At 37.2% G+C, this 1,153,433-nt stretch overlaps 7 protein-coding genes, 1 non-coding gene and 1 pseudogene across 9 annotated transcripts; 5 read left to right on the forward strand and 4 right to left on the reverse strand.

Moving 5' to 3' along the window:
• Window positions 1-19,067: 19,067 nt before the first annotated feature.
• Window positions 19,068-70,608, forward strand: LOC148593382 (protein eyes shut homolog). The gene is given in 6 exon segments (XM_088531227.1): window positions 19,068-19,818; window positions 21,952-22,065; window positions 64,846-65,039; window positions 66,511-66,638; window positions 70,403-70,544; window positions 70,546-70,608. Coding segments are annotated over 6 exon segments (1,392 nt in total).
• Window positions 70,609-113,546: 42,938 nt separating this feature from the next.
• On the forward strand, window positions 113,547-749,898 carry EYS (EGF-like photoreceptor maintenance factor). Its single transcript, XM_088531218.1, has 38 exons — window positions 113,547-113,676; window positions 123,061-123,165; window positions 203,459-203,581; window positions 212,019-212,123; window positions 233,024-233,146; window positions 234,888-235,001; window positions 236,169-236,282; window positions 236,732-236,845; window positions 254,510-254,707; window positions 257,018-257,139; window positions 291,351-291,472; window positions 315,776-316,035; window positions 327,506-327,602; window positions 328,443-328,550; window positions 329,160-329,305; window positions 349,732-349,903; window positions 350,428-350,506; window positions 360,433-360,632; window positions 422,564-422,688; window positions 426,253-426,377; window positions 432,502-432,754; window positions 509,323-509,513; window positions 511,232-511,323; window positions 525,457-525,607; window positions 549,743-549,855; window positions 574,286-574,515; window positions 616,413-616,571; window positions 621,890-622,043; window positions 646,299-646,407; window positions 649,976-650,196; window positions 701,279-701,451; window positions 711,101-711,283; window positions 719,085-719,251; window positions 719,435-719,579; window positions 727,986-728,160; window positions 733,722-733,894; window positions 744,055-744,216; window positions 748,675-749,898. Exons 1-38 carry the CDS (start codon window positions 113,547-113,549, stop codon window positions 749,868-749,870), a joined length of 6,729 nt encoding a protein of 2,242 aa, XP_088387344.1. The 3' UTR covers window positions 749,871-749,898.
• On the forward strand, window positions 399,038-399,109 carry TRNAM-CAU (transfer RNA methionine (anticodon CAU)). The gene has a single exon. It is a non-coding gene; the product is annotated as a tRNA-Met (tRNA).
• On the reverse strand, window positions 479,795-497,584 carry LOC148593384 (uncharacterized). Its single transcript, XM_088531217.1, has 2 exons — window positions 496,871-497,584; window positions 479,795-480,010 (listed from the first exon to the last, which is right to left on the reverse strand). Exons 1-2 carry the CDS (start codon window positions 497,582-497,584, stop codon window positions 479,795-479,797), a joined length of 930 nt encoding a protein of 309 aa, XP_088387343.1.
• LOC148593385 (uncharacterized) lies at window positions 728,552-732,116 on the forward strand (annotated as a pseudogene).
• Window positions 749,899-753,881: 3,983 nt separating the features above from the next.
• PHF3 (PHD finger protein 3) lies at window positions 753,882-793,068 on the reverse strand. 2 transcript variants are annotated; one of them, XM_088531219.1, is made up of 15 exons: window positions 792,800-793,068; window positions 782,221-782,382; window positions 779,190-780,951; window positions 769,236-769,560; window positions 767,695-767,872; window positions 765,276-765,429; window positions 764,945-765,101; window positions 764,000-764,116; window positions 763,502-763,630; window positions 762,888-763,023; window positions 762,315-762,510; window positions 760,517-760,664; window positions 759,089-759,178; window positions 757,903-758,098; window positions 753,882-756,914 (listed from the first exon to the last, which is right to left on the reverse strand). In XM_088531219.1, exons 1-15 carry the CDS (start codon window positions 793,041-793,043, stop codon window positions 754,735-754,737), a joined length of 6,174 nt encoding a protein of 2,057 aa, XP_088387345.1. In that variant the 5' UTR covers window positions 793,044-793,068; the 3' UTR covers window positions 753,882-754,734. The 2 variants fall into 2 exon arrangements, with proteins under 2 accessions (XP_088387345.1, XP_010217540.2); XM_010219238.2 differs by lacking the exons at window positions 779,190-780,951; window positions 782,221-782,382; window positions 792,800-793,068 and adding an exon at window positions 769,671-769,806.
• Window positions 793,069-811,620: 18,552 nt separating this feature from the next.
• PTP4A1 (protein tyrosine phosphatase 4A1) lies at window positions 811,621-818,456 on the reverse strand. The gene is made up of 5 exons (XM_010214658.2): window positions 818,317-818,456; window positions 816,626-816,718; window positions 816,152-816,282; window positions 814,074-814,148; window positions 811,621-813,104 (listed from the first exon to the last, which is right to left on the reverse strand). The coding sequence occupies exons 1-5, from the start codon at window positions 818,419-818,421 to the stop codon at window positions 812,987-812,989; spliced, it is 522 nt and encodes a 173-aa protein (XP_010212960.1). The 5' UTR covers window positions 818,422-818,456; the 3' UTR covers window positions 811,621-812,986.
• A 44-nt stretch (window positions 818,457-818,500) lies between these two features.
• Window positions 818,501-826,784, reverse strand: LOC148593386 (uncharacterized). Its single transcript, XM_088531220.1, has 2 exons — window positions 826,629-826,784; window positions 818,501-818,859 (listed from the first exon to the last, which is right to left on the reverse strand). The coding sequence occupies exons 1-2, from the start codon at window positions 826,665-826,667 to the stop codon at window positions 818,764-818,766; spliced, it is 135 nt and encodes a 44-aa protein (XP_088387346.1). The 5' UTR covers window positions 826,668-826,784; the 3' UTR covers window positions 818,501-818,763.
• Window positions 826,785-888,434: 61,650 nt separating this feature from the next.
• Window positions 888,435-908,400, forward strand: LGSN (lengsin, lens protein with glutamine synthetase domain). Its single transcript, XM_010214657.2, has 4 exons — window positions 888,435-888,464; window positions 894,381-895,356; window positions 904,929-905,107; window positions 907,204-908,400. The coding sequence occupies exons 1-4, from the start codon at window positions 888,435-888,437 to the stop codon at window positions 908,398-908,400; spliced, it is 2,382 nt and encodes a 793-aa protein (XP_010212959.2).
• Window positions 908,401-1,153,433: the final 245,033 nt, after the last annotated feature.

Here is a 1,153,433-nt window from a genome sequence, read left to right on the forward strand (position 1 = left end):
TGCTTATCCCAAACTTTTAAAATTCAGGTTGGTGTGTTCTTAGCATGTATTCAAATATTTGTCATTATATCCAGTCTACTGCAGGCTCAAAAATCAGAATGTTTTGCTGTCAAGAAGTATTTAAGATACATTAACCCAAAGCTCACATTCCTGTGACATTAACTAGGAACAGTAGATAGTTGAATGTTAAGGCATAAACTGATAGCCTGTGCCTTAAAATAAAGATTTAAACCCATGTGACCATCTCTTTTATGTATACCGTGGAAACAGAGAATGACTTGCAAATTTCACATACTTTCTATCCTAACCTCCTTCCAGTATCCCCAGTGAACATGGATTACATGTATCTAGATGCTAGCACATCCTCTCCCAGATCCCACCAAAACCTAATGGAGAAGGATGATGGTGAACAAACACTGAATTCAGGTAACTTGCTGGCAGTTGCTTGCTAGATAATCTTTATGAATTGACTACAATGCTGTAAGTCAAAAATCAGTTTCAAATCCAGAAAATATCCTGAGTATTTTCGAGGAAAAATTCTAATGAATATCTGAAGGCAAACAGATAAAATTAAGCTTCAAATAAGTATAAGCAATTCCTCAATGCATACTTATGTACATACAGGCCACTTCTCTTGTGTGAATATGAGAAGTCATATATCAGGTCATATGATATATTTAAGATAACACTTGCTGATAGAAAACTACATCTTGAAACTCCTGATAATAGCGCAGCTTTAAATATGCACTAACTTCCTGTCACAAGTTTAATAGTCTTAACAAAAAACATTGAGCAGCATTTATGTTTCATCAGCACCAGTCAGAGATTGCAGGTTAGACCAAGAAAATGGTGAAGTTATTCTTGTTTTGTTTTGTTTCTCCTATCATTTAAATGAACATAAAACCTTACTGTGAACAGATGTATATTTCTCTTCCAGTGAAATGCTGGATCTGTACAAATAAAAGAAATGACATAGTTTTGTTTCCGATGCTATCATCAGAATAATAATGCAATTAGAAGAATAATGCAGCAGGTTGCATAAAGATCTTCAAAATTTTATGTTCACGTTTGCAGACTTTCTTGATTATATTTCAGTGAATATTTTGGTTAGATAGGATCATATGTCTTTCCTTCACCAAGTTTCTCCCAGGGAACTATTGTCCTTGAGCAGCTGGTCTACCTGCCAGACAGAGCAGAGAAAATATCTATTCTGAGGTGCAGAAGCAGCTGGGTTTCTTCGGTAGATGCTAAAGGGAATCTCAGTCAGTGCCTAATGAGCTTACATAAAATTCTGGTCCCTTGTGTCATTATTATTTAATCAGTTCCTTTTTCAGTCACAGTCTTTGTCAAAGTGAGCACTATTAACATGATAAATATCAAATATTTGATCTGTTTTGTCTACATCTGTGGAAAAGGTATTTTTCATTGCTGGGCTTGGGAATTGTTATAGGAGGATGTTTTTCATTTTAATCTAACTACAAAAAAAAAAAGAAAAGAAAAAAAAGCACACTTCCTCTGGACTGAAAAAAAAAAAAAAAACTCACAAAGCGAAAAGAAAATCCTTGCCTGGTTATGACTAGTGAGGATAAATATTCTAAGAGGAGAATATGTATATTTTTGTAGTTCAGGCTTTTTTGTTGAAAAATACAAGCATAAAATATTTCTATTTCATTATTCTCAATCTTTTATATTCTATACACAATATTTAATTCCATTTTACATTTTTATATGATAGATATAAATGATGAGTTAAATAGATATTTCTGACCAAATGAAATATAAATTCTGAATTTCCAAGTTTTCCTTTTACCGCAAAACACAGTCTAATCAACATCAATTAAGTGATATTGCTATATTCCACAACAAAAAAGGAAATGACAACAATAGAAATTGTATATGCTTTACAAAAAGGGAATTTGTAATTTAATGTCCCTCACAGACCCCTTCTCCCAAAGTCGCAGGGAAGTTGGGTTGCAAAACTTTGACCTAGCTCCTGACAGGAAGGTATTTATATCACAAAAATTGCCATGCAATCTATTTTCACTGTCAGACTGTACTCAAAAGAGGCTCAGAATTTGACCCTAAAGTTGTTTAGAGGTCAGAAAATTATGCAGGATGGGATAAGAACAATCTCTTGGGCTTTTTTTTTCTGCATTTTCTATACCCATACAAGTGCCTAGTTTCTGCAAGGACTACTAACACTTGGCTTCAGAGAATACTAAATTATATTCCATTTTCAAAAGAAAAAAACCTACTCTAAAACAAATATATTTAAAGCAAAAATTCCTTCAAACAGGAGAAAGTAGTGAAAATACTTGATTTTCTTTGACATTCCATTTAGCAATGGTATTGATGTCTTTCTGTAGTACTTTTGTGATAGACTACCACAATACTCCTGTAAAAATCACAAAGTTTATCATGTCGGGCTTGCTCTTCATCAAAATTTATGTCAGTCAGGTTAGAAAGAGTGACAGTATTGCTACTTTAGTTTATTTGGATAAAAAGAGGAGCTGACTGTGATTTTATTCAAAGTCATTCCTGTAAGGCACAAATTTTTCTACTGTTCTCCCAGTAAATAGGGTGTTCATTGACTGTGAGACAGCTAACAGGTAGCTAGCTATTCTGCTGCAAATCGGTTGTTTAATTTATTTCTGAAAACAGCAATCCAGAGCTCTGAAGACTAGAGCAGAAAGAGAAGATGGCTTTTGTTATAAATAGATTTATTAACATATGACTTTAACAGTGCAACCTCCAGCAAGGATATGTAAAAACATCAGAAGCAGATGCCACCTCAGGAGTCTACAGCAGGTGTTCTTAATATGTGATCCATGAACCATCTAAAAACTGTCATGTAGCATTATCTGGTAAAGAATTCTTAGTCTTACCTTTGGCTAGAATTCAGTAAGGACATATAAAGACAAGATTATAAGACACTTAGTACATAAGTAATTCTGCTGGTGCTGCAGTTATCACAGAATTACACAATCACAGAATGGTTGAGGTTGGAAGGGACCTCTAGAGATCATCTAGTCCAAACTCCTGCCCTCAAGCAGGGACACCTAGAGTTGCATCCAGGCGGGTTTGGAAGATCTCCAGAGAAGGAGACTCCACAACTTCTCTGGGCAGCCTTTCCAGGGCTCTGTCACTCTCACAGTAAAGTTCTTCCTTACATGGAGATTAAACTTCCCATGTTTCAATTTGTCCCCATTATCACTTGTTCTGTCTTTTTTCACCACCGAGAAGAGTTTGGCCCCATCCTCTTTACATTGTTCCCTCAGGTATTTGTACATATTGATAAGATCAATCAGAAGAACCTCTCCTCCAGGCTAAACAGGCCCAGTGAGCTCGCCCTGTCTTTCCTCATAGGATAGATGCTGCAGTCCCTTAATCATCTTTGTCGCTCTATGCTGGACCCTCTCAAGAAGTTCCATGTCCCTCTTCTACTGGGGAGACAAGAACTGCACACAATATTCCAGGTTATAGGTCATCACGGACAGGGAGTTCAGCCAGCAGGAGGAAGGCAGCTCCACAAGAAAATGTCATTCTAAATGAAAATTAACTGTAATCTTGAGACTCTCCAAATGAGGGTGTATTCTAAGTCTGCAGATACGGACATACCTGTCAAATTATTTATAAGATAATATAAGGATGTAAAAACTAATTTGCAAGCCTTGGTACACAGATCCAAGCACTGAATCAGATTTGTTTGAAGCCTGCAAAAATAACTAAGTAAATTTTCATCTCATTATTCAAGGCAGAGTGTCTGATTGTAGATCTGTTTTCAAATGCATAATTTATGTTTTAATTCTGCCAAATACTTACTGAAGAGTATGCTCTCTTAAATTTTGTGGTTTTCCTTATCAAGATTTCAAAGGAGTATAAAATTAATAGAGATAGGTTTAGCTAATCTGATACTCAGATAATCAGAAACAATACTACTATTCCTAAAATAACACAATTTTCTATTTCATTCTAATCCAAACAGTAGGTAACAGCTCTGCAATAATAATGCATGTATTGCATTCACTTTCTCAATATTTATTTAACTAGTATTTTTATAGCTGTACTAGGAAAAATACATATAAAAGCTTTTATTTACTTCTGTTTCATAGCATATTTCATTTTCATATTTCTTGCCCAGCCATATGTAAAGAGTTTCCTCTTTAGTTCCAATATTTCCATCCTTGGTGCTTGTTTGTCACCTTTCCTAGAATCAACTCTTGTCTTCACTCTCATGGCTTCTTATGCATGGTATTATTCTCATGTCTTCTGGTGATATTTTAGGCCTTCTGAGGTCCCTTTCTCTGATGATGTGTGAACTTTTATCAGTGTGGTAGGCTTATGTTTCTTTTTAATTCCATTTGTTTTCACGGAGTCACAGAATCACAGAATGGTTAAGGTTGGAAGGACCTCTAGAGATCATTTAGTCCAACCCCCTGCTCCAGCAGGGACACCTAGAGCACGTGGCACAGGGTGGTGTCCAGGTGGGTTTGGAAGATCTCCAGAGAAAGAGACTCCACAACCTCTCCAGGCAGCCTGTTCCAGGGCTCTGTCACCCTCACAGGAAAGAAGTTCTTCCTCATATGGAAGTGGAACTTCCTGTGTTTCAACTTACACCCATTACCCATAGTCTTGTAATCGGCCACCACAGAGAAGGACCTGGCCCCATCCTCCCTACAATCATTCCTTGTGGGAGTCATCGAAAGGAGCAGGGGCTTAAGGTTTAGGACCAGAAGCCATTTTATTGAGCATCAGACCAAACTTATATATTCTCCGAGTATGTGAGCATACAGTGTCCACGTGCTCCGTGAGCTCCCTCCCCCTGCCTTCAGCCAATTCCTTGACTCTATTGCTATCTGGGTCCAATACTGCTAACGGACAACAAGTAAACAACCAGAGCTCGGTGTGTCCAGCTTGCGTTTTAGGTTTCTCTATCTGCTAATCTGTTATTCCTAACTTTCACAGTTTCTCACTCCTAACTTTCACCGTTCCCACAGCTTCCCACAGTTTCTTACGGTGTCTCAGTTTCCCACACCTCCTCAGGTACTTGAACATGTTGATCAAATCTCCTCTCAGCCTTCTCTTCTCCAGGCTAAACAGGCCCAGTGAGCTCGCCCAGTCTTTCCTCACACGATAGGTGCTCTAGTGCCTTAATCATCTTTGTTGCTCTATGCTGGACCCTCTCTACAAGCTCCATGTCCTTCTTGTACTGGGGAGCCCAGAACTGCACCCAGTATTCCACGTGCAGTCACACCAGAGCTGAGTAGAGGAGGAGGATCACCTCCCTTGACCTGCTGGTAACACTCCTCCTGATGCAAGCCAGGATCCCATTGGCCTTCTTGGCCAGGAGGGCATCTCGCTGACTCATGGTTAGTTTGTTGTCAACCAGGACTCCCAAATCCCTCTCTGCAGAGCTGCTTTCCAGCAGGTCAACCCCTAATCTGTACTGACGTCCAAGGTTATTCCTCCCCAGGTGCAGGACCCTGAACTTACTCTTATTGAGCTTCATAAGGTTCCTCTCTGCCCAACTTTTTTGTAACTTTTTCTTTAATTTCTTCCTCTATGTCCTTTGAATGTAAATGCCCTTGCAGCAGATGATCTTACAAGTGTGACAAAGATGCTTTGCACACTGTGATAAGAAATACTAACAATAATCTACAGCATACACAATAGAACCACTATGAGAATAATGTGACTTCTCAATTTGGAGCAAACTATTCTGTTACCCAGCATCCTATAAGAGTGGAAATTCAGAGATAGGAAAAGAACATAAATATTTTCTGGATGTTACTTAACTGCCCAAGATGCTTGGCTAATTAGGACTACCAGCATTAACAGGAAAAGAAAGGGGGATGCGGCCAGACCAGCTAGAAATCCATACATCTGGATTCTTGGTGACATAAAAAGTATATACGTTATGCCAGACTTGGATGGGACTCATGGTTCCATGATGCTTGGCCTATATTCCTTTGTAATAATGAAACTTGCTGGTGTCTGCACACATCTGCCCTGCTGTTTATCAAAATATTGTTTTCGCAAGCAAACATTTGCGCCCAACTTGAGGTTTTAGCTTTGCTTTTGAAGTAGTTTGTCAATTATACTTTTTAAGGTAGCCATGCAGGAGTGATTGTAGGTAGTTATTTTGATGTCATTCTTTTAATTCAGATATTTTCTTTCCTAGATGAACCAAAACCTCAGAGAAGTTGTATTAGGAAAGCCAACAGCGTGAGCCTCTATCAGGCAGCAGACCCTTGCTCAGTGTAGACCTGCTCTTTGTTCTACAGGAATGAGGTTATATGCCTTTGAAACTTGAAATTTCTGCTATAAATGCAAAAGACTCTGTAGTGTTTCCATCTCTTAATTCTGTATGGCAACATACTAATTTCCCCATATTTTGGACTGATTATCTTTATGGATTTATTATTAATTTGTTAAATGAGTTGAGTCAGTGCAATTTCTGACACTCCTTAGAATACATTCCTACATCAGATTTGCACTGTCATTGCCAAAATCAAGATTTTTTCTTAATCTTAATGTAACACTTTTAATTATAGCGTTATGTTTTGTTTTCCTTGCAGGCCTGTTTCTTCTTTGCGTGTTAAACAGAAATTATTTTAAAACATTCAGACTCTCTGTAGCTTTTAGACGATGATAACACCATCTGCATCAGAATTGGGTACTAGATCTAATTTCCCAAGGTGAATGTGGCTTGCGGAATCTAAAACTTGTAACTATATGGATCAACTGCAGCAAATTATGTGCATGCTTTGTAATGGAGTTAGTCATGTGAACACTTTTTTTTTTTTTTTTTGACATGCAAAAAAGCTGCACAACAGCTTGCTTGATAGTTGTCTTTTACTCCTATTTTCAATCTTAGTCTCCAGACTTCCATCATCTGTACGGTTATAGAGGTCAGAAAGCTTGTGACTGAAGAATAACAAAATGTTTGTCAAAGAAGAGCCTCTTTATTCAATTTAACTCCATAAACACAGACAACAAATGAACAGAGCTGTTTTAGATATGATTTAACTGTAAGCAGTCAAAAGGATGTGCAAATGAGCTGAAGCACTCTCAAGTGATTTCAGAATGAAGGTCTTCCCTATTCATAAAGCATGGTTCTCTTTTAGCTACCATATACATACCTCTCTCTGGCATTATTTAGAAGAAGTAATGATTTCGGACAAAAATATTACTTTCCAAAATTGTTTTGAAAGTAATGTTGCTAAATAATATGTAAATCATGTTTGATTTCAATTTTGGGACACTGTGTCTGTTTTTGTTAGGTTACAATATTTAATTTTGGGACTATCATTTATAAAAAAAAAAAAGTAATGATTTTAAACTTGTTTGCAATAGCTTTATCCTTTTCAAGTATATCATACACAATTTGTAGATAAAGAATAGTTGAAATGAAAAGATCCAGATATCAAAATAAAACTAAAATATTGTGAATGTTGGCTTTTACCAAGCATTTTCTAAAGCTTTCTAATTTTCTTATTTTCTGAAAATCACAAGAATATCTTATCAAGGTGGATTTAAAATTTTCTCTCAGTGGCTTACTGCTGTCCTGTGCTATTTCCTGTATAAGACAAATGATGCTATAACCTAACTGAAATGCTGGAGTTGAATCCTATAGTTTATTTTGGCTGTCACTTTCAACAATGTATGTGGTTGTGTAAGCAACATTACATAGATTATGCTCCTGGAGTATATGCCTTCTATTTCTAAATATTAGGCACACAAAATTCTGATATATAGGCATTTTAACTCTTTTTAAAATTCTTCGTATTTTCAGACATTCATAAATTTCTTCCCATGTGTCGAATTACCTAAGAACTCAGTATTTATTCCGAAATCACAGTGCTTTGAAATCAATCATCTATTCACAAAAATAACTAGCATTCTTCAAAATTTGATTGCAATACTTGGATGGGGAATGATGATACATGTATTGTTTTTAGAGTAGAAAGTAACCTACTTGTTCTTTTAATTTAGGCAATAGATTTTTTTATTCCTAATAAAGCAATGCATAGTGACACTTTTGATAATTAGTTTCATTGACTCTTTTCCTGTCTTACCTAAATTGTTTCTAGAAATATGTATCATTACCTCCCAGAAGCTACTATAAGATTGTGTCAGGAGAGTTTGCACCTATTTTCAAGTTCATTAAGTGCTCTCATGATCACTACTTGAAATGCTTGAATGATCAAATCTCATTTTCCTAAACTCTGTAACTTAAATCTGCAAGAGTGATCTCTCGTGTGTGTGAGGTATTGTTAGCACTCCTGCACATAATCATGAGAATGGTATAAGTAAAGCTTCCACCTTAAAGAGTATGTTTTCTACCACAGGAGTAAAAGCTGGAACAGACAGCTTTGAAACATAAATCGTCAGCTCCCTCACAGTTATGTGCTCATGAATTATGTCATACTGTGGAGACCAGAGACATACACTGATTTTAGATTTGTGCATAGGCTATCTGGCCAGATAACAAATAGTCATATATACTGCACCAAAATATGCCAATGAACTGGATAGTACTTAGTATTTATGCATGTAGCACTAGTTGTTTTAAAAATATAGCATATTTCTATATAAGTATATAAGAACTTTCAAATAGGTCATATTTTTATATAATATTCTGAATTTACTGTTTGTTACACAATGTCATTATCTCATTTAAGGCTTTCAGATGTTAAAATATAGAAAAGACTAATGTGTATAAAGTGGAATAAAAATACATAAACCTTGCATAAATGTTTCCAGTATCTCCTTCATATGGTGCCTAACATAATGAATTCCAGAAAAATCAAGGAATTTGATAGGTTTTGTTTTATTTCAGATTAAACATAAATTTTAAAAATTATTATCTGAATGTGGACAATATTGCTTTCATTTCTGACTTAATTTCATTTTTCATGAGCAATTCATTTTATAGGTTTCTGTCTATAATATGTTTGTCGCCCTGGTATCTGTTACAAATTGTATCAATTTTGTTGTTGTTGTTTGCTTGCATTTTGCTATGTTTTATATAATGGGTTAAAACAGGTGCATCTGGGAGCACAAAAGTTATATATAATCCTTGTCCCAGTGGATGCACACTAATTTGGGTGGACCTCTGTGGGAGAGGTGAAAGGCTGTGCTTTGCTGATTTCAACTGACTAGGAACAGTTGAAGAAGCTCTTGGTGGGGACAGTCCAGTGTGAATGGAACCTGACAGATCTTACAAAGAAGAGGGAGGAAGCTTCAGACATTGTAAGAAATAGAATCATTTTTTAGGTACACAGAGAGAATAATGCATAGATTTTTCATCCGTCAAAAACCTGTGAATGTTGCTGTAGCACTGGAAAGGGCATGCCCTTCAGTATGGGCAAGAGTAATGTTTACAAAATCCTTCTCTTCTAGATTATCTCTAGTTTGTAACTACCTTCTTCTAATAATCCTAGAAATTCAAAGCCATTTCAGCATCTTCTGAAAAAGATAAATAATTAAAGATAGGTATATCTATTTCAAAGTTGTGGGTGATTGGAGTCAGCACCCATTGATCAGTTCCTGGATTTAAATGTGCTGGAGAGACTTCACAATTTTTCCCTTTGCTAGTGTTCTGTTTTCTTTTTCATGAGGTCTGCTGCATTTTATCAATGCCTACTGGGAAAAATGAGGTGCTTTCATCAGGAAGCACTGACCCAGTTTCTGCTTTGCTTTGCCAACTGCATTCTCTATGCTTTGTTCGGAGCTCAAGCTATTCTGGCACATGGCACCTCTTTCATGAATGATTAGGAGAGGAGTGAGAACTCTCTCCCAGGTATGTAAGAAAGATTGCTTTCCTCGTGATGGTGATTTAAGAAAAATACATGCATTTTACCCATCCAAAATGTACCATTTGAGCAAACCTTGTTTTATGAAAAGAAAATCAAAGTGCAGAAAACAATGCAATTAATTTTGGTGCCTCAGTAACCTTCTTCCTCTGAGCCGGGAAGTGCTGTTGTCATGACTATTAAAACAGGCAGGGTTGAATAAAATTACTAGTTGAATAAAAGCAGCCTGAGGTCTAAAATTGATTTTTTTAAAGCAATTAAATTCAAGCACAGTCTCATCAGGATCTCTCAAGACTCTTTTGTCCCTTTCTGTTAGACAGTGTGTTTCTGCAGTTGAAGCAAGTGACAAGGTAACTTATCACCCTGTACTTTGGTTGTACATTTCCTCGCAGCTAGGTAGTTTGAATAATGCTTCAGGAACCAAAACTATAACTTCTAGATCAACAAAAATCAAAATCATTAGCAAAAAAAAATGCAAAATTATTAGCATGATTTTTATTTGTGATGAGGATCTAGAAAATAATGCTGATGCACTTTTTTTTTTTGCTGCCTGCAGCTTTTTCCCCACCTTGAGCTAACATCTGCATTTTAGCATTATTGGTAGAGTCTTGATTATTCCCTGAGTTAACAAGCATCTGTGTGCATTTCAGCTAAGAATTTAACAGAACTGGAAGTTTTTTGTTTGTTTGTTTGTTTTCTGTTTCTCTAATGTTATTCTTGACAGCTCTTCATATCATTTTGACGTCAAGACTGAAATTCTCTAGTGGTATATTCTTTGAAATCTGTCTTAAAACACTATTTGTCTCATCTTGAGTAGTAGAAAGGATTTAACTTTGAAAAAAAAACCCTTACTTTCCTGTGCTGTGCATGAGAAATACTTTTCCCTGAGCACCTGCGGAAGTTTAACTCACATACAACTCAAGTTATCAACAGTAATTTGTAAAGGCTTCATAGGTACTCAGAGTGTTAATAATGCCTTCAAAAGACCTAGGAGGATTTCATCATCAAGCTGCTTACCCAGGTTTTTCAAATGCAATACAGTGAGAACTGTGAACTATCTATTTTTCCTTTTTTGTCCTTGAAACCTAGAAGCCCTACATTATTTATTTTGTGAATTCATACAAGAATTATGATGGAGGTAACTAAAAACATAGAAAATGTTACACCACAGGTGTAATGAGTAATGCCTTCATAGGTGGCATTAATTTCCTTTCTTTTTATTCTTTCAAGAATGATTCTGAAGAGTTGGATAAAAAGCCTGAATTAAACTCCTTATTGTTAGGAACAAGCTGTTCAAGTTAGTCTAGATGGGAATGGATTATGAGATGTAGTCGGGAGGTGATTTAATCACATTGTCCTTGCTGTAAAGCAGTAATTTGCAAAATCATAGCAAAGGTAAGCAAGTTAGTTATTTTTTCATCATACCTAGATATGTTGTTGTATATTTCTGTTGAAATATATAAGCTTCTGTCATCTCTAACATGAATTTTCAAAAAAAGAGCTATTACGAATATCCTTTATAATTGCTTGTAGTGAATATATATATTCTTCATATGCAAATACAGTTTTTGAAATGAAATTTCATCACTATGTTAACCTAAATATTTGTTTGTGATTAGATATTGCATAGGCTTATGCATATTTGGCAGTTAAGGAATATTTACAGGAAAAATATAATTGCTAACTCAGTTTTTCATGTTTGGTGTGAAGTAAAACACATCACTTGTTAACTGATAATTATCAACAAGACCTTTTAATATTGTGACTCATACAAATTAAATGTATCATCATTATTTACATGTTTAACTGCTTTGCTTTCATATATAAAATTGGTTTCAAAACACTGATACTTTGAAATATTCTATATTCTAGACACACATTCTGTGTCATATATTCTGGGCAGTTATTTTATTTTTCCGGATGGACACAGACATTGACCTTTGTCTTGTAACTGCTAGCCCCCTGAAACTGTATAATTGTATCCTGCGCTGCAGATGTGAGGCCATTACTCCAGCAAGTGAATGGTGCCAAGGAATATTCTCTGGTCTTGAGGTCTAACGCAAGTGCCTGACTTATTCAAGCTGTTACACATTCTTCACCTCCAAAGCAGTTTCTGCACTGTGACTGTCTTTTGGCAGTGGTCTTTGGCACCCACAAACAGTCTGAGCATGGTCTAGTACCTCTGTACTAGTACTAGCTGGTAACAGTCAGAAGTATTCCAGGAACTAGTCTGAAAGTTCAACAGTTTAGAAGGTCAATGTCTTGTTCCTGCTACTTGTCTTGCTAACCATTGCATCTTATATTAATTACCTTATTTTAATACTTATCTAGCTCCTAAGTAATATGGTTTGGTTCATGGGGAGTACTGATTCTAACCTTTTTTTTTTTTTTTTGTCTTTTTTTTTTCTTAAAAGGTAAACTTTTAGTAGAATAAGGATCTATTTTATCTTGGAAAAAAAAAAAAAAAAAAAAAAAGCATCCTATCATTCCTTCAAAAAGGAGAGGAAAAATAAAGAGACAAAAATAAAACCATAATCCTGCATCTCTATTTGAATGCTTTGAAACAAATTCAAAAGAGAACCCAGCCAAATTTTAATACCTGCTTCCTTTACGTATACGAGCTCCTATGCTGATTCATTCTTAAGATAAGTAGGATAGCCAAGAGTCCCCAGTGATTTCCTTCTTCCCTTTTATCCATTTGCTAAAATAAACCTTTGGCAAAAAGCAATCCTTGATTAGTATAGTTGCTTATAAATGAAGAAATCAGATTAATTGTTGTTCATGCAAGGTGCTGAGGCTAATTCTCTGGATATAAACTAGTTGGAGTTGGCAAAGATTCATTTTCAAAATTTATGCTGGTTTTCATTCAGATTAGTTTATCTGATTGGTTTAAATCATTTAATTTTGGGGAAGAATTCTCTTGAATACAGCAGAGTTTAACTTTTTGAATATTTTTTTCTATTTTAGTTCACATTTAGTTGTGTCTACATTAGGAAGTAGTGTGGAGCTGCAAGGGAATCTTTACAGTGAAATAGTTGATGCTGACTACCCAGTACTCATTATCTTTGTCTTTTGAGGGTGTTACTATGGTCTAGTTCTATATTCATGGATTGATCATTCATTAATGGTGGAAGTGCATTAGGTAATTTCTTAAAGTGTTTCTTTGAGGTTTATTTCATCTAAAAGTTCATTTGCTCTGAGACTACTGAGTGTTGAGAACCAAAGCGTATTAAGAGGGAATGATTCAGAGTCTGATTCAGGAGTACATTTCTGATCTGAATGGAAAAGGTACTATAAACACACCTGTGAATACCTACTATAGAAACTCAGAACAAGCAAGCAAGTGGAAATATGGTTACCTGGATAATCAGATTAAAATTGATTTGTGAACATGGGTGTCCAGTGCAATAAGAGCAATTTTCTCCACATCAGAGACTTACAGCCTTAATATAGTTCTAGGTTTTGAACACTGACTGTGTTAAAAGATACAGAAGAACAGAATTCCTAGGAGTGGCAGCCAGCACTCATGGCTTTTTGGGGGGGGGGATGAAGAAGCAAGAATGAAGTGCACCCTTGAAAGCCCTTTTCTTTGAGAACAGCAGTAGTAGCTCATTCATGATTCACTACTTTGAGTGCAGAGAACAATGTTTTACAGAAGTTGAATGTTCAACATGAAAAAGCACAAAGGAACATAGAAGGCAAATCTAGTGTGTCTTGTTAAGCATTATTTAATAAAACAATATGTTTCTGAACTGAACAATAAAATCAGCAACACACCCGATGCTATCAGCACAGCAGTGGAAGTACATTATCACAGAAATTTTGCAGAGAAATAGAAACCTCAAAGTAAATCCAGCAGTAGACACGGTTAGTGACAGAACACAAATGTTGGTGGCTTTGCATTCCACTTCTGTGGCCTAATGAAGTATATGGTAAATGGATAAAGCTAAACTTTTTGGTTATGTTTAGAATCCAGCTAGATTTTTTAATTGCTCATAATAATTTTCATGCATTTTCCTTGAAAACCCTCTTTCATAACATAGCAATTCTAAACAATTTCATAGCATAACAATTCTAAAAAGTTTGCATCTGCTTTCCTGGTATATTTTCAAACTTGACACACTGAAAACAAAGGTAGCAGGATGATGAGAAATAGAACTGCATATCCTGTTCTAGCTCAGCCTCATCTGATTTTACTTCTCAAATACCACTAATAAGGGTAGCTCTTTGAAGAAATGTAAGGGAATATGCCACTCTATGCATATTCCACAAGATGTCAGTACTCTTTATCATCTCTGATGGACACTTTCATGACCTCTTGCTGTACAAGGGGATTTAAGCTCCCTGTCAACTTCTGTGTACCTTGTGCTGTCAATTAGAGCTATGCAAAAGAATAACTTGTTAGAACTTGTTTAAAAACATTGCCTTTTGCCCCTTCTTAGTGCAGCTGCAATGCCATTGACTAAATAATATTATTTAGGTAGATTAAAGAATATTAGAAGTGACCAGAACACTCTGTATTCTTAGCAATTCCCATTCTTAACATTACTAACATTTCTAAGAACTCCAGACATCATCAGTGATAGCAGAAAACCTGTGAAATTCAACAGAGTGGATTTAGTGGGACCTTTTTCAATAAATTGTGAAATTCTCTTTAGGTTTGTCTAGGATACAACCTTCAGAATAAGCCCTTTTCTTCCCCAGTTTGTGTTGTGACTGCAATTTTCGCTGAAGGTGAATGCCATTCACTGTGCCTCTCTGCAGCAGTGGAACAATAGTGTAAAAACTCTGGGACATGGTAAGTCCTTCAGAGAACATAGAAAAAAGTGCTGCATCAGGCATATTAACAGAGAAAACATTGTCCTCCTCCACCAGTTGGAGAAGTAGATATATTTTCTACCCATATGCTTGCAAGCTCCCCTAAAGCTTTTCAGCTTTTTTTTTTTTAAAAAAAATCACATTTTATTTGAATCATATGTAGAATAATTAGCTCTGTAACTGAGAAAATTCAGAACAATTGAGACAGAAAATGCAAAAAGTGCTTATTAATGACTGTTCCCAGCTTCACTGTGTTTGCCTTTATTCCAGTCATCTCAATGACTTTCTGATTTGCCACAAATTCTGCATGCCCCAGTCCTTAGGAAGTGCTGTTATCACTCATTCTGTCTCTTCATGGTGACTGGCCTTCAAGAGTTGCAAGCACTTAGCTCCCTATTGTGCCTACCTCACCTTCTTCCCCATGTCTTTCCTTTACATCTCTACCAATTCCTTCTATCACCTCTAAGATAAGCTTGATTCACATGAGTCTGTTATTCAAACTCCTTTAAAAATGATGACATTGAATAGAAAATAACACAAGGTTCACTGATTAGCATAGTAGGACATTCAACTAGGAGGAAAGAGTAATGTCTTTTGTTTCTTTTTCTAAAGATTTTCCTTGAATTTTATGTTAAAATGAAATTATGTGAAATACAGCTCTTTCTTCTAATGCTGCAGTGAGTATATAATAACAAGATAAAGCTCAATTCCTGCAGTTTTTTAAATGATTTTATATGCTGTTTTTACAAGGGCCCTTTCAGATTCTTTGAGGCATGACTTTGCTTTACAGGAGCCATATTGAGTCTGCAGTGGTATATATGCAAGAATAAGTTCTTGTTTTTTTTCATTCTTGACTTCCTTTAGAACTGGGTATTTCATGCACTCTGGCTAGATGTTGCTGTTAACTTTGTCTGCTTTGTCTATTTATTGCAAATGTCTTCTATCAGCTCTTCAAATCCTGGCAAATCTGATGTAGCAACATCATCAAGCTCTTTCAGAGAATATAGAAACAAAATATTATTTATTTTTTTCTAACTTATCTTCCCAAATGTTCTCTTCACAGAGTGTGTCTATTGGCTATACAGACTATCTGCTAGGCTTTCTGCTTTCTAGAGATTTATTGCTAGTTTGGATGTCGCGTTACTTGCTGCCCAAATTTTTTATCTTTCCTCTAGATTTTTAGATGAGTCTGTGTTTTTATATTTAACGTGCTAGAATCTATGACCTTTTTATTTTATTTTTCTATAGGGGAATGCAGATTCTTAAGTCTGCTTATTACTTTCCTTCCCATACCCTCTTCCTAACCATGCCAGCACTCCTTTATCTATTTTCAAGCCTTGATTAATAAGATATATCTTTCCTTTCTCTCCAGCACAATGTCCTTAGATAGCCTCTACATTTCCTATGAGGATTTAACTCTATTGACCTTTTTAAGCCTCTTTTTAACAAAATAACTGCATCAGTAGTTTCTCTTTTGGAAATTGAGAGCAAATGCAGTGGATTTTAGGGAGTTTTATTCTTCCTGTGAGCATATTGAATCCAAGCACATTATGGTCTCTGCTAGAGAGCAGCTCTTCAGTCCTGAACCAGGTCGTATATAATAACCAAACCATGTCAAGAGCTTCTATGCATTTTCTGACTTACTATTCCATGAATTCCATGAAACAGACACTGATCCTATGTAAAGATTTAATCTTCAATCATAGTGTGTACAATATACAAGGTATGGGTAATCCCCCTTTACTGATGAATTCCGTGTACTCACAGCTTCTCTGTCACAGTCATTATCACTCCCATGGTCAGGGGGCAGTATTGCAGTCCTAAATAGAAAATCGTAATAAAGATGACAGAGAAAAAAAAAAGCCCTTTTGTTTCTAAGGGGAACTTTGGTATTTGAAATAAGACATATTTTATCTAATGCATTTTTTTGCCTATGTAATTGCTCTGACTGTCTTTTAGGCAGGGTCTTTGTCTTCCAGCTTGTATACAGCATTTTGAGCATACAAAACTGTAAGTGCTGTAAATGGGTGCTGTATACAGTGGAAAAGGCAAAAGCAACAAGGTTGAAGTAATGGGGACCATGGTGGGCACAGGTCAGGAGCCACCCTGTCCTGGTTACAGCAGGCCCAGCAAACTCCAAGGCCACCCTGAATAGGGAACAAACGCCCCAAGGGACTGCAGGCCACCTACGCCAGCGCAGGGACACCCTGAGGGCCTGCAGCCAGGGGGACCTGTGCCACACCAGCAAAAACCAACAGAAAGCCCTGCTATCTTTAATGCTGGCTGCATCACTGCTTCCATTTCTAGCTATAGCTTACCTGTAAAGTAGAAATAATGATTGCTTATTTTGAGATGGAGGTAAGTTCACTCTCTAGCATGTTCAATGTTCTAGAAAATCATATTAGCAAGTTAGTAATTCTGCAAACATCATAAGTTTTGAATAGTATATAGGAAATAAGAGAAAGGATCATCTGCAAGGAATGAAGATAAGCATGAATAATGAAACATTTCCCAAAGATTATTCATTTTGTTACTAAAAGGGTAAAGGAGTGAAGGACGACTTGGGATGTCAGCAAAGCAATTAGTGCCTGCTGTAAAACATGCAGAAGGTGGAAGTCAAATTATGCAGACAATATAATTTGAGGCATTCCTTGTGTTATGAGTACTTTACATATTAAGTAATGTTGATTTAATTTGATGCTTTTAAATATGCATAGAATAAAAAATGTGCATTAATCAATGCCACAAATGTGAAGTGGGATGTCGTGTATGGGAGACAGCAAGGAGCAGAGGGTGACGGTGGGGCAGGCTGGGCAAAAGCTGAATCCACAGGTAGCCCAGTGTCAGCATCCCGCGCAAGTAGCACAGAGCTGGGTTGGTGGTCCTGTCAGGATAGCCAACAGCAACATCGCTGCCAGGAAAGGCCACGATGGTGAGACAAATCCAGGGGTCAAAGTCATGGGAAATGCTTGGGTCAGGGTCAGGATTGAGATAAGCAAAGTACAAAGGCGGGTACAGGCCCAAGGGCAGCAATGTCTACCTGCAGCATAACACAGATAAGGATCATGGATGAGCACCTGAGCTTAAATTCGGCTCCCGAGCAAAGTGGGAACATACCAGAAAGTGCACTCCCCCACCTCAAACTGCCTTGTAGCTCTTCTCACACTCACAGGTCCAAAGTCACAGCCATATTATAGAAGATTCATCCCTCAGTACAGGCTGTGAAACCACAAACTTTGTATGGTAAGCATCCTTCCTTCAGTAAAAGTAGAACCTGCGTATGATATCAGACCTATGCATATCCATTACGTGGATAAAAGGCAAACTGTTTGCTAGATGAGCAAGAATTCTTCCATTTTCTCCCTTGCAAATATCAGCTGAAAGGCCACTGTTTTAAAATTGAAGACATATAATGAGAAAAAATGCATCATAGCACTAAAAAAGAGAAAAGGCATTATATTTAATGAAAATTGAGCTAGTGTTGCTAACCTTTACCGAGAGGTATTGGCATTTTTTAAGGTATTAAGCATCACTATGTTATGTTTTCATCTTTTTCAGTAGGACTTCAAGAATAAGCTTCATAATTTTAGTTTGCTTTTCCTACTATTCCAAAATCTCTCTCATGGAATAAAAATTGCTGGGTAGTCTGAAGGGCTAAAAAAAGCATCTCTATAAGTTAAAATAGTCCTGGAGGGCTCTGTAGGTCTGCTAGCTTTCATCAAAAACCTTAAGCATATGATTAAGTATCTTTGGTTTTCAAAGACATATATTTTGAAAACTAAGGATCTTACTGTTTTGCTGAGCTTGTGTGTTCATACAGAGAGTTTAGGATGAGTTTGTGTTTTTTCTTTACTGAAGGCATAATTCATATATCTTCATCTTCAGAGTATCTACTTTCACTGTAAATTAATGATATATCTTTACCAGGAAAAGCATCTATGATTAAAACTCATGACTAGGGCTTAAATGTTCAGCTTTACTTCACAGTTTTGTCTCAGAAGTCTTATCTGACCTTACTTATTCTTACTCTCTCTCAAGCTTATTTTGCCACTGCCCAGAGGCAAAAACGTGGGAGGAAAAAGGGTAAGGGTGATTTTAGGCTCTTTCTCTTTCCTCATGTAAATTATTTTGACCAACTAAGTGGAAGTTAAAACTTTAGCAGCAATAGAATTAGGAACAGATTCTAACCTTAATCACACTGGTATAATTCTGATCAATTAAGCAGACTTATTGCAGTTTTGCATTACTGTAGCTAAATACAGACCATGCTTTGGTGTGTATTTTCCATATTGTGTATTTTTCAATCAAGCTTTGATATTTCACTTTTTTTGGTGGGTAAACATAAATGTTTTTTCTCTCTGTGAATTCCTAGGATTCGACTAAAAAGAAAATACCAAGGCCACACATGTTCTAAAGCTGTCTTCAGTAACGATGCCAAAATCAACAGTTCTCACAGTAGTGTGCTTTCTTCAAATCTACCTCATAAATGGACAGATAACTTGTGATAGGCAAATGACTGTTGAATGGCGGGTGGAACCGAAGCCAAATATAATAAAATGGACACTAAGGGAAAAAATCTGCTCAGACTTTTACAAAGAGTGCTGGGATATGCATAAAAGTAATACTGGGAACATCTCAGAAGAACAAAATCTCCGTGTCCCTCAGATATGTCCCTTGCAGCTTCAGTTAGGTGACAGTCTCTTCATCTCCTCTGAGCCATCTTTTCAGTTGCATGGAATGAATTTGGCAAATGTCTCCAAGGAAGAATTTATTAATTGCCCTAAAACTGGTGTTCTTCAAGAGCAACTGGTTTTGGTTTGCCAGGTTGGAGGGCTGCACCAAGTTGACCCCAAATGGCTTGCTGTTGGAACTCACTATTTTTTAGAGCGGCACCACAACGGCCCACAACTGTGTGACAAGGGCCTTCGTCTGAACGTAACAGTGAAGCAGCAGCTTTGCCAACAAGCTCCACATGCACCACTGTGCTCTGGGCATGGAAGATGCTTGAGCCATATTTGGGAGGACGCATATAACTGCCATTGTTTCCCACAGTATTCTGGAAGATTCTGCCAGAAATTTGATATGTGCTCCACTAAACCTTGCCACAACAACGCCTCCTGTGTGGACGCATCACAGCTTCACAGAGATTCCTATCAGTGCATATGTCCTCCACAATTCGCAGGTAATTTTTTTTTCTAGAAATAAATATTACATAAGTATTACATGTTCTTTCATGTACAGTGAAAAACAAGTGCATTGTTAGCAAAGTTTTTCTGTAATTTGATTGTCTGTTGCCACTACTACACATGCACTGAGTATCTTTTACATGTAGTCTCCTATAGGAGGCTATGCCATCATTTAAAGACTGTTTCTGTCTGGTTGCATTGATGCATTCATTGTGGGGAATTGTGGGGATGCTTCTCTCACATAAGCAGCAAACATAGGCAAGTACTTGTGCACTTCCATAAGTAATAGATGTTTCTTGTCTGTTTGCTAAGCTCTTTAAGCTCTCTCACCAAATAATATAAATTGCTTGGAGTCAGACCAACTGAAAATAGTTACTTAAACAAAATGCTTTAAAACAGCAAATGGTTATGTTGAAATAGAAAGTCAACCTGCTATGAACACTTCTTTTTTAGTCACAAGCCTTTTGAGATCAAATTAGAGAAAATTAAAAAATCTGAATTTGTTTCCAAATAAAAAGTTAAAAATCTAATTAAAAATGCAAGCAAAGTAAAATACTTAACCTTTTCCATTTTTTGCTTTGTGAAGTTCTTTTCAATAGCAGTTTGTTAAACATACTGTTGTCACCAAATACATTTTTCACCAAAAAAAAAATAATAATTAAAAAAACCTAATTATTTCCTATTCCGAAAGTATTGCGGTATCTCTAACCAAGCCCTCTGAAGGAATTATACCAAAGGCTAACAGCATTTTCATGTGCTTGCTTACTCAGCCATTGCTCTTCATTTCAAAGGGAAAGAGAATGGAATAAGAGAAGTTATGAGTATACTTTTTAGTGCCTTCAATCAGATCAATGGAGTTCAGGAGTTATAAGAAGTAATCTTTCACATCACAAAAAGAAGTGATTCAGCTCTGTCTAAATTCATGGAGGCGAATTCTTGCAATATTCCCTGTATGGACTGTTCTGTGCTGTCCCAATAGCAATGCCACGCTATGAGATACAGCTGATGAGTCAGGAACAAATGAGGCTCACAGAATAGAGGAGAAAGTTTATATTGCATAAAATTTGCTATAATTTATTTTAGTTGCTTTTCAAATGGCATAATAATTTTGTTACTAATGCATTTGCAAAAAAAAAAGACTGTGCAGATATGAATATGTCAATGTTTTGAAAAGAGTAATTTTTATAATTGCTCTGAGTTTAGTAAAAATAGTGGAAAACATATGGTAGAAAACATTCATGCAGTATTCTTTTTAATCTTTTGTGAGCCTTGACAGCTAACTGGGTAAGATACTTTGAAAATAAAAACAAGGGCTTGGTCTTACTTTAATTCAAGCTGATGGAAGATCCGCAAGCACTTCTGGAAAACCGATGACCATACTTAATGCTGCTATGAAGTCATGCTTGAAATATTCTGCTATGTGGGACAGTGTTAGCTAATACCATCATTTTCTACTGATAGTATTGATGCAGTAAATAAACTGTGTGTACACAAGAACAACTACAAGATTAATTCATCAGGTATTATAGTTGTGATTACACAAGTGCCAGGGAGGAAAGAGTTTTTTTCCACAATATAAAGTGTATTAGAAAGTAGAAAAGTTGATGAAGTGTAAATAATGCCATAGTAACCACTCAAGTGGCAGGCATAATTATACGGTATTTAGGCCCATATGCTGTAATAGCCTAAGCAGTTTATAATTTGAATAGTCATTTCAAGAAAGTGGCATATTAAGGAAAATACATTCAAATTTGATGCCACACGAGCACTGCTTTTTGTACCTGATGCTGGAAGAAACTGAGCTACCCTCATGTTACAGAGAAACAAATGCCTACCTATAGCATTCCTGGATTTTAAATTATATGCAAATTTGAAAGTATATGGCAGATGAAGCAGAGTACAGTAGCTAGTATGACAGCAGTCCAATTTATTTTTGCCTTGTTTTAAAACTTCAATAGTTTTCACTAAAATTATGGTGAATATTAACACAAATATTTACCTGCTTACCTACTTACCTACCAACCTATCTATCTATCTAATAAAATGTTTTATTTTACATATAAATTTGACATTTCTGGAAAAATATAAATATTTGCAAAGTTCAATCTTCTTATTATCTTTTTAAATAGGGAAAAATTGCACAGATATCGTTGGACAGTGCCAGCCACATACATGTTTCAATGGGAACTGCAGCAATGTTACTCCAAATACTTTCATTTGTGAATGTGACAAGGGCTTCACAGGTAAGAAACACAAATGATCCCATGAGTCTAATACATTATTTACTCTTTACAACTAAATGTTGCTGAAATTATACCTTTTAACTTAGATAATCACAAACCACACAACTATAAAAAATATTAAGTCCAGTTTATTAAATCATGAATTAATTTTTGACCAAAACCTGATCTACTGCTATTCATGTAACTAGTATAACTGTTGTAATAAGGATTATCTTCAGGGAACTCATGAACGGCAACAGCATTGACAGATTGACAGATTATTTATTCAGTATAAAAGCTCTGGTCATCTATGTCTGTCCTCCTCTATGCTATTAAAGAACATTTCAGAATCTGAAATGCTGATGGATTTTTGATCCTGTTCTGCAGATACATTGCAAACTAATGTGATTCAACTGCAACCTATGGAAATAGAAGTATCTATCATCTCAGTTGTCTCTGTAATGGTAATGATTAGTGTGCTAACTACTGGGAGTTTTTGATAGATTGAGAGCAGCAATTTCCCCTTGAAGTTTTTGTCTAATGGGAAGGGCGCAGGTGGAAAAAAATTCCTCCATAGTGGGCAGGTGATAGGTAAGAAAAATGGCTATATAAAAACACCCCTCTGTTGAGCATGTGAGGCTGTTAGGCTTCTCATGTTTGTGTGAGGGAGCCCTACTTTTCCTGCCTTCCTCAATGGTCCAGTTAGCCTTTCTACTGGCCTTGAGCAGTTCCCATTAGATTTCCTCCCCTGTGGGACAAGGAAAAGTGTGATTAAGAATGAGGTGGTTTTACTCAGAGCTACTTTGCTAGAGCTTCTGTCATCTAGGTGCTTAAATTTAAAATGGTCTATTTGCTTAATGAACAACTTACTGCCTAATACTTTGGAAAAGGTCATAATTGTGAAAGGATCACACTATATACACATGTGTATTTATACACAGATGTATATACATGTGTGTGTAGAGCCAAGAATTATTTTCAAAACAGTTCATGTTTTGACAGTCTAATAGGACATTTTATCTAATACAAAGACACATACTCAAAAAAAAAAAAAAAAGAAAGCTCCATTAATAATACAGCAATAGTATACCTACAGTTATTATACAAGAAAACCTTCTTTCTCATATCTACCTTTCTACCCTTATTTAGGTAGTATGCTCACATTTCTGGTGGTCTTCTGAGTCATAAGGTCAACAGTTTCTTCCTGAAAAAGAGGGAGAAAGACTTATAACTACTTGTCAGCATCTCTAGGTCTTGGAGGGTGGGGACCAGGGTGAAGGGATTCTTTTCAGAGTGCATCTCATTTTTATATGGTTTTGTATAATTATCTGCTTGCTCTTGGAGGGCTGCCAGCTGCAGTGTGACAGCAGCCCTATGCACAAAAAGGGCTATTGCTTGGTGGACAGAGACTGTGGGAATGGGGACATGGGGGTGTCACTCCCTCCTTGGAGGGGTCCAGCCCAGAGTTGGACCTGGGGCTGGGGCTGGAGCTGAGACTGGATCAGAGCAGGTAGCAGTTCCAGGGGACCCAGTGCAGAGCCCGCCTCAGGCCACAGCGTTAGGGTCTGAGTCCATCCTTCAGCTACTAGGGAGCCTTTGAGTCCAAGAGCTAAGTCAAATGCTTGAAGCTATATGCTGAGAATGCATGACTGTGTTTTTCATATTTCACTGAGGCTAAAACAGTTTAGGCAGTAATTACTTGACTGCTTTTTTCTAACGCAAATAGCTGTAATTGACTATACAAACATGATGTAGAACAATCTGCCTTTCCTAGTAATAAAGATGTATACATAATAAAGAACTATTGGAACTACACCAAATACATGAGTTAGTTTATCTCATCTAGTAGGTTTTAGTTTTCTTAAATTTACTTTCCTAGTATCATTTTATTGCACACTTCAGTAATCTATTTTTAAAACTTTGAATGAGTTTTGATAATCTTCCTACATCATTCAGTGCTTTTTATTTCTAATAGTAGAAAAACATCACTGACTAATAAATCAATTTCAGTAGAATGAGTTTTTCTCTGATAGTACTGTCTGATAGAAAATATAATTACTCTGGGTTAACATGTGTATGCTTCTTGATTTTGAGTACTGAACAGAATACCTTCAATTGCTGAGTAGTTCAATGATCTTATGATCTCTATAAGGGAGTTAGCTAACTTGCCTCAAGTTTTCTTCTTACTAGAGATATGTCAGGACAATTCCAGTAACCTTTCCCAGACCTAAATGTAAATCAGAACCTTGGAGAGTAAATTGTACATTTCACTGACGTGCTCATCCAATACACCAACTTGTAAACCTTTAACAAAACAAATTGTAATAAATTATTTAAAAAGGCAGGGAGGGAGAGAAGATTACTGACCATGACATGAATAGATGAATAGCAATACTTTGTCCTACAGTAAAAATGGCAATTGCCCTATTATAAGACAAGACTGTCATCTCTAAAAATAACTTTGAAATAGAAGACAATGTGCAAACAATTGTGGGTCCTCTACAAATTTTAAGTATATTGCTTATAATACTCTTCAGGGATGTATTCTTGAGCTGTGGTAAGTGAATACATTGGTTGAAAAAATCCAAAGCGAAATACTAAAAGATGGTTTAATTCATAAAATACTTTTTTTTTTTTTTTTTTTCCTGGTCTTTTTGGTTCTGCAAAAGCGTTCTGGTTTTTTCAATACTGGCATCAACTTCATCTTAAAAATATGTATGAAAAAAGTTCATTTATATCAAATGATTTAATAAGTTTTATTTTAAAATTTAAAAACAGGAAAGCTTTTTAAATTGTTGTCTCAAAATTCATTAAAAGGTAAGAACTGGATGTACTTGGACAATATATTAGCTTCCATACAAGGAATATCATCACTTAGTAGTTATAGGATTACCTATGTTATTTAGAATAACCATGAGATAGCATAGTTAAGCATAAAGTAAATTCCTTTTCCTAAATTGAATAATTTTGTAAAATATTATTCTTCAGGGAACGTGTTTTTCTTTTCCTACATAATTATTAATAGCATAATCCACAATGAATTTTATGACCAAAGATTTTTTTTGATTACATATATTTTAAATTAAACCTGTCTATTTATTTTTAAGTTTGGGGCTGGAGCTGGAGTGGGAGCGGGACTGGGTCTGGGTCAGGGCAGGCAGCAACCCCAAGCCCTGGCGCAAGCTGCAACCAGTGCAGCCCAGCTCAGGCGATAACAACGTATGTTTCACATATATCCATATATCCATATAGAATGGTATCAAATGCTTGTGCGTTGCTTGTTTTGTGATACCAGCTGACTTTGTATTAAGTCAATGGAGATGATAAGAGATTATCTTTTGAGAACAACTTGTATTCTCAGCTCCTCACTGAGCAGAAGTGAGTCTCTTCATACTATTTGGTCATCTTTGACAAACACTTTTAGCAGAATGGCTAAGCCTATAAACCCCCTAATGTGGTCTCCCAGTAAGAAATGCAGCCTGGTGTGGTTGATGCCAACTTGTTTGCTGTCTCAGCTAGCCATCTACAGAGTTAACATTCTTAAATTTAAGTGCCTACCTGCAGATATAAGTTTTTAGATATCGAAACGTAGATGCTATCGTTAAACATGTTAATGAAAACAGGAATATTTTGCCACTCTTTCTTGCTTCATAAATACTGTATTTAAATATCTATAACATTAAATGAAAATGAACTTTCATTTCCACCTTTTTCCACATTTCTATTTGGACCAAAAAACCCCTCCTCCTACACAGCATTTCTGTGTTCTGCCTGTGTCCTCTCCAATAGTGATGTGCAGCATTTGCACATTACTGCAAGTGTCAATGAGATAATTCATAGCTTAATTTCTAATTGTATAGAAGTATGAGTTTTAATAGTTTGATTTTTAAAGATGGTAATCTTGGAAAAGGAAATAGCTTCTTAGAACAAAAGTATTTAAAGATTATATTATAATGATGAATTAACTGTGTCCCATAGTAAGAACTTGTATCCTCTGTGTAGAGTTGTGAAAATTCTCCATACTAGCCTAAAATGTATTTTTAGCTAACAGCATCTTTTGGATTATATGCTTAAAATTTCATTTTAACTTTCCCAGCTGTAAATTGCATTATACAGAAAAATCCCCCAAATCCTTATATACAGAATTTAAAAAGATAATTTTTTACTGAATTTCTGTAATCTCTGCCTTAAGAAAGGTAAAATGTCAGTAATGACAGATGAGATATAATTTGCCCTCAAATCCTAATTTTGTTATGTTAGGCTATTATTAGAGATCTCTGAATCACAGATGCTGTTTAAAACAGTGGCTCCTAGGCAGTTCCTCAGCAGTCCCTGTGCCTACTCTCCCAGGCCTGTGAGATCCTAATAAAACTTTCCTCTTAAAGTATCTGATTTCTCTATGTAATAACAACAAAGCTAAGGTCTTTTGAGGGCTCCAGACGACAACTGTCAACTGGAGGATCCTCAGACCACAGCATTTTTCATACCAAATTAACTCTACCTGCAGGTCTTGAGATGTGAGGCAGTTCTGACTCCTCCACAATCACAGAAGATGTATGATCCTTTCTAGTCTCAGAATGGTAACTAAAAATCTCTAAGGCCATATCACTACTAGTAAACTAAGCAGGGTCATGAAGCCAGCTGTCACTGACATAAAATCATGCATACTTATCCTAATGCTACTTATCCTAATGGGCCTTAGATTATTTTTTTAGTACAAATACAGCCTAACACTTCAAAATTTTCAGGAGCTAGGGGTCCAACTCTAACTCTCTGACATCTCAGTGTTTTCTACTACAGATACTAGTCCATGGGAAGGTCTCAAAAAAAGTGAAAATAGTCAACTTGGTGAACATCATAGACCTCATGTGGCTTCAGATGGACAGGTTATAAAAAAAAAGATGAAGAAAAGTTAGGCACAAGAAAAGCTAAGGCACAATTGGAATTAAATCTGGCAAGGGATGTTAACAATAACAAGAACAGCTCTTTCAAATATATGAATGGCAAAAGGAAGATCAGGGAAAATGTAGGTCCGCTGGTGAACCGGGTGAGTGGTTACAAAAGACACAGAAGAAGCAGAGCTACTGAATGCCTTCTTCGCTTCACTGTTTACCAAGGGCAGCACTAGCCCTCAGGAATCCAAGACCCTAGAGACAAGAGAAGAAGCCTGGAGAGAGGAAGACTTGCCCTGGGTAGAGGAAGATTGGGTAAGAGAGCACTTAGGGAAACTCGACATCCGCAAATCCATGAGCCCTGATGGAATGCAACTAAGAGTGCTGCATGAGCTGGCAGATGTCATTGCTAAGCCGCTCTCCATCATCTTCAAAAGGTCCTGGAGAATGAGGGAGGTGCCAGAGGACTGGAAGAAAGCCAATGTGAGGCCAGTATTCAAATACGGCAAGAAGGAGGACCCAGGCAACTACAGGCCAGTGAGCCTCACCTCCTTCCCCGGAAAAGGGATGGAGCAGCTCATACTGGCTGTTGTCTCCATGCACATGCTCAGGAGTAGTCAGCATGGATTCACCAAGGAGAAATCATGCTCGACTAGCCTGATAGTCTTATATGATGGAATGACCAGCTAGATAGATGAGGGAAGAGCGGTGGAGGTCATCTATCTCGACTTCTCCAAGGCTTTTGACACTGTTCCCCACAGCATGTTCCTGGGCAAGCTCCGGAAGTAAGGGTTAGATGAGTGGACTCTTGAGATGAGGATTAACTACTGGCTGGATGGCAGAGCCCAGAGAGTGGTGATCAGGGGCACAGAGTCTAGTTGGAGGCCTGTAGATAGCAGGGTCCCCCAGGTGTCAGTGCTTGGTCCAGTCCTGTTCAATTTATTCATCAATGACCTGGATGAAGGCACAGAGTGCTCCCTCAGCAAGTTTGCTGATGATACCAAACTGGGAGGAGTAGCTGATACCCCAGAGGGCTGTGCTGCCATCCAGAGGGACCTGGACAGACTGGACAACTGGGCAGTGAAAAACCTCATGCAATTCAACAAGGCCAAGTGCAAGGTCCCACACGTGGGGAGAAATAACCCCAGACACCAGTACAGGCTGGAGAATGACCCGCTAGAGAGCAGCTCTGCAGAGAAGGACCTGTGCGTCATGATGGACGACAAGTTGAAAAGTGTGCCCTCGTGGCCAAGAAGGCCAATGGGAAGGTGCATTAAGAAGAGTGTCTCCAGCAGGTCGAAGGAGGTGATCCTGCCCCTCTACTCAGCCCTGGTTAGGCCACATCCGGAGTATTGTGTCCAGTTCTGGGCTCCACAGCACAAGTGGGATGTGGAGCTGCTGGAGAAAATCCAGTGCAGGGCTACAAGGATGATCAGGTGCCTGGAACACCTGCCCTATGAGTAGAACCTGAGAGAGCTGGGTCTCTTCAGCCTGGAGAAGAGAAGTCTGAGTGGGGATCTGATCAGTGCATATAAGTACCTCAAGGGAGGCAGTGAGGAGAATGGGGCCAGCCTGTTTTCAGTGGTGGCCACTGATAGAACTAGAGGAAATGGTCATACACTGAAATACCAAAAGTTCGACAGGAACTTAAGGAAAAAATTCTTGACAGTGAGGTAACAGAGCACTGGAGCAGGTTGCCAAGAGAGATTGTGGAATCTCCTTCTCTGGAGATCTTCAAAACCCGCTTGGACGCAGTCCTGTGCCACATGCTCTGGGCGACCCTGGGTGTGCAGGGATGATCTCTAAAAGTCCCTTCCAAGCTTAAGGATTCTATGATTCTATGAAGAGAAAAGTACAGCCTCAGTAAGAGGATCTGGAGGAAGTGAAGGAGGGGTTTCAACCTCATGCACTTGGAGAACATTCACTCTTGTTTCCACCTTGCTGCAGAAGGGGCATACATCAATAAAATCCATGGACTGCACTGTGAACTCATCTTTGCCCACCTCTCCTTTTTGAACAAAAAGTCAGCTCAGAGTGCTGTCTGGGTACTAGGTGCAACCTCTTCACGCACTCATAGAGCATAGAACTTCACACACTCATAGAGTCATACCTGGACTGAGGTTCAGGTGTGTGGCTTTGAATCAGAGAGCTAGGTGAAAAGGGCTGTGTGAGAAAGAAATTGCGAGGAGAAGGTGCAAACCCTGGACCTTTGCTTGGGAGCTGCTTCTAAGATCAGCATATATTGGGATTATACCTCTACCCGGTTTTGTACCTCTCTGATTCTGGCCCAGATTTTAACCCACCAGCTTGACTTTCTGGCTTGTCATCTCACCTGCCTTACTGCTACAGACTTGCCTGGCAGCCTGGGATGTTGGCTCAGCCTGGTTACTGCTGTCACGCTTGCTTACCTGCTTTCTTCGTCTTGCTTGGGTACTGTGGAATTTGTTCTTGCTAATATGGTATGGCCTCTGACTACCTTTCCGCAATTCCCAGCTCTTGACTTGTGGAGCAGCTTGACCTTGCTGCTCCCTGCCATGTACCACCTACCAGTTATTTGTCTCTTCCTGATGGCAAAGGCCTTGCCAGTTTGTGTCTGCACAAGATGCAGAGGTAGGGGTGTGGCATAAGTGGAGCTCAGGCATGCTAAGTTGTCTCTGCAATGTGGCTTGAAGCTGGACCAATGAGTTGTTGGAGACCTATTGAAAGAGCGTGCAGGAGATAGCCAGCCTGTCAAACAGAAATTCGAGAAAAAGTTTTGCAAACCAGACCCCAGCCTCTCTTCAGGGAAAACCCTGCAGAAGCTCAGTGCGGTTCAACCCTTGAAGCTAGCTGGAATTACAAAGGGCAGAAATAGTGTGTTAAATCACACTGTCCTCGTCACCACATGTCTGCCACCATCAGCTAGAGCTTCTGCCCAGGTTTCAACTTGTGTGTGGGCATCTAACCTTTTTTATTCCCCAGGCATTATGAAATACATTCAGAAAAAAAAATGTCAAAATTATGGTCTATTTTTTTCTGTTTCTCTCCCAAAAGGAATGTAAATCCTGAGTACTAATTATCTATCTACTATTACGTAAGAATTGAGGCAACGTATTTTTTGCTACTTTCAGTTTTTCACTTTTTTTTCCCCTTGTCCAAGTGATGGAAATAAATATGATCAGCATTTAAGACACATCCAGTGGTAATTTTTAAGCTGATGGATTTTTGTAGTGTTTCCAACGTAAAAGAGCACATTATGGGTTTATAGTATTTCAATGCATTGTGCCATTTGTTCTCTGTGGCCAAAAAATCTGCTCTTACTCTTTAATCTAACTAGTATAAAACAAACTGTGATTCCATAGCTATGTGTATTGACTAAAGCTTGCCTTTACTTCAAGAAAAGAATGGAGCATTTTACATGCATATATAAAGTACATATGCACATGCATAGCTTTAAATGTATGAAGTAGACTCCATTACATTCTTTCATAGAATCGTTATGGTTGGAGAAGAGCTTCAAGATCATCGAGTCTAACTGTAAACCCTTTAACACCATGCCTGGTAAGCCGTGTCCCTAAGTGCGTCATCTGCACGTTTCTTCAACACTGCCAGGGACAATGACTCCACCTCTTCCCTGGTCAGCCTGTTCCAATGCTTCACCTCTTTCCATGTAGAAATTCTTCCTAATATCTAACTTGAACTTCCCCTGGCACAACTTGAGGCCATTTCCTCTTGTCCTATCTGAGGTTATTCTAGAGAAGAGACTGACCCCCACCTCACTACAACCTCCTTTCAGGTAATTGTAGAAGCGATAAGGTCACCCCTGAGTCTCCAGACTAAATAACCCCAGCTACGTCAGCTGCTCCTTGTAATGTCTGTGGTCCACCTCCTTCACCAGCTTCATTGCTCTTCTTTGAACATGTTCCAGCACCTCGATGTATTTCTTGTAGCAAGGACCTAAACTGACACAGTATTTAAGATGCAGCCTCACCAGTGTCGTGTATAGGGGGACAATCACTTCCCCGGTCCTGGATCATGACCATTTTTTTCACACTTCCTTTACATGTCAGTCTTCTTTTTTTTTTTTTTTTTTTTTTTTTTTTGCATGGTGTTACATTTGGGAGAATAAATTTTCTGTTAAAAAGAAAAGGAAAAGCCAGAGCAATATTGGTTTCAGTGGTTTATCAGATTTCATATTATATCATTATACCTTTAAAATGATACATTAATAGCAGGATTTGAGTAAAGTCTAAAAAAAAAAAAAAAATGTGTGAGACCAGCCTTGTCAGAAAACAAGACTTCAGAGCAATGATCCAAATGCTGTATTTTGCAAAGATGTTATTAATTATTGTAGTCATTATCTCTTTTTCCTATTCAATATTTTTTTTCCTGTGCAATTTTAACAGGGTTTTAGAAGACTTAAAAGAATCTAAATGTTCATTGGCTTCAAGAAAAATAAATGCTCTCAGGGAGGAGACTTTTTACTTACAGAAAACTAAGGTTCTAGAAAAAAGTTAAAAGTTAAAATGATATAGCTTATTTTTATTTATGGATAATAGCAGGAAAAGGAAGCAAAGAAAGATAATTTTCTCTTTGAGATTTCATTAAAATAAATTTTACACCAGACTTAATTTTACCAAGAGTATAATTTAGGCTGACTTATGTCAAGCTGATGTTCCTTTTCCTTTAGATATTTTTGTATAAAGAGAAGTGTTCTCTTTCATAACCAGTCTTTCCCTGCTTTGTGTATCGTTTATATTTCCACAAACTAAACTCTGTGGCTTCAAAGATCTTGTCCTGCCTTACAAATGCGCTTTTTTTTTAATAAAACAGGATTGACTGCATCATGACTGAATAAAGATAGGTCTTGGATTAACGTGGAAGCTATTTTTGGTTATGAAACTCATTTGATAGGGCTTAAGCTTGTGATTTTTTTTATCCAGTTTATCTTATTTTATTCATAGTCACTTAACAGAATATTTAGTGGATACAAACACATAGTAAGATTCTCTCTTACTATTGCCTCTGGAGGAAGGCAATATTATATTTTTCTCTCACTTTCAAGTTCTATTATTTTCTTCAAATATTTAACAAAACTATTCATAAAATTTTCTCCTTACAAATGTATCTGCTCACTTTAATCTGAATGCAGCTGCAGTTCAGTTTCTGTTTAAAACAATTACGTTAGAAAAAAAATGTTGTCCATTTGTAATTCCTAAATATCTGATACTTGGTCTTTTTTAAATATCACTCAAAGTAAGTTTGTATTCAGATTGGCTTGCAGGCAGTAGGGAAAAAAAGATGGAAATAGAATTTTTGCCTGTACTTTCTGGTAGGTCCTTTACATAATTGTACTGAACAGAGGGAAAAAAATAAACAAAACATTTCAGAGTCTGTAGTCTACACTAGTTTTTATTTAAGCAATAAAAATATAATATTGTGGCAATGGGGATAATCGTGGACACTACAAGGTACAGTCAGAGTGAATTCTACAAAATGCTGGAATTCGGTTATGTTGGTTTAAACACTATAAGTCTGTGAGGGAAAATTACTTGCCAATGTCCTTAAAACTACCAAAGAATGGAAGGAGAGGAAGTAAAGTAGGAAGGAGGAAGAAGGAGGAGTGAAGAAAAAGAGAGGAGGTTAAAGACAAAAAGAAGGAAAGTGAAGGAGGACAGGAGGGAAGAAAGGGAGTAGAGGAAATAAGGAAGAGAAGGAAGGAAAGGAGGGAGAAAAACAGCCAATTTCTCAGAGGCCTCGCTATGGTATCAAAGCTGACTATGAGCTAATGGTATGATCTGCTGATCATAACATTTCATTGTTCGTATTGTACTATATGAAGATTTGTATAATGAGGTACCCTTTTGCCATCCTCTATACTCTGTGAAGAAGCTGCATTTCTAAAAAGCCCACAGCCCCAGTCAGGCAATTGACTGAGGAATCCCAGCAGGCAGAAAAGGAAAAGCTTATGATTTCAGTACCTTAGTTCCATTAGTTGTGACTTTACAATGTTATGCATGTTTTCGGTTAATTTCATATCTCGATATTTCACTTGTGAATTACACTGTATCAAGGACATTCTGGTGTTAAAAAAAAAAAAAAAAAAAAAAGTCTTTTTTTACACAGTGGAAATAAACAGATTTAATATATCTAATGTGCCCAGGCACATTTACTTTGTGTTATAAATCATAAAAAAAAGCTTGTGCCATTTTTCTTTTTATGATGATAGTATAGGTATCTTTTCCTGTTTTGAAAATCAATCCACTGTGCTGAAAGAGCATTTGCCATGAAGGATGTGCTTTGGACTGAACTACAAATTTAATTATATTTTTTTTCAGCAAGTGATTTTAAATAGTTTTATGCATGTGGTTTAAAAGAGGCACAAGATGATAAAGCACATATCATATAACATATTCTCTTGAGTTCCTAAAAGTGAGAAGTGGGAGACTATGGTTAGTATCTAAATAATTTTGAAAGACTTTAAGGGACATGATATCATGATTAATATATCAAAACAATTGTATGGAAGATAGATCTTCTTGATGGAAGATAGATCTCCTTGAAGAAGCCTTGTATTCTGCATGCATACAACACAGACTTTGGAAAATAGCAGCATCCGTAAGGCACTAACGTATATAATAATCATTGTATAATAGGTACAAACAAAATTCCTTCCAGCATAAAAGAGCGTGCATTTCATTAACAACACTTTACAGTTATGTTATGCAAAATAATGCTCAATTTCATATTTTAAATGCTTTCAACAAAAAACTACAATGATTTAGAGGCAAGATTTAATAAAAGCTTTGAGTATGAACAAAGAAGAGACTATATCATCATTGGAGAGGACATAGAGAGCTTGGCCATAATGGAGGAAGGATGTAAAAAGAAAAAGCAGAAAAATACAAGGTTTCTATTCTACAGAGATGAATCTAATGATGGTGAGACTTCATGGAATATAGGCTCAGAAGGTGGTATCATCTAAGAGTCAATAAAAATAAAAGATCGGAGGAAGACATTTTAAATTTCGTAAATAGTTACAGGAAAAGTAGCTGAAGACAACAAAGCAGATAGATAGATAGATAGACAGACAGACAGACAGACAGATAGATAAAAATAATGAATGTTAAAAGGAATGAAAGCTGTTGAGGAAAAACAGGGTCACACTTTGCAAAAAGCTGATAAAGAATATCAGTTATGCATAGGAGTCTAGGGTGGCCAGCCAGGCTGATGAATGAGAGGTCGTTTTAATGTGGCATCCTTTGTTAACCACAGACCACGGCAAATACCAAGAACAAAATATCTCTACCTGCTGGGCCAGAAATGGGAGACGTGCCAAAGGCTGCATTAAATTCACAAAATATATCACTATTCATTTTTATGGAAGTGATTGGATACTAGGGTGATGGATGAATAGACATATAGGTAGATAATACAACAAATAGAGATTGCTTGTGGTTTGACTGTCATTATTCATATTTAGCAGTCACAGTTGGATTGGTGAAGACAAAGCGTACATTGCAATATATTCGGTTTATATTGATGAAAACATAGAAATGTAATATTTCTTTTCAGTTCTGTCTATGCTGCCACTGCACTTGCAGAGTTATAAATTACACTTACTCCGACAAAGACACAAGGTGATATGAAAACTTATGTAAAGAAAGCATGCCAAAATCTGAAAAACTTACAACAACAACAACAACAAAAACAGAAATAATAAAAATTCCGGAAACAAAACAGGAAGGGTATTGTAGAATTGACAGTCAGTAAAGCAGGACACAGTTTAACATTTTTTAACAATAAACAATAAATTTTTAAGAGTAGTGTGAAATCAAATGCAAGGTTTAAGGGCAAAAATAAAAGGCAGATATTACTATTTCAACGTGATATGATAGCAATGGCTTATGAGAGCTGAAGAGAGTAGAAAAAAAAAAGAAAAAGAATGCCATGAAATTGGAAAAAAATAGAATATATTATGTTTTCTTTTGTTTTGTATTTTCCCCCAAACCAGCAGCTCCTATTGATTCTAATTGCAATTCCAGGTATTGCTATAGTAAGCAGTGTTAAATAGTGTTAAAATATCTCTTCTCTAAAGACTCTATTGGTTGAAATAAATATCAACTGAATTCAGGGAAACTAAAACTGAAGCTCCAAAGTCACTCAGCAAGATAATGTAGGACCCAAGGCTACAGTTCCAGTGCCATATATAAATCACTGCTTTTTCCCATATTCACAGCTCTAACTACAGTGGAATTCTGTATGCGTAAATGATTTCTGTATGCATCTGATATTTTTGAATCATATTGTATAATGGAAGATATATCAAAGAAAGTAATTGATTAATTCCATAAAAAATCATGAAGATTTCATAAAAATGGGAAGTTTGTTGATAGCACCACCAATAGCTAAAAAAAACACATATTATTCACAGCATTAGAAATAGTACCCCACTGCTAACCTGTTCATAAAAATGAGCAACTGTTACCAAGCTGAACTGTTCTATAGCCAGAGGAATTTTAATGCAGCTTCTCATGCAGAAGATCTGTAATCTCTATCTTATCTTAACATTACAAACATCTGGAGAAAGAGCTATAGCAATCAAAGAACATATTATTGAATAGTTTCTCAATAGCACTGTGAGTTTTGAGTTTATACTGAACATCTATGTAGAAAAGTAATTACATTTTGAAATGTAAATCTACAAAGATTGATTCTTAGGAAACAGGATGTGCAAATACGCATAAGCAATGATCAGCAATAACTTAAAAGCAATCCATTAATGACAAGAATACAGAAGATAAAGCAGTGGTAATAAAACTTGCTAAAGACACTGGTTAGTGTGCACTGTCATATATTCCTATGAAACAACTGTAGCCTCTATTTATCAATAGAAAGTTGTCAGTTCTGTATTTTATTCACCTTGCTTAGACAACTGTACAGAAACTACTCGCTTTTGCCTGACTGTGCTCTTTGATTTAGTTTAGGATCTTCATGCAAATTTGTGCTACAAAGAACCATTATCTTCTGCATGTAGTGTGTTTCTGTTAATACAATGGAGTATTATCAATTCAATTCACTCAATATGACTCTTGTATGAGCTCAAAACACATCCTAACAGAAAAGACAATTCTGAAATGGCAAATGAAATGATCATGAGAGAAAGAAAAGTTGGAAAGTAGACTATATAACTAAACAAAACTGAAACACAATACCTGCTCTAGAAAAAACTGTAGATTATTTGAGAGATAATTAATCTCTATTAAAGAAGTACAAAATAAATGCAAATTCTTGATAAATATTTTATTGAAAGGAAAGAATACTAATAGAAGGTTAATATATGATAATCTATATTTGTAGTAACTGTAAGAATCATAGAATCATAGAATGCTTAAGGTTGGAAGGGACCTCTAGAGGTCATCTAGTCCAAACCCCCTGCACATGCAGGGTCACCTAGAGCATGTGGCACAAGACTATGTCCAGGCGAGTTTTTTGAAGATCTCCACAGAAGGAGATTCCACAACCAATCTGGGCAGCCTGTTTCAGTGCTCTGTTACCTCACTGTCAAGAATTTTTTCCTTAAGTTCCTGTCGAACTTTTGATGCTTCAGTTTCTGGCTGTTTCCTCTAGTTCTGTCGGTGGCCACCACTGAAAAGAGGCCAGCACCATCCTCCTCACTGCCTCCCTTGAGGTACTTAGAGACACTGATAAGGTCCCTTCTCAGCCTTCTCTTCTCCAGGCTCAGCTGGAGCCCAGCTCCCTCAGTCTCTCCTCATAGGGCAGATGTTCCAGGCCCCTGTTCATCCTTGTCGCCCTGTGCTGGACTCTTTCCAGCAGCTCCACATTCCTCTTGTGCTGTGGAGCCCAGAACTGGACACAATACTCCAGATGCGGCCTCACCAAGGCTGAGTAGAGGGGCAGGATACCCTCCCTCAACCTGCTGGAGACGCTCTTCTTAATGCACCCCAGGATTCCATTGGCCTTCTTGGCCACGAGGGCACACTGCTGCGTCATGGTCAACTTATCATCTACCATGACACCCAGGTCCCTCTCTGCAGAGCTGCTCTCTAGAGGGTCATTCCCCAGCCTGTACTGGTGTCTGAGGTTGTTTCTCCCCACATGCAGGACCTTGCACTTGCCGTTGTTGAGGCAACATGAGGTTTTTGACAGCCCATTTGTCCAGTCTGTCCAGGTCCCTCTGGATGGCAGCGCAGCCCTCTGGTGTATCAGCTGCTCCTCCCAGTTTGGTATCATCAGCAAACTTGCTGAGGGAGCACTCTGTGCCTTCATCCAGGTCATCCATTAATAAATTGAACAGGACTGGACCAAGGACTGACCCCTGGGAGACCCTGCTATCTACAGGCCTCCAACTGGACTCAGCACCGCTGATCATCACCCTCTGAGCTCTGCCATCCAGGCAGTTCCTGATCCACCTCACTGTGCACTCATCTATCCCTTACTTCTGGAGCTTGCCCAGGAGGATGTCGTGAGGGACGATGTCAAAAGCCTTGGTGAAGTCGAGATAGACGACATCCACCGCTCTCCCCTCATCTATCCAGCTGGTCATTCCATCACAGAAGGCTATCAGGTTAGTCAAGCAAGATTTCCCCTTGGTGAATCCATGCTGACTACTGAGCACCTTCTTATCCTCCATGTGCATGGAGACAACAGCCAATAGGAGCTGTTCCGAGCATTTTTCCAGGGATGGAGGTGAGGGTCATTGGCCTGTAGTTGCCTGGGTCCTCCTTCTTGCCATATTTGAAGACTGGCGTGACATTGGCTTTCTTCAGTCCTCCAGCACCTTCCCCGTTTTCCAGGATCTTTTGAAGACCATGGAGAGTGGTTTAGCTATGACCTCTGCCAGCTCCTTGCCACAAGCTCCTTGCTCATCCACACAGCTCTCCTGCCCCCTCTGCCTGACTTCTTACACACAGGGATGCACAGGTTGCTGGGTGTGGAGGAAGTGCTTCTTGAAAACTAACCAGCTCTCTTGGGCCCCCCTGCCTTCTAGAGCTCTAGCCCATGGGATTCTTCCAAGGAGGTCTCTGAAGAGGCTAAAGTTGGCCCTCCTGAAGTCCATGGTTGCAAGGCTACTTACAGCCCTGCCTCCTCCTCGTTGGATCCTGAACTCCACCAACTCATGGTCACTGCAGCCGAGGCTACCCCCCACCTTCACATCTCCTACAAGTCCCTCTCTATTTGTTAGCACAACATCCAGTAACCCACCTCTCCTCTTTGGCTCCTCCACAAGCTGTGTCAAAAGAGTAAAAAAAGAAGTAAAAGAAGAAATAAAAGGCAATGATGTCATGGCTGACTTGTACACAGTGGCAAAATACATGTTTCCTGAAAGGAAAGAATCTGTATCATATCCATGACCTGTAGTGTTGTCTTTTTAAAAGTCTTCGCTTTAAATTATCTTTGCCTGATATATACCAAAGAAAATAACATATTTGCAGCAGAAATGATAGCTTTTTTTTTTAATGAATGTGTATTATTTTATTTGGCTTCTTCCCCAGAAATTATCTTGTGCTGGCAGTTTTCAAATTGCAAGTCAGACTTAAAAAAAAACCAATTTAAGTGATTTCGTGAACAGCCAGGCAGGCATGCTAGTACAGTTGCATTTGTTTAGCTAATCTGATTGCAGGGTATACAGTGCTAGGCTTTTCCATAAGAATTAAAAAATAGTAACTTTAAAATAAAAACTGGACTAATCCAAAAAACTCTTTGTTGCACAGAACTCCTGTAAGTTCTATTCATCCTAAATAAAATAAGTCTGCCATTTTCAAAAACCCACAGTGCTAGACTTCTTCACAATATCCTAAACCTCAAACTGTGTCCCCTGTTTGTTTAGACAGATAGAATTTCCAGGAATCTACATTCCAGAAATCACTACTAATCCAGTATTTCTCAGTATTCTATTTTCTATCTTCTTCATGATAAATTAATTCTATCTTTGTAGCCAGTTAGTACCATATATGCTCTAGATTTTCTTTTTTGTACATTTCACTGCAGTCACTTTGGATGGTATCTTTTGTCACTATGTTTTGAATTTGATTTTTTGTTAAGGCCTCGGAAATATCAATACAGGTTTTTGGCTCAACAAATTACCTTTAGTTTCTCATGTTCTCAAGTTTCTCATGGCAGTGAGAAGCTCTACTACTACTGCCACTCGGCTAAAGAGTTCTTTTGAACATGTCCATGTGATGTTTCATGCATTTCAACGATGATACATGTTTTAGTCATTTATTGTATCAGTATAATACACAATTTAATAAAATAGAATATAATTTACAATGTGTTGCATATACTGTAGTAATACAATATAATAAAATACTGTATAATATCCGGCCAACAAAAAGAGTTTTGAGCAATCTATTATCTGACATATAGATGCCTGGACCAGCATATTTGTGCCTAAAGAAGCATACAGTTGTGCTACTGATCTCAATATTCAAAATTATATTCTGCCACTTTATATCAGCAAAGGCATTCATACAGGCTTTCATGGAAAGCATTGAGATGTTTATACTGATGACTGCGAGTTTCAAAAGGTGTAGACCTTTTGAAAAATTGGATTTGAAAAGTGAGCAGAATAACTTTTAATTCAAAGTCATTTGATTTTTTCTCTTTCATTCCAGAGATGAGAATTTAATGTCCCAAAGCTGAACTTGATTTCACTGTCAGCCACATATCTTTCATCAGTTATGTTGTCAGCCTGGGTGAATTTCCCCATAGATTTTTTTCAGTGCTTCAGTGACAGCCCACTGGTCTAACTGACATGCTTTCCAGCATTGTGAGGCTGGATTGGGACTTTAGTTCTCTTTCTGTTGATGTGGCAGGCCTAGCCACTTGGGATTGTGATCAAGTGCATCATACATCGCTTCTCGGCCTTTTGGCTAAGATCAAGTGTAGTGTAATACATGACATGAGTTCTAATATGAGCATAATCACTTGTAAAGAACAACTATGGACTAGCAGCTGAATAAATTTAGAATTACAAAGTCTCTGTCAGGTTGATGATGCCAAGTATAGAGCCTTTATGTTACATAGGTAAAAATTAAAGAATCACAATACAAAAGCCATTAAGAATAGTATTAGGTCACACTCTTGCTTTGTAACATTTTTGCCTGAAGGATCTTGTCAGTTTATCTTAGTCAAGGATTTGTGCTCCCATCCCACTATGAAATAAAAGAAATACATTTTAAAACTTTTCTATTTTTTTTTTTGCCTCAAGCCTTTAGAGAACCTGGCACCTAATTGCGCAGAAGATTTTGGATTTGTCACATCATATTTTACTAAATTTCATTTTTTCCCAAAGTCAAGTCAGCTTGATCAGAAACTGAACTGATTTTCTAGGAGTTAGAAGCATCAGGACAGCCAACTATTATTTTGCTAACTTTTTTTTTTTTTTTTTAATCCTGAAAGAAGCAATGTGGTTGTTATCATGCATGAGAGGCCATCTTTCTTTTTGCAGACATGGACATCACTTTAACCTATGAACTTGTGAAAAAAGCCTCCTTGTTTATAATAATGTTAATCAAAAGTGTAGACTTTCTGACTCAGTTGTGTCCAATATATTTCTCTATTTCAGCAGGAATACCATAAGTTTCTATTGCATTGCTCCACTCTATCTGTTCAATAGTCTTAAATATACCACAAAGGTGGCACTGCTGCTATCTGCTTAGTGATGGGTAGTTTCAGTTTCATTTAACATTTTGTCAGAAATGATTGATGAATGGTGTAATAGTGTTGAACTGTTCACTTTGCAACAATGATTCAGGATTTCTCTTCCATCAGTCAACAGAATTTTTTCATGTTCATTGAAATGTAATGCAATAGCACCATCATAGGGGCATATGTAATTTGTAGACTTTGTGGAGGTATTCATCATGATACTGGTTTGTGCTTGGTTGACACTTAATTTTCCTCATTACTTTTAAGCATCTCATTTATGGTAAGCATTTTTATTATTATTATTCAAGTAAGTTTTTACCTTTTACTCAAGCATTTTACTGAAGCATTTTACTCAAGCATGTACTCCAGTTATACTTTCAACAGTGTTCTAAGAAACTGACCTCTAAAAAATACATTCCTCATGTTTGCCTTTGACAAAGCAAAGCACCATCTCTGAGGCAATTCGTTAGGCCTCTGATTCTACTACCCTGACTGACAAAAATCAGGGTTAGCTATGCCTGTAGTAGTCCTTGTCAGATGAGCTATTGTCTGACATTAGGCTACAGTGAGACAACCACCATATAATTTATAGTAGGTGTCTGTGCTGCCTTTCTTAAGCACTTCTGATCATGCGGTTTCCATAGCCTGCACGGGCACAAGTATTTCACTTCAGCTCAGCAGCTGCCTTTTTTGTACTTGAAAATTATTTTCACATTACTTCTGATTTTTTATTTAAGTTAATTAGAAGATCATTCAAATTGTCCTTGTAAGTCAGTTCATTAAACTTTTGATTCTTTTTTGTTGATTAAACAGATTTTTTTCTAATGTTGCACTTTCTTCCCCTTCCCTTTTTTTTTCTTTTTTTTTTTTCTTTTTAAATTGGATCTATCATCCAGCTGAGATAGATAGAAATGATGTTGAGTTAAATCAGAGAGCTATGTCATAAATGTTCCTCCTGTTTATAGTTTGGACACTTTTTTTTTTCACAGGCATAGCATCTTTAAAGTATGTGCAGTTTTGTGATGCATGGTTCTGCAACAAAATTTCTTCAGAAATATTTAAGTAGTTGTATCCCACATATTTAAATTGACATTTTTTTTTCCCAAGTGCGCCATTTTGTAGCTGTCTCTTCTGAGAAAGCCTTGGTTATCTCGATTAAAAAAAGCTATAATAAAACCCCAAAAGATTCAAAAAGGACATTAAGAAACATCAAACATATGGAATAACAACTTCTATACTAGGAAGTGCTGAGTAGGTTAAGAAACTTTGGTCTGAAAACCTAGATGACCTAGGCAAGTAGTTATTCACACAGAGATAAAAAGATCTATAAGACTCCTACCAAATAATGTTGTAATTGTTAAAGTTTGCCAGGAGTACAGGGGAAATGATTGGATAGGATTTCTTAGAAAAAGTAAACTGTTAAGGTTAAGAAACAGGTAAACAGATCATGCTTGAAATATCCTCTGAATTTAATACAAAGGTAGGAGAGTGATGAGTAGAAATATCATATGTGTGTGGACTCTTCTTACTCTCCTCTGGACCTGAGCTTATGTCTTCTGTTGAGAAGGTGAAGCAGTATGTGTCTTCTTATCTATCGGCATCCAATTTTTCAAACTATTGTTCAAGTTGATAGGATGACTATGAATTCTATGCCCGTCCTTTACTGTTTTTGCGGTTCCCTCCAGATTCATATTTGTTGCAAATTTAATAGATACCTTGTTTCAACATTATTATCATTATTTTTGGTGAACCATTACTAAACTGCCTCTGAGTACAGTTTTCAGTTTGTTTTTCACCCCCATTATACTAGATTTATGGAAAACAATGACAAACGTACTATTAAATTTAATGTAAATAGCATCATAAGACCTGCTATCCCTCATAAATGGAAATAGACTGATAATTTGTTCATGATAACTGCATATTGTCAGTTATGTCTGCTATTATGTTATCTCTATTGTCCCCCAGGTGCTTAGAAATAGCTTGATTATTTGACATTTTACATCAGAGCTTTTAGAAAAGCTTAACAGCATTACAAATGGCTTCCATTCATTTCTCTATATGTATTCTTCTGAATGATTTAATCTGAATCTTTTAGTGTGCTGGATTTGCTACTTAAACTGTAATTGTCATACATCTTATAACATATGGCACCCTAAAGGCTGTTCATCTGATGAATAAACTGCATTATAGACAGATATTTCTGATATATGCAAGTATTAAGTTGCGTCATAGTGAAATAATCAGTACATTGTTAAGGCCTAAATTACATATGAATCTAGAATTTTTGCTTCTCAGCTTGTTTGAAGTACTATGTTGATGACAAGCACCTTAAACTCAGAAAATGGAGTAATATTTTTACTTTCTCCCCTAAAAGTATTGATCTAGGTCCCATCTTCGTGCTTCAAAAGTTCTGATCATACCTTGATGAATGAATGTTAGACCTGAATCTAAAATTGGTAGCTAAAAATTGCAACTGTGTAGCCTGCCTATCACTTTTTCTACTTTTTAAGCATCGTAGGAGTCGGTATAGTCAAAAATGAAAGTACAGTAGTACTTTAAATATAAATATATTCAGATATATGGTTATAGCACTAAAAGTTGTGGAATCCGATGCCCATTTTGCTCTCAGTGGGTCTTATTTATCTCTTGACCTTTTGATTCAAAAAGGAAGGCAGTAAGGTGTAAATTGTATGAATGTGGTCAATGAGTACTATTTTCTCAAGTTTGATTGTAGAAAATGCAGGAACCTCAACAATTCAGGCTGTTTTCTTCAAGCTACTTTAGGCATTGGTTATGTGTGTCTGTTGCCACATGGCTTTCAAGCCTTTAGGGCTTTAAAAAGTATCAATATATCCTATTGCCTTAATTTCTATCCAAAATTCAGCAGGCAGTTAGAGCCCAACATTAGAAACCGTGTTTAAGAAAAAAAAAAAAGAAAGATATTTCACATTTTACAGAAAATATTTTCTTTTATCTGTACAGAAACTACTTCCATTTATACAAGTAATTTTTGTAAGAACAAGAAATTACTGATTCGTGTTTTGAGTATAATACTCTAAGTCTGAAACTCTTTTCTACATAGTTATTTAGCCAGTCATTGCATAGATGAATACTGTTATCTAATTGTAGAACTTTGCACATGCTCCACTGAATTGCATCCTATTTTTCTGAAGTATTTTAAAATTCAACTTCCATAGCAAAAAGCTGCTCTCAACACATTATAATAATTTGTGATTATAAACTCTCATTTGTTTCACACTCGTTTCTCAGTGTGACCAACATGATTTAGTGAATTTATTTCAGTGATTATTTACAAAAGATTCAAACCTCCAGGTCACATAGCATTCAATAAATGAATACACACTTATACCGTCAAGAATTATATTTTCTAAGCACAGCTGCAAGACACTGTGGCTTTATTGGGTATGACGAACAAATCATTTAAGCTTGTATTTAGTAATATTCAAAAGAGGTAGCCAAACTTTCTCTGTTCCTATACTTTAGTCTTAGATATGTATTTGTGGATTGTGATTGCATTATTTACCAGAAATTTAAAATGATTTAATTATTTCATTTTAATATGCATTAAGTCTTACTACTTAAAACAATAAAGTTTCTCTAAGTTTCTATAAGAGTTCAGTCCAGACATCTCTTATGTCTACCAATAGCATAAAATCACTGGAAGACAAGATTCTTTATAAAGAAATTCCTTGAACATTTGTTTTAATCACAAGAGAAAAAAAGTCAAACAAATTTGCCTACAAGCATTCTGCAGGCTTTTTTTTTTTTTTTTGACAATATTATGTTCTCCTCCACAGGAAGTGGTTATAGCTCAGTTTTATTAAAATTAACTGTGATATAAATATAGCTTTGCATAGTGCAGATTCTTTCTGATTGATATGCAAGGCTTTCTCTGATCATGTGCAGCTTAGCAAGTTTTTTTAGGCAAATTAGAGAGGCTCCTAATTTTTGTAGATAAACAGGTGTTGCTTGAAGTAGAAGTGAAAAAAATGTTATTTAGTTCTAATTGTCTCAGTTTTAAAACTGCAAAAAAGGCAGTGAACAGATCAAACTGAAGTAATTCTACCCTAGTAGAACTACTCTAGTTCAAAACATTAGAGAAATGTAGAATACAGAAATTATGATTCTTGTAGAGTGCGGGTCTTGATGATTAGTATATTTAGTTCAGAGTGTTTTTTTACAGTAATTTTGGATCTAGAGAGAACATAGCTGCCAAAGTCCAGCCTCTAACACTGAAGTTTTTATGAAGTGTAGGCTACAGTTTCTGCTTCCCCTACCGCAAACAAAGTAAGTCTTTTATGCCTACAGATTTGTCACTTTTCTAATGGCTTATGAAAGTTCTGATCCATTACTGTTCCATTACTGTATGTTGATACAGAATATGTACCTACATAATTTAATTTCTTCAAAAGAAGCCTATTGCACTGCAGGAATAAAGAGCTTAATAAGTATTCAGTACAAAAACTACTGTTTCTCAATTTCTTACTCTTATTATTGGCCTTTAAAACCAGCAGGTACTCTCTACTCAATTAATTTTATAGAAGATCACTTAGCAGGCACCATTTTATCAGCACTTGACAACTAAAGACTGATTCACATATACCAGTAGGCTTCTTGTTGTTTTCTTTTCTAAAAAGGAGATATATGAGAACAGTTCCTGAAACCAGACTCATTCAAAATACGGGAAGTCTGAATATGCAGTTTTAACTGCTCTACAAGACAGACTCATGTGTGTAAACATATTGCCATAAGCAATTCATCCTTGTAGAGGAACCCTGTGTCATGTAAATAAGTTTAAATGATGCAAATGACTGCAAACACAGAGAAGTTGGAAATATAGAGAAATGCATTTTATGGAACGTTTACTGTTGAGACTGATTCATTCTAAATGATTTTTCTTGTATTTTGATTGCCATCCTTGCAGAATGTAGACTTGTGATATTTTATTCTGCTGTAGAATCTGAAAAGAATTAAAACATGAATTCTAAATATTTTACCAATTTAATTTTTTATACTTTACCCATACAATTCTATATGTCTCAATACACTTACATTCCTTTTTAAAAAGGAGAAAAGAATTCTTCCTTTATTCTTCCCGTATCTGAACCTTTGTTGCTCATTTTGATCGAGTTACTCTGGAGAATCATTTCTTTAGTTCACTGTAGGCATCAGTTATTTCTCTTTTGCTTAGTCATTTCTCTTTTTGCTGTAAGTGCTTACTGGTCAGTTTGCAGTAGTTTGTTCACATGTAAAGTCATAGTGTACATGAGCAGTATTTTGAAATGTTTTTGGACACTGAGCATTGCAGGAGAACTGCATAGCTTCTTCATCTCCTTTTGTTACCATGACTTATTTCTTCCCTCTGGCTTTTCAGCTTTCTTCCAAGTTAATGGGTTCTCAACTCTGAGATACCTGATGCCTTGTCTTGTCATTAATCAAACTCTGAAGTTAACAGATAGTACACCTTTCACCACTATCTTAACTTTAACTTTGTTCACACAGTAATGAATCAAAGTCATGGAAATACAGGATAGTGCAATTTGAAAGCAAAGCTTCATTTATTTTTGTACCAGGCAGAATTTCATTTTTATTTTTATTTTTTACATTGTTTAAAAGAATGGTCGCCTGATTGAAGTTAATAAAGATAATTGGGCATACAGTTGGAGATTCCAGCAGTTGTTGTAAACAAATTTTGAATGAAAGCAATTCAAATTTCTAGAAATACAAGATGTTGAAGAAGCATTCTATAATTTGAGAATGCAACTCATTCAGGAATTGACTGAAAACCATACCCTTTGACTGAAAATTTTCATGTTTTGTCCATTACTGTGTGGACAGCTTATTCATCCTTACATTAAGGATTATGTGTTTAAGTTATTTAAAACAGGTCATGTTCAGGATATCTGAACAAAGATTTTAAATAGTTTGGAAATTAATTACAATCTATGATTTTTCTGGAATTCATCCTGAACACTGGTTATCTTACCTGGGAAATAAGCAAAGAGTTCCATGTAGGGCAAAGAACTGTTGAGAGATTTTTTAGCATACTACTCACATCAATTCTTCCAATTGTGAATTTTACCAAAAAGCCACTAGCAGAAAACATCGCTGTTCATTCTTCAAGGACAGAGAGTTGGACTCAGGGAGTTTTTGCTGTATTTCAGTCTGTTCACCTGTTTTAACTTTGACTCACAATGATTTATACATGTAATAGGCCAGTATTCTGAAAATACTTGTACCTTGAAGACCTGGCAGGCTTATCACAATCATACAATGTACATATCTTATGTACATTGAGTCTAGAGCCCACTAAGGCCTTTCTTTCTGAAAAAAAAAAAATCCCAGCTCATATCCTAATAAAATCCAGCTTTGCTTTTCAGTTTAAAAACTCCTGGGTGTTTTCTGGAAGCACACTGTCAAGAAAAGTCAGTACGCTACACTACAAAAAGTCTAAAAAGATCCACTTAAAAATGGTGGCTACTAATGGTAGCTAATGGTGGCTAACTTGGTGATCTCTTACAGTATATTTATATCACCCTGAATAAAATAGAAATCTAACACATATGTGAGTGTTTTGCATAAACTGTAGTCCCTTATTAAATCAATTCCAAAGACAAATTGAACAAATTCAATCTGATTACTCTTTCCTTCAACTTGTCTTGCTATTTAATCCATCCAGGTGGCTTTCCACTTCTTTGAGGAGATCTAAAGCAGATCAAGACTTAAAACAAGTTTTTAGAAGTGTTAGGATAATTAGCCAAAAACGACTACACCAAAATCAGTACAAATTTGTTAGAAAAATAATAACTGTCAATGGAGACTGAATTAAAGTATTTTAAAAACTCAGTGTATTTGCTTCAAGAGGCAACCCATCTGTTTTGTTTTTAAGGTCAGAATACTCCAAAAGATATGGACATGTTCTAATGTCGGTTCAAAAAAAATATTTACAGATACATAGCATCAGTCATTTAGGAAAATCTGCACAATGCAATGATTTCTAGGAAATAATACTCTGAGTGGGAAAATGAAAAAAAAAAAAAAAAAGAGAGAGAGGGGAGAGGATATGTGAAGTATGTGAAATAAGGTTCAGCTACACCATAAAAATGAATATGGGAAGTAAGGTACAGCTGCATCAGAGCACAGTTCTCCAAATGTTTTAGCAGACACTGTTTATCTGTAGCTATGAACATTATCAAACACATTCAGAAAGAAAAAAGTGACAGAGAAAGCAACTCATGCAGTTTAGCCAAAGCAACATTTAGAGTCTGGGAGAGTATCTAAATATTCCTTAATAGAAATAAGAAGATCAAATAAGCTAGAATTCTACAATAAATTTTGAAACTGGTTCTCCTATTCATTATTCATTTATATTTATATATAGCATATGCTGAGTTTGTCTGCATATGACAAACCTGCATAGGATGTATGACACCTGAGGCATATAACATGAGACATAGGACATATAAACATATGACACCTGGTGGGGGGAGGAGAGAAAGAGCAGAGACCAAAGAGAGACACAGTAAAAATAAAAATAAAAATAAAAATCAACTGGACCTAAGACAGAACAGGAAGAAAATTCCATCATGAACATTGTACAGGAGTATGTTGGTAGTTCAAGGCACAATCCAGAAAGATGTGGAAAGGATAAATGTAGCATCAGAGAAAAAAAGGTGGATTTTAGTAAATTTTCTTGTGTAAGAATTTTAAAGATTTTATTGTTTAAAGATTATATTGTGTGCTATTAAAGTGTTAAACATTGGCTGGAATAGCAGTAAATTACTGAATTGGGGGGCTTTATTGAGAAATCACAGCTCTATGGATTAAAGACTGTGGAATATGATCCTTAGGGCAGGTGAAAGCACAGAGTCCTTCTACTGTTGGCCCTGTGACACCACTGCGGTACTCGGTGCAATCCAACTTTAGTCACCTTACTGAGTACAAAGACCGCTATTTGACATGTTAGTACCTTCAAGAGAGTAGCCACCGCCTGACTGATCCTCTCTGACCTGAGCTAAGGAGTGGCTCACCTTCAAATTTCTTTTTCTCCACTCTCCAGAATGCATTCAAGCTCATCTCTGCTCATAGCCAACATCCAAGCACTTTGGTCTGTAGATGGTTAATGCTTGAGTTCAGGTGTGAGACTGATTTCTTGTAATATGGCACACTCTTCACTCATTTCACCTCTGGTCTTTCCTGGCTTGAATTGAGTCAGTCGAAAGAAAACAAGTTGCATTAAAGAAGAAGAGCTTTCTAAAATTAATTAATGGGCATGTTTGAATGAATAAAATTTCCATGGTAAGCAATCAATTCATAATTGTGTAAGCACAATAATAATTATATTTTCCATAATTAAATAAAATATGAAGGACCTTAGGATATGCAGACTGTAATATTACCACCTCACTTATTTCTAATTCTGCTAATCAGTGGCTTGACACAATGTATCTTGAAAGTAGCTAGCTGTTTATTGACATCATACCAAATGTCAACAGATCACAATGCCACAGCTGCTTAATTAATCAATGAAATGTAAACACCAGAAAACATGAAAAATCTGTGAGGCAATTTGTTTACTGCAAATAGACGATGGCTGTTCACATTTCAAATTCAGCAAGAGTCATTTACCCATTTTAGGGAATTAAGCAATGGAGCAGAACTTTACAAATGACATCACTATCTCTAGATGATATAAAGCAACTGTACATAATTAAGACTGCTGTAGACATTGTAGTAAAATAATATTGCAAAATAATAAGTATTTTTAGGGGTAAATCCATTCATTATATTAATGATCTACAGACTATTAAATAAACAAAAGCTGGATTTATTTTACAAGAAGATAATGATAACCTGTTAATTACAGCAAAAGGTCATTGTGTTCATTGCTTTTAGAAAGCATAGAGAATTCTTTTGCTCATGTTTTTGATAAATTTAAATAATTTAAATTTAATTTATGTCCTAAAACGTCATATTTGTTGAACTGCTAAGAGTTAAATAAAAACCATTTACAAAATAAATAGAGATGACAAGTGAAAATAAGAATACTGTATAAGGAAAAACGTTATAAGCATAAGATTATAATGTTATGGATTATACTAACCACTGTCTATTTTAATTTAGTAGCCAGCATATATGTGAATGAAATTACTAAAAATAGAAGTAGGAATACATCATATTTGAAGTACGTTTTCTTCCAAAATACAGCAATCATTTCATTAGCTTTTCCCAAACAGTAATCGGTTATCTCAAAGACAAGGTTTATCACCTTGGCAGTAAAACCAGTAGACTGAAGAAAAGATTATTTTTATCAATTAGCCTTTGCGGCTTGTTTCCGAAGATAAATCTGTGGTAAGCCTGTATTCTCTGAATAGCTTCTATCGGTTCATTTGGCAAACTTTCAGGTATTCATTGACTGGTTTCATGTTACCCGACATCAGCTGTTTAAAGCTCTGTATCTGTACTCAGATATTAGTTTTGCCTGCCCTGTTGAGCTAAGAGAAAGAGAGGTAACTCAGGGCAATTCACCCTGTTGGGGTAAGTACCTCTCTTGATCCTCGAGGGGGTCCTCGAGGTTACTCTGCTGGATCTGAAGGGGGTTACAGTGAATATTAGATTTTTATATATCCCCCATTAAGATAGACAGACTTCATTTTTATTTCTTGGAGCACAGATCTCCCAAATACAGAGTGAACACCCTGCCTTCTGTCTTGGCAGTGTTCTCACTTACTGCTGAAGGGACCTTCTTAATAACGTAGCAAGCATCTTCAATATTAAATATGTGAGGTATTTCTCCTATCATGACTTTCATTTGTTTTTGTTATCTTGCTGCTGTTAGATGTCAGTATATAGTGACATTTTAATACAAGTCTGTTTAAAAAGCAAGTTGCAGTAGAGGAAGGAATAGCACTATGATCTTAGCACTTTTCTATTGTTACACAAATCTTAACAGACGAAAGACCAAACACTCCGTATCATATATAAAGCAAAAAATTGTAGTTAGTATAACTGAAAACTGAAAACAGAGTAATTGAAGAATCACTGTTAGTCCAGAGGTAATTATTGAAGAAAGACCACATCTTTGCAGAAAACATTTCAATAATACAATTATAGTTATTATGCACATGATTCTTTATCCTTTTTTTGTGATGTTACCCTCACCCTTTCCCTTGTTCTCAGTGGTTTCATCCTGATGTTGGTGGCGGAACGTCAGGGCTAGTTGTCAGCACCTGGAGTACCTCTTCAGGAGGAAAGTAACTTTTGTGTGGATAGTTTCTTCTTTATGGGATCTGCTTCACATCATTTTTGCATGTTTGCTAATGTACTAATGTACAATGGGATCCTGGGCTGCATTAAGAAGAGCGTCTCCAGCAGGTCGAGGGAGGTGATCCTGCCCCTCTATTCAGCCCTGGTGAGGCCGCATCTGGAGTACTGTGTCCAGTTCTGGGCTCCACAGTACAAGAGGGATGTGGAGCTGCTGGAGAGAGGCCAGCGCAGGGCTACAAGGATGATCAGGGGCCTGGAACATCTGCCCTATGAGGAGAGGCTGAGGGAGCTGGGCCTGTTCAGCCTGGAGAAGAGAAGGCTGAGAGGGGATCTGATCAGTGTATATAAATACCTCAAGGGAGGGAGTGAAGAGGACGGTCATGGTCTCTTTTCAGTGGTGGCCACTGATAGGACTAGAGGAAATGGCCGGAAACTGAAACATCAAAAATTCCATAGGAACTTAAGGAAAAATTTCTTAACAGTGAGGGTGACAGAGCACTGGAACAGGCTGCCCAGAGAGGTTGTGGAGTCTCCTTCTCTGGAGATCTTCAAAACCCGCTTGGATGCAGTCCTGCGCCACGTGCTTTAGGTGTCCCTGCGTATGCAGGGGGGTTGGACTAGATGATCTCTAGAGGTCCCTTCCAACCCTAAGCATTCTATGATTCTATGATTCTACTGTCACACCACAGCCTTTCTTCACTGGTCTGCAGCTCCATGTTATGTCTGAATTTACCATATGTAGTCCCTCTTAGCATATTTTAAATACAATTTATTTGGTCTGTTACCCTTTGCACTGGGCAAAGCAGGGAGCCCTCAGCCCTGCCTTCTATCAGAGCAAGGCTGCCCTGAGGGCTCCCACACCAAAAGGGCAGAAGAAGAAGGTGGTACAGGTGAGAGACGGTTGCAGGCTGAGCCCAATTTCCTGCACTGCCCTTTTCCCACCACGGAGTCCCCAGTGCCAGCCTGTGCCCCATCTCCTTCTCTCCCAAGCCTGTACTCCTCATCCTGCGTCTCCACTTCCCAAGGTGTCTGCTGTCTTGCTAGGCCAGTGTTTCCCTACACTGCCTTGTTGTTAGTCATACATAAAAGCATGGTGGTGCCATACAAAGATGAAGTAAAACCAATTAGCCGTAGACACTTCGTGAATTAGAAATGTATTATGTGTCTCAGCTAAACCAAGTGAACTCCTCTACTTCTTGTCGATTATTACCTTGATCATTTCTGCTATCTTGGAAAATCTCATCAACTAGGAAAAAAAAAAAAAAAAAAAAAAAAAGACAGCAACAAGACAGAAAAAAAAAAAATACTTCCCTGACAGGAGAACACAGAACAAACTATTGCATAGCCTATTCCTCTTGGCAAATGTGGTTCTAATCCAATATCTGTCTTTAGAGGCAGAGTTTGCTTGCTTTAAGGGATGCATCAATCTGTCAGCCTTAGAAATCCAACAGGAAGATTGCTGATTATCTCAGCAATGATCCTGGATCTCAGTCATGAGGTCTGGTTCACCTTTCAGGTTAGGAACTTACCACAATTTGTCTTGCCCTTTTCTGAGGCCTGTGGGCTCCACACTGACTGCCTTCACAATATGTTTTCCCATGTCCCAGCTTCATAATTTGTTTAATCCATTTCCTTTACCAGACCTCAGGCATAAGCACTGTTGTCGACAGTAAACTAGTTGATGCTATATTCTCCAATGCTAGCACCTGTAGTAAATTGCAGCTACCACCATGTTCCTAAATGTATTTCTGGTATAAAGCAATTTCAAGAAAACGTTGTTTCACACCTAGTATTCTGAAATGTGTGCTATATACATTGCTCCTGATAAGCTATATCATATATACTGCACTGTGTTTGCTTTTTCTTTTTTTTATTGTTTTTGATAATGATTGTCCTTTTACAAAAGATCCCAGGCCATATTCTTTGCTCCATATAGGTACTAGGTCACGTAGTTAGATGCTGTATGCATCCTATATCTGCAGTGTTTCCTAAGATGACAGATACACCACTAATCTGCCCACTGTCCAAAGACCCAAATGCTCCCAGTTTGTCCCATAAAAGAATCTCCTAATACCCAAAGCTCATTGAAGACTAAAAGTTACAGTGCTAAGAAATTTTGGACATTCAAAGATATATTTTCTTGCAAAAAAATATATTTCTCTCTTGTTTATCACAGTGTAATAATGTTATCAACTACTATATTGAATGGATATTTTCCTTCTCATCACACTGCTAATAGTTGGCAGACGTACAAAACTTAATTATCTAATTACCTAATTATTTCTTTTGTTTCCATGTGTTCTTTTTTTCTATAAGTACTTTCATGTATTTTTTTATTCACATTAATTTACTACAATAGATTGATGTGTAATCTGTAAAACTTGAAGATGAATTTGAATTAAGAGATGATATGCTAGGGTCATTTGACAACACATTTTGTCCTAATGTGCAACCATCATTTTAGGCATTCATAGGACTCCTCCCTCTTGAAATTTTACAGGACAGTGTATATTCTTAAAATTCACCAGTTAGGCTATTAGAAAATTACGAGTAAGACCACACTCAGATTAAAAACAGTGTCTGTTTCTCATGAACCTGCCACAGGTTATTCACTGACTTTTGCAGGTATTCTCAACATTTTTCTCTTTCCTCTGCCTCCTAGGATTCAGGCAGTATCAAAACAGAACTCTTGGGAGATTGGAAGATATGTAGCCCATCCAGCTGCATATCCATTACTGTCGTGGACTGCTCCATTCCTGAGAGTCAAGGAGGCTCTTGGCCTCTTTAGCCTTGGCTCTCTCCCCACTGCTCTCTGCTCCTCATCAGGATACACCATCCCACGTTTGCCTCAGGCTTCACACTGCTCAGGGAAGCTCCTTGTTCTCTGCAGTTGCCAGAAGGCATCCCCACCCTTATGTTTTACATCCTTATGTTTTACAACTCTTCCTGAATCCTGAGTTTACCTAACGAATTTCAAGTGGAAGTCTCAGCAAGGTGGGTTTTCCAGAGCTTTAGTAGTCACCTCAGAGCTGCAGTCGGCAATTGATCTCAACTGCAAAACCTTCTGTTTTTCTTTACCATTTTAACATTAAGGTTTTTGGTTTCTGAGAAGCATGGAAAAAAATATCTTGAATACATGCTCCTTTGTCTAATGCTGAACAAAAATATAGTCTTGATTGACAGGATTACTTCCTTTGCTGGTTTCTTTCTTCTTGCTTAACTGTCACCTTGACTTTACCCAACTACAGTTCCTGTACTTTTTTTTAAAGGTCATGTCCTATGTTTTTTATGTATAAGCAATCTTTAACAATTATTAACATTAAACAGCAAAATTACAGAGAATCTCTGGCTTTACTGGCTTAACATCTGCTAAAATTCCCATCTATAAAATAATTCAGTTCAGAGATATGTATGAATTCTAGAATTTCTGACTACCACATCTCAGATTTTGGACACTTTAGTTGCCATAGCTTGCTCAATAAGTAACATGGCTTACTATAAAATATAGCCATTCTTCTGAATGTGCACTTAGCTGAGAAGACTTCTGTTTCTTCCATGTTCTTGCATTCCCTTGCATTAGTAGTAATAGTGGTGTAAGAGTACTGGGGCCAGAGGAATGAATCAAGCAGTTTAAACATTTGTACCTCACTGAGGACTGCATCCAAAAACCTGGCAGTTGTGAAAATATGTCAACATGCTTGCCAAATGAGTTATTTTCTCCTGAGTATATACTCCTTTGCTCCTGAGTGTTGTGAGCTGCATGTAACAGCAGATGTTTTTTATTGATTTAGAGTTGACATACAAAGATGTAAGTGCCTGTTTATGAAAGTTTATCTATCTCAGTTGTGACTGTAGCCTAGAGAGGAGGCCAAGCGTACATGGTTTAATTTATAATAGAGGAAACTGCCAGAGTTATATTTTAATTAATCCAATTGATTTTTCAATCCATACTTATCCATAGTAATCAGTTAATGGGTTATGATAACTTTAGAGAGAGAAAACAAAGACCATCTTGTGCGTCTAGGAAGTTTGTATATTTGCAGAAAGATAACAAACTACCAACTTTCCAATGGCTGCTTTGTATAAAGCTCTTCCTCAAGGATTCATACAACTATCTGAATAGTCTTGTTATATTAGAAAAGATCTATGTGTGAGATGCCTTACACAGCACATTTATTTTGTGCGTCAAGTCATTGAGGTGTTTTGAAAATTGTACTCTGGCTCTTTAGTTGTTCTTTAAAGTCTCATGTAGTTTGACAGTGCTAAAAAAGGAAGTGCTAAAAATTATTAAAAAACAGATTTTACCTAATGTGCCTAACATTGTTATGGTTTGAGTTCTTCAGGCTGGGAGAATTACAGCAAGACCTTTTAGAGCAAAATGTGTCTAACCACTAGGTAGCAGCATAAGTGTGTGTGGGTTTTTTTTTTTTTTCCTATGACTATGAAGTAGTAGTGGTTGTTCTATGTGACAACTTTGCTTCCATACATAATGTCAGAACTTTAGCTTTTTTAGAGACCATAGTCGTTTAAGCAACAAAACGTTTTTGGATTTTTGGAATTTACCTACCTAAATGCTCCTTAAGTCACAGTTATGTCCTAAAATTGTTTCCTGGGTCTTATCCAATATGCTTTTCTGCCTTTGTAAAGTACTGGTATCACTGCTTCAGTGTTTGCCGAGACTCTAGTTTTGCTATTTTATTTCCTTTTGTAACTTCAAAACCTTCTAAATGAAGGATTTAGCATCTAAATATAGCTTTATTTTTTTCATGCGTACAAGATTTTTTTTAATGTCATCCTGTGACAGAGAGAAGAATCACTTTGTTTATTACAGTCTTGCTGTCCTAGTTGCATTTTGTTTAGGATAGCTTCAAGATATTTCTGTGGAGATTTTTATGACATTAAGCAAAAGGCATATGTGAATTCATTTTCTTATTACTCTGGGTCTACTCCTATACCTGCTAATTTAAGAATGAATGTTGGCAGTCCATTCTTTCTTTTTTTAATCTTTCGTTTTATCACATTTTCACCTCTGTGTACTCTTTGCAGATATAAGATCCATATAACATAACTGTAGTGTATGAGAGAAAGAAATCTAGATGGAAATGCTTTACTTCAACAAAAATTTAGGTGAAAATTTTACTCTTCCTGTCCGTGGGTGTTTTATAGTTCCTAAACTATGGAGGTTTCCTTCATACTGAGTCTTCAAGAACTCTTATTTGAATCAGCACCTAAAATATTGAGGAAGTATTTTTCAGAAAAAAAATGCTAACATAAATGGAGCCTCAAATTTTTGTCATCACAAAATATGTCTAAATTTGCTAGTTATTTTCAATATTAGTCTATTTTTTTATCTGTACTGAACCCTTCAGTCAGAATAATGAATGACATAATTAATCATAGAATCACAGAATGCTTAAGGTTGGAAGGGACCTCTAGAGGTCATCTAGTCCAACCCCCCTGCACACGCAGGGTCACCTAGAGCATGTGGCACAGGGTGGCATCCAAGCGGGTTTTGAAGATCTCCAGAGAAGGAGACTCCACAGCCTCTCTGGGCAGCCTGTTCCAGTGCTCTGTCCCCCTCACTGTTAAGAAATTTTTCCTTAAGTTGCTGTGGAACTTCTGATGCTTCCGTTTCTGGCCATTTCCTCTAGTTCTTTCAGTGGCCACCAGTGAAAAGAGGCCAGCAGCATCCTCCTCACTGCCTCCCTTGAGGTACTTACATAAACTGATCAGGTATCCTCTCAGCCTTCTCTTCTCCAGGCTGAACAGGCCCAGCTCTTTCAGTTTTTCCTGATAGGGCAGATGTTCCAGGCCCCTGATCATCCTGATAGCCCTGTGCTGGACTCTCTCCAGCAAACATGCCTTAATATATGTCTTGCAAGGATCACTTCCATCTCACCCCTCATGGGCTAGCAAGTGGGTGAGTATAGGTAGAAGAAATATCAGTAAGATCCTTTCTTTGCAAGAAATATCACCTCAAATACACATATGTGAAGACAAATCACATTTTTTTGGTAAATTTTGAAAATAGATTTAAAATATATTAGGATTTTTGCCTTACTAAGTTTTTAGTGTCTTTGTTCCAGAATAAAATGGTAAATAATTTATTTTGTTAGTAATTTTCATATATTTTACAATTTAAAAGCTCTTAAAATATCTAAATTCAAATTGAACTATTTAGGCAGTATGTAGAATTTTCTTTAGGCAAGTGCCTGCCATGATTGCTCCAAGGAATGACAGGATACTGGCGCCCCTGTAAAAGAAATCTTTTCCTTTCATCCCTCTTCCTTCCTTCTTTTCCTCCTTCCTCTCCTCCCTCTTTTTCCTTCCTACCTTCTTCCTCCTTCCTTTCTTCTTTCCTCCTCCCTCTTCCTTCCAATCTTCCTCCTTGCCCTGCAATCTCCCTCCCTTCCCCTTTAGCTTAGACTAACTTAAACAGGTAAATACAAGTTTTAGTTCTTTACAGAAAGAAAGAGTGAAAAATGTCTTACCCTTGGTATGCATAATAATCAAGTTATTTCAATTTCTGAGAAAAACAGCATTTATTCAGAGTTCCAAATGAATATTTCTGTTAAAACGTTCAAGAAAAATGGCATATGTCACATATACCTATGGGACATGGAACAGTCTTCTTTCACTGTTTTCTTTCGTGTGAATAAATACAAATGTATATAAAAAGTACATGTATGTAAACTTTGGTTAGCCTTTGGCAAACAGATAAATTGTGAAAAAGGCAGGCCCTAAAGACAAGCAGCATCTTCATCATCAAAAAAATAAAATATCATTTTGACAGGCAGATAGCCAGTGCTGCTGAGAAGTATTGAAGCTACCACTCTCTGTTCTGCTGAACAGAAGGGAAGGAAATATGGTTTTCTTGCCTCACAAAGAGCAGAAAGGTTGAGGACCTTTAGGAAACTGTTTCCTCTGTAATTTTTACAGACTTGGCACACCCCTAGAATTTTCAAGTAACACTTGGCCCATTGAGAATTTAATAGACTTACACTGTTCCTTCAGGCATGTTCCCTCTCCCATATTATTAAACTCTTTGGATGGGATGTTGGTCTTTAATTTTAGCTGGCTGTAAACATACAGTTAATATAGCAGAGAAGGCTAGATCACACTTGTTCTAACAATAGGTGTCTTCCTTAAGGATTTTTGCTCTATCATTTGTTGATCAAAAGGGCTTTTATTTTCTGCAGCAGCTTTTGAAGCTCAGGGAATATACATCTCTGCATTAGCAACATTAAAGATGGAGGTCATTTTGGTCATTTTACTTTTTTTGTCTCTCCCGGAAAGAGTTTTCTTTTCAATTTATATTTGCTGCTTTTTCCATGAAACTCTTTTGTGATTCGTTTTTTCTATCTGTTCCCTTAGGAAATTTCTTTTCAAATATCTCCAAATACAACTTTCTGCCCAGATCTATCCTGGTTCCCCTGCATCCTAAACTATTCATCCACTGTCTGTACATTGCAAACCTGGGAAAATTTATGGGTCTTGGGGTCTCAGTTCTCCCTCCTCCGTTCCAGCCACATCCCCAAGGCCACCCATCAGAGTGTCCTTGCACAGCAGTCAACCTGCAGGTTTGCCTTAGAGACATGCTCTTATATTAAGTTTCCTTCAACAGCTTTTGCCATTTACCCAGAAAGGTAAGAAGTATTTAATTTTATTCTCACTGGCAATGTACAGAACAATACTTTCAACTCTCTCAGTATTGATTATGATGTTTTATACCCTGCAAGCTACGGACAATGATTTTTCTTCCACTGAAGAAATGAAGTCTTGTTTCCCATCCTATGGACCTCCTTCTTTTTTGTTTCACAAAGCATTGGCCACATAGTTAATTGTAATTGTAACTGTTACCCATTTATGTATGTAGAGTTATATACTTAGAATTTCTGCGCAGGTGTATTTTCATAGCTTGTACTCTTCAGTTTGAAATCATGGAGACTTTTGTTCTCTAATGATCAAATTTTCAGTCCTAGTCACTGCAATTTAATTCATCTTTTATCTTTTAGGAGTTTAGTAAAAAATATATTTTCCATTCATATCTTTAGAAAACTTCCCTGATAACATCAGGCACAATTCTAGCCCCTGAATTCTAACAGAGACGTCCTCAACTTGAAAAGGCAAAATAATTCAAAAGAATGAGCCATTACGTACTCTCCTTTTATTCGAGCACAGGGAAGGTCTTATCACCTGCTGCGTAGCTGGGCAACTGAGTTAGTATTATATGGAGAAATTGTTACCTTTAAAAAGACAGTGATTAATCAAAGTGTATCTAAGAAAACACCTTCCCAAGAGACGCATAACTAATCATGTCATTTTACGTGATCAAAAATGTAGATTATTAATAGATTCCCAATTAATGGATACACTATGTCAGATTTTTTTTCCTATTTCTATTGTTTTCTGATGAGTGAGTGATAAACCACAGCAGCTGGCTCCATCGAGCAAGGCCATTTTAAATAAAGGCTTTGTCTAAGTGGGGAGCAGTGCTATTTTTGCTAAAAACCATAGTTGCCTATTTCCCCTAGAAGGAATGTGAACATCTCCTTCTGCAATAAACTCTGGCTGAGGCATTTGGAAATGGTTTTGGTTGAGGAATAGTATTACTGATGTGTGATAACTAGGGTGATGCCCTACTCTTGCCCAGGGAGCAGCAGTCTTTCAGGAACAGTGACAGCATAGTCACTGCCTTAACAGTAAACAGCGTGAACATCTGCTCATTTTCAGCACAACTCTTTGTTTTGCCTATTTCACTACCTCTGAATACAGTGCTTAGTGAAGATGAGTGGTAAAATAAAAAGTTTACCAGTACATTTGAGGAATCTTTCCAACAATACCATAATTTTGCCTCTAATATGCTTTCCTCTGATGGAGGTTAGTGTTCTTTTCATTCATTTGCTTTATAAATGTCTATTTTCAGGTCTGCTGATTGGAGCTTTATATAAAGCACATCAGTGAGCTCTGAAACTGTCTGTTTGGTCTAAACTTAAGATTCTTCCCCTTACAATTTTTCATGGAGATTTGCACTCTCTCTCTTCTGATACCTAGATTTATATTGCTTTAAATAGATTTCGTTCTGATTCAAACTTTATTGAAACTTTTCATGCAGTAAAAAAGCATCATTCATTGTATTTGGTAAGAAATCTATATGAAGTGGCTAATGCTGTATTCATATTTCAAATATTAATTCTTTTAATATGTCAACTGAAGCATTGGTCTATTTCAGGATCAGGAACTATGAAGCAAGAGCTTGTGATTCAGTGCAGTTCTTAAATGGAAAAATTAAATTCTCTCTACAAAGGAAATTGCTAAAAATTAATCATCTCAGTTTTGTGCTTAAAGAAGTTATTTTGTAAATGAATACATTTTTTAAATAAATTGATGAGAGTGTTGATAAAAATATCCTGATATATTCTACATGGGGAAAAAAGGAAAATGTTATCTCCTGGAGACTCTCCAAAAAAAGAATTTTATATTAAAAAAAAAAAAGTTCTCAACAAAAAGTTTCCATGCTAAAAAAGTAATCTTTCTAATTTAGTCACAAAAGCAGTATATTTTTCAAAAGAGCTTATCAAAAAGCAGAAGTTTGAATATGCACAACTTTTCTAGAAATTTAATAGTTTGAAATATTATATTTTGCTTTAAAGGCCAAATATTACTTACTGACAACTGCTTTGTTTTTAAAAGCAGTTTTAAATTTAACCACACAAAATATGTAACCCAGTCTCCATGGATAGAATTCAGTTTCTAGTTAAGACACCAGATTAAGAATTTGGATGCCTTTGCTTACATCTAAGCAGTGTGTCTTGACAGCTGTTATATTTAATTGAGCTATGGTTGAAACTGTCAGTTGCAGAGACCTCCTGACCTGACTTAATATGGGGTGAGGGGAGGACACACCATGGTGAGTGATTAGGGCTTAAAATTCCACTGACTCTGTCTCTGCGATGGCAGCCCAGAGCTCAACCCATTCATCTAGGCTCTCAGCATGGGGTTGTCATATCCCTTGCTAAGGCCACGTGACTTGTTATGTCTTTTAAGAAAACTGAAATTTCACAATTGGCCAGAGCCATGCAGCTGCTTATTTAAATGGTTACATATTAACTCTCAAACTCAGCAGCTCCATGCTCTGTCAGCATAGCTCCTGAACTGAGCTCTAATCTGAATAGAGAACAAAACTGTCTGAAAAGCAACTCAGCAGAAATAAAATTGGCATATTCCAGACAGATTATTTCCCCAATGCAGTTTGTTGTAGGAAAGGGAAGCAGGAAGTAAGCAATTTTACTGAAAATTGGGTGCCAGCCTATAATTTCAGTGTGTATCTGGGGGAGGTGGTACATTACTCTCTAATTCAATAGGAAGTATTTACATGGAGAGTAGAAGGACATCAGGTGAAATTCAGGAAAATAATAACAGGAAGTGAATGGGATAAGACTGATCACAGTGAATTGTTAACTATGCCATGCAAACAGGGTTCCGTTTAAACACAGAAATACTTTTACTTGATCAACCGAAGTCTTGCTCATGTGAAGTTTGACAATCCTCAGACTGAGAGTGCCTTATTTTTTAATTAGCTTTTAAGTAGACAAGAGTGTTATTAAGCATTAGTAATTACATAAGAGGCAGGTTTCTACAATTTCAGTGTGAAATTATTAAAATATTAACTTCTTTAACATTCAAAATATCAATTTTCTCTTCATTCCATTCATAAATGTATTGAAATCATATTAAAGATAGTAGGTTAAGGCAATCCCTCACACATTTTCCTTTTAGGGAAATACTCAAGTCAGCAGAGAAGAAAAAGGAAAAATAATAGAAAACTCCAAGGAGATTTCCATTAAAAATAAAAATATTTTTATTTTATTTCGTAACCCTGGATATTTATGTAAATGGCACTATGTGGTTTCTTAACCAATGTAGTAATATCTATTAAATTTGTCATTAATTTCTTTTAATTTATTGTTCTTAAGATATGGTAGTCAAACTAATCACATCTAGCAAGGATACAGTAAAATGTAAAACAAGGAAGAGGGTTTTTTTTTTTTTTTTTTTTGGTTTGGCCTGTTTTTACAGGAGGTTAATGGAGGGGTTCACTCTCTTCAAATATAAAATCAGTGGAAAATTCTGAGAATAAGATTCAGTTATTTAAATTAAAATTCATGAACTTCTACATAGGTCAATAGGATACTCTTCTTTGCTCACTTTGTCCTGCTTTCTTGACCTTTTTTGATTTTTATTTTATTGAAATAAATTATAGAAGTATTCCTTGTATTGAAAGACCATGATGAACCCAGTCTACTGATAATGTCTTTAATTTCTTGTATTTTACTCTTTAATCAGGAATTCAATCAAGCAGATAACTACTTTTTTCATCTTAAAACTTCTTCAATCAGTTGTCTCGCATTAGATTATGATCACTCACTATGAGCATTCATTTTACAAAAAAAATATTGAGAATATTGAGAATATAAAAGCTCTATTCATAGCTTTTATATATCATCTAGATCTAAAGGGAATTAATTATTTTCAGGATCTGACAGGGGGAATAAATACTTTCATGTTCTGTTAAAATTGTTGTCAGAAGAAATATACAACGCCTATGTTAAATGCTATGCCAAATGGAGGGTTATGCATCGGATCTATGCATCTGATGCAATTTCAGTCTAAACAATTTGCTTTGCACTCTTTTAAGGCCCTGGACCTCCAGAATCTTTACAAATATTTTCAATATGCATTAGCAAGCAAATGATATTTTTTTCCAACTGTGTTGTTCATTGCTTAGAAGATAACATGCTCCTAAATACTAAAACAAAGTAATGAAAAATAATTGATCAGTCACCTTCATCTGGTGTTGCAAGTATTGCCTTATATATGTGCTAATACTAATCAATGTCTTCAATCTGAGGAATATCTTGCTTTCTCTTATTAACATGGCCTAAAATCTGCAAGTTGCAATATACTTTTTGTTACTATGGTGATAGGGGCAGTAACAAATTCAGAAAGCATTCTTTGAACATCCTCTACTGCTGAAGAAAAGTGAACATTATGTCCTAAAAGCCCCGTTCATTTTACCTTACTGAAACAACTGTTTCCAGTGAAGATGAAAATGAGTGATAAATAGATAAAAGTGGGGTTTTCTTTTGTTTTTTTTTTTTATACGATTTTCTTGGAAAGTGTTGACTGCATCAGCTATTTTTATATATAGCAGAGACTGAGATATTTTGATCTCCTGGGAAATGTTACTCCACATACTTAAAGTTGCTTTACTGTAGTTAGTATGTGTTTGCAATAAAATGATTAGAGATCTTGCCTGCAAGTTTGTTTAGAACAATTTAGCTACATTCACCTCATAGTCTAAGAATTTGAGCTAGAAACTTTGCCATCTGAAGACTATACATCTTTTTTCATATTTTATCTATTTATTATATTATGTATATTTTGTATATGTGAATAGCTATGTATTGTTTTATGAACTATTTCTAATAGTTGGTTCAAGTGATCACTTGACAAAATATGGAATTCATATGCACTATTTCAGAACAGATTATGAACTTATTTTTATTCCTACACCAAATAATTGAAAATACTCCTAATGTAATATGCAAATGTATGGTAGGTAGGTAGATAGCTTAAATCTGAGTTCGTTCATAGCAGAATGCCAAAGTATAGCATATGAAAAAACATACATGGCATATAATTTTCCCGAAGTAAATGGAACTGGATTCTTCTTCTATATTTTTGTTGTGTCTTTGATGTTGTGAATTTTAAAAATAGTTAATACTCTCAAGTAGTTAGCCGATCTTAACTTGCAGGGTCAACATTTCAGTAATACCATATTAAACCAAGAATATCTAGGCTACCATATCAGAAATATGAATTTGGATATGAATGTGGCAAAATTGGGGTAAAGAAAATCAGATAAAGGCTATTTTTTAGGAGGAGGCAGAGGCAGAGGTCATGCCCAAGGTGTGTGGGGGAAGAACAGACATGTGAAGAATGACATGGGAAGAAGAGATAAAAGGTGTTGATGGAGTGTAAGCAGAGTGCTGGTCAGTATACTTGTCCAAGTCCTGTGTGTGATCCCTGCAGTGTCTGCAGAATGGTTTTCTTAACTATGTTATGTATGACTGTGTGTGTGGTGGGAGGAAGCTGCTTCAATAGCAGACTTCAGCAAGTAAGAGGAGACCTAAATCTGAGAAGATCCAAGATCTGAGTTAGCAACTGGGCAAGATGCTCAGGTTATGGTCATGGATATTAGAACCTGTGCAAATACTTGAGGGATCCATGAATATTGTGTTTGGCTGTGCATATGGAGAGCAAGGGGGTGTGCAAGCTCTCCTGATGTCTCAGGTGGTCTGTACCACTCATGTTCACAGGAGTGATGCTTGTGTTTAAGCAGTACTATGAAAGACACTGTTCCCTGCTGATCCATGTGTCCACTGTGTCTGTACTGTGCATGTGTCTGTGTATCTGTATATATACGTTCACAGGCCTGAGAAAGTATATATACGTCACTCTGCCCTACTACCAGCTCGAGCTATAAATGGGAATGGGAAGAATCTGTGGGTTATGGAAGTCCACTGGACTTGGCTTCCCATAACAGAAAACACAGTGAAAAAGATATTTAGTGACTCTTATTTTTTAGGACATTGCTTTAATTTCTCTCTTTCTCTTCTTGCTACAGATGAGTCTATTCATTCACACATACAGATGACATATGTATTCAAAAAAAAAAAAAGAAAATGTTGTGTTCTTCACTTTTTAGATGATTAGTAACTGGAGTACTACAGTCTAGGCAGTTTTTGAAAAAAAATCTCTCTCTATATATATATATTAATTAAAAACAGAATTAATTAAAATTAAAGGCAAAACAAACCAAAATGACAAGGTAATTTTCTTTGCAATGTTCCAGGAAGTATCCTTTACTCAAATGCCCCTTATTTTCTGTTTATTCCTTTAGGCCCTTTTTGTGAAGAACTCACTGATCCTTGTGCTTCTGAGACGTGCCTGAACGGGGGCATATGCCAATATAATGAATCTGGATATGTTTGTGATTGTCCAGCTGGTTTTCTTGGTCATAACTGTGAAGTTGATATCAATGAATGTTCTTCAAAACCATGTCAGAACAGAGGTACATGTATTGATTTGCCAAACGTAAGTACAAGCTTCAAAGCTCCATATTTGAACATAATGCCAAATCATTTAATTCTAATGTTAGCTTTTAAAATTAGCTTTTCATGATTCGTACATAAATACACTATTGCCTGAATATCTGGTGTTTCTAGTATTTCTATGGTTAAAAAGCCAAATGCCAAATTTTAAGCCTTAAAACACATTTCGAGCATTTGGACTTTGTTAAGAAATCAGGTTTTTTTTTTCTATAATGAAAAGCTTCTTATATAATCTGTGGTACATCACAGAGTACATCACAGACTTTTTTATTAGTTATTGGTATTTCCTATCTTTGTTTTTCCTTATGGGATTTATTTTTAATTCCCTTTTATTTTTTTTCTCTTTAATCTTTGTTTTTGTTATAAAATAGAATAGATTTATGCAGAGTAGCAAGGACCTTGATAATAAAGCCATATCTGGTAATATTTCAAAATGCATTGTTGATTTTGTTTCATTAGCTTGACTACTGTAGATAGCAGTGATTAAAAAGAGCCAGAATACTGAAATAAGTGTTCAAAAGCTCCATTATGTTATACCAGTGGATCAGTGATATATTCTCACAGAGACAGAGAAAGAAAAAGAGACATCTACCTTACTGGACACACTGATACATTTCTAAATTGTAAAATCTGTCTAAATATCTGTCTGTTTCCATTTAATTCTTAGTCAGTAGATATGCTAACATTTTGCACAGATTTTTCTGCAGACACAGGAATGCAGGAGATCATTTCATACATAGAGAAATCCTTCAATAGATGTTAAACCTCCTTCGTGATGCTTGTTGGGCTGAATCTGAAGAAACACTTTTATGAACACTGCTGAATTCTCTGGGAGGACAAACCACAATATATTTTTATCTTCTTTCTGACATCAAAAAAGCATATATAGAGTATTATGTTATTAGAAAATAAGAACGAGAGTATCAGCACTAATACATATTTTGTTGCAAAATATCTTAGTGTTCTTGCTGTGTAAATTGCAGATTACAGTAACTGACAGATGTCATTCACACTGTTCTCTATGCATCAAGCTAAGGGGAATAAAAGCATACAAAGCACTTTCTTTCCTAATCCAGCTGCTGAATACTGTTTGGAATATGACATACCTCAGGCACTATTACTGTTTGATAGAGAGGAAAATACATAAAAAGATTATAAATCTCCTTCTTGATTCAGTTATGAAATCACAAATCCAGACAATTTAGAGCTGGTGTATTTCCAATTAGCAAACTCAACTCTGGTATAATATGTGCTGAAGGCCTGTTCCACTTGTCTTAAATTACATTTGTAACCTATCTGGGGCTACAGCTGTTTTTTATTATGTTTTTGCACACAGCTTAATATGATGAGACCCTGTCTTACTTAGGGTCTCTAAAGAACTGGAAGTAAATACTGATTTATGAATTACCTTGGAAATAACAAATAATTATTTCTAATTTCCTTCTCTTCTATAGGATGTGTCATGTATCTGCCTGCCAAAATTCACTGGCAAGTTCTGTGAGAGAGCATTGAATCCATGTGAACTATTGCCTTGTTTAAATAACGCAACATGTATAGAACAGCAGCAGAACTATGAATGCCGGTAAGATAGGACATTATATTATTTCAGTACTTCATTGGATCACTTGATGATATGTCATTGATTGCAAGAAGAAAAGAAATCTTTAGAAAGAGACAGTACGGGAAATAATACACTTCTGTTTTAACAATTTTTTGATACTTTTGGTGCTCTACTCTATAAGACTTCTTGAAGATTCTTGAAGAAAGTCCTGCAAAAAAGATTTAAAGCATTTAGGAAGTTAGAAATTGTTTCTTCATGAAGTCTGTAAGACCAAATATATAAATCCTGACACTCTGGAGACAAGTGAGACATTAAATTACAGTTACCACTCCCATTTAGGGTATACATTTATTGAATTATCTTTCTGAAAGGGTAACTGTTCATTCCTAATTCATGAATGTGCATTAGTAGATCTCAAACTGATCCTTTAGGCAGCATATCAAAAAGTGCTTTATTCCAAGATGGGGTATTAGAAATCATCCCTTCACAAATAACGGAAGTGACCCATTAGGTATATGACTTCAGTTCTTTTTAAATAGCTTTATAGATATTTTCTTACACTGTATTTTCTACACATTTGCTTGACTTACATCTGCCTGCCTTTAAGCAAGTTCTGCTTGAGCATTACTCAAGTGCTGTAAACAATCTCCAATTTTAGAATATTTTAAAAAGCAGAAAATTGAAAGTTATGGTATAAAAGGTATGTAGTATAAAAAAGCCTGAAAGCACTATTTGAGTGAAATTAGAAGAGCAAACACATAACAAATGCCACAGTGTTACAGACAGAGTGTTACAGTCCATCAGAAGATAGTTCTTTGGTCTGTAAAATACATATTTGTCAAGATAGGCAAGTAACTCTATGAAGAGCTAGTCTGAGAAACGAGAAGGGCAATAAGCCTGTTTTTTTACCATCAAGAATGTTCTAAAAGAAGGAATAGGGACAACCAAGAAGAACACTTTGAATGCAGTCAAGAGTGCACCTGTAAAAATATTGGATAGTGTTCACCCCATGTAGTTTTACCCTAACATTTAGTGTAAACTAGACAGCAGGCTTCTTTATGACAGAAGAGGAGATTAACTCTGGAAGGCAATTCAACCCTTCCAAAGGAGAGATGAATCACCCCCAGGACTTTTCTCTGTTCAGAGAGTGCACTCTTAAACTAGATACTAAAACCGTACACTTTTAAAGTTTTATAATGGTGGATCTCATTGGCAGCATTCAAACTTGATTTTCAGTACTCAGTTTTAGAAATTGTAGAAATTTAGAAATTCACTCCTAAAAGGTTATATTTAATGATTGCATTCTTTTTTAAAAAAAATGTTGTTAATAAATTTGTAAATCTTTATGAAGTCTTGAAAATGAAGTCATTTTTTACTGTTTATTCACAAATATTATAAAACTGTAAATTTTGAGTATGTTCATGTCTGTGTAATTAGAATTAATTTAGATGAGATAAAGCTTTTTGAGAGACATGAATCAGATCCTTTGCTCAAGAAGACCAGATTCAGGAATTCAGTGTGAAAATTGCAATCTTGCAAGTAAGAGTGTTGAAATGAAGAGAAGATACAGAGTTCTTGAGAGGGCACTTCCAAGCTACCCTAATGTAACAAGCAGAGTGAACATGAGTGAGAGCACAGCAGCGATCACGAGAGCTCAGAAGATTTCTGGATCCAGTTTGAATAGTTTCTAGGGCATCTGTGAGTTACCAGCTAGGATAAGTGTCTTTATGTTTGGCTCAGACAATTATCTCTTGCAGTTCATTTTCAGTTTCCAAGAAGTAAATACAATTCACTTGTTATTCCTTAAAAATTTATAGCTTCTAGAATCAGAATAGGACCAACTGTCAGCAGATTTTACTATTTTTCAAATCCAAAATTCTCTTTGTAAATGTATATTTTGCAGTAGTCACCGGGATAACAGAGAATGTCAGAAAAGATGACAGTCATTTAACAGTCTCAAATTTATTAAATCTTGGAAACTTTCTCACAGTGTGAGTAATTCTTCCTCTAGAATTCATGTTGCACAAAGGTAGGCTACCGTTAACAGTATTTCTTTATTCAGGAGGCTTGGAGTTGGTTATTAAACATTTTAGGTGAAGGCAGTGTTTCTTTCTCACAGATAATGTAGATTATGACTGTGACTAGTTACTCAACAAAAAGCAGGTATCTCATGTAGTAAAATTCTACTACCTGATCCATTTTTATTTTGCATAGCATTTTAAATGAGTGTAATGGAACTTATTTCACATGGGCAAAGAAGTTCCAGTAAGACTCAATTAGAACATTTTACTCCATTGTTTTGTTTTGTTTTGTTTTAGTTGCCAATATTTTGTTTGCTTTTCCTCATGTCCCATTCTTCGCCTCCTGAGCTTCTGTCTATTTACCCTTTCTCTTTTGGAAAGCAGTTGTTTTCCATTTGAAACACACAGTCAATTTAATTTTCTTCACTTCAGTTATGATGTATGACTACCTTGTATCCTAAGTTCATCCTTTCAGTCTTTATATCATACACAACTTTGTGCTAAGAATCTGATAGTAGCATTTTTCTTAAACGTCAAAATTTAAGGTGAATTCAAATAGGCAGGGAACAAGGGTATCCATCACAATAAATTGTGATGGTTTACTTTGTATCTGCTTCTATTATCCATGTTCTTTGTGACACTAAAAAGCCACAAAAAATGAGCAAGTATTCTGAGAATTTTTTTACTGTTGTTTTTACAGCATTCCTGCCAACTTTCCTGCTGTTAATTTACACATTTTACGCTTTCACTTTGGCTTCTCTATTGCAAAACAGCAAAACTGAAACTAAGAAAAAATGAGCAAATAGAAAAACTAGAAGAAACTCCAAAAATTGGTTTACTAAATTATCTATTTTATGAAACAGTTAGGCATTACCCATAAAAATGGGTAGGCTTCATGCCTTATGAAACTGGGACATATTTTTTTAAAGTGGGGAAATATATAAGTAACACAACTGAATATTGCACCCACTGGGAGGAAGATCATAAGAAAACCAGAGGTATTATCTCCATTATACTCAACTTTTGGGATGAGTCATTAGGCAGAGTAACACTCAGAATATGCTAAAGAAACTTCCCATCTGTTATCACTAGTTTTCTCTTTATGAGGACTTTCACAGCCGGCCGGTCATTTCCCATCTCTGCTATTTAACCTTTTTCTGTTACCAGAAAGATCCTTTGTATAGTGTAATATGCTAATCACGTATATAAATACAGTCAGGAGAAAATTTGCCAGAAATTACATATCCATCAAAAGGCATAGAGTTTTTGCAGTCTGGCTTTTACTTATTGTGGATTTTGAGTAAGATTTTTGAGAAAGACTCAAATATTTATTTTTCTGCAGTATTCCAATACTACTTTTGAATAAAACTTATTTACTATTTATTTGAATTTCAAATTTTCTTTGGTGTAAGGGATTTCTTTAAACACTGGAGAAATCTGTAAGAAAAGGATTTTCTCTTACTACTGACAAGTGATGACATGAAGCATCCTCTCCTTTTACCACAGAAGAATTAGCCAGAGCTCCATTGTCATCACATAGAACTAGTAAATTGTCATAAAAAATAATACTGTTTTTCTTTAAAATAGAATACCAGAATCATTCAACCAATTGTTAATTTGCTTGAAAAATACTGTGTATATTTTAAATAACATATAAGGTGTTTTGTTACTGCAAGAACATTGTTTAATAGAATTATGGAATCTAATTAAATGAGATTAACTTTCAAAATGCAAGTCCTTTAAAATACACTGGTGTATTTGCAGCTGCATGCCAGGATTCACTGGAAAGAACTGCGAGGGAGTAATTGACTACTGCAGGCTGCTCAGCATCAACTGTCTGAATGAAGGATTGTGTCGTAATATAATTGGAGGATTCACTGTAAGTAATTTAATATATGTTAAACTAATTCAGTGCTCCAAAGTATAAAAGCTTCAGACAACTAGAACTTGCAATGCATTCATTATTCTAAGAGACAAGAGGGACTCACATTTATGGGTTTGTTATTTATTTAAATCAATAACACAAGAACTATCCACTTGGGTAATATAGATTTTTTTTATTACTTTTCTATTGAGAATCTGTTTTGTACTTTTATCAAAGAAGAAAACTGAAGAATAGTTTTATAGTAGCAAGAATATATAGCTATTTGTGGTGCAGCTCTATTATCTATATAAATGATGATCACAGATATGTTGTTGCCTTTAAAAATGCACTGCTTGTATCGAGTACATCTGTTGCTGCTGTTTTAACCAGAATCAAATTAGCAGTTTAAACATAAGCATATTTAAGGAATATCTAACATCAGCTTAAAAGTTTGGTGTTGGAACTGCAGTGTGGTGAGGTTAGTTCTAACTGACAACTTGCAAAAATTAATTCTGCTTGCTTTATCATCCAAGGTATCTACTGAAAACTTTTAAGTATCCACATTCTTCTGGCCATAGCTTAGCAAAGGAGAGGGAGCGATATTTCTCCTCTAGCAGTAATTGCAGGCAATTTAAAGGAGAATCTAAAAGCCACTCATTTTGCAACTACAGGAGGAGATATGAACTCCTTCAACTTCTCCAATACTGGGAAGGGTAAATGGTACTTTTCCTGAAGGGGATGGATGTGTTCCAAGTCAAGTGTTGTCATAGAAGCAGCATAAGAGAAGTTCTAATCCCTTGCACTCTGCAGGCTTGAGATGACGTGGGATCTGTTCTGCGTTGCAGCACTTACTTAAAGGGGGAAAAAGCTGGAAAAAGTCACTAGTTACAGGGTCCTATTTTTATGTTTGGGTGAGCCCTCTAAGTCTGTGAATGGGGAATATAAGTCAAACCATAGGCCCAACACAAAATTCTCAGAATATATCATTGTTTTAATAAGTGTTTGACTGAAAAGTCTTCATTAAAAATATCACCTCAATTCTGTTCTGACCTCCACTTATCTGTTGAGGTGTTCAGACAAAATATATCAGGATTACTATCACTCCTTGTATCAGACAACATGAAGAGCAGGCTGCTGTGTAAGAGAAGAAGATCTGGGAGCTGAGAGTGGCAGATAGGCAGAACTGGATATAACACATGTGTTTTGCTCACATAACAATAAAATAGTTGACTAGGAATTACCTTACCCTGAGAGTCTGTCTCTCCAAATTTTTGACAATCGATGAACGAGACAGAATCACTGAGCCCAGTTCTGCTTGCACTGAACTTAGTGGAGTCATGAAAACACTAGAGGGTTTAAAGATGTTTGTGTCTCCCAGTTATCTAAATGCTAGAAATATTTAAGCTAAAAATATTAGAAGCTGACAAAAACAGTGTTTTTAGCTCTTTACAACTATTTGTTTCCTATGTCCGTTTGCATCAAGTGATAACAAAAATTACAGCGTATGAATTAAGATACAAAAGAGGTTAAATAGTCTGAGTAAAATGTGTGTGATGTGATGAAGACAGCCTTAGGAAAGCAAACAAAGAAACAAAGATGCAAAATAGGTGTCTAGCAGTAAATACTTTCATATGATTCTAAAAAATAAGCTTTCATGACTAGTGTAAGATGTGATACTTCCTTACCAGATACAGAATTAGGCCATAAGATATAGCAAAATGAGTTGGCGTAGCAAAGGCTGGATTTTTCTATTTAAGCTTTGATGCCTTCAGAAGTGGCTGGTAGGATATAGTATCTGCTGGAGAACTCATATGACAGGTCTTGGGGTTGATCAGAAGGAAGTGAGAAAAGTAAGAATAAGATTAAAGGGCTTTTTATTGAGAAAAAAAAATGTTATGTTGAAACACCATGAACATGAACAAGTAACTCAGAGTTTAAAATCTTTTTAAAACTTTTCCCTTTTCCTAGATTGTAATTCTGTAGTGTGGAATCTTTATTCGGACGATAAGCAGTTCTACATCAGTAAAAAGTGCTAAATTCTATTTAAAGACACAAAAATATATATACTGTCTGGTCTTCTTTTTTACTTCTCTTACTTCTAACTTTCTTATCTTTACTCATTTTTCCCCACAGAAAATATATGTTTTTGATATTATCAGAAATTTAATACACTGATAAATAATTTGGTATTTGAAGTTGGGAACAATTTAGTTGCTGGATTTTTTTTTTCTGCAAAGACAGATCTGGAAGTACTGAAATATTCAATGCATTTGTAAATTGTACAAGAATGTATTTTTAAAAAAACTGAACTATGAAATATAAAGTAGTGTCCATTGTAAGTGCATTTCCATTTGTATGCAGTATACTTGAGACAAGGACTAAGCAAGTCATGCATGCTGCTTAAATAAATAGCTCTTTTATTGTATTGGCAAAAAAATACATACTAAAGGAGCATTGTAAAGGAGCATTATCTTCATACTAAAGAAAGTGACAATAATCTGTGCTAACATTATGGGTTTTACAATTGCACCTGCTATTTGGTCATCCAAAGCAAATATTTTGCTTTTCTCTGAGAAACAGCACTCATACTAGAACACGGGATTATGTGTTGGTATTATTGTCCAGTGATGTCCTTGTGCCTTTCATAGGAGCAGTAAAGCTGCTATGATTTCTGGCTGGCATTCATATAGCACAGTGGACTGTGCTATATGTAGACTGTGCTCTCAAGTAGACTGTGCTCTTACGGGAAGCAAAGTTAAGCAATATTTTTAACCTCTATGAGATCCATGCATAATGTGTGCTCTGTGAACATTGGTGTTTGCAAAGCTCTGGGAACTACTCATGAATAAAAACTTGTATAACAAAGCGGGAACTCAGAAGATACAATGTAGGTAAAGTAAAACTGAGAGCATAAATAATTAAAGAAATAATAACACCAAGGGTCACACCATTATAGTTCAGGTTGAAAACCAGCAAATATGTGTTACCCAAAGGCTCTCTGCAGAAGTGGAAGAGGCTTTAAAAAAACATCACTAAGCATTCACTGGAGGCAAAGGCAGAAGCTCCCTCTGGGCAGGGGGAAAGAAGGAGAAGGGAAGGAACTCCTCTGTCCTGTGATTTTCTCTCTTCCAGTTCTGGTTGTTGGTAAGTGGTTGACGTTCAACAGAAAGTGAACAGAAATTGCAGTCAGGCAGGCCAGGCTCTAGATTTCATTCCAGACCAGATGCAGCTTACCCTGATAAGTGCAGAAGCAAACGCATCAGCCAACTGTTGGCCTGGAAATCAATCTGCTCCTTTTCAGAAGTGCCAAGCAGTGCCAGGCCACATAGTCCTTCAGTAAGTCCCAAACCACCCAGAATGGCTCTTGCCCAAACTTTGCTGCCCTTGCTCTATCTTCCCACTTTGTAGGTTGTTCCCTGAGGTGGGACTGTCAATCCTAATGCTTTTTGAAAATAGTTTATCCCCAGAAATGTGGCTGAATTCCTACCCCAGAAATATAACATTTCTATGCAGAATTAGCAATAATCTTGAGAGCTGGTTTGTACCAATCGCACTGCTTAGATCTCATACCCTGAGAAGGCCACAGACATGCTCTTGGAGAACCTGTTTGTATCGATCTATTGCATGAGAGCAGAAATAGGTAACATCCAGAATTAAAAGGCAGTATTGCTGAGAGAAAATATTGCCTTGTTTAACAAATGTAGTTCTTAAAATAAAAAATAAGCCACTAGGGCTCTTATAAAACCCTCTGCACTATATCAATCAACGTTAGTTTTCCAGGTATAAAAAACCTAAAGGAAACAAACATTTAATATGTTTGGCATACTATATATTAAGGCATTTGGTTAGAGTGGTAAAATTGTTATGAATATTTATAACATCTCTACCAGCAAATCTAGAAGCAATGAAAATTGTCACTACAAAATCTACAAAATCTACTGTTCACAGATGCAATTTTTATATTTATGAGCAATATATGAAATAGATTACTGACATTTTCCTTTAAAGAACTTCAAGTCTCTCCTACCATTTTCTCCCCATGGACTGTCTGAGCAATACAGTTCCATCTCTGTGAGGCCACTTTGTCACTGCTGTTAATTCTATTGATGTCTCTCCTTTACTCATACTTCCAGTTGGCTATCCAAACCACAGTAGTTCAAAACCAGATACATGCATTAGCTTCTAGTTATGCACTAGTTAACAAGTCCATTTCCTTCCGCATGGTACTTCCTATTCTTCACAAGAGTTCATGCAGTTTTAAAAGTATCTTGTACAGTTCTGTGCTTTTCAATATTTAATTTGATCTTCAACACAACAACTTTTTCCTGATTTTGTTATTCCATTAAAATAAACAGTATCAAAGTACACTATATACCTTTAATACTTGCTGTTCTCAGAGAAGTACAAAAAAAGAAGACTTTTCCTATAAAGAGCTAATATTCTGCTTACCAAGTGTTTATTTAAAAAGAATGTTTAGAACTCTGATCACATCTTTGCATATCTTTATGCAATGTATTTTAAATGACCTATTAGAACTCCATCTAGTTAAACACAGTAGTAAAATACTCGAGAAGTAATGAACAGTAATGCTTTGTTTTGTTTTTAAACACAGCATCTATGAGAAAATGACAAGGTAATTTTAACCCAAAGTCTGCAAAGAAGCAAATATCTCATAAAAGCATAAGCCAACAAAAATAAGAAAAATAAAATACAACAGTGGATAAACATTAAATATTAATGGTGGATAAGCAAGTGGCACTACATAATGAAGTTATGAAGTATTATTTATTATTGATAAATGTAATGCCATTTTCATGAATTACATGCAGAATAAGAAGATTTTGAGAAATTTAAACACTGAAAGTGAAAAAGAATGTAAGCTTAGATTTAGACAAGGAATGAAAGTACAAACAGATCTCACAAATTACCAAAAGAAAGGGAAATATTTCAAGAAAGCAATGTTCTAAAAAGCACTGTAGTAGTATTACCTACTAATTTTATAGTACAACATAGTTTTTATACTGAAGACTTTACAACCTGAAGATAACATGCTTCTGCTTTATACAGAGGGAAATTATATATATATATATATATATATATATATATATAAACCTGTACTTAGGCTTCCTAATTTTTTTCTATTTTTCTCTCCAGTCTATGTGCTGACTTCTTACATCCTTCATGCTTGAGTCAAAAACCTCACCAAACTTTTCACTCTTAAAGGCTCGTTAGGCAACAGAGGAGTTCACTGGCATTTAAGTAAAAGCTATTCTAGGACTGGAACTGAAGAGAATACAGAAAAATGATTAGTCAACTGTTCCCTGCAGTTGCATATTTAAAGTAATACATGATAATGTATTTCAGTGAACATTGAAAATGTATAGCATGTGATTTAAGCTCTCTATTTCAGCCTCTTAACATTTTAGGATTCTTCTATAGCTACACTACATTCATTGCTGCTAGACAATCATAAACACACATGATACCTTGCGGTGTCTGTGATGTGTGCAGAGCTATACTACATTACCACATGTTAGTGCACTTTAGACTCATCCAGATGCAAAAGTATATATTCAAAATATTAAGCCACTTATGACAATCACATGTTTTAATCAGAATTCCCAAGTTCAGCTAGATGCTTGAGCAAGGCTAACTAAACTCATTACACAGCTGTGCAAAAAGTAAAGTTTTTATCTGAGAATTACTGATTAATGAATTTCCTATTCCAGTGCAGAAACTGCTGACTCAAATTCCCCAAACACTTTTAATATTCTTAACAGAATCACAAAAAGCCTGCACAAAACCTTTCTAGAAAGCAGTAATTTTTAATGAAACAATGAATCACATGACAGTAACTATCCCCAAAGCAGAAATCACGGCTAGCGTGAAAGCAGCACAAATATTTCTTTCAAGTGGGTTGCATAAAAGAAACAAAACAGCAGTTTGAATATTTTTTATATTTTAATTTGAATAGCGTGAAAAATAATAGCACTGAATTTCCAAACACGATGCCCTGATGATTCAGTGACCTCCAATCAACAAGAATTATATCACATAAGAGCAAAAGATTATCATAATACTCATGCTGACTAAAAACTAGAAGACAGAGTTGCGTCTTTTATTGTTCACACTTAGCAGCAAATAAATATGTGTATATATATATATGACATGAGTTCACGAGCAATATGAAAGAAAAGTAAGTAAGTCTGTCATGATCTGTACTTTTACACTTTTGTGATTCAACTGCTCTAAAATGTTCTGTTGCTTTGGGGTAAAAGAAGTTATGTCCTTGGACTTATGAGTCCTAAGAGTAAGTAATGCCCTAAGAAAGAAATTGAGACTAAACTTTACTACTGTATTTACATCATAATAAATTCAAGCCCCATGTAAAAGTTGATCTTTACTGTTTCTAAGAAAATGTTTCTCAGTTTCTAAGAAAACTTTTTACTGTTTCTAAGAAAATAGGTTAAATTTTCACTTTAGGTAATCCGACAAGTACCTTTCATTTCAGCTGAATTTTTATGATTAACGGCAAAAAAGGTAAACACTTCCACACCAGTTTATAATTTTGTAACAAAACACTGATCTATAAGATCATTGCACTTTTACACATTTGCACTGTGTATGTGAATGCAGTTCAGCAGAGCCATCGAGATATTCCAACTCAGAAAGAATGAGAACTAGCAAGAGTAAAAAGAAAGCATTCAGACATTTTAAGCTTTTTTTTTTTTTTTCATGTTACTATTTCAAATATTAAATGCTGAAGTAGAAACCTACCCTCTGAATGATGGCCCAGACATAGCAAGTTTTCCCCTGTTTTTCTTCATGCATTTCCTCTGCCCAGGCATACTAGTTTTATCACTTAATAATATGGCACAGACAAATTTGAATTAAAATAGAAACTAAGTTCTTTTTTTTTCCAAGTCTCATGAAAAAACTAGCTGAGTTTGAATTATTTTTAACAACAACAACAAAAAATCAGTTAAAAGCAACCTAGTGATCAGGTCTGAACTGCTTTTCAAGAAGCCAGAAAACCCCAAACCTCTCTTTTTGTGACTTCCCTGTCTAACAAGAAGCTGGCCCCTTGAGATAAGGAGGAGGTTGTAGAAAGATTCCATAAAAGTACAGCCAGCCAGCTCAGCACTGTGTATTTCTGAAGCACATAACTTTTATAATATATATTTTTAACCTGTTTATTAATGCCAGTAGGATCAGATGCACATTCTCCATGTGCTATATAAATTTTTGTGGTGCCCACAGCATCTGCCTCCAAAACTGCACCATGAGCAGCATCTGCCTCCAAAACTGCACCATGAGTTTTTAGTATACACTACAGCTTCTTGCTGATTATTTTTTATCCCTCAGTAGCTCCCCTTTCCTTCTATGCCACCAGCTGCTCAGAAAACAAACATTATTAATTTCCCTTTCCAGACTGTAATAAATATTAACAAAATTTCATTCTTTTCTGAGGTCTGATGGAAAGAGAGTTGGTACCTGCTTGAGTCATGCAAAAGCTAAGTTAATTTCCCCCTCCACAGATCAGATATGCATGGACAGAAGTCTAGTTGCAACAGAAGTTGGCAATATTTGTCATAATAAAAAAGTAGTTTCTTTTCTCCCCCATCCTGCATATGGCCTTCTGAAAAAAAAAAAAAATAATCTCTGTTAATATCTAGTAATAGTTGAAGCAAAGCCTTCTTTCTGTCCAGTTGCCTGATAATTTTACCTGATATCTGAGGTGCATGTGAATGAGCATAGCATATTAGAGATGATGTAGCTCATCTCCTAATATCTCTTGGATGATGATAAATCAGGTGCAGTCAACATGGGCCAAGTTCAGGGAGAATTGGCCTCTCTAATGACCCTCTGTTGGTGTCAGAGATTAAAGTCTAATGGACTAGTAGCCTTGACTGACTTCTTACAGTTGCTCTATGTCTATTTGTGTGTATTTGTAAGACATAAGTGAAACCCTGTTATGATGAAAATTCTGGATATGTCCAAATCTGGAGAGTGTGAGAGAGGAAAGGGAAAATAGATGGCTCTTCTTACTAAACTATTCCACTGAGGATTTCTAAAAGGATTTGTAGGATTTCTAAAAAAAGTTTGAAAAAAGGAAACTGCAAAGATAGGCTACCATAAGGCAGAACCTGATTAAAAAACTGACCTCTGTATAAACTGAACTGCCAGAACACAAAAGAAGCCCCATTCTGGACCAACTGCTAGAGCAGCCGTAGGACCTAGCAGGACCTAGGCTGATCGCAGTAGACCAAATGGTATCAGGGGTTTCGCAGCCACCCAGAACTTGGGCCAAGTGTTTATCAGAGGTCAGCCACTTCACCAGGCATCCAGGGCCAACAGTGACTGCCTGTCTGACTTGACTACAGTTATAAAGATTAATATGCCATAAGGAGGAAGTGGGGAACTGTATAACTTCTCCTATTTACTCTTCTAGCTCTAGTACACTCTTCTGTTATTAAAGGAGAAGCCTAACCAGAACATCATCATGAATCCCTACTTTTAGGAATTAGGAGAAGAAATCAGATGTTCCCATGCCAGCATCACTTAAGTAGTATGAAAATGGGATAATTGTGTCTTTTCTTTTTCAGAATATTTAGCAACCCAATGATGCAATTATTTAAAAAGACAAAATTCATCTTATGAAATGAAGTTAGAATTGAACAATTTTCTCATTTTGAGTTAAAAGTCATTCACATGTCCTGGTTTATTCTAAACTGATGAATCAGTTTATACAGTTTTAAGTTCTGCACATGACAGAATTTATTGACAGCTGTAGAATTATCCTCATTTTAATTTTTGTATACACTTCGAAGGAAAAAGACTGTAACCCTCTTTCATAAAAAGATTCAGACTTGAATTTAGTGATTAAAAAGATTTGCTTGAATAAGTCAGGCAGTCCATTTCACCAACTAGCAACATGGTTATTAATTAATTTTCCTTATATTCCTTGTAACATATGGAAAGCTATTAGCATATCATTTCTTACTGTGTTTGTGCCATCAGTGTCATAAAACAAAACAAAACAAAGAAACAGCGCGGAGGAAATGCAGCGTAAAATCTAGGATGAAACAAAAACAATCGAAGCATTCTATTCTTACTGAGTTTGCTCTCTAAATTTTAGGTTGTATTTGGTTTTCTTTTAAGACAGACAACTGATGGGAGAGATGGGATCTACCTCACCAAGAGGGATATGGGTGTCTTTGCCAGGTTGGCCAACCTGGTGCAGAAGGTTTTAAACTAGGAAAGATGGGGAGAAGGAGGAATTACAGAGACAGGGCAGTCAGAAAAATGCAGCTCAGGTCAGGATGCCTCCATGCAGCCAGGGAAGTACACACAGGGCAGGACTATGGAGGGTGTTACTGGCCCTCTCCCAAATGGTTGAATTACCTCCCTGAAATGCATATACACCATTGCATGCAGCTCAGGGAATATACAAGAAGACTCAGAGATCTGTGTGTAGCTGCATGGGACAATCCTAATGTGTGCAGTTTGGGGCATCAGTCAGGGAACCAGAGATCAGTATAGTGAAAATGTTTAGAAGCCTGGCAAATCAGGGTAGTTTTAACTTTAAAACAAAATTACTGAATTAATTCATATAATTCATGTCATGCTAAAGGCTAGGTCTTTGGACCTTGGAGCTGGTGTTGTACCCTTAGTGCAGGTGGCTGTGGTCTGCGGTGATTCTTATTAATCAGAGTCAAGGTTATTGGTCTTGATATCTCTTTGATAAGAGAAGTCAGACAGTGGGATTTCCTTTAGTCTCCATCCTTCTCCTTCATGCTTGATATTTTAAGGCTGCTTTGTCCCTCTCTCAAAGAAAGAGGGTCCCCTTTGCTCCAAGGATTGCTTATCTGAAGCAGCGGGGTGGTCTTGCCAGTTTTCCTTCTTAGGTATTCATCAGTATATCCTGTCTATTTGCAGTCTCTTGCCTCTTCTGGCGACTTTTTTTGCTGCATACTACTGCAACTGCATTCATCTCTGTTTGCCCCTTTCGTGGCTATATGTCTCACCTGCTAATGTAAAATGCTTATGTATTGTGTCTTGCTACATCTCTACATTGTAGAAATGTCTACAGACTTTTCACATTACATTTTCATGATATGTATTTGTGTGCATGTGTGTGTGCTTTGTTTTTATATATTTATATATATCTAGTGTCTCTGTGCGCCTGGATGGACAGGAGAATTTTGCCAATTCGCTGAAAATGCATGTTTAATTTACCCAAATAAATGTTCTCACGGAGCAACTTGCATCAATTTGAGCCAACTGAGAGAGCAACCTTTGTTGCGGTGTTTGTGTCCTCATGGTTCCACAGGTAAGATGTATCTAAGATGTATAGAGGTCTGTATTTCACTGACTTTTAAACTTTCAAAACAGGAATATTGAATTAAAAAGAATATAAGGATTGGACTATAGAAATAATCACATCTCTGCATTTTCTATCCTCTGCTCGGATGCTGGCAATATCTAAAGTGATGTTACGGATTAGTGTTGAAGCTTCCACTGAAAAGAAACTCTAGAAAGAGAGTTCTAGAGTAAGGTTCAGCTCCAATGGCACTACATTTAAATGTTTACATGTATATATTGTACATGTGACAGGATGTCTTCCCTATTCCTAGACATCTAATCAATGAAAACAAAGGAGCATAGGGAGTTGGTCTATATTTGTTCATTTAACTTTAGGCGTCTCTGTCTGAAAGCTGAATTCTACCTCCCATTTCAGGTCCTTAACCTGCCCTCAGTGATCTGCCCTCAGTGGCTTGTGCAAGTTAGACTGACTGGAATTAACTGATTCACTTTAGTGGATTTTAGAAGCTTAACAGTTAGACATCCAGTCTAAACAAGTCTCCTAGGCACCATGTGTAGTCAATAGATAAATATTTTCAGAGGGCAAATTTTAGGTAGCTTTTTTTAGATGTGCTTGAAGCACTTTGTTTGGGAGCCTTTTTCTTTGTATTGGCCACAGAAGAAGCCTAGAAAGCCTAAATTAATGACCTTTTTTTTTAGTTGGCGAGGAAAAAAAAGTTTGATTTTTTCTCTTTCCTAGTGTCTTAAGTTCACAGGCTATCTGGTAGATGGTGACAGAATTTGCTACTGATTTCACTGTATATGCCAGGCATTCTGGAGGAAAGTAAAATGTTTTAAAAGAGATTTGTCTTAGGAATTAAAAAAAAAGGAAGTATCAAGAAAAAAAAAGAAAGAAAAGAAAAGGTAAAACTGAGCTCTTTGAAGAGATAATTCCAGAAAAAAATATTGTTAGAGCTTCAAGTACAAGCCAAAGTGTGGAAGTTGTTTTTGAATTTAAGTTTACAATGTAATGCAATTTAGACAAAAAGCTGATATGGCTTGCAGCTGCTTACAAAGAGTGCTCATGTCACTGGAAAAATGTACATCAATTGCAAACTTCAATAACACAGATGAAATGATGCCTTCAGCCTGTCACATTGTCATAGTACTGTATATAATACTTCAATACAATTGAGATTTTTTAAAGGACACAACAATTGAACAGAAAACTTGAGAAATAACATGAGAAAGCCTTGAAGAACTATTTCTTACATAATTATCATTCGGCCTTCAGTGGAGATACAGTGAAAATACATATCCACTAATGCTGTGGTACATGGCATCTGAGAAAAATTAAGGGACACATAGTTAATCATGGTTAATCATGGTAAAAGAGAAAAAGAACTGTTTTGGCTGGTGTAAGAATACTGTGGTAGAGTAGATTAGCTGAGCATAACAGAAACTGTTCTGCTTAATCACTTTCTTCATATAGCTTTTCATGATGAATTCTTCAAAAACACCCAACCCTATCCCATATACTTGCACTATATAGAAAGACTTCAGGAGATGAAAGGACTAGGCTAGATAAAAGGTATAAGAACTGTTCAGTTCTCTAATGCATTTCCTATATCCCAGCGTGCTATGCTTTCATCTACACTATGCATGGTATCCTGGCTTAAGTCCATCAGTGCAACAGGTGATTTTATTACACAAGCAGCAATTTTGTTCCTAGGTAAGATCTGAAATGTTATGCTTTTTGCTGATTGACACTGGTTATGCTTAGAAGCAGAAAAAAAATGTCTCTGACCATTACATGCAACTGATTTTGAAACCACTGCAATAAAATTTTCTCTGAAAACATTTTTATTGAATTTACATAAAATGCATATCTCCCTCCTGTTTTTGGATACATGCATTTGAGAATTTTTATGGTGATGTACAACTATTTGAAACAAATACACATCATGGCAAGAAGATGTTCCCACTAGCACAATGAGACCTAGCTGCTTTTCGTCTACTCAGAGTGCCAGAACTCTTGCTTGAGACTCCGAGAAGACAAAAGGTCAAAAGTCTTTTACTCAGCTTGCCAAAAAAAAAAAAAAAAGTGACAGAAGTGAGTGAAATTAATTGTTAGAGTTCACAAGCAGTTGTAAGCAACTTATTATATAGAGCATTTTATATGTCAAATTTGAGGTCACATTTTTTAGTATCTCTTTAAATTGACATTCTTTTCAATCAACTGCCAGTTCAATACTTTAGATGCTTTTGAACAAACTACAATTTCTTTAAATTAACTGTATAATTATTACATATAACTATTAGCAAAGGACAGTTCTTTCAAAATTTATTCATAAGGGCGAAATATATTCAGCATACACTGACTTAAGTAGGAAACTGAAATACTACGAAATATGAACATAAGAATCCACATACTTTCTACTCCATTTTTAATACAGCCAGAACTTAAGTACTGATACCGTGTTTCATTTTGAAATATCAGATAGAAATTTTTGCAGTCTTTGGCTTTTCATGTTATTGTTGACTGTCAAAGAAAAAGTCCTTTCAGTATAAAAAAATCAGTAGATTTAATTGTCTTGCGGAAATAAAGACCAGAGAAAAAACACTGACTTAATGTGCTGTAATTCTGCCTGGATTTCGCACAAGGATGGTACAACATGTACATTTGCTATCGTTTCTTCATGTTCTAGAGTTTAGGTGCTTGAAATTCAGGACCATGCCAGCATGGTTTAATATGCTGTTTTTTTCATTTTTGGAGTGTTTACTTCCTTTTATCTCAACACATTCTGAGGAAGACTCCAGAGGGGAAGTAACCATTGTACTTTCATGCCTGGTATGAACTTAGGCAAATGACTTTGACTCTAGCTAAGACTGCTTGTCTTTTCCCCTAACTAGTGCTATTCAGCAACACACCATTTTGAAAGACATTTTAACCACCAGGAAACATTGCTAGATGTGAACAATATTAGAGACTGGCTTACTTTAGTGGTTTGTTTTTTCTTTCTGGCAATTTTCACTGAAAATTCTTCCAAAACAGAAAATTGAATCCTCTGCAAATCAGTGAACTGTTTCACTTTTCCTCACTTGAAGACAGGTGTTCTTAATGAGTTTCTCTATTAATACTTATCAAATGATTTCTTTTACTCCATTATTTCATTCCATGGTCACTGATCTCTGGAATCTGTGTGCACTAGCAAGTCCTCCTTTGATGGTGACAACACTAATAACTAATAAATTGCAGTGAGCAAAGCTTGGAAAGACTGCATCTGTTGCTAAAGCATACACTTCAGTATAACTCCAGTGACAATCCTGTCATGTAGGAATCTCCCATGATGCATATTCTTTTACCAGTTCATTTTTTAGAACAAGGAATAGATCTGTAGTAGTTGTGCTGCTGCTCTTTTATCTACTTGAAGAGCTTTGAAACTTGGCATGTGGAAAAGCAAAACACAATGCTTTCTTATTTCAGAGCAGGGAATTGATCCTGGCCTTGAAAACCTGTTGTGGCTGTGGGAACAGTCAGATGATGCTGGGGTGAGTCATTCTCAGCCTCTGATTTGAAACAGTTCTATTCTGTATAAATAATTAAACACTCATTGTGCTGAAGAAAGGCAGTCCCTATAGGCAGGTCATGAGGATCCTCAGGCTACATCTACACCAGTAAATTGGAATATGTCAGGGAAAAGCCTGTGAAATTGTTAGAAGGCTCCCAGGTGCATTTTGGTGTTCTCTTAAAGAACATTTGGGAGTTACTCTGAGGGACTATTCCCAATAGACTTGTTTGGGTGAAGCCACTCTATTCTGGAGAACAAAAGAATTTAACTATGTCAATTTGACCAGGCAGAAGGGGTCATGCCATTGTTTAGTTCACAAGTATAGACATTATCTGAACTCAATTGTGAAGGATGAGGAACTTTCATATCCCACATCTTCATCTCTAGGCTAATGTGGCATCAAATATTCATTCTACAGTAAAACATTTCAAACCACCTACATAGTCCAATAGTGCAAGTTTCATCCAAGTCTGTTTATATTCATTTCCAGTACATCTATGGAATTTAACAGCCCTATCTGACTGCAATAAAACAGAGAAGGAGCAAGGCTAAATTGTGGATAAATCTTTGAATAAACTCAATGATTCTTATGCAAGGAAAATGTGAACATGAAGAAAAATATATAATTGAATTCATATTTTAAATTCTGGTCAGTGAGTTTGCTTGGGTGCAGTTCATTTTAGCAGCAGTAAGATTATTTTAATTAAAGGATTTCTGTATCAGCTAAATGAAGTGTCTGACATGCCCAATCAATTTCTGCCAATAAGATTCCTCTATACACAAAGAAAGATAGTAATTAATTAGAAGAAGCTTCTTCAAGGACAATTGGTCTACCATGCACAACTTGAGAAATAGCTGGCATGGATTGCTTCATTTTGAGGTCAATCCATGTTACTTACATGTACTGTTGTAGATATGAGGGTTTCTATCTGCTCTCACAGAAGAAAATAAATTGTAAAGCAAAATAATGTATTAACTGTAAAAAGAAATCAAGACTACAAAAGTCATTATATCCATTAATCAAAAATATCTATACTTTTATAACCTTTTGTTCTATCCTTTGAGCTGTCAAACCACAGCTATTTTTCTGTGTCAATTATTCAAAATGTAGCTTGCATATAAACATAAATCAATGCAATTAAAAATTACAAATTACCTACAAGTGGTGGTACTAGTGAGCTGTTGATATTAATTTATTATAAAATTAAAACACCAATAGTGAAAGTAATTGCCCATAGTACCTGAATGCCACAAGCAGGTAGAGGTACTATAGGTAGCAGGTGCTTAACCAGGTGCCTAGGTGATTACTTTTAGTACTGGCCACACTTTTTTTAGTTTTATAGCAAATTAGCATCAACAGCTCACTAATACTTCTACTTGAAGCTATTTTGTAAATTTAGGCAATTGTGGGATGTGTACATTTATTATGTACAAGCACGTTCATTCAAAAAGATATATATTATTCATCATTTATTTGGAAAGGTGGGGGAGGATGGGATTAGAGTATTTTTCATTCATTTTTTTAAAAATCAGCCAGAACATAAGTTAAAATTGCTTTTTTTTGTGCATATGCAAATCTTCAACAAAGGTTTCCTTAAAGAATATGAAAACAAAATGAAGTATTTCTGTTACACTTTTAAATAAAACCTCTGCTTTTTATAGAGTGTTACTTCATGTCGCACTTCATTTTCCCAAGAAAAGTCTACTCCAAATGTAATTTAAATGTTAATGCAGAGGCTGCAGCTGTACTTTTTATAATTTATAAACACAATTAAGAACAATTAGATGCTGTACTGCAGTAGCCTTTTCAGTTGCAGATGCTATGTAATTCAGAGTGGAGAAAACCTGCCAAAATTGCCACTGTATTGTGCTTCCATCTCTCCCTTCCCAGGCCCATAAATGAAATAGTAAACAGGTATAAATGCAAAATTCTAGTAAACAATAATAAAGCTGTTTGCTTATTATTTAAAAATAGAAAGAAATAGGAACCAAATATTTTATATTTCTTACAGTGTAAAGAACCTCTAACACTGAAACTCTGCCAAAGAAAGAAATCTGTCCTGATGTTAAGATGTGCCTGAAGGTTGAAATAACTTCCGCTTGAACTCAGTCATAGCTCACTGTGTCCTAAGGTTGAAGTGTATTTATTTGCTTACATTTATTGCAGTCTAGTGCAGTCTGTCAGATTTTTGCTTTAGGTTTATGCTATGCAGCAGAGATTTTATTATTATCTGAAAAGCTTTGGGGTATTCTAGTGAGACACGACTTATTCACAAATTCATAACTTCAGTTGCTAAGCCAATAAAAAATAATGCAAGACTGTCTTGACAAATGTCAGGAAATTGATTCTAAGTGACTTGGTTGTATTATAGAAATAATCTTTCAGAAAATCACAGATGTGATAAGGTAGGAGTGAAAAGAGAGGTTGAGAGTCTGGGAGCTTCTTTTTTGATGGCAGTAGGTCTGAATACTTTGTTTCCTCTGAGTATTACTAACATCCATTAGTAATGGATCTAATTTAGTTTTATTTCTGGCACTTTTCTTTATAAAAACATATATGTAGTTAATATATACATAGTTAATAGCTGTAACCTTAATGTTGCCCCCCAGGTGCAGCCTGGAAGCATCCTATGAGGCCACCAGACTTGCTTGTTCCTTAATTTTAGAAAATGATCTATCAAAAAAGTCTCTGACAAAGAAGCGTTTGTTTTCTCTACATTCACTTCAAGCCAGCAAGTTCCAGTTTAAAGAATTTTTTGGTGGAAAACACTGAAGGGCTGTCTGTGAACACTGCAAGTTTTGATCACAGCTTATTCGTTCTATCTTGATTTTTCACATGTGTGGGAGAAGGTACACTGAGATATGTGTATGTATATATGAACACAAAAAATCCATAAATATCTTTATGCTAAAAATGAAAAAAAAAATCTAACAATTAAAGCTGTCAATGTGAGACTTTGAAATAGGATAAAAAATCTTAAGTAATCCTAAAAAGAAACTTAATCAATGCATACAATGAAATTCTATGGGATCATTACATATGTTATCAAGAGATGGATTCAGTGACCTAAGAGTATTTTACACACTTTTTTTTTCTGACTCTTTCATAGCCAAACATTGCTTATGGATCTTAGTCTATTTAGCTGTTAAAAAATGCTATGAACTCTGAATGTTTAATGTGTGTTAAGTTAAAGCAGGCCTGAACAAGGTTATAAAGCTTATAGTAACAGGTCTAGCTGGCATCTTTCACTGTGAACAGTTGGACAATCTGCCTTTGAACATCTGCAGCTTCTTCTCACGTACTTATTCTGATACATAAGCCGTCTTGTCCTAAGCCTCCCACTTCTTTCCCTTTCTCTGCAAACTATTATTTCTCATTTTCACTGTACTGAGAAGCATATATTATAGCATTTTTGTATGGAAAGCTGTGAAGGAGGAAGATTGATTAACTCAGAATTTAATGAACAATTCTTGGCTTCTAATTTTTCTCAGACATGCACACTCCCAGTAGTGATATCTTGACTTGGGCACTTAGAATAACAGCCCTTTAGTGTGTCCCGAGACTAAACTTATACGGGTAAGCAATTTTTCTTTTTTTTTTTTTTCTAGGAATGACTCTGATTATTTGAATATGTAATACTTGTTGTGTTAAAAGCCTTTGTTTTCTTTAACATTTCATCTTACCTGTGCTGAAAATGAGTATTATTCATTCCCTCAGAATGGATCAGAGTTTTTTCAAGGAAACTTAAAAAAACAAAAGGAGAGAGAGATGTATTTGCTTTGAAACCACAGCCCTCAGAGTTTTTAATATAAACAAAACCAAGAGCCAAGATAGATGTTTGCATTGACAATACAGTCATCTGGGCTTTTAAGGTAAACAAAATTAAGAGCCAAGGTTTTTTTTTTCCTGATCTCATTTGGACTGTTTATTTGTTAACGACCCTTGCACGGAGGCTACCAGACAGCCAACCATATGAGCCTGCAGTCCATTTCAATGAAAAGCAAAATAGATTCATTCGAAGCTGAGAAAACAATAATCTCTTGTAGCTCTTTAGCTACTACTGCAAAGGCATACTTTTCTACACTCTGTTCCTGCTTTAACATTAACATAATTTTTATAATTAGCAAGCAATGTGCTCACTTCAAGCAATTTAAAAGAAATTGTGGAGTTGTGTCTTCTTAAATAGATTTAGACTTGCCCTATAGATGGTTTGAGGTAACTGAAAATATTCTGTCAAATTTGTATCATAAGAAAAAACTCTAAGCAAAAAACTATTATTTTAACTTCTGATTTTTAAGAACTTAAAAGACAGAGATAAAAAGATAAAATTTTGGAAAATAGGAAAACATTATGGAAAACTTTAAATAATGAGGATTGCTTCTTTTTTATTAGAACTATTAATCATTTTCCAGCACCTCTTACATAATTCTTCTTGGAAAGATCAAACACTCACTCATAATTTTAAAATGTGAAGCTGTGGTGAAATTCTTGACTCAGTTACCACAAAGGTGGCTCATACCTACCTTTGTATGAGGTAAGGGGCTCAGGGTAGATCAGAAATGAAGACATCCAGATATGTATCTGGCTGAAGAAGAAACCAGTTAGGGTAGATCCCAAGCTTGGCATACCTGTTATGAGTACACTGTTTCTCTGCAGTACCCACTGCCTTGCTCTCTTTGCCAGCAGTGGCATTAATCTGATATCCAGACAGAAATGCTGTGCTAGCTGCATCCTCTCATTCTCCCTCAGGTAAATGTGGCACCTTCACTTCTCCGTAGGGTGTTTAGGGGAGCTGAGGGGCCCAGGAGGCAGAGTAGCTGACAAGGGCAGGCCAGGTAGGTTGCTTAGTCAGGAAAACTCACTCTTTGTGACTAGCTAATAGGCTGGTTGTCTTGAATTCCCTCATATTTCAAACATGATGGATTGAGTCTCATCCAAGTAGGAGAAGTTTAAAAGAGAAGTGAGAGGGTTTGAAAATGGATGAAGCTCTTCTGTGCCAGGAATGAAAAAATGCTTTGTGTATAGTTTACTGATATCCTGAGGTTTCTTTGTTTCATTTCTTTTTTTTTTTTTCTTTTTTATGAATAGGATTTTTTTTAGTGAAATGTAGTAAACACTGACGGGCAACAAATAAGCAAAACACTGGTAGAAGAATAAGAGACCCTATTAGAAGAGGTCTAAACAGACTTATGCCAAGTGATGAATCTTTAAAGCCAGACTACCAGCTCCGTTCTGGAAGCGGCTAAAAGAAAAGATAGATAATCTATTAGATAGTTAAAAGACAAATTTGTATTCCAGAATACTGAGTTTAAGAGCCAAAATTACTAAAGTATGTCACAAACTTCAGAATACTCTGTGTATAGTAGCTCAGATAGAAGTCTGTGTGCTAAAACAAGTACTACAGAGAAGCTTTTGCCATAAACTATTTCCAAGAGTCCTTGAATTAATTATTTCCTTCTAAACCAGAAGAAGGTGAAAATTTGACTATATTTAACTTTAGAGTATATGTGCCTGTCTTTGTAATTCATACTGCAGTAGACAATGGGGTTGAGTCATAAGCTCACTGCAAACAGTGAAAGTCCTTTTGATCTTTTCAAACAGCTTTGAATCCAACTCTATGTAAATAAAATATGCTAGCTGGCATAAATTGGGAATAGGCATGCTAATGATCACTTGTATAGGAAAATGTTTGTATTAAAGTTTAGATCCCTCTAGCCTGTAAAATCTAGAACTGCATTTAGTGAATAAATGTATATCGCTTTGGGTACTCCCACTTACATGTGGGTCTATATGTTAAAAAGATTATGTTGCTTTTTGGAGTGGAGTAACACTTTACTAGAACACCACACCACTGGTGTATGGTATAAATGTGTCTTAGATCTTCCACCTAGTGAGATCTGGCAAATGATGAGTTCCAATCCCAGAATTATTAACTCCATTATTTTTTCAGAAATTAATTGTAACTTATCCTCCTTATTTATTAATTAGTAAAATACTATCCTTAGCAAACTATTACTGTGGGGGGGTTTTTGAGTTTACCTTCTATAATCACTTTCAGAAGAATGACAAAATTTTGAAGTGTGTGTATTTTAATTTAAATGTTGAAAGAAAGAAGACTCCAAACCTGTGCTAAATATGAAGTAATTCATACCCTCAGGAGAAGTTTGTTTTGTCTTTTTTTTTCCCCAGGTGTGGCCCAGAATCTTTCCTAAAACTGTATGTTTCTTCTTGCTTGCTATTTCTCTTCACTTTTCATTACTGCCTTCATGGACTCTATTTTCCTTCTTTTTCTCTTTTTAAATTATCCCCACACAAAGTATTTAAACTGATTGGTCTAGTCTCCATAACAGATGGAGAACAGATTGGTGAAAATTTTCCAACTACCGGAACACCCAGTTAACAAACTCTTGGAAAAACACTCTTCAAAGAGAACTAAGGAAGAAGTATTGCTGATATAGTACATGGTACTCTCTAAATTCTTCTGAAACATCATCCTAAAATGGAAATATGAGAAATTTTGAAGGTAATGTCAAAGAGAAATTATGATATTTACAATTTTATTAAAATTGTAATAAAATATAGTTTTATTTTTCAAAAAAATCAGTATAGAAAATCTACATACTGAAGCCAACTGTCATTTTAGGTGGCTCTATTATTCATTACTTTTTAATACAGTGTTTTTTTGAAAGTGCTGTGTTCTGAACTCATTACATGGTGGATGGATAGTTTCAACTCTAGCTCACATCTACAGGTCAGCACTTAGTAGGCTGAATCCCATGACCTATTAACTACCTATGACAACTATATAACTACTTTTTTATTAAATATGGAGTTAGAGGCAGTGATAATCAATGACTGAACTGATTCAATGTGATCTGAGGCTGGATTTATCTCACTAAAGTTAGTTATTTACTCTAAACAGGTTTTCTACATTTCATCTACAGTCAGTGGTGATTATCTCGTTGTAAGCGCTCAACCCACAAAATAATTAATCTCAGCTATATTAGACATATTTTGGCGTGTGAAGTAAATTATTTGTTCTTGTTTCTCACTGTCAGGTACAGAGTGAGTCTATAGAACTAGTTTTTTTCACTATACAATTATATTTTATTCTGAAAAAAATTGGTCTTAAGTGAATATTCAGTTTGTATGTATGACTAGCTGGTTTATTAAAGACAGGTTTTTCACTGGGTCTGCAATGGAAATTTCAAGTTGTATTGATAAAATCCAAGTCTACAAGTCTATTAATAATAGTTATTCAACTTTCTTAGTTAAAGCTAGCAGATGCTTTTACCACCTATACATGTGAATTAGATTAGTACTTTATTATTGCTTTTTGATTGTTTTCTCATTTACAATCTTCATTTGGGGAAGAAAAAAAGAAAAAAGCACAAAGATTGCTTACTATATCCAGATCTCTGTAAGAATATATTTACTGCACAGTTCTACACAATTCCCACTGGAAAAGCAGGAATATTCAGAAACACCCATTTTCCAACTTCTAATGTGTTCAATAAATTTAAGATCTCTCAAAAGAGCTAAATGTAAAGTTGCTGGGAGTGGAATAAACTAGGTGTCTACACTGTAAATGTCAGCAACCGGCTTGTCAGTCTGAACTTTCTGCAGATTCACTGGAAATAAATTAGCATTTTAAAAAGTAGAGTCATCTAAGGCAAGTCATGTTCTGAAAGTGGCAGTTCTTCACAGCCTGTAAATGCAATTGCATGAGTATAAACACCCACAATTCAGCAGGTGAATTTAAGTGCCCATTTCCTGCTGAAGAACATCTTTTTTTGTTGTTCAAAATTGGGGAAAAATATAGTAAATTTAAAGGAATAACTATCAAGTTTCAATATTCAAATGTAATCAAAACTTCTACTTTCTTTTGCTCTCATTATCCCAAAATGCATAGAGTGAATTCTTGCTTCTTCCTTCACGTGGCAACTTTTGAAGACTTTCAGGTGCTGTATTGATGTTTCTTTTTGGTACTTGATGCACACACACAGAGTCAAAAATACGGCCCAAGAAAAAAAAAGGGTATAATTTAAATAATTCTAGTTAAACAGTGGCACTCAACACTCTCTTCCCACCCCCCAAAATATATATTTTTATTCTACTATGGAAAATAGAAACTGGTAAGAAAAGCGGTTATATATATAATTACAAAATATTGATTGTTAAACAAATTCTTTACCTCTATTTTCTTTTATTTTCCTAATGTAGTCTTTCCCCTTGACACCCTCCTGCAATTGATAGTTTACATTGCTTGGAAATACTGAGATCTCAGCCTACTGCCGGATGCTCTTTCTGGGCATGGGTTCCTTGTTACCATAATGCAAATGTAGATGGAAAATAAGGTTATCAGGGACTCCTTAAATCATCTTCCTTTATCTGTTTTTCAGTGGAAAAAGGTTCAAATGCTTGACTAAGATGGAAATGGTAATTGCAGGGGCTGTACAAATCTTGTCATTGATCCAGGAAATTGCTCATAAAGACAAGGCTTGTTGGTTGTTGCATAAGATCCTTCTCCATTTTATCTGAGTATGGTGGGAACAGGGTTGGAAAGCTCTACTAACATTTTTCAGTAAAATCAGATTTACTAGTATTTACACCTCCAATTTGCATTGTGCTGAAGGTCTTGTTTATGGGCAAAGAGAAAGCATACCTTGTGTATAAGATTAAGAATTTATTGTTAGTCTTTAAGAGTCTAATCATTATAATTCCAGATGTAATTGCTACAGAAATTGAAGTAATATTAGTGAACTAAAAATTCTTATGCACATACTTTGTTTCTATCTCTTTCCTAATGCTATGCTGATATTATACTGTGAGTCCTATCATGGGTGGTTTCATTCTGGTGGTGAGAGTGATTGTAGCAATGGGGTGTATAGTGAGTTATTAGTGTCTGGAGTCCTTTTTTCAGAAGGAATATGTTCATCTTGATAGTTTATTCTTTGTCTCTGTAGGATCTGCTTCAGGTGATTTTTTAATATATATTTGCTAGTATACTTTTACTTCTTTATCTTTTTTCCTTTGGTCAGTAGCTCCCTATTAAATACGATTTCTGTGTTCTGTTCATTATTCCTAAGACATCTTTGTCCAGCCTTAGGTCTACATTTCTTCAACTGACTGTTGGTGAGTTGTTTACATGTGGCGTCTTCAGTGCTATCCTGTGCTGCATCTCTTACCATCCCATACCCATACTCCTCTTTGCCGAGTTCTATCTCTACTTGGAAGGGCATCCATTTTCATATTCACCTATAAGGAAGCAGTTAGGGGTGAACGCAATCTTACACTCCTCTTGTGGAATAGATATTCCACATTGATGATCCTCTGTTGTTTTGTGCCTTATTAACGACCTGGATGATGGAATGAAATCTGTTCCCAGAAAGTGTATGGATGATACCAAGTTGGAGAGAGCAGCTAATGCACTGAAGGACAGAACTGCTCTCCAGAGGAACCTGAACAGGCTGATGATGATGAATTGACAGGGAACTTGTGAAAGAAAGGTAGTAGTAAAGTGTTGCACTGGGACAGAATAGTCCCAAGGAACACTTTAGGCTGGCAGCTCACTTCCTAGAAAGAAATTTGATGGAAAATAAATAACCTCAGGGTCTTGGTGGACAAGTTGAGTACGACCCACCCACCTGTCCTTGTGGCAAAGACAGCAATCATATCCTAGGCTGTCTTAGCAGGAATATAGACAGCAGTTCTAGAAAAGTGATTCTTTCTCCCTATTTGGCACTAAAGTATTTGTAGCATTTGAGTTTCCCCAGTACAAGACAGACATTGGCAGACTGGCGTAAGTCCAGAGGAAGGCTACCAAAATGGTCAGGAAACATGGAGAACATGACATACAAGGAGAGACTGAAAGACCCAGGATTAATCATCACGAGGAGCAGAAGACTAAAGGAGGTCTTGTAGCTGTTCACAGGTAACTAAAGGGAATACAGAAAATGGAGACAGGATCTTCTCAGAGGTGCACAGTGAAAGGATAAGAAAAAATAGACTCAATTCTGATTGCATGTGAGGAGAATTTTTTATCATAAAGAGAGTCAAATGTTGGAAGAGGTTACCCAGAGAAGCTGTTGATATTCAAAACTTGACAGAACAAGACAGAGCAACCTTCAGCAGGAGGTTGAAAAATAAACAGTGGTTCAGTAAACTCTTCTACCAAAATATTTTCTTTCACTCTTATGTTATGCAATTTCTTTATTTCTTCTCTGTTCCTTTTACCTGCTGAACTTACTCCTGATAGAAGTATAATATGCTTAATTTCACTTGAAAATCTTGTTTGAGTTTAAGTATTGCAGTTTTCAATTATTCTGCCCTCACTCTCTATGAAGTGATAATTAGGCATTAAAAGCTAAGTGGATTACTGTGGAGATCTCTCCTGATATCCATTTAACACTTAATCAGATCTTAATACTATAAATTATGCATTTCTCAGCAGTATTCAGATTCTAATAAATTTTGTAACAGTTTGGAGGTACTAGTTTTTCTTGACCTCATTGTGGCAGTGAAAAGTTGTAAAGTTTTCTGTAAAAAGTCACCTGCTATAACAAGACCAGATTTATCCCAAAACAATTCCTTTAGCCCATCTGACTGTACTAATATTTATTCATAAGGGTGTCTTGGACAAGACAATGTTCTCAATTCCAACTTTGTGAATAACTATGAAAAATATCTTCAAACTCTATATTAAGGTGGAGTTGAAGCTCTTTCCCCAGCTTTTTTTTTTCTCCAATTTTACCTTCCAGTCCTTAAGGAAAAAAAAAAAAAAAAGAGGGAAAAAAAAAAACACTTCTTAGAAGATAGCATAACTTGCTAGACACATTGAATTGATTTCCCAGTGAAATATCTATATATTGTTTAGCATTTCTTTTTGCCAACTCATATCAAGCAGAGCGATATTTTATAACTTTGGTGCTGGTTCAATGCATACTTTTATAAAGATATTAACCATAATGGTATATCCCCAAATATATGGATGCATTTAATTAATGTCAAGACAAAGTGAGCAAATCAAAATACTCTAAATGTAAGATCCAGTTGTCCATACATGGCCACATAATGTTTCATATTGCACTATTACAACAAACATCAAGAAGTATCTAATTTCCTGATGCTTATACCTTGTTAAATTTCACAGCAATCTCATGCTTCATATTTTCATTTTAAGCTTTTTAAGTCAGTAAGCTTTGTAATTTATGGTAAAATGCACTTCTACTTGTTAGAAAAATCATCTATGTTAATACTGGGCTATTTTGGGTTAAGGAACAAAGTAACAAATCAATGTTAAATGTTTGTAGAGCATACTGATCAGCCTCTCTTTGAGATTGTATATGTACAATATGTACTTTGAGATTGTATATGTACACCTGCTGGCACAAATCAGAGATTTTTGGCCCCCTAAATCACAACACTGAGGCTATAATAAGTATATTCCTGCTTACTCTTATAGAAATCCATAAAAAGTAAGCTTTAATCCCTAGTTTGACACTCCATTCCAGCTTATCAAAAGATACAAATATCTTCTTTATATTCTTAACAATTTTTGTAACATTAGTTCATGTCTTTGGCTTTTGGTCATAAGGAGAGCTGATTAAATTTTTTAAAATCACAATTTAAAATGTAAAATGAAATTAAAATTAAAAATTCTACTATATGAAGAATTTCAAATAGAATGCTTTTAACTCTTCACAAAGAAAAAAATATATTGTCTGATTAAACAAAGAAGCAAGTAATTGCCTAGTGAAATCACAACAAGGATTATCAGAGACAGATGTAGACTATATTTTTCCTAGCTGAGGAAAGAGTCTGGAAAAGAGATAAAGAAAGAATATATATATATATATAAAATAGAATCAAAGCAATCATGAGTAGAGATAAGGAAAGGGAAAAAAAAAGAACAAAAGTTTTACACCTATTTCAGATAATTATTTCCAATGAAAACCCTTCCCCTTTGATCCCCAGCCTAAAATTGTTTTTTAATATTTATAAGGATCTGTCTGAGATCTGCATGGCAGAGTTTATACTGATCTTTTCCCATATAAATAGAGCTTAAGTTGTTGGAAACCTTGCACACAAGGATTTTACGTTCTAACTAGCATTCCAGCAAGATAGTTTATTTTCACTAATAAATTTCACTATTTCACTAATATTAATATGATTCAGTTATTTTTTTTAAGAACATCATTTTCATTGTTAACCTTCTTAGGATTTTTTTTATTCCCCAGGAGAGTTTTGCGAGTTGCAAGCTGATAACTGTGGTTCCAACTCATGTGAAAATGGAGGAACATGTGTTAACTATGAAGACGATTATAAGTGCACCTGCCCCATAGGTAAGTCATTGGAAATTTATTGTATATATAAAACATCACTAAAAATGTAACCTAAATAGTTAATTTGAATCTCATTATGCAAAAATAGCAATATATCTCAGTATCTGTAGTTAATATTTTTTAGGAAAAATCTCTTTTGATGCTTTGTTTAGGAAATAAAATTGCCAAATTACTCTATTAAGCTGATGTTAACTGCCAACATCATGAGCAGACACAACGTCAATATACATGAATGAACTGTGATTAAATATTCTCTTTGTGGTGCAGGTTTTGCAGGTGAAAGATGTGAACTGGATATTGACGTCTGTCTACTCTACAATATAAGCTGTGCCCCTGGAGCACTATGCATGGATAAATCTCATGGATTTAATTACACATGTTTATCACCATGTATTGGAAACACAGAGGTAGGATAAAGTGATATATTCACCCCAGTGCTTTCTGGAAATCAAACAAGTTATTCTACAAGCTGTGAGCTGATAAAACCTAATTTCCTATGGGTTACCTAAATACTCTATTTATACTAATTCTATTTTTATGATATCTTTCTTCTCTCCTGACTAACACATACATCCAAGAGTGCCCGATGTGAGTAATCTAGTCATTGTCAGACAAATCATATGATGTCTGAGCTCTGCCTGTCTTACTCTTTGAAGGTTTACTCACTGATGCTGTCTTCTGTCTCCTGCTTGCTGGTGTTATGTTGGGAACCTTGTAGGAACTTAAGGCAAGATTTGCTTGAAATGTTTTGATGTGTTTAAAAGTGTTAGAGAAGCAGCTGATGATGCATCAGGGCACAGAAAGCCTTATGACAAAAGCGTCACTTCCGTTGAAAAACAGTGAATTAAACAACAACAACAAAACTTAAGCGACACTATACTGCAATGCCAGCTAAAATGCTGAGAAGTTACAAAATCCCAAATTCTGCTTGCTGATTACTAAAGTTTTCACAAATATGGTATTGAATTTGATTTTCACATATTCAAAATATTTTAGAAATCCATGTTTTAGGTACCGATAATGCTTAGGCCAAAATAGCATCCATTGTACACTCAGATTTCTTTAAGAACTTGATTTGTTGCATCCTTCTTGTTTCCATTCAGCATCCTATTCAATTATATTGCTGGTTTGGGTAAGATTAATTCACACCGGGGAGACTACAGATACAGGCCCTGGAATTATTGAGATTTCAGTACTGGACAGAGTAAAATACTGTGGCATTTTTTCATAATAATTGTTATTTTAAAAGCTATGTACACAATGCTATATACCCCTTTCAAACAGCTGCTCAAACATGATAACCAGTGTTTCAAAGGCTTAATCAATTCTTTTATTGAAATATATTCACCATAAGAATATACTATGCAGAACAAGCAATGCATTTACAAAGAAGCAATCTACATTTATGTCACCTTGAAGTCTAGGGGTACCTACCAATGAAATATGAATTGTGACACAGGATTACCTACTACCTCAAAGGTTTATATTTAAATTGTTTTGCATATGGTAAATTTTAACATTTTTAAGATTTAAAGTGTCATACTAAGTGGAAGTTTACTGTACATGGTATAATATTATAATACAATAATCATTATGTCTAGTTAGGATAGGAATTGGTGCTGTACTGAGAATGATGATGGGAGCTACTAAAACATTTTACTAAAACATTTGCTTAAAAGCTTTTGGCCATATCTAATATATTCATATAAGCAATATATAGAGCATCATACATTTCATGTGAAATATATATATAGACCCACACATATGTATTTACCTGTATATACCTATATACCTACTACATGAAATAGTTTTGCCAGAATGCGAATAATTATTAGATTTTCTGAAGGAAAAGGGAATAAAACCTAAAAGGAAGGCTATGATATAATTGGGTTTTATTTGTTTACTTAGCCCACAGATCGTTAAAGTAACTTCTTTTTTCAGTTATTGAAAAAATAATGCTCTTATTCAACAAAAAAGGATATTTATTTTTGTAGTGTAAATAATAATGTGACATTAAATTTTTCTATTAGCTAGTAAATTACATAATTCATTAGGCATTTAATATATTATTTGATTCTTTTTGGCTGGAAAATTAGTATATATTTTTACGTTCTTCCTTCATTTCTTTTCTGAACTGTTTTATCTCCACAGAAATATGTTGGTGTATCCAGGACAAAAGACTGAAAAGAATGCTAGTATTTTTAATATTTTCTTCATAAAAATGCAAAAAAAAGTTGTCAGTAATTGTTGTATCTTTAATAAACATAATAGTAATGTTTTTCTCCCAGCACAATGCTTTTAAAGAAGTAAAGTTACTGTTCTTTAAAATAAATACAAAGTAATTAAAGAAATACTAGTTCATTAAAAAAGGACTCCTTAATGATTCGAAATCTATTATTAACTTTTTAACTATGAAATGCCTACCTACCTTGCACCTAGGATTATGAAGAACCTCAAAATAAATTACATTTCTGGTTTCCTTTTTGGAATGACTTCCAGTAATGTCAGATTAATTCCAGAATGTAACCACTTGGTGTTATAATATAATTTTTCTTCTCTTACATACTCAGGGTTATGTCACATGAAATAAAGAAAATATCATTGCCCCAGTAGAGTATAGGAGATAAGTTACAAAATTCAACATTTTCATTAGCAAGAAATTCACAGAGAACTGATTACAGTAATGGTAATGAGTAACTTAAATCCAGCATACTAGGCATTGATTCAGTAGGCAAGGGAGGAAATGTTGCTCTAAAACCTCCTGCGTGCCAGTCTTATAACTAAAGAAATAGACTAGTGGGTTAATTAGAAATGTAAATATTTCTAAAGAAAAAAACAGAGAGTGATTTAGTTCTATATTATTGTGTTGTACAACTTTAATGAATACTTTTGTTATAGAAAGTCAGATCAAATCAGCGGAAATATGAGTTCAGTGAGTTAGCTGAGTTTAATTCTTTTGCTAACAGAAGAATTAAAGACGTCTTTGGAGAGTATAGGTTAGGGGACAGCTAAGAAAAGGTGTAGTATCTGAAATATTTTTAAATCGTATCAAAATTGTGATCAAAGCTGGTAACTTTTTTTTTTGTCATTTTATTAGTGAACTATCTATGTATTTTTGATTTCCCAAATTAATTTAGTTTTTTGATGACTACAAGCTGTCAGCTCCCACAACTCAAAATTGTTTTTTTCTTGAGGAGAGATTTACATGATGTCCATAGAACAAAGCTGTTTTTCATAGCCTGTGGCTCTACCTCCAGAAAATTATCTCCTTCAACAGAAGGTAGTGAATCCAGCAAAGAGCTGCTAAGATGAAGAAGGGGCTAATGCATTGCTTATATGAGGAATGGCTAGCAGAGTTGGGCCTGTTCAGCCTGGAGAATAGTGAGGACAACATTTTATCAGTATGTTTAAATGTTTTAAAGGAAAGTGTCAAGAGAATGGGGTCAGATTATTTTTCAGTGGTGCCCAGCCAGGTCAAGAGGCAACAGGTACAAACCGAAACACAGGAGGTTCTGTTTGAACATGAGGAAAAGCTTTTATTCTGTGAGAGTGACAGAGCACTGGAAGAATGCTCAGAGAGGTTGAGGTTGAGAGGTTGTGTAGCTTCCATCGTTAGAGAAAAGTCAGCTGGACGCATTCTTATGCAACGAGCTCTAGGTGACTCTGCTTGTGTAGGGGCGTTGGACTGGGTGATCTGCTTCCAATTTCAGTCACTCTGTGATGTGTAAACTGAGTCACATCAGGAAAAAGAATTTTTAGCATTGTAAAAGGGGTCTAAATCACAGAATGAGTCTTTTCAGTTGGTATTTCAAAACTCCTAATTTCCTTTTACAGTTACAGCCAGCTGGACTATTGAGATCTACTTGCACAATTTATTTAAAAGTTATTATATCTTTTTATGAGCTGAATGATCCCAAGTTACCCTGTTTTATTTGCAGTTAGGATTACAGTTCCCATTTTTTGTATGACAATATCTGCTTGCTCAGTGCATAGCTTATTCAGTGATAAAGGCCCTGCTGTTTAGAGAAGTTGTCCTCGTCCTGATATTGGTGTGCTGTTTTGCTTTATGCAAACTCTGGGTCACATTTTTTGATCTTTAAAAGTGAGGTATTCACATCAGTCATGCAACAGTGGTATAAATAAAGCATGCATGCTCATGTTGTTTTCTTTGCACTTGATCTTTGGAGATGATTTCATTAATATTTTCTGTTCTTTGTACTGCAGTAATTTACAAAGATATACTTCTGATTTATCATAACTGTTTTTATTGAATAATGCTACAAACCATTATATTTGTGAGGTCACTAATTGAGGTGATAATTTAGAGAAATAAAAAGTAAAAATGTCAGACTTGTTATTTAATGTAAGGCCTCTTACACTGCAATTTAAGTGTCTTTAATAAAAAGAAAGTTTCACATAAATGAGACTCAGTGCTCTGCCCTTTGAGGCTAAAAACTTTTTCTAGTCAAAAGTGTTTGGAAAACCTCTGTTTATTTTATTCTTAATATTGATCAAAACATAACAAGTATGAAACTTTCTACTATGCCTTATTTTTGAATTATGAAGTGAAGGAGGAAAGAAGTGCTTAAAAATCAAACTAGAAATTTGTCAATAAAGCTTTTCCAATTAACCTCAAGGCTGTCCCTGCAAATAATTCTCTTCTCAGCAAATCTTTGTTGCTGGTAATACACAGCTTGACTTGTAGATTAGAGGTTGACTTTGCAGTTCTGACATATTGCATATACTACACTGATAGTGTGAATTAAACAGATCTGATATGATTTGATAAAACGGCTTGTGTGTGCATGTATTTCTGTCAATCTGTTTAGTGAACTTATACTCAAAGACAACTGTGGACCTCAGATCTTGACTGTGTTTACGAGACATACTTGTACCTTAAGGTAAACTTTTTAACTTTCAAATAAGAGTGAGGATACTTTTATGATTTACATGAAGATTGTTCTAAGAACCTTTATGCTAAAAATTGATGGAGGTAGTCTTTGTAACGTTCATGATTTATCTTTGAGAACTTACGCAGGATAACTGAGAAAATTAGGAAAAGACAAACACTACTTACATATCCAAAATGCATGCATACATACATATATTCAGAAATAAATACCTTCTTTGCTTATTTAAAGGAAAGTGGAACTATAATCAATCTATTTAAAATTTCTGAAGAAAAATGTGGAACAAAAATGTTATTTGTAAGAAAGTAAGAGAAAGAAAAGGGAGGAATGATACCCAAGAACTGCCAGGAGTGAAACACTGCAAGCTAATTTGATTTCCCACTAAAACAGGAATAGAAGCAAGAAAAGTGAAAAGCTTTTTCTCACATAGGATTCTCATAAGCAAGCTTGTGAAGTAATGCATCCGTTCTGGCTTGATGCAAAGCAGCTAAGATAGATAGTCAAACTCAGTAGCTTCCTTGGCCCAAAGGAAGAATATATTAAATAGTGTTCTACAAGGGCCTGACCTGCTTCCATTTCCACTCAGTATATTCTTTTTTAATGATGAAATAGATTACGCTTAATGAAATTGAATATGAAGCCAGCTTCTGACATTAAAATGCTAGAATTCGAAGCAGTATTAAGAAGCTGGACAAATTATCTGGAAAAGTATAGTGTAATTCAGTGTGTACATTTTCCAAAGAACATATAATGTTCTTGAAATTTGGGATTGTAGTGAAGAATCAATCTCTGTATTAAGAAAATTAATGTCTCATCAATTATTAGTGCCAGTAGGCATTGCAGGTGTGATTTTGGATACTGAACAATAAAGCCCCCTGTAAAAATATTTTTCCTTTATGGTCCTTTTTCTATGTACTTTTTAGAAACTGAGTTTATAATACCTGATACATTTACAGATTGAATCAAATAATACTTTATTTTCAGGAGTAGCAAAATAGAATAAAAGGAAACATACTGAAATTAAGTCTGCCTAAATAAGGAGGAGTAACCTGTTTTCTAGAAACCATTAAAAGCATCAGATTCTGCTCAGAGACAACGTAAGCAGCTCAAGTATTTGATCCACAACAAATTATTCAACAGCATAAGACATGTAGGCATAAGTTAAATCTGCAGGCAGGTAAATTTGGCAAAGTGTGTAGTACCTGTTGTACTTTTATATTTCTTATTTTCATAATTTGCTCTGATCTTTCCAGCAAATATTTCTTGAAATTCTGATTTTTTTGTGTCATTGCTTTGGTATGTGAGGTGGAATTTTGTAAAAGAAAAATATTTTATATGCTTGCTTAGGAAACCACCAGTTCAGGAGGGAATACCAGGCAGATAACTGAAATTACAGTGCTGGAAGATTTTGAATATCCAAATGCAGCTGGACTTGCATCAACGATGCCTGAAGTCTGTAGTAATGTGATATGAATGAAATGTAACTTTCTCGGGAGTAACTACCTTCCTTGCTATAACAATATACCCTGTTTGATGTTAGAAACGAAGTGATTCATCATATTTTTTGTCATGACCATATAATAAGATATGCTTGTTTTAGAGTATTTGCAGTTGAAAAGTGTGATGCTCAGACTGACCAATACAGTCTTTTTTATGGTCTATTAAATCATAGTTTTTAATTTAATTGTAACTATGGGGAAGATTTACTTTGTGAAGAAGAAAGAGCTGATTGATGGGAGGATGCCACTTTTTTTTTTCCAAAAGGCAGTCTGTCTATTTTAAGAGAAATTTAAAAGTATTTCTTGCATAAAAACCTCAAAACTAATCTACGGGTAGAAACGTTAGAAAACTACTAGGTCTTTAATTTGATTTTAAGAATATATTAACAAATCTATTTACCATAATTTCTTATAAAGTTCTTTATTGTTCTAACTCAGACTTTTCAACATTCAAACAAACAGGGAATTGATTTTACAGTAAAGCTAAAATCTACCTGATGATAGAGAAAACTAACAATTTCATCTGAGGCTAAGAATTTCCTCCATAGCTTGAATTTAAGATTTGAAGTTGCTTAGGATTGCACTGAAATCTGTTAGCTTTGTGATTTGTTGCCTAGCTTTGTGATGCATCTTTAGGATTTAAAAACACTCTTCACAAGTTTGCGATTGGGTTCCACTGTTCATCTTCTCATAATTTCTAGTCCTACAATGGACCCACTGAACTCAAGCAGATCTTATAAATTTATGATGCATAAATTTATAGGATCATGCTTTTGATTTGGAGAGAATCTTGAAAGACCACAAGCAATCCATGCATAAGTAAAAACAGCTCACAGCTAAACCTGTGGGAGTTGAATGTACTCACATCTGAGATTAATTTTTGCTTGCATTCCACAACCCCAGGTTATGAAAGTAAATGCTAATGTTATCTCAGTCGAGGTACATAGAAATATCAATATGCAAAACAGTTTGATAAAAGAATAATTAAATCAGTGTTACCTAGATTGGACTATAAACTTCCTTGGTTTATTCAAATTCTGAGAAAAATAGTAAGCCTCAGGTAAAAATCACTGAAAAAAAAGAATGTTTAAATAGGAAGGATACATAAAAGTCAGAAAAGGGAATATTTCCAAAACTACTCACAGGAGTTTTCTTCTGCATTTACACTGAGCAGTTCTTTTCTTAAAGAATTGTCTTTCCCTATTGGGAAAGAACCCTAAGATAATTCTAAAATTTTCTACTGAGAGCATAGCAAAAACTTTCAATTTTAAGGTCAATTTAAAACTTAATCAAAGACAAATGAATATCAGAGGAATTCTGGCAAGAACTGTTATTATTACAAATTTTAATGACATTATAAAGAGATTCAGACTCAATCAAACTGAAGTACTAGTACATTAGCTCATCTTCTATACACCATTTTCTTTAGAAACCAATTGATTAGAAGGAGAAGTCTTAATTGCTTTGAGATGAAAATGTAGTTATCCATTTTAAACTGGAAAAAGTATTATGAAAATGGAGCTTAAAAGTAAAATACAGAAAGGAAAAAGAGAGCATTCCCACTTTGAACTTTCTGAAACGTTTGAAACATAGCATAGATATAATGTATATATTGGAATACAAAGAATTTTGAAATTCTAAATAAAGGTCGGAATATGTGGTAAAGCAGAGTCATGATTGGAATTTCAAAATCAATGAATATTTTTTTCTTAACAAGAAATTAAGTTAAATTATAACCAGATTTCAAAAACAGTGCTATAGTTGTTCCACTCTTTCTTTTAATGGAAAAATAACACGCTAGATCACTATCACCCCTCCAAAAAATAAGCATATTTTAAAGTCAATTCTGAGAAATGTCATTGTTAAATTGCATCATAAAGTACTCTTTTTCAGTTAAAAAACAAGTTAAAATGTTGATTTAATGGTGTTTGGTATTTTACATTTGGCATATGTCTATTAGAAGACAAAACCAGCAAGTATCTCTATTTATCACTATCTCTTTGTTCATCTGGGAAAAAAAATGTACATATATAAATTTCTCTATGCATATGTGTAATTCTGATCTTCAGGCTTGTGCAAATGGAGGTAGCTGCTTCTATGATGAAGAAAACCAGAAATCTCACTGTGTCTGTGCTCTTGGATGGACTGGACAAACATGCCAGGAGAATATTAATGACTGTGAGATAAATCAGTGCCAACACGAGTCTACGTGTGAAGATGGAATAAATAAGTACAGGTAAAAACACAATGTTTTCCATACATAGAGGTTTATGCCTTGTGAAAATAGCTGAAAATATTTTTTTCTCTCAACAAGAATCACAATGTTTGCTATTTGCTATTTCATTACTATCTTCCTCAGATTTTAAATGTCACAGATGCTAACTTTCAATAAGTATGCACATTCACTAACATAGACTGTTTCGTCTGAAGAAAGATCTCATAAATATTCTTTCCTGGACAATGAGGCTAAAACCAACTTTGTGAAATCTCAGATAAATAAATCATCTGTTCTAGTAAATGGTAAACACTTTAGGGGCATAGAATGTGACAGAGAGTAATTTTTCTTATTAAATCCTGATACAAAATTCAAGTGTATAACTGAAAAGCTGAGTTATTTATGGGGTTTATTTGAGGTATTGACAAACTGTCAAATGTGTGCTTTCCTTAGTGAGCTGTAACATGCCATAGATATTTGAAAATAAGACTTAGTAAGAAAGAATAAATGGAAATGGAAATGGAATGATTCTTTGAACATGCACAGTTCAACTGTTCTTACGAGACCTGAATATTTATTTCTTTCCCCTACAAAAAAAAAGACCAACTAAAATATCTATATAATGTCTGTGAATGTATTTTGAATGCCTGAATTTTTAGGTTGTCTCCTATGCTTAGAGGCCCTGTAATTAATATGCTGCAGTGTATATATTTATAAAGCATGGCAACAGTGGTCAGTTCCATTAAAACATAAATAAATAAATAAACAAACTCCCCCATCTCTGGTGTTCAAGGAGCTTCTGTAAATAATAGCTGGACTCCTCAAATAAGCATACAAATACAGATAAGTATATGATTCCCAATATCGCAGAGTTCAAAGAAATTGTTGCCACATAGTCTTTGCAAAATATGTATCCTTTGTTTTGCTAGATTGCAACCAACTCTTTTTTCAAAGCACTGGGCCATATTTTAACATTTTCTTTCACAGATAAAATTGTGTTTTTCCCATCTGTATCAGAGAAAGAATTCTTTTAGAAGAACAAAGATGTGCTGACCTTACAAAATCCACTAGCTTTTGTCAGGAAATGAGTAGATTTGAAGACTTCCAGGCAGACAACACCTGTTGAATTTAGCTTCCTAATCCAAATTCAGGCCACTAACAGAAAACGCTTAATTCCTACCTTTTTACTCTTTGAAAGGTAGATTATTTGGACAGGTCAGTCTATTCATTTGAGGAACATTAAAACATGCCATTGAGGTCCCCCGTGTCACCCTAGACATGCGAGGTGACAGGTTTAAGGGAGAACCTGACCCCACAGAAACAAGCATGAGGTACTTTGAAAAGATATTCAGCAAAGCAGTTATGGTATAGTACGGGCTCTGCAGATGGAGAATTTTCTCCAGTTTCTCCTCATTACACTGTTGCCATCAGCAGCATTCCTGCTGATGACTGACTTGCGTTCATAGGCCAGCTAACCACATCCAATTTGGCCAAGTCTGCAGCACACCTAAGTGGCTTATTCTCTTTATACTCAATGCCAGCCCACACATATACAAAAGCTGCATGGCTGTCATCAGTAACAGCCTGCACATCAGCAAGTGTCTTTGTGCTTAGCCCACTGCCCTGCTTAGTGTGTAGCAATGCTCAAATTAGCAGGTGGCTTCCACAGCACCCAGATATCCATGGCATGGACCTGTGGCCTGTCATATAACAGTCAACTTGCAGTTTCATTCAAGCTCCGCTACACTGTTGGTGTGAAGAAGAAGAGGGAATAGAGATAAAGCTATGGTCCAGACTAAGCCTCATGTTCAGGTGCATCACTTTTTCCACTTTACAGTTTTGTCAACTATGGTGGAAAGCTCAGTGAGAATAGATATTAAAAGCAACATAGTCACAATAAAAAGTCTTGGGAATTTTACTCCTTGGTTTAGTGACCTTTCTGTTACAACTAAAGTGGTCTCAATCAGACTCACGCAAAGCCACTTTTTAATTCAGATGAATCAGTGTACTTCCAGCTGAGCCTGTGCTGTTTGAGATAGCTTAATGGAATTAATCAGCATACATTAAAAGTGATATGTCATTCAAAGAGATACTACTTCTGGGCTAAGGATGTCTCTATAGATAATACAAACCTGCTGGTTTGTAGCAACTGCATCTACACACTTCAAGGAATGGTCACATATATCTAGGGGAAAAAACAGAAAACAAAAACAAAAACAAAAAAGAAAAAGAAAAAGAAAGACAAGCATCATTATCTTGCTAAATATGGTTGCCACATATAAAAGTGTTTTAAATCTCCCTTTGAATATCAACCTGCATCTTTCCATTATGTTCCCTGTAGAAGAAGAGAGAGAGAAATTGTTTAGGACTTATTTAGCATGGCCTAAGGAGGAGTATTTAATGAATAATTAAATAAAATGTAAGATCCCTCCAATGAGTTGATTGCTCTGTTTTAAAATTAAAGGAGGATTTTATTAGTCTGTTTTCTTCACCTTTATAGATTGATTTTGTGTCAATGTTAAGATTTTGGTAATTGAGATCCTAAATGAAATAGTTCCTAAAGGAGACCTGATTTTATTTTGTCTAGTAAAGAGGAGCAATAGAGAGGAAAACTAGAATCTATAATTCAATTTAGTTTCAATTAGCTATCCTGTTTCTTCAATCCAGTTCATTCAGATAAGGCTTACACTTATCATAACCCCAGGGAAGCCCAAAAAGAAAGACTGGAAACTATTAGATTAATTCATCTGAAGGAACTGTGTTGAAAGTTTTACTGTTGTTGCAATTATTGTAAAAGGTTATGATAAGCTATATATATTAAAAATATATCTTCCTCTGTAAGTGTACCTGTGAGGTCAGCATTTCATAAAGTTTCATGCAGGAAAACCTCCCATAAAAAGGCTAGTTTGATGCAGAATAAAGCTTGAATCACTTGAATCACCCACTCATTTTTTTAGCATACTTGACTTTTTCAGTATAACTATACAGTGTGTATAGTTTAAATATACTTCACTAGGATACTAGAGTAAAGCCCTACCTAGTGATAAACTGTTAAATAGAGCAGTTTAAAATATGAAATATGAAACATGATGCCATCAAGATTATGAAAAGTAAACATATTCTAGATAGGTTTAGAATGGCATGAAATCAAAAGCTACTATTGCTTTATTCCTCCTTGACTTTTTATCTTTTCTACTAGCTGAGTAAATTAAGCTGTTTGATTAGATTCTTTTTTTCATTATAATTTTCATCTTCAAGTTTATTCACTCTGTAGTACATATGCAATTTGACTGCAGGACATAATTGGCACTGCCATATAAAGTTAGTACAATGATATACACAGTTTTCTGTGGCAATAATAGGCTTCTTTCACTGGAGAAAGAGGAAAAATACTTTTCTCTGCTTTGCTAGAGCTCCAGAAGGTAAGTGAATATATGTTGTAATTTCCTAGGGAATATCGCTATAATAAGTTATCCAACAGCTTTTCTACAGAGACTATAGGTGCTTAGAGAAAACCAAACTGGAACTAAATAACATTTTTAGTCCATTTATGAATGTGTACACAGTTCCTATTTCAACTATAAAACAAAATCATTAATTTTGAGTAAATGCAGTTAATCTGTTTGGGTTGCTATAATAGAAAAAGCATTTATTAAAAAAAAAAAAGCGTAGCAATACTGAGAAGTCTTGGCTTGTGCCAAGCTTAAGTGTTCCTGCCTGACATCCTTCTCAAGACAGAAAAGCACTGGGTAATCACTTAGTATGATTCAGTTTAGCCACCACACATCTTCAGCCTGTTCTTCAACATTTTTTAGTTATTCTAGGCATTCATCATTGTACACAGCAATTTACTCAATGGCACAAGTCCTAGATCTCCTTAGTATATCAAGGTAGACTTTTTCTGTGGCCCTGCAGGACCAATTACTATGAACTTGCTTACATGCCTACCTGTTGCTGTACATCTTTGGGGAAATCTGCATCTCTGCTTTATTTCACAGCCATAACCCCTTACTGGGCTGCTGCCAATAGCAATATGAACAAAATCTGGGCAGGGAAGTGTCACTGTACAGCCACCTACATTATCAGTACAGGAGTGATCCACAGTGAGGTAATTGTGCCTTAAGCTTGGGATCCACTGTCAAAATCCAGATTTGCAGCAAAAGTCTTGCGGTATTGGTTTTCACACACAAAGAATCACACATAATGGTTGAGGTTGAAAGGGGCCTCTAGAGATCATCCTAGTCCAACCCCCTTGTTCAAGCAGGGACATCTAGAGCGCATGGCACAGGGTGGCATCCAGGCAGGTTTGGAAGATCTCCAGAGAAGGAGACTCCACAACCTCTCTGGGCAGTTCCAGGGCTCTGTCACCCTCACAGGAAAGAAGTTCTTCCTCATATGGAGATGGAACTTCCTGTGTTTCAAATTGTACCCACTACCCCTTGTCCTGTCTCTGGCCACCACTGAGAAGAGTTTGGCCCCCTTGACATAGCTAGAGATGGTCTCTAGAAAGAGCTGTTCCATCACCTCTCCAGGGATGGAGGTGAGGCTGACCGGCTTGTTATGGGTCTGAGGCTGGGGCTGGTTCAGGGCAGGTAGTAGCCCCGGGCCTTGGCACAGGCTTCAACCATCACGGCCCAGCTGAGCCCACAGGCAGCTCTGAGTCCCGACACGGCAGTGGCAGCGCCAGCCTATGGCCTCCTGATGGGAAGGGCAAAATCAAATTTCTAGGGCTAGAGATTCACTCGCTAGTAGAAATTCTAGTATCATGCACTTCTGTAGTTAACTCTGACTTACTACGGTAACTATAACTAACCCACACAAGTAGTGAAAATGAGAGGGCAAAAAAAACTTTTATCACTGAGATAAATAATATGTAGTATTTATGATATTCATATTTGAGAGATTTTTTTTTCTTGGCTTTTATTTATTTTTGAATTTATTGTAGAGCCACATTGTAGCTTTGCAGAAAATGAAAATGACTAATCAATCTATGTTTCAGAGTTTTTTGATAGCGTGTTCACTATCTTGGTGTTGTTAAATATTAATGCAAGATCATAGTCATTAAAATCTAATGTGGTGGTTGTGTTCTTCTCTTGTATATGTGTAGAAGTGTTTTAATCACTTAGAAATCAATGGTCTGGGTAAGACAGACAGGAAAAGATATTTGCGGTTCAGCTGTGTTAGTGATACATCAGCACAGTTTATAGAAAAACTGTGTTGAAGCCCCCTTTTACAGACTGGCTAGGAGATGAAATGGTTGCACATTTTAAACATCTTGTATCGTAGAGACTCTTATAAAACATCAGAGCTAAGAATAAGTGCAGTCAGTTGCAGAACTCCAAAGTCCACACAACTGCACTTAGCATTTTTCAGATCTAATATACACGATGCAATCTGTATCTTCCTTGTAGATATTAGCACTGCATGTATATGGCAGTGATGAGAGAGGAAACTATTACAGGCTCATGCTGTTAAATTAACAGAAAATATGCCAAATTGTTTAAAGACTTGTTTGGTTTAGATTTTGCAATGTAAAAATGACCCATTTTTGTTGATAAGTAGACTTTTCTATACAGTGCAAATCTAAATAATTTCAATAATTGCTATTACTTATATGCTTATTTAAATAAATTTTGTCCTTTCTTGCAGACTTTCCATATATGATGTTATGTATTAATGTTGTTTGTAAGCATGCAGTTATAACTTGAAGTAGAAATTATGTCTATAAGCAATTTATTGAACTAGATCCTGACCCATACATGTGGATTATGGGCAATAAATCATTGATTCTTGGGTGGTTTAGTCCCTAAATAAATCAAATCTTAATGCACAATAAGAATATAGATTTATGTTAAGAGAACTCATATTCATATTTGTATTCAGGTATGTGAATAGCAAACATTTAGGTAGCAAAACCTGTTTTGGCACTATAAGTCTGTAGTGGAGTACTGTAGATAATATCTATGAGTAGCTGTATATGTTACCTTTGCTTTATGTCATCCATAATGTTATTTTCTAATTTTATTTTAAACTGAGGAAAAATTAACAGCTACTCTATATTTGAGAATGTGATATATATTTAATAGCTCAACTTAGGAAGCTGCTCACACTGAACTGACAAGATTAAGCTTTATGATGTTTTCTGAGCAAGCATATAAATTTAAGAGTATATCTATCTAGCCAATGAGAGCTTAATGTATCTGTTGTTGTAGATGAAACATATTAAATTGAAAGGCAAAGGGCATTTCAGTCTCAGGGCTTTTTTAATTTCTTCAAACACCTACATTTTGAAAAATATGATACTGCTAATGAGCTTGACAGGCCTCAGGTGTTATGAAAAATAGTTCTTAGGGGACAGGAAGACATAAAGTTGACTCAAAATAAGTTTGGAAGCATGGACATTCCTGCATGAAGCCAGTGGAAAAGAAAGAATTCTTTGTTTGAATACCTATAAAAATAATAAATCTGACTCAATCAGTTGGTGGTTTCTTTGTCTAATGATTTAACTATTTTTATTTTATTTTTAATAGTACTTAGATTTTTTACAGAGTAAAAGCCTTTTAATCTTATTCAAGATTTCTTTATAAGAAAAGATCTAGGAAAGCCTCTCTAAACACAGTCCACAGTACATTTTCACACAACACCAGTTTCTCCTTATAAAGAAACTTCCTTTAGCATAGGTTTCTCATAGAAGAAGAAAAAGAAAAATCTCCTCATTCTATAAGCACTGAAGATACTCCAGGTCTCTCAGAGGTGTAAGAAAATCCACAGATTACCTTGAGAGAAACCAAAGCAGGGCTTTTCATTGAGTTAAAATCTAGGAGCTGTTAATTTTATAAACATCCTTCCCATGGCAAGGGAAGGATAGGAACTTCCCTTTCCAGGTTCCCATGACATTTTGCACTTTTCCATCTCTATTGTGTACATAAAGTTCTTTTGTATTTCAAGTGTTCTTTCACCAGGGAGAGTTGCAGGCAAAATTATAACCTAACTGAACAGAGAACAAAGTGTACCAGTCGTGGTTATGGTTATAACTTCCTTAATGCGTAAATTTTACTGCAAAAAGCTGTAGAGAAATGACTTTCAATAGATCTCCCATCATGTTTGTCTTTTATAGAATCATTTTGTATTCACTATTGTATATAGGCTCTTTTTCCTACTGATTTGAAATTATACATTTGAAAATCTGGTGAAGATATAAAAATACTTGTGGAAAATAAATTATTTCCACAAGTCTGACATAAAATTGCAGGAATAACAAGCAAGAACTAAAGCACACAGCCACATGAACATTCACTTCTGTTAAAAATAAGAAAAAAACCCTTTCTGCCAGATTGACAAATTCAGTAGGAAATATTGCTATAATCAAGGCTTCTTTACGGTGTTCTTTTCACCCTCTAGATAACATCTCTATCTATGGATCAAGACGGCGTAGGTTTATCAGTTGTTTCTTCTGTTAAATCTTCCATATGATAGAAGATTTCTGAACATGATAAGGAGAGAATCAAGCAAAGTACAAGAGAATTTTGAAAGTTTATAAGGTGTTTGTGGACTAGGTGATGATCTAGATGTTTTTAACTTTCACATGTATTTCTTTTTTTAAATGTTTAAAAAATAATTGCAAGAAGAGGAAGCTTGAGAAAGTCTTCTCTGTTCTTACACAATTTATTTACTATCCTATGTAGAAAAAAATGTTGAATGCAATTTCTTTAAAAAAGTAAAGATTTTTTTTTTCAGTTGCAGGTGTAAATTACAGCCTATATTTCTAATGGTAAAGCTCTATCACTTGGCTTGTTTGTCCCATCTAAGCAGCTATGATTTTCACATCTAAACAGCTATGATTTTTATTATCATGCAATTTCATTTGATTATTGCAAGCAATATATATGAAACGAAGTTCTTTAGTGTACAATTAAAAGGAAAGAAAAAGAAAAAAGATTGAAAAAAAATGCAATCCATTTGTGGCTATTTCAAAATAAAAATATTGCTAACACAATTTAGACATTATTGACCTTGGTCATTGCTATGCTATATATTGAAAATGGATTTTTTAATTTGCTCTTTTCAACAACAGATGCATATGTCCCCTTGGTTACACTGGCACATTTTGTGAACTTGATATAGACAATTGCATTGGAAACCAGTGTTCTGAGTATGGTGCCTGCCAGGACCACTTGAGTAATTACAGCTGTCACTGTATGCTCGGATATGAAGGACCATTCTGTGAAGTCGAAATTAATGAATGCTCCAGTTTTCCATGCAAAAATGGAGCCACCTGTGTGAATTTAATTGGCCATTTCTCATGTCATTGTGCTGCAGGGTTCAAAGGTAAGTTTTACCTTTTGAATTGTATTATATTACATATGTGATTGTCCAATTTTAAGTCAGCAATTTTATATGATCCTTTCAGAGGAATTATGTGTGCATATATGTGTGTGTGTGTGTGTATGTATAATATGTATATGTGCATGTTTGTTTGATTTACAATAAGACTTTTAACTGAATGAGCATGGAAGTTCTTAAATATGTTTTATAGTTATTCCTCACTTGACCTTCTACTTTCTCAGCAATTCTGAGCAGGGCTTTTGATATTCTTCATTTAAAAAAAAAAAAAAAAAGGCCAAAACCACAACAGAAGTATTTCAGTTTCACTCTTATGCAATACTGAATATCATGGACTTAAGTTAGTTTAGTCAGGCTATCTTGAAGCTTAAAGACATTGTTCATATATCAAACTTGGCAACAAATATTTTTAATTGAATAACGTGTTTTAAGCAACATAAAATGCATATAAAACATATGAAACATTATATATATACACAGAAGGTGAATAATTTTATTCTGTTTCAAATTTCTGAATTTGAAACACAGCTAAAAGCAAAGTTGATGGTAGATGTTGAATATTCTTAATTCTTAATTAGACCATAATTATATGCTTCTTTTAGAAGCTTCCCATGTTCCTGTTCTTAATAGCATTAATTTTCCACTCAGAGCTCGTCATTTGCTCCCTTTCATCCATTGCTTTGCAGTTGGAAACAGCTTTCAGTGATGTGCTACTTACATCAGTTATAACACATTCTGGTTTGGCTTTTTTGTTCTTATTACTGTAGACTACATCGTACATTTATCAGTTACAGCAAGTTGAACTAGGACATAATTAGCAATAAAGTATCTGCATATTCCTTTGAAGCAGGTCTTAAAAATTTTATCAAACTTTTTAACTGACAGAACACAGGGTTGTCCTTGGGATGACCTAGCTGCAATGAAGATAGAACACATAAGTGTATGATCACTAGCAAAGAGAAAACAAAGAACGTTTGGCTCAAGGGTTCAGAATTCAAGTTAATATATTTTCCTTACAGTGCTGAAACTTAAACACTGATTTGGTACTTTGCCACAACATGAGGACTTGCTTACACAAACGATGTGTAACTGGGGAAGTTTTATTTCACTGGACAATAAACTAGTGAGGTATCATATTATAACATTCCCTCGAAACAAATTAAAAGTAAAAAGTAATTTCACAACACATTATTGCAAGTATCAAATGTACTTAGTCCTGTATTTTCAGAGAGTAAGAAAAAAAAATAGAAATATGTTGGGACTAACAAAAAAATAAGTTACCACTATGCTAGTTATTCTGTTTCGGTGTGATCTCTAGTGGTTTATGATTCTGGGATATATTCCAAGACAGAACAGATTCAGTTCAATCATAACTGCACAATTAATCAATGAAGAGTAACTCAGTGTAATTTTAGGTAGGCACTCTTGGTTTTGTTGTATCACTTATTTCAACCTTTACATATTCACATGTATTTCATCTTTTTAGTAAGTACTAAACTCACTTTAGGACGAAATATCAAAGGTGACAGTAAAATTAACTTAGGAATAAAACCAAAGTTGCCGTTTCTCAGGACTCTGTAAGTCTTTGAGGAACTTTCATTTTGTGACTCATAGTCTGCAAGTAAGCCATGAGTTCCCAGCCACCAACTTGTTTTGTCTCTTGCTAATAAATGAATCCCTGGGTACTCTTTGAAATTGCATTACAGTCAGAATTTATTTTGGGAGCAAATTTCTACGTAGACAGCTTATAGCTATCATCTCCTCTGTCTAGAAGATTGATTTGATCTGATGTCTATCAGCATTTCTCACATGCTTTTACATTCTGTTAGCTAGGGAACCCTTAGGCACTGCAAAGGGATTTGTCAAATGAGCAGTGTGATCATCTTTGCAGAAAACAAGTTAATAAAAATCCAAACCTTGGACATCTTCATATTAGAAGTAAATATTTTGTAGCTTTATATATCACAGTCTTTTCAAAAGCTTTTGTCTGAAAAAAAGATACCTTTGAATTTTTAACTATAGTTGTGATGGAGAGCCTCGTTTGGAGATATTTTGTAATGTCAAGAGTACTTTCCACTGCCTGCAATAGAGTTTGGCCTATGCTGGCCCTAAAAGTTTGCAGTGTGACCAGCAAAGACTAAGAAATGTGTTTTTTTTTTTTTTTAATCTATTCCATTATTTTGATCCTATAACATTCCTCTATAATACCTTCTCTGGCCCAATCGTTCTTCTCACTTTCAAACACATATCCAGGCCATCCATCTCTTGGCTCCATCTCAGAAAATCAGTGTTTAGCATCAAACAATTCCGAGTTTTGTGATTCATGAATTATATTTCTAAACAGATATGATATCTTTCATGGTTAAGAAGTTATTCTTGGGAGTATTTGAAAAAAGGTTGTGTGTGTCCAAACACATCCTTCGTTCAAACTCCTGTTTGTTTAAATGCTTGAAAAAATATGAAGGAAGTTGCTGAGCACTCTCAGTAGATAAGCAATATTGCCGCATTGTGTTCTCTTATGGGTTTGTGTCCATATTATATTGATTGTCTGTAAAATTAAGCCTTGAAAAATCTTTTACTTCTGAAACTGTACCGTATCTCACATAACAGAATATTGATTCATCATAGCTTTATAAATGAATAAGAGTATTAAGATTTATCACCAGTGCATGAGTACCTTCCAGTAGTTTTTTAAGTTATCTAATTAATATATTTTATAAACACTGTTCTTCACTTTTCTGTTTTTATCCAAAATGAGAAAATAGTATATGGACATTTGAAATATCACTATATTATTTTAAATGTTTGTGCTTTTTTTTTTTTATTCCACAAACACATCTGTAGAATTCACCTACCACTTGAAATATATCTGATGAAGCAACTAAGTGTCTGTGCATTCAATAAGTAATTAATTCTGTTAATATTTTTGAGAGCTATTTTAATAGTTTCACACTGCTGTAATGGAGACCCACTCTATAACAACGCCAACATTGTTTCTCACAGATATTTCATATAGTACCATGGTAAGAAGAGGGTACATGGACATTTTAAGGACCTGAAAGAGTAGTGGATCCTATTTGAAATAAAAGCACTCACTTGTATTGAGAAATAACACTGGTGACAGTTGCCAACTGGCAGGTTTAAATACTGCAGCAGAACAAAGATATCTAGACACAATGTTTATCAGGAAGTGATGCTTCAACAGTCCTCTGGCCATCCTTTGGCAAAGTATATTAAAAATGTTTCTACTGCATAAAGGAAGGCAGTTCAGTGGTTTTGTGCACGTATCTCCTCTGTGTTTGAAATATCTGCTTCTGCTTCCCTTTATACAGATCTTGCAGTGGGGCAGTAAGCCTGTAAGAGCAGCTCTTGTTCTCTCCCACATCTCTGCAATGACATGAGATGGGGCTGGGCTGTGTGAGCAAGCAATTTCAATTCATTGTAAGGCCTCACCCAAACTGTCTTGCCTTTTTCTAACTTAATTTTCTTTAGAATAGAAATGTTACTCAAGCTAACAAACACCTTTCTTATCTAATATCATAATTTATATTCATTAGAAGATAACAACATTTCAACATTTGTTCTCTGGCGTATTACTTCAGTGCTTTATGTTTACATATACATTACAGAATGATCGACTGTACGGCAGAATTATAGCACCATCTTCAAATCTATTGTCTCTATTTGGTATCTGGTTGTACAGGGATTCTAGTAAAAAAAATCCCATATTTTTACATATACATATTTTTAAAATTATGTCCATTCTCTCTGGAATTTTATTGTCCAATTTTATGTCCTCAATGCATATAAAATTACTGATATAAATGGTATGGAAATTAGAAGTTTTTTATTTTTTCCATGTGATTACTTAACAGAGATGGTAAAAGTAAGGGTGACAATTTAAAAATTTATGTAATTAAAATATGAATATTTACACCTAAACTGTATTACATTGAGAAAATAGACTTTCTAAATACTCCCTCTTTTATTCTAACTTCTGATTTCTAATATGAAAATGATATGACACCTCATTCTGATATCAAAAAAAAGATGAGTCTTTGGGACATTTTATAAAACCTAATACTAGTTACATTAGTTCAGATAATGTGTGATGTTAAGCTCTTTTGTCTACAGAAACAAAATATTGAATTCTTGAGCGACTGAAAGTTGCAAGCTTCTAACCTCAGGATATTACAGAGCTGATGATATTTCTGAAATGAAGGTATATTCAGTGAGGTTTCACCCATTATACTTATTAAAAGTAATGTTTCTGTGCAATGATCTCCAGTTACAGTTATCTGAGAAGTTGCGAATGTCTTATTTTCGTGCACAGAATCACAAAATGGTTGAGGTTGGAAGGGGCCTCTAGAGATCATCTAGCCCAACCCCCTTGTTCAAGCAGGGACACCTACAGCATGTGGCATGGGGTGGCATCCAGGCGGGTTTTGAAGATCTCCAGAGAAGGAGACTCCACAACCTCTCTGGGCAGCCTCTTCCAGCACTCTTGTCACCCTCACAGGAAAGAAGTTCTTCCTCACATGGAGATGGAACTTCCTGTGTTTCACTTTGTATGTATTACCCTTTGTCCTGTCTCTAGCCACCACCGAGAAGAGTTTGGCCCCATCCTCCCTACATTTTCTCCTCATGTACTTACACATATTGATCAGATCTCCTCTCAGTCTTCTCTTCTTCAGGCTAAACTTTCCTCATAAGATAGATGCTCCAGTCCCTTAATCATCTTGGTCACTCTGCACTGGACCCTCTCTAGAAGTTCCACATCCCTATTATAGTGGGGAGCCCAGAAATTGTTTCTTAAAATTCTATTTCTTAAAATAGAATGAATTATTTAAACATATACAGTTACGTCACCTAATGCTGATGGAGCATTGGAGGGGATTTTTTAGCACGTATTCCTACTGAAGGCCCTTACTGTATTTCTCTTTGCAAGCTTTTAGGACTTTCTGCAGAATAATGTGTCTCTTCTATGTCATCACTGTGCCTCTAGGAAATGTTGCTATTAAGCATCAGGACATTTGATTTGCAAGATGGACAGACTCTCTTAAGCATCAAGAATTATTTGCTATATATTTTAAGAACACTGTATTTTTATACATGCTAAAATACAACACAGAGTAAATGGAAGTGTGATCAGTTTTAGAATACTGTTTATGGTTCAAAATCTGATGACATCAAACCTGTAAATTCTTTAGGAAATTAGACCCTAAACTACGATTTCTTAAATATCTCCATTGTGTTCTGCTCTTAATTATGTTTGAATGTGTTACGTTACTGTTAACATTAAAAGTGTGAACCAGAATTAACACACTTTGATGCTGAAAGTAATTTGTAGCCAATTAGTTATTTGTATCTGATGTTCAAAGGAGGCTTTCATCATCCATTTCAAATGCATGGTTGAGATTAGCTGCATACTAGAAAAGTAATGGCTGCACTGTATGTGCCCAGCTCTTTCAGTCTTGCGTATTCAGTAAGTAAGTCTCACAGTAACTTCACAGACACTCTGATTTTCTCTGAAATATTTTAAAATTACTGACCATGTATGTGTTTTTTATGACTTTTATAATGAGGACATAAATTTTTAAGCTTCCTTTGCAGCTGCATGCAATAAGCTTTGGAATGTGCTTCTTGTAAAGCACAACCACTGCCACCACTCTATGTTACAGCATTTAGCTAGAAAAAAAATCACTTTTTTTTCCTGCGGTACACAGAAGACAGTTACCTTTATTATCCCTCCCCATGTCCACTTGATTGACAGAAATTGCACTAAATACTAAGGATTTTTCAAGGTGTAACATGATTCACATGAAGAAAATATTATTCCTTTGCCTAGCATCTTCTGAAATGTACAGAATTACCAAAACTTGTTAATTTTCAGATAAAATCTATCTTTTTTAATGTTTGCAAAAGCATGTTTTCAGTGGCTAGATTTTTCAGTGGCTGGAAGAATTTTGCTGCTTTCTCTGGAAAAACATCTATGAAAATAAAGCATATATATAATGTGTTAAGAAATATTTTCAAAAGAAATACTTTGGAATTTTTTAAATAATTCTACAAGTAGTGTTAACTGGTATAACTTGCAAGTCTGTTTTTTGCAAATATTTTCGTCAGTTATGAGAAAGGTATTTTCAGTGCTTGATAACTTAGATGAAGCTGAGTGGCATGTAATTGCTTCTTAGTCAAATGAAGTAATTTAGCTCTAATAACAGCCTCCAGGCATAAAATCAGCACCATTGTTATCAGCAGCATGTTTTTTTTTAACTTGTTCTTCTAAATGAATAATGGTATTCACACACATCATGGCCACAGATTCATGAAAATAGAATACCTGAAAACAGATACCCTTGTAGGAAGTAGTTTCTAAAATGTACATGTGTTTAAATATTCAGTGGCTCTGCTGCATAGAGTTCAGACATATACAATTGGTATTAAATGTTTGAATTTGGATTAAATTTTTAAATCTGGATTACAATCTACATTGACACAGATAGAAAACAGTATTCCTGGAAGTCTTAAAGTAATGGCATTTAGTGGTATAATATTAGAAGTGAAATTAATTTTCTGATACCATTGGTAAGCATTTTTTAACTAGATGTTCTAAAAAAACCCTGAATTTTCCCAATGAAGATGTAAAGCAAATTCTTTTTCTGCATCCTTTGTCATAGTGACAGACTCGTTATGTTTCCCATCACTCAGACTTGCAACCTGAGAATGGCTTTGACTCTTTCTCACCTTTTCTACACACAATCAGATTTTGTCACTATTGCTCAACACAGCTCCAGCTCCAGTGTTCACCTCATGCTCTAAGTTTTTCTGGTCTTCATTATTTTATCATCCTCCAAAGGTTCCTCCCTCTTCCTTTAAAACCTTTTTTTTTTTTTTTTTTTTTTGAAGTATTCCAAAGTTCAGCTGTCTTAGTTCTTTTCTGTTATACCCTAGTATCCCTCAGGATTGCTGGCCTGAATGGTCAATTTACGTTACTGATATAAAGCTATCGTGACTGTCTCCTCCCTGAGGAGTACTTGCTTGAGGTCAGCTGGATATCCTATGTAACATTAGGTATCAACATTTAGGGAACTCACTTTCACCCTACAAGCTTAGCTTAAAAGTAGAGACTTATATTTATAAGCCTACCTTTAGTTGGGACATTTTTCTGCTCAATTCTAATTTGAAAGGAATTGTAATTACCCCTGTTACAGTAGTAGCTGCACATTATCTGCAGAGCAGCTCTGCAGAGAAGGACCTGGGCGTCATGGTGGATGACGAGTTGACCATGAGGCAGCAGTGTGACCTTGTGGCTGAGAAGGCCAACAGGATCCTGGGGTGCATTAAGAGCGTCTCCAGCAGGTGGAGAGAGGGGATCCTGCCCCTCTACTCAGCCCTGGTTAGGCCACATCTGGAGTATTGTGTCCAGTTCTGGGCCCCCCAGATGTGGAGTTGCTGGAGAGAGTCCAGTGCAGGGCTGCAAGGATGATCAGGGGCCTGGAACATCTGCCCTATGAGGAGAGGCTGAGGGAGCTGGGCCTGCCTGGAGAAGAGAAGGCTGAGAGGGACCTTATCAGTGTATATAAGTGCCTCAAGGGAGGGAGGGAGGAGAATGGGCCAACCTCTTTTCAGTGGTGGCCACTGATAGAACTAGAGGAAATGGCCACAAACTGAAGTACCAAAAGTTCCACAGGAGCTTAAGGAAAAAGTTATAGACAGTGAGTGACAGAGCCTTGAGAGGTTGTGGAATCTCCTTCTCTAGAGATTTTCCAAACCCGCTTGGACGCAGTCCTGTGCCACGTGCTCTAGGTGACCCTGCGTGTGCAGGGGAGTTGGACTAGATGATCTCTAAAGGTTCCTTCTAACCTTAAGCATTCTATGATTCTATGATTATGTTACTATTCAGTTCAGGAAGGTACTTGTACTGTCTCAAGCTCTTGAGAAAAATAACTGCCTTCCTTCAGTTAAATCACAGAATCACAGAATGGTTGAGCTTGGAAGGGACCTCTAGAGAGATCCAACATCCATCTACTCCAAAACCCATGCTCCAGCAGGGACACCTAGAGCACATGGCACAGGGTGGCATCCAGGCGGGTTCTGACAGTCTCCAGAGAAGGAGACTCCACAGCCTCTGCGGGCAGCCTGTTCCAGGGCTCTTGTCGCCATCATAGTAAAGAAGCTCTTCCTCATCTTTCTTCACAGGAGATTAAACTTCCTGTATGTCAATTTGTACTCATTACCCCCCGTTCTGTCTCTGACCACCACCAAGAAGAGTTTGACCCCATCTTCTTTACATTTTCCCCTCAGGTATTTGTACATATTGATCAGACCCCCCATGAGTCTTCTCCAGGCTAAACAGGCCCAGCTCGCTTAGTCTTTCTTCATAAGATAGATGTTCGAGTCCTTTAATCATTGTCGCTCTACGCTGGACCCTCTCTAGAAGTTTCATGTTCCTCTTGCACAGAACTGCACACAATACTCCAGGTGTGGCCTCACCAGAGCTGAGTAGAGGGGGAGGATCCCCTCCCTCAACCTGCTGGCAACACTCCTCCTGATGCAGGCCACAATCCCTTTGGCCTTCTTGGCCATGAGGGCACATTGCTGACTCATGATTAACTTTTCAACCAGGACTCCCAAATCCCTCTGGTTGAGCTGCTTTCCAGCAGGTCAACTCCTAATCTGTACTGGAGCCTGGGGTTAGGTTATTCCTCCCCAGGTGCAGCGCCCTACAGGTGCCTCTGTTGAGACAATAAGAAGTACACATACTTCAGATATCATCAGTAAATGAGAATACACTCATACTCTTATCTTGACTCATTAAATTTTCCTCAGTAATTTGATTATCTTCCTTTATAATACATGGAGAAGGAGGAACATACAATATCATTGCACCAATCATATGTCTGCAGCACGTGGACTGAAATCTACTGTTAAACATAACATTCTGTGAATTAATGCTGGCTGGATTTTCAGATACAGTGATATTCTGCCATTCATTTTCAAGGGAGAAAGTGAATGAAATGAAAGAAGATAGTTGACACAACTAAGCACAGATAGTCTGAATACAGTAATTTGTATAATGGGAGAGAACTCCTGGATTATGCTTACACTCACAGGGATAGCTTTTCATTTCCTGGTTGCATTGCTTCCAACATTGCCTATCAAAATGGAATCCCTTGTAAGCAACGAAGCACAAAAATTCAGGACACACTGTAGGTCTATCAGTATTCCTGTGTACTCTAGTAATTGCAGCTTGCCAATGAGGTCAGTGGCTCACTGACTGTAACAGTTCTTTTCTGTCACAAATACATCTCTGTGATTTAAACAGGTCAACACATTTATCTTTCTTTTTTTAATCTAAAATTTTAGGTGAAACATGTTCTGTTCACATGACTGAGTGCCTAGACCGACCCTGTTGGAATGGAGGAACCTGTGAAGACGACGTAAGTGGTTTCAAATGCAATTGCCCCCCTGGTAAGCATTTATACATTTTTATACACCTGTTGGTTTGGCATAATGTATGAATTCTAATCTTGTTATTGGGATGGTATAAAATCTCATATGGTGAAAGCAGCTTGCTTACATTTGGAAGGAACAGAGCTCATTATTTAGTCTAATATGTATTAAAGTTTTCTCAGTGAGAGTCCATGAAAATTTGTATATGACTAATTTTAATAAATAAATGCTTTGGCTTAAAACATTTATTTGTTCAGTCAATAACATCTTATTCAGTCCAGAACTCGAGGCAATACTAAAGTCTATCTCCAAATGCAAAACTATACTTACCTGCTTGTTACTTTGTCGCGACAAATGCAGGTCTGCATTTAAGTGTTTTATTGAAATAGGACTGTAGGTGTAAAACATAAAATCACTCTTCTCCTGAGAAAGAAGGAAGTTCCTGGCTTTTGCTTCTGAGATAGAGATTCACACATTCAATACACTGCTTTGCTGTCCCACGTTTTTCCCATTAGTGCCTGGAAACACTGACACATATGGCAGAACTTTAGAAAGTAGTATGCTATACTTTGTCAACAGACCTGAAAGGAGAATTCTTTCTCATACAATCCGGTATTTGCTCTGATAGGCAACCATTAACACTGTTAATGTGATGCCCCTGAGATTAATACAAGGATTCATTTGGAAAAATGAGATTTATGAATGGACATATACACATTATAAAGTATGAATTTCATTCTGCTAACTCTACTTAATGTTGTAGTTCTTTGTAATGCTTTATCATCGTCAATCAAAGGAGCAATTACTCACAGTGAAGCAGAGTTTATTTGTGGAAATGATTGGTTCTTTTTGAAAATATTTGGTATTTTCAGTATTGCTATTAGCATCTACATTTTTAAAGCTACAGGAGGCTGCATTAGAGAAAAGAAATATTGTGTAGTGATGTGCATACCTAACAATGAACTGAAGAGAGAGGAATTTTAATCTAGATATAATAAGGAATTTTTCTGTGCCCAGCTCATATGCTCTAGCTAAAGGTGTAGGTAAACAATTATAGCCATCTCACAAAGACATTGCAATGATTAAATAGAAAATATTTGTAAAATGCCTGAAAAGTCACTGTATTTTTTGGTATTTTTACAGTTTGCTTGTTTTTTAATAGACGTCACTTCAAAAGATGAGGCCAATAATTCTAGGTGATACCTAAGTGAAAGCTGACAATTATGTCTGTATATTTTCACTGAGAACCTGTGTTATATTGGATGTCTAAAAATTTTACTGATTAGAGAATCTGTAGTTGCAGATTTTTAGCAATTAACTGCTGTATGCATGTATAAAATAAACAAGTAACATATTCAAGAAAAAATAAAAGAGAATATAGAGAATTTAGATATGTCTCGGTGATCCAGTTCATGTAAATAAAAATATTTGGATCTGCAATTGTCTGTCTGACTAGACCACCAATGACTTATATTTCACTGCCTATTTTTCCTTAGAAAACATGTTTATTCATTAGACAGATGGTTATTATCTTTTCGCTTTTCTACTTTGCCTTTTGTTGTATGAAACATTTGCTACATCTTTTTTTTTTTTTTTTTTTTTTGTTAGGTGCTATTAGGTATTGTCTTCTCAAATGAGACATTTTTGCATTATCAAATTCACAACAAATAATGTGCACTACGTGACTTCTTTTCCTAAAGTTATAATCTATTCAAGACTTACAACTCCATAGTTGTAGACATATAGGATGTGTAGGATACCTTTGCTGAGCAAGTGGTGTCTCTGTCATGGCAAAAGTGAGAAGCATTATTTTTAACTTCACCTAAAAACTGTAGAGGTGTTTATAGTCAAGAACGGTATATTTTAAACTTTAATAACTTCTTTTTCCTTTATTACCTCACAACAGCAATTCCATGTGTTTTGAGATACAACAGCTTAAGTTCTTTTGCCCCACAATCTAGAAGTGAAAAAAAGGAATTTCCTTTTAGCTTTTCTCAAAGAAACTCTCACTGCTAAGCTAAGATCAAACCTGGAAGTATTTTTGAAGAGTTTTGTATTAGCAATGAGTGAAGACCACTTTGTGGATGAACTTGGCGTAGCTTAATAGTGAAGAGATATGGTAAATAGTAAGCCTATATTTTTGAAAGGAAAGAGTTTATCTGTATCTTATGCAGCCTTTCATATAAGAAGAATCTTCCAGAGTTTGCAGTATTCGAAAACAATTAAAAAAAGAAAAAAAAAAAGACATTTCATAAAACCGCATGCCTTGAACTTTTTTGAATATACAAGATTTTATCTCTATCATTCAGAAAATACTTAGGGTTCTAATAAATCAAATCTAAAAAAAAAAGGTCTTGATGAGAGTCATTGTTAGCCTAAGAAAGACCCTGAATAATTTTTGATGAATATCTACATGATCTTTAGATAGGGTGTAAATGATATAAACACACAGTATTGACAAACTGCTGAAATATTTAAGGAGAATGTGTAAGAATTATATCTGGAACAATAAAAAAAAATCTAAAAAAATCAAAAGAATTCTTATTCTTGAAAAAACAAGAAATTTGAGAAGAATATTCTGGATTCCATTTTCTTTCTCTATCCAATATCAAAAATTCAACTGACTTGGTAGGTTTAAATATGGCAGCAATGTCTTATTATTATTATTATTACTATTACTATTACTATTATTATTATTATTATTATTATTAAAATAAAGAAAAAACCCACAATTTAGAAACTAGGAGAATGAAACTACTGATAAAAGACCCGAGAAGGACAGTCTGAGAACTGAAGCAATTAACTTTGATTAGAAGCAGTGAACTTTTGTTTGTGCTACAACTTCTACATTGCTCTGCCAATAAAAGCTGCAGAATAATGTTGATGTTAGAAAGTTCTGAGCTCAGGTCTCTGATCACTGTCCTCTGCTGATCCAAATCTGAATTCTAACCACAAACCTAACCTGGGTAGTTGTTGCCAGTGTAAGTATGCCTACAAAGCAGGCTTCCAAATTTGGATCTACTTTGAAGAATTCTGTTTCCTGAAAATGAGGGGCTTAAGTTTTCAGAGATACACAGTCCCATCATCCTTAAGGAGCAGAATTGTTCTTTCTTGATAAGAAATCTGAAGAATTCTATTTAGAACATCCAGAATATACACATTTAGTTTGCCTATGCTAATTTTATGGAAATGCATTGCCCATCATTAGTTAATATCACTTCATTGTCTTAGAATGTTGTCATTTTGAACCCTACTATTTCCATATGACAACTCTCATTTAAGCAGCTTTAAAAATAATTTGTTAAAATTTTCTAGCTGAGATGTTTCTTAGAAAATGCAGTGCTTTAAATTGCATCATATTTTAGCCTGCTTGTGTCAGGCATATTATTAATAATATATAATATTAATATATTATCATGAAATAAAATGAAATAAGTCCATTTAATCATACAGATCATGGATTCATCTAGGTATTCTTTAAGCATTGTTGGAGACATAACTAGAGCCACATTTAAAACAAAATAGTTAACTAGTGAAATTTCCTGCCACTTAGTATTTGTTTTTGTTTTTTTTATCATTTTTTCCTATGATATAGTCTAATTTTGTATTGAAATATAGCAACACTGTCTATCAAAAGTGAGAGTTACCTTAAGTAGCAGACTCCTGTGGAATTGTGGTTTTGTGATAGTACAGATTTGTACAGATGGCACAAATCAGTTTGCATCACAAGATAAGAAAGAAAAGAAAGAGAAATATCACCGGAAGCAGTGGAATTGCACAAGGTCTTTAGATGTTTTGTGGCTTTCCAAAGTAGTTCCATCCTCTTCTGTGTGGTACATGTGCATGGCTTTCAGGTTAACACTCCTGATACCATTTGAAAGTGTTTAACAGGGACATAATTTCATAATAATGTAGCCTGACTGACTGGTTACTCTTTGTATGGCTTCCGGTGTGTTCTGATAAATCTCAGCAGAGATAAATATAACAGATTTTATAAGCCTGATATTTGAATTTTGCAATTCTAGATAATAGTAATCTGTTAAGCTGATGTTGGTTGGATGTATGAACAGTAAGTTTGGGGGTGTGTTTTATATTTTCAAGATTTCATTCTGTTAAAGGGTGGTCTTTTCAGGAGATTAGATTATAGCATTTGAATGTTACAGGTTTTTGTCTATATCGATACCTTTCTAAATAAATAGCTTCCAGAAAGGCTGGATGATTTCTGCTTTGCACTCAATGTATAGATGCTCATGGAGAGACTGGAGTAGACAGGCACTGTGCAAGAGGCATCTTCAGGCAAACAAATTTATTGTGTGCTGGCAAATTTGAAGGCTTCATGAAAGAAAAATTATGAATTTGGTAATTATCCTGAAAGATATATGGAAAGAAAGAAAGAAAGAAAGAAAGAAAGAAAGAAAGAAAGAAAGAAAGAAAGAAGAGAAAGAAAGAAAGAAAGAAAGAAAGAAAGAAAGAAAGAAAGAAAGAAAGAAAGAAAGAAAGAAAGAAAGAAAGAAAGAAAGAAAGAAAGAAAGAAAGAAAGAAAGAAAGAAAGAAAGAAAGAAAGAGAAAGAAAGAAAGAAAGAAAGAAAGAAAGAAAGAAAGAAAGAAAGAAAGAAAGAAAGAAAGAAAGAAAGAAAGAAAGAAAGAAAGAAAGAAAGAAAGAAAGAAAGAAAGAAAGAAAGAAAGAAAGAAAGAAAGAAAGAAAGAAGGAAGGAAGGAAGGAAGGAAGGAAGGAAAGAAAGAAAGAAAGAAAGAGGAAAAAAAAGAAGTTTGGTAGTCAAAAATTGAGATATACCACATTTACAATCACTTTTAATTATATAAACCAGAGTGACTTGAATGTTTTGGCTATGCAAAGGAAAGATGGTAACTCTAGGAAGCCTACAGCTGTGTTCCAACTTGGCAAGGGGTCTTACGCTGTTGGGTAATACCTTCTGGAAAGACATTTTCTGCAGATTTATAGAAATAAATCCCAGCTTTATGGGAGAGGGGAGGAGCTTCAGCCAGAACTAAAGGTACTAAGGAAAAGACTGTAGGGTCTCTTTCTCTCACTCACTATGATTGTATAATCTTTTTCAGCAGAAAATGGCTGATCAGCATTGATTAACCTGTATGCCATATGTTTTGATAGGATCTGCTATAAATCTGTTGTAATAAAAGCTCTGCAAATGCCAATGTTTCTAAGTAATTTGTCCCTCTCCTGTTTTTTTTTTAGACAGTTTATGCTAATTTAGACACTCTTACTCTTTTTGCCTTTAAGTCTGCGTATAGTCTGTGTCACTATTGCCCTTTTCATTCTTCTACGGATAGTATTTAATACTTATTTTTTGTTTGATGATAAGTAAGATGTAAAAACTGTTTCTTGTATCAGGTATACAGATTAATTTAACTTGTGTTTCTTGCAGTCTACCTAGTTATCTAGCATTTCTCATACTTCATCTTCTGCGTATATCTGTTCCTTTCTTATTTTGCATGGTACTTGCTTAGTTTGCTTGTTTTACTTGTAAAGACTTCTCTTTTTAATTTTATAGACAGGTTTTGCAAGTTGACTGTTTTAGTTCACGTGCTACATCATGTAGAATAATCTGAGCATTTTAAATTCATTGTAGAAATGTTTATGCCTGTTTTCTCTTTCCTTTGGTTAATTCCAGGCAAAATATTGTGTAAAATGCCATGAAAGCCCTCTGTCAGGAGAGAGACTAACTCTTTTACTCATCTTTCTCTTTTAATCTTTCAGCTGTCTGTGCGTGGAAGTAAAATGGAAGTTTTTGTTTTTGTGTGTTTCAGTGAATATGCCATTAGTCTTTGCCTTGAATCTGCAAAGTTCTTAACATAGCATCTTGTTTTGAGAAAAATAAAATCATGAATGACTTGAGGAAGATTAATTTACTGAAAGAACATGAGACTAAGCAGAAGATAAATAAAATTGCAACAACAAAAAGATTCCTAACCCAGCTGTTTCCATGGCAACTTCCCTTTGCAGAGTTTCAAAAACCATTTCTGCACTACTCCCATGCTACTCACCACTTCCGTGATATGTTATTTCAATGGACAGATACTTCTATTTTATCCATATTAAAAAAAAAGGATGAAGTACTCAATAGAAGGTATTTCCACATTTGTATTAAAATAGCGTCCAGTGAGACCTGATTTATATTTGGGTCAATTATACAATGATATACTCTGTATATGTGTTTTCATTTTTATAGTAGCATGCAAGTTAATATGATGGGATATAGAAAGTTCTTTTTTTTTTTTTCCCTAAATGCATAGAACAGTCGTTGTCATTAACAAAACAACTGAAAATGATTGGACATTCAATGGACGTCCTATCTCTATTCTGTAGCTGCAGACCTGAAGTAACATGTAGGCATGTGGGATAAATGCTTTTATTTTTTTGAGATATCAGTCTCTTGTATCAGAGCTTAAGCTGAGAGAGCTTAGGTTTAGAAGAGTAAATTTTAAGATGAAGTTATGTGAGATGAATCCCAACTGAACTGATTTTCTCTGTGATTAGAGACACTGCAGTGAAAGTGGTAGAAGCCTTAGAAACCTCCTTAGCCTTAGTCCTTTCAGATTTCCAGCTGATTTTTGTGCATTTTTTTTTGATTCATACAATTTTCTGCTCTGTTATTCTCATTATACTTCTAAGGTTCCAAAAAGGGTTAATTTATTTTAATAAAGTATATTTTTTAGCTTTAATCCAGCCACTATATTTGAAAAGGATAAGTCAAAAATGTGTATGTATTATGACTAAATATGAATCATCAAAGAAATAACATGAAGGAAGTTATGTGCAGTAGGATGATAAGGGCAGAACTGCAGTCCCCTATATAGCAGTGAAAATCAGTCATAATAGGGCACCATTAGAAAGTTCAATGACATGAAACTTCACAAAAGCTACCATACAATTCTGTAAAGTTCAACATAATTGACAGTCCACTTTAAAGAATTACTTAGGACTGAAATAGTAGAGCTCTTGTCTGAATTGTCAATGTACACTTACAACCTGTTTGAGGTAAAGCACGTACTACCTCTGTGTGTTATGCCTCCTACGACTCAAATGAAAAACTAAATAACAGTACAGTTTTGTTGCATAAAATATAATCTAAGTTGCCAGCCAAACTATTTTGTAAAATCTTGATGAAAAAAAGTTTATGTATTTGCTTGACACAGGATGACAAATTGGGCTGAGCTTCATGGAAATGTCTGTCATCACTCTGCAACATTTCTGTGCATTGTTTTATTTCAGTGATTATATTGCTGTAAGTGGGGCCGTACTTTTCAGCACTGAAGTCCTCTAACACTTGAAATTGGTAACATGTAGAGAAAAGAGGCTTCTTATTCTCTCTGACCAACTTTAAATGGCAATTTTACCATTGTTGCACAGAGCAAAAAATGAATCGACATGAAATGGATTTTCCTTCTATCATCTGAAACCACCTAAGACAGAGTTATGTTCTCCAGCCTGTTTCATGTGGAGGCTTGTTCAAAGACAATAGTACCTTGTTAGCAGATAGTTAACCACAAGGGTGTCAGTCTTTGCAGCAGATGGGGGACAGAGCCGAGAAAGACGAGGACTGAGGAACACCTCCCCCTGCCTTGTGTGCGACGTGTCTTGCCAGAAGAAAAGAAACAAAGCCAGACAACCGCGCAGGTGGCCAGATGCTGATTGGTTGTGCGCTTTGCAACACTTGTGTTAAGAAAGTATAAAAAGAAGTCGGTTTGGAAATAAAGTTGTCTCACTCTGCACCCCAGACTGAGTCCGTTTCTTCACAAGGTGCAACAAATGGCGCCCAACGTGGGGCACGAAGACTAGCTGTCTCTCCGGTTGCACCGCCCAGCTGAACTCCCGGGAATCACGCTGAAAGGAAGCGTAAGGATCAAGCTGAAAGGAAGCTTACTTTGTGTGCACACTAAAAGCCTCTTGAAAGGAAAGAGGTAAGCGGCTGGGAACTATGGGTTCATACCTAATGAAGGAACAAAAGGACGATTTAGAAGCTTCTCCTAAAAACTTGAAACCGCAAAGAAAAAAATTAGGTGAAGAAGAGCTGCAAAAGGTTCTTGCATGGGCTTCTAAAGACGATCCTTCGGTGAATAGTAAGAATGTTTTTAATCTGGAAAGATGGGACCAAATTGGGGTCCGACTGTGGGATAGTGCCACGCGCGGTGATAAGGCTGCTGCTAACCTGTTGCCACAATGGCGAGTTGTACTCGAAATATTGAAATCTCATAGTGGGTTGCAGTCGAACATAAATGACGGGATCGGGGCCCCTGCCATCCCCTCCGCGCCTCCTTTACCTCAATCGTGTCCTGATGAGAATCAGAAAAGAAAACGTGCTGCAAAAGCCTTTGCGGTACTGCCACCTGATGAACAGGACGATGATCCTTTTGGTCCGGGTCCTATTGACCCTGGAAAGGAGCCAGACCTATACCCCCCGGATCCTCACGATAAATGGGCCTCAGTAAAACGAGGAGCAAAACAGGCGGGGGATGTGGGCATGCTGAAAGCCTTTCCCGTTATCTGTGCACCAGACCAGAATCCGCGTTGGGAAGGTTTGTCGTATAATCTTATTAAGGACGTGCGACGTACGGTGACAGATCATGGCCTTGGCGCACCATATACCACCCACCTTATACAATCTCTTTGTGATTCTTCGGTTTTTACTCCCCATGATTTTAAAACTTTGTTTCGCCTCATTATGACTGATATGCAATACACGATGTGGGAATCGAAAATGAGAGAGCTTGCTCGAGCTCAGGGGGAGGAAAACCAGCGGCTGTCGAAAAAAGGTCCTTTACGGGCTGTTACTGTGGACGTGCTAATGGGGGAGGGCGATCACAGTGCTACAACAGCACAAGCAGAAATCCCCCCTGAGGGCTTGCAACAAGTTAAGGCACTTGCTCTCCGCGCCCTTAAGGCCGTTCCGGAGAGTGGTAAACAAAGACAACCTTTTGTTAGCATAAGACAAGATGCGAATGAGCCATATATGAAGTTTTTGGATCGGCTTAATGAGGCTCTGGAGAAACAAATTGATAATGAACAAGCACGAAGCTACATTTTTAAGCAACTAGCAGTTGAGAATGCTAACCCTGATTGCCAGAGAGTTTTGCGGCCACTAAAGGATCCTACTATTGATGACATGCTAAAAGCATGTATTAATGTCGGTACCAAACAGTATGAATATTCACTGATGGCCGAAACATTTGCAACAATGTCTATGAAAAGGCCATGTTTTGCTTGTGGCCAATTTGGGCATATTCGTAAATACTGTCCGAAAACACAAGCAAACAAAGGAGCGCCTGGACTATGTCCGCGCTGCCACAAAGGACAACACTATGCTAATCAGTGTCGATCAAAATTTGATAAGGAAGGTCGACCGCTAGCCCCTTCGGGAAACTTCAAGCGGAGCGCGGCGGGGGGTCGCGCCATGACGGCAAATCACCCCTCGGAGTGGCTCCCACCGGGAAGCAGCCGCCGCTTGTGCGCCAGCACAAGCGGCAGCGCCGGGGTGGACCTGGCCACCACAATAGAAGTGCTAATTACTGATACATCTAGTTGTGCTAACTGGTGTCCACGGCCCCCTGGGGCGAGGAATGGCAGCACTATTGATTGGGCGATTTTCAACAACGAGACAAGGGCTGTTTGTGTTACCTGCAGTTATCAACGCAGATTTCATAGGAGAAATTAAGATAATGGTATGGACTCCGATACCACCCTGTACTGTGCCAATGGGAAGATATGGACGATATATTGATTGCTGCAGAGCAAAAGGAAACAGCAGAAGAGGCTCTGCATCAGATTACGCGAGCAGCATCAGCTGCAGGATTAAGAATTGCGGAAGATAAAGTACAGGAAAGTCCGCCTTGGCGATATTTAGGATGGAGAATTTCTGATCATCAAATTCGACCACAATCATTGACCTTAAAGACAGACATAACGACTTTGAATGATCTTCAAAAACTTTTGGGAACTATTAATTGGATCCGTCCCTCCTTAGGGATTTCCACAGAAGATTATCTAGTTCAGTAAATCCGTTCGTAACCTGTCTAGTAGGACAGACTGTTGATGTTTGGCATATTTTGTTTATTGTTAGTGTGCCTGCTTTGTTTCTTGTTATGTGTTTAAGGATAGATCATTTAATTAAGTCATGGCTGTTCAAACAAAAACAAATAAAGAAGGGTGAGATGTGGAGGCTTGTTCAAAGACAATAGTACCTTGTTAGCAGATAGTTAACCACAAGGGTGTCAGTCTTTGCAGCAGATGGGGGACAGAGCCGAGAAAGACGAGGACTGAGGAACACCTCCCCCTGCCTTGTGTGCGACGTGTCTTGCCAGAAGAAAAGAAACAAAGCCAGACAACCGCGCAGGTGGCCAGATGCTGATTGGTTGTGCGCTTTGCAACACTTGTGTTAAGAAAGTATAAAAAGAAGTCGGTTTGGAAATAAAGTTGTCTCACTCTGCACCCCAGACTGAGTCCGTTTCTTCACAAGGTGCAACAGTTTCAGATAAATGTGATTGGTCAGATGGGAAGTTGGTGTTCCTTGGTTCTTCCTGCTCACAAGGCAGAGCCTGGTTCACAGCCCATCTAATGCCTGGGCCTCAAGAAGGCTGGCACTTAAGCTCAGCCATGCACCTCAGCCTTCAGCAGTGCCACTGGCCTTGCAGGAAATAACAAGGGTGCTGTCACTGGCTGCATGGGAAGGCTCTGCATTGGCCAGCAGAGAAATAGGGCACAGGAGAGACTGTACGTCATCCCAAGAGAATTATTCTATTTTGCTTGGGTTTCATTCAAGAAGTGTTGTACTTCATTAGCTTGTAGTCCAGTTCTGTTTTGTTTTTCCAGCTAAACCTATTTACCTCCCATCTCATGGAATTTATTGCCCAATTACCAAAGCAAAATGTTACATTACTTTCTACAATATTTTCCTTCCGTCCATTCCTTAAAATGAGATGTAATATTATGTTAAAGGATGCTCAGAGTATTAATATGTATGATCATTGAACATTTTAGTTTAACAGGTTGGTGACCTACTCTTCTATATGTTTTGAGATAAAATTAGCCCTGGTTTTGCCTTTCTATCATAGCAGTCTAAACAATTAATCTCACCAGCTACTATTTACATTCTTCAGGTTGAAATTCAGTTAGGAAGCAACTGGGTAATTACTTTTCCCTCACCCACCTCATCTTGCCTGGTTACCTTTCCTGACTACAAGTATATGGCCTTTCTACACAACTGGCCTCTTATTTCTGTTTATATTTTTTGAATCTATCTTAGGAACTGCTTTTTGGTCCAAAGCTGCATGCAGTGGGATGGCATGTTTAGGTTTCGTACTGCATGAGCTGTATAGAAAGTCAATCATCTTCTTCCTCCATGACTTGATACTTTTACTGAATTGCACTGACTTTTTTTTGCTATCATATTACATTATAAACTCATATCTAATTTGCCACCCACAACTCCTTTAAGAGAGTCTATTTCTTGAAGTTTCTCCCCTTTGCAAGATTTTATGTATGTTTCTTTCCTCTTCACTGTGGCTGTAATATATGGACTGTAAGCATACTTCAGAGTGAAAGGCAGATTATTTCTATCTAGTGCTCTCATAAAGGCATATAGGAATCACTTGCCAGGAAAATGGGAAAAAAATGAATAAAATATGTTTTTAAGAGATTTGTTTCTTTTTCCTGAATAAGAGGCTGATAGTCAGTCTTTAGAAAGAAAAATACTTTTGTATGAAAATAAGATATAAATAATGTTTCAAAGTGTTATGTCCATATTCTGTTATGGGACATCTCATAATGTAAAGATTCTGCTTCAAAGCAAAGCTATAAAGAAAACAAAACAAACAATTGTGATCGGTGTGATTTGTATAGAATGCCAGTTTTTCTTCTAATGTCAAATCGAAGACTCTTTCTGATTGGTTTTGAGCAGATGTACCTGATAATTTCTGTACATTGTGCCTGTTTTGCCAAAATGTTGCTAGTTAGAACTATGACAGCCCTTAAGGCTGGATTCACATTGACTGGCAATTTAGTATAGTAAGTGCTGTCTTTTCTTCCTTCCTCCGCAGTGGTGGCAAGAATGAGAGGCTTTTCCAGCGGCAGTTGAGATAGATAGGCAATCTCATTTAATTGCTCTGAACAATCCTCGGGAGATTTTTTTTCTCTTCATACTAACTATAAAGTAAATGCTGGGAGATCACTAGCTAAAGTTAACTTCTTTGAAAACTTTGGTTCCCCTTAGTCTCATTTTACTAAGAAAAAAATGAATCCAACAATTTAAACTTATTTATTTTCTTTAATATGGTTTTGGAATCTGAAGGCTTTTTTCTGTCTAAAGTCTGTGGAAAAGCTCTGAGACCCTGTAAATAAGAGTGTCTTCCTTCAGGACATGTAGACTTTAAGGGAAGAACTGATAGACAATCTGATAGAACTAAGATGAGATTTGAATACATTTTCCTTTTGTACATTTTCCTAATAATTTTAGTTGTTATTTGTGAATATTCAAGAAAGCATTGTGTTCATTGAGAAAGAATTTACCTAATGGCCTAACTATTTACTTCAGCTAAACCAAGCCTTTCTTTTTAAACCTTGCAAAGATGCTTCACATTAACCAAGCTTTGTCCAGGGATGACTGAGCACCCTCTAGACCCCAACTTGCTGATATCTACATAGGGAAAAAATCCTGTCCCTTTATTTTGCTGGTTGTTGTATGTATAAAGAAGCTGCAGGTCTGAACCAAGAAAGTACCATTTAATCAACTAATGTAAGCAGGACTGGGAAAGGGAAAACTCATACTACTTCAGTGGCTGAGTGTGGAAGACCAAATGGAGTGTCTGTTGTTACAATGCTTGAAAGTCTATGACATCTCTCTAATGGCCAAATAATCAAAACATTTTTCCAAAATTTGACCTGTTCGCAAATGAATATGCCTTTTTCTGTATTTCAGTGGTATTGAGTTCAAAACCTATAAAACCTATTGCAGCTTTTTTTTTTTTTTTTTTTTTTTCTCCTCCTGGTAAATGAGTCATAGTTTATATATTGGTATGTCTTTGAATTAAAAAAAAAAAAAAAGTTGATTTAAGTTTTTCTGACTTATGCAAACTAGGCATTAAAAGATGTTTTGTAACTCTTCATAGGACTCAGGACTTTATATGGATGAATTTTCTCCTCTATAATTTGTATAAGATTTTTCCTGAATAACTCCTGATTTTAGATAAGATTTAACATGGTAGCTCTTTCTCATTCCCTCATTCTTTCATACAAATTTCAATAATATATCAAATCCAGCAAAAATCTAACTTTATTTTTTTTTGTACCCCTCAGCATACACTAAAAGCCATCTATACTGTCAGAGCCAATTCCTTTAGGTCTTTAACATGACTAGATCAGCCTCTGTGTGGTAAATATGTCTGTAAATACCTGAGGTTAGTAACATAAATCCCGTTCTTGGTTGCTCTTCTCTTTCAAATTTCAGGGTTTTTTGGTTGTTTTGTATATATGTACAAATTGTTTTATATATATGTACATCATTACCTAATATTTATTTTTAAAGAAATCAAGCTAGAAATGAATGTATCCTGTAAGTTTTTCAAAAATAATCTCCTAATCTCCCTTTCTTAATTTTAATTATGGAAAAAAATGTAAAAAAAAAAAAAAAAAAAGAAAAGAAAATGAAGAATTAGTTAAGTTACAAAGAAGGGATTTCTTTGTATGTCTAGCATACAAAGTAATGTCTTGCTTTGGAAGGTGAAATTTAATGGTTACAATTTTCAAAGAATAATGAAAACTGACATTTTATAAAAAACTTTATTAGGATTTAGAGGGAAAAAAAATTAGAGTAATCATACAGGGAGATTTTAGCCTGATATAGAAGATGCTTGTGAGGACATGTATTATATTGAATATATTTGCTATCTTGCTGCCTTCTATAAAGGCAGCTGGTCTTGATGACATGTGAAAGTATATCAGCAAAAAAAGCTGATGTCTATAATGTTGCTGTCATTTATGATATTGCATTGATCAGATAGTTACCATTGCTAGCTGCACATGTTATTAAACAAATAATTATTTATTCTACATAAAGGAATCCATGGAAATCATTATTCATACTAAATGTCTTCTAATTAATCATTTTCTATGGAAGAATTAATGCATTTCAAAACATCAAAAGACCCAGCCATTATAAAACAAACTTGATTATACAGTAAAATGCATGTGAGATGCCTCCAGCAATAAAATCCTATAAGTAGTGGGAGAAATATTATGAGTGATTTAATTATGTTTTGTTTGGTTTGTTTTTTTCGAGAAACTGCTATCATGTTGGAGCTGGTGTTTAGACTTTTTATTCTTTAGAGCTAAAATGCTATGTGGTTTAGCTGTATTTCAAATATGACAATAGTTAGAAAGGTATTAAGAGCTTTTCAGCTCAGTACTGAGACACTTGGAACTTATTTAAAACTCTGCCTTTTTTAAATAATTGCTTTGAGAGCTAGCAGAGTACAATGAATATACTCACTGCTCTGAAATATATGCTCCCCTCTTACTCCACTCCTTTTCCTCCCCACAAAACACCACCCTAGTAATAACAGAGGGAATTTGTTTGGTCTTTTTAAAGAAAATAACTAAGTAATTATAGAATCATAGCATCATTATGGTTGGCAAAGTCCTTCAAGATGGAGTCCAACCATAAACCCATACCCACCATGCCTGCTAAACCATATCCCTAAGTGCCTCATCTACACGTTTCTTGAACACTTCCAGGGATGGTGACTCCACCCCTTCCCTGGGCAGCCTGTTGCAATGCTTCACTATTCTTTCCATGTAGAAATTTTTAAATCTAACCAGAACCTCCCCTGGTGCAACTTGAGGCTGTTTCCTCTTGTTCTATTTTCAGCAGGTGTTCTGGAGAAGAGGCTGATCCTTGCCGCACTACAACCTCCTTTCGGGTAGTTGCAGAGAGCGATAAGGTCTCCCCTGAGCCTCCTCCAACTTTGTCTTTTCTATGATTTGATATTATACCACCAGGTGCATTTCGAAACTGTGGTTGTGAATTTCCTGTATCTAGGATACGGTCTACTTGTGCATATCAAGTCCTCATGCAAGTGGGCTGATCTGTGAGCATACACTACTTCTAACTGTAGCTTGTTTTTTAGAAGTAGAGTAGACATAGCAAATTTCAGTATCATTAACCATATATTTAAGGTCTTTCTTACAATAAGAATTTCTTACAAGAATTGTATGAGGCAATTCTCAAAAGGTGTTTCAAATAACATTTCTCATCAATAGCTTATGTATATCAGATCAGATATAGCTTGTATCTGATCTGAAAGGGAAATAGTAAAGCACATCATTATTCCGACATCATGACACCTACATCTTTTCAAATTTCTTAGATGATATGGAGTTACTTTGTATCTTACATCTAAGTTGATGTGTCTGATATGGTATTACTGACCATAATGCTTCTAAAATTACCAGCATGCATTTGTCATGGCAGAGTAGAAGCAGGATAGACAAAAGGGAATGCTGGATTTTTTTTTTTTTTTGACAATTGTTTAGCTTTGATCAAAAAGACAGGAGTGTTTCAAAAATATTTCACAAGTATTGTTTCACAGGGCAGATTGTTGTTTGGCAATATTTCACTAACAGATGTGGAAGTTTTTTTTTTTTTTTTCTAAATATTGTTATTTACAATGGATTGAATACCTGTTATCCTTTTAAATATAACTCAATTTTTTTTCCAGCTGCAGTACCATCCATTATACATTTTCAGTTCTGCAGTCTGAGTATTTCCTTAATCTCCTCTGAGAAGCCATATCTCATGTACTGGTGGACTGAGAATAGTATACACAGCTTCTTCTGTGCAGCTTCTTAAAATACATTTTGTTTGAACATATCAACATGAGGAGAAACCACTTTGTCCAGTTATGTTCTAAAATGCCTCCCTGGTACCATTCAATGTGCAAGACATTATACAAGACAATTTATTTTATAAAAATAATCCTCTCATTATTTTTAAAAAGTCTTTGCAACACATCAGGGTATCTGGAGTGGCAAATTCGTAGTACTTCTTATAATATGCTGAACATTTTTGTTTGCTTAGAAAATTAGTTTCTATGGCTCCATTTTCATGAGAATATTACTAAAATAATGAAGTTACTTTGGAGAATTGTGTATAAACTTAATGGCTATACAATATACAGGATTCTTTTTTTCCAGTAAGTTTGCTGTTATAACTGTAAGAAAGAGGTAGTGAAGTTATCTAGATTTACAGAATAGTATCCGTAAATATAAGAAATGATCTGTTGTTAGGTTCAGTAGAGCTGATTGCCAAATCCAGTGAAAACATATTCAATGCGCTGTTTTCATCATCCAATTATTATTTTGTATGTTTTGGATGTTATTTGTATGTTAGAGATACACATTATATGTTTACATATTTACATATAGGTATATTGATATGTACATATGTATATATATATATTTAGAAAACATGGGATGAGTCATTGTCTCAGTGATTTCTTAAATATAAATTATTTTGTTAACTTACCTTATTTCACCATACAGAATCAATTACCCTAGTCACCAACTAATCTCACTATAAAAATACTCTCTTGTGATAGAGATGTTTACACAGAAACAGTAGGAGTGTGTTATCTTGAGCTTTAAAGTATGATATTGAATAGATTTTGAAGAAAGGACAGGAAGTACACATTTGGATAGACTGACAGCACTGTAATCTTGAATATATGCCTCTGTTTTTTTTTCAGCCAGTATTTTTGCTTGACCTAAAAATAATAATTTATGGTTTTATCATACTATACAGTATTTTAAATGACAGAATAAACCTAACTTGAAAATATAGTAAAATATTTCATCTCACAATAAGGATAATGAAACTCTCATTCCAGCTGTTCAGTTTCCTTTATTCAAAAGAGATCTCTCTTTGTTCGCAGAATACAAAAGATAGAAAAAGTATTTTTAGTAATCAGTTATTGAAATACAGTCTTTTAACTAAGCCATTCATACATCTAAAGCAAAACTCAGAACATTTTGGTCCACCAAGCAATGTAAAAAAGAAAAATATAAAGATAAGTTAATATTTCTACCTAATACAATATAGTTTATATTTGAAAATTAGCTTTATTTAGTGTCATTGATTTTTTAATAGTGAGTATTTTAAGGACAATGAAAATGTTATGCAAAAATTAGGTGCTACAAATAAAAAGTGGAAGGGGAAAAACAAGCAGAAAGGATAAACATCATTAACGTGAATAAATCATTTGGTGCATTCTACATCAAGCTGTGTCCTAGTAAGGGCCCAGTGAGCTGATTGTAGCATCTCATGCAAATTTGAATGAAGAAATATATCCAATAAATAAATTGAGTAGTTAAATTTGCCACTGGAGAATATACTCCATATGAAAAGAAATTGATGTGTTGGGGAAGTATTTTTTCTTTTTTAATCTTCCAAAAAGAAAGATGTCCTTCGCTGTCCCATCCTTCCTTTTGCTAAAGGATAATAAAGGAAGATCCAGAAATAAGCTTTCAGCTGAAGAAGCAAAGTAAAGCAGCTGCAGTAGTTAGGCTGAAGTTGGAAAGAAAGAGAGAAAGAGAGAAAGAGAGAAAGAGAGAGAGAGAGAGAGAAAGAAAGAGAGAAAGAGAGAAAGAGAGAAAGAGAGAAAGAGAGAAAAGGAAGGAAGGAAGGAAGGAAGGAAGGAAGGAAGGAAGGAAGGAAGGAAGGAAGGAAGGAAGGAAGGAAGGAAGGAAGGAAGGAAGGAAGGAAGGAAGGAAGGAAGGAAGGAAGGAAGGAAGGAAGGAAGGAAGGAAGGAGGGAGGGAGGGAGGGAGGGAAGGAAGGAAGGAAGGAAGGAAGGAAGGAAGGAAGGAAGGAAGGAAGGAAGGAAGGAAGGAAGGAAGGAAGGAAGGAAGGAAGGAAGGAAGGAAGGAAGGAAGGAAGGAAGGAAGGAAGGAAGGAAGGAAGGAAGGAAGGAAGGAAGGAAGGAAGGAAGGAAGGAAGGAAAGGAAGAAAAGTAAAAAATGGAAAAATGGAAGTTTTAAGTAATAGGAGTAAGCAGGTGAGGTGAGCATATGTGCAATATGTACTATGCATATCACGACCTCTGCGCCCAGGCATTGTGCCTCAGCAGAGGGCCATCATGCTCTTGCCAGGAATTCCCTGTGCTGGGGTAGTCAGGCCAGTACCTACTCCCACATCTCTTTGCACTGCCCCTCTCATTCCCAACGTCCAGTCTCCTCTTGCCTCTATAAGTAGAAGATGAGCCTTTTCTGGCTTCAAAGAGGAAAATAAAATTACCCAAAAAACACAAGCCCCAGCCAACATCCTTTTCTATTCACAGATGTGCAATAAATGCACAGTACAGAAGGGAGTTGCTGGAATTTTATGGAGACTTTTGTGTTTTTTTTTTTTTTTTTTTTCGTTGAAACTTTCACTCCTAACCTTTTCTTTCCATAGCCTGTGGTCTTGGATGTTTGGGCAAAGAAAAACAGAAAATAATACACCAAAACTTCTGCATTTTCTATCAACCAGATACATGTATAGGCTGTTATGTGCACATCAGTACATGTGGCTTTCTTAACTTGCACAAAGTTTGTTTCCTCATTCTGCAGAATTTTATGAAGGTAGTAATCTTTAAAAATTGTGTGCAGAAATCTCTCAATGTTTTGGTATTTGGTTATGATTTTATTGATGATTTTCTCAGGGCTACTGAGAAGTAGGGCATAGTACTGAAAAGTGTTTGCTGCAAACCTCGTTCTTGAGGGATCTTCCTATAAAGCGAGATTCTCTGATCTTTCAAATAATGTATTGAGAAAAATGAGGGATATCTAAAATTTGACTATGTCAGTGTTAACTTCAATGTATTAACTTGAATGTATGTATTAGTGCTGTACTTGTTCATTCAATCTTTTTATATGATATAAAATGGAATTTTTTTTTTCACATTAGGACTTAAAATGCTCATTTTAATAAGATTCTGGGAAATAATATGCTTAAGTCACAGTGAGAACTGAAAGTATTAGGCTTGCTTGAACAGCTAGCTGTACTGCTGCTTCTTACCTTACAGTGTATTGGAAAAGAAGGTGTTTGTAGTCCAGGTTTGTTTGTGAAACAACAGGTATTTTAAATGCTGCTGACATTCCATTATATGGTAATGATGTACACCACATACTAAATCAAATTCTGCTACTTGCACATGGCTCACAGTGGGTTTTCTCTCCTGCAGTTTCTTCCCAAGTTGCTCCCAGAGATGAGTATGTACTGTATGCAATCTTACTAGTTCTGTAAACAATGAGGATGGAATTTGCCTACTTGTGGTATTTTCAAGATAGATATGTCCACTTCGGTGACATGGCTAAGAGTTTTTAAGAATGTTTCATCCTATTAGGAGATAACCACCTTTAGGAAAGGGAATCTCTCTGTGTAAACTTTCCCCAGATTAAGATAGAAACTGGTCACCTACTCTGCAACAATCTTATAGACACCTTCAGTAAGGTGAGGTGAGTTCCACCACACCCCCAATTATGTCCTAAAGAACACTTGATGTTGTAGAAGTAGTACATAAGTTTGCTTTAGATTTCACAAACTAGAAGTACCTGGAGAGTCACTGACAGCAGTCTTGTAAATTGCAAAAGTTCTTAAGCAGAGATAGTATTAATTTCAATCAGCTTGAAGTATTTTTATCTGAAATAGTGGGTGGTTAGCTTGTCAACAGAGAAAAGGTGATATTTTTAGGGAGCGATTCATCATGATATTTTCAGATGTCTATTTTGAGCTGAAACTAATCATGTCCTAGAAATACCTGTTTTCTTTATTAAATATACACGGAGTTAAAATTATTTGCTTGTAGACATCTACATTTGCTAAGAGGAAGCTGTCATTGCTGTTCAAAGCTAGATTTCAAAGTTAAATTCAAAATTAGATCAAGATTTTGACAGCCTTGGTCAGTCAGGATATGAAAATCTCCAAGGGCAGAGATTTCACAGACACACTGAGCAACTTGTTCCAGCAACTCAGGGATCAATAATGGGGATGATACTGTTTAACACCTTCATAAGTGACTTGAATAGCAGAACAGGATGCTCTCCCAGCAAATTCGTGGATGACACCATGTTGAGAAAGCTGCTGGCACCCTGGATGGAAGGGCTACCAGTCAGAGGGACCTAAGAAAGCTGGAGGAATGAGCCAGTGGAGCCTCATGAAATTAACAAAGATAAATGTAGCATCTAGCAGGTGGGACAGAACAGCCTCATGCATAACAGCCTCAGCATCTGTGCTGGGGACTGATGTGCTGCGGAGTGCTGCAGTAAAAGACTGATTGTCCTAATGGACAACATAAACATGGGCCAGTATAAGAAAGATGTTGGTAAGACAAGTCCAGCAGATTATCTTAGAGAGCTGGAGCATATAACAAGTGAAGACTCAGAGGCCTTGTTTATTTAGCTTAGAGAAGAGTAGGTGGGTAATATGGAGGGCATTTAGTTGAACTCTCTAAAAGCAGGTAATGGAGAAGGTGGAGCCGACTTCACTCTTCTACTGGACAACGAAAAGAAGAGATGATGTTAAAAAAGCGTAGCAGGGAAAATTCCAGTTGGAAAAAAGGAAAAAAAAAAAAAACAGTAAAAGTGAACAAACACTGAAACAGGTTTCGCAGATGCATTGAGGAGCCTCCATCCTTAGAGACTTTCAGAACTCAACTGGGCAAGTACCTGAGTAACCTGGTATAACTTTGACAGTAGACCTGTTTTGAGGAGGAGGTTGAAGAAGATGTCTTCTCAAGGTTGTTCGAACCTAAATCATTCCATGTTTCAAGAAACAGGCTATTTCATCTCCATACTGCATTGCATAGCAGATTGAAAAGGGAAAGGGGAGAGTTTTTTTTTTTTTTTTTTTTTTTTGTGATCCTTTTTTTTTTTTATGATCCTGCATAACACATTTTGGGGAGTTTGTTTGTTTGTTGGTTTGCTTTAGACAGCCTCCTGCTAATTACTTAGAATATGAAAGTAGGTAAATCATAACAATTACTACAAAACTCAGTGACTTCATTAAATTCTTCAGATAGACTTAATAAACAGTTGTTTTCTACCCAATACTGTATTCATTTACTCAACTGGTATCTGCTGAAGAAATATGTTTTTGTTAGTAGTTAAACTAAAGTAGTTAAACATTTAAAGCTACCATTTCTTTAAAGGGGAAAAAGGAAAAAAAAAAAAAAAAAAAAAAGGTCCTTGAAAGAGAGTTAAGAGAATAAAAGAAAACTCTTTTTCCTTTTGTCTTTGAAGTGAAACCTTTTGTATATTAAATATGAGTCATTCAGATTTGCTGCCTACTGAAGTAAAGTACATACATGCTGTAATACTACAGATACATATTGTTTAAATTACAATTTCTGTAGAATTGTGCCCCTTGAAGGGTTGAACCAGTGAGAGAAACTGAAGACATTTTAATGTGTCCTTTTCTGAGGTGCTTTCTAAATGATGACAAATAGTGATAGAATGAAACCTCTATTAGACTGCACTTCATAGAGCATAAAGCCTCGTCAGCCTAGTCAGGGGATATAGAAAAAGAGTAATGAAAATCATGAGAAAAATCATTAGAAACTTTGAAAGAAAGTATGAGCTTTCTTTTGTATATCAAGAAGCTATTATGCACTATTGCTCTGTTCTAGTGTCTTTCTAAATTTTTTGTTAACCTTCATTTTCATGAACTTTATAACTCAGTCATTTTAAATCACATTACAAACGAACCTGATATGTAGGAAATGCATACATGATCATTTTTGTTTTAAAAATTGAATTTAGTTCAAATTAGTCTAAATGTATTGATATGGTTGAGGCTCGCACAGTGGCCTCAGTATGACAAAAAAACTCAAGTGCTGAACTGGTGATGTTAATTCAGTTAAGGTCAAATCTGAACAAAGCTTAGTTAAAAATAATGGGTCAGATTATCCTGTCAGCTACTGCAGTTTGTGAAGTAGCTAAGAGTTAAAAAAACAGTCTAGACAGAGGTGTTAATGAGAAGAAATGCTCTGACAAAAATGAAATGTCAAGACCTGAAAATGCAAAAAGAAAAAAAAAAAAAAAAGGCAATTGTGAGTTCTGCAAGTATCCCAGCAGAGACTGCAGGCAATTATTGCTTCACTTAAAGCTCTGCTGAGTAATTCAGGCCAGTGATCAAGTATAACTGTATTGCCCGTGAGTTTGATGATTGAATATATTGGTGTTTTTCAGGGTTGATGGTTTTCTTTTTATTTTCTCCTTGAATATCTTACTTGAAATCTTTTTTATTTTTTTTTTATTTTTGCCCACACACAATGTGAGATGGGATAAATGAATCCTCCATTTTCTAGTCTCATGAAGTAATCATTAGTATATGATTATAAACCTTATAAACCAGCAATATAAGGAAAATGTGTGCTATAAAAGTACATAAATTGTCTGAATTTTGAAAATCTATTTTAAAATATATTTTTACATTTGTGATATAAGAAAACAATCATCATTCACATTAGAATAAACTACATAGTTGTTCTTCACCTATTTGCTAGCAACATTCACATCTAGACTTTTTGTTTAGATTGTATCAATACGTTGTCTTTGAGCTCCGTCTTATTAGGTTTGACCTCAAGATAGCATTAAAGTTCATTGAATGAATCACTAAATGATAACGTATTGTGTTGGAAATCTTTTTAGCAGTGTTTTCTACTAGAAATCCAGCAAAGAAATCTTAGCATGTATTCTTGTCCACAGGAATGCCAGGCTACCAATAAGTAACTGGAGATTAAGAATGTTCATTGACTGACAAAATTAGAGGTATCTTCTCAATTCACATGCAGTTTAACTGAATGGATACTCAGTAGCTAGTTATCTTAAGCATTACATAAAAGAAAGATCCTTGAACTAATAGAGTATTAGAAGGTGCATCCTGGGTCTAAATTTGGTTTCCTGCTTTTGCAGACGATCACATTTTATAGGTCTTTTCATAAACTGATGAAGTTCCACTTGAATGTAGAATGTTAGAAATAATGTTTTTATTCTGCCCATGTTGTACCAATATTCAAAATCTTTATATATATATATGTATGCATGATTTGTGTGGGTTGTGTGAGACCATATAAGAAAGGAATTGCTTGGAATGAATAGAGCCTTAATAACTTCTGGATGATGAGGGAATAAGACGGGCGCTGAGTTTGGCCTCCTAAGAAAATAACTGTCTCACATTGCTCAGAAAGTGCAAATACTGTGGCAACAGATACAGATCTATACCAAATCCAGTCAAGTCATTCTCCTGCTGAGACAGAGATTCAACCGTAGATTTCTCAGGCTCGAAATGACCGGTTTATTTATCATTGCATTCTTGATTTTGCTAGACAGCTTTTATTCATTCTGTAATCTAATCACTGTAAGTGAATTTGAACTCCAAGGAATTCCTGTCTAAGATTGATTTTTTTGAAGCGTATATATTTGCATATGATTAATATGCTAATTGCCTACTTATTCATTACATAATTCTGTAGTTTACCAAATTCTTGGAAACAAATTATTGTTATACTTCATGAAACTACTGTTTTGTTTATTTTCCATCAAATATTCAACTTCAGACTTTATTTCTGAGATAGAATTTTAAAAAACACTTGTTAAATGTACCTTACAGCTATTTTTTTTCATACAATGCTCGCACTTCAATACTTTATAAATGTGTTATTTTACATCTGATAAACTTACTGAGTTGTACTTCACAGCACTCCAAACATTTATTTTGCTGTCTGTCAGAACCGCTGCATACTGGATGTTCAAAATTTTCTTCCACAGTTTCCGTTGACTTTGCATTTCAGCCTGGCATTTACTGTTGCCACATTTATCAGTATATTCTAAAATGAAGTTAGGCCTTCTAGTCATAATAGGAAGTGGTATCTTGTAATATAGGTTGCCCTGAAATTTATTCCCATATTCATAGGAATATACTTTATCATTTTTTTCCACCTGTCTGCTTTGATAAATTTCACACAAATGACTATTTTTCTCATAATCAATTTCAAGGAGAATGTAAATATTCATGAATTCATGTCACCAATATTAATTTCCTGGGTTTTTATTCACATAACAGGGAGTTTTTAATGCATCTATTATAATCTCACATGTCTTTTCAACTTGACAGTGGTAAATGAAATCCAGGAAATACATGTTTCTTCCATTCATTGAACTTGAAGAATTATAAGAAATTATTACAACCAGTCATAATAAGTTTATAACTATGTAGATGAAAACAGTCCATACAGGAGATCATTACAAATGTCGGTCTTTAAATTCTTCTTCTCTTTTTTGTCTGTTCAGAATATGTGAACTAAAAAAAAAAAAAGTGCTTTCAGTTAATTTTGGTTGAGTTCTGATAGTTTCTATATTTTTTTGTTTAATCTTCAAGACCAAAACACCAAAAAAAAAAAAAAAGAAGAAAAAAACAAAAAACAAGCAGTCTTGTACACCCGGTATATTCAACAGATCAACAGTAAAATCAGGGTTTTCATGCAGTGCTGTCAAAAAACGGTTCTGAGCCTGAGAAGTCAGTAAATGTACAACAGTACTATACAAGGGAATTTTTGCAACTTGGAAAAAATAAATTTTCACAGAAGAACTAGGCTTGGTGGAAAAATTTATTTCATCATCAAATTTGTTTTAATAAACATGTACAAATAGAAAGTGTGAGAAAAATAGGGGTAAAATCTCCAAATGCAAGTGAATGGCCGTCCCAACTGAAAGTTCCCCAAAATCTTTTTTCCAGAAATTCGTGAGTATTTTATTTTAGTTCTGTCCTGAGAAGTGTGGAATAAGCTTGAGCAGAGCGCAGCATGGATTCAAAAAAGTTATAATTTGTGTGTCTAGCTCCCCAAGTGGATGTGGGTTGGTACATGCTGTCTTTCCACTGTCATTATGGTGTTTTTTGTATGTGTGTGCTAGTATCCGGAAGTTTACTGGAGAAAGAGCACAGGCTTGTCATTATAAATAATTAATTGCTCAGCTGGCATTAGTAAAATTAAATTTGTTTGTTTGCTTTTTGTTGTTGTGTTTACTATCAGCCAGAGTGCTACATGACTTTGTTTCCATCCATATAGAGCCCCCAATGCTCATAGCACATTTTTATTGTGTCCATGCATGACTGAACCCACAGAGGTTGCCTGTAAACAATAAGGGCAAAACAGAGAAAACGAGGGTATGACAATGACCTGCAGGATACTAGCTAAAGGAGAGAAGTGCTGTGTGGTTTTGCTTCATTTAGCACTACAGGGTAGTACTGTTTCACAGGCAGTACTACCCAGAAAGACTTCAGCTCTTCTCATGTGCAGTGTTTGTAATGCAGAAGGGCACAGGTAACCGCGGCTGATGAAGGCAGCTGGATGCCAACTGGCTTGGGACAGGCACAGCCTACCTGCTTCTCTGGAGCCTTCAAACATTTGAGTGTCGTAGCAGTTCTAATTGCATTGGTTCAGTGACTTGTTTCAGCCTAACATCTCTTGCGTTGTATAGCTCGTGGATTTCTCCACATTGCTCAACTTATATGATAGATATGCCCTTGCATATTTATAACATACAAATATGTTTTGTTTGGGGGAATTGCTTGTTTTGGTTTGTATTTGGGTGATCTGTGTTATTATGTACACTTTAATCTTGCTATATACACTAAAAGTATCCAGGAACTGACTGTTGGTGCTTGGGTTTAGATTTCAGCAACAGAGGACTGTTTGCACTACCATATATGCATGTATCATCCACTCATGTATCCATGTAAATGCAAATAGGTTACAACTACAGTTTTTTTCTCTTCTAATGGCATTTACTGCCAGCCATTCCCAGTCTGTCGTTTGCCTCCTCACAGACCCTCCAGCCTATGCTTTATTCAGTCATATGATATACAACTGATTTACTGATTGACTGCTGGTCTGGACCAGCACATCTGAAGCTAGGCAGTGATTATGTAACTTGCTTTGAAAACTCAGTGCAACAAACTAGGTCAGGACACATTTAGAAATACTGAATCCCATAATAAGTGCAATCATCTTATGAGCAGCCTCCATGAATCTATTAGTAATTTTCTTTACATTCAAATTGCAAACAGCTACATTAGCATCTCTCTAGACTCCCTGTAGGGAACTGCTTCAAATCAGAACTATGAGAGGTGGTAAAAGAGAACAATGAAAGTACAAGGGTATTCTGCCTCTGTGTCTGGTGATAAGGAGTCATACTTAAGAGCTGGCCATTTGTTGGTTTTAATTAAGACATAGTTAGGTAATTGAAGCCAAAAACGCAGTAATAGATGAATGACTGCAATTTAACACATTCTCCAGTAGAAAAGCAGCATGGCGTATCAGATGAAGCAGTAGTACTACTAGTTTCCGTCTGGTGCAACGTCTTTCTGGCAGAAATGTGACACATGTAGAAGCAATGCCTATAAACAAAGGCAAAGAGAATAAAGCAACAATTACTGCCGGTTTTGCAACAGGATATGTCTAGTGATTTATTCTGAGTGATTCACTGCGCCATATTTCTCAGTATTTACTGTATAAAACCACAGCCCTTATTTAAGTTTTTTATGTGTTTGTGTATGTGATATTGGTTGTATGTTGATACAGAAATTAATAGAGAGGAAAACAATGGTGAAATAAAACAGTCTCAGCTGTGCAATCATTCCATTGGTAAAAATATTCTTGTACAAATACACAAATACGCTTGTTACTGTCCTCTTTAAGAGATGTATATTCCGTCTGTTTTATTATGAAAAATATTAAAGTTCATAGATTCCAAAATCCCTGCTTAGCATTTTGGTTGTGTTAATATTCATGGCCACTTAGGAAATAGACAGTGGAGTTGGGCACATGCAAAAAAGAGAACAACATTTTGATAGATTAGGACTGGAAATCTGTACCAAACAGGCAAAACTCAGATCTCCAGCTGTTGCTTAAAAAAAAAAGAAAAAAGAAAAGAAACAGTGCTGCTGTTGAATATCATTCATTTGAGAAGATGCTGTATCTCCAATTTTCAATGAGTGCTCTCCTACAAAATTATATGCACATAGTGTATACCCCACTCTTTAAAAAAAAGGGGGATGACTTCAGTACTTAGCTTCAGAAGCACATTCTGGTGTGCAGATCCTAGTTTGCTTCCATAGCTGCTGCCTAATGCTCTGTTTGGTAGATGTCGGATTCCCACTTAGGAGGAAGGGTAAACAAAGATTTGAGCAGTGGATTTCACTCTGTGGGTCAGGCAGGCCTATGAAGACCTATCAATTAATTAATTCTATGATTTTCCTGTAAAAAGAAAAAAAAAAAAAAGACTCCAGAAAATAATCACTGAGCAACATCTTTTTCCACATATACCTGGAAGGTAACCTGTTGTTACTGACAGCTGTAATTAATATTGTAATTAGTGACCTATATTTTGTTTAATGTCTTGTATAATTCCTAGGATAATGTATAAGCAAAAGGAGCATAACTTGGGTATGACTTGTAGGACTGAGCATGTGTCCATGTGAGAGAGGGAGGGAGGAAGAAGTGATACTGATTTCTTTCAAAACAATGCAAATTTAATGGAATTATGCCATTGTTACATTTTTTACTTTATTTGGAAATTGAACCCAGGTTTTAAAGTACTGATAGAAATATATTGACACTTTCAAAAGTCTATCAAGAAAGAAATTATGGAATGAAATGGGAGCTGGAAATCTGATGGAGAGATCCAGGTTTGAGGGTTTATGACTTTTTTGTGTGTTTTGTGTGTGTGTGTGTGTTTGTGTGTTTTTTTCTTGTTTGGTTGATTTTTATATATATATTTCATAAGAAAGCATGATACTGTACTTTTTTTGATCTTTTAAATTCTGCCATTGCTAATAAGGTATTATGTCTCAATCATATGTAAGCTGTAAAATTTCTGCCTGTGTTATACATCAGAATATATGTAAGGAAAATGATAGTGTTACAGAGTCTGCCCAATACAGTCTCTTCTTCAAACTTTATGTTATCCTTATTGTAAATGGAGTTCATAGCTGTCATTCTGATATATTGATTTGTGCAAAATATACCTCAAGGCACTCTGGCTTTCTTCCTCACCAAAAATAACAACACGATGGGTGGAAAAAAATGGAGCAAATTGACATTAAGGATAGCAAAAATTTGTCAGAAGAATGACAAATTTAGTTTGATTGGTCTCCTCATGCAGTATGTATAGGAAATTATGCATCTAATTATCTTTCAAAATGACTTGTATTATACTATGCAGTATTCAATGTAGCTTGAAATGATGTCCTTACCACTGCATCCTAGGTGGATGATTTGCTAGCTGATGTTGCTTAGAGCTAGCAACTAGCACTAGCTAGTGTTTGGTAATTTTTTTTCCACACTTCTTTGTCAGCAGATATTCATATTGCATAATTTATAATCATGAAAGGCAGATATTCCTACTGCATGATTTATAAACATGCAGGGAATCACTTTTTTTTTTGGGGGGGTGGGTAAGGGAAGACCTTTCTCTATAAATCTGTAATTTTTCCTCTGTATTAAAAAAGATATTGCATCTGTATGGCTGTGTATGCATGAATAGCAGATACAGATGTGTTTTGCTCAGTTCCTTGACTTGTGAGTACTTTGTGCTTGTCAACTTATCAGCAAACACTAAAACATCCGCTGTTCTGAACCAAATGCATTACACAACCAGTGGCATTAACATTTATGCTCAATTTTACCCTTTCACTCTTTCAGGCTTATAATATATGTCTTCTCAACTTTCTTTGAGTTTATTGATACAGAATTCTCAAGCCAATATAATTCACATACAAGTGCACAGAAATCAAGTCAAAATAACAATATAGTGTTAAGAAGCTCAGTTCTTAATGCAGAATAACCTGATTATATAACCTATAACCATACTATTACCTTTTTAAAATGTTTTACACCTTGCATTTAATGGCTTATGTGTTAACAAAGGCAGTATCTTATACTGCAAGTTAAAAAAAAAAAAAGTGTTTTTTTTTTTTTATTAACTTCTAACTAAGAATACCGTGGCAGTATTTTAAGTGCTTATTGTAGATGCAAACTGTCACTTTAAATGTCTTCAGGCACAAGAAAACTTTTAGGCTTGATCCTAGAATTTCCCTCCTTTGAGTGTTCAGTTACTAGGGAAAATAGTTTTTTTTTTTTTAATTTATTTTAATCCCATTCCCTTGTTAATTAAATCTGAGGTGTCACTGGTAGATATGTGATGTGTAGTCCATATAAGGAACTGGTAGAAGAGTTAAATTCTATAATTCTTCTAAGGCAAGACTCAGCCAAAATAGATGTGCATCAAATGTGATTCCAACACGCTCTTCTTAGAGCTTGCAGAACCCCAGAAGCAAAGTGAAGACTGCTTTTTAGGTTTATGGTTAGAGCGCTCATATCAGAGAGTTTCTCTTTTAGAGTTTTCCTGTGAAGATGCAGTTCCTGTCAAAACCCGGAATTCCCTAAAGAGTGTTTTAACCTCTGTCACCACAAAGTCATTCATTTTGTCTCTTTTCCCATTCTATGGATTGATCTTCACTCTGAAAGAGAGAAAGATGTAGAGTGCATCTTTCACAAGTTATCTCTGACCTTGCAGTTAGGACACTGACCTAGTGATAGAAGATGTTTGTACAAATGATTTCAGGATTGGAATCAAGATCTTTCAGTTCGTTCATTAAGACTCGAGTTATAAAACTATAAAGTAGTAGAAATATTCTTTAGTGGAACTCACCAACGGAGCACTGTCCCACATGGTCTGAGCACAACCGCCATAGCTGTGGGCGGGTAACAGGATCCATCAACTGCCTCAGATAAGACAAGTGATGATCTAGGTCCATACTCCATCTACGGCAGTCCAGTCAGGACCAAAAGGAGATGGGGCCACAGACGGGGCTGAAAACGAGCTTCATACATCTGAGGGGTCCACTCAGGAGACAAGCTCCCTACAGCCCAAAGTCCATCCAGTGGTCAAGGCCAGGACCAGGATCCATAATCCGTGGGGAAGGGTGTGAGAGAGTCCAGGAAGGCTGGTCTGGGCTAGTAAGGCCTTCAGGGCCCTGACACATTCTTGTCACTGTCTGCTGTCTTATCAGCTGAAATCCTGTAAAAAAAAAATAATAGAAGCATTATTCTTAGCCTAGGATGACAGATATGCTCTTGAATAGTACAGCAGCATAGAGCTGAACATGAAATGCATTCAAGGCACAGCCATTTAGCTGATATTTCTTATCATCCAGCTCCCGGTCCAGCTCCATTTGGTTCATGATTTTTGCTATTTCACAGTACCAGGATCACCCCAAGGTCTGCTACTGGAATCTCAGTGTTTTACTCCACAAGTTATGTCCTGTATTATACTGTGTGCTCCCTGACTTCTCACGGAGCTGCTGTTCTAGGAGCAAAGCGTGAAATTTGGAAGATAACAAAACAAACTGTCCCAGTGGAGGAAGGACAGAGCCAAAGTAATCAGTGACATTCTGCAGTACCTCTGTTCCACAGTTATTTTTAATTAGAGTACAGATCATTAATTTCAAAATATAAAAATTCAAGAGCATTCCAATTTGAGGGTATTCCAGCTCGATTTGGGAAGAAATGTGCTAGTTTCTGATTTGGTTTGTTCTAACTCCAGACATTTACAGAGTTCTTTTGCATTCAGGTATTGAAATTCCTCAGTTCATCGGGAATTCAGCATCTTGCAGATTTGATATCATGAGCATATTTCCTCCCATGCCATTTACTTATATGTAAAGTATTTAATGCATTTTTCAAATGTGGAATAAATGTGAAAGAAAAAAGAAAAACAAAAAACCAGAAAAAAACAAACTAGTATTTCCATTCACTAAACAAGCTGTGATATGCAACTGTGATATGATAGTTGCAAAAGAAGTATATTAGTACATGTAGAATATTGGTACAATATTACACACCAAAAAATATCTCACTGACTTCTACATAGTTTACAGTTCAGTTGAATTTCAAATATTGGAACAGTGTTGTAAAGTATAGAAATATATTTTTAAAATACATTGATAGCAACTCAGTGCAGTGTTGCATTTGTGCCAGTATTCAGAAGTTACTGCTTTTTAACTAGTAATCTCATTCTGATCACACATGGACTCTGTAAGAATTTAGTTATGAGATAAAACAACAGACCTTAAAATGTTTGCAACTACCACCATCTCAAAATCAGGAATTTAGATGAATGCTTACATATTGTATGCCAAAACTGAGTTTATTATGTGAATATTGCATCTAGCTCTGAATGTTTGATGCCTGTGAAGTCAAGCAGACAACTCTAGTACTGAAAAGGCTATGATCATACAAACTGTCATAGTACTATGTGCAAAAGGACCAAACTCTGCCTGAGATAAGAAAACTATTTACTTTTTATGAATGCTGAATATTCTTTTCAGTATGATTTTTTTGCAGTACTGTTTTTCCTTTTTTTTTTCCTTTTTTTTTTTTTTTTTGCTATCTCTGCTGAGTGGGCTTTTTTTTTTCTTTTTGATATGAATCCATTATACTTTTCTCATTATGCATCCTGGTTATAAGTTATTTCCATCTTTTTGGCTTTATCAGAATAGTTTATATAGTAAAGAACTCCTGAATTTGAGTGAATTTCACAGGTGGTGACTACAGCTGCAGGGCTGGTGTTGTCTGTAATAACACATAACTAGCCAGAATATCTCTATGAAAGAATGATTATAAACACTTTAAAGTGTTTCTGACAATTAGTCAGGATAATCCAAAGGATAGAAAGCTATACATTAACATTTCAAGTACTAAAGTATTATTTTGTAAGTCGTAATTTACTTGAAAAGTATTGCTTGACTGGACTATCAGTATTTAGATAGCAGAGATGGAGATGAGACTCTTTCAGGATATAAGATATTGAAAAGTTAAACAATTTGCTCAGTATGAAAATGCAGCAATATAGCAATATGTCTCAGCAATAGGATGTGAAACACTCCCAAGTATATTAGACACTTCAAAATAGTAAGAGAGACTACTCTTAAATGAATGGTATCTCCTGGTACATTGTTTAATTTGACCTATGCTTAAAATGGCTTCTGTTGTTCCTTGTAAATTTTGGGCTGTAACATAAATTTTTAGATGAACTATTCACAGGAGTAGATTAAATATTCATTTAATCATTTGCATTTACAAGGCTGAACCAATATTTGTTTATTTTCTTGATAAATATAAAAACTGCATTTTCCTTATTAAATAATGTATGAGTGTAGGAAGCCAACATCCTTATATTACAGAAACCATTTACGTAAATCAGTGATTCTATAGTCAGTCTTCATTTTAGGAGATAAATGGGGTATAACATTCCTAAGTCATTATCTATTACTTGAAAAAAAACCCTGCTGTTACAGAAAATCAGACATTGAAGCTTCTTGTTTGTACTAACAACATGAGCAGTACGTAGGCTTTTTAATACAAGAAGTGTTAAAATTTTACATATATATTCAGTAAATCCCAAGCTCTACTTTTAGTGACATAACCTAAAAAGTCTGGGTTTTATGCCTCAGCTACCACTTTGTCCTCATCAACACCATTATAAAAAACATCCAGGGAAAAAATTACAGCCACTGAAACCACTCTTCTATTTTTTTTCCTCTGCTATTGGTAATGTTTGGACCACAATAACATTCATTGTATTTGCTTCTTTCAGCTGCTGTGGGGATTCAGGATTCATATCTTTTAAGGTCTTTTCAATAGCATAGACTTTTTTTTCCTGTTTTTTCTTCAATCCATGTTGCCAATCCCTCACAAATTAAATAGCTGCATACAAATAAATATTTCATGTTCTTTGTTTAATTGTAATTGTTTTTTTTTCAGCTCCCACTACTTTCATTGCCTGTTAATTCCTTACCCTAACTGACTTTGCTGCTGTGGCCTGATGGCCAATATCCTGTCCACAGTCGCCGATGCCCTGCTGCACTCTCACTGCAGATCCTGCAGCATTTCACTCCTTTTCAGTGAGGGACCCATAGGACACTGAATCTTCACAAACTTAATTTTGGAAGTCTTATATATGCCTAGTCTGTCTTCAGTTTGGGCCCCTGGCTGTTTAAGGTTTTTGGAAGAGGAAACCTCTTCTCTCTATCATTACACATGTCTTCATGGAGCTCCCCAGTCTTTAAATGCTTTGGACTAGGTGTTAATGGACAGAATCAAAAATAGTCACTTCATCAAATCAAAAATCCTATTCAAGGTGGGGTCACAAGATAGTGCTTCTGGAATTTGGTATGGGGATATGTGATAATACATATGTGGCATGTGGTTCATACATACACCACCAGTGGTACTTTTTCAGAATAAAACTGTTAAAACCTACTCTTATGCTATACCCGCCCCCCCAAAAAATTTTAAGCAACAGAAATTCTCATTGAAATCTGAAATTGAGTAGATATCTTAAAGAGAAAGAACAAGGAAATTGTTTCATTGATTTTTTTTTTTTAATTAGGCACTTCAAAAATATTTTGTTCTGTGGTTTCAGGAGAGCATTTAGCTAATATACCAAGTGTTTGGGTTCTAGTTTTGTATTCATATCACTACACTGCCTTTTTTCTTGTTGCTTGTATTCATTAATTCTTAGTACTTCAGGAAGAAGCATTAATATTAAACCTTGGTATTTGTTAAAAGCAATACTGAAAAGAAAGGTAGTCTTAAACCCAGGATATTGATTTTCTCTTACTTGTAGAGGCTTGAAAGTTCATCAAAATTAATAAGATTTCTTTTTTTTCTTCCTACATCTGCCAGTAAGCTGCAAGTGTTTTTCCATTTGTGAATTCTCTATATTGAATGGGAACAGGCTAAAACTATAATGTCATATCAAAATTCATGTATTGTCAATAGCTGATGCTAAAGATAGCTTTAGAATAGTGAAAGGAAGTGGTTGGCAGTGTGTCCACGTTACAGAAACAGACTGTAATTAAGTTTCCAGGTTTAATAGAAAGATGTCTATTAGCATTGACAAAATAGATAAATTAATGCCTGTTTTTGTTTGGACAAAACACCCTTCCTTCACCTTAAGGGTTAAGGGTTCCTTCACCCTTAACACACTGATATGGTAGTATAATGTCTGCTCATTTTAAAAAGTCTGATGAAAGAATGGGGTGGGTAATGCTGAATCTCTAAAATTGATTAAACTGCTTATATATGTAAGAGTTCCATTTTTCAAGAAGAGGTAATGCAGGATCACTTGATTGCTTGTAAGAATACTTTGATGGTGAAGGAAAGAGGCAACAGTGGTCTCTACCTAGTAGAAATATGAGAAAATCCCCAATAAAACTGTGTATTTTTGGCTCCATGTTATAAATCAGATTGCCTGCATTTCTAGAAGAACTAAGTGAACCATAATGCTCTTTCATCTACAGAAAGTCAGTCCAGATTGAAATCCCATCTGTCTTAACTCTATACATAATATACTTTACTCTCTACTATGCTTGCAAATGTTCCAAGCAACGAATAATCAAAATGTGCATCTCTGCTCTACGCATTTGTATTTTTGTATCAGTAGTAAACGGAATGAAGTTCTCAATGATTACTAAATGGATACTGAACGTTTGACAAATGGAAAATGACACAGTTAGCAGGGGAAAAAAAAATTCTTCAGATCTGTGTTCTGAACATTGGAGAAGAAAGGAAAAAAGGAAAAATAAAATCATGAAAAGTACTTAACGATTTCCCTTTTTTCAGATGGCATACCATCTGAGAGCTGTCATCACATTTTGTGAAAATCTGAGAAGCTAATTGACATTTTTATTGTAGAGAAATGTCTCTAAAATTCTAAGCAATATATTAAATGTTTAGAAAGAAGGCAAATGGAAGGTGAAATGTAAAATATACATGCTTTTACACTAATGACATTAAATAATGGACAAGAAGTTTACCCTAAAAAGTTATTGCCCTAAATTTAGCATTCGGACTTATAGGATCAGTTTTCTAACTGATTTAGTTGGCAAATTCATGAAATTTACCTGGGTAGAGTGGCTACCAGTGATCAGAACTTAGTTACAATAGAATGCACACCATTCCGCAGATAACTACATACTGATGAGAGTTAAAATTTCATGCATCTACAGTTCTTGTTTGTTTGTTTTTATTCTTATTTATTATTAGTGCATCTGTTAACTTTGAAAATGAAGAGGAATAACTTAGTTTTAGTATATCTGAGAACAATTCTGTGATTTATTGTTGTTTTGGAGTGAAAATTGTGTTAGGTTGTTTCTTTAGTCTTGAGTATCTTCTGGATGTATTCGATGGAGGGAGTTTTTTTAAAGATTGTTGGGTAGTTAATAGACCAGTATTTGAAATGTAATAGTGATTTTCACCACTGTGATGGTGGAAAGACTGATCTTAGCTTTAGAAATCTACTATTCACATTTTTACAGAGCAATTGTAATTAGTTCCTCTAATAGGAAAACAGAATTTTTGCTTTAGCCTTGTTATTTTTTTTATATGATAATGCTGCTCTCTTCCAGGCCAAGTAAACTGCATTTTGACCATCTCTCAGTCTAATCTTGCTACACAGAATCACAAAAGTACAGAAAGATTTAGTCTGAAAGGACCTTCTGGAGATAATCTTGTCTAGCTTTTGCTCAAAACAGAGCTGTGCTCCAGTTGTTCAGGATCTTGTCCCTGCTTCAAAAGGATTTTAAGGAAAGAGTACCCTTAGCTTCTTTGGGCAGCTTGTGGACTGTATTTGCCCATTTTGAAAGTCCTTCCAAGCTGCTATTTTAAGCTCTTAAATTCAAAATGTAATGTCAAAGCATTAAATGAAGCTTTGAACCTGTCCTCCTCCTAAGAAAAAATGGCTTTATTCAAATTTTTATTTCTTTCTGATCCTCATTAATGAACATAGTCATTGCATTAGCTTTTTAACTGTCATGGTACAATGAACTAATATTTTTATTGAGTTTCCATGTTTTTTTTTTGTTTTTTTCCTGGTTGAATACATCACTTTATTCATTTGCATAATGTATATAATAAAGCACTTCCCTCCCTCACAAGGGTGTTGTAAGGTTCACTGATGTAATAATGTGCAGCACTCAAGATCTTCAGATAATAGATCACATATAAGCAAAGCATTAATTATGATCATTCCTGCCCCTCAGAAAATACTATAAATTCGAAATCTATTAGTTAATGAATTAAACTAATAGATTGTTAATCTATGATTAATAATCTATGATTAACAATCTACGATTAACAATCTATTAGTTTAGAACTCTTTTACCAAGATGGATTTGCTATGACTTTTGTTTAGGATTTAATATTTAAAAATATTTAAATAAATATTAAATAAAATTTAATATAAAAAAGAGGCTATCTAGTAGATAGTTGCTCTGAGGATATCATCAGTTCCACAGACTGGTTTGCTTCCGCATTTTTGGGGCATAAATCCATGTAAAACAGACTGTCTATGTCCACGGCACTTGGCAGTGTTTTTTGTTCTCCATGTCTGCATTTATCCGTTCAAAGTGTCTAAGAAATAGGCTGTGTTGCAGCCTACCAAAATTGTTTAGCTGCTATGCAGCAGCATGACATGAAACCTAAATATATATTACATACTTTATAGAGTACAATATGAAGGAATATGGTATTGTTTGAGAGCACACAATCTTCTGGTATCACACAGAGGATTGTGTGATGCTGGTTCAGTCTCATCCATACTGCCTCTTGGGAGCAGTTCCCAGAATAAAGTGTGGCAAGAATCAGTTCTGGGCCTTGGTTTGGAGAGACCTTACCGGAGTGGTCCAAACAAAACAAGGGCCTGCATTCCGGGTGTCCCATAAACCTCTCGCACTTCCCAAGGGAATGGTCTTGCTACCAGAGTAGATAGACCAGGAATTTTATCAGTCCTGGCTTTCACTGTGTGTAAGAGTTCACAGAACGGGAGAAAAATGATATTGGTACGAGCATGACTTCTAGTATAATGATTAGGACATTTAGTAAATATTTGGGGTCTTGTGCCCATGTATCTCATTAAGTGCTTGTTGGTTGAAAGAAAAGGAAGCGAAAGACATGATCATTAGAAATTCTGTTTCATAACAAGACTTTTCATTTTGGCTTTAATGTTTTCCTTTTGCTCACCTTTATATTTTTTCTTTTTTACTTAGTATAGCCATGCTAACCAACGTTTAAATCTGTAAGTAAATTTTATTGTGAAATAATAACAAATGTACTGCTATCTTTTAGTAAATGAAGTAGGTATTGGAAGTAAATACCAAACAGGGATATTTCATGTGCTTATTGTTGTTTTACATTGTCACCATGCAGAACCATGTTCTCTTGCTTGATTGCTTTTTTTTTCCCTCTCTGTCTCTTCTTGTCAACAAAAATTTTAGTTATACTATAATATTGTATGACATACAGGGTGCTGTTGCCAAAGGCAACTGAAGAACTAGTGCTTAAAAGAATTCTATTAAAATTATTAATTGTTCTGTTAAGAGGTTAAATACCTATTTTCTGTCCCCAGCATTTGATTACTGCTGAAATTACTTAAAACATATTTTCGTATTAAATCATATTTAATGCATTTAATGGATGAAAAACTAATACTAACTACTAAGGAGTATATACTGCTGTGCAGCAATGCATAATATTTACGAGAAGAGCATGTAGAGAAAGGCACATTTTTCCGGGATTTATGTCCATTTTTCCTTTTTGTTTTGTAGTTGTCAAGGGTTTTCTTGTAATTGAACTATTGAGAAGTATTTCCATCATTTTCGGCATCTTTCACATCTTCTAAACAAAACAAAACACATTATTCAGAAAATGGATCTACTGAAGCAAAGAAAGTAACAAAAGTATATGGACCAAAGAGATTACACAAAATAATACCACATTTGGAGGCTCATTCACAAACTAGCATGAGCAAGTCCCTTTTTCTCATAATCCACATCTTAAGTACATTTTGAAACAGAATTATAAGCAATTCTACTGGACTGCCTGTCAGCATTATAAATAGCATATTAGAAATTCACCAGCCATTGGCAACTATAAAAATGTCATGAAATACACATGTTTTTGTTCATACCCTTGCATGCTTTGTGCTGAAATGCTCAGCTCTAAAAGATTTCTAGTTCTTACCATCTTTCAATAAAACTCTACCTGAGAGTTTCTGCCCACCTTCTGTCTCAGTTCTCCTAAAGCCACCACCAACTTTTGTTCCTGACAGCCAAACCCCTTTGGAAATGTGCACATGGCAGTGCAGCCAGGACTCGCACGCTCCTTCTGGAGGAGGCTGTCTTTGCTGCCTTTACTATCACAGGGATGAGCATCTCACCAATATTTTATAAAGCAATCAAACTGGATTCTGATGAACTGATAAAAACATCACTCCCAGGGAGACAGGCCTTCATTCTTCTGCCCTACTTAGGGATTAAACTGAAAAACTATTAGGTTAGCACCACGACAAACATACAGGTTTTGCACGTGAGGAATGACAGCAGCTATTGCTGCTTTAAACTTCTGGGTCTGTTTACAGGACAGTGTGAGGAGCAGACCTGAAAGCAAAACAGAGTTTCTGAGTGGCTTTTTTTTCTTAATCCACTCTGCTGGAAGTTTATCAGGAAAAACTCTCAAAGTTATAAGAGCTCACCAGAGTCCTTTCTGAAGACAGGAAGCTGTCTGAGGATGATTTCTAGGCTTTCAGGAACATTTGCAATCATCTTGACCCTTTGTATTTTGGGATAAAGTACAAGCATTTCAAATGCATACTTAAATTTCCACATAGAACTACTACTAGGAGTATGTAATTAATGACATTTCAGTATAGTATACTATACTAATATACTATAACATATTGAAAAAAAAAGAAAAAAAGGAGAAATTGTGTCTGACCAGATGACTTAGAGGCAACTTCTCTATTAGCCTAAGCATACTGGGCTATGTTGGGATTCTCCAAGCAGATGTTTATTCTCTGAAGCATCCCTTTGCTATTATGTCCTTCTGTTTTTTACAGTAAATGTAATAAAATCTGTGAGTAAGCTATAAGAATAAACTTAAAACACTGTTTTTCCTTTAAAAAATACTTAGAGGGCTATTTGGGAAACTGTTTTTGCCATGATTTTACATGAATGTTACATGCTAAAGTTTCTATTATTTCATCAGTGGCCAAATACTAAAGCCATCCAAGATTAAAGCACAAATTTGTAAAAATGTAAAATGATATTAGCTACTTACTTAACTTACTTTTCTGGGGTAATTGATAACAACTTTTGTCCCTAGACAATTACAGTGTTTCCTCATGCTTTGTCAAAGCTTCATCGATTCAATATATGCACGTGCTATTCTCTCATGCAGGAATTGCTTTCAGAGTAATATTTTAAAAAATAGGAAAACTCATTAAGACAAATATGCATATCTTGATCTGCTGTTATCCCAAGCTAAGCTGGGCTAGCTGACCTAGCTGAGGTCAGCTATACCATTTATAGAATGTTCCTATTGGTTTTGCTTAATTTTGTTGCTTGTAGTCCAGTTCTTACTTTGCTGCAATTTAAGCATTTGAGGATGATCTTACTAATTTATGTCTGTGCTGCTTTTTACTTTGTGCTGTCTCCCACAGGGTAAATTCTGAATCCTAATGGGTTCCACTGAAGAAAATTTACAAGTAACTAATAACCTGATAAAGATTGTCAAGGACTTTTCATAGAAAACACCTACAGAATTAAACTGCTATATTTACATCTCAATTATTAAATGGTCAAGATATTTGTTTATCTTCCTTCAGAATCTTATGCTAAACTCAGAAGTGAAAAATAGCATTTGTCAGAGATATAGGCCCTCTCTAGGAAGTTAAATAATATCACTTAAAATCAAAAGATTAATTTCAAACACAATTTGCAGCATATAATGGTAAGAAGTACTTTTCACTGTGTGAGCTTTCAGAATGATGCACCTTGCAGATTGGATTTTTTTTTCTGTAACTCTTTTACAGCAAGCTCCAGAGCAGGTCATAAGATGAAACATTTAACTCAAAAAAAGAGTTGTGATTTTAAGTAGCATTATGTTTATTTCTCCTACATAGAATGTACATGTAGAACAATGTCCAGAGAATGCTGAGCTTTTCTTCTAACAATTTCTTTTATAATTTAATTAAATTAAGATACCATTTTTATAATAGACTGCTCTGAAGTTATTGTCACTGTAAGTAAAGTCACCATGAGAGCTGTCTGCAAATTCTTTGTCAGAATGCTCTTCCTGTCTTCTCTTCTGGTTTGTAGAACACAAACATCACATAGAAACATCTTGCATTCAACAAATTTCTGTATTTCACTCTACTGATTTGCTAAGTAAATGATGGGGTCCAAGGCTTTAAGAGACCATGACTTGATGTGGGCTTCCAGGAGCCCTAACAAATCCCTAGGTCTGGTAGCATTGGATGCCTTTGGGAAATTCCATTTCTCACTTGGTATCTCAGCTCCTCTGGCTTTGCAGTGGAGTGGAATGCTGTTTCTGCTGGTAGTCTTTCCAGCCTGGAACTAGAAAGAATACATATTTCAAGTGTATATTACCTTTTCAACATCATGGGTAACTATTTCCTAAAATTCTTCTTTTTCAGGCTTTGTAGTTCATAGGAGGCTTTATAATTTGTTCATATTCCAAGAGCTTGTTAGCGCAAATCAGTTCTCCTCACCTTCTCCTCTCAGCTGTGAGGTCCATATCGGTGGGTCAAACCAGAAGCTGTTGAACTGGCTTCATCAAGTCATTGGCTGATTGATCCCAGACCTTGTCTTCTGAAGTCCTTCCCACATCCTGTCCATAACTTCAGCTCCAGAGCACAGCAGGTTTACACCAGCAACTGGCCCAATTACAATGATTAAGATCGTTGCTGTTAATGTCTTCTAATAGTGCGTAACTTTACTGGTACTGGCTATTAAATGTCTTTCTTTATCTACTACTGTGTCACTAAATATATATTTTGGTTATGCCAAAGGCTCTCAGTTTTATTTGGGAACCTACTGACTTATGTGTGAGGGAAAATGAAAAAAAGCGAGGGATAAAAAAGAACAAGATTTTTGTCAGATTGTTACAGCTCAGAAGTAGAATCTAAATAGCACTTGGCCCACTCCAAGTGGACCTGTCACCATGATGCTTTCTGTGGATTTCTCTCTTTTGAAGCTCCAGGCTGGTAATTCCCCTGAATGAGAAACTGGAGTTTATACTAGCTACCCTATGGACTTCATGGAATTCACCAAAACAGATGTCATCCAGTTTGGGCTTTTCAGTGCTGCTTGATTTTCACAGCTATTAGTAACTTGGCAAGCCTTGTGACAATATAATTCTTCAAGTTGTCTCCAGTGACAGCTGACATTTGTTGTCAGCCTGAATGAGAAACAGACTATCTGTGGTATGTTTTTGACAACTTGTTCCCTTTTTGGAAGGTTCTTATGAGGTGGAATTACTTCGTATCTACTAGATGAATTAAAATGAGATTACCTATATTGAGTAAAAAGAATAACTAGCTTAACTGCTCCAGCAAGGGTACAATTAATTTGGGGTTTAATTAGATTCTGTGGTTCTGTGGAAAAAAAAAAAGTTTTCTCTTCATAGCATGTACCAAGTACTCTGTTTAGATTTTGCCATACTTACTTTTGTTGATTTTTTTTACATAGTTTTTTTTTTTAATCTACACAAGCAAGCACAAATGATTCTAGACATGCTTTAACACATACAAAATATATTGTGTTTCTTGTTAAAGAACACAAGATCTGTTTTCCGAAAAGGACTGCAATATTGTTCCATCATTGCCATTATTACAGATGGTTACTTTGAATAATGTAAATATTAGAACAGCCAACATTATAAAAGGATGAGTATCAGAATTAATGCCTAATTCTCATAGAGTTCATTTTTTTATCTTTCATATTCCTGCCATATCTTTTTTTATTTTTCCTTAGGGACATTTGTGCCTATATTCTGGTCTCAGATGTAAACTAAATAAGTGGAATAACTTTATTAAGATCACTGGAATTTCTGTTGAAGGAAATGCTCTGTATGAAATACATAATTTTAAAAGCAAAATTTGATTCAAAGATCAAGTGTAAAATCCTATAGAACTTTTACTTAGGTGAAATAATGTGACATTGATTGGTCATTTAACTTATTGTGTGAAGATGAATGGAAAAAATGCACATTATAAAAAGAAGGAACAATTAAGATATCAATAGTGTTCTGCCTAAATAAAGACTGAAGCTTTATGATAACATGAACTTCTTTGGATATAGCAACAGACAGCAGTATACCCAGAGGTGAGCCTGTTTGTTTGGTGAAGAATGGAAACAATCAACATTACACAGCAATTTAGTCTTCTTAGACACCACTCCATAGGTCCTTATGCAGTTTGTGTGTATGCATAAATGCATATATACATGCTTTATACTTGTCACAGTTGAAAAGTCAGATGGGTATGTCACAGTACAACACCACGTCAGTAAATCTTTCATTTTTGTAGAGAGTTGGTTTCCATTAGTCCTTTATGAGGAATTAAATTGCCTCAGTTACACAAAACAAGTCTTAATTAATCATTTTAATTAATTTATTTGTCTTTATATTAAAGCATGCTGGTTATTTTTCACAGTGTTATAATTTTTATAGTTAATAATATCTGGTACATAATATAATTATGCCACCTTCATTAGAAAAGATGGAAGCTTAATTAAATGTTAGTTGTAAAGATATTTTGAATTTGATTGATATTTGAATTGATTTTCAATCTTTGTATTCTTCATACTGCGTGTATTATTGATTTGAGTGTACATCTTGAGCTAATTTGAAATATATATGTTTATTATTTCAGTTTTCCAATACTTGCCATATATCTAGATGAAAAATTATTATTGATTGTCAATGTAAATGAAATTGACCTAGGACCAAACCTTTATCCTAATTAAATATTCAGTATCTCAAGAATGAGAAAGAGATTTTCAAACAGTGCTTAAAACATTAATTCTTAATTGAAAGATTCAGGGTTCTGTTTTTACCACTTATGGGGTCATTGCAGGATAAAAGGAAATGCTAAGCTACTTTTCTTTAAATAATGTGCATATATAGTGTCTACAAATCATTTGAGATGATAGATTTTGCATGGTTTCTACTTTTATTATAAACTTTCATTCTGGTCTTACCTAGAAGAAAAAAAATAAATCATCGGTTCTGATTTTTACACTGCAAGGGCAAGGTTAAAACATTTTTGATTCCAAAAAAGATTATTTTCACTGGAAGTAGTAGAGCAGAGCATCTAACAACTAGTGAATATTGAAATACAGCTCCTTTAATGTCAACTACCCATGAAAATATTTTTGAAATATGTAGATTTTTAGAGATGTTACATACATTAAGAGCTTATTATTTTCTTCCATTATTTTTCCTTCTTTTTGTCTCCAGATTCATTCTTCAATTTCTTCTTGTAGTCATTTGCTCCTTTTAAGGCACTAGAAATGTTGGATAATTTTGCTCGGACTATGATAATTGTAAGCTATTTTTATTCCAGTGTTGTTCAAGCATTAAAACAGCATTCAATTTTTAAGACCTGGAAATAGGAAGTATTTAAAACTATAACTATATGAATCTTGTTTACACCAAGTGACCATAATCGTCTAGGCTAAAGAACTAAGGAAGCAGAAATTGCTACCTGGTTTAAAAAGATGTAAGATTTTTTTCTTCTAAAGCCATAAGTTTCTTACAGACATGAAAAACTTTACAGATATGTTGTTAATTTACTTTGCTTTCATAAATTGATAAATAAGACAAATGGAGAATGTTTATGAATAAGAATCCAAAATTTATTCCAAAGTAAAGGTCCTCTTAACTTCTGGGCTAAATTGACTGCTTGGCCCAGCAAGCACTTTCCTTGTGCTGCTCCAATACCTTACAGATCCAGCACAGCACCAAACATCATTACAACCATATGTAACAATTTGGAAACTGTTCATATATACTACATTTTTAGCAATAGTTATAAGTAGAGACTGTCATGTTGATTGTCAGCTCTCACCACTAAATTAGAATTTGACTGTATTCCTTTCAATAACAGAAGGGATTCAATGTCACTGTTATATGAACTCCTCAGTCTGTCAGTCTCCCTGCCACCTCTTTGTTTCCTTCTATTCCCTCTTTAGCTTTTACTAATTCTTGGAAACACTCATGGTTATGCATTTTTGGGCATTGGCAAAGTCCTTCTCACTATACACACTTCACTCCCCATTTATTTGTACTGTATCTGAAATATACGGTATTGAACAGTACATTTCTCATTTTGAAATATGCTCCACGTATCTTCTCTGAAATACCTGACTTAAATAATTAATGATCAGCATTAGAGTTCTGGATCAAATGTATCAAATGAAAATCATGAGAATCGATTAATGCTGAAGAAGCCAAATCCAAGAATTTGACCTAGGTTTAAATTTTAAAGATGAGACAAGACTGCCACTGCATATGAATTGGCTATACCAAAGACTGGTTACATGTAACAGAAACTTTTGGTTTCTAACGGCCAAAAATAAGCAAACTTGTAACTGTAGACAGAATATGCACAACTGTTATCATCTTACAAACATGTTCACATGAGCATGAATATAAAGATTATTGAATATTAAACTTGAATATAATGATCCCCAACTTTTTCTGCATAGATAATTAACCCTGAATGTTTTACAACAGATTTTTTTGTCCTGTTTTGGCTAAGAAGTGTGTAGTAAAACAGGAAAAAACACATGGAAATGTATGTGCTTATTCATTGAATTATTTACCATTTGAAAATTTTAAATTTAGGGGTAGGATCCAGTTTGATAATTGTATACCTAAACTGAAGCAAAAAAAAAAAATCTTGCTAGGTCCTTTATGAAGATAACTATTGTATATATCTTCTTTCCCTCCCCCCCCAAAAAAAAAAAAAAAAAAAAAAAAAGTTGGCATAAAGTATTATAAGGACTGCTTTGCTAAGTAGGATGAAAATTAAGTGCAGGGTGGATTCCATTTTGTTTTATAAGAGTTTCTTATCAGCCTATCTTTACAGGCTTCTTAATCAAGAGATTATCCAAAACCACAATGAGCATAACTGATGTAGTAAGCATTGTGTTCAACACTAACAGTTGTAATCCCAGCCATGATTTTCCTTTATTTTTTATATAAAATGATTTTATCTTATGATAAGATCTGGTGAATTTTTGTGATACAGATAAGCATATGTTAAGTGGGAGTGATGATATGATATGATATGAGAAGAGATTTATTTCTCACAAATGTTCCTGATGCTGCTTTGCTCTCTGTTAATAATCCCTAGAAATTCTTCATCATATTGTAAACTTTACTTTTTAGTTTATTCTATTTTTAATCTGGGCAGAAAGTAGAGAATAAATTCTACCAAGCTTAAAGCCAGAAGGTGTAATCAAAACATCTGTTCCTACTTGGGTATTACAGGCTGTTATTTTTCTCTAAGCTCTCTGTGTTAGTTAATAAGACTTAACATATCAAACCACTTCTGCAGTCATAGGACACACTTTGTGAAATGGAAATGTAAAGATAACAAAAGGGCCTCTAGTCACTGCAATGATAAAGATAAGTCAAAAGGAATATACTGATTTGATCTCATAAAAAAGGTAAAAAATGATGATGATGAAGTGAATTGACAACATTTGAAATCCTTGACAATCTGACAGAGCAAAAATCCTTCCAGTGATTCACTAAGGTGTAAATCCACCACAAAGGTGTAAATAGGACCCAATTACTGGCTATACAGAGAGGGGATTTTTGGTGCCCTCAGTTCTATATTCTGCCTTGGACAGTATCAAGTTTCAGTTGACATAAATTTCTTCTGAAGATAGTTTCGTCATATCCAGAGTACAGAAGAGTGTGTATGAACCCTTTGCATGTCTTTGACTGCTGGATCGTGATGCCTTCCTCTTCACCTGTTTGTAGAGCAACTAGAAGGAGATGGGATGGTCAGTGCCAGTTCCCAAAAAAAAAGTAAGTTTAAAACAAAATTATCAAGTTAGGTAGCCTGTCTCACTGGGCAAAAAAATAAACATATGAGAAATGGGTCTACATAGCAATCAGATATAAAGGTTCTTCAGAAGACATAGTGAAACAGTGGTCCAAGGTATCCGCAAGTTGCTTCACGGAGAAAATCCCACTTGAATAATCACATCAAATTAAGTCTAAGTTACAGTAAGCTTTAGCCTTAGTTCTTATACCACATCTTTCTGAAGGCCCAAGTCACAGAATCAGAGAAGCACAGAACAGTTGACGTTGGAAGGGACGTCTAGAGATCATCTAGTCCAACTCCCCACTTACTCCTAGTCTTGATTTTCTTACCTGCAAAATAGAATTGGTATGTTTTCAAGTAGTTTCTGCTAAACCTTATTTCTGCCAAAATCACATAGGAGAGACTTGGTTCAGAATCTCCCAGAAGCCAGTATGTAGTATTCTCACTTAAATCAAATTTCTGAGTATGCAAATAAAATGGATGTTTGTCAATTCCTTTGAAAGTTTATTTAGTTTCTTCAACTGTTTATTATCTTTATAATTTACTTCACCTATAATTAAGTAAAGAAAAGAATCTGACTGAGGAGTTTTGATTTTTAAAGGTACAATTTCTTTTCATCAGAATAATGAGTGGCTGTAGTCTAGGCAGTAAAATAGCTGGAAAGATGTCACAACTGTCTTTGGTGAGATTTCTTAAATTAAGGGTGTTGATAGTTTGTGATTGTTTGTGTGAAAAAAAAATATGTATATAGCATTTGAGATTACTCTGGAGTTCATGTTTTCAGTGAGAAAAGGCTTTTGCTGGCCCCTGGCAACTTGAACCTCACTTTCAAAAAAGCTTCTTCTCTAAAGTTTTACAAATATTATGACATGGATTTCTTTTGGAAGTGTCTGTAATGTAAAATAACACAAGATACCATGCCTTTAACTCATTATCCATGGATTTATATATCCATAGATTTGCTGAATACCCATTCAGTAAACTTATGGAGTAACAGAAGTTAAATAAGTATTTTCTGTCCATTCCCTAGTTCTGCTGCTAGCTGCTAGGAAATGTTTTTATAAATAGGGTTCATGTATTAGAATATGCCTGAAGAGTAAATCAGTTCACAAATGCAGTTCTCACTAGGACAGTGTAACTTCTTTGGCTTCCAACTTTGATATAATTTTTCCTTACTGTGTTGTAAATGAATAAGAATTGGTGCATATATAGAAAGAACTGTTTCCATACAAAGAAAAGAATCCCATGTTCCTTTCTATCCTTGATTATGTTTAGTCACTACCTGCTCTGAAGCCTGTACCCAGATGCCTCAGTTACTGTTCTTGGTTTTATATTCAAGACTCATGACACTCAATTTGTTCCATGATAGTGTAGGTCCTTTTCCTGATGACATGAAGGATCTGGCCATGTTCGCAGATTGTATCCCTATTGACACTTCTGGGGCACAGACAAATCCAAGAAAATAATTGTTAAAAAAAAAAAAACAGTTAGATAAATGTGCTCTGCTGACTTCATGGTACGCACAAGACTATCCTCGAGGCTGGATTGGGTAAGTGTATACTGTGCCATAAAAGGTTTGATGTATCCCCTTACTATTCCTGATAATATCACATTTATATCTTTCTTCTTTACCATAATAATTTGGGCAAGCAATCTGTATATAGACAATATATATCATTTTCCTTTTAATATTCCAACTCCTTAAGCCTGTGGTGGGCTGGCATTGTGTCCAGCCCAAACCTTTCCCCTTCTGCCCAGGTTTCCAGCAGCAGAGATTTCCTGCATCCCCTCAGTGCCTACAAAGGCACTTTGCCTGCCGTTTTCAAGCCTTCCCAGGACCTTCAATTTGTAGGAGTCACCCTCCCTAGCTGCCAGACTTTATCCATACTAGCTGTGATTCTGCCCAGGAAATCTCTTCTTCCCAGGCCCTTAGGGAAGGATATTTACTTAATGCAATCAATATTGCATTAAGACTGCCCAGAGCCTACCCATTTTGTTGCCTTTGCAGCAAGTTTTTCTGCACCCTGTTCAGCTCATTTCCCAGTATGAAGGGGAAAAGTAGGGGAGAAAGAATGAACAGCCCCATTGGCCTGTTGAGTACACAAATAGTCCTGGACCAAGCTATTGCTTTTGGTGTGGCTTGACTTCAGTGACTGGAATGAACCAAGAGAGACAGAAGAGTGGGGAGAAAAAGTAAATGATTTTTTGTACAGTTTTTCATGTTTCCATGTTTCTTTATTTTCTACCACTACAGCAAAGGGAGAAGGGAGGAAAGACAAGGGTTTATTTTGTAACCTGTTCCTAGGTTGGCAGCTCCTGATTGCGATGTGATATGCTTTCTGCTGGGTCTTTGTTTAGTTAATCTGCCTGAGAGGATAGAATTGATTTGTGGCTTATGTATGCTTTCTTTATGTGGTAACAAACAGATTCAGATTATCTGCAGGGAGATAAAATAATAGACTAATATTTCCCTTTCACAATATACATTAGAATGCCATTGATATCAGCAAAATTCTATATAATTCATCCCAGAGTAAGTGAACAAACTTTGTTCAACACATCATCTCATCAACACATCATCTGGAATCATCTCTTCCTATTAGATGCTCACAAGTTAATAGACATTGCAATCAGGTTGCCATTTGCCTGGAGAGCAGGAAAGTGCATCCAGCAGCAGCACAGACTCATTCCCATCATGTGACCTATGTATGAATTTATGTAGAAAGAGACAGAGAGTCACTGTGCCATTACAAATCCCTTAGCCTGCCTAGGAAATCTAACTTGCATAATTTGTAATTTGTCTAATGAATTTATGCCACAGTACTACCTACTTTTGTCCTAATTTTGGCAAAAATGCAGTCATCTCTCTTTTTTTGCAGCAAATTAGTTCTTGTTTATACTGAGATGACCTTTGACTGAGCTTTGCCCCCACACCATCCTTCTGAAATCAGTGATGTTCTGCAGAAACCCTCCTGGGATGTGTTCGTGACTGATCTTTGTTGTTAAACTCTGTTCTGCTACACAGCCTACCCAGATGTACAAAGACGTTTGACATAATGCTAGGGCCCCCAGCCAGTTTTGAATTCAGATCAGGTCTGTTAATCAAATGCAATTTTTTTTCCTCTTTTAAACTGGTGCAGCTCTCATGCTCTTACTTTTATAGTTTCCAGTTATAATTGATATTGATAGAATGATAAGCATTTTGCTAATACAAGATGAAAATTTTAATGCATGACAGTTGAAATAAATCAAAACATATATATCTGAAACAGGCAGAAGAATATTATTTATCTGAAAAAATAGTTATCCATTAATATAAAGCAATAGTTTTGTTTTTAGAATATTTATATCTTGGATTGAAAATAATATTCTCGATTAAGTTAAAGATCCCCAAACCAAAATGTCGAAGGCTTGAAAGTTTGGTATCTGGTGTGTTACATAATTGCATGACAAGTCATTAGTCATGTGGTTATTGTAATTATCCATGCAAATTTTAAAATGCAGGATGTTATGAACATTTAGTGTATTCTGACTTCTCATTTAATGTTAGATCAACAACATTCATAAGTACTGCTTCAGTGTATTTATGATTATATGCATTTTGCTTAAGGCAAATCTAAAAGCCTACATGTCTATATTGCAGTCATCTATTCTCGCTCCTCATATAAACAATTAAATGAAGATACATGCTCTTAATATCAGTGCAGGGAGTCACAGCTTTCTATTTGTTGTGTTGTTTTTCCTTTTTATCTTTGCATGCACATACTTTAGCTGTCAGGTTTATGCCTTCACTTGAACCTAATGCAGTTCACTTTTTAGTTAATTTTCTGTATAACTTTTATATAAATGCTCCTCTTCAAGAAATGTATTTCACATTCAGTGAAATAAAATGAAATGAGGAAAAAAGAATTCCCGGCAGAGTATTTAATTACCCGTTTTTACAGCCATTATACAATTGAGACTTGAACTGACTTAATATGAGTGGCGGATTTAGAACAATGCCCTAAAACAAAAACAAAAGCAACAAAAAATGATTATTCAAGATATTCATTTGCTACTGAGCTGTCAGTAGGAATTAAGATAAATTCCTAAAGTCTTAACATCTTGATACCAGTACAGAAGAGACTAAAATAATTGAACTGCTGTAACTGAAGAAATTACTGACTTAAAGGTAAATTATCTGATAAGATACATCATGATACAAAGCCTTATATTGTTGCTGCTTTAATTTTTGAAGACAATTATAACAATACTGTCATAAATACTGAGTATTGAGATATGATTTTCTTCACAAGATTAGTTCTCTAAAAAAAAGAAACGTCAGCTAACAGTTACAGAAAGATCAGGTTGTAATCACACATTTATGCATGTTTCTATTTGTGATTTTATGCACAGTTATAGCAGCTCTGTTTATAATACTTAACAATTCAAATAGACAGTATGAGTCATAGTTTAGCAAATACCTCCCAATATATCATTATGCCATCTTCTTGACCTTTGGCTATGTATTGAACTACACTAGCTAGTGTAATCCTCACTGGGGGTTTTGGCTTGAGCAGATTATGGTCTGAATGAAAGACAGTTTGAATTATAGAGAGAATCCCATTGATTTCAATGGAATCAGGCCTTTGGAGAGCAGCCTAGAGGCCCTCAGATCTAGCTGGCTTACCCATAGCTATCCAGTTCTTTCCAAGTCTGTGTTTTCTTGTAAAATTGTCTGAGCACCAGTGATCCAGCTGGCACTGTCAGGGCCTAACAGTAATATTTTAAGTCAGCTCTCATAGGGAATGAAAGTATTATTTCAAATACCTGTTGGGTTTCTTCTCTGTTGCTTTATTCCACAAATTATAAAGATTCCAGTCATCTGAGATATGCAGACCATTGGAACTCATTGTTTTATGCTTTTAAGATACTTGTCCTGAGAATCTCAAATTGCTTGAGTTTAATAGTTGGACATAGAATCTAGTTTGAAATGACTTGGCAATATACACAGAAGAGGGTGTGCGAGAGTTAAAATATCGGGTAGTAGTAATAGAAGGTTTGGAAATTTGCCTGGAATTCAATAAATTATTCCCTATAAATTATTACTTCAAGATGTACATTGTTACACCAAAATAAAATTATATTTTTTCTAAAAAGATATTTAAGTTTTTAAGCATTTAACACAAAGCTCTCTGTGATATAACCTGCCTCTGCTTCTCTCTATACTTAGTTTTTAACTATTTTTATATAAATATGTTAAATATGATATATTTAGTAATAATATAAATAAATAAAATACAGATTCAAGGATCATTAAAAGAAAAATCACAAATGCAAAGGGAGTAAACATAGTGACAGATCTGGCAAAAGAAATAAGTGTATTCAGAATTTGCAGTATAAAATATCTTAAAAGTAAATATTTCTGTAGAAGCATCGTAAAGCATTGTATAGAAATAAATGAACTATACAAGCCCTTATAAATACTCAGAAAACCCAAAGGCATCACTCACTTGTTGATATGTAGAGTAAAGCGCAGTGAGCTAATTGTACTGTAGTTAACCAGCTTTAAGCCCAGATGTTGATAGCAGAAAAAAATAATGCCAAATGAAACTGGCATTATCTTGCATGGTACAGGTCAATAGCCTGAATACAGCTATCCTCAGTATTCATTGCTGTAAAGTTTGCATTTTTAAGTTTTTTCTTCTGCATAATGATTTTGATTACAGCGATAGTATATATCTTTAAATGTTATTTTGAGTGTATTTTCATTTATGCATTTGGCTGTGCTGCAGCTGCAGGACCACTGCTGTACATGCTTTGGAAAAAATCTGCTTCTGTCTTCAATGTATGCATTGTTTAAAAGTCATCACTTAACCACAGTCCACAGAATAATAACATATATTCCATTTTTTTATCTTCAAATAAAAAGTAATTGTGGCATGTTGCATATGTGGACGTGTTATTGACTGATAAACATTAATTTATTTTGGACACTGCTTGTGCTGGTACTTGCATAGTGCTGTGAACCAGGATCCAGACAGTTCAGAGCCCAGCAGCAGATGGCTAGGTATTCAACACTGCCTAACCCTGTGCATAACCCTGATGTGGAAAACAATATTTGAATTAGCTCTCAGCCATCTTCAGGATACAGCAATTGCAAACCATTTCTGCTTCATCTTTGTTTATGCATCTTACTAAAATATTCAGCTGCATCACTTTCATCAGCAGCTAATGAGCTGCAGTATAGCCCATTGGCTTTTAAATTCCTCTTTTCTCTCTGAAAGCATTGTATGCATTTCCTATTTTCTTTTCTCATTTGTGTCAATAAAGAAACAAATGCAAACCATCAGAAAGAGCTGTGGTAATGAGCTATAGATGAAGCTCAGATTCCCTTTACAAATCTGCTTAAGATATCACAATTAATTTATTTTATTTATTTATTTATTTTTTGGTGCTTCTCATTCCTCTTCCCTACTTTGTCTGTCTTTTCTCTGTGGATCCTAAACTACCAAAACAGCAGTATTAATATGGGTCATATACATACCTATCCAGCATTTCCAGCCATGTATCTGGAAGATGGAATTTGAAGTAGTTAATTAATAATGAAGAAACTATAAGGATAAGGGATAAGGTTATACATGAACATAGCTAAGAAATCTCTTGTGAACATTATTGCTTCTCTTCAACTAAAGGGCCTACTTTCTCTTCACAGAATTTATTTATTGCAGTTTTTCAATAGATAAGAAAACTGCCTAGAATAATTTATCAAATACTTCTTCAGGGTTGACAGTTACAGAGTAACAGCAAGAGAAATAAAAGAAGAATCATGGTGCAAACCTGAAAAATAAAAGAAAGGGGAAAAGTGAACTGACTAGTCAATCCTTAAATGGTAGCTATATTTTGAATACAACTTCAGAAGAAGTGCTTTAGTAAACTGTTCTAACATCAAACTATTCAGTATGAAGCTTTAGAAGTTCAGCCATTAAATGGCCAGACTCCAGAGGTAAACACAAATAATTAAGTCCTGTAGTGACTGCCTAGTTACAGACACACAAAATTAAATATATGCTGACAAGATTAGAGTAATTACAGCCTAGTGCCGATGTAGGTGATGTGCCTGCATTCCAAAGCTATACATGTATTAAATACAGGTTTAAAGGAATAATGCTGAGTAATTTCCTCATATAATGAACCAACTAGTTATGTAAATTAGTTGTAATGTCAGGAATCAGAAATATCAGAACAATTTAATTACAACATTGTGAAGCATATCTGAACTTCAAATGAGTTTGCTTCATCAGACTGCTTCAGCAATTGTTTGGCATGGTAAAATATTATTTTAGTATTTAGCATTTTAGATTTTCTGGTAATCTCAGAGCGAAGCTTGTAGGATAAATTCTACACACATATGCTGAAATCATGTATTTATATGTCCTATGAACATGCTTGTGCTAAAATGCTATGATATCCTAAAATAATAAAATCAGAAAAAGTTTTACACCCTTTGATCCATTTTTAATATCCACTTGTAATGCAAAGTTTTGGAAACCTAATTCATGTTTTTTTTTTTTTTTTTTTTTTTTCACCAGAGGTAAATGACAGTAAAATGGTGTCATGTCTAGGTGGTAGCATTGTCTCCCACTTGGAATTGATGCAAATAAATATATTAGGTGAAAAAAAGTGGTGGAGCGATTACAGTGACTGAACAGCAGGTCTCGCACCATGCGTTAAGTTCCTATAATCGGCTTTTGCATCCAACTACCCTCATGTTAGTCTTGCTCTTCTTTATAATACCATGCTGTGACCTCCCTTCCAGACCTGTGATGGTGTGCTCAACCTGAGTTCAACCTGACTTCTCACAGATAGCCCTATTCAGATATTAACCACAACATTATCTGATCCTGGTGGTTGCCTCCCTGATTTCTTCTCACACTCAGACATTAACCATCAATAACAGTCCTGATGGCTGCATCCTGATGGGAGAGATAAGGCTAATTGTGCATACAGGAGCCAAAAGTCATCTGAAATGAAAGACTGACTATAAGTCAATCATCTTATCCCATAAGTATGGAGACAGCGCAAAATCCCATTGAGCTCTCCTTGCATCCTAGTGGGCTGCATGCCAGGATCTCCCCTTGAGTAGGGACACCTCTCAAGGATATACCTTGGTCTTAAGAGATCCTTGACAGATCTTAACAGATCAATGGAAAGTGACTATAGCGCTCTCTGTCTTTTTGAACTTGTAAACTTTACTGATGTAACTGTGCACAACATCCCTTAGTCATAAACCATTGACCAGGTCTGGGACTAGGATTGGATCCAGCTGTACGTAGACTATTCTCAGAAGGAGTTTGGAAAGCAAGAGGGTATCTGTAATAATTTTGTGTATTATCTTGAAAGACATGCAGCAAGTAATAAGTGACCTCGCAATAGAATCTCATGAAACCATTGTCATTATCAATAAAACCTATTCCTATTTCTTTCCCATGAGTGAAGTACATTATGTCACTCACCCCTACCACCACTCGTTCAGTGACAACTCCGTCATGCCACATCACAGAGGCTTCCTCACAGGGATTTCCTCCATATGGTCTCCATTTGGTAGGTGATAGGCAAAGTTTGCCACATTGCACTTTAAATTCAGAGAAGCTTTCAAAGCACACTGCTAGAGCACCATGGGGACCTTCCCTATGGATGCATTTCTGCTGTGTGACATGACAACCGAGCACCTCTTCTCAGTGCTTGGCCCGTGAAGCCTCCCACTTAGAAATAAAATCAGTGTGCTTGCTCCACTTTTGTGTGATCTGAAAATTAAGTGGCAGAAATTATCCTCTGGTTTACATTTTGTATACCTGGAGTGGCCTGCTCCAGCCTGAAAAATGACTATAGAGAAAACAAGTGCATAACCTTTTCAAAAGCAAAATAAGAGCTGTTTTTTGTCTGAATAAGTATTTTATAGAAAGATTTTTTGTTGTTGTTGTTTTTTGGTTTGTTTTGTTTTCCATATGAACTGAAAAGTTTGCGTGTCAGCCTAGGCTCCCTATTTTGAAAGTTTTATAAGTACTTTAGATCTGCTGACTCTTTATTTCTGCACAAAGGAGAAATTCATGCCATGCCAATTGGGTAAAAGTCCAGCAGGGTTATTTAATCACCTGAGTAACTGCAATTGCACAAGCACTGCTACTGAAATCAATAGTTTTCCTCACATGTTCAGGCTCTACCCTAAGTGCTTTGTTGGATTCCAGCCTAACATACTGCCATTAGAATACATGTTGCTTTGAATTTCAGAGAAATTTAGTAATAAATGAATATTTATGATAAACTTTCATATTCTGATATATTCTCATTTCATAAGGTCAGTTTGATTCAACTGATTACAGTCATAAAAATTAGAGACCAACAACCTATATTTTCACGGGTATATTGTTTCCCTTTAAATAATTTGGAAACCATGTCTTGAGTACAATTGTGGGCATGTTTTATTAGCATTTTTTCTACATTGTCATATGAATAAAGATCAATTAAAGTGGAGTTTTATATGGATTACATACAGAGCTGAACAGAATGATACATTTTATAGTTATTGCCGTTTTTGTGAGTCCAGGCATGAACTTCTATTTGGCTGAAAGATTGCATTACGAATTTCCATCTGTGAAGTAGTGATTTAAAAGTAATCATAATCAGTAGTATTCACAAGTTCTTCTGAGTTTGGAATAGACAAAAGTGTACACAATATGAACTCGGCTCAAACAGCTTCTTCTAAAATTTCCTCATTTTTGTATTGTATAGAATATTTTGTATTTATTTAGATAAACTTGATTGAGTGATGTTCTTAAGGTAGTCTGCACAAGGCAAGGTTTCAAAGATCTGAAGATTTCCAAAATCTTTGTAGAAATAAAAGTCCAAAGGGCTATGTTCAGGATTCGCATAGAGGCCTCACTGGTACTGTTCTTTCTATGCATATGTAATCTCTCTCACTTCATGCATCAGCATTTTATATGCATCATTGTATTGTTCGCCACAGGTAGAGTGCTAACTGCGTAACTATGATGTGGTGAGTCCACATACAGAGTGCTTTTTCCAATTCTGGATTCCCCAATACAAGAGTGTCAAGAACATGCTGGAGCGAGCCCAGCAAAGGGCCACAAAGATGATGAATGGACTGGAGTGGCTCTCATATGAGGTGAGGCTGACAGAAATGGACCTGTACAGACTGGAGAAAAGAAGAGTTGGAGGGGTCTTATCAACATGTATAGAGATACCTAATAGAGTAAAGATGAGATGAATGTGAAGGTTGTGAAGCAGAAACACATTTTTATTTTCAGAATTTTGCTAATTGTGCAAAGCATTTTATTTATTGCTAATTTTAATCTCGATTCTGTGCTTCTTTTTAACTAGATTTAACCTAGATGATATAAAGCAGACGTATCAGTTAGTTCCAAGCTAAGGGATTTTTAAAGTAATGTCCTTATACTTTGCAGAATTACAAATAATATTGTTTTACTTATGCTCTCAGGGTGTGACTCTATGTGAAAGAATGACCTTCGGCAGTTATATTATGCTATACTATAACCATCTGATGAGGATGGATTATGTTGAGATTTTAACAGATTGACAACATCTTATCTTATTGCTGCACACATGCTTCTTGAAGGCAGGAAAGGCAATTTACCCTCCACTGTGACTATTTGTTTGCTTTTTAATTGTCTTGGACTAGTTCTGTACAAGAAAGCACTAAATCATTGTTGAAAAGAAAGGATGTGGGCAACAGCATCTGTGTTGGCAATTTCTAAGTATATAAATTGCACCTATTCAGACAATATTTCTAACACCTGTTCAGGAGCAATTTAAGCCACTGCTATATTCTAGGCCAATGACTTTTTAAACAATTATAACTGACTTAGATTACTGAGATGAGTGAAGCAATAATCTTAAATTCACAAGTATCTTCAGGTTCATGGTATGGATACTCATTGATGGACATTTAGATTTGATTCACTAGAAATGAATTTTGCCCTTGAAGGAAAAACTATGTCAATGGATATTGTTCAGCTCTGTGTATCAGACTGAATTTGAGAACAGCAACAGGAAGTTAAGTTTAATATGGACACCTTTCTGTGAAAAAGGCAAGATAGATAGAAACTATTTGAACATCTGTTTCCACTTGTATGGGTTCTATCTGCTGACATGATCGAGACCTTATTTACCTTTTTAATGCTTCATTCACTTTCAAATACATCTTAGTAAACAATGTAGTGAGCTACATTGTCTGGAATACTTGTGTATTTCTTTTGAAAGAGCTACCTTTGTAATTCTTTTAAGGGCCTCAGATTTCAACAATGCCTATCCAATAATTTTCACCAGGCCAATGTTCATATTTTAAAGAAAACAATTCTAACTATGTAGTGAAGAGAATATAAAAATCTTGAATTGTAAAACTCTTAATACTTTTGTTGTGATACACCGTATTTTGGATATTCTTTCACTATTCCTGAGGAAACAAGCATCCTAGCAGACAATGCCAGGAAGTTTGTTGGTTACTTGGCACAAAAGAGGTGAAACACTGCTGAATACATTTCCATGCTACATACATTTATTTTGAACACTTGAACAAAAATAAATAAATAAACAAACAAACAAATAAATTTGGCTATCTACATATTCTGCAAAGAGATTAAAATTAATGAAATCTCCAGGAAAATGTAAAAGAATAGTGGAGTGAACAAGATAAGAAAATGCAAAATTTATAAATAACTTGAAAGACACTTTCAAATTGAAGGGTATAGAATATGTGGGTCTATTAATAATTGGAATAAAAATAATGTTGACTTAAGTAAAAATAATTAAGATAATTGACACTTTAATGAAAAAAAGAACATAGTGTTTTACCAGGGAGTGAGGAAATACAGATACCGTAAAGAAAATAACTGATCATGAAAGAAAAAATAATGAATTATTTGGAAATATATACATACATATGTATTTCAGCATGCCTAGCAGAACAAGCTCAAAATGATTTTGCTAACAAAAAAAAAAACCTTCTGTGTTGGCAGATATGTAAGAACAATTGACTTACTTAGAGAAATGGAAATGTGTGCCTGTGAAGAGCAGGCATTGCATTTTTTCAATTATAGGCAGGAAGATTTATTTCTAGGAATGCGTTTATGTTTGTGTAGTTTGTCTATAAAAGGTGAATTTCTGTTGTGAGTGAATTTGCAAGCAGACATCTTGATTTAACCTATAGGCAGAATTTATAATATTCACTATAGAAAAAGCTATGACTAAATGAAGGCAGATTTAATAATTTATCCTATATCAATTTATTTAATATTACATGTGAATCAAAACTTTGTTGTTAGACAGTATTTTAATCAAGCTAAGGGAAGAAAAAAGGCTTGCATTTCAGTTGTTATATATCATTAACTTATACTGGAACAATATTGTCATGCAATACATATTTGAATGATTTTTTTCCCTATCATAATTTCACACTGTAGTGCCAACATGATAGACTCATAATGGGCTCCCTATAGACACATACAGAAATCATTTTGTCATGGTTATCTCACCTGGTAACAGCACAGAAAGCAGTTGGTCTCCGTGGTCTTGCATTAAACTGTCACATCATTGTTAAAATTCTCAGTTCCAGGAAATGGAGATAGTACATCTTGAATGTTGTGAAAAATAACCACTTCATTGCCCATACTCAGTAGTTCTTTAAAATTAGATTACTCTTTTACTCAGGAATGGGAAGGAAAACCATTTTTCAGTAGTAAATAATGCTACAGATTAACCATATTCTTTGCTTGCTTAGCTGTCTAATGTGATCACACTAGCATTTTACCATTTCAGTACTAACTCCCATGGCAATATTTTTGTTTCTCGTGTCTGTACTTTAGCTTGTCCTAGTTTTCAAGATATTTTGAATATTTCACCCCAAACTTTTATTTTTTCATCATAGTGATTTCTCATGCTAAATATAGCTCAGCTACTCCACTCAGAGGACACTAGCTTGATTTTTGATATTTCTGCATATTACTATGATTTTCATAGAGTTTTTTTCCTGGCCATTTACTGACTGAAGATTCTCACCAGGTCACTGGGATCCTAAACTGAAGAGAAATCTATTATTCTCTTTTCACAAAGGAAGAAATATGATTTACTCATATTGTTAGGCTCTAGGATCAAATCCTTCTTTTTGTTAAAAACAATATAAAGCATAAAAAACTCCCATCTTAATCATATTACTAAAAATAAAATTATCAGCAGTACTAGTAAGATATGTTAATGAGAAGAGAGAATTCTTGTTGAATATTTAGCAGCCAAAACATTGGCAGCAAAACATTTAGCAGCCAAAAATCTGTTGTGCTGAAAGCAGAGCTAATGATCACAGCCGTTGTCACAGAAAGGGTGCAAAGGAGCCCAGGGGAGGCCTCTGCCTACAGAGCAGTGGTGGTGATGCACCACATGACATTGTTTCTGAACCATGATGCAGCACAGTCACCATACTAACGGCCTCAACCCAGACAAGAGCTCTAGGGTAGGAGGATGGCGCCGTCGTATTCACAGGTGGCAGGTGGTGTCTGCCCATGGGTTGCTGCAGGGTTTGGTAATGGTGTACTTGCTACAGGAGGTGTGTGCTGGGTGAGGAGCAGGGACCAAGTGTAGGGGCTGTGGGAGAAGGTTAGCATCTGTTCGTCAGAGAAGATGAACAACAAATCAATAGGCTCTTCACAGAAACCCTGCAGGACCAAGAAGCCAAGCGCTGTACTGCGAGGCAGTCAAGAAAGATGGAGGCAACCTTGGAAAAAGCATTGGATGGAAACTCTCAAAATGGGAGAAGATGGAAACCTGTCATTTCCAATAATATATTTGTAGCTCTCTTTCTAACTCTGATTGGGCAGTGATCTGGTTAGGTCATGGATCTGAGGTTTGGCAAGCAGAGTCTGAATCAAGTACATGTACAAAGAAGAAAATGAGTATTATAGCTATTGGAAATGCCATCCTGAAAGGACTGGAGGCACTTACGTGCCCTAAATTTTTGTCTGTGGAGGTTTGTTGGTGTCTAGGCACTTGGATCCAGAATGTTACGGAGAATCTGCTGAAGCTTACTCAGTGCTCAGACCCTACTACATAAGTGCCAGCAATATGGACAAGGGAGACCCTGAGGCCAGGATTTAAGGATTAAGGGCATGGGAGTCCCAGTGGTGGTCTCCTTGATCTTGCTGGTGAAGCAGAAATGCTTGAGGGGGAGAGGGTGGAGAAGTTGAAGGAAGTTAAAACAAAAGAAGTTCTGACTTTTTAAAGGAAAAACTTCTCACCACTCACTCAAATGAGAACATTTGAGCAATGAAACATGCTGTCAAGAGAGGTTGTGCCATTTTTATCCTTACGAGGTTTTTCAGAAACAGGCTGGATAAAGCCCTGGGCAACCCAGTCTGATCTCATAGCTGACACTAATTTGAACAGGTTGTTCATCTAGATGACTGCTTAAAATCCCTTCTTACCTGTTTTATTCTGTGATTCTGTGATTTTAAAATAATTTAGTTATAGAAATATGGTAATTACATTTTACTATTTTATTTCAATGTAATCACTTTGTCTTACAAATACAGAAAAATAAGTTATTATCCTGATATTTTTATATAATCTAAATTTTCAGTAATTGGAATATATCTGCCATTTATGAAAGGGATTTTGTATTGTCATAGTATGTGCTGCCTCTTCTGAACTTGTTAACCACTTCCCTCACCTTAGGCTTAGTTTGCAAATTATTTGGGTTGCTTATGGTATCTTGTATTACTTTCTTGCAATTAGTTGCAGGACTGTGTATAAACTAGTATAAAACAGCAGAAGAAATTAAAATATAATATAATAAGCTATGTATCCCTCTCTAATAAGGGCATTTCTAACACTTCAAAACTACTCTACAAGCATATCTTTAAACTACATTCTTAATTCTTCTGGAAAACTACAGTGAATCATTGAGTTTACTCAAACTGTCAGCCACTCCTTGATTTTTAAGGACCTAAAAGAGGAAATTTAAGTTATACATTCAGTATATTAGAGTACTTTCTAGACTAAAGAACCAATATATATTATGTTTCTCAGAGTAGTTAATTTATCCCCACTCAATTTCAATTAGAACTAGTTATACATCTGGAAATTTAACAGCGGTTCATTGGCAACCTGTAAAGCTCTCACTTGATTGTCACTGTTGGCAAATTCTCTTCTGAGTAAAAGCAGTAAGGATTCATTTGTAAGATATATAAACGATGTCTGTATAATTATTAATTTTTAAATCTTATCATTTTAAACTCTCCTGATCCACTAGATGAAAGTTTTTAATTCTTAAAGCATGAATATAAAGCTGGACTTGATGATTTCACATTTTTCAATTGCGGAAACACAAAACACAAGAGATATTGGTTCAAAAACTAGAGCTGCCACTACACTGAAGTACGAAAGCTCTCTCTGATTAGGTACAAAGTAGTCAACAGTTCCTATCTCAACAGCTGCATTTTGTGGGTTTGTCATCACAGGCAGGTGGGACCCTTAACTTTTATTCTGCAGCAATAAAGAGATAAGGGTGAGAGAACAAATTCCAGAACACCCTATCCCCGTAGTATGGGTAGGAGGACATGCAAAGCGCAACCAAACATGGGCTAAACAGTAAAAACAGCCGTTCTTCTATTTCAGATGACAAAACCCCAGTTTCCTCAGTTGGAATAGTCTAGCTGCAGAATCAAAATGGCTGGTCAGTTTCCTAATTGGTGGTGCTGTCTCATATCTCTTTATTATCTGGAAGACTGAGGATGTGCATATTCTGTATGGTCCAGGTGTTACCAAACTTTACAACCAACACATATCAGCTGCAACTAGCAGGCTTCTACTTGAGAATTCAAAAGTTCAATTTTGGACATCCCCACACACCTATATATATGGCCAACTATCTGCTGCCTGATAATGTTCACAAGTTAAGCTATTTTTTGCGTATGATGGTCATGTTAAGTGATGAATGGCTAACTAATTTCACGGCTGAAAATTCAACCAGTGTCACTGAGAATCACATTCAGTATCCTTGTCACTAGAAATTCCATAAAATTAGGGAGCCTTCATTAATTCTTTATGTAATAGAATTTACACAGGCATCACCCACAAGTTCAAGTTCCAATGCTACATCATCTGAAGTATTTTCCATTGAAATTTAAGGCTCACCTCCAGACTGTTTCTGAACTTATGTTTGTGTTTTTTGTTAGGGAAAAGATGTGTCCTGAATACTTTATTTATAAGGACAGATAATATAAGCAGACTTATGAGTCTAAGGAATTGTGGAATTATTAATATTCTGTTGAATTATTTAAATAAATTAGCAATGTTTCATGTCCCCTGAGATATTTATCTGAAAAAATTGGCATCCTTGGTGTGTGTCCGCCAGTGGGCAACAAACATATCATAGTTATACGCATGAGAATTTTAGTTTCTTGGACAGAAAAGTTCCCATCTGGTTATTGGAGTCCAGATGTACAATTAGTAATACCCTTTGTCTGTATTTCTTTTACAGCAAATTAATCAAGAATATTTGTGCTTGATTTCAGTTTAAAGCCTGTATTAGAAAAATAAATGTAAAATAAGACAGTGCTACAAAAAAGGACAGATGCAATAAGAAATAACAGCATCAAAACAAAACATAAAAAAAAGAAAAAAACAGTTATTTTAACCTTTCAAATATATTGCCTTTAGTATATTTACACCAGGGCAAAATGGCTGTATAGATATGTTGCATTGTCTTACAATAATACACGTGTACATCGTATGTTATAGCTTTTATTCAAGCTCTAAGTCCTGGACGTGAGAAATTTAGGAAGAGTTCCCTAGGCCTACAGATAAATTCTTTAGGCTTACTGTATGAATTAAACAACTAAACAATGTTATCACTGTGCCAGCTGTAGAAACAAGTATGTTCAGCTTCACACTTGGAACCAAACTCTTTGTGCTGGCATCTGTATTTTAACAGTAGGAGGTACCAAGGTTCTGTTCATGCATCCTTTGTTTTGATGTGACTTTATAAAATTGTCTAACATAATGACAAGCTCTCGAAAAGGCAGATACTGTTGTAAAAATAAATAAATAAAAAATCCTGTTCTTAACAGAAATGGATGAAATGGCTGTGATGCCTTTCATCTTTAAACAAAATTTCATAGGGCATTTGAGAATTAAGGTAGATCGAAAAGAAAACCTGGAAGATCTCCCACTGTACAACAAGGATATTCAGCAAGCCTTAGCTTGCACATTTTTATGCAATCCTGCTGTCAGGTGGCATTTTGGGTTTTTTTTTTTCAGGCCCACATTATGGTTTTTGTGACTAGCATCTGCCACATGTAAGTCTTTCTTTATTTTACTCTGCAAGGACAAATCATTAGGGATTTTTAAAATAATTGAAGTATTCTGTGGTATATGTTTATTCTTAATGCCTATTGAAATTTGTTCTGCGGGCTTGAACTGGCTGTCAAGAAAGCTTTATCTCCTGTACAAATAAGTCTAACCCCTTGTAGCAGACAATTTTAATGTTACAGTTCTCTCTCTGTTCTGAAGTTTTCTGATATTTTCATATCCTATGCTCAGTCTACAGAATACTTAAAAAATGAAAACATGACATGATATCCCATAGGGATGCAGGGTAGATCACTGCAGATATAGTAGCCAAGTTATAGATGTTCTCTTCCTATCCTATCCTCATGGAATTAGCAATGGTTTAACTCAGAATAGCTAGAGATGTGAAAAGCATCTAGATGGAGATATAGAAAGATGCTGAACCATCTGTATAATAATTCAGTACCTCAGAGTTCAATAGAAAATGCAATTCTGTTCTTCAGTGCTTCTAGATTTATTTCCAGTATGCCATTTCTTCTATTAATTTGTTTTAGATTAGTACTTCACACAGAAATTAAGTACATATGTTGAGGATGCTCTTATCTGGAATAATTCACCCCATGGAGGTCAATAGGGGCAGAACAGCTTGCCCATGTGCAATCCTCTGCATGACTGTGGACTTGTTTTCTTGTTACTAGCCGAATGAGCCTATGGTGCATAAATTATACCCACAATCTGTATTAAAAGAATAATTAAGACTTCAAAATTAGGGAAAGCAATAGCTAATGTTACCATTGCAATTTTATACACTATCTCTTTCCCTCTCTGTTTAATCCTGTGTAACCTGAAAATGAATAATTTCTTTTTGCTTATAATATGCACAGTACATCCAATCCAAGAGTAAATGTTTCTGCACTCTAATATTACTAGGTATGAGATCAACCCCCTGATACTATGGGTGACATCTGTTTACAGCATTGTGTAAAAAGTTTTCTGTAAAACTTTAGTTAATAAATAATAGCTACTTTCTATGTTCTTAGTTCATTACAACACTTGAAGAGATTGCTTCTGAATTTTCTTTTGAATAATGCTTGGTGCAATGCTAAGGTGATTCTATGTTAATCCTCATCTTTGAAAAAGTATTTTGTATACACACTCATGTTGCTGATATAGATTGATAATAAGAAGCTGTCATAGTATCAAATGAAAACTGTGGTATGTAAGCAATTTTATATTCTCTCATTAATACCCCATACCAGCACAATTCAATTATATAGATTTAAGAGAATCAGGAGGGATGATGAGTATTTTTTTGTGAAGATGTAATAAATACTTTAGAATACAGCATGTAGTAGCAGCAAACCTATTTTTTTTTCTTCACAATATTTTGGATGCATTTTAGCATAGTATACATCACAATATGCTTCTAGGTAATTTAGTAAATTTGGTAAGTAGCAAGTTTTACTTTACTACTGTATTGTTATATTGGCTACTCAGTGCAAGAAAGGCTTTGATTTAGTGGGACATAGTGGAGTGAATCCAGTGGAGAGCCAGCAAGATGGTTAATACTTGGGCACATAACCTTGTAAGGAGAGTCTGAGAGAACGTGGACTGCTCGTCTTTTGGAAAAAAAAAGGTGAAGGGGGGATCTTATTGCTGTCTGCAACTCCCTAGTGGGAGAATGTAGAGAAGAGAGAACAAGTCTTCTCAGAAGTGTTCAAGTGATTGGACAAGAGGCAAAAGATACAAGCTGCAACACAGGAAATTCTGATTTATATAAATTCTGATATATATAAATATATAAATGTATGTATGTGCATGTAATATATTAATGTATATATGAGATGTGTTGATGTATGTATTTTGTTTCTGTATACACATACATATGCATATATGTACACACACATATATCTAAAATATCCAATATCTAATATATTGTTATTATTATTACCATACTCTTGTCCAGCCTACCCAGAGTGATTGCAGAACCCCCATCCTTGGATTTGCTCAAACCTCAACTTAGGCAGCCTTGAGCAATCTGATCTCATTGGATCTGCTTTGAGCAGAGGGCTGGATGAGAGACCTCCAAAGGTTCCTTCCAACACAAAATATTCTATGATCGTGTGATGAATGATTTTAAGATCGATAAAGTATCAATTTCAGATGTTTACAGACCTTCTAAATGGGGGGTTCTGTAGCCGAAACATAGGCACCCACTGACATGTCTTGGACTCCAAGACTTCTTGAAGCCCTATTTCACATCTGTCCTATGAGGATGAGTTCAGTGCCCTAGAACATCTCAAAGGTTTAGATTACTGAATCCTGCCTCTATTGTCAAATAACTACTTCCATTGGAGTTAATGTGAAGATCTCTGAAAAAAGAATTCATAGGTATCACAGACATTTACACACATATAAATATTTGTATTTTTTAAAAAATCCTGATATTCATTCCTAAACCCCAGAAGAAAAACAGCAATCCAGACCACAATGACTAGATGAATTTTCTAAATTGCTTATGACAAAATTGTTCTACTGCTCTGTTTGGCTCTCTTTGTTTTATTTTGTTTTGTTTGTCACAACTTACCTTCTGCTTATACTCCAGCTTTCAGTATACTCCTGGCTTCAATAAGATGTCTTTTTTAAAAAAACTGTCAAAAATGAAGAAATCTACTGAATGCATGACAGAAAAAGACTTTCAGATGTAGTATTTCTAGTCTCCAGTCGTTACAATCAACTTTCTCGCAATCTGTTTTCCTACACTTGGCCTGTTTTGACTTCCTCCAACGGTTACTGGTAAAAGTACTTGGAATCAGTGAGTTTTTATCCTCACTGTTCCAAGCCGAAGATAAGATCCAGCAAGAATCTCGCTATTCTCTGCTGATTAAGATTTTCTAATATTGAATGTATTTCTTTTAATGGAAAACTTAATTATTTTTATTCATGACATTTATCTGTTCAATTATCGTTCACCTTTTGGGGTACTTTTTCTCATTGTTTTAGCATCTCCTTTCAGCCTCCATTCTGCTAGACTAAGTAACATTCTGAGTCCTGGATCATGCGATAGCATCAGTATTTCCCTACCCTTTTTTGCATACTTTTTTTTTCTTTCTTTTAATGTGCTGTTTTTCTTGCCTTTCTGTACTTTGTCAATATGTGTTTGAAGCAAAAAAAAAAAAAAAAAAAGTGCCATTTCTCTGGCTTTCTATCAACCATTTTTGCAGACAGAATTGATATTCCTCTCTTCTCAAGGAGGCTTTTTAATAATGTAATGATTTTGCCTTGGGAATCCAAGAAGGAAAATTCACATATTGCTGGAAGTGTAGATCAGTTTCAAAATACCCCTTATTTTTCAATGTGTAACCTGTCTGTGGCCGATTCACATATAACCTACTTCAGCATCTGGCTTAGTCTGACATTTTAAAATGAGCCGAGATTTTAAGGAGCATAACACAAAATATTTTTCAGTTCCTTGCATCATCCTTGGAATATATTTGAGAGTCTCATCACTTTGTAAACTGCTACTTTCACGTAAAGTGTCCAGGTTCAAATTCCCATGAAGCTGATCCTGGAATACATTTGTATTTATGTAATTTTGTAGAAATTAATGGTGTTATACAAAATATATTGTTCTTTTTTTTTACAAACAGAGGCATTTTAAAAATAAATTAGAATAGCAAAGAGGTCTTTGTCTTTAGTGGGTCGGGATATTATCTAATGAATTTAAGCATCTAGGGAGTTCTTGTTAAACAGGATGCCTACAAGACTCACAAAATCTGTCATTTCTCTGGCATATTCCAATTGCAGATTACTTTTGCTATGGTTGTGGTCTTTCCTGTGAGAATGAGAAGGAATTATTTAGATATATTTTTAGGTAGAATCAAATTGTCAAGCATCATATATTCCAAACATGATTTAATTCCATCATTCCTATTGAAATAATCACTTTTTTGTTTAACTCATGGTTTCTTTGATTATGAGACACTGAAAATATTTTTCCTTTTTTAAAATTTATTTCTTAACATTAGCCTCCTATAAAACAAAAGAATGCTTATGTTATGACATATAAAGAATTATTATGTCAGCTGATTACACACACACACACACACACACACATATATATATATACAGAATATCTACTGTCCTATAAAAATTAGAGAATTTTGCAAACAACGCTTCCTTACTCTTGGCTATTTATGGTGTATTCTTTTCCATTAGCTGAAAAAAATATGGCTAGTATTAATGAAAACAGAAATCTCATCTCCATCCTGAGGGTGAATTCCAAAATAAAAAGCTATGAGCTATAAAACTTGAAACCCAAAAATAACAACTTTGATGTAAGAATATGTTGGCAAAAATTACCAAACTATATACTTTGTAAATTATGCTATATTTTTCTAGACCTAGATCCTCATCCTCCAAAATTGTCAGTCACTATTCCTTCCTTGCTATAATTGAAATCAGATATTTTTGCTTGAATTTCCAATTTAGAGAAAATGTTGTTTAACAGCTGCATTGTCTCTAATAAATCTTGATGATAGCTATTCTCCATTCAGTGAAGGCAATGTCAAAATATTGATACAGATCATAATTTATTTGCCTACTTTTATAGGAAAACAATACCACTATATTTTCATCTAGCACTGAACTACAATGTTTATTTTCATCGTATTTTCTTTACGGTGTTATGAAGATTACATTATGTCATTACATGGGGGATTCTCATAATTATGCTCCAGACTGCATGGAAATGTTTGCTTTTGGATAGATGTCTTTTCACTGGAACTACATGGAAATATTTACTTATGGGGCAGGTTTCTCCTTGCTAGTGCTTAATACTGGCTGTTGGAAAGAGGGGTCAGATGGATGAAGGAATAAGATTTTTTCCTTGTCCAGAAAGCATAGGGTTGGGGCTGCCAAAGTGGCTACATGCAGTAAGAGGGCGGAGGACAAGGGTTGAGGTCCTTCATGGGGGAAAGGCAAGTGCTTGTGTGAGTAGGATGTGTGCAGAGAGCAATGGGGCACATCTCCTTGTGCCCATGAACCAACAAGCAGCTGGTACCTACTGCCGATGCCACTGGTATCTGCAATACTTGAAAACATGAAGGTTAGGATTTATTTTCTGTCTTTCTGAGTACAGGGTGGTCATTGCTATTGGAGTATTCATGTTCACATGCATGCTGTTTTTCACGATAACATCAAAAAGTCTCCTTTACATCGTAGCAATAAACACAAGATTACTGCAACAATAAAAATTGCATTTGAATATCAAAAGTCTGATGATATGACTACAAACCTGTTTTGGTTTTGTGCTTGTAAGGTCTTTGTATTTGTGAACTTATGTTCTTTTAATAAAGAAGCATCACATTGACGAGCGAATCTTAGGCTCAGGCTACCCTTGAAAGACATGTCTGACCGTTATAAGGCAAAGCACTAACATGGACCACTCATAATCACAAAGCTGTGCCCCTGATCCCTGAGGGAACAACTTGGTTATGTGGGTATAGACGAAATGGCATGAGAGCCTTTCCGAGACGGAACTGTATCAGCCATTAAGCACACACAGGGCAAGAGCTATGTGGCCTTTACAAGGCAGAGGAAAGACGAATTTGACCTTAACTGTTGCAGTTTTGATCCTTAATATTGTTCCTTTTCATATATCATATTTCTTCCTGTGTACTAGCCTTTCGTATACTATCAAGTGAATTTCTTTTTTCCAAATATGACTGCTCAGTGATATTTAGGAAATGTAAAGTAAATGTAAACGTAAAGAGAGGTAAATCATAAATACATGATACACATGATCACCATCCCCTGGATCCCCTGGTCTTCCAGCTACACAGACACATGTGGGCAAACGGGTCTCTGGTAGCTGTCCTGGACCTGTCCTGTGGCCTTGTTAATAGCCACCTCACAGATCTCATGGTCTGTCTAGTCTCTGATGTGGACCTACTGGTCCTTCCAGTAGCCAATTTGCAGACCCTGTAGTCTCTCCTGTATCCAGCCTTCAGAAGATGATGTTTTGAGATGCTCAGGAGGAGGATATTTGAGTCTTTGCCACTTGATGTTAAGGCAAAATTACAATACTGATGCAAGAATAGACAGCAACAGATTCATCTTCTATGAAGTTAACTAGTATAATTTGGAGAAAATGGGATTTAAGCCTGTGAGACTGTGGCCAGGGAGTATAGACATGTAGGGAAAGGATAAGTAATATAAGTAATAAAAGTTTGGGTGGATTCTTTTCCCTGAAAAAGTAATGTGCTATGGTTCTACTGAGAAATCTTCTGAGTTAAAATAAGTTTCCATGTATTTAAAACTTTTCTTTTAGATATTAGATATATGCTGAGATGAGCAAATTATCTATTTAACACACTTTAAAATCCCAATGCTCTTATTTTTTATAAGTTCCAAGGACAGCAGGAAAATTTTAAAACCTTAGAAGAAAGAAAATATAGCTAAACCCTTGATTTTTTTTTTTTAAGTGTGTTTGGCTTAGAAATACTGTGCTGTCTGAAGAAACATAGGACTTGGTTTAATACCACATTCACCAGTTTTACAGCAGTATTAGGAAATTGCATTGAATTTCAGCAGAGTTGCCCTGATTTACAGAGGCATAAGTAAGGACAGAATCAATCTTATTTTTTTATGTGGGTCATTTTTAGCAAAAAGTGAGTTATCTGATGATTCTGTATATCACTGAAGTACAATGATCTATACACAGTAAACATGTCACACCCTCTAATACCCATAACGTAGTGAATTCATATGCTTTTAACCAATGCCGTATATTTTTGTTTGCTTTAAGAGGGTAACAATGCAAAGATTAGCAGAGAGAAATACAAATAATCTGGGAGGATAATCTGGGAGGATGCAGGACCACGTGTAGCACCATCTGGTGTTTCTAGTGGTGACAGTGACTAACATCCATCCCTCTTCATCTTTGCTCTCTCAACATCTGGTATAGTCTGTAGGTAAATTGGTACCCAAATTAAGATTGCCAAGGAAGATTTTTTTCTTTGATTTGGCATGCTTTTGTTTCATGCAAGCCAAGGTCTGAGAATGTAATTAATAGTATGTGGAAAGGGACTTTTAACTCTTCAGAGTTGATGTGATCAGTACAACTGTGTTATCTAGTTGGAGTTAAAAATTAAAGAAACACATTTTTACTGTTTGGTCATTTAGGACTAATGCCTGTTAATGTTAATATGTAAGGTTTCATCCCCAAGAGATATCTAAGAACTGAACAAACAAACAAACAAACAAAAGTGTTAAATAGTGAATTAAAACATAAGTTATGTAAACAAGGATGACCTATGGTTTGAGCAGAATTCTTCTCGTGTCACAAATAATTTTCTCCGTCCTAATATTCTTCACAGGTTGAAAAAGCGCTCTTCTGTAAATGTGAGACTGTGCATGCAATCAGCAGGTGAACTGTGGCATCTAACTCAGATAGGCTGAAGGTCATCCACTCCAGTGCATGATTAAACACAGACATGCCTAACATAGTATAATTCTGTCTCCTGAGAAATCGGATATACGAGCAGATTATTTTCTCTGCATCTTAAAAATTAAAGACAGAATAGGTCTTTTAGTGTATTGATTCCAATCCATAGGTGATGCAGGGTTTGTTTTTGTTTTTCTTTTCTATTTCTTCCCTCTTTGAATATTCATTTAATGCAAGTTGATATTGCTTTTTTATAGAGTTTTGAGATTTCCATGTCATTTGTTGGTAAATATTCTTTTTCTAATTAACTAAACTTTCAAGATCCTTTCCCTTCTTTTCCTGTATCTTCCTCCCCTTTGAGGAAAGTTTGAATATATTTTCTATTTCACTCCTAATTGTAGATTTCCTATTTTTATTATTTTTTACTTGTATGTTATTACTTCAACCTAGTTATAATATGGAATAATATGTAGAAAGGATGCTAGATACATAAATGTTTATATATTATCTTTCCTTAGGAAATTCTTTTAACTTCTGTGTTCCATATTTCAGTTATGCATCTCCTGTGCTTCTCTAAATTCTTGGAAATTTGATAGTGTAATTCTGTAAATAATACCAACATGGCTTCTCTTACTGCATTTTTTTTCAGTGACTATCAAATATCCATATTCATTCCAAGCCATTGTCTGCTTATATCAGGATGTTATTCCAGACACACCAATCTTTATATTGCATTTCTAAGAAAAACTAATTTTGCTTCTCTGACTGGTATTTTTAATTCTCTCTTTATCTTCAATATTTTCTCCATTCTGAGGGAAGGTGATTGTCTTTGAGTCCTATCTTCCTTTACAGAAGCCTAACAAGAGCTCTTAGCTGCCTCATCCTTGTAAACTCAGCACAGCTGACTTTTTTGATGTATGTAAATGATGGTACAGAATACCTTAGTGGAAGTCAAAACTGTCAATTACTGTTTACCAAATTCCTTTCTAAAATGAGGCTTCTTCGAAAGTGAGATCTTCCCCCTGTGATTTGTGGGAATTTCTTATTAATTTGAGAAAATTCATCTGTTTGCTTGTTGGCTTATTTTTTTCTGAGAAATAATGCCACAGGGTAAATAGTCTGATGGCTTTCAGTTCTTTTTCTTTTTTATCCTTTTATTAGCACTTCCAATAAGTAGATATATATTTCTTTTTCTTTAAGTTGGAGGTCCTCTCTTTGTTGGACACAGGATAAAATATAGTTACTGCTACTGCAGAAGACAAGTAATTACTAGAATTCCTTTATTACAGTTCTGTCTCCCATCTCTACAACATCAGGAAATTCTTAACTACTTCTTAGCAGGACAGCAAAGTAGCAAGAAGTTGTTGCAAAAATAGTTCATAGTTAGTAGTTCATAATATTCCAGTATAGGAGACTAAATGGCAAAATCTTTATTTTTCCTCTTTTCAAGCCTACCACATGGAAAATGACCAAATTTCATGGGCCAAACTTTATAGAAAATGCACAAGGAAATGTAAAAGACACTAAACAAAAACTTGGAAGAGAAATACTGCTTTGTTCTACCTATCAATAAATATAATATAACACATCTTAGGGAAAGAAGAACTTAAGAAATCTGGTTTTGAATGTCTGTTTTCTACCTGCCTCATGAGAAAATATTTTTGAAACACCTTTTCAGAAAGCAGTATATCTACAGAAGGAGTGAATAGAGGACTCCTACATGTCTTTAACAATCTAACTTTTTGAACATTTATCCTGACATTTGAAGCTGGTGGCATTTGTCTTCATTGAACTCTTCCTGAATCATTTTGCAACTGCAAAGCAATCAGATAGCATATAACAAAACATTGAAGTTACCTATTTGTTGCTTACTACGGACACATTTTTCTCATTGTTACTCAAAGAAAGATTTTGCTCTGAGAGTTTTGCAGTTTCTTCAGTGCCAACATGATGTTGTAGGCAAAATTTTTAATACTACATTTTGGCATATCAACATTTTACACGATGTGCCTCCAATTTTACTGGTCTGGACTTTTAAATTAGGAAATTTTAATGAATTTCTTTTGATGAAACCAAAAATTCTCCTGGTTTTTAAAGCTTACAAGTTTACATTAATTAAATAAATAATTATGTATTATTTAAAGAACACCTATACATGTGGTAATTCCTTTATGTAGTGCATTAGAATTTATTGATTATGGATTTATAGTAATTAGTTTTGTTCCTCATTGTGTCCTGTAAGTTGATTCTAATCCCAGATCTTTTTAAAGATTTTTTTTCCGGTCAAAGTTTTTATTATGCAGAATATAAAATATCCAGGATAAGTAGTTTAGCGTGTTCCAGGTATTGCAGAGATAAAATTGCTATCAGCTAACAGCATGCATGAGGGATTTATTTATACGCTGGCTGTAAAAACAGTCCCGGAGTATCGTTCTGATGATAAAATGGTAAGAAATAAACAAATAATGCAATTCTGCATTTGGATTTCCTGTGGAAGAGTTATATTTAAGTACCTTGCTACTAGCTACACTAAACTAGTGTACTAGATTACAAAGTCTCTTTTTTCAACATCGGTTAATCTCATTCTTTTGTCTTTCTTACTAGTTTTCACTTTCTTTTGACATGATCTTACCAGCTGACATAAGTCAGAGCAGGCAAGTTGCCTCTTCTGTATTTCCAAGTGGAAGATAATCAGATCGCACGGGGCCAGCCTTGGAAGTAAAAATGACTGTCTGTGAGATCAGGATATCTTTAAACTGCATGAATTATTGTCAACTCTTATCGGAGCACAGCGCAGCCTGGGTCGCACCACTTGTTTAGGTGCTCTGTATAAACAGTCCTGGAGAGGAGACAGCTGCTGTTTGCCACCTATATCAAACCTAGTATGTTTCAGGTTAGCTCAAATATATATTTGGACCTTTTGAATAGGATGTAGCTCAGCGGGGAATTATCCCAGTTGGGAACATTTGCAAGCTACATAATAAAAACAAATAAATAAATAAAATATATGTATATAAAAAAAACCCCAGGATCTTATTGAAAAAAAAAATGCTGATGCTAACAGACCTGTTCATGGCCTGTTGTCCTAAGATGCTGTGGACTCAAGCTAGTGAAAATTGAATGTATTGGTCATGTGTTGACCACTGTTGTGTTTGTTTACAGGCAGTGATCATTATTAGTGGTTTAAAAGCACTCACTTGTTCATGGCTAAAAAAAATCACTTGTGACCCTATATTGTAAATTGGTATATTTGGTTGTTTTGATTTTCTTTTATTGTTCTTTCCCCCACAGAGATGAAGTAATTATATGACACATATTTCTCAGCAATTAGATCATCAAACATTTTAACAATTTCAGATATGATTCCCAATTTTAGCTTGAGTTTAAATGGGTTTGACTTTGTGTGTTTCAAAGCTCTATTCCTAGCAAAATACAAAGTTGTTACAAAAAATGAAAGAAATTGCCTAAAATAAAAAGTAGGTCAGCACAGAATATGGAAAACACAACACTTAGAAACAATCAGCCATACAATCATGAATTAGACAATGACTGGCAAGGCTTCAGTTCAGCACAATATGATCTGTGTGTTGTAAGATCTTGAAAAGGCATCAGTCAGCGGTACCATACAATTACAGAAAAATACTTCACAAGAGAATGTCGGCTTTCGTTGGGCTCTTTCAGGCAGCTACAGAGAATGTATAACTTCTTTTTTTCTTATGAGTTGAATAATTTTGTGAAGAACATAAATCTTCTAAAAATAGAAATAAATGTGAAGACTATACATATGCAGTAATAAGTCATATGATTAAACATCTGAAGCAACTGTTTAAATTGTATTTCTGCAAAGGGGCATTTGGGAGCCATACAATGATTTGAGCTGGACACATTGATTCACAAATATCATGTAATTGCAAAAGAAATAAGAATTGTTCTGAAAAGTGTAATATATAAGCACAGACTGCACATAATGGCCTGAGTTGGAATGCTGTGTTATACATGAATAGGGAAAAGACAGGAGCCTGATCCATCAGCCATCTAATAAGCAAGACCTATAAAGAAATACAGAAATGTTTGTTTCCTTTTTTTTTTTTTTTTTTTTTTAAAGATACAGACAGAAGCCTGCTGGGAAACAGCAATCATGAAAGTTAAAATACTTAAAATATTTAAAAAGCTAAAAAGAGAAATCAGTTGTTTTCCACATTCCCTGTGAGTAAGACAGAAGGGTTTAATGAGTTAAGGAAGCATAATTTAAAGAAAATCTGTGGGAATAGTGAAGACAGAGGCCAATGTTGTATAGGGACAATGGACCCTGTCCCCAACAAAGCATTATCCAGGATCACTTTGGTAAAATCTTTCTGAGTTATTTTCTTCTTGAAGCACAATCAGAGATGACAAGTCCAATGTCACAGCACTTAGGGACAGCAAGGACACTGTACCTGCACAGTGATTTTCAGTAGGTGTAGAGGCACAGAGATCTCCTGACATTAAGAGGCAACAGAGCTGCCAGTGAGTGTCAAACTACCACAACTGCTTCAAATCACTATCCTCTTTGTAACTAGACATTTTAAAGAACGAATTAGAGCAGGTGCTGCCAGGAGTGTTGCACCTTCCTGAAACTGGAGGCTGGGCTACAGCAACCTTGCCTAAGGAGAGGTGCTGCGATGAAGGCACAAGATGACTGAGGAAGGAGTTGAGCATATCAAGGCAGTTATGGCGTATCGAGGAGGAAATGCAGGAGATCAAAAGCTTCTTTGAAGAGGTCAGAGCCCAAAATTCATGTTGAAATGAATAAAGGACTGATAGAGGCTACATTAAAATCAGTACAGGTTGGAGACTCCACTATGGAGGTGGCCTGAGACATATGAGTTCTGGCAAAAAGAAGGCGGCTGTCTTGTGACTTAGGGCCCAGGTAATAGAAGATGAGGCCAAAATACTTTAATGGAAAGTATTTGGGTTGGCTGTGCCTAGTCCTTGTGTTGACACTAAGGAAAAGTGGTGAGTGTTAGTTGCCAGACTGACACATCAGGCTTGCTGCCTCAGAACACTTCTGTTGCTTACCAAAGACTTGAATACGACACAATGCAGAGACTTTCAAGGCTTGCCTGGCCTCCATATTCATAACTACCCTTGATTCTCATCCCTTTTCCAACCCTGTTGTGGCAACAGTACAGCGAAGAGTACTGCCTTGAGTATATCAAAGACAAGTACAGGGAGCTGGGAGGTAACAGTAAAGGTCATGGGGACCCAGTGGTGTTCTGGATCCTAATGGCCACAGAGAGGCTAGAATAGAAGCAGATGTATTTTATATGTCAGTTCATGATTATGTAGATGGTGTCACAGATGGTTTTGTCTTTACAGGACTCTAAGTGAACAAGCAGTTCTGTTCACAGTGGAGCTTTGCATTTTTCTTATGGTCCATGTTGCAAGTATCTACATGGTGGCCCCTGTAGCTTGGCAGTTCATATGGCAGACAATTCTGCTATAGATTTTTTCACTCTTCAGAAAAACTAACCAGTATGCCAGTGTTGAAACAAGGCATTTAGAGTGAGCTGTGTTTGAGAAAGCTTGTTTACATTTAATCAAAATGTAATGGGTGTGGATATGTATTTGAGCCTCTATGAAGGGTTAACAGTCTTAAACTTGCTCTCAGGCAGTATCTTCTCCTGGGAGCAAAGTTTCATTCAGGTATTTCAGATCTTATTTATTTTTGATCCTAAATACTTAAGAGCTACATTTAAAATGTAGTATTATAGAAATGTCAGAAGACAAACTTCCAATAAGGTCCTCACAAGTTCTAAGCAGAGTCCAGACTGCTGCATCTGTTAGGTGTGCTTTAAATCTGTATCTCGCACTATGGCTTTGGGGATTTCTAATGCAATGAAAATGATAATAATTTAACAGTAGTAATTGCATAGTATCTTCTAAAAAATTTTGGGTTTATTCAGTGTAAGACAAGATTGAAAACTTGTTTCTTTAAAAGCACGTCTGATATTTACCTTCACTTGTATTCTGTGAAGGTTGTGCTGCATACCTTGTGTCAGACCCCAGTCTTATATTAGAATTCATAAATAATTCTGCCAGAAAGAGAGAAAAGAACTTACACATTGATCACATTGGGACAATCCATTATTTATCTCCAGTTGTTGTTATTTTGCTGACAAAACCGTCAACAACAACTCAATACAAATTATATTTTGTGGAATTCACAAATACATCATAGACTGACATTTCATCATGATTCTGAAGGATTTTGAATTTATTTTCTAAATAAAATAAGATTCTAGAGACATTAAAAATGAACATAATTAATAGGAAAAAGAGACATAAAATAATTCGTCTTTCCTAACATATAGAATTGTTTTAATTTATTGACTTGTTTCTTTTTCTTTTTTACAGAAAACACATAAAGTGGTCTTTTTTTTTGCTTTACATAAGTAGACATCTGTTTAGAAGTGTGGGGCATGCCTTCATTAAATATTTTTCATAGTTCCTGTCCTGAGAACCTAATATAAAAAGAATGCTTTTTCTCCACTTGAAAAATTACTGTAAGGTGTATGGAAGTATACTGAATATAGGAAAAGAAGAAAAACATTTGGATAGGAACACTTTCATTTTATACTTTTTTTTTTCAATTTTAGTAACGATGAAGATATGATTTACTTTCTTCTTGTCAACAAACTGTGAAACAGCTTGCTTGTAGTCACTGAGTTTATATCAGCCATATGTTAAAAATTAACTGCAGAATTCAATGTACAAATTTTATATATATATATAAGGTTTTGAAGTATGCATGGTTTACTAATCTAGTTCTACCCATTATTGACACAATGCTTTAAAAGTTATGCCTTGAGCAGGACCAGCAACTGTATTGAGTGGCATTCCTCGATGGCATGTTCTAACGCCACTCTAGTGCAAAGAGCAGTAACAATATTTGAAACAAAGCTACATGTCAAAGTATATCTAAAAAATGAGAAATTCAGGTTGGCTCTTGTAGGTTTTCTTTGATTTTTTTTAATTGTGTCTATTTTATTTCTTTTAATAACATAGAGCATCCTCATGTGTATTATTTGAGCTATATAACTTACACAAGATGAAGATCTGAGGTGCTGTATTGCATATACTCCTCCACTCCACACTTGAAAGCACCAGACAATGGAACAGATACAACTGATGCACTGTCTCTTATATTAACATAGCAAAATCCTAAAAGGTGCCAGAAGATACTAAAGTGCCTCTAATACAAGCAGCATGCTTGAAAAGATGCATATTATTGGTATACAGCTGTGAATGTCTTCCTAGTTTCTGGATTTCAAAAAACAGTATATTCTTAAGGCCAAGTGAACTGAATGTATTTCTATCATCAGTTAATTTTTTTGCAGTATTATTGAAAATGGTGCTAATGCTATTCCAGGGATAAAGATATGAATTTTTAATATGAAATAAGAAATGTGTAAAATATATTTTTTATTAATCAAATACAGGAATTTTGACTTCCAGTTGCCATGCGCAGTGGACTCTATTCTACTATCTCTTGGTGTTAATTACAAAAGATATTTTTGAATAAAAGTTTCATGTTTGTAGCACACAGAAAGATAAATAAAAAGATAAATAAAACCAAAGATTATCTTGTTTTTGTTTGTTTATTTGTTTGTTTTTGTAGGTTTTTCAGGCCAGTACTGTGAAATAGAAAAGAATGAATGTGATGCATCTCCCTGCTTGAATGGTGCTGTCTGTCAGAATGATGTCAACAGCTATGTTTGTTTTTGCCCTGAAGGTAAGTTGTTCAAAATAATTTATTTTTTATTATTTGTGACAATTTGCAAAATTGCCTGCAGTCTGCAAAACATCTTCATGACAGTCTTCAAAACCATTGTTAAAACTTCTCTTTTAAGAAAATAAATTATTCTTTCTGAAGTCTCATTTACATCTTTGTCCATCAAGGCACCCAATAAACCAAACATTCTCATAAAGAATGGAGACAGATATGTTTGTAAGTGCTTCTTTTAACTGACAAAGTACTCATGATTTTAACAATGCCTGAATGAGCGAGGAAAGCGCTTGTTTTTCCTTGGTCTCAAGGAAAAAGTAGTTCAGGGAAAAGCTGAAGTGCTTTAAATGATTTAAACTTAGTATTTTTGTGAGATAGATACTTTCACGAATGGGTTCTTTCTGAATTTTTTTTTATGATTCTTTTAACTCTTTTTAGTAAAAAAAGAGACGTCAAGATTGTGGTTTATAATCCAGTAGTTTGTTTCTACATTTTAAACTTTCTTATACTCCGTTGTTTTTAATCTTAAACCATATTATTTTGTATGTATAGATGAATGGTTCATTTCATGGCTTATAATATTTTATATATCAGTACAAGTATTCTAATGATTATGATATCTTATGAAACTCATCATTAAAGAGCAAATGGCTACAAGTAACTCACACAAGTGTAGCCTCCATCATTAGCTAGTTTAAATTAAAAGCCAAGCCAGGTAGTGGAAGACAGATGAAAATTAAGCTTGGAAAAGATTCTGCTGTTTACTCTGCCTGATTATCTTATATCATTTGAGTTAGGAAAATAAATCTTGGCATCCGCATTGATAATTTTGTGGTTTACTTGTTACCTGTGAGACATGGGTCTGATTGAACTCTGATTCCAAATGAGAACTGTTACCATATACATTATTAATGAACTCAGGGTAATTCCAAAGTTTTATGACTTGGGGATCAATGGGAATTCGTTCCATGGTCAGTTTGAGAAATCATGAGAATATGCCTTGCACTGAGGGTGCTGATAGCTTAACATTAGTCATGGTCTTCCTGCAGCCATGGCCTGTGACAGCGCTAATGATAGTCATTTTGTAGTGTGACCATGAATTAGAATATATTTACAAGAGCATAAAATGTCAGATACTGGAATGGTCATTCTTCAGCAATCTCAAGCATGATAAACCTTTTGTACTCCTTAGTTTGCTGAAAATCACTATTATGAGAGAAACACATAGAGAAAAAATGGAGAAGAAACTGCTTCAGAGTTGATTTTTAAAACTGTAATCAGACGAATAAATCCAAACACAAATTATGTTCTTCTGTAAAGTTCTCAAAATGCATACAGTACCAAAACATACATAGGTTCTTAGATATATTGATGCATAGTCTCTGCTGAACAAAAGCTTCAACTTTTTTGCTGATTACTGATTACTGAGTTTCTTCTTTCAATTATTAGCTCCTTTAAAATTATATTTGATGGTGAGATGTACTCTTTTATTTATAGAACAAAAAAAAGCTTTTAGAATGATAAAACTTAAAGATAGTTTTCTTACATAAGTAAATTAATAACATTTTTTTTTATTTAGAAAAAAGGAAAAAAATACCCAAACCCATGCTATAGAAAGGAAGGTATGGGTGTACTTGAATAATGCAGAGTTCTCTCTTTTTTTTTTTTTTTTTTTTTTTCTGTTTCCAACCGAGGATTTGAAGGGGTGAACTGTGAAATCAACTTTGATGAATGCACTTATGGCTTTTGTAAAAGCAATTCAACTTGTTTAGACCTGGTTGCAGACTACAGTTGTATTTGTCCTCCAGGATTTACTGGTAAGATTTTTTTTTTTTAAATCTGAATAGGACACTAGAAAGTTAAAATTTTATTTACTTTTCTGAAATTAAAGCAAACAAACTTTTCTTGACTGTATTTTGTTTGATGTTTTAGTGTTGATAAAAATAAATGCACTTCATTTCGGTGTTCTGTGATAATCTGCTTTAATTTCCTTACTCATATGATAGAAACTGACAGTAGTGTGTATTCTGTTTGATTAATTTACAGAAAAAAAACCCTACATTTTGCATATAAAAATGTTCAGGAAATATCCAGTTTCTGAAAATATCTCATAATTTTCCTAGGTGAACAATGATAGTTGTAGTTGGGTTTTTTTCTTTATACCACATTTTTTTTTCTTGTGATTCTGATAGAAATGAGAATACAATGTTAGCAACAGCACACTTTGTTCTCTTCCAAAAAGATGCCAGTACATCCTTATGATAAATAGCTTGTAAATTGCACAATTATTTGTGTGACTAACAGGTCAAGAGAATTGCTCTTGCATCAGGAGCAAGTCTTCATGACAGTACTCTATGCCAGAAGCAGCTAATGGGTTCATGGGGAAATCAATAAAACTGTCTCAAAAAATATGTCATCTTAACAGCTAACATGCTGTGATGCCAGGGACTGGAACGTACTGACTTTCAGATGCTGTTCCAAAGAGGCAAATGGAACAGCATTAGTCGTGAGAGGTAACACAAAGACAAAAATTCTTAATTATTCACCATTTGCTGGGCAGTTTCAGAAATCGTCCAAGGTAAGTGGGCATTGTGTAGGCACCCAAACCTATGTATGTATGTACAGATAGCTCAAAATCAGTGGTGACCAGTGGAGCAAGAAGAAAAAAAAAATAAAGGAGGAATGGAAGGTATGAAAGAAGTAGGTGGAGTGGTGAAAGAGTAGGAGGCAAAAATAAGTTAGAAGAAAATAAAGCATTTCAGATAGATACTATGGCCAGTCATAGCTGCTTTTGGAGCACTTCATATGTGTTTTGTCAATGATTAAAATAGGCAAATGGGACATAGATAATGTAAGATGATACACAAAACTTTAGAATCTGTAAAAGTGATCATAGTTACACAGATATATGGGATCTGGCTTGATTCTTGCCAACATATTCTAATATTATTAAATACTGCAAAATTGAGATGTTCTGTATTTTCTATAAGACCATATTCTTTTATTTTTTCTTTGATAACCGGTTTTGCTGTCATGAGTTTATATAGTGTATGTCTAGTTTGTGTTAATCATGAAAATAATGGAGGTGATCACAAAGTATTTGTTCATATTAACAGAAGCATCTTTAATAAACTTTTAAAAGAATTGACTTAAACTCTTACGAAAGGTGTCAGGCTCAGGGAACAATAAAGTAAGAGTACCAGTGACTTATGGGCAGATTTTAATGGACACCTCGAGGCCCACATGGAAGCCGTAGAAGCAATCATATGACTGGAAAATAACACATTATTAAGAAAGAGCTCCATTTCTTGCATTTTCTGCTTTTTTTTTCTTCCTCTGCATGAGGGAGTTTTCACAATTCAGATGCTATTGATCTCACTTCATATCGCTTATTTTTTTTCTCTGAGACAAGAGAGCTCCCACAAGAAAACGAGTAAGTCAGTACAGTGATTAAGTTGATCAGACAAAAAATGTTCAAACTGGAAGTAGGAATAGGAGTCTTCCTAATTATATTGAACACTTTAATCTGTGCTCATTTTCTTTGAAAATATATGCACAACCACTGTGGATATCAAGTCCACTCTGTCAAGTCCTTGCAACAACTGCTTCATCCTTTCACGAAAAAAAGGTATCTGATGGCAAATACTGACTATTTGAGCTTATATCTTCCAAGAAAAGGAATCAATGACAAAAGAGCAGAACCTACAATATGCTGATTTGATATAGGATTGACTGAAGACTTCAATACCTTGCAGCTGGTCGAATTTTATTTGACTGCTCACCTATGATATTATTCACGTTCCACCTGCTTCTGGTGTAGACATCCAGGGAGGATGTTTGCCACAATGACAGTGTGCAGAATCTTTGTAAGGACAAAAAGAAATATGCTATATATAGAAGAACATATTGTTAGTCCAGTTAATGTTAAAGCAGTCAAGTAACCCATATTATGTTGTTAATACAGAAAAGCCTCATTAAAAATACCAGCAGAATTGCTCTAGCTGGAGCTGGGGCTGGGTCAGGGCAGGCAGCAGCCCCGGGCCCCAGCTCAGGCTCCAACCAGCGCAGCCCAACTCAGGCCATGGTCAGCCCAGAGCCTGGCAGGGACACGGCAGCGCCAGCCTGCAGCCCCCTGAGGATCATGAGTAACATCAACGTTTGTGCCTGTACAAAGTGTGTACAAATGCTTGCTGTATCAAACAGGCTGCGCTGCTCATCTGAGTGGCCCTGGAGCTGAAGAGGCCTCTTCCCCCCTGGGCACTGCTCGTGTGGGCTGCACGGCAGGCGAGCAGCTCTTGCTCCATGGAGTAGCCAGTAGGAGCACAAGGACAACACGAGTGCCCACGGACAAGTGAGGCCTCTGCCGCCGCATGAAGTCTTTGCGGTGAAAATCACAAGTGCCTCAGCCTCCAGAGCCCGAGCCTGGAGCTTGCTGTGTGTCAGCAAGCCGGTCGAGGAGAGGGGAGCAGCTCCTGAGCAAGGCAAGAGAAACTCCCCTTCCTTTCTGCACTGTGTCAAAGCTTGCTCTCAAATGCCCTCTTGTGGGAGCCAGCACACATGGGCCCGCTCTGCTAATCCCAAAGAGTGGAGAGATACGGGGCAGATTGGCAACACCTTGTTGCCTCACCATGGTGGTTCAGTTTGGTCACTGACAGCATCTGGCCCCTGGGGTAGGTAAACAGTCTCCATATTCACAGCTCCAGCAAGGTTTAGGTACTTGGCATATCTGGATTCTGGTAATTCAGAAGATAGGACAACTAGGGAATTTTAATATCGAATGCTTTATGACCTTAGGTATTTGAAGATACCTTGAATCAAACATGAAGTCAGGGAGGCTAGTGTGGAATTTGCCCATAATGCAGATGGATACTACTTTTATTAGGTGTAAGATACTAACCATTTTCATTATTAACTGCCTCCTGAATAGCACTGATATTTATAATTCAGGAAGTTTATTATTTATTTTACTTGTTGTATGTATCCTTCAGCCATAGTTAAGAGCAATTTTTATGTTTCCATCAGGTTACAATAGGACTTTTGTTTGTTGTAATTTATATGCATGAGATGCTTAATCTGACTTCTTCATTTCAGTCATGGGCCATATCAATTATTTGTCTTGTTTTATATAATATATGCAACATGGTCCTCATTTTGGACTTCGGCTGTCTCTCATTCGTGATTATCATGAGACAGTATGTACCAACTGTCAAAACACACCATCAGTCATATGTTGATTTAAATAAGTCTGCAGACTTTACTCAGCAGCGTAAATACACTTTCTAGCCTTCCTAATATGCTTCCTGAAGATAAAATCTGTATTTTTTTTTTAGGAGCTATGGGAATAGTGTAGAAGCTATTGTAGGTAAACAAGTGGTCCCTGCAGCACTGAGCATTTGTAACCCACAATTACAAAAGGTTGTGCACTGTCCACTCGCTCCACTCATCCCATCATGAGCCAAACTGAAAAGGGTGATGCCTTTCTCTCTTCAGTGTTTTCAAAAATCTCTTTCTGTGTTTGCTTTCTAAGGTTTTCTTTTCAGTTAACCTGCTACAGCTGCTCTATTTTCTGCATTTTTTGACATTTTTAGTTAATGTCACGACCATTGCACAATTTAAAACCATTGCATCACTTCATCTTCAAGTCCACGTGAATCATCTCCAACTCTGCCCTCAGTGAATCAAAAGAAAGAATCAGTGTCACAAACACATGGGTGCTTGCCCATATTCCGAGTCAGTCATGTATATACCAAGCCTTGCATGTATCATCTCACTTATCGGTTATTGTTGAATATTCCTGGTTCCCACAGAAGCAGGCCAAAAGCCTGCCAGAAGCCTGATATTCTTTGCTATATGCCCGCTATGGACTGAGTTCATGTAAAATACTTTCCTGCTTCCAGCCCTAGGTTAGAGAGTTGTCGTTTTTCAAACCACCATAAAATCTGGAAACAGGAGAATTAACAGGGATAGGAGCTTTCTGCTGGCTCCTGGATGACAACTCTGACTCCCCATGGTGCCAGGCTGACATTCCCCCTGCCACTGCTGCACTCCCCTCTTTGGCTGTTGGCTTTCAGAGGCTCTCTGGAAGACTGGGAGCCTGGAGCAACTTCCCACAACTAGCCGTACAAACTATACATTCCCATAAACACACAGGATTTAATCAGATGTGGAAATGTGTTCAGTGTATATTCCCGTGGTTAGTAGAGAAAGTTTGTCATCGTTAAAGTACATGCTTCATGTTCAAGTACACCCACTTCCTTTGGGATGAATTCAGGTCAGAACACAGAGTGGGAGAAAAGATTAGTGGAATGCAGGAAAGTCTGATTTCATCATGCTCTAAACTACATAAAGTAAAAACTTTGTTAAAATAACACACAAAAAGTACTGAATTGCATGAAAGAAAAACAAATCAATTATGGTTCAACAACAATGTTTTTCCAGTCAGCTAGAAATTAACCAAAGTGTTTCTTTTATATAAGAAAACAAAAGGCACATCTCTTTGATATCTCATCTGCAAATGCTAAGCATGACTTGTTAAACTTACAGTTATAGCAAATAGCAGCAGTTGGAATCATGTGAGAAAAAGATATGTTAATTCTTCAATCAAAATTTAATTAGTTTATATGGGATTTACTTTATCATTGCTCTACCAGAGGTGTTAGGAGATTATTTTTGTATTTCAGATTATCCCCTTTATTTTAGATATATTTTTGCCTCAATAGTGATGCCAATTGTCATGCGTAGTATAATGTATTTAGAACATGTAGTAATATCTTTCTGTGCATGACAAGGTATTTAATTTATTTTAGATAAATAGGAATCCAATCATTTAAAGTGAATAGGCTTATTTTTCAATAGAAAAAAAAATATTGTAGGTTGCTAGGAAGTCCTAGAAAAGCTCATGTTTTGATTAAAGCACAAATGCAGGACTCTGGAAAATGTGGCTGAAAATTCTTAGTAGCCTTGAAGTCCTCAGTAACATTGTATACACACACCTCAGAGCCACTGTCCTCTCTGCTTTGCACTGCGTCCTTAATCTAGGGTCACATGTAGTTCATTTTCTACAGCTTATCTCCTTGCTATTCCGACCTACATCAATATTATTAACAGCAAGCATTGTGTCACAGAGCTGTACAAAGCTAAGTTTTTTATTCCTCAAATTTGCCTGAGAACAAATGAGGCAATATCCACCCGGCTGTTAGGCAACTGTCATTACAGATCAGCAAACTAAAATGAAACTTGAGGTAAGCTGAGACAGCTCCCAAGGCCACTATAGTTAGCTCAGTGCAGAACCTGTGGTCAGATTTGAGAAGTGGCAACGCTCTACATATGGGCTACGGGACCACGATGGTGGTAATGAGGAACTCAGCCCATAGCCAGATTTACTTCACTTACCTGGAGGTCTGCTGCAAGGAGTGCTGCCTGATTGACGGGTAGTTTTCCAGGGACATTCCAGCATATGTGTCCTGGCTGAGAACATGCATCTTACCTGGGGATGCAGATGCTTCAGGACCCATCTCTCTTGGGGTGGTCAGTTGCTTCCAGGAAAGGAAACTACTCACAGAACACTACCGGCTATGTATGCTTTTATATATATATATAAATATATATATATAAATATATATATATATATAAATCTTCTAACAACCTGTAGATTATTGTTTGCACAGACTAGATTATTTCTCTATACCATGAGGAAGTTAATGTTGCCCGTTAACTGGCTTGTACTGAACCTAATTACTTAGCTGTGATTAAACCACACATTGAATCCAAATGTATTCAGTGCTGATCTGAAGAGAAGCCAGAATGTCAGTAGCATTTTTTATAGTAATAATCGCCATGAATTTTAAAAGTTTATGTTAAATATCTTCTTTAAAATTTTGTCTTTGGCTTTGAGCTATTGGGTCTCATTACCTTTTCTCCACAAAATGAAAAAGCCTGTTACTAAGTATTTTCTCCTTGTATAAACACTTACACACTGTAATCAAGTCACTTTTTTGGGTTTGTTTGTTCTAAATCAAACAGATGGAGCTCTTTAAGCCTTTGCCGACAGCATACTTTCTTCAGCTATTGAATAAATTGTGTAGCTTCTTCACATCCTTCAACCTAGTTTTAAATATACAAGACTTAGCACTGTGTTAAACATGCTAACCTGTTTCTTACAGAGAAAAAATGACCCTTACACATAAATATTCTTTTCTCCTACTTTTTTAACACATCTGAGGATTTTTTCTTTCTTTTTGTTGCAGCATCACACTGTAGCTCATTTACTGAGTTAATCCTCAGCAGTCCTTTCTGAATCACTTTATTGTTTCCTCATATACAGTTCAGCTACAGTTCAGGATCTGTAGCACATGCATCTTTTTCCTCACTTGTATCTGCCTGCTGCAGGTGATCAGAAGAGACTTTCAGTATGGGACATACAGGAAATATATTTAGGAAATATATACAGGAAAAGAATTGAGAGTGGAAATGCAGAATCTGTTTAAAGTCCAGTGTTGAAATAACAGGGTAAGGGTTTTTCACATTCGCCTATAGCCTATGAGACTCTGGGAAGTAGGAAATAACTGTTTAATCTCACAGTTTTCTCAGCTGAATGACAAAAATTTGAGCTGGGTGAATCATTTTAGTTCAGCCTCTCAGAAGGTTTCATCTCACTAATTTTTAACTTTTTTTGTGATACATTTTCTGATTTTTTTTTAAGTTACTCACCTGCTTTGTCCCTTCCTTTCTTCTAGATCTTGATTACTAATATTTCATAATGACTCTCACCTAGGTTTCTGTCATTCTTTCATCATATCAGATGTTACTCCACCATTTTGATTAGGATTAAATCTCAGAAAATTTGTAGTGAACCATTAAATACAGCATGTTGCTCATGTTATTATCTCTGTGAGTGTGCAAAATATCCTGCATACGTTTTAAGTCATTATATAGATTCTATCATTTTCCTTATCTATGTATATCTATGAGCTTCCCCTTAATGCTTTTCCTAAATTTTTAATTTAGACAAAAAAAGAGAATTTTTTTAAGTTCTCTTCTGTTTTCCCACTGCTTTCTTTCCTGCACTTTATTTTTTTTTATTGTATATTCCATTTCTACCGGTTATCTCAGAGAACATCACTTGGTGGTTAGAGAAGGCAAAACCATCTGGTGGTACCATCTGCAAGCCATGCATTTGTCTTTGGAAAGAATCTTGCATTGTCTGAACTCTGGTGCTCCAAGGAGAACCTCAGAAACACCACCTGGTCCTGTAATTCCTACCCCCACAGTGTTGTTCCCAAGTTGTTCCCAAGAGCACAAGTAGTTCCTACAGAGCTTGTTGCATATGCTACTAGTCCATGGATTAAATTTTTCAATACTTCTTCAGATTGAGAAACCTGAGTGGCATTACCTATTTAATCATTCCAATTTGAGTGATACAAAGATCTTTCCATCACTTTTTGGATAGAATTCCCACCTACGTTTTACTTGTTCACATCGGTGATAGCTCTAGCTTTCTCATATCTGACAGCGGAGTAGCTTCTCTTGTTCAATATAGCTCTTTAGTTGTATATTTATCCCTTGAGTTTGGAACAATCTGGGAACAGAAAGATGCTACTATAATTTATAACAAGCTTGCTTTAGATTAATGCAGTGCACAACAGATGGATGAGGGATTGTGGGTTTTCCTTGACATATCTGATAAGTTCAATGTTTTCATAAGCCATCTATTATATTGTCTTCAAAATGTTCTCTTTATATATTCTACTTTATTGTTGTTGTTTTGGAATTGTTATTAATTTGAATTTTAGCTCATTTAAACCTCTTTAAAAGTGGAAAATAAACAGATAGTTGATTGAGTTTTTGAGTATTCTCATCTGACATTTTAAAAGTGTCTTTATTCATCTAAGCATGGAAGCCATTTTGACAACTATTTTCTTGTGACTGTTACTAGGTTATTAAATATCTAAAACAGAATTTTTAATGTGGTATATAATTCAGTAATTGTGGTGTTGAGATGAAATGCTAGAATACACAAAGAGTATATCTGTAAATACTGCTGATATTTATCCCTTTGAAATATTTAATTTGTTAACTATCAGATATGATCTATGAAAATCTCTAGTTTTAGAGCTGTCAAGAATAAATAAAATAGTGTTTCCAACATGGAAAAGTTAAATTATGTAGCTGTCACTTGTACTATGAAGTAGCTTTTCTACTTTCCCAAATCCAATATGATTTATAGTTTTAATGTTTCATTTTCTTTTGTGACAGACAAAAACTGTTCCACAGACATTGATGAATGTGCCTTCAAGCCCTGCAAAAATGGAGGCCGTTGCCATGATTTGATTGGTGAATTTTACTGTAGCTGTTTGCCAGGTAAGAAGTTAGGTGAAAAATGTTATGTGGTATGAAAGAAATATAAATAGTTCTTCATATGTTTGCACCTAGGTAGACAAATTTGTTTTGCATAAAAAAAAAAAAAGAAAAAAAGGACTGAGTGGGTAGTCTTTAAATGAACTATATAATTATGTGAACAGTGTCATCAGAATCGTTTTGCAAAACATAGCTCGGGTGCCAGAAGACCTGCTTTGCAAACCGATGAAGAGCTGTAGAAATGAAACAAAACTTTCAGAAGTATTGAAGTATTCACACCAGAATCTTTGAGGAATTTTGCATTTTCAAATCTTTTCGAAAGTTAATTTTCTCTTTCTTTATGTGAATGTGGAACAATTATATTTCCTTCTTTTGTACATGCAAAGGTGATTTTTGAATTTTTTTATGATACATTAAAGAAAACATAAGAGAGAATTCACACCATAGATGTAGGGTTACTTTCAGTGAAGAACTTTAGATAAATTATTAATAGTTGAATCAAAGTTATCAGTAATAGCTCAATTTATTTTTTTTTGTCTTCAAATGACATAAATACAACATCTTATAAATACACAAATTTATATACTTCCATGGGTTGTTTTCTTTCCGTACAGAGCTGGAATGTACTGTAGGCCACCTTCTAAATATTGGAAAGTAATATCTTTTAATATAGCTAGCTAACTTAAATACATAATGCCAGTATAGCATGACTATTGTTGACATTTTTCTTGTTATATCTTTACTGTGGGTTGACCAGTCATCATCTGATTGGAAAATATGAACTAAAGCATGATGAGATGATAGCACTTTTTCCTTTGCAGTTTTTTCCATTCCTATTTTACTTACATTGCATTAAATATTGTTCTGCCATGTCAAGTTTGCAATATATACTGTAATGGTAAATGGATCAAGCACATATTTGAACAAAAATATTTGTTTGTAATGTGTAGAAAAAGCAAGTAGTTAAAATTACTATGTTCCTGTTAAAAATATATGTTTTTATGTAAGTGATTTAATACTATGTAAAAGCTATTTCTTCTTATATGTATAAATAGCTTGAAAGGTATTGAAATAGGAAGTGTAGAAGTGATTTTCACAGCCAGCACTATTACTAAATCATAGTATACATGCTCAAAAATAGCATACGTGAACATATGTGGATATTAGTATATATAGAAGCGTGTGCGTGTGTATTACACATGCGCACATCCACATACAAATTCAAACCTCCTATAAAAACTTCAGAGTCCCCCATTAGCCTTTAAGGATGCTGAATATCTCAGTTTTATCAACAGATTTCTTATTACTATGATTAAACTGTTAATACCACATTCTTATATATTAATATTTCAGGTTATTTTTATTTTTGAAATACAGAGCGTGTGACTATTTTTCATTACTCTCTCCATGGTGGATGAACAAAATATCACACCTCATTTTGTTAGAGAGCATTTTGACATGTGCAATCACAAACATAGCAATGAGAATGAAAACATCTGCCTGCTTTACAGTATTGGAACAACTGTAATCATATGCGTGCAATGATTATCGATGTAAGAAATACACATATAAATTCTCAGATTATACCTATTTTCTATTAATAACCTTGGACCTTAGATGTAGCCTTTGTGAAGATGTACAAAATACAGAATGAAAATAAATGATTCAAACAGTAGTTAGTCTAAGGTCAGGCATGCACATACAGGATTTGAAAGAATAAAGAAGAGGGTTATCTAAGGAAAGGAAAACAAATAATATATCATAATCACGCATCACAAGGACTGCAAGCGTAGAGAACGGAACAACTAACAGAGACCTATCACTTATGACAGAGGTTTCCAGGCTTCTCCAGGAAACTGCAGGACATATATTCTGAGATAGTCCTTTCTGAGGAATGTCTGATGGGCTGCTGTATGGGTATGGAGCTCAATAAACAGAAATGGGTCTGTTGATGGATAACCCCAAGCACCCGTACGGCTTGAGGCCAGCTGTCTGAAAAGCAGCGTTGTGGGAGGGATCTGAGGGTCCTGCTGTTCAGCAAGTGAACTTGAGCCAGCAATGATGTGCCTTGTAGCAAAGAAACATCCTGGACCACTTTAAGAGAGTGGTCAGCAAGTTGAGATGAATATTTTCCTACTCAGTACTTGTGAAGATGCATCTTATGGACTATGTCTTGTTCTGCATTCACAAGTAACAGAAAGACACTGCTATAACGCAGCAAAGGTCTAGAGAGATGGTTGGGGGCTGGGGCACCTGATGTTAAAGGAGAGGCTGAGGAAACTGGGTCCCTTCAGCCTGAAGCAAAGGCTAAGGGAAGATTTTACAGCTGCCTCATGAAAGGGCGAAGATGGAATCAGACTCTTCTCAGAGACAGAAATGCTGGTGAGGCAAGGGGCAATGGATACAAGCTGGAAAACAAGAAAACTGTGATTGGATATTAGGAACAATATTGACTTTGGAGATTTTTAATCATTGAAATGGATTGTCTGGAAAGCTCGTGGAATCTCTGTTCTTGGAGACAGGTATTCGAACCTTGATTAGTCACTTCCTTGAGCAACCTGATCTGGTTGGTCTTGCTTTCAGTGAGTGACTAGATGGCCCTGAGAGGACCCTTCCAATACAAATTATAATTCTGTGACTAAATAAGGAATCTTTGTCCCATTTTATGTCCACTTTGCAAATGCAACACTTACCCTGAATTTGAACTACTTGTGCCTACATACACAGCACAGTCTTTAAGACTGCGAGCATTTGGACCATATCCAAAAAAAGTATGTAATCTTTATTGGAGTGTGCTTTTTTATCAATGAACTTTGTAGCTGAATGCAGTGTAAGAATTTGTTTATATACAATGCTTTTCAAAAGACAGAATTTGTATGAATATTCAAAATAACTTCTCAAGTGTTTATTTTCCTCCCATGTGTCAACTTAGTCTTCTAGTAGGAAATGACTTCACATTTTATACCGAATTTTAACAAGGGGAAAAAAAAAGAAACTGAAAACAAAAAGCTGTAGAGGTGTATTAAAAAAATTAATTACAACAGTAATCTGTCATCTGGAAAAACTAAAAAGAAAAGCTGGAGAAGCACAGCTTGAGGAGTGAGGAGTCATAGTTTATCTAGCTGATTCGCATTTAAGGAAACATTAATCTAGAATTTATAGAAGCTACTAAGAAAAACAACAAAAATAATCAAGGAAAGGGAGCAGCTGCATTATGAAAAAGCAGAAACTCTTTATATTTGTAGAAGAAAAGGATGGAGGAAAGAGATGGGTCTTTAAAATCACAAACATAGTGGCTAAACTGCAGAACTGTTCACCAAATCTAGTATGTAAGAAGAGGGCACTGAATGAGTATATTGGAGACTGACACTGAATGAGTATATTGGAGACTGAATGAGAACATAAGAGAACACATAAGAGAATACTTCTTTTAACAGGTGATAAGGCTGTTCTAAGTTTGCTACCCCAAAGTTATGTGGTTAGATAATCTCAATTAGAAGTTTTCATAAAGGATTAGACAAATTCACAAACAGCAAGGCTGTAAGTAGATACCAGAGGATCCTCTGATAATTTTCCTACTAGACCTCCTGCTACTGGGAGTTTGCACAAAGGACAGCAGGTGGCTGGGCTCTTATTCTCACTCAAAATAATCTTTTCTTTTTGCTGCTCTCGGAATTCTGGCTGGATGTGCTGTCAGACTGGCCAATAGCTTATTCTCATGCTTTTGTGTTTTGGAAAACCTTAAATCTATTGCACAGCCTTTTTTCCCCCATCCCCATTTATGCCTCAGTGGCTATTATCCCTGATACACATATCTAAATACATAAATATTTATTTTCTCAGTGGAATTACTCCATGATTAACATGATTGGTAAAGAAGACCGATTTCCAAGCAGAAAATCTTGTCAATTGAGATGCTTGGCTTGATGGATTCAACCTAGTATCAATTTTTGTTCAGCCTGATACATTGAATCAAAGGAATAGTAGTTCCAATTAAGAGCAAACTCTCACAATACAAAATTGTAAATCAAATTCTTCCTTATTGGTAGGCTCTCTTATAAAGTTTACTGTACCATGAAATAAGACTACTTTCTTTCAAACCTTTCTGGCATTCCTTATTATGAAGTAGAAGCTTATATATGAAAGTTTTTACTCTAGGAAGAGGCTTTAGGAAAACACTGTTGCATGCTGAGACTGCAAAAATAAAAAGTGAATCATTATGATTACAGATGGTAAATACTTAAGTATTCATTCAATCCTTTACGCTGCTGCTGTGCCATCACTACTGATGTAGGATTGGAAATAATGTTCTTTTTTTGTTTTTTTTTTGTTTGTTTTGGGTTTTTTTTGCTTTAGCTGCAAAGGTGTGTGATAACGGAGCTCTAACTTTTCACATGAAACTGTTGCACAGCTTACCAGAAGATTCTTCCTAATATGTAACTTAAAATTCTCATTTTTAATTTCTTGCTCCAACTTAGCCATTCGTTTTTACATTTGGAAAGTTGCTTTTTTTTTCTCTCTCTCACATTCTCTAGAATCCTAACTTTTACTAGAATCCTAACTTTCCCAGGTGCAGCATTCTGTTTAAACAAGTAAATTCCATCAGCTATAGAAGTGACATACAGCAACCCACCACTTACCACTTACAGAAGATACGGTGAGCATTCATACAGAGAAAAAGTACAAGACAGCTCGAAAACAGTTGGTAGAGGAACTCAGCATTTTAGGCAGTAGAGGTTAATATGCTCAGCCTCTACTCTGTCTTGCAAAGTCTTTTTGCTGAAGCTCCCTCGGGCAGCCACATGAGACATCAGTGACTCTTGCCCTGAGGAGTGGGCTGAGGCTGCTGATGGTCAGGGCTGTTTCAGAGGCACAGGTCATGGCCGTGGCCCCTCAGGACAAATCTGACAGCCTGCTTTGAAAGAGCCGGGAACATCGCTAGGGGTCATTCCTAAGAGCTCTTCTGGTTACTTGCAGATGATCCACGCATAAGCATTAATTTTGCTCTGATATTTGTGAAGTGCTAAATATATTTCTCCATAGCAGTTATGGTGCTAGACCTCACTAGCAATTAATTCTTCTGCAGTTTTGAGAACGTTGGTACATATTTTTCTAATAATGGGGTTCCTCGCTGAGAAGGTCAATGTCAGGCCATTTGCGGAAGGTTTGGCTATTTTTTTTTTTTTTCATAGTAGCCCTTATTTTTTTTTTTTTTCTCATAGTAGCCCTTATAAAGTTAGTTAAAGACCTTATTCATCATTTTATGAATATTGTAGTCATAAAAGGCATGGAGTTAGAAGGAAAGGGTAACAATTTTAACACTGGCAGGAACTATGAGAACCTTCCTTTTTAGGAAAGAAAATACATTTTGAAGTATTTGCAAAGTAAGGACATACAAACAAGAATTACAAGGTCATTCCTTGTTTTTTCATCCTGCAATTCTGGAGTGTTAAGATTAATGTGTCCTTCTCTTTGCGGCTCTTATATTTATTTCAACCATGAGCTGTTCAAGTACAATAAGACAGGTCCGTTCAGTTTAGCCTTTTAAGATATTTTATATAACATGTTGAAAAATCATCTATTGTGACATTCAGATTTTAGTATACAGGGGTAGTTGATGGAGTTTTGTGAATGTTTCAGCAAGTACCTGAGACTGTGGTGAGTGGCACATGGAGTCTAAAACAGAAGGATACTGATCAGTCCCAACCTCAGTTTAGGAGACTGACAAATGGAAGTGGAGGCCTAGGCTAAGGAAAAAAATGTCCTATTTGGGGGGGACCTAGGACAGAATCTAAACCAACGAATGCTTTGCCAGGCCTTTTGGCAAAACACAACCCTCCGTGCTGGCCAGCAGGCTTGAATCCTGAAAATATGAAGCAAGTGGCTTAACTTCAATGTCTTATTCCTCTTTCTGTGCCACTGTTTTGTCATGGAAAAAAAAGATAGTGACTGCTATTCATTATTTGGAATTAAGCAAACAATAATTTAAAAGGAGTCTCTAACTTGTGCCCATCAGAAGAAACACTCCAAAAATAAAGGGCCACAAATAGGAATTCTCCCTGGCCAACAAACTGATAGGCTCTATTTATCTTCTACTGTACTTCTTTACATCTTCATCTTTTGTCACAGGTTTCTACCTCTACATGGTAAGTTCCTTTATCATTGTTCTACGACTTCCAGTTTCTTAGTGATTTTAATTTACATGAAATTATCCAGTCTTATATCTTTTCTGCATGTTTTCGACTCCTTTATCTAGATGCTTTAATTGTAGGTTTGAAGTTTTTTTAAGCATCTACTGACATTTCTTGAAGAATTCCTATTTGTCATTTGTGTTTCTCAGTTTAAGTTGTCTCAGTGCATTTTTTTTTCACTAGTTGCATTTAACTTCATAAAAAACTGTCATTTGAAACAGCTATGTTATGCTGAAGTGGTTCATAAAACCTAGATATTCTTGATGGGCATAATGACTACACCTAGATTTCTGTCAGGAGTAATAAAAAGAGTAACTTACAATATATATTCCAAATGATACTGGAAAGGGATGAAGATGAGTTGTTCATGGCTTTGTTGCTCAATTTAAATGCTACACTTCCCCAGTAGGAATAAACACATGTACTAAAAAGTTGATTTACATTTTCATGAGGCCATCAGTTCTATCTGTGTGTAATCTGTAAACTGGATAGTGGTGCCTTCATTGTCTCTCCTTCTGTCTCTCACAGGTGTATATAAAAATACATTATATATGTCTTTATATATGCAAATACATCTATTGAATGTCAACATATGTCCTTTAAGGGTATTTTATTATCACAGTAGATTATCTTGATTTTATTGTACTTGCTAAATAACTATATTGTTCATAAACCTAATGTGTGATTTCACTTTAAAAAAACATTTAGTTCGTTCTTTAAAGGCAGTTCTAGGGATGAAGTGAGGGGTTGTATGTTTGTTAAAAGAAACCTAGATAGCTATGTTCCAAATACGTGTTGCATTCCATAATACACTAGTAAATTTCTGATTCTTCATATTGTTCCTAGAAGCACAGGAAGATGTTAATTTTTAAACTTAATCTTTATGAACAGTTAGGAAGTAGATATAAATGTATGAATGGGAACAGAGGTGTGCTATTTCTCCTTCAGTGAGTTTTCATTGTTTGTGTTATTCGTACACAAATAATAATCATTTCTGCCTGAAAAACTGAACATTATATAGTTTTTGTAAATTAAAAAGACACAAAACAAGACTCACAATTATCAGAAATATTTTTGAAACAAATACCTTTTAATTACAGAGAGTTTCTATAAAAGATAAGAATTCCCATAATGCCACTTGCAAATCATTCATTGTATATCAGCACATACTAGGCAGCATAAGGAAGCATGAAGACAAGTGTAGGAGAAAGAAAAATATAGTTGTTGAAAGCATTGTGCTGAAAATAGGAAAGAAAAAGTCAAGAAAGGACAAATGAGAAGAGCAACATACTTTGGAAAGTTAATAGAAAGGTCTCTTACAAGGATTTAATGGTAAAGGAGACTCTGATAAAGAAAAAGTAAACTTATGATTAAGGGAGAAGATGGCAAATTTCTCACTGTCATGAAGAGAACCAAACATATTTGGTCTAGTAGCCAAACATTATTAAGTCACTTTCTCTTTTATAATTCCAGTTTTCCTCTGTGTTCCTATCCTTATCAGTATAAGGCTTCATGACAGTGATACCTGAACTTTTCTTGCCATAGAAAAAGAAAATATTTCCAGCTTTTTCCTTTTCCTCCGAAAATATGTTACGTCATTTGTAAGGAAGAAAAAAAAAAGTTTCTTTTGACTAACTGTTCATCCACAATGGTAATTAAATTCTACCCCTCACTGCAATGACTTCTAAAAATTTGACATTTTTCTAACAGAAATAAAAAAGATATTTATTTTCAAAGTGGATAAGAAAACATTGAGCTACTGTCAACAAAAGCAGACACAAAACAGCAATCCCTTGAGAGATATTGTAATATCCCATTGCACATCCCCCAGGCCAAGAAATATCTTTGTGACAGCCCTTGGCTTGAGTCTGTTCATCTCTAAAAGTGCAGTAACGAAATGGAATGGAAATGGCTTCTTTCTAATATTAAACAGTTATTTTAAAGTCTTCTTAAATCCTTCATGGCTGTATTTCACTTTTCACCAAATGTGTACTCTCCTATAAAGGATTTAACTCCCCATCAATGGCTTATTTTTCATTCTCTGCTCTATATATCTGTTTTCTCTGTATTTTTTCCTATTGTCTGTTCCATTAATGTAATATGTTACCATATTTTCAAATTTCTCGCTGATATAATCACCCCATCACAATTAATAGTTAATAAGATCTGACATTCTCATGCCCCCTAAAAAAGTAAGGATTAATACTCAAGTTGGTAAAAAAGAATCAATTCTAGAATATCATTTCATTTCTTTTCACAACATCAGAGAAATATCAGCCTCCATATGTATTCATATAGTCTCTTTGAACAGAAGAAGCTGAGTGGTAGTAGCCACAGATTTCTACCCCATATTTCTAGAGGAATTAATAGATTTATATATTGCTTCTGTGAAATGATGAATTAGATAGTCCAATATTAAACAAGCTCCATTCAGTCTTTGTTTCCCTTCTACATTGTCAGATATAACTAGCCAGACAAAGAAAAAGTTATGATCAGAAGTAATATTATGAATATTTTTATTCTAAAATACTCTGATTTTAATATAACTTCCATAACTTATGATGGACAATGCTCCACAAAACCACTAGGCAAGACAATTCCTGAAGGAATAATGAAGCCAGTAATGGATACAGCACGTGTTGCATCTGTGATGTTGAGGAGAACTGGAGCATTTGTCTGTAAGCAGGAGCAGTAGTATTTTTCCTGTATCCTGTATCAAGAAAGAAAAATATGTAGATGTACATACATGAATGAGATGGAGGCAGAGAGGGCATATAGGCACACTCCAACAGTCGTATCCATAGTCCTCAGCCGTTTTCCTCTTAGACTACTTTATCTTACAGACTCCTGGCACTTGAGTTTTAGGCTTCATATTGCTCTGACAAGTCCTTCACATTGCTGCACCGTCTATATCTTCTTCTGTTTCTGATATTATAAATGCAAAGAACATTTCTTTTTAGATACCCTTTTCCAGAAAACAGTAGTAGACAGCTCGAATTTTAAAACCATATGATTGCTAAAACAGTTAAATTGATCATGATGATTGGTATTTAATAATTTTTCCTACTATTAACCAGAGTTAACATGCCGTGTCTACTAAATATGAATTGTTACGTATGTGTTATATATGTCTAACAGTTTTCTGTTCCAGACAAGCTCTTATTGGGAAGTAAGTGTATTATTAATATATAATTTGTCCAATTCACATGATTAAATATATTCAAAATTTTAATCAGGGACCTAAGCATTCTGGAATTGTGATCTTCTGTGTTGCTTGGCAATTTCTGTTTTTATTTTTTTCTGAAGTGTATTTACATGGGCAAAACCAGAATGGTTCTATTGTTTTTTTTTTATTATTTATTTTTAAGTGATTTTTTTTTCTTTTTAGTAACATTAACCTATCTAACTTTGGATGTCATTTGTACTTTTGCTTTTGACATTTCTATACACTCATTTAGTTTCTCATGTATGTTTTTGTTCTGTCGTTACGCTTTCCTACCCTTCTCTAAAATAACTTCCTTCTTCAACACTTCATTGTTAACTGATCTCATACTTCTGGTCCTGTAATACACTGAGAAATTATGAATTTTGCTCAGTTTTCTTTTTGTATGGGTCTTATTTCATTAATAAGGAGCAGAAATATTGTATTAAGTTCCTGAAATTGTCTGCTAACAGGCTTGGCTAGACAAACTGTCAGTGAAGTCTATAGCTGGTGCTTTATGTTCTTTAATCACTCAACTTTTTTCCTGCTCAGCTGTTATTAGAAGCTTTTTATTTTTTTCCTCCAACCTTTCTGATATCCTATGTTATTCCTCTCTGATGAGAAATGAAAGGTCATATTTGGAGCTTAGAATTACACTGAGTCTTTGATATTACAAAAGATAAACTAGGAGATATATGATGAATTAAAGGTCAAGCATATGTGCCTCTCTGTCTGTTGGGCAGGCTGCTTATCAGCAAATTCCAGAAATTTGGTTCTGTAGTGTCTGCGCGCCTCAACACCGGGAATTCCATGTGCGTGCATAAAGAGCAGGCTAGTCCTTTTTGTTTTGTTTTGTTTTTTCCTTTATTTATCTTGCATTTTCCTCTAAAAATGTTTATGGCCTTTAGGAAATGTTCAGAATCTCACAGTGTCGTTGAATTTTGTAATATTCTTTCAGGTCAGTCCTTTTCAGTTTGGTCAATGGGAAGAGTGGATTTCCAGAACCTCGTCAACTTCATGTTGCAGTTCAGATGCCATTCCCTTTTAAATTAAGTCACTGAACTGATTTTCCTGTAACAGATCCAATTTGTCTCTAAAATAAGAATATTACCCTGGAGAGTTCTTTATTTAATCGTGTGTCAGATCACACTGTGGGGGGCAGATCATTCTATTCTCTCGTTCTTGCCATCTGAATTTTAACAGGCAGGCAGTATCTGAGATGTAACTAATGTAGGATGGCAATGCTGCCCATGGCTTCTGCTGATTTTACCAGGACCTTCATGTTTCACTGAGCTTTTCTGTAGAGACGTCAAGATGAGCTAAATGAGCTAAATGAGCTAAATTTTGTGCAATTATCTAAAGTTAGAAAATACATGTTAATTACTATTAATATTTTTATTAACTTCTTTTGAATGCAGACATGTAGTTCATTGCATATACCAGGTTTCTACTGAAATTTCTTCTACTGAGAAATATGAGGTTGTTCAGAAAATGTATAGACCTGTCAAATAATTATATGCTTCGAAGACAAAAAAAAAAAAAGGTATATTTCTCCATCAGTCTCTGTTATTGTTTTTAAAGGAGTACTGTTAATTAATTGCTTTTGATACTGAGGAATGAAAGAGCTCTCTCCCCTCATTAGATTTCAATAATTTTTACGTGATTTTCTTCCTATTCTTTTCAGCAAAATAGACGAGCACAACAGACACAAAGAGAGTATTTTTGATGATTACACAAATTCAGATAAAAGGCTATCAAATGGCTGTTGGCTATGCAAGATACACCAGTAAAATTAAGTAATTCCAGCAAGCAATTATAAATCAGTTCAATTAAAATACAGCAACAAAGAACGCTATTAAAAAAAAAAAAAGAAAGAAAGAAATACAAACCATCTTCTATACATTCTGTTAAGCCACCATTATTGTTCCTTATTTAAGCACTGAAAAGGGAAGCAAGGAGAAAGAGGGTTTTTTTCTTCTGTCTGCTAGAAGCAGATTTTATGAAGGCATGTCTTTAAAATAACTCTCTAGATAATTAGCTCCTGTTCTGCTGTCTTGCTTTGTATGTAAGAAAATACAGGTAGGAATATTCCTGCATAATCTGCCTGCAACCCATCAACAAGAAAAAAATAAATATATATCCTCTAAGAAATATGCTCTTATTAAATGAGTATTTTGAGAAAAGTATTGGGAAAAGTATCCTCATTTTTCTCTCTTTTCATAAAAGATAGGGCTCAACTTCTACTTTCTTGCTGGTGAAGCAGCATCATTTTGTTTTGCATTAATCTGGTTATGTCAAAGAATCAAGCACTGTTATTTATTTTATAACAAAACTAGCATCATTTGAACTGTAAAATATTTTTCAGTTCCAGATTACTAATCTAGTTCTGTGAACAATTAGTACATTTTTTACGTTTAAAAAATGCCATTGGCCTAAACTGATTTCTGGCATGATTCAACATAAAATGATATGGAAAAATAAAAACGACTGCTATTAGACCATTTCTTAGTCTAATCATGCCTCAGGGAATATAGATTTTGCATATAAATTAATAGAAGAGATTAGCTAGGAAAGGTTAATAAATTACCTGTTTATGCTGAGAAAGTATTGTGATACCTATCATTTTTTGCTATGTCTTGATGCCCTTTCCCAAAAAGCCACCTACACTGGGGTCTTTTCAGTGCTTCTCACAGAATGAAAATGAAAGGTTGTTATCGTTTCATAAGATTTTCCTTTTTCTTTTATTTTTCTGTGGCTATATTATTTTGCACTTGTAAAATGCTATGTCCTGTTCTAATGTATTATATCATGAAATGATAAGATCTAGTTTGACATATTCCAAGCCAGAAAGCACAGCCAGAACAAAAAGTTATTCTGTGGCTTCTTAGTGTAAATAATCAAGATTCTAGAGTCACCTGCTGTGCTACAGTAATCAAACTTCTGCTGCTATAGCTAGAAGTCTTCTGGCATATTTCTGTTAGATGGGTAGAATGCACCTGTGTTCATACTTAATCTTTTCCTGAAAATGACAAAAGTGTTCCTTGAGTTTTGGATGCTGTATTGGGCTTATTAAATTGTATGGCTTAATGTCCAAATTGCCCAAAGCAGTAGCAATGGTCATTCAAGGCAGGCTGGTAAGAAAGGAAAGTGATCTGCTCTTTGGCCCCTACCGATGGGAAAAAAGTGCATCTTTCTGGGAGGGAAGTACAAAGAGTGACAGGAAGATCAGAGTTCTACAAAAGCATCCTGGAGATGGCTAGAAGCAGACTATAAAGGCATGCCCTTAAAATAACTTTCTAGATAATTAGCTCCTGTTCTACTGTTTTGCTTTGTCTCTAAGAAGAACTAAAATATCCTGAATAAAATAAAAAGGGGAGATGGGAGGAGAAGAGAGATTCTAAATCTGATATGGGGGCAATTCTTTATAAAAATCAAGAAAAGTACCTGTCTACCGTCTAAGAGAGAGAAAAAGATATTGATGGATGATGCCAAGAAGTTTTCAATATCATTTCTCAGTCTTTCTTCAATAAAAAATTCCACTACAGTTAAGTGATTGAAAGAAAGATCTTAAATGGTAAGAAAGAAAGCACAATCCAGAAAGCACTTATCTAAGCATGCTTACTTTCAGGTCTGCATTACAGACATTAATACAGACTTGTATTCATGTCTGTATTAACTTCAGCTGTTATTACATAGAAATTATTTGCAATAATTTCCAAGTTGTTTTCTGACGTGTGAGTTCACATAAATGTGGAAAAGAGCAGAGAGGAAAAGGTGGATACAGAACTGTCAGGCTTAACTTGAATTCTTGGGAAAAAAAAATAGAACAAATATAAAGATGAACTACTACTAAGCACTTAGAAGATAACAAAAAGACAAAAATCACTCCCTAAGTAACATGCATTTCTCAAGAGCAAAATGTGTGAAACCAATGCACTTTGCAATGCATCTTTTCTCAACAGGTAATAAACCTTTGGGATAAGTAGGAAGTAGGTGATTTATCGTATCTTGAGTGCATCAGCATTCTTATAAGCAAACCAAGGGAACACGACCTCAGTGAAGCTACCTCTAAATGGTACATAAGTCACTGATAAAAAAAAAAGAAAGGTATTAGTGATTCACTACAGTGTGTAAAAGGGTTTTACTGGAGTGTTCTGGGTCCACTAATAGTCAGTGTTTTTCAAGAGTGACGTGGATGATGGAATAGTGAATATTGTGATTATACTTGCAGATGACATCAGTTTAGGAGAGATTTAGACAAAAACTAGCCTGGAAAAGAAGACCCAGTTGAATAAAGACAAGTGTCCTCTCTGGCAGTCATAAGCAGATGAATATATACAGGTTGAGAGCGAGTAACTGGGCAGCAGCCTGGAAGAAGAGATCTGGAGAATGCAAGCTGAATGTGATGCAGAAATGTATTGGTGTGGTAGGAAAAGAAAGCTCCCCACTGGGGTATTTGGATGGGGTTCTTGTGCACAAAGTGGTGCAAGTCTCTGCTGTTTGTCAGGGCTCTGAGCGCCCTGACAGCCTCCCGCTTTGCTGACCTGACTGCCCAGGTTGGTCTCAGACCTGCCTCACCACTGCGGGCTGCCTGGTGATCGTCAGGCTCCGCCTGCTCCTGCTGCCCTGCACCAGGCCTGCTCGGGCCTGGTCTCTGCACAGCGCATCCTGCCGTCACCCTCAGCTCCCTGCCGTCATCCTGCCGTCACCCTCAGCTCCCTGCTGTCCATCCTGCTGTCACCCTCGGCTCCTTGGCATCCTCACTCGCCAAGCAGCCCGCTCCTGCTGCTGCTGCTGACCCTCTGCACTCCTGCCACCTCCTCTGGACGGACAGCCCCGTGGGCTTCCACACACCAGGAAGGCTGGGGATGAATTCCGGATGAGCAAGCAGTAAATAGAAACAACCAGAGGTTTAGAGATATCACCTAAAAAAAAAAAAAAAAAAGAACAAACAAACAAAAAACACCTCACTGTGATAGTCAGAATGGTCTAGTCTAGAAAAGACTGACTTGAGGACACATTAAGCTGCCAAGGATATCAAAGGCATTCAAAAAGGAAGATGTGCTATTATATAAAGAGCAAAGAGGCTTTTCCTTTAGAAAGAGTAAGGGGCTTAAATTGTACAAAGGGAAGTTGGAAATCATTAGGAGCTTTCCAATAGTAAGGAAAGTGAAGCATTGGGATGACTTTCTTGATAGGAAGAATTTAGAAAACCCAACCCTGGAGATCTTAAGAGTTCTTTAGATGTCCAAGACTGCTGAGAAGATTCACACTAATTCTGCCTTGGGAATGGAGACTGGCTGGAAGACTCCTTAGGGTCTTTCCAGTTCTGGTTTCAGAGTAGTTTTTCTGCTTTGTGTACTAGAGTGCTGTTATTTTGTCTTTGTTAGTCTAAATTTTTGATTTTGTCAATCTGCTGTCTTGTGTTGTAGCCATTCTGAAAGATTCTTGGCTTTAAAATCTCTTAATTCAATTTTTACCTGCATTTTTAAGAAAATTTGATTAAAAACTATAAAACTTACAAAACTTATCCGAACAGTTACTTGAACTGTGATGCTAAGATGTGTACCTGTTATATAGAGTCTCCATGTGGCTATACCAGCATCTGTGTGTCACCAACCATAATATATCTCTCAAATCCTCCTAATATTTGTTGTTCTGAATGATTTGTGACTCTGAAGAAGAGTATATAGAATTAGGGAGGTGTAGTTATTTGGATTTAGATCATGAAGAAAAAAAAATCAATATTGGCTCTAATGTAGTAGAGTTGCCAAGTCAGAGCCTAGAGGAGGCTAAGACAGGCAGGTGGAATGAGGTTTATATAGAGCATGCATCTAACTTTGTTTGGAGCACTACGAGCAATCTGAATCAGGACTGATCTATGTTGACCAAGCTGTGTCTGGCCCTGGTCGTGGAACAAATCTATCTCAGAGTTTTCTGAGTTTTCTCCGATATTTATTGCAGTCGAGATGAAATCTATGTTTTGTTGTCTCTGATAGCTTGTCACCTCTGCTATGTTTATGTTTGCAGTAAACAACCTAATATGACCAAGGGGGGAGCTGTTGTGGCATCAAGATTTTTTCTTAAAGGTACATATATATTTCTGAAACCAAAGGGAGTGGTGGGAAGTAGTAGAAGGTAAACTGCTATTTAGAAGTTTCCAAATTAAACCGAACTCAAATGAGGTATAGAAATTTTTCCTATTAAAATATTTTTTAAGTTTTCAGAAATCATATTTTCTGTCAGAAAATCATTATGATGTAAAATTCAAGGCAAGTTGCAATAATGACTTTTCAGTCACCAGTAGGGCTTTTTGAGCAATATTCAATAAAATCTTTATCAGAAAATACTGGTATGATAGGATGAAAAATAGCTTTTGTCTTGGGAAGATTTTTTTTTTCTGTTTTTTTTTTTTTTTCAGTTGAGAAAACTTTGCAAGAGATTTAAACTGTTGAAACAATTCAGCTGAGACCTAAATGATAGAAAATCATAAATCTGTTGAAATAATTTCACCCTAGGATTTTTACCAATTTATTATGAGTACGGAATAGTCTGTTCAGAAATTAATGTATAAGCACTGTAAATAAAACACATTCTTGCACATGTGCTTAACTTTCTTTTAACTTGTGATCATTAGCACAAGTTTTGACTTGTTTTTGAGCTACAGTGAGAATGAAATGACACCGTAAGTTCTCACATGACCAGAATCTCAATTCCTGGATCTAAGTTTTTGTAAAATGAAAAGGTCTGCTTGTGAAAATAAACAGCCTTTAGAGAATGCACAAGCCTTCTTAAAGTCACATATGAGTCATTTCTCGCTCTTTAATTTTGGAATATCATGGTTTTTAGAACTTCTGAAGAGTAACTTAGTTATGTTACAGTTAGTTATGTTATTGCTAAAGTCTTTATTGGCAAAGACCCAGAAGCCAACCATTTCTGAGGTCCAGGAAGCAACCAGATATGCAAAGGGAGACAACAGAGAAAACTGCATCTTCAACAGGGTTTGTAATTGTGACTTGTAACATGTATTTGTTAGAGCAAATGGTCATGGTAAAAGGCTTTCCTGTCATATTTTCTGAGGCAACAGCAGCATTCTGTTTTCCTGTCGGTCATCCAAGGATGATGATTTTTCCCTGAAGTATTCCTTCCATCTACGGTTTACCTCTTCTATTATTAGTTATATATACGTTTATATAGATATGAGTGTCATAGAAATTCCAGAGAATAAAAGCAAAAGTCCATTTTTGTTATGACCAGTAGTGTGTTATAAAAGTGATAACACACTATCACTTATGTCAAATCAATAAATTGATGGCATATTATTAATATTAGATCCAGTGCTTACTAATTATCTTTATTTCAATTATAGTGGGGAGCGGGCTGTCCAGTTCAGTGCAAAATCTGTGCTTGGAATTGTATGAACATACACAGAACAGTGTCAGTTACACAAACAGTTTCAAATATGACTGCAGAAATATAACTGCATAATTTTATGCACAAAATGAACAGTGGAGAAGGAAAGGAAACAGTGATAAAAAATTAGGTGTGAAAGGCATTGATAAGATTATACCCCAATTCTTGCTACCAAAATATTCCAAAGTTACTAAGGTATTCAAAAGCAATATGTTTTGAAAAGGGAATTCAGAAGAAATCTAAAGAAAACCAACAAGGTAATTTTACATGTAACTGTAATGCTTGTACATGGGGAGGTTTATATTATGGGACTAAACATGGCTCTACTAGGAATAGAGGGGGTTTCCCTAGGGCCTGGCTGGTTGCTGGTGAATATTATCACAGGATTCACCCCCACTAGTTTAAAAGAGTGACAGCTGCTCCGTTCTTTCAAAGTTTAATTTTAACTCATGATACTGTCGACATTTAGATAAACCTTGGGCCTCTGATTCAAGCTGCCAGCTCCACTGGTAGATAGCGGAGAGAAGAGCACATACGAAGAGCAGGTCATCTCATTCCCGAGCAGGTGCCTGAGATAGGTTTGATTTCCTGTCATGAAATGCATAGCTCCTCGGTGAGAAAAGAAGCCTTGATAAGCAGGTTATGCTACATGCTGAGTTGTAGTCGGTTCAGGTTAGACGAGGTGAATACTGATCAGACAAGAAAAAAAGAGTAAGGACACGGGCAGCCTTGGGCAGATTTAGATGGAGACAGATTGAGCAATTATGTTAAAAAAGAAAGGATATATGGATAGATACAGATACAAATAAATGAGCATTTAGAGAACCACAGATAAAAATTTCAAGGAAACTATTTTAACTATGGGGTCATTATACAAACCGTAAGTACCTCCTGTGGCCATATTTTAAGAGCACCCCAAACTCAGTCCTTTCAAGGAAAATTGCAGGTGTTTATCACTGACGTGACTGTGGTCCGAGGCCGGAGCAGAGAGGTGGGTTAGTCCAAGCACAAGATAGGATAATATTGTGTCCTTGTATCCTGGATAGGATAATCCAAGAGCAGGATAATCTGTCCACCAGGCAGATGCCACCCACACCTGAGGCAGAGGGTTCATCCCATCTAGGAATCACCCAGGATTCTCGATGTCCCATAGGCAGCTGGCACCTGGTACATAACACCTACATTATTTGCCAGATATCAGCATTTCCTTTCAGGTTTCTCTGTGGTTTTGTTTTCTGGACGGAGGGGCGGATGGCGGGCAGGAGGGCTTCCCTTGCTAATACAAGTACTACTGGAAGAAAATTTAGTTGCCCATTAGAGCATAAGAAAGGGTCTTAGTGACGGTGAAAATATTGTCTGGGTTTTTAATTAGCTTATGAAACAAATTGTGATATCTGTTCCTTTCAATCTCTTCAAGTTTTTCCTAGGTGTAGTTTTAACAGTAGCCATTAAACTTTTTTTCCCCCCAAAGTATTATCTCTAACACTGAATGAATGCACATCAAATCCTGCAGGCCCTGACAATCACCCTTAATGTGAGCTTCCAGCTGATAGCTTCAGATGTACCTGCCATGAAGAATGTAAGGAGCCGTGTAGTAAAGTTCCCATAAATCATTGTATGGACGGACTATGTCAGGATGGATCACAATGTGATGATCTCTCTGGAGAGTTTAAGTGTCACAGTCTGACTAGTAAAGATCACTTTTGCCATAAGGCATTTTGGGTTTATCAAAAGGAAATGTCTGAAGAATGCAAATGCGGCATTTCTGGAAAATAATTTTAAATACATGGCTGTTAAAATTCTATTATCTAAAATCATAAAGTATCATTTTTGCTTATAAAAGAAAAATAAACAGTCAGATTCCTTATTTTTATAGGAAATCACATATTCTTAAGTATTGACTTTGTTATGCTGATAAACTTACACAAGAAAGCAGCCTATGTGGTATTGGTTCCTGAAACCATGACCGCTATTTTTCGCAAATATAGCAGTTTTTCTAATACCTGACAAGGCTGCAATATTTTGATAATTAATTTGAAATAGAGTCAAAAACATACATAGGCAGTGATCCTTACCTACAGTCTTTAAAGTTATGATGAGTGTTTTTTTTATTTGTCAAATAAAAATTTATGATGGCTTTTCTGTATACAGTACTTCCACTTGGATAAGAATGCTCTATAACCACATGTAACAGTTGTAGGTATATCTCTGTATTACTGTTACCATAATTGCTTTTACTCCTTTATATTAATTTTAGGGAATACTTCCATAAGCAAATGTTAACAATAAGGCAAAAATGAGATATGCTTGATTTTTTAATAGCAATCAACAGGGATGAAAATTTCAGCTATATCAGAATGATGGAATAGAAACAGAGCTTTAAGACACCTTTCTGCTTCTTCTGATTTAGAAACCAAAGTGACTGCACATGTAGGGCAGTTTCGCTATGCATTGTCTTGTATTTATGCCTCCAATGCTGACTGTACTAGTAAAACTTTTTAAAGCACGATATGTTTCAACAGTTTACCTTGATGGTCAGAAGTTACTGTCCTGCCTAATGTAATCAGCTGTACAAAAATGAAAAGTTCTTCCAGATCAGGAGCACTTCAGTGGTGCCCTAAGGACATGGTTTACATTTCCTTTAATTTGAAATGTATGCCACTCCAGGGCCAAAAACTTTAATTTTTATAATAATATATTACATTGGACCTGCACTTGATGAGTGATAGAAGATTAGAGTTGTGGTTAGATGTCAAAGCTGTCACAGTGAACTGCAGGAATACAGATTTGTTTGGTGGTCTTTGAATTAATCAACATTTTGCACAACAGTGAGGAAAAGGAAGAGAAATTTGGTCAAGGTAAGACGTGGAGTAACTCACTAGCGCACTGGACTCCTGCCTGGTAATACCTGTGCTACTGAAGCAATGGATTCCCACATAAATCTCTTTTAAAATGAGATGTGAAGTCCAGATATTCAGCCAGACTTAGTGTCCAATTTTATGAGACATTGGAATTAATTATTTTTAATTATTTTTAGCTCAATGAACCAAATGCCTGTTTTAAGTCTTCATGCTGCAATTCTTAACTTATAATAAATTGGTCCAGTCTCTTTTGATCTTCACTAGATCTTTTTTTTCCAGATGATTATTTTACAAGAACCCAAAAATCTTTCAGAAACCTTTTCAGTTGTCTCTGAAAGGGAAAATAAAAAGCTTTATAGTTACAGCAGAAATATCCGATGTTTGAAACTCAGTTTTTATATCCAGTACTTGGATTCTAGCTGCGCACACAATAGCTTGTATAAATTACTACAAAATTATTTTTAAATGACTGCATTTCAGTAAAGTATATTTACTTATAATTCTTAGTACTTATAATTAATCAGAATATTTACTTATAATTCTTTATGAAGCGTATTCTAAAATAAAGCCCCTGTGTCTTCCACTAGCTGCATAATTTTCTTGTTGGATAATGGTTTTAGAAACTGTTACGCCTTTGATAATATGCCCTAATTGTAAAATCTAGAATCAGATTTTATCTTTGAAGTTATTTTTTAACTTTTTTGTGTGTTGCAATAGGAAACAAAATGCTCAGTGTTTTACAAGTTTGGGTTTCCCATTAACTATGAATTTATTGTCAATGCTTGTATTATATGCTTTGTAACAGAATTTAAAGGTTTTTTTTTTTTTAACTTGGTAAATATAGGATATTTTCCAAAAGAAAGGACCTAAAAGAAGAACCTCTAAAATAAGGATTTCATTTAGTCTTCATACCAATATTCTGACAAAATTATAAATATGAGCATAAAACCACTTGAAGAAATTGTCATTTGATTAACTTCTCAATGAAGAGCCACGGTATCTTGAATGCTTTTTATCATTGCAAGTATGGTCTTATCATACAGTAGTTTTTTGGAATCCCTTTTCCTGTGAATTGGAAACTTTCAGTGGAACTGAAACGCTTTAGCCTAAACAAAGTTTCAAGTTATAAGAACACAAAAGTACTCACCAAGATCAGCATTGATCCCTTCTTTGTTTGTTTTCTGAGATTAAATATGACAATAAAACATATTTTCTTCTATTGCTGTTTTTCGATAGGGTTTACTGGTCAGCGTTGTGAAGCAGATGTTGCCAGCTGCCTGTCACAACCCTGTGGAGCCCTCAGCATCTGCAATGATACATTGGGTGGCTATCTTTGCTTCTGCGCACCTGGTTTTATAGGTGGGCTCAAGGATTCTTGGGGGAAAGACCTGGTTAACACAGTTAATTGTTTAAATTAGTCCTAAACCACAGAAAATGAAGTAATTCTGAAGAAGCAATTTAGCAGCATTCCCCACTCGGGCAAAATCAACTGTTGATTTCTGGCACACGGGAGTATTCAGCTGTGTAGATGTATTCAGTTGTAAAAAATACCAACCTCAGGGGACTATTTCCACTCCAATAACTCTTACTTCATATTATTTTAGACAGTGGTCTGCCTAACACTGATGCAATTGCACCTCTTGTAGCTATATACAAGTTAGCCTTAATTTACATACTTTGTGCTTCCCATAACAGTGCAGCTACAGTAAGAAGGGCCTCAACATCCAAATATGTGTTCAAGATGCTGGGCAGGCTTAATTCTTCATGCTTGAACCTATCCTGCACATCACTGTCATTATACCTGACTAGATTTCAAGTTAGCTTAGACATGTCATCACTGTCACTATAATTCCAGACAGTAGAGAGAAAAGGAGCCTTTCAGATTCAGATTTTCCTACTCACCTCTAAGACGAGAGGAATTCCCTGGGCGATGGGTGGCCTCCGTGGCCCAGACCCCTCCTGTCCAACTGCAGTGATACTCAATCACGGACTTTCATCAGGCTCCTAAAGGCTGACCTGACTGCCTCCCTATGGCCAAGGAGGCCACAGGCAACCAGAGGGATTCATATCTTGTGTAGACGCAGCCATGTTCCCCACAGCCCTTAAAATATTGCTCTGTCTCCTAATGCAGACATATTTTAATTTAATAACTGTAGTGTTTGTGTCTGTAATATAATGAAATGCCATATCTTATTGTAATGTTTTGTTTTTTACTACTAAAATCTAAACTATAATTGTTGCTACTTGTGATAAATTCTTGCCGAAGTCTTGTTTTATTCAAATGTTTGTACTCACATCTACATAATATAAGATTACCCTTTTTTATTTTTTACTTTCTCTGTGGGCAAAAAAACAAATGTAACCCACAAAACCCCTTTGAAAAAATCAGGAACTTTTTTTTCATATCTCTTAAGTAATAACAAATGTGTTGCTAATTTTACTGATGTGGGTAATTCATACATAAAATACAAATGCAAATAAATGCTTTCTAAAATTAGTTTTACCTCGCAGGCAAGAAAAAGCATTAAGCACATCTCTTCCTGACGAGACATCAGCTGCTGTGTTTTCTTTTTTATCCTGCACATCCGACACTACCTGATCACACCTAGTTTTCTGAATATTAGTTCTGAACTGAAAATATTTCACCAAAAGCTTTGGTGACAACCAAAACACTTTTAGATATTTCCCATGGAAATCTTCAGAGCATAACTGAAAATTTAAGAAATGATTGAAAAAAATGTTATAGAAAAAGACTGTGGCACCTTATTATTTGTTTTTAGAAACTGTACCTGCACTTTTATCATGTTTCGGGAAAATCCAAGACTTTACCACTCTCAAAATAATAAAACACCGATTTTTGAAGACATCTATAAATGAATCTCTAAAACTTCCATCGTGTCTTTGTTGAACATTAGGTATTATGTACACGCTTCACTTTTGCTCGTAAGCAGCAAGAAATAAATTCCCTGAAGACAATTTGTGGCTCATTGGTAAAATTCTCTGCACGTAACCTCAGTTATTTCATTTTGTTGTTGCTGCTTGCACTGGGCGCTCACCGGTGACATGTTCCTAATGAAGTGAATCCTTCACTTCTTCCCAGGTAATAACTGCGAGATTGAGGTGGATGAGTGTGTCTGTGACCCTTGTCACAACGGAGCCACGTGTGTTGATCATCTGAATGCCTTCCGGTGCCTCTGTCAGGATGGATTTCAAGGTATTAAAGAAGCCAGAAAACTCCACCTTCATAGACCTGCTCGGAGGTTTATACTAGTATTTACATTTTACATTAGGAGAGCATATTATTTTAAGGTCACCTGAAGTTCTAAACTTGTACATTCTTCATCTTGTAAAAAGCTATCCATTATGCTTGCATGGCAGCGTGGAAATGAGGGTTTGCTGCTGGCTGGCGGATTTCTTGTTAGAAATGTGTAAGTTGGGTTCAGTTAAATTTTGAGTATAGTATATCCCCTTTCCTGCAAGCTTTTTAAACAATTGGCAAATCTAATGTAATAGAATTAAAGGATAAACCTGTGTGGAGAAGGTTTTCTTCTTGGCATATTTGTACAATTTATATGAGAAATGTAACCACTTTGGTAATTGTATGTACTTATATTTGCAGTTGTTCTTTACTTTTGTCTCAGATTAGGAATTTAACAGGTATCCATTTTCTTTTTAGTGCATCATTTTTTAAACAGCATGGATGCTTACTTACTGAAGTACCGAAGCAATGAGTAATTTAAACAGCAAAGGGAAGAATATCAAATTTCTACTGCAAGTGCTAATCTGAACAACTACACCTTGCATAGTTATTTGTTAAAATATTTAAACTTCCAGACTTCGCAATTTTATTTGATTTTTGCATTTATTCTTCAAATGCTAAAAAATTAAGATCATTCAGAAATATTTGTAATAAGAGGGTTTTTTTAGATTTTAAGTACCTTTGTGGTTATGCTAGCTATATTCTAGGCTAGAATAAATGATTTCTTGTCTGCATCTTCTTTTTTTTCCCATTTGCTGAGCCTGCATCTCTTGCATTTATCATGAACACAAGGAAGATTTTCTCTCATGACATTGACATGAACTCTATTACATTTCAATGTAATTCGTTTTCTGTACTTCTGAACTGATATATACTAATATGATGTACAGGAATCAATTCAATAACTGGTAAGACTTTGCTTTTAATCCTTTGGGGAAATTACTGAAAAACTTGAACATTAAAAATGTCAGCATATAGCTATAGTTGCCCAAATTTGAATATAAAAAGGCAGTTGAATAGATTTCAGCAGGTCAGTTGTATTTAGTTAAAATAAATGTAGGTATTTAATTATATGGGTTATATAACAACTTCTCTCCCTTGTGCCTGATTGTGTATTTATAGGTGCAACTTGTGAAACAAACATAAATGAGTGTCATTCCTCTCCATGTCTTCATAATGCAACATGTGCAGATCTTATAGGTGGCTACGAATGTATCTGTCTACCTGGCTTTACTGGTGAGTGATATTAGCACTAAGACTTGTTTTCTACAGAAAGGCAGTCCACAAGGCATCCATTAAGACATTATTGACTAAATTGCTTGTGTTTCCTTCTCATTTCTCTTTTTCTGCCCTGGTCTAATGTTTCATTTGCATCCCAACAAACTGGAACAGTGACTCCATCTGTAAACTAAAGAGCACAAGATAAATTATTCTCTACCAAGAAAGCCTTGCAAGCTTCCACACACTGCAAAGATTATCTAGTATTTAGCAGCTCTGAAATAAGTTGTTAGTATTTGTGGTGAGGAGAATTAAAAGGCTGCTGACATTAATAAGTGTGGGTTTTTATTTGACTGATTAATATTAGCTTTTCCTCACAAGCTGCTTGAGATTCTTACGGTGCAAATGAATTATAAATTGGTGCCTGCTTGTCTTACTAAATCTTCAAATCTTTTGTCTTTCCAAAGGGGCAAGATGTGAAACAGATATAGATGAGTGTGCTTCATTTCCCTGCAAGAATGGAGCCACCTGCATTGACCAACCTGGTAATTACTTCTGCCAATGTGTGGCTCCATTTAAAGGTAATGAACACCAAGGGAGAGGGGAAAGCAAACATAATTAACTTTAGAAAGCATTTCTGTCAATTGTCTGAACTGATTTCACTCTTCCTACGGCATTATTAGTCCTTCATTTTATCAAGCAATGCTTTTAAAGTGACCAGCCAATTATGCCTTAGGCTGCGAGTAATGTGAAGTAAACTTTGTTTATACATCTACTAGGAGTGTTTAGTTATTAATCAAAATGGATTCTGTAAAATCAGGTTGTTAACAGAATAACATTATTTGTGAGATTTGAGGCATATGCCCTTTGAGCAGCCATCTCAAGCATGCACTTCAATGTATTTTTCTCTCTAATTTGATTATTTGTGGAATTTTGCAATTTATTTTTCTACTCTCAGAAAGTACTTTATCTTGGCATCCACAAATTGTGTGTGATTAATTCTGTTCGCGGTTTTAAAGGAAATGCTTTAATGTAATCATTTCAAATAAATTTGGAGGGGGGGTAACTTTAAATACTCAATGCTAAAATAGCTCATAATAACCAACTATACAGCATTATCAAGTGAATGTAGTGTAAAAAATAGTTTCAATTAAAGGGGTCTGTTGATCTATAAATTAAATATAAATATATTTTCCCCCTACAATTCAATATAATGATGCATATTTAGGATTGCCGAATGATCATTAAAAGACAATTTTCCTGTTTTGTTGAGGCAGCAGGGTTTTTCCCCTTTAAGGAAGATGGTTGCATTAAATTCATCATTCTTGAGAAAGAATGAGCTCTAATTTTTGTTCTTATTATTTTAGTTAATGGTCAAAATCTAGTTTGTCATTTTTATTAGTTTTAATTTACGTTCTGCTGAATAAAATCTAGCATAATAACAAGTCAATGAGTACCACAATTTCAGAATTGCCTCTGCTTAGAGCGATGTGAAACCATTTTCAGCACATGGTTAGAAACAGTGATCTTTTATGTGCTTATTCTGCAAGGAGTCAGATTTTCAGAAGACTTCAGTATTTATTTTGATATTTAAGTAAGTGATTAAAATTTCAGAAAGAGAACATTTCTGAGGTCATCCTTCCAGAAACTGGCAGTTTCTAATATTGGCAATATTAAGGTTAAATCCCTTTGGCATGATTCATAAATGGTAACTGAGAACCTAATATTCTTAGTACAGGATGCTTATAATCTGTAGGGTTCCTGTTAAAGTAAATGGGTTTTGAGACTCTTTGCTACTTCACAGCCTTATGCAGTGCCTTTAAAAAACAATTTTTTTCTCTAGATATTTTGATGGGGTAAGTAAAAGCAAAAGTTGATTCGTTCGAACAGTCTACCTCAGTCGCACACCATCCGTTTGTTTAGTTTTGAACTGCTCTAAATGTAAGCTCTAACTCATTCACAGTAAGTCAGCACAAGTAATGGCTAGTTCAATTGTATTTTCAGTTGTGTGAAAATATTCAGGTTATCATAGTTTTTGTGCACTAATTCCAGCTTACAGAAGTGTTTTATTAAACAAGTAAACACTTTATTAATGGTAAAAACTGTATCACTATATCTGTTTTATTTTTGAAATACTTCCACAGAAATTGCCATTTTCATAGAAAGGATTTGGAGTATGTCTTATTTCAAACTTTTTTGGTATCCCAAATAAGCACATTCAGATTTTCATGCATATTTACATTTACATTAGTCCAAGGTGAATTTGAAAATTCTTCACATATTTTTTTAAAGTATAACTTGCTTGTATTTTTTTAAAGGAAGCACCTGTGTACCTTGACAAAATGTTTTTGCTTTTGTCATTGGCTTGTATGGCATAAAGGAAGACTTCCCAAGCTCTCAACAGCCATGATGGCTATGATAGAAATGGAATTTTCTTCAAATGTGTGACAGTCCATGCTGTGCAAATTAGCTGTGCAAGCCTGATGTGTACGTGATGCATTAGCCTTCCTTCCCTGGGGCACGGATCATTTTGTAAAATCTGATTTCCATGGTATCATCAACGAATGGTTGCCGGGATGCTAACAGTGACACTGCTAATACATTGATCTCCATTATTATTGTCCTGAAAGAGGATTTCCTCATAGCTGTTGCAGATCACAGTTCTTTCTTTACTTTGTAATTTTTAATTGGAATTCTAGTCACTGGAATTGCTACCTCTCACTGAAATACCTGAGTGCTATTTACCATATTAACATTTATACATAATATAGTATAATGTTCTCTTAACATGGAAATTTGACCTAAATATATGGAGCGTGTGGCTTCTGCTAGGTTCCAATACATCAGTCACTGCAAATATGCTATTATTTTAGAAATGTATTTCTTTCCTATCCTACCATATCTGAGGTGCCTTGTGGACATTTATTATCAGAGGATATTCTGAAGGTAAATTGTTCAGAAACAAAGAAAGGGGATCAGCTGGTTTTCTGTTGCATTCCCATGTGGCTAAGTAACTGTTGCAACTGGGAGTATAAAGCAAGAGAATTTCGGTTTGGGTGCAGAACAAATAATAAATTTTAATATTAGCAACAGGAGATGGGAAGAAATAGAAATCAGAAATATATTTAGCTACACTTTTGACCAATATATTATCACCGATAGTCTTTGGCAGTAATATATTTATTGCAGTGGTAAGTAGTCCTCTCGATGCTTGTATGAGGTTGGTTCCAGTATCCTAGCTGGGGAGTTCTTATAATAACTTTTCTATTATGATATTGATTTTACAATTGGAGCCTTTATATAATAGAATCACACTTATTATAGAATTGATATTAAGTGTTTCAGAAGAGAGAAGAGCATGCGAGAAACTTCTTGTGAGACTGTATCTCATTTAGGACTCCTAACTATTTCATGGAAGGTTAAATGAGAGCTCCCGTGCCTCTATAAGGAGATGCTATCTTGTCCCATTAAAAATTCATGCATGATTCAAGAATGCTGCAGCTGGTAAATTTTATAGTCCCCAGTGGTATATTTTATCTGTATTTGCCATGGTGCTCCTTCCATGTGGAAGTGTGTTAAATACACAGTACAGGTTATTTATAGAGAATAATGGCAAGCGCAACTTGATAATAATTATGGTTTGAAGTCAGCTTGCAATTTTATTTCCAGTGAAAGTGAGAAAAGCTCCTTAATATTTTATTCTAAGGATTTAAAGAATATTTTTCTAAACCTCAAACCTACCATTTTTTCCCAGTCCCTTGCTGGTTTCCATTGTAATTTTCAAAATATATTTTTTGTCATAACCTATTTATTTTGTTTTAAGGCTGAAAAATATCCTTTATAGTCTTCCATCTGTGTCAGCAAAATCAGAACTGTCTTTCTGGATTGCTATAGTTTTATATGCTTTATTTAGTTTTAAGTCTTCACATGCCTTAGAGCTAGAGGGGCCCATAATTTTTTTTTTTTTGAATTATTTTGCCCTTGCTCAGTTCTGTGAAGGGAAAGGAAGTAATACACACAATTTCATTCATGTCAATTGCTTAAAAGTATTCAGACAGAAGAGGTGGCGCCTGGCTGCACCACTGCTCTACTCCAGTTTTATGTGTCTTGGTAAAACTGGCCAACTACACAGATGAATCTTTCCTAAAGTTTAAGTTCTTTTATTGCACATCTACATTCAAGGTACTGCTGCATGCTTTGCCCCAGTTTAGCTGTTTCATCCATATTTAGTCCTATTGTGCCCCAAACCTTTTGGATGTTCTACAAGAACTTTGCGATATATTCGATATCTTTCTGACACTAGGTCCATAGCTATAAATACGACCTTACTGTTCCCAGCCGGGAGTGCTGACATTTTTAAGTACCACAAACCACACTGGTGAAACTAGTCCTACCTATTAGACACATCCATCCTGCCTGAGGGCCTATCAGAGTGGGATCAGCCCTATGCCAGCCACGCTGCTTATAAGGACTCCCAGCCTGTCAAAGGAGAATGATATCACTGCAATTTTAAGACCTGCTCACTTTCACAGAAGGTAAAGTAGGTCTTAAGTCTGTTCCATCCTTAATAGGGATAGAAAACAAGGAACGGATCTTGCACTTCTACACCAGAACTAATTTTTTTCTCCCCATTTTCTACACTGGGAAAAAAGAAAAATGTGACCCAAACAAACAACTTTAACAACATTACTGTGAGCCAGTCTTCTGCTCTACCCAAGAAATATTCAGCAGGCAAAGGAGGCATAAAAATGTCTCTCTCTGGTAGACTGTATATTTTGATACATGATAGGCCTGTAATAGCTACGCACATTTTCTTTTACTATTTTTTAAAGAGCTCTTTAGTATCTTGTTTCCAATAATTGGAGCAAGTAAGTTTATCCTTTGATCCAAATTATTGCGTGACTCATTTAAAAATGCACTGTATTTATTTGGTCTAGATAGTACTAATAAGTATGTCCTTTTTAATCAAATATGTGTAATTGTAGAGGAAAATTGAAATTCTGTTCTGAGGAAATGTCTACTTATTTGCTGCAGCCTTAATGACACATGTCTCCAAATGTGTTGCAATTAAGATTAAAGCAAAAATGGTAATTGGCCATTAAACATGTTGCAAAAGAAAGTAAACCAGTGATACAGGCAACTCAGCAGAAAAAAAAATGCTTAAGTCTGTTGAAAAGCAGGAGTAATAATGGAGTTTTCAGCATAGGACACTATTATGGGAACAGCTAATTACAAAACAGATAATAAGTAAGAAATTTAAGTGCTCATGAAGGCAAAAAGATAATGGAGCAATTAGTTTTTCAGTTCTCATAGGGCAAATCTCAGTCTTTCCTGTGCCAAGTACCATGCAAAAATGCATTAGTGCAGGACTTGTGTCCCTCTCTAGCATATCCCTGTGCTAGAACATAGAAGAATATCTCCTGTTCGACACCAGTCTCTATCAACTTTTGTCACTCTCTTCGCACTGAGCAGCCAAATAAAATCTTTTTTAGGGGAAAAATTAAACTAGTGCAGAGACCTATGTATGGTACTTTGCATTACATAGGAATTTTTCATGGGTAAAGAGTGGCCATATTTATGACACATGATCTAAAAAATGCATGTTGGCTCTAAGTAAAAAAGCAGGATTGATGTAGTTGATCTAAAAGACTATGTGGTGCCAAAGTTGGAATCAGTATGGACTGGAACTTGCTATTAGCCTATTTACATTCACTGTATAGCCTATATACATTCATGAAGTTCATTGCAGAACTTCACTGGTATTTTTACTGGTATTTCCACTTTTTTTTTTCCCCTAAAAACTGCCATTTAGATATGTAAGACCAGGTGGGTTTGTCTCCAAAATTAAAGAATTCTCAGAGCAAGTCTGTTGCCTAACCATGTCTAGTGTCAGTTTAGATACATCTAAATGTCCAGATATCTGAGATATCCGCAAAGGTCTGGCAGATATGGCAAGATACATAGGAAACCCAAGGTTGTCCAGAGCAGCGCTGAGAACTCAAATGCATCTCAAAAGCTGCTAGTTGCTTATCTGTGGCATATGATGTGCTTTCAGCTCTGCCTTCTGTTTGCACCTTGGGACACACCTCGATCAATAAGAAATATTTCCTAAGCCTTTATAGCTCTGGGAATATTGCATGTGCGAATCCAGTCACATGTAGCAGGGAAGGGGGTGTGAACCTCACTAGTCATTCTGTGAGAACGGAGTGTGAGGACCTTGCCTGCATGGAGGTCAGTTACGTAGATGACAGGAAGGTGTATTCATGAGAAGGTCTACGAATGCCTTCCTCAAAGCGTTTTCCAGTAATTACATGCAAATCATAATTTTTCAAATCACAACTTAAAGCATGGTGCTTTTCTTCTTGTCTCTCTTTCAAATTATGAGGCTGTTGGGAGTTCTTCAGAAACAAAGTTTGGACTTTTTTTGTGGGAGTAGGAGGTCTTTTGGCTGCTCAAACAAATATTTGAAGTTTTATTTTTCTAAATGTTTATAAAAGCATTCTGGTGTAGGAATATTTGCCAATGCAAATCAAAATAATGAAGGAATAATCTTTGTACCACCTACTGTAAAAGTGTCAGACCAAATGCTTGTAATCTCACAAATTTGATGAAAAAAAAGAGGTTCTGAAAATGGAGAAGCATTTGGTTATGTGAACTATGCTATGGCAGCCATTACTCTATCTGTAAATGGTATCAAATGTCCTAAACAATGAGGGAAAAATGAGTTTTAGAATAGTTGTAAATTTTTCCATGTATATCAGTATTTTCTGTTTAATTCTGGTTCAATAAACAGTGATATGAGACAACAAAGAAAAGAAATCATCTTCTTATACTTTAGCTGGAAGGAAATTTCTGGTAATTGTTTTGCATAATAGCTTTCTTTTTTGAGAGAGAAAATGAAGCATGTCTTTATGTTGAAATGTGAAAAGAACAAATATGGAAATAGACTTGCATTTCCATTGTTCTGTATTGCAAACTTTTGTTCTTATTTTTAAAAAAAGAAAAAAAAGAAACTGAATTATATCTTCAAATTTTTTTTGACTGTTTTTACAGAAATGTATACAGGTATGAAGCAGTAAGACAGGCATCTCTGTGGTTTTCATTTTAAGTTTGTGATGTGGGTCTATCTCATGCTTTGATCGAGCCCTGTTGCATGGCCTGCATTATCATACACAATTAAGGATTTTTTTTTTACTTGAGAAGTGCTAAGTATTGCTTTTCAAACATTCTTACTTAAAAAGAAATAACTAAAAGATTTTCAATTTGTGTGGATTTCACAGAAAATGTCTTTTCACAGAATGTATATACTATTACAAAACTGTGTCTCACAGAAAGTAGAATTTGCATTCCAAGGAAAATAAAGCTTTTGCTATGAATTTGAATCATCAGAAAGGCTTGTTTTCTCTTTTAAATTGGTAGAGCAATACTTTGCTTCTTTTTAAGTAATATCAACATATGCATGCATCTCCAAGTATGTGTTTTTTCCTATCCACTTCCAAAGTACTTCGAGTTTTTATTTACGTATACTAGACTTCAGTCGTCACAATCATGCAGGCGTTTGTTTGTTTGTTTGTTAATAGAGAAAAACAATTCTAAACTAATGGTAAGATAAACAGTACACCTGAACTTTTTTGAGGTTTTAAAAAATGACAATTTGGAATATTTAATAAAGACAATTTAATATTCAGAATTTTAGGATTCCATGGACCTCAAATCTTAAGCACATAACTTATTGCTTATTAGTATTCTCAGAAATTGCCATTATATTAAAATACATTTATGAAAGCCTTTGTGAAGGCACGGAAGGACTAATCAATATCAAATTAAAATAATTTTAATAGTAGATGTATCAGCTAACTTCAGAAACACTCTTTGGAAGAAACATAGACTTGTGTACAGATTGGATGCAGGATTGTGGGAGTATTTTTGGTTTTGTATATAGCTTTATAGTTCCCTTACATACTGGTGTATCTGCCAGAACAAAACACATTTGTGCTTTATTTAATGTATTTAATTTATTTAGATTTGCCCGAAAAGACATGGTGCTTACTGACTTTAATGTTAGAAGTGTCTTGTAGCACTGCTGTTATGAGATCAGATATAGAAAAAAATGAAACATAATGCTGCCGCAAAAAAAGAAAATCATAATAATAAATTACAATAATTAAAAAACATGGAAAACATCTGAGAAAAATATATTTATTATTAAAGTGACATTAGTTGTTAGTTTTCAATGCAGACATTAAATTTGGTTACTGCCATTTTGAAAAAAAATGATCTCTTTAAGCATTCTAAGACTTCAGATTATAAACCAAACAGTATAAATTTGAATAAAACATCCCTGAGTGCATATGAATTTTTGAAAATTTTCTTATATTTATGTGAGTCCTATAAAGCTAATTTGTTTTTCTTGCCTTGTCTCTGAAAAATAAAGGATAGCTTTCCTCTCCATGCTTTCCCTGCTGACATCCCTTAACCTGGTGTAATTTTCTCATTTCATAGAAGCAAAATGCTATTAACTTCATTCCTATGATATACATCTGTTTCAGTTCAGATACAAGTGGAAGTATAAAAGAAATAATATAGTTTGACAGTTTCAGCTTGAAGTAATGGTGCAACCATTCTTTCTTTTGATTAAAGCTATTATTATACATAATGTTGTGATAGCACTTCTGATATTGAAATCACATTCCAAATCTAAAGGACATATTGCCTCTTGAGAGACCTATTTGGAAGAATCCCATGGGCTAGGGCCCTAGAAGGAAGGGGATCCAAGAGACCTGGTTAATATCCAAGCAGCACTTTCTCCATGCTCAAGATTGGTGCATCCTGTGTAGTAGGAAGTCAGGCAGGGGGGTGAGCAGGAGGCCTGTGTGGATAAGCAAGGAGCTGCTGGTAAAACTCCAACAGAAGAAGACTGTAAGCGGAAAAAAAACAGGCTCCTTGCCAGGGAATGCAGAGATGCAATAAGGAAGGCTAAGGTGCATTTGGAAATAAATCTGTTAAAGACAACAAGCAGAGGTTATTCAAAGATATCAGTGACAAAAGGAAGATCAGAGAAAACGTGGGTCTGCTGGTGAACAGGGTGGGTGCCCTGGTTACGAAAGACACAGAAGAAGCAGAGCTACTGAATGCCCTCTTTGCTTTGGTGTTTACCAAGGGAAGATCTCTGGAATACCAGACCCTTAAAACCAGAGAAGGTGCCTGGAGAGAGAAAGACTTGTCCTGGGTAGAGGAAGATTGGGTAAGAGAGCACTAGACATCCACAAATCCATGAGCCCTGATGGGATGCACCCGAGAGTGCTGCATGAGCTGGCAGATGTTATTGGTAAGCCACTCTCCATCATCTTCAAAAGGTCCTAGAGAATGAGGGAGGTGCCAGAGGACTGGAAGAAAGCAAATGTCACACCAGTCTTCAAATATGGCAAGAAGGAGGACCCAGGAAATTAAAGGCCACTCAGCCTCACCTCCATCCCTGGAAAAGCCATGGAGCAGCTCTTCCTGGCTCTTGTGTCCAAACATGTGGAGGATAAGAAGGTGCTCAGGAGTAGTCAGCATGGATTCACCAAGAGGAAATCATGCTTGACTAACCTGATAGCCTTCTATGATGGAATGACCGGCTGGGTAGATGAGGGGAGAGTGGTGGATGTCGTCTATCTCAACTTCACCAAGGCTTTTGACACCGTCCCTCACAACATCCTCCTGGGCAAGCTCCGGAAGTGTGGGATAGACGAGTGCACAGTGAGGTGGATTAGGAATTGGCTGGATGGCAGAGCTCAGAGGGTGGTGATCAGCAGTGCAGAGACTAGTTCGAGGTCTGTAGCTAGCGGGGTCCCTCAGGGGTCAGTCCTTGGTCCAGTCCTGTTCAATTTATTCATCAATGACCTGGATGAAGGCACAGAGTGCTCCCTCAGGAAGTTTGCTGATGATACCAAACTGGGAGGAATAGCCGATACCCCAGAGGGCTGCGCTGCCATCCAGAGGGACCTGGACAGACTGGACAACTGTGGGGTGAAAAACCTCATGAAATTCAACAAGGCCAAGTGCAAGGTCCTGCACCTGGGGAGGGATAACCCCAGACACCAGTACAGGCTGGGAACTGACCTTCTGGAGAGCAGCTCTGCTGTGAGGGACCTGGGTGTCATGGTGGACGACAAGTTGGAAGCAGCATGCCCTTATGGCCAGAAAGGCCAATGAGATCCTGGGAATTAAGAAGGGCGTCTCCAGCAGATCGAGGGAGGTGATCCTGCCCCTCTACTCAGCCTTGGTGAGGCTGCATCTGGAGTATTGTGTCCAGTTCTGGGCTTCCCAGAGCAAGAGGGACATGGAGCTGCTGGAGAGTCCAGCTCAGGGCTACAAGGATGATCAGGGGCCTGGAACATCTGCCCTATGAGGAGAGACTGAGGGAGCTGGGCCTGTTCAGCCTGGAGAAGAAAAGACTGACCAGCGTGTGCAAATACCTCAAAAGAGGGAGTGAAGAGGATGGGGCCGGCCTCTTTTCAGTGATGGCTACTGATAGGACTAGAGGAAATGGCCACAAACTGAAGCACCAAAAGTTCCACAGGAACTTAAGGAAAAAAATCTTGACAGTGAGGGTGACAGAGCACTGGAACAAGTTGCCAAGAGAGGCTGTGGAATCTCCTCTGCACATCTTCAAAACCCGCTTGGATGCAACCTGCGCCATGTGCTCTAGGTGACCCTGTGTGTGCGGGGGCGTTGGACTAGATAATCTCTAAAGGTCCCTTGCAACCTACATGATACTATGATTCTATCCAAAGCTATATCCAGAAGGCAGTTTCCCCATCTTTGATTACTGCAACATTTTCCAAAGCTCAGCACCAGCACTATAGTGTGTATAGCTGTGGAACTGCAACAAATGAAGATTCGGTCCTCATCTGCCCCATGAGCTTCTCATTTGCCCCACAAGAGTCGTGTACAGGGGATACATTAATTTAACAGAATTTGAGAGGTGCAAGGGAAGAGCATGAAGATGCAGTTCAAAAACTCAGTTGTTGCCTTGTGCCAGGAGCAGCTACTTCCCTTGAAGTGCCTGTGCAGCTCATCTATGTGATTGAGACCATTTGGAGAGTGGAACACAGCATATATAATTGCTTATGCTTTTTCACCATGTATGTGAGATGCTACCTTGATGACTCCACTACAGCTGTTTGTGAGTGGGAACATGACACACAGACACAAGTTTCTGAAGAACTGGTGTCAAGGAATCACACTTGCATGGAGTACACACACCCTGCATGATGACAGAATAGTATTGACAGGGTTCATATTGTCTCTTTGTGCCCTTTGTGCAATCTTGAAGGCAGTTCACTGGCATTTTAGCAGAGATGGCAACTCCTACAACATAGAACAATCTAGGCATCTCTTCACAGGCACACTTGCTAAGCTGCTGTTGTTTTTTTCTTGTCTCCAGAATGATGCTGATCCCTCTCTCAGACGCAGCACCCAGCACAGATTAGTGACAGTAGCCACAACTGCCTCTACTGTCTTTTGGGTGAAGCTGCGTATAACTGTCCATCTGTGCTCAACTGATATAATGCATGGTGAACACTGGAAATGGTCAGTGAGATTTGTGTTGTGCCAAAAAGGGAGGTTCTCTATTTGCATATCGCCTCAAAGCTTCATGTGGTTTCTTAAGGTAATTGCCAGTGCGTCAACAATCTTCTGTAGTATCTGCAGCAGCTTGTCCACTTTCAAAAGAGCTGGGAATGTACACATTTTCAAATTTACCTGCTGGATACATGCTTTGTTTTCACAAAAGTCATAACGCTGGTGAATAAAAGGATACTACTATCGTAAGGTTCCTGGAACCCAGTCCCAATAAAATTAATATATTTTTAAAAAAATCCTTCTGTTGGCCAATGATCAAAAATTGGCCAACGTCAGATGCAAAGATCAGGTCTAGTAGAATAGTAACTGTGATACTCGCTTCAAAACTTCACTCTGCAGCTACTTCCTCTGACCCCAGTCTGGCTTTACGGGTAGCAGCTGCTGGTCAGTTCTCACCTTTTGTCCAAACATCCCCATGGACCACCTGCTCCGAGCAGGTGATGCCACCTGCTCTGCCTTCAGAGCATGTTGTCCTCATGAGTGCGTATTTAACATCACTACTGCAGCATTTAATATTATTTAGGAAATTGTCATCCAGTGGTGCTATTGTTTCTCTGGAACTAGCCACAAGTAGTTTATTTTCACTATATCATCATAATATTGCTACTAGTTTGCAATCTGATATATTTTTTCATTTTTCAGCCTATACTTCTATTGCAAAATGCTGACTTTAAGAGCTGTTGTCAGATTTAATTCCTTAAAATGTTAGCAGAAAATGGCTTTTTATTAAATTATTTCTCCAAAAGAATAACAACATCAAAGAGATGCCGTTGTAAAAGAATTCTGTAGTGCACATCAAAATATTTCATGTAAAGGCTTATGCTGAGCAAACGAAAATGAAAACAAACAAATGTCAATAGTCTCTCATAAGGGAATTAAAACTTATCTCAGACAATTTAGTTTTATGTCATTTTTATAAATTGAGACTTTTGACTTTTAATAATGGCCTAAATAAAGTGTTTTTCAGCAAGAAATTACCTAATTTCAGTACTCATTTATGATATTTAGGGACTCTTGTCATAGAACTACTACAAACAAATATAGTAGTAAAAATGCCCTAATATTACTCCTATCAGCTGAATATTAGCAGGACAGAAAAGGTTAAATTGGCCTAATTGAATTAAGCACAGTTGGAAAAATGTGCTTAAGGACCTTATTAATCCTTTAATGACATTCCGTGTTTGACTCCTTTTGAGCTGTTGGGCATTCTTTCTTTTTAATTCTTGATAGTTCACTATGTGTAGGTAGTGAATACTACTCTGTGAATACTGTCTTCTGCTCTGTGATGACCAATCTACAAATTCTGATATATCAGTGGGAGAAGATACTTTATAAACTGTTTTCCTGGCATCGTATCCATTTCTGACAGTAAACATAGACATACGGTTATGGAAATACCAGATCAAGTAAGATAATGACATACTGAAACTAATCATCTACAATTAAATTTCTCATATTTATGTACTCTTACAAAAATAGTCTAACATATGCTTTACAATAAAAAAGAGAAAAGGCATGAGTTCTGTTTTCTATTTACTTAATTTAATAAATAAATCAGTTTTTCTTCTATAATTTGTTGCTTGATTTATCTGAATAGCTTTAATATCTATTTACAGAATTGAAAAAAAGTGTACTAACATATAACCACCAAAGCGAATTATAATACAACTTTAATCTCTGTGGGACTATCAGCTTTTCAAAACACGCTATTTTAAAATTGGGCAACATTATTTTCTCATTTGCTTGATATTTGTCTTGATTAGCCTAATAATATTACTAAATAATAAATATTTATCATAATTGTATTAAAAATAATATAAATACTTGTGCTCCTCAGAATGCGGTGGCTTTTTACATTGCTATTTTTTAATATTGATGATGGTTTAAAAATGAATGGACAAAAGAGTAAGAGTTTGAGGGACAAACTTGCTTTTTATTGTCTTACTGTCTTCCCAACTTTCCCATTTGATATGAATGAAATCTTTGTAAATTCAGTAACGAGCATGAAAGCTTTCTGATTCAAGAGAGGTGAAGGTAGCTTGAAAGAAGACACTGAAAAATGTTTAAAAAATACTACTACAAATCAATAATGTGTCACGTGTTTTAGCCTCATTTGGTAACTAGGAGTTATCCATGGTCCTCAACTTTATGATCTGACTTTAATTTTTCATTCTTCATAAATGTCAGGATATTTTCAATGGCTATATTCAAATGACATTAGCTGCAAATGACAATAGTCATTTGCTTTCAGGGAGAAAAAAAAGTCTATTTCTTATCACCTATATTTTCTCAAGTGAGGACATAGTCTGGTGTAATCTTGATCCATATTTCCCTGGAATTCCTACTCATCTGGTAGCTGTACTTAGCATTGATCTAAAGAGGTTTATAGCCCTGCTTGCAGAACAGCATGTGAGGCATGGTCTCCTCAGCAGCCAGTCATGCAGCCTGCTTGTGCTGTGGTGTTGGTGTTGTGGTGAAGCTGAGGAGGAGGCGAGCAGGCTGCACAGCATTAGGGCAACAAACAGAAAATGAAGAGGTTCCTCAGAACTCAGAGGTTCCTCATCCAGAGAGGCACATGGGCTGGCTGAATTGGATGCACATACTCTACCCGGTGATACTAAGAAGCAGCAGTTGGTGATAGCTTATAGCCTTTTAGGATTCCAGGAGGGATGGTGGCACTAATCTGCTGACCAAATCTGATCTCTTTTTTGCATGTCAGAAGTCTGGATTCAGGGAGTTGGAAAGATACCTGAGCTATTACCTTCTGCTACTTGCTTGTGTGGGCACCAGTGATACTGCCAATAGAGACCAATGCCAATGTTGCTTGAGCAGTGCCAGAAGGGAACAGTAGACTTTGGTGGTACTGGTGAAGGCCACATGGGCCCAGAGGTGTTATCTTCAATCCTGATGGTAAGAATAGACACACAGCTAACATCCCTCTAAGGAGTAAGATCTGATGGTGAGAGATGGGATCCATCTAACAAAGAGCATTTTTGCCAACAGGCCAGCTAACTCAGTGAGGAGAGTTTTAAATTGCATCTATCAGGGGAATAGAGAGAAAAACCCAAAGCAAAGTGAAAGTATAAGGAGTTGGAAAGAATTGTCTGCAGGAAAGCAAGATCAGCAAATCACAGAATGCTTAAGGTTGGAAGGGACCTAGAGAGATCATCTAGTCCAACTTCCCTACTGAAGCAGGAACACCTAGAGCACATGGCACAGGGTGGCATCCAGGCGGGCTTTCAAGATCTCCAGAGAAGGAGACTCCTGTCACACTTGGACAAAGTGGTGCAACTGGGGACTCATCTCAAGTGCCTGCAACACTGCGTGCAGCATAGGACACAGGAGGAACAAAAAGTCCTTACGCACTCTCAGAACTACTGCCTCACTGGAATGATAGGGCACATCACAGTTGTGGAGTGATAACCAGCTGTCTGGAAAGACAGGCAGGGAAGAAGGGGAGACAGGGTTGGACTTCAAGCAAAGCAGGGGCTCGAATGCATGGAGTTACATTATTGAATGGGCAGTGGTGATGCGCTGGTTAGACCTGGTGGGGCTGCTCAGGCTGAGCAGAGAACCAGTATAGGCAATATTTTGGTGGATGTCTGCTACAAGCAGACAAGATCCAGAAAAACTGATGCAGTTTTCTTCAAATAATGGGGGAAAAAGCCTCATGAATTAACTAGAGTGAGCTCAGAAGAGGGCCTTCAACATGGTTGTGGTCTGCAGCACTTGCTCCAGACGTGGAGAGGCAGAGGGAGCTGGCCTTGTGCAGCCTCACAGAGAGGTCCTTCCAGGAAGGCCTAACAGCAGCCTGACACCTACCTCGTGTGAGGGTATGGAGGAGACAGGCAAACTCATTTTCACAGAGTTGCACAGTGGGAGACATCTAGCCAGGCTTTCATAAAAAATACTTATCCTTAGTTACCGAATTTGAGATGATAAATCTGTCAATATGTGGCAAAACTGAATTTATGAAAGCAGCACAAGAATCTGAAAGTGCTGCATTCAAGCATAGCCTCCAGTACCTTATTTTCTGAATCTGGTCACATTTAACCTTTTACATTTCAAATATTTCCAAAAATATTCTCATAAATTATGTTTGAGGTAGCAAGAGTCAGCTTCAGTTAAAGGTTAAAATAAATTATGAATTAAAAAAAAAAAATTTATCCACAGTTCTTTGGAGACTGCTGTTTTTTGAAGGGACTGAGACTAGACAAAAGTTGTTCTGCTGGTCTTTGATGAATGATACAGTTATAACACACATATTGTGCAGAAAGCAAAGGCAGAAGAAATCTAGCATGTTATTCATGCCAGACCAAAATTTCAGCAGAGGAAAATGCTTGAAATAAAAATCTTTTGTAGTGGATATAGTTAGAGATGTAACCTAGAGGCTTGGGGGAATATTGAGAACCAAGAAAAAAATAAAAGATAATTATTTTTGGAAATACATAATTAATTTGTGAAAATTAGCCACTAGATACTGAGATCAAGAACATGTAAATTCATTAGTATTCATACAACAGAGCTATGCACAGTCCTATTATTATTAGTGGACAAATATTTGTAAATAAAATGAACCTGTAGGACTTAGGACATATATCTTCACTGTTTCTTATTGCTTCATTGCCTGGTAATTGCTCACTAAGACTTTGTTACACTCTGGCCTAAAATGTGGTAGTATCTACTACTAGAGAAAAATACTGCAGTAGGGGAAAACTGATGCATTCTGGCATGTTGTTTGCTTTATCTCCTATAAATGTATATCCCACTGCCACAAACATTTAAACATATGAGAAGACAGGACAAGTCTGTTTTGAAGAGTCTTCCATCAAGGCAGAGGAAAAACAACTCCTGCATTACTGCACGATCCGACAGTTCCCCTTACCATCGCGAGCCATGTGTTAAACTCATCCATGTGGGTGCGAACTTCACTTTAGGAAGCAGCAGAGTCGTCGCCCACGTCAAGCTGCTGCAATATAAAGATAAAAACCTCAGGGCAAAACCGCAGTGTGCCATATGGCAGCTTCTGCCATGCTGTTTCAATGAATCCCAGGACTGAGACTGCCAAATGCCAGCAGCAGAATCGCTGTGCATCACAGACATCACCAGTCACATAAAGACAAGGAATGACTTGTGCTGTTCTCCTTCTCCCCTGCCAGATTAGCTGCTGTGGTCAGAGGTTTTTTTTACCCCAATCGTATTCCCATCTGTTGTTTTTGCAGCCTTAACAGTTGAGCGCTTAAGATGTTATCTTGTAATAGGGAATCAGCTCACCCAAAACCCACACAGCTAATGTTTTGGAGAATGTGTGGCAACCTGCTTATACACGCTGCCAAGAATTAATTGTTAGTACAGTTTAATGTCTTGATAGTCCGACAGTCCATATCATCTAATTAATACAGGAAAGCCTCATTTATAGTACAATTAAAAGTGCTTTAAAACCCCTGTTGTTAGGCCTACCTTTCCAAGGTCCCCATGTCCTGTGTCAACACTTCAGTCTCCTGCAGAAACACAGCGGGAGGGTTGCAATTAGCTGTCACCATCCGGAGGTCCTCACTGCCAGAGGTCTCATGGTCCTGGCTCTTCCTCCTCAGCCTTGGATCCTCTGGGGTTTCACTTCCTGCCCACAGATGCCTGAAAGGCTGGGGCTGGGGCTGGGGCTTTGGGCTGGAGCTGGAGCTGGCGCTGGGTCAGGGCAGGCAGCAGCCCCGGGCCCCAGCTCAGGCTCCGACCAGCGCAGCCCAACTCAGGCCATGGTCAGCCCTGAGCCCGGCATGGCCACAGCAGCACCAGCCTGTGGCCTCCCCCTGGAAATTGCAAAATCTTGTGTACTTTTATGCGATAATCACAAGATGCAGGAAAATACACACACACAGACGCACACACATGCACAACCATCATGGTGTCGCAGAAATTTAAATCAGTGGTAAAGGTGAGGCTGCTGGGGCAGGAGAACTGCTGCTCCTGGAGGGAAGGTCATAGAACAGGCTTCCCCAGTGATCCCCTGTAAGTGTCACTGGCCTCTAATTCCTTATCTGCTAGAGCAGTTGTTGGACAGAGATTGTGAGATTTTCTATCATAAAGCTATTTTTATACACTATAGAGACAGACATTCATTATGAAAAATAAATTATTTCAGTTAGATAGTTTGTGTGTCATTATTAATTGCAAGCTGGACATTAATATAACATAAGGCTCCTGGCATTTCATTCTTGTTCACCATTCTGCCTTAATCTATAAACAGCTCTGACAACAGTGGGAAAAAAATGAGAGGATGCTTTTAATGAAAATTCTTCTTTTTATTTTTGTTATTATTTTTTATGTCACTATGCCTTTTAAGCCAGTTGAGAGGGCAAGGGTACACAGAAAAACTATAAAAGATATTCAAACAACTAGTTTGATTTTAAAATGCAATGCCATTATATAAACAAGGCAGGTACAAAATGACAGCTTTTTGTTTGTAAGTTAGCAAAGCGAAGTATCTTTGCATGGCAATACGCACATGTACGTTTCTGAGACACTGCAGCTCAGCATTAACTGGAAACTAAAGCAAATACAGCAGCTGCAGGAATATGTTCATTAGTTAAACCCTGACAGCTTTGCCATTTTCCTTTCAGGCTCTAACTGTGAGTTTAGGCCCTGCGAGGCCAGCAATCCCTGTGAGAATGGAGCCGTGTGCATTGAAGAAATGAATTTGGACATTTCTCCCCTCGGATTCCAGTGCTGGTGCGCAAAGGGCTTTGCAGGTCCACGCTGCGAGATCAATGTCAATGAGTGCAGCTCTAACCCTTGCCTCCACGGGTACTGCTACGACAGTGAGTGCAGCCTGGTTCCTTGCTTTAATGTGGAGTAGTCTTCCTGCTAAGCTAGCTTCTGTAGCTGCTCTGGGGAGAGAAGTGGATAATTTACTGAAATTTAGCTTGTCTGAAGCTCCACCACCGGTGCCAGGAGGATCATTTTTGCCAAAGTGCCTCAACTCCTGGCACTGAGGTTGGTGTGTTCAGGGGGTCAGATTTGCAGCTAATGAGAAATTTTAATGAGATTTGTGCTGTCTCCTTTGATACCTAAATTAGCCAAACACATTGTGCATTTGAGGAGGGAGAATATTCAGGTGCTGAAAAAAGGAGCTCATAAGAGCAGAGAGGCAGTATTTGTAGTAATTTTAACAAGCCCAAATATTCCATTAACTGTCAAACTGATGTAAAATCTAGTGTCTGTTTACTGAGAAGCACCTTCTAGCATTGACGTGGTGACACCAGGTGCCTGACACTTTCCCTGATAGTGATATTTAATATTTCTATGTTAGGGTTTAGAAGCAAACTGAGTATGAATTACTGCACTATATTCTGTCTGGATTGTCAGGGTAAGAATAGCAGCACCCATTTCGTCTGAGGTTTTCACTGCAGTGTCTTATGGGACAGCACTACTAATCAGGCACTTTCTATGCCTGCTAAACAAAAGTGTTGGGTTTTCACAGAGTCTTAGAAAAGCTGGTTGGAAAAGGGGATGACCTTGGAGGTAACACAGTCAAACCTGTGTGAAGCCAGACATGCTTTACTCTTGCAGTGATTTTTTCCCATCTTCTGGTATCCAACGTGAATCTCCTGAGCTGCAATTTGTGGCCATTGCTCCTTATTATAACCTCTGGCACTCAGAAAAGAATTTGGTTCTGTCAGTTTTGTAACTGTCCTTGAAGTTGTTATTAGATAGCCCTTTATCTATTAACCGTTCATCAAAGCGACTAACATAAAAGCAGCCCAGCTGATTCAACTTCTCACAGGTCATGGACTTTAAGCCTTGACGAAGCCTGGGTCTGGTAGTCTTCTGCTGGGTCCCTCTCCAGTTTCTCCACATCTCTTTTAAAATAAGAATGATGACACATGAACTTCCCTGAAATTCAGAAATTTAAAGTCACATTCAAAGAAGGTGAAATTAACTTTACTGATTTCAGATAAGATCTTAAAGATCTGACCTTAAATTATGAAAATTATTATCTAAAACTCTCTTGTTTATAAAATAATCATTTTAAATAAACTTTAGGAATTGCCTGCATTCATATGGGAATAAGAAAGCAGCTTCTGATCCTTGCGTAGTAAAGATTACTGTCTAACAAGTTTATGGATGTTTTTATTTACTGCACATAGTTCAGAGATTTTTGAAGCAAAATTTAGATAAGATGCAAAAAAGTTCTTTACACTAATGAAGTGCCAGATTTTTGGTGGGTAGTTTGTGACACCTCTAGACTTAACTTCTGTTACTTGGAGGTCTCATTTCCTCTGCCAAATGTGCAAGAGCATGACTGCAGAAAGTAGGAATTCTGAGAAAGCTTGGAATCTCTTTAGCAGACGAAAAATGATGCTGCTGGGAAAGACTTACAGCATGTAATGAATGTAATAGCAGCTCTTCATACAGACACAACGACTGAATGGATTCCATAGTAAATCTCAGAGATAATGAAGAATCCAGGGACCTATTTGAGGTTGTAATAAATCAGGCCCACAAGAACTGCAATTACTGCTATCACTAGCTCCTTATATGGATGCAGCACTCTAAAGATGCCTCTCACTTCAGATCATTACAGATGAAAAGGAGTACGATCCTTATCATTAACTGCTGAAGATTAAAGTGAAGCATGGAAATATCTTTGAAGTTGACCTGCCAAATTCAACTCAACTGAGTTTTGCTTTAATATTGTGGTATAATAGGAGACATTGCTTAACAGAAGTATCAATGTTGAACTGTCCCTTTTGCATTTAGGATCAATATCAAAGTCAAAATAGTATGTACCTGTGTACAGTTTTGCGATGGAAAATTAGTTAGTAGCTTATAAGGTCAGATTACTTTCTTTTCTCAAGCTTGCAATGGGTCATTGATTCATGATTACCATGTTAAAATAATTGAATTGTTTAAGTAAACTGCAGTACAGCTAATCTGTTTTCATATTAAAAGGAAGTTTTGAGGTATTGAGTTTAATTTAGTTCATTTTTTTAATGTCTATATAATGTCACATTTAGGTGAAGCCAGTCCAAATCTGTTTTGAATATTAGTCATTACTGTTACTTCTTAGTTTTACTGTATTATTTTCATTTCATAGTATTAGTACTAAGATACTATGTCTGTTACAGTTGTCGATGGCTTCTATTGCTTGTGCAACCCAGGGTATGCGGGACTGAAATGTGAGCAGGACATTGATGACTGCACAACCAACGCCTGTGAGCACAATTCCACATGCATCGATTTACATCTGGTTAGTAAAGAATGTTTTGTAATTAAAATGTTTGCTTAGTTTTCTCTCCTGAAACCTAAAGCAAGGCTATTGCAAGTTCTGAACCCCTACTTAATCCATATACTTGTCAAGAGTTTTATAATTAGGCTTTCCAGTCACCGTTTTTTATTTATAATGATGTAGACAGAGGGAAAAATAAATTTTGATCATTTAAAAGCAGTCACTGAGTCAACATGGTTATTTGGTGAATTCATAAAGAGGGGAATATTCTCAATTAGGTATGTTTATTGCCTCTTTGTAAGTGACAGTAGTAATCATTTAAATTGATGATATTGACTTCAGAGGGGTTTAAAAAATCTCCTACCTCCCCAAAATGGCTTTTCTTTAAGTACTTCAGTATTTTTTTTTCCAAAATCCTTCAGCTATATTAGTTCCTGAAACTTGAAAAGTTAACATATAACTAATTTCTTCTCAGAAGTAAAAGCATTCTGTCATCTAATTCTTTCCTGGGGAAAAGGAGGAGAAAGGACATTAATAGTCTGTAAAACTTTGGCACTGGAGGAGGTCTTGATCTCTTCATAGCTACAGAAATGTAATTATCTAAGTCAGGAACCAATTTATTTTCCATGTTCTCATAAGACCACATAGTATGAATATGGTCCTTAAGTGCGAGAGAAATCGGGAGTGGTTAGAAAAGTCAGAATACTTTAAAATAACAAAAAGTTACACTTTCAGTCAGATACTGGTGGTAGTCCAAAGCTGTCAGTATTTTCTGAACTCAAACAAACATTGTGTTTCATGAGAATTTTCTCAATTCTTGTCTTCTAATTTCCAGAGTTGATTTTTATTTTCATAGTTAGAAATACTTTATGTATTGTAAACCTTTTTTTTTTTTTTTTTTGTTAAATATGCTTCAAGAATTAACAAACGCGTTGGACAAAATGCAGGGCTTGATATGGAGATCGCAGAGACTGTGATATTTCTGTAGTGGATGCTATTGCACATGCATCCATGTTTCTCTACCATGAGGTTATAACAAATATTTCAAGCTTTTATATTGAACACATACTGACATCTTAAAATCCACTAATAGAGTATTCCACAAACAAGCTTTACACTCATGAATCATGCACCATCATACTATTATAAGACTATGCTGCAAATGTAGATATTCCAAGTATTTACTCCTGCAGCTGATGCTTTAACTGACACTGTTAAAATGGGGATGAATATACAAATTTAGAACATAAACAGCCAATTCCCGCCCCGAAAGTTAAGATATCAGAAAGGGATGAAACTACAGAATTTTTGTAAAGTAAGTATATCTTTCCACCAAGAATGCCTGCTAAGCTTCACTGATGAGTTGCAATATTGACCCAGGGGGATTTTTTTAGACAAAATTAAACCTGACAAAGAATGATAGTTCACTGCAGTTTTTAACACTGCTTTAGATTTTTCTTCATATGCCTTTCATGTTTTTGTTTCCTTCATTAATTTGAGTTTATTCTTGTCCTGCAATATCTATGCATTTGTCATCTTCTCTATCAATCACAGCTGTTCTATTTTAAATGGTCTGTGACACAGCCAGCAAATCAGTGAGATAGTCATGAAATCCACATAGATATCTTTTAATTTCAGGTTTTCTATAAAATAATTTTACAAGTATCTAAAATAAACACTATAGAAACTTAATGGCAAGTCATCTTAGATTAGATTTTATATTCATCAGATCTCAATAGCTTTCTTAAGGTAATTCACACTTGTTATCAACATACTAATATTCTCTTTCTTAACGTATGTTTACTTTAAATTGATTTTAAAGTTTCATATGGATCACCTTTTAATTTGACTGTGACTCCAGAAAGGGGCATAAAAGATTACCTTATTAAGTGATCATATTATTCAGTTTGTGTGTCACTGTATTATTCAACATAAACTGTTGTTCTTATTGTATCTACTATTGAAAGGTATGGAATGTTTCTAATGCAGTTTTAGGCACTCGCCAAGATTCTTCAATGATGGATACAAACAAGATCAATGAATAAATATATAGTCATAAAAATAGGAGAGTCATTCTCTCTTCTTCTTCAGACAGAACATCTATAAAGAACAGGTAACTAGATATTACCCCACTACAGAATGAACTTTCAGTATTCAGGATTTATCCCGCAGCCTTACTCCAAAAAGTAACAAACTGGGGATGTGGAGCTACTGAGTTATCACCAATGAGAGAGCCTCAGCTCTCGGCAAGCTCAGAAGTGCAGGTTAGATGAGCTGACAGTGAGAACTGGTGGTTGTGGAGCCTCCTTCTCTGGAGAAACTCAAAATCCGCCTGGATGGGATCCAATGCTATGTGCGAGCGTGGGGGTTCAACTAGGTGATCTCCAAAGGTGCCTTCCAATTTCAACCATTCTATGATTCTGTGAAGACTTAAGAACAGATAGAGATCTTTGTAGCTACATAATTTTCCCATCCAATACAGTTTTCTTCCAAATACCCCATAGTATAATTCTACAAGTCAAGTATGAAAGGTCTTTATGTGGGAAAGTTTTCCAAAGATGCTAATTGCAACATAAGCTTTGCAGCCTTTACCTTGGCTCTCCAGGCAGTGGGTGGCATTAGGCAATGGGAGCACATGAGGAGATGAGGCTGGGGAAGGCACACAGCTGAACGGCACAGCCACATCAGTGTGTGCCAGCAGGAGTTCCCTTCTGCAGTGCAGCCACAGCTGCTTTTGTGAGGTTTCTCTAGGGCAAAAGTGAGAAATTCATAGAGAGATTTATTACTTCAAGAATGATATTTGCAATACTTCCCCTGTTTTGTTGTCTGTAATACAGTGTAATGTGGAGCCTTAAAACCACTTAACCATGATATCTTATCAAAGCACTAGTGCAAAAAGGCACAAAAATGATACTTAGTGAAGCTAACATGCTGCATAGAGGGGGCTGGTAAAACTCGGAAGCAGGAAATCGCACACACACGCAAAAAAAAATGGTTTGTGATGCAGCTCGTGATGTTTTAAGAGGTCTGTTTTATAAAGTCTATCTGTAGAAGGATACTGGCCGGTCCTACTAAGGATGTGGTTCCCTTCAGTCTGATACAAGTGAAACCTCCAGATGACTCTAACATATGATAAACCATAACGGATTAGTCATTGTGGTGGCAGATCATCAATAACAAGAATCCCAAGGCTTCTCTGTGTTAAAGATTCTCAATTCCCACCCAAAAACTATTCCCAGTGTTGATGCAAGTCTCACAGTAATTAATTGCAAGAATGATAACAACGCTATGTGTTTTGCTTGATTACCTATGGAGAGAAGGACAGTTTCTGTGAACACAACAGCTGTTTTCTCCAGATTCTGGTGCTGGCGTGCTCCAAGACTACATGCCAAAATGTAGTGACAAATAGGTTTAATTGAGGACTCTAAAACCATTATGGCTCTGTTACTCAGATAAAATTTGAGCCATCCAGTATTTAAACAGTTCTGCTTGTATTTGTGTAGTTGGGCATTATATTAGCAAGATGTGATGTTAAGGAAATAGTTGGTGACAGCAGAACATACCAAATTAACATATCATTATTAAAATATAAAAAAGTTGTTTTACCAATTTACCATCCATTTTAAACAACGTGTGACAGATTATAAAGTGTTTCTCTATAGAATTGTCATGGGGGAAGAAGAAATCTTGTCTATTGCAACCAAACGACCAGTAAGAGAAACCAGTTAGAGTAACCACTTCCTTCATCGGTTCTCCCAGGCCAGCTACCAGTAAAAACTGCTCCTGTATGGAGCGTGATTAGCACAGATGCCTGTTCAGGGTACTCACAATCATCTGTCAGCCTAGCCAGTATGGTCGTCATGTTTTGTTCTATGACTGTAAAAGACAAAGATATTGAAAGAAGATTAATGCTGGGAAGGCTGGTCTGACATCAGCTGCCTTGCATAAATCAATTACCTCCTCCCAATTTTTTAAAGAAATTAAAAAGCATCCCTGCTTAAATCCCTGCTTAAATCCTTGTTGTATTTTCATTGCAGTAAGTGAATTTGACTTTGTAAAATAGTGGAAAGCTTTTGGTTTATGTGCATGTAAACAAAATTAAGTTGCTCAGTCAAACTGATAGATGTAATAGAAGGAGCGAAGTATGGGAGTGGCAGAAAGGCTGTGGTGCTCTCACTGCGAAAGAAGAAAACTTGGGCTTTCTAGTGACTAGAGTGGTCATCACTCGTTGAGAAAAATAGTGGTAGTGAAGACCTCTGCTTGCAGTGGATAAGTAAGTAATAACATTAAAACTGAAATAACCAGCAAAATACTTAACTAAAACCTGGTAAATAGTAAATTAAATATATATATACATATATTTTGGGACATTAGCCTCTTGCTCAGCTTATGCTAAGGCACATTTTACTCAGATTAACTTGCAAATCCTTCTAAAAAAAAGTACTGTATAAAGCTGAAATGTTGTCTTTAATTACTTTAATATCCTATGAAGCATGTAGTTCATATAATAAAAAACATTAGCTGGGAGTATTGGTATTAAAAATTTGTTAAGAAATAATAGTAGCTTCATAATAGCACTGACCAGTTTTGCTTGTGCTGTTCTATATGTCAAATATAAAGCAAATCCTGTCTCTTTAATGTATAAAGGATATCTCTACAGCAAATTTTAATTGATGTCTGCTCAAGACTTTATTTCTGGAAGCTGTTATTTCTCTCTACTTGCCACACAATAAATAAAAAGTATAAACTGTAAGTAAAGTGATAGTTAAATAATAGTGCTTTCATTGCCATCTTACGCCTTAAATTTGGCAAACTCTCTATCACTACTTGATTTAAAATATAATTATCTCCCTGACAGAAAAAAAATGGAATGTTATGGAACTGAGCTCTCCAATTCAATAACAGAAGAGATGGTGAATTTGATCCCAAACAGGCAATGATTTATTGTTCCTTACCTACTTTTAAAATGGCAGAAGAAAAAGACTGGTAAAACAAGTTGCAATTCAGTAACTATAACTTAGGAATTTATGTTTTGGGTTGTAGGGAAGGCTCATATGAGGGAGAGAGAGACAGTAAAATAAAACAGAAAAAAAAATCAGAAAAAATAACCAGAGTTAATAGGCATTTTATCTAGTGGATCTTATTTCAAGAGCAAAACCCGTAAGAAGTCTAGCTCAAGACATGAATTGTGAAGGAAGGATTAATTGGGAGGAACTCTGGCACTGAGAGCTAAGGTACAAAGCAATAGTTCATTAAACTATTAAAAGTGTATTTTAGCCAGAAATAAATTAGTTAGCTCTTAGGAATAACATAAAATAATCCCCTACATCTGTCATCTACCCTTTATTTCCATGTAAAATAGAACCTGTTGAACTTTCTCCTAACTGTAGGAAAAAAAATGTATATGTATACATATATATATATATCCTCCAAAACTTATAAGTTAGTGTGGAAAATCCAGAGATGCTCAAGGTATGATGAAGTAACCGAGCCTCAAGAGCCTCTGCTCTCTAGCTGATGTTAGCAGGTGGTCTGACATTTGAAAAATGAATAGAGACCATACAGGCCTGAATCAATGAAAACTTTCCAGATTTCTTTGGGACTGGAAATTCTCTAAGGTCTCTATAAAGCAAACAAGTTCTTCCACTGAAATTGGTCTGAAACAACACCTCTGCCTAACTAAAGGTCAGATCACACACCATGAATGGCATACAGCATATAACAAGCAAGAAGTCCTTAGCAGTTTTCAAGGTCACATAAATTCAGACCGAGTTGTACGTGACTTTAGTGTATGCGTTGGCTTAACTGAGAGATTCCATGTGTGGAGGTTATGAATGTGCTGTAACAATTTGACAAATCAAGTCCAGATTACTGATTATACATCCCAGAAAAGAGCCATACAGCAGCTGCCTAAGAAGCCACCTAAGAAGCCATCAACTGCAGTGCTACAAACTACTACTGCTGCTACAATTCTCTGTGCTCCCCTGAAAATTTGACTTGCTGTGCTCCCCTGAAAATTGGGCTTGTCATGTCTGATATATTTCTTTGTCTACCTATATTTAGTTTTAAAAAATGACTGGTGTCTTCATACTCCTTCAATAAAAGTCCTTTTGAAAAAGACAGAGAGAAAACTTCCTGCTGTGCCGTGTATGACAGAGCTAGCATAACGTAGATTGAAAACTTACTCATTACAAGTTTTTTCCTTTTATGTTTTAATAAGTCCAGCTGAGTCAAATGCACTTGAATGTACAAAATTAGCTATTGACTTACTGACTTAGGATGATGTCCTTACATGTCATTACATGTAGCTTGGAGAAAGGGAATATACTGTCTTATGCCTTAGTCATATAACTGAAAGTTGAGGTCAGCAAACAAGCAAGAGAAAAACAGACACTATTAAAGATATAAATGATCGACTGTTCATTGGGTTTCCATTTAACTCATTTGCTTTAGCTATTTTAGTATCTTCTAAATGACTTAATTTGATTTTTAGGGGAGAAAATTTGGATGAAAATGGGAATGGTTAGTCTTGACCAACAATGACAGTAAATACTCTAGGCCAGTGAGCCTTCTCCTATTGTATTTTCATAAACTGAATTTTAACTACTTTACAGAGTTAAGTAGAACTATTACAAACTGTAGGAAGAAAGAGATTAATAGGCATTTAAAGGTGGAGTTTCCAATGAGGCTTGTGAGCAGCTGGCAAGTCAGTGTGATAAAGACACAAGAAGGAGGTCCCAGATGGTGTGTGAGCTCCAGGTTCTGTGAGCAGCACAGAGGCTGGTCAGAGACACCACGCAACAGCAGGGAGGGAAGTGGGGAACTTCAGAGCACAAGGCTCTCTGTGGAAAGCAAAACCCTGAAATTGATTCTGGCAGAGGTTTCATGACTCTAGGTGTGAAATGCTCTTTCCTTTTAAAGCATTAAACGACTGACAGCAGCGTTATGCTGGGGAGACTTGGCACTTGGCGAGTATGAGAAGGGGAATTCTAACAAGTGTGGGAAGAGGAGTTAGATGCCGAGAAGTGGGTACAGTAAATTCTTTAGCTTTACAGAGCAGAAGGTCACAAAAGGGTATGGGTCCAAAAGGAAAATGCAGTGAAGTACGAGGGGTAAATTGGTCTGTAGTCTATCAGTCAGTCTGTGATAACTACTCTATAGATGTCTTGACCGCACACATGCGAGAAGCTTATTTTTCAGTGAATGGCAGAAGCACTACTCCTTGTACTGTGGTTAAATCTGCGCATAAGGACACTTACTGCAAAGGAGCTCGGCAATCTGATTTCACCCCCTTTCACACCTTGTACTGTAGTAGGTCATTGTCCCTAAGTCAGGCCAGGTGATTCTGAGCAGAAATGCCTAAGTTCTACCCAAACTCTGTTTTGAGAACAGCATTGCTCATTTTCTTCTGATCTACTTTTGTGACATTTTTCATAAAAAAAGCTAAGCATCTTGCAAATATGTATGCATATAGATTTTTGTTTTCAATGACTGTATCAAGCAAACAAATAGAACCAAGGCTTTTGACACCGTCTCTCACAACATCCTCCTGGGCAAGCTCCGGAAGTGTGGGATAGATGAGTGCACAGTGAGGTGGATTAGGAACTAGCTGGATGGCAGAGCTCAGAGAGTGGTGATCAGCGGTGCTGAGTCTAGTTGGAGGCCTGTAGCTAGCGGGGTCCCCCAGGGGTCAGTCCTTGGTCCAGTCCTGTTCAATTTATTCATCAATGACCTGGATGAAGGCACAGAGTGCTCCCTCAGGAAGTTTGCTGATGATACCAAACTGGGAGGAGTAGCTGATACCCCAGAGGACTGCGCTGCCAGCCAGAGGGAGCTGGACAGACTGGACAAATGGGCGGTGAAAAACCTCATGAAATTCAACAAGGCCAAGTGCAAGGTCCTGCACCTGGGGAGAAATAACCCCAGACACCAGTACAGGCTGGGGACCGACCTTCTGGAGAGCAGCTCTGCAGACAGGGACCTGGGTGTCATGGTGGACGACAAGTTGACCATGAGGCAGCAGTGTGCCCTCGTAACCAAGAAGGCCAATGGGATCCTGGAGTGCGTTAAGAAGAGCGTCTCCAGCAGGTCGAGGGAGGTGATCCTGCCCCTCTACTCAGCCCTGGTGAGGCCACATCTAGAGTATTGTGTCCAGTTCTGGGCTCCACAGTATAAGAGGGATGTGGAGCTGCTGGAGAGAGTCCAGTGCAGGGCTACAAGGATGATCAGGGGCCTATGAGGAGAGGCTGAGGGAGCTGGGCCTGTTCAGCCTGGAGAAGAGAAGGCTGAGAGGGGATCTGATCAGTGTCTATAAGTACCTCAAGGGAGGGAGTGAAGAGGATGGTGCTGGCCTCTTCTCCCTGGTGGCCACTGACAGAACTAGAGGAAATGGCCAGAAACTGAAACATCAAAAGTTTCACAGGAACTTAAGGAAAAAATTCTTAACAGTGAGGGTGACAGAGCGCTGGAACAGGCTGCCCAGAGAATTTGTGGAGTGTCCTTCTCTGGAGATCTTCAAAACCTGCTTGGATGCAGTCCTGTGCCACGTGCTCTAGGTGACCCTGCGTGTGCAGGGAGGTTGGACTCTAGAAGTGCCTTCCAACCTTAAACATTCTATGATTCTGTGATTCTATGAGAACGTTCCTCTCATCTTAGAGAGAGAACTCTGGCACTGAGAACTGCAGTACGAGTATATTTTCATGATCATGTATTTCGAGGCACAAGTCAGTGTACTCACACAGTTGCTTTGCTTAGAATTTTTTATTTGAAAACTCAGCTCTTGTCTGCCATTGCAGGTGCCCACTCGGGCAGTTTTGAAAACCACACCTCGAGCTGAAGTTCACGAGATAAAAATTAAGGAATTAATTTCCACGTACAAAAACTTAACTGCCGGACTAAATCGGCTACACCTAAAGTATTAATTTTCTTTAAGATAACATTGCACTAAAACAAGAAAATTCTTTTTTATTCTCTTTTTTCAAAATGCAAATGAACAAGAACAGGCATCTTTGCAGCATCTCTAGAGCAGACCAGTTTCTTCATGCTCTCTTATGCAATGAATGATGGAATTTATTTAATATATGTAAGCAAGAGAGTCTTTCACAGTATTGAGGTGAACAGGAGCTTCATATGGTTTCATTTTGACATTCATTTCCTTCATTTCCTAATTGCTGTGTGTGCTTGTTTTTGCATCCAAATCCTTATATGGATGTTTTTGAAAACCAAGTCATTTTCTGTCATCACATAATTGGTGCTTTTCACTCTTAAAGTGAACTGACCCTACAGATATTCACAACAGTTTTTGAAAGCATTTAGCCTTGCTCTCTTCCCATTGTAGCTGACCAAAAAATGTTGCTGGCTTCAGAGCTCTGAGAGTCAAATATATTCTAATAATTCCAGCATCAGCTTGTTGCATACTGTGGCAGCCACTTGACATCTATTACCCTGAGTTAAGCAAAAAGTTTATCTTACTTATGCCAAAGAAACCTGTCCAGAATGTTATCTGTAGATTTTAAACGAGGACCATCTTTACAAGTATAGTGTTAAAGGAGAAGAACATCTAAGATATAAAACACCTCTGATCCCAGGTTTGCTCTTCCCTTTTTCTGCCTCCCACAAAAGATTCCCATTTCTAACAATGGATTACATCTGTTTTCTCTTCTTGTGAAAGAGGAGATCCTACCCAAGGATCCCTCGTTTTGTCTGTAAGCAAATTTGCCTACATTATCAACTTTTGTCCAAGAACTACCGAAAGGGAAAAACATCTGACCCCTAACTTAAGAGACACTGCTGGGTGCTGCTATAATGAACTGATAATCAAACATCAAACAACATCAAGTCTTATCATAGTCTATCCCTGGCAATATGAATCGCTGATGCTGTATTGTCAGCTGTGCCAATTAGTGTACCATGGGCGGCAGGGAATTTGCTATTTTGGCACCCTGAAAGCAGAGAGCAGTTGAGTCTTCTCTTTCTGAAGCTTAAGAAGCCTATTAGCCTTATCAATACCCTCGTGCCCTTAGGCTACTTTTCTGGTGATCCTTTGATCATCTTCTTTGAGTGACTTTTGGAGAAATTGTTTCAAGACTTTAAACATTGTGTTGTCCATTTTTCAGTAAATAATTGGTTCAAGACAGAAACTTTTATAGTCAAGCTTGATATACTAATGCAAAGAATTGAGATGTTAGAAAAAAGGAAGATATCAGAAGGACTGGATTAGATTGGAAAGGCAAATACAGATGTTTGCAGAATAACTCAAAACAGTCTGACGCTAGTGTTTCAGCAACAGAATAGAATAAAATTCACAATAAATATGCTTATACGGGTACATATTAAGAATACTTATATATGAAGAATAGTATATTTAGTATAATATACTAGAAGAATAGCATAATAGTATATCCCTGAGTATATTTGAGGGAGTATATATTTACGTAGGGCTGGATTATGATAACAACATTCCTATTTGCAAGTTCCTTGATTCTAGAAATACTCCCAGTGACAGTAGTTTTCCATATGAAGCAAGAACTTACATTATTTTGCAGGCGCTGAGAATGCCCAAGCCTTGTGTTGTTACACTGGACGGTTGGTTATGCCACAGAGACATATTCAGCCTGAAGCCTCAGTCAAAGATCCGACTATGCTACAATCATATTTCACTTCAAGCAGTTTTGCAAGCCTTGCAGTATTTTCATTCTGAAAACAAATTCTACAAGGGTGAAACAAAACAGCACTGGGAAGGTCTTGCTCTTTTGTTTAAAGAAAATGCAATAGTTTTGTAACTGACTCAAATTGTTTGCATTTCCAGAGAAAGGTCGAATGTTACCCTGGCAGTCACATGTAGACTATGCTATATCAAGAGTTGTTAAAAAGAATATGAAATATCTACCTTAAAAATAAAATCAAAAGGAATAAAGAATAGCCTACATTTTGTATATTATAATGTGAAATATTTCATGTGAAATCTGTGGAACACATAAAACTGCCTACCTGATAAGCAAATGTTTTTATCAGATCAGATAAGATCCTTTTCTCCAGAAATGAAAGAAATGCCTATACATTTCAACTGAGTCAACAGTTGCAAATGCAGTAATTTTTTTGCAGCATCCAGTTGTGCACAATTTGCAGACTGGGCACTCACTACATGAATGCATAACTGAACTAGAAAGCCCTTGGCAGGGTTCGCTGTTGACTTCCAAGTAGATTAAATTCTCTCTTTGCTGCACTCTGGTTCCCCTCAGACTATCCACACAAGTGCTGGCTCTCTTTTGTTACAAAAAGCTAGGTCATATTTCTTACAGCTTCAGGCTCTCTAAGTTGCCCTTCACTTTTGACTGAAAGGATCCAAAGCTGGTCATGCTTCAGGCACAGAGCAAGAGGTGTGTATTTTGTGGGGAGGGCTAAAGGCATGGGGTAAGTTAAGGTCTGATGAGAGGCTAGTTTCACACATAGCCAGCTGATCATTTTAACATTGCTGAGTTCATGCTGTAAGGAAATGATGTCAAGGCTCTAGCATGTTGATTGCATGGACATGAAAAAGAGAGTTTTATTATTATATTGAAAATAATTTTTGTGGAATATTTCTCCTAAGTAATATTTTCCACATGCACACTAATCCCTAATTCACTATCCCTATATCTCATTTGTTAGAGTAGAAATTGTTTTTATTTTGAAGTGAATTTCAATGGTGTCAGACTAGAGAATGTTTCTTGCTGAAAAGCTGTGATCAGAGGACAGATTTTGGAAATAAAGATGCTTGGACTGGCTTAACTTCTACAGTGACTAGACTTCTACAATGGCTTATTTAACAGTGGGCAAACTGTATAATAGTTTCTTGTTTTAATTTACCCGTGTGTAACAAATGCAAAGCCTGCTTGTTTGCCTCTTTGGGAGGAATATCCTTCTTGCTCACAGTTATGAATTTCATCCATCAGTGGTGGATTCAGCCTTACTTAATTGAAGACTAATACAGTCTCTTATAACCAATCTCTATGCACAAATGTTTGTTCTGCCCAATTTTTTTTTCTTTCTATGCCAGAGTCTTACTGAAAGTATTTTTCATTAAAACAAATGTTTTTCACTTGTTTCCTTCTCAAAATAGTCAAGACTGAATATGAACAAAAAGTCCTAAAATCCTTTAAACTGTCTTGTTGTCACAGGGTACATTTAAATTAGTGTTTCAGTTCATATTACCAGTGCTCTCCTAAAACAAGTGTTTCAGCTGCACCCATTTATCACACCTAGTTTGCACTGTGGGCTGATTTGGGTCATGAAAACAGGATTCCTTGGTGAAACTACAACACAAGATGGTCTCCATAGAGGCATAAAATGAGCACCAACCACTGGCTTTCAGCCCATGGGATTAGCTAAGAAATATCGTAAACTCAAAGCCTCAAAATGCACATAGTACAGTTCCCTTCAAGAGATGTGTTGCGTTTCTGCAGCACAATTTGATAGTGCAGACATAGGCATAGTTATTTAAAATTTAATGAAAATATAGCACAATTTCTTCAGCATGGTTACATCATATTACATATTATTTGCCTTAAAATATATTTAATGTGCATAAATTGCATTCCACTGAGGTTTTAAAGTTGCATGATATGGCAGATGAAACAGGATAGAAAATTCTATGCCAGTACATTTTGTCACTGATACTTCAGCAAAGAAAATTGTGTCAGCACTCATGGCTAGCAATATTGTTTTACACTGTACATACACAGCATGTATCTTCAAATGTTCAAAATCATGTTTAGAATGAAGCCATGTGATTGCTGAAAAACTGCATGATTCTGAAATGTAGCTCCATTTCTGCTAAAAGCTTGTTCTGAAAACAGCAGCAGGGATTTCTTGAATAGTAATATAGCAAGTTGCTTGTGTCTTACATCTCTGATTTTTTTTCACTCAGCTGTACTGAAGAAAAAGATTCCATGGGTTCGTAGGATGAGCAGTGGAACACATTCCCTGTGATACCCTAATACTTGTTTTCTAATGTATTTGATTCTTTATTCTGTAGCAAGCTGTGAAATAAATTGAAAGAGAAATGGCATAAAATGCACTTGAACTTTTATTACATGACAGAAAGAAAACCCAGAAAACATAAAAGTGAGATGGAAGCCTTATTATATTATTTATACTAGAAATAATATTTGTTATTATTTTTATTGTTTATCTTAGAAATATTTTTTGCTACATTGTATCATATTGGAAAAACTCAGTACACAATACAGAAAAAAAAAAAAGAATCCCTATTAAAATTAAATAATAGACACCATAAGCAAGTGCTCCCTAACAGCTATTCTGGCAAATATAGTTCCAAAGTAAGGTATAGAAAATAAGATGTCTCTTTAAATATTTTAAGATCAGCCAATATCTCACAATATTTTGTTATTAATTCATTTTAATTCTTTCCTATTTCTCATCTGACACTGCAACACAGGGAGATTAAGACAACTCCCAACAATTTAGGAGAGCCTATACATGCATTTAATATTGAATTACTTTAAGAATCTGTTTTTATTTCTGAATCTTTTTTATCCTCTCTTAGAGAGAACTTCTAAAACGTCTAGAGTATATTAAATATATATGCTGTTTGTATATACCCACATAAAGTCCTTTTCAAGATTAATTTCTGTTTCTTTTAGTAAAGAACATCCTCTGATAGCAATAGGAAAACATTCGATTCTTTCAATGAGCAGTCACACTAATTGATTTCTGTGGGACTATATAGGAACTACAAAAATAGAAAATTACATCAGAATTGGGTTCTACTGAAGTCAAAACTCTTGACCAAAATTTTCTTCTCATGTGATTTTAATCACCTTTTATGATTTCCTCATTATTCTCCCTTTCCACTTCAAGCTCTGCCTTCGTATTTACTTTGGATCACCATTCAACTGTTCAGATTTCAATACACATATTATTTGCAGCCCTACACATGGAAACAATTGCACATGCACCTAGTCAGAACAGCAGGCTAGCCAGAAGCTTTCTGAAGCAGTAATCATATACAAACTTGTCTCTTTGAGGCATGCTACTAAGATTTTTAAGATAACTAGTATTAGCCATGTGCATCACCTGCTGATTTTGTTATTAAATGCTGAAGTTTTTACAGAGTTCCCTACTAATATTTTGCATATTTATCATGTGTAACTTCATAATATGACAGAATTGATACATTGCATGAATGCCTTCTTACAGGGATTTCAGTACAGTGTCAATGCTAACCAGAAATTCTCTGAAAGTCTGAATAAATGGTGTTTCCTCCCAGATTAAACCTACTCCAGTCAGAAGCAATATGTCTGGCATTTCAATACAGCACTATTTTCCCGGTTCATGTGTCTGTTTATAGGGGAAATAGATTATTTGAAATGAAAAGGTCACCATCTTAATGTAAACTCATTGGCTTCTCCTCTAGTAGCGAACTGAACAATGTCAGAGCTCATTCCCTGGCTTTAAGACCAAATGGTCTCAGGGACACCTTGTTGTTTAAGCTCCTTTATCATTCCCCTCCTCCCAAAAAAGAAAAAAAAAAAAAAAAAGACAACAGGTCTGTCTAAATTGTACCCTGGTCACAGACAAACGTGTGCCCAGCTACTCAGTAACTCATTCCTCGTTTTCCGTTGTTCCAAGTTTGTGCGTAGAGGCTCTGGGCACAGACAGGTACCAGGCTGCTTCAGTTGGTTGTTTCTGAGAAGTATCTATCATATTCACCTGACCTACAGTTTGGCATACATACGAAAATGACATAGAATTATGAAGATGTATTTAACTTTGCACACATGCAATTTTCCAAACGATCACAAATGGTATCTTATGTCAATAGTAACACATCTCTGAAGAGTTGCTAAGAGATCAGCTTTGAAAACTGTAAAATATTGTTGTGTGCACGAATATGTTTTTCATAACACAAAGGCGAGATACTGAAATGTGAGAATACCAAACACTTAAATTTAAAAGATTTTGGGATAAAATTGTTGATTTAAGTTTTTAATCAATTTTCACTATTATGGAGGGAATTAAATTCTACAGATAGTATCATTTACTCTTCTAATGTAGTCAATAGCTGGAGAAAGAACTTCTGCCTGAAACTAATCCCAGAAAGCTGTCAAACAGCTTCACTCAATTCCCTCAGGAATAAGTAACTCGTCTCACTCGTCCTGTTCACTCATTCATTTTGCTTGAATTTCCTGTTACTCCCAGGAATTTTTAAGTTGCAAGTTTTTACTTTAAAATTATTTCTGTTAAGAATTCTTTTATCTTCAGTCTATGACCTGATTAGATTTGTCTATCTATAACTTAGTACTTAAAAAACCCTGTGTATGTATCACTTAACTGTTCTTTATCTTTTGAGATCTTATAAACAGCACCTTATTGAAATAACTAGTCACTTTTAATGTGAAAAGTAGACTTACAATTCTTGTTTAGCTCACTGATACTCTATAATATTGGCTACTTTTGCCATTACAATTTCATGTCATTTTCCTGAGTCACATCCTGTTCAGATGAGATATCAAGAAAGAAAGAAAGAGGGAGGGAGGGAGGGAAGGAAGGAAGGAAGGAAGGAATTGTTCAGATGTCTCAATTGTGTCAACAGTAACTTGAGCAACCCTGGAAAAGCTATTTAATGCCTAGAGTCTTCCAGTCTCTTCCAGTCAAATGGGAAAACTGTTTGATATGATGGTAAGATCTGAAGTCCCACTTTTTTAAAAAAATACTATATCCTAATAAACATATATAATGCTTTCTAAAGAATAACTATTACTTCAAAGGGCCTGGAAGCCCAAGTAGTTTTTCCACAATCCTGCCAATGACAGCGACAGCCTTCAGCAGAAGTGCATGAATTCTGCTGGTGAACAGCTGGCTGCACAGCTGGTGTTGGCAGCAGGGATTTGTTTTTCAAATGGCGGTGCTGTCCCTGAGGATCAAGGACTTCTAAAAAGAGACAGAACCCACCTTGCCAAGCTGGGCAAAAGTGTCTTTTGTTCAGAGTGGCCTAGCTGGTGAGGAGAGCTTTAAACTAGGAATGTCAGGGAAGGGAGACGATTCATATTCAAGTGAGAAAGATCTGGATGAAAAAGTAGTTGAGACCTTCATCAGACAAGCAGAAGCCACCTCACATGCTCTGATCTGAAGTGGGGAGTCTAACCCCTGAGATCTCCTGCAGAGACAGCACAACAGGGTACAAGCAATCCTGGAGGTTTTTGAATGATATCGGTGACACAGGTGCTTCCTGAGAGAGGTCGCCAAGGAGTTAGTGAAAGTTGTGTTCAAACGCGTTCTTAGAAACAAGGAAGAACTGGTCAGGGATGTGAGGGCTGGCAGCAGTCTGCTGCTAACTGCAGCAGGGGACTTAGCGGCAAAGGACATAGAAAAGACCTAGGTACTGACTGCCCTCTCTGCTGCCATCACTTCTGGTAAGACTCACCTGCAGAACTCCCAGGCCCAGCTGTGGCAAAATGGGAAACAAGGAGGAGTGACCCTCACTGGAGGAGGATCAGGTTAGCCCACATTTAAGCAACTCGAACACACACTTCTGCAGGTCCTGATGGGATACACTCACGAAAGCTGAGGGTGAAATAGAAAGAGATTTTCTGAGTGAAACAACTGGAGCTGAGGCCTAGCTGTACACAGCATACCTGCTTTGGGGCAGGTGCCTGTCATCTGTTCCAGCCAGTCCTGCAGAGCAAAGAGTCTATATTGGTTGGTGAGCATTAGGTATATTCTTCGAACACATCTTCTGGACTTGTCTTTCAAAAGTAATCTGATTTTGTGTCTGAGACCGCTGTAATGTGAAGCAAAGCACAGTAAGTGGGGGCAATTGGGACATTCATTTTAAAAGCACCCTCCTGATCTGCGCTTAATCACTAATGCAGCTAAACTCTATGGACATATGAACACATGGCCAATGGATTCATGAGGGACAACTTCTCAGATCAGCAGTTCGTGATCTTGGTCTGGACAACAGCTTGGAGTTCTCTGGCTTTAGGTCTGCCCCTCATTAGTCAGCCTGGATACTCAAATTATGTATGTGTGTGCAGATTGCCTATAAATGTTCTCCATATGTTTGTCTGGTTTTGTGCCCACTAGAAAATCAGTGGCCCATTTAATGGAGTCAAACAGAATGTGCAAAGTGATTGAAATAGCTTAACTCTAAAACGGGTCTATAGCAGTGGATCTCATACCCTTTCACATGAAGCACATGGAGTTGATACTTCAAAAGAATACCATTTACTGTCCCAAGCCCCCAGAAGACGTCAGAGCAAGAGAGTAAATATAGACAGTTCTTACTGAAAATCTGCCTATTGATGAGAGTGTACCGTGGAGCTGGATCAAATCATCAAGGAAACAACTGCTTGTTAGCACTGCACAGGCAGAGATCTAAGCAGAACGTGCACTTACTTTTAAAGATGAATGACTATGTTTTAGGTAGCTTCACTGTTTGACAAGCTCAAGTTAGGTGCCAGTCACGTTTATCTTGATGTGGTTCAGGTAGTGATACAAAACAGAAGTTTAATAAGGAGACATTTCCAGTTTCTTCTTTGTGGAAACTAAGGTACACAAAGATGTTTTGTTTCCTGGTATGTGTGTATCTTCATACATAGCATGCTGAGCCATTTTCACTCAAATACAATCACTGAAATATAAAGCAGTGAAAAAAAAAAAAACTTTTGATGGACGACTGTGAAAGTTTTCAACCAGTATGATTTCCTATGGTCTATAATGTCACATATTACTCTAACTAAAGAACACAAGTGTATGAGTGTATGAGTGTATCAGACAATTTCTGATCTTCATGTTTGAAAACACTAACAGAATAAATGCACTACTTTTAAATATCAGCTGAGTTAAACTGAATCTGTAATAGGTCCACAGCCAAACAAAATTTCTCAGTTGATTTTTAAACCTAGCTTAGTCGTAAAATACATGTATATTGTAAGAAATTGAACAATTTCGAATATTAGTTTATTTTTGGTCTCCTGGCATTATGAACAATTGTATATTTTGTATAGCACAACAAGATAAAATGCATGTTCTGGTTTAATCTGTTGCCACTTCTGGTTAGTCATCCGTGGGGCATGACTGTCACTAACAAGGAAATCCAAGTCTGGAAACCCTTTGCATGAGAAATTCCCAGTCTTACACAGAATGACAGTGTGCATTCTGCATGTGCATACACAGAGAAAAGCCAGGGAGGGCATCGTGGAGCCCAGCGCTCTCGTTTTCCCTAAACTTGGGTGATTTCATCACCTAGGCAACACTCCCAGTCTCCTCTGGCTGTGGACACATGCTCTTTAGTCATGTTTACTAGTTGTTTTTAAGCTTGAGGAATGAAAAATAATTGTGATGTTGGGTTTTTGCCATGCTTTAAAGAGCTGCTGATTTTATTTTTAAATCAATTGTGAGCAGTATGATAAATACACCTACTTACAGTATATATGGCAGTGTGGAAACTCAAGTCCTCATTCTCCTCAGTCTTTATTTTGTACATTTGTATCTTCCAAGTTACCAAGTTACTTTTCCAGCATTTGATTTCTTTTCTTGTGTTTGGCAGTATTCCCAAATGATTTACATTTCCAGCCTCGAGATGATTGTCAGTTTTTCTTCATTAAGTCTTTTCTCCTTGTAAAACCCTCTCTATTTCTGTTAGTATCTCTATGCATTTTACTAGGTGAGCTAAGCCATTTTTTAGAGCTCATCCTATGGCCCGGCAGCAACTGAGGTGTTATCAGAAAAAAAAAAAAAAGAATCAGAAATGCATTTTTAAAAACTGGATAATTAATATATAGAAGCTAAGTATGATATACTAGTTTTGATCTGGTTCAAGGGTGTGCTGAATATTCTGCATATGAATCTAAGAAAATCCAGATTTCAGGCTTTCCTCCTCTACCTTTATGGCATATATACATCAGCTGTCAAAATCTGTCTTTTTTTTTATTCTAATCTATATTCTTTTGCTGTTGCTGTCAGATATGTAATTTTCTTCTCTTTTTTATATTCTACATTTTCGAACCCAAACACTTCGTTCTGTCTATAAAATAGACGATAAGCAGAATGCACATCAAATAAAGTCAAGTTTTATTCACCACATCAGACTATCTTTGTCATATGTTTCTCTCTGTAACCTTTAAGTGTGATAGAAAAGTGCTGCAGACATAATTCCTGGGAAAATACCATTCTTCAGAAATATAAAAGTCGCAGCAACACTTGCATGGCTATAGTCGAGAAACTTTACCTATTAGGAAAGTTCCTTGGTGTTGGTTACTCTTGAACTGTGCCGAAGCAGTGTTTGCAAGAACAGTAGGTAAAAACCATTCTAGGGAGTGGATCATCCTACTGAGGTAGTGGAAGAATCAGGTTTCAGTGCTGTGATATTGTCCATGTCGTGGCATTATTTAAACCATCTGCATAGACATAGCTGTTACTTCAGCAAGCTCAAAGTCAGTGTTCAGGCTCAGAGCTGTGAGAGAAATTATACCCTTGTCTCACTGCATTGCATTGTGCCCCTTTTTGTAATTTCAATGCATATGGAAAGATGGAGGAAAAAAAAATTGCTTCTTCTTTTAGAAAAAGGAAAAAAAAAGTTTTTCTTTTTTTTCCAGAGATTATAAAGACTATTAACTACATTTAGCAGTAAGATTGAAGCTACAAGAAAATTTATTATAATAACTTGTAATCATTATATATGTATGCTTAGAGATACTCTCTCCCTGTTTTAGGCTTGTTGTATTAAAATAAAGCAGGAGAAGTCTTATCATCCTAAGTCACTATGTGATCGTCTTAACTGTAGCATTAAAAAGACATGTTTATGCAGAGGTGAATTTTGTAGGGGGATTATGAGTTCTCCCCTTCCAACAAAATCTGATACCTACACCTGTGAGCTAAACCAAGCAGATGGATCTCTCTACCCTGATCTGCTCTAGCCTTGGGTCACTAAATTTTATCTACCATTTTACTAATAGATACTCAAGTTTACTTTGACAGCATCGTGCATTGGGGAAGCAAGAGTAGAGAAAAGCAGTGGCTCAGTTTATTCTTTCCTATTTATCACTTCACACTGTCCTTGCTTGCCCATCACAAGAGCCATCTCTTCCTCCATCCTGGCCCTAGAAATTTTCACACATCTTGACCCAACGTCTGGAATTGATTCCTGTTATTATGGTTACATGCCTCTAATGCTTAGCATTGCTTTATCCTTCATCTTTAAAATTCAGTTCTGTGCTGTTCTGAGTAACGCTGCAGCTCATTCATGTGAATGTAACTGCTACAAGTTCCCTCCTGTTTTGTTTTTCAAGCATTTAGATGACAATTGGGCTTCCTTCTCCTTTTTTCTCCCCACAGGTATCTGTACTTTTAATAAAGAAATGAGTACACAGAAGGAAGCTAGATATATTTCTGAAATAGTTAAAAATGAACACGTTCTCTTACAATATTTTGTGTGTAATTATTTTTATTCTATAATTGTTTATTAACAGCATATTAATCCTGAAACATTTTAATTTGTGAACCAGTTTAGATAAAGATCAGTCTGTTGCTTCTCCGCATTTGAAAGGAAGAGACCATTAATTATGAATTGAGGGTTTGTATTCTAAATAAGCACCATTCTGTTTGCCTTGTAAAATTGAGTCCTCCCTCCTCATTTATTATTGAGTACAATGGCTGCAGCTAATCTAGAATAGTGCTTATGCTGCCTTTTTTTTGTACTTATCAGTAAGCAAATACTCTTTATTCTTGTTCATAGTATGCTTTTTTAATGAAATATCAAAACAGCAAGATGCTCTGGTGCACTCCATTATTTCTTGATTTCTCAGGGAACAGAATGCTGTAGAGCTCTGCTCTGTTTCCTTCTGCTGTATTATCTTTTAGAAGATTACACACACATTATGCAAATGAAAATAGGAGCAGGTACAGTACTTGAAACCATTTTTATTTTTGTAACGCTTTTCAACTTTTGGCATGCCTAAGCACCAACATTTTCTAGCTGCTTCATACACAACTCAGCAACAATAATTTAATCAGAAAAAAAAATATTATTTACATTTGCATCTGTTCGCAACTCTTCCATCCCTACCTTTACCTTTCTAAGAGTAACTCATCATGTCTTTTACCTCCTATACCCTTCTCCCCACTCCCAAGCTCATACTGCTCTTGCAGCCTTTTTCTCACATCTGTGGAAAACCAGTTTCTCCCCAGTGCCTATGAGCCAAAGAAAACGATATATGTTGGGGCAGGCAGCAGGGCAAAGTGAAGAGGAGGAGGCAGAATAACAAAAGTGGCCTAATCAGTGGCCTAATGATGAGGCAACAACAACTAGATGAATAGGAAAATAAGAAATGTAATTTATTGTTATTTGCACATAGCATTCAGACACAAATGATCTTTAAGTAGCTTGTTGATGAGATTGCCTGTCTCACTAATATGCTGCTGACATCCCAGGAATGAGGCCTTAAAAGGAAAAAGGAGAAGCCTTAACCATGTGCCAGCATCATAAACTGTGGCAGAATGAATAGATGAGAATAGTGGGCATGGTCCTTGCAGTATTGTTAAGAGGTGTAGAGCCTCCAGAAGCTGTGTAGGCAAGAACCCTCAATATTCAAAACCAGGACTTCATTACAGTAATAAGAGGCAAACTCCAGGAAGGCCCACAACATGCAAATTACAGAGATAGCCCTTAACACCATCAAGCTCCCTCACCAAGTGAAAATGAGACAGAAAAAAAAAAGTTATAGCTAAGTTTAAATATTTTTACAGCCTTAGAATAAAAGTCTGTAAATTTTCCACTATCAAAATGAGAAGGAAGCCTTTTCATTCTCTCATATGAAATATGAGTCAACAGCTAAAGAGTTCTTAACCTCTGCTATTCCTAATACAGATAGAAGAGCAGTCATTTGTTAAACTGTAATTTCCCTAAGCTCACAGTGTAGTTTAATTACAGCACAAGTTATAGATGGTGTTATTGCTTCATCCCTAATAGTATTAAAATTCATTTTAAGTATATGTTAAAAAAAGGTGAGGGGAAAGAGAGTTCTTAACATTTGAGTGTGAAGGATTAGTAAAGGATTTTATGGTAAGAACATTCGTATTCCATTTCCTCTTATCTGTATGTTTTTTTAAATATATACATATAATGGAAATCCCTTTTTAATAACTCTTTTATACCACAGTAAATCTAGAATTAATTTCATTTTTTCAGAAAACAGAGAAAAAAGTTTTTAAAGCCTGGGATTGCTGCTGCTATTAAAATCACAGTGTCATCTTTTAAGCAAAACGAGACAAATACAAACAAAAGAGAGAAAAGAGCAGAGATCCTAAATAATGTCTAGAGATGGTGAGGAAGTCAAGGTTTAGTTCAGCTAGTTACTCTTCAGTTCTACAGATTCCTTCACTCTTTCTTCCTTCCAGTAAATTATGTCTTTAAAATGATGACAACCATTAGCTAATTAAAATGTATCTTAGCTATGAACTTTTCTATACAGATCTTGAGCCTCTTTCTTCATATTTTAATTGACACACAATTAATAGAAGGAGTCTCAAAAGTTCACTCTCAGTGATCTTCCAATTGAAGAATGTTGCTATAGAGACTTGTATTTGACTTTTGGTGACTTATTTGTAAGTAGAGTTATGTAATAGGCTATTCCTCTATTTATGCCTTTTCCAGAAAGTACCAATTCCTGTAACAAAGTTATCTGAGGCAATTAGGTATTAGCTACAAAAAAATTCTTACGTTCAGAAAATTGAGAATTATCACTAGGTGACGGTGTTTCCATTGAGTCTTCCCCTTTCTTTGTGTATGAACAAACTCCAGTTGTTCATTTTCAGAAAACCATGGCTTTTTTGTTTTTGGCATGCATGGCTCTAAGTGAAAACAGAGTGAAATAAAAAACACTGAGATTTTATTTCCAGTACAGGGGACATGACTGAATACAAGTTAACTGCCGTGCTGTGGTGGTTTTCATCCTAAGATAAATTCTAGAAAATAAAGCTGCATTTAGTGACTCAGAATCAGGGACTGGTCTGATTCTCCTTTCTGTGGAGCATGACCCGTATTGCTCTGGGCAGCCACACGCATTCAAAAACCAGTAGGACTCAGGATGGCGTAACTTTTGGCGATAAAGATAGCCAATGTTCTCATGAAGTACATGTATGGCTTGTATTTCAAATACAACCTGAAGTTGTACAAACTAGACTAGTTGTACAAACTAACTGGATGAGTTTCCAACAGCTTTTAAACTTCTGAGTGTGATCTCACTAAAAAAAGCAAAGAATTATGCCACTGTTCTGAAAATCAACATAGACACTGCCTAAGAGCTGAAAAATTGTTTCCAAAGAAGGTAGAATCATGTTTTCGTGTTTTACTGAGGTATTTTAAAATACTTGACTTCCAACGCCTAGTTCATTCTGATGCTTTTTCCTGCTGGTTTATGCCTCAAGCTTTGGGTCCTTATTTATATGCAAACAGCTTAACACTACTGGCACCCATTTTATTTTATTTAAAAATCAAGTTAAACAGATTTCAAATGAATTTAATCAAAAATAAATTAACTTGCAGACACCAGTTGCACAGCAGTGAAAAGCTGCTGTGCTCTGAGCTCCTGATTCAGTCTGTGAGCACTCCCTGCTAACACACTGCTGGAGCCAAGTCTGACTAAATGGGCTTGGGTACCGCAGCATTTTTAATCACAGGTATGTTTAGCATTAACGAGTGACACGAACGCACCATCCTGCAGCGGAGGGAACCCCAGCACCACCGGGGCGAGGAGAGAGGGAGGTGGAGGCAGGGGAGGCAGGGGGGCACATAACGGTCCCCTATCCCCCCGGCCGCCTCGGCCCCCAAGCAGCCTCGCCTGCCGAGCCTCGTCACTGATAGGCTATCGCATCTGATTGGCTCACGTTCCCGTGGCGCCCGACGATTGGCTGTCACTGTGGTGGGCGGGCCTAGTTTGCTGTGCTGGAAGGTTCTTTCCTGGGCGACCTGCAGGGTGCAGGTTGGTTACGGGGTGGTGTTACGGGTTGAACTAAGTCTGTTCAGTTCCAAGCGTGTGGTAGGTCATTACCCCAAGGTAGCACACTTGCTTGTTCTGCTGAAATGAACCGAGCGAGAGAATAAATCCTCTAGTGAGAGCAAATAGGCATTGTGTTTTCTGTGAGGTGATAAAAGGCAGAGGCCCCATCACCAACCACTTTCTGTCTCCATTGGCCCAAACTAGATACGTAAAATTTTATGGTACTGTAAGTGAAAAAGTACGGTTAGGTGAAGTTCATCTCATTTTATCACAGACAAATCTGGGTTCTTGTGTTGCTTCTCAGGTTTGGTTTTGTTTCTTGATGTTGTTACGGTATTATTTATTCTTCATAGAAGAATATGCTGTTGCTGTATTAAGCCAAATTATTTTGTTCATCAGCCATCTGGTGTCTGTTGTCAGGCACAACTTTTCATCTTGGATCTTGCAGTTTATAGAGTCACATCACTTGTTCTTAGGGGGATATTTTGTGTATAGTTTTAAAACTGCCTTACTTCAGTCTACATTAATATTGGATCAAATGGAGTAAAATAACTCTCATTATACATATTATGTATTACATTGATCACAAATTACAGAGTTGTTTTGTCTTCCTCAATTTGTGGATATTAGCAAGCCAGCTGGTTGTTTTGAAGCTTGTGCTTATGTATAGGCACAAGTGCTTAAATTTTGTACTTTCAAAAAGTCACATCTATATATTAAGTCTGATAAAAATTGTACATTAATTTGTATACTAATGCTTTATAAATTTCAAAAAACTTCAAAAGAGAAAGTTAACTATCCTTTGAGGACCTGGGTGCTTCTAAGGATATTTGGGTTGAAGAATTTTTTGGAGTTGATTATTATTTTTCTCTGCATTTTGACATTTTGTGGTATTTGAAGTGCATAGATGTGATAGTGGCAGTATGGTCAAGATCTAAATTTGAATCAGCTGCTATGTCAAAATAGTAGCTTTGTTTTATGAAAGACTATTGTCATTTTACTGCCTTTGCTTTAAAAAAGTTAGTTCAGTAACAGTGGATTTGCAATTCAAAAGCAAATGTTTTTCTAGTCTGCCAGCAGCTAGGATCTTCCTCTGGAATATTGCTCTATATTTCTGCAGTGACCGGAGTTCTCAGAGAAAACTGAAAGTCCTGGGCAAGTATTTAGGTGTGTTGAGTTCTTGTCAGTACTTCTGCTTAACAGAAACTTGTTCATGACCTTTAACTGGTCACTGAACAATTGAGCTAAATGTCAAAGTGGATACACTGATCAAAGGCTGATATTGCAAAGGTCTATTGCTATCTGGACTAGTAGTTCGGTTTATTTTGTGCAAACAGCTTAAGGCTGATGTTTTTTCTTAGGTCTCCTGTACTATTCGGTACCTGTCACTTGAAGGTGATCTCCTTGAAGGTGATTTCTTTGACACATTTGCTAGTAAGCTCTCTAGGAGAGGAAAGGGAAGAAGGTGTAAAAAAGGAGGAAGGTGTAAAAGGAGTAGGTGACAGAGGTCAAGAAAGAGACAAAAAAATCTGTTATCAGTCGTTGATTATTCTGAGAGATTTCAAATTCACTTTGGTTTGCTATCATGAAATTCCTTCTAATCTGGTTAGATTAGGCCTGTATTTAGATTTAGATAACAACAACAAAGAAAATGCCAATTTATTATTGTTTTGAAAATGTCATTTTTCCTGAGAAGAATAATTCCCAGTTAGGAGCAACGAGCCCTAAGCATTTTGATGATTATCACAGTTTTTTTTTTTTTTTTTATTATGGTTCCTCTGTGTTTCTTATGGTCTTTTATTGCTGATACTTCTTCATTGTCTCCTGAAGTAACATTTAAAATTACCAGAAAAAACATGAGGATGCAACAGGCATAGATTATTTTGTATTTTTCCTTCTTCTGCAAACATAACATGTAAGGAAAATCTAATATTGGCCATTCTGAAATGGAAGTTCTACATCAGTGTAAGAGCCATACACTGTATGCCTCTGCATGCTATACATAAAACTGCAGAGGAATAATAGCAAATCTAACCCCAAGAAAATTTCAGTTTCACTATGAGAAAGGCCACCTATAAGCAGTGAGGGAAATCTACTACTAATAGCTGTGATTTAAGACCACTAAACTTTCAACAAATTATTATGTTTTTACAAATCTGACACTCAAAACCAACAGCGAGTTCCTTTTTTTCAGGGAAGCCACCATTTTATAAAACAGATATTTATAAAGACACACAGTGCAAATAGAGATCTTATTTAGGATACTTTTGGTCGCAAATTACAGTGCAATTAGAGTTATGGATATTCACCGTTCTAGATACCACATTTATTTCAAATAGGAGATAAATTAAAAGAAAATGTAAGCCTGACTTTAGTACCGTCATGTAAATTAAAATGAGAATAAAATCACACTATTTGCAGATATTTCTTAAATGTGGGTATTTCCACAGATGTAATAAACCCCTAAAACTTAAGAAAGTTTAGCTGTATTAGCTGACTTGAAATATGTTCCTCCTTGCCAATTTAGCTAATTAATTACTTTAAAAGTTGGAGACACCAGCAGATTAAAAACCTTCTTTGTTACTCCTCTAAGCTTTGCTTAGAATTTAAATAAATGATTTTTATCGTTGATATCAGATAATATATAAAAACTTGCTGTCAGCAGTTTCAGCATGTCAGACTGTCTATGGAAAGATGTATAAATAAGCACTGAGAGTGTATTAGCTTCTGAAAATCCAAAATGGAATCTCAAGTTCTGCATATAGATAGTAATTAATATTAAGTTAATTAATCTAATATTTCACACTTTATGGAATTCTTAGTGCACCAAGCATACCGGCTTTTGCAGCTTAGATAGAGTGAAATAAAAAAAGCTTCATTATCTTAATGTAACAAATAAGAAAATGACAGCTAATTAATCTAACCAGTAAGATTTAGCAGTCAATTTGGCTGACATTTTAGAATTATTAGTTGTGGATTTTAGCTGAGCAATTCAGTTCTTGTAGCACTATTTAGAAATAATATTTTTCATTGTGATTTTTCTTCAGTTCTGAATTCACGCTTCATACTTTATTTTCACCTTCATCTTGCATGTTGTTCTTTTCAAATTGTTCATCCAATGAATAGCAATATTAAAAATTATACTGCTAATTTTGTGTCCATTTTTTTTCCCCCAAAAGGAGATTCTTTGACGTGAGACTCTAACTGTTACAGAGTAAAGATTTAGTAACTAATATTAGGGTAAATTTTATTTGTTACGAAGTCTAGGGAAGAAACTGGGGGATATGCAGATTTTCTTCAAGTATCGTTTCTTTGATGCATAAGGCAGCAAAGTTAATGCATTCACTGTTTGCACGTTACTGTGAAGAACATGGAAATAATTAATTACCAGGAAAATGAAATAGAGTGTAATTGCTGGGACTTGATTCTGTATAGAGCTTATTGTAGCATGGATTTCTTTGGTAAAATTTAAAGAAAGGGTTAAACCAACTGAAGATGAACAGCTGTTGCCATAATGAAAAATGGGAATAATCTGGCTTTGTTAGTTACTGAATATATATGGTTATGTAAATGAGTAAATCAATAATAATTTAGAAGACTTAAAGTAAGAATATCTGAAAAACACTCTTAAAGTAACAGAAAATACTGCATAAGTAATTGTAAGAACTTCATATGGTTTAAAGCAATTGCTTGTATGATTTCACTGGTGCTTATATTTTTATGTTCGCATTTATTTTACAAGGTTAGGTGGACTGCTATTAGGACTGACAAAATTAAGTTACATAAAGGTTTTCTGTAGGAAAAAGACTGCTTTTGGCAAAACAGAATTTTGTGATGAAAAGTTTTCTGTAGAGACAAATTTACTATTTTGGAGGAGAGAGTAAAAAAAAAAATCCCAGACACAAACTTGTTTCTTGTAGGAGTATGTCTCTAAATATGTGCTAATAGTAAGTAATCTTAAAATATCCTTACCATTATCATATACGGCCCTAAGGGAAATGATTTAGCTGAAGAACTACGTGGAGAAGAATAGGAGATTTCCATATTTTCATTTGAATGTTTTTATTTTCAGGCAAAACATTTTTACTACTTTGTGTTTGCCAAAACAAACAAATCCCAAGTGCAAACAAAGTATGGCACACCCTTTTCCCCCCCAATCCACTCTCTCAAGATGGAATAGCTTGTTTTGGAGTTTTGCTTTGGACATGGAAAAAGTGCTTGGATGTAGATTTCTATGGTAAGCATTATTCCTAACCTACATATGCAAAGCATAGGCTTGAAGATTTAGCATGTTCATAATTCAGATCCTTGTTGTGTTTGGTGAACCTTTTTCTTCATAGTTTCTATGTGCCAGATGTTCAGCTGCCGTTTTCCAGTAAAATAGCATTGACTGAGGCTTAAGAAAATGATTAATTCCTCATTTACAGTGTTGGAGAAGGGAAGATATGCAAATGTTCTCAAATAAAGCTTTCTTGCCACCCACACAGTTAATTGGGTAAAGACATACCAATGTGCATATGTGGTTCTGGGTTATGTATGCTGGAGATTCAAAATTACAGCTTCTTCACCATGCGTGCAGCAGATAGGATCAATTCTTATGATTACTGTTCTATGCATACTGTGCAAAGAAAAACTATGTTTTCTGTAAAACATTTTTTTTCAGGTACTAGCTCATTTATCACATTCTTTGGAGGACAAGCAAAAGCTGATTTAGAGGGACTCAGAGGTACCATTTATTTTGATCTGATTGCTATGGGTAATACATATCTACAGTAAATAAAGTGGAAGAAGTATATAAATAGGTAACAAATCCTTTTCCTCCAGTCTCTTACCTGATTCATTATGTAGTTTGTATTATGTAGCTTCGTGTCATCCTAAGGCGTTGGGTGTGTTCTATACCCTCACTGTTAGGAATTAACAGTAGTGTGTGGTTATGTAAAGATTACAGGCATCCCAGATTGTAAGGAGATAAAATCAAGGTTTTGTAATTTTTTTTGTAAAAGTTTTGTCAGGGCACAGTGAGGGCTGTCGGCTTCCTAAGGATCCAAGTGTTGAGAGGAATCCTAGATTGGCAGGATAGGGACCTCAGTACCCCCTGCACTGCCCACTGGCCCCAAGCAAGGAGCAGAGCAGTCTGTTGACCAGCCCTTAACCCCGAGTATTAGGCAAATCTCTGGTGATGAGGCAAGCCTGAGGTCTGCCTGGGAAGTCAGTCTCCAGGAGAGGGTCAATCCTAGTGAAGGTAACCAAGGATCAGGTAAGTGTCCCTTGCTGGGCATGTCCATGGTCATATCGGAAAGTCAGTCCATTGTTTGGGATCCAGATCAAAGGAATCTGACCAGTCAGGGCCACAGTTGTGACTAAGATGGAAAGTGGCACTACTGCAGTCTAGCTCAGGCACAGACTAAAGGCTCAGGGCTGAGCGAAAATGGGACTGTGGGTCATAAGCTGGGAGTGAGGACAGAGGCTGCAGATGAGGCTGGGCATGGCCATTAAGGCTTGCTTTAAGGCCCTGATATTGCCTGAAAAGGAGAGACATCATTGCCATGTGCCTATATATCTGTCAGTCCCAGAATCAAAATAGGACAGGTAGCAGTGCTCCCAAGATGATAAGCTTTATCAGTTCAGGAATTCCCTCATCAGTTCATTAGATGAGAACGATATTATGCACTTGGGGTTGACCAGAATCCTTTTGCAGAAGAAAGCTGGGTCTGCCAGAGGCTGTATTTTTCGTAGGGGCTGTTCTTTTAAGTTCACAGGTGTTAGAGATAGATTTTTCTGTTTGGATCTGAAAATTTCTGGCCCAGCGTGGAATCAAATGAACTTTCTCTTCCTTGTTACGGGCAGGAAAGTCCTTACCTCTGCACACTTGAATAAAAGCTAGGGTAAAACACGTTAGATAAACTTGCAGTGGAAGTGCATGCAGGTCTGTCATGGCCTTGATGTGATCTGCTTTGTCTTTTGTTGTTAAGGATATTCTAAGCAGTGTAAGTGCCTGCCAAATCATTTTATTGAGTGCAACAGTAAGGACCATCCTTATGTTGTACATATGCTGTCATCTTTGTAATTGGTGCATGGGAGTAGTGAGGCTTAGGCTATATAGAGATACTGCTACACTAAAAACACGTCATCTAAGAATGCGGACACTTAAGTATATGCAGTGTAAATGTGCGTAGAGACTTCCTGATTGGTTCTGTAGCTTTCTGCTTAAGCTGGTTTATCCTCAATTTTTTTCCGTGCTTCTATTACATAACTTCTCCCATACTATCCTGCTGTAGACATTCCAACCTTGGTAACCAAGGTACCAAAAATTGGTAACTTGTTTTGTAGGAAGAAGCTGAGGAGCATGGGTCACACAAAGAAGTTTTTGCTCCTTTTTTACTCCTCCTCCTCCTGTCTGATTCTAAGCATCTCTCCCGTTTTCAGCAGCAGAGAAAGGGAAAAAGTGAGGGTTTTTATCTTCACTTCCAGGCCATCAGTTGAAATAGTGATTTTTGACTAAGGGACAAAAGCCTGTATAATCTACAGTGGTCTGCAGACGTCTGGGACCACTGCATGTTTTTTTGATGTGTTTCTTTGAAAAAGAGAGCATCTCTTAGTAGGGTCCTTCTGATTATCATAGTTGGGAAAAATGGAGTCATGAGGTATTCGAGAAGAATCAAGGCACTCGGAAAACCAAAAGAATTTGGCTCCAATGGTGAAAGATGAGAGAAGTGCTTTGGGAGAAATGGTCAAGAGAGCTAAAGCAATTTTCCCTTCTGCAAGAGGAGATTTCTTCAGTGACAGATGAGACATAGGGGTGGCCTGTGTTGTCATTTATTTATTTATTTAATTACTGAAGATTTCCAAAAACAATTATGTACTTCCGGTAATACTAATTTGTCTGTTACTGTTATCTATAGCATGTCTGTTTGATTAACTGATCCATAACAAGTCAGCAATTCAGATTTTATATGTAGTTTCTTCTGTGGATAGTACTAAAATCTTGTATACATCAATCTTTTCACCCGAGAAGGCCTGCTGCACTTGACAGAAAAAACAAAATCAAATATTTGTTATATTAAGAGAATGAAGTAGTTCACAGCAAAAGGAAAGATAGCCCTTTTTGTTCAATTGTCATATCTTTAATGTTTCTCTCCTTTCTCTAGTTGTCATTTGCTACTGTCTTTCTTTCTATCAGTTCACTTTTAAAAACAGGTTTTTAGAGTTAGATGGGACACACTCTGAAACCTCTCATTGTCTGTCTTCTTTCACCTTCATGGATATAATTCCGGATTAAATGCAAATAATAATGCAAATAGTAATACTGGTGCAGAGCAATTACTTTAAATGTTCCGTTCACTAGAACAATTCCTTAAACTACTCTAATGCTGCAAATGTAGTGCTTTACAGTGGGCCAAGTTTTAAAGCAGTAATGTATTAGATATATAGATATATATGGATTAATTTTAATAAAATGATGAAGTGGCACATTGTCCTGCTTGTTGTCCTGGAGTCTTTCAAAATAAGTTTTAGAGTTTATTGGTCCTGTGCTGATCTCCTGTGCAGAGATGCATTACACTTACCCTGATAGAAACTAATTGAGCTTCTGTGCCAGTTGCCAGAGCCTGGGGGGTGTGTGTCAGAGGAAGAAACACTCTTCACATCTCCTTTCCTTATACTCCTGCGTTTATCTGTTACCTGCTGCCAAGCACTGGTTGGAAGATGGTGATTAGTGAACCTGTGCAAGTGCCTTCCCCCAGTATTTGCATTGCTATGTACAGTAACTATTTGTTGTTTTCTTTTTTGGATTCCTGATATTGGAGAGGTGGTTTGTATTATGTTTTTGGCTGTAATCTCTTTGGATCATATGGAGAATGGGCACAGAAAGATACTGATAGAAAATGTTATTAATGTTTGTTTTCCTAGACAGATTGTGGTTTCAATGAATTTGTTCTATTAAAATAAATGCTAAGTCTATTATATACATACCTATCTTATGCTGTATATAATCAGATATATCTAATACAGATTATCCGACATATATCTGATAATGATATGTATCTGATTATATGCAGCATAATACCAGATATACCTGATTCTATATATAATATATAATATGATCTATAGAAATATGTAGAGAATTAAAAAAAAAAATATATATATATAGAATAGATACAATATATTGTAACACGGGGTCTTCGGTTACTGTAAACCAAAGTAGAGAAACAAAATAATAGACAATACTTTTTAGTTTATGTATGTGATACCTATGCATAGTATGCATGTATTTGAGTAGATTTTTGCGTTTGAGATGACAATCCTGATACAATCAGAAATAAAAGTGCAAAGCTTAGAATTTAAGTAGCTGTTTGATGAATGTTTTTAATGAAACCAGAGAATTATTGTTACTTTCTAAAGAGAATTGTTATTGTGATTTTGAAATCCACTTCTGGAAGATTTTGGAGGGATATAAAATATACCATTTCGTCTTTTTTCTGCCTAACACAAAGATCTAACCTGACAGTAATGTTTAAGAAAGTTTCTAATAATTGCTTGTCAGTATGTATTTGCAGTCCAAATTTCTGTATATTGTGTTCATACCTTCATTGTCTTCATTCTGTTGTTTTCATGGCACTGAGAAATACTCAGCAAGTGGAGGAAACCTTAAAGCAAACTTTCAAAATCACTAGATTATCTAACAGCTCTTTTTTTTAGATGTATCTGTGATTTTGTAGAAAACACTGGCCTATGGGCTAATAATGTAGTTACAAAATATTTTCTTTTTTCTTCCCTTGACACAATATCCAGATTTTTTTTTTCTCTTTCAACAATCACCCCTCCATATCTTTCTTACTCAAAAAATACAGAGTATTTTAATGAAATCTCTTTGTCTCCCATATTAACCTTTGACTTAATGCTACCCAATGTCTTCTAATACTTCCTACTTGTATTCATGTTGCCAATTTTCCTCTCTCTTTATGGAGAATATTTTATGTTTTTTTTGAGTCTGAATTCAGGAGCACAGAGCAATGGCAGTAAACCATCAATTAAACTCTTATTTTTCCCTCTTGTTTTAACAACTAGAACACACATTTTTAATACTTCAGTTTTTAAGATTTTAAGAGATTATATAACTCCTCTTTACTATTAATCTAAAAGTGCTGTTAATCTAAATCATGCCTTTCTGAGCATGATGGTTCATGTTTCCTAAATAGAGACTCAATAATAGAACCGATAATGCAATGTGATTTCTAGGCTCCAGATACCTGGAGATGCTACTGATTTGAACAAGACCGGTATATTTTACATTACATCATCATGCTGTGACAGTTTATTTATGCAGTTAGTTTTAAAAAACAAAAACACTTTTTTGGTGTTTATTTGACAAAGGCTTCCAGTTTACATGGATTTTAATAGAATCTAGAATCTAACCTAAAGCCAGTTGCAAGTTTAGCAAGTAATGAAATAATTTACATTAGTCACTCTTGCCATTGAAGTTCCACAGGTTTTGTTAGAAGGTAGCTGGTGTGTTACAGACTGACAAACTTTGTATTCACAACTCCACTTTGTCAGTGCATTAGTACGATGACCTCAGGGCTAAAAGACTTCTATTTTTAACACTCAGGATTACTATCTAATATTATCTTTATAGGAGACAATAGTTCTCATGCCATGAGTTGTGCACAATTAAGGTACTGATGCACAATTTAATATTAAAGGTATTAAACAAGTTTAATAGCTATATACTCTTGAGAACTTCTATAATTATTTTATACTGTGTGCTGTTAGGACTGCATGCTGGTGAATATAACCAATGTGACTATAAATACCTGTCTTTTAGGCACATCAGTCTAAGATCTAAGGGAGATAAGTTTATAGAAGAGAATATCTTTTATTAGCTTGGATGAGGGAGGAGGCAAGGCTTTTGAGTACAGAAGGTGATCATATAGAAACTTAAATCTTAGGGAATGTAGCATGCCCACTTCATGCTCTCTCTTTTTTTTTTTTTCGTATTAGTGGCTCAGATTGTCTATAAAGCTTTCAGGTTTTGAAATAGTTTCAAGTCAAGAAAAAAAAACCAGTAGCTAGTAATAGAATAGCTGAAATGATGCATTATGATTTTTAGATTCCAAACACGCATAGATGTGACTGATTTCTTGTTATTTTATGAGATACATTTTAAATATATTATTTCAAATATATTAATATAAAAGTAAGAGATTGATTATTTTTCTTAATGCACCACAGAGATACCAATGTGCTTGCCTGCCTGGATGGGAAGGAACATTCTGTGAATATGAATCAAATGAATGTATTTCAGAGCCTTGTAAAAATAATGGCACCTGCACAGATCTTTTCAACAGCTATCGGTAAGAGTTTCATCTTCTCACTGTGTGATTATGTTCCAGGAATGACAGACTTATGCGTCTGGTTATTATTGGTGAATGCTGTGTTACTGCAGAAAGAGGAGCAAACAACCTCTGCTGTGGATGTACGTTTATTTGAAGACAGCAACCATAACGAAGTGTAGATGGAAAATTAAACACATCCATTCAAAGAACTTAGCAAATGATCTAATTTAGAACTGTATTTTATCAAAGAAATTAGGGGTTTTCTTTCTGTTATATATGTCCTGTAAGCACAGGTGATGCTTTAGGAATAAAAGTTGTGTAGATTTAGATTAAGAGATTGTGTCGTTGCTGCCACCTTGTGGTTTAGAATGAAGACAAAATAGTAATTTGTATAAAATTTACAACTACACTGGGAGAAAGCCTGAGGATTTGACACTATTTGCAGCCATACTGTGAGAGAGCCTGAAGATTTGACACTAACTATATTACTTCCAACTTAAAACACCAATCTTTTTTCCATTCATACATGTAAGATTAAAAAGTGATTTTGTTTAGCATTATAAGGATAAGGACTACTTAAAAATCTTGAAATCAGTTTTTGTCGTTAGTAATTACAGCCAGTGTTCACCTCTATTATTATGTTAGTATTAGGCCCGTCATTTTTAATGTGAATGTAGACTTTAATAGATACTGATATAGAGGCTTAAAACCACACAATGTAAGCAGTTTAGTGTACTCAGTCTAGTTGTTGCCCACTGAGTACATTTCTGATAATGCAATCATGAAACAGAAAGCAAACCTACCACAGTTGAAAATAGACAGGTAGTTCCTGGTACCAAAGATAAATCTAACTAAGTCCAGTGCTATTACTTCTATGCTCATTTGACACAGTTTATGATTAGACCGGGTATAATTATGTGTTTGAATGAAGATGATTCTGAGGAGGAAAAAAGATACTTTGGGCTAAACATTTTTTTTGTATTGTGACATGACACTAAACTTGCTGTTTTTTGTTGCTTTTCAAATGTTTTATTTTAAAAATAATAAAATCAATTTAGGAAGCAGAAGATTTTGATTATAGTGAATGTTTATCATTTTTTCATACTAATTTATTTTCAGGATTTAACGTAAATACTTTCCCTCATGCTAGAGCTGCATTTTTACATAATATTTGAGGTACTGTTTTGGCATATGATTATGGCTCTTAATCCAATCATAGAAAAATAAAACTTTAGAGAAGTTCGGAAAAAAGTTAAAATATTTGTAATTGATTTTTTCACTTTCTTATATGTACTGGAAGATGAAACTTTTTTTTAAGACTGTTTCTATTAGTTTTTGTAGCTTGTGTTTTCATAACTTGTATTTTTATGTTCTTTGTAGACTAGTAACAAGTCTGTAATTGCATAGTCTGTATATCTCATTAGCTGATACCTGATAGCAGCTTACATTCTTATGTATGATGGTGGATTATATAGACAAACATGGAGTTGCACCATTCTCAAGAAAAATTGTGGATCATAGAATCATAGATTCGTTAAGATTGGAAGGGACCTTCCGTGTTGAATTTCATGAGGTTTTTCACCGCCCAGTTGTCCAGCCTGTCCAGGTCCCTCTGGGTGGCAGCACAGCCCTCTGGGGTATCAGCTGCTTCTCCCAGTTTGGTATCATCAGCAAACTTGCCGAGGGCTAAATTGAACAGGACTAGGCCAAGGACTGACCCCTGAGGGACACTGCTAGCTACAGGCCTCCAACTAGACTCTGCACTGCTGATTACCATCCTTTCGGCTCTGCCATACAGTTGTTAATCCACCTCAGCGTCTACTCTCTAACCCAAAGCTCTGGAGCTTGCCCAAGAGGATGCTGTGAGGGACGGTGTCAAAAGCTTTCGTGAAATCCAGTTATATAACATCCACCGCTCTCCCCTCATCTACCCAGCCAGTCATTCCATCATAGAAGGCTATCAGGTTAGTCAAGCATGATTTCCCCTTGGTGAACCCAAGCTGACTACTCCTGAGCGCCTTCTTATCCTCCACATGTTTGGAGACAACAGCCAGGAAGAGCTGCTCCATGGCTTTTCCAGGAATGAGGCTCATTGGCCTATAGTTTCCTGGATTCTTCTTGCCGTATTTGAAGACTGGCCTGACATTGGCTTTCTTCCAGTCCTCTGGCACCTCCCCTGTTCTCCAGGACCTTTTGAAGATGATGAAGAGCAGCTTAGCAATAGCATCTGCCAGCTCATGCAGCACTCTTAGCTGCATCCCATCAGGGCTCATGGATTTGTGGATGTCAAGTTTCCCTAAGTGCCCTCTTACCCAATCTTCTTCTACCCAGGGCAAGTCTTCCTCTCTCCAGGCACCTTCTCTGGTTTCTAGGATGTGGGATTTCAGAGGTCTTCTCTTGGTAAACACTGAAGCAAAGAAGGCATTCACTAGCTCTGCTTTTTCTGTGCCTTTCGTAACCAGGGCACCCACAGCATTCACCAGCAGGCCCACGTTTTGTCTAATCTTCCTCTTAGCATTGATATATTTGAAAGAGCTCTTGTTATTTTTAACATCTCTTGCCAAATTTAATTCCAATTGTGCCTTAACTTTCCTTGTTATATTCTTGCATTCCCTGGCAACATTCCTGTATTCCGCCCAAGGACCCTCTCCCTTTTTTCCACTTTCTTTGTAATGCCTTTTTCTGTTTGAGTTTTGCCAGCAGCTCCTTCCTTATCCATGGAGGCCAGGATGCTTGAATATCCTGCACTGATGTATAAGGCTATCAAATGACATCTTAACTATTCTTTCCAGATAGCTTCTGCAACCATTAGGTGTATTGCAGAAGGTAGCATGGCTTCTTCAGGTTTTCCTCGTAGGTAATTACAGGAGAATGAAGTACAGGACTCCCTGTTGTACAAAAAAAAAATTAGAAGTTTATTTTCTGGATTGAGCAAACACCGAACAGTTACAGAAGTTTTTGAAGGAGAATTGCTTTGAACTGTAAGCAGCAAAGACATGTTTTCTCAGAACTGTTTGTTCTATTTGACATAGCAGAACAAAAAAAAATTAGGCATATTGTTGAATCATAGTATGCAAGGGTCATGATAAGTGAAACGGAAACAGCTCTTTCAGAGACGGCAGTTGTTAAATCTGGGAATCTGAGGATTAGCAGCCACAATGAAAATGAGCCTGGACCAGTTTTGTTGTATAATCTAATGCAATTTCATTTCAGTCATTAGAGTTGTCCTAGTTTACAGTCAAAGATGTTAAAAGACATTCTGCTTATTTTTACTAACATCAGAAACTTTTCCCCCATTGTCTTTTTAGCACTTTTTTTTTTTTTTCTTAAAAACAACATCAATGAAATAAACCAAAAAGTGTGGTCTTGGAGTACCTAGCCAGTGCCAATGTGTAATATCTGACCCTGAGGCCACTTAGCCGTATCTACAAAGTTAAAATTACCTTCTGAGACAGTCTAACTCTATCTTAAATGCCTAATAGGAAAGATCTTTGGCTCCCGTTAACTTGAATTGTGCCTATGAGATGTTCTGGATGAGCACTAGGAATTGTTCTGAGAACGTGTCATGGGTAGATAATGCAGTTGCTTGACCTGTGCCTGTTTTCTTTCAGTGTTTTTTTTTTCCTGGTGAAAGCATAGCTGCTGGCAGTGACTGTGTAGAATTGTCTAAATTTGGGTGCAGGTGGGCACCCCGCTGTTAGTGCTCATCACCCCTTACTGGCTAGGAAATGCTTGGCCAGCCCTCTCTGGAAATTAATGGAATGGATGGATGACATAGCTTTCTTTGATACCCTCGATAATACTTGTTTATGTCATCAAAGTATTTTCAAATCCATCTGAAAAGCACAGTTCCTGAAAACCTAAAGTATTCTTTATGCAACAGCACATAAAATGTATCATTATAGAGAAAAAAAAAGAATAAATAGAATGCAAATTAGTACGCAAAATAAAACTCTTCCAGGATTCAAATCTGATAATGAGAAGAATAAGTCAAACCGTTATTGTTAGTTAGAAATTCCACCAGTAAGTTCCTCATGTACTATTTATTTTTTGAACCTTGCTGTCGAAACTAGAGGATCAACAAGTACCCTAGGACTGATAGCTTTTCTTTGTGGATTCCTGGTTCATTCCAGCTTATTCTTGTTCAGCTTACTCTTGTTCTCTTTCTCCCTGTTGCCTTTTCAGTTTGGCACATGGTACTGCAAAGAAATGAATTTAGAATCATTTCATGCATTTGCTTCCAATGCACTGTGTTCCTGACTAATTCTCACTGCAGCATAAACACTCAAATTATGTCTCTGAACATTTATATACAGATACATCTGTTGTCAGCTACATTCCCTGCTTGTGCTGTATCCTTTTGTGCTCGCTCTTTTGTGATATTTCTGAGATTCTACCTTAATAACATCAAACCCTAATTAAAGCCTTTGGGTCTCCTTTGCTATTACCAGCTTCCAGAGAAACTTTAAAGTGAAAATCTCTTCAGCTCTTCTCACAAAATAATAATGGTGTTTTCTAGGTGAACTTGTATTTCTAATGAGGTTCAGTTGTTTCAGATCTGACTTTAAGCTGTATGACAGGAAAATTTGGAAAGCTACACAGGTGTCTTTCATGGGGCTCACTTCCTTCTGCATATCCAGAGAACTTGCACTTTAAAATCCGGCTAAAATACTGAGTTATGTTTTGTAATGTATTTATTTCCAACACACTATGTCCCTCTAATTCTCATTACATTTTACCACATTTCATTTCACAGCACCTTATTCTCCATACATGAGTTATTTCTGGACTCATTTAGCTTATCTTGTGCTATCCTTCTTTAGCACTACTTCTTTGGTTTGGTATCCATGCCACAGTCATCTTGTTCCTCTTTACTCATATACACTGAGAATTTGGGTAACCGTATTGAGACCAAAGTTAGTCTTAATCTGTTTGCTTCATGTTACTCATTCAATTCATTCTCAGATATAATATCTCACTGTTTAACTCCCTCCCTTGGGATTTGAAAACAAGTCTTTTCAAACTCAGAAAAGCTCTTTATTCCCCTCTTCCAGAGAGGATTTATTTGGGGAAAAAAAAAAAAAAAACAGAATTGAAAGCACACTTTACATATGCCAGAACTATAGACAGTTTATTCTGTGCTAAGAAGTGCAATCAGGTGATTGCACTTACGCTGCAATTATGGGTGTGTAAATACCTCAGGCACAAAAGCATGCATATTTGTGCATTGTATTTCTAAGATACGTTTATGGATCTTAAACTGTCAAGAAATTAAAGAGTAAATTGTGGCATGATTATAACTTGAACGCAGAGTTCATCCTGCCTTCTGTTTTTGCTGGCACTCCTTTAAACTATTGCTGTTTCCTGTATTTTTTTTTTCCCCACCCAGAAGCAGCCAACAGCTTTTCCCACAGATGGGGATCAGCTTGGCATTTAATGGTCCCAGATGCCAAACTCTGGAATGCTTTTTGCAAGCTGCATCTGGCTTCCTAGCTGGCATTTCTTTGGGGTTCTTCGTCCAGCTCTTCCTCTGTTGCTGCAGAGGAATCATTTGACTATTGTGCGTCTGACAAGTCTTTGCGCTGAACTTGTGATTTTTCATCTTAGTACCAGGTTATATCTGAGCCTCTTACTTGAACCATCTTCAGAAGATTTATGTGGTCAGTCAAGAGATGTACTAAGGAATTACCTAAAGAAAATTTATGAAAGGCCAAACAAATGTCTTCTCTAAAGTAGCAAATGTGCTATTGTTTTAATCACTGCTAAGGCTGCTAACAGCTAGAAATGTGTAGTGTGGTCTTTGTCACACTGCAGTATGTGATAGCAGCTTTAGGATTTTGACTGCCTTAGGCAAAAAACAAAATATTGCTGTGCCTTCTCAGTGGCATATACTAAACAGTCACTGACATTTTGCTACCCCTAGGGTACATTTTGGGCATTATTCAACAGTTTTTGGAAAGCATAGGAGCACTTTTACTCAAGACCTCAGTGAAACATGAAATTCAAAACAACAAACAATGAATACTTGGAAAAGACCTTCCTTATATCACACTTGACTCCTCGACTTTTCCTTCATGGATGGTAGAATTATTCCTTGTGGTATGTTTACTCATTGAGTGATGCATTTTAAATGAGTATTTTATAATCTTTTTTTGATTCCTATACCTAAAAAGAAATGAAAAGCTCACTATGATGAGCACAGGTTGAGAGAAGGGTGTGCAGAATGGTTTCTAATACAGACATCTTATGGTTGTGTAAATATGTAGTTTTTTAGGGCCATTGGAAAAAAAAATGCAGCGTTTCTAAGTAAATAATGTCTCAAATGCCTAAGTGCAAGTAACAGAGGCAGCCCAAAGATGTGTCAGTTCATGGGGCAGTTTCTGGACTCTGTTTTGAGATACACTGGATATTGTGGGAACTTACAGATTCATCAGAAAGCTACTGGGAGCTGTTTAAAGAACTTCAGAGTGCCTGCTGCTGCCAGGGAAGGAGAGCTATCTTGGCTACTTACCAGGGGCACCTTGACTGCTCGGGGACTCTAGCAGCTTCACATGAGCTCTGTCAGCTCAAATCCCCAATCAAAGGTTGCTTTGAGCTTTTTGTTTCCAGCTGACCCCTCGCTAAGGAGTGTCCAACAGTGGTTCAGCAGGTGCTGGCAGCTTATGTAGCTGCCAGGCTTATAACACAGCTGACAGAGGTTAGAAGCTTTGCTGAGGACAGTGTGTGTCAGGTGGTGGTGAGGTGCTACAGAACACAGACACACCTACAGGAGCATGGGCACATTAGAGACCTCAACCCAGAATGAACTCCTGAGGAAGGACACATCACTGCAGGCTTGGAGCTGTGGAGATTCCTGGAGTTTCTCACTGAGTCTGAGGCCTGAAGAGACTGTGTCCTTGCCTGCAGAAGGTGTGTGCTGGTCGAGGATCTCTGTTGCAAAATGAAGAAGCTCAGGAGGCGGTCAGCAGACTGCACAGCATCAGAGATGATAAAGAGACCAAGTCTTCTCAAAAACTCTACAGATAAAAAGCGTTTGAGCTCTGAACTATATACTGGAAAAAGGAGTAAGCAGCGTGTGTGCTTTGCACTTTGGGAAGTAGAGACCTGTGATGACTTGGGACTTCTGGTAACTGGATGATGTCTGTTGCTTCACCTACTGATCTGCAGCTGCCATAGTAGAAGAGGAGAGGTTAGGAGCACTGTGCAGGGAAACATCTGAGTGAGCTTACCCGGGAGGAGTTGAGTGATAGCAGTCCCTGCTGTGAGGGACAGAGACACCTACCTGCTGACCTAACAGGCTTGCTGTCTACAGAGGTTCGCTGCTTACCAGAGGCTCAGATGCAGCAGTGTGTGGCAAAAATGCCAGGGGAAATGAGCATATAAAGTCTGATGGCACAGGATGATGTGGACGAGATCAAGATCAGCTGCAGGTATCCCATCTCAGCAGTATGCACAGAAATAAGTAAGTGCCAAGAGGGTGGCATGGTAGGGGGGAAGATTTTCTCAGGAGTAAACGTGACTGGATACCATCTGAAGTGCACACTAACAGAGAGCAGAAGGAACAGGCGAGAAGTCAGAGCTGTGTGCGCAGTTGGCAGGGCTACAAATCTCACTCACTGGGGTCACAGAGATGGGATATCCCACATGACTGGAGTGCTGCAGTGAATGGATGCAGGTTCTTTTGGGGAGGGCTGTCTGGCATGGTGAGGACAGGTTGCCCTTTATGTGAGAGAGGAGCAGGGGTGCCTGGAGCTCTACCTGAGGATGGATCATGAGCCAGCTGAGTACTTATGGGTCAGAATTGGCAGGCAAACCAGTACAGATGATGCAGTGGTGGATGTCTGCCACAGACCACCTGATGAGGAAAAAGTAGCTAAGGCCTTCAGACAAGCAGACAAGTGCAGACAAGTCTCTAAGGACTGAGGTCTGCTGCAGAGACAGCAAAACAAGCTGCAAGCAATCCTGGAGGTTTCTAAATAACATTGGTGGCATAGGCGCTTCCTGAGAGGTGTGGCCAAGGACTCAGTGAAAGTTGTGTTCAATCACAAAGGAGGAAGAATCACAGAATGCTTAAGGTTGGAAGGGACCTCTGGAGATCATCTAGTCCAACCCCCCTGCTCCAGCAGGGACACCTAGATCACGTGGCACAGGGTGGCATCCAGGCGGGTTTGGAAGATCTCCAGAAAAGGAGACTCCACAACCTCTCTGGGCAGCCTGTTCCAGGGCTCGGTTACCCTCACAGGAAGGAAGTTCTTCCTCTCATGGAGATGGAACTTCCTGTGTTTCAACTTGCACTCATTACCCTTGTCCTGTCACTGGCCACCATGGAGAAGAGTTTGGCCGCATTCTCTTTATGTTCTACCCTCAGGTACTTGCACATCTTGATCAGATCTCCTCTCAATCTTCTCTTCTCCAGGCTAAACAGGCCCAGCTCGCTTAGTCTTTCCTCCTAAAATAGATGCTCCAGTCCCTTAATCATCTTTGTTGCTCTATGCTGGACCCTCTCCAGAAGCTTCACATCCCTTTTGTACTGGGGAGCCCAGAACTGCACCCAATACTCCAGGCGCGGCCTCACCAGAGCTGAGCAGAGGGGCAGGATCACCTACCTCCACCTTCTGGAGAGACTCTTCTTAAAGCTCCCCAGGATCCCATTGGCCTTCTTGGCCAGGAGGGCACACTGCTGACTGATGGTTAACCTGTTGTCAACCAGGGCTCCGAAATCGCTCTCTGCAGAGTTGCTCTCCAGCTAATGTGTACTGGTGCCTCAGGTTATTCTTCCCCAGGTGCAGGACCCTGCACTTGTCCTTGTTGAACCTCAGGAGGTTCCTCTCTGCCCAACTCTCCAGCCTGTCTAGGTCTCTCTGAATGGCAGCACAGCCCTCAGGAGTGTCGGCCACTCCACCCAGTTTTGTATCATCTGCAAACTTGCTGAGGGTGCACCCTGTGCCCTTGTCCAAGTCATTGATGAACAAATTGAAGAGCATTGGACCCAGTACTGACCCCTGCAGGACACCACAGGCCTGCAATCAAACTCAGCCCCATTTATCCTGACTCTCTGAGCTCTGCCATCCAGCCAGTTCTCAGTCCACCTCACTGTCCACTCATGCACACTTCCTGAGCTTCCCTATGAGGATGTTATGGGAGACTGTGCCTAAAGCCTTGCTGAAGTCAAGGTAGACAACATCCACGGTTCTCCAATCGTCTATCCAGCCAGTCATCCCATCGTAGAAGGTATCAGGTTGGTCAAACATGACTGCACCTTGGTCAGGAATGTGAAGGCTGCCAGCAGTCTTAGCTGAAGTAACTGTGGGATAGTGGTATTCAGGATCCTGAAAGGAGGAAGAAAGGTAGAGAGCAGTAGCATAACCCTGGTCTTCAGGAAAGCAGACTTTGGCCTGTTTAGGGACCTTCTTGGAAAAATCTCATGGGAGATTCCTGGGAGAAAAGAGATCCAGGAGAGCTGGTTGATTTTTAAGGATCACCTCTTCAAAGCTTAAGAGTGGTCCATCCTGGTGATTGGGAAGTCAAGCAGATGTGGCAGGAGACTTATGTGGATGAACAAGGAGCTCCTGACAAAATTGAGACATGAAGAGGAAGATGGAAGGAAGTAAAGACAGGTGACCCAGGAGACGTGCAGAGACACTATGAGCATGTTGGGATCAGGTTAGGAAAGCCAAAGCCCACCTGGAGTTGAATCTGTTGAGAGATGTGAGGGACAACAGAAAAGGCTTCTACAAAGGCTTCCTTTGCACCACAACAAAGATATGGGCCTGCTGCTCAGTGAGGCAGAGGACCTATGGCAAAGTGTGTAGAGAAGACCTGGATAGTGAATGCCCTCTCTGCTGCCTTTTCTGGTAAGACTCACCTTCAGGACTCCCGGGGAAAGTGTGCAGCTCCATGGACCCTCGGTGTAGGAGTATTGGAATAGAAAGCATTTCAACAAACTGAACACGCAGGTCCACGTGTCCTGATGGGATTTACCCATGAATGCTGAGAGAGCTCGTCATGCTGTTGCGAGGTGACTCTTAGCAACCTATCTAAGAAGACTTCTACTGCAAGGCTGATCATTAAAGTAGGTTCCATTGACATTGTGGAGTCTCCTTGGAGTTATTCAAAACTTCCCTGGACACAGATATTAGAAAGCTGCTGTAGTTGACCCTGCTGTGGGTAGAAGGGGTCAGACTGGATGGTCCCATCCACACTCAATGAATCTGCGGCTCTGTCTAATCATCTCCATTTTTAATTTGTTAAAATGCATAGATCTCTCAAACTTTTGAGTTTACAAGGTGATTTTTATTACTAAATTTTGATAAAAGTATGCCTAAGCCAGCATGTCACTCTGCAACTCACATCTATTTTAAACAAAACCTGTTCCTATGCTTGATATATCTGAAGCTTGTACAGTTTCTTATTTGCAATTTTTCAGTTCTGATCTGCACTTGGGGATTCTGACATTTTAAAATAACAACTTTCGTATATGCCTTTAAAATAACACGAATATCATAAATGTAATTAGTAAATTTAGGAATAATCAAAAAACTTAGTGAAGCAAATACATCAAAGTGATATTAATTAAACAGTTTCTGGTTATAAAAAGGTTTGTATGGAAACATTTAAAAGAAAAAAAATGTGTTTTCCCCTTATGGTGTCCATTCACTGAGGAGGAGTAAAGAAGAGACTGAAAATCCCTTCCTATTTGAGGAAGATCCACAGAGTAAACTCTTAGAGCAGACTGAGGTGTCTTTTGTCTTTCTTTCCTCAAATCTAGGAATCTAATTCATTGACTTTAAGGACATGTACATAAGAGAAAATGCACAGCAAAGTGGACATGTGCAGCTGGAAGGACATTAAGGGAGGGGTCAAAGGAGAAATTTGTCATCTTCAAGGAACATTTTTTGAACTGCTGAAGCAGATACTGATCAGTTTGAAGTATGTAAGAACAGTAAATTCGCTAGTGTGGTGGCTATAGAAGGCATGGGAATTTTTTGCATCTAAGGATGAGGAAGAAAAATAGTCGAATAGTTTTCTAGTGGTGGAAAAACTGACTTTGCAAATGTTTGGCCAAAGCTGGATTAGAAAATACTATGGAGAGATTTTGTTTTATTTTTGTAGAAGAATTTAGCAATTTAACTTAGCCCGAGGTAAAAGGCGCTTTGGTGAAGGAGACAGAAATTAAGACAAATAGTTTGGACCCTCAGGATGTTCTTGTTTTCAAGTTGAGATAAGTTGAGTATGCTTTAAAGACGCATATCTGAGCAAAAGTACCAGATATAGGTAAGTAGAGATGATTGACCAAAAAATGTCCCATAACCTTTGTTACCTTTTTTTTTTTTTTTTTCTTTTTCCTCCTCAAGCCTATTTATGGTATAATCCTGAAAGTGAGTGCACCATTTTTAATAATCAGTATTTTTCTGCTTGACAGACCTTCAGTTGAAGTCATCGCCCCTGTCATGTTATATTATAATGGTAGTAAAATAAAAATTCAATGACTGTTGGCAGAGTCTGGATAGCATCAGAAATGCTGCCACCCCTAACTATTCCTTGGGGAGAGATGAGAGTTAAAACTAGAATGGATAGAAATGAGGTACACTGTGAACAGAAGAATGGCTGAAAAAGTGTTGGAGAGAGAGACCTCACTACCTCATTATTTTTAATCCAAATCCATTATAATGTATGTCTGTTGCAGACAGTTCGTAGTGGGATCAATTTTGCTTGTTCTTTTGCCCTTCATTTAACAGTTCCCTAAAAGTACATGGATTTTTTTTTTTTCAGGAAGCCATAGGCAAATAGGAAGTTTAAATAAACAAACAAAAAATGATGCTGACACTTTAAAAATGGCCCATTAAAAACGAATGGGAAAACCATCTGTCACTGTTAGCTACAGATTAGATGTTTCGTGCATCAGCAATGTTTAATACTTGTACAAAGGAACAAAATTGAGAAAAGGTTATGGGCATTGCTCCTGACAATATATCCTGTTGAAACATGTGCTTAATATGGTTAATAAGCAGGTCTATATAAAAATACAGGATGTAGATGACCATTCTTTTTACTATAAAATCTGTAATTTTTACCCTATGATAATGGGTCATTAATAATGGTGCTCTTGTTAAAGCAGATCAGACTTCATCAATTTGATGTATTGTTCATTTTACCCGGCTACTTAAAGCAATTCTAAGATACTTAAGAATCAAAATAGCTATAAATGAATTGTGTAAGTTTTAATGTTCAGGAGATTTAATGTTACCTTTGTTTATTTTGTAGTGAAATAACCTTCCAGACAAGGTAAATGCAAGGGTTTATCTTAAGTTATGTGATATTTTCTATTGAGGTAGATAAAGATTTTTTTTAAGTAGAAATTTCAATTTTTATATAGCTAAGAATGTACAAGAGTATTTTGCAGAAAACATATTCTCTGTTTTTGGAGATGAAAGGTAAAAAATGAAATCTTAGTAACTAGATTTTTGTTGTGGAAACTACCGCACTCATGAAATATTATCTGACTGAGACCATATTGATTTGCATCAGGGGCGATTAGATGAGTAGATTATATTCTCATCTTCAGGGCATTGAGAAGTGAAGATAATGTATATGATAAATAATTCCACAAGACTACTAAAAGAATAGAATATAATCTATCCTGGGTAAGAATGGCAGAATCTGGGCAATAGTTGATAGGAGTAAAAAGACCTTTTTTCTTTTAAAAATCATTATTCTGATAACAAATTTTAAAGTCGTCTGTAAAAAATTGAAAATTGCACTACCAGTTACAGAATTAGTTTTGCAGATGAGTGTAACTATATGCTTAAATATATATATACAGAAAAGAATTAATTAAAACAATTTTTTCATTGAAGTGTATATTTTATATACATATATATATGAATGACAGGATAATAGGAAACGTATGTGTGTGTATATATATACACACACACACAGTGTGCATTAATTCTAATATAAGCAAATTTTGCATGATACATAATCAGGAAGTGAACAGAGTCTTTCCCGCCACAAGTTTCTACAGATTATATACTTTTAGTTTATAGTCTTCTTGATTTTGTGTGGATTTTAGGCTGTTCTGTTCTGTAAGAATAATAATAAAAAAAAATTATTTAGACTGCCAGTATGGTAATTTTGTCTAGAACAATGCTAGTTCTGCAGCAATATCAAGCAGACTAGGTAGGATCTGTAATTAACCACATTTCCTTTCACCAAATGCCATTTCAGATGTGTAAAAAAAAAGTCTATCGCAGTGAAAATAGGAAGACTTTATCCTTGAAGGTCGCAAGAAGAAAAGGAGAGCACAAATATAAAAATCGCTCTCTCCATGAGCCTCCCTAAGTATTGTTATGGATGTCTCTTAGGCTTATTTGTTCCTTATCTGTAAGGGGCACTCATAAAATTTTCATAGGTTTGCTGTATTGAAATAACTCAGTGAGACAGCCTGAGTAGAAACTTAGATTGTTTGTATTACAGTAGATATCAAAGATAGATAAAGACATAACTGACTCATGGAGGCCAATTCAAAATCATTTTTGTGGTTTGCTTTTATTGTTTTATATCAGGACAATAATCTTTTTAAAGAAAATGCTATTTTTTGAAATGCTGGTTGCCAGGAAATGACAAGAATTCTACTTTGTAGCTGCATCTGTAGTAGCCAAATCACTGCCTCATTTTGTGACTGTAGTATTTGAGCAGAATATAGATATATCTTACTGATCATTATGAAATGCTGAGTGAGCTAAGCTTAAATGTCCTTGCTTTTGGTCTTTTCTTTTTGCTTTTATGCTTGGAACAATAAAATAGAAGTTGTTCACTTTTTTTTTTCACCTTAAAAAATTCTTCTCAGGTAAACTTAAGCAAGGCCTATGTTAGGCCTTGTCTTTGGTGAATTTCATTGTGACAAGGTAAAATGTTATTGCCCCAAATGTTATTTGTTGGAGATTACAATCCCCATACTGACTGAATTAGACTAAAAGTAGAGATGAGATTGACATAGTAGCTTAAATCATTATTGAAAGTCAGTCAGAATTAATGGAACTGGCTCAGTTTATGCAAAAGTTTATTTTTTTCTTTCTATTATCTTGATTACAAATTTGAGAGTGAAGATATCCTTGCTTTTTTAATGCTTTTCCTAAATATTTTATAGAGAGTCCTAAATATTCATGAGAAACTCGGTAGCCTTTCCAAATGATTTATTTCATATAGGCTCCTTTTAAAATCTTAGTTTATGTAGTTAGATTTGTATCGTGAGAGCTGTTCATGTGCTAAATGGTTCACCAGATAGATACACTTTAATGTATAGTTAACATTAACAATAGATGAGTGTTGAAAATGCTTGAATACTGCTCTGAAAAGTGTATAAACATTGGTGTGATACTGTTAAGTGATTTTCTGGTGACCTTACCTGTTCCGGTATATTACATACCCAGCTGTTTTTGGTTATCAGTTATTTACTGGCAGATAAGTGGTTTTAGGCATCAGATATTCAATATGTTCTATATTTGGAATTCAAAAAATAAGAAATCTAAGAAGTTTATTTAGCATAGGTTGTTAATGCATTTTGTTCAAAGACTAGTTTATTTATGCCAAAACAGTTCTCTTCCTGGATTTGATACCGCCTTGATGTCAGGCTGAGCAGTCATATAGTTTCTGATATCTCCTTGGAGCTTAGTTAAATATCCTAAGTTAAATATCCTTTGGGAGTGCCAAAGGTAGTTGAAGAATTAGCCACGGAACAAAAAAAGTATTAATAAAAGCTTAAATAGCAAGTGTATGCAGAGTTCAGGAACTGTCTAGGAAGAATAGGTATGAGGTAAAATGTTCCGTTTATCTCATCCATTCCATTTTCTGCTCCTTGACAGTAACTGAAGCACCAAGGTTTTCATTGCATATATCAATAAACCTGTAAGTTTTGATGATATATCTTATCAGAGCTGGACTGGAGAGCACTCTTCCAGCTGCAGGAGTTGGAAGGTTGCTTGTACAATACTGAGATGTGACCATAGAAGTGGGACACCTGTGACACCTGAAATGAAATCTATTCTAACCGTAGATGTAGACATCCTCCAAATGATTCAATAATATTTTATGTGTAGTTTTCATGTCCTCACATTTTATAATGCTGTGGCAGACTCAATCTTTGGGAAAGCACTGTTTGTTGAAAAGGACGCCCATTACCTTTTTTGCCCGGGCTGCTGGATGGAGTTTTGAGTTTTGAGTTGCCTTGTTGTAACTTGTTGCTGTGATATTGATTGTTGTTCCAGTGTGTGTTGAAGGACCATAGGCAGTAAATCTAACTCTTAGTAACAGTGGATAAAAAGGGGTATGTATACTTACCTCTTTTTATCTTGTAAGGAACAGAAGAGAAGTCTAAAGCAGGTTTGAATAATAGATGATGTTATTGCAGACTTCACTTTTACATGTCAGAATGCATAGACACCCTGTGTGAGGTCTGCATTAAGCAACGTATTGGCACTTCCGACTCAGAAAATCCTTTAACACACTGAACTCAGATCTTTTTTTTTGGGCCTTCTGCTGTGTTGAGGGCAGACTTTCTAAGCTGTGTTCTCTCGTCTTCTCATGGCCTTGACACCCTTCTGATGTAACTCGGGGACTGGAGGAGAGGGAAATTCCTAGAATAATTCACCAATGGTGGCAACGTTGGCCCTAGTGTTTACAGATGAGACACTGAGATGAGGCGTGGCAAGAGGTGGTTCACTGAAGCAGTGTCTAAAGGACTCTGAAGCACGTAGAAACTTCATGATACATGTCACGCCTAAATTGAGTCTTAATTTTATGTCTATGTCAGATGTTACTGCCTGCCATAGTCTAAGTTCCGTAGAAGGAAAACCCCAACATCCACACTGGAAAGAGACCGGAACACACTATGTTTATCCCCAGTCAGGGCAAAGGAGAAACCACAACTGATTTTTTTTTGGTGTACAACCATTGTGCAGTTTAGACACAACCTGAGGAGCCCAGAGGTGTGTGGGACAGCGTTTCTCTATGCCTCCTCTTCTTGAGTTTAGACTTCCCAGAGCAGGCCCATTGTTGTCAGGTTTTACCTTAGAATAGACACTGCATTTTAATTCCTAGTGAACTATGTGCCGCTCAAGAGACACATCTGGGAATGTTATATCTTCCTTAATAAAACTCTTCAGTGGTTATACTCTTCGCAGTACAAACCTTCTTTCCCATGGCACTGCCCTCCAGTGACAGTTGTAGTGATTTTTAATTTTAACTTTCTATGCTGAAACAGAAACCAATTTAATTTCATCTGGCTTTATGGATTGAAACATTGGTTCCAAAATCCTTCTTAAAATATATATGTAAATAGTTTGATGGATCTGAAGAGAATCTGGATGTTCCTCATCTCTATGGTCCAGTATTCAGGTTACATATAATTTTATGTACTTAACAGAGGCACCTAAGTTCTGTAGCCTATTTGCACTGTGTTCTTTACAGTAAAAGTGAAGACAAATAGATTTCTCCATAAGGCAGTTCAGTGCATTTGAGATCTGAACTTTTAAGTTATTTACCTCTCCCTACTGGAAACGTAGGAACTGTGAAGTGATTTAACTCCTAGTATAAAGACTTTCAATGCATAATATTGCCGGGAGGAAGGACATGTCTGTGCCCAACCTGTGTCCTCTGTGACATTTATGCAGGCCCAGATAACTCAGCTGTCTGAGTGGGGTGAAGCTTATTCTAGGGTGGTTTTAGCTCAGCTTGTGAGTACACTTCTGAAGTGAATCTGCTTGCCATCCCTAATTCCTAGATGTTGGTTGTTTTGCTATATGTAATAATTCTATGCCTGCAAACAGGAGTTCTTTTAGATGAAACTAAAGAGGAAGCACTCAAAGCGCATCCAGTGGGATCCACTCCTGGACATTCAGTCCCTGTGATAAAACTATAAGTAGTCTGAAGTAAACCCACCAAAATGCATCTAACAAGTATGTTGGGTCTGCACCAACTGTTTTCCGGTATGGATAATCTCCTTTTATGCCTGTGGTTCTCAATACATAGAGGTAGCCTTTTTACTGCAGAAGGATAAAGATTGCTGGCATCTCTGTCTCATCCTAGTGTGGAGTCAGGGCACTTCCGGATATGCAGTGCAAAGACAGCTTATCTCCTGCTGCATAGTCAGAGCCAGCAAAACTGGGAAATTAGTCGGCGTGTATATCCCTTTATTTTTTTAATGACACTAAGGTGACTTTGAAAATGGTATGTTTGATGTCTTTTGCAGAAGTTCTCAATGGTGTCTTTCATTCAGTTCTTTCAACATGAACTGCTGCAATTTGAGTCTTGGATTAGTGTCTTACTACCTAAACAACTTACAGTCATTTGTAGTATTCAGATGACAATTCTGTTGAGCCCCCTAGGACAAGGATCAGAAATACCTGATAGTACCACTGGCTACTGGTATCAAATCCTAGCTCTTTATATTCAGTCAGTTTAAATTCTGCTGTTACTGAACAGATAATACACAAATAGCTGTTCAGTCAGTGAAGTTATGTAAATAGTTCAATAATAAATAATATATTGTTTTACAAATAGTTAAAGTATTTAGCTTGTGACATGCATTGAATTGGATTGCATTCAACAACCTTCATATAGAACAGAGAAGGAGAGTGAAAGTTCTTGTAACAAATTTAACCAAGTGTCCTAGGCTATACTCATTATAGAATTTACTGTAGAGTTTTTTTATGGATGCATTTCATTTTTGATATATAATGGCAGCAAGGTCCATTTCATTTACAATTCATTCATTGTTATTAGTCAGCTTACTGCTAGATGTATTTTTCATTCCATGATGGGCACTTTTCTGAGGCTTGAACAGTCAAGCACATAAAAATGAGATCTGAGCATGACTGTTATCAGCTGGTACCATTCCCCATCTATTTTATCTGTACTTGGCTATGCTCACTTCAGATTCATCTTAAAGACTGCAGGCTAAGCCAGTACTTTCCATTATGGAAAACTATTATTTTCCGTAATAGCCAACTTCTACATCTCTGTTACATTAAGAAATTTTAGATATGTGTATACAAAGAAAACAATTTTGTTTAATTTCAGCTTCTTATCATTATAACAGTTGATAAAAGCAGATGGGCTCTTTTTTATATCACCTGTTTGCTAAGTTGATGCTCACCTGTCAGTTTATTCTGTGAAAGATGAAATGCTCTCTCTTCACCGGTCGATTTAGCCTATGGAGAAGGGTGATGGGAAAGTGGTGCTATTTCCTCCCGTGGGGTTCATTTCTTGCTCTACACATTTACATAGTTTGCAAAGATGTTTATCACTTGGCCATGGCAGACATGAGCATATTTGGGAATCAGAACCATTGGGTAATGGATGAGCTCATATGGATGAGCTTCTTGACTGTTTCTTGATAAATCTTTTTATGCCCTATATTATTTTTTGGATATTTTTCAATAATATAGGGCATAAAAAGATTAATCAAGAAACAGTCAAGAATACTATTAATAAATGATACCATAATAATAAACCATACTATTGTGTACTTCATTGCTAATGAAACTTCGCACTGCCATATTGACAGACCAAGGAGCTGAAATTTTTATTGACTAACTACAGTATTGGTGTTTTCATACCACTTGAATTGAGAAGGTAAGAGGTTAGTTTGGTCCCTACGCTCAGATTAATGGTTCAGTTTACAAACAGAGGTGACAGCTAATGATACTATATTCTTGAAGGAGGTGCTAGTATTCCTCAAAGACAAGACTGAACCATGTCTGATGTGCCAGTGTTGACTGGAGCAACATCGAGGCACCTCTTACTGTCTGGATAAGAAGTGACCAAAGAGGCATTATTGTTTCTAGAAGGTCGGGTGCTTCAGAATCTTTTGAGTGTTAAGTTTCAAATAGTACTAATCTACGGAGACTACATATGAATGGTGATTATATTTTCACAGAAATTTGGGGTTGTTCAGTTAATTCTTTTTACTAAAGAGAGTATTCTTGGTAAGGTTTTTTCTTAAGAGTGAGGTCTCAACACAGATCTGCATCATCTTGTTAGCTGAATGCACAGGAAGTGAAACCTCTGGTGCCTCTCTAAACCACAGTGAAATGTATCTACTTTATATGTACTTCTAACTTAATAGTTACAATGTAGTGAGTTACTCAGGACAAGTGCAAGGAACAGACATGCTGGAGTTCTTCCATGGTTCCCTGCAGTCTTTACAGCTGCCGGATGGACCTTGGAGATAAGTTGTGTGTCTGCGCTGAACTCTGTGATTCAGGTCAGGAGAGGCCACTGGTGTGGAAAATAAATACCTTGTTTTTCACCGTATCCATAAGTTTTTTTGACATACATAAGAAAGAAGAGTGCTGTGAGTGAAAAAGTTTCTAACAGTATTTTTATTCCAGCAGTTACTTGATCCTGCCCTCTAGTCCCAGCGATAAGTGGAGAAATAGTGATTTTAGGCTTTTCCATTCTTTTCCTTTATGACATTGCCTCTGTCATCTAAAAATTCCAGCTGATTGTTATGTAACATTCAAAAAAGTTGTTGTAAATATGAATGTGTATGTTTCATCTTAAGAGTAGGTAAAAAACAAACAAAACCCGGTAATACTTTTGCAGTGTGGAATGGAGTAAGCAACTAAAGCAACTATAGTTCATAAAAATTACTAGCAACCATTAGAAGAATCTATTTTTCATGCTGCTGGAGCAGGTTCGCTTATAGATTTGCTCTCAGTTTTTCATTTTCTTTGTTGCTGATGCAGGTGCTGTGTACCATTAAAGCGTGTGTTCATATTTAATCTCCGATGTTGCCCATTCATGATCTGCAGCTCAGTCCCAGTCAAGCTGAATTCTTTTATGTGGATTTTGGAGAGACTTTGTTCTGCCTCCTTTATATGCAATAGAAAAAAAAAAAGTTATTTCCACACTTTTTCATTAAAAAAAAAAAATGTTTTGTATGTCTGTCTATTTGTCTTTACTGATGTAAGAAATACAGATTAGTGATTGTATCACTGAGTTTTCTGCATGGCCTTAAAAAGAGGGAACAGTCACTTTCCAAGAAGGTATGGAGAATGCAAGAACACCCAATGCTGATTTCTGTTCAGGATTTAATCATGTGGGGTCTGTGTAGTGAAATAAATACATGAAAAAGGGTTTCCTGTGCCTCCATCTAAACTGCCATGACTGTAGTTGTGTTTCCTGAATAGTTGCAGCTTCTTGATAGAAGAAGAGCTGAACTGCATGGCAGGAATTGTACCCTCTCCCCATACCCATTCCTCTCCTCCCCTCATCCCCAAAAGTCTGGAGAGGGGAGAGAGGCTCTTATATTTCAAACTGTTGCTACAATTATATTTGGTATAAATTGGGTATTTTTTTCCTTAGAGTACACTGTGGTTCTCTTTGACCACTACTAGTCTGTCCAACTAAGCATTTTGAGTCTTTTCTACAGTATTCTCTAGCATACTGTCTGATGGGAGTAGGCAGAACACATCCCATGTAATACTTGCCCTTTGTCAAAGGAGATATAAATGGAGAGAAAAATTCACTGTTAGTTTAGTGAATGTTTAAAGAGTCTAGTAGTGTAGTGCTGAAAAGACTCAGTAATAGCATGGTTAAAGATGTTGCTAAGGAGAGCTTACCATTACCTACCTTTCCTCTGGCATTAGGATCACCCTTCCAGTGTCCCAGGAGGTCTGAGATCAGTGATTTACTCAGAAACCACAAGAACTGGGTTGGGGATGGAGTCCTGAGACATCATCAGCACGTGGAGGTCTTCGTTGGGGTTCTTTGGCCTCCTTGGACTACACACGTTTCTTGTGGCCACCTACCGGCCTGCGCGGCACTGCCAGCTGTGGTGTGAGAGCTGTGGCCACCCCAGCGCCACCCTCAGTGGCTGTCATCTGCCAGGGTGGGGGTGTCCCCTCCTCAGAGGTGGTGCAGGCAGCAGCTCATGGCTGCTGGTGCAGACACCCAAGCCAGCAGAGCCCAGCATGGCTAGGTTGGCACTGAGCCTGTGGCCTCAGCTGGGCAGGGCAAGAGTAGTGTTTAATCATAGAACCCTTAAGGTTGGAAGATAATCTAGTACAGCACCCCGCACACGCATGAGCTATAAAAGGGAGAGCTTTAGGAAATCAATGGATAGAGCAGGAATATGGAAGTGATGACAAAGAGGCTCAGAATGGATTTCAGCAGGAGGTGGAGAGACCAGGGTGAGAATTTCAGAACATCTGGGAGTGACATATGCTAATGGAGAGCTAAAAGAAACAGAAGAACAGAGAAATTCATAACAGCTTTTATAGGTGAAAGCTGATAGAATATGTAAGATGCATCAAATCTCTGAGGAGCAAAGAGTGAGTTAAACTTTCAGGGAATAAAAGAAGATGCTTCTGGAAGGAAAAAGGAGAGAGAAAACAGAATAGCATAAGCCTCTGGTGACTCTAAAGTGTACCTCTTAGGAATTTAGTGGTGTGCGTTGGTGAATGGTACTCTAAATTTGGTGCTCTGTATCTTCTGAAAGTGAGCTCTCATTTTACTTTCAGACAATTTAATAGCCTCCAGCTTAGGAAGAATAAGGTAATCACTGAGCACTGCAGCTTTCCAGGCTAGCTGATTTGATTGAATGTGCAAGAGAATACAAACCCTTGCTGTTGAATAGACATTATTGTATGTACAGTATATCTGATAGGCCTCTTAATGTTCACTTAACATCCTGTCTTTTCTCATCAAGATACGATCAAACAAAGAGGCAGGTGAATGATGGGCACAATGTGGCTGTTTGGTTCATGAGTCCAGTTCTTTTTACTAGACTGCCAGGAAAACGTAGTGCCAGAGGCTCTGGTGTACTTCTTGTTTATAATATTATGTTCTATACAGATGCCAACATCTGGAACAGGTGGAGCTGAGAGATTGTAGAGTCTCAATTCTTGGGGATATTCAAAACCCAGCTAGATGTAGTCCTCAGCAACCTGCTCCATCTGGCACTTTTATGAGCTGGGGCATTGGTCTCCAGAGATCCCTCCTACCTTAACTATTCTGTTATTGCTAAAAAGCTTCCATACGATTTGATTGCTTAAAACTCATAAGGTTACATAAGGCAAGTGATACTAGTGTGCTCCATTGGTATGTGAGAAATAAAAAGGATGATCAAATTGGTAAGAATCAAGTAATTTAATACTTAGCTTATCATATAGCATTACAGGAACTTATAGCTTAATAGTAGTTCTTTCAGATATCCATTTATGGCTGCAGGTTGCAATTTTTAACTGGGAATTTGTTGTTTAAGCAGATACATAGAAAAACAAAACTATGGATAAAATTATTTTTCATTATCTTTTTTTGCATGGAAAGCTCTTAAATCTATGGAAAACTGTACGAATAGCTAACAGATTGTACTTACGGAAGCTTATCTGGATGGGCTGTACAGATAAGGCATAGTCAGTATTGTATATTATTATCCAAGTGAATAATCTTGAGAAAGCAGTCATGCGCGGCTTGATAGTATAATATCGAGGAAAATATTTAGGTTCAGTTACTTAAAGCATGAATACAGTATATAGAGTAAGGCAAATTAATTAAAATCAGCAATATTAAATTAGACTTCATCAGTTAGAGCTACATCTAACTGCATGTGCCAGCATATCATTCTGCTTTGTGATGATGCTATAAATTGCTTTGCTCCAATAGAAGAAACTTTTTTTTTAATTGCATTTCAAAAACCTGTTATTTTCAAGAGAAAATAATATTGTGGCTATTTTTAGTCAAAATTTTCATTACAATTGATTTTACAATATAGAACAGAAAGAGTCTGGCTGTGGAATACTGCTATTTTTGATATTTCTGATGGGTTATTGTGTCCTTGCATTTCCTAATAAAAGATGCAATTCAGGGATGAAAACAAGTACGCAATTGAGGGATGAAAACAGTAGATTTTGTTTGCTTAATGGTAAAAAAGAATTGTAAGAAGTCCAATTTATCATAATTAGTCATAATTATGACTCATAATTAATCAAAATTCATAATTCATAATTCATAATTTTCATAATTTCATAATTCATAATTTCATAATTTTCATAATTTTCATAATTCATAATTTCATAATTCATAATGTATGATATACATTATTTAGGTATTGGCTGGGATTTAACTTAGAAGTCTGTCACTCTTTCATGTATAACTACTATTTTTTAATATAAGAAAGTCCATGTAATATTTTCAACTTCTAAATTTACAACTTAATGTGTGCAGAAGATGGTAATTCTGTCTGTCCATAGGAGAAAAATCAGGAAATATTTTCCAGTTAGAGTGTTAACTGTGTCTTAAGCTTAGGTTACTTACTGTCTTCTTCAGTTTTATGAGAATTTAGCAGATGATACTTCTTTTTTCGAATATCCAAATAAACTTGTGTTTGCACATAACACATTTAAATACAGTACTTAAGCTTTTTATATAGATGTAAATACTTGACATATTCTGGCTAAAAATCAGCCTTTTAGTTTACAGAATTTCTAAAGAAATCATAAAAATCAAGCCATATTCAAACATACAGGCAACAGATAATTCCTATCATTTGGTAGTAAGTGAAATGTGAAAATACCCTTCTTCCACTGTAGTTAAAGGGAAAAATTCCTTTGCGACTTTGAAATCTTCAGGAAATTGTAGTCTTTGAATATCTGGAACCTTATCATCATATTTGTGCTGTGAGTAGGAGTTAGTATTTCTCTAAGTTAGATACTTTACAATCAATCAGATGTGTTGTGGTTATTGGTCCAAATTTTTCTCTTCTACGTTGTCAGTATCAACCCTTCACAAGTGCATATATTAAAAAAGAAACAGCATTATGAAGATTCTTCATTTTTCATGCCTTTGGCCTTCTGCCTTTGTTCTTAAGGGTACGCTTAATGCTACCTGCTGCACGTTGCCCGTGGTGTCTTCCCAAACACTTGTAGCTACATACAGGTTTCACACATACGAAAATTCATTTCTTAGGTCTGACAAACTTTGCATACCACACTTGATAATTGCTGTGGATATTGTTCAGAAGCTTAAAAAAAAAGGTTCACAGATATTCTGTCTGCATTGACTAAAAAGCCAGGTGTTTCCCCAAGTGCATACATTCTACACTTCAGAATAAATAATTTTTCCTTTGTACAAACAAATTCTGAGAGAAGAACCTCAGTACAACTTTTGTTCATAGTGAAAACTGCCATAGCTGGTAGAAGAAAGCTATGCACAGAATGACATTATTGATTTTTTAATTCTTTTAAGAGAAGTAGTTGGGCATGAATGGGCAAAGTCATTGACTCTCGTTTTTCTGCCATGTCTGCTCCTCTTTTTCAGATGCACATGTACAGCAGGCTGGACAGGGCCAGACTGCAGTGAAGATATAAACGAATGTGATGCAGAACCGTGCCTGAATGGAGCCACCTGTCACGAGTCTGTTACCCAGGGGCACTTTGTGTGCGTTTGTCCTCCATTCTATACTGGTGACTTCTGCCATCAGCGCTTCAGTCCCTGCGACCTGCCTTACAATCCGTGTGTAAACAACGCAACCTGCCTGGCACAAGCTGATGGAAATCCACTGTGCATTTGTAAAGCAGGTAAAAGCTCACATAGTTGGCATAGTTTTATATCGTCTGCTGTACTGCAAGGTTGTTGCAAGTCTGTAATGTGTTTAGTGCTGTGTTTACTGAAATCAAGTCTGTGTCCCTTTCAAAGCAAATACAGCTTTCATGAATTACAGAGTTACAGTTACAGAATTACAGAGTCAGTTACAGTGAGACTGGTATGATAGCTGTTTGTGTACTCTTCTTACAGTAACTAAGTATATTACATGGATCTTTAGATTCCAGCATTCAGAATTGTCACTTCTGAATTAATAGAGACAGACACCTGGCCATCAGACCCGACAGACTAAATTGACAAAACAGATGAGCAGAAATAGACAGAATATGCACAAATTGTTAAAAGTACGAAAACTGGGCCAGGGTAGACCTAGTTCCTCTTCCCGCTGAGCTGCAGGAAGGTGTGGTGCATTGGGGGAGTGCTTTTCCCCTGTCTAATGCGCAGAACAGGTTGCTCCCTGTTTTTATGCACAGGAAGCAAAAGCACAGTGGGCACCTGTAGCTTTCTTGGGCCACAGCTCAAAAAACCCCATCTCTCCCTCCGTATACAGGAACTGCTAAGGTGGAACAGAGCAATACGTGAACTCTACAGAACATTTCTATGCAATCCTACATAGGAATTAAAGAATATGCTAATTAATTAAAATGACTCTGTAAATTCAGGGATGCAGAATACAATTACCAAACCTGACATTTAGGCAGGATTTTGAAATCATCACCTGTATACATATAAATGGTAGGTGAGCTCCAGGGGCCAAGGATAGCAAATAAATTAATTGCAGTGTTAAGCCACAACAGTATTACTCATCTTATTGTTTACCGAGTTGCTAAGATCCAGAGATAATAGGTACAGGTCACCACTGTTAAGAGCTTAGATTTCTTATTGTTAAGACAAAGGGTACCATAAATTGCTGATTAGAAAAAAAAAAAGTTCAGAGGAAAGGCATGCGGCTCATTCCTTGTAAGTATAACACTCAATATTATGACAAAAATAGAAGACCGCTTTTAACATAATATATTGATTTTGAAGTCTTCATAAGAAGCAATCCGTAAAGAGTCGTCAGATTTAGGTCTAACATCACACAAAAGAGTCTATTTGAAACATTTTTGTGCCTCGTTTCTTAAAGATGCGAAAAAATTGCAGCCAGATTCTCAAGAAACCTTGAAGGAATCTGCAAGGATTCTTGAAACTTGTAGCCAGGAACTTTCAAGAATCTTCAGGGAACGAGCACAGGAGTTACCCGAACCGGTGTCATATCTTATTAACAAATCTTTGAAAATAGATAACATCGTAGTATTGAAGAGGAGTAAAAGGCATTCTTCATGAAATGAACAAATATTAATAATGAAAAAATGCACTTATTTACTTAGGACTTTATCAACAAACCAGGAGATGCAATATTATATAGAAAATTAATTGAAAGCATTTAATGAGAATATTTTTTTCTCAGTTGTTTTCCTTTTCTTGTTTCAGAATATTCCAAATCTGGTTGCAAAAGGCAATCACACTGATACAGCTAGGTTACTCAAAGGTACCTGACCTGGTACTATGTGGGTTATTGATTAAGCAACTTGCATGATATGTAGGCAGCTGTCCAGTCATTAGATGGATTAAAATCTAGTTTGTCAATAGTCACAAAACGTAATTGCACATGAAGAGATCGAAATGAGCAAGGTGGTTGTAGGCCTGATTTCTCTGAAATCAATTGTCCAAAGCTATTTTATGTTTGTATCAACTGAGCAGACAGTTCCATAAATCTGGTAAGTACACACATGAAGCACACATTAGTTCAGCTAATGGGGAAGCAGGCTATCTTTGAGAATTGCCTGATAACATACAGTCAAAGAGTATGGATTTTGATACATTATGAAGCACTCTAAGTTATAAATCTTCTACAGGTATGTATTAGGACAGTGCCTTAGAAAACAGTGACTCAGAAAAAGACATTAGAATTATTATCGATAATATTATTCAAAAGAGCATTTAGCATAGGTCTTTCTTTAAAGAAGCAACACAATTTTTGGATACATGAAGAAGTGGAATTTATGATAGAAGCGAGGAAATGATTTAGCCTGTTTACCATGACTTTGAAAGACCGTCACTTAAATCAGTGCCTAGTTCCAATAATGATCTTTAGAAAACAATATTAGAGATGGGCCGCAAAATCAGCAGCAGAAGTCAAACTTTGGTCCGTCTTGCTTGCTCATAAGAAAAAGATATTTTCCACTGACTAAAGGGAGCTTGGGCTGCCATAATGAGGCAAAGAAGACAAAAGCAGAGAGAAAAGTGTAGGAAGCAAATATAGAAAAGTGTAGCTATATTTGAAAGTATAAGTTAATCACAATCAGTCTTGATATATTAAATTAGCACATAATAATTGAAACAACTTTACAGAGAGATAGTGAAACCATGGTTAGTAGGAGTACAGAGCAAAATTGCTTGTATTTTTGCTCTTGTATACAGTTGAAGTTGTCTGTTTTGGCTGTTTTGTTGGCTGTCAAGTGGCTGTTTTGTGCCATTGTGCATATACGCAGTATTGAATCTTTCTGTTAATTCTTCTGAAATATTTCATACCGAGCAGAAAAGTAACGGAGGAAGAAAGGACAACTTCAGGCATAAGTGGCAAATAGTAGAATGTTTTATTACTTCATTTATCAACACCTTTTTTTCCATTCCCAAAGAATTCAATTCTTGGAATGAATCTTAATAATCATAAAGAAATTGTAATACTGCAAAGGACATGATTTTCATATATGAAATATGAATTTAATATAAATAATTTGAAATTATTTGTAACTGAGCCTGGACAATAAATTCCTCAGAATGTCTAAGAGCCAGAAAGAATAAAGAGAATTCACAGAGAATATCCAAAAAACAAATCAACTGCATGTGTAATATTCCAATAAACTAGAGGATGGACATAAGGGTCTTCTAGTTAGTGTCACATTGCAGAGTGGTAGGTGCATAATGGCATTCTGAAGGGAAGACAGAACAGCCTTTAGAAACAGTGAATCTTTCTGAGGGTGACTGTGTTCTCTGAAAGAGCCAAATTACTATGAAGACAGGATATATTCAAATGAAGAAAAACAACGAAAGGGAGTGTCACAGATTTAAACCTTGAAAATAAGGTAATTAAAAGGATTTTAATTGTAATTCCTTCTAATTAAAAGGAATTAAATATTATAGATCAAGTTGTTCTCATTATCACAGTGTAAAAAAATGAACAAAGAGTTGTCACAGGAGATGGATCTGTGACTGTGAAAGAAAATACAAATAAGTGGATACCAGAACAAAGCAAAAATGCAAATGAAAAGTCCTGGAGTATGACAGAGCACATTTCCCTGTTCTAAATAAGCAAAGGAGATGTTATTTTAATTTCTGTAAGTACAGAAATCCGTAAAGCAGGAATCAGTGACAGCATTTGCAAATCCATATCCACCTATGAAAAGAAAAAAAAAAGTATTTTGCATTAATATATAAAATTGGATCAATTTACAAGGATACTTGGAGTTGTAAAAATAGCAATGAAAGACACAAGGATGTGATTACATCCCTGAGTTGCAGTCTGGACATTCATTATGTGACATTCTCAGTATCATGTGGCCCGTCAGTTCAAAGTCTGATGATCTAGAATATGTAATGAAAGTGAGTATGAATATGCATTTTAGTAATCTTAAAACATGTGGAATGAAGTGGGAATGGAAAGAGTTAAGGATGAGCCCTATAGGAAAAGATGGAAGCTACGAGAAAAAGGGGTCTAGGAATGATACCCTTTCCCCCATAAAAAAATGTCTGCTCACTTGTAACGAGTATTCTTGATGTGGACCAAAAGCATGTTTCCTCCTAGGAATAAGAAAATTGTGTTTTGACTTATGGATAATGACACCCAGAAAACAAAGTTTAAGTTTGGAGTGTGCTAGAAGTATAGCTGTTTTTAATAATCCTGAACAAGCAGTACAAGCAAAATGGACACTTTCATCTTGGGAGATATAAGTTATTATAAAGGACTGACTGTAAAAGACAGTTCCTGAAAACAGTCGTATCGAAAGGTTGTAGATATGTCCGTATTTTAAGAGCAAGAGTAAAACATAACAGTTGAAGAAAAGTTCTTGAACTTTTCCAAAATTTGAGTCTAGAGTTTGAGTCTTGCTATGAAAATCCTAATGCAAACTACAAACAAAATATTTAAATATAAAATTAAATTCACAAAAGCTGTGAGTGCAAGATCAGTTTTCTGGCTAGGACATTTGAATGACAACAGGCAGACTTGATATTAAAATGTGACGCAAAGGATAGGTAGTATCAAGAGGAAATATGAAACACAGGAAAATCTACATATACAAACTTTATAGAGAATTAGTAAGACAGAAAATAATTTGCCAACATAAAGAGTGAGCCAGAAAAAAGCAAGTGTTTGTAAGCAAAGATTTTTTTGACAGTGATTTATGCTTATGGAAGAATTTTAAGTTCTGATACCAAGAAACTAAAGGAAGGCACTGTTAGTAGTGTTTTCATACCACAACTCTATCTATTTCAGAAAGAAGGGTTGTTTAATCAGGATTTGACTTAGTTCAGTAGCTTTTTAATGAGTTAAGAAATTCAGAAGGGAAATGAAATCAATGAAAAAGGTATTATTAGAGTAAAGCCACTAGAAAGTGTGGATTAATTCGACCAGATGTAGATTGTCCACAGTATTAAAGTTTTTGCTGAGCTGGTCTCCCTGTACTCCATTTGTAGTCAATGGAGAGAGAGAGGCAGTTTTGTAAGGTAATTCATTTCATCCAAAAATAGGCATATAAGTAAGTCAGATGGCTAATGCTGTAGAAATACCTATTTCACTCCACTGACTACAAAGGCAGCTTAGGACTATTTGTTCAGGAGGCAGATGGTCTGAATCCCACACCAAGTGCCTATTTCTTGGTGTAATATTTCGGTAAAGATTTTCTCTACATATTTCTGTGAAGCAAATCATTTTGCATAAAAGAAAAGAATGGAGAGCAGCAAATTGTGTCAGATTATATCACACAAGTAATGAGAAGCTTAGACACCTTATTTGTGTTCATAATTTCATTACTAATTGTGTTCATTTTGCAGCTAGCAGTGGTTATCAAAAAGACATGACTTCAGCAATTTTCAGTGACGGTCAGACATGTTAAAAATCTGGGACCCAGTCAGTGTGATTAAGTTCCATATTAGTGAATCCTGGGTCCTTTCCTTCTGTGTGGTGCCTCTGCAGAGGTGAAACTAGAAGCTGGGAGTACCTGCATAACTGGTTTATGCAGAAGGGATTGTGTGGATTAGCAGGCTGGAGGGGAACATGTACCATGTTCTGTGGAGAGGTGTCCATAAGAGGTGTAAGGATAAGACCCTGCCGTGTCTGTGCAGAAGCAATAACTACACTCTGTACTGGCACTAGCCTTCCTACTTTTTGTTTATCCTCTACCTACTCTTTCAAAAGCAAAACTCTGTGGTTCTTTAATAGCAGATGTGCAGCTGGACTTTGTGTGTCTCGGCCCTTTGCAGCTTACATAAGTCTCATAGATAAAGTTGGGACATGCACTTGCTCTTTCCATTATTTCAGAGAAGCAGGAGGAACAATATAATGTGTCCCATCCTAGTCAAGGGCATTTAATGTTTTGTCATTGACACTGATGGGAAAACTACCACAGGGTGTTGAATCTTGTAAGTGTATTATTCTGCCTCAGATAGATGTCAAACAAATCTGAACCTACTGCTGGAGCTGCTAGCTCTAATGCAGTAATTTGTTTCTTGAGAATTAAAAGACTAAGTACTTGGATATTAGAAAAGCTGCTTTTGTAATACTATGTGTAGAAGACATTTTTAGAGCTTGTACTCTCAAAATCACTTTCATGCTACCTCAACTATTAATAAAATACATAAATATAAAAATAAATTTTCTAATACAGTTAAAGAATCAAAATAATTCTCAGTGGTTTCTATTGTTTTTCATCCTCATTATTTTCAGGAGGCCTTGTTACTACGCAAACCAGCAGTGTTTCTGAGATATACTTCGTGCCATCAAAAAGAACTCAGGAGCTCAAAAAGAATATTAGAAATAAAAGTGTTTTTAATGAAAAGCTGATCTTTATGAAATGTGGATAACATTGTTTTGTAAGAAAGATTATATTTGAATGTACTGTAGTACCTATGAGCTCCTATTCTACTTCACCTCCTCTGATGCAGTAGAAAATAGTGTAAAACATGTTTGACAAATCATGAATTTTTGTTGGATTTTACAGTAGTCTAGTCTTCATGTTGGCCGTCTTGAAAAAAAAAAAGAAAACTGAGTTCAAGACACATTCAGATTTTCTGCGTAGAAAACTCTAGGGTCAAAAATTCCATTTTTAATGTTTTCCTTTTAATGTCGTGTTTGAAATAACAAAAGGAACTTTGTAAAGTATTTGGCTGGAGAACTGCATTGAATCATTTGCCTGTGTTACTGATTTGTAATTTGCATCCTAAGTTTGACAGATTTACATTAGCAGAAGCAGCAAGTAGTTGCATTGAGATGTGTCTATTACTTTCATACATATAGTACTAAATATTGTTATGGTAAGATACGTTACAGCAGGATGCATATTTTCAGTCTTTCAAGTAATGTACCACTTTATAAAATAGTTTACTTAAAATAAAAATGATTCTGTTCTGTAATACAAATAAATGAATTATATTTACAGCATAAACTAAAAATTAAATATTAAATAATGTTTATGTTGGCAATATTAAGTGAATGCTCATTTAGATCATACAAATTCCGTTTCAACTGGTAACACTGTTCTTAGTAGCATCATTAACATTTTAAGCGTTTTAAGTTGTTTAAACAGAAAACAGACATGCTTTCTATTGCATTATCTTTTATTCTTCTTACAGTACACGAAATAATCTGGAAACTACTGAGTAAAAACTGCATGTGTACATTATTTATAGTTTAAGTATCAGAAGATCACAAGTGTATGTGGCAGCAATTGCAGTTTATAACTAAAAATACTATGGTATTACTTTACACTTTAAAATATGCTTGAGTGTAACGTAACATGCAAGAATTCTATGAGGCCATGTATGTTAAACCCATGAGATATATTGAAGCTTCAATGTGCAGTGTATTCTTCCTTAAATGAGTTCCTCTTCCTTTTTTTTTTTTAAATCCTTTTAAGTAGAAATTAGTATTTCTGTTTAAAGTTCTAATAGAAAGCAGAACTTGTTCAAATCATCTGTAAAAGTTGCCAGCATGGTTAATAGTTGCTGCATTATTTTACTTTTCTTTTTCCTTGATTTTTAGTAACAAACCAGGGTAAATATTTCCTAGGTTGCTGTTCAATAATTATTCAATAGTAGGCTGAAAACATAATTACAATTTCATAATGTATGATGATATCTTCTAGTGAAACTGCAGTTTTTCTATTTGTAGGAGTAATACTCTGTGATTCTGTGTAATGCCTAAAATAGCATGACTGCTGTATGTATGTCTCACTTGCGTGATTTCCAGGTAGCTATACTTGCAGGCTATATGTGCTGTCAAAATGTGTCTAAATAGTGCTCTGTATACTCATGTCAGTATTACTTACCAAAGAATTCCATGAAACATCTGTACTGAAGGAGGGACATCAGGGGGAAGCAGAATGATGAATGCCTTCCATTTTCCTTTTTATGTATTTTAATTTCAAAACAGGGGTATTTTTTTTTTAAAAAAGGTAGTTCCTTAAACAACATATAGGATCACAAAAGAATAAGAAAGCATTCCATGCAAGTTCTGTTCAAATTCTGTTAGTGTTTTGTTAGCTTCAGACCATTTTCTTTTTATCTATGGGTGGCTTTAATTTTTTTACATGTATCCTTTTTCTTTCTGTTTTACTACATTTCGGTGAAGTTTCAAATCCCGCGAATATTGACATAAGCTCTGAAGGAAATTCAGTTTCGAAAGAATTTCATTACAAATAAATGAAAAGTCACCAGAGAAGAAGTTGGCTAGTGGTGCTGCCGTGATCCTGGTCTCACATTCTGCGTGTCCTCTTGATTCATTAATCAACCGAGAGATACAGAAACACGTTCCTGCCATTTCCGTTATTGCTCAGTGGCACTGGGGAGCCTGTATCAAAAGAACAACTCTTAAAAGCAACTTACTGTCAGCAACTGCTGTCTGATTGATATAACTGCTTCTAATACTGAGCTATAATTGTGAGCTAGCATGTTGAAAAATAATTTGCAATCGTTTTACCCTTATTTTTTCCTTAAGCAAACTGTAAGGAAATGATGGATGGAAAGTCAGGTGAGAGTTTAAGCTGCAAATTACACATACTGCAGATATCAGGATTATTTAAATCTTGGCTCTGGTTCTGACCCATTTGCAGATAATAAGCTAAAGCATTCTGAATTTAACAGTGTTGCCTGTGCTGAGGAAGGTACTTTAGATCAGTCCACTGTGATGGAAATTATTTGTCTGCTATTACAGGATTTCTTTTCAGGTGGCTTTGTGGAACATCGTACAAAGAGGGAATAAATGATTTCAGTTCACACTCAGATTTTCTAGAAAATTCTGTATCAGTCATATGAAGAAAGAATTAGCATCAAAATAGTAGATGACTGTAATTAAAGAATCATAGACTCATAGAATGCTTAAGGTTGGAAGGGACCTCTAGAGGTCATCTAGTCCAACCCCCCTGCACACGCAGGGTCACCTAGAGCACGTGGCACAGGACTGCGTCCAAGCGGATTTTGAAGATCTCCAGAGAAGGAGACTCCACAACCTCTATTGGCAACCTGTTCCAGTGCTCTGTCACCCTCGCTGTTAAGAAATTGTTCCTTAAATTCCCGTGGAACTTTTGATGCTTCAGTTTCTGGCCGTTTCCTCTACTTCTATCAGTGGCCACCAGTGAAAAGAGGCCAGTACCATCCTCCTCACTGCCTCCTTTGAGGTACTTCTAGACACTGATCAGATCCCCTCTCAGCCTTCTCTTCTCCAGGCTGAACAGGCCCAGCTCCTTCAGCCTCTCCTCATAGGGCAGATGTTCCAGGCCCCTGATCATCCTTGTAGCCCTGCACTGGACTCTCTCCAGCAGCTCCACATCCCTCTTATACTGTGGAGCCCAGAACTGGACACAGTACTCTAGATGTGGCCTCACCAGGGCTGAGTAGAGGGGCAGGATCACCTCCCTCGACCTGCTGGAGACGCTCTTCTTAACGCACTCCAGGATCCCATTGGCCTTCTTGATTACGAGGGCACACTGCTGCCTCATGGTCAACTTGTCGTCCACCATGACACCCAGGTCCCTGTCTGCAGAGCTGCTCTCCAGAAGGTCGGTCCCCAGCCTGTACTGGTTTCTGGGGTTATTCCTCCCCAGGTGCAGGACCTTGCACTTGGCCTTGTTGAATTTCATGAGGTTTTTCACCGCCCATTTGTCCAGTCTGTCCAGGTCCCTCTGGATGGCAGCGCAGCCCTCTGGGGTATCAGCTAGTCCTCCCAGTTTCGTATCATCAGCAAACTTGCTGAGGGAGCACTCTGTGCCTTCATCCAGGTCATTGATGAATAAATTGAACAGGACTGGACTAAGGACTGACTCCTGAGGGACCCCGCTAGCTACAGGCCTCCAACTAGACTCTGCACCACTGATCCCCACTCTCTGGGCCCTGCCATCCAGCTAGTTCCTAATCCACCTCACTGTGTATTCATCTATCCCACACTTCCGGAGCTTGCCCAGGAGGGTGTTGTGAGGGACGGTGTCAAAAGCCTTGGTGATGTCGAGATAGACGACATCCACCGCTCTCCCCTCATCTGTCCAGCTGGTCATTCCATCATAGAAGGCTATCAGGTTAGTCAAGCATTCAAGCATGATTTCCCCTTGGTGAATCCACGCTGACTACTCTTGAGCACCTTCTTGTCCTCCACATGCCTGGAGACAACAGCCAGTATGAGCCGCTCCATCACTTTTCCGAGGATGGAGGTGAGGCTGCCTGGCCTGTAGTTGCCTGGGTCCTCCTTCTTGCCTTTATTGAAGACTGGCGTGACATTGGCCTTCTTCCAGTCCTCCGGCATCTCCCTCATTCTCCAGGATCTTTCAAAGATGATGGAGAGCGGCTTAGCTATGACATTCCCCAGCTCACGCAGAACTCTGGGGTGCATCTCATCAGGGCCCATGGATTTGTGGGTATCAAGTTTCCTTAGGTGCTCTCTGACCCAATGTTCCTCTACCCAGGGCGAGTCTTCCTCTCTCCAGGCTTCTTCTCTTGTCCCTAGGGCCTGGGGCTCTAATGGGCTGCCCTTGGTAAACACCGAAGCAAAGAAGGCATTCAGCAACTCTGTTTTTTCTGTATTATTTGTAACCACGGTGCCCATCTCGTTCACCAGTGGACACATGTTTTCCCCGATCTTCCTTTTGCTGTTAATATATTTGAAGAAGTTTTTGTTGTTAGTTTTAACATCCCTTGTCAGATTGTATTCCAGACGTGCCTTAGCTCCTTTGTCGCATCTCTGCATTCCCTGACTACGTTCCTGCATTTCTCCCAGAGGGCCTGTACTTTTTTCCACATTCTGTATACCGCCTTCTTCTGCTTGAGCATTGCCACAAGCTCCTTGCTCATCCATGCAGGTCTCCTGCCCCCTCTGCCTGACTTCTTACACACAGGGATGCACTGTTGCTGGGCGTGGAGAAAGTGCCACTTGAAAACTAACCAGCTCTCTCGGGCCTCAATTCCTTCTAGAACTCTAGCGCATGGGATTCTTCTGAGGAGGTCTCTGAAGAGGCTAAAGTTGGCCCTCCTGAAGTCCATCGTCGCAAGGCTACTTACAGCCCTTCCTCCTCCTCATTGGATCTTGAACTCCAACAACTCATGGTCACTGCAGCCGAGGCTGCCCCCCACCTTCACATCTCCTACAAGTCCCTCTCTATTTGATAGCACGAGGTCCAGTAGCCCACCTCTCCTCGTTGGCTCCTCCACAACCTGCGTCAAAAAGTTATCGTTGACGCTCTGCAGGAACCTCCAGGACTGTTTGTGCCTGGCTGTGTTGTCCTTCCAGTTGATGTCAGGGTAGTTGAAGTCCCCCATGAGAACCAGGGCCTGTGTCGCCCAATCACCAGGCATGAGTGCAAGGATGTGCAAGGATGAGGTGAAGCCAAAGAGCTGGTCCACAGACCTGGGTGAAAGAACAGATCCACAGGGTGCATGGCAAGAGGTGGGCATGGCTGCAGCATAGTTCATTTGGGCGCCAAGGACAAAGAGCCTGCGCTTATTTTCATGTCCTAAGAGAAGAAGTGGTCACCCCTGAGGTTTTTCCAGCCCTTGAAAGATTCAAGACTAGCTGAGGTTTCTCGAAACCAGACATATGCATTATCTGAGTTAATCTTGAGCTCAGAGGGGATCCAAAACCCTTAGTATTCACATGATGTAGTAGAATCCGTTCATTCATGTTCAGCATAATCTCTCTTTCAGGATTTGAAGGCACTAACTGTGAAGTTAACACGGATGAGTGTGCCTCCCATCCGTGCCAGCATCAGGGGCTTTGTGTGGATGGGGTTAACCACTACAGGTAAGGAAAATGCTTATGAACAGCAGGTTCAAAGTATCACCAGTCGGTACAGGGGGATACAGGGGTATTTATCATTTAGCTAGTTTTGTGGACCTTAGTCTCTATTGTCTTTGCAGGTCTTTAGTACTGTAATGAATCCTATGTATTTATTTATATTTTTCTGTGATGGATTTGACTCATTACTCTGCTACTATATTCAAAGTCTTGCTACGGCTCACCGTATAGGTGAACAGGAGAATTTGTTGTCAGGATACTTAAAAACTTCACAGTCTAATCAAAATATAATAGGCAGTTGTTATTAGTGCCATTAAAGTAACATTAATACTCATAGTCAAAATTAATGCAAAACAGTTAAAAATGTTACACAAGAAAACTTAAAATTATCTACCCTCGCCCTCTGGCGTTATGATCGCTCTCCCAAAGCCTGTCTAGCTCCTGGGATCAGTGGTTTTAGTCTTCTTGGAAAGAACAAGGGTGGCAATAGGAGTGGAGTCCTGACACGTCACCAGCATCTAGAGGTCCTCACCTGGAGTAGTGCCGTGTTTGTGGTGGGATGCTTGGGCCTACTTGGATTATTTTCTTACACCAACCCACTACCCTCCTGGGTTGCCAGCTGGAGGCTGTCAGGGGCAGTGTGAGAGCAGGCGCTGCGCACCCTGTGCACACAAAAGGCTGTTGTTTGCCAGGCAGTGACTGTGGGGAGAAAAGGCTAATGTATAGCATTTTCTAATGACTAGAAGAAATTCAATCATTTCTGCTATCACCCTTCAAAATCCACCTCTTTTTTTTTTCTTTTTAAGATAAAACTAAAAAGTAAAAAATTACAACTTTCTTTCCTAGATGCACCTGCCAGCATGGCTTTACTGGAGCACTATGTGAAGTGGAGATAAATGAATGTTCATCAAGACCATGCAAAAATAATGGAACTTGCCTAGATCTCATAAACAGGTAAGTTAGTTACTACAACTAAATGGAAAAAAAAAATCAGGTTTCTTCAGTTACAAAGCCTACTCACTGCTTGGAGGTTTGGATGAGGCCTACAGCATATGACAAGGGTCCTGTGTTAAGACCAGGTAGGCAAAAACTACTGATAGAGGGATTAGCTTCTTTTGTGCTCCAGGAGGAAAATAAAAGAAAAACTGGCTTAGGCATACTTGTTGTTTTCCACCTTTTTGGCTTCAAACAATTACCTTTTCTAATGTAAATGTTTAATAAATTATAAATTGTAAACAAGGGAAAATGCTGCATTTCGTGTTTGTATCCACAGCATTCTGCAGTCATTTAGAGACTTGTGTCAGAAGAACTTAAGCCCTTATGTCGTTCCCCATAGTTTCAGATGTATTTTTTGCGTATAGTTCTCTTACCTATTCAGAAAAAGAGTAAATCACTCTGTTTACTTCAGAGACATGGAAATGAGGAAACTCTGTCAGTTATTTTAACATGGCTGGTGATTAGGGGATCACATCTTGACACCAGAACATATGGATTGCTTTACAATGTTGAAATCAAACATATTGTTTATTTTTGTTGATTTATCTGGTTTTTCCTTTCTTAAAGATTCCTCTGCAATTGTGCACATGGATACTATGGGTCTCTCTGTGAAATGGATGTAAATGAGTGTGAAACTTTGCCTTGCTTGCATGGAGGAAGCTGCATCAACAGATTAGGAGGATATCAGTGTTCCTGCCCCCCTGGATTCACAGGTAGAGTTTGTCCTCTGCCACAGTGAAGAAGGATATTTCACAGATATTACATAGTTTTAATTTCATTCTTATGGGCTCAAATCCAGGAAGAGTATGGGAGATCATCTTCTTGTTGGAGAAGAAATCAATATTAATTGAAACAGAATTTGATCCAGTTCTTGCCAAATACTTCAAGACTTTGTTTACATTCAAGCCACTTGATTTATGGGTTCTTTAGTCACGCAGATATTAAACTGAAACACATGAAAAGTTATATAGTGTAGGGAAAATGATTGTTTTCTGAGTTCACCCAAGATAATAACACTGTAGAGAGAGTAAATGTTACCAGCATGATAGGATACTGCCCTCACTTTTGAATTTGTGCATAATTGTAATGACACCTTGTCTTCACTGACGTGTTGAACTGAAGTTGTTTCCTTTAGTGTTAATCTTTACATTTACATTATGGAACAAGTGACAAAATATTTAATGGACAGAGATGTACTGACGTTTCTTGAAAATCTTCTCTAAGTATACTTGAGTGGCCTGCAGGTAGCAGAGGAAACAAGACATACTTAATATTTTGATATACTGAACTTAAATAACCTGAATATACATAGGGTCATGTGACTCATATGACTGTGTTCAAAAATCTTTATATTTGTCTGCCTCAAGTTGCATCATTTCAGCATACTTCTTGAGTAAAATAATTTATTCTACTCATCCTAGCCTTTGATGAGGATCAGATAATTTTGTAAGATTAGAAAGGACTCAGCTGGCATCCACTGAAGTGAGAAAAATGTAATTTCTCTCTGGAGCGAAGAACAAGTATTTCTCAGAGAATATCTGTGTAACTGTGTATCCTTCTTCCATTTACTGACAAACAGCTTCTGCAAAAAATTCCTTTTTTGAATTTCACCAAAATTTAGAAAAATTGTGCATAATTCTCTTGCCTAAAAATAAAAAACTAAAAAATTCAGCTCTTTAGAAAAGGCTGTGTTCTGTGTTCTTGGGTGTCATAGAAACTTAGATGCCTAAGATAGCAGTGCTAAGATAGTTACAGTTTGACAGTAGACTTTAAAACCACTGACTTCATCTTTATATATATTATATATATATTTCTGTAAGAATTCCCAGTTACGGTCATAGAAACCAAGTTGCCTATACTGAAAGGATTATGAGACTGCAGGTTTAATCTGAAAAGGAACAAGCAACTGGCAGGTGCTTTTGCTCCATGATATTCAAGGTTGACTAAATAGTTTTAACAATAGTTCTTCCTAAACTGCTTTACCAATGAGGATAGTTTTTCTCAGCTATGATATTTGTTTCGTGTTACATGTAGCTATTGACTGTTAACAAATTATTTACTCTGTAGTACTTTCACAAGGATACTTGTTTTTTCTGTAGTTAGCTACTTAGTAACAAGGGTATCACCTGGGTGATTAGGGGATCACTAGGTGATACCCGGGTGACTGTCAAACACTGAAGCATTCTCTCAAAAAGTGATGATAGACTGAAGATCACTTAATTATAACCAATACTTTTCCCCCTGAAGTGTATCTATTTCAACTGTGCAACATAGCAATTAGACTAATTTTAAAGGAAGAATTAATCCACCACACAGTGATGGCGTTATTAGTTGTTTCCAGAAATGTAATGTGAACTAAGAGATTCTAAGAAGATGCATGGCTCTATCATCTGCAGCATCTTCCATTTCTTCTTGAGAGCAAGCATAAACTTGATGAGACTTGAGGTGTTAGGTGACCCAGAGTGAGTGAAAGAAGTTTCATTTTCCAGGTAAGGTCTTATCAGAGTAACACTTAGCTCTTCTGCTTGATGAAAGAAGTTTCAGTTAAATGGGCTTCTGCAATCCCTTCTGTTGTGAGAATTCCACATCAGTGTGGCATACTGTAGGAAGAGTGTACTAGTGGTTCAAGACTCTGAGCACATTTTTCTTTACTCATTTTACCATCTATCTTGTTTTCTAATTTTACAGCTGAGTAATACCTGAAGAACTATGCAGTACTAGCAAACAGATTTCTGTTTAAAACTAGTACCTAAAATCAAAAATATGTTTCCTGAGCCATTGTATGTAATGCAAGCGTATTACTTGTAATTGGAGGTAATACTTGCTCACTATCGAAATTCTAATTTTTATAAAGAAGCTGTTTTGTTTGTGTGCGTGTACATGATTTTATTAGCCAAATCACCTTATTCCTTAGGAATTAGATAATATTCCATTTACAGAAAAAAAAAACACAGAGAGATCATTAATATTGAGAAAGACAATGGTAGAGCATCTCACTGTACACAGCATATGGCCTCTTATTAGTAATAATAATAATAACATGTTATGGGGCTGCACAGTTACATCATACAACTGATTGCTTTGTGCTGTTTCTCAGAACTCATTTAAGCCAGGAAATTGCAATTATGAGGAAGCCAAACAAGGTTATATTATTGCCTAGATGCTTTGCTATTTAAAAATAGTATTGGACAAAATTGCCGTTAAATCTAATTTCTGAATAGTAATGAACCATTCTTCTTCCTTCAGTGTGTATGCATGCAGATAAATGCAATTGTATAATATCTATTAATGCAACTCTCATAGTTTTCAGGAAAAAAATTTAGATAACACTATGTCAGTTATTCCTTTGATAAACTGATAAATTTATTTTATTCTTGAGTTTTTACTGTGAGCAGTTGCTTCCATTTAGTTTTATTTTAGATTATTTGAGACACTTTTTGGAAAGTGTTTCGTCAGTTGAGTACAAAGTATTCCCACTCTTTACAATGAAACTGATACTCCAAGAAAAAAACAGCAAAAAAGCCCCTTACCTTTTCAGTGTCCCTGTGAACAACAGGAACATGTGAAGAGTATGTTTCCCTGACAAACATACAACATTGTAAAGCAGTTGACTGACAGTTGACATTTTGAAAATTTTCATTGTTAACAATTGCAACACAATTTTTCCAATTCTTTCTATCTGATGGTGCCATTTTATTGGCTTTATGTAGAAAAGATAGCTGTTCAGTTTCTGAGGCTACCATGCTATTGAATTTTAGGTAATGAGGAAAAGCACTCTAAGCCTGCTAAATATTGGTATTTTTGTGCTTTTGAATTTATAAAAGTGTAATCAATCAGGGTGATTGTACTCTTGTATTAAAAGTGTATTTCTGCTGTCACCTGCAGTAATTTTTTGAATTTAGAAACAGCTTTTGATAAAAAAGGAGGAAATGAGGAAGTTCATGTAAAACATTTGGGTTGATTTAAATACTGATTTGAGTTTCAAAAATGTTTTGAATTCATTTTATAGAGAAAGCAATGTTTGTTGGTTATAATTTCTAAAATATTAGAGATGTAACAATTTGAATGGAAACTGGAAACAAATTGCAGTACCTTAAATGGATTAGGCAATTATTTACAATTCAAATACTTACTTATAGAAAGTTATTTATTAAAACATTATACATTATTAGACCTTTGATTTTTTTAATTTATCATGTAATTTACTGTTTTAGAGAAAGCAGTCTTGTAAAGATTCTCTAAAACTTTGACATCTAATGTACATCTTAATACAAGGCATTTTTTCCTGAATTTATCTTAATTTGGATTTATTTTATATTGTTCATCATTTTGTATTTTATTTTAAATATTACTTTAAGCATATATATTTAACTAAAATAATTTATTGCCTACAGAAATATTTATTTTCCTCAACGCTGCTAAGATAGAATCTAATTGCTCTCTTGCAGCTCATGTAGTGAACGAATAGCTGTGATTGCACAGTTCAAATGAGAGGTGCACCATAATCAGATGTAAACTTTCATCAGGATTTAATTGACACCAACAGTGGTCTTTCTAAACGCTAGAGAGCATCCTGATCAAAGTGCTCGCTTTACAAAATGGAACCCTGGGTGTTCAAGAAACTCTTTTTTCTTGGTCCAAAATGATAAATAAAGTAACTTTAAAACAGTACTGTATGGAAGGGATGAGGAAAATGACATCTGGATAATATACAATAATCAAAAATTCTTTTTCAGAAGTGCACAAATTATTATTTCACTTCCTGTCCTTTGATTTTTTGGCAAAATACCTTCTAGGGATGGCTTTAAACCTTCTCCTGAAGTAGCCTCTTGGATGCGCTTTGTCGCTGTCTGCCATCAAATTGTCTGGCAAGGACGTATCGAAGCTGCAGCTGACCCAGTGACATGAACTTTCCAGCTCCATCTTAGCCTCTCTCTTGCTTTATTTTGTGCTCTAGTTCCACAGGATACTCCTGATATGCCCAGCATAGAATTATTCCAGCTCTCATAATTGTTACTATTCTCTTGTTTCTGCTCTTTAGCCAAGAACATATGCAGAATATACTTCATCCGTGTTGCCCAAGAGTCTTTGTAAACAGACTACACTGTTCCTCCTTGATCCATGAAGTTAGCATCCCAAAGCTACGAAATATTTCTTTAAAATAATGTGACCATTCCCTCCAAGCACACACAGGGATTATTCATTTTCTCCAGCTGTTGCAACAATAGCTGTTTCTCATTTTATAGCAAAGCCATTTTTAACATCATTTTCCAGACATATGTTGAAACATAAGTAGCAGGCATCAGTTTTGGAGTAAGGTATCTGAGTAGGTGTCAAAAGTGTATTTTCCATCTAAGGTAACCTAATCAGTGGAGGTAGAGTCTGTACAGTCAGTGAATCCTGGCTGTCGAGATTTAGTTGCCTGTGTACAGTGCTTGTTTACAATCCTCAGTGTATCCCACTCAGTCCCTAGCTGACCCTCCAAAAGGTCTGGTTTTCTTCAATAGTGCTGGGGTTAGAAGTTACCTTGAATGCCTGCAGGCTTCTCAGATGACACTCTGAGCCAACTTTAGGTAACTAAATCCTTCCCCTAATGCCCTTCTTGGTGTGGATTTGGCCCAGTCTCCAGGTTCTCTTCATTGTTCTTCTTAGACCTCTGCTGACTATATTGGAAACTTAGGCACCTCGTTCACATGAAGCATTAGAAACCTTAAGTTAGGTACCTTCACGTGAAGCTAAAAATCAAACTTCAAGTGTTTCAGTCTGTCTGTTGAACTCTTTTCTTCTGTCTCTGAGATGCCAGTTGAGTATTTCTCCCTTGCTGGGCTTCCACCCTTCTGAGATTATCTGGATGGACTGTCTTTGAGTATTCAAGATTTGATTTTCACCTTTCATTTATACAGACAGGAGTAGGAAAACACTATTTTATAACCTTAAAATATAATTTTCCTACCAGTGGCATTAAGGCAAATCTAATTATGCATCTCTGCTGGCTTTCTAACTATTTTCTTCCTAATTGTCTCAAAGCTTCCTTTAGACTTCATTAGATATCCTGATTTGAATTTTAGTTATCTGGAAAACAAAGGGTGTCCTTGGGCCACCTGCTCTAGAGGGACAAATGCCACAAATCTCACAAAAGATTACTAATGCACTTCTTTTGTTACGATACTCTCTATTGTCATTTTTATTTTCTTCAGTAGTCATTACAATAATGACATTTAAGTTGGTGTTAATAGGATATTTGACCTGAGATGCAGTTGATACCTCTAAAAACACAGTCCTAAATCATTAAGTTGCACTTAGTTCACTTTCTGTATCTCTGTCATTTTAGATATCTGCCTGACTGTCAGTAACTTTATGTGAAAATTGCTATGTTCTATTTTTCATTTGTGACAGGGGAGCTTGTTTTAGTTCAAATGTGATTTCTTTCTTTGTTAAAAGTGTTTATATATTCAGTACATCAGTTAGTGTACTGAGTCCAATAATTAGGATATTCACAGAGCTATAGGTAAGAAACATTGTCTGCCACTGTGGACTTTTTATTGTTGCTTTCGGTTTCATGGGTCAAAGAGTAAAATGAGTCTGCAACAGGCTAACCTGGGGAGGGGGGAAAGTGGAGGATAGATATGAACTGAGTAGCTGAAGTATCTATAAGAAGTGACAAAATAAAATCAAAGATTCGGCCTATCTGAGAGTCAGAATTGTACCATTCATCTCTTGATTCATAGAACAGTGTCATGATCTTGAAAAGAATGTAAACGCTAACCCCTGAAAAGATCGCATGTTCCTCCACCATTTTCTAATGTCTAAGATGCAGGAGGCTCTAAAAGACAATACCTAAGATTATGCTTCCTTACTCTTTCAGAGTATGAATGAATAAATTTCATTCAGACTATGCACAGCCATTATATTCTCTTCAAGAAAGAAGTTTCTTTTGTAGACTGGTGAATTAATCGCACTTATATTCATCTTCTGTTTAAGATAAATTATTCAGTATCAATCTTTGTAGAACATATAAGGTAGCAAAGAGCAATCATACTTTTTTGTTAAGAATTACATCTGAAAATGTCTGAAATACATTTCAGACATTCCTTCTTCCTTCCTTCTATCTTGGATCATAATTGATGTCATCTTGTCTCTGTCACCAGACAAAATCCTAAATTTTAGTCTTTATTTTTACCTTAGAATTATCTGCAAATGATGCATTTATAATTCTGCCATTATGAATTTTAGATGACTTTCAGCATATACGTTGGCATTTAACTAAATGACCAAATCGTATTCCTTTAAGTTACTGAAGCCTCAAAAGTACTTCTAAATCTGGAAAGCATTGTCATTTTTGTTTCTGTTAAATTAATGGACAGAGGCTTGAACAGACAGGTTATCAGTCCAGTTTCCCACTCTTTCTTTCTAACTGTAAGTGACAGAGACTACATTAACATCTATTTCTAAAATGTCTGCATATTGCTGAGCAGCATATTTTAACTTATGATACTGTCTCTTAAATTAAAGAATAATAAACGTGTTGTTTAAATAATACCAGGCACTCTTGAAACTCATCTCTTCTTTCTGTAGCTATGCCGTAGCCATGTAAGTGAATTAACAAAGATTGAAACCGAGTTTTGCCATGTGATCTTTGAATAAAATTGAAAATAATTGTAATTGTGTGCTGAATTCTGAGAGCACTTCTTTGCTGTAGTATTTCTGAAATACTGATCTCAAGATTCTGTTATAGATGCAGATTATGTTGCTGTTTCAGTGTTCTCTGTAGCTGAAAAGAGAAAGCACACAGGAAAACCTAGAATTTAAAGATTATTTTTGGACATGCTGCATTTTCGAAGGAAAAAAATACTGATTTGTTAGTATTTATGTTGCAAGACAGAGGTCTGCAAAAGTATTATTGGTGTTTAACTACAAAGGTGCTTAAGAGTAATGTAATGGAGTAGGTTGCCGGTCAGCCTCACCTCCATCCCTGAAAAGGTTATGGAGCAGCTCATCCTAGAGACCATCTCTAGGTATGTCAAGAAAAAGAAGGTGATCAGGAGTAGTCAGCATGGATTCATCAAGGGAAAGTCGTGTTTGACCAACCTGATAGCCTTATATGATGAGGTGACTGGCTGAATGGATGATGGGAGAGCCATGGATTTGTCTACCTTGACTTCAGCAAGGCTTTAGACACAATCTCCCATAACATCCTCATAGGAAAGCTCAAATTGTGCGGGCTGGATGAGTGGCCAGTGAGGTGGATTGAGGACTGGCTGGATGGCAGAGTCCAGAAGGTGGTGATAAATGGGGCCGAGTCTGGTTGCAGGCCTGTAGCCAGTGGTGTCCCACAGGGATCGGTGCTGTTTAACTTGTTCATCGATGACTTGGACAAGGGCACAGAGTGCACCCTCAGCAAGTTTGTGAATGATACCAACCTGGGAGGAGTGGTCGATGCACCCTAGGGCTGTGCAGCCGTTCAGAGAGACCTAGACAGGCTGGAGAGTTGGGCAGAGAGGAATCTCCTGAGGTTCAACAAGGACAAGTGCAAGGTCCTGCACCTGGGGAGGAATAACCCCAGGCACCAGGACAGACGGCAGGGGAGACCTCCTGGAAAGCAGCTCCGCAGAGAGCGATTTGGGAGTCCTGGTTGACAACAAGTTAACCATGAGTCAGCAATGTGCCCTTGTGGCCAGGAAGGCCAATGGGATCCTGAGGTGCTTTAAGAATGTCTCCAACAGGTGGAAGGAGGGGATCCTGCCCCTCGGCTCAGCTCTGGTGAGGCCGTACCTCAAGTATTGTGTGCAGTTCTGGGCTCCTCAGTACAAAAGGGATGTGAAGCTTCTGGAGACGGTCCAGCATAGAGCCACGGAGATGATTTTAAGGGACTGGAGCATCTATCTTGGGAGGAAAGACTTAAGTGAGCTGGGCCTGTTTAGACTGGAAAAGAGAAGACTGAGAGGAGATTTGATCAACATGTACAAATATCTGAGGGTTGGTTGTAGGGAGGATGGGGCCAAACTCTTCTCCGTGGTGGCTGGTGACAGGACAAGGGGTAATGGGTGCAAGTTGAAACACAGGAAGCTCCATCTCCATATGAGGAAGAACTTATTTCCTGTGAGGGTGACAGAGCCCTGGAACAGACTGCCCAGAGAGGTTGTGGAGTCTCCTTCTCTGGAGATATTCCAAACCCACCTGGATGCCACCCTGTGCCACGTGATCTAGGTGTCCCTGCTGGAGCAGGGGGGTTGGACTAGGTGATCTCTAGAGGTCCCTTCCCACCTCAACCATTCTGTGAATCTGTGATTCTATGAGTCTCTGGGTTAACTGGTGAGTAACTTCTGTGAGTAACTGGTTAGTTAGCTACAAATTTGCCTGAACTCTTTCATGCTCAGTCTGATCGTTCTCATTCGCTGCCTCCCATCTATATTCCTCAGACTATCTGCGGAAAGTCTGGCCTGACCTAGACAAATAGCTGAGAAAAAAGAGTGGCTAAAATTCTACGTAGAAGTAGCTGCTTTTATTCGGCATGACAGTTGTTACTTCTTACTGTTTTTACTTTGGTGGCACCTAAGAGTCTTAGACAAAGCAATGTAAAACTGAAGGGAATCTCTTGAGTCACTGAATCTATTCCTGTTTTATGTAAATGATCAGCTTTTCATTGTCTAGTGCCATAAATTTGAAGTATTTGGAACATATGAACTCTTGAATTTGTACTGCAGATGTATAAAAAATAATCAATTTAAGCATATTTTTCTACATAGTCAGCCGATCTTTTGAGTAGAAGAACCATACTTAAGAACCATACTTAAATAGTCAGCTTGTAGCATGTCTTTTACATCCTGCCTATTTGTGCTAAGGGAACAACGGTGCGCCTGTCCAAACCCTTTTGGTCATCCTTCAATCTCAAAGGAATAACTGATGCAAAAAGGAAGACCAGTACATCTGGTTGGGACAGCAGCTCTGTTCACCAGCAACACTGCCGAGGGGCAAAAGGGGGCAGAGGGGAGCAGGTGAATTGAAAGGAAGTTCACAGTGGATCGTCGTTCACCTTCTGCTTCCTTAAAATTCCCAAACTCAGCTTTTAAGCATATGTACTTCTCTCTGACTTACCTGTTTTCAGATGGGTGAATTGATGGAGAATCAAATGATTCTCTTCTTGCCAAAGGAACAGTCAGTCTTGACATTCATATAGTGCTTTCACACTGAGCATGTTCCTTTTAGGAATTTGCGTACAAATTATTTTTGGAGTTGTTCATGAGATACCAGATGATATGCCTGTGCCTTGCAATGAAGCACTACAGTAAATGTAAATAACAGCTGGCTCTGCCTAGGCTGATATGTATATCTTGTACAGTACCTATCTGCAGAGAGGCAGAGAGGTGCTGAAAATGTAAAATGTGGCAAGGCCAAAAGTCAGAGCTCATGAATGTTCTTTGTTTAGTCAGACCTGATTCGAAGAGCACTTCAGGCACTACCATGTTTCTCGGAGTACATTTAATTTCAGTCACCCATACACAGTAAAAAGAATGTCCATGCCTTACTCAGTGGTCCATGAGAAACCCAGAAGTGACACTACTGTTTAATCTGTAGCTACCCAGGTCCTCTATTTCTGTTAACTTTTTGATAGTGTTATCCCAGATCTTGTGTTTGCAGCTTCAACATCAGAAGAAGATAGAAGAAGAAACATTTATTTTCTGCAGACCTTTTACACCAAAGGACATTTAACCCCCAATTAGAAAGTATTTGCAGGTTTAAAGCACTAAAGTTACCAGATAAGAATGCTATCTGTAAGAAAGGAACATCTCCATAGTGCATATAAAGTATCTGGCCCTTAAGGAGATGCAGTCAATAACTGCCTGGTTGTTTTGTGCAGGTCACACTCAGAATACGGTGCAACCCCTTTATGTTTGGCGACTCTCATTGTGTATACAGATAAAATCTGATGATGAGGAACTTGGATGACAATGCATTCCTCTTGTTTAGTGAAAAATAATTGTTTTGCATTACAGATCTGAGTCTTTAGGGAGTAAAATCTTTATCTTTTAGCAAAGAATATCTAAATGCGAAGTGGTTCTTCTTCATGTGCATTACTGTGTAATTTGAATATTTAGGATACCAGTTCTAAGGTGGTTTCGCCAATATGCTGTGTAGTTGATTACTGTTTATCTTCAAACAGAACCAGCTTCTCTTTCTGAAGTTCTAAGAGTCATCAAAAGAAGACTAGAAATAGCTCTGCTTATTATTTATGACTGCTGACAGATAGCAAAAAAATGATATTTAAGTAACATCAATGTAGAAGACACTGTGATGTAAATATTAAAAAAAAAAAACACTGTACATTTGCAGTCATGCGAGGGTCATGCAGTCATTTGCACCCTATGCCAGTGTGTACATCCATTCTCCATTGTGCACATCACTTAATGCTGTTTCATGGATTGGGGAAAGTAGCTGCTGCATTCTGATGGACTTTCATCTGGTTTTCCTGCACGGTGATACAATTCATTGATTGCAACAACATTAGTAAAGGGTTTTGAGTGACTTCTGAGTGAAGTGTTTGTTTTGCTCACATCACTACATATTGACCGGGGCAAACTCTCGAGTCTGATTCTTGCACATACCAGAAGCATCCTCCCTGAAGGCCTCTCTTTTGCTCTAGCTGTTCTATTTAATTTTAATTATTTATATTAAGTGGAAAAAAATCAATATGAGAGATTCTCACTATAAAATATCCAGTAAGTAAGCCACTGGTGTATTCTATCATCAAGCTATTTGAAACCTCCACATCAAGCAGATTCAGAAACATTCAAAAACATTCTTTTATGTTTTAGTGATGATAAAAAAAGGTAATGGCTTAGACTCAGGTAGCCGAAAGTGATTGGCATCCCGTACAGTGCAGTTCCACATTTCCAAAAAAGACTGCATGTTAAAAAAAAACAAAACAAAACAAAACTGCATCAGCGTGGTGTCTGCCTCAGTTTAATTAGTTTTTTACAGAGGCAGGGTAGTAAAGCCAGATACAATGCCATCCTAACATGGCCAAAGTGTTTTTGGCCTCCTAAAGTTTTTCCTTTGCTTAGGCATGCTAATACTGTATTGCATTAAGCTGTCTAGACATCTTTGCTTAGTTATCTACTTCCTAAAGTCATCAGTCGTCGTCAGTACCTAACTTCCCTTGTGGATTGCATGGAAAGCTTGGTTTCCCTCTCTGACGTGGATTCTGTTGAGGCTGCCAAGCTAAATACCTGAAATGCTAGTAGCTGGAATGCTACTGGCTTTCTACTGGGATAAGAACAAGCTACTACATAGCAGCTTTTGCATGGTGTTTGTGCATGGGCTCTTAGCTCTCAGCAAGTGCAAGATCGTTTGAATTAGCTTAATTGTAATACTGAGGCCTTTCTCTGAGGCCTGAGCTGATCTTCTGTAATTTAGTTCTATATCTGAGCCCAAATCTTCCCTATGCCTATGTTGTTTTTATTGGAAGGCTTTTCATGGGCCGAATGGTGCAAAATCTTTTGAGTTCATATTTTAGGTTACATCTTGACTCTAGAATGGGCAAAACCTCCAGATCATCCTCAGGCTTTCCTGCTATCCTGCTAAAGTAATTAATTTACTCCCAAACATACTGGGAATGATTATGGCCTAGTAATATGGGTTGGGGAAAAAAACACACACACTATATTCCTATTTTCACTTAGCTAACAGAAGACAAGCTGTTTGTCCAAGAGAGTTAAAGGTTAGATTAGGATGAAAATGTGGCTTTTTGCAGATGCATAGGTCAGCCTCATTGATAAAAGTTCTGAGCTGTTCTTCTAGTTATTGACTTCTGATATGAGTATTGGCACCATTCTTGTAATATCTGTTCTTCCTGCTACAAACCAAGTGACAGTCAAGTAATAATAGTAATATTAGTAATTAGAAATTCCCTTTCTCCATTAAACCATGTCTTACAAGAACAGAATCACTGTTAAACATTTTAGCCTAAATTTGGAGGTACTGCTGCGAAGTTCTGTGACCTGTTATGCTTCTGAGTTTTCACAGGATCACAGAGTGTATGAGGTTGGGAAAGACCACTGGAGGTCGTCTAGTTCAATTCGTTGATAAGACAGGCCCTGAACAGGCCCGATCTTTCAGCTTTTCCTCATATGAGAGATGCTTCAGACACATCAGGTGGCCTCACCAGGGCTGAGTGGAGGAGGACAATCACCTCCCTCGCCCTCCTGGCAACACTATTCCCAGTTCACCCCAGGATACTTTTGGCCTTCTTGGCCACAAGAGCACATTGCTGCCCCATGCCGATGTCCACCAGGATGTCAAGGTCCTTCTCTGCAGAGCTGCTTTCCGCCAAATCAGCTCCCAGCCTGTGCTGGTGCCTGGGGCTATTCCTACCTAGGTGTTGGACCCTGCACTTGCCCTTGTTGAACTTCCTGAGATTCCTCACTTCGCTTCGCATCTCTCCATCCTGTTGAGGACGCTCTGAATGGCAGCACAGCGCTCGGTGGTATCAGCCACTCCTCCCAGTTTTGTGAGGGAGCTTGGTGAGGGTGCGCTCTGTCCCTTCGTCCAGGTCAGTGAGGAGTGAGCTGAACAAGACTGGAGCCCCCACTGCTGGGGCACACCACCAGCTACAGGCCTCCAACTGGACTCTGTGCCACTGAGCACAACCCTCTGGGCTCTGCCATCCAGCTAGTTCTCAATCCACCCCAGTGTTCACTCATCTAACCCACACGGCTGGAGCTTTGCCTGTGAACATGTCATGAGGGGCAGTCTGAAAAGCCTCACTATGGTCAAGATGAACAACTACTAACTTGGTAGATGTCCACTGCTCTCCCAGCCAGTCATTCCAGTGTAGAAGGCTATCAGGTTGGTAGCTCCACCGTGTGAGTACCTGTCTTACCTGTCTTAGTATACAGGCATGCTGTTTAAGCAGCGCAGAAACATTCAGTAAAATGAGACACTCCCCAACAAACAGTTACGGAAATCGGTAACATCCTGACTTAACTCTTCATCAGATCAGTATTTCAGGGAAAAGTAGATGTAGGATCATTTTCTGAAGACTTTTTTGAGCTGCTTAAAATAAAAAATTCAGGACTTAGGCTCATCTGGTGAGAATCACTGAGAACTTGTAGTCAATGTATCTAAAAGATCTCACCTGTTGTAGTAGGCCATTTGGTGAGAATCCAAATTGCCGACGGCCTTCACATACGTGGTACAAAGCAAATCTACAATAATGCAGCTGTTACTACTGCCTAGGGAAGTAGCTGTGCTTTTGAGCAAGTGTGACTTTGGAGGGGTCTTTGAATGTATTCACGTGTACTCTATTCTGTAAGAGGTACCAAGGCTCTGGGGACAGAAGTCTCAATTTCCACACAAATTGCTCTGCCACAGATCCTATAACAAAGGAACCTTTAAGCAGCTCTAATGCTGGAACACCACAGAAGAAGAATATGCATTATAATGCCAATCTGTTCTGTAATACCATGATATTTCTTTGAGCTTTCTGTAAGTTATACATGTAGTTAATGTCTAATTCTTTGATACTAAAATATTTTAGTATTATTTTTAGAAGATAATATTAAAAATAATTCTTTAATGAACATTTCTCATGGTTGGGTGTTATTGTTTTTTTTTTTCTTTTTGCTATGCTCTCAGAAAATGTCATGATTGGAAACTAGTTCGATAAAAACACAATTCATCATGTAAAAGGTCTGGATGTCTCAGTAACAGTAAGTATCTAAGGCACTGCCTGCTGAGGGAAGGTTTCACTTACTAGGACTCAACATGCTATGTGACAGAGCAGTTACTATAAAACTGTACTTCTTTTTATTTCTGAAAAGCATGGCAATGATAGCACCATGGAATTTCTTAGGTTCTCTAAAGGTATCTCTGCGAGAAAACTGTTTTTTATCCTGTACAGGGTTCAGAGAAGTAGGTAACCGTAAAAAGTATTTTATTCACTAAAGTGATGACCTTTCATGATAAGAGTCTAGTAATTTTACTCATCAATATATTGTTTTTTGACGGTTTGTAGTACTGAAATGTATAGGACAGTTCTTTGGGTCCTTTTGATGACAGGACTTGGGCCCATCTTATTTCCCTGAAGTCACTCTAAAGAATTGTGCCAAACTGATCTGATTCAAAGTTTTAATATGAAATTAGTAGTGAAACTGCTGTACCGTAGCACTAAAATGAACCAAGCATCAGTGCCTTAATATATTTTCCAAAGTAACTGAGTATCAACAGTACATTTTCTCATCAGTCACGAAGTTCTTTACGCATTTTCTTTCTGGGTTATTTTTTGATGGGGCATGTTGAATTTGGGCAGAGACTGTTACTAAGTAGCATAAGGATTTTGAGAATGAGTATGCTGTGATAAAATATATTCCACGGGTGATTTTCCATTTAACCATGCTCTCTCTCTCTCTCTCTCTCTTTTTTTTTTTTTTCAGCTTTGTCCATTTTGCCATTAATCCCTGGTAACTGTCAAGCTACTGGGGAAAATTACTTTCTTGAATAAGAGCAGTTTGGGTGTGAAGGGACCTCAGGAAGTCTCTAGTTCAGACTGCAGCTCAAAGCAGGGTCATCTGTGGGTTCAGATCAGGCTGCGCAGAGCTTTGCTGGTTGGATCTGGACAACCTCCAAGGCAGCACTGTTCTCATTTTTGACTGCACATTAATTCACATTAATATGAATATTGCATTACAATGTTAGTAGCAAATGGGGTTCTTTCTGTCCCAGGAAGAAAGAGACCATCTGAGATTTTAGCTCTACTGTAAAGGCTTGGTTTTTATTATCATTTGAGTATAAAAACGCAGAAGTACCTCAGTTCTAATTAGAAATATTAAAGAGTACATAAAACGTGGCTAATAGAGAAGAAAATCAAAAGCAGTAATAATAATCATAGTATTAGTATATTCTAGAAGCATTCAGGTTATATAGCAATAAGGACATAACATATGAATATAAATGCTTTATTATATAAACTTTACTTACATTATTTTAAAATGATGCTAAATTATCTTTCTCTTAATATTTTTAACATATTACTATTTTCTACATAGTGCAGATTTCCAGTTTCCATTTTCACTTTATTTTTACAATCCATTTTATATTACAATATTTACATTAAAATGGCTAATAAACTGAGCCTATACTGAATAAAATGAGTGTTTCTCACTAATTCCTATATACACATATATGTCTGTGTGTATATGAATATATATATTATAGAAAGTTTTCCATATTGAACTGCATAGTTTTAAAGAAGGGAGACTTTGTCTCTTACAAACTTCAGCCTCTCAGTTACATTTGTTTTAAACTGTTGTTAAGTTTTAAAAGTTTCTCATAATTTTAATGAATTGTTTACACTTAAACCTGTGTTCTTAAAATAATTTTCTGTCTAGTCAGTACAATTATTGTATTTGCTTTCAAATTGAAGGAACAAATATGTTCCTCAAAGTTCATATATATTATTTAAGGACAAAAAATAAAATTTAATGAAAACGGATATCTCTAAAGTCTTAGACTATTATTATATTTATTCACAATGGATTAATGCCAGCAGCATATTTAGCCCAGTTTGCTCAGAGATTATTAGAATACAAGTGCTGAATTTAAAGAGTGATTTTAGAATGTAAACTTAAATTTTGTCTATAAAAACTGTATAAAAATATTTTGAATTAGTGGTTGTTAATAAGAACATTTAAAATAGCAGCTATTATTTGGCAAGCTATTTTCTTTGTTATAGTTAACAATTCAAAATGAAGTCTTTAGTTCTCTCTAATTTATTTACTTTTCCTGTGTTACTGGTGTTCTTTTTCATCTTTCAGTCTATTGTATCACTCATTATTGCAGTGATTGTACTCTGTATTCACAGCAATGCTCACAATATCCTTTCAGATCAGAAATGACAAAATATATATGTGCTCTGCAAATCTCTGAAATGTTTAGAGCTAGCAGGACTATAAAAGTCCATTTTGTCTGTTGATAAAGCTTTCCAAGTAAACGCGGAATATGGAGATTCTAACAGAAACAGAAGTTTCTGTTCTTTCCAAGAACAGAATCCAATCTTTATATCTCATGTTAACAATTTTTTAGGAAACAAGCACAGAGTTGTACTACCCTATCCCGAGCACAGAGTTGCACTGCTCTAGCTTCCCAGTCCGTTTCCTGCAGTACCAGAATTCATCAGAGAGTACAATTTTGGCACTTTTGGCTAGCAACCAGATTTTCAATGCTGACATTTAACCATCTTTTTTTTTTTTTTTTTTGTCTGACTGTTCTTTTGCTGGTCCGTCCAGACTCTTTGCTTATAAGTAAGCTGGATTTTCTCCCGTTTTAAGTGCCAGACAGTAATAAAACCTCTGGGCACAGTGAATACTGCCATGCCTATCGTAAAATTATTATTCTACCACCTGTGGAGCAGCAGAATTACTTTGATAATTATGTTTACATCTTATATTAAAAGTAGACTTAATTTCCCCTAACATTAGCCATCTAGGAACTAAGCACCTGCTCTGAATTACTCATTCAGGTTTCTCTGCAGTCACTGCCGACAGCAGGGAGTGTGCAAGTGTGATGTCTAAGATAGATAGATGATGCAGGTTACCCTTTGAAGCTGCTTTTCTCTTCACTCATTATGGAGGGAGTTTAGACTTCTATTTTAAACCGCTGCTTAATTTTTAAATGATTAAAATTAGTGAGATATGTCATACTCCGGCTTCCCTAAGATGGTATTGGCTGAATTCTGCTGTCCTTCCTTGGCTGCCGCAAAGAATCCTTGGAATGGGCAGATAGATTCTACCAACAAAATATGGCAGAACCTTGACATATGTCTTACTTAAACATACACAGCCTGGAACACTAACATAAATACCTTTTTCTTGAATTTATGTTGTTACTCTGAGGGCATATTTTTTCATTAGTTCTTTATGAATTTTTTACTTGATTCTCCAAGGAGAAGTATGGAGGCCTTTGCATAAGACGAGAGGCCGCACAAGAGAGAAGCATTCATTTTCATTAATGTAGATTAATATGTAAAAGTAGTTCTAATTTGGCACTTTGATCACTATTTTACCAAGTTTGATTTTTTTTTCCTAGTCAACAAAATAACTTTTTGTGCCATTCAGTGGAATCATAGAATCATAGAATGCTTAAGGTTGGAAGGGACCTCTAGAGGTCATCTATCACCTCAAATATTTTTTGACTCAAGATATATAGCAAATTTAATTCCAATTCTATAGCATCTTTCTGATATATTCTCATTTATTATAAATATTAAATATATTACATAGTATCTAAGTTAATCTTCAAGCAAGTTACAAAAAAAGCAAAATATATAACATACATGTTCTGCCACAACCTGATATTTCTGAATTATGTAAATATTCTTAAAGAAGAGAGACAGAAAGTGATCTCTGTTTTTTTCTTAAATTTTCTGTGTAAGCTTAGAAATATAAGGTTTTTTTGAAGAATGAAAGGGGAGATATAAAATGGGTCTTTTCCAATACTTGTCTTTCAAAGCATGATTTTGTAATCACTTAATGATATATTAATTTTATGCACTCAGTCGTCTTTCCCATGATCAAGTAGTAGGTTTTCATTACATTTTACATTTCCATTACATTCATTGAGCAGTTCAGGCAAAAAGTAATTCAATATCACTATAATAGTAGTTGGTGTCTGATTAATAAGGACAGATCAACAATGTGTAGGAGAACTTATTTAATTACAAGATGTTAATCATCTAAAGGAACTATTTTTTTTCCTTCCTGAATAAATTATGAAGTAGTGGAAGCTCATGTAAATATGAGCTACTTACCAGTCATTATTTTAACCCCTACTCTTTTTTCAGTATCAACATACCAATATGCGTCAGCCTCTTCAAATGAAAGGCTGCAGCCACAGAGGCATTTCAGGCCTGCTTCTAACGAGTTGTTACAGAAAATCAAAAGACATTCAGTGATTTTGAATTCTGCTACTGGCATATTGCTCAACTAATCCTTAAATATCTTATTAGCAACTTATTTTTTCAAACCATAATGTGATTTCCTATCAGTTTCATTTCCTTCAGTGAATGTTTTATATCTGGGGAGATGATAAACAACAGAAGCAATGGAAAGTAGCAGTAAGATTGAATTACTTATAGGTTATTTATGAAACAAATTGTTTAAACTGAGCAGTTAGAATAGAAATGACAGGTATTGACCAAAACTGTAATAAGATCATAAATGTGTATCTTAAAAATCCGTAAGACCACTAAAACTAATTTTCATGATTATTGTTTTCACATACGTCATTAGCAAAAGCAAATTACTGCATTTGAATTCAGAACCTGTAACTCTTAAAACACAGACCTGAACCTATTAAGTAAAATTGTGATTAACTAGGAAAATGAGTTTTACAAAATAAATCCCATATTTTAGTAAGCATTTGGTATCCAACCTCCACCAACAATCTACATACATAAATGCTAGCCACTTCCTTTATATATCTTCTCCTTTTTATGAGAGGAAAACTTGCTTGTAGCATAAAAAGCTAAGACCAATTTGGATAAGCAGCTATGGAAAGATCAGGAATACAAACATGATTGAGTGACAATGCAGCCAATTTATGAACAAAGATCAGAATTTCTTGTTTACCAAAAAAACCCATCAGCTTCAGAGTTGCAGGTAGGGTAAACTCAAGATGTGTTAGTCAATAATGCTGCCAGTCTGGCAGTGCTTTTGAAGCTTTACTTCACGAGAGCAGATGAAGCACATGAGCTTCTGTTGAAGCCTATGTTTTCTTTCCTAGTGCTGACATACAAGGAAAAATGCCTCTTTGATATTACATGTTCTGTAATAGAACTGATGAACTTGGCTGCTCTGTTCTTGAATTTAGATTTTGGCAACATGTTCACAAAATACCTGTTTCTGAGTAGTTTAAGTTCTTAGATGTAGGGAGGTATAAAAGATAATGGCTGTTGCAGAGACGCTGCATATGAGCGCCAGCGTCCAGAGAACATGAATATTCAGTGCCGTTTTCTGCATTGGAGGAGGCAGAACAGGTTTCAGAACAGCTTTTTAATTTTTACAGATATATGTCTGAGCATGTGACAAATGTAACCGAGGCAAGATTTGGTCGACCTCAGAATCATACAGCAGCCCCTGTCAGAGGGTTCACTTGCCTGGGGGTCCCTGTTAAACTTGGTTTCCTCAACGCGTCCCATTACAGCACAGCTCCCCAGCTCTAGGGCTGCTGGAGCGGTGGCCACAGATGGCAAAATGGACTCCAGGCTCTTGTTTCCTCTGTGCCTCCATTGGAAAGCTAAGAGAACATTGTAAAAAAAAAATAGGTGGAAGTATGTAAGTCAATAACTCACTGCAGAGAGACAAGAAATGCCTTTCATATTTATTGTGAAATGGTGAGCCTTAGGAGTAGTTAGGGATGGCTGTAATTTCAGTCTGATGGGCTCTTTGCTCCAGAGAAGAACCTTTTGTCTTAGATACTCTTTTTCCTGTCCTTCGTACCTCCCACACTTGCACAAACAGGATGATCTTACGCTATCCCTAGGTAGTGTTTGTTAATTAGTATTTTGTTCTTTGAGATGTTTAGATGGAAGACATGTGGCATTAATTTGCAGGAAAATTACAAGTGAAGAAGTATACCGCCAGAGTGGATCTCTCTTCATGACGAATTCAAAGCATTATCTGTCTTGAATCATTTACTTAAAGCCCCTGCATTTAAGATTCAGTTTGAGAACATAAGTATTACAGATAGTCCACAACCAAGACATAAATCATTTTCATTTTATATTTCTCTTGCAGGAAACCTGTGCTATTCATCTTTCTAATAACTGTATATAGAAAAATGTCCTCTTGAATGTTCATTTTTTGTTTAGCTATTTTGCTTCCAAGTTGGCCCTCAAGGCCAGGTCCCTTCTTGTCTTGCTACATTTACAAAAGTTCTCAATGTGATATATTGCAGTAAACCCATACTCAGGTGTTTATATGTATAGAGAATTCCTATATTCTTATAGATGAATATAGTGAATTATATGAGCAATGTAATTAAATAAAAACAGATTATTTTGAGTTTTCAGTAGGAATAGATAAACTTTTAAACAGCTTGAGTGAAATTTTAAAGCTTATTTGCAATTGCTCTGTTTGTTACACAGGTGATAGATGTGAAGTAAATATAGATGAATGTTTGTCTGCTCCTTGCCTCAACAATGGAAGTTGCATCGATGATGTTGGTTCCTACAAGTGTCACTGTAAGAGAGGCTTTGTTGGAACAAAGTGCGAGATAGATGTTAATGAATGCTTGCCAGATCCTTGTCTTCATGGAAGGTGGCTATTTTTATTTAACTATTATTATCTCCAAGATAATGTACTTAACAAGTAATATTTAAGATTTAATGACATGGGAAGGTTGATTAATGTAGTTTTAATTATATTCTTCCATAAAATAGAAGTATTAGCATAGTTAAAGATGACAGATGTTGCCTGTTTAAGCTAATGTAACATACTGTTATATCAGTTCCTCTTGCACTTGTGTTCATTAGCATAAAGCAGTTTTCAGTAAATGTGGATTAATTAGACTTTAATATACTTAAAAGAAAATCTTTAGCTACTACTCACCAACATGTAGAAATTGGAAGGTGTCTTTTAATGTGAAAATCTGTGTCCTTATAAAACTTCTCAATATGTATAATATACGCTTCTGAAACCTGTAATAAAAGCTAATAAGAAAAAAATCTGTGAATTTCAATAGACTACATCAAACCGCTATTTTAAAATGATAGTGAATGATACAACTAGTGCTAAATCCAAAAGTTTTGCCATCATCTGAATTTTGCTGTTTTGTATTACAGATGTATAGATCTTGTTGATGGATTTCAGTGCTCCTGTGATTCAGGATGGACCAGCTCAAGATGTGAGATAAATATTAATGTATGTCTTCAGACTTTACTTTTATTATAGGGGAAAGAGTAATATGTTACTTGAAACTCATTTAAATAACTTCTGAATGTTTCAGTTTGTTGAAAATGCCTTAAAAATTATTTTGTTTCAAATATGTTCTGGAAAGCTCATTATGTTTTACTAATATGAAACTAAATTAGAAATAGCATTGAACAAATGCTGAAGATCTTTAAAGGAGATCTGTGAGTAAAAATTCTGAAAATCCACAGAAAACTAAGCCAACATTCCCTAAAATCATTTATCCTTCAGTTTAACGTGGGTAATATAACTACCTCATTTACTCTCCTAGCCCTATTTGCTGCAGCTTATTTTTGTATTTGAGTAGTAAACCTCAGGGTGCAGTATTCTTCACTGAAAATAGGCATGCTTAAAATTTCACATTTCGGGTAATTGTGGGATTCTGTGGGATGGAACTATGGCATACAAAATACACTTCCCAATCCCTCCTCCAGGTTTAGGAGTAATTTTGCATTACTGTAGGAAAGGTTGTTGGATATTTGAGTCTGTGTCATGAAGGTTCCAGTGGTCAGCAAACCAATTCTTAGAAGATCGCTGTACCTGTCATAACAGTAAAGACCTCCTAGAAAATTGGCCACATTTGCAGGAGAGCATGGGATTCATTCAGACTTTTTAGACTATTTCAGATATTCTGTAGAATGTTTTACAAAAGAGACCTTTCAGATCTTGAGATTTGGTTCTTTTAAGTAAGAGTTTGGTTTCATGACAAGGTCTGCCTTGAAATCTGCATCTTTTTGAGTTGTAGTATTGTCTGTCTATCTGAATTGTCAGGAAAAAGTACCCATATGCTGTGCAAGCTTCTTTTCAACATCTGCATGTAGATGCCACGCCTGGATTTTGGTTTACAACTACAAGTACTAGATAGCTAAAAAAATTCTGAAGTATGATGTATAACTTTCCTCTTGGAAATGCATTACAGTCTCACACAAGGAGTAAATCTAGCAGGAACGTTATCCTCCATCTTCTCTTTAGAGAAATGAAAAGTCAGAAAATAAGTATTTTAAATCAAGAGAGTGTGCATCATGATATAATATTGCAGATCTACATGATTATCTACTGTTGCCAATGCTAACACAGAATACCCCTGGGTAATATTTTCTCTGGCAGCACTGATGATTTACGCTTTCCTCCCTTAAGAGAGAATGAGAGATTAAATGACCTGTAGACAACTGCATAAAATCATATTCAAAATGTAACCATGTTTCATACCAAGGTGTTTGAGAATGCATAGATTAGAAATTCACAGGAAGAAACAATATACATATTTATTTGACACATAAGTCTGTCAGAAGGATGGCTTCATTTTTTTTGATATTCTTTCTATTTGTATGTACTATGCTTCCCAGATTAGACTATGCTAAAGATGTCATAATTTTAAGGGCAAAAGTAATGCCTTTTGATGGTCACTCAGGCATATATATCATGCCTATGCAACCTGCAGAAATGAGCAAGGCTTCACAAATAAGTAGTGGTGTTCACATCTGGATGATAATGCTAGGCTTGTGCTGTATGATTTTTTTCTTGTAGATTAACATTTGCCATTTACTATTCATATATTAAAAAATAAAAAGGAATGCATGCATGTACATACATTTCAGCATTTCCTTGTCTTGAAGATACATATCTCTGTGTATGAAGGTGTATGCAGCTAAGCTGATTCAAGTAACTAATTTAAAAATAAAAGGTGTGTATATACTATATTTCCCTAGAGATACTCTAGATGTAATAATGTGTGATGTGAAAGAAATAGAGGACAGAGATTAGAACAGAGGAGAGTAATAGACACGGGTAAATGAATGAGAACTGCAAGACACTCCACTGTCTCCACTGCCACAAGCCCTCTGCTACTACAGAGTATGTAAATCCCAGGGGCCTGTTCCACTGATCAGCTGGTATCTTAAAAAGAAACACCTATCAAGAGTTATGCACTCTATGCTCTTGCATCGGGGATAGTTACACAGCCCAGAAAATCATAAAATGTAGGAATATGCAATTATTAAGTACACAGGAAACTAGGTTTATGACAGCCAAGAAGACATGGATGTAAGGTAGTTTGCTTTACATGTGCAAAGTTAGTGAATCTTGCAGTGTGATCTAGAGAGATTACTTGAGTGTACTGGAAAGGAACCAACAGTTGTGGGCTGTGTTGGGTTGATATCAGTGATGTAGAAAGGTGTAGAAGAGAAGTTCTTCAGGTTATTTGGGCTAGACAGGAAATTGAAATCCAGGACTTGCATGTAGCTTTATTTGAAATACTGCCAATTTCATGTGAGAACTAAGAGGCAGACAGAGATTCAATATCTCAAGCGTGAATAATGGTACAGACAAATATAATCCAAATTCATTTGAAAGTGAATTTGGGACTGGAGGAACCAAAGGCAGCTTGTACCTCTTTATAATAGACCCAGACTATTGAATGCAAATTAGAAGGGTTATGGAAAATATTTTAACTAGATGCTTGGAAAATGCTGACAAGTGTCGAATAGCATAAGAGTGACCAAACAAGCTCAATCTCTCTCATACTTACTGGGCCTTGGAAAAGAGCAGGACCTAGCTCAAGAGGTGAAAATGTCAGAGCTGCCATCTGTTAGTGGCTGTAATACAATTAGATCTATAACAGTAGCATGGGAGGAAGTCAAGTAAATCTAGTATATATAGACATTCAATTTAAGGAAAGGGAACTATTTAAAAATAAGCTAAACTTTTAAATAACTTAAGAGGAGCAGGCCAAAATCACAAGACACCTACAAGCAGCCTGGAGACCATTAAATAAGGTACTAAAAGGATAAATAAAATGTGTGCCAAAATTCAAGAGTGTATAGCAGTCCAAAACCCCTGAATGGCTTAGTGGGAAAGGTAAAGAGGCTATCACAGGGAAAGAGTGTCATTTTAATGAGAAGACTGCCCAAATGATAATAGAGTAATCCATAAAAATATTAGATCAGATGTTTACAGGAAAGTCAAAAATGTAATTTTAATGAATTCTCTAACTGGCAGTAGAAGGTTCTGTATAGTACCAAAACAGGAAGCCAGATGGGGACCTGGTGGGATTGCTTGATGGTAGCTGTGTAAGAACAGTACTGAGGCATAGTAAGGTCATAGCAAGGGAGGCTCAGGTAATTCTCTGGGTTAACTTTTACTGCTGAATATGGTGAGGAGATTCTTGTAGACGTTTGGAGCAGATGGCTGAATTTGAAGGAAATACACAGGAATTGTTAGGCTGAATATATGAGTGGGGTGTTTATGAGTCTGCCTGGGCAGGTGGCAATATCCAAATACTTCTGAAGGAAATCAAGAGTGAAATTATTGGTTCTGGTCAAGATGTGTAACCTGTTATTGCAAATAGAGATGCAGCAGATTGTCACTGTAATTCCAAAAAAGCCCCTGGGAACTACAAGGTATTTAACTCAGTGAAGCTACTTCAGTTCTGGTGAGATGATAAAGTCTGGGTTGAGGGAGCAGCTGCATAAAGATAGTCTGTCGAGAAAGAGCCCAGGTTTTGCAAAAGTAAATCCTGCCTTGTTATCTTGCTGGAGTTCTTTCTTTGTCAGTAAACGTGCTGCTGAAGAGTGTTACGTGGAATATGGATTTTCAAAATGCTATTATTGAGGTTGAACAAAAATGTTTTTAAAGGAACTAAGTTGCCGTGATACTAGAGGAGAAGCTCACTTCAGACTGAAAGCTGGTTAAAGGGTTGGAAGTGAAGAGTAAAGCTTAGTGGACACTTAGGAAAGAGAAGGGTCATCAATGTGGTCCCCCAGGATTGGTGCTGAGAATGGCTTTATTCTGCTTTTCTATTATAAGGCTAAAAAAAGAGAAGTGGACAATGAAATACTCAAGTTTAAGGAATATGTTAGCTTTTTTTCAAGTAGTCAAATGATGCACTATGGTGAGGAATGAAAGAAGGGTCTCATAAAATGGAGTAAGAAGGTGATAGATAATACTTCAGTCTAAAACAATGTTTCTAGGGGAAAAAGTAGTCTAAAACATGTCTACAGCTGAAATGAGAACTGGCAGCTACAACTTAGAAAAGAAAAACTGGAGCAATCATTGGTAATTCTCTGAAACCACTGACTCACTGTGCAGTCACAGTCCAAAACAGTGAAAAAACAGTAAATAGAGGGGAAAGTACTGGGAGCAAAAGGGAGAGCATCATTTCACTGCCAAGTAAAACCTGGGTGAACTCATATTTTGGGTGCCGTGCAGTTCTGAACCTTGCCTTTCAAGAAGGGTATGACAGGTAGAGAAGTGCAGAGGAGGGATGAAGGGGTTAGATTGCTGCTTTGTGAGAAAAGATTTAAAAGACTGAAACTATTCAGTTCAAAGAGAAGAAGGCTGAGGAGAATGTATTTAAAATTTAGAATATTATGGAAGTGGTAGACAAGCTAAAATACAGAAAAATTATTCATCAAATCCTGCAATAAAAGAACTGGGGCCTGATGAAACTTGTAGGAGAAAGACTAAGAAAGAAATTCCTTCTTTCGCAGAAGGCAGAGAACTGTTGCTGCAGAAGGCTAGTGAGGCAGGCAGCTGTGCAGTGCGTTCTACGGCGTTAGACCAAGTCCTAGGGCAACAGGTTCAGAAACAAGTAAGAAATGACCCAGTCAGGAAAGTGCTGTTCAGCATCTCTGAGTCCACAGTTCTGGATGCTGGGAGGCGCAGGGGAGATTCCATAGCAGGAACCTCTGGCCAGGTTCACATGAGCTTCCTAAACAAGCTCTTTTTTGCTGCTGCAAGACACATGACACTGGGCCAAATGGATCACTGCATTCTGCATTGACTAAAAAATACTTAATTCTTCATTGTTTTCTCTTCTTCTTGTGTCCATAATCCCAAATTACAAAGCAAGATACTGTAATTCAAAACACATTTTAAATTGAATGACTTTGAAAAACTACAGCATTTTGAAAAATGGATTTTTTTGGATTTTTTGTGCTGTCCATTTCACATAAGGTTTCATGTATATTTGGTGCACTTAAAAAATGGGGAAGTTAAGAATTATACATCCATATACCTACAAAATGGGTAGTTAGAAATATAAGCAAAAAAAATGTTAAAGGAAATACATCAATTACAATATTTTTGCTCGCTATAAAATGGAATAAAATGAAACAAAAGCAAATATACTTAATTTATAAGTTTGTTAAACAAGAAATAGACATCTGGAGCATTCATCTTTAAAAACATCTCAATATATTCTTAACGTAATTCTCAAGTTTGTACAAGGCAGCAATACGGTTGGGATTTATCTGAAACAAGGAGTGCACTTTACACTCCCATGTGGATTGAAAAGGTTATAACTTAGGGGACCTCACAGTTTGAACTAAGACTTTTGTTTTTTTTTTTTAAATCCTAGCAAAAGAAACCAGGGTCTTCTGGTCTTAGTAGCAGTCATCATTACATCAGATGATTGCACTTGTGATAAATTAAACAAACTAAACCATGGTACAGTATCTTTCAAAGGAACTAAAAGGCATATCTATTATTTGCCTCATTAATGTCCATAGCTGCTTTACCTAACCTATAAAATCATATTAACACATTAAATTAACACAGCATTTTTACATATCTTACAAAATAATATTGTATATTTAGATATTTTAGAAATCTAGGTTCGAGCTCTATTAAAGGCTGCACATCTTATTTTTCATTTGTAAAGCCTTATATTGTAAGTATGTGCAGAAACAGGTACTAACCTGTTAGACCATGCAATAGAATGCATCACATGTCAAAATAAAGATTGGTGAATAGTCTGTATGTATTTATAGCAGACAGTATCCTAGTTACTGTTTTCAATAGGTAGGGAAGGATCTGGTAGGGAATTAGGAAGGACTAGGTAGGGAATTAGAATTGTCTAATTGTCTAATTATTTTTTAAGCTGTATATGTTATTTATGCTCTGTGTAGCATCATGTGAAAAGGAGATCTGTGATGTAAGAATGAGCTGGGAAGAGGGATGTTGCCCCACTGTAACACCCGAACCCCAGGCATCAGATCTGCTACTTTGTTGCAGGAAGAATGGGTAGATAGAGCGCCATTCTGATTGGGGCTGGTAAGGAGCACCTTCATTTCGTGCTCCTTACCAAGGAGGTGGAGAACAAGTCTCTTCACAGAAAGAACAAACTGGTTAGATGAGGCCAGAGCAGCAGCTAGGTCCTGTGGCCTGCTGGTTTCTTGGAGATGGGTGGCTGCAAGGCTGGTTTGTCTGAAGCTGCCTGTGAAGGACATGGGCCAGAAAGCTGAGGGAAGCAGAGAAGACAAGGGAAAGACTAGGGTTGCTGCAGGAAAATGCTAGCCAGCACAGCTTAGTTTGGGCAGGTTACTCACTCTGCTCTGACAGAACAGTGGATTTCTATGCCGTTTGTGATAAACAGGATTGCACAAAAGAAACACCCGAATTATCTCAATTTTCTTCTTAAAAAATAAGCAATCTCCAAGGCCTGAAGTACTGTGTAATTTCTTGGACAAGAGTGCAATAGGCGTATGAGCTCACACTAGTTTGAGTTTGGAAGAGCTCTCCGGATATAGCCCACACACTGAGGCAGCAACAAGAAAGCCCTGTGCCTCTGGCTTGTGCTCAGAGAAGCCTGAGAGTCAGAGTGTTAGCTGAAGAAGAAAACTGAGGGAATCGTTTTTTTTTTTTTTTTTTTTTTTTTTTTAAGTGACTATTAGTAGAAAGTCGTGAGGAACTAAACAAAATGAGGAGAAAGAAGAGAAAGTTATCAGCACTTCTGCACTCCCCTGACTCACAGTGCTGTGGCTGCTCTGTGGGGTATGGAGATCTCAACACTCTGCTTTCTAAATGGAGTGGCTTTGCTCTCAAACCTAAAAAGGAATTAAAAGCTCTTTTTTTACTTTTAGAGGATTTGGCTTTGATTTTGAATTTTGTCGTGATTTTTTTTCGGTGTGTGTATTTTTAGTCATTTTTCTTTTTCAACATTCTCTGCCACCAAAATGCTGTTAGAATTTACACAAAATCTTCATAGGATCAAAAATAATGTAGTGAGACACTTGCTCTATGCATGTAGCAAGTACCTTGGAGTATATGATGATGGAGACAGATGCATTGGCAGTTCTGTTTCGGAACTGAACTGCTTTGGTACATTCATGCTTATTTTTTCACATTCTGTTGAAACTTGCTGTGTGTGTCTTATCTTCTGTCGATATCAGAATCTCAAATCACACCAGAACTTTTGTGCTGCCAGTACATCCAATAACCTTGCAAAGACAAGGAAAATACTGATTTCTGACTACTTTGCTGAATACATGGGTGTCCAGTGTGGCATTTGGAACCTAAACCAATCTAGTAAGGTGGGGGTCAATCTCTTCTCCTAAATAACTACCAACAGGACAAGAGGAAATGGCCTCATGTTGCACCAGGGCAGGTTCAGGTTAGGTATGAGGAAAGATTTCTACACGGAAAAGGTGGTGAAGCATTGGAACAGGCTGTCCAGGGAAGTGGTGGAGTCACTGTCCCTGGTAGTGTTCAAGAAACGTGTAGATGAGGCACTTAGGGACGTGGATCAGTAGGCATCTTGTTGAGGGGCTTAGGGTTGGACTTGATGACCTTGAAGGTCTTTTCCAACCATAGTGGTTCTATGATTCTGTGATTCACAGAATGGTTGAGGTTGGGAGGGACCTGTAGAGTTTCTATGTTCTTCTCATGATTATTTCAAAGGCTATTTATTTAAAACAAGAGGTGATACTACATAATGACACATTTCTCCAAAGAATTGCTCCTGTTGCTGCAAGTTTAAGGTAAAATAAGTATATTCTGAAAACAAATCACTTTCTAAAATGCATTATTGAAAGAACTTCATTAAAAACATTAAAATCTCTGCAATCCCTGCTTTCATTTGGGAACTGTTTGGTGAGGGGCCGTAGTTACAAGTTGGTCACTATAAAAAGAAAGACAAACCTGAAATGGCACAGGTACTTTGGGGTGCTTTTCTTTATGGGTTGAAAGAATCAAACAAGTTGGGAATTAGCTGTAGAGGCAGCTATTTCCTAATGCTGAGATGGAAGTTAGTCCCTGCTAGAATCTAAATTAACCAGCAGTGGTCACAGCTAGGTTGCTCTCTAATGTTGTTGTTCTTTCAGACTGTGGGTACCAGCACTTTGTGGAGTTGTAGCAGCCTGCCTGGTTTGGGCTAAGTGTGTTTGCAGGATTTTCAACACAGTTGTTTTTGTTTGCTGAAACAATTCTCTTGCCTGAGTGTAGAACAGTGCAGAATATAAGTAAGTGCTTTGGTAACAGAAAGTCTGTTTTCCTGATTGTTTGGTGATGAACTTTAACTGCAGTGAGCCAAATATACTGTACAGTAATTGCTGTGATTTCTGTCTTACAAAACTGTCTTTCTTATGTTTGTCTAAAAAAATAATTCTGGTTACTGTGTGTGGTCTTGTAAAATGTTGCTGGAGCACTAAAAAAAGGGTTTATATTAAATTTCGAACATGGTATGGTTGTAATGGCATATTCAGAGCTTTGAAAATTCTTTATAGCTTTGAACCTATCCCTTACAACTCTGATGATTTGGGGTATTTTCACAGTTATTCTTTATACTCTGTCTTCTATTAATTTGGTAGAGATTTTGTCTATTGATTTGATAGATTTTGCTTATATTCTGCTAAGGAGTGAGGCTATAAAAATAGAACTAATACAGATACAAGTAAATGCAAATTAGAAAACTAGATGAAAGAAGTTACTGGAATAGGAAAAAAAAAAAGCCAAGAAGTTTAATTTGTGGATTGAGATTCCTTAAAACAAAACAAAAAAGTCTTATATTTCACAGCAAGTCTAATTAATATAGCAAAAGACTTCAAGACCCTAGACATAGGAGTTTTGGCAGTCTATGAAACTATCCTCATCTTCCTATGGGATGTGTAATTCAATTAGTTCATGTAATGCTCTCTAATAAATCATCCTATATACACCCAGCTGGAGAGCTGATAGGAAAACATGTTGTTTTCTCATAATTCCCTATGGATATCTGAATTTGCATTCTGTCAAAGCAACTGCAGTACCTGCAGGAAATTTAATAAGTGCCCTTGGACATCCTTAAGGAGTTAACCCTTCTAAAGTGAAGGAAATGTGAGAATAAATTAGCTTTTAAAATAGTGGCTCGAGCTAGCAAAACATAAAACTTCTTTAACATACAGGCAAAAACCAGGGTAAAGTGTCACTTTTGTACAATTAAACTCTAATGAACTCTGTAGTAAAACACTAATTTGCTGCTAGTTTGCATGGTTTAAATTTAGTGATTTTCACATAAGCTTTATTAGTGAATTGTTATTAATTAATTTGTTGGTGAGTTGTTATTATGTGAACACATGAAAATGTCTACATGTTTCTATTTGCAGTGATGCATAGTAATTGCTAATCAGAAAGTATCTATTTGAAAAGCACTGTTTGATAAAGGAGAATGTACTTGTTACTGTAAGCTATCTATGTATTCAGTCCAGAATTGTCTTACAGGCACAGCTTTTTTACTGAATGCTAGACCCTACTACAAAAACAGAGCTAAACAGGTAGAATAACATAAATGATAACTCAAGACTATGCTTTAAAAAAATAGTAAGGGAATCATGAATAGGAAGCATATTTATGCCTATAAGGCTAGTTACATAAAAATACACTTGTGTTTCTCCAGGATTAATAAGTAGGAGCAAGCATGCTTTTAAGGCTGAGTATGAGGATCGAAGAAAGGATCTTGTTTAAAACAAAAACCCCAGTTGGAGGCTTTTGTGTTTCAGGCAGTAAAGTCCACCACTCTCTCTGTAATCCCCAGACTAACTCCTTGGTCTCTTCCTGGTGTTCCTTTAGGTATGAATGAAGGAATGATGCAAACGTAGTCAATTTGTTATAATTTATCTCCTCAGGAATGTGAGTCTGTTCCCTGCATTAATGGAGGTTCTTGTCAAGATTTGGATAACGCTTTTGTTTGTACTTGCCTCAGTGGATACACTGGGGAATTTTGTGAAGTTGATATTGATGTTTGCAATGAACCTGCACTGAACTCAGCTGTCTGCTACAATGGAGGCGTGTGTGTGGATGGACCTGGCAGAACCTTTCATTGCAGGTTAGTAAAAATACTACAACTGTTGCAATTAATATACACTGATCAGTTAAGAATTTTGGGCAGTTTTATTACATGCAGTATGTTAAATCAATTGAATTTAATAGCACTTCAGCAGCGTGGCAGATGATTTAAAAAAAGTTTTAAAGTAATCAGGGTTAATTATTTCAGTTTTCTGATGTTACGTTCACAGATTCACAGATTCACAGAATGGTTGAGGCTGGAAGGGACCTCTAGAGATCATCCAGTCCAACCCCCCTGCTCCAGCAGGGACATGTTGATTCATTTTAGACATCTGCAAAACTTGGAAAACTACATTCTTAATATTGAAATTATAAACAATAGAAAAATCCTTAATCACTTACAATGAAGTAAATAACTCTGGTACTCAAAAAATACTGTTATCTGAAATTACTCAATCTTTCATGTCATGCACTTTACCTGAAAAAACTTTTAAGAATTCCATCTTTAAGTGTTCAACCTAAGCTCTGAAAATTGCCCAGCATCATATTATGAATATGTTCATAGTCCAGTATAAATATGTTCATAGTCCTGTGCTTTGTTCTTAAAGAGAAACAATGCGCAGCAAGTGAATTTGCAACCAAATCTAGATGAAAAGTAGTTTGCGTATTGTGTGTGTACAGACATATATTCAAAGAAGTCTCCTATGGTTTATCATTCTTCCGACTTCTTAAGGTTTCCACCTAAGTACGGGCTATCCTTAGCATTTATATGCATGGACTATTGCAAAGCTCCCTTAAAATTAACCTTCCACATTTTTAATACGTTTTAATTAGTCTAGTATGCCTAGTGAGTATATCAGCTGAGTAATATCTAAATTGAATTGCTACATTTATAGAAATTTTAATATCTTAACAAAAATATTTTTAATACACATAGTATGAGGCATAAATATCTTACGTAACTACAATCATCTGTTTAACATATTAATTTTGTTTTGTGGCCAAAAGTGAAAGTTAAGGACAACACTTTTGTTGTTAAAAATAGGAGCTAATTTTGAGGTGATAATAATCATTACTTGTTGCATGTAATCATTTGACAGCTTTATAATGCACATTTTTAATTAAACTACAAAAATTATGATTTAGTAATGGTCTGTGTTTTCGTCACACTCATCAGTGGCACTGAAATAAAGATAGGCTTGAAGGGTTGTTTCCTGCTAACCTGTGTTCTCCATCTTCTTAATAAACATAGGAAGCTAGCGGAGAGTTTTAGAATGTCTCAAAGTACCTGAAGCAGACTGAGTATCTTGCGTGTGAAAACCAGCATTACTGAGGTGTCCCTCTTTTGCCACTTTTATTTTGTCACTACGCTGCTAGAACCTTGTTCTTTTACTGTGCTTTGCTCTTTTTTTATAAGGTGCCCGGGCAGTCATCATCAGTGTTAGTTGAACGTCCAAATGTTCTGAATTTTGTTTCAAAGGGTTTTCCAAACTCTCGTGTCTTCATTCTGTGAGGCTAGAAAGCTTGGGAGAAAAATGCACCAGAGACAGTAGAAGTTATTCTGTGCTATTAGTACAAATGCTTGTTTACTCCTCCTGATGAACTTGCTGTGATGATTATGTTTTCTGGAGAAATTCCAATACAGAAAAAGGAAAGGGAGATTTTATTTTTAAGCTAAAAATTTAAATTCACCTATGAGAGAAGGAGAATGAGTGTCATTCTGAGATGTCACATCTGATGAGTGTCATTCTGAGATGTCACATGTGAATGAAATACTTCAAATTTTTCTAGAAATTTTAATTAGTACTAATTACAAAATGTGAATAACAAAATTATACAAGTTTAATACATAATGCATGCATGCATTTTTTTCTGTCATTCAGGGTTAAATTAAATTTAAAGACATACCACAGAGCATACACTCAGACATTAATCTACTCAATTAGTGAATGAGGAAGTAAATGTTAGGAGGGTTCAAGAAATGCCTGAAGCTGAATGCCTGTGAGCTGAAATTGTTTCTTTTCATACATATGGTCTGTATTTTATGCATCTTTACAGTGTATCAGATGAATATCTTTTGCTTTGGAGGAAGCATTTGGAAGAGTTGCATCTTTCAAAAATAATAAAATTTATGCTGAGTTCTTACAAATACTGATACCAGTATTTGCTGCTCTCTCCTTGGAGTTTGGTAGTAGTTGCCATGGAAGAGAGCTGACAGATGTTAAAACTTCTTAATTTGGCATTAAGTTTCAGATTCCAATCAATTTCTGATTAAGACTGCTCATTTAAATGTCTCAAGACAGGCTTGCTTCATTCATTTAGATTAAAAAAAAAAAAAAAGGATCTCTGATGTTGCATATGCAGAGTCCATGTAGCCCACTACTCTGTATTCACAGAGGCTATAGTCTGATTCCTGTAAGAACAATACACAGGATACTTCCGATAGGATGCTTCCCATCATATACTCTCATAGCCTTTCCCCGACTACTTTCAGCCCTGTGTGATTTATCTTTTTATTAGAGCTCAGCCAGTCTCTTAAGTGCTTATCTAGTCTTCCCTTGAACCGTCTACAACCTGCTTGGAACACTGGGATTGGACTAGACAACGTCCAGAGGTCCCTTCTGGCCTCGGCTATTCCGTGTGGCATGAAGATCTACTTCCACTTGTATCTTCTAACTGTGGCCCCTACTAGCTTTATGTGTTGCCCTGTAATTTTACTGTGGGAAGGGAGAATGGGGAGCTGTTTGTAAGCCATCTTCTCCCTGCTTTTTGTGGGGCACTACCAGATCTCCCCATAGCCCTTTCTTTCCGGTCTGAAGATTCCTGACTTTATCAGTCCTTCCACCTAGAGAAGCCATCCCAAACTTCTGGCCATCTTCATCGCCCTTCTTCAAAATGTTTTGGTTTCTGTTCTATCCTTCCTAGCATGAAGGAACAAGAACTACACGCAACGTCACTGAGTGTGGAAGGGACCCTTGGAGGTCCTCTAGTCCACGCACATGCACACCCCGCTCACAGCAGGACAGCTGGAACGGTTTGCTCCATACGTTGTCCAGTCAAGTTCTCCTTTGCTTTCCTGCTCTAAATCTCATCCTAGTTGTGAGGTTTACCAGCAGTTGATGCAGAAGATTCCTTGTCTGGAGCACCTGGTGACTGAGTGAGCAGGTGTTGGAGCAGAACCCAAGGTGGTGGATAGTTGTTTTCTGTGGCTCTAGCATCTGGCTAGTGGCTATATGGAAAACTGGTTAGTCGGGATTTGGGTTTTCTTTGGGGCATTTTGATTTTTATTTGCTTGTTTTCCACATGTTAAAGTATTTCCTGGATCAGTTGTGCTCAAGATTTGCAACAAAATTACAAAATACAGATACTTTCCTTTTTAACTATCTGTGCTCTGAATATGTTACGGATCTTGTTTGTTGGGTGACTTATGATGTCCATGTACACATGTCACACACACATGCACACACAAATACACACAAAAAGAGAGAAATTATATAAATCATAGCAAAGTCATACCCTCTGAAGTTGGAAAATGCTATAATCAAGAGTTCTTTTCTGACATTATTCAAGTCTGGTTAAATTATCACTTCTTTCTTTACAAGACTCATGCCTCATTCATTACTGCTATGTTTATCTTCTTAACCAAAGTGTTGTACAAGCCTTAGCACACGCCAGCAAGGCTTGGCATGGGCTGTTGCTTAACTTCCTCCTGGGAAGTTTTTTGCTGCTGTCATCTTAGATACTTCTCTAATATTAGATAATGTTCTCCAAGAAATTCTCCAAAGATTAGGTAATACCTTTTAGTGTACTCAAATTTATTTAATATTAAAGATCTTAGAGTCCATTTTGGATGGCTACATGTGAACAATACTGATCATGCATGAAGTATTTTAGAAATAAGGCTTGTTAAAGAATTCTGTCATTATAGCAGCCTGCTGTGTGAAGCACCAGTCTGCTTTTTCTATGTGCTTCTTTCAACACCTGCTTTCTAGTGTGATGCATTTCTTCCACTGCCATCAGTTGTGGTAAGTTTCTAAGCTACAACCAGATGGTGAACAAAGTTGCCCTGATTCTTGGAGAGAGCTGTGGTCTATTTATGAGATTAAATCTCTGCATGCTGAGTGAGATGTAATAACTGTGCCAATAAGCTCAATATATTACGGTTTATCGAACCCCTCAGTACACGCTAAGATAATTCACATGGGGTCACTTCTGCCATGGGCTGTCACCTGCACACAGACCATTTCTATAGCCTGATACCTTGCTTATCGCCTGTTATTTCATAACTAGTGTGAAAATTAATAGAATCATAGAATGCTTAAGGTTGGAAGGGACCTCTAGAGGTCATCTAGTCCAACCCCCCTGCACACGCAGGGTCACCTAGAGCACGTGGCACAGGACTGCATCCAAGCGGGTTTGGAAGATCTCCAGAGAAGGAGACTCCACAACCTCTCTGGGCAGCCTGTTCCAGGGCTCTGTCACCCTCACTGTTAAGAAATTTTTCCTTAAGTTCCTGTGGAACTTTTGGTATTTCAGTTTCTGGCTGTTTTCTCTAGTTCTATCAGTGGCCACCACTGAAAAGAGACCAGCACCATCCTCTTCACTCCCTCCCTTGAGGTACTTATAGACACTGATTAGATCCCCTCTCAGCCTTCTCTTCTCCAGGCTGAACAGGCCCAGCTCCCTCAGCCTCTCCTCATAGGACAGATGTTCCAGGCCCCTGATCATCCTTGTAGCCCTGCACTGGACTCTCTCCAGAAGCTCCACATCCCTCTTGTAGTGTGCGGCCCAGAACTGGACACAATACTCTAGATGTGGCCTCACCAGGGCTGAGTAGAGGGGCAGGATCACCTCCCTCGACCTGCTGGAGACACTCTTCTTAATGCACCCCAGGATGCCATTGGCCTTCTTGGCCACGAGGGCACACTGCTGCCTCATGGTCAACTTATCATCCACCATGACACCCAGGTCCCTCTCTGCAGAGCTGCTCTCCAGAAGGTCAGTCCCCAGCCTGTACTGGTGTCTGGGGTTATTCCTCCCCAGGTGCAGGACCTTGTACTTGGCCTTGTTGAGTTTCGTAAGGTTTTTCAGCGCCCAGTTGTCCAGTTTGTCAATTCGACTGTATTCATGCTCTTATTCCATCTTTCTAGTTATATGTCTTATGTTCACTGTGGTCTCATTTATTCAAGTTCTGGATCGTGCAATTTACTTTCTCCTTACACACATGAGTGTTCTGAATTAAACGACAAGCTTCACGTTTCTCTATTCTGCATGGGAATTCAGACCAAATACAGAGAGAAGTTTTTTTCTGGGGCTGGCATTGGCAGTCAGGAGGAATTTTTCAGGCAAGCTGAGTCTGGAAAATTGCAAACCACTAAAACCAAGGTCTTCAGTGTTACCAAGATTACAAAGCTTTTCATCAGTGATGTAAGACTGCAGTAAGGTAAGGGGATGTAAGACAGGGTCATGAAAAAAGTGTCCTTCTTCATATTAACCTCTTCTTTTGAGGGGAGCTGGTGAAGGAGCCCCCTTGGGTGGTTGTCTCTTCCACATTTGAATGCTTTGACAGACAGTCACAATCTACTCCCTTAAGACCTGTTGCTATTTCAACTAAAGTGGAGAAGGTGGAAACAGCAAACATAAAAAGAGCATTAGAGTGGTTTTGCTCCTGTGCTGTGAAATGACAATATGAACGCTCTTCTTTTTCTGCCATCCATTCCAATAGGTTTACATGGTCTGAAGAAAACGGATGATCAAAATGAATAGGAGAGCTGATTTGGAAGCTGAAAAACAGTAATTCATAACTAGGAATGGGAGAAGGAGCTCCTGTCCGAGCAAAAGGCCATAAACACCCGAACGAATGAGAAGTCTTAGCAATGCTAGTTGTTACATAATGTGCAAGGGGCAGGAGGAAAGATTAAAACAAAGTATCTTCTGGAGTCTCAGGATTTTGGAGGTCTGACTTAATTTGTATTGCTGCGGTTGGTAAAACTGGAAATAACAAGTAACAAAAAGTATCCAGTAAAGGATAAATGTCAAACTGTCTTAAATTTGGGCAGTACTGCAAGCTTCAGTTATGGTATTTATTCTGTTTCGCCCACTAGTACTGTGAATGGTCCAACTTCTGAATTTATGTGGGAATTAATTACATGGGCAACACAACAGGCTTCTTCCTGAAATGAATATGAAAAATACCCTCTGGGATAGCCCTTGAATTGTGTGCTATCTGAAGTATGTTTCTGTCTTTAAAACCTTGGTTTAAAAGGAAAACAAGTCGTTGGAAGCGAGAGGGGTGCTGGGAGCTGTAATTTAGTTCTTTCCTGGGCAGAATGCCATTGAGTCAGGGCTTCAGGAAACAGATTAACATCTGAGAGGGCGCCCACCTACCTTGTTTTGTGTTTTAGTCTCCTTAATTAAAGGAGCTGGCTGCCACAACAAACACAAATCAGCAAGTTAATAATAAAACTATCATTGGTCTCAGGGGACCTTTCAGAAGACAATCCAACCTAACCTACATATGTTTGATGTAATTAAGTATCTAATAGGAATTTTGAGGCTTGATGATTGTGCTCTCCAAGTATTTTAAGGAAGGGAAATTGTTCCATGTAAAATACTCAGATTTCTTAGTTATATTTAAACCACATCTAGTCGTTCTCCCTTTCCACATCTTTTGGTCCCAGTTCATTTGATGTGTTTGGTTTGGGATTTAAAAATGTAAGATAGTCCCACTCATGCACCAGCATGGCTTTTTTGAAATGTGCATTTCTAAGCTTCCTTCTTATTGTGTTCAGCAAAGTCAGATGTAGCTTGAGAAGGATTACCTGTGCAGAGCCTCCATCCTGAACCGATGAAAATAGTATCAACAAATCGAGGACAGATCTTGTCTCAGTTAAATTATTGCATATTATGGCTTCATTTCACTTTTCAGCTAGATTATGGCACATATATCTTTTCATTTCACTTTTCAGCTACATTATGGCACATATATCTTTATATGACTTTTGTTACTGGAACAAGAAGCAATTCTTGATGTCATTAGTTTTTCATCATCTACTCTGAATAGTTTTTTGCTGACTGTGGGTGTCCCTAGTGCTCTGAGATATATAACTTTTTTGGACTTAGAAATATGTAGGGTTACAGAAAGCTCCATCCTGCCCTTTGATTCCTAAAGGGAAAGATATTTTTTGAATCTTCTTTTAAAACTGTATTATTTGGTCTAGAACTGAAGCTATTTTGGAATCTTCTTTAAGATTAATTTATATTCACTAGATGATTTCTGTGGACTTGATTTTTGTATTCCAGGGGCACATAAGAGTGAATATTTGATCAACAGAATACTTGATCAACAGAATGTCAAGGTTTTTCTTCCAGCTCATGAAATTTTAGTAAGGACGAATTCTAAAATAGGAATATATTTCTCTATGTTTTCTCCAAACAAAGTACAGTTATTTCAAATGTCTATTATAATATCTACCATTCATTCTTATTTGTGAAAATGAACTGCTTCTTATGAATGCAGTGGTAATTGGTGAGAGGCTGAATGCAGCTCTTTATAATACCACATGCATATGAGAAGAGCTGGAAGGATCTTTAACTCATTTATAAACACATATTCACTACCATTTATAAAAGATTATAATCTAATGATTATTTGAATACTAAGATAGAGGATTAAATAATCCTGCCAAAAACTCACCTAGTGGAACTTCACATACATTAGCTAGTACAGTTGGAACTTTTTGTCAAAATCCACGTTCAGCTGTCTTTAAGTAAGTGATTGAAATGGCACTGGAAGAAATAGGAATTCTAGATAATTTAGCCCGACTTCTCTCTTTTATGAGGGTAAGGAATTAGAATTATGATGCAGTGTACCATATTAAATTGATTTCAAATTTAATCAAAAAAAAATCCACAAAACCTGTAAGCAACTGAAAAAAGAAAGTTTTCTTTGGATTTTTTGCATGCCAGCTGGAACCGTGAAATGCCTCTCCTTTTCTTCCCGTAACTACTCTTCCCTTTTCTTGTTAATGAAAATCAAATTGGGCCTGATAATATTGGCATGACATTAATGTATGTATTTTCTTTATTTAAAGTTGTTCTTGTCCCAGTGAAAGCACATATAGAGAAATGGTGCTTAATTCGTACCATGTGAAGGAGTCAAGGCTGGAGTAGAAAGCTTTGCCTTAGATAGTGTTTAAGGTAAAGAGTCTATTGCTGGTATGAAACATAATATTCATAATGAGAATGAGTTTTGGGGTGCTGGGTCTTGGAGGGCAACCCGTTCCCTTAGGCAACCGTGATAAAAATCTCTGCTATTTAGTCCTGCTTTGATATGCAAAAAGAGTTGCTCCCTATGCTTCTGAAGAACTGAAGTTGTTCAGGGCTTGATAAATGAAAGTCATCTCTTTAAATGCACATGGAAAGAATCTTAAAGCAGTTGCAAATCAAAATAATGTTCACTTTTGAAAAAATACCCCTGAACAATAGTAGAGTGGGTGCAGCCACATTTTACATTAGTGAGGCTTTCCATGTCTCCTTAAGAAGCTGTCCCAAGTAATTTGTAATAATCCAGCCTGAAGGCAGCAAATGCATCACTGTGTCCCCATCGAAAAACTAAATTTGGAATTGGGTCAGCCTCAGTGATGGAGCACACTGCTCACTGTTGCTTCCATGAGTATTACTGCATTATCATTTCCCCTGTGACTTCCCAGTGACCTAGTTTATTTTATAAATGGGAATACGATTTATCAATAGGACCCATTCAGTCCTTCATGTCAAAGATTAAAGAGCTATTCCTTGGGGGTACTCCTGTACAGGCTATCCCTAGATAACAACATCAGTGCATCTCTTTGTACTTGGGAATGTTTAATCTGTGGGGTATTTGCATGCCCCTCTGTCAACCTCAACCCAAAGACTAATTAGATAAAATACTCTTTGAAAATCACTCAGGTAATAATTGCCATGTTACAAAAGCATCATGGTTCTGTTAGCAGGTTAACTGAAATGCTTCATTTCATTGTTGGTAGCTCGCAAGATATGAGCAGAATTGGAGAATGGCACAGAGCCACACACATGGCACAGAGCTGCGTTTCTCTCTTTCTTAAAGCACTGAGATAAAGGTGGGAGGTTAGTGAAACGTGTTCAGTAAAACAAGAACTCCTAGGTTTCCGTTATGCATTTATGTTAGGTTACATAAAGTATAAGAATGGTGCTTCCTGGCATATGACTGGGGTTGGAGGAGAGGGGAATACAGGCTTTATTTTTAGCTCTAGTGTTTCCGTGGAAAATCATTAGATAAAGTTGTCCTGCTAACATGTTTCTTTACCAGTCCCATGTTTTATTTATCTATAAATACGCGTATAAATGTAAATATATGTGCATGATTTTTCATTACTTGCACTTCTTAATATAACCAAAATCCAGTTTACTGTGACACCATTGAAAATATGCAACTATATTAATGACAATTTCTAATAATTTATTTCATTTTATAAAAGCAAATATTTATGTTTCAATGTGAATAATACTAACTATAATACTATCAAAAGAATAGTATAATAAAAATACAGATCATGTCCTGTATTATATTTACTTTATACTAATGTGTTGTACTTCTATGAAGTAAAACTTACGAAAGGCCAGAGGGCAGGCACATCTCCGTTTTATTTGGTACATGATAATATGAAGCAAAGAGAATTACAGTTCTGAATATTTTTAGAAATATTTAAGTATCTCATTTTAACATGGAAATAAGAATTGAGGCTCTTAATGTGCACTTTCTAGTCAGGTTTGGTTAATATATTCCTAATTGTACTTTTGCTTATTCAGATTGGGTCATACTGATACATTGCTCTTCTTGCATGGCATTGCAAGAAACGAAAAAGAATAAATCATAGTGGTCAAGAGGCAACCCTAATTTTGGAGAGTTTTCTCTGGTGCCTGTAATTCTCTGCAATTCTAGCAGAAGGTCAAGATCCAAGGGATTTGGAATGAGTGTATAAAACACACAGATAGTTTGTGTGAAGATACCGTAATGCGGGCGGCATGTCTGAGGGAATAGCTGCTTCTCTTTGGGCAGTTGGGCAGAAATTCAGAAAAACAGTATTCTTTCAGTTAAGTGCATATTTATATTGATACTCAAATTAAATGAAAATTTCTTTTTTTCTTTTACAAAGGCATTTTGCCAGTTAAAGAGGAAAGTTTGGAAATGATAAGATGCTATAAAAAATGGAACATGAAGAAACAGGCTTCAGTTTTTTGGGAATACATGCATGTTGTCTTGTTGCCTTTTACTTTATTATTAAGCTATACTACTGAATCTAGTTAAAATTATCCGTTCTTACTGCCTTTCAAAAGTCCTAAGATACATCAGCAAAGTGCAATTTGTGGGAGCACTGTCTACAGAAATACACACAACAGAGTCTGGAAATGAGGCACTCAAAGCTAGTAAGATTTTTAAAAAATAAACAAAAAAAAAACACACAAATCTAGTAGAAATCACCCGGCTGCCCAGTCTTGGAATAGAAGCTTTTAAAGCTTCTATCTGAATGGATATTGCCAGTTGCTATATTCTGTTTTTTAAGCAAAGCTTTTAAAAATACATTGCTTGAAAAGACCCAGGATCCCTATTTCCTATGTATGTTCCCTATATATTTTTCTTTCTTTCTTTTTTTCTCTAGTAAGGTTGCTTTCTGACTTTATGAAAACAGAAGCTATTATATGACAAGCAAGAATAGCTAAAGGAAATCACAGTCACATCACCCATTATACAAGATGCAGTGACTGAACAGTTGGGAATGTGCCCATAACAGAACATTTCAATTTTTCTTTGCCACACACAGAGAGTATTTAATTCAACATTATCCAAAACATGCATGCCCAAATAAAATCCCAACACCTGGAACAGGATTTAAAATTTCATGGTGTTTAAAAATGTAATGCTACTTGTTTGTTAGAATTCCTTATAGAAAACTAAAGCATAATACACAAGTGGTTCAAAGAACAACATCAATTCTGGTATTTTTTGCTCTCATTATCTTCAAAATGTTGTGAAATACAGGACTTTTTTTCTCATTTTTTAATTTCTAATTATATATCCACAGTGCATGTATATAGATGGTACACATTGTACTGGTGAGGATTTTGCTCACTAGTAATGATTGTTAATAAAAAAACAGTAATAAATATGTCAGTAAGTTGTCTCAGTAAGTTGTCAGTAAGTTGGACTCCTTACTAGACAAACAGGATCTTTCCACAAAGCTTTATAAAACTGTTGTTCTCTGTTGAGAAAGCAATTTGACTAATTCGAATTTCAAGAAAATTCTCTGGAATCTTTTATAGAAGAATCTTACCAGGATTTGTGGTAAGAAGAATCTTACCAGGATTTCCTGCAAAAAAAAAGTATTAAATAGATTTCATTTCACTGACCAAAAAAATAAAAAAATAAATTGTTTTAAGAAACAGATTAGATGTGTAAGGTGGAGCCAGATATTGTGAGGGTGCCCAGTGTCTTCCATAGGGACGTCTTCATCCATTCTTAGGAGAGCAGAAGGGCAGACGTTGCTTTATGCTAGTGAGAGTGTTTTGTTTTGTCTTTACTCAAGGCTGGGTTCATCCTGCTTTCCTTTGGGTTGCTGAACGTACCAACTGTAACAGATCTGGACGCTTAAGATAACAAAGTGAAAAAGAACAGTTTTCTCAGAATTACCAAGTCCTTCCAAACTTTCATTGACATGCTGATATGTGATAAAAGTGATTTGTAGTGGTATTGTGTAACATGTATACGTGCTACATATCGATCCCTGGTGGAATTGTCTCCCAGAACTCTCTTTTCACAAATGAAGTATTTGTTGTTCTGGGTAGACACCCTGAGACACTGCTGACGGTGAGTGCTCTGGGTTGTTCTCAGTGAGCAGAGCGTGCAGAGCTGCAGAGCGTGCACTTCAGACACTAGACACTTTATTTACTACAGACACTATTTACTATTCCTCTTTTTTTCTCATTTTTTATTTTCTTATCAAATCTTGTTTTGATACTCCTGCAGTATCAAACATACTGCTCTTTGCCCTCAAGTAGCATGGATAGAAAGTGATTTGCCCACCAGTGCCTTTCAAGCATGCCATATACAAGTATAGGTGACTGTCAGATGGCTGAAGTTTGTTAATTTGAGGTTGAGTTGGAAATAGAAGAGATAATTGACTATTTGTGGTGCTTTATTGGAATGAGTTTAGTTCTTTCTCATACTAAATATTCAACTGATTAAATGATTAGCAAGGGTAATAAAAATAAAAAAACAATACACACAAAAAAAAGAAGAAAGAGGATACAGTCATCAGGAAAAGTGCCTGAGTCTAGAGCTTGGCTGTTTATAATCCATTCAATTTCAGTTCTGAGGACTTTCTTTTCTTGTTTGCTAAATGTCCTCTGACATTTACTACACAAATAAACTCTATTTCTTAACTATGTTTGTTTTCTTTTTCTTTCAGCAAGTAGATGTTTGCTTTTTTATTCTTTCTAGCTTTTCAGAGAGGTTTGATGCAGGAATTAGAAAAGGTTAAAGACTTTTTTTCTGGAGCACAACATCCTGAAGATTAAGTCAATTTTAGATCTCACTTTTACATTTATTCTGATTACTATTTGAGTTTGTTTTGCATTATTTTTGAAAATCTCTCAAAAGCTTTCAATAGCTGCAGCTGACTAAATTCAGAAGTAGAGATGGGACTCTGGATGCTGCATTGGCAGTGCATGCGTGGACATTATCTTGCAGTCAAGCTTGTCCAATGCCATAATTTTATCAATTAAATATCTTCTCTAGAGAAATAGTATGCACTAGAAAATAAAAACTACAATCATCTGTTTTTCACTACAAGTCTTACCAGGTTTGAAAATCAAATCAATTTTAGCTAAAAATTTCAATTTATAGATGACTAATGTGCAACCCTAGTGGTTACAGGTGTGTTTTCTGACATCCTTTCAAACTGGAAATCTTCCAGCCCACAGTACATTAGGCTCTGTTTAGGGGTTTGCTGGTAGAAGCTGCCTGAATGAAACAGACAGCAAGGAAAAAAATAAAAAGAAGAAAAAAGCAGTTTGCTAGGAAAATAGATTTCTATATGGTTAGCATTGATTTTTCTTGTTTTTGGAAAACAGGAAAGCGTTTCATGTTTACTTCTAACTATAATAAAATGTATAGGACCTATTAAAAAGTTTTCACTTGATATCATTCATAAAAAACCATACCTGAAGTATTGTTATCTTTCCCCGACTTCAAATGAAAACAGGTTACCTGCTAATAAATAATGATGTTTTGTTTACTGTATTACTGTATCAATACATTTATATTTTATATAATAAATGTATGTCCACTTGAAATAGTACTTGTTTGACACATTGCATGAAATTGAAACAATAATGCTTGTTAAGGGCTGATGTCTTAACATTGGCATAACCTGTTGAATTATAATAAACTTCCGTTGGAAGGGCATATAACTGTAAAAATTATATTTTGTTTGACCACACTTCAGGTTCTGAACTAGAGTTGAATATTCTGGTCTTTTTTTAATGTACTTCAAATATTCAATATACTTTAAATTTTCTTTCTGCATTAAAGATTGTTTTACAGTTCTGTCAACACAGTAGCAGCTCTGCAGTATGCACATCCTCAGTCTGCAAAGCAAGTTTGCTGAGTATGCACATGCTCAGACCTGGTTTGCATCAGAATGTGCTGATCAAGTCAGGAAGACATGAGAAATCACAGCATGGGTATCCTTATAGTTCAAACTGATTAGTTTCTGCAGATGAAATATTTGAGTTTTGTGTGTTTATGGACAACAGCGAGTAAGAAGTAGCAGATACTGACAGATTGACTACAGATGCAGAGGATTTTATTCTGGTGTTCCATTAGGGAGCTGTAAATAGGCATGTCAAACTTCACTTGATTATGGACAAGTTAGACTGGTTAGATGATGGATCAAATCAGAAGAAAGAGGTCTTTCCTCTTGCCATGAATACTACAGTAGCCAGGGAGAAAGAACAGAAATGGAAAAAACAGAACAGAAATGGAAAAAAAAACAAAAACGAATGAAGAGGGAAAGACATGTGGGTAAAAGTGTTGACATAGAGTTTACATTTGATCTGCAATGTGGGAAAGATGATTTAATGCTAATTAAGTTTATCTGAATATGACTGATAAATAGGAATATGAGTTAGCATCTCAAAGAATTAAAAAACAAAAGCAGTTGCTGCTGGAGAGTACATGTTCAGGCCTTGATCAGATTTACACCCCTTCTGGCAGCCCAAAATATTCACTGCAGCTACAGCATTCATAAACTTCAGTCGTCTGGCAGTGGGAGAACTTGTTCCACCAGGAAAACCCACCTGGATGCCACCCTGTGCCACGTGCTCTAGGTGTCCCTGCTGGAGCAGGGGGGTTGGACTAGATGATCCCTAGAGATCCCTTCCAGCCTCAACCATTCTGTGAATCTGTGAACAAGTGTGACTGGCCCTAGCATGGCTCCTGCCTGCCGTCAGGAAAGAAAATTTCTTGGAAGTTGAGCAGCTTGAAGGTGTAGCTTCCAATGGTGGTTTGGTCCCATCTTACTCAGCATCCATGTACACAAAAGCACATGTACCCTCACCCAGTTAGTCAGCCTGCTGTGGGTTGTCCATAAAGTAAGCACACTGATGCGTTTCCTCCTGCAGTCCAGGTTTTCTCTAAAAGCTTCATTAAACTTGTGATGAAAGGTCTATGCAGTCCCCCAAAATAAGGGGAGGAATTAGCCTTGAATCAGCAATATTACCTTGCTGTTCCCGCTGTCTACTTAAAGTTGTACTATGGCCAGCTCTGGGTCAGGTCACGACTGTGACTAACAGACTCTTGAAAGCCTCCAGGGAAGGGGACTCCACAGTCTCTCTGGGTGATCTAGTTCAGACTGGTGAAACAAGTTTCTCCTCATACTGTTTTTTCCACGAATCTCCAATTTGAAACTTCAAACCCATGGGCTATGACTTTTGGCCCTTCTCGTCATTACTCAAAAGGAATTTGTCTGTGACATCTTCATAACAGTCCTTCAAGTGCATGTTGTTGCATGTTGTTACTCGAAAGCTCATTGCCCTTCTCTTCATGGGGCTAAACAAGCCAGTTCCCTCAGCTTCTCCATATCGTTAATATATCTGTGTCCCTGAGCGGCACCCACTCCAGCTCTCAAGTCCTTTCCAGCAGGACTTCTGCCCTGTCAGTTCTCAGACGGAGCTGTAGCATGGGGTTAGGCTGCCTCAAGTACAGAGCTTTGCGCTTCTTACAGAACTTGATGAAGTCTTGATTAGCTAAGCTCTCAAATTTATCAACTCTGGGTTAAAACAGTTATTCACAGTGTTATCTCTACCCCTAGCTTTGTGCTGTCTGTGTTTGTGTGCGTTGTGTAACTGGTGTCTGTTAAGACCAGTGAGGAGGATATTGAACAGTGTCAAAACCTGAGGTGTTCCACGCATTACCAACCATCAGCTCAGGCCACTAGTTGCTGCCCTGTGAGCTTGACAGTCCAGCTGGTTTTCAGTTCATCTGATAGTTTGTCATCTGGAAGGCAAATCAGGCTGATCAAGAAAGATTTGCTCTTGACAATTACATGTTAAGTGTTCTTGATTAACTTCCTGACTTCTGTGTGCTATTCTACTGACCAGGTTAAGCAAAACTTTTAAATTCTTTAATGATTACTAGACACTCTGTCCATAGTATACATGAACGGTTTTGAATGTAGCACTGAGAACTATTGCAGGAAAATACATTTTTAAAATGCCTTTTAAGGAGGTTCCCAATTTTTGAATTTATTAGAGATAGTTGGAATCAATGCTTAGAAATAAAAACCAGACTAAAATTTGTTTCACTTTCAGTTTCCATATCTTTCCATCATCCTAGCCATGCATGGGAAGATGTAGAAGTATTTGAAATCTTGAAATCCTCTGTTTTAAGTAATATATCTCTCTTTCTTTGAGAATCTCTAGAGATATTCTGCACTTTATTAAAAAGAGCTTTCATAGTGATGTTTATCTCTCATTACTTGGCTAGAAACTGACTTTGCATGTTTCGTGTAAAACATCTTGTAGAATCTAAAAGATTGTAGCTTTCTCCAGAATAAGGCCCAGTTGGGTCATCACTAAACATTTCATAGGTGCATTTTCTGGAAGGACTGGTAAAATCAATAATATGTATTATAATATTAAGAATATGGATGTAGTAGTTCAAGCACAAACATAACCATATGTACAGTGTACTATTAGTAAGACATGCATGCTAATCAAAGATTCATAGAATGATTGAGGTTGGAAGGGACCTCTAGAGATCATCTAGTCCAACCGCCCTGCACACACAGGGTCACCTGCAGCACGTGGCACAGGGTGGCATCCAGGTGGGTTTGGAATAACTCCAGAGAAGGAGACTCCACAGCCTCTCAGGGCAGCCAGTTCCAGGGCTCTGTCACCCTCACAGCAAGCAAGTTCTTCCTCATACTGAGATGGAACTTCCTATATTTCAACTTACACCTGTTACCGCTCGTCCTGTCACCAGTCACCACAGAGAAGTGCCTGGCCCCATTCTCCCTACAATCACCCCTCAGGTACTTGAAAATGTTGATCAAATCTCCTCTCAGTCTTCTCTTCTCTAGGCTAAACAGGCCCAGCTCACTCAGTGTTTCCTTGTATGATAGATGCTCCAGTCCCTTAATCATCTTCGTCGTTCTACGCTGGACCCTCTTTAGAAGCTCCACATCCTTCTTGTACTGGGGAGCTCAGAGCTGCACACAATACCCCAGGTGCGGCCTCACCAGAGCTGAGGAGAGGGGCAGGATCCCCTCCCTTGACCTGCTGGCAACGCTCCTCCTGATACACGCCAGGATCCTTCATGGCCTCATGGCCTTCTTGGCCATGAGGGCACATTGCTGACTCATGGTTAACCTGTTGTCGACGGTAATAAGCTCATAGTAGCTGACCAGATTCGATAGATGAATCGGATCTCTGTGTGAACAGAGATCAATATATCAAGTGTAAATAGCTAATATTACCATTTGCGAATGCTAGTTCTGTTCTGTTTCATCTTTGTTGATGTACAGTACAGAAAAAGAAGACCAAAGGAAAAATCAATGCTTCCTAATAGAAGAGCTACCCTTGAGAGCAAATTTGAGGGCCCTCTGGTTAGCAAGTTGTGTTATGTGGCTGACTGACGGAGAACAAGAGCCACCTTTGAGGATAGGAGAAAATGAGGTCTGAATTCCTCCCTAGGTGGAATTCTCAATAATGGAAGTTGTATGGAAGATAACAATACCCGGTTGAATCCCTTGCTATGAGTATTATGGTGCTGACAGTGTATTTGATTTTGTTTTGCATCTATGGATACTTTTTGAGCAGCAATGACACCATTTGCAACGACATTTCTATTTTGTGCCTTGTGTTGAGCGAAAAGCAGAATGTTTCTACCTGTGAAGAAAGTCAATGTTAGCGGCACAGGTAAACTCCTTGGTTGTTTGTTTGTGGCAGGTGTGCAAAATTAGAAACTGAAGTGAAAGAAAGACAAGCCCAGATCACTAATGAGATAAGTACCTTAAGGGATGCTACCAGTATGAGTCCTTTCAGAGGCCTGAAGCATCATGTGTGGTGCATATTGCTGAGATGATTATTCGGAAATTGAGTGCAACACTGAATGCCTGACCTGCTTTCAGATGAGAATGAATGCTGCCCTCGTAGCTCGGCACGGTGTTTGGTTTATACTCAGAGCCAACTGCTTGAAAACAATAAATAAAATCCTCTCCCAGCTGCATTCATCCTTCAAATAGAAGGAGAGCAGTAGCTGGCAGAAGTTGTAAGAATCCTACACAGTGCTTGGGTGCAGTGCTTTCAGATATCCCTTTTCCTCATGATTCATACAGTAAAATCCTATTCTGTAGTGAAAACTCATCAGTTTGGGTTTCTTTCTATGTATTTTCTGGTTTTTGTTTTGTGAAAGAAGAGTTTGTATGGATAGATACAAAAAAGTCACGTTACCAATATTAAATACTGCATGTGCAGTCTAAACTATATGCTTTTAATTATTATACTAAGCCCACCATAATGAGACTTGACATTGAGAAAATATGCCTAGTCAATACAAGGTTGTGGTATCTTACTCTTGAAAGTAGAGGCCTTTAAAATATTACATTAAAAATAACAATATAAACTGGAGACAATGCAAATGTTGATGGTTGTTGGATGTCAGTGTTTAGATTTAAAACAATTTTCAAATAGTGTGGCATGAGAAAGGATTCCTTACTAATATTTAACATATGCTATTTAGACACATAACATGCAGTGAGTGTTTAATTTCTAAACAATAACCAACTAATTTTGAAGTTCTTTAATTCTATTTTAATCAGAATATTTAATCTACTTTAATCAGGATCCATCTTTTATTTTTAGCTTGGTTTGACATTTTCTCCTGGGTAAAATGGATCCAAGTGATTTGTGTGGAAATTCCAATTTAGTTCTACTTTCTACCTTCCAAACAATATGCTGAAAAAACAGGAGGACAAAATAGTACCAAGCAAGAGGACAGAGCTTCTTCAATATACTTTTGAAGGCTTACAAGTAGCAATCTACAATGTTATTGTAAAAGATATCAAAGGGTGAATTTTGACCAAGATAAGCATCACCAAATACTGGGTACTTTTCAGAAAGCATTTAGCATTTCCATTAGATCCATTCTATACTCATCACCTTCCCATACTTTCTTATATGCTTATATACTTTTTTATCAATTTCACATTTCATTAACTTAGATTCTTTACTTGTTCATTTTTGTTAGAGGCCAGCTCTTTGGTGGTATTAAGCATAGACAGCGTTCTGAACCTTACACCGCTTAAGTCATACCACAGTCTGAAACTAAAAGCACAAAAATCTGCAATACAGTGCTACAATGTGACTACAATGTGACTACAATGTTACTACATTGTAACTACAATGTAACTACAGCACAGCTTAAGAAGCAGCAGGATCAGCGTGTGAAGACTTCCATATTACACACAAATCTAAGCTCACTAGTAAACTTGTAAAAATAGTAAGAAAACGCTACTGGAAATAGCATCTCAGAAGGATGGTTGGCGTTTGTAAGCTAGCACAGGTGAAGAGTCTGTGGGAATGGTGCTAGATGCCGTCCCAGGTGACGGGAGGCCTGGTGCCTGTCCCCATTCACAAGGAGACCGGAGCCCTGCGCCGAGCCCCTCCTGCCCTTGGTTCTGCCAGCCCAGGGGAACCAGCTGGCGCCTCCTCAGAGCTCTGTGACCTTCCTGCATGGCCCTTCCTTCCTCCTCTGCAGGGTGGGAGGTGGAGGTTGTCCACACTCTCACGGGCTGAGAAGACAGATGTGCAGAGAGAAGAAGGGGCTCTGGCAACATCATGGGCAGCAAACACAAGACCGCAAACACAGGCCCTGCATTCTCTTCAGTCTTCTTCAACACATGCTTTTCTTAATCTCTCCAAATGATAAAATACATTATATTTCAGACTGACTTTTCTTCCTCTGTTTGCAGAAGTGAATATTAAAATGTAATATTTAGTTTGATTTTGAGATTTTAATAAAATAGTGCAAGGATTAAACATGAACTTCACCAGTGTTCCCTTTTTACCTTCAGAATTCACTAATGTTTCCATCAACTCTTTCAGACCTCTTTTTAGACACATGGAAGCTGACAATGTGTTCTTTAAAGCAACCATCAGCTGTATCTGGACATCTCTGCCTGTAGGATGTCATCTGAGTGGGCTCTCAATGTTGTGCCCCATCTCTGGGTATATGTTCATACGTATATATGGTACATCTCTATTTAGACTGAAACTTTTTTATTATTAGAGATTATTCTGACGTTCTTTCCTTCTGAAGTTGATCTGACATGCTTCTTATTTGCAGTAGCCTTTGAAATTGAGCAAGAGTTGAGCAAGAACTGAGCAGGATGAAATCCTAGATGCTATAGAAATGTGCTTTCTTATCTTACTTAAATTCCACACTGTTTGGGCTAGTGAGAATGCAACAACTTTGCTAGTGCAGTTGTACCAATAAAGCCATCTACTGGAGAGGCATCTACCTGCTGGAGACATTTTTCCATGATTAAACTGCCTTCTTGAGTGATATAAGCCATAGCAGTACCAGGATTTTTCGCTTGTATAGGTCATGTGTAAGCAAAGATTTTTTTGTCCCCATAATGGCTTTGACTGGGGATGGGATTTTCTTCACATTGCAGCTTTGCTAGAAAAATACTGAAATTCAGCCCCAGCCATTCCTCTTCTCTCCTCAGCAAAAATGCTGGCAGTGTGACAAAATGCATGAACATTTTAAGGGGGAAGCTCACTGTACTGTCAGAGCAGCACCTGCAGCAGCGGCCCACGCTGCACGGGGAATGCCTGTTTGGCTAGCAGGGCAGGAGAGCTGGGGGCTGTCTGAAACCATCTGCACTCTGCAGACCTGGCACGGACTGCAGCACTTCATCCATGTGCCTATCATACATTCATTCAGGGCAAGTGTTTCTCCAAAATTGGAAAAGGGGACTACAGGAGAGACATGTCTGGATCAGACTTCTATAATCACTTCGGTGTATTTTGAGTAGTGCACCACTGACCAGACAGAAACTTTCTCTGTGTACATATATGCTGTGTATATGTGTATGTGCTTCTGTGTGTATGAATGTGCATATTTTTCCCTGTTGGAACCTGTTGGAACTAAATTCTCAGAAAACTTACACAAAATGTGTTGAAAGCAAGCTGTGTGGTTGCAAAGTCGGTGGGGTCAAAGTATAGGAAATGCCTAATCTGTCATTCTGAAAAAAAAAGGTATATTGGCAATAATACAGTTTCTATTTGTGTAGCTACGTAATTCTTCACTGGTGCTTCATCTTCACTAAGTGAATATTTCACGCATGCATAAGGGCAGATTGAGTCTGAGTCTACTCAGACAACAGAAAATCTGACTTTTCTGCTATTGACTTTGAATACAGATCAGCCTTTCTTCTGCTGGTGCTCTGCATATTAAAGACACATAATGCATGTGTGCACTACACATAAAGACACATTCAAAATTTCTCCTGTAAATGCCTTTTTTTTTTCCTAATAAGAACCTTTTAGAAATAGTCTCATTTCTTTTAGGCAGCTTCTCCTCTGACATGATTCACCTGCCTTTTAGCCATATTTATACAGTCATAGCATTATCAATATGAATAAATTCATAGGCGTGGTAGATGTGAGAGAGAGTCTGAAAAACAAATTCTATGATTGAATTAGGCAAGTGGCTAGTAGGATTTCAACAGATGGAATTAAATGATTAGCATAAGGAAATTGCTGATTTTAACTACACAAGGTGGTGCAAAGCACAAGTCCTGCTGTGTGATTAGTCCTTTATGTTTATTTATTCACATATAAGTAGTTCCCTTCTTTGTGAAGTAGCCAGCAGTGGAACAAGAATGTTCCCACTAGAATACAAACTTGTTATTGCTCTTTCAGCATCCTCTATGGCAAGGATAATTGTTGACAATAATATGAATAAGAATAAGAAAAGGAAAAGAGTAAAAGAAATATTCAAACATCAAAACATTGCTAAAAAATTGGCATTCTTGGTTTCCTGCTACATAGGTTACAGTCATTTTTCTTAATAACAAGATAAGATTAGGTTTATATACATTGTCTATATAAACTCATCTAGATTTTTATCCAACTGCATTTTATCTTTTCATGAGTTATTTGCACTAGTAACGTGCACTTAGTAAAGATTCAAAATGTAGCACTCCTGATATCACCATCCAGCATTGCTGTAAGGACTCTTAAGTAAAATGCTTGATTGCTCTCCTTTTTAATACATACACTAATCAAGCAAACTTGTAACCACAATGCAAAGCATTGCCTGGGTACCCAGCAGTGATGCTGGAAGATACAAGATCATCATCAAGTGCTCAGTTGAATGCTTTTTTTCCATAGAAGCTGCTCTGTTAGCTTATCTGCTGGGCAGAGAAGGGAGCAGTTGTTACTCAGAGTGACCTTTGTGGGGAGAAAGGAGCCTTGGAGACACTGAGTGTTGCCCCTGCACTGAGGTGCAACGAGAGAAAAGCTGCTGAAGCCCGTGCGCTGCTTCCTAGCCCACGGTGTCGTAGGGAGCCGGCGTCAAGGCAAGTGTGCTGCTGCAGGGAGCTCCCTGCCCATGGCTGGAGGAAAACAGGGAGGCCGACGGGTGGTGGAGAGGAGAGGCAGCATCTGCTGGCCTCCTGTTTGGGAGAATCATGTAAGAGTGCAGGGACAACTGATTTTTAAATTATTTTTTAAGGTTTTTAAATAATTCCTCCTTTCTCAGTATTTTTTTTTCTGCTTTCTCATTTCCTTGGTGAAAAGCTTCTAATGCAAGTCAGATAAATATTTCAGGTTTTGTCTTTGAACTGAATTTTCAGCACAGGTGTATATTCCCAGCTCTGGGTTTTTGAAACACAGTGATATGAACACCTGCCTCTGTTTTGCTACTACTTTCTGGTCCTTGATTCACATACCAAGTACCCTGACTGTAAGTGCTCAGGCCATCAGACCAGGCATCTTTGAAATGTTTGTCTTTTAGAATTGTTCGTTATCTAGACTGTTTTTTTTTTCATGGCATTAACTGTCAGTCTAAAATTATTAAATCTTTCCCAAACCAATATGTGTGAGTATGGGAGAGGGTGAAGGGTGGGTTGTTGGTGGTTGCTTGTGAGTTTTTGTGGTAAGAACAACAACTGCAGGAGTCTTTTTACTCCATGCAATTTACCTTACATGCATAAAAAATGGTTATTTGTAAGTTACTTATGGTAGTTTACAGAACTATGCTTATTGATACTAAGTCAGTTACTGAGCAAATTAAATCCGCGTGAATATGTTTAATGTTGTGAGCTGCTTCTTTTGTACAGAGTTCTGAGTTTGTGTTGTAAGTAGAAATGCTGAGTATAAACTTTCTCCTTCATGCTCCCCTCCTATAGCTGTACTTGACTGTTTACTGGTTTTCCGTTAGCAGAAGTGCAGATCAGTTGCCATTAGCATCAAGCTCAGAATTAAGGCTTTCACAGAAACAGTTTCTTTACTTAAGTCCAGGGTATGCAGAATTCCAATACAGTATCTTCCTCATATACTATAGTACTTTATGTTAAAGCATTAATACTTACCACATAGGACTCTACAAAACTACCTTTTCTGTTTAGGACAGAATGCACACCAAGGAATTCTTTAGAAATGTATTACTTCTGTGTTTCTCGTGACTTTTTTTCTCAGATTTATTTCAGTCTTCCATTTTGATTTGTTTCTCGAGCAATGTTTACCTCCTTCATTGTGTGAACTGTTGTGTGTTAATACTATAAAATCCCACGGACCCATGTGCCTCAGTGGCAGGAAAGATAATCTGTTGTAAGATTATTTCTCGGTCATTATATTCTCGATAATACGGGATTCTGGGATCAACTGTACTAAAAATGAAACAAAATAATATAGCCTGATCTTTTTATATTTGAAATATCATAAAAATATTATCAGAAGACAATTGTACTCTAAAACTGGCAAGAAATAATATCGAGAAAGGCTGATTCTTTACAAAACATATCCAGCAGTAGGCAAGTGTATAATCATAGACCTTGTTAATACCATATTGCACTTTAAAATCTGATGACTGAAAAACTCAGTGAGAGGGTCACCTAGATTTATATCTCTATCCATCTGACTGATCTGGGCTGGCTAAAGGTAACCCATTAGCAAAGAAATAAGTAGGCAGGTTTACCAAGTATAAGTTACGGATTCATTTTAAAGGATAATTTTCCAGCTACTTATTTTATTTATCTCTATCTGTCTTAGTGAATTTAGTCTTAATTTTTAAAAAAAAAAAGCAGTGTGCTGCTATTTCCTTAATATTTAATAGAGAAGAATACTTATTTTAGCAACTGTCTGTACAGCCTCCAGAGAAGTTTTAAACTTGACTACATGTAGCCTTGTTATTTATCAGACTTTTAATTCCTATTTCTGAATAGGAATTCTATTTCTTAACATCCTTTTCACATACTAAAAGGTCTGTGGGTCATCTCTACTTCATCGTTACGTGACAGTCAAAATAAGGACATAAAGACCAAATACTTGGTTGTTCTTTTTGTTGTTGTTGTTTTTTACAAAATCATTATTTTACTGTTTAGAATTTTAACATAATATTGTCAGTTGAAATTATTGATTAGAAAACTGACCATTCAGGAGCAGTCAGTCATATGTTGATTACAAGTGGTACTTTGTACTTAAAATTAAAAAAGTGTAGATGAAATCTTGTAGCGCATCTATTATCTTTACCAGTTTGTTGGCTTTCATGGTTAGGAAGGTGTCTATATGTGCATGAATCCCCAGTAGTTCATTATTGTGTACTGAGTTACAGGACCTGGTAAGGGTGCCGAGTTCTGTGTGACCTGGCCATGAGCTGAGTCACTCAAAGCTTGGTAGAGCTTCCTGTCTTTGAGTTCATTATCATCTAGTGACCTACTGTAAACAAGGAGACTGAACTCCAAGTGCACATATTTTGAAATCTGGAATTGCGTATTTAGTACAGGGTAGAGCTAAACCATCTCTGTTGTTGCGTAGCACTTGACAGAGCAGCACTTCATCATGCCCAATTTACAGGTAACTTCATTGCAACGAGTTTACTGCCTAACAATTGCCATTAGTTTGCAATCATAAAATGGTCAAATGAACAGCAGTTCTCAGAGCAGTTATTGCATATCCTTATGACACATGAAATGTCTTTAAAACATGACTCACACATTTTTATGGGTAGCAAGTGAGAGCTGTATCCATATGTCCAACCATACAACCATAATGGGAATTTGCATTCTCAAATGTCAACATAAATCTTCCTGAGAGCTGCGTACTGTGTTCAGAAACGCAGTGCTGGCTGTTGCTGTCGTCTTCTGAGGTTACGCATTTGTTTCCTCTGTATTTCTGTACTACTTGATGTGAACAGTTAATGTATTTTTATAAATATATTTACACACACATATTTAAAAACATCACTGAACTTCTCTAATCCTTTTTTTCCTCTTTCATTAGCCAAATCCACTGATTCAGCCATTTTTCACCATGCGGGACCATGGCAGATCTGCATAACCAGATACCTGTAGAGCTCTAATGTCAAGACTAGATAGACCTTGGCAGAAATGCTAAGACAAGTAGAATTCTTGTTGCCAAGTTCTCTCTACAGTGGTTATTCAGACTGGAATTCTCTTAAACAGAATTCTTTTAAACTGTCTAGGCAGTGGTACAAATGTAAACCTTCAGGAAACATGACACACGATTTTTCTCTTAGTCTGCTAGTGGAAGATAAATACAGCAAATAATTAAATTCAATTTATGTAATAAATTTGTTTGAGAATAGATACAGGTTAGTAAAGGTCAAAATGTAATAACAGAAGACAAAATTCAGTTAAGATACATAAAAAAAGAAATAATGGAAGTTTTTACTAAAGCATTAATTATAACTGAGACTGCCAATTACTAAGACTGCTAATGCGTCTCAGTATATGTTCATGTTCAGCTGACGATAATGTTCCAAAGCTTAGCTATTTGCAATGATTATTTTGACACCATATTATTTAATCTAACTTCAGCCAGAACAGATATACGGAAATTAATGAAAAACATCCAGTATGCAGCATTATTTTTTCTTTTATAAAGAAAGCAAAAAGACCAAACTAACTATCTCATATTTTGAAGCAACAATCTAAAATTTGACGTTGGAGAAAGAAGACAGCGTTTTCTGAGTTTATCTTTGCTTGGTGTTAAAAGTTCTTAAAAATATAAGGAAGCAATAAACCTCACAAAACTTTAATTTTCTTCTGCTTACTATCAGAATTTTTTAAATTCCATATTCATTGTGAATGAGCAGATATTTCAGGAATCACTAAGGTGAGGTGACCCATGGGATGAGGTTGGTAGCTTCAGCGGGAGACATGGTTGAAACCAAGAACTACCAACAAGAATAAGATTTTTTTTTTAAAAAAAAGAAAATACATTAGGATATTTTATGATGTGGTAGAAATAATCATAAAATAATCACAAGTAGGAAGATACAGGCCAAAGAAAATCTAAGATACATGTATATTTTATGTACATGCATATATGTGTATTATTTTCTAAGAAACACAAAAGCTTGTATCTAGTCATTTCTCCAAGCAAAAAGATACAGCTAAAGAAAGCTAAAATATGAAAGAAAATGATAATTCTACATCTGCCTTTCCCTGAGCCTGTGAAGTCTGAGCTACAGATACTAAGTTATGCTAAAGGGCTTTCAAGTTAAAATTTTTGTAATTTCTTTCTGAGATCTTGGTGAATATTTTGTCGTCTTTCCCTGCCGGTATTACCATTAGGAAGCAAAGTTAATCCTTATCTATTTATATCAACCAAGTTTTTATCTATCAAGGCTTTATATACTTTCCTATAGAGCCTGTTTAATATACTATACTTCCAGTAGTATATATCCTAATTTTCTGAAAGCACAATTTCTAATTTAAAGGTTATTTTAAATTTTGGAGGAAGAAGATGTCTTTGAAGGAAATAATGTGAGTAAAACTCTTGAGCCACTCATTTTTGAAAATACATCTTGTAAACTAAAAAAAAAACAGAAAACAGTACTACTAGTAGTGCTAGTAACAGAAATTACTTTAATGAAGCATGGATTTCCTTTGCTTGTAGGAACCTTCAACATCTGAAATATAAATCAATTGTAAGGACAATTCTCAAAAATGAGGTTAGTTTTTTAAAATTCATAGTGTGTGCCTTTTGCCACACCAGCTAATAGAGACATACTTAGGAAAGCAATGCTAATTTTTCACATCAGAAACAGCTATAGGGTGTGATACCAGTAACAGACAAGCACATGCTTTCTTTCCTATTTTCGCTCTCGGTGCTCCCAGTACTTCCTTTCACGTCCGTTCCTTTTATTACCCTGAACTGTAAAACATTGCGGATGCGCCAGCCTAACATGCAGTTGTCTTTCCCTCACTGTGCTGCTAGGATTCTGATTTGCAAATTATCAGATACATCTTCTTCCTCGTCAAAATGTCTTTGACTTTATTATGTACCGCACAGCCATCTGTCACGCTGACAGTATTAATATGTGCTGTTTCTATTAGATAGTCCCCATTGTTTAAAGTGAGTGATTTTTCTGCTTCAACTAAATTTTAGTAGTGCTGCAGTGTAGAGGAGTGTGGAGATCTGTCCTTTTTATGTTCCATTATATTGTTTACGGTTTCTTCTTCTTGTTGGTTGTTTACAACCCAGATGACAGACATTTTAGCTTCACCCTGAACCATGCCCTGCTTTACTTAGGGAACATATATTATAAAAGCTGGAGTTACGCTACATTTCAATGAACCAGGGAGGCCTGGAGCCAAGCTCGGTGAAGAATTTAGTTTATCTCTGCTATAATACTTTGACACTTGAGTTATCCCCAAAGAAATGTGACATATTGCTTCAAGTACCACAGCTTAAACTTATTTCTGTACCATACCCTTCAGAGGCGCATAATCAAGCCTGCATTGTAAATGGGAGTGCAAAATGTTCTATGGTTGTTAGTCTGATCTTCAGATATAAACTTATTTATGAACAATGGAAGAAGTTTATAGCGTACCAATCTTATATAGGTATTATATACAGGAATAAATCAATTACCAGGGCTAACCTGTTTTTTCTGTTACTGTTTTTCCTGCCTAATGTTATTTTTCTTTCCTGTACACATAACTCAGGTTTTTTGTTATACTCTGAAAGTATTTTTCCATAATATCTCAGTAATTGATTCTCCTCATGGGTATGAGATAGCTGTCCTAAATTTGTTATTTATTCATGTCATTGTCCTAAATTACTCCCTGATGAGATTAAGGACAGATTCTAGACCTAATTGCAGACATGAGAGACAGTTCTCTCAGATTCCAAATGGCCTCTGGGCCACATCTTCCAGTAGGTTTCATGAAAATTGTTTTAATTTTATGGCTTTTCCCCTTTAGCTTGCTTTCTTTGTGAGGCAGTGGGCACGTGACATGTTACATTGCTGGGGCTCTGCCCAGGTCCATTTTTGTTCCTGTCACATCTGCCATACACTGTGAGTGCTGTAACCAGAAAGCGTACACTGTAAGCACATACCTTTTCCAAAATGCTAATCTTATCAGGTGGTTATTTCTAGATGTTTTACAATAATCTTTCTGGAATTTCTGCTGCTTGTATAAAATTAGGCATCTTATGCGTTTGCTAACTCTTCCAATAGACTAAGTTATCAGATTCTTTTCATATCTGTGATTCCTGAAAAAAAGCTATCTTTGGGCTGTAATGCCGTGCTACCACTGTATGTTTGTTGGTAAAGATAAAATTAAGCATTTGAATGATGGCCGCTACATTTAAACTCTTTTTCATAGATAATTCTGTTTATAGAGAAGCTCGCTGAGCCAACTGATGTAGTCTTCTGCTTGTAATCCTCATTGGCTAGCTCAAAATTGATGCTTGAAAGGATAATTTACTTTTCATTAAAGAAACTTTCCTCAACAACTGCTTGGGACTCTCACAGATTTTCAGAGAAGTATTGTATTCTATAGTGTTAATCAATCACAGTTGAATCAGTTTCAGTGTCAAACTTTAAAATGACATTCAGCCTTTTATATCTGCATGACAAACTTGAATCACCTAAGTGCTTCGTTGGTTTGAATTTATTGTAGGTTATCTAAGAAAACCTCTTAAAATTTAAGAATATGGCTGGATTTTGAGATTATGTGGATTCATGCTGATTAAGATTTTCAAGAATAGCATTTCATAACCTGGAGCTTTCAAAAGGTGAAACTAATCTTTATATAGTGCATTTACATGCAGACTAATACACTGGGTTAAATTTGAAATTCTAGCATTGTATTTTATCTATAACTTGACTTTCATTAGCTGCACTGGAATATACTTTCTCATTTTAAAATTTTCTTTATTGATCTCTAATAGCTAAAATAATTTTACCATCTCTTGTATACTGAGATTCTGTTATTCACTGTGAAAAACAACATTTTCTTCCCAATAGATGTTTCAGTAGATGTACAGACATTTTTATCACAGACTTAAGGTATCTTTATTGCTGTATCTTTAAGAAACAGCCCAGATTTGCCCTCTGTGCTTTCTGTAGGTGAGAGGGGGTTTGGTTATAATGGACATGTTTCCAAATGGAAGTTGGAACACCTGTTACATGTTCCAATAACAAATTGGGAACCATTGGAATAGTTTCCAGTCACTGGCTACGTGGCAACTGCCCTGAGCCCACTGGAAGAGCTAATCTCCAACACAGAGTTCGCACAGTCAAATGAGGAGAGTAATCTGTGTAAGTGGTAGTATAAGGGAGATTTTATTCATTTTGTTTGTGCTCAAAGCAAAATTAAAATATGCCCCCTCAGCATCTATTCAAACTTTACATCCAAATTCAGCTGTTGCTTTAGAAGCATGAATAAATGTTATTTTTCTAATTTACCCTATGTCACTTTCTTCAGCTAACTATGACAAAACATGAATGAAATGAACAGCCGTTCATTTCACTAGCTTTGTAGTAATACAGTAATTACCCCTTCTTGCTCTTTTCAGAAATTTCTGGTGCCTTTTTTTTTTTTTTTTTTTGTTATAGAGCTGTGACTTTTGGCCTCATATGATTGCTTGAAACACATTTTCTCAATACCTTTAGGATGTCGTACCAGCAGTTGCACTTAACTTGTGACCCTGGCTTTTCTTGGATGGCTCTTCACTACAATGTTCAGTATGATCTTAATGATCTCTGTGGTTATGTTACCCCAGGCATCCTAGCTTACTTCGCTAAGAGTGTCTCGTTCTCTGCCCGTCTCCCTTTGCTTCTTATTTCTTCCTCACCCTCCCTCCAGCCTTAAGTTATGTCTGTGGGAAGAGAGAGAGAGGAGCAAGCAACAACCTAGAGCCCCCACAGCTTCTTCCCCATCCAGAGGTTCTCTCCCTTCTCCTGGCAGTCTTCCCAGGCGATCCTTATACGCTCACCTCTCTACCTTTACCACAACCTTCCTGAGTGCTGCTTATATCTCACCAAGTGTTCCTTGTTAACCTCTAATGGTTGGCCTCAGAAAATCCTTTTATCCATCAAGCATCAGCATTATTATTTTCATCCCTGGCCAGCCTTTCCTCCTATTCCTTATTCCTACATATGTCTTCATTAATTATATCTTTTCCTAGAATTCAGTCGGAATATGTAACTACATGGTGACCTGCCTGCAGTTTGATGGGATCAAAAACATTATTTCTCTACACTACTCATGTTCTTTAGATCAGGTTAAATCATATCCAATATTTGTTTTTCTAAGACTTTTTAATTAAAAGCAAATTCTCTTTTTAGTCATTCTGACGCATCTATTTGAAATACAGTTCACTGTGATCTTAGCTATTCTTGTTATTTCTTTGTGAAGAGCAGGGATCTTCTGTCTGCTCTTCAGTATAACCCCATCTCTAGACAGCTAAGTAATACAGTCATCTCGAGGATGTTTAGAGACATCCAGATACAACCTACTAAAGAACTGTAAAATTTAATTTGTCACTCAACTGACACTGGATGCATCCTGGAGAACATCCGAGACCGCATCCTAATCAGCCTTTGACAAAGCTCCTGTCAAACTGTGGATGTATGGAATGATGCATAAAACCTCAAGCCCTCCCCCTGCAATGCTGGTTTATATATAGTGGATCTCCAAAGCAAACCTTCCTTTGCTTAAGCTCTAGCAAACACTGTGCAGAGGTTTCTAGAGGAAAAGACAAGTTCTCCTTCCAGCTTGTTGTGCTGAATTTCTGCTTCTCTCAGGCTCTAAAATCTGCGCTGGGTAAGAGGATTCCTTGTGCTCAGCTGGGCCTTCAGCGAGTGCTTTTGCACCTCCTTAGTTCAGTGCTGCCGAGCAAGGGCACAAGTTGGAACATACTTGTTTGGAAGGGAACAATTATTTTGGAGAGCAGGTAGAAGGAGTTTTCTGAAGTGAGTTAGAGTCACCTCAGCAAATTCCTGCAGTCAAACAGAACGTGGTTCCTTGTGTAAAGTTGCTGATAGCAGTAGAGTCATATTCACCCATATTTCTTGGCTATCTTCAAACCCCTTTCCTGGGGTCAACTCAGACTAAAAGCAACAACAAAATACAGAAGTTTTGACTTTGAGAGAAAAAAGTCTTCATGTAGTGTCCTCTCTTTTATATGCCCTCTTTTAAAATACAGCTGTTGACTATCTGACTCTCCAGATTACTGATGCTAATTTCACATATTCTCTAATCTAGTTGTAGATAGCAGAAGGTAGGGGACCCTTCTTTTGGATGATAATTTTTCAGTGTACAGAATTCCTTCAGTTACTGACTTGGCTTTTATGCCCAGGTGTTCCCTGTGAGCAGATGAGATTTTCTCTATCTATCTAGATTGCACTTTAAAAATGTAATCATAATAAAAGAAATAGTATATCTGGCCAAAACTAAAGTAATACTATGAATGTATCTCTCCTTGTTATGATCTTTCACATCTGTTATGCTAATACACATTTTGTGTGCTGGTGTGTGCGTGTTTCTGTGCATGTGTAAGCCTGTGTCTGCATATACAGGCATTTCTGTTTACATGTGTAACATCAGATTAGTCTATACTGTATTTTCTTCATTAAATATGCGTCTGGATAGATCCAGAGAGATTTATGCCCTGCTACTATATGAAAAAATGTGGTTTTAATAGAGTATATTCTCAATTGAATTGTACACACAAAAATGGCTTAGTTGTAAGTTCCTTGAAAGTAAAAAAAAAAAAAAAAAAAACAAATATCTGCTCATCTCAAAAGCTGATAATTTATAAATGTTGTGATGAAAAATTACAATGTCTGACATAAATATGAAATAGTAGAGTTTTTACTAAGAATTATTAGCTGCTGTGAACACCCACTTCAGTGTAATTTTTCATCTCTGTCATCATGCCAAATCACACTACAGCAATTATGGATTTCTTTTTTTCTGTGTTACAGAATAGAAGGAATTAAACGAATTGCAGTTATGCAGAAACCACCTATCTTCCTTACTTAATAGTTTGCATTATTTTCTCCCAAATAATTATTTAATTATAATGTGAGTGATTTTGATGTCTTACAGTAAGTGCTTGCTGATGGTCTTTTAGGTGTTGAATTGCAAGTAAACATGATAACATATTGACTTTGATTAAAAAAAGATCTTAGAGAATACTCTGTGGTTGTACTGTATCTTCTTCACATAATTTTCAAATATGAATATTGAACATTTATTTAGAAGTCTTAAAATTCACATTGATTTTTTTTTAGATTTTGCTCTAAAAGTAGATTGCAAAATCTGCTTAGTGTGTATCTTTGAAATGAATGTAGTTTTTTGGCTTTTTTTATAATACAAATTCAAATGTTCTTGGATTGTTTAAAACTGAATTCTGTGTAGAAAAGCACTGTGTTATAGAATTGAAGAAACACTGTTTGGTTTAGCCAAAGCAAAAAAAAAAAAAAAAAAAAAAAAAAAGGCCATAGATCATAGAATCATTGAATGCTTAAGGTTGGAAGGGACCTCAAGAGTCCTATTCCCTTCCCCAACCTATTGCCTAGATAGGCAATAAATAAACGTAAAATCTTATTTCTGAGAGTTTGGTGATTTTAAGACTGATTACAGTCTGTCTGACAGCACACAGAATATATTTTATTAATAAATTTTTGAGACCCTTCAAAATAATGCTTTTTTAATTTACATTATTTTAGGTAGTGTATTTATTTGTTTATTTATTTATTCAATTGAAAAGGGCTAGTCTTGGATCCTGAGCTCCATGGCAAGTGGACTTGGTTATCTGTGTTTTCCTGTCAAGATTTTTTACGTTGTTTTATTACTGCTAAATCCTATTATTTATATAAGCAGTGAAGAAAGAAAACAAAACTTATTTTTTAAACTATATTTAAAGACCAGTATAATCGAAACTAATGGATAACCGTGCATTATATTTCTGAGTTGCTGACAAATAGTTCTAAACATTGGTTAAAATATTGCTCATTCTAGCTGTCCTTGCTGTATTTCCTAAATAGATCTCAAATGATTGAGTCAGGAAGAAGAAATGATGTTTAGATTTACATGGGAAAGTGCCAATTATATTCAAGTAGAAAAAAATCAGCCTTATTTTAAAATACTATCTTTCTTCAGACATACTGTTATGTGAAAAAAGTTTTTAGATGTTTCTTGTGGCTTCTTTACCTACTCTTTATTACTTTACATAGTCTTCATCGGTTCCTAAGGGAACTCTCATAGTGATAAGACGTTATTTTGTAGCTGATACTTGATTTTTCTCTGTGGTAATATAGCAAAACTCAATGTGGATATAATATGGAAGTTTTTTTCCCATATAATACTGATGGCTTTGTAAGCAAGATGCGAGCCATTCCTACTATGCAGCAGTTCACAAAGCAAAAGGGCTGCTTCCAGAGGGTGATTCAGAGCCCCTGATTTGGTAACATTGGTCTGCCCTCCAGATATTTGATGAACAGTGACTTTAAAGCCAGTTTGCTACATGTACTTCAAAGAAAATACTTCAAATATTTCAAAGCCAGAAGAAAGCAAAATAGAAAATATGGAACTTGTTGGCAAAAATGTACACACCAAAACAGTGCCTTGCAAGAAAACAAACAAAATCTATTTTCAGCTGTGCCTCAAAAGTAATTCTGTTGGGGCCTGTTGCATTTTTTTTTTTCCTATGAACTTCACATTTTCTCTGAGAGTTGGTGAAGACTTAGAGCTGGTGGTTACCATATTGTAAGTACATTCTATGTCGAAAGCAGGGAAGGGTCGTGTTAGGGCTGCTCTTACTCTGGACAAAGATCTGCTTTTCAGATGAAAATCCCACAGGATGATTCTTTGGATATAGATTTTCTTTGTAGCAGCAGAGTGGCAAGAATAGATAGAGATTGTCCTAAGGCTGGGCCTTTACGCTGTTATTTGACAGATCAAGTACAAGTTTTATACAAAATAAATGACGAATTATAAGATGTAACACAAACAAACAAAAATGTTACTGTCATGGGAGCATCACAACCTTGGTTAGATAAAGACACGAGTGACTGACTCTAATGAGCTGTGGATAAGGTAAGCAAGAACTAAGTATGAGAAGCCTTCATGCAGGCAGAGGATCAACAAGTATCAGGGGAGCAGTTGCAGCAGAACCTGGCTGGAAAAGTATAGTGTCATCACAGGTCTCATTGGGGCCTGCACCAATATAAATATAAATATAAAGGCCTGGAAAAGCCCAGCTGTGATGGAGGGAGACACTGTTACACAGATAACCAACACCATCTAGAATCAGAGGGTTGAGGTGGCGCCAAGCCACAGCTGGGAGCCCAACAGTGAGGCCGGTCGAAGCAAACGCGCTTCCCCCGGCTGGGCTGTGGCGACGCTGCAGGGGTGACTGGGGTGGCTCTGTCAGCTGTAGCTCTGTGAGTGTCTGTGTGCCTCAGGGTTAGGCTTTTCCTGACACATCCTATCTCTCAGTCCCCATAATGCATCAAACCTGGCAGTGTCAGTTCCTTTCCCCTGTGCCCCATGGCAGTGACCATGTAACACAGATAAGGTTCTAACTAAACATAAGAAATAGTTAAGACTTTCTGGGTTTTACCTAGACATACTTCAGCAGCACAAGAAAAACAAGCAAAAATGAGATCCAGTGTTAAATAGTGCAGGGTGACTTTGATGACTGCAGAAAGAAAATTGCTGTACATATCTTTAAAGAAAAAGGATTCAGGGAATTACAGTTCGGTCAGCTTGACCTTAGTTCCTCAGAAAATTATGGAGCAAGCACTCCAGAAGCTATTTCCAGACACAAAGAAAAGTCAAGGTGACTTGGAACAGCCAGTTTGGAGTTACCACAGCCAATCCATCTTTGGCCAACCTGATTGTTTTCTGTGACTGGTTCTGTGAAGATGGGAGAGCAGTGGATGTTGTATGCTTTGAGTTTAGCAAGGTTTTTAACAGTTTCCCACACTATCCTTGTAGCCAACCCAAGGAGATATGGACTGGATGGGTGGACTGTAAGATGTCCCTAAAACTGGCTTGATGTCACCTCAAAGAGTAATAGTTAGCAGTTTGAATTCTCAAATTCACCAACAAATGGTGTTCTGCAGGATTTGACAAGTGGAGTGGTACTATTAGCATCTGTAGAAGGCTCCCAGGTGATGAGAGAAAAACTACTCTCAGTATGTCTGCAGGTGAGACAAACCAAAGTGGGGAGAGCAGTAGATATGCTGAATGGCAGCAGTTTCTGCCAGAGGGACCTCAGAAAAGTCTAATGAAGAGACCTGGGCAATCTGAAGGGGGCAAATCCTCAGTCTTGCTTGTGGGGAGTAAAACCTCATATGGGTGCAAGCCGGGACCCACCAGCCAGGACGCAGCTCTTCAGAATAGGAGCTGGGCAGTCCTGAGCAACCTGGATCAACTTTGAAGTTAGTCCCGTTGAGAGGAGGAGACATAACTTGATGATGCCTGTAAGATCCTTCCAGACTGTGATTTTCTCTGGTTTTGTTCAGTGTTTTGCAGATATTATTTACTTACTCTAGAAAAGCTAATATCAAATCTGACCTCATTTTGAGGCCTTCGTAGAAGGAAACTGTGTGACATTTGGTTAAAAATCACACAGGTAAAATGGAAAAATTAAAATTTTGCACAGTTCAGACATCTTCAAAAGACTGCAGTGTATCAAAACTTGTGTAGTTATCGGTGGACACTTTTGAAGTAGGGGCATGTATAGTCATATAGGAATTGCTTTTTACATGAAAAATCTTCAAGTAAAGAAGGAAACATTTGATATTTTGTTAGGTGGCTTGATTTTTATGGGCAAGCTAGACACAGCCCTGTATCTCTTGTCACTTTGCAATAGATCTCTTGTCATGATCTCTTACCATGACTGGCTACCACAGATTATATAGCTATGAAAGCATAGAGAATTTAGGTATATCAACATATACTGTTTTGAAAATTACTGTGATCAAGACTGATCCCCAAAGTCTGCATGGCTAACTCCTATATAAGGCTGAAGGACATATGTTCCCTATGATGACAGTTTTGGCTCACATATGTGTTTATTTGAAAATATCACACAATCACAGAATGCCCAAGGTTGGAAGGGACCTCTAGAGGTCATCTAGTCCAACCCCACTGCACACGCAGGGTCACCTAGAGCACGTGGCACAGGACTGCGTCCAAGCAGGTTTTGAAGATCTCCAGAGAAGGAGACTCCTCAACTTCCCTGGACAGCCTGTTCCAGTGCTCTGTCACCCTCACTGTCAATAAATTTTTCCTTAAGTTCTTGTGGAACTTTTGATGCTTCAGTTTCTGTCCATTTCCTCTAGTTCTGTCAGTGGCCACCAGTGAAAAGAGGCCAGCACCATCCTCCTCACTGCCTCCCTTGAGGTACTTATAGACACTGATTAGATCCCCTCTCAGCCTTCTCTTCTCCAAGCTAAACAGGCCCAGCTCCCTCAGCCTCTCTCCTCACAGGGCAGATGTTCCAGGCCCCTGATCATCCTTGTAGCCCTGTGCTGGACTCTCTCCAGCAGCTCCACATCCCTCTTGTACTGTGGGGCCCAGAACTGGACACAATACTCCAGATGTGGCCTCACCAGGGCTGAGTAGAGGGGCAGGATCCCCTCCCTCGACCTGCTGGAGACGCTCTTCTTAAGTGCACCCCAGGATGCCATCACTCTTCCTGCCTACAAGGGCTCACTGCTGCCTCATGGTCAAAAGGTACCTAAAGAGGTGGCAAGTACAGGGAACGAACCCGTGACCTTGGCATTATTAGCACCACGCTCTAATCAGCTGAGCTAACCAGCCCTGCTGCTACTTGGCTTAGGCTGCAGTAGCAGACTCTTATTTTACAGCTCATGAAATGTCTCCTTGCTCAGTTTTGGATAAAGGATAGGTAAAAAAATAGCATAGAGGATAATGCTGCCTTGTTCCCTAAGCTTTGCATTAGGGTCTGCTATAGCCTGTATAGCCTGGGAAAGGCTCTGGCACTGGGCTGGCATCTTGACCTAGTCTGGCTCTGTTCTTCCTGCTCTGCCCACAGTTCTTGCTGCTGCAGGAATCAGCAGCCCCTTCATTTTCTACAGCTAGCAGGGGCCCTTTCTAGAATTTCTTAGAGCTTTGAACAAAACAGAAAAGCCCAGGCTGCACTGTACTACCATTTTGTCTATCCAGTGTAACTTCTGTATTACTTTCAAAAGAAAATATGTGTTTTTTATTTATTTATTTATTTTAATACACCTACAATAATATCAATGGAAGTATGGCCTTTTAAATAGCTGGCTATTTAGCTAGCATAGCATTAGGCTAAAAAAAACATATTAAAGGCAGCTATGTTACCGGGAGGATATACATAAATGAAAATGTTGGTCGTATCTGTTAGCAGGGTGAGATTTAAGGATCATGCTGGTTAGCAAAGGCTTTTCAGCACGTGCCTTTTCACTGATGCTTGCTTCCAACAAACCAGTGAACTCTTTAGCATCACGCACATCGAACAGTAAAATTAATTGTAGATTATGCAGTCTTAGAATAATGAGCTAAATAACACTATCAGCATTTTAAAATTTCTCTTAATACTATGTTGATCAGTACATAACATTATGATGAAATTCTGCTGATACTGAGGCAGTCTGTCCTTGGACTAGTTTTGTCAATGTGCAGAATTAAACACTCCTCTACTTAAGATTAATGAAAGCAGTTGAGGTTGCTTTGTTAATACTTGCTTGCCTCCTGTAACTTATATATACATTAAGGTAAACATGTAATAATCAGTTCAGTCAAGAGAATAAAACCACAGTCCACAGATCCTGATATAAACATTAGCTGAGTTTCAAAACAGAGACAATGCTTATAATGGAAGGAATGCATATCCCTGTCAGTAAGTGAAAACACTAGCAATAAAAGGCCATCAAAAATTGCATGAAAAGTGAAAACAATTCACAAAGCAATAGACCACTTTTTTTGGGGGGGGAGGAGTAAGAGTTTTGAATGCCCAAACAATATAATTGTTACCAATATGTTAGCAGCTAGATGTATGCATCCACTGTATTTATATGAATATTAGCAAGCTTATGTGTTTTTGAAGGGTAGAAATAACAAATAATTTGCTTCAGAGCATTTTTCTGCAGAAGTAATGTGATCAGTATTTATCAGTGAGGCATTTGATTTCACTCTACTTTAATACTAACTCCTGAATAACTTGGATATACAAAACAGTGCTTTATAGCAGATGTCATATTCATTTTGTGAATTAACTGAAAAATGAAAATATAGTTCTTCTTCCTAAAGAGAAGAACAGATCACTTCTCTCATTTTAGTAAGCTCTATGCATTAACACTGCAATGGGGGAAGCAGAGTGGCGCAGCGGAAGCGTGCTGGGCCCATAACCCAGAGGTCGATGGATCGAAACCATCCTCTGCTAGGAAGTGTTTTGTCCAATATCCTCCCTGGTGGCTCTGTTCTTGGACACCTCCACTGGCACTCCCCACCCTGCAGGCCTCCAGCTCCATGGTGATACTGCCTCTGCTGCTCCCCTGCCTTCTCTTTTGGGGAGGAATAACCCCTGGCACCAGTATAGATTAGGGGTTGACCTGCTGGAAAGCGGCTCTGCAGAGAGCAATTTGGGAGTGCTGGTTCACAACAGGTTAACCATGAGTCAGCAATGATGTGCCCTCATGGCCAGGAAGGCCAATTGGATCCTGGCCTGCATCAGGAGGAGCGTGTCCAGCAGGTGGAGGGAGGTGATCCTGCCCCTCTCCTCAGCTCTGGTGAGGGTGCCCTTGGGGTATTGGGTGCAGTTCCGGGTTCCCCAGAAGAGCTTCTAGAGAAGATTCAGTGTAGAGCAACAAAGATGATTAAGGGACTGGAGCATCGATCATATGAGGAAAGACTAAGCGAGCTGGGCCTGTTTAGTCTGGAGAAGAGAAGACTAAGAGGAGATTTGATCAACATGTTCAAGTACCTAAGGGATGATTGTAGGGAGAATGGGGCCAGACTCTTCTCCGTGATGACTGGTGACAGGACAAGCGGTAATGGATACAAATTGAAACACAGGAAGTTCCATCTCTATGTGAGGAAGAACAACTTTGCTGTGAAGGTGACAGAGCCCTGGAACAGGCTGCCCAGAGAGGTTGTGGAGTCTCCTTCTTTGGAGATCTTCCAAACCCGGTGGATGCCACCTTGTGCCACATGCTCTAGGTGTCCCTGCTGGTGCAGGGGGCTTGGACTAGATGATCTCTAGAGGTCCCTTCCAACCTCAAACATTCTGTGATTCTGTGAAATGAAAGTTTCTAAATATGGGAAATGTTAATGTTCACTCTAAAAAGTAAAAATGTTGAAAAACTACTTAATACTTCTGACAATCTATTGAAGTCATTGACAGCTTCTACTTCTATTATTCTTTTTAAGAAAGCTACACAAAATATTCAGTCAATGCTGAAATAAAAAAGAGGACTTTTTCTCTGTTCTCTTAATGCCATATATTTTCCTGCTCCCTTTAAATCTTGTAATTTTTACTATTCTGCTGTCCTACTATTCTGTATTAATTTCTTATCTGAGTTACCAGAGTAATGAGCATCTGAATGAGGGATGCTATTATATAGATATATTTTCTTGTCTGGTCCACATCAGCATTCCCAGTGATGAGTAGTATATGACTTCTTGTGGCTGTGAGTAGTATGCTGTAATTCTCTATTTCCAGATGTTTCATGTATAGTCCACTTTTAAGTAGAGTCCTAGTTATACCAAGCTACAGCCTGTAATGTGTTTAAATGTGAGTGAAATTCCATTACAGATTAGTTCAGGATCATATCTCATTCCATTACTGATTTTTATGTTTGAGCCCATTACACCCTAGTGCTAAGAACCTCCTGCATCACCCCTCTGTTTCAGGTGTTTCTTGTGGTGCATGACACAGTCTTCCATTGTATTTTACTTACAGACCTGTTTTTTTGGTAACGACATTAACTAAGAGTGAGAGTCCAAAACTTCCTTTGAATACTTTTCAGAGTTCATAGAGTGTTTCTTGGCCGTATCGAGAAGACAGTTCTGGAAAATGAAGCTTCCTATTTGTGCTGTGATAGACTACCAGTAATGCTGGAAATGTGCCATCTGTCCCTAAAAAGAAAGTTTGAGACATTTTGGGTTGCAGGAGGAGTTGCTCATCATAGGCTATACTGATGTTTGGCTTGGTACTGAAACTGTAAACACAGGTCATCCCTGTTGATCGATCTTTTTTGTGCATAACAGACAGGTGGGACTATTACCCCCTAAAATAAGTCATTTATATTTAGCTTATCACATTCATTTAGATATCTGTGTCTGTCAGCTATTTATTTTGCTACTGTAGTTACTTACCACTAGTCAATACTGTAGTCACAGCCTGAAAAGTGCTTTAGCTCATCCCAGAGACCTAGGGTTCTAACCAAGCTGACTGTTTCTGCTCAACATAAATATCAATCCCGTATCAGGAGATGTACAGAGATCTCATAGTGGCAGATCTAGCAGCAGTTGGATTCTGTAGCACCTAAAATAACAGGACCCTGAATCAAGTCCCTAAATACCGGCAGCTATATGGCTTTTCTATATGCTTTTATGAATTGAACTCACCAGGTTTTTGTCAATGCGAGTGGGATCTTAGAAAGGTTTTACACTGATGTTTTAGTTTATATGGAGCACACCTTTGAATTATCTTCTGATTGCCCCACTTAACCACACTTTGGTTCACCTAATGGATTGGTCTCAGAGTACATACATTTCTTTTGGATGAAACTAAACCAAATGTACTCCAAAAAAGTGCCTAATATTGTCCAATTTCAGATGGCTTTTAGTTTGCAGGAGTGAATGAGAAGTCTAAAATAAAACAAAAGATCATGAAAGGCAGTATAGTACAGTATGGATGTCAGATTCTCAAAACCAAAAGCTTTTGTCTTCCGGTACTTTGTTAGTCCATATTTCCTGAAAATGTAGATTGAACCTTAGATCCATAATATGCTTGTTTATGCTCCAAGTTTAGACAATTAGATACTAAATTGTATACCAAGACTAAGTATTTTTGTTTAACAACTATTTTAAGAACACTTCAGTTTGCAAAGACAGTTGGGACATTTTAGAGATAATTTTATAGTGTCTAATTTGTGCCAGAATTTAAATGATGGATTTAAGTGTTACAGACTCAGTATGTTGCAATCAATACCCATATTGTTCACCATAAAGAACTTTTTGCTTTTTCCTCTGTGCTTTTTTTGTTCAAATTAATTAGTAGGGTAAATGTATCGTCTTTTACAAGGCATCCTGATTTAGCTGCTTTTAAGTGGTATCAGTGGTATCTTGATTAGTGTGGGTTGTTGGTGTATTGATAATCCAAATCCAAATTGTCACAGGAGAATGCAGGGTGGAGTTGCTGCAAGAACAGAACACTACTCTGTAGATCTAATGTTGGAGAGTGTCTCCTGTTCAACAACACTCCGCAGCCCCTCAGGACAGCTACGTTCATGCCAGCCAAGACCCCGGCTGCTCTGGTTTGGTTGTGGCCAGCACCGTGGACATGCAGGGACAGGACACTCGCTGTCGCGCGCTGAGGGGTCCCGCTCCTGCTTGCTGATCTGGCCTTTACACGTAGCAGGTCCATCTCAGACTCCTGCAGTCTTGTGTATTTGTAGCTGTGTCCGTGCAAGGAGCTGCTGTTTTCACTACTCACTGTTTTCTAGCCTTGATGTTTAGCAAGAGCCACCAGTGACCTTGCTGGTCATGTCTCGAAGCCCTAAAGCCAGTCTCTGGTTTTCTGCACATCTGAAGGAAATCAGTGTTCATTACCTGGATTACAGTCAGCTTACAACCTCCACCCCAAATGTCATCTAACAACATAAAATTACTAGAGAGATGATTTTTACTTCTTCGCATGGTTATAGAGCAGAGCAGAGGTACCACAGGTCTTATTATCACTACTCTCAGACCTCCCTTGTGACAATCATCTCAGTTGAGCAAAGCAGTATTTTTCTAAATAGAAATATAGTTTGGTATTCCTAATCTAAAACGAAAGTCAGCAGAAGTTAAAATACATGTAATATTGGGAAAAAATCCTTTTTCTTGCTGCAGTAGTAGCCAATACTCGGTGTTGTTTTGTTAAACAGAATGTGCTGAATGAGGTAAGACAAAAGTGGGAGTTTGATATTTTTCAGTATTCTTATTCTTCGGCATGTGAAAATATTCTGTATTTTTATTAAAGTGGCACATGAAGTGGCTTCGTGAAGGGCAAGGAAAAAACAAAGATACAAATAAATGATTGAGCTGAACCCTCATTTTCACCTTATTCTTTGATTCTCAAGTACAGTTTGCATACTTTATACATAAACTTGTGTTGAGACTGAAGTTACTTTCAACAGTGTTATTAATTAACATTTATACAAGTACATGCAGGAGCTAGGGCAGTTACTGTTCATCCAGAGCAGTGGGAGAGTGCAAACCCTCATGCAGATGAATCATGTAAGAACGAAGATATAGGGAAAGTCTGAAGTGTGATGAATAGATCCTTAACCAAAGGGGAGGCCCCATGTGCACTCCTGGTAGCCCTTGAACAGCTCTCTACAGGGTACCTGAACTGCCCTATGTTCGAAAGGTCAGACCTCCCCAGGAAACTTTTGTTGCTGCTATATTGTGCTGTTGACATAGATGGATCATTTCCTGCTGCTTTTGAAATAGGCTTTAAATATTAACGGGGGTTCATAGTCCGTTATGCAACTTTTATACAATGTTGCTGCACAGCACCAGTCTAAAAAGCCATCCACAGCATGGTTTTTAAGAAAGACAGCCTGAAAAAACAAGAGATGGTTTACATTTTTCCTGCTAATAAGTGTGAGAAGCATCTGTAAAGAAATGATTACATACATTAGTAAGTATGCTACAGTGCTGCATTGGCTGAGTGTTAATTGTGTTATTACGTACGTGCACGCAAGAACAAAATAAAAGTTGGAGAAAAAAAGTCAACATTTATGCAGCTGCATCTCTTCTAATGTTGATTAACGATTTGCAGTGTTACTGAGTGTGCTGTAAGGCACTTACGAAATATAGTATTATACATCGTAACCAACATCAGGATTTGATGAGTTACAAATTATTGCTTTTGACTGTTCTGCATTTATGTCAAATAGCGTCAGCAAGTAGCTGTGGCCACCGACAGAACCAGAGATAATGGCCACAAAATGAAGCATCAAAAGTTCCACAGGAACTTAAGGAAAAATTTCTTGACAGTGAGGGTGACAGAACCCTGGAACAGGCTGCCCAGAGAGGTTGTGGAGTCTCCTTCTCTGGAGATCTTCAAAACCCGCTTGGACGCAGTCCTGTGCCACGTGCTCTAGGTGACCCTGCGTGTGCAGGGGGGTTGGACTAGATGATTTCTAGAGGTCCCTTCCGACCTTAAGCATTCTATTATTCTGTGATTAAGCTAGGACAATTTACATTATTCAGAATAACATTTTAAACTTTGGTGTTCTAGTAAGGCAAGCTGATTGTATTGCTTTTGAAATGGCTACAGTGCGGAAGGCTTCAGGAACTTTTACTGAGAGAGAACCTCCATTCTTCCTCACTTAAGGTTTGGGTGACCTTGCTGAGTATTTTACTTCTCTTCAACTGTGTTTCATTCTCCCTGGCTTTGTCTATTTATATTGCTAGCACTTTCCCTTATTATGTATACTGACTGGCAGGTCTTGATTTGGCTATTTGGATGTTACATTAATATGAATAATAACAACAATGAGAACAATAAATATAGCAATGAAGTGATTCTGAGACTATGGAGAAAAGGTAGCACTTAATAGTAATTTCTTTGCCAGATTAAAACCATTCGGAAATAAATTCTTTGTAAAGTTCCTTAAACGTGTATATCCTTTTCAGAACTGAACAGGGTCAAGGAAACATAATGTGTATAGAGCCAAACTAGTATTTTTGTATGGCCTGGTAGATTGCAACTGAAATTATTGTTTCCTGTGAAAGTCACGGTAACTGAGTTCTAGGACCCCTGCAGTATTTCATTTCTCTCTGAGAGTTGCAGGACAATACTGGCAAAGTATTTTGAGTCACTTATCTTTTTTTTTAAGGCTTTAGTTCACATTCAGCCAAAGAAGCTAAATTAATGTTTTTCTTGTTGTCAGTAAGAGGCACAAAGAGAAATACATTACTTATAGCTTCTATCTAGTGAGCAGCTATTCACTTTAAAAGAACAAGCAAAGACTCAGACTTAGGAAGTTACTTAGTTCAGTTGTGCAAGGTGCCAGGTTTCCAGATTGGCTAGAATGACACAACAATGGCATAAGGAAAGTGCAAAAAATACAGGCGTTGGAGCAGTTTTGTCCTCTACCTATGCACACAGCACAGTATCAGACGTCACTAAAGAGGAAGAAAATGTCACAGGCTGGCTTTGGCATCTTTTACATAGCTCCAAAATGCATTCAAAATCGGAAGATTCAGGAGGCTGAAGGTGAGATTTATTTGAAAAAAAAAAAATGTCAGTGAGTAGTCATGAACAAGTAGCATCTTTTCCAGGTTATGCTTCACTTGCGTTGGCCCTTCTGGGTTTGGAAGGGACTGTGTTTTGTCAGAGCCGTTTCCAGATTTCCAAGGAAGAACCCATGTGAGCAGGGTCTGCACAGTTCTCCAGTGGGTCATTGCCCAAATGCTGCTGGTTTCCCTTTCTAGGAGTCCTAGGATGTTCTTTGATATCCTATGGTTTTTTTTTTTTTATTTTCGGTAGTTTCAGTTAGAGGAAAAGGGTGTTACAGTGAGTCATCCTGAATCCTTTGCCAAGGGAATGTGGTGGATGTTTTCTTCCCTCTTATTCTTGGATCCCCTAGGGGATATTTTAAAGCATTTTAAAGCATGTTAAAGGATTTTTCTTTTTGCAATTCTCTGTTGGGTCAGTGTTGATTACATACGGTGCCTTTCATGTATACATGTATTTTTGTTACTACTAAAGGCAGTTTCACCCAGCCCAGAAGTATTAAGGACTAGTAGTCAGTCAGTGGTGATTTGTTTATAGTCTTGATCTGTCATTCTGTGTTCATATCATTAAGGCCTCTGTTTTTACCCAGTGTTTGAATTCTCCAAACCCACATCGTTTAGTCTCTGTATAAGGAACTGTGATGTTAGAACAGTACTCATCATCACTGTGCTTACACATCTATTACTTACACATTACACATTACTTACACATCTATTGCAGAATTACTTTAACATGAGGCATAAGACCACACAGTTATACAAAGATAAACAAAACTCGAACAAACTAGATATAAGTCTTCAACAGCTAAATGCTAGAACTTAATCTCAAAGCAAACCTTAGACAGGTCCAGGCAGATCGTGCCTGGGAGGCCCCCGTCCAGAGGCCTTCCAGTGACAGTGCACACACCGTGGTTTCTTCTTCAGCAGCAACAGATCTGTTGAGCGAAAGGGCTATGAAAGTGCTGTTGGAGCTCGTTCACTTGGTTTCAAGCCATCCAGAGTCAAAATAACTTGCACTGAGAATCGACTGAGATGATGATAACCACTCTGAAATTATCCTCAGGGATTCTAAGCTAAGCTGAGGTGAGAAAGTTGATACAGTGTTGTATTGAGGTGTATTATAAGGATTGGGAAATACAGAGGGTTTAAACAGCACAATCAAAGCTAGATTAAGTAAGGTAGAAAAGACTGCTTAATACCAGGAGGAATATCTTTCTGAGTCTCTTTTGTCCTGTTCTTTAGTATTTTGTGAGTTAGTCACCTTGTTTTATAAACTGAGGTTTATATGAAATGTCTATGGTAAAGAAGCGTGAGATAGGGTCATGTGATTTCTCACATTAGGTACCTTAGGTACCGTAGTGATTCAAAAGAAAAGAAACGGTGTGACAAAAAATCAGCTGGATAAATACCCATAGGAGAAGCTGGAAAAAAAAAGGAGAGTCCTAGAAGTTGTGAATTTCACACATGGTTATGTCAGTGCAGGATGATAATTACTTTCCCCTTTTAATTTTTATGCCATAACTCTTAGTGAATCCTCTTTTTTTTGTTTTTTCCTTTGGTCTTTAACCTTTGTTTATTAACATTTGTCCTCTTGCCAGTCCTTTTTTTTTTTGCTGCAAAGAAGAAACATAATGCCCATAGAAGAGACCTTCCATACAGCCAAGGTCCAAAGAAGAGAAGAAATGAAAGCAAATGTAGCTGCTATGCTGAGGTCATCTCAACTTTCATGACAATTTTACTTTTTTTTGACTATTTCTCTAATCAAGACTAACAAATTAGCCATTTTTAAAAGATAAGCATCTATGTAATGAGAATTATTTTTTTATTTTCACAAAGAGTAGGCTATTTTCTTGTTTAGAAAAGAAAGGAATTTTAAGCAAACAATAGAACAGTAAGAGAAGACATTTTCAAATGGAGGAGTTTAGCATTAGATGTACATATAAGAGAGTTTTCACAGCTGCTGTTATCTTTTTTTAAGATGAAGCACTAACTAGATAAATGTTGCCTTGCTATATTGAGATCTGATCATTGAAAAATGCAAAAACATCTGCAATTACATTTGAAAGCAGTGAGATAGCTGTGTTTGCAGCTATCAAAAATCCAGCCTCAAGGTTGAAGAGAAAGCTTAAAACTTAAATTTTTCTTTCTTCAGGATCTGGCAAAAACTAAAGTAACCCCACTTAAGTGTTCAAGACAAATACAGTTGAATAAAGGTTTAAAAGCTTCATTCCCTCCCCTCCCTGCTTCCCCTGCTGCCCCTGGCCCCCCGCCAAAAAAAAACCCCACTTTGTAGTAAAAGTGGTTTAACATTAATAACTCAGTACTTTGGGAATCTCTTTATTATGGAAGGTTCTCAAAAGCAAGCTCAGAAAAAAAAAAAAGAGTGCTCTATGAAGAGATATGAGCTCTATTTTACATCTTTGAAGCTGAGGGAAGTCATTATTCAGAAGAAAAGAGTCTTTATCTGCAAAGAAACTATGCTTAAAAGACTAATCCAAAGTCTCTTATAGTATAAAGATTTATTACAACATAGAAAAGAGTAGTGGAAATATCACATAAACAGAGATTGCTAATAGAGAGTGTGAAAAGTGGATTGTAATGTGTAAAAGTAATGGAAAAGGATGAAGTTTGCAATACAGCAGAAATTACAATGTCATTTGCACTAACCTGGTTAGAAGAGTGGTAAATATTACAAAGCATTGTTTAGATAAAAATATTTTTAGTGGTAAATGCAATACTGAGAAATAGGAACAGTCTCCTTCTCTCTTGGAAGGAGACAGAGCCCACTTATTCAGAAGCAAGACTTTGTGCTCACTTGGTGTTTTCCATGTGAATTTTGCGAATTGTTTGCAGATGGATGTCTGCTGAGACATAGCTGATATTATAAATAATATATATGCATCCCTCCTTGTGTGATATGATGTATAGGTATGTCAGCAAGCATCAAACTTGTGCTCAGGAATGATGCAGGTAAATCTTCTGATGTTGTTGTAATACCTTCAAGTGAGTGAGGGCAGCGCAAAGATTGCTTGATTTTCTTTCCTGCCTGGAATAGGCTGAATACCTGTTTGGCTACATTCAGCTTAATGGGTTAGTGAATGTTCCAGCCCCAAGAGATCACTAAGATGATGGGAGGCCAAGCCTTTAACTTGGTCTACATAAAGTATACTAGTTCGGTGCTTCCATTTCTGTGCGTGTGCTTAAATAAGCACTTGGTTTGAAACAAAGAAATTGGACAAATAAATCATAGAATCATAGAATGCTTAAGGTTGGAAGGGACCTCTAGAGGTCATCTAGTCCAACCCCCCTGCACACACAGGGTCACCTAGAGCACGCGGCACAGGACTGCGTCCAAACGGGTTTTGAAGATCTCCAGAGAAGGAGACTCCACAACCTCTCTGGGCAGCCTGTTCCAGGGCTCTGTCACCCTCACTGTTAAGAAATTTTTCCTTAAGTTCCTGTGGAACTTTTGGTATTTCAGTTTGTGGCCATTACCTCTAGTTCTGTCGGTGGCCACCACTGAAAAGAGGCCAGCACCATCCTCTTCACTCCCTCCCTTGAGGTACTTATAGACACTGATGAGATCCCCTCTCAGCCTTCTCTTCTCCAGGCTGAACAGGCCCAGCTCCCTCAGCCTCTCCTCATAGGGCAGATGTTCCAGGCGCCCGATCATCCTCGTAGCCCTGCACTGGACTCTCTCCAGCAGCTCCACATCCCTCTTATACTGTGGGGCCCAGAACTGGACACAATACTCCAGATGTGGCCTCACCAGGGCTGAGTAGAGGGGCAGGATCCCCTCCCTCGACCTGCTGGAGACACTCTTCTTAATGCACCCCAGGATGCCATTGGCCTTCTTGGCCATGAGGGCACACTGCTGCGTCATGGTCAACTTATCATCCACCATGACACCCAGGTCCCTCTCTGCAGAGCTGCTCTCCAGAAGGTCAGTCCCCAGCCTGTACTGGTGTCTGGGATTATTCCTCCCCAGGTGCAGGACCTTGCAAATGGCCTTGTTGAATTGCATGAGGTTTTTCACTGCCCAGTTGTCCAGTCTGTCCAGGTCCCTCTGGCTGGCAGCACAGCCCTCTGGGGTATCGGCTACTCCTCCCAGTTTGGTATCATCAGCAAACTTGCTGAGGGAGCACTCTGTGCCTTCATCCAGGTCATTGATGAATAAATTGAACAGGACTGGGCCAAGGACTGACCCCTGGGGGACACCACTAGCTACAGGCCTCCAACTGGACTCTACACCGCTGATCACCACCCTCTGAGGTCTGCCATCCAGCCAGTTCCTAATCCACCTCACTGTGCACTCATCTGTCCCACACTTCTGGAGCTTGCCCAGGAGGATGTTGTGAGGGACAGTGTCAAAAGCCTTGGTGAAGTCAAGATAGACGACATCCACCGCTCTCCCCTCATCTATCCAGCTGGTCATTCCATCATAGAAGGCTATCAGATCAGTCAAGCAAGATTTCCCCTTGGTGAATCCATGCTGACTACTGTTGAGCACCTTCTTGTCCTCCACATGCCTGGAGACAACGGCCAGTATGAGCCGTTCCATCACTTTTCCCGGGACAGACGCGAGGCTCACTGGCCTGTAGTTGCCTGGGTCAAAATACAGAACAAGAAATATGTGTTTGATATTAATCTGTTTTGTTGTATCCTTGATTGTTGGTCAGTGCCTTACTTGGAGCATGTTAACAATCTCTCCAGGCATCGTAGTACAAATCCTTAAAATGGTTGTTGGCACACAAAAAATGACCAAATTGGCATTATAACAGTTTACATAAATTAAGGACCTGCCTTTACATGTCCGTTTGAGTACAAGAACATCTAGTAAAATGTCCAGCAAGACTTTTGTTTGAGCAGGGATTGACAATAAAATAATAGTTTTTCTGTTTCTGAAATCTGAGTGCAAATCTGGATCATTTTAGTAAACACTGTAAAGTTTAGTGAACACATTTGAAGATTTTACTGATAGTAAGATCTGCTTTTTGTCTTAGGAAAATTAAAGGTATGTAGACATGTGGCTTCTGGAATTTTTAGGTCACTTTATAATGGGAATTACTGCAAGAACACTACTAATAATACCAACCTTAGGTAGGATGAATTTCTGTGTTAACAAACTATGCCTAGTATGTATGTTTTGGTGGACCTGAGGCATTTTGTGAGAGAAAAAGACTCTTGTAACATAATTCATAAATACAATTGTGGATAATGTCCTGAGTAGTTTGTTTATCCTGAATAGTAATAAATAAATAATTAAATAAATAAACAAAGTTTTATTTAGACCATGTTGGGCCATAAGCAGGAATAAAGTTCTACATGTGGTGTTTGCTGCCCTACCATTGTATTGCCTTTCTTTACTAAACGGGTAATAAGTTATCCTTTTTACTAACGCTTTTTTTTCAAGCACAGTAGAAAGCTAAAAGAGTTGGGGAGCTTCCAGCTCCTAACTGATTTAAGCCATCTGAATCCTTTATCAGCTGCTTACATGTACAAGGTGACTTGTATTATTATCTGACATTGTCTACTGACAGGTTCCTTTCCTGTCTTCTTAGGGGACCAAGAGTAAGCTTCTGTTTCCTTCATTTCTTAACAAGTGTTAAAGTATCATTTCATTTTTTTTCTTATGTTTATCCCTGTGAACAAAAGTCTAAATGGAAAAGGCAATAAGAATTACCCTTTTAAAATTATTTTTAGCTTTTTATAGCTACATTCTATAGAAACTGATGATCAGTGTGGAGAAGCTCCTGACTGTAAGAATCAGAACACTGAACCTAGATCTCTTGGCCTCTATACTTGACTTCTCTTTTCAACTTCATTTTTTTCTGTTAATATGACTAAAGTAATCATTGAACACTTTTCCCATAAATTAGGAAGAAAAACAGGAAGACAGAAGATTATTCTTGCTATCTGGCTATAAATATAGAGAATATCTGATGATAAAGCAGTGGAAACGTAGATGGAAGAAAGTACTCCAAATCAAAGATATATTCAAGATTTTTCGTTTTGGATTCACACTCATTATTCTTTAAAATAGATCTAACACTTTCTGACAAGTATGGAGAGCTGTAATTTATTTTTACTTTCTTCCAAGCAAAATTTTATTTCAGAGGTAAATAAAATTGCACCATTCTTGACAGTGTGTCAATGGAGAATTCATTGGATGAAGGGGAAATAGAGGTCTGTAGCTTGTGGAATGCTTCATTTTCCATGTTTCCATGTTGTGAAATTAACCGTCATGGTATCACTCTTGTGAAGGCAAAGCTTTTGGAGAAAGTAACCTTAAAAAAGCTCTCTTAGAAGCAAGACTTCCAAGTTCCCTGTTGGCTGCTTTCTGAAATTCTCCCCTCACAAACCTATGGCTAAATACAGTAGCAGAAACATTTTCAGTAATGTTAGTGATACGAAGGCAGCTGACTTCTTACACCACTTCGAACTCAGAGTCACTGGGCTTGCTGAGAATCAATTTAATTCCCCAGTGAAGCCACAGTAAGAGAAAAGGTCTATGATAATCCACTTTAGGATCCCAGAAATAGCTAAGAGCTTGCAGACACACACGCACAAGCACAAACACACAGATCTGGGAATTCTTTTGAAGGGGAGCTTTTTTCTTATAATTTTTCTTCAGCATCTCAAAGTTACAGAATGTTAAGGAAAAGATTGTTATATGTCACGGACGTGGGTTGGGTTGTCTGGTGCATGAGAAGCAGCCTCTGTAACCTTCAGAGAGATGACCAGACAGCAAGTAGGTCATGTAGATGTGATGCTTTCTCTCTCTCTCTCTCTTTTTTTTTTTTTTTAACTTTTAATAGGTAATCACTGCATCTGAACTTACACTGATAAAAATTCAGAAGCTGCAACTGGTGAAACATGCCGGAGCAGCTTCCTGCAAGATGAACTCGTTAGGTAACTTATCCAGCTCCCAGATTTCGGTTGTTACTTGAAGGCCTTGGTAGGTTTCACTATGAAAATTGTTTGAATGCTCAGAATAATGAAAGATCTAGAGTAAACTTTTTTGAGCAGGAGAGAAATATAGAAATAACTTCCAAAGGCTATAGAAATAACTTCCAAAGAAATGAGGTGACAGTGGGATTTGGTCATTGTCAGATAAACATAAAACCTTCCACTCTTGAATTTCTCAGTAACATCCCCATAATTGTATTAGTCTCGCTTTCAAGAAAGATATATACCAAATAGATTCAATAACTTGAACAGGGAAATCAGAATGCTCTAAAGGAATCTGCTACCAATAGATTTTTATTTGAATAGAAGTGTTGTTATAGTCATGGATGATTAAAGGATGTAAGAGGAGTAATATTATGGAAAAAGAACACCAAAACAGCATCAATTGATCTCAGCTATTAAATTTCTTTACAAGCACTGCCTTACTCAAATAAGCCATATTTATGGCAGGAATATAAAGTTCTAATTATTCAGGCAGGTTTTCTTGTCTGTTTCTATTAATACCAGCTAGGGCATTATGAAAAAAAAAAGAAGCAAACAAACAAATATTGTCACCAGAAGATGCTGTTTTGCACTGTGTCTGAAAGTATCTTTTTTTTACCATGGAGTATGCTTTGAGCACAAATTAGTTTATGACAAAATTCGGATTATATTACTGTTTTCTGGGATGGTCTCCTTAGATCTTTGGCAGGTTCTGGCAGGCTGTAGGGGAGCTTGGCCTTTGTCTCAATTTCTGTAAACAGAAATAAATCTTAAGGTAGAGCAGGAATTTGGAAATTGTGGTGGTTATATAGAAATCTCTGTAAAAGCTTGTAGGTTGCACATTGTGTGTGATTTTGAGTGGGACCCGGCACTTTTTAGTGGTGGCCAGCAATAGGTAAAGAGGCAATCAATGGACACAAACTGAAGAACAGGAAATTCCACCTGAATTTGAGGAAAAAAAATTGACTATAAGGGTGACGGAGCTGGACAGGTTGCCCTGCAGAAGTTGCACTGGAAAGGTTGTGGGTCTCCTTCTCTGGAGATCTTCCAAACCCTCCTGGACACCTCCCTGTGCCACGTGCTCTAGGTGTCCCTGCTGGAGCAGGGGGTTGGGCTAGATGGTCTCTAGAGGTCCCTTCCAATCTCAAAGATTCTATGAGTGTTCTAGGGCAGATAATATACATAAATGCACTGTGCTAAGAATATACTGCAGGAAAGCATCACTCCAATGTCAAGGTAATTTGTGGGTCCTCATCATTTGCTGTCACCCATTGTAAAACTATCAAATCTGGTTAATGGATAAAATTATATTTTCAAATCTCTAAAACCTTGTAAGGAGAGACAGTAATGGAAATGAAGAATCTGTTTAGCAGACTTAGGGGAGCTATTTTAGTTACAGTGCTAGGCTGTTGTGTAACCTGATGACATGATGTATACATTTTTTGACATATATATTAAAGCAGTATGGATAGTTAATATGTAGTTATATAAGAAAATAAGAAAATCACAAGAAATGGAAATGAGGGCAGTAAGGTTTGAAAGAAATAACCTCAAAATTCAAAACTTATAACATGTCCCTGTAACTTGCAAATGAAATAGATTTCATATTCTCAAAGTCATGTTCGTAGAGTTAGGATTTTGGCTTGCTCTTGCACTTCTGTATACTTGAGCAATAATCATTTTGATCGAATAAAACAGCTCTTGTCTCTTTTATCTGTGAATAATGTTACTTGAAGAGGCAAAAATGATACATTGGCTTCCAGTAAATAGGAGATTATGATCTAAAATGTTGGCTGCTGGAGAGTGAAATATGACTGTAATTTCAAATCTATTTGGCCTCATAGATGGATGTTTCAAATAAATGCATATATTTAAAATTAATCAGTTGCCTTCCTCAGTTTTCTCTAAAATAAAAAAGATTCTGCAGAAGTTTGTTGTGTTAATACTGCTCTGGAAGGTCATGCTGAAATAGTAGTAGCGTAAGGGTCATGAATTTCACAAGAAGCATCTCTAAAAGTCTTGAACATGCTAGAATTATCTAATTTTCCTTGGTCTTCTTTTTTTTTTTCTTTCCAAGTTGGCATGTGAGCATTGATTAAATGAATGATAAGGTCCATGTCTGATCATTTTTTTCCACATTTTTAATTTAGAAGGTGAAACTTTCTATCACAGTTGAAGCTGGGAATTATGGCTGAGATAATAGAGATCTGATTCCAGTGGAAGTTTAAAAGGAAAAAGTTGCTTCTCAAATGTCAAGGCACCTTGTGGCCCAAGATGATTAAAACTAAATTGTTTGCTATATGAATCCCAAGGTGCTGCTATATCTCAGGTTCCATGACATTTAGCCAGTGACTTTTCATAGCTTGTTAATAATGTATAGCCATCCCAGTATAAATTTGCAGTGACAGTACAGACTTGCTACAGTAGAACAGTTAACTAGATTTATTTTGGACAGAAAATGCAGATTTGAAAAAGAAAAAGTCATGACTGATGTCAAAAGAAATTGCACTTTTACAACACTATTTTACCCAGGACAGTTGGTGAAGAGAGGTGCTTTTCACATCGATTTATTATTCTGTCCAGAGTTCTAATTACCTAACAGAGAAATATTTGCTAAACATTACCCTACTCATCAAGATTAACGCACATGAAGAAAAATAGATTTTCTAAACCAACAGATAGTGTGTACTCATCTGTGAAGTTCAGTGATTTTACTAGGCAGAATTGCTCAGATAGATAGGTAAAGGTTACAGCATAAATGCTCTTTAATGAGCACAGTTGCGGTTAATCACTGCTCCCAGATAAATCTAGTAAACTTCTATGTTGTAGAAACCATGTTTTTTTTTCTGAACCTTATACCTGACAGATATACAAATTATTCACAAGCTGTAAAATGTCACAAGATAGATGAAGGAAGAGGGGGAGAGAGGAGGAGAAGGCTACAGATAAAAAATAGATTCAAAGAATGATGAGTAACAACAGGATATGAGTTGGGGTTGCAGGAAGAACTTCAGTTGACATTTACGTTCTTGCAGATTTTCTCTGAGGCTGAAAGTTTACTCACATAGAAGAAATTTTATTATGACTGCAGCTGTAATTATCACAGATCGAAATCCTTCGCTTAAGTCTTTCATAAATCATGAATCGATCACTTCGAAAATGTTTTAAATGTCATATTAAGTACAGTTGAAATCTGATGTGTGCTCATACCCCTTAGAATATAGAACAAGCAGGAATTAAATCTGTGCATGATAACAGTTATCAGTGCTGCTTTCTTATTAGGTTTCACTGAAAACTTCAGCTAGGAGTTGAAGTATCTTATGGATTTACTCATTCTGTATATGTAAATGTGCCAGCAAAAATAAGAGTATTTTAGTAACCTCAAAATTGTTATTGTGAAGTGCTACTTAATCTTGAATTCTGCATAAAGTAATTCAACAGTTCTATGAAATTTCCATGCTCCTTCTCTGCTTAATTGTTCCAATATTCATAAAAGTACCGAATTTACTATTCACATAGAAGTGGTTATGTATTTTTATTTGTTCAAATAACTGCAAGAATGCTTTCTATTCTTTGCATGCTTTTATGTAACAAGCAAGTTAGACAACTTCCTTCCTTGTTTAGTATAATTTTCAGGAGCAGTACAATTGTGAGGATGTTTCAGATTTCTTTACAATTAGCTTTTTAATCGAAAATAAAATCGCTTATTCAAGAGACTGCAGGCAGCAGAGTTTGTACTGGAGTGTGGGCAACTCAGGAAATAAAAAGACATTCAAGCAGATCAGTCCTCAGCCCCAAAAGAAACAATCATAGATGGGCAGCAGTGAATCTTTAGATATATTTAAATAGAACAGTAATCTGATCTTTAGGGTTTGTTTTTTATCAGAAGAGGGAAGGAATGAGCCCAGGCATGGTGATGATTAGGAAGTAGTTTAACGGAGTACATAGGTGAAAGAGAAAGGATGAAAGGGAGCTGAGAGACCTGACATAGCAGATAAAAATGCAAGAAAGAGCCAGGATGAATGATAGCATCAGGAGGCAGTGAAGCATCAGCAGGTTATTTATCAGCCTGAATAGGCTCTTTGGGATCTGGGGGACCACAGGTCCTTTTAGGTATCCATTAAGCTTTAAGCACACATATTAGCGCTTACAGTGCTTGCAGATGTGTACAATGCCTCAAAAAAATGACCCCTGGGAAGTGGATGTTCAAAGACGACTTCGAACTGTTGCCGTTGCTTCTAGGAAGAGGGAAAGTTCACCAGCGACACCGAGATGGCTGGTGTATCGAGATGTTCAAAAAATGTTCATTAGTTATAAAAATATAAATTATCATTTTATCACAAATTATAATTTCTTATTTTTACAATAACTTTGGCTTTTACGGAGGATCAAAATAGATTCTAAAAAGCAATACTTCTGACATGGTTAATAGTTATCACTCTTCCCTGTTTGTGTGGGTGAAAATCTCTCCTTTGCTTTAAAACGTGGATGAAGGGATCCTACAGATATATGATATATTTTTCTCTGTCAGTTATTTCAAGATTTTTTTTTCCTGATGAGAGTTTAGCCAGCTGAGTTATGACAGCAGGATGTCTCTTCCAATTCAGTTTGACTGAGTTCAAGCACTGCCATCAGATTACCAGCCTTGATAGATGGTACTGAACTGATAAATGCACTGATCGGGAGGCCTCGCTTCTGCCTGTAGTTACTTCAAATGAGAGACTCATGCTACTGAATTTGATTGTAGGATTGTCACAAGTAAAAGTAAGGAGCGTGTCTGTTTTGCCAGTCTTGTCCTCCATGGCATAATTATGAAAAAGAAAGCCCTGTACAAGCCATTTCTGCGTGCGTATGATGCAGTTAGCCATTTTTTAGTATGAATCAGCAAGGTCTGGTTTTGTTTGGAAGCATCAGTGAACTTTAGTTTCCATTTATTAAAGTTGTTCATTATCTCCCAGTAGATCATTATGTTCATTTTAAAGACATATTTAAGGTGTCCATAATAGGGATTTATTTGGTAACTTTCCATACTATATTAATTATGTTGGTTGATAGAATGAGTAGAGGACATAGAGACCTGAGATCAGTCTCATAGATGTAGTAGCTGCTGCATTAGCCTGTCAAAAAGTATATGTAGACCAAGAATATTTATTGCTAATAATGATCCCAGGTCTGATTGACTGCATAGCCATCCTTAGGGTGGGATGTCTGAAACCCTGGGAGACAGGGCTTCTTAAATCATGTAGATGGCATTCAACCTGACCTTTGCTGGATAAAATATTAATAATATTACATTTCACGTAGCACTGTAAATCTATCAGTATTCTAGTAGTGAATGTATAAATAGTGTTTTAGTATTACTAACATCTGTGGATGTTTCTTAGCACCTGATTCATCTTTCCTAAATAGGTCAGCCAAATGCATGTAGTCAGCACCCCCATAACTCAGCTGTCTCTCTGTCTCAGTACAGCTTTCCTAGGCAAAAAGGTCAATGCTTTTTATATTAATGGGCAGCACCTTAGACAGCTAAGTCCTCATCCTGAATGAGTCATCTTTCTTTTAACCTGAACCGTGTAGCAATGCCTTGTAGCTTCAAGCTTGCAAATTGCTTTTATACCTTGTCCTTTACGGGCCTGTTCTCTACCCCACTTCGCGTCTCTTCCCTGATCCTGAGTAACGTTTCACTTGCTCACTTCAAATGTCCGAGTTGCTTGGAGCAAAAAGGCTGTGAGTGGATTTCCCCCACTCTTGCTGAATCCCAGTATCACAGAGCCCAATAAACATGGCCTGCGAGGCAAGAATGAAGAGCAGCTTCCAGCAACCTGCAGTGAATCAGCATGAAAGCTGTAGTGGCCTGGCTGAGCTTGGCTCCTTGTCCAGTCTCTAGCATCCGACCATAACTAGTTCCACCCAGGCCCTGCTGTATTAATATTTTTGCTTTCTGTCAAATTTCCCATCCAGTCAGCACTTGCTTTCAGTAAAATAATTGTTGTCAGACAAAACCATCCCATTCATTAGTTATCTTTTCTCTACTTATATCAACCAGTCCAAAGGCCAAGTATATAGAGGAAATATCTGTATACTGATCAATGGAATTTTCTTCTGATTTAGGAATCTCAGCTTGGAATTGCCTGGATGTTCTCCCTGTGCTTCAGGATCAGTTTGTCTTTCAAGTTTCCTGGATGGCTTTAGCTGAAGTTAAAATATAAAATAGGTCTTAGTGGATAGGTGGTGAAACTAGTCACAGATTCTGATTTGTGTATATGTTTGTTTAAGGGGCAGCTTACAGGCATTTATGCCTGTGAAAATTTCCTCTTTCCTCTGTTTTCTACAGTGCTGCTTCATGTACATGCTAAAAACAGTGCTTGTTATAACTAGAGCAAACACCTGTTAGTTTCCTACATGACCTTCAGCATTATCTTAATAAACTCCTGCATTCATTGTACCTGATAAAGCTTCATCTCCAACTGAGATTAATGGGGAACAAGGAAAGACTTTTAAGATTGAAACTTCATAAGTATCATTTCATCACACTTTGTGCTTAATGTCAGATTCAGGCTAAAAGCTCCAAAAAGCTGTTTCTAGAAATACATAGGAGAGTCAGCAGTAACTAGTTGGCCATGTCTTTGAAAATGAGCTGTTGTCTTCTACAGCACACTAATCCCCTGCTAAGCATTTTGTGGAAATGCTTATTCCCGTCTGTGTTCTTTACCACAGTTTAAAAGTACTAAAGTTACATTCTTCTGTTTCAAATCCATCCAATTTGATAAAATCTTTTGAGTCTTAGGTTCATCTGTTGCATTGGCATATACCCAAATTGTGATGAACACTCCAGTTAAAGGCAAAATTGATGAGAGAGACTATATTTGCACCATATTAGCACAGCTAGGAAGGATGAAAAAAGAGAGATCTTCATGATTGTTACTATGAGCTGATCATAATTAGATTCTGAATGATTTATTTTTTACAGAAACCAAGTAGCGTTTTCCCCACTACCTTTCGGTGTTTAACTATTGATCTTATGTTGATATCTTTGTGAGTTTGAAAGCCCAGCTTTCACACTGAACTAGCCTTCTTTATTAGATAAAATCTGACATATTTCTTGCCAAACATGAATATGCAGATACTTACAAAGATGTAATTTCTTTTTATTAATATTAGCTGCTTTGTGTGTGTGTGAGAGGGGTCTGTGCCTGCAGCTGCAGCAGGACTGTGGACCTCAGGGATCCTGTGTGCAGGTGGCAGCAGCTGGGACACCAGGAAGGAGGGCCCAGCTCCAGGGTGCACAGAGTGTCCAAGCCCAGCTGCTGGCGGGGTCCACGTTGCACGTTCACATGTGTGTGTCTCCCCCTTTCTCCTGATCTCCTGAGAGGGGAACAGGATGAGGCCGTCGGCGCCGTTGGTGTCTGTGCGAGTGCTGAGTGTGTCTTTCTGAACTGATCCCTGTGGGTGGCCATGTGTGTTTGTGCGTGTTTGCAAATACATACGTGTGTGGTACATGTGTATTGGCGTGGGTGCCTGTCAGGAACACCTCAGCCGTGCTGCTCATTGGACCTGGGCACGTAGAGCTGTGGCAGCTTCGTCCCCTCGGGCCACCAAGTTTGGCCTTCTTTCCTAACAGCACTATTTTTTATCTGCAAAGTGGTCATATCCCAGACTCCACATACAAACATTTCCTGAAAGAATTTGGTTTAGGTTAAATGACGTTTATATCTCAAGAATGGTTTTGTATATCTGCCTGTACCTGATAATGTCTGGGCTTTTTTTAATTCTGTTTTTTTCCCCCTGCCTAATGCTTAAAGAGAAATGACAGAAGGGAAGAAGGAAGGTGAGGAATCAGAACAGAAATACAAAGATATAAAAAAGGAGGAGTAAGAATGAAGAAAAACTGTGGGAGAACAACAATTTTAAGAAATGATTCAACTCCTGGTCAAGTGTTAACTTCATTAGCACTTTTAGAAAACATATAATTTACTGGACTTAAAAATGTGGTTTGAGAAAGCTGCTGACATTATGGTGTTGTTTTATGACTTACAAACACTCACCAGCAACATGTTTACTGCTAGTTCTTCGTAATCAGTCAGAATCATTTAGGTAATAGAGTTCCTGTCTCCACACTCATGAAGCATCATTTATGTCTAATTATGCTATCTTGACACAAGTAAACGAAACACTGCGTGACTGCACCATTAACAAGAAAATAAAACACCTCATTGCCTAGAAATCTTTTCAAAATTCTTATGTATTCTTTCTGTTGAATAATTATATGACAGGAAAAACATTACATTGTGCATATTCATGCATGTGGGATGTGATTTGCTAGATATCTAAATGCTTTTGTGGGTTTATGTTTTCCCCATAGATTTGAATCTGTAATGCTAGGGTTTTTTTATATCTTTTTCACCTTTTTAATGCCATTATTACTCTGTGTTGTACTATACAGCAAATACTTGGAATGTTTTCAGAACAACAGAAATGACTACAAAAATGCATATGTGTATTTATATTCACTTGCATGTCTAAAGTTTAGATGCACATAGTTGTAGTTATTCTGTCCAGAATTTTTACACAATAGATATGTATTTCCTCCCATTTATGTTGTAGCCATTTTTTTTCTTCAAAGCAAGGGGCCTACAGACACACTAAATGTAAAATGAAAGTTAAACGTATTTTAACCTGTCCCATTATTCTCTTTCCGAAGTCTTGTTTGTTTGTTTATTTCTATTATTCATCCTTCTAGTCCTTGTTCCGTTATCTGGGAGAGGTTGCTTTTTGTTTTTTGTTTGTTCGTACATATGTCTATACATATATTTATACATAAAAGGTGTCTACAGAAAGTGATTTATGTTTTCAGTGAGCAGAATCATCCTTTGCATCCCTATTCAACTGAGCATAGGAGAATCCCAGGGTTAATGGAGTTTACTATATGAAGTTGGATGGGAAGAACCTGGGTCTAAATCCTAGGCTTTGCATGTTTGCTGACAGGATGAAAGTCCAAACTATATTTTCTGATAGATTGTGCTTAATGTTTTGTGGACAGAGAGCAATACAGGTGGTCTTATGCATCACTTATGAATCCTCATCCATGGCTTCTCTCTCACACATTATAATTAGGTATTTTCAAAACAGTAGTGTATGCTTCATTTTACGAGCAACATACCAACACTATGTCTTCCACAGCTGATATGAATTTTGGCAAATCTGTTCTGCCGTAGTTATCTAGGTAGATTCAAAAGGTAGATTCTAGGTATATTCCTCAAGTGTATTATATCTTAAGTGAAACAAATATAATCAAAGCATAAATAAAACAGTTACCTATACATACTGCGATTATTCTTCAAGACATATATAGGTACAGATACAAATACATTACATACACAGAGTACATTGTTCCTCCTTGTTATTTTCTTACCTTAGGATCTTTCTAGAAAACTAAAGTAAACCTTGCTCATATTTCATTGTAATGACAGGTTATGTACTCATACAATGTACAGTATTCATACTTGGGCAGTAGGCAACATGACTATCCTGTTTACTCACAGGTCAGTTTGTCATGTGTTTGTCTTTGGGCAGTCCCTTTTCTCTAAGGGGCATAAAACTTTGTTAGAGACAAGAAGAGGTGTAAGATGTGTGCCACCCAGTTGCTGACTGGAGCTTCTGAATACACCAGCTAAAGTGAAATATATCCATCTACAGCATATCTCAAAACTTTAGTAGTCATTATACCATTTTGGAGCCCTGCTGTGCTGTCTGAGTTTGTATGTAAAGCTGTGCATATGTGTACAAGTATGTGGCATCGTTCTCATACTCAGCAATGAGGTTAATGCTGTTTCTAGGTTTCATTAGAGGTCTTGCAAATCTGTTTGGGTCAGTTGTTCATGTTGAAATCATAAGGAACTATTTGGTATTAATGATCACAAAAGATTTATCAGCAAAAAAGTATATACAGTGTTTTTCAATATGCTTAATATTTGGTGATTAGAATGGTAGCTGAAGCACAGTTCCTGAAGGTTGTCTTTTTATGCTGTAGTTATATTTATTTGTGCAGAATCTTCAGCAAGTAGCTTTCCAAATATAGACTGCAGTTACTTAGCCGAATAAACTCTCTTTTAGTAGACTCTCTCGTAAGAGTACATTAAGAAATGTTCATATTTATTCACTTTACTAGAACCAGCGAACTGCCTTTAAGGCTGTTAAGTGTGAGCCAGATTTTATAGTTCAGATGTGAAATTTGTGGACATGTTTTGTCATCATAAATCCTCCAGAAGGTCCCTGTGGAAATGTTTCAGTGAAATGCTTCTTAAAAGAAGAAGGGATATATGAGTTTGTGTCTTGTTGATGTGCATACATCACATGAATGGTTTTTACATGGGGTGTAGTTTGCATGATGGGCTATACATAATATAACACTTTGGGATGTTGTTTGCTTCAGGTGCCTTGACGGATTTTCTGGACAGTTTTGTGAAATAGAAGTTAATGAGTGTAATTCATCACCTTGTCTGCATGGTTCAACCTGTGAAGATCATATCAATGGATACACTTGTAAATGTCAGCAAGGTAAGCAATGTCTGGCAGAATAATCTTAAACAATGATTGTTTTGACTTACTGGTGTTACTAGTGAGAAAATTGGTAAGTTATAGCATGCTCTTTATTTGTGTATAAACCATAAAATAAAGGTTAACTGTCCCATTGACCAGGTCTGTAAGAAGACAAGACAGGAAACAGTTGCTTTTCTGTACGTTTCCAGATGAGGCAATAATTTGAATGAAACCTAACAAAAATTAACTATCTAACAAACATCTCAGGAAGACTTAAAAGGGCTCATTAAAAGACACTGAAAATTATCTAGAGTTATTTATCTTTAATAATGTGGAGTACTTCACTAATCTTTATGATACCAACCAAGCAGGCACTGAATAACTGCCTTCAGAATAAGATAGGCTAAATGCAATTCGTTGAACATTTAAACTAGATATTTGTGTTCTCAAGATGGAATGAAGAGAAGTTTTCTGAAATCTTACAAATAGTAGTTTCTAAAAAGCTGGGAGACATTTTTTTGTGCTCACATAGCTAAGTTTCAAAGCTTTTGTGACTTAGTAAAGTATGTGTTTTTTAGCATTAATGCAAAAGCAAAGGTCACAGTCAGTCTTTACTGGCACGTAGCCACAAATTTAATCTCCTCAGGACTGTTCACTGTCTCCTTTCATGACTGTTAACAAAGTACGTTTTGCTGGCATCAAAAGGTATGCATAAGTGCATTGTAGCATACTGCTCCATAACTCACTCAATTTAAGAGTGACCCTAATATGTGTCTCATGAACTTGACACTTTTTTAAGTTTAAAAGACTATTGCTTCATATTGTACTTACTTACTGAATACTTTCTTGGATATTCCAGGATTTCTTAGCGATTATTTTAGAAGTTATCTAGAGATAGTCTGCAAGATTCTATTCACTCATGCTATCTTCATCTGATCTGCTTCTCCTCTGTGGCAGGTTTACCTTGTGGACTTCCATTAGCAAGTCAGCTGGTCTTGCTACACTCTTTTGGACTCAGGCGTTTATGAATTTATTAGGCAAAACTTTTCTCGTGAATAGCAGATCACCAAATAATGTTGCTCACTCCTTTTTGCACAAATTGCTTCCATGTTTGTTCTTCCTTAAAAAAACCAAAAACAACAAAAACAAACAAAAAAAACACAAAATGGAGTGAATATTAATAAAATCAGATTTTATTTTACATATCATCTTTTTATTCTGAAGTGTCCCTAATGCAGCTTACGGAACTATGAAATCTGGCAATTCTTTTCAAAAGCATGCAAGATGCTTATATTTAGATATAAACTGACTCAATATGGATGGTTTATTCAGTTTTTTATTTAATATTAATAAATATATGAGTGAAATGGAAGCACCTATTATCCAATCTGTCTCTGGTTTAATAAGATTTAATAATTTTACAAATTTACTTGCTCAGATATTAAATTTTTGTAATGAAACTGAATGTCTAAGAGATACTTAATAATCCAGAAAGTCACTGTTCTTGATGTGTGATAAATCTGTGGACTTTGCTATGCAAAGGGCTAAAATACGTAATTATAATGGTCCCTTCTGGTCTAAAAATCTGAGTTATGACTTGTCGTCAGTAGTTATGTCTTTGTGACCTCTCAGCGCAGTTACACAGTGCAGACCCTACCTGGACAAAAGTGTACTTCTCCTCAGGAAACTCTAGCTAATACAAAATACAGATGTGTGATGTATTTTCTGATCAGTACAATGCCTCTCTCTGAATAGACTGTCAAGTCTAAAAAAAAATTCTCCTTATTTTCAAAGCTACTAATACTTCGAGTATATTTGAATATAGATAATTTAAAATTGCTTACCAGCCAAGGACTGTAATTCTGTTCCTGTGCAGCTGTGTACAGCAATGCTTAGTGTAAGCAGGATGAGCTTTCTCTGGGGCCTCAGAATTCACACCTGCACCTAATATGATTTAGACACCTCCCAACCCAAGTGTAAGCTGCACTTTTTTTTTGATTTAGCAGCAGCATTTAATAATGGAGAGGTTAGAGATCTCTACATGAGTGCTCCCCTAGGTAAAGACACTTGTATACCTTCTTTAATTAGTGTAATGTTTTCAGGAATTAGTTGAATTATATGGTATCTGAAACAACTGAGGAAATTAGAAGGTTACATCTTGGAAAAGAAGGGAAATTTGAGAGGCAGAGAATCCTTTGCAATGAATAGCTTTCTGAAAACTTGCGTTACTGAAGAAGATTAAAAGATTTATTCCAGAGACACAAAGAAGAAATGCTTAGAATAAATCTACTGTTATTGCTGGCTATGACTCATACATAGGGTGCCTTGTATTCCTCTACTAACCTGTACCTCCCTGTGTGGAAATAGAATTGAGTGTTTTTTAAATCTGTAAAGACAGTTATGGGAAGGAAACCACAAGGCAGAAACTCTGCCACAGATCCCAGGTAAAAATTTAATGAAATGGAGGAGAGATAGTGGCCAGACAGAAGTAAGAAGAGAGGCCAGATGATTTCAGCACTGCAAAACTCACCAGAGAACAATATGAAACATGTGATGTGAGCATGTGATACCAGAAAGGGGAATTGGTCTAGCTCTGGCGCAAATCCATTCTGTAATGGATCACAAATTTAGCTGGCTACTGCCCCAGCAGCAGATCAGCACACTTAGGATAAGGGATGCACGTTCAGGATGTGTAGGCCCAGCTGCTGGCTGCTCAGGGGCAGAAGCAGCAGGAAGGGGCATTGCAGAGAGCTTGAGAGAAGCAGCAGCAGCCTGAACTGGTAGTGGCTTCGCAGCTCAAGACTTTGCCCTGCTGGGGCAGGCCAGACTTCCAACAATGCGTCCGTTTTTGACGGATGCTTTGAGGCAGAGATTGGGTTTGGATCAGCTGAGGACCTTCCCCTTCCCATCCCGTCGTCCCTTTTTGAAAATTGAATTGGAGAAATGACACAGCTGCAGCTGATGATGGGAGTACCATGGCAGAGGGTGGGGCTTTCTTCAATGTTCTGGTTTTGGCTTTACTTTAACAGTCAAATAGGCTGCTACCAGTTTGGATCAGTCTCTGAGGAGTGAGTACTCAAGACCAGCCATGAAAAATAGAGTTCTGGCCTCTAACTTTCAGATTTATTCAGGTCTAAGGGAATTTCACGTGCTGTGAAATTGTCCTACTGAGTAATCTGGTACACTAATCTGTCTCAAAGTTTCTCTTTTCAACTTCTTGACTCTAGCTGATTTTTTGTTATGCTAATTATTTTCGTCTATTGAAATCTCCAGGTTTTCTTCTGCAGTGTGTCAATAATACATAAATTTGACTAAGATCATAGAAAGGGCAAAAGAAAGATAAAAACGTTATGTAGTCTTTCATTTCACATTTGGGAATGTTTTACCTGTTCAAATTCTTTGGTGCATGAGAGAGAAAACAATACAGATAGTTCTGTAGGCAAGTGCAAGCTGTAAGGTCAGATAATTTGGTAATGCAGGAGTACATTCAGCTTTCATTCCTATTTCCTTAAAGGTCTTAATAAATTATTTATTCTAGATTCTGTTTGTTTTTATTTTTTTTTTTTCCTTTCTTCCTGGCAGGATGGGAAGGCCTCCACTGTGAGCTAGATGTGGACGAGTGCATATCCAGTCCCTGCATACATGGCATCTGTGTTCAGAGGGAACCCAGTTTTGGTTATACTTGTTTTTGCAAGCCAGGATTTGTGGTAAGACAAATCCTTTTCTCCTTCACATAACCTGATTAATCGTCATTGCACAGAAAATACTGTATGAAACTTCTTTTTGTCCTCATTCAGATAAAACTTGGCCTTTCTGACACATACAGTGTTTTAGTGGATTTTTTTTCTTTGCTTTTGAAAAAAAAAATATTGCAAAGAACTATTTACCTATTATTCAAAATATATACATATATACATATGTATGAGTATATATAATGTCTCTTTCAGACTTCAAATTCCATTCGTGTTTTAACATATGTACATATGTAACATATGTATTGATCTATCACTCATTTCAAGCTATTGCATTTATTGAAATATTAGTATTATAGTAATATGTATAAAATTATTGCATTTTTGCTTTTATTCCACTATCTGTTGTTCCATCTTCAGTCACTCAGATTGTTCTACACTTTGGAAAATAGACATTAGAGAAACAAAACTGGAATAACAGAAAAATAGGTAAAACCTGTCTCTTCAGTATGAAAACTACGGACAGATAGGGCCTGAATAGCTTAAGACATGGATTTGGTGGGGCCCTGCTGGTTTTAATGCCTAACTGCCTGGTAAATTCCCACAAGAGTAGGTAGTTATATATAAGCTGCAATATTTATAAGTAAATCTTCTGTAGTCTGTGTAGTGCTGTTTGAGGTATGGATCATAAAGTACAGATCATGAGTTTCTCTGTCATTGAAAATGAGAGCATAGATAGTGGTATATGTCATATATGTTTACTTTTAAAATGCAAACAACCGTAGAAAAATACCTACTTTCAAATACGAATCTGCAGGGTCTTCCTGCATGTAAAGTGTTAAAACACTTATCTAAAGCATTTACTGTCACTTTGAAAACTATAAAATTTGTCCCTGCCTATTTAATGTATCCTTCATGCACAGTGGAGATCATCCACATCTGCTTTGTTTCTATAAGTTATAAAATTTTATTATAAAATATTATAAAATTTCGTGGCCAAGAAGGCCAATGGGATCCTGGGCTGCATTAAGAAGAGCATCTCTAGCAGGTCGAGGGAGGTGATCCTGCCCCTCTACTCAGCCCTGGTGAGGCCGCATCTGGAGTACTGTGTCCAGTTCTGGGCTCCACAGTACAAGAGGGATGTGGAGCTGCTGGAGAGAGTCCAGCGCAGGGCTACAAGGATGATCAGGGGCCTGGAACATCTGCCCTATGAGGAAAGACTGAGAGAGCTGGGCCTGTTCAGCCTGGAGAAGAGAAGGCTGAGAGGGGATCTAATCAGTGTATATAAATACCTCAAGGGAGGGAGTGCAGAGGACGGGGATGGTCTCTTTTCAGTGGTGGCCACTGATAGGACTAGAGGAAATGGCCGGAAACTGAAACATCAAAAATTCCATAGGAACTTAAGGAAAAATTTCTTAACAGTGAGGGTGACAGAGCACTGGAACAGGCTGCCCAGAGAGGTTGTGGAGTCTCCTTCTCTGGAGATCTTCAAAACCCGCTTGGATGCAGTCCTGTGCCACGTGCTTTAGGTGTCCCTGCGTATGCAGGGGGGTTGGACTAGATGATCTCTAGAGGTCCCTTCCAACCCTAAGCATTCTATGATTCTATGATTCTATGAAAATCATAGTCCTATGCCTTTATTACATGTAGTTGTAATAAAACCCACTAATTTACTAGTCCCAAGAGAGGTTGGCATGAAACAGTTTTATGGCATTAGGAAAGATTATTAGAAAGAAATCTTATTCATTTAATTAGCTGATCATTTATGCTATACGTAGAATTAGACAAGAAAAGAAGGAAACATGCTTTTATCATTGGAAGCCTGAGATACAGATTGGACTGCTGTTCTCTCATGTTTTAGAAAACCAACATAGTGGTCTTTCATTTAAAACATTGATTTAAACTACTTGTTTAAAAGTTTGTATTTCATTAGATGGAAAATAATATTAGGCCTTGCCAAAATTTATTTATTATAGCTCTTAGGAGGATTTCACATTCTAGAGTGCTGTGTGCGAGTTTTTTGTTTGCTTGCTTGTTTGGTTGGTTTTATAAGAACTTTCTCATGGATGATCTCATAAACATATGAGAGGTATACTGTTTGCTTCAGCAGACTAATACAACTTTAGACTTCTGCCCCAGAAGGAAGGAAATAATATTAAAAAGTCGTGCTTAGCCTTTTAATACAAATACTTTCTTGCTTGTTTGTTAGTTTTAAGAAAAGGAAATTGAAGAAACCCTAAAAAAGACGTAAGGTTAGATTGCTTTCTTTGTACTCCGTAATGCTCGGGACAGTTAAATAAGGTTACCTGCCATACAAATGGCTTCCGATGATAAGAGAAAATAAAACAAAGAAGAAACATATCTGTAACAGATAAAATATTCCAAATTAAAATAATATGGAGGATACTCAGATTCTCTGTAATGTTACAGCAGTTATAGCAATTCCATTTAATATCTGTCCTATATTAGGAAAGAATTTGTATGTGTAACACCTTTGGAAATACCAAATTAGTAGTCTTGGAGGGTTGTTGTTGATCTTTTTCTTTTCAAAATATCACAAGACTTTGAAAATCTTTATTTAATGAAGGTACAGATAGGTAAAACCTCCTCCTTTTCCTTTTTCCTGTTTCCTATCATAATGTCATAATGATGAGCAAAATTGCATTTTTGTCATCTGCAGTGACACCACTAAGAACATTTTTGACAAGTTAACATTGTTAGTTTTACTGTTGTGAGATCTGTAAGACATATAGAAACACATCTCAGTTTACCTGAAGTTTTTAATTGCCACATTTAATGTAAATGTAATGTATTATTTTTAATATGCTATAACTGTCTTAAATTATATATACATAGCCCATTTTTCCTGAGCAAACTCTTGTGTGATCATTCTTGTTGAATTTCAGTTTCTGTGTTCCCACTTTTGCTTCTCTTTTTCTCTTGCATAGCCTGCTGCTCCCTGACATCATAAACAAATTTAATAGAGTTGTCAGAGATTTCAGAAATATGAAAGTTGCTTCAAGTCCCCTGAAAACTGCTAATCAGACAGAGATTTCTTACATGTGCCCCAGCTCCAGTAGAAGCTTTATTTTGAACTCTTCTCTCTTGGATATGAAATATGAGACATATACTTTACAGGATATCAGAGGCTTATTTGAGGCATCAGTGTGATTTGCACTGAAAATCTCATTTTTTCTCACTACCATAGTAATACTTGAACATAATTAAAACATTTGTGATATTAAAACATTTATGATAGCAGATTATAAACATTATGTTAATTTTACACCACTTTCCTCAGTATTTGAAGTGCAAACAAAACCATAGAAGTTTTAAAAAAACAAAATACATGTGTTGAAAGATTTTGTGATATGTGTGTATCATTAGCTATGCTCATATTATTCTCAATGGAGACTCTTTTGTTTTACTGTTCAGAAACTTAAAGCCTAAAGTCTCTGGTGTCATTTAGAAATTTCCCTGGCTTCCTGCCATAGGTTTACCATAGATTTTGGATAACATCTGCACCATCTAGCTGCCTCAGACATAATGAGAAGGAACATTTCCAGGCACCGAGCCTCACTGCGTGATGAATGAAGATAGCTGGGTGTGGGTGTATAGACAGGGATAGCTGTGTTGTTAATGTGTTCAGCTGTGTTATTAATGGACCTGGTGTGGTTTTGATATGCACAAACAATTTCTGACACAGCTCAAAAATTAGCAGAGGTCAGGCACTTTTCCAGTGTGTAATTGGGCATTGTCGCCCTGGTTTAAAGAGAATGAGAGGTTAGAGGCATGAACATGTACTCAGTGTCAAAATGATACCAGGAAAATTCAGTTTCCTAACATAGATACAGATAGAGTGTTGCAGAGAACTAATTTTTTTTTTAATGACAGTGGATTTTATTGAATGGTTAATGCTGTTTTTTTTTTTTTTTCTTTGACTGGATAGCATAACTAAATCTGAAGTATAAATTAACTATTCTCTACCTACAAAATCTGTCTGTCAGTACACTGTTTTGATTCAGTTATCTGGAATATGACATTCAATAGCTTTTGTTTAAAGCAGTGCTTTTTCTGAAACTGTTAATTCTTTAATTTACAAATTGCATTTTCATGCTCACTAAAAAACGTACAATAGTTTAAATCTCATCACTTACTTAGTTCAAGCATATAATCAGAAACCCTGAGGTCTTTGTGATATTATCAAGCATCAGAGGCAGGGCTAAACTGCAGTGTTACTTTTCTTCAATCACGTATCAGGTATTTACACTCTTAGTCTTCCTGTTGCCGTTGCTTGTTTCAGAGAAATTAAATCAAACAGCTGGAAGGACACAAAGATGAGTGATAAATGAACAGTTTATCTCTGGGATATTTATACCTTGTTGTTTTCATCAAATAACCTAGAAGATACTTAGGTTTCAAGGACTCACTACAAGAAGGACGTAGAGCTGCTGCAGCAGGTCCAAAGGAGGGCAGCAAAGCTGATGAAGGGGCTGGAACACAGACCTTACGAGGAGCGGCTGGGGGAGCTGGGCTGGCTTAGTTTGGAGGAGACTCAGGAGTAACCTTATTGCTCTCTGCAACTGCCTGAAAGAAGGTTGTAGTGAGGCGGGGGTTTATCTCTTTTCCAGAATAACTACCGATAGGACAAGAGGAAATGGCCTAAAGTTGTGCCAGGGGGAGGTTCAGGTTAGACCTTAAGAAGAATTTCTACACAGAAAGAGTGGTGAAGCATTGGAACAGGCTGCCCAGGGAAGTGGTGGAGTCACCATCCCTGGCAGTGTTCCAGAAACGTGTAGATGAGGGGCATGGTTTAGCAGGCATGGTGTTGAAGGGCCTACAGTTGGTCTTGATGATCTTGAAGGTCTTTTCCAACTCTAGTGATTCTGCCATTCTATGGCTTAGTTTCAAGTAACAACCACTGTTAACTTTCCATTCCTTTTATGGGCAGCTTCAAAATACATGATTTGCTAGGCATAAGCAGCAAAGTTTTGATTTCTCCAGCGTTCAAGAATCTTTTATCTTTGTGTCCCCTTCCTCCCACATTAAAATAAATGGAGTCAGGGCAGGGAGATATTAAGGTTACTGATTTGGGTTGTCCTTGATAATTTCATCGGCCTCAAAGAAGTCATCTCTGTTGAAAGTTGTCTATAGCAGCAGATGATAAGAGGCAGCAAAAGAGCCAAACTGTGGTTAAATTATGTGGCCTAGAAAAAAATATGATAAAATCATGAACAAGCCTATTCAAAACCTCCATAGTTTATTAGCAAACTTAGTACATGGAGCTATCAGGTGTCCTTGACTTTTTTGGGATGAAGATGTGTGTGTTTGAAATTGCTATTTGTAATATTCTTCTAGCTTGGCCAAGATAGTTCTTCACATGGTCCTTTAGTTAATTACAACTCAAGTGAAAAGAAAATGAGCCACAGTCTGGGTTCAGTGTGTATTCACACTCTGAGAGTACATTTAATTCACACAAGTTTTGCTGGAGAAAAAAAAAAAACGGTTTCCATTTATTGTGGGAATGTATTTCAGATTTCCCATGAATTGTTACCATGCTGAAAAGGCAGTGCCAGGTCAAATTTGAGACTTACACTATTTTTTTTTAAATTCTTTTTTCCTAAAAGATATCTACATATCTAATCTAATGTGTTAACAAGGTGCCCTGTGAAGATTTGACAGAAACAGGCAAAAAAAAAAAAAAAAAAAAAGGAAAACTTCAATTTTAGAATCAAAGGACAATATAAGTTGTTAGCTAAACCCTTTGCAAAAAAATCTATATTACTATGTGTTACCATCTAATCTAGAGGTTGTATTTATTTTAACCATTTTTTATTAGTACTGCCAATGTCACAGTTAATATACTTGCTACTACAAATCTGAGAGGGAAAATATTTTTATTTGTAATCGCTTAATACTGAGTAAGAGGCAAAATAACATTGAGTTAAAATTAAAAAATACTTAACTATACAATTAAATTACTTAAGGGGCATTTTCCAGATGGTTATACTTGGTTTTGAAATTTTGGATAGCTTTAACAAACCGTGTTTTAGAATCAAAAGAAGGTAATACTTTGAATTAATGTGACTATGAAATGCAAATTGTCTTCAAATTTGGCTTTTTAAAAATTCTCTTTCAGGGACAAAGCTGTGAGCTTAATTACAATGATTGCCTTATACAGTCCTGCTCCACTGGGTTCCTTTGCATTGATGGAATAAACAATATCACCTGTTTACCTGCTATCCTCCAAAGCAAGCAAACTGTCACTGAAATGGCTGAAGTGCTTCCTACTGGGATTTTAGATGATGGCCTTTCATCAGCCCTATCTGTGTCTGAGGAACTTTGGTCTGAACAGGCTACTTCTGAATTTCATACAGGACACGTGTCTCAAGGTAAGAAAAACAAGCTTTTGAGTAATGCATGCATCAAACTGCTTTCCTTGTTAGTACTTTTTCAATGGTAAGAATATTTAAAGTGTGTTCTGTCTTTTTTACTTCTTTCTGTTCATGTGAATTTTATCTCCCAACCTTTCTTAATTCTGTGTTTAAATGTAACAGGTAAATTATTCTTTTGTCTCAATAATAGCTTTCTTCAGCATCTTACCTTTGCAGTAAGGAAAGCTACACTTTCTCTTAGCTTCATTTTCAGTTTGCTTTGCACAGTGTGAATTTTATATGCCTCATATTGTGTTCAGCTCTCTCTGACCCTAATGTCAATCTTTCCTTCTTCCTTGGCTAGTCAGCAGCAGGCAGATAATTTGCCTTACTCCATGGGGACTTTCATTTTTCTTTCCTAGCTCACATCTTTTGAGTGCTTCCTTTTCTGTGCATCTGAATGTTTCTCACTAAAAATATCTGCAACAACTCTCCCAAGATCTTTGTCATTTTAACTGTTTATAGTCAAGATTGGGGAAAGCAAAAGAAAACAAAAAGTCTATTCTGTTATTTTTAACATCTTTAAAGAATGCCAACATGAATAGAAGTACAGCAGTTTGTTTGGAAGGCTGCATCTTTATTATGCCCTTTCCATTTTACTAATGCAAATTTTTACAGTCATAATATAAAGCACCTTCTAATACTTTATTTCAATTTTGTCTATGTGTTCTTTTAAGGCAATTATTTGTATAAGAAATAAGCCAGAGCTCCTGAGTTTATATAAGAAGTCTACTCTACCGAACATTTGATTTCTGTACAGCCTAATCTTTATGGATATGCCTCAGCTTTTACTGTTTTCTTAATAGGTAATATTGCTTCTTGATGTGGGTAATGACATTTAAAGAAATGCAGTTATCTCTCGCAGCATAGCATGCGGCTAGCTCACTGGTGTTCTCAATGGAAAAGATTTCTAATTTGTTCATTTTATATAGATTCACAGAAGCAATTTGATGTAAAAAGAAAAGAAAACTTCTGTTTTGAGTTGTGCTGTTTGTTCTGATGCTGGCCCCTATATGGACTGTGAATAATAGGAGGGCTTGCCTTTACCCAGATCTTGAAGTTGCTAAAAATCCTCTACTCTAAAACTCCTCTTCATATTAAGAATATGATTTACAGAATTGTATTTGCCTGCTCTGTAATATCTTGGTAAGACTGAATGAGGTATTAGTGGCCCTATTGATCGCTACAAATTTAGCCCACAGTTGCAGTTTTTCACTTTTTCTTTTCTCGTAATTCTATTATTATTTATCCTTAAAGGACTGAAAAAAGCAGGTGTTTTCAGCTGTGAGATACTTCTAACTAAAATTTGGCTAACTTGAGCTATGGACTAGGAGGACTGATTGCCATTGGAGAGTCTTCAGACGTATTCCAGGTAGCAACCTCAACAGATGTTCTGTTTTCACAGTTCTGCTGTTCAGGTCTCAGTAACAATGAAGCCTAATATCACACCCGTACCATATGTGACTACTGCTACTTCCATAGAGCTAATGTCAGTAGTTTTTTGCTAGGATAATTATGATACAGCCTCATTTATCACTAGTTCCTTAATGGCGCTTTCTGCTTTCCCTACACAAGTTTCATCATTACAGCTGCACCAGACTGTTGCTTTATCTGCCACAGACATGAGTTCAGTAATTAGTAGCATACCAGGATCTGAAAAAAAAATTAAATAGTCTCTCATTACTCTCCACCGGATTACAGTTTACAACTACTTCTATAAGCACAGCTTCAGTTCTAAGTTGCTTCAAAAGTGTCTTGGAAAATTGTCAGATGTATTTTCAGTATCAGAAGAGGACTGGAGACTACCAAGCTCTTCAATATCTCCTCATTCCCATACTAAGACATTTACTTTGAGGCAGATATCTTTTCTTAGTTCATTAGCTGTGCACACAATTCAGATGCAAACATCTCTTCCTAGTGAATATCTGGCAATTACTGCTCCATCCATCAACCAGAGACTCACAAACATCACATCACAGTCTGCTGATTCTTTAAGTGAATTAAGCCAAATGTGTGCAACATGTTCTGTGACTGGATTGAAACCCTCTGGTGAATTCTTAGATCAAGTTCTGCGTAGCAAATTCCGCATTTACCGAGCCATGTTGGAAGAACTCGGAGATATTAACCAGCTGGTATATACTAATGGGAGCTACAGCTATCACTTCTGGGTATTTATTTTCTTCCTCTAGCAAAATAATATCATCAGTGGAGATCACAGAGCTGTCATCCTTGCATCCTACTACAGGAAATACGCATGCATCTCTGATAGGAGAATTGTTCTACCCTTGTTTTCACAACAATCAGATACTCATTTTCCATGTTTTAATTTGGGCTGTGTGGCTATTTTTCCTTCAGAAACCATCTCTTTAGAACCATAATTTTTGATGAAGAAATAACTACTATTGAGCAGTTGACAGCAGGGGAAATTTAACAATCACTAGAATCAAAACTGTATGATCCATTTATGGAGATCCATTGTTTAATACGTGAGGGTACTTCCTTAGATTTTCAGCTAACTAGTGTATTTCAGGAACTTCTTTCAAACCACATAGTAAGTAGTAATTCTGAGTTCAGAATTTATTGACATTTATTGATAAATTCACACGAGACTAAAACTATTATCAAAAATAATCCAGTGAAGTGTTCTTCATTTGCATTTTCTCTCCACAAAAACTTCAGGTCTAGACCTGTTGGTTGAAACCCCAGAAAAATTCTCATTTTTGGAACCTTCTAGTGATGAGTTATCTCACCTTATTTATCTGGAGAAACCCCATCTGTGAAAGCACAGATTCTTGAAATGTTAGTTGAAGGCATTTGTCTCCTCATACCAGTTATCCTGCTTTTAAGTTCTGCCTTGCAAGATGTTGGCAATGCTGTATTGGAACCTATGAAGTGGACAGACCGAACTGCTGTGCATGATAAGGAAGTTCTCTTGAGTCGAAACACTCTCTTACCCAAACATCACAGTGGGTCTGAGCTGGATTCAGCTTCTGACTTTTTTCAGCTGATGTTATCTGGCGAGTTGCTCATTTCTATTCAGGTAATTTTTTGAGGTGGCCAAGTGTCTTTTACACAGAGATAAAAGTGTCTGTCAAGGTTGGCAGGTGCCTCAAAGAGATTTATTGTGATCAGGCAGCCACTAGTTCAAAGGAACTAACACTTCCACTTCACTACTGTAAACCTTTCAGAATTTAAGATACAGCTTCTATTATACTTGCATTTAAATTCAGTGGGGTTTCCTGTGGGTGAGTATAATTATTAATACTTTTTAATTTAAAATAAGTGTAGTGAAATTACCTTATACTCTTTGAATCACTTTAATATATAATTAACACCACTTCTGGCTCCAAAATCAGAGATAAATGAAAGACATTTTCTAAAATATTACTTCTTATAAGAACATTATAACTCTGTCAGAAATGAGACCTTGGAATTAAATGATCACATAACCTATGAAATTCTAGAATTTAATATTAGGGAATATGCCTATTCAAATATAAATTGTACTGAACTACATTTTTAGACTGTATTTTTCTAACCATACCCTGTACAAAATGAGCAGATATCAAACTGGTAAGAGTTTTTTGTCGCTCACAGTGTTTTTTTTTGTTGTTGTTGTTTTTTGTTTTTTGTTCTTGAGGTTTTATGTAGAGAAAATCGTTTTTATTTGGTTGATTTTTCATCACATAGAAACATCAGAAAGGGTTCTTAACTATAAAAGATGAGCGTAAAGTAGTGCCAAAATACAGTGTTACTGATTTGGTATGGAAAAAGAGCAGCTGTTTTTCTGTGAGTGATTGCCCACATGGATTTAACTTATGTGCGCACATAAGTAGCCAGGTCAGATTGTTCCTGCTACAAGTGTATCATTTCACTGTGCGTGCAGTGAGGCCAAGCTGCTTAGCAGGCCCATACCACTGTGAATCTGCATTGAGCAAGACATGAATCAACGTGGAAATATGTCCCAAGCTCCACATCTAATGCATAACCAGTGGCTTAAAATGGCTCCCTCGAAAGTGTCAGAGAGAAGTGTCCCAGGGTTTAACGAAACCTGTTAATCTCTCTTTTCCCCTCTCCCTGAATTCTTTGATTCCCTCAGTGATTTTTTCTTTTTTTATTTCCTCAGTGTGAATTAAATTTGTATTTTTTGTGCCATACACTTCCCATGTTTTCTTTTCGGTGTCTTTGGTTTATTTGACACCAGATGAACTCTTTAGGGCCCTTATCAGCCTTGCTTGTTAGCTTATGCAATATCAAGGCATAGAGGAGCCACTAATATCAAACCAGACCATTGTTTGTGGCCTAGTGAGGCTGAAATGATTGATAAAAAACCAAAACTTCTAAAGGGCTCTTAGAGTATTCAACAAAGGAAAATGTGAAGTCCTGCACCTGGAAGGAAAAACTTCATGCGGTAATATGGGGTTGGGCCTGATCAGCTGGAAAAAAATGTTCAGAAAGGAGCTTGGTGGACAAGAAGTTGGCCACAAACCAGCAGTAGGCCCTTGTGGCAAAGGCGGCCAGCAACGTCTTGGACCGCACTGGGAGGAGTGTTGCCAGCAGGTTGAGGGATGTGATCCCTCCCCTCTGCTCAGCTCTGGTCAGGTCACACTGAGATCACTGTGTCCAGTTCTGGAGCGCTGTCTGGTTTTGGGCCCCTCAGTATAAGAAATACATGGACATATTGGAGTGAATCCAGCAAAAGGCCATGAAGGTGGCAAAGGACTGGGAACATCTGTTATACAAAGAGAGGTCAAGAGAGCTTGAGTATTTAGCCTTGAGAAGTGTCAGGAGGAGGTCTTGTCTTATCGGGAGAATCTTCCAAATGCCTGATAGGAGGAGTCAATAGAGTGGAGCCTGACTCTTCACCAGGCTGCCCAACCAAAAGGCAAGAGGGAATAGGCAATAACTGAAATACCAAAATTCTACTTAAGCATCAGAAAAGGGTTTTAAATGTGAGAGTGAACGAGCGCTGAAACATGTTGCCTAGAGAGGTGGTGAACTCAGAGAAATTCATATTGTGACTGTGTGTGGTGCTGGGAAACCTGCAGCAGTTGAGACTACTTTGATGTCCAGAGGTCCAAACCTCAGTGATTCAGTGTTATGCCCCAACAGCTGTTATAGGAGAACTGTATGAGACGTTGTTTAAGATGACTGTTACCGTTTACTTCCATGTATCCAGTTAATCACTAAGTCACCAAGGATGGGTTTTGTCTTAATTGTAGCTATCTAAAAGTCACTTAAATGATGTAAACTGTATTCATCTGCAGTAAATGAAGAGAAATGGCACAGCTTTAAACATCTGTTCTGAGATAGGTTGGAAACTCCTTCACTATATATATTTTTTTCTCTGTGGCTTTGTCTCTGGCAAAGGAAGTGAATGTTGGGCCCACTTTTCTGATGAGTAATAATGAAATTGGCACATACGACTATAAAGCTCCTTATATGTGTCATAATTTTGTTTAAAATCTGCCAGAGTTTGAATCTTCATTTCCCTCTTGCTCATATTAAGTCATTATTAATTAGACAAGCCTAGGAGAAAGGAAAATTCAGAGCTGTAATTATTTTTTACACACAATTTTCCATGATCATGAACTGCTTTTCCATCTTTCTCCTTGATCAAGTCCAGTTCATTTACATGAAGCAGTTTGGAGAGCATTTTCTGAAAAATACTGAGGTTCCATGGCACTTTCGCCTTTTAATACTGTTTCATTGCATTGATTTATGTTAGTTACATTGACTATAACTGCTAGCACTCTCACAATTATTTTAAACTTCATTTTTTATCGATACTTCCAGGTATGTAATTATTATTCAGCATAGTATGTCTAGTTTCTCCATTTCCAAGAGCTATAATCTTGTGCTGATTTAAAATGTGTCATGTTATATGTGCTGTATTAAGAAAGGAAATACTTTTTAATATACAGCTAGTGTCTTCAGTATAGGTTTGCATGGTATTTCATGCAAAGTGAATGTGTTGAACTCTGATCTGGTATTTGAATTTCTATTCTGGAGCTGCTACAAGTTTGAACTTGGTAAGTTTATGGACCTTTCTCACAAGCAGTCATTCTCCCTAGTGATCTGGTACAAGAAACATAAAAGTGTTAATGCGAACTTGGCTGGCCTCTGCTTTTATTTAGGTGCAAACTGCTGACTTGGAAAAGATTTTCGATAGCCTGTAACTTTGAAGTGCTTTCTTTACTCTGACGACTTCATACTCAAACTTCTAGGCAAGGAACAAGTACAGGAAAAGTTGGGCATTCTCATATGTGAATGTTAAATCAAGAAAAAAAAGGAAGTAAATGGAACACATTAACCTTTTAAAAAAGTTATATATTTTTTTAATTTGTAAATTATTATATGAAAATATACCTGAATATATCGACAAGTATAAATCTACATATGTAAATTGTATAAATAGCCACATACTGTCATCTGCAAAGATACCATAATCTGATACATGAAAAATCTGCAGTGTACTAGAACAAGTGATGATTTAGAGGAAAACAAGATTTCAAAGTGTGCAGTGAGTGGTGTACATGTAGTAGTATGCAAAGAGATTAAAGATATAAATGAAAAATAAATCACAAACTATAGAGTTCAAGTCTATACTAATGTATATATGAAATAACCAGTAAGCTTCAGTATTTTAAGGTAAGTAATATTGAAATTAGCGTCTCTGGATCTGAAGAGCATAGAACTCTGTTAATAAGGTTATGGAACACCTCAACCTTCATACAAACTGAGGTTGCAGAAAGTCAACTACTTAAAAAATTTAATGTCTCTGATTTAGTAGAAATCCTTAACACTTTCATTAATGTTTATTATGTACTCTTAGTTAGATGAGACTAAGATAAATTGAGCTGCTCTGTTAAATTAGATCATTTGATCTTTACTTGAGAAATATTTTTCCTTGATTATTTCACTTAGTATTTTTGATGTCACCAGCAAGTATAAAAATATAAAACGTATTTATAACCTTAAAGACTTTAGGTAACATTTTCATAGCCATTTAAAAAACTTGCAGAAGCAACTGGTTCATGTGGCCTTGTAGTATCAGATAGTAGACTATCCTGACTATCTTTCCCCTTAAGAATTAACAAGCAGGCTTTTCAAGGAGATAGCATACAAGCATCCAATTACACTGAGGGTATTAAGAGAGCCATCTTACTGATGAAAATGGTTCACAACAATAAGAAATATTTGTACAAATGAGAACAGTGTATGTCTCCTAAATATGTAATTAGGTTTGGCTTTTAAGAATAATGTTGCTAGTTTATACAGAATAATCTTGTGCTAGTGAAAAAGAGGATAGATAGAGGAGTCACATTCTCACCTGTGGGGTGAACCTCCCCCATTGAGTAGAGCAAACCAGGAAATGATTTTCTGCCTTTTAACCGTTAAAAAATGTTTTCAGTAACACTCTAACATTGTCTAGGCTTTGTATTGTCCCCCTATGCAGAGATTCATTTTGTCCTGATAGTCCCAGGACTGTATTAGCTTATAGCAGGGAGCATGCGATACTGGGGGTCTCAGCGCATGTGTCGAAGGTGGCAGGTTTTGAACGTGAGGACTGAGAAGAGCAGGCGTGAAGGTCGGCCATGAAGGTGTGCACAAAACCCAGCGGTTTCACAGCCGCTGGGCACAGGGGCTGCTGGTCTGCTGGTGGGACCAAACAGCTCAGCAAGAGCTTCTCTTGTCTTTGAAAGACAGTGCTCTTAAGGGAGTTCCTACAAGCATGGACAGCCTCACATTTGGCAGAAAATAGAGTGTGGGGCTAGAAGATCTATTTTGGGTTAGGAAAGCTGCTAATCTGTTAACTGAAAAATATTTTCTCCTTCTGTTAAATAATGTCCAAATTCTGTGTAAAGAGCCCTTTTGTGCCTCTGTTGCTTTAAAGTGTAGATTTTTGGATTGGCAGAACTGCTTAGCGTTTTTGATAATTTTGGGTTCTGAGTAGACTAAAAAAATGGGTTTAATTATTTTTTGCAGAACAGTCACTCTTAAGTTATAAGGAATTCCATTTAATTTGCATTTTGTGTTTAAATTCTGGAGTGATTAGTGAATTTACTGAATTTACTTATTCTTTACTCTTAAGCCCATATGTTGAATATATCCAAAACAAATCAAAATTATCATCTTCTGTAGTAAAATGTTAACAAAAGATCCAGAGTCAAGAAAATCCCTTCTAAATTTTCTCTTATTCCTTGTTTGAAATACCTACCACTAGATATAATAGGTAGTACATGCCAAATGCACAGATTGCTCTTCAAAAATACTGTTACGTGGCCCGGAGATAAGTAATCCTTTGGCTTCATAAAGCAGTATTAGGGAGTTGTAAACACTGTCACTTCAGCTATTCCTTCATCATGATGGAGGAAATAAATAAGAGGTTCTTTCATGATTCCCTGCAGCAAGTGACAGTTGGCCAGCAGCGATAAGGACTTCTGATAAATGCTGTGGGGATATGGACCAAAGAGGGGTGTTTGGTAGGAGGTAGGCACTGCTGGACCCCAGTACAAGAGTAATCTATTAGTTGGTAAACAATTTTCGAGTAAAGATATTTACATTTTAATTCTACTGCACAATGAAAGCAAATATGACGGATAATGCCTCCCCTGAGGCTGGAGGGAAAAAGCAGTGATGGGGAGTAAGAATCATAGTACTTCTGGGTAACACTAAGAAAACTTCATCTGTACTTAAACAATGAGAATTCATAGCCTTAATTTTTGTCCCTAAATTATTGGTTATCTTTTCTTATCAGAAAGATCTTCTCAATTAGGCACATCTCAGAAAGTGTTTTCCTATTTGTGATCTCTGTTAACAGGGACGTTACAGTGAGACAGAGAAATGTTGGCCTAACTCATAAGCCTCTTTTTTGTTCTCACATCAATCATATCTGTGCAGGTGTAAAGCATGTAGCATGCTTTCAAAAGGAAAACAAAGGAAAATAATAATGAAACCTCCTCTGAGTTCCAGTGGTATAGATTGGAAAATGAAGATATAGGATGGAAAAGGTGAAAAAGAAGAGTATGTATATAAGGTGTATGAAAGGTTTGATGGTAGGTTCAGGAACAAGACTGGAAATAATGTCACCGGTCCTTAGGAAACTAAAGTTCTTGTATCCTTCCCAATTTCTTCCCTTAAGCTTCTGCCAAAGAATTAAGCCTGAAAATCTCTAATTTACCTTGTTGGAAACAAGAGAAAATAAGTATTTAAATAGACCTGGTGGAAGATGAATAAAAATTGGTTAAATGGTAGGAAGCTGCTTTAAATGTGTGGTCAGCATTAAAGTAAATATCTGATGATTCTCTTTGAAGAGATGAAGTGAGAAGACTTTTATTCAACAGGAATTGAAAATAGAGTAAATATCCAGATTAGGTTAGGAATTTATATTTATTTATTTATATTTATTTCTATAAATGTAGAAAAATGTTGGAAACAAAGAGCATCCAAGACGAGGAGAAGGGGAGAGGTTTGTGAAGGATCACGCCGTTCTGAGTGAAATGACTAAGTGACTTTTAGCAAAGGTATTAAACTTAAAATTCTCTATTCAGTCAAAATGAAGTTCACAGTATTGGCTTTGACCTTATGACATGTTCTTATATTGACTCATTGTGCTATAAAGATGTTTTCCTATTAGAGTTGCTGTTAAAGAGTAGAAACAGTAGTAGGCTGGGGCTGCTTTCTGCTTTCAGAGCCCTCCTATGTGCTCAAGACAGATTGTTTGACCATAATCCTGTTTTGCTCCTGGATGGCTCCACTTGGTCTACGGATGAAATATGGAGACATTAAGGTGTTGTCATGTGTTTGTTTTATTTTGTTTTGAAGTTTTGTTTGCCGGCTGGGGATCAGCGGGAAGTTCTTTTGTTCTTAGATGAGGGGGATTTTTTTGTTTGTTTTACTGAAAGACTTTGCATTAGTATTCTAAAGTCTTCTTACAAAAGACTGAGGTGGGTGGTGTGATCTAGAGTGTTTCTTCAAAACTGGAGAAGAATTTTCCTAAAATTGTTGAGGCTGTTTGTTTGTTTTCTTTCTGAACTTATCAGTACCGGAAAAAGGTCCAGTGATTGACTAAACATCACAGCTAAATAAATCTCCAGTTTGCACAGCCAAATAAACAGTCTTTTTTCTGCTGCAATAAATTACATGCAGACTTCTGTGGATTTCCACTTGAAAAGGGGTGCAACTGCTGCACAGGGCTCCTGCTGACTTCTGCACAGCTCACAGAAATGCCCAGAGGATGTTTTTTATGAGACTTGTGTCAGGCTCTTTCATGTTATTCTTTACCTCCTCATGAGTAAAGCAGCATTTCCCTTAGGGTAAATGTGACATATAGACTCACTGAGATAAATACTGACTTTTGTTTTACCTTTTTAATACCTCTACTCTTAACAGGCTTTCAGAGTTGTGACCAAGGATGGATTATGCACCTCAGACCTTTGACCAGGGCAGTTGGCTTGTTTCAAGTAGACTGTAAATCTTTGTGTGTAGTTATGAGAAACATAAAATGACTTCATAAACTGACCCTATCTTTTCCTCTAAGGTCACATGAGTCACTTTGTCATGAAGTCTGAACTGATTACTCAATACTCTTGAGATGTTTATGCTTAATTAACAATAAGTTGTTCTGTGGCTTGGCCTGCCATTTTTTGCGCATAACCATTCTTTCTTTCTTCCTTGAGTGAAGGATTTGGTGCATTTTTCCTTATTAGTAAGTACACGGTGTGGTACTGGAGCAAGTTATCCACGATGTGTTTTTTTTCAGGTCTGCCTCAGAAGTTAAGGTGGCCTGAAGCACCTTTATATGCCTCCTTCCTAGCACTGCCAGGATGTATATAACCAAACAGTTGATCATGAAATACGGTAATATGAGGAGGCAAATAGCATAACCTGAGAGGTGTTGGAGCTGTGCTGCTTCAGTGTACCTGAGCAGATCAAGAGTGTACCAGAGAAAAGATATTTCACCCTTCTTGACTCAAATCAGCTGCTCCCCAACTAAAGGTTTTTACTTGCAGCTTTCAAGTACTGGCGGGGCAGGGCAGAAGAAAGAGAAGTCTCAGCCTCTCCTGACAAAGTTATATTGCAGTGACTTTTTTGTCTCCCAAGATAATAAGAAAAAGGCTGATAATCCATAGCCGCACAATGATCTACACTGTAGCGCACTATCATGTGTTCAAAAAGCCAAAGCAACTCTACAGTGTTTACTATTAAAAAAAAAAAAAAAAGTTGAAATGGCACGTATCGCAAGCAGCTTTCGTTTAAAATAAAAATCTATTAAAATCAAAAGTTCTTCCAAGAATAATCAGGTTAAAATTTTTCACTCTTCATAAATTATTTGTACCATGAGAAGTAAATCAGGCAAGTCTGGAGGAAAAGAAAGCATACTGAAGATACTTGCTTTAGAAACATAATGAGTAAATAGCCTAATTTCTCTTTATGGCAGAGGTAGAAATGGAAGAATATCTACTGGAAGAAAAGAAACAGTTTTCTTCCTTTGCCTTTCTTTCAGGGATAGTGTGTTTCTAAATGATTGATCATATCCATATGCTTTTGGGGCCAGATACTCCCAGTTTTTCCTAATTTCCTTTCAGTCTGAAAATTCAGATGTTCATGTTCTTATTTGGAGAATTCTCTGTGTATTGGCAAATACGCTAGTATTGTTCTGCATAACCTTTCTCTTTAATTGGAGACTGCTAGGTTTTCCTAAAAACACACTAATAGTCATTCAGCAGTTTTTTTAATGATCTCTTAGCACTATTTAGCAAAACCGAATGGTTTATGTGAGCAGTGCAGCAGCTATAGCACATTTAAGTTATAAAAGTAATATTTATTTCAATGAATCGAGATAGATTAACATTGTAAGGGACAACTTAAAACAGTAATTAGTTGCATTGTCTTTTGTGAATCTGTTTTTTAAGATCACATTTTAAAACAATTACAGGTTATGACACAGTATAGTAACTTTTTCTTTTACGCTCCATAACTAACCTGCCCATCTAAGCCAACCTTCTTGGTTTTTAAATAGTTTACACTGCAGAGTTGCTTTGGCTTTTTGAATACATGACTTTCACTTACATCCGTGATTTACTGTCATCTCTTTAGATATTGTTTCCTTGGTAACCTTAATACCCTAGGCATGATGCCACTTAGTATTTATATAAGGATAGGGATACTGGAAAAAGCTCTAAAGATCATTGTACTTCAAGTTAGGGTTGTAAAGTCTGCGATATCTCTGTCTCCAATATTCTCTCATATCACAGCTATTTCTTAAGAGGTTAAGGGGTTCTTAAGAGAGAATTCTACTTAATAAAGATTTTTAGTGAATGACATGAATATATTCATATTAGTAAATATTAGTACATCATAATTTTTTGTTGTTGTTGTTTTCTGTGAGAGGAGGCCATGTACTTTAATTGTGCTCTAAGGGAAGTGGAGTTGAAAACACAAAGGACAACCTGGACTGTGGGTGGCAGGAAGGAAATCCAGAATTTGTTCTAGGTGCATGGTAAGTCGTAGATACAGATAGAGACAACCAGATAATAATCATTTTGGAAAGCATAGTGTTAGAGTAGAAATAGCGCTCGCTTCTGTTCCTTTCCCTTGCCTTCTACTCCCATAACATCCCATCCCACCCCATGTTCTGCCACAGTGCTTTCATCTTTGCTTCTTTCAGAGTGTTCCTTCTGTGTCAGCGAAAACAAAGTCTCAGGGACAGCAAAACCTGGAGATAAAATCTGTCTCCAGTTCCACTAGGAATGTTAGTAAAGATCAACCTAGCAAACAGCATTTCTCCATGAGAATTCTGAGAATTAGTGTGCTGCGGGGGGCAGGGCAAGTTCCCCCTTGTACGGCTTCAATGGAAACACCAGCCAGGGAAGCAGAGGCCTCATGAACTCCCAGGTTGGACTGGGGAGACACAAACACTCTCATGAAATGGTTTTAAGGAAACTACTGGGATGTGGAGTCCTTGATCAATCAGAGAACTATAAAACTCTGCTGTTTATCATCCTTTCACTTAAAGGCAGTAGCTTCAGGAATTGTATAAATATGTCATGATAAAGATTTGGAAAAAAACTACACTCCTACATGATCAGCCTCACATTGAAATAAAAAACCTGAAATATTAGAATGGCTTGATTACAAACGTATCTTTCAAGATTTTGTTTGCTGTTGTTTTTTTAATGTAAGTAATGTAGTAAAATTCCATCATGATTCATTTCAAATAGTTATTCACATTAATGGCATGCTGTATTTATCAAAAATTCCAGTTTCTTGTTCAGGAACAAAGCAACCTGACTCTTGCAACCTTTGGATGTAGAGAGTTGTGCAGTGATGTGCCTGTTCTGTAGCACTTCAGTATAAAAGGTTGTCATTCTGTCACTTCTTGCTGATACTGAATTTTCTTTCAAAAATACACCTTCAGGAAATAGAAGAGAAAAATGAGAATTTGTCTTGGCTGCTGGCCTTCCTCAGGCAAAGGAAAAATGCAGATGCAGTAGGTTCATACGACACTGTCTATTTTTTTGGGAGCTGTTTGGAGCGCTCTCTTTTGATGAATGTGCTTCTGTGTCTGTTTCTTGTACTCACCTGTGTTGCTTTGGTTACTAGCTAGTGTTCTGGAGCTGCTTAAAATAAATCAGTATGTGCAACTATTTAACTTCTTTTCAAGGTAAAGTGGAAATTTTTCAAAGTAATACATTCAAGTGCTATTTTCCTCAACCTTTTCTTCTCCTTCTCCTTAATGCAGTTTTTCAGTTTACAGTTTCTAACATTTTCAAGGTCCACATTAGTATGAATTAATGCATTCAATATGACTTGTATTTTTCTTCTACTTCATGTTTTGGTGGTGTCTGTACCTAGTATCAGTTTTCAGTACATCCAGGTGATTAATCTCACTAATGGTCCTCTGGAAAAATGGAGTCATGTCTTTTCCTTCCTTATTTTTGTAGAATGCAAAGTGTGCTATTTTGGACTTTTTCACGTGCCTCTTCTCCCTGTTTCCTTATCTCAGTAGCAAAGCATAGATGACCAGAGTTGTCACAAACTGTAATTCTACTAACAAAATTGATTTTGGATTTGAGATACACATGTCTTTGAATTGCTGTCTTGAAATCAAGAAAGGAGAGAAACTTAAATGGAAAAACAAGTTTGCACTACCATCCATGTGCACATAAATGCTGCATTTCCAGCTCAATAGAAAGTGGAATTGAAAATGGTGGTGTGGGGTGCTCTGGTAAATAAGTTAAGAGTCTTTTATACATAAACTTCTCCTCTTAAATCAGGAGGATAAATAGGAGATAATGAAAATCATCTCTTGCCTAGATTCACTTGTAAACTTAACCTTAAAGAATTTCAGTGGATTACATGATCCAGTGCACTTTCCTTCAGCTGCCACTATAGGCACTGGATGTGATAGATACTCAATTAGACCATTTTGTTGTAGTCCCAGTTGTAGTTGCCCTATAAATTCGCATGGTTGATCAGTGACTGGCATTGCTGAAAGAGAAATATGTGTTCACTTTTCTTTGGAAATGAAACTCGCTCTCCTCTGTGTCTTCTGTGTCTTTCATTTTCTTCGGGGTTATGCTCCAGCCTACATGCGTCTTCATTTGCTGCTGGGGTCGCGGCAGTGGCCCCCGACCGTGGCCTCCCTCTAGTCGAGCAGTGCGCCCATTGCAGCTCCCCGCCCTTCCTGCCAAGGGCAGGCTGCCCTGCCTGGCACAGGAGCAGAGTGAAGGGGCTGGACAGAGAAATTGCTTGGGCATCTTGGGGCAGATCTGAGGGGTATTTTTTTCCCCCATTGCAGAATGCTGCTGCTTTGTGACAGTCTGATGCGCTTTGTGAATCTTGCCCCAAAGCCTTGGAAAATGCTGTTCTTCCTTCAGCTCCAAGAATAAGAAATCTTTTCGTCCTTACAGTTTTGATAATTGAAGGTAGATTATCATCAGTGTTTCTCACGAGTTTTAGAAATAGTTCTTTTTTTTTCCAGTTCTTAAATCAGTGCTTTACTTACCACTGTGTAAAGTGGATGCTGGAAACTTAGAGCGCCTAAGTGTAGGTTGCAGGCTTTATTGCAGTAGCTGCTCCTTGAATGTCCTGATCGTTTGAACTAGCTAGAACCTCCTTTCTCTGCCAAATCCATAGCAAAGATAGCTACTTCTACAACAAGACAAATTTTCTATTAGAAATAGTAAATCAAATCCTTGCAATTATCTGAAAAATGATCAAGATTGTAATATACATTTCTAAATTACCTTCAGTATCTACTAGTTTTAACTATTGTATCAGCACCAATAATAGCAAGGATGCTAAATACTAAGTTAGTAAGGATGATAAGCACTAAGACAGAAGTTGAATATGCATATCTAGTCATCTGTGTAGTGTTTCCAAATGTGGATAACCTAGCAATCAAGTTTTTAGCTTCTTTTAAAATTAAGCTTTTTTTGTGTATGTGTGTGAACAAGTTGGCCTTGCTAAAATCCTTACTGACCTGGAGTCAAAGGTAATTTGTATGTCAGTACATGTATGTACTGACTTCTCTGCAGTAGGCAATTTAAGTATTTCAATGAAATGTAATTGCAAAAATCACTCCTTATTTTAGTTGTTGCACCTACATACAATATACTTTTAAGCTTGCCAATTACTATTTGGTAATTAAATAATATACTGATGGTGTCTTGTTCTTTCTTGGAAGTCTTCTGTGTAATTCACTTAAAGCATTTACTGGTGCCTCCACTTAAGTTTGCTGTTGTACTAATTCATTTTGTAAGTGTTTGTGTGTGTATGGGGGGGTCATTTACTAACAGATTTCTTGTTTTGTTTTTCTGAGCTTGTTTTGCTCCTAAATATATTCATAGCACCAGTTATAAGCAACATTCAAATGAGCTCATAAAGCTCACTAAGAAATGACTTCCAATTCACTAGCACAAATGTAGTCTCTCTTGAAGGGCAGAGGATCTCTGTAATCCTCACTGTTAAGGTAAGACCAATTTAGAAAAATAATATAAATATCAGTCTATGTATTTCATAGGAAAACAAATTCCGTATATAATTATTCAGGCATTTACTGATTTACTGATAGATATGATCCTTTCTCTTACACACTTGATTTCTCTGTAAAGATAGTTTGCAGAACCTAAGCTTCAAATAACTATATGCAACTGTTCGTATTTTGTAATACTCATTTAGAAATCTTCTATAGGCTATGTCAGTTCTTCTGCTGAAAATGCAGATCAGCATATTTTATGTGCATCATATTTCAGTCAAATATACATAACCTTTTTTCCCTGAAAATTCAAATCGCATAATTGCAAAGTTACTTTTTTCAAATGTGTGTTTTTTGTTTGTTTGTATCCATAGGATAAATAAAAAAACCATTGATGCTTCAGTGGAATATAGTTAGCTGAGAGTATTTCAAAGGACTCTTGCTCAGGCACCTTTTTGCTATTTAAAAGTATTTACTAAATTGTTGCTATAGTGACTGCTGAAAATATCGTGGACTGTTCACAGGGTAACTGTGTATGGGTCATATAAATGATACAGATGTTCTTGAGTTTAATTTTAAAAAGCTGTTTAAATTCACATTTCACTGAACTTCTGCGTTATAAACATTGTTCTGTATATTTTGGAGCTATTAAATCTTAATGCGCTACATTTGTAATGGATGGTTTATCTTTGCCCTACCTCTTTACAGATTTCAAATGAAAACATTTTCATATCAGCATTAAGATACACATTCTTAGCAAAATACCTTTAGATTTACTAATAAAGGATTAATTGTGAGATTATGAAGTATCTAGTTGTAAACAAAAGGATTATTATAGAATTTCTTAATGTTTGTCTTCTAATTCTCACCTTTTAGAAAATATTCTGAGTTAAAAACTGTATCCTTTCTGTAGCAGTAGGTTGCTGCTATTCACAGCTTCCTGTTATAAAACAGTTAAAATACCCTTGCTGTGCAAGCTGGATATGAATTTTAATTAAGTTGTTCATGATAACCATTTCACTTAAATTCCTTTTGAAGAAAGTGGGTGAAAGTGACAAGAAGAGCAATGACAAGAATTCTTCAAGTGCTGAAGTAATGCTAATGAATAGCATAATTTTTTAAAATGGAGTGTACTGGGTGTACCGTAGTACCTGTGAGGTGTAAGCAGTTGCTTACACAGGTGTGTTGCATCCATGAAAATGAACCTTCAGTTCAGAAGGAAATTCATCCTTCCAAGCATTTGATTTAGTTTGTAGTTCACCATGTTTTCCTTTCCCAAGAGATGACGGATGATTGAGTGAGACATGATTTCTTCACTGAAAGTGAAGCTCAGCAGGCTCAAGGAGACAATAACACATTATTTCCGGAAAACACTCTAGATGCTAGAAGTTTCCTAGAATTAGGAAATAAAATGTTAAACTGGGACTGGGAAGGCTAAGAAGCTGTATCCAGTAACTCTGTGGCATTAACTTTCTTCGAGTATTGTGGAGGGGAATCCCCTCACACTGCCCTCTTGCCCTCCCCACTTTCTTCATTGCTTTTCCGTTAGTTTCAACAGACTGGAACAGTAACTAAGGCTTCTAAACAAAGAAAAAAATACAAAAGATTGAGTACCATTTTACTTTTCTGAGAGAGGACAGGGAGTTTTCTGATCATTTCATATAATTGTAGGCAAGTATATACGAGCTTGTATTTCATTTAAGAATTAAATAAATGCCTTCAGTGGAGACATCCTTATAAATTCACTCAAACCCTCAAACTTGAGCTGATGCCTGGAGAAAGCCCATGCTTATGGATCTCTCTGAAAAACCTGCCGCTGCATGGCTATGTGTTAAAAAAATTGCTGCAACTAATTTGCCAGGACTCTAGTTTATCTGGGTAATAATTGGTTGTTTTGCATGTTCAGATTTGGTCTCCCAAGACATTTTTTCATATTCAGGACTAAATATGTGCACATAGATATAAGCCTATCAAACACATATTAATTACTAGCATCTTAAACTCTATGTATTGCTGAACTATAAGTTACATTTCAGATGTTACAAAGGTTGAATATTGGAAATGAGGGGTGGAAATGACTGGCATGTCAAATATGGATAACTTCTTGCTGTGATTCTTTAAAGCAAGTTTCTGTAAATGGGTTGTCAGCAAACACGCACACATCTTCTGCCTAATAGTTCCAGGACTCATCTTTGCTTTCCCCTGAACAGGGAAAGTAGTGATTTATCTGTCAGCTGGCAACATCTATCGACAATGTCACCGTCTTTTTTACTATAAATCTAAGAGATTCATCCACTTAGATCGATACAAGATGCTTGTATCCACATGTATTGGTGACAAAGACTTAATGTTCTTTTAAACTTACTTCTCTTAGTTAGGACTCTGTAGGTCTTCTGCAGATGGTTTTTTGATATTCTTCCATTTCCAAACATTAAATCCATTCTTCTGAGTGTACATTGACTGCAGTGCCAGGAAGTTGGGCTCTTTCCTGTCACTGCCTCATGGAAGATGAGAGTGGAAGGACATAAGGACAAAGGAAGGAGCAATTTCTGAAAATGTGATTGTAAAGCTGATTAAAGACAGGCTGCATAAGTAACACATGAACCTATTTGGAATTGCAATTGCTTCTAGTTTGTTCAAGGAAAGGATATCTTAGTGAGAAGTACGAGTAACTTTTTGGTGCATAAGCAAGGTACTAACCCTCACTAGTGAAGTTAGGTCTTTCCCATTTTTTTAGTTAACACATTCAGCAGACATTTAAAATGTTTTAAATGTTATTAACGCTTAACAGATGTTAAAAGACACTTAACATTTTTAACTGATGAAGCCCCTGGCAATAACCTAAGCAAAAAATGATAGTTTAAAAATACTTTCTTAGACATATGTTGAAAATACCCACTAGGTAAAAGTAGAGGTAAAGACTGAATTTCTAGTGAATCTAGAATGCATGGAAGTTGATGTGCACAATATCTGAATTTGAAAGTACAAAACCAGTCAGAACCTGTACAAAACCTGTGAAGGTAATAATAATTCTTTGGGGGTGTTAAATTTATCAGGTTGTGTGTATAATCTCTGCTTTCTAACAAAGGAAAAATATTGCAATTTAAGAAGCAGTAAGCATTATACATATTATATATATTATATTTCTCGAACATTTTAGCAAGGCAGTTCAATGTGAGTGAAAAACAGCCAACCCCCAAGTATTTTCAAAATAAGGTTGTTAATTGCAGCCTGCTTTTTACTGCCAACTTATTTGTCAACTTACATAAAACTTTTTTTCTCATGATCAAAGCCAAGTTTTTAAATGAGCTTACTTCTGCCTTGGTGTTTTCTTTAAAATATAAACCATGCCAACAGTGGCATCTTTGGTGTTAATTTAATCTTCTGTCATTTTAGATATAGCAGATATCAAGTATCACAGACTGCCAAGATCTAAATGTGCACCTAAAAAGCATACAAGCACTTGCCATTTTCTATTGTAGTTCCACATGTTGGAACAAAGTAGGGAAGGGAGGAGAATGGAGATTGCCTCCACAAAGGGAGCTTAGAAACAGGCTGCAAAAGTGCTCAAGGAAAGGCTTAGTATGGTTCAAATGGTTAAAAAAAATCTGGCACTTTTGTTGTTGTTGTTTGTTTAGCTTTATCTTTTTAAAGCAGATCAAAAGGCTTTTAGAACCACTATCAAAATGTGTTTAATATAATGACACAGTTTTCTTCTGCGTTTCAAGGGTGGAAAGTCAGTAAATCTGTAGGGTCGATGGATAAGCGTAGAAAAGGAGTGATGAAGAAGTTAGGACTGCTACAGCAAAAGTGAAATAACGCTTTACATCTCTATACTTGGTAGAAAAACCTTATGACACTGCAGAACTGGCTATTAAATGTCATATTGAAATTCAGCATATGTGTAAAGTAGTGCACATACTTAGAGGAAAACAGTTCTGACTCCATACTCAGTATAAAGTGATGGACTTTGTGCTAAGAAGCAATTTTTTTATGCTTGAACTTAGTCCGCTTAGTGCTAAATGGTGAAAAATCTGAAATCAAGCATTACAAATTAAAAATAAAGGGGGAATTATATAGCATTATAGAAACAGTATAGATACTCACATCTTGAATACAGCGTGCAATTCTGGTCTTCCTGTCTTAAAAAGTATATAAGACAATTAGGAAGGATGAAGGAAAGTAATAAGTATCTTCATATTCTGATGTGAATGCTCTTCTGGCAATAGCTGAGTCCCTAAAAGCAGAGGCTGGGATAGAGACTATAACAGCCAGTCCCTCTCTAAGTCACTTCAGAAATGAGAATTAAGAGGAATGGAATGAATCTAGTAGTTCAAAACAAACGTTTTGCTCATGCTCCCTAGGCTCACCAGCTGTTACTCCTTTTCAGGCGATATCTTATTTGCATGCATTGTACGTGGGTTCAGAAGGAGTCTGGGCAAGTTCGTGGGAGAGAAACTGAGAGCCGTCAAAACTGTATCTGAGCTGTCACAGGAGGCTAGTAGACTGGTTTATATATGTTTGCCTTGTTCCTACTCGTTTGTAGTCCCCTGTTACAGACGTTTCTGATCCAAACCAATATGGCTCTTTTTACATTTTCTATGACAGATGTTATAACCATATAATCCATTTTCACTCAGAGAAAACAGGTTGTCATAAACCAGTGTTTTCAAATAAAAAAAAAGGCAAGTCACTTTTGTCCTTTTTTCTCATTTATCTCTTTTTCTGTTTTTTTTTTTTTTTGGCTCATTTGTCTTTGTGCAAGCCTCTGAATTTAGTAGTATATTTAACTTATCTTGTAATGCCAACATAGTCTTACGCTTTTACTGTAAAGTGGTTTTTTGGTTTGTTTCTTTTTTTTACTTTCTTTTTTCATACTTTTAAGAATATTTTGAAATTATTAATCTTTTCTAATACTTGGTCACTTCTTCAAGACCCTTACAGTAATGCATATCTAATCAATGGAGTAGATTATCCTTCCCAGTGCCTTTCCCCTTTTATTTCTGTGTGTTTGTGTGTGGTGCCAAGAAGTCATTAAATCACTTGAATTATGTTCCTAGGGGCTGCTTGTGGCATCTGGGCTTGCGGGGGGGAGAGAACATCTCCTTTGTCTTGTGTTGACTTTTGCTGTCAATAATTTGTTGCAATAACTCATTACATGTGTTCCAAGAGGCTTGGCTTTTACCAGCAAGAGAGCAAAGAAACTGGAAAGTATGTCATAAAAATGTATATTATTTTAACTTACTCTTCTATGAACTGTACTTGCTAGAGAAACAGAACTGGAATCTTTTTGCTTCTTGTGAGAGCCATAATGGAATGATTCTTTGAAATCTTGACAGTTGTGAAAATATAATTCATGTCAAAATGCTCATATTGCCTTTGTCTCAAACGAGCTCCTCTCCTGCAAGAGGAATAGGCAGGATTGACTAAGGCAGAACTAATGAAGCTGTTGTACCACAAGGTCCATTTCAGTGCTCCTTTTTTGGTGAAAGTCCCTAAACCAAATATGCCGATTGGACATAGCGTTGAGCTTTTGCCAGTATTGGACCGGAGAGATGCAGCAGCTAAGCTGATTTAATGATTTGTTCTGAAATAGCTGACAGTCAAGGCAAGTAAACTCTGCCACGTAGATGGTTATGAGGTTTTCAAACTTCCTTAGTTTGATAAAGTCTGCTCTTTAAGGTTTGCAGTTTTCTCCCAGAACTCTTTGGAAAATAAGGAGCTAACTTATCTTTTTAAAAGTGTTTTTTGTGAGTTTCTTCTAGTATTTGGGAAGAGGGAAGGGTTCTTCTGTCATTTGTGGTGCTTTTAACTTCACTTTAAATTATATGCAGTTCCTTACACCAGAATATTCAGACTGAGAGCTGAAGTGTATGCCTACATTAGTAGTGAGGTATGTAACTCATCCGTGTCTGCACGTAAGCTGACAGAATCCTCTGCTCCCACCCTTCTAGAACTTTGTATGCATTTTGTATTTAAAAGCTGCTGGGTTCCAATTTGCTCCTTGTGAGTGGTTTTCATCTGAGTGTTTTTATTTGTTGCCAGATCGCCAGACTAAAATGCCCCATTCCTGTTTCCTGACTTATTCTTTTTAAGCTTAGAAACTTAACTCTTTTTTTTTTCTTTTTTTTTAACCTGTGTGTGTGTGTGTGTGTGTGTTTCCTTGTTAAAGGCAGAGCCCATCAGTAGCATATTCTGGATTGCAGAATTGCACATCTTTCTTAGAATGGAAAGGAAGGATCCTTTTGTAATCTAATCATTGGCAGACAGAAAACATAGATTTCAGTACTTTAAGGCGGTAAGTGGCCTAAAACTCAGGAATTCTAACTGGCTGAACACAGGATATTTTATCTCAGTATACCAGAAGAACAATGACTGGTTTGCTTCCCCCAAACACACATAAATGCAAGTGTGCTCAGAACGCCCATAACCGTAGGCCCAGGCAGTAGCAAAACATGATTATTAAATCTCTGAAGCTGGGGAGAGGTATTTGCAGCTTGTTGTATTGACTTAGCGTATGCTGGGGAAAAGTGTGGCAAGCCCTAATCATTTTATGCATCACTATGTCATATTTCTTTAGGCATCATTGCAGTTTAGTGTTTAACAGGAAGATGCAGATTAACATGAATTTGGATTAAATTCAAATAAACCATAACCTTGCATTAGCTTTTAAGCAAAATGGCTCATTTTACTCAACACAGAAACACTGTTTTAGGCTTCCAGAACATGGCATGTTTTGTAAGCACTGAATAATTACTACATAGACTTGTGATTGAGTTTTTTTTTTTTTCGTCAGAGCTCATTGAGAGTTTTTTAAGCATCTTTGTATTGGTATGCAGCATAGTTCTGTATTTATTTGTCATATCTTTAATATTTCATGTCTGCTTGGATTTTTAGAGTGTCGTTTGCTTGTCTTTATTCATGGAAGAATTATTTACAGGTAAACTGGAACTATGCAGCAAATCTAACAGTATTCTAACACAAAACATGCCTCCTTAGAATGCCTTCAATGGTGGGCCTTGTCCTGATACAAAAGACATTGTTTTCATAAGACCATTATATCATTTCTAAACCCTACGCCAAGTTGTGTGTCCTCCCTGCGGCACGCGCGTGCGGCCGTGTGGGCTTCAGCATGGAGCCGCAGGGGGAAGGTGGACAAGGGGAGAGGGGAGTTCGAAAAGGAATATGAGAATCTGGAAACAAATGGCAGCTTGATTGATTGTGGGAATATTGATTATCATTATAACCAGTGATTATTGGGGAAAGAAAGGAAGTTAGGTTGTGGAATACGTGAAGAAGCAAAAGTGGACTTTGTGATGAAAGAAAACACAAGCACTGAAAGGTAGAGAATACTTACCTACATGTCCCCCAACAACTTGCCCTTATTTTGTTTATTATTATTATTATTATTATTTTTCCTTTTGGGCAGCCTGGCTCTTTTGATATATTTTGCCAATTCTGTTCATACAATGATGCATTGACTTTTTAGCTTAAATTTATGAACTTAAATTTATGAACTTCAAATCTATGGAATAACCTCAATCCTGAAAGTGTACTGTCTGTTTGTAGTAATTTGTATTCCCTTTCCCAAAATTTTCTTCACAAATGTCATGTTGTCTGTTGGAATTTACTGATAGCTTGGAGTAATAAGTAGTGTATGCTCAGTTGTTAAAACATAAGCAGATCATTTATTCTGTGGCATACACTTTTGCGGAGAACCTGTCAAAACCCTTAGTCCTTTGCCAGGAAGGAAAAGCAGTTCTGTTCTGCTGCTGCTAATTGTAGGGTGAGAAGAATCCTGAAGACTAGGGCAGAGTCCCCAGAGGAGAAGATGGGCAATGCTTTTTTTTTTTATCATAGAGTCACAGTTTAGGTTCATGACATGGTAAATCAAGAGACCCCATTGCCTTAAACTAACTCTGATTAAGAGCTTGATTCTCTTTCTGTGTGCAGAAGAATTATGTTTGGAGAAATGAAGGACAGAAAAGGTGAAAGTGGTGCTTGAAAGCAGACTTGTATAGTGCTTTGGTAATACGTCTGGTGACCCTACTCCAACTTACTCTGCCATCTCCTGAGGACTATGACATGGCACCATGGCACCATCCAAAGGCTTCCCCCATCAGGGTAGCTCAGTCTCGTTGCATGAACTCCAGTGCCACAAGGTCCAAAGTTGACAAGAGTTTTGAAGCAAAACTATGCTCATCCAGTCCTCACAGTGAGAACACTGATAGGAATCAGCCAGGGCAAGCTAGGGGGAGCTCTTAACACAGAACGGAGATCTGCCTGGTGAGGCAGGTTTTCAAACATCTTGTGTTAGTCTTCTTCCTCCACCGTATCACATCCTCTGACAAAAAGATGTCTTTTTCTTTCAATCTTGTCCGGAAAAATTTGGAGGCTTCCTCAGTTACAGCAACCTCCATGTAGTCTGTCCTGTGTCTCTTGGAAAAAGTCTCACTGTCACCTCTAAAGCATGGGGATACTTCTCATTCTCTGCTCATGTGACAAATCCTTCCTTGCGGTCCCTCTGCCCATGGCAGTGTGTTCATTTGCTTTCCAGGAATGAGAAGCCAACCTCCTGCCTGAGCCTGCAGGGTTCCTGCAAGAGACAGGCAGAAGTAAATGGGTAGATCTGTTGGCTGCCAAGACAGTACTCTGAAGACAAACAGTGAACAAGCAAAAAGGATAAAGCCTCTCGCAGACTCTTCAAAGAGTCTGTCCTGAGTACACTAAACATTGAATAGACTCTCTTTTTGGAGAGAGAGAGGGTAAAGGAAAAGGTGAAAGGGGAATTGGATAAATGTTCTCTGACTTAAATGAAAAGATCTATTCAGGTAAGTAATCACTGAGGACAATACTCAAATAATACAGACCCTGGATCTCAGAGAACTCTGGGGATCTTCCAAAATGAAAAACCTGATAGAATGAGAAATTGGATAGTGTTTTGACTAGATATGAGTTTAACCAGAATATTTTCTCAAGAGGATGTCTTCAGTGGTATTTATTCCTGTAGTCAAAGAGAAAGTAGCAACTATTTTATCAGCTTACAGGCGTGTTAAATAGATCTAATAAGTGTGTGTGTTGGGACTGGGGGAGATGAAAGAGAAAATATTCTAGGCCTCTGACTCTTCTTTGTCATTGATACAGATCAGTGTTTCTTTTCTCATTTCTTTTCTCTGGATCACTGTGTCTTCTGTTACAATTGTTTGATCAAGAGTTAGTCAATTTGTTCCTACCATGGTGTGTTTTGCACTGTTACCATTTCTGGCATTGCTGAAGTGAGCACAGGGTCCTCATCAGAAGTCAGCTGAACTGTCTCTTGGTTCAGGCTACATTTTTAGCGTGATGTGAGGGATGCAAGTGAGTTCCATGCCTGCTGTCTGCGAGGTAGTCCTGTGAAGTGTAACTGTTCATAAAATGCCAATGGAACCTGTTCTCCCTCCGAGATTGAATGTTCTTGTCAACCACTGTAACAGAATCCTGCCACATATGGCAACTGTTTTAAGAGGCACAGCAGTTCATTTCAGAGCTATGAAATCTATTACGTAACCTTGAGGCCTAACAGAAAGTGCATTTGTATTGTTTTCTTAATATCCATTGACTTAACCTAAAGTCAGTAGATATAATGATAGTACCTGATCAGAGATACTCTGTTTATGGGGATATAGGCATAAAGGATGAATATCATATAATGGATGAACTATAATTTGTTCAGATATCCAGGCAATCAAAAAAAATCTGCTCATATGAATGTCCATGAAAAAGCATAGTAAGAGCACCAGACTACAGCTGTTCACACTTCAACCGATTTGGTTAATGAGAGTGCTGTTTCTGTCTTTTTCAATTTGAATACAACTGCAAGATTGCTTGAAAGTGATAGCCAGACTGTTGCCACTGTCTATTTTACACTGACTTACCTTATACTTGCCTACTTTGGTAGCCGTTTATGAATTTCCAAGGAATTTTAGTTGATTTTATTTTCAAAATCAGTATCTGAAAGGTACTATATGAATGAAGAAGAAAGTTAAAAAGATTCGAGCAGATGATATTATTGGACAAACCATAGATGGTAAAATTCTATAAAAAAAGGAACATCAAGCTGTAAGGGTTTTTGTTGTTGTCTGACTTTGGACTTTCACCTAATTTGCAGGCAGCAACCACTTTTTTAATAGAAATGAAAGAACATGCAAAGCATGTGATATATGCTGACTTCATTTTAACCTTTATTTTTTACAGTAAAAAAAAATCTCTTCTTATAGTTGCTATATCACATTCTCTGAAACTTGTTATTTGCTAGAACAGCCATACCTATTGCTTAGGCACAAAAAAGAAACAGATTTTTGAGAGATTTGAGCCTGTGATTTTTTCTGGTAGGTTAGATAGGGGTCCTCACAGCTAATGGACATCATAATGTTGCATTCTGCCTTGAATTTTCTGTTTTTCCCTTTTGTACTTAGCTGACTTACCCTTCCTACAATATGAAATATTCATACAGAAAGGTGTGTCATAACAATGTTGAGCAGCATCTGAAATACTGTAATTGCTGTAGCTCAATCAACAGGTTTCTGGTGGCAGGAATATACAGTAGAAACTGAGATGTATACAAATCATTAAAACTTTTTTGTGTTTCTTTCTCATGGTGGAGAGAAGACAGTTATTTTGACTGTAAGTACAAAATAGTTATTCAGAGTTTAACCAGTTGGCTAATGAGACACCCATCTCAGAGAATATGCTGGCTAAGCATGTGTGGGATATGATGGACAAGACTGGCATACACTGTGGTTAAGCAAGCTGCAAACTTCTGCCAAGTCTGCAAGTGACAGTACTGCTTGTAGCCAGAGTGCAAAATACAGTTTTAACACTTGCAGGTACAGCTCAAAAGATGCTATAGTTATGAAGATAACCTGTGGAACCAGTGAATTTGCACATTATCGGAATTTTGGGATCAATTTCTTACACACCTGGGAATATTTCAGAGCACGGGAGCTTCTGGAAACTGTTCTTCTTTCCGTAGTGAAAATGGGATAAAATGGCAAGGGGTAAGTGGACAGAGACATAATAGTTTGAAGTTAAGACTTGGAATGTTGAAGGGCTTTACCAAAAGGTAAAGATTGTGTGAAATTACAGAGGGAGCGAGGTCTGTGTAAATGAAGTTGGCAGTAGTTCATGGAGAGGCAGCTAGAATAGTCAGATTGTGGGCAACCATCCTTGGAGGTTTTCAGGATCCACCTGGATAAAGCCCTGAACAAGCTGCTCTGCCTGATAGCTGTCCTCGTGCGGAGCAGCAGCTTGAGCTGGAGACCCGCTGGTGTCCCTTCACACCTGTGATCCTGTGAACAGAGGATGGTCTGAAATGTCTAGTTCCTAGGACATGGTAGGGGTGAAAACCACATGAGAATTAATAAGCAACTTTCTGCAGGAACATGATGTGAAATTTTGGAAAAGTGCTCTCACTAGAGGCGATTGCCGCTGGCATCCACATTGTCCCTTCTTTCCCCTCTTTCCTGCCCTTTTGTTGTACCATTTGGTTTTCATGAGCTTACTAAGCAGTCAGTGCACAGCCCATGGCCATCAGGATTAGCAGCATTGCAAGTAGGAACAACCAGTGGGAAGTTTGAGCAGGCCCTGGTGAAAGCTGTGTAGTTACTGTAGGGAAACTTGCTCACTAGAGGGCAGGGAAGGGGGCTTGTCTTGGCTCCTGCCTAATCTGTGTCTGCATGCATAGCTAATGTCCTGGTCATCACAGTGCACATTCCAGATCCTCCTGCAATGCCTGTGTCCCTCACCCTTTGGAAGTGCAGCTTTCACAGCACCACAGCGGTTATGTGGCAGGATTGTTCCAGGTTGCAGAGTACACTGCTACTAGTCTAGAAGATTAATGTAATATTGTTTTCAAAGTAAGAGCAATGACAGCAACTCCTTAATTACACAAATTAGGAAAAATGGTTAATTTCTTCAGGTTTTTTATACCGCTGTTGAGAGGCATTTCATAAGCTGTTTATGCTTGAAAGTAGCATTTGTAAAAGCATTTTTGTACAAAAAAGTGAAAATATCTTTTTGTTGTTATGGGTCAAGGCAATTATTTAAGCATAAAACATTGCTGAATCACTTTGATTCAACAGTGAGCTTAATACTTTTCACTTACATTAATACTTTTAATTAAAAGTATACTTTTAATACTTACATTAACATACCCTAGGAGAACAAAGCAATTCAGGTTGATTTATAAAACTAAAGTTTGTAGAAATGATCAACAAATGAGTGCATTTGTTGTTACTTTGCTTCTGTCAGCCAGGTAGGTTTAAGATAAATTTAAGATAACCTCTGTCTTTTCTGTTTAAAAAACAAAAAAGCCTCATGAAACATGTCACCTAAAGCCTTCTAGATCTTTCTTATACTATTCCTCTACCTCCCCTACTCTATTTAATGATAGAGTCATCATCCTTACTTGTATTTTTTCCAGTTTTACTGACATGGGGGACCAGATTTCATTCAGCATTCATCATATAGGGAAATCACCAGTGCATGCGCCTTATAAAACAGATAATATTTTCCATTTCCTTTTATTTTCTTCGTGTCTAACTTATGCTTATCTACATCAGTATATGATCCATACAGATCTGCGATATGCAGTTACCAGATACTGATTTGGGAGGCCAGACTCCTCCAGCTCTGGACTTCTGGATCTTGGTCTTGTGATCAGATTGTTATTTTCAGCCACTCACATTTTATTCCCAGGTCTTCAAAGAGACGTGAGAAACATGAGAATTTTTGCTTTCAGAGAAAAGATGCCCCAGGAAGAGTGCAATTTAAAGCCTAGCTGTCAAAATATAAAGAAGAGCATAGTCATTATAGATGCATGTATTCATACATACAGTTGTAATTAAACAGCTACTTTTACATAGGATAACACAATGCAGTTGGGGCTACTGACCTCCTTAGATGTGAGGAACATCAGTCTTGCTCTGAAAGAATAACTGACGTTATTTCTAAAGGGGATGCCTTCAGGACTGAAATAGAAGCAGTCTTTCAGCAATAAATAATTCTGCTAAACTGGGAAAAAAGTTTGTCCTTCACTCTTCTGAGAGAAGATTCAAAATAACAGGTTCAAAATAGAATGTGAGCAAGAGATTCTGAAGCTGGGGAGGGTAATTGTAGCATTCCTGGTTTCTTTAAAAAAAAAAAAAAACACAGAGAAAAATATATAACTGGTGTGGAACAATATGAAGGCTGTGATATATAAAATCATAACTATTTTTAATGTGTCTTACAGTGATGACTGATCATCCTTAAAACTTTGTCAGAGAAGGCACCTTCAGGCTGGTTCACTTCTAAATAATGCTCTTTTTCAGATTGACCAAAAGCTTATGGTTGGTTTCCTCTTGTGCTAGATTTAGCAGTACTGATCACTGCTGTGCAGTGCCTGGTCAGTCCTCATCTCGCTGCGGAGAACAAAAAGTTCTTCTGCTGAACTTGAGCGAGTGCATCCAGGTCTTTGTTCTCCAGGGATGCTAATCACACACCGGTAAGATTAGATCCTCAACCAAACAGTGTCTGCCGTCCCTCTAGGACGGAGTGTGAACTTTGAGCTTGTTAAATGATTGCCCGTTCGTAAAGACACAAATTACTTGTGTAAACTCTGAGCAAATGCTCAATAAAAATAGGCAGCAGCTACAGTGCCCTTCTTAAAAAGAAAATTAGAAGTCCTGCCAAGTACCTTAAGAATGACCTTAAGGTCAGGAAGGAAGTTCACAGATGGATTCCATCTTCAGGTGTAGTAAATCAGAAGTAACCATGTATTTACATTGTCCTACCCACTACCTGTTTGTAATGTTTTCTGGACATTTTTTGGTGGTTAATTTTCCAAGAGTTTTGTATAATGCGCCTAGGAGCAAAAGTTAGCCCTGTGAGCATTCAAGGATTATATACAGGAAAGCATTTAATGCTAATAAAGCTTGCAACATTCACAGCATTATCTCTGAGTATCTGTCTATTTTAGTATGCAGGAAATGTGGGTGAGAATGTCATTAGTGTAATGAGAGAAAGACAAGAGACACCTGATAGCTAGACAGAAATACAGAGAAAAGAGCAAATGCTTGACTTATGATTAAAGAGGGAAAGCGAAGGCAAAATTTGATCGAGAGGAATAGTTTAAGAAGATGTATGAGTACAAGAGATGAGCAGTCAATCACAGTAAAAAGCCAAGATAGAGAGAACAATAAGCAAGGTACATAACTTTTATGTTTTTTATGATGTTTGGCTTATAGACAGTTTTATGCACTCTTGTGACAATGAAAAGTGTTTTCTTCTTTCAGAGAGGAAGGCAGTCTCACAATGTGGTGATTATTAATACATATGTTACCCATTACCTTTGATACTTTCTAGTGCCTTCTGTAGCTGAAAGCAAAAATCTTCTTCTAAAACTCACTGTAACGGTTTTTATTATTTGGAAAAATTTCAAATATAATTATGGGCAATGTGTGCCAAAGACTTTTCATTTTAATATCATTCTGATAGATATCATACTTACATGATAACTAACACCAGGTTCAGAAGACAGAATTTATCATTGTTGGTTCCTACAAACTGATGCTTTCTGAGTATCTTGGGCTTCCACAGACATAAAATTATTTCAGGAAGCCTCAAAGAGCAAAGGGGCTAATTGTAGCTTCTACATTTATTCATAGGAAAATTCTTAAGCCTTTTCATAATCAGAATTTGCCTAACTAACTGGTATATGGGCCCTGCTCTTATTATGGGAGAAACTGGGAGTGGGAAGAGAGGAAGGATGGAGATAAGGGAATAAAATGAGATTCATGCAAGCTACAGCAGAAGTTGGTGGTTCCAGTGTTTGAATCTTTAATTTGGTCTCTTCAGTAAAGCCAAAGAGAGGCTGATTACATGAACAAAGCAGCTATAAGTAGTTGTTTTTCAGCCAGTGATGGATATGGCTAGCAAACTGAATTTCTTCCAGTGGATAGTTCTGCTAAAAGCTCCATCAGCAGAGCCATGTGCATCTACCTGCTCTGTGTTTGGACAGGGTTCTGTAATTGCACTACTGCTTTGACATATAATTTGGAACAGTAGTAAGTATGAAGAAAACAAATAGTTCTACAGTTACTGACCTCAATGAATTGTAGTGGAGGGACTAACTCAATTTTAAAGCAAACACCTTTTCTATCAGGTACTACACATTGATTTGTTGTTGTGTGTGTGTGTTACTAAACTATTTTTCTATAAGGAATACTGCAGAGAATAAAACAAAATGTCTTTCCAGTGATCAGTCTCTGACCACTGTTTTGTGGTTTGAAGCCAATTTAAGAAATGAAATGAACTTTGTTAGGCCGTTCCTCTACAGCAATCCTGATTCCTCAGCTAGTTGATTTAGTACAGTCATAAACCATTTACCCCAGAGACCTGTATCATGAACCAGAAAGATAAACATTAAGCAGTTCTGATTATGTCCTTTTGTGAACCTGGTCCTCTGAGAAAATTCACAATGTTAATAAAGGGAATCCAAGTGATATACTATATTTTAAAGAATACTTTCTGTATAACTAGGAGAAGCTCGTTGGTCTTTATAAAACATAACAACAACCAATCATAGATACAAAATCTTCATCAAATGATTGACACTATTCTCTTGAGTCAACAGCAGTATTTGGAGAAGGCCTGGAGGTAAACTTGTCTTGACTAAGACAAACCTCATTTGCTCATAGAGGTCGTTATCAATATGTATCTGCACAATAAAAAATTGTGTATGGTTGGATCCTTTCGTAGTACTCTGGCGAGTGACATAAAGATTCAGTTCAGTAAAATCGCATGGCTGCCTCTCTTCTACCACTGAAAAAGAGAGAAGTCCTGACCTCATCAAAATGACATCAAAATTCACAGCATTTCTAGGTTGGATATTTCATGGTACTGAGATTATGTTACTTTATATTACTTTCTCTTCATCTTGCCTCGTAGTGCGTGGTCACTGGCTTTGAATCTGGAGGGGCTTAATACTCTGTAGCTGTGGGCACGGTACTGTGATGTCTGTGTTGCTCTAACTTTCTTTAAGTAATTTGGCGTTTCTGTACAAGTGATATGAAAATAAGGTGTCCCAAATCTGACAGGATCTCTTAAAACTAAACCTACATGGAAAATAGGTAGGTCATTCTAAGGACCCACTTCTGAATATTAAAATCTTTACTTTCATGGGTTATTTTTCTGAGATTGAGAAACATGCATAAATTCTTCCTAATAAGGTATTTAAAAAAAAAAAAAAACACATTATAAAGAATTTTAAATACGCTGCATGCTTTCAGGAAAAAAAAAAAAAAAGGGGGGAGCTGAAATGAGACAGCTATAAAGTCTGCAGTCAAAATCTTTATCAAAACTATTTCAGAAAAACAAAAAAGAAGTAAAAGACTTACTTTTATCCTTTACTGAAGTTCATAGTAATGTCAATGTTTAAATACAGGTAGCAGTGAAGGAAGCTTTCAAGAACAAGGAGTAATTCACACTGAAGACTCCGTTGGACAAGATGGAAGAAGGTTCTCTGAATCTGTTTCAGCTTTTCCCTCCCCCTTCTCACCTAAATCTTAAGAGAATTTCAGTTTAATTAGACATAAACAATTGAAAGCACCCAGGGAGAATCTTTATACATAGTTTGAATATATATATATTAACTTTTGTAATTGTACTGTCTATCAGGAATTCTTAATCACTTGTTGTCTGCATCTTGTCTGTGAGGTAACTGTCCTCCGCGATTGCCCACCATGCACCACATACTCTGCAGAGCCTGTTCACTAGTTGGAGAGTCGTCTTCGGAGGGGTCAGTTTTCCAGTGAATGAAGATAACCAGGAGAAGACTGCAGAGATAATGCCCAACCTTCCAAACTTGAAAAGATTGTATGAAAAATAGAGTTTCATCGTTGTTCTTTTTTGACTTGAAAGGAGCTTGCTGCTCATTTACTGAAGTCACTTCAGCCATTGAGTTATGAATATGGTTATGGGGGTCTTGTCAAATATTGAGCAATACAAATTAAAGTGAAGAAGTGTTCAGTTCTCAGTCGCAGTTTCCTCTAGCCAGGGGAGGTTGGGAGGTCCTACCTACACCCTGCAAGGGCAGCTAAATGGGGACAGACCCAAACCGGCCCACAGCTCAGGTAGCGCGGTGCTTGAGCTCCCCTCAGGTGTCTGCATATCCATCCATAGGCCACATACTCTTCCTGCAGTAGCTAGTATGTATTCTGCATGTTGTTTCTATGTAAGCTTACCTCCCAGTTCACCATCAAAATATTGCTTATTAAAAAGTCTATGTAGCAGCAAAGGACCTTTTCAAAATAGGAGCAGAAATCCTTACTTTTTGTGTCCTTTTAAAATTGTTATTTTAAAATATCTCCACTGTTGTCGATATCTTAAAAGATGATTCTCTTTGTAAGGCTGAGTGGGAATTGAAATGCCAAGCTCTAATTTCTTCTGAAAATTTGAAGGGTGAAAACTACCTAGTGCTGTCAAGATTTGTGAATCCTTTATAGTATTGCTTCATAGGAAAGACATCAAATAATTACCAATGAAATCTGAGAATAAATTATGTGCATACTATATAAGAAAATATCAAAAAGGTCTATAAAAATTATAACTCTGAAGTTCTTTATCATTAGTAATTTATCAGATAGTCATTTTACAGTGTGCCTGTTAATTATCTATACTCTCACTGCATTTATATTTCCTTTTGAAATCCAATCTATTGTTGCTGTTAAATTACTCCTGCTATTCAAGCCTGTCCAGGTTCTCTGTACTTTTAAAATTCCTCTAGTTTGCTGAAAGTATTATCTCCTCCAACTCTCATTGAAATCTTAGTTGACCAATAGGTAATTAAGGAGATTTATTTTGCTTTTTCTCTGTCTGTTTTTTTTTTTGCTATTTTCTTGCTATGATTTTATCTCCTTCCTTTTCTCTTTGGAGAGAAAATGTGAATCAAAACTGAGGTTGAGCCAGTTGCCAAGAGTGAATAACTACACTAGTTGCCGAGAGAGAATAATTTCATGTTGCTTGTCAAAACTGAGACCCGAGAATGGTCATTCTGAGGTCCAAAGAGCCTGTAGAGCTTGCAGTCTGTAGCAGAGCTATGGGGGATCTGGTCTGAACTTCAAGATGCTTCAGAATACAGAAAGTTTTATTAACTTTGAAGAATCATTCCTATGACTTAATATGTTGAAAAGCTTTTTATAAAGGCACTGTATTGTTCTTCTAGTTAGAGGTGGCATTTACGTGGGGGTAGCTCTCGGGCAGGAAAATGCTTGAGTGGTTTTCACCTTCACTGCTCTGCTCCTCATTGTTCAATAGTTGTAGTATATCACTGGTGAATTAGCATAAAACGGAAGTTTGAACGGAATAACTTCCGAGTAAATCAGAAAAAAAAAATATGCATCCATCTGGAATAAGATTAACTGAAATGGAGTAATTATTTGAGATTTTTCATTTTATGCAGAGTATTTATGATTGAGGTCTATTGTGGCTCTTTGGCTTAGCCTGGCAGTTCAAGCATACCAAGTAATTTTATCCATAAACAGTATTTACTTGAATGCATATCTATGCACATACTATATATGCATACCTATATAGAACATTTTCAAAGCTTATTTTATATATTTATGTATTTTATATATTTATTTTATGCAAGTTTGTACTGACAAGCACTGATGTCATTTGATTGTGTAATTCTTTCAATTTTATAATCAAAATAAGTTATTAGTGACAGTTAAAATAGTCTTTGGACTTACATAGCTGCGAAGAGTTTTAAAATAATACTCCATAACAAGTCTCTAAGGACACCAAGGTAGACAAGAAAAAAATGGAAAAAAGTTTAATCCATGTGTTAACAGTAAATTATCTGTGAAAAGTTGTGGTTTTCCTTCTCATTGAAAGATCACTGAAAACATCGTAACAGAAAACCCTGCTGAGACAGACATAGCAATACCAATATACTGATTGCTTTTTTATTGAACCTAAACAGAGCATAATGCTTTTTGTAGCAGCTTCTGTCGGAGATTTCCAAAATAGAGAAGAAATTCTACCAAATTGCCCCCCACAGTTAGTCTTTGACACAATTTACCCAATAAATCTGTTAACATTTTTTTCCAGACATTTAGTATTATTTTTCTTTTTTCTGTTCTCATTCTTATTTGCTTTCATACTCTTGTTTCCTGTCTCTAGTCTCATTTTGGTTTTATATTAACAAATTTTTGGTTTTATAGTTCTTGTCTATAGTTCTGTACAGAAATCTTGAGCTTTTGCACATTTTTTTCCACTCTCATCTTCTAACAGTGGTTTGTTGTAGTTTTGGGTTTTTTTGATGTTTGTTTTGGTTTTCTAGTTATTTCCTCTTTCTGTATGCATTTAAGTTCATAATATGACATTCAGAATGATCTGTTTTTTGACTTTTCATTTCTCTTTTTCTAGACTAGACTTCTCTTTTCATTATATTTCTGATTTAATCAGAATATGTTGGTGATTAAAAAACAGCTTCATTTTATTGTTGTTTCCTGTGTGAATACTTTACAGCTTTTACTTGGAAGACTGTCTTTTGATCTTAATTCACAGCCTGTCACTAATGAGTAACAATATCTTTGAATAATCCTTGACCAAGCACTAAGGGCAAAGGTCAGTCTATGAAAGAAAAAAAACCCACCTTGTTTTCCTTCAATATGCAGCAAAATTCTGAAATGCCAATATATATATAAAGAAAAAAGCAGACTCATTAAGTATATTTTTTATGTTTACTTGGTTATATACTCCTGTATCTTTACTGGCTGTATTTTTACCATATTTTCTCCTGTGTAATCAACACGATTCCAAAAGTGAATTAGGTTTTATTTTACTTTGTATATTGTCATCAGAATTGGATTTATTTGCAAACTCTTTTATCAAATGATTTCTCTTCAAAATATATACTCAAATGCTGCCATAGTAAAGGTTATACAATTGTAAAGATGTAATTTAGACTCTATTTTGGGAATAGTCAGTTTCCATACAGGTAGCCCAAGGAAATACTTGACCTGCAGAAACTTTATTTCTTGTGATTTTATTCTTGGATACTTGCTTGCTACAGAATTTTCAAAAGGCCATTTTTGAAGTATATGATATGTATTTACGTACATTTACATTAATATTTAGCAATTGAACAAATGTGCTGTCTCAAAAATAAAAATGTGCTGTTGATCCTGGAAAAATCTTGAATCCTGCAGTTTGGGATTCTTGATTTCTTCTCGTATTATGTCAGATTCCATCGTTTAGAATGCAAAGAATGCAAGAAAACAAAGTAAGTAGAACCAGAAGTAGATGCTCTGTTTTTAACAGCTTGAATTTACCACTTGGTTATTTTAAGTTAGCTTGAAAAAATACTCTAGCATACAGGCAGCCACATGAAAGGATTTTACACATTCACGTCACCTCTTGGTATCAGTTTCTTATTGATGTGCACAAACAGAGTACTGGTAGCCCATTTTGTACACAGGTGTGGCCATGCAGCCCAGCAAATTCCTGCTGCGATTAGAAACATCAATGTGCCTGGACTCTCCTGAGGAGCCTGCGTGAACGGCAAGTGATTATATTGTGTCAGAGTTGCTCCGTCTATAGCAGTTGCAGAATTAGAGTGCTCTGGCTCTTTGGGGCTGTTGCACATCTGTCCTGTGACATCGGCTCGAGCCAACTGCAAGGCAACATCCTGCATTACCCTGTGCCTGGTGCTGATACTCGGAGCAGCGCGGTGGCTGCACAGCTGAGTTTTTGATAGCGCTCTCTGAAATCGAACAAGAGACAAATGCCTCGTGGGTGGCTCTGTATCATTTAGTCGTCTCCCTGCGGAAAGCAGTCGTTTGAGCTGGATTTAAAATGAGAGAAGTCCCAGACTTGAGCACTTAGAGAGTCTCCCCTTTGCCTATAATGGAGAAGAGTAATGAGTTTCAGTACAAATTGTAAGTGCTAAAAATATTGCTTTGTGCAATGAAAATTGTGCTGTTATATATCACCTCCTCCTTCCTCTGACACTTTCAGTCAGACTGTCAGTTTTCCGTGGTAGATAATTTGCACTGAGTAAGGCTTTTTGCTCAGCTGTGTACAGCAGAAAATACTGCTAGTGTCAGGAGCAATTAATACAGCTGAGTATGTTTTCATATATGTGGGCAGTTACTATAAATCTTTTTCCATGAAGTGCCAGAATAGTTAAGAAAAATGGTAGTAACATGCTAGTAAGATACTCCATAGCACCTCCAAAGGTATTGCAGTAGCCAGCTGATAAATTTGATGACAGATGACAAATTTCTGGTATTTTAGAGTGCCTGTAGACAGCAGCAGTCAAAATATGTTGACAACATATTTTTACAGTTTCATATCTTGTACCTACCTTTAACCAACCTGAAATGTTGTAAAGCTATATATGGAAATCAGCCCATGCTAACACACATTTTAGTTTTCAAGAATTATAGGGTGGGTGGAACTAAAAAACAATTGGTATTTAGAGACTTTATCTGTGTTCTCTTTTATTTCTGTAGTGGCTTTATGTGACTGGCATAATTCTAGTGCTTTCCTATGCACTAGGGTTTTGATAACATTTACAGTCACAGAATCACAGAATGGAGATCATCTAGTCCCACCTCCCTGTTCAAGCAGGGACATGTAGAGCACGTGGCACAGGGTGGCATCCAGGCAGGTTTTGAAGATCTCCAAAGAAGGAGACTCCACACTCTCTGGGCAGCCTGTTCCAGTGCTCTGTCACCCTCACAGGAAAGAAGTTCTTCCTCACATGGAGGTGGAACTTCCTGTGTTTTAATTTGTACCCTTGTCCTGTCTTGGCCTCCGCCAAGAAGAGTTTGGCCCTCTTTACATTTTCCCCTCAGGTATTTGTACATATTGATCAGATCTCCTCTTAATCTTCTCTTCTCCAGGCTAAACAGGCCCAGCTCGCTTAGTCTTTCCTCATACAGTAGATGCTGCAGTCCCTTAATCATCTTTATTGCTCTATGATCATCTCTGTTGCTCTACAATCCAGTCCAGATAAGTATATATTACTGAAAGATATTGGAAAAAATACCCGGTAAAAGAGCTGCTCATGGTAAAGTTATCATTGAACATCCTCTTGATCACTGGAAGTGATGGCACCCCAGAACTGGGGCATGCACATATGAGTTCTATAATTACAAATATTTCTGCAACTACAGGATATGAGAATCTGAAAATTAAAATAATTGAAAAGTTAATGTTTCAAACGCTTTACTATTCTCAGTAAAAAGTTAGCTCTTTTAGCTGCTTCTCTTCTCTCCAACGCACTCTCATTTTAGACAGCAATATTTTCTTGTAAGTTATAGAAGTTACTTTGTAGCTCCTTTTTTGATCTGCTAAATAATTTAACATATTTAAACAACTTTTTATATTTCAAGGATACACAAATCTGCTATCTTTATGCCTCATGAGTAAATCCTACACAGGATACATGTACCAACGTAAAAAAGGGAAAAATAATTCTTCTAGTGTGAGTGAATTTCCTTTTTTTTTTTTGTTTTGTCATTTCAGCAGTCATACTTGAGGAGCTGTTAATTATTTCATGGTTATTTTGCAGATTAATGCTGTAAGTTTCATTCTGTCTTTGGCATCAGTCTATATGAAGAATAAGCATGAAAGAATGGTACAGTAAAGTTTATATGTTGGCCAACTCTGCTTTTTAGGTGTTTAATGATGGGCACAGACAGTGAATTATTACTAATTCAGCAAATTTCTTTTGATCCCTGAAATGAATCAAGATTTTTATTAATAAGAACTAGGGCAATCCCACTCTTCTTAATTATATTCACTAACTCACGATTGACATGTATTTACTGATAGCCTTTCCTTTAAGTACTATTTATGGATTATACATTTTTCATGGTTGGACCCATTTTCTTGTTTCTGAATAAAAAGCCAAAATAAGTTCATACCAACATTTCTATTTCCATATGTGCTGATCAAAATGCATATTCGTTATATCAGTTGGGGAGAATAAGACTAATGCTACTAAATTTTTTATGTGTGTGTATCCTTCATAAAAACTACAAAGTGGTAATAATAAATTCATGTTGGCTGACTGCACTTGATTTTTTTATTTGCTTCATTTGAAAAAAATCTGTTACGAGTCTCAAGGGTTGTAGAGATGCCTGTGTGGGGGATTGAATGGACTCTTAGATTTGTCATGTTTCCTGGGGAAGAGCAGATGAATAGGTCCACATACAAATGATGATATCTGAGGACTGTCAAGTAAAATCATAAAATGTGCACAGCAATAATTCAACTGCGCTTCTGAGGTTATCAGAAAAAACAATATCAATCAGTTTTCAGTGAAAGCATCAATTGTTTCTGTTGTGTTTCTCTTCTGAGTTCCAGCTTCTGATATGCTGACTTCACAGAAGTCATTTCAGTGTGTCTGCATTTCCCTGTCTCTAAAAGGTGTGATTAATATATTAGATCTTATTTGTGAAGGGCTTCAAGTTCTGTAATAAGATTGCGCTATACAAATATTTACTACTGAATATCTCTTTGTCAGAGGAAAATGGCTGAGGGGATAAGCAGTATCTGTAAAAAAAATCTTTTTGATTTTTTCATTGCAATTGATCAATCTATGAATCTTCTTAGAAGTGCAGTTACAAAGGAAATACATAAGGGACCAATATTTCTCGTTCGTGTTGCTGTGACTCATATCCAGTTCTCAGAGTCATGGTGCTGGGTTCGGAGTTGATTCTTGCATTGGCTGGCAGGAGCATTCTTCCATTTTGTTGCTTCCTGATAATGACTCTCAATTATCTCTTTTTTCAACCACGTTTATAGCTGCCTTTTACAGTAGTTTAATCTAGATTATATTAACAAGGATTCTTACAGGAATGTTATGTGAAACTGAATCATGGAACTTCTGCATCTGCAAGGCTTTCTATATTGCAGTAGAAAGATATTGTTGGTAGTTTTGTCTTTATTCTTCCTTTATAATCCAGTTGACATAAGTCACTCAGAGAGTCATATTTATAATAATAAAAATATGTTGACCAGGCCTACATTTTGAAAGGTTCATAAAGCATGATCCTAGTTATGGTAAAAGTGCAACCATGTTTTTCAAATGATCACTTCTTCTGACTGAGCCTCATGAATAATTTAAAAACTATGAAATGATAATAAGGAATGTGTGAGTTAATACATGACAACAGAAACAGTTATGCCTTTTATATTTTTTATCTCCAGCTTGCAGGATGACTGGAAGTCTTTGGAACTTGATATTATTTTAATGACTCTTTCTCCCCTCATCTATTTTAACAAATATACCTAAAAGGCTGTGTGGGAACTTGGTTGTAGTACAAGATAAGAGGACTGGGGTCAACCATGTTGTGTTACTATCTCCTTTAAGTTCTTTCAATACTCTTCTTATCACTTACTCTCGTCCTTGGTAAAAAAAAAAAAAATATAAAACACATGGAATGCCTTTGTTATGGCAAAGAGAGAGAAACACCATACAATGTGACATTGGTAGATTTAGTTTATTAAGTGGACCAAGGAAAGGATATGCTGTGTCAGCAAATGACACTATCACAGAGTATCATTTCAGATATTTTTCCCTTGTTGGATTTCAATCCATAGCCTGCACCAAGGCTGGTAGTTCTCAGGTCCTGTTTTTACTGTCTTGGTGGCCGTGCTGTCAACACACAGGCAGTTTGTGTTGTACCCAGCTCTTGGCCAAGGCAAGGCTGTGGTACTGCTCTCACCTTTTACACATAGCCTGCAAGGAGGAGATTTCAAGCACATACTTCATAATAAATACATTTGACAAGAGTTAGAGAGTGAATAAAAAATGCGGAGGAGAAAAGATGTCTTCTGCTCCCATGAGTACCAGTGTGAGTAGAATGTTTTTCTGTTTATTTTTCCGGATAACATTTTAGTAACTATTCAGAACATTTAAAAAGCCTTGCAATTCATTCTGAATTATATTAGTCCTGGCCTGCTATAGAAGCATTAGAAGATTGTCATGCTCTCGAGACTAGGTGCTTTACCTCATGATTCTTCTCACTGGCTTTTCTTTGCGAACTGTATGCAGTCTGCCAGTTAATCCTTGATTCTGCATAGCAGCACTGCTGTAAAGAAAACATTAATTATGAATCTAATGTGATTTTTCATTCCAGAAGCAGAAGTCATGCCTTTGTATTCAAAACAACTCATATAGTACATTCCAAAATTCCATCTCTATAGGTCAGATCAGCTGCATTTTACTTGTTATACTAAATCTACTTAAGTGCATGTAAGCTCTGGATAATTCTTGTGATCTGATGTAGGGACAGAAGTAGAAAACAAAATTTTTTCAGAACACTTTGTCTATTTACAAATAAATATAAAATCAATAAGTGTATGTATTTTCAGACCAGTGAAATTTAACATATATGTTGTTTCAACTACCAGTATTTCTTTATATATTTAGCATTCAAGTTATGTACCTCATGTCAGAAGACTTATTTATACTAATCTAGATATAATACCTACCAAACATATTAAAAAGTACACTCTTTACATATAAATTTACAAATATATCCATATCCCTATTTTTTTTTTAAGTGACCTGTTAGAGCTTTGAAAGAGGATATACTGTGGAAAAGCTGCACTTAGCCCTTCTCCAACCACTCTCCCATGTGTTTTGACATGGTTAGCTCTGATGGTAAAAATCTATAGCTGGTGTCTGGTAGTAGGAAAGCAGACAGAGGTCTGCTGATTTATTTGATTCCAGCTGCAGCTGTCTGAAGTTCTAAGATACAACTCAACTAAAATGACATTTTTTTTAAAAAAAAAAAAAAGGTCACTGTGCGGTTTTTAAAGTGAGTTCAGCATTTTACAGACATATGGAAACGTGAGGCCTTCCTCAAAGAGCTGGTAGTAAGAACACACAAAAGATACCAGCAAAAAATGAGAGAGGTGAAGGAAATGGAGAGAGCAAGCAGAGACGTGTGGTTTCCGTAAGTTCCTCACACTGTATCCTCTCGGTCAGGACTTAATAACCTGTTAGTTGGAGCTCATTTTGGGAGGATTTGGGGATTGCACAAGACTTTCTTATGAGATGTTTGGGTGGGAACAACGGTGGGAGGGTGGAGGAGAGACCCTCGCAGCCAGGGTGCCGGAGGGGGCGCATCTCAGGGGACATCAGTGGCAGATGTGAGGCCGGACAGATCTATATAAATAGATATGTTTTCCACTATGGCCTGTTATTTAGATTAGCCAGAGAGGGGAACAGAGTGAGGGCGTGAATGTGGCTTGTGCCTGTGCAAGTGCTGAGGGTTGTCCTGTGAGCCTGGCCAGGTCTGTCTGTACTGTGAGAAGAGCCGCAAGCGTCATGCCAGACCCAAGGTGGATGATTTGATCTCTTTTTTGTTTGACGTCTAGAGACCCAAGCCTTACACTCCTTAACTGTGGCTCTCCGTGGGAGGCTTAATTTGTCTTCTGTGCCTACATTTGGCTGGGGTTGCAGTTTTACCTCCATGATGTTTCTTTGCACAGTCTGCCAAGGTGTGAGACCTGAAATTACACCGATTTAGCCTAGAGTATGGATCTTATCATTATTGAAGCCAACAGTTGTTCCATGAAACAGAGTAAGTTTATGCCAGCAAATGAAAAAAGGAGAAAATTCTGTCAATTCCTATTGTTCTAAGTGAATAAAGCAGAAATGTGGGAGAGTTGTCTTAAATCTTAGCTTTACACACCATCCATGTGTAATTCCAAGCAGCTTAGTTAGGCTCACAGTGTTTCATGTTCTTTTACCTGAAAAGGCAACAGTTTTTCCTAAGCTTAATGGGGCATAGGTTTTTTGTTTGTTTGTCTTTAATTATTTAACTGTTTATGCAAATGGTAGTCATTGAACATATAATGTCTGTGGTAGCCTAACAGTTCAAGTAAATGGTTTAAGTTCATTACTGAATGCTGCCAGACAGGTAGAAAGACCAAATATTGAGAATCTTGCGATGTTCTGAGTTTTTGGATGTAATGAAAAATTCTGTACACATTCTAGGTTAAACTGTGTGGAAATATGAAGGAACTTGGAGTGAATGCCATCAGTGGCAAACACTGACGCAGGAACATTACTAGCTTCACATTGCAAATATTACAAATGCTTAATTTTAATGTTATATCATCTCTGACATGAGTTATCTAGTGAAACTAAACAAAGTTTTCAAATCAAATTTAGCTTTGCTGGATTGTGTTTGTAGTACAAGGATTTTTCTGCCACTAGGGTGAGAAATGAGAATTTTGCTGCCGTACATGTCAGGTTGAATTTAAAATGTCCTAGAAACTAAATATCCTTTATTTTCTGTGCTACACAACCCTGAGCATTCATACTGAATTACTGCAGGATTTACAGTTTTAGCAGACAAGTCTTAAGGAAACACATGATCTGTGCACCTGCCAAGCAGCAGTGACATCCCTCACAGTGAGAGTGAACTAGCTGCTACAGTCATCTTCATGCACTGTGCAGAGTTAATCCCATTGTAGGACTCTGTTGAGATTCAGTCTGTTTCCTATTTCAGTATGAAAAAGTATTTTAATTTCGATTTGGTCAAAGAAGGTTTATGAAGGATAATATCTCTTGAATACAGTTTTCCTATATTTCTCTCTGCTGAGAGAGATGCTTTTTGCTTTCATTTTTCTCTTCTAAAGAATCTATTTATGAAAGGTTTTATGAACATCCTCAGAGATCAAATTTTGCACAGTTAACATTTAATTAACAGACATTCCAAATGGAAAACAGGTTTCTGTCTAAAGACTTTTCAATTTGTATACAATTACTTTCTAAGACTTAAATCAAATGAACTCTGCATTTTTGCTTAGGAAGTCTAGGAATGGGACTTGAATACTGAGATTTGTAAGCTGAGATTCAGTTCAATTTTGACAAGTAAATATAGGTGCTGATATCTGTTTCAGCCAACAGAGGTGCAGTTAGTGCTATTAGTGAATCCTATTGAGCTGACAAAGAGTTCAAGTCAGTTGCCTAAACGTGGGTGTGTATTTGAGAAGACTTATATTATCCTACACACCGGAAGGCTGCAAGATAGGACTCAAATAGAGAAAGAGCTTCTTTCCTGTGAGGGTGACAGAGCCCTGGAACAGGCTGCCCAGAGAGGTTGTGGAGTCTCCTTCTCTGGAGATCTTACAAACCCACCTGGCTGCCACCCTGTGCCATGTGCTCTAAGTGTCCCTGCTGGAGCAGGGGGGTTGGACTAGATGATCTCTAGAGGTCCCTTCCAGCCTCAACCATTATATGAATCTGTGATTCTGTATAAATATCTGAGCTTTTAGCTAGCAAGCTATGCATTTGCATCTGTGCTAGTATTACAGCTTGCTATGGATTTGGAGGCACACTCCTCAGTTCCTCATTTTTCACATGAGCTAAAGCTTGTCCCACTTGAGGTACTGGTAATGACCACTCTTGTTTTCTCAACCAGGTACAGCCTCCTTGAAAGTTAGAGGGTTTCCTTCTGAGGAGTTCCTAACCCTTTGTGTACCTACTTTGCTTGGATGTTTCCTGGGCATTTGATTTTATGTATTCAAGTGTGTCTAAATATGTTTTATTCTTTTTTTTTTTTTTTTTTCTCAGTTCATTTACAGTACTCTTTACCTAAAGTACAAATACTTAATCTATAAATTCTGGACATCAAAAATGTACCTGTCTGTATGAGTTTAAAACACTAGATAGTGGCTGTTATAAAATCTAAGCTAGATATATTTAGCCTTACTGATGGCTCTGTGCCTTTTTGATTCTTTAACTCAAAACATTTCAAAAGAAAAATCTTGTGAAAAGCTTTAAAGATAGGCAGAGCACTATATCACTTTATTAAATCTGTTAGCAACTTAATGAAGTATATCAAAGGCTCAGTATGGAAGATTGTTCCATATTAATAGCATAGGTGTTGACTGAATTAACAAATTGACTGTATAAGTACTGGAAACACTTTAGCTTAGCTTGTTTTGATTAATTATGGGGTGTTTTGATTTATAATGTATTTTGATTTATAATAATTTATAATTGTCAAGAATGAATAATAAATAACATTTCAAATTCAGATATTTTTGACCTATGCATTATAATCTTGTATTTTAACTACAACATAATTTTAAATGATGGTATACAGCGGCTGTTGTATGATTTCTTTTCTCCTACATACTCCAGTGTCATTTTCATTGACTCTTGGTGCAGTGCAGAAATGAAAGAATTATTAGCTAATGCTTGTCACCTTCTAAGCTTAAGCATTTTCTTGAACTTAATACATGTGTAAAAAAAAAAAGAGTTCTGAATAGTGATTCACACCATTAAATTCCTCTTGAACTGCCATAAAAGGTTTGGCTGCTCATCTCCTTTCAAAGCAGAAAGTGTTCAGTGGCGTAATAGATTTTCTGTGATCTACAGTGACAGGTTTTATAGGTATTAAGCATCAGAAGGCTTTTCCTAGTTCTGCATTACAGGTATGATCACTTTAAGACCACTGAAAATGGTGAAATTGCTGAAGCTCTCATATGTGAACCTTCAGCAGTATTACAGCTCAGTGGTATTATGTTAAATGAGGAACCAAAGGCAGAGTGAACTCCAAGGAGATAATAAAAAGTAAGTGTATTATTTAGAGTCAGTAAATAGAAGCTAATTCTGAATTTTCCTCTGCAGTCCCATCAATAGTTGTGTTCTCGTATACAGCCATAAGGAATTTCAATAAGGTCACAATATATATGGGGCCATTATTGGAAAATACTCGGTTGTGACTTCTTGAAGTAAGAGTATAAAATAGAAAGGAAAGGTCTTAGTTCACAGCAAATCCTCCTGTGTCATGTTCATAGACTAATGAAATGTTGTGCAGCTGGGTAAGTATCAGAATAACTAGAAGCACTTAGAAGCTGTGATTATGTTTTTATGGCTTGCTTTAGTATCATACTGTACTCCACAAACAGTTCAGTTCAGTGGAGGAGCATTAGATTCACTCATCCGTTATAGTCGGATGGAGGAAAAAGTTAAACATTCCCTTGTTTAGTCTGCAGGATTTTATGCTTTGGGTCTGGTCTTAATCCCTTTGCAGCATATTTAGTCTCATGAGTTATTTCACTTTGTCTTAGTGCCTCAGAGAAAAAAAAAAAAAATCTTGTCCTTTATCATTAGACAGAGTATCTATAGAATAGGAAGATTAACTTGCTAAGGAAATTCTTTTAAAGAGAGCCTACACATATGTAGGTTGTAAATGAATTCTCCTTTTTTTCATGATTATAGTCCCATATTCTTACACCTTTTTTGAAGATCTTACTTGACATCAGCAGTAATCTGAAACCTTAGGCTAGAATAGTTTAAGGGTGAGATTTGAAAGGCCAGACTGTGAAAGAATCGATATATTTATGTAAACAAAACTTGCTGACAATGAAAGAAAGAAAAAAGAGAGAGAGAGGCTGTACCTTTATCATTCTTGTTGCTTCTAAATAATTCACTCTTTTCTGTGGTAAAATAGGATAATTTGCTTTCAACAGACACTGTTCTCTGTTCTCACTGTTCTCAAATGTAGATTGCATTTGACTTTGGAAATCAACCTCTACCAGGAAAGTGTGAAATTTTCACCACTTTTTGTTTGTTTGGTTGGTTTGTTTTTTGTTGTTTTTTTCCCCTTGTATGATGAAATACCATTTCTCTGACGATCAGATCTCAGTCTAGAGAGGGTTAAACTCCCTTGAGAAGGACCCCTCTGTATGTTCAGTGAAGCTCGTAACTATAACTTAAGCACCATTCCGTCACAGTGAAGCAGCAGTAATATCATGTCAGAAAAGAGTTTAATATATAATGAAATGCCCCACGGGTACTTCAGGGCAGTGCGTAGTCAACCACAGCATTAAGATTAACCATTTAGTCCAGAACAGGGAAGGCAATGGAGCATCTGGGTGACAGGCAGTTATCCCAGGTTTATGTATTGCAGAGAGCAGATTTGCTGGCAGCAGTTGTTTTTCTTTCTCTACAGCTCCTTCAGGAGGAGATGTGTTATAGGGAGGGCTGTGTGTGCGCTGGTGGTGGCTGCAGGGCGAGGGAGCAGGCCCAGGTGCGGCCTGCCTGCCTCAGGCGGGGAGCGCAGGCCGCCCTTGCGCTGAGGGCCGCTCTCGCTGCCGCTGTGGCAGGCAGCCCTCCGTGCAGCTGCGGAGCGCTTCCTGCAGCCTCCTGACACCACGGAGAGCTGCCGCGAAAAGTGTGCGGTGTGTAGGTCACGGAGGAGGTGTTTCCAACCTGCAGACAGCAGGCAGGGGCTTGTCTTCCCCTGAGCTGAACAGTCAACAGCAGATGTGGGTCATCTTGGCCATCATGCTCGGCAGGTCTCTCAGTCTGAACCCACAGCATGGGAACCAGAAAAGCGCAGAGTTGGGCATTTTCTTGAGATGCAGTGGAAATGTATATGCCAGCCTTACTGCTTTATGCAGGCACCTGCTTCACAGTCATATTTGAAGTATTCTATATACTGGTGCCTTAAATGTGCACATACTGTTCCTGGAAGCAAAAACAAGTCCTTAAAATGTCACTAACAATGTCTCTCTCTCCAGCATCAGTTGCTCAAAGCTAGTCACTTCTCCAATGATGCAGTGTTAGGTGCTCCAAGAACCCTTCAAAGTCGTACGGGAAGCTGGGGAGAGGCTTCACTGAGCAGATCTAGTCTGCTGGCTGCCAAGGGACTGACACAAGCTGAGCCGGAGGAGTAAGGTGACTAGAAAGGCTCTCAGCAATCAAAACAGAGGCAGTCAAACTCTTAATCACAAGCGAGTGCAGAGACAGAACTAAAATACCAAGCAAATCGAACTGCCAATGGGTACTCGATGTGCTAAGCAGCTACAGCGTCATTGGTGTATATGTGAACTAGCTATTAACCACTACTGCATTTTTTTTCTTGCCTTAAAAATTAATAATGAGAAAATTTGCTGACTTAAATGTAGCCATTCTTTATTGCCATTCTTCTCAACAGCAGTTGAGTTTTGTCTGTAGTAAAGAAGCCATGAGAGTTTTCACCAAAATATTCCAGAGGCTGCTTTTGCTACTGAAAAAAAAGCAGTTGAAGAAACTGTCTATAAAATGCAAAGGGTTTGGGGGGCAAAGTTTGATTTTGTTAAAAGTTGAACATATGTAAGACTGTAAGATACCTTCTTCTGCCAAGGACTAAGCAATAGATGGGGAAAAAGAGCAAAAAATGAGTTTGAAGTGTGCCATTCCTCTTTATAGTACGTAAAACATACAGAATCATCATCACGTGGTTATAGAAGGCTGTTATTTTTTACAGTGTAAATCTGTTAACTTACATGAGCTAATTATTGATTAAACAGGCTGTGTTTTGATTTAGGTTGGGTTTATATTAGGAACTGTGTCTGAGATTAAATCATAGCAAGAGCTGACATTTCATTAGGCTGTAATCTCTGAGCCATTCTTGTGTGAATTTTGGCCCACCTGAAAGACATTTTGCAAGACTAATCTTGGCACTCTGGAAGTAATATTGAACTTTCTACTGTCTTAGATTTTTTTTAAAAAAGCTTGGTTTTTATTTTATCTTTTTGTAGGAGCATCTGAATAAGTAACAGAAAATACATTCCTTCCAATAAGGACTGGACTATTTAAAAATGGATGGAACTTTTGATTTATAGCCGTGTGGGAGAAATTCTAAGGCATCAGGCTTCAGGTTCCATGGTATTATAGCAGATTTAATAGTTAAAAATACAAATATATTGTTTTTCTTGTCATAAAGTGCCTTAAGATTATTCAGGAAATGTGAAACAGAAAGGTTAGATCCACATGAAATATCAATCTAACTGAAGATAACTAAAGATAAATTTTACCAGATTTTGTTCCTTTTAGGATGAAATAGAAACAATTCAGTGATAAGTAAAATTCTGAGATGAGACTTCTTGTGATGCCCATCTCACTCTGATTTTTTTAGTACAGTAAAAAAAATCCAGATGTCTTTTCCTAACCAAAATACAGTTATTTACATTATTGATACAGATAACAATAAACAGCAGAAAAACTTGAGGGAATTGGTACAATGACATTAGTAGGAAAATCCAGAGTGAATATTTGTGACAAACTGAGGAATCACATAATTTAATTTACTGTCAGTCTGCCAAAATTAAAAAAACTACTTCTTTGTTTTATTTAGGAAACATTTCACTTTCTTTGTTTTTAAAGCCTCCTTCTCTGAGAGATTAGGAAATTCGGAGGAACTGTGAAGGAATATGAAAGTGTAGATTTTGGTAGATTAATTGAAATTCTGTTAACTCTGCACAAGAGAAAGGCAAAGCATCTCAGCATCCTGCAGGTGTTGGTTGTTTTAATGCACTTCGTTATGGTATTTTCTACTTCTAGGGTTCCCTTGATAACTGTGAATGTGTTTTCTTAGCATGGTATTTAGTACAGTTTTTTCTTTTTTAAAAAATTTTTGAAAAGAATTACTATCATGCAAGAGGCATGCCTTGAAAATGGTGAAAAAGATTCTAACTAGGATATTGTCAAGAATTAGCATACTGGCCAAACTGCAGTTTTAGTGCCATTGTTATGCCCGTGAACATAACAATGTTATGCCATAGACATAACATTGTTATGTCTGCTTTTTCCCGTGTATAAGGTAACTTTGAATGAGGTTAGAAAACTCAGCTTGTATTACTTAGTTTGCAATAGGTCCCGTTTGCCTTACGGTTTGTCATTAATAAGACGGGGTTTCTCCTCAGTAAGATTTCAGACAGCAAAGACAGGCTTCATCATGCCCAACCTTGGAGGATTATAGTGATAGTTGATAACCCCAGTTGCTGCCAGAGCTCCAGCTCCTGTCCCAGCCCCAGGTCCGGCCGCAGCTCCAGATGCCCCATTGCTCTGGAGGGCAGCCCCACGGCAGAGGCAGCCTCACGTGCTTGGAAGGGAGAGAACAGCCCTCCAAGGGGCAGATACTAGAAAGGCTTCTTTTGCATAACAATTTTATCAGTATTAATGAGATATTTCCAGATTAAGTAGGTAATACGGACTGTGAGACTTTTAGAACAATAATTTCCTGGCTCCTTAGAAATGCTGTTTTCTGTTTTGCCCATGGCAGGATTTTTTGTGTGATGCTAGACTGCCTTTATGTGGAGAAATAGATGCTTTTTAGGGTGTGATTCATCTTGAGGGATGCATGTAAAATTACTGGGATAAATCGTGTTATAGATGTTCCTGTCTCCCCATGCACCATAAAGCACATCTGAGTCATCCCAGGTCTCCCCGTTTGCGGATAAGTGCCCTCATCCAAGGCTGCAAGATCTCGACTTGCCGCCGTCTTCGCTTATGTTTTCCATGAATTTTGCTACTTTTCCACAGAGAGGCGCAGGCCGCCCTTCGGGCTCGCTCTTGCTCTGGTGCCTGGGACATTTGCTCTCACGTGGAGGATGCACATTTAGAGTCCTAGGCAGAGAAGAAAAATTGAGCCAGCTCCGGCTTCCTGGCTGAATGGTGGGTGCAAGGATTGCTTGACAACGTGAAGGATGAGCAGTGGCATTGTCGTCACCTCTGCAGCAGGGTTCTGAAAGAAAATAACCATCCCTGTGTAGTTTCCAGTCAGATCATTTCAGGCCCAATATGTCTGTTTATGCTTTTTTTCAGACTGTGTAAGAGGTTTAACCCATTAGAGCTATCTTTTCTTCATTAGTTCTCCATTCTAGGCATAGTGCAACTGATACACAGTGCCATATTTGCATAACCTTTCCTGGACTTCATTTGTAAGTACATCTCTTTTTCTTTATTCTTAATTTTTTGTCTCAGCCTCCATCCCATAAAGATGCATTCTTTTAATACCATATAATTTCTTAATATTAAAAAACAGTCTAATCTCTCTTTTTCCCTGTACTTGCAGAACTGTTCAAGTCATACAGTCAAAATCCTGTTCTAACATATTTCTCAAAGGTTTCTCCAGCTGATAGCCCTCTTCACTAGACTGCTGCTGGAAGTCTTGGTCCTCCTTGCTTCTGGTCTCTCCCACTCAATTTTGTGTTCACTGATGCAGACTGAAGTTATTAACAAGTACATATAATCCATGATACTCTTAAGGAAGATTAGAGCTGTATGGTAAATCTCTTTAGGCAAAGGGGTTTTAGAATGTATTTGTCACCTTGATAATGATGTATGTGCATGTGTGAGTTGCTGTTGTGTATTAAATACTCCCACTGCCCATATGCAGATAGAAAATGTAGCTGCTGCTGCTTACAGGAGAAGCTCAGCTCTCTGGTCTTACGATTAGGAAAGCCTGCTTTGTGCTTAGGTAAGGTTTTTAAGTCCTTCAAAACTAAAGCGGCACACAAAGCAGGGAGTGCAGATCAGTGTGAAAGCTCTTCTAATTCTTCCTGTGTAAAGTAAGAAGCTGATTCTCATTATACCTTTATAATATGCAAATTTTAAACATCAGGACAGTTTATGGTTCGAGTCTTAGCAAAGTTGGTAAAAGTTAGTGAGTGACTTAAGTCCTGCTATACCTATGGAGAAGGAAAAGCTTCATAATGAAGCTAGTGAAAAACATTAGCCATAGAGCTTTCTTATTCTTGAGAATGTAGATATTAATACTATCATTATTGATGAGATTTTACTTTAATGTTAAAGATAACGGGTTAATGGGCTTTTACTTTTTCTTGCCTTAAGCAGGAAAATTTGAGGGCATAAGATGAATTTGTGATATTGTGGATCTGTTAGCTTCAAAACACAGAAATGTGTGGAATTCAACAACAAAAATACCCTGCAGATTGGTTGTAATAGATGCTGGATTTATCTTTTACATGTTTTGAATTGTGGAGTCTTCTTTTTTCTTTCTGTTTAGTTCTCCCAACGTTTCTGTATTATTTCAGGTAATGGAAATTCACTGGGAAATGTTTAGTGTAATCAAAACTCGCTCACTTGGAGTTTTACTTAGCTTACCCACATTGACTATAAATATCTGATCCTGTGGAGAGACAGAAGTGCAGTGTTTTAACAAGCCACATAAAGAAAGCTACATATAAAATCAATAGAGAGGATAGCATGAACAATGATTATAATTGGTGCTTTCCATAATCCACTAATGCTTAGAAAGACCACCCTAATTAATACAGGCATTGCAAACTGCCATACTGTATATTGTACTACATCCATATGTGCTGTGCTAATGCCAGTTGTCTCCTTTGTATTCCAGGCTCTTTCTGCTTTGCGTCAATGACTGTGTCCTAAAAAGCTTGCGCAGCACATGCTGCGCTTGTTAGGAAATGTACTGTAAGGATTTTGTTAGTTCGGACAGAGCGGCGATTGAAAACAATAAATCTTAAATCCTATTGGATTTATGGACACACAGTTCCAGTGAAAAGCATATTTCAGTAAGAATCTATAAGAGGCTGAAAATGCATAGTTCAGACTGCTTGTATTTCATGCCTAGGAGCTAATGATTCAGCCTTGGATTTTGGAGATAATTTTCAGCAGATTTGGATAAAGGAAATACCACTGTATTCATAATAATTTTCTTATTTTTATTTTTTTCATCCTGATATATATGTATATGGTAAAAACTGCTGTCTAACTTTCTAAAGAAATAAAATGTAATGTATTCTAGCTCCAAATAGTAATTTACTTTTGCCAATTCCTTTCCTCCTTGCTTTGGTGAAAACGACTTTCAATATTTATCAAGAAATCCTCAGTGACTGCTGCTCGGCGGTATTTCAGAATAAGTCAGGATTTGTGGTTTTCTTTTCCTGAGTAATCTTTACTTGGAGGCATCAGGGACAACGATGGTTTTCTTAAGTGAAGTTTTATATGGGGCAGGTACACACGGGGCTCACCTGAGGTGAATTTTAGATTTGTTTCACAGTTAACAAGTATACTTAGCTGGAAGTACTCAGCATCTTACTGAACTAGGCAGAAAAGTGGATAGACAAGTAACCTTTCAGCACAACTGCAGCTAAGAAGAGAGATTTTTTGATGTGTTTGGCTGTGAAATGTGACTATTTCCAGCTCCTACAGAAACTGTAATTTAATGCCCAAGTCCTTACTTAAATTTTTCAGATGCTTCTGTCGTGACGTTTACATTTTGTGGAGTGTGGCATTGACGGAAGCAGCTAAGATGGCATTTTATATTCATTCTGTTTCCATAGATTCCATTACTAGAAGATAACTGTACAGACTATTTGTTTTAAATAATAGTGCTTTGTAAAAATATAGAAAATACCCCATTTTCTATCTAGGTAATATCATTTCAGTAACACAATTATTGTAAAAGCTATTAAGTAATAGGAGTCAAGCTGAAGCAATGGTTCCTCTCTAAGCAGCATATTGATGTCCAATTTTATTTTAAAAGTCAGTACGCACATTAGGAAATACATGAGCTGAAATTATAGATATCTGGTGCATTCAAATTCATAACAGTAAGGGCCTCTTCATAAGGCAGACTCGCAGCTGTAGTGGCCATGCTACCTGGATGTGCAAAGATTTATAAAACCTAATCAAATATTTCAGCAAACTTCTTGGGCAAGACATATTAGATATCATGAGCTTTCCGACTTTCAAGTGGCAAATCCAAGATGGTCGTCTAGGATCTTTCTGTAGTCAGTATTAAATATATTTATATATATATATATAATATATATATATATATATATATATAATATTTTCAGAGTATTTTCATTCCATTCTTTTAGAGATTTGTTTTGGAATGGGGTGAACTGTCAGTGGGGTATTCCTCTAAAAAGGGAGGAGATCAGAGTTACTTTCCAATTTTTGTAAGGATAAATGAGATAAAAACACGCCCTTTGACCAAGATATTCCTGTCATTGATACTAAAATTTGGAATCTGTACTGTCCTGAGAAGTTGCCTCTAGCACAAATAACTGCTAGTTTTCCAACTTTTTTTTTTCCCCTCTTTGGCACTTAGAGCTATAGCAACATTTTTAGGCAAAATAAACTTTCATAGCCATGTGGAATTTGATGATAAACTAGTAATTGAAGAGGTTATTTTTTAAAGTGAGGAGTTCAGAGGATTTGCATTTCAAGTGAATTGCAACACAAGACCGTGCCGCTGCTCCACACGAAGTCCCCGCAGCTTGGAAGCAGCACAGACTTGTTGGATAGACAAGAACTATGTAAAAACAGCATGAACTCTGTACCAGTCTCTTACATTGTGGAGTAGTTTCTGTGTTCCAGCCCCTCAGGCTAGAGTAGAGCAAGAGAATGACTGAGTGATAAGTATATTAGCAAAGCGGATTTCTGCGATTTTTGGCCAAAGCAGGTGCAAAATCTGAGCAGAGAAACTGCTGGCATTTCAAATTTTAAGTTAGTTTTTGTTTTATAATGAAAGACATAGGAAAAGGGAAGTACAGAATTGTAAATGGAACATCTTGGTGGAATATTCAGGAGAAGTTTCTGTTTTACATCATGGAAGCGGAGTGAGACTGCAGATTTCTAATGTGTGAATATACACAGTCAATATTTCAGTGTCAAAGGAGATGTTCTGGTTATGGTAAGAACTGGAGTGCGTAACAAAGATTTCTTTCTTTTTTTTAATTGCACACTCCCCAGTGTAATCAAATTCCATGGAGATGGAGTGCTCTTTCAGTTTTTGCCTTGGAGATAAAGCTGCTTTATGTTTGTAATACGATGTCTGTCCTTACTTGTCTCACCTTACTTGAATGCAGACATCAGCCTAAAGCCAGCAGGGACTTCTACATGCTGTTTGTCCTGCTGTTGCAGATTGCCAGGTACTATAACAACTTTCCAAAAGCTTCCACCTGAGTTCTCATAATGTCATCTTTTTCATGGTTTCAGAATGTCATCCATATTCCTCTTTAGATTCCAGCTCTTAACACTTACCTTCCTCTTAGCTTCCATTAGTGTCTTTGTTCCTGTTACTTCTTACTCTCGGTTTCACCTCTTACCACTCTTTTACAGGAGAGTCTAGGCTCTTTTCCTGTCTTTTACTCATCATTTCTTCTTTCTTTTGGTCAGAAGAACTTCTTTTTTTCTTGTCTGGCACGTGTGTGTGTTTTGTATTTTCTTCAGATTGCAGACTGCTTTTAAACAAAGGACACTACTAGTCAAGTAGTAAATAAATATATTTGCCTGGAAGAAGCAAGAATTTGCTTTTTAATGACCGCAGAAAAACTCCATACAGGTTGTTATTTTGGAAGATGCTCTGTCTTTGCATGCTTGAATCTTATCTTTATGATCCATGGAAAATCTTTGCTAGGGAATATTTGCATGAAGACTTCCCTCTGCACTATGGGTTCTTCTATACAGGAAGTATATATTCCATATTCTATACAGCAAATATTCTGCAATGCTTACACTAGGAAATTCCAAACAGGAACTTAATTTTCCAGCATGGTAATTACTATAAATGTATATTTTGAAATGAGTTACTCGGAACTACCTGTGAGTTCGCATCTTTCCCATCCTTTGAGCTGTCAGTCCACACATTAAAACGTTATCAAATAAGCATTTTGCCTTTATATCTTGCAAGTGACTACATTACATTCAGAGCAGGAGGGGGGCATCCTGGGAACCTTTTTAGCTATGATTTGTGAATTGTTTACTTCAGATTTTGAGTTGTGGAATTCTCTCATTGGCTACATTTCATAAATTGTATCTATCCAGTTTCCTGATCCTGTTTTTAACTGGAGCTTCATTTGTGTGACCTTCAAAACATCACTGAGGTTTATGTGGCGTGACATTGGTCTATGGCATTATTAATGATTCATTCCCTATTTATATTTTAAATATTCATGACAGCATCTGTTTTCATAGTGCTTATTGCATTAGCAGACCCTAGACCACCGTGACTCAGAAAGGAAAGAGAAAATGTGATGCTGTCTTCACCTCTCTTACACCTCCTTTGCTGGGCATCATCAGGAAGCTAATGCTGTGAAGGGTAAAGGAGTGTTTTAACATTCCCTTACGACTTTGTTGCTGTTTAGCTGCCGTGCATCTCTTCGCAAGAGCTCCCAGGTGAGGCAGGGATAACGCGGCTCCTGGATCACGAGCAGGCCCATGGGCACCTGCTACTGGACAAAGCATGATGAAGGAAGTAGAAACCACACTCACCGCCTTCTTAGCTGAGTGCTTTAGTACTTGATTCATAAAACAGTCCTGCAATTTCACTGCAAAAACAGGGAAAGCGGGGAGATATGGAAGTCTCTGCTCTGTGCTCTGTGTAATACGGAGTATAGAGAGTTACTCTGAACTCACCAGAGGAGGCTCCTACATTGTTTCACAACCAGGGCTTGCTTCCCTTCTTAGGAGCAGAGGCATCAGCCTTATTTGGGAAGACAGGACTAGGCAAGGCACTAGTGTGAATATTATTCATGTTTAATAGTACAGCTGCAGTCTGGACTGTTTTCAAATCCCATATGTCCAAGATGCAAAGAGGGGCTCTGTGATTCAGGTACCTGCCCATTTGACCAGTTAAATTGCGACACTGGTCAACCTTGTTGGGCAAATTTAGGCTGTATTTGCTTATAAGTACCCAGACAATAAAGCTGAATTGTCATTTTAAGTGATTTGTGTGCCCTTTCTAGATAAAAGTAACTACTAGAAATTATTAGGAACAAATCTAGCTACTGTGCAAGCCTTGCAGTAACATCGTGATACAGTTTTTTACTTGTAACTGGGGGAGAGGTTGTTTTCAGGATGTTTTGATCCTGGAACTCCCATCAGAATTTCTTCACCAGCGGGAAGAATCACCCTCATCAAAAAGTCCTCATCACCAAATCCCTGGGTTATCACTTCTCCAGTATCGGGCCTGTGCTGAGCAAATTTGAGCTGAATTGTTAAATCAAGATGTTGGTGTGTTGAAAATGTTGCAGTTTGAAAGCCGCAGTGGTAGTGGTGGTGGGGGGGGAAGGAGATATCAAAAAAAAAAGTATCGGATTCACAAACAGTCTGTGGACTGTAGGTCCGATCGCCTTCCTAGGAGCGAATCGAGTTCCCAAATAGTGTGATCCACTATAAGCTCGACCCTGGCAGTATCGGATTCACGAACAGTCCGTGGACCGTAGGTCCGATTGCCTTCCTAGGAGCGAATCGAGTTCCCAAATAGCGTGATCCACTATAAGCTTGACCCTGGCAGTATCGGATTCACGAACAGTCCGTGGACCGTAGGTCCGATCGCCTTCCTAGGAGCGAATCGAGTTCCCAAATAGCGTGATCCACTATAAGCTCGACCCTGGCAGTATCGGATTCACGAACAGTCCGTGGACCGTAGGTCCGATCGCCTTCCTAGGAGCGAATCGAGTTCCCAAATAGTGTGATCCACTATAAGCTCGACCCTGGCAGTATCGGATTCACGAACAGTCCGTGGACCGTAGGTCCGATCGCCTTCCTAAGAGCGAATCGAGTTCCCAAATAGTGTCACCAACTATAAGCTCGACTCTGGCAGTATCGGATTCACGAACAGTCTGTCAACTGTAGGTCCGATCGCCTCCCCCCAAACAAGTAGTCGAGTTCACAAACAGTATGATTTATTCAAATGCAACATTTACAAAGCAGGTTTCGGATGTCAGTACAGGAAATTCTCTACTAGAGCGTGGGATTTTTAGCTAGCTCTGATGTACAAATGTGCAATCATCACTCACCCCAGAAGATGGGAGAGGGCTCTCAGTCTCGAGTCTCCTCAGGCAGCGTCCCAGCGCGAGGGGAGGGAAGGGGGATCAGCCTGTCGACTGACCCAGGAGTTACGATGGTTTCTTCCCCTCCAACTTTTCATCCTTAGTTCACCTTTTATACTTTTCTTTACATTCAGGTGGAGCTTGAGTGACTAGAGTCATACTTAATATTGTTATTGATTGGTGAAAAAGTTTCTCGCTTTCATTTAAAGGTACAGTCAACCGAAAATCTAGAGCGCATGCTCAGTGAGGGGTGGTCGTACCTCGGAGGCGGGTAACTTTTGGGATGGAGGTACGGTTTTCACGTTATAATGAGCAAAGTTCAAGCAAAGTTCATCATTTGCCACCTTTGCTGGCTCAGCACCGGACTTGTTATCGTATATCTCTCATTAGACAGCCACTGTGCAGCTTATCAGCAGCCCAGCACAGGGAGTGCAACAGAGTTTGGCCGCGGAGCCTTCACCCTGCTCCATCCTCCGTTACTCCCTTTTGCAGCTGCGAGGAGGGCAGATTACGTTGCCCAGGGAACCGTGGAGGAGCAGAGTCCGTGCATACCAACCATCCTGGAAGTGGCAACTGTGTAGCACCCCAAGCAGGCCTCTGTAATGCCAGAGCTGTGTTAGGCCCTAGTTTCCCTCTCAGTTCCTGCTTTCAAACAATTCTTCCACAAACACTCCTTCCACACTATCCACCCCGTGACTATAGTCACTCAAGCTTCACATGAAGTTGTTTAGGTGTTAATATTACATGCCCTAAACATGATGCAGTTAAGCGAGTGATTGCACATTGGTACATTAGATGTGGGAAGTTACAGGAAAGGCAGGGAGTCTAGTTCTACAAGAATACATATATATACAGAAAATATTGCAGTTACAGTAGTAAGTAATGCTTATAACAAACTTTGTATCCACCCCGTGACTCCAGTTACCATTGTATATCGAAATTTAGTCTCAAATTAGAGTCTTAGTACTTGGGACATCAATAGGGTCATCCACCTGTAAAGGGGTATAAGCGGTGAACTGAATCATCTTTATGTTAATAGCTTTCATTATAGTAGATTTTACACAGGATATTGCTATACTTAGGATAATTATCATCACAATGAACATCACCACATATTCTATCAAACTTTGGATCCAACCAGTGACACCAAATCCAAACCAACTAAACACCTTCGCCAGCCAGGTAGTGTTCATTGATTCCCGGAGTTCATGGGTGTCTTTCGCCACCTGTCGTATCTTCTCTAATTGGATATCCAGGTCCTGTGTAACATTAGGGATATAAATGCAGCAGTCGGTACTGGAGAGGTTTAGGTAGCCACAAAGTCCATTTTGGCGTAACAGCATCAAGTCCAGTGCCATCCGGTTCTGAAGAGTCATTTTTGATGTGGCTTGTAGTTGTTGATTGAGCAACTGTATACTAGTATCGGTGGCATTAGCTAATTTTTCTACTTGATAGGCTAGCTTACTTAACCATAATCGCGTTTGCACAGTAGCACGACCAAATCCAAAAAATCCTTCCATTCCCCAGGCTATGCGGGTGGCTGCTCCTGGGTCCTGCCACCCTTCTACATGTCCTGACAGTTCTATTTTTGCCCGTTTTGCTCGAGCCATCCAGTGGGGTCGGAGGGGAGTCCTCCTCCACATGGGGCACAATGTTGGAAGGCCCAAGGTACACTGGAGTTCAGGTAATCCAGCCCATAAGGAGGTATACATATTGCCATCACTGCAGGCCCAGATCAAACCAGCCGGAGCGTCACCAGAAGCTATACGGCAATCATTACGAGGCACAAAGTCTTCACTTACTGATTTATATTTTATGCTGTGATTATGGCACAGACAGCCTATTTTTAGGGAAATGTAAACTGGCCAATAGTGTCTGACCCAATCGTGTTGTTCCCAATTGGAGCAATTTATCACATTTTGGCAATACCACAACGCTGACTTGTTTGATACTGAGCCAAAGGAAAATCCTGGGTCAAATGGTGTAAAACCCCTGAAGTCACGGAATTCTCCAAACCAAGAGCAATCTAATTTATGTTTATGTTGAGGGGGACAATCTTGCCCTCTCTTCCACTGTATACACCAGGATGCATTTATAGGTTGACTATATTGCAGAGTGGCGGTTGCTCGTCCCCAAGGTTTTAAATCTGTTGCTCCCCATAAAACCCAGTCACAGGGAAGAGTTGCAGTATTATTGTCTTCATAATAAGTGCAAATTGTCTTATCAATGGTAGAAAAATTAAATGGCTGACTAAACTGCACAGCAACTCGCTCTCTCTTTGGAGAATAAGGATTCACTATATGGAGAGTACCTGGTGTACTCCATAACCTCAGCAAGCTCCCTGCTATGTCAGTGGGAAGGATACCCATAGGAAGGGGGTCTTCTACAGATTTGGGTAGAGGCAAGCAAGCGGTAATACTAGATTCATTGAGAGCAGTTGCAAACCCCTTTATTAAAGTTAGGGCTAAGTTATCCTTCAAACCATGGGTGGCAGAGTCAGGGACGGATAAGGTTTGTGCGTTGTCACTATGAGTATCTCCTTGATTCCAGTGCACTAAACATATCAAGCCAAAGCATATCTTCCCAACACAAGTTGGAAATATCATATTTGCTAACCCTATCTACAGCTCTATAACCCTATTACAAATATCTGATTTACAAATATCAAAAAACAACACTATGCAGGAAACTAACAATCCCGATGGATACTCAAGATCAGTATAGGAGAGTCCTTGGTTCCAGGTACAATTGTCCAGCATTCCGGGTTTTTGACATCCTGGAAAACAAAAGGAAGAATGCTCGGTCTCTGCCTTGACCGGCACAAATTGGATTGTTATTGATTTTGAAGCATAAACAAGCAATTATATTTGGTCAGAAGTCGGGAATGATCCACCGACTGCTTATGCGGTGTATCTTCCCACTAGCATCAGTGGCTTCCCAGGCACATAGTCCTCGAGGTTTAGCCAAAATTAAAGGGACAACACCAATAGAGGGCAATTTTGCCATCACGGGCTGTCCCACCTGCATTTGAATAGGTGTATGCTTTTGTGACTCTGAGGGCTCTGATAAGGTGGGAGCAGGTGGTCCTGTGGGACAGAAAGCTTGTATTTTGGGGCTTCCATAAGTTCCCCATCTGTTATTTACTGTGTAGACTGCTTGGGATAGCCGCAGATCCCAGTTAGGCTGTGACACTTTTGCATGTTTCTTAATCATGCCATTGACTCTTTCCACTATACCATTAGCTTGGGGATAATAGGGAGTGTGAAACACCCATTTTATTCCTTCTTGTTTTGCCCAATCTTGCACTACAGTAGCAGTGAAGTGACTGCCATTATCACTTTGTATGCACTCTGGTGCTGGGAGGCTACTAAACCAGTCCTGCAGGGTTTTCACAGTATTCTCACCAGTGGCTGCACTTACTGCCGTAGCCATGGTTAGTCTGGATACTACTTCCACACCTACCACGATATATTTTCGACCACGAGCAGGTCGTAATGGTCCTACATAATCGATTTGCCAGGTGCTCCATAAGACTTTGTTTCTTTGAATGTGCTGAGGGGGAGCTTGATTAGGATGATTCATTTTCAGTCGGAGTTGGCATTGAGGGCAAGCTGATATGATTTCACTAACTAATGCTACTGACACAGGCCATCCCCGTGCCACACATTCGTGATATAGATCATTTTTCCCCGAATGTCCCCTTTTTACATGCAACCATTCGATTAGCCTTTGCCACTCATCTCCTTCAGCAGCTACTGTTTGCACTTGCGCTAACCTATCGACTTCCTCATTCCACTTAGTTGCGGGTGCACTAGTTTTTGCATGTGCCTTTACCCATCCTATTTCTAAAGGTCGGTGTCTGCTTACTTCCAAAAGTCTCTGCCAGTCACTTGTCCTCCACACTGGTACACGATTTACCTCCCAATTATTTGCTTCCCATTGACATATCCATTCTGTTGCTCCCTTAAATGTGGCATAGGAATCAGTATAAATTACCTCAGCTCCATTTTCCACAGCTAACAGCAGGGCTCGGAGTTCCCCGACCTGGGCGCTACCGTCACCCTCCTCAGTTACTGACCGTCCTGAGCTTATTTCCAGGGCTGCTGCCTTATAATTCCACCCCGTGCTTGTTCTTCGGGCAGAGGCATCAGTAAACCACACTCCGTCCTTTTTAGAGGATACAGTGAATTCTGGAGCTACCTTAATAGGTGAAGGCTTATAAGGAAGACATAATGTTGTAATGTCTGAGCTTACTGGCTGTTGTAATTTGGAGGTCTTAGTTGGTCCTTCTTTTAGTGCTAGCAAGTGGCTTATTCCTTCTAGATAAGCATACCATTTGCGGATCGTTCCCTTCTGTGCGACACCTTCAGGAGGGGGGGCGCCTTTAAGAATAGGACTTAACAATGGAAAAGGCCCCTGAACGATGATATCCTGTGAGGTTCGTAGTTTTTCTGCCTCTTTCACTGCCCGAACTAAGGAGAGAAGTCCCTTTTCCCACTCAGAATAACGCTGCTCTGTCTCTTTAAAGGAGGTAGACGAGAAAAGCAGGGGTCGCGAAGGACCTGAAGCTCCTTTTTGAAAGATGCCGCAATAGGAGGCATGTTCAGAGAAACCCCATTCAGCCCGAAAAGGGTCCACTGGATTTAGGGGGCCTAACCTCTGATTGATAACTAATTCATCCTTTAGGGTTTTAACAGCTTCTGCATGGATCGGAGTCCAATCCCACGGTTTGTTCTTTCTCAGCAAATCATACAGAGGACGGGCAATTACAGAGAACCCAGGAACATGTTTCCTCCAATATCCTAGTGTTCCCATTAGTTGTTGTAGTTCCTTCTTGTTTTGGGGTAGGCGTCCCTTTTCGATCTCTGTTAATGTATCGTCGGGCACAGCTACAGCTCCTGATACCCACAAAGCCCCCAGGAATTTAACTTCTTGTGCTGGACCTTGACATTTGGATGGTGGTACCTCCATGTCATGGTCTGTTAATAATTGCCAAACAGTTTGAGCAGTTTCTCGTACACATTCTTTGTTGTTTCCACCTATTAGTATATCATCTATATATTGATAAATGCATATTTCAGGGGGTTTCTTTACTGTGGCTAGAAGCTTTGCGAGCGCATTATGTGCAATAGTGGGTGAGTGTTTATATCCCTGTGGCAATCGATTAAAGGTGTATTGTACACCATCCCATGTAAATGCAAACTGTGGCTTATCTTTATCTTCTAAGGGTACCATAAAGAACATATCTTTGATATCTAGGGTGGCCATCCAGGGGTGTGCAGCTGATCGTATAGCCATGACAATCTCAGCTATGCTAGGGACTGCCGCTGTTAGTGGGCCGGTGTTATGATTAAGTTTTCGATAATCAATTGTCATTCTCCACTTGCCATCTGGCTTCTTGACAGGCCACACCGGGGAGTTATACGGAGAATGTGTTCGGCCAATTATGCCTCGCTTTTCTAAGTCCACAATTACTTCAGTTATTCCCTTCTTTGCAGCTGCAGGCAAAGGGTACTGGGGAACATTGGTCACATGAGATGGGGGCAGGGCATGTGTTACTTCCAGCACTCCTACCGTTATGCTTTCCTGCTCCTTTCCTCCAAAATTCCAAACACTACCATTAGGCAGATACCATCGCTTTCCTCTAAGCACATCGTATCCTAGAATGTTCCCAGGGTGTGAACTTAGTACCACATCCACAGCTGTCATCCTCTTTTCCCCAGGCAACCATAATTGTGTCCTAGCAAGTGGGCATTTTTCTTTAGCACCTGTTACTCCACTAATTACAATATATTTTTGAGAGGGTTTAATTCCTAATGATTCTGCTTGCAACTTGTTCAGAACACTAATTTGTGCTCCAGTATCAATCAAAAATTCTAGACTAAGTTTTTTTGGACCAACAGGAATTGATATATAGGGTTCTTTGTTTTTGGACCATTGAAAAATATGTATCATGCGGGTTGGGCGGCCCGAATCCCAATCCGCATTGCTTAGTTTTTTGATCTCCTAAACTCTTCACTTAGAGGAGCAAAGGGATTGTTTGTTCTGTCAGAGGCGGGGGCAGAGGGGGAGTTCTTGTCTTGTCTGCTTGGAGGAGGAGATTCAGTTGCTCTGCGTTCCAGGATTTCAACCAATTTTCTGATGCAGCTAGTGGATTGCCCCTGCAGCATAGCGCGGGGCACTCCTAAAGCTAATGCTTGTCGCCATAAATCGTTACGCAGAGGGCTGTTAATTTGATTTACTGATGTCGGCAGACCCTGAAAGGGTTCCAGTTCATGTTTTGGGTATGGTCGACCCTCCAATTTTCTCGTGTGAAATACCTTCCTACCTCTCCCTGATTGTTCTGATAGAGGCTCAAGGTCTGACCATGCCATCTCTCGTCCATAACTCACCATGTCATGTAACAGCTCTGCCCAAGTAGGAACGTGTGCTGGGGGGGCGTGAAGGTTCTGATCATTATGCTGTTGGGCCCGAATGACCCTTTCCTTTAAATTTTGCATATATATCTTTGCTGTGTCAGGCAGACCCTTAATAAGGGGCCTTAGGTGAACTGGGTCTACCGGAGCCATTAACGGAACATCAAAGCGTCCTCGGTCATACATTGCCTGAATACAAGCAGCTTTCTGCATCGCCTCTGATAAGTCAGACAGTCCCCTAACTTTGATTATTAGTGGCTCGCCTCTTTCTCTGGGGTCTATTCCCCCTGCCCAGTAAGCAACTCGAGCAGTAATAGATCGATTATCATCTGGGAACCCCTCATCTAGAAACACTCCTGGTCCCCAGAAGCCTAAAGATTCTTCTCTGTCTAACAATATTCTGTCGCCACCTGAAAGGGAAACTCTCCACAAGTATTCAGTTTCGGTTTCCCCAGGCTTTCTTGAAAATTTAGTCTGCAGTTCTCCTAATTCTGAACCTGAATAAGGAGTAGTCCGAACTGTGGTGCGGGGATTCCGACCTCTGGGACCTTCAGATGTTTCGGTCTTTATCAGCGGCCGAACAGCCACTAATTCTGAGGATTCTTCTTGTATCTCTTTATCTGGATCTCCCCATATGTCCCCGTCCCAGTCCTCAGGCTCAGTGTTAGTAATTAACTTTCTGATTTGCCGCATATTAGGGGGTCGGGGTGCCTGCATCAGCATTGTTTCAATTCGCTGCTCCAGTAACTGGGTACGTCTCTTTTCCTTCTCTAATTCATACTGCAAATGTTGAATTTCTGAATTCTTACTTTGATAATCTAATTTCAATTTCTGAAATATTTTATAGTCCTTCTGCGCCTGAATTAAGCAACCGCCCAGAATAGCACAAATAACACCCTTGCCTCTGCCGTCCTTAAACTTAGCATGGCATTCCTCCATTCTTTGCAAAACCTTTTCAGGATCTGACCAATTATCTCTGGCCCAATCTTCCCCACCTTCTGAGGGACCACATTTCTGTCTCCGTAGGAATTCCTTTATCGACATCCTGCCGACTACGCCAATTTTGTGTTGAAAATGTTGCAGTTTGAAAGCCGCAGTGGTAGTGGTGGTGGGGGGGGAAGGAGATATCAAAAAAAAAAGTATCGGATTCACAAACAGTCTGTGGACTGTAGGTCCGATCGCCTTCCTAGGAGCGAATCGAGTTCCCAAATAGTGTGATCCACTATAAGCTCGACCCTGGCAGTATCGGATTCACGAACAGTCCGTGGACCGTAGGTCCGATTGCCTTCCTAGGAGCGAATCGAGTTCCCAAATAGCGTGATCCACTATAAGCTTGACCCTGGCAGTATCGGATTCACGAACAGTCCGTGGACCGTAGGTCCGATCGCCTTCCTAGGAGCGAATCGAGTTCCCAAATAGCGTGATCCACTATAAGCTCGACCCTGGCAGTATCGGATTCACGAACAGTCCGTGGACCGTAGGTCCGATCGCCTTCCTAGGAGCGAATCGAGTTCCCAAATAGTGTGATCCACTATAAGCTCGACCCTGGCAGTATCGGATTCACGAACAGTCCGTGGACCGTAGGTCCGATCGCCTTCCTAAGAGCGAATCGAGTTCCCAAATAGTGTCACCAACTATAAGCTCGACTCTGGCAGTATCGGATTCACGAACAGTCTGTCAACTGTAGGTCCGATCGCCTCCCCCCAAACAAGTAGTCGAGTTCACAAACAGTATGATTTATTCAAATGCAACATTTACAAAGCAGGTTTCGGATGTCAGTACAGGAAATTCTCTACTAGAGCGTGGGATTTTTAGCTAGCTCTGATGTACAAATGTGCAATCATCACTCACCCCAGAAGATGGGAGAGGGCTCTCAGTCTCGAGTCTCCTCAGGCAGCGTCCCAGCGCGAGGGGAGGGAAGGGGGATCAGCCTGTCGACTGACCCAGGAGTTACGATGGTTTCTTCCCCTCCAACTTTTCATCCTTAGTTCACCTTTTATACTTTTCTTTACATTCAGGTGGAGCTTGAGTGACTAGAGTCATACTTAATATTGTTATTGATTGGTGAAAAAGTTTCTCGCTTTCATTTAAAGGTACAGTCAACCGAAAATCTAGAGCGCATGCTCAGTGAGGGGTGGTCGTACCTCGGAGGCGGGTAACTTTTGGGATGGAGGTACGGTTTTCACGTTATAATGAGCAAAGTTCAAGCAAAGTTCATCATTTGCCACCTTTGCTGGCTCAGCACCGGACTTGTTATCGTATATCTCTCATTAGACAGCCACTGTGCAGCTTATCAGCAGCCCAGCACAGGGAGTGCAACAGAGTTTGGCCGCGGAGCCTTCACCCTGCTCCATCCTCCGTTACTCCCTTTTGCAGCTGCGAGGAGGGCAGATTACGTTGCCCAGGGAACCGTGGAGGAGCAGAGTCCGTGCATACCAACCATCCTGGAAGTGGCAACTGTGTAGCACCCCAAGCAGGCCTCTGTAATGCCAGAGCTGTGTTAGGCCCTAGTTTCCCTCTCAGTTCCTGCTTTCAAACAATTCTTCCACAAACACTCCTTCCACAGTTGGCTCTTTGCCTAACACAAGAACAAATGATTCACCCTTCTACTAAACTAGGTAGCATAATGCATTCTTTTTGCAAGTAAATGCACAGAACACAGGATGTGACCTCCCGCTTTCAGACACCGCCAAATAGCTGGGTAGTCTGTGCAGCTCTTCACAGGTGTTTGTTGGTTGGTTGGTTGTTTCTTTTGGTTGGGTTTTTTTTTTATTTTTGTTTTTGTTTGTTTTGTTTTGTTTTTTGTGGGGGAGATGGCGCAAGGGGCCTGCATTAGAAAACAGAGCAAAACTATCATAAAGAAAAATTTTAAAATGAATCTATTCTACTGGTGGATTTGGCCATATGGAAATAGTGCTTTGTTCTGGATTTCACAGTTGGTTTGTCTGTTAGTTTATTTTCTAGTCAGAGAATAATCTTGTTTAAATGACTGTATTCTGTCCATTGCTTCTTATGGCAGTACCATAAAGGATATTTTTAAAGATACACTATATACATGTTGCGACCACTGATATCGGCTGTGATCTTTAAAACAGCCAAGTTTTAGATTAGTTCAGCCCTGTTTAAAGTCTAATTGTAAGAAACTCCAAAGTAAGAAGTTCTTCCTGATTTTGGTAGGGAGGGGGCAAGATTCAAAATTGTCTCAGTTCTTCACAGTCTATGTATGTGTGAATATCTGTAGATAAAAGGTTATTTTTAAATGTATAGTAATCAGTTAATTTATCACTGGCTTATATGTACCTCGGGGCCGGGGGGGGGGGGAAGGAGGATAAAAAAAAAATGCAATATCTGATATTCCCGTCGCATAATGCTTAGAACTTCCAGAACTTTCTCAACTTCATCTGTAGCTTAAAGTACTTTTTGTGTTATAACCCAATAGAGTAAATGCTTCACAGTTTTGATTATATTCTCATTCCTACAGGCCTTGAACTCAGCTAAGCTGTATTACATGTATCTTATGTCTAAAAATTCTCCTGAAATATTGAAATTGTTTCAGTATCAGCAGTTTTTCCATTAAGAAGCGCACTTGCATCTTCTGCTCGAAATATTGGTGGAATTCCTTTAGCAGTGATGCTAGTAAAAGAAGCATTTAATATGACCCTTTCAGTGGTAAGTGCAAAGGCAAGGAGGCTGTAAATATTTTCAAATATATTAAATCAGTTAACCTGTCTTACATAACTATCTTCAATGGTCTTGGTTTTAGAGAAGGTGTTTCTGTCAGTCTAATTTAAATATCGGTGGAAGATACCAGAAGATTCTTTTACACTAGGCTTCGGTAAAGATTTGCTAAAGAAAAAGACATTAAAATGCGTCTTGATACACGTTTGAGGGTAAAAGACATAGAAGATGTTTGATAAGTGGAAGTAGGTAGGTAAAACTGGCCAAGTGTTGCTCACAGGCAAGCAAAACAAGAGAGAGAAGTCATATTACAAGTGAGAGAAGTCATATTACAAGTAGTGTCCTATGAGCCTGGAGTTAAGAAAGCCCCAAAATGAGGTTAAGATTGAGCATCTTTTGTGAATATCATCCTAAATTAATTTCAAGGTAATTCAGGAGTTCTATGAATTCAAAATTAAAGGCACATGTGTTACAGCTGTCCAAGCTGCTATCCCTGTGAGAATTGTCATTTAGTTTGAAATGGACTCATCCAACTTTATACTTTGAAAGATAGTTGGAATAGAAATATTTCATGACTACATACCATATGTCAGTGTGAGGTATAGTCCAGACTGTTTGGCATAGTTCAGCATGGTAGTCCTTATTCTCCAAGGAAAACTCTCCAGAATCATTGGCCTCAATGAGTCATAAAAAAGGGACAAATCTTGGAGCTGATAATATTAATTTTCTTTTAATTTTATTGTTTATTTTCTTGTAGTAGATTGTCTTTTATAATACTTAGTATTTAAAGACAGAAATGCAGTTAATGGCTTACAGAAACTTGTGATTTGATTTTATAATATTTTTGAATATTAAAAAAAACCTGAACTAGTCTGTTACTGTTAGAAGCACCAAAGAACATAATACGTTTCATAATAGAAAGAATCATTTTATTTTTTAAAGGAGTTTTCCCTACACTTCCATATATTATGTCTCTATTACAGAATGTTGCTATTCGTATGATGAGGAATCTCTGCATTTCAGTCTGTGTGTGATATTCATGGATGCCTTTCACCTGTGGTTTCTAAAGAGCTGTGCTGTGCACATAAATCCTTTTGAGAAAAGCATTTGAAAAATGAATTGCATAAGAAAAATCTAATACCTATTGATTTTTTTTCTTGTTTGTCTCCAGCTGTATTTTATAACTCCTAAATGAATGGAGAACTGAAAAATAAGAGAAAATGCAGGCAATGGTCCCCATTGTGGGGTGAGCAGAGAGGGTGAGCGGAGGTCTCACTGTAGCCAGCCCAAAGGGGTACATGAGAGCACATTCTCCTGGGAACTGCAGACTGACTTGTTCATCATCTAAAGGAATTAAAAATCAAAACTTGGATCAATGGGCCTGACTGACACAGGTGTAGGCAAGGGAAAACTGCAATAATGCGGGGGAAAGGGAAGGAATTTCATTGTTTCTGGGGTCTGAAATTCTCTCTTTAAGGGAGCTGTTTTGTGTTGCACATTTGTGATTGCGTACATTGTGTACATTTAGATTGGCAGCACAGATATTGTGAGGTATTACAGGAGCTCTAAAATAGCCCTTTTTCATTTTGAAGAATTTTGCAGTGTATTCAAATTTATATCTCTGTGCAAGCGTGACACAGGAATAGTAATGAGGATTTATTCATAACTTGCTTTTCTTTGCTTGAGAGCCACTTACGGGCTCCACTGGAAACAGTTTGGGATGTTAACCATGTTTTATAGTTACATAGCACGCTGCATTAGAGAACATTTCAACTTTGAGAGAAAAACATAACTATAATTCTCTGCTAGTCATGCAACGCAGAATTCTGACAGAATAAAACACAGGTTCATGGTAACTGTGGGTACTGTAGGTGGAAACAAAGGTGAGACATATCACAGAGTAAGAGAACTGCAATAGGAATTTCTGCAATAGAAATAAAAATAGTGGATAAAAGTCACTGTCTCTTCTCTCTTTAAGGTCCTTCAGTTGAAAAGACTACGTCAAACATACAGACAAACATGATACTCATTTGAAAACAAACCAAAAATTTAACATACTGATTACAGATATAAAATGAATAAGTTAGTGTATTTAAAGGAATAAAGATAAATCTTGAAAATCTATTTTTATGACTCTGGGACTCTCTGAGATGATTGGCCTCATTATGGAATGCAAGGGAGTCATTAACATGACTCATTAAATACAAAACCTCAAAGAACTGCAAGTTTTGGAGTATTATTCATTCAACCTGCTTTTAGATTCTGGCAGAGTTCACAAAACTGGGAAGGCATCCACTCTCGTAACAGGACAGGAAGGGGGCTTCCACCCCAGTGTGTTACCCGTTTCAACTTATAACCACTGTCTCTTGTAGTGCTGCCGTGCACGTCTAAACAGCCTGGCTCCGTCTCCTTCATAACCCTCCCATTTAATAACTGGCAAGCGACTTGTAGGTGGCCCCAAAACCATCTTATTTCCAAGCTCAACAAGCCCCCCTCCCTCAGCCTCTCCATGAGCTCTAGTCCCCTGGCTGTCGGTGGAGGCACTATTTCATTTTTGAAGGAAAACAGTCATACTGGCTCGTAGAAGTTTTCTATTGAGAAGACAAGGATCAAAGAGCAAGTCAGATCATTAAAACTGTGCATACATATTGTTAGTATGGAGAAGGTAAGGCATATCTGGAAAAACTGAATTCTCAATATCAAATATAGGTACAAACCCAGCTGTAGAGTAAAAAGATTAAATGAGACAAATGCAAACAGCATTTAAGTGTTTGAAATGATTTAAAGGTATTAAGTGCATAGGTTGGATACACTGAAGTTTTGATAAAATATTTAACTATAATTGATAGTAGAGTTCTTGTTTGAAAATCTTCTCCAGGGTGTTGAATACTAATATTTTGTTAAAGACATAAATTCCAGTTAGGAGTGGGACTCCCACTAAGAACCTTTCACACTATGAGAGTCTGATCTTGAAAATCTCCTCCTCCCTTTTTTCAATAGCTTCATGATTAAGTAATGTTATTGAAACTTAAGGTTTTTGTTTAGTTTAGGTTTTGTTAATGCATTTCTCACCTGCAAAGCAGTTTCTCAAAAAATGAAGAAAAAAAGACCAAAGTTAGCGTTCATGGTGGGCAGTGCTAATTAAATATAATTACATTTTCCTGGCTTACTTTCTGTAAGAAATTCTTACCAGAGTTTATACTGCTCTTTTCTTCACATGCAGTGGTTGCACAGCTTGTCGCTTCTACACAACGTGTTTGTTGAAAGGAATTCGTCTTACTCTGCAGTGTTGATAATCTTTTTGTTATCAGTGGTTTCGTGATATGCGGATCAGATGATAGTAACCTGGAAGACTAACCTGTGCTGCAGATCGCAGAACTGTGATTCTCCCTGAAGCTAATAACTTTTACCACATATATAATAGTAGTTCAGAGAGTTTTCTTACAGATCTGTACTGGACCACCAGTACAGGTTGGTCAGTCATGATTTGCCCTTGGTAAACGCACTCTGGCTGCTCCCAGTCACCTTCTTGTCTTTGATGTGTTTAGAAATGGCTTCTGAGAGGACTTGCTCCATCACCTTCCCAGGGACTGAGGTGACACTGACCAGCCTGTAGCTTCCTGGATCCTCCATCACGCTCCTGTTGAAGATGGCTGTGGCATCTGCCTTTTTGCCAGAACCTTTCAAAAACAGCAGAGTTCTCACAGTATCATCAGTCCAGCTCTTTCAACACCTATGTGGGTGAACTCACCCCACATGGTCCATTTCATGCACACAGTGGATAAAGTCATGCCATACCCTTTCTTCTAATGTAGAGAGTGCTTCGCTCCACAGACTCTGCTAGGAGGCCTAGAGCCCTGGGAGGCCACAGGACAAGCCTGACCAGTAAAGGCTGAGGTAAAGAAGCCAGTGATTATCTCAGTTGCGTCTCTGTCACTTGTGACTAGGGCCCTTTCCCCAGTGAGCAGTGGCCCACATTGTCCTAAGCCTTCCTTTTGCCACCAGTGTACTTATAGAAACCATTTTTTTTTCTTTTACCTTCTTTGCTGATTTCAAATCCAGCTGAAATTTGGATTTCCTGAATCCATTCCTGCAAGTCTGGCAGTATCCTCATGTTCTTCCCAAGCAGCCTCTCCCTGCTTCCATTTTCTCTTTATTTCCTGTTTGTGTCTGAGCTTAGACAGGATCCATATTCTTGTCCCCTCCCTACCAAAATCAGAAAGAACATGGACATGGACCCATATTGATCCATGCAAGCCTTTAGCCTCATCTGCCTGGCCTTATGCACGTTGGCATGGCATTACTGTGGTCTGAGGAGAATGACTTTAAGATGAGCCAGCCTTCCTGGCTCCTTTGCCCTGCAGGTCTGTTTCTCATGGAATCTCCTGTAAAGCAAGTCTCTGAAGAGGCTAATTTTTGTTCTCCTGATGTAATTGTACTATTTATGTTACTCCTCTTGGAATCTTTAACTCTGCAGCCTCGTTGTAACCACAGCCAAAGCTCTCCTTGACCTTTACATCATCCAGCAGTTCTTACTGCTGTTTCCAGAGATCATGAGGTGCCAGCCACCATTTGACCACCATCCTCTGCCACTGGTGCCCCCAGGAAAGCGCAGCCAAGGACAGGGCCTGAGGTTCTGTGAGGAGGTACCACGAACGAGGCAGTGGTTGTTCATTAGCAGGTGAGGGATGTGAGATGTCTCATTGCATTAAGGATTAAGGTTTTAGAACAAGAAGGGTGTGTTTTAAATGGTGACAGTGCATTAGCAGAGAGTGTTTGCATTTGACATGCGTTTGTGCTTACGATTTTCGCCTCTCCATTAGATAAACTCATGGGCTGCAGTACTAGTAGGTGCACACAATGCTGAGCTGTAGACCCTGCCTTAGGAAGGCACCATGCTGTTTTGGCTGGAAGCTACAGGGCTACTCTGGGAGGAGGATTTGCTCTTCACATGCTGCTTCTGTAAGCGCTTGCTGCTGGCCACTGCTGGAAGCAGCCTGATGAACTTGATGTTCATTAGCTGACCTGGTGAAACGGTCCTTCTCACAGCACTTTCATTTCACTTCCCTAAAACTGTTTTCTACTTTAAATTCCCCAGGGTTAAACAAACATAACATTCTTATGACCACTGTCATCTGCTGTTGTAAGAAATCTTTTCTGTCTTTACTGAGAATAAGCTTTCCAAATAAAATAGTTCATATTTTTCAAGAGAGTCCTTCCAATAAGCAATTGTGCCTTTTCTTTGCATGCTGTGAGATGCTTCTAATTAGAACAACAATGAATGATGTAAAAGATGTGTCCACAAATGAAAAAAGAAAAATGAAAAAAAAAAAAAAAAAAAAAAAAGGTTTATCAGGTCTACAGTTTTATCCATGGTACAACATAATAATGATATCACACAAATAGCCAGAGACAGAAGCTACATCATCCAGAGGGCTGAGGAGCGTATTTAGGATATCCATTAGCTCTACTGGCCTTTAAAAAACAGGACTTAAAACCTTGTAGCTTTCAGAAAGTTTTGACTTTGAAGCTTTCAGTGCTGAAGCTCAGGTTGGGACTGAGGAAATGCACTGGATGTTGGAAGGGTTAATGATCGTGCGGCCGAGCTGCCCGCCTACACGCTTGCCACGACGGCAAGCTCCGAGCTTTTAACATTCCGACATTAATGTGAGTTCTTGTAAACAGAAGAAAGTGGAGAGCTGAGCATACACTGGGGAAACAGCTGCAGCTGAAAAGATCTTACAGGTCAGAGGGCTTTCCTGCTTCTGAGGAAAGCGAGTGTTAGACATGCAAAGTGAAAGATAAATGCAGGGAGGATTTTTGGTTTTTCTTTTCTCTGAAAGACCTGGTTTATGAGCACTCTGCTTTGGGACAAATAAGAATCTAGGAAGCCAGCCACAGAGGTCAAATGAAAAAGCTGTGTGTAAGTGCAGTAGACAGAGTATAAGCAAAGCTTGCGTTCAGTAAAAATGGTTTGCGTATTGTTACAAATCGTGTGAGAAGCCTTATAGGAAAAAACATGCAGGTGTTCCTTGTTAATAGCTACTGTGTGAAGAAACTTCACCGTTTGTGTGATCCAGGCACCACATTTTCATTGGTTTCACAAAACCCTGAAGCTGACTAAATGTTCTTGGGTGCTTTCTCTCCTAAACTCTACATGGACATAGAGGACTATGGCAAAAATCTTACTACTGAGCTGCTTACTTTGAAAAGCTTTCTTGTTAGTGGCATGAACATAAGAAGCCAAATGGGCCACAAACCCTTGGAATAATGGAGTATATTGCCTTGCAAGGTAGCATCACATGTGGCCATAGCAAGTTAAAAGGATACTGGGGAGAAGAGAGGATGCAGCATGCAGTGCTCTGCGTGCTCAGTATAACTACACGTAGGAAGCTGAAGGCAGACACCAACAGCTTTTGCTTGTTTGGTGGTTTTTTTGAAACTTAAAAAAAGACCCAGTTCTGGCTTCAGGTACCAGAGTTAGACTATAATTTCAGGAATTTAAATTGCTTGTTCACCTTTTATTTTTCTTCTGCTGTGGTCAGATTTCCAGATGCTTTACATCAGCAAAGCACCAAAGAAGTGACATAGCTTTGACCTATCCACTTTGACATATCCGCTTAAGTGTGTGTGCTGAACAACCCAAAAAACTGAGAAGGGCAGGAAAGAGATGCCCGTGCACTTTTGCTGTCTATCAGCCTTGCTGAGCTCCTAAATGGAGCAAAAGAGTTGGGTGGATGTCAGCACCTCATAGGTGTGGAGAAAGTAACGGAGTCCATGGGAAGAGCAAAACCATGTGTGGGGGCAACTTGGGGAGAATGGAATGAGGGAAAGGATCAGTAGGGAATTCAGGAGAGCAAACTAATAAGGAGTAAGGAAGGATTGGAGGAAATCCTCTAGAGCAGTATCTGCCCTTTCTGAGAGGAATTGTTCTGCCAGTAAAAAGAGAATTTTTATCTACAAGTTTTGTGTATTTTTGTTTCTGAAATTTACACATGCTGTTGGCTTTTTTCAGAGCCAAATTTTTAAAGATTAAAAGTATTTAAAATTATGAAGTCATCTTTATCACATGGATTAATATTGTTTGGAATTTCAGGTTTCTTTTATTGCATGTTGTGTGTGTGTGTGTGTGTGTGTTTGTATATATACATATATATGTGTATGTCTGTATATAACTGGTTTGTTGCTGTTTTTCTTTTCACCTCTTCATGGCAATTTGTTAGCAAGTGCTCTGTTTGGGATTTGACTACCTCCAAACCTACCTTTGTAAATGGCTTATTAATAGGGCAATATTAATAGTATATAATTTATCCCATTATGATTGATGTTCAGAATTTAAACATTTATAGTTATGTATTTGCTGTTGTGGTTTGTGTTAGTGGAGATGAAAATGTTATGGAAAATAGAAATGTGATCTGTGACCTTCCAAGATACTCAAAAGCCTTGCTGTATAAATGATTCAATGAAATTTGAGCCAAGCAAATAGAATCATTCATTTACTGTGTTATGCATTGTATCTAGGTTCGTATTTTTGCACTGATTTTTTTGACAAGATGGATGAGTTGTTAATATTTCTTTAAATTTATTTCAGTTGCATAAAGTCAATCACTGAAATGTATGCTGTGTGATCTTTCAAGTGAAACTAAAGCATGTTTCTGCTTGTGCAAAAATTGAAATATCGCAGTGGTGCTAAAATAAAATGTGCAAATAAAGTACTCCTCCCATGTTGCATGTGTGGAAGAGCACACTAATTTGTAATTCTTTGTGAGCAGATATGTTTACTCAATTTAAACATTAGCAAGTAGCACCAGGTAAGAGGTGCATGAGTATGTACTTGAGATGAGGTCCGGGCTACTAACTTCTTGGCTTCTGTGCATGAACAAGTACCTGTGTACACGTCAAATATTATCTTCTTGTAAAGACACAGCATGAGAGAGGGAGGGAGGGAGGAAGAGAGGGAAAGAGGAAAAGAAGGAAAGAAGGAAGGGAGGGAATGAAGGAAAGAAACCCTGTTTGAGTGTACTCCGCTGCCATTAGATATGATTGCAGCTGTATATTTGCATGTATTTTCCATTTAAGTAAGGAACTATATCGGCCTTTACCAGGTATGGATCAGACTGTAGGAGATATTAGGGATCTGGATTATTAAAGCAGATAAGCTAAATGTGGTCAGAGTGGAAATGTTCTTGCCACAGCATCCACCCTGGCAAGTAGTAGCATCCTTTCATTCAGTTTGGATAGAAAGAGTTGACATATTTGATTAAGATGCCGCTTTCGTAATTAAGTTGATGAATGTCTTCCTCCCTGTCTATACTTTGTGGTGATTTCTGCAAAGATACTCAAACTCATTCTTTAATGAATGTATGTATTCTTGCTGCAAAAAATATTTGAATGTCTAATATGGACCACGCTACTGTTGACTTAACTGGAGCCAAAGGTTTCCTCAAAATGATACTTCTTAAATGCTAGATATTTTCTAAGTAGCAACACCACAGCATTGTAAAACAAACAAACAAACAAACAAAAAAACCACATCCTCGCATCCTCATAGCTTTTCCCTTCACGTGTTGATCCTAGCTGCCTGCTTAATAAATTTTGGCTTAAACCTTTATGTCCAGCTCTAGAAATTCTCAGAGTTAGTCATTTAAAGAAGGAAAGTAACATAAATGTTCAGATTCAAAGCTGTGCCCTTGACAGATGTAAAAGAATTTGCAGATTAAGAAAGCCCTCTGGAGAAAGAAGAAAAAAATCTCAACTCATTTCTCGTAATATTGTATTTACAGATTACAGTTTTGCTCGCTACTATGGTGATTCTTACATGGAATTTCAAGGCCTGAGTTTGAACACCCAAAATTTCATCCATTTGGAGTTTAAGACCTATAATCCTCATGGACTCCTTCTGTATATTGAGCAGAGCCCAGAAACAGGGGGGAGATTTTTAATTCAGCTCTTCATCAAAAATGGCACCTTACAGGTAAGGCATCAAAATGATGTGGAGGAAGAGGAAGTAGCATTTGTGCTTTTATAAGAATTTTGATTTTTATTTCCTGCTTCCTATGGTGGAAGACAGTATGTGGGCAGAAGAACTTGATATTCTCTAACATTTTAAGAAAAAAATAAAAGTGGTCAAATTTGTTGTCTGTTAGGGCAAAATCAGGTGTTATGGGGTTAATATGTCTCACAAGAGGTGGTGAATAAGGAAGATTGAATCATATAATTGGAATGTCTCATACAAAATGTACATATTAACAGCCAAAAATAAGGAATATAGTTAGACTTTTCTTTACAATTGGTGGAGATTAAGGCATTTTGTTTTAGTTACAAAGACAGAACCTACTGAAACTCCTCTTGTGCAACTTCATTAAAATTATAGTGAGGGAATTGGCACTGAGTTAATTCTGTCACAGAAAAATTCACTGTGTTAAGGAAAAGAGCGTATATTGTTATTGTGTGTCTCCAAGCCTTTTACTTAATCTAACATATTCATTCTTAGTTTCTTGGATCACAAAACCCACTTGTTTGGCTTGTTTGAACAAACTAAATAGCAAATAAACATTTGCTTACACTCCTAAGGGAGTGGAGTGTATATTCCAATGTATGTTTACCTCTGGCAAATTATCCTTTTCTTCCTGAAGAAAAGATAAAACTTGGAATAGTGAAGAGATGGAGAAATGCTAAAGAGTATAAAAAGATATTTTAAAGAGAAGTTACTTTTCTTATAATGCATCTTACTTTTTATTCCTGTTAGACATTCCCAAAAGTTTGGCTCTAATATTCTCCTGCAAGAATTGTGGGATTAATATTAGGAATACTGTTTTTCAGTTATATTGGCCTTCCTATTCTAAAGAACAAGGTCATGCATAAAAGATGTATAAATTGCAATTAAATGGAGAAAGAAAAACATACCCTCTACTTTCTTATATAGTTATTTCTATGTTATATTATGATTATCCAGAAAAATGAGATTAGTTGAGGTTATCCAAGGTTTAGAATATGTTGATGGCTTTAAGTACATCTTACTTGTATTCATGGTAATGACGTAGAAAAATGTTTTTCTAACATTTCATAAGTATCATAAAATATGAAAATGCTTTAATTGACAAAATCTATTCGGATATCCCAGTGTGCCATGTTAGAACTAATTGAATTCACTTACACATTCATAAAACAGATGAATTAAATGCAGATTTAAAGCCCAATGAATAAATGGTTCTAAGCTCACAATCAAGCTACAATTACAAGTAGACAAACCATGAAATCAAATGCTTGTTCACATTAGAAGAGGATATTAAATGGTGCTCCTAAATGCTCCAACTTGCATGCTACATTACGTGTTTGGAAGTGTAAGGAGGCCATAAAACGGTGAGTAAAATTCACCTGTGGCCAATGTTAATTTCAGCTGGGTCACAGACGGTCAACTTCTTAGCAAATCAGGCCCACAGTGTCTGACTGTGCAGTGTACAAAGATGAGAGCACTTTCATACAAGCTAAGAAACATATATGTGTGTTTCTGTATTTCTGGTGCAATAGATTTCAGATGCAACTATCTGAAGAAACGTTATTTTTCTGTGATGTATGTGGTATGTTCGGGATTTTCTGAGAAAATTTGCTGTTTTTAAGTTCAAGTTTCTAAGTCTGTAGCTGTTTAATGATTACAAATTAGGTAATAAGAGCATTTTGCCCACTCTGCAGTACCAGTTTTTATGTGATGAAGCAGTAGAAATGAGAAACATCAGTACTACTGCCAGAGTGGATGATGGAGACTGGCATGAAGTGCAAATTAGGTAAGTTTTATATTTTAGTCTTTTCTGTATTTATAATTGCCTGGAAGATCATCTACATTGGACAGGTGGTAAATTCCAGTGATATTATATCTGATTAGCTGTGAGTGATAACTAACTTTGTACAGAGAAATCATATTACAGCACTTGGGGCTATGGCACATCTTCGGAAAAAATGTTTGAAACTGGTATTGTTAGACAGTGCTCATCAGTTCGGTGAAAAATTTGTTTTCATTGATATCATCTATCCCTAGCAAACGTAAATGTTTGGACAAGGGAGCTATTGTGCATTAGTTCCAAGCTACTTAGTGCAAGAAGTAGTTGAATTCCCAACAACAACAATGGAAATATCTTGGAAGATAGATCGATAGATAGACAGACAGATCAATACATAGACAGACAGACAGAAGTAGTACTATAGCTCCTGTCTTTTTTTGATGCTACCAACTTGCGACTTTTAGTGAGATATGTTCCTCCTATAAAAGAAATTCCCACTAAAACAGGATAAAATGAAAGTGAGGTAGGTAACAGTTTTCTCAGGATCTTTGTTTCCAAATGATATTTGTTTCCTTTCATGGTAGTGTAATAGGAGAGGAGAATGTGTGTTTCAGAATGAAATACAAATACTTACTGTTATAAGAAACCATATGAAGGCAACCCATATTAATTACATTTGGAGGAAATCAGAGGGAAAAGCACCTGGTTTTGTCTGGAAATACTTGTTAGAAAACCTAGGTGCACCAGGGCTTGTAACCAAACTTGTCGGTGATTCTTTTGTATTGTGAAGTCAAAAAGAAGTAATTCTTAATTATCTACCAAAACTGTAGTTAGTTTTGTACACAAGACACCTGTGCCACCAAAGGACAGTGTCCTGAGTTGCAGAGTGTTACAGCTAAAAAGCAAAGATAGAAGAGAAGAGGAGATGATATACCAGAAAGAAAAATGAGTCAGGTTTTAGATTAGCTGGGATTTCCAGAGCTGTCTAGACACAGACCAGATGTGGGTTGTGTGTTACTAGGGTGTGCTAAGTCATTAATAAATTAAATTTGGAAGATGAATCTGTAATAAAAAGTGGATGCTTTTCAAATATTTGTGAAAAAAAACAGTCTTTGTGAAGGGACAAAGGTGACCTACATGTAGATGGTTTTACAAAACAAATGTACATAGGTATATCTAATGACCAAATATCAGTGCTAGTAGAGCCTGTGACAAAAATTTCCACACAAAAGTTCCTCCCAGAATTGTCATGAGATAAAACATTAAACAGAATGTTACATTTTATATCAAGCTTCAGTATGTAAATGGGACAGTGCTAGCATCAGGAAGTCCCATTAAAGATTGTTTGTTTGTTTTTTTCATGTTTGCTCTTACATTTTATTACTGCTGTGGAAACAGTAAAACGTACTTGCTCTTAATTTGAGACTATGTTCCTGCTGTGAATGGATTTGTTTCTGCTTCGTAACAAGATGTATTCTTGAAATGTCTTTTTTCGTGTTTATATTCCAGATATATATTTCAAAATGTCCTTGGATATTTTATTTTTAGGACTAATAGTTTATCCTCTTTTGTGTGTGCTAAGCCTAAGACCTAAATCACAGTTGAAGGGCCAGTGATTATTACAAAGCAAAAAGAATTGAAAGTGTTGCAAAGATCTGAAGCAGTGTCTAAGCAATATCTAAGGGTTTAAATTCCCAGTCTGGATGCTGTCCTGGAAGCAAATATTTGAAGTTTTGATCAGAATATAGAAGGATATTCCTTCTTTGTCTCTGGAATGCTGTTGCCCCTAACTTTCATTCTCACTACACTGAGCGATTGAAAAGGAACATAAGGATTTGATCAGATCAGTTATGTCTGCTTTGGGGTACATCTCAGCTAAGGATTGAAGCTGACAAGCATCTAACCCGTTGATTAAGGGGCTACATGAACACACAGTTATGCTCTTCTCAGGTGTTAGTGTGCATCACACCAGGTCTTTCACCACCACAGGAACTTCTGAGTTATCACTGCCCCTTCATTTGTATGGGTGATCACTCTAGACTATCAGAGCTGCAACTACCTTTTGTTCCTCTTGTGATGGGAAACCCAGAATTTGACACAGTCCTCCAGATGTGGCCTCAACAGGACTCAATAGAGAGGAGGACTTCCCTTTCTTTTCTTCTAAAATGGATAAGAATTGCAAGCCCTTCTCATAAATATTGTGGGTTCCTCAGATTACACATTGAAGATGCCTACAGTCTCAGTTTGTGATGTCCTTTCACAGCTCTTTGTACACTTTGAGTTCTTCATTTCTCTCCTTCACACTCATGGCTTTTTTGTATTTTATTTTTGTTGTTGTTTTTGTTTTGCCGTTTCTTTCTTTGGAGTATTCCATCATGCACATCTTCCCAAACCCATTAATTTTCCATTTCTCCCTTTAGTGATCCTAGGAGTTGCATAGAAATTCGGTTATGGAGTGCAGAGAAGTGATAGGGAAAATGCTTTTTCAGACATAAAACAATGTCTGAAAATGATTTTTCAGACATCCTCTTTCTTGTATGAGAGGAGATACGCTTCTCATAAAGGAACATGATTTTTCTCTGGAGCATTTTGTAATTGGGACACACCATTCAGTCAGGTAGCTAGTTTAATCCATCAGGATGCTGCTGTTATTCTTTGGTTGTTCATTTTAAGAAAGAGTTAAGATGCTGAAGTTACAAAAGTTGGAATGCCTGAATTCTCAGTGTTGTAGGAGTCTTTGAGAGAAGAAGGTTTGACATGGAGCTAGTGTATTAAAACTGCCCTATCATTGCCATTACTCAGAACTGCATTACCTGTCACTACCTGAGGACAGTTATTTTATGGATTCCCCCCGTCCCCCCCAAATCCTTTCAGCAGAAAACTTGAATCTTCAGATCAGTCTATGTCAGTAGCTGGAGAACAGAACAGTCCCATTACTGTTGCCAGTGTTCCTTGTGAGCCTGAGATGGGTGGATGGATGGATGGAAAGGAGGGACAGAAGGAAGGGAAGGAGGGAGGAACAGAGGGAAAAAGCAGAGAACAGTGATTGTTTCAGGGCAGCTCTGAATTTCAGTGTTGAAGAAGAAGGGATACAGAACATTAACGAGATTCGCAATATGTAATGAGCAGTTGTCAATTAATCACTCCACTAGCTTTAACAGATTGGAAATGGTTTTGGAATTTGTTTTAGGATTTAAAATCTGGATAGTGCAGATGTTAAAAGAATTTGTTTAGTAGTTGCTTATTTTCATCTAATGCTTCTTCACATGCACTTGAATTAATTATGCAAATATGTATTTTATACATATTATTTTAATGTAATATCCTGCTTTTTATTTATTAACAGTTAAATTTATGTTATTCACAAATAGCTAATTTGATAAGGTCAGTCTGGAAGCCTCTGTGTTTTCTGAAGCTAGCATTTAATTGGATCCACTGTGAGCAACATGCCAGAGTAAATTCTCACAAAACTGATTTTTGCTAAGAGAGAGAGGTTAAGTTTCAAAGAACAGTAGCTGGGAAGCTGGCAAAGTCAGGAGGAAAATGTAGGAGTTACTGAGTATTACAACACAGTATGTATGAGCAGTGTAGATTATTCTTTATTCTGCAGATAAGAATTATGAACAGACATCAAGGGTAATAAAAGTACTATAGTGTTGTCATAGCTTCCTGAGAAAACTATTCATTCTCATCACTTAAGATATTCTTGGTTGTTTCAGGCACCACTCTTTGTGGCCCTGTGATGGAAAGATTTTTGTCTGCCAAATTCACTAAACCCAATGCATTTCAATTACTGAAGATGAGCCATCTGCCAAAAATAAAGTGCCTCTAAAATCTCATATTTCCTAAAAGAACTAGAATTAAAAGTGGTGTTGTGTAGTATACCTTGCAGTACAGTGAAAATTGGACTGTGATAATATCTTCCTTTTCTACTTACAGGGGAACATTTTACTGCTTCTTTTATCCCATATAAATAATTTTTGTTGTAAATAAAAGAAATGTCATACCTTTTAATGTTTTCAAATAAACACATGCATATTACTGTCAGAGAATACGCTGCAGTCTCATGGTTCATTAGAATATTCATGCCAAAAATAGCATAGCAGCACGGCTGCAAATCTCTTCTTCACAATGATGGGATATTGTGTCCACAGCAACTTTACCAATTTAATAAAATTGGATACAAAAAGAGGACTGGAATTTCATCACAGATCTTAGATAGGCTGATTAGTTTGGATAGAATATACTTTTCCTCTGAGTAGCCTGTATTCACTGGATAATGGTTAATGGTGCTTGCTGTTAAACACATTGCCAAATTTTGCCTCAGTGCTATGACTGAGAGCTTTGTTTTATATGTAAACTAGCACAGTTATTTACTGAGTCTAAATTGTAATGAAAGGCATTGCTGTTGTTTTTACTTACATATCTAAAAGTATGGTTTTGTTTTTCTTAGGAATGTCACTAGTGAAGTGAAAGGGCTACATGGCAAATTTGGATGTGGACAGGATTCCACAGAGGTTTTGTTTTTTCAGGGCACTGTGGAGAAATTTCTAAAGACTCATAAAAAGACTCAGACTAAATAACTTTTAAAGGACACCAGACTTTAGGCAGTTTACATTTTTCTTCATGTTGTGAAGATACAACTACCTCCCTGGCAGTACAGCAGGTGTTCTGTGACAATCTTCTTATTCAAGGCTTTATAAAACTGCCTTCATTAACTATGTAAGATTCGTCTTTTTCATACATGATAGAAATAGACCCAGCTGAAGCTGTGATATTGGAATTTTTTCCTTTTCTTGACCATGGATAATAAGAAGTATGTCTTCATTCCTTTCATTAAATAAACTTTTAATTAGACTTTTTCTCTTAAAACATGATTGACAATTGCTTTATCAAATCTAGCTGCTTATAAATTGATTATACAGTAGACGTCAACAGTACCACTTCTTTCTTTAAAGTGAGACTAGCCAATTGGAACTTTTTATTTTATGAGCTTTGTACTATATTAATCACAAAACTACTGCTGATCCAGCATCATTCTAGAACCAAACTGCAAAATATGGCAGTCTGTTTATTAATAGAGTGCATTATGCTTTCCCAGTAACTCAGAATGAGTTTGCAGTTTGAGTTTTTCACCAGTCAACTATAGGGTTTTTGGAGACCGAGTGTCATGGTTTTGATGTGTGGATGTTTTCCACCTTCTCCACTCAGAAGAAATCTCTCTCTCATCATTCCCGAATACACCAGGTTCGCACAGCACCATGCGAGCTCTTCAGACTGTATATTACTTGTTTATCAATAGCTTTCTGTGAAGGCCTGAGATAATCTATGTAGTGCAAAATACACTGTATTTATTATCCTTGAGAATATGCTGCAATGTCCAAGGGTTTTCCGGAAAAATAAGCTGATGGTAAATGGTTAAGAGAAAGCTATAGAAAGTTATAGAGAAGTCAGCTTCTTGTTTTTTTTTTGGGCTGGGAATATTTCTGTGGAAAAAAACCTTTGTTTTTATTATAAGTTCTTTTTGTTGTAGTGCAAAGATGCTGAGCATGGGTCTTGATTTCTAGCCTAACAACACACAGGTGAAGGAACTATCCGTCCACTTTTTTTTTCATGTACCATGTGAATACAATATATTCTTCTTGAAGTCAATGGGTCATCTACTCAGAAACCACCAGATAATTAATGGTGGTAGCTGGTGCTTAATTTAGAGAAGTGCACTCAGTATTTATATAGCACCGTTAGAACTGTGTGCTTGCACACTTGTGTGGGCTTGCACCTGCGCTAGGACATCCGTTGAAGCACTTGGGTTTACCCAGGGTTAAGTCTGGTTTAAACTTGTTAGCAATACGAAGGATTTAGGAATTTGCTGGACCTCTAAACAATTACTGGCTCTTACTAGGGTCCTCACAAACCTAATGCCTTCGTGATGGCTTCATTGATCCCTTTTTTTTTTTTTTTTTATCTCTGCTAAAATGCTTCGTGCAGAATGAGGAGTGTATGAAATATAACATGTGAGTGCTGGCTTAAGTCTTTATTTCTGCTTTAGGATATAGTATGCAAGCTCATCATTGAGCTCTTCCAAGCTCAGTGGTCTTACCTGGAATAAATCCAGGTCGTTATAGCAACACTGGTTATAAATGACCTTTCCTGTTTCTTAAATTCCACTGTATCTTATATCCTGATTCCTAATTAGGTAGCGTCTGCTAGTTAATGCCAGTTAACCGTCACAGAAAAGCTAGACAATGCAAATAAATAAGTAAAAATAAGTGGGCATTTTATTTCAGAATATAGCTTGGCTCTAGAGGCATTTTTATGTACAATGGACAAAACTTAGGCAAACGATGCTAATGTCAAGACCTGGATCTTTAACAGGGAAGATAGGGGGTATTCTGGGACACATCTGAAAGGACAAAGATCCTGGTCTTGCAACAATAGAGCGTTGCTGGTGGCATAAATAGCTCGAAAAATGAAAGCCTTGGAATTCTAGTTTGCTGAAGATTTCTTTTACACAGCAGCCCTGTTATGGCACACTGGCAGAGCCTGACAGGGCAACAGCAGCGGCAACATTGGATTGAACCGAGAGAATCAACATCTGATTTACAGACTCAGGCATTCAAAACAAGTTTGAGTCAAAAAAAAGAAAAAAAACATCGATCAGAGGAGAAGTTTTAAAATCTTGGTATTCAGAATATCTTTTTATATATTTTTCAGATCATTCTGCTAACCCGCGTAGTATTTTTAGGAAAAAAAAAAAAAAAAGATTTTAATCCTTTCCCAGATAAAAAAAGGGGAGTTGGACTAGTAACATTCCCTCCTGTGACTAAGTTTTTTCTTTATGTCATTAATACTAAATAATCTAAATTGTGTTTAAAGTATCTTTCCATCTGGAGGTCAAGTGTTCAGAATAAACAGTGGGGCTTTACAGGCATAAATATCCAATCAAAAAAAGGGTTTTCAAATGATGCTAGTTTTCTGGCCAAGAACCTAGACTTTCCTTTTTTCATGACTTAAAACACTATGGTAATTACAGTTTTGTAGATGCTAGAGATGAATAACAAAGTAGATTCAAATTTAACATCTCACAAAAATTATCAGACTGGTTATAATAAACAGCATAATAAACTTAATAAAAAGGCTATATAGATGGATTGAATACTGAGAATGCATTGGTAATATCTGCTGCTGATAGAAGAAGTTTCATGCATGAGGAAACACTGATTTCTTTTACTGATTTTTTTTTTGTGTGTGTGTACAGATACCAGAGAGAGTTTCTTGTACAACACATCAATGCATTTAATCCTCTATTTTAGTTATTTTCAAAGTACCTGCTAGGTCAATATTAACTATCATTAAACTATTATTAACTAATTTTTGAAGTTTCATTATAGCAAAAATCAAAACTACATTACATTTTTAGAGTTTCACACTGTTCATTTTTTTCTTAGTTACAATTCCCTTTCTTTTCCTCTCAGTAGATAAAAACAAAGAAACAGCATGCCCTCTCTTACTTACTGACTGCTGAATATCACTTAACTTTATATCATTTAAACATACTTTCTCCACAATTCATGTATTTGCCAGAGGCTTTTCCTCAGGATATGTCTGTAACTGGTTCTCTGTAAAAAAATATTTAAATCCTATTATGTCCCATGTGATATACACAGGAACTCTTAACTCTGTTCTTCACTGTAGTAATTTCCCAAACTGTTCATAATTTCATAGAGTGACCCAAATTGATATTTTTTAAAAGGAAGAAGTATCAGCATTGAACGGAATCTTTTATACATTTAAAATATTTTTTTCTGTGTAAATAGTAATAGAACTTAATAGTATCCTACTTCTGAATCAATATTGGATAATCAGGAAGTATAACTAGTGTCTGTGGTACAATTCAATATCTGCTTTTATACACTTTAGTGGCTAAGACCTTCACATCAGAAGTAACTGAAGTGGTTTTGAAGTTCTCATGTTTTCCAGCTGGTGCCAAAATATTTTATACTATATATGCATATTAAATGAGAGCAAGTGGACCAAGTACCTCAAAGGAATTGGAAGGGAAATAGCGTAGCACTTAAAAATACTTAATAACAGCTTTTCTCCTTCATGATTATATCACTTGGGCACTACGGAGTAAGAGAATTTTTGAAATTGCCTGGTTTTGAAGTGTCAACCCTCTAGAGTGACCTCAGCTATGTCATAAACTGTCAAAATTTTGTCCAGAAAACTATGGACTTCAGTTAAATCAAATCTTTCTGATTCTGAATTATGTTCCTAAGATACATTCTGCAAGGTCACCCATGCCTAAAAACAAAGCACTGGTCAGGAATTTGTATAACCAAGTGGTTCTGGTAGGCAAACCATGAACAGGTATGCAAAGATCCTTCCTGCCCCTGCTAACCCTGGAGCTGTTTTCACACGTGAGTCCCAGTGTATGAACACACACTGCCCAACAGCTGAGAGGTGCAATTCCCTGCCCCCTCAGAGATGCTTCTACCTGCTAGATATCCTTTTCCCCACACAGTTCAACCTCCGCTGTTTGGCAGCGGTCCTGGAAAAAGGAGTTAGAAAAAAAGAATTAGCCTATTCTGTCCTGGGAGAGAAAACCTGTTAGGCACTGCATGTTGCCTCCAGAAGCCTGGAGGTAGAAGATTTGATTAAAATCATTGTGCTGAGGCAGGGAGAAGGCAGCTTGAGTATTTGAAGGATGATTCAAGCCATTCTGTCCTCCCTGGAGAGAGGGAGAAGTGCAGAGAGCGGCACAAGTTGTCCAGTGCCTGGTTTACTCGGAGCGCTGGGCGAGAGCCGTACGGAGCAACTCCTGTTTCACCAGAATTCAGTCAGACGGAGCTGTCCGGAGGGAGGTTGCTCCTCCTCTGAGAGAAAATGGGATTTATCTGCATGGAAGTCAGGAGGGAGCTTACAGGGCACAGACTGGGAAAACCCCTGGAAAGCAGGGGGGCTGCCTGCTGTAGGAAGCAAGCATTAAACTGAGCCTTGTCAGATCGTGGAAGGAAGGAAGATTTTATTTGGGACCGAGAGCATATAGTAAAGAATTAATTCAAGTTAGAAAGCTCTCGAAAGTTGCTGGGCTGCAGAGCAGTTTTGGGAGTGAACCCTAACCGTGCCAGTAGAGAGTGGTCAGAGAATACATTTACCTCCATTTTTTTTTTTTAATCTATCTCACCATATCCTAGATTTTCGATATTTAAAGTTATCTTCTTAAAATTTGGTGATTTTGTTTTCTAAAAAAGGCTAACTTTAAAGAGTGGACTCCTTTAATGTCTTTTGGGAGAAGAGGGAGAATGCAGAGTCCCATTAGAAAAGAAAGTTTTAGCATCCAGGAATCTTGTATTTAAGTTACTTTGTTCTCCCTTTTTCTCCTTTATTTACTTAGTTCCTGCTCTCGTTGCCAGAGCTCATGTTTTATCTCATGGATGAGACAGTTGATCTGCTTATGTTGTTAGCAGGGCCTGTTCTCAGCTGGATGATTTCCTTAATGCAAACTGCAGGTTTAATATGAGGAAGAGCGTGAGAAAAAGAGAAAGAAAAAAGGAATGGGTATGGAATAAAGGCAGGAGCTTATCCTTCTGCCTAAAAGGTCAGTCAAACCACTCGTACCGCTGTGTAGGAACTGCCATCCAGGCTCCATCATGTCTATTGTACATACTCTCAATCTTCCCTTCACTTTCAGAATTCAGGTTATAAAGACCAATTTACTTTTCCTTCAGAAAAAACTCCGAACGTAGACTGTTAACACTGCTGATGCTCTGTGATGGCACTCTGTTAGAGCACTCTGAGTAGGTCTGCATTGCTGCACACAACTCTCTGCCAGTTAATTTCCAGAAAATTAAAAATATTGAAAATGGACATTTTCCCTGCATATGAAAAATTCTGTATTGATCTTGCAGGCAAACAAAAGAACAAAATTAAAAGCTAATACAGTGCTAGACAAAATCGACATACACAAAAAAGAATTCTGGGAAAATTGTTTTGTTATTTGGCTTATCTTTACTGCTTTCCCTTGAGTTAGTCTGTTATGAATGAGACTGTCAGTTTCTCCCTGTCTTTCCTAAAAATATGAAGAGATTCTTTGCATGCATTCTATGTATTCTTTGTCTTTATTTAGGGAAGATGCAAATGAAATGCAACAAAGATCCAAGTGCCTTTTGAGACCTGAGAGAAAGTAGACAGAAATATGATTTTCTCTTTTTTTTTTTAAGGCTCAAAACTCAGATGTTGTTGAAAATATTAAATACATTCCAATTCTGATGACAGCTTTTGTATAGGTGAGTTTCAGGTTTAGAGATTAGGGGCTATATTTTTTTTCATATGAGACAGTGCAGCTAAATAACTTTATTTTACATCAATAAAATATAAAAAGAGCCTAATTATAATGAAAAAAAAAGAAACAGTAAACCAAAGCTCAGTAAGTTGCATATGCTTTTTATATTCTACAAGGGAAAACTGCTTTTCAGAAACTTTGTAAGAGCCAATGGAGAATAATCAACTGCTTTTTTTCTAACACTGTAATTGAATGTAGTGTATTTAATTATACTAAATTAATCATAATAACATTTATTAATAACTTAATACTGCCAGTTAGTTTGATGCAAACTGCTGTTTTGCAGCCTCTTTAAGATAAAAGCTTAATTAGTTGGTCATGACAGATCTTGCATACAAGCCACAGAATACATCTTTTCAGAACTCTCCCATCAAAGGAAACATTAAGTAGTTAAAATTTGGAATAATCAAATGGACATAATGACCTATTTTTCTCAGATTATTTAACAAAATATTGGAAAAAAATCTGTCAATGCTGGTCTCTTTCACTTTGTGTTATAGAGTTTTTTTATTATTTTTACTAAGAATGAAAGTTTTCTGCTTTAGCTTCTGAAGGAAGCTTTTGTCTGAGGGACAGAAACATAAAAGCAGAAGAGGAAGATGCTAATAACTTGCAGTATATCTCCTTTTTTGTTCTTCTACATTATTTTCTGAAGAACATCTATGGACACTTACTGAGATCAGAAATGTATTGTCAGTTTTGGTGTCATGTCTCAGCATGGAAATAATTTTGAGGTGAATACAGATGGGTAGAAAGAGGAGAAATAATCTTGGTCTGCAGAGTTCATGTAAATATGAATTCCTACTTTGTGTGTATCTTTTTATGTAGTTTATGTATTTCACTTAAAATAAAATGTCAGTGTTACAAGTCTAGATCCAGCTCCAAACCTGCCACTGTCTGAATGCTTGGATACAGAATCCTCATTTGTGTCAAATTGTTCAGTAAATGACACTTTATTTAAATTTCAGAGCCCTACATCTGCCTAAATTAACTTGAAATGAGAGCATATTGTTTCCTAAGTTCAATTGCCATAAATATCATTTAAGGTTGTGACAATGGTAGAAGCGGGGAGCAAAGACAAAAATGGCCAGATTTTTTTTTTTTTTGGCTAAATTTTACTGGTAAATAGTAGTAAATAAAACCAGATGAAGATTATCCTGTGGACCTGAGGCCAATTGGCAGGTGCCAGTCACTAAAATTACCTGTTGCAAAGTAGGTTGGCAACATTTAAATGAGGAATGATTCCTGAGCTATGTTAACATAATTTCAGAATTGGAGATGATAGCTAAACTGGCTGGCAAAAGTAATCAGAACTGTGATAACTTCATAATAACATGGATGATACGTGTCAAGATTTGGGCTCATGTTGTGAACCATTTCACTTTAGTAAGATAGGTGTAACATCTGTGGAAAAAATGTACATTACAGTATTTATTCACTTCTACAATATAAAACAAAGGGTTTTTTTTCCTCTGTATTTTTAGAGATACTTACACCATGTCTTCACCTTTAGCTTTCAACGGAAGCTTCACGTGGGTTAGTGTGTTGTCTTAGTCTCTGAGAAAGACTAATAAATAAGTTCTAGGTCCAGGAAATATGTCTGTTGTCAGGAGGAGCGGGAAGCAATAGGTTTTTCCTCATTGGTTAGTTCATCTGCAGTGTTACCTGGCATCTCAGCAGGGAACAGGCAGGACCAATGGATGTGAGGAGTGTGAAGCGAGGCATCTTCCTGCAGAGAAAACATGTAATGACTCTTACTTACTAAAATGTTTGCTATGCAAATGAATTTATTGATGATAATGGAAAACTTTGTCTTATTTTCTAAACATTTTTATTGTGTAGTTTTTCTTTACTACATTTGCGTGTAGTTTTGGTTCTCCTACAGAAAATTGTCACAGGGTAACAGAATCAACCATAAGACATTCAGGCTGTGAAGGGACCTCAGGAGGTTTCTAGTCCTACACCCTGCTCAGCTGAAGGGTCAGCTGAGACAGACTAGTCTGCTTTCTTTTCTTTTCTTTTCTTTTCTTTTCTTTTCTTTTCTTTTCTTTTCTTTTCTTTTCTTTTCTTTTCTTTTCTTTTCTTTTCTTTTCTTTTCTTTTCTTTTCTTTTTCCTTTTTTTTAGGTAAGAAATCTATAAATAAATGATTAAACAAAGTAAAAATTAAATTATGGGATTCACCCACAAGTACTTGCAGATGCTATTGCTAGGCTGTTCTCCATCATCTGTGGAAGGTCATGGAGAACAGGAAAGGTTTCCTTCAGAAAACTACAGGCCAGTCAGCCTCACCTTCATCCCGGGAAGCGTGGTGGAGCAGCTCATCCTGGATGTCATCTCTAAGCATGTGGAGGACAAGAAGGTGGTCAGGAGTAGCAGTCAGCATGGAATCAGCAAGGGGAAGTCCTGCTTAACCAGACTGATAACCTCTTGTGACAGAATGACTGAGTAGATGAGGAGAGAGCACTGGATGTTGCCTACTGTTGCCTACTTCAGCAAGGCCTTTGGCGCTGCCCCCTCGTGACGTGCTCATAGGCGTGCTCGGGAAGTGAGGGTGAGAGAGTGCACAGCGGGGTGGATGGAGAGCAGGGCTCAGAGGGCCCAGATCAGCTGCACGGAGCCTAGCTGGAGGCCTGTAGCTAGCGGTGCTTCCTGGGGGTCAGTACTGGCTCCAGTCCTGTTCAATTTGCTCATCGCTGACCGGCACGAAGGGACAGAGTTCACCCTCAGCTGAGGATGCAAAACTGGGAGGTGTGGCATTTGCATTACTAAAGATTAACTGATTTATTGTATTATCTATAACATCCTAGGTAAATTGCAGACAGATACTGTATTGTTTTGTTTGGTATATGCTATTTTTACATAGATTTCTTGTAGCACCTGTTATTACAATGACACTTGAACTTTTTTAATCATACAGCTGATTGAAAGCTGTTGCTTTGGCAATGAACTTCACCAGAACTCTGTTTGCTGGACAGAGAAAGGGAGAGGCAGATAGATAGAAATTCCTACCCAGGAGACTTGTTTAGTTCTGGTATTTCTTGACTGTGCTTCCTTTCATGAAGACAGATTGCTGCTGTTGGTTATGGGAATGTAAATGAGCTTTACATCATTTAAAAATATAGAAGAAAACTAAATTATTTACCTTGTACTTTCTTTTTACTGTTAGCAATTTATTCATTTTAAACTTATCTAAACTGAAATCAGAGCTGGATCTTGTAGTGACACCATTAAGAGTGTGTGTGTGTGAGGACAGGGAGGGGAATGTGAATTTATGTGTTAATTTCAATGCCTAATACTGCAGTTTTGAATCTAAAATACGATGTTTTAGAAGCTAGAGATTAAAGTTTATAATAGATCTGCATTCTCTAAGTGCAGTTCATTTCAAATGGCTTTTTGAGATGATCATTTTTTTTCTCAGAAAAAATATTGATATTGAAAATATTTCAGGTCAAGGTATAATCCTTTTCTTTCAGTCTACAAAGCCTACTTGTCACTATTAAAAGTCACATAACTTTTTTTAGTCAGTCTTTACCATGTTTTTGGCTTTTTTAGCAATTATGCTATTCAGATTTACAATATGACTGACTTTAATGGAAGTTCAAAGCCCAAACATGCCAACTTAGAGCTTGTTAATCAAATGGCTTCTTTTATGTTTATAGTCTTTAGTATAAAGCACTGTTTACTTGATTTTCTTTCTTCATAGCTTTAGTAACAGCCTAATTAATTTGTCAGATAGACAGTAATGGAAAGTGTATCTCGATAGTAATATACGTCTGTTTCTAAATTTTCGCAGGCAAGGCATGGTACCATGTGAGGCAGAAATGTCAGTCCTGGGAATATCCACAAAAGCAAGTACGCCTAGCAATTTCTGGTCCACTTCATATGGGCTTCAAACAGGATCTGTATTTGTTGGTGGTTTGCCTCATCGTTATGCAGTGAAACAGGTAATTTTTTTTCTTACTTTGTATTTAAGATGTTATTTCAGGAGTGGCATATTGAATAGGATATAACTAAATAGATTTAAAATCTGCAAAAAAAAAAAAAACCCCACTTTCAGCTGTTTGAGAGTTACATCTAAGAGATGAACTTAAGCCCTTGCAGAGCATTGCTGGTTCCTGAGGCTCTGGTCGGAGGACTGAGCAGAAACATCAGTGTGGTACAAAACCATGTCTCATGTGCCTTGAGTAGGCTGAGCCAGGGAGAAAGTGTGATCGAATCTAGAGGATGTACTTGTCAGCTCAAGTTTTATGAAAATAGCGAAAATATACCTGTACTGGTTCCCTATCCGTAGAGTGCCTCTGCTTACTTATGTGTTGAGACACATAAGGTTCTGAAAATGAACCAAGGTAAAGTTAACGTGTGGAACAGCATTTTCAACAGGGAAGATGCGGACATCTGAAGCTGTAAGTGGTACATGCAGTTAGGGTAAGGTGGTAGGTAAGGTTGAGAAATAATACACTGTAGGACTAGCATAAAGTTAAAGAAGTGGGTTGTGAAGGTGGTATGGAAACTACATTTAGGGTTGGAGAGAAAGGGTTCTTTGTTTTTGTCATGGAGGAATTTGGGGTAGAGTAGCCACTAAAAGCAGATCCTAAGTAAGTTCTTAACTAAAATTTGTTAACTAAGCAGGAGGGATATAACAAACAGTGATTTCTGTTCTAAGATGTTACACGCACATACTTCACACTCACACCAATCAAGCTCCTAGGCCCTGTGGCCCATCCAGCTGAGCCTGGCCCATGGAGCTGGGGGAGCGGGAGGAACTGGGCCCCTACTCCAGCTGCTGGCAGTGTGACCCGTGAGTCGCATTGGGCAGAGCACTTCCTCAGTGGCCTCAGCCTTCTACATCATGTTAAAAGTCCAGCTATGGAGTCCCCTCCATGCCCATGGGACTATTGTCTTGACTACTTACTGCTTTTTAGAATTAGATTTTCAGCATTAGAGGCCAGTGGCCTTTTTTGTCATGTGGGTATAGGCCAGTCTCTGTGGCTTTCCCCCCACTAATGCCAATCATCAGCATTGCTACTGAATTACTATCACCCTCTGGTCTCTTGACCCAGATGTGAAGTTGTTCTCAGTTACATAATTGTTTCCCACCGTAACAGAATATAAATGGTTAGAGATGGGTGGATGTAGTCCAGGTCTCATTTTTTTGAGCAGTGATCTGTGCTTGTTTTCCCAGTGAACAGCAGAATCATGTAATCAGTGCAAGGCAGATGTAACCCATATCTCACTAATCTGAGCCATGCTTTTCTCTTGGCTTCTTCTGACAACTGTTTTAATATTTCTATTTCTGTTCTGCTCTTTGGTAAGTGAAGGTCATTTTATAATGAGGTGAATACTGTAATTTCAAGACCAGATGTGGCTTTGATGCTGTTTTGATAATATAAATTTTCTGATGGCTTTCACAGATTCACAGAATACTTAAGGTTGTAAGGGACCTCTAGAGATCATCTAGTCCAACCCCCCTGCTCCAGCAGGGACACCTAGAGCACGTGGCACAGGGTGGCATCCAGGCAGGTTTGGAAGATCTCCAGAGAAGGAGACTCCACAACCTCTCTGGGCAGCCTGTTCCAGGGCTCTGTCACCCTTGCAGGAAAGAAGTTCTTCCTCATATGGAGATGGAGCTTCCTGTGTTTCAACTTGTACCCACTACCCCTTGTCCTGTCACAGGCCACCACGGAGAAGAGCCTGGCCCCATCCTCCCTACATCCAACCCTCAGATACTTGAACATGTTGATCAGATCCCCTGACATTATAATAAATGCTGTAGTAGCCAATGCTGTGAAAATACTGTTAAAACCTAAATTAAATGTTTTTGTGAACAGATATTTTTAGGACTGCAAAATGCTCATGTGAAAGTAAACCTCTAAATAGCATGTATTAGCATTAAAAGAACTCGACAAATAACATTTGCAGTCATGTAACTTTTTCTTTAATTTAGACAGTTTGTTCATACTCAACCGTCCATCCATCTAGAATATATTATCGAAACATATAAAGTTTCATTTACTGTAGGAGTGTCTTCAAGGCATATTCTGTACTAATAAAAATAAGAAACCTGGATTTTTAATGTTTAAGTGATCTTTCTTGTAGAAGTCAAAAGAAACATTTTATGGTGTCCCCCAATGCATTTGCAGAAAAATTTGAAGTTTAATGCAAGGGTTTACCTAGGAGTAGCTAAAGAAGCAATTTATTCAAGGAGTGTTCTTAATAATGTGTATGTGAGAAGGACGTTGGAGACAGTGAATGACTGCAAGACAAAAGAAAAACAAAATCCAGAAAAATAAGTTAAATTATATAACTTAGAGTAGCAATAAAACACAATTGTTCAGGTGTAATTACTCTGCCCACATTTTACCTACAGATGAGATGGACTCTTAAGTCCGGAGAAGCTCTCTTTATTTAAGGATATAGCAGTTCATTAGATTATTCCATTCTTAATGCAGGATTAATAGGTGAAATTTTATGTCTGTGTTTGTTAATTAAGATGAGGTAGTAACAATGTTGTAGGACATATCTGTAAGTCCATATCTATCAAGCTGGTGATAATTCAACTCTATTAATAGTTGGAGAGCATATGCTCATGTAATTATCCCAAAAGGCAAAAATACACCTTCCAGTTCCTTGTGTGCCTCCCTAGTTTTCCATAAAGCTGAGCTGAGTTTTTTGGAGCTCACAGCTTTTTGTTTGAGATTACCTAAGCTTTTTTATTTCATTTGATTTTCTTTTCTGCTGTGTTATTCCTGTGTTCATTTCTGATCTTTTCTTAGTAGCTCATTTTCACTAATCTTTACTTTTTGTTGCTTTGAGCAAGTTTAATTTTCCTTGGCTTCCCTCTCAAAGTCTGTTGGCTATTAGCCACAGACAGTCTCTAAGGGATATTTTTTCCCCTTTTTGTCAGAGAATGGAGAGCAATCTGTCCAAGTTCTCTTTATGTTGGCTTTTCACTGCCAGCAGTAGAAAACCACTCCAGGAAGCCTTTTTTTCTCAGTAGCTTTGACCCAGGCAGTCAAGTTTCTATCTTAAAACCTTCATCATCCCTGAACAGAAAACGTCTGGTTTTGACCTTGAGATTGCAGTTTGCTTCAAGGGAGATATTTTTTTCTTTTTTTTTTTTTTTTTCTTTTTCTGAAGCTCAGCTGTGGCTTTCAAATACTCTGATCACTCCTGGAGTCATAAGTGTGCTAGAGATTCCCATGATACTTATGGTATCTGCCTAACAGATCATCTTATTTCAGATGAGCTCCTTCTTTTGCTAGGGTAGCTTGATCTACTGTTGGCTTTCCAACCTTCTGATGTCATGGAAGTTGTTGAGAGTAGTTACTTCAGATCCTAGACTGCCTCAGCTGATGCCAGTTTCTGTTTAACAAGAAAGTAGCTTTGCTCTCAATTTCTGATTATGGGTGTGAGAAACTGTTGGCACAGAGAGTTGTCCATATTATTGGAACAGACTTATGTCTCACTATTAATTTTCAGGCTTGACTTCTCTTCCTTTCTTTATGAATGAAGTTTGATATGATCTATGGAGGCCTCCAGCTAAAATACTGTGTCCTTTCTGGATTTCCTATATTGGTATTTCCTAATCAGCTGTCTCAGGTGTCCATGCATTTTTCCATATATTTATTTTTCCGTATTGCATATAGTGCCCTCAGCATGCAAGGCATGGCATTGTGAAAGCTGCTCTTTTGTTGTCAAAAAGCTCAATCTTTCTTCTTCAGAGATGACAGACAATTAATTACCTCCCTGCCTTGACTGCTTTCCTTTTTGTTCTCTAATACCATCTTGTATAAGGTGTACTATAAGGAGTGCCCTTTCACTCTTCCCTTAAGGGAGAGAATTACTTCAGTCTTCCTCAAAAATTAGTTAGGAAATCATAGGAACTTTGAGGAATTAGACCCAGGTAGGTGTGTTTCCATTGTGCTGGACAAAGGAAGACTTGGAACAGCATCAATGGGAGGTTGATGAAGGTTTCCTAGCCTCACTCCACTGATTTCCCTGCTTACTGCCACTACCAGGGCATGCAGTTGAACAGGGCAGATTACATTCTTATTCTTAAGGGCAGTGATACATTTAAAAGAATATTTGTGAGGTCTGGGTAAACAGTGACATAACACCTAATAGAATCTTCATCAGACAGAAGTTGCCAGACCTCCATGCCTAGTGACAGAGATGGGTGAGAAGGAACACTCTTGGCAGTAGAGCACGATCAAGTTTACTTAAGCAAACTGGACATAAAAAACTTCATGGGGGCAGAGGGGATGCATCCAAGGACCCTCCCCTGACTGATGTTATTACAAGACCAAGAGGGGCCCTCATGACTGAAAACAGACAAATGTCGCTTCATCTTCAAAAAGAGGCTAGAAGGAGGATTGAATAAGCTCATGAAACAGGAGGAGTTGTGAGGAGTGTCTTTTAAATCTTATACAACATGGAGACTCCATAAAAATGAACTCCATTTACATCTTCATAAAAATGAAATCTTATATAATTCATTATTTATTTGGATATTGGTAGAAGCTAAATACTGACTTGGGACTGTTTAAAAGCTAACAGCTCAAGACAAACTATGGCATTTCTAATAAAAGTCACACATCCAAAGTGTTACATTCAAGTACTTTAAATATATTATTATAAGGTTTATGTTATTAACCTATAGCCGTTGTAATGCCCATTTAAACTTGAAAGTACATTTTTACAATTTTCATTTAAACTGCAACAATACTGACTTATCTCTTTAGTAACTGAAGAAAAACATGTATTGTGGGATTAGTGTTAATGTTAGGGTTGCGTAGTTGCTTACTGTATCAATATTTGGATGAGTATTAGTAGGTATATTCGAGTTAAGGTTTATAAGGTTGCATACAGCATGAAATTAATTTCTCATCAACAGTATATGTTAGTCAAGTCTTTTTTTCTGATCTGTTTAGGAACTGAAAAAAAAATGGAAAAAGGAACTCATGAACTAAGTGCTTGTGGTTTTGTTTAGCAATTTAATGCATGCAGAGTCTTTGATTTTTATAGCTAATTCTGTTGGACATATTTGTACATAAATATATACATATGCATATTTATACATGAATACATAAACATACACACATACAGAGCCATGGACCACAGACAGTAAAAGCAGGTGCCATGATAAAAATAAGAGGGCAAGGACTGGAAGACATCGGTAGCAGATAGATCTGTTGAAACTTCTTAAATGAAGGGCATCTAAAGGAAAACACTGCAAAGTCTTTCACACTGAGAAATAATGAAGTGTCCCATATAAAGTTTTATGGATTCGTGTAATAGTATAGGAAGACCAAACTGAGTAGTGAGAAGAAAAGTTGAGCAGAGAAGTTAGAACTAGCTGGCTGGTAGAGATCTCATCCTACAATCTTTATACAGTGAAAACTGCCATTCTGTGACCTTTTTTGAAAAGTATATTCTTACTTAAAGGACTTGAAGGATACATGTCAAACTTTACATATCTTAAACATGTTAACAGCTAAAACAATTCATTAAATAACTTTCTAAAACAAAAATAGTTGTTTCAAGCTGTTTTTGAAAGCTGTGTTCAAAATACTTGATCAAGAATTGAGGAATATAAAACACATTACAGGAATATATATATATTTAAAATGATAAATTGAAATAAATGATGTATTATTTGTGGACTCTCTAGACATATTTCAAGGTAATTAATTTCATGCACGCTTTAGTATCATTAATTGTTTACAACAGTTTGTTCCTCTGCAGAGAAGATGATTGGTACACTTGAAGTGAAATTAAAAATTGTTTTCAAACACTTATACTAATAGTCGATTGCGTTAATAGTGGTATTTGTGCTGCTATAATTGCTGCAATAATTTACAGTTCTGATCCTAGTAATATTTTAGTATTGAGAATCTGAAATGTCATTATTTTTTCATATCCCTTTTCTACATAAACAAATCTCTTTAATTAAACTTCGTAAGTATTCAAACTGAGAAGTTTTACTAGAAAATGAAGCTTCTGTACCAGAAGAATGATTTTCAAATTAAAGTAAGGGGAAAAGATGAAGTGAGAGGTATGCACATATGTATGCAAGCACTGTTTTCTCCATATTACTGGTAGGGTAACTGCAGCAAATAATTGGACTGATATACTTCAGATCAGCATTTTAAAAATAAGTTGGTAACATGTATAAACTTTATTTTTTTCTGTTGCTGTTGTTTTATTCATCCATTGAATCCAGCAGTAGTCAGGGAAGAAATAGCCAATGTAAAACAGGTACTATAGAACTGAGAAGCAGATTTTGAAACACTTTTAGGGCAGTTTGCGGTATATTACAGCTGCTGGTTTCCATAAACCAAAACAACAATAATCCCTTTGCAACTGTCTAGTTAGACGTAGTTTATGAGCCATTTCTCTTGCTGGAGTATTGCAAAGCAGTGGGAGAATTTAGTACAATCCATGCACATATTCATATTTACTTGTCTGGCATTCACCTTATTTGAGGAACTACAGAATGGAGCTCTGTATGAGCAGAAATGGCTAGTTCAAAACCTTGGAGGGACTAGTTCTTGAATCTTCATAAGTTTCCTCTTGATCCACAGCATGACTGAAATTTTCATACTTATTAATTAAGATTAATAAAAACATTCTGCTATGACAATATTTTAACATGGCAAATTGGCCAGTTATGTTGCCGGATTTATTCATAGATTAAAAATGGCTCAAATACTGAGTTTATATATTGAGACCTGTACACTGGTCACAAATTTTTTCATTGGATCATAAATCTGCTTGACAATTGTTCAGTAATTAATATTTGATCTGCACCATGCATTTAAACTGAGTGAGAGCTGGTTGCCGCACAGTAGGCCACACTTGACTTGTGGTCGCCATACACTTGCGTGGCACCAGACCTTCAGAGGAGGTTCTGTTCTGATACAGAAAATGAGGGCAGACAGTGAGTGCTGATTTCTGTTCAAAATTTTCTTGTGGTTTCATATATGCATTGCTGAAGTCACAAACTGTCCCTGCTGACATTACTTTCTGTTTCCTTACTTTTCCCCCAAAAACAAGCTGAATATATCTATACTTGTATGTATGCCATTCCCTTTTCATTTGATTTCCTGTAAACACATTATACTTCTTCTAAGTTAGCTCTGTTGTCACAGTAGTGATTACGGTATTCAGAAAGGCTGTTTCAGAGAATTTATTGGTTTGAAGTACGTTGTACATCCTGAAGAGCGTCTTTCTTTTCTTCTTAGATCCTGACATCCTGACATGACAGTCTTAGATCCTGATGAGCTTTTTTTTTGGCTAGTGTCCTACTTGGGATATGCTCTGGATCTGTCTTGGTAACACCAGAATGCTTAAGTCATTAAGTCAAACCGCTTATTTTTCCTCAAACTATTGTATATACTTATATGTGTGCATATAAATACATAGAGACAGAATGGATATTTGTCCTGTCACCATCTTCTACGTGTCATTCATGGTTTTATAGACTGCTGTCACATTCACCCTTATTGGTCTTTCTTTTTAATAAACTGACAACATTGTGTCTGCTTCTAAGCAATGAGTTTAAATTCTCAGAGTTCGCCAGAATGTTTGTTGCTCCTTAACTGCTCTGAACTGTCCTCTTTTTGTTAAAATTAAACTGCTTTGGGTAGATTTTTAGAGTTCTGCTCCCAGAAGAACCCTGCAGATAGCTACATTATAGTCAGTTTTTCAAAATGGCTCTTGGATAGTTACGTGTTGAAACAGGTCCTTTGTCTACTTTAACAATTATTTACCAATAACCATTTATTAACTGAACCATTATTTAAATAACCATTATTTGCAGCATCTAAAATTGTAGTCTTGGCATTATATCTTGTCATGATTTTTAACCGGACTACTTGGGAGTTATTACTCTCTTGTTATTATTGTAGTTTTTGCCTTAACCTTTGCAATACCGTTTTTAGTATTTCGTGAGTACTTTTATTTGATTAGATGATACATAATTTTTACCCTAAAAATGCATTATTTTTATTCATATATAACATTTCCATGAAAAATAAATTCTCCTATCTGTTCGTGATTATTTATTTGACTCTACTTTTTTATTTTATATTCATATTTCATTTCTTCTGGTGCATCCTATACCTTCATATAATCTTTACTCTTGCATCTTATTATCCCAGTGATTATTTTTCCCACCAAGTTATGAGAGTCCTCTCATATTTTTTAAATTAGGTAATTAGATAAATGTAATTTTTATAGACATATTATTGGTTTGATAATTAGGTTCCTCACATCTGAATATCCCTCAGAAAGTTTTTTTGGATAATTTGCCACTAATTTCTCTTGAAACCAGTGTGTACTATTGCTGAAAATCAATGTAAGTCTTATGCCATCTTGAAAGTTAGAATGAAAAACGCAGTTCATGCAGACGGCATGAATTTTGGGTTCTGATAGTTATTCTAAAATCTAAATCTAGACTATTTTAATCAATATGTGAAATAAATCTTTCCAGTGTGTCTAATAAATTCCAAATTTATAATAGTGAAAATGCAGAAAAGAAGACAAAAATAAGTACAACCTCCCTTCCCCAATTCTTTTTATTCATGTAGTTATACTGTTTCCCAAATGCTTCCTGATAACTCCCTATTCAGAAATTCATATTAATTTAGGGTGAGTTTAGTGGTTACACTTCATGTTTTATTAGGAGGATAATTAAGGGGGTTTTTTTGTTTTCTTTTGTTTTTTGACATTTACAATACCAGACTTCTTAGTAGTTTATTTTTCTTATTTGAATTTACTTAAGAGACCTTTTACCTTTTTCTTTCCTTTCTCTAAGCTTTACAGCTATATTATTGTTGTCATGTTGGCTAACACAGTAATCTGCAAAAATCAATAGAGTCCAGTATTGCAGCAAAAGAAGCCAGGTACCATTGAGCTTGAAAACTCATTTTACACTTAAATGACTATTTCTGTCTTCTACTTTTGCTCATTGTTTCACAAACGATGAAAGTAAACTACTAACTGAAATGAGTGTCTCTTCTGCAGTATCTTCACCAGTTTCTAAAGCAGTGGTGCAATCCAAGATCGAGTTTAGATCTCAGCTTCATTCAGCATCCTATAGTCATCTTCTTTTTTTTTTTTTTTTTTAATCTCTTTAGCCTTTTTTTTTTCAGAAATTAAACACAAAAGCTTTAAAGTAATTTTCAGTTGGAAAATGTGCTCCTCATTTAAAAAAAAAAAAAAGAGCCAAGGCACATTGTACTACTGAAACTGACAGTTTTAGTGATGTGTTATCTCCATTCCTTAATTTTCACTCTAGTGAGAGCATTAGGCTTGGCTTTTTTCCGTTATGCATTTCACATAGTCATGTTTACTATCTGTTGGAGAATTAGAGGTTTGGTATTAATCCTAGTGATTCAATATGATTTCTTCTGGCATGATTGGCCATCAGGTATGAGCAGCCATTAGGCTACCTTTAGTAGCCGTTTGGGAAGGTAGTAATGCTACCTTACTACTAGTAAATGAAATGGACCAGTACCTCCTGTCTGGCTTCATAGGCAAAAGTCTTGGCCAAGTCTACATTTGTACAGAGTTGTGATCTGAATGAATTTAACCAAGATTTCTGGAAACTCTTTTATTCAGTTACAAATAAGCCCTGCTCTCAGTTTGTGCAGGGGGAAATCAAACTGTGGAAGCTTCACAATCATCTCGTCCATATTAGGAGAATGTGGGAAGGAAAGCAAAAGAGGCAGGCTCCTACTGCCCCTAAATGATGATGATTAGCACTGTCTCAGTGCATGATTTGGCTTTATGAAAGTATTTTCCTCCAAAATATTTTAATTGTTTCCTACTAATATTATATGAGCACAGCTCATGTGTGTTCTAGATGCTTGAAGCTAAGCAGATAATATCTTCAGTGAATTAAAAGACTGATACAAAAACAGCACTGAAACTTTCTGTGTCTTGCTCTTGTTAGATCAACTTTAAAAAGCTGTAGGGGGGAAGGAGATATAAACAAACTCCCTATTTGGAGAATTTAATAAGAGATTTAAGTTCATATTTCCTTTTACTATGGAAGAAACTTTTTTAAAAATTAATATTTCCTATAGAGGGAAGTAAAAGTTCAAGAAATAAAAGGAAAATATTATGATTTTTTTCAATTCCAGGAGGCAACTGGTGAGCACACAGATAAAGACTAGACATTGCACTGTAAAAAATACATATTGTTTAAAGAAAGATTGTGAAGAGTGTGTTGAGAATTCCTGTGTAACACAAGGAGATTTTCATACTGCAGTACTTGTAGAGGACAAGCTTAAGCTCCCTCTCTCCTCTTACCCAATATGTAAAATACGAGAATATCTGCCACTGTTTCACACTCTGTTGAGCTGGAATGGTGTGCTGCTTGATATTTCTCTCCATTTCATCTCCACTTTTGGATTTCAGTGAGACCTGTAGTGTTCGTACCCTGTTTTCAGAGACATTTTGTGTTTTCTTGTACTGATACCACTGATAGAAGTCTTATCTGGCAAGACAGGTCCGTAGGCATTAACCTATAATCCATATACGACCTAAGCACCAAAAAGAGTGCTGAGATTGATACTGAGGATGAGCATCCTGTGTTTTTGCACCTCTCCATGGTAAATCACTGTACTGAGTTACTTGCTGTGCAGTAACAAGTTGGGACTCCCATCCAGGGTCATGTTTGGGTGTTGTTATTATGTGGAGATGCAGCTGACCCCATTTCCACAGTGGCTTGCTGGGTGTTTTCCTCAACTTCCAGAGGCTTCCAGGTTTTCTTCTGCTTATCCAGCACAGTATTTGATCCTAGAACTTTCTGTTCAGAAGTAAGAGTTAAGGTTGCTGTAGTATAATGGACATTTTCTTTTATCTTAGCTTTTTTTTTTTTTTTTCCCCATCAGTGGGGCCTTGCTGGAGCCTGGCCAGGCAATTTGGCAGCTGTTACTCTCCCACTGTCAACTGTAAAAAGAATGAACTGAAGCTATTAAATCCCCAGGAGTACTGAGCACCCGTGCTACTGTCCTCTTACTTTACTTCCATGGCTGCATCAGAGCAGTCTAGAACATGTGTCTCACAGGGAAGAGGCATGCTATAGGACTGGATGCTACAAGAAACTGAACTTTTTCTTCTATATCTCTCCAGTTTCCTTCCTGAACTATTTGGGCCTTGTTTACTAGTAAGAACCGAATAAAATATCGGAAATTGCAGAAACTATCTAGATTGACACCTTAGAGGACTTGTCAGCCTTTGGAAAGCAGTGCAGACCATTTATTTCAGAGTGCTGAAAGATGCTCGTGATCTGTCAAATACCTCCTCCTGCTATTGCTGTTGGTACTTCCATTTTTGCACAGACTGTCAAAGGAAATGAAGAGGTCCACAGGAGAGAGAGCTGATTTAAGTCCCTCACTCTTTTAAAGCCTTCTGTGCCATCCTCTATTCCCTCAGAATATTTCTCATGACTGAAAGTCTAACATCCTTTCTTCCTATCTCCTTCCCTAGCTATTCCTTAAAATCTACCTTAACAGTTCCCACGGAGGTTGTCATTTAACCAGCCTCACAGTTGGTTCACCCATCATGGTGCGTTTGCCATCATTCCTACAAGCTTAGTCTGCACAGCAGCAGCTTTCTCTCCTTTCTGCCTTTCACTGCATGCAGCAGCAGTTAAAACCCACCATTTCAATGCCTGGTTTTAGATACAAATGGTCTTTTGATTAACTTCACCATCCAGCTACCTTCTAAGCTTCTTTGAATATTCAGAGATTAATTTCATCAGAAGGAAGATGCTATTTTGGCCAAGAATATAGATAAGCGATTTTGTTTCTGCAGTGATCATTTAAGTATTTTGAAGAACATTTTCAATGGATGATGCTGTGTTTTGAACTTGTGCAGTTTGCTTTTCTGAATTTTCAAGTTCAAATCCAGATGCTTGTCTCTCTGAACATTCTGGCAGGGGTTCAAGGCCGCTTTGTGTCTTTTAGCTATGAGAGTCTGTAGCTCTCAGGCTGTCCTACTGTTAACATCTTCAGTTTCTGGCTGATACTTCCACTTAATTTGTCCAAAGCTTGTGAGTAGTCAACAAGATCCTGCCAACAGGCACAATTCGTTTCAGTTGGCAAGGGATTTCCTTGATACCTTATCTTGATGTAAGGAATTTGTTCTTGGAGAAGATTTTCTGTGTCTGTGCTTTGATCCTTTGTCAACCCTACTTCTTTCAATAATTTTAAGGATTTGTCTTGTTTCTACTCAATGCACAATGCAGAACATATCCACTGCATTAAATATTGGATTTCCTCTGTCTGAACGCAGTAGAGATCAACAGATAATATCTTCTGCATTTCAATAATATGGCGCTCTATAGATTTTCACGTTTTTCTAACCCTAGCCCTAGCTCTCATCTCAGGCCTGGCCCCAGCCTGAACCAACCAGTTGCCCTCCTGTCTTGGGGGCACTCTCACACTGGCCATATGGTGATATATGCTCACACCCAATCATATGGGTCTCTACGCCTTCTTGTATAACCCTAGGCTTTCTAGTATAACCCTAACCCTGTTCCTAGTTTCAGACCGGGCTTTACCCTGAGCTTATAACCACCTTTGTGGTGAAAACAACGAAGGTGTCCTGGGAACTGTCCTCATGCTTCTTTTTGAATGCCCTACACAACGCACCGCCACATGGGACTGAACGCTTTCTCACTTGTCTGATCCTAAGCCTAATCCTAGATTTTATCTATAGCCCCAACCAGAGTCAACCAGTCACCTTCCTATCCAAAACCAAAAACTTGTCCTCGGAGCAGCCCCTCGCTTCCTTTGGCATGTCATTTTCAACCCACTGCCATATGTGGCTCTGTATTTTTTCACTTTTCTAATCCTAACCCTAGTTATAACCTCAGGCCTGAGCCAAGCACCCCCTCTCCCATCCAAAATCAAACAGTTGTCCTGGGAACAGTCTTGGAAGCACCATATTTCCTCTGACATGCCCTTTTAAAGTCACTGCCACATGGAACTTTGTGCTTTCTCACACATCTCAACCTATAGTTTAGAAGCCTGTTAATTTGACATAAAACGCGAGCTGTCTGGGCTTGATATTCTGTATAGCTTTATTTAACTAGGAAAATAAAGAATGTTTGAACTGAGAATTCCAGGTTTAAATGGAATAAAAACTAGAATCTGCTGTCCTGTGTTTAAAACCTTAAATAACAATGTCAGAAGATATAGAGGGAAAAAATAGCCAGACAAAACACACCAACTCTGTCCTTGCAAGCGAGTTTTTAGTCTCTCACTGAGTTTCCAAGGCTTAGCCAACTTGCTTTTCTCTGATTCTAACTTTTCTTCTCCATCCAAGCTCTCTGCTCCACTCTGCTAACACAATTTCCAGTCATTCTGCTTAAGCTGCAATCTTCTAGTTCCCTACCCTTGTTCTTAAAGGAATGTGATATAGACTAAAATCGTAAGCAAATACAGTGTGCAACCCATCACAGCAGCACCTTGATGCAAGGCAACTTAGGATAACCCTACAAGTGCTTCCCAGGATAAACAGATTTTTTGTCAGATCCAGTGTTTGTTATTTTGTCCTGCTTCCTCGCATGGATTACCACTTCTTTTCTCAATCTTTTTATGTTCTGTGCAAGTTCTGTCTTGGTTTGAGTTTTGGCACTTTTTCTTTCATCTTTACACTTTTTACTGACAATATAAAGCCTTTTTTACTGGGTCTTTTCCATTTTGTTTATTATTCTCAGTGTCCTCTTTCAACTTGTATTTGCCAGACAGTTCTGCCACTTTCACACCTCCCATCTTTGATGTAAGTGATTCTTTTTATTTCAGGCTTTTCCATTTTAAATGGAACAATGTTCATTAAAACAGTCTTCTATTTACATCATGGTGATTTCTGTTATTTCCTTTCAGAGTTATCTTGGTGACTAGTTTATATTGTGTCCTATCATCATCCTTTTAGACTCAGTGTTTATCTGATTAAAAATTTTGTCAACTCTTATGATGAGAACAGTCAATATCTAAAGTGTTTGGACTCTATTTACACCTAGTTATTTATTCCCCATAGTGATGTGATTTCCTGTATAGCTTATTTCTCCAGCAGCATTGCAGTTCACTCTCCATTTTCGTATTTAGTCTTGGGATCCTTCCTTCTCGTTGATTTTCTAAGGATCTGAATCTACCTATAGGCCATCAGCAAAGCCTGAGAAAATAGCCAAGTACCACATGTGCCAAGCTAGCAGGGAGGGCACTCTGTTCTAAAGGTAGCAGCCAATTAAGCTGTTGTAATAAAACAAAAGAGTCAGGGTTGAGAGGAACATGGTGATCATGTTCTTTGTGATTCTGTGATTTTTGATGTGCTTCAATAAAAACAAGAATGAAGGAACTGGCAGCTGTTACACATGAAAATAACAAAAACACACCTCCAATTTTGTGCTTTTTCATCTGAATGAGTCCTTGAAATGAAAGAAGAAGAAACATTTAATAATGGAGCTTTTTGACATTAGCATAGATTTTTTATTTTATTAGTAATTAATATTATGCTTTTTGAAGGCAAAAAGTAGTCTGGAGGAATAACTGTTCAGTGTTTGTCAGTCTCTTTTATGCTTTGAATCTCCCTAATCAGAAGTATCTCCTTGATCAGATGTATAGAATCTCCTTAATCAGATAAAAAAAACGGAGGTTGCTGGTTAACAGGATAAATGAGTCTGTGTGTTTGTGCCTGCATGTATAGATATTTATATGTGAAAGCATATTCCTTTTTTCTCTGAAATTTGAAAAGATCATGCTTTGACATTATATCATTCTGTAATCAGTGTGTGAAAAGTCTATTACTGGCACAGCAAAGATCCCTTCATGCAGGAGACTTGAAATCATGGGGCTCCCTGTGATTTGTAGAGTTTTCGCAGGAAATACCACACAGATGTGATCCGTCATTGCTTTCTGCCCTTGCGTCTTGTATGGTTGCTATTGGAGACAGGATACTGGTTTGGTACATGATAAAGATTGACCTTTCATCTAATATTTCTTTTTCTAAGAATAATGCAGAGAAAAAAATACTATATTTTGTTGGTTGGATGTGTTTTGTTGTGATGATAGAAGGCTCCATGGCTGCAGAATATAAGGGAGGATGAGTGGGTTTAGAGCCTTGTGAGTGCCACCCTGCTGTGCTGTTTTTAATGATGTTTGTAGTCCCTGTGAAGACCGAATAGAAAACTAACCATTGTAAGCTTGGTAAGATGTTTGTTGCATGAGTATCTTCTCTTTTAGATATCATCATAAAGCCTTTTAATAACATTGAAAATATTGTGACTGCTGGAAATTTGTTTGAACCAGAAGGCGCATTCTGGAGGAAAAATACAAAAGCTTTAGAAACTCAAAGAAGGGAAAGCAATCCTCCCTGCTATATTTGTACAAAACAAACAAACAAACAAACAGCTTGAGATAAGTCGAGAATAAAAAGAAAGGAGTTTCTCATTTCATACTGAGAAAAACAAAGCAGGTCAGCACTGAGGCTCAAACCAGTACTAGGAGGAGAATAACTCAGTTCCAGGGCCTGGGGCACAGGACTGCTGGAAATTTGTTTGAACCAGAAGGCACATTCTGGAGAAAGAACACAAAAGCTGTAGAAACTCAAAGAAGGGAAAGCAATCCTCCCTGCTATATTTGTACAAAACACACCATGGCTGCACTTCTCCCGTTTGTGCTGAGTTAACTGCCATCAATCGCAATCTGTGTCAATGCAATGTTTTACACTTCTCATTCTTTTACTTTTGCCACAGGGGCAGGAACATCTAGCCAAAAATCCATGCAGATGACAGTGGTCAGCTACCACTCAGTTGGTTATCATTCAACATGGATAAAGTTTTCAAATTTTTATCCATTGGTAGAGGAACACAAGAATTTGTCTCACTTTAGTAAGAATATTAAGTGCATTTTGGCTGTGTAAGGATTCATTACCTTCTTCACACATCATAGTTGAAGTTTTTATGTGATCAGTTTGCTGTAAATATACCTACGATCACATATGCATATAGGATTAACATCTTAGTGACGTCAGAAATCGCATGTTCTTGCAAACACCTTGGTATATGTGTAGGCAGCCCTGTTACTGTGTCCCTAATGCTGCCGTTTGCTGCAATACCTCTTCTCCAGCAGGCCCTATCGCTTATATGTGGCGCGCTGTTAATTTAGCCTTTGCCTCCTCTGCAGAATGTTTGGGCAACAAAGTCATTTGCTGAGAGGCATCGTGTCCCAGCTGGTACATCCCCTACATCTTGTGTGAGAAATGTTCTATTGTTATTTAGTTACCTTGAAACCACTCCTACCTTAAAAGAGGCTGGTCTGCAAAATAAAATTCTGTACTTAAGTATTTATTGAAAAAAATAAGACAATCCAGTTGCAGGTATTTGTAAAAGAGGTATATACAGGTTTTAAGAAAGCACACATATAATCCTAAACATTTATGAAGAATTTTTTTTCTGTCTCTCCCTTCTTCAATGGAGATTCTTAGTCTTTGTTAGAACCTAGGCAAGATGAACCTGTTTTGTTGGAAACTTTTAGCTTTTATAACTATTTTTTCTTCCAGAGATATATTCCAGGTAAATATAATCATCCCCGCAGACATATAGGAATTTCCTCCTTATACTTTTAGTCTGACCATCATAATACTAATTCCTTTGATATGCAGATGCCCATGTTTTAGATGTCTGTATTATCTCTTCAAGTTCATACAGGCAAACAACTTCTCATTTCAACTCCTCCCTTTTTTATAACTAAGCATCTGTGATTCAGTATTAACTGTTTCATGCTGAATCTTATTATACCTGTCCACCTGCACATAAACACATATCCTAGATACAATTTTTTCTAGACTTAAATGTTTATAGGTCTGAGCTATTGTTTACGGATTGGACAAGTATCAGAACTGAAAAGTGGCTCAGGGTGATGCAGTCCAAACATATTTCCTCTAAGAAGCTGTAATACTGTATTGTATGAGCACAGCACAGTGTTCAATATACTTAACTTTAGCACCACTGCGAAATGAGGACATTCTCATTTACAGGGAAATTAACTAAAATATTTAGTTAATAGAGTCTATACTTGATAAGAAAAATAAGCCTGATTTTCAGAGCTCACTGTTTGCTAAAATGATCTCAGGACAATAGACTTTAGAGCTGGACAAGACATTGTATCCTATTAATAAAGTACTGAAAAAGATCGGTTCCAATATTTGAACTTATTAACTAAGGATCCCAATAGCAAGCACATGTAGAGCAAGCATATATGCTTATAAGGAGAAGTACTGAAAATTATTTTACAAAAAGGCTAGATGTTACTAGCTATGAAACTTAGGGATGTCCTTCCTTACTTCAGAATCTTTATCTCTTCTGAAATGCACTGTTGCATTTGCTTAACTGCAAGGCAAGAACAAGGTTCAAAATAGTGACCTTGGCCAAGGATAAACTTACATAAAAATTGAACTTCTCGGTACACTTGAATCATTCTGATTTACTATTTTTAAAGGTCGTTATTAATTCCTTGTAGCTTAATGAACCATTCTCAGCCAGAACAAAATGGAATATTGAAACAGTGAAAGACTTTAGCCCAAATCTCACACTGCTGGTCAACTTAGATGAGAAGAGCATGCAAGAGGAACATGAATGTTGTGTAGTGGCTAAGCTACATCAGGTTCTAGGCCCAGACAGAACATCACTGTGATTCCCATTGAAAAGCAGAGCAGCCCAGGGAATAGTTTTACCCATGCTGGCCTGGTCACAGATGCAATGTCAGAGTCCATCCTCACTTCTTTGAGCCACAATGCAAGGGACTGAAAAGCTCAGGATTTTTTGATTTTCTCTAGGAGAACTACCAGGGTAGAAGTTTTGCAACATCTGATTTGAATTACTAGAACAAATAAGAAAGGAGGAGCACAAGTGGTAGCCTGTACTATCCTAGGCAGTCTTTAAAAAAAAAATCATTGTTGTTTAAAATAAGTTTCATAATAAGCCTTCCATATCCATGGCGTATATAAGAAACACAAATTTAGAGTCATATCAATCAAATAATAAAAAAAATCAAAAAAGCAGTGACATGCGGGAAAAATCTGACTTAATGTTTAATTTATGTTAGGTACATCTGAAATAAAATTATTTGTGGACATTTGGCTCAGAATCACTCTGTCAGTTTTAAATCATCAATCATTACCATGTCATATAAGATTAATTACTGATATCATAATATATAAGTGAAACTTAGATGTTATCCTTAGGCTTATCTGTAGTGTTTTATGCTTCAACATGTAGGAAAGATTTTAGTTCCTCTCTGTTTTAATGTCTTTATTTTATACACAGTAAAGTAGGTAATTTTACTGATATACTTTCCCTTTTTTCTTCCTGTTCTAGCATTTACCTTACGGCTATCAGAAACTGAAATATCAGCTTTTTCTTTCATTGCTTATGTTTTCAGAACAAATAGCACCTTCTTGTCAGTAAATTTAAAAAATATATATGCTTTATATGTCTTTAATAAAATTTGATGAATGCTGTTTTATGCTGTTTCATCTACCAGTAAAAATGTATGTGGATTAAAACTGAAGCTGACTTAGAAAAGTATAGAAATGTAAATACTAGAAAGTGAAGTAATGAATAACATAAGCTTAAAAAAAAAAAAAAAAGTGTTTTTCAGCAATACTTCTCAAAGGAAGTCCCACAGTTCTCTAGCTAGGAGTCATATGAATTAAGCAGAGTAACATGACCCCTTTTACTTAAACTACCAGAGTATAGGGTAGAGTTTACTCCTTCTGCCTGTTGCTTATTACTTGGTGTTAAAAAAATAAAAACAGAAAAAATAAAAGCGTTAACATTTTTGATCACAGTGTTGTCTGAATGACTCATGTTAATTTTTAACAAAATCCTGAGAAACTTGGTAGCTTGAGAAGTCTTGAAAAAAATAGATCCTACCAGTAGCATAGTGCCTTGAAAGCATAAAAAATTCAGGGCTTATAAAATGGCCTGCTGAGAGAAAAACCACTCCTGTTGCATCTATTTGCCAGTGTGATTAGAAGCTAAATGGTAGCCTTATACTTTGCATTGTATTTAATTCAGTATCTAACCCAGGAGCGTGGGTCATAGAATGACATTTCTTAAAGTACAAATTCTTCTCTTTTGGGGGAAGAAAGCTCCACAAGGAATTAGACTTTCTGAAAGGAGATTATTTCTTTTACTCTGATTGTTCTTTTACTTCTCTGCAGGTGACACTGAAGTTCAGCTGCAGTAGGTTAAGAGCAGATTAAAATTCAGCTGCAGTAGATTTAGAGCAGATTAAAATTCAGAAGGGTAGTCACATTTGTTGTTGTTTGGCAAATTGGAGGAAGATATTGAGTTGAGAACAGAACATCCTTAATTTGAAAGTTCATTAAGACCCCTTTATACAGTTCTAATCACTAACAAGAATCAGAGTAGGGCAGAGGAAACAGTACCATAGGGTGAATTTTATCTTGCAGTTATGTTGTTGTTTTCAATCTGTCATGTTGTAAGTAAATATAAAGAAAAATATCAAAACCCATACTGTTTATGCTTAAAATTATGCATTCTGACAAATCCCACAGTTCTCTCCAGGAGTTCTGCAAATCAGACTCCAAAATTAGATATATTTCCAGGAATTATGAGGATGTGAAAAATTATCTGATGGAGTGTGTAGCTTGGTACATTATGATGTCTGTTGTGAGAATTCTTTTAATATATAAAATGTAGCCTGGGGGAGACAAGTGAGGGAAGATTATATTATGTTTTGTTTTGAATAAATGTATTTTTATTGTAGAAAGCTCTGGTCATAGACTAAAGTCTCAGGTTAACGGTACCTAACAGCAGGTCTGATTTGGGCTAACCTGTAAGGGATGTTAATAAATGGTTTGGGCAATTTGCAGAAACCTTCCTTACCAGATATCTATGCTACTTTGTTGAGTATAAAGGGCACTTAAAGAGTGTAGTATCAGATATATCTGGCTAGTTCCTGAATAGTAAGTTGTATTAAATTAAATTTCTGGTGTTGCTATGACCCTGACATTTTCAGGTAATTTAAGTATTATGGTTTATCAGCATATTAATGTATTTTTTTTAAGTGGAAGGGAACCCAAATGCATATGCAATCTACACTTTAATCTGCTAATCACAAACTTATATCAATTCTCAAACATAGTAGAATAAAAAAATGCTTACTTTTTTATTTATATCAATAATGCTTATTCCTAAATATGTTTAAATAGCTATTTACTTAGCTTAGCACTCTAAAGGCAAGTTATGGTTTGACCAAATTGTTTGTGATGTAGTTACGATTACAGCAGAAATAAGAGGCCTCTATGTATTTTAGTACTGCTTTAGTAGAAAGTGCTACATTTAAAATATACAATAACAGCAAAAGAAAAATTATTGGGATCCTAATTGATAAGCTTGCTTTGGGGGGAAGGAAATAAAAGAAATCAAATAAAAGTATTCACTGATAATAGGGCTTGGGAGAATACAGATAAATGTTTATCCCTGTTCATTTGCTGTTCTGTGTGTGATATGGATCGTAGGTTGCCATGGTGATTTTTTCCCATATTAACTTAATTGTCTTGATTGATGCTAACTGGAAAAGTTAAAAGCAGCTGTGGTAAATGCTGACACTATACTGTATTTTATCCTTATTTTTATTGGTTTCCTTGGTTCTTTTTGGTTGGTTGGTTGGTTGGTTTTTTGTTTTGTCTTTTTTGCAATCCTAAGAATGAGGGCTTTCCTTGAAAACTTCTACAGGGGTAAGGCTGGAACAGCCATAACTAAGAACTAACAGTATATTACAAAAGATCAGGGGAGAGAGGAAGAGTGCTGAAGTGGTGGTCAGCATGGGCAATGTCGTAACGGTCTTTTAGGAACCTTGCCTTAAAGGAAAGGACAGGTGGCTTTACCTCCAGGTTTTAAGCAGAGCAAGATCCCATCCCATCACAATACGAAATGTGTTTCTTAGTGACTGGTGGAGAAGAAGGCAAGCAGTCATCATTTTGCTTATGGCCTTTAATAATAAGAAAGGAGGTGAAGATTCATTTGAAAAATTCTGTCTACATAAATGTTCAAATTCTAAAAAGTTGGGCACAGACACAGGATTTTGGAAGATAAAAATCCTTAGTGGATCAGCAAATTCAAGGTCTTCATAATCCAAAGTACCATCTTTCTATTCAATAGCGCGTCATGAATTGATCTTCCAGTAATTTGACTGTTTTTGCCCCCCACACACACTTTTAGCATCTGCGACGTTCTGTGTCAGACTTGCACTGTTTAATTTTAAATTGTATGAACAGTAGCCCTGTTTGTTTGCTTTCATCCTGCCACTGATTTGTGTCATTTCATGCCCTTTCTATCCTGTACTTTGAGAAACAGTGACAACTCCATTCACTGCCTACATACCACTCTTTTCTAACCCTGCTTTGTGGTGGTTTTTGTTTGTTGGGATTTTTTTTCAGAGTAAATTTCCTAGTCTTTATAGTCACTCGCTGTTCAGAGACCATCTCAAACCCATCATCATCCTTACATGTCTTAGTATTGTTGCATATTGTGAAATTCTACAATAGCTCTTCTCAGTTTAAATTTTTGTTTTAATTCCCTCAATAACTTATCTGAGTCACTTGTGACTATGCTAAAAAGCGCAGACTTTAATAATGATTGCCCAGGGACTTTGTGAGAGCTCTCTGTACTGAGAGCTCACTATTTATTCCCTTTTTTTTCTTCTTCTTCTTCTGTTTTAACTAGCTCTTCATTTATTGAAGCCTTTCCCTCTTACCCCAAGGCTTTTACTTTGGAACACTATCAAGCACGGAAAATTGCTGAAAGCCTTTCAGAAATCACAGATGTAACTGCAAAGGTGTCCTTTTTCACATGTTTAGTGTTACTACTGTAAATTATGACTTCCATTTCAGAAAGCTTTTTCAACTCTCTCCCCAAATATTATGTTCCTCTATGCATCTATTATTTGTTCTTCAGTGTATTTTTTACTTATTTTTGTAGAATGGAACTTGGACTTAGGGGTTCATAGGGTTCATAGGACCTTACATCATCATCATCTTCTTTCTCAAATAAAAGAAAGATAAATTGCAAAACAACCATGCCATCTATTCCTGTGGTTTGGATGCAGTATAAAGACATGACCACATAAGTAGTTCAGTAATTTCCTTTTAAACTTTTGGGCAAGCACTATTTGGTCTTCAGATTTTTCTTCCATTAGTTTTGCATGTTTATGCTAAAACCTATTCTAGTGATTATTCAGTTTTGGACAGATCTCTCGTGTCTCTTCTAAAAGGACATTTGTGACACCTTGGGACATGGAAACCTCCAGAGCTCCTCAATGTTGAATTTAGATGTAGAGAGTTGGCTTACATTTCCTTGTCTTTGAATCCTCTTACCAGAATCATCTGTTAGCCCAACAGTCTTTCTGTCAGGCTTCCTGCTCCCTGTTGTGTTTAAAAAAGGATTTAATACTGGTCACTTTGCTTTTAGGAAGTTGTTCCTTGAAATCTTGTTTGTTTTACTTTATCTGATCTGCTTTATAGGGTTTTTTACCTACCAAAATTCATATTATTTCTTATATTATTTACTTTTAAAGTAACTTCTTAGCCATTTAGCCATAACTTCTTAGCCATTAGCTAAGAAGCTTAGCCATAACTTCTTAGCCATTTAGCCTTTTTTGTTTGTTCGTTTGCTTTATTTTAACCTTGCTATCTAAAAATTGCAATTCTGTTTAGGCTCCAAAGTCTTTTTTCTTCTGATAGTTTATTTCCATTTTCTGTGAAGCTCCAATACCTTGTTTATCTATTCATCTGCTTGTGTTTTATTCTTCTGAATGTTCCTCTGAATTTGCTTTAAAAAAAGCCTCTTCCTTTTGCATATAGTGCTCCCGTATGAAATGATGACTGCATTTAGGTTTTTTCTGTTTCTGCAGGTGTCTAAACCTAGCTACTTTACAGTCATTGTTATGATCCTCTGCAGTGTTAAGAATCATCTGAAGATTTGCTATTTCTTTAATGTGTTCCTGACCAGCAGTCATTGTGGTGCCTTACTTGCCTTTTACAGGAGTAACTGATATCTTCCTTCTCTGGACATACTCAAAACCCAGCTGGACATGGTCCTTGCAGTGTGCTCTTGGTTGCCCTGCTTGTGCCCAGGAGTAGATGATCTCCAAAGGCCCCTTCCAACCCAGTCAGTCTGCGATTCCACCGCTACAGCTTGTTCTGCCCAAACAGTCTCACAAGTCCCCAGTAGATTGTGTCAGTGACGTATCTTAACAGTCCCAACATTGTTTTTTTTTTTTCCTATTTTGGCATGAAATTTGAGTCCACGGACATGAAATTTCTTTTATAAACTGTGGACATCTGTAATGTGGCCCCAAGAACAGGTATATAACATCTGGGGTGCTCAGGAACAGCGGTCCTAGTGAACCTGGTCCAGTGCTTCAATGCATAAAGTTTTCTCTGCAGCATCGTGGGTAATTTGGTCATATATTTTAACACCTTCCAACACATTGTGTGACTATTACTTGTTTAGATGGCCGCATATCCAGAACAATTTATTTTTTCTGTATTTACATAATGCCTAGAATGATTCTTATTCTTAGTTGGTCCTTAGGCAGCTTTGGAACATGATTAATGGTATTAAATATGTTTTAAGCAAGGGAGTAGTAATTTTAAATGTAGACTTTCAAAGTTTCTTTCTTTGCCATTCCCTAAGCCCTATATTCACCTGTAGCAAATAAATACCTGATTAAAGACAAGTCTATTTTTTGCTGGGGTGTCAATGCACCTATAGTCTTGTTTGTATGTCGAAAACAATGAGTATATTTTAGAAAGATTGCACTTCTATTTTTTTGTAATTTCTTCTTACATTCACAGTTTTTGTTGTTGTTTTTTATAGAATTTCCCTATAGGGGAAAAAAAAATGGAAACCAGGAGGTATCCTTAGAATCAGCACACTTCTACAGTGTATTATAAATCTTCGTCAAAAATCTTTTTAAAACCAAGTTGCAAGGATAATAAGCATGAGAATTGTGTGCATTTTTCCTCTTTTGTAGATGCCTGGACCTGTCTACAATTTCACTGGCTGTGTAGAAGTCATAGAAATCAATAATGTGGGACCTTTCAACTTCTCTAATGCTGTGGGCAGAAATAACATTGACAATTGCAGGTAAACTACCCTCTGTGCCTTTTCAAGTCAGAAGAAATTGTTTGTGTTGATTTTCCTTTCTTCCTAAAATAGGGTGACCGTTCTAGATAATTTCAACAATACTTAGGGAAAAACTGACTATACAGATGGATATTTTGCTTTCTTTTATACTTTTCAAGCCTTTTTTTTAATGGAAAATTTTTTCAGCATAGTTCAATTAAGCTTGACAGCTTATTTAGAGTGTTGAAGCATAGAAGAAAAAGACAATCCTAAAATAAAATATAGGAGTGGTCAGGGTAAGATGCTGTTTGTATTTCTATTCATGGTTTTGGGATTATCATTAATCATTGTTGCAAATGCTGGAAACTTGCCGCTGCCCATAATATACGTAAGTTTGTAAAAACTACAGGAAAACACTGCTTCTGAATATTAAAAAAAAAAAAAAAGGAAAAAAAGAAAAGGAAAAAAAGACCGTGACTTCAAGAACTACTTACATATTAAAAATTAATTACTGGAAAATCATAAACCTTCCCAGATGTCTCCTCAGATTTGAGGAAGTCATTCTGCATTTTGCATAAGCATTACACGTTTGATCTCCTAAATTCTAACGAAGCTGAAGCTCTATTTTTAAACTACCGATTAAAAGAGGAGCTTCTTTACAACAAGGATCGTTACCATCTTCTGTGCTTTCTTTCATCCTGCAACATAATCTTTTCTCGGAGGCAGGTGTCTGTGTCCTTAGGCTTTATCACACTACTTTCTCATCCGTGTTTCTTGTCGACTAGTTTACTCAGCCTATGAGAACCATAAGACCCATGAGATTTTTTCATCAACTATTTGTTCTACTGTAGATGGGAAGGTGAAAGTTTTGAGGCAAAAATGACTTAGATACTCTTTAAACTTATTTTTCTTCAGAATGCTGCATTATTTGTTAGAATTTGTAGAATTATATACCAAGGTTTAATTCATTTTGTATTAATTTTGATGTTTCCTTTTGATTTTAATCAATTAGCAATTTACTCAGAGATATGGTTGGTGCTGTATATTGACAATAAAAATGACTTCACCTCAAGTGAGAACTCAGTGGTTACAGTCTAGAGGCTGTTTCTTGCAAATACTTCGGTACGTAAAATGACACTGTGTTTTGTATAGATGAATCTTGAAAACAGTCTGATACATTAAAGAATGTTAGACTGCCTCAGTCCCAACTATCCCTCCTAACATGTCCCTTTTCCCTTCTCTGCTCCTTCCAGAAGGCTGTAGATGAGCACAATGGTGTCCAGTCTTGTGCACTCCACAGAGTTGATTCCATCCTGGCCTGAGCCTCAGCTCTTCCAGTTTGTGAACACCTGGAAGCAGAATTCAAAGTTGTCTAAATTTATCTGCATGGCATAGTTGTGCCTTACGAGCAGACTAGAGGGAAGTCTGGTTGTCATTTTCCTGACACTTTCCCTGCTAGATTTTTATTCTTTTCAAGTACCTCTGCTTTTGTATGTTTAGCCTTACTCAAGGGTCTGACTAATACCATTCGTTCAACTTGCTTTTATTTCTTGGCAACTCCAGCAACGCGGATTACCTTATTACTGTGGTGGAGAAGGTCAGCCAAGGGAGACATGCAGAAACTTCTTAAAGTGTATGGGTTTGTGAGTAAATTTTAACCTTATGAATTTTTAATAGGTTTGAAATTTACTCAAATGTGTTCTGCCATTTTTTAACTAGGTCTATTTGAATTTTAAAATACCAAAAGGATGAGCTAATATGTGCATAGAGTATAGAGAACTTTCACAAACAAATTTTAGATACAGTTCATTAACCTTTTCAAAACTATTGACATCACTATTTCAGGACTATTCAGTACATTTTAAAGGACATTATATACTCTGTGTTCCTTATATCTGAGATTAATGCTATCCAGGTTGCTGTTTGCATTTTTCTAAAGATTAAAAAATTAAAAAATAAGGCACTAGTTACACTGGCATATGTATGGGATTATCTGTCTAGAGTTCCTTAAATATACAGGGAAAGAATGCTGTTAGTACCTCTAGCATTCAGATTTGTAATGCAAATATCATACGCTGCAAAGGAGCGTGCATTATTTTTGCTGAACAGAGCTAAATGGGAGATGGGGGCAAAGTGTTGATTGCTTTTCATGTAATGTACAAACAAGGTGCTACGTAATTTCGAGAGTAAAGTCAGTACCAGAAAACAGAATAGGACCAGAGAGCTTAAAACTTAAAGCTACAACTCTCATCATTCTGAATGCCCCAGACTTTTGGGCACGCTCAGTGGCACTGACATTTCAAAAATGAGGCTTTAGCTCTGTTGGTATAGAAGATTAATTAATACGCAGCTAAGCCTATTGATGAGGATGACTGTGAGGGCTAGATTTATGGATTTTTCTGAGGTTGCTTTTCAATACAGGCATACCTTTGATTCTTGATTGAAGCAGTAAAGTAGATATTATGGTACTTTTACTCTTAAAGGGTCTTAATTGGTCTGCAGGCAGCTTGTTTCTCCTGCAGTCCTATAGTGCAAACTGCTCTGCCACCTTTCTGTGGCCCGGGGGGGAGAAAGGAGAGGAGCTTGATGTTCACGTAGCCTATGTAAACCTGCTGTTCACAGATCTGCTGCAGCCCATGGTACTCTAGAGGGAAGAGAGCAGCAGGTCGAGGGAGGTGATCCTGCCCCTCTCCTCGGCTCTGGTGAGGCCGCACCTGGAGTACTGGGTGCAGTTCTGGGCTCCACAGTACAAGAGGGATGTGGAGCTGCTGGAGAGAGCCCAGAGGAGAGCCACAAAGATGATTAAAGGACTGAAGCATCTGTCTTATGAGGAAAGACTTAAGTGAGCTGGGTCTCTTTTGCCTTGAGAAGACTAAGAGGAGATTTGACTACAATCACCTGAGAGCAGGGGGGTTGGACTAGATGATGTGTAGAGGTCCCTTCCAATCTCAGCCATTCTGTGATTCTGTGAAGGATGTATGTGCCCTATTCAGGGTTCACCAGAGCTTCCTGCTTGAGAGGGAGCGAGGTGGAAGCCAGGAAACTGCACAGCAGTGCCTCTCTGGCATGGGCTGGAGAATCAGCTTGAGCTTCAGTGCAGAATCGCAGCAACAGAAGTCATCTGAGCTAAGTTGCTTTTGGTTTTAGGAAAGGTTGTCGTAGAACTCTGTCGGTTGCAAAGGTCAGTCTCCAAAAGACAGCTTTCTAGAATATATATTTACCTAAATCTTACCAAATGTTATTTTAAGATGCTGTTTAAAATATTCCTATTTCAGAGGAGGCAATTTTGAAAGAGATAATATGATGGCCAACGACACTAAAACAGCCGATTGGAAGTAATAGATCATCTGATGAGTTCTGTTAAGAGATGAGATCTTTAATTTCTTTATTTTCAAATAAATATTTGGGATGTGTTAATACAATACAAAATTTATATATTTTAGGAAATGGTACTGTAGTAGGTTTTCTGGATAAATGATCACTTTCATGTAAAGCTTGGATAATAGACATAAATGAAGCTATGAGATTAAATATTAAAAGCTGATGTTCACAGGCCTCACTCCTGTTTAGTGCCTGGGAGCTGGGACAGCCTTGTATTACTGTAAGAATTTATTGCATGTAGTAAATTCCAAGGTTCCAAACACATACACGGATATGTAAAATATATATGTGTAAGTGTGTGTGTCTATGCATACATAAAAAAAAAAATTGAAATACCAAGCATATATAATGGCCAAGTGTGTATATAATGATACCTTGATTTCTCATGGAATTGCTAAGTGCCTGCGTGGGAGCTAAGAAAACAAGAATTAAAAGATACTCTGTGTGTGTGTATGTGTGTGTGTGTATATATATAAATAATATGTGCATATATGTATCTGCAATCCATGACTTATTCTTGTGTTAAACAAATTCCTAATTAGGACAATGCATCCAGCTGTGTGCTGTTTCCTCTAAAAAGAGGTTTATTGATGGATGTAAATGTTCAAGGCAGATTTGTGCACTGACAGGCAGGAGCTAATAAGCTGCTTTCTTCATTACTGCCTATAGGTCAGGTTTTTGGTTGATTTTTCTAAAGATTTTATTTTGCTGTTAATTTATCTTAAGCTATTTTTTCCAGTCTGAAATTGAGCAATGACTCTGATTGCTATTTGTATTCTGGAAAGAGGCTCTTGAATGTGCATTACCCAAGCTCCATCCCATCAGGAGGATTGATGATTTTCCTAATGCACAGCAATTTTCTCAGGAGCTATGCAATATATTTTGGAGATCTCTACATGGTTTCAGTAAGCCCTCAGTTATCCACTTTCCAAGTTCTAACTCCCCTTCCTTATCTGTGAGTACTCACTTTTCCATTCTGTAGTTTTCAGTGATATTTTTCAAAACATCCCTTAGCAGTTCTGTAAAATTCAATTTCCCATACAATTTTTCACCATGCCACTTCCTCTATGGTACTTCCTGCTTTTTAAGAGTACTGCAAAACTTCACAACTCAAGGCATCTGACACCAGTCATCTGAAATGTTCGAGTTCTTTCTTGTTTAGAAAGGGGGAAGATGGCACTGCTAAAAGATGTTTTGCCCCCTATTTGAGAAAAGTGAAACCACTAACATTTCACATTTGGAAATGGCTACTATAGTGGTGTATACTCTCCATACACCACTACATACGTACATGTAAGTCATAGTAACAGCTTCTGCGAGATTCTAGTGGGGCTAAAGGGCATTTCACGTTAATCTATTTGGGCTGACAAAGCTAAATTCGAACAAATGTACAAGCTGGTCTAGGGCTGAAGTGAAAATCACAGAGTTAGTTCCAAATCTGGGCTTTTCTGTCTATTTACATCTCAGTTTATGAATAAATGCCCAGTGCTATGAGAAGCACTGAGCTTCTGGTAAATGTGAAAGCGAGGTTATTCGAACTTTAATTACATTTTTATATCTCAGCACATATACTTTTGCTTGAATTTTTTTCATTAGCAGTTTGGAGATACGTGCTCAATTCTGAAACAACAACAACAAAAAAAGCATATATATTGCTCTCGTACAGTAGAAGAAAACAAGTGAGTGACATTGTTGTCACTTAGTTTTGTCCATTTACCAGGTTTTCCATTTTCTGTGGTTAACTAAAATGTTAAGTACATTATTGAATATAAAGCTTCAGAAATACCATTCATTTGTATTCTTCATATATATGATGCTTGATGATATCTTAATAACAATTCTGTCTAATTTTAATAGAGAGCATGATAATGAGTATTTGTTCTTCTTCATACATTTTTGCTATTTCTTTTATCTCTCATCTCTTGCTTTTGCTGTCTGATAACATTTTCTGTGCATTCCTAATTGCCTCTTCCTTCTTTTCCAGGGTCTAATTTGCTTTTATATACTTCCGTCATCTTTGCTTGTGATTTTGCTTTTTTGTGATTTTCCTCATCTTTTATTATGCTTATTTTCAGCGTGTTCTCTGTCTCTTGTGGCTTTTGCTGTCCTGTGCAGTTTCTTTTCTGCTGCACGTGTATATGTATATAAGTGCTTTTTTCTTTTAACATTTTTTCCTCCTTTAGCATATCTGTTAAGATAATAACTTTTCAGTGATACAGACTCAGTGTTCAAAAAAAAAAAAAAAAAAAAAAAAAAGGAACAACTGACAGGACTAATCTTTCCTACTGTTATAAATCCTCCAAATCACTGTAAATTGTTGTGTAAGCCTTTTGCTCAGTCTTCTGAAGTGTTCAGAGGGAAATGTTTGTGATAGATTTTAGGCAATCCCTGTGCTAAATATATACAGGTGAAATAACAGAGTTTGCATGTATTACATTTCTCTCCCATTTCTGGAAAACTAAAACTGACTTTTGTTTTCATATTCTTTAGTTTTTTTTTTCTGAACTTTCATATTATTTTGAGCTTTAATAACTAGAAAAAAAGCCATAGTTATTCTTGTTAAATAAAGTAACCCACTACCTTCTGGGAGTGATGCTGATAAACTATCCTCATAAAACTGCTCTTTTCCTATACAAATAATAAAAAAATACAAAGCAAGTGTGTCAAGTGATCAAATTGCAGCTGGTCATTTAAGAGGCCAATTGACAAATCCTAAAGTCCTTCTTGAGCTTTCACTGGCTCTGTTCATATATTTTAAATAGACAACTTCTTTCCCATTGGATAAGGATTCGGTTAAACCTGAAAACCAGATCGTCCTCCCCACAGACTAATTCTTTACTCCGCTGTCCAGAACAAACCCATTTTGATGGAGTTATATAATATCGAATATCACCAACTACCATTGATTCTTAGTGTATATGATGACCAAATTCATTAATGCTACTTGTAAAATTTATTTTATCCTGAGTTTTTAACCATTGTATATAAATTTACCCCGTAATCCATAATTCAGAACTGAGGAAAGCATCTTCCATTTGTTGCATACTACAAGAAGGTGAAATGCATGTGCCCTTAGCATTTGTCCTGACAAAAAAAAAAATCAGTCTCCCTTGGCCACCTTCAAAGACCCACAAACGACTGTGATTAGTGCATAAAGACACTGTCTCCATCCAGAGAATGTTTTTAGGTCCTGGAGAAGAGAAGGAGAACTTCTTGGGTGGCTTTGCAGCCTGTTCTCCAAGAGGTCTTGCTTAGGAGATGGGGGCAGAGTTGGGGATGTGACACAGCAGTGTGGGGCAGCTCCTCGGGGGTGCTGGGTGGCATCGCAGTCCAGGGGGCAGTGGGGAGTCTCTTCAGTGTCAAGAGCAGTCAGGAGGAGGAAGCTGCAGCCATCACTTAAAAGCAGTTTTGCAATCCCCAGCCTTTCTTACCAGTGAATTCTGTGGTAATCTGACAGGAGGAAAGGGACAGAATTTGAAAATATGTATTTTCAGCTGCAGCTAACAAGGATGACCTTTATATATGTATATACACTATATATTATTTATATGTGATCCTTAATATAATTAAAGATTATATATTTTATAATGTTTATCTCAAAGATTATAGTTTCAGGAACAGTACATACAGTAGGAATATTTTGGGTTGCTGTAAGTGTGTGACAATATTGATACAAGCAAATTACTTTCTGGAAAATTGATTTATACTTCCCTAGAATCTGTGTCATCTGAACAGGGACTATCCTTCAACATGTTTAGCTTTTGAAATACAAAACCACCACAAAATTTAATGAGACCTTTTTTGTTGTTGTTGTTTAATTTTGAGATTTATATGAAAGATTCATTTTCTGATGAATGAATGCAACTCTTTAATTCTGTATTTCGACATAGTTCCCCCTTAGAAATAATACTGTAAACATAGGAGTACAAGTGTTTTGCTAAAATAAAAAAACAGCCTTGAGGTGAGATCACTCAGCTGGAACAGCTTCACAAAACAAAAGCTAAATTTAAAGCCATTTTTCTGACATTTTAAAACTTCCTTAGATATATTTTTCACAACATTGATAAAATCAGGTGTCATAACCATTGCAATTCTCTTTGGAAACATTGCCTTAATGCTTAAGAATAATCACCTTAATGATACAAGACATTGAGTGGTGTGGTTCAGTAGTTTCTTGAAATTACCACTTTGGCTTCTAGCCCAACAAGTATGTGAAGAAGAAAGGCCTATTACAATGGAAAAAATATTTTAAATTTTGTTCTTTTCATTTAAAATTACAGATCAGTCCAGGGTTATTTGACAGAGTTCTGCTGTGAAGAGGTTTCCGTATAAATCTAAGTCTTAAATTTATTATGAACAATGGCTCAGAAAGCAAACTATGTAACGGGAAGAATTGTCTGAAAGCAATTGACTAGTAAAAGAAATTATCTTGCATGGTTTCCTTATTGAACTACAGTTTCGTGTTGAGCTTTAATGCTAGTATTTGATGTCGTTCCAATTACAGAAATAGAGAAAAAAATGTTTTGTTGTGTACTCACAAATAATTAAACTTCTCAGCAGATTTCCATGATTTCCAAGTTATGTGCTGAGAGTGCCTCGTAATAGAGGTGTAGTTGCTCTTGTTATTGGGCCAGACAGTATTGTGAGAAGAGAGGCATATTAGACAGAATAAGTAAGAATAAGAGTCATATTGAAAGGAAGAATTTGCCTACTGAAAGCTTGAGTCAGAATAAGAGTTTCTTATAGCTTTTTGTTGGCTTTGAGATTCACTTTTGAAATTTATAGAGAAATAATAAGAAGTCTTAAGAGTTGCCTTCGAATGATAAAACCCGGAATGATAAAAGTTCAGAAGTTCCATTTTATTCTGTCGAGCAGAATAGGCTGAGATTCATTGTGTGTCCTCCATTGTGTCAGTGAATGGAGTGGAGGGCTTTGTGACTTATAATGAATTTCTGTATTTTATAAAAATCTCCTTTAACAAAGCCAAAAGCAAAACAATCAAAAATATATCAAAACCTTGCCTCTTTTTATGGAAAAGAAAGTCAATTGAACATAATATTATGATAATATAATATGTATATATATATATATATATAAATGGATTATGTAAAATAAAAATATCAGTTAAGATGTTTTGAACTCCTCTTTGGAATAGCACTTTTAATGACATCTGTTCATTTCAGATCTAGAATGGGATTCAAACACCTAAATTTAAATACAGAATTTTTATAAAAGTAGATCCCTCATATTGCTAATAGGCATAAATTGGCTGTTATAGTGATATATGTCCTGAACGTTTAAATCAAAGTTTGATATATTAATGTAGAATTTTCTTACTGAAAGAAATTTAGAATAAAAAAAAAGTCTTCTAAAATTTCTCAGACTGTGTGGTTTTAATTATTATGAAAACTAACTAACAGGAAAGCCTGATTTAAAGAAAGTTTCTTTATATACTTTTTTGAAAATAAGAGGTTTGTACAAAACTTCCTATTATGAGTGCTTGTTGAAAATGGCCAAACCCAGAAGAAAGGAGAGAACCCTGAGGAGTTCTCTTTACTTTGGAATTTGGACAAGCAATTCAACATAAGTTTCTGGAGTTAAATTGTTAATGTGATTCCTGGCTTTCTGAGCAAGAAAGTAAGAGGGTAATTTTGTTTCTGTGTGTATTATTGATTGTGATATTGGTTATAGTCTGTTTCATTCTGTACTGCTGCCTATCAGAACAATACATTAAAAGTAGAAAAAAATATAGATTTATATAAGAAGAAAGGATATGATCTATAACCTCAAAGCAATTGGTGACAGTGTGGGGACAAAAAAAAAAGTTATGCATAAAGATACTTTCGGAATTTACTCTGTTTCTTCTTTTAAAATATGCCTGAGTTGATGATGATGTGTATGAGGAGAAAGACTGAATCCAGAGGAACTTTCTTTAGCTGAGCAGACACCAGCATGTTAGAATCAAAGGCTGAAAGCTGAAAAAGCTGAAACCAGAGAATATGAATCAGTACCAAAAAAAAAAAAAAATTAAAAAAAAGCTATTACAGTAATCATGATTATAGTTGTTACAAACTACCAATTTAAGTGTTAGATTCTTCATGTCTTGCTGTCTTAAAATTAGACAACGTGTCCTTCTAGAAAGAACACATGTCCTTTAGCCAACTGGAACTTGTGAGGCTAATGATAGTTGTAATTTTATGAAATACTAAGATCTGAGATATTCCAAAGAACAGATTAAACTGATGGAACTTGCAGGCACACACAGAAAAAAGAATTATTTGAACACACATACACATACACACACATACAGAAGAATTACTTGAACAAAGAAATTAAAAGAGTAAAGTACTGAATGTAAATAGAGGCTTAGTCACTGCCTACCATATACAGTCAAGTGATAAATTGTCATGTATTTTGCTTGTCAGGAAATCTCTATGCCTCAGACACCTGTATTCTTAAGTCCCCAAAACAGTAAAAATCAAATAAATTGATAAAATATATAATTCTTACTGTAATATGTCCTCATTTAAATGAGTCTGTGAATTGGGTAATGTCTGTATGGATTAATTAATATACAAATACGTTATTTTCAATGGCCAATAAATGGACTTCTCCAGGCAGATACTATGCAAAATTGTGTTTCCTACAGGGAATTGGGATTGTTTGTTTAAGTGTGTAATCTTGAGTAATGCAATGCTAGAAAGATGCATCATCCTTCAAGGGCCAGTGGTTACAAAGGTTAAGAAAAGAGTCTAATCCCTACAACTACGTGATTGTTGCAGAAGAACAAATATATTTGCCAGTAAAAGAAACATTAATTCCCCACCAAAATCATATAAATATTTTACAATTTCCTGATTTCTCTAAACTTAAATTGATTATAAATAGTTTATGTGTTTTTTCTGTCTGTAACCTGCAGGACTATTTAATCAAATCCTGTCTGAATCTTGCTCTGCAATGCTCTAGCTCTACAGTGCATCAGTGCCCCCTGCAGTCTTGAAACACCAGTTTATTGTTAAAAAAAACAACTATGCTGTTGATATTTAAGTGACTATCTCATACACTAGCTAAATACTGCTGTATCCTTTCCTTTTTCTCTTCTTTAAAAAGTGAAATAAGTTCTTGGGTAGGGAGAAAATGCTTCAGAAATTTAATAAAAAAATCTAGGCAGACTTTTACAGGCAGATAGATAATTTGTAGCAAGCAGTTTATCCTTAGGAAGTGAAGGCTGGTATGGAGGAAAAACAAATCTTTTTTTTTCCATAGAACTAGGATATAAATAGCAGAAACTAAAAGCATAGTCAATTCAGAATTTATAAATATGTATAAATATGTTATAAATAATTAATACAATTAATATTAACATAAAGAAACCGATTCTTAGAAGATCAAATTCCACAATATACAGAAGGCTCAGAGTATAGAGAAATCAGTGTTTAGTCTGTGCAAAACTGCAATAGGTTTTCATATATATATTAGACAATTCGCACAAAATCACATGTATGATCTAAAGATAAGTTTTCATTTGTGTCCTCCATCTCCTACTCATATCTTTCTCAAGTCTTTGGTAAATTACTAGTTATGGGTTCAAATAATTTTTTATGCACTGAAGTTTACAGGAAGCCGTAGTTTGTCACAGCTGTAGTAGACACCTTAACTAATTTGTGTGTTAAACATTGCAGCTCATGAAACCCGGAGGGGTTCTTACTGTAAGCAGTGTTAAAAAAGATACATGAATGTTTTGAACTTAAAAAAAGAGAAAAGAAAAAAAAATCTTCCAAATAAAAGCCTCTTTTCTGTGCTGTACGAGAACTTATTAAGACATATGTGCTCCAGATCAGGTCTCTAAAGCCAGATTTCCATTTTTTCCTCTCCACCCCTTTCTTAATTAATAGGAAGGTGCTATACTAGTAGTACCCATCCAAGACCCTACTTGACATAAAAGTATGAGTCACCATTTCTTAACCTTCAAAAATATTCCTTATTTAAATAACAAGATGTAATTTGTAATTTTTACAGCTGTAAGTAGCAAGGCTGAAGGCCAAGTGACATTATCCAACTGAAAATGCAGTAATTTCTTAAAATTAACTGCCTAATGTATTTCACTGATGTTATAAATTTGAGTAAGTATTCGATGAAAATGAAAGGAAGTGATTAGACCTCTTCAGTTTCTGGGCACTATAAACAGAAGTCTGACATCATTAACTGGCTTCCAGCATTTACCAGTTATTAAATGCATTTCATAAACAGGAAGATGCAGAATATTCTTGATTGAATGAAGGCATTTGAAAGAAATTCACCAGAATTTGTAACTCTTAAGTAGCAAGCTGCTTGCCTTTGTGATTTTTATTTTAATCATTAAAATCAAAAGGTTAGATTTTTTGAAAATTGAAAGTTAAATGAGTTAGTTATTTTTTTCAGAAGGGACCCAAACAAGAAAAGAGGGTGAATACAATAAAGAAATCTATTATATCTTTTAACCCCCAGTTGTGTTCAGATGATAGCCTTCATTAAAAAAAAAGGTTCAGTTAGTGCAATGATGGTGATTGACTTGATGTTATTCTTAAATCTGAGGTCCTTTGAAGCTAAAATCTTTAATATTGATGATTTGAATATAGATGCGCTTCAGAACTTAAAGAAGTTAATAAAGTAAATATGGCAGAAGAATACAGTGATATTTGAACATAACAATGAGAAATATTCATCTACTCTGTCTCTGAAAATACTCTCTCAGTTTTGTAGTTCTCTCTTGCTTTGAAAATTGTTTCATAGTTTGGAGGAAAGATGATTTTTGGTGACAGGTATTGCCTCATCCCAAATTGTGAGCAGATGCTTAAACTTCAAATGAAGTAGCATTTGGGTTCAGGTTCCGGCAGCATCTATGATGCCCAGCTGCTGTTAGGATCAATACATGCAAAGTATTAACTTGTTTAAATACTGCTCTGGAACAGGCTGATGACCTGACAATTCCAATATAAAATATTTTTAGCTGAATATCTTCTCTACCTCCTGGTGATGTTGCTGTCAGAGCCTTTGAGTTGATAAGAAAATAAGATGGTATGAATGCCGAGGCCCCAACATAGGAATATGGCATTTTTCTATTGAGTAGCCCCATGGAGAAAAGGATCTTGAGTTTCCCTGGATATTAACTGAGTTGGACACAGTAACTTCACTAATTATTCCTATTATTATCCAGTGCTGAGAAGTTTAGTGGAGCCTGATGACAGATTGTTCTGTTGCTGCATTTGCTCTTGATACCATTACAGGGAGTTTTGAGTACTATTCTATGAGTTATATTCCATTAGAAATGCTTATATAAGGAAAGACTGGCATCTTTGATAAACATCTGCAGTTTTCTCTCTTCTGTTTGTGAACTGTTCTGCTTTCCCTCTGGTTGCTCCCTCTAGTAGTGAAACTAGTAGTCTTGATACGATTGCCTGTTACTGTCTCTCCAAGTACTAAAATTTTGCTAAATGAAAATGATACTCTCTTGCTAATGCTGGAGTCATATCAGTGCCGCTGTGCTGGACTTAATTATTCATAGCTTTAGAAGAGTTGTCGAAAATAGGGCAAAGGAAGTTCTACTTTTTCGCTGTAAAGGGATCTTTAGGGAGTGCTTTTAGATATGTTTTGAGTATCCAGAAAATATTTTGGGTTCTTTGCAGTTGTATAATCTAAACACACATGATTCTTAATGAGAAGTAGTGACTGTTAAGTAGGGATTTGTCTCCCTTGTCAAAGTTAATTTGTTAAGTTCCACCTTTAACCAGCAGAGAAAGGTGATCACCTCTGCTAGAAGAGGATGAACTGAAGATTCAGATTCTCTCTGAATATAGATTGTCTTTAGAGAAAACCAGGGTGATTAGTGAAGGCAAACTTCCAAACTCCTCGGCAGGTAATGTTTGATAGAGTGAATTCAAGGCTAAGAGCTCTATTGGCAAATAAATGTATTCAAATATTTAAGAGGGAACAGGCTATTTCAGCTGGCATTTTGATACCTTGGGGATTTGGAAAGGAAAAGAGATTGAACATGACATCATAAGTATTTAACATGCTATTTACTTTTGTATTGATTCTTGTTGCTGCTGCTCTTGTCATTGCCATAGTACTGGTCCATCCTCAAGTAAAACGAGATTGTTCATTACAAAAAATGTATTACGGCCAAAACTGAAATGTTTTTCCAATTACTTGAAAGGTCATGGTGGTCAGCAGAGGTTCCTGAGGAATAGAAGAAAGTAAATGTCACTCCAAATCTTCAAAAAAGACAAGGAGTACCCAGGGAACTGCAGGCTGTCCAGCCTTTGCTGGATCCATGGGAAGGTGCTAGAGCAGCTAATCCTGGATACCCTTTGCAGGTACATGAAGGAGAAGAAGGTGATGGGGAGTAGTTAGCACAGATTCACAGAGGGGAAACCAAGCTTACCCAGGCTGATAGTCATCTGTGATGAGATGCCTGGATGGATAAATGATGGGAGAGCAATAGATGTTTTTTTATTTTGACTTCAGTAAGACTTTTGATACCATCTCCCATAACATTCACATAGACAAGCTCCCATAACATCGACATGGGCTGAACTACAGCCTAGGTGAGCAATCAGTGCGGTCAACTGAAAACCAGCTGAACAAGCTCAGAGAGTGATCAGCAGCACAAGGTTCAGCTACAGGCCAGTCAAAAGTGATGTTCCCCAGGCATCAACACTGGGCCAGGTCCTTTTCCGCTTACTTATTAATGACCTGGATGATGGGGCAGAATGTACCCTCAGTCAGTTTGCTGACAATACAAAACTCTCATATCTGATGGGAGGATGTAAAGAAGATGGGTCCAGATGCTTCGGAGTAGTGCCAGGTAACAAGACAAGAGACAGTGGTCACAAACACACACATTTTTCCTGTGTATAAGGAAAAATGTCTTTACTGTGAGGGTGACAGCACTGGAACATGTTGCCAAGAAAAGATGTAGAGTCCCTGTCTTTGGAGATCCTTGAAAGCTGCCTGGACACAGTCTTGAGCAGGTAACCCTACTTGAGCATGGAGATTGGCCTAGCCAGTCTCTAAAAGTCCTTTCCAGCCCCAACTCTTCCATGACTCATTCTGAGATTCTGTGAATTACTTGACCTTTCATATTTACACCATTCTTCTGTATGCACTGAATAGGAGTGCAGTAATATTTTAATTAAATGCCAGATTACTGATGAATAAATGATGTTTGTGTTTATGCATACCAGCCATTCTCCAGCATTAAGTCTAGAGAATTAGAAATTAAGTCTGCAAGAAAGGCTGTATAATACATAACAGTACTCTGCATTTTAACCCTTTCTGTACTAAAACATCCTACACATCTGTCTCATCTTGCTTGTAGACAAGTTTTCATGGTAATTTTAATGAGGTATTTGATGCAGAATGCCTTATATTCCCATCTCTTTCCAGTAACACATAATACTCTTCATCTAGTATTCTTAATTAGTGTTTGCAAAGCAATGTAGGCTTTCCCTACTTCCATTACATAAGCAAGATCTGTTGTCTTCATGAGGGAGACCAATGCACAGAGAGGTAAGGATTCAATATATGAAAATTAGTTAGATGCCGAAACTACTGAATTCTCATGTGAGGCACCTAAAGCCAAAACACAGACCTTTAAAACCACTTCTTGCCTGTAATCTAATCAAAGGTGCATGTGAGCAAACACAACCACATTGTTGTGAGCAGAAGTCAGCAGTTTGGGTACTGCTGTGCAGTGTGTATTACAATGCTGAAGTCTTACCTGAAATGAATTATTACACAGAATCCTACAAGAATAGTATGATAGATACAAGAATAGTATGATAGATACTTGATTTTGGAGTCTAAATTTAGATAGCATCACTGAGAGCATCACTATAGCTCTTGACACTGGGTAGAAGCTTAGATAAGCAGTAATGATACCCTTCTGGAACTGTGATGTATTAGATAACTCTCATAATATCTCTGTTAAAGGAATTCAATTTACCACATAAAAATTTACTCAGCCATTTAGGAATGGTGCAGAAATTATGATTATATTCTATTTTTGCAATGGCCTTTCAGACTGAAAAGCACAGTGCCATGTTAAATAGCATTTACTACCAAGATTTTAGAGACAGAAGGAAAACATTGTTCCTTTTCAAAAGCAATGGCATCAGTCTGAAGAAACAAAACAAGTTGCATTAGTCAACAGAAAATTCAGTACTCAGACGTACTGAATCTTGTTTATCTAAACTTAACAAGAGGTAAGAGATGAAGCTAGGAAGAAGTTTGCTGCCTGTAACCATAGACAAACTCAACACTGAATGCTGACATCAGACAGATTTTGCCAGAAAGTCGAAGATCTGCCCACAGCCTCACTAATGAAGTTAAGTAGTTTTGACTACTGCCTCTTGTGAGTTTAGTGTTTCTATGATAGAAAGTCAAGAGGGGCTTAAAAGGAAGGAAGGCGGCAGCCTATGAAAGAGCAAAATCAACCCAAAGTAAAGGTCAGTGTGAACAACCGAGAGGTTTGTTTCTCACTTGAATGTGCGAGAAGGTAGCGTGCAGAAGTTCCAGGTAGAAGGATTACAGATCAGGTACAGAAATTTAGTTCTAACAAAAATTGTATTTTTCATTTCCAGAACTTAGGAAATAAGATAATTGTTTTTCAAGCATCATCTAAGAAAGTCTCATGTAAGGAAGGCTCCCTTTAAAGGCTTAGTTCAGGAAGGTATTAGACTTCTATCATGAACTATTGATTCTGCAAATTCTGTTGTATTACTTCTGTTGTAAAGTATATGGAATCTGCATGCTTTAAAGCAAGCACAGCAGGACTATGTCTCTTGGTACGTGTATTTCCTTTTCCTTTTTTTCTTCAGCTCCCTTCCCATAGCTGACATTTCTTTTTCGTATCTGACATTGCAATGCATACTGCACATTGTTGAGCTCACCATGAAATTTCCTTTTGTAAACTGAGCTTTCATAAACTTCATTATATCTGTTAATTGTATTTTCACATCCTCAGCTGCATTGTATATCAAGAACATTATCTGCACTGCTAAGAGTTTGCACCATTAAATCAGATGCTGTGTGTGCACTAGCAATTGTAAATTATGTTATACCAACTGAGAATTTTTTAAATGGAAAGCTGCAAGTACAGTATGATTGAGTTCTGCTACCGAATGTTATGGCTGGTAGGAGGGAGAAACTGGGTTCATAGCCTGGAACATACACTGAGAAGTTAATTTTAAAAGGGATATACCTGATTATAAGTTGCTGCTACATGGATTAGGAAAACAAATAACTGTTTTTTCTGAATCAGAGAAAAACTGAAATGGGTGAGGAAATAAGTTTCAGGTAGAGACTACTGAACAAAAATAGTCTCCTGCAATCTCTTAATTCTCACTGTGCCTACTGATAAACATTGTTTCTCTGGTAGGAAAATTTCACAGATATGTTTTTGTTCTGTGGATTCACTGCAGTCAGTAAACTCTCTTTTAAATAACTCTTGACATGACTGTAAACAGTGAAATAAACAGTCTGTAAAAGACTTTGTTCTTGCTTTCCAAACTATATGCAAGGTAGTAGGTGTTTTATTCCTGTTTAATCTGAAATACTGTTTGTTTTGATTTCATAGGGTCGTGAAATTACCTTCTACCATGTATGCTAATGCTCTTGAAAAATCTTTCTTTAATCTCCAAAATCTAAAACACTTAAGAGTACATTTTAATATTTTAATATTTTTCATAGCTTAGCAAGAATGGCATGTATGCACTTCACCAAAGAAAATTACAAATAAAAGCAGTTGCTTTCCACAATTACTTCCCACAAATTACTTTATTGACAAGCTAAAACTAAAATCTGCTGTATCACACTCAGATAGGGCTAAATCTATTACTAAATCTAATAGTTTAGTGCATAAAAGTAAATGTTTAGTGTGTAAGTACGAGAAGATGCCAGCAATAGAGATGCTATCATATTCCTAGGGCTCCCGTGCCACTGCATGTCTCATCAAACTGCTTCATGGAAAAATGTCAAAGTAGTTCTGATGACATGACTTCCATCAGCCTGGTACTGAATTACCTTGGGGATAAGTCTGCTGCTCATTGCAGTTCTCAGGTTGCGGTTCATTATGCAACTAGACCTTCTTTACTGTAGAACATCTTTTTCTTATACTTGAGTGGAATTTCCTGTATTTCTTTCTGTGCCCATTGCCCTTCTCTGTGCCCTTCTCCCTTCACCAGTGAAAAGAGTGTGACTCTGTTTTGTCCTTATCCCTTGGGCAGGTATTTGTGCACATCGATAAGATCTCTCCTGAGTCTTGTATTTTTGAGGCTGAGAAATCCCACCTCTGCCAGTCTCTCCTCATACAACAGATACTCGAATCCCTTCATCATGTTGGTGGTCCTGCTACTGACTTGCCATGACTGGCAAGCCAACATAAACCTGTCACGTCTCACACTGGGGAGCCCAGCGCTGGAGTCAGCACTCTGGATGTGGCCTCACCAGGGCTGAGCGGAGGGGAAGGATCATCTTCCTCAACCTGCCTGCATGGCCATGGCAGTGCCCAGCATGTGGCCTCATGCTGGGAAGGGCAAAATCATGTCATATTTCCATATTAGCCCACCACGTGACTTTCTTAAGGAGTAAGTGGCTTAATTCTGTGATGGACTTCAACTACAATTCTCTCTTGGTAGGTGAATTCATATTGGAGAGAATAGCAGGCTTTGATATTTTGCCTTTTTTTTCCCCCCCTTCAGTTTTTCTCACAGGAAGTATAGTCTGGTGAATACATATGAGTCTGGTTAGAAACATCTATGATTTCTAATCCCTTTCCAGGTCCCACTTTTTGTGTCATTTAATATCTGATAGATAATCAGTAAAATAACTCACACAATACCAGCCACAGCAGCATGTGTTTGAGATAAAGTAAATAATTTTTAGTTTTCTAATAATGATAACACCAAATTTGGGATATGATTATTTAGTATGAGACATTTTGTTCTTTTTTAAATTTTAAGATCCGAGATCTGTGTGTTTACAACATGAAGTAGTATTTTCCCAGTTGGTGCTGTTTTGACGTTGTGATTGGTCTCAGGGTTCTTGGAAATGAATCATGATCACTAATATAGCAGGCAGCAACAGAAAGCACATACCATAGGCAAGCTTAACAGAAGTGTGATTGATCATTTATATAAAGTTGAAATTGTACAAGAAACAGAGGGACTAAAATACAGAGTATGACGAAAATGAGGAATTGATGTACTTATAAACCCACCCTAAAATCACCACTTTTATTCCAACCTCTTTTATTTCCTCTAAACCTTCTAATTTCTCTTGGTTACTTTTATACCATTTGTTTTGAGACTTTTTCTTAAGGAAACTTTACATGATCACAATTTTTAAGCCTCTACAAATGTTTCTGATATAGTCATCTCCTGCAGTAGTGATGTAACAAAATACAGGAGGGCCTTATTCCCTTGCTTTAGTTGCTAATCTGGGAATTCAGGAAAATTCAGAAACTACCACTATTATTGACCTCAACTGTTTTGCAAGTTAACCTGCTTTCTCCGTTCAAATATGAGATGCTTGTTTTTCTCCAGAGGAGTCAGTGGAGATGGCAACTGTTGCAGCAAAGCAATCTAAGAAAGCTGATTTTTTAAAAGCTTTTTCAATTCCAACCAATATTAATTCCACGTTCTTTACTAATTTTTTGTTTTTTTGAAGAAAGCATGAGAGCATAGGGAAGAAGGAAGAACAGCTGGTGAGACTACACATGCTTTTGATTTTACAGCACAACATTGAGAATGATCCCAAATGCTGTCTTCCTCCCACTCAGTTTATATCCTCAAGTGGTAAAGAATGACATACAAAATAAACAAGATTTCAAATTATACTAACATCTGTATGTTGACAAGCACTTCAGATTTACATGTATTCAGCTATGAAACACAAGGTTACAGGCCTCAAATCAGCTGTTCTGAGCTCCTCTTAAAATTAAGAGCAACAGGCTGGTACTTGCAGCAGGTAACAAGACCGTTGTGTGAGGTATTGATCTCAGATGTGCTGGCAGGTTGGGAAGCTTAAAAGAAAAAAACTGAAGCCTTGCTAGAGATAATCAGTGAATTGGGTTTTGCTGGATTCATTTCTATCAAATTGTTAAAACTTCGTGTAACAGCTCAGTTACTAGATTAGCTTAAACACTTCCTGATTCTTTATTCAAATACATGTTTTAGTTAAACTGTGTGTAGTCGAGGTCGTTACTTATTCATAGCAGTTTGAAAGGAGTGGGAGTGCAGCCGCAGATGTTTGCCCAGCACCGAGCCCGGGCTCAGGCTTTCCTGCTTTCACGGTCGGAGAGGGAGCCGTAGGGTGCCTGGAAGCAGCGCTGGCACAGACACCGTCAGGCACCATCGAGAAGCAAAGCGAGCAGAACAGCACCGCGAAGGCTGAGACCACCAGGAAGGGCAGCAAACGAACCTGGAAGGAACCAACCTGCCAAGAAGCCTCTCTTTACTTCTTAAACAAACAAACAATGTAAACCAAAAAATGACACTTGAGCTGCAACTACTTGTGCTTGTAAAAACCCAGTTGATACACGCTCCCATGATACTGTCTGAGAAAAACAGTACCTTCAAGTCAGAAGGGGAAGTTTAACTTCCACACCTGGAAATCACTGGTTACAGAGGACCTAAGAGCACAAGGCTTGCCAAATGTAGGCATGTTATCCCTCTAGTTCAATATTCCATCTCTGACAGAGCCAAGGGTCCCAAGGAGTAGATTTTGCAGTGGTCAGCGACTGGGTCTAGTAAGAGGAGAAGCTAGTAGTGAGAATGAGAAGTTGGTTGGTGCTCCAATTCTTCAGTTCTTTCCCAAGTTCTTTTTTTTTTTTTCTTCTTTGTGAGAAAAGAGAAAAATCAAGCCAACATTCCAACTCGCTGCCAATAGTTTTCTCTTGTGGATATCTGATTTTATATGTGTACTTACTATAAGACAGCTAACAGTTTCTCAAACATTTGGGTTATGCTTGGGGAAAAAAAAAGGATTTTTTTGATGTGTTTTTTATTTAATCTGAGGTTGTAATCTCAGCAACAGGTGACTAAGCATTTTTGTTTTACTGTGTCACCCTGGTAGAAGATAGCATACTTACTGGCACACTTTTCCTGCAGCTCCGAATGCAATGCTTAATGGTATTAGCTTCGTGCTTGTTATTTACTTTAGGAGAAGGGAATGGTTAAAAGCAAGGAAATTTCTTTGCTGCATTTTTATTCAATAGAACTAGTAACTTTTTTTCTTAGAATTCCAAGCCTCTTACCAGCAAACCCTCAGCCTCCAAAAACTTTTAGGATTTTATTTTCAGTCTTCTTGTTATTCTTCTTGTTTTCTTCTTATTATCCAAGAGGAAAGTATCTTTTTGGATGCTTTTATCTCATATAAAGTGTATGGCTTGTAAGTGTCTCGAAATCTCTATATCCTCGTTTCTGACCCATGTTTACATTATGTGTGTGATTTGGCTGTCTTATGTTTCGGATGATATATCTATTTAGGCAAGCTCTATATTTCTGTACACATTATTTCTTTTTTCATTCTGTGTGTCTTTAATGGAGAACTCCTGTCCCAAGCCTCCAACATAAAATTATCTGATGTTTTTATTTTGATAGTACTTAATACAAACTGTGGGAAAGAGCTGAAATTTTTAAGTCCTGTACATTTTCCAAGTATAGAATGTAAAGTAAAAAAAATCCTTAAAAAAACTACAATCAGATCTAAAAACATCTGGATGTCTAAATAAAAATTTCTATCTAAATGTCTTTGGGACTCTATGTTCCTGTTTACAGCATCTGTGTAAGGGATGAAAATAAGACAAAGCAATAGAGATTTGATTATGACTATGACCTCTGTAACTTTGTTTAAGCTCCATGAATTTTTTTGTCGGCAGCCTCATTTAAGCTTCATAAAGTGATTTGTGAGCATCATATAAGTTGTGATTTGGCTTAACACATTCTCTTATACCTTTTGGACAAATTGACTAGTTTTAGTTATTTCTCTGTTTTCTGCTAATGTCTTAAACATGTAATTTGTGATTTTAAAGCCTTTTCATTTCCTTTCTTTTTTTTTTTTTTTCCAACAGTCCTTAACCTGTTTCTTTGAATTAAATTCCATTAGTTTCTGGGTTCTCTAAGGTACTGACTCCACCATGTACAAATCCTACAAACTTTATGAGGATTTAGGACCTTTCACACTGTTCTGGCTTCATTGATGAATTGTTGGATTGAGATGCTGGAAAAGATTTTTAATAAGAAGGAACTTTGGTTCTGATGAATGGTTGTGTGTACCAAATGTAACTTGAGTAAACTTAGATGTAGATTTACACCCTTCTGGATCTTCATAAAAATGCAGGTAGAAAATAGAGATAGTTAGTGATGCAGTCCTTGAGCATATAAGGTCAGTTCAAAGGGAAGTATATCCAAGAAAAATATTGGTTAAGTCCTTTATTTTTGGCTTAAAGATTCACAAAGTCATTTTTAGTTTCAATAATGTATATTCCTCACACTTTGTACAGAATGTTGTTTATACTTGGTGTGAACTTGTGTTATTACAATATTATATGGAAGATATATTTTTATGGGCAAGAAGAAAAAGAATTTTAACTTTATGCAATTGTACTTCTCTGCATGCATAACTTCTGAAGAAGGAAGAGTGGTTCATTATTATTTTAAAATTAGATTTAATTTCAATTTCGTATCATATTATTTTTAAATAGCAAAAAAAATAAGTAATAATAATGATGTCGCAATGTGCTCTACGTGTCCCTGCTAGAGCAGGGGGATTGAACTAGATGATCTCCAGAGATCCCTTCCAGCTTCAGCCATCTATGATTCTGTGTGAATAACAAGATTATTCCTGATTGGCCTTCTTGGAATTCAGATTTCTTTGCTTAAATGAGTTCCCAGGAATAGCACAAAGCACAAGTAGAACTCATTTTTTAACTTCTACTGCACAGTTATAACAGGTAATAACTTCTGTCTCCTGGAAGAAGAACAGAGGAGCTTCTTGTCAGGAAAGGAGACTGAACCCAGTCCCTGAGGGGACGAGACTGCCACAATGCCATGTCCCCAGGTCCAACCAGCAACACTGCTGAGAAAGTATTCCCAGGGAGAACCCGTGCCAACACACATGTAAAATGTGGACCCCTCCAGCTGGGCTTGGACACTCAGTCCACCCCAGAGCTGGTCCCTCCATCCCTGGTTTTCCCACTGCTGCCACCTGGACACAGGAGCCCCTGAGGTCCGCAGTCCTGCTCCAGCCGCAGATGCAGAGCCCTCACACACACGACGTGAACACACACCAAGGGGTCTCGCAGGCCGCCCCAGCCCTCGTGGCCTCCTAGGCAGTTGGCTGCTGGAAGGAGCAGGGGGCGGTAGCCGGGGGCCGCCATGCTCTCACCTGTGGGGCGCCACACGCACCCGGGCTCCCCACGCACTTCAGCTCGGCCCCCGCTGGCCCGGCTGGATGTCACTAGCGATGGCTGCCCCACGCGCTCCCATTGCGGCACCGGAGACACCCAGCCCGCGTGTCCCGCTGCCTCCCTCCCGTTGCTGGTGCGCAGACCTTCACGTGCACATGGAGAGTCCCTTGCCCAGGAAAGCAGAAAGGAATTTAACAAGGGGACAGGCGCAGGGCATGGGCAGACAAGTGCACAGAACAACCGCCTGTTTGCACACGATCGACCCCTTTTTGTCCCCATATCCTTCTATTTTCACGTATTTGTTCCTCCTGAGTCACCTAGATCACTCCCTTTTTCTGCCTTTGGCTCCTCAGATGCTCTTCCCTTGCATCCCACAATGTGTTTCATACCCTAAGGCAGCGAGCCCCGCCATTAATCAAAAAGGTGCTTTGAAGAGCCACTCCCATTGACTCATCTTGCTCATACCTCGACCACGGGGCTGATGCACTCCTGGGACAGTCCTGGGAGGATCTGGCCAGGAGATCCCTTCCGTGAGGAGGTAATTTGGGTTCAGACCTGTGCTGCACGTGTCTCTGCTGGTTTAGATGAGCCCTGGACATGCTGAGCACTCTCCTGTGATGCGGCTGGGAGTAGCCAGGGCAGCAGTGGTTCCCCTGCCTTGCTGTGGAGATGAGGTTTTTATCACCTAACAGTTCTTTCAGTATTTACGGAATTTGAAGACTCTTGAAGATCTTGCTTCCCAATCAGCTCTTTTTTCTCATCTGCTCTCCCTTCCTTCTGTTGGCAGCAGTGACTCTCCCTGATTCTGCATCTTCACCAATGCAGATATTTCCTCTAAGCTCCTTTCTAAGGCCCAGAGCCCTTGTTTCCTTTTCCACAATTCTGCTTCTTTCCCAATTAGTGCCCTGTTTCTCTGGGTTACTTCCAATATTTGCTTTCTCCTGAATTATCTCTGTCCAACTTCTTTTCCTTCCTGCCTGCTTCACAACATACTTTCCTCTGCATGCTGACAATTTGATTTCTGCTGTACTGGCACTACTTAATCTGTTTTCCTACCTCCTCCAGGATGAGAAAGCAGAATCAGCAGGAGATCATATTACTTATAGCTTTTTAAAATATTATTTTACTTAATATTATTTGTTAATTTACTTAATATTATTTGTGAGTTATACACTGGGAGGTGTGTCTTCTAGAATGGCCTTACAAGATTTGGTACCTTCAAGCAATAAAATACCTAATAACAGAGCCCGTGTTTACTTGCCTCTCTATTGCTGATATGCCCCTAAAAGGAATTATAAGACCATGTACAAATTGTACCGTATGCATGTAGGTTATTTTTCTCTCCCTCACAGAGGAAAATACTTTCATTTATCCCTTAGGAGACATCCCTTAGGAGAAGGAATGAGCAACTGCATTTTCATTATCTGTTTGGTAAATTTCGGGATGAGGACTTTATTTGGAAATTACTAATGTCCTCATATTTCCTTCAATAGAATATGAATTTCTAAAAACAAAGTCTTAATATTTTTCAATAAAAAGGTGAAATTTAATGCAAAAATTAGGAGTTTTTTGTTTTGTTTTGTTTTGTTTTGCTTTGATATCTTGTTTCTGTCCTTTCAGGATTCCTGCACCTTCACATCTGTCAGCCGCTTTCCCTACGGCTGCTGCGGATACATCTGAATGGCCTGAGCCTGCGGTGCCCTCCGTGATTTCTCCCGAGTTGCCATCTGTGTGCCAGGAGGGTTTGTGCCATAATGGAGGGACTTGTCATCCTGCCTACCTGCCTACGGGGGCCACGTCGTTCCGGTGCGACTGCCCGTTACACTTCACTGGCCGGTTCTGCGAGAAAGGTAGCCGGGCTTCATTCCTCTCCTACTCGGTGAAATGCAGGTCTTGTGCTCTGCAGGAGGGAAAGGGGAAGAGGTAATGAGAGGTAATTCTTCTCTGCTTCCCCTCTCAGTTATTCTTGGGAATTCAGGAGTGAAGTTCTTGGGAATTCATTAGTGCCTGGAATCAGGCACATTAGTGAGAGTTGCAGGCTTGACAATAAAAAATATTATGGAATACCACAATATTAATGCATGTTGTGCAGCATAATATTTTTGGAAGAGAGAAAAAAGTAACATAAAAAATGAAACTAAGGAAGAGATTTCCTCAAAAATATGTTTTCAGTTTCTACATATAGGGTTTTTTTTTGCTTGTGCTGCTGCTCTTTTGTTGAAAAGTTGTTTTTTTATTCTGCAGTTCATTTATATTTTTATTGTATTACTGCTGCTTACAATACACAGATTAGACAAAAGAACATAATTAAATTAGAACTTAAGTAAAAATGAAACCTTTAAGTAATTTTGGATTCTTTGTAAAAAGTATCAAGGCTGTCAGACAAAGTGATCAACTGACAGGTTTTCTGTTTTGTAATCCTACTTATTTTGCATAATTGCTTTTCAGAAAGTTCTTCTTCATGATAGATTTTATAGCTGAATTTAAAAGCAGTAGGGAATTCTCATTAGTCTTAAAGGGCATTACTGGTGTCCTCGAGAAGAAGAAAAATCTCCAAGTTATCATTATATAATTGTAATAGTCTCCTAATGAATTTCCCAAGGTATGGAATACAGGCAACAAGGGCTAAAAATGCCCTTGCCAGATTTTCAGTGTACCAGAGCTAATCTCACTTTGTATTGCTGACTTAAAGCAGGTGGCTAAAAACAATCAATAATAATTAAGCTCAAAAAAAAAAAAATACTTGCAGTGTGTGTTACCGTAGATATCAGAGAATTTTTTACCTCTCAACCTTTCCTAAGTTTATGATAAATTAAGTCATATGCGTATATTTACAAATTCTCAGTGTTGAAGATGAATTCTGGGAATGTGTTTTATACATTTCATATCTGGACATATTCTTTGCACTTTTTTTCAATACATTGCAGCTGTGCAAACTGCACCATGAAATAATGGACCAAAAAAAAAATAGTGTTTCCTCCAAAGATAACAGATTTAGTGGCAGTTTAGAAACATTTTGAAGTAAGTGTTTTGTTTGTTTACATACATTTGAAGTGCTAGAATTCCCCTCTGTGTTCTAAAGAATGCAGTTGGCATCCTGTGTACTAGCATCATCTGCTGTATTTTGGATGGAAACAGGGTTTGTTTTTTTCTTCAGGGAATGAACAATATTAAGTTTAAAGAGGAGTTTGATAGTAATAGGGCCATATCAGCATGCATGTTGGACAACCACTCAATTTAGATGATGGATTTTCTGGATTGCACTAGTATGGGTTTGACTGGTGCTTTATTCAGATTCAGTCCTACCTTCCAAGTGGTTCGTCTCCAGGATTTTTCAACTCACTGGGATTTTTAATGAAAACTCACATGTTCCATGTCTGCATCATATTATTTAGGCTGAGTACTTGCCTCATTTCACGACAGACCCATTGACTAAAACAACTATTTTTAAGCTGTTCATTCAAAAATACATCCAAAGCCATTTTCAGCCTTGAAAGTTAATCAGTACAGGCCTGTTGAGTGCATATAGTGGGATAAATTGACTCTCTTCTGATGACATTTTCAAGATAATTTCACATACTTATCTTACTGGGTAAATGAAGTATTCTCCCTCTCTCTCCTTCTGTGACTCTGATTAAAAAATCAAGTGTGAAAACATGACTGAACTATGACTACTTGGCAAGCGAAGTAGAAGCAGAGGACTGTTGCAGTAAGTGACATTTGTAACCCCATCTCTGGTTATTAGAACTGAACCATCCTATTTATATACACTGGTAACTGTCTCATTCGGTAAAATCAGACTATGAGCTTTAAAAAAACCCTAAACAGGTAGCTACTTTTGAGAATAAAACCATACTTGTATAACCTTTTCATCGTTGAAATGGTTGGGGTGTCTAGTTTTCATGAGATATGTCTTTTCCTTTGTTCTAAATTTAGAAGAGATACCATTTGCATTGCTGAGACTTGCAGACATACTCGATGGTGAGATTTAATGGTGATTCATTTTCTGCATAGGCTCTATATTAATAGTTCTGGTCCTGGAAAAAGAACATTTATCTTGTCTTCCTTTGGTATGGGGAAGATCAACTAAGGAGTTCCTGTCTTTACAAGCTTCTTTTTTTACACTAGGCTACCTCACTGATGAGCTTAGGGTTTAATGTGCAGAACTCCCACTCAGCCAGGACTGCTGTGTGCAACAAGTTTATTGGCAGATCATTGCAGCAACTGCAACCCAGAATATATGCAATATGCTGTATGTTTCTGTAAATCAGGTTCAGATTTGATTTATGCTCTATGTAGTAACTGTTTAATCTTAAAGTTTCTACTATTAATTTAGTGCAATGAGACCAGGAACTGTCCACCAGAGAATTACAATTCTCTGACAATCAGGGTCCAGTTCTTAAAGAAGTATGGGAATAATATTAAGAATAGAATCATTTTATAATTGTTTGCTAGACCCTGCAAGAGAGAAAGTAAATTATCGTGTATGGAATCCAGAAACTTTGTTTCAGTCACAGAATTTGTCTCTCAACTCCTCAGAGAGTTTCTCATGAACTAGCTCTTCTTATCATGCTATAATGTTCTCCCATAAATTTCAATAATACTTGCTTATCTACTATTAATTACATTTCCCTTTTTGTGCTAGCGAGCAAGAAAATATATCATGTACTCAACTGCTACATTAACAGTCAGCATGGCATACAGTAGTATCATACGTACAAAAATATTTGTAGGTGTCTTCATTCAAATGTGTGCTTTTGTGTGTGTGTGTAGCTTAAGGTGTTACTTGGTTTCCTAATAACAACTGTACCTTCCTGACAGCATGTGAAACCTTCTGGTATCAAAGCAAGTGAATGCCATTGTCTCAAGTTATGTCGTTCGACTTGATAGCATTGTATTATATGCAATATTGCACTTTGCTATTATATTGCTCCTTAACTAACTACAGCAGGTTGTTCTGCCCCTGGAGAAAAGTGTGTAAGTCAGAAGTGTCGTTATGGTTATAGCAGGGCCAAATCAAACAGATTTAACAGATGTTCTTAGTGATAATGTGCATAGGTAATAGTACATAGTGCCCATGTGTATTTACTCCAAACAATTAGATACCTCTGAAATATACAAAATGGCAATGTTAAAAAGTGGAAATCTATCTCTGTTTTTCTAAGAAAATAGAAAATGAAAGATATAAATAAGTGTCTCTGAAGTAAAGTCAGGTTGGAGATAGGGTCACTGGTTTTATGCTGACGTATACAAACAGCAATCTGAGGCCTTAATTTAAACACTACTTTCAATTTTCTTATTACCTAACACAGTTGTTTGAAAATGAGTAGCTTCTACAAGTTTTCCTTTTAAATAAAACATAGCAAATTTGCTGCCAGTGTAAATCTAATGTTTTGCTCAGCAGTGAGTGCTAGGTCATCCAAGAGAACGCAAGAATCTGTATAGATAGGGAATACAGTACAGGATAACCCAGAAAGACATGACACAGTGTATTCTGAGATATACTTTATTTGGCCTTTTGGATAAGTAAAATTTGATTTTAATATGAAATGTATTTCTTCTTTCCTCCATGAAACAACTCTCTATTGGCTAAGGTGCTTTATCAGCTTCGTTGTGATACCCCTCCCTACATGAGTGGAAAAAGAGCCTGATGTTTCTGGTTTAGCATGAAGCCAGATGGTTGTCTATTACTGTAAAGTTCATAGTGATAGGTTTGAATATCACTGTCTTCCACATGCAAAGAAAGTATGTCTGTGACTATTAATTATAGGATTAACATTTTTAAAGTATCCAAAGTTTTTACTATTCTGTAAAAGTTTTATAAACTGTTCAATAAAAGGCTATTAAAATGCCATATGTTGAAATTAGGATATCATCTGTTGAATTTGATACGTTGCCTATGTATATTCTGTACATTATTTAAAGGTCAACTCCTTCCCCAAAGCTGCATAATCAGTGGTAAAATGGGAGGCTGTTATAGGCATTTCTCTCTTGAGTGTCCTGCCTGGAGATCTTTCTGCATTTCTTCCCTGAGATACACTAGTTGAATTCCTGATTTATTCATATTTGATAAAACCATTCTGAACATTAAAGGTTTTTTTTTACTTTTGGCTTTTCTAGAAATTGGTCCCATTTCTTGCATTCTTTGTTGACTAATATCATTCGGCAGGGACCGTATATTGCCTTTATTTATTTGTTTTGGGAAACAAATGTAGTTGGTCCAGATTCTGTGAAACACTGATTTCAGTCATATTTGGAAGCATATAAACTTGTGTCTGTAGTAGATCATAAGTCTATTGATGTTTATAATGTGTGTGTATATATTTGTATATTTTTTTAAAAAAGTCATAGCCCTATTTACAACATGTGAGGAAGTGGGAATCATATACAGAAGTGTGAATGGGGACAGGCAGTCGTACACTGATTGATTTCATTTCCACACGTCTATATTTGATGTACTCAGGAAAGCATATTGTTACCTCATACCATTTTCTGTTTCTTTCATTTTTTTCCAGAATGCAAGTCTTCTTTCTCCCATCTTATCCTCCCTCAAATGTCTCCTGACCTTGGTAGAACTCTGTGAGCAGAAGAAAATAAGTTATTCAGGGATATGTGCAAACTTTAGTAATAACTTGATATTATAAACCAGAGACAGCATCTAAACTTATTAGCTGCCTATTGCATTTCTACAAAATGTGTTTATTTATGTATGTACAGATTTCAATTTCTCTCTCTAGCTTTTGGCCTAGATTTAAGAGAAGCAGTGAGATCAAATGACAGCGTGAGTTTTCCCTTCAGGCTTACAACATTTTCTAGAGGATGGCTTCAAAAATGAAGCAGGAACTTACACACTTAAGAATAAACAAAGGTTTATCTAGAAGTTACACAACTTTGGATATTGGCTGTTGATACACTAATTATCACATAGCCAAATTTAAGGTCGTGTGTAGGAAATAACTAACCATTCCCATATGGTTTGTTTGATACAGTAAAAATTCAACAGGAGTACTGTTTTTGTGAGTAATGCAAAAAAAAAGACTTATCTAAATAGTTTTAACATTCTTCACTGCACTTCCACTCAAGGATGTAATCTCACATTTTGATACAGGACTACACAAACATTGTAAATGGAACCTTTTAACACATCTTAGTATTTTACCGTTCTGGGGTACAGTGAGACAGCAGAGGAAAATAAAATGTTTTGTCACCTCCTAGATTTGGACTTGTAGTAAGAGATTCTCAGAATTCAAAGTGCAGATGAACATCAGCATGAAAATTTTATATGTGTAAATTGTACTTTTTCTGTTTAAATGTAATGGGTCAAAATGCGCTGTTACCTATGCAGATTACACTTCCACTGTTGTATGTTAGGGATACAGGTATGAGTGAACAGTGATGGACTTTTTCCATCACTGGTCTTATGATAACCTGGAACAGACAATTTTAATTGCATGATTGATGGATCAGAGAATTCTTACCATTAGATTAATTCCCACATGTTCACATGGGAACATATGAAACAAAGCTTGACAACAGGCGATATTAACCTCTAGGGTTTTGGCCTTTTAACGTTCTTCCTCCTTGCCCAGCCGTTGGCTACCAGGCTTATACAATTATCCTGTCTCTAAACAGTTAATATACAATTAGCATGCAATTATCCTGTCTGTAAACACCCACCAGCTTCAGCCCCACCTCGGTGATCTGTTTTTCAATTAGACATGAGGATTCGAAGAGCTGCAGAAGTCAACAGAACAGTTTTCTTTAAACAGTGCAGTAGCAAATAAGATGTGGCTGATGCTAAAGGAAACAAATATACTATTCAGCTTTTTCATGCCTCAAAATATGAAATGACAGATTAAAGCAATAGAAATAATATGAGGCTATATAATGCTAAAACACTGGAGATAGTTTGTCATCTCTCAGGATCATGACTCTATCATGTGTTTCATTTTATTACTGCTATTATTATTACTACTATTACTAAATAGCAGGAGTGTTGGTACAAGTTTTTCTAGCTGCAGATTTTTTTAATTGGACCTGATAATATTTTATTTTCTGATTGTCAGTTTAAATGTTTATATCACTTAGAAAATTTAGTAGTATGCATCATACTATGAAATGCTATGTAAAGGCTTCTGGAAATCAGCCTACTCATGAACGAATATAGAGATGACAAGAAAAGTCAGAGATCAGTGTACTGGTCTGTAACTGCTGGCATGTGAAATAATCATCACTTTTCCCTACTAAAGCTCAGACTGCAACTTGCTGGCACATGCCATTTTGTGTTTGTGGTACGTGTTGTGTTGGATTTGGGTTTGTTATGTGTAAGCATTTTTAAGCAATTTAATCTGGTTCCTGAAAAGAGGTGGCGCTTAGTTCTTGGGAGCAAACGACCAGCTTAGTCCAGCATTGATTTTTCAAACTTGTGCACTAATAGATTATTTTCTGTATTTGTGTTCATGCATAATTCCTTGGCGTTTCTGATTCCAATATGTGTTTTCTTCTTACAGAACTGCTTGGTTTTATGAACCTTTCAATTATTTCTACCTACCCCTTCCCAGGACTAGTTCTGCTGCAAAAGCCCCGTATAACTGATTTGGGAGAGCTATCATGGTGGTTCTCCATTATAAAAGACACTGTCATGTATAATAAAGATAAATGAAATAGGCATACTTTTCACTATTATTAGAAACTCCCATCAATTTCGTGTTGCGGTTCTATGTGAAAGTAAAATTATTTGCTTCCCTATTGACACAAGCAAGAAAGAGTTTAACATGCTCCAGATTCAGGGTTGGAATATGTGAATGTGGCCTTCTTGGTGCTCCCCAGAACACAAAGCAGTTGTCTCTCTTTGACTTTCGTTTTAGTGAGAAGTTCTGTTTGTAACGAACTTAAAATATCCGTATTTGAGATTTATTTTTTAGCTCTTGTGACCATAGAAAGGGAATTGAGGAAATGAAGCAAAGGAGTCAGTGGACATTATAGTACTGTCCACTGCAGCATATGTCACCTCACCTCAGGTGCTTTGAGCTCTGCTCACTCCTTTGAAAAGTAACAAGGTATGAGATACCCTCACTTGATTTCCTGTCGTTTGACCACGAGGTTTAATGATGATACTGGGCACACCCACAATATATCTATACACACAGACACGCACACAGCTTAGTTCAAGGGGCTCTTTTACCTGGTAGTAAAACAAGGTAAAACAAACAATTCATTTGCTCATGTGAAGCTGCAAGTTTTGTGAGCAGAAACTTTCCAAAAGTCTTTCATTATTTTTAACAGAACCAGGCAAAAATAATACTGCTACAGAACTTCCTTTGTGGATACTTATTCATTTCAGACTTATGATATGCTTAGTCATTCAACATCGTATTTTCAAATACGATTCAGTCTTTGAGCATGTCCTCTTACTGCTCTTCAAACTTACAGGTTTTCCAACTGATAATGCAGATGTGAGAAACCAGGATGAACAGAAATGATTTGTGCAATTTGTGCTGTAGGAAATCTGGCCATGAGGACATTGCCAGTGTCTTTTAATTGAAGACTCAGTGTGTCCTGGTAGTGAACACAGGGGCAGTGAGCAGAATCTACAAGCCGTTACTTCTGATCCAGATAAAGAGCAAAATTATGAAGGCTACACTAATAATAATCATTTCTATTTGGGGATTATAAATACGCTTGCAACAGAATGGAATCTGTAGATAAACTGTTGCTTTGAAAAATATAGATTAGACTTCTACTCTTTGATTTATATTTCTTAGTAACTTTTTAGCTTAGTAATTAATTTGTAACTTTTTTTAAACAAGTGGGAAAAAAGCAGCCACCTTGTATAAATATACCTGTTTTAGCAATATGTCTCTTTTCTCAGAGAAACTGATAAATTTCCCCATCAATCTTTGTGTCTTTGATCATATTTAGTATAAAGTTTAGAGTCACTGAAATCAAATGCTGAACTGTGTTTGGGAAAAGATGTCTCAGATACTTCTTCCCTTGAGAGATCCATTTGAAGTTAGAGCCAGATGAATGTGATCTCAATCAATGTTTGAAAATAGGGTTTCCCATTTTTCTAGCATATTTTATATATATATAATTGTATATTTAAAAAGTCAGTGAAATTAGTCTTGGAGCTTCTAACTGCAAAAGTTTGTGTCTTTGAACATTTGTCACTTTATTTACATATATCCAAGAGAGCTATTCTTTCCTCTCCATTAAACATACATTAATGAAATTTAGCAGTGAACTTTAGCTGATAAGTAACCAGAAGGAAAATTTTAATAAGATATTGTTTAATCTCTTGTATGAAAAGATAACAAGTAAGAAACTGTCAGAAAGATGTTGGGAGTTGGAAGAGATAATATTGCCCACAAGAGCACTTACTTACATTTTCTATCTCCTTTTCTTCTATTTTGTATATTGGCAATATCCTGTGTTATGAAGCTAGTATGCCTGTAGCTGCAGAGAAGACATTTTTATATAAAGCCTTTTCAAAGCAAGAGTGAGAGAGAAAATTTATGCTGTCCTCATCCCAATTTCCTGGGATTCAGAACAGTTATTCCTCATAATTTTTTAAGATTAGCAATACAGTCACTATTAACACTATTACAGCAGTGTTGCTATTACAACAGTCAGGAGCCAGTCCTAAAGATCCGGGTATTAAAAAAAAAAAAAAGAAAGAAAGAAAGAAAATACTGCAAATAATAAATTCAGTTTATTTCTGCCAAATTTTCAGTGTATAGGTAACCAATTTCATTTAGAGAGAGAGGTTTTTATTTGAAGCTCTGTCTTCCTGTAGTCCAGAAAATATATTTCCTTTAAAATGTGTTCTGTTCTCCTTTCTTGGAATTCTAATTCTTTGGGCATTTTTATTGTCATTATTTAAATATCCTCTGTTACCTTCCCACAAACTTCCCCACACCATATTTTTTTCTTTCTTTTTTCTGAGATGAATTGACCTACAAAAGAGATGTAACCAGGAAGGGCATATTCTTCTTTCCTGAATCCCTAACAAAGGATTTTTCTCTATTTTTACCTTTTTATTCTTCCTTTCACCTTTGGACTTTTGCCAAAAAGTCATCACCCCATTGCAGGAGGACAGCACTCGCTGGTTACACACGGTAGATGTGGCAGATGGACACTGAGAGACAACCAGTTCACAGACAAGTTCAATAAAATTTCTTGCTTCAGTTGCCTTTTGGTTCGCATCATAGATTGCATAGTCAGAAATATGTTTCAGAAGTTTAACAAAAAAAAAAGGATATTAATGTTATTGAACTCATTCCTCTAAAAGTGTAATGCCTTTGCTTGCTTAAAACATATAGCACATCTTTGAAAAACAGGTGGCAGGAAAAACAAATGTTGGGAAATGTGGGGAAATGATTCAGGAGCATACTAATGTACAGAAAAGCAGGCCGTGGAACATTTTTGGCCTGTGTGCTCTTGGAGGAAACATGCAATGCCAAGAACTTAGTCAAGGTGATGAACTGCATGATCCCAGCTCCTGGAAAAATGTGGAGTTAGTATGGAAAGACCATAGTAGAGAAAGAAAAAAAGTCTTTATTTGCTGTGGGTTAATTTGCTGAAGAGTTTTGGAAATTGAAGGCAATCAGCATTTTGAGGGAAAAGCATCTGGATTCAGCGGGAAGTGGTGAAGCAGTTTTGGACTAATCCTTCTTCTGCTCTCCTGAACTGTTTTGTAGAATTTTACCACCTCAAACGGAAGTGTCAATTTAACTGAGATTTAGAGTAATTTAATTATACATCTCCATTTGATTTAGAATGTATGCCTCCAATACAATGGACCATTTGAGCTTTAAATATATTCAGTGTCTAGAATGTAAGAAATCTGTGTGATTTGTGTTTACTGTTAAGCAGATACTCTGCTAGATCAGGTTCTGAACTGGTATCAGTCCTGTTCTTAGTTTGTCCATTTATGTAGTGAATCAGGTAGTGACATTTCAAACCCTTCTTGAACACTTTGTGATATTGTGAATCAGTATGGAAATTTTCTTTGTTTCTTGATTAAAAGCAGATTCAAAGTTTGATTAAATGCCAGTTTAAGATACACCTTGGTTATATATAAATGAAAGATAAGTAAGAATAGAGCCTGTTGCAATGAAGAATTATTTGTTTTGTTTTTAAAAGAACAAATTAATTCTAATAACCAATGTTCAGTCTCTGTAAAGCTGCTTAGAATTGCAGCTGTGGTCAATTACTCTCAAATTGTGACTTTCAGAAGATCTGTTTGGTCTCTTCTGTTACTGAGCACACAGTAGATACATATTTTACAAGTTTGTTTGTTTAAAATTAACGTCACTGCTTTGTAAAGGATATTATGGAGTCTGTTGGGCATTGGTTGCCTCAAAAAATTACTGTGAAAACAATTTTAAAGAAGTATAGAAGTCATTTTATATAGTCATCAATTTGCTAGTATGTTCTTCTCTACTCCATGTTCACCCCCATTCACCTGTAGTGAATATATGGAGTTATTAAGTATTGTTTTAAAATAAGATTTCTTATTTTTACATTTGTCTTTTATACAAAATGAGGTAGTTGTGACATGTTGTTATAATGGGTTGAATAGACTTTCTAGATATTATCTTTTTTTTTTTTTTTTTCCTGGGAAGAGGAGTGGATAAAATCAGTAGAAACCTGTTCTTCTCCTCATGTCAATAAGGGCCCTTTTGGTACCTGTGGAATTTTGACATTTGTAGCATTAGGCATCTAAACAAGTTTTTCTTTCCTGTGAATCAAAACTTTCTTTAAATGGTAATCTTTAGGTGAATTGAAAGACTCTGGATGGCAAACACCATTTTAGACAAGAATTGATCACTGAAAATTGAAATAATCACAAATTTACAATTTGTGGACAACAAGCTTTCTTCATTTCATTTTATATTTGAAATATTGGTATAACATTTTTTTCTAAAGCATGTAGCTTGTTCAGCTGCTAATTTCCCAGCTCTTTCAGTCATTTTTCATTTGAAGTAAGACAAGCATTGTTGCATAAGTGACTAATAATTGCCTTTTGTTGTTCCTCTAGTACTCCATTTATGGCATTTTCTGGAAACACCTTTTTTCAGTAACACCTGAATTGCTGCCATTTGTTCTGTTCATGCTAATTTGCTGATAATTAAGTCATCTATGGAAATGTTACATATCTCCCTAGGCAACATAACAAATAACCACTTTCTTATTTTCTGAGCTTGACTCATTTGTCTTCTTCCACAATAAATACCATGTAATAAAGCAGGCAAGGTATTAAATAATCCCTGAGTTTTATTATATAGCCTGTAAGGAAGCGAAGCACAAGACTGGCTTTGCTTTTAAAGCATAGAATAAAGAGTAGTTGGTTGTGTCTTTTATCAATGAAATCACTGTGTTATTGAATTAAGGTAATTGTATGCTGTGCTATATTGATATTTTGATTTCAAGACTGATGGATCAGAAATGGAGGGCTGTTGCGTTGCTAGATAAAAAGGACTGCAGCTGTTGATCCATTCCTAGGTCATCCTCAGGGGCTGCCATTTGAGGAGTGGCGAAGTTCACGCCAGGCTCCTCTAGCAACCTTGCTAAGGGAGACTGCTCAGGGACACACGGACTGCCAGACCTCTCTGCAGCACCTCCCCGGGTGGGGAGCATTAGCCATGAGTCAGCAATGTGCCCTCATGGCCAAGAAGGCCAATGGGATCCTGGCCTGCATCTGGAGGAGTGTTGCCAGCAGGTCAAGTGAGGGGATCCTGCCCCTCTCCTCGAGTCTGGTGAGGCCGCACCTGGAGTATTGGGTGCAGTTCTGGGCTCCTCAGTACAAGAGGGACGTGGAGCTTCTAGAGAGGATCCACTGGAGAGCCACAAAGATGATTAAGGGACTGGAGCATCTATTGTAAGCAAGCTGGGCCTGTTTAGCCTAGAGAAGAGAAGACTGAGAGAAGATTTGACCAACATGTTCAAGTACCTGAGGGGTGGTTGTAAGGAGGATGGGGCCAGGTTCTTCTCTGTGCTGGCTGGTGATAGGACGAAGGGTAACAGCTATAAGTTGAAACCCAGGAAGTTCCATCTCCATGTGAGGAAGAACTTCTTTCCTGTGAGGGTGACAGAGCCCTGGAATAGGCTGCCCAGAGAGGTTGTGGAGTCTCCTTCTCTGGAGATCTTCAAAACCCACCTGGATGCCACCCTGTGCCATGTGCTCTGGGTGTTCCTGCTGGAGCAGGGGGGTCGGACTAGATGATCTCTAGAGGTCCCTTCCCACCACAACCATTCTGTGATTCTGAGATGCTCTGGGAGCACCTACTTTGGTTTCAGTGCAAATGGCACAGTTGAAGATATCTTTTGTTCTGACAGTTGTCTGCAACAAGGGAGTTGCCTGTCCAAAGCATAAAAATCCGGATGAAGCATGAGACTACACATTATTTCTAATTAAGAACACTTGGTGTGCCTTTTTATGCATTTTCATGGGATGTTGGTCTTGGCATTTGCATAAAATCTTAAACTATTGTTGTTTCAGGGTAGGAAAATTGCAGTATGAAGTAGTTTAAAGTACTGAAAGTAGTAAACCTACAATTGAAAGAAGAAAAACACAGTTTTTCTTAAAAAAAATACAGTGCTATTTTTTTCTTTCCAGCATTGTAATCATTTTACATTTTTATAGAAACATTTTGTGGTAAATATTTTATCTACTCATAACCAAAGGAATTCTTGCTTAAGAAAGTTTAAAATTCTAGTAACATACTAAAGTACATTCTACATGGGTGTAGATAAGTTCTGTGTAGAAGCACAGTAGAAGCATGTGTAGCTATCATCATCAAACACAGCAAGGCTGAGGCATCGTCCAAACAGGAATCCAGATTCTTGTCATATTCCTACTCTCTGCTAGATTCATATTTAAAACAGGATATTGCATAAGTGAAAATGGCTTTACTAAGTGAACCGCATCACCCTGTACCAAGAATTCTCTCTCTTAATGAAGTTCTTAGCCCTATAACAGGAACAATAACATTACAGTATAAATAAATAGTAAGAGATCCCTTGCACTTTGAATACAACAAAAAAAACTACACAAATATGAGAAACAAGACCAAGAAAATAAAGGCAAGCAGGAACTGACCATGCTAGGAAATGTCAAAGAAATATAAGACGTTATATATCTTTCCATGTTAGGAAAAGAGCATATTACATCCACTCTAACTAGGCTTCTCAAAATAAAATCAAGGTTTAAAACAGCGCTAACAAATGGGCAGTCTCCATGTTTCAGCAGCTCTGTCAGGCCCCACACACCCTCCCTCCAGGTACTTTGGGAAACTCTGTGGGGCTGTGGGGCTTCGTTTCAACACTGCAATTAACCTAGGATGTAGGAGTTCACATGAGGAAAGAAGAAAAAATCTAGGATGCAGAATATGCTAGCAAAAACCTCAGAACTATCTGAAGGAGAAAATTAGTGTTTTACACTTGACATTTGCACAAGATCTTACATCATCTTGTTTCAGGGCAGAAGTCGTCTACTGAGTGAGACTTTTTAGTCCCAATATACTTTCTGCAGAGACCTTACTGGTCTCTACATTTGGCAGCATTTTTTGTTATCTCTCTGAAAGTGTCAAATGTTTTTTGCCATTTCCAGAACAGATATCTTCTTCATTCGTCTGCCTCTGTTAGTGACATACTGAAATCTTGCTGAGTTGTTACAGTTTCAGAAGTTGTAGGTTAATACTATTTTATTGCTGATATCTTTCTTATTTTGTGGATAAACAATGTGCTAGAAATATGGAGGACTCTATGAAGAGTGGTGAGATTCACTCATGATATTCAGTAAGGTTTATCTTTTTTTTATGTGTGGCATGATTTTCTGCTCATAACATGGATATTTCCATTCTCCACCTTAAAAGGTGTTCTTCTAAAAAAAATATATATATATATCTTTGTCTTTTACATTTGGTATATGAATCTTTAGCAGAGGAATCATCAAACAGTGGTTTCCTGCCTGTATCAAAGAAATGGAGAAAAACACTGAAATGTTTGCATAGGAATACAGTGAAATGTCATTAAAAGTCATGTCCTTATTGATAATAGAAATGCTTTTTACTGTTCCTGATCAACATTGTTTCTTCTTTTCTAATATTAAGTTAAAGACCTTGCAATATTGATTTAATCTTTTGCTTTCTTTTCTGGACTTGTTTTCCTAATAGTAATAAACTAGTAATATGCTATTGTGCATATGTACGTAAGGCATAAAAAAGCAAGTATGTGCAAAGTGAAAGTGAGGTTCTTTACTGCTGATATTTTTTAGTAAATGCCCAGGGGAAACATATTTCTATGTAAACTACTTACTTGCTTTACCCATTGCTTTTCTATGCTGTCTGCACACACTTAGTCTGCTTTTTGGTTATTTTTAAATAATGGTGATAATAACTTTGAAAAGGAGAAATTTCTAGTTTTCATCACTGAGCTATGAATTTCTTCTTTTTTTAATAAAAAAGCTGTATCTTTGTTGTTTCTATTCATCTTTTTTGTGTTATAATTCAAAGGCTATAATCTCTTCTTTGGAGAACACAGAAAATTTTGCAATTCGTTGAAGTTATGGCTGCATAACTGCTGAATCAACTCTCAAAAAAGCAAAATCTACAGAAAGCTTAAGCTTCAAGTATCTTCATAATATTTGGAAATGTAAATATTGTTTCCTTTTCCCCCTTCAGTGATTTTGGACAAAAGCATATGCAGAGTAGAAAGAGTAAGTGTTCCATTTTGTGCTGCACTCCCTCATACTGTGAGGTTTTATATTTGCTTCCTTTTCTAATCATGGGGTGTCTGGCGATTCAGAACAGCCACTTCCAAAGCTAGCATAATAACACAGAGGACATGAGGCTCGACTGTTTAGTCAGGATAAGAGAAGGCTGAAAGGAGACTTGATCAACATGTTCAAGCACCTGAGGGGTGATTGTAAGGAGGATGGGGCCAGGTTCTTCTCTGTGCTGGCTGGTGATAGGACGAAGGGTAACAGCTATAAGTTGAAACCCAGGAAGTTCCATCTCCATGTGAGGAAGAACTTCTTTCCTGTGGGGGTGACAGAGCCCTGGAACAGGCTGCCCAGAGAGGTTGTGGAGTCTCCTTCTCTGGAGATCTTCCAAACCTGCCTGGATGCCACCGTGTGTCACGTGCTCTGGGTGTCCCTGTTGGAGCAGGGGGGTCGGACTAGATGATCCCTAGAGGTCCCTTCCCACCTCAACCATTCTGTGATTCTGTGATTCTGTAACTGTATTAGCAGCCACTGTACCTTAAGAATTATTAGAAGATGGTGAAGGTGAAAGTTTAGTGAAGCTTTGGGGTTTTAATGTTGCTAATATATTGGTCACCTGGTGAGACAATATTAAGAAATTATTGGAGAACTTGAATATAAAGCTAAATAACCTCATTTCTATAAAGAGAGATTTCAAATAGTTGTGTCACAATTTACAGTTTATAATTACCATGCTTTACTTGTCCTATCTTTGAGCACAAGACCTATGGTATGTGTTTTGTGTTTTTATGCTGGTTCCATAAACTCTTCTGAAGAAATCTGCAGCAACTTGCTGTTTATTTTCATTGCCTTGTGACCACTGGACCATCACATACATGACATAGCAGAGAAAAGAATTCACCATCCAGTTTAACTGGTGCTCTGCACTTGTCACATCAGATCAGCCACTGGAATAAAGCAAATGGGGAAAGGATTTAGGGAGGAAGAATAATAAATAAATATAATGTAGAGAAGGCCTAAATCACTCTAGTGACAAAGCAGTAGAATTATACAAGACTTTTATAATTAAAAATGCTTTTCTTTGACTATGCATAGTGGATTATAAAGCTGAATTATAGGTGGCAGAGGGGAAAAAAAAAACAAGAAAAAAGAAAAGAGAAAAGAAAAGAAAGAAAAGAAAAGAAAAGAAAAGAAAAGAAAAGAAAAGAAAAGAAAAGAAAAGAAAAGAAAAGAAAAGAAAAGAAAAGAAAAGAGAAAAAAGAAAAACTTATCAAGGTGGAACAAGGAGAGAGATTAGTGTCCAGAGAGTTTAATACTTGAAAGGGAGAAGTTTTAGAGAAAGTTGATGTCACAGAGCTTTGTAGAATCACTTCTGTGGAGCCTAGTATCGAGCCATTTTATGGTAACAATAGAAGAGGCACTTGCACAATGTTCAGTTCAAAAGAAAAAATAACAAAGACAAATTTACTGAAAGAAAGTAAAACAGACTTCACAAACCAAAGAATGCTAGTGTTTCTCAGTGAACACAATATATTTGAGGAAGAAAAGAACAGGCAGATAAGGAAGTGAAAAGAGTCCCTTCCTACACACAGCAATTTAGTGGAGCAAAAGCCTGTTCCGGGGAGCAGGTTAGGGAGCTGCCGCTGGGCACTCAGGTAGCCTCGAGCACGCTCTGCAAGAAACTGCCTGTCCGTGAAGTTACTGACATAGCCCTTTTTCCTTTCTCCTCCTAGTCAGACAAGTTTAGTGCATCGCAGAGCAACTGTGGCTGTTAAGCAGCACAGGAGAGTAGGTGTCGGGCTCTCCTCTGTTCCTGACATAGCCTCCGGCGTAACCGTATGATCTTGGACTTCTGCTGTCTCTGTGGGAGCACTGTGAAGGGCTGCTGCTTGCCAGGTGATAATTCACTCTTGCGTGCTTTAGCCACAGGATTTTTAAGGCTTCCATGGCTGCCTCAGGGAGGTACTTATTTGCTTCCTTTCCTAATCTTGGGATTTCTGATCATTCAGATGCACTGCTTTCAAAGCCTAATGTACATCATAAAGGGCATGAGGCTTGGCTGAATTAGGAGTCACCGTAATGTCAGATTTCATACATTAAATAGTGGAGTGTGTCTGACAGCAATCACACAGCAGAAAAGCAAGTTCCAAAAGTTTGTTTGTTTTTCCTGCCAAGTATTGGCAGATCTTCCAGAGAGAGCCTGTGTTTTCATAGGTAGGAGTTAAGGTGTCATCCTTAATTCAGTACACACTCATTCTGATGGGAGTACCTGGTGATACAAAACTAGTATTGTGAATGTGGGTATTTCTTTGTTCTGGGCTTTGAAGACTCAATATATTAATGTACAAACTAAAGTTTTGTATGATTATCCTCTTTGGATCTTGAGGACTAGTTTGCACCGATCAACTTTAAGACACCTATATCTGTATATGGATAACGCATCTTATGAATATGCACCAAGTAGATATAATTCATTCTTGACCACGAATCCTATCTGTTATTAATAAAAATGTCTGTCTGTCAGTCTAGTAATTACGTTAAGGCAATTTCCCTAAGTTTTAATGGCATGAGTCATACACATAATTTAGAAAGCGTATCTTTAGGCACAACTACTTAACTATTAGCTGATATGAGAGAAAACCTCTTTTAACTTCGATGCTCTTAGTTATCTTGTGGAGAAAACTGCATCATGGTAACTGAGATTGTGTGAGACTGAAACTGTGATTTTTCTTCAGGTAAATCCTTTAAGATCAGCGTTTACCTGCTTTGGAACAGAGTTGACAATCTTACATTTGGAAGAAAATCCAGACACTGCAATCGAAATGTTTCTTGCCTTGTTAGGATATGTGTCTATTTCTTGAGTATGTTATCATATTTCCGATTATACTCCCATTATAGACTGTTGAATTTATATTTTGGCCAGCTGCTACTTGATTGCGCCAGTCTAGGCATATCTGCATGATCAGTGACAGATGCTCAGGCTGAAACTTCAAAAAAAAAACACTGGTTTTGAAAGGGCTTGTGAAGTAATGTGAATTAATTAGGAGGGGAATTCATACAGTTGGAATAATTATTAGCATCTGCATGTATTAGTTCAACTGCCTGCCTTTTAGACTAGCTCTGATACATGTCCTACCAACTTTGAACAGAAATAGAATTAATAAGTATTTTTATTCTCAAGATGATGTAGACAGGTGTCTGTATGCGCAGCTGTCCCAGGAATAACAGAAGAACATTATTGCCAATGCCTTCATATCTGGCTCTATGCTAGATGATTCTGATTATGAAAATAGATAAATGAGGCAGTTTTACTATATGCCATGTTCTTCATCTGTAAGAATAGGCTGTGTCTGGAAACTATCAACAGCAGACCACCCAGTACCAAATGGTATTTGCAACAGCTCACCTACCCTTTCTGCAGAACACCGTAACAGGAAGCCTGAGCAGGCATTTCCCCCTCATACCAGAAGTAGGAAATAAAGGCTATATACAACAAAGTATGTTTATAGACCTTCCCTTAGCTTCAGAAAGGATTTATATTTAGGCTTTGATTGCTTCCTAATGTGGATGTCAAGGCGGACTCAGCCTGTTGGTCTCTAGAGTTCAAATTTTTCCAGTTTCCTTCCTCCACATCCAACTATTCCATTTAAATCTCTTCACAAAAATGAAGAAGCTTTATAAATGAACAGACAGCCTTTTTTTATCACACCATGGCTGCTGGCTCAGTGCCTGATGCTGGATAAGCATTTCTTTGGAAAACCTTAATATGGAATAGGGAAGATTTACAGAATAGGGCCATTTACCTTCATAAGAGATCCATAGGACCTGAGGTACAAGGAATATTTTTCTTGCTATAATGGAGATAATCCTAAGAGGTCTGTGATAGCAATGAGACTTTGGCATCTTTTATCCTAGAGCTATTGTAACAGAAATGGAGGAATTTGACATTAAATTTCATCAAGAGGTGCTTAGCACCTATCATGTACATTTTTTTGTGTCAAACAACTTTCTTCCTGCCTACTTTAAAGTAAAATTATTCTAAGGTTCAATTAAACTGTTGTCAATTAAGATGTTGTTTCAACCCATTAAACAAGCAGTCACATTAAAGAACCAATCATGTTGGGATCTTAATTTATTATTCTTAGATAACAGAAATTCCTTGTAAGTCATTGGCAACATGATCCCTAATAGACATATCAGTAAAGTTTATCTGCACTTAGCAAGAGAGCAGACGTCTGAGCTGTGACAGACTTGTCTTGTCTCCTGTATTTACACAGTGTCTATACAGATTCCATGTGAAGTTGTTGAAAGAGATAATGGAGCTACATTTTAATGGCCAATCTTAATATATCAGTTCTATTTTCTAATCTTTATTCTTTTTATTGTGTAGGTGCTGGCAACAGCTCTCATATATTCAGTGTTTAAGGTGTGCTCCAGACTTCTATCTTCAGAAAATTAAATCATTCGGATCTCTGCCAGTACTTGCAGCAGATGTCTCAAAAACAACAAAAGGCAAAGCTGTCTTAACTCAGCCTGTTAACATGATTTTCATCTGAATGACATCTTGCTATTAAATAGTAGATCATTCAGAGATCACTTAGCCAAAGCTCCTTTGTATTACTGAAATATATCTGAAATGTGAATATTTATACAACAGCTGCAGGGTGCACTTATACTTTTATGAAAGCTTCTGTATTCAGAGAGGCCTTCCTTCCTCAAGATGTGTACCAGTTCACTGGTCTGCCTTTCTTAGTGTCATTGCCCACATATGCATTGTATTTATGATAACTTTCAAGGAAACGGGAAGTAATTGAATTATTTGAGACACTAGATCTATGCATGTTTTTTGAATATACATTCTGCATCTGTTTTTTAAAGTGCTTTTATTTCTGGGATTCTGCATTTGGGGGAAAAGTGCAAAACAATGTTTTTTGCCTCCTATGCTCTTAGCAGAAAATGTAAGAATTATCATGTGGCTTTTTGCATGGAAAAAAAATCTTTTAGACAAAATACATATTCTACCTATGTATTAACAGTATATGTGAGTAGGCAATAGGTTTTGATGGACACTCAGTATGAGATTAAGTTCTCATTTTCTGTTTCATCCTTCAGAAATGATGAGAAACTTATCTATAGTTCATTGGAGCTAGGTGGATATTTTAGCTTAATTTATGGAATTTGGTACTGACTGGTGTATATTAGTCCTAGATTGAATATTGTGCAAGTAGTAACTTATATTCATTACATAATGCAATATTTTTTGCTACCTTTTATAGAAGGAGACTGTGCAATATTATCTATACAATTTAAACATCTGATGAGAAATTCCCTCCACTGGATATCCAAACTGAGATTACGGAAGACATGTAACTAAATTAGCACTCAGAAGTCCCTGGTATTCTATGATTTAATTAGAGTTTCAGAGAAATTTAATAGTTTGGAGTTAGCAAAGCCATGAAAACTTTTGCCCATGAGAACAAAAGTCTGTAACTGAAGTTCAGAGAGAAAAGTATTAATAATTGTCCCTAAACTAGGGCAAAATAGAACAGGAAACTTGCTGTGCTTTGGCACTATTGATTATGGCCTCCTGGAATGCTTCATTATCAGGCAACTATACATTGCCTATAAATGCATTAGAGTTCTGGGGCAGATTACTCAGTGTTAAAATTGACAGGTTAATCCCCACAGGTAGGCAAGGTAGAGCCTAGATGTGTGTGGTCCTTCACAAACATCCCTCTTCTACTTCTTTCCAGATAATTTTGTTATAGACCATAAAGTATCCTATTGATTGAGCTCTGGAAGTTGTAAATGTGATTTATGAGCTATATTTGATTAAAAGTGTGGCTGCTCTGGGGACATAGACATTTCTTCCTCCTCGGTGAAACACTGTGTAAGTCACTTAAATCCACTGTCTGAGAGAGTATGCATTTATAAAAGACTAGTAAAAATGGAAAGTTGAGTTGGAAAACTAGTGCTAGGGCAAAAAAAATGATGCATGGGTATATGAGAACTAAGGACACTGCAAACATTACTCATTCCTAGGTGAGTAATACAGTTTTCCTCAGCAATTTTGTAAGTACTGCAATTTGAAAGTAGCAAAGTACAACTTGACAGCAGGTTAAGCAGCTAAGCTATTGCTCCTGGCATTCTGTCTGTTTAATTATACATTTATTTGATATATGGTGTTATGTATCCAGTTTTGCCTCAACAGGAGGAAAGGTTTCTCTTCCAAAGAAACATGCAGAACATGAGAATAGTAAAAGTCTTTAGGCCAAAAAATATTTTCCTGTCTTTGAAGAAGCAACTGTTTGGCATTCAAATTCTTCATATATGAAACCAGAGATGTTTACAGACTTCAGACTTGCATTTTTTTTCTTTTACATTATGCCATATGTGTTTATGCCTTTACTGCTAATTCAGATGAGACATTTTGTGAGCGCTAACCTGAGTTATCTCTGTGGCTGATATCCAGTGAGGCTGCATTGTGTAATTTTAAAAGAAAAAAAAGGTGTGTCTCTTTATTATCAGCCTATAAAATTGGTTAGGAGGCTGTACTTGCTATACCATTTGATCAAACTAACCTTCCAATGCGTTGGTTTTTTTACTCTATTAATCATGTCCCTAATGAGTCCCATGTAGGGAGGAGAGTATTTTCAGGCCTTTGTATTTCACAGTGTAGAGGATTCAGGGAATTAAAATATAATAAAAGTTGAAAAAGCATGTTTAAACACTGATCAAGTAACTTTTCTCTCCTGTACACTGACTTTTCCTTCTATTTTTTGAGTAGAAGTGGTATTTAGTTGCATTTTTCATGTAAATGACAACTGACAAAAATGTAAATAGCTGAACTGGTGTACCGAATAGACAGTAGTGATAGCCATGTGGTGAAAGTTCAAAGCATATGAAGTATTATTTCTGAATTTGCTATGCATTCTGCACAAAAATGCTTTCATTGAAGCATTGCTACTTTTTCATACTTCTGAATTCAAACACTGTGAAACATAAACGCATCCTTCTGTTGGATCAGATGTGTAATTTTTCATAAAAATATTTAGCCTGAACAGATAGATGGACAATATTTAGTCAAACATTAGTGCTAAATTATGCCAATACTTCCTGATTTATTTGGCTTAGATCTCTGAACTTTTTGTTATGACACAAATCTTCATTAAAATGATTGTGTCACTCTTGAACATCTTGTGTTTTCTTCAAAAATAAAAAGTTCAAGTTCTGCATGGAAAACCGACTTTTGTAAAATACTGTATTGAGCTTTTCAAACAGAGGAGTCTAGAGAATAGCAGCCAAAATATTTTAAAACACTCCTAGTTCAAACGTAGTTCATGTATGAAATGTGCGGTTGCTCAAGACTATGATATATCTGTGTTGCAGTCGCAGGTAGGTTGTTTTAGCACAGGTATCAAGGTAGCTGTGACAGCACTGACCCTGAAGCAGTGGTAGCTTACTCTTCTGCATGGCAGTCTGTAAACACTGGCTGTGTATAGTTGCTGGAGTATGCCTTGTATCACTCAGTGATCATTTGTATAGTTGACTGTGTAGTTACTTCACCCTACAAAGGTGAAAGTAAGCTCTAGAAGGTATGTAGTTTTCTTCTGCTCTTAGGTCAGACTATTATGTCGATAGCCCTAACCACTGTTGTCAAATTTCTAACCTCAGTTTTAAAAAATGAGTGAAATCCCATGGACTTAGTTTCCCAAACTAGAACAATCTGTGCTCTTCCATTATTTAGAATTAAATTTGTGACATTAAGCTAAAAGAAAGTTTTCAAACAAACAAGCAGAACTTTGTATCTGTGACACCCTTTATCCTGAATGTATTTTGCTCTTAAACTGATGGACTCTCCTACAGTATTTTTATCTCATCTAGTGAAAATCCATTTTAAGGCATAAATTGGAGCGATACCAATATACAAAGATCTTGGTATGCCTGAGGTGGTCATCCCTGAAAACCCTCTGTAAAATCGATGGGTAAATACAAAGTAATAACATTGCTTTTTCAAATGTATATAAAAATGCTGTATCTTACATATTTATAGACCAAGCGCAGGTCTGTGTAAACACCAACTACCGTGTTTAAAGTTTAGTAGAAAATTTGTAGTTTAAAAAATCTGGCTTAGTTGATTCTTCTAAAGGTAAGAAATTAGTCAGTGTCAAACATAGGAGTCTCATTCTTCTACTGTACCCTGATATATGCATAATGCACACCACCCTTGGAGCTTACAAGAATACTGTGTATGTAGGTTTTGCATATTTAAGAAATATATCTCCCATTCTGGATTATTCTCTGTTGACCCCACAAGAACCCAGTGTACTTCAGATGAGATTTATTCATCTAACTTTAGATGTCAAACAAAAAGTTATCCATCAAAATCCAGGCTACTCATTCTCAGTCAGGAGAACCAGTCCAGTCCAAAAGGCAGTTAAGCTTTATATGCTTAAGATAGATAAGATGAACCCCCTTTAGGAATACTGTCTTATATGTGCCTAAAGCTTGGGAAAAAGTGAGGAGCATAAATTAGTCAGAATGAGTAGCATCCCACATGATGTGACAACTATTTTATAGCTATTCTTGTAATCAAAAGGGGGTTCTTAGAACTGGTCATTTAACTTTTATATAGCTACTATTTATGTGCGCTCACAATACCCTTTCTTTTTGGTTATATGCAAATGTTACTTGTAATAACATAAAGCCTTTTCGTATTTTTTTTATGAAAAAGATTTGTTGATATATTAATTGTGCATCAGCATTCTGTTTTTTTATTTTAATAGGATATTGAAATACATGCCTATTCTGGGAAAAAAAAAAAGAAAAAAAAATATAGCTTTAGCATTTTTCTTTTTTTACTGCACTGAAGCAATTATCCTTCTGATATAGTTTTAATTTGGTGCTAATTAAAAGTGTCTGCCTGGGCCATGAGCAGCAATGCTGTTGTCTTGCACTGTTATCATTGGGTGATAAATCAGGGTTTCTTTTTCCTGGTAATGTAATGGAAGTGGTACAGTTGTATGTTGTACTATTTTAATACCGTTAATCTGAAATTGAAATACTATTAATCTGACCAAAAAAAAAAAAAAAAGCAAGTGCCTTCCTTGCAAAAACACTTTCAACATAGCAAATAAATAATAGAAAAAATGTTCAAACGGGAAACATTATTTAAAAAATGTTTTAGTTAGAATGAATTCACAGGGTTTGGGTTTGCCAAACCTCTTCAGTTAGCATCAAAATTCTAATTTAATCAATGGAAGTATAGGAGTGAGAGCAGCATTTGGAATCTGCTTAGTAAGCCCTGTTGAGGGGTGCTTTTTACACCTTGGTTCTAACCTTTACACCATTTTGCACCTTGCTTCTAATAAACTTAGTCCAATAAAACTAATCTTCATTTTCAGAAAAATTCTATCCATAATGTTGTATTTGGTCAGCAAAATCAAAGGTTTTGACTTGGACTAAAAAATCTGACTCTCCTACAGATGTCTTTCGATAATGATCTAAAGTGACCCCTGATAGTGATTTAAAGAGGATAGTGATCCTCTTTAAAATAGAGGATAAATCACTATTTTCAGATTTACAATTAGAATATTAGATCGGTATATTTCCTAGGACTACGATACAGTTCCTACAGAATAAATGCAGGATTTCAGCTCAAATGACTTCAGTTCATGGCAGTACATACTCATATGGTCTGATACAGTAATGGTCTTATGTCTTCTGTGCTGGAGCCAACAGAGGATTTTCAACAGTATTTTAGCACAGTGATGCATGGCAACAGGCTTAAGGAAATAGTTTTCACTTTCGTCAAGCAATTTTAAAAGACAATGTAAAAATTAAATACAAAACATCAATTTGTATTTTTGTTCAGAATGCACCTCTGAAGATTCAAGTTTCTCAACACAGTCAAACTGAAAATGAAAATAAGTAATAGTTTTCAATATTGGAAGCCTATTATCCTTCTTTTAGTTTGTGTTAAACGCTGTAAGAAATTGTAAAAACTATTTTAAAAGCTTGTGTGGGAGCTGTCTCTCAAAGTGCTGTAAGTTATTATTACATTTAGTGAATTTAAACTGAATCCAAAAGTAACAACTGACAATTAAAAGTGAGATAATGAGAAATACCAGGAAAAGAAAACTTAGGAGTTAGCAAGTTATTTTCTACAAATTTTCATAATAATGGCTAAAGTGCAGTTAAAAAAATGGGGTTTCTCAGTACATGCAAAATAGAAAAGATACTGTAGTGTCTTCACAAAGTAATATGCATTTCACAATGTAGATGGATCTAGAAAAAAAACAATGTAAACATTTCAATATATGTCAAGAAAAATAGGAAATGTTTTGGACAGAACATTTAGACACTAAGTGAATTCAGGAAATATGAAAAGGTATGTTCTTAAATCAACACACGTATATTTTTCCTGGATATGATAGCTGAAAAAAATGGCAGTGAAGATATTTATTTACCTATTTATTTATACAATTTTTTTTCCAAGTCTGATTACCAAAGCAGCATATGCAGTAACAGGAAATGTAACTGACCTGCAGGAGTGCAGGACAGTGAGTGTCATTTCAGGAGGTGCTGGACTTCATATGTTACGATCTAGTGACTGATTCTGATGATTCTGATTCTGATTCTAATCTGATTCTGATTAGAATCCAGTGAACACTGATTCTTGCCCTTACTGATGTAAAATGAAGATGATTTAGGAGGAAAATCAGAGTATCAGCTATTGATTCATGGCCAGGAAATGGTGAAGCTACACTGTGTGAAAGTGGTAGTGTAATTCATTGGAATTTTGTCTAGCTAGCTGGGATCTGCATATACTTCATAAATTACTTTGGTTCTTTTGACACTAATAAATAATAAAAAGCAAATTTGATAACAAAGTCCCATTTATTTGAGGCTAAGGCAACAACATCAGGATTTTTTTTTCATTATTACTTTTATCTGACACTTTGAATTCTGAATAGAAGCCAAGATGCAGGAAAGAAGAATCTTCCCTCAGATGCTCTCTAAAGACACCAGACATAAAGAAATGCTTAAAAGGGAAAGTTTTTGAACATGCCTGAGGGTCATCTAAGGACAATTCTTAAATTGCTGTTTGCTTAAACATAAAGTTAAAAACTTAGGGAAAAAAAAATAAAGACAATCGTGATGCCGCTGCTGCTTCATTTTCATTTCTGGGAAATTCTAGCTAATTGTGAGTGCCAATCTTCACATGATAATAAAGCCCAAGCAAAACAGAAATCTTTCAGCCCCTGTGGACTGCTATTCTCATTCCAGGGTTTGTGCCATTCTTTCCTCTATGGAAATAGGAGACTGTCATGTCCTCTCTTTCTTTTGAATAGACAAAAGAGATTTTGCTGGATTTGTTCGTTTTCATGTTCAAAGCAGAGTGCCATTATATATAGTCAGCAGTAGTTGCAGTGCAATCATCTATGTTTGTTCTGAAGATAATAAGATTAAATAGCCTTTGAACAGCTGTTTATTGAGTGCACCCCATTTTTACGTCAGAATCCAGTATTACTTTTTAAGGTAAAGGTGATGTAGTGGTCCTAGACCGTATTCTAATCTGTCTTGTAGGCTGCCTTACTGAAGGCTCGATGCATGATTTCTTCAAGAAAAGGTGCATTCTTCAGAACTTCCACAAAGGTCTAAACATAATAGGAATGAATCTAGCAGATATAGATACCAGCAAAGTTAAATATATATATATATATTTTTTTTTCTACACTGGCATCAATTACTTGCAGTATCTCAGATTCCAAATATCCTGAAATATTTGCTTAAGCAGCTGCACTTGTCACTGGATTTGATGACAGTGTATCTAGCTTCTGCCTCAGTCATCTATCATCCATTGCCAGACTTTACAGAATCTTTTACATCAAGCGGTAGCTTCTTCAAATGATATAAATAAAATTGTCCATTAAGTGGATATCATATAGGACATTGAATTAGAATTTGTCTTTATCAAACTTCATAATCCCACATTTAAATCTTAAGCACATTTCAAATAGCACTAGCTGTCATGAGGCACTTAAAGATTTTTCATCACTTAGTTCTGTATATTTTGTATATAAATAGTCATATTAGTTATTTCTCTGCTTTGCCTACAGTATCATCATGGGGCACTTACAAAGTATGATAAATGAAGTTCATTTATCTGAAGTTCTGTTCAAATGAAGTTCTGTTGAACTTCTGATCAGTTGCTCTCTTCAGATTTTGCAAACTATTCTATAGTATTTCCATTCATTTTTAGTGTTCTGTATTCTATCCAGTAATATTTGCTTTAATCCATTTGGGGGGAGTAACTAATATATTTATCTATAAGAATGGTGAACACTTCAGAAATGTAGAATTGCTGGAGAAAAAAAAAAGTGCATATTTAGATAAAGGTTCTAATCAGAATGGATTCCAAGATAACTGTCCACAATTTGAAGACCGAAATGATACAAGAATGTATTCTCTTTTTCATTAGTAGGTGCCCATTTCATCCTGTTAACGGGCATGTCAGCCGTATTTTCATAACCAGTGCTCTGAGTGTGCTAACATGATCTATTTTAGTACAGCTGTCATATAAGTTGACTTAAGATATTTGGCCAAAAAAGCAGAAAAATAAACTGAAAATCTGTTAAGTATGTGGTACCAGACACTTGAATTTGCCTTTCTGTGATGTACCTGTGAAGTTGCTTAGGCTACTTTCTTCCCAGCTCGGGTACAGTGAGGAAGTATCTGCAGTCTGTCCATCCAGTAACAGTTCTCAATCAAGTGATGACTGTGTGAGTCTGTGCAACAGGCATTTTTTTTCCTGAGGCACAGAGATCAAGTGGAGATAGTCAGACTTGATCTGTAAATATTAATTTTCTTACTAGCTTGTCAGTTTCTGAACTTACATAATAAAGCATGTTAGTAGTGTCTTTTTGGATAGGCAAATGACTTGCCATGATAATTCAATTTTATCAGTTTTCAGTGGGCATTTTGCAACAATGTTGCATGTCATACCTGTAGAGGCTGGAGCTCTGTATGAGTAGCTGTGTCAGACCTATGACAGACTTTGTCACAAGAATGATATTGCTAAAATTTCTCATTAAAAACAATCATCTAGAACAGAAATGTGCCATTGCATTTGCTCCTTTTATTTAATGGATCAGTGATTACATTTGGATAATCAAAATGTAACCACTGAAGAGCTGTTTGTTTTAGAACTGAGTTACTTCTTTTTCTGTGAAAAATTCTGAAGGGGATCATACTAAAATGCCATATATAAGGCAGCTATAAGTGTGAAAAAATAGAACTTCCATAGTCCCTGTGCTCTACTAATATAAAATATAATCAAATGAAAAATGCATGGGTTAAGTGAGAACCATAAACATATACCATAGAAGCTTCTGCTGAATATGTGTTTTAGATTATTTTGAGATGCTTAAGACATTGGGGGTGTGCTGGTCCATTGTAAAGCTGTGTTTTCCTCCTGCCTGCCCTCAGACAATATTCATTTTATGGCTTGACCAAGAGCTAACAGAATTTTCAAACTCTGTTTTTTGAAAGCCAAATATTCCTTTAGCACTTGGAGACACAGAGCTGCAAGCATAAAGCAAAAGACTTGTTTTAGGGGATTTTTTAGAGAATTAGTAAACTCTGAGTCTGCTGTCTCATTGTTCACTTTATTTAGGATATTACTGTAAATCATGTTAGTAAAAATTGATTCTTTAATGCTTTCATTTTTAAGATGATTTAAGCTAGCATCTTTCACTGTGCACTGAAATATACTGAAAATATTTGCAATTCACATGATTAAAATATCTTCTCTGAGGACATAGTAATGAACAGCTGAAAGGCAGTAACATTTTAAACTACTACATCTAATTTGTAAATGAACTTGCATTTCCAGCATTCCCATTATTTCCTCAATCTCAGATAGAGCAGAGAAAAATTTTCATACTTTCATTTCCAATGAGTAATTTCCACTTGCTTACTGACATATAGCCTCTGATGTACTTTCTCAAATAAAATAAACTGCATCAAAATGTTTAATTTCTACCATTAAATGGTAGCATTCATGACAAAAGAAAGGAGGAAAGGGGAGGAGAGGAGAGGGGAGGGGAAGAGAAGAGAACCTCAGAAGGATTGAGGCATGAATTATATTTACCTTTAAAGATGCTAGGGGTAGACATGTTCCTGTATGGACAAGAGGGTTGTGGAAGAACTTAGCAGGTGAGACAGCAGTGCATAATGTACAAAGAAATATGTTTTTCTTTCATCCCTTTTGACATAAAAATCTTAGACAAATAATGTTTAAGAAAGCTAAAGTGATAACTGTGGAAGGCCACTACTGTGTATTCCTATTATTGCTAGTAATGTTTACAAACTCATTTCATCTGTGCATATAATTCTGGAAATCTTTTACTATTGAACTGTCATGGATAATGAATAGTGATATGATGAATAGTGAATGATAATAATGGCTTTATTTTCCATAGTTTATTCTTGAAAAATCAATATGAAGCTTCTTTACAGGCAGTTTCTGCTTGTAGTCAGAAGAATGCACTGTATATAATGATGGTTTTAACATCTGTTGTTTATTTACAAACTATGCATAAAAATAACTTTTTATTCTCTTGGTCCAAGATACAAAAAGATACTAAATATATTTTTATGATTGTATATACTGTTAATAATAGCTGTCTACACTTTGTGGTTGCAGTCGTTATCATATTTAGCTTTATGATCTCACAAACTCATGTTTTTGCTGGGATGCCACTATTTCAGACATCAATAAGCACTGTAGAAAATACTAACCAAATGACAATTTGATTTTTTATAAACCTACATTAAAATAAATGTGAATTTAAATCGATCTAAGCAAGACTGCTCAACTGCACCCTAGACTGCTACCCATTGGATAATACAGGAAGGTTAAGAGCTCTTTTCAAGGTGACAGGTGCTTGTTATTTTTTGTCTTTCACAACCAAAGTTGCAAACTGGAAGTGTATATTAATGACACTTGATTTTTCTGTGAGCTCTTAAGGCACAGCACTGAAAAAAGCACTTGTCTGATCAGTTGTTTTTGAGTTTGTGGGAGGTTATTTGGCTTCAGGAAAATGTTTTTTTTTAAATGAGAGTTTTTGTTCTTTTTTGTCTTAAAAGGAGTAGAAGTAACAGCTGACAGTCAAAACCAATTAAAGTGATTTAGTAGATAAATAAGATTAAATCTATCTCGGATCATTTACCTGCAGTTTATCTATTATGGTACTTTTTAGGAGGTATGTTAGTAAATGAATGCAATAAAACCCATGAAAGGCAATTACATTTCCCAATCTGAAATGCATCAGCATTGAGACTGTTAGCAAGAAAATACCTCAGGTGTGACTCAAGATAAAATATGGTACAAAGAGGAAAATAAATAAATAAATAAATAAATAAATAAATAAATAAATAAATAAATAAAGAGAATGTGCCTATGTTAATATATAGATATTACAGAACCAAAGGGCAAATGTTACCTATCCTGGGGCAAACTCTGGTGAACATATTTTGGTGTTATCTTCCTTTCAGCAAGTTTCGAGTTTGTGTTTCTTTAAGAAGAATGATCAGTGCTGCTATTGCTCAAAATTGTATTTTAGCTATGCCGAATGCTGGTTCATTTCAGCATTGTTTTTTTCTCACATACTCATGTTTTTCATATTCGAAAAGGCAATAACTTGATAGGTGATTAGTTAAGGAAATTTTAGTAAGGCAAATGGAGAGCATGTATTTAGAAATAGCTGCAAATGGAATTTCATTACTGCTTTATTAATTCAGTATTTTCTCTTTATCATGTACAAAAAAACATAACATCATGTGTTGTCAGCGACTGAGCTGTGACATTGCTGTAAGGTTATTATGCAATTGCTCATTAGAGTGGGAAAAATGTATAGAAAATGAATACCTTTGTAGTGCAAGGAGATCTCAAAGATGAAGTAGCAAAATCCATGACAGTGACTTTAAATAAAATTCCTTCTATTAAAGCAGCATACCATATTAAAAAATGATTGTTAGTGTTTCTTGTTATATAACAGAGATCTTGACAGAAGTTTCACCTTCATGAAGCAAGTTCAAGTCTGTGGAAGAAAGAATTAAAAGTGTTGTTTGGGCTTTGTTTGTGAACCAGAACCTGATTATGGTAATTCATTGTGCAAAATACTCCTCTTCTTGAGTTTTGCCAGGTATACAGTGCCATGGTGTTATGTAGATTTTTTTTTCACAAAGAATCTTAGAGGTTTTATTTATCTTCTCCTATTCTTCCTTTTCTATCCCCTGTGCTGTCTTTGGCAAAGGGCTGAAAAAGACTGCTGTCTCATTTTTTCTCAGAGTATCTGTTTTAGATTCTGTAAGTTAGAATCTTAGAATCATTATGGTTGGAAAAGACCTTCAAGAGCATCGAGTACAACTGTAAACTCATCACTCCCACGCCTGCTAAACCATGTCTCTAAGCACCTCATCTACATGTTTTTTGAACACTGCCGGGGATGGTGACTCCAGCACTTCCCTGGGCAGCCTGTTCCAATGATTCACCACTCTTTCCATGTAGAAATTTTTTCTAATATCTAACTTGAACCTCCCCTGGCACAGCTTGAGGCCATTTCCCCTTCTTCTATCCATAGCTATTGTGGAGAAGAGCTGGACCCAACCTCACTACAACCTGCTTTTAGGTAGATGTAGAGAGTGATAAGGTCTCTTCAGCACCTCCATGTCCTTCTTGTAGTGAGGGGTCCATTCGAGAAGTTCTTACAGTTGCCAGTCAGTAAGGATCTTCCTATGTTTATTTTAAAAGTTCCATGTTTAGTCTTAGGAGTCAAACTGGATGTACCTTCCCAATTACCATTATTTCCCGTGACACAGGCTGAGCAAGGGAATTTGTTTCATTTTCAGAGATACCTTCTACTAGAGCTAGTAATAGTCTGTTTCAGTGTGACAACACGCAGCATTGCAGTTCTATCCAGATGGCCCAGAAAGAGACGGTCATTTCATCAAAATTTACCCTGGGACATTAGAGTTTAATTCCCTCCCCCCAAGAAATATTTTATAAATAGTGGCAATAAAAAAAGTTTTAAAATTCCTGAAATGCATAAGTAAGTTCTTGAATTCCAGTTAATATGGCAAACAGCTGGCACTTTGTTCTTCTAGTGTTCTTCTAGTTTATTGGCATTTTTTAGCAAATGCCATTTAGCAAATGAAAGATTTTCAGATTTTAGCATGTTAGGTCACAACATTAAGCTAGTATAAAATCATCAAGAATTTGTCATCTAATGTGTATTTTCCATAGGTCAGTAATAAATGGAAAACAGGACAAAACAGCAATCCTTAAAAGCTGGGTTGTTTAATTACCTGTAGGTGAGACTGTAGTGATGTTTCGCTGTTTATCAGTAATGGTGTAAAAGTTAGGCTAATTTCTGTGAGGAGGTATTTGAGTTTTGAACCTGTTAATGCCTGCTGTAGCACATAGATCATTTGTTTTGAGTAAAACAAGGGCTGGTTCACCACCATTAAGTAATACTGTTAGATCAGGTTTTCTGAGGAATTCTAGAGCCAAAAATACTAACTGAAAAGCTGGAAGTTTCTTTATCTTTCATAGATGAATGCAGCAGAGTTTCTATCCCTGATAGTCTGGGAGATACTGAATCTTTTAAATCACATAGTTTAGATAGTTTATCATCTTACCTCTTGCATTCCTTTCTACATCAGTACGGTTCTCATTTGACCAGCTGCTAGCTGAAAAGCTGTTGAAGCCAAATCTAAAATCAATACCAGACAGGAGATAAATTATTAATCTCAAAATCATGGCGATGGCGTATGTATCCCAAAATCATGAGGAAAGAGAAGGTAATCAGAACCCTTGCTTTCAAAAGGAAGGAGGTAGTTCATTTTTTTTTCTTATTGGTGTACCAATATTGAATTGAAACTTTAATAGTTCTGCAAAATGTAATGAGAAATTAGTATTTGTCTCTCGGGTGTGTTTACCTCTTGCATAAATATCTGAGAAATTGCCTGTACTGTAGTTCACTCTGTTGAATCTTACTGTTTTACCAGCTTCATGTGTAACAATGTACTAATATTCTAAGAGAATATATCAGATTTTTTTAACTTTGGAGAAATAAATAACTTTTTTTTTACTGAGCTGTCTGTATTTTAAAAAAAGATAAAAGCAGTCTAATTATGACAAACTGCAGCTTGCTTTTGAAATGACTTCAGCATTTGCTGTGAGAAAAGTACAGTTGATTTATAAATATTAAACTTCTAATGAAAATGTAATAAATTGTACCAAACTGTGCTTTCTGGCTTGTCAAGAAATAGGTATGTACTGGCAGACAAATGCAATTTTCAAGCACAATATAGGGCTGTTCATCTGTGTGCTCTTGTGTGCTGAAATATTTTGTGTCCTTTGTACAAAGCAGGGGTCCAATTCCAAAGAGGAAGGAACACCGCTCTTCACTGCAAGCTCCGTAGTTTTTAATGGCTTCGACAAGGCAATTGCTCCACTCACTTGTAACCAGAAATTATTTCTCTGAGACCTTCCATTGATGTGTGTGATCTAGATATGGTAGAAGGGCCTGTTCTTCCGAATTGGAGCTCAAAAAGGTCATCTGTAGTAAAGAGAAAGTTTGTCCAGTGCAATTCGTACTTCTGCTAGACACACTTGGCTGTGATCTACATAGTTCACTCAAGTGCAGTATTTTTTTTTTCCTATTCAGACTTAAGAGACGAATTCCATCTGCCTTTTGTACTTCTGAGTGAAAGATTTCTCTCTTCTGTGCTGAGTTTTCTTTCCTGTGTATGTACTGCTTTTCCTCTTCTGGCTCACATTTAAAAACACTTCTGGACTCAAAACTCCTTTTTCAGTGATTATAATATCATTTTACTGCTGCATTTTACCATCTTTGTAGATGTCCTGTAAGATATGAATGCATTAGCTTGATTAAATCTCTTCGGATTTTTTTGAGACGTTGCTATTCAGAAAGATTTTCTTAGTGAAATAATTAATAATTATGAGTTACTGAAACACTTCTGTGTCTAGACATAGAAAATAATCTGAATAAATTGTGTGCAAATTCGTGTGGTTACCTTCTGTCTTTAACAATGGAGCTTGCTGCATAAACTATATCTATGTCTCATATCTAAATTTTAGGTCTAACAGTCCCCTTTTGAGACAAGTGTGAAGAATGCAGAATATTCTAGATATCTTCTCCTGATTCCTGGAAGCAGCACATATTAAAAAAAAAAAAAAAACAATGTTGCAAAGTGATAAATATGGCTGAATAAAGTAACCAGCCTTGAGCCAACAAGTTAGTTTGTGTGCTCTTTTCATCAATAACTTTTAAGATGAGCTGTTGGGGAAGTGGGTTCCGCAACTGTCAAACTGTTTTTTGTCTTAGTTTAGAACAATTCTGCCCCTTTATGACTAAATAATAAATAATAATAATCTCCTAGGAAAGTCTAGCCATGTAGGCTAGCAATGCATAAATTCCATTATTTTTATGAACACATTAAATTTAGTTGGTATGCTTAAAATTAAATTTGCAGCTTTTACTTTACACATAATACAGGTCATCTATTATCTGGTATCAGACCTACAAAAATATTTTTCTGCAGTGTTACCCAGATGGAAAATGCCTCTTCAACTGACTAAATATGATGCACACTGAAAAGTCTGAATATTTCTCTGAATTAAAGTTTTCTAGACAATTACTTTACATGTATCACAGTGATTCTTGGGGAAAAGAGTGTTACTTTATATGTCCAGGGACAATTGCAGAGCGTAAAATTAAAATTAGCTGTCAAAAATAAGAATAAAGTAACAGACAATACATTGCTATCTTAGAAAGTAAAAAGGCCCTAGAATTTTGATGAACATGAGAATTAGAAACATACAAATATGGTGTGAACACCTCTAGCTGAGATGTGCTTTACAATAACAGAAGATGAAGCTATTAGGTGATACTTACTTATGTTACAAGACAATTCTCATTACAATGAGTAATATCCTACCTGTAATATATTCACGTTATGGAAATTTGAGTTTCAAAAAATACTCTGACAGTCGCTTTTTTTCCCTCCCCCAAACAATAGTTTTTTACCAGTTCATTAGACTTGAATCAGAAATGTGAAAGCTAGTGTTCCTGTAGACCTTCTGTGATACCTTGCAGAACAAATATATTGAGTGATCTTCAAAAGATTTTTAGAAGCCCTTGCTTCATTAAAATTTGCCATGATGCATGTGATAGTAACCTTAAATGAAGCCAGTTATCAAAATAGTATGATAGTGTGTTATTAGAACTCCAGTGTAAATTTACGTTTGATATTAAAAGTTTACCCTGAGATTTTTCCCTTTAATTGGGAAAGGTTGAAAAATATAAATGAGGATAAGAAGGACCTTTGTTTCCCTCATAGATATGATTTTCGTCTGATGGATATGCAGTAAAGTCGAGTAAAGATTCTGCAAATATGTGCTTCAATAAAGCCTTTGTTAGGATGTTTCCTTTGTGCTGTATTCAGAGGAAAAGTTAACCACACAATTAATTGGAATGTAGAGGCTATTTCAAACAAAGTCCCTAAATCATGAACTGTTTAGAATAGCACCTTCATTTGATCTGATTAAGTAAAAATATGTACCTCCAGTTAGATAGTGCTACCAATTAGGAGAATTCTTTCACTTCAAAAATCAAAGGTTCTGAAGAAAAAAAAATTGTGGAGGTGAAACTAATGAGACAGGAAGAGGTGAGTGACTAGGTTATTTCTACTAAGAACAGGTACTAGCAAAATGAGATGCCAATTTTGTTTGTGGGTTTGGACTGACAATGTCCTATTGTTCCTATTTTCACCACACAGTAGATGCTAGCACCCAAAAAATGACAAACTGGGTAACATATATTTGTTTACTGAGTAATTTATCTCTAATATTCTTTTTTTATATACCTTCTTGTGTTGTGATACTGCTGTCATTCTTTTCAAAAAATCTTGTTGAACTGGGTATGAACTGGGTATTTGCTTTTTCCTCCTGCTTTTGACTCCTGTCGATCATCTGTTTCACTTCCTGGTTTTTTTTTTTTTTTTTGTACATGTTTCCAGCCTCTGCAATAATTATACCACCATTTAATAATTATACAGCATCTTCAGCATCTTTCAGCTGGACACCATAACTTGCTTCCTAGCTGTTATTGCATAAGCTTCATATTATTCCATGAGACAGGTCATTTTCTCCCTCTTACAAATAAACAAAAGTTGGCTGAAGATACTGAGTTACTACCTGCTGATTTATAGCCCCTGAGGGTGTAGACCAATAAAAAGTCATTCTACCTTCCTGAAGTATGAAGTCTGAAGAGGAACAAAAGAGTCGCAAAATAGGAATATAGAAGTAAATTCTTTTTGTCACTGCTCATCTCCCAAAGTATATGAACGTAAAGCTGCTTCACTGTGAGTTCTGTTAGGTCAGCATGCAGTTGGATTGTTCAGTATTTAAAGAGATAATTTTGTAAGTCTATGGGGTTTTATGGGGTGTTTTTTTGTTTGCTTTTTTGTTGTTATTTTGTGTCTTTATTTGTGAAATAAAACTAATAAAGTCTGTATTGGATTGATCTACAAAGGCTTTACTTACTACAGTGTGCCTAGTGTCAAAAGCAGAGAGTAACTCTGCTCTAGGCAGTAGGTAAATGCAGTTTGTGTGTGTTTTAGATAACAGTGAAATCATTAATTTCCTTTTTGATAAACAGCGTACATATTTTTTATCTTCCGTGCTGTGATCTGAGTAATGGTGAGGAAAGCAGAGCAAAAACTGCCAGATGGGTTAGTCTAGTGGCTCCTCTAGTTCCATACTGTTCTATGAGTGAGACCAGTAACACTGCTCTTAGTGTTAGATGCACTAGATCCAATGCTTAGAATGGAGGCTAACAAACAGTGTGTGTCACTTCTGCTTCAAGAAAGTAATGGTCTGAAAGTTCCCTGAGTTGCAGTTCCACTATTACCTACTGGTCTAGTTGAATTTGTTTCTCCATATTTAGCTCTAATTTTCTGAAAATCTTTTATACTTTTGACCAGCATAACGTCCTGTGTCATCAAATTACGCAAAGTAACTATGCATTCTGTGAAAACTCACAAATTCCAAGGCATAGTATCAGCTTTACGTATTCACCTTTTTCTCTGTACGTTTTACCCAGGATAAGGACTCCTGGTCTGTTTCTCCATACCTTGATCATCACCTTGATCATCCCTTCTTCTCTTCTGTGTTTCAATGTACCTTCTCGGAGACATACTAACCAGGATGCTTGGAAAACTCAGAAGAGATTTTTAATGGCATCATATGCATTGTTTTCCCAGAATTTTTATAACTCTTTTCATATAATGCTGCTACTCTTGCATGGCAGATTCTTTCAATGAAAATGATATAGAATGATGTTCTGCTCTTAAGGACTGCTTATATGACCTGTTGCCTCTCAGTGCCTTCTCTGAGTTCTCATGATTAAACATACTGTTTTCCTGTCATTCTAAGCCCCAAGCAGTCTGTGAAGTAAAAGATTAAGCCTGTGATCTGAATTCTGATCTCCCAGTTGACAGCAGAGAATATTATCAATGAGGCAGCAGACGGGCCTGCTGAAGAAAAAAATTTATATTTTATTCTATAAGGATTTTTTGCTTCATAATGTAGAAGTTCAGCTACAGCAATGAGAAGGCTTTTGTGAGTCGGAAAAAAATGAAAGCAGCAAGGGTAAGGTTTATTTTGTTTCATATTTTATTGCCTGGAAACAGCTGAAGTCACCTAATCAATTATTTCGTAGATTTCTAAAGTTATAGTCATTGAGGAGATGGTTATTGTTTTTCTGTGCTATTTATTTCAGATGTATGTGATGCTTTATGAAATACCCAAGTAACATTTTTTTTCCTCTATCAAACTTACCTCAAGGAATTTTCTGAATCACATTTATTTAAATTTGATTCTCTGCCCACCATGAGCGCAAGCTGAAAGAATGCATTACTCTCAACTAGTTAGATTATGTTGCCTGAAATGTTCTGTGAGCTTGAGAGGTATAGAGCAAGTCACATTTTCATCAGTCTCTTGATATTCCTGTTAATCCGTTTGCGGTCTGGGAATGCCTCCATTCTTGATTCTTTCAGAATCATCTGAAAAAGGCTGGCAGTGCTGACTGTCCATTTTGTATCGTCTGTGCATCCAGTGTATCGTGTAAGTCACGGAAAAGAGGAACAAGCAAAGTATCCGTCAATGTTCATTTTTTTGTCAAAAGGATGTGTACTATCCATAATTGAATGAAGTAAATCAGAGGATCAGAATTTAATCATGGGAGGAGACCCCAAGTAACTGTTCTGACATCCTGTAAATTCCAGGTCTATAACCTTTCATCCATAACTACTGTATCAAGTAGCTTGTTTTTTGCTTAAGATTGACCTCCATCAAGACTGAGCATTGCTCAGTTATTTTTTTGTAGATGTCTGCAGTTGAGCTAGTGACCCTGAAATTCTTTTATAGACAGTATATAGAAAAGTGGAGAGAAATAAGCAGTTTTAGGTTGTGATTCATCTAAATCTAATTTAATCACACCATTTTAGCTGTTTATCGTAAGTTGAGATGAATCACGGCTAGAATTATCCATTCTTTTTCATTACTAAAGAGGACCAAGGAGCTTTCATGTAGTTACCTACAATGTGGGCGGTATAAGAGAGTTATCTCTGATAACTGCGGTGAGTTATCTACGGTTGTAGACAGCTTGGACAGATCTCTCTCTCTCCTACCAGAAGATGAAGAAGCCCTATTTTACTTCCTAGTGTTTTTCCTAATTGATAATCATGCTTTCTCCATATTTCTCTTCAGTTTGCTTAGCTGTGGCTTACGCACTTGATGGATCCTACTACCTTCTAGATTAGAAAAGTCTCTTTTTTTTTCTACTGATAGAATTTGGTACTAAGCCAAAATTGTCACAAAATGCAAATGGTGCAAACTAAAAATGATACATAGAAGTGGAAACAGGCTAATTACAATTTACTAGTAGTGGAAAACTATGTATTTTTCCCATTTTGTTTATTTCCTAGCTAAGGCAGAATAAAATAGGATTATAATAGAAACTTGTTGAAATTTTCTAAACATTTTCTTAATGTGCTGTGTATTGTTATAAAAATTATAGACAGTCATATCTCAGCTAACCTCTTTTCTCAGCAGAAAATTTAAGCCTTCGGTTGAAACTATTTCATCATAATTAGTAACATTTACTATTCTCCATTCTGTTTCTAGATTTCAGTTGGATATCTGTATATGTCAGTACAACAGCTTATTTTTGTTGTTTAGCTCCTTTTCCTTCTTACAGACTCCTAAAAACATAATGCTAAAACTTCATATTCTTGGAAGCCTTAATGATGCAAGCTACTTTTAAGAACTATGGCCTTCTGGTTGCAAGCTTTAGACAGAGTTCACAGGGCAAAGAAATAAAACAGTAAGTGACTTACGAATGGGGTTGCCAAAACTATGCATGCTCCTGTAGGGCATAATTCAATAATCAGTACTGATTTAGCAAGCCCCAGGATGCATAGTAAAACAGATCTGGATGAAAAAGAGTTCCTCTCTCACCCAAGATTACTTTAACTTGGATGAATTTCCTGATTCAATGAGTTGCTTGCTTTGTAAAGGAATTATTCATCAAACTACAGCCTTAGAGTTTGGAGAATATGCTTATATGAATAAAATAAATATAAAATGTAAATATATATTGGACAATGAATAGTTAACATCCCAATAAATCAGAAGATACGAAAGTTTAGATTATGTGTCAAGACCATGACTCTGTTTCACACATTCCTTTCCTTTATTATATGAGATATCTTCTCCATGAAAAGATTTCAAAGTTCAGTTGTTCTTTTATTTTCATACTAAGACACACATCATTAGAATCATTTTTACAAAAGGAAAAATGTGTTTCAGATTTTGGTGAGCGGGAAAAAAATGAAAGCTGAAAGAAACTTCACAGAATAATCTTTTTAAAGCAGAATGTATATTGTGAACATTTAATCTCCTATTTGAGTATTTTTGAGAACTGCTTAATGAAGACTTTTTAATAGCTTTAGCTGCAAGATATGCTGTATAGTGAATACTGTATAACACTGAGTTTTTTGAAGGCACTATATTTGAAGAAGAATGCTACTAAATAAATGCATTTCCTTGTCTACACAGCACCTCTGTGTGCAAGATCTCTGTGATCCTTGAAAGGCTGAATTTAATTAGATAAACAGCTTTCTCCTAAGTTCTGCTAAGATCTGCTTCTGGCGGTTAACTTACTGCACCTTCTTTCACCCCTTCCCTCATCCCATATTTTTCTCATTTTCTCCAACAACTGTAACTTTTCCAGGACTACCATTTGGAAACAAAAGGCTTTTTTTTTTTTTTTTTTTTTTGAGTGACTTTATTTAACCATAACTAGTGGGATTTGATTTGTTCTTATTCTTCTGTTCTTCTTTTATTCTTCTTAAGCCCAATAAAGAATGACAGAGAACAAAACAGCTTTCCTTCCCAAAGTTTAAAAAAATAAAATAAAAAAAGTAATATAGTGACATTCATTCTTATACTGAGAGAATAAAAATTCTGAAAAAGCACATTCACATGTTATTTATGCCTCTGCATTACCGTCATTCACAAATCCCTTGAATAGTTTTATTTAATTACATTAGGAACTTCTTCATAGAAATATTACCTGACTCCCACTTCTTGTTTAGTTCCTCATTCTTTATTCATATTCATATTCAATCAACTCACATTCAATCTGGACTGTCTTCAAGGAGGATTGCTTGAATAGGATACTTGAGACTTGGGGAAGACACTCTTCCTAGCCTTGATTATTTTTATTTCTTGTTGCTTGGCTGGTATTATTATCCCACCCATGCACAAAACTATAATGAGAAAAATAATTAACAAAAATTGTGAGTGGTAAGCCTTCATATTTGAAGTTTTCACTTGTGATTATTTAGCTTCAAAAGGAATGGGAGCAGTTCATTATTTCATGTTAAATTGATTTTCTGTATGCAAAATTTAGTCATGGGTCTGATGATTTTACAAATCAGCTTGGTTTATTAGAGCAAGCCAACTAGATTTCTTACTATTCTTTTGGAAATCATTTCATTCTCCTCCTAATTTTGTACCTCATTCTTGCTAATCAAAATAATCACAAGTAGAATGATTGAGAACAACTTCAGAGTTTAAGATACGCTGCTTCATGAACTTCAGGTTTGCCAAGTCTTTTGAAATATCCCAAATACAGCCCAATCTCCAAAGCCAACAATTGTAATTTGGCTCTTTGTTTTAGCAAGCCCTATGGAAATACCTTTAAAGACAGCCTATGCTCCCCCCTCCCACTCCCCCCCCGCCAAAACCCTTCATTTCTGGCCATTAAAAACTATATTTTACTCAAGATGTTGCAGTTAAAATCTTTATTTCTATAAGAAAATCATGGTCCAAGCTGTCTTCCTGAAAGGAAGAAATAGTCTAGTGCCCTTCTGAAAGAAAAGACAGTATGTGTTGCTCTTCTTATGCGTTTTCATCATAATTTCCAGCCAGAACATTCAAGTATCCTAAAAATTAAGAAAATCTATATTTGCTAATTATAAATCAAACATGAATATTTCACAGGTGTGTCATTAAACATAAGTTCTGCATGGATATATCTATAAACAAGAGAATGACTGATATAATCCTTTCAGCTCTTACTTTATCACACCTACTAACAGTAGTCCTTTCTGTACTGGTCTTTTCACTTTTAGTGGTATACATGCTTCAATACCTTTCAGCCTTTTAACTTGTTTTTTTTTACAATCAAATTAATTTGTATGTATAATTTCCAATAGCATAGTTGTTTTACAAAATTCGAACTTTTGGATTTCATAATTGAAAGATACTCAAAAGAATTAATATTTTCAAATGTATTTGTTTTTATTTTGTATTAAATGAGCACAATTACGGCTTCGGTGTTTTTTTTTTTTTTATTGCAGATGCAGCACTGTTTTTTCCATCCTTCAGTGGAAATTCCTATCTAGAATTACCTTCTCTAACATCTGAGACCAGGACTGCATCTGGGCAGGAAGCAAGTGGTCTGACAACTCTATACTTGACAGTGAAAACAACTGCTTTAAATGGCACTATTCTTTACAGTGAGTATCAAAGATACTTGAACTTAAGTAGCAGTTTTATCTCCGTCAGGTCCTTATTAACTTCAGTATAGATCCAGCTGGCATGTCCTATTCAGCAGCAGAATTACTCATTAAAATGCAGTAGAAGCCTTTTGGTATTCTAATACATGAGGCATTATAAAATTCGAAGGATAGCTCCTCACATTACTCCGGAAAGTCCTTTAATTTATGACTTAGTGAAACACGACTTACAACTGAAAATGCTGCTTCCTGACAAGGAAGAACACAGCAAACATATGACTCCAATAATACTGCGTTATAGCTATAAAATTCAAATGCACAGAAAAGTTGCAAGCAATTTGTTAGAGAGAAGCAGGTTCTCCATTCTTGGGTTGAGACTCACTTTCTGTTATAATTCTGACTTTTGTTCCCAAGCTTTGTTGACTCACAGAAGTATCACAAGTTCTGTAAATTGGCTGTACTTCAGAAATTTTTCTGTGATTTCACAGAGGGTACTTTCATGTTCCCCAGAAAGTATTGGTGCAGTCTTAGAAGGATGTTTGTTAATACTTTGTAAGAATGCTGGTTCTTGCTATTTCCTTTCTCACTGAATGGCATAAACTGCTGAAAAAATACACCTTTAGCAGGTCAGCAATAAAAATAGACTGCCATGATAGTTGAATAGTTTGCTATATATTTTAGCTTGTAGTTTCTATCCAAATGGAAATAATGGGAAAAAAATATATTTTTTTAAACCCAGAGCAAGTTACAAAAATATGTGTGTGCAGTCTATATGACACACCTGCTCTTTCTCCACAATACGAAATCATTTTGCATATTCTGTCTTCACTGCAACTTCAGAGGGTTTATCTACACAGAGAAATTGCATTGATTTAATATAAAGTGTTTTTTGATTTATTCTTGTTATTTGCATAATAGTCTAAAAGTAATACATGTGAGTTCACCTGCACAATATATATTTTTGTCAGGATTAAAATTTAATTATTTGGTTGTTTAGTTATTCAATCATGCCATTTATTACTGTCTGTATGACACTTTGTTTAAAAGTGTCAAAACTTTGTTCAAACTACAATAGCCAAAGCCTGAAAATAATTTGTATTTACTGGGTTTCAAAATGCAACCTAAAATTTTTTAATGTTATAACTGGGCTGTGACTGCAACTGCTTTAGATACAACACAACTGCAGAATTTGCTAAGAATGATGGATACTTAGTAATGTGAAAGTAGTTGCGACCCATCATTGTGATTCATGTCCATATATTCTTTTAAGATCCCGGAGATCTACATGTGTCAGGCAGTGGGGGACGAGGCATGCAGGCTGTCTCAGAGCTTAAGCTCACCCGAGCTGCTGCTGTGGGAGGGAGAGAGGGTGTGCATGGCTTCCTTAGGGGCACAGAGGGAACACGGCAATGGGCAGAAAAAACAGTTGTATTACACCCCTTAATTCCATTCTCTCCGTCCATTTTATCTTGAATTTATCTTTGACTTTAATCTGAATGAGTTCTTATTCTTTTTTGTTGTTGTTGTTGTTATGGAACTTCTTGGTGTTCATAGTTAAGAGACTCTAGTTTTCTTCATCTACAGTTTATTTTTAGTTTTCACAGGTACTAATTGTTTTTTCATGTTTTGACACACTATGTGTATATATTAAAATGCTACTTCAAGAGTTGACCTTTTCTGAAGTAAAAATATATCACTTTCCATTTCTCACTGATGTACCTTCTCAACTTTCATAGAAATATGAACAAGTGCTTGCTTTCTCGTTTCACCTTCCAGATTCTTGCAACAAAATTAAAATATAAATAGTTGGCTAGAGTTTCAGTCGGATTTTTTTCTGTTTTTGATTATCTGACCTGACTTATTCTTCTCATAATAGATATATTTTCTATTTTCTATTTTAATAGAAGTATTTTATCAAAAGATATATTTTCTCTTCTAGATAATGCACTAACCATGTGTCTAACCTAATAGCTGCTCAGCTCCTCCCTGTATACTTCCTTTGTAAAATTGCTAATATGGTATTTTGTTTAGAGGTTTCCTTATGAGAGTATCATTCCTTACAGCCTTTGTCTTTGCACATTCTGGAAAGATAGAGTAGTATTAGTGGAGAATCATGCATTTGTTTTTCTAATTATTTGTATCAGAGACCTCCACGAAATATGTCACAGCTCTGGTCTTGCCACTTGATGCACCTGGAGAAAAAGGCCGAGGGAAGTCAGGATGCAGTTGGACATGTTCGGTTCTCAGTCTGACCCAGAGCTCCGACATATCCTAGGAACCTATCCCACAAGTTAGTAGGAGGGTTATTGTAATATTTTTACTATTTTATCATTTAAATGTTTTCTTGTTCAGTCTTCATAGTTGTGGTAGGGAGAATTAAGCGGTTTAGCATTAATAAGCAGCAGTGGGGAGACGGACTTTAACCTAGGAGACAGAAGAAAGAAACAAAGGAACCATGAGACTGGTTCCAGAGTACAGGATAAGGAAGTAGAAGAGTCAGACAACTATGCAGGAAAAAATAACCACAAAGACTGGTTCCCAGAGACAAGATAAGGGTGTAAAAGAGCTATGCAAGACAACTATGCAGAAATGGGATAAAAAATAAAGAACACACCTGGAGACTATGGGAGGACCAGCTTGGATCTGAAAGACCCTGAACTCTAATACTATGATTGGTTCGGGACTGTGGGGTGGATCCCTGACTGGAAGGATGTAAGTACCCAGGGATTTGTTCCAACAGGGCCCCTCTGGAGGCATCTAGCTCAAACTGTAATTACTACATGTTAATTAAAATCTATTTCACTCTGATTTGGCTTCAAACTGCTGTCTCAATGAGAACAAAGGGTTGCCCTATTAGTAAGTTATCATCTGGGTTGCTGGGTTACCTTGCTGCAGCTAGTAACCTAATTTTCCAAGACACTGACGCTTAACTTCTTTGCTGGCTCACAGTTACTTTCTTCTTATTCCTCCTGTTATCCCTAAAAATGGACTTCACCTGATGCACAAGATTCCACACCAGTAGGTGTTCTTCTAAGGTTAGGTTTCTTCTAAGGTGAAGAAAAATCTGTATCTCGTCCTGGCTGTTGAACAGAAACACCCAAAGCAGGGAGAGCATGTGGACAATTTATCTCGCAGAATTGTGCTACCGTGTTTTGTATTAATCACACCTTTTCTTTACATTCCTACTTAGTTTTCCCTAGACTTTCTTCCCTTTTCTATAGCACCAATTCCTTTCCATTGTTTCTGCTTTCTTATGTGAATATTCTCTCTTGTAACTATTAGATCCCTTCTTCTGAAGGGATGGAAAAGACTGCTATGAGTTTCTTTCTTTATCAATATTAACACACAATTTTGCACAAATGTAAAATCCAGTGTTACACTCCTGTGTAAAAGAAAAATTTCTCCAGAGATTTGTGTATGGGTAATATGAGTTTTTATAAAATAAAACTGATTCTACAGAGGCTTTCCAGAATTCTTTAATTCATTAGTTCTGTACGCAGATGCCAAGCTCTGCTGTAATTCTGTCAAGTAAACATACAATACTTTGTGAGTTCATACGCTCCCTGTGTTCTTTCTTCATCCCTCTTTGCTGCTTGCTCGCTTTCTTCTTCCCTTCTAATGACTTCAAAAGAGAAGCTGCTGCTGTCAGCTATCCCCTCTTTAATAGCAGTGTAACTCCTGCCTCTGTTTCTTGTTCTTTGAAGCTGTGCTACTATCAAACAGCTGAGAACTGGACTGTCAGCAGAAAGTTCCCTTGAGTCTAGTGGGCTCACCAGACGCAAGACCTACAGAATTGTAAAAAGAGGATTAACATTCCCAATGTTTTCATAGTCTATTAATATATTGATGTTAACAGTCGCTCTACAGTGAAGGTTACATTGAGTTTCACACTTTGATAAGGCAAAAATCCTGTCTTTTACAAAAGCATTTAAAAAAACAGAAGGAAAATCACAATGATCTTCGTCTTTTGGGTGTATTTTACTGCTAAAAATAATTTTAGAATAATAATCTAATAAAAAAATAAAATAGTTTATTTTCTAATAATATAAAATAATTACTCATTTTGATTTTTTTAACTTAGCCCACTTTCAGATAATTCATTTTATAATCATACCTGATTTTACTAGGTGTGAAGTTTGATCTGTTTCTCTGTCAGATAGTTAGCGACCACTTAAATAACTTAGGAAGGCTCAAACAAGATGGTTTTGAAGTACAAATGGATTGGAGTCAGAAAATGCCTTTAAAGTATTCTGAAGTCAGATATCTAAGGAAAAGCATAGAAGAATTCAATCTTGTATATATCTTTGTCAACTACACGAACCAGTGAGGATCAGAAAAGGAGACATATGCCTTCTCCATTTGTTCACATCCCTATGTATATAGAAATACCTATAAAAAGAGAAAAAAGTTTTTATATATATACACACACATATATATATACACATTTGCATATATAAAGAAAACAAGTTTAACTTGTTACTTGTAGACATGGAGGAAAACAGCTGCTTTCATTAAAAATTTTATTACTTATAGGCTAACTAATGAACAGAAAATGAGAAGAATTAACTGTGCTGGGCATGTCTTTTTACTTAATTGCACCATATTACTGGAAATTACAGCATTACCATATTACACATTTTCACATTTAATACCTTTATTAAGAAGGATTTTGTCAGTGGTTGGTTGAGACACACAAATACTAAGGGCTAAATGATTGTTGATATAGAATCTGCCGGAAGAGTAGATATATTGTTAAAAACATGAGTAAAAAGATAGAATATAAATCATTTATAGAATATAACTACATATGTGAGAGGCAAAGAAACTAGCCTAAGAAAAGTTGGCTTGTGCATAATTTCATAGATTGTAAACATTTGGTTTAATACAAAGACAGATATACTTACACACACTTTCCTAATAATGATATTTTGTCTGATTATTTTGAGTATGTATATTCATCTGCATCATGCAGATGTTACCAACTGATTGGTAGTATTTTCTGCTGTTACCTTGTTTTGACCCTAATCTTTACATTATCAGCAAGATCTGAGAACATTTATATTTAAAAATGTCAGAACAAAGTAGTTTTGAAAATATTGGTAAGGATTGCACGACTGAAGTAGTATAAAAGTCTTGATCTTTTTTTCTTTTACTTGAACCTGTTATCAGCTATTGATACAAAGTTTAATTGTATTCTCACGGTCACTCAGTCAATGTTCTATATATGGTAGGATTATCCTCAATGTGATATAGATGTTGTGGTTGATGTTGTACACTTTTGAAAGCATAAATATAAGTGTCTTTTTATCTTTTCAAAGCTGGTGAAAAGAATTTTGGAGAACAGTTTCTTCATCTGTATTTAGTGGAAGGCAGACCAACAGTTCGATTCAGCTGTGGACAATCTCAGAATATTCTGACTGTATCCATCAATCAGTCCATTAGCAAAGCTGTACTTACCCCTGTCACAATAAGGTAAGATCTTTCTCTTGTGTATTGCACACAAAAAAATTAGTCATATTGGACAAGGAAGTTAAGTTTTTACAATGTTCTCCAATAAACAAACTTAGAAGAAAAATAGCAAACCTCTTTCAATATATGGAGGGATGAAAAGATCAACCATTCAAGAAAATGTTTCATTTCCATTTTACATTTCTTCTCAGTCACAATCCAATTTATGCAGTGTGTTTTTTATTTTTTCTATTTCTATATGTGAGCCTAGTGATAATGAGGCAAAGTCAAATAGCATGCATTCAATTCTAAATACTTGATATCTGACAATGTATTAATCTATTGTATGTTGTATGTAATATAAATTGTGAATGTGTGTAAAATTTACAAAGGAAATTATATCTGTTCCCTCTCTCCATGAGCCTAGTAAGATACTTCTCTCCACAAGAAGTAAGATATTTTTTTCAACAAGATACAAATACAGTTATTAAAGTTATTAAATACAGTTCTTAAATTCATATTTTTTCTGTTTTTTCTTTTTTTTCTTTAAAGTCACTGATTGCCATTGTATGATACATGAATCAGGTACTTGTCTGTATTGTATTGAGGTAGCATCATCTCTAAGTCATAAGCTTAACACATTAAAATGCTACAAAGATTTTTTACTATAAAATTAACACACGTATATTCAGCATTTTATTCTCTACATTATTATATGAAAAAGTGATGCCAGTTCATTTTACCAATTCCCTTCATTTAGTGGAATTTATACTGCTACCTTTTAAACAATGGCATGCTACACCTGAAATGTAGGCTGTGACTGGCAGGGATTTACATGCATCTGAGTTTATAGGTATGGCCTTCAAAATGACTAGTGATTATTCTTGTGAATAAGTGTAGAGAGAGTAGTATATCTTTCACCAAGCACCTATAAAAGTGTAATCCTCCAGCAATCATCTTTAACCTCTGCCAAAAGAAACAGCAAATTTGACAAGGCATTTGTGGTACCCAGGGTCTTGTATCTTAAGTTATAAAATATGAATGCATGACAAAACTGTTGATTTGTGTTCTCTTGCTGGCTGTTGAAGATAGATAGAAAACTCTATCTGTACTTTTTACTAGCAAAATTAATGATTTTTTTCTTCCTGTAATGCAGGAAGGTTAGAATAAATACCTTAATTTCTCATGGAAAACACTCAAGTTAGTAGGTGATGTTTCCTTTAAAAGTAACTTCAGATAAGGCTGTAAGATTGCATTTGGCAGAAAGAGAGGTTCTGTGCATACTGTGGCTCCAGTGGTATTAGCAGCATAACTCCCAGGAATCTCCGTGGCAGCAGTTTTCATTTTCCCAACTTTTTCTTTCCAAATCCACCATATATATGAGAAGCTAAGATATCTCCATAGTTTTGCAGCTATTATTTTCTCTTCTAGTTAGCTATATGATTAGTTTTCTTATATATGGCCAACTCTTGGAATCTGTTGAAGGTTAAATGTGTTTGGAATGCTCAGTCATTTTATTGTCTTTGTGAACTGACAACTTTATAGAAACAGCCAACAGAACTCTGACTGCTCGCGCTTTTGTCTTTTCTTAGGAGAGACCTGTTTCAGTCCAGTTTTATTCATCAATACCATTCCTGTTTATTTTAGAATGATTTGATTGCTGTTTTGAAAATGGATTTATTTGATTTTAATTGTAATGATTTCATTTTTGAGATTGCATTGATCTTTTCAGTTAAAGGCATGGGCGTATATTTCAGATGTATTTTAGTTTGCTTTTATGCATTTTTTCTTTAAAGTTACTCAGAATACATTCATTCAGACAAATTTTATTTCTTCTGTGGGTGAAATGCATTTGTCTGATACAAAATTTGGTGTGATTTATCTGTGATTGAAGTAATGTGGCTGTCACTGTGGCCAGATGGTATTTTCGTCACGTCATCAGTCGAAGGAAAGCAAAAAATGGAGCTCAAGATGATCAAGATGCCAGGATTTTATTTTTTCCAGAAAGTGTATGAGTGGATTGAGAAGAGGGTGGTGATAAATGGGGCCAAGTCTAGTTGGAGGCCTGTGGCTAGTAGTGACCCTAAGGAACAGTACTGGGCCCGGTGCTCTTGTTCATCAATGACTTGTTCATCAGTGACTTGGACGAGGGCACAGACTGCACCCTCAGCAAGTTTGGGAATGGCACCAAACTGTGAGGAGTGGCTGACACTCCCAAGGGCTCTGCTGCCATTCAGAGGGACCTGGACAGGATGGAGAGCTGGGCAGAGAGGAATCTCCTGGGGTTCAACAGGGTCCTGCATCTGGGGAGGAATAACCCCAGGCACCAGTACAGATTAGGGGTTGACCTGCTGGAAAGCAGCTCTGTGGAGAGGGATTTGGGAGTCCTGATTGACAAGTTAACCGTGAGTTAGCAATGTGCCCTCATGGCCAAGAAGGCCAATGGGATCCTGGCCTGCATCAGGAGGAGCGTTGCCAGCAGGGCAAGGGAGGTGATCCTGCCCCTCTGCTCAGCTCTGGTGAGGCCGCACCTGGAGTACTGTGAGCAGTTCCAGGATCCCCAGAAGGACACTGAGCTTCTAGAGAGGGTTCCGCGTAGAGCAACAGAGATGATTAAGGAACTGGAGCATCTATTGTATGAGGAAAGACTAAGCGAGCTGAGACTGGTTAATCCAGACAAGTCTTGGTGCTTCATTTCCAATCAATAATTGACAACAATGAAATTTAGAGTATGGGAGGTATTACCAAAACGTTCAGCTTACCTCTAGAAAAAAAGGACATAATCAAAGTGGTGGTAGACAATACTGAATACCAACTTCCATTACAGTTTTCTGGCATGGTCCTCTGCTCTAGAGATGAAGAATGGTAGAAATTCAACAAAGTTATTGGTCAGGATCAATTGATTGCTGGAAAGATTCAAAAACACTTCTCCAGACTATACAGACACTGTCACTGAGAAAGCTAGTATACAAAATCTAAAGACTGATACGTTTCAAAATGTCATTGACAAGGCTTAAATAGTTTCAGAAATATTTCTTTTTTGTTTACTAGCTTAAATCACATCTTTCTCTGTTGGTGCTTTAGTGAAAAGTTAAGTCTTCAAATCTTTCTAGTGAATTATTATTTTATTAACTCCTTTAAATATATATGTGATTGTTATACTTGCAGGAAAACGAAATATCACTGCAAAAGGAGGAGCAATAATATATCTCTTTATTTTCAATATAAACAGTTCCTAGAAAGTGAAATAGCCTCTACGGAAGTTACAGATCACCAGTTGTCACAGGGTTGAGGAAAGGAGCTTACAACAATATTTCTTCATGTATAAAATATATATGTTATAAATAAAACTTTCTCTAGAATACTATATTTGGACTAACAAAACCATAGATTGATATAATTTATTTCTTGTGCCGTTTTTCAGATTATCTGGTTACAGTGTTAAACTGAAAATATGTAAATGAGAGACAGGTTTCACCAGTCTCTTATTTTAGAATGAGTTCATTTATTCTTCAAAGGTAAATGCAATACAAATTAAAGTATTTCAAAAATCACTCTGATTTTTGCAGTTTTACTTACTTTGCTTTGTTATATTAAGTGGAATATGCTTAAAAATTTAAATCACTTCTAAGAAGTTAGTAATACAAGTTAACTATGTTACAGTCTATATCCATAATAGTGGATTATAATAATGTTATATATAAAAAAAAGAACTATCCTTTTTATAGGCAATATGGTCATCTTTAGCATTTTCATATTCTCTTAGATAGAAATTTCAGATTCTTGTGGATGATAATGTAAGGGATGGAGGTTAAGCGACATTCTTTATGTCTTCAGGATACTGATGATCTTGTGCCCCTCGCAACCCTCTATCTAGGGCGCAGATGTAGATGATCTAATGGAATTACAGGAGTGAGAGAAATGGTTGTAAAAGGAAGTGGTGACCAGGATTGGCAACCAAAGAGTCTGGGGTGCTGTAAATGGACCTCTTCATCAACAAAGCAGGGCCCCAAGTATAAGCATGTGAGCAGGGAGATGCCTTTGGGACCAGCTTAAGGGGAAAGCTCTCCCATTGGCCACACTCCCATGAGGAGAGCAATTGAGCATATTGCCACATAAGCTTAGATGTGCCGTGTTGTCTTTTTCCTAAGAAGTGAGATGATGATAGACATGTTTAAATTATCGGATTTTTGTGAGTTTTGAAGAGCTAAACAAACACCAAAAAAACCCACAAAGGCAAATTTGCAGGGTTCTCCTCAAGCCTATTGTTGCCTAAGGGGAGGATAAATAGAGGAATAAAATTGCTTCAGTGTACTTTTAACAGTTTGCTGTTTTCCACAGTCTTGCTTCACCTGAAAATATTAGGAAGTGCTATTTGCTCTATGGATATTGAAAATCTGTGACTTGTCCAATATTAAAAAACAGTAAGTGACTAGTCTTGGCATAGGATTCTTGTTGCTTAGCTCCCACAGCCATAAAATTGGAGTACTTGGCTATTTCAGAAAGTATTGAAAAGACGAATGGTATTTAGTGATCACAAGGCACTCATGACAGTTCTGAGGACAAGTAAAGTGTTTAAACAGATACAAAGTGTGTTGCTTTGGAATCCTCATGCATGATCTGTAGTTTTCACTAGGCTAAGTCCAGGTCTGTGGCCCAAAATCTTCAGAAAACCTTAGAAATACCGATTGGATATTTCCATTTCTTACGGAGCAATTGAAATCTTTTTGTGGGGGGTAGGGAAAAGGAAGAAACAATATAGGTTACTTTTAATGAGCCTTTTATTCAGAATTTATTAAGATTTTATTTTAACCAATGTAACCTTACTTTTGGTAGCTCCTTGCTTCCCAAGTAGATTCCAAGTAGATACTTAATATATAGATTGCAGAAGGTAGAAAATGCAAAAAAGTAGCAACAAACCAGGTCACCAAATAGCTGAACTTTTTAAGATGAACCAGGCTAGGTCTACCATGTTTTTCTTCATACTCATATATGTCTGTGTTGAAAAGATTTATTTTAGAACTTCTTAGAAGTTTAAGACATGCCAGTGTAGAGATGGATATAGAATGTATGCTTACTGGGTCAGAAAAAAAAAAACAAGACAGTTCAAAAAAAAAAAAAAAACACAAGGCAGACAGAACATGTACTAAGAAAATTTGACAATACAAATTGAATATTTTTACTGAATATCCAGTGAAATTTAGTTACATTTATTAAATAGTCTTCCTTAGAAGTCAGATTAGAGAGAGAAACATGAGGCACATTTCTAAAAGCACTGAAGAAAGTCATTTAAGAAACACAGCTAAAGAAAGAATATATTTCTCTTTTTTTCTTTTTTGATTACAGCATGCCAATTTTGTGATGAATATATGTGTTGAAATGTAGTTAATTCAGGTAGCAGAAGATTTTGTTTTCTTCTGTCTCCCACCTTGACTTCCTCATTATCCTTTTGCTTGTCCTTGGTTGCCCACACTGACCTGATCTTATACCAATCTGTAAGCTGTCCATGAAACGGCCTTCTCTGTTTGCTTGCCTTTATCTGCTGTTTGCTTTTGTCCCCCTCTCTTTTACTTCCTTGGTCTATTTTTATCTATGATTACTGATGCTGTAGTTATATATGATCACCTTCCTCCAGAGAAACTTAGTCATTTTGTGACCATTATTTGATTTTATTATTTGAGGTAACTGGACACAGAATTAAATAGAAATGCATCTCACTGGTGGCTGATTGTAGATGGAAATTTAAGCTATGAATACCTGTAGTAGAAACTAGAAGGAAGACATAGGCCTTCACCAGAAACAAATGAGGTGCTCAGATTTGTGCTAATGTTATAATCACACAGCTCAAAATAAAAGATTTCTTAATATAGCTTGAAATCATCTACAGAGACATTGCTAGCAAACTGATGATAGCAACCTTCTCTGGAGATCTTCCAAACCTGCCTAGATGCCACCATGGTCCAAGTGCTCTAGGTGTCCCTGCTGGAGCAGAGGGGTTGCACTAGATGATCTCTAGAGGTCCCTTCCAACCTTAACCATTCTGTGATTCTGTGATAGTTTTAGTGTTTATAGCAGTCAAATATTTTTTTGAATAATAAAGTTCATATCTCAGTAGTTTAATCTTTTAGTGACATGTATAGAAAGCATATAGAAAGAATGAGTTGTTAATTAACATACATAGAAGATGATTTTTCTATGTATCTAGCATATGTAGTTGTGATGGCAAGACTTTGTAATAGGATGTGACTAGTTTAATTAATTATAACAAGGGTTACCTTGTGTTGGATAAGAAAATTTTATGTTATTTTTTAGCAGAAAGAAAAAGTGGGTATATTTTAGAAGTCATCATAACTGTTAGCACATTCTAAAAAGAGATAAATAATTAATATGTAGCACCGCTACACAGGAAGCTGTTGTCCTTCCAGATGCATAAAAAAACCTGTTGCATTACAAGACATTTGAGCGTATAGTAATTATTTTAATATAGAATCATAGAATGAATCATAGAATGCTTAAGGTTGGAAGGGACCTCTAGAGGTCATCTAGTCCAACCCCCCTGCACACACAGGGTCACCTAGAGCACGCGGCACAGGACTGAGTCCAAGCGGGTTTTGAAGATCACCAGAGAAGGAGACTCCACAACCTCTCTGGGCAGCCTGTTCCAGTGCTCTGTCACCCTCACTGTTAAGAAATTTTTCCTTAAGTTCCTGTGGAACTTTTGGTATTTCAGTTTGTGACCATTACCTGAAGTTCTGTTGGTGGCCACCAGTGAAAAGAGGCCAGCACCATCCTCCTCACTGCCTCCCTTGAGGTACTTGTATACACTGATCAGGTCCCCTCTCAGCCTTCTCTTCTCCAGGCTGAATAGGCCCAGCTCCCTCAGTCTTTCCTCATAGGGCAGATGTTCCAGGCCCCTGATCATCCTTGTGGCCCTGCGCTGGACTCTCCCCAGCAGCTCCACATCCCTCTTGTACTGTGGAGCCCAGAACTGGACACAATACTCCAGATGCGGCCTCACCAGGGCTGAGTAGAGGGGCAGGATCACCTCCCTCGACCTGCCGGAGACGCTCTTCTTAATGCAGCCCAGGATCCCATTGGCCCTCTTGGCCACAAGAGCACACTGCTGCCTCATGGTCAACTTGTCGTCCACCATGACACCCAGGTCCTTCTCTGCAGAGCTGATCTCCAGAAGGTCAGTCCCCAGCCTGTACTGATGTCTGGGGTTAAGATAGTATATAGATAGTTTGCAAACAAGTTCTGTGGGTTTGTGGAAACTATATGCTGTGCTATGAAATGAAAAAAAGTATTACACAAAGCTAAATCTGTATTTGACCACACAATCCAAGTAAACCATATTAAATAGACGTGTAACGTGGAACTTTGGAGTACATTAGAATCGCACTCCTTTTACCCACTGTGTACTGCTTTTTCTGGAGGCTTGGCTCAAGTTTAGTATCATGTTTGCTGTGCATTTTCCCATTTGGGTTCTATCGTACCAAATTATATTGCACTGCATCTCTGCTTTGTGACATGCTTCTGTGTGTGTTTTTTCTTCTGCTTCTGTGCTGTTTGCAGTACCGGTCAGCCCTTTGCGCTGCTGGTATATGTGACTTCCTGCTGAACCGAGGTTTTTTTGGGCGCACCAGGAACTAGGAATCTCTACATTGTGACAGAAATTGTTTTATCCCCCCTACAGTTCTCACTGTCCTGTCAGAGCTGCCAGCAGCGAGGGGACTAGTAGTAACCAAAGATACAAATGTGCAAGCTATACTAAGCTACGGCTTAGTGGTGTGCTGGGCTACTACTAAATTACTCAGCAGCTGTTGGAAACACCTTCAGAAAATACATTTTCTCTTTCATTTGAATGCATTTTATGTAAATCCGATAGGTGGTTTGGCCCCTGGGTTTTGCTCCCAGCACTGTCAGAAACAATCTTCTGCAACCTCTTTCGTTCACCCATCTGGAAAATAACAGGATTAAACTTGCCTGCCTTCTGTGTGGGGTGTAAGTTTTGCTCAACAGCAAGTGCTGTGAAAAATTCAAATCTAAACACCAGTCTGTGGTTGCTGTAAGACAAGACATGATAACCCTTCTTTTTTCCTTAGTTGAAGTAAACCAAAACCATTCTCCTTATACCAGCCAAAGAGGAAGGATGTGTTTGTCATCCAAGTCAGTATGTGAGTTCTGCTTTCACCTTTAACAGAAGAAGTAGAATTTTCTTTTTAGTCAGTCTGTTTGGACCAAAGACATATTTCTGTGATCTTTCTGCAAAGTGGCTGCACTGTCCTTTTCACCAGAGTTCTAATTGTATTTCTTGAAGGTGTGTGTTCTGTGAACCTGGCATTTCTGACATACCACTTTGTAAATGGAATTTTCTTGAATTCTCTTGGAGAGCAGAGTATAAAGATTACAGTGCCCTTCCTTGTCAGTGATGGAGATTCATCCACAGCATACACAGCGGTTTTACTCAATACAATGGGGGGAGATGTGTAAGTGGCACATGCAGTGAGGTTGCTGGTTGGGGATGCAGGCAGTGTTCCCAGCATTAGCCTGGGCCAAACATGGATGTACAGTTTTTCTCAGGTTTAGAAGGTTCCAGGAAGTGCTGAAATATCCCCAGGCATTGTTACGGTCTTGCTGGTTTAACTGCTAGAATTTTTAAAGATACAATATTTCATTTGTTTCCCCTTGTTTAAGCTTCAAATTCAGGCCTGAAAGCTTTTTTTTTTCCTCAAAAGACAGAACATGTATTTCATAATACAGAAATGTTTACAAGAAGGAAGTGATATGCATCACCATTTGCCTTTTCTCTGATAGAAATTACATAAAGTCTCTGAAATAGTGTGATGTTCGAACACTTGTTTACACATGTTGACACTTAAAACAGATTCTCTCATAGTGAAAGGCAAATGGCAGTATATTATTACTATATACTCTATTTGGACATAAAGTCTTATAAGCCACTGTCATTCTGAGTTGCACATTATAACTCTTGTGACAAATTCATTTATATTCCTGTGAATTTTACACTGATCAGAATCTTACTGCTTTTGGAAATATTGTGTATCTTATTAAAACTATTTGCTCCAAAGTTATTACCAGTCTTACTGTGCAGTTCAAGAGAAGGCTGATGATTAGCTGTTTAGCTGTGAACTGCTGCAATTCTCCTGATCTGACTGAAAACTCATCTTGTATGGCAGTCAGGTCCAAAAAGAGACGTAGGTTTTGAAAAGCGCCGCCGCCTTCTTTATGAAGAACCTGTTTAGTCAGCAGGTTCTGTTGACTCTTACTTTGCTATGTTGGTGTATAGAAGACCAAACATAGCCAAAGAGATAAGGTTTGGCATAGTCAGAATTTTGTAATTTGTTCCTGTTATTTTAATTATAGCTGTTCATGTTTCCTGATTAGTTTGTAACAGGATTTTTTATGGCTTTTTTCTTCTTTAGCTTCTACTACTAAATCCATAACAAACTTAAAATTCTCACATGTCACTTAGAATTATCTCTGTTCTGTTTTCTTTTTGTTTTTATTTTGGTAAACCAAGACAAAGGGTAAAATACCTTTTTCCTTGGGTAGGAGCAGGAAGACCGTTAATTATGCCAAAGGCTCCAAGGTGAATACCAAAGACTAAATTACTAAATTTGCTACGTTAAGTAGCAAATGAAGCTGCACGGAACCGCGCAGTTTAAAGTCAAGCTGAGCTGCAAGAAGCTGGTATATCTCCTCTCACTGTACACAAATTCTTGAACTAAAGCATTTGCCACCTGTAAGCTTCAAAACACAGCGCTATTGTATTGAGCATTACTGTTTTCTTTCGGAAAAGAGGGTCCAAAGTTGAAAAAAAAATTAAAAAAGCATTTTCAAATGATGAAATAAATAGCCAAATAAAAAGGAAAATTATAGGTATATATTCTTTATTTTCCAAATCTAGTTGCATACCCCTGTATACCAACAAAACAGATAAAAATTTGGGAATTCTATTCCAGACAAACAACTTCATCGTACCATATCTTAAAAATGTTTTCCTTTCTTTTTGACTACTGTCCTTTCTCTGTTATTCAGAGGTGACACTAGCAGCATTGACGTCTTTAAAGAAAGATGCCTATTGTGATGCCTATCGTGATGCCTAGCAGAATCTAACAGGTTCTAGAAGTCTTCAAAGCACATTTTCAAACATTTGAGATTTTTAGATATCGGCAGTTGAGAGTATCCCTGCTCACTTTAATCACCTGTAGATAAGGACAGTTTTCTTTGGGCTCAGGGGAAATTCTGCTATGAAACTAGTATGCCTTAAATCGGTATCATACATGGAGGACAAGTAGGTTCTGGAATAAGTGTGTTGCTTGAAGATGACTATGTAAAACTTTACCTGATAAGCTTCTGATACTTTCATTTACAGTTTCTAAACATGTTTTCCATTTATGCTGGTATAGAGTTGGTTCAAGGCAAATGAACTGTTCCCCTCTTGCCTACCCAAATTGATTTTTACTTTGGCTTTCAGCAGGGCAAAGTAATATCAATCTGAAAAAGAACTTCCTCTGCTCCCTTAACACTTCCTAAATCAGAAAAGAATGCTGAAAGGAAGAGAGTGAAAAGAAAATAAAGCCAATTAATCATGCATAATCTTCTCTATAAATTCCCATCCTGACTATACAATCATTTATGTCACATATTACAGTTGGTTCATCATCAACAGGCCCAGAGTTTTTGGGGGCATTTGTTTGCTTGTTTTTTTTCCTTCCTGACCAGACAGTAACCCATTCTATTTTTTTTTAATTAAAAACAAGCCAATAGCTGTTTACTGATAGGAGTGGTAAAATTAATTGATCAGTCCTCTTTGCAAAACCTTCTTACTCACTCTGTTTCTCTGGCCTGAAAATGAAAGAGGCAGATGCGTGATGGGAAAACTTTTCCAGATTCATTGTTAAGCAAAGCACTTAATTTTGACTGAAGAAGGACTAATATTAAACTGCAACCAGTGCAATGGATGTGTCGAGTGTAGATTGATTCTTCTTCATTTCCAGTGGATTTATGACAAGTTCATATAACCATGACAGTCACAGCACATGAGCTCATGTTCTTGCATGATTTTGGGCAAGTCTTTTCATCTGTCTTTGCTTCAGCTCCTTTTCTCTGATAAAAGATCGAAGAGATCTTATGCTGATAAAATTAATTAATTATCGCAAAATGCTAAGATGCATAACTGAAGACTAAAATAATGCAAATAAATAGCTTATATCTGACTGTTAGAGATGTTTCCTGAAATACACCAATACTCAATCAAAATACCCTTGAAAAAACATTCTCTCTTTCTTTTTGCTTGAACCTACTACTGTGCTCTCAGCATTGTCTCACATAGTATCCTTATAGCCAAATTGAGTAAGTAAGGTAGAAAAAATAGGCTCAAAGCTTGGTGACCAGCAATGCAAAGACTAGTTGGCAGTCAGTAATTAGTGGCTTCCCTAGTTGGGGCAAGAACTAGGGCCAGACTTGAAATAACAAAGTGGTGCATTAGATCCATAAAATACTTGAAGGGAAGAGGATCGTGCGGCACAGCCTTGTAGGGAATCACTTCATATAGGTGCCTGAAGTATTACAGAATCACAGAGTGATTACCTGCCCTGCACGAGCATAATCACTGAGAACACATTTTCCAGGATCATGTCCAGGTGGGTTTTGGATATCTGCAGGGAAGACGACTCTACAACCTCCCTCTCTGTCACCCTTACAGTCAAGTTTTTCCTCAAATTCAGACAGACCTTCCTGTTTTTCAGTTTGTGTCCGTTGTCTCTTGTCCCATCAGTAGCCACCACTGAAAATAGTCTAACCCCTCCTCTTGACATTGAATCTTAAAGGAATTTATATACATTGAAAAGATAATTAATATTGTTTACAAAATCCAGCTCCAATTAATAATTCTCTTCAGTCTGATGCATTGAATGCTGGCATTTAGTTCTACCTTTTATTATTTCATAATTAATAACTGGCTCGAAGCAATGATGTCAGCAGATAAGGTAGCAGTCAATGTAGAGTCCTGTCTTCTATGTATAAGATATTATCTCTGTGTTAATTGTCTATTATCAGCTAGTTTACTATCTAAACCCTCATGTTTCCAAAATGCTTCTTATCTTTCAATATATAAAGATAAATGTGAAGTCTGGGATATGCTTTGTTATAATAAATAGGAGGCTTTGTATGTGTATAAACTCATGCTTTTGCTTCCTGATTTCCCAAAGCTTCAAAATAAAACTATTGCCAGAATGAACTATCAATCAGCCCCCAAATTTTCTGCTTTTAATCTGCTTTTAATTTTAGACCAAAAGTGGAATTTACTACTAAACTGATGATCCTAAAGGAAAATAAGATCAAGCCAAATGGCGTATACTTGTGCTGTGAAAACATGTTGGAACTGATTTTCATGTGCAGGTTGGAAATGTATTTTCACATTGTCTAATAGAAGTAGAATGGTTAAAATGACTCTGATTAAATTTGTGCATATAATTTAAACAGTTGCAAATCAGAGACAATACGCTTGATCTGAAATTATTTTTGTCAGTTTGAAATGATTATTCAGATAAATTGAAACTTTATTCAGTGCCTTAATTTATACCTAAAGTATATACGTGATTAATGGTACTGAGCCTCCCTTTGAAATGAAACATTTAGTCTGAATTTTTTTCTTGTAGTGAATTATTTTCTAATATTTCCAAATTCAACACACGTGGTTTCACATTCATAATATTTAAGTGAAAACGTGGACGCCAAAATGAGGAAATATAGCATCTCATCTAAAAGGGAAGTCAGGTTGCATGTACACAGCAACTATCATCTTGGTATTTATTCACTCTTCTGTAATTTCTTTAATGAGTCATATTCATAAAATATAATCTTGTTAAAAAGCTAGTAAAAATAGTGATACATAAAGTTTCATCTACCCATGAAGAAATATAGCACATTTTGCATCGTACAAAATTGCCCTTTTCCATAAGCACTTCATACTTGCTATTTTTAAAATCTGATGAAAATAATCTATCTTGTTTTAAAAATGGAGAACTTAATAAAGGATGGCCTATAAACACCCATTTACTCATCCAAGCTAAATGCATTATATTTCTCTTTTTTTTCTATTCATATTCATGAATCTTATGCACTATTTATTTTCCAAATACACTCAATTGAGCTCAAATACACATTACTAATCAGACTGACCAGAGAAAATAATGAGATGAGATATTTGTAATACATTATAGAGTACACATCTGTCTAAGTATCATCTCTCTTAAAGCACCTACAAACGATATACCATATTCTATATTTTATCACTTTATAGTCAAATAGGGAATAAGCATTATGAACCTGTAGTTTCCTGTACGTTTAACAGCAGACTTAAGGAGGATTACAACTAAAATGTTTATCAACATAACACCATAAAGCAGCAATCTCTTTTTTTTTTTGTTTTTTAAAGAACAGTTTTTCTCAGCTTTTTATATGAGATGCCATGATTTAAACAGCTTCAAGTTATATAAAGTTCATGCACAAATATTATAAGGATCTGAATTTACTTGAAATGACAATTTCGAAACTCATACAGTTTTACTATTGGGTAAAGTACAACATGCATGCTATCATATACAACAACAGTCATGATTTTGTTTTGCATAAGGGCAACTAGGCTCCTTTAATCAGTTTAGATGGCAATAATCTTTAAAGTTATAGCCTGTTCTTATGTATTTATTCTTGCATATGCTCAAATATATACCAGTCAAGCAACATCTAAACAAAAAAATGCAGGCAACTGATTAAATTGTCTGGTAGTTAGGCTTCATCAATCGGATGAATCTTAAGTCTAGTAAATACTGTTCAATATTTCTGCCTTTTACTGTTGTCCTGATGGGTGTTATTCATGCTTTGTGAAAGTAAAATTGTAAACGCATGTGGCATTTTAGTAACATTAGAATTGTAAGGTTGCCCGAGTTTCCTCTTCTCCAGTCTGAATGACCCCAGCTCCTTCAGCTGTTCCTCATAAGGTCTATGCTCCAGCCTCTTCACAAGCTTTGTTGCTCTTCTTTGGACACACTCCAGCACCTCCATGGCTTTCTTGTAGTGAGCAGACCAAAACCGAACATAGTATGCGAGGTGCAGACTCACCAGGTGCTGAGTACAGGGGGGCAACCGCTTCTCTGGTCCTGCTGGCTACGCTGTTCCTGATACGAGCCAGGAGGCCGTAGGTTTCCTTGGCCACCTGGGCACACTGCTGGCTCATGTTCAGACAGCTGTCGACCAGCACCCCCAGATCCTTTTCTGCCGCACAGCTCTCCAGCCACTCTGCCCCAGGCCTGTAGTGCTGCTTGTGGCCAAAGCGCAGGACCCAGCGCTTGGCCTTGTTGAACCTCATAGAGCTGGCCTCAGACCATCAATCCAGCCTGCCCAGATCCCTGTGCAGAGCCTTCCTATCCTCAAGCAGATCTGCTCTTCCTCCCACCTTGGTGTCCTCAATCCCCTCATCCAGATCATCGATAAAGATATTAAAAAGGACTAGCCCCAACATTGACCCCTAGGGAACACCGCTCATGACCAGTCGGCAGCTGGATTTGAATCCCTTCACCAGCACTCTCTGGGCCTGGGCATCCAGCCAGTTTTTCACCCAGCAAAGAGTACACTGGCTAAGGCATGAGCTGCCAGCTTCTCCAGGAGAATGCAGTGGAAGACAGTGCTAAAGGCCTTACTAAAGTCTCAGTAGACCACATCCGCAGCCTTTCCCTCATCTACTAAGCACATCACCTGGTTATAGAAGGAGATCAGGTTGGTGAGGCAGGACCTGGCTTTCACAAACCCATGTTGGCTGGCCCTGATCCTCTGCTTGTCCCGCTCATGCTGTGTGTAATCGCCCTCAAGATTATCTGCTCCATAACTTTCCCCAGTAGCAACTCAGGCTGACAGGCCAGTAGTTCCCCAGATTCTCCATCCAACTCTCCTTGTAGATGGGTGTCACACTGGCAAGTCTCCAGTCATCTGGGACCTCCCCAGCTGTTGACCAGGACTGCTGATAGATGATGGAGAGTGTCTTAGTGATCACTTTTGCCAGCTCCTTCAGAACCCTCAGGTGGATCCCATCTGGCCCCATAGATTTGTGAATGTCCAAGTGGAGTAGCAGGTTTCCTCCTCTGGCTGTTTCTTCCTGGAGTATGTGGGGTTTCTTCCAGCTCTGGGGGTCAAGTACCTTGAGAATAACTGATCTGGGTCTTAAAGACTAAAGCAAAGAAAGCATTAAACACCTCAGCCTTATCCTCATCCTTGGTGACAATGTTCCCTAATGGTTCAAATATTGCTATTTGTTATCCATAATGATGGTTATTCTTTGCTTGTGTTGAAGAGGGCCTGTAGGAGTTTTGATTGCAAGGACTCACCTTTCTTACTCATGCTATCTAATGCAGAGACACACAGAACTTAAGGCTGAAGATACAGAAATGACTCTCCAACTCTTGTAAACATTAACTCTCTGACAGTTTCATCTGGGCTAGAAATGGTCTATTACCGTTCCATACTACACTGCTAGACTTCTCAGGCCTTTGTTTATGGCAGAAAGGAAGTAATGCTTACTAAAAGAAGCATTTGCAAGTGGCAATTCTTATCATACAACTACTTTTATCAATAACATATATTTAAAGCTTCAATTAGATAACAAGAACAGTTTGCGAGGTTGAGTGAGGAGCGCTCAATATCTTATTTTAATAGGCTATCCCAGGCTCTGTGTGTCCTCTGACTCACATTCTCTGACAGCATTTTCAGTTGATCTTAATGTAATTCATCTGAATGAGGCATTCTTAGACCTTTATAGAACAGCTGAAAAGGAGCGATAGGTGCTTCAGCAGCTGGTCCTGAATTACAAAAGAGATTAAGTACCTGCCTTTTCCTTTTTTTTCTGAGTAGGATGCTTTTGAGAATGTGAAGAAGCAAATTACTTGAATGTCATCAGCAGATCCTGATAATAGTTTGTCTGAATTTCATTATGAGAGATAGGCACATAAAATTAGCTTAAATCTGAATTAGGGCAATGTGAGAATTTCAGCCCTCAGGCTGAAAGACTCAAGGTTGCCAGGGATTAGAAGTTGTGAGCCTAGAAGACTGTGAAACTAAAACAGAATTAAAAGACTCTTCAATCAAAAACATTTTTGATATCTAAGTCCTTAGAGTTAAAATACCAGTAGGATGTCTCATGATCAGGAATATTGACAAAGATACTAGCCTCAAATTCAGGATTTACACTCATATGCAATAGAAAGATTTTATTTCCAATACAAAAATACAAATTATTCCTTTCCTTAGTATGCAAGGTAAAGAGCAAATTTCACGTTGACAATATGACTTACTCAGTCTGTCTTTCTCTTAGTTTTTGCATATGCAGAGTGAAGGTAGAATTTCATTTTAGACCACAGAGTATATGGAAGATTAATACAGTGGAAGATGAACAAAAATACTTGTCCTTTCTGCACTTTGTATTCAGCACTCTCCAGATTTTCCTCAAAGTGGGTCATATTAGTTTTGTGTATAATAGAAAGAATCTATTCCCATATAAATTCAGAGACACTGATCAATGCAGTCATTTCTATTACAGGCCAGTTGTTTGTCCAACAAGAAGACTTGTTCTGCTCTTTCTTTACTTTGTAGATAGACTCAATTAGCTGAAGGGCCGGTAATGTCATACTAATTTTAAGTTTAGTTTTCATCAAGCCTAAAATGAGTTTTACATGTTAACATTCCACCGAATTATGTTTAATTCTTCTGATAGAAATGTTGCAATTTAGAATTGTAGAGCTGCAAGAAATCTAAGCTAATCACATAGTCTATCTCACTGCCTTAGTGATAAACCTTAAAAATCTCCAGTGAGGAGGACTGCTTAAACTTGGGCAATCTTCCTGGAGATTTTTTTCTAATGTGTAATGTCTAAAAAATTAAAATTTAGATGTAGTTACTACATCTGCAGTTCAGAAATCTAGGGAGTTAATTTTGATTTGTATTTAAAATAAATTCTCACGTGTTAATAATGGAAAGTCAAAGTCTAAATGTTTTTCTCATATGGTTACCTCATTTCTCATGGATTCATATGTGACTGAAGAGTCAGAAACTTAGAGAAGGTTGCTGTTAAATTTTCCTTGTTGAATCAATTACAGCAGAAGAGATGACCAAATTCATTTCTTTTATAATGATGAGTGTCCATTGACACTTGCATGCACTTCATCAGAACTTGTTGTTCTCAGAAGGCCCAGGAAGTACTGTGATGCCATCTAGTAGTCAAAATGTTGACAAATGCCATATTCCAAGAATAAGACAAATTATACTAGTTGAAGGCCTGCTAAGAAACTGCAGGCCATGAGTAACTTTTTATGTCAAACTCTGTATTTAATACCCTCTTCATACAAAAAAATGTAAAATTTCTGTAAGAAAGACTTAATATGGCAGCATATCATGAGTTTTATTGACACAATTAGCCATCATTGTGTTGAGCAAAACACCTACCATATAAATGAGCTGAAGATAGGGTGTTATGATGTGTAGTAGTAGGAAAATAAATGCTCTTCAGTTTGAAATATTTTTCCTTTTCTGCAGTGGCTAGTAACATAGATTCTAACAGGAATCAGACAAAGAAAACCAGTGCCATCCTGCAGAATGTTATAGAAACACACCAAACCACATAAGGCATAGAGGTGGACAAGTACATTTGTACCCTAGCTGCAGAAGCCTCATTAGTGGGTACAAATATATCAGAACAAATAGTGGGATCCATTTTTACGCATCTTTATAAGGGGTGTGGATATTAGGACGAGGTCAGTGTAATGCTGCTAAAAGCAACTATTTTTTCCTCACATAGTGAAGAACAGCTGAAGAACACAAATACCAGGCACTCTTAAGAACCAATTAGGAAAACACTGAAAATAAACCATCAGGCAAACAGAAGGATTTTCCATCCTCATCAAAAGAGCCTTTAATAGCAAGGGTTTCTTTTCTTCTCTAAATCGAGACCTCTCACAAATAGCACATTCAAAAGGACATCAGGAGATTTTAAATACTGCATAACACTATTGGGGTTAAAATCATTTCGGGTTTATCTTCTGTGCTCTTGTCTTCTCCCCGGTCTTGTGTCTCTCTCTCTTGCTGGTATGCTTTACAGTTAGGTGATATCATAGCAACTAGGAAAACAGAATTTTGGTGTTGAACACCTGGAGGATATTGCAGATGCTTCATTGATTTCAAATAGCATGCTAGACAAAAAAAATAGGAAGCATTCTTTTTTATGTTTTTCCCTTCTTAATGTTATAATTGAAAGTGCTAAGAAATGCTAAAAATGACCTTGTTGAAATGGGAAAAACATGTGTGAACATTTGGGAAGCAGTATTCTGAAGATAATTTGTGAGACAGAAGGTGTTTTTTAATAACAAAATCCAAAAATTTGTTATTTTTTAAAGAAAAAAATAACTGCAAGAATTTTGGAAGGAAGTGTCAAGAGATTATTAGAGACGTAAAACACACTTACAGATTTTCACACTTGTGAATTGCATATGCTCAGTCAAAAGTAAAATCACCGTTCTTGAAAAATCTCCTGTACTGCTTGACAGCTGGTTAGATGTTCCCTTGACAACTGCTCTGGTTAATCAAGGGTGTAAATGAAGCTGCTGCTTTAGTGTTTTGCAAGAGTCATTTCAGATTGTCTCTTTAATATCAACACTTTTCCAGTAAAGAGGCATGTGGGATTTTGTAAGGATTTTTTTCTCATGATGTGTTATTAAATTGGGTTAAAGTGTTTGTCAGCTTGTAGGAAGAAAAAAAAAAAGCCGATAGTTCTAAATGTAATCTTCCAATTGTCGCATTAAAATATTGAGAGCAGTGTAACTACTTTGTATCATTTTTCAGAGGACCATAAAGCCTATTTTTTTTGCCTGTTCATAACAGTCTTTGTTCAGGAAAATATCTTAGTATGTCAATTTAGCTGGAACAATGTCAGAGACTAGTACTCTTTGTAAACTTGTTTTTATATGCTGTTGATCTGATGTATTAATTTTGGTATGTTTATAATCTGTTAGAATAATGGCTGTAGCTTTAGCAGTGTTTATAAAACATAATTGCTATAAACTGCATTTTCTAAAGTATGTATACACAACCACAAATGCACCATTTCTACATGATTACGTAGGTAATTGTAATGCATGAATGCAGTTAAAAGTCTTCCAGAAGTTCCAGTCTCTGGACCTATTCTCATTCGTATTGTCAAGTATGTGATCAGTTGAAGATACTTTACTGTATTTCCCTTTATATAAATTAGAAGCTGAAGCAATCATTCTATCAATTAGGGCCTAAGTCAGTCTTTACACTGGAAGAGAAATTACCATAAATTTTGCCTTCATACTTTCTACTGTGCTCCTTTAGTGCCACCTGCTGACTAGCCTGAAATAAAGTAAGATTACATTTTTCACATTGAGAACTAGCTGTTATGGTTTAAGCTAAATCATCTGCTCGAACAATTCTGTATCAGCTAACATATGAATTAGAAATGCCTCAATCTTAGCTAGCTCAGGAGAATTCCTTTTAATATCAGTTCCAAGCCTATACTAATCCAGGGCTTACTATCCACAATTGCATTATATAGACACCAGCATGTTAGGTAAACGTTGTACTTTCTGTTTGCAAGATATTTAATGTTCATTCACGTGATTAGTCAAAATGTAGCCAGTAATGGCATTAATCAATGTGTATAACTTATATTTTGTATCCGTTGAGGTCCATGATTCTTTTGTAGAGAAACTATCTCTGTAATAAATCCTTGTTAATTCCTGTTCTTAACAAGAGTTCATATAAAATACATCGCAGATATGAAAAATCATGTTACTCTAAGTCAAGCGCAGAAAAGAAAGCTGATACTCTTTTTATTTCAAACCTGAGGAAACTAATGTGGCACTGTATCAGCCCTGTGGATTAGCACCAACAGGAACAGTTACTTCACATGGCTCCAGATCTGTTTAAATTATTTTGAGAAACACCCTGCAGAATGTTCCCATTCCTCCCCCACACATACCCAGTTCTCAGTCAGTCTGGAAAACCTTTTTGTATCATTACAAGTGTAATATGCATGAATCGCATAGAGTGGTCCTGGTGCCTGACAAAGAAATCTTGCAATAGGAATCATATTGCATGCTATTCTCTCACTGTCTCTGGAGGGAAAAATATGCTGGCTTTGAATGCAACTGAAATATGCCACTGAGATGTGAGGCAGATGGAGTAAAATGCCTTCAGCATCTAAACAAGTGAAGAAGTGAATCTGAAGCGAAAAAAAATCTTCAGAATGTAAGGATGTCAGCCATTATTCTAAGAATGTTCTTAATGTGAGGTCAGTTTCTCATGATATGAGGTTAATTAGAAAAATAAAGAAAATATGTCAAGAGAATAAACCTTCAGTTTTCATCTTTTCTAATGCGCATATTGGATTTCATTCTTCTGTGAGTTGCATGCAGGAATACAGCTGCATTGATGCAGTTGCAGGATGATGACTTAACGGATTAAGGTTTAATGTTGCGCTGCAAGAACGAAGAATTGTGCAGGTAGATGCAGTGGCATTACAGTTCATATCATTCTTGATGCAGAATATTTCAAGTGCATTCTTGGTCATTATTTTTGAAAACTCTGTAATTACATACGTCTATATTTTAGCACTTTGGGGTTTCAGGTACTAGAGAAAAGATGGAGATAGCATTTCCATTCCAATTGCCATTTTTCATTATTTTCATAATTTTCTCAGAAAACTTTCTTTCGGGCTGAAATTTTCCATGCTCTGTCTCTTTACAAAAGCTATTCTAACCATATTTGAGTAATCTAGCAAATTCAAACAGCTGTACTTTTGTGGTAATGTAAGTCTGATTTTTTTTTTCTTTTGCTCACATTTCAAATGACAGTTTTTCATTTCTGTGATCTAAGACAGATAGATTTCAAGTATGACTTACTTGGAAGTGCTTGCAAAGAAAGCTTGCAAATACTGAAGATAGTTGTGATATTTTTCCTAATGTGCAGTTCAGGATATAGGTCACTAGATTTCTGCTTGTAGCCTGTTTTTTTTTTTTCCTTCACAGCTCAGTCACTAATCTACTGGCTGACATCCAAAAAATCACTTCTTTTCTTTGAGCTTTCATCTATGCATCTGTTAAAAAAAAAAAAAAAGAAACATACATCCTATGTGAAGTTGAGACCTAATTATATAAATTCATTAATAATAGTTACTGCTTATAGGTAGTGATTGCTACTATAGTGTTTTGTTTTGTGGGGTTTTTTTTTGGTCTAATACATTTCTGTAAAAGTAGGATTGATCGCCAGGTAGACATGAGTTAGGATGATTATGTTAGTATTTATATGAAATTAGGATACTTTTGATGGCCTGCATAAATGCATCATTTATGCACTGAGTAATTTTTATTGCTTGTTTTAATTGCACCTGTTATTTATCTTCCACTGTCCTTTTTTTTTTTTCTTCTTCAGCAAAGAGTCCAAACAATAAATTATATATCCGGAACAGTAAGAGAGTGTATGGATACCAGACATTTGCAAACAAAAATTACAACAATTTGGATTTTGAATGGCTAGTTTCTTGAATATGATCAAAGTAGCAATAACTGTGTTGCTCTTTTTCTTTGACATCAAACATTCTTTTTTATAACTTTGTCACATCATTTAAACCTTTGCTGTTCGTAGGCTGGGCTGTTACAATATCTGATAGGCAAGGTTAAACCTTGAGTTGACTTTGTGCAGCAAAGTGCAGCAGATGCAGACTTCAGAAACCTCCTGAAAAGGGGAGAGGAAGGGAGGGTAGGAGCAAAGCCACAAGTACTTCCTGCAGAATCTACTCTGGCTTAAATCATCAAGTAAAGGTTATGAAGTTGTTTTTTCCAACTGAGCTATTCGAGGAAATTATACACTATGATTTACCTGGAGAATTTGCAGCAATGGAGATATAAGTATGACCAACAAATGAAATTCAAGGCATTTTTGATATATTAAGAATTGGTTGGAAAAAAGGGTAGCTGAAAGTTCTGTCTCCAATGTTGTCCTTATTCCAAGAGTTTGAAAAGGAAATTGCAACACAATCTGTCAATATAGTCATTATTTATTGCGAGATAGTTCTTTTTACTCTGTTCACATGATTTAATAATGAAACTGTGAAAATTAGCTGATCTTCAGAACAGCAGACATTGCTTCTGTGTGTGTTCCAAATGAAAATATTTTGCTAACTTTAGACTATATGGGAAGGAACTTAACTTAAAATGCACTTAAAAGCAAGATGATATTTTTAACAAAAACTAAAAAAAAACACTTTTCAAACTATTTAGGGTATTCTAGTTCACATTTTGAAAGATGTTAAAATGAGCTGCAATTCATATATCTCAAATCATTGTAAAATATTTAAAACATTGGTTTTCCTGTTTCAAGAGTAGTGAAAATGTAGCATAGTTGCAAAGGTGAAATAATTTGGAACATTTCAACCCCATGCAGCAGCACACAATGAAAAGTCAATGAACTACTATTAACTGATTTAGCTCTGGAATCAGAAGCAATATAGCAACTGGAAAGTCAGAATTTATAAATACAGATGCATCACCATGATGATTTAGATAAACTGCTTGTGTGGTTTGTGTTAGTACATGCCCTGTTTTTTTGCCGTCCACTCAGGAATCCCTACGCTGCTGTGAGTGTTATAAATGTACCCATATTCATTAAGGACCAAATCTTGTATCCATTTATGTCAGCACAGTGCTCCAAGTAAACTCAGAGGTGAAAGCTGAGACTCTAAATTTCCTACAGTGTAGTTAGGAGGACAGAACAATAAGGCTGTGGACACAGGAGTGGGAAAGTGAAGGTCAAGGCATAACACAAGACAAATCATATCAGAGGAGCTGCAGGCAAACAGGCAGGAGGTGTATGAAAACATAGACATCTGAGAGGAAGGTAGATTTAGATGTGATTCGTCCAGGAATTAATTTGTCCTTGACAATGCTGAGCTATGTCATTTGTAATAGTGCTAATGTATGTTCATAATATTTAGGATATCATGATCTTAACTATGCTAACTTTTGCATATAGGTATGGCTTAACATGAAAATTCATCTGTTCAGATGCAATATAGCTTATGAAATTCTTGACATTGTCTTTTTATTCAGTTAAAATATGGAAAAATTGGCAGTCCATTTAAACCTGAATCTTTTTTTCAGACTCTTCTGTAAATTCCGTTGTGAAAATAGAACATTTTTCTTATGTAAGATCTTACACAGGAAACATAATGACATTGGGTATTACTGAGCAGAGTTTCATGTCCTGCTGAGCATATAGTCAATAAACCTTGGCATGAATCCTGAAAGAAAATAATGACATTGTCTTTTAAAGTATGTGAAAATCCAAACTGAGGCAAGATGGAAGTGGGAAACACTTGTGCAGAATTAACAGAATTAACTTAGCTCTGTTTTAGCTGTTCTAACACTTCTGCCATTCCTGTAATGTTTGTGCAAATTCGCTTTTTAAATACAAAATGGATGGATTGTTGGATTTAGTTTTTATTGTTTGTAATCATCTTGTAATCATCTGTGCTTCATCAGATTTTGTCATAGAACAAACCTGAAGAATTTTTAGTGTCTTACTGAAAGCTTGTCAGCATTTACTTTACAAATTCCCTTAACCTTAGATTCTTTTAAATCTCTGAAGCTCAGCACCAGAGTTTACATTAACAGCAAGCTTCCCAAGTAACGATAACTATATCACAGTGAAATCTTGCTGCTCAGAGGTATGCAGCATTTCATTTCTTATTCCATTTCAGTTTCCCCTGTAGGGCAGGAAAAGGAAATTTCTACCTAGAGAGTTCAGCATCACTCAACATTGATGTTACTTGTCCAGAAATTCTCTATACTAGGGAGACCATATGTCAACTACAGTTAGCATTTAGAATTCATCAGTATGTACTTAAAAAAGTAAAGGTCTCTTTCTTCTCTCTCTCTGTATACATTGTAAATACTAGAGTCAAGAACAGTAGGAAAGTAAACAGAAAAGGGATATTAAAAAAGAAGTGTACATCTTTTATCTCTTAGGTAGTCCATGCAGTCTTGAAACTAGAATTACTATTGTCCAAAGGGTGTCATCCTTTATGGATGCAGAAGTATCTTTTTATTTTTTCATCTTGCCCTCTCTGTGAGATGTTTGAATACTCTACTGTCAAGAGCATAAACAATAATGAGATCTTCTGTTTCCTTGCAGCTATATGTTGCCTGTTGGCAGTTCTGGAGGTTACTGTATGATAGAAATGTCTGCAGATGGAAATCCTCCTGTACAACACAGACTCTCTCTGTCATATCAAGCATCTCAGGTGAGTCTCCAAAACATCAGAAGGTAACTGGTTGCTCTGAACAGTTCATCAGCATATGCACTTTAATAATTCTCAAAGGAGAATATGTATTCTAGCCCTTTCTAACAGAGGACTTTAATTTTTCCATAGATATCATTATAAATACATTCTGTTCAATATTTATTTTTACATCAAAAATCCGTATTTTTTCAATGATATTTTCAGTTTACTTAACTCTGAAACATTTCAGCGGCTTAAGGTCCATAAACATGAAAGGTAAGAGAAAGAGAATAATCACAGAAAAGATAAAATAATTGCAAGAGAAAAAAAAAACATTGATAAAGTCATTTAACAAAGCCACAGTCTTATCGGAAACAAATCAGTTATTGTTTCACAATAATTCTGGTCATCTCTCATTTGAAATCTAGTGCATTTATGAACCATAAACAACTTGACATGGTATCACTGTTGTTGCTAGGACTTCACTTCTGAACAATATTGGAATAAAAAGCTGTCTCCATTTGAAACTTTGAATGTGCAATATGGCATTTGCCTAAACCCAAGTTTCTCTGTTATTCCTGGTCTCTCTGCTATCTCCTCTCTGTGTTTCGCATTCTATCATCACAAAACAAGATTATTTCTGCAGGATACCTGTTAAGTGTTTTCTGTATTCGACTACAGCATTTGAATTGTGATTGAGGTGCTCGATGAGTTGATTCACTTGAAGCCAGGACAGTTAACTGTAGTGATACTAATCATTGCATTGCATCCTACGTAATTGGAGTTAGGAACCAATATTCTTCCCTGTTTCTTCCCCGAGTCAGTATTTAGGTGTTTATTCTGCCTGCTAGAAAGAACTATGAGACACTGCTCTACCTTACTCTTTGTTAATAGCTTCTGTAAGATCGACCTGGCATTCAACAGCAGAAGGTTTCTTTGTCTCTTCCTGGATATTGAGTGACCCTAACTCCCTCTGTGGAATATAAAATTAGCACTGTTGGCAGCTTCTGTAAGGAAAGCTTCTCTGTAGAAAAAAAACTTAGCCATTAACAGTTAATCATGGGGAGAGCCCAGCAGTGCCTTACTCAAAAAATAACTTCCAGGAAACCGGGTTTAACATAATGCTCCAGGTCTATACAGCACAAAATTTCTAGCCCCATGTAGGAAATGTATTTCGTTCCAAGAATTACAATTCCAAGAATGAGGATTCTTTCCTTTACTTCCCTAAAATATATCCTGTCTGCAAATATTACTTACAAATCTTGTCCAAAATGATGCTGGTTTATAGCTTTGTTTGATAGGGGATAGAGTCAAGTGATATGAAATGAATGCGACAAGTGCTGAGCCCATGTCTTTGAACTTCTTCCACAAGAGAAATATGATTTAATTTTATCCATGCTTTAAAAGATTTACCTTATTTCCTTTCTGAACAAAGGACACTGTAAGTAGAGGAATATCTGGAGGTATTCATGTTCATTGTAACCCGAAATTTCACTCGAGGTTGTCAGCAATCTATCTCAAGGTGTGAGAAAAGCCATATAGGAAATAGCAAAACAAAATCATATAATGTGTGAATTATAGCTAAGTCAATGCGACATTTTCCTCCTGTTTCTAGATCTTCACAGTTGATACAGATGATAGTGAAAGGCTCCTATTAAAACTCATCTTTTTTCTGCACATGCTGTTATTGTCCTTCTGATTTATTCCTACTGACTCGGATCAACTAGATTTCATGCACTTGGTGGATTTTTTGTATTGTAAAAGTGTATGCACTTCTGTGAAATGTTGCAGTTTGAAAGCCGTAGTGGTAGTGGTGGCGGGGGGGAGGAGATATCAAATCAGTATTGGATTCACGAACAGTCCGTGGACAGTAGGTCCGATCGCCTTCCTAGGAGCGAATCGAGTTTCCAAATAGTGTAATCAACTATAAGCTCGACTCTGGCAGTATCGGATTCACGAACAGTCTGTCAACTGTGGGTCCGATCGCCTCCCCCCAAACAAGTAGCCAAGTTCACAAACAGTATGATTTATTCAAATACAACATTTACAAAGCAGGTTTCAGATATCAGTACAGGAAGTTCTCTACTACAACATGGGATTTTTAGCTAGCTCTGATGTACAAATGTGAAATCATCACTCACCCCAGAAGATGGGAGAGGGCTCTCAGTCTCGAGTCTCCTCAGGCGGTGTCCTGACGCAAGGGGAGGAAAGGGGAGATCAGCGCATCAACTGACCCAGAATTTATGATGGATTCTTCCCTCTCACTCCTTAGTCTCCTCAGGCAGCGTCCCAGCGCGAGGGGAGTGAAGAGGGCTCAGCCTGTCGAGTGACCCAGGAGTTACGATGGATTCTTCCCCCCGCTTTTCATCCTTAGTTCACCTTTTACACTTTTCTTTACATTCAGGTGGAGCTTGAATAACTAGAGTCATACTTAATATTGTTATTGATTGGTGAAAAAGTTTCGCGCTTTCATTTAAAAGTACAGTCAACCGAAAATCTAGAGCGCATGCTCAGTGAGGGGTGGTCGTACCTCGGAGGCAGGTAACTTTTGGGATGGAAGTCTGGTTTTCACATTATAATGAGCAAAGTTCAAGCAAAGTTCATCTGAAAGGAGTGATTGCTGGCTCAGCACCGGACTTGTTATCGTATATCTCTCATTAGACAGCCACTGTGCGGCTTATCAGCGGCCCAGCACAGGGAGTGCAACAGAGTTTGGCCGCGGTGTCTTCACTCCGCTCCATCCTCCGTTACTCCCCTTTGCAGCTGCGAGGAGGGCAGATTGTGCTGCCCAGGGAACCGTGGAGGAGCAGAGTCCATGCGCACCAACCGTCCTGGAAGTGGCAACTGTGTAGCACCCCAAGCAGGTCTCTGTAATGCCAAAACTTCTGTTAGGCCCTAGTTTTCCTCTCAGTTCCTGCTTTCAAACAATTCTTCCACAACTTCAGAGAGAAACACTTATCCTAGAATTACTATATTTTCAATTCTTAGTAGCAAACGAAGTTAGACATTGTGAAAACCTGTGTTAGAACAGGATGTTGCTAGAATTTACTACCATTCCCTGCTACTAATTTTCACTTCTCCCCTGAACTTCGGTACTGCAGTCCTTTTTTTTTTTTTGTCACTTATCCAGAAATCTAAAAATCTCTATTTTGGCATCCCAGAATTTCCAGATTCTAAAGAATTGCTGTAAACTATTCACTAATCTATTTTTTAGTCCAATCTCTAATCTAATCTCTAACCTTATTGTCTTATTGACCAGTGTTTCTGCATCAACCCTCAATGAAAGTGTAAAACTCATAATGTATAATAGGGAGAAGTATAAGAAAACCTTGCTATGTCTGTTTTGTTTAAGACAAGGAATTCCAATTTGTGCTTCCTGGGATGTGTGTATGTTGTATTTTACACATGTGAAGATGCAAATAAAAAAGTGCCTTTGTCTGAAATAGAGAATCACATTTTAAAAAACACTCTCATCAGCCAAAAAGTATGACTACTTCCTTTATCTCTTGCTATTCCTCCATTGCTCATAGTTACATTGTGCAATATATAAAACACATTATTTTTTCTGTTTCACTTCTTGTTTCTGCAGATCACCTTTGGATCAATCTTCCTTGGAAATGTTCCTGTTCATGCAGAGGTTCATCGGTGTGCTGGACAGATACTTGGCTATAAAGGATGCGTTAGGGATTTTCAAGTTAACAACAAAGAATTGTTCATCATCGATGAGGCTCTTGGAGGAAGGAATGTTGAGAACTGCAATGTTCCCATATGTGATTATAATCCATGTCGCAATGGTGGGACCTGCACTAGGTAAGAGTTATCTTTTTAATCACTTTGTCATCTGTTTACACTCTGGGGCTGGTAAATTCATTCCTAAAGAGAAATTATCATTATTTTCTATATAATGAAGTAATCGCCTATCTTTTGTCCTAATAGAAAATATAAGCTCTTCATGCCTAACCAGAGAGATTTAATATCTTATTTGCTTACATGCAAAGAGATATAAAATCTAATTACATCACTGACATTCCATGCATACTGGATTGCTGCCAGAATTTCTTCTTGGTCAGCTAGCTCTGTTCCCATTGATGATTAAAACCGACTCTTTGTATAGATACTATGAACAGATTCACATAAGGTCTCACTCCATCTAACAACTATATATTCTAATATACCTTGTACCCTCAACCATCTTCATGTTGTGCTCTGGCTGCTTCATCTCATGTTGTGTTTCATCATCACGTTGTGAAAATATTTTATCATCATCTTCAATGTGGATGAAGAAATATTCCTAAAGAACCTTGAAAGTTAGTGTACCAGGCCTAAATGGAAATGTAGTTCAAAAGAGACCTGGGCTAAAAGCATGAACTCTGACACTAGTGACGGTTCAATTGCCACATGGTTACCTTTAAGTCATAAAAACTTGACTATTGTCTGAGACATTCAGCTTTTTGCAACTACAACTTCTTTGCAAAATGATGGAATTTCTGAATCTGCCATGTCAGTTTTAAAAAATGTTCTTAGGCTTCTAGGCAAGTGTCAAACATTACGCTAAAATTCTTTTATAAATCTGTGTCACTGTGTGTGTTTGTTGAAGAATCCTTGAAATGTGTTTTTCTACTCCTCTTCTCTGATGTGAGCACATCAAGAAGACCAAGTGGGTTTTTGATCATAAAGTTTTGTTTGACCAGACCATAAATCAGAACAAGATAACTTTAAAATAATGAAGCAACACAATCTGCCTACCAGACTGATGAAACTGCATCTGTACTTGGAAGTAATGAATCTGTTTCTCCTCAGTTGCTCTTTCCTTTATCTCTGTCATTCCACTGCACAGGACCCGATCTGTCTGTCATTGGCCATTGTGGAGTACTATTTAATTTGTAGCTTGGTTCCTGATCTTCAGTATCTTATTGGCAGTGAGGGTTTCCTAACTTGCAATTTTAATCTTTCATGCTGTAACTTAAGACCACTGCTTTGTACTATTCACATGGAAAAGTGAAATTTACTTTTTTTCTTTTTGGGTTCTGTAGGGTTCTATATATTTGAAAACTCTTTTTACATCACTTCCTCTCTCTTTTTTTTAATAGAATAATGGTTATGAGCATGCAGATGCTTTCACATTAGATATTTTTATTATAAATATCCGACTGGGTGAAAAGATGGGGGAAAATTAGGTAATTAATGCAGATTGTCATAGAAAAATGGGTATCTTAGACCATACTTCCCTCATGACATTACTGTAATTTTAAAGCTTAACTGCAGTAAAGGTATTACAGAAATCAAGGATACTACAGAACACTGCAGGTTGTGGCCACTTATAGTCAGAATAGTTGGGGACCAGTAAACCCAACTGTGCTGTGACAGTTCTCTGTTGCACCATTTAGATGCATCAGTAGAACTAAATGGCATATAAAGACACCAGCTAAAATGCTATTACCACTTTGAAAGCAAGGTTTGAGACATCCTTTTTAGATTATTAGTATCTACAGCCCTAAATTCTAAGTATTTCTTTTCTAAGTATTCTAAGTAATTCTAAGGATTAGTTTTTATGTAAAATAAAAGAATTTACTATAAGATGCACCGAAGGGGTAATAGAACTTCAGGATTCAATTTATAAGTAGGATGTCTTAGTCCTGAAAAATCTTTGCTTTACCAAAATTTGTCCTAATAGCCTTGAGACTAGAAATTAACAAGTAAATTATATAGACTTAGGTGATCTTTGCTTTTGATGTAGTGCTTTTGTAGTATTGCATGTGAAATGGAAATTTAGTGTACCATACTTTTAAATACATTTTTTAAAGCATAAACCACATGGACTTTTTTTTAATAAAGACTTGAATACATTCTGTAATCAAGTCAATTTGTAATAATATGAATGTATCATCAGTTATATATTAAACAAACACAATCACTCTTTTGCCATTTCATGAAAAAAGAAGTATCATTTGTACATTTGTCAAAGGTATTATGTACTTGAAATCTCATTCTTTTTATTACTTTCAAGTAATGTTGTATAAAAGCCCTTCCCCTCCTTTCTCATAAAAAATAAGTGTTACCTAAATGCAGTTTATATTTTGACTGGAAATCTTACTGAACACAGATCAAAAGCCATTCTGAATCAACAGTTTTATTTAAACATATTGTTTATCAGAGGAGCGGTTTAGTACAAGTCAAAATTACTATTTTTTATATGACTGTTATTTTATTACTTTTTAAAAACAAAATATTTTCTTCATTTTTAAATAACCTATTGCTTTTGCCAGCTCACTATCTCTTTTAGTCTACTTTAAATATAGAATTACACAGCCTGTTTAATTTCAGAGTTAAATTAGTAGTTAATGAATTTAGGATTTGAGTGTCAAATAGTTCCATGACTAATTTTCAGAATTCAGAGTTCAGTGGATTGTAAATGCTAGTTTGGAAAGGGCATGATAGGAATAACCTAGGAATTTCTTACTGCTCTATTCACAGACTATTCTATGTGGCCCCACTTCATATGAACCAGATGTTGCAAACCAAGCTTGGCTTATTAAGAAGACACATCTGAGTGAGGGAAATAAACTTATGAAATTACTTCAACAATGATTTGACAATTGTGTCAGACACAACCCTAGCTGCAATTAATACATTTGTTTTAAAATATATAAAGACTCAGAAAAATGACAGCTAAGCTCAGACAAGCTTAGCTTTATAGTGTGGAGTACAATTTGAATGTTAATTGCTCCCACAAACAATCATGTTTGCAATGTCTCAAACTATTTTTACAGCAGTTATTCTTACTATTTTGTTCCTCACGTATTGGTGCAACAGATGGGGCCATTAATGTGTTAATCAATTAAGTAAGGCTGAAAAATCAAACTCAATTAGCAATAAATTTCAACAGAGGGACACATGTCTTCATATTTCAACCCCCATGAATGTGATAATTATCAAAAATCCTTTAGGAATTTTAATTTTCAAGGATGATCTTCTGATATTTTAGGAAATATCTCCCTAGAAACATAGGACTTATTTAGAAGGTGCCTTACAACTACAAGTAGGAAAAGTCATGTTTTAGATCATATCTCAGAAATGTTTTTCTGTGTGTTGGAGGACCATATAATTCTTCCTAAGCCTTGAAAAGCTGAATTGCCAAACAAAAAATTGAATCCAAATCATTTCCTAAATTTCGTCTGATACAGATTTGAAAGTCTTTGCCAAAGGTATAAAAAGAGTTGTAAATATAGGAAATATTTTAGTGATAGAATTCTATATCTTGCATGTATTGAAGAGGCAGATAAAATGATTTAACAGATTTCTTGGTCTCTTTTTGTATATATCCTTGATGTTAATGAAAATAAACAGTAGAAAAAGTAATTGTGATTTTGACTGCTGTTAGAAACTAGAGAAGCTCAAACTGAAGGGTTTCAAATTTTGGAGGCTCTCAAATGTTGTTTTGACATTTTTTACATCTCATTTTCCATCAAACGATGTTCATATCTTTTGCAACCCCAGCTGGTGCTGGTGGCACTTTTAGAACTGCTGATATTATTTACTGGTTTATGTTCAGACAGATCTTCCTTCAGTTCGTACCCATTGCTTCTTGTCCTGTGGGCAAGAGTGGCCCCTCTTGAGAAGAGTCTGGGTCCAACTTTTCTAAGCCTTTCCATCATTAATTTATAAAAATAGATTAGATCTCTACAACTTCCCCTCCTCAGGGTAAGCAGTCCCAGCTGCCGTAGATTCTCCTTGTGTGAGAGATGCTTCAGTGTCTCCATCATCTTTTATGGTGCTTCACTGCACTCACTCCAGTGAGCCCATCTCCCCGCTGCAGAGGGGAAGCCAGAACTGGACCCAGCGCTCCAGATGTGGCCTCACCAGCACCGAGGGGAGGGAAAGGATCCCTGCTTCGACCTGCTGGACAGCACTCTTGCTAATGCAGTCCAGGATACCATTGGCTTTCTTTGGCACAAGGGTGCATTGATGACCCACACTCCCCACCTCCTTCTCTGCCAATCTGCTTTCCAGTGGGTCAGACCCAGCCTGTCCTGGCGACTGGGGTTATTCCTCCCAGGGGCAGGACTTGTCACTTCTCTTTTTTGAGCCTCAGGGTGTGCCTGTCTGCCCATGTCTGGAGCCTGTCAAGATCCTGTAATGGCAGCACAGCCCTCTGGTGTAGCAGACACTCCTCCCAATTTTGTCTTGCCCACAGACTTTGTGAAATTGTGTGAGGTTCCATCATCCAGGTCGTTAAGGAAGAGTTGAAACAGCATTGGCCGCAGTATCTCCTGCGGCAGGACACCACTGGTGACCGGCCTCCAGCTGCACTTTGTGGCACTGGTCACAGCCCTCTAAGCCCAGCAGTTCAGCCAACTTTCAGTCCATCTCACTGAGCATTTCTCTAGCCCACATTTCATATGCAAAATTTGCAACTTTTGACCAAAGATTAAAATGTAGCACAGTTTTCGGCATCTGTTAGCCTCAGAACCTCATTTTATTATTGAAGTATTGTAATAACAAATCCTGGTGGTCAAATAATAGCATTTAAAACACAAGCAAACAAGTTAGGAAAATCTTTGGTCAAAAGATAGATAAACTTTTTTTTTTTTAATTTAGACAGTTCAGTGGTGGTTCTGTCAATAATGTCTGTGAAAAAAAATAATTTTTGTGTGTTCTCAGATCTGCAAATCTAATATTCAATTAGTGTAAAAAGACAGATAGTAACATGTTGAAAACAGAACAAGCAGTGAAAGCAAGGATCCAAATATAAATACGATTTTAAATTCCTGACTGTTTAGATAATGTGCAAGCTGTGCACAAAATCCATTAAATGTGATGTCTTTACATCATCGCAATTTGCTTGTGCTTAAATTGGAAAAGCTTCCATGGCTCAAATATTAGTGCAGGTGTTGAGATACCAGTATGTGCCATTTTAATACCAGTCATTCTAGAATGATTTGAATCAACCCCCAGAAATACTGTGCAACAAAATTTTTGATAATACAGCACAACCAAATCATCATTTATGATAGCACTGCTTCCGGAAGGGGGCAACTTTAAAACACAAAATAACCCAAATGAATTTAATATGATCTTTATCCAACATCAGTGGAGTGTTTAAAAGTGTATAAATATACCCAGAACACTTTGCATACATATTTATCTAACTGAAAAAGTAGTACATGGATATTTATAAGAATTTCATTCACAATAAAATTCTAAGGACCCTTTGTTCTGCCTTAGGTGCAAATATGACCAATAGTATAGCTGTTGCTATAATATGTTTTATATGTATGGTATATGTATGTGTATGTACATATATATCTATATATGCTGTATGTATGTATGTATATGTAAAGTGATAAAAATGCCATATTCTTTATACTAATGGTCTTCAAAATTCTACAGGGAGAATCTTTTCAGTGAAATGTTTCAATTTTCCTTAGGGAACCATTATACGCTCTAGTTGTTCACTGGAAGATATCACAATAAAGTAAGATTGTTATTGCAGAAAATAATGTATTTTCTGTAATACATTTAGATTATTTCTTTGATCGTTTTATTCATGATTCACTTCTGGCAAACAGAATCAAAAATCAAAAAAGAGAAAAAAAATGATGAAACTGCAGACCTGACAAGCAGTTGACTAGAGATTTAATGGGGAATAACATTCTTGTTCTGATTCCCTGTTTTGAGGTACATCTCGCTGAATGGAAGAGTGTCTTAGGTCACCTCACAGAACAGATTTCAGTTATGTTTTAGAGGATCCTTCTTAACCTGTGGGATCTTTTTGGGTAGAGGACAGAAAAGTACGTGGTTAATATTCAGTGAGATGTCATCTTGGTACAGAAGGCTACTTTGTCAGTAAATTTCTTTCTGCTGTTTTATTCCCATCTCAGTAACAGCATTTGTTCACTTTTTAGAAAGATAGAAAACTGTATTTCTGCTTTTTAGATTTAGTAAAAACAGCAAATTCATGACCAATTATTTCATGGGTACAGCTAAGTACAAAGAATAATAAACACATAGTCACACTTCTCTGTTTTCTTGTCCATATATGTATTTTGTGATATGTGTTCATGCATATAGTACATTTAAATTAATCTGCTTTTGGCTAGCCAAACCTAGCTAAAAATTAGCTTTTAGGGAGAGGAAAAGTCAGAAATAGCAGGTTGGTCTGTGTACTATCTGTATCCACAGGAGTCCAATTGAATATTCAAAGGTGAAGGTAACCTGACTAGTTCTTCATTTCTTTCGCACTGCAGTCCATATATGCAGCATCTGTAGACAATCTGCCTCACAACTGGGTCCAGTTAGTTCAGATTAAATATCAACTTCACAAATTTTAATGGAGGGAAATGATTTTCTTACTAGCAAATACCATTGAACCGATACCACTGAGCCTGTCAGGAGTCCTGATAGAGAACTTTGTGCATCTCTTTTCAAATGGCTTGGACAAAAAACGCATGTGGTACCACTGCTCTTAAAAATTGATTCTCTCTAACTCAAAATACTTTAGGAGCTACGAAGGGAAAAGTTCCCTAAAACAACAAAATGCATCTTTCCTTCACCAGGACCACCATCAGGAAACCGTGAGTCATAGTAGAAGAAGGTAGCACAAAGATTAATATGGGTCTATTCAGATCCAACTAGACTTTAGGCTAGGTTCTAGACTAGCTGTGATACGATAAATATAATTTCACAACAGCATCTTTGGAGCTATTGCCATTACTTCCAGTAATAGTATCTCAGATACCTATTATCCAGCATTGGTACTGTGTGGTTACCAGACTAGAATACAGTATAACAAAATAAAAAGTACTGCAGAGATTTAAAAGGCTTAACGTTTCCTTTAGGAATAGACTTTTCTGTTTAGTAGTAATGCATGTTACAAGCCTGGTTACAGGCTTGTTAGCTGTACCTAGTTTAAGTGCTCTAGATGTTGACCTTAGGACTACAGCTAGAATTGCCTCATCTGTATTTCAGGATCTGATGCTACTTCTGAGTAATCAGAAAGAGGACCAGGAGCTAAGCTATGATTTGTGTTACTCCAAAAGGCACGAGAGTTCACGAAGGGATCCTGGTTCACTTGCATGCAATTGTATTGGCTGCCTCCTCAGGAGACCCATCAATATCTTTAGCCTTATTGTGTCTTTTGAAAAATCAATCTGTCTTGGAGGCTAGTGGGTGCGCTAGGTTTCTTCTCGCATTGCCTTAGCAAAGAGTTTTACAGACTGATCACTCTGGTTCTTCCTGTGAGCTTCTAATGCTGTTGTGATATATTTGAAGTAAGCCGTAGAGAATAGTCATTTGAGTTTTCAGACATCTTCCTCAAGTCTGTCTGGACCATTCATTTATTGTATTTATTAATACATTTATTAATTTATTAATATTTATTTTATTTATTAGCGGGGGACTCTTTAGCTAATTAAATTCTTTTGGTGTGTACACAAAAGAAAACAGAACTGCTAGCAGCTTGGCACAGTCATGTCTGAGAAGATTGTAACAGAAACAAAGTTCAGAAAAATCCAACAATTCCTTCAGGAATCCCTGAAGGTGAAATGTAATGTAGACAGAAAACAGTATCAAGACAGGTGTTTTAAACAGTTATTCAAAATGCCAGTTAAAAGGTCTCCTCTGTGCAGCTCTGTTATTTACATTATTGAAGTCTCTCTACATCCCCCCAAAGTTTCCTCAAGATCATAAGCCTTCAGTTCCAGATGCTCTATCATGGCCTACATCTCCTTACAATTCATATTTCTAAAAAGTTTTTGAAACTGCTGATACGACATGAAGTTTCATAACTCAATTATCACCTCATGTTCTTTGCTATAATCATCAGGAATTAACAAACTGACATAGCTGATGCAAACACAACAAATAACTGCATGAGTATATGCTCTGAAAGCATTTAATTACGGTATGATAGCTACGATTCTTCTATATGTATTGTTAATGTATTCTTAATTATCTTCATTATACTATGGAATTTTCTAATGTATTGTTGGCAAATGAACTAAAAGTAACAGGATATGCTCTATATCTCCCTCCTCTCTCAAGACAATACTGAGGAAATAGGTAAAATCCCCCCAAATCACTGCTGATAGTAAGAAGATGAATACAAGTGCACTTGGGAGTGAATGCTAATAGTGAGTTCTAAATGAACAACATTTCTTCAATATTTGCAGTTGCTGTCTTAAAAATAACCACTTTTTCTATTTTTCTTTATGACAGTCTTAGGACAGCAGCTATTGAAAGCTTTGATTTAATTTATTTTCTTGAGAATCATTCAGAATGCATTTGTAATAAATTTGAAATACATAGAATGGGGAGAAAGCTCACTGGAAGTAGACAGAAAATGTTAGAAGACAGTATGGTGTGATGGGATTTAGATTGAATTAAGATGTTCAATCTAAAGAGATCTTCTTAAGAACAAGGGATTTTGAGTTATAAAACATTAGTGTTTTGAGCAGAGATCATCAAATAAAAGACAAAGATTGCTTCCTTAACATTTTCATGACTTTGAAGAACAGTGAGGAAGACAGACTGTATTTGTTTCCATGTTGGCAGATACCAATTTAATTGTTAGGCATTGAAATTCCTCGAGTGGACAAACTTAAGATGCTTCTAACATTGACATCTATTTTTAGTATGCATTCTTAAACTGAAATGAAAAACACAGAACAATCAGGACTTTATTTGCTTTGTGAGAGTTGAGACTCAGCATCCAGATCCTAATGTGATAGTTATGCTAGCTCAAGATTCAAGGCTAAATTGTAAAGTCTGTTTCTCACCTTCGGCAAATGCTGTCTGGGCCCTGCTGTGTTTCACTCAGTAGCAAGGAGTGTTCCATATGTAGGAGGGCTTGTTTTGAATATGAACGACTGCAACAAGCAAGAGCAGGTTTCAGCATCAGGACACTCTCTTTTAATTATGGACAGTTGCTTGTCTGTTTTCAAGCAGGTCTTTAAAACTAGACGGATTATTTAGGAGCACATGTGGTGTTATAATACTTAGTTTTAAAGTGAGAGGGCACTTGTCCTGCACTTTTATGGTAAAATACTGTGGTTTTCTACAAAGAAGGCAGCATTAGTGGGTGTAAACTTATCTTGGTAGGTCCAAAATGTGCAATTGAAATGAATGCATCGGATACTTTTTTTTTTTTTTTTTTGCTTAGAACTAACAGAGTTTTAACTTTGTCCTTTGATCTGTGTTCTATGCATTCTTTTTGTAGTAGCAAAAATATTTATGCATTTCTATGTAAGTGTATGCATAGAAAAACAGATATGCATAATTATATAATCATTAGATTTATGAGTAAGTTTTTTATATATTATTGTTTTTCATTATGAATCTGGCAGTTCCCAACTCCTAGGTGTTTAACTTTTCAGTCATTTTCTGTAGACGAGCCTTAATAATATGCATATACATATACTTTTCAAACTCTTATGACAGATCACATACATATTGTGTCACCTTGCAGTAGGCAGTCACACAAGTACCTTTCCATAGAACTGCAACGTTAGCCATAAACCAAGAAGTAGCAGCCGGAGAAGCCTGAGTTTAGCCACAGTAGTTTACAGCAATTTGCAAACCAAAATTAGAGGCAAAATGAGGAAGGTTGTATTTATACCAAGTTTCAGCTTCTTCTTCTGCAGCTGTTTAATTATATACTGTCCATATACATATACAGGCATCCATGCAGATAAAATACTGCTTTTCTCAAATGCCTCAGGTTAAGAAAAAAACATTTGGTTTGTGCAATTCATAAAAATTTATAAGAATTTCTTTGCCAGTAAAGGCCTGGAAATATTGTCGGGGAAAACTCCTTATTAGTTATATTTTATTTCTCCCGAATGTATGTGAAACACTGTTCTGTATGTCTGATTTGACGGAAATCTTTCTTCTCTCAATTCTGAAATAGATGAGCTAGAGATTACTGCCACCTAGAGCTGGAAAATCTCCCGCTCAAAGCTCAAGAGACAGAGCCTGTGCTAAAGCCTCTCAGGTCAAAAGGCAGTGGCTCTTACAGGTGAGCTAGAGGAGGACTTTTCAGAGCTAGTACTGATTGGGTTTTGCCAGCATTTTATGCCATTCAAGTAAAAGTAGGGCTACAGAGAAAATAAATCTCCCAGTAGCATATTCAAGCAATTTTCTTTTCATAAAAACACCTTCCTACTGGCAGTAGCTTCGCAAAGATGCTTCAGAGTTTAAATTTCACAGCGAGGGAAAAATAAAAGTTCAGTTTCTGACAAGCCCTGTGTCAGTAACATTTGAAACACCATGAGATTTATCATGAAAACAAACAAAAAGTGGTCATTGTGTCTTTGTGTACTGCAGCTCTTTAGAAGGGCTTAGAGAGAATGTTCTTTATTTCTTCTGGCCTCTATTCCTCCTCCCGACTGCGTTACTACCTCTCTACATTTTTTTTAATGAAAAGCCTGATCTAAATTAAGACCTCATGAGAGTAGGAATAATAATGCCCAGCAGTATGTGCTATTTTCTGTGATTGCTCCCACCTTTATTTGTTCTGTACTTGCCATTCATTGCAGTTCCTTGAAGTATCTTTTTCAGTAAGTAAAATTCAGTGTTGTTAACATCTTCTAATAATTATTCAATGCTGTTTAACCCAGTAAATATTGGCATGAAAAATTGTGTGTGTATGGGAGAGGGCAGAAGTTGTTGCTTGTTTTCATCTAAGCGTTATTACTTTTTCCACTACTGCTGTGATACCTGACTTTTTCATATGCTCTTCCTGAACTCATCTCCTCTTCTATGCTACATTGAAGAAGAGTGCTCTTATGTGGGCCAGTCAAGCTATTTCATTCCACAAAGGATTCCTTACGTAAGCAGTCTCAGTGAGCTGTGGTGAAAGGTGTATTCCAGTGGAAACACTGTGCTCACGAAGGTGGCCTTGCACAACGAAGCATGCAGGCACATAGGCAAGAGCCTGCGTAGGTAGCACCACTATGCTATTTTCATTTACAAAACAGACAATACAGGGTTTTTATCCTGCATTTGTGTATAATACAGGAATTATGTATATTTGAGACTTTTTATTTTTGAATGCAGAACACACATTAGAAAAAAAAAAAAGGAACATAGTACGCTATTAAAGAGATAAAAGCAGCATATTCCTGCCATCCATCAGAGCGGTGTTTTGTTTCAACTAACCTAAGCTTATAACCAACATTTCTTCAAAACACTTACCTTTCTTCAAACTTCAGTTGTCAACTGATTCACTAGGCACAGCGTCAGAAGAACATATTCTTTAGACAGCATCCCTGATTATCCTTCTTCCCAAGAAGTGTTATGGATATATTCCTCCTTGTCCAGTGGTTGTAATCATTAATAATTAGTAATTGTATAACTCAGTGTTTATATGTAAAGGAGCCTTGTCCTCTGACATACGATTTTGAGAAGGCACTTTCAGGGGAACACATGAAGAGAAAACAGAGCTTGACTCTGATCCTACATCTGAGATTGCACCATTTTAAGTGCCGAGATTCCATTGCCTTATGTGGAGTTACTCTGATTTGTGCCAGTAAAGTGAAAATCTAATCAAGCCCACAGCTGGATACATTCAACAACTTTTTATTCACCCAGGATATCTCTGGATTGTATCGATCTGATAGAACCGAACAGAAAACAACAGGAGGGAAATCTGAGAGAGAGCGTCTCATTTAGAACCTAATAAAAGTTCTTCAGGTACTTGTTTCATTGCAGGAGCTCACCAGACCATCTCGAGCAATCAATGCAGGACCTGCAGTCAGAAGCATGCGTAAAACTGTCTTGAAGTTATTAAGTGGTTTCTGTGAGTAGAAGGCAAATACTAGAGGGTAAAGACACCATCAAAAAGCTGCAGTGCTGTTGATTGAAATTTTGGCTAATTTTGACTTTTTGGCAAGTTCTTTTCGCATAAGTTTATCCAGACTGGAGGGGAGAGGCAGGGCTGCATAATAAAAGGCAGAAAACAGAGCAATAAAACACTGTTTGAGTCATCTCATACAGCTGGATCAATGGCTCTGTAGGAGAGAAATTGCTGTGGTGTCACTGCCTTGCTTGCTACCAGCATGTGTCACTATGGATGTTAGTGGAAAGTGAAACTCTTGGGAAAAAAAAATCTCACTTCTGAGACAAAAAGAAGGGGAAAACCTCTTTCACCTCTAGGGATAACAGTCATAAATAAGGGTATATGTTGCAGAGAAGATTCAGAATTCATTCTTTGAAAAAAATGTCATTTCATCTTGAGCTGACTTTGCAACCTTTATAAGATAAAGTGATCCACACAGCCATGATTAGTAACAGGGGCAGACTGTGAGCTCTAAACTAATATAGTCGATTCTGTCACAGTTGTCTTTCAATATGGGGGGGGTTAATTTTTATTTAATGTTACCATAATAAAAAGCCTTGGTATGCTTTTTAGAGCCCTTTGTTAATTAAATATATACTAGCTCATGATTAAACAGTACAATATTTAGTACTCCAGCATTAAAAATGGCAAAATGTGTTGAAGACGGAGAGGACAATTGTAAACATATAGCTTAAAATCTCCCTATTTTGGCATAAAAATGCCAAGGAGGCCCTCCGTATAAAATTGCCCTTGATTTAAAAGACAAGAATGATTAAAACAATATCATATCCCAGAACCACATCAGTATGGACAAGAATCCTATATCTCAAGAATATGTTATAGTCAGGAGACTTTTACTTGATTCAATTATTTATAATGAGAGTGTGCCAATAATCCTTTTATTGTATGAACTATTAACACTTTCTCTGATGACCCCGCTATCATCCTGCTTTCTGGAGTTAATTATTATAGAGCTGTCAGCTGTTACAGAGATCTTCACCCCTGAAAGATGGCATAATGATATCACACAGCATTCCTGAACTGTTAAGGCATTCTTCTGAGAGTGATTTTCTAGTTAGTTAATGCAGATTTGGGAAATACGGCTTTCTCACATTTTTCTTTAGGTAAAGAAACATAGATTAACAAAATGAACTGGTTTGGTTGGCTTTGCTTTGCTTTGGTTTTACTTTAAGGAGAGACTGTGAGGATTTTTTTGTCCTCTGCAAACATATTGAACATGCTACCCTTTTCTACATGTAGCCACCAGAGCTACTGGTAAACAGCATTGTTTGCCATGCTATTTTTGAATAAAACTCCTCTGCAAAAAAAAAAGTGGCAATTTTTATCAGTAATTATAAAAGAGAACAGAAAAAGTAAGTAATAACCAATTAGTTTTGTCTGAAACATAGGAGTTTATTTCAGGGTTCTGCTTTATTCTGCACACAACAGTGCTGTGAACCCCTGCAGCTGGTTTTAGCCGACTGAATGCTTCAAAGGTTTCATCCCATTAAGTGCTCTCATCTGTGTATGATACAGCTGGAAATAAATCTGCCAGAGTGCAAAATGGATAATTATTTGGATACCCATATTTGTGATTTTTTCTGCCTACATCTGTTTTCTCAACTTAGACAAACTTTAGCTTTTCCAGGCAGTAATTCAGACTGTTTGCTTTCACACAGTACCTCGCTCCAAGAGGGCTCTAAAATTAGCTGGTACTTTCATTTCACACTGAAGAGTTTCCAGAATGTGTAAGAACAACAGTTTGTATATTTTACTAATATTTGTCACAGGAAATGCTGATCTACTTACATAGTTCAAATCGCATAATCACAGAATGTTTGTAGTTGGAAGGGACCTCTAGAGATCAAGATTTAAGCAGCTGATTGATTTACTAACGACAGTAAATAATAACTAGCAGTAAGTGAACTATAGATTCAGGATCAACATCATGAATTTAACAGATAAACAGCAGTACCAGACACTTAGAAAATGTTAATAAGCACCTACAAACTTCTGAACAACTATCTGCCACTAACAAGCCACACACCCACGTGCACGCACAGAGCATGCATGTGGCCCTTGCAGACACTGCAGATCACAAGCACTCATCCCTCTGTAGATGTGGGGTCCCTCTTGCAGCCCCTTCTGAGAACAGTATCAGCTAAATTACCTGCTGAGGTCCAGATTATATTTATTTTACATTATGGGAGCATATACAGAGAATATGCAAGCATATGGGAGATTTATAGTCTACCATAACATCTCTATACAATATTATTCCAACTCCTGTTTTATCCTGGAAAATACATTCTTGGAAAACCTGTGTTCCAGCTACATTTGCTTTTCTGATATGTTTCTATTTTTTGTATTACATCAGGTTGTATTTTCTGCTCATACTGATTGTTTTTTTTTTCCTCTGCAATGCTCAAATTCTTCACATTTTAATATTGAAACATCTAAGCACCATTTTTTTCCTCATTGCCTATATTCACTCTCGCCTCTCAAATGCAATCATTTGACTAACTTGCATGGCTAGTAGTCTTGTTGATAATTATATTTTCTTCTTGCTGTCCATCCCCTTATTGCTGATGACTGTAGTATCCTTTATGACTGTAGTATCTTTGCTAACCTAGTTCTCTTCTTCTTTCTGTTCCTTCCTCTGTTTATTAGTTTTGAGTTTGCTGGATTCAGTCCAAAAATATATTGTTCCAGATACTCAGGTAGAATTATCTGAGGAATTCTTTCTACAGTTATTTCTCTGTAATCACATCTCTCCAAACTGTTGTTGAAATCATTTAACTTTAGTTATTACATCATGCCCTTACCTTCCTTTCTTGAAGCTGGAAAGATTCCCTTGGCAGATCATCTATGCTTCCACTTCTCCCAACATTGTTTCTGACATAAGATAGCCCTTGTTGGTCTGTTCTGGTAGAAGTCTGATATTGTCAGTACTTGACACAAGGCTGATTAGGTGTTTTTTTTTTATGTACACTGGAATTCTTTTCAGATGCATCTCATATTCTTGTTCCTGGAGGTATAGCGGTGACAAGTATGTGACAATTACATGTATTTGCTTCTTCACATTCCTTCAAATTCCGCAGTTTATCATAGGCCACCTTAATCATTTGATCCTCCTGGTCATTCACGTTTTTATTTCTGTCCTTATTCTCTTATCTTACAAGGGTATGGTTCGTAATTCTCTGTTCCCTGAGAGTGGCTGTTAACATCTTCTTCACTACTCCTTCCTCTTTTTTTCTGCCTCTCATCTCAACATTGCATACCAAATGGTCTATATCTATAACAGTAACCTAAGGTAGAGTTGGGGCCACAGCGTGGGCTTGGGCACTGCTGTGGAGCTGTCCATGTTATTTGATAATTGCCACATTGGTCACAGTTTTGGCTCACACCACTTAGTTCTCTCACAGATGATGCCGGGCACAGTCAGAGGGACAGCACAGCTCTGGAACTGTTTCCAATAGGTGGTAGTGATTTGGCCACCCTGTTTGAGGTGAAGGGATTTAGTTATGTGGATATTGTCTGTGCTATCCTGATTTCCTTCAGAGCTGAGCAGTGGTTGTCTCCTCACTTTATTTACTACTTGACAAAGCCATGGTCTTACTTCATGGCAAAAGACTTTAGACATGTAATAGTGCCAGTACAATAATTATTATGTGTAGTGCTCATAGTAATAACAGATGAATGAATATATATGTATTAAACTGACAGAGGCTATGTGCAGAGGTTTCTTAGAAGTGGCCTGATAATTCAATATGTGTAACAACCATCAACAGAATATATGGAGTTCAGCAGGAAAGACCCTGCTACTTATATCAAGGGTGAGAGTACATAAAAAAAGCCACTTGAGAGCTCTTCTTTACAGTCATATCTAAATGGACTATTTTGGCTATTGTGATGCAAAAAGACAAATTCCCTGTTGGTTGAACAGCATTCACCTCAGTGGAATTGCAACTGCTCACATCAGTAATGAATTGGCAAGAAATTTCTGAAAGACAACAAATAAAGAAATGCACTTCAAAGCAATTCAGGAGCTGCATGAATTCTTTATAGTGTACTGCATTAAAATGAGTACGTACAGTGTTCAGTCTGATGCCCATGTGCTCTGATCACCATATGTGATATTTAAAAATAAGTCTGAAGAACATTCAAAAGAGAATTCTGTAACTTCACATACAGCAATACAATCTTTTATAACAGGAGAGACCAGAGAAACATACACTGAGGTAACAAATGATATATAATACCAGAAAGCACATAGAAAATGTTAATTTAACATTTTAACCCAATCTGCAGGGAAATATGCCTGCATGAATATTATCCAGTTGTTTAAGGTAGTCTTTCATCTCTCTGTTTTCCGCATTACATACACCGATGTAATTTAAGATGACAGGTAGCACCATTTTTCCCTTCTTCAGTTTAAAATGCTGGTAGTTCATGACAAATAATGCTCATAATGCCTTACGCAGTAGTTCAAGTTGGTAGCAAGCAAGCTGTCTCCTTGATGTCTGTAACAGATGAAGGAATATCTGCCTACATCTCAGTCAAGCAATCTGGTAATTTAGCGTAAACTAGGTAGATTTGTATCAGGAGCTGAGCTGTGAAGAGCAGCAACTGAACCATAGCTGTGTGTTCTGTCCTGCTGATTGTCTTGGGTTGCTGTTGCCTCCAAAAGCGCCTTGTGCTGACAACTCAGGGGTTGTGTCTCTTGGGAATTTGACTACTTATAAAGTATATAGAAGTCAGAGCTCCTATACATAGGGCAGCAAATTACACTCTCCCCTCCAACCCTGCTTTCCTTGCTAGTCAACAGCTAGTTTCAGCTCAAAAGCTATACTTGCCTTTATATCCTGAGATCTCAAAAAAAAATTTAAGTACTTAAGCATATTTCTAAGTCCACTGAAACTATCAGCTCAATAGCAAATGGATCATTATGATTGTCTATTTTTAAGTACTACATAACATAAACAACAGAATTGCATCATACTCTGTTCACACGCCCATTATTTTTGCTTTAGCTGTAGAATATCTGCTAAAAGACAAGCAAGTCTTGTTTTACTCTTCCAAGATAATTTGAGCTGGCACTTTTTGCAGCAAATATTTTTTACAGGTAGTATTTTTGGTCAATGGGACCCTTTAATGTGCTTCTTTCATTCTTGACCTGAAACTTAATGCTGCACAGCAGTGTGGTTCCTTATTCAAGGCAGATCATATAGTCAAGGGCTAATCCTTGTATTATAATAATATATAGAATATAAATCTGCATTCAGATTTTGGTAAATACTGATAAGCATTTGAGACTGTATTTGAAAGGTGATGTTTTATTCTGTATTAAAAACATCACAATTGCCTAGTTGTGTTTCCTCCCTTCTGACCATTTTTAATGGTTTTGCATCTAGAACATGAAGAATGTGGTGGTACAGTATAGTCAGGTATTGTTTCATATAATGTAGAAGATGATAGGAAATGATTTGAAATTAAATACGTGTTTAATCAACCTGCCATTATTTTGATGTCACAGACTTGCAGTGCAGTTCAAAATTCTTGTCTGAACACCGAAGAGTACTCAAGTTCCATTTTCAATATATTTGACTGTATGTAGAAATTAACTATGAATACTTCTATATCTCTTTATATTAATTACTTTTTCAGGGCATACAGTTGTATTAATAGAGATTTATTTAAACACTAATCTATCCCTACATTACTCCTTACAAAAGCTCTGGAAGATTTGGTGAAGACCGGTCAGATAAAACCAATCTTAGTGTTTTAATTGTAAGGACTTTTTTTTTTTAATTTTGAGTTTGAAAAGATTAACTATTTAGCTAGTAAATAAGAAAGATTAAGTAAGGTTAAGATTTGGTCACCTAAAAATGTAATACTTGATCTCTCAATTAATGTATTTGTTATTATTGTGGTATTTTATGAAACAATTTACAAGCACAAGTAACAGCAATTTAATGTGTCATAGGTTAAACTGCTAGGGAAGATTACAGAGCTCTTCTGCCTATAGGACATTTTAAAAATCATATAAGACAAATGTCTAAACCATAGAAAATTCTTTGCTACATACTTGTCTGAGGAAAATTTGACATTTTATGCAGAACAGTTTTTTGAGACACTGATAATCTCATCTTTCATAGCTACTGACTCTTCCTTTTCTGACTTTTAGATTAAAATTAATGAGTTCTATCTAAAGAGAACACTAAATTTCAGAGATCAGTGTGTAACTTGAAAGGATATTTTCTCCTAATTATGACAAAGTCCTTTCTATCATTTTTTATATATTTTAGAACATTTAGAACAGTAAGGCAAACCCCTGTCAAAAGATGCACATTTGCTGAAAATTCCCATAGAGAATCTAAGAAATACATTTTTGACATTTTTTTAAAAAAACTAGATAATGTAGAATATCTAAAATGTCTCAAAAACATGCAAACAAACAAACTGCTGGGCTAGCTCATTAAAGGAGACAATAAAATAATCCAGAGGGGCAACAGCCACTGGGCTTTACTTGTTTTCATTCATCAGCAGCAGATCTTTGTGATAACAATACCCACCATAGCCATCTGGATGGATGGATGGACCCAGGTGGATCCACCATGCACCATAAGGTGTGTTATAGGAATTAGCTTATCCATTAGTAAACGGAAACTAGCAATTAGCGCGCATTCCAGGTTAAGGGGAGTGGAGAGATACTCCCCTCACGGTCCATCCAGCAGATTTGGTCAGGTGTCCTTCCCAATCCTTGCTCAACTCATCAATGCTACACTCTCTCTTTTATACTCTTAGTATATACTGTGCCATGGTCATACTTACAAGGTGATTCTTCCAGAATCTTCAGGTGAGTTCCAAAAGGTTATCTGCTCTTTGCACTGTCAGCGAGATGTGCTTCGATCCCTTATTGGGTGTTCTGCATGTGTGTCAGTTCTCGAGTCAGTTGAGTATTGTTGCAAATTCCAGTGAAGCGAGACCATGGAACACAGGATAGGGAGGTGGGAAGTCTTGTGCAGGCAGGGTATTGTTCCCTGGTGGTCAGTGTTTTGGTGTCCTGACGATGAATTCTGGTGGCTTACTTCCATATATGGTCTTGTTTTGGCTGAGAGAGCTCTATTCAGCCAAACTGCCCAGTTTCAGACAGTTCCTTGAAGATATATATGATGGCCCTTGTCTTCATTATCAACTGGTGTTTGCTGTTTTGTCTGTACTCCTTCATGATCGACCAGTAGCAGATAAGAAAATTGTGTCCTTGGGTGCATTCTTGTCTGAGGCCTCTCAAAACAGACTTCCTATGAGACTTCCAAAGTAAGATCTCTATGGGAGTCTCATCTAAAATGATAATATCCTTGATTCCCTCTGCTGTACCAGCAAGAACAAAATGTCATGATTGACGGGCAACACTAGACATACAAGTAATGATTATGAGAATTATTAAAATTGTCTGTAGCAAAGATGGCAGTCATCCATTCAGGGAGATTTCTCTGATTTCCCCCTTTGAATCTGATCTATCTGCTTCTTAAGATCCTCAATGCCTTCATCAGTGTTTCTACCTGCCATGTAAAATTCTCAAGTTAGAGTCTGTTTTGCAAAGCCATAACACCAGGCATTAATAGGCTTTGTATAAAATAGGCCCCAGCTTATTTTAATGGAAGTCCTGGATCCCTGCCAATCATCTTCATTCCCAAGGGCTCTCTTAATAATATTGGTGTTTAATAGGTGTCCTTTTCCAAGTTGGGCATAGTGTAAGTAATCCCATGGTTACTGGAATACTTTCGTTGGTATATGAGTGTTGTGTGATCCATTGCCCATCTCTGAGGACCCGCACACTGTCCCTAAGTACTGAAATGCTATAACACCTTTGAGTTTTGCTTCTACAAAAATGTTGTAACTTAAAAGCCTGCCTAAGAACGTAAGGTAAGCTCTCGTTTTCACACTGAGATCGGGTGATATTGTAGGTGACGTCTCAGGTGCAGTTCCATTCTGGCTTTGTGTAATTATGTTTATGGGTATCTCCCCATCTAAATTAACAGGAGAAATACCTCCTATTCCTTGCAAACTCTTTGTCCGCACTTCTTTTCTTTATCCAAGTAATATGTTACATTTACCTTTCATAAAGCATCTGTTATCTAATCTCAAGAGATCAGTCAAATTCAGCAGTATTATGGCCCATGGCAGGGGATCTGAGACTGTGGGGTATAAGGAGACAGGCCATAACATTTGAAAGCTTATTCATTTCCCAAATCCTTTCACTATATTCACTATAATCATCATATTATTCTCTTAATCTATTGTTTCTACTCCCCTCCTTCATCTACACAAGGGAGAGGAAGTCTTGAGAATTTCCCTGAAGTAGTGAGGAGTGCTTTTCTTTATATCCAAAATAGCAATAGGCATGGTGAGCATAATGCCAGGGATCTCCCATATGATCCTGAATAAATATATGTATTTAGTACAAGTACCTTCAATTCTGGGCTGCCTCACCTTAATAGAGATACAGAACGGCGATTATCAGAGGTGGAAGGTAGCGATGTTTATTGCCTATTCCCTCACCTGAATGAAAGGAAGGATTTCCCCAGCCCACACGGCAGTAGTATTCCAGCTCTGATCCCTTCAGCCATCATGTCTCAAAACCACTCCATATTCCCTTAAATTCTTTGCTTAATGTTCTTTGCTTAAAATTCTTTGCTTGACTGTTCTAGTAAGATTTCTGCTGCTCACATCCTTCCTTGCTATCTTTGTGCCATTGGATTTAAATTCAACAATTCCTTCAGCCCATTTCTATCCTTCCACCATTGGCCATGATATTGTCAGTGTTATTAAACCTAACAATGTGGGGATCCCCTCTGTGTGCGGTTCCCTGTTTTGGGGACCTCATGGATTTCCTAAGTCTCTAGTCTCCAGTTCTGTGCGATACCATACACAAGGGGTCCTAAGTAGACTCGCAATATTAACTGGTGGCAGCTTTTATCCTTGTGTAATGAACACACAGTTCAATACCCTCTACCTTTACTGCAGTGTGAACTGTCAAGAGTCCTTGAAAATGTCCTTTCCATTTCTCTTTCTGTGGTTCTGAATTCCAAGCTTTTACATAGACAAAATCTCCTGGTTGATAAAGATGCAGCGGAGTATTGAGAGTGTGAGGTCCTGCAAAAACAATGTGCTGCCAAAGAATCACCAAAATCTTTCCTAAAGAAATTAAGTACAACTGCAATACCCTTTGCATGCATTTCTCCTGGGAGTTCGAGGACCTAGTAGGGTTTCCCACATAGTAATTCACAGGGACTAATCTTACTCCTTGTGCCCACTTGACTTCAAAGGTGGCCTCCAAAGAGTATGTAGATCCTGTTTAATTCTTGCAATAAGAAAGAGATTCTCGATCAGTGAAGTGTCAATACGCTGCCTCACTGGGGTTACCCACCATCCACCAGAGTCTCTTTGCATTGCAGTAATTCAGCCAGCCACTTCTCTTTTTCCGTATACTTGGGCCTTTGATTTTTAAGGTATTTCCGGAACCAGGGCAGCTGTGCTTATTGACAGTGCAACTCTTTTTGCAGCTTCATCCGCTTTCCTGTTTCCTCTGATTGCATAAGTTTGTCCAGGCTGATGTGCATCACCGGTGTCTCTTTAGGTTTGTTGAGAGTCTCAAGCAGCAACATCATCTCTCTACTATAGTTTATGGGGTTCCCTTGTGAAGAGAACAATCCCCTTTCCTTCTAAATTGTCCCATATGTATGTGTTACCCCAATGGCATATTTCGAGTCAGTATAGGTGTTGGCCTGTTTTCCTTCTGATAGCTCCAGGGCCCGTATTAAAGCCATCAATTCAGCTTTCTGAGCTGATATATTTACTCGCAATGGTTTTGCATCTATTTCTTCTTGTAAGGTGAAAACCGCCCTAAGTGCCTTTCCTTTCTCATTTTTCCACAAGCTCCTTCCATCAAGAAATAACTCCCAGTCTGCATTTTCTAAGGCAGTATCTCTCAGGTCTGAGTGACTGGAGCACACCTCTTCGACAGTTTGTCAGGTACACTGTAACAAGGTAATATGAGGCTTCGTACTTTGCACTGCTCCAGTTCTTTTGCCAATACATTCCCAAAGAGCAGAGCTGTTCTTTAAACCTGGAGGGAGAATGGTCTAGCGCAGCTGCATTTGTGCCCTGTTGTGGGACTTTCCCATTCACAAGCAAACAGCTTCTCACTTTGATCTTCCCACGGGACACAAAAGAAAGTGTGTTTTAAATCCAATACTGTAAAAGTCACTGCCTACCACATCCCATAATTCTCTCCCTTTGGGAAAGAAGCACATCAGCCATAGGGATCCCTGAGGTGAGTATTGAACTGCAGCCTCATCTCCAGGGCTTCCAGAGGCCTTTGCTTCTGTCTTGACAGGAACCTGTGCAGCTCCTGTCACAAGCTCCTTCTCTATCCACCTTCCTGTGGACAGCCTGTGCTTGTCGCTTCTTTAGTCAAGTCACACTGCCACCCTGCCTGGGGATCCCTGCTCAGAGTATTTAATGGATTCCCCCTTGTGTAGCTGTAGGACTAGCAGGCCATCCCGTCTTTCTGTTCTCCTGATCCTTGGAGGTCAAAACACTGGTGGGAGGTGCAGTGTAGCCTTTGGAAGCACACCAGCTTTGCCCTTCCCTTTTCTTCAGGGGTGCTCCATGCTTAGATAGCATTGCTCTGGGCAAGGGAAAGGTAGCAAAGCACTGGGGGAGACCAGCAGTGATTACAATACCCTAGCAGAAATTGGCTTCCACTGTGTTGCAGGCTTTGGGGCTCTTGGTTGGCAGAGGTACATCTAGTGGATATGTTGTTCTTCCTTTGAGATACACCCTAACTCCCTCCCTAGTGTTGTTTATCTCCATACAGCTCCACCATTTCTTTGTTTTCCAACTCTTTGCCTGGCCCCTGGGTGCCAGCAGCCCACCTGGCATTGGAGTCCGCACTGGCACAAAGGGTTCCTGCTCTGGGGCCCTCTGCACAGCTCTGAGCTCTGCCAGCTGGGCCAACCGTCCATTGCCTCTGCAAAACCTCCTCTGGTGGCTGCCTCTGTAGCTGCCTGCAAAGCCTGGCAATCCTTCTGCATTGGGAGGTGCAGGAATGCCCTGGATGGGAGCTCCGAGACATTCAGGCAGAGTTCTGCATCCTCCCGCTCACACAGTGCCCAGCAGTGCAACCTCTTGCCTTGGTCCTGATCGTCTGAGTCACCAGTGCTACTGTGTCATCAGGGAAATGCAGAAAAAGAACAAAGAGAAGATGGGAGAGCTTTGGGACCCCACAGCCCAGCTATGGTTCTTTGCAGGATAGCAGTCGAGCTATGTCCAGCACCTCCACAGCAGTTTCCCAAGGAAAGAGTAGGTGCAGCATCTGCCTTTCTCTCTTGACAGCCTCCTCAAAAGGCCTGTGCACCCCAGGCACCTCTTCTGCTGCAAGAATGGCACTTGGCAAGCTGAGCCCCTAACCCCCACCAACGAGGAGGCATCAGGCCTGGCTGCTTCTTGGCCCCAGCAGAGTCAAGGCTCACAAATACCAGGAAGACACCTCTTTTTAGCCTATGGACATTTTTTGGGGGGGAAGCCACAACTAACAAGAGAAACTAATGGAGAGTGGTGGTGTGGAGCGAGGCCTCGGAGCACCAAATGAGCTTTCTGGGGAGCAGCTGGTAGATATCTGGGGAAGCGAATTTGCTCTGGCAATCTTGAAGGCAGGACTGGAACGTGTTTTCACAGGTGCCAACTTCTGTGACCTTAGTTGTTGCTCCTTGATGGAAATATGGTCCTCCCTTGTGTTCTCCTCTGAGGGCCATTTCTCGCCTTCCACACTGCGCAGGGAGGAGAGGTCGGGCTCCGAGAAGCTCCTGCGCAGCCTGTGGAGATGGTTCTTCCTGGGAGCGAGTGGAGGGGCAGAGACACAGGCTGCCCGGGGGCTGGTGGCAGGAGCGTCCACCCCGTTGGGCTGCTCCACGTCGCAGGCAGCGCTGCTGCCTCCAGCTGCTGCCTCAGGGCTCTGTCTGGCAGAAGCGCTGGGCCGAGCAGCCCCTGAGTGCTCTGTGGGGAGAAAGAGGCCCTTGGGCAGCTTGGAGTGGCTGTGGGCAGATCCACAGGCAATCACTTTCTCTGTGGGAGCAGCCGTCCCTGGAAAGCAAGGGTTCCAGGAGAAAAACGCTTCTAGGCCCTACTGAACCCTCTCTGCCTTTCACCACTTGCCTTGCTCTCTCTAGGTCAAGCACACGAGGCAGCAGCCCTGGTCCAGCACCACCCTCCCTGCAGCCTCCTACCTGTGGAGCTGTGCACGCGCTCTGGGCCCTCCTCGGCCGAGGGAGTGCAGGGCAAGGGGAGCTCCTCTCCAAACAGGTCTGCGTGGTGGCAGATGAGGAACTCCACGAGCAGCGTGACCTGCACAAACAGAGCCTTTGAGATGAGCGCCAGGTGCTGCAGAGGTCCTGAGCAGCCTTTCGTGCTCCACACACACATTTTAGTGCCCCCAGCTGCAGCTCTGCAGCCTGAGGTGTCCCATCCCAACCAGGCAGCTGCAGCCTGAGCTGCGGGGCACCCTGCGAGGGGCTCACTTCAGCGCACCTTGTCATTCCTCGCCCGCTGCACATCCAGGGGCAGCACGCTGTCCGTGTCGAGGCTCAGCATGCTTGGCCCCACGCAGATTGCCAGGTTCCTGGCATGCATCTTGTTGCTCTCTGCACTCTCGCTGATGTGGTGCAGCAGCGAGAGCAAGCGCCGGAGCAAGAGGAGGTTGGCGCTGGGCAGCTCTGCAGCCACCCTATGGGAACACAAGGCAAAGGCAAGAGCCAGGAAATCTGCAGGGGCCTCTCCTCCTTCTCTGGAGCCCCAGCATTGGCCCTGGGAACACAACTTACTCCTTCAGTGCTGCAATTCTCTCCTCGTGGCGTGGCCTCTCCAGTGCAAGCAGCCACTTCTCATAGAGGTCTGCCACAAGCAGCTTGGATGGGAGGTTCCTCAGGAAGTCCTGCAAGGCCAAGGTCCTTGGGTGAAGCTCTCACCGATAGCAATGGGCAGAGAGGCTGCATCCTTGTGAGATGAATTCACTAAGAGGCAGCTGGCTTTGAGCCACCTGCCCTCAAAGCTGCTCCTGAGGCCTGGCAGAGCAGGAGGCTACATTGCTCACAGGGCAGGAGGGAGAGCCAGCTCCTCTCAGCCTCTGCTCCAGCCCTCCAGGTCAGCATTCCTCCCACAGAGGCCTCCTGAGGAGGGGTCGGAGGCAGGAACTTCTCCAGGGGCATGAGGGAAATCAGGGGCAGAACCAGAGGAACTTCACATCCCTCAACCAAGAGAAAAGCCAAGCGCAAAGGCAGAAGCAATGAGGGCAGTTTCCTCATTGGCTTTTGGTTTTTGCAGTGCCACCACGGTCAGTCTGAACACTCAAGGAGGACCATGCAGATTCACCATGCACTCTCCCATCCCCACGTCAGCACAATTCACCTTTAGCACTGCCGCTAAGAGGTGCACTGGCTGGCTTGCCAGATCCACCTTCTTGCCGGAGTTGAGGGCTTCCCTCAACTCTCTGCGGGCCTTCTCGCTGGCAGCGATCCTGAAGATACCCTCCGTGGCAGGACCCTCCTCATGGAGCAGATCCAGGAGCTCCTGCAGTGAGGAAGAGACACTTTTGGCCTTGGCGCTGTGCTCTGCTCTGCTTGGCTTCCTAGCTGCTTCCTGCTCCATGGAGATTTGTCCAGCAGGTCACTGAGAGGGTTCCATGGGTGGACCAAAGGCCGCATCCCTTTCTCCCCGGAGATGAGAGGTGCCCTTGAGGCTGTGCCTGTGAGCAGGCTGTGTGGAGAAGCAGCCCCAGCACAGCCTCTGTGCTCAGGGCCCCAGCATGAGGGCTCTAGGCACCTGCCTGGCACCACAAGGAGCCACAGGCAGGAGAGCTCTCTGTGCCATGGAGCGCTTACCTGCACTGCTGGGGGCAGGCTGCCATCCTGCCCACAGAGAAGGCCTAGGGGCTGGCCAAAGAGAGCTCCGTGGCCAGCAGAGTCTGGCTGCTGTGGCGAGGTCCTGCTGGGAGCAGGTCCTCTCCAAGCACGAAGCCAGGACGTGATCCCCTTCCTCGGCTTGGTTCCAGCTGCTGCCAAAGGAAAGAAAGCGTGAGGTGGGGAGAGCGGGCAGACACAGGCAAGGTGCCTTGTGCCCCTTTGCAGAGCCCTGTGCTGCAGGCTCTGCAGTGTTTATGTGCGTATGCACACGTGAAGAGCTGAGAGAGCACCAGGCATGTTCTCCACCTCCACCTCCCTGGCTTTTCCTTTCTACACTCACCAGGTGGCTGGCAGAGTCCCACTTGAGACCCTGAAGACTCCTCCCGCGGGTTCTCCTTGGCACTGGGCTGCAAGAAACAGGGTGACGTTGCAGAGTGGCCAGTGCACAGCAAGGCCCCAGCAAGTGGCTGCAGCACCGGGGACCTTGCCGTGCTCTGCCCCAGCGTGGGGCTTGGCTCCCTCAGGACGGCGCACGGAGCCAGCGCCGCGGTGCTGGGAGAGCTGCCGGCCACGGCCAGTGCGGGCCGGGCAGAGGCAGCCCCCGCTCACCTCTGCCGAAACCAAGGCCTCCACGGTGGCGGCAGTCAGCGTCGTGCCCTGTGCAAGATGGCAAAGAGGCTCCGTGAGGAAGACATGGCCTCCCGCGCCGGCCTTGGCACAGCCAGGAGGCTCTCAAGGCGCAGCGCAGCGTGGACCGTGCGCTCACTTACAGGCCCGGAGAAGCCAACGAGGTGCGTGAGGAGCCGCAGGGAGGGCAGGCGGGTCACTCTGGCTCCCAGGGCTCCTTGGCTGTGCACAGGGAAGGAAGGGCACACAGGGAGCTGCGTGAGCCCCAGCGCGGCGGCTCTCTCCCCTGCCAGCCAGGGCAGTGCTCGCAGGGGCCCCGCAGCCCCTGCAGCCGCGCTGCCCGCGGGCACAAGCTCTGCACCCCCCGGCTCCTGCTCTGCAGGGATCTCCTCCTGCATGTCACACACGCCATGGCCTCTCACTCCCCACGCCTGCAACGACGAGTGGGGCTGGCAGCTCCCGCGCCGCCTCGCGCTCCTTTGCGACGCCCAGGCTGAGCGCTCCTGCCCCGCAGCCACACGCAGCTCTGCTGCGTCCTTCCCCAGCCCTCCTCGCCCGCTGCTGAAGGCAGCTGCATGGGCAGTGCTGCCCTGGCCTCCCCCAGGTACCACCAGCAGCTGGAAGCCCCTGGCAGGACTCACCTGAGCATGGTGTCCAGCCAGATCTTCTTCACCTCCGGTGACCTGCAGTACAGAGCAGAAACCACCTCAGCCCCTGCTGCTGCTGCTGCTGCTCCTTGGGACACACATGTGCCCCACAGAGCTGGCCCCTGCTGGGGTGGGCAGTGTCCCCAGCACAGGCACTGGGGCACAGCCCTGGCATGTGTTGCCCACACTCACCCAAAAGTGACCACACGGAGGCCATGGGGCCAGACCAGGATGAGGGTCCGGCTGGTCTTGATGCCGAAGACCTCCTCCTCATCCTCCTTCTCCTGGCCCGGCCTGGCCGCTGCCACCGCCTCCTCGCGGCACAGCACCCACAGCTGGCTGAGGAGCACGCGGTGCCTCAGCCGGTACGTGGGGCCGCACCTGTGGGGAGGAGAGCAAGAGCAGCCCTGAGTGCTGCGCTCCGCCATGGGGCAGCCCTGCCGGGCCCCTGTGAGAGCCATTTCCTAGGGCAGAGAGAGCCCCCAGCCTCGGCCAGTGCCCAGCGTGCAGCTACAACTGCTGCCCAGCTGCAGGCACCCACGTGGGCTTGCAGTTCTGTGGGGAAGCAGGTGGCTTGGAGGCTGCTGCCGCACTGGAAATGCCCATGAGCGCCTGGTGTGAGGGAGGTGCTGTGCAGGCAGTGCCACGGAGGCTCCTTATCCCCCACCCCGGGAGCCCCTGGGGCCAGGAGATGTACCAGGGCTATGGCATGAAGCGAGGTGTCATGCAGAGCCTTACTTGAAGCTGGCAATGGCCAGGAAGTGCTCAAAGAGCAGCAGGTGCTGCAGCTGCGTGCGCTGCTGCCGGGTCACCTGCACTCGGTGGCTGAGGAGCAGCTGGGGGCTCCTGCTGGAGACAAAGGCGCCACACAGCGCCTGGGAGGCCTCCCTGCTCCTCAGCCCCAGGCGGGCACCAGGGGACCCATGGATGGGGGTCCCACGCCCTGCCTGCCTTTCCGTAACAGAGTCGCTAGCGACTCGGGTGCGGCAGCAATTTGCTTGTCCCATGGTCTTGCTCCACAGGGACTCGCGAGATGCTGCACGCGTGTGCCTGAGACAACCAGTCGAGCCGGCCCGAGAGACGTCTCTGCTCTTGCTGTCTCGCAATGGCACACTGCCGCGGTGGCGACACGCGGCTGGCTTTAGCCACGCTGGCTGCGATGTCACTGAGGCACCCTGCGATGTGACAATGGGGCCGTGGGTGGAGACTTGACCCAAAGTACGTGCAGGGCATGGACGTCTGAAAAGAAAAACCAGGAAACCCAACCTACAACACACACCAGGTCTCTGTGCAGAGCCCCTGAGGCAACATGTGCTGCCCTCTGGGAAAAAGTTTACGTGCTGTAGGTGTCCCTGCTTGTGCAGGGGGGTTGGACTAGAAGATCTCTAGAGGTCCCTTGCAACCTTAACCATTCTGTGATTCTGTGAAAGGGCATTTCCTCTCCACTTTCTCAATCCCAGGATCACACAGGACTCATCTTGGAAGGCTCCTTTAGAGGTCACCTTGTCTAGCTACCCTACTTGGGCATCCTTTCCTGGAGCAGCTTGCCTGGGAGCATCACCAGGTGGCTTGGGAATTTCTCCCAGCCTGGAGAGAGGGCTGCCCACTGGAGAGTGGGCCTGCCCACTTTTGGGCAATGTGCTCCAGGGCTCAGCCACCCTCACATTAAAAAGCGTGTCTAGAGATTCAAAAAGAGCTTCCTGTGTTTCTCGTGCCCATTGCCATTCATGCTCTCACTGTGCTCCACAGGGAAGAGCCTGACTCCGTCTTCTTGACACCTCCCTTCACATATTTATACATACTGATAAGTTCCCCTTGCACCTCCCCTCCTCCAGGTAAGACAATCCCAGCTGTCTCAGCCTTTCCTCACAGGATGAATGCATCAGGTCCTTTTGCCTTTTGGTGGCCTTTTGCTGGATGCGCTCCAGGAGTGCCACAGAATCATAGAATCAGTATGGTTGGAAAAGACCTTTAAGATTATCAAGTTCAACTGTAAACCCACCACTCCCATACCTACTAGACCATGTCCCTAAGTGCTTCATCTGCACTTCTAGAGACGATGACTCTTGGCAACCTGTTCCAATATTTCACTGCTCTTTGGATGTATAAATTTTTCCTGATACCTAACCTGAACTTCCCCTGGTGCAACTTAAGGACATTTCTTCTTCTCCTATCCTCCACCTCACTAGAACCTCCTTTCAGGAAGTTGTGGAGAGTGATAAGGTCTCTCCTGAGCCTCCTCCAGATTAAATAACTTCATCTCCCTCAGCTGCTCTTCTTCGGGTCTGTGCTTCAGCCCTTCACTAGTTTTGTTGCCCTTCTTTGAACACAGTCCAGTGCCTCAGTGTCTTTCCTGTAGCAAGGGGACCAAAACTGAGCACAGTATTCAAGGTTCAACTTCACCAGCACTGAGTGCAAGGGGACAATCACTTCCCTAGTCCTGCTGTCTAAGCCATGAGCTGCCAGCTTCTCCGGGAGAATGCAGTGGGAGACTGTGTCAAAGGCCTTAGTAAAGTCTCATTAGACCACGTCCACAGCCTTTCCCTCATCCACTAGGCACATCATCTGATTATAGAAGGAGCTCGGGTTAGTCAAGCAGGACCGGACTTTCATGAACCCATGTTGGCTGGCTCTGATCCTCTGCTTGTTCCACACATGCTCTGTGTTCGCGCTAAAGACGATCTGCTCCATAAGTTTCCCCAGTACCAATTCAGGCTGACAGGCCAGTAGTTCCCTGGATCCTCCATCTGACCCATCTTGTAGACGGGTGTCAGATTGGCAAGTCTCCAGTAATCTGGGACCTCCCCAGCTGTTGAGCAGGACTGCTGATAGATGATGGAGAGTGCCTTGGTAAGCACTTCTGCCAGCTCCATCAGAACCGTGGAGCGGATCCCATCTGACCCCCGGTGTTCCCCTCTCCATAAGTGTCTTCCAGCTCAAGGGGCCAAGTACCTTGAAGAGAACTGATCTGGGTATTAAAGACTGACGCAAAGAAGGCATTAAGTACTTCAGCCTTACACTCATCCTTGGGGGCAATGTTCCTCATTGCATCCAGTAAAGGATAGAGATTCTCTATGGCCCTCCTGTTAATGTATTTGTAGAAACTTTTTTTTTTTTTTGTCTTTTTAGAGCAGTGGACAGATTGAGCTCCATCTGAGCTTTTGTCTTTCTAATTTCCTCCTTACATGTCCTAGTGACATCCTTGTACTCTTCCCAAGTGATCTGCCCCTTGAGCAGTAGTGATTGTTCCCTATTCAAACAAGACACTCTTCTTCCTCGAATACTTGTCTTTGAGCCCACAGGGATGGCCTGCTCCTGTGCTTTTAAGATTTCCTTCTTGAGAAATGTTCATCATTTAGTGGTCAATATGCTCAACACAGCCTCCCACCACCACATCTCCCACCAGTCCTCTCTTGGCAAAGAAGCAGGTCCAGCAGATCCTCCCCTGGTAGGCTCACTTATCAGCTGTGATGATAGAAAGTTATTACTCCACTTACTCCAGAAACCTCCTAGACTGTTTCCGATCTGCCTCATTACATTTCCAACAAACATCTGCTAGGTTTAAGTTTCCCACAAGAAATAGGGCTGCAATTGTAAGACTTCTGCAAGCTGCTTGTAGAATGCCTCATCTGTCTTTTCATCCTGGTTGGGTGGTCCACCAGGATGTCAGCCTTGTTGGCCTTCTCCCTGACCTGACCCATAAGCACTCAGCTTTTCCATCATCCATGTGGAGCTCCATGCATTTGAAGGACTCCCTAACATACAGTGCCCCCATCTCCTTTTCTTCCTTGCTTGTCCCTCCTGAAGAGTCTGTAGCCATCCATTGCAGCACTCCACTCATGACAGTTGTTCCACCACATTTCAGTGATGGTGACTATGTCACAGTTTTCCTTAAGTGCCATGGCCTCAAGTTCCTCCTGTTGGTTGCCCATGCTGTGTGCATTGGTGTAGATGCTCTTCAGTTGTGCTCTACGTCAACCTGGCATGCTGCCCCTAGCAATCCCAGTTTTATCCCCCTCTGCCTTCATACCTAGTTTAAAGCCCTCTCAATGAGCCCTGCCAACTCCTGGGCAAGGATACTTTTCCCCCTAAAAGGGAGGTGAACCCCGTCTGTTGCCAGAAGGCCTGGCACTGTAAAGACTTCCCCATGGTCAAAAAAACCCAAATTCGACTTTTGACACCTGCTTCTTAGCCGTCTGCTAAGCAGATGGCTTTTTCTGTTCCTCTCAGCCTCCTTCCCTGATGCTGAGGGCATAGAGGAGAACACTAGCTGAAGGAGTAACTGACGTTACAGTAAGGAAAGTAATAAAATTTTCTGGTTTTGTTTGTTTGTTTTTCATCAGGAGGTAATAAGAGAAATTGTAGTACAGCTTCTGTTGTGAGGTAAAGAAGCCTTCCTTCTGTCTTATCTCTTGAAGCTTTTAGAGATTTGATTTATTTCACAAAGTTCATAGGAAATACGTTGTTTCTGAAGATCATATACAAGTCAACCCTCAGACAGTGGAACACATTTATCATTTTCAATCACACTGATGTGTCCCATTAATTTCACTGAGAGTGTTGCCTGATGAACCAGACTTCAAGATTTGAACTTCTGAAGAAAAACAGACTGTACATCTCTCTCCTGAAATACTGTTATGTTCATTTTTGTAGTTTAGTTTTTTTATTTCTTCATCCTTCTTCGTCTGTATCTCAAGTGCTGGTTTCAAGAGAATATTCGATGGTGAGAAGAAGAAACTAATCATGTAGATTCTGCTTGAGCAATCCTAACTAGAGGTGTGATTCTTGACTTTTCTTGGTGGGGAAAAAATGCCGTTTTTAATCAATGGCTGATTTCTCTTGAGGGTATAATAAGTAAGTCTTTTCGCATGTTGGGAAAATCAACTGTTACAGAAAGTTAGTGCTTGACTCTCAGCCCTGCAGAATGCAGTTCTTCACACTCTGCTGATCACTTCTTATTTATTTTTCTTTAGATCCCATGGGCTTTATTGTCACAAAGTTGATCTTAGCCTGATGCAATGAAAATAAGTTAGAAACAGTTCACTTCATCCGATTCGTTTTTCATTAAAATGCTTTAAATAATATATTAGTACACATTACTTCTGACATGCTGAAAGGTATGACACAAAGGTATAAGCCTGTTGTGACCTGCTCAACTCATCCACACAATTGGTAATTCCAAGTCATGTATTCAGTTCGGCTCAATGTGAAATGGACTTCTACTGCAGTGATCATAAATGTTCTTAATGCTTTCTTGGTTTGTATGAAGACTCAAGGACAGTTTTAAAATCATTCCTAACATCTTGTTTCCATTTATTTTGTACATTAGCAAAATAAACTTCCTTCACTGCAGATTTATTACTTACCTTCTGAGGAAGCTTCTGAAATACGTCTAAAATTTTGACATTTTAAAGTTGCATGTATAAATTTATTTACCCAAGTAGACTTTGTGGTTTGCAATTACTCCATCAGTAAAGAAAGATTTCCGTGTGGTTCTAACAGGGAAGCAAGGGAACAAATAAATGCCTTCCTTTCAAAAGGAAAGGTCATAGAATATATTATGAGAGGAGGAGGGTCTGGAGGCGCACTGTATTTTGCAGTGAAACCATCAAAATTTCAAGTTAAGCTGCGTTCTGAGAGGTCAGTGTTCAAAGGGAAACGTCTTTCCCGGGTGCTGTTGAGTAATAGTCTTTGCTGTAAACTAATAATCTTTGTTGAGTCAGCAAGTGACACTCATCCCTCTAAATCAATTCCAATCAAATAGCTTATGATGTTAAGGGGCATAGCAGTTCTCTTCCTGAGGAAACCTTAGGCCTGAGCCTTGCTCATTTTTAATTATGGAAAGTTTTCTGTACTTAAAAAATATGTCTTGCAAATTTACACCGGACTAACCTTCTGGCACCAAGCATAAGCTCTGGTGTCTGTACATGGGGAAAGGCACAAAAAAGATAGGAAATGAGAAGAGGATACAGGTCTGTATTCACAAGCATAGAAATTAATGACATCAAAAACCACCTGATGCTGTTTCATATATTTCTGATGTTTTTGTCATTAGATATCTGATTAGATGAAACCAAAATTATAGGTTGTATTCTCAACTAATTACAATACAGTGTTGCTAATTACACTTGTATGAAATCAAATTTTCAGGGAGCAGACTTAAGGCTATTTTGCCTGTTTATTTTCATATCTTAATGTGTTTGGACTGAAAAGCTTGGCTTTTGTGCTGTAAACTGAAATCCTGACCCCAATTAAGTAATTAGAAATATTGCCCTAGATTTCATTGAAGCTGTGACTGCAAATACACACAGCGCAAGTTTTGGGTGCCCAAAGAACATGCACTGAAAGCCATGAAATTCTCTATTGCATATGAACTGTAGAATCTGCCCAGAAGAAGCTTTTGATGACTTGATTCAGTTTCTTTACTTCAATTCTTTCTGATATTACAGAACTTGGAAACGAACTTGTGGTTGTACATTATTAAAATCATGACTTAGAACGTTCATCTAACACTGTAACAGGCAGTGAATATAGTGTAGGAATTAAATCTTATTCATTAAAAGGAGAAACCTGGAACCTCTAGTAAAAAAGCAAGTTTAAATTTGACGTGGAATTTTAGAATGTACATTTTTTGTATTAGTCTGTATTTAAATAAATAAAATAATTCATCTAAGTTTTTGTTTGGCTAACTTTGAATACCAGAAGTAAATTTAAAACACTTGAGTCTTGTGGTAAAAACACACATTTGATTCTTAAAATTTGTAACTGCACCAGCCCAGTTCTTTTAGTTCTCTTCATTTAGTAGAAGTGATTCACTGGAATGTATGTGATGTGCTGATGTTAGAAGGACCAATAAACTCGTGAACTGTAGGAGACCAGCAGAAGTGTAAAGAAATGGATATAAGTTACCTTTGTTGGACTTTACACTCTTAATCTGGTTAATAAGGGCAATATGGCTAAGTAGAAATTGCAGTTTGCAATCCATTAATTCATTTATGCTTGTTTTAGAACATAGCAGTGAATCAAGGAATGAGGCAGAATTATGACAGACCTTCAACATTGCTTTATCAGCTTTTCTGAAAACAAAAATGATCAACCATAGTTTGAAAAGAGGGAATGGTGTGGTGAAGAATGATTTTGGCAGCAATAAAAATAAACATTGCTGGCCAGATTCCTCTTTGGATAAGAAACAAAATCCTCATTATTTTAACAAGAGTTTTACATTGTTATTACTTAACTGTAAAAAGGAAGGCCTTTTATGTCAATATACTGATCCGTTTTGGACCAATTTTTTTTTTTTTTTTTAGTGTTTTTACCCTTTTGCCACAATAATTACTGAGATCTGTAGTATAAACCTACAGTCTATACATCACGAGTTTTTCAACTGATGGCCAAAAAAAAATTTTTTGACATAATTGCTGTGTGCCTATGCAGGACAAACTGGCAAAATAATAGAAGTTTGCAATAAAGATCTAGTATGTTAGATCTTAATTGTTGCATTTATGACAGATTCTTTGGGTCTTTATCTATTTTCAGTGGTACCTGTTCACATAGAGGTATAGAAATTTCTCATAGTTTATGCTGGCATAATTGAGAACAGCCATTCTGAACATGCAGTTTTAATACATATTAAAGCAGCTGAATTCAACAAGGCTTGTTATTGCAGTAACACGTCTTCCAGTCTGTTACCCTTTTTCCTATTCCTCCTTGTCTACATGAAGCAACCCCTATGGGAGATAAGGAGATGGGAGAGCCTCTTAGGATGGAAAATAGGAACTAATAATAACAGATAGTTTTCTGCAGCACCATGATAGTAGGGAAGATAGGAAGATATAAGAATATAAATAACAAATTCTCTGGTTTACAGGTGCTTGCATTTGTATGGCTTGCCTCTTGTCTTTCAGCCTGTTAGGGTACTTTCCACTACCTTTAATAGGGAGAAAAACAGAGACTGGTTTTAATATGTTCTTCGAACAGGACTTGGCCCTGATCTTTGCTCTGGACTGGTTTTCCAGGTTTCCAAGTTTGACTGAAATAGTAAATGTTAATAGTAGAGGTGTTTCTTCATGTGAGATAACAAAAATTTTTGTCAGTTGCAACTTTCTGTGTCTTCTATAGCTAGATGCCCACAATTAACTATTATTAACAGGAGAAATGTTGAGTACTATATGTTGAGTACTGCCTCCAAATAGTTTTCAGAGTATATTATCATCATAGCAACCTTTTGCATTATAACTAAAATACTGGCAGCCATTTTAGAAAAGATTTAAGTGATATAGATTGATATAGTTTCTGTTTTAGAGAAGATCCAGTTGTAATCAGACTGCTGGCCAATCTGAAATCCTGCTATGAGAATCTTCTGCATTACATCAGCTTAAAATACTAAAATATATTAAGGAGGATGTAGCAGCAGTACAAATCATTTGGAAACAGAACCTAACTTTGGCATATATCTTCATTATTTTCATATATTTAAATCAGAATATCATTTTAATCATATGACTCAAAGCACCGAGATCATGGTATCTTTATCAGCATGCCTATTAGCATTATAAGACTGGCTACTGCCTTAGCACTGATCAATATAGAGGCTCTGCGTTTTCATTTTCTTTGAAATAGTGATGTGAACATCTCAGTTTTGTGTTATGATAAATATTGCATAGAACAACTTGCTTAAGCATCATGCTATTTAATAGAAAATATGCAATAAGACTCATATTTATTCCCATTCGACCCTAGTGCTGTCATGTAGACCTGTACTAAATCTCGAATTGCACCTTAATATTACAGCTTTGTTAGCCGAGTTTTTGCTGCCACCTAGTGTATTTTGTACTATATAGGAAAACAAAGTTGGACGTTTTGTAAAAGGAGCAATGTCCATCATATAAGAGAGTTAGCAGTACAATTTTTTTCCCTTTTTTAAAGCAGCTCCACTGTACTTGCTGTATAATATACATCCTTGTAGGCGTTTTTCATCTCTTGTGACCCTGTACCTCTATTTAGTATCATTTGTCTCACCCTAAATAAATTCTCTTAATTCTCGGTAACCATTTCACAGAATCACAGGATCACAGAATGGTTGGCGTTGGAAGGGACCTCTAGAGATCGTCTAGTCCAACCCCCCTGCTCAAGCAGGGACATCTAGAGCACATGGCACAGGGTGGTATCCAGGCAGGTTTGGATGATCTCCATAGAAGGAAACTCCACAACCTCTCACAACCTCTCTGAACAGCCTGTTTCAGGGCTCTGTCATCCTCACAGTAAATAAATTCTTCCTCATATGGAGATTAAACTTTCTGTGTTTCAACTTGCGTCCATTGCCCCTTGTGCTGTCACCAGCCACCACGGAGAAGAGCCTGGCCCTGTTCTCCTACAGTCACCCCTCAAGTACTTGAACATGTTGATCAAATCTCCTCTCAGGCTTCTCTTCTCCAGACTAAACAGGCCCAGCTTGCTTAGTCTTTCCTCGTAAGATAGATGCTCCAGTCCCTTAATCATCTTTGTCTCTCTACACTGGACCCTCTCTAGATGCTCCATGTCCCTCTTGTACTGGGGAGCCCAGAACTGCACCAGTACTCCAGGTGCGGCCTCACCAGAGCTGAGGAGAGGGGCAGGATCACCTCCCTCAACCTGCTGGTAACACTCCTCCAGATGCAGGCCAGGATCCCATTGGCCTTCTTGGCCATGAGGGCACATTGCTGACTCATGGTTAACTTGTCACCCACCAGGACTTCCAAATCCCTCTCTGTGGAGCTGCTTTCCAGCAGGTCAACCCCTGATCTGTACTGGTGCCTGGGGTTGTTTCTCCCCAGGTGCAGGACCCTGCATTTGATTCGTCTATGAGTTGTGCAATATTTTAACTCATGTGCATATATTTATTAACTCTCTTAACATCCTGTGAAGTCATTTCCCCTAGAGTACAGGTTCCAAAATCCAGGAACCATTCTTCACCGTCCATCTTATAATGAAAGTGATTGTTTGTCAGCTTGCCAGCATCTGTATTCCTTGTTCTTTCTTCAAATATACTGTGTCAAATAGTGAAAGGAGCAATAAAATATGTTCTGATATTACTCTCATTTGCTTTGTACTACATTATTATCTAAACAGATGCTGATACCATTTTAGCTTGTGGTGGGTAGGTTGAGATCATCTTTGAACAGAATTGTGCTTTCAGCGCAGTATCTGTTTCTTCTGATTTTTTAAGGAATCAGAATATGACAGTTGCTTATATTCTGCCAGAAGTATTATTGTAATGTGGATTCTTCTGGTTCAGGAGCAGTCTAGTAAATCAAAACATTCAACAATGGTTGATACCTCAGTTAAAGAATTTCATAAAAGTATATTTTCATATATTTTTTTTAAATGGATATAAGCTCTGTATGGTTTAGTCACAAATGCCTGTGAATATTTTTAAAAAAGGGGGGGACAAGTGCTGGGCAAAGGAAAATAGGATGCAGAGAGTTGTTTTTAATCTTGTTCGCTTGATATTGCTAAGCAACAGGATTGTACTGCTTTAGGGTGCCCTAACAACAGGAATGTGCTGTACCCTTATGTCAATGACCACCTGTGTGAGGAAGTTAAGAGGCAAGGCTGTTCCCTTCTGGTAAACTATGTGAGCACTGACCTCTGTAATACCTTAATAGTGTCCAAATCAGAATCGCGAATGAGACTGGTTAAACAACTGAATTTATTCAGTTGTTGAATGTATTAAGGTCTGAAATAGCATTCAGCAAGATAAACACAGTGGTCCCTTCAGCATTTTTTTTCTTAATGTGTGAAAATAAAGCAAAGAAAATCCTTTAACTACTCCTCATAATGTATAATAGATGGTAGAAAAATGTTTTATAGAATGATACTTCATTGCACTGTGATCAGTGAACGAGAGTAAGGTAGCACAATGGTGAAGTGAACATCTGAGACTGTGAGAAGAGAAAAGATGGGAGAATTTACGATACAGAAGTGGCATAATTTCAACATCCAATGCATTATTAAGTAGCTTGCGATTTTGGGGTTACATTATATCTGGTCTATTTTAAGAAATACATGAAAATACTGTGCTGTGTTATTTCAATAAAGCTCTTATGTAACTGTATAAAATTGTGATATATTACTGGAAATGTACAGAGCCTTATTGCAGGGGAGTACATTAAGATAACACTAAATGAAGTGCATCATAATATATACAATAAACTGTGTGTGGTAGTTTTGATTTATCATATTAGTATAAGAGCATTATTTTATCCTGATGACCATGGAATTTACATTACAGACAGTCGGCAGAATCATAAACATTACAAATTGTTATACAGCAATTCTGAAACGTGATGGACGAAGCTGCTTACTGTGCTGCCTGGTACTTAAGCATACTACTGCAAATAGCAAAGCTTGGAGTAGCCCAGTCACACTCTGATAACAAATTGTAAATGCACAAACATTTGTAACATGCTGGGCAGGCTTTCATTTGCTAAAACAGTTCATTCCCCAATTGTACATACAATGAAATTACCAGAATGTTGTTTAACTTTTAAAGCACTTGAACATAATGAAATAATCTTACAAATCATGGTCTAGTGGTCTACAAATCTTGTTCTTGGGGTTTTGGGACAAGAAGACCCTCCAGCATAAACAGAAAATGCTGTTTAGCTCATCAGGAGGAAATGAATTCAGGAACATTCAGAGGATGTTTGTCACTCCCTCTCACAGATATGTTTTAGGAATGGAGTAGCAGAGAAACACCCTTGTTTTTCAGCTTATGAAGGAACACAAAATTGCAAACGCTACCAAGCTATTGAATTCTTCAGGCTTTCTGTTTATGCCTTTACCATCTCCACAGTATTTGAGCAAGTGCAAAACAGATCAGTTACCATGGTGTTCAAATATTAGATCACCAGCTCCACCTCTTTCTATTTATTAACCATCCGTTATAGTAGATCCCATTCCTCAATGGCATCACAAGACACTGACTGACTTTTAATACAAGGTAATGCACTTTCATTGATACATCAGCAGGGATTGATTTTATTTTTCTAAAAGATAAAATACAGAAAAAGAGAAAGAAAACTAAGACATAAAAATACTTAAAAGTGCTGAGAAACTAGAAGCATAGTAAGGGTTGCTGTTACGGGGCATATCATCTCACAATTTTCTGTCAAAGGGAATTATATGCAAATGTTTTACTGGTAGTCTTCACATAGACTCAGTGAAGAACCTGAAATAAAGAGAAGACCGTAATTCCTGTAAGCTACTACAATGGTTTTAATTAATTGTATCATCTTCCAGATCTATTTTAATATTGGTTTTGGAAATGTGAAGCTCAGCTGGTTAAGCGAATTTCTTCTAGCAGCCATTTTTAGTTTGAACTTCCTCAAAGATTACTTTTGAAAGATGAGCTACAGTATTCTTTCAGTGGTGAACTTTTTCCTTCTGCTTAGAGAAAATCAGTTATTACTTGCAAGTTATTTTTATATGACTTTCACCATTATCTGCATTCAGCATTTATGACATTTTGAAGCATACCCTTTTTTTTATGAGTGACAGGCATTAAAAATGGACTAAAAGGAAAATGTTTCCTCCTGTGACTCATCCAGTACATCATCTTGTTTAGTCCTAGTTTTATCTACTTGTGTTTTCAATAGGTTTGCATGTCTAATCATGATAATCATACTTGCCTGCTAGGTATTTCTCTTTTGTCTCTTCTGATCTATGTTAGTGATCAACAGTGCCTTGGAGTTAAAAGTTTCTTTTAGTTGTTTATATGCAAGCTTGTAATGCTCTGTACCTTTTTCTAAATCCTTTCACACTACTCAAGTTCCTATTCCCTTAGGAAAAACATGTTTATTTTAAAGCAACAATTGAAGGTTATGGAACGTATGTACATGCATTAAAGATAGCTAGCTTGTGTATGACCTTCAGTGAAAGCAAACCCATTTTATAGAAAACTTTTCTAGGAATGCTCAGGCAAGCAGTCTTCCACAGCATGTCCTGAGGCCTTTATTACAACTGTGATGTTTGGCTAGTGGAATTTACATGAAAGGCATTTGCAGCATACTAACACAAGGCAAGTGACATAACCATATGAGCCTGATTTTAAAATATAAATAAGAAAATAATTTTAGCTATTTCCTCAATTTGTAATAAAATGGGTAATTTTGCATTTAGCTTTCCATTCAGTTGAAAATCTTTCAGTGTTGAGATGCAATAAAAAATATATCCCTCCAGACAATATTTACTGAGGAGTAAATATTGCTAAATAGGATGTGGAAATATTAGATCATTCCCTTGCATCACTACCATTGGATGAGCCTATGAGGAGACTCGACACTGGTTGGTTTATCAGAAATAATTTTAAATATTTAGTTGGGACCTATTTTAATGCTGGTTCATTAAAAGAGGCAGTAAAATAATCCAGAGGACGAACAGCCACTGGACTTTAGTTGGCTTTATTCACCATCTCGAGACCCCTGTGATAATAGCATCCACCATTAACTGGTGTGATTGTTATAGGGATAGGCTTATTAATCAGTAAATAGAAACTAGCAATTAGCACAACTAAATGGAGTGCATTGTCCCATTAAAATGCTATAGCATTTCCTCACTCTGAGTGTACAGGGGACTCTCAGCCTTGCAAGAAGTACTCTTAGCCCAGTATCGTGGGAAAGCCGAGGGGTAGGGAAGAAGAAGGAGATAATTAGACCTGTTTTACAGGACTTTGTCACAGAGAAACTTTGATTTCTGTTTTTTTGTGAAGAACTATTGAAATTCAAAGTCTTGCTTCCGACTAGAATTCCTTTAGCATCTTAAATTCAAGCATGATGGTCTTTCTAGCTCAAGTTGTTCAGGCTAGCAGATCTCTTTAGGCTGCTTTGCAGTTGGTACGTGATAGCAAAACTGTTGCTGACTTATTTATACTCTTCAGTGAAAACATCATCTGAAGAGGTTTGTCCAAGGTCTGAAAATTGTGGAAGTCTTTTTCCAGCACTAGAATTCCTACCACTTTCTAATCCTATTGCATCTTCCTTATAAATTCACCAGGACTCATCACAAGCTGGATGGTAATGTGCCTTGTACTGTCAGAAGCATTTTTTAAAAATAAAGATTGAATTTTGGTCTCTGGCAATCATTCTGCTTCCGATGTTTTGTTTCTCTGCTTTTTAGACATTAATCAGTTTAAAAACATTATTTTAAATTTCAACAGCTTCTTCTGAGAACTGAGAGATATCACAGTCATCAGAACAAGAGACATTTGTACCTTCAAGACATTTATAACACTAAATGCATTGCTATTGATGCTTACAGACTAGACAGCAGAAAGTCTATTTTAGATTTTATCAACTCTGCTTTAGCAGGTCCATTAGATGATTTCTGGAAAAACTGACACTATAGATGAAAATGTAAATTCACAGCATTCCAAGTGAATGTCATGTTTTCTTATTGCTATTTCTAACCCTATCTTTTTTCCCATAATATTGTTTTTGCTTATATTTCAGAAATGGCAAATGCCCCTGTACAGTCAGAATGTGCTTGCATCCTTATTATCACTGCACAACAGCTCTTTGAAATAAATTTTCTTAATCTGCCTTGAATGGAAACATATTTAGAAACAGACCCAATATTATTTTACTTCATACCATCTCAGAATATTATTGCTTTCCAAGATAGACATTTTTAACGGTGTAAAGACAGCAGGATGTGACATAATAAGCAAGACATCATTTTGATTTCTTTCATTGCACAGAACATAACCTTTCCTTAACTCTGTTTCTTGCTTTTAATTGAATATACATTTTAATGATTGTGGGATCACTTTTAAAGATTGGCTTGGATGCAAAGAAGATGACCTAAAATTGAAATGGAGAGTTGCAGCTGCATTATAACACATATATCTACTGCTAGGCATAAGCACGTGTCTAAGACATTGGTATTCTTTACTTGTTCTCTCTCATAGGCCAGAGTTTGGAATACCAAAAAAAACTTTATTCCGCTTAGGGCAAAGAATTAGGACACCTATTCCACTGGATCCAGAGTCTTTCCCAAAGCCCTTCTTGCAATATTCCCTGCTGCAAGTCGGCACTTGGCGTTGCTCAAGGTCCACTGTAACGTTTTGCTGTTTGCTTTACTGCTATTTCAGGCATTGTCTGAAACTTTTTGAGATTGAAAGGGTGCACATGCTAGCTAACAGTTTATAGCCAACCATGCTTTATATCAGTTGCAGTTAGACAAATGTTTGGGACCTTATCTCATAAATGAGGCAGTATCAACCGACCCAGTTTATGTTATTCATTATGACATACTATATTTATATTGATCATATGTAAAATGTTTTAAGTGAATGTTAACTCAGTAAAGTAAGGATTTCACTCAATATTGCAAATTCAAAGCTTAAAATGAAAATAAATGGAAAATTATTCCTGTTGATAATATATCACCTATCTACATATAAATGCCCCCAAATTTAGCACAGTGGTTGCAGCCCACAAATAGCACAGTTCAGTCATAGCTACCCGCCAGGAGGAATCCCAGCTTTCCTACACCTTTTACTTCAATATCCAACATGTAAAGAAAAAAAACTCTCTTTGTATACAAATTCAAGATTTTCTTTTTGATTTTGAAGGCATTTGATTTGTAGCACAACCTATATGATAGTATATTTTTGTGTACTAATTTGTATAGGATTACAAGGTCTTGAGTAACTCATAAACTTTTTTTTTTTTTTTTTTTGCGATGAAGAATAGGATTTGCATCAAAGACTTCAGATAGTTTACCAGCTTCTTTAGTCACTAAGTGGTTTCGTGGATATCTTTGTCTGCATTAAAGCATCTGCCACTGCGCTGAAGATTATGATTCTTATGAAACCAGTCAGCTGGTTCAGACACAAACTGAATATTCCCACTGAAGTCTGACTCTTCAACAAGTTAAAGCTATTGTGTTAGATATTCAGTCACAGTTAGGAGGTTCGAGAGAAACATATTCTTTGATATGAAAGCTTTTTAGTTGTAGGGGACCTCAATTCTGGAACTCCCTTGCAGTGCAAAAGTTCTTAAAATTATTTTACAAAGCATGTCAGAAAAAGGAATCAGTTAACAGAGCAATTTCTCCTTTGACTATTGGTTATATTATTCATTTGGTTAACCCAGATGTCATGTGTGCTTTGAATTGTTATGCGTGCAAAATAAAAATACCAAATAGGATTATATCAAAATCTGCTGAATGGTTATAAAACAGGCTAATCATTTTCATGAAGATAAAATGCGTAGAAATAACAACACACACCAGCAAACTGAAAATATCCTCTGCTGACTCTTTTTTTCATAATTTTCATCGGTGACAGACACTAGATCTTGGTCACAGAGACCCTATATCTAGGAAACTATGTTAAAAAAGATGTTCACAAAACTAGTCCATAGACCATGATTAAATGCAAAACATTTCATACATATTTGCAGTCTGAATTTAGGTTACTTTCATTTTAGTCATTTGTGAGGTTGTGTGTTCTATTTAAACAAAGAGTATATTCCCCTTTCCTTGAGGTTTACAAGAAGAGATTGCAAGTACAGTGAGACTGTTTTTCCTGTTACTTTTATGTATAAATGTAAAGGATATCAAGGGAAAGAAATTGACTTTTTTTCTCTGAAGGAAGTCTGGAAACAAAGCAAATGGTGGTAAGATACAACATTTCTTTTCTCTAACATAACTTCTCTGTAATTTTCTTCTTCAGAATATCCATTTATCCTATGCTGCAAAACAAGTCAGACTACCTGGTTTATCCGACCTGTTGAGTGCATGCTAGAAGGAGACCAATCCTGTAAGATTTTAAGCCAGTTCTGTTTGTGAAAATGATACCCAAATAGCCTTTTGTACAAACAAAGGTCAACTGCAAAACTGACTTTTTCTATTACATTTGGCATCAGTCTATTAGTCTGGTGGCATGTCATCTCACTGTGCTAATTCTCAGCAGTGCAGCAATTCTAACAGTTGCAGTTCTTACACATTTGAAAAATTCCAACAGATTTATAGCATTTGATTTCACACTTTTCAAGGCATCTTCTACCCTTCTTAATTCTTAGCCGTCATTGAGGAATGTGTGAAATACAGAGCTGAGGCAGCAAAGTAAAAGGTCAACCTACAAGACAGAACAACTCAAGCTATTGATAAAGACTGTGTTAAAAAACTGAAAGCATACAGTGAATTGCTAACTTTTGACTTCAAACAGTGTTTTCAGTAATTCTAGTTTCAGTACTTAACACTTTTGTGCACTTCCTCACACTTCGTTTCTCATGTTCAAACGCTTGTACAAGCTGAAGCAATTAGACTTCATAAAAGGCTGTGCAGCCTGTTATACATTATCTTTAATTTGCAGTAGGGAAAAATGAGTTGGAAAGGTCAAGATGTGGTCTTTCTAATGCACATATGTACCTAACTACTTTTTGTTTTCTGCTTTTGTCATTCACCTTTGATTCCATTTAATGAAATAGCTTGATCTGAATTAATTGTAGATATTCACATAGAGCCAGTCTTCCTGGTTCTTTTGAGAGTTCATAAAATGGGTGGAGGGCATCTCAGAAGTTTTTCTTTAGCTTGTACAGTTCAGTTAATATATAAAGAGAAGTCCTGTGCTGCAGGGATTGTCTCTAAGGGCTGGTGACATCCAAAGAAAGGCTGCACAAGGAGATAGTGCTGCAGCTTTCTTCTCATATTTTTCATGGTAGAGGAAGACATCTGCAGTACAGGTGAGTAAGTGAATCTCACAGAGGTGGGTAGAAAGAGAGAGGCTAGACATCTAGGATCTTTATGAGCCATTCTGTTCTTAAAGTCAAAAATCTGGTATTCTGTTGTAGTGGAAAATTTTTTTACTATATTCAACATAAATGTACAAAACCTGATCAAGGGCAGTTTCCCGTTCTTGTTCTGAGAACTGCAAAGATCTAGGGTGCTTACATATTTCTTTGCCTGCTCTGGGCAAAGTTTTACTTTTGTAGCTGCATCTTTTCTGTGCTACCAGTGTAATTAAGTATGGCTCCAATGATAACACACCACTGTTGCACTGAACTGAGAAAGAACTACCTCTGGACTTTATTTCCCAGTATATATGAGAAGGTCCCTGAGAACCAGTGCTCTTCAAACACAGGGGACCTATTCAGCTACTTCTGGGTTGTAAGTCTAATGTGAACGATCATGAAATGTCAGTACTTCTCCTCGATTTTTCCATTTGGGAGGTAAGCAGCCATCACTGAGGGCTGTACAAAGCTTTGTGGGAACATACCGGAGATTTTATTGCATTTCTGTAGAAATTATCTGTATTGGAGTTAAAACTCTTATCAGTCAAGCAAGGCAAAGACTGCAAAGGCCTAGAGATCTGAATTTCCTTCTGGGAAATGCTGCCCTTCCCAAGCCATAATTAACCCAAATGCAGTTTTGGTGAATGTTAGAGGGCTCAGCTATCATTGCAAGAGACTTATCCAGGGAAGCTCATATACGTATGCTTAAGGATGCTAAGATTAAGCAGGTGTTTAGTGCTGTCGGGTTGGAATGGATTAATCATCTTTTAGTTACATTTCTTAACTGAGTCCTCTAACATAGTTTTCTGTTTGACGTGAACTGTTTTGTATGCAGAAGTCTCTTCCTTTTATGTTGTCAACAGGGAAATAAGGTGTTGGAACTTTTCTAATTCAGGTTTGACGTGGAATTAAAACTTTTGCAATCAAATAATTTTAACCTGGATCTAAGAATTCAGACGTATAGTTTAAAAGGAAGTTCCATAGTAGAGTCAGAAACTTTTTAATCCATGCTATAACCAACATAACTGTGAATATGTCTGCCTCAAACAAAATTTACACTTGAAGTTTTTTTTTCCATGACTGCCCCCAACCAATAATTTCTCTTGTAGTTTTCAAAATCATTTTATTTAACAAATGGCTTAGACTGGGTTTAAAAAAGAGCCTGTCAGGGGTCATTTGTATAAAGAGAAACAGTTTAGAAACTGCCTCCAGTGAAAGGAAGGAAAATTTAAAGTAAATCACTACATCTTACAGAATAATAATTTCTAATAAGAAAAAAAAAAGAGTTCAAAACAGTAAAGCTAACAAAAACACTCTGATCTGAAGAAGATATCATAATTGAGGAAATCTGGGTAAAAGTACTAAAGCAGCAGGAAAGCTGAATTGATATTTTGGAGCTGTATAATAAAAGATTGGCAGATATCTACTAGCAAACCACCTGCCGTGCACAAAAAAAGAAATGCCTTTTTTGTATATAATCCTTTGATATTTTTAAGGGTATTGATCAGATAAGATTATTCTTCTGGCTATAGTGAGTTTCTATGGATTTGGCCATTTCAGGAAGTTTTAAAAAGAACATCTGAGTCACTTCATTTCTACAAATACATTAACAAGAAGAGAAGGGCCAAGGAGAGTCTCCATCCTTTAATGGATGCAGCAGGGAATATTGCCACCATGGATGAGTATAAGGGTGAGATACTTTTAATGCCTTCTTTGCCTCAGTCTTTAATACCCAGATCAGTTCTCCTCAAGGTGTTTGGCTCCCTGAATTGGAAAAGTGCAGAAAAAAAAGAAAAACGTAATCCATGAGGAAACAATCAATGACCTGCTACTCCACTTGAACACTCACAAGTCTGTGGGGTCAAATAGGACCCACCTGAGGGTTCTGAGAGAGCTGGCAGAAGTGCTCACCAAGGCACTCTCGATCAACCGTCCTGGACAACAGCTGGGGAGGTTCCAGAGGACCAGAGACTTGCCAGTGTGACACCCGTCTACGGGAAGGTTTGGATGGTGGATCCACGAAACTACAGGCCTGTCAGCCTGACCTCAGTATTGAGGACAATTATGGAACAGATCATCTTGAGGGCAAACATATAGCACATGTGGGACAAGCAGGGGATCAGGGCCAGCCAACATGGGTTCATGAAAGCCAGGCCCTGCCTCACCAACCTGATCTCCTTCTATAACCAGGTGATGTGCCTAGTAGCTGAGGGAAAGGCGGTGGATGTGGTCTACTTAGACTTTAGTAAGGCCTTTAGCACTGTCTCCCACTGCATTCTCCTGGAGAAGCTGGCAGCTCATGCCTTAGCCAGTGTACTCTTTGCTGGGTGAAAAAGTGGCTGGATGGCCGGGCCCACAGAGTGCTGGTGAAGGGAGTCAAATCCAGCTGGTGACCAGTCACGAGCAGCGTTCCCCAGGGATCAGCGTTGGGGCCAGTCCTCTTCAATATTTTTAGCAATGATCTGGGTGAGGCATAATAAGAGCCTGATGTGTTAAATATTGAACCCACTGCAACAAGTAGCTTTTGAAATTCTCATTCAGTATAGCACTGTCAAGATTAGTGTTATGTGTACTTAATTTCATTGAAGCCCTCTCACATCCAGCTACACAAATGACATGTACAGTGCTTTCAGTGAGGATCAGACAACAGCTGAAGAGTCTGTACATAATATTCCTACTTTATAGGCAGAAAAAGCATGGTCGTATGGAGAACTGCTGTGCTTTGGAGAACCGCACTGATGTATCACTAGATACTGTACAAATTATGCCTGTGATATGATGTACAGAGGAATTTTAATCTTTATTATAAAAAAAAAAGAGAACTAATAGTCAAAACCTGAGGTTAAACACAGCTGTAACCAGACTATTAGCATGTCATAATCCAGTCCCCTCTACAGACAAACTGAGGGATGAAAATTAGTGTCGTGATACTAAGGGTACAAAACTTTGATTTCTTTAGATCATATTTAGTGCTGATTCAAGGGGAAGAATTCGTCCTACTGAATTATCAGTATCATGCCGTATGATATTTAAGTAAGTGCTTCTTGATGATTTACTTTCCAAACTGAGGTCTAGCCCAAAGATCCAAGCAATATTTTAAACTGGCAAATGGTTATGAAAGTGTCCCCCTTACCGATTCAGAGGAGATTGTAAGGTGATGGAAAACAATTTATCTACCCTAACCCTATTTCTTCATATGCCAAAAGGTTGGTGACATGAGGTTATGCTGTCCTGGGAGTTATGTGTGGGAGTATATTGTCTCTTCCATCCCTTCGCTACAGGTTTTCTGTCTTTTATTCCATTTTATCCCACTGTTGACATTCCTCCTTCATAGGATTCTTGATGGCTAGGTTTTTTCTCTGTCTACACAAAGAGTTTGTCAGTAGTTAAAACTTGAAGCCTTTTTTGACATTATATTACATATGCCGTGGCTGCTTGATTTTCTTTTTATGACTTACAAAGCAACCTCTGCTTTATCAGATAATGTCATTCAAGAACAGCAGATTTACAGAGCAGCTGGAGTACCCAGGGCATGCTGCTGGGCACAATCTTCTGGTTTAGGTTCATCTGCAAGAAATTCAGTTTATGAACTCTGAGACCAATCCACACTGTGAACTAAAGCATTTCAATGAGGACAACTAGTGATTCACTTCAAAGCACACTTGTGTTCTCAACTACAACATTAATATAGGCATGTGACATGTTTCAGCAACATATTCAAAATTTGTTTCCATTTTTGCAACCTCAAAATTCTGATATTTTCTATGTTTCTATTGGACACTATTCACTTTCTTCAATACTTAGATGTAATTATCTAAAGTCTTTTCCTTGGAGCCATTCACAGCTGCACAGTGCAGGCCAAAGAAATGACCATTTTGATTTGCTGGTCATTTTCATTTGCTTCATACGTCTAGAAAGAATAGCAGGATAACATGAAATTGTGATGCAATGGGAGAGGAGAAATCCTCAGTCTTTAAGGTATTTATGTATTTTTTCCAACCAAGATTAATTCAGTGGAGTGTGGGAGACCTTACCCTTTTCTTAACCAGGTACAGGAAAAGATTGCATTGAGAAAGGACAACAGTAAGTCATTCGAAACATCACTTTTCAGTATCCTAATTTACCGTGATATTTTTCTGGTATGGTCAGCTATTATACCTGTTTTCTATGCCTCACTGGGAATCACTCTTTTTTGTTTTTAGTAGGTTATTTTGACAGGTTAACATCAATACCGAAATGGTAGGATATTGCTCATTTTGATAAGAATAAATTCCTCACAATTTTTCTGAGAACTGTTAATCATCTACGAAAGACTAAAAATAAGATGATGCTAAAAAGAAATTCCAATGTTGATGTATAGTTCAATAGAACAATGATGAAATTTAGTTTTTTATTAAGATGAGAACTAAGGTTTCTGTATTTTGGCAGTCAGCAGCAAGGATCCTTCTTCTGTAGGAATAGACAAAAACACATTTGATACCTAGTTTTGGGAAGATCATCACTGTCAGTTGCAAATATCCAGGAAGATATGAGCCTATTACTGCTTTTTTAATTAGCTGAACTACATAATGCTGATATTAAACCAGTTGAAAGCAGAATCTTCAATGCTACACAAACTAAAGCAATTCAGTTTCTCATTTACTTCTCTCATTCAATTCTTCTCCCATTGTCTGCAACAGATCTATCAGTGGAACAGGCTGCACACAGAAATTTATTATGACAGCTGATAGCAATTTTCTTTTGCAAAGGTGTCTGTAAGCATTATACATGAGGTTTATGCTGGTAGACTTTCCAGCTGAGATTTTCACTCCCCCAAAACTGTAGGTGGTCAGTCTCGAAATAAGCTAATCAAGTGTTATGCACAAAGACTGTCAGACTTATTTTCTGTTTTAATAAATGCAGTTCTTTCAGCTCTAGATTATTTTCTGTAACCTGATTGTCTGGATATTATAAGCAGTGGGCAGATTTTTAGAAATCACATTTATTTGATATTTTATAACTAAACTTCCTAGAGATTATGCTATATTGGGAGAAAAAACATATTGTCTGTGATTTAACGTAGCTCATGTCCTGTCTCTATATTCAAACCCACAGGCACATATGGTCTTATCTAAGGATAGGACAGACACGTTTCTGGTCAATACTGAGCTTATGTAGTAATCATGCAAGCTGGCCTAAGTAGCTGTCATCTAATTTTGTTCCTAAAACAAGGGAGAAAACCAATAAAGCCTAAAATGAAACTGTCAACTTGGAATGTCATATATTGCTACTTTTCTGTCTGATTTTCGGTTTCATACCATGTTTGCCATTGGGAAATCTCAGTACTCTTAAAAAAAAAGAAAAAAGAGACTTGGAAAAAGAATAATCGCATTTCTAAACATGTGTTTTCTCACCCCTCCACAATGACTAGAGATTACGTTTTTCCCTTGTATGTTATAATACCTTTTCCATAATTGAGAACACTGGATATATGAAAGTAGGGATACCTGTTTGTTCTGTTTCAATTTTAGTTAAATCAGTACTGCAGGTATTCATATTTCAGTTTTCCTTTACATCCTACTGTTTTGTCAAAAACTATATCTGTATGCCAAGAGCTATAATGTAATGTACAATTGTTGCTCCACTTGCAAAGTAAACAAGTAATTTTTTATATTTTCTCTTTTCTTCTTAATTTCTTATTCAGATGTAAAAGAACAGCTTTTTTTTAGTAATTATTTTGAATATGTCATGAAAACAGCAGCACAACAAAATTATGAAACACATTAGAAAAGTCACATATTTTAAGGTGAAAAGAAAGACAAAGTAAAATATGACATTACATAAAATAGAACCTGTCAACACAAGTCATCCATAAAGTATCCTGGCATTTCTCATGCCACACAGACAAGCAAAAAAATAGAATAAATAAAGAGAGTAAAAACAAAAAACTATATCACTGTTGCAAGTCAAATATTAATGAATTCCTATGAAAGTAAGACCCTTCACTTTTCTAATGTACACTTTGGTGTTTATACTTGTTTTCTGTTTTTAATTTAAATCTATCAGTGATGCAGAAAATTGGTTTTGCGAATGCCCTAAACTCTACTCTGGAAAACTCTGCCAGTTCCTGTCTTGTGATGAAAATCCATGTGGAAATGGTGCTACGTGCTTTCCAAAGTCCAAGCAAGATGCTGTTTGCCTCTGTCCATATGGAAGATCTGGAATCCTCTGCAAAGACGGTAGGGATCACATTCTTCACTCATTCCTGGTAGCTTCTGTCATTCATAGATGTTGTCACAAGACACAAGTTGAATTCTTTGAAGCAAAACACTGTAAGTGACCATCTCCCCAGCTACAAGCACTTTCCTGCCCAAAATTCAGTCACAAACCAGGAACATCTGAGCTGAGCACTTCTCCTGCAGATTATTTTATAACAGTGTCAGCCAGAGAGAGGGAGACGGAAGGTTCAAAGCACCTGAGCATAGACAGTAGCAATGTGCTATGCCTTCATAATTTATTTGAAGAAGAAAAGAGAGATTTGAGAATCTGAGAAAGATTTGGCTGGAGAGATTACAGCTCCTCTGGATAAAATAATTTCTCCTCTAGTTTGATTTTTTACTGTATTTAAGGAAACACGGCTTCAATGACTTCGTATATTTTGTAAATAAAGGAGTGTATCATCGACAACACTCTTTGGATTGTTAGACTACCACCAGATGTTAAGATCTGATTAATTGCTCAGGGAAAAAATAAAACATAAAAATAAAAAGAGAGAGAGAAAGAAACAGATTAAAATTTGTCAAGTGCTTTGCTGTCAATCAGCAGACAGGATGAAAGGAAATTAATAAAGCCAAGCAAATAAGACTTTTTGAATAATTTTGAATGAAGGGCTTTGATTTCTCAGGCATCAGTTATCATAGTTGTTCAAGGTATCTTTTTTCCTTACAGTCAATAGCAACAAGCCATGAGTGTGGAAATCTGAATATAGAAAATAATCACTGGTTCTAAGATGATTCTGCAGTGTATGCAGATCAAAGGTCTAGTTTATCTTCTTATCATTTAATCTTTTATTTAAAATTTTAGCTTAGAAATTAATCCTAAATTATCACTCCTCATTATTTTTCTCCCAGAATCATTTTAAAGAGCCCAAGTCTATTTAATCATTTTTAGCACAACAGCCATGCTGTATCTTTAGTTATCCAAGTTGCTTTTCTCTGTATCCTTCTAAGATGAGGTTCAGAGCAGAGTGTATATTCAAGGTGTGAGAATGATGCTGTTTTATACAGTGTTGTTTTGAAGTTTTTTGCTGTTTCTTTTCTTAATCATTTCTTGCATTGTTTCTCTTTAAGAGCACATTCATATTTCCATGGAACTACTATTAAAATTCCTAAAACCTCTTTGAATTGTTATAGCCAGTTCAGAGTCTATCATTCAGCATATAAAGCTGTTATATACTGTTCCTGCCATCTGCCTCAATTTACATCTGTCAATATTAAATGGCATCTCTTAGTTTTTGCCCTGTGTTCATTCAGCAATGCTCTTCTGCAACTCTTTGCAGTTAGCTATCTCTAGCCTAAATTGAAAGAAAGTGCTCAAATTAGTGGTTTTAATTAGATGACAAAGCTGAAGGCTTGAAAGCATAAAAGGACAGAATTTTATTAAGTGAGAAGTGGAAACTCAATCTGGACCTTTACTGTAAGAAAGAAAAAAGGGAAAAAAAATAGTCTGATAGGACAGAGTATAAATCTTCCACTGTTAACAAGCCCAGAATTTAGGAAATTATCAGAATATGAAAATTTATTTTAGTGAACTATATCTTTAGACTAAATAAAGTGAGCACAGATGGAGGTCTTGTTAAGCTGAACATCACATTTAAAATTAAAAGGAGTTATAAAAGGTCTTTTTATCACATAAACAAAAAAAACAGGGGGAAGAAACATCCTCAATGCTATGTGTGCTGGATACAGCCTTAAAGATAGCCCTAATAGCATCGAAGCAGTACATTTAGTGAGGCATTTGAAGATAATGATAGATTGCCTAATTATAATGATAGAAGAATGTGAATTACATCAGAAACAAAAGCCAAATTTAATTGTGTACTGCAACAAAATAAGTGACACAGATAATGTATGTATTAAAAAGAAATGGTCCATAAAATTTTAAAAAAATATTTTTAGCAAATCTTCTTTCTAAGATATACAAGTAATATCCTAGTTTGTATCTGAAAAGAACACTGAAGAAGAAAAAATTGTTTCTCCTAAAGGAAGGTTGTTTATCTATTAATAATCCGTCTTCATCAATAAGCAGGAGCTTGTGAGGACTATTTGATAAAATGAATATAGCAAATGATCACATAGATTTACTTCAGCATGTTTTATGTCAGCATTGATGCCCATGCTAATCAGTTTAGCTACCAATGCAAAATAAAGCCACAGATGGGCCCATCACTACAGCTCTTCCCCATGTTGGACCTCCAAGTGCCATCAGTTAAGAATTTGATGTCACACTCATAACAGCATCATACTTTACCCATATGTAAGAAAAAGTGATAATAAAACTGTTATCACTGTTAAGTGTTAAAAAAGTCTGGCATGGCAAATTAAAAATGCTCCATTTGTTATGGCATGAAACTATAGGGCTACTGTAAATATTATAGGTGACAAATGAAGCAAACATTAAGGGCAAATAGTACCTTCTATTAGACTAATCTCACACTAATAGCATGAAAAAAATATCAGAGAAGCTTTTAGAACTATCAAGGGCTTTTCTTCGGGTCTGAAATAGATGGAGCATATTGTGATCTGAGCAGGTGGGAATGCTTGCTCTGCATTTATCTTAATTATTTTGTGCTTCTGTTTCAGACATCAAGAAAAGATCCTAAAAACATGTCCTTTTTTTTTTTTTTCAAACATATGTAATGAAATGCATTACCTCTTACTACAAATCTTTCATTGCTTTTATCCCTAGATGACAATTTTACTGCAAGTAGACCATTAAATATTGAAATCTCTCTCATATGAAGCTACACAGCTAGGGAATAATGAAGCAATGGGTGGGAGGGATGATAATAAAGGAAAACACAAACTCTGAATTGCAATTGCAAGAAATCACTATTTTCCTTTCAAGCCTCTAAATATAAGTATACCCATCATTCTGTTAAATGTTTTGGATTGCACAGTTCAGAGGATATTTTGCTTGTACCGGGTACTTACTGTCTGACTTCTTGTTACTTACTGAATGACTGTACTTTAGTGAAGGATTCACGTGAGCTCTAGTAGGTCACAAGGTCTACCTCTGTTTGCTCTAGTCTCCATCACCAGATTTAGAAATAGTTCCTATTAATTAGTGGAATTAAATGCCCACATGACTTTCCACGCGATGTTTTTTCCTGGAACAAGAATTTGTCCACTTAATAAAAGAGGAAACACGTTATTTAGCAATATACGTCATCACTGTGTGACTATTTGGAGTGTAGCCTATGTCTACATGTGCAGCTGGACTCTGTCCCAGAAGTGATATTTCTTTTTTATCGTACATAAATGACTCAAGATAATTTAAGCTGAGTTCAGTTTTGAGCTCTGGCCTTTCTGGAGTTTTGTATAGAAGCAGTCAAGATCCAAGCCCTAGTCTGGTAAATCTCCTTTCACATTTAAATTATAAAAACAGTTGCTTCTGTTTCTTGTGAGTTGTAAATGGAAGTGCCTCCATCCTTCTCCTGCAATTTTTAGGATCACACCAGTGAATGAAAGTGCTTGCAAATAGCACCATTTCAGACTAAATGAAAACCTGTTATCCAACAATTATCTGAACATTTTTTTCTGTGGGATGCTCTTTAAAGTACTTCCTGTATGTTTGATACTTTCCCTTTAAAAGTTTGTCAGGAAGCTGTATCAGCTCACTGTGGAAGTAGATGAGTTAGATTGACACTTGAATTACCTGTCATCTGGAAACATTTATCATTTTGTAAGTGAAAATTTGTGATGTTTCCTGTCATCCAAAAAGAAAGTTTGAGGTCAAACAATTAAAGATATATCCATATCAGCATATTTTAAGTCTTTCAAAATTGAGTTCTCATTGTATTTGTTCAAATATAAATGCAGCAAAATCACTAAGGTTAACATGAAATAAATGTAAAATAATTTTAATGAGCTTAAGCTATTACAAAAACTATCTGAAAAGTATCTCATTAAAATACACATGTTTCTGGACACTGTTTTGGTAATTTATGTTCTGAGTCATTCACTTTTAGCCAGGCTCTGGTGTCCTCGCTTGTCTGTGCATCCCTCCAAAATGAAGATGGTCATAAAACTTACATGAAACAGAAACATACGCACACGCACACACCCCACACATCACTTCCATATTGCCAGTTATGCAGTCTGATATTTCCATCTTTGAGCAGTAGAATCACTTTTATTATACTGAACCTTAGCTTCAAGTTCAAAGTGACAGTTACTAGTCCTTAAGATTACAGAAATAAACTAAGTAACAGGGTCCATAAATTCCATAACTACTGATGCTACAAGACAAATAAAAGGAATACATAAATGTTTGGGGGGGGGAGGAATTAAAAAATTTTGTGTTAATGACATTTTTAAGTGTTGATTCATGGCTAAAGTTGGAAGAGATTAACCTGAAACAGTCACCTGCAGAGTTTCTATCCCCACCCCATTTAACAAAAATCTTTTCTTTCTGTCCATGAAAGCTTCCCACAACCTTCTGGCTAGGAGTATATGGAAAGAGCAGTATAGACGGTGGAGTTAGATCTGTGCTGTGGTGTCTTCCATGAACTCTTGAACATGTATTATTTATCTGTACAGCAGAGTTTCTATCTAATTTCCACCATTGGTCCCCAGGTATTCCCTATTCTAATACTTCTTTTCAGGGCATGAAAAACAGGGTAATTTTATTGGAAACTTCTCCCTCAGCCTATCAGCCAGCAGTGCCCCATCTAATATCTAGTAATGTAGCTCAGTGCATAGAGAGAGGTTCCTATCAGAAACCTCGCACCAGAAGTCTGCGTGCACATTATTATTTAAAACACAAGAAGACTAGGTGCTTTATGAAAAAAAAAAATGTCTAAACTCTGAATCAGGGATTTTCTAGGAAAAGATGTTTGCAGTCTGTTCATCACTATTTCTGTGTTCAATAGCAAGCTTTGGTTTACTAGAATTATACTACGAACCAGTAAGAAAAGCAGTGGCTGCAGAATTTCCTGATGACCAAGGAGACTTTTGTACAGTTTGGGGCACTGGAAAAATACAATGCTTGGCACTGATTTGCATTCCCTTTTCAATATTGCCTTTGCAAAAATATGAGCTTTTATTTATAAGAAATGATTAATACTTATCCCATGGTGTACATGACTCATCCTGGAGCAAAGCACTGAACTGATAACTATTCAGAGTTAGCCAATTGTAATATAAAGAAGTGGATATCTGATTGAAATTCTATAGCCATAAGTCTTCGCTTCTTTTTATCCTCCTCATCTTTCTTTTTTTTTTGGGGGGGGGCGGGAATTGTAAATCTGTTGTCCAGGATGTATTGACAGTGAATGCTTAAAGTAGCATGTACTTTAACTCATAACAGAAAAATCAAAGGCAATGAAACCATTATCCTCTTTCTTCTTTCTCACTTTATTTTCTCCTCTTTGTTCATTTTTTTTTTCCAATCTCTACTTGCCTTTTTTTTCCTCCCACTTTTATACTCATCTCTGGTTGCATATACATTATGATAGAGAAGTAGGTGGCCTACCATATTAGTCTATTAATGTAATGGGATAATTTATCATTATTTGTTTGTAAGGCAATGGGACATTTCATACCTTATTACCTCTTTAGCGCTGGGAATGCAGAAGAGGACAATGATAAATGGAGCAAGACTGAGAGAAACCTAAGACAAGCAAAAACAAGGACAAAGTCTGTAAAAGGGTCCATGTACCCTCTCAGAACAGACATACTGTTAATTCAGAATGTGCTTTCACATGCTTCATAATCAGATCTATTGGAACACCTCTCTGGGTCTGTTTTACATTCCCAGATCATACACTGAAAGAGGAAAAATGTGGAAATCTGACTTGCATTGTGTCTGAACAGGAAGTGAAAAGTATTTGTGGAGGCCAATGCAATCACCTGTGCCCTGTGCTTTCCATCCACTTTAAATATTGTATAAATAATATTCTGAAGGACTGTTTTTTCAAGAAAAGTTTGGAGGCTTATATAGTTTTGAACTCAGCTTTAGCTCCATTCCTATATAGTGAGAAGAAAAGAAATAGAAGGAAAAGGTTGGAATTGTCAATGCAAAAGGTTGGAGTTGTCTTGCTTGGTACTATTTTACCAGTCATGGCATTTTTAATTTAAAAAATGCATTTTTAACTCAAAATTATATAAAGCTATGACAAAACATTCTATATTAAAATCAAGCTGGAGAGCAACTCTGCAGAGAAAGACCTGGGTGTCATGGTGGACGACAAGTTGACCATGAGACAGCAGTGTGCCCTCGTGGCCAAGAAGGCCAAGGGGATCCTGGGCTGCATTAAGAAGAGCATCTCCAGCAGGTCGAGGGAGGTGATCCTGCCCCTCTACTCAGCCCTGGTGAGGCCACATCTGGAGTATTGTGTCCAGTTCTGGGCCCCACAGTACGAGAGGGATGTGGAGCTGCTGGAGAGAGTCCAGCGCAGGGCCACAAGGATGATCAGGGGTCTGGAACATCTGCCCTATGAGGAAAGACTGAGGGAGCTGGGCCTGTTCAGCCTGGAGAAGAGAAGGCTGAGAGGGGACCTGAGCAGTGTCTATAAGTACCTCAAGGGAGGCAGTGAAGAGGATGGTGCTGGCCTCTTTTCAGTGGTGGCCACTGATAGAACTAGAGGCAATGGCCAGAAACTGAAGCATCAAAAGTTCCACAGAAACTTAAGGAAAAATTTCTTAACAGTGAGGGTGACAGAGCACTGGAACAGGCTGCCCAGAGAGGTTGTGGATTCTCCTTCTCTGGAGATCTTCAAAACCCGCTTGGATGCAGTCCTGTGCCACGTGCTCTAGGTGACCCTGCGTGTGCAGGGGGGTTGGACTAGATGATCTCTAGAGGTCCCTTCCAACTTACGCATTCTATGATTCTGTGATAAGCTACTGAGGGCCATCTAACTTTCTGATATGTTTGAATAAAGATCTGCTGATAAGTAGTATTTAGAATACTAAAAGATGTGATATAAAAGCTATGGACTAGAAACAGATACGAGATGGAATAAATATCTACTGTCAAGCTAGATATATTGAATTAGAAATATAAACCTTCAATTCAGGATTATTTAACATTTGTACATATATCTTTTGCTTAAGAGACTGCCACTCTTTACAAACACTTCCTGCCTGTAGTTACTAAGAATAGGAAAATTAATTAGATACTGTGTGTGACTTTTGCTATGTATGAGAAACAATACTCCAGGATTGTGGAGAGTGAAACCACCTACCCTTCTGTTCCATTGTTTCTTTAACCAGTGTTTTTAAAAAACTGCACATTCAGTTTGACCTGGTAGGTTTTCTCTCAAGCCTGTTTCTTAGACTGTGTCTTAAAAGCAGGAAGATTACAGTCTAAGATGGTTCTGGCCTTTTCAGTACTGGAGCAAGCATCACAGGGCATATAGATTTATACAGCTCTCTTGAGTCAAATGATAGCAACTTCTTATTCCAACAACTTAATAGGTTAAATTCTGGATTCTGCATTTTATTTATTAAGGCCAATTCTCACTTGGGCCTTCTTGAAACACTACTGCCCATTCCCTTCACCTTTACCTTGGCTTTAAGTAAAGTTATTGAGTGTAAGTAATCTAAAGTTGTAAAATAACTTTAAATAGTAGTAAGGCCATTATCAAAACAACTCCCTCAAAACCTTCACCCACTAAATCTATGTTGTTACATACTGTTGCATGAGGAAAGGTGAGTCTTGGAGATTATTGTTGTCACAGAATTTGCTGAACCCAGCTCATTAGCCATAACTATCCTTGCTCACGTGACTTAAGATGTACGTTTTGACTTGTCAGTAAGAATTCAAATTCAAAATCTTTGAACTTTATTTTCTAGAATATGCCAAAATTGAGATGAAATTGAGATGAATGTGCAGTAATCATAAATATCAATATACACCAATTTTCTGTGTAGGATGTCAGGGGGAGTAACTTTTTCCCTCTGACAAGGTCCTACAGCTGTAGATTGCTTTGCCAGGCATGCCTCTGCAAAAGTTCAGATCTATCTTTATAGGGAGGCCTGAAGGGAACAAACAGATTGGCAGGAAATTAGCTCTCTAGTTGGACAACTCCAAGGAAACAGCTGAAGCATGGGAGAAAAAAGGTGATAGAACTGGAATGGAACTTATCCAGCTGGGAATTAGAGACCTCAAGACAGCAAACCGTTTAAAAAATAGCTGGTCAGTAAAAAGTTCAATCAGAGAACCAAATTACCGGGCTCTCTGGCTCTCTGACTCGCTGAGGGTACCTGAAAGAATTCACCTTTCCCAGGTAAATCAGGAAAAGAAAGCATACCGAATGGCCTCCTTCATTATAAGATCTTGTTCTCGTTAAATATTCCAGATACTAAGACCCTATCTGACACTTCAGGGGCAATAGAGCAAATTTCCCAGGTAGCAAAGTTAGAGAGAGATTTCACAAACAAGAGGCAGTGATATCATTTGCCAAATTACATCTGGTTCTTCTTCTCAGTCTGTAAGTATCTAAGGCCAGATGTTTAAAGGTATTTTGGCAAGTGCAAGTGTACTTCGGGAGGATTATAATTCTTATTTAGCATTGCCCAGTCTGTTCTGTGCATGCAGCAGTGCTTTTCTTGCGATAGTATAGCTTGATCCAGACATATCTGGTGCTCAGTTCAGTGGAAGGCAAACACTCAAGAGTCCCTTAGCTTTCCAGGATTTAGCTTTCCTCAGCTTTTCTTCCTCTGTATTCTAGTTTTCACTGAATCATATTGTCAATGTGAAGGTTGCCTTATCTCTGCTCTGAGAATTAAGTACAGTAATCGACAGCAGTCTGACTACTGGGCTCCATCAGGCATCTCTGGGTTGTATCATAACTCTTTAGCAGTACAGATGTGTGTATAAACTAGATTTCTTTTTGTATTTTCATTAGCTTTTTGATCCCACAGGATCTCTCAACATGAACTTCTGTGTTGCAAAAGCAGTAGGTGTTTGAATGAAATATTCACTTTCACAATTTTAAGGGAAACGGGAGTATGTAGTTAGAAATGCTTTTTTGGAAGCCTATTAGCTTTCTTTGGTCAATGCCCATCATCTCATTGATGATTTAAAAAAAAAAAAAAAAGTAAAAAAGTTCCATAAATTTTGCATTTGATACATATTTTGTTTCTGGAATACTTGGACAGTTCAAATTGTACAGTAAGCAATTCTGAGGATATGATTCATGTAGGTTCTACTCACTCTACTGAAAATTCATCTTTACATGGTGTTTCTTTTTATTAGTTCTCCACCTCTGCCTAATTATTATTCTTGAACCCCTACAGCACAACCCTATATTTAAGTTCATTCATACACAACTGATGCCCTAGCTTCGAAAAGAACAATTCCTTTGTGCGATTTCTTTTGTCTGCTTTTTGAGTACTTTTTTGTATACTGTCTAGAGACCAGGAGATGGCGGTAGTTGCTAATATTATTGTTGTAAAAGAAGTCTATTTACAAGAGCTGAGCAGTGAAGTGCTTACGGCCAGAGGAAAGACAAACTGCATCTGCATGTGTGTAAAACATCACAACATATGAACCTAATAGGATTATTGATTAGTCTTTAATCTCTCAAAGTGACCGTTAAAAAGAGCATACAAATATGTGTTAAAGCATTCGGCCTAACAAAGACTTTCTTTACTTTTAATGCAGCTGTTAATATTACCCAGCCTAGTTTCAGTGGCACAGATGTCTTTGGCTATACCTCATTCCTGGCTTATTCTGCAGTCCCAAATATCACCTTCTACTATGAATTCCGCTTGAAATTTCAGCTAGCAAACCACCATTCAGCTTTACAAGATAACTTGATATTTTTTACTGGACAGAAAGGCAAAGGTAAGTTTTATTATTCTCATTATCTATACTTATACTCACAGTCCTCCAGAATGAGAATATATGGAGATTACAGTGGATTCTTTTTACAATATAATCTCATTTGAAGAAAAATAATCTCTTGAATTCTTTATTGTTCTGTAAACATACGTAAAAGCAATTGGTTTTCTGTATGTTTCTTCTCATAAAGGAGAAGTATGACAGTGTACAGTGGTTAAAATTAGTGATAAATCCTATGATGTGGGTAGCAGATTTCTGAACAAAACATGGAAATCAGAGGGTTGATTCTCTTTACAGTTGCAAATATATTTCATTATTGATTACCTTTAGCTGGTGCCCACTCTTCAAAGGTACTGCCCCCAATCTTCTTCCAATGACATTTCTTTTGTTGGGAAATCTGCCCATCCATCCTGCCAGTATGTCACAGCCTCCCTGCCCACATTTCCTGTGTCTTTAACGGACCCGTTATAGATCGAGGCAAGAACTGCTATGTTGTCACAACAGTTGCACTTCCATGGCCCACAGGAATCTCAAGATTGAAATATAGCCCAAAAGGATTCTGTCTTATATATGTAAAATATTAGACTCCTCCAGAATTAGTATTGAACTGTGCTTAAGGTCAAGATAATGCAACACAACTGCAAGCAACAAAAAATGAATGAGTCTACTGGTAACAGAAACCGCAGGACCACTTGTTAGTATTAGCCAAACTTCCCGTATTAGCTGGCCTCATCACAACATTTTTGGCCCTGTCTACAGTCTAATTAAAGATCTGTGGTATAATTAACCAGATGAGCTTTTTTTCTTCCTGTGAGAGTGCTAAAAATTGTCAAGCAGGCAGGTCACCAACACTGCTGAGCACTTTCAGCAGTTTGCCATCTTGGTTATACCAGTCTAACATCATTCAGTGCAGTTATCTCCAGCTAGCTATCAATAAGCTGTGCTAGAAGCTGTACAGCAAATCATTCAGCTTCCTCTGATTAAAGCAACTAAGAAGCAGTGCATATTAGTCTAATTGTAACAGTTGCCATAATATTTTAATAATACCTTAGGTATCTCTGCACAGCATGTCATCTCAGCAGACTGACACAAACTTAGCATTGCAGTGGGGCAGTATGGAAACATACTGGAATGGAACTTGTGTTCTGCCTGTCTCAGCACTGCTGTCAACACAGGACCCACTGTATTGAGGAAATAGAGGAAAAAAAATCCTGAAATGTTGATATAGACATGCAGTATTTAGGGTAGAAAGCACTTTATACATAGTAGGTCATTGGAAGCATATTGCTGATTTCTACTATTTCTGCAATTAGAACATGCTTTGGAATTTGGGGCTGTTGCATGGTAGTGTTGAAGCCTGGGAGGGCAATTTGTTGATGCGTCTTTAGATCTAAAGCCATCACAGTGGGAGATAGGTACATAAACATGTCTACTGCCCCACTATTTGTTTTACCTTATCCAAAACATCACATGAATTTGGCAGATATGGCCCAGTACCTGTGGGATTTCTGAAAAATCAATTTCTGAAAAGCCTGTCAAAATCCTGTCAAATTTAGTCAGTGCAGCTCAGCAGATCAAGCAAACCTACGTGCTCCAAGATATCTTGGTGCAGCACATGGACAAGCCACCACAGGCTGATTTACTTAATTTATCAAGATGTACAAATTACCCTGGTAAAAAGCTAAGAATAAAACCAGTTTAAGTGTATTTAAACTCAAAAGTTTGCTTTGCTTCTGTACATCTGTAATTAAAAGAAAGTTTTGTGAATCAGACTTCTGTCTTTGTTTTGTTTTGTTTTTTTCTGGTCTTGAACAAATCATTGTCTTGCTTAGTTGATACTGCTCATTGAACTGATTTTAACTAAATAAAGAACTAAGAGCACTGGTGCACAGTTCTATTTTTTTTTAATGGCAATCCCCACTTTTCCTTATCCTCAGTTCACTCCTTAGCAGCTTTACCTTTCACTTACTGATTATTTATCTTTTTGGATGAAAGAAAGTTTGTCTCTCTTTTTCAGCTAGACAATTAGAAATGCTGTGGGGAGTTATCATCAGAAGCCAGTGACTCCCTGGTCACTCAGAAAGCACCTTTCAGAAACCAGTGTCCCCACCATTACACTTCAGTAACAATACTTAGTCCTTTCATAATACAAACATTAATGAATCCTCAGAACTTGTTGACAATGACCAGAATTAACTACAATATTCAGAGAAATTTCTGCAACCCTGGAAACTGAATGTCTAGCTGTCAGTACTGCAACTGTAGGATACTTAAACAAACACAGAATAGACTAAATTGTTCATTGTCTTTGTTCTGTATAGAAGAAATGCAAATACAAAATGAGCAGTATAAACAGTAAAAAATAACCTTTATTTTTAGTTTTCTTTGACTAGGAAAAAAAAATTAAAAAAATAAGTTTACAAAGGACTGACTCAATCTCTATTTTTTAAATTCTTTTTCATAAAGGCCTACCTGCAAAATATACTCTGTAATGTCAAAGTCATTATGAAGTGTAGTTCTCACAGCACAACTAAATTTTAAAGAGTTCTTATTTGATGTATCATGGTGTCATTTTTATTAACCGGAATAGTAGCATCCTGGGTGAGTCTCAGAATGCTACGTTAAAGTGTTGTCAGAAGAAAGTCTAGCTTTCTATATTTTGTATGTTTTTCCTCATAAACACTGCCATAAAATAAAAATATATTTCTGCAGTTGCATATCAAATCATGGGAGGGCAGCAGAGCACCATCTGTTAACAAGACTGTGAAAAAATGAAGTGCCAGGCGAACCGCTGTGTAGCAGTATTAGTTATTTTCTTTTTAAGTTAAAAGGTTGGGGATCCTAAGCAACACTCCTTTCAATTTCCAGAAAGCAGTATCTCTTACCAAGTGAGCTTAGCCTACTTCACAGCAAAGGGGTGCTATGCTATTGCTCTAATATGTTGCTTTTAAATATTAGCAATAATGCTGTAACGATGAGGAGTATGAGATTTTCACACCCAATAAAGATCTTAATGGAAGTATTTTTAATACTCTGTTAACATTTTCCCCTTTCTTCAGTTCATCTGATTTCTCATGATTAGCATTCTCTTATAGTATGCTACTTCCTTGAGTCGCTCATTCTTAGCTTCCAGATTCCAGACAGCTCAGTTCTTTGTCCCTGGTCATTTTTTCTATTATTATTTTTGGATTACAATCCTTGAGTCAGCTTTCCTCTCATGCTAATTTCCATGCTGCATTATATTTGAATTAATGTTGTGGCTAACCTTTTTTGAAACATTATCAAATGATTTCTAAAATATAGATAAAAAGCATCTTCTCCTTCAAGATCCTTCAAAAGCATCTTACTCATAAAAAGTTTGTAAATCAGAAGTCATCTCTGTTTTAATATTTCATTCAACTTTATATTGAACCTCTCTCAGTAACCAGAAAAGCAGGCATCTTCATTTCATCTTATGGCCTGTATAAGGCCTGTATACACCATACGGAGAAAGAAAAAGCCTAGAGTCCCACGGGGAGTGGGGCTAGAAAGGGCATGCCAAAGGAAATTTAGCACTATATCCACACTGGTGCTAGGACCATATTTGACATTTAACCAGTACTAGGCCTGGTAGCCTCAGGCTTAGGGCTAGGGTTAGGGTTATGGCTTGGGTTCGGGCTGCTGGTGTATACAGGCCTCTGTGTGGCGGCTCTCAAGTCCACACTGCCTTCTGATTTGGAATGGAGTAATAGAAAAAATATCTCCTATTTTCACACACCAAAGTTCCGATTCTCTCTTATGAAATGCGATTAATTTTTCACCCATCCAGAGTTTTCGGTCTTTCCAGGACAACTGCACTGCAACCATTGCCATTAGCATAAGTTCTGTTTTTGAAAAATAATAATTTGCTCAAACAAAAAACTTTTTAGAGAGCAAAAGATCTTAAAAATAAATCAATATCAGAAAAAAAAAAGACATAATTCTTCTCTAAGACTTTTCAAATGACTCCTCACATCTCTTTATACCAAAGGAAGTCCTCCTACTGCTAATTTTGGTTTCTAATTTCCTAGTAAAATAAGCTTATATCTTTGTGGAAGACAAGAGATTATCTCTTGACATTTAAATTTACTATAGAAGTTACTAGACAGAGTCCTATAAATGAAATTCCAATTGCATAACATTACTGAATGTCAAACTTCACCCTACTTATCAGGTTACATGCAAGGCTTGTAGTTTTATTGCACCCTAACATGTTTAAATTATCATATAGCAATTTCACATTGCTGAATCTTCTACTTAAAGTAGCCCAGTTATTTCCTGACATTGTGCTACTGACAGTGAGGTATACACTAAAAGAATATTTCTTTGTTCGTTTGCAATCTCTGTTACAGTCTCTGACCGATACTGTGTTTTGTCCAGTTTCCCCATACTGCAATAGAAGGTGCACTGTCATTTTTGTATAACAGCAGTACTGACTGTCACCTTTTGGATTTACTTGTTGAGGATGCGTAAGTCTTGGAGTATTCTGACTTGAGAGACCATCCAGATCCCTATCTGACATCACCATAGTTGCAGTCAGCAAAGATGCTGACTTTGGAGCAAGACTGTGCATGAGCTAGATTCAGGAGGAAGCCTTTGACTGTGAAACTCGTTGTATGCCTTGGTCCAACATGGGCCAAATATGCAGGTTTGGGACAAATATGGGCCAAATATGCAGGTTTTGAGTGATTGCAATAAGATGTATTACCCCAGCCTTTTGGGGAAAGGATAAAAATGGATGCTTCAGTGAATGCCAAGAACTCTATATTTTAGTCATTTAGTCATTTTGATTGCAAGGGTTACATTTATCTGATAGATTAATAGAATAACTCAGCTTATTTTCTTGACTGGAAATTATTTTCAGGAGGTGAAAAAAATGTGAATATGAAGATCTTCAAAATTAAAAGCAGTAAAGCATGGGTGGTTTCAAAGAGCATCTAACTAAATTCAAGTGCCGTTGAGTGTGCTGTTTGCAACTCAAGCATGAGATTATTTACGTATATCCGGATTAAACATTCGCTCTCAGTGTAAATGACTTTTAAAGGATGTAACTGGGGGTCCATACTATGTGAAACACTAAGCAGATAAATATATAAAAGTGTGCATTCTCAAAAGCTGGGGATTTAAAGCTCAGACATAGCAAAAATAGCTTAAACTGGTTAATACCAAGTTTCCTTTGTGGGTCTCTTTAGGATACTGTTCTTGGTTTCCCCCTCCCTTAAAATTATCTTTGTTTGAAGAACATATGAAATGTTATCTTAATGAAATCAAAACATTTCCTGCAAATTTACAGAACAACTGATTCTACATTAAACAGAGGGTGAAGACTTATGACTGTTCTGACTACAGAAACTTTAGTGACAAATACTCTAGAGCTAGGAATAGGTACAGAAGCAGAAAATGTGAGAAACAGAGCTTCCCCCAAATGAGTCTTGTATGTTAATATGAAGTAACCCTCAGAGCTGTTAATAGCTAAGACCATCAAATCATTAATTTATAACCTTGAAAATTTAAAAGTTAAAACATTTTTAATCTGATTCTATTTGCAATTACATTAATGTAAGAAAAAAATAAGTTATTAAAAATATGCCAGTGTAAAATTAATGCATAGGGAAAATGCAACCATTATTTAATACTTAAAAATGAATCAGAAATCAACGGAAATACTGTGAATTAAGATGGCCTGATTTCTTTGACCTCTAGGCAGTAGTATTGATTCCATGTGCTTTTCTATAAACAAAGAAAATAGCCATCATTTAGTATAAATAGAGCAAGAAATACCATTACAATAAAAATACAAGGTTATGATGTACATGTTAGCAGTTATTCAATGTGGCCCGCATGCTTAGTGCATGGTGCTGCATTGACATGACTTGGGTATTAGACAATAAAACTTTGCTAAAAGTTTTGCCTTGCTAAAAGAGTAACCTGACTGAGTAGCTGTCCCAAAGCCCACTGGAATCAACAGTAGATTTTCCACTGATTTTAACAAGTTCTGTTGTTTTTTTGCTTGGAAAGATTAGTGGCTATGCAACACTTAAGCTTCGAATTTAAAAAATAAATAAATAAATAAATGCTGCCAGTGTTACATTTCTTCTCTGCAATTCATTTCCAAGGAAGCGTTTTAAAAATTTAGACAGTATTTTAAATAACACCTTTTATGTCTGTATAGTTCTTACTATAGTTTTGCCAAATCACATACATAAATACATTGTGGATGAGGCTGAAAATGGAAACTTTGATAATGAGAAAAGTCCTTCTATAGCTTGGAAATCCTTCACTGGCAATGTGCCAGTGTAACTGGGGGTAATGAATTTTCTTTGACAGTCATGAACAAATCACTGTAACGGAAATGAAAGCAAACAAAGAACTTGAATGTACATTTTCGGCAATAGCAACATGTTCAAACCCTTCAGAACAGTCTTTTCTTTATATAATATATATATATATACACATAAGTATCTATATTCATGCTGGTTCTAAATAGTATCTGTAGGGAAATACCAAATACCTGTATAGAAAAGACAAACCACTGTTTTCCTTCTGTTTGCTAATATAGGCTGTTTGTTTACAGCATACAAGGCTGTGACAGGCATGTTAAGGGATGTGGTCATGAAACTGCTGCATGCACAGTGTCGGTGGGAGGAGGAGATGCACAAATCATTTCCTGACATGGGGAAAATGCAGATAAAGCAGACTCCATGCACGCGAGGGGCAGTGGCATCAGGACACACTTCTGAAATCAGCACCACTGTGCAAACAAATAGGAAGAGTATCTTCCCCAAATAGAATGAAAAATAGGATAACCTTATGCAAATAGATGAAAACATCAAATAAAGCACTTTTTATAAACATAAAATTGAGAACCGAATTGCCTTAATTCACAGTACAGTTGAAAAAAGAAGTTCAGATCTCTCTGAATTTCAATTCAGCATATTCTAATCCAAGACTGAGAACATTATTCCTTTTTAACTTCATTTGTAACTCATCTCTTTTACCATACTAAAAGAACATGTGAGAGAGGAAGACTGGGGCTTGTAAGCAGAAACAAATTGATCATATTTTCTCTGATTTTCAGTGATTCTGCTTTTGCTTACATGTCCAGAGATTTTCTCTTCAAAGATTCTGGTGCAAAAATCCATTGCCTTCAACACATGACTGGGAATATTTAGGGTTCTTTTAATTCCTATTCATGTGTTACATATTAAGCATAATCCCTGTAAATGTGCCTTTTAAGTGCACTGCCTACAGTTAAGACAACCTCACAAGAACAAGTAGTAAATAGATCATGGAGAAATCCTGAAATCCATTGTTTTCATTTAAAAGGAAAAGTATCTGCCATGAAACTGTGCTGAAACAGAGTTAAGCCATGAGCTACTCTCTCATGCAGATGCAACTTGGCATTTCATTTTTCTTTTTCTAGGTATGATTTAGCTTTTGGAGAAAGTTCGGAATTTATTCATATTGTAGGGTGAGTGAATACCAAGGACTGCTAAATCTACCAGGCTCAACAGGACTGGTGCATATTGCCAGCCTACTTTTGTAGGAAAAATAACTTTCTTCATAAAGCATGCGAATATGTTTAAAAATTTCTACAGTTACTATTTTAAGTCTGCAGAAGTACTGGAAAATTTAAGTTAGAATATTTTTTAAAAATCAAACTTTAAAATATTTCTGGCTATTTTTTTCGTAAACTGATATATTTTCAGTGTATCTAGAGAATATTTCGTGTTTTCATATTCACTAAACCCTGGAATAAGTATCTATTCTACTTTTGTCTTTCCAGGTCTGAATGGAGATGATTTCTTAGTGTTGGGCCTCCGTAATGGCAGAGTGGTATATAGCTACAACCTGGGTTCTGGCACTGCCTCCGTCATTAGTAAACCACTTGATCTGACACTCAATATTCATGTCATCCATCTTGGCAGATCTCTCCAAAAAGGCTGGCTGAAGGTAAGAAAATACTTCTTTTAGAGGACAGCATTGAGGAAAACTGTTTCTTTTTCACTTACTGAACAAAAAGTTTAAGAAATGCTTATTTTTGTGTGTTTTTTGCTGAATTTAGAGGATTACCTCTACTAGACACTCATAAATAAATTCCTTTATGGTAACAAATATAAATGTTTTCATTGTAAGGTGGATGATCAGAAGAATAAATCTGTCACTTCTCCTGGGAGACTGGTTGGACTCAATGTCTTCAGTCAGTTTTATGTAGGAGGTTACCGTGAGTACACTCCAGAGCTCCTACCAAAGGGATCTAGATTTAAGAACAGTTTTCAAGGTAAATATTGTATTTTTTTTCAATTCCTGTTAAAACATGCATTTAATTGTTTCAGATGCTTATGAAATAGTGATATAAAAATGTTGTCTTAAAAAAAAACATTGCTTGGCAGAGATTCCTATGTGTCTTCTTCCTTATTTCACTGTGATGACTATGAAACATGATGCTAGCAAAGTCTTTGCTAAATATTTTTAGCACTTTCTGATAAAAGTGGATGTTCTACCTGGCCCTATAATTTCTTCTTACCTAGCCTAGCCTGTCCTACAGCATTACTCCAAAATAGTTTCCTTTCCTTACAAGAAGGTAGCTTACTTTTTCCACTCAAACAGTTCTTTGTTCTTCCAGATGTTAGTCAGAGATGGTTTGTGTAGTAGTTTTCATGCTGAAGGCTACTTTTTCATATGACATGGTAAGATTTGTTTTGTTTTTGTTGTTGTTGTTGTTTTCTTAGAATCCCAAACTGACACTTGCTGTAATTACTTATTTCAATTATTTATAATATATTAAATTATTTATCTAAAATAATAATTCCTACCTCCAAACTGACATTTAAAGCTCTTTAAAAAGCTTAATTCAACTACTACTGGTTGGATCAATATTCATGTCATCCCGCTGGGCAGATCTCTCCAAAAATGTTGGCTGATGCAAATGATGCAAAAGATTTGTTCACAACACTTCCTTATTTTCATTACTTACTCCTATAGAAATAATATTTGTTCCATCTTTGTGAGGTACACATGACTATTTCAAACACTGGACAGCTTTAAAATTAAAATTAAATGTTCTAGCATAACAGAGAGTAATTTGACTTCTCAGTTATAAAATTGGAGACACATTATGAATGACGAGAATAACAATAAAATTCCTTTTCATAGACTAAATTCACTGTATTTCCACTAACCCCTCATAACTGCATGTTTTCTAGCCAGCTCCTTATTTTTTTTTCTTGTAACTCTGAAATTTCTGTAAAATGAAGTTCAAAAAGAAAAGCATAAAGGTAAGTGAACACAAATATAAATCATCTGTTTCTTGTCTCAGATGACATCTATGGGTTTCTGGCTCACTTTTTTTTTTTTTTTTTTACTGTCCTAGCAGAGAACAAACCCAACATAAACCAAAAGGACAAACTTCTCTAGTAGTGTTCTGGGTCGCTTATTCAATGGTTTTCAGGATACCACTGTCTGCAAATGAATCTTCAGAGCTTCCAATTTGCTGGGAACCGCCCCTCTTCATATGTTTTTTAAATAGATACATCACCTTAAGCTTTGATTACATATGGGATTTTGTAAGAATGCAAACCGTGATTTCATAAAAAATCATGCAGTAGTATACCTTGGATGGACCTCTGGAGGTTATTTCATTTGACTTCTTGCTGAAAACAGAGCTTGTTTTGAGTTAGACCAAGCTATCTCACGCTTTGTCTGGCTGAGTTTTGAATATCTCCAAGGAATGAGATTCCACAGCCTCTCTGGGCCTCTCTGGGCAGCCTGTCTCATCATTAACCTTTACTTTACTAAGTGCCTAAGTACCATCACTACTTTTACTTTCTTACTTACTTACTTCTAATTGAACTTCCCCTTGATGCAACATGTGATCGTTGCATCTCATCCTTTTGCTGAGCGCCCAAGAGAAGTCTGAGTCAGCCTGTTCTGAGTCAGTCTCCCTAATCACCCATCGGCTATTTGAATCAGCAGTTAGATTCCCCTTCTCTTTGCCAGGCTTGAAATATTTAACTATTGTTCAGCATAGTCTGAAGCTCAGCTACCTTTTGAAAAGTAGCAATTTCTTTCATATCTTGATTTCTTATGTTGCAATCAAGTTTTCACTCAGAAAGTCATATAACTTAACCATATCATGTCTCTTTTCCAGGAAGGATAGATTCCATAGTTACACCTTTCATAGCTTCTTAACAATTTGCAAATTGGCAATCATAAAAAGCAACGACTATATAAATATAGAAATAGTCAGAAGAACTTCTGGCTTTCTTTAGAGATATGTTTATGAAATGGCTGAGCAAGTAGAAATTTCTAGTGTTCCTCTCCAGCTGTACGCCATTTTTACAGCTTTACAGGGCCCTTCTGTTGTAACTGTATTATAATGACCAAATTTCTACAAATGCAGGAGGAATACTTTTCCAAAAAATAAGATTTTTTTTAAGTTCACATGTTAATAGTTATTATGCTATTTACTATTTTTTCTTGCCATTCCAAAAAAAAAAGACTCTATCTCAAAATTTTGTCAAATGTGTAGCATATTAACAGTTTTCTCTTTGCCTCTCTCATTCACAGTATTAGCTTGCAATTACTTGCTAATTCATTCAATACTCTAGTTCTCAATATCAGCTTTTCTTTATTCTCCAGATTACATTGCTTTCCAAGGAAGCTACACTCTCATTCAGCTGATTTCCCACAGCCTTTTCTTGTCTAGACATTTCGGTTGTTCACTGAATTCAAAAATCTCCCCAAGTTCAAGGTTCAGTCCTCAATATGAGAAATATATCTTCTCCTATGGAAGAAGCGGGACCTTCCATAGTGGGGCTTGGAATACCACCAACATAAGGGCAATCAAAACTATTTCACTTCAGTCAAACTGGAGCTACAGGGAAACCACAGATAAATTCTAAAAGTGACAGTCAAGATAAATTTATCTAGTAGATAATTGATTAAACCACTCAGACTTTTGGGAAACTGCTGTTGTCTGCTTATAAAGACATGATTTATTTAAACTATTTTGCTTCTAATGCAAGAGTGTATCTACCCCTTTGTAAACAAGCACTATTGGATCAAGAAACATTGAGAAAGTCAGCTTTGTTGCTATTGACCTACAGTCCAAAGTGACAGGGTACAATCATTCAGCATTTTTACTAGGTACAGCTACTGTTTCAGACCATTTCCCCCTTATCTGCATGCCTTTAGCAGCTTTGTTCAGGTGATTTCCAAGGAGGAGGGGGAAACTGAAAATAGATGTCTTTAATAAACTTAAAATAAGAAATCTACTCATAAATCTGTTTGCATTGAATTTATTGATTTTAGAAGTTTTAGGCTTTTACAGAGCAGTGAGTAAAAAAAAAATAACAAAAAATAGTAACTCAGTTCAAGAAGAGCTTATTTTTTCATTCATGATGGAAATGCTTCATCATAACCATGACTTCTTCCACCCAGACCAACATTTCTGTCCATCAGTAGTTCTGTAGGCAGGAGTTTTCATTGATCCCCACTTGGCCACTGATCCTCTATCAAGGCAGTAAGCAAGAGAATGAGAAGAAAACAGAGAGAAGAGCTAAGAATGCAAAAGAGAGAAGGGACTAGAAGGACAAAACAAGTTTCAGATCTGTTATTATGCTGTTTGGATTGATGTGATATTGAGAAAAATCTTGTCTGAGCACTACTTCCAAAATGTATGAGTGGCTTAGAAGATGCTCTATCTGCTTGATGACAATCCCATCAAGATTCAAAGGGGAAATCTGTCAGCTTAACATCAGTTATTTGGCTACTGGATAAAATTGAAGACAAGATAAATCACAGGAAAGCTGGGATAAAGACGAAGTTATGCTTGCACTTCTAAAGCTGCACTGAAATAGAGACCATCTCTGGCAGCCAGAGAAGGAGCAGCATAATATGGGATCTAGTGAAAAGTGAGTGGCAAATAGCACTGTTGCTAGAGGGAAGGATGACGTCAGATGAAGAAGGTGTCAGAAGGTATTTTAAATTGAGGAAAAGTTGATCAGCTCATCCAGTTAAGAAACTTTCTCAATACTCTGTGAGAAGATGAAGAAACTGCTTACTTTAGAGCTCAAATGACATGCCCAAGCTCATGTAGAGTTTGATTGTCTCTGAGTGTCATCTGAGTTCATAGTTCTTTGTGGGATCATAGGAGCCTTTTGTAGATGGGTTCATCTAAGTGTTGTGCTATATACATTGTCCTGTAATAATGTAATTAAGGGAGGTTTCTGAGTATTTTGAGATCTTACTAGAACCTAACTGCAGCTTCTCTAGAAAGTCATGAGGGATTTAGGGCGCAGCAAGTAATGTGGTCCAAGAGACTCACTTTTGTCTGCTTATTATGGACAGTAGGAAGTGGGTTGTACATCCAGATATCTTTCCACTCATGTGCAGGTCTACACAACTCATCAGTGTGACCCACCTACACAAAATGAGATAGTGGGTTAGGATTTGGAAAAAGGGCAATAGTTACAGTTGAATCACTAAACTTCACATCTCTCAAACAGGCAAGAGTCCAGTGTTATGGGGAGAAACTTAAGGAACAGAAAGAAAGTTCTGATGTTTGCTTCTCTGTGTTACCAAGACAGCAATGTGCAGGGCAGAGCCACAAAAGCAATTGATGGAGAGAGCCAGGAAACACATTTTCCACCTTCTTCAATAATTTTTAAAAATAACATGAACACAGAACTTATTTGAGATCCAAACTCATGGTTAAAGTTTATGCTCATAATAAGCTGGAACATGTTGGAAGCCTGCCAGAACAAAGACTTCATTCCTTTCCTTCTTTTCTTTCATTTCCTACAACACAGATGTCACAAAAAAATGCCCAGGAACAATAGGAAAGTGACCTTAGAGTTGACTTTTAATTAGCTCTGCCTCTTGCACTACAGTCTAGTGTGATTCATTCAAGTCCTCTGGCTGTTTGGATAACAGCTAAAAGCAGCACTGAGTGGAGTCATCGTGTGGGCCCTTTTCTCTTTCGAGAGGAGCTGCTCAATACTCACAAGCAATGAAGAAAAATAGGGAAAAAAAAGAAACAAAACACTTCTTTAGAATAGGTATGATTTTAGAAATATACAAATCACTGCTGTGTTCAGATGAGTGCAGCTTATTATGTATAGGATTCTTGGTGTATTTGTAGAATATCTGCTTGAAAATACTTGCTACTTTTTAGCTGAATACCAGATGCTTACAAGTAGGTAAGAAGACTAGTGAAAAGTCTGTGAGAAAATATTGCATGATAAGGAAATAGCAGAAAAAAAAGTAAAATCATATAATGAGGTGATATCTTTATGACAAGTTCTGAAGTTTTTTAAATCATTTTTGATACTTTCGTGGCTTTTGAGTGCTACTTGATTGCAGTGAAACCTATAAATTAAACCCAAGTGAAAGAAAAGTAATAGGGAGAAAATTCTAAGTGTGTCACTAGACGATTAAAAATGAGAAGGTAGTTCATCTTCTGACTCTTGTTTGTGTCTGATTTCAGCTAATTTGCATCAAAATATGATGTTTGAGATCAAACTGAGTTTAACTCATGAATGGAAATTAATTAGAAAATTTCTTTCCAGTTCCTAGTGCAAACCTGGCCGTGTCAGAAAACCTTTCCGCTATTCAGAACAGTTGGCAGTCTCTCCTTAAAAGAGGCCCAGAACTGGGAGAGCAGAAGGAATTCAGGTCAGGGCAGAAAGAAGGCGCATTCATTAGCTAGTCCCTCTGCAGAAGTCTGCTTACTGCCTGCCTGCTATATGGAGGCTCAGATTGGTAGGCTCCTTACCAGCATCCCATCAACTAATAGCATTAGAAGACATACAAAAATCAACAGAAAAACTCAGCTGAAGTTATAAAGTGAAGACAAACATCTCTCTAGAACTTACTATAAGCTTTGTTTAGAATTACACAAGAACTGTTTCTAACCTAGATGCAAAGCAGGTACAGTTAAACTAACCAATTTATTTTGCACGATGACCTTACCAGGTCTTGAGTACTCACTGTGCCTTCCATTGTTTACACTAGCTCTGGGCTGCTTTTGCTTGGTTCGTTGGCAGGACTCAGGAGAACAGAACATGCTTTATCTGCCGCTGATAAGCAGATGAAATGTTAGGATTTACTGAGCATGTGGTGGGCTAAAACTAACAGTGCTAAAAGCAGGGAAATGATACGCTATGAAGATCACAAATAAAGCTAGGTTATTTTCAAATCGCTTAATATGCATTTTTGAATTACCGTTATGTGGCAGTTTAAACAGGGCTACAAACTGTGTATAAGAAGAAGAAAAAATCTATGTAAGAAAGTTACTTCTACTGAAGTTTTTTTCTAACTATACTGAAAACACTTATCTTGCTATGAAAATTATAGGTACTATATTTTGTTCCAAACCAATTTCTCATATTATGATGAGAAAATCTCTTATACCCAATTGTGTTAAAAAGCAGAAACTTGGGGCTAAGGGGAAGATGCCTATCTCAGTACTTACAAACGTAAAGATTCTTTTATCTCTATGTCCAACTTTGAGTACGTACATACGTAAGTTTGAGTAATTTGGTCAACAACAGTAAATTAATGTTAACATATTGTCATAGAATAAAAAGTCTTAATGCATAAAGCTAGATCTTAAAACAAATAACTTGGAAGTGCCCACTGGAAGCTCATGGGAAAATGTAAAATCATAAGCAGTGTATCAGGGTATGTAAAGCTACTCTGAAAAAATTATTTTCTCACTGTAGACAAATAACACTTGTCCTGCTTGCTAAGCTACTAAATGTCAGCAACTGATTGTGCCAATGAAATGTGAAAACACCCCTATTCTCTATCAGTTCTTTGTATAAATAAGATCAAAGAGAGAAGTTTCAGAATTGTAAATAGTCAAAGGTGTTTGCAAGTCAAACATCTTGATAAATGTACCAACAGAACCAGTAAGATCACAGTTATTGCAATAAGTGTGAGGCACAAGGCCTTACATTTAACTTTTCAAGGGACTGCCACAAAGCTTGCATAGATAATAAATATAAAATTAATAAGAAAGTCCCAGACCATAAAAGATACCATGGAAAAAGTCAATATGTTCTTGTTATCTAATAAAAACTGAAGAGATAACTACAGTTGTGCATTCATTGTATCTTTCAAGTGGAAGCCTGGGTTTTATGTGATTTCACCAAATCATGCAAAAAATCATATGATATCAAATAAATATCATATATTGCTTAATAAACAATTTAAAAATAGCCTAGTTTGATAATTATTAACAATCTTCATATCATATCCTTTCCCTGCTTCTATCACTAAACAGTGAGCCTCTGGCATCCACTTCTGAATACTTGCTAATCTCATGTTTTTCATTGTGGGATTTCATGAAGTCTCAGCTATATTATATAAATCAGGTTTGGAGGGGTATGAGCATTTCCAAGCACGTCATTGTACTGGTTTAACCATAGTGTTTTAAAATCTTATTTTTAGTTTAAAACAGAATATATTCGTGTACAGATCTGAATGGTATTTCAAACTGCCTAAGGCTACCTTAAAATCCATAGCTCTTAATCAAATGATTAAGATAGCCAATATATGTTTTACAAAGGTACACAGATGGTTAAGTAAAAGTTACCATGCATGACACAGTCTTGGCTTTGCACTACGCACATACATACCCTGATGAAGTGTCAGGCCTATGTGTCTCACCATTCTGTGCATTCACTAGCAAGAGTGAAAAATCTCCAAAGGGACAATCCCCAGGAAGCCCAGAGGTCACCCAGGAGCTGCCTGGAAGTAGGCAGTAGGAAACAGCATATTGAAGTCTGCTGCACTCTGAAGATATGACTACTCTTTTCACTTGTGCTACTAGTGTATTAGCAGATTAAAGTGTCAGAGGATGAGGTGAGCACTGGCACTGTCATCTCTACAGATAAATTCTTATCATGGTCCATTAAATCTTTTTGGTTTGGGAAAATGAACACATCAGAAAGGTGACAATCAGTATTCTGGATGCATCTGTCCTATTCAGGAAGATAGTGAGAGTTTAACAATATAGATGTGACCAGACTGGATCAGTTGTCTTTAGGACCAGGTAACAAATCCTGTTAGCTTGCTAGAAATGTAGGATATTTTTGAATTATTTCCCAAGAGCAATGGCCTAATGTGCACATTCTTTAAAATGTTGTGGTCATCTTTATGTGACAGGAACTGAAGCATTCATTTCAAAAGAGGAGAACCTGGGTCTTTCCCTAAAGAAGATCCTTTTCAGTTTAAAGAAATTAATTCCCTGCATTCCTACCTTCATTCAGTGTTCTGTGGATGGTTATGTATTTTACATTAAACAGACTTTTTGAGCATTTTTTTCTCTCTCTCTTTTTTTTTGGGGGGAGGGGGGATTGCTTTTGTATGAGGTAGATGCATTCCTGCAAGTGCATGTGAGTGTAACACAAAATTTCACAACCATCAGCCCTCAGCCATTGACCCTGCTCTCTTTTTGTTTCTTGAGGTGTGTCTCCTACTGCTATACCTATTATTAAACAAAGTGTCTTGTGATCATTCACCCGTTTGTCTGAACAGAAAGTAAACAGCATAACTTTAGCTCTTTGAGATAGTATGACTTTCCACCTATTGAAGATGTTCTCATGTATGTGAGGCATTATCTTGTTTGGTTTGTTTCGACTTCTTGTAACTTCATTTCTTTTTCCTTTCTAATTTTGAGGTTGTATTTTTGATGTTCAAGTCCGCATGGGCAAGAATCAAGAGTTTAAATCGCCAGGGACTCCAGAAGGTCATCCCAATGATGGTCGCAGTGTTGGGCAATGTAAAGATTCCCCATGCAGCTTAATAAAATGCAGAAATGGTGGGAAGTGCATAGAAAGTGGCTCTACTGTTTAGTAAGTAAAACAGGATTTTGTCGATTAAAATATCAACTTATCTCTAGACCAATAAACCTGGTAATTTAGTGTTCTCGTATATAAACATGTTCAAAACCTTCTCATCTTAAAAGAAAGGTAAATAAACTGTTGAGGAGTCTTTTCAGTTATCCAGATAATTTTAACACTACAGTAATAAATCAAACCTAAAATATTAAAAATTTTTAGGACTGTTTTTGGGGAGTTCTTTTTCCAGAAATCCCACCATGAACCAGCCCAGCTTCCACTAAAGGTACTGGCAGCCAGGTTCACTATGAAATGCATGAGAAGAACTTTGATAAGAAAGGCACTTTTTAAACCCAAGAACAAAATACCAAAATTGCTGAAAGCTTGAATGTCTTTATGTCTGAACATGGCTGAAGGAAAAAAAATAAAAGACTTTTGTTTCCTGGAAATAAGTATATTCCTAGAAGAACCTTTTCTTGCAGTAAACCACTTAAAGTCCAATGTTCTGGGCCAACTTAAATTCTTAGGAGCATGCATCCATTTTCTCTCCTGATCATTGTCTAATACACTGAGGTGTTTTAGCAAGGGCCTCATACCAAAGTTATCTAAACTAGTTCATCATATGAGCTGTTCAGATGCCCTGTGTAGGGGATAAGCAGTCTGAGTGGAGCAGAAATACCTCAAGCTGGCACAGAAGATAATAGAATCATAGAATCATAGAATGCTTAAGGTTGGAAGGGACCTCTAGAGGTCATCTAGTCCAACCCCCCTGCACACACAGAATAGACACGCATCGTCTTTTATCAGTAGGTCTAGATGGATCTTCTGTCCAGACAGGAAAGGCATGAAAGAAGGAGGTTCATCTGCAATTTCACATTGCTGCTGTGTGTCACCTCTTTCATCATAATTAAACTTGCTTTCAAACACATTATAACTCTTCTGTAATGCTTCTGGTTTTAAAAGTATCTACCAAAATTCATTATTACTTGCTCCCCCAATGTACTTTTCCACATGCATTAATTTATTTATAACTATTTTTTATTTAAAACTATTTGTATATTAATAATAAAGCACTAAGTTAAACCATTTGAAAACACTGTCTGAAAACACAGCAGAGAGTGAAACAGATAAGAAAGGCAAACACAGACTGTACACAGTAGAGTCTGTATATAGATTCTTCTTCCTCTGTAGAGCAGAGTCCTTGAAGGAAATAGATTTGTCTTAAAATATTTCTAGTCTCCTGCAGTGATATTTCTCCAGAGGTTTCTCTTGCTTTTTTGAGCTATTTTTAATGCCTTGCTTTCACCACCCACCAGGAAGTATGCAGTGCCATTAAGCTATAGATTCAGTTACTATAGGGGTGATTTGAGTTAAGTAAGCAGAAAAGGAAAAGCAATAAACTTCACATTCTATTCAGAATAGAATACTATGTTTAACAAAATAAAGAAGAAATGCCTGAAAAATAAAATTAATTTTATGTTCAAGGGACAATAATATCTTCCAATATTTTATTTGTGGCACAGAATTGTATATAATAGAAAATTATTTACAACAAGACAGTCAAGAATGTGTTGTCACTACTCTGTGTTGCTAAAATGAGAGACAAAATATGCTTATGTGTACTTTGAACATATTGGGTGGGATTCAGATGCCTAATTCTGGTTACGAATAACAAGGAAAAAGAAGAGTTGCTGAATGCCTTCTTTGCTTTGGTGTTTACCAAGGGCAGCCCTTTAGAGTCCCAGGCCCTAGGGACAAGAGAAGAAGCCTGGAGAGAGGAAGACTCGCCCAGGGTAGAGGAAGATTGGGTCAGAGAGCACCTAAGGAAACTCGATATCCACAAATCCATGGGCTCTGATGAGATGCACCCCAGAGTGCTGCGGGAGCTGGCGGATGCCATAGCTAAGCCGTTCTCCATCATCTTTGAAAGATCCTGGAGAATGGGAGAGGTGCCAGAGGACTGGAAGAAGGCCAATGTCATGCCAGTCTTCAAAAAGGGCAAGAAGGAGAACCCAGGCAACTACAGGCCAGTGAGCCTTACCTCCATCCCCGGAAAAGTGATGGAACGGCTCATACTGACCGTTGTCTCCGGGCACATAGAGGACAAAAAGGTGCTCAAGAGTAGTCAGCATGGATTCACCAAGGGGAAATCTTGCTTGACTAATCTGATAGACTTCTATAGCTGGATAGATGAGGGGAGAGCAGTGGATGTCATCGATCTCGACTTCACCAAGGCTTTTGACATCTCCTTCACAACATCCTCCTGGGCAAGCTCCGGAAGTGTGGGATAGATGAGTAGACAGTGAGGTGGATTAGGAACTGGCTGGATAGCAGACCTCAGAGGGTGGTGATCAGCAGTGCAGAGTCTAGTTGGAGGCCTGTAGCTAGCGGAGTCCCCCAGGGGTCAGTCCTCAGTCCAGTCCTGTTCAATTTATTCATCAATGACCTGGATGAAGGCACAGAGTGCTCCCTCAGCAAGTTTGCTGATGATACCAAACTGGGAGGAGTAGCTGATACCCCAGAGGGCTGCGCTGCCATCCAGAGGGACCTGGACAGACTGGACAACTGGGGGGTGAAAAAAAACCTCATAAAATACAACAAGGCCAAATGCAAGGTTCTGCATCTGGGAAGGAATAGCCCCAGACACCAGTACAGGCTGGGGACCGACCTTCTGGAGAGCAGCTCTGCAGAGAAAGACCTGGGTGTCATGGTGGACGACAAGTTGACCATGAGGCAGCAGTGTGCTCTTGTGGCGGAGAAGGCCAATGGGATCCTTCAGTGCATTAAGAAGAGCGTCTCCAGCAGGTCGAGGGAGGTGATCCTGCCCCTCTACTCAGCCCTGGTGAGGCCGCATCTGGAGTATTGTGTCCAGTTCTGGGCTCCACAGTATAAGAGGGATGTAGAGTTGCTGGGGATGCAGGGCTACAAGGATGATCAGGGGTCTGGAACATCTGCCCTATGAGGAAAGACTGAGGGAGCTGGGCCTGTTCAGCCTGGAGAAGAGAAGGCTGAGAGGGGACCTGAGCAGTGTCTATAAGTACCTCAAGGGAGGCAGTGAGGAGGATGGTGCTGGCCTCTTTTCCCTGGTGGCCACTGACAGAACTAGAGGTAATGGCCAGAAACTGAAGCATCAAAAGTTCCACAGAAACTTAAGGAAAAATTTCTTAACAGTGAGGGTGACAGAGCACTGGAACAGGCTGCCCAGAGAGGTTGTGGAGTCTCCTTCTCTGGAGATCTTCCAAACCCGTTTGGACGCAGTCCTGTGCCACGTGCGTGTGCAGGGGGGTTGGACTAGATGATCTCTAGAGGTCCCTTCCAACCTTAAGCATTCTATGATTCTATGATTCTATGTCTTGCAATGTCTGAGATATCCACCAACTGTTGAAAGATGATTTGCAAGACCTGGGAGACTTTTGTGACTTTCTGGATTAGTTTTTGTTGGCCAGATGAGACATTTCAGGGAGTTTCAGATGGCACTAGACATCTGTCCAGCCTCAGTTAGCCTAAATAATTAAGTAAACTAATTGATCCTTTTATCTCCATTGAATAAACACCTATGCAAGTTCGTATGCAGATGTAGACATCTAAATTTATGTCCCTGAATCTGGATGGCTGGAAAAAAAAAAAAAAAAAAAGGAGAGTATCTTCCAGTGAGACTTATCCTTTAAGATACCTAAATTTAATGTGTCACTCAGATAAGGTAAGTGTGCAAGATCTTATCGTAGTCACTTGAGGTTCCGGCCTTTCCAACTGTCAAAGAAATGTATTCCAGTGGCGTATATTCTGTGGTATCTTTCCTGGGCTCCATGGGGTGGTACAGATGAACACAGATCTTCTGCATGTCTTCTTTTGTACCTGTAGTTCCACACAGATCTCACAGAGGCACCATGGCATCCAGGTAGCATTATATGTCTAATATGAGATAATTGAATATGGAATCTTGTCATTACAGCCATAAACTGCTAAGTTGAAGAGATTGTACTAGTTTCTAGAACTTGGCAGCTGTAGGCCATAGCAATCATGTTCAATTTTGTGTTAATACTTTTCAACTCATTTAAATAACATTTATTAGGCTGTAGAAGACAGTTGTAAAAAGAATCTTGAACAGGCTTATGCAGACTTCAGCAAAGGAAAAGCAAAGAACCTTTGTGAATACTGCCCAACAGCAGTAGTTTCAGCTTCAAACACTACTTCACAATACAAGAAATGGACATTTCTTTATGCCACTCGGAGTTAAATTGCTTCTTCTCAGCAGCTTCTATGCATCAAAGTATAACAGTTGCAGCTGAGACAGAGAGCATTCCTAAACTGTTATGAATTGAGGTTTTCTTGCCTTTGCAAGGTCCTGTCCTCCTCTTCATTGCAAGTAGCTGTTTATCAAACTGAAGAGGTCGTTGGCCATGCTTTGTTTTCATGTTGTCTGTTCTGGAGGTTCAGTGAAACAGTAATAACAGTATTGTGCCATGTAACTGAACAGGCTAGAAAATGAAATAAAGTTTATACCTGGAATAAGGCAGAATTTCACAGACTCTTCAGTATGTTTAGCCTACAAATAGTGGGCTGATTAATGGAGGAAGTGTTGTTCAGTGAGTTTGAAGAAAAACCCAAGAGAGATGCACACATACAAAAAGATGCGGGTTAAGAATCAATCAAAATTTATGAGATTTCATTCTCAACCTGGAAAGAGAAAATTTCTATGGAAAAATCAATAAGGACTTTTATTCAGGGGAACAAACCGTATATCATGTAGTGCCACTAGATTATAAAATAGTGTATTTCATTTGAGCTATTTTGAAATTCTCACTTTTAATAAAGAGGCCATTTTTAACAATCAATATCAAGCAGCCTCTGCATTGTACAATTTCAATTAACAAATATGTTTGTATTTTTTGCTATATTCTCCTGATTTGGATGAAAGATGAGGATAAAGACCAGTAAACCTCATTAGTCTAATGATGCCAGTTTAGACAATTTGATGATGACATAGATTTATAGCCATAAATATATGGCACTCAGAATGCCATTTCATTCAGGATGGAATCCACGATCCCATCTTCCATCAAATGCTTCACCAAACCTACCTCTGGCGTGCAACATGTAAGAATTCAGCAAGTTATTAATGGCTAAACAAGAGCCTTTTCCTGATAGACTCCCGTTACTCATAAAGTTTGAAAATAAGTCATTAATTCCTTATACTTATGTTTGAGTTTAATTTTATAGATGCATTTCACTGCTTTTCTTTCCCTTTTATTTCCCTTCCCTTCCCTTCAGATTTCTCTGAAACCAAGGCATTATTGAATTATTTGTTGAGCAAAATAAGAGTTTGACTGATTTTCTCTGGATGTTAATATTTCTACACAAGTATTAAAAATATATTTTTCTGATTAGATAAAATTTTCCTATTGTAAAATAAGCATATCAAAATGTTGAAAAACCTGGGTAACACTCTTCTGATAACCACTGTGGTTCAGATGATTTAATATAAGTATCCTAACTTGAAAATCTTTACTACGTTGCTACTGAAATCTCGATTTCTTTTGGTAATAATGCTGGGTTCTTTCACTTACGCACCGTAGCTGTGACTGTCTCAGTGGATGGAAAGGGGCATTTTGCACAGAGATGATGTCGATATGTGATCCGGAGCACAACCCCCCGCATCTGTGTAAACAGGGTGGCACGTGTGTGCCCCTGCCAAACGGCTACACATGTCACTGTCCTCTTGGAACAACTGGCAGCTACTGTGAACAAGGTATGGAAAAGCTGTAAAATCTTTTTATTAGCAACTGTTTTTTTCCTCAAAAGGCTCTAGGGCATTTCTTCTTTGAGAGGTTCTATAAATTAATATTCAACAATGTGAATACACAAGTGCTAGAAGCCCTCAAGTGCAGGGACTTTTCCTGTAAGTGTGTGCAAGGCTGCACTCATCCTCTGTTTTGCTACTCTGTAGCTTCAAGATAATGTTGTACAAGCTCATGTTTTTCGTTATGGAAACTCCCTTTACAGCTTTTAAAGAACTCCAGTTGCTGCTAAATAACCACCTTTCAAACCGCTTGCCAATGTTCGACCTCCCCTGTTGTGCCTACAGAGAGAGTTTCAAGCACAGAACTGACAAGCTGAACTGCTTTTGACCTGGTTTGCTGTCCTTTTATATGATTTTTTTAACTTTAAATTCTCTTCTCAAGTGAGGTTTTAAAATGTTAATGCTCTCTGGATTCAGGACATTGATGAACAGAACATGGCGTGTACATTCTGGTAAAATTCTGGTAAAAACACATGTGTTCTAGATGCAGAATACATTTGGATTTTTGGACACTATTGAAAGTACAAATCACTTATATCTGAGCCACAGAAAACTGGAGCTTGTAAATTGTCATCCTCTTAGTAATTCCTCCACCTGGCAAACACATTAGAAAGGTTCCTCTCTGTTTCATTTAAAAGCTTTCTTTTTAAGAATAGGGACTATGGATCTTAGCCAAACTCTTTGCCCTGCATTTCACCTTACTCTGTCAGAGTAATGAATTATCATGAGATTTTTCCGAGTGCAGTTTGCACTTTTAGTGGATGGCAAATTGCTAAAAAACAGCTGCTTATCAAGATTGAATATCTCATTTCTGGATTGATGGTGGTTATTGGATCAAAAAGAAAAAGAGACAGAGAGCAATGAATGGCTCAAGGGACCAGGAGAGAACAAAGGGAAATTAAATGATGGAGACTAATGAACGCACAAAAAAAGAAAGAAGGGAGAGAAAAGAACAGAAGAGACTGATGAGGCAAAAAGAGACAGCAGAGGAGAATAACAAAGAGTAAGGACAAATAGGGCTTTATGAAATTATAGGGACTGGTAAATACTGGACAGTACTACAGATTGCACCTGCAAGTGTCGGCAAAGTGAACAAATGAAGTGATGGAACTATAATGACAACAATAAGCAACATACCTTGCTGACCCTGGTCACAAATGCTAGAGGCGATTAAACATGGACTTACTGAAATCAAGCAGTAACTTGTCTAACAAACATTAAGAATGTCTGTAGTTCTTCATGAGTTATGTACATGAGAGAGGTGAAGGAGTGTGTTCAAGTCATAATGTAACTATTTTCAATGTGTGTGGTGATCTGTCCTGCTCAGAGCAGCAGTTGGAACCATCAAGCATCAAAAGATTCCCCAGGCAGCACAGAGACTTGGTACATCGTGGATAAACTTTAGAAGCGGGGAGGCTGTTCAACAAGTGTTCAATGACTGAAAAAATAAATTAGAAGTAGAATAAATCCAGGGTGAGCAAAATTGATTATAGAATATGCTTTTATTTGATAGATAAAATACACAGATTAGATTGGATTTGATGTAGATCAAATACCCTGTCCTCATTTGGTCCAGCTCAGTATTTGTTAACAAAGTGAAAATATTGACAATTGCCTCAGTGTATTGCAATAAGAAGTATATTAAATCATACATTTTTTTAAAAATGAAAAGAATTCCACCCAAATCAGCCAGGACTCAATGAGGCCAATGTTTTAATTTGAATCAGTTAGTAACCTTTACTTCCACTCAACACCTGAGCTAGGTGGGCAGTGCAAATGACAGGCAAGGCCCTAAAGGACTAGCCTGTCCTAATCAGATTACTTTGTGCCTGCTGCTGCTTGACAACTGTCCTCATAACAGATCTTATTTGAGATACGTATAAGGTAGTCTGTGACTCTTGTAGAGAGTAACCAGTTTCATTTGCAATTCCTATAAGCTCCACACAAGCAATTAATATTCAGCAGGATTTACACAGGTACTTTTTTGTGTGGCACACTCAATGTTAGTTCTCAGCCCTTCCCCACAAAAATTAGGAATATGGAAGTAGTGAATGATCTTCAAAGCAGGTATGTTTTTGAGGACACAGAAAGGAAATATTATATTAATAAAATATTTTGTTCAGTTTACTTTATGTTTGCAATTGAACTACCAGACAACTCTAAAATGTCTTCATCTTAGGAAAAGAAACTGTAAACTTCATCCCAGAGCCACAGTTAGGCTGCTTATTTGATCAATACTGCATACAAACCAGCAAAAGACTCCAGCTCCCAGCACTTCAGCTAATGGTAGGGGAATCTGCTGCATGACTTCAAACACTGGTTTACGCCATTTGGCCCAGTGAGTAACTCTGAAATTAGAAATCTCAAATGGTTTCTGAAAAGGAAAAAAACCTTCAGGATGTGATTTTTTGAGCTGTCTTGCATGTATTCAGTAAATCTGTCGGGTTCAGTGTGATATACTAAGAGCCGGTTGCTGCAGACAGCAAGTTTGATTATTATTACATATGCAATCACAATATCTTCTACATAGCTAATAATTAGGAGTTTTTAATTTAAAAATCATAAATTTTAAATAACATAGATTAGATAACAGATTATAATTAGATATGTTACAATGAATGTATGCATTCATATCCTAATAAATTACAATTAAATTGTATCTGTGCAGCTTATTCCTCTATAAAAACAGTGTTCCTGAGCGAGACCCTGTCTTCAGCACTGATTCTTAGTGAATGTTTAGGGAATAGTTTACGAACACTGCAACTATATATAACATTTGCTTGCACTACTCTCCTAGCATCTAACTACTTGTGCCTCACCTTACATTCTTCTTCATTTTCTTGTCACTTGTTTTAGTGTAGCAAATCAAGTATTTCTTCTTGGCATAAATAGTATCACTTAAAGCTCTAGTGTACCTTAACGAAAATAAATTCAAGCTTGAGGTAGTTCCTCTGACTTTGAGGTATGTTGAGGTATCCATCTACGTAAGAGAAAATTCCTCTAGATATTAAGCATATTAAATTTATGTTCTAGATAATTTACTCGTTTTTGTAGATGAGTTAAGAAGAGCTATAATTTCAGAGGAGTTAATTAGGAGATTTCTGAACAATCTTGGTAAGAGTGAAAGAGTGCTCCCTTTCAAAGAGGCGATGTAATTTATAAAAGACTCCGTAGGTGGCAGTATTGGAGAAGCATTGCCAGTAGCCAGTTTTCATCAAAAAATCTGTGTACATTTTAAACCAGATTATTAAACAGCTTTCTTCTTTAGCAGGGAAGTTTCGGAGTCTGTGCTAATCAGATACTGATCAACGGATTTATAGAGGACCCTAATTTTGCCATGTGCTTTGTGTTTTAAAAAGACTTATAGAAACAGTTTGCCATTTTAGAACTCAAAGTGATTAACTTCTGCCACATGTGGTCACAAAACTTATTAAAATAGTTTTTCTTAACTTCAAGGCAACAAAACCATGCTGCTGCTTTTTTGACAAAGAAGTTAATATATAATTTCTTCAACTATAGTACAAACTCTCAGCTCCAACTATTGTCTGTCTCTACAGCTCTTGAAGAAAGTAATATAAAAGATTGTTCAATCCATAATTTTATATAATGACCTACTCGCCAAGCAGTAAAATAATCTCCTTAATGAAAAAAATAATACAGCTGAAGTCAAATTCCATTATCCTGATACCAAAATACAGCAAAATTTTACACTTACTTGAAAACCTAACAGTTAAATATGTAAAAACAGTTTTAACTGATTTGTCCATCTTCAGAATTGTCATGAGTGAAAAATTGAAGAAAATTATTTTTAAATGATGATTTGTATGATTTTTCCTAGTACATAATATAGAATATTACTTATTATTGTTTTTACTGTTACTATAAAATCATTTTATTCATAGTATGGTTAATTTCAAGCTTTTATCCTGATTATATAGCAACAGTCCAGCCTGCATGTGTGTGTGATATATTTGGCTTATCTTACAATGTCATTGGACCTACAAGCTCTATGTGTAGACTGTTTTGTAGTTATTATTTGGAGACTTGCCTTCCTGTGTGTAACCATTTAAAATGCAGCATCAGACGCTGACTTGCTTGTCCTGTGTTTCAGTGACTATTGTATTCTCTAAGCAAGTTATGCAACATATAGCTTTCTTTTTGCAGCAACAGAACAAGTAGGTTTTACATGTAGTAATTATATAAATAAAATAAGTTTCCATTGTAGATAATGAACATTTAGTCAATAGAATTAGTGGAGCTATTTAGCTGACTAGATACTTTTCTAAATATAGATAACTAGTGCTGTTTGCAATGCCATGGCTTTCATATATGTCTCCAAAGCATCCAGCCAGGGTTCATAGATATGGTACAGGACCTGTAACACACCCGCGTTTTTCTGGAGTGTCACGTGGACGTAACGCAGTAGAGTCTGGGAAATTCATAAGTGCCTATGGTTAGGAAAGTGAATGGATAGGAAACTTCAGGGTGCGATGAATCACTTTCTGGACTCTATTGACTGCATTGCAGAGCAGTGTATCCTTGAGAATATAGTAACCGCTGAGGGACGTATAAGGTTTTTGGGGTTTTTTTTTGGTTTTCCCTCTGTCTTCTAGTATCACCTAACTTCTAGTAGTCTTATCTAATTACTGAAATATTAGTTGGACAGAAGAAATAAAAATTTTCCATATAGTGGAAAAGCACAGGAGAATCAGGTTCAGATTCTTCAAAAAAATGGTTTCTTAGCACTGAGGTTACATGGTTGCTTCCAGCACAGTTTGCTAACTCCCATGGCCTCGTCCTACGCACTCAACACGATAGCTGTCAGACCAAAAGCCTGAGGTCTACAATTTTGGGCTAGTAATTGCTATTTTAAGTATTGGAAAAACAGAGGTTTTCTTAGGGATTTAACCATATGCTCCTGAATGTTAATTTCTAGCTAATTAGCTATCAAATTAGCTAATGCTAGAGAATACAACATATAACTCCACTGCAACAAAACAAGCAGACAGGTAGACTTCACTTACAAAACTGCAATCTCCTGTTCCAGTATTGCTCACAGTAATGATTACCTGAGCCTGTTCTCTTCAGGGACAACCAGGATTAATAATGGCTGCAGGTCTGGCCAAATTACAGCCTTCATGGCTCTAACTCTTGTGTTAGAGCTGTGTTAGCAATCAATACTTTTATTAACATGCTCTACTTCTTGTTACTACACCGAAATGGAAGTTGAACTGTATTTTTTCTGTTATATATGAATTCGTTTGTTATTTTGAAGAAGTTCAAAAAGTTCAAAAAATCAAAGTGGTATCTCAGAGGAAAAATGCATTTCACTTTAGAGAAAGTGAAGTAAAATTTTTCAGTTTTTCCAAATAGTTACAAAAAAAATGCCCATGCAATTTCAATAAACTTTCATCTGCAGCCTTAAGCAAAGAGCCTCTCAAGATGAAAATTTTCGTACAGCTGGATTTGTCATAACTTTCTAAAATGAAAGAAAAAAAAAAGTGTCTGGTGGAAATGTTCTCTCTGTATGGAGGAATTAAGTCAATGAAAATTTTTGACTGTGGATTTGAAAGCTTTCAGGCGTTTTTATTGTTAATGAACTGTTACCACTGCACTGGAAGAGCCAGTGCCCTGAGTTCCTCTTCCCAGCCTCGCTGGGGTCTGGCTGCCTCAGCTCAGAGCTACCCTAAGATGTTGCAGGTACCTGGCCTTGAAGAAAGCTCTGCTAGGAAGCCGCCATAGGGACCGCCTCCTGCTTTACCTGGGAGCTGCCTTTAAGCTGAAACTCCTACCCTTGATCCCTTCCTCAGCTGCACAGCACTCAGGATACAGAGGCTGGCCTGGCTGGGGAGGCCCGTTCCTGCCGGCTGGGTCATCACCTCATCACCCAGCTCCCCTCCATCAGAGAGCATCAGCTCTTGGGAACCGGGAGAGCAAGCCTGGCTTCTAAGTCTACCCAAAAAACACTGAGGCAAAAGTTATGAAATGTAGTTGGGGCAGTCTCACAGCTGCTGAATGGAAGGGAATAATCATATCCCTTGAACTGCTGGCTGCTCTGGTTGCAGTAAGTGGGATGAAGTTGTCCATCTTTGCAGCAAAGGCTGCAGCTCATTCATTCGCCTTGTCCACCAGGACCCCACAGTGCAGCTCCTTCAGCATTCTGAAATGCCTCCCCTCCATCCCCTGGCCTTGTGTACATCTAGTTGGCCAAAGTGCTGTCAAACTCTTCCTCTGCGAAAGCTAATGCTTCACATCCCCAAACTCTGCTACTAGACGCAGAGAGCTGGAAGGTTGAGCAGGCCTCACCAGCAAAGACCAAGACAAAGGTGGCTTTGAGTATCTTCTTTTTTTTCCCGTGTCTTTTGTCACTAGGTCCCTGATACATTGAGGAGTGTCCCCGTTTTCCTTAGCCAACTTGTTGTGATAGATTCATGGAAGTTTTACTTCACAGATCTCACCAGTTTTGACTCCTGTTGAGTTTTGATGCTCAACAGCACGCCTGTGACTTCAGACAGTGTGTCTGTGTTCCTGCTTCCCCTATTTCTGTACTTCCCTCCATGTGTTTGGGCTCAATGGTTTTGTGCTGATCGTCTTACCTTCCTGATGCGAGGTTACATGATAAACTCAATGGCAAAAAGGGCTTGCTGAAAGTCTTGAGGCAACAAGCTGAAGAAGGTTGAAGAAACTATTACAGTGAAATTCTCAAAGCAGCAGTTTGGGATGCAGTTTTGGGATGCGTACGGCACAGGAAATTAAGCTGTGAGAATAACCTAGAAATCTTTGTTCATAACAGCAGCAGAATAGGACTTATGAGCATTGATGGGGCTGATCAGAAGGGGATAGCAGAAAGGACCCGAGAAGTATTAATGAGTACTAGAGGGAAAGAAAAGCATGCTTCAGCAGGAGTACTTGCAGGAACAGTGTGCTCCTGCAGCTCTAATTGGTCTAGTGGGATTTAGAGTTTAATTCTCTTTGTATCGTTTAGAGATGTATAGCTTCATTAGATACTTGTGCTCAGAGAAGTAAGAAAGTGAGACATTAATCTGACACAGACCAGAAATGTTTGCTTAAGTGCCTGTTGTGCTTACAGTGCCTCATACAGTTTTTGGTGCCCTACTGAGTAACGTAATAGTTACACAGCATGAGTCCTATAAACTTAGCCTACAGGATTCTCAAGGGGACCCATTTGTTTGTTCTAGTTTAGAGTTTCTCTAGAGTAAGCATATGTAACACAGCTACTGTCTTGCTTGAGTTTGGCTGATCTTAATTTCTATGTTGTTGCAAGGTACACAATAATAAAGTATCTTTGCATTTGGTATGGTATGTTTCACATATGCCTGCCTTGAAAGCCAGTGAAAAGCTTAAATTGTCCTATTCAACTTAAAAGTTTGTGTATTTATAGCTACAGAGCTATTGTAAAAGCTTTATATGTTTCCTGAACATCCAAGCTGTGTGCTGCAGTAGACTTAAAGCCTTCTGTTCTGAGATAAGGGTGTACATTTCCTTGTATCTGTCGAGTCAGGGTTTTTTTTCATGAATATAATCAGTACTTACGGAATAATTTACAAGCAAATTAGAAGTAATTCCAATATTTCCTCCAGTTAGTCCTGATACATGGTGGCAAAATATGTTGTTTTCTGACAGCTTTATTATTCAGCTTTATTTATTGGGAACACAAACACTTTTTTAGCAAAATGGATATAAAATATTTATATCTTGAAAGTTTCAGAATGAAATATATTAAATAGAATACTTTTTGATATCTGTAAATCAGGATAATGATGCCTGCATTCAAAAGCATTCTGCTATTGGTGCTAAAAATATGGATATTATTCTTTAATATTCCGTTTGTAGTCTAAAGTCCTGGATATCATTCATTCTCTGGTAGGAGAATACTGGATACTAGTAAGTCACAATCTTTCCATCCTTGTTTTCTCTCTCTGCTCCAAGACCCTTTATAATAGCAATCATACTCTCATATACCTTCCCAGAGCAGTGCTTCTTTCAGTGATGAGCAACTCACTGCAACTGAACATTTTGCTTTCACGCTTGTTGTGGTTGAAGCTGCCTTCATGCACAGTGACAAAGTGAAACTGAGTCTGTCATGCACTTTCAGACACACCATTGTACATTTTGTATGACTGACTTCTGTAGCATAGGTTTTACATATATATACATCTTCCTATGCATAAATTTGCTAGGAGAAAGCTGATTTATAAATGTCACAGAAAGCATAAATATCTATGAATAAAATGAATTACTATTTCTTAATGATTTTTAAACATGAAGACATCGGTATAGTGATTGCACCCTTAACTACTACTAGTGAACATTACATGCTAAAGAGATCCAAGCACCTAAAAATCCATAGGAAAATTATTACTTTTAAGTACTATTTTATGTTGCTTTTTTTGTGCTCAATAGTGGTTACATTTTTAATAGCATTACCCCATTTCAGCTATTCCACAAGTCTTATTGCCATTGTTGCCTAATGTAATCGCTACTATTAAGACTGTATTTTTATTACTGCCATATTTCACATGCAGTTGCTAGAACTTCACATTTTTAATTTTATGTAAGATAGTACCACAGACAGTGCCTCGCTTTGAAATCATAGGAGCTATTATGATGCATAGGATGGAAGTGATTGTTAATATAATGTGTTTGGCTGAGAATAAAGGTGTGTGTTGAACAGCACCTCATCAAAAGCCAGATTCTGATGAGAGACTGTCTCATAAATCCATTATAGTTGGGATTCTGGAAAAGAAATCTTACTTTTAGACTTAGTGAGAATCTGTGAGTTTAAATCCATGCTCCTTCCTCGCAGATATTAACTGTAACATAGCATCAGAAAATGAACACAGAAACTAACTGTGTTGTTACGAACTGGTAAAGAGGCATCTTCAGGTCATTAAAGTGATAACAGGTATGAGAGCTGGACAGTACATCTGTTTGCTGGAAACAGTCCACAAGAAGCACCTTGAATGCTGTGACAAGGGCAGTAATACGACAAACAGGTCAATTGCAAAGTCTTGCAGCAAGCTGACTGCACATCAGTGTGAGAATTAAAACCCATCCGTGATGGGCTGTACGAGGAAGGTACAACTGCGTGACAAGTGGATGCACCAGCAGGTACAATACAAAAAACTGGAATGTGCAGAAGTAGCATACGCTGACCCAGTAGTGTGCTACAAGGGCATCTTAAAGGCATAGTTGACTGAAGGCAAGTTACTATGAAATTTCCATGGATTTGTGAACACTAGAATAAGAAAGACGTAGATATGTTGAGCAGAAAGAGCAGGAAACTAATAACAATAAATTTACAACAACATGAATTATCTCATTACTAACACATCTCAAATATATAATAATGTTATTATAGGGGAAAAAATGGAAAGAGAACCAAGTGAAAAAAACAAACAGAAACTTATTATCATTTGTGACTTTGCTGAAGAAAGATTAACAAGTCTTATTTATTAGGGATTAATGAACAATTAGTGCTGAGAGAAGGGGTAAATCAGAATGACGAAGCTGTGTATAGCTCAAAACTGTATATTATAACACTGCTTTAATTCTGTAGAAGTACTCCATTTCAGTATTGCATAGGACCATCTGCACTATTGAGCAGCTCAGTGTGTTTATCCTAAATATTAGCAGCCAATAATTAAAAATGTACATTCTTATGATATTTAAAAAACCTTCTAATGAAGTTTTCATCTATATGTTGAAGAAATAATGATCTATTCTGGAATCCTAGAAATGTACCTTGCATTTGAATTTTTAAGCAATGAAAATTCAAAACATGAAAATTAAACTTATATTTATTTGAAAGTGAGTACTAAACAAGATTATATATATTTCACATGACAAGCCTGTGCTTTACAGTTAATGAAAATAAAGCACCTGGAAAATGGAGGGGCATTGATTTGGTATCACGTACATTTTATTCCATATGTAGGTTCTTTTTAGTCTTTGGAAAGGGAAGAACTGAAACTACAATGTACAGCACTAGGGAACTATGCAAAATATCTGGAGACAACTGGTGCCACAATAACACAGCACTCGCAAAGTATCTTTCAGAAAAAGATGTTTTGTCCTCTATTTTCCAGCCGTCTCCATTAGCGATCCGTCTTTCAGAAGCAGTGAGTCATCGTGGATGTCGTTCGCACCCTTTCACATCCGCCGTGAGACCCACGTCAAGCTGCAGTTTCGGGCTCTTTCCGCAGACGGGATCCTGTTCTACACGGCGCAGCGCCTCAGCTCGCGGGCAGGTGAGCGCAGGCCCCGGCGGCCCCCACGAGCGGGGCCGGCAATATAAAACAAAGCAATATAAAAACTGATGAAACCGAAGTCAAGAGAAAGTGAGTTGACGATGACAGAGCTAATGAAGTTCATCAGAGTTTATTATATAATGCCGAGAAGTTCTCTGGTGCACAGCATGCAAAACACGCAGAATGGAAAAAGTATATATCTAAATACAGTGTTTCTCTCTTTATAGAAGCATTTCTAAACACTAAGTCAAAGCAAGAAAGCATAATTTTCTAACTAGTGTAAAAGCATTTAAAATTTAGTCTCTAAGGTGTAAATTTGTTCTAATATATTTTATTAACATATTTCGTGCTGCATTTCTGTGGCCAGAAGCATCACATATAATTCTTAACATATCAGTTATCAGTGCTGAAATCAGTGCAGCATATCAGTGCTGAAATTTTCTACTCGTATCAAGTAGTAAGTTTTACAAAAACAGGGCTTTTTATAATGAGAAGATATTTAACTGTAGATTTTTTTGTTGAAAGTCTAAAGGTTTGAGACACTTCAAGAACATGCTCAGACCCATGTACTTAAACACAGATTACCTAATTTACCACCTTCTAATTCCACAGAGAAGTTTTAACAGGCTACAGTTAGGTAAGACCACTAGGGTCAAAATGCAGTGCTGGTATTTTCTGCTTGCCTTTTTCTAATTAGAGCCATCTTTGAGAAGCAGCTACAAAGAAAAATACATAGAGTAGCTGAAATAGAAATATATTTATTTGCAAAGATTGTCTTCAACAATGAACCTTTTATATTTTTATCACTTACAGGCCAAATTCTGATATACTCTGTGTTCTCTCCTGTGTAAGTTAAAGCATTACATGGGCCATGAAAAACAGAAGGGAAAAAAAGGCCCTCTCTCAAAAACACCCCAGAATAGGTGAAGGTCATGGAAGCAGCTAGTGTATAAAGAAATTTAATATCTCTTTGGAAGCATCAAACATGCAGCCTGTTTAACTTGGTCTAGGAGTGGTCTAGAATGAACAAGCCCTAGTTCTGTTGCCAATTGTGAATGTTTAGTTTGCAAAGGAGGGAGTATTTTTTAAAAATCTCTGTCTAGAGTCATGCAAATTTAATTTAAAACCAAGAATATAACAAAGTGATCATCTATGAAGTTGATTGTTTTACACTTTCCTACTCCCATTTTTACTATGCTGAAGTTCTGAAAGATTAAGGAAAAGCTAATCATCTGGTTCTTTACATTTGACTTCATATAATCCTGTCAAATCCAGACAAAATTAGACTGATGAAAGGCTCAGAAGTATTCTTAGCAGCCAACAGATGTGAAAGAGCTTTCTGTTTCGGATTAGTTTACAAAGCACTTTACATAAAGCCTTTTCTTCTACATAGTTATGTAAGATTTCATAAATTGATTGTCCAAAACCACAAGATTTTTTTTCTAAAATTCTTGTTTAATAGAAAATAATGGGGGGGCATTTCTATTCTCTGGTTTTTGTTTGTTTTCTTTTCTTTCCCTCACTAAACAATGCCATTTCTGTAAAAGAAATGAGCTCTGACTGTGCAGCCAATTTAGGAATGAGACTGAGTTGTGTTATGCCACAGTAGCACAGTTACATGGTGGCTTTTTAGCCACATGTAAATGCGTTACAGCACAGGGATTTTCCCTGAGAACTGCAAGGGACCACACATGTCAAAACAAAACCAAACAAAAAATCCCCCATCAGAAAATAAATGTTTTGTTGGTGAAGAAGTAACTATGAGGCTTCCTTGGAACATTTCCTTCTCGCTTTGTTCTTTCTAAAGAAAAATACATGTTTATAGAGATGGTGGATACTTGGGTAGTCTCTCCACTCACACATTGGTATGCTAGCTCGAGTCTCCACTCCTTTAAGAGTATAGTTACTCTAGTACATACATTTAATAGCTAGCACAAAATAGAAGGCAGCCTATCAATTGTTTTCTATTAGCAGAATTCCCTGTAATTCTGCCAATCGTGGTCTCTTTTCCCTTGTCAGCTGTTTCAGGAAGTGTTTCACAGCTTTGATTCTGGTAAAATTCCTTTGTGCTACTCCTAAGAAGGTACTTCAGAAGCCTGGCAGACTTTTAAGTGGATAATTTTTAATAATAAGTTGAAAAAAAAAAGAGAGCAAGCGATCTGTGTGCGCATGTTTCAGTTTGGAAGCTCGCACACGGAAGACAAAGGCCTCCTCCACCTCTTCCATTACTGTCTCACACCAGGGAAGAGGGTCTCCTCCCACCCCTTCAGTTACTACCAGGAAAGGTAGAGATGTGCTAGACGCACACAGCTATATGTAACGTTCCTGAATGAGGCCTTAGCAAATACATGTCACTGCTATGGAGTTCCACAAAGTGGTGGTAGAAGGCACCTCACAAGACCCCAGTCCTGAAGGGCTGTGTTACCTTCTTTCTGACAAAGTGAGAGAGATCCATTGAATAACCTTTAGTTCAGACAGGGTTAGTCAGATGCTACTCAAATGTTTCAACAGAGTCTAATTTAATACAATTTACATAGAGTCAACCTATATACTTGAAGGTCCTGGCACTCCAGGTAAAAAACAGTAAGGAAGGACCATGAACTTTCTGTTGAGTCATAACATCAATGGAGTTTTACTCCTGTTCATAAAGGTGGAATATGCTCCAGACTGTCTGCCCTAGGCAAAAGAACAGGTCTGCTGGGTGACGAAGAAGCAAGTTCTGTTAACAAGCAGAATAGGATGAGTCACTCTAAATTTAGTACACAAGATTTGAAACAAAAGCAATCTCTTTCTTAAACAAGGCTGTGTTGCCTACCTGGCCTGAAAAGGTTAGAAAAATTAAGGCCTGAAATTTAAGGAATTCTGACTACATGTGCACACACACACACACACACACAGAATCACACACAGACTCACAGGATGGTTGAGGTTGGAAGGGACCTCTAGAGATCATTTGGTCCAACCCCCCTGTTCCAGCTGGGACACCCAGAGCACGCGGCACAGGGTGGCATCCAGCCGGGTTCGGACACACACAAACAGAAAAAAACTTTAAGTCTGAATATAAGAATGAGGTGCAGAGTATTGCTGTGAAATGTCTACATGCTTTAAAATACATTGTTTATTGTAGAAAGTGAATCACACTATAGAACTGCACCAAAATTCTTTAAAAATGTTCAGAATAGCTGGAACGTCCAGATAAGAACAAGTGCTGCTTTCCTAGTTACCAACAAATTGTCTACCTACCTGCTTTTAGAAGAACGTTTCCTTTGGCAGATATATTTCCTTAGCAAAGAGGGATGTACTTTCTGCTCAGTTGATGGTTTTTGGAATCATTTGCATGGACAAAATTAGCAGTGGAGATAGGCAACAGTTCTGCCTCCTCTGTGGCAGAACTCTCACCCCTGCTGACCTGGGATCCATTTTGTGTGGAAAACCCCCAGTTTACTCTGTTACTCTGCCACTGCCAGGCAAAACAAGGATCAGGCAGCCAGACTCAGGCTGCTCAATGAGGGTGTCTCCCAGCTGCTAAGGTGCTGGGGGTAGTGCTGTAACAGGAAGCAGAAGGCTTTCCTCACCCAGAAGAGCAGCATTTTTAAGAGGAAATGCTGAATAGTCCAACCTACAAGTAAGTAATAGCCACCTCTTCAGGATACATGCACATCCCTATGTAGCCAGGGCTGTTCTTCACTCGAACATCACGCAGACATCGTGCCTTACTATGATGGTAAACATCACAGAATCACAGGATGGTTGAGGTTGGAAGGGACCTCTAGAGATCCGCCTCTAGAGAACCGCCCTGCTCGAGCAGGGGCACGTGGAGCACGTGGCACAGGGTGGCATCCAGGCATCAAGCCAGAAGAGTAACACCTTCCTCCATGCACCAGTCCCACACTGCTGTTCTCTGCGGCCTCCCTATTGCCCTTCCCCATTAGCCTCTATGCCTGCCCCACACAACATCCTTCCAGTTCCTGTTTCCTAAATTTCCTCAGCTTTCTTCATATTTGTAGGTGTAGTTCAAAGCGGTATTCTCTCCTTTCATATTGCCTGTAAGGCCAGAAGCAGAGTACATAAAAAAAAAAAAAAAGATTTAGAAAGGATCCTAATATTTAATGGCATAGAGGCCACAAAAGAGGCATGAAAATGGGGGAGAAAGATGGGTGGGGAGGGGGCAATCCAGGCTATCCACTTCTAGAGCTGTCACACCACCAAAGCCAGGGCAGCCCAATTGCCTCAGAGAAAGCAGAGCATGCATGCTTTAGACACTCTTCACTGCATTTAGTTGACAAATCCAACAATTTAGCATATGGAAATTCAGATTAGCATTTAACAAGGCTGCAGAAAATGAGCAACTGACTTGAGGAAGTGTGGGCATAAAAGCATGAGGATACTAAAGGATAAGCTGTTGTTTAGCGAGCTTCTTGTAAAAAATGAAAGCCTGTTTTAAACTGTTTTCTACAGGTGACTTTCTATGCATATCCTTAGTAAATGGATTTATACAATTGCGCTACAATCTTGGAGACAAGACAGTCATCCTGCAGACTTCCCAGCAAGCCCATACAGAAGGAAACACATGGCATACCCTCAGAGCAGGAAGGGTCGGAAACGAGGGCTACGTGGACCTGGATGGTGACAACGTGACTCAGGAAGCTGCTGCTGGAATGAGTGCTCTGGACACACACACAGACTTTTTTGTTGGAGGAGTGTCCTCCCTAAATCTTGTCAACTCAATGGCAACAGAAAATGAGCCCACGGGATTCAGTGGCTGCATACGAGAAATTCTTATTAACGACAGAGAACTGAAACTTACTGCAAGCGACGCGAAGGACGGGGCCAACGTCGGCGACTGTGACGGAACAGCCTGCGGGTACTCAGTGTGCAAGAACAACGGGACGTGCCGGGTTGAAGACTCGGGCTTTTCTTGTTCTTGTCCACAGCAGTGGGTAGGGGACACGTGTGAACAGTCTGTCTACTGTTCACAAAACAGCTGTGGGTCTCAAGCTCTCTGTATTCCTCAACCTCATTTATTTTCATATATCTGTGTATGTGCACTGGGATGGTCAGGCAAGTACTGTGACAACAAAATCACATTTTTGACAGCAGAGTTTGTTGGTAACTCCTACATCAAATACACAGATCCACATTATAAAAAGAGAGACCTCCAGCATAGCCGTATTTCTTTAAATTTTACTACCAATCAAACTGAAGGCTTGGTATTTTGGATGGGAAAAGGCGAAGATGAAGACAATGATTTCCTTGCTCTTGGTATTGCCAATGGAACATTAAAAATTGTGGTTAATCTTGGAGAAAGAATCTCTGTTCCTCTGATTTATAGCAAGTACTCCATTTGTTGTGGAAGATGGCATGCTGTTACTATAGTACAAAACCAAACTTGTATTAAAGTGTATCTAGATGAGGATCTAATTCTTTTTGAGGATATTGATCCACAAAGAAAATACACTGCTCTAAACTATGGAGGAATTTGTTATTTTGGTGGGTTTGAAATTGGGAAAGAAGTAAACACAGTCACTAGAGGGCTTTTTCAGCAGGAATTCATTGGCAGAATTAAAGACGTCATTCTCTTCCAAGACTCTAAAAAGATCCTGTTAATGAAAGCGGAAGGTTATAATGTTTATAATGGAGATGATGGAAGTTAATTGAAGGAGTGATTTAGATGTTTTAAAAGCAATGTGATTAGATTAACTTCCTTTTCCTTCTGTCTCTTGGGATAGCTGGAGGTCTGAGAGTAAGGAACCAGTGTAGAAAGCACTTAGCAATATTGTCCCTGCATGTTAATGCCTTTTTCTTAATGTAGATTAATAGCATATATAGAATGTGGTCAAACATTTTACTTTTATTCATCTAGTTACTTACTAATAACTTTTAATACTTAATTTAAAATAATAGAAGGGCCTGATGTATTTTGTATTTATATATTTTGCTACACATAGTTCTGTAGCCAGATAAATAGGTAATTAGCTTAGAAAAGTAACTGTCATGACAGGGTTTTTTTATTTTATTTTATTTTATTTTGGCTTTGAGGACAATTTACCTGTTTCATCAAAACTCTGCATGTTATTAAAATGCATTATTCCTTTTATTATAATTTTGTAATAGAAAAGTCAAAAGTGAAAAGCTTGGGTGAGAAATGCATCTTTATAAAAGACCTTTTTAAAAAACAAAGCATCTGTAATAACTTGGATCCAAGTGCAGAAAGACCATGTTTAACTAATGAAGTTGTTCTCTCTGCCTTTGGAGTCTCTATACGTTATGTGTATTCATCAAGGTAACCAGGTGAGACTGCTTTCATGCTAGAATATTACATTTAAAAATAATGGTTTTAAGGGCAGAAAGGGTAGTTATGATGGTCTAATTTGAGATGAACTTTTAGCTCATAACTTTTCTACCATTCTACATTAGTTCTATCATAGCATCTCTATTGCTGATTTTGAGACTGAAGAAAACAATAGAAATAACCTGCTTCAATCATTGATTTCCATCTCAGCATTAAAGCTTTGCCTTTCCTCCTAATAATAAACTATCTTAAGTTTCCAGCTAAACAAATACAACTATTCTATCCAATGGAATTACACTGCAGCAAAAAGCAAATAGAAAAAAAAATCACAAAAAAAAACAAAAAAACTCTCTACATTTTACATATCCACTGCCATAAAAGAAGTTAGTGCCATTATGTGTAACTAAAAAACATGATCTGTGTGATTTTAGCATATACTAAGCATGCTATTTCTAAATAAGACAGTGTTTTACCAAAAACGTATTTCAGTCTTCCATTTAGAAATCAGAACCCTGCTTTAAAAGGTACACTGAAAAAGTAGTTTATCTGCAACTAAAGCTCCTAAAAAGTATACAATAACACACTACAATCAATTTTTGTCTAAACAAAAATTAAATCTTACCTTTCATTCAAAATTGCAGTAAGAGACCATTAAACACAGAAGGAATAATTCAAGTAACCTGGACCTGTATCAAAATATTGCTTGCAAAATCCTGCGGTAGGGAAATGCGCATGAAATGGTTTGGCTTAGAAAACATTCTTCACCACATCAGAGAGGAGAATGCCTCAGTCCTACCACAAGGACACCTGAGGTTTCAAAACCCCCTTGCTGGCACCAGCAGGAACCGTCTGCCCCTTGCGCAGCCTCGTACCACACTCTGCCAGGGAAGGGGCCGAACAGGGACCTGCTCCAAACGCCGGGAGCGGAGCAGCTCCGGAGCAGAGCTCTGCCTGCCCCGCTGGCCACGCTGGGACGCCAGCCCAGCTCCTGGCACTGCTTCATACCGAAACATGACAAAAATGTAGCAGCTTCCTACAGATGATAAATGGCTTGAGAGAATATTAATTTGCTGTGATTAAGAAAAGAATGGCTGGCTGGATTGCTTCAGACTTCCAAAAGTTTTTCCCTTTGACATTATTTGATGGAAGCAATGGAAGTTTTGGAATTTTTGTTATTTTAAACAAAGAAGTTCTTTTCCCAATTTCTCTTTTTCAGAGCAAGTTGAATAGAATGCAAGTAGAAAAACCAAAATGAATTTTACCTTGAATTTTACCTAATGCAACTGGTCAAAAAGATACATTTAACTGATTACTCTACAGACATAAATATTTGCCTGCTGCTGTCCTCCAGCAGAGGTCTACCCTGTTTGCACACTTGAACACTCCCTTGGAACATGGGAAAAGTGGCTCTCTGTATAAATATCAACTTCAGTTCTCCCTAGTAATTCAAAAATTAAAAACCCAAAGATCTGTTTTGCTCTACCTTTCTGGCTTATAACCCCCTTGGATTAAATTTTATTAGACAAAAGCTTTAGCCACAGTAAATTGAATTTCCATTTTCTCATCAATTCATGCTCTCAAAAGCAAATAGTGCATGTACTTCAGGACATGAATGCACAAACTCTATTCCTTCTGAAAAAGCTCCGTTATATTCTACACTTTAGTTATCAATAAAAACAAATATGAAAAATCAGTCATCTTTTAAGCTAGATAAGACAAGAACTAAGATGTCATTTATAGTTCTCATTTTGACTGCTGTCTTACTCTACAAATAAAAAGCTTAAAATATTTGTGATGGATTTCTATTTTTCCTCTTTTTTTTCCACTCTATTATTTCTCAAAAGCACACTCTTAACCAGCAAGCTGCTGCAAGGAAATTCTCCCACAGTAAGTCCTCAGTGGATACAGATTGGGAACAAGTAGCTAATCCTTCTCTTCAAATAAAGCAAATGAGGTATGGAAAAGACACCCATCACTTTCCACTCAGTCATAACTTGTTTGTGGTAAGGAATTTGTTGCCAACTGCCAAACACAATTCAAAGGCTAAGAGAGGCAGAATGATGGAACAAGATGCTTCAATAACCTGACCAACACCTTTTATGAGATTCCTCCTGACACCCTAAGGTGCTCTGAGCCCTCAAGTGATTGGCCTGATCTGGCCTCCCTCCCGCTTCCCCACAGGCAGCGGCCACTCATGACGCTGAGGAGTCTCTTCCTCTCCCATCTCCTCTTCAAAGGGCCACTTACAGCCACACGCTGGGGAAGAAAGCAGGTTTTGGACCTATCCTTTTCCCCCTGGGGTTCCCAGGACACACACAGTTCCCCATGAGGGCACACAGCTTTTTGCAGTCTACTTGCCAAGCAGTGACTCGGCCTAAAGCAAGTAGCGATCAATCAGAGCACTTCCGGCTAGGCCCAGCGGTGGAGGGAGCGCAACCGAAGGCCACGGAAGAGCCAACACCTTTTACTCCTGCAGAAGGGACATGTCTTCCCTGCAACTCATATTCCAGAACCAAGCTCTAGAAAACTGCTTCTGCTTGTTAAAGTCTTAACAAATGGTCCCTGAAGGGCTATTTTGCTCTGGCATGTGTAGGTTCTGCACCTGGCAAGCTTTGAAAATGTCTGCCCTTTCTTACTGAACCATTTCTGGTAATCCTCACTGAGGGCAGCCTGAGCTCTGCAGTACAGGCAGATGCAATTTTCATGGCTACCAGTCTACTTCAAGAGCACACATGCACATGGCTGGGACTTGTAAATAACCACAGACTGAGTGGAGGCTATTCTGGGACCGGCCAGATGAAAACCTCTACAAGCAAAGCTACTAACTTTGCTTAAAACTTAATCCAACACCAAAACAATTGGCCTATCTCAAATCGTTAAATGCAGGCTATAGAAACCGTCAAGGATAGAATTCAGTCTACCATCGTCGATAGCCAGCTTGCACAAAGCAATCCTCCTAAAGCAACTCCCTGCCTCCCCTACACATCGATGGAAAAAATAAAAGTTCTTCCACAGATCTTCCGGAGTCTGCAGATTATCCTGTTCTAGGCTTTAGTTCTTAAAATTGCTGAAATGTAATACATATTATTTAAAATAAACTTTTGTCTTTATATATCTCAACAAAACAAACAGTGTATTTGAAGAAAAACTGTAAGAATAGGAGGTTTGGAGTTGTTTTTCAGTTTGGAAGCTTGTTTTTGTTTTCATGGGTGTATGTCAGTCACTACAGAATCTGACTTTACTGAAAAGCCCCCCAGGTACAAACACTGCCCCCCCGTTTCTTCTCCCTCCCTTTCCTCCCACCAAGCGCAAGCAAAGCTGCAACGCGGTGCTTAGCCTCCTGCTCCACATCCCCGAAATCAAACACACACAGTATGTGAGAAAGTTTTATCATTTTAGAATCAAAATATCCCTTAAAATATTTACATTTTACAGTAAAAAGGATAGTAAAACACAAAGTAATGTACAAGCTCAGGTATTCAAGTTTTTGAAGCACAGAAAATGATGGGAGAAATGACTGACTACTACAAATTGTATTTTGAAGAATTTAGTTTAAAAATGTTTTGTTATTAAAACAAGTGCAGTTTAAAGCAATAACATTCGAGCAGATCAGCCTTCCAATTTCTGGTCACAAACTGCTTCAGATGCTTAGGAAATATTTGAAAAATGAAATACATTTGAACTGTTTTATTGTACTGTTGAATAATTTAAAAAGAAGTCTTCACACCACTCAGCATATTATATTTTGTTGTCATGTGTGTAGATTCTCTGCTACACTCTTTAAAAACAGTGCAATTTAAAAAGAAGGTTATTGTATGAAATTCACCTTTAAAATTATCACGCATCTTAAAACAGAAGAGAGCACAAATTACCAAAGGCAGCAACTATATTGCATACTTGACTAAAGCCAACCTCATCAGCTAAGAAAATTTCTAAGCCTTTATTGCATATTAATAAAGGAAATCTTTAAAATTTTGAATATACAGCAATGTAAAATTTTTTAAAATATTAAACTCCTACTTCTAGCGATAGTTGGTATAATGAAAAAAAGGATGAGTATTGGTACAGTGATTGGTACCAAAACACAGACTTGTTTCTGCAAAACACCAACACTGAATAAAAAAAGATGGCACAATCCTAGCAGGCTTTTTTTTTTATACAAAGTTTTACGACATTACTCTAAGATTATTTAAATAGGATTTTTTGAAAGACTGCCTGCATCTTCTTTACCTTTTGTTTTTAGTTCTGTCGCTGTGGTCCCTATGTTTATCTCTGCTCTTTTCACTTTCTCGTTCTCTATGTTTCTCTCTACTCTTCTCCCTCTCTTTATCCTTTTCATGAGCCTGCTCTTCAGTTTTAGGCTTATCGGTCTTTTTTTCTGGATTTCTAGTCTCTTTGGGGCATTTTCCATCAGAAGCCCTGTCATTGTGTGGAGGTCGCAATCTTTCCTTGTCTCTATGTCCCTCCTCTCTACTCTTCCTCTCTCTCTCTTTTTCCTGGTTTCTGTCTCGGCGCCTGTTTCTTTCTGCATCTTGCTCCCAGTATTTTTCGTTGTCCCACTCTTTTTCATGTCTGTCTTTCTTTTGGTGATGGGAATCACTATAGAACCTTTGCCTCTGTGGATCACTTTTTCCTCTACTGAAACCTCTGTCCAAAAGCTGTTCTTGTCTGCCCCAAGGGTCACTGTGACGTCTTTCTGGTCTCCTGCTATCTTTACTTTGAAAAAAATTTTCTGGCCCCAAAAATCTTGACTGTTTGTGAGCCACTGGTAGCCCTTGTGCCATGGGTCCGGTATAGTGTGGTGGCTGACCTGACAAGTTAACTACAGGTGGCCATGGCATCATTGGATTTTGAGGAAAGCCAAAGCCTGGAGGAGGAAGAAGTGGAGGTGGCAAATGAGAAGGAAATCCAAACATAGGGCTGTTCTGTGGAGGAAAGTTATGAGGTGTAGGACCCTGAAACTGAAATCCAGGTGCGTTAGATTTAGGATGCTGAAAATTGTGCTGTGGAGGTCTAACTGATGAGAAGGTGCCACTTGTAATGGGGTTTGGGATCTTGGAAATAAAGTCAGAACGAGAAGAATTTTCTGGTTCAAGCTGAGATGAAGTTGTTGCTGGTCCTCTTCTAAATGAGTTCACTGTTTCAATGTTTTGCATCAAGGTATCTTCCTGCAAGTTCTTGGTATCCTCTGCTTGTGAGGTGCAAATATTATCTGCTTTCGTTGCAGTTGAACTATAATGCACCTCACTTGCTTGTGCATTACCTTGGCACAGGTTTAAGCCTTTTTCTCCAGGAGACTGTTTATTCTCTGTTTCCATTTGATCACTTCCTGAAACATTTTGTCGGTCCTCGTTTCTGTTAACATCTCCTTCCTTGTTTTCTGAAGCATTAGTCTGTTGGCTTCGTCCAGCTGCCTGTCGTGGGTCTCTCTTGAGATTAATAAACAGTGGAGATTTAGAGGTATTAGTACTTGTAGTTTCAGCAGAGCCTACATTAACACTGTTTTCATTGCCTTTTTTCCCTGCATTTGATGAAGGAGAAGAGACACTAGAATTTGTGGTCTTTTTCATTTCCTGTCCAACATTCTCCTTGTCATGTAATTGCAACTTTGGATCATCATCTTTACTTTCTTCCGTTTCTTTTTTCTGCGACTGAGCAGATAAATTTGCTAAAAATGCTTCTGTGGAAACATCTGGAGGTTTTCCCTTCAGACTAAGGCCCATCAAAGTTCCAACACTTTTTGCAGAACTTGAGGTTGCTACGGTTGTTGCATCCGCTGTTACAGTAGCATTAGGGGATTCCTGTAGACCTTCTAAGCTCGTATTTGTTTCACCAACTTCAGCAGTTGCATCAGCAACATCTATATCCATATTTTCTTCTTTCAAGGTTGCTTGTTCATTTAATAATGGTATGTCTTCGCTGGGACTCACTTCTGTCTTACTCTGTTCATATACTGGCCCTGTGGTACCCAACAGGCTTTGAAGAATATCATCCACTGGCAGTGGTTTATTTGCTAGCTCCAGAGTAGAAGGTTGGTTTTCCCATCCAACCAGGACTCCGGGAAGGAATCGCAGAGGCTTTGGTGGTTCATGTTTGGTACTTTCCACTAAAGGTTCAACAACTGCAGGTACATCTTCTATATTAGACTGCTGAGATTTATTTCTCTGCTTGTGTAGCACAGTTGTGAAGGAATTGAAAAAATCATTTTCTTCTTCTTCTTCTAATGCCAATTCATTATGAGAGACTTCAGGCTTGTTTGGCTTGCTTTTCTTCTCTGGTGGCAAGCTACTCAAGGTGCTTTCAGAAACTTCATCCACAAAGCTACTACTGACAGCAGTAATCTGCCTCTTCATTTTCTGTCGAATTATCAATCCTAGTAATAGATTTGGTCGATGTATTTCAATCCCTGTACAAAATCACAACAGAAATTAATCATTTTGGTTAACATTTTAACACACAAAAAAAACCAGATAATAACACACATAATTTATGCAGTATTTTGTAAAAATATTTTTTTCTTATTAACTCCAGCTTTGAAATCTCCATCAATAATTAGAACAAACCAGAATGATGTACTATACTACAGCAAGTACTATGCTACATTTCCAGAGCAGAGTAAGCAAGACAATAAAAGACAGCAAAAGGCTACAATACTTTTCTTTACAAAGCTTTTAAAACAAAGGAATATTCCAACATAAAAGTTATGACTTCAACATCTGCAAATTCAAATTTGTTCATTATGTATTTTGTTCTGAACAATCTAAAGATTCTTGGGGTGGGGAACCAACAAATATGGCCCCTTGTCTTCCCAAATGGGATTCTTGTTCCACTGAGTTGAAGAAATCAGGTATAAGCAGAACAACTGGCAGACGTTGTTTCAGGATCATTTCTTCCTTGTTTGTCTGTTTTTAAGTTTTCCTGCTTTTTTGTTTGTTTTGTTTTTAAATTTGGAACTCAAGGAAAACAATAAGTTAGTGAAAAATCAGTATTTTTCAAACAATGAAATATATTAGTTTTAATAATGAAATATACAATTAAAAAATCAACATGAAATTCTGTATGACTGCTACCATAGGTCACTTGCATCACTGAATTGAATTTACTGAGATTTTAAAACCAGAGGTGGGGGAAGAATATACAAAAAACAGTTACTCAGTATTTTTTTCTACAATAGCTTTTTTTTTTGAAATATAGAATTATTTCCAATTGTAAGATTATCTTGAAAGGAAGCTATTATAACACTAATACTCACGACACGTTGGAATAGAATATCTTAGCATTTTTTTACAAAACCTTAACTCCAGTTCTAGAAATTATTTCTCTCTTAAATTTCTGGAACATCCTTCTTTAGAGAGTGTTATGAAAATGAGTGCCAAATTGCAGGCTGTACCTACCAGGCCCATCGAAAGGCACAAGATGATGTGGAACTTTATCTGAAGAACCTAAAGGGATGAGATACATATCTTTCACTTGCTTCATATTATTGGCAGCTACTCCATAACGTTTTCTGCTGCTGAAATAGGCAAACAGCAAAGCATAGGAAATCTGATCCTCTTCAGTGACAGGCGTAAAGCGAACTACACAGATTTCCTGTTTACAAAAAAGAGATAAAAACAAAGAAACGAATAATGGTCACATATACTTTACTACAAAATTTCAATTGTTTTGGTGACTTCTTTTAATTTAAAAGTACAATCCAAAGAAGAATAGATATCACTACAGAAACTCAGAGAGGAGAGGAGGAAGACAATGACTAGAGGACCAAAAAGAATCAAGAAAATGGAGAAAACGTGTGAAGACAAAGGTATCATTACAAAGGTATCATTACAGTGACTGACAAAAAAAAAGTTAATATTTTATATTAGCTTGCTAAATGAAAGCTTTATATTACCCTGCTAAATAAAAATTTTAAGGGAAGAATGCAAACTTCCAAGCAATTATTCCCACCCTGCCATTAACAATATTAGAAAGCCTTATTTCATACGGCCTATCATGTCCCAGATACTGATTAAGACTAGGGAAGAGCAGTATCCAAAGCCCAGAATTAGGGACACAAGTAAGGAAGTACATAACTTCCAATTACTTCAAACAATAGTAGTTTTCTTCTGCACATTGACATTAATATAACATAACACATCTTTTAGACTCAAATATCATACCGTATCATCACATTACATCAAGTTATATAATTCTGTGCAACCCAGCATTAATATAACAAGCTGAAATATTTGCCTTAGCATCCAGCAGAAAAAAGAAAAGATGTCAAGCTAAAACAAACAAAAAACACATTCAAATGCCAAAAGGTCTTTCACAGATTTTAGGCCTATACTATTCATACATTTATTGTACTTTTTTAAGAGTAGGTAGAACTACTGCCCCAGAACACATCTCCTCAAGTCTCTCCATCCCAACATCCCTGTTAATTTAGCCACATCTCATAAAACAGTGTCAACCCAGCAAACTTAACAGCACTTGTGACAGTCTCGCTCTGCAAGGGCAGCAATGAGCGTGCTGTTCTTCACCAACAGGTGAATAGGAAGGATGTTTAGTGGCAAGTCTTCTATAGGTAAAATTTCTTACCTTGGTCCCTGAGGCTTTAATTTTTTCCACATACTCCCAGACAGTGTGAGGAGATATCCTGCCACCTACTTGAATACTATCTGGTAAATCCTATAAGAAAGAACAACAAAACATACCTAATTTTATATACTCAAAATACACTTAACTCTTAAAGTTCTGGAATTATAAAATTTTAATATAATAAGTGTACAATTTACAGCAGTAGTTAGAGACAAATTAATCGATGATTAAATTGGGATTTTCAATGGGAAGTCAACAATTTGTAATAAACTAGTTCTCGCTCGACACTATTCCCTCTTTCTCTTATAGTTATTTACTTGAGTAACATTAACTGCAAAGGTAATGTTCCCCTGTTCTGCAACTACTTAAAGTATCTGTAAAATTTAACTGCTGTGAGAAAGCTAAGTCCATCAAGGAATAAAACAAACTATTTTAAAATTTTAATCATGAGGGGAAAAAATACCCTGCATGCAGACCTATATTTGTTCTTAGACACTATCAAGTTCACTATTCACTATCAAGTGACATAAGTGGACTTACAGAATCATTTAGTAACACTTTAGGAAAAAAAAAGCGGGGGGGAGCTGAATAATTTTTTTGCAAAATAATCCTTTCCTACTAAAGAGGACTGTATACCCTGCACTACTTACAGCAAAGTAAATATAATCACATTAACAGAAGATCTAACTAATTAGAAAGCTGACGCATCCTGTGTCACTGATGAGAGTAACACAGAGCCTTATGAGCTCTTTGATCTTTCGTACATTAACTTTTATGTTTTAACGCCAATTAAGACTAGATTAGAATAAATAAAACTCCTCCTATACCATTTTCTATTGTAAAAGACAAAATCTGCACTGTCAACAGAAACCACAAGAGTGGGCACTTTTTTTCCTGGAGAGGGGGGTAAAGAGGAAAAAAAAAACGAACAAAAACCAAGCGAATCGCTCCCCCCTGCCATCCCAGCTCTTTTAATGCTTTGAGTTCAAAACAGCTATCATTTTCTCACCTCTAATTCAAGAAATGGAGGCCACAAAGATGGTTATTTTGATGACAAATGCTGTCCTACCTTACACCATTCTACCTTCATACTACTGAAAATGTTCCATAATGAACTAAATACAGTTAAACATTCATAAAAGCAGCTCTGGAAATACTGCTGGTCATCTGCATGGAACATAAGAGCAAAACATCCTGACAGGTATCAGAGAATTTAAAACCTTTAAAGGTCTGCTTATATACTGAAAAATACTTTGCTACCAAATATGTAAGCCCTACCTAACCTTCTTCGGCTTACAAGCACTTTGCTCAGTATCATGATTGTGCTTCACTGCTTTCTATCATCACCTTATAAGCTAGTAATAGTATAAACAAATTAGTTTCAAGTTAATAAATGAACTGTTCATTCCTTACAATAAATATAAATACCTCTGTTAAATACTCAAAAGAGCCAGAGACTGGATAGGCCTTAATGACAAACTTTGCCACAGAAGGCATGTTGATAAAACCCTTCCAGATGAAATTCAGGCGTGCCAGAAACAGGGTTTCGCTTTCCACAGTACCAGGTGTTTCTGATCTAAAAACAAAGGCAAAAAGGTCTGTCAGTAACACAGTACAGAACAAAGGATCATGCAAGCCATGATCTCCAGTAAAATAAATTATGTAAAATGAAGAATTTTCTTTTTCACTTGAACAGACTTGTGGTTCAAGTATGGAGAAGGGTGAGACAGATAACTGTATTTCTCATCTTCCAGTAAAAGAGATACGGACAGAATATCAGTTCAGTAGTGTATCCTTTGAGCATGAAAGACCCACGTAGTCTAAGAGTTACTAAGTGCTATTAAAAGGACACAAATGCTAATGGCACTGCAGACCAAATAAGGGCATATATAGCATTATACATTGTTCAAACTCTCCCATTATTTAAATACCTTTTGTGTCAGGAACCACTGTAAGCAGTGGCCTGTTGCACTCACAATGTAGATGCACAGTAAGCAACATGTAATGAGTGCTGGCCTTGAATTGACACATAAGCACATTAACGCAGGCAACTGAATAAAACCTTTTTTTTTTAAACACTGTAACATTTCTAAAAGCATAACCAGCCACAATGCATAAACATTTTCCAACACAGTTAAGCATAAGCAGATAAGGTGCAATCACAAATAGAGATTTCTGGCTTAGTTTCATAAATCGGGTGTAGGAAACTAACATGAACAACAGTGAAATTTGCAAGATAATGACAAAGGGTGTATGCCAGGCAGCAGAGGGCTCTGGTAGAACCCTCTGGCAGAATCGTCCTCCAGAATAAACAGAAAAGGTGTTTGGCAAAACCAGAACAACTGCAAAAACTCTCATAAGCTACACTGGGCACAGATGATTCTCCCTTGTGTCCCCCACTCCTCTTTTCCCTCTGGAGAGGGCACAGCAAGCCTCAAACACCAGTGATGAGGATGGAAAAACAGGGAAGAACAGTCCCTGTTTCAGTTCCAATTTCTCATACAAAAAGAGTTCCAGTGTAGCCACCTTGATCTCCTTGGCACTGACTGGACATCGGTGCTAATTGCAAGGCATCTGCTTCACTTTTAAGAAGCAACTGTAACAATATATATAGGCATGGACTGATAAAGAGTAAAAATATATTATGCTTGTCAATGTTAATGACTCTCATTTCTGGAAAAGAATTGTTTTGAGATTTGAAATTAATCTGATTTGAAACTAGTCTTTTATGTGTTTAGATTATAGCAATCTCTAATTCACTAGCTTGAGATGTGTATATATAGAGATATAAACAAACATGCACACACAAAGACACACACACACACATATATACCTCCACACACTCAACTGCAACACTGTATGTACCCTGCTGCTTAGCAGCATAACACAATCAGAAATCTTAATTCTGACCTACTTAATATGAACCCACAATGTTGTTAATTTGTAGGCACCTCTGCACTAGCAAGTGCAGGGCAGCTTATTTTCCCCAAAAGGAAATGTGAGAATTACAGGTCTGTATTCACAACAATACAAATGGTATTATTTATACAAACGCATAGCATGATTTACTCTAGCAAGTAACATCACTCCTAAGAAGAGTTCTGTAATGTCAAGTACAGAAGTGGATTATGAAATACCAGAAGAAAAAAAAAAACAATTGGGGTTAAGAGCTTAATGACAGGAATAATGTCTTTTATTTAAAAACACCTCAACAGTTTTATACTACCTTGGGAGAGATGAGAATGGTGATTTTGATGAGTCTTGTTTATCATCTTCCAATAATTCTGAAGCTAAAATACTTGATGTTGAAGAAAGTGCATCTGCAATGCTCTCTGCTTCATTGTCTGACTGCTTCCGTGCAACTCCAACAGACACTTTCACTTTTTTCGCAGAAAGATCATCAGTAGGTGGTGCCATTCGGCCTAGAGAAAATAAATTGGAATGATTTTTACTTTTAATTAGAGGAAAAAGTCGATTTTCTCTGAAAACATGGAAGAAGCACTGAAAAACACAGTACTACCATTGCAGTTGGACAGCATAAAGAAATGAGGAAGCAAATATAGCAGGTACACCCATTTATAAGATTTATTTCTCTTTTTGCAATTTATTTTTTATAGAACCCATCTTTACACCAATAGCCTATCATTTTAAAATAGTCTCTTTCTGTAAACAATAAAGTAAAATATTGCTTCCACATCATTGCCTGTAAACTGGAGATAAAAACATTTATTTACATTCTTGAGGTGTAATGAGTTGAAAAACACTATGCAAGTGTTTTTATTGTACTTTTCAAAATTACCTATGCAGATTTTGCAGTTAAGATCAAAGAGGTGATTTTTGTGTTGACTTGTGGTGTCTGGAGATGTAGACTCATTTCCTTCTTTATCTTTTTCAGCTTCCTCTGTCTTCTCAAACAACTTCAGCGTATTAGGTTCCTAAGGAAAGTTAAATATTATTTTTTTCCTTTTTTTGTTAATGTTCCTAATAGTAATATTCATATTTTTCCCCCCTCAATATTGTCTTTCATTCAGGCATAAAATGCTCCTTTCAGATCCACTTTTTCTGAAAGAATATCACAAAAGCTACAAACGATTTAAAACATAAAACAGACACTCCTAAATTTCTTTTAGGTAAGATTTAGAGTATTTTCTACTGTCGATGGAATTTAGACCATCATGAACACAACAACAAGAAAAACAAAACAAAACAAAAAACTGTCTAAATCCTGAAGTGAAAATCAGCGAGGATAAAAGAAAATTTAAATTCAAAATAAAACAAAAATTTAACATACAGTTTTAAGAACAGAATTACAAACAGATGACGCTACAACCATATATATATATACACATATATATGTGTGTGTATATATATTTTATATATATATATATAGTTGCAAATTGTATTCCTTTTTACCTGAATTTCCATAGCTTCTTGTTCTTTTATTGGTGTTTCACTCTCAATCTCTATTTCCCCTTTGTGAGTAATTTTTGTGATAGGTCTTCTTTCAACTTCCCTCTGTTCTTTCTCAATCATTTCAATTGTCTGCAAGAAGAGCAGGTTATATACGTTTACTTTGAGATAAAAGAAATAAATTCGAAAATCTAAAAATATGATAAAAAAGCATTTCAGAAATCGTGGAGAGGCAAAAAAGAAGTATATTCATATTTTACAATACACAAATCCAGCATTATAAACCTCACCTAAAAGACAGCAAATATTTATCAAGTATTTACTTTTGCATTAACACCTTCTCTTTGTTTCTTGAATACTAAACAGAATACAGGAGTCCTCCTGACTAATCAGAGTTGCTTAGTGCAACACACATTCAGGCCTTTCTAAACACACATGGCCTGTAAAGAAAAAAATAAATATACTTAAGTGGTTAATGAAATAGAAGTTGACAAATCTCACGTGTCTGTTTTCTCTTTGTCTCCAGGCAGCCAGTTCTTTGGATGCCAGTTCTTCTGGGCTCATTCTTATTAGATGGTCTGGAGTAACCTCTCCTTTAAGTACTTTTTTAAATAATATCTACAAGAAAGAAGAGAAATTAACTACTCCCATCCAAACAAACCAGGGCCTTCGTAACAGTCAACTAAGAAAGACAGCAGACAGTATTTACAGCTACGTAGACCATGTGTTGCTTAATACTTTATTCTTCAAGAAACACTGCTCGATTTTTTTTTCTTTAAGAAGAAAAAAAGTAATTCCAGAACCTACTGCTTATTCTATATAGCACAGTGTATAGAAAAACAAAATTGTTAATGCTTATTGATCAGATGTAAAATTAACTGTTCTTCCAAAAGAGAAACTGAGTTTACGACTACTGTAGCCAAAGTGATTAGAACAACTGATTAAAAAAAAAAAAAAAACCCCACAGGCAAGAGGTTGATGAATTGACTCTGATGTTGAAAAGCAGACTCCTGAATGCACAAAAGTGATGTAAACAGTGACGATTTTTCTTCGGCAAAGACCAAATTTAAAAAAACTGTGTGCAAATAAATGATGTGAAAAAGCTTTTGCATGAAAACAAAATAAGCACAAAAAGGACTATTCCAGGAAAAAAAGACAAACACAACAAGCAAGCACTATCCCCTTCACCTTGAAAACCTATTATAAAGCACAGCACGGGCAAGGAGTTGCAGAATAAATGACAGGTAAAGAAGGAGAAATGGAACTTGCACGAGTGCATTGAGTGCACAGGAAAAGAATAAAAAATACTGAAGTCAGAGAAAAAAATAGAAAAAAAATAAGAGAACAAATTGTAAAAGTTTTAATAATATATCTGTACAGAAGACCACCTTTATCCTATTGCAAAAGAAGGATTTTTGTGAAGTATTATACACAAATAATACATACGTTATTTTTTGGATCTTTCAGATTGAACATTAAACTCCTGTATTTGTTCTTATACTTTGAATCAGTGTCCCGAAAAAAAGAAAAGAGTTCTTTTTCTATCCTTGTGGCAACTTTTCCTGCTCTCTCCTCAGGTATCTTTAAACTGGAGTCTGTCAATCTGTAAGAGAACACAAGGGAAAGTGGAAAAATTACCAATTTCCAAAACATTTTTTCTCTCTCTTTTTAAAAGAAGATAAACATAATTTTATATATAATATATAGGTATACATATATAAATACAAGTGAAAATACGTATGTGTATATATACACACACACACACACACACCCCTACCTTTTCATGAGTATTTCTTTAAGAGACTGTTTGACACTTTGTCTTATCTGATCAGCAGAAGGTTTCGATGCTGACACAGCTGGCAAATGTGTTGTACTACTTGATCCTCCTTTTTCAATTTTCTTTTTTTTAATTTCTTGTTTCTCATGAACACCTATCAAAATACATAGAGTTAAAAATCTTAAACTACTCAGCCACTGATCCAAACATTTATTGTTATGGGATATCCTGAAGCTTTAGACGGCTAAGAGTTTACCTTCAGGAAGAAGGAATGGGCTCAGTGGGGTAGTTGTCTTGGTTAGTTTGATTAATCAAGAAGAAAAAAAAAAAAAAAAAAACTTTTGCAACTCTTTGACTTAATGTCTTTTCTTCCACACCAAGACAAGAAAAACATTGACCAATAGCTGAATTTCTGTGAAAGCACAGATTCATTTTTCAGAAAAGCAAATTGGAAAATAATACATTGGAAAACATTTACTATAATAAGATTAAATTTTAAAGTAGAGTTTTTCATTAAAATTACATTTTTGAACCTACTAGCCATCAAAATTATTTCAATTCTAATAATCTCAGCTACTCCTCTAAGAAACACTCTTTCACAAAGCCACTATAAGTAATTGCAACTTTCAATGAAATCACAATAATTAAAAAAATTACTTCAGTTCCAATGTCTGAATGGACCACTCTAATTTAGAGCGATAGCTTTCCATTTAAGAATCAAAGGAAAAGAAACAATATTAACCTGAATTTACTACTCTGAAAGGAATGAAACAGATTTTGAACCCTGATAAAGATTTAATGAGTATGTTTGACAGCAAGAGGAAATTCTTCTTTACTATTACTTTTGGCTATGGAGTGCAACTTAAAGTGTGTCAACACTAGACCCTTCTAACCACATTTTCAAGTAGCTAAGACAATGGTGTTATTTTCCCCTGGGCAGACTGCGTGCTTGGATCATGAACGCTGCGGTTAACGTGACTATCTTTGCATCCCTCACCAAAAAGACAGCGTGGACTTGATAACATCACTTACCATTATTCTACTCTGTGACCTAACATATGAAAACATCAGGCTTGCTCAATAAAGTAGCTCTAATACTGCTTTTATTTGGTCAATATGCTTTTTGCTTATCTGCTTCTCAGAAGCAGATGAAGAACCGTAACAAAGTCTTCTCAAGAAAGCAGTCTGGGGAAACAGAAAGTCTCCCCATGACAACGACACCTTGGCAAAGTTTCAGTCAACAGAGTCCCACAACAGGGAAGTGATGGGCAATGTTACCAATAAACACCACCACTGTAAACATCACTCAAAGCAAGTAAAGATTAAGATAATTTTTCTGCTTAACAACTTTATGCTAACTGCCATAATGAGACCGCCAAGCCCTCACTTAAAAGTAATCTTTATTAAAGTAATGTAGTATCTGTTGTGAATTCATCAGATATTTTTTTGCCATCTCCTAATCTACTTAATATATTTTAGAAGAGTTAAAAAATCTCACAGATGTCAGAGACTTATTTCATTCTGTGTAATCTGCAGTTAGAAAGGATGTGAAATATTTTGTGACTCTAAGAAGATGAATAAGGAAGATGTCTGAACCAGTATACATGCTTACATTTAGACATACAATTAACTTAGCAGCTCTCCCTTAGGAGCAGAATTCAGGGCTTGAATTTAGGATTTTAGGATGAAGTTTTCTGACACAAAATCTCACTAGTCATGCTCCTGACATTCTGAGATTTCTGTGTCAAATGATAAAAATGTCGTATTATCTTTTTCTCATAAGAATAAATAAGAATAATCCTTCTGGGAAGGGTGCATTTTTGTTTGCTTGCTTGTCTTTTTTGGGAGGGGGCGGGGAGCAGGATTGGGAAGAGTAAGAAGAAACAGGAGAGGGAAGTTATTTCCAAAGTGAAATATGTTCCTTCAGGCTTTCAAATAAAATTTCATGTGAAAATTTGATGTTTTGATGTGCTTCGTTACCTTTTGAAATGAATTCTGAGATAATTTACTGATTTCTTTCGTCCAAATTGCCAAGTCAAATAATAATATTTATATAGCAATTAAAACACTTATATACATTGAATATTTGCTGTGTTTTATGGAAAAGTATCTCATTATCACAGTAAGAAATAAAGTTTAGGAGATGCCTTTGTGAATCTTTTCTCCCGTTACTAATTACATAAACATTTTCTCCCAGTCAAATCGAAAACGTCTACACAGGAAACATCTCCCTGTTAAACAAAACATAAAAGGATATAAGAAACAAAGATCCTAAACATCATGAGAACAAACAGTTCTCTAAACCACCACCCCTTGCACTACAAAATGTGGTTTTAGAAAAAATATTATGAAGGAAGTCCTTATGCTTCATTTTACATGTACATAAAAATGCATGTAGCACTCCTCCAAACTTCATTACCTGATTTTGTAGACTTTTCAATCGCACTAGGGGACTCTTTATTTGCTTTTTCGTTCTTATCCTCAGAAGACCTACGAGGAGGTATAGCAGCCTGGGATGCTTTCCGAGTAGGAATATGCTGCCCTTTTTTACCATCTGAGTCTCTGCATTCTGGCAAGTTTTTCCCCTCACCAGATTCCTGAAATAAACACTTACACGTTAGCATGCTACAGTGCTAACCACACAAACACTACAATGAACCACGCTGCAGTCACCACGCATTCTTCCCAAATTTTATATATTTAAAGTTACATACAGTTAATACTGAGTAATTAAATCTTGGATGTATACAATATTAAATCATACTTTTTAGAATGTTATTAAGCAATATTTCAAAGTTATCAGCAAGTATTTTTTACCCATCTCTTCAAAAATCTGGCTCAATGCATAACACAGGCAATTTGCAATTATGCTCCACCTGGAAAACAACTGCCTGCTTAAGAGCTATATAGAAAGCCCAGGAATACAAACTAACATCCCTCATTCAACATTAGCTGAATATGCAGAGCAAGACACGTGACCAGAAAGTGCAGATATTTGGTCAAAATTATACAGAACAGTTTATATATCAGAATCATAATACTACTATTCAGGAAGGTAAGGCAAAAAGGATCACCAAGAATTACATCATGACGAATATGATGCTATATGCTAAAACATTCTGCTGTATAGTAAAAACAAGTCATCTCACTGCTCTGGCTTTGGTTAGTCAACTAAGACAAAAGAAGCAGAAAGACTACAATTAAAACGTTAAATATTTTCTATGTAAAATCTGAAGTTAAGTCAACGTCTTACAGATATATGTACATACATTTATAAAAAAAAAATCTTTACACCATATAATATAGTCTATTGACATAGGCCCAACAAAAGCAACATATTTCTCTTCCAGAATTCTAGTCAACTTCTTCAAGATATCACTTATGTAAAAGACAATAGGCCAATGTGCCAACGAGCCTCTATCACACTATTAATTGTAACAGTGACTGTTTAATGGTAACATCTGATACCAGAAATTCCAAACAGGATTTGCGAACTAGGGTGAAAGTCTCATCTATTAAATTTTCCATGTCTTCCTTCTCTGGACAGAAGGTTATGAGCTGTTTCTGAATAGGGTATTTTGCTTGAATTTCTTTTATTTTGAATATATATATATATATGTATTTAAAAAAAAATCACACAACACATATTTGTGTATGTTTCATGTGTGATATGCATGAGTATATATATGTACGTTATACATATATATATCACAGACAATATACTTCTGTGAAATGTAATAGAAAGGTGTTGAGCAGTAATACACTTCTCAAAAGAAACAAAACAGTTTTAAAAATGTACTCTAAAAGTAAAACTCAAGTATTAGATAAGATTCATATTTTCTCCTAAACTACAAACATGAAGATTAAGGATTTTACAGTATTTTAAATTATAAAAAGTTAGGAGAAACATCTCTGCCCAAAGCCCAATAATTAGAACTTTAAACATTAAACAAGACTTACCCTTCTAAAAATTTTGACTTTGTGCTTCACTGTGTCCTCTGCTTGCCTCATTTTCTCAGTCATGCTTACATTACAAGTAGGTGTTTGCTTTGACACTCCAGGTTTTTCACTTTCCGTTGGTCTTTCTTCTTTATAGATTTCATGTTTCACGTGAGGATCCTGTAGGTTTGGATCCAAAGACTCTGTTTTTTTGTCTTCTTCAGCACAGCATTTCACACACACATATTCTTTATCTTCTTCACCCATCTGCTGTGCTTGAGAAAGACTCAGTCCAACACAATCGCCATGAAACCAATCATCGCATCTACCGCAGCCTACCATAAACCTGGAAAGAAAGATAAAAATCAGTAAATAGACTAAAAAACAACACATGCCAACTTAAGCAGAATACAGCATACTTATTTTTAATTGTCCATCACAACAACTTGTTCTTACCTGAAAAATGACTTTCTTTCTTTGTAGCTTTACATCCATCTCCAGCCTTACGACATGGTATGATCTTCCTGAGAAATAAGCTTTTGTGTCGCGATAGTCCAAGAGATTATCATAACCTCGTGATGAATTTACAACCTCTCCCTCTTTTTTTTCTTTTTTTAAGAGTATAATTTAAAAAATTGAGATGCAAAAAAGGAAAGCTCTCAAAACTGATAAACAAAAGTTTCAAAAAGAAATTTCCTTGCAAGCGCACTATCCTTACTTTTCCTTCAAATAATATCACCATGCTTACAGGAGAAATGTGACAACTGATACAATATAATCTTCAACATGCTGAAGTATTTTAGGAACTATTATAAGCACAGAAGCCTAAAACATTATAAATGAGTAAGAATTTTACATCATATTCTTTAGCCACTACTGAATTATTTACAAAAAAGTAGCATTTTATTCTATTTATTCTATAGTAAATTAGGAGCCAGGAGTCTGGCTTCCATTACAGTTCAAATGGCTAGCTAGCATTAATGGATTTTTATTTATTTTTAGCTAAGGTATATGCCACTTCAGTGTTGCTCAGCTCTGACTTTGGTATTTCATGCTTGAGTTAGATAAGGAACATCTCAAACATTGAAATAAATACTGTTTACCGTGTATTCCCCCATCGCATAGTCAGTTCTCTTACATTATTTTGACAGCAATATTTTAGATAAGGTATTTTCAATATTGCAAATATCGCCAGTCTAAAATAAATTTTAATTTTTAACTATTTAGCTGAAGCATTTGAAAATAGGTAGATCATTAAAAGATAATATTAGTACCTAATTACAACATTAGGTACAATTTCTCAGTGTTACTCTTTAAAAATGGGAAATTTCAAAAGTAGAGAGGTTAAACACCTCAATAAATCTGTTTCTAGAGACTGCTAACTGCTAGTAATTAATTTTATAACCCTTTCTTCCAATCATGAACCTGGCATAACTACTTAAGATTTGCATTCCAATGAAGCAGAAACTGCTCCTGCATTATCCACTTTTCCTGTCATTCTAATATTTATATTAAATATATGTTTATATTTATTATTATAATTTTTACATCTAGCTGGGGAAAATCCAAAATGACAGCAGAAGTGCTGCAAAAAATCCAGTTTGTTTGTTCATATGGAAAAACTTATTTACTGAATTCTTGATGGTTAAATACCATAGAAGACAGAGCTAATTTAAAAATAATTCAATGAAATACTGGTCCCTGACTCACAAACCCTGTTCTTTGATGCAATATCCTATAAAACCCTTTTTTAAAGAAGATTCTAAGGAAGAAGATTCCTAACTTATCTACCTATGTTCCTATGAAGTTTAGGATCTGTTGACTTACCTACTTTGTAAGACTACATAAATATTACAAAATGTGCTTAAAGGAACTCTTCTTATTCACCACAGAACTGTAGGTGCAAACACTCCAGATTGTTGTGTGGCTACTGCTACATTCAAGAAGCTACAGGTACCTCAAAATACCGAAGTCCTACCCTCTAACTGTAGAGCTTTGATATCCAAGAAGAGGAAGAAGAAAATACAGTGGGTCTTATGTTCCAGCCTTGCTTACTCCACACAAATCAAGACTAAACTCTATCTAAACTAAACACTCCTGATATGAAATGAGTCTGAGAAGTGCTGAAGCTCCAGAAATTTCAGCAGAAGACCATATGCAGCTTCCCCAGCCTATATGACTATGTTGCCGTTTATTAGATTTGATGAAGCCAGTCTTAAAGCTAGTTTATGAAAAAAGCTTTTCTAATTGTTATTTTAATTGAGTTAAAAGTAGTTTTTTATTATTATTCCTCACTAAAAAAAAATGTTTATTAGTTTCAGCTACAAAAGCACAGGTTCCTTCTAGATTCACGAATACCTAAGTCTTTCCAGATCTACGTTCCAATAAAATGATGAGATACAAGGAAGTTGGTCACATTATAGGATAATCCTTTCTGATCATTTTAGCACAATATCATAGTATTCATAAACACAAAAGGCAGACAAAAGTGACAAGAAACCTGCTCCTTTCTGAGAGCCCACAGTCAAAGACTAGTTTGCAGGAAACACAGCATGGGGACCTGTTTCACAGTTAGAGTGGTCAACACATGGATGCTCTACATGTTCTGCACGCTGGATTACTAGTAAAACTTTGGGGATACCAAAAAAAGAAAAAAAAAAAAAGAAAAAAAACCCAAACATGAGGTTTTCACAGAACTAAGATTAAATCAGAGAAAAAAAAAGTGCTTCTTAATACTTAAAAGATACTTTAGTGTACAAATTAACATGTTAGCTGTAATTTGAACAAAACTAAAAACACACTGCCTTGAAGCCACAAATACTACTTGAATTTTATTAAAAATATAAATATATATAAAATTTGTTTTCCATTTTAGAAATTCAAGCACTCTTTAAATCAGTAAGGCAGATTACAAACTTTAATAACCAAAAATGAAAGATTTAACTTTTTTTTTTTCTTTTTTTTTTTTTTAAGGCAGAATGGACTTGCGTATCTTCAAGTTGACAGGGCAAGGAATTTTTCAGCTTAGATCAGGAACAAGCAGGCAATATGGATCGTGAGTGATACCACTAGTCAGTCATCTAATTTAAGTCTATATTCAGGCCAATGAATACTAGAAAGAGCTGGGGTTTGTCCCCCACCCTTACAACAAACACTTTATCTAATTTGGATGGTCTAAAATGTGTAGTAGGAGGCTGTAGGTCATTTGTTTGTTATCTGAAAGTATAAAGTTTCAGACTCCAAGTGATTTTTCTCTTGGTTGTTTAACCTTGTTGGACATACATAGTTCAAGGCAATGAAGCGGAAGGGAAGAAGCATTTTTCCAAAAATAAACTGATTAGTAACTGATTATTTAGAGTCCAGCTTCACAGACATATACGTGTGTGCTTTCATTGATTTTTTTTTTTATATTTTTTCTATATTTCATACAGATTTCTTCACTGAACAAGAACACCAAGATGAACAGCTGTCACTCAAACCACCTTAAAAAAACTACTGAAGATGGAATATCCATTTGGTTTCATTCCAGTCTTTTCAAGGAGGTTTAAATTACACCAGGCTTAACCATGCGCAGTAAATCCTTGGATTCAGAAACCAAGACTACAAAGACAGATTCTGGAAATATCCACTAAGCTTCTACTATAAACAGAATTCGAGTATTCACAGCAATTTGGCTTAAACCTAGTTATACAAAATGACATAAAAATATTGGTGCTTACTCCCTAAAACTTTCACTGCTTTTACTAGAATGACTTCACATCAGTAGACTGCAACTTCCAAGGCTCGGAGGGAAGATACTAGTTTTGATACGGATAACATGAATAATCCTTTTTATCGTAAGGTCACTTTTACATATTTTTCTTTTCCACTAATCTATACATAAGATGTAATTGTGATTTGTAGTATTAATCATATTTGGACAAAGAGACAGTAGCAGGGCAATGCTCAGAGACTAAAAAGGGGAGCCAAGGAAGACTGAAGCCTGGCTTGAAGGATCATGGATGTCTTCTTGCACTGCTGTCAGTTGTGACTGAAGAGGTTCTGATATCTGGGACTATATAAATACCAAATTTTCTGACTGTAGACTGCTTCAAGTTTGCAGTGCAGAAATTTTAACCATGTTGTAAGGCTGGATTGGAAGATGTAAAGCTGAAAGAGAAAGAAAAAACACGTTTTACAATAATAAATCACGCCTTAATAAAAGATTAAATTGCTTTTACTAGTTTTAATATAAACACAAGATTATGTTTGAGAACAATCTCAGAGCTGAAAGGTGAGTAGTCAGTATTATAGTTCTTTGGGACACGGAGAAAGTTACTGTCTCAGGCCTTTTAAAGAGTTCTTGGCAGCCCTCACACATCAGCATGAAGAGATAGCTCAAAATCTGAAAGTATAGGATTACACATAAGATGACAGAGAATAATTAATACAAACCTTCCATGCTCTCTTTTAAAATTAACCCATTTTCTTTAGCATGTTATTTGTAGTAAACTAAAATTCATCTGTGAGATGGAAAGTTCAGGCAGGCTTAGAATATTTATTTTCAACATATACATGCTATTTTTAAAAATTAATTTGCATACATTCAATTTATAGGACAAAAACAATTATTAAAAAAAGATTTTAAAAATAATTCAGGCAGAAGCCAGTTTACTCAAATGTTTGCTGTAAAACTACGTTTACGAGTAAAACAAAGGGGAAAAAAAAGTAGCTGTCAGAGCTTAACTCAGTTGGAGCCAGTAATCGGCATTTTAAGATTTACTCATAAATGTAACAAGCACATTGCCATAGATAAACATTTATTTCAGAATAATTTCCTCACTTTAGCCCACTCCACTTACTTTAACAAAGGGAAAATACTGAAACAGAACTAAAAACTTGAATTAGAAAAAAGCTTAATCCTTTTTTAAGTTTTTTTTTCCTCCAATTTTTCACTATTCAAAAGGAGACCCTAATCCTGATACTGACCTAATGGGAATTGAACCACTGCTCATACGTTTTTGAAAGTTATTGGATTTAAATAACTGAAGTATCTCCCATTTCTGCATGATGCAGAAATACTTGAGTAATGGCACTGTTCACTGATCTTTTAAAACTTTTCATAAATTTATATTAACATTAATACTGTGTCTCAGCGATGCTGCCACTCAACATGAAGTGTAGATCCTGCAAGGAGACACATGTGCTTCCTTTCAAGAAATGAAAATGTCACAAGTAGAAGGAACAACAAATGACAGACTTAACTTTCAGCAACCCACTACTCCCACGGAGACCAAGGAAGGCCTCCTCAGCAACAGTCCACGTTCCCCAGCAGTGGAGACCTCATTCAATGCCCAGAGAAATCGGCCGTTGCCAAAACCACTTTGTACTTCCTTGTTGTCAGAGCACCCACACAAGCAGTTCTGCTTTACTTTTAGTGCAGGGCGAACACAGTTGACTAATGATTAGTTTTTCTACCACTAACAACTGATTAAAAAAATCATAATTCTTCATATGGAACTTGCAGCACAGCAAAGACTGAAACTCTTGTTTTTCAAGTATTCTCTTAAGGGCATATTTCTCCTTGTTACAAGAACTTTTGCAAGAAGGAAGCAAGCAGGGACACAGGCGAAACAATCCTTCCTACAGGATCAGAGCCATGGTTTCTAAATATAACTGCATGCATATAAAAAATGTATAAACCTATGTATTCCAGGCAGCTTGTGTTATCCTTCATCCTTAATGAATAATATAATATAATCCTCAGAAGAAACAATAAGACAAATGGTACAGCTAATAAATATAAAACATGCTGAGTTCTTCCATTCTTTAGTCATATTTTGTAATATGTTTTATTTATAGTATCCTATAGTATTTCTCCATCTAGTTTTTCCTACAGTTGCACAAGGATAATAGTTTTTAATGTTACGAGGCTTTCCAGAATGAAAGAAAACGGTAACAGAGGCAGAAAACCTGAAAGCATCATCTATGCATCTATACTCATAGTATTCAACAAACATACCAGAACTAGGGCATGATAATTACTTTAATTAGTGTTTCTTATGTTGTCACATCAATGATTCATTTGCTATTTATGCATCCACACTTAAAAACATACGTATACAACTTTAGGGCAGCATTTGAGTTCGAAATCTTAATTTATTTCCTCATCCTTTCTGCTTATATTGACTGAACAAGTAAATGGTCTCTTTTGAATCACCTGACTTCAAAAAAGTATGTCCTATTAAAGTTTACAATAATAGAAAACATTTTCTGATTTTTTTTCCTAACTCCATAGATCAATCAAGCTAAAAAGTAATTTTCTATGCTACAGGTTTCCAGAGCTGTTCAGTGAATACCTGTATGTAACAGATGAATGCTTTACACCTTAGCTAAATCAACTTGTATGCTTCCTAACTGCTCTTTACTATGTCATTAACTTTTCCTCTTAGAGCAGAATTGAAATGCAGGGAAAAAGAAAACCCTAAGTAAAACTCTGATCCTGCAACACTTCCATTTTCTGTGCTCTGACTTACGGCAGTCTAACCATATAAAATGCAAGATCAAATCCCAAGCAATGAAGTATCTTCTAATACCTTCTACTCTGCAAAATCTTGGTTTTGTCTGTTTCTTTAAGAAACAAAGGAGTTCAGCCCTGTGGGCTGCAGAAAATTCAAGAGTCCACATAGGAAATGGGAGAAATTCATAGCACAATCTCTTGTATCAGAAGGATGCACAGCATACATACAAGAAAATATTTAGTTATAAATGTTCTCCCCAACTGCTGAGCTACAATCTTTATCTAACTTGGTACCAAGAAATCCAATTTTTATTCTTCCATTAGTTTAGATCTTCAATCTGTTTGCAGAAAAATAAAATACTGTGTTTAGGACAAAGCTTACTAAATACTATTTTCAACACCACTAAACTCATTTTGAATTTGGGGAAAAATATTCGGTCTATTTTCATACATTAAATACATACCTACATAAACACACTTTTCACTGGTGCATAAATATAGATGAAATTTTGCACGTATAATGTATGTATTAACTGACAAAAAAAAGAGTCTTCCAGCAACATGGGAATAGAACCACAAAACCAAGTTGAAAGAAGGTGCTGTGAAACCACAGTAACTCGAACTTTTCCAAGAAAAAAGTATTTCATATATGCTGAAAAAAGCGAAGTACAGAAGGATACATAACAATCACCTGAATTCCCCAGAAATATTAGTTTTAGTTTTCATATGAAAGAACACTGATTTATTAGTTACGTTACAAAGGTGGTATTCTGAATGGGAACAACAGAACACACCAAGCAAACAGCCTGAGACAGTTAGTACCAAAGCCAAACACTAGATTTGGACTGGCTTAAGCCATATCATTTTTGCAATGACATGATAATTCCAAGGTTCAACAATATAAGTCAATATATAACTGTTTTCTGTTTCTAGCAGACACAGCAAGATTACTGTGGGGCTATGAGGTGAATATGTAAGCATCCCTTAGGAGGACAATATGCATAAATGTGGCTGACAAAAGCAACTCCACGTGTTCTCTCTCACTTAAATCATTTTTTTCAAGTTTAGTATTGCATTAACAACAAGTTAGCAGCTTTGTTTGTACCGCATGAAATATAAAGAGCTTCACATGAATTATTTTTGCAACCTGAATTCAAAATGCGTATCGTTATCATGACACACTGCAAAGCTAATGCACATTATTCCCCACATCAGCGTTGCAACTTCAGTTCAACTTCTTTCAGCCATTTGTCCCACAGTTTTGATGAAAATTTGCAAAGTTTAATCCAGGGTTATAACCCAAGGTGGGTTACAAACACAAATACTGTTTCAGATCTTAGTCTTGCCTTTGACATTTGTTGATCCTACAGTAATTTTGCAATATTTTTCTCTCCTCCTTCCTCCATTCTGCAATATTTTTCTCTCCTTCCTCCTCTTTCCCTACACAATGAAGAGACAAAAAAGGCAAGCGGCTGCCCAGCTAGCTGATTACAAAGGGGAAATGAAAAATTGTTTCAAAAGTTATAAAATGCACAAAATGATTTTTTTAATCATCGTAGTCAATAGATAGTTTTGATGCACAAATTCCACATATTTAACTTAGAAATGCTTTTGAATACCCTCCTGAAAACATTTTTTTTCCGCAAGAACAAAAAGTAAAAAATATGAGATACTTCAGCTACAAATGGAAGCAGAATCCATAGTATCTGGGTGATACTAAATGAATCTGAATATTTAAGAATTTTATCTGTAACAATTACAAACTAAAACTAACTTGAAAAAATAAAAAAATATATAATTAAAATGCCAGATTGACAGTGCTAAATTATCATATAAATCATCATATTTAAGCTTGGGGCTCAAGCTTCCTCACTCCACACTAGTGAATGCCTCAATTGCATGCTATATAGAAAAACTCTGTATTTATATAATAATAGGTATTTTGCTACATTTAGGGAATCTGATCTTTTCCCATAAACTATTAGATGTGTCAATGATTTTGTGATACAAATATACATTAAGAAAATCATAACAAGAATAATGGTACCAAGATAAGGATACTAGTAATCATTGTCCATGGCAGCTCATTAGAGAGACATTAGAATAAGAATAAACATTGAACATTGTAAATGATAACGAAAATACCAAGAAAGAAGAAAGATTTCAATTCCAAACCAAAATTTGAAGAGGCAGCAATTATGACAAAAAATTGCAATTTTGTCTTTTTTTTTAAAAAAAAAAAAAACTTTTAAAAACCAGCAGCCTTTCTGAATTCAAGCATTTCAGTGAAATACAGATAACCCAGGTATTCCCACCATTGTGATATTACATGAAACTCCAAAAAAATATGAGGGAATGCAAACTCCATTAATTTAAACACAAATAGCAACTCTCCGAGCAATAAAAGGATTTTTTTTTCTTCAAAACACACGAACTAAAGTCAGAGTGCCCCTTCGAACAGGCAATCCTTAGCAACCAGGCAGAATAAACTTGTGTTTAATAGTTTTAAAACTTGATGCAGGCTAATAACTCACTGATTACTACACCTACAGAATAAATAAGTTTTATATATTTGTTTAACAAACATTATATAAAAACTCATACTAAGTCAGAAGGGCTTTTCTTGAGTATAAATGTGTGCTACAAAACCCTTGGGCACTTAAGTTGCTTGTTCCGTATTTCACTCTGCAAAATGGAGATCTAAAACATATTAATTGAAAATTAGTAGTAGCAATTTCCTCCATCTAAGCAGATAAGGCCCAATCAGAAACTTAGTTTGAAAGCTAACATGGCACCTACAAAAATATTTTACAAATATAAAATTCAGGAAATAAGAAGTGATAATAGAAGAAATCTTATTTTTAAGCTGAGAGTACATTAGTGAAATGTACAACCTTTTTTCACTCCCTTTACAATGCAGAAAAGGAATTTTTGTCAAAGAAACATCAAGTTCAGATGCAACTTCTTTGTTAGAAGCTATTTCAGATATGTATATATTCAAGTTTCATAATACATTTATAATATACCAGTGTTTTATTTGCCTTTATCTCTTGACTACTTACTTTATCCTATTACATAAAAGCTTCACAGCAATTAGGGTACTGATCGTAAAAAAATTGTTAGCCTTCAGGTACAATAACTGTAGCTATAACAACAGGTTAAAATCATATGCAGACAATTCATTCTTCTGCTTGGCGGTGCTCCTTTAATTTAAGATATTTCTGGAAAGAAGGAAATTACTTTTGGCCAAACTAGTTTTTCATGTTCTACTTAAAAGATCTAAATAAATAAATAAATTTCCATGAGTCAAAGAGAAAACAATTCACAATGGAACAGACAGATCTGCACAAGAAAAGGTTATGCCCCTTTTTTTTTTTTTTCAACTGCACACAATCGGCAACAAAAATTAGGTAAGAGAATAAATTATCTTCCGAGACCAACACTAAATCACTCTACGCACACAAAGCCACACACACCTGTTGCCATGTGGCTTTTTGCAAAAGCCACACTGTTTGCTGGGCACCCAAACACATTTGCTTTCACTAGCAGGTGCCTGCTCCACACCTTCCCGTTTTACAGTTGAAATGTTATCTGGGATGAACAGAGGGGGTTCATCAAGTGAGAGGCTTTTGCTACTTCTTCTCTGGCGTGGTTGAAGATTCTTATCAATTCTTTTTGATTTGTTTTTTTCTTTGTCATCCTCCTTCAAATGTTCTAGAGCAGAGGCATCTTTTATCTCTGCCTCCTCCTTTGTGGAGCTACTTGTTTTTGGCAGAGTTGAGAGTTGATGTTTCTGGGCTTGCCTCTGGTGGGTATCTTTAGAACAGCTTTGATGAGTAAGAGATTTCTCACGTGGCTTTTGAACTGATGATTTTTGTACTTGCCCAGAAGCCTGGACACGGGGTATTTTCTTCAGCACTGTGTTGGTCTGCTTTTTCACTGTGACACCTGAAACACAGCTCTTTGTTTTCAAACCCAAGTCAGATTGTTTTTTCCTAATTTTGACGGGGTTATTTAGATGGTGAGCTTGCTCATCTGCATTACGCTTCACACCTGCTGAAGAAGAACCGTGTAGACCTGAAAGAGCAGAACCAGCTCTTGTTTTTGAATGTGTTATTTCTTGTTGCACTGCAACTGATTTCTGTCGAGTACCTGCAGTCAGATTTTGCTTATTCTGTATTACAGATTTATTGTGTCGAGGCTTCACATTTTTTTCACATTTTGGTGAAATAGTAAGTGGTTTATCATCATCCTGAAGTTTTGAGGCCTCAGGGCCTTCTACTTTAGCAGTACTGATCTGCTGTGGTACATTTTGGCTTGTACTGTCGAGAGCAGTGCTATCTAAAATGCTATTTTCTGGGTCAGCAGAAGTAGAATCTTCACTTTTCAATTCTTTATTATCACATTCTGTACCACCCAATAGTTCCGCAGAGAGAGTTACAGTTTTATCCGTCCTTTTGACATCATCTACAGGCTCTGTTACACATTCTTTTAGGGATAATACATTTTCACCAGGAACTTCATCCTGGGAATCTAATCTACATTCAACCCCCTCTTTCACAGAGCTGGACAAGTCTGAAATGGTCTGATAAACTTCACTTGGAATCACATAACCACTTGTAACAGGTGGGTCATCAGCTTTTCTTAGATCATTTTCTTCTGCTTTCTTTTCCAATTCCTCTGTTTTATTTGCAGTCTTTTCTATTGAAGAAGTTTCAGAAGCCATTGAGTCATCAACCCTACCATCTGCTTCATTTTTAACTGCTGTAATTTCAGTATCTGCAGATGTTGAACAAATGGACTCAGTATTCCCCAAATCAGCCTTCGTAGCAACCTCAGTTATTTCCTTTATTTCTCCATGAGAAGGAGGACAAGCTTCTGCTAGATTAGGACAACTTAACTCATGGGAGATTTCCTCAGCTTTTTCCTGCTCAGGGGTTTCTGATTTTACATCATTGGCCTCTTCAGGACCAGGAGGACATTTTGCATTACTTTGGGAAGCTGTTACTGCTGTTATTGCTTCTGCCTGTCTAGAGAGTCTTGTACTACGCCTAACTTCTTTAGGCTGTTCCACCTTCAGGGGTGTAGCAACATCTGTTTCTTTAGCTGGACTTTTCTCTTGTTTCTGTCCTGTTTTCAGAGCAGACCCACACTTCACAGATGACTTCTTGGTACTAACAGGAGGTGCAACATTTGAACGCTTTGCTAGGGTGCTCTGCCGCAAACTCCGTACTGGTTCTATTTAAAAGAAGAACAAAATCTTAGTTATACTGTGTCTTTTCTTGGCAAACACGAGACTAATCTAGCATAAAAGTAATGTAGCTTGGATTAGTTCAGTGACCGCAATAAGAATTTAGCCCATAAGTGTTTAGTAAGTGTTTTAAAAAACAAACAAACAAACCACCCCACACTGCTTATTTCGAAAAGTTAAAAATAGCTGGCATTTCAGTTTTAGAATGCCACCGTTTGGAAGTAAAATTTCCATATTCTAATGGTTATGAAAGTTCTGGATAGCTTTTTAAAAAACAGAAATAGCTCTGCTGTTAAAAAAATCAAAATCTACTTTACTTAATTGTTTTCTTTTCTACCTTAGGTAAAAACTTCAATATATTGTCATTAAAAACACAGCCTTTAAATTTACAAAGCTTTTGGAGATCACAGAGTATGAACCTGAGATTCAATCAACTTCTCAGTGGATGACACTCCTACATTTCCGTTCCAACAATGGATTTCAGCATCAGCCTAGACTTGTTTTAAGAAGTATACTCTACAGCTTTGTAACATGGAATTTTACTTAAACTCTGACTCCTGTAGTAAATATTTTTGTTTTTAACTTAACCTACTCTATGATATAAAGTAGATCTGTAACTGCACCAATTCAACAGGTGAAAAAAAAAACATGTAGAATTAGCTATCATGCAGAATTAAAGTACTTGACTAAAGTATATGCTAAGCATGTTCAGATACACGGATAAAAGACTTAAATTAGAAATTAATATAACCTAGCTAAAACCAAATAGAAAATAGACTAATCAGAATAGAATTAGATTTTAAATTGAAAATAAAGAGCCATTCCAATATCTAATCTGATGCCCAATATATAATCTAATATCCAATCTAATACTCCAAGGCTGTTGGAAAATACAAAATGGGCCTATGAGATATTATCGGGTTTTTTTCCCCACTTACAATAAATCTATGTTGGCAAAAAATACCAGTACTAATCTGAAGCAGGTAAAAAGCTCAAACTGTCAAAACCAATTTTGAGGTCCTCAGACCGTAAGGAAAACATCGAGTATTTATTACAAAGAAAATCTAACTGGATAGCAGCCTACGGACGCTAAATTCTAGCTATGGTTACAGCTATAAGGAGCAGCTGTGTTATAATTCACAGTTATATAGTTATATTGTTATATAGTAAAGCTTAAGGTTTTATAAGTGTTAGGAACAGCTTATAAAAACTCAACTGACATCAAGCAAATGCAAAAGCATCTATTGAAAGATCACCTTGCGCCATTAAGCGTGGAGATTTTCTTGGTGATGTGACTGATGTCTCTTCCGACCGGCTCCTCAAACTCCTGGTAGGTAAAATCAGCTCATCTTCATCGATGGTGTCGTTACCACTCTCTTTAACTCCTTCTTCATCCATAATATCATCAAGACTAATAGCTGGAAAAAAACAAAAACAAAAAAAATGCCTAAAACTTAAAATGATCAAAAACATTACAACTGTAAGGTTTAGCAATGCAGGAGAAAAGACTGGGGATAAATATAAAACAGGACCATCTAAAAACAAACAAAAGAGAAAAAATGAAGAAAGGCAAGCAGAAAATTCCCATGTAAGGCAGCTAGAGCGTGGAAGAAGCTACCACCCAAAGTTTGAAATTTCTGTAGGCAGTCCTCAGAGTTTCAGTGGACTACTATTTTTTTTTTCCCTCTCTCTTCTTTGGCATGACAGGAAGGTCCCCAGTCTTAGAGGATCTGCCATCCCTCACCGTCCCTTTCCACCTAAGAAAATGTGAAGAAAGGTGAACAGCAGAAGGACCTGATCCAAGTACAAGGAATTTAAACGGCAGTTTCCTTGCAGGGCACCCACCCACATCACACATCTGCAAACCCCCTTTTCAGAAGGGCAGCGACTGCAGCATGCGCTGGTCTCCCACGCAGCACCTGAACACATCGTCTTTGGCAAACTCCTAAACCTCCACTAACCTGAGAAGGGTCCCAGAGGTTGCTCCTCAAAATAGGGTTCCTAAGAGGCAGTCAGGCCGCTGTACCAGCCATTCTCCTCACTTTCTCTAAGCTTGGTTCTGCAATGGCAGCCTCTCCTATCCCAAGATCCTACGTGTGATTAATGAGACTCGATCCCTGTAGGATGCGAAACCTGTGAGATCAAGCCAAATACCCAAGTGATTTTGTAAAACACATAGGAGAGTTTGACAAACGCAGCACAGACTCCAAACAACCAAAGCCGTTTTTTCATTATTCAAGCACCTACCTAGAAGCATTTTTCAAAACAGACTAACTTCTAACAATTGCTTACTTAAATATATTTATCTTAGAACTCAAAACAAATCAAAAAATTAATAGAAATTAGAAATTGTTAGAATTTTTAGATTGTCTTGGAAAATCTGACAATTCCTGCTCCTTTTTGACTGATGTCACCACAACTTTAAGAAAATGAAATGTTTTTTGTGAAAACAATGCAATATTGCAATAATGCAATAATAACAATGCATAATTTTAAAATAACAACAAAAAAAGTTGGAGCACACTGCCAAAGTCAGATGGCAATCCATAATCAAGTCTAGCAAGGCTTTCGTTCAGCCCACAAGCTTCTGTCACAAAGAAGAAAACATTCTGTTAATTTTAAATATTAGAAAAGTTTTAAACCCTTTTGAAGAAGGCTGTTCTTGGCACTAGAGAAGCAACATTCCAGACCATGATAATTAGGTAGTTATCAGGAGGTAAATGCCAGGAGTTTCTTGAGTTGAGTTTATGTTTATTGGTTTGTATTTAAACCACAATTTAGTGACTGCGTTGTATACTAAGAAAAAATATATACATATATTTCTGGAAATTACTGGCAGCTTGTCTTTTAAATCCTTATGCACGCGTGTACATATGTCCACATACTGTACATAAGCTGCAGAGGACTGATAAAATTAATCTCACGCTACTCATCTGAATGCTCCTTAATCACCTGATTGCCAGAAGCTAGAAAGACACACTCAGAAAAAAACTGCACTTTAACTGTCCTTAGACTTCATAATCCCTTAAATACCTGATATTGAGAGACACCGTCCAAGACAGGAAACTATACAAGATGGACCCTTATTCTAACCCAGGCTGCCCACTCTCACATTCTTCAAGACTACAGTATTCCAGTAGTTCTACACTTTCTTATTAGCATTTTTATTATAAAAATGTTCTTACAAAATGTGCAATTGGTTCTAGGGACTAGACTGTGACAAAACAGACTCTTTACAAATCCTCTTCCATCTCTTCAGTGCAGAACTAAAACAACTATGGAAGGTAACTCAACGAATAAAGACTACTGAGACAGCTTTTGAAAAAAATTTGGAGCAGGTTTTAGGGCTGCCATTACAACTTCACATGTTTTATAACGCTCCAGCTCAAGTTAGTTTATTTATGCACCCTTCTATTAACTTAAGGGACCAATTCAGTATGTATTAACAGATATTAGTTTGAACTATTAGAATGAATACTTACAAGAGTCTGTGCTGTAGCTTTAATTTTACAGAGGAATTTGAAGCACAGAATCTTGTTACTTTCAAACCATCTGAGCTCTAATTCAGCTCTTACAACACTACGAATGCTCCTCATCCAGCCTCAACACAGAATCCTGCTGGGAAAAGAAAAAGCAACAGGAACAGTAACAGACACAGAGAAGGAGGCAGAAAATTACATTATGAAAGGAAAGCAGGGCATAGAGAGCAGTTTGGAGAGACCTGACAAGCTGGGGTGGGGGCAGTGAGAATCAAAAGGACAGTAATAAATATATGAAGAAAGCAAGACAGAGATAAATGATAGAAAATCAGTTAGGAAAAAGGAGGAAGCAAAAAAAACCTCTCAAACTGGAATAGTGAAGTTGTATACTTCACTATTAACAAGCTCTAAACAGCTTAACAAGCACCAAATACAGAAAATATGGGTCATGTTCACTATATGAAAACTGAAAAATGCACCGTTGGCCATCAACTTAAGTCTTTTAAGTCTCTCAGTTACCTGTAACATTCCAAAAGCTTTTAAAACACCAAGCTACTGTGCTGTTACTGCCACACATAATAAAAACAGCTTACTTGTCGATTTAAAGTTTCTGCATATTAAAACATTAATATGACAACTTTTTAACTACTCATCCATATAAAATTGAGGAAAATAAGATGTCTGAATTGCTAAGAGGGAAGAAGAAATACTCCTCAAACAACATCCAAAACTTTGAATCTCACATTTTTATTGTCCTCTTTCATTAATGTAACTCTTCCCTTGATTATCTACAGCCAAAATCTAGAAAGAAATGCTCGAATTTTATGACACACAGTCAAATTAAATCCAAATTGCAGAAAGCTTTTTCTTCCTGCAGATGCTCTAACTGGTTTCCCTGGGTTTGCCTACGCGCACAGAACTGTGCTGTTTTGCGTTTCTGTAAACGCAACCTGCACCCGTATCGTCACGGCAGAACTGAACGTGTCAAAGCTCATCACGTTTGAGTTCCAAAAGCATCACAGGTGTTATGTAAATGGTTAAACCATTTTTATACCATGTTTTATGCTACTGAGGACATAAGAACTAGCATTAATTTTTAGTGGAAAAAAATGGAAACAACCTAAAGCAGAAACAACCACGTCCACGTAAACCTTAAGCAATGCTAAAAACACACTGTTAAGCAATAAAAGGTGCATTTATAATGGAAAAATAATACTAAATCTTAAGCTGTACAAATTAAGAAGGCTTCTTTTATCTTTTTTCCTATTGACATCTGAGATGCGTATGTTCAAAAAGCAGATTTAAAAATATACTTTGATAGAGAAAAACACAACTTCAGACAGATGAAGTCATTGATGATGTTTACATAATTTACATATGAAAACACAAAGTTGAAATTATTTTTTAGGATTTTTTTTCCCTATAAGCATAAAATCTGTTTAATTGAACAGAATATGTCCATCCTTACCTTGCAGTAACCCTGCAAGACAAGAATCACAGTACTTAGCCTTTGAAATATTAAATTAATTGTTTACACCTGGTTCTTTTAGCCCCTAAATTGTAAAAAGGGTTTTTTTCCATCTTTAATAACATAATACAATTAGTATTAATAACTGTAACAATACTGCAGGAATCTTGACAGAGGACTGAATCCCCGTTTAAAAAATAATGGGGTTACATTACAGAGCTATGGATTCAAAGTTCTCTGGCTATGAGAGTCAGTTACTTTGGATGCACAAAGTAGTAAAACAAAACACCACCACCAACAACAAAAAAAACAAAGCAAACCAATCGTTTATTTTTAAGAGAGCCTTTAAGTGGGATTTATGAATACATTAACTATCTTGCAAATCTTTTTATAGAACCAGTATCTTTCCATCCATGGAACTAATCCAAGGAAACAAATGACTAATCTTTCCAAAAGACCCAAAGCAGAGAAAGCTGGTAGTTTGTTACCCAGAAATTAAAAAAAAAAGCATGCAAAATAAACATTTTCTAAGTTCTCAATAAAATAGCAATATAGCAGATTTAAATTTTATACAGAAAAAATTACTACCTTAGTCACAAGGCAGTGTGCAACTGTTCACACGGAGAGCTTGGAGGAAGGAAGGCAGGGAGAGGTAAGAATACCAAGAGAAGCAGTAGACTATTTAGGGTAGCAATCTGAAGGTTAGATTCACAGATACTTTACTTGCAGGAGAAAAATAACACACATTTGTTTTCAGTGAAAAAGAGACTGAATTTGCTAACACAGACAGACCGAAGGCTGAAGAACAGCATTTGCAGACTGAACTTCTTGATTCTGAAAAGTTGGAAGGTGATCGTAATTTTAGCGGGGTTAATGGTGCTTTCACCAGCACTAACGAAACCACAGAGTAAAATTACAAAGAGAGTTGTCTGTACTTGGGAGAAACACTTCTACTATCCAAGCAGCAGCCTAGAGGGACAGAAAGAAAAGGGTAATTGAAAAGATGCCCTCGTCACCCTTGCATGCTCTCTTGTAGGGCCAGTCTTCCTCACCACTTGTTAGAAATGCTTGATATGATTAATGTACCCATAAACTTAAAGGTGTAATTTTATTATGAAATACCAAAACATCTCTGGAAAACACATAAGGAAGATTCACTCCCCTCCATTAAATGCATAATAAATCAAACAGCTCTGGGGAATGATAATCTGAAAAGCTACAGCACTCACAATAGCAATTTAGAGGTGAGAAATACTAATTTAGCAGGATCACTGTAATTTATATGTGGTTTATACTGGATCTTACAGAGGAAGAGTGTGTGGCTGTTTATCACAAATCAGATAAAATCACCACTGTCCCATGGCTAAACTCCACATGATTTGCAGTAAAGGAAATCTTAGCTATATAAGCTTTCAATCTGACCTGCTATGCTAAAAAACTTTTTAAATTAGTGGATGAGATTTCAATTTCAGCAAGAAACAAGAAAACCAAAACCCACCTTTTCTGACATGGTATCATACATAGGCCTTTTTTTGTTAATAAAATAAAATAAGTTGTCCCCAAGAGCTACAGCATATCTTAAGCTTTGCACTTTCATATTTTCAACTTCTGAAATCACAGTTAGGAGGAAGAGAGGAAAGGAGGAAGGAAAGGAGGAAGGAAAGGAGGAAGGAAAGGAGGAAGGAAAGGAGGAAGGAAAGGAGGAAGGAAAGGAGGAAGGAAAGGAGGAAGGAAAGGAGGAAGGAAAGGAGGAAGGAAAGGAGGAAGGAAAGGAGGAAGGAAAGGAGGAAGGAAAGGAGGAAGGAAAGGAGGAAGGAAAGGAGGAAGGAAAGGAGGAAGGAAAGGAGGAAGGAAAGGAGGAAGGAAAGGAGGAAGGAAAGGAGGAAGGAAAGGAGGAAGGAAAGGAGGAAGGAAAGGAGGAAGGAAAGGAGGAAGGAAAGGAGGAAGGAAAGGAGGAAGGAAAGGAGGAAGGAAAGGAGGAAGGAAAGGAGGAAGGAAAGGAGGAAGGAAAGGAGGAAGGAAAGGAGGAAGGAAAGGAGGAAGGAAAGGAGGAAGGAAAGGAGGAAGGAAAGGAGGAAGGAAAGGAGGAAGGAAAGGAGGAAGGAAAGGAGGAAGGAAAGGAGGAAGGAAAGGAGGAAGGAAAGGAGGAAGGAAAGGAGGAAGGAAAGGAGGAAGGAAAGGAGGAAGGAAAGGAGGAAGGAAAGGAGGAAGGAAAGGAGGAAGGAAAGGAGGAAGGAAAGGAGGAAGGAAAGGAGGAAGGAAAGGAGGAAGGAAAGGAGGAAGGAAAGGAGGAAGGAAAGGAGGAAGGAAAGGAGGAAGGAAAGGAGGAAGGAAAGGAGGAAGGAAAGGAGGAAGGAAAGGAGGAAGGAAAGGAGGAAGGAAAGGAGGAAGGAAAGGAGGAAGGAAAGGAGGAAGGAAAGGAGGAAGGAAAGGAGGAAGGAAAGGAGGAAGGAAAGGAGGAAGGAAAGGAGGAAGGAAAGGAGGAAGGAAAGGAGGAAGGAAAGGAGGAAGGAAAGGAGGAAGGAAAGGAGGAAGGAAAGGAGGAAGGAAAGGAGGAAGGAAAGGAGGAAGGAAAGGAGGAAGGAAAGGAGGAAGGAAAGGAGGAAGGAAAGGAGGAAGGAAAGGAGGAAGGAAAGGAGGAAGGAAAGGAGGAAGGAAAGGAGGAAGGAAAGGAGGAAGGAAAGGAGGAAGGAAAGGAGGAAGGAAAGGAGGAAGGAAAGGAGGAAGGAAAGGAGGAAGGAAAGGAGGAAGGAAAGGAGGAAGGAAAGGAGGAAGGAAAGGAGGAAGGAAAGGAGGAAGGAAAGGAGGAAGGAAAGGAGGAAGGAAAGGAGGAAGGAAAGGAGGAAGGAAAGGAGGAAGGAAAGGAGGAAGGAAAGGAGGAAGGAAAGGAGGAAGGAAAAGAGGAAGGAAAGGAAGGAAAGGAAGGAAAGGAAGGAAAGGAAGGAAAGGAAGGAAAGGAAGGAAAGGAAGGAAACACGAAAGGTTGCCCAACAACTGTTCTACATAATCTACCCTCCCATCATGATTATTCAGCTTTTGGGAGAACAAACACCCTACTCAAGACCAGCAAGGCACAAAGACACAAGCAAGGCTTAAAATACAATGAGACACCTTCTGTATACTTCAACAGCTTGGGCTTCACTTTAATACTTTAGAGTCTCATGTTATGAAATTCTGTCCTCTAACCGGCCAAGAAAGTGGTCTTATCAACTTCTGCCAAAGGTACTAGGCCTTTACTGACAGACAGTCATGATGCTAAATCCCTACAAAATACAGTAACAAGATCAGTGAAGAGCTGGTACCTCCATTCACTGAAATGAGAAAAGACCTCCTAACTTCCCCACAAGCCAGCTACAAAACAACTATGTTTTCAGCTTTAGTCACAAACACATGGTAAAAGGATCTCAGCATATCATCCAGTAATTTGTCCCACATCTTTTCCAGCTTGTGGAAGAATCAGGAATAGTTATCTCTACTTTTGCCCATAGCTGTTTACAGAAGGTGCTGCCCAAATGACCAGTACTCCCCAAACTACTCAGTCTAAGCCGATCAAGACAAGTCCATGCAGCAATTAGGAAGGAAGCTCACAGAGTAGACAAAGATCAAGAATGTCAGCTAACTGAAGAAGCCATTTAGATCCAGTACAAAACTGGTTTAGGCAGCAACATAAACATGAAAGTGCTTTCCTGGCACTGATAAATCTCCTGCTATCAGGGACAGGCACAGTATGCACTCTCATGTTCTCTGCTATCTGTCACGCATCAGCAATGCTGACCACGAGATGTTACCACCTTCCCTGACCAAAGTACAGGGAGTCTCACTTGCGAAATAGCTCACGTGCTTGCTGGGCAGATGCATCTAGCAAGTCGTGACTGGAAAATAAACTTCAGCTCACATAAAAATCTATGTAGTTCTGCTCGGCATTAAAATAAATGAGCGCTTGCACTACGTACAGGACATGCAACCATTAGCAGCTCAGATCAAACTTCAACCACTACTATAAAACAAGCTTAGTATTAATAAAAATCTTGGTTCATGGTTAGTGATGTTTAAGATAAGCCCTAAAGCTGAGCAAGATAGATGCAGCGTTGATGAGCAGGAACATTGAATGAAGTTTGTAAACGGCACCCAGCACAAACTGATGTCAATCCAGCAGTGAAAAGAGGGTAAAATCAGATCCATGCCTGAAAAACCTTGCTCTTAAGAGCAAGAAATGTACTCATGAATAGAAAGAAACTTTCACATTTAAAGACGTTCTATGCCATCATCCAATGGAAGGCATGAGAAGTCGACATACTTCTTTCGCACACAGGGTTGTGAATACTCTTCACTCGGCTCAAACCAGGCTTGCACAGCAGGATTAGTGAGCCTTTGCTCCTCCATTTTAGCCAAATCACCTTGTTCTGTTATGCCTTTATCTCTTCAGCCAGCTCACGGCAGCAGAATATGCTACAGCATGAAATCTTCACCACTTTGTAAATGTAAATGTAGGCAGAACAGAGTATATTTAGGTTACTGATGGTCCAGCAAGGAGGCTAAATCTATCCTTTGCTGTTTAAACTGGCCCCTTGAATTAATTTTCATGAGCATTTTGCTCCAATTCTTAAACTGTTCCACGCACTAGACTTGAGTTATGCAAAATGCTGTTTGAAGGTCTAAAATAAGGTCACGGTGGATACATTTCTGCTTTTGGAAAAATGGACTCTTCTTCAGGGGTCAACTCAAGACTCCCAACAAAATTAAAGATACAAGAAACACCACCATCTACCACTTCATTAGGACATAACATTTCTTAGTTCTTGCCCTGGTTAACATGAATAGGTAACAAAAAACGTACTTAAAAAGCAGTAAAATCTTACCAAAAGTACGTCTCAATCTGTAAACCTTTTACTCTAAGGAAGAAAGAAGAGAATAGCCAACAGACAGCCATCCTGTAACCATACTTTTTAACGCACCGTAGGATAAACTCATATTAAAATCCTAAACGGTAAGAATTAAGAGAGAGAAAGAACTGGATAAACCAGAAAGTAGCAAAATATCTTTTTGTATGGCACAGTCTTGTAGCTCTAGGGATATAAAGCGAGGCAAGCATTGTGGGAAGAGCTCTTATTTTCTTTTTCGGTACAACCGATGTTGGGATAGAGATAAGTTTTCAGACGCACAATCTGAGGGGAAAAACAAAACACCAGCCTCTTACAAAAATCTATCATATCCTCTTATATGACTGCGTTATTACCCATAGAAAATATAAATTGTATTAGATCACTAAGAAGCCTTTTGGACAAATCAAATAAATGACCTACTGCATAAACATTCAAGACAGACAAGCAAAACATAATTTCAAACTGATAATTGGTATTCCCAACTAAAAGGAGAAAAAAAAAAAACACATTATGGCTATACCATCTTAGAATAAAATGACAATTCTTAGCAAGACCTATAAAAAACAAGCAACAGCAAGAGCATTCTCTGATCTTCTACATGGATTTCAAATTGCACGTTTTCATTTACTTAAAAAAATGTGATTTGATAGATTACAAAAAAGCAACTGCGGAAACTGAGCATAAAATAAACTACTTTGTTTCCCTCAGTATGCAGGCTGCCTGAAACAGTAAACCTCAAAATTCACTTTAATAGCAAGCTCAAAGCTTGCATAAGTTTGTTTAAATATGAATGATGATGATCCCTTTTAGGAGATCCCCTGATGATCACTTTTAGGAGAAATACGGAGCTAGTGTGCCAAAAAGCCCCCAAATCTCTCCATGTAACTATCAAAATATCCAGCTGTATCCTACGAATTAATACAAAAATTTTAAATGTATAGGTTTACCAAAGGATGCACAGCAGTTGATAGCATGAAACCAAAATCTGTATTACTTCTATACTGGGAGGAGATAAAAGATTTTGAGGGGAAGAATTGATTTGGTTATGGAATTCTTTTGATTTCTCTATGCTGATTAAGACTAAAATAATATTGTTTGGTGGTTTAAAGAGAAGTATAAGAATATGGCATACAACAAGAACAACAGAATACTAAAGCTCCCTCAAATCATGTTGTACCAAGTCCAAACTTAAGTCTGTTGGTAAAAATACAACACATCCTGTATTAGGAAGTGGTCAAAAGTTTCTAGAACACTTTTAGATGCGGATGTAGTCAAACGTGATCAAAATCATTCACAATAATCTATAGTATTTTTTTTTCTTTAACCAGCTTTTTAAAACTTCCAGTCAAACAAGAAAAACTATTAAGTATAGTAGAGCACATTTTCATCTCTAAAACAAAAATCAGCATAATTATTTCTGCTCATTAATATAAGTAATTTTGAGAAACTGGACTACTGTTTTTTTTTGAATCTTTCAGATTGTTGAAACAGTCTTGAGTCCAATTCAAATGTTTCCAAATAATTATATTATCTATCCTGTGTTTTGCTCAAAGGAAAACAAAACAACACACCCCCATGTGTTATTAATTCCTAGTACTAGAAAGTCCTAGTAGTAACAGAGTAACCCTCAAGCTAGGGCAATAATTTGTACAACACTCCTATTGCTAATCCTGAATTATTAAAGTTTTGAAAGCAACAGGTGACTTCCCCAATAGGGCAGAGTACTTAGGCTAAACAAGTCACAACTTTAATTGGGAAAAAATTACAGGTAGTTCATATAAAGTCTGAATTACTTCTGATCGATATTAGGAGGAGCCTTTCTCCACTGTAACACGACCAAGTAATGAGGTTGTGAGGGTTATGAGGCCTGACATGTAAGCAGTGCAACAAAAGGGGCAGTAAGGAGAGAGAAATCTCAAAGTATTATCTCTACATTATCAAAAAGGGATGGCACTGAAGTATTACTGAATTTTAAATTGTAATTTTAAAAAATTGTAAGATTTACCTGTTGAACAAGGCATCTGGAAATTGGGATCATTGCTATCCAAAACAGGCAAACAGAACTGGGCACTTGCAGATCCTAGCATAGGATCCTTATCGCTGAGCATGTTCTTCAGCGAATCCTCTAAGACATTTTGACTTGTACTAAAATCCTCACAGCCTTCATTCTCCAGGTTGGATCCTAGAAATAGGGCATCATCTAAGTGTTCAGTAGGAATTAAATGGTTAAATGTATCAACTATATCCATGAAGACTCCTGTGTGTCTTTCAGCCCTATAGAAAGACAAGAAAAATACCATAAGAAAATAAGCTACAAATTGTAAAACACCTAAGAAAGCAGCAAACTGTTTTGGCTGTTGCGCTTTATAAAGAATGTGTAAGAATGTGTAAACTATTTTAGAATTGTAACAAAAAATTCTGCTTATGGGTTAGACTGTCTCACTGCAGATCTAAAACAAATTTATTTCTAATTCATTAAAAGGACTCATATGAAGGTTATTAATAAAAGTTCTTCAGAGCGCTGCCACTTCTGCAGACTGAATATAACGAGGGTTAATGGAAACACTTCCTTTCTACAATTTGTTTAGACCTTAACCAAGTAGAGGAGGGAAAGGAAAGGGAGGGAAAATGCATAGGGGATCGAGAATAACTAAACTTAGAAAGCAGTGAGTGAACATCTTTCCTTGCCTTTAAATATGAAAATCCTGCACTAACCGCAATAGACCTAAGAAAGCTCAGGAGCGAGGCCCATGATTACTAGGGACTATATTCCCATTCCATTCATTTATAGCAGGCGATTATTTTTAAGCAGAAAAGTCTTAATTCATATTTCAGCTATTAATATATTCAGTAAACCTACAGAAATTTTATATGAAAACTTGACCTCATCAAGTAATGGGAATTCTGTCAGTTGATTTCATGGGGGGCAGAATTTCACCATCCTGTTATTAACCCTAATTTTAAGGAAGTTTAAGTAATATTTAATACCTAACTTTAACAAAAGATCACAAATAAATTTTACCACAAGGCGCTCCCTAATTCTAAAAAGATTTTTTGTGATATAGCAGAAATGCAACTAATCCAGCAAAGATTCAGCTAATAAGAAAGTATAACCCCTGTGCAATAGAATGAAAAAACAGCAAGCAAAACACTTTTTCAAAACTTTAGCTTAACCATATACTTGAAGCACTGACAGATAATTGTAATAAATAGTCAAACAGTGGCTAGGGAAACTGAATAGAGCCTGGCATTATTTGGCTTGCAAGAAAGACTGAAAGACCAGTTTTGGCACAAAAAAAGTTGTTCAGGCTTTTGGAAATAGAAAAGGACATATATCCTCCTCCCTCCTTCCTTCCCCATCTTTCCCCTGTCATAGTAGGTAGGAATTTATTAAAGACAAAGAGAAGTGGGATTTAAAGATTTTAATACTTGAATTACTTTCTACAGCCCTATTCCAATAAATCATTCCTAAAAAAACAAAATCTACCTATATTTACTAGAATAACAAATTTGCTTCCTTATACATGTTAACTAGATATTTCCATTTTACTGATCAACAGAGAAAATCTTTGGCAAACAGCTATTTAAGAATTTTGCTACAAATACAACCATATTATTACAATTTACGGCTATTTTTATTTCACAAATTTACAAGCATTAGAGATGAGCACGAAAAACACATTTCTCACTAGAAAATGAAACTTTTTCTGTAGGGAAGAAAAAATAGGACATACAAGACAGGTAAGCCGCTAAGCCTCTGCAGAGCCGAGCGTCTTTACAATAGCCACAACAAAAGAGCAGCATAGGATGTCTCACCGACCAGACACCTGGCAAGAAGGAAGAGCAATTCAGGCGCATTTATGTAGGGTAACAGCCCTACATAAGGTAGCAGCCTTGCAGCAACAAACATGTTAGAATTTGACAGCTCCCTACATCAAAAATTGCACTATTTCTATTAAGTGATGCACTGCAGTTACATATATACAATGCCAACTAGCACCTACACCAGTCCGTACCGTTTTTTTTTTTTCCAAATCACAGAATAAATTCCAAACTATACAATGAATAAAGTAGCAAGGCAGAACAAGGCCAGCACTATACTGCACCGCATCACATAACCTGTTCTACTAACCTTATGCCATGTAGTTACAACAACTAGATATTATAGAGGATAAACTACAAGAGCTACGGTGGCTCAAAAAAAGAAACTAATTCCAAATGCCACAAGCTGGTACTTTAAAACACCTTCCTATAAGGAGAATTCTTTGCACACTGTACAAGCACAATAGTAAAAGCCACAGGTTAAAACAGTGCAAGCTTCACCACAAACCACTGCCAATGACACTGCAGATAAAACATCCGTGAACGACTGCAAGCAATTTTTTGTACATCTACACCAAACAGCTCTGAACACATTTACAACAAGGCACATCTCAATGGTTTTGTTCATTTTTTTCCCTGCCTAGGATAGAAACATTTACACAATTCTTATTCAAACAGTTCTGCTAACAAAGCAGTCCTAATATTAAGAGCAGTTTTTAGTAACAACATTTGGGCAAATGAGAGTCCTTACTACCAGAACAGTTGAGAACATTAATACAGCAGTAGGATGAAAATAAAAGAATATCTACAGTTTTGCAAGATCACTAATGCAGAAAACTAAAAACATTTCAAAATAAACTGCCACAGCAACTGTTCATGCGAAAGACACCTTCAACATCACCTAGATAACTACCAGAGAGAATTCAAGGGAAAAATTACGAAAAAAAAATTACTTCCGCAGCACGACTCTACGGTCAAACACATTTTCAATCTCCAAAGTTTGCATCAAAAGGTCACTATAAGCATATAAGTTTTTGCATGTAAAATCCTACAGCCATAAAATTTTAAAAGAATGTATGTTCTACAAGCGTAGTTGTCAAAATAGGTACAGAGATCCACTGGGAAAGCACACAGAACAACAACTTTGCTGTACCTGGTTCAAGAAGCTGAAGTTCAACATGTAACATAACTTGTACAACACCATGTTTAGAAAAGCATTTTCATTACTGCATTAAGTGTTGCATGAAAACTAGACTCCACAAGGTCTGGCAATATAAGATAAACGTATTTGTTCCTGGAAAGCTGGTATTTAGAAACAGTTGCTGCCTTTAAAAAGGTTTACTCAAACAGTGCCTAAAAAGAAAAAGGGTTTTGAAGGGTTTATTTTGCATTTGAAATTCCAAATAAATTGGAAAAATATGCTAAGATACAGGTTACTATTAGGTTTTGTACAGTCTCGTATCTAAAGTAGTTCTAAAAGTTCCCCAATAGAATTCAGAAATCTATAATTTCTCTAGGAAACAGCTTTGAGCTCCATTTGAACCCCCTAACGCTTGGCAACACTTAGTTAAGCCAAAATTGCACATTCCAAGCATGCTTCCTTGGTGCAAAAGATCAAAAGTGTCTTCCCGCTTGATATTAAATGGTAACAGCAGCCTCCGAGAAGTCTCACTAGGTAACACATACGCAGTGAGAAGAGCAGGATTGTTCATGAATGAGGCACGAGAGCAAATAAAAGATCAGGAAGCCCCAGGCATTAAGATTTCACTCAGATTGAGCCCACAGTGATATCCAATGATTCCTGGTGCACCAGTGAGTGCCCTACTCTATTACAGCACACAACTCTCCAAGATGTACCAATAAAAGAGATGGGGTGCCAAGACAGTGGAAAATCGTAAAAAGCCAAAGCTGCGGAATGTGGAACTTCTTTTTAATTCCATAAATAAAGTATATTTCTCCTATAATATGAGGTCAATTTGCTTGAATCACCTTCCTGCCAAATAATAGGCACTTGTGGAAGTGACCCATCAGTTAAAATATCTGTTATTAAATTAGCCATCATTAAAAGCTAGCCTGTTAAAGAGAAAAAGCATATCACTTAAGTTTGACTCACAGAATTTCTTCCACTCATAATATGGGGGAGGGTATTTAAAAAAAAAAAAAAAAATTTAATCTCTTCATACTTTCTTATTCAGCTGGAGTCTTACAGCTTGTAAAATTATTTTTTTCAGTTTCTGAATTAGCTTAATTAAGTTTGATGTGTCAAAATACTGCTTCAAATCTCCCAAAATAATTATGTATGTATAAATCATATGCTCTGGTATTTGATATGGTAGATTTTTAATGTTGCCATTTGTTTACTACTTTTTCATTATATTACTTGCAGCTCATCTTGGTTTTCCAAAATTAAAAGAACCAGAATGGTAACTTGCTAAGGAAAAAAATTCAGATAGAAATCAACTATGTCCTTTTAAACTAGTTTAACAGAGGAGGGGAGACTAATACCAAAACAAAAGATGCTGCACACTAACTGATGTTCCACACTAACTGTCGCACTGCTCAGTTCATCCATGAAAAGGCACAAAAATTACCTTTTTTTTTTTTTCTCCTCTAAATCAGAACAGAGTAAAATGGCTCAGCAGATATACAAGTGCAACAGCTTGACCTCACCACCTTATTGCAAAGCCACCTCTGGCAGAGGAAGGTATGAAGTGTACCTGGCACTAGAAATCCTGACTGCTTCTTACCTGAGGCACTGGCAAAACTTTTGGACTAGGCACAAAGGATGTACAAGTTCTTGTTTTTCATTTATGTATTTGGATTTTTTACTAAGATTTTTTTCTCTTATTCCTTTTTCCTTAAAGTATGTTTTTATTTAGTTTTAGTGGTACTTCTATACAATCGATTTTAATAGGTAAAAGTTAGTGCTCACCACAATTACCTTCTCCCCTTTCACTGCCCAGTGTGGGCCGGCCATCAACATATTGGCTTTTATTTTAAACACTGACAACTCACCTAACAATATACATTCCTCCAAAGTGCTGACCATTCTATATTTTCAAAATAATTATGCTTAATTAAAAAGATGATGTTATAGTACTCTGAAAATAAACATAAGAAAAAATATAATGCTTCTAGAGAGCAATTTAACAAAAAAAAAAAAAAAACAGCAAAAAAAAAGGATTGAGAATAACAGGAGGGAAAAAAATGCCTATCCAAAGAGGGGAAAGAGATCTCAAAATTTAAGATGCTCAAAATCCTAGGCCTGCCAGAATCCTAGATGCTGAAAATCCTATCTATATTATTGATCTACCTGAATGTGTAAGACTTGTAAGGCTGCTAAAGCTACAGAATAGCGGCATTGCAAATCCTTCCATTTAATTTATATAGCTTTGTGAGTATTTTCTTTTGCTTTTTCACACTATATTCTATTTACTTGAACTCTTTGAAGTATTAACTGACTGAAACGGTGGTAGAAACATTAGAGCAGTCAAAACACAAGATGTTCTCAGTTGTCTTGCAAATAATTTTCTTTAGCAAATCCACACCAAATGATTAAGGACAAAACCACTTATAACAATAACAACATATTCTATTCAAAAAAAAATCTATTGTATTTATTTTTAAGTAGTAATAATGAACAACGGACAGAAAAGTATACAGAAGGAATTGAGCTATTTGGACAAGTAGCATCTTAGATATCAAAACAATTGAGAAGAAAAAAAAAAAGGCTCAGTATGTCACGCAAGAGTGACACAAATAATACGTAACAGTAGCTGACAAAAGAAATTTTACAGTTACAGTTGAGTTCCAATGCAGGGAAATTGCACTTTAAATGACAAGATATTAGCTAACTACAGATGCAGTTTAAACAAAATAAACAAAACTCTAAGATGAATACTGTACCCAGAAAGAGCCCTTAACATAGAATATCTGTCTTGGTTCAACATCTCAGTCCTGGTGAATCGTGTCCCATGTCTTCACTGGTATCTTGACACTGACAGCCCACTAACCCATCAACACTGCTTCAGAGTGCTCATAGCGAGCACAGGTGCATTTCACCATCATCCTCCTCTCCCTTGTGTATAAAACTTAGGGTTTGATGTCCTAAAACACATATTGCACAACCTGCAATACACGTAAGAAGCTGTACTTTTACTTATAATGTTTTTGGGTATTGCAGTATCAAAAGCTGCAGTTGAGATCCAGTATCACAAGCTGTAGCTAACAGAGTTTACAGTATAAACAAATTATGGCATAAAAGGAGTGAGATTCTTAACACCAGACAGAATATCAGTGGCACAGCTAGTAACAAAACTGAGATTTCTCTGTTCTTATACCAATATGTTTTCTACTCTGTTCACATTGACTCAAACACATAATCTGGAGCTTCCTTTGACAAATAAACTCACTGACAAAACATCCTTAACAGGACAATCATTTGACTTATGATCACCTGAACTGTAATATAACCAACAGAGGTGCTCAGAATCGTGAAAAAATATTGCAGTGCCCTGTCTTTAAAAAAAAAAAAAAAAAAAAAAAAAACACCTTGAATGTAACATGGCTTGCTGAGCTTTGGCCTTTAACTATAACTGAATTTCTGAATTTGATCTCTTTCTAGTTCTCCAACCTTTCTTCAAACATGACACCAGAGACCTATGCAACAGCAGCATATACTCAAAAGATTTATCCAAAACATAAATTTTCCTTTACATGAGGTCCATATGCACTGGAAAAGTTATATGCCAAAAACATCAGCAAGTGATATATGTCACCTGTTCAATTAATCCCTTATTTAAAATTAGATATCTAAGTTTTAGTGACACTAATAAAGCCTTGTCACAAGAAAATAAATAAATAAATAAATCTACTTATCTACTCATCCATTCTTAATCAACTCCCCTGGACTATTTCTATTGTCTTCCCCTTATCCTTCTACCGACCTACCAACCTACCTACATGTTACCTTTATTACTCTGCTATTGGAATCTCAATAGTCTGACACATCAAACAACTACCACATGCAGAAATCTTTCTATGACCTTCTTAAGACGCACACTGCTTCCCTTCACTGGCCTGCAGAAAATCTCTTACTAGTTCCTAACAGAGGACTCGGGAGACAAGTAGACAGCTCAAGGTATTCTCTTGAATATTTTCCACTACCATGGTAGTGGTTTTTGTCCATCCGTCAACAAGAACTGCACTCAGTTCAGTAAGTGCAAAGAAAAAGGAAAATTAAACAAAGGACTAGATTAGAAGACAAAGAAATGCATACAGAAAGACAAAAGTAGTATTTTCTTAATCATATAAAAACAAATTAGCAAATCATAAAACATCAAATGAATAGTTCTCTTTTGAGGAGAATAACCTCCTATTACTTATGCTCAATAAAACACATTTCCAGCCCTCATTTTAAACCTGGAAGAGACATAAAATGTTGCATTATAAGTCCTGTCAAGAAAGCAACTACAGATTGTACTACCCTTCAAAATTGCTTTGTAAAACAGACTGTTTTCCTTTGCTGGAATGTTCCACAAATGAATACTTTTAAGCTCACAAAAAATAAATAAATAAATAAATAAATAAGATAATCTTTGATTTTTTTGATTTTTTTTTCCTTTAGTCCATATGCCTCTAGATTTCTCACTTAACCTGACTACTAAGAGACATTTCCCTGGTAAGAAAAAGGTGGGGAAAGATTATTGCTTTCCCCCATTTGTATCTCTACTGATATGCTCTACAACTCTTTCCTCTCTCATATTCCTCAAAAATTGATCCAAGTATTTTCAGTATGAGCACTCTATAAGTATTATCATGTGACAGGTTCCACTAATTTTTGTGAATCCTTCCAGATAGAGCAATTTTGTTTTTAAGACTCTCAGATTTTGACAGTTTTTCTCATAAGGATTCATGTGGAAGCATACATTAGAACTAGGTTTTTCAGAAGTGCTTAAACGCTTAATGGTAAAGCTTAGCGAGGTCTGCAAGAGAAAGATACCATCCATATGGCTATAATGGCACCACTTCAGATGGATGTCACAAGTCATCTGCATTTTTCATTTTCCTGCTGTTATACAATGCATGCCAGCTCACGGGACATTTCCATCATTAATTCATAGTATTACTTTTCAAAATCCTTTTCCCATAAAAAAAGTTTCTACGATAAGATACAAGAAAACGGAAGTTCACTATATCCTACAAATAATTTACTTCCCCTTTGCATTTTCAAGGCTTGAATTTAACAGTATTTGTCGGCTGAAGAGGCAAAATTCATTTTAAAAAGTTACAGACTTGATTAAAATAACAGGTAAAATATTTTTGTGTGACATACATTGGTGAGCTCTTTATTAGTCTACTCTTTACATACAACAGGAACGGCACCTCCACGAGATAAAGCTGAGCCTTCTAAAAAAGGGGAATTGGCAGAAGAATTGGTATATAATAACTCGAGACTTTTCAGAACTTCTGCTTTCGTAAAAATCACAATAACTAGTCAATTTGACCCTGCGATAAATTAACTGATAAGATGTAGCCGACATGGCCTGGAGAAAAGCACTCTTTCAGTGACTTGGAACGCAAGAGGGTTTGCAAATAAACTCCACAGAATAAAAACAAGAAGACTTTGGGGTCTCTTCAATCGAGAAGGCAAAGACAGCTGGAAAAAAAAACAGTATTTACAATTTTCTACTTGGATAATCCTTAAAGACATGTGTACAGAAATTAAAAGTAAAAGCTTCTCAATAAAACAGCAAGCTAGGTAATAGTTTTATTGGTGGTTATATACCAAGTGTAAAGACCACTCAAAGTTAAACTACTCCAAAAAATAGAAATAATAACAATAATAATAATTTTAAAAGGAGTTCAAGATCTTCCTTACATGTTTCTCAAGCCTTAACTGATGAATTTGTGAAATAAATTCTGGAAGTGAAATGAAGTGCGAATTAGTGATTTTAAAAGCTGCATGTGAACTACCCTGCACTTAGCCCTAGGGTGATTCCACACTGGAGGGATGCTTGTACTATCCCTACAAAAGCAGCCACCTAGGCAGGAACCTCAGCACCACCGCACTGGACCTTGCGTGTCGGATTGTCACCGCACGTGTCCCTCGCCTTGCCGCCCCTGCGCTTCGCTCCGCAGCCGCGGATCCCCCCCCCGCCGGGCCCCGCGCGAGCGGCAGCGCAAGCCCCACGACGCGGCCTCTTTCCGCAGCGCCGATGGCTCCTCGGAGGCCCAACAGATCCGGCCGAGGCCGCAGCAAGCGGGGCGCGGGGTCGGGCACGCGGCACCGAGCCCGGAGCCGGGAAGGCGCCGGGGCACCCAGCGCGCGGGGCTGCCGGGCGCGCGGCCCCGGGGGCAGGAGAAGTGCAGCGGGAGCCGCGGGCAGCAGGGAGGCCGCCGCGGGCTAAACGGCCCCTTCCCCGGCGCCGCGGGGCAGCGAGGCGCAAGGTCAGGGCCGCCCCGTCGCGCCGGCCGCGCCTCGCGGGCCGCCCCCGCGCGGAGGCCGCCGCTCGCAGCCCGGCGCGGCGCCGCGGCGGAAGCAAGGCCGCGTCCCCAGCAAGGCCGCGAACCGCCCGCGCCGCCGCCGCCGGGCCCGGCCCCGCCGCCAGCCCCGGCCCCGCCGCAGGCCCTGGCGCCCGGCGAGGCTGCCCCCTGCCCCCCACGGTCACTCACCCTGCTCCACCGCTGCCCGGGCCTAGCAGGAAGGACGCGGCGAGGGCGGCGCGCGCGGCCTGACGGAGCGGGGCGGCTGCAGGGGCCCCGCCGGTCCCGGGTGGTGCCGCGCGGCGCGGCGCGGCCTGGTGCGCGGTGGTGGCGGCGGCGGCCGCCGCGTGCCCGCTCCCTGCGCGCGCCCCCGCGGCCAGAGGCGAGCGGCGCCGCGCCGGGCCCCGCCGCTCACGTGACGCCGCTGTTTACGGGGAGGCGGGCGCGGCCGTGCGCAGGCGCGCGGCGGGGCGGTCCCCGGCGCTGCGGGTCACGGTGCGGGGCCAGCGGCTTCCAGACGCGTGTGCGGAAAGGCCCGTGAGGGGCGCGGTGGCTCTGCAGCCCTTGGTACAGCCCTGCAGTCCTAAATACAGCCCTCGACGTAGCTCTGCAGCCCTCGTCTGCGTGCAGTAGCCGCCACCACCTGCCATGGGCCCGAGCTGTGCGAGGCGCCCGTTGCAGCTCCAAGTCTGTGCTGATCCCTCCGTGCGGATCCATCCGAGTCGTGGTGCTCCGAGTTTATCAGTTCCTGTGAACCAAACAGGACCACTAGGCTGTCTCCAGAGTGTATCAGCCTTGGGGGACAATCACGTGCACGCGTGTTTCTTCTCTTCTTGTAACTTTCTCCATGCACATCCATAGGGGAACTATTGTACATATTCACACAGATTCACACCAAAAGAATTTCTGTGATACATTATTACTGTGAGGGTGACAGAGCCCTGGAACAGGCTGCCCAGAGAGGTTGTGGAGTCTCCTTCTCTGGAGATCTTCCAAACCCGCCTGGATGCCACCCTGTGCCACGTGCTCTAGGTGTCCCTGCTGGAGCAGGGGGGTTGGACTAGATGATCTCTAGAGGTCCCTTCCAACCTCAACCATTCTGCGATTCTGTTATTCTGTGATCTGACCATCATGTCCTGAGGTCTTTACAGAATGCTGCCTAAGAAAAAGTTCCCAAGTTAAATGCAACATTTTTTTTCTTTTAAACAGATACTAAATTTGAATGCTGTGTTTTTACTGCATGTACTAAGTTTCAGATTGAATACACCCTAAAAATAAGTCTTTCCAGTTTTAACATCAACCTTACATTTATCTTCTGAATATATTTTTACTGACTTTATATAGTATTCTGTAACTAAATACAAACATCGTAAAAAGTCAAGACAAAGACAGTAACAAATAGGTGAGGAAGTTAAAATGGGTGTTTTTTTTTCTTTTGCCTCCTTTCTCAGCTCTGTTTTAGAGACTTGGAGATACAGGTTCGCTGGGGTTTTCTAGGTGCCAGAAAGGCTGAAAGATTATTTATGTTGCTAAGAGGGGCGGTGGCTTTAAAGCTACAGGATTGTAAAAGGGTATGTGTTTCCAGCCCTACCCAGAGATTTTAGTTGCAACAAGACAGTAACACTTACGCCACACAGAGAACATTGTTTTTAACCTCATCATCTTTTCTTACTATTTCAATAAAAAGTATTCTCTTGGTCTTTCTTAAATCATCTCTACATAAATCACTCCTCCCCACCTGTTTTGTCCCTTGGCTTCTCCAGCTCAGAAATTCTCTCTCCTTCGCTAGGTAGAACTATTGTTTTTTTACAGTCATGCAGAACTGAGCTACTGGCTTAATGGTAGTAATTTTTCCAAAGGCTTTTCAGTCACTGTCTTTCAATAGGGTGCTAAATCCCTGATATATACTTGAGATTACATGAAGAAATGAAATTACCATCTGAAGTCAAGTTCAGTTTGGTACATTTGCATCCCACTGCATCGCACGCGTTTTCCAGCACTCAGCCCTTTTGATCTCATTACTTTTGACACAAGCACCAGACAAAGCATTACCAATAATCTCATCATTGTTCATTACCCTATTCAGTCCTTTCTTTACACTTTCAAAAGTCACATAACTCATTTGACCCATCCCAGTAGATTTCATATACTTCTTTTCTGCTACGGCTCATGTTGTGACTGTCCCTTTAGAATCACCATGGCCTGTCATACCTAGAGAGCTTCCCTACCTGTAGTGTCTACACTGTGGTTGCTCTTAACACACATATTTATTATATATAATTATATACACACGCTACCACCACCAAGAAGGACGGTGTTAGTCACTGCAGATAATTTTGTGTGGATAATTTTGCGCTCAGCTACACACAATTCCAACTGCACCATCTGCTTTCTTTCCTAGCAATACCATCCCCTGACACCTGAGATGCTTGGTAATGTTCCAGATCTTGCAAGTTGTTTCTATTGGAAAACTACCTATTTATTTTCAAGAAACAAATGCAGAGCCCTACTGCCCTAAATGCAAGAGAAATCAACAACAGAAAGCAAGGTTTCTTTGCCTACAGTTCCAAGTGCTTTCTCAGCCACTACTCTTTGCATTTATTGGTTTCTTTCACAACTTTGCTGTGCTCTTAAATGCCTTTTTTTTTTCTCTCTCTCTTTTTTTTTTCTTCTCTCTCTTTTTTTTTTTTTTGTCTCTCTCAAAATAATACCTTTGAAAATGCTACACATAGTCAGATTTCCTACTGGTCTTAAACACAGCCTTGGTTTTGAGTGTTAATTACTGTTTCTTTAATTGTCAACATGTGGAAAGGAGCTGGATTACTCAATAGGTGTAACTGAAAAGAGAAGTTAATGGCTATCATAGCAGTCTAACAAGTATTCTGCCAGGCTCCAGGATAATATTTTCCTCTCTTAACAAAAACAGAGATACAGCAATAGGCCAAGAACTACTTGGGCAAGCTCTCACAAGAACTTACTTTCTTTCCTTTTTTTTTTTTTTTTTTTTTTTTTTTGCCTGGGTATGTCTATTTGATGTATGTCTTGATTTAAATCACGTTAAAGGACAGTTATTCTGTGTTGCTTAGCTTTTTAGAATATCATGCAGTGCTGACCTCTACAAGAATGTAAAATATACTTAAGGAAATGAGTGCAGCAGTTGCTTTTATCTACTAAACTTTCAGCACCAAAAAAGTTTTTTTTTTTTTTTCCTGCTAAGTATGTGTTTTCTCTAAAGTCATAAATATTACATCATTACCACTTAACAACTAGACAACTACAATTCTTAGCCCATTTGCCCTCATCTTTCCTAGGGTCCTTTTACTATATCCAGAATTTGCCAATATCAATATTTCAAAAAACTCCATAGTTAACTAGTTTGAAGCCTATCATGTATAAGCTATCATGAGCAAGTATTCATAGCAAAACTTTTGGTTCTTTACATCTTTCATAGTTATAACTGTAATAAGAATTATTTTTACCATTTCAATTCGTTTTCAACCACACAACAGTAATAGTCAATAAACAGAGAAACATTAAAGAGGAGACTGTTGCTTAAAGACGGTATCTTTCTACATCCCAACCAGCTAATTCTTAAATCTTACAAAGCCTTCTGAAGTATTCCAGTCAGGGAAGGCAGGGACAATAGGATCGAAATAAGGAAATCAAGTGCTTGGAATATCAGGAATCTCAAAGTATGAAGCAAGGCTTACACACCAACTGGTTAACTGAGATTGGACACTTGAAGCAGGAGAAGTAAAAAGATCAAGCACAACCTGGTAAGTTTACATACCCTCCCTCAGGAGCACAGGCTCCTTAAAAACACAGCGAGACTGAATAATTTTCTAAAATCGCATGACTGGTCTAAAAGAAGCCCACAAGTGTACAGCTAGAAACAAATCCTGCCCCTTGGCTAGATCAGTCCTGGCTGGATAGTACAAAAAGGACAAAAAACAGGGTAAAGACACGACACAGAGATACTCCATGCGGGGCACAGGCAGCGTATGAGAATATTCACACTGTGTCGCCATTCCCACAAAGCATTGCCAAGGAGAGTAGGGAAGCCCATGCTGGAGGGAAGGAGGGAGAGAAATGGTTCTCTACCTCGAGCAGAGGGAACTCTTTCAGTTTGTAGTTCTGCTATGCCCCGTGGCCTTTATCTGTTCTTGCTAGAATGAACTGGAAGTTGTTGAACTGCTGGATTTAAATGGTAAGGGCTTGTCCAAGGTTGCATTTCTTACCTTGCAACACCCAGGCTTACTGGGATATTGAAGAACTTTGAAGCAGATAAGTCAGCGTTGGCCAAAGCAGCTTGCAGCGTGTGACCATGCGGAGGTGACACCACCCTCCCCCTCAGACCAGCACGCTACCCGTGGCTCCACGGATTCAGAAAAAAGGCTTGTTTTCAATTTCTCCTTCAAAGCCTGAATGGAACTTGAGCTCTAGGTTTTTCTCTTTTTTTTTTTTCCTTCTTCTTCTGAACAAATATCTGTGACTTACTGGTAAAATATCTTGCTTCATGTCCAAATTTACATGGAGGACAAGGATCTGTTACTGCTGTTACTCCACCACTGAACTGGAATCAAGACTCCAGCCCTGCTGATATATGTACCAAGCTGTGAGTAATTATCTGGATTTTGAGTCTTCTTTCACAAAAGTCTAGAAAGTCCCATCTAAAAGTCTATGATAAAAATATTAAGGAACAAAGACTTCAAAAGAAATTACCATTGTTTAACACCAAACTGTTGCCATTTACAATTAAGAATTGCCAATTAAAAATCGCATGTAATGAGTTCTTAATGATAGTAAAATAACATGGTTCTGGTATGGAATTTGTTTAAGCTTTCTGGACATTTATAGCTCTAATTACATCATCACTATCTGCTACTCCTCAAAAAAAAAAAAAAAAAAAAAAAGGGGGGGTGGAATTTCTTTTATTCTAGCAATCTTTTTCTCCAGCAAAATATACTTATTTAGGCTTTGTTAGGCTGCCAGGTTATATGTTTTATTGACAGAGTAAAGGCCACCTGCTGTTTGTGTACTCCTGCATTGAGCATTGCCAGGTATCCAAGCACTCCGGCATGCGGCTTTCTTCAGGTAGACTTGGAATGAGTTCTCCTGTGAATCAGAAATAGAGGCAGGCAACTTGAGCCACCTTATCTATCCTTATCTTTCCTTGTCAGACACTCTTTAACCACTGTTACTTCACAAAGATCTTTTCCACTGATAAGTAACTTGTGTTCTTATTTAGATAATTAATTATCAATGCATTGAGGACAGAATATGTTAAAACAGTATCAAAACTAATAGCATTCACACAGGTAATCACCAAGAGGAAAATAACGCCAGCCTTGCTCTGGTTTCCTGCATAAATCTGTGTCAACAGCAAATCAAATCTAGTTATAATTATTGACATTTGTTTAATACACATTAAGAGAAAGGTTTTATGTTAAAAGTATTTCTTACTTGATATTTTTAAAAACTTAGGTGAGATCTCATCCACCTGCAGAAAATAGCATTGCAGACTTGTGCTCCATTTACAGACTATGGGAAACATCAGAGAACTTTTCATGTAACCTCTCTTAGGTATCTGTTTTACCATGTGATGAATTGCATGACTGAAGTGCAAACTTCCTTCCTCTGATTATAAGGGAACTTGTGTGTTTAGCCCATGTTTGTTTAGATGAGTCAGTCCCTCCCCATAACTCAAGAAAAATAACTTCAGCCTAGTTTTAAGTCTTGAACTATATTTGCAAATTATAATTACTTTTGGTTACTATGATAATAATCCTAGTAGAAATTACACAAATATGTACAAAAACATGTTTCCCCAGTATTGCTATAGGATTTCTTATATAACACCAACTCTATAATTACAGACAAAGTTTACTTAATGATACAGCAAAACCTGCAACAATTCTAAAATATTGTATTGGATATTGCCTTTAAGTAGCTGTTTAAATTATGCTACGTGCATGAAAAAAAAAAAAAAGGGAAAAAAATCAAGACAAAAAATCAAGGAAAAAAAAACAGTGACAATGCTGCATGTCAAGCATTCACAAGTTTAGAAATGACACAGCTAACACTACTGATTGTTTATCTCCTTTATTCTCAGTTCTCCATCCATAAAACTTCACTAATTCCAGTCCTCACCTAACAAGTGTATTTGTCAGAAACAAGTAGTGTTTCTAAAGTAACTAGATCCATAGTGTTTACTAGAGAAGAACGAGCAGAAAAATGTAGGTAATTCTGCATTAAGTATAAATTCTAAATTAGATTTAATCTTCTTTGACCCTAATAAAAATAAAGAGATGATCATGCATATAAGTGTTGTTTAATCTTGCAAGTAAAACAAATGTGTAAATAAGTATTTATATTTCAGAGGACCAGGCTAAGGTTTCAACTTTCTTCGCGTAACTTCTAAACCTGTGAATGCTTGACAAGTTTGGGTGATCACACCTCATGATTGCTTCAGTTTTGAGCGATCAGATTGAAATGCTTTTGAAAATTAAGGTATGTGTAATACACAACGCCATATACATTGAAGCATCTTTCATGACTTCAGCTGAAGACAATTACTCAATATTTCTGAGAATCAGATTCAACAGAATTGTATTTAACATTAACTCTATACCTGAATTCGGATACCTATTTACAGAATGCCTGGTTTGACTGTCCTTCCCTGCTATTTAGGAAGGACTGAATTGATGAAGAACTCATCCATTTTCTATTGCCATTTTCTCCTTGTGTTTCCTGTATAATTTAATTTATGCTAAGGAATTCTGTAAACAGCGGTACCATTTACAAACCATACTTACCCACCTATCTAGTCCACAGTAAGAAACAGGGTCTAGTGGAAACAGGCCTAGTTCTAGTAGAAACAGGGCCTGCGAATGTGCTATCATGTTATTAAATAGTGTAAGAACATATCCACACAGAGAACAAAGTAGTTACATATGTATTCTAAGCATCTAAAATCAGATACAACAGTAGCGAGCCTCACTTCCGCCTTTTAAGGCTTTAGCCTTAGGATGCAAAGCTTCCCTGTGAGCCTTTGCCCCTTCTGTTCGTAAATCTGTGCAAGCTACACAGCACCCTGCCTAATTTCCACTGTGTACTTCCCTCTGCTATCTTATCTTCTTTTTCAGTATGGTCAGCATTTTAATCTCTAGTAATCTGACCAGGCAGTTAAACAAAAGGAGAAAAAAAATTTTTCCATTTCCTAGGAATTCATGGTTAAACGTGTTAACAGTTTAGAAGTTCATTCGATCTTTGCTTTAAACAGAAACATACTCATTACAATTTTTTCCCTTTAACAACTATCTCAATATCAAATCATTCTCAACTAAACTTTGTCTCTAGACAAGGCCCAAGTGCAAAACTGCTATCACTGACATATCACATTAAAACACCTACATGCAGCACTCCCGACTTTGCTGTTGAGATACAGCAAAAACTATTTACGTACAGCACTTTCACAAGAGACATTTAAAAGTCCTACAGGTATTTTACTGCCTTTTTTAAAATGATTTAAATGATTCCACCTAGTTCAGTAAGTGATCAAATTAATTTTAGCCTCATATGAAATCAGGCTTAAATCTTTTCACAAAATTGACATGAGCCTGGGCATCAGGGTTACAGCACTTCTGTAGCGCTGACCTTTACAATTGCTCCCTAAATTGTTCTTATCTGACCACAGAAGCATCCACGACTGCTCTTCATTCCAAAGGGAAAGGCCTTTGGCTCCAGCCAAATGAACACACCTACACGGACACACATAGGAGGAACTGAGCCAAACGCGTCCTTCCTGGAACAGGGGGGTTGGACTGGATGATCTCTGAAGGTCCCTTCCAACTTCAATCATTCTGTGATTCTGTGAAACGACCTAGTTGTAGAAGACAGCTCTGTCAATTCTTACAAGTTGTTACCTCTATATAACCAGTTACGGGAAAACTTTTTAAAGACTTCCAAAGTAGCATATTTAATTAAGTACGATTTTAAATAAAGGAAGCAAGAGGGGAATGTGGGTATAGATGCACATGTCATTTTTGCTCTAGCAAACACCACACTACAAAGGGTTGTCCAAGAAAGCACTTGGGAGGTCCAATGCTACCGTGAACAAATAGAACAAATGAACAGTAATGAAATTACATCCATAAAAAGTGAGTATTCTGCCACTCACTGAATGAAGTTTTAATTTTCCCCTCCTTTACAGGAAGCATAATGTTATTAACTGAGGTTATCCTCAGTTAATTTTTGCTATGAAACAGAGTCTGACAAAACACAACAAAAGGATGAAAAAAAATCAGCCTTTATATACATATGTACATGTACACAATTCCCTGGGTGAAACTATCTCCACAAGTATCTGATACCCTGTTTCAGGGCACCTATTTTTTCCCTAAACCTTTTTCCTTACATATTTGTCAATTTTATTTTTACATTAAGGAGCTGAACTTCCACTGTTTTAATTCAGTTATCTTCGAAGTACACTTCAAGTACCTTTGCAAAATGGAAAAGCCCTCAGCTTAAAAAAGCTGTCGATTAGAACGGTAACGACACAACCACAGTTGAACAGATGTGAAACACTTCCAAATAACTAGAAATTTAAGAAAATAGGAAAATGAACAGAGCAGACTTCAAGGTTTTATCTCATCCTGCAAATTCAGTAAATTGACAGTCTTGAAGATACAACCAATATCAAAATAATCTTTCACTAAACAAAATACCCTTAAACTCAATTTAACCTCTACTCACCAGCCAAATGAGAACAGCTACATTATTCATATGGTCCTCTGCAGAATTCATGGCTGAGGTAAATGATGTGCACTTCAGAGCCTCTTCGAATCCTGTGTGAAATTCTGTGCCTTTCAAAAGAGCATCTTTTGAATACAGCATCATACTCGGACTTTTAAAAAGGCAAGATATATTTAAACAGCGCTTTTAGTTTTAGGCTTTTAATCCTACTTTTAATCCTACCTATGCCCAGTGTAATGATCACTAAGCAAAAGAGCAGCCCAGTGACGACGAAATAGTCTTTGGGTTCCCCCATCAAGAATCTCCATCATCATTCTTTGACAACTCAAGCCTGCAGAGGCTTCAGGTGAAGTTATTTCTGGAATAGAATCTACTGGGAAATAGCCTCAGTTTTGACAATGAAGCATTGTGTCAAAATGTAGTATTTTATAAATTCTACTGCTATTTTATACAACTCATCCTCCCAGTTTTGCCAATGTGCATGCTCTTTTCTACTTGCTGCAAAGGTAGCCTCAAGAGCACAAAGTTGGCAACCATCTCTCGGGGAAGATAGAAGTAATCTCCATTAAGAAATGCTGTATTTTTTACTATTTATTTTTTTTCTGTTTATTTATGAGTAAAACAAACATTACAGAAAGGGGGACATAAGGGCCCAGATTAAAAGAAAGAAAAAAGAAAAAAAAAAAAGGCCTGGATAGATCCTGAATTTAGGCACGTTGAGATGGCTGACAAAGTACACAGAAGAAGTGAAAGCCGTGAAAAGTGTTTCAGCAAACTTTGTAAGTGCATTTCAGTATTTATTTAGATGTTTAAGCTCTCGCACTAGATTTTACAAGCTGGTGAACACTGGCAAAATTATTTCTCCCACAGAACTATAACCACACATTCCCAAGACAGTATAAATATATGGTTGAACTAACATTAATACACATCACCATTTTATCAATTACATAATAAAACAAATTATCAAGTATCCAAATATTAAGTTACGCAGCTTGAAAGGCATACAAAATATTACAGAGGTCTGCCCAAGTCATAGCAGAAACTCAAGGAGGAAAAACAAAAGAAAAAAAAAATCACACTTTCAACAAAGCAATAGTTGGTAAACAACTTTCAATAGGTACAGTAAAAGAAACTACAAGATTTTTCAGAAATTTTCTGATTAAGAATTTTTAGCTACAATAACAGAGCATTTCTACATTTTAAAAAAATATTTACTAAAGTAAAGGGCATATTCTATACTTCCTGCACAAGACAAAGGCAACATTTTACTAGAAATATTAAATAGCCCCTCCCAACCTTTTCAGGCCCTCTGTTAAGTTGCACACGAAGTGACAACATTAATTTTACTGTAAGGCTTTTTGTCTGGAGACATTAAAGACTTGTGTGCTTCTGTACAATGTAAAAAGATTTTCTACATGAGTAACCAGAGAGTAATGATTTGCAAAATGGAGAGGTTCTGATAACAGAAAGGTACAGACACCGGGGGGGAGTTGCTCTAATTCATGGTATTTAAGAGGGGGGGGGGAACCAACAACAAAAAAAACACAACAACCAAAAACTGTGCAAATCCTGGTAATTCTAGTGCGATTGTGGGAGACAAAACATACAGTGAGCAGGCAAGACTATCTTAGAGGCCATATTCTTCAATATTGAAATGACTGTAGAAAAAAATAGTAAGGTCCAGATAAGCTGGTAGTTCTTAAGTCATCAGAACTATGCTTGTTTATAAGGAAAAAAAAACCCAAAAAACAAAAAACCACAGATGATATGCTGGGTATTTTGGCACCTAATCTCTCTACAGATTGATGTGTTTTAGTACCCCAATTTTTAGTAGCTGAAACTAGATGGAAAGATTCAATGCCATGATTAAAGATATTTGAACTGGTAAGTTACAAACAAGGAGACAGTTCAGAAACAGGGTACAAGAAAAACATTTACTGGTTCTCCAAACAGATGGATATTTATCTTAACATACAAGTCGCGTTTCTACCAAGCTTTTAGCCTATTGAATACTCCTAAGGAAGCTTTCTTTACTACTTAAAAATCAGACCCATGTCTTTGGCATGCAGTCTGCTTAATTCTAGTTTCCATCCTTTAATCCCAAAGAAGCAACACAGGCTGTTGAGCTTTACTGTATGCAACAATTATTTCGGTGACCGTTGGAGTCTTTGAAGCGCAGACGCATCTTGGGGCGGTATTTCTCCAAGTACAGAAGTTGCTTGCTGTTAAAGGCTCCGCGCCGCTTCCTGAAGGAAAGGAAAATATTTTAACCAGATTATACATCTGCTTTCATAATGAATTAATAGACACTGTATGGAGTTGTGGTTTTTTTCTTGTTTTTGTTGTTGTTTTTAAATCAAGGCTGTAGCCAAAACAGGGTAATTAAGGTACACAAAACAAGGGTAACAATAATTAAAGTTAAATGTAAAAGTTTTACATGCCAGAGAAGGTAGTAGCTTACCTTCACAAACAAAATAGCTCAAAAATACACTCAAAACCAAAAGATACTCAATCCCTTTAAATAATCATTAATAGTATACTATTAAGAAAGCTCATGAATACTGCAACTCTCAAAAAATAAATTTAACAGAAACTAATCTTCTTTGGTTTTGCTTAAACAACGAGCCTGTGAAAAACAGACATTTTTTGCCAAGTTTTTGAAATATGTAACAGGCTGGTGTGTGTGTGTGTGTGTGTATATATATATATATATAGTGAGAAGTAGGAAGCCTGATATGTGCAAGTAGAATTTACTTTAATTCATTAAAGGCTTGGCAATTACACACACAAAAAAGTAACATTTATGCATTCTGCAACTTCTTTTAAATATAGTTGAAACTTACAAGTTTTAGGCATTGAGGTTAAAGTTTTTAGTCTAATTCTACTTGCAAACATTTACCAGAAAATCCAAGGAAAGATTTTCCAGGTACCAGAAAAGGCCAGGAGAAAGTCTAACTAAAGGCTTGATTTTTAAAAAACTTGCTCAAATAATTACTTACTGAGTTTTCACAGAAAAAAAGGGAGTACCTGTCCCACATACCACATCCTAAAACACTGACTGTATGCAGTATGTAAGCTAAAAGTGGCTAAACCAGATTTAGTACTTCTCCTGTAAAAGGGTAACAAACAGGCATGGCATCCAGGACTCCTACTAGTGGCCAAGCAGTTGTCAGTGTTTCGCCTCGGGAGTAACTCGACGTTAGCTTCACACTTACTGCCGTATGAACTGCACTGCATCCTCATACTTCATTCCGCATTCTATCAGCGCAAGAGCAACTAGGACTGGAGCCCTGGTAAAAAAGAAAATACCTCCAGCTTAGCACTTGCCAGTGCATTCTCATAAACAAAACCAAAACAAACACAACTTTTCACAGCTGTCTTTTCTGTCCCGTCTTTTTCCCCAGGGGGAGAGGCAGGGCTTTTTTTCTATGAATTAAGACATTATACTAGCGTTTTTATGGCTACACCCCTTCCTTAAAAGGGATTTTAATGAAACTAAGGTTGATCACAGCTAATATTCAGCTGATTTTAGGTATGTTTGAGCACAAGAGAAAAAAACAATCCCCCGTTCTTCCTCCCCGAAGGACCTGGGAGTCCTGGTGGACAGCAAGTGGATCATAAGCAATGTGCCCTTGTGGTGAAGGCAGCCAACAACCTGCTGGGCTGGACATGAACAGCATTGAGAGCATATCAAGAGCATATCAAGGGCGATGATCCCTCACCTTTGAGCCCCAGTTGTGTCCAGCTCTAGGGCTCCCCAATGCAAGAGAGACAAGGAGCTACTGGCACAAGCCCTGCAAAAGGCTACTAAGCTGATAGAGAGACTGGAGCATCTGTTCTAGGAGGAAAGGCTGAGAGAGCTGGGACTGTTCAGCCTGGAGAAGAGACAACTGAGGGGATCTTACTAATGTGTCTAAGTGTCTGATGAGAGGGTGTAAAGAAGATGGGGCCACACTCTTTTCACTGGTGTCCAGAAACAGGTAGAGAAGCAATGGGCACAACCTGAAACACAGGAAGGTCCATCTGAGCATAAGAAAAACTTTTTTACTCTGAAGGGGACCGAGCACTGGAAAAACTTTCCCAAAGAGGTTGTAAAGACTACATTCTTGGCGATATTTGCTCATGGCTTTCACTTCCCACAGAGAATCATAGAAGACCTTCATTAGAAATAAAAAGTCTGAAGCAGAAATCAGAAGAGCGGGGGTTCAACAGAAACTAATGTGTCCTCAAAATTTGTCACAAGTCTTTAAAACAGATGCAGTTTCCTCACCAAAGGGGATTATTCTTCAGCTGACAGAACACCAATACTTAGCTTGAAACTGACCTAACTCAAATAGGGTATCATTTGTGACAAAACCAAAACAAATACCCACTATATTCCAGCAAAAAGCTTGTGTACCTAGTAACAAGTTTAATAAAATGGTTCTGTATATTCAAGCATGAAGACACAGCTTACGTGGAAAAAAAAACTAGAGTACTTTGTCCTTTTCAATTACTTCAGTGCCAAGTTTGAGGAGAAAAAAAATAGGTACCACTGCATTCTGCTGTTCAATACTGTTCTAAGCAACAGAAAGAGGGCTTGTGCTGATGGAATTCATCATTACAGTCAGCTCACAGTTATGTGTGAAGCCACTACAGACAGCAGCAGACCTCCATTTTATTTCATGTTGGAAGAAAACTATAATCATGGTGACTACTCTTTTGGCAGTTTATGGGATTCTAAAACTGGGACAAGCACTATGCCCTTGCAGCTTCTGGAATGGCAGCATGATAGCAACAGCAGGCAGGGGTATCTGTGCTAAGAGCTTTAGTTGGGTAATCCACATAAATTTCAAGGCTCAGTGCTAGAACTGACAGGCAGAAATAGAGCTTTAAGACTCTGGAAAATTTCTTCACATTCTCCAAACAGCCAGTGGGTGAAAGTTGTTCTTAATGTGCCAATATACCTCACTTGCTACAAAGGAGCTGGCAATACTGCTGAAATAGGGGAGAAAATAAAGGTGAGATTTCCTCAAGAAAGAAAAAAAATACATCTTAATGACAAAAAAAAAAAAAAGGGACTGTCAGAAATATTCTTGGCATAGAAATATACTTCATTCACAGCTGTTTTGACAGCTGTGACAAATTTCATTTAGCAACAGATTATGCTACTCCTGTCAGCTGATCAACTTGGGAGGTCATTCCAGTACTAGACTTGTGACTGTTGCACATTTGCCTCAAATAAACTTTTATACTAAATCTTAACAAGTCTGACCACCGATGGTGATTTGAGAGACCATAAGATTTCACTCACCTTCCAAGACCAGCAACACAGTGTACAGCAATACAACAACCAGGTTCTTCACGAAATTTGACTTTAAGGAGGTTTAGCCAATCATCAACAATCTGGTTGGATGGTGGAGCACCGTCATCAAAGGGCCAATCCTGGAATAAAAGATTTATTTAGGTATGTAATTGTCATAAGTTAAAAAACACAAACACTACAAAAAACAAAACTTTTACTACTGTGTGCTTACCCAAAAAGTAGCAAGTACAGTAGATAATGCTCAAACTTAGGTTTTTCTAGAAGTCTACATTCAACGATATTTGTAATATATTACTTTCATCCACTTTTCATTGAACACAAGCTCTTGCTTGGTTTCTGACAAAAAATGTATGTCTGTACAGCTTTTTGCTTTTATCAGCTGCTAGAATGTACTTATATGATTAAGAAAGTGAAGTTCAAAGTGATATCCAAGCAAATTTTTACTCTGCTTGTACTACTTACCAAAACTTGAATGCCTTCTTTTTCCACCGGAGCAGTGTCATAAGTGGCTTCACACACTCTTACCACTGTGGTAACGCCATACTTCTTAAGTTCCTAAAAAGGGAAAAGGATGGCTTGAAGGTAAAATGACTACATGTACCACTCAATTTTATTAATAGATTAGTTTCTCATCTGATTCCAAAAGCTTCAGTAGAGATGCTCACAAACTTTTCACCATGTGAAAAACATAAGATGAAATACTACTACACTGCTGCATGTGCGGTAATTACCAAGTAATACCTTTAAGCTCAAACAAGCTATCAAAGTCCCAGAGTCGATGGGAAATCCCCATTTTGGACCAGAGTTCAAGAGATATATTTAAGTACTGATAAAGTAAGTAGTCTGCAGTAAGTTATTTTCTTTCCTTCTTTTTACAGATGTCCTACAAAGCTATACACTTCAATAAAAGCATTTTGAGTACAGTTCAGGTTTTCCCCTTCCCTCACTCTTGTTACAACCATAGATTGGTTGCTAACATTTTTTATTAGTTAGGAGTGCAGGGCAATCAAGGATTCCAGTTTCTGGGTCTTCATGAGCGGAAGTATAGCTTTCCATTTTGCTATTAAGCTTTATTTATGGAAAAAAGCATGGCAATCATTCTTTAATCTCCCCGATTAAAACAACCTACCATCTTTAACCTTTAACTCTTAAAGCAATGTTTGAGGCTGTGAGTATAAAACCAAGTGGAGGCTAGCTCACCACGCTTCCTGTACATCAGCCTACACTGAATGCATATATATTACAAAAGTATAATATTAATATTTCCTAAAATCTAGTTTGTTAAAGACTACAATGCAAACTCAAATCTAGCACACCCCAATCTTTCACAGGAAACTACTGACATGCATGCACACATCCTCAGATGTATTAGTTACCTCAAAAACGTTAGATGTAAAGTTTAGATAAAAAAAAAAAAAAAAACAGATATAGAAATATATGCCAAGCAACATGGCTTCAGTCAGGAAATGCAATTTCAGCACATGCTGAAATACTGAGTAGCTTTAGCAAAGCCAGCTCAAGAAGTAGAGTCAAATTTCAATCAAGCAGATGCTCTGACAATCTTAATAGATTCTCGTAACAGATTCTTTTAAGCTATACTAGAACCATGTTCTCCTAATATCAGGATGATATAAACAGTGAATGAATGCTGGAATGCTTTTTTTATGGTTAAGGTTGTGATCAACAACACACACTGAATTATTCTTTTTTAATCACTACTCCAATAGTGGCAAGGGAACATTATAATGCTGTAAATGAATCTACCACTAACAGTTTACTGTTGGATTTGATGATCTTTAAAATATTTTCCAACCATAGTGATTCTATGATCTTAGTTATCTATAGAACTCCATCAAATTCTTCCTTCTTTCAATGCTAAGGTTCTTCACTGGTTACAACTTTATTTCAGTACTTCACTTTGCAATATGTGTGTTGAGGAAGGCCAAAGTCTACCTAAATACATTTGTTTATAGCTCTGTAAAGCATGGCATGACTCTTTGGGAAAAACAAAGTCAATATATGTAAGCAGTGGCGTAGTAACTCTTCATACAGGTTCCAGAGTCACACTAATTAGAAAAAAAGGAATTTGTTAATAATATATCTTTTTTTCAGAACTGTGGAGCATGTTGATAAGAATTCTGTCATGATCTTACCTCTATAAATTTGTTTAAGGTTGCATTGGTTGGATTGTGTGTGATTAGGAATCTCATGTTCTTGTAGGTGATTTCCACAGGAGCTGGGCGGTTCATTCGGGCCATATTAATTTATTTAAACATGCAACAAGATTATGAAAGGATTCAAAAAAATATAGAAGTGATGTAGAGAAACTGAAGTCTACTTCACTATACTCCACTTGAAATTCTCAGTGCTTGGAAGTACGAAGTTGGGAGCGATGGGAAATGAAATGAACCTCCTAACAAGAAGCAGCAATTCTTCAATCCAGTAATACTGAGGCAAAAGAAAGGCAGTGCACTGAGGTTTACCCCATCCAGGTCTGAATTCTTTGTTAAATGCTCTGCCAATTTCAATTCAATACTTCTTATCCTGGTCAACCACTCTTAGGGGGGCTTCTTGGTGGAGTAGTAATGAATTTCTACAGTTCACTTGTCTGCATAGAGGTCGTGCTGTGCCTGGCAGTAGTCTCCACTGCCCTTCAGAAACTCCATAAATGTGTGACCAAGAACACCACAGAACTGCTGTAAAGAGAGGGGGGAAAAAAAGACATAATGAGCATAGGCAAAGTAAGGTCATTTTGAAGACTGAGCATTATAAAAACCAAAAGCACAAAGACTAAGCAATATCACACGGTCTATATATTTTTTTTAAACTAAACATTAGTGCCATATTAAAATTTGCTATCTTTCTTGGCAATAATTAGCTGCAAATAAATATGCTTACTTAATACAACGTTTCCATATATGGGTAGTTTCAATGCCAATAACTTTTAATATATTAAAACATAAACTAAAATGTGCTAAAACATGGCAAAAAGATCAACTTTTAGAAGCAGCATTTATATAAGCACAGCCTTTCTAGGATACCCACAACAGCATGGCTTTTCGTTCTGAATCGAATGACACATCATGACAGCTACTGAAGTTACAATAACTTTAAGTAGTTCCAAACAAGCAAGGATAAGATTCTAAGCATCTGAGCAGTAGATTATTTCTATTTTTTCTAATCTATGTAGAAGGTAAATTGACTGCTTTAGCCCTTAAGGTGAGCTACTTCATTTTCATGAAAGCCTCACTAAGTCACATACAAAAGAGCAAATAAAAAACACCTAAATTGATCAGTTCCAAACAGGAGGTCTTGAAAGCCAGCGTACAAGATGTTTCCAGGAACCCCAGCTTGTAACACACGAATACATTGTAAGCAAATGCAAAATCTCTAAGTGACTAAAAAAATAATGTGAGCTTTTAAATATGCTTAAAGAATTTAATGGTAGCCAGATTTCTAACTAGTACAGATTTCATACAAAAAGAGCCGAAAATACTACTTGTCATTTTTTTGTTTTTCTACCTTTTGTCTACTTCTACCCTTTCTCACCATCAGTTTTTAACTGGGACAGCGTCTTAGTAGTAATATTCTAATTGAAGATATCGGAAAAAAAATACTGAATAGGTTATTCTTCCCCAGTGGATCTGTTATCATGCTATAGCTAAGTGTTATGTATAAACTTATTGCAAGACATAGCTAGGCAATAGATAGTTGATGAACTTCTTTCGATTGTTTATTTATTTACAGATGCTGTCAAATAAACAATCCTTTCTTTTGTGTGTGTGTGTGTGTCCAACCTTTGGAAAACTAGGTTAATTGGATGCCTGGCCACCGTATCAGTGTCGCTGACAATGTGTAGAAGGCCTTGTCCACGTGGAAGACAGACCAGAAGGGGGAGAGGTGAAAGAAAAGAAGAAACAACAAGATAGAAACATGTTTGTGAAAAAGCCATACACAAACTGAATCACATACTATTGAATACCAAAATACATCGAGTGAGTAACATCACTAAGCCTGCAACTTTGTGGCAGAACTACTTACGCTGTCCGGTCAACTCCAAACACAATAAGAAATCCATCTATTTCTGTACTCAAAGATATTGCACAAGATACTTTGGGAATAGATCATCTGAAACATACAATCCTACAGAACTGCTACTATTGCTATTATTTATTTATTCTTGTGGGCAGGGAGACTGTAACAGATTTTTTTCAAGTTTCCTATATGCAGTTTCTAGCAAACAAATTGTATCAACATTGCAACTCCGTGTTCATTTTTTTCCCCTCTCCCAAAAAAACACAAACCAACTCCATGTAGGCATCCATCTGTGTAATCATAGCAAAGATGTTGATGGAATAAGGAAGAGATGTCTCAGTGCTGTGCACAAAATTTTTCCTTCAGAGAACCATGAAAGAACTGTGCAGAACACCTTCCCACAACCACAAGAAAAGAAATTCAAAAGAGTAGGTTCTAAACAGTACCATAGAATATTCCTGAGAGCAGCCAATGTCTTTCCAAAGGACAGGAACAACCAAAGCTACATATGAATCAGTCATGACTGCTAATTTCTGTCTAGGATTTGCAGTCAGGCCAAGACCTCGCTGCATACACTAGACCGTACCCCCTACCTAGTAACAACCACTAGTGTCAAGCAAGAGGCGTAAGATGCCAACAGCCCGTTTAGTTTTTTGCAGGATATCTTAGCAGATCAGATATCCTAGAATAACTTTTTCGGTTCTTTACATGGGGCTCCTTCTAGACATGTGAGGAAGCCCAGTTTGGAAGCAAGAGATACAAACAACAGGTAACATGAAAGGCGCAAAAGCAGCAAAGTTAGGGTCTGGAAGAGTGACTAGCAGAAGTCATCAGTGGTATCCACCTTTTTCACTTTCAAAGCTACAGCAGATTAGTATAAAATACAACATGGGAATTCCGAATGTGAACTTCTTTAATAAGCAAATTTTTAAAGAATTGCAGCAAAATTTTGTTTTAGACAGTCTTGCTCCATTCATAAGGCCAGAGCAGAGAAAGTTCCAGTAACAAAAAAAAAAAAAAAAAAAAAAAAAAATAGCATGAAGAATAAGCCAGCAGAAGAGCAGCAGGCAAAGTTAATAGGACACCCTTATATGCACTTGACTGCCACTATAGAGGTATTACAACTGCAAGATCATTTTTTGTCAAAAATGGAGGATTAAGTTTATTTATTTGCAAGTAACTGACAGCTTTTGAGATTATCTGGAGATATCAATGTCCCTCATTAAGTTACGAGCACGGGGAGGAAGAATGATCCTCGGAAGAGTCGCCAAAGGAGAGCAGAATAACAGAAACCAGCAGATTCTGAGAATCATCATATGACACACCAACCACATCACAGCAAAGGACAGAAGCAGATAAGATTAAAATAAACCAAAAATCTAGAATCAGAGCTACAGAGTCTGCCTAAAGCAGACAGCGTGAACAGGAACTAAATAGGGATTCTTTAAGAGTTACTTTTCATTTGTTTAAGAGGTGGAACAGCAAAAAGGTACAGGACACCTTAGGCAGGTACACTCCTTGTGCAGCTCTTCTCATAAACCTGAGGTATTTTGGTATATCTCCTAACACTGAGGAGAATCATAGCTGGCTTTTTTCTTTAGCACGCTGATAAAGGAGAGTCTGTCAAAGGCAGAAATAAAAAACGCTGAAATTGAGCTCAAGAAAAATTATGAGATTGAACTGGGTCATTAGGGTAAAGAAAAGGCTTTCGACTCTGCAAGATGAATAACTTTAAAGGGAAAAGACTGCAGAAAAATTAGGAACAGTCAACATGAACCCATACTGGCTTTGGTAAGAAGGCACGTTCATCCAGTCTTGCATGCAGAGACTTTCTTCCTTTAGCTTGCAACTATTGGCACCCAATAAAACACCAGAGAAATCCTTTGCTGGGTAAGAGAAGCACAGAAGAGCATTAGCTAAGTACTTAAATCCTACCTTTAAAGAATAATAGTAATCCCATCCAGAAACTGACTTCACAACTCAAATTATTCTTCAAAATTGATGCGAGTACATTGTACAATGTCAGGTTTGAGTTCTATGGGCAATTAACTCCTATAAATGAATTGATTTCTTTAAAACTAGCTTAGCAGCTAGCAATCAGGCCCATCACACCTTACTAATTCACACAACTGTAGATCTATCAAGCTTGCCTTTAGGTCTCACTGTTTGCCTTGGCAACAGCAGCTGCCACACTATAAAGAAGCAAAGCTCACATTTTCCTTTGATGAGAACACCTCTCTTCTCATCATTGTTAGCCATAAAGAATATGTAAACCAATTCCTGAGCACAGTAACAAGCTGTACTGTCCTAGAACTGTTTTGCCAACCTAGTTTAGTTCTGGAAAAGTTAAATTTGAAGCCAAGAGTTTACACAATTCTCCTGTTCTAACTGTGATGCTTTATTAGGTCTCTTGTCAGGAGACAATTATTTGACATTTTAAAGCCCCCTCTGCCCTCCCTTCTGCTGCCCCTCCCCAGCAAAAGAATTTCAAGAGATGTTGTTTCAGGATTCTTCTTCCAGGAATCAAGAGATTTGATTACATAAGCATGCTACGCGGGTTATAATATTACACCATAGTACAAGGTTTCATCATTCTTCAGCAGAAAGACCTTAAAAAGAGCAGCTATAGAAATACTGTAATAGTAATTAATACCAGCTTGTGCTTAGGGAGAAATCAAATGACTTCCAAGAGGCGAAAATGCATTTTTGAGATTACTGAATTGCTTCAGACAGCTCCCCTACCCAATACTTAACTATAAAAAAAGTCAAGACTTGACAGTACACAAAAGCTAGGTCTACTTAAGTGGATTGTAATAAACAATGAAATGCATACTATGGTACATATAAATTTTGCAGTATATAAGCATATATGTACGTGTATATGTATATATATATAAGCAATGGAGTATCACACACACAAGAGAAATGCTGTATCGCCAATACAACAGCAACCCAACAGGTTCTCTTCCATTTCAAAGACAGATTTCATTGAAGAAAGCTAAGACTGAAGAGTCTGGGACACACACAGAGCAACTTCTATTAGTAAAAGAAAATCCAAAGAAAAAAATTCACCCAACATTTCAACTGCCAGATCCATTGAATTCAACTTGGGAAACAAAATTAAAGTTAATATGCTAAGAAAATAAGAAAATCACAAATATATGGTAATTATGACTGCTGTATTTACCATCATGCATGCTGGGAAACGTTAGAGAGTATTTAATTCAAGCAAGAGGGGGAAAAAGCTTTTTTTTTTTTCCTGGCTCCCCACCTATTTTTAAATCAATATTCATGCCCTTCTCTGGGACAAGAATCCAAAGTATTTGTCTTCACTGACAAGCAGATTCAGAAATACATTATCTCTGTGCTTGAAACAGTCACTTCTGTAAGTGCCCTTTGCCAGACATAAGAGATGCATTAGATTGTTGCCAATATGTGTAAAGCAAAGGAGTAAAATGTTATTGCATGCTGCTGCTGTTTTATTCCTAACTTGGTAGCATCTTAAAAAATATGCAAGGGAATGTCTTTGGTTACATGACATTTCACTCCACCTTTGGAAAAGCAATAGGTGGCCCAGTTGTTCAATCCATCTGTTCATAGATGTGAAATATTTACATCCAGAATCAAATTCCTGCACTCAGTTACTGAAACCACAGAATCAGAAAGTAGAAAACAGCACTCATTTCTCAGCACTGCCAACTGTAATGAAGTTAAGAACTCTTTGTTCTAATGTGATTTATTTCTCTCACTACCCAAGTGACTTTCCCTATGCAGGGACTAATAGTAACTGATAAAACAGACAGGGTGGAGGAGAGTAAAGGATACAAACTGCTGAGCCTTCCCCCATTACTGTGGAAGCCTACTGCATAGGGAAACACATTCATTAGATATTGCTGAAAAGATTAATATCTACCTAAATAAAAGGTACGAGAATGACGCCAATAAGAGGACAGTGATAAAGCTTTCTATGTTTTAGGCTAGAGAAAATGACCCATGACATAGAACAAACACATACAAATACCATACATCACACACAAGAGATTCCAAGCTCTACAACAAATTTGTTGCAAAGCAGTCTGTGAAGAAAGGATGTTCTTGCAGCTCAAGTGGGCAGTTCACGGGAGGAAGCGGAACACATTAGCACAAAACTTCCTGTGTAACAAGCAAATGCAATTTCCACAGATGATGAAACTAGGACCCTATGACCACCCTCTTGTTATGATCCTTTGCACCATGAAAATACACGTGCACACAGGCAAACGAAATGCTTACAGATGTTGAGGAACTAATAAGAAGTAAGAATAAGAATAAAAAAATACTAAGACATAATGAGAGATGAGAAACTATTCTCCCTCTGCCTCACCTAAGGCATCCCCTTCAAAGCAAGAGGACTCAAAATGACTTAATATTGCTATTTGGAAAAAAAAAGAAATATATATATATAATTCCTGTGTATTTTAGGCAAAACATAAAAAATCATATGTATGTGAAGACAGTCATTGTCATATTTTATAGCTTTAACATAAGATACTGACTGCTAAAAAATACATTGTGTTTGTTAAGAAAAATGCAAGGGTGTTTGGATTTTCTTTCAACCTTTATTTGAAATTGAGTTTTAACATGAATATTTTAAATATAAACTGACAACCTATCACTAGTTTAAAAGTAAGCAATAAGCGAACTCCCAGTTCAAGGTACTTTCCAGCGTAAGTGGTCACTTCCAGCCAGCCTACACTTTGGGATAGATCCAGAATTCTTACGTGGCATATATTCAGTCAAAACACAAATATTTCTACAATATAATGTGGAGAGTTCAGCCTTAGTAGATGAGATCTATTTATTTACTGCCTGACCAACAAATTTAGCTTCACTAAGACAACAACGATCTTTTCTCTAGGCCTTTGCTACATCAGCTACTCAATATTCTTTTTCACCCTCACATCTCCTGTATGCATGTGACTTCTATGGCCTCCTTGACAGTTTTTTTTTTTCCCTCTAGAACAAATCAGTTCTTGCTCCTTTAAGGCTTCCTTTCAAAACTTGTTTCTGTCCCATCAGCAGGATGAGGAGGGCTGACACTTAAGTGTCACCTCCACGTTTTCGGCTTTAACAGCCTAATGCGATTAAGAGGAGACGGGGTTCGCGTGGTACTTCTGAGTCACCGCTCCGGGCACGGTGCGGATGCAGGAAGACATGTTGGAGAGCTGTCTCCAGCAGGAGACACGAGAATTGCACGGCGCCCGTGTCACAGAGCCTCCTTAGCTCGGGGGATCTGCAATATATTTAGCAGGCTACCTGGCAGCTACTGAGGCCTGCGTGCACCGAGCGGGCTTTTAACTTCAGCTGCTCCATTTTGGTAACTTTCTGTCTTTCTTCCCCACCAACCAGCATCGTATTTCCTGCGCAACTTAAGCTACACGCGCCATGCTGTATTTGAGAAGCTAGCCAACTGAGGCAGAGGGCAAAAACAGAAGAAAAAAATCAAAAAATAAAACAAAACAAACAAACAAAGAAAAAAACACAGGAGAGGCATAAAAAAGAAAGAGGAAAAAAAAGAAGCCATATGCTGAAGTACAGCCCCTTCTCCGAAGGGAGCGCTGATCCTGCAAGGACAGAGGACGTGGCCTTTAAAGCAGTTTCAGCCAGCCCCAGTTGCACCCCCCAGTTTCTAAGGAGCAAACGCAAGCCCTTATACATAAAATACACACACACACACATATATACGCCATCCACTTTGGTGTGTATTTAAGCAGCTCCCCTGAGGCTTCCCCGAGAGGGCTGGCCTGGAGCCCGCCCACCCAGCGGGGCCTCGTCCTCCCTTTCCCAAGGGCCCGGGCCGCCGCCGGCTCCCCGTTCCCCCGGCCAAGGCGGCCCCGCTCGGCAGGGAGGAGGGAGGCGGCGGCGCCACGCGGCCTGCGCCGCGGTGACTCACGCACCGCCGGCCCCCGCTGCCACCTGCGCGGCGGGCGCCCACGCAGGGCGAGGGGCCGCGGCCTGCCCGGCCCTCCCGCCACATGGCGCGGCCCGGCGCCACGTTAGCGCGGCGGCCCCGGCCTCGCCGCGCCGATCACGGGTTCGAATCACGCCTCGATCGGGCCCCTCCTGACACGGAGCCATCTTGTCCCTCGGAGCCGCCGCCCGCCTCGGCCGCCTCCTTCCCCCCAACCCAGCAGGGAGCTCCCGGCCCCGCCGCCCTCGCCCGGGCAGCCGTTTGGGGCCCCCGCGGACACCGGAGAGGAAAGGGAGAAGGAGGGGGGAGAGAAGGGGCCCGGCGGGCGGCGCCGGCCGCGCTCACAAAGCCGCTTTGTGCGCGGCCCGGGGGGCGCGGGAGAGGTGACCGCGGGGCAGCCCGGCCCGCGGCGCGGAGCCGCCCCGAACAAAGAGGCAACATGGAGGAGGCGCGGAGGGGAGGAGGCCGGGCGGCACTCACAGGAATATGGTTACTCATTGAAGACTGTAGCCTGATCATACAGCCGGGCTGCGGGCGCCACCGCCGGGGGCAGGAGGAGCGCAGGCGGGAGGACGCGGAGGCGCGGGGGCTGCCGGAGCGGGTGCGGCGGCGCGGCGGCGCTGGCGCATACAGCGGCGGCGCTGGCGCGGAGCGGTGCGGAGCTGCGCGGCGCGGAGCGGAGCGGGCGCGCACGGGGCTGCACAAGGAGGGAGCCGCGGCGCCGCCCTCTGCACAAGCGCCGCGCCCGCCCCCCGCGCTGACGCGGCGCCGCCGCGGCCGCCAATGGGCAGCGCCGCCGCGGCGCGCGGGGCCGGGCGCCGGGAGGCGGAGGCAGCCGGCGAGAACCGGTTAGTGAATGGGCCGCGCGGCGCGGCCGGGGGCGCCGCGCGGGGTCCGGAGCGGAGCGGGGCGGGTCCCGGCGCCGCCGCTCCGCCCCGGCGCCGCCTCCAGCGCCGCGGCTGCCCCCGCCGCGGCCCCTTCTAGACCCTTCCAGCGCTGCCCTCAGGCCGGGCAGCGCGGCCGGGAGCTGCGGGGCCCGCGGGCGCCGCCGCCGTCACGCGCGCGAGGCGACGGCGGGCGCGTGACCGTGCGCGCGCCTCGGCGCCCGGAGCGGAGCGGGGCGCCCGTGGCGCAAGCGCGGGCCTGCGGTAACGGCCGAGCGCCTTTTGCGGTTTTAATGCCCCTAGGAAGCGCCCAGCCCACCCCTCTGCCCCCTCGCTGATCATTCTGTGCTCTTAAATAGAGGCAAAGCCTCTGTGTCTGTTTTAACAGGTAGGAAAAGTGTCCCGTAGGCCAGAAGTAGTGGAGGAAACCCGAGTTAGGACCCTCTCAGCCACTGCCTTCGCTCCTAGAGACAGTATCCCAAGAAACAGGCATCCCTGAAGGGCGGGCGTGTAGATGGAGCCTGGCTGGGAAGCCCTTCTGGCACCGTGCGCCAGTCCAGGGGACTGGGAGTCCTTCCCAGGCGAGCGCCATAGCCTGGGAAACACCTCAATGTGGGTCAGCTCGCTCTCCATAAAATACCGCTCTGCTTCTGGCTTCGGTTACTTGGACACTGTTCCAGTTTATTTAACTAGTTGGGCCTGTTCAGTGTCATATTGTTGCAGTACAGATTATGAATCTCGGTGTGCAGGCAGCTTTTGATGTAAGAAAACGGCTCAGTTGTAAATCTCAGCACTCTGCATTGGCTTGCGGGAGGGCACAGTGGTTTGCATTTTGCCCCAGCACTCAGCTGAGAGGAAGCATTCTTGATACCAGGTATGCGAGACATACGTCGTTCAGAATATGTCTGTATTTGCTCCTGCAGGCAAATTTCCACTCCACCTGCCTCCAGACTGCGTGGGCAAAGGCCCGTTTCTGTGCAGGAGTCATGTTTCTGCGTAGCTGATAGGCTGTGTGTCCCCGAACTCTAAATACACCTGGGGTGCCTTTATTTGCACTTGCATTTTACATGTACTAGCAGGCTCAGAGCACCCATCTGGTAAACTAGTAGCTATTTGCGCTTCCCTGTGTATAAATTGCTAAAAATGGTGTCAGAGTCCTGTAAAATAAGATGATCCTAAAGTTAATGGATGCTTGAGATACTAGTGGGTACACTGCTAGCAATATTACTGGGGAGAAAGTGGACACAATTTATCTCCTTAATAAAGCCTGAGGAATTTGTTCGGGATAGAGTTCAGAAACAGATTAAACTGGATCTTTACCTGGTTTTTTTTTCTTGTTGTTTTCTTTTCTTTAACAATGCAAGCTTTTGTTTACTGTTTCATTGCACACAGAGTGACCAGGAAACCAGGATTTTAGGATCAAGTTACCCTCATCTGGAACACCCTTTCAGACTACTGTAGCACAGTAGTTTGCACTGGAATTAAGACTCTCAATTTCTTCGAAGTTTGTATTCCCTAAAAAGGAGTTAGCTGAGAAAGCTTTTTGTTGTTGTTGAAAAAACATGATTTTTGAGGAAGTAAATCAACCAACCCTGTCTTTTCAGGGATTGTTTTTATTATGATAGCCCTTGTCTGGACCCTCTATCTGAACCTCGCCTGAACCCCCGAGTTGTGGTTGCTTAAGTCGTGGTAATCACTACTTAAGATGCAGTTATAATAGTGTGTGTTACACTGAGTTTAGAAGAAGGGAAACAGCAAAGTATTACACTATTGCATATAACAAGAGATACAGGTAGCATAACAGAAGGGGGGCAATAGAGTTAACATACTATGCTATGTAATGTAGGAGCAGAGTCCATGATACAAGAGAAATAGTCAAATGAATAGTTACAATAAGGAGAGTAGTGAACTGGTGAAACAAGTGACCTGAGGAGTCAATTTGAAGAAGGCTGAAGTTGCAAAAATAATAATAAAAATTGTTTTTGATACTTTATGCCACAATTACTTCCTTTTGCTTTATAACCTGCTGTCTCATAATCTGACAATTTGATGTTGACTAGTTCTCTTAAGTCCAGGACTGGTAAGTATTCCAAATTCAGTTTGTTTATATATATTATTAGATGTTTGTTTTGTCAAGGCTCTTGGCCTGTAGTTAATATCTCCATGCCAGGATGACATTTTCTACTTCTGATCAGTCTTGTCAATGCACAATCATCCAAAGTCCGTGTATTACCTTGGAGTGGTTTGCATTAGTTTACTAGTACGTGTATTCTGGTTTGAGAATGCTGCTGCTAGGGAATTTGTGAAAATTCAAGTTTAAAGTATTTGAAATACATATCTTTATGTATCAGTATTTTTCAAAGATTAAATAAAACATTGTGCGAAACTGTAAGTAGAAATACCTGTTTTTTAATGTGTTTTTCTTTTGCAGACAGTTAGTTTCCTTAATCTTTTTAGATAGAAAACAGTTGTCCTTGCCATTGAGTAAAGGCAAATATGATCATTTATTGGGAAGAAAAATCAGGAGCAGTTGAAGCTGCTTCTCTTTTCTTTGCTTCAGTGTTAGTCAATATTAATTTAAAGTTTACCTGAACTGATTGTAGGTAAAATTGTGTATAGTTGTTGATGTTACACACGTTACTTAGTTATCTGCATGGAATAATTTATATACTTAAAGATCCTTGACTTGCTGATATTAACTGTGACTCTTATGATTTTCCAGCAGATTGTATCTATGTTAATTTTTTAAATGTTTAAAAAGATCAAGTTGCCTATGAACTGTTTAGACTGCCATCTCACAGAAAACTTCTGTGACTAAGCCTATTAAAACAACAACAAAGAATTAAAGGATATAATTATTGCAAATCAATATAGTTCTAAGGAAAATAGTTATTGTCAAACAAAGATGCCTTAATGCTTTGATAAGATTACAAGATTGATATAAAAGTAACTACCTAGCTCTAATAGTTTGTAAGTATTTTGTTTGGTACTGACATTCTGCTTAAGAAAAAATAGCTGTGTACTATTAAAATATCTCTAGAGCATGTGTTCAGTGGGTCCAAGACTTTGTTATTGAAAAATCTCAGAGTAATGTTGGTAGAAGATCCTTGCTGGATAATACTGTTCTGCAGGAATCAATATTCAGTCTTCTGCGTATTTTTCTCAAAGGAGAGTAAGCAAAGATCCTTGAAAATAAACTTGATGATTGACTGATGCAAAGATTGATGGAATAGCAAGTAACAGTGACACCAAAGTAATTATACAGAGATATCTGGTTTGCTTAATAACTTGTATATACTCAAAAATGTGTTCAAGTGCAGCCACATGCAAAGTCATACTGGTGGAACCAGGAAACATAAGATAGATGTGTGTGTATATGTATGTATACATATATATATATTTTTTTAAGAATACCCCTGTTATAGTGGAATGCAACACTTAGGCAGTAAATGACAATTAAAAATTATAATAGAAAAAGGAGATCTAGAAAATTTCTTACCTTTAACACGAATATATAATTCAAATATGTGCTTTCTTTGCTGAATAAACTTTTTCCTTCTATACAGGACATCAATTTTTAGTGTACTAGAAAAGATAAACCTATATTTATCTCTCAAATTATGAATTTAATGGGGAAAATAAATTACTTGGGAACCAAAATACATGGAATCCTTTGATTCAAAGTCCACAAACATAGAGTAACTCCCTTTAAATGGAACCAAACAGGAATATTTTTCAAAATCAGGTTAGAAGCCTTAAGCCAATACAAAGGAAAGATGAGTGAAGTTTTATGTACTTCCTAAGAAAATGACAGCAGCTTCTTGTTAAAAGCCTTTTCATTCGATTCTGAACAAGAAAGTAACTTGGTACTCCTATCATCAGTGATCTGGTGCTGAGGTTTTTTAGTATCCTTTAACTGTTTTTCCTGCTGCATGCATAAACTGGTTCAGCAACTCATCAGTTTCATAGATCTGTCCTATGTAAAAATACTTTTATTTGTTCTTGCAAATATTGGGTAGAGTGCATCAGACTATCACTAAAACTTTTTTTTTTTTCCCCCCGACACGGATATTGAAACAGTTTTATAGGCCTTCTGCTCTTTGCTTTCAATCTGCCAGATGAACTCTCCACCAGTCTTTCCAGATGCTATGTGGGTAATTAAGCTGTCTTTTCCCGGGGCTTGCACAGTCAGAATATTGCTTTATGAGTCATGTCAAGACCGCAGGCCAAAATAATACATACCAAGTTAATAGTAGGACCCATGCCCCATTGAGAATGAGAGAAATGAATAAATCATAGTTAGCCTGTGCAAGTCAAGCTCCTGTGTGCAGAGAAGGCCTCCTTCGTACACCTGATGCTGTACACCTTTAAAAATGTTCACTTCAGTGGTTCTGAACCTCCCACCATGCCCCAAACGAAGGAGTGATGCAGGCAGCGGTGCTGTGTTCATCCGTGTTTTTGGCAAAGCAAACTAAGAGCATTTGCAGCTTAGCAGTGATGCCGTTTTCCTTGAAGCTAGCTATTTAGTCTATTCAATCTGATTTTAATCACTTGAGAGTTAGCATCTCGACACCAAGAGCAGTAGGATGTGTTTGTTTATGCATCTGATGAGATACAAAATCCTGGGGTTATTCCGTATTTGTGTTTAAATATTCTCACCATAAAGGTACCCAATTCCTGCCTGACACATTAATGCATGCTTGGGGATAGAGTAGTAATTTCAACAGTTTTTGTCCATTTTTTTGTTCTAGTCATTTCTTTATTTCTCAGCATCTTTCTACATCCCAATTTTTCCCAAGAGGCGTCAAGCATCACGTGGATGCCTCCTTCATCATATAAACACTTAGACTTGAGAGCAGCATGTTTAATAAATCTGCTATGCAAACTATGCTAGCAGACTAGTAGGAGCTGTGGGGCCAGAAGAACCCCAGGTGCATGTGGTAGCAAGCTAAAATAACTTCTGTTCTTACAGCTATAAAGGAAAAAAATAATCTGCTTTTTTTTCCCAGAGACACCGCGCTTTGAACGGCACTAGGTAAAGTGGGATTAGCACCTCCCTAATCACTGGAGGAAGCAAACACACCAGTGAATATTCAGGATGCGCCTGCTGTGTGGAGCTGTGAGTAGTCAGAGGTAGTCTGTGTGCTTTGAGGCTTCCTGAGATGCTGTGAAAATACTTTGCCTTGTGGACGTGCTCACCCTTGATACTCATATAAAGTGAAACTGCTCATGTCCTTGAAGCTGGCCTTTGCAAGGGAAGAAAGAGGAAAGGAAAGAGAGGGAGCTAAGAGCTGAGTCTTGCTAAATAGGTCATGATAAGCAATTCAGAAAATCTAACAATATATTCCCAATGACAGAAGTGAAGTAGTTCCTTGAGACGCCAGTAGAGCCAGTATCGCATACACACTTTCACAGACATTTTCAGAAGATTTCAGTACACCAAAAGAAATCCTGTAGGAAGTCCTATTGCATATGTAGAAAAGGAAAATTCTTAGGATACAGACAAAATGAATTTAAAACTCTGATTAAACACAAAAGAATAAAATTAATTCTAAACTACTTTGGAATAGCCAATGTTGGCAGCTGAGAAGTGGGATTTTGTATTTTCACTACACAAAATATTACCTTTTAAAATAAATTATCTTCTAAAAAACCGTATTCTTAAAGCTTGTCTTTTTATTATGTTTCCATTTTTTAATAACTCTTTCTATAGAAAGCAGCATAAAATTCCAAAACCTCTATCCAAATATCTAAGATGCAGGGTATATTTTAAGGCTTAGTTTTGTTCAGTGATTTGTAAGTAAGAAAGAAACAGTTTGGAAATATTTTCAAAAGCTTAAGCAACATGATATCAGAACTTTTTTTTTTTTTTTTTTTCCTGAGAATGAATGCTACAAACTTTGGAGAAAAACATCTGAAAACTGCTGCTCAGTGGGTGCAAATAAAAGCCTGAAAATCTCTGCTGTTCTGAGCCACACATTTTCCTGAGCTTCTCAACCTGTTTCTCTAGACTTAAAACAGAAGTTTTCGGAAGCACTTGTGGTATAGGGAAGAAAATCCATCTCTAATCTAAATGAAACTCACTAAATGGTAATGCAAAAATCAGTACTTCTTTTGTTGATGGTACTGGTGCTTATACAACTGTATATAAGTACTTCCACATTGCTTGTATTTCTTGTATATTTTGCCATGCTGTTTTCCATTTTGATATACTTTTGTTATTCATATTTAGGAAAACAAAAACAAAAATGTCCTATTTTAGTCTATTTCATAAAACAGCCTGAAGCCTTTATTCAGGTTTTACTGTGCTTTATTCAGACACATTCTCACAACAAAATTAATTCTGGAGCCATACATGAAACTTCAACACTGAGTAAGAGCTAAGAACAAAATAAGTTAGGCCTTTGAAAGATTGCCTTTATTTTAAAAGATTTTTTAAAAGTATCCCAATTACCTAAGAGCATTAATCACATTTTCCAAGACCATAGTCACATGAAGATGCCTGATTTTAAATAGTTCCACTATAAGGAAATTCATGATCCTTAATTAGATATTAAGGTTTGATCAAAGCCTAAGGAAAATTAGGAGAATAAGAACAAAATCAGTAGGACTCAACACAGCTGGGAGGGAGATTCATCAGACAAAATAATATGTAGACAAATAAATACCTGTCAGACAACTCTTGGGGTTGGCTATCTTGAGTCAGGCTGTAATCAAAGCAAAGGAAGAGAATTAAACAAATAGATACTGGGGTAAGAGTGCAGAGACACCGAAGTAATATTTTAAAGAATATATTAAAAATACGGCTTTTATGAATAGTTACTGGAAAACAGTGATTAATTTAAGAAAAAGAAGAGGAGTCTGCAGGTGAAGGAAAATATTAGTAAAGTAAATGATTACTCCATAAATCTGCCTATGCAGAGGACCATAAGGATACTGGTGCTTGAAGCAGGCCATTTCTGTTTCTGTCCTTGTCCATCAGCATCAAGAACACAGAGAGAGAGGTAGAGATGGGAATTTTGACTTCCCATCTAAACTTGTCTAGACCCCACACTGTCTCACTCAAATCCATTAATCCTCCAGAAACTGAAGAAGTGGGCCTTAATTGCTATTACATTTGTGTAACATCAGAATCGCTTGTGTCCCGTTCCCCAACTTTAGATACAAACTCTTCATATTCAAGGATTTCCACATACCTGTGGTTTAAAATCTCTCATTCTCTCCATTCTTGCTTTGCTGGCATTGTAGAGAGTTTCTTGGTCTTATTCGCCACAAGACTACATAGTTATTTGATCCTTATTCCTGTGATGAGATCCTTGATTTTGTGTATCAGATTACTCCAGTCACCTTTAGATCTCCGGATGGCAGTTTTCGGCCTCAGAAGCAGAGATGAAAATTTACTCTGTCACTCCCTCTGCAGAATGGTCAGGAAGTTAGTTCATGTTTAGTCTTAAGGATCAGTTGTTTTTCACTTCCTGAGGTTCTGTTTTTTTCCCCCTACTATGTCCTTAGTGAGTTCCCCTGACCTGAGCTGTCAACTCTTCCCTACATATATGAATATATGTGTGCTTTCCAGATGCTCTCTCTTTTGCTGTGTTGCTGTGTTGCTGAAAAGGTGTAAAATGTTGTCCCTAGAAAAAATGTCATTACTTTAAGATACTGAATTACAGGAAATGTCATTAATCTGTCGCCTTTCTGGTGTTATGTTGTATCAGCTATAATGTAAAACAGGCAACAGAGTGTCATGCAGCCCTTAGGAGAGAAGGGCTGATATGTGAACTATATTCACACTAATTCAGACATTTTGCTCAAGCACTCGGAATCATTTTCTTTGAAGTGGAAAATCAGACACATAAGTTTGGGCTGCAGAACATTGAGATTCATCCCATTTAGTATTTGCATCAAGAATTAGGTGTCAAATGTGCACTAGTGACCATAAACCTCCTCTATAAAGGAGAGGGAAGCCCTTTTAAAGGTCCTGTTCTGAAATAAGTGTTTAAGATATGGTTACTTGCCCTCCAGCAGTATTTCTTTTTTCTTTTTTTCTTTTTTTTGACTATAGGCAGAGTATAAACAATTAGATTAAGTAACTGTATTTTTACTTGATCCCATTAGGTAACGTGAATCCTGTCCTTAAGGCAACCAAAGGTGGATGGATATGGACTTGGATATCTACTTGGTTCCACTGATTATTCATGTATTTTATCTATAGTGAAACATTATCATCAGTGATGCAGGATGGTCCCAGAATATACTAATGATTAAACAAAGCAGGAACCTTGTTTTTAGGCTCTTTGATTCCAGGTAATGATTTAAACAGAAGTCTCGGACGTTTCAAGATAGTGCATTAACCACTAATAATTTATTTGTTGCTGTTGGAGTTAAGAAGAGTAAAGAGTTACAGTGTATTTCAAACAAAATTTAAACAAAGCCATGTAACATGAGACTGAAGAGTAGCTGGCTGGCACTGAGATTACTCTCATTTTAGCCAGAACATATCCCTAGACTATAGGGTTGGTGAAGCTCTGGAGCACGCTGTGAAGACACCTGACCTGAAGAATGGACATAACTATAGGGTGACAAAGAAGAATCTGGGTTATGATTACTGCCTTCTGTTGGGGGCATCTAGCCAAACGGAAAGTTAGTGCTGCCTTGTCTTCTGCTGTTTATCAAACAGTTTACATTTTATTTCTTTTTTTGCTAGATATCTTTTCACTTGCAATTACCCTTTCAAGACCTGGGGTGGCTGTTTCAGTCCTGTATATATTTTGTATTGATTTTAGAAGATGAAAGGGCTATTTACAGAAGCAAGTTGGACAAGGTAAAAAAAAAAAAAAAAAGAGGAGGCCCTGTAGCAACGATTTCCTTTCAGTCTTAGGTATGGGTGACAGCCTTCTTGAAACCAAATCTTTTAAGTTTGGGTTTCCTCACTTGCAGGGAGAACAGTGGAAATAACCAACTGTTGTGCAACAATTCAAACGCAGGGTTGGTCATTTTGTAGGGCAACTACTTGACTGACTAATCAAAGGATTATTCTGAAATTAAAGGCACTTATTTCCTTCAATCTTCTCGCTCCTGGGAATGTATTTTGCCTTTTGTTCTGCTCTAGTAGTCCAACTCCTTGAAGTTAGGTGCCCAAAGAAACATATGAGTTCTCAGCTCAAGTTGGGGGTCGGTCATTGTCTACTGGAGTCATCTTGCAGTAGGAATTTAGGTAATCCCTAAGCAGAATAATACTTTTAACTTGCTTTTTTTAAAAAAAATCAGTCATCTTTTCTCCAGCTTGCTCAAGCATTTTGAATTAAAATTGTGCTGTTCACTGAGCTTATAGACTCTCACAAAATAGCCTAACATATCATTGTAATAAACATTTTTTGTTTGTTTGCTATTCTAACCTACTCATTAAAATATTGAATTGTACCAGATGTAAGGAAAATTGCCATTGTTTTGAACTCAATCACCTTTCCATTTGGACAAAAAGCTATTCATGTAAGTAAGTTTTCTTAAAATAGCTTTCCAAGTGATTTTATACCTGTATTAGTGTAGTTTCATCAAGATATTTTTCTTCAATTATTTGAAGCAGTCATGAGAGAGTGTCGAAATATTTATACAAATTAGTATATTGGATATTTCTACTTCTAGTCAGAAGGCATATTTCTTGTTTTAGAAAGAGATTAAATTCTTTTAATGTGATTTGTAGGAAAGCCCTTAAAAATCTCTAAGGCCCTAGAGAACTTCATGTTGAGTGTTTATTCCAATATTATTCTGAGAACTGCAGTTGTATGTCCAGTCCATAAGTTCCTGATTCCCTATTTCCCTCCTTTTAAAGTGTGTTACATTTCTCTTTTTCCTTCTGAAAGCTTAATTGCCTGATAGCCTGTCACTTAGTGAATTCTCCTAGAAAAGAGGAAGCATGATTTTAAGCAGAATGCAAGGTTGAAGACAAATTTTGGTCCATCCTTGACAGTGCATTAATGTCAAGGCAGTTATACAGAAGGCATTGCACTGCAGTCTTCAAAAAAATGCATAAATCCAGAATTAGACTGTGGCTCATGAGCACATAGCAATGTCTTACTGCAACCTGGAATTAAATGCAACAGCTCTGGACAGGACAGATTTCAGACAAGTCACTATCCTCAGTTTTTCTTACTGTCTGGGCAGCAAGGTACCAATTTCCTGTTTTGTCACTGACTCACATATTGCCATATACTATATATGGCATCAAGATGGCAAACGCTCATTTTTGGAATCTGCTGCAGGAGCCAGGCACTTAAACATTTTTTTCTTGGTCTCTTTTCAGATCTTTGGAAGGAGAACATGTGATTTTCGTTCAAAGGTTTCCAGCTGTGAGTCCTAGGGGCAGGGAGGATGCAGGAACAAACAGCGCTGGGAAGGCAGGTGCTGTTCAGCTGTGGCAGCAGCCTCGCAGACGCTGCCGTGAGCTTTCCGAAAGCAGAACTCTCTGGCTACAGGTGTGTTAGGCTTTTCTGTCCTTTTGCAAGGTTGATAGCATCTCTAAAAAATTAAAAAAAAAAAAAAGAAGAAAGAACACATGTGCAGTACAATTCCTTTTGCAACAGAAAGGTGATTTTCTGTAAAGCTCCCAGTCTGCCCCTCTGCTGTGTGGTTGAATTCTAACTTTTATTTGGACGTTTAAGGTGGTTGCTTCCTCTACAAATTGCTCCCTGCTCCACAGGTCATAGCCAGACTACATCTAATTTGGTAGTGCCTTTCCTCAGGCAGACCGGCTCACATGGGCCAGCCCCTGTAGCTGGTCAGCCCTCTTTGCACTACTGCTGCTCCGGGGACGGTTCTGCGCCTCCTAATTGCCCTAGTGGCATTATGTGCTCCGAAGGGATAGGAAGTAAAGCAGCCCCTATGCACTTCCCTCCAGACCCTGCAGGCTACAATTCAGCATGGCCAGTGCTTGGGCCTGTGCTCTCCTTTGCCCTCATCTCACCACACATTCTGTTCCTGTGTAAATGCCAGGCAGAAGTGTTGCCCAAATAAAGGTGAATGAATTTTAGTGTAGGAAAAGAATAAGGAAAAATATTTTTAAACAGCAAGTGTTCTGTGGACTCTTGTTGGATTCTGCTTTAGCACTAAGTTTAATGAATCATTTCTACAAAATCTCAACGAAGTTAAGAAAGACCAAGTTTGTTTCTAAAGCATGCAGGGCACTCAAGTGGTTTGACTCTGGTCATTGCAACAGTAAAAACAACAATAGGAACCCGGAAAAAAAAAGTGGGATGGTTCCCACCATTAATTCCATCTTGTTTGCAACCTGTTTTTGAAGAGACCACTACAGCTATTTATAAACTGCAAGTGGAAACTGAGAATAGGAAGAGATTTGTGCTCATATAATGACAGTCAGGAGGGCAATTCTTTAGCTGAATTAGGATGGCCCCTATGAAACCCTGTTTTCATGATTGTTAGGCTATTGGGTATTTGGGGGACTGAAGTCTCCCACACACAGACCTAGATCATGTGATTTATCCCTGCTTGCAAATGAAAATAAAGCAATTTAAAAAAATGCCATTTTTGAGAAAAGCAAAGCTAAGTACTATTTTTAATTTTAGCTGTATGGAATGAGTCAATAGGATGGACTGTTTACCAGAAACTAACGGCAATCTGCCAGAGAAAGCCAAATGGCGGGTATTACAATATTGAATTATTTTTAGGAGAGATTAGGGAAAAAGGGTGGGATAGGTATATGTGTTAAGGACAAAGCAGGTCTTCTAAAGCCATTGCAACTACTAGAGAATCCAGTACAGTTGTAGCTAATCCTCGTTTGCCTGCAGATGAGTATCTCAGATGTGTTTTTTTTCTTTTTTTTTTTTAATCTTTTTCTTCTGAAAATGAAGACACTGCATGATGGAGTGAGGTACCTGAAGTTTCTGATCATATTCATTCTTTACAAGGAAGATCTCATTTTAAAACTTTATAGAAGATGATTCTGCTCTAGTGCATTTGCTCTTAAGGCCTTTTGTCTTTGGTTTGGTGCAGTGTTGTGCTGGAGTTACTACCTACCATATGTTGATCTCGAAGAAGAAAAACAAATTAAAACTTAAGCTTTTTTCAGGGTATTGAACCTGTTCTGGCTTTGGATATACTAGGGAAAAAAGTGCTAAAAGTGCTATCTAGAAACAAGTTGACTTAAGGTAAATTTGAATTATTACTGAACTATTAGATTCTACTACTGGAACAGAAGCCTGCAACCCAGTGCTCAACCTGCTTCTGTCAAATAAGCATTATTGAACATTACATTTAAAAACTTTTTTTTTTTTTTTTTAGATTTTCAAAGGAGAAAGTTTTTGAGATAAGTCAACAAATTCTTCAATTTTGGCAAGACACATGCCTCTCATTTTGAACATACCAGCAATATAACAGTGGGATGTGTTTTATTTCCTTCTCAGACAGTCATAAAAAGGACCTTTGATTCACAGCATTTTAGAACTGCTCAATTTATGGGTAAAATGCCTTTCAAACCTAGTATCCGTATTCACCCAACTCAAATGCCTTCGGAGGAAATGGGGAATGAATCAGCATGGCTCAACAGCCGTTAAAAGACTCAGAGTCATGACTCTCTTTAAAACTTACTGTGGATGTGAGTAGGTAAGTATAGTTAAGATAAGGAGGCTTTCTCTATCTCTGCAAAAAGACATTTAAAAATAATGAGCTATGTTTTAAAACAGCAAAATTAATTCAAACAACTCCCAGTTAATAATTACTAGTAGCCCTTTGTCACTATCTGGTAATTTAGAAACTCCAGGCAAGAAAGGCAAAGTGAGCTGTCCAACTAATTAAAAGAAAAGATAAATGGAATACAAAAGGAGAACAATAGCATAAAGTATTTAAAATGTGGATAAACTTGCTTTTTGATATGAATGAGAACTGGTTAATCTCTGTTTCCCACATTGGAAGCAGGTTAATTGTGCTCGTCACTGTCAAATCTAGTACCATCATCCAGTTTATTCAGTCCAATAGTACATAGTGACCAAAACCTTATGTAAGTAACAGGAGTTACAACTACTACAACTGCTCTAACTTATGCTGAGGTGCCTGGTCAAAGGACATCAAGCAGCTCCTGATTATTCTTTCTTCCCTGCATCAAGTTCTATGCACCTAAACCTCTAACTTGCTTTTTTTCCCCCCTCTCCTGTTGACCCTTCGTGTGAATCTCAAATGTGGAAGCACATCCTAGAAGTGTGAACTGGCAAATCAGTTGCATTGGCCCCACTCTCTTCAGAAGCATTATTTAAATTCCTTTCATGTTTCCAGTAAATGATGTTTAATTACTTCTCTGCTCTCTGAAATTGCTCTAGAATTGCTTATTGCATAGTATCTTATTGCAAAGGTCAAGAAAGTAGTGGTTATTTTATTTAAAATGGATAATCGTAGGAAAGTATCTGAATAGTAGCACATGTATTAGCTATACTAATATATATATTAAAGAGAAAGGATGTCAGAGTTGTAAACTCACTGTATGTGAGTGCTAATTTCAAATCCATATGCATATGCTATATATATACACATATATATATACTCTCTGAAAACTTGTTCTCTTATCTAATTACAAAAACAAATGACGTTGCTGCTGGATAATTGTAAATGATGCAAATTTACAAACAAATATTTATATTCACACAGCACTGTTGGCGCTCCATCCGCAGGATCAAAAAGCATTAGCTTGTAAAACATTAGCCTGTAAATCAAACTTAAAGAAACTACTGCTCACTTGTTAATATTTCATGAATAGGGGAAAAGGATAGATTTATTAGCTTATGTTCTTGTTGAAATTTTTAAAGATCACCTATAGTTCTCCTAAAAAATAGAAGCACTGTGTTTTTTGCTAATGTAACTCAGATATTTGTAGCAAAGAGCTCCTGAAGCTTTTGTTACCAGTTGAATAAGCGAGAATCCAATTATCCCTGAATTTCGAAGCTAATTTCCATAATGAAATGAAGGTCTATTTACTGTCAGACCAAATGAAGTACTGAGAGCTTATGAATTTCTTTCCTAGATTAGCTTAAAGTTAACTTCCATGTACCACTACTTGTGCTGTATTCTTCTTCCATACAACTGCTGTCTGCATTGCCTCTGGGTAAGCCTAAAAAGGAATCATTCATACAGTTAGGGAAAAGCAAATACTGGCATATTTTAAGACGGACATAATTTTAATACATTTCTGAGTAATTGAAGTAGACTATACACATTAGATTCCTGAATTCATTTTGAAGAATCAAAGGAAACTTTTTGCTGATAATCCACCAAAGAATTTCTCTTGCAGTAAAAGCTTACTGAGACAGGACCTTAGAGCTGTAGTCAGTAAAATGTAAATGGGCAATGATTTCAAAAAAGAGAAATTGAACGGGAATCGCTTAGGGAATCTGTTTCTGAACTTTGTGATTTAGAAGTACATCCTTCAAGTTCAGGCTGCCACATCAACTGAGCTGAAGAATGCCTCATCATCCTGACATTCAGACGTTGGGTAGAAAAATGAATAGGAGGAATGGTTTTTGAGTAAAATAACAAATTTGGATCCCTGGAGAAAGGTTTGGAAAAAAGCAAAGTCTAATTAGAAATAAGATCAAATCAGGCCTGCGACAGAGTGAGTCTAGCATTTATGGTAAATAGAGCATGATACTGAATGTATGACCTTGTTCTGTAAACGCTGCTATCTTTCAATGTATTTTAAAAACTCCTTTAACTTTTATCCTTGGGAGTTTACATGGAGCATTTAGAAGGAGACAAGATACTGTTTCAAATATTAAACATAAACTCTCTTCTGACTATAGTGCAAACTAGTCTTTATGTATTTCGTAAGAAAGCTTAAAATATGTTGCTATTAATGATATAACATGGGAAACATAAGTAATAATTTAAAGATAGCTAACTGAAGTTTAACTTTTATTAAGTTTAGCCATATTGTTCAAGAGCTGTTCTTTCATGTGGTGTATATCTGACTGCTAGAAGCTTGCTAAGTCTAACTGCTGCATGTGTGTGTATCCTAGTACTATCCTAATACCCATAATTTGTAGAACGTCCATGAATGATAAACTTGCTGTGGCACAACAAATGTAATTTTAAAAAGTCTTTTTTACCTAGTAGAAACTCTAGTGATTAAAACAAATTTACTCTGAATCTTGCTTGTACTTCAGTGCCTAGGATGGTGCATATGATTTCATGTGTATTTTGTACATAGTATTCAGTTTCTAACTGTGATTTTGGGTGCCTCTAGCATAGATGTCACATATGGAACACCAGTTATCTTCATCTCAGGATTCATCTCAAACTTTATGTTCTCTTTACATTTTGGATCTTTAAACATATTAAAATATGGATGTTATTCCTGACTTAAATTTTGTGTGTTACACCAAAGATTAAAAGTTAGATTTTTACATGGTTTTCTCTTTCTCTTATTATTTGTCTCTAGTTTGTCACTTAAATGAGGAGTTTTATGTTTTAGAATTGATTTGCTGTCTTGAATCTCTCCTGTGACTATTTTAATCTTTGTTGATCTGGATTTATACCGACCTCTCTTAGAGAAATTGTTTTGGATGGCCTAATTTTTCCTTAGGATTTAAATGGTTGCTTAAGCTGCATGCCTTAGTTTTTTTTGGTATAATTTTCATCTTCATGGATTATTTCTGTTCTGCATTACTTGGTTTGCTGTTTTCTTGGTGACCTACTTGGCTGTCACAATGTCCGGATTCAGTCATTTTGACTATGCTCTTTTTTTTTATTTTAAGGCTGTTTTTTGAAATTTGCCTGCTTGAACAGCATGCACATGACAAAACAGTTCAAGTCTCCTTTCTGCCAGTACAAAATTTGCTATAGCATCTGTTGCTTTTGGTGTTTCCCCATGGTGGCTTTAGCCATGGTATTAGAGTGCAGGTATAGTTGAGTTTTCTTTTCTAGCAAAAGTAAGGTCTTGGATGCTACAATTTCTATTTTAACCACATTTTTTTTTTAAATGTCAAACTTTGGATTTTCTTGGAAAATACTTATGTAAATGCCACACTTTCTTACCAAGTAAATCTATTCCCTTTATTAATTCTGAGCCACATTGGCAAAAAAAGGGCCAAACAGATGCCCAGTAAACTCCTTCATCTCCAAATTTAACATCAAGGACATATTTATATAGCTGACCTTAGCTAGCAATAGTTAAAAATTAAGTATATTGATATCTATTTAGCATAGACTGAATTTTCCAACCGTACTGAAAGTTGAGTGATGCTAAAACAGCTGGAGGATAAAAATGCCGTTTGGAGCAGAAACGGGACAGGAAATGTTAAAATGTCATCTGCTCTGTTGTTCCTTTATCAGATTTCATAACCCTTGGAAAAAAATGGGGAGTGAATACTTTCTCCAGTAGTGTATCAGTAAATTATTTTTCATTATGGTCTGTAACTGAAAGATTGAAATGTGTTTGGAAACGCAGCTCTGCATCCAGGTATCACAGCTGCATATGGGGGCGCATGTTGCAAAGCAACAAGGTATCTCTGAAGCGACTCTTTTGATCTCTGGGGTGTGATAAATACACAATGCATACAGTGAGAAAGCAGACTAAGTAAATGCAAACTGTGGTCAGTACTAATGAGTAACAGATACAAAAAGAAATAATTGTGGCAATCATGAACATGTCCTTTTCCATTCAGAGGCTCTAGAATTTGCCTTAACTACAGACTTCAAGCGCTGCAGCAGCAAAATTGACTGTTAACGACTATATACATATGCACAAGTGTTAGAAAGGTAAGGAAGGCTGAGAAACAAGCACTGAAAAGTTTGTAAATGCCAGAATGAGAGATGCCCATGCAATCTTAATTTGGCATCTGACTGCCTGTGTGTTATGATACAGAATCACACACTTAAAATATTGCCTAGTTCATTACAAACGGCAAACTATGCACAAATATTCTTCTCTGAACACAGAGCCATTATCTTTCCTGCAGATTTTTTTTTCTATGAAACTCGTATTTGCACTCACCACAAATATTTATTGTTTTATGTTCCCAATATCCATGTGAGATAATGGAAAGTTTTATCCCCATGCATGGAGATAAATTGATGCATAGGAGGTTGAGATTCTGAGCGGTTAAGGTCAAAGGAGTCCATTAATATCACGTATCTAACTGAGAGCTCTGAGGCCTCATTTTCCAGATAAAGTAGTATTTTTAGCGGTTTGCGTGTCTAGAGCTTAGGTAGCTCTGACAACTGCTACAATTTGAGACCTCAGCACTTAAAAAATCAGATGATATGGTTGCAGGTTTTGTTTCTTGTACCTGAACTGCCCCGAAGCAAAGCAGCTGGGAAATTTTTTCAGATGTCTGTATGTTGTCTCACCAATTCATACTATGGAGAAACCACCTAGTCATCGCTACAAGCTGTGCAAAACTTTAACGTGTACCATGGGCATGGAATTCTTATAGATTTTAACTGTTACCACTCACAGGGCTTTAATGGGCCTATATGAGCTGTACTTTAAAGCCTCATAATGTACCATTGGAGGTGGAATTTCACAGAGACAGCAAACAGCCCATTTGTGAGATATCCTGAGCTGACCTCAAGTGTCCCAGGATGCGGGTACATCCTGACAGAAAAGTAAAGAAAAAAAAAAGGAAGATTTTCTTCGTTTACCTCTCTGAAGGGGAGAAATGGATCAAGCATAAAAATGTGCTAAAAGTAGTCTTTTTTTTTCTTTCTTTCTCTCTCTCTCTTTTTTTTTTTTTTTTTCCTTTGGGTTATTTTTGGCCTGGATCAGCTTCTCTATCTTGTTCATTTGTGTGGCCACACAAATAAATCAACACAACAATGACTAGCTAGGACAGAGAGAATTGGGTTGCTTAAATCCAAAATATTATCAGAAGAAAGCGTTGTGAAACCAACTTTAAAAGGGTGACATATATCCTACTGGAGGTGCTTGTCTTTCCTCTTTGAGTAGGGAGCAAGACCTTGACTTTATTGGTTAGCCTGGTTAGACTTGGTTTCTAATTTTTAGAAAGCTAAAGTTAAATAAGATGAATCCCACCCAAACTTAAGCATATTGAGATTAATGTTTAGCTTTTGGACCATTTCAAAATGTGTTCAAAACCATTCATTTTCTAGGTCTTGGGATATCTGTTTCTAGATTTAGAAGATTACATAAAATGGATATTACCTTTAAACTCAGGAAATGCTGAAATGGAATTAAAGACAGTTCCTTTCCGATGTCATACCTATACAAATGCAGATTTGCAGATATAGTATTACTATTTGCAGTAGTAATCTGACAGAGTAGCTGAACCCTTGCTAAGACTTTTTTCTGACAGAGATGTACCTCAAATTGTATTTGTCTACTATGCAGACAAAATCCTTTTAGATAAATCAGATTTTAGTGATCTTTTGTATCTTGTTTCAAAGAGCTTTTGCTCTTTCCCTATAGTTTGAGCTTTTTTCATGCTGTTTCTCTAACAGTTGTCAGGTTTTAAGACACATTGTGAGGCTTCATCTCCCTAACCTGATCCAACAGTAAGTAAAAACAGTGTAGATATCTGTTGCCTTTAGTAGGTGTTGGGTTGGGTTCTTGGTGAGGTCATGCGTTCTGTTTCTAGAAGTTGTAATACTTACATTACCTATTATCTTCTTTCTAACATAGAGAGTGGCTGTTTCTATCTTTGCAAAGAGAATTATAGAAGGAAACAAAAGAAACATCATTTATACTTAGTTCTTATGTATATATGAAATAAAATATACATTATTTTCAAAAAGATGCAAGCTAGAAAATAATCCAGTCTGTTGGGAAATCCAACCCACTTGACTGGCACAAGTCAAACATTTCTCATGGATAAGAAATATAACTGCCCTAAAGTATGAAATATAATTCATACAAAATAACTAAAATACTTAGAACCAGCTAGTCAATTGGCATTTTGGGGAAATTTTTAATGAAAACCCCTTGATGTTAGATATATTCTGTTTTTAAAGATCTAACCAAAATGACAGCAAAGACAAGATTATGCAGCAAGAGAAAATCTTCTACACACTCTGATTAATTCAGAATTTGTCCAGAAAGAAGGGCATGAGACCTGCATTGCCATTCACAACATGGGTGCGTGAACGCTAATTTTGCTCTTCATGCTGCCTTTACTAAAAAAAGGAAGAAAGACAATATGTAGGGAAGAGAACCTAGCCCCTTCCCACCATTCACTCTGACATTGGATTTATGCACTTCCCTATGAGATCATGCTTAGCCCTATTGATCATATCCTTCCTTTCCCATGCAGCTGGTTTAACCCAACAATCTGGGCCATCGCAAGCATATATTCTGCTTGAACCATTTATGAAACATTAGTTTACTGCATCCGTTTGGTAGACTCAAGTACCGAAGTTTCTGCTTTAGTGCAGTTTTAAGGGCACAAAAGCAGATAATTTATCTTCTGAAATGAACCTTTCATTGAAATAAATACTCATTTTGAATGCAGGAGCTGTAAATCAACTCATGAAGAATAATCATCCTAAAGAACATCCTTGTTTTCCATTGCATTTATTTCCTATTTATTTTTAACCAATTTCCTTTAAAAGTGACAGTCATACATATATTGCTAAAAGTTTGGCTGCATAGTTGTAGGTGAAGAGTAATAGCATTCATGTAGTAGCAGTAATTATTCTGCACAATTACAAGGGCTACTTTCCTTAAAAGGAAAAGATGCTGACATATCTAGATTTGCCATACCTGCAATATTTCTTGGATATGTTTGTTTTTATGATGTTTTGGTAGTGCGTTTTATACTGAATCTATGGCAAATTACTAGATTACTTCCAGTAGTTTCCTAATCTAAGTTCTTGAAAGGTAAGGAGTCGTTTCAACAGATTCCATTTTGAAAAAAAGAAAAAAACAAAAAAAAACTTGGTAGTTTTTCTTTTCACTCTGCATTAAAATTAAAACAATTTTGAAAGCTCTCGGGAAATGGAATTTCCAGACAATGTTAAAAATTAACTTTCTTTACAGAAGAGCTGTAAGGTACGATAACTGTTGCAGTCTAAATTAATCATAGAATTAATTTATTTGTTTTCTGTTTTTAAGAGTGGAGTAGGAGAAAAAATATTTTTGGTCACTTTTTCAAACAGTGTAAAGCTTATTGCCGACACTGAAGGATATCAATTTCCAAACAAAGTAGAATTTCAGTTTCTATGAAAAGTGTTCTCTTTTTCACTGAGAATGAAAATACCATTGGCAAAATGAAAGTTATAAAGAGCATAAATACAGTGACTTCTCTTGGCAGATGGAATGACTGCACTACATTGAGTTAAAAAGTAAAGAAAATTTTGTGAGTAATAGCTGATACATTTGCCATTTAATTCTGAGGACAATAGTCTTCCCACAACTCCTTCTTTCCTGATCTTTTAAAAATATCCTTTAAATCACTATGCATCTTCCACCTGTGCCATCCAGCCATTTTCCAAAGCCCTTCTCATAACTGCTTGTCAAAAGCCCACAGGGAAATCATAAAAACAAAGAAGTTATTCTTCAAACATATATGCGTAGTTTTAATCACACAGTGCATCATCATTATAATTCAGAATGGCGTGAGAGGAGAACATGTCATTTAAAGCAGCTCTTCCATGACAAGTTCCCTCACTGCCCTGAGAGATGAGAGCTGCTCTTGTACAGCAATCATGAATGAGATGAAACTTTGTGGGGAAGGAACCCTTTCTTCTCTGGGTTTCAGTACTCAAAGGTATTTTGGTTCCCTTCAGAACTATGCGTCGTAGTTTGGTCATATAGCTTTAAATAACTTTCTGACATATAATTATTCCAAACATGCTGGTAAGGAATTTTAAAAGGAAGCTGTAAAATTTAGAAAATTTAGGTATTACCACACAACCATGTAATCACCTTTCTTCTAATGCACTTTGGGAATTCATTTCAGTGGCCGGTTCATAATGCATGCTTTTCGTAACAAATATAAGTGTCCTGAAAATATGTTATAGTTTAAGAAAGATTGGGAATTTAATCAAATGGTTTTTATTTATGATTATAAAATACTCTGTATCAGATGCTGGTAACACTGGGACTGAATCCACAGCTCTTCAAGCAATATTCTGAAAATACATGGAATTTTGTCCTCAGCAACTGTAAGGCTGGTCCCAAATTTAGTAAAATATTGACATGTTTTTGAAATTCACAATTTTATTATTTTTAAAAATAGCAGACTGACATGTACTCTTTGCAGAATAACAAGCCTTAAACACATTCTTCTATGGATAGAAACTAATGATCAGTCCCCATTTCTTTTAGTAATTAATCACTAAACAGTTGCTTTTTGGAAGTAAAAGTTTGATCCTTTGGGGACAGTCATTCTGTGAGAGATTTACAGTTTGAATTTCATTTTTGAAATGGTAATATATATGTGCACATGTATACATGTCTATACATACAATGTACACCTAATTGCTTTCTGATGAATACTCTGAAGTGCAGCATAGTGTTTTGTGAACTGCATCAACTAAAGTGATGTTGAAATACTGTATCATTATTTACCATCAATTTCTAAAAATGCATGACTGTTTAGCTAAAAAATGTCTTTGCTTGCACTTTGAGACAGATTTGTTTATTAAATATAAACACAAACAGTGAAGAAATAGTGCTAGTTAATTTGATCTTTTTCCTTTAGAAAGAGAAAAAACAGTCAAAAGGTAGGGTTAGGAAGATGTTACTAGAGAAGGACAGGAAAGGAAGTAATATGGGAGAGAAGAGAGAAATTTTAAACTTATGGAGAAGAAATAAGGGGTCAAGTAAAAAGAGATCTATGTTGAGTTACAAGAAATAAAAAAGAGAAAAGAATGAAATCCATCTTCCTGAACTCATTCTGTCAGTCAAAAATAGGAAATGCTGCCTTCAGAAATCTGAATGCAGCTGATCCAATGACTTGTCAATCACACAAGGATTTCAGTACACTGATGCCAAAGCCTGATTTACTGCACTGTAGGAGTTACTATGTAAGGATCAGGGAAACAGGAACCTTGCTTGGGAATATAATTTCTGAAGTCAAGTATATGTGAAAAAAACAGCAATATCATCTGGGGAGTGGGTTAAATGAAATGATAAAACAGAATATGCAAAATGGAAGAGGGAAAATAAAGAGAAAGAAGAAGAGAGAATCTTGATGTAATTTCTTTTGAATATTTTAACAGAGACCTTCATATTTGCTATTTTCTTGAGATAGATTCCCATGGAAAATGATCAGTTGTTGCCAGTCTATAACAAGCAATTGATGCCATAATACTCCCTTAGTTATTGGAAATTGATGATTGACTTCTGATACCTGGGAGTCTGGCTTTCTGAGCAGCTGCTGCCTGTGAATATTTCATGGTTCACAGAAATGGTTCTTCCTTCTGGTTTGGAACATGACAGGGAGCATTTTCAAGCGTGAATGCTCACTTAAGCATCTAAAACTAGAGTTAGACCTGAAATAGGTAGTCAGCAGCAGTCCCTGCTATTGGGGCCAACACTTCTGAACAGCAGTGTTATTACATTATGTTCATGTCTTCTAAGGATTCCTACTTGAAAATTTTAGCTGCATTCCTCAGAATATATTTTCTGTGACATCTGTTAATTTTCCACCCCACACTTTTGCATTGTCCATTTGTTAGAACTAAGCCATTTCATGCAGATGCTGAGCACAATGTGTTTAAAAATAATCTTAAGAATTATCTAATTCCAAAAATGTTCTTGGCAAGTGACACTGCCCTAGCACAAAGCGTATTTTGAATATGATCATTTTTCTTACAGAGATGGAAAGCAATAAACTTGAAGTCTGAGGCATCTTCTAGTATGAAAGTAAGAAAAATATACCCTTAACAGATGCTATGTGCTTAAGTCTCAGTTTTAAGTAGCCTGGTCTATTGCTTAAAACTGGGAAAAGAAAATAGTATAGATTTATGGACATATCTCTGAAATTAACCCGTAATATTTAGCATTGCACTACAGGGGAATTAGATTTTTTTTTCTTTTCCTAACACGAGGAAAATCAAGGGTAATGATCCAAGCTAAGAGAGGATGATGCAGCAGAAAGGCCGTTGCATATTCCTTAAAAGGGCTCCTCCAGTTCCTGCCCTATGGTTCTTTGCAGATATTCTGCCTGACTCAGTAATGCTTCCTGCAGTATAACTGCTTTCTTGAGCAGGGATTCATCTGCAGGTACCCGACTACAGGACACATTATTGTCATGGTAGGGACAATATGACATTAAACTCAGGCAAGCAATGAGACCTGGTTCCATATTGTGTGAGAAAATAAAGTTTGTTTGATTTTGGACCTAGTTATGAAGTCCAATGATAAGCAGTTATTCCGTATCTGTGCACAGCCAGATTATCTAGTAGAATAGTTTAGAGCCAGCTGAACTTGCATGGTCAGTTGTGAGTGGTCACTGCCTGCATTAGAAAGAACATGTGATATGCTTTTGCACCAGCTTTTTTTAGGTATCCTGTGTGATCTTTTGGTTGGTCTCATGTCTAGTCTTCCCTTTACTTCCTATAAGGCTGCCATATACAAGGGTTTTCTATAGATATATTTATAGAGATATTTTGAAGGATACACGTAGAGTCTGGTTGTGTGCCCATAAAATGAAAAAATGTAAGAACTTAAACCATATGCATTCAGACATGCATATTTACTCATAGAAAAGGACCAAAAGGACAGCTTACCTGTGCTAGTGGTAGAGCATGCTGTGGCACCAAAGGCAGTTATGTTGCAGTTCTTATGCTTGGTTTCCTCCTGCATCAAATAGCCTTATACACAGGAGGTGCTTGTGTGCTTATGCAGAAAAGCCATCTGCAAATCCAGAAACAGCGTCTTCATAGCCAGGCAGGATAAAAACACCTGTTCTTGCAGACCCCTAAAATAACCTGTATATCTGAAATCCCTCAGGTATCCTTCCCTTCAGAGGAGTGAGGCATGCAGCTAAGGCTAGTAACCACTCAAGTAATTCGTTTTAATTCTCCAGACTCATGCATCTACACTCCAGGCAACTTGAGAGTCATATATGACTATTCTGATTAAGACTATAATATCTCACAGGGGGCACAGACTAAGAAAGCATATGCTGAAGTATGTGCATGGATCAGGCCTACATCCGAGAGTCTGTTAGTACAGCTCTTCAATAATATGATACTGTCAGGAAAGTCTTGTATGTTGGCTGATGTACTTAAGCAAATAACTTTATTTGGAAGAAGTTGTTCTGGACAAAGGTATCAGCAGCTGAAAGACATCAGCACAGCTAGTTCTCCGTAAATTACTGTATTTGCCGTTTCCTCAAAATGTGTACTGTAGAATGAGATATTTCCAATGTCGTAAATTCTGATAAGATGTGAGAAGTGCAAATAGACTGTGGTAGCAAACACCTCACTGTGGATTATCTAACAGGAAGAAAAAAAGAAAGAGCAGAAAGGTGGTTGGGTTAATCTTTTGTTTAGGGGTCAGGAAAGAAACATTGTTGGAAAGAGTTTGAATAAGTAAATATCTCATGGTGAAGACAATAAATTGTAACAAAGGAAGAAGCAGAGATGCTTCAATAGTATTAAACAATTTAGATAGGTTAGTTATGTGTCCCTGAAGGGGACATCTGAAGGGAATCTCTAGTATGTGAACAAATAAAAACCACTAGAATGTAAACAAATGTTTTCCAAATTCGTAACTATGATAAAGAGAATTGCTAAAGAGAATTGTTGGATTCCTTTTGTAGATGCATCTCATTTCTAAGTCACAAGTTAAAAAAGAAACAGATGAAAGAGTGAATGAAGCAAAAGTGATAAAACGGTAGGAGAAATACTCTTTCTGCCACTTAGTGCTGAGTGAGCAGTTATCTCAGGAGAGGGCATAAATATATGGCTGAAGTTAAAATCTCTTACATGATTTCAACTAGATCAATCAGAGTCCTCTCTAATTTGGTACAGTATCCTTAGGTGGTATGTGGGAGAATCTAAATTTGAGCAATCTATTAGTGTGTAAACCCTGTAAATGATGAACTTATCTTGAAAGAGTGAATTAAAAATTACTTTAAAGAATTAGCTGTGTGCTGATGTCTTTCAGATGATCTCTGTGAAAAGGGTCACAAGTGCCATGTCTGCAGGCAAGCAATTCCTGCTATCCTCCCACTGAAGTATGGGCCTCAAGTTTGATAGGCTCATTGCATCAGTAAATAAAGATTTAACATTGTTGGCAAATTTACAGCTATCTGATGCTTGAATTACAATTATGCTTTGAGGTAATTTATTTGACTAAAGAAAACTGGCAGAATGAATGTAGTCATGTCTCAAACCATCTTGAATTTTCAAGCTATCAAGAGAAGACTATTCCAGATGCATTTAGCAACTGAAACATAATAAATTATTAGAAAACAGTCTTGTTTGTTCTATTCTCCTTAAACATGATAGTTATGGATTTGTTTAACCCTTTGAACTCAATCTATTATTTTTATTGTTGAACATTTAAAACCCACTGCTACCTTGTATCCTGTTTATAATCTGAGCTATTTTAGCTCTTTATGATTGCTTCTACAGAGCAGTATATGCCTTAGGGTCCACATTTTCCATGATCGGTCTGACTTCTGGCTAACAACATTTAATAGCATCAGTGAAAATACAGGGTTTTATACAAACTAATGATCCTGCTGTTTAAATTCCTCATAATAGTAAAGGCGAGAAATGAAAGAGAGCTACACAGCATTAACAAACTGAAAATGGTTTATTTTTGGTATAAAACCTCAGTTCTTTCAGTGGTATTGTTATGCCGTTTCCCTAAACTAATAATTAGTTTTCAACGATTTATAGATTCCCCCTATGTTTAGGGGGCACCATATGACCTAAGCTTTAGTAATTAAGAGGTGAAAGGATCTCTGGTTCTCTTCTGTGTTTCTTTTCTGTCTGCCCTGTGGTCATTCAGCAGTACAGTTCTTCCTTACCCATTATCAAAACACATACTAATGTATTCAACTGCAGTGTTTCAATAAAGCAAAACTCCAGTTTGGTCTCACCTGTAGAAGTAATGACACTGGCTTTATTAATACTCCCTACACTAACACAGCTTGTCACATGCTACCAGAAGACAGAAGTTTTTCTGGAAGGGGAAATGATCTCCGAATTTTTCATGCCCCAGCCTGCTTAGGATTAGCACAAGACCTCAGCCCTAAAAAATAAAAGATGCAGAGAATAGACCTGGATAGTCTCATTCATTTTCAGAAAATTGCTCTACATTTACATTACTAAAGATTTATAGAAGCACATCTTACAATTGTGAACACAATGGCTGGCTGTCAGTGCTAGCACTGTGGTGTCCCACAGTCAATCTGCCTTGCTAATGAAGAAGACTGCAGTATACTGACCCAAGATCCTTTTTATTTGGAGTATGGGTTTATGATACAATCATCTTATTTCTGGGAATTGGACTGACCACATCAATCCTATCATATAGCTATAAAACACCTGTGAAATGATAACAGCTTCTAGTCATTACCAGATTTGGGATGGCATCATACTAGTAATTTTGTTACTAGTTTGCAATCATCCAGTCCCTAGATGTCCAGTTATGGCTTCTGCTTTAAAATATGCTCACTTTAAAACAGCAGTGAATATCGTAATTCTAACAGAAATCTAGTTGGATTCTTATGTAAAAGCATAACAACATCTTTGTTAAATCAGAATAAGCATCCACCTAGCACACTAGTCTATCTCAGAATGGCTAGTAGCAGATGCTTTGGGAAAGATGGTGACACAGGGCAAGTGTACAAAGTGTAGAAATATTCTTCCCCTGGTTATTCCCGTATAACTTTCAGCAGCTTGAGGTATAGGGACTTCAAGAACAGAAGTGTTCTGTGAATTCTTCTGTAAATATTGTCCTCTTCCCTTTTTAACCCACTTTTACATTTGACATTGGCAACATTCTGTGGCACTGAGTACTACAGTTTAATTATGTCATATGAAAAATACCTCCTCTTCTGTTTTCTAAACGTTCTGCCTGGTATTTTCTTTCTTTTCTTTCTTTTTTTTTTCTTTTCTTTTGTCTTTGTATTATGGAAAACAGTGTATAGTTATTTCATATTCACGCTCTACCTGCCTTTCTTGGAGTTTACCTACCTCTATCATATTTCTCCATATTTATCTTTTCTCCATACTGAAGAATCTTAGTTTGTTTAATGTCTCCTCCTGTGAAAACATTTAAAATCTCCAGACAACTTTCTCTATCTCTGCATCTTTTCTCAGTCTAATCTGTCCCCTTTGGGTAGAATCTGAGTGCCTTATTTCTGTTTCCATACTAATTCTTGCTGTTCTATTTTCTCTTTCAGTCACTTCTGAATATTGAACAGATGTTTTCAGAGAGTTCTCCATAAGATATCCTTCTCAGATCTCCTTCCTGAATGGCCATTGGAAATCTAGTTTTGTGTATACCTTTGTTCCTCTTCTCAATATGTATTAATTTGCGTTCAGTAAGGATGAATTTTATTTACCAGCCTATCAAGTAGATTTCCTAAGATATCTGTTCTGCAACTTCTTCTGGTCAGTTGTGTTGCAGACTCTTATAATTAACTTTGTGGCATTTGAAGATTTGTTCCTCACTATTTAATTTCTAATCAGATTATTTAAGAACATGTTTAACATCACATGTTTAAATATTACCTGAGAGATTCTGCTGGTAGATTCCATCCTTGGGAAAAATCTATCACTCACACCTACAAGAAATAACATTTATTGTTTTTTTGTTTGACCAGTTACTGATCCATGCCTTCCTTGACAATGAACTTTTTAAAAATAGCCATTGCCAGAGGATCTTTTCAAAAGCTTCTTGAAAACCTAAATTCATCTCATTGAGGAAAGGACTTCAAATAACTATCTTTCTGTGGCTCTACTGGAGGAGAGTAAGTTAAAAAAAATTCCACACTCTAAAGACAGGAAACTGTCTTTTTTAAATCAAGTTTTAGGTCACTAATCTATAGACTTCCATGGTGACTATTGACCAAGAGGTCTTGTATATCACTGTAGCCAGAGATGGAAATCTGTATCCTATGTCATAAGGAATGACATATTAGTGAAATAAACTATTTTAAAGTATTTGTAATGAGAAACAAGTATTAGGGTTGAGAAACAAGATGAGTGTAGCCTACTAAAATATATATAAATAAAATGTGAGGATTCAAGAGGAAAAAAATTGATATAATCTATAGAAGAAAACACGTCTGATTAGAAAAAGTGTTATCAAACTGCACAACTTCTTAATCTACCATCCAACATAAAAGAAACATAAACAAGTCTAGCTATTCTGGTCTTCATTAACTGTATTGAACCCCTGGAGCCTCATTATAGTTGTGTTTTGACTCTTAGACTTCAGTTATGTACCTGCTCTTGGAGGCATTTGTTGCACATATATGGTTCAAAGTTTTATTATGCAATATTGACATTCATTATAAGAATAAAATAGAATTGTTGACTTCAAGTCAACACTGAATGTTCAGTTTAGAATAATAAAATATAAATTCGGGAGGCACATTCATTAGCTTTTTCCACGGATAAGGACCTGCAGTCCGAGTAATATCCTTGTGAGAAAAGCTATCTGACAAATCTAGCCATTTTTTATTACTAGATTAAAATTATTTTCTTCAAGCATATTTCATGCTCAAAGATATTTCACAAATGATAGCAATAAAAAGTTTATAGCCTGAAGTGCTTCATTTGACTGTGGACCCGACATTTTTCTATATTTGCTGTATCTGGCAATCAGAAAGTTACCGTTGGGGTTTCTTTCCAGTTTGCAATTCAACTGGTATTTGATGCATTTCCAAATTCTGCCCACCCTCTATTCCCAAACTGTCCTGGCCAATATATGAAGAATCTTCTTTTTGATATCAATTTAGATGAAAATGTGTAGACATTAAAGTCACAAGGTAAGGTTGCAGCTGGTTGGAAGACAATTTTACTCAGTTGAATCAGAATTCACAGTAAAAGCAATTGAAGTTTCAGAATTCCCAGATGTTCAGTTTATCAACCAGTTGTCTCCTATGTATGTGTGAAGAACAATACAGCCTTATGAAAGACTAAAGAATCTACGTTATTAAAAACTGTGTGCACATATGGCACTTCCTGAAATTGAAAAGAGAGTAAAAAAAAAAACAGGAAACAACATAATGTGCTCAGCCTTGCATGGTGTATCAAAGGCAGATTCCTGAGCTCTCACTTAGAATCCCAAACTTAGAATCCCAAATGATCGTCCTACTAGAATTAATTATTATATCTTGCAACTACTGAATTATTTGTGCTAGGATTATAGGGATGGATTATTTCTTTGTGAAAATCCAGGCCTATGTATAACAATACTATTCAATGTCTTGATTTTCCATGAAGTTTCTAAAAAGATTATTTGGTTCAGAAGAACTCAGCCATCATGTTCTTCCCTTGAGACAAACCATGTTCATTTAAGAAAGGCTTAAATCCCTAGCCGTGCCCCGTGGAGACTCTTGTTTGCCTCTCACTTAGTATAGCCTGCCAGGCTGCCTTCCTGTCTTTGGAGAGGCAGAAACTAGTCTCAGGCATATATCAGAGGCAAAACAAGGATGAGACTCTGGTTATGGCAGAAGCAGTTCAGTACTGAGGACTGAGTGAAGGGTTAAAGTTGCTTTAAGTAATTTCTCTCACCTCCTGAGCTATTGATCTTCCCTTTTTTTTTTTTTTTGGTTTATTTTTGCCAGTTGGTTCCTTTATCAGAGATGATGGCTGCTTTATTCCACTGTAAATCATGTTGTTTGCCTGGAATTTCTTCAGGGCAATGTATCTTACTGCCTGGATCTGTTGTTTGTGTGGATACCTTAAAAAGGGATATGCCACTATCATTTAGTTCCTGCAAGGGAAGATCTTGGTGCTTGTCATAACCCCAAAATATGAGATCTGAAATTTCATATTTTACAAGTGAGGTCTTAACAAAATATGAGGTCTTAATAAGAAAAAAGTCTCTCAAAGGCTAATGCTGAAGAGAGATGACCTGTTTCTCAAAGCATGCTTTTAAAAATATCTTCTTTACTAGCCTCTGAAAAGTATTTAAACCCCATTCGAGTGGAACTCTTTTACTTGCAAAAAAAACTTGGACTCTTTGGATTGGGAATGTACAATGAATAAATGGCTTCACACGGGCTATGGGCCAACATGCTTTCTGCATCCAGTGGTGTCAGCTGAAGCTATTAATGGTCCTAGATGTACTGCCTGGTTGTTTGGTTGTTTATGACCTTGCTGCCAGAAGGCTTGTGAATTAATTTTCAGGCAAAATCAACTTGATAATCAGTGATAGTGGTGATACAAGGTTGTGTACTACTAGACCAGACTCTTGTGCCTGAAGCAAATCAGGCATCACTCCCACGAGCCCTCCCACGGCAGGGACGCGGGGTCAGTAACCTCTGGCAGACACAGTGACAAACAGCTTGGACTGCAAAAGTTTCCAGCCAGCAAAAAGAAAGTTCGACATTGCCTAACTTGGTGGTTTCGTAATGCTACCTTTCCACTTTTGCGTACTTAGTGACCTGAGTTATGTTAGTTTTGATGTGGCACAAATATAGCGGAAGACAAATGTGCTTTGTTCTGGGCATTAGAAAATTAGTGGTGGTGGTAAGTAAGCCATGCTTTCATATTTTCACCACAGAACAGTTCTGAAATACAGCCCAAAAGATGCATCAAGCAGAAAATAAGAAGCCAAAGCAAGATATTAAATAAGAATTATCTTACAGTTTGATTAAAATAAATTTCATCTCCCAATTGTTCCCCCTCCAGATTTCTCAACATTATCTCAGAGGTGATATTTGTAGGCCTGTTCTCTCATTTAAGAAGGCTAGATTGTCATAACTGACATCTTTTTAATTTTTTAAAATATTATTTTCTTTATGCATATCTTAATATTTTATATGTAAAAATACACATCAGATATACACTTGCATATATAAAACTATTGTTTTACTTGTCTCTGTTGTATGCTGTTCACATTTACAAAGAATAATTTGTCATTGGTGTTTCAATGAATTGCATGCAAGATCTGATATTTATCCCACCATTTTAATCTGATTTATCAAATTATTTAAAAAAATCTTCCTTCAATTAAATTACATTTTCGATTACACAGTACACAATGTACAGTACATCAGTACATTGGAAGTATAACAAAACAATACAGTCTGAGGTAGTGCAGACAGCATAGATTGCTTTGGGGTGGATAGTATCTGTGACGCTGCATTATTTTTAGTGGCTCTAAAAGCATCAAGACGATTACACAGAGAAAAAGAATTTCAGAAAGTTAATTACAGTGAATTAAATACAGCCCAGGTCTATATTTGACTCATTTATTGTTTTTGCTTGGCATTTCACATAGAAAGGAAAGATCAAGTCAGAGTTAAGTAAATCACACAGCACTCTTACAAGATGCCATAACAAGATGCCATACACATTCCTGCGAAGGACAGCAGCCTACACAAACTAAGCCCACAAAACAAGCCACATGTCTGCAATCAAAGTTAAATACCTCAAAAAAAAAAAGAAAAAAAAAAGAAAATAAGAAGACAAGCAAGATTTTTGGTTTTAAATATATTAGGTAGGTAGTTGTTAGTTTTTATTAGTAGAAGCCTTGTCACACAGGATCTGATCTGGTGAAATTTTCTATTACGAGGTAAAGTTGCTCTCAATCTCTGAAGAGAAAGGAGAGCTTTAAAAAGATTTTTTTTTCCAGCCCTGAGCACAGCCTTGACCTCGAATACAGGCTTTATTAAATGGCCTCACCCCATCCCCATGCCATGAAGCTCTGGCACCCATCCTGGTGGGCACATGACTGCAAGGATCAGTAGAGGAAGGTCACATGCCCAAGACATAAAGATAATCTTATGAGATGCTAAAAAGGGACAATTGCCTTCATAAAGCAGCTTGTTTTCTTGTAAGGATTATATAGGGGTTAAACTCCATCAAATACGTCTGTCTAATGTCTGTTTTTGACTACCTGCAGGCCATAAGAAGTATTCAGTCAACAAGAAATAGTAAGGACAGGACTTTAAGTGGAATTTATGGAGTTGGGAGTTTTGGCGTGCAGTTGCCTAGAGCCTGAAACCAGTGCAGAGGTGCCTGTGCAAGGAGCGTACTCAGGGGTTCACAGCAGGCAAGAACATCCGCTTGTGGCTTCACAGTACTCAGTTCACTTTAAGATTTACCTTCCTTTACTCAGCAGCCTGGAAATTAGAGCACTTGCCCAGAAAATTGCAGACCTTGGCCTTCCTCACTCTGGAAACCACAACTTCCACATCTCCGAGTGTGAGGAACATCTGGCTGATGGATAATGTGGAGTGGGGATGGAGCTGGACCACTGTCCAGAAAGAACTGCAAGATTAATGGAGCCAGATAGAGATAAACTCATGGGAGAAATGTCTGGTCTCTGCACCATTTCTGTTTTTTATCCCCTGTCTCTTAGATGGATAATGCACAGGTAGGGTTCAGATCAGGAGCCAGAATCAGGAATACTCTCTCAAAAGGGCTGCAGAGAAATTCTAATCCTCTCAGATTAGTGAAATCTGTGCTGACTTGTACAGATAAGTACAGGTTGCTAATCTGTACCTGTAAGATCTGTATCTGTAAGATCTCTGAGGACAAATATGAACAAACTGGGTATAGTCAAAGAAGACAAGAGCCTGAGGGTCCCATTCCATCCCAGCAGCAGTGACACAGGTGGCAGCTGATGGAATCTCAGCAGTATGAGAGGCAAGAAAGTCTAGGCACTTTCATTCCAAATATCCAGATCATAAGTAGGTGAGGTGGGTTTTAGTCATTGTGACTCTACTCAGCTTGACTCTTTCCACAAACTGGCTTATTTCACAAACTGTGTGTAATGTTGAGGGATTTCATTTAAGCCCATGGGGGAAATGTTTTGAAAACAGTTGGAAAAAATGCAGTTTATTGCAGACACGAGCTTATTAAATTGAAAGACATTAAGTGGCGAAATAGTTTTGATTTTTCTTAATAATTTAACAGACTATCGTAGGCATTCTCTTGGGGAAAATCCATTGTTTGTTCAGCCACAAGCTCAGTAATGCTGAGATACGCTCCATTTAATGCAGGTTAAAATGTAAAAGCACCATACCAGGTTGTGTTGTATGAACCGCATGTTTTAACTATTCACTTCAGTGCATTCAAAGATGACGCAGTGTTTTGAAAGAGCCACATACAAAATGTTTTCTCCCCTTTGGGGAAATTCAGCACCTCTTTTTATGGCGAAGTGATTTTACTACCTCAGAAAATTCTAAAACTAATTCTGGTTTTTAGGATTTTTAAAAAATATTTATATTGTGTTTGACTTCATTAGCAAACTAAGGTGTACAACTGAATATTCTCAAACAACTGTGAGACTTCGGCTTATAGACTGCTAATAAGGAGAAGACAGCAGAAAGTAGCTTTCCATCTCTTCAGAGATCGTTTAAGTTTAGGGGATTAAAAACAGGCACAGAATAGTCTGAATCAAGACTCTAGCTTCAGAAACATCCCAGGTGATAATGACACAAAAACAGGTTTAAATAGATTTTTTTTAGGGTCCCTTGGGCTGCCCTGGGTCCTAAAATCCAAGATCTCTTGCATTTGAAATCCAGATATGAATTTTCTTATAGCAGAGATTCTGATTAATTTAGCAAAGTTCAGTCTGACAGAGTCAAACAAACCTTAAAATCCATTTTTTTAAGGTCTTGGTGTTCAACAGAAATGAGGCTTATGCAATTATATGTGCTGAGATTATTCCTCCATATATGACAGTCTTCAAAGCCCTTCTAATAAGTGAAAAGTACTGTCTGATTTCTACATTAGGGGAAATGATGGAGATCTCAAAAATAATTAATCTCCAGGTTTATGCAAATAAATGAGCAGTTAGAGGAGAGAAACTCTACTAATTAAAGCCTGCAGTGGGAATTTGTACTCTATCAGAATGTGCATGGAAAAGAAACCTGGAACCTAGAATAAAAAACTTCATTCAGACAGCACACATGGTTTGTGGAAAGGGGTAACTGAAGTGCTCACATTTGGCCAAAGTCAATCAAGTACAAGCCACAAATTCATAAGAAACCAAGCTTTATTAGCTTCAGTGTTCAGGGAGCTGTTTTATTTAGTAAATAATTTATTCCTTCATTTTGCAGTCTGCTGTACCTCTGGTCTTGGCTGGGTTTGGGAATAGCAATGCAGTAAACTGTGAGAAAGGCAAAAAGATTTCTAACCAGTCGAAAGCAGAAAGTCTGGGCAGTCATGTGAAAAAATTATTATGAGATTTGTAGACCAGCTTCTAAATCAAAGAGGTTTTGATAATAAGCATCCATTATTTATAGTATATCTTATTTCAGTCTTTCTCGTGGTTGTTTCTACATGGCTATCACCTCAGTATAATAAATACTAATTCTATTCATGCAGTCCAAGTGTTTTCTCTTTCCTTGATGCATCACTTCCAACAAGAAACTCATTGCTTGGTCTAAATCTTTTTGTTTCTTTCTTTCGTTTTTCATATTTCTGTTTCGAGAAATAAAGCTTTTTTTTTTTTTCCTGAAATAAAGCCTTTTCTTCTTTTAATTGTGCAATCATGTACAAGAGTATCTGCAAGGAAATTGTATAAATGTGTGTATGCATTTAAAACTTATGTAATCATGGAGCATATTCAAGGAAGGCACATTGCCGCAGCCCAACCATAAGATTCAAATTACTCTAGTTTATATCTGTGTCGGTATTACAAATTCACTATTGAATCAGTAGTTCTCCCCTCTTTTTCTCTGAGGCACAGTAAATAAAATCTAACATTTCTATCATGCAAATGGTAGCCTCAGTAGCTACCGTTTAAGCTTAAGAATATTTGCAATGGGATTTCCTAAAAGCCTTCATAAAAAGAAAGGCTCATTGTTTGAAGCCCAATTCATCTTTTGGATAAGACCGATCAAAATATTTTATACAGATTTTCATAAGCTTTTTGCTCACATCATGTATTATTTGGTTTAGTGATCACAGCTGAAAAGCATGATTTTAATAAAGAGGTTGAATAAGGAGATTAAAGCAAGATGTAGGTGCCAGCTCATTCCAAAAGCAAACAAAGTACACTGCTTTATTCAAAGCAAGATAGGCTATTTAGAGTATGTCATTTGCTTATTGCTTTACATTCATATTAAAGTAGTCAACGTATGAGTGATGATAAGAGAGATTACTTTTCAATTACTAGTTGAGCTCCCTGAATGTTTCTTCAGGTTAAGTAAGAAGGGCCGTAGTTCTAGTTAGCATCCCCCAAGCCACCAGGAATCAATGACTAGTGTAAAGGTCCCTATCAGGAGTGACTAAACTAATCGCTTGGAATACATCCCTTGCCTAAAGCCAAACCCATGCTCCTGTGAACCACTGTGCAGGTTACAGATTTATTTCTATTGACTCAAATCATTCAGCATTAGGTGAGGGAGTTGATAGAGATGGGACTGCTATGACTCAAACTATCCTGGCTCCCCAGACAAGGTTAAACAGATCTTCAGATTTGTGACTGGATATAAAATTTGCTGCAGAGGGTAGAGGCTGGGCACTGCCCAGGGTTTGGGGGTTTCATGGCTTCCTTAAGATCATATGGTGAGATGCTGAGGCTGGACCTTGGCCCCAGAACACTGCTGTCTCCGAGCCTCCTCTGCCTTTTGGAAGTCTCCAGCACCATGAGGATACACGAGATGACAAGTGTGAGAGCATTGGCATGGACACTTTATTACCAGCACCTTTAGTTCTTAATCTGCAAGCAATCTTAACATAATAGGCACTGAGACCAGCATTAATTTTTAGTCTTTCTGGGGATGAAATAGTGTCATAGGACAGTTTTTAGATAAGGAAACACTGCTGCTTTTCTTGTAGTGTTGAAACCTTCTTCAAGACGTTTCCCTAATTAAAACTTTAAAAGCACTTGACCCCTGGCCAGAATTGCGGTTGTGTCACTAGTGTTGCAGCCCAAAACAAGCTGTGAGTGGACAACCTAGAGCTGGCAGAGGCGGTGGCTGAGCAGGCAGCTCCTGGGAAAGGAAAATCCCCTGAATAGCATCTTCCTGTCCTTACAGCAGCATTTGTACGAAGACAGGGTTATATTGTGACACCTTCATTAAAAAAGGGTTTTCCAGACGAATGCCTAATCGCACAAATCTGCAGCTCACTTCAGATGCAGGTAACCATGGCTACTTTGGCTGCCTAGCAACACCTTGTTCATCCAGCAGGAATGTTCCTGTTCCTGCCACTTTCTGCATAGCTGGCCAAATTCAGCGGTCACCCCATTGTAAATCCAGAATAACTCCCTTGACACAGAACAAGTTGTTTTGGATTTATTCTGCAGTCCAGGAGATTAGAATAGCAATTGCTGGTTTTAGCTGAAAAAGAGAAAGAAGAGCCAGCTGGGAGGGGACAAGGGGAAATCTCAATTTTGATCTGTCTTCTAGCAACGCAAACCTGGTCGCAACTCAATGGCACCCTCTGACTTGCTCAATACAAGTCCTCAATTGCCTAAGAAGACAAATGTTGTACAACTGTTTAAAAAAGTTTAAATACTTTCTTCACTAACTTGCACAGCAGTTCATTTGGGGTTGGATTTAAGGGAACTGATTACTTTCTCAACCCAGATGCAGAGCAACTATTAATAAACTGGGTCTGGCTCCTTTACTGGGTGAAAATCAGCATTAATTCTTTTCCTGACAGAATAATGCTGATTTATGTCATTCTAGAAAACGACAATGTATTTATTTTTAGATAAGACTTAAAATGCATATTTATGAAAAAGCTACAAGTCAGATTCTCCCAATTATGTTCATGTAATCTGAGTCAATTGCAAATTAACAATAACAATTTTTATTGGACTTGGTCATGAAGGGGCTTCTCAGATTGTGCTGGTTTGTGTATACATTGCGTGACTCACTGACATCTGCTTTTGGTTTGCAGAAGTCTGCAGGTGGACAGCACAGCCTTGGGCCCTCTGTGTTTCAGAGCATTTTCCCAGAAATAATTTCCTGCCATCCCTTTTTACCTGAGTACTTAACCAATATTTGTGGTCTAGCTGGATTGTTTGCACTAGGAAGACAAACTGCATGTATGACTCAGGTATTTTTAGTGCAATCTTGCCTGTTTGTAAATAGGCATGTCCTTGTCCTTGTCCTGTCCCATGACTCAACTCACTCTCCCCACCAGGTACTCTATATGCTATGCCATTGCCTTGAAGTAGGAGCAAACAAAAGGAAATAGTCTCAGTGCCTAGAGTCCCGAGTGCCCTCGTAGGCAGCATTTTGCTGAACAATAATTCCTTCTTAGGAACTTATCTGAAATATCAATTTGTTTTCTGCTTCTGATACACACAAATTTTCAGTCCAATTAATGTGCACCTGTAGAAAGTTATTGGAAGAACTATTTCACCTCTGGTCAATTCTTGTTCAGGACTGGAGGATTAGTTAATTATTGTTTAGGACTTCTATAAGATAAAAGTACCACATTTTTTTTTTCTTTTTTCCTTTTTTTTTTTTTTCTAAATCTTCCAAATCTTCCAAAGTGATGAACTCAGTCATCTCTACTGCTATATCATTAATATGGTCCTTGGTTCGGACTGGATAAGCTTGGACCGCCCCCAGAAGTTCTTGAACACAAACTGGGACAAGTATAGGACAGAGATTATTTCTGCTAGGCTCTTTGGAAAGAGCTACAAAGATTTTGGGGAAAAAAAGTGTTCAGTTGTGCAGACACAGGCCATTCTGGTCTAGCTGGCTTCAATGTTACATAATAGTTCTGGATGTGTTTAATTTTCTGTAAAGTATAGTATAGTTGTAGCTGTAGTAATTTAACTGTTTTTTCCCAGAAAGTTGCTTTCCTGCCACCTCTTGAGCAGGTTCAGCATGATTCCTTTCAACAGACAAGAACTGCTACATTTCTTGATATCTGTTCAGAAAAGCAGTAACACATAAAAATTGCATTGGCTAGAGTTCTTTGACCAATATCTATTGTACTGAACAACTATGTTTCCCATTTCTGCGGTGACATTAGAAAGAAAAGGACCATCCAGTTCCAATGGATGATGTTCATCTGTGTGTGTCTGTTAACTTTTGTAATTAGATTAGTAGCTTTAGGGGCTTGTAATGCACATAGCAAGAAACGTTATGATTCAAGACTGAAAATAAGCTCTATAGTCCAGCAAAAAAGTAAATAATAATGACCTTAGCCAAGCATGGGGTTTGTGTTGCCCCATGATGTTCTAGTGTTCTTTTACAGTGAGAAAAGAGCAACTTTTTGCTCGCTTGAACCTGCTGTCCAGAACCTTCATGAGCATGCTTCTCCTTTATTTCTGTCTTTTTATTGAGCCGCATTCAAAGCTTTTCCATCATTTCTTCTTTTCCTCTTAATTTCCCATTGTTTTGTATGTACTGATTACTCCCTCATTACCCCCTTTCTCTGGTTCTCTGTTTATCTTATATCCTATGCTTAGCATTAGAGAGCTATATTTTTTCTTTCCAATGCTGTTCCTTATTAAAAAAAAAAAAAAGCAATCTGGTTAGATATAATTTGTTTTTTTTTCCGTATTAATTTATGATAATAGTTCCCTTTGCCCCATTCGCAGCCCACATACTGATGCAACGTTTCCTTGTTTTGTTCCCAGACAAGCATTGCCACAGCACTTTAATAAAATGATGTAGGACTCTGTTTACAAAAGAGTGATTCTATGGTATCTTACTATTTTCACAGGAAGCTTAACAGCTTGCAGAACAGTAAGTGGCAAATGTTTAGTGCAACATTATGCCAACTTGAGGACAAACTGTTCCTCTCAGGAATGTTTCCAGCCTTAAATGAGAGGAAAATCCCTTTGCAGAATGTAAATTCTTGATGGGGGTGGGGAGCGACTGCCACTTATTTGCCTTGCCAGCAACTCCAGTTCTCAAGCACCTTCCAAGACTTTTTTAGATCAACTATAATGTAGTTCAGCAGCAAGAAATGCTAAAGCTATGTCTGTTTTTTTTTTTTTTTTTTTTTTTTTTCAGAAGAGAGAGAGGATTCCACTGTTGGGATGAGGCAGTCGATCTTCCTCCCTGACTCAGACTGCAAACATTAGCTTGTGCACACAGATGTTGGGAGGATACCCGGAGGGAGACATGAGGCCAGAACAAAGCTATTAATGTGGATAAGCAAAGACCAGCAGCAAAACTGAAAATAAAGTGAGGTAGAACAATTCAGAACTTAAACAGTGATGAGTCAGACCTGAAATATGTGGCACTTCAACTATGAATGCAAATCACTCATCAAGAAGATAAGTGCATATTAAGGAATTAATGATTAGTGTGACAAAATAAGGAAGGGATTTGAATTTAATACCTTTCTCTCTATTCCTTCTCTTAAACTGTAAAATAGCTTCTGTAAGTGAACTCTATCCAGCTGTGGTATCCTCAATCTCTGTATCTCAACTTCAGATTTTTTTTTCTGGCTTTTTGTGACTGTTGAGTCCAGAATTCATCACATGGCATGGAACAACATGGAAGTGAAGAGATGCAGACATTGGCATGAGGTCTTTGTAAAGTGAATTAATTTTAGCTCTAAATATTCCAGTCCTTCACATAAAGAATATGTTCTAAGAAGGGAGGAAAACAGCAGAAGAACATAGAAATCATCAGATAAAACACATTAACTGATAAAGAAAGAAATGTTCTTCTTCACTGTAGTAAGGGATATCTCCAGTTGATCAAGTGAAACACAGTCTGGCCAAGAAGACTTATAGAAGACAGTAGGGGATAAACTATTCTAAATCACAAATGTCTAGAAGCAATAGTTACTATTCATTATGTAACAATGAACACACTCATTTTGAAGAAAATCTATTTTCTGTGAAAAATCGCTTTAACAGAATTCCTACCTATGAGATATGTTTATACTTGACTTGACTAGACAAGAGCATAGCAGCATTTCCTGGCGGAAATTTAGTCCAGCTTCAGGCCTTGGTTCATTATGGGTGAGGTGCTCAGATTTCCTTCCTGTGGAGACTCTGGGACATTCCCAGGTCTCATCTTCATTTCAGTTTGAATAAAGTCAATCTGTTCTTTCACACCTGGTTGCTGGAAAGCCTCCCATGGCTTAAACATAGCCAGAAAGCACCAGTTGGTGAACTGGCTATCAGCTGCAAACATAGAAGACAGATTACATTTGCAAACCCATAACTACAGAAAACATTTTATGGGGAAGGTACATAAATAGTACTGGTCATAAATAGACTAGAAGCATGATTTACACCACAATGAAAAAAAAAAAAAAAAAAAAAAAAACAGAAAGACAAACAGGCTTCCTTTTCATTCACGTTCTTCGTCTGGTTGGAGGCCTGTGGCCAGTGGTGTCCTGCAGGGGTCAGTACTGGGCCTGGTGCTCTTCAACTTGTTCATCAATGACTTGGACAAGGGCACAGAGTGCACCCTCAGCAAGTTTGCAGATGATACCAAACTGAGATGAGTGGCCGACACTCCTGAGGACTGTACTGCCATTCAGAGAGAGCTAGACAGGATGGAGAGCTGAGCAGAGAGGAAACTTATGAGGTTCAATAGGACAAGTGCAGGGTCCTGCATGTGGGGAGGAATAACTCCAGGCACCAGTACAGACTTGGGGTTGACCTGCTGGAAAGCAGCTCTACAGAGAAGGATTTGGGAGTCCTGATTGACAACAAGTTTACCATGAGTCAGCAATGTGCTTTTGTGGCCAAGAAGGACAATGGGATCCTGGCCTGCATCAGGAGGAGCGTTGCCAGCAGGTCGAGGGAGGTGATCCTGCCCCTCTCCTCAGCTCTGGTGAGGCCGCACCTGGAGTATTGTGTGCAGTTCTGGACTCCCCAGTACAAGGAGGACACTGAGCTTCTAGAGAGGGTCCAGTGGAGAGCCACGAAGATGCTTAAGGGACTGGAGCATTTGTTGTATGAGGAAAGACTAAGCGAGCTGGGCCTGTTGAGTCTGGAGAAAAGAAGGCTGAGAGGAGATTTAACATGTTCAAGCACCTGAGGGGTGAATGTAGGGAGGATGAGGCCAGGCTCTTCTCTGTGATGGCTGGTGACAGGACGAGGGGTGTAAGTTGAAACATAGGAAGTTCCACCTCCATATGAGGAAGAACTTCTTTGCTGTGGGGGTGACAGAGCCCTGGAACAGGCTGGCCAGAGAGGTTGCGGAGTCTCCTTCTCTGGAGATCATCAAAACCCACCTGGATGCCACCCTGTGCCACGTGCTCTAGGTGTTCCTGCTGCAGAAAGGGGCTTGGACTAGATAATCTCTAGAGGTCCCTTCCAACCTTAACCATTCTGTGATTCTGTGATTCTTTCATTGACAAGTGCATTTTTTTCTGTTGAAAATGCTAGTCTTTTTATCTTTTATACTTCAAAGAACTTACAGGCAGAATTGTTTGGCAGGTGAATTTCAGAGCCTCAGTATGTGAAGAAGAAGAAAGTTTACAATGAAAGGATTTTCATTTTCCAGGCACAAAGAAGCATTTTCTGGAAGGATGAGCTTACTAGAAGATCCTCTTTGATGACTCTGCAACTAGATTATGCACATCAAATTTTGCAAGCTTTTAATGGATCATTCGAAAAGTCTAAAAGATCTTGTAAACTGTATGGAAATCTTACTTTAAATATAAGTTCTGCCTTACTGAAGAAAAAAAGAAAGAACATGGATGATAAAATGTGTGCTTTATCTCACAGAATCACTGAAAGATGGAGGTTGGAAGGGGCATTTGGAGATCATCTAGTCCAACCCCCTGTTCGAGCAGACTCACGTACAGTACGCTGCACCAAAATCTGTGCATAGCATAATCACATTATAATAGGTAATATATTTTTTCTTTGGAGTTTGACTGCCAATAGCTAGTTGAAGTTTTTCACTACTATATATTAATTATAACATCTGTGTGATAAGATATGAAATATGGATGTATGATAGAGCCTGTGCTTCCTTCTGATGTCTGGGGCATTAGTTAGTCTGTATTCATTAAGAAGAAAAGCACAGACTTGGAAATTAAAGACTTCATTCAAGACCTTAATTATAAGAAAGCTAAAATTAAATTGACAGTAACTGTTGACTAAAGCATTATGTCTCTCTAAATTAATAATTAGTGTATAAACTTTCATTAGGCAAAAAAATGTGGAGGCTTTTTCTATTTTTTTTAGTTACTAAAATAACAATATGTTTTACCCTTGTCAGAAAGTTAATTTCTAACATTTGTATTTCCTAGTGGCAATTTTTGCAACTGGGGCACCAACTAAAATGCGACTCAAAATCTGAAAACGTTATTCCAGTAAAATGAAATCTATTTTCTTCAATATCCTCTGCAAGCAATACCCAGCTCCTGCATTCTTGATTCATTTCCACATAGCATTAAGACCCCATACCAAGACTTTAGAAAGCAAAAGTAGTCCGAAAGCAGGAAAGTTTTTATGCTGTGCTGTTTGTTTCTTGTTTTTATTAGAAGCAGTTGTATGAAAGTTCTACTCCTGGAACTCATTTATCTTCTGTTGAAAATTATCATAAGCATGTGTGTGAAAATAGTATTTTTATGACAGTCTACTGCAATGTAACATACGCCCTTGTGATGTCCAGTGGCAAAAAGGAGGAACGGCATTTTCCTCAGAAAAAGAATAATATTTCAAGTATGCTGTAATGTTATAGTAACTATTTGCTGTTCAAAGATGAAAAGCACTAAATGAATGTTAAAAAGTAGTTCTAGTACACAAAAATCTGAAGGAATAAAAATTCTGTTTTCCTGAAAATATGGATTTTCATAATAATAAAAATAAGAAAGCCATAGTAAAAAATCTCTTGTAACTACCCTATAGAAAGAGAAAGACTTCTGCAAGAAGTGTTTCCTCAAAGCCATAGTGATTCTCTGAAAAAACCCTATTTAGTGAACAGTAGTGGATTTAATTCAGATAGGGAAAAAAATATTGTTTGAACAGAATATTTATGGGTGCCTCTTCTGTGTGATGGGTTCCCTGTTTTATAAACTAATACATTAGTAAAGAAGGAAAAGTTCTGCTTTGAGTTAATTCTGATAAAACTCCCCTTCTTACTGGGGTAAAGGCATTTCAGTAGCATGAAAGGCTTTTGGAAAGGCGACCTTCCACAAGAATCCAGAGTATTGCCTTCTAAACTTTGATATCACAGCTATTTATTAGCCTGAGGCACAGGATGTCTGGTGCAAGCCATAATAAAATCTAAGGTTATGCAGTGAAAATCTGTTTTCCTAAATATTCACAGAAGAATTTAATACAAAAGTCCATCAGTCAAAAGGTTGTATTATGATAAAACTTCTTTGTAAATCTCAAATATTTCTCTTGCTCTGTGGCAACATGGAATCTCCTTGATTGATTAAATAGGTTCACAGGTTAATGACCTCTAAGAAAGTTTCATTTTTCACAGCATTCCTAGAGTATTTGGTTTGTCTTCTGTTCTCACTTTAGGCTTAGTTATGAGACAGAAAAGAGGAGTCAAAATGAAGAACATCTGCCTGAAGACAGCCTAGCACAAATTCCAGGCAACTCTGAAAAACAAACTGAAGAACATGGAGACACCAGAGTGTAAGTAACCATGATAGATGAGTCACCAACTTCAAAAAAGAAAGAATCTGAAATCTAGACTGTATTAGCTCTCTATAGATTAAAACAGAATGAACAAATCCTTCAGAGCTGTACAAAAAGCTGAAATGTCTGGTCAGTTGTGTGTTGGAAAAGATGCTTTTAAACAGACATTGAACATATAGAACAAAGGTCAAAACCTCTTAAATTGCCAAGGAGTAAACATAAGGTTATTTTCTCAATCCTTGGAGCATTTGGCTAGTAGGGACAAAAGTAGTTAGTGTTCTTGGGGGAAGTTCATCATGCCCTAGAATTCATTAAAACTACAAACAAAGGAGCTGAAACAGGCTAAGTAAACAAAAGTAGAAACAATTTCTTCCCTTAAAATTCAAATGGAAGTACATTGAGAGAAGAATTTTATTAACTTTGTACTCTGCTGTTCTGCCATTGCCTAATATTTTTAAGCATCACTAAGCAGTGCTGGGTACCATTTGGAAGCAGGATTAGTAGGAGGATTGAATTTCTTCTCTCAAAGAAAATTTTAGCTTTTTGGTGGAAAAAATGAATGCTGAAAGTTTAAGACCTGACCTCATCATTTTTCAACCCCAAACTTTTACAGTTCAGACTATGTGGTGTGTCTTTCTTTTTTTTTTTTTTTTTTTTTTTTAGTGTAAATGCTACCTTGGTGCCTTATGGGAATTGGTATCAGTCCCTTGTATCTCATTTTATTTCCTGCTTTTCAAGGTCTCACTATTTTCAGTGCAAATGCAACATCTGCCAAGGAAAACAAGAACATTTTCATTAATGTTCATCAGGAAAAGTTTTCAACTAAAAAAAACCAACCAAACATCAAAACTGTTCACAGTACAATATGACACATAAGAAGCAAAGACTTATCTATGCAAGCTACTTGCAAAATCGTGCTAAAAGGCATTTGAAATTCAGCTTACTTTGATGTTACCTGTCCACATATAAAAAATGATGCGAAAAGTATCATTAAGGATGCAGGGTCAAGCACTTGAAAGCTAGGGATCACTACATCCACAATTGCCTCTGAAACCTTAATTCAACTGTCATGGGTATCCATTATCCGCATTAAATGTAAGGGGCAATATGGGAAGAATGGGATGTGATTACATAATTAAAGACTCCAGTGAAATGTAATTGCAAAAGGAAAGAGAATTAAGGCTGCCAAGAAATGATTTATCTGATTTTTCCTAACTTCTAGTATCAAACCTAAGTTCTTGAGCCCATATTCCCTGCCAGGTGGATGCACCAGCTGTGGTCTCACAGTTGGATAGCTATGTTAATGTAGTGTGGGGGCCAGCTAGAATATTGAAGCATTAGTCTGTGCTCTTCAACTTAAGCAGGGTTTCCTGCTTCTTCAGCATCTGGACTAAAGCTATCCAACTGCTAAGAGCATAAGCAGAGCTTTCTCAGGAGTGGCAGCATCAGGAAAAGTAGATGAAAGCAAGGCATTTGCAACCTAAGTACAGTATTTTTTTTATATATATTAATTGGTTGGTTTTGATTTTTTAAAAAAGATGGCTGAAACAACTTGCATTATTTAGCACTAATGATCTTCATTATTGTATTTGAAACCTGAATGGTTGTCACCATGTCACAAATATTAAAACCTAAGAACTGACATTTGTACAGTAGAAGTCCTTCTTTCTGGGAAAAAGAGTTAATGTGCTAGCGCTAGATGACCCCGTGAAGTAGAAATGGTAGCAAATACATTATCCTTCTGAAGAATTTGCACTGCACACAGCAATTCTTCAGTATGGGTAAACTTCTTTCAAGGCATGAGTGAAGGTGTCTTGCTTCTTTTAACATATGTTTTCCAAACCAAATCCTCACTTGAAGTTGGAGGTCCTCCAACTCCTTCTGTGATTATACTAGGAAGCATGGGATTGTGTAGGTGCTAAAGGCAGGCTGTTTGATGCATGAAATAAAATTTGCTTTATTCCTGAGCAGGAAAAATGCCTAAGCCTGTAGCATGGTGCTCAGCTCCTGCTCATCAGAATGCAGTGTCAACTCCAGTCCTAGAACATTTGTGTGTTTAGTTAGCTTAGTAGGCTGCCAAAAGAATTCTAAGAAGTAGAACTGAGGGAATAAAAAGGTGGTTCTTGAAGGTTTATATATCAACAGAAGATGAATAAAATGTAATGAAGTGCAGGCACAATTAATTTGTTCTTTCTCTCTCTATCCCCAAATATCAAAGATTTGCCTGAAACAATGGTGTGATAAGAAATTCTCAGAAAAGGAGACACAATACCACTTTATGACAGAGTTGTGGGTCCACAGTCAGCCCTGTGTGGCAGTATCTCATTGCTGAAGAAATCACAGGAAGGTTGCTGTACTATCTAAAATGTTATAAGCAAAAGAAGACCTTGAAAATGAGAATTATTTTTGCTAAATGCTTTTAAAGATGGTGAAGTGTAACTGTGCAAAGGACTCCTTGACTTTTCACGTGGATGCTGAGTCATTCTGATGTCAAATGCCTGGAGCAGTAGGAAATTGCAGGTTTGTTACTGTTGAGTCATAATGGCACATACAGCTTGTTAACATCAGCTGGCATATCAGGACTGGCATGCCTCTCACTCCCCATGTATCTCCTTGTCTCTCACAGGTTGGGAGGACTGTGGTCTGAACTGGAAATGTGCTGGGCAGTAGTGCTAGGGACTAGAATAACGCTGAGAAATGCAAGGATAGTGTTTGTTTCCTGGTTGTTTTTTGAGTCCCTAATTAAAACTGAGTGATAGCTTGAGGAGGAATTAATATTATCTAGCAGTGGTGACCTTTTTAACTCTTCTGGTAATTTCATTAATAGATCCTTTTGCTGGCTGCAACGGAAAATAAAAAAAATATATTCAGAATCCTGTGTGTCTGTTACCTGTGGGGCTAGCAGGGCCACTTACTATGAACTTCGGAAGGCACCACTGAAGATAGGCTTCATTCCCATTATACAATACTATTTTCATTTGTTTATAGCTTTTTGTAACACTAAGTTTAAGCCAAACCCTTTCATATTCTGCTTGTTCCCTTGCTGAATTCTGTAATATTTCAAGCATATATTTCAGCCCCTTCCATGAATGAGACTAGGAACAATGTGGAGTGTTGCTCATGTTGATACTCCAAGTCATATATTTGAAATGCTCCTGCACCACCCTGCTTTGAAGCAGATTTTGACAGGGAGCTAGCTCTCATGTCAAGAACAAGCTTTCTGTAAACCTTGTGAAAATCCTCCCAGTGTTTGTTAAAACTTATAATTACGGTGATAACTATTAATACAGATTTGGGACAGAAGTGAGAAACCTCCCATAACTGATCAGATGCATATGTATACTTTACCCACGGAGGTGGCTTTAACGAAAATCAGAGAACTTCCAGACACCAGTACAGATTAGGGGTTGACCTACTGGAAAGCAGCTCTGCAGAGAGCAATTTGGGAAGCGCTAGTCGACAACAGGTTAACGATGAGTCAACAATGTGCCCTCATGGCCAAGAAGGACAATGGGATCCTGGCCTGCATCAGGAGGAGCGTTGCCAGCGGCTCAAGGGAGGGGATCCTGCCCCTCTCCTCAGTTCTGGTGAGGTCGCACTGGAGTATTGTGTGCAGTTCTGGGATTCCCAGTACAAGAGGGATGTGGAGCTTCTAGAGAGGGTCCAGTGGAGAGCCACGAAGACGCTTAAGGGACTGGAGCATTTGTCGTACGAGGAAAGACTAAGCGAGCCTGGCCTGTTGAGTCTGGAGAAGAGAAGGCTGAGAGGAGATTTGATCAACATGTTCAAGTGCCTGAGGAGTGATTGTAGGGAGTAGGGGCCAGGCTCTTCTCTGTGATGGCTGGTGGCAGGACGAGGGGTAATGGGTGTAAGTTGAAACACAGGAAGCTCCACCTCCATGTGAGGAAGAACTTCTTTGCTGTGAGGGTGACAGAGCCCTGGAACAGGCTGGCCAGAGAGAGGTTGTGGAGTCTCCTTCTCTGGAGATCTTCAAAACCCACCTGGATGCCACCCTGTGCCACGTGCTCTAGGTGTCCCTGCTGGAGCAGGGGGCTTGGACTAGATGATCTCTAGAGGTCCCTTCCAACCTTAACCATTCTGTGTTTCTGTGATTCTGTGAAAACTTTTCTTGTTCCAGGCCGCTTATAACTCTGTATTGGCTTCGTATCACATAGACAAGGAACCAATATAGAATACAGCTAGGCTAAGAAAGGAAAATTGAAGAAAAGGAGACATGGGGAAGAGAGAGAAGAACAAGGTAAAGCTGCATGATGGTGATAAAGGACTTCCTGGAAACTGATTGTGGGAAGGGTAAGGATCTTTAATTTGGTGCATTTAACTTATTTCCTGACTTCGAATGTTTTAATATGATTATTTGCTACACTTCATGTGTTTCTGTCTTCTAAGTAGCCTAGTAAAGTTATTTTTGGATTATTCACACAAAATGCCCAGCTATTACTTTAAAATAAAAAGCATTATGCAAATATATTTTTACAAATTACTGTTATTTATATAGTGATATGTATCACTTGGGAGAGGTGGAAGATTTGGTTAGCCTAGGGATGCTCTATGATGAAGAGTTTTCTGCCTAAAATTCATAGTTATAAATCCAGCACACTCAGGTAGTCACCAACAATTTTGATCATGAGTAATGTCTTTGAAAATTGTTATTTAGCTTCTAACAAATAATTCATGAAACCTATTACTCTAGTTGCTGCTCTGAGGTAACTTGTCATTCTGCCCTGTTTTTTTCTCTCCTATTACAAATAAGGTAACATTTGCTCCCAATATCTCTTCCATACACAGCAACCTAGGTTGACACATCCTGGGGCAGCAGGCAGAGAGGAGCATCAGGCTCCAGCACTCTTGTATGAATGGAAGCAGAGATTTTAATAAGAACAGATTTATCTAGCTTTGGGAGCAGTTCTCCCTGTTGAACGGAAATTTCTTCTCTTGTTCCCACACCTGGGAGGAAGTGAATAGTCACATTGCTAACACTCATCACATTAATGAAGTGCTTATGGACCTGTTCCACTCTTCATGCTAATCCTGTTTCTAGGCAAATGTAGCTTGACAGCAACACAGCAACTTTTTTTTTTTTTTTTTTTTTTTTTTTTTTTTGTATATGTATTATAAGGTCAGGTTTCTTCTCATTGTTTTTGTAATCACATTTTACCATGAACTCTTACGTCTAGCACCCTTTCCTTTTATGTTCAACCAGATCTGCTCTATGGTCACTGGAAAAAAAAATCTGTGTTCTACATTATATTGAAAGAGCAGCTGAGATATGTGGTTTTGATACTCCCTGTTAAACATGTAAGTGGATACAGAGTCTCTCCTTACACCTTGTCTGGATCCTATTCACAAGGACAGTCAGATAGTTACTGAGGATGTGTCTCTGGGGTAGTCAGTCATTACTAAAGGCACTTAGAGGGTAGAGAGAATTATTTATGAATGGGAGTTTTAACTTCTGTGCCAGATATTGGAAGGTGGAGCCTGCTTCTGAAACAAATAACTGATCAATGTGGAGAAACTGATCACTGGCCTGTAAAGGCAGTGAAGGGGGTGAGTCAGAAATTCCATCTGTATAACATTTACCAATCTGTGCCAGTTAGGTTGGACTGACAAAAACAGTTTATAGAGCCTCAGGATATGCAAAACCATGACCTATGGTGGACTAAGACACAGAGGGACCAGTACCTTGTAGTGCTAACTGGAGTTGCAGGCAATGATCTGGCATCTGAAATCTGTCAAAGACTCATAGCACAGAACATAGGTGTCACAGCTGACAGCCTCCTATGTTGTATGCTCCCACTACCTTCTTTTCCCACATTGAACTGTCAGCCTATATGTAAACCAGTATATAAATAGGGCCAAGAACGTCTTTTGTACGCTGAGGTTAAATGGAATGGCATCACTTATGGTTGGACTTGATGATCTTGGAGGTCTTTTCCAACCATAATGATTATACAGTTCTGTGATTCTATGACTCATGTCCGTATGTCTGATCTCTATTTTAACTTCCATAATGAGTTTTGCACATCCAAGCTACCTATTAGAAATGGTCCCTGGCCTGTGCTAAGCCCTGAACTGTGCCCAGACATTGCTTGGTAGAATGCTGCCTGGCATGTGGGCAAGTACCAAAACCACATCAATCTTGCTGGTAGAGGGAAAATTTGTAATAGTCCATTATGGGCAGAGGAGGACCAATAGTAATCCAATTAAGAGGGTATTACAAGCCAATGTCATGGTCTACCTTCAGTCCATTCGTCTGCTATGCTCGTTGATGCTTCTGTACCATTGTCTGGAAGTCTATCAGGGTATGAATCATCCACATGGACTTGGTCGAAAGCATAATGATGAGAATATATTAATCCTTTTGTGCAGCCTTGACCCAGTACTGTTTCAAAGGTCAAGGTAGATAACATTAAGTATGAATGTTACAAGGCACCAGAGGCAGCACACTTGAGTTTGTTCTGTTCAGTTCATCTCCTAATAGAGATAATGAGTATATATATAAATATATATTTCAGTAGTTCAACTTCAAGGATGTTTGCTTCAAGGAGGACAAATGATAAATGACTGTTGTTGGATCCACTGATATTACCTGACTCAAGTAAATGCAAAATAGCAGCAAGATGATAAGAAGTCACGGTATTCTCTGTTGCAGTATGTGCTGCTATACATATTAACTACTTTAACTGATGTGCTTGTGTTTTACACCCAGGCCCCTTTTCTATAGCGGATACAGTCCCAGTAAAAGCAGAATACAAAATTATCTCCTCTTTCCTTCAGATGTAAGCAGTTTAATATACAAAAAAAAAAGGGGGGGGGGGCAAACCACTTTCTGGCTACAGTATTCTGCTCTGTTTTGGACATATCCATCTTAGCACTACACTTGGAGCTTTCATAAATGCCACAAATATAACTTACATGTATTCATTCCCCAGGTAGCTTATTAGATGCTGAAAGGCCCACTTCATCTTCCTATACACACCAGTATTTCTGAAAAGGCACTGTAGATTGACCTTGTAATCCTTGCTGTCAAAAAGTTTTTTTCAGCAAGATTTTGCTGCATTTCCTTGAAATCTTTAACACTAATATCAAAGTGTTTCGATTAGAAAGATTGTTTTACAGCTTTTTGACATAAATACAAATTTGTGCAGATGGTGCCACCTAACGTAAACAGAGAAAATAGCAACTCATAGAATCATAGAATCATAGAAAGCTTAACGTTGGAAGGGGTCTCTAGAGGTCATCTAGTCCAACGCCCATGCATACACAGGGTCACCTAGAGCACGTGGCACAGGATTGCATCCAAGCGGGTTTTGAAGATCTCCAGAGAAGGAGACTCCACAGCCTCTCTGGGCAGTCTGTTCCAGCGCTCTGTCACCTTCGCTGTTAAAAAAATTTTCCTTAAGTTGCTGTGGAACTTTTGGTGCTTCAGTTTCCGGACGTTTCCTTAGTGGCCACCACTGAAAAGAGGCCAGCACCATCCTCCTCACTGCTTCCCTTGAGGTACTTATAGACACTGATTAGATCCCCTCTCAGCCTTCTCTTCTCCAGGCTGAACAGGCCCAGCTCCCTCAGCCTCTCCTCATAGGGCAGGTGTCCCAGGCCCCTGATCATCCTTGTAGCCCTGCGCTGGACTCTCCAGCAGCTCCACATCCCTCTTATACTGTGGAGCCCAGAACTGGACACAATACTCCAGATGTGGCCTCACCAGGGCTGAGTAGAGGGGCAGGATCACCTCCCTCGACCTGCTGGAGACATTCTTCTTAACGCACCCCAGGATCCCATTGGCCTTCTTGGCCACGAGGGAACACTGCTGCCTCGTGGTCAAATTGTCGTCCACCATGACACCTAGGACTTTCTCTGCAGAGCTGCTCTCCAGAACGTTGGTCGCCAGCCTGCCTGGGATTATTCCTCCCCAGGTGCAGGACCTTGCACTTGGCCTTGTTGAATTGCATGAGGTTTTTCACCGCCCAGTTTTCCAGTCTGTCCAGATCCCTCTGGATGGCAGCGCAGCCCTCTGGGGTATCGGCTATTCCTCCCAGTTTGGTATCATCAGCAAACTTGCTGAGGGAGCACTCTGTGCCTTCATCCAGGTCATTGATGAATAAATTGAACAGGACTGGACCAAGGACTGACCCCTGGGGGACCCCGCTAGCTACAGGCCTCCAACTAGACTCTGCACGGCTGATCACCACTCTCTGGGCCCTGCCATACAGCCAATTCCTAATCCACCTCACTGTGCACTCATCTATCCCACACTTCCGGAGCTTGCCCAGGAGGATGTTGTGAGGGACGGTGTCAAAAGCCTTGGTGAAGTCGAGATAGACGACATCCACCGCTCTCCCCTCATCTATCCAGCTGGTCATTCCATCATAGAAGGCTATCAGGTTAGTCAAGCAAGATTTCCCCTTGGTGAATCCATGCTGACTACTCTTGAGTACCTTCTTGTCCTCCAACTATTTTCTGTATATTTGCTATTAGTTTACCAGCTGAGATTGAAAGGTTAGGTATTTGGTATTCTTTCCTGATGTCCCCTTTACATAATTATCTGGAAGACTTTTTTCCTGCTGAGCTCAATTAAATGTTTGTAAAGGCCTCATTCCTTTAGGATTCACCTGTATGCTGGTCTTTTTTTTCATAGATACATTTTGAACTATTTCAAAATGTTAAGATATATAAGATATAGAAAATGTTTTGAGTCAAAATCTCTCAGATTTACCTGAATGTAGCTTCACCAGGATTCACCTGTTACCTGAGAGCCTTTACAAATGCTGCTGGAGTAAAGACTACAGAATTCAGCTAACTCTAGAGTATGTATTATGTATGTATCAATTTACGTTTTCTACACTGATATAACTTCAGGTATTCAGTCTCATTTCTGGTTGAACATGGTCAAAAATACATTTTAAAGAATCATTTTCACAAAGGAAAAAGGGATTTTAAAGTTGCATAAAGACAAGGAGAAGTTACATGCCTAACTTGAAAAACACTACTAGACCTACTTTCAGATGCTCTATTTCTTAGGCCATTTTGGGATAATCAGTTTAGAAACCATGGTTTGGATTTAAGCTGAATTGTTTGCTACAACACTTCACAAGAAGTGGTGCCCTTGTTGCTTGCTTGCTATAAGTGGGTCATATAACCACCTTTTTCAGTGTAATCAAACCAGTTTATTCAAACATAGTGAGTAGTTGGGATGAAGATGAGAGTCTGTATCACTTAGGGTGTTTTTCTGGAACTTGTTTCTAAAATTACTGTAAATTTCCCAGGTTAAAAGAAAATCAAACTCCCAAACACAGCTATGAATAAAAAAGGATAAACATTATGACTATGGATGAATGTTTTAATTAACTTGAAAGCCACATCTTCTTTTCACAGATCCCCTAGCTCTTTATTTCCCCATGTGGGATGACTTTACAGAGCTGAATAATGTTCTAGTTCAGAACTTTCATTAAAGCTATTGAAAATAGACAGTTAATTCCCTGAGCTCAACCTTCAAAACAAAAAGGTTACTGTTTATCCCTGTATCTAAGAACTTGAGCACTTTTAACCAGCATAGGAACATCGTTGCTTCATATGGTAAAAATCCTCTTTATATGAGTAGAATTATATTAAATGTGCAGCATTGCTTATTATGTTTTTTTTAGGTCTTTTGAGAGTCTCTCTCTACGGAAAAAAAAAAAAACACGAAGAAAGATGTAAAAGTACAATATGGGATCACTGGGAAAGGATTTATATGAACTAAAAATTCAGTCGTTATACCGCTAGCAGATAAAAGAGGTGCAATATCATTTATACATATAAGTTATTAGATAAAAGAGGTTTTGAGACAGCTATGACCCTTTTATTTTTATCATTCACTGATATGCATTGTAAGTAGCCTTGACTCAGGAAAAAAATATCATTTTTACTGCATAACCAGCAAACTTGAACAGGGCTTATGTGTTGCTTAAAATGTACAGTCCGTTCTGTATTTGCTTGACTGTGGTAGGACAGAGACTGCTGGGTGCTGGGCTGTGGAATCCAAAAGAAGGATTTCATTCTACATGCAACATAAGATGTGTTTTCTTCTCAGTTTCTGTCACACTGATGGGTTTGAGACAGAAAACTTCACTTTCTTTTGGCTGAAGCTAGCCATTGGCAAAGCATGCTCTTAGGGCCTCTTAGTCCTGGTTTCTGGGTGAGCTTCAGGTAGTGTGCTAGCTTCATGTCAGGACAAAAAGCAGGTGTAGGTCATTCCCCATTCGATGTTGATCATGTGGAGGCAAACTCAAGTGTGTGGGTAGGAAAGGAACTAATGCAGCAATGCAGTAAGTAGTCAAGCCTACACTCCACAAACCAGGGTGCACATCAGACTAGAGAGGACTAAAGGGTGTTGACTGAGCCACTGAAATCAATGAGGCAGGCCCATTAGTATCAGTGGCAAAGCTGCACGCCACTGAATCTGAAATATAACAGTGTGAAATAAAGTTATAAGTGATTTCAAATATAACATACAAAGCCTAGTTTATGAGTTAAGGCTGGCTTAGATAACGCACGGTTTTACATAAGAAGCAAAACAAATGCTGCTCCCAGACAACCAAACTCTCAAGGAAACTTTTCCCTCATGTGTTGACAACTCTTGGTGCAACTGAAGTCATTATGTGACACTCTTTGATTGAAAGAAGGAATAAAGAGAAGGGACTCTACACCATTCATGCTACTAGAATTCAGAATGTATTTGGCATAAATTCTAGATAGAAAAGAATTTAAACATAAAATGTATAATTTTCATAGAGGCAGAGATTAAATTTAGCATCTCTATCTAGGTAAGTCCTTCACCAGTGTTAAACAGAATTATGCTTATATATTTCTTTATTTGATGCTATGAATTTGCAACCAGTTCACATCAAGTGGAACAACTTTAACAAGAAAGATTAAGCACCTTTGACAGCCATTCATTTTGCAACAGCAGTTGTTGTCCTGATCATTGGGAGAATTAGTAAGGCGAGAAGAATTGTATGTTTAAATCTGTTAAATTGAAACCTGTCTACAGTATCCTGGATGATTATATTTTTGAACAAATGAAAAATAAGTCCTTCTCTCTGACTGAACAGCACAAATTATCTATAAAAAATGGAAATAAACATATATGAACATAATAAATATTTGTATAATAAATATAAGCATAGATGAATAGTACAGGAAGACCAGAGTGTTCTTTGTATACAAACAGTGTAGAAGAGAATGTATTTTTAAAGTGGACACATTGACTGAGGAGATAAAAGTAAAGAAGACTGGGATTAGAGTGCAATAGCACAAACACATCAAAAACATCTAGCAAATCAGATGAATAAAGCTGAGGTGAAATTTTAATTCACAGAGCCATAAAGCTTTAAAGTAAGTATAATCAACCAGTAAAGAATTCCTTTTTTTCTATTAATGCTAAAAATTGCTCTAGAGACAATCTTAAAAATAATTTCCCCTAAATTTGTATTAAGATTCCAGATACGACCTGAGGAAGACCCTACAGTTAGTAGATACTAAGCGTTCTTTTTACAACCAAATGCACAGTATGGGTGAATAAGTCCTTTTTGTTTGATTTTTTTTAATTTGTGTGAATTTATAAACACAAATTTCAGTAGTAGAATTGATTATTTCTGCGTATTGATCATGTACCTATAATCTTTGAACAGGCAATTAGAAACTTGAGAAATGGAGAGTGACTGGCATGAATACTGCTACTACTCTCACAATGCTAGTGATAGTACTCACTGATAGTACTGTCAGAATAGGTACTAAAATTTTGAATTTTCCTGTGGAATACATCATTACTTTAAGAGATTTACATGATTATGTACTATGTACTAGGCACTATGAAACAATCATTATCTCCTCATCAAAAATACTTGACGAGTAATCAGTTTCGTAGGCTGAAGTATTTGCATGCTGCAAGGAGGTTGGATCATTCTGTTTCTCTTGCACCTGAAAGATCTTTCTACTCTTACCACTACACTGCCATGGAGCACCTCTTATAGTATTAATGCATTTGAATGGCAGCTTGAAGTCTGGTGTTTGCTTTGATGTAGAAGAACTTAGGAACTCTAGGACACTTGTTGAACCTATGCAAATTCCCTTCTGAAGTCTAAGTGGAAGGTCAAGATTGTTCATGTCATCTTGCTCCTTTCTCTGCACCAGGCTAGACGAAGGGAGAATTTAAGCGAATGAGGCTCAATAGATGTCTTACTGTGAAAATCAGGAGGGCACAGAAGAGGCATGAACAAAAACAAGAGGCATAAAGGCTTGAGGGCAATTGAAGCGTAATGAATCTATCCCATCCTTCAGGTAAAATGTCTTTGTGTTGTAAAAAAATGAAGGGGCTCCTGAAGACAGAGTGCAAAAAAGAAAAAAGCTGCAGGTGGAAAATGTGCTAGGTAGCAAGAGTTAAGGCATAGTCCATCTGAAATCCAATAGGAAGGGTCTAATCTTCCTCCAGCACAGGTTCAGGGCCATCCCAAATTAGCAGGATTCTGGAATGAGTTGGCAGGTCTCTTACAGAGGATAGAGTGATCTGTAGTTACAGCATCTCAGCTTGTGACACTCTTTTTTCATGAGTCAACTGAGATCTGCTACATCTGTCAGGAATTTGGATGGTGGATCAGTGTGAAAAACCCCAGCTGCTGTGGGAGATGGTATTGATGCTTCTGCTGTGCTATTTCTTCCTATTTGTCTCAGAGAATGTGTCATAGCTAGACAGCATTATATAGACAACTGTAAAGCTGGATATAGTTACTAATGTCTGTGTGATTTTTTTTGTGATATTAGGAATTCAAGCATTATTATCTCCATTTGATTTAATCATCGAACTGCTAACTATAGTCTACAGATGCATGTTCCCTGGGAGGAGTGTCTCCTGCCTTGTTTGCCAGCCTCACTGCCCAGATCCCGTTGCAGGCCATCCTGTCGAGTAGTGCCTCAGCACTGCACAGTGTGATGAGCTGTGCATGGGCTCAGCCTGTGAGACAGGTGGCCTGGTTGTTGGGACTGTGCTGGAAGAGGCAAGAGGAGCGATAGGCACAAGGTTCTAGTTGCTGCACAGCTCTGTGGCGGCTTGGCCTTAGTAAGATCTGCCAGGGGAGTGTGTGTTGTCCCAATGGGGTTGAAGGAGAGGGAGGAAGGTGCATCGAGTCAGGGCTGGTGGGACAAGAATTCTTTTTCTAGCGATGGCTTCCTTTTCCTTCCAATCTAATATTGTTCTTCCCCTGTCTTAAATCTCTAGCAGTAGTCTATGATTTGTTTTTTATATTTTATCTCAGTGACAGCTGTATGCAGGACAAGGTTAAGTAAAATGCAATGTAAGTACAAGCTGGCTAAAAAGGAAAGATTTTTGACATAAAGCTCTATTTAATATATTAATAACAACCTTTAATATATGAATAACAACAATCTAGACTGTATAGGGAAATTATACTTTTAGCAAAGAGAAGAGAGCAAAAACTAAAGCAACAGATAGAAGCAGAAATATTTCCAGTCACTTACTTAATAGGATAGAAGAAGAAATGAAAGGATGTAAAAATATTTGATTCCTTTTATTGGGACTCATATGAACTCATAAGGGCTTGTCTGTTTGTGTAAAAGTCACAGAATGACAGTCTCTTCAACTCATAGAATGACAATGTATTAATGATCTCCTAATCAGTGGTTATTTCATATTGGAAAAGTGATTTTAAAATTTCAGTGTAGAAAACACATAATTGTGATCTCAGGAATAAAATGAACAGGAGGCCACTATGTTACATGTGAAAGAACAAGAACTGGGAAAGACATAAAAATGTCTGTCATTGCACTTTAATAATTGAATGATGGAGAATATACACTGAGCACTATTTCAAGTACAAGTAATATTACAGTTTCCAAAAATCATCAGTTCTGACGATTTCAATCCTTTTGAGTGGAAGAGCTTGATAGCTGTTGATAAGGTTTCTTGTAAATGGCATTAATATAAAAAGTACCTTAACTTCATTAAATACATTTGATAACGTTTTTCCTGTTCTCTCCTTTCTGTGAATACCATTTATACCTATCTTTGGGCACCTGCAAATACTGGAGTGAGCAGGTCTTTGAGTATTGTGCCTAGCAACCTAACCAGTGTGTAAATCAAGAAAGAGGCACTGGGCTGTTAGTTTGGAGATACTGGGTAACTGCAACCAAATGTAGTGAAAGCATTCTTGTGAGAGTGCTGAAACAGAAACCATTTGAAAAAATGCTAAAAGAGAGCTTAGCCAAAAGACAGCTGCAGTAACTGACTGAGGATCGGTATGAATAACAAGCTCTAATCATTTTTCTATTTCTATATTTTACTAGGTGTCAATAAAAAATGGAACTTAACTGACTGAAGTCTTTTTTCTTTATGCTGAAAAATGCATTGGTTGTGAAGAACAGATGAAGAAAAAGACACTTCTTGCATGACAAAATACAGTTATTTTATAATGTAGCATGATACAGGGTTGGGGTAAAAACAAAAATACATCCTGTTGGTGACAGAAGATAGACAGAAGATTGAGGGTTTGGGACATTCAAATTGTTCCTTTGACTTTGTAATGCCAACCCTTAGGTATTAGGACAGAATTTTATAGATTTATGGTGGTGAGGAAGGGACTTAGTGAGTATCTCTTTCTGCTGGATATAATTGCCAGTCTAGGAACTGGGGAGATCAAGAATGTTTATACTAAAAAGCTCTTGAGATAGGTCTGTGCAAAATCCATCTTAGCTTGTATATCTGTACATTGTAGTGTGGAGGTTAGTTAATGCTGGCTTGTTGGCAACAGATTGGAAATCTGTCATGTTATGCTACTTCTGTAATGCCTTAAAAGGGCTTTAAAAAAAAAGGAAAGAAAAAAGGGGAAGAAACAAATTTCCATCTGACAACTTCCTCTGTTAACCTTTAGTTACCTGTTTTAGCTATCTCTAAGGAGAGGACTACTTTGAAGCCGACTGATGGATAGGCATATTTTGGCCTGTCTGCCAGGATTAGAAATGGGCATGGTTGCTTCCCATAAAAGTTTGATCATAAAAAGAAGTGATAAAACTAGTCTGAGATTTTTTTCTGGACTCATAAGCAGAACACAGGATGTAATTCTGCAATCTGCCAAGCCATAGGCAGTATTTGAGAACTTTCTCAGAAACAAAATCTGTTTTTTTTTTGAAAAATGTAGGCATTTCAGGAGACCATGTGAAATTAAAAATTGAAGGTAGCCTCCACAGATGGGGGAAAAAAATTTCCTCATGGCAGCCTGAGGCTTGATTCTTTCCTATTTAAACTGTTCTTAAGTAAAAACATAAGAAGCTTCTGGAAAAACAGTTTGAATGGGTAGAGATTACAAGCTGTGGTGATTTTTATGTCTTGTTTAGAAAACATGTGCAAAAAACTTGACATCATTAGCTGCACTCAGAAATAGTACTAAGCAACAATGATGTCAAATTATATGCATAAAAGTTATTGGCAGGTAGCCAGTAGAGAAATCCCCTGGATCTGTAGTTATTTTCTGCAATTGCTGTCAGCAGAGAAGCTTTATGTCTTTTTTAGCTACTGAAGAGTTGCTAATGGGATAATGAGCAGTTTCCACTCTCTCATTACCGCTTATTCATCACAGACAGTGTGCATAAAATATCTGTAGTTAAGTATTAAGTGTTCACTTCTGTGTTGGTTGGTATATGTTATATTTATTCTCTGAAACGTCTGTTTTTAGATTAAGAGTTGATAAAATGCAAATGAAGCCCAGCATATTTAAATTAAAGAATTGTGCAAATTTATGATATCTGTAGTACTTTCTAAAAAGAAATGGAACATTTTGTGTACATCTCTGCTCCTCATCTTGAGAACACCCTTTATGGACAGATCTTTCGGCCTTTCCAGTGATGGTGCAAAGAACATACATCTATGAAAACATTAGGCTAGCTGGTACACACCTTTGAAGGGCTGGATTTACTCGTAACATTATTAAACATGATTTTGTAGCTAGAATAATCTGGAAAACCATTTTTTTTTTAGCACATTGTCCTGTTGTTAATATTATGATTGAAACCATCTCAAAGTGTCTTAGCAAGGAAGATGAATTGAGCTTTTTCACCCCAACCTAAAGGGATTAAAGCCTGGCAAGGCTTTCATAATCCAAAGAAGTGAAAAAAGGGAAGAGGAGAAAGATGGGAGAAGCAGCTGGAAGAGGAGAAGCTGGAAGGGCAGATTGGCTTGACTTTTCCAACCACAAGGAATCAATGTCAATGTCACAGGAGCAGTAAGGATGTTTCTCTCATCTGCTTCCCTGATCTAACAGTACTCATTAATTTAGGCTCTTTGACTACTTTTTACTGGCCAAAGAAGTTTCTATACTGAGTTTCCAGAGATCTGGAATTCACCATGGCAAGCTATAGCTCTGCAGCATCTGTATGTGCCTGAGAAAGGCACACAAGTGTGGTACCTTTGTGCAATAATAGCCTGAGGGTCATTTTTTTAGAAAAAGGATTCTGAATGGAGGCTTCACTGCCGCAAGTAGCGTATTTTGTAAATGTGTCTGACTCTCAGCCTATCTGTTTCCTGGGAGCACAGTCTTACTGTGATCTTTTTTGAACAGTTTGACAGAATGTCAAGTGCTTGTAAGAAAGCCTATTTCTTGAATACCGATCCACTTTTGGAGTTAACCAGCTGTTGAGCTGCTCTCTGCTCTGGAGAGAGTTCAGAATGGGGTAGTAAACAGGACTTAAGCAATTGGAATCACAAAATTTAGACCTGTGCCTTTTCAGTGCCTTCAAAATGAAGAAGAGTTTTCAGAATGATAGTTTTGGACTTGAGCATTTCTCTTTCTAAATTCTGTTGAAGGTGCTTATGATTTTTGTGAGCTATAGCTTTTATTCCATAGTCGTCGTCTACTCTTTAACAAACTTTTTTTTATTTTTAATTTTTATGAAACCTAAGATATTGATGAAGCTGCAGTTTGCTAGGGTTAAATGTCATTCTTAAATGCCATTTATCAGTTTGTTGAGTGTTTAGCTATCGGGGTCCTGCTGTAAACACACGCAGTACAAGCCTCCTCTAATCTTATGTTAACTAAAGGAACTTGAGCAGATGAAATGTCAATTAAATATAATCCTCTGAATTCATGTTAATTCTGATAAATACAAAGGTAAAAGAAAACCAGGCTTAGCTATCCAATCTATGAAAATTTTAAAGACTTGATGCAAAAAAAAGACACACCCTAAATTTTAATAAAACCAGATTCTCCCATATTAAATAGCAACATATAAGCATCTAGAATAACAGGCCAGTACTATTTGCTGTCCTTGCAGTGTGTGTTGCCTTTCAAATTCCTGCCCATGTGCCTCAATAACATATTGTTTTTATAATGCCTAATATAGGTTTTACCTCTAAGGAGGCTAACAATAGTTTCTCTTCCAGAATAAAAATGGCTCATTACAGAACAAAACCCTTTTGTGAAGAAAAAAGGTTGAGCAACAGTTTTATGTTTGGTTGTCTTTGTTTCTAGGCAGGCAGGCAGACAGGCAGGCAGCTAATAATGTGTGTTTGTCAGTTTACTACTTTTAACAGTGTTCCAGAAAACTGCTCCTGGACACGACACACTAGGTTTACTCTTTATTTAGGGTCATCATCTGCTACGGCCTTCTGGGAAAAGAACTTTATAGCAATTCTGTTCTTAGAAACCTTTATTGTGGCTCTGGCTATAAATATGGGATGCATTTTTACTAGATTTTTACTAGGCCATTTCTAATTGTGACTTGAGCTAGAATGAAGTGGACATGGAACAAAAGAAAGATGTCACTCAGAAGGTAAGAAACTGATTGTGAATGATTTCCAAACAGGTGCACTAGTATAAAATACTTTTTCCATCTTCAAGATTTCAACTGAGCTGATGCCTCAATGTAGTTTATGTGCAGGACTCTTCATGTACATTGAGTATGTAATTCTTATTCTGAATCAGATGCAAGTCAAAGAAGAACTTCTTGTATAAGACTATAAACACTTTTAATTTAGAAAGAAGATCTAACCCATTTTAACTTCTTAGGTCTTTCATTTATATTTTTATCAAAATTAAGAGAAATAGAAGTCAAAAGTATGATCCCATTTATACTTGTGGAAAACTAGTTGGGCTTCATTGATGTAGATGAAGGAACTATAGTTTGTGGACCAGGATGTGATCTGAACTATATGGTAACTCTCTTGAGTAGTTCTACTGATCTAAACAGAGTTGCTCAGATTCTGTATGAGTGTATTTTAAAGCAGATTATGATCCTTAAAATGCAATATATACTTTTAATGCAGTAAAAGTGTATTTTTGCTTGCCCTTTGGTATAGGGTCAGGACATCTCATAGTGAAAACATGAAATAAATTTGAAGTGTCTCATTAAAAATAATGAGAAAGATGTAATGTGATTTGGAAGTAATGGTGCAGGCAGACTTCCTGAGGCTACTAGACATTTTTATCAAGGTGAACAAATGGATACCTTATATGCTGAAGATACACCTTCTCTGAGTCACTGACTGCCTCCTAGACCATCTTTGTATATGAAATGAGTCATAGAAATTAGATATAAAGGGGTTTTAGATCATTAAGTCTATTTCCTTTCCAAATGTCTTTCAAAGAAAGGATTAGTCAAGTGTTAAATGGATTCTGCTCTTAGATCTCATTTATGCTGCACAAGTTGGAGATGGTACCACCAGTCTACTATTCTGATCTAAAATCAGCTTCTTCATTTTGAGACTGGATCTCACTTCAGTGTGTTTTTTACATGGTACAGGTGGCATAGTCCGAGGGAAAGTATTGACAAATAACCTCACTGACATGACAAGGACAACCCTGCCGTTCTGAAGCAGAGTGAGAATCAATGACCTTGAGAAGCCTAATCTAATAATTGCATGTGGACGCTTAGGATGGCAGCAACAGATAAAGGCAGGTGTCAGCTATAAAAATAAATGACAAGGTATTGTGAGTTGAACTCATTCATTCATTTTTACATGAAGGGCATTACATAATTTTGAGTATATTTTAAAATATCAGAGAAGGAAGGAGGCTGCTTCTTCTAACATTACTACATACGTCTTTAAAAAAAACACTTCATCCAACAAGGTCATGGAGAGGGAAATTATTAACAGCAATATCCTGACAATATACTGTGATCTTCATGTATCTAGTTTACAAACTACCTGTGTCTGTTTATAGTAGTGCACATGATTCCAGTAGCACATGTGAGAGTCAAAATCCCTCTTTGTGCCTGGAATTACCCCCTGGAAACATCTGTGTTGTTCTCTAACGCTCTGAAGGATTCACTGGCTCAACTTGTCTCCTTGTATAAATTTCTGTAGCTTCAGTGACTCTAGTGAAGCAGCATTAATTCACAGCAGCCAACAGTTTGTTCCAAAGTCCTCTCTTCCTTAGCTGCCTAGATACTGGTATGAAGTAGCAGAGTAATTCTTTCCACCCAGTCAGGGGAAGAGACAGAAAGAAATTGGGTGCCAGTATGCTTGTTTTATGAGGGCTGCTGTGCAAGGACTTAAAGAGGATCTCTTGGTAAGATTTAACTTGTATTTTTTTGAGATTTGTTGCTGCAAGAAAGGAACGATTGACTTGACCATACCAACTTGAAGAAGATGCAAAGAGTGACCTGGTAGCAGCAAAAGCCTATCAGAGAAGGTCCCAAAGAACAGGTCTATAGTGATTGAAATCCTTTGAAAAAAACGTGTTTCTTTTGAAAGAGAATTAGAAAAAAAACCAATGTGAATAAGGTCACATTTCAGCACTGTAGAATAATATTTGTGGGTTTTATACTTGGAAGCTTTTTGTCTCAGATTTTTTAACATTGTTTTATATGCTAGAAAAACAAAGTCGAACCCAAGTGAAACAGCTTACCTTTTTATAAACAAAAAAAATCAACCAATGATACTGTACATTTTTTGACTTTTCTGTTTATGCGTGATTTTTAGTTTCCTGTGTTTTTCTAATTTTTAGTAACACCAGATTTTTACATCTTGACTTGTTTTATTAAGTTAAAATCAGCTAATAATATGAAAGAAAAGAGAAAACAAGAACATGTTTGAGATGCCAGTGCATTTTTTCTTTGTGGATGCTTTTTTGGAAAGCCAGTAGCAAGAAGGTTAGGTTTTCTTGTTGATTAGATATGCAAAAGCTCCTGCTACAAATGCACCATTATCTTTTTTTTTTTTTTTTTTTTTTAATGTGATAGAACTGTTTTGCAGCTATTCATGTACAATTACTCAAGGAATTTTTTAAACTTTTCCTGTCCATTTTTCCTTTCAGATATTATCATGTGACCTTTCTTCTCATTTCCTCATCTCTTTCTGTCAACACATTTCTGAGAGAGGTTTTTAGACCTTCATAATATTTGCAGTATTGTCTGAGGTCATGAAACAAACAAAACGTAGGCAAAAAAATTGAAAATTCCCTCTGCAACCTCTGAATTTATCTTGTAGAGCATTATAGATATATTTTCAGCCAACTGTAGAATCCTTTTAAGGCAAAAGTTCAAGAATTGCCTTGAATTTTCACCTACTTTTCACACACCAGGACTCTCAGCACTTCTTATTCCTCCCAAAGGCCACACTTCACATTTCCAGATGTTCTCAGACTGATCATTATAGCTTGTGGATTGGCAGGTTTACAGATTAAATGCCTTTTGGCGGTGCTATATTTCATGATATAGTTAATGCTCCACTTCAGAGCTTGTACAAAGCTTAAGAGTAAACCCAAACTCATTAGGAAAAAATGTTTTAGATGTATGGGTTTTGTGTTACCATAATATATAAAATGTCTATCAGCTGTAGAAGCTTGAGGACGTGCCTGAAGTGCTATGTAATTGGGTTAAGCAGAGCAAGTAATTTCATCTGCACGGTTTTGAAATATTTGTTTGCTGATGTTTTCTTGCTTGCCAGTGCCATATGAGAGATGAGAGGAAAGAGATTCTAGTGTTACCCTTACCCATGGTCTGTAACTTGAGGATTTTGTTCTGGTAAGAGTTGCAAATGCCCAGACTCTTGTGTACTCAAGGAGATATGTGCGATATCTAGTGAAGACAAGAAAAAATTGATATTTACATACATATAACTTGAGATTGTCCATAATGGGAAATGCAATATGTTCCATCCCTGTTCTTCCTGACTATTCTAGGTCTTGCAGTGGTCCTCTTCCCTGTAGATAAGGGTCCTCTTCCCTGTTATCTACAGGGAAGAGGACAAATTTTTGATCAAAGAGTATGAAAATGCATTGTAGTAAAGAGATGCTGATGTTATAAATATGTTATTGGTTTCAAGTTATTCAAAGAAAACAAAGGAAATTTTAAGACTTGATAAAGAGGAAATCCACATATTTTAATGATTGTTGCCTCTGCCCTGAAAGGTATTAGAGGAAACATTTTAATAAATTCATTGAAAAATATGATCCTTCATAGCTGAGACTATTCTTCTATCCTTCTTTCTTTTTCTTTTTTTTTTCTTTATAGACATAGAAATTTAATTTAAAATCTTTTTTTACTTTCTTTTTTTAAAAAAAATTTCAACATGATTTGGGGTTTTTCTATTTGGCTAGCACTGGCTCCTCCACTCCAGCTCTTCTTCCTGCAGTTTCATTCACTTTCTTGTATTACTAATGGAGGTGTTAAAATGCTTTGCCTTTGGCTATTTCATTATTTAGAAGCGTTGCTTCATTATATTCATATTCTATAATAATGCAGAGCTGTAGGAATTAGGCCTTCTCTGTGCAGGTGAATATGGAGGGGCTAGGGGTACACCAACCATTATTGTATGAGAACACACCAAAACTTTCTGATGAAGAAATAGATTAATTAAAATGTGAGTATTAAAACTGAGATAAGCAAGATTTCTGTTATGTATGACTCAGTGATGCACACTGACTGCCAGTGCACATCATAAACCAGGAGTTATGATACTGAGATATTGCACAAGACTTTTAGGCACAGTGTATCTTCACCTTCCTAGAGAGCTGGCAATCAGCTGCCTTCCAGACTAATAGGAATTCACAGGTGAGCCTCTAAAGCACTTTTAAGTATAGCGTATTACAGAAATTCAAAGCAAGGGAGAGAGATTTAGGAAATATTTTTGTGAGCTCTGTGTTAGGAAGAGTTCATGTGCCTTTTTGACAAGATAATGACAGAAAATAGCATAATGGGTGAAAATTATGAGGAAAATAGAGAAATAATATAGAAAAAGGAAGGTGTTCATGGTCTTAATGGAAGCCATGTGGCTGCTACTTTCCATGTATGTCTCAGATGTTGTCGCCTTTTCTTCTAAATGCTTTTGTCTGCCAATGAGAATCTCTTTTCCCTTATCCAGACTGCCATTCATCTTGCTTTTGTGCGGATCCTTACTTCTTTTGTAAGGAATTGGGAATTGGAGAAGTAAATGAATGGTCAGTATATTGAAGATGCTGATACCAGGGATATCTCTTGATTTCCCAGTGATTTTATAGGTATTAATTTCAGCCTGAATCAACCAAACTAAGACTTTTGGTTAACTTCCTGAGTCTTAAATGCATACTTCTGTAGCTGTTTGTCAACAATATAACAATTTGTGATCAGCTATGGGATGATTTTAATTTTGGTTAAACCATATTACAGTGTCTTTATTAAAACCTCATGAGATGAAGAATTCAACCCCTACCTTTGTAATTTGTGGAATAATTAATAAAATAAAATGTAAAAAAAAACTTGTGCTGTTTTAAAAACTTGAATATGACTGGTTTTGATTTCCTGTCCTTCGTTCTTTTCCTCATCACCAATAGCTTAATCATCCCTGTGATACTACTAAGACCCTTGGAGGGGGATGATCATCCAGACATTTCTTGATATTGTAATTGCTAATGCAACTGTATTCATTTTAGTAGATTATTTTTGCCTCTCCACTTTTTTTTTTTTTTTTTACATTTATTTTAAAATCTGGTCCCAGCACTTCAGTCTAAGTATATCAGTGACATATATAAACATTGCTTTCTGGTTCTTTTCTGTTTGCACATCCAAACACAAGCCTGCCCTTTTGACAACTGCCTTGAGAGTTCATGAGGAGATATTTGACCAAACTGGAATCTGAAATTCTTTCAAAAACTGTTTATTTAAGGTTTCAATTGCCATGCCTATTAGGATCACCAGTGTTGTGTATTTTTAGGATGTTTCTTTTATGAACATAATTAATATTATGAATATTATAATATCAATTATAATATTTATAAGTAATAACATAATATAGAATTGTAATTATTTTAAAATGAGTAGTACAATTATAATTAATTACAATCAACAATATATTATTATAATAAAATAAAATATAATGATATTAATACAGTAATATTATAAATATAACACGAACATGAATATACATAAGTGTATTTACTCAGATATATTTTTCTACATTTAAAGGGCACATTTATTTGACAAATGATACCATACAATGTACAATGTCTTATATTTTAATCTACTAAATCTGCCTAAACTTTCAGTTAGAAAGATTTTTATTATTCTTTTTTACAACTTAAGAGAATGAAACCTGCAGGAAAATATTATCAAAATAGCAGAATTAAGTAATTTCCACAGAGATCTCCATCAGCAAGAAATAACGGAAGTTCTATATAGTAGATTCAGCTGGTGGTGGTTCTCCTTTCCCCTGTTGTTCTGTTTCATTTATACATATTATTTGGTTGTATATTTTGTTGGTGATTGCAGAACATATCTGGAAGTGGCAGTGATGAAGCTGATGGCAACAATATATGCGGTTTCAGAAAGAAAAAGGGAGTCAAAGGTGCTGCAAAATATGTTTCTCCAGTAGAAAGTGAGAAGATACAGTTGTCCAACTCTTCAAAAATCCCAGATCTATATCATCCTCAAGGAACCACTGGTTTTTCAGAACCACAATCAGATCAGTCTCCTCAAACTCTGGATAGTTTTCCTCCAGTACAAAAGGAGAGAAGACATACTGGCAGTGACATGGAAGAAGGCATGCCACAGGAAACAGCAGAAATCCAGAAGTCTGCTGACCCTGGGAAAGGAATGACAGAAAAATTGCATAAGGAAATAGATACTCCAGATAAAAGGGATGTGCCTATGCGAGTACAACCTGCAAGCGACAGAGAGGAAGCGAGGTGCTTTGACACAGCGAGTAAAGGAAGGAACACAGAGAGAACAGAGAATAAAGAGGGTGAATGTTGGGGAACAGAAGAAGAAGACAAATTTTGTGCAACACAGTCAGGTGCCCCTGAGAGTACTGCAGCAATGCAGAGAAGTGCTTCTGGTGAGCCCTGCATGATGGCAACAGGACTTTGTAAGCAAACTTTGCATGAATTGGAAAACCTGTTGAGTGAAGGCTCTCTACTTAATCAAAGACCCAAACACAATGGCAGGGCAGGTGGCACTTTTTTTCCAAAAATTCTGAAGCCAAAGGAGACAGCTGACAAGCAGGGGAGATCCTTTGAGACTTTAAGTGCCCATTTTGGAGAAGGGAATCCAAAGCACAAAAGTTTCCACAACCAGGAATCCGGGCAGCAGAGCCAACCCTTCTTGGTTCTTAGCTCTGCTGGATCTGATCAGGAACAACCAGAAGGAAGCGATGCGGATCAACCTATTCTTAGATTACCCTCAACTACTAAAAATGCAGAAAGCTCTACTTCAGAAAGTCAGTTTGACTCTTCCGCAGATGAGCCTGGTAAGGATATTTAAGCATCACCTAGTGAACTGCTAATAAAAATGCTCATGTTGTTTTGTGGGGTTTCTGTAAGTTGCAAATTTTATTTAGAATGAATGCATTAGAAAATTGACACCTGTAGTTACTGTATGATTGGAATGAATCAGAAATTGTGCTCTGTGTCTTTGCTGTTTTTTCTTTAGGACAGCATTTGCAAAGCCCAGTTGCCTACCAAAAAGTGCTACGTGCAAGCGGTCATGTCTTTTCACTAAAACTGAAACATTCCCTCATTTAAACTAAACACAGACAATATTTCCCAGAGGTTTACTAGACACAGGAAAGCTTTGAATGCATCTGGGCTTCTTGAAATTTCCTTTTTGTTAACACTGCCAGCAGAGAAAATTACTCCTGTATAGAGAGGATGTTTTCAGTTATTAGTCCTGTGAGAGGACTGCAATGCAAAAGCATCTAATAAGAACTATAAGGGAAGAAAAGCAAATGAAGCAGAGACTTCCACTTATCTTCGTGCTGTTCAATAAGTCCATTTTGGAAGTGTTTGTAGAGTCAATTAGTTGCTACTAATAGGCTGTGGTTTGTATGAAACTGTGAAAATTAAACTTATGGGTTAGCTGGATCAGCAAAATGAAAGTTACTGTTAGATATAATAATATAATGGGCTTTAGCAGTTAGTTGTTTTGTGTCTATTCTCGGAAGCACAGACAGAACAATTTTCCAGTTGAAGAAATATGAGCCTAATAAATATCCACCATCAGACTCAGATCATATTATCACCTTTCAGGGTAAATATGTTACTCTGTTATTTATCTTACTGATACAAGAAATAGTTTTTTTTATTGACAAAATATTTAGTTTAGCATTTAATTATTGTCCAGCTTTTTAGAAGTCTCCTTTCCAACCAACAGAAACATTGATATAGATGCTCTGAAAAATCAGGTAGTTTGACTATATCTAATCTTTACTAGATATAGGAGTAGATATACTGTGCCAGGTGTGAACAAGTGTTAATGAGCTATCTATAAATATGTATACCTTATTGGTAAAAATTCACTGAATGAAATATATAAAGCTTTGCAAAGATATTTTGCACTCAGATTTCTCAGTACTTGTGTCTAAGATAATGAACAAGTCAGAGGATTATTCCTCAGCATGTACTGGATGCTCTTCCCCTTCTAGATTACTTTGTTGGCACAAAAATAGCACAAAAAGTTAGTACTTTGATGAATGGCTTGTGACATTGTTGAATTTAGATTGCTACCATTTTTTGATTGTCTGTAAAACTAGCAAATATATTTTAAAAGAGTATCAATAACTATATATTGGCATAACATTGTTTACAAGCCATTATGAACTGATAAGATCAGCTGTAGATTCCACTGAGAGATTTCAAGTGATCTAACTTTAGCCATATAAAAGCAAAGGCATCTCTTTCCCAAAGAGGGTGAAGTCTATGTATTTAGATAGGAATATTTGCCTAACACTGAAACACCTAAAATTACATCAGATTAATCCTCCAGATAAATCTTCCAGCTTAATCTTCTTTTCAGATAAAATTCTGCAGTTTTTAATGAGCCTTTGCATAAAGAGTATTTCATTGCCATCAGTGATAATTTATTAGATGAAGATTGATTAAAGTCTTGATTTTTTTTATTTTTTGATGAAAATATTATCTCAGCTATTTTAGTTACCTAAGAATCTGAATCAGTGCATTGGATCTAAACATTTATTGACACTGAATATATCTAAATCACAGCATCTAGTATTCTGCAATTTTTCAAATGCCTGATCTTTCATAAATCAGAATAGAAATTCTATGACTGTAGCACATAAGTATTTATTATATAACCAGTGCCCAGTGTAATTACTTAGTCATTAAGTTGAGCACCATGCGCATTTGAAATGTCATGGCAAAAGCAGGACGATAGATTATTGTTCTAAATGTATGCATTTCAGTTAAAGGAGAATCTCTAGAATTCAGCAGTGGAAGGACTGTAATATGAAGCTGAGCAGTAGTGAATCACTGCAGAGGATTCAACGCAGTCATACTGGATATTTTGTTAGCATATCTCCAAAAATGACAAATACTCAAAATTTTGTCGAAATAGTGTGGGAATTCTCTGAATCTTGTGTGCATTTCTTCTATTGCTTGTGAGATGTTTTGCAAAAATTATTGCTTGGACATGGAAAAAAATCAAAAAAGAAAGATATGCAAGATATTCTGGTCGATGGGAAAATCATGCCTGGACAAGGACAGTGAAACTAGAGCTGAAGCTAAAGATCTTTGAAGCTCATTTGTCACCATGGCAACATGAAACCAACAAGTATAGCTAATTAGGCAAATATACTGACTGCACTTATATGAATGTATGAGTTTTATTTCCATAAGTATGCAGATATGATAATGGTGTGCATTTATGCAAATTACCTCCTAGTCCTTAAAAATCAAGAGCTTCCTATGCTTTTCACTGTCTCTGTGGTTGGGAGAACAAGAGAGGGTGCCTTGAAGAGCAAAAATTCAGGTGATGCTTCAGGCATATGGCATTACATATAACAGGTTATAGCATGAACACAGTATTACACAGTACACATTATAGCATGTACGTATATGCATATACACCTGCATGCATGAGCTATAGATATAGTAAATAGTACTAATGTTTCTTGATCTCACCAAACTCTTTGGCACAGACTGGTGCAACAGCAGTCTGGAAATATGTCCTCTGGATCACATGAGAACACCACATTTCTAGGTAGCTGTTGGTGGGTAACACCCTGAAATCGCACTTTCACTGGAGGCTTCATATCCCCTTTATATGTCCTGGTCTCTACCCGGGAAAAAAAAGAAAAGTTATGTAAACCTGCATGAGGGAAGGCTACAGAGCTGGGCCCAATGACCTGAGGAGCTCCAAAAGCTGGTCCTCTTCGTAGGACTGATATTCTTGAACTTATATCAATATGTGAGGCCGAATATGACCATCATGAAGTGAGGAACTGCAGAATGGAGACAGAAATTATTGAAGAGAGAAAATTTATTTCAGCTGTAGCAGTAGATAACAGTAGCTACCTAGAAACTGTTAAAATTTCAGGGGCACAGGTATTTAAGGTATGGTCCCTCCAGAAATCGTATGAAAAGTTATTTAGGTGCAGACCCCAAACACTATTACTGTAAGTTTCTTTGCTAAACTCTCGTTTTAAAGAGAATACAAGTAGCTACTAACAGGCTATATTTGTTATTTACAGTGGAATTCATCTGTCCTACAAACAGCTTCCATCGCCACTGCAAAGACTAGCCCCATGATGCTATTAACTTGTTCGGAGCTATAATTGCAGATAGTAGAGTTGTTATAAAGGCAAATATCTAGTTTTTAGGGACAGAAATATGAAAAGAAGATTTCTTTAACTGGATAAGTAGTCTTTTTTTTTTCTCCGCTGACATTTAGAAGTTTTCCTACATGCTTTAAACAAAACTTGCAATACCTCTCTGGTTTACTGTCCTCTGTGCTCACCTGAAAGAGGCATCTCTGGCTGCACTGATTCTACCTAATAAGTCTAGTCAGGAAAAAATAATAGAAATCACAGTAGTTAGAAGTGGGCAATTTACTGACCCAGTAAAAGTAACTCAGTTACTATTCCAAGTATTCCATATTTATTGCCCCTGTGGACATACCCGCAGAATAACCACCTCTTAATCTGGAAATTACTTAAGACTCTGTTTTCGACTTGTAACAATCTCTACTTCCATTTTTACATAATCTGCTGTGTTATTGTAGCTTTCTTAAAAATACAATGCCGTAGTATTCCTTCATGTTCCCTCCTTATGCCTGGTCTATATTTTAAGAAAAATTCTCTGATATTTCTCTTTATGTATTATGAACTCAACGTGAACTCAGTGTGGCTCAAGCTCAGCTCCTTTCTCAACCTTCTCAGTGGTCCCTGTTTTCTCTTGCACCAACCATATCATATTATGTCATTCCTGTCCTTTGACTTTTCCTTCTGAGATGAGTTATATAAAACTGATCTTTTCTTTAAAAGCAAACCAAAATTCCTTACATTCTTTATATTGGATACTAATGGCTGGGATCTCTTCCTGCTTTATGACTTTACGATTTTCAAATTTTTCCTCAGTCTACAACACCACAAAATGCTCAGATATCATTTCCATCCTAACTCACTATGTATGATGTCCCTTTTGGCGTGAGATACCACTCATAACTCTCTGGTGCCCATGGTAAGCAAGTCACCTAAGCTCACACGTTCTAGGAAGAGTGAAAGGCTAGCTAGGTCTAGTTAGTATAGACTTAAGGGAAGTGAAATGAGTCTTCTACTTAATTGCCCTGCTAATTGCCTCTCTAGTTGCCTCTCTTCCTCCAACACATTGAAGGAGAGTTTCTGGTCCTTACCTTCAATACTGTGAAAAGCTCTTCTCTAAATAATCTCAATTTCCGCTTAATTGTTAACTGATCAAACTTTTTTTATATCAGTTCAACACTTTTAGACCAGAAGAGGCTAGCTAATTTGCACTATTGCATAACTCAGTTCTTTGCTTACTGATCCCTTCCTCATATCCAGATTTTCTGACTAAGATTGAAGATATGCCATTCTAGATCCATCATTTTTAGGATTATTAGATAGGCAGTTCCAGTAGGTACATTTTATTTTTAAACCCTCCTGCGAAAGTAGAACATATTCTAAATTTCCTGTTGCATTTTTCTCAATCAGTACATAAGATCCATTTTTATAAAGCACCTTGCAAGATAGCAAAAATAGATAATTTATCTTTTATCTACTAAGGGATAAAACTCTTCATGAGCTAGCATTTCTGAGAAGTTGTGTCATGTTACTGTTTTACAGTTTGGAAAGAATAATTTGTGATTGATTTAAACTGGTCTCTAAATCAGCTATAAAACTCAGGAAAAATTGCTAATCTTCTTTGTGACCATATGAGTAAAAATGTCTTTTTCACATATAAGAACAAAAAAGATATTATGATTCAAAGAAAAAGGTCGAAAAAACATTGGAAATATCAAACTGCTCAGGGAAATTTTTACTTCCACACTGGGACAAATTTCTGGTATTTTTGTGTATTTCTTCTTTTAAAAAGTACTTTTTAAAAGTATGCAGAAATCAAAACTGTAAACCTTTTCAGTGAAATTATTTGTGGGTGAAAAAGGAATTGAAATGACAGATTATGTAATATTTTCAACTATAAATGCTTCTGATCACTATTCAAATCTATAGTATTATCAAATGAAAAGCAGTAGTCATTGTTACTGTGTTAAAAAAGATGAGGATAGAAAGGCAAACTTTAGATATTAGCAAGAAGAATGATGTATAACACAGAAAAAGGTGTCAGATGAAGGACAATGTGAGCACACTATGCAGCATGTTGTATAAACAGAGCAGAATGGCTTAAATGCACAAACTGGAGCTGCCTACAGAAGAGTAGCTGTACTTAAATTAGTTGATAAAGATATTTCCATGGAGTATACAAGAATTTTTGACTGCTCAGTAAAGCTCAATGCTACTAAATATCATCACTACAAAGTATCTGTTTTTGTAAAAGCAGATGGGCCAACATTCTCATAGGTCACAAAAATTCCCAGTGTGGGACTTCTAAGGATGAAGAACTAAATTATTCCAAAATCAAAACAAATTTGGATATAAACCCTCCTGCTTCTTATCATAAGACAATCTTTTTAGTGGGGATTTGATATAACTGTTTTTTTTTAGATAGATTATGACTATCTTACAAAGGATGTCTTGCTTTTTCTCGTCATAGCCAGTGATAATCACTGACTTGATGAATCACTGACTTGACAGGTATAGTAATTCCTATGCTAGCTAGGGTATTTATTACTGTAAAGCTCTGAGATAGAAATGGATGTCACAACAACATGGATGGTGGATGGCAGCAGGATGGCAGAGCCCAGAGGGTTGTGATAAATGGGGCTGAATTTATTTAGAGGCCTGTGGCCAGTGGTGTCCCTCAAGGGTCAGTACTAGGCCTGGTGCTGTTCAAATTGTTCCTCAGAAACTTGGACGAGGGCACAGAGTGCACCCTCAGCAAGTTTGCAGATGATACAAAACTGGGAGGAGTGGCTGACACTCCCGAGAGCTGGGCTGCCATTCAGAGGGACCTAGACAGGATAGAGAGTTGGGCAGAGAGGAACCTTATGAGGTTCAACAAGGACAAGTGCAGGGTCCTGCACGTGGGGAGGAATAACCCCAGGCACCAGTACAGACTTGGGGTTGACCTACTGGAAAGCAGCTCCACAGAGAGAGATTTGGGAGTCCTGATTGACAACAAGTTAACCATGAGTCAGCAATGTGCCCTTATGGCCAAGAAGGCCAAAGGGATCCTGGCCTGCATGAGGAGGAGTGTTGCCAGCAGGTGGAGGGAGGTGATCTTGCCCCTCTTCTCAGCTCTGATGAGGCCGCACCTGGAGTATTGTGTGCAGTTCTGGGCTCCCCAGTACAAGAAGGACACTGAGCTTCTAGAGGGTCCAGCAAAGAGTCACAAAGACAATTAAAGGACTGGAGCATCTATTGTATGAGGAAAGACTAAGCGAGCTGGGCCTATTTAGTCTGGAGAAGACTGGGAGGACCTTATCAATATGTACAAACAGCTGAGGGGCGAATGTAGGGAGGATGAGGCCAGGCTCTTCTCTGTGGTCTGGTGACAGGCCAAAGGGTAATGGGAGCAAGTTGTAAAACAGGAAGTTCCACCTCCATACAAGGAAGAACTTCTTTCATGTGAGGGTGACAGAGCCCTGGAACAGGCTGGCCAGAGAGGTTGTGGAATCTCCTTCTCTGGAGATCTTCAAAACCCGCCTGGATGCCACCCTGTGCCACATGCTCTAGGTGTCCCTGCTGGAGCAGGGGGGTTGGACTAGAGCATATCTAGAGGTCCCTTCCAACCTTAACCATTCTGTGAACAACATGCAACAGACCTCCATGATGTGCATTATAATACATAGGTCCCAGATGTATGTAGCCACTATCTAAAATGGTCCTAGGCAGTTGCGTGACTGCAGCAATGTTGTATGAGGAGGGAACACATCTTGCACAGCTAGTGCCACTGGGAAGGGAGCAGGCAGGGGTGCCTGTGGGGGACTGATGGAAACTTATCTTCTTTTCTAGTGCCTGATGCGTATCTAGCATCTACTTGCTGGTTTCTGTTATTGCTTTACCTTACACTGATGTTCATATCTCTCAACAAAACTTTTCAGTATTACTGCATTTGATGGGTCAGCCTTTTTCTGTCATCGTTAAGACCCCTGGCAATGCAGAGCATGTTCTTTTCATTTTATCAGATTGACAGTCACCTCTTAGCGAACTGAGAAATTGTTTGCTTCAGATGCAGTGTGCTTTAATAAGCAACCAAGGGAAAGAGTGTTTTTGCATGGCAGATAATGACATTGATCTGAGATGTGTGTTATGGTGCTTTTCTGTTGATGATAAGGTAAAGTAGTATAAAGTTATTGCACTAGAAAGAAGTCAAGTTCATCCAGGAATCAGATTCCTCAGGAATGGTTTCAGTACTAATGATTTAAGAACAACAACGTTCTGGTAGCATAATTTGTAGACTTTTTTTTTTTTTTTTTTTTTTTTGCTTTTTCATAATATTTATAACTATTATTGTTTATATTAGATAGCAATTATAAAACAAGCATAAGTACTATTAGTTATTTCTCAGTTGTAACTTAAAGGAGACATTGAGAAAGAACTATATAAAAAGAAACATTACTTGATCGTCTATATGCTACTGATTTGTTATGAAAATCCAGGGAACTATATACATGTTTATGCTTTAAGAAATTTGGCCAATCTGATTTTTAAATTTAAATTTTAAAATGAAAAACTAAACCATTTGAGTTTGCTTTCCTTTTCTTACTGCAAAACTTAATAATTAGTCAGATATCTGAGGCTTTTGTGAAATTTACCCTTATGTTCCTATAATTTGGTTTTATAAAGTAGAAATGAAGATGTCATTATTTGTAAATGCCTAGTCTGAAAACAACACTTCCCTATAAGAAATATAAGATTATAGGACTGTGTATCTAAACCAAGTAGACCTGTTTAATATCTGCTTATTAACTAAGTTATCACGAGAGTTAGTGCTTCATGTGACACAACTGTAACTTCAGCTCTAAACAAGAAGTGTCTACTATTTTTGCACAGAAAGTTAAACAGCTGCAGAGCCCTGGATAGAGCACAGCTTTTTCAGAGGCAAGATATCATGCTTCTGTCCCTGGAGCTAAGGAAAATACCATTGACTATAACCAAAGGAAGATTTTCAGATTTTTTTTTTTTTGCATCCTATCCTTACAATAAACAAGCATGCTCTATTATATGTTAATAAACTGTTAACTGATGATCCAATTCACAAGGAGATTAAGTCTGCCAAGTTATCAATAAGCATTAATATTCTATAAAAAAGTTAAGGGATGATTGTTGTGGAATAACTATTACATGGATGATATTGTGATGCAGCATCTGTAGCAGAGTGAATGTTACACAAAATGTTTGAATAGGACTTCCTTACTCACGAGCATCTTTTTAAAGACATACTGGCCTAGTGTTTTTAGAAGACAGAGTGAAAACACTATTCCCATAATCAGCTTTCAACTGAGATAGTCAAAAGAGAAAGGAATAATGAGGAGAAGTGGATGTGACAAACTTCTTGGTTCTGCCTTTTTTTTATCCTATTTTTATAGACTTTTATATGTACGTAAACTCTTGTCTTGTTCTTTTATCTGCCATTCCTCAAGAAGCAATGTTATTATTTACCTATTCTTCCTTTGCTGACTTAAAACCTTCAGCATCTTTGTCATATCCTTGCCATCTGAAGCTGACTTGAAATATCTCTAATAAAAAGCTCCAAGTAATCTATGACTGTGAAAGAGTTTGCTGCCTTTTCAAGGAAAAATCCAACAACTTTGTGCTGGGTTGACTGAACAGGTTACTGTGTTCAGGCACTCCTTGCAGGTTCTCAGCTGCCAGTCCCAGCTACTTCAAAACACAAATCAGAAAGATCTGTTTGTGTCTGCTGATTTGGAAGATTTGGTATTGGAGAGAAGAGGAGCACTCACATCATCCTTAGTGGTGTCTCAGTGAGGGAGCTTGTAACCTGAAGGGTGGTGATGAACAGCTGTTGTAAATCTTTTGCTGCAGATCTGCAAGATCTATGAAAATTCATCTGATTACATTCTCAGTCTCCTTGGAAGAATGAAGGACTTTCCTCCTAGAAAGCTAGAAATACTTTTTTCACACATTTTTTTTTTCATATCTTAATATCAAAGTCTTCACTTGGCTTGTTTTACTGCAGTAAAATGAATCTAATCCTTTATGCAATTTAATTTGAATAATAATGCTTAGATACTCAAGGCAAATGCAGGCTGAAAGATCAATCCATTTGTGAAAGCAAGTTATTTTCCCTAGATCTAAGAGAGACTAATATCTTTTTCTTATTTTTACAAACTCTATCACAGTTTGTCGCTGTTGCCCTTTTTAGGAGAACAGTTTGTATTCCAACATTCTTTTTTTTTTGACATGACATTCCTCTTCACTCACAGTGTCCAGCAGAGAGTCTGATGAAAACGGCCTTGGAAGTCCAGCTCTTCTTCACCAGTGCTCTCATATTGAATTTATTAAGCAACAGATGGCCAGAGACAATGTGCAGTTTGTCAGATTTGAGTCAATAGACCTCCATGGTGTGTCAAGATCAAAGAATATTCCTTCTCGCTTTTTTCATGTAAGTTTTTTTGGCTTCTAGTTGTACTTTTGTGCATTTTCCTGTTCCTATCCATAATGTATATGGTATATTTTTTTCACAAGAGAGACAGAAACTTAAACTTAGAACAAATCATCTGTTCCTTCCTCTTGCTAATGTTTCGAAAGGATAGGGGCTCTTTTTAATCACCATAGTAATCTATTCCTCTTTTCCACAGGAATAGTAATCTAATTAAGGAAGGTTATTAATTTCTGTTCTTGCTTCTAATACTCTCCTTTCTTAGAATTTTCTTTTCAGGCTAACCGCAGTTCTAAAGATTTTGTTTTACTGAACATCAGCAAAAGGAAAAGAACAAACACTAAAAAAAGCAAAACAACATGAAAATCGCTTTGGATATGAGAAATCCAATAGTCCTCAGTCAGATAAGAAAACACCGTTGGGTTGCATAATGCCTTAATAGCAATATTTTTTTCATATTGATGACTCAGAAAATAAGAACCAAATTGCAAAACAATTCTCAGAATTTGTATCCTTGACCCATCGGACTTTTCAGTACATTGTTGCTGTGATACTTGCTGTGATACATGTGCATAGCTGTATTATATTTTCACTCACATATTACTATGAATATTTCATACCTCGCTGAGTGATCACAAAAAAGATAGCACCATGACAAGACAGACAACACTTTCATTTCAAGCTCCTTTTGAAGCCTAAGCCATGTTTTCATTATTTTCCTTTTAGATTTTCCTACACCTTTCAACTGTATCATAAAGACAGAATTTAATCTCTCTGATGTTGGTTGAATTTTATAAGAAATAAACCCTTGCTCAGTCATTTTAATGCTTGTGAGGAGTGATAGGTTCCCTTCTCTTTCAGTTGCTAAATCAAACCGTAAATGCTTTTTTTTGGGTTGGTCAAAGTCAGCTTTTATGTTTACTTTACCACTTGAACAAACTGAAGCTTTGCATGACAATCTAAATCTTTGGACACTGAAATAATGCACATGTGAATATATATATTTGTATATATACATATATATGTGTATATACATGCCTTTGCTTAGTATATATATGTAGAGAGAAAGAGAGTAATTTCCTTTATTTCATTCCAAGAGAAATGCTATAACCCTGTTTAGAGGAATGGGGATAGGGAGAGGAGGTGGTACTACCTACCTGGTAGTCACGTTCACCTCCCTTTCAGTGTTGTGCTCACACCTTAGATATCATCAGTCTTCACCATACCGTGCAGTTTTCATTAGGGGATGAAAGTGCATTACATAGGGAGAATTGTGACTGCTGGACTGACATATGCTTAAGGGAAGGCTTTTTTTTTGTCTGTTTAAAGAGAAGACAATATGCTTGCTTGAAGGTACAAGATCCATGCTTGAGGTACTAAGGTACTATTTACATTTCATTCATGTAAGTGGAAGCTATTTCTTCAAACGGAGATGAGGGTAGAATTGTAAATTAATCCAGTTTGCTATCAATTTTCAAAAAAAAGGAAATACTGAAATATTAGAGTAACTTACCACTTAGAAGTGTGTCTGGTTTTTTTTGATTGTTTGTTTTTTCAAACCAAATAAATCCAGAAAGTGAAAATTTTGGGTTAGACTTTGCACCTGAAAACTGGTGACGTATCTGCTATGGCATTTAAAGAGAGGTCAAAGCTGGTTTTGAATTGCTTTGAGTTTCTATGGTCACTTGGATCAAAGTAAAACAAATGCTGAAAGGATGTGTAAGACTGATAGAAATACAGGAGATAAAATTTTGGTTTGCAAGGTTTTTACAACTCACTTTGCATTCATTTGATGCTACTAACCATGAAGACCATATAAGATTAGGTGCTGAAGAAATGTTTTGATCTTTAAGGGAAATTATAAAATGGTCATAGTGATATTTGATGCCAAGGTTTTAATACTACTCTTGTGCAAGCTTATCCCACCTCATAACATGTTAGTTGGCTGTTGTCGTTGGCTTCGGGGATGACTGCATTTTCAGTGTTCTTTTATGGGAAATTCTGTTGTTCCTACTGAGAATTTGAGTTATACATATGTTATATATAAAAAAACCAATGTTGCCTACCTCCCTCACTTAATCTTTCTGTTCTTTGTTTAGGAAAAAGTAATTCACGGGGTTTCCATGCCCAGAAGTTATCTGGAACTGACTCTGAATCCTAAGGATAGTGAAATAGATTACTTAAATGCAACCAATTTTAATTGTGATATAATTCTGAACCCCGATTTAGCAACTTTTCGAGTTCTACCCTGGACTGAACAGACTGCTCGAGTGATATGTGACTCCTTCACCGTACAGGGCAACCCTCTGATGACCTCACCCAGGCACATTGCCAAGAAACAGCTGAGCCAGCTTCAGGACAATGGCTTTTCTCTACGCTCTGCTTTCACTTATGAATTTTGCATTTATGGCATTACTGAGGTTGTAAATTCAAAGACAATATCTTTTCCTGCAGCAACTATACTAAATAACCATGATCAGGCTTTCATTCAGGAACTCATTGAAGGAATGTATTATGCTGGTGCCAACATTGAAAGCTTTTCTTCTTCCAGTGGACCTGGACAAATGGAGATCACTTTTCATCCAGAGTTCGGCACAGATGCTGCTGACAGTGCCTTCACATTTAGAACAGGCATTAAAGAAGTGGCTAAGAAGTACAATTATGTGGCTAGCTTTTTCTCAGAATCGGGATTCTACAATTCAGGGATTCTGTCACATAGCCTGTGGGATTTGAGTGGCCAGAAGAATTTGTTTTCTGTTGGCTACGGAAGTGAGGAGCTCACTGATGTTGGAAAAAATTGGTTGTCAGGTCTCTTGGCACACACGGCAGCTATCAGCTGCTTGATGGCTCCTACCACCAGCTGCCGTAAGCCTTATTCCAAATACAGTAAAGAATCGAAAGAGACTGTAAATGCAAAATGGGCATATAATGATAACAGCTGTGCCTTTAATGTCAAAAGTCATGATGGAGAAGGCACTCATATAGAGAACAGATTAAGTTCTGCTGCAGCAAACCCCTACTTGGTGCTTGCTGCTACTGTTGCTGCAGGTCTAGATGGAGTAAAGAGAGGACTTAGGTATGATACTTTGGAGGAAGAAAACCACATTTATGATGCAAAATCTTCATCAATCCCTCTGAAACTAGAAGATGCTCTTGTTGCACTTGAGAAAGATTCATGCATTAAGGAAGCTTTAGGTGAAACATTTGTCCAATACTTTGTTGCCATGAAGCATTATGAATTAGAAACTGAAGAGATGGATGGTGAAAGGAATAAATGTTTGGGCTATTTTATTTAGAAGGAATACACTTCTGTAGTGATGCTGTGTAAATGGATACAGTGAATGACTAAGTGTTTTGAATTAGTAAAGATATTTAAAATATTTTGATGGTTTGTTTTTTTTTTCTCCTCCTGCCTATAGCAAAGATGACTGCATTTTATTATCAGAGTGCATTCAACACAGACATTCATGAAGTAGCATTAACATAGTTAAAAAAAACAGTTTAAGAGAATGAACCTCTTGGGGAAAAGCAGAAAAGAGAAGCTAAACTGGAAATGAGCAACTTCACAGCAGTAATGGGATGATATAGGGTGGAGAAGAAAACAAGAGTAATGGGATACCAGGAATAGAGAAAATTCTTGTTCTTGTTTTTATCTAAACTCTACTTTCTGTGTGACTATGGAATTTCTCCCAGCCTATCCAGTATCTTAGGGGTTGCTAAACCAGGATAATCTGACTTTGATTTGAAACCTAGGCTAGGATGATGAACATTGTAGAGCGGAGGGGCAAAAGACTGAGTTTGTAGAACCTGAGTGGCAGGAAGTAGCATCTGAATCAACAGACATAAAGAAAAATATGTGAGGGAGAAGTGGCGTTAAAATAAACTATATGTCAGGGATTCTGGTGCTGGATGAAATCTACAAAATGCTAGGGGGAAAATATATTAAAACAAATAAAGCAATGGCTAAAGGAAAGCATAAGTGACAGAAAACCAAGAGTGTCAGGCCACTGTGCAACAAAAAAGAATCTGGTGCTGTATTTATTTGGGTGAATTAACAAGGTAAATCAGATTTGAAAGACAAATGAGCAAAAAGGGAAAAAATGTGAAAGGACAAGGAGCTAAATTGGCCTACTTTGGGAGAAGGTGAGAAGGATGACTAAAGAGAAATGAATGGAGATAGTCATGTTAAAACCAGAAAGGATGCGAAGACAGAGGTTGGCAAATAAAAGCAAAAAAAAAGAAGGAAACCCTAGCCTAAAAATAGAAATGGCAGGTGGTATAAAGAAAAAGGAAATGTTTGGAGTGGGTGGAGTAAGGTTTAACTTTGCTTTCTGTTTTTGCTGTTATTGCTCTCTTTTACACCCAAACTCCACATTAACAGTATTTTCTGTTATTCTTTATTTTAGTCACAGTATTTTGTTCTTTGTGTAGAAATCCCTGTGAAAGTTTTTGGTCATTATTGGAGGTGAAAACAAGGCTCTGTCATTGCTTCTGCTGACTAGGTGTCTTAATATGCTGAACCCATACACCCTTTACCTTCTTTTGGCCTACATTATACCAAGTATAGCCCTGTCTCCCTGGCACCATTCCTGAGCACAGCTTTCTATCATTTATCCCTTCACAGAAGTGGGGCCTTGCAGCACACTTTTCCTAGTTTCAAAGAGAAATGATCTTCATTAATTTAGAGCAGCATCTCAGATTTTAATTTTTCTCTGTTCTTAAAGCTTATCGTATAATTTTCAGGGATATGAGACAAAGGAGGCTAAAACCTTTTGCAGGATTTCAGAGAAGAAATTGCTTTATACTCAGGTGATAGGAGAAAGAAGTAGATCTAAGGGAACTTGGTAAATATATTCTCTCCTCTGCTTGTAGATTGCTAGATTTGGATTAGCTTCTCTTTTACACTTTGACCCATTTTTGGGGTCTTCCAGATCATGGGATTGTTTTTCCTTGTTCCATGCTGATCTATTTTGAATAGGTCTAATCTTGCATTTACACAGAACTTCCTATTCTCAAAAAAAAAAAAAAATCTTTCTAAAAAAGTACTCTTTTCCTGCCCTACCACTTCTTTGGAAGCTTTGTAAATCTCTCTTTCTTTATCAGCACTTGTCTTCTGTCCTCTGCTGCTAGCTATTTCCCCCTCTCGTCTTTACAAGCTCTTGGCAGAAAACACCATGAAAGGTACTTTCCTTGCTCAGACAGCTTTCTTATCGCACTACTGTTTAGTCAGAACATTCACACAAGTTAATAGCTCTTCATTGCTCTTCATCTAGAAAAGATATGCTAAAGCACATGAAAAGTGTCTAATCATTCACTTATGCAGTATAGGTACAACATCAGGCTATAAGCCAGCATTCATAACTGTGCATAGGCAGATTCCATAAATCACTGCGTGTATTATGTGTATTAATGTGATATTACTTTTATATGGCACTAAATACACTGAGTAATCGAAGCTGTACTAGAAATAGCTGAGGGGCATGTATTAAGCTTCAGCATGCATAATGATCTTAAGAGGCTTAAAGGTTATCTAGAACTCAATCTTAAAATGAAAACACATTCCCACACTGGAGCTCTCAAAGTCCAAATTCAGTTCCATACTTGTGTTTTACAAATTATTCGTATAAAATAAATCAGATTAAATATAACAGAAAAAGCTGAGTTTCAGTCAGAAAGCATTATGTGAAGTCTGTTTTTTCCTGGAGTACTCTGAATGCTTTTGTTTTCATTCCAGTGGCATTACAATTTAAAATCGAAATTTAATGGAGGGTGTATGTGTGGTATGTATCTCATGTAATGGTGTTACATTTAGGAGGATGTCAAAGAGGGAGATCAGCTTGTGGTTTAATCATGTATGGTTTTTATTTGGAGATATTTCCTTGATTGTCTCCCTTCCAGAAAATAAAAAAGAATAGCTAAATCACATTAATTTTTAATGGGGAGTTCTGTAATACATGTATGCAGGGAAGAAGACAGACCAGAAGACAAATGCTAACAAGCACTTACCAGAATCACTTGCTCAGCGTTAGTTAGGTACACCAGAGAAGGAAACACAAGAAGCATAGTGAAAATATCAGGAATCACTGTGTTGTGACTACTCAAGCAAATTTTGTGTTGTGAAGATACCTCACGCCCCACGTTACATCTCTTCTTGATCAGTTTTGTGACACAATGTCAAAAAATGACATAAACTCTGCAGTGCTCTGCTGACTGTAGCTCATTTGGGTTTGGGAAAATCCACACTTCTAACTAGGCTTCAGGATCTGTGAGATATGAAAATAGGATGCAATTTGCTAACTAACATTTCTCTAATAAGGCAAGCGAGCATCACCAGGCACACAAATGAATATTCAGTCTTTTTGTCTCAAACTGCACCAGGGGGCAGCAATGCACTGCACAGCTCTGCCAGGGTCTCAGCTGGCGTGCTGTGAGGATATATGCTGCATCAAAACACATCTGTATTTCATTTGCGTGTCTGTACGCACAATATTTTAGAATACAGCCGAAATCTACTGCATAGCTTTGTTGTTTAGCTAGTTAAGCTTAGCTTGATGACTTTGTATAGCCTTTTCAGCTTGTGGTAAAGGATGCACTTCCAGACTTCTCAAAATATCCTGAACCTTAACAGCATCACATAAATCCCACTCTAGTAAGGGATGTGTGTCTATGCGTGTATACATGTGTGTGCATGCAACATCTTTATGTATTCTTTAAAAACATTGCGGCACAAATACATGTCATTTTACAGCAATATTCAGTGTTCGTAACTGAATGTAAGCTATCACAGGGGGTTAGTTCATATTTCCATCTTGTTAAAAATGCTGTAGAAGGTCTACGTACTCGTGACAATTAGCTCAGAGAAAGCCTTTGTTCTAAATGGTCTTCTCATCAGAGCTACTATAAGTACTTATTTGACTAATTCAATAATGCTCATACAGTATGCTGGAGCTCTATACACTCATGGTAACTTCTCTTATATACTTCATATACTCTTATATACCTCTTATATACTATTTTTCACTGTTATAAATATCAAATCTAAATCAAATTATCAAACTTTTTTTTTCCCCTAGGAAGGACCTGGGTGTTTTCTTAGACACAGCTCCCCTGTATTTTTAAGAGCCCTTAAAAGCCTTTTCAGAAAGTCAGAGTTTGATAGGATTTTTACCTGTACTGATTCCTCTCCTTCATGCTTGTTTTGTTCCTTATTGCTATAAGAAAGCCATAAAGACATGGCAAATAAATGTGCCTTTGACACATCTATTTCAATTGCCTTTCTATACCTGAACACAAACCCAACTAGACCTCAAAATTTAAATTATTTAGTTTAAATATAAACAGTCTAGATATCAATCAGTAGCACCAACTACATTTATTCATTTAAGTAACACCAACTACACCCGTACATACAAGGCCAGCAAAAACTGTGCTGTACAAGTCTGCACCGAAAACTTGTTTTTTTTCACAAACTAAATCTCTTCACCAAGCTGCAATATTCATTACGAGGTCACCAGAGGCCCATTGTGAGGTCATCCATTGTGAGGTCACAAGATGCCCATTGTGATTTCGTCTGTTGTGAGGTCGTCCATTCTGAGGTCAGGAGAGGCCCATTGTGAGGTCGTCCATTGTGAGGTCATCCATTGTGAGGTCATTAGAGGCCCATTGTGAGGTCGTCCATTGTGACGTCACCCATTGTGAGGTCACAAGATTCCCATTCTGGTGTCGTCCATTGTGAGGTTACGGGAGGGCCATCGTGAGGTCGTCCGTTCTGAGGTTGTCCATTGTAAGGTCACAAGACGCCCATTGTGATTTTATCCATTCTGAGGTCGTCCATTGTGAGGTCAGGAGAGGCCCATTGTGAGTTCATGCATTGTGAGGTCATCCATTGTGAGGTTGTCCATTGTGAGGTCATAAGAGGCCCATTGTGAGGTTGTCCATTACGAGGTCATCAGAGGCCCATGGTGAGGTCATCCATTGTGAGGTCACAAGACGCCCATTGTGATTTCGTCCATTGTGAGGTTGTGCATTGTGAGGTCATCCATTGTGAGGTCAGGAGAGACCCACTGTGAGGTCGTCCATTGTGAGGTCATCCATTGTGAGGTCACAAGAGGCCCACTGTGAGATTGTCCATTATGAGGTCACCAGAGGCCCATTGTGAGGTCATCCATTGTGAGGTCATCCATTGTGAGGTCATTAGAGGCCCATTGTGAGGTCGTTCATTGTGAGGTCGTGCATTGTGAGGTCATCCATTGTGAGGTTGTCCATTGTGAGGTCACAAGAGGCCCATTGTGAGGTTGTCCATTACGAGGTCACCAGAGGCCCATTGTGAGGTCATCCATTGTGAGGTCACAAGATGCCCATTGTGATTTCGTCTGTTGTGAGGTCGTCCATTCTGAGGTCAGGAGAGGCCCATTGTGAGGTCGTCCATTGTGAGGTCATCCATTGTGAGGTCACAAGAGGCCCATTGTGAGGTTGTCCATTATGAGGTCATCAGAGGCCCATGGTGAGGTCATCCATTGTGAGGTCACAAGAGGTCGTCCATTGTGAGGTCGTCCATTGTGATGTCATGAGAGGCAGATTGTGAGGTCACGAGAGGCCCATTGTGATGTCATCCATTGTGAGGTCATCCATTGTGATGACGTCCATTGTGAGGTCACGAGAGGCCCATTGTGAAGTCACGAGAGGCCCATTGTGAGGTCATCCATTGTGATGTCATCCATTGTGAGGTCGTGAGAGTCCCATTGTGACGTCGTCCATTGTGAGGTCGTCCTTTGTGATGTCACGAAAGGTCCATTGTGAGGTCGTCCATTGTGAGGTCGTCCATTGTGAGGTCATGAGAGGCTGATTGTGAGGTCACGAGAGGCCCATTGTGAGGTCATCCATTGTGAGGTCGTCCATTGTGAGGTCGTGAGAGGCCCATTGTGATGTCATTCATTGTGAGGTCGTCCATTGTGAGGTCGTTTGTTGTGAAGTCACGAGAGGCTCATTGTGAGGTCACGAGATGCCCGTTGTGAGGTCATCCATTGTGAGGTCGTCCATTGTGAGGTCATTAGAGGCCCGTTGTGAGGTCGTCCATTCTGAGGTCCTCCTTTGTGAGGTCAGGAGAGACCCATTGTGAGGTCGTCCATTCTGAGGTCGTGTATTGTTAGGTCACGAGAGTCCCATTCTGGTGTCGTACATTGTGAGGTTACGGGAAGGCCATTGCGAGGACATCCATTATGAGGTTGCCCATTTTGAGGTCACGTGAGGCCCATTGTGATTTCGTCCATTGTGAGGTCGTCCATTGTGTGGTCAGGAGAAGCCCATTGTGAGGTCGTCCATTTCTAGGTTTACCACTGTGAGAATGTCCATGGTGAGGTCACAAGAGTCCCATTGTGGGGTCGTCCGTTGTGAAGTCATCTGTTGTGAGGTCATCCATTGTGAGGTCTCGAGAGGCCTATTGTGTCGTCGTCTGTTGTGAGGTCGTCCATTTTGAGGTCATCCGTTGTGAGATCGTGTATTGTGAGGTCACAAGAAGCCCATTGTGAGGTTGTTCATTTTGAGGTTGCGCATTGTGAGGTCATGAGAGGCCCATTGTGAGGTCGTCCATTGTGAGGTCGTCCATTGTGAGGTCATTAGAGTGAAGCATAGTATCATAGAATCATAGAATGCCTCGGTTTGGAGGGGGCCTCTGGAGGTCGTCTGGTCCAGCCCTCCTGCACACGCAGGGTCACCTAGAGCACGTGGCACAGGAATGCATCCAAGCAGGTTTTGAAGATCTCCAGAGAAGGAGACTCCACAACCTCTTTGGGCAGCCTGTTCCAGGGCTCTATCACCCTCACTGTTAAAAAAATTTTCCTTAAGTTCCTGTGGAACTTTTGGTGCTTCATTTTGTGGCCGTTACCTCTAGTTCTGTCAGTGGCCGCCACTGAAAAGAGACCAGCACCATCCTCTGCACTCCCTCCCTTGAGGTACTTATAGACACTGATCAGGTCCCATCTCAGCCTTCTCTTCTTCAGGCTGAACAGGCCCAGCTCCCTCAGCCTCTCCTCGCAGGGCAGGTGTTCCAGGCCCCTGATCATCCTTGTGGCCCTGTGCTGGACTCTCTCCAGCAGCTCCACATCCCTCTCGTACTGTGGAGCCCAGAACTGGACACAATACTCCAGATGCGGCCTCACCAGGGCTGAGTAGAGGGGCAGGATCACCTCCCTCGACCTGCTGGAGACGCTCTTCTTAATGCACCCCAGGATCCCATTGGCCTTCTTGGCCACAAGAGCACACTGCTGCCTCATGGTCAACTTGTCGTCCACCATGACACCCAGGTCTTTCTCTGCAGAGCTGCTCTCCAGAAGGTCAGTCCCCAGCCTGTACTGGTGTCTGGGGTTATTCCTCCCCAGGTGCAGAACCTTGCACTTGGCCTTGTTGAATTGCATGAGGTTTTTCACCGTCCAGTTGTCCAGTCTGTCCAGGTCCCTCTGGATGGCAGCGCAGCCCTCTGGGGTATCGGCTATTCCTCCCAGTTTGGTATCATCAGCAAACTTGCTGAGGGAGCACTCTGTGCCTTCATCCAGGTCATTGATGAATAAATTGAACAGGACTGGACCAAGGACTGACCCCTGGGAGTCACCACTAGCTACAAGCCTCCAAATAGACTCTGCACTGCTGATCACCACTCTCTGGGCCCTGCCATCCAGCCAGTTCCTAATCCACCTCACTGTTCACTCATCTATCCCACACTTCTGGAGCTTGCCCAGGAGGATGTTGTGAGGGACGGTGTCAAAAGCCTTGGTGAAGTCGAGATAGACGACATCCACCGCTCTCCCCTCATCTATCCAGACGGTCATTCCATCATAGAAGGCTATCAGATTAGTCAAGCATTCCATCATAGAAGGCTATCAGATTAGTCAAGCAGGATTTCCCCTTGGTGAATCCATGCTGACTACTCATGAGCACCTTCTTGTCCTCCATGTGCCCGGAGAGAACAGCCAGTATGGAAGTAAGGCTGACTGGTCTGTAGTTACCTGGGTCCTCCTTCTTGCCTTTTTTGAAGACTGGAGTGACATTGGCTTTCTTCCAGTCCTCCGGCACCTCCCCCGTTCTCCAGGATCTTTCCAAGATGATGGAAAGCGGCTTAGCTATGACATCTGCCAGCTCACGCAGCACTCTGGGGTGCATCCCATCAGGGCCCATGGATTTGTGGGTATCGAGGTTACTTAGGTGCTCTCTGACCCAATCTTCCTCTACCCAGGGCGAGTCTTCCTCTCCCCCCGGACACATGTTCTGGGTGTCCCAGCTTGAGCGGGGGAGTTGCGCTGGATGATCTCTAGAGGTCCCTTCTAGTGTTAACCACTCCTTGATTCTGTGAACTTGTTGCTGGGGACAGTGCTCATCGTTTCCCTTACCACATTTTCAAAGTGCAATTCAGCCGAGTCTACATTAACTCTTCACTCACCCACCAGACAGGGAGGGGAATTACTGCAACACAAACAGCCTGGTAATCATCAATTACTAATGCCACTGCTCTTGTTACACCATGCTCACTTAGGCACTGGATTCATTCAGGAGCCTGAAAGATCTTGCTGGACTCCCTGCTCCACTGGTAGCTCAGTGCAAGTCTCTACTCCTTGTCCACGTTTGACGGAGAAGATCATACTCACAACGGCACAAATTCATGATGCTAAATGTTCCATCTCCATCCTCTTGGTTAATGAGGTGCCTTTCCCTAGGGGTGCAGAACTCCACAGGTGTTATCCCCTCCACAGGGCACCCTCAGCAAACCCTCTCATTCCCGTCACTGTTGCTGGCCCCTCAGCGGCTCTGGCAGTAACGACCTCCTAATAGTAGGACTGTTGTAGAGCAGCTAGCCAGGTGGGTTGCAGGTTACCCTGACTGCCCGCAGCACCTCAGGGCAGCCCCTCTCCCCTGCACAGCACAGGGGTCCTGGCTCTGGGGCTCCTCAGGCGTCTCCAGTGACAGAGCAGCCTGCCCAACTGAAACCCTTGGGAACAGAGTTTTGTAGTTATTGTCCCCACAAGCTCGTCACCGCTCCTTTGCTTTGCTCTGGAGATGTCTCTGCTACACAGAATGCCTTTTCCCAGGTCTGTGAGCCCATGCTGCTCTGGCCGTTCCTGCACCCCTCTCCTATGCTCCCTGCAGCATCCTGGGCTGGCAGTGCTGCTCTGCAGGGTGAGCAGCTGTGGGGACACGGGGTGACTCCACACTGGCCATGATGGTCAGGGCAGAGCCAGCTGGACCACAATCACTGCAACTGACCACCCCCTCCCCAGGGTGTGTGCTGCAGCTCCCACGTGTCTGCAAATGCCAGGAGGAGGAACTTGTTGAAGGAGCTGCTGTTGGACATTTTGCTCCTCCATGACATGGGTAACAGTCAAAGGAGGAAAAGACAGTAAGAAGTTAAGTTACTGCCAACCCTTTTTCCTTTCTCACAAACACACACGCAGACATACATATCCCTTCTCCACACATAAACATTCCTTTTATCCTTGGCAGAATCTTCATTTAGCTCCCTGTCTGAAGCTTCAGCTGTGAAAGGCAAAAGCTCTCTCTGTCCTAGAACAGAGCCAACAGGTCTCCACATCAATCCCTTTCCCAGCTGCTTTAGGTATGCATCTCTCTCAGCTAAGGAACCATAAAGGAGACTGGCCTGTGCTGACAGTGTGTTCACTTGCAAAGTGCAGATCTCCAAGCTCACCTCTGTTTCTCAGTCAGATGTCCCGAGAGCGACGGAGAGCCTGTAACAAAGTGCATGGCTCTGATGATGAGAAGAAGGACTCTGCAATCTGGTGCTCATCCTGAAGGAGATTTGGACATGCAGCTTTTAGGCAAGGACACACAGTAATTATTTCAGCTGCCCACATACAGATCCCCCCCACCCACCAGCACCATTTGCACTTCCTTAGTCCCTCTATGGCTTCTGCAGGGGACATTCAGCCAACGTAAATGTCTACATAAGACTTGTGACCCTCTGCAGGGCAGGGCACAACCCAACAACACACCCCAACACAAGGTCCAGTGCCTTAAAGGTGGCATCTCCTGAAGGACGATCAGCTCAGTCCCTGTTCCTCTGCTGAGTGGCAGAGAAAAGACACAGGACATTTTCTCAAGGGAAAGCATCTATGCTGCAAGGGCTGGCAGAGAACTTCTGTACTCCATCCTTCCATGAGGTTTCTGGCAGCAGTTTCCTCCCACTCTCAAATCATCTCTCTGCTCTTTGGAGGTGTCCTTGCTGGGAGCTGTTGCTCTGTCCCTATACAGACCCCTTCCCACTCACTCGGCACTCAGCTCAGTCCCACAGAATCCTCCAAGTAGCAGGAAACTGCCTAGGGACATCTCCTGCTCTGCAGTGCTACAGAGTTAATAGAAGAATCTCCGGTGAGCTTGAAAAGGGGACACTGGTGCTGTCTGCAGACTGAGGAGTGGTGAAGTCACTTCCAAAACTACTCATCCTTCAGGGTGGTGGTGAAGATGCTGAGCCTTTGTTTAAATACGTCTGCAGCATTTCCATTTCCACCATGCAGACAAAAGTCCTCTGGAAAAATCTACTCTCAAAACGTCCTCATGATGAGCTGCAGCTATGGGTGGCCCTGACCTTTCAGCCTTTCAGCAGGAGAATGAACCTGCCATGCCGGAGGCTCTCCTCTCACTCAGAGCTTCTCCCCACAGCCCAGTGGGGAGCTCCCCAGGCAGACTGAGTGCTGACCCTTGCAGGTGGCAAGGCTCACTGTCCAGGGAACAGCGCAGCCCTGGACACAGGTACACTGCTCTGAATTACAGCGCTGGGCAGACCTGGGCGCAGACCCTGGCTTCACACCCCTGCAGCCACCCCTGGCAGAAGAGAGCAGCATGTCCTCTCCCGCTGTTGGAGTGACAGGAATGCTACTCGGAAGCATCTCCCCCTGCTCTGCACAGGAGAAGGCAGGAGAGCAAGCCATAAAAATCCCATCAGTAATGGCCTGGACTGGGCTCAGAAGTCCCCTCCAGGAACCTCAGTAACATTGCCCTGCAGACAGGGACCCACCGTGATGAGGGCTGTGAAGGTTGCTCCCACAACAGCTCTGCTCTGTCCTCCCGCTCCGCACTGCCGTTCATCTCTCACTGCTTTCTCTCCTCCCCTGTCTGCAGCAGCAGGCAGTGCCCGCAGCCCTGCCGCTCTTGGCACAGGAGCTGCTCCTGCACTCGGCTGTCTCTGGGCAGTGCTGCCTGGTTGCCACAGCTGCCTCTGTCCCAGGAGCCTGGCCCTGCTCAGGAGCAGAGGCCCAACTGAACTCCTCAATTGCTCTGTCCCTTGTGCTCCCTCCTCCTGAGAAATGTTCGCTGCAATCAACTAAAATAATCACCTCCTTTCTTTAACTAAAGAGTGCAGTGAAATGGATTCCAACATTACAAATTCTTTCATCAGACAATGACTATGAAATTTGGAAATGTCCTACTGTGGAAGCCCCGAATCATATCTCTTAGCTAGGCAGAACACTGAGACAGGGGCAAGAACAGCGTTAATTTAACCATGTTTTAGATATTGGTTCAGATGAGTCAATCTGGGCATCTTATGCTGATTTAGAAGCCCATGGACTGCAGAAGGATTCAGTTCCTTCCCCAAAACTCCACAAAAATGGAGGTCACAAGATTCCCCTTGCCCAAGCTGAAGGTTGAACTACACCAATGTCTGCATGGGAGCTTGCTGTCTAAGCACCTGCTGTAAGCACCTCAGCTGGGCAGCGGGAGTCAGTTACCTGGTGACACTTGGACAGAAGTGGTCCAAGGCATGAGTTAGTGTCTATTGCTCTGATGGAACAAGTGTGATACCCAAATTCTTTTAGAGCATCAGATGGGAGCCAGATGCGGAATTTCCTTGGTTATTTGAAATGGCACTAGGTGCCAACTGCTAGTAAAGCACCACTCACAGTGAAGCTGGGGCATACGAAGATGTTGAGAGTGCACATTGCTAATGTAATTCAGGCATCTGATTCAGAGATATTGAAGTAGGACTATGTCAGATGCCTGGACTTTCTAGCACAACTGCAAAATCGGGATCTATAGGAAAACTTTGTCTTTTGGGATAGAGAGAGATCCTAGGTTTTGTCAGGTTTTCCTGTCTGCTATTACACAGCTGAATTCCACCATTGCCTTTAGGGAAACTCCAAACAGTCTGCATTCAGGCATCCTCCTTGGTGACCTCCAACAGTGAATGGCCTCATCTATAGCATGAGGAGCAAGGAGCTCCAACCATGTCAAAGCCAGGCTTCTTCTCACTTCTCCAACAGAGAGGGGGGGAACCTCAGAGTCCACTGTTCGAGCTCTCTAGGATGCCCCCTGTACCGTGAGGAGAGTTTCCCCTTGCAGTGCTTCCTCTAGCACTGACATCTAGGGAGCTCAGGGGCACAGAGCCAGGCTCCGAGGAGTACAGAGGAGGTGAGATCGCAGTTCATGTTAGGAGAGTCATTAGGAGAGCTCAGCTCCCTTGTATACAGTCAGGGTGTCATCTCCCACCCCTCTCCTGCAAGGGTGACTGCCAGATGTCATCGTGGGCTTGTCCCTTCCCCCTACAGAGCTCCAGCACTACAAGTGGAGGGACAGTGGAGGGGAGGTGACTCAGGCAGTAGCTTGTGGGGACAGACCCCATGCTTGACAGTATCATCCCCACAGCATCACAGCAGGCATTTCAGCAAGAGGGGCACACGTCTCTGCCAAAAGGCTGGCCAACCTGGTTAGGAGGGCTTTAAACTAGACAAGAAGGGGGAAGGGGAGTGTCACACAGACACGGCAAGCAGTACCACGCATCCTAGGTCAGATGGAGTCCAGCAGGAGTATGCTAGTGCGGAACTGAGGATAGGAAATGATCACAGAGGGTCCTCTTTCACCCTTCCTGCGGAACTTGCAGGCTTGGTTGCTTCCCTGAAATGTCTGTACACCAATGTGCGAAGCATGGGGAATAAGCAGGACGAACTGGAGATCTGTGTGCGGTCCCAGCATCATGATCTCATTGGAATCACAGAGACGTGGTGGGATAGCTCACACGACTGAAGCGCTGCCATGGAAGGCTATGTGCTCTTTAGGAAGGACAGGCTGGGAAGGCGAGGTGGTGGAGTTGCTCTTTATGTGAGAGAGCAACTGGAATGCATGGAGCTCAACCTGGGAGTGGAGGATGAGCGAGTTGGGAGCTTCTGGGTAAGGATTAGAGGGTAGGCTAATGTGGGAGACACTGTGGTGGGTGTCTGCTACAGGCCACCTGACCAAGACAAGGAGGTTGATGAGGCCTTCTATAGGCAGCTGGATGTTGCCTCACGGTCACAGGCCCTGGTTCTCATGGGGGACTTCAGCTACCCCGACATCAACTGGAAGGACAACACAGCCAGGCACAAGCAGTCCTGGAGGTTCCTGCAGAGCGTCAATGATAACTTTTTGATGCAGGTTGTGGAGGAGCTGATGAAGAGAGGTGGGCTACTGGACCTCGTGCTATCAAATAGGGGGGGCCTTGTAGGAGATGTGAAGGTGGGGGGTAGCCTCAGCTGCAGTGACCATGAGGTGGTGGAGTTCAGGATCCAACAAGGAGGTGGCAGAGCTGTAAGTAGCCTTGCAACCATGGACTTCAGGAGGACCAACTTTAGCCTCTTCAGGGAAGGCTCGGAAGAATCCCATGGGCTAGAGCTCTAGAAGGACGGGGGGCCCAAGAGAGCTGGTTAGTTTTCAAGCAGCTCTTCCTCCACACCCAGCAACAGTGCATCCCTGTGTGTAAGAAGTCAGGCAGAGGGGGCAGGAGACCTGCATGGATGAGCAAGGAGCTTGTGGCAATGCTCAAGCAGAAGGTGATGGTATACAGAATGTGGAAAAAAGGACAGGCCCCCTGGGAGAAATACAGGAACCTAGTCAGGGAATGCAGAATGCGACAAGGAAAGCTAAGGCATGTCTGGAATGCAACCTGGCAAGGGATGTTAAAAATAACAAGAAAAACTTCTTCAAATACATTAACTGCAAAAGGAAGATCAGGGAAAACGTGGGATGGGCACCCTGGTTAGGAATAACACAGAAAAAGCAGAGGTGCTGAATGCCTTCTTTGCTTTGGTGTTTACCAAAGGCAGCCCTTTAGAGCCCCAGGCCCTAGAGACAAGAGAAGAAGCTAGGGGAGAGGAAGACTTGCCCTGGGTAGAGGAAGGTTGGGTCAGAGAGCACCTAAGTAACCTCGATACCCACAAATCCATGGGCCCTGATGGGATGCACCCCAGAGTGCTGCGTGAGCTGGCAGAGGTCATAGCTAAACCGCTCTCCATCATCTTTGAAAGATCCTGGAGAACGGGGGAGGTCCCGGAGGACTGGAAGAAAGCCAATGTCACGCCTGTCTTCAAAAAAGGCAAGAAGGAGGACCCAGGCAACTACAGACCAGTCAGCCTCACCTCCATCCCTGGAAAAGTGAGGGAACGGCTCATACTGGCCATTGTCTCCAAGCACATGGAGGACAAGAAGGTGCTCAAGAGTAGTCAGCATGGATTCACCAAGGGGAAATCTTGCTTGACTAATCTGATAGCCTTCTATGATGGAATGACCGGCTGGATAGACGAGGGGAGAGCGGTGGATGTCGTCTATCTCGACTTCGCCAAGGCTTTTGACACCGTCCCTCACAACATCCTCCTGGGCAAGCTCCGGAAGTGTGGGATAGATGAGTGAACAGTGAGGTGGATTAGGAACTGGCTGGATGGCAAGGCCCAGAGAGTGGTGATCAGCGTTGCCGAGTCTAGTTGGAGGCCTGTAGCTAGTGGGGTCCCCCAGGGGTCAGTCCTCAGTCCAGTCCTGTTCAATTTATTCATCAATGACCTGGATGAAGGCACGGAGTGCTTCCTCAGCAAGTTTGCTATGACACCAAACCGGAAGGAGTAGCCGATACCCCAGAGGGCTGCGCTGCCATCCAGAGGGATCTGGACAGACTGGACAACTGGGCAGTGAAAAACCTCATGCAATTCAACAAGGCCAAGTGCAAGGTTCTGCACCTGGCAACCGACCGTCTGGAGAGCAGTTCTGCAGAGAAAGTCCTGGGTATCATGGTGGATGATAAGTTGACCATGAGGCAGCAGTGTGCCCTTGTGGCCAAGAAGGCCAATGGGATCCTGTGGTGCATTAAGAAGAGCGTCTCCAGCAGGTCGAGGGAGGGGATCCTGCCCCTCTACTCAGCCCTGGTGAGGCCGCATCTGGAGTATTGTGTCCAGTTCTGGGCTCCACAGTACAAGAGGGATGTGAAGCTTCTGGAGAGAGTCCAGTACAGGGCCACAAGGATGATCAGGGGCCTGGAACACCTGCCCTACGAGGAGAGGCTGAGGGAGCTGGGCCTGTTCAGCCTGGAGAAGAGAAGGCTGAGATGGGACCTGATCAGTGTCTATAAGTACCTCAAGGGAGGGAGTGAAGAGGATGGTGCTGGTCTCTTTTCAGTGGTGGCCACTGAGAGAACTAGAGGTAACGGCCACAAAATGAAGCACCAAAAGTTCCACAGGAACTTAAGGAAAAATTTCTTAACAGTGAGGGTGACAGAACACTGGAACAGGCTGCCCAGAGAGGTTGTGGAGGCTCCTTCTCTGGAGATCTTCAAAACCCGCTTGGATGCAGTCCTGTGCCACATGCTCTAGGTGACCCTGCGTGTGCAGGGGGGTTGGACTAGATGATCTCTAGAGGTACCTTCCAACCTTAAGCATTCTATGATTCTATGATTATTATTATTGCTGCAGTGATATAAGGACATGTGTCATTGTCAGCTAAAGTTAAGAAAAATGGCAAATCACTTTGACTTTGAGAACCTACATGAAAGTGGCCACCTTTTGCTAGTCTGGACAAAGCTCTGCTTCTACTAGAATGCTAGCAATGCTGCTGAGAAGCAAAGTAGTTTTGCAACAGTTATTACTTACTAGCATTACTTACTAGTGGGACTTATTAGAAAAAAGATTTTTTACTGTCCAAGGACAATAAGGTGGCCTCTGTAGCACAGATATGCTGCACAATGCCCCATCACTGTCGAGCACAAACCAATTTCAGGACTATCTAGGTTGTCTTAAAAGCATAAGCATTCATTAACAAAAAAAAATTGAAAGTGCCTTTCAGCTCTATGCTTTGGATACTTTGCCATTCAGTGAAGTATTCCCTAGACACTGTCAAAACAGTATTTGCAGTGTAATTTGAAAGTAATTATGTGAAAACCTAAAACTTAGGTGTTATTTTGATGAATAGTTTCATATCATAGTCACTAACATTATTTTCTTTTCATAAGATCATTCATAAAGGTCTATGAAAATATGCTTAAGGATATTTGTTTACAGAAGTGTTTGCACTGCACTGGAAGGCAAAAGAGGAGATTAATGCAGAAAAACAGTCAGCATTAAGATCAACAGGTCTAGAAAGGATTATTGATGCTGATCAGGGAAAGAGGAGGAAGAGAGATCTATGACATATGGCTGCTTCAGGCAAAATGTTCATCCTTCTTCCAGCTGTACTGACCAGCTGTACAAGAGAAATGGGAGGGATAGGTGCACCTACAAGCCCTTTCCAAGGGGAAGGTCCTTTAGAGATATCTTACAAAGCTTTGTCAAGTTCTGCATCCTGATGGAACTTCCTGCTCAGAGCACAGTTTTGACTTTGAAGTAGGTGTCAGCACCAAAGGTATCACTGCATTGAAATACCAAACATCAGTTGTAGGAGTTGCACTGAGACCAGTGATTACTCATTTTAATCGTTGGTTTCTCTGAAGCTCTCCTGAGCATAAATGATGGCTTAATCTCTCATCTACAAAAGGAGTTTGTTTTAAGCCTTGAAAGAGATATTGGGTGATACAGGACCTGCATATGATCTATACTAACACATCGAACAGCTGATAAAGGCAGGCACTGGAAAGGAAACACCCAAATACCACTTACCCATCTGGGCAGCTGCTGCTTCAGTGCATCCTGCTGGAATTAAGAAGCCAAAAGCTGCCTATTCTGTCCCACAGGTGTTGCCTTGCACCTGATATGATGCTTTCATCCCACGCCTCTGAGCCTAACTCCAGGAATGACAGTGTAGCCCGTCATCTGGATCAGGGCCCAGGCAAATTCACTCACAATATCAACTGGTCTCTACATCGTTTAGTTTATTTCTCTCTTATGCAGAAGAAAAAGGAATTCATACACTTTAAAACCTTGGAGTACGCAAAAGAAGTCCAAATGTAACATTATGCAGTGCTAATTTCTTGGAGACTACAAATAACCTTCAGCAAGCCAAGCATTTTGGATGCCAGTGGCATCTCTGGATATTCATTTTTCTTGTTGAACCACTCAAACCAAATGCTCAGTGTTGACTTCAGAAGCAGCTTTGGGAAATGACCAGGAAAATGCTGATGTCATCCTGCATAATTTCCGATAAGCCTTGAGGTGAAACAAAGTAGTAGTAGATAGTTTTTGTGGATCTGGGTTGCTTGTCCAAAGTGTATATGTAGTTTGAAGGCCTGTACTAGCCTCCTTGCTGCTTTAATGAGCAGATTTCCACCATCTGCCCCTGCAGATAGCAGGGTAACATGTCTTTCAGCTGATGCTGTCAGAACAGGCCATGCAGCTCATGCTCATTGTATGACATGCATCTAGATGTCACTTAGTGTGCTTCCAAGATAGGCAGCTTGCAAAACAAAGCCTGTTTTGTTGAATCACCATGCAATATCTGCCCTACATTTTACCCCTCCTTGCCCCTTTTTTTTTGAAGCTACAGGTCCTACTAAAATAGAGAGTTCAACCATTATTACCCTGTGATAGGATGGACGGCCCTGTCTCTGGATGCAGTGGGTGAGCTGCATTCAAGAAATTATGTAAACTTATGGGAATTACATTGAAAAAGGTCTTGAAAGGTTACCCAAGGGCTGGACAGACTACATGGTTAAACATGTGGCAGACGTTTATTAACCTACCCCTAAAAATTTCTGGAATCAAAGATTTTGCTCTTCCCAAGGACAAACTATTCCAAACTGGAATTCCAGAATATTCCAGCCTTGTGCTTTTTGAGATTGTTGATCCACTTCATGCTACATCCACTACATGTTGATCCACTACATACATACAGTTCCTGTGAGCACTACCTTCCCGTACACATCATTTGTGTTAAAAACAAGCTAGACAGATTCTTCCTACAGAGCAACACACAGGGCAAACAGCCATGAACTTGTAGCGAAATAAGTAGAAGGGAAATCATTATTGCTTGCTTCTGTCCAGTCAAATCTTGTTTTAAGGACAGTAAATAATTTAATTGAAATTTTACCAGGAAACTCCAAGGAGTACATGTTGACAGTCAATGGCTGTCACCTGCAGCAACAGAATGTTTCCCCAAAGCTCCTGTGACATTTATTCCTTAAGTGAAAGAGCTAATAGAATGACAATATAGATTGGTATTTCATTGTTTTTATTGGTCTGATTTTCAGATATCAAGGGAGATGCACATATCTGATGACATTCAAATTCCTATGCTCCTTGTATACAGTTGCTACATGTGTATTTCCAGATTTCTTGAAAGCAAAAATACCCTTTGTGTAAAGATTGTTGGGTAACAGAAGAAATTAGTCTAAGTTTTCACTTTGCACTGTCTCTTGTGGACTTGCAAACTTAAAGTATTATTAATATCTATATAGCTTTTTTTAGTAATGCCAAATTATTCAAGTGAGTATGTTTGGAACAAAACCATAAAAATATTTTTTCTACTGCAGTGTTATGGGTAGAACTAGGAATATGAAGAAATGGATGATTAAGCAGTATAGTAGCAAGTCTACAACAATCATAAAATGTAATTGCCACCTCCTAAGAAAGAAAAGAATTTCAAGATTCTTCTTATTCTCATTGATTCCCTTCTGTTTGACTGGGTCTAATTTCGGATAGAAGAAAAATAAAAACAGTATTTTCTTAGTCTTTTTCCTGTGGTTCTTAAGCACAGATTTTTTCCCATACAAGAATATCAGTTTCTAATTCAGTGTGTTTTATACCAATCAAATCCATATCTATTCACTTTTATCATAATTATCATTAATTATACTGCTAACATTTACGTAAAATTATTTTTTAAATTCTCTTTTCATAATATTCTCTCATCCTTTCTTCTTTTAAGCACTCTTCTGCCAACTTAGTGCATAATAGCTTACCACATTTTTTATCTTTGTTCAGGATTTTGAATGAATTACTGTCTAGCCATTCCTCTCTGCAGTACTCAGGCAGAGATATATTGTTGTTCTGTCTGGTACAAATGCTGTCTGTTTTTTAAAAATGTTGTCTGCATCTGTCATAGTGTAGGCACAAACTATATTTAATTCTAAAAAATAGTTTGAATGGACACTATGATTAAGAATTTAAATGCAGAGACTTCAATAAAAGAAATGTGAGATTCTTACAGAAAGCAAATCTTACCTCCAGTGAGATTATGTGAAATTTATTAAGTACAAAGAGTCCAAATAATCACAGCATTTGGTTTCTTTTCTTCTTTTTTTTTTTTCAACCCATTTAAGCTCTTGGCCATTGCTCTGTAGGGTTTTACATTTTTAAAGATACATGTGAAAAAAATCAGGCTTTTTCAAAATCAGTACCTCATTTTGTCATGTAATTAATAAAAGGACAATGAAAGAAATCAGCTTTAAAAAGATTTAATCTAGTCTGTCTAATGCTTTAAACATGCTTCCTGGTATGGTAGGCTATAGTCTCATTATTTTGCATGTTGGTAGTTACACTCTGAAAATCCTCTGCTCTGTGTATGTTTTTTCATCCTCTTCAATTTCAAAATCCCCCTTTTTACATAATGCTTCCCTGCAGTGGGAAGCCACCTAAGTGATTGGAAGAATGCCTTTGATTCATTTATATCAGTGTAAATCCATTCATCCGAATAGAGCTACTCTGTGTTTACACCACGTTGATAACAGAATTTAACCCAGACCTCTATTACATCTTCGAAGAGTGTCTACATGGTTACCTCATTCATAGAATCATAGAATCATAGAATGCTTAGGGTTGGAAGGGACCTCTAGAGATCATCTAGTCCAACCCCCCTGCATACGCAGGGACACCTAAAGCACGTGGCACAGGACTGCATCCAAGCGGGTTTTGAAGATCTCCAGAGAAGGAGACTCCACAACCTCTCTGGGCAGCCTGTTCCAGTGCTCTGTCACCCTCACTGTTAAGAAATTTTTCCTTAAGTTCCTATGGAATTTTTGATGTTTCAGTTTCCGGCCATTTCCTCTAGTCCTATCAGTGGCCACCACTGAAAAGAGACCATCCCCGTCCTCTGCACTCCCTCCCTTGAGGTATTTATATACACTGATTAGATCCCCTCTCAGCCTTCTCTTCTCCAGGCTGAACAGGCCCAGCTCCCTCAGCCTCTCCTCATAGGGCAGATGTTCCAGGCCCCTGATCATCCTTGTAGCCCTGCGCTGGACTCTCTCCAGCAGCTCCACATCCCTCTTGTACTGTGGAGCCCAGAACTGGACACAGTACTCCAGATGCGGCCTCACCAGGGCTGAGTAGAGGGGCAGGATCACATCCCTCGACCTGCTGGAGATGCTCTTCTTAATGCAGCCCAGGATCCCATTGGCCTTCTTGGCCACGAGGGCACACTGCTGCCTCATGGTCAACTTGTCGTCCACCATGACACCCAGGTCTTTCTCCGCAGAGCTGCTCTCCACAAGCTCGGTCCCCAGCCTGTACTGGTGTCTGGGGTTATTCCTCCCCAGGTGCAGGACCTTGCACTTGGCCTTGTTGAATTGCATGAGGTTTTTCACCGCCCATTCCACATAGTTAACTGATGCACAAAGACAGTTCTTCAGATGAGTCTGCTGCAATGGACAACAAGAAGGACAGACTGTGGTGTTCTCATCCTTTTTGGTACAGACACTGTCTTTTGTGCTGTTGAGAAGTAGCTGTGGATCTTCAGAAAAGGTACTGGGCAAATATATAATTTAGTCTTACAGAGTGTTACTGGCCTAGTGATGTGGGTCAGAGGTGTGATGAGGAGTGATTTTTGTAATTACTGACAGAGTAAATCACATATTCCCCCTTAGAAGGTGAGTGAATATGAGTGATGACGCTTGCTGGGCACCACTGAAAAGAGAGTCTGGCACCATCCTTTTGACACCCTGCCTTATCTGTATGCACAGATAAGATCCTCTCTTAGTCTTCTCTAAGCTAATCAGGCTCAGCTATCTCAACCTTTTCTCATGTGAGAGATACTCAAGTCCCTTAATCATCTTTGTATCCCTGTGCTGGACTGTCCCCTGGGGAGCCCAAAACTGGACGCAGTTTTGTGGCCTTCTTAGGACTGAGTAGAGGGAGAGGATCACTTCCCTCAACCTACTGACAACACCCTTCCTAATATGTCCGAGTATACACTTGGCCTTCTTGGCAACGGGGCACATTTTGGCCTCATGGTTCACAGGACTTCCAGGTCCTCCTCTGTAGAGCTGCTCCAGCAGGTCTGTTCCCAGGCTGTACTGGTTTATGGAGTTATTTCCCACTAGGTGCAAGATGCTGCCCTTGCGTTTTTTGAACTTCACAAGTTTCCTCACTGTCCATCTCTCCAGCCTGTCCAGATCCTCTGTATGGTAGCACAGCCCCATGGTGCCTCATCCACCTTTCCCATTTTTGTATCCTCAGCAAACTTGCTGATGGTCTTTGTCCCTTCATCTAGGTCAGTGATGAGTAAGTTGAGCAAGTCTGGATCCAGTACTGACCCCTGATGGGGGAGGGGCACTGCTAGCTACAGGTCATCCATCTTGTTATGAGATGTTATGGGAAACAGCATTGAAAGCCTTGCTGAACTCAAGGTAGACAACATCCATTGCTCTTCCCAGTATCTACCCAGCCAGTCATTCCATCACAGAGGGCTACTTGATTAAACATGATCCTACCTTGGCGAACTCATGCCGAAGCACTCCTGATCACCTTTTTATCCTTAGACATGCTTAGAGATAACATCCAGAATGAGCTGCTCCACAGTGTTTCCAGGGATGAAGGTGAGGCTGGCTGGCCTGTGGTTGCCTGGGTCCTCCTTCTTGCTCTTTTGGAAGGCTGAAAAGAAATTTGCTTTCCCTCTGACTTCAGGCATCTCTCTTGTTCTTCATATGCTTTCAAAGGTGATGGAGAGTGGCCTCCACTATGTCCACCAGCTCCTGCAGCACTCTTGGCAGACTCCCATTGGCACCCATGGATTTGTGCATTTGCCTAAATGATCTCTAACCTAATCCTTTTTGACTAAGGAAAAGTCTTCCTTTCTCTAGACTTTCTCCATAGTCTCTAGGGTCTTGGATTCCTTAGGGCTGGCCTTAGCAATAAAGACTGAAACAAAGAAGGCATTCAGTAAATCTGCCCATTCAGCAGTGGGCCAATATTTTTCCTACTCTTCCTTTTGCTAATGATGTATTTTGTCCTTGACATCCCTTGCCAGATTCAATTATAAATGGACCTTGGCCTTTCTCCAGGTATTGCATCCCTGCGTACTCTGGCAACATTCCTCAGTGATTCACAGGAGTTGCTCCTGGATTCATGGGATTGCCTGAACTTCCGAAGTGAATTTCCTCTCCTCAGCTGTGATCTGACCAGGATTGAGAGGAAGGGCTTATATCTTCTGGTATATCTTAAGTATATGGGTACTCTCTAAAGCCTACATATTGTCTCGCTGAATGCAGCACTCCTCAGCATGTAACTTATTTCACCTATTTGGTTAGACACTTTTTATGGCTCTGCGTGACTCATTTGTATTGCAGGACTGCCTACAGCAGTAGTCTAAAAATTAAGAGTTACAACTGGAAGAAGAGCGATTGCAGGAGATACAGGGGAGTGTTATTAAGAAATGCAGTTATTTTTCATTGTGTTTGAGGCTCTATGTTTGGAAGCACCTCGAGACAGAAAGGTGTGGTTTACAGTCTATATAACTATTTAATTTGAAAAGGTGGGGGTGGAATAGGATTCCTTCATCAAAATAACAAATAGTTACACAAAGATCTGAAAAGAAATTTCAGAAATATTTCAGCTGAAGACCAAAAATGTTTCACTTCTCTGGGAGTTTCCATATGCAAATTTTCATAGTGAACATAAAACTTGTCTACACATACACATCTTAGTCTGAGAATACTATTCAGGAGGCTGATGCATTGCAAACAACTTAGCAGCAGGGTTTCTGTAAATCAAATAAATGTCTAATCAGTATCCGTGCATTATGCACAGCTACTTGCTGTTGTCAACAAAAGAATTCAGGAGTTGTGGAAGGTTCTTACGCTCTTTTCTTTTCCTATTTAAGAATAATTAATCTGACTGGTTCATTCCTCATTTTCAAGGGCACCTGAGGGTGTAGTTGCAACAACCATGCTAGTTATAATTCAATTAAATGGAAGTCCATACAGAATAAATTAATGATATCTACACATATTTAGAGTTTTCAAATTATAGGTAAAACCTTGCCCACGGACAAAGAAGTCATATGAGTTTTGAAAGTTTTGATCAAAATAAGTTTCTGCTTCTATTTTTACAATCTCTCTACATGCTGTACACTTTTGACTGTAAATCTTGGAATTGCAAAGCTGTGATAATACTCTTTTTTTTTCATTCTACCCTTTCATGTTAGTTAGTGACTTATATAATATCAAGTGCGTGAACCTTTTGTCCTAGAAATAAAATCTCACAGATCAGTGACATTGGAGTGCACGAACAAAATTATCAGACATAATATTATTTATTAACAATCCTACCATGTCTACTATGGTCCATGTCTTGCACCAAACAAGCCAGAGATGTTCCCATCTCCAATATAATAGCATTTTTCTTTCTGTAGTCAATTCTTTTCTAAGCATCCCCTCTGCACTTCCACCAGACTTTCTCTTAACACTTACTCTCTTCAGTAGGCAAACCCAATAATTAATGATAAGACTTCTGTGGAGTAAAACATTTACTTGCTCTCTGATCTTTAGTAATTCTTCAGGATTCTACATAAAATTACTTGTTATGAAAATGCTGATATCTATGTCTTGTTTTAAAATAGATGCATTTCATTCTAAATTTGTGATTCCATGGGATCTTTGCCGAACTTTGATCTAACAAAGTCTACTAAAATTAATTAAGGACAAAAATGTAAAATTTCTTCTGTAAAAATACTTTTGGTTTGTTCTGTTCTAGAAAACCCTTCAGAGTATGTATACATTAAACAAGGTCGAAAGTACAGATTTAAGTACTCCCATGCTAGATTTTTTTTCTGATATAGTGATGATAGTTGCAGATACTAGTGTTGTAACTGTGATAGTACGAAGCCTAGGAGGAGAAAGAGTATCGTTAATACTTCTACGTTAAAAAAATAAAAATTCATTTTCTGACATAAAATTTGTCTGTTTTTTTGTAAGCTATATCATTTGGTCTAAAAGAGTTGCTATATCTCCTAAAAGATCTCCTGCTTAGTTAGCAGTACAGATACTTACAAGGGCTTTAGATGCAAATCTTAATGTAAAAGAAATCGTTTTTTTTAGAACATCTTATTTTGTTGAACTAAAGTTGGATACATACAAAAGTTGTACCTAACTTAGAAATATTTCTAGATACAGCTGTATATATTTTTTTTTTTTCTAATGGCAACTAGACCTATGATCTTTCATTTCCTTTTACTTCTCTTTTCTGTTCCCCATATTGCTCTGGTTTATTTATACTTGAACAGCTCTCATTGCGGTTATACGTACAAGAATTTTGCAGTCCTGGTCCTTAGCTCCAACTGCAATATGTCAAGGATTTGATGGATTCTCTCACAAATGTTTCCTAGATTGAAAGCCTTTCTATAGCAAAGTTTAAGAAAGTTGGTTAAAATACTCAGCCCCTGAGTGCTGTGGCAGTGCACAAAGTTTCAGCTATACAGGGATTAACAGATCAAAATAAAAGTCCAAACATTGTGCAGAATGGAACAAGAGTCCTCAGAAGAGCAAGGCTTTTATTTTGTACTTCAGTGAACAAGATGGCAGGTACATTCAGCATAAAAGCTAATTCCTTGAAGGGCTTCAAAAGAAGCCCATGTGGCGAACACCAAGTTAATTCATTCAGGAGACCCCAAATACTCATGCAGTACAAAACATTAACAAAGAAAGGGCACAACAGTGCCCAAATAGTCCAGCTCCCGCATCCTCCATCCTGTTTGAAGAGTCTACATGCTTAGGAGGGTGTAAAGAGACCTCACACAAAATCTCATTGAATACCTCTTGCCTTTGTGAGCGGAGGTGACAATTCATGCCGCTCACTTTCTCAAAGGTATTGAAAAACGTGATTTTTCCTTCAAGCATTAAGGAATCCTTTACTTTCACCAATCTCTTCTTCTCTCTCATGGGCTTTCTTAGGCTATGCTGCTGGGCCTCTCCATGCTCCATGACTGGTAAAAAATGCATGCCAAGCCTTTGGCCATGCAAGAGTTTCCAGGAGCAGACTGATGGCCACATTTATAGCCAAGTTTCCATAGGGAACAGTGTATTCAGCTAACAGACTTTCATAAACATTTTCCTCTCCTATTTTGTTTTATTTTATTATGCAGGTAAAATATGCCAAATCACATATAAGGATGATGATTTAAACGTGGTAAAGAGGTAATAAAACCCCATAAAAATACAGAATCTTTGCATTGTATAAAAAACTATGATTATTTATTATATTGGTAGTACTGGCATAGTCATAATATTTATGCACGGCAGTGTATTCAAGGAAAATGAGCAATATCTTGTAAAGAAGATTCATAACCATATACTAATACTGCAAGAAAAGAGGGGAAAAAAGAAGAAAAGAATACTTTTTAGGTGAAGATTTAATTTGATTTGAAATACAAGCAAGTCTGGAGTAGCTCTAAAGAAGAACCAGTCTGACTGAAAATTTGTCTTGTTTTTTTTTTCCAACTCTACCAGTTGGCTGATAAAAGATACTGCCTCTCCCTACAAACCTACCTCACTATTATTTATAAAGCACTTTTGGCACTGTGCAAGCAGAGGAAAACACACTCTGAAATAACATAGTCAGTTGTGCTATCATATGCAATTTGTTTATATAAAGCATAACTACATTCAAACTGGAAAGAAAAAGATCCTTATATTGTGTTCAGACATGCAAGGCATTAAGCTTTAAGCAGCTCTTCTGTAAGAAACCGTATACTCCTTTCCATCCACTAGATAGAGCTCAGGGACTTCACACGTCAGCCCAGAGTTCCCAGAGTGGCCTATTTGTTCCTTCTGACATGAGACCTGCAAAAAAAATTAAAAAGAAGCACATTTGCAGAGTTATGTATTTTATCTGTTTAGAAACATGTTTAAAAGCTCATTTTATATATTTTATATCATTATGGGTTCTCATGTTGGGGACAGTGATAGAAAAAATAATATTTTCCTTCTTTTAGTATTTTATTTTATTTTATTTTATTTTGTTTTTGTAGGATATGGCCACAAATCCTCTTATTGAGCAGTAGTTATTAAACTTATAGTTTAACTATAGTAATGTAGTTTAAATAGAGTAGATATATAAATATAGCGTAAACATTAAAGTTGCTTAACCTGACAAAATGACTAGGGACGCAGGTAATTTAGTTAGAAAAATATATACCTTTTGAAAATGAATGCCTCTTGTTACTAGATTTTATAACCTTTACATTAATACTTTATAATAATGTGAAACTAAACATTATCTTCTGAGTTTAATTTTTCAGTGGCAGAATGTGAAATTTGGACCATTGGACTTTATGACAGTGTTTCTTTTCTCTTGTTGTTGTCCATTTTCCTACTTTCCTCATAGAAGAATACTGTGAAATTGAATTGGGGTCAAACTAATAAAGTCTGATAGATATGGCTCCAAAAAGTATAGCATTTTTAATGATGTGACTGGGCTAGGGAAATAGATTTTTATTGATTTTTTATACTATCTTATGAAGCTTTTTTTAAAAAAAAAACACTATTTGCTATTACATTTTATTAAATTAAGTAGAATGTTTCAGACTCTATTTTAAGGTTGTAATTGCTTGTTAGATTCTCTTGTATTTTCCCTAAAGTTCCTGCACATGCAAAATGAAAGGCTGGTAGGATATCTTTGTGATTAAGTGATTCATCTCTCTATGGGAGAGTTGAAAATGCAGGAGGCAGATGGGGTTGAGGCTCTTTTGGAGCCAGCTGGCCTCTTCCTTATCTTTCCACAAGGCCATTAGAGAAGATAGAGATGAACTGTAGAAAAGACAGAAATTTGAACAAAAGTAATCAGTGTGGAATATGTTGGGTTCAAATTTCTAATATTTGCTTCTATTTGCTTTTTCTCCCTTCTTTGGTTTGATTGTGTTTTTCAAGAGAACTGTATTCAGATTTCTGAGAGGAGAAGATGGAAAAGGTCAGCAAACAAAGACAGGCAGACAGGCAAAGACTTTCTGTGACAGTGAAGAAAAAAGGGAAAAAAGGAATATGTTAGAAATATTCTCTCTGTGTAAGAATGTCATACTATTAAGGAATCCAAATACATACTCAGACCTCATATGAAGTCCTCTGATTCTATATGATTTTTGTATATGGCCCCACAGTCAACTGATATATTCACTACTTAGATGGCAGAAGCCGAAGGAATTTCTTTCTGAGGACTCAGGTCACTCAGACCATCCATCTGCAAGGTGAAGGGTCTCGAGGTGCTGCATGACCGGAAGGGCCACCAGCACTCTGCAGAGTGCCATCATCCTAAATTTGAGATTTTTCCTGATTTCTGAGTTAGTTAGCTCTGGTTATTCAGCTTGCTTGGAGGATGATATTTCTGTAAACTAGCTTGACAGGCACTAAAGCAAGAGTTAAACAGGAAGTACAAAACATTGGGAAGAATGAAGCAGGTTCTAAATGAGGATGGATTTTCATCTTTTTCCAAACTCTGCAGTAAAGAAGGAGAATGAAAATTTCATGTTTCTCAGGGCATGCTCTGCACATTGTATACCATTTATCTGATTACCATAAGAGAAAAGTTATATGTGGCCGCTGTCTAGAAGTTTCTCTTACTGAGCAAAAGAGAGAGTTTAATGCTCTTATTCCATAAAAAAAGAAAAATGTTTTCAAAATGCATTATAGTAATGCATTCACCTCTTCACTTCTTGGATGCAATAAGCTAAGAGATATGGAGCAAAGCTAACATACAGTGGCCACTTAACTCCAGATTGTAGGATCAGTATCTCTTGTATGTTAATATTTGCAACCACCAAACTGACAAGTTTGACAGAAAAGTTAAATCACAGATCTACTACTATTCTTAGCAATATTACGTCATCTTTCCAAACCAGAAATTATATGTACCTTGTTACAAGTGACTTCTATCACCAAAATACATCTAGAAACCCTGAGGCAGGAATGGAACAAGCCAGAGTTCTCTTTACTATTTTTATATGAATGCTTTTTTGCCTTCCTGAAGAAAGATTACCGAATGGCTGTGGAGGGTTTGCTGAAACAAAATTCCTGTATAGAATGTTCTTAGCAAAATCTGCTTGAAAGAATTGTAAAACTGGGCCTTGTGCCTATGTGCGCACAGATACACAAATACAACAACACATGCATGCACAAAGTAACATGCAGCATATGACAGAAACTGCTCAAACCAAAAATCATAGTATTTAGTGCAATGCTAAGTATTTCACTTGCTAACCTCTAGGCTGGGCAGATAGAACAATGCTTCAGGGTTTCTGCCTAGGGAAATTTGCATGATGTTTTTCTCCATCCCAATAATTCACATTTTTTTTTTCTCATATGAGACAAGTAGAAATCTTCTGTCCTGATTTACTGACATAACATTCCATTCTAAGAGCCAATTTGTATTTATTTGTGTTTTGGCTCCCAGTGATATTTTGTGGATGTTCTAACTCCAGATCAAACTGCTACTGCCAAGATTAGTGACAGGTTCATTTCCCCACTCAATGGCTGAGATGGGGATGCTCCTATGAATGAATTAATTTCATATGTATTCATATCATTTACATATAACTTGACCACGGACTTAACCCAGAACCTGATGTTACCAATCCTGGCAGGCTTCAGTGATCCTACTGAACAGACTCTGCCCTTCCCCGTTTCTCTTCAGCCAGACAGACATAAAAGACTTTGACTGTTAGTTCTGGATGAGGAAAGTGCTGACAGACATTCAGGCTTACCATTATGTAGACCTATTGGAAATTTGGTTTGCATTTATTTGATTTCACAAAAGTTCAAATATGAATTCAGGTAAGGTTCAAAAAATCTAGAACATTTTAACATGTGTTTCCAATTTTCCCATTTTAGGATGAGTATAAATCCCCAATTTATGAATCTCTAATTCAGGTGGTGTTTTGCTGGTGTATCTATGGAAAAGAGCACCAGTAAAAATACTGTTAATTCTACATGCACCATATTTTTATTTGCAAAGATGTTTTCTACAGCTTCTTTATCTCTTTAACTCTTTTTTTCCCTTAGTTCTGCTTTCCTTAGTTTTCCTTTCTATATCAAAATTAATCTGGAATTTTCTTCAGAAAATGAGTGAGAATCAGTTGCTCTCAGAATTAAATTGAGACTGCATCATTTGCTTTCTCTGTTGAACTAATTCTGCTAGGTCACAGGCTTTAGTAAAGCTAAAGAACTGACCCATGTGTCTGTACTACATTTGTAGTAGCCCATTTTTCCTCCCCAAGTATGAGTGGGCATGAGTTTTCTCATCTTACCTTAGATACATGCAATGCTAATATTCACATCTGATCTAGCTGTCCTTGTTCCTAGAGAACTCCAGATTTTGATGCATCCTACCTGTTAGAGACCTCTACTTCAGGATAGATGACTTGTATCCTAGAAAGTTATTTCTCTCCATTTTTTGTAAAGAGATTCCACAACACCTAGATCTAATTCAGGCATTTGTATTATCTTCGTCTGGACAAATTATTCCTGCTCATCTATTCTACTTTCATACTTTAGGTGGCTGTGGTAAGTATAAGGCCGTTACATTCAGCTGAAAGCAATATGTAAAAACCCTGCCAATACTATTTTACTTCCAGTGATCTCTGTTTAGCACTTGTTCATTTACTGAATTATCCACTATGTATGTAAGATACTATAACTTTCCTTATAAACTCCAAATATATTCAGACGGGAGAGCTGGTATTTGGATCAATAATGGCAGTACAAATAAAAAGTGCATTTCTTTTTAAATTATACATGTCCTGCTAAATTATACTCTTCTGTGCACTGCTGGCAAAATCTTGACAAGACATTAGCAGGACAATAAGAACATGAGGAGATTCAACCTGCTTTCTGGTTACTCAAGTTTTAACTTGTGAAAGGCATGCCAGGACAATTTCTTTTTTTTTTTTCCTAAGATCCTGGCCAGCAAATTATCATTAGTATTTATTATGGTTAGTAACATTGCACAGTTTACAGTTCTTCAGCAAAGTGTGCTTTGGTTTGCTCGTGTGTATCTTTTCTGTGGTAGTTCACGAAAGATAAGTATGTCTAGGAAGTGAAAATTTTAATGTATAGAAAAGTGCCAGAAAAAGATATTTTTATCTTCCAGAATATTTGCTTTCAAATTTTTTATACCTTACACACTGACAGACACAGATTTTAGTATCTGTATTCATGTCACATTGAATGACTAGAATTTAAAATTAAACTGCCAAAACCTAAAGTGGAGTTCATTCTCTTTTTTTTTTTCTTAAAAAAAAAAAGAAATGGATGAAGGTATCCAATAGGTATACCTAAGAGGAAGGTGCAATATGCAAGTTATAGTTAGTACTTCCCTAATTAAAGTCCGAATGTTCAGAACGTCACTGGAGCTTGGGTATTGAATTCCCTATTAAAATTATCACAGTTCATGCTTGGCATGTTTCAGCTCTATTTTCTTATGGAAAACAAAAAACCTTTAAACTGTCTTGAACTATTCTACAACCAATCAACGTGAATCCCAGGAGATTCCCCTAGGTGATAAATTCTTTCTATGTACACAGTACTTAATAATTATTTTAATACTTGTGGCATTTTTGTATGCAAGAAACCAGAGTATCTCCTGATACACCACAGAGGAATTGCCTATAATGCTAATAAGGACAGCAGTTATTCAGATTTTCTTCAATGGGATTTATGTTCAGATTCATCAGCAGTTGTAATATATTTAAATAACAATAATAACTATGATTGCAGCCTAGAAATTAATATAACATTCCCCCTTTTTGCTTTTTTTCTCTTTTAGTCTGGATGCAAACCTCAGATAGAGGCTAGAGAGGTAAAACTAGATATGGAATTCACACATCCCAATAAGTAAACCAGTTGTACAATTCTTCCTTGGAAAGAAATAGTACTGTAGGAGTAAGATGTCAAAATCATGGAAAAATAACTATTTTTAGCTTAGTCTTTTTAGCTTAGCTGCTAGCCAGAAGTATTAAAATTGCATGCTGGAGCCTGTTTTCAGGAGCTTTTCTGTACAGCTGCACATATCCCAATTATCCGTCCAAAACCTTTTTGCTTTTCATTGAATGCAACCAGAAGCCAAAGTATTTTATTTTCCTCTATTACTAAGTAATTAATTACAATACCTTAGATGTTAAGAAAGGATGACATTTATAACAGAGGGATCAGGCTGAGATTTTCAGTATATCAGACTAACCAGCATCAGTCAACCTTCAATGTATTGAACTTAAATTCACAGGAAAATAAATCTTAATTACAGAATACATTTTCTTCCTCTGACAGTGAAAAAAACATGCAAAAGAAAAGCAAATATTTGTATTAATTATTCAGTAGAAAGGTTAGACATTAGTGCTTCCTTAATATCGTTACTTGGAATATTGCTTTTGCATTTATTAAGGATTGCTGTTATGAAAATAAATATCTAAATTCAAATTCCTTATATTCTACTCTTGTAGAATACCCTGGATTACAGTTGCTAACAGATATTTGCAAAATAAGCAAAACTAATTCATGGTTATTTTTTGTCTCTCAAGATTTAAAATGTTATGCTGGTTGAAAAGACAGTCTTATTTCAGATTTCAGTCAGTTATGCGAGAAGGTAATTACAGAAAATATTTTGTTCTGATTATCATCTTCTTTCAAGCACTCTTCTTAATGTTCACTGCATGGTAGTAAGATATTTTGACTGGCTTTGATTACCTCAGCTACCAAAATGCTCTTGAATCTCTATTTGGGGTCTGGGATGTTAGCTAAGATCTTATTGTTTCTGTGTTTTGAAATCACTGGGAAATTTTGGTTGTTTACAGGAAACCTTATTCTGTGTGATTCATATGTGATAATCACACATGTGATTATCACACATGTGATTTATATGTGCTTACATGTAGTTTGGATTTGCCAGCTAATTAATGTCTCTGCTGGGCTGATTCTGTGCCCTACTGTAAAAGGGGCTCTTCCCAAGAGGAAAGTGAAGATCTTGCTGACACATCTTCTCTTCTTCTTTATCTGTTCTACCTTCTGGAGGCCAGTCTATGGTGAAGTGGATAGCAAAACTTGTCAGTGAGCATTTGAAATCATTCTTGAAGAAAACACTGAAATACAAAACTAGTAATTGAAGCCCGTTCTGTCCTTAGGGAAGGCAAAATAGCCACAAGCCTTTTAGCTTCATAAATTGTCCAGGAATAGCAGCTGAAAAATGTAGCATTTCAAAAAATGGAAAAAATAATAATTCCTAAGCATATGGATTTTTGATATTTGTTGGACAAGCAGTATAATTTTCTCAAATTGCTCATCCTATCAGTAGTGCTATGAAAAGTGGTTTGTTTTCTGGAGCTGTATGCCCTCCATATTCCACTATTTTTAACCTTGTCACTGCTGCACCATTTAAGCTAAGAGACACTTTTTATCCATAGATTTGAGAGTGGTCCTGTGTTGCTGCTCTGCAGGACTTACATTTCTGAATCTGTGTAGTAAGGCATCATGCATCACAGAGGAAAAACTGCTCAGCTTCTGTGGTTTTAATCAAACCAGGATCAAAGTAGTTTATTGATTTATTAATGGCACAGTTAACTGGCAATCAGAGAGCTATGCATCCAGGATCAATATTGCTGATACAACAAATCGATGACAACAGAGGATGCTTACAAAATGTTAATATACCACTACACGTGTCAGATATCCTTCTGTAACTAGTGCCTCCCCAGGTTTGCATGCAATCCTGGGGCGTGCAGGGTCCCTCTGGTAGCCCCTTGCAATTTGCTGTAGGTCTCCCAGCTGGACCAGCTGGTCACGGTTGAGACACAAACCACTGTCCTGCCCCTCCTTCACAGTCTTCTGTGCTTTTCCTGTCCTGCTTTCCATGAGGGCTCCTCAGTGTCAGGAGTCTCTCTGAAGCTACTCTTCAGTCTGATCGGTGGTTGTTGCTTTGCTTGATATAAACCCCTCTTCACTTCACTGGAACTGCTGCAAAGAAACATGTAGAACAAGATGCAATTTGTAGAGCAAGATGGCACACGTAGATAAGATGCTGAACTTCACAGATATGACACCCCTATATCTGCAGATACCACATATAGCAAGTTCCATATCTCTGGCGTTTGCTTTCATCTTGAATCTCTCATATTTTCACTGTCCCATAGAATAGGATCCATAGAATTTTGGATACATGTATTTTGTCATATGTGGCCCTGTAAACCCTCTCTGAGGTTTCTTGGATGTTTCAATATTGCATTTTGGAGAAAAAAAAATACATCTGTGGCTCCCCGTGTGGAGGAAAATGAGATCTTGTGTCTACTTCTGCAGGCTGTGACACTCTGAATAAGCTCATAATTTAAGAAGGATAGAAAAATTATTAGACACAATATAAAGATATCATACATGTATATGACACACAGACACACACACACACACATAACACAGACACACTAAAAAGGGCTTCTTTTTAATCAGGTGTTTTACAAAAATGTATTTTTAAAACACAAGCTCTGAATACACTTTCTTTGTGACTTTATTTTTAAAGTCTGTATGATTTTCGTTTTCTTGGCACCAGGATCTGTGTGCATATGTGTATTTTGTAAATCCTGTTTCTGAGAAGGAACTATCAGTACACGAGCATCCTGTCAGGAGCGATGGTATTCAGATATGAAGCAAACTGCAGGATTTCGTGAAGCTGATCTTTGGTGAATCCTTATGTGGTCTGAGAAAACGCAGGAACTTAGGTGCAGCTCTGTTTGTGTTTGTGGAGGTAAATGAAGAGGGGAGCAAACAGATTTTCAAGTTCTATATGTAACTTTTAGGCACTAGTCAAACAGAAAACACTTCCTTTCCTCCATATTTTATACATATTTCCATATTCTATAAAAACTCCTGGAGGAATGTTTGCATTTGAAAAACTAGAAGATTGTTTTGAGAGACTGTAGATTGTGTGCTTTTGTTTAGACTTTCCCTCCTGGTTTTTAAAGATAAGTGAAAAGGGGACCATTTGAAAGAGTTATCTTTGTTATGAATTCAGTTTTAGAAGAAAAAAAAATCAGTTAAATTTAACTAATTGCTAAATTTACGTGTGTTTTCTGCTAAAGGTGTTTAAAAATTAATATACATGATTCCTTTGACTGGTAATTTAACTCTAATCTAAGAGGGTTGAAATGGGATTAGAAAAATCTTTTGGATGATTCGGAAACCTCTCTGATTTGAGGACAAAAAGAAAAACAAAAAAAAAACACGAAGGAAATCTGATTTAGCTCAACCAGAGAGGTTTCTTTGGAACAAGGTTCTGCAGCTTGAGGATCTACCATTTTCTCAGAGCCAGGTATTTTTCTTTCTGCCTCTTTCTTCTTTGCATTGTTGGTCACCTCAGGCATTTTAATAATATCTACCAAAAAGATTGTATTTTTCCTGTTTTTTCTTTCAAGAAATATGATATGTAAAGCCAAATACTTTTGTCTAGAATACAAAGAGAATACATGATTTGTTATGTCTATACATTTAATATATGTTCTTCAATTATGATTGCATACAACTGCTAATGGCTTTGACTAGATATGTTTCCAATCAGCTGAACTTGTATATGTAAATGTATAATACCATTTCTCTTTTTTCATATGTACTCATTTTTTGTTTAATTTATTCAGAAATATAATACATTGCACAGTTTTCACATATATTTACTTTAATAATATAAACTTTAATATTATCCTATATAAATATTTATCATTTATTGCTTCATTGTGTTGTCGTTAGGGCTTTATATATAATATCATATTTTACTATTAGCTCAAATAATGAGTAAAATAAATTTATATACTTATGAAATAAATCTTATATTTTTTCAGTTCATTTAGTGGTTTTGTGACCTTTGAAAATGTATAATTCTCTCTATATTACCTGTATATCTCATGTAGAATGTGTAATTCTCTCTCTATAAATGTTTTTTCTCTGCATGTATTTTTTTTTCTTTTCTGTCACAGTGGGTATTTATTGAATGACTTGATTTAGAACTTTTTTTATTATTATTAATGGCTTTTTTCATAATGGTTCTCCTTTGTAGCACTACAAGGCTCTGTTTAAAATTGCACTATGGGAGAAATTACACTCCAATTGCACTATTGGAGAATTATTTATTCTCTTTCTACATAAGCTCTTCATCTTTATTCACAGTTCATTTAACAAAGACTCTTAAAAATGAATGTGTGTTTGTGTATACCTATATGTATATATATGCATCACATTTTAAATACTTTTTGTTCTGCAGAGAGAGAAATTTACCTTTAAAAAAAAGTTTTTTTCAACATGCCCGGTGCTGAAAAAATACATCTCCACATACAGTACTATGATGCCTGAATTTGGTAAAACGTGTGGAAGACGTAAAAGGGTCACTTGCCAAAGCACGTGCTGAGAAAGACCTAAGGGTAAATAATTTTGAGAACGGTCTTCTTAAACTCCTGCTAGTGACACGAGAGGTGAGGATTTTCCCTGGATCATGGCTCATTCTCAACTTATCCATTATCCTCTGGCTGCCAAAGGGTGAATGAATGACCAGGATTACTAAGGCTGCTGACACTGAAAGAGATTTTTCCTTGCTCTTCAGTTTAAACCATGGTTCAAACAACTTCTCAGTCATTTCCAATACCCTATCTATTGGGGTGCCACTATGAATATAACTATTTATTTCTCTCTTTTTAACTTATGGTAGAAGGCAGTCTAATTCATAAAAGTCCCTGCAGTCCGTGGAAATAAATTACAGGGGGTTACCTGGAAAGCAAGTTAACAGTAGAACTTTAAAAAATATAAGCAGCAACACTGGCACATTTTATCATTTTATTTCCCTAAACCCTTTATGATACACCCATAGTAAAATGGCCAAACAAGTAAAACGGATGAAGATAGCATGTCTGGAGGACGGGAAGGCAGGTACAAGCAACCAAAGCCAATCACATAATTGCACTGTCTGTGTCACTTTGATATTCTCAAGCAAATATAAATCCAAATATTATATGAATTCTTTGGTATGTGAGCAGGCATATTTTGTGGTGCTATTCCGATTTTGTAGAGACAATAGGCAAAGTTTTAGTATCTTAATTCCAGGAAATCTCCTACTGAAATCTTGTATGATCAGAACTGCAGAGTTAGGTCAATATTTATGTTTCTAGCTCAACAGAACAATGATGCCAATGTGATTTGTCTCTGCTTTATCCTGTAAAATCCATTATAGAAAAACCCAAGGAAGATCCAGGATTTTGTTTTACTAGTATCTTCAGAACACAAGAAAAAAATCAGAATTAATTTTTATTGGAGTGTTTTCAGACTTTTTTTTTTCCTTTAGAATAATGATTCAGAGATGAATTAATCTTGTTTCCATGGCTAGAAATGCACTGAAGAAGCATGGATTTTTTTTTCCTATTTAGGCAGTGTAAAGCTTTCTTAACGTGCCTTGAAGACTGCATCTTCCCTTTTCTCCCAGGAACCCAGTGCTTACAGGAAATGGGAGGTTGGAGGATGCTGATAAAGTCACTCCTTTCTAGTGTTCCACTAACAGCATATGTCTCAGGAAGAAGAACTGGAGAAACTACTCTATGCGGGGAATTGCAAGAACACATTTTGTTCTCCTTTGTCCCTTCCTTTTTTGCCTTTGCTGAACAGTGCGTTTAATTTCTGAAACATGTGGTTTTATTTAAATGTTTTGTAAAACCTTGCTCAGTGATACTTGAGGTCTTGGGGACTTTCTAACTCTGAACCTGGCTCAGCTGATGTCATCCTAAAATTATATTTCCTGTTAAAAAGGGAAAGCCCAAACCCTGCATTTAAGTTTGAAAATATTCAAATTTGGAGTTACTTGAAATCCAAATCTGAGTCTATGTCCTGTGTTCAAAAAGCATGAGGAGAGATGTGGAGAGCAAAAGCCAATGGATTTCAATACCAAGTAACAGCTTTATAAAACAGAGGTCTAAAGAGAGACTAGGAAAAAGATTTAAAAATTTCCTTCAGGAGTGGGTGTTATAAGCAGTTGATTACTCTAAAGTGTGAAAATAACACTACAAATTGAAGAACAAGATGGGTTCCCTGTTACAACTCAGCATGGGGCATATAGAACTGCCGGCTGCACGGACATCCAGCAGTGCTTTCAAGTCTGCCACCTTAAAAACTCTCAAATAAGGTGTTTTTGCTTATGCAGGTGGGATGTGGAGTTAAGCTTTCCTTTTTCTTCCTTTTTTTTTTTTTTTTTACAATCAAAAGAATAAAAGCATTTTTTTTTTCTTATGACTAAGCTGCTCTCCCCAATACTGAAGTGAGAAGGGATGTACAGACTCCTAGAAAAATGACCTGCTCGTGTAAAAGGTCATTCCTTTTGCAAATCAAATAGTTTAAGTGGCATTACAACAAGAACAAAAGTGTCCTTAGATATTTAGATCTTCACAGGTTTTTAAACATTTTTTTAAATATCTTTTTGTAGACTTTGAAGGTCAGGCAGTGCTATTTGGTAGCAATTCAAAGGAGAAAGGAACTGTGGAAGATTTTAACGAAAATTGATGTGAAATAGAGTGCATAGACAAAAGAGGAAACAGCTGACTTTCTTTAATTCTAGCACTAGATTTTGAAATCAAGCATAGCTGGTAGAGAGAAACCACACAGTTTACAAAAGCGGATACATGTCTTGGTATTAGCACGCCCTCCAAAGGGTTGCAGGATTAATAAGTCACTATGTTTAACAATAACTTTGGCTTAACATAGATAATGCAGCAGTGCTATTCATTAATGCTTAGCTGCTATACAGCATTTAAAGCACCTGAAGCATCAATTGTTAGTAATTGCACTGCTGTGTTTCCATCTAGCTACTGTCAGTGCAAATGGTCCTCCCTGATACACCAGCACCAGGGCAAAGCTCAAGCCTTTACATGTAACGAGCTCTCATTTCTGACTTGATTTTAAAAGAAAAATGAGGGAAAAAACAGCACTAATAAACCCTTCTAAACTTACTAGGAAATTTCAGCCCTGGCATGTTCTTGGCATTGCATTAGGTGGAGACAAGTGCTGCCCTGAGCAAAGGGGTAGTGACAGCCCACCATCATCACTTTTGTTGTCCTTTTTATTGGAAAAATGACATCTTTTTACATAACCAAATTCTCTTTTTTTAATAGTATGTTAAATTGAATTCTGTTTATTTTTAGATAAGAAAATTATACTGAAGGCAGCAGTTCTCATGCAAGATAAAACACTTTAAGGGTAATGGGCAAGGATGATAAGAAAAAGATCATGCGGATAAATTTTTGTTATTAGGAGTTAAATAAGATGTGTAGTGACCTGTGCAGGTATTAGAAATGCCACGCAGGGCTATATGTACCAATGAGGTTGGTCACTGCACACACAAATGCTCTGATTTAGAAATGTATTTAGCTGTCACTGAAGATATAAAGCATGGAAATCATAAGAAAGTTTAGAAGATATGCTTGTATACTAGAATTAAAGTTTAAAGATCTACTTTAAAGACTTACTTTAAGTATTTGTCGGCAGAAAGTGCAAATGTATGAACTTCAAAAATGCTTTGAGCTTGTTTAAATGAGCAGAAGGATGACAGGAGAATGATATTATTTATGATAGTGTTTGTTATTCGGGAAAAGTATTAGCAAAAATAAGGAATTGACAGCAGTAACAGTGTAAGTAGGAAGAAAGAAAAGAAACTGAACACGAGAAATAAGTGAAAGTATAATTTTAGAACAAATCAAATAAGTATAGTTATTCACACTTAAGAGACAAGTCTAATGCAGAAAGTGATCTCTTTTATCCTTTTGTTCCAACCACAATCCTTTTGTTCCGTGCACGTAATCTTCATCTCAGTTTAATTTCCAGTTTACTCTTTCTGCTATCTTGCATTTATATGAATCTTAAAAATCTGATTTTCTGAATGAAAAAATAAGGAGGATTCTTTAGTTCTTAGTCTTAATAACCATATATTTCTTCCTCACCAATAGTTAAAGTTTCTCTCATATATTTCATTGGTGGATGAAACACTGCAAAAATGACATTCCCAGAAGCAACTCTTTTTGCTACCAGTTTTTTGGAGGGAAACAAGCTCAGAAGTGTCACCCCTCCACAGTTTTGCTTTACAGTTTGGGAGTATCACCTGGAGGCACCAGTAGTGTTATTAGACCTAAAACAATTGTAATGAAAACTAAGGAAGTGTAGTTGTTTTTCTGAAGAAAAGAATTCTCAGTATGTTGAAACTTAGCAATGCCTAGCCAAGAAAACCCATTTTGCTAGCAGTGTTCTCACAGGGTTATATACATATCCTATTTCTTCCTCAGTGCCTGAGCTTGATCAACAGTTAAATTTTTTTTTTCTATACAGGCCAGGGGATAGATGCCAGTTCAGATTTCAGATTTCACTGAATCAGGCTGAAAAAAAAGGTTGATTCCTGAAGTAATTTGAAGAGCTGACAGGCTGTGAACAATTGACATTACATTTTTTTTTCCTATAAAAAACAGCATTTAAGTAATGTCAGCAAAAGTCAGTTGTTGGAATTAAATCAGTTAAATGCTTTAAATGTTTTTTAACCTTCTACTCATATTGCCATATACTGGCCTGATAATGCTACAAAATGTCAGTGTGATTATTGTTAAATACGTTTTAGGGAACAAAGTCCTACATCTAGTCACACATGGTCTGGAATCAATTCTCCATTCTTGCTGTCAGTTAATCTGTATTTAAATTTTGCAGATTGTCTGTTCTTTTATGTCAAAACACTCTGGAATTTGAAGGTGATTTAAATCTGAGTCCACTTTTTTCTGTCTAGAATAATTAATTTATTTGCATTTTCAAATATGTGAATTTCTTGTGTATACAAATATGTTTCAGAAAGCAAACAGTTTGCTTGGGAAAAGGAAAATGTTAGAATATAGCTTTTATTGTGGTTAGAAAATGTGCCAATATTCACTGAATTTAAATAGATTTTATTATGAGGTATAGAATTTAATAATTATGCAGACGAGCATAAGAAGGCACTTTATGGCAATGTTGTTAGGGACTCAAAATACTCATAAAAATATCCTTAAATATATGTTATGGCCTTATCAGAGCAAGCTATAACTTATTGAGAATTATGAATATTTACTGGAATGGAAGATTTTTTTCTTTGAACATTTCTTTGAGATAGTTTATCATGTAACACTGAGCTCATATTGCTGTTATTATCCACTCTGAGCAAAAGAGTAACTTGGATGGTATAAACATATGTTTGCCTTTGTGCACCAGACATTTACTGCTCTGATTATCTTCAGGAAACATAAAATAACCCCTGGCCTGTTAGTGTATGAGAAGGATTTACAATTTTATAAAGAGTTCTTGGGTTGCACATGACTGGCACCTATATAATGAGGAAGAAAAATAGCTTTCACTACTTTTTTTTTTTATTTTCCTTGGAAGAATGTGAAAAAGTTTCAAACAAAATAACATAAGTTTAAGTATTTTTTTAACTTTCATCCCATCCTTTCATTAAAAGCAGTACAAGAATTGAGACAATGAACACACTCATTTAAAGTTACATGTTCCAAGATCAGTGAAGCATGGAATTTTCTAAATTGATTTTTCTCTTGAATAATTAAGAAATTAAGACCTCTAATTTTCTTCTGCAGTTCTTTATGTCTCATTTTCTGAAAAGTTACAATATTTATGCTTTCACCATGTTAGCATCATGCAGACTTGCATAGAGGTCGGGGACGCATTATATTAGGCCATATGTATGACTTGGGAAGAAGGAATCATTAATTCAGAGACTATAATCTAAGCAGAAAAATATAGAAGAGCAATGGGAAACTTCCTAGCCACATGTCCTGTATGACCTTCGTCAGGTAATTTTAACCTTTCTATAACTCAGTTCTTTATCTGTTAAGTATGAAGAATCAACTGCCATTTTTCACAGAGATGCACAGAGGATAAATAATAAAATTTCCGATCTTTTCAGAGGCTGATATTTTCACAGGCTATAGGATCAGAATTCTGATCTTTTTCAGAGACTATAGTAATGACAGACAATAAAGCTTTATCATGTAAACAGGCAGGTCATGGCTCTTGAAGCTTTCTATCTATCAGTTACTTCATTTCACATTGATATTTCTGGATTGGCTTTATTAAAGCTTCCTTTGCATATGCAACTTGGTTTAAAGTAGCCCCTTTTTTTGTGTGTGGCTTGGTTTAAAGCACTCCAGACTGCAAACGATTTGCTCTTATCAGACTCAGCTGGAGAATGAAATAAAAACAAATGTAAAATTAAACAGATGTTTTCCACTCTAAGGTGGAAATCCATTACCTTTGAATCTTTCAAAAGTGAGTGAATAACAAGTATATCTGCCATGTCCTGGAGAGCTCTGGATACAGTCATCCAATTTCTCAAATAATATTCAAATTAGTTTCAAATCTTGCAATTACTTTTTCCCCTGAAGTAAGCTAATGGTGTTTTTATCTTAATTTTACTTCCCCATCTATAAAAGTAGTCTTACTTCATGCCAGACCTTGGGATGCGTGAACTTTATGCGAGCCTGGTGTTATAATTGGGGAAATGTGCTTTGCTACCTCACAAAATTCAATTTAGATTAGGAGAAGGAAAATAGCATTTGGCAGAAATGAAGAGAAGAATCTAGTTTTAAAAGTTAACACCCTGAGTGAAAATGTTATGCAGCTCTTTACACAATTTTAAAACATCTGTAAGATGTTTTAAACACAATCACAGATTCCTCCTCCTCTCTTTGCATATGGGGAATATATTATCATATCTTTAGCCTAACTGGACTGGGTTTGGATTTACAGAAAGTGTTACTAACTGTCAGAAATGCCAAACATTCAGCAGGCCCTGTTAATTTCAGTGGGAACTACTGAAAGCTCCAGCTTTTCAAAAGCCAATAGTGAGGATCCAGTTTTGCACATGCTGCACTTGGGAACTCAGCCTGAGGTCAGTAGTACACCATGCAGGTTAGGATGCTGGTCTAGACCTTTACTTCAATGTATACATATTTCAGAACTGGACCTCGGTTACCCTTCCTAGAAAACTTTGACCTATGGATATGTTCAGCTTCTAATAAAATAAGATGGATAAATCAGTTACATTATATCAGTTACATTACATGTGCTTGCTTGAGCTGTTATTTCACAACAGTTAAAAGCAGTGTCCTGCTTTTAGGACACTAAGTTCAAGGAGATGCTATTTCCCCAGGATTTTTTTTTTTAATTTGGCTCTTTTCCTGTCATATATCTGACAATTTGTATTTAAATCTTTACAAAGAGGAAAAAGCCAATAGCTTAGAATATATGTAACACCATAAGAAAAATGGCAATAGCTTTGTAGAACCAGTGCTAGAAGCTTTTCCTTTGTAAGTCTAAGGACACTTTTATAGCCCTCTAATTAATGTTTTTTTTTCACTATTGTCAATTTAGCTGCATTTTCAAAGAAACTTCTATGCTTAATTCTGTAATACACCATGATATAAAATATTATAGTGGTCATTATTTTTAAAATTATTTATTGGATTTGGCCCAGAAAAAAAAAGGCGAAATCTAAGCTAGCAGATAATTCTCTGGTAAAAGCAGTATAGCAGGAACGAAGGCTTGCCAATACTGTGCAACAAGGCAGGAGGACTGCTCTAATCAGCTATCTGAGGAACCTCATGAAAAGAAGTATATTGGAATATTGACTAGAATTATGCAGCAGGGGCAGATACTAGGAGTAAGCAACTTCCAGCACATACTGTTTTAGAGGTATTCAGGAAATATCTCTTGTTATCAGTCCATCCCTACAGAATTGGTCCAAGCTTAAAAACTACAAAGTGCTTATTTACTCTTTTCATAAGAAGAGAGGTTGTGAACATCCTGTTACAATTTTAGAGGAAAATCATTCATTTTTCATTCATTATTTTGCTTCTAATATCCCCAGACTTGCAAATATAGGTACAATTTAGCAAGTATATTTGCAAAAATTTGTAATCAGAAGGGTGCTCAGAACCAGAGGTCGGATTTCAAGTTCTTCTTAAACAGCCTGCTAAATTTGTTTTCATGTGTTGACTTTATCCAGTAATAAACAAGAAAAAAATATGAGATTAGAAATGGAAATGGGATAACGTATTGCTAGGAAGTGGCTTGGAGAAGCCCGGGTTTAGGTACTCATTCTTCCTAATACATTTTGTTACTTTGGTCAGGGGGAGTCCAGACAGGGATAAGGGAAGATGTGTATGATAAGGATCTGTAAAATAATGTCAACAGTGAATTGATAAAGTTTGCTTGTGACTTGAAATTATTTAGGGTAACATGACAAGAACAGACTCTGAGGATTTGCAAAATACCTTTTGAAATAATGTGATTAGGCAATAAAATGAGAGATAGAAATCAATTAAATGTAAAATAATGCATATGAAACTTTTGGTTGAAAAGTGTCCTAGGACTATAAAAGGTGATGGTCTCTAATGACTATTATCACTTAGGAAATTGGAGTTATGTTAGATAGTTCCCCAAAAATATCGTAGCAGTCAAAGCAAATACAATATTAGGAAGTATAGGATGAGAGACGGAATATAAAACACAAAATATCATTAGGCCACTGGTATAAATTCATTTTTCTCCCACAGCAGGTGCAGTTTTAAAGCCCTCGTTCCAAAAGATTCTACATTAAAGTGGAAAAGGTTTCAGGGAAGACTGACAAGACCAACTGGGAGAAGTGAATGCTTTCTATGTGAGGAATGGTGGGCTCGCTTAGGACTTCTCAGCCTGAAAAGAAGCTGATGTAGGGGGACTATGACAGAGAAGTGTGTGAGAGACATGGAGAGCATGGTTAGAAACCTTTCCTTCTCTCTCTCTCTATACAAGAACACAGGCATCATGTCAGGCTAGTAGGAAACAAGTTCGAAACTGAAAAAAAAAATGATGTTTTCCTTTATACAGTGTCTCTTACTCCTATGGAATTCCTTTCCAAAGGATGTTCATGAGGCAAGAATTTTGCAAGGTTTAATGGGATGCTGGACAAGTTCTTGGAAGAGAGATCAGGTGAGGGTAGCTAAATAACAACCCACATCAATCCAAGGAAACTTCCTGAGTATAAACAGTCAAAAGCTTAGTGTGGACTCCTGGCAAGTCTCATAAATGCTTGCCCTGCTGTTGATTTTTCACTGATCATCTGCTTATTGTCATTGTTGGGGAAAGGATAAAGAATGACTCTTTTTTTTGAGCGATTTATATGTGCTGGAATTTAATGCAATGATACATCTTATTTTCATAACCAATATTTTCAGAAAATGAAAGTGATATATTCATGTGACCAGGTTTTCTTTATTCTATGAAACTAGCACTGTGTTTGTTTATGTTTCACAGGCAGATGATTTTTTTTGAAAAAAAAAATCCATTAAAATAGAAAAAGAAATACATTATTTAAGATGCTGTTCAGGATACCTGAAGAAATAAAGCCTTTTAAGTGAAATGCACATTTCACATCTTTGAATGACAGAAATAACAAATGTTTCCAAAATGTTTACGGAAACAAAATTTCAGACCAGTAGACTATCACTCTGGACTGAGTGACAAGCTCATAAATATTTATACAAAGTGCTTTTATTTTCTTGATTGTTTGATTTTCACTTAAATCTGTCTGTTTCTGATGTATAAATAAAAGGATGTATTACTGTGTATAAAAATTATGTGCTCTACTTACAGTAAAAGCAAACAAAAATCAAGCAAGATCTTGCAGTAACAAAATGTTTAGTTCTTGAAACTCATTAAAGTCTCTTAAACCAGAGGTGTGTTCCCTATGAAGAACACTAAATAACTTCTATTGGTAAACTATTTAAAGCCCTAGACTCAATGACTGTGCTATTACTTTGGGGGCATATAAACAGAAAAAAAAAAAGCATAAAAAGTCAGATACTTGAAGCATGCTCCTTTAATTTCTTGTTGGCTGGAACATCTGTCTTTTGCCACAAGCTGAGTTATATACCCTCTATTTCTGTAACACATCATTTAGATGGGAGTCAGGAAAAGAGCACTACTTGGAAACTTCAAACATAACTTTGCCATATGCTGTCCAATTGCAGTATCTTCCTTGTTCTCAGCTCGGTGAATTCACTGCACAAGAGTTTATTGGCAAGCTACCAGACCACTAACAATTTCATTTGTTTAGTGATATTTATAATTTTAATTATTTACATGCACTATACTTCAACTGCCAGAGGTATTTAGGCTTCTAAATGGGACCCAGAAGGATCATTTTGATAACACTCAGATGATTAGCTGAACAAAGGCCTTTTTTTCCCCTTAATTGGTTGTAGGCACAGAGTGTGATAAAGGCCTTTTACAAGCTTGTCACTGAGTTGGGTACAAATGATATAGCAATATTACACAAATTAGCCGGAGAAAAAAAATATACGAGAGTTTTCTATTTTTTTCCCCTTAGCACTGCTTGGGAAACTGGAGCCCACCTACTGAGTGAATCTAGTTGGTGGCAAACGATGCTGTCTTCTGATTTTCCTTCACATATATATAATTATTTCCTTCATATAAAGTCTCTGGTGAGATTAACATTGCACATTTCTGAGAATAACCCTCCCCCAAAATTCTGACAAAGTAACTACCATCATTCAAGGTGCTATAGGTAACAAATCCAAGTGAAACGTGGGACTTACCTCTGTTGTCCTGTACATGATGGGTAACTGTTCACCATCAAAAGTGCTTTCCAAATGGGTTCTGATTTCATCAATCTTTCCCCATCCTTCAAAAATATGAAAAAATGAACCAAAAGACACACAACTTTCCTGGTTTTATTTTGCAAAGGAGAAGGCATGTGTTTTTAACCACACACTAATAAACAAACTCTAGCAAAGAATGGTGTTGTCAGCAAGGTCTAGCCCTGAAAAGTAAAAGTGCAAGTCTTCCCAAGAAAAGATACAGTAACTGGGATATTAACACTGATGAATAAAAATAGCTATGGAATGGAGCATAGAATAGCCAGCTGTCATTGATTAGTTCGACTGTGGCAATTAATCCCATTTGTGGTAAACCCATTTATGTAGGTGCCTCAAGCTCAGGTGCTTAATGACACAGTCCTGAAGCAAAGGGAGAGGAATCCAATGAAGGCAACAAGGACAATATGTGCACATGCATGCCTACCGAGAAAGAACCTGCCCAAGACCAGGACAGGAACTCTCCTGCAGCCCCACAGAGGTAGCTGCTCTCCACAGTTTTCATATTGATGTCTGTATAGAGGAGGGCTAGCTCAGTACATGTCAAGTGCAGCAGCAAGTGTAGCAAATTGGATCCTGCGTTGCATGTAATGCAGTCCCCTTTTGCCCTTTTTTCCCTTTGAGTAAATACTCAAAGTGAAACACTCAAGGGTTTCCCTTTGAGACAAACACTGTTTTTTCAGGTCTTTCAGACTGCACTGAAAGGAAACCTACTTCCTGCACTTTGCCCAGGAATCAGGTACCTGCACAATACATGCAACTAAATAAGAAGGATATTCAGTTTCCAGATCTATGGGCTCCAGAAGCAATTCAACTTGATCTTATAGCAGAGATAAGGATTTGCTTCCAAGTGCATACAGGATTAAGGAATAATTGACCCTAGTAGCTGCATTGATGCAGATGCCTAGTGCCTGTGGGTGCTAGCAGCAGAATACCCGTTTTAGCATTATGAGATGGTGCATGCACTGCAAAAATTGACATTGTGGCAGCAGATTCACCTTTGCTGAAGCCAAGAATTTGAGGAAAAAAGCAAATCTTCAGATCTCATCATGTCTTGAAGTATACAGAGACTGACTGAATAGAAGCAATGCATGAAGAAATATACCCAACTTTGTCTCTTAAAATAAGAGCGCTCATTTTTATTTTTAGTTTCAGTTAAAGGTTCCTTGTAAACTATTCCAAATATATTAGAGATGGTAAAATAATGAAATCAGTGAGATATACAAAGCCATTTTTCCTGATAACTTAAAGGGATTTTTTAACATTAAGCCATGATAATTCAGCTATACTTCTCTAGCATGGTCCAGGCACTATGATCTAAGATGTCTAATGATTTGGCCAGGTTTATAAAGTGTTGCAGTAATCCTAATATTTCCATGTGAACAGGACACACTTCATTCTTGCTTTTCAGCATGTATTATTCAAACTTTATTTTCTCTTTTTTTTTATGCAGTCCTCTTGTCAGTTCTTGATAGACTGCAGTCTTTTCAAATTCAATATCAAAATCCTCTGCTGGATTTATTTCCCATTTGCTTTTGTTCATTAAGGATATGGTTGATCTTGCTGAAGATTGAAAAAAATGCTGTTTCAGCTACAGCCTCATGAATAATGCTCTGAGTTTAAACAACAGTAATTCAGTTAGCCCTTTGAAAAACAGAGATTAATAATCATGAGAATCTGGAACATTTTGTGTGAGCTAATTTGTGCTTTAACCCTATATAATACAATAACATAAATGAGAAAGAAATGAGAAATAAGTGTGTAGCCTTGCTAATGTCTTCAGTAACAGTGGTTAACTTTCATCTTCATCCAAAAATCCAGCCAAAAATTATAAACCAAAGCAAAAACATAAAGATACTGTAATGGTGCTGCATTTCTTATTTAAAAACTAGGCAAAATTCAGAGTTCTTATAATAAAAAGGAAATAAAGGCCCTGTTGTACTTTGAAAACAGATAAATCTTGAGGTAGTATGTTAGACCTTGCAAAGGCAGCAAGCAACAAGACAGTGCCCAGCTCCTGTGGCAGCTCTGAAAAAAGAAACTAGTGTCTCTATTGGAGCCATATCTGTCTGAGAAAAGTCAATATTTGGCACTCTTTTCTGTATGCATCTTGGACTACATGGGAGAATGCTTGACATGTTAGGTGCCCAACTTCATAGAAGCATCCTCTAGTACATGCTCTGTATTCTGATATTTCAATCAATAATGTTCATTGGGTGCTGGTAAAAATATTGAGCTGCTGAGCAGCTCTTCATGACTAAGCCATTTGTCATCTATTTCACATTTTATCTTCCCAGGAGTCACAAGGTAAATATTCTTCCACCAGTTTTGCCCATTTTATTATTTGTGGAAACTGCTGTAATATTTATGTCATGAATATACTGAATGCAGGATGCCAGTGAAGTGGTAATGAGGCAGTAATGAAGCACTCGTTGCTTTCACTTGGTTCCCTTTCAAAAGACTCAGATATTTGAATGTAGAGTTTCTTACTCTGGTTAACTTTTAAAACTCAGGTGTCTCATTTACTCTAGAGACCAGGACAAAGGATGATTTAAATAATACTCAATTTTGTACATTGAAGCTATTTAGAATTAAAGCAATATTTACATGTGTAAGAAAAGAAGAATGCTTCTTTCTCGTCCTTTGGAAAATTTCTACTATACTTATGGTTAAGATGTTCTCGTGTGAGAACTGGGGGCAAACCCAGCAGGTGAAGTTCAGACTTGGTTTCCTGTTCCTCAGCAAATGTGCTGCGGAAGGAAGCAGGGCAGATACCCCCGATGACTCAGCTTTGGCTCCTGTGCAGGGCGATTGCCCACATTTGTGACATTTGCATGGACGCATTTCCTAGCTAGGAAACTTCTTGTTCAGCTGATGACAATTAGACTGAATTTAGTTAGATCCTCACCTGCGGATCATGGCCATGCTCTATGAAGAAGAGAAGAACTAATTCCAACTTCTAGCAACTTTGGACATAACAAACTTGTGGATAATGATTAAGTATAAAGTAGAAAGACAATATGAATTAGTTAAAATATTCTTTGAGCTGTGTATGTGGGCTAGAAACTGCAGTTCCTTTCTTCTTCAGAGTGATCAGATCAGTGAGTCCAAAGAATTATTTTCGGAGAAAAACCCAGTCCTCAAAATACTGTTTTTCAAATGCCATGCTAAATAATAAATGATAAAAACATTGAAATGTTTGCTAACTGCAAGTTTTAGCAAAATTTCAGAGCTTCCATGTTTGTCCCACTTCATCAGAAAAAAAGAAAAATATTAAAATTAAAAAGTCATTCAAATCTAAAAGCAATACCATTAAAATGATCCAAAGAAAAAAAATGAAATATCTTGATTATATGTAGTTAATATTTGCTTATATTGTAAGTATATTGAAACTTAGATATATGCCTATATTTACTTAGATCTAAGTACTTAGTATTAATTTGGAAGGTGAGTCAAGTCATTTGCAAATATTTTAATATCATCTTTGCCCTTGGGCTCATGACCCATGTGGCAATTTGCTGAAGAAAATGCAATCCTATGTGTTTTTTTATGCATTTTATATTTGATTGCTCATACCTGTAATAAAATTAAACAAACACATTAGCCAATCTGATATAATACAATTTCAGAGAGTGAATTAGAAGTGGCACAGTACAATAATCATAACTGTGACAATCAAAGTTACAGCTAAGACTGAATCAATAAATCAATGCATTCAAATGATTAAGCCATAGATTTATATGAGATAATTTTTATGAAATAATCTAGTCAAATTATGAACCTGGTATTAATAGGAATTAATCTGTGTTACTATCAGACTAAAAAGTTTGAAGGAGAAGCTATTTAACACTTATTTCAACGATCAAACAGTGCGATTAGTTGACCTTGTCAGAGAGGAAAGAAAGGATCCATTTTAGATTTATAATCTTGCTTTGAGAACAAATGTGAAATAGTGTCTTGGTTCAGTTTAGGAAAGAGCAGCTGCAGAAGCGGCTGTCTTGATGACCTCAGCTTCACAATTCCCCACTAGTGCAAGTTCCTCTTTTCTCCACTCCACATATAATGCAGATTCATCACTAGAAGACTGAAAGCTGGAGAAGATGCAATATCCATCAAATGAAAAGATGTTTGTAAAGTTTATTCACCTTGTATTTGGTTACTTGTTAGAGAGGAACTCATAGTTTAGGACATTACTGATGCTGCAGGGGAGGCATAAGCACTTCTGGAGATGATTTTTCCTTTTGCAATATCATCTGCAGCTGCTCTGTTTGAAGTATGGAGAACTCTGAAATCAAGTGGTCAGATCCATACATTTAGGAAAGCGATGTGGCCCAATAATTTCAGAATGAGCAGTGTCCAAGCCTTACATTATTATGGTAGAGACTTTATATCATTATGCATCATTAATGATCTCCAAGATCTGCAAACTGTAGTGTAGGTAGATATTTTTTCCTAGAACATGAACAAAGGAGATGGAGATCCATCCTAAGGATGTGGAATACAACTTTTTATTTTATCTAAGGCCTAGTTCAATAATCAAACAAGTGCTTAAAAGAGTAAAAAATGTAACCAGTCAATACTATTCCTCTGTATACTATAAAAATCATTTTCTTACTCTAAATAAGGGAGCTAACATTAAAGCAATTCATTTTGATGAATTTAATCTAGAAAAGGTCCAAAGTTGTTTTACATTTTATCATAGTAAATGACATTCATAATTAAAGTCACAATATTTTTTCCCCAAATCAGAACCAAGTTCGATCCTTCATAAGTTACATGTATTTTCTTATACAATCCATTTTCATACAGATATGTAAAATTGTTTGATATATTAAGGAATCAACTCTTGTTTCCCACTACTGAAAGACGTGATTGCAGAGAGGTTTCATTTTAAAATAAATAGAAAGAAACATAGTTACTTTGTTTTTAGTCTAGAGCTATTTTAGGATGTGATCAGCATCAGGAAAACATAATATATTCTTTAACTATCTTCCCTATCTTTGCAGACATTGGAAAGAACATGTGCTTACTTAAAAATAAATAAATAAGTAAAATGCAAGTATAACGGTATTGAATGCTAGCCCCCCATACTACAAACAACCTGAAGCAGAGACATTGCAACCAGAAGAAGTGGGAGCAGTGTATTTAGCAGGCAGAAATGAAGTTCATAATTTCTGTTCTTCCGTGTAGGAGTTTTCAGGTTAGTTATTTACCCTACTTACTAGCAGACCCTGACATGTGAGAAAGGGGCCTGACTTTTCCATGTTGAATTTTGAAGACTAAGACATCAAGCCAGTACACATGTGCAGACAGATATATGCCTATCAGAGTATCACTTTTGCTACAAATGTTCTTGTGGAAATTCTTGCAGAGAATATCAAGAATATATTTTAAAAAATCATTGTTATCTCTGATGGCTAGCACTGAGCTCAGAGCAGAGAAGGACTGCACGTCTCATGAAAGTAGTAGATGTGGATGGAGTACACTCACAAACTATGTTAATTCAGCGCTCAGAATGGCAATTCTGTCTTCGCTCCCATCTGATTACTTAACATGGGACTCATCTGGCAGTCTAGTTTCAGGGGATTTCTACTCCCTATTCCCAAAGTATGGTCTGAATTCACCAATATAGCCTACCTGAAATCATTCTGTTTACACAGAGAGTGGTATAATTCTCTGTCCCTGCCTCCCCCCAGCACAGACAATGGCTCTGTGGTTGATTAGTTTTCTTCCTTTACTTTATGACATAGCTCCTAATGGAGCAGAGTTATAGAAAAGCAATAGGATACTCTATTAAAATAAATAGGATACAACTTCTTTTTTCTTGTAGCCATTAATAGTGGAAGACACCCATTTTCCCTTTACTTTTCCAGGAAATATTTATCTAATCTTCTGGATTAAGAAAAAAAAAAGTTTTAGAAGAAGTCCTATTAATTTTAACCAAACCAAAGGTACTATTGAAACACAAAATTGCTTCTTCTAGAAAAAAAAATAGACAGGAGCAAAAAATAATCATTTTTCCTCAGAATTATTAGTCGCTTTTGAACACTTGATTGCATATCTTTGGATAATAACAGCAATCTACGCTCTCAACTCAACAGCTCTCTATATTTTAACAGACAGAAAGAATGCATGGTTCTATTCATAGCTGAATGTTGGGCTAAAAATTGTTTAAGTCTGAGCTGCTATGAGCATTATAGTAACAAAATATTAAATCCTGTTTAGACGTTGCATCAATTTAGATTAGAATTCTTCTGATAATATTTCACACATCCCACTGCCATCTATATGCTAATGTTTCCAACAAATTATCAGATGTTGTTCTATACAACCTCTTTTTCCATGAATGACCTGTCATATTCATAATAGCATCTGCATTTTGTGACAGTTTTTATTTTATCTAGCAAAAATTGCAAGTCCATAAAGAAACTAATTATATAGTTTCACAGCTGATAATACAGTTTCTAGTTTTATAACTAGCAATATGTAAACCGATTCATAGCAAAAAAAAAAAAAAATCCATGAACTCAAGGGATTTTCAGGGAACTGGATCATTTTTAGCAAAGACAGACAAGGTTGCATAGTTTTTAGTCTAAGGCGCTGCTTCTTAATCTCTTTCTGATCTTCTCTGAATAAAGTTTATTCCTACATGCTAGAATTTTGTTTGGTATTTCTATTTCACACCATATTTGCTTTCTAAACTTTTGCTGCAATAGCAAAGAGAATGACAAGAACTGCAACCACTCTCTTCTCACAACAGTGATGAATAATTCAGGGTTCCCAAAACATATCCAAGAATTATATCTAAAAAAACTCAAAAGGACTGCGTTGGTCCAGACCAGAAAGGCAAAGGAAGAAATACCATAGTTGTAAAGTGAACAGAAGTAGTAAGGTTCTTCTGATCTCTTCGTGTTACTCTCAGATGCAGTTCACGAGTGACAGCCCAGAGGCTATATGCCTCCTTTCTAATATGGTTTGCTTTGTTTGAGCAGCAAACAAAGTTTGGTTTACTAAATGTGGCATCTGCATCGCCCTCAGTCTGGGTACTGTGTCAGTGACTGACGACACTGATTAAAAACTTTGCATTCGTAAGAGAGAATTTTGATTCACTTGAAAGTTCAAAGTATGGAAATATTGCTATGTACATATATTTTTCTCCTTAATGTTCCCTTGACAAAATTTAACAAGTTCCTTTATTCCAGCTAACACTGGTTAGGAGAGACTGCTTGGAGCATGCTGCTTATTCCCTGGGGAACTCCAGGGATTCCTAATGAGCCACCAACCTCTTCTCTCCTTATCAAATTTTACTCTTTTATTACTCACATCGATCTCCTAAGGTTCGTGGGTAGAATAATCTTTGCCAACCAGATAGACTCCAGTCTGGCAGTATGCTTTTGTCAGTAGCTCTTCCCTGCCTGCTAAGGCATTGAAATTCTCTGTGTTAATCTTTTTTTTTTTTTTTTTCTTTTTTTTTTCACTGCCCTTTCATTTCCAACTGACATCTCTGCTAAGGTCCTCTTTGGATACAGAAGCACCCAGAATACTATCTGACTTAGTTTCCATCCATCAAGGACTCAACTTTGATTATTCTGGACAAAGAATAACAATATAGGTGACTAGTAATCTTTGGTTAGCCTACTCTGACTTAGCCTTCTGTGGCCAGACAAACTAATATTGTTTAGTAAATCAAGATATGCAGGCAGTTTATAAGCATGACACACTGATCTCTTCTCAGCAGTGCAGAATGTGAAAAATTTGCATTGAGTCCAAAGGAATTGTGTTCTTTGTCTGACTTGTAGATTTCTGCAGTCGCAGAGCCTCCTTGATGACAATCTTGTAGCTCACAGGTTAGCAAGTCACTTTCTTTGTTATTGCTATCTATTATGAAACTGATGGATGAAACCTGAGTTTCCACATAATTGAGGCATAAAATAACCTATTGGTCTATTCTTAAACTAGATTTGAGATTTAAACAGATGCTCAATACACACAATGCATATTCTAGAGTCTTTGGAACAAAGAACATCAATAAAATAAGCCTCTTTTCAGTAATTTGCAAAATATATTCTTCCTCCTTCCTTGAAATGAATACATGCTAAATTTATCAAACATTTTGTATTTACTCTGAGCTTTGTCATGCAAGCTAACTGGTTTCTATTGTATCTTGAAGATTAGTTTGAGCAAAGCAACTCTTATCTTGCCCTATTCCATTTTGTTCTCTTTTCTACTCACTCCTGAAAGAACTGCCAGAAGCCATTTCCAAGCAAAGAAAAAAAAAAAGAAGAAAAAAGAAAAATCACCGCATTTTATCTTTCTTTCTCTTCCTTACACTGATATAGTAGATAAACTCAGCAAAACTGCACCAACAATGGAAATAGCATTATGTTTTTGAAAATCTAAGTTTAAACATAAAGATGTTTTTGTGCAGCTATCCATATACTTAGTACCTCTTTCTCCTGATTAGTTTGACAACTAATTGATAATCTTGGAAAGAAAAACAGCAAGAGGGAAAGTATAGATCTCTGGTTTTGTATCAGTGAGGAAGCAAGTGAGAGAACTAATAATGCAAAGCTGACTGTGTGTACATGAGCTGAAATCAGGTAAAAAGATTTATAGTCATTCTAAAAAATACAGTCACATAACACCAGTGTCTGATGGATTATTTAAATCAAGAAAGAAAAGAAATGCTATGATGGAAAGATAAGATGTGTGAAAGAAATGGGGTGTGAAGTAAAAACTGGCAGATAAAAGACATGGAAAAAATCAGGAAAAATATTATAGATAAAGATGTAGCAAAAAAGAAAAAAAAACAGAAATATAATGTACATGGAACTTACTAGAAACATGATGAGACATATAGCATGAGGGAAATTCTGTTCTCTATTTTCTTTTCATGTGTATGTAATTAAATTTCCCTTTTTGAGAGAAGAGTTTTCACTTTTTTTCCTGTATTTCCATTCTGGTTTTCCGTAAAAATGATTAGAAATGCCTCTTTTGTTTTAAGATTATTCTAATTCTCACTAACCTTAAACGTTCTCTTATATTTCAGTGAATTGAAATATAAGATTAGGATCTTGAAAATATAGCATTCTACTTGAATCAGGCTGGTAATTCAGTTATCCCAGTATCCCGTCACCCATAACAGCTACTTGAAAGTGGAAACGGGGAAAATAACAGGACAGGACCAGCCTCCAGTCCTAGCTTCTGGTCTCCAAGCATAGAGTTTCCTGATGCAGAGGATATATCTGAGTATCTGTGTTTAACAGACCTTGGCAGATCTACCTTGTTTTTTGTCATCAGTAATATCATGTAGAATGAGTTTCTTATTTGTAAGCAGCACTGTATGAAAACAACACATCCTTTTGTATGTTGTAAAGCTACTCTCTGCTCTTTAATTTTTTGATTTAAGAATTAGTGAACAATTGTTCCCTAGTTAATTATCCACAAAGCTTCATGATTTTTTGTATATTTTTTTCATATTCCCTTTCGATTGCTCCTTCCCAAGGCTCTAGACCATTTTATTTTGTTAATTTTATCTTCCTTGTCCAACCTCCTACACTAAGTATCTAATTTTAAATGAACTTCCCCAATCCCACTAGGTGGTTCTCGTTCTCCATTCACAACTTTATGTCTGGTATTCTTCTGCAATATCATATGAGAAATCTTCCTTCATATTTTTTCCCATTTTACATCCCACACATTTTATCCTTCCCAGATGGAATCATAAGTCTCTCTTTTTTAATGTATAAATCTTAATGTATTAATCTTTTCTGCTCTGTTTCGTAGTTCTAGAGAATGGATCCAGAGATCTGACAATGTGCAGAAGTCTTTGTCTTTGCAGTCTAGAAGAAGCATGACTTACTGAGTTCAAAACTACAGTGTGCAAATCCAGGTGTGCAAGGAGGACTGCAATTTGATCCATTTGTAGACTGCAAGTAGAAGCACAAAGGCCAGGAACATATTTTCTCTCTTATACTCTCGAAGCAGGAATAAAGTGTTCCACAGCTCGCAGAGCACAGCTACAGGCTGAGTAGTAGCCGCTCTGTCTGTGCACGGACCTACACAGAGTTAACAAGGAGCCAAGGGAGACAGAGTGCCTGCTTGGCTCAGGACTTCTATTAGGGTGGCTAGAAATTGTTCTGATGCAAAGGGAAGAGAATAGAGTTTCAATTCCAAAATGTATTGTTAATTTTATGGGTTTTATTCGTGTTTATTTTTAATCAAAGTTTACAATTTATGTCCTGACTGTATCTCTAACTTTAGTTTCAAATTCTTACTGTTCGTTATACAGTTGTAATAATTATATTGTTATTGGCCTCCCTGTGTTAATAAAATGAACGCACTAATGAAACCGTAGTTTTAAGATATTACTAATTTATTTGGCTGATATTTCAACTGTGGGCTCCAGTTAAGTGTGATAAGAATTCACATAACTTCAGAATTTCTTGAGATCTTACTTATATTTACTGGGCTTTAAAATACCATATAATGATGCATAACCATTGCTAGAGTTTGTTTTAGGAGACCAATTATTCAGATACACAGAATTATTGCTCAGTTTGGATTGGATAAACAATATCTCAGAAAAAGGGAATCTCATTTCTCTTCAAAATATAAACCATATTAGCATAATATTCCAGTATGTGCTCCATTTGTTAATGTCTTTTAATGTCTGTTAAAATCTGTTAATACTACCAGGTTCATATCTAATCCATCAAGCAAATATTCTTCAAACAGTGTCCATGTCCAGATGTCTTCCAGGTTAAAATATTTAGTTCAGAAATTACCTTCCTCTTTTTATTCCTTGAAATGCATGGAGCTAAATTCAAATAATTCTGTTAAGTTACACCAAATATTATTTTAGTCCTCCATTAGTTGCTATTGCAAAAGACTTTCACAAGTGTTTTTAAATGGCTTAAGTTAGTAGATATTCAGAATGTCACATAATCATAAAGAGTCTCATTTTATATTCTTGCAAAAGCAAAACTCTTATTAAAGTCAGTTGGTAGTTTGCTTACATTGGCTTGTCAGATCAGACATACAGCGGCTAAGTCAGCAAAGACTGTCAGTATGCATGCCATGACCATTGCAGAGCAACTAATTTTACTTTAATTCCACTTGTACTGTAACAGCTAAAGATAGAAATTTAGGTCAGGGACTAATGATAACTTAGGCCTGATCAATATTCACGTTACAGTCACAAAAGGCCCAATTCAGAAAAACAGAGTATTTAAAAAAAGGCAACTACTTATATCCTGTTCAGAGCATGTAGAGTCTGTGTTGGACCAAGGCTGAAGACTGCTTTAGGATCCACAAAGGTGTTATGCAAAGCAAAAATATACACACATCCCAAAGTGCTTAAGATCTATTTTGTTGTTGTTTTTTTATGCTCTGGCTTGGAGAAAATTATCTTACAGTTCCTTTCTCAACATCAGCACTTAGAGGTTTTTTTTTTCTGGCTTGATTTGCAGTGGTTGGTTTTTTTTCCTGAAGGAGGATTCAGTAGTTAAAAGTATATTTTATGATGTTAGTCAAATTTCCTTCACAGAAGCTGATTAAGCTACAATTTTCTCCTTATTAGCTTCATCAGCAGCTGTTTCTTGATTATGTATATTTCATTTGAAGCAATCACCTGTTGCCCCAAAGTTTTAAAACACATTTATTATACTGAACACTCATTATGATGAAACATACTGCATATATTACAAATAGAATAAACAAAGTCTCACAGAGATGTGGATTCTATTCTATATTAGTCATAGTGTTAGGGAAGAGAGGCAGAAAGCCTCTCTTTGGCAAGAGAATTTGGCTAAAAATCTCAAATAAATAAGACCTTTGAAATTCTGCCATCAGACTTCAGAAACCTTTCAAGCATCAGATTTTTTGTAACAAAAATAAAGAAAACAAATCCTATTATGATGATTTCTTGCTGAAAAGCTTGACTGAAGTACCAGATCCATTCAGGGGAAAATGCACAGTTCAGAAATTATAATTAGCTAGGTTATAAAAGAAATCATAATATTCAAAGTAGACATGACTGTCTTCTGTAGATGCTAGTAATTAAATTGCTTTTATCTGGTGGAAGAAGCACTGCCAGCTTCCTATAATGAACTCAACATCACCTAAAGGCTTTTTAATCTTAGCACTTTTACAGTCATGCATCAAAGCTAAAATTATAGATCTCATGTATTTTATGATAGAAAGGAACACTGTGCATACATGATTGGATATCAGAAGAGTCCTACTTGAAGGGCAGCTCCCAAGAAGCAAACATTCTTGAAAGAAAACTTAACGTATTATATATCATGAATCATATCACAGTAAAGTAAGTTGGATATAAACGTGAAATAAAGAAATGGCTAAAAGATATTAAATAGAATAGCACTAAATATTAAAGAAAAAGTTGAGAGGGAAAACTTTACAATAAGATTACACTAAAACTTTTATGAACATAGCTGAAACATAGCAGATCAAAATTCATGTTTTCAAGAAAGTTGTGTCTCTGAACAATATTTGAGCTTTTATTCGCAAGGTTCAAAATTTCACACTCTTGCCTAAGTTTCATAAGTTTGTTCAGATGAGGCAGGACAACATAGCCCCTGTGACCTTCACATTCCTGGGTTTTGAGTAAGAAACCTAGAAAATCTGTTTGCCCTGACGTCAGACTGGTATTCTCATGACTTTCAGCTCTCAAACCTCAGTTCCTCAGCAGGAAAGTCCTGAGACGCACTGCATAGTGTGTCTATACACACTATTGACACATTCCATTTCCCATTTTTGAATCCTATACAAAGAAGCATCTGGGATCACAGATTTAGGGACACCTTTTGGAAAGGTCCTAGAGCTCTTGACTTGTGTCAAGAGCATTTGAGACGTCAGGAAACAGGGAGGTCTCTGATGGGAACCCTTAGTTTTTTGTCAGAAGCATGGAGAACAAGAAACACCTCTGCAAAACATTCTTCTTCAACGAGTCAACAAGCTTATTTCCAAACAGCTCAAATAATAGGTTATTTCATCCCTGTGAAGAGCTAACCAGCATCTACTTAGCAGACTGCATTATATATAGTCCACTGTTCATTATTAAAATTATGCGATGAATTTCTGCTGAAAAAGAATTTTCTGGGATTCACTATTGTGAACCCGCATTCATATGAAGAACAGCAAAACAGAGAGATACTGATTCTAAACTGAAAATAAAAGATGCATGGGACAGATCAATGACAAAATACTTTCATATTACCAACAGTTCTGTAATATAAACACCTGCTTATTCTGGTCCAGAGCCCATCTGCAGCACAATTTAAAGCTTTCTGCCTTTGGATAATTTCCCTTTGAGACTTATGAGGAAGTCTGTATGCTGAATGATTAGAGTAGCTGTTAATTTAATTTAAGAATTTACTTACACTGATCCTTTTTTTTTCTGCTCCATAGCCCAGACTTCTACAAATACTAAGCAGTTGTTTCTTGTCTATGTGCCCCACTTCTCTTCCTTTCCCAGCACTCCTTTTCATATGTAATAGACGGTTACTTGTCTTCAACTTATATAGATTTTATATATGGCATGTGTCTGGCCAGGCAAAGGAGGATGAGGGCGATTCTCTTCTTAGTTTAAAGCATTCCAGGTATACAGGAGTTCAACTTATTAATCTGTGGCTTCCCCTTGTCACCACCAAAGTCTTTTCCAACAGATTTTCAGGCTGATGTGGGTCTTTCTGATCACCTATCTTGAAGTTCAGTAAGTTAAAATTTCAAGGACCCATTTTTTTTCCTCAGTTTTCTAAGGGAGTCAGAATAAGGATTTGGGAAGCCAAAAAGGTCATCTCTCATGTGATAATGGATACTTGACTTCTATCTTCAAAGCACATCTTGGTATCTCTGTTGCCTGTCCTGGTGAGAAGGATAAATGCTAGGGTGAAAAGCTTTGTCTATGAAGTAGACATCTTTTATTCTCTCAACAACTGTAGGTAGAGCAAACATATACACATCTTCTGCTGTCACAAAGTCAATAAATATCAGCTGTTATTTATCCTTGCACTGACGTTTACCTTTTAGATGCCAGCATTTTCTCCCAGATGTGTTTAATGCCTCTTTTTGGCTATTATACAGTCTTAAAAATATGATAGTGTAAAATATCAGTCTACCATTTTTCCAAGTAAATCAACCTCATCTATGTGTATTTACACTAGGCAATTGCATGATTTATCATTCAGTATCAAAAAGTCAATTTTTGTCCTTAATGAGTACAGAATATACAAAAATTATAGGAAAAAAATCAAGTTCCTATATATTAAACCAAGCAATCCTTTATTTGTTTTAGTGAATCTTTGTACTTCCATGGTCTGTCTATATCAAGCTGTTGCATTTTTTTTTAAACTATAGATTTCAGTTATTTGAAAGGACTGTCTTTTTATTCTAATTGTGAAACTGATTCAAGAACAGGCTAGTATAACTAGTTACAGAATAATTAGTTACTAACCATTATTGGTTAGTATTGGTTAAGAATTAGATCACGAACCATTCTAATTGTAGATGATATTTTGATTTAGTACTGTATTAAATAAAGCAAAGTAACAGGATGTTATTTATTTTGTATGAGATGGGTTACTTTTTGCTTGCATCTCTGCTGGCCTGGTTTCTGATTGCAAGACAAGGATGATTCTAATAAATTGATTAATATTTTTTCAGTTTTTAATTTACACCTTGATTGTATTAAGAATTCTTCTTTATTTTTTTTTATTTCCAATGTTATTTTTATTATTAATTTTTATTATTAATTTTTATTATTTATTTTATTATTTAGGTGTCTTTGCCATACAAAAATCCAAAAAAACAGATTTATCTTTACTTTTAACTTCTTTCTTGAGAAATTCAGCTTCTGCAATGACCTGGCTTATCACAACATTACTCAAACATTTGCATAACAGCTGTTAAGATTAAGCAGAAATGACAGGGAGAGTGAGGATTCATCCTCAGATTTAGTTTTTGTTCTCCAGTGATCTTCCAGAGCACAAAAATTCCTCTCAAAAACCACATTGTTCTAGACTGTATGTCGATTTGTATGAAGCCAATTTAAAGACACACCTGCTGGGCATCTTTTGTTTTCATTTATATAGCACATTATATTGTTTTGTTTCCCAAAGTTTCTTTTCCCTTCATTTATCAACTTTCAAAATTAGATGTCTGATAAATTTACTAAGCTGCATTTTTTTTGGACTGTATATACAATTTGACATAAATATGCAAATTCCTTTGCATCAATAGTAGCTGCTATTAGCTATCATAGAATTCATAGAATATATAGAATCCTTAAGGTTGGAAGGGACCTCTAGAGATCATCTAGTCCAACCCCCCTGCACATGCAGGGTCACCTAGAGCACGTGGCACAGGACTGCGTCCAAGCGGGTTTTGAAGATCTCCAGAGAAGGAGACTCCACAACCTCTCTGGGCAGCCTGTTCCAGTGCTCTGTCACTCTCACTATTAAAATTTTTTTCCATAAGTTCCTGTGGAACTTTTGGTGTTTCAGTTTCTGGACATTTCCTCTCCTTCTGTCTGTGGCCACCACTGAAAAGAGGCCAGCACCATTCTCCTCACTGCCTCCCTTGAGGTACTTGTAGACACTGATCAGGTTCCCTCTCAGTCTCCTCTTCTCCAGGCTGAACAGGCCCAGCTCCCTCAGCCTCTCCTCATAGGACAGATGTTCCAGGCCCCTGATCATCCTTGTAGCCCTGTGCTGGACTCTCTCCAGCAGCTCCACATCCCTCTTGTACTGTGGAGCCCAGAACCGGACACAATACTCCAGAAGTGGCCCCACCAGGGCTGAGTAGAGGGGCAGGATCACCTCCCTCGACCTGCTGGAGACGTTCTTCCTAATGCACCCCAGGATCCCATCGGCCTTCTTGGCCACAAGGGCACACTGCTGCCTCATGGTCATCTTGTCGTCCACCATGACGTCCAGGACTTTCTCCGCAGAGCTGCTCTCCAGAAGGTCAGTCCCCAGCCTGTACTGGTGTCTGGGGTTATTCCTCCCAAGGTGCAGGACCTTGTATGTGGCCTTGTTGAATTGCATGAGGTTGTCCAGTCTGTCCAGATACCTCTGGACGGAAGCACAACCCTCTGGGGTATCGGCTACTCCTCCCAGTTTGATATCATCAGCAAACTTGCTGAGGGAGCACTCTGTGCCTTCATCCAGGTCATTGATGAATAAATTGAACAGGACTGGACCAAGGACTGACCTCTGGGGGATACCGCTAGATATAGGCCTCCATCTAGAGACTGCACCACTGATCAACATATGACAATGTCAAGTTCAGAGCTCATAAACATTGTAGGAAATATCACTATTTAGATATAAGTAAGATTTGAAATAACATTCAGAGATTGACTACTTGCCTCTCAGATTAATTTTTTCACTACAGTTGTACTGTTCTTCTCCCCTTTGTAGATACCAGTCTCTGGGATTCCTCTTCTGTTCTTTTCTTCTATCTGTCCTTTACTATTATTACTACTGCAAAAGTTCACAAAATTGGTATAATTACTCTTTCCTTTTTGAGCTAGTTACCCTGCGAGACATTAATTTTTACCCAAGAATACAATTCCTGGGACATTTCCTAGCAATGGGTTGTGCTAGACAGGTAGAAATAACAGAAGTTTTCATTTTGTATCATAAATCACTCCAATATGATAAAATATTCGGTGCTCTTTCCACAGTGAGAAGCAGAGAATTAGAAATTATTTTTCCTTTGCAGGAATTATATGTTTCATATAAATTTGAACAGGTGCTTTGATATCTTGTGGTAAGTCAGGTTTTGCCTCCTTTGCCCCTAGGGAACTCTACTACTCATCTCTACATTGCAGTTCTGCCATCCTGGGAAGAAATTTCTTGAGTGATAGACTTTTACTGCCCAGAGGGAGCTGGGGTATAGAATTGCATGTTTTAACCATAGATGATTTCCCACAATCAAGTATATGGGCAAAAACTTCATGCGGTTTTCTTATCCTAGACGTATGAAAATTTGCTCTCATGTTTTACCCTTATCTTCCTGTACTATACTAAGTAGAATTTCTTCAGCAATTTCCTCAAAGGAGCGTCAAGCAGCTGTTTTGGGTGAGCTACCTGTCTCTCTTGACACTCAGGGAGGGTCTCTCTTCATCCATTACAAACATGATCAAAGAGCCAGATCAGCTATGCCAAGTGTCTGCAGTCTGGTGCTGTGGATACTACAGTGCTGCACGGATGGGTCAGTCAACAGCAGAGCTGTGTTTATTTCATCTGCTCAAGTTAAGACTTCAGTCTTTCTCCACTTGCTATCTCTTATGCTGATGCTGGCAAGCATGTATTATGAAACATCCCTGAGGAAAACACCAAAACGTCTAACTTCCAGAGCCAAGACATCATAATAGGAATAACTGCAAAGGCAGTATTAGGTGTTTTAATGACTGTTATTCTTTCAAGTTTTTATTATCCATGACATTATTTTAAGTGTTGATTAACAGATATCAAATCTGGCCTGCTACAGCTTCATTCTTTCTTCCTTTCTTCCCTTATTTTTTAAGATCATGAGCACTGTTAGTCAGATGTTGACTACTTTTGGTGAAGTCAGGGTAACCGAGGTTATTTAACAGTATTTCTGAGTATTTCAGCATTAAATCTGACTGATATTAACTAGATTACTTAGATTCATTATCTAATGTGAAGATTTTTGTCTTCGGAACATAAAAATCTGTGAGTTTGTTGGGGAAGTTTCTGTTTTGTGAAGCAGAATAAAAACATCAGGTTTGAAGAGAATTTCAGACAATTTTTAATGCTTTTATTCCTTCACCTAATGCATCATCACACAACAGAAATTGCCCTCTGTGCTTGTGAATCATGACTTTTGTATAGGAAAGGGAATAGCACCATTGCCATCAGAGATGACAAAAGGGAACATGGATAACAAACCAGCTGTCCCTCAGGACAAAGACTGATTGAATTTCAGTATGAAAGTCAAAAAGGATGTTTCATTTCTTTTTGGGTCCCATACTGAAACACTACTGTGATGTCAGCAGAGCTCCTTTACCCTTACTAGTCGACACATGGCAATGAGCTTGACAGGAAGAATCAATATCATGTTATTTCCTCACAAGAAAAGTCTTAAGTATTAGCAGAAGCCAGTGTTCCTAAACTCTTTCCTCATTTCTAGCTTGCTTCTCCACAGAGGACTTCAGCATCTCTCTTTGGCCATTTTCCTTCTCTCTGTACATTTCCCTCTTTTCTTGGACCAAGAAATCTCTCAGCTTTATCACCAAGCTCGACTCTGTTCTTACTTTGACTAAATTTTCTGTATTTGCCTGGGAACTATGTGATTCTGAAAGTTATTCTCTAAGGAAAGATCTTTTGGTATAGTTCATTACTCTTAACTAGAGTATATTTTCTGTTAAAAATGGTAAAGAAATTGTTAAATTGAAGAAATGAATAAAATGTTAAAGAATTTGAACGAAGAATATAGGCCAGCTACCCAGCAATCACTTTTATTTGAAAAAATCAGGTAATTGATAGCTTGGACTTGAACTGCATGTCCCTTTGCCACTTTTCTTTTGGTTTTGTTATCAAGGGAATAAGGGATCAACATACTTTGCCAGCTAGCACAGGGATGAAGTTGGATGTTCACCTTCCACAAGTTCAAGCTTTCCATTCTGAGGTGCTAGTTTTGCCCAGATTCCAGAGTGAGCATCAACAAAACATTCTGCAAGCAAAACTACTGCTCTTACAAACTTTTCAATATTTGTATAGTGATTCCTGGGAAAATAGACAATCTCCTTAGGAAAAGTGCAAAAACACATAGATCAAAAAGTCAATGGGACTATGTTGAGTGAGAAAGTATTGCTTTCAGATGGAAGTTTTCCCAGCTAAATTCACAAATGAACAGTTATTGAAGAAGGAATTTTATTACATTTGTGGCAGAATTTATTACCCATGGTGGCCAAAGGAATGAAGTGGATACCTCATTTGGTTATCATTACAAGACACAAGCACCCCTGCCCCTGCAAGCTTGAGGAGACTGGTTTTGACAATTATGTGTGCACCTTGGTTTTTGGATCCTGATACCATCTGCTGATGACTTTATCAGGTAGACAGGCAGGTGGGTGGTGGAGGTGGAGGCTATGTACACAGGGGGCACCAATGAATGTGTTTTTCTTCAAGATTCTGCTAAATGGTTCACTAAAATATCTTCAGTATTGTGGCTCAATAAATTGTGGCTCATCTCACAAATATGGCAAATTATTATAGATGCATATTCTAGAAAACTCTGGAAATCAAATGTGGCCAGACAGCTTCCACCTCAGGGAATGAACAATCTCAAAATCAGATGTTTCCTTAGCTACATAAATCCTAAATTAATAGCACTTCTGATCTGAAATGTTATTATTTAATACTCTTTTGCTGCCTAAGGCAGTACTGTAAGCAATACAGATTCAGCCTGTCCCTATCATTAATAAGGCTATTACCAATATGTCTAAATGTGGTAAATGTCAGAAGTTTAAATTATTATGTGATAAACAATTTCTGCACAGTAAAAGAGCTATAATTATTATTATAACATTTAAAAGTACAGAGAAAGCAATATATTAGTTGAATCAGTAAAGAGCTCTATACAGTGAATTCAATAAGTACTTTAAAATTCATTTAATATACATTTTTCAGAGCATTGTTAGAAATATAATAGCTGATGACAAATAATTTTAAAAATTTATCAAGCTTTTACCATGTCAGTGATATTAGACAGAAATACATATCACTTTCATGTATTCATTTACTCTTTCTTCTTCAGTTCAGACACCTGCAGATGCCTTAGAGTTATTAGTTTAGTATTTTATCATTTACTTTAGGAAGTTCACATTAATGCAAGAATTCACGTGAAACAGTTTTCCATTTAATCAAAGACAAGTTAGCACAGTTTCAGAAAGCATGGATTCTCAAAAGCAGCAGTTTCTACTCATTTTTAATTCTCTTCATTTCATGTACTAAAGCATCTCTTTCAAGTGTCATCTGTGCAAATAGTTCTTCCAAGAATTTTTTAAGATTTCCTTTTAATGTTCCTGTTTGTTCTTTCCCTTTAACAGATGGTTTAGCTTCACCTTATAAGCTTGTCCCTATTTTACTAAGCTATCAAAATCTTCACACACAGATCACTGAAACACAAAAATATTAGTGGCTTTATCACTGGGTGAGCTATAACCCTCAAGTTTATTACACAACAAAGCGTCAAGAGGAAATGTTACGTGCTGTTATATGGGTTAGGAGCAATACAAGATACATAAATGCCAAACCATTTAAGTATCTGTGATAGGATAACATTTATATTTCTGCATGCTCCATGTACATTTTAAGAATATGCATTAATATCAGCTTGCAAATGAAATAAAAAGGGCAAGAGGGAGGAGATGGGAAACTACAGGCTGGTCTGCCTGGTCCCTGGAAATGTGATGGAGCAGCTCATCCTAAAGACCATCTCTAGGCACATTAAGGAAAAGAAGGTAATCAGGAGTAGTCAGCATGGATTCACCAAGGGGAAGCTGTGTTTGATGAACCTGATAGACTTCTACGATGGGATGACTGGCTAGATGGATGATGTGAAAACTATGGATGTTGTCTGCCTTGACTTCCATAAGGCTTTCAACACTGTCTCCCATAACATCCTCATAGGACAGCCCTGGAAGTTTAGCCTGGACAAGTGGACAGTGAGGTGGATTGAGGACTGGCTGGATGGCAGAGCTCAGAGGGTGGTGATAAATGGGGCCCGAGTGTAGTTGGGGGCCTGTGGTCAGTGGTGTCCTGCAGGGGTCAGTACTGGGCCAGGTGCTGTTCAACTTGTTCATCAATGACTTGGACAGAGGTGCATAGAGTGCACTCTCAGCAAATTTGGGGATGACACCAAACTGGGTAGAGTGGCTGACACTCCTGAGGGCTGTGCTGCCATTCAGAAGGACCTAGACAGTATGGAGACTTGGGCAGAGAGGAACCTCCTGAGGTTCAAAAAGGACAAGTGCAAGGTCCTGCACCTGGGGAGGAATAACCCCAGGCACCAGTACAGATTAGGGGTTGACCTGCTGGAAAGCAGCTCCACGAAGAGGGATTTGGGAGTCCTGATTGACAACAAGTTAATCGTGAGTCAGCAATGTGCCCTCGTGGCCAAGAAAGCCAATGGGATCCTGGCCTGCAACTGGAGGAGCATTGCCAGCAGGTTGAGGGAGGGGATCCTCCTGCTCCACTCTGCGCTGGTGAGGCTGCACCTGGAGCACTGTGTGCAGTTCTGGGCTCCCCAGTACAAGAGGGACGTGGAGCTTCTAGGGGGTCCAGCACAGGGCCACGAAGATCATTAAAGGACTGCAGCATCTACTGTATGAGGAAAGACTAAGCGAGCTGGGCCTCTTTAGCCTGGAGAAGAGAAGACTGAGAGGAGATCTGATCAATATGTATAAGTACCTGAGGGGTGAATGTAGGGAGGATGGGGCCAGGCTCTTTTTGGTGGCAGCCAGTGACAGAACAAGGGGTAATGGGTATAAACTGAAACACAGGAAGTTCCATCTCCACGTGAGGAAGAATTTCTTTCATGTGAGGGTGACAGAGCCCTGGAACAGGCTGCCCAGAGAGGTTGTGGAGTCTCCTTCTCTGGGATCTTCAAAACATGCCTGGATGCCACCCTGTGCCACGTGCTCTAGGTGTCCCTGCTCTAACAGGGAGGTTGGACTAGATGACCCCTAGAGGTCCCTTCCAACCTCAACCATTCTGTGATTCTGTGACTGAACCTTTTGGATAGTGTAGCTTTATTTAACATGCTGTAAATTCAGACTGAAATATTGCCCTTGTTGTTAAATTGCTGTGTATCTCTGATTCCAGAAAAGTCATTAAGAATTTCAGTGATTTTTTTTACTGTCTGTTTATTTGTTACCAGGTTCTAGGAAACTTTCCTGATAGAAAAATGAAAATCGTACTTAGAATGTTTAAACTTCGTTATTTTTTAATAGAAAACACTCAAAATAAAATCTGTAGGCAATCATGTTTAGGATTTATAATCTCTTGTTTTTGCAATCAATAAAGACATGAATGGAAGAATTTTTTACATGAGGGAATGCACTGCTCATGAAACTAATTTAGAAATTAAGGAAATTAGAAATTTAATTTAATTTAAGGAAATTTAGAAAGTTTCAAATAGCTAAATATGTAATATATTTCTGATTGTCAAGGGCTACTCAGATTGTATTTAGAAAAAGTAAACAATCAGAATATTATTAATGACATATGGAAATACATATATGGATATAAGTGTCCAAATTTAAATTCTTTTTCTTTTTTTAAATATCTTAAATTTTACTTAGTTGAGAAAGAAATGAGAAAATAGCAGGAAAGTCTTGCATATACATGTAGGTGGCATAATAGTTTGCAAATGGTAACACTGTTTTGCCAGAAAATCCCTTTACGGATCGAGCAGTAAATTTGCAATGCTTTCTTTTCTCAGAGTTTTTATGACATAAACATAGGAGACCAAAATACTGGGATGACTTTTCTGTTATTAAATATTAGCACTTTTCGAAGTATGCACAATTGCTAGAAATAATTACTGACTTTGCAACAGTTTTCTCACCAAAAAAATAAAGGTTCTGTCTAAAGTAAATAATTCTAAGGTGTAAGACAGTGAATGTATTCTGAGCACACTTTAGGTGTACATCACAGGTAAGGAGGTCAAATCTGTTTGAAAGGCTAATCAAATTTATACATTTTAATATGTTGCTGGAGGCTGTAAAAACCTGGCAAATCACAATTATATATAAGTATGTTTGTAGTACACAAATCAAATAAGGTGCACCTATCCCAGAAAAAAGTTGTGTTTTTTACATATATTTGTAAAATTAATGAATACCTTCAAGCAGCTGGTCACGGAGCTATGAGGTCTCGTAATGCAGAGATAATATTAACATACAGAAATTCAGTTGGAGCAATAATGTAATTTATAATTTAGCAATCACAGAGTTCACTTGGGTTGCAGAAGGGCTCTTTCACTCTTCGAAAGTGTCAGGATCAGTTTAGACATCTCTAAACAAACGTGGAAAGAATAACATCTTTTCTAGTTCCAAAGTTTGTGATAATGGTGAAACCACACTTTTTCCAGGCAAGGCCTTCCAACATGAGAAATACCTGAAAAAATAGTTTATTTAATTAAGCTTTTTTCCCATTTATAGATTAGGCTTATTACATCTTTTTCTTCTCTTGGTAAATCGAGAGATAATTGATTCTACTTTGCTTTATTCCTTCACTTTATACATTTGTAGACAGTTCTGCCTTCCTTCATCCATCTTTTTACCAGATTGAATGTTCCCGTCCTATTAACCTTTCTTCACAGGTCTTAGTTTCTAAGCTTTTAATGATTTTTATTGTTCTTGTCTAAACCTTCTGTTTGACAGTGCCTGTTTAAAAATGTGGCTTCTATGCTGGGTGCATAGCTCCAAAAGAAAAGAAATAAGACTGAATGCCAATGCTATTTTTACATGAGATACTCTATGCAGGCAAAGATTTCTTAATAGATAATGTATTCAATGAAGTAAGCTCCCTTTTCAGTTTACAGGCCATGCCCAGACAAACTGATAATTATATAATCGTTTCTTGCTCTCAGTTTATTCCTGGGTTGTTGATGAATCATAATGTCCAGAATAGCTTGCTATTTAGTGGAAGCCAACTATTGTTTTTTTGACTGTGTATGCTTTTCTCTATTTGTATTCATTTGGATGTTAGAAGTAAGTAACCTGAATAAAATCAGCTTCATTGATACAGTGAAACTGGTGCTGCCAAGGAATGTACCTGCCTAAAAACTCAAATTTTAAAATTTAATATTGCATTTGAAAGTATGAATTTTCTAGCCATAAATGCCTATATTATCTTTCGTGTTACGTATTGAAAAGAATTTCCCCTGTTTGTAGGGACAGAAATTTTGCATGGCCTCATTTGGGTGGCAGCGGTAAGATAAATGCCTCAATATAGGTTAACTTGGGGTCTGTCTTTACAAATGGTAGGTTCTGAGTGCAAATAATTGAACCTGTACAAATGTTATTAAATGTATGGCTATGTTTTCTTTCTTTTTCTTCATCTAAATCCTACTTTTCTTATATGGATTGTTTCTTTTCTGTGTGAAAAGGACTGTTACCACTATCAAACATATATGTTGAACGGAGTGAAAAAATAAGCATTTTTTTTTCTTATTTAGATTAATGACAGCATATATCTTTGTTTTCTTTTTGTTTTCTTTGGACAAGCCACATCCTATGTCTTTATGTGAATCAGATATTTGAGCATACACAACAGATTTACAGTTTTCTTAAGACACAGTAAGAATCTACCTATTATGAGTCTGATTCCTAGCATTCTTAAATGTTTTTAAATAAAGTTCTTAGACAAAATGAGCTGTATGCTTATGAACAGCACACTGACATTTTGTTGTCAGATGATCAATTTAAACATCAAACAACCTTTCAGCTTGCAAAGAGTATGCATTATTGCAAAAGTGTCAGGTTGTTTACTAAGCCAAATGCTCTGACGTGTTGTCTCTTTTCCCCTCAAAGGTCAATATGAAGTTTCTTTCATTTTCTGCAAAAAAATCTATGGGCTTTTCATAAAGTTGTGGTCTTGTTTCTATCTTTCTTTCTCAGATCAGCAGAAAATGGCAGCTATAATGCCGCGTGAGACACATCAATCTACACTCATGGCAGATATATCATCTGTGAAACTAGTTCAAGAAAACTGTCAAGTCTCATTGGGAAAATTAAGCTTTCTATTAGGGGAATGAATCACATATGACAAACAGTGAATGATAGGTTAGAAGAAGCTGTTCTTCGTGAACTGCATCTCAGCTTCAACTTTCTTCTTCCCTATTCACAGTTGTGGTCACCAGTTCTTAAGTCTCCTCTGCTTATAGATATGTTTGCTTATAAAAATCTATTATGCTGAAGCACAGCTTAAGAAGACATGTCATAAGAAATCATTTAGTATATTAATATTATTCAAATAAAAGGAGAATAAATTATAATTCTCAAGGCCTTTATTCAACAAAAACAAATAAAGAAGTCTTATAATGACCATTTGCCTAATTAGGTTCTACTGGCATTTTCCTGTGATATTTACTGAAGAAGATTCTTCCTGTGGCAAGGGGCTCTAACCTTTCACAGAGTGAGATCCAGGAGACAGAAATGTGAAGTCTCAGAAGTGTGTAAGTTTATAAAAACATTTAGTACTTAAATGTTTTTTTTTCTGTTTGTAGTTACTCGCAAGGTATATCTCATTAAATATATTGATGCAAGTGTATTTTTTTTGCATATTATTGTTATTTTGCTTTTCAATAGAGGGGATAATTATGTTTTACTACAGAAAAACTACAAGACTAATATAGGTGCAAAATGTGCTATTTTACCATTGCAAGGGGATCTTATCAAGGACCTAACAAGCAGATTACCCTATTTCATTAGATTATTTTAGAAATGGGGCTAACAGAAAATCTCAGCTTAGAACTGTCTGTCTCTTCTTCACTATACTCATTTTGCCAGATCAATACCATACTTCTTGGTCCACTCTTTCCAGTACTTTTGCCACTCTTTGCTATGTTTTTCTACAAACTATCCTTCTTCTTTCTCTCCTCTTTTTTTTTTTTTTTTTAGCCCAGAATACTGCTGTCTTTCCAATTGCCTTTGGTTCTTTGCTCTTTTTCAGCTCAGGAGGGTTCTTTTAGAGAATCTGAAACTACTCTGGACATGAAGGGGAAAGATCTGCTATAGCTGAGACCAACAGCTGCTTTTGGCTTCTCAGCCAGATATCATGGCTTGATCCATCCATGAATCTATTGATTAAGCCCAGCCAGGGAGCCTTCTGTAGGAATCAAGTGTATTCTCCCTCTGAGATGAAAGATCAAGCTGAGTATGCAAGAGAGATTTTTAGGGTTTATAATACACCTAAACAAAAGTTGGATGTATGGCTCTTGCTCTGCCTCTTGTGTTTCTTGTAGACTCTTGCTCTACCTCTCTTTGCTACAAAGAAAGGACTACCTGCCCTGCATCTTGATTCACTTCGAGAGGAAGCCAGAGTGCCTCCAATGGATGCTGCAAAGCACATAAATAGGTGATTTTATGGATTATTAAAGAACTGAGGGTCTCCGGAGTGAACGCTGACATTCAAGAAAAGACCTTTCTTGACATGGCTGGGAAGATTATTTCTATAGTTTCAAAAATGTTTTTATATATACTGACTGTACACATATTCTGAGTGCATTTATTTAAACTTTGACATTATGTAGGCTCTTTCTGCAAGAACAAGACTGACTAAGCTGACTAAGAATCTGCTGTAGCAGCCAACCGATAATTAGATCTTGATTTTGACAAGTGGTGATGTCCACTGACAGCAGCCTTGATTCTTCTGTTCTTCTTTCTGATTCCACAGCTAAGGAAAAGCACTCACTCTCCTGCTGTTAATGTTGACATATTGGTGGAAATGAGAAAAATTGGCCTCTATACTCTTAACAAGAAATTTTATTCTACTCTACTTCAAAAATACAGGCTCAGAAAGGAAGGAAAAAAAAGGAACTTGGAGCTAAATTGAAGTTTGGTGAAAGAGCTAATGATGACTAGGTACAAGATAGTCCATCAAGCTGAGACAAGAAGAGCCTGGAGTGACACTCACTTCAGAACTGATTGGTCAAAGTGTTAAAATTAATTACAACAGAAATACTCCCTTTGCCTAAGGATGAGATTAGAGGGAATAACCTCTAAAGTGATGGTCCGACATTTCTAACATCTTTTTACTACAAGTATTTTTTGCTGGCTCAGAGTTATACTTATCTGATTGGTTTCAAATAGATACACAAATAAATTCTGCTCCAATATACAGACATACTACTAATGAGGTGAAACTATCTTTGAGAATCAAAGACATGTTAAATCATATTTGACTATCTCATTAACTGTCTGCAGGAAATGTTTCCATATTCCACATATCCGAAATGCTGTAAACAGCCAGCATTTTCTTATAAAAATTAGGCTGTCAAAGAAGTGACATTCCTTTGCAGAAGTGAAGAATTTATTGCAAAAGCCCTTACATAGGTATATTCTGGAAAAGTAAGAAATTAAGGATTAAGGATTTGAATAACATGAATATTTAAGGACAACACAATTACTAACTTTTTTTATATGCATCTTTTTTATATATGCATATATATGTATATATATAGTATGAGAGAGAGAAAGAAAGAGGAAAATACAGCCTACTTTCTAAATACTATCTTAGATTATATTTTTCATCACTGGATCTCAGTCAATATGTAACAATTAATAATTTTTAGTCGTCATAACTGTTATCATACGTTATCATACGAGCAACTAATTTTTTCATTAATGGAAATTACATTTTGTATTCATTTATATAACATTTATTTAATATTAACTAACAGTGAGAAAGAAATTTCTATCCTCTTGGGTTGATTTCATAATCTTACAGTCTTAAAGACTTTTTTTCACAGTGTTATTTTGGGTATAATTTTGCTCTTACAAAATAAAGAATGTCCTCTACCTTCCATGATCATGTGAACCATATAGATCTGTGCAAATCTCAGCTGAGGGCTGCATATTTAGCCCACCAACAAAAAAACTTCTATTATATGAGTCCATAGAATTAATGAAGACTGCATTAGAATTTTATATTATATGAAATCACACTAGGAAGAGTTGAAACCTGCTTTGTCCACTGGATTCACAAAATACTTTTCATAGCAAAGGGATGTAAACAGAAACATATTTTAAGGTCATTTAAGGCTTTTGAAATGTAAGGTATAGATCTTTCTATCACTGCACCTTCATTAATCATCTAATATTACTGAACTTTTTTCTTAGAAATATTGGAAACAATTTAAATGAAACATCGAAAGCCTCAACCAATTAATACAAAACAAATTGGTAGCTATTCTATTTTTTTGCTTTTATGAAAGAATGTGTATGACAACTAAAACTGTTGGCTTCAGTACAGATTTGACCTGCAGCATACCTAATACTTTATAAAAATAATTTGATAGCTAGGTATCATTATTATACGCAAACAGAAATTGCTCCTAGCAAAACTCTTCTACAACAGTCTGATTGATTTAGGCGGGTCTGTAGAAGCAATACAGGAAATTGAATCTCTATAAAAATCCTTAAGGTTTTGCAGAGATCACATTAAAAGCAGAAAAAGAAAAACCTGGAGGGATCAAAAAAAATCAGGAACGAGTCTTAGAAAAGAATTATTTGAAAGTATAAGAAGATTTTTAATATTCATATTAATGAAAAATGCATCAAAGACTTACGTTTAAGTACTAGTGTTTTAGATACAATTAGATCAGAAAAAAAAGTTATGTTTTTGCAATGTCCAGGATTGTCTGAACAGAGAAAAATGATATTTGTACTTGGGTAAGTTAGAAGATTAATTATATTTAAATTAATATATTAACTTATTAAAAAATCTCTTTTAACATTTAATTATTTTGTTGCAGCTTATTTCTAGGAAATTCACAAAGCAATTTTCAGATGAGAAACTTAAATTACAGGAACTTTCTACTTGGTACAGTGTCTGAAAATTCTTATTTTTCAAATAGTCTTAAATAAATTACTTTTCTGCTGGGAACTTATATCAATATTGACATGTAGATCTCCGATTTATTGTGGTTTAAAAGAGGTCTAGTAAGGTTTTGATTTGTGCAAGTAGGAAGTCCTAGGAAATCACTTTTGCAGAAGGTCAAGTGGTCACACTGTCACTCTCTCCTACACTACAGTTCAGTGGCTAAAGCAGTCATCCAGTATGTAAAAAAGCAAATCTTTTTTCTTTTCTTTTTGAGGAAAAATAAAACTCTAACCTCCTGAATACAAGAACACAGTGCAAGCAGTGAAGTCACCCCATGTGCTGCTGCTGGACAAGACATGTACATAGAGAGAAGACTGAGCTCTCTGTCCTTGCTGCAGTGAATGTTTCTGTCTAATAAAATTAAACAAATAACTGAACTTCTACTTTTACTTCTCTTGCGTTCTTTTTGGCCTCATTTTTTTCAATGAAAAGTTGAACAAGATGGGCAACTCTATGACAGAATTGGGGGTTAATGCTTCAGAGCTTTCTGGGAACATGTGACTGCTTTGAATTAAAGGTATTTTGGACTTTGAAATCAAAATTGATACCAAGGCAAATTTCTGAATCTCTGTAGCGTGCTTGCTGGTGTTGAGTGGATACAATTTTAAAATGTCTAAAATTAAATGTCTGACAGATATCTTGATAACAGTGTTTAGAGTGCCATTGGATAGGATGGGAAGTCTTCTTAGTATCACAGATGACTAACTGATGTTTTAAATGAAGTTTTAAATTGGTATTAGTAAAAAGCAGTACATACAGTAAAAAAAAATTGAAAACTCACTCCTTGTATCCTCGCTAGTTCCATAGTTTCTCAGTAGCCTGGTGCAAAAGCAAGAAACTTTAACTCGCAGTCCATCTCTAAGCCTTTCAGTTCAGCTGACTGAGAGTCATATTGTCTATCATCTATCTATTTAAATGAACTCTACTCATCCACACAGATGCAGAGATGTTGATGTTGTTTTCCCCGTCTAAGAAGAGAGCTGATGTGATTTTGATGGTATTCACCAAATTTGAACCCTAGTGATCAAAGACTTCTTTTTTTTAGTAAAAAATTGTTGAGAGAAATAAAAAATACATCCACTGAAAGTTTGGCATTCCCACAAAAAAAGAGCACTTTAATTACGTGTTAGCAGAAGATTTGGAATGTTGCAGAAGTTTCACAGAAGTGGAAATTCAACAGTGGGACAATATCCAAAAAAAAACAAAGAAAGGAATGACTGAGGTAACATTGGCATGACGACGGGACTGGACAAAATAGTCCCTGAGATGGCATTTCCTTAATTAATAGTCGAAGAAGGATAATATAATAAACACCAATTAACACAAGTATAACGAAATAAAATTGTTGTACTAACAAAATATTTTGTTACTAACAAATGTAGTACAAATACTAACAAAAGTTATTTGAAAGTTGACTGGAAAAGGTATTGGGAAGTGGCTGAAGGTCAATAGCAAGATATTACCTGACATATGTTGCCTACAGTGTCCCAGAAGAGTGGGGGTTATGGCTACAGTTTACTATTTTTTATAAGTGGACTGGAAAAAAAAATGATTTGAACTTAATAAACTTGGAACAAAACAAAAACATTCCAGGATAGTCAGTCACTCATAAAACAGGGGGTGAATAATGTTCTACTTATGGGCATTTCCGTATTGTGAAGCAGTGACTGAAAAAAATCTGCATATGAGTTCCTATTTTGGTGCCCATGTTACCAAAAACAATGTGACATTGAAAGGAGGAAAGAGCATCCTGAGGAAATGTCAGGTCAGTGTATTACGTCTGTATCTCTCAGTGGAGCCATTACAGCTGGAGCAGAGGGCCAGGATACAGCATCTACAGTGCAGGAAGGATGTTAGCAAATTTCAGGGAGCTCAGAGAAGAACCTTGAGAATGATGAGGTGATTGAAAAACATGGCTTCTACTTAAATATATAGCTCTGACAATTTGTCTAATAAAAGACAAGTCTGTGGGGGTGACCCCAGCATAATCGATAAATAATTTCCTGGGAATAGAAATCTGATAACAGGGAAATAGCAAAGAGGGAAAGTAATTGCCTATAGAAAAGGTTTAGCTGATAGATTCTCCATCACTGGAAAATATTTATAAATCTATACCAAATATTTTATTGGAATATGTGCTCAAGATCAAACAGAAATGAAGTCAGGGGATTCTGGAGTCTGTGATTTGTTGAAGGATAGATTAGGTGATTATGGCCCAAAACAAAATCTAAAAATCTGCATTTTTCTGCTGATGTGATATAGATAAAACCCACTAAATTCTATTTAAGGTTCTCCCTCAAATGAGGCTTGAAATACTGTCCCTCTGATTGTGTTGTCGGGAAAAATATTTTTGTGCAACAGTGTTGCTAATGATGAAAATTCCATAGATAGAGTATATTTTATTTTGTGATCCTTGTCTACTAGAGTATCTGCTGGTAAATGATTAATAAGATTTTACAGACAAAATCAAATGGTAGTAAATAAAATATAGATCAGTATCACAGCATTTTCATTTTTTTAAACAGTTGTGGCCATTATAACGTATTAGGATACAGATGAGCTGGATTTCAGAAAGTAGCTCTTAAGATGTTGCATCCTATGGAATGTTGGAAACACTGAAGGAGTGCAGAACAGAGATACTTGAGCATCTAAAGAACCTGAACTTTGAAGGTTTTTCTGAAGAATATTTAAACATAGAATAGAATTGATAACACGGAGCACTAATACAGAATTAACTGATGATGAAAATCGCAAATAAAGAAACGTTAATTGCAGAAGAAGGAAAATCTCAAGACAGATTCAACAGATCTCGAGGATACCTGAAGGGAAAAGGACAGAATTTTCACATTTCAGAAATAAAGCAAGGGTATAGATTTTTAATCATCCAATGTTTTAACTATCCAAGTCATAAAATCACATTCTTGATTCTAGCAGTAAGGAGGTTTTCTACCGTCATTTTTTTTCATATGGAACTGCTGCTACCATTACCTGTTTGAATTTTTCTCCCTCTTGCTCTGCAGGACCTTTTCCTTTTGTCATTATAAGGGAGTGTTTTTTGCACACTTATAAACATGATGTTACTATTCTGATTTGCATCTGTGTTTCCACCATTTTTTTCTAAGTGGGACTTCATTCTAGACTTATGGATAATATGTTTAATTAGCTACTTGCATTCATGGGGAAATTCAGTGGAGTGAATTAAGTTATGCTTAAGCACGAAAGTCAACCTATGCAGATTTGATGGTAGGTATGTTTGATGTATCTGCAATTCCAAAAAAGTATGCTTCTCTGCTTTTCTTTCTTTTCTTATTGTACTTGCTGGATGAGGTTTTGAAAAATGCTTGTTGTTACCTTATTTAGTAAAAGATAATAACCTAAGGGCTCATTTTAAGGAATGTGTGTATTTTAAGTCTGATGTGCTAGAAGTATAAAGGAGTGAACATTGATTTTGGAGCATATTCTTAAAATTCACAATTAATATTCCTATTTATTTGTAGTACTGTTTGAAAGTATGTCAAAAATAAGATATTTTCATTTCAAAATCCTCCTGTACAAAATTTTCCCATAGTTATTTGTTCTACATGCAGTCACAATTGAAAACTGTAATAAGATATTTAAATTGAATGTGTAGTACAACAGAGCATAGTTCACACCTAAACTAGGTTGATAGAGGACTAAACAATCTATCTTTTCATGGACAGTGCTAGTGAAAGCATGTTGCAGTTGCCAGTTTATGGATAGTTATATGTCAAGTCTGATGAAAACTGCTGAATATGTTGTGCACTCTAGATTGTAGTACATCCTTTATATGCAATGAAGTACACCACACCGGTTCAAAGAAACACGCAAAAGTCAGGTGACCAGCCAACTCCATAAACCATTTCTTCAAAAATTTCCAAGCAGATCTATGTGCAATAAATAGTCTTATGTCTTATTGAAGCATCTGTTATCAAGGCTTACACGGGAAAAAGAAGAATAAAAACACAATAAGCCAGTAAATCTTCAAAATGGCAAAGTTAAGTCCTGAGGAAATAGATCTTTACATGCTATTTGATATGTGGTTTGGCCTGATTTCTGTACATCAGTGAGACAAAAAAAGCAATGCAGGATTAAAAGGCATAAAATAAAACTATAAAGCATCTAAAATCTGAAGAGCTACAAAACAGAAAAGTAGGATGGCTAAAATTTAACCATTTGCTTCTACAGCATCTATGGAAATCTTTATTGTTTACTTGCACACTTGTGTAGTACAATCATTTCATGTGCTCAGATCATTCTTGTCATGGTGATATATAAGTACGGTACAGTAAATACCCTACCACACACAAAAAAGTGTTAAAACATTTTAAAGGAAGAGCTATTAAGCAATTGTAGATGCTCTGCCTTCTGGTCATACAACCTGCAAAACATCCCTTCTAGTTTCCTCTTTTTCTATTGTGACATTAGTCTTTCCACCTCTAATACAAGACTATAAAATGAAGAAAAACACAGCACAGTTTCCAGTAATGTGTGTTGACAGCTCCACTAAATTATCTTTGTACCTGGATGGGCTGGAACATGTTGGGTTACTGATAGTTTCCTTAAAAAAAGAAGAATAAAATTGTGGACTGAAAATTCAATACTAGGAAATAGAAGGTAGCTTTTGCGAGTAGTATTGCAATTGAACAGCACAATATCTATAATATAAGAGGTGAGTTATCTGTAAATTCCTCTAGTCCTCAGTTAACAAAAGACTCACAAGTTTCAGTAAGCCACAGATCCTAAACTGTTTTGGAAATCTTGTCTCTATCTTTCTTGTATTTAACCTTCAGAGCCACAAATCATATACCAGCCTGAGTTGTTTTCAATACGTCTTAACATACCTGCCCTCACCAATACCAGCAAAGAGTTACATGTTTGTGAGAACGGAATTTGATGCAGAATTTGGTCAAAAATGTTGAACTACAGATTCTATTTGCAAACCATATTTTTTTCTCAGGTTCATCAAGAAACATAAGGAGACTTTTTCAAAATAGCCTAAAAACGTTATTTTATGACCTGAGTACAAACATAGCTGAAAAATATGTTGGATCTTGAACTAATTTTCAGGATTTCTGTATAGAGATACACACTTACAGTGCATAATTCTACCCTTTCTGACTATTGTTGAAGAAATGTGTACGCTGTATTTACTGAAGCATTTTTATATTCCAGCTAACCCATAAAACATTATAACCCTAATAAAGATAATAATAATAACATTTTATGGTTGTGATTGGATATTTTTAATGATAGAATAACTTGTCAGTCTTTGTTGGCATGAAGAGAAGATAACAAACTCACAAATCTTACTGCTTTTTTATTTTACCTTCATTTTTGATAGTGTAAGAAAAAAAAAAAGTGGACAGAATGGCTTTTAAATAGATTGGGTTTTTCTCTCTTGCTGAACTGGAACTATGTTATGTTTTAAGATCATTTCTCATGTGTTGGCTTGCATGGTACAGTAGCTGCTTCCAAGGTCACAAAGATCTACCTAAGCCACTAAATGCTTCTCACTGTGGATACTCTCGGTGGAAGTAGCACCCTTAATTTATGTTTTCATAAGTGTACTGTCATAACCATTTGTTTTCCAGTACATATCTGAAGTAAAAGAGAGAGAAATTAAAAACATCACTCATGCAGGGTACAAAGTGGTCATTTTGGTCACTGAGGGGAAGGCTTTCATTTTGGACGTGGGAGCGAAATGCAAAGATCAGCAGAAGGCAAAATGCATTTGTGGTAAGTGAGGAGGACTCTTGTTGACACAAGAAGGAATCCTGAATTATTGTTTATACGTCTTCATAGCTTGTAAGATCAATATATTTTTCAACAGTCCTCTTGCTGTTGCACTTCAAAGAGCTTTCAGTGCAAAACTATGATCTTTTATCATGGAAGTAAAATGCAGTCGTTTTCTCTATGTACAGATTATAGCAAGAGGCTACATACATGATTTCTGACAATTTGTCCCTTATCTGTAGTATACAGATATTCTTTTGGATTGAAATAATGTCTGTGGAGCAAACTTGCTAGAAAATCTAAGTATAAAACTCTTCCTATCATGCTATTACATTGTAATATAACTTAGAGTAATATAACTTAGAGTTAAATATAGCATATTTGATGCTAGTTCAGAGTGGTCTAAGGCTTAATTCTGCTGTATTCACACATAACTGAGAATGCCCAATGCTTCCATAATATGCAACATGCTAAGCCTTTGTTTTATCCTCACTGGTCAATCAGGGTTCTTAAGCCCTACTTTACTGTGTACTCTATAAAATTTCCAATTAAATGGATTTCTTTATTTCATTAGCTTTTCTGCAGTACCACTATTGCAATTCATTGCTCTATAAAGAAGTGAATTCATTTCATCAGACCTCTTCTCTGAAATGGGGAGGTGGCATTATCTCTAACTTATAGAACTGTAGATACACAGAGAGTTTGCAATTAGAAATATCTGTTAAATTTTAGATATTCAGTTTGGGGTGTTTAGACCAAAGTTACAACATTCTGTATATTTGAGTAAAACTCTTACTATCTTACCAACCATGCATTTAATAATGATTTGTGAAAAAATAGGACTTAATCACATGCCCAACATTTGCACAAATCTACGCATTAGAAACAAGATGGAATTAAATGCTCCAGATAGATTAAGATTCAAGTGGTCTACTCCTAGATTCCCCTCTACCCTCTAATCAGTGGAAAATTAAAGCAGTATTCTTCATACCTGTGACACTTCCATACAGAGGGGAGGTCTGTATCACCTCCATCCATTCAGACCAATTTCTTGCTCTAGTCCCATGCTTTAGCTTTTTATTAAATCAAAGCTGATTTTCTTCCACGCTTGTCTATCCCACCCGTCTTAGTTGCAATCTCTTCATTCCGGTGTCTCTATTACCTTTAATCCTGGTATCTTAGTCCAGGACAGATTCCACCCTGCTTACTTCAAAAATGCCTACTAAGAGCAGTTCTTTTCCCTATTCACATCATGTCCCAGTTTTCTTAGGCAGTCAGTCCCAGCCTCTTCTCCTCAGTTCTTACTTCCTCCTGGTTCTGAACTCCAAACTCTTATTTGCATTGTGCTCCTTTCCTCATCATATTTTTGGTTTTTATCCCATCTCACATCCAGCCTGGTACCTTGGTCTTGGTCTACCTAAGCACTAGCTCCAAACTAGACACATTCCTTCAGTTTTATCTAGTTCGGTCCCAGGTCTGAGAGATCAGCTGCAGAGGCATACACAGGCGAAATTCACCACTATTCCTACAATTCTCGGGAGGGCTTGTTCAGCTGGGTGACAGGTGAAGACATCCTGACTTTCCCATCATACTTCAACTGACTGAGAACAGACGTGAGACAGGAGACAGGCCAACTTTCAGTTTGTCAGGTATTCCCAACACCAGTACACACTCACAGTAGCTTTTTCAGAGAGAACTATGAGTGACTTCAAGATGAGAAAGAGTCAATCCATGGGGGGCACAATAAATAAGATAAAAATATTTTGTATTTCTTTTAAGCTATATGGAATGCAGTAGCTGAGGCTGAACCCAGAGCCTGTGAGGTGTTCTTTGAGTCTCCTTTGCCTGGACACCTGAAGAGATGGTACATTCACAAGCATAGTTTCAGTGCTTTGCTCCATCACTGTTGCCCTAACTCAATATGCCTTCCATTTCCCTTCCTTGCTTTATATCACAGATTCAGACTGACAGCCAAAATTCAAAGAAAAACAGAACAACAGAGTGGATCAGTCAGCTCTGAATGAACTCACTACCAATTTGAGGAATAATATACTTTGGACTTGGAGGACAGTGCCCAAAGTAAATCGAATCTAATCTGAGAAAGAAAAATGTCTCTTGGAAGACTCCAGAGGTAGATATGCAGAGGTTATCTCTGAAGCAACTCTAAAGCAATTATTATTTCTTGCTTATGCAGTCTCTACGTGTTTTTTTTTCCTTATTAATAATTATTTACTTTTCTGAACTTTGAGTAACCTACTTTTAATCATGTTGTTTCCTGGAAGAAAAGGTAATGATCTCCGGTGACACAGAGACAGTAATTATTAGGTTATTGCACTGGCATTAAGAACAACAATCACAAAGGCCTTGGCTGATGCAATTACTTATTTCTAGAGACTACAGATGTTTAATGGTTTTAAAAATATAATTATTGGAAATAAACACCATAAAATATCCCTTTTCCAGAACCTGGGCCAAATCATCTTTCTGACTAATGTAAAATGTACGTTTTTCACAAAAAGGAATTTGTATACTATCTAAGAACTCATGAGGACTCATTTTTCCTCCTTTCACCTCTCTCAGATCCCCTAATAAAAGGCAATCATGAAAGTTAAGTATATCTTATCTTTTTTTCTATTATCTTGTCAAGACCTCATCATATAAGTCTTGATGAGATGAAAAAGTATATGTTTTCATTCTATCTTAATGTTTTTATCTTTGATGTTAAATCTATGCAAGCTGAGAAGTGAAAAAGTACTTCCACTGATCTGCATTAACATTAAAATTAATTGAAATGTTTCAGTGCTTAGGGTTTTTCTAATTCATATACATTTTCAAATTTTCTTTCAATTGTAGCTAGTTCAAAATAACTTCTAAGGAGTTGGAGAAAGCTGTAATAAATCATCTTGGAATCATACAGTCTAAACAGACAGTTTGCAAGCAGTGCAATGTAGATGAAGAAACAAATACAAAAAATGGAGGAAGCATTGTATGCTGAGGTGTAGATCCTGCAGCTCAGAGGATCCTGTTCCTTCTGCAAATCCTAAAACGCAGCAGTTTGCAAATCTGGCCCATAAGTGCCTTCCAAAAATAGATATTGGAAAAATGGTGTTAAAGAGCTGGTAGCCTATCGACAGAGTGAGTAAGATCTAAAAATTTGTATTGCTACCAACAAAGGTTGTCTAGGAACATAGGAATGGAAAAGGATTGAAAACTCGAGGGGGAGTTGACCAATGCAGCTGCAACACAGTTTTTCAGTCTGGCAGTTTGTGGGGCTGCTGTAGTCTGCAGACAATAGAGACACTGCAGAAAGTTCCTCCATGGCACTTATATAACATGCAAAGTCCTATGCATCCACAGAAACAGCTTGACTATCCCACAGATTTGCTCTGAAGCAGTTTTGCATGGCAACCTTCATAAAATGGAAAGGAAAACAATTTTCAAAAGGGAATCAATGCAATGCATATAAAATACAGTTTTGAACATGATCAGAATGTTTTCCTTCTGTCCTGTATGTTCGTTGTAACTGCTACCGTACGTATTTTACTCTGAGTAAGTCCTTAAAGGTGTATTACTTTCTGCCAAATATTTTAGAGAATGCCTGATGTTTGACTTGCAGCTCAGCTATGCATCATCTTTAGTTCTAGATTACCTGACAATGACTTTGGCAAGCTTCCTTAATACTAACAGTATCTGCAGGTGTTTTAGAAATTGAATCTCTGTTCAGCATGATGCCTCAAAGCAGGTTACAATAGCAACAACTGGAAATAACTGGAACAATGCTCAGAATGTCAAGATAATGTTCATTTGTTGTAATGGGGAGAATTGACTACAAAGATTAGACAGCCTTTGCTCTCAGGAGAGTTGTTAGGACTTGTTTGCAATAAAATTGGGAAAGTAAAAAAGCTTCTGTGCTGACTCTTGTAAAGTCCATTTTAGTACTAGCAGAAGTGAACAACATCACACACAACCCTGCGTAAAAATCTACAGACCCAGGTTTACTGTAAAGACTAAGAGAAGAATCAAAGTACTGTTTTTCACCAAAGATGAATACAGCTGAGCAAAACTGGAGAATTAAGGGGAAAAAAAACGAAGTAGTGAGGAAACAGGAAAAAATCTCAACTTGCTTTACTAATTCCTTCTCTCCTCCCTCCAATTTCAGCATCGGTTGTCCTTTCTGGCACTCAAAAGAAATGGAAAGGATTTTCATGCTGTTTAACTTCAAGCATATATTTTAGATGCTTAGAGTTCCTATGGCATTAAATTTGAGGTGGGTGCCTCCACAGGATATTCTATAATACCTAAGCTAGGGATATAACCACTGTTTATTTAGGCTTTCTAAATCCCTTCTGCAGCCCTGTTCTATTCTCTCTTAAGAATTAAAGGAGCAGAGAATCCCAATGGGCAATTAGCTTTGGTACCAAAGTTAGTGATGTGAAAATCCTCTTTCATTTCCCTCACTGCATGACAAGGTTGCCTGGTCCCTGGTTTAAGCTGTAGTATGCTAGGGGTTGCTCAGTCTAAAAAGGCTTACTCCAGAGCTGATCCTTAGCCAAGAGCTGTGCTGAGCAGTTAAAATATGTCTCTAGTTTCTCCCAGCATAATCCTGGCATGCCATTATGAAGAGCTGTTTTAGCAACATTCCTCTACCAGAATGAATCCCAAATTTTGGTCAACTTCCTGAAACTGAAACATCAAAAATTCCATAGGAACTTAAGGAAAAATTTCTTAACAGTGAGGGTGACAGAGCACTGGAACAGGCTGCCCAGAGAGGTTGTGGAGTCTCCTTCTCTGGAGATCTTCAAAACCCGCTTGGATGCAGTCCTGTGCCACATGCTTTAGGTGTCCCTGCGTATGCAGGGGGGTTGGACTAGATGATCTCTAGAGGTCCCTTCCAACCCTAAGCATTCTATGATTCTATGATTCTATGATTCCTTGAGGCAAGTTTCAGATGCTTAATGTGTATTAATACAGGTATTGCAGGTATTGTGCAAAATGCAGTTAAAGGTATATTTTTGTATGCAAATGCATATATGACATTCTAAGGCAGTCTGAAGATGATTTTGAGGACCCAAAAGCAAATCTTTTTTTCCAAATCTATCAGTTGGTCTAACAAAAACTATTCTCTTTCATGTAGGCACTAGATGCGCATTCCAATATAAATCTATAGGATATACATTATAAAGCATTGCAGTAGATACTCCTGTCATCAAATCAATGGCACGGTTGTCGTACAATGCCAGCTTATGCTATCTGTGATCATGGCTGCCAAACTTTTCTAAAACAGGCTCATTTTTCTTCTGCCTCCTGCAATCATCTTTACTTTCTGTGTTTACAAATTAATTTACATTCCTTTCTTTCACTGTAAAATCTGACTTACACATTTAAATATCTTCTGGTAGCCTTATAACATCTTATTTTATTTAACTTTGAGTTTCCTCATCGTTATTGATGTTTGTGTTTTACTTATTCACTTGAGTTCAATATTCTCAGTAAGGTGCTGGATCTTCAAAAGAAATCTTCAATCATACCAGAGTTCAATCACTTCACAGTTCTGCAAGCTGTCCAAGTGTGAAGGATGTGCTCCGTCCCCAATCAACCTGACTTCTCACACGTAGTCTTATTCAGATGTTAACTACCACGTTATCTGATCCTGGTAGTTGCCTCCCTGATTTCTTCCCTCACTCAGACATTAACCATCAATAACAGTCCTGATGGTGAGATAAGGCTAATTGTGTGTACACCAAACAACAGTCATTTCTGAATTGAAAGAATGACTATCAGTCAATCATCTTATCCCATAAATATGAGGACAACCCAAGAGCCCATAGAGCTCTCCTTGCACGGCAGCGGGCTGCATGCCAGGATCTCCCCTTGAGCAGGGACGCCTCTCAAGGTTACTCCTTGGGGTTGAGAGATCCTTCCCACTACAGATTCATGGTAAGGGACTATAGCGCGCTCTCTTTCTGAACTTGTAAACTTTACTGATGTAACTGTACACAAATCCCTTAGACATAAACCGTTGACCAGGTCTGGGACTAGGACTGGATCCAGCCGCACCCAGACTCCTCTCAGAAGGAGTTTGGAAAGCAAGGGGGTCCAGTCTGAACCTCGTGACCCAATGGGAGGGTGTCCCTGGTAATTCTGTGTGTATCTTGAACCTCCATGCAGTAACTAATAAGTGACCTTGCCTTAGAATCTCGTGAAACCATCGTCATTATCAACAAAACCTATTACTATTTCTTTCCCAGGAATGAAGTGCACTGCATCACTCACCCCCACCACTATTCGTACTATGACACCAGCCAGATTAAAATTAAAACATCATACTTAACATCTGTGGATGAGAAATGGAAAAAGAATGAGTATGAAACTCATTCTTCGGACTTTACAGAAGACTTCTTCCCCTGCAGAAAGCAGGCAAGTTGATGATTTTTTCCCTTAATACATTTCCTATGAAATTATGGACCCTTAAATCATGCCGCCAAACATGTATCTGAATTCATTCCTTACATTTTTTTTTCTGTATTTTGCATGCACCTGAAAACCTCACTGGATGGAAAATTTGAGAGAGACCACATTAAGTGGTTGCTAGGAGACCACATTAACCCTTTGGAAAAGCTGCAGGTTGAAGCGTTCCCCTTTTGTCCAGGATTTTTCGGTGCTTTTTTTAAAATACAATTATGATGCCTTTACTGTCTATGCGACTTCAGTGCTGGAAATGTAATAACCTATTGTCTTAGCATTTCTGTACTGCAGAGCAGCTAAATCCTTTAGTGACTCTAGGCCTTTGTTTTACTATCTGTGCAGTTACACAGAACCTGAGACCTCTTCTGTGCTTGGAAGACTAGCTTTAGTTTGTCCCAATTTGATTTCCAAGGGTTAGCAGGGGTGGGATTTTGAAAGTTGGATGTGCTGGTTGGGTCACGTTTTAGGGTACTTTGTCAGGCAATTATTTGAGAAGTAGTACTTCCATAGTAGATGGAAGCTTTCATTTTTCATAATTTTATAGGTGGAGATTTTTGCCCTGAATTTTGTTTTCTGGTTGTACATTATAGGAATATCCTTTTATAAAGATGGTTTTGTAATAGCATAGTAATATAGTCCATTATATTTTTACTGTAAATACACACAAAAACTTCAGGCATGTAAAACGGCTTAATTTAGAAACAAATAAAATTAAGAATGTGGATGTGAACTTCTTTATTACAGTGCAGACAGCTTCCCCATAGTCTCGGGATGGATCATTTGGTTTGTAGATCAAGCGTTCTGTGAGTGCAACAGTGTGTGTAATACTTCCAGGAGAGATGTGAGCTCAACGCTAGCAGGACTTTATGTTATCTACATGGTGTTGCTAGGTTATCTCCAGAGGCTTGTATTGGAGATGGAAATGTCTATGATCTGTAGAGTCATAAAAATCTCCTGTGAGAAGAAGAGGCCAGACCTTGGGAAAGAAGATGTTTGCCTGCCTAGGCTGAGCAATAAGGAGCAGGGACGCAGCTGCTCAGCCCGGTTCACAGGCAGCCCCCCTGGAAACCTGTTGAAGCCGGCCGCTCGGCTGGGCTTGTAGCCGGCTTAACCGCAGACATCCTCCAAACTAGCTTTGGAGGTCAAACACCCAGAAGAGGAGGAAGGCAGGACCCTCAAATTGAGGCCTGGGACTCTCAGGTGGTGTGTGAGCCTGCATGCCTGGGGGGAAAGCTGCGCAACTGAAGGTGGAGTTTGTCTGACCCCTGGGCCGCCTCCTGGGTCGGACTGACCCTACATGCCAGGATGCACCGGGCGTAGAGAGGACAGTGCGGAGAGAGGCAGGGAGGAGAAACTCCTGACTCTGAGGCCTGCGCTGTCTGCGTGGGAGCCGGTCAGCAACTCTCTCGCTCTGCTCTGCCAGCTCAAGAGGATGTTTGGGTCCAGTATCCCGCCGGCAGGTATCACCTCGTGAGTAGTTATCCATACTTTGCTGCTTTTTTGTGTTTTCACATGCTCGATGTAGTCATCTCATTCCGTATGATTATTGCCAAATCCTGAGCCCATGCGGAACAGGGCTGCCTGGGTAGCTGTCTGCTCTGCTGTTGCTTTCATGGCTAGGAATTGGACAGTGGCATTCACAAGTCTGCAGATGATTTGTAATTGGGGCAACTGGTTGACCTGTTGAAGAAAAATCCTTCCAGGTGGATGATCTCAAAGGGCTGGAGAAAGGGGTTGATGGGAATGTCATGAGCTTCAACAGAGGCAAATACAAAATCCTGCACCTTGGTTGGAATAACACCATAGCAGATATACGGGCTAGGAGTGGAGTGTTGATTGGTTGGAAAACAGCTTTATGGAAAGGGATGTGAGGGCCCAGGTACACAATAAGCTGAACATGAGTTGGAAGCGTCCTTGAGGCTGTTGAGGTTAACCCCATTCTGGGCTGTATAATAAGAGTATAGCCAGCAGGTTGAGAGAAGAAGTTATTTTTCTTTGTTGGGTACTTATGAGACCACATCTGGAAGACTGTGCCCAGCTGTGAGCTCTGTGATATAAAAAAGACATAGAAAAATGGAGAGAGTCCTCCAAGGTAGGTATAGGGCTGTTGCACATGACATGAGGAGCTACCTTTCAAGTTGTTTTGTTCAGCCTTTAGAAGAACAGGCTAAGGGGGATCTAATGGCTGTAGAAAAGATAGACTTGCTCTGAAGCTGCACAGTAAAAGGATAAGCTGCAGGAGGGGAAATTTTGACTAAATACAAGAAAAAAAATTACAGTGAGGTTGATCAAACATTTGAACAGTTTACCCAGTGAGGCTGTGAAAGCTTTGCTCTCAGATATATTGAAAAGACAGGACAAGGCACTGAGCAATCTGATCTACTTTGAAGTTGGCAATTAGCAATAGGTTCAGCTCCAGAGGTCCCTTCCAAGCTAAAATTATTGTATAGTTCTGTGAGTTTCTGGGTGTGCGCCACTACCTGCCATGTGGTTAATGTGTGTTTTCCAGTATTTTCTATTCTGGGGAAACTTACAGCTCTGCATAGACATAGCTATGATACTCTGCACCTGAGCAGCTCAGACACAGAGGCAATACTTCTGTTATAGATTTATTTCATTGTCCATAATACCACAGCCCCCAATTCTCCAATTAAAGACTAGTTGCCAATTTTGGCTTTTGCCCACATCATAAAGCTCTAGACAGGAAATCAGGTGTACAGGGGCCCATTTCCAAGATCATGTACTTTAGAAATTAAGAGGACCTCGGGATAGAAGTCTGGTTGGAGGAGCCCAATAAGTTCCCAGTTTCTTTACATGAAAAGAATGATTGTAAAGGGAAAAATAATCAACTTAAAAACTGATGAACTTCCACAGGATACTTTAACAGTTTTACAGAACAGTTTTTGTGGTTTGTAGACTCTCATCAATATGCACATTTAATTGTTTTTTTTTGCAGTTATTCATTTTAACAGCATACAGCACACATATAGCAAACAAAGTGGGAAAAAAGTAGCTATAAAAAGTCTATTTTCTGATTTGTTTTTTGGCATGAATATCAGGAGATCATTGTGAATAGAATTTATTGTTCTCTGATGGACGCTCTCCAGACAATACATGGAGTAGCTTCTAGTCTGAAATTAATGTTTGTGATTTTTTGCTTCTCCTTCAAATACAAAGAATACATTCTTTTAATTCACAAAACCAATTTCTCGATATTCCTTCAATTTCATTCAGTGACTGGTACTTGGAAATAGAGCTTCATTTTGCTTGTTGGATTAATTTAAATGAGAGTAGCTGTCTCACTTGAAGACATTAAGTTGTAAGTTTCAGCATAAAAAAAAATCTAATGACAAAACCTTTTTCAAAAGTAGTTCTGCTGGTGATAGGTCATGTGTTAGAATTGTACTCTCAGACACATTTGTTGGGACAGATCTTTGAGTGGTGTATAAATATTGAAATGGAGCTGTACTAATTTATATCAGCTGAAAATTTTTTTCTATGATAAGGCTATACACTACCTAGCTGAAACTGGAATGCACTTCATCACCTTTTTCCAGTGGTAAATGATTTTAATAATATTATTCTCACATATCAGTTTTATTAAAAGAAAAACCCTAATCAGTCCTTTAAGCAATAGAGAATAATTTTTATGTTGCCTCTATTCACATAATTCATATTATGTATCATTTGATTGTTCATGTGCTTGAGCTTCTGGATATGACCATGTGATTGAAACTAGTAAGTTACTGAAACTACAGATATCTTTACGGTATCAGTATCTTCTGAAGTTTCCTGATTTTTCAAATGAGAAATGAAAACATCCCTCTGTCCCTTTCAATTTAGTTTCCTGATCCTTTCCAAACTCTATCTGACTATCTGTTACACTATTTCATTCACTTCTTCCATTTGCCTACTTCTGAGGCTCCCACATTCAGAAACTCTTGTTGATGCTCCCCTGTGCATTGGTAAAATTAGATGCTGACTTGCAGTACATCAGATGTGAATAAAAACTTGGAAGCTTTCCTCCCTGGGCTAGGGGAGGAATCGAAATAAACCTCCTTTATACTTGTTATTTGAAGCATCCTGACGTTAGAAACAAGTCTCTTATTGAGACTTATTAATTTGCAGTGGTGTATAGGGCAAAGGAAGTTATCACCTGGAAGTCAAACTAGTGGAGTCTTTGGCATAACACTGCTAAAACTAGAAATGATTTGTCTTTGGTAGAAAGGAATGTGTTTTCGTTTTTTGAGAGAGAGGGAGAGAGAGGATAGAAGCAAAAGATATGGTGATGAACTAATTTGCTCATGTTTGGAGAGTTTTTGACGGTGAGTGACAACATATTTTGATGTAGGAGAAAGGGAGACTGCTGACACCAGTTGGTCATCAACAAGACTCGTTTATTGAACACTCAGTGTGCACTTTTATACATAGCTTAATTAGGTTCATGCATATTGCAAAGCTTGAGCTCAGGATAGGTTAGCTCTTATTTGCGTCAACGAAATTCTATGCAAGATTTCCCCGTACACGCGAGCGCTTCTTTACAATGATTGGTCAAGACCCCGCGTCCATGCGTCTAACTATACAGTGTGATAGGCTAACTAACAGAGGCTAACTAACAGTGCCCACGTGTCCTCACATTTAATGACCGTCCCCCTCTACTTGTTTGTCTCAACTCTTTGCCTCCTTATCTGACTCTCCGCAAGATCTCCTTATCTCTTAGTCAGCAGTCCTTCCACCCTTTCAGCTAGGTCTGGCGCCCTTCTGCCCTTATCTGGCTTGCTCACAGCATGACCACTGGCCTTCAGAAACCCCACATTTTGACAAACATTGTGAGGCTGTGTTGCTTTTCTAAGATTTTATATAGACATTTGTAAGGTCATGATGACATTAATAATGTTTTCATTACGTAATGAAGTGATGCAATTAAAGTGATTTATTGTAGGCTATGTATGTGTATGTATAGCCTTCAATCAGTATGTGGATGAAATGGCTTTGCCTTATAAAAGACGATGTATAGAGACAGCTTTCTCAGAGCTTTCTAAGGCTTCTCTTGTATGGAAAGCTGAACTGATTTTTTGTTCTGCTGAAACAGAAGATCTGAACCTTCACAACCTCCTCCTCACGCCTGGTTGTTTTGTGAGGATCTCTTAAGGATCTCTTCGGTGCAGAATGACAGCAAATCAAATGATAGTGTCTAGTAGAATTATATATTAAAGGTGCACCTTTGTTTTTTTCTTGACCTTTTATTTCTCCCTAAGAATGCCCTGAGCTTTATGAAATAATTGTAGTATGAATAGTCACTGCCAAATCTAGCAAAAGTAACTGGAATTAAGTTTGTCCTTATCTTCTCAATCCACCTCTGTTTTGCTTACTGACAGGGATTTGATCAAAACCTTTTGCTCAGGGACTCCTAGAGTCTGAGAGGATACTTTGAGTTGGGGATGGAATTCCAACTTCATTGAGTTGAACAATAAAACACCTGTTAGTTCCAAATAATTACCCAGAGTGAGATTGCTAGCGATGAAGAAAAATTTGCAGGTCTAGAATTTACCACTTTGGTGAGCTCTACACGTTGATGGAGTTATTTTAGGCAGTCTGTGCAAATTCCCACACTCAAAGGAAAAATTCTATGACCGAAGGTGAGGTGGAATGAGTATACGGTGATATTACATTATGAAATTTAAAGCTAGAGGAACCCCAGACAGAATGAGGATGCCTGAGAGCAGGAGGCTTCAGAATGCCCAGAAAAATATTTTTAAATACTTATTGGGGTTACCCTATACAATCATACAACAAAATAGCATAAATGCTGACATCGACAAGCTGAGTGTAAATTTGCTGAAAAGATTGCAGTTCTATCATCAGAATCACTGGAGCCAAACCAAGGTTGAATTTGACCCCAACTGGGTAGCATATGCTCAATCTATTACTTTGACTTTGATATCATAGTTATCAGAATGCCTACTAAGTTTTTAAAGCTATTTCCTTTCATTATCCACAGTGGTGCCTAGTAAAGGAAGATTTCTGTGGCTTACGAAAGAATTTCTTATTTAGCTCTCTTGTATCACATTTTTTAATAGTTTATTTTTTGGTTTATGAAGTAAGAAAGTTTTCAAATAAGATCAAAAGCAGTTTTCCAAATTAAAAAAAAATCACACAATACAATATAAATACAGGCTCACACTTGTCTTGAACTCCAGTGATAGTTGATATTTCCCTTTATCCCTTATGATTTGACTCCCAGTAGAGCCACCTTGGATGTAGTTATGCCAGGAGCTAGACTAAATGACTTGACTTATGTCAAGAGAGAGGTTGTTTCATTTCCTGCTTGTCATGGACAAATGATTTCTTTAATGGTCTCTCCACCTCATTCTTTCTGAGATGCTACACACACTGAGGGCAAGACCTTGGCATACTTTAATATTGCTTCTGACATGAAGCCTGGAAGAAGTGGCTTTAAGCCAGAATTGTTCTTTTAAAGCATGGCAAGCATTGCCTACTTTAGTAGAGCAGGAGGTTTCATATTTTTATGCAACTATGTTTAAAATTGAAAGGCTTTAAAAGGCTTGTGATCAAAGGTAATTGAATTGTTCAAAACTCTAGGTACTTTAAAATTCTAGCTTTACTGTAGTTAACATGAACTCAGGCCTGCTCACAGAATAACATTTCCTACCAGCTCTATGGCCATTCTTCCTAATGATGATAATGGCTCTACTTTGTTTTCCCTGAAATTTGAAAGGCTACAGCAGACAGTAACGGACTGCCAAGTTGTCTATCCTTTTTTTCAAAGTTAAACAAGTTAACTTATGAACTTTTGTTATAATGACTGTAAATATTTAATAGTATAGCAGAAAGATTACTTAAATTTCAGCCTACGAAGGAGTGATTGATGTTCTCCATTAAGAACAAACTGCAAAAAAATAGGAAAGACATTTTTCTCGCTCCCATTCTTGTCCTAGGGAGACAAGAGTCTGTTCAAACCTTATAATAAATACAAATTACCTCTTCTGCAGTACTGGTCAATCTGTGCCAGCCAAGTCTCCTCCATTGCAGGGAAGCAGCAATCCCAGTGAATCTGTTCCTCCTCCTCCCTGCAGAATAATTACTTTGAAGGCCACATGAGCATACTGCAGACATGCTATTTGGGGACTTCCAGTCTGCCTGCCACAGGCAGATTGATAGGAAGTTACAGACTAGCCTGTAAACTCTTAAGGGCTGTAAATCCTGTGTAAATGCTTCAGTCAGCTACGATCACGTAATTGGAAGCAGAATTTAGCTACTGCCATGGATATCCTGTGTGCTATGCCACTGAGAAGTGCAGCAAAAAACTCTCTGGGAGGTATCTTTGCACCCACTTAGTCTGTGGATATTTCATTATTCTCTGCATTGAAAGAGCCCAGGGGTCTGTCAAACCTACAGCAGATTGGCAGGCCTGCTTTGGATTTTGCTTGTAATCTGCTATTTTACATGGTGCAAATTGATCTTGGTACCAATCTCTCATCTGTACCCTGTGTGGAGACTTAAATAGGAGGTATTTTTCACCATAACCAAATGCTACCCCCAGCCATCGGTATAGTTTATATAGCTTTTTTCATCCATTCAGCACTTTGATCCAGGACATAAAGATCAGGGCAGAGGTGAGGACTCAGTCATCTGCCTGGAGAACATCTGTGTGTGTGTGTGTGTGTGTGTGTGTGTGTGTGAGAGAGAGAGAGAGAGAGAGAAAAAAAATTAGCAAGTATTTAGTTGATTGTATCAAATAGCAGCCTTAAGTTTAACAGAAAAGTCTAAAAATCCTTGGTGGTTATAGTAATATATAGGTAATAATAAGAAATATTAGGTGCCAAAACATCTCCTGAGATATAAGAGGAAAGGAAGAATGTTGGGACAAGAAATCAGATTAGTTTCCTGAAGAGAGATTGTTAATTTATGAAAATGTTTTTACATAATGTCAAACCAGTAGCCACAGTATAGTAATTGTTTTACAAAATCTCAGAGTAACAGAGCATGCAGCTCATGCTGTGGAGGTGAGAGTTATGTTACACATCTTCTCCAGGACTCTTCATCGGCCGGAATTTGAGGATGGAGAAGACAGTGAAAGGGCGAGGTCTCATCTTGACATGAAGAAAGAACCTAGTTTTAGAGAAAAGGAATTATCTGACAAAGCACGAGACTGAAGTGTCCTTGAAAATCATGCAAAATATTCAGGACTCAGCTGCTATGAGCATGGGCTTGCTGATTTTAGGAGAGCTGTGCTCATTTGTCCTTACTCTTCACCTTCCAACAGAATTTCCATATTCCTGAAAAGTACAGCCAGAAGTGGCTGGAAGAGACCAGCTGATCTGTCCACTGTCTTTGGAAAACCATTGATCTAATGGCTGCTTGTATGTTGTATCTTATGCAATCCCACAGGAAAAGCGAGTGGATAGCTGGGAGCCCTTGGAGTGGCCAGGAAGCCCTGTAAAGAGAGGTCCCTGGTACTTGCCCTGTTTTGCAGGTCGGTGACCCTTAGGAGAGATTAGAGCTCAGTACATCACCAGTGCCTGGTGACAGGCACACAGCGCAGCACAGGAAAGGTATAGACATATGTTATTTGCAAGGTGGGGGAATGAATTGGTGCACATCTTTGGATTTTTGGTGAGATCGTGACATGATGAGTAAGAATCGCACTGATGTTTCAAAATAAACATAGCTCTCATTGTCTCAGCTCCTGAATGACATGATTTTTGTTTCTCTCGTTGTCCAAAATGTTCAGAAGATTGTCTTTCTTTATAACCCTTTGGTGCTATTAATCAGACATTGTTGCTGATACTAATGATCTGCATGTTTCTTAAAAGTGCCTCTTTTCCTTCCCTGCCCAGCACTGCCTCTTCCTCTTTCCCTTCCTCTTTCTCTTCCCTTCCTCATCCACTTACCCTTCTTTCCTTCACTTCTCCTTTCCTGCATGCTGGTTTGTATCATAACATCTTTAATGTGAAAAAGAATATTACAAAAGAAAGACTTACCAGAAAAAAAAATGTAAAAGAATTTTCAGTGACTCATTTGTTTACTCAGTAGAGCATTCCTCTCTGTCTAAAATATTAAAATTAAAACTAAGAATATCAATTTGTTTCCTCTGTTGTCCTAAATTTATAAAACATGCACCTTGTTTTTTTTTGTCTCTAAAATGCAATAAAATGCATTAATTTTGTTAATCTTGAGAGAAATATCTACCAATCTGCTTTAAATATGAAAGAGATGCAAATATTCAATTTCAGTGCAGAGTAATGTCTTTAATTCATTTCTAAGTCTTGAATTTGCTTCCTTTATTTTCCTATTAACTTTTCTGCTTTCCCTAGAGCCTGTTTACTTTTTAGCATCAAAAGATTTAAGCTTCAGAAAGTCATAAGGTGAGGCTGTTTTATACACAAATCACTGTCCCCAAGGTTAGTTACATCTTTTGGACTTCTACCTCAGAATGCTATAAAGCTTAGGCAGTCAGAGAGTAGTCTAATCTCCAGTTTACATAATGCATCCCTGATAACTGCCTGAAAATGAGATGTTTATGTTTTATGCACTAATCTTTTGATCACAGTGCAATGAAATGCTTGAGATAAAATATCTTGGAACACAAGCACAGAGCTACCCAGGGAACAAAGTGCAAACAGCTTTGCAAAGAGAAAAGAAATTTTACATGCACTAAAAATCACCCTTCAATCACCAAACAAAGGGAAATTCTCCGAATGCAAAAGCACCATAGCTCGGTGATGGACTGGCACTAGAACTGGGAGGTTGTGTCATAAAACAGGCAGAGACTTCTCAGCTCAGGAAGGAGGGCAAGATGACTTGTCAGAATCGTAAAATAAGTATGTTAATAAGCACAATGCATAGCAATTTTTAAAAAAGTAAGTATGAAAGAGGGAAAATGCTAAAATACTGCTGAATATATTTCAAGAGCAAGGAACCAAGCTGTTTAAAATGAAATGGCAAGAGAAGAAAGTGCATAAGTAATCTGAAAAGATGAAATATCTGATTTTTTGAAAAATATCAAAGGTGATGTTATTCTTTATTTTTAGCAAAGAACTTCTTTGATGTGCTACAGGAATTTCTAAAAATCCAGAACCTCCAAAATGTCAAAAAAGTGGATGCTACAGAAATTATAGTGTTATGAAAAACTTACCCCCAAGGATTTGGGACTTTTTTTTCAGGATGAGTATATTGCAGCATATGGCAGAATATATGTCCAGTTTGTTATGGAGCTGGATAGTTGGGAACACAGCAAACGGATTGCCCATTTCCTTAAGTCCTGATCAACTAAGGAAAAAGCTTCCTGTATCTCCTGATCTTGGAGTTCCAGATACATAATTTTCCACCAGCCATATATAGCCAGAATATGACCTGTGGCTCCTGGGGAGCCAAAATTCTGGGTGATGCATCAAGCAGGAATTTAAGGACCTGAGAGCCACCAGGGCCAGGCTTCCTGTAGCACTTCAGGCAGCAGTTACAGTGAACCACATGAAGCTCTTGGCAGAGAAAGCCTTTCTGCCTCAGAGCCCTGCTGGCATTGTCATTTTCCCACAGAATATTTGGATTTTGTATTGACATTTTCTGTGGGAAAAAAAAAAAAAAGGTCAGAATCAGAATCAATTAGTTTTATCACTAATTGCTGCAAAAACAAACAAACAAAAAAATCAGGTAAAAAATTAACTGTAGAAGTGTGATAAACTAGTATTGTGCTATACATTGATCTCCAAGAGATGCAAAGGAGCACTTACAGACAGTCCTTGTCTGCTGCTAAAGGAGAAGAAATTTATTCTTCAAAACATTGAATGAACAAATACTTCACTCCCCTATTTCTATTCTAGCTCTTCTGAGATGGCTGATTTCCGTATCAAAAGAATAGTATAGTATCAAAAGAATGTGCCTGAATTTTTATTATGATATATCTGTATTGAGGTAACATTATTTCTTTTCATGGATGTTTCATGTTTCAAGTGACCTCTTTATGCTTGGAAACATCTGCGGCAAATGTCAATGAAAAATATTCACCATCAAAGTTGGCTTTCAGGTAGAGATTTTCGCAATCATTTTACACCGAACAGACAATAACACTTAATCAAACTAGGAATTTTTTATGGAACATTACATGAACAAATACCTTTCTTCTATATTTTACCCAAGAGGCCCAAATTTAAAATATTTTAGAATATATATAATAGGCAACTGACAATTTGATCGGTATTTACATTCACTGTATATTTTAGAACAAAATCCTCTGTGAGTAGTGACGATTTCCACGATTTTGTGGAGTTTAAAACACTCTACATGCTGTTAACCCATTTTCTTTGTACAGTCCTGTAGCTAACTGAATCAGAAGCTTATGTTTTTTCGCCCACCAGCCAAGTCCTCCCAGGGACTGTAACTGAGGAAAGCTACATGGATGAATGCAATTAAAATTAATTTGGCTAAATCATAAATACTATGAATTTTTTGTTACAATGAATTTTCTGTTTGGGCCTTCCTAAGTTATTATTCTTACTAATTTTCTACTTTTAAATATTCTGAACTTGTTTGAAATTGTCTAGCTGGTGATCTATATTGTATTATTTTGTTTATTGTAATTAAAGGGTAAAAGATTTCATTCCACTAACAAACCAGATTTGCTTGGAAGCAAAACAGGGAAAGTAACTAAAAAAAAAAAAAAGATCACATACCAACAATAACTTGTCAATTGTCAGAGTTTAAGTGGTGAAACACAACAGTTGTTTAATTCACTCAAAAGAGACACAGTATAGTCAGCACAGAACAAGGATGGAGACCCAGTTTTTCATTAGATTTTTATTCATAGAGGACATTGTTGGAAAGTTAAGCAGCACATCTTCTGTTACATTTTAAAAGTTATGTTGTAGTCCTAGAGGCCAGTTACTGAAGTACACAATTAATTTTTTTCCTAATAAAAGAATTTACTTATTACCTATGTGAAAGCTTCATTGTTCCAGAAAGCAATGAGAAATTATCTGATAGGAGTGGAAAAAGACAATGTAAATACACATTTTTATGTTAATAGTTTTAAATATCTTCCATTAAGTGTTACAGTCTTTGCAGATGGGTATAGCTGTAAAACAGGACAATTTTCTGTTATAAAACAAATAATCAGCCTACTTTTTGTTATGTTTTGCTGTCAGAGATGGAATGATAAAAATATAAGATTTTTATTAATAAGATGTAGTACCATACTACTATGAATACTACTCTCGTCTTTGGCATTTTTGATAATATTCTCTGCACTGGACTTTATCTCTGGTCCTTCCAGTAGGATCTCTTGGGACTCACATAGGTTTAGTGTCCATTTCCCAGAGGAATCATTAATCTTTTTGCCCTGTGTTTTTATGGGGAATTGAAGAAACAGGAACTTAGTTTTCTATCTGCTATTATTCTGTGTGCTATGATCCAAGAATGTTGTTGTGTGGGAGGTCCTTGTGCACAAATCAGAGGCAGCTCCTACACTGGGTCCATATTTATAAATTTTGGACTCTGAGTCCTACGTCCTTCTTGTGCATGTCATGATGCAGCCCAGAACCAAACACAAAGCAAACACCAGGGCAGTAAGGGCATCCTGCTCCTGCACAGGATGGTTCAGAGAGTAGGAGTGTCCTCACCAATCAATAATCAGTTGAGCTTCACTGTGACATATGAATAATACACAATATATATAAAAACACAGTGTATATGGCATTTGTGCTTCATTTCCCTGGTCAGGATCCAGAAGAGAGAAAAAGAAGGGAGGATCTGTGTTGAAGGAGTCTATTCAGCACTCCTATTGAGTCTCAAATTTGGGAAGAGAGAATATCTGCAGTGCTTTGCTCTATCACACAGTATATGCAGCAACATTTATCCTGTAAAATTTAGAGGATAGTACCACTAACTGTACACCAGCATCTTGCATGCCTGCACCTCAAGCTCCTCTAATTTTTCACTTGATCAAAAGGAATATAAGAACATACTTTCTTCCAATACAGAATTTACAGAAGATTTGAACTGCACTATATTCAAACAATTTATTGCAGATTCCTCGAAAAATAGTATTTCAAAATGTTATTGTATAACACATTGACATTCAGATTTAAATATTTTTAAATTTCAAGGTAAATATAGCTTACAACAAAATCACTGTTTTTACAGAGTTGCTCACATTGGCTTCTGTGGAATAATTTTTGTTTTACCAAGGGTATGTAAGAGGAGCATCAGATTCTTATGTTCTGTCATGTCTCCCTTCGGGCTTAAGTTACCATTGACTTCAGTAGGCATTTGATGATTAAGCATAGAATAAAGGCTGTTGGATTGACAATTTCGTTATTAAAAGAAAATGAATTTTGAAAAGTTATTTTAGCATTGTTTCTTGGGAGAACAGTATTTTAATACAAGAAATGGGCATGTTGCCTTTTTCTCAGTGGACCTGCAGGCAGAGGAGAATTGAGAAAATTTAAGTCCCACTAGAAATCACTGAGAGTCAGACAATCTTCAAAGCTCTTTTAAGGCAAAATCTATAGTTAATAAAAAGACTGAATAGTTCTCTTCAATCTCAAAATATAGAAATTCCAATTCCTTATTTATGTTTTAATTTTGTCCCCTCTCCCTACCAGAAGAAATCCGTAGATGTTGAATTTTGTGAGATAATGATGAATGGAATTTAGATATTTTCTCCTTCCTTCTCTTCTTAACAGATATAAATTTAAATTTGAATATTCACAAACATTCTAATTTAAATCAAAACGTTTGTGACAATATCACATATCTGATAATGAGTGCAGAATTTCAAAGGTAACTTCTATTGCTTTTATGCTTTATGTTTTATTCCCCTTTGAACATTCATTGTGAAAAAAATTTATTCTTTGCTGCTTTCTTATACAAGTAGTGATGAAAATACATACTCATTAAACTGTGTGAATGGGAGTTCAGCTGCATGTGCTGTTGTTACAGAAAGATACACTGGCAGTGGAAATGACTACCATTCCTTAACGGAAGCCAGAAGATTTTGGTGCTAGAGAAATGAAAAGGAAAAACATAAAAGTAGTGGTATTGATTTCCTTGATGTTTTTCCACTCTTTTGCTTATAATGCAGATGTTGGAACTACGTAAAACCAAGCGGAGACATGAAACAGAACAAAATTAGATCTTTCTCAAGGCTTTTTTACTAATAGGAAAGGTCAATATAGGCAAATTAAAATTCATGCTCAATTCAAACTTCAATCAAAATATGACTTTAGTACAAAAAAATTAATGAAACTGTCAAGAGCACCAAAATTGAAAAAGCCTTTTTTTTCAGTTAGATACCAAAGTTATAAAAGTATTACATGTCTCACTGCAAGTCCCTTTACCTTCCTGCAATCTGCTGGCAGTAGTTACCAGTCTATGCTGACAGAATCCCAATATGTATTATTTGTATATTATTAACACCTGTTTTTTTCACTTCATTTTTAGAATGTTTAGGGTTTTTATTTTTAATTAAAAAACATTTATGTTAATACAATTGCAGAAATTACGCATGAAGAAGACCTTGAAGTTATATAGCTCCTCATCCTATCAGTGTAATCCTCCCGGATATATACCTTTTTCTGCAATTAATTCAGCAGTGTGCAATGCCTTAGTTTGGTCAGTCCAGCTTTGAAACACATTCAGTGATAGACTTCTGTCCCATGTCCTCTGAGAGACGATATGAGGAGCAGCTGAGGTGTGTGCAGTTCCTTTGATGGCTTAATCTGTAAAGAGAAGACCTTCAGGGGATGGGTTGGTCCACAGTGGGAGGTTTGTCCTTGAGATTCTCAGTGTCCTCTGGGTCTTTTTGTAATACTTAAGAAAGGCTTTGAAACAAAGGTATGGAAAAACTTCCTTTTCAAATTACTTGTCTTGAGGAATGCTCAGAGAGCCTCTGGGTTACCATGAGAAGGGAAGGGAAGTTCTCAAAGGTATGTAACACAGCCAGTCTATATGATGATTGGCTGCATGGATAGATACTTGCCTAATGCCAAGGCACTGTCCCAAAGTGCAGAGAGACAGTGCTTCTAAACATTTTTTTAGAAATTGCTGGAGTAGTTTTAACATGGACTTCCCTCCTCCCCTGCTCCCACCCCCCAAAAAAGCCTTTTCCCCTTTAAAATTTGCTAAACTGTATTTTATTTAAGGGTTAAAATCAGACTGACAGTGATTCATCACTTAACAAGGAAAAAGTTAGCACAAAATATTAGATTTTGGCAAAAAATGTTTTAAAGTTTTGTATCTACATTTCAAACCCAAAATTTTCAGGTTTACAGCTTCTTCTTTAAATTCCTCTATAGCAATGTCTTTGTCGGGTTCTGAGTTAAAAGCTGTTCTGCACTAATTTTTACTATCTTTTTCTAGGAAGAACTGACAGATGCCTTAATAAAGAATGGCCAGCTGGTTTATAGACAAAGAGACACAATCAATTTAGGCTACAGTTTAAAAGTACATAAAACATCTGTACCCTGCTAATGAATTTTAATAGGTTTACATCTTGTGCATCATGCCATTCAAAATAACCATAATTAAATGCACATTTTGTTAATGAAATCTTACTCTTGAATCATTAAAAAAGCAAATTTTACATTTTCTAAAGACTCTTCCAGACATGTTTGGAAAACTGTTTGGTTTTGTTTTCTGTTATCTCAACTTTCAAAATATAATTATTCTGTATCAATTTGCCTGACATACAAAATAACTTATTTTCTATTCTGTCACCATGTAGCAGTTGTTAGCTGTTTTCCATTGTAATGTAGCCTTTGATTTCCAGGGAAGCAATAATTTTGCGAATAACAAAGACAATAACCACTGAAATATATAGAGAACATACTGGGGGATGGGAAGCTAAAAACACTCCATTTTGTGTTTACACTAAGAAAAATATGATGTTATGAAATGTATGAGAATGATAATATCTCTAAGCTAACCAAAAAATTGACATTATATTAAAAATAATGATTATTGAACACTAAACACATTCCCAAGACTATCAAGAAAATAATGCGCCTTAGTTTATCAGGAATAGTGCAGCCAGCAGGACTAGGGAAACGACAGTCCCCTGTACTGGAATACTGTGTTTTGGGCCCCTCACTACAAGAAATGCTGAGGTGCAGGAGCATGTCCAAGGAAGGACAGTGAAGCTGGTGAAGGGGCTGGGGCACAGCCCTTATGAGGAGCGGCTGAGGGTGCTGGGGTGATTTAGTCTGGAGAAGAGGAGGTTCAGGGGAGACCTTATTGCTCTCTGCAGCTAGCCAAAAGGAGGCATAGTGAGGCAGGGGTCAGTCTCTTCTCCTAAATAACTACTGGAAATGGGAGAAGAGGAAGTGGCCTCAAGTCGTGCCAGGGGAGATTCAGGTTAACTATTAGAAAGTTTTTTTTACACAAAAAGAGTAGTCAAACATTGAAATACGCTACCCAGGGAAGTTGTGGAATCACTGTCACTGGCAGTGTTCAAGAAACATGTAGATGAGGCATTTAGGGACATGATTTAACAGGCATGGTGTTGAAAGGCTTATGGTTGGCCTGTATGATCTTGAGGGTCTTTTCCAACTATAATGATTCTATGATTCCATGATTCTTTGACTCTCCCCTTTAACCTTTAAAGGAAGGAATTTTTGCAAACCTTCAGCTCTTTCAACCCAGTAGCACTTCCCTATAAAAAGTCAGTTCTTTTGATAGAAATTCTGGAGGGAGATGAAAAAAGTTTTTCTAATCAATCATCTATTGTACCTTATTATCCATATCAGAAGACTTGAGTTCAAAAGGCACATCTGATATTTTTCTATTTCTTTCCATTTTCTTAAGATTCCTAATTCCTAGGAATTAGTAAGTAAAGTTTATTTGTGCAGCCATACCCATGGTCATTTAAAGAGTAATTTGATAGGGTGTGAAATGTGTTCGCTGTGTGTTTATTGGTCAATAATTATTTGATATTCATCAAATAATATTTAACTTCAGGGTGGGGGGAGGGAGGGTGACTCCAGGCTGTGGATCCCATGAAGATAAAACCATTTCCATGTAGCCCTGAGTTCCTGAAGAACAAGATTTAAGACTACTATTATTATTTTTAATTGGCTAGCTATCAGAAGCTCCTTAAGTGATGTCAGTTCAGAGGATCATTTTTTGGAGGCACCCAGGTTTTCCAAGGCACTGAACTGGGCCTGTTAATTGTATTTCAGCACTATGTGGATGAATGGAGAGCATGTCAGCAGTGACTTTGTATGAAGGCGGGTTTATTTGTCTCTCTCTCCTCCTATCTGGGTTGGTTTTGGAGCCCAGTACAAAGTTGCAGCCTCCTCCCTGGGGAAATGAAGCCTTTTATCTTAGAAGTGTAACTAAAACTAAGATGCTGAAAGCAAAAATGTCCCACTGGATATAGCTCAGAAGACTTATGTTTTAGGTAGGATTGGGAAATGGGAATTAAAAATATGCTGAAGAGTGCTTAATGTTCCTTCAGCTGCTCCTGATACGTTTGAGCCAGTTCATTTCATTTATAGCTATTTTTTAACAACAGAGGAAAGAAAAGATTTATTGACAAGAGAATTAAAACAATTACTTTTTACTCACTGTTGAATTTACAAGGACATGGATGCTTGCTGATTTTATTGAAACATATCTGTGGCTCTGAAAATAGTGAAAAAAAATACTCTGGAAATGTAAGTGCCTAGTTAAATAAGGGAGAAAGCCAACATTTTTTTTCCCAACCAGAAGATCACCATATCCTTTTTAGTGTCACTGAACTGAGAAAACCACATTATAAAACTTCCTTAATCTCCAAGGATTATACAGAAAGAGATGCAATCTCTGAATCCTGCTTAATAAAAGCCTATTAACAGTGAATGTCATATTGCGTTATGCAATCAATGTTGGGGAAGATATTAGCATACGGACACGTCTTCAGAAACCAAAAGCGAAATTTAAGCATCTAATCTGATAGATAGAATTGTAAAATGCAGATTTGATCTGGTTTTAAAATTAACACTGCAAGAAGAAAGGACATTGAAGAGGCTGCAAGCATGTCAATAACAAGAAGTCAAGAAGTATAGCTAGGGGAGATCTTAAATTATGCTCCCTCTATGACATTCTAGAGAATTTATCTACTGTAAATAACAAAACATCATCCCTCTGTGTTCAAATTTATTTGAGAGTCTTCCACGAGAAGAGTGAAACAAACTGCTTTTCAACTCCTGCAAACAAATTTAATCATATCTTCTTTTAAAAAAGAATATGAATAGTACACAAATACTCTGTAAGAAATGAAGGGCTGCATAAAAAATATTGTCTTATTTTGTGAGAAATACTTGGTTTCATAAGCTGATAAGATTTTTGCTGGTTTGGTTTTAAATAGTATGTCTTTTTGCAGACATAATCAACATGTGATGGCAAGATTACAAGGTGTAAGAATATTAATTAAGCTTTGGATTATTTGTTCAAATGAAAGGATAGTGGCTTGTAAACCTGCTCAAAGGTTTCCGTCCATTTCTATCTGCCATAAGAAACAAGCTGGGATCTTTTGGGTGTCATTTCCTTGATCTGAAAAAAAGGAGAGAGATGCTGCTGATTTTCCAGATCTAATAAATTGCCGGGAACCCTACTGGACCTCCATTTCTCAAGTGAATGTAGTGTAGCACACAGCTGGATTTATAAAGAGACCCTGGGAATGTAGTGTTTTTAAAGAATATTGTGAAAATACGGCTTGAGGTGAATTTAGACGATAAGAGAGACATAAAGCAAGGTAACAACTATAGGAGGGAAAGAAAAACCTTGAAGCAACACAGGAATGTGCTTAAATCTTTTAAGTAAATCAGGTACTTAGCTTTTATTCCTTTCTAAGGAAAGCAGGCATCTAAAATCTGGACAAGACTGACATCTGTACTGGCTCAGGAAACAATATGAGAGCAAGTTTTGATTTGTTCTGCTCCCTTCTATCTGAATTTGGGAAAGATTAGGCAATTATTCCATCCATGTACCTGTCTTTGCATCTTATAATTTCTCTTCGGAGAGTGCCAGCAATGGTGCTTTGATCCTTGCCTGAGGTAAACTGTGCTGACATACTTCTGAGATAAACAGGACCTGGGGAGGCCTGAAGGATCAAGGAACCCTGAACTTCCTGTGAAAAACTCCTCGAGTTATTTTGGGAATGTTTTCTTGGCCTTCATGTCATGACAATCCCAAACATGTGAGAACCTGAACCTGACCTGATTGTAAGGAAGAGATCACAGCACACTTAGATATACTTGATGCAAGGACATATAGTATTCTTGACACCAAATGGCAGAGAGATAGGGGGATCCTTTCCCCTTATCTTCTACCACACATTATTAACTCAGATGCTCCCTGCTCACAAATGGACCTGACCACTCGAGAGCACTAGAGAGTATTAGTGTGATGACCAGACCATGTAGGATGGATATGTAGAAGTCTTTCTGAGACCCAACAGAGATGACAACTTGCCGTAAATCTGTGCTGCCATCCTGGGCTCCCCTTAACTGTTAGTGACCATTTTAATCGCATCGTGATGTTCAAAAGCTGAAAGAGGGTCAGAATTGAACAGTATCTGTGACAAAGTAGGAATTCACAGGGGAAAATAACTGGCTATCATGGACATTCCCTGATTGCTTTACAGTATTCTGAGTAGCACAGACTCTCTATTTGTGCTAGATTCCTTCCACCTCAGTTTTCTTATAGCTAATCCTGTCCTTTCGAACCTTTTGGTCTCACTGCTCAGCTTAATATTTAACACTTTATTTCTAACCAGCAATGACTTTGAAGGTCAGTGGAGAAAACAAAGTGACCTTGAAAACTGAACTGGAATATCCTCCGAACTGTACAGAGAGCCGAGCTGGGACATGCATCCCTTAATTTCTAGAGCTGTGAACTCTTCCAGAATAAAAGATCCAAGGGACTTGCCTCTCAGAATTTGGAGGGTATTGATTCAAACCATTATCACAGGTATTAGTGAGAACTGGTTGTCAGCTGCTTGTCAGCTTTTAAAACCAAAGATATTCAGAATAACTTATATGTTCTTATCGTAGGAATGTACAGACAGTATATTTTCATCAATACATTAGCAATACATTACCAATTGGTAACTAAAAATGCTTTTGCTTTTATTTTAATAGATTCAATTTACCTTTTTACAGTGATAGATATGGATTTTTCTTTGCAGATAACACCAATATATGTTAAAAGCTTTGTCCATAAATACAATTTGTTCTTCCTTGCTCATAGATATTCTAAATGAGTTATACTATGGACTTATCAAGGTATGTTATAATAAATTCTTAGCTTTCTTTTACTTATGAATATATATATTAAAGTGCTAGAAATACTGAAATTAATGGTTAAATAGTTATTTATTTTAATAAGATTTTTTGCCTTGTATTCAAAATAATATTCAGCTCTGCTGAAAAAATATACTATAATATGAAGTATTTAGTAAAGCATCTATATTTAGTAACAGGAATATTATATTTTTATTGTACAAGATTTGCTATAGATAGCTTTGCTACCTTTATATAAGATAATGAAGTTAAAAAGTGAGATTTTAATGGAATAAAGTAGGAAAACCTTTATGTCTTCAACATATCTTTCCCAGGTGGCACAAATTTATCTAAAATACATGAAGTTCAGCATCAAATTGCAACTTGAATTATTACTGATACTTTAAAAATCTTTTTTCAAATAGTCTTGAGGAAAGATGAAAAGAAAAAGAAATCTAATCTATTGGTTATTATAGAACATGAATATTCCTTATTTTCAATTCCAGTCAACCTTACTGCCCCTAAACTAGAACATTTTTCATTGTTTTGATTATTTTCATGCAAGAAAATAATCTTTAGTCATATTATCGTTTCAGTTTCTACTAGTTTGCTGTTTTCTATTTTTTTTTCTTTTTGGTCAGCATTTGGGTAAGTAAGTTTAACATAATTCCTGGATGAGACACTGGATGAGTGTCTGCAACATTAGATAGGCATAACCAGCTGTCTTTGAAGTAGCTCTTTTCCCTTCACGATTTTTAAGAATATGTAAAAGATGTTTAGAGACATTCAAGTAGGAAGGTGTTCTGGAAGGCTCTAAGTCTGCATTATCTATGAACTTGTTCAATGCTACTTATCAAGAAAAGGAGAGAGGTTCAGTGACATTTTGGACATATTCTATTATCCCTTTAACTTCAGGGTTGTATTAGAAGAAGAAATGCATTTTCCAGCTGTCTGTCAAGCTGCATTTGTCTGCCTTTACCTCCCTTCTTAGGAGGCATTTATTACAAGAGTAAGATACTCTTAACAGCAGAAAAGGCGTGTTGAAAGAATTATAACATGGAAAATTAACTGAAGACTCCAGTGCTTTTTCTCTAAAGGTTTTTCAAGCCGATTTTGATCATAGGAAGCAGCAAAAGAAATGAGAATTCTGTTTCCTTGAAGGAGGACGGCAGTTAAAAGTAGCCCAGTAGATCTCAGAGTCAAAACTTGTTCATCTAATATATAACCTCCCATTTTTTCTTCTAGTAATTTCATCCTACAGATATTGGTCATACTAGTTTGCATCTTGCAAATATAACTCATCTGAATGTTTTTAGACTTTTTTTTAACTCTTGCCTTAGTAAAATACACAGCTGGTTCATATATGATCAGTCCAGCAAAGTACATGCAATAAGGCTGAACACTGAACCTGTCAGTAGTCCTGTTGACCATGATGATCAATATGAACCACGATGTGTGCAATATACAATATGTCTTAAAAAGCATTTGCATCTTTTAGGGCAGTTATCTGTATAAAACCAGTCTACTGTCCAACTAACTTGCCAGTCTTATCCTTACTATTGGTACTTACATTGGAGTCACTGCAAAATGTTAATATATTTTAGGTAACATGGCACTCAGAAGTGCATGTGTCACTCCAGGTGAGGTGACAAGACAGCTGTATATACATATTACATCTCTGCTGTTTATATGCATCTTTCAGCCTTAATTCATGTAGTGCTATTCCATACAATCTTAACACACTTTCATCTGAAGCATTTATTTATTTATTTACTATTTCACAAGTCATTATCTATGTTTTCAACTATTATTCTTCCTAACCAGCAGTTTTGCTTGGTGCATTTGGTTTCTGATACACATGAAATTGTTCTTAGTAAGCCCATCCGCACAGAATCACAGAATGGTTAAGGTTGGAAGGGACCTCTGGAGATCCAATGCCCCGGCTCAAGCAGGGACACCTACCAAGTCATTGATGAACAAGTTGAAGAGCACCGTACCCAGTACCAACCCTTGTGGGACACCACTGGCCACAGGCTTCCAACTAGACTTGGGCCCATTTATCACCACCCTCTGGGCTCTGCCATCCAGCCAGTCCTCAATCCACTTCACTTTCCACTAGTCCAGTCCATACTTCTGGAGCTTTCCCTTGAGGATGTTATGGGAGACTGTGTCGAAAGCCTTGTGGAAGTCAAGGCAGACAACATCCATGGCTTTCCCATGGACCACCCAGCCAGTCACCTCATCATAGAAGGTTATCATGTTGGCCAGACATGACTTGCCCTTGGTGAATCCACGCTGACTACTCCTGATCACTTTCTTGACATAGCTAGAGATGGTGTCCAGGATGAGCTGCTCCATCACCTTTGCAGGGATGGAGGTGAGGCTGACCAGCCCGTAGTTTTACATTTCAGTACGATATAAATCAGGAAATTGAAATATGTATTTATCCAGTGCAGGGATATATCAAGTACAAGTAGTTATTTGTATTCAAAGCATTTTAAAATCCTATGACTTGTTAATGTTTCTGGGAAAAAGTAATCCATAGTTTAGCTAAAAGCAAAATACTATTTTATTTCAGGAGAGTATAAATAATCAGGATTGCCAATTTCAGTTACTGCCAAGGAGATGAAAGTAAATCTTTAATTATGGCTGAGAAAACTTTTTTTTTTTTTTTAATTTAGGTTAATAACCCTCAGTCTATCAAGTTTTAGCTCAAGAGACAAAGGAAACTTTTGAGCTTTGTAGCATCTTAGTTTACTTTCACATATCTGTGAATTTCCATCTCTAACTGTTTTTGATCCTAAAGGAAAACAGTAAACTATTCAAATGAAGGCTGCAAGATTGCTGGTCTTGTCCTTTCAAAGTGAGAAAACTGGGATGTCTTGGATATACTCCTAGGCCCGCGGGTGTTTCTCTTCATAGAACAGAGTTAAGCCTCTAAATGCTTTGAAATGTGCCCATCGCATCTAAAAACATCCACTTTCATTTTTCTTTCCGTATGATTCAGCTGAACCCAGGCTCATTGTGGCTCAACGAACAATCAGCTATAAATTTGATAAAGAATATTACAGCCAGGATCCCACTACTCTCTCGAAGGTTGTGGAAGGTCAGAGGGGAACACCAAGGCTTCTCTCAGGATTGTACAGTAAGCATTTGTGTGAATATTTGTGGCGTTGTTTGCTAGCATTTACACAAATGATTGATGGTTTATTCCCAACCCAAATCCATCAATTCTTTTAGAAGCTGCTACAGAATTCTTGCCAAAATCATAAGCAGGTAAGTGCATTAAATTCTCCACACTCACCCTCCTGCCGCTTAACAAATAGCAAAGACAGCATATCAATATTAGCATTAAATGTGCCTCACTAAATAAAGATTTTTTTTTCTGGATAAGAAACCTCCTTTTCAGCTTGCAACTCTACAAACATAACCTCTTGAATGTATGAATGAATTTTAGGAATAAATTACTTCATAGATGCCATTATCCTTAAAGTTACTGCTACAAATATATTTCTTAGTAATACCTGCAAGATTCTTTTTGTATGCACATGGATGAGTTTAAGCATGCCAAAGCATATATTTTATTCAGCCCTTCAAAATGCGAATGTTTCTTCAAAACTGCAGTTATCAGTTGATTCTTGTCAAGCACTTTCAATAGATTCGAACATGCAGTTGGTACTAACACCCAGAAAAACTGGGTTTATGTGCAAGAAGACTGCCAGATTGTAAACCTGTAGCACAAAATATGGTTCTGCTGCTGCAAGTAACAGGACACAGACACAGTATTAAGTTAGGAAGGCCTGAGGACGGAAGCTTGTTAGGGCTTACTTTGTATAAACTTGCTATGACCTGCCTGGAGCTTTGCTTTCACTTGTTTCAGCTCTATCAGCAGTTCTGCTAATCATGGTATGTCCCTGTTTAATTTGTTCTACTTGTGTTTATCTTCATGTGGTGTAAACCATAGCCGTAAGTGACTGCAACAAGTGTTGCCGTCACCCTGGGGCCGGTCCCGGGCAGGGTCTCCTCGGCAGGCGGGGCTGAGCAGGAGGGGCGGGAGCTGCAGCCACGCGGCCGGCGCGTGACCAGGCAGCTCATTGGGCGGCCTCGCGCGGTCGGCGCGGGATCCCCTCCCTGATTGGCTGGTTGGTTGCTGGGCTCCGCGCGCTGCCGGGCAGGGCAGGGGCTGCTCCGGGCTGGGCAGCTCTGGAAGTTGTGTTGAACCCTCAATAAAGCTCTGTGGTTCGCCAGCACAGACACCCTGCACCTCAGTGCGCCCGCGAATGGGGCCCACGTGGGGCTCGAAGACCAGCTGTCTCTCCGGTTGTACCGCCCAGCTGAACTCCGGGGTTCACGCTGAAAGGAAGCGTCCTTTGTGCATGCACTAAAAGCCTCTTGAAAGGAAAGAGGTAAGCGGCTGGGAACTACGGGTTCATACCTAACGAAGGAGCAGAAGGACTGAGTCTGCTCCTTCACAAGGTGCAGCAAATGGCGCCCGAACAGGGACAGAGAGGCGGCAGACGCGCTTGTCGCACCAGGGCGTAGCTCGACTGAACAAAGGCTGAAAGGAAGCCGCGCTCACAAGTGCCTCCTGCAGGACGGAGGTGAGCAGTCGAGAACGATGGGGAGCTCCATGACACAGGGGCAGAAGAACGCGGGAGAGGTGGCTGACTGGAAACAGAGCTTGATACGGGCGCATGAGCAAGAACCGCATCTAAATACTCACACAGTGTTAGACCCGCCAACGTGGGATGAGGTCGGGGTGACGCTACGGGACAGAGCAGACGTGGCCAGCGGCGGGGCCGGTGGCGGCGTCCCGGCTCGCCCGGTTCGGCGCGACCTCCGGGCGCCAGGACGGGGCGGTGGCGGCGGCGCGGGCCGGGGCCGGGGGCGGCCGCGCTGCCCGGCGGGATCCTGGTGCGGGCGGCGGGCGGGCCGCGCCGCAGCGCCCCCTGCAGGGCGGCCCGGCCGCACCGAGCCCGGCCCGCGAGCGGGGCCTGTGTAACCGCCTCGTCATGGCGCTGCGGAGATCCCCGTGCTCGTGTCAGGGCAGTGAGGAGAAGAGAGGGACTGCAGCGGTCCTGCTGCAGGAGAACTGCTGGAACGGCTCTTTAAGAAGAGAAGAAACTGGTCAGGAAACAAACATCCAAGAATACTGTCTTGGAAATACGATGGTAAAGAACCCGGTGTCAGGACCAGATCAAGAAGAAAAGGAAAATCCAAAAGAGTGCAAAAGAGATACCTACAAAAAATACAGAAGGGCAGATGACCGTGTACTATCCTGTAGAAATGGAAAATGGCACACGTTGTAGCTTCAGGTAAAACCTACCCGGATTGAGCACAGTGATGTACACCTGCCATCCAGAAGCTGAGCGCGAGATCCTCTCCATAGCCGAAATCACAGCTTGTGAATATGAAGGGGTTGTACTGACACCTCTGTTATGCAGCCATCCTAAATACAGGTTCAGGGCTTCCCCTGTGAATGACATCTTTTGCCAGCCAGGATGGCTACTTAAACACCATAACCAGAAACAGCTGGAGAAGCAGCAAGAATTGATGAAGATGCCTTTTAGAGTTAAGGAGGAAGAAATGCGTTCAACAACAACAACAAATTTTATTCCATCTATAAACCAGCAGCTATTGGAAACCACCAACTATTGACTGTGGGAACAACCCATATTTCCAAACTGACTGATGACCAACTTACAAAGGAGTTTCTTAGTGGTTCCTACAGCTTCCATGGGGGGAGTCGCTTGGTGGAAGTGCAAATGTTACCACGAGGATAAGGAAAGCAGACGAGGCCCCACCAATGCTGCGGCATTTTGGCGGAAAGGAACTATCCCCACCTAGTAAAGCCATGGTGGAGGTGCGGGACCCAGGAACGGGCGTAGTACTGTCGCAGTCGTGGTGGCCAAAAACATAAACAACTGGGGTAGATGAGACGCAAACTATGCTTTATTGTTTTCTAGGTACATTATTTATTCCGAGCTCTCCTTGTCGTGGCTGCTGCTTATTGGTGAGGACTACAAAGGACAGTAGCTAGTGACAGAGTTATGATTGGACGATTCTTAGCTTGGCCAGTTTCTGCTCTGTGGCCAAACCTCCTTAAACTTGTTAATAACTTTCTGCTGTCTTTGTGTGAACTCCCTATCTCATAGATACACTCTAATCTTCTCAAGGTTAACGTTCTCTGCTAAGGGAGCCAGGGATTTCATAGACCAGCTGCAATCCCTGACACAGTACCACTGATAACATGGGGGCGAGGGTATGCTTGTGTCTCCAGAGATCAAGGCCCACAGTGGATTCCTGCGCGAAGGGTCCGACCGGCACTAGCGGCGGCCTCCTCCTCCCTTTCTTCATTATCCTCACTGGAAGCATAATGGCAAAAAACAAAAAAGGGGGATAGGTTGCAGCCACCCTGGGACCGGTCCCGGGCCGGGTCTCCTCGGCAGGCGGGGGCTGAGCAGGAGAGGCGGGAGCTGCAGCCACGCAGCCGGCGCGTGACCAGGCAGCTCATTGGGCGGCCTCGCGCGGTCGGCGCGGGATCCCCTCCCTGATTGGCTGGTTGGTTGCTGGGCTCCGCGCGCTGCCGGGCAGGGCAGGGGCTGCTCCGGGCTGGGCAGCTCTGGAAGTTGTGTTGAACCCTCAATAAAGCTCTGTGGTTCGCCAGCACAGACACCCTGCGCCTCAGTGCGCCCGCAAACAAGGAATTATTCTGTGTAGACTGAAACATTTATGACCAACATGCTAATGCGGTTCAGAGGAATAAAGGCCAGGTATGATATCTGAGTCCTTCAAAACTGCGAAGAGGCTGGCACTGGGTACCCAAGCGCCATAAATAGCTCACAAAACTGTTAGTTATGGAAAAGTAGACAAAATGGGTTTTAACGTTCTTGAGGTGAATAAGAGAAGGCATCAAAGATACGTAAAATATGCCATATGTAGTGAATTCATTTGTATGGATCTTGATCTTCCAACTTAATGTCCTGACTTGATCCAGGACCATTCTCATCCCTATGGACTTGCCTGGCCATTGCTGGGCTGTCTTTGGCCCTGTTGCTTGTCACTGGGCCTGCCCTGCTCTCCTGGCTTGGGCATAGCCAGGCTGTTCACTGGCAGGTGATGATACTGCCCTATCTGCAGGGCTGTTAGCCTTGGCTCCCTGCTCACCTTCCTTGGGGAACACCTCCCTCCTTCCAGGCTTTAATTTTGTCTGCAAAGGAAGACCATTCCTGTCAAAAAGATATCTCTACTGCCATATCAGAAAGCCAGGGCAGCTGGCCATTGGTGGTTTCCTTAAAATTTCATCAGTTGCTGCTGCTGAAGTAAACTGGGAAAGACCTGTACAGCTGGAAGCACACTTCTTCTGTTAGTGATAACCAATGGCTTACCAGGAAAAGTAGTGTTTTTAATGTCATTAGTCATTCCAAAAGGGGAAGGTGGAGAGGAAATTCAGTCCACTGGTATTTGCATAGCTTCCCAGAAATGAGCGATGTCTGTACAGTTGTCAGCACAGAGGAGATCAGACAGCCTTGTTTCTCACTACAATGGCATTTAACAGCTTTCCATCAAGTCCTGAATCTCATCCAAGTACATGAAGCCTGTTTTGAAAATCTGTGACAAACAGGATACTAAGCAGTAATGGTGGGATAATACAAGCTTGTTTTATGTCTTTTTCTAGAGGAAATGAATTGAAAACATTCAAACTTCCACCAGTCTTGCCTTCATTCAGTCCTGAAATTGTTCAAACACTATGATGGAATTTCCCAAGAAGCTAGTCCTAAAGGAAATGTCTTACATACTGTATCAAGTTCATACCATCAATTGACACATAAGGTCAACAAATACAAAGCAGACATAAAAATCCTTTCTGTATTTCTATTCTCTGTGTTACCCAACAAAGATTAAGCTTGTTGTTCATTTCATTCTCTGAAACAAGGTTTACTGCTGGGAAAAAGTAAGAAACTTCAGCATGACCCTTGTGATAATATTGTCAAGAAGTTTTAACAGAGGAATACCTCAAAGAGTGCAGCATGTGAAAGTTTATAGTCTTGTGGGATCACTACTTTATCTCATGTAAACAGGGCTTTGTACAGATTCAGAGGCCTCAAAACCTCTCAAGGTCTCAAATAAAATGAGACTAAGTACTTTGTCATCTGAATTTCTGAGTCAGTAAATAAGTGGATACCATTTCTATGCACATGAAAGACAACAAAGGTGATCAACAGTAGTCAGCATGGATTCACCAAGGGAAAATCATGCTTAACCAATCTGATGGCCTTCTATGGTGGAATGACTGCCTGGGTAGATAAGGGCAGTAGCAGTGGTAATTGGCAGTTGCATCTGAATTTGAAGAAAAGCTGCTTGACTGTGAGGACTGAGCAATGGAACAGGTTGCCCTGAGAGCTTGTAGAGTCTCCTTCTTGGAGACATTCAAAACCTGCCTGGACCTGATCCTTTGCAAAATGCTCTAGGTGACCTTACTTGTGCAAGGGGTTGGGCTAGATCATCTCCAGAGGTCCCTTCCAACCTCAACCATTCTGTGAATTGATGGTTTATGAAGAAAGTGTTCAACAGCCAGTTGAACGGTTGGTGATTCCTTAATGAAAAAAAAAATGCTGAAATTTAGTTTCAAGAATTTGATTCTTTTCAGTCAGAAAGGTAATTGCAGACAGAATTCACAATGAGGTGGAAGCTGTCATAAGTTCCATGCAGCATTTTAAAAGTACAATTAGATTTTATGCCATTTTGATTCAGCTGTTGTCACGGATCATCTGTTTTCTTTCCAACCGAGCACTCTGAGTAGCTTCAATTTATGCTCAAGATTGTAAAGTCTATTTCTTAGAGACTGATACACTATAAGCTATTCAAGATTAATATAAGTAATAATTTCCATCAAGCAATTTCTTGCAAACTCTATCTCCTAGAACCAGTCTTTATATTTTCAGACCATTGCATCAGGTGTGTTCAACACATTTGTGTCAAAAATACTTTTGAAATGCTGAAATATTGCCATAAGTTGTATTAGTGATATTCAGCTTGCATTACAATGCTTCACCACTTAGCAATTTAGCGTTGTTTAGTTTCTTCAAAGGCATGTGCTTTGAGTTCTTGCAGAAAGAAGATGCCATACAGAGCAGCTGAATTTTGAACAGTTGAGAGAATAGTTTGCCCAGCATTAAATTTTTCTTCTAAGCTTGATGTTGTTGATGTATCTCCTTCACAGTGATTAATTAAATATTTGGGGATAAGTTGTAAACAAGTAGAATTTCTTTTATCCAGAAACTGAAAACAAGTGTTTATAATAAAATTGTACTCATCAACTGCCCTGTAAAGTATTACTATTTTTTCTTCTGTGTCCATTCTCCTAGGTAATATTCTGCCAGGTTCCTGGTCAATCCAAACTTTAGAGACATCCCCCAAAGTTTGATATTTTAATCTGGCGCCTAGGACACTGTGTAACGCAGATGTTTTTATACTTTGTTTTGGTCTCATGAGGCCGTGTCATGATGATAAGTAGTCACTGAACAGTCACTTGAATGAAAAGATCTGACCTTTCATGGTACAGAGCTGCCAAGTGCCTTTGATGGGACACTCCCATTAAGTTTGGGGGATGTGATATTTGGACAAATGTTCTTGGATACAGAGATTAAGAGATTGATATCTGAAATTTTTCTGATAAAATTACTAGTAAAAATCTGAACTCCAAGCACTTTATAAATCTTTTTCAGAATAGTCCTATTTTAAAGTAGTAAACATACGATGGGAGATCTTGATATGGTATTGAAGGACTTACTAGTCATAATTGCTACTGCATCTTAAAATTCTGCCTGCACCGAATTAATTTTGTAGCAGCAGTGGGCTGGAGAAGAAAGATGTTTGCCTCTTGCTTGAGCGTTACTGTTTGCAGTAACTGTATGAAGAAATAGAGTCCTGACTAATCTTGCTCAGTCACGAAGTCAGTAGCCTGCTGAGATCTAGTACCATGACTCTGCCTCTGGTTTGCCACATCCCCCTTGCATTTACCTGTTTTCATTTCTGTGAGACTGAATAGATGCATTTGCCACCTCTGCTAAACTTAGGTCAAAATCATTGTATTTGACACTTAAACCCAAAAAATAGCAAAGACGAAAAAATCGAACTCTACAGTAGAGAGAGCTTTCTTGATCTGTTTGCTTGCCAGGTTACTGTGTAGTTTCCACTTCAAACATTATAAACAAGCACAATTTATTTTCAGAGATGGATATCTTTATGAGGTCTGTGACGCTTTTAAGCCCAAGCATAGATATTTTGCACAATCTCAGTAATTCAAAGCATATAGAAGACTAAGGAATAAATAAAAATGGAAAGATCAAACATGACAACGCTACTTTAGAAAACATTTAATCAGAATCTTAACTGTTTCTATAACTAAATAGAACCCCAGTTTCAGTTCCAAATACCTCACCTTGTTTTTCCAAATAACCCCTTAAGTTTAGAAAAAAAAATCTGTTTGATGAAGGTGATCTTTGTGAAAAGTCTTGATCAGAAACATTTTCTGTTTAAGACACATTGGCCACAAAATCAAGACGTTATTGTAAGACTCCCTGCTGTACACTTTTATTCTACAAAGCGATTCTGAAACTATAATTATGGTCCTCTATATTTTTTATGATTCAAAAATTTTAAGTTAAATTTATTCAAATTATATGTAAAAAAGGTTTTGTAACTCTCAGTTTATAAAATTGGACAGGATATATTCTTTTAACTCTTGCTTTATCTCCTGTAATCAAGTTTCAACAGGCTGAAATATTCTCTCCCCTCTTTGCCTTAATGGGAGAGAGCACAAACAAAGGAAGAAACCAAATTAAACTTTTTCTTTGTTGATGATATGTGAGTTAGCTTCTGTAAATCAGTCTTTTCCCCTGTCTCTAGAGTTGGTATGGCAAAATCATCCCCAGGCTCCTCAAACCACAAGCTAATCTTTTGTTTACCATTGACCAAGATCATGTGAGTAGTTTATCTCTTCTAATATGTCAGTCAACACTAAGGATATCCAACTTGGGAGAAAGAAAACCCAACTATAAATAACAACGTCTGATTATTGATTTGTTTTTAGGTGTGAGACCTGTAGAAGAGGCGTTCTTTTTGTTGTGTCTATCAGTGCACAGTATAAAAACATCCATGGAGGGGCGAACAGCATTAGCTGTAGAAACTTTTCAGACTCTGCAGTCCAACAACCCATGGAAGAAACTTGAATGCCGTATAACCTTTCTGTTTTCCGAAGTATTGGCCATTTTGCAAAGGAGTGACTTTTCTTAAGGAAAAAGGATTACAAAACCAATGAAGTGCTGTTATAAAAATCCATACAATATACTTGTGAAAGTGCACCTCATTACAGCATATGACAGATAATTCTTCAGTAAAAAAGGCACTGCTTTGGAGACTGTGAAGAAATATGGATCGCACAGACCAAAGGGAAATTCTATGCCAGATGAGTTCTTTGGACAAATATAGTAAGTGCTTTGCTCTTTCTCCAGTACAAGGCTCTGTTACAAGGAGATATTGATCCAAGTATTTGCATGAGGATGGTTTTAAATGCTGGATTTTGTACATAGGTGAAACACATTTTAATTCCTCCCCATTCTTATTCTTTGAAGACAACCGTTTGCTGTTTTTGTCAGCAAATGGTTTATCTGTGTAAGGTTTAGTTGGTATCTCTTTAATTATGGAAATGGAAGAGTGAGAGAAGTCACCTAACAAAGGATATTTCAAACTAACAAAAGTAGAAGAATGCCTTATTTTACAAAACGTAGGAGTAATTTGATTGTGTTTTATTTATTTTATTCCATGACTAAATACACAATACATTAAATTTGAGCAAAATGTATAGTTTATAGGAACGATGAACTTTGCTGAAGTGCCAATGTTCAACTTTACTGAAGTTTATCAAACTAAATGTTTTAAAGTGCCCACTGTTCAGTGCAGTACATTTAGAAAGCAGTGGAAAGAATTATATAGGATTAATGAACTCCATTAACTGCAACTAAATCAGCTATGGTATTGCAGTGGTAAATATAATATCATACCTGGTTTTTGTTTGCTTGTTGGAGAGATAATACTGAGTTTCTCGTGAAATGGAACTCAAAAGTATTTCGATACATTTGGCCAGGTTCTCGTAAAAACAAATATAAGACTCTCACTAAGAAAAGCAATTAGATTATATTTTATGAATCTTTTGGAGTAAGCAGAAATTAGAGAAACAGAAGTTAGTCAATCTAGAAATGTTATTAGTAGATCAGAGAACTCTGCTTTGAGACCTGAGGCTTTTTTCAGATTCCAGTTATAGGAAGAAGGTTCTTTTTTTGTGGAATCAGGCTCTTTTCCAAATCTAATCTATATATAAATGACTGAATATCAGTTTCATCAGTCATATAATAGCATTCAAACTATAAGCTCCCTCTGAAAAAAGATTTCTCTGTAGAAACTGAAATGATTTCTTGATATGTTTCTTCTGGATACAACATCATAATTTAATCAGACATCTATCCATGCTCTCTTCTAGTGATGAATCATATTACTTGTTCTCTAGTTTGTGGCAATCATAACTCAATTTCCTCTGGAGTATTACTGACTTTCAGAAGTATATCCCATTTACTATCAATACACATAAAGATAAAATGTAAAGTATTTATCAAATAAAGAATATAAAATATATGTCAAAATAAAAGAAAATTGACATTTATTAATTTTCATTTTACATTCAAGTGTCAAAGAGAGCATTCAAGAGCATTCACCCTGGAAACTTTTGTGAGTCTCACAGCCCCTGTATCACATCCAAAGCTTCCCCAAACTCAGCCTTTCTCAGCCCTTCTGATCCCAGATTCCCACCAATCCTTCTCCTTTTTCTCTTGTGTGCTCTTCTGCTACTGAAAATCTATATGTTCAGTACGCTCAAAGGCATACTGAACTCCAGCATGAGCTATTTTGGCCTCATCCCTTGAGGAGAGGAGGGTTAACTCAATTTTGCCTACACTGAACTGCTGCTGCCAACCCTCAGTTTCTCACTAGTGTAATATATATATGACTGATTCTATGATTCTTTTAAACCGTGGCACATGTGTATAAAAGGCACTGAGCTTGCAAAAAAATTTTAGTCAGTAGGCTACTGTGGTAACTAAGTAACTCCTCTGTATCTGTGCAACTCTACCCTCACGGAAAAAATGTGACAATATAATTGCAAAAAAAATTGCATTAAATCTGTAAATTGGAAGCATAAATCCTCACACTGCTCTCTAGGTACAACCACAAGTGTTTTTAGAAATTTGTTGTGTGAGATATTTTTATTGTATTTTCCTGTGAAAGATTTATGTCATCCTGCAGAGCAGAGGACCACAAGCCTCTTGGCACCCACTCTTTGTAGGCAACATCCTGTACATAGCAATGTTAGTAAAGCAACCAGCAGATTCTTATCCTGTGCAAAACTGATGCAGTTTGGCATTCACAAAACTACTGAAAATCATCCAGGTTATAAAATCGAGTTGTATTTTAGATTATGTACATCTATTTTAGTGTGTTATTTATGTCTTTGTCATCTTCATACTACATTGGAAGTCAGCAGAGAAATATTCATATTAATTCACCCTAAAAAAAAGTTTGAAATGAAAAGGTGAATTTCCGTACTTAAATTTGAAAGCTTGTAGATGAATTAGCAGTTTTTGAAGGCACATGAAATGTTGGCCTCTTATGTAAGGAAGGGATTTGTCCTGGCTAAGAGACCCTACTTTTCTGATATGCTCATGGAATTTTCTTATTAATAAAATCCAGATATCAATGTATGTGTGTATGAATATCACATATCATGAATAAAGATAATGGCTAACTAGAGATGATGGCTAACAGTTAATTTCCTTGTTTCTACTGAGCTTGAATCTTGAGAAAGTTCTCATACTATTCAAAGTCTAACCAGCTTTCAGCCATTAGACAATTTCAACCCATCAGAAATCCCTTTACGTGTATAATAGGGGAATCCTCTCCTTGATGTGGTGTAAAAAAACCAAGAAAAGTAAATGTTTTCTGTGGTCGTCATTTTGGTTAGTTGGACTTCAAACAGCAGTTCAGTAGAACAGCAGACTACAGTTCAGTAGAAAGTAGATTATTCTCCAGAGCTATTTGTATGCTTCTAATCTCAGACAATATTCTGCATGCATTTCCTAAAATATGCCTTTTGGAGTTATAAATCATAAAGAGAAGGGATACAAAACAAAGAGCATGTATATGTTAATAGGAAACAGACTCCTGCTTGATTTATGTTATTAATATGTTTCATGAACTTTGACTTAAAAACTATAGGCTTTTTTTTTCTGCAGGGATTTTAATCTTCCTTTATCTCTTGCTCAAATCAGTGTCCTGATAGTGGAGGAAAATTACATGAATTTTGAGAAATTCCCTGCCTTTGTTTCTTTTGCTATGGAAAAGGATTCCCTCTGTCAGAGCCTCCTCTGTTATTAGTCTCTCTTCCTCACCTCTGCTGAGCTCCTCCTGAGGGCAGATCCAGGTCAGCATTTGGCTGAGGTCTGACAGGGGTCAGGTTGTCCCTTCAAGGGCAGCCTGCTCTGTGCAGGAGCCATCTTCAGCAGACACAGACCTAAATGTCACCACCGACCCTGAAAGATATCTGCAACCCAGACAAGGCTTCAGCTGTCGAAAGTTCAATTGCAAAATATGCACCTTGAATAGAAGGTGATATATATTATTAAATTGATTTACCTGAGAAAATCTTAGCCATATTTTCAGGAAAAGGCTGTTACCTTTGTCTTCTGTGGCAGGTGGTAGTGACTGCTAGTTCACATGGACATTTTCAGGTTGAGCAATAACCTGCTTAATCTTCTATGACCAGTGATGAAATTTGATTCTTTATTTAGAAGACATTTCATGAACGAGTATTTCAGAACCTCAGGAAAAGGGTTATATGAAAAATACTATCACTATTTCCTGTTCATCTAATAAATCATGTTGTCTCTTTTCTCGTTTAAGCTCTAATGGAACTAAGCAAAGAGTAGCTCTAGTGGAACTAAGCAAATCGTACAATCTCTATTTCTAAAGGCCTTGCATTTCTCTGTAGCAAACAATTCAAGCTGTAGCAAAAATAGTTTTAGATTTACTCAAATGAGAAATTTAATTTAAAGAGGTTGCTTCGGGCACAGTGAATTAGTATCATCTGCTTTTAGTCCTTTAAGATACACCTGCAAGGAAAACTGTCCATTTTGCAAGGCCGAAAGGTTTCTATTATTGTCATATTGAATTAATTCTACTTTTTAAATTCACAACAATCTTTTTTAAAAAGAAATCCTCATTGAGGACTATCTAACAAAAACAGGTTTGTAATTGTCTGGAAATTGCAGAACTCACATTGCTAAACTAATAAATAAGAATAAAGAGATAAAAGGGAAAAAGCTGCCAACATTGTGTTTTGTAGATATATATCTGGTATTATCAAGCAGAACTAGTATTGGAATTGGACTAATTTTAGAAGAAATTCATCTGCAGCATCTTGCCTTATAAGCAGCTTTCACTCTTGTTTTCTATGCAAAAGGATGCCAAGGAAGAAAGAAAATATCTTCTCAGTTGAGATTCATAAGAATGCATCTTCTCACCTGCTAGCTCAGGACAGTATTTTGATGAAGCACTCTTGCCAGCATTGAATTGTAGTTTTGTTTATCATTAAAAAGGGCAATAATGATAAAAAAATGTCCTATATCCTGAGCTCTCTTTTAGGTGGAAACTGAAAGATGGGTTTTAACTTACTTTTTCTCATTACAGCATAATGTAAAATGTTTGGGTTTAGCTTTTTTGCTGATTCACAGGCCAGTTAATGTTGTCTGGAGAGAGCTGCTTGCTGTCCATGGCTCTGTTCCTGCCTGCAGTTTTGTCGTCACCATAACAATGTCAATAGACGGATTTTGTCCATTACGGAATTGGGTTCAGTGTGCTTACAGTAGGACAGTGAGGCAGTGTGCCTAGATTGGATGTGACTAACCTGATGGCAGCTGCAACTGGTAGGTGCAGGAAAGAATGGGCCTTAGTGCTCTGATATAAAAGGCGATGGCTGGGCTTTGGGCAGTTGTAGAGAAGGTGTTTAAGTAGCAGGAACTTGGTAGAAATGCTGCTGGAGGGAGTTGCTGCAGTTTCCTCGGGAAAGCAGAGCCATGTTAGGCAGCCAGATAGGTCTAGAGGAGAATGAAAATAGGAATACAATCAAAAGATTCACTTGATAGTTTTGCTGGGTCAGGCAAGAAGGAATGACACAATGAATTCTATAGAACAGAGTGTAGAGAAAGAACAGTTGGGCTTTCTCATAGAACAGTTCAGAAAACCTTCAGAAGAGGAATAAAGTTATCAAGCTGCAGACATCTAAGGGACTGCATATAGAAGATCAAAAAGTATATTGAAAATGCAAGTGCTGTTTTCTCAGTATGAGATAATCTGCTTTGGGTAGGAGTGAAAGAAAAATTTTGATGGAGTCTGTGAGTTTCTGCCAAGACAGACTTATGAGCTGTGGTCCTTCAGTAGGTACTTGCCACGTGACAGCTACTGACATCCTATATACTACTAGCAAAGAAGCATTTGGTACAATGTCTCCTATACTGTTAAATAATCATTGATATTCTAGAGACCACAATGGCACATTCTAAAAAGGTGGGTGATTGCTGTCCTACCATAGGCAGATCTAGTACAATCTGTTGGATTAAGAACAGTTTTGAAGGACCTACTCTGAGTCTCCTTTCCAGCTGGAACAACTCTGTTCACACCCCACACCCCATATCTTGGGAACTTTGCTCATCTTTTTTTGGCAGTATTCATCTTCTATGAAGATTCTACCAGATCTCTAATACAATGGATCAGTTCTACTACATCAACAGGGCAATTCTTGAAGAAAAGGCAACTCCATTCATCTAAGTCAAGTTTTTCAAGAGGAGGAAAGCAAATATTTCCTTCTAATAACAAAATTGTATCATCAGAGAAGATGATAGGAGATAACATTAAGCTTATCATTCTTGGTTTTCCAATCATTATTTAAAATTATATTTTCTCTTCCTCTTAAATAATGATAAAAAGGATAGTTACATAAAATGAAGGCATATGTTAGACTTCAGATGGAAAATTTGCCAGCAAGGCAGGAAAAAAAAAAAAAAACCCTCAGGTCTCACCACCAGAAAGTGTTTTTGGGTTTACATGATAAAAATAGACAGATATAGATAAGTCAATAATGTATTTAGTTCACATGACTGTGAAGACCTTCTCTATGTTTTTTGTAAATCTCATTTTGGTACTTTACTAGCTGAAATTTGATTAATCACCATAAATGGTTAAACTTACAGGCTTAGGATTTATTTATTCCAAATGCAGGACTTCTAAACCAGGGTACACAGTGCTTGTTTTTGTCTGATGCATCTTTCTGTAGTGATTTGAGATTTGATTTCCTCTTTCTGGAAGCTGTGAAACAGCATGAGTGCTCAGAAAACCCATCTACATTGTAGCCCTAAAAGGTTTTACACAAATTGTAATCCTTTTTTTTTCTTCTAAGGATAACAGTTCCTCACAGTGCACCTTGCAAATCCTGAAAAAGTATTTGGGTTACATTCTTGGATACCAATAAAACAGGGTTATAGCTTGGAATGTCAAGGATGTTTTACACTGAACATTTCTCAACAGAACAAATGACAGTGAAATATAAAACATTTTAAAAATACTGGACTTTTAAGTACCAAGTGAGAGCTTAAATCCCTTGAAACACCTGAAACACCCACTTGTGTCTGTAGAAATCTAAAAAATCTGGTTTGTACTGCACTGACTTTTATAATTTAATTTGTGCTAGCTATGTACCTTAAACTGGTATATAGTAAAGTTACATCGAAATAGCCACAGTAGCTCATTCTAGTAAAAATGAACCAACTCATATTTTTGATGTTTGGCTACTACGCATTACATTCTAGTCAGAATTACAAGTGATGTCTCCAGTATTCAGGTGTAACTCTCACTGTAATATGTGTCACTGGGAACTGGCACATTGCCACGGGCCTTTCAGTGACTCATGTGGGGACTCCTTAGGGTCAATCTAGTTTTATTAGTTGCCCCTTTTGGGGACTGAGCTCAGAAGCAGTACCATATGGGGGAAGGCTGGCTTGCACGTTTGTATACTTTCTCTCAACATAGTGTACATCAAGATGGTGCCTCACTAAGTAGCACACAAGAGGAGGCCCTAGAAATTGCGGTTCCTAGCTTCCCATCTCCTTCCTAGCCCAGATGCTAATCTCATATTTGTATAAATATGTCACTGTGATTGAACTTCGCAGAAGTCAAAATTCCATCTGTGCTGAACTGAATGAGCTGAGCTCCTTGCTTTTGTGTTATTACAGTAATTCTTCCCTCCAGAAAATTATGTTCAGACTTCAAGTGTTGATAATAAGTTTCCACTTTCAAGGCAATTATTTCATTTGAGCACTTACTAATATTAATATAAACACCTGTCATACTTCCTCCTTGTTCCCTTTAATTGCCTGAAGTATCAGAATTTTCAGATGAATTTCTTGCTGTATATTTAAAATACGTCTTTGTAGTTCCTTTGTTGTGTTTGATGTTTTATTTATGATGATTATTTTGCTTATCAATGTTGTGTTTAATTGTGTCTAGCTTTCATAAGGTTCTCTATTTAATACAGTATGTTTCACTGATGTATTCATTGATACCATTTTGTTATTTTCAAACAGGAAAATATCGCAAGATAATCCACTCTATAAATTTATTGCATATGAACGTATGTTAATGTCTCCCATTGATGACACCTCGTTTAGAGATGGAAAGGTTAGAAACTACCTTTGATTCAATATTAAGCACCAAATTCAAATATTTTAAATACTGTGTTTTAGTATGATCTAGAAGCAAAATTAAAATAATGGTTGTTTTATCTTGGAATAAAATGTATGGAGTGCTGCAGTCCTGTTTCCCTTTTTATTTATTTATAAGTCATCATATTCTTCAGTAGAAATTCTTTGAGCTAAGAATGTTTGAAGACTCTCTATATCTTTTTATTCCACCCTTTCTTTGGGGGGGCTAATATTCTATACAGTAGGAAAAAAGTAAGTAAGTGTCTCTCAATCACTATGTGCATATGCTATATATATATATATATATAAAGAAAAAAAACTGTAAATTTCAGAGGATGTTTCTAGCCTTGCAATATCCTTTTCCCCAAGGACTGCAGATAAAAGGGAGTGCAAGTGGCTGTGAAACATTATTCCCCTGACAGGTTATCCTATGGGGACTCCTGGAGTCTCTGTGGATCTGAAGCTCAGGCAGATATCAGCCTTCCCTAAAATCTGGCTTCCACTCAGGAGAGACCCCAGCACACAGGCAAGTGGGAGCTCCAGTACACTGAAGCATGTGTCTAGTTTTAACCTCCATGTCCCTCCGGAGGTACACTGAGAGGTGATGTATCCTGAGAACAAAGCAGGGACAAATACTGACTCTGGACGTTGAAACTAATAAACTGACAGTGAGGAGCTGGCATAACTTTCGTTTTTGAGGGCAATTATTGAAAATTCGGGTCTAAATGCGTCAGTTCTCAGATAAGACCTGTATTCCTAAATATTCCTAAGTAACCAAATAACTAAATGAAAGATTAATTTACTCCTAACTTTTAAAAATATTTTTTTATTTAGAAGCCTGGTTGAATTTCAATCATTTACATGAAGCTAACCTGAGGCAACAAGAACCGTTTTGTTGGGAGACCCTACAGCACTGTAAATGTGAAAATATACTTCCAGCTGAACAGAAGCACTTAAACAGCGAAAAGGAAGAGCTCTCTTAGACTGCTGCAGAAATATCCACTGCGTGCATTTCTGTTCAATACCATTATTTGCTGTAGTACATGTTAGAGAAGTCCAGTAAGGACATCCATGAGATGTGCCAACATTAACCATGGATGTGAGTAGTAAATAATTCTATAGACTGATGTCCAAAAATTACCTCAGTGAAACAAACTTAAATGTCTGTGCTCATGATTGTTTTCCTGTGTTTTTTTTTTTAATATACTTGAGTAGTCTTGTTGCTTACAAAGTAGGTATCTTTGCAACTGTTAAACTACTGTAGCCTAACCTATGCGAATAGCAATTCATGTTCTTTTTACTAGCCCAAGAGACTTGAAAGGTTATGTAAGGGTGAGAAAACATCATAGTGTTAAGAAGAGGCAAACTGACGATAAGCCAGAGTGACTTTTTCTTTACTGTGGACTATAAAACTCTTTCAATTTTCTATTTTTTTTGTATTTGATAGAAAATTTTGTTTTTCATTTGCTCTGTTTTCATGGTGGGTCTGAACTATTCGGTGAAAAACTATTCTGCTATAAAAACCCTCTGCAAAATTTTTTGATTACTTCTTTTGTCATTAGACAAAGTTATTTTCAGTTGATCAGCGGGGCAGTCCTGGTAAATGTTGTATTTACACTGAATTTAGAAATAAGTAATCTTCAAATTCTGAGATTTTTATTCTGTAAAAAAAAATCATTTAAACTGATGAATTGGTTTTGTATCATAAAACTTGCAGTCTAGATATTCATTTGAAAAATACCTGTACAGGTCAGTGGATTCTGTGCCTTTTAGAATTGGACCTAAAGACTGCTAAGTGAATGGGATTATTTTTCCCCTTTTTTTTTTTTTTTTCATTAAATGCAAAGATTCTCTTCCTAGGTGCTTCAATGGGAAAAAAAAGGTGGGACTTTCCATTTCCCTTGGACAAATGTGCTATTGAGATGAATAGAGACACCTTTCTTTTAATAATTTGAGATTCTCATGGGGCAGTTTTATTATTTTTGCAGAAACATTTTGGAAGAAAGATTTTTTGGTTGTCTTTTGAAAACAATTTTTGAGAACAAAGATATCTTTTGCAAGTGTTTGAAGCTGTTACAGTGACAGTTTTCACAGGCTCACCACCTGAAAGGCCTTCCCATCGCCACAGGAGATGATTCAAAGCACATGTTGCTTGTGCAGTAGTGTTGTTCAGATCTCCCCTTTTTTCTGCTTGCTGATTAATTTAGAGTCGTATATTAAAGGTAAGACCCTTCATGTCTTTGGAAGGCCACATTTGCATTCCTCTCCTGGCCATGGGTATGTATGGCTTCATATGGCTTAACTTTGTCAAAGTTAAAATTCTCACCCAAATATTTAATGTCTAGCCACTTAAGAATGACCCAGTTCTACTTACTATGTTAGACCAATGTGTAATGCCAGAACAGCGAGTCACGATCCTTGGGGCAGGGCTCGTCCTGTAAAGATCTGCAGCATAGTCGTGATCTGTAGGGCAGCTTTGCAAGAAGCAAGAGGACAGCCCTGCACATGGGCACATTTGCAGAGATGTGGCTCAAGGCAGTAGCCAGCAGACCTGGAGGCAGAGACAGAAAATATGAGGTGAATCTAAAACGAGGCCAACACAAAAGACTGCCAACCCAGGCAGAAGTAAGGAGGTGGAAAAAGAAGGACCACCTGTCAAAACACACGCGCGGGCAAAGGCAGCCCTGGCACCAAGGGCAGCAGCAGGAGGAAATGAGTTTGTGGGAGGTGCGGGGTGTCGCCTGGTTTAACAGGCAGCTTGGGACATTCCTGTGATTTTTAACAGGCGTTTCTGCCTAACTGCTTTCATGATAGTTCTTGAATCTTTTTATACAACATGTGATAGGCTGTAGATTTTTAATGCTAAAACGGGCAGTGAAAATCATCTGATGTGAGTGGCTGCTTAACCCAGGCTGTAGAATTTTGTCCAGTGATTCTCAAAGTGTTGGGAAGTATTTTAGGAATGACACCCAATGTTGATATTAAGTTTTATTGATTTAAATTTTTTTTTTTTAATTTTAAAGTGAGGGCTAAGAATGTGAGAGATTTTGTAGAGAGCTTTCTTTTTTAAAAATAAAAACCCTCTGTACAGTCTAAATATATTTAAATTTTATCTAAATTTAGGCTCCGGCTACTGTTTTTTAGAATCCCCCTTTTATGCAGGGGAGCCCTTTTTCAATAGAGAATCCATTTATTACTAGCTACTTCTTGACCACGCAAAAAGTTAGCACTCAAAGTTCTCTTTGATAAACTCAGTAGACTGAACAGCTGTTTCTCCCAAACCACAAGCAGCAAGGAAGCAATCCTTATTCTTTTCTCTATTTTTTATGTTATTCTTGCATTTGCCATCAGAGACCTGTTTCTGTACGATGACTGGCACAAAGGCTTAAGACTTTGGCCTGTCTAAAATGTTAGTTCTTGAATATAGATCCATGTTTATTACTCTGAATTTTAGACTATTTTAATTTAATTTAAGGAGAATGGAGAAAGGACAGGCAGTTCCAGAGGAATGTTCAGTCTATATAAGATTGATTTGCTGTTTGGTGGTAATGCTCTGTTCCTTGAATCTATGTAGAGCATAAATGATAAATTTCAAACAGGTTAGTTACAGCATGTTTGCAGAAAATCTGGGCCTTGTTTTGTGTTTATCATAATTAGATATACTCTTCCAGCAGTGGTGTTACTCAAACTTTATTTATTACATTTTTTTATATATATTCATACAGTATTGAAAAACAAGGGACTGTGTTTACAATACTAGTTTCAATTTTTTTAAGGGAGGAAAGTACACTTTATTTTATCACAGCTCATAATCATTTTAACAGATCTGACTTTATACTGTGACTTATTTAATTCCTTGTTATATAGCTTGGTATATTTACTCGTATTTAAGCTTTGATTTTCAACAGATCCCGGAGCACCTTACAACTCAAATTTCTTTGTAATGCTATCTTTGTTATTTTCTAATATACCAATTTTTGTTCTGCTTTTACTGCCAGAAGCATTATACTTTCATCTTATAAAATTAATGAAGCTGCTAAATAAAATTTGGCTGAAAATGAGTGTAGAGTCCAGGACACTTTCAGAAATACCTCACTTGGATCCTGGAGATTAAGTAACTGCAGATAAGTCTTAGAAAAGTATTCTAATGTTTTGTGCCTACTGCATTTTTAAAGATTTATTTTAAAACTTATTATTATTATTTGAATCTGGAAAAAAATCAAGCACTATTTTGCTTCATTCAGTTTTCGAATCAACGTACCTTTATTGTCCATAAAATAATCTTGAATGTACTTTGCTACCATAAAGTCTTTGCTACTGAATCTCTCCTAGTTCCTTTTGGTCATCTTTCTGACAAAGAGGTTGGGGAACAGTTGTCTGAATGAACTTATTTTTTCTTTGAAAGTGTCAATTCATTCATGTTTCCCACTAGTGCTTATGGATTTCCCTGGCATCCTAGCAACTTGAACCATAAGCTCTGATGTTGAAGTTATCTAGGCGTGCACATGCAAAACTCTTTCTATCTAGCAGTTGCTGTTCAGCACATTTTGTAGTTATGGCTGAAATAAATAAAATACAAACCACTTACGAAATATGCAAACATCATCCAGCTCCTCTGTTATTTTGCTGCCATGCTCTGGCTGTGAGTGTATCTTGACTGAGTCCTTAGATTTAGCTCTTGAATCTAGTAACAGACTGTTGATGTTTTCACAACTGGTGCAGTGAGAAGTGAAGAGCTTCTTTTAGGCACCTGCCAACACTGTAGGGCTGGAAAAAGAGTGGAAAAAGACCTTCTGGGAAGTGTGCCTCGGGTGAGAAGGTTCTTAGAGGTCCTGTTCTTTTGTGGTAGGTTTGGATTCTCTGTGCTACCTGTCTGCTGCTGCATGTAAACCTGGGGAGGAATGAGCTGTGCAGATGGAAAAAAAAAAAAAAAGACAGATACAAGACTCAAGAGCTTTAAGACATCTGCAGAGAAAAATGCTGGAGGATTTTCATCCAGGGATATCCTTGAGCAAAGAACAGGGACATCTGTTTAAGCATGAAATAAGGGAGCTGAAAGTTTAGGATTTAGAGCTACTGGTCATCCTTGTGCACAGTTAAAAGCAAACGAACAAACAAACCCATCCAACAAGGCAGGATTTCTCAGTGTGCAGAAAAGAGTGGAGAAGGACTTACCACATGCTGGCAAATAATAATTGCATCTGTTTTTATTTGTGGAGTTTTTGAAATAAGAGGACATATTTGTGGGAGAAAATAATTGGGAAACTTCTATACAAGTCCTGCCTTATTCATTCCTGCCAGGTTTGACATGTCACAATCACTTATGTTGTATAATTTGACATGCTGACATAATGAGAGCTGATGTGTCACCCTAACGATAGGCCAGTTCTGAAAAATGAAAGAAGACATGGCTCATAATATCAGAGCTCAGATTACTATGGCTTTCAGTAACATGCTTTCTCCAATTAAGATTGTCTTAGTCAAGCCTTGCTAGACATACGTATGAGTGAAATATGGTCATTCATAACTACATACTTTTATAAATGCAACAGTACCATATACCCTTAATGTATATTAAGCATATATATTTTACAGAGTTTAGATTTAAAATTTTACAGGTTAGTAGTCACACAGCCAGGAGGCATCTGTAGTAAGGCATACAGAAATTGCCTTAAGAACTTAATGGCCACTAATTGATTTGCGTAGCTTTTCTAAGCCGTTTTCTAAGGTTCCAAGCAAGACTCTAATATGATATTAATAGTACTCCAAAAATATAGTTAATATAACTGCAATGACATTTCATTTTAAATCTATCAAGATTAATCATTCATTCCTAAAGTGTCCAAGGTTATGTACAGTCCTGCATTTATTCATCCACAGAGAACAGTATTAGCATTCCCTATGGAGAGTGTGTGCACACAGTAAATGCGCATTTCTAGAGCATAATGTCTGGTCATTTGTATTGTAGTGCTACTGATGTGGTAGAAATACAGCAAATGATCGCAATTACTGCTATATTTCAGCTATGACAACCAAAATGAACAAGATTTTGAAAATATGTTATACTTCCTTTTTTTTTTATAAGAGCTTTTAAAATCTTTTACTGCAGAGCTGCGACCTTGCAGAATACACCTGAATTTCCGAGAAATAAAAGGTGCATTTTTCCCTTTTCGTACTTCTGAGTCCTTTCAACTCCCATTATTGTCAGTGGAAGTCAGGGGCCCTTGGCATCTTGTATATATGTCCTTAATGAAGATATTTGTGATTCCCAAGATGCCTGGTTTAGTCTTCGCTGTGTTGTATAGACCCATGAAAAAACTCCTTACCTGGTAAAGGATGCATGATTGGTCCCCTTGGGATCAATTTTATTTCTGCTTTTCTTTGCCTATAAGTAATGTTACCCATAAATCTAATATTTAATATTTATATATTAAATATTTATAATTATATTATAAATAGTATATATATATTTATAAGTATAAATAGTAAATATAGTATTCAATACTATATTATAATATTTATGACTATTTTGCATGTTTTGCTTATTTTTTTAATAAGATCAGAACTGGGTAGTGTAATTCAGCTCCATGTCCTTTAATAACTAGGGCATGTTGACTAAATTCATTTACTGAACACTTTACAAGAAAAAGTTTTCCATCTCAAACTGAACATGCAGAGAAGAGGAGAGACTTCATGTAAACCTTTAAACACAGGAAATTTGATAAGGTAATAAGGTAATATTCCTCAGGAGAAAATAAGAAGAGTCAGGAGAAACACCTTCATTTAAAAAAAGAAGAGATAGAATTTAATTGAAATGAAATAAAACCCGTGCAGCAGATACACTGCTGTTTTCAGTCACTAGAAATTCTATTGCACAAGGAGGGGGGCTAGTACAATGCTTCCTGCTGACCTGCATCACTCTTTTGCTGTATAAAACTCGTGGTAGAGAGCTGTGGGTGGGCACACCTTTGTCAGAAACATTCATCTGCAGAATTATCCTCTCAGGGATTGGGTCATATAGCTTTTCTGCTTCTTAGTATATTTTTATACTTTTAAATATATTTTGAGCATCAATATACCCATTCAAATTTTACATAAAAATAAGAAAAAAGTAAAAATACATTGGACTGATGTATTTCATTATCCGTTGCATGATAATTTAAAATATAAGTGAGCTACCATTAAAGAAATGGAATGGAACAATATAATACTGCCTTTTTCTTGTGCCTTTAGTTTACTTAAACATTGGCAAAAGAATGAAGCAATCTATTTATAATGTTGTTGGGAGAAGAGGAGAAAAATATTATTTGAAAATAAATTCCATTAATTTTGTTTTCTTTTACTGAAGAACTTAATTTCAGCTTCCCAGCAACTCTGAAACTGCTTGATCAGTGCAAAAACAAGCAAAGTTAATTAATGATTTCAGTTTCAAAGTACCTTTGATTAACTGAAGCCAGTACATAGGGATGCAAACTACTTTTCATTAATGACTCTTTTTATCGTTTCTGTTATAAAACGCCTCTAACTGACAGCACATATTTTCCAAACAGTCTGTATTATTAGATTAGAACTCCTGACGCTGTTCACATCTGGGTACATGAGCAAAAATAATTAAATTTAATAATAATGGAAAAAAACACAGTAATCCATCATACTACTACTGTAGCATGAGCAGTGAAGTCTGAGTGGGTGCCAAATTAAAAAATGAAACCATAAAAATATGCCAATTACTATAACTATAATAAAATTTCAACCCTTGTTTAAATGAATATGAACCACAATCATCATTTGCAATCTCAACGGTGTCTTCTGACTTTTACCTTTCAGAAGCACCTTATCACATATTCAAAGTGACTAGTGTTGCACGTTACCTTTAGAAATAATATATAACAGTGTAGTCCTGACTGAAACCAATCTACTGAACTCTTCAACTTAAAGTTCCTTCTATTCCTGTGCTATTGCCTGAGGTATATCAAAGCATTCAGTATAATCTGGGCCATTTTTTTGACTCATCATTCACATACTGTCAGCTTCCTAAGGTAAGTATAGTGTGATTCTCTTTCTTCAGACTCTTCCCTTTCTCTCATCTCTCTGTACCAAATGTTCCCATTTGTCAGGCTTTAGAAACTGTTTTGAAGAGGAAATAGAGAGTCTGACCATTCAGAATTTTTTGTAGGTGTTCTCTTGACGGTATCGTTCAGCAAACAAATTCCATTTTTTTCCAGGTTAAAGTGGATTGTTACTTGTAATAACCAAGAAAGGTATTGTATAAATGTTGCTTTGGCAATGCAAGCACATACACCAATGTCAAGCTTGTTTCCTCTTTTTTAACACATGGATGAAAATAAGCCTTGGCAGATATACTTTCATAATGGACTCAGCAAGACCCATTCGTAAGATCATGGGTTGATCTATGATAACAAGGTTGAAAAGGACTTTGAGGGATCCTCCAGTCCAATCTCCTGCTCAAAGTAGGATCAGCTTCATGACTGGGGATCATGGGGGTTCAGACCAGGTTGCTCAGGAATTTATACAGTTGTGTCTTGAAAACTTCCAAAGATGGAGATCATCTAACTTCTCTGAGCAACCTGTTTCACTGTCTGTCTGTCGCCAGGGCGAAAAAGGCCTTGCATATACCCAGTCTGAAGTTCTTTTGTTTTATGCCCAGTGCCTCTCAGTCTTCTGACATGTTCTCGCTCCGTCTACTCAATCCCTCCCTGTAGGAACTGCGGATTGCTGTTAGGCTCCCACAGAGCTCTCCCTTCTCCGGGCTAGACCAGCCCTGCTCCCTCAGCCTCTCCTCACAGAGCAAGTGCTTCAGCCCCTGACCATCCTGGTGGCCCTGGTGGCCAGACCACCGAGGTACTGCAATTTTACTGGCCTCCATGTAAAGCACAATCCACTAACTATGACCTTCTGAGTCTGACCATCTAAACATCTTTTTACCCATGCAGCTGTCCACCCAGCCAGACTATAATCTAGCTGGACACAAGAATATTCTGTAAACAGTGTAAAATGTTTGCCGAAGTTGAGGTAGATAGCGCTGCTCTCCCCTCATCTACAAACCACTCACTTTATCATAGAAGGCAGTAAGATTGAGCAGACATGATTTAGCAGACTACTCCTGATCACTTGCTTCTTCATGTGTCCAGAAATATGTCAAGATGATTCACATCATGATTTTTCCAGGAACCAGAATGAGCTTGTATTTCCCAAGGCTGTCCTTTGCTGTAGAGCTGTAGACACACCATGAGTGTAGTTGTCAGCACAGCTTCCTAAACCTGTTTGCAAACAGCAGGTGCTTTACCTGTATCCATGTATGCAGTGCTTGACTGTGAGTTTCTCAGGCATTTATCTCTGGGAGACCCTACCCTATTCTGACAGTCTTTCTTTTCTTTCCTCCTGTGAACCAGTAAAAAAAAAAAAAAGAATTCTGCTCACATGAGAATAGCTTGAAAAGAATGAAAGTACATTTTCTCATGTGAACTTCTTGCAAAGAAACACGTCAGTAGTTTTGCTTTGTTTTCCATTGGAATGGGCTGAGGAGAGATATTTTGCAGGAGTCATAAGACAATCATGGTTTTTTTTCTAATTTTCTGGAGATCACAGAACATAGGTGATGTCTGTAATCAGGCCAACCAGAGGCAAAACAGAGCCTTCCCTTCACTATATGTCAAATTTACTTCTCTGTGGTGAAACAGCAGCTACGTGCATACAAGCAAATTTTAAGAATATTCACTTTAAAGATACGGGTAATAAATACCATTAGCATTCTCATGGAGCCCCAGTAAAACTTTATTATCTCTTAAATTTATTTCTTTTTTCTTTAAAAAAGTTATGAGAAAAGCAATCCTTTTTTAGATCATTATGAAAGTTCAAAAAGCATTTTTGAAAATACACCTTAAAAAAAGAGAAGAGTCTTGCATATGAAACATGGTACACTTCTACCTGCTTTTCAGAATAAATAACTTACTGTAATCAAAGTTAAGTTGTTGGTCTTAATGATCAACAGGCTTCAAAAATATCCTTATGAATCTTGTAAGCGCATCTTGTGGGCTGCACACAAACACGTAAAGGATACACTAAATATAGATTTTTTGCCAAAATATATTAGTGTTCTTTAAAATCTCTGGCATACTGAAAGGCACGTACAAAGAGTGTTAGTAATTACCATAGCTATATATATGTATAATTAATTTATATATTTATATACAGCTTATTTACGTAAGAGACATGAAAAAAATATATTTCTTGCTATCCAAATAGCCCCCCAAAGTATTTCATTTTCCAGAAGAATGCTTGGATAACTACTCTGTTTTTTTTCACATTGAATGATCTATGATGTGATCCAGGTTATTTGAAGATGGGTACACTCATCACAAATAAGATAGATTCTGGCCCCGCAAATTGTTAGGTTCAGAAATAAAATCATTCACAATGAGAGCAATAGAGAAAGTGAGTACAATGGGATTTCCAAGCAAAGATGGAAGTCAACTGTCTTAAATTCAGCAATCTAAAAGTTGTGACTACACTGAATAATTTTGAGATTCCCTCTATAGCTAATGGAGAGACACGTTTTGAGGGTGCCAATGTATTTCAGGTGTTGTTAATCCCATCTGGTTCCTACTACTGGTAATGGGGAGCAGAAATGCACAGCTTAATTAACTTGCCTGGCTTTTAAGAGGGGAAATTCAGGCCACATGAAATGTGCAAGGTTATTGCAGGATCTCCAGGATGACAGTGAAGTAGCCAGGCAGAGGAGGGACAGCTTTCTCAGCCAAAATGCTGTAGATGGCACCACTCTTACACAGTAGCACAAAGATGCTGTGTCTTGGTAAACTTCTCAGTTGGCAGAAAGCAAGACATTCTTATGCTGTAGGACCTGGCAGGAAAAACACAAGAAAGATCAAATAAATCTTGGATGGACTGATTGTGTGAGTGGCCAGTGACAATGCGGCACTGATCATCCTGCTGAGGTCAGGGTCATATCCAACTATACTCGGAGAGTCAGAGAGCTGCAAACCAATCCTAATACCTTTGGGTTCCAGGATAAGTGGATGTATTTTCTATCTGTCTTAAAAGGAAATGCCAGATGCAGAATAGGTCCCCATTGTTGAGATGAATAACTTGCTGCAGAGGGAAAGCACTGTGGAATAGATGTGCTGACCACCAAAACCAAATCAGTCACATATTTTACATAAATTTTGGATAAACATCAACCAAAAAGCCTAATTTATATAGCTATATAAGTATAGGACCAAGCAAAACCCTAATTATTTAATAGAAAAATGGATCACAGAATTAGTGCTCTGCTGTAATGATGGTACTGCTAAAATATATTAATGAAGGAATTTTAATGTCAGAAGAGCTAATTTTAGTGATGTTTATTAAAAACTACCCTTTTTTTTCTGATACTACCCTAAGCTCTGCCTGCATGAAGTCTGATTTAATTAAAGTATTTTTGTTGACAATATCTTCATGTTTCACAGCCAGGAACTCTATTTATAGAATAAACCCTAATAAGGAAAAGAAGAAATAAAATGCTCTCCTATTAGTACTGAACATGGTTTATTGCATCTGAATTTTCTTTGCCCTAGTAACATGACAGTTATCTTACATTAAAAAAATGGTCACTGTCATTTCGATACAATTGATTTTCAGCTAAAAGCAAGTAAATATTCTTGTTTAGGCATGATATTAATTATTGCTGTCACTTATTTTACATTGCTGCAACTTCATGTAGCCCACATTGTAAATTTGATGCTGCACTGTTAGACACTTTGCAAACACTGAGTTTACAACCCAAGGAAGCCTCCCATTTTCAAGACTAGTGAAAGACTTCAGATACATATCCTTTTGTGGCAAAGGGAATAGTTATACCAGTACCAGAACAATGATGTCTCAGGTACACACTCTCCATGGACTTTCATAGTACTCTGAAAGTAAATGAAAGCGTTCATCCTTATGAAAGAAAGGCCCAGGGAATCCAGATTTTTGACAATGATACCATTAAGGTACCCTAAAAGATATGTCGTAGCAAAGGAAAGACTCTGTCCTAGTCTGTAGGTAAGGAAGACGAGCTGAACCCTTTTAATGTGTCAAGTGTTTGACCACATTGCTGGAAGCTTAGACAAGACTTGAGGAAGAATAAACCCAACTGTGCTGACCTAAGCCAGCTGCAGATCTCAAGGAGAAACCTATACTAAAGAAATGCATCTCTCTATATAACCATGGTTTATCAGAAGTCAAAAGTCACTTTAGTCTCCAGGAAGAAGAACTTGAATCTCCAAACAATCAGAAAGTTATCTCCTGGCAGCCCCTTTGAATCGAACCCTTCAAGGATTGCAGGCCCAGCAGTGTAATTGGGTGGCTGGCTTCTCTAGCAGTCAACTGGTGCCAGGTACCTGAATACAGGTCAGAGTCCTAAATAGCATTTTATGTCTGAGCCAAATGTTCTTACACTCGTGAAATAAAGTCAGCAAAGCTCTGCAATATTAAAAAAGATTAAACTAGTGCAGGTCTGCAAACAGTTAGAGATATAGTCCATCTGCTTTTGTGGTGTAATACAAATATCTTGCAGACCTTTTCAGTGATTTTAGATCATGAAAGTTAAGAGTAAATACTTTCAGTAGCTTACATGTTATTATTACTTTTGACTGTTCTCAAGGATATCAGTCAAGGACTAGGTTTTTACTAGAACATTTCCTTCCTGCCATCCCTCTCCATTCTGTAGAAATTGTTTCCACTAACATCGGAATACTGGCAGCTTACTGAAAATGGTATAGAGATAATCCATATTAAAAAAGCAAATAAATCTCCAATATTGCAAAGGCATAGAGAAATAAGGGTAAATATATATAAACAAGCAGCAGATATACAATTAAATCTTATAAAGAAATATGTGTTTTCACATGTTAAGGCTCTACTGAGGTAAGTTTCAGTGCAATTAATTGTATTTTAATTGCTCAGGCTAGAAAATGCCTTCTCATATTCATTGTCTGTTTAACATTTTAAGCTCATTGCATTATAGAATCAAAGAATAACCACAGAAGCATCACTAGAAACAAAGCAAAATTTAGCTAATTAAGGCGCTTAGGACTCATGGCTAAAAGAAACGTGCTATTATTTTAAGTTCCACCTTTAAAGTAAAAGCGCAGAAATTCTTCTAGACCTACACTGAAAGTATAGAGTAATTCTCCAATCTCTGAACCTCTTCATGTGTTCATGGGCTTAATATCTTAATAATTTAATATTGAACTGTGTTCAACAGGAGGAGGAACACAAACTCATATTACGTACTTTGGAGCAACTCTCTGAAAATATCATTCCTGTCACTTTAGCTTGGTTTGGGGGATCGTAGGAACAAGGTTGGCTTCAACACGCAAGAGATAAATCTCTCCTTGAAAATCATCTTTGCACAGACTTGTAGCATGCACAAAGTTTTGTTGCAATGTAGAAAAAAAAAACCCTTTTTCACACAGAAAGAATGTAGGAAACACTGTTAGAAACTGAACCCTCAAATTTTGTCTTGTAAAATGTCTTGTACAAACACCTAACTGTCTGTGATTCTAAGAGTTACGAATTGATTTTTAAAGAAAGAATATTTAATTTATGTAAATTACCAGGAAACTCAGAAAACTTAATTTAAATAGAAGATCAAAGAATAACTCTCTTTTCTTTTGAAATTGCTCTTCAATTTAAACAGCAACAAGGGCTGGAACATTGTTTTCATGTTCAAACATGTATAGTGCCTCAGCATCATGCCCCATAAGGCTTTCATGGATTGCTGGCCTGGCCATCACCAGGCCATGCCAGAATTACCAGTAATTCTGTCACATCAGCTAGTCTGAATTTTCCTTTGGAAATATCAGAGCTGCCTAGGATTTTGGAGGCCAGGCAAAAGAATTACTTAGCTATGTGGTTCATTTTTTCATATATATTATTGCCACCCATTATGTTTGCAGCAAATGTTGCATGATGGGGAGGTTCTATTTTCTCTTCATGACTGTTTGCTGCTCATGTTTTTGCCCATGATTGTTATGGCATTCTTTTTCTTGTGTCTACCAAAAGCTTACAACCTGCAAGGGGCATACCAGGCCCAGAAAAAAATAATTAAACCATAGTGGAAGTAGTCAGCAAGGAACACAAGTTATATTTTGACATCTGCTCAATTCCTGCTGCCAGTACAATGACAGAGGAAGGATCTTGATGATAATCTAAATTAAAAATGATCATTCTCATAAAAAATATACTAAAACCAGTGAGATATGAGGGAACAAAGGAAAATGGGAATTTCATGTTCCCAGACAGTTTAGCGAATACAAGACATATTGAGAAATATTAATACTGTATAACAATTTAGTTTTGCTTAATATGTTTCTATTAGTTCGACTTTTGAAAGAAGTGACCCTGAAGCTACCTCTTTTTTTTCATCTCTTAGTCAAAATTCTGCACAGATAATTTGGGATGAAAAAGTTATCTACAATAATTCCTGATATACATTGAGTCACTGCTTTCCAAAATAGAATTTTGCATCCTGATATTAGAGATAACTTGCCTGTCTTGTTCCTAAATATATGATTTCCTTGTTTCTAAATATATTACTTGGCATTTCTCTGTGCAAAGCACCAAATGGTACTATTCTATAATCCATATGCTCCTTACTTCACCAGCATAGTTCAGTCTAGAGGCTTGTTTAAATGAATTTTTTTCAACCAGGAAGTTTATTTTATGAAAATTATGTGACTTGTTCTTTCTGATTGTAGCCTCAGCATTATTTTTTCCCTTAGTCTTTGTATGTCTTTAAAATTATATCTGTGCTTGCCTCAGTCCCCTATTTTTAATTAGAAGTTTAATCAGATGTTTGACTTGATGTTCTTTTAAGACTCCCCTTTTGTGAACGGCAGAAAATTAGGAAGTAAAAGAAATCAATTATTTCCTTTGAAAATTAAATCTCGGAGGACTGATTTCTATATTGCACAATTTTTTCTTTACCAACACAGATTCCAGAAAAGAAAAAGCTAGAAAGCTGCCCATCTAGAAATCTTTCTACTGACCACTGATGACAATTCTAAGAAATTCTCCTTTAATATTTCATATTCCAGATGTTTTATTTCCCTTTTCATATTAATAGGCTCTGGTAAATTCCTTTTAAAAGCTTTAAATCCTAATTTTTATGAAAGAAAATTAGTTGCTTTCATGATATAAATTTTCATTTATAATGTCTACAGAGGATCTTACAAATTGATGGAATATGCTTATGAAATAATAGTCGGGCATGGACTCATATGTTTAGTCCGGTAAAGTATGCTTTATTAATTGGAATATGCTTCTATAACAGTTACTACAGGTGGCCACATAAAAAAAAAAGACCAGGAAATTGGTTGTTTTACAAGATCACCTTTAAAATTTTTCCAGCTGATAATTAAGGATCTTTTGGGGATTAATTTTAATTAATTAAGACACTATGGAAATACTTTTCCTTCTTTTCCCTAACATTCCTACCTGTATATAAGCAAGGATAAAACCCATTCTCTGTTTTGAAATTCCTCTTCCTGACAGTTCTCTAATTAGCAGAAAATAATTAAAAAGAGAAAATTATAAGTCTATGCCATTATGAAAGTATGTGCTTTTGTTGGTTCTTTAACTGTTTATTTTTTAACAATTTTTTGAAAACATGGAAAAGTTCAGGATAGTTCTATAAATAACAGTTAAAATATTGATAATTAGTTATTGACACTTTAGAAATCCATTGCTTTGTGTATGAAATTTTGCGGAAACGTGATTAATAGCAACAAATTTAATGGAAATATTTTTTAAAAATATATTAATTTATATTAAAAAGATTTATTTTCAGTCAGTAATAAACTGTGACTCTAGCCAATAATATTCATCAAGCATGTCATATACTGGAAATATCCGTATGAATTTTTAACACATAACTACCCAAGCTAGTTCACATCTACACCAGTCCAGAATTAGAAATGCCAGAGGAAATATCTGAACTACATAGATTTACTTCCTCAAAATAGTAAATAAATTTTCTGGGGATCATTCTCTGACCCTGATGCCATCTGGCAAGGCATGAGTTGCAGTCATATAGCTAAACTGTCTTGCATCCGAAAATATTCCAATGATTATTTGGGGGAAAAAAATATTTCTGGTTTGTGTTAACCTCTGAACTGTGCTCTGGCATTTTCTAAGAGGTGGATAGCTGTTAAAAACCATGCCAGGAAGCACATTAGCAGTTTAAAGACGCTAAAATACACCTGTTTGTGCTTGGGGAGATAGTGTGACTGTGCATTATTTACTACTGTAGATGTGGCCAGTGATTCAGGAGTTTGCTAGTTTAGCAATATTGGAAGTATCCTGCACCATGCAGTATAGGGATGAACCCATTCTGTCACTTTTAATTATATAAATGAGTAAGATCCTTGAACAGCAGTAGTAACCTGGCAGAGATCTTTATGAAGTTTTTTATTTCATGCAGAGTTGTGGCCCTTCTGTTTTAAATGACAGCAAATTTTCTGTTGACTTGCCCTTGTAAAGCCTTGTTGACTTCTTCTTGGTGTAGATCAAGATGTAAGACAGCGTTGCATTTCCTGAGGTTTGACAGTTTTGGTTTTATACAAGAATTATAATGATTTCATACAGCTAGAGCTGTAGTACTGAAAATACAAATTTAGGATTTTTCATCACTTTTTTCCTCCTCTAGCAGTTTTGAGACCAAGACAACTAAGATTTATTGCCTCCTACAGCTATTACAGAAAACAGAGTCAGGCAAGCATATTTCACATGGTAAAATCAGCAGTAGACTGTCTGGCAGGTGGACTATTTATTCCCAAATTAGTATTTTTTTTTTCAGAGAAGATTCAGATTTATGCAGGATGAAATATATTTGTAGGTTTTTTTTTTTTTCTTTCAGACTTTGATTGCTATTAGCTGTATTTCAATTGCTGTTAGTTGTGGGTAGCTTGCAGAATTTTATCCCTCAGATTCATTGTCTTTTACAGTTTTGTGATTTGGATTTTTGGAATATTTGAGCTTTATTGCAGTTGCGTTGATATGTTCCAACTGACAAGGCATAATACAGCCTAAAAATTGTCAAATTATTGCTAAGCTGCCTTACATGAGGTACAAGATGATAGGGATCATAGTTCTTGATTTTGCATTTTTATCACTTCCCTGACTGCATATGAGACCCAGATGTGCAACACAGAATATGTTAGAATAAATCAAAAAGGCATCACAATGTTCATGCAATTTCAATCTCTTCTGAAACTCCAGTTGATATCCCTCCAGTGTATGTGCTCAGTATTTGGGCTTGCTGTGGTATTGCCAGAATTTTTAGAGATGTGCTGCATGCAGGGACTGCCACACAGGCCTGGTACTTTCACAAGTTGTACCAACAACACTTCAGATGCTGTGAGACCTAACAGTGCAGGGAAAGAAAAATTCTGTAACTGAACAGCTGTGTTGCGGCTTAGTAAGCACTTAACATATTTTTCTTCATGAGAACAGTGCTTAGTATCTAAGTAGAGCTCTCCATCTTCAAAGAACTAAGCAAATGTTGACTAATTGATGCATACAGCATCCTGCGATGCAGGTAAGATGCATTATATCAACAGTTTTCCGAATTCAAAGGCTATAGCTGATTTGCCTAAACCAAACAGTACGTCAGTATACACAAGTATAACTCAAGAGTAAGGGGAGATCGCTAGTGCACCCTGATTATTAGCTCACTGTCAACAGAATAGTTGTATCATCTCTCTCTTGTTCTCTCTCTGCTTTGTTTTTGTCTTTTTAAAGGTTTTAAAACAAGTCTTTTTGTTAAATGCTAATTTAACACATATTTATATCAAAAGTTAACCATAAGGTGCAATTATGAAATGTAAAGAAAACTAAAAATAGTCACATAAAAATTAAGAACAAAACCTTTTCTAAAAAAAATGTATGCAAGGTGATTGAAAGTACTAAGGGGAAGTTATAGGATTATAATTATATTTTCCCCCTCTGGGCTTCCACAAATCTCAGATTCAGGTTGTTCAGGAAGATAGAAATTAGCTCAGCAGGAAGTAGCTTAAAACTGTGCAGAGCCCTCCACACCATTGCTGCATGTATAGTCCTTGCTTAATAACATGTTAACATGTGCATCCTATTCAGTGGCCCATGACAAAGACAAGAACTGCCCCTCCTTTTTTTTCCCTTTTTTTTCCAGAAAGATTGACCTTTATGAAATTTCAAAAAGGGAAAAAAATGATTATTTCCCACAGAGGAATTGTGGGATGTGGGATTTTTTTTTAATGTACCAACTTGCTATTCATTGCACTTGCAAATATTTTGTCATTATACATTAGTTTTGAAACACTGTTTTGTTAGGAAAAAGTAGATAGGCCTGCTTGAATTAGTGTCCTCTTGCCCGTACCTGCAAACCTATCACCAGCTCTGCATTTTGCGCTGCAGAAGGGGAACTGTTCCCATCACTTTTAGGATCAAAATGTACATGGCTATCACTGAAAAAGAAGAATGCAGTTTCTGACAGTAACAAAGCACAAACATAATTCTTTTTCAATTTTTTTATTAGATAATGCCTGCTACTGTTAAGATACTATTTGTAAAACAAATGTGTCAGGACATATGGCGTTAAGTGGCTTTTGGCAAACCTATAGAACAGGACATATGGCATATTATAACCTTGGAAGAAGAAATGTCTCCTTGCTTCCTGTAAAACGATATAATATACTGATCTCTGAATCTTTTTCTTGTCATAAACTTGAAAAATTAACTTTGCTTACCTAGTGAAAATATAAGATGTTTCATAATTATTTTTCTATCCAATTGTGACTGGTAACTATGTCTAACTGGCACACCGCGCCTAACTTATGGACATGAATATAAGCAGCCAGCTTGTCACTCACTATTATTTTTTTCTGTTATAAAGATGGTGTGATATAAGAAGATACAAGAAGATTTCTGATATAAAGAGCTGATGAAGCATCTCACATCACCTCAATTAAACATCACAAAGATGTTACATATAACAAGGCACACTTGTATGTGTCTAAGAGCACAGAAATGCCATTAATATCAAAATAGTGAGCACAGTAATTTAAGAAAGAAAATCATGTCTGTCTCTTACAGCTGTGTTTAAATATTACGCAAAAAAATCATTTCTGACTTTTCTTCTATTTTCAGTGATAATCATATATAAAATACTGGACATCTTCTTGCATATGTTTCTGTATTGAAACCATCCCATATGACTTCATTGATCAAGATTACAGTTTTAGCAGTGGTGAACTGTGAGCAGATACACTGCATTACCATGATGTTTTTATGCTATACAGTCTTAATACAAATTCCATAGTAAATTAGTTTATAAAACTGTAAATAAATCTCTTTCCCTAAAATTTTTTCTCCCAAGCAGACATCTTTTCCAAGGCAAGTTTATTAATTAGGTATGTATTCATACAAAGAAAGAAAGCGTATTTAATGACAGTTTCAAGACATGTATAGTACAGTGTTAATTTTATGATGGAACATCCATTTTTCATTACTAACAAAGCTCTAATAAAACCTAAAACTGTGCCTAAAACCAAAATGAATTAGGGGTTTTGGTTTTCTCGGCTTTAAAGAGATTTTCTGATGGACAAGGGTTTAAAATTCAGTATCTTGCAATTTACAGACCTTTTTAAAAATTAGAAAGCAGACTGTTTAACTCCTTAGAATAATTGCATAATCTTTATCAGAACGGAAGTGTTTTTGCAGTCCAGAATGACTATTACCATGGTTAACACTGACAATTTGGAGGTAACGGTATCTATCTCAGTTTGGAGATAACTGTCTCTATCTCAGTTTTGTAATCAAAATCATTCCTGATTTATCTCTCTGTGGAATTACAGCTGAAATGAATTTAATTCTAAGAGTTTTGACTGTGATTCAGCTCACTATCCTGAATAGAATTTCTTTCCTAGATGTAGCAATTCAAAATATTATAATGAAGGCTACTGACCTGACTTGGAGTCTTCAGGGTTTTCTGCAGCCCACATGCCTTTGTGACATCTGTTGATGGACAAAAAAGCCCACTGATACCCCTGGACTAATAATTATTTTGGAAATTTCAGCTGCCTCCATGGGGAATCATCTAAGTCAAGCTACCCAAAATTAAGCATATAAAATAAGCCACTTGCTTCTATTTCTTTTTCAGTCAGTATATAGAAAGGTGAACCACAAGAAGAAAATTCATTCCAGTCTAAGAGTTTTGTCTAAGATGATAGACACAAAAGTCAAACTTGCAGTATTTTAAAACTCACATCATTCGCACATCTTCTGAATGCATAGAGCTAGGTCAGATCTATATCTTAAAGTAGTTCACATTACAGGATGATACTAGCTTCGAAGGCTGTGTCTTTCCTTGGCTTTTCTTTGGCTTTTGCTTTTATAGAGCAAATCTGAACCCATGACCACAGAAACATCATGAATCCTCCATGTACCATAATGGGATCTCAGTTTAGGACTGTGCCATGGTGTTTACAAGCTGCTGAGAAAATGCTGGACACCCTCAGACTCTGCTGATGCTAACGAGGGCCAAGAATCACCATTATGTTTCATATAGGAACTGTATACACTTGGTAGATGAAAGCAACATTTCTTGCCAGAGACCTTACCTGACAAATATGATGTGCAGTTCCATGGACAACGTGTTGACAGTCTCCACTTCATTAGGGATTTTGTCTTCAGATTTACCAGAGATAAAATTTCACTGTAGGCATCTAAGTGACCAAATTCATGTGCCTATAATCTAAAAGATAGCAGCAATAAGCCATCATATTGTTCCTATGTGCGAAATTTAATGGCAAGTTCAAGCTGTAGAACATGGAAAGATATCTTGGTGATGAACATCTGATAAACAGATTTAATAAAAATTAAAATGAAACAATACTAATTCAAATTTATTTTCATTACATTAATGTAATCTTCAATTATTCATTAAATATAATTAAAAAATAAACTATGCTCTTCAAATGCCAATTGTACCTTGTTACACTGATGATTTTATAATTGCAAATGAAAATGATTATAACAGGAAGGAAATTGTTTGCATAAAGGTGTTAAAATTGATTTCTGGTAGAGGAGCACACCAAATACATTTTAATAAAGCAGTCAGAATGGGATTGGACACAAGATCTTTAACAGGCACGTTTAAAGAATAGCTTCCATCATCCAAAAATAAACCCCTTGTGTTGATTTTAATTATGAACTGACATCATTAAAAATAAATGACCTTATGGGCTCTTGATTCACATCACGCATACTTTATACAAAATTTCATATTACTGTTAATGCACTGCAAATAATTACCTTATTCAACTGCTCAGAGGTTAAACAGAGTTTTTTTAATGCTTCATAAAGAAAAATAAATACCATCATGTGGAACTAAGTTCTTATCGGAGAAATGATGTTCTGCTTTCTCTTCCCAGTTCTCCCTATGAGCTCATGTCTTTTTAATGGGAATTATTTGCAGACCTTATATGGAGCAGAAATTTAAATAAATAACATTTCTGTATTAAACTGATTCTCATTATCCTTCCTGTTGCGTGTCTGCCTATCTGCTTACCAAACCTGTCTGTCGACTTCCCTACCCACTAGTATCCATCAACCATCAGGGTCTAGTTTCATGTACACATACAGTCGACATTCCTGAGTGTGGCTAGTGGCTAAAAAAAGCACATAATGCAATATTGGAAGAGTAAGGTGCAAAAAAACAGCTCCATTGCATCTTTGAACTGGCCTCATCCTGAGCATGTTGGCATCCCACTGGTCCCTGGCAGGATGCTTTAGCCATGCTGTTGCGTGGTAGGGAGCTGAGGTTGCAGCACTTAGCACACGGGAAACAATCCTGCCCCAGTCCTGCAGCCGTGGGGTCGGGTTGGTCACAGGATGTCACTTTTACTGTCACTGCCAGGGCAGCTCTGCACCCTCCCATGTTCCCTGCTCACTCTCACTTATGTCCCAGCAAGTGGAATAGCTGCTTCACATCCACCAAGCAAAGAAGTGCTGACTTGTTTGCTCTGCTTATGTGTATTTTGTTCCTCATGCACCCAGCATTGCATAAACAGTCTATGGTAATCCTGTAATTACATGCAGGTGAACGTTAATTGATACAGTAAATTATTTATAATGGCTTCAATGTCCCTGGCATTAGCAGGGGTGACATCTACTAATACACACAGGACCACTGTATCTGCGACCTGGTTTGTCAAATTATAGTAAAGACTTATGCACAAAATTTGCTTCTGTGGCTAAGACTGTGAAAGGGCAGTAAAGCTGAGCGGACAGGGAACTTATAAATTAAGTGAATTTGGATGCAGTGAGATAGCTCATGTAGCTTTAAGTTGACACCAGCTAAAATCATAATTTTTATGACACTTTTCAGTAACGCATTCAAAATATAAAAATATATAAAATATATAAAATTTCAAATAGAAAAAAATATAAATAATGCTTTATAAAATAAGATAATCCATTAGCATGAAAAGACTTGTTTCTGTTTTGAAATAAAAAGAGCACCCAAGTGATTTATGCTTCCTGTTTGCCCTCTGCCTTTTCCTGCATTCATCCCACATTAACTCACTTAAAAGCCCAGAATAGGGTGTGACTATGGTTCTTGACTCTACCTGGTGTGAATGTCATTGTTTTTAAAACATATTTATAGCTATTCGAATCAGAGTTTTGTGAAAATTACATTTATTACTTCCTTAACTTACCTTACTTTATCAGAGAAATAACTTTTACCACCTGATAAAATGTTTGACATTTTGAAAGGTAAGAGCTATGTTCTGTCATAAATAACATCTCTAGGTTAAGACAATGCTATTCAAATCAAAACAAAGCAAAGCAAAGGGGTTGAACAAAAAAAAAATAGCCCCAATTCAAGGGCAAAATAAAAAACAGTTGACTAGAAAAAGCTTTTCACATCTTGTGTTAGCAATAGGGTCTTCAGGGGAAGATTTGTCTGCGCCAGTGGGGATCAAATCACCTGTCAGATTTCTGAAGGGATACATCAATCATATTTGACACATTGCTGATTGCTCCATTAAATCACCACTGTGGTCCCGATTTGTCTCATCAGGTCAGATGAAAAATTTTTGAGGTTGCTTGAGACAGTAAGCTCTTTTTCAAATTTCCTGATTGAAGACTCTTCAAATAAATATGCACTTTGCATTGAACTAGTTTAATGGACTATAAAGCTCTATCCTAACAACATGATATCTTAGAATACACAGGGCTGTCCTGTTAAGCATATTGCATGAGCATGGGCACCTCTACTTTTCTCTGTTTCTTCTTCTTCTTTTTCTTTCTTTCTTTCTTTTTTTTTTTCCCTTCTTTCCCTCTTCCTCCTATTCCCCACGCCCTCTCCGTCTCCCTTTCATTCTATTTTTCTTTTCACTCTCTTTTTTTTCCCCAGAGTATTTGAAAAATTAAAGTTCTATTCCAGAAATTTTCTGCTAACATTTAGGTCACAAAAAAAGAAAGGAAGAAAAAAATCAAACAGCTCTGGAGAGCTATAAAGCCATTAGAATGCAGCAGTTTCCCTCAGACAAAGTAGTTCTGAGGGGTGTATCATATGACTTCATTATGTTCCTGGATTTTCTATTAGTATTTTGTATGAGCACCCAGAGCTTTGGATATATGAATATTTAAGCAATCTAAAGAAATGAATATATTAAATTATCACTACTTTAAATATTTTTTCTCCCTTGCTTTGCATATTGGTATATCATAATCTCAAATCCATATTTGAGCAAGCCAAATAATTGATACTTGATGTGACACAAGGAAGGTGCTTTACGCATGACTTTGGCACCCTTCAAAGCAAAGCTGTAACTCAGCAACTTCCTTACCTGGAGTTTTCTGGAAGTAAACCTGCTACTGATATTTTGGCATTGCTGCTTCCCTGATACATCTTCTTACCAACTTTACTTGAGCATGCTTGGAAAAGATCACATTCTCCAGATGGGTCCTACAGCTTTGTATCCCATCTGCTGAAACCATCACATTTACTCACTTTGATTAGAACCTCAGTTTTTGCAACAGCTTAGCAGACTGATCCACTGTTGATCCCATGGCAAAATTCAGAAGTGTTTGGGAAAGATCAGTACTAAAGTTTCACTCAACTTGAAAAAACATAGGAAATATAGAGAACTGTGGCTGAATCTTAAAGACTGAGATATCATTGAGGAAAGAAAAGAATACATGTCCACATATGTGCTAAACATAAGTGAAAGTATTATATTGGACTCTAATATAATAATCCCTAAATTTACAGAATGTTAATAAATGCTTAACAGCTTTTGTGCCAACACTACAATTTTAACTAGTATTACCTTTCTTTCCTGCATACGTTACACGTATGTTTATAAGACACTATCTCTTTATGAAACTGACTGAGCACTATTAAAATCTTCATACTGGATTTTTAGATTGAAAAGCCTTGAGGTTTTACTCAATATAATGCTTTTGAAACTCCCCAAAAGATAGAACTCTGACCTTTGCTTCATCAAAGAGCTAGCCTGAGGGGAGGAAAGAGAGTGAATTATATTTGGTGTTATGTCAACGTTTTTGCCTCCTTAAATAAGATACTACTTCACAGTGCTTGGTGCATTTTTCTTGTCATGAACTGCAAAATGAATGGTCAGTTCTTGTTCACAGTTTAGAATATGGATGCTGATCAGTAGTGCTTGCCTCAGGATCATCCCTACTCTCATCTTAAAAAGAGCATCTGGAGAATATAAAGTATAAACATAAGGAGAATATTTATGATTGCCTTGCCTTACTTTTGTTGAGAACACTGTAAAATTTAGGATATTGCTGGACATTAGGAGGAGGACAGGGAAAAAAAAAAGAAAAAAAGAAGCATATTTAGTGGATAGAGAGTTAAGACAGCAAGGTGCTTGCACCAGAGATATTGACTATATTATTTACAAAGCTTGGTACACATTTCAGCTTATTGTGGTATAGATATGTCACTCAGGAAAAGACATATGGTGCTACATTATCCTTGTAACATATGGATTCTTGGAACTATGTTCCAAGGATGTGTAGGTCTGTGCACATTAACTGCTTTATCTTGAGCTTTCACAGTTACAGGACGTGTTTGCATTTTAAATGATCTGATTTTCACCTGACGTTTGTTTGATATTCACTTTGATGTCAACATTTCTGCAATGTCATTTGAGATACACTCTCTCCAAGGAATTAAGCCATCGCTTTGGTGTTTTAAATGTTTAAATGGCATATGACATAAAACCTTGAAGAAACAGCAGCTATGTTTTAATTTGACTCTTCAACTGCAGCAGCTGCTGCTGGTGTACATCAGTACCAAAAAACTAGAGTAAAAAGTGTATGAAATCTAAATTGAACAAAAAGTATTCAGCTTGTAACTTAACCAAATAGAAAAGAAACTAGCCATGTCTTAATGTTTAGTTTTATAAAAATTATAAATTATAAAAGCATTTTTAACACATTCGATTGCAATTTCTTATGATATATAGAAATTTATACCTTTCATCTTCTAAGGGACAGTATTTTGTGACTTTTAAGGCTACATCACTTAGACACACAATATGACAATATCTGCACTGTGCCCACACTACAGTAATCTACACTACACTCCTTTTCCTTTTAAAGACATGCAATAAATTCGAAGCCTAAAATTGTGATACTGTCATTTAAGAAACTGATGTAGACTGAACTTGTTTGTCTAGTACACGATGTAGGGAAATCCTGGTTTCCTTTGAGCTTGGGGCTTATGCACCTACCTTTCTCCCTACATCCTCCATCAGCTCCTAGCCATTCCCTCTCTCCCATCTCCTGCAGCTCGGACTTCTATCAACTACCAGCACTGTCCTCTGCATTTTTACTTCCCCTCTAGGCAAAAAGCGCTTCACCTTATTCCTGGCATGAGTGCACTGATTTGCCATCTGGAAGGGAAAGAAAGGGTGAGCTCATGCTTCAGCTTCTCACTCAGGAATGTCACCACTTTAGTCTCATCTCCCTCTCATGGGAAAGGAGACTTATTTAGTTAGTTTTTAAATCTTACGTGTTTTAATGACAAATGATCTGATACTTTGTGAATAAAATGAAATAGAGATAACAGAGATGCATCATGATGTTTTGCCTATACATTTCCCTGTATTGGAAAATGAGTGCTGTGTTTGAGGGGAAGATAAAATTTGTTAGATATGCTATGGATAAATAAATAAATAAACAAAAAGGAAATCTCTGGTATATTTCTAAAGCTGATAGAAACATTATCTATTTGCATTTCTTGTTTTCATTTAACAGGAATACTGGAACTTGTAATGCTGGAAAATGCTTTTTTGAAAGCTTTCAATACAGATGGTCACACTCTGGAATCCTCCTAATCCTGGAGGTTTCTCCTGTAGCCAGATCTCTTCTTTGTCTCCAGGGCTTGGAGATCAGTCTTGACACAGAAAAACAGAGCTGTTAGCATCAACACCTGAAGAAACTTTTAATACTTAATAAGGACATGGTTCATTAATTGTTCTCCAGTTCAGGAAGGAACTGGAGTTTGGGTTGGATGCGTGCCTGAGAATTTAAACCACAGACGTGATAGATAGCTGCATTTTAAACAAGTTATAATCTACAAAATTTGTAAAAATCTAGTATGAAAACCAGGTTTGACGAGAAACCTGACCCACAGTGCCAGGAAGAATTGCCATTTTTTTTTTTCACTTCCTACCAGGCTGATGGGGCAATGCAGGTGTGTTGTTTGGATGGTAGTTCAGTAGGTAGCAATTCATCATTTCCTTTTTAGTTTTGTCCTAATTAACATGCATGCTCCTTACCAACAAAACTTTTTAAAAACTACATGTCTCTGTAAAATCTCTGCTTAAATGAACAGAGAAATCAAACCGACTCCCTCTAGGAAACTTTACTTAGTATTTCTCTGTTATTGTGCTCTTGGCTCTTCTAGTTCCTGCAGAGATGAAACAAAATGAAGCAATAAATAGGAGGCATCAGCAATCACTCCACTACTGACTCCAAATTGGTCCATTGTAAGTATCTTTATTTGTACTGGTCATGTCAGCATCAAGCTGTTTACCTCTCCTTCCCATCTCTACCTGTACTCTTCCCTGCACTCTTAATATTTGGCAACACCCAGGTAGCACGGCAGCCTTCAGCTTGCAGTTGTTTTCCTTTAACCTCAGGGTCTCTGTGGTTAACTTATGCTAGCAGAAGTTTAGTTGTAGTAGGTCCAGTCTATGTTTTCATAGAATCATAGACTCATTATAGTTGGAAAAGACCTTCAAGAACGAGTCCAACTGTTTTGTAGCACACCTAAAACTGAGTAAAGAACACAACTTTTATGCAAGACTACCTGCAAGTCATATACAAGACTTACTACCTGTAAGATTTCAAGCAGAGTTAGTCCTGGTGAAGCTGTGTTTGTGTGTAACAGCTAGATTTATTTATGAATGTGGGAGGAAAGCATTTCCCAAAATGCAATGAATACTTATCACATTTTTCTTCTATGTTATTATAAAAATGGTTTATTTGTTTCTAAGTTCTTTTTACTAAACAGATTAAAAACTGAATGTCCTTTTATATGTAAATCCCTACTTTTGTTTTTATTTTTGAAAAATGTTTCCTTCATCTTTAAGGATCAACATTTTTGTAATTTACACAGTTAAAGAAATAAATGGAAGTGCTTCCCTTTCATTCCAACAGCAGGTGCATTTAATTAGATGTTTTCCTTATTCTGTTCATGCAAACCACCAATCATCCCTAAAATTTCTGTACGTGACAGATCATTTTTGTGTCCTATTCTTTTTTTTTTCTTCCCAAAAGTAAACAGATTTTTCATTTTGTCTATATTCTGTTTTTCCAAATATTACATTTTGATGTGAAGCTTCCTCATTTTACTTTCATAAACCCTCCAAACACCCGCAGTTTCATTTTCCTTTATTTGTACTCCTCATGTTTTTGTTCCACAGTACCGTTATCTCTGTTAATTGGATATTGTTTTTCACTTTCAAGTTCTGCTGCTGTGGTTAAATACTGCTTGCTGGACAGAGCTGAGAGCAGCTGACAAGTTTTATGCCTAGTCCAAACTCTTCAAACTGAGTGCAAACTTCTCATGATGGTATTTCACTTTATTTTTTTAAGTGTAGACTTAAACTTGTTTTATTTTTCTTCATCCATTGTTTAAAGGGCAATGAATAGCTTTAAAACAAATCTTGTTTTAAGAAGAGCAGAAAAGACAAGATCCCATTAGAAATAGTTTGTTTTCATAGTTGTAAAAAACAAGGTCTTAGAGGCTAATCTGAAAAATCTTTTCTGTTGCTGATTCAAGCAGATGAGTAAAAAGGTTTGTAAATAAAAGCTAGAGAGAGTACCTACTGCAGATGTAGTCCATATGCTTAATATGAAGCAAAATAAAAATGTGTGAAATAAATACAAAAACTGTCTGTTTAAAAGATACATATTTTTGCTCCAGCTTGTGTTTTTGAGCTCATTTTGATCCTTCTTGGTTATATTATTTCCCATATTTTGGCCAAATATTCCAAATGTTCATGGAAGATTCAAATATGATTATAATATATCGTCCTGGAGAGCACATCTCTGTTTTCTGAAGCACAGAAAATGGTGGGAGTAGCAAATTTTGGATTAATCCTTTTTTTTTTTTTTTTTTAAATATGATCAGAGGAAAACAAAATTGGCTCTTCAAAACTTAACCTAGAGTATAGCCCAGTTCTTGGATACATGTTTTTAATACCCCCTGATAAATTGTATCCAAAAGAATGGATTAATCTTTCACTATGACAAACCCTGATAAACTGAAAAAAATAATCAAGCTATAGTCCATGAGGTTAACTTAGGAGGAGGAAGTGAAATACTGCAGTATGGATAGTAGGAATGGATAGTAAGAACTTGTGTCTCAGGTTTCCTAAAAATATCTTGTTTTAAGCTATGTAAGAATTAGCAATTGGAAGTCATACAGAAATCACTTTCTTACCACAGTGGGGTTATATCATGTCATTTGTTGACGTAGATTGTTACACTTAGAATTTTTTGTCTTTTTATATGTATTTTATTCATGAAGACTTTTCCATCTCCTCTATAGGTAGGATAAACAGGCAGATGATTTCTTACAGAAATGCCTACCGGTTTCATCCTGTGTCCTATAGGAGTTTTCCAGCCTCTTATATTTTCAGCTGGGTTAGACAGGTATGAAAATATTCATCTTCTTCCTACGAATTTTGAGGAAGACATTATAGTTTCCTCTTGCTGAAACTTTTGTTGCTTTCTTTGCTATGCATTTCCTTGGGTTCATACTGCATTCTAGCACCAGTACAGTGGTGGATCTTCTTTTGATGCTTAAGCAGCAAAGCAGCACATTTACCTTCTCACTGCCTTTTTTTTTTTTTTTTCTCCTTGTTCTAAACAGCAACTCTGGAATTGCACTGCAAAGAAAGTGTATTTATACTGCTTTTCCCGTATCAATGAATCCTTGGATAATTTCCCTTTCCCTGCTCTTCCATATTGATCAGGTACCTGTACCGGATCCCCATCACTTTTTACTCTAGTTTTTACACTCATCAGAACTAAATTCTTAACATAAACCTCAAAAAGAAGAGAAAGAGAGGATTTTAGATAAATGCAAACAGCTATTGATGATTAAATCTAAAACCTTTTAAAATTTAGGCATCCTTGAAGAAAAATTCTAGTTTCTACTACTTTGTAGTATTCTGAGAAAACTACAGTTAACTGTCTGAAAATAGACTATGAAAACAGATATTATCTATGAAAGAGACATCTAAATGACTAACAGCTTCAGAACTTCAATCACAACATAGATAATAAACACAGACATTTTATCAGCTCTTTTAGTGTAAGAATTACTTTTTCAAAAAATAGTTAGATCCCTATTGTATAGTCAAAATAGTTATTGGAATAATGCAGGAAGAAATGCATCTACTTTCTTATTGTTTTATTTTTATGGTTATTAGACCAAATCATTTTCTAATCCAAGAAAATAAAGGAACCATCATCTGACCTCTTTGAATTTCATACTAGGAACTTCTTGCACAATCCCATTAAAACATTTACAAACTCCTTTGACTTTGAAGACTTTTTAAACTCCACCACTTGCCTTCCCTGGCACATCCACTGCACTCCAGCTCTCAATTGTTGCTATCAATATTCCCTTCAGAAGATAAATTCAACTTATTTTTCAGAGAAAAAATAATGCAAGCTATAAATGACTCAGATGAGTTTGAGTCACTGAATCCTATACCAAAATATATAGAAGACTTCTATATTATCATTGTGTTAATCAACAGATTAGTGCTGGTATCCTGCAGTTTCAAGTATGAAAACTGTTCAAGATACTTTAAAAGTTTACATATTTACCTATGTTATGTTGATACTGACACAATGTAAGAACTAATTCCTCAATAACACAATTTATTAATATAATATCAAACAACAAGTTGATGTTTTTGATAGTATGAGTACTTCATAGATGCATTTGCTCTTACCTGTACTGTGCCTGAGCCATGTAACCTCCCAGAGAAATTACGGACCGGACATATTTTGACATCCTACTGCAAATCTCAGACACGGGGCCAGTTCAAGATCTAGGTGAAATGTTTGTAAGATAAAACCAACCTACTTCCATTGAAATGTTAATGTAAATTAAGGTATCTGTGTGCCTGTTCCTCATTGCTCCTCAAACTTGTTCTTTGTCTTTGGTCATGAACTCAAGTAATCACAAGATGTCAGCACTGAGAATCACAGTTATGTAGAAAAGCATAATGTTTCAGAACCCTATTCTTAGATAGGTGACTTAAACCTATCCACACTTACACCATGAGCAATCTTCTGTCTGCTACTGCTAAGTATTTCAAGCTGCAGGTTTTCCAGAATTAGAGGTTTAATTTAGAATTATAAATAAACAAGAGTTAATGAAGGGAAAAACTTCATAACCCTCCATATGGGGTTCATAAAGCCATATGCAACGAAGTAATGGGGAAATACATTCTCTCTTAACCTGTGATATTAGCCACTTGAAAAGGGAACAGAAACTTAATGCTCGTGATGATATTGTCTTAAACGCTTTGATGCTTTGCAATGACTTGTAAATTACTTTTGTAAAAGAAATGTCTATTTGAAAAAGAGCGTTGATTGTCTAAGCAATTTAAGTCATGAAAATCAAATGACATTTTTGTTTTCTTGCACTGGCACAACAGACGTTACATTGCCATTAGTAAAAGTATTTGGGCAGGGGTACTAGACAAAATATCCAACTTTTGTCAGTTCCATGGGTTAATGATATGTATAGAGAACAGACAGATCTGCATTTTGGGGGGATGTAACAGACTTAATATTTTTCTTGTCAAGGGAAACCTTGGAATTGTATGAAATAAATCTTATACAGGAAGGGCATCTTTTCCAAAAGACCCTTCCTAAAATTGTTCAAGCATGGGAGATTTCATGGATATTTTTTAGAAACTGTAGGAATTTGCATGCCATCTATCCTTTCCTAAAAGTGCAACAACTGATATCAGTTCATACTGTTGTCAGCTGTTCTGGCAAAAAGAGGTAAAATTGATTCTAGAAAGCTACTGCCATGCAAAGACCATCTGTTCCACCATGCCCTGCATGCACACCATTAGACAAGAATCTGGAGGCAGTATGAATTCACTCTGTTGAGTCCAAAAAATTATGGCTGGACAACTGATGCCAAAAGGAATCTGGATATTCAGTGAATGGGGTTGGGTCATCAGCACCTAGGCTATCCCAGAACGTATTAAATACAATGACATTTGTCCCTGCCAAATTAGAAAATGCACATGCATTAGAAAGGGACTTCCATGCACAGGCGTATAAGCTGCAAGCCTGTATCAATTACTGAAGGCAGAAAGGAATAAAAAATCACTGCAGTGAATATGTGCAGTAAAAGAATGATAATATTATTATACAGATCAACATACTATATAATCATATAGAACTTTATAAAGTTATTTATAATATTGTTTTGTCCTATTTTATATAAGATATGATTGTATACATATAACATGAAATTCACTTACCTTTAAGTATTCATACTGTTATGATACTTGTAAGGTATATTTCTTCAGATCTATTTTAGGTCAGAAGATTCTGTCTTAGTTTCTGTCTTAGGACCCTTAATATTCCTGTATCTCTCCACTAATTACAAAAGAAGTTCAAATAGAGTAGATATTTGAAGTTACATGTGATGAACCACACCCCTGCTCTTTTACAAATGTCTAATATCCTTTCAGCAAGGAGAAATATTGTAGAATTTTTACTAGTTCATAAAAATAATTTTAATATCTTATCAACGTTACATGCACTTTGATCTTTTTTTCCTACATAAATGAGAGAAACTCCTTATCAGAATCTTTTCTTTTCATGCTGATGTTGATCATGCTTTCCTGTACCAGACTTGCAGGCAAGCCAACCCTTTCCACTACTGTCATCTGGCAGCAGGAAATCTTTATTTGTGATTGTTGCCTGCTTAGTCTTTTTAACATAGACTACAACATTTTGAACTGGGATCCAGATATGTCAAGAGATGTTCTTTTTCACTTATCTTTTCCTTCTATCTATCAATGGTCTCTAAGCCTAGGGAAATGTATACCTAACGGTGAATGTTGTTGGCAGCACAACACAGCATTTTGGCCCACTGAATTATTTCTGTTGCCCTGTCTTAACTGAGCTGCTGCCTTGTTCACATCATATGTATCACATTGTCTCTGGAGATCCTTAGGCTCTGGATCATTCCATCACTTTGTCGTATTCCAGAGAGCTTCCTTAATGATGCTGACTGATGCTGGAAGAGACTTTTTGTGCCCCAAATCTCTACAATACTTAATCTCAGTTGCAGTAAAAAAAAAAAAAAAAAAAAGACAATAATTCTTTGACAAAATCCTGGAAGAATTAGCAAAGAAACTGGAGTTCTCTAAATTTTACAGCTGTGCCTACTTTTAGTGATGAAATTCCCTCACGTGAGCTCACTATTTTAAAATCACCCTTAATTCAAATCAGACTGAGTTACAAGTTAAGGCGCTTATTTAGCAAATCTCAAATTCACAGCACAGTTTGCAAGTTCATTAAGTATATATACGCATATATATGAAGCGAAAGTGTTATTTACCTAACACTATCTTGTCTTTCATGATTCCCTTCACCTGATACAATCCATGTAATAAGATGGTGTTTCTCAATATTCCTGGATACTCTCATGGTTCTTATACTGAATTTATGTTCACAGAAGGAAGTCTGTTTTGCAGATGCTTTTTCATATGTGTAGTCTGTATGCAATAAATCTTTCATCCTAAAATAGACGTTTATCACCGTTAATAAACTCAAGAAAGTGTCTAGATCTTTTTTCAAACTGTTATGAAGTATTACATGCTTTGCATATATTATGTTTTCAGACCAACTGAAGCCTCAACAAAGCAATTTTAACTGTCCAGAGTTATTTAACTTCAGACATCTATGGTGTAGATATATGCATCTGATCAAATCATATAGTTCCCTTTATATTCAGCAAGAAAAAGAAGTAGGGATGTAATTCATCAAGTCTCTTTTAGATATGTTTTAGGATGAGATTAATTTCATATGCAGTCATGTGAATACCATTGGCATTTGAGCAATACTGAGCATCAACCTAGAGGGCTTGTTGTGATAATGTCTTTGAGACACACTGTGACAACGGAGAAAGCATGAGACTGAAGCATGTCTGCCAATTGAACATCCAGTTCTGCAACTTAACGAAGACACAACTCTTTCACATTTTAGTCTTTCCTTCCTCCTGCAGAGGAGAAAAATCTGTAAAACTGCTTTCTTAAAAACAGTTTAGACATCTTGTAGCTTTTGTTCTGGCAGTTCTAGATTGTCTGTTACCAAGTCAACATGACAACTTTCCCTCCATCAGCATGTATAACCTGTCCCCAAACTTGCCCATTGACTTAAAGCAACTATGCTGGTTTCCACAGCACTTCAGAGATGTAAACAGTCCTGTTGCGAGGTCATTGTTATCACCTCTGATACAGTCAATGAACGTGTGTGCCTAGCATGCCACACGTTTCTGTTCTCAGAATCAGGTGACTGTTACACATGTCCTTCTCACTTTGATGATTACGGAATTTTGGGAATTTTGCAACTACAGTCTCTCTATTAATGATGGGAGTATCCTATTGAGCATCATCTTTGTTATACCGTTTCACTCACAAATATCTGCAGAACACAATCACATCTGACTAGCACTTAATGAGTCCTCACTATTCTGACCTCTCACTTAAACTTATGACAAGATATAGGACTAGTTATAGATGGCTGACAGGCAAATACTCAAGGAGTGTCTGCTGGAATCCTCCACGTGGGTGCCTGGATCCTCTGAAAAAGTGAATACTACATTTGGAAATTTTATGAATCTTGTATGGAAATGTTCTCAGAGGTCTTGTATGTGGGAACATGAACGTCACATCTGTGGAACAATTCTGCAATTCTATATGTGTGGTAAACTACACTTCACATAAGTAAGAACAAGTAGTAGCAGATGAAAGGCCAAATGAAAGAAATATTGGAGCATTCATTTTTTATTCTGGTGAGAATAAACATAAGGCTTCAGCTAAACTAAGGCACTTAAAGCAGATGATTGCCAGACGTTTGCCACCTTAGATGATCCTGGTTAGCAGCTTTGGCTCGTATCTATTTGTACTTAAAAGATGATGTGAGAGTAAGTTCAGTCTTTGCAAAAAAGCCTCTTTTAAGAAAATTATTGCACTTAACGATTTACTAGCAGATCTATAAACTCTCCTTTTTTTGTAGAAAATCATTTGAAAGATCTACACACATTTTGCCTGTGAACCTTTCTAACACTCCCTCTCAAAGCCCAGAGCTGTGTAGTGGCCAATCCTTATAGTGCCAGTCACTCAACAACAAAAGTATTACCTTCCTTAGCATCTTTTCATAAAAGCTCTAGTTTCTGGCTCTAGTTGTCTTAGAAGGGAAGGTCCAGCTCTTTGGAATCTATGCTCTGCAGAAAGCATTCAGAGACATTTTGTATGTCTCAGAAACTGCATATTTTTCCATAGGAAAGAAGAGGAAGTAAAGGATAAAGGTGAAAGAGTTCTAAAGTTATCAGAGCCTCAACAGATCCAAGGTTTCCCATACATCCGCCAAAGTAACCTCCACACATGACAATCACAGTAGTATTATTAACTGGAGTTGATTGTTGACATTAGCAGTTCCAAAAAAAGTTCCTTTTTTTTGTTGTTGAGAATAAACACAAGGACGTCTCCATCCAAGAGCAAAAAAAAAAAAGCCATAAAGATGTAAAAAGATTATCTGAAGTATCTCTCCTTCAAAGCAATGGGAGAAGGAAATTATGAATAATATGGAGAAGGAAATTATGAATAATATTAGGAACATTTGACATCACTTTCACAAAACCCTGTCTTTGTTTTAGCCTTTACTCCTCCTTTACCATAGTAATGGTCTTTTATTTGCCCTCCATCCTGCTGCACCTGGCAAAAACATGTATACTTCTCATTCCTGAATCTTCTTAGCTAGGTCAGGATATAAGTTTTTTGTTTAGTTCTGAATAAGGATAATCTTATCTGTAAGAGTTCTACTCTTTGTTCACCCAATGTTTTGTCACAGTCTTCTATTTTCAGTTTTACCTTTTTGTCCGTTGAAGAACAACCACTCAGTTCTATGAACCTCCTTTGCTGTTAGCGCCTAATTCTGTATTGGGCTCATTCTCTTGAAGTTATAAGCATAATTATCATCTGTGGGAAAGAGGGCTTAATACAGGTTCCCAGAAGACTGTTTGGGGGCATCATCTACCAACCTTGCTCTGTTTTTCCAAACAGAATATTTGCCAGTTCCAGGTTTCTCTTCCAGGGTTGCAAAGATTCAGGACTGCGGATGTTTTTTGCTTGTTTAAAGAGTCTCATAAGAGACAGAACCTTGTTTGGAAACAAATGGATGGTAGTACTTGTCAGTGAGCTCCAAAGTGTTTTATTGTACAAATAGTCATAATACTGAGATCACTGGAGCCTGAATACCAGTACAAAATTAAGCATTACTTTGTGATCTGAGTAGATGAAGCACTGATGTCAGAACAGAATTGAAACCAGGAAGGGCTGAAGAAGAAAATAAAACAAACGCAAGTCTAAAATTAAATCCTTGTTGTTCCTCTTCTGGTATTCTCTGGCAGGACATAAACACTGAAACAAGCACAGCAGTCTTCTGCGTACTCATAAGGCACAACCATTCATAGCCATAAAAGCTAATTGCTTATAAGGAAAAGTACAAAATGATATTTCACCTGAAATATGAACAGCCATCTATAATGCTGTTGGTATATAGGTGAGGCATTTAATGACAATTTTAACACCCAGAGTGTATATTATCACAGTTTATCTTGATATATGTAAAGCAACTGGAGAATCTCAGCATATTTATGTTGAAATAAATGCTGCATCAGTTATGTGCAGTTACAGTACGATACTTCCTGCTGTACCTGAATACTGAAAATCTGTTTGTTAAACAAAACTTGGTAAAATTGGTCCTCGGCCAGTACAAGAATCAAGAAAGTTCATACCACAAGTGAATGTATCAGCAGTTTGACTGAAGTAGAAAAAAAAAAAGACTCAAAAGGAATATTTAATATGGAAAGTTAAACACCAGCTCTCCTAGTATCACCACTCTGTACTGACATCTGAAGATTTGCAACATCAATTAGCAGCCAAGCAGCTTGTTACAATTTCAAATAAGAAAGATGAGGCCTAGCAGGTGAAATTAGATAGGTAAGTCTCTTTTTAGGTACCTCTAAGACTCCAGGAGGACATTATCAGCTTTGTAGATTACCATTTGAGATTAAATGTGTCAGTGAAATATCGTAGAAAAAGAGTTATGAGGCACTTGGTGATACTTCCAGGGAAGATATAATTGCTGATGATATGATTATTGCTGCAACTGATGAGGCTGAGCATGATGGTACCTTGAGAACAATAGTGCCGAAAGCAAGAGATGAAAATATTAAATATCACAAAGAGAGGATGCAGCAGAAAGTAGAGATAAAATACAATGCCACATCCTGTATGACTTCAAAGTGACTAACAAAGCAAAAGCTATAGTAATGTACTGAAGAATCTCAATAGGAAAAATAAGAGAGATCTTTATAGAGAAATATTTTGTGTGAAACATATGCATCTTAATAACATAGGAAACATCGGGATATGTTTTTCAGTCATGCAGAATTCAGTGTTTGCCATATTGAGGTTTTTTCCATGGCTCCTTGGGGCAGATAATTTAATGTTCTTCTATGCTGCTTATACTACTGCTTTCTCCTGAATCATTTATAATTTTGAAGAGATACAGATAGAGATAAATCCTAATTCTTCATTCACATGATTAAAAAAGACAGACTCACTTTGGTTTAGTTTATGTATTCTACCACTGTCTTAACACTTTCCAAACATTTTCTATAAAAAGAAAAATGCACAGGCTGGATTATCAGTTGTCCCACGTGTCTGTACAAAATGTAACACTAATCTCATTGGAATAGCTTCTTCCAGAAACATCCAGAAAGCAATTCACACAGTTGTAAAACTACTGTTTGGTAAGAGAAACGAATCACTTTCCAGAAATACCTATTACTCTTTACAGAATATGTAAAGGATCTAGGATGATCTAGCTGACAAACTTAGCTGACAAGAGGTTTTTAAGGGAGAGAAATTCCACAGAAAGTATGAGAAGACAAAACTATCCTTCTTTTCAGTAAATGTGTATGTGCAACAGGGGCAAGCCCAGCATAATGCCCAGTAGAGGCCAGTCTCCCCTCTACTACAGAGAATTCCTAGATGTTTCAACATTGTCCTGCCAAGCTATACTCCAGAAGAACTTTATATTCCTATGTAAATCATTGCTTTATTTTTTTAAATTAGCATGCCTCTGAAATTCAGTTTGAATTACATAAAATGTCTGTATAGTTTTAATATTGTATTCCTATTAATCTGTGGCAGAGCATGAAATTTAATATTTTCACCATGACAAACCCATGAAATTTATCAGCCTAGCCTGTGCTCTGTACAGTGAACTATTTATAATCTCTGGTTGTTAAAAGCAAAGGAAGCTGAAATAAATGAATAAACATGCAGAACTTTTCTCCCTTTGGTAGCTTCATTAATTAGTTCTGTGGAATGTAAGTTCTGCATTATTCACAAAGCCATCACAAGCTGCAACCACAATCTTTGTTATGGTACTGTATATTATTAGCATTCAACTTGATAGCAAGTAACTAATCTTGAATGAAAATTCAAGGATAAAAGGAAAACATCCTCCTTGATAATTTTAAGTAGCACACAGATGGGATTCTTCTCTAGCTTCCTGACTGTCCTCAGCTGTTGCAGTGATTCAAGGCATTCCTTGTGACTACGGTTCTTATATGGCCTTGTCCTCTCCTGCTGCTGGGTATCATTGTGTGGTCACAGTATGGTCAACCTGAAGTACCATGAGAGACAAAATCTCCTAAGTAAGTAAGTGGCTTGAAGGACATGAAAATGAAAGTAATCTTACTTTTTATTTGCCCATTGTCACTGATAGAGATTTGTATCAGTCACTACTATTTTTCTCTCAAATTGCAATGTCTGGGTACTTTAGGAACAAGGCCAACTCTTGTGAGACTTGTTAAAAACCAGAAAAGCTCGCAACACTGAAATATTTTTTTAGCCTACGGTGTATATGTTTTGATTTTTAATTTCTTTTGAGGGCATCAGGCATCATCCACAGGCTGGTGAACATAGAGCTGTGTTTTCTGTTCTGTCATCTGCCTTTGCAAAAGTACCTCTCATTTTCCCTCTTTTTCAAAAAGTAGATCTGAAGAAGTGGAAAGTTGGAAAACTGCATCTGGTAAACTGCAAACTGCTGGTAAATTATCAATAACTCTAAGGAAAAGGAGTAGGAGTCCTGGTGCGCAGTAGTCCAAACATGAGCTAGCAGAGGGCTCTCACGGTGATGAAAGCTAGCAGCATGCTGGGCTGTATATGTAAAAGCATGGCCAGGGACTAAGGGAAACTGTTCTTCCCATACACTGAGAACTCATTAGAACAATGCTGGGGTACAGTGTCCAGTGAGGATAAATTTGCATGGGTCCAGCAGACCTGTTCCATGAAACATAATAAGGGGGCTGGAGCAGTTGCTTCTTGAAGAGATGCTGGGAATTTGGGCTTGTGCAGTCTGGAAAAGACACCTTTGGGGGACCTCACAGCAGCCCCCAGTGCCATGGAGGGGGTCAAGGAAGCAGAGCCAGGTTCATTGCAGTGGGATGTGATGGGAGGGTGAGACACAGTGGGCCTAACATGAAATAGAAGGGTCTGACACAAGGACAAAACTTTACATTATGACCATAATTAAGCACTGGAGCAAACTGCCCGGAGAGGTTGTGCACTCTCAACTGCTGGAGATTTCCAAGGTTGGATAAAGCCCAGAGCGACTCCATCTCACTCAGTTGCTCATTGAATATGCTTTGAGGAAGAGTTTGAATGATAGACCTTTTGAGTTCTCTTCCAACATGAACTTTCTATGGGTCTAAAATTTTGTAGTGGCCATAAAGTCATTACTGTAAACATATATATTTTTAAATTCAATTGCTTTTTATCAAAAGACTCTTTTAAGTGAAGAAAAAACACAAAATTATACAAACAGATTAGATTTAAATGGCTTGACAGTATAGTACAAAAAGAATGGCATGATTGAACTGTGCAATTATTAGATAATTTGTATATATATTATCACCAAAGATTTGTATTTGTATGCATATATAGAGAGACAGATGTATCTATACACAAACACCCATGCAATAACTATTTTTTCTATCTTTTCACTCACTTATATAAAATAAATGACAATATTGTATTTTCTATTTTTCCTTCCCTATTGTTTCTTAATCAAGAGTCTGAATTTTTTATTCATTTCCAAGATTCTCCTAACATTAGAGAATAAGAACTCCTGGTAAGTCTTAAGATACTTATACAGTACATTAATTCCTTTGGACTTTTACAGCTAGTTGCTTTTTTATTATTTATTCATTTATTTTTAATGAAATGGGCACTGCATATATAATGATGTTTGGGCTGATGGATGGAAATTAATAAAATATGACCATTACACTGGAAATGATTTTGAGGTCTAATGTGAAAAAAATGTTATAAGCCAAGAGCTGTATGGATCTGGGGGAGATCTGTTGGTAAAAGCTGGTGCAAAGTGGTGCAAGTACAAACGTACAAAATGTTTTGCTGCTATCTATCCTTGATGAAAGCATTAAAATAGAACTGTAAGTTACAAGTGACTGAAAAAGTCCAATGAACCAACATATGGAATGAAATTAAAAATTTTGAATGGATCAGATGAATCAGCATGGATCTTGTTTAAAATAAAGTTCTTTTATCAGCTATGTAACAAAAACAAAATTGTCACTAGTCCAAACCTGAACATTTAAACAAACTACTAGTAAAAATAATGAGTATAATTATTCATTTTTATGACATGAAAACCTAAAATAAGCCTATATTCCAGAAACCATATAGAGAACTGAGATCATTAATCATCCCAAAGGAAGCTGAAATACAGAAGAAGGAGAAAGAAGGTAAACAGCAGTGATGTGCATTGTTGAAGGCTAAGAAGCAAGTCAACAGCAGTACTAAGGCAGAACTTGTGTCTCCTGGGCTAGTGTCATTGCCACCACTCACTTATCTGCTCCCTAAGAGCAGCTCCAACCCTTTAACCCTTCAGCAATTAAGATGAATTCTGCTTTGTGGTAAAGTACATATGATCATACCCCACAGTCATTCTCAGGAGAGCGTGTTTATGTAATGGACAGCACATTTTGCCAAAACTAATTATAACTCTCAATTTCCCTGGAGACTAAAACACTATCATTTCCTTCTGCAAATAATTAAGTGTGAATAATGACAGTGAATCTTTCATAAGAATATCACCAGATGAGATGTATTTGCTTGGTCGTAGATAGACTTTACCTAAAGATTAAAACAATGAGACTTTACCTAAAGATTAAAACAATGCGTAAATCTTCAGAAAACAGAATTGGCGTGGAAAAATCATGAAATGCAAATTCTGCACGATCAGACAAATTATTCACTTAATATGATATCCTAGAGTACACCTCAGTGAGGAACTTTTCATAACTTGGTAGTTAAAGTGGCAAAAAGCATCAGTGTTGGCAAGGCCTAAAGGAAATTTGTAGGCAGAATTTTCAGACCCAAACCATACAGCACTTAGTTTTGTACTTGGAAAGTGATAGAAACAGTGCATTTGAATGGCAGCTAACCAAATGGATTTACAGTATGTTTTAGGATGATTCCTGACAAATCCTCTAAAGAAGGTTAGAATACGTATTTATTTTAACTTTTTCTACTGTATTTTTATAAATCTATCCTTTCACTTTGGGGGACATAGTATTTTGGAATCATCCTCAATTTTATAAATTCTATCATCAACCTTCTGGACATTTAAATACTCATATACCACAGACTCCTCTGTACTTGTAAGCAAACTATATTAATCCCACCAAAGGCACTGTTTACAAATATGTTCAAAAATGAGAACAGCCGCTTAAAATAAAAAAAAAAATAAACGGTAGGGTATCAAAGCTTTCTTTTGAAAGAAAGCTGAAGCTGAGACTGTCTTTCAGACTCTTATGAATATAAACCTCCATGAAAGAGCTCTCTGTGTTCAAGGAAAAGAACATAGATAACTACTAGCACAGGAAAGTAGAAAAAGGAAAAAAAGATGGATACACTGAGAAATAGAGAGAGGCAGATGAAGAATTTGGCACAAGAGCTGAAAGAAAGGAGCACAGAAAACACCAACTGGAATAAATAAACTAAAATGAAAGGGCTGGATAGAAATGTAGTCCAATGGCTAAGCTCACTTCTGTGCTCCACCCGTACTGTGCTGGAGAAAACCCACTGATATGAGTGGATGCTGAACTGCAAAATAGCAGTAACTAGTGATGAACAAATGGGAGTAGGAAAAGCAAGAGCAAGAAAAGTACACATCAGAATTGAAGCCTGTCTAAGCACCGAAGGAAGAGGTGAGCAGAAGAGAATAAACATGAAGAACAAGGTGCAGTCATTTGTACACAATTTCTCTTCCTGTATGAACTGATAACGCAATGAGCACATCCTGATGCACCCATGGTTATCTGATATTTTTCATCTGTTCTTTCCCTCTCCGCATGCGTGTCCCCTGAGAGAATTTATGTACAGAAATTTTATATTATCTGAATTACATTACTCTGCTTGCATAATATTATTATATAAAGCAGCAGCAGTTGGAAAATCAGCAGCAGCATTTGGAACAGAAGTGCAAACTTTTCTCAGGTTTTAAAATATGTAGGTGTTCTTTATACAGTCTCGAGTAAGCTTTCAGGATGCTCTCAGTCGCAGTAATAGATACTTCCATGATTTCATCTAACATTTTGGAGAAACAGCTGAGCATTTAGATATTGTGATTTAGAACCATTGATTATTTTCAGGCAAGTCTGATTTTTGTTGCTAGGTCTGACAGAGATAATTTGAAGGTATATTGTGCAGCACCCTTGATCTCTGGGCCAGAACTGAATCCCAGCTCAGCCATTATTTACATCCAGAAATGGTCAGTGGGCTACCCACAACTCACCTAGCATCCTGTCTGATGGGGTCAGTGTAAAACGAGAAGTCCCAGTGATGTCTGTTCGCTTGCGATGAGCTGGTCCTTGGAGTCCTCCTGTGGCGGGTCTGCCCAGTGCCAAGAGGGCTGCAGGGGCCAAAAGGGGATCTTCCTCCTATAGCAATCATCAATATGTTCTATTTACTTATTCATTTATTTAATAGGAGAACTGAGCTACTTATGCATTTTTTTCCTAAACTCACTAACATAATCAAATTTTCATTGTGACTCAAACACTTGGGTGAAATTAATTTCAAACAATTTATTCCTGTTTTGTAGATATCTGCGTCTTTGCTATCCCACACAAACTCCCTTTTTAGTCAGTGGAAAAAAACCCCAAATTTTGGAATGAGAATCGCCTTGGCTCCTTTAGATATTTAATGATGAGAATTATTATATCACATGAATGTTTTGCTTTCTTCATTGGCTATACAGGGAAACTTCACAGCCAGCTCAAGTAGGGATGCTTGCACTCTGAATATATATTCATACATGGCTTCATTTATTCATTAATATTGATTTATTTGGTTTAACTTTGTTAGACTTTACCTGTCCCAGGTTATCCAGCTCTTCTTTCACTTGAACAACAAAAATATCTGGGTGTCTTATTTATTTACATGTAAAGATCAAGGTTATAGTGTACCACAGAGCAGTCATTTGCTTAAATGCAAGCACCTGCTTAAATTGTTCCTTCATGTGATAAGTAACCTAAAAATGGAGATGCTATTTTCATAGCAGTAAAGAAATTATGGGAAGGTTAGTTGTATATAACTTTGGAGGAAGGGGTGTGTGCGTGTGTGTGTGTGCGTGTGTGTGTGTGTGTGTGTGTATATGTATGTATATATAAGCTAATTTTATTCAAAGTACACTGAAGGACAGAAAAAAAACTGCTGGATTGTTTTTGACTACTATTTAGCTCTTATCTCTTTTTTTGGGTTTTTCTGTTTGTTTGTTTTATTTTGTTTTTTATGGAAATATAACCTATAAGATAATTGAATGGAATGGTTAACGTCTAATTGGATGTATTTGAAGAAGACATAGAAAGTCTGATGTTGAGGTAAGGCCTTTTTTTTTCTGCCAAAGTGCTGAAATGATTGAAAAGACAGGGGCTCCCAGTATCTTCTAGCTATGTGTGCTGTGAAACTTTAAACCTAAAATGGTGCAACCCCTGATTCCAACTTATAATGGTTAGGATACCCATAGGACTGCAGAACTTAGGCATTTGTGCCCTGGCAAACCTGGCTAACGTAGGAACATTTACACCGTCTTGTGCTTGGCCACCTGTGTGGAGAAGTCCTTGCATTCCTGCAGAATTAATATGTCAAACCTCATTTCTTCCATTCCATTCAAGAACAGTAAGAATTTGCTAAGACTGAAAAACAGGAAGCACAGATGCAAAAGATCTCTTCAGAACTTGAAGGAAATATGAGTATACCTGAATATCTAAATCAAGTGATTTTCAAATTTTAGGCAAATTCAAATTTTAGGGAAAAAACTTTTCAGTAAGGTTGTATTGCAGAAGAAAAAACTACAGCATATTTAATTAACTGACCTGCTTCTTCATACTCTTTAAAGATGTCACATGTACTAAAATGACAACTGCCCAACAAATTACTTTTGGTTTAAGTTTCCCTATAATTTTAGCCTACAAAAATAGAAAATATTTGTCTATTTAAAGGAATACACATTAAAGGAATAAAGGAGAAAGAGGAAGTCTTGGAAGTCTTTATCCATCTGTCATATTTACTAATCACCCCTTTCCTATGCCAATGGAGGAGACATATACAATGCTATATTATCTTTTCAAATGCTCTACTTTGCTGCAAAAAAAGTCACGATAAGATGGAAGTCTTCATATTGTGGCAGCTCTCAATCTTTCCTGTCAAAGGGTTTTCTAGCCCTTTTTTTTCATGTCACTCTCATGAGAGGGTAAGGCAGGTCAAAATGTATTTTGTATATAAGCAGCATGAATAATAATATACATTAATAAGAAGAAGGTTTAAAGCCCATTTCACCCTTTTTTAACCACTGTCAATGACAAAAAAAATACTATCAGTATATATGCATTGCACCATTATTAGGAGGTGACTCACCCTAATAATATTTACATTTGTCACGACTTGAGTGTTTAGTGTCTGGAAATGCAGAATTATCTTTTCTTAAGCAGGGCAAGGCATATAAATATAACTCTTCATTTTATATTAGTGTGTTTAAATATCTGTTTTGATCATCTGAATGCAAATTCACTAAGCGCCGTTAGCTATTCAGTCATAGCCAAGATAAGGAGAATATGAACCCTCAAAATCATGACACAGCTAGTTCATTTACTGTGTTCAATGAGACACAATAACAGAGAATTGGTTATGCTTGAAGTTTTACAGGAAGAAAATCAATAACTGATTATCAAAACTTTTTTTAGGCATTGAATATATACACATCTGAAGACTGTCATTTAAAACTTTTTTTTTTTTTTAATCATGAACTACTAAAAGTCATTGCATAGGAATGATTAATTCTGGAATTTAAACATGGTTTTTTTTTTAAATAAAAAGATAAACTTGTGTTTTTTTCAGGTGAACATGCCCAGCAAAGTTATGTTCAAAATATCCAGCATTTTGGTGGAAGGCCACTAGCTAATAAACTCACATTAACACGGAGGGTAATTGAGTTCCCAACATTCAGAGACAGTTCCTTGCACAAACACATTACTCACCAGTGTGACATCAATAATGAAATTTAGAAAGAGGATGGAAACCTCCAAAGTTGCAGAGCACCACGTGGGACTGCCAGTCTACTATTTTTACAGCCTCTCTCCAGGAACAATTCTTGTTTTCTGTAATCAGCACCAGAACCATTCACTTGCTCCCCACCAGGATTTTATCTCCACCAAGTGAAGGTGACAATGAAACACTCTCCTGTAAGATCCTCTTGGCAGCATTCCCACAAACCCTGCTGGACTGTTTTCATCCCATTCCATATGTCCACAATTTAAGCAGCACTACAACTGTCTGTCCCTGAATTGTGTCATATCACACTGCAGGGCACAATGCTGCAGTACCTGAGTTTCGAAGTAATCTTCTCATCCCGTTTCAATTTTCACATTAAAGAGCAGACTGCCTGAAACTTGATGATTGCAGGTTGGTATGGACAGGATCAAACAGAAGAAGATGCTGGCAGGGAGTCAAGAGTGAGAATAATATTCTGCAGACATCCCTGGTTTTCTTTTCTCCTTTAAATAAATTCAGTCTTCTACAGCAACACGGAGCTAAGCACAGCCTTGCAGTCAGATATTACTGCAGATCCATTTCAGTAAATTTTTCATGTGTAACTACACTCAGGAAAGTAATTTATGAGACAGCTGGTTTCAACGTTATCTAATTGCAGCTCTGGATTATTAAATGCAGAGACTGAAGAGTTAATATCTTTGCACTATATGAAGTTACATATTGATAATTTACTTGGGCAGTAAAACTATCAATTATTTTGTCTGCAAATTAAATACCATGAATCCTCCTGAAGAATCAATTTCTTTTTCAGTACAATTCATTTTCATAAGCAGACACTAACTGTTTTTTCCCTTGTAATTTGTCAAATGTTCTTAGCTCATATTACATCAGTATTTTAGTAAAATTATTGATGGTTAATACTATAAATGATGGTTCTTTGACAGTGAACAGATCTGTCATGTCAGAATACTAGCAAAGCTCTGTGCTGTTTTGCATGTTGAATTTCTATTCACAGAAAAAAAAAATCTGGAGGTACCACTGCCATACCTCAAAAATATTAACTAAGGGATTCATATATTCATATATGAATACAGAATATATCAAAGTGTCATATTTCATTTGGAAATAGCTACCATGTACACATTTTCTAACGTTTAAAAATCTAATATAGTAATAGCTTAATAAACATTCTTACCAGTGGCAAAAAGATAGAATATACATGGTTTTAAATTAGTCTGCCTTACTGGGTGTGGGACTAAACTAGGGAGGATGATATTCTCAGAGAGCACTTTGTACTCCTTTCCTGGTCCTTGGTGTCGTCTGTGCAAGTAAAAATAAGAACTACTTTTCTTTCTATAATAGATGGTTAGTTAGAAGAATACAGACCACAGAGCCTTGGCTTTATCCATATTCAAGACTGTTACTGTGCCTGTACTCTCAGTGACGAGTGCTGAAATACTTTCCTCCCCTTTCCTAACTGCTCAGAGCAAGAGAAAAAAAAGCACTGGAGGAATTATGCCTGGCTGAAGCACATGGGATGAATTATGGGATCCCAGTTCTGACATCCCTCCTGATCAATTCTCCTCTGTCCTACTTTATTTACTATCAATACCACTGTAATATCTAAGAATCTGTCATTGATAGATTTAATAATGTGATTAACATCTCTCATTTATTTCACTCCTCTCTTCAAGACTGAATGATGGAAGATTGGTGTACTTTATTTTGAAATATTTTAAATTACATATATCTATATCTATGCATTTGTCTGCTTATACACTTATGAATAAACATTCAAAACTACTCTGAATTAAGGAGAAATGCATCAAAGGAAAGCGAGGCAGAATAAAATAAAATTTCTTTTGTGGTGGGTCCTAGTCTCTAGATATCTTTTTAGAATGTAAAGCTGCTTCTGAGAAAACTTGCTTTTGCTATTTTTATTTTTTTAAGTGTATTTATCATTATTGGAAGCCTTCACTTTATGACTTCTCAGTAGTTAGGTGTTGTAACCAGACAATGAAATGCCTTTGGAAATATGTAGATTTTCCAAGCTTCATATGTGGATGGATCAATTACTACGGCCAGGCCAGACAAAGGCATGTGCAGTTGTGGCCAAGCTGTAAGTCGCAAAGAGGAATCAGATTTTCTTAGACAGCTGGAGCTGATAGAAAGCATTAGTTCTGAACAGACCTGCTTTGTGAAAAAGTAACATGAGTGAGCAAACCAGGAGCATTTCTAATACATGGGCTCAACTGGCCATCTGAATATGTTTCCAACTGAAGGACTCATCCTAAGGCTACCAGCTTTTCAAGTATTCTTTGCCTCAGAGCATTCCTTCTGACTTATGAGTACACATGGAAAAAAACATTTTTCTCTATGAAATTGCATTGATTTTTTTTAGCCTCAGTGACAGATGCAGAATATGGTATAAATCAGCATCTGAGAGAGAAAAAGTGAAGCCATAAAGCCATGCCAAACCCCCCTCATGGCTGATGAAGCCTGCACAGGTAACTTAAAACATGTATGAAAACCGAAATCCATTCATATGGACAATATGCAAAAGAAGAGCAGTGTCTGGAAGTTATTTTTCTGTGTGCTCACAGCTCTGACCATCTGATCTGCTTTGATCTGATCTGACACTGCACCATGCATGGAATTTCAGTAGCTCAGTTTCCACTTGATGCCAGAGAATATTTACAAGCTACTATGTCCTTCGGGACTAGGTTTGTTTCCAGTCTATCCTTGAGGAAAGAATATGATAAAGTTTGATCTATTTCAATAGAGGTCAACGACACAATCTCCATTAATGTCATTACATTCATGGTGTCATCCTTTACTTCTATTTCTGGTAAAAGAAGAAATAACTAATGAAAACTCAATTATTTTCAAATATTTTAGAAGACACAAATCTGTCTCTAACTATAGTGGCTAGATTTTCCATCTAATTTTTGGATGATTCTTATTTCAGACATAAAAAGATGTAACTGAGCATAAATAAAATATATATATCATCACTTCAAAGATTAAAAAACTAAAATAAAATGGAAATTAATTGGAATAAGTATATTGCTAGGAAGCATTGTCATATTTTTTCTGAAGTTTCATGCAAATCATGCTCACTTACCACATGTTTCCGTATGTTATTTAGTAAATTTCTATAATTTAAACTGAACTGAAAATTACTACATGAAGAGGTGCAACATAAGATAATAAATAGTTTACACATTTAAATAATAATTAGAGATTCCTTTTAATTCTGTTGTGGTTCTCCAGATAAATGTGGTACTCACAGGCTCCACCAATGTAATAACTGAGTATATCTTAAATTGTATTCAAACCAAATTTATTTGACATTCCTAAATAGAATTAATGGTCCATAAAGTCATATGAATGGGGGGAGAGGTCTGATCAGTGTTTACAGAGAAGTCTCAAAACATGAGAAGTACATGGGAAGTAGTGCAAGACATTACGTATCTTTAACAAAAAGGAAGGTTATTAGAGAACACTATGTTATTAGTACTATTATTTCTAAAGGTACTTGATATTCGACAGACCTTGTGTTGTGGTGAAATATACATTCCTTTTTTTCTTGTAGAAAAAATATTTCTTTTATTTATTATATAAGCAGTGTACATTCATGATGGTCTTAACCATACATTTCCTTGCACTAAAGAATTCTAGGATTTGTAAGTGTTGTGGTAAATAATTACAATGATGCTGCTTTATATCTTCTACTCCAGATTTAAAATGGACTTTTGTTTTGTGTTTGGAATAGGATCACTAGCTCAAATATTTATTATATCTATACCGTTATTATGCTGTTGCTGTGCAGTGTTACTAGGTTCAAACAACACCTGCACTTCTAATACATTGCATATACATACTCTGTAGCTATTTATGAGAATGATGCATGAGAAAAATGCTTTATTTACAAGATTATAAACTGTACCATGAAATGGCCAATGGTCCAAGTTTACAACTTAGAGAAGACACGGGAATGTGATTTTTCAATGGCAAAGATATAATGACATGTCTTCTTAATGAAAAGTTGATGTAGACTGCAAGTGGCACGCAAATATATTGACAGCCATGTGCTGGAGAGTCAGTCCTCTTTCATTTCATGAAACCTGTATGATTTGAAGGTACTTCTGAAAGCTCCCAAACAAATGCCAATAAATCTTTAGGCTAAAGTTCTGCTTAGGGTTTATTGGGGTGGAGCTATATGTTACACATCCTGCTCTTAGGTCACTGGATCTTTGGAATCTTCCCTGCTCAAAAGCATTTGAAATGTGAACAGTCACAGTTTTGAAGTCTTTGAAGCACAGGTTCTCATTAGTTGTGCGTCATACAACCTGTGCATACAAACATGCCCTTTGCACATAAGAATATAGTATGTGAAGACTATTATAGCAATCATAATTTTTCAATCCTAAGAAAAACTTGAGGAAAGTTAAAAATGTTAGTGCTATTAACAAAAAGTTGTTAACAGTTCTTCAAAAATAAATAGGAATTAATTTTCCTTCTTCAGGAATTGGAAAAATAGTGAGTGTTTCTGAACAACAACGGAGAAAAGAGGACCTTCAAGATTTCTTTTTTTCGCCTTCTCTCCCAGAAATAACTACTCAGATGCTATGGTCTGGCTGATATTTTTTAAAAAATTACTGAATGCTTTGATAAATGGAGCCGATCTTTTCTGAAATGTTGATTAAAAATTATATAAATATAAATCTCAGCAAGGCTGAAAATCAGGTATATCTTACTGGTATTCTCATCAGTCTGCATTTTGTCTAATGGAAGTGACATTATAATTCCAATGACAATAGAAATAGTAAAGTATCTTAATTTCACCTCTACCTTGCTAGCAAGGTGAGACGAACCATTACACCAGTGTCATACCAGGACTGTGATTAAAATAGCGACATTTTCCTTATATTACAGCTGAGAATGGGACAGTTGCATTTGGCTACACATTCTGGAGAGCCAAAGGCAGAATTAAAGCACTTGTACTGAAAATTATGGATATGTTTTGCTGTTCCATTTTCTACTTGGAGAAATTAAAAGGCTGTGACAATATCGACTAGATCATTAGATGGACACAGTAGGAGCAAGAAAGGCAGAACATAATAGAGATTGGGATAGAGTGATGATGGCTTCTCAAGACCCATTGACCCATTCTTAGTACTTGTTCGAGAATATTTATTTCCTTTGGTGTGTTATTCCACTGAGCAGGAAAGAAAAAATCTCAAAACTCATTACCTGCTGAAGCTGATGAGCTGATATTTGGCTGACATGGTGCAGTATGTATTGATCTGTAGGTAGCAGACTTTGTGAGCAATCTTTGAAGTGTTTTACAGAACAATTTTGAATTTTGTTCCAGGCCAGAGAGCAGCTTAGATCATATATCATTTAGGCATGAGCTCTCAGTCATTGAGCGGTGAGATAATTAAAACAGTTAAATTATTCTTACTTTAGGATTTTTCCTTATTATTTTTCTCATCATCTAATATTAAATGCAAAATGGACCGTATCAAAGAAAGTATGTGCAAGAGTAATGAATTTTTATACTCTTAACTAACAGAAAGGCCTTGGAGTTCCAAATATAAACAAATGTAGCAAAGGTTTCCATCATCAAAACAGACAGTCTGTACTGCAATGAAATGCAAATATTTAATAAAACCAGGAAACAATATGTGATATATGTCAAGTATCTAAAGATCTACAGTTGCTCCCAGACAGATATCTTCAGACTTACAGAAGACAGGTCTGAAGTAGCTGGGAGTATTTCTATCTTTAATGACAACAAAGCAAAATGAAGGAAAATTTTTGGGGCATCCCCCTTCTCCTGCTTTTGTTACAAAAAAAAAATTCTACTTTAAAAATCTACTAACTTTTTTTTTGGCTTTATATGTCATTTATACTGACATTTATGGGATATGAAAAAAAATACTTTTTGTGATAGAAAATGTGTGGATTTGAATTTGCATAGTTCATATTTACATGATTTTATAAAACAAATATTTAACTTCAAATGATATTATACTGCTTGTGAAGATTTTCCCCCTCTACACAGGGGTAAAAACTGCAAAATATGAGTGGATTATTGACTGAAAATCAAACAGAGATTCAGCAAAGTATACACTTTTCATTATTCAGAAATTCTATAAGCAGTTCTATAAGCTTATTACACTTGAATTGCTACGCAAACAATTTTAAAATTTTAAAAAAAATAGACATCAGAAGTACATGTAAACATGAAGGAACACACTCGGAGCAATTCAGGTCCTTGAACCAGTATCATTTTGGACACCTTAGGATGTCTGAGACATTTGCATGTGTCTGATGAGTGAGAAACAATATTTACAAAAAATCTGTACTCTTCTGAGCTGGCAGCTGAAGGCAAGGCAGGAGAATCTGGGAGCCTAAGATATCACTAGATTTTTTTTGTTGTTTTTGTGGTCAGGTTGTATTCCTGTGTGGGCTAGGGCAAGATATTCATATTAACAAGAGGTAATTAGCATGAGTTGTTAATCTGAATCCAGAAATTGTAGAATATCTCATGGTCAAACTATTTACATCATGTTAAGTATCAAAGTAAATATATTTAGCTCTTGATCATATGAAGACTCATGTATGTACCCAACCTTATGCAACTTTATGAAATGAGTGAAATAGTGCATATTTCCTTATAGAAATATTGCTGGGACAAGGGTCCAAGGTGTTAATCTTGCTATTTTAAAGTTTCATTCATTCATTTATGTTTTTAAAACATTTTTATTTTAATCTTAGATGCTCAGAAGGAGGCTTTTGCTTAGCTCAAACTGAAATATTCTGTAGAAGCAAAATGTTTATTTGAAAATAACAGTAGCTGAATGTACCCTATGAATGTATGTAATTGTGAGGCAAGTCAAAGCTATATTATGACCAGGTTTATAGTGATATTGGGTGAAATAGAGTTACATCAGTCCCCCAGTACCCCAATTTTATATGTTGCAACTAAGTCCATGGTTGAGACTTTATACAAACTAGGCGAAGAGTTAGCAAGTTGTTTCATCCTATAGCAGCACAAGTATGTTCAGGGAGGACATGTGGCCATTGGGGGCAGTGCAGCCTTGTGTGATTTAAAGAGATGCACAGTTTAATCATTGCTGAATGTCACATTCAGAATTTAAAGAGTAATTTATGGAGTTAATCTGTATGTCAAATTTCTTAACACATGATGTGGCATTTGCTACAATTATTTGAGACCGCTAATACTGCCAATCTAATAAGAATATTGGCATGCAGCTAAAGTAGTTGTGTTAACATTGTCCTTTAAAAATACTGCAGGTTCATCCTTTCTTTTATCTCTTTACCAACCAGTCCTTCTAACTTCCTTCCATCCTTCATATTTCCAAGACATTAAATGCTTTATCCTGTATACACCACAAGATACCTTCTCAAACCTGCAGGAATGTTCCACCTCTTCTACAACTTCACTTTTAAGTGTTTTTTTTTCTTAAGGAAGTGACCTCTTTTCACCTACATATAAGAGAATAGGGATAGAATTCAAGCGTGAAGCTGGAGCCAGCACGATGCAGTTAACTCATGAAGTAGTGGTTATAACAAATCATAGACCCCCTGGCAAATAATATCATTTCAAAGCTTCTGAGTAACTTATAAAAATAAGGCCAATGACTTTCAAAGAAATGTAGGTTTTTGGGCCCTGGGTTTATACATATTTAAAAAAATAAAAGACACACATATGCACACATAGATATGTATATGTATTTATACACATGTATGTATTTATTAATATATGGAAGCACCTATAGTCATTTATACCTTAAATATTTAATATTCTCTAATTAGTAAGTTCTGGTTATAATATTAGAAAATAATAATAATGTTTTTGTTTTGTAAATACCAGTAGGAGGCCTATTAAATATTTCTGCCTTATTAAGAGTCTAAACATTTGTTTTTAAAAACTTGTGAACTTGGCTTTCAATCACCTCGGGAATGTTATTTAGGTTTCTAAATTACTAAGGAGCCCAGACTCTGAAATTTTTCATTCAAAGACATAAATATAGTTCAAGTGATCAATATGACCTGAGAACTGGGGTCACCATTTTCATGCTCTCAGCACAAGACCAGTAACAAAACCCCTTATAATATTGTCATTTTCGCATGCGGGACTATAAAGAGAGTAGTTACAGATCCTGAATGGTCCCCATATTTCATGTTTTATTGGAAATTAAGGTTGCTGCTGGGGAGAGGCTGCTCACAGGCAGGGCAGGACTGAATGAAGGGAAGTTATTACTAGCTTAAAACTGAACTTCCCAAATTCTCCCCTGATTTACTGCAAAGTCACTTCCTCCAATCTCATTCATATAGCAGAAACATTACTAATCAGCTCCATTCTCTCCCCTTTTCCTCCTCATTGCTCGGCTCCTTCCCTCATTGCCTCTGCACCATCAGTAGCTGCGAGCTAAACATAACCTTGACAGGGAAAAAAAAATAATAGGAGAGGGATACATAAATATGATGAAGAGTTTTTATCTGTAAAAGAATTTTGCAGCAGCCACTAGTTAGAAAGACATAAAAGGAGCCTCTTCCTTCTTCTTATTGTAACTCTTTCTGTTCAATGATCAAATACTAATAGTCCAATGCCATAACAGTGTATGTAATGTGCAGACATTACAGCTATGGATTGCATGGACTCATAGGAGTTGCATGGTTTCCCTTAGCTCCCAAAAGATGATGTATCTTCAGAGTAACTCTGGGCTTTCAGCAGCATGGCCTTCCACATTTTTTTCTGACTTTGGCTGGGCTTTGGCAGTATAGGTTAGACTGACATTTGCCAGAATGACAATACTCCTCAAGCATTAGATCAACAGGTACTTGTGACCAAGTGCACTAAATCCTGTTTCCTCTTAAAAGTCTTCCAGGGGAACACATGTTATGGTCTCCAGTGACCACAGATTTAAGAGTAGAGATGGCAACAGACTTCTGGGAATGGATTACTTTTATCAGAGTTAGTCAGTTAAGAACAATAGGGACTTATATTCTTTTCCTAAAAAAGTTTGTCTACAGCAGTTTTGTTCCCACTGTCAGCTCAATGCACTCCTGCCTTCTTACACTCAGAATGAAAATAGTAAATATTTGCCTGGCTGCTAGAGGCTGTGGAGAGGCCCTCAGATGTTGCGAGAGAAGGGACAGGCAGAATGAAGCAGGATGGAGAACATTCATGAGCTTTGGTTGAAACTGCTGCAGGTGTCTTTATATTTGCAACAGGTTAAATAAAACACAGGATCACACAGTGCAAAGTGAAAGAGGACTGAAACACTCATGTTTAAGAGTCTTGCTTTTGTCTCCTGTGCCTTTGATAAGTCAACTTTCCCCTCCACCTCTTCTAGATAAGAGAATTCTTGTCAGTGAGTGTTCAGCCATATGTACCTTCCAGCTTGTGGAGAAGGCCCCTTACTGGGAAGGTGGTGGGAATGCTGGGGCAGAAATGCAGGACTGCCTGTGTATGATGAGACTCTGTGGAGGGGTAGTTGTGCTCTTCCTGGGGCTTCAGCAGTTTTAAGACATCCCTTGCCTCTGAAGAAATGCCAGCAGATCTTCCTATACTTTCCCCTTACCATTAAGATAAAACTAGTTGTTCCCTGAAAGTGCCTATTTCTCTCTATGTGAAACTAGAGGAAATAACTCTATATTAGAGGGGCAGATATCAAACTATTAAAGGTCTAATGTTTGGTGAGAGGAACACCATAATTAGGAATACCTAAATACTGAAGATCACCATCTAATAGTGAGGAAATAATGGTCTTTGCTACACGTACCAGCCACATCAGAAGCATTTTACTTTGCAGACATTAATGGCTGAATAAAAATCTCCAGTGATTTATGTTCAGCAGCCCGTTCTTTACTTCAAATCCTACTTCAGAGTTCCTTCCTGTGATCTCAGTGAAGTTTTTAATTGCACTAAGCATGATTAAAAGCCTTTCAGTGAACATTGGTGCTCAATCTTCTCCTTTTTCCAATGTTATGTCTACTAGCTCTTTCTCTGTAAAGTCATGAAAATTTTAACTCCCTATCATGGAAATTATAAAACAGGGGGAAACTTTTTTTCTAGTTATTGAAATAGCACCTTTCTCTACTGAAGAACCTCTCCTTAATTAATGTCTTTAAGATATAAGTCTTTAAGCCACAACTTTTTTTTTCTTCTGTCACCTTTCTTTTGTCACCATCCCTGGTGTGCTATCATAATTTAACTTCACTTTAATGTCATATTTGCTAATTTTTCACTGTTGTAATTAATTTTTGTAGGTATGTGCAACATAAATGAAGTCAAGGTATTATATTAAAAAAATAATTATTTGTTTTACCTTCTTTCTCCAGCATCTTCTCTAGGATTCCTTGGCTTTTCCTTGTCACATGGTATAAAGAAACAACACTTTAGAAGGTAAAAAGAAGGGAAAGAAAAGACAAGCATTAACTCTGTTTCACAAGCCAGAGAATGGCTAATCAACAACAAAACAATAGAGATTCTCCTGCTAATGTGCCATCCTTTAAATATGATCTATTATTTATTTTGTGGGTATTGTGGTCATCCACAAGCAACTCTTGTTTGGGACACTGTTCAATGTTTACATGTTGAATCTGAGCTAGACCATAAGGATGTTGTGAGGAAAAGAATTGCAGTCAGTTATAAAATACATCAGCAGCAGAATCTGAAAGTTAAGGTGTGTTTCCTGACTCTCTATGTATTAGTGTTTACTTATTTTTGTTATTTGTGCACCCCTTAAAAAAATTTTCCATAGCAAATTTTATTCTTCTGAGAGCAAACTTGGTTTTCTTTCTTACCTTTCATAAATAAATGAGAAATAATTTAGCCCTCAGACTGAGCCTATACTATGAAATAAAATGATCCAAGGGCTGTCTTCTGGTCTGAAGCTGACTCCGTAAGAAAAATACTCTCAGCCTTCTCCCATATATTATGGTTACTTCCTGGCTGCCTGCTGGGAATGAACCCTGATGTTGCTAACCCCCAAAGTGTGCCTGAGACTTTGCTAACCATTTAATAAGATAAGCAAGAACAGACCAGTGCTTAGTCCCAGACTCTGGCCCTGTTTTATTTACTGATAAGCCATAACCTTGAGATGCAGAAGCTACAGCTTGAAAAACACTGCGTTAGATCATTCTGTTCCCAAATGCCAGAGAGAAACACTTGTAAAGCACATAAAAAACCTGTGTGATTCACTTTTTTTTTGGAATCAGCATTCATACTATCTCCAAAAATCAGAAATCATAAACTGTCTGATAGCCACTGGCAGCACATCTGTGAGCTGGCTGTACTACCTATGCTAAGTAAAAGATGTGAAAGGAGTCAAGTGTGTATGACACATAGCCTAAGGATAATTACTGTGGACACTTCATCTATGCTGACTTTTCAGGTCTGCCAATGTTTTTACTAATTTATTTGATCTTGTAGCCTTTTAAATGAGTGAAAACTTCTATGTGTCTTTGTGCTAGCTCATAGATGGAAACCTCATGACATTTTCCCTTCCTTAAAAAAAAAAAATGTTCTGTATAAATCCTAGCTTTTGTTTTTTCCTTTTTACGTTGTGAATTTTCTATAAACAACTTTTGATAGTCGGTGTAAAGGATGAAATAGTCACAGGGAATGGCCTTTTGGGGCACAGCCTGAACTTTGAAACACCAAGGTTCCTGGAACCAAGTGATGAACCACATAGAGCAGGCTTTGGAGAAGATCTGGCAGTTTCTCTGCTGCTGAGAGCATTGAATATCCTGCAGCATTCTGTATAAAGTGGAGGCTTACTCTTGTAAAAATAGCCTCAGTTCCCCCAAGACTGTGAGGCATGGACTCTTACCAAGGTCTTTCCAAGCATGTCTCTTGACAATAATAGAATGAATCCACTGTGCATATACCCAGCAAACAACAACAGCAAACTGTTATTTCCATACTGACACCCTTATACATGGTTCTTTACAAAAAGCTAACAATATATTCTGTTTACCCTTGATGATGCTCATAGAATAGATTTATTTTTCTACTTCTCTTCTTTGATGGAGAGCAGACAACAGCCTCAGTACAATAATACTAGGCTACAATCTAAATAGCAGCTCTCTATTTCTCTATTGATGGAATTTGAATGTCTCACTCCAAGTCACGTTAATACAGTGCATTAGAAAGTTTTAATCACTCCTCCTATGTTTACCTAAAATTTAAAGTAATATATTTTTGCGCCCTGATCCTTACATTTCAGATTTATCCAGAATTAATTATAAAATCCACACTTTCCCCTAAAAAAAATTTGTTGTAATAACAGCCAGGAAGAAGCAAAGGAAAGAAGAATATCAAGTCAAGATTTTTTTCTGCTTTTTTTCATGTTTGTACTAGTGGGAATAAACCGGAGAGGAATATGTGCCTCTAGTTTGTTTATTAAAGAAGATTATTTTATCATACAACTTGCATTTTCTCTCCCGTGTTTCCAAATGGTGCTTCTATACTTTCATATACTCCAGGGTGAAAATACCTATGATACTTAAGCCATAAGATACTAAGCCATACTTCTTCGTGCTGTATGTAGAAACAATGCAATAATATCAAGAGAATTCACTGACAATTAATGTGATGCACTGATAACATCTTAAGTAAATAATTCATATTAGTATGCAGTACTGGAGTAATTTTAAAATGTTTTGGGATTGAACTGTACAAGGAAAAGGAACTAGCTAACTCCAAGGGAGGTCATCAGTAGAACAGGAGACAAGGTGAAAGAAAAGTTTCAAAGGAAATATGAGAAACAGATGAAGTATAAGTATAAATGAAATTGGAATGAAAAAGGTGTGAACAAAATAATTAGTGATAGAATTAGTGAGATAGAAACAGTAAAGTGAAAAGGAAGACATAGGTAAGAGAGACATGCGGGATAGATTTTGAAACACAACACAGCTGGGTTAAACAAAAGCTGGTGCTTCACTCTGATTAATGAAACTTGCAGATGTTGCAGAGTTCCTAATCCAATGTTTCCTAAGTGAGTCGGTTAGGCTGGTACAATTTTACTGTAATAAATATGCATTGGAGTGGTATCTGTTTTTGCAAGTGGCCTGGTTCATCCACTTCTTGATCTAAAAAAAAATGCTCAGGAGAGATACTGATAGTTGCTTAAGAAGAAGGATGTCCAACTAGAATTTCTATGCTAGCAAAGTAATGATAAAAATAAGATAAATAAGTCTAGTGCCATCCCATGGAAAAAAAAAAAAAAAGAGAAGATAACTGGTAGACTATCAGTATAGTGAGTGACATTTCTCAAGAATTCTCCCACAGTTTCTGTAAATTTTAGCCAAGAAATAAAACATCATTGTCCTCAATTTTCTTTCTTTTTCCAACTCTAAGACAAACAAAAGATGCCATCTAAAAATGGGTCATAGAGATCTCTTGCCAACTTTCCCAATTTTGGAAATATTTTACAGAGCAAAGTCTACTAAGTGAGTTGTTTTAATACTTCTTGTACTTACAAAAATGAAAGATACATTTTTTTTAAGCAAGGTATTTTATCAGTAATCCTATCTAATTGTATTTAATAATTTAGATTGAGTAATTACATAAAAACTTTATGTTCTTCTGAAAAATCCTATGTATTTTCTACACTGAAAGTAAAATAAGAAAGAGATTTGTTTTAATGGTTATTTATTTACTTATTTTTTTATTTCCTGTGACTGTTTCAATGAGTTCCATGTGTTCATGTAGTAACACATGTCTCTCTCCAGTTGAGTGTGCAGATAAACTAGTCAGCTGAGTATAGTACTGCTCAAAGGGCATCTTTTTTACATCAGATTTGAACTGATGTTCCTGCCTGGATATTTGTGAAGCATCACCATATATAAATATCAAGCAGTCACCTTTCCAGAGAAACCTGCGGATGAAAAAAAGGTGGACTCCGCTGGCAGAGACCCTGTAGTACATGCTGTGGAGCAGCCCAATGCCCTGGTACCTTGGCCACTCAGATCAGGGGCTGCCCAGAGGGTGCTGGAACTCTCCTTTCCTCCCCTGAGTCTGCTGTACAGGTTTTTTTTCTGTGGAAAAACAGGAAAAATGGAGAGCAACAGTGTGTTCTTAGGTTTTATTCAAGAGGTGGCTGGGCTACACTTAGAACTGGCAACTGAAAATACACTTAGGTCCAAAATTTTTGATAAAATCTGAGCATATGATATTTCTAATTCTCTGTATCTTATGGGAAATCAAAGCCCAAAGCCCCAGGAAAACTAATAGGAGAAGCTGCCTTTAGCTGATGGATAAAAAGGGCATTCCAGAAGAAGAACTAAGTTTAAAGTTATAGCTTGATGCATACAGGTCTGATTCTCAATCACATGGATGCTCTTATAGTCTTTTCCGCTATTGTAAACGGAATTCTAATCAGGAGTTATTTATATTCTATTTTAAGACTTCCTTTTTCTTATCTGATAAATAGGGGATGTACACAGATTATAAATGGGAATAAGGCCTTATCTGGACTCAGAGTACCAAATAATTGACACACAGTTCTCAGTGTCAGTATATGATCACTGACACTGTGCCTTAACTATTCCTTAGGCATTTGCAGTACCCTTTGAAAACAGATTGCGTTATGCCCAGCTTTGCTGGGTCCATTGCTCCACCCTACCACCTCCTTTCCTTATGTGATTCCATTTTGCAGAGTTTAAAACTGAGCAAATTACCCTTGTCTTACTCAGAAGGCTCCAGCACTTTAGCACCAGATTTAGTCACATTTGAGCTATTTCTTGCTTGCTTTCAGTTTCATCATGAGGCTCAATATCTTTACTCTGAGAGTATTTGATCAGGACAGACCTAAGGGTAAAGACAACAGCCTCCCTTCCACCATTCAACATTTTTATAGCATACATTCTGAGTCCCAAAGGCTAGCTAGTCAACATTTCTTACTGATGTCAGTCAATTTCTTTATCTCTTTCTCCTTCCATAGTGGAGTCCGAACTGTAGGAGAAGCAATTGGGGTGAATGAATCATCAGAACCAACTTAAAGACTCAGCCAGTGTGCAGGACAGCGAGGAAAGCTGTGTCAATGCATAGTGTATATGCAGATTTCAGACTGGTCCAGAGTTCTTCACGGAAGGAAAAGCAGAACTGGCTAAATAGCCAAGTTTCAAGAGACCTTGAGGTTAATCCATTTCCATTTTCTGAATGGCACCTAGGACATATCCTTTAGAAAGACATTTAATCTTTATTTAAACATTTATCAGACATCTAGGTAACTTGTTCTGTTGGTTTGTGATGATTCACTGTGGCTTATTTCTAGTCTCAGTTTACTTATCCTCAGTAAATAGCCTCTAGATCTCTAATATCTTTGCTTATTAAGCTTCCCTCAGATGTTAGAGGTATCTGCTCCATGAAAGCATTTATAGACAATGATCAGATCACTTCTTAACCATCATTTTGATAACATAAATAGATTGAGATAATATTTTTTTCAGGACTTCCGTCATCCTTGTAGCATTTCTTAAACCTTTTCCAATATGTCAACATTACCTTAATATGAGTTCACAGAACACAGTACAGGTCTCACCAATAACACAGAGAATCAAAAACAGCTCTCTCCATCCATTTCTTAATCGTATTTCTATTTATCTAAGAATCACATTTTCTTCCTTAGCCACTACTTCACACCAAGAGCCCACTGAAATCTACTGCTTATATTGACTTCTGCTGCCTAGGCAATGCTTTGTATCAAAATCCACATTAGCTAAAACCCCTTTTCACCATTCAAGGGTAATTTAAAATTTTGAGTAGTCAACAAAAACATAACACTTTAAAATATGAACCTTCTTTGTATTCATATATTTTATAGATGATTGCCTGTAAAAATGCAAGTAAATTTGCTATACAACTACACTGGTGATTATTTAAAATGATAGAGATTTAACACATTCAAGACTAGTGCAGATTATTGAGACGATACATTTTTAGAAACACCACTGAAAAAAGAAAAGCCAGAAGGAATAATTCTGCTTTTTTCATTATGAAAACATTATTATTAATTGTATCATATTCAGCTGGACTACAAAGTGATACTGAACACGTAGTTAAGTGATCTGTGGGCTTCTTAGCGGCTTAGATTTATATCAGGGCAATGTTTAATTAAAACATGACTAATGACGATTGCCACCTTATCACAACGATACACAGGCAGTTTGGTCTCTTGCAGTCTAAGTTCCTTGAAATTTAACTTTTTTTTTTTTTTTTCCTCACTGGATATTTTAGCACTTGCATTTTCTTGGCATTTATTATTGGGAAACGACTTTCCCTGCTAGGGGAGCAGAGTGGGTGCTGTGTGGTGGTGCGGTTCTGCTTGCAGCCGAGTGCTCTCCTCCCTCGCTCTTGGGCACAGCTCTGCGCAAGGCAGAGATCACCGCTTTCCCCGCGAGCCAGCAGCACCCTCTGTCACCCAAGGCCCCTGCTCAAGAGCCAGTGTCTCAGGCAGGTAGCGCCTAAGCGAGCAGTTCAAGGGCAAGGTTCGTAGGGCTCTGCACGCACAGATTTGGAGGTGTAATTTGCTGCATGTACCACGTAGTTACCTGTACTGCAGCGGGGTGGCTTTGGAGCTACCTTACTCAAAACTAGCATGGGCATGTCTACACCATGCTGTGGTTTTCAGGACAGGCATACAGCTGTAGCTCAGTTCATTTTTTGATCCATGGAAAAAGGCAAGATTTGGGTTTATGCAGGAGCTGGAAGTTTCTAGCTTTGCTGTCTGAATAAGTTATTATGGAATAATAATTTGGCAGAGATTTGTGGCATTTTTTGTGGCATTTTGGCAGAGATTTGTGGATTTTTTTTCTTCATTTGTAGCAGAAACTTGCAAAAGGAATCAAGTTGCAGCATACCAGACAGGATTCTAGAATATTTTTAAAATGTCGTTGTTCACATACATTTATAGTATCTTTTTTGCTCAGCTTCAGTCAATACTACTGCCCTATGGTGAAAAATATAAACAAAAAAAATGGTTGCCTTTCCATCACTGACACCCTCCATTTGGTTCTGAACACAATTCATTAAAGTTTTGTTTTTCTGCTGATAGTTCCAGTATCAGGGGATTTTATTTTATTTTTTTGTATCAGTTCATGCTTTATTAGGTCGTTTCACTTGTCTCTTATTTTTATGTTTCTTTCACAAGGGATAATTTCCAGGCTTCTCCCTCCTCTTTTTTGAGAGACAGATTGATCTGTTTGTGTTCAGAAGCAAAGGCAAAAGTAGGCTGTGCTTTTGGAAAAAGAAACATTGGCAACACAAAAGACAATATTTTGACAGATTATTTAAAAGTCACTTATGCTTGGGCAAGAAAAACAGACTTTCATTTCAGATGTTCAACCATAGGGGACAGCAGTGTATGCCTGAATGGCAGTGATCATCAAGGTCAATTAAATTTTTTTTTGTTAAACTTAAAAGACGTCTTGATGAGGCCAGTCTAGGTGGCAGGGGTTAAGAGAAGTTTATCTATCTACACTGCTTGGTGAGTTGTGCAGCCTCCAGCTCACAAGCTGGGGAGTGATCCTGCATCTCCCCGGTTTCTCTGCCTGCTGCTGCCTGCCTCTGCCCCACATGGGTGTGCTTGTATGTCACTTTGCCATTTTCAGGGACAAAGCAGCCTCACAGACTGCTGTAATTTGTGTCTATCACAAAGCCCACATATCTCTGAGGAAGAAAGGAGTCTTCGGGCAAATATCCACCGCATGTGATATCCAGAAAATATTGTTTTTTACAGATAAAATGGGACACTAAGTGCAAATATCATTCATGATTCCAGACCTGAACTCATCCATTTGTTTCTCCAATTGCATTGAAAACAATAGCTTTATATAACAAAAAATACAGAGAGGGATTTGAAATATTATTAGAACTATTACAAAGGCACCTGCAGAATTACAAATACTGTGTTGTTACTGTATCACACTGCCAGCTGGCATTACTCCTGGAAGATGTATCTTTCACAATATTTGCAAATGGAAGGGACAGACCTGTAATTGTGCCAATCATATATGAAACTGTTTGAAAAAGAGGGCAATTTATTGTGGGCCTTTTTACATTGCCACCCTTAGGATTTATTTTGTCAAGGACACTTAAAGCTTCTGGTGAGCTCATTTTTAGCTTTCCTATAAACTCAAATAAATCAGTGAGCCCCTGGGGACATGACTAGGTGTTATGCCTTATCACTGTCTTTCTTGGTTTACAGGACAACTTTATAAAACATGGTATGTCCTGGTTGTCCTGCTCATAGGTGTTGCAGAAATAATCTAATTGTAGACTACAGTTCTATAAATAAAGACATGAATTAAAAAATGTGAATATCTACTCTATGACAGACTTGTGTTGCTAGTAATAATCCCAATAACAATTTACTCGCATTTAGTCACATTTTTTAAAATTGTAAAATTGAAGAGTAATAACACATCCATACTGATAAAAGTCCCAAATGCCATTCTTACCACAGAGGATTTGGAATGTGATATGTAACGTCACAGTCCTTCCAAGTTAACCGATGAGCCTGACAAGAAAGTGATGGATGACCTCCAGTTACCTGTTGTGCATGGTGATAGAAGCCATAAGCTCCACATCAAATTTGTGATTAAACCTGTAATTGCGATACAGCAAGTTAAAACAGCTTCCAAGTACCCCAGATCTAGTGCAGGTTGCTCAATTCTTCCTCAATCACAGAACCAGTAGGTATTATTTGTGTAGATGATACCTTGTGCTGATACACCTTCCAAGAAGCTACGATTTCTTTTATGTTGGATTGCCGTTTTTTTTTAAGGTTGCAAGTAAATATGATAATATTTTCTGTAACTTGATTTGTATCAAAATGGCATGTCAAATAAGGAAATACTGTTAGGTCTTTTGGTATAAAATACTAACAAAAATTCATATTCAGTATGATAAATGATGGTAATGACTGCACACATTTACTGTATTTTGCACAGAAGGCAAAGTAAGAGGTAAATAAATGGATAAGCCTATTCAGCAGATTTTATACCATTTTATTAGAATATTATTAAAGTTAATTGCAGCCTTTCTATAAAACAATTTACTTGGGACGAGGCCTATACAGTACAGAATTGCAGTAAGCAGAGAGGAACCAGACTGTGTATATGCATATTTTTTCTAATTAGTGCTTTAATTTAATTTTAATGTTAAATTAATTAAACTAAATTTAAATTTAATTGATACTGTAAGTAATAACAAAAGTGATCTTAAACACTATCAACAATTGCCACAGCACTGATAGAACAATTACTGTTTTGAACTTGCTCATCAATAAGTTGTCACCAAGTCATCACCTATCATTCACACCAAAAATGATTAAGTTTTTCAGGTACAATATATACCTCTGTGAAATATTATAGTTTGAAAGCTGTAGTGGTAGTGAGGAAGGCGGTGAAGGAGATATCAAATCAGTATTGGCTTCACAAACAGCCCGTGGACAGTAGGTCCAATTGCCTTCCTAGGAGCGAATCGAGTTCCCAAATAGTGTGATCAACTATAAGCTCGACTTTGGCAGTATCAGATTCACGAACAGTCTATCAACTGTAGGTCCGATCGCCTCCTCCCAAACAAGTAGTTGAGTTCACAAACAGTATGATTTTTTCAAATGCAACATTTACAAAGCAGGTTTCAGATGTCCATACAGGATATTCTCTACTACAGTGTGGGGCTTTTCAATAGCTCTGATGTACAAATGTGCAATCATCACTCACCCCAGAAGATGGGAGAGGGCTCTCAGTCTCGAGTCTCCTCAGGCAGCGCGCCAGTCTGAGGGGAGAAAAGGGAGATCACCCCGTCAACTGACCCAAGAGTTACAATGGATTCTTCCCCCCTCACTCCTTAGTCTCCTCAGGCAGCGTCCCAGTGTGAGGGGAGGGAAGGGGGATCAGCCCGCTGGCTGACCCAGGAGTTACGATGGTTTCTTCCCCTCCTCCAGATTTTTCATCCTTAGTTCACCTTTTATACTTTTCTTTACATTCAGGTGGAGCTTGAGTGACTAGAGTCATACTTAATATTGTTATTGATTGGTGAAAAAGTTTCTCCCTTCATTTAAAGGTACAATCCACCAAAAATCCAGAGAGCATGCTCAGTGAGGGGTGGTCGTACCTCGGAGGCGGGTAACTTTTGGGATGGAGGTGTGGTTTTCACATTATAATGAGCAAAGTTCAAGAAAAGTTCATCTAAAAGCAGTGACTTGCCACCTTTGCTGTCTCAGCACTGGACATGTTATCATATATCTCCCATTAGACAGCCAGTGTGAGCCTTATAAGTGGCCCAGCACAGGGAGTGCAACAGAGTTTGGCCGCGGTGTCTTCACTCCGCTCCATCCTCCGTTACTTCCTTTGCAGCTGCGAGGAGGGCAGATTGTGCTGCCTAGGGAACCATGGAGGAGCTGAGTCCGTGCGTACCAACCATCCTGGAAGTGGCAACTGTGTAGTACCCCAAGCAAAAACATGGGTTAGACCCTAGTTTTTGTCTCAGTTCCTGCTTTCAAACAATTCTTCCTAAACCTCATAAATTTTGTATTTTCATCCAAAGTGAGGGGTTTGTTTTCTCTTGGACTGACTCCCCAGACAGATTTGTCATCCTTGACAGAGTGTTGCTCTGGGATTTGTTAGTGGAGAAACTGATGTCCAGTGTGTTGCCTGCACCAGAACTAGTGGCTCAGGAAGGACAAAAAAGTATTCTATATCTTTTTACTTTCCAAGTTGTAATGACAGAGCAGCAATGTTTCCATTAAAAGCTTTGCCTGAAGCTCATCTTTCGTTTTACGCCCATTATCACTTCTGTGTCACCAGTTCTTTTTCTCTGTGATTTTATTGGAGGTCAGGTCCTACAAAGCTTGCAAACTTTTCCAGTGCTTCTCTTGCCTGGATTTGTATACTTTTTTTTCTCTTTTCATCTAGCTTCTAAGACAGCCTTCATATTGACCTTCAAAATAAGAAGAAAGTTTAATGTGAAGAAAATGTAGTTGTCATGGTATGTGTTCTGTGTGATCAGAAACCACTTCTCGAAGGTGCTTATATGGCTTTGTTCAGCTGGTTACATTATACTGTTTAAATCCCTTTCATTACTGCTTACCTGGAAGTGACAGAGCATCTCAAGCATTTCCCATCAGGCCTTCCACTTGGTGCAACTTAATATATGTGAATATATGTGTGTATATATTTATGTATGTATATGTGTGTGTGTGTCTGTACATAGATACATACATAAATATACACACACCTACATATATATATGTTGAGAAAATTAGAGATTGCTTTGCTGAAAGCATTAAAATAATTAAAATAATTAAAATAAATCAGGCCAGTTTCCAATTTCAGAGCAGCACTCTTTCTATATAGGCAGTCATTACCACCACATTCGCGGCCAGTAGTTAATTCTCACTCATTATCTTCATTATCACGGTGTATTCCAACATAATCCTTAAGAATCTTTTCTCTAATGAGCTGTCAGTGTCAGTGCCTGCAGAGCTGTGTGCGGGGATACATGTTCAAAGGTGCTATGCATTCAGAGGTGATGCTGTTGTTGCAATTGATGGCCACAGACACTGACAGCCTGAGTCCCTGAGGTCAAGGTGGCCAGGCTGGGGAGCTCTTCCCTGAATGAGGCTGGAACTAAAAGTCGTTGATTTTTTCTCCCTGTTTTAGCTCTTTTATCACCGATGAAAGATGCTCCTTTGCCATCTTCTCCTCAGAGATTGGGAAGAATCTCAACTGCATTCAACCAAGCGTATCTTATTTTGCAAGGTGAGAACTTGTGGCAGTTCCTTTCCTGCTCATTTTGCAAGATTATTCTGATCCTGCTGGACAGGATCCTTTCCTCTCTGCTCTACCACCTCTTTTTTTTTTTTTTTAAGTCTGGTAGATTTTACCACTTAAAAATGTTTTTCTGTACGCAATGTGCAATGGAGACCCAAGTCTCCCTTCACACCTTCTGGGGTACATATTATTTATATATTTATGCTTAGCTGTGTTGCAAAATGCTTGCCGCTGGATTAGTATCAATAGCATTACAGTGCTATAAAATGCTTACCCATACTCTGTTGTCTGTTCATCTGCTGTGCTTATGTCAGGGATCAAGGCCAGGAAATATCATTTATATCTTAGCATTTTTCTACTTCTATGGGTGCAACCCCTCCATGCTTTGGCTACCAGATCCCTGTAGTCCTACATATCTACCTACCTTATCTCCAACTGCCTTTTCTCTCAGTAAAGGTCTTTCAGTTTTCACACAGCCTTTTTTTTTGATCAGTCAACTGTTCTGAATTTAATCTCCATGACAATATATACAGATAACAAAATATTATCTATGAGACTGACTTCTTATGCCTCTCAAATTTTGAGTCCAAATGAATGAAAGATGACTCATTTGAAATTATGCTAGAATTGTAAAAATAAACCTAAAAATGGACGCTATCCATATATATGCTTAAGCATGTATGATAAAAAGTACACTCGCTATGCACTTTTATTTCTAACATTGTATCAGCGCCACAAATAAATGTTATTTTGCTAATACACAAAATTACTAATATAATTACTTTTATGCACTGTTATAATCAATAAAAATAATATAGTTTTAACATAGTTTGATACTAATACAATTAGAGCCAAGTTCGTTAATAAGAAATTTGGTAACACAGTAAATAGAGCTTTTGGGAAATGTTGATACCTCCTCATATGCTTTTTAGTTTTCATTGTATATTTCAGGGAATATTGTAATTTTCTTTCCATGGAACAGCAACAGAGTAGAAATGAGAAGAGTTGCATTATAGTCTGGAAGATCAAGTTCAATCATCAAATGGGATTCACATTACTCAATAATGGTTTGATGCACCAAGACTCAATTATGATATTGTTCTATAGCATTGATGCACCCTCATATAGCTCTCTTTTTTTTTTTTCTTTTCCAAAACGTGCATTTCATGATTTAGCTGTTTGCCGTGACTATGGTTTTATTTCTCTGACACGTATGTTAATATGTATTTTAGCTACAGTTAATCCTTCAGACCAATAAACGCTAGGTAGCAAGACTAGAGCAACTACTTCGCAAGTACTTCTTTGATTATAACCCATGCCACATTAAGTGGTGTGTAATATGATATATGGTCCTTGCATTTTCCTTTGGCTTCATCTCAAGGAAGATAGAACAGACAGTAGACATAGAGAATGTAGTAAATGAACATGATTGGGGGCAAAACTTGCATAATTTATATCCTTTTTATATTAAGCACTTTGATGTAGTGAAACTATTTTATAGCAACACTTGCTCTGGAAAGCAGACATATTATAAGCATACATGAGGAAAGGGCTAAGCTAATAACTAGGATGCTAATAAGGACATAATGCAAAGCTATACCATGTAGCTCTGGATAGATACTGTGAAACTGCTATAAATGTGTAATGTGTAAGTCCAAGGAATTCATTTTCATTGAAGTTTTCATTGCTTTAAAAGCGGTTGTGTTAATTGAAAGAAATAAGAAGGGGAATTTAGGAAGGATTATGACAAACTTTATTTATTTTTCCCCCTTCTCTTTCTCCTTGTATTTAATGACAAAATAAATTATTCCTTCTTTTGTTTTGTTTTCTTTTAATTTTGCCATTTTATCCCAGAGCTGAAGAATCTTATTCATGGATATTGAAAGACAGCAAGATAGGGTTCAATATTTTCTTATAAAATGCTGCTGTCGTGTAGTGCCATGCATCTTTTATAAAATAGCCTATGGGAGAAGAGTACTCAATCAAGGAGACAAGCATTCAGCACTTTCTTCTTTTTAAGGGCAATCAAACACCTCACATCTCTCATGACTGAGTCCTAAATACTAGATCATGGTTAATTTCCATCTTTACTGTTAAGTTGTACCATCGAGCAACAGAGAACGATAGATTCATGAGCAAGAGGGTTGAGAACAGGCAAATTAGAAGACTATTTTCTATATCCTTAATATTCAGACAATCAGACAGAGCATTCTGTGTTCCTATTTCCTCTCCAGGTATTTTTTCTCACTGCTTATTTGGTGAAGATACAGAAGTGTTGAATAAAAATGGCTAGAAGCATTTTACACCTTTCTCTAGAAGTGCCGTGAAATTTGAATTTCACAAAATGATGCAAAGTTAAGTCACACTGAGCAGGAGTGGTACATATCCATCAGTGTCACTGCTAGCTGTATTTTTAAAAGAGTTTCTGGTGCAATATTTTAAAATATCCTGATGTAAACTACGCATATCATGATCATCTCTATTACATGATGGGATTTATGTGGGAGCATTGATTTCCTGGCTTTCAAAACCAAGCTTATGCAGAAAGCACATTATCAGGATATTTGTCTAGGACAGTTCTGGTAATTCAATACTATGCCAGGAACCAGTATCTTCAGGTCAAGCAGAAAGGCACTTCTCCAGCTTATACATTAGATGGAAACTGAACAGAAGAGTTTTCAGGGTGACATCTTTTCTTTTTGCTCTTTACTTTTATGCTGTCATCAAACATATGGCACTCTTTTTATTATACACCTCTTCCTGATTAAAATCTGCCATAGTCCTGAGACAGACACCAGTGCATAGTTTGGTAAGTCAACATATCCATGTGAGTTCTGTTCATTCAGCACCTTTGTAAAACATAAATATCATATGCAGGACAGTACACAGCAAACAATGTGCTCAATTCTAGACATCCAGCATTAATAATCCAATCCCATGTATTGTGCTTGGACAAGGAACAATAATCAGAGGACCTGTCATTGCTAATAACTTTTAAATGCATTGGGCTTCTTGACTGGCCTTAACAATAACAAATGATAAAATAAATGGATTAGCCAAATCTTAGTATAAATAGCAGACCCCTACTGCCTGGATTCCACTTAATTTGAGAAGTCTACTTAATGATGCAGCTACCTCTTTGCATATATCAAATATTATTTTGACAATGTAATAAGATAACATCATTAAACTTTATTCAGAAGTATTTTGTGTTCAGAGATTCTAGGCCATTCAGCAGCAAGGGGTCTGAGAATTGTTTTGACTCATGACTCTTTGAATTCTTACATGAATCCTTTCTTTCTGTGGGTAAATGATGTGTATTAAAGACTGGAAAAGCCACCTGCATGAACATAAATTTATTTACATACCTCCTGCAGATTTATATCCATACTTTGTAGAGAAGAATGATTCATAGGTAATGAACATTTTACTCATATGATCTGAATTTTATCAAAACATTTTTTGTCTAGGAAGATAGTTCTGTGATTTAAAGATATCAAGGAGCAGAGAATTCACTGCTTGCTTTATATTTTGTTTGAGCAGCTTTACTCAAATCATGTTTCTTAATTTCAAATTTCCATCATTCTGACTTCAGCATCTAGAACGCAGCTTTTGTTCTTCCTTTCCCTCACAGACTGATAAGATTTCAGAACCTGGCTTTTTCTCCTTATAAAGAAACATGCATAGTGTAATGTAGGCATTTCTTCTCTGCTAGCCATCTGAGCTTTAAGACCTTTACATCATTTCTAAGATATAACAGTTGTATCATAGAAAGAGAATTTCTCTTTCATTTCTAAGATATGACTGTCTCTCTTTTTTGATTACCTCTTTAATTTTTCAGCATCCTCTTAAGCATAGGAGCCATTTGTATAATGTGAGTACTGCTCTGATATTAACTGTGTTGACATTTTAAGTAAGAGTAGACTTACAGTAGACATACCCTCTACTCTTGGACCTTAATATTCTGGTTTTAAATGTAGTGGTCCTATTATCCTTTTTTTTTTTTTTTTTTACAATTCTTTTTGCTGAAAGCATGTGCTGAGTTACCTGGTTATAGTCCCAATATCCTACAAACTGTTCCTAGATGTGTTACTGCATGGATGATAATGTTAAGATATACCTAAATCAGCTACCTAATAGTCGAGTTCCCTCTATATATGATCATTTTACAATATTATTTATTATTCCTCCAGTTTTTATGCCATTTCTATTTGTTCACCAGAAAATATTTCATATTTTTAAGTTATTTCAGATGATTCTTGAAAATAATGGAGAGCATGGGGTCTTTTACTATTCCAATCGAATTTAAGCACAAACCGTGTCACATAAGGGTAAATCCCTTTTAATATGTTCTTTTCTCACTCCGCCATACATATCTCAGCCCTCCAATATCCTTTTGTTACTGTGTGGTTCAGCTTTTAAATCAGAATGTTATGCAGTGCCAAGCTGAACTGAAAAATAAGGTGGAATGATGCCACATCATTTCTGCTACACAGACAGCTTAGCCAAGGTAGATGCATACTACTGCAAGTGAATAGAACGGCTATCTGTTTAGTTGCAATTCAAAGGAAGAAGATGAGTGTGATGCTGGGTGGAGATAATTACTCCTATGCAGACTTAACTGCTACTGTCATGTTCCATTAAAGTGTGAAAGATAGGTTTTCTCTGAGTCTGTCTGCTATGAAAATAACATTCAGGAGAAAACGGTGAGTGTACAGTGGGTAATAAATGCAAGCTTATGCAACATTTTGCAGTTACAAGGCATGTACTGCATTATGTTTCTTTGCAAAAATGATTTTGGAAAGCCAAGAGAATAGTTCAAAAAAAGCAAGAATGCTTATCAGCAATGTTTGTATGCAAATTGCTAATATTTTTGCATATCAATCTATTTTTGCATTAGTAATCTATGATGTTACAGAAATGATAAACAAAAAATAAATGATACAATAGAAAATAAATCTATGCATTGGCGACATCTGAGCCAACACCTCTTTAAGCTAAATTTCATGAATTCTGTTTGGTAATAACATAGTTAACTCCCAAGTACTAATAAGCCTTTTGCTTAGAGTCCAGATTGCCAGGCTGTCAGATGTTTATATACTGTTAGTTCATTTCAAATTCTTCCCTGACAGCCATCACCACAGTACCATATGGCTTTAAGATATCACCTCTGATTAATAGGGAACAATCCAGACACACTTCATATTAAAAAAATGTGAAACGTGATATCTATCTTTAAAATATGCAGATGAGATTTTAGTGTATTCTAGATATTGCCCAGAGCTCAGAAGATTGCTTTAGCATACTGAGAACATTAGCCTGAACAGAGGAGGTCCAAGGTCTCTGTTCAGCTGAGGGACAAAGGGCAGGACTGTACCAGAATATTCATAAAAATTTAGGAAAAAGCTAGTGCCATACACATTTTTACCAGTCCTGCTGTTTAAATATTTTCCTACAAAGCAGCAAAAGATGTGGACCCTGCACCCTGCCTCCTTATAACAACATGGAGTGTACGACAATGCAGCAGTTGAATGTGGCACCTCAGCATCCTGATGGACAGAGGAGGTCATCTAAATGCAGTCTGCAACTATTTGCAGGGGACTCAGTGGTATTTCCAAAAAACTGAATACTGATCTTTTTGTTTGTTTTGTTTTGTTTTGCATTTCTATGAAGTGTTCACACTGGTAGACAGCACACCATGAGCTATGCTCACAAGGAGAATCACTTCTATACCGCAGTTTGTGATTCAAGGACTTCTTACATTTCCATTCTTGGAATACAAAAGGAATCCAAATACTGTTCTTCTTCTCTTTTGTTACATTATTAGCAAAATGTGACCATAATGTCTTGAAGAGTCTGGTCTGAAAGCTAAAAATAAATGTAATCTGCACCAGACTCAGGTACCTCTTGACAGTAGGAACATTTCTACATGCCTTTGCTTAAAATATCCACTAAAATTACACCTGCCTTGGTGATCCCAAGAAAAAAATTCAGTCACAGTGATGCTGGTTGGAAAGGACTTCTGGAGCTTTCCACTGAGCTTTCTTTCCAAAGACAAGAGAAGTGCTGTGCTGAGTAGGAGCTGAGGCTGACTGTGAACCCAGCAACACAAAAGGGGCAGATCACTGTGATGATGGGAAGGAGACCATAGGAGGATGTTGATGAGAGTGAGGAATAGGTGAAAAACAAAAGGTACCCAAAATTCCAGCATCCTGAGCATCTTCAGCCCATGACCATGTACTTTGTACTTTGACTTCTAGACAGACCTCCTTGGCAGACTGCGATTGCTATATTTTCTTTGACAATCAAGCCAATCCTCACAAAAATCCAGTTCACATAAAAAGAATTGTAACCTATCTTAGATACCTAGATTTATGGATGTGCTTGCACTGAGGAAAGCCAGAATGCACAAAATGACTCTTTTTGAAGTCATCTAGCATATATTCCCCACTGAAATAATTAATGTGATACAACAGAAGAAAACTGTGCTTGATTTTACTTTGTGTTAAAAAACAACAACATGAGTCTCCTGAGAGGTACACACTTGATTACTGCACTACTTAGCAGACTTAACATAAAAAAGGGTTTAATTATGATTTCAAGTTCCACAGTTACTACAGCTATTGTGCAACATTATTACTGTGCAATAATGATACATTAATTCTAAAACCACAGAGCATGGGGCTCTACCCTAGGGATTAATGCACAGAGTAGGGAAGGTCTTGTTTAATAGTTCTGTCTGGCATGTTGATATAAATATAACTAATAATTTTGAGACTCTGTCAGCTAGAACGTTCTCTGCGTCATGCCACTTATTTCAGAGATTATTGAACTAAACCATGCCTAACATCCATGGTTTATTCTGGTATAAACCCAAGGATTCAAAGGGGAAAAAGAAAAGACTCCTTATTTATCAGGTGCAAACAGAACAAAGCCCACTGTGCAAATAATGTCACAGCATGAATGGAACTGGTAAGCCTTACCATGTTACACTGCTGCACTTAATTTGAGACTCTATATTAGACAAATATTTTTTGTTAATTGTCACAACAACTGCACAACTGCCTACAAATATTGTGGGGATATGTGAAGTCTGGCACTAAGCAACCAAATGTTCTAGAAGCGGAATTCATAGCTCAAACAAAACCAGATTTGAAATGAGGGGAAATTTAAGATTAAAATTATGTCTGAACATTAAACTAAATTTCACTATTGTTTCTATTCCTGCCAAGAAACTATTAGTTATACTTTGATAAGCAAGGATTTCAGGCCATTACTGTGGAAAACAACTGGCAGCACCCACATTTTCAATCAGTTTAGTAACCTAGTGATTTCTACAGCTGCTCTTCTGTTTGTAAAAATACAGATCTGAAGTCAGGCTGAATATTTTAATGCAAACTTTCCAATGACAGCACTTGTGGTCAAACACTAAACACTGACAGAACACTTGCTATAAAGCAAGCATAGATCCGTGCAGGTGGCAGTTATAAAAATTAAACTATGATGATTGTTAATAAAAAGAACAAATATGATGAGCTGTTCAAAACCTTTTAATGGTGTGTGCAGACAGTGCCAAATTTCAGCAGTAAATATATTTTCCTCCATTTTGCATAATGTTTACAGCAATAATATAATAATTCATTCATGAGGATTTCAAAAAACAACAAGCCAAATCAAAACAAGAGAGAAAATATTTTAAAAGCATTGAGGGTTTTGCTACAGACTGAAAAGTATTCTCTATAGACTATAGGAAGTATAGTTTTTTCATCTCTGTAAGAAATGTACTGCTTGCAAAGTGCAATTTAGGGAATTCCATACTGAAGGTCATACAGAAAATTATACAGATACGATGACAAATAGATAGATGGACAGTCAGATTGACTAACAGAAAATATGTCCATCCGTAAATCCCAGAATTCAGCAGCAGAAGCTAAACAAACCAGAATAGGAAGCTTTATGACAAAAGGGGTTAAAATAATAATTTCTGTCCTTTTGTGTTAAAAAAGATTCCAATAGCTTATGATTATACACCACAACCAGGTGCAGAGTTGCATCAGATCAATAATTCATTAAAATACTAAAAATTCAATGACAGAATAGTTATCTTTTGACCATTACTTTCAATATAGCTCAAATTATTAATTTAAGTGATAGCTACTAACGTGTCATTTAAAGCTAACTGCTTAGACAGTCTTTCTCAATTATTATAGAGATTAATGTTCCCCAAAGGTGCTTATAATAACGAAAAACATATCTTTGCGTACATTACTAGTACTGTTGAAAGAATAATCATATTGAAGAACTCGGAGAAGAAAATCTTGATGGGTTTTATATCAGTAAGATAGTGTTTCCTGTCTTATTGTGTTTGTATATTTAAAACTGTACAGGATAGAAAAATACCAATGATAACAATAAACCCCACTTTGTCTGTTATATCTTCTCTGCTATGGAGAAACATCCATAAATCTCATTACTTCCAGAAAAACAAAACAAAAGAAAAAGCATGTATGTTGATGTTCTATTTAAATTTGAATAAAAATTCCCAAAGTCATTATCATTTGCTATTTTTATTCCCTAGAATAGCCTGCAACACCTTCAAGTGCTACAACACCTAATTTCTATCTGCAGAGACTCAGAACTTTGAAGTAGGTAATAACTGCAAGAGGATTTGGGATCACAGTTCAAGACACTTCTCATCAGTCATGTTGCCTCTACAGCTACAGTTTTATTTCTGTTCATAGCTTGACCAAACACAATTTTTGAAGATAATTAATGTTTATCTCACATCTAAAGGTATTTAGAACTCACTCAGGAAATATGAGGCCTAGAAAACCTTATCTGCTACTGGGCAGGCATATGGGTCCTACTACTTCTTGGAGTCTTTATAATTTTATTTTATTTTTAAATAGAGCATAATTTTCTATCAAACTTGTGTCTTACAGTAGATTATGTTTGCCATGACCCTGCTCATCACTCCAAATTCAGACTGAAAAATTTGTAGAGATGAATTACTTTCTCACTAATTTTCTTTAAGATTTCAGAGGACGGAGGAGTCTTATTTAATTCAAGAGTCCTTGTCATGTGAGCTGAAATGCTTTTGGAAATGAATTTTCAAATATGAAAGATACATATTACTTCTCACTTTGGGAGGAGAAATCAGTGAAATTTGTACACTTTTATTTTTCTAATCTTTCTAATTAATTGGTCTGAGACTAGAGAGCAATTCCTGTTTTGTTTGGGTACAGCCAGGAGGTTCACTATGATGATGTATGGGAAATTAAGTGTTACAGCACTTTCTTTTGTGAACCTGCATTGTCCAAAACATTTTAAAGCGAAGTTATAAGTCCTGTAAGTAACACTTAGGGCTTGTTCTAAAGGCAGAATGGCATTTAACTTCAGTTTAATTCCTTTTCTGCTTAGTGTCTGTCTTCAGTCAAGATGTGTTTCACCTGCTCTTTCTGTCACATGGAAGAAAATCTGCTGAAACAGTTTTTGGCTTTAAAAGGGTTTTCTTTGTCCGTTCTGCCAATCAGGATAAAAACAGTGGTAAGAGAAAGGAATAAGAAGAAGAAGTTGAGAGTTTTTCTCTATTTATCTTTCTTGCAAAACTTTTTCCATGACCTTTTCCTTCTGGTGAGTGAGGCAAGGGCAGTGAGGTCATTTGGACTTTGCCTATTGCAATTTGCTCTCAAGTATTCAGCACAAATAGCAAATGGCTTGTTTTTGTTAGGCAGGAACTCAAAATTTTTGTAGCATTTATCCTCACCGGCATCATGAAAGCCCCGTTAGCCTGAAAGATAGTAGTTGCATAAGAACAGAGTGATTCAAAATGCTTGTGTATACATAAAATGACCCTGGGATTACTCAGTGGCCGAGTTTGCAAGGCAAATCAAATAGCTCAGTTCTCATATCCCAAGAAGCATATGCCTAAATGCTCAAGACCGGTAGCAGATTACAAAATCGAGTATGGTATTAGGGCTTCTCCAAGTAGTTGCAGATCAAAGGAGACGAGAGCATTATTAATGTAATTTAGAAAACCAGATCTTTTTTTCCATGCTTTTATGCTCATGATGCTGCATGATTCCTTACGTAAAGATTTCAGGACTGATTATTCTTGCATAATAAGTGACAACATGTATGCGTGACATTCTGCAAAGTACAGTATCAAAACATAATGGTGAAAATTATTTAATTCTGGATATTTAAAAGTTATTTGCCTAAATGTGAGCTAATCATTGTAAAATGAAGATAAAGGTAGTTCCAGAAAGCTGTTCATCTTATCTATCTTCTACACTGATCCTAGCAGAAGATGCTTTACTCTCTGAAGGTGTCTAGTTTTCTTCTCCTGTTCTGGAGGTGATTATTTCCTTTAGATGACAGTGACTCCATGTTGACTTTTTAAGCTTAGACAAATAAATGTTAGATGTCTAAGTTAACTGAAATGAATCCCAATACAAACGTCCAACAGTTTGTGAAAAAACAGCCATAACACTTAAGTAATTTGTGACTTACTCTTTTCCCCGCCAAGGCCTCTATTTTTATTTATACCTTTCAACAGTAAGCATTTGTATGTCACTTGTATTCATTTAAGAATACAGAGAATATAGTTCAGAGAGCTCTGAACTATAGTTTTAATAATATTCACAAAGAAATTGCCGTGGAGTAAGTTGCTTAATTATTTTTGTATGTCTTATAAGCAAAATATAAACACCTTTTCTTCATTAAAAATCTGTTGTTCAAATTTCACACATATATAGATAGATATGAAAATCCTTAAAAATATGGTCCTGATACTCTGTCAAATGATTAAATATGGAATATAAACCAAAAACAGAGCCTATTACTATTTTTTTAAACTAATTTCTGAGACTGGCATGTTGTATTTGCAAAAAGAGCTATTGTGGATTCACATCTGAGAGAGAAGTTCAGGAGAAGGTTTACAAATCAAGCATAATGATTATGCACTATTTACTCCACGGCAGAACAAACTTAAGAAGCCTACTACTAGCATGACCACTTTTCCTTCTGTAACACAATATTGCCTAACCACCGCCAAGCTGCTAACAGTTTTCAGGTGACTCATGAGTAACAAGGCATCCATCCTAGTATAGGTTCAAAAAGGTATAGAATAAAGGTAAAATCTAACAGGTAACAGTTAAATCAAATTGAATTGTATGAATATATTTCTCCTTACATGTTATTCAAAGCATTAGTGCAAGAATGAGAAAAAGCAAAATTATAAAATAAATTTAAAACCGAGATACATGAGGGAGTTGGAGTCTCGTTGCTGACATTGAATTTGAGTCTGTGTCTCCATAGTCTTTAAGAGAGGCAGTAGTGATTCTATGCAGATTGCCTACACCCTCTTGAGTAATACCAAATACAATATCCAAATGCTTATCTTAGAAGAAGATCCAGTACTGTTAAAAAGAATTTCCCAGTGTTTATATATAATGTGCAAGCTAACATGCTAGGCCAATACGTAGATGCAAAGAGGACTTTATTTTTCTGAATGGCATTTGGGAATGCGAATGAAAGCACATATCAAAGAAAAAGATCTGAAATAGTGACTGTAGAATTTCCTCAAGAAAAACACTGAGAGTCTATTCCAATCTATTTCTTCCTACTCTTCCTGATTCTCTTTTTTAGAGAATTTAGCTTGGGCTTTCAAATACTACACAGTGGAGGGAGGTTATATATAGTAATTTGCAAATTTATTCTTTTACACTGATGTAAAAAAAAATTATACTTCATTTTCTGCAAAAATTGCATCAAAATTCTTACGAGGGATTTTTTAATTATAAAGCTGAAATAAGTAAACAGAATTATATATCTATATTGATGTTTGAACTTTAATTATGTGCTAGAAAATATAGATGAAAACACTGTTAGCCTTTGATGGCAGCAGATGTTGCACAGTAAGTTACAGACTTTCAAAATTGTCTTCTAAGAGTTGACGGCCTGAATTTAGAGATGACATTTTAAAACTGTCAGGATTTTTTTTCTAAGGACAAACATAAAATATTACAAGAAAGCATTTTTAAAATATTAAATGATTTACTAATGGTATTTTTTGTCAAGGCAGGCCACCTGCAGATTGTTAGTATGAAACAGGGATGAGGTTTGATGGGGTAACTGATCAGATTTTTTTTTTAACACTAAGCAGCCAATGTTTGTTGTCAAGTCAGTAAAAGTCTAAAGCATTTTGCAACCATTCTGCTTATTTATACCTCCTTCAGCCTTCAGGTTTGAAGTACTCAAACTAAATACAGACCAAGAAGACACAAGCTGTTCCAGTCTTCTTTCATAATTCTTGGTACAGGAGATAATTCACGCCATTATTCACATTAATTTATTGGCAAGTATTTGCCAGTTAAATTTTACATTCGGCACTACTAGTACAACCTAAGAGAAGTTTCTTAGGAATGGAATGAGCATAACTGGGTCAGAGTACATTCTATTAAAAGAAAACATATAGTAAAAGTTCATCCACCAAAATAAATATGTTTTACAACATTAAGAATAAATCTTTAGCGTATATAAAACAGTATGTTACAATGACTGGCTTCAGGTAGATATTTTAATCCAATAGTCGACTATACTGTTAATATAAATTTTCAAATTTTTATATATTTTGTGTTAATCCCACATTGTGTTTGTGGTGATCAGTTTTACAATTACATATATGGTGCTAAAGACAATCATCTGCCACATTACTTTAAGAAGCAAAATCAGTTTGTCCAGGAAAAAAGATTTTAACTTTCCGCTTAAATTTAAGTGTTTCACATCTCATTTGTCCTTTGAACTATGGCTTTCCATTGCCTGCTGGTATTTGTAGTATTTCCTTTAAATGGACACACATTTTTCACAATATTACAGGATATGAAGTAGTCAGTCTCTTTCTATTTTATGCCCAGTTTCCTCACTGAATGGCCTAATGGTCTATGGGAGTTCTTAATAGCCTACTTTTAAATCATGAATACTGCATGCTGTCCCACAGTTTCCGTACATTGCTCCTTTCCTCCTCCTCCACAGCACCCACCATTTACTGACTTATTTTTATTTCACTTACTGATTTTTGATATATTCCCAGCTAGGTGCAGGGTCTTTGTAATCCTCTACTGTACCTCTACTATATTTCTACTGTCATTATAGGAGAATGATCAAGACTCAGTTGAGACCTTGCCAAACATATGGATTTGTCAGGAGTACTACATTTCTCAGAGAAAGCTACAATTTTGATAGTTATAGTCTTGATTCCCTCTCTGCCCCAAGAAGATGTAAATTTGTGCCAGATCTGCAGAGAGTATGGTAACCTTTTTCCAAGGTGTTATATCTTCCTTTCCCATGTGAAAAGGAGAACATTAGAAGACAGCTTTCCCTCCCCTGCTGCTATCTGTTCCAGTTTTAGATGGATGGCAGCCAGCTCCAGTTGGGATACAGTTTGCTCTATAGGTAGGATGTCTATACCAGGAAGAGGAACAGACTGAACTGAAGGTAATAATCCTACAGTTAATGACCTAAACATTTGGTATTTCTTTATCACTTCTCAGCATTACAGCTAAATAAGGAATGGGCTGTCAGTAGATCTGAAGTGTTAATTTGGATGTACCAGTCCCAACACTCACCACTCATCTGCCTAGATGGATGTCCAGGAAGAGAAAGAAAAGGATGAAGCTTTTGTCAATCACTTATAGAATTCTGCCAAATGCTCTCTCTTTCTTTTTCTACACTTTTATGTTTATCCCAGAATGATTTTTTGTTTTTGATGATAAATTATTTAAATGATGGAGCCAGTTCTAGCACAAACGCAGTTGACTTGTTTTCATACATGTTTCATATATGTGTTTTCATATATGTGCACCTGGGGAGGAATATTCCCAGGCACCAGTACAGATTAGGGGTTGACCTGCTGGAAAGCAGCTCTATGGAGAGAGATTTGGGAGTCCTGGTTGTCAACAGGTTAACCATGAGTCAGTAATGTGCCCTTGTGGCCAAGAAGGCCAATGGGATCCTGGCCTGCATCAGGAGGAGTGTTACCAGCAGGTCAAGGGAGGGGATCCTGCCCCTCTCCTCAGCACCTGGAGTATTGGGTGCAGTTCTGGACTCCCCAGCACAAGAAGGATGTGGAGCTTCTAGAGAGGGTCCAGCGCAGAGCGACAAAGATGATTAAGGGACTGGCGCATTTGTCCTATGAGGAAAGACTAAGAGAGTTGGGCCTGTTCAGTCTGGAGAAAAGAAGACTGAACATGTTCAAGTATCTGAGGGGTGATTGTAGGGAGGATGGGGCCATGGTCTTCTCCGTGGTGGCCGGTGACAGGACAAGAGTTAACGGATGTAATTTGAAACACAGGAAATTCCACCTCCATATGAGGAAGAACTTCTTTCCTGTGAGAGTGACAGAGCCCTGGAACAGGCTGCCCAGAGAGGTTGTGGAGTCTCCTTCTCTGGAGATCTTCAAAACCTGCCTGGATGCCACCCACCTGGATGTGCTGCATGCTCTAGGTGTCCCTGCTGGAGCATGGGGGTTGGACTAGATGATCTCTAGAGGTCCCTTCCAACCTTAACCATTCTGTGATTCTGTGATTTTCAAATATCTGGATTTTCAGTATTTGATACAGAGTAAACACTTTAAGAAGAAGCTAAATTTAACATTAAGTTAACAATTGAGCACTACCTCTGCTTTTCTCTTGCCAAGTATTTTGCAAAGTTTCTGGAGTTCCTCTGAACAACAGGACATTATATTTCAGAAGAATGTATTCATATGAATTGCTTTGCAAGAACAGACCCATGTCATCCTATTTATTTAACAGAGTTATGGATTCCTGTTTTAGAGACAGAGAATACACTCTTAAAAAATAAACAAAACAAAACTTACTAAAAAAGATGTAGGTCAGGATAAGGTTTCAGGATAAGTAGCCTGCTACTACTGAACTTCATTTACATACAGACACCAAAAAAACTACAAGAATTAATAGCCAATAAACACACCAGGTGTGGTAGCTGTTAATGTTGGTAAAGTAATGTTAAAGACAACTTACTGTAGCCTCTCTGATTCGCAGCTCCTAATCCTACCTACCTGTTTAGAAAAGATTTATGTTTTGAAGGGCAGTGACTTGTGTTTCCTTTTATGTAATAAACTTATTCTTAGAATACTTGGCAAAGAGCAAACATACTTGCCAGACACCGTCCTTCTGAGGAAGTTAAGACTTGCAGCACTTGCTTTCCTAAACCAAATCTCTTGTTCTACCTAAACACTGGTCTAGCAGCCAACATGGGATGTGGAGTTGTCTTCAACATTCCTGTTGTAATTGCATCATGCACTGCCAAAGCTCAGGATTAGTGAGACAGAAAGAGGAAGCATGAAAAGCAACATGTCTGCAGCCTCCAAGTCAGCAGTCTGATGTCAGAGAGAGAAGTCCTGGGGTGCAGGCTGGTATCTGTTTGTTTTCAGAAACAATAAAGCTTTTACTAACAAGAGGAAAATGTTCAAGCTGTTCAGAAGGCTGATGCAAGATCTTCAGTGTTCTCTGTGCAATTCTTCAGCTCGTTCATGCTGAGTGTGTTAGGTATCAGACAAGAAATTTCATCAGTACGTAAGGCCAGAACATAGCAGGTGTGGCACAAAAGCAGTGTCCACTGCAGGCATGATTCCTAGGAGCTTGGAATTATAACTAAATTGAGCAAACATGCCCAGGCTAGTGTTGTTTGGATGTTTCTGGCAATGAGCTGAATAAGCAACAGCAGAAAACGTGTCTCTAGGGGTCTAATCCTCTATAGAGGATTAGAAAGAAGGGGGTTCTTCTTGAGATACACAGGGTCTTATGACTCTGTGTAAGACAATACACCTGCATTCCTAGATCTGTGTGAGAGAATTACCAAAATGTACTCTTGTTTGTTATTTCATCTAATATTTAGAAATATTTGTAAAAGCATGATTTCTATTCCACTTCTTTAAAGACAGTTTTCAATGAATTAGAATTATGATTCAGAAAGATTTTGTTGTTTTCTGATTTCTTTTATTATTACAGTATTTGTTTGTGAGATGAACATAATATTAAGTTATAGTAAAAAATATGACTGCTTTGCACATTAAGATTTATAAAATTCATATACTAACTGCTGTCCTGTAAACTGATCAAATCCATGCACTGCTAAGTTATTTGGAAAAACTTTCACTGCCTTGAGTGGACTTGGGATGTGAAACCTGGTGCCTTCTTTGTAAAATCAGTTTTGCAGTATGGAGGCTTGATAGTTTTCCATTATTTCTGACAGTTGAGTTGGGAAAAAAAAGTTGGAAAAAATCTGTTTTGAAAACGACTAAGAAAAAAAAATATAGAGGATTATAAAATGCAAGAAGATTGTGGATGTTTCTGTTTCTTTCATCTTCTGCAAGTAAGAAAGCTTGTGTATTTCCTTGAAATTTCTGGTTGCAGTTATGATAGGTTTTTTTCATCCTAATATAATGTGCAATAGATTATGACCAGAGCGCATGTTTGTAGCCCACTTTGAAAATCATGAAAACAGCAGTATTTAATGAAAATGCTGAAAGCCTCTTAACTACAGAGATACAATAATGCTGTAATTTTAATTATGTTTTTCTCTAAAGCTACTTTTATGACAAGCTAAATTAAAAAGTAAGTATATAGAGACCCTTTAACACTGTAGCAATGCACTTTAGCTATAAGCATGTACTTGCAAACCTTAGAAATAGAAGAACAATCAGATTGTTTGTCTTTTTTTTAGGCAGTATTATTAGTTCAATTTGGTAGTTGTAGTAATCTTATTTCCAAGTGTTACACGGAGACTGGTTTTGTTTGTTCAATGTGGGAGCAATATTTTTCTAAAGTACCTATTCTAACTATTCCATTTGAAAAGAAGACTGAAGAAAAGTGTCTATCTGACAGTTCCATGTTAATGTTTACTATCATAGCTCCTGCAGCAGGCATAACTTATAAAGATAGAGCACAAAATGGAGAATGCTGTTACTGCTAATTAAAACAACAATGAATGATTTTAATTATAACTGCATAATTAATTCAGGGAATTATACTGTATGTTGAACGGAGATGAAACTTGAGTACATGATACTTTGGAGTATCTTTTCACTTAAGTAAAAATCATTTTCTTTATGTAAATGAATGTTATCTATTTTTCTAGACACAACATTGTACAAACAGCATGTTTAATATAGTTTTTATTTGGTTACTTTTGCTTCAAAGTTGATAAATGATGATAATAAAGATTGCAAGAAAAAAACATACTGAGAAAAGAAGGTATAAAAATAGGAAAAAAAGGGCACAGAATAGGGAGCAACATTAAAGAACAACTCATTTCAAGGTGCAAGGGAGGTCAACTTTACACTATCTGACTTTCAGTTCCCTGACTCATTCATTGGGTGTCTCAACAAGAATCAGTCATTGATACCTATTGTGTGAACTTGTCAATAAGTAATTTCTGTTTGCTTCAATTGTGTATACTTTGTTTTCAGATTCTCTTTGTAAACCACAAAAGTCACTAGAACAAAAGTGACCTAGAGAGAAAGGGTTACACTTTAGTCTGCCGAATACGTAGTATGTGTTCCTGTCAGCACTAAGGTTAACATACTCAGTACAGGCTGGCAAACTCTGTTCAACCCTAATTGCAAAAAATGTGCAGCCTATTACCGCTACTGTCACTTCCAATACTGCTGTCCCCACTACCTGAAATTGCTGTCTCACTTCTCATGCACGTGACTGGAAAGCCGTAAAAGTATCTGATGCCCATTACTGTGTTATCCTCGTCCTTTGAGAAGAGGCAGATGATGGAGACGAGAGTCATGCTGGAGAAAATTCAAACCTTGGGTATGGGAGATGCCAACCAGAGCCTCTGATCAAGAAGGTTGTCATTGCCCTCCTGAGTTTTCTATCATCTTATTCTATCATCCAGCTGATTTAAGGGCTGATTACGGACCCATGGGCATAATCACAGTCACATTTTTGAAGCTATCTTATAAATTCTGCCTTGTAGTCTTCAGCAACAGTCATTGACTTGGTGTGGATAGTCATCCAGCGCATGCTCCTTGTTTGCAGGGAGGCGATCACTGAGTTTGCCATTTTCTGGCCTCCATTTGAGCAACTGAGATAAATTGGCTATAGTTGATTGTAAAGTCAAACCTTATTCTATTGAGTTTAACATTTAAAAAAAATCTGTTATTTGGAATGGGAGTAAAATTTGGCCTTCAGTTTATATGATATTCATTTAAAATATTAATAAATTGAGATATAAGATTTAGTAGAAATATCTTCCATATTTCACAAGTATGTGAAGGTGACAACTAATGGAGTACAGATTTGACGAGTTAGACAGCTTTTTTATTCTATTTGACATTTCTCTCCTTGACATCTTTAAACTTCCTAGGTCATTTTGAACCCCATGCCATTTAATTTTCTTTTTCTCTCCCCACCAAATCAGAAAAACACTGGGAATAAAACTGAATGAGGAAACAGAAAGCAGTCTTCCACCTCTTCTGAGGCTGAAACAAGCAAATGTCATTGGTTTGGAAATCATCCTTATGCAGGAGCCTATGCCAGCAGCAAGAGCTTTATCTTTCATAATGAGTGCATCAAGTTGCATGTAACCAGCAGCACTCAGTACAGTGCCGTGACCTGCAGGAAACCATTCCATTTGTAAAAGGTCAAACATTCTTAGCCTTAAGCTTTGGAAATGAAGCAGAGAAAACAATTTCAGAGCTATTTACTACCCAGTCCTCTGACAGCTTTTGTCCTAGCTTCCTGTAAGAGATATTTGCTTTTATAGTCTCAATCCTTTAAGTAAATATGATGCTTGTGGCTACAAAAGAAGTATTTGATTGTTTTCTTCGAGTCATAAAGATTTTTATCTTGATTCTAAAATCATAAAGACAGCTTGGCAATGTATATTTTTCAGAGATAATGACTGATGTCCTTTCTATAAGTTTTAGGCAAAGTGATAAGACTGTAGATGATCATAGAATAATGCTAGTAAAGAGGAAAAGATTTATATCGATGTAAGTATGACCACTCTAGAAATCAGATAAAAATGTTTTTATCAAGTTCCAATTTTATTCTACACTTTTAATCTGTTCCTATGCTACTGACTTTTGGAGAATTTTTAAAATCTAAATATAACCCCCCTTCAGTATTATTTAAACCCAGCGCTGCTTATAACCAATGTCATTTGTTATCAGGCAAATGCCACATTGTAAAATAAGAATGCAAAATCTGCTAAGAAAACCTCCATGCCGTGACTGAAAATGAACAGTGTGTTATTCAAATTTCTCTAGATATTACATAGTGAAAAAGTGTGACATAGAGAATATTCTTTTCAAAGCAGCCCCTATTAGTGGTGAATTTAGAGAGCCTAGAATCTTTCCTGTGTATCAAGAAATGATGACACTGTTAGTACTGCCAATGGCAAAGAAAGGGATGGCATCGCAAGAGTGTTTGTGACAAAAGCAGTGCATTATCAGGACATACAAAAATTTAAATAAAGCTTGCCCTACCAGTGTCCGCCATATACCATATCCCAGTGGTATCAGTCATTTGCATAGGAGTTCTGCTTCCCCTGCTTCCCTCCACCCACACAATTTTAATGATTATTTTTTTCCCAACACTTCCCTTGTTTTTCCTTTTCTGCTGCTCTCTTTTGAAAGCATCCCTAAAGCACCATCAGATTTTTGACTCTCTAAATCTGTAGAAAGACTTAGAGTGAAATAATGGTCATCTGCTTCTTAGTTAAAACTGTATCATAACACTGGGGACTAATACCTATACACTTGTTAATACTGTTAAGTTAAACACTAAATGGAAAAAAGTCCTTCCCCAACATGACATGCATGACACAACTGTTAGTTTTCTGACAACTTGTTAGAAAAAGACTTCAATGGAACAATAAGGGGAAAATGAAGTATAACAAAAATTTGAATTATGCTTTTTATTTGCCTCTAGTTTGTAGTCATATTCATGATAATTAACATAACAGAAATTAAAATTAACAACTGTTTCTAACAATTATTGCAAAACAAATGCTTAGTTTATTGATGAGAGTCCCTTTAGATAAAGGTACAAATTAGGAAAAAAAAAATAGAATTAATTAATGTGTCTTCTGTTGTACCTTCATAAAAGCTAAACAGTGAACCTGAAGAATTACGGGAGAGCAGATTGCAGGGCTTTCAGCAATGCTTATACTCCAACACCCATACCCAAATCCAATGATAGTGTGTAAAAAAAAAAAATATCAAATAAAATTCATTATAGTTTTGGTATACTTTTGAGTTTCCCAGCTCAACTCTCATCCGTGTAAATTTTCAGTTTTCTCATGCCAGGATTTTCCAAAAAAATTCTGCTCCATTTGAGAGTAATTTCAATACATGTGGGGTTCTTAACATTAAAGATCATTTAGACTATGGTTTGCACACCCATCTAAGATACCCATGTCGAGTGGTTCTTTGTTTTCCTTAATTATTACAACATATGAATACGGGTTTTCTCAGCAGAACTGTAAAGTGTTCTATTTTCTATTACAGCTTTATGTTAAAGGTTATTGAATCAGCCACTTACCAGCTCAGTCTGGACTCAGTAATTTAATTGATTCTATTTCAAAAGGATCAAACATTCTAAAGTAAATATATTGATAGAATGCTTGGAATTTGACTGTACAAGTATTAGAGTTGTACAGGATGTTTTTCTGAATTCTTTTTGTTATTACTTTATTTCTTCATGCCTCTTGACTACTTTTATCCCTGTTCTCTCATTAAAAAATAAAGGGGAAAAAAACCAAACTGCTATTATCCTGTTACACGATCTTCCTGCAGTCTGAAATTTCCTGTACTCACCTTGGTATGAGTCACCTCTTTCACAGTGCTGATATCGTCTTTGCTTACAGCAATGCTATCTAACTAGGGCTAAGTAGATTTTAAGTAGCTGGCCAGAGGTAATTCACTCAAGGTTTTCTAAAAATTCTTAATTTGAAAGAACTGTCTCTTTATTGTATTGGCAACTGAAAGATGCCTTGTTAAAATTTTAGTTCCTTGAAAAGATAGCATTCAAATTATTCAGTGTATTTTTAACACAAAACCATTTATTTCAACATATTTTGAGATGATATTTCTCTTCATTTATTATGTATGGAATCCTCTGATTTATATCCTTTTTTAATAAATAAAATAGCCTCAAGTAAATGGTAGAAATATTTCCACCTCTCTTTCTTAGGCTGTCTAATAATACTTTTTGGACATAAGCACTGAAGTCAAACAAGAAATTTCCTATCCTTGATGACAACTATGTCATACTATAGAAATGAGAGGGGAAAATCAAAAAGAAATATAGGGAAGAATTTCCAAATTCCAAAAGAAAGCTACCCAGAAATAAGAGACAGTTATTCAATTTACACAATCCGATGAAATATGTTTTTTTAGAGGTCAGATTCAGAATTTGTTGGAAGATCACAACTAAATGCATCCCAGTAGAGCTGGGCCCTCTTATCTTAGATCCTCATGTAGTCATTACCACTAAGTTACTCTGACACACTCCTCACTCTCAAGCTTTATTTATTCATATTTTCTAGATTGTATATATTTTCTTTTGTCCTCTGTTCTCTTCTCTCATCTTGTCTTTCCATAACTGGAGTGGATTATTCTTTTATATTATTCTCTCCCTTGGCATAGTCTCTTTCTGCTTGACTGAGTCACTGACTTTTAAAAACATCATCTTTCAAAATGTATCGCTTCTTTTTTTCTTGCCTGACACTGGCCTAACCTCTTGGAGTAAAATCAAAATTTAGTCTCTGAACCTCTGATTTTTTTCTGTGTTCAATACTACCTTCAAAATATGTCAACTTTTGCTGCTGTTCTTGTTCTTTCACAGACAGCATCCTCATATAAAATATAACAATTTTCTCTATATATGTATTGGTATGCAGAGGTAATGTTTATTTCACAGCATGTCAGATCACTTTCTTGCACCACCTTACACTACCTAATTGTATCCTTTTTTTTTCTTTTTTCCCCTAATGAAAACTTATTCAACATTTACAACAAGAGAAAATGAGATTACATAGTCTTGTGTTATCTGGTAATGCAAATGAAGAGCATTAAATTCTGAAAGAAAATTGACATTTTCTATGACCTAGTAGAAAGAAATACAATCTAGGATTTTGTAGAAGAATATTTCTTTCTATGGAGGAAGCTCCTGCAAGTCTTGTTAATAATGTATATAAAAAGTAAAGTAACGTTGTTGCAGCTCATACAACAGTATAAAATGATAAAATACGTTTTTATCATTTAACAGCTCTTATTTAATAACTGCCCTTAGGATCCTAATGTTCATATTACATGTTACAAAGGATTTATCTTGTATATATTTTTATTTGTCCAGTACAAGTTGAGTAAAAAACCTAAAATCTAAAATTCATTGGAAAATGACAAAGGAATGCCAGTGACATCTGAGTATCTTTTGTGTCTACAGAACAAAAATAATGCAAATTCTCATTATGCTCCACTGAGAGCAACAGAGACCTGTGGTTTAAAGTAGAAAAAGAAAAATACAGTCGGGCTGCAAAACTCAAAGATCCTCCAATTCATTGATATTTTAATGTAAATTAGCATTACATAACCACCTATTAAAATACAGAGCAAGTGCTCACAAAATTGATGAAGTCTGGATTGGTGAATGCAGTGTAATCGTGTTATCCATAAGGACTGGCTGAATTAATAATTATTTGAGGGGTATGATAGCACAGCATTTTATCCATCAGCTTTACAATGGAATACAGAAGATCAGATTTCTTTTTTTGTTTGCTTTTAAATTAGTTTTCTTTCAAGTTTTTTTAATTGCTTTTATTTGTTGTTTAGGATGAATAATAGCCCTGGAAAAACAAAACAAAACAAAAACACAGTTCCCCTGTCCATTATTTACAGGTGATAATTTACAAGTACACCGAAATTTACCAGAAATACTTTATGTCAAGAAGTGTGATATAATTCTTTTTCCTTTCTGTAGGAGTTTCTGTAAAGATCCTTAAAGATCCTACAAATCAGACTTACTATCCTGCTTCACTGCACAATGTGGCCTCAGATTAATCTACAAAGTGTCAATAAATCATAAACTCTTTTATTCATGCTCAAAGTGCATTCAATCAATTTTACCCACTGCTGCGCTTCTGGTATTATCAAATGTCTGACCTATCTTTGTGCATTTACTAAATAATTAGGAATATGCTATTGACTGATTATATGTTTTTTGGAGCACAGAGAATCTATAATGATATTAAAATTTCTCAAGCTGAAAAAAAATACCTTCAGATTATTTGGAAAGATATGACTAACACTTTGCTTTACCATGGCATGAAAGTTACCTTTTAACTAAAAAATTGCTACTTGTGCAAAAACTCTTTGTTAACATCATGTTTTTTGTATTATACCAAGGCTATTATCCACTTCTCATTTTCCTACTGTTTAAGAGCCTGTGGTTTTCAAATAAAGAGCCTGTGGCTTTCTATAGGGTCTTTCACTTTGATTCTTTCAGAAAATAATAGCAAAGATGTGCCTCAGGTAGATACATGGCCATGAGATTTGATTGAGGTATACTGGCATATTTCAAAGGTAGAAGATGGATCTGCACCTACTGAGGATTATCTATTCTATATACCTTTCAAATAAGTCCTTTGCAATGCTTGTGCAGCAAGCAACCTTGACAAAGTCACCTCTATCATTTCTTATCCTACCAGGCTCATATCTTTTCACTAGTAGGCAAAATATTTGGCATTAATAAGGTATAACTTTCTTAGTATATATATACATATATAAAAGAATAGGAGATTGACAAAGTGCTCCTATTGCTTGGAGTAGGAGGTGTTGAAGTTTGTTCTTGCAGGAGTTCCTAAAAACTGATTACTTTTATACCTAAGTCATAAAGCATTAGCCTACTTCAAAGAGGACAAAGTGAAGATTAATATTTTGGAAGTCTAGACATTGTCTTATCATATGGGATAGAATTTCTTGTCAGTTAGAAAGAGCAAAACATTATTCCTACATTGGATTCAATGTGAAACCCAAGATCTCTTCTAAATTACAGCATGATATAATCAAATGTGAATGCACACAAAAGATCCATGCTTTTGATTCATACAATTTTTACATTACATACACAGAGATCATGACATAAAAAGGCAGCATTTAAATTGATGTTTAGGACTTTCAGATCGAAAGGAGTGGGTTTGGTCCTGATACTGCCTCCCTGGGTTGTTTATCTGTTTTACCCAAAGGCAGTCAATGAAAAATTAGATATAGTCCAAGCAGCATCTACTCAGCACTGCAGACCGAGAAGAGAATCCAACTCTACCATTGATTCTTCCTCTCTATGAGCCTACAAAGCACATCTCTTCTTTATGTGGCTTAACTTCAGAGAAAGGGCTAGAAACTGCTCCTCTCCATTCAGACTGAAGTTTTTATTTCTCTGATGGGAAATAGGCAGGATGTATTTGAACTCCCTCAAGGGAGACACCAATCTCTTAGAGACCTCTCATCATCTAGTTACAAAGGCAGAAGCATCCCAACTCAGCTGGTTGTTCACTTTATAGAATTAGTTAACTCTAGTATCATTCTCCAGAAAAATAAGTGTAGGTACCTATCCACAGGCTCTAAGAAGACAAAAGAATCTAAAGTTTTCCAAAGGGGAGCAGAACACTTTCACTTTAATGCTCCACTTTAGGCAGCCCCACATTGCATATGAAAGCTTTCTAGATTGCCATCCCGAAGAACTTGCATGAAGATTGTACAGTTCTGTCCTGATTATACCTACACAGACAACTATGGGAGCAAAGAGACCAACTAATAATAAAAATAATAATAATGAGGTGAGGCCATGCTAAATAAGTATCATCCTATGGGACTGGAAAATTAGAATAAGGAAAAGAGAGATCCAATTTATTCTGAGATGCCTCCAGATATAGGTAAATAGGTAAAAACTGAATGAAGATTTCTGGATTTCAGTTTCAGGTTTTTGGTAAATAACTCTTAGCTGATCTCTCTCTGTCTTTCATAATTTGCTTAGATTTGAAGCTATTTAAAACAAGATAGGAATCTTACACTGTTGTTGGTGATCAGACTTATTAATTTTGGATGTCCTTGTCTACATCTTGTGTCATGTCCTTGGCCAACAACTTGGCAACCTTACCAGCGTGTGTAACTATTTGTTATACTACTTTCCAATTCATTGACAGCATAGGTTGAAAAAAGTCCAGTGAATGGACAGAGACAGCAAGCATAAAGAAAGGAGAGAGGAAATGAAATTCAAGGCATTATAAATTCATATTTATCACTTTTAGATAAAGAGATCTGGGTAGGCAGAGCAAGGGAGAAGATTTGTGAAATGAGGAATCCTTTACAATAAGGGAAATATAATGAGAAAATAGAAAAATCATAAAATCACTAATAAAGGAGGGAGACAGACACAACACATATCTATATATTATATAGAGAGATATGAAATACAAGAAACATATTATTCATAGGAATAAATGATGTTTTCCTCTCCTCAAAACGGAATTCATAGCTGAATACAGTTATAAGACATTATATTACTAAGACTTCATTACTTTTTCAAGACATACTTCAGAACATTTATTAGCATATTATGATGTGTAATAAATAATTGAAACTGAGCTGCAGATTTGGGTGAATAAGTGCTTGTGATGCATTACCATTACTGTTTGTGCTTACTCAATAGTCCTCAATTTCATTAGTTTTCACTGAGCTCATTCATACCTGTGGTACTTCTCCTGCTCAGGGAAGGAGTGACTGGTGGTGACTCACAGGAGGCACTCCCTCTTGGATGCACCTTTCTTCTGGAGACTCTCTTCTGCACTCGCCTCTGGGATGATATAGAGTAACTCAGACATTATATGTTGGAGCTTAACATTTAACTGAGGTAATTCTACTGGGGAAAACAATGCATACTTTGGAATTTCTAAATGCAGGGGAGAGAACTGAACGGATGTCTCATGACATGCCAAGGACTGGGTCCACCTAGTACCTTTTGCTCCCTGGGAGTGACATGAAAATGTTCTGGGGACTGTGAAAATATCAACAAAACTGCTGTATGTTGTCCCTTGTTTCACATTCCCATTTCACACTAATTATTAGAAGAGAGACATTTTCCTGTGTTTTAATGCTCAGAAGATAATAACTTGCATATCATCTACCTACTCCATCCCAATACCCAGACTGATTCATCCAATCCCTAATTTATTTCAGAGTCAATCAATATTTTGTAAAATGTGCTGTGCTGCTTTTGTTTTTGATAAACAAAGAATTGCCTTCTGAAACACTTCTCGTGCCAAATATATACATATCATATCTTTTATTTTTTCTCTTTGATAAGCAAATCTGCTTGAATTGGTTGTTGATTAAGAGCTTTTGTCTCTAACCATCGTGATGGATAACGTCTATCTTGACTTCACCATGGCTTTTGACACTGTCCCTCACAACATCCTCCTGGGCAAGCTCCGGAAGTGTGGGATAGATGAGTAGACAGTGAGGTGGGTTAGGAATTGGCTGGATGGCAGAGCTCAGAGGGTGGTGATCAGTGGTGTAGAGTCTAGTTGGAGGCCTGTAGCTAGCAGGGTCCCCCAGGAGTCAGTTCTGTTCAATTTATTCATCAATGACCTGGATGAAGGCACAGAGTGCTCCCTCAGCAAGTTTGCTGATGACACGAAACTGGGAGGAGTAGCTGATACCCCAGAGGGCTGCGCTGCCATCCAGAGGGACCTGGACAGACCGGACAATTGGGCAGTGAAAAACCTCATGCAATTCGACAAGGCCACATGCAAGGTCCTGCACCTGGGGAGGAATAACCCTAGACATCAGTACAGGCTGGGGACTGACCTTCTGGAGAGCAGCTCTGCAGAGAAGGACCTGGGTGTCATGGTGGATGATAAGTTGACCATGAGGCAGCAGTGTGCCCTCGTGGCCAAGAAGGCCTATGGGATCCTGGGGTGCATTAAGAAGAGCGTCTCCAGCAGGTCGAGGGAGGTGATCCTGTCCCTCTACTCAGCCCTGGTGAGGCCACATCTGGAGTATTGTGTCCAGTTCTGGGCTCACCAGTACAAGAGGGATGTGGAGCTGCTGGAGAGAGTCCAGCACAGGGCTACAAGGATGATCAGGGGCCTGGAACATCTGCCCTATGAGGAGAGGCTGAGGGAGCTGGGCCTGTTCAGCCTGGAGAAGAGAAGGCTGAGAGGGGACCTGATCAGTGTCTATAAGTACCTCAAGGGAGGCAGTGAGGTGGATGATGCTGGCCTCTTTTCACTGGTGGCCACCAACAGAACTAGAGGTAATGGCCACAAACTGAAGCACCAAAAGTTCCACAAGAACTTAAGGAAAAATTTCTTAACATTCAGGGTGACAGACCACTGGAACAGGCTGCCCAGAGAGGTTGTGGCGTCTCCTTCTCTGGAGATCTTCAAAACCCTCTTGGATGCAGTCCTGTGCCACGTGCTATAGGTGACCCTGCGTGTGCAGTGGGGTTGGACTAGATGACCTATAGAGGTCCCTTCCAACCTTAAGCATTCTATGATTCCATGAACTGCAGTACAAACTTGAATGTTTAAAATAGCAGCTATCAGCTCTTGTATTCCTATAAATTACCACATATTGGTAATTTATATCTTGGATATAAAGATTGGATTGATAATTTATATCTTGGATATCTCGGATTTCATATCCAAGGCAATCAGAGACTCGACTGCATTTTCTAATTTTTTAAATAAGTTTAATTTTTCTATTGCTATTTATGCTCTAAGAATCATTTAGTCTGTCAGGTAAGAATCATCCTTTCTCAAGTGTTGTGTCTGCAAGTCACCTGAAAATCAGAATAATTGTTGAGGAAATGTACTCTAAAATTATGATATCCTGTTGGAATGTCACAGATGCACCCTATCAAGGTATTTCCCATACTTAAGAAAATATGTGCTATTTAATATTAAAAGAAAGCCTTCCATATTTGCTATGGCATATAAATTACCCTTGTTACTGCTGTTATATGTAATTTTGTAAGTTTTTTAGCTTTCATTTTAGATTATGGTTACTGAAGATTTTAATCAACATTATTGGAAATTATTAATTTTAAAGAGAATTTAACTTTCTATAAATATTTGTTTTACAAAGAATGTACTCTAGCTTTTGATTAATATATAACTTCAAAAGCTCATTGATGCAGAAAGGTAGTTTTGCATGATAGTTCTATTTTTAGGGTAAAGAAGGTAAAATATGCTTATTTTATTACTTTGTTTTCTTCAGAGAGATATTTTTGTGAAAATAAGATTGATCTTTTAATTCTTGGGAATGCAAGTGCTTCTGGTGATTTTTTCCTAATCCAAGTCATAGTCTGCCTCTGGCATGGAAAGTGTTTTTTGTGAAAATGATTATCATATCAGTAAACAGGATTATGACCTCAGGTGAGCAATAATCAGGAGTAGCAGCTGAACCCCTCTGGCTATGAGATACCATCAGATTGGTACTAGAAGGTTTTGAAAATTGGCTTTATGTGTTTTAAGGATAAGATTTAATTGAAGATTCACTGATCAGTTTGCATCCTCCAACAAGGGATGATTATCTTCACATATTTTATAAATACAGTGCAAATGACCCCCAAAAGGAAGAACAAAAGCATATTTTTTTTGCTTGAACAAAAGCATTTAGAAAGAGATGCAGAGAGAGAATAATACTTTCTGCCAGAAAACTCAATATGAGGAAGTGTTTATGCAGTATAAATCAAATACTGCTCTTGCTGGATTAGTACTTGCTCTTGAGCTTCTGTAGCTGTTTGATCATTAGGGATCCTGAGTACACATTTTTATGCATCTGGTAGCTAAATCAGGCATCCAAAGGAAAATTGCAGTACTCCAGACATTGAATGAATCCCCAACATTCAGTAGAGAATCCTGGATCAGCCTAGATTATAAAGATAGAGAAATATATTCTGCTTTGCAAGTAGCACAATATTTGGATTATATTGCTTACTACGTCCAAAAAAAAAAAAACAAAACAAAAACAAAAACAAAAAAAACCCTTACTAGGATGAAGAAATTTCAATGGAAAAAAATAATGTAGTCTACCTGTACAATTAGTATCAGACTCCTGAAATCCTAGAGTTTAACTGCTCCCAACATCTGTTTCTTTCCATGACATATTGAGAGACTTTCACATTGAGATATAAAATATTAAAGTGTAAAAAGATTAAAAATGATATGGTGGTAAATTTTGTATCCTAAGGATCATGAGATAAGTAAAATTTACATGTTGTGGGCAAACACAGGAGAATTGAGTTTGTTTAGGCATTGAAAAACAAGGTACTGCTTACACACTGTGGATTGCTCAGATCTTGTATGGGTCTTGCCCTGCTTGAGTTTTTTCACCTAGAACCCATTTAGAGAGTACAGGGGAGGTCTAGTAATAACTGCATACTGCCAGACCCCACAATCTGAAACCATACCCCTCCTCTGAGATAGCAAAGTAGAGAAGGAGAGAGAGAGAGGAAAAGAGGGAGCAAGGGAGAGAGAGGAAGAGAGAGAGGTGAGCTCAGTGTGGCTCCATCAACTGCATCTCCTCGTTCTGGGATGCTCTTGCCTGAACCTCAGCATCTAGTCCCACTGCTAGTCCTGTGCTAGTCCACCTGACCTCCAGCCTCTACTCTAGAAAGGGAGCCCTGCAACACTTCTGCCATCCTTGCTTGGTGTCCGCAATGCCCTACGCGGCCTCAATGGCGCTGAGTGCACGGACGTGCAGCCGAATCACGACCCTGCATGATACTGGCGGGAACACATTTACCTAGCAGATATTTATACGCCTTCACCTCCAACCGAATCCCACCCCAAAGTTTAGCTATGTTAATCTCAAACCAAATCCTGCTTTCATAAATCTGCTTGCGCTTGTAGCTTTCTGGACACAGGCCACATTCAGCGTAGAAACTGTTTAGCTACATTACTGTTGCACTAAATCTTCTCAGTTCCAGCTGAGGAAATTGATTGTTTCCCCAGTGATGCTCTCATCTTTTTCTTCTTTTTCAAATGCATGGGCTCTACCCATTGCTATAAATAGCCATTTTGGCTCAGACTTCAGTGGTAAATTGGATTTATGAATTCAAATGTCTCCGTATGTGGCAGAGTAAAAATGTGACTCTCTGAGCATCTCAGTATCTGTGCACTCATTGTCCAAATCAAACACTTAAGAGAAAATGTTTTGATGTTAAAGCAGCAGTACAATGGAACACAAATCTGGACAATATTATTGTCCTTTCAGAGTTAAACTGTTGTCCACTTCTGTTGCAGAGAAGTCTTCTTGCTGCAGTTAGTACGTTGCCTTCTGTGCTAAGATACACTTTTGCCAAAAACAGCCAAAACCAGTCAGACATAAGTAATGTTAATACATTTTCAGAAAAATAATGTTGAAATCTTGTTTTTTAAAATATAATCATGTACATTTGGAACAATCTATTTTTAACAAGAGAGTTTCCCAGGATATTTATCTCCTGTTAATCCTGTTAACTAAAAAAAAATCAAAAAGAATCTTCTTGCCTCATGAAAATTCTTCTATGAAATAAATAAACATATAAGTATAAAAATTAAGTCTATAGTAACAATGAACATATGTTTCAAAATGAGCATAGATGCACATGCATCCAGTGAAATTTATATGCATGGAGACCATGCTATGGCAAGTATCCTGCCATGCTTACCTAGGCATCTCAGACATTTTTTTTTCAGAGGCTTTTGCTTGACTCGAAACCCAATACCTGATGCCAGCAAATATTGAAATACTGTTCTATTGCAGGGGTACTGCAAATGGAACACAATTTATGAATCAAATTCTGTTGTAAATTTTTGAGTTAAACTGAGCTAACATGAATGCTCAAAAATTAATATACCCTGTTTCCACTTTCTTCTTCTGAAAGTGAGTTGTTTCCCCTGGATGTTTTCTCAAAAGTTGCAAACATACAGAAATCTATTCTGTAACCAATATCCAATATTTTTATAAGAATTTTTTCATATTAACTTAATTCTAAAATCAGAAATAGTAAAACTGATATTCAGCGTAAAAATATTTAGTTATAACTGTGAGGTAATTAAACTGGAAGGTGACTGGATGCTGGGGAAAAAAAGCAGTAGGCATCATAATCCCCTATTTTAATTTCAAAGGTGAATCTGTTGAACAAATTTCATTAAATTTGCATTGCTTTGCCTCTATCACAGCAATGCTTTATGCACACTGGCTGAGCAAGCATTAGTTCATATTAGTTATAAACATATCAGAATCCAATATCCTATAGTGCAAAATTTACAGAAACATAATTTACCTCAGATTTCTGGGGCCTTGGGTTTTTGATATCTGATGAAGATGGCAACAATGCCTAGATATGAATTATTTGGAATTTGATTAAGTAATATATAACATTGTAATAGTTGTACATCCAGGAAAGGAAAATCCTTGTTTTTCTTTAGAAGTGTATTTGAATGAACATGCCATATGTAATACACTACAAATGTGAATGAAAATGTGACCCTTCATTTCATTAATCTGTGTAAAAATCAATATTACCAGAGCTGGAGGCCAGTAAAGTTAATGTTATCTTTGATGTTACCTGTTTTAATGCTGACTTGGTGAATAGATGAAAGGTTTACCATTGGTTTCCATTATGATTTAAAGGCTACATGTCTCTTAAAAAGGTAATTTTAGAAAGCTCTCACTTGTCTCTATTCATTTTGTTTTTAAAACCTTGAGTTACTGACTCAAACCAAGATGTCTTCCCATATCAGGGAGTCAATGTAAAGCGGGGACCAAATTTTCTAGTTGATAGGGATTTTTTGTTGTTGCTTTGGTTTGTTTTCTTTTTCGTACATTGTACATTTGCCTGTGTGTGAGTGTTGGCAAAATAAAGCTAAACATGTTAGGCATTCACAGTAAAATAGGCCACATCAAAATTTTTTGAGTATTGTTTTCTGATTTTTTGAGTATTGTTTTCTGATTAAAACTATTATCTAATCTGCTCTTGTCTTGTATCTCAAGATCACACAGGCATACAGAGAAATATAAACTCTCTTCCAGCCCCCCAAATTATTACTTTCTGTTTGTTTTCTCTTCATCACAAACAACTAATTGTAAAGCTGGGAAACAATTTATTGTGTAATTCTCTCTTTTTAGTTATTCAAACCATCTGAGGCTTTTAATTTTCAAGCAAAATTCTTAGTCTCTGCCTGAGATAAATTTTAGTTGCAAACATTTGGCAAGTACAGTATGTCTTTGGCCTTTCTTTCTTAATTACCTTCTGAAAAGAATCTTTTGAAAACACAATAGCCTGAATAGTAGGAAACCAAAATTTGAAATGTGTAATTTATGATACAATATGCCTTTCAACAAAAGTTCATACAAACTTCTTTCTGGGATAATAGGCTTAAATTGGATAAGTTATTATTACAAAGTATATGTTGTTCTTTTCTCTCTTTTGCTATGTTCTACTGACTTGTTCTTTTTTAACTGAAGTAAATGAGTTTGCTAGTCAGCAACGGTAGACTAAGATTTAAGTAGATGAGTGTTGTGTAGCACAAGTGTACAATCAAATAATTGTACACTAATTTCTCACATAGCATTTGAATTTAAGGTGTGCAGGTTTCCTTGATTTTTTTCCAAAAGGACCGATTCTCTTCCCAAAACTATACAGTATTTTCTACTTACAAGGATGTATAAGAAGCAAAGAGAGGATTTAAGTGGAAGGAAGAGTTCAAGAGTTGGCAGAGACAGAATTGGTTTGACCTGTACAGAAAGTAAATTACTTGGATTGAAGAGGAAGAGTTTAACAGATATATTATCATGTTAGAGACTCTCTGATATGTAAACAGAAGGAAATAAATAAATTATAATTATAAAAAATAAATATGTATATAAAGACAATACTTTTAGTATATCATGAACAGTTGAAGATCTTTTGCTTAAACAGAGGTTTCAAGAAAGGAATGGCATCAGCTTTCACAGTGTGAAATGAAGAAGGACTCGGACTGGACAATCTACTCAGTATTGGTCTCAGTTGTGATGATAAAAGTTATACCCTAGTTAAGTTACATTGGAATTGCCTATCTTTCATCATGCACTGCCAGGGCAATATGCTTTGTGCAGCCTGAACCATTGCCTCTCAGCTAGGAAATTCCTGTAATGTCCAGGAGATCAATTTCTTGTAAAGATTTTGGGTGTTTTGCCCTCTCCCTCTGTATGCTAGAGCCCTGAACTCAGAAAAACATTCCAGACTTAATCATGCTTTTGTGCTACTTCATCAGCTATACAATAACTACTTCCAGTAGCTTTGGGTTTTGGAAGTTGAAGTGTGTTTGCAAACCAAAGTCTTTTTCTAGAAAGAAGTGACTCTTGCAACAGATTAGCGTATTAGTTTGTGATCCATTCTGACCTTTAGTGAAACTAGGCATTTACAGTAAGAATCTTTTTTTTGATTTTTTAATTCCAAATTTTGGACTTCTTGACTGTGAACTGTCACTCTTGTGTCATATGCAGTTAATCATAAAGCAGTAATAGTTATTGTGACTTGTATATCTTACAGGCAAATAAAGGTTATTGTGAGTAGGAACATAGCTTAGCTAGCTGAACTAAGCTAGCTGCTTAGCTAGCTGAACTATATAAAATGGCAAAATGAACGGGAAATGACCTCTGAAAGTCAAGGAATTGAAGGTACTAAAATGTTAAACTGAACCAAAACATTCATGGGTCTGTTTTCCCTTGAATAACATGCCAATAATTATTTAAGAAATTTTGTATTAAAAGTATCTTAGAGATCCTCTTTATCCTTTGTAGCTAACTTCTGTGACTAAAACAATTTACATTTCTGAAAATAAAATTCAGGTTGAGTTCAAGGGATCTGGACTACCCTCAAATTCTCAAAGGCCTCAAAGATTTCAGAATTAAGTGGGCAGTTGTAGCAATAACTGGAAAAGAGCAGCTGGACAAATTTGTAATTCCTGAATATTCTAAGATCTTGGCTCCAACACACATCCTAATTTTATTTACATTATGTTTGGCTTAATCTATTTCTCATTTGATTTATTACCAGAGAGAGTTGTGCTAACACAGCTTTATTGTTGCCAGTGTCGCTGAGTATTTCTACAATGCATTGCATGGCTTTTATAGTTGTAGCAGTTCTCCGCCTGTACTGAGCCAGACCTTATGATGTGTATATTTATCCTCAGGTACCTAAGAATTACACGCCAAAACTTTGCTTAAAGATTGTCTTTAAGCATGAATCATAACTAAATGAACAATAACTAAATAAACAAAGTCTGCACATGGTTCAGGAAGCTGCTGAAAGTCAGAAAATAGTGCATCAGCACTTACAGCTAGTCTAAATGTTGGAATATGATGGGTGAGGAACATTTCCACACAAACAGTTTAATATTGTCTCAAGTTCATATTAGTGCCTTAAGAAAAAAATGCTCACTGACTGCTCCAGACTTGGAGGCAAGGAAGTCTGGTATTTGTAGCATTTCCAGTAGCCTAAGATTGCCCCCTTATGCCATGTAGATGCAAAGAGAATTGGCTGCAGTTCTAAACCGGGGATGTGGAGGAGTCACCTCCAGCTCTGTAATGACAGCCAAAGGCAACTAGCAATGCCTTTCTAAATTGTTTCCTGATGCTCCTTACCACATGGACACTCTTAGATTGCTTTTAATTTTGCCCTGAAACCACCCGAGAGCTTTCAAACAAGAACTTTCTCAAGTTACAGGAGAGAGAGTTTAGAAAACTACTGCTCTCAGCTTTTAGTGGTCTGAGTGCAGTGCCAGCTTTACTTGTGGAAAATGCTTACTCTGCACTAACATAATGTGTAGTGCAAAAGCATACTGAGATCAGAAGTAAAATTGGCGAATCACACAGATTTTTTTTCCAGTTTTCAGTGAATTTCTGAGGTTATCTTTGTCAGGTTACCAGAGATATTCACATAAGTTGAAATGCTAGCTTGAAATATGTGCAAAAATACCTCTGCTTTGTATAAAACGTAGGCAAAAAGAGATACAAGCCCCACATCCTTCTTTCCTATGGGATCCTGGTTCAGAAGAGCCTCAGTTTCCCAAATGGTCTATTGACTTGTGACCAAACACTCCAGTAGGACAGTGGTCTGGGGAAGTTAGTTACCATCTATGGACGCAAAGAGGAGGGAAAAGAAGAGACTAAACAACTCTGTAGCCAGGTGGGTTAGGTCATTCTACTACAGTTAATCTCTCTACTCACCAAATATAATATAGTTACTGGCTAATACCCTGCAAAGAGTCCTAGGAGCAGCACCATATTACTGAACAACTCTGAAAATTTAACACTGAAATCTAAAACTGACATTTAAAATGTAGAACTTAAAAAGCTGGATAGCAGTTGACCAAGGACCTGGGAGATCATATTCCTTGAGTAAGGTAACTTCCTACCCTACCTTACCTGAACTTTTTTCTGCGTCTGACTCCTGTTTCATCTCCTATTCTCTAGCTAGTCATGAATACCAGTCATTTGGATGCAAGCTAGCCACAGGGTATAGTTTATTAAATGATGCAAAATATGAAACTTCATTGAGGTTTACTCTGTTACCTGTTTTTTTGCTTATGAGCATTGACTGTTCGTGCTTAAGAGACTAAAATTTTACTATCAGTTTGTCTTCTACTTATTTCTTTCACAATTAGGGTAAAAAAGTGTTCTCACTGAGTCACTGTCAAATTTCATTTATATCAAGGCATTCTCTCAAACAATCTCCTCTTTCTCTTACCTACTTGCATGAGCCATTCTTGGCTGAAGCCAGCCAGGTGGCTCACTAACTAACTTAAAAACTTTAAAAATTCAATGATGTGAATTATAGTTTCTGCAAAATAAACTCTACCAGAAGCAACAGAATTTTCCCAGCTAGAGCGATAAATGGAGTTACTTCAGGGTTTAAACAAATGTGAAGTGTGTTCTTTATGCAACCAATTTAATCAAACACACCACTGAGTTCTTCTGTTACATTATTTTAATTTAAATCACGAGACCTCTATTATATGTTTGATCAGTTTTAATTCCTCAGAAACTTGAATCCCTGACGCAGGCTAAATCTCTACTTTCACAACAATAAAACAAAATAATTCCCATGTCCCTTTATATAGAGAAGTATGAAGCTTTAAATTATGGAAACTTTATGTAGTATCCACAGCAATTTTTAAACTTCCATGGACTTAGAAAAAATACTTATTGCAAGTATTTGGTTAATAAGGCAATGTCTATAGGAACCTGCAGCTTTTCAATCTGCAATTATCTGAATTTATGACAACTTTCCTGAATATTGCATACTTCAATTACATCTGTTATTTAAATGCTCAAGCACTTTTCCAGTAGAATAAAGAATTCCACAATGAGCTCAAGTGACAGGTTCACCATTAGCTTTCAAACTAGTTGACAGAATTTACATTTGAAAATCTAAATTCCTTCCGAATTTGTTTGCAACAGAGTAACACCTTACTATGGTAAAAAAAGCGATAAAATCTACGAAACCAAACTAACAGAAAACAGAAAATTATTAGTTCAAGTGTTCTATTTTTAACAGTGATACTCCTATGCAGTCAGTCAATCAAGAGGCCAGATAGTCACCCAAGTCACATGGTGCCTGATTTATTCAAAGCCTTGTAGTAACTAAGGCCAGAAGTTAAAAAAAAAAAAAAAAAAGGAGGGGCAGGGGGAAGGAAAATGTATAAATGTATTTGCATTTAATGACACCAGGGGGAAGGAAAATGTATAAATGTATTTGCATTTAATGAAACATACAGTTCTTCCTGAATGACAAACATTTCATTTTAGGAAAGAGCAAAACTTCTGAAAATAGAGAAACAGATATTCTACATGTATAGCTGCATGTATAGCCTCTACAGCTACTGACACTGTGTTTGGTTGAGCAATTTTTTATTTTGGTTTTATATTTAATAGATGTCTTTAAATGTTCTTGAAAGTTTGATTTTGGCTTTTGTTTGTTCGTCATGTTGTGAAAAACATCAGTTTACTTATTGCTTTATGATTGCACTAGCTATCTCTGGTCACAAAATCACTTCATGGTTCTTTTCATCTAAAATCTGAAGGTCAAAGAACTTGATTGTAGCCTGCAGCTCAGACTTCTATGTCCTGGCTAAATGTACTTTTTTGGTCAGTTCTGCATATATCGTAGTTAAGACAAACTAAGTATGTCTCGTATGGATTACATGGAATCATAGAATGGTTGAGGTTGGAGGGGGCCTCTAGAGATCATCCAGTCCAACCCCCCTGCTCCAGCAGGGACACCTAGAGCACGTGGCACAGGGCGGCATCCAGGCGGGTTTGGAAGATCTCCAGAGAAGGAGACTCCACAACCTCTCTGGGCAGCCTGTTCCAGGGCTCTGGCACCCTCACAGGAAAAAAGTACTTCCTCATATGGAGGTGGAACTTCCTGTGTTTCAACTTACACGCATTATCTCTTATCCTGTCACCGGCCACCACCAATAAGAGTTTGGCTCCATCCTCCCTACAATCACCCCTCAGGTACTCATACATATTGATCAGAACCCCTCTCAGTCTTCTCAAGGCTAAACAGGCCCAGCTCACTTATTATTTCTTCATATGATAGATGCTCCAGTCTCTTAATCTTTTTACATACCAAATGAGGTAGCATGGTCAAATATAAAGGAAATTTACCTTTTAAGAAATCTGATATAATCAGTTCAGGTAGACTGATATATGACATAACAAAGCACAGTACAATATAGTCAGATGGACTGAAAGTTGGCTGATCTACCAGACTCAAAGGGTAGTGCTATACAGCACAAAGTCCAGCTGCAGCCCAGTCACTAGTAGTGTGATCCCCTCTCTGGCATCACTATTACATCCTCAGCAAATCTGTAGCTAATACAAAACTGCGAAGAGTAGTTTGAGACACCAGAAATAATAAATATATGGAAAACTTTTTTACTGTGAGGATGATTCAACATTAGACCAGATTTGCCCTGTGAGGCTGGGAAGTCTCCATCCTTGGAGATATTCAAAACCTGGACATGGCCCTGAGCAACCTCCTGTGGTCACCACGCCTTGAGCAGGAAATTTAGGCTAGACAGTCTCCATGTCATTCTTTTTAACTTCAGTGATGTTGTGATTGTATGATACTTAATTTATCAATCAATTTATCATCTTATCAAATGGACTGGGAAGTGAAAAATATATACAAAGAAATGTGATAGATCAAGAAGAGAAAAAATAGCAGTTGCAGTGCAGCAGAATACTTTTTCCTACCAAGTTCTTTTGACAGTGATAGTAGCCTAGTGAAAGAGCAATGGATCAATATGATAACAAAATTAGCACAGGGGTAGGCCTATCTTGCATTGCTTATGTACCTTTTCCATATAAGATCTAAATGTGATATATAAAAAATAAATCCCATTAGTCCAGTAGCATTATATTTTTGCCATATCCATAAAGCTCCTACTAACATCAGTAGAAGATTCTCTGAATAGTGGGAGGTGCGTATTCCTAAACTTACACGTTAGTTTTTGGACTGCTTACATCAGAGAAGCTGTTATCACTTTTTGTCTGCGGGAAAAGGATTCTTGTATTTCTTGAGAGACTGAGACTTATAACATTAGAAAGAATAAAACTGTGTCTTCCCAAGGAAGATGCAGAAACATTTGGTTTAAATAAAGAGAAAACAACAACTTGACAAGTTTTTCAGACAATAACAGGTTTTAAAAGTGAGACTTTCAGGACTGTGAAAACATAGAGATTAAATATAAACAACATTTTTGGTTTGCTACATGCTAAAAACCTTAATACAGCCAAAACCAACAAGATGTGTACCACAACCTTAGAGAACCAAGACAAAAGCGAGAGTCGAACATCTTCCATAGGCTCCACTATTAGGTGACTATGAGTTGAGCTACACTTTACCTCAACTACACTTTAAGAAAGTTCCACTTTAAGCTAGCTAAACTTTAGGAAAGTCCATCCATGCTGACTTCAGAAGAGCCTAATGATTTACTTTTCATAGTAGGTTATGCAGTGATCACCCAACAGCCTTAATCATAAAATCATTATTGTGGTTGGAAAAAACCTTCAAGATCATCGAGTCCAATCATAAATGACACCAGAGGCATGCTTCTGATATAAGGTCAGCATGTGATCTCCTGAGAACTGCTTCCAATCTGTGTGCACTCCCACATCTCCGTTGCTCCATTTTCATAGACAAAGAAAAACAAGTACTTGCAGATATAAAGGAATGAACAGACTCACAGAAATGCCAGCTATTTGGAACACTAAAAAAATAAATCAGTAACTGATGCAAATCCTTGGCTCCTCTTAAGTAGTAAATCTCCACTATAGTACCAGAAGTAATGCTAAGATGACCTACTACCTGCCTGATGGTTTCAAATAGGGCTATTAATGACACTGTTGATTCAGTATTTTTTTTCCATCAAAAGAGTAGATTCAAGATGTCTGACCTTTCTCTTCTTTCATTATCTTAACTTTGCTGTTAATCTTAAGCCTACTTTGCTAATCATAATTTCCTACCCACAGAATTATCTAAGTGCTAAAATAATTTGACTGAGCAATAAAATAAATAGCTTAGTGATCTTAAGGGGCATATAAAATCAGCATAATGGAGCAATTTCAAATTCCGATTTTAGTTTGTAGTCAGCCCATTATTTAATTTTATGGAATTTGTTTCTTCTAATGGTACGAGTTCCTGTACTGCATGTTTCAAGTTCAATAGACAGAAATGCTGATTCAAGACAACTGTTTCTAAAACACTAGCTTTTTAATATTCAGGATGCATGCTCTTAAAAAAGTCATTGCATGCTTTAAACATTTCACCGGACATCTATGCATCAGTGCACTTTTAAATCCCTGAATCATATCCTGCAAGAAAGCTTTCTAAGAAATTCATATCATACTAAATTGAAACTAGTTTCTAAAAAAAAACCTACAAATAAAGTAAACTAATGCTTAATGATCTATTCCCTTAACATCAACACCATATTACCTCCTGGAATTACCTCCAGTAAGATATCTTGCTGAGCAGGATCTTCTGTCTTGAGTCATTCAACTCTTGATCTAAGATGTTAGTCAGGGCTGATTTATATTACCTAATTTGAATCAAAATTTTCAAAAAAAAATCAAGCTTCACAGAAAACAGCTCTTTCTAAAATGCCAAATCAGCTTTGATATAACTGAAATAAAAAATTAGAGGTATCTTTTTTTCTTCTTTTTTTTTCTTTTTTTTTAATAGGGAGGCTGCATGATATTTAGGAGAGAAAATACAATGAACCAGTGACAAATGGAAGGAAGCAACTGCAAAATGAAAATAGGAGGAAGAGGATGGGGAAGGATACTCTGAACGTAAGATAAGAAATATTAGATTAAGAGGAAGAAAGTATCATGATAAAGTTTATACTGATTAGAACTATTGAATGAAATATGATAATCAAGAGAAGGGAAACAACCAATCATAAGCTCAGGAAATTATCTTCTGAATATATCAAGAACAGCCTTCTTGTTTCAAAGATTTGACAAATAATAAATAAGATTTCTCAAGTATGCCGTATGGGTTTTGCAATCCCTGGATTTACATTTCTATGTCTTGCAGCCAGAATGTCTTTTATAAAAATTAAAAGTTAATAGTGAACATGTAATAATATAAGCAATGGCTTCAAGAAAAGAGGAATAGTATTGTGACAGGAAAAAAAAAAGTTTGAAGAGAAAGAAAATTGTGATGTTTATTCTGGAAATAAAGTGCTAGATCACATATGAGGAGCTGCTTCAGAAAAAATGATTTTTTTCTCCTGACTTTTATTCAATGATTAATCATAGCATCCAGTGTTAATCTGTCTCAGTTACTTGACGGTTCTCACATCTGTTTAATCTCCACAAAGAAAGATTTCCAAATCTATCAGATCTTTCCAGATCTATCAGATATGCAGAGAAGTGAACACAAAGGAGAAGATTTAAAGCTATCTCCAGAATAGTAGCGGAATAAGAAAGAAATAGTAGAGATCAAGAATAAGAAGGAGACCAAAGAATGCATGTAGTCTGCAGGATAGGTGCGGGCAATGACAGAAAAGCATTGTTAGTATTAATATTGCTAACTTTTTAGTTACTATAAAATTATGTATGTCATTCTTTCCTTAGTATCATTTTGCTATTTTATGTTATTCTGGAATTTAATCGATGAAATATTTGCAACAAAAAGGACTAGATGCTGCTCTGATGTCATATCTGAAACCATCTATATTTAAACAGGTAAGTTGCTTCTATGTGTGGTGCATTTTATTGCCTTAGGTTGACTATTTATGAGACTAACACAGGCTCTGGATGTAAAACTAAATTCCTTGCTAACCTATTATCCTAAAAAATATGGGAGAGGTGGAAAGCTACAACAGGAAGAGATTTTCTCATGTCCAACTAACTGTAGAAAGACCACAGTCTGGTATTAAGGGAAATATCATTGCTAACTTGCACAATCTTCTGGCAAAGAGACTAAAAGGGAATATGTATATCCTTGTTATCTTCAGTTCAGCTAAACTCACCTGTTAGAGACACCTTGTAAAATGTGAATAATTGCACTTAAGTCAAATACCAAAAGTGTCAAAAAATGACATTTTTACTTCTCAGGTCTACAGAGATTACACAAGGATAAGCTTAGTTGCACAGTGTATATTTAACAGAGTGTGTTTTTTTTCTGAAAGCAGCGCTGCACTTCTGATACTTTTAGAGGCAATTCTAAACTTTCAAAGATTAAAAAAAGAATAAAAAAAAACCAACACCCTCTGGCCACATGAAATCCAGAGCATTTCTCAGAAACGTACCATTTAGAGTAAACAGGGAGAGCTGCAAAGACATATCTGTTGCGCATCTACTCTACTGCATCCTGCTGATGTATCCTCTTTATATTGGCCCAAATTTTAGGCCCCTCTTGTTAAATGAACGCAGGAGAACTTATCACACAGCAGCAGCTCCAATGGGTTTGTGAGGTAAACCCACAAAGCAACGTTCCTGCGTGGGCCCGGGTAGCTCTCTGGTCTGTCAGTAATTGGTTTGCCTGTCAGTCACTGCACAATTAAATACCACCTGGCTGCAGCAGCTTGAACTGCTGAATCTGACAAGAGGTGACTGGGGAAGTTGGTCTGGAAAAGGAATGAAAAGAAACCACTCCAAACGCCACATCAGTTATCTGTGTCTTCTGTGATCTTCACAGAAAGGCAGCAGGAGATGAGCTATTATGAGACTATCACAGATTTATGCAGATAATTTTAATGATGCTTAATTGTAAGAATAATAAATGCAAATCACACTGTCTGGGGATAAACAGATATTATAACTCAATTGATCCTCTAAGAAGTAAGGTAAATCTACCATAAAAATGATCATTTCAAAGAATTGTTTGTCAGAAGACAAACCATGCTTAAAAAGTTTAAACAAGTTTTCCTTTCCATTTCTCATGAAAATAAGGCCTCTTACCCATTAGTTCAGAGTGTCACAATGGCGTGACTAGAAGTCATATGCAGCTCCGTTTTCATTTTGTTATATGGCCCAGTTATAGTTCTTATCTCAGATGAACAGGTTAGAATTTAAAAACTTCAGTTAATTTCTAATGACAGATATTATCCTAAATGACATCTCCATCACCTCAAAAAGCCCATAGAAATGATCAGAATTGGTTCTAACTCCTAGTCTTTAAGAAGAATAATATAATTTCTCACTAGCACACACACAGCAGTTGCTGCTAACATACATTTGTAAATAGATGACCTGTATCCAGGTCCGTTAAAGCAGGAGCTGCTAAGATTGAAGTAATCGGTAGGATTTTTTATTATTATTTTTATTTTCAGTTTGAAGTTACTAAAGGTTATGGTTCAAATGAGTAAACCTTGAAATTTGAAATATACTCAGAGAAAAAAAAACACACTTGTATTTTTATTATAAAATAAATTTATAAAAGAGAGTATCTCCTAACATGAAAACTTAACTGCAGATTTCATAATGACCCCACAGAAGTAAATATTTTCAGAATAGCAATTTCTAAGAAGAATATGTATAGCATACAGCACTCTCTTAGTCTAGGGCAAAATGTATAAACAAAGATCTTTGTGGATAGGTGCAGCAACATTTAAAAGGATGATAAAACTTCTTCACAAGACGTGGGTAACTGCAGAGATATACTGCCAAAGAAATCTTAAAATGAAGATGATTAGGAGTGTTTATCAGTTTTCTACTTAAAATGTCTATGCTAGATCTACTGCCTAAGGTAGTGCATTGCCTTCTAAGGCTTGCAGCTTCCATAATCTCCCCTGAACTTTCACCTGATTTTAGTATTGCAAATCTTATTCTAAATGCATCTGTTAGTCCTAAATGCTTCCATCAAAAATGTTATCTCAAATAAGCTCTATCATTAAGTTTGGGTAGCAAGTGCTCACTGGACATCAATATAGGAGGTAATAATATTTCAGTGAAGATCTTTTAATCGAAAGCAGTGCATTTTATCTTCCAATATGTTAATGTTTCACTTTCAGAATGATGGTTTTGGCTTTATTTTGACAGTTTTATTATGGCTTATATTTTGGTGTAGGAAAAGATATGTACATCCTAACATTTTGTGGTGTCTGAATTTTTAAAACCTGCACTTCTTTCCCTTATCTCGGGAAGAGATCAATAAATTAACAAATTTTATTTAAGATGAATCTTAATATACTTTATTAAAATTGTTTAGTCTATCTTGGCAAGACTGAAGAACTATGTTTCGATCAAAAAATAACAAAAATGGATTCTTCCTTGTTCTCAAAGCATGTAATAAAACTTCCATTTCATTTAATGCAGAAAGAATCAACCACAATGTTTCCCACTTTGCCCTTTTCTTTATTACATTCCCTACAATTAACTTTCCATTAGATTCTAGTATGTTACAGTTCTTACCTTCTAGATATATATCAAATGCCAGGAAAAAAAAATCATAAATAAGATTAAATACTTCATTAATGTTTTGCTACTAGTTCTTCCCGCTTAGTGGGAACAATTCTTTGGTTCTCCTTAGGTTTCAAATAGTTTTTCTCCAGTTAATATAAAAGTGCAAAAAAAATGTTGCCTAATAAGATGTGTGGCCATTCCTAAACTATATAGAATATTTATGTCTGGATTCTTGTTATAATTAGAAATCCTCAATCAAATGCCAGGCTTGTTGTTCTATTAAAGAGCTCAGTTGTAACATTTGAAATGTGTCTCTAGAGAAGAAATGTAGTATAGTGTCCCTAAATGATAAAAAACAGCTGAAAATTCTAACATTTTAATTTACTAGTAAGTCTCCCAACTTTTACATTTCTGTAAAATTGGCATAATATATTAAAGGCTCAGAGAGAACTGTTGTGTAGAGGGACTTGTTAGTGGAGTGAGAGCCCTGGAGTGCTACCTTTCTGATTAAGATAGCTCTCAGCAGGGAATGTGTTTTGAATTCCTTAGACCGAAGGAAGAAATGCCAGGGGAAGGATAAAATACATTCTTGCTAAACAAATGTACAGCAAGTTTAAGAGTTAAAGACCAGCATAATAAGCTCAAGAACTAAGTGAGTATCAAGAAGGGAAAGACTTGAAGGAGTGTGGGAGGTAAAGAGAATAAGAAATGAGTACGGCATTAAAGCTGCCAAGCCAAGCCACAAATTAAGCATGGACTTGCAGCAGAAATAGAAAGTATTTTTCAAAAAAAGCACAGAGGAGGATCTTAAGTATAAGATTTAAAAGCAGTGTGGGTAAAATCACAAGTAATAGCTAAAAATGATCAAAGAACCAGAAACTGATGGCAGCAAAATAGTCATTACAGATGACTGATTAAAACTGAGAAAAGAATGTTTAGAAAGAAAAGGTTCATAGATTGGAAATTGCATCAAAACCTTATACTAAAGTTACTCTTCCCTCAATGGAACTAGCTCAGAGATTTTCTTTCTTTTGCTTCTGGTGAAGAGAATGGAAAAATCATTTCATTTGCATTTCTGCAAGATTTTTCTCCCTTGCCCAACACTGAAAAGATGTAGGAGTCATTTTAAAGATTTAAGTGACCCTCCAGGGTATCCCTGAGTACACTGGGTGGTATTTTATAAAATTGTTTAATTTCTTCCACCAGCGCTGAGCTCCAGGTGTGCTAATTGAATTTTGTCTGATAATTTTGAGAAAGTACACAGAGGCAGAAGTGTTTCACACAGCTTTAGTCAAATTTTTTGCTTAAAGAACACAGCAAACTTCCTTATGGTCAATATATGTATCCATTTATCTCAAAGGGAAGAAAAAAAATTGTTTATGTAAACTGAAACAGCTTTCTTCCTTATTCATTGAAAAACATTGTTAGAAGGCGTGGAGTCAGCTTTCCCATTCACATGAGTGAAGACACTAACTGTGAGAGTTGCTAAGGCGATGTATCAGGCAGTCCGATCGAAAGTGTCTTCCTCTTCCCTCTTCCCCATAATCTCGCTAAATTTTCTTCAAGTTTCCAAGTTTCCCAGTGCAAACATTATGTCCAAAAAAGGTTTTTTAGTTTATTTAGTACACCTCCTAAGGGAACAGGAGCTTTTTTTTCTTCCCAGATCTTATGCTTTTGCTTTTGATACCCATCTCTTCAGAAAGAGTCCTGTCTGCTTTCTTCTCCTGCATACCTTCACTGTTAGCTTGGATACCTACTTGCAGTCTGTTCCAAAGGTTCCTGTAAGAATACTCCAACTCAAAAATCTCTTTCAACCAATTACCTCTTCTTCAGTATATTTGTTCTTTTCTGCCTTCACAATGCCCTATATATGTGTATATATGCATAAATACCTGTGTGTGTGTGTGTATGTATATATTAAGGACATTTACTATCATTCCAGGTGTGCTCTAGTGTGTTTTTTTTTTTTTTTTGGGTATCCAATTTGCACCAAATTTTGGACCGTGCTACAGAAAAGTGCAGTGAAGACTGTGCTTCCTCAAAGAGGAAGCTTGATTGGCATACACAGATTCCTGAGAAGGAGCTCTCTCTCTCCTCTTCCCTCAGTCACACTCACATGCAAAACAGATTATTGGTAGACTTAATACATCTTTTCTCCCCTGTTTTGAAATTGAGCACAACTAGTCTTCTGACAAACTTCTGAAGCTCTGCAAAGCTCCCTCAAGGCCATTTTAAAGTTTATTGAAGTCAATGAAGTATTGGCAGCTAGCCGTGAAATAAACACAAAATAAGTGTGTGAGAAGCAAAACGAATGATAAAGAGCATAAACAAGTTCCCTGGAGAAAATAGGAGTGACACACATCACAAGAAAAAAAAAAAAAAAAAAAGGAAGAAAAACCTGAAGAAAGGGGGAGTCATTCAAGGCAAAATATGAGCTTGAGCTGTAACAAAACTGTGAGAGAAGCACTCGGAATTTAGCGGTTAAAGAATAAATACATGAGATAAATAGCAAAATAACAAAATATATAAGAATTGAAGTTAAACATGTCACTAGATAAAGAAATACCTTGCTCTACATTGCAGAATGAGGGTTGAAGTAAGTCTTGTTGTAAGTCTATTATATATTCTATGTAGGAAAACACATTCTAGATCCAAAGCATAGAGAAAATGGAATACAGGATTTAATAGACAGTGTCAAATGTTTAAACATCATTTAAGAATTTAGATAAATCGAATTTAAATCCATATTCATTCTGAAAATAAAGCAGCCTTCCCCTTTATTTCTGATTTAAACTGAATTTATGCATAGTAGCTGAAGAATATAAAACCAAAGACTTGCTTTCAGTTTAATGGGCATATTTTGTAAAATGGAAGCAAATATGTCTGTCGCTGCCCTAATTGCCAAAACAAATTGAAAGTGAATATTCATTTCACATTAAGACATATAAAAGTCACATAATTCCTTAATCCCTTCAAAGTTGCTGCAAGCTCATTATTTTCTTCTTCAACAGAGTATCCACAGAAATAGCTGGAGGAGAGTTTGCCTTGAGGATACAGTCTAATATTTACACCCAATTTGCCAGAAAGATTTGAAGAACAGCTCTGCCCTAAATTGGGAAGTTTTATATTCACTGTGAGCTTTAGCAAGTATGCCAACTGAGCAAGCAGAAATATACTATTTATTCTTTTAATTTTTAAATTTTCATCATAAAGTTACCATGAATTCTGAGAAGATGGAGTTTTGATCTTAGACTTCTCATAGGGAATTCAAAGCCAGGTTAGATCAACAGACTTATTCTGTTAGACCATATTGACTGATTATCTTTTTTTTTTCTTGCTATATAACATTTGTTAAAGTTAAGCACTACTCAGGATGGTTCTCGGGATACTAAAACTCATGCCTAGGTTTGAATGCTCAGGTATTCAACTGACCTTGAAAGCCATTTCCATGACCATAAGCACGTATGTAAATGACTTTCCGGACAGAGCAATCGTGATCACTACCAAAATCAATCCTGAGTTAAAGACTAAAAACTACTGTAGTATGTTCTTAAAGTATTGTAAAAACTTCATCTGAGAGTGACAAGTGAATATCTACCATTACTAAAAGTCAGTATCAAAAGTTTCATTGAGATTTCATCTACTTATTGAGGCAAAGAACCTATTAAAACAGTCTTTGGCATTTGAAAAGTCAATCTCTATGTCTATCTCAATGTCTTTATGTCTATGTCAAATTATGTTCTTTACAAAATGCTTTACTTATTAGATAAATCTATACATACTTGATAAAGTTCCAAAACTCAGACATTTATACTACAAAGCAAGGGGAAGCAAAAGTTTGAAAATACCTGAAAAATATAAGTTGTCTTAGGCTATATATGGTATTTCAAAAAAGTGCATACTAAGGTTATTTTATAGATTATATTTGGCACTTCACTGTGTTGCTCTGAAATCTGAAGGGATTTAGAGGATGGCAATACCTTAATGAAGCATAAAGCTGCCTGAAACTTGTGGCATAGGGAAGCTGAGAAGTTCTTTTCACACTACACAATTCTGCCTTTTCTCTTCTGTTAGAGAAAACTGTCCAGATCCACTGACAATTGTGTGACCATTGATCATTGCTTGCCCATGCTGTCATAATCCTTTGATATTCATGTTTCTCAAGAAAGAAGAAGAAGAAGAAAAAAACAATCTCAGGGCACCATGCAATGCAGACTCGAGATTCTCCAAGTCTTATAATGGCCATGCAGGATGCATTTGGATGAGGAAATGAGGAATAGGCAGAATTTTTCCCTGTCTTTGGGGAAGTGGCCTCCCATACTGCAATATATGAATGCATTCATAGCTGTAATATGGATAGATGCCTGAATAATTCATTCCTACTGGAATATTGAGAGAATATGATAATAAAAGATGTGTGACTCTTTTTTTTTTTTTTTTACATTTTCCTCTTCTCGGAGCGTTTTTATTTGAATTAAAACCTTTCTGCAGAGAAAGTTTTGCACTTTACAGAATAGTGCAAATGTATGATCTTCTAAATGGAATTACTTCTCACAACTGAAAAGAATGCAAAATGCTAGTTCTTCCTTCAGTGAGATGACTCCAGGTGAAACCAGTAGGACTCGTATTTTTTTGAGGAAGGTAAACTAGACAAAAGTGTCAAGTCTGAGAAATATAAATTGCATCTATTTAATTATTTGATTTAAAAAAATCATACACTAGATGATTTTACTTTCTAGAGGGAGAGACTAGACAGGAAATGAATTTTATATCCACTGTGCATGCACTTTATTTCTTACATTTCCAGAACTGTGAATTCAGTCAATCCTTCAGTGCAATGAAAGAAAACAGCATAATTCCCAATATGCTAGTACTATACTTTCAAAATCCTGTTCTGGAAATAGTCTTAAACACAGTTTCAATAAGCTTTGCTTGACTCAAACCAGTTCAGCCACACTGTGCACAGTGCCTTAGACCATCAGCTAAGGAACAATAACAATTCTTTTCCTTCACAGGAGCCCAGAATGCACAGGCCTTTCACTGTCCTGCAAATAATATAATTTTATTCTTCTCTTCTTTTTTGCCTATTTTATTCTGCATTTAATTAACAGCTTAGTAAGCATTCATTTTCCAATGGAATTTCACTTCTGTTTTTAAATGATTGAAAGTGATGTAGTTGCAAAACACCCAAAACAACACATCCACATTATATGCCATGAGCAGATGGCATGCTAAGCTGACCTTGTTTATCACTGGACCACATCCTGTGACAAGGTATTTTTGTAAGGACTGCAGCAACCTCAGGTGTTCTGGGCATCAAATTCTTGCTTTCCTCTTCAGATAATACAGTTTTAAGTTTACTGTGTCATTTCTAATTGTTGACTTCATATTCTAGCACCAAATTCTGTTTGAGACTTTTGAAATTTTGAAATAACATGTTTCGATCCATGCATCAGGAGATCTTTTAATGCACGATGCTAAAATTGAACACAACAAACAGAACTACTATCAAAAAGCACATACAAAATTTTGATTCAAGTTGCTAAGCTGACTATTTAGTTTGCATTTGAAACTACTATTTCATTTCAATAGTGCTATTGCTGTTCACAAATAATAATAAAATTGGGCAGGGGAGAGGAACATTTTTCCTACTTTCTACGAAAAGCTTCAATTTCTAAATCTGTAGTTCAACTAGTCCAGATGCTGCCCTTTAAGATGAGGGAAAATAGAAGCTCAAAAGCTGGCAGATCTCTGCACATATTAAGGTCAGCAAAAATCTACCAGATTATATTTCTTATTTTGACTGTGTTTTATATGCAGGCTTTAGCAGAAGTTTACATTTCTCCACTTGAAAAACACAGTATCATTGTTCATCCAATAGCGAGTCGATTTAATTCTTAGATTTTAGGCTTTGTATCAATCCCTAATGCCTTATTTTGGCTTCAGAGTATAGATTTATCTCCCTAGCAACTGGGCTTCATGAAGAATCACGTATCAATTTTCAGGCTAGGAATAATAATATGTAGAGTATGTTTGTTTGATTTTACAGGATGAATCATAAGGGAAAAGTCAAAAGATGACCTAACAGATATTTTATACAAACTTTGTCACAAAAATTTTGTATTCAGTATTTATATGAACATATAAAGACAAATTGTGTAAAGAAGAGAGAGACTGATGAGAGAGCATTTGGATGCTTCAAAATATCATACTTCCGGGCTGCAGTGGGCATGCAGGTTTTAGGCAGCCCAGGAAACAAAACAGGACCAACTCTCTTCTTCCACCATGCGGTGCCTGGCATAGCCTGACTTTCCTTACAGATTCATAAAAGGTTGAGCTTGGAAGGGACCCCTAGAGACCATCTAGTCCAACTTCCCTGCTCCAGCAGGGACACCCAGAGCACAGGGCGGCATCCAGGCATGTTTGGAAGATCTCCAGAGAAGGAGACTCCACAACCTCTCTGGGCAGCCTGTTCCAGAGCTCTGTCACCTTCACAGAAAAGAAGTTCTTCCTCATATGGAGATGAAACTTCCTGTGTTTCCACTTGTACCCATTACCCCTTGTTCTGTCAGTGGCCACCACCAAGAAGAGTTTGGCCCCATCCGCTTTACATTGCATATTGATTAGATCCCCTCTCAATCTTCCCTGTTCCAGGCTAAACAGGCCCAGCTCTTTTAGTCTTTCCTCATACAGTAGATGCTCCAGTCCCTTAGTGATCTTCATGGGCCTATGCTGGACGCTCTCTAGAAGGCATTTAGTAACTCTGCCTTCTCTGCATCCTCCATCCCCATTCAGCAGTGGACTAACATTTTCTCTAATCTTTCTCTTGCTGCTGATGTATTTATAGAAGCCCTTCCTATTTTCCCTGATAACTCTTGATAATTCTGATTCCAGACGGCCATTGGCTTTCCTTGTTGCATTCCTGCATTCTCTGAAATGATCCTATATTTTTCCCAGGAAGTCTAACCTTTCTACCACATTGGGTATGCTCTCTTTCTCTCTTTAAGTTAACCCTACCGTTCCTTGCCCATCCATGCATGTTTCCTGACCCTCTTTCTTGATTTCTTTCTTGTAGGAAATTAAGTACCTCTTATCTCTACTACTGGGCTGTTTAGACCACTGATATGGTCTGGCTACACCCTGAGTGTCCTGGAGTAGCTTGTGTTACTCCAGAAGAGCTCTTACATTCGTAAAATTTCTTCAACCTGCAATACGTGTGGAGAAAAGCAAATTCATAATGCTTAATCTTTATTATGCTGGTAAGATCATAGCATTCAGGTTGTCCCTTGAATTGTGCCAGCGTATGCTTAATTGCGATGTTGATGTACATTTTGGTGACATAATTTAATCCAGATTTCAACTAAATTTTTTTTTTCATATTTCAGCAAAGTTCAGCAGTACAGAAAGAATAGTTACGCAAACTGACCAAACTCTGGAAAGGTAAAATGATAATAAATAAACTAGAGAAAAGAAAGTTTCTATCAATTTAAGAAGACAAGACAGAGAGTCATACAAGCTGAAGTTTGCTCTTTCATCTGCTGAGTTCAAGTATGACATGTGACTATTTGTTTATTCAATGCTGCTTCTATTTGGTTGCTTAGTTCTTTCCATCGTATCATTCTGGTTTTGGCTGTGCTTTACCTTGTTAAGTTTACGTTGTTAACTTTTATCTGTTCACAATAAAATTTTCTGTTCTGGATATCTGTCTCAGGATGGGAAGTTTTAGGAAAAGTAGTTTAAGAATTTTCCAAATTGATATTAGGAATACACGTTATTTTTCCCATGTCAGCAAATTATTCAGAAATGACTATACTTAAGAAGATCTAATTCCTCCAGATTTTTCCAAGAGAAACTTGGA

Source organism: Tinamus guttatus, unplaced genomic scaffold (genome assembly GCF_059628265.1).
Source record: "Tinamus guttatus ecotype Peru unplaced genomic scaffold, ASM5962826v1 Tinamus_guttatus_pri_ptg000402l, whole genome shotgun sequence".
Taxonomy (NCBI): Eukaryota; Metazoa; Chordata; class Aves; order Tinamiformes; family Tinamidae; genus Tinamus; species Tinamus guttatus.

Coding starts and splice junctions, on each gene's coding strand:
- EYS (XM_088531218.1), top strand. CDS start 113,547: ATGCTCGGATATGAAGGACCATTCTGTGAAGTCGAAATTAATGAATGC. Junction 123,166..203,458: donor CAAATGCAATTGCCCCCCTG/GTAAGCATTTAT, acceptor TTTCCAACCGAG/GATTTGAAGGGGTGAACTGT. Junction 728,161..733,721: donor GAAAGTGGCTCTACTGTTTA/GTAAGTAAAACA, acceptor TACGCACCGTAG/CTGTGACTGTCTCAGTGGAT.
- LOC148593384 (XM_088531217.1), bottom strand. CDS start 497,584: ATGCTGATGCAGGCACCCCGACCCCCTAATATGCGGCAAATCAGAAAG. Junction 480,011..496,870: donor TTCACGCCCCCCCAGCACAC/GTTCCTACTTGG, acceptor TTTTCGCGGCAG/CTCTCCGTGGTGTCAGGAGG.
- PHF3 (XM_088531219.1), bottom strand. CDS start 793,043: ATGGATATAGTTGATACATTTAACCATTTAATTCCTACTGAACACTTA. Junction 765,430..767,694: donor TGAAAAGTCTACAAAATCAG/GTAATGAAGTTT, acceptor GTATTTTGATAG/GTGTTCATGAGAAACAAGAA. Junction 765,102..765,275: donor AAAGAAATACTCATGAAAAG/GTAGGGGTGTGT, acceptor GTTCTCTTACAG/ATTGACAGACTCCAGTTTAA.
- PTP4A1 (XM_010214658.2), bottom strand. CDS start 818,421: ATGGCCCGAATGAACCGCCCAGCTCCTGTGGAAATCACCTACAAGAAC. Junction 816,719..818,316: donor CCTTAAACAAATTTATAGAG/GTAAGATCATGA, acceptor TTCCCTTTTTAG/GAACTTAAGAAGTATGGCGT. Junction 814,149..816,151: donor TGTGTTGCTGGTCTTGGAAG/GTGAGTGAAATC, acceptor CTTTTTTACCAG/GGCTCCAGTCCTAGTTGCTC.
- LOC148593386 (XM_088531220.1), bottom strand. CDS start 826,667: ATGATCAGGCTACAGTCTTCAATGAGTAACCATATTCCT. Junction 818,860..826,628: donor CAATGAGTAACCATATTCCT/GTGAGTGCCGCC, acceptor CTCTCTTTACAG/CAGTTCTGTGGTGTTCTTGG.
- LGSN (XM_010214657.2), top strand. CDS start 888,435: ATGGAACAAAAGAAAGATGTCACTCAGAAG. Junction 888,465..894,380: donor AGAAAGATGTCACTCAGAAG/GTAAGAAACTGA, acceptor TGGTGATTGCAG/AACATATCTGGAAGTGGCAG. Junction 905,108..907,203: donor TTCCTTCTCGCTTTTTTCAT/GTAAGTTTTTTT, acceptor TTCTTTGTTTAG/GAAAAAGTAATTCACGGGGT.